General features: G+C 47.1%; 40 protein-coding genes and 5 non-coding genes across 102 annotated transcripts; 24 read left to right on the top strand and 21 right to left on the bottom strand.

Annotated features, from left to right (window-relative positions):
* Nucleotides 1–6,769: 6,769 nt before the first annotated feature.
* FAM78A (family with sequence similarity 78 member A) lies at nt 6,770–21,970 on the bottom strand. Its single transcript, XM_068413761.1, has 2 exons — nt 20,155–21,970; nt 6,770–11,279 (listed from the first exon to the last, which is right to left on the bottom strand). The coding sequence occupies exons 1-2, from the start codon at nt 20,415–20,417 to the stop codon at nt 10,751–10,753; spliced, it is 792 nt and encodes a 263-aa protein (XP_068269862.1). The 5' UTR covers nt 20,418–21,970; the 3' UTR covers nt 6,770–10,750.
* Nucleotides 21,971–26,947: 4,977 nt separating this feature from the next.
* Nucleotides 26,948–40,232, top strand: PLPP7 (phospholipid phosphatase 7 (inactive)). Its single transcript, XM_068413760.1, has 2 exons — nt 26,948–27,605; nt 39,377–40,232. Exons 1-2 carry the CDS (start codon nt 27,155–27,157, stop codon nt 39,739–39,741), a joined length of 816 nt encoding a protein of 271 aa, XP_068269861.1. The 5' UTR covers nt 26,948–27,154; the 3' UTR covers nt 39,742–40,232.
* Nucleotides 40,233–57,904: 17,672 nt separating this feature from the next.
* On the top strand, nt 57,905–107,319 carry PRRC2B (proline rich coiled-coil 2B). Of its 11 annotated transcripts, none has more exons than XM_068413624.1 (32): nt 57,905–58,045; nt 71,538–71,701; nt 72,672–72,849; nt 73,071–73,173; nt 74,172–74,244; nt 77,021–77,164; nt 77,805–78,046; nt 78,453–78,574; nt 79,017–79,159; nt 79,772–79,862; nt 80,278–80,470; nt 80,860–81,175; nt 81,826–82,016; nt 84,227–84,434; nt 85,354–85,573; nt 86,222–88,285; nt 89,851–90,050; nt 90,892–91,037; nt 92,247–92,388; nt 92,889–92,971; nt 93,682–93,873; nt 94,013–94,207; nt 94,643–94,729; nt 95,702–95,806; nt 96,412–96,604; nt 97,171–97,268; nt 97,885–98,012; nt 99,118–99,358; nt 100,719–100,895; nt 101,568–101,659; nt 101,895–102,015; nt 102,475–107,319. In XM_068413624.1, exons 2-32 carry the CDS (start codon nt 71,587–71,589, stop codon nt 102,613–102,615), a joined length of 6,744 nt encoding a protein of 2,247 aa, XP_068269725.1. In that variant the 5' UTR covers nt 57,905–58,045; nt 71,538–71,586; the 3' UTR covers nt 102,616–107,319. The 11 variants fall into 11 exon arrangements, with proteins under 11 accessions (XP_068269725.1, XP_068269723.1, XP_068269724.1 ...); XM_068413622.1 differs by having other exon boundaries at nt 71,534–71,701; XM_068413623.1 differs by having other exon boundaries at nt 57,905–58,093.
* LOC137671040 (small nucleolar RNA SNORD62) lies at nt 96,854–96,941 on the top strand. Its single transcript, XR_011049391.1, has one exon. It is a non-coding gene; the product is annotated as a small nucleolar RNA SNORD62 (small nucleolar RNA).
* A 481-nt stretch (nt 107,320–107,800) lies between the features above and the next one.
* POMT1 (protein O-mannosyltransferase 1) lies at nt 107,801–122,154 on the top strand. The gene is made up of 20 exons (XM_068413729.1): nt 107,801–107,901; nt 108,556–108,699; nt 108,957–109,063; nt 109,672–109,722; nt 110,074–110,220; nt 111,236–111,347; nt 112,076–112,141; nt 112,700–112,793; nt 113,257–113,412; nt 114,018–114,148; nt 114,402–114,497; nt 115,851–115,943; nt 116,808–116,904; nt 116,996–117,088; nt 117,601–117,721; nt 118,001–118,098; nt 118,389–118,502; nt 119,032–119,158; nt 119,830–120,007; nt 120,201–122,154. Exons 2-20 carry the CDS (start codon nt 108,578–108,580, stop codon nt 120,373–120,375), a joined length of 2,178 nt encoding a protein of 725 aa, XP_068269830.1. The 5' UTR covers nt 107,801–107,901; nt 108,556–108,577; the 3' UTR covers nt 120,376–122,154.
* On the bottom strand, nt 120,411–127,124 carry UCK1 (uridine-cytidine kinase 1). 2 transcript variants are annotated; one of them, XM_068413726.1, is made up of 7 exons: nt 127,037–127,124; nt 126,602–126,761; nt 125,730–125,826; nt 125,469–125,611; nt 125,280–125,374; nt 124,130–124,178; nt 120,411–123,720 (listed from the first exon to the last, which is right to left on the bottom strand). In XM_068413726.1, exons 1-7 carry the CDS (start codon nt 127,121–127,123, stop codon nt 123,533–123,535), a joined length of 819 nt encoding a protein of 272 aa, XP_068269827.1. In that variant the 5' UTR covers nt 127,124; the 3' UTR covers nt 120,411–123,532. The 2 variants fall into 2 exon arrangements, with proteins under 2 accessions (XP_068269827.1, XP_068269828.1); XM_068413727.1 differs by having other exon boundaries at nt 126,602–126,754; nt 127,037–127,116.
* A 1,786-nt stretch (nt 127,125–128,910) lies between these two features.
* Nucleotides 128,911–129,840, top strand: PRRT1B (proline rich transmembrane protein 1B). Its single transcript, XM_068414242.1, has 3 exons — nt 128,911–129,258; nt 129,445–129,585; nt 129,694–129,840. The coding sequence occupies exons 1-3, from the start codon at nt 128,911–128,913 to the stop codon at nt 129,838–129,840; spliced, it is 636 nt and encodes a 211-aa protein (XP_068270343.1).
* Nucleotides 129,841–131,041: 1,201 nt separating this feature from the next.
* Nucleotides 131,042–218,875, bottom strand: RAPGEF1 (Rap guanine nucleotide exchange factor 1). 7 transcript variants are annotated; one of them, XM_068414164.1, is made up of 27 exons: nt 218,756–218,835; nt 216,909–217,147; nt 185,365–185,504; nt 180,602–180,780; nt 177,244–177,400; nt 173,183–173,271; nt 172,636–172,788; nt 171,082–171,205; nt 169,588–169,771; nt 168,480–168,995; nt 161,774–161,976; nt 159,094–159,252; nt 149,467–149,748; nt 147,992–148,084; nt 146,256–146,344; nt 144,841–144,952; nt 143,126–143,201; nt 139,928–140,012; nt 138,463–138,555; nt 137,914–138,099; nt 137,674–137,758; nt 137,363–137,457; nt 136,860–136,938; nt 136,615–136,716; nt 136,100–136,197; nt 134,881–135,009; nt 131,042–134,274 (listed from the first exon to the last, which is right to left on the bottom strand). In XM_068414164.1, the coding sequence occupies exons 2-27, from the start codon at nt 216,925–216,927 to the stop codon at nt 134,124–134,126; spliced, it is 3,678 nt and encodes a 1,225-aa protein (XP_068270265.1). In that variant the 5' UTR covers nt 216,928–217,147; nt 218,756–218,835; the 3' UTR covers nt 131,042–134,123. The 7 variants fall into 7 exon arrangements, with proteins under 7 accessions (XP_068270265.1, XP_068270263.1, XP_068270264.1 ...); XM_068414162.1 differs by lacking the exon at nt 216,909–217,147 and having other exon boundaries at nt 218,756–218,875; XM_068414163.1 differs by lacking the exon at nt 216,909–217,147 and having other exon boundaries at nt 159,094–159,249; nt 218,756–218,875.
* A 34,221-nt stretch (nt 218,876–253,096) lies between these two features.
* MED27 (mediator complex subunit 27) lies at nt 253,097–342,856 on the bottom strand. Its single transcript, XM_068414019.1, has 8 exons — nt 342,631–342,856; nt 339,705–339,849; nt 309,250–309,380; nt 281,170–281,263; nt 270,699–270,806; nt 264,328–264,369; nt 255,756–255,833; nt 253,097–253,599 (listed from the first exon to the last, which is right to left on the bottom strand). The coding sequence occupies exons 1-8, from the start codon at nt 342,834–342,836 to the stop codon at nt 253,465–253,467; spliced, it is 939 nt and encodes a 312-aa protein (XP_068270120.1). The 5' UTR covers nt 342,837–342,856; the 3' UTR covers nt 253,097–253,464.
* A 28,430-nt stretch (nt 342,857–371,286) lies between these two features.
* NTNG2 (netrin G2) lies at nt 371,287–417,593 on the top strand. Its single transcript, XM_068413885.1, has 8 exons — nt 371,287–371,365; nt 373,982–375,082; nt 391,652–392,295; nt 402,404–402,576; nt 404,329–404,355; nt 415,750–415,917; nt 416,379–416,513; nt 416,888–417,593. Exons 2-8 carry the CDS (start codon nt 374,870–374,872, stop codon nt 417,109–417,111), a joined length of 1,584 nt encoding a protein of 527 aa, XP_068269986.1. The 5' UTR covers nt 371,287–371,365; nt 373,982–374,869; the 3' UTR covers nt 417,112–417,593.
* A 7,619-nt stretch (nt 417,594–425,212) lies between these two features.
* On the bottom strand, nt 425,213–452,699 carry SETX (senataxin). Of its 5 annotated transcripts, XM_068413799.1 has the most exons (26): nt 452,591–452,699; nt 452,114–452,303; nt 451,091–451,271; nt 449,521–449,731; nt 448,770–448,879; nt 447,508–447,727; nt 447,087–447,206; nt 445,899–446,070; nt 444,250–444,340; nt 438,794–443,365; nt 437,893–437,992; nt 437,182–437,358; nt 436,280–436,509; nt 435,592–435,759; nt 434,872–435,028; nt 433,916–434,017; nt 433,323–433,438; nt 432,535–432,606; nt 431,992–432,141; nt 431,349–431,456; nt 430,876–431,063; nt 430,409–430,501; nt 429,613–429,777; nt 429,052–429,150; nt 427,785–427,872; nt 425,213–426,734 (listed from the first exon to the last, which is right to left on the bottom strand). In XM_068413799.1, exons 3-26 carry the CDS (start codon nt 451,268–451,270, stop codon nt 425,952–425,954), a joined length of 8,472 nt encoding a protein of 2,823 aa, XP_068269900.1. In that variant the 5' UTR covers nt 451,271; nt 452,114–452,303; nt 452,591–452,699; the 3' UTR covers nt 425,213–425,951. The 5 variants fall into 5 exon arrangements, with proteins under 5 accessions (XP_068269900.1, XP_068269901.1, XP_068269902.1 ...); XM_068413800.1 differs by lacking the exons at nt 451,091–451,271; nt 452,114–452,303; nt 452,591–452,699 and having other exon boundaries at nt 449,525–449,563; XM_068413803.1 differs by lacking the exons at nt 429,052–429,150; nt 429,613–429,777; nt 430,409–430,501; nt 430,876–431,063; nt 431,349–431,456 and having other exon boundaries at nt 426,646–426,734.
* A 2,074-nt stretch (nt 452,700–454,773) lies between these two features.
* Nucleotides 454,774–463,839, bottom strand: TTF1 (transcription termination factor 1). 3 transcript variants are annotated; one of them, XM_068413890.1, is made up of 12 exons: nt 463,789–463,839; nt 462,818–462,917; nt 461,759–462,678; nt 460,668–460,924; nt 460,141–460,326; nt 459,252–459,330; nt 458,832–458,962; nt 458,081–458,309; nt 457,662–457,751; nt 457,371–457,436; nt 456,587–456,672; nt 454,774–456,090 (listed from the first exon to the last, which is right to left on the bottom strand). In XM_068413890.1, the coding sequence occupies exons 3-12, from the start codon at nt 462,664–462,666 to the stop codon at nt 455,930–455,932; spliced, it is 2,193 nt and encodes a 730-aa protein (XP_068269991.1). In that variant the 5' UTR covers nt 462,667–462,678; nt 462,818–462,917; nt 463,789–463,839; the 3' UTR covers nt 454,774–455,929. The 3 variants fall into 3 exon arrangements, with proteins under 3 accessions (XP_068269991.1, XP_068269992.1, XP_068269994.1); XM_068413891.1 differs by lacking the exon at nt 463,789–463,839 and adding an exon at nt 463,620–463,696; XM_068413893.1 differs by lacking the exon at nt 463,789–463,839 and adding an exon at nt 463,330–463,350.
* Nucleotides 463,840–464,046: 207 nt separating this feature from the next.
* Nucleotides 464,047–524,787, top strand: CFAP77 (cilia and flagella associated protein 77). The gene is made up of 7 exons (XM_068414218.1): nt 464,047–464,172; nt 499,971–500,070; nt 500,633–500,861; nt 513,344–513,446; nt 514,919–514,924; nt 515,033–515,128; nt 524,719–524,787. Exons 1-7 carry the CDS (start codon nt 464,047–464,049, stop codon nt 524,785–524,787), a joined length of 729 nt encoding a protein of 242 aa, XP_068270319.1.
* Nucleotides 524,788–530,698: 5,911 nt separating this feature from the next.
* On the top strand, nt 530,699–536,580 carry BARHL1 (BarH like homeobox 1). Its single transcript, XM_068414155.1, has 3 exons — nt 530,699–531,149; nt 534,433–534,655; nt 536,286–536,580. The coding sequence occupies exons 1-3, from the start codon at nt 530,699–530,701 to the stop codon at nt 536,578–536,580; spliced, it is 969 nt and encodes a 322-aa protein (XP_068270256.1).
* Nucleotides 536,581–542,767: 6,187 nt separating this feature from the next.
* Nucleotides 542,768–589,631, bottom strand: DDX31 (DEAD-box helicase 31). 4 transcript variants are annotated; one of them, XM_068413653.1, is made up of 20 exons: nt 589,423–589,622; nt 587,699–587,952; nt 587,428–587,503; nt 586,905–586,948; nt 586,385–586,455; nt 585,922–585,986; nt 585,032–585,076; nt 583,439–583,480; nt 581,672–581,736; nt 580,753–580,872; nt 580,237–580,343; nt 579,150–579,385; nt 578,631–578,798; nt 575,881–575,940; nt 569,742–569,792; nt 567,581–567,720; nt 561,968–562,049; nt 555,930–556,041; nt 551,951–552,131; nt 542,768–543,190 (listed from the first exon to the last, which is right to left on the bottom strand). In XM_068413653.1, the coding sequence occupies exons 1-20, from the start codon at nt 589,495–589,497 to the stop codon at nt 543,043–543,045; spliced, it is 2,142 nt and encodes a 713-aa protein (XP_068269754.1). In that variant the 5' UTR covers nt 589,498–589,622; the 3' UTR covers nt 542,768–543,042. The 4 variants fall into 4 exon arrangements, 3 of the variants coding, with proteins under 3 accessions (XP_068269754.1, XP_068269756.1, XP_068269757.1); XM_068413655.1 differs by having other exon boundaries at nt 587,699–587,949; XM_068413656.1 differs by lacking the exon at nt 551,951–552,131 and having other exon boundaries at nt 589,423–589,630.
* A 136-nt stretch (nt 589,632–589,767) lies between these two features.
* Nucleotides 589,768–603,340, top strand: GTF3C4 (general transcription factor IIIC subunit 4). 10 transcript variants are annotated; one of them, XR_011049333.1, is made up of 7 exons: nt 589,768–590,113; nt 591,132–592,955; nt 594,607–594,737; nt 595,668–595,756; nt 597,452–597,903; nt 600,266–600,346; nt 603,229–603,340. XR_011049333.1 is itself a non-coding variant. In XM_068413652.1 (6 exons), exons 1-6 carry the CDS (start codon nt 589,784–589,786, stop codon nt 597,514–597,516), a joined length of 2,100 nt encoding a protein of 699 aa, XP_068269753.1. In that variant the 5' UTR covers nt 589,768–589,783; the 3' UTR covers nt 597,517–600,231. The 10 variants fall into 10 exon arrangements, 5 of the variants coding, with proteins under 5 accessions (XP_068269753.1, XP_068269752.1, XP_068269749.1 ...); XR_011049332.1 differs by lacking the exon at nt 603,229–603,340 and having other exon boundaries at nt 600,266–602,810; XM_068413652.1 differs by lacking the exons at nt 600,266–600,346; nt 603,229–603,340 and having other exon boundaries at nt 591,132–591,660; nt 592,000–592,955; nt 597,452–600,231.
* Nucleotides 603,341–606,204: 2,864 nt separating this feature from the next.
* On the bottom strand, nt 606,205–674,422 carry AK8 (adenylate kinase 8). Its single transcript, XM_068414023.1, has 13 exons — nt 674,345–674,422; nt 671,633–671,717; nt 667,604–667,653; nt 666,768–666,881; nt 661,656–661,724; nt 654,964–655,045; nt 653,286–653,357; nt 652,243–652,443; nt 649,390–649,521; nt 646,605–646,694; nt 633,248–633,389; nt 608,842–608,922; nt 606,205–606,649 (listed from the first exon to the last, which is right to left on the bottom strand). Exons 1-13 carry the CDS (start codon nt 674,420–674,422, stop codon nt 606,403–606,405), a joined length of 1,443 nt encoding a protein of 480 aa, XP_068270124.1. The 3' UTR covers nt 606,205–606,402.
* A 182-nt stretch (nt 674,423–674,604) lies between these two features.
* SPACA9 (sperm acrosome associated 9) lies at nt 674,605–680,899 on the top strand. Of its 3 annotated transcripts, XM_068413932.1 has the most exons (5): nt 674,605–674,757; nt 675,409–675,567; nt 678,407–678,609; nt 679,184–679,331; nt 680,826–680,899. In XM_068413932.1, the coding sequence occupies exons 2-5, from the start codon at nt 675,421–675,423 to the stop codon at nt 680,832–680,834; spliced, it is 507 nt and encodes a 168-aa protein (XP_068270033.1). In that variant the 5' UTR covers nt 674,605–674,757; nt 675,409–675,420; the 3' UTR covers nt 680,835–680,899. The 3 variants fall into 3 exon arrangements, with proteins under 3 accessions (XP_068270033.1, XP_068270031.1, XP_068270032.1); XM_068413930.1 differs by lacking the exon at nt 680,826–680,899 and having other exon boundaries at nt 679,184–680,351; XM_068413931.1 differs by lacking the exon at nt 680,826–680,899 and having other exon boundaries at nt 674,608–674,677; nt 679,184–680,351.
* Nucleotides 680,900–683,739: 2,840 nt separating this feature from the next.
* On the bottom strand, nt 683,740–735,287 carry TSC1 (TSC complex subunit 1). 8 transcript variants are annotated; one of them, XM_068413667.1, is made up of 25 exons: nt 735,208–735,287; nt 713,663–713,800; nt 712,857–713,088; nt 704,765–704,827; nt 703,691–703,866; nt 702,717–702,820; nt 701,917–702,069; nt 699,967–700,111; nt 698,759–698,913; nt 698,359–698,432; nt 696,750–696,928; nt 696,265–696,374; nt 695,903–696,026; nt 695,399–695,514; nt 695,015–695,087; nt 693,561–693,659; nt 692,889–693,459; nt 692,117–692,160; nt 691,319–691,485; nt 690,242–690,424; nt 689,764–689,874; nt 689,084–689,206; nt 687,868–688,055; nt 687,593–687,754; nt 683,740–686,824 (listed from the first exon to the last, which is right to left on the bottom strand). In XM_068413667.1, exons 5-25 carry the CDS (start codon nt 703,794–703,796, stop codon nt 686,338–686,340), a joined length of 3,474 nt encoding a protein of 1,157 aa, XP_068269768.1. In that variant the 5' UTR covers nt 703,797–703,866; nt 704,765–704,827; nt 712,857–713,088; nt 713,663–713,800; nt 735,208–735,287; the 3' UTR covers nt 683,740–686,337. The 8 variants fall into 8 exon arrangements, with proteins under 8 accessions (XP_068269768.1, XP_068269767.1, XP_068269770.1 ...); XM_068413666.1 differs by lacking the exon at nt 735,208–735,287 and adding an exon at nt 729,167–729,257; XM_068413669.1 differs by lacking the exons at nt 712,857–713,088; nt 713,663–713,800; nt 735,208–735,287 and adding an exon at nt 712,101–712,129.
* Nucleotides 716,453–728,436, top strand: GFI1B (growth factor independent 1B transcriptional repressor). 2 transcript variants are annotated; one of them, XM_068414012.1, is made up of 7 exons: nt 716,453–716,552; nt 721,872–722,000; nt 723,534–723,680; nt 724,249–724,511; nt 724,784–724,921; nt 725,383–725,548; nt 726,018–728,436. In XM_068414012.1, exons 2-7 carry the CDS (start codon nt 721,886–721,888, stop codon nt 726,194–726,196), a joined length of 1,008 nt encoding a protein of 335 aa, XP_068270113.1. In that variant the 5' UTR covers nt 716,453–716,552; nt 721,872–721,885; the 3' UTR covers nt 726,197–728,436. The 2 variants fall into 2 exon arrangements, with proteins under 2 accessions (XP_068270113.1, XP_068270112.1); XM_068414011.1 differs by lacking the exon at nt 716,453–716,552 and having other exon boundaries at nt 721,811–722,000.
* Nucleotides 735,288–739,741: 4,454 nt separating the features above from the next.
* On the top strand, nt 739,742–745,976 carry CEL (carboxyl ester lipase). The gene is made up of 11 exons (XM_068414217.1): nt 739,742–739,807; nt 740,324–740,474; nt 740,904–741,026; nt 741,374–741,571; nt 741,671–741,801; nt 742,238–742,345; nt 742,575–742,692; nt 743,589–743,775; nt 744,333–744,536; nt 745,038–745,235; nt 745,748–745,976. The coding sequence occupies exons 1-11, from the start codon at nt 739,742–739,744 to the stop codon at nt 745,974–745,976; spliced, it is 1,713 nt and encodes a 570-aa protein (XP_068270318.1).
* A 586-nt stretch (nt 745,977–746,562) lies between these two features.
* Nucleotides 746,563–754,108, top strand: GTF3C5 (general transcription factor IIIC subunit 5). Of its 2 annotated transcripts, none has more exons than XM_068413954.1 (11): nt 746,563–746,646; nt 747,187–747,409; nt 747,653–747,851; nt 748,900–749,095; nt 749,465–749,569; nt 750,116–750,230; nt 750,927–751,007; nt 751,547–751,644; nt 752,304–752,386; nt 752,685–752,827; nt 753,504–754,108. In XM_068413954.1, exons 2-11 carry the CDS (start codon nt 747,283–747,285, stop codon nt 753,659–753,661), a joined length of 1,305 nt encoding a protein of 434 aa, XP_068270055.1. In that variant the 5' UTR covers nt 746,563–746,646; nt 747,187–747,282; the 3' UTR covers nt 753,662–754,108. The 2 variants fall into 2 exon arrangements, with proteins under 2 accessions (XP_068270055.1, XP_068270054.1); XM_068413953.1 differs by having other exon boundaries at nt 746,568–746,725.
* Nucleotides 754,109–755,858: 1,750 nt separating this feature from the next.
* RALGDS (ral guanine nucleotide dissociation stimulator) lies at nt 755,859–824,113 on the bottom strand. Of its 5 annotated transcripts, none has more exons than XM_068413927.1 (18): nt 824,042–824,113; nt 764,391–764,501; nt 763,643–763,836; nt 763,293–763,367; nt 762,927–763,120; nt 762,396–762,517; nt 762,028–762,243; nt 761,804–761,907; nt 761,376–761,460; nt 760,613–760,690; nt 760,428–760,514; nt 760,068–760,100; nt 759,705–759,826; nt 759,419–759,514; nt 759,052–759,253; nt 758,449–758,808; nt 758,189–758,303; nt 755,859–757,984 (listed from the first exon to the last, which is right to left on the bottom strand). In XM_068413927.1, the coding sequence occupies exons 1-18, from the start codon at nt 824,057–824,059 to the stop codon at nt 757,809–757,811; spliced, it is 2,388 nt and encodes a 795-aa protein (XP_068270028.1). In that variant the 5' UTR covers nt 824,060–824,113; the 3' UTR covers nt 755,859–757,808. The 5 variants fall into 5 exon arrangements, with proteins under 5 accessions (XP_068270028.1, XP_068270027.1, XP_068270024.1 ...); XM_068413926.1 differs by lacking the exon at nt 824,042–824,113 and adding an exon at nt 801,060–801,116; XM_068413923.1 differs by lacking the exon at nt 824,042–824,113 and adding an exon at nt 781,146–781,319.
* Nucleotides 824,114–828,297: 4,184 nt separating this feature from the next.
* GBGT1 (globoside alpha-1,3-N-acetylgalactosaminyltransferase 1 (FORS blood group)) lies at nt 828,298–837,775 on the bottom strand. Of its 3 annotated transcripts, XR_011049350.1 has the most exons (10): nt 837,692–837,775; nt 837,072–837,261; nt 836,914–836,982; nt 836,239–836,317; nt 835,072–835,134; nt 833,699–833,749; nt 833,565–833,600; nt 831,416–831,550; nt 830,085–830,952; nt 828,298–828,456 (listed from the first exon to the last, which is right to left on the bottom strand). XR_011049350.1 is itself a non-coding variant. In XM_068413816.1 (9 exons), the coding sequence occupies exons 4-9, from the start codon at nt 836,298–836,300 to the stop codon at nt 830,292–830,294; spliced, it is 1,008 nt and encodes a 335-aa protein (XP_068269917.1). In that variant the 5' UTR covers nt 836,301–836,317; nt 836,914–836,982; nt 837,072–837,261; nt 837,692–837,775; the 3' UTR covers nt 829,551–830,291. The 3 variants fall into 3 exon arrangements, 2 of the variants coding, with proteins under 2 accessions (XP_068269917.1, XP_068269918.1); XM_068413816.1 differs by lacking the exon at nt 828,298–828,456 and having other exon boundaries at nt 829,551–830,952; XM_068413817.1 differs by lacking the exons at nt 828,298–828,456; nt 833,565–833,600 and having other exon boundaries at nt 829,551–830,952.
* Nucleotides 837,776–845,603: 7,828 nt separating this feature from the next.
* Nucleotides 845,604–865,150, bottom strand: CCDC180 (coiled-coil domain containing 180). Its single transcript, XM_068414216.1, has 27 exons — nt 865,082–865,150; nt 864,346–864,530; nt 862,654–862,736; nt 862,006–862,115; nt 861,781–861,909; nt 861,483–861,593; nt 860,375–860,470; nt 859,959–860,122; nt 859,604–859,723; nt 858,855–858,934; nt 858,079–858,167; nt 857,445–857,564; nt 856,641–856,814; nt 855,832–855,947; nt 854,756–854,882; nt 854,283–854,322; nt 853,954–854,183; nt 853,144–853,361; nt 852,474–852,649; nt 851,186–851,366; nt 850,504–850,650; nt 850,083–850,227; nt 849,773–849,889; nt 849,261–849,359; nt 848,794–848,907; nt 847,900–848,099; nt 845,604–845,682 (listed from the first exon to the last, which is right to left on the bottom strand). The coding sequence occupies exons 1-27, from the start codon at nt 865,148–865,150 to the stop codon at nt 845,604–845,606; spliced, it is 3,519 nt and encodes a 1,172-aa protein (XP_068270317.1).
* Nucleotides 865,151–865,835: 685 nt separating this feature from the next.
* On the bottom strand, nt 865,836–868,657 carry SURF6 (surfeit 6). Its single transcript, XM_068413983.1, has 4 exons — nt 868,389–868,657; nt 867,805–868,020; nt 867,186–867,277; nt 865,836–866,712 (listed from the first exon to the last, which is right to left on the bottom strand). The coding sequence occupies exons 1-4, from the start codon at nt 868,480–868,482 to the stop codon at nt 866,041–866,043; spliced, it is 1,074 nt and encodes a 357-aa protein (XP_068270084.1). The 5' UTR covers nt 868,483–868,657; the 3' UTR covers nt 865,836–866,040.
* Nucleotides 868,658–869,191: 534 nt separating this feature from the next.
* Nucleotides 869,192–876,000, bottom strand: MED22 (mediator complex subunit 22). Of its 3 annotated transcripts, none has more exons than XM_068413972.1 (4): nt 875,863–876,000; nt 875,237–875,317; nt 874,702–874,910; nt 869,192–870,548 (listed from the first exon to the last, which is right to left on the bottom strand). In XM_068413972.1, exons 1-4 carry the CDS (start codon nt 875,983–875,985, stop codon nt 870,350–870,352), a joined length of 612 nt encoding a protein of 203 aa, XP_068270073.1. In that variant the 5' UTR covers nt 875,986–876,000; the 3' UTR covers nt 869,192–870,349. The 3 variants fall into 3 exon arrangements, with proteins under 3 accessions (XP_068270073.1, XP_068270074.1, XP_068270075.1); XM_068413973.1 differs by having other exon boundaries at nt 869,192–870,542; XM_068413974.1 differs by lacking the exon at nt 869,192–870,548 and adding an exon at nt 871,501–874,210.
* On the top strand, nt 875,984–880,494 carry RPL7A (ribosomal protein L7a). Its single transcript, XM_068414215.1, has 8 exons — nt 875,984–876,050; nt 876,689–876,859; nt 877,298–877,447; nt 878,275–878,415; nt 878,778–878,857; nt 879,200–879,330; nt 879,766–879,835; nt 880,327–880,494. Exons 1-8 carry the CDS (start codon nt 875,984–875,986, stop codon nt 880,429–880,431), a joined length of 915 nt encoding a protein of 304 aa, XP_068270316.1. The 3' UTR covers nt 880,432–880,494.
* Nucleotides 877,157–877,229, top strand: LOC137671038 (small nucleolar RNA SNORD24). The gene has a single exon (XR_011049389.1). It is a non-coding gene; the product is annotated as a small nucleolar RNA SNORD24 (small nucleolar RNA).
* Nucleotides 878,133–878,198, top strand: LOC137671039 (small nucleolar RNA SNORD24). Its single transcript, XR_011049390.1, has one exon. It is a non-coding gene; the product is annotated as a small nucleolar RNA SNORD24 (small nucleolar RNA).
* Nucleotides 878,529–878,605, top strand: LOC137671037 (small nucleolar RNA SNORD36). The gene has a single exon (XR_011049388.1). It is a non-coding gene; the product is annotated as a small nucleolar RNA SNORD36 (small nucleolar RNA).
* On the top strand, nt 879,051–879,123 carry LOC137671031 (small nucleolar RNA SNORD36). Its single transcript, XR_011049382.1, has one exon. It is a non-coding gene; the product is annotated as a small nucleolar RNA SNORD36 (small nucleolar RNA).
* Nucleotides 880,495–881,175: 681 nt separating the features above from the next.
* SURF1 (SURF1 cytochrome c oxidase assembly factor) lies at nt 881,176–886,087 on the bottom strand. The gene is made up of 9 exons (XM_068413812.1): nt 885,909–886,087; nt 885,116–885,197; nt 884,864–884,991; nt 884,417–884,499; nt 883,421–883,612; nt 883,056–883,128; nt 882,525–882,687; nt 881,972–882,053; nt 881,176–881,689 (listed from the first exon to the last, which is right to left on the bottom strand). Exons 1-9 carry the CDS (start codon nt 885,969–885,971, stop codon nt 881,623–881,625), a joined length of 933 nt encoding a protein of 310 aa, XP_068269913.1. The 5' UTR covers nt 885,972–886,087; the 3' UTR covers nt 881,176–881,622.
* Nucleotides 886,085–889,361, top strand: SURF2 (surfeit 2). Its single transcript, XM_068413813.1, has 6 exons — nt 886,085–886,243; nt 886,582–886,736; nt 886,954–887,057; nt 887,504–887,698; nt 888,292–888,458; nt 889,263–889,361. The coding sequence occupies exons 1-6, from the start codon at nt 886,136–886,138 to the stop codon at nt 889,344–889,346; spliced, it is 813 nt and encodes a 270-aa protein (XP_068269914.1). The 5' UTR covers nt 886,085–886,135; the 3' UTR covers nt 889,347–889,361.
* A 315-nt stretch (nt 889,362–889,676) lies between these two features.
* SURF4 (surfeit 4) lies at nt 889,677–903,719 on the bottom strand. Its single transcript, XM_068414152.1, has 6 exons — nt 903,525–903,719; nt 895,839–896,025; nt 894,615–894,691; nt 893,958–894,001; nt 892,808–892,994; nt 889,677–892,565 (listed from the first exon to the last, which is right to left on the bottom strand). The coding sequence occupies exons 1-6, from the start codon at nt 903,570–903,572 to the stop codon at nt 892,299–892,301; spliced, it is 810 nt and encodes a 269-aa protein (XP_068270253.1). The 5' UTR covers nt 903,573–903,719; the 3' UTR covers nt 889,677–892,298.
* A 247-nt stretch (nt 903,720–903,966) lies between these two features.
* On the top strand, nt 903,967–917,839 carry STKLD1 (serine/threonine kinase like domain containing 1). The gene is made up of 19 exons (XM_068414214.1): nt 903,967–904,114; nt 904,608–904,703; nt 905,185–905,229; nt 906,436–906,510; nt 907,106–907,210; nt 907,418–907,488; nt 908,128–908,243; nt 908,725–908,837; nt 908,939–909,099; nt 909,560–909,690; nt 910,180–910,263; nt 911,582–911,698; nt 912,282–912,416; nt 913,335–913,463; nt 914,566–914,694; nt 915,579–915,707; nt 916,253–916,390; nt 916,717–916,796; nt 917,792–917,839. Exons 1-19 carry the CDS (start codon nt 904,019–904,021, stop codon nt 917,837–917,839), a joined length of 1,998 nt encoding a protein of 665 aa, XP_068270315.1. The 5' UTR covers nt 903,967–904,018.
* On the bottom strand, nt 917,700–922,989 carry REXO4 (REX4 homolog, 3'-5' exonuclease). Of its 2 annotated transcripts, none has more exons than XM_068414156.1 (8): nt 922,707–922,989; nt 922,046–922,404; nt 921,595–921,750; nt 921,183–921,376; nt 920,664–920,752; nt 920,004–920,078; nt 919,259–919,333; nt 917,700–918,513 (listed from the first exon to the last, which is right to left on the bottom strand). In XM_068414156.1, the coding sequence occupies exons 1-8, from the start codon at nt 922,905–922,907 to the stop codon at nt 918,412–918,414; spliced, it is 1,251 nt and encodes a 416-aa protein (XP_068270257.1). In that variant the 5' UTR covers nt 922,908–922,989; the 3' UTR covers nt 917,700–918,411. The 2 variants fall into 2 exon arrangements, with proteins under 2 accessions (XP_068270257.1, XP_068270258.1); XM_068414157.1 differs by having other exon boundaries at nt 921,279–921,376.
* A 315-nt stretch (nt 922,990–923,304) lies between these two features.
* Nucleotides 923,305–944,495, top strand: ADAMTS13 (ADAM metallopeptidase with thrombospondin type 1 motif 13). Of its 3 annotated transcripts, none has more exons than XM_068413852.1 (29): nt 923,305–923,518; nt 923,830–923,896; nt 924,722–925,005; nt 925,205–925,346; nt 925,724–925,860; nt 926,658–926,741; nt 926,825–926,949; nt 927,749–927,895; nt 928,223–928,357; nt 928,912–929,062; nt 929,727–929,831; nt 930,308–930,459; nt 930,579–930,642; nt 931,194–931,320; nt 931,541–931,689; nt 933,044–933,164; nt 933,858–933,938; nt 934,211–934,392; nt 934,820–934,955; nt 936,629–936,758; nt 937,412–937,601; nt 938,314–938,431; nt 938,780–938,909; nt 940,299–940,503; nt 940,996–941,296; nt 941,663–941,809; nt 942,280–942,456; nt 942,800–942,984; nt 943,261–944,495. In XM_068413852.1, the coding sequence occupies exons 1-29, from the start codon at nt 923,444–923,446 to the stop codon at nt 943,417–943,419; spliced, it is 4,206 nt and encodes a 1,401-aa protein (XP_068269953.1). In that variant the 5' UTR covers nt 923,305–923,443; the 3' UTR covers nt 943,420–944,495. The 3 variants fall into 3 exon arrangements, with proteins under 3 accessions (XP_068269953.1, XP_068269954.1, XP_068269952.1); XM_068413853.1 differs by having other exon boundaries at nt 925,721–925,860; nt 938,317–938,431; XM_068413851.1 differs by having other exon boundaries at nt 925,721–925,860.
* A 1,282-nt stretch (nt 944,496–945,777) lies between these two features.
* CACFD1 (calcium channel flower domain containing 1) lies at nt 945,778–952,362 on the top strand. The gene is made up of 5 exons (XM_068414125.1): nt 945,778–945,898; nt 950,775–950,847; nt 951,270–951,395; nt 951,532–951,639; nt 952,073–952,362. The coding sequence occupies exons 1-5, from the start codon at nt 945,778–945,780 to the stop codon at nt 952,164–952,166; spliced, it is 522 nt and encodes a 173-aa protein (XP_068270226.1). The 3' UTR covers nt 952,167–952,362.
* Nucleotides 952,363–958,278: 5,916 nt separating this feature from the next.
* On the bottom strand, nt 958,279–962,720 carry SLC2A6 (solute carrier family 2 member 6). The gene is made up of 10 exons (XM_068414000.1): nt 962,620–962,720; nt 961,858–962,020; nt 961,549–961,755; nt 960,909–961,008; nt 960,138–960,349; nt 959,828–959,980; nt 959,388–959,496; nt 958,980–959,153; nt 958,523–958,668; nt 958,279–958,434 (listed from the first exon to the last, which is right to left on the bottom strand). The coding sequence occupies exons 1-10, from the start codon at nt 962,718–962,720 to the stop codon at nt 958,279–958,281; spliced, it is 1,521 nt and encodes a 506-aa protein (XP_068270101.1).
* A 22,604-nt stretch (nt 962,721–985,324) lies between these two features.
* MYMK (myomaker, myoblast fusion factor) lies at nt 985,325–992,661 on the bottom strand. The gene is made up of 5 exons (XM_068414197.1): nt 992,527–992,661; nt 990,084–990,198; nt 987,569–987,717; nt 986,522–986,638; nt 985,325–985,471 (listed from the first exon to the last, which is right to left on the bottom strand). The coding sequence occupies exons 1-5, from the start codon at nt 992,659–992,661 to the stop codon at nt 985,325–985,327; spliced, it is 663 nt and encodes a 220-aa protein (XP_068270298.1).
* Nucleotides 992,662–1,000,314: 7,653 nt separating this feature from the next.
* Nucleotides 1,000,315–1,027,544, top strand: ADAMTSL2 (ADAMTS like 2). Its single transcript, XM_068413877.1, has 19 exons — nt 1,000,315–1,000,472; nt 1,000,691–1,002,069; nt 1,003,089–1,003,231; nt 1,003,856–1,003,931; nt 1,004,341–1,004,443; nt 1,006,109–1,006,254; nt 1,006,358–1,006,481; nt 1,007,412–1,007,492; nt 1,008,595–1,008,770; nt 1,009,752–1,010,091; nt 1,010,788–1,011,169; nt 1,015,998–1,016,101; nt 1,017,958–1,018,084; nt 1,020,263–1,020,476; nt 1,022,096–1,022,251; nt 1,023,357–1,023,527; nt 1,023,647–1,023,823; nt 1,025,369–1,025,513; nt 1,026,766–1,027,544. The coding sequence occupies exons 2-19, from the start codon at nt 1,001,959–1,001,961 to the stop codon at nt 1,026,882–1,026,884; spliced, it is 2,895 nt and encodes a 964-aa protein (XP_068269978.1). The 5' UTR covers nt 1,000,315–1,000,472; nt 1,000,691–1,001,958; the 3' UTR covers nt 1,026,885–1,027,544.
* Nucleotides 1,027,545–1,030,005: 2,461 nt separating this feature from the next.
* On the bottom strand, nt 1,030,006–1,030,659 carry FAM163B (family with sequence similarity 163 member B). Its single transcript, XM_068414176.1, has 2 exons — nt 1,030,567–1,030,659; nt 1,030,006–1,030,395 (listed from the first exon to the last, which is right to left on the bottom strand). Exons 1-2 carry the CDS (start codon nt 1,030,657–1,030,659, stop codon nt 1,030,006–1,030,008), a joined length of 483 nt encoding a protein of 160 aa, XP_068270277.1.
* A 28,299-nt stretch (nt 1,030,660–1,058,958) lies between these two features.
* DBH (dopamine beta-hydroxylase) lies at nt 1,058,959–1,073,327 on the top strand. Its single transcript, XM_068414213.1, is given in 13 exon segments — nt 1,058,959–1,059,030; nt 1,059,033–1,059,392; nt 1,061,716–1,061,862; nt 1,063,246–1,063,503; nt 1,064,902–1,065,078; nt 1,065,523–1,065,625; nt 1,067,115–1,067,281; nt 1,067,948–1,068,091; nt 1,068,197–1,068,235; nt 1,069,209–1,069,268; nt 1,069,851–1,069,978; nt 1,070,586–1,070,745; nt 1,073,193–1,073,327. Coding segments are annotated over 13 exon segments (1,950 nt in total).
* Nucleotides 1,073,328–1,076,040: 2,713 nt separating this feature from the next.
* On the bottom strand, nt 1,076,041–1,097,502 carry SARDH (sarcosine dehydrogenase). The gene is made up of 20 exons (XM_068414034.1): nt 1,097,187–1,097,502; nt 1,096,406–1,096,584; nt 1,095,718–1,095,897; nt 1,094,961–1,095,084; nt 1,094,720–1,094,820; nt 1,094,124–1,094,228; nt 1,093,540–1,093,669; nt 1,091,253–1,091,339; nt 1,091,035–1,091,125; nt 1,089,639–1,089,780; nt 1,087,824–1,087,907; nt 1,087,065–1,087,178; nt 1,086,374–1,086,512; nt 1,085,678–1,085,791; nt 1,084,122–1,084,269; nt 1,083,715–1,083,808; nt 1,079,179–1,079,341; nt 1,078,703–1,078,871; nt 1,078,119–1,078,254; nt 1,076,041–1,076,166 (listed from the first exon to the last, which is right to left on the bottom strand). Exons 1-20 carry the CDS (start codon nt 1,097,500–1,097,502, stop codon nt 1,076,041–1,076,043), a joined length of 2,742 nt encoding a protein of 913 aa, XP_068270135.1.
* Nucleotides 1,097,503–1,098,271: the final 769 nt, after the last annotated feature.

Below are 1,098,271 nucleotides of genomic sequence, written 5' to 3'. Positions count from 1 at the left end.
TGGAGAAATAGGAAATTATCTGAGAAGAAACTGGCAGCGTGCAGAACACGTTCCCATGGCAGTAACATTCAGCAAAGAGGTGGGAAGTAAAAGCTCTCCTATTTTTACCTTTCTGTAAATTTTACAGAACTCAGAAAACGGAACTCAGGTTATAGGGAAAACTTCTGGCCCTTGAATTAGAAGTGTGACCTCCATGCAGAGGCATTAGTGATTTTGCAGCTTATGGCTTTGGCTGTTGGATTCTGCTCTCAGCTACATTTTTTCTAACGTGTATGAGATTGTACTTTTTCCCTGTAGCTCTTGGCTTTAGTCAGTAACGTTTCTGAAATTCTCATGTGTTTATACTTGAACATACTGAGCAAATGTTTTAAAGAATGCCCTGAAGGCATTCTGGACAAACACTTTTTCTGTTTGATGCATCTGACCTCCATGAAACCTCTAAATGATGTAATGGGTTTTTGTTGCTCTGTGAAAAATGCATTTCAAATAACAGCTTATGTATTAGCTGAATACATGCAGATTGGATGGATTTATCTTGTGGGTCCTATTAGGACGTTCTGGGGTACTTCTGCTTTTTCTATTTTCAGCAGAAACATTCTGATGGTTTTTTTTTCTTTTTTTTTTTTTTTTAATACCACACAATATGATGACAAGTGTCATTTTTCTGGTTTGGTTGGCAAGTGGGCATGTGGTCACTTTTTGGAATTGTAAATAGTTGATAACTGCTTGTTTTCATGTCCAGTGTTATAAACTAAATCCTTATATCTGCCAATGGCTCCTGAAGAAATTGCTTTTTTCAAGCCAACCTATAAAGTTAGCGTTCGACTGAACTCCTGTCCTAGTCATGGGAAGTGTCCTTCCTATCTCTGCACCTGGGCATGACACCAGGTAGGTTCCCTTTAAAAAGGAAGACCACTGAAATACGGGGAATACAGCGTACAAGGAGGGCTTATTTTTAGCTGTGGAGAGGCTTTGCAGGGCTACAGGCTGTAAGGGTGTTACATACGCCCTGGATTTCTGAACCCTGGCGTGCTGCTGTATTAGAGACAGCACTGTTGTCAGGGCTTTATCATCCCCCTTCCCCTCTAAAGGAAGAGAGTGGGCAACAGCCATCCTGGGACCACAGCACCAGAACAGAGGAGAAAATTTTCTTCTTGAATTTGCTGGTTTGGAGATAGGAGGAAAAAGCTGAAGATGGGTTGAAGCGTGTCCTCCCAGTATGTTCTCCTGGACTATACACTTCTTAAGGCCGAGAGGTGATACTGCTGTTCTGCTTTCCTTCCTCTTTATAAATAGCAGCTGGCCCAAACCATTGACCTTAAATTCTTTGCATTAATCTCCCCTCGCTGTGGCATGTGACACCTCCTAGCAAGGCCGTATCAGCTGTGCTCCCCCAGATAGCTAATAAACCTCTTGCTATGGAGAAGGTTGGCTTGGTAAGAATGTGATGTTGGCATGCTGAGCCATTTAAAGTTTCTTCTTTGGAATGATGGGAGCAGTTGGGGGTTGTCCCTGCTGTGCTGCTTGGTACCTGTTTAACTCCTTTACCCTCTGCAAGTGGAGGGCCATAAGAATTACTCCAGACCATGCCTGAACATGCATTTTCTTGCAATGCTTCCAAAATCGTGGCTGAAATCCCAACCCCCTGAACTATCTGCCCTTGAGAAACAGGTGCTGCTCCTGGTTTCCATAGTAGCTGCTGGAGGAGCTGAGCAGCGTAGAGAGGCAGATCGTGACCACAAGCCTACAGGAATACGCATAAAATGTAGCAAAGTCGACTTTGAAAAATCTGCATTTTTATTAGATGACTCAAGGACTTGGCAATTGCCTGTGGCGCTCGGTTGGTGGTTGCCAGAAGCTGTTCTAGTCTGTCATCTGTGTTAGGTGGCCTGTGATCTCATGGCCTCTGTCCAGTTTTTGTGGACAGATGTCCACCAAAGAATAAAGCTACTAACCCAGAAAGCCCCTGTCTTGGCAGACCCAGTAAGGAAGCCAAGGATGAGCTGGGCTTGGAGCCCTCGTTTCATTAGTGGTGTTGTCCATGCTGGTTAATCCTCAACTAATAGCAACTGTTGCAGACTGCTCTGAAGGAGCTTATAACTTTGTGCTTTGTGAAAGAAGACACTTATTTTTCCCTCGCCTGAGACTACATTGTGGCCTCAAGGCAGTGGAAAGCCGAGTGCTGGTGATGCTCCGCTATGGCAGAACACTAATGGGGTGGTGTTACAGACCTGGTGGGCAGAGGGGAGCCTGAGGCGTAGGGAGGATCTCCCCAAACCCAGGGAAAGACCAGACCAGGGACTTCTACTTCCTCAAAGGCTAAAGAGCAACACAGAGAAGAGTCTTTTTCTGGGGAAGGGGCAAAAGGTAGCTTTGTCACAAAGAGGCGCAAAAGAAAGAAAAATTATTTAATCTCCTGTTTCAAAGGTTTTTACTGTATAATACTTGATATTCCAGAGTACGGGTGTCTTGCAGAGCACCGATGGTCTTGGCTCTACTGCTCCATCTGATCCACCTCCTGGGAGGGAAGGTCATCGTTTCTCTGTCCCTGGCAGCCGTGGCCCCTCTGCACCGCAGTGCCGTGGTGCGGAGTGGTGACCAGGGGACAAGTGCTGGTGACATCCTCCTGCTGTTGAACTGAGGAGGGATCACAGGGCTGAAGTTCATCCTGTGCTGCCAGGTTATGTGCCTCATCCCTGATGGTCACCTCCCTGCCCGAGCAGTGCCGGGGGCAGAGCTGACGTGCCGCTGACCAAAACCCCGGTGATGATCTGTGGGAGAAGCCAGAGGTGTTTGACGTGACCGTCCTGCTTGGGACAGGCAGATCAGCCTCACCAGGGAGCTGCTGTGGTGCATTTGTGTGTGCGTGGGGAGTCGTGGGGATGAGTAGGATCCCTGTGAGAGGTGGTGGAGGATGGCAAAGTGCTGCTGAACATCTCAGCCCCTTGTGCCAGCTGCTGGGAACAGGGAGCGAGGCACTGGAAAGTCGAAGGCAGGTGGTGGCACTACCTCTCCTCCCACCCCTTTGCCCAGGAACCAGGAGCACAGTCTGGGCCAGCGCTGGTCTCTGCACCTTGCCAGCAGCCCTGTGCAGAGCTGCCTCCTTTACCCCCCATCAGCCCGTGTACGTGTCCCGGCCACTGCAGGCCCGCGGGGTAAAGTGACATTTTATTTATCCCTTCTTAGTTTTCATGTGTCCTGCCCTTGTGCGTTGCTTTCAGCATTGCTTACAAGGAAAAATAATCCTGCGTGAGGCTTTGGCGTGAGCGTGTCTGGTAGTGCCGAGGGAGTTGTTCCTGGGTAAATATCACGTTGAGCCCCAGGGGTTGGGAAGAGGCGGCCGCAGCTTGGTGAGGATGAGCAGCCCCCGGTTGGCAGCAAGACGAGCCTCATCCCTTCTCCCGCTCGCAGCAGCGAGGCCCCAGGGTCTTCCAGCCATCGAGAAAAGGCCGACTCTTCCTCACCGAGGGATGAGCTTGGACATGTTGGCACGTTTTTTGACTCTGCCCGTGCCCTTCTGTGTCGGCTCCCCGAGGGCCCCACGGTTAGTGCTCAGCACGTTCCCTGTCTCGCACCCTCCCCACCTCGTTTTTCTGTAGCTTCCAGTAGGTCACAAAGCTCCTTCTCTGCAAACGTGTCTGTGGCTCCCGCTGCAGAGCCGGGACTTCTCCGTACGTGCCGTTATCACACACAGGCACGCTTTGTGCCGCCAGTGCCCGTATCTAAACTCGTACCGAGATAAAAGTGAAGTTGTGCGTTGCCAGCAAGCGCGTTGCTCGAGCACCGTGGCCGGGTGTCGCTCAGCCCCGGTGCTGCGGCACTGCTCCTGGGCGCACGTGGTGGCAGGCGATGCTCTGGCCCCGGGCTGCGGTCCTGCCTCGTCACAGCATCCTATTCCAGCGCTGGAATGGACCCGTCACCCCCCTCGCACCCCCCTCTCTCGGAGCAGGGTGCTGGAGGCGCTCCCGGGTCAGTGCTCCCTGCAGAACCTCCACGCAGGAGCCAGGAGCTTCAGCGCTTCAAATGCGCTGTGCTTAGGTGTCAGAAGGTCTTCTGCATCAGGGGTGACAGAAGCTATTGCTCTGTTTTGAGGGAGAAAAGTGGGACAACCCCGAAGGTATGAGTCGTGGTAGGGTCAGACCTGGCTCTCCAGTGCTGCTCTGCTGTGTTTGGGCTTGTTGCCAGGGCTCTGTACCCTGTGGGGTTGTGGGGACCAGTTTACAAAGGTGCTACTAAAGGCAGCCTTGGAGATCTTGATGCAGGTTGTTTGAGAAGCTCTGTTATAATTATGTGCGTGCAACCCGTGACACAGTATTGGGTTTTTTTAATAGATGCTTCAAGGCTTTTCAGTGCTTTGCTAAAAATATTTTGCTTTAAAACTTGAAAACATGAAGGAATAAAATGAGTGTTTGCAGCTGCTGCACGTGAACAGCTTAACAAGATGTGAGAAAAGAAGTAGGAAACAAAACCTGATTTGCATCAGCAGAGGGAAGTCCCTGCAAGAAGTTTCGAGCAGGGACTGTGGAGGCCCGGGGGGATGTCTTCAAAGGAAGGAACTGGTGCTTCAGTCTGCTTAAAACCGAGGTTAGAAAATCACGACGCCAAGCAACAAAGCCTCCAGAAAGGTGAAGTGTGATTTGGAGCCTCGGCATTCACAAACGCGCTGCGGTAAAGGACTGGTGTTGGTGTGACCTGAAGCACCAGAACCGCCATCATCACCTGGGCTCTGCTGGGTCCAGCGGCCAATGTCCTTCCCACCGCCCCCCTGATCCCTCTCAGGAGGCTTTCGAATGTCTCGGTGCAGACAAGTGACCGGGTGCTTTTGGCTTTTTCAGGGTGTCACCCAAAACAGCTGTGAGTTGGCTGGTGTCCCCTCCCCACCCCTCCCTCTCTCCAAAACTAGGACATCTAAATTTAACCTGCTATCAACAGATGAGGCCAGAGACTTTCCACTGTGGAAAGGAATCCCACTCAGAACCTGTCCTCTCCTCTACCCGGGCTCCATCCATGCACATTCCTTTCCTCAAGCCGTAACCTCCTGTACGTTTCATTCCTTTCCTTCCGCTCCAGTACTTGGGCTTGTGTCACTGCTACGTGCTGCTGGTGCTTCCCAAACTGACCGTGTGGCTGTTGGTGTTTTATGTGGGCCCACACCTCAGTGGTCTGGGGATGATGGGACCAGGTCTCCCTGCTGCCCGGCAGCAGCGTGCAAAAGGCTCTCGAGCTCCAAAGGTTGGCTACAACCTTTCAGGGGCATAATAAGGTTCTAACAGGCTCTTGTTCGCTCCAGGGAGATGCAGCGAAGGGGAGATGGAGGTGTGAGAACCCCCTTGTTGGGGGATGCCCAGGTAAGGACCCAGCCCTCGGGGCACGTGTCAGTGGTGTGGCTCCCCCAGCCTGACTGGGCAGGAGGGTCCTGGGGTACCGGGTGGGAGCTGATGCAGCAGCATGATCTTGCAGTGGGCAGAGCACGTCTTTCCTCGGCTGCTTTTTGAGAAGTCTTGATGCTTCTTCGCAGGCTGGATCGGAGAGCAGCAAAACAGCAAAGCTACTGAAAGATTTAAAAAAAATAAGAAAGAAAAACCTGTGTCTGCCTTGGGGCAGAGCCGGTGGGAAGGGAGCCCGTGGTGGGATCGGCCCATGGCAGGAAGAGCTGGAGCACAGAGCTGGAAGGTGCCAGGGCTGGGCCCTGTGGGTTAACGGGTTAGCCCAGGAGCTGTGCTGGCCACTTGGCCAGGCACCCCCTGCTCTCTGAAAACAATTTTGACAGTTTCCTTTATGAAAAGCAAGCAGAACCTAAATATGAAAAATGTGGGGACCCCCAACATCAGAAGGACACGGAGTTGTTGGAGCGAGTCCAGAGGAGGCCACGGAGATGCTCAGAGGGCTGGAGCATCTCTGCTATGGAGACAGGCTGAGAGAGCTGGGGCTGTTCAGCCTGGAGAGGAGAAGGCTCTGGGGAGACCTTCTAGCACCTTCCAGTACCTGAAGGGGCCACAGAAAAGCGGGAGAGGGGCTTTTTACAAGGGCACGGGGTGATAGGACGAGGGGGGACACTTTTAAACTGAAAGAGGGGAGATTTAGATATTAGGAAGAAATACTTTCCTGTGAGGGTGGTGAGACACTGGCCCAGGTTGCCCAGAGAAGCTGTAGCTGCCCCCTCCCTGGCAGTGTTCAAGGCCAGGTTGGATGGGGCTTGGAGCAACCTGGTCTGGTGGAAGGTGTCCCTGCCCGTGGCAGGGGGGTTTTTACTAGATGGTGTTTAAGGTCCCTTCCAACCCAAACCGGTCTGTGATGATTCTATGATGATGAAAGGAATGAAATTAACACAACGTGGTATTTGCAAACCAGTCGTACAGAGCAGCAGCTTTTATCCTCTCGCTTGCCCAGGTGTGCACGGGCAGGGCCGCTCCCTGCTGCGGGACCTGGCTGCCCCTCTCCAGACGCAGCATTTACAGCGAGCGGCTGAGCGGGATTCTGCTCAATAAGCCAACGGCGTCAGGAAACTGAACCGTGCGGAAGCTCAACGGCTCAGCCCTGTCCTGCCACTGCGAGACGCGCAGCAGCCCGGTAATGAAAAACGCAGGACGTCGGCTGGTGGTTTAACCAGAAACCTCCGCTCTCTGTGATGCAGCGTAAGAGCTGAACCGGAGAGAAAAGGCACTCGTGGTAACCAGGGTGTTTATCACCATCTTGAACCGTGAGCGCAGAGGTGGGGGAGCCGTTCGTTTAAAAACAGCCACCGCCCAAACGACCCCGGGCAGACGCGTTCGAAAACTTCACTTTATTTCTCTGTCTCTTACAAAAGCAGGGGTTGGGGTTTTTTACATCTCTGTAATAAGTGTCCAGACTCGGTACATCTTGGTTGTGTTTTCACAGTATCTCTGCAAGACCAAGGACGATTCTTATTGCTGCGGGAGGGCGGGCGGTGCGGAGCAGCCCTCGCCTTACCCCCGCCGCCGGACCCAGCCTTGCCCTCCGCCGTGCCGGCTCAGCAGGTCTCCCCCTCCCCAACGCTGCTTGGCCTCTGTTGACTCTCCGAGGGGCTGCCCCTCTCTTACCGTGCTCGTCTCGGTGTCAAGGGTAGGAAACAAGAACCAAACGGTCCGTGACGCTGCTCGGCGCGTTGGCCGTGCTCGACAGCGTCTGCCAGCCCCTGCCCGCTGCTGGCTGGGGAGGGTGTGGGTGAGGGTCCCAGCCAGGGCTCACCCTCCTGCTTCCCACCCGGGACCACTGCAGGATTCTGACAGGGATGGTCAGGCTGCACTCTCGGCCTCTGTGGTGATTTGGGGCCGTAAAGAGCTGAGCAGCATTGATGAGGGAGGTGAGGCAGAGACAAGCTCACGTACATCAGTATCCCGTGTTGGTGCCCCATCACCCTCCCGGCGTATCCTTTGGGCATTCCTGGTTCTGCAAAAAGCTGCCAGCGAAGGAGCTTTATTTACCACCTTACTCAGTGCAGGACGCCCCGGGTCCCCAGACACTTAAGTCCCCATCGGGAGCCTGTCACTCCCCGTTCTAGCCATATGGCCATTAACCACCCGTATCAATAGCGATGTCTATAGCACCTGTTACTTCCAGCCACCGTTCCTTTTAGATTCAATCTGTCCCCATCAGTTTTGTAAAGCAGCAGCATTGGAAAAACATCACTTTTAATCACAACGCGTGAAATCTCAAAAGAGGCAGCAGCATCCCTTTTCTGTGCCGTGTCTGGTGATGCGAATGGAGGTGGAGGGGCACGTTTCAACCTCGGCACGGGATAAAGGCATTCTTTGGGAAGGGAGAAGTCCATGCAAAGCCGACCCCAATGTGAAATTTGAATTTCAGATTTACTGCTCAGCTGGGTCTGTTCAGTGCAACAGGACGAATTAGCCAGGAGGTTACTATCGAATTGCATGGATACATCCAGTCCACCAGGTAGAAGGAGTAGGAGGAACCAGGTCTACTTAATGCACTGGGAGACGAAGTCCAACACAAAGCTAAGTGGAAAAGGACGTAGGTGTTCCCTGAATGTGGTTTTTGGTGACTGAGAAGAAATCTTTCCTTGGAATTCCTTCGTGCAGCTAGTTAAGACGACTGGGTCCGGTTTCTTCGACCCACGCTGACATCAGTGAGAACTGTAAGTACTCAGCACCTGGAGACAAAGTGAATACCAGCCATCGATACCCTTCTGCTCCCACCCGTGGGGTTGCCCAGAAGTGCATCCAGCAGTAGCCGCCATGCGTGCAGGCGTTACCAGCCGTTCACCCACAGCTCATGATTTGTCCTCTTCTGCATGTATTGCCTAGGAGAAAATGCAGACAAGTCCCAAAGGGCTCTGCCAGTAGAGCAGTAGTCAGGATTTGAATCTGTGTGAGAAAATGGAGTTTAATACAGAGAGTGACTGTGCAAGTCAAAGTCTCCCTAGCTTCATCCTTTATAGTCCCAAAGCCTATACTTAGGCAACGTTTGGCTCATGGATTTGGGTTTGATCCAGTCTGTTTGTTTGCAAGCTGCTTCTAATGCTGGACTTCCTACCTCAGAGATCTGCCTGTTCGAGAGAGCAGCTCTGTGGCTGAGCATCTCTGAAAACCGGTGCATGGAGGAGGGTGAACTCCCCTGGAAATGGGGGTACAGTTGCAGGGACCCGGGATCCTTGTTTGCTGGTTTGAGAGTGTCATGGGGCAGGGGGGGGCATATCTTCTGGGCGTGCTTTCCCCGGGCAGGTTGTGGTGTTGAACCTGTTGCCAAAGTAGATGGTGTGACTTTGGAGAAGGAGAATTTCTTGCTGGTAACGTCCTGTGTGGAAGATGAAGATGGCAATAGCAGCTAGTCAGTGCCTCTCCGAGGGGAGAGCCTTTTGAGCAGCATGTGTGTGGTTGAGAGACCTGTTCAGACCAGCTCAGCAGGGCCAGGCTTGTCTCTGGCACACTGAGCTCCCTTCAGTCCTTGCTCTTGAGGCAAATTAAGAGGAAGAAATGTTATCAAGGGGAAGGAGCTGCAGAGGGAAGGGGAAGTGATCTGCCTCAGGCCACGTGCTGGAGCAAGAGAGCAGATCCTCCACTCCCCGTCCTGTGCCCTGTCCTCCAGATGCCACCTCCACTGCAGAACTTCCTCTGCCTGCACACCATGTCTCCCCCATTCAAACAGCTTCTCCGTGCTGCCTTCCCCTGCAGAAGTGCATCTGGTTATCTCTGAAGCCACCAGGACAAGGTCTTTATTAAAACCTACAGGTTCCACCTCCTGCTCCAAATGCCCCTTACTTACTGGAGGATCTACGCCCAAGAAGCAGGTGTTGCCCTGCTTGCCCCTTCTCGTGCATTGCCCTTTGCTACATGTTTGTGCCCTAACCAGACAGGTACAGAATGCCCCATGGTCCTGTCTGTACCCCATTCCTGGCAGTCGTGTAGATCACGAAGGCGTTTGGAAGAACATTACCCACTAACCTCAATGTGATTTGTTATCACGGGAAGAAGAGTTTTTCATAGCTTTTACTTTCAGTGTTTGCTAGGAATGGGTGCCTGTTATTTTCAGTCGTGGCTGTTCCCGAATTATGGATATTGCTGGGTAGACTCAGTGGATACGATCTGCCCTCGCTTACACCCATGCATCTCTAATGACTTCAGAAGGATCCTTTTTATATCCTGCTCTTCTTACAGCACCATCATTTGGATTTCATGGGAAAACAGGGCAACAGAGCTTCACCCAACAACAGCCGGTGCATGAGCCGTTGGCTCTTACACCATGAGAAGGTGAGACTGCGGGCTAGCTGGGCAAACATCTACGTGTGTCCTAAAGATAAACCCAGTAGGACATCCCCCCTCTTGATTTATGTTGTCTCCAAGGGCAGCAATTCTAGCTGTGAGATTATCCCATATTATAATGGTAGCAGGAGACTGAGATCACCCAGTGCAAGCTCGCTCGCTACCCCTTCTGTGAAGCAGGGAGATGGCCTAATAGCTCCCGCTCAAGAGACAACCTACAGCAGGTTTATTTGCATTGCTTTGAAACTGAGATTATTTCCATGCTTCCTTGTTCCAGTTTTTAAAACCAGGAAGATTTTCTTTTCATCACGCTTCTTCCAATTTCATGCCCTTTTCATCCATCAGCCCGTGACACAATCTAGTCCTTGTTCCAAAACTTTCTCCCAGAAATTCTCTAGAAAGGACGTTCTGCCTGGTGGTGCTCTTGTTGGTGGTTTGTTTTTTTTTTTTTTTCAAACATAGCTTTAAGGCAAAAGTTTGGCAATGCAAAGCAAAGTCTACATAAGGCCGCATGACTTGGATTTGCAACTCAGAACCTTACAGCTTAAAAAAAAAAATCCTTATCTTAAATAGTCAACTTTTTGCTCCAGGAACTTGTTTCGGTCTCAACCAAAAAAAAAAAAAAAAAAAAAAAAGACTCTTAAAATCCCAAATAAAATGTTCTTATTGTTCTGGGCAGTCTGGACAAGCTAATGAGACTGAAGTTCAAACAGTAACTAAAGTAGGGAAGGAAAAAAAAAGCTATACGGGAGACATCAGTGTTAGTTTCTTCCCTTAGGAATCCAGTGATGAGACAGACCCCAGTCACAGGTCTCCTCTTTAGCTTTAGCACAGTGAAATCCGTCCCAATGGGAGAAGGTAGAATGGTTGCATTTGTTGAATGAGTAAAAAGTGCATTTTGATTTTGCTCTGATTATACGTGTGTATTCTAATACCTAAGTGATTGTTCTGATTTGTTGTTGGTGTTTTTTTTTCCTCCCTTTCAGTGCCGGGACGCCAGGTTTATATTATCGGTGTTTTGGAGGTATCACCACAAGTGGTGGTCCATCCTTTGGCCTCCACATGAGTACCTGAGCATCGTTGGCATTGGGTTTGACAAGGGCACTGGGTGGTATTGGCTCATTCTTACTAAGGACCTGGGGCTGCTCTTGAGCAGAGGGCTCCTGCAGCTTGGCACGCTGCCCCAAGGGTCTGCTGGGATTTACCTCGATGCCCAGCCTCATGCGCCATTTGATAGTCTGCAAGGTCACCATTTCGTTGGTAGCCGTGTTGGTTGCAACCAGCCAGGTGGTGAAGCTCTGATCCCGGTGAATGCTTGTGAGTTTGGCCACGTTGCTCTCGCTGACGGGCACTGCCCACGTCACGCTCGGGTAGAAGTTGTCGTTCATGCTGATGTTGAACTTGGACTCCTTCTTTGTGGGACCCACGATGGTGCAGGTTTCTGTTGTGTTTCCATACCAGGGATAGTTCACTCCATCTGAGTCACTGATGGCCTGGATTTTACCATCCAGTAGATCTGGAAGCTCCCAACTTGACCTGCCGTAATCAACAACAAATTATGGATAATGCATTAATTAATTAGTTTAGAAACATGCCGGACTGCAAGGAAGGAGAGGAAGGAGTTGTGAGCACATTCCCCCTTTAGCTTTTACTGGAGTTTGTGCCTTTTGTGCCATCCTGCCGAGAGAGCTCATCCCTGCCGTTAAAACTGTGTCCGCAAATTTCCAGGACTGATCATGAAATCTGTCCTGCTGTTAAGCACCTCTGAGGACCATCACCCTGCAGGGCAAGGGCTTTCCCTGCAGGGACCAGTGGCTGTCTGGAGTGGTTCAAAATGTGTCGGTGTTTAGGTAAGGCTGCGATGGGTAGGTGCTCAGGAAAGCTCCAGCGCTGGAGAAAATCCAGCGTTGCAGGTATGCTCCTGCAGCTGTCTGAGCATGGCTGGACACAAGGACTTGTGCTGGACTTGGTGCTCGAGCGAGACCAGAGAAGGGCAACGAAGCTGGTGAAGGGTCTAGAGGGTATGTCCTGTGGGGAGAGGCTGAGGGACCTGGGGGTGTTTAGCCTGGAGAAAAGGCAGCTGAGGGGAGACCTTCTCGCTGTCTACAACTACCTGAAGGGAGGTTGTAGTGGGGTGAGGGTCAGTCTCTTCTCCCAGGCAACTAGCGACAGGACAAGGACACAGCCTCAAGCTGCGGCAGGGGAGGTTCAGGTTGGACATTAGGAAGCATTTCTTCTCAGAAAGGGTCATTAGACACTGGAAGGGGCTGCCCGGGGAGGTGGTGGAGTCACCATCTCTGGAGGGGTTTAAGAAAAGACTGGACATGGCACTTAGTGCCATGGTCTAGTTGACATGGTGGTGTCAGGGCAATGGTTGGACTCAATGATCCCAGAGGGCTCTTCCAACCTGATTGATTCTGTGATTCTGTGACTCACTCCAGCGCCACGTTCAGGATCTCAACTCTTGTGCTGGTGAGAGCAGGGCTCAGGGCTGAGTTTCTTTCTCTCAACAGCACAGAATCTCCCGTGTCGGCAGAAGAACAGGGCAAGCTCAGAGCTGGCCCTGGGGGCGAGGTGACAGGAGAGCTGACCTAAGTGGTGGAAACAAGGTCAAGAACTCAGCTGGACCATAAAGCTTCCCATTGCCCCACTCTGCTCTTTCTTTTCAGTCCCTACCTGCAAACACTCATTTTCTCTCAGGATAAGCCCCTGTCCCTCCCCGCTGCCTGCCTGGCGCTGGAGGTGTAACCCATCCTTCTCCAGCCCTGTGCAGGACCCGGCTCAAAGGCTGCACGCCAGGCTCCGGGCTGGGGATGGGGTTACAGTAATCGGAGAAACCGAGGTCAGCCAGCTTGTAAAGCTGCCTGGGCTGTGCTGGGTGCTGCGCTTGCGAGGCCGACAGAAAGGTCAGAAAGTAAGTGAAAATGGTCCGACGTCACCCTGTAACGCTGATGCACAACTTGGGATTTTTTTTTTTTATTAACTTCCAATTCAATTTTTAAGATTAGATTTGCCAACAGAAGCAAACTACTGTAAATGTCTCAGAAAAAGGGTTAGAAATGTGCAGAGCAAAGGCACTGAGATGGCATAACCATAGACCACGCGCTCAGCGCGTGCCGGGTATTTTAAGGACAGTCTTTTAAAAACCAGGCTGGCGAACCTGCCCTCTCCACCAACCAGGGGCAATGTCCCCGCTGTTGCGGTGGCAGAAGGGGCTGTGTGGCAGCAGCAGCTCGCCCACAGCAGCCCCCAGCGTGGCATTTGCGCTTGACCCCACCGTGGGACACTGGGCTGAGCACTGGCCCCCCGAGCCCTGCAGCTCCCCGTGGCGGGCTGTGCCACGGGACACGGTTTATCTTGGGAGGGAGGCAGCAGGGACGCGCTAAGGCTCGCCAGGGTGACTGTCCGAACCTTTAATAAATTCAGTGCTGAGGCTTAAAATAGCCCCTGGAGCGAGGCGGGGGCTGCGGGTGGTGCAGGCAGGCGGGGGGGCACACGTCGGCCTGGCCAGCGCCGGCACAGCGCGCTTTGGGACGAGTTCCTCCTCTCCACTGGCCAGGACTAACATGACTGACTGTCTCACAAGGCTGTTCTGATTGTTAATTAGTTAATGACCGTGAAGTGCCACCATGTTTGCAACCACTGGGTCGTTCTGCAGTTTGCTGTCAATGCCTGGCTGGAGCTAGAAGATACTGGGGGGGATTTAAAGATCTCATTTATCGTTTTTCATGCGAGCAGGGGTCCTAGCAAAAATCCCTCCTGTGCCATGGCAGGTGTTTGGTGAAGGGCTGCACTGGGTGGGAGGTGGCTGGTTTGCAGGTCAGATGGGCTGGCAGGAACCTGGGAGGTTAAGTGCAAGGCAGGACACGGGCTGCTCTGGGGGATGCCGGGATGCTCTGCAGGATGCAGGGATGCTCCGGGGGATGCAGGGATACTCGGGATGCTCTGCGGGATGCAGGGATGCTCCAAGCAGCATCTGGGGGTTATGTGAGCGCGATGTCTCCCCGCGCAGATTTTCGGGGGCTGCTGTCAGCTACGACACGGCGGCTGCAGCAGCAATCCTCCTCCTGAGCGTGTGGCCAGCAGGCAGAGGGAGTCCTTTCCCCGGAAGAAAATTTTTAGCGAATGCAGCCAAAAGGAGATCCCTGAGCATTCCTGCCAGGACCCCCGGCCACTGGAGAGATGTTTACATGCTCTGCTCTCTAAATCAGAGTCATCCTGGCTCACCATCCCTCTGCTCTTCAGGGACAGCTGAGAAGGGAAAAGCTCCGGGGATGCTGGATGAACTCAGGCCTCGGCGAGCGGATGAGCAGAGGTCGTGCTCTGCAGCCCCCTCCTCTCTGCAGCCCCCCACCTCCTCCTGCCGCACAGCCCGGCCCTGAAACACCGTCTGGGGGCTCCTTCTCTCCCTCTCAGCAGATGGTTCAGGATTACTTTCCGCTCCGACAGCAGCCGGTGCTCAGCTTGGCTGTCACCCGGGGATGAGATGTGACAATTTCCTGGAGGTTCACTCTGTGACAGGCGTGGTGTGAAGGTGCAGCCACAGCATCGCTGCGGGCGTGGAGGTGCCAAACCAGGACCTGAGGTGCTGCGAGAGGCTGATGACCTCCCCCGGCTGCTCCAGCCTACTGGGATCAAAGGCTGGTGGGTGAATGGCAGGAGACTCACAGAGGATGCTCAGAAACTGCGGGTCAGCCAAGAACTGCTTGTCCCCATCTTCATTCCTAGGAGGTGTATCTGACCCCAGACCAGTACAGAACTGCAGGACCTTCTTGGGATTTGCCCAGGGTTCAAATGAGAGCAAAAAAGGTGGAGCTGTGCCAGGGCCTGGGCACGTCACTGAAGGCAGGATGCTGCGGGCAGAGCCTGAGAAATGCCACTGCAAAGCCGAGGGTGTTGGTGAGCGGCGTGGCTGCGCTCGGGGTGGCTCAGAAGTGCACCCTGCTTAAGAAAAGGCGTGGGCAGGAAGAGGGAAGAAGAAACTGGCCTGTGTTTCTTTGCGGAGCACGCTGTGCTTAGTTCTAGCACGTGTGGTTAACCCTGGGGTTTCAAAACCGTCACACTTTATCTGCACAGCTTAGTAACGAGAAGGAAAATGAGGCCTTGTGATGATCCCATGACTGGAGCGAAAGCGGAGGCTGCACGGTGGTTGCTGCTGGTGGTGGTTGCCCCTTGCCTGCTGCTACAACAAAGCTGGTGTGCCAGCCAGGTTAGTAGCCTTTGCTTACATAGTATGTCCGTGTTAAATAATATGCCAACACCTGCCCTTTTGGATGATTTGGGAAGGAACGCTGTGGAATGATCTTTGGCTGCATCAGCATCTTTCCGTGGTGGTGTCGAGCCAAGGAAAGACCAGAAAGTGCCCAGTAAACACTTTGCTGACAATAGCAGGGAAGAGGCGTGAAAAGAAACCGACCTATCTGGTTTCATGGATACCCTATGGCTGAGCAGCTCCAAAATCAGTAGATTCTGGCTTGTACTACTGACAAGCTTGTTTATGCCACTTCTGGAAGCTTCAGAGTCAGTACAGGCATCACCAGAGACTGGAGCTGCCAACAAACCTCTTAACAAATGTCTTCTTGCTACCAGGAGAAGGAACTTTGAGCTATTTCTTGTGGCACAACTGACAGCCAAGCAGCTTTATGGAGGTTTTAGCCTCCTAGTTCTCATTCACATACGTTTCTTCCTATTCTGTCACACGAAATGAAGCCCCCAGCTCGCCCCGAGCCCCGCAGACGCCTGCCCCACAGCACAAACCGAAGCAGTCACTGCAGTGACAGCACATCCACGCACAGCAGCCCCCAGCCCTGTGTGTCCAGCAGCGATGGGGTATTTTCAGTCAACCTTTGCAGCCAGGCATCGGGCACTATTGCATCCTCAGCCCCAGGTCCTTAAAGCCAGCTCCTAATTAGTCACAGGCCAGATGGACTCGCATAACCTTGTGCTTTCCAACATCCTTCCTTCCCACCAGCTCCCCAAGCAAGAGCAGCCCCGCTCAGACGCAGACTGGGCTCGGTGCAGGTACCAGTGCAACGTGTGGGTGCAGTGAAAAGCCGTCTCGGGTATTTCACATCCCTGCTCCTACCTGCCTCCCTCCACTGCCACGCCTGCACTGGTGACTGGCTGGATGAAAGAAAACCTGCTATTCAGAGCTGCTTAATTTTAAATTGTCTTTTACAGCGTCTCTCTCACCTACTCCAGCACATCAAGCAATTCAAGCTTTCAATAGTGAAGAACAGGAAGGAAATTTAAGATGTTCCCCAGCTGTCGGAGCCACGCTGCTGTGGTCCCTCTTCCCCCCATCCTCCAGCTAGATGTTCCTGCCTCGTCTCTTGAACCGGCAGTGATGCGTGGTGCTGGTTCAGGGAGCAGAACTAGCAGGAAACTGGCATCAAGAAAAAGAGACAAATTGCTGCTGGATTAGCTGAGCAGGCTCAAGTCAGACTGCGCAACCTATTTCAGTGGGCTGAGGCGCGTGCTTACAGCGCAGGTAAGGGCCAGGGGCCACGCAAGGGCAGCGAAGCCTTTTCCTCTAAACCCCAGGGGTTTAAATTCCCACGGTGAACTGACCTCCCTTCACTTCCCATGGGAAGCAGAACCTTTTTTTTCTTTGGTGAATCTGTTTTAGATTGTGTTTTCCCTCCCGAGGACTGGCGGTTTATTCTCTTGACAAGTGGATTTCTCGAGTTCATTGTGTCCCTGCTGCAGGGCACGGAAAATTTAATCTCGCAAGAGCGAGATGCCCGGTAACATAAAGCAATGATGTAATGCTGCCCAGCTGCCCCATCGGGTCCTCCCAGGGAGAAATATCTACCTGAAACTTCTCCAGATCCTTGGCTGATCATATTCAAACTCTGATTTATTTATTTCTCTGGTTTGCATATCTCCATCTGCGCTGCTTCTTGCACATCTCCATGGAGATGAAGAAACAAGGCTGGATAACGCCATTCCGGCATTGCCCAGCTGCTCACACGGGTCCCACCAGGTGCTGCACAACTGGGTGCAGAAACCAGCACCCACCCCAGGAGACCCCAGCGGGGACCTGGTCCGGCGTGTCCTGCATGGGTCAGAGCTCTGCGGCCTGATCCTGATGCCTCCCACTGCACAGCAGCATCCTTCCCCAAGGGTACAGGGTAAAACCCTGCTCGAGGGGAGCAGTAACACCAGCCACGGGGCCGAACGGGAGTTTGCCCCAGGTCTGCATGGAGTGGGGGTCAGAGAGCACGTCCACATCCTCATGCTGAGGGTTTTCATGTTCCCAGCAGCATCTACTGACTTACACGTAAAATAATGCCAGCATTTGACTACAGGAAAGCAGGAGAGGGGCTTTTTACAAGGGCAAGTAGTGACAGGACAAGGGGGAATGGTTTTAATCTGAAAGAGGGGAGAGTTAGATGAGATATTATGAAGAAATTCTTTGCTGTGAGGGTGGTGAGACCCTGGCCCAGGTTGCCCAGAGAAGCTGTGGCTGCCCCCTCCCTGGCAGTGTTCAAGGCCAGGTTGGATGGGGCTTGGAGCAACCTGGTCTGGTGGAAGGTGTCCCTGCCCGTGGCAGGGGGTTGGAACTGGATGGTCTTTAAGGTCCCTTCCAACCCAAACCATTCTATGATTCTATGATTTACGTGTTATCTGAGCTTTAATTCTTTTCCTTTACATTCAAAAATGCTATATTTAGCCCCAAGATTGTCGGTGCCGCTTTAAAGGCGTGTGTCGAAATGATCCCCTCTGTAGCTAACATCCCTTTAGGAGCGTTATGCACAGCTCCATCTGCTCCAGTATTTCTCAGCTGTTTCTGTCCTCAAAGTAATGGCCAGCTTATACACAGCTAACAACTTTGGGGCATAAAAGTGAAAAATTAATCCAAAGCCTGCTGTAAGTATTGATTCTCTGATTGACCAACTGATATTTTTTTTTTTTTTTTAAATTATTTGGAGTTTTCTATTTGCCTGTCACCACAGTGATGAAAAAAATGTGTGTTGCAGTAGCCTGTTCATCATGGAAAGTTGGGACAAATACTCTGTTGGCAGAAATCAATGCAGCTCCGTGGAGGTCAGTGGGATTATGTCGTGTTACCACCAGCTAAAGGCTCGGCCTGTCCTTTCAGATAGGTTTGTGTCCTGTCTCTCTCTATAGAAAGGTCTTCCAAGAGCGTGTTTCAATGGCATTAAAAGAGGCTTTTCCTCCCAAATGCCTTGATTTATAGCTTTCAGATGGTGATGGGTCTACAGAAAGAGAGTGGAGGAGCAGACCAATTCCTACTTACATTTGGGTAACTTGGTTTTTTTGATATCAGTTAAATGTCAATGAACCTCCTAGGGAAAAATCTTTATTCCCATGATTTTTTGGCTAATAGCTCTCCTACATAGCCACAGCTTTCAATTCTGACTACCTGTTTACAGCACTTAGCTTGTAGATACAACTTTTTTTGTCTCAAAGCATTCCAGCAAGGGAAGATCGTACCAAATCCTCATTTTAAACACAGGGAAACTCAGGTGCAGAGAAATAAAAGGACGTGTGGAGGTTTGCAGCCCACAGCAGCACTGGCAGAACAGCTCTCTGCCCAGTCCTCTTTATTTCGGGGGATGTGAGCTGTATTTATACACAGTGGACTTTCCTTTTTCCCTTTGCAGCTGGTCGCTAAAGACAGGATTTCTGAATGAGCCTGAGAATTACACATGCAAATCCCAAAGGCCTGGAACTGGGAACATCTGAGCAACAAATTGTCCTTGCTAGAGATGGTGGAGGAGCAGAGAAGCCTGCAGATTTCGGGCCTGTTGTAAGTACTTTTAAAATGAAGATAAGCTGGTCGGGTCCCTCGCTGAGCCCCGCGCCTGGGGCTTGCCAGGTGCCAGTTTGCTCCTCAAGGCACTTTCTGCTTGAGCAGAGAGGGGACGTGGGGACAGGAGGGGGGAACAGTCTGTCACTTGGGGCTGCTCCTCGGCGTGCCCTTCCCTCTGGTCCACATCTTACACCGCATATTCGCTTTATGCTGCTGAATCGTGTCCTTATCTGGGCTTACAGGCAGAAGGGAGGGAGGAGGGGCCGGGCTGTGCGTGCAGATGTTCGGGCCGGCAGGAAGGTGCTGCATTCAGCCAGAGTTTGTCCTGCTCTCCAGCCCTACTCTGTGTCCCCATTCTCTCTCAGCCCTCCTCATTCACCTTTTTTTTTATAAGCCACGCAGAATAACCCTTGAGGGGCTGAGCCGGCATCCCCGACACAGGGCACGTGGGATGAGCAGAGGGGAGGGTTGTTTAGACATGACCTTCCTGTCCTTTCTCCCTTGCCCCCAGAGACCGGGCAGCATCAGCGCCTCCGGCCACCAAACCATCTGCCAGCACGGGGCTCTGCGGTCAGGGTTTGTCCCCGTGGCTGGACAGACAGATTTCTGCTGCACCAGGAGGCTGCACCTGGTGCGAGCTGCAGAACTGCTGCTCTGTGCAGGCATTTGGAGATCTGGTGCTGTTGCTGACTTAACTATGGGCCAAAGCCTGCAACAACGTTTGGTGAACAAGCTGGTGGGGGGAATGGGGAGAGATGACTTTTCACAGTAGGGAGGTGACATTTTAATTTGACTCATTCCTGTCTCACTATGACTGTTTGAGCAGTAACACGGGGTTTTTGGTGTGCAGACAGCCCCTAGATTCCCCCCACCTTACATCTATACCCCTACTCTTACATTACCCAAAAGGAGGGTAATGTGAAATCTCCACCCTGCTCCAAGGTGATGCAAAGGGTTGAATTATCAGTGGGTTAAATCCATCTTGTTCTTTCCCTGTGGGCTGCCTGCTACCATGGGCAAAGCAAGCAGGATTCCTCCTGTGACGTTCAAGTCTGCTCCCAGAGCTGGTGGGCTACCGAGCTCACAGCCATGGCACACTGCAGCAGCAGTACAGCACGCTGGGGACAGCACCGTCCCACAAGTGTCAGCCCTCGGGTTTCCCTGGGGCTTGTCGATGCGCAGTTTTGCCCCGTAAGGGATGGGGAGGGATGCAGACGAGGGGAGCTGGCAGTCAGGGGGACCCCTCATGTAAAAGGCAAAGCAAAACAGGGGTGCCAGTCGTGGCAGGGCTGACCTGGGATTTCAGGATCTCCAGCACTGCTCAAAAGCTGTTGTGAAATATAGTATTGCTTTTGGGTTCCTAACAGAAGCAGTGGGTTTTGGTTAGGGCTTGGGCGCGTTCCCATTAGAAGAGAAGAATACCCACTCCTTTAAAAGGGCAGGGACAAGCTCTCCTGTATTTTAAACACACGAGAAAGTCCTGTTAAATTTCAGAAGAGCTGGGTTTCAAAATCCAACCAACGGGGTTATAATTTTTGGCTTAATCCAGTATTTCCTAGCCAGGCCCTGGTTCTCCCACTCTTTCATCCCGTTAGGCAAACGCACCGCGCACACGCTCTTGGAAATACTTACATGCCCTGTTCCCCGTAGTGATTGTAAAATTCCATGTGGCTGCAAGCCTGGATCCAGCCCACGATCCAGGTCTCCTTCTTGGGAATAGGGGGCACCAACACTTGCGCGGAGGCTCGGAAGTGAGGGGTCCGGTAGCGCAGGACCACGCTGGAGGACTCGTCGATGCTGGTGGGAATGGGATCAATGGAGGCTTTGACTTCAATCACTGAAATACTTTCCCGGAAAACTTTGGATTTGCAGCTAATACTCTGAATACAGCCCATGGCATACCCCGAATACAGTCTGACGCAGCTCCGAGGATACTCCAGCAATCCCGGGGAATATTAGGCATTGAAATTATCTGGTGCTAGATCAATTACAGATCTTCTTGGTTTGTAATCTCAAAACTGATATCCATAGGATAGAAAATTCATCATGTAAAGCCTTAATTTGAGTATCTGTCTTACAAGTACTGCTCTTATTTTTGAGGTTAGCTGCACTTCAGAAGCAAAAGGGTCTGTAAAATTTTTTTCCCCTTTTAATGACCCATTAAATCTCTCGCTCAGTCAGTCTTTGGGTTAAAAAAAAAAGGTCTCTCTAGTTCAATAAATAACAGTGGTGTTCTTAGCTGATATATTTAGTCCTTCTTTCCTCAGATGCAGTCTGTCATTCACCATCAAACATAGGACCAGCCGGTATTTCCCTTTATTCTTTGGATGAAAAGCAGAATGTTGATAGACACATCTATATAAATAATGAAATAGTTTTTAGCCCCAGCTTGTCACAACCGGTGTGGATTTCCACTTCCTGACTTGCAGTTGTTCATAACTTCCTTTCGCACAAAATTACAATAATAACAGAAAGAAACGACGGGTGGAAAATGCCAAAAGTGGCCAAATCGCCGGTTTTGGAGGCTCCTCCGCCGGCGGTGCCGGGGCTTTGGCGTTTGGGGGGTTTTCTTCTTTTTTTTTTTTTTTCTCCTTAGAAATAGCCGACCCCATCAATGAGCCCTCGGAGGTCGCGGGGAGGCAGGCGGCTGCGGGGGCTGCAGCGGGGCGGGGGCGGCGGCGAACCTCCCCCGCTGCCGCCCGGGGCCGCGCCGCTCCGCGCCCGCTCAGCGCCGCGGAACCGCCGCCCGTGACATCCCGCCGCCACGCACCGGCCCGGGGGGCGCCGGCCCCGCCGCTCCCCTTCCTCCTCCTCCTCCTCCTCCTCCTCGGCGAGCGGGTCTCCGCAGGGGTGTCCGACCTTCCTCCTCCTCCTCCTCCCGCCGCTGCTGCCGCCGCCGCTCCCGGGCTGCGGCTCAGCCGGCGGGGCTCATGGGCTGCCGGCGGGGCTGCCCCGCACACGCGTGGGCCCCACGGTCCTGCGGGGCTTCACAGCATCCCGGAGCGGCGGGGAGCGGCGCCGAGCCCCGGCCGAGCCCCCGAGCCCGGCCGCCGGGTCCCCTGCGCTGCGCGGGGGCGAGGTGCGGCGGGGGGGGGCTGAGGGGGGGGGAGGCTCCTTCTCTCGCTCTTTTTTTTTTCCCCTTCGGCTCTTTGCGAGATGCCCGGGGAGGTGAGAGGAGCAGGGTCGGTGCCTCCGCCTCCCGGCTGCCGCAAGCTTCCTCTCTCGCAATACACTCGTGCATACGCCGGCCCCGGCTCTCAGCCTCGCCGCTGGAGCGGAGGGGTGCGGGGGGGCTCCCGCTCCCGTCGCAGCCGCAGCATCAAAAAGGCAACGGGGTCAAACTTTGCAGCAACTCGCCCGCAGCCTCGCCGTGCCCCCGGCCGTGCCCGCCGGCTGCCCGGGCAGGGACCGCCGCATGACAGCGGCCCGGGCGGCCCGGCGCGGGGCTGGCGGCGGGGCTCGGCCCCCCCCAGCTCTCCCTGCCTCCCTGTCCTCCCTCCTTCGCCCAGTCCCATCCCTCCCCCTGTATTTCGCTTTTAAACTGCAGCTGTTGAAGCTAAACCTCCTTTGGAAAAACAGCATTTCCTCCCACATGTCCGTGAATTGTGGGTAATGTAGTTTGGTTTTTTTTTTTTAGAAACGTCTTTTTTTCTTTCTTTTTTTTTTTAAATTTAACCGCAATGTATTTTTTCTTGCTTTTTCAGATTAAGCTTTTCTTCTCCCAGCTGGAGCTTGGTTGGTAGATTCGGTAAAAGGGACTGTTACCTTATTTGCAAAACCTGTAGCCCTGGGCTGGGTGGGCTGTGGTTCAGGCAACTGGAAAGGCAAAGCTCTCCATAGCAGCAAAGGAGTAGCTGGAATAGAGAGTGAGAAGCGTTTGAGGCAGCAGTGGCCTGTGGGAGTTGTGATAGTTGTAAACTTGTATTACAGACAGCTTTAGGAGAACCGTTGCTGGCTGGTCCTGCTGCCCATCAGCCGGCTGAGGATCCCAGTTTCAAGAGCTGAGCACCAGGTGAGGTGCATGGGTCCCGCTTTTTGGTAACAGTTGCGTGTCCTCCGTGACTTGGGGCACTCAGGAACTGTTAGTCCTTCCCACCCCGTGCTCACAGCAGCCTTGATTAGCTCATGCAGTGCCTGGCGTTTTCCAACACTGTGCACTTGCTGTCTGCCCTCCGGCAGGTCGGAGAGACTGGAGCTACTGGGTGATCCTGGCAAGGGAATGCCACAGGACGAGGGGAGGCAGGTTTGCTCCTTTCCACCCCCTTGGCAAGGGGTGGGAAAAACACAGTGTATTGTTATGGTTTTCTTCTGCACGTTTCTCAAAGTGTTGGCTAAGTATTTATTTTTAACTTCCTGATCTCTGTGAAGGGCACAATTATAGTCCCTAGCCCTGCAACAGTTTTAAAAACTAAGAACACACTCAAGTTACGAGCAAGCAACTTACTATCATGTAGTACAAGAAAGAATGAAATGAGCATCTTCCGAATGAAATATCCAGTTGCTTCAGCAACCTCCAGAAGGTGCTGAAATCCTTTGACATTTCCAAGACACTTTCACACTTTTCAAACAAGCTTGTCGCAGTTTCTCAGAGCATTAGGAATCTGGTGAAACTGCATATTTTGTGACTCCAGTTTCACGGAAGCCTCAGCCAGCTCTTGCTTCAACTTGGCTGTCTCTGGTGTTCTGGTCAACTAGGAAATTGCATTATCTCATTCTAATTAAATCAGCTTTTCATCTTCAGCTGAAGTTTTCTGTTGGTTTTGGTCGTGCCTGTCTCTGTCGTGCTGCTGTGAGTGATTATAGCATTAGCACGCTCCACGCCAGAGCGGCTGCTTCAAGCCGTGCGCAGAACGGGTCCCGTGCCCGAGAGCGTGGTGCTCGCTCGTGGAATTGCTGGAGATGTGAGGCCAAGCTGTGGTAAGTACGAATTAGGAGTCTCTGGTGATGCTGTGAGTTGTGTTTCCTTCTGCTGCTCATTTTATGAACCTGTCCATGTCTCATCGCAGCACGGCTGTGCTCTGTTCCTGTTATCGCTCCTCTCGGCATCACGGCCTGCACTGTGCCTCCGTGTCCTCCCAGCTCATGGTCCAGGTTTACTGAGAGGCAGGATCTCCCCTGCACCATCCGAGCAGTGGCAAATAACAGCAGCCCACCGGAGGCTATGCTGTGCTGTGCTAACGGGCCTGACTGGCACTGCTCCGTGTGCCCTAAATACTGCAGAATATATATTTTATTTTGGCCGAGCTTTCTTTTTCACCCCTAGAAAAATCCCACCTAGGCATGGTGCGAGTTTGCTTGCAAGCACTTTGGCTGCAAGCACGGCTCCTTGGCCAGCCGCTGCCGGGGGCTGGGGTGCACCAAAGCTGCCAGTGAACTGTGGCAAAAGGGGACGTTGCTGTCCCTCCCATCCCACCTGCGTCTCCAGCATGGTCTGCAGGGCTGCAGCTACACAGGGTCTTGTGGCTACGCAGGGGTTGTGGCCAGCAGCCCCCAGCCCCAGGGACCGCCGCACTGCAGGCAGGGCTGGGCAGGCAGGCAGCGAGTGCAGCTGGGGCTGAGCGGACGCGGCGCGTGGAGTGTGCCGGATTTGTCCGTCCAGAGTTGCCCGTCTGGGCATTCTGCGAGGTGCTCGGTGACCCGTGTGGATCGCATGTCAGGCCTGGAACAGCCCTGCCGGAGCAGGGAGCCTGGCTGTGGGTTTAGCGGGGATATTTATAAACCCCTGGGTTTGTGGCTGTTTGGCGAGCCGAGCGCGTCTCCTCTAAGCTCGCTGCGTCCCCTCCTCCGCGTGTGCAGTGGGACAGTGCTCGGTGTGGTCCCAGGGCAGGGATCAGGGACCTTCCCCCCCTGAGCTCCATTTCTCTGCTGGGACCGGCAGTGGCAGCCTGCCTGGCTGCAGGGGAGACCCAACTGCTTTCCTTTCTTGCTGCACTTTTGACAGGGGTTTGCTAGCCCTGCCTCCATCCTGCACTGCCCTTCCTCCTCCGTCACTCGTGCCTGGGTGCCAGGCTGGATTCCCACGGGGAGGCCGGGGCAGCTCTGTGTGTAAGGCAGAGAGATTCCCCCATACTGGTGTCAGCAGAAGAGACAGGTACCAGATTAAATTAACTCCCAGGGCTTTCGAGGTATTTTTTTTCCCACAGTGACAGCTCCTGAGGAACGTGCTCAGCAATAGCTCATCATCCCCGGCCAAGAGAGACAAGTCTCCCTATTTCTGCAGCTCCTGGCCACCATCGCTTTAACCCTCTGCTCGGCGACGTTTGCAAGGAGCCCCACACAGCAGCAGCCCTGCACGGAGCCGGAGAAACGGGGAGGCCGTCCGGCGGGGAGGTGACAGCCGTAGCCAAGTTAAGGCAGTGATGACGGTTATCTCCCCGGCTGATGTCAGGTGGGCTGAGATTTTCCACATGCCTCGGAGCCGGGCAGCGGGATGAGGGCAGGCAGATAGGGACGGGGTGCTGACTTCCCCGATAGCGTGAGAATGGTGCTACACAGGCGGTGATCGGACGGGAGCTGGTGGCTGTCAGTGATGTGGCAGCGTCCGTGCACACTCCCGGGCTGCCACAGCCCCAGTTGGTACCTGAGCCCGAGGGGGCTGTAGTTTATGGGCTGGCTGGGGGTGCCCAAGAAAGGGATGAGCTCTTCCCCTGGCTGGGATCATCACCACAGGCTAGGGGCAGGTTCCTGGAGGGTGCGATTCAGAAATAAATTGATATGTATTATTTTCCTTTGATTCATTAAGGGGGGGGAAATACGAGCAAAGCCCAGGGGCAAGGGTGCCTCAGGTCCTCTGGCACTTGCTTGGCCAAGCACTGCCCTCGCCTCTGGCCAGTCCGTCTGTCAGCCGGGCACGGGCTGGATGTATAGTTCATGTAGGGGATTTAGAGAACTATGGATAAAAAGTGCAAAGAAAGTGCAAAATTTTTCTTGTTATCTTAGAAAGCCAAGAACCACCTGTCACGTAGCACTTAAGCTCTCCAGCACATTTTGGACAAGCCTTTTAAAGATACCTGGGTGCCTGACTCCCAGGGAATAGACCTGTACAAATACTGACCTCTGTAACTGGACATTCGTGTAGGCAAATGTCGCTGGCACCAAGAGACGTGCCTGTTCTGCTCCTCAGTGCGATATTCATCTTCTCCACTTCTCGGTCCACAGGGGATTTCCAGCCTATTCACATAGGAATAATCCCATTTCTGAGCGTGAGGGGTGGGGAGCAGCAACAGCCCATCGCCCAGGGAAGGTACCTCGGCGGTGGCAGCCCAGGTGGGTCTGGCTCAGGCGGTTGCTGCAGCCAGCTGCCATCCTTCAGGCAGGAGGAGCTGAGATGGACGGTCTCTCCCAGCAGTGCTTGAGGCTCAGATCCACACAGCTGCGGTTCAGGGACTGCAGCAAGATCATTCAGACCTGTGAACTGGAGCTGCGAGCACAGATGGGGTGTTCTCAGGGGCTCGCCAGTGCAGGTGGTGGGAGATGTCTCAGAGGGCTTCACCCCAGCTGCGGTGGGGAACGGGGAGGCTGATGGCATCCATGCATGCACAAAGTGATGGGGCACAATGCTCCACGGCAGGAGGGACGGCAGGGCTTCCCTGTCCTCTGCAGGAAGACTCTCCAGGGCCTGGCATGAGCCCACGGGATCCAGCCCCCACTGTGGGCAGCCCTCCTCCTCCCCGTCCTGCTATGCCCGCACCCCCGGGCTGGTACCTGCGCTGCTCCGGGCCGTGGGCACCGCCTGTCACCTGCTCTGGGCGTGGGATCTGCGCTGCGGGATGACACGGCAGGAACGTGTGCGGTATTGAGGCCACGCTCAGCGCTGGGGACAGGGGGATGGGAACTCATCATCAGTGTTGCTTTTAACCAGGAGGTAAGTGCTGCTTCTCCTTGGGTCCGGGACGAGGTGAGTGATGGAAGTCACTGAAGGGGCACACGCTGAGCGGGGAGCGAGGATGGGGCTAGTGATGTTTGAAAGGTGTCCATGCCAGGCAGAGGAAGGTGGTATTTAGGGTGCCCTAACAGGGGTGAGGTGTTGCAGAGCAGACAAATCGAGAAGCAGCCCAGGGAAAGCCCCTTGGGGGGAAGCCCCTGGGCAATGCCCAGCCTCGGAGCTCGCAAAGCCAGGCGGCACAGCCCCCGTAGGAGCAATACCAGCGTTGTGGGTAGGGGGGGAATGCTGTGATCTCCTCCAGCTCTGACTCTATGATATTGAAATGTGAATTGCAGTGCAAAAGAAACTACCTTTCCCAGTTTCCCTTGCAGCCCAGGGAAATAAGCAATTGGAAGATTTAAATAGACCAGGCCAGAAGCAACCAACCTTTGGCATGAAGCTTTTCCCTCCTCTTCTTCCAATCTATTGGCTGTTTAACCTTTTTCCCTGGCACTGGAGTGGCTGCCAAGCCTGGCATTAATTTTCCTTCCAAGCTTGCTAGGCCCATGAAGTAAACAGCCATGTGCATTCCTTACTCTATATTTAACAGCTGCAGTCTGTGCTGGGGGCAACTGCAACCGAGGGGAACCTTTGTAGCTTCCCAAATTCACGGCTCGTGAGGGTGGGAGCGGGGGAAGCTTTCTGCAGGGAGAAGAGGGATTTCTCTCCTCCCCGGTGTTTGCAAAGCAGGTTGCGTTAGAGACTGCAATGCCAGCATCCCAGCCGCGGTCCAGGGCAAGAGACAGGAACAACGTCCTCAACAGGGCTGAGTTCCTCTCCCTGAATCAGCCCTTGAAGGGGAACCAGGAGAGCAGGAGCTCCAGCAGAAAGCAGAGCGGCCAGGCCGGGGCAGCTGGCGCCCAGAACAGCAACCCCAAGGAGCGGAGGCAGTCGCAGCAGCTGCCCGAAGAGGACTGCATGCAGCTCAACCCCTCCTTCAAGGGAATCGCCTTCAACTCCCTGCTGGCCATCGACATCTGCATGTCCAAGAGGCTGGGAGTGTGCGCCAACACAGCCTCCTCCTGGGGCAGTGCCCGCTCCATGATTAACCTCCTGGGGATAACGGGGCACGGCATCCCCTGGATCGCGGGTACCCTCATCTGCCTGGTGAAGAGCAGCACGCTGGCAGGCCAAGAGGTCCTCATGAACCTGCTGCTGGGTGAGTGGCAAACCTCCCTCCCCGCCGGGAAAGCTCAGCCCTGGTCAGAAGGGACAGTGGCACCAGGACTCCTCGGACTGCTCCCAGCCACCGGTGTGGTCAGGAAGCAGGGAGTGATCTGTAGGGTGAATGCCGCACTTATCCGCCGTCTCGGTCCTGGGTACTGTGGGTGATGGGTGTAGCGAAAAGTTGTCTGAGAGGGATGGAGTCATCCTGGTAGCTGGTGACATCCACGGAGGAGGGGCGGGTCCCTGGCCCTGCATGGGGGAGGGTTGTCCTGTCAGACCAAGGAGGTGTCTGTGATGTGCAGGTGGATACCAGCAGCGGTGTCTTTTATTTAATCTATGGTCATCTGCCTTGGTGGTTTGGTAGGTAGGGAAAACATAAAGATTTTAATCTTTGATATCCGGATCAATTCCTGAGGATATCCTTGAGAAAAAAAATTTCCATCCCCTCGCCACCTTCTTGAACAGACCCTGGCTCCACGTCTCGGCTGCCGCGTGATGGAGTCCTGTCTCCTTCCCTGCTGCGGTTTCATCTCACATCCTCCTTCCCATGGGGACCTTTCTTGCTGCTGTCCCCATTTCCATGCGCTAATTTGACCCAGAGGCCATGCAAACGGGCTAGGATCTTTCTGTCTCTCCTAACAGCCCTTTCGTGTGAAGTGGTCAGTGTCCTTGTTTCTGGAAGGTGGGATGTGTTAAAGGAGTTGCCTTCTCAGTTGAGCAGGGCCCATCCCACCCATGTGGACTGGTGTCCCACCAGTGACCAAGCTGAGCCCTAGGCATGACTTGCCTTAGATCCTGGCCCCAGCCCACCCTGGCCGTGTCTACCTGAGGACCTCACTCTTCTCTTTCTTCTGCCTTTGACATGGGGCCCAGTTATATTTTTCTTTGTGACTAATTGCTAACTCCTCTGGCTGTGATCAGCCCTAGTGTTAAAAACCTTTTGACTGAGATGCGATACGGGCTCTGCAACACGGCCCCAGGTTTTTTTCACAACTTCATCCTTCGGAGAGGGCAAAGATTGTGCTGAAAAGCACAGTGGTAGCTGCCTTTTCTCCCCTCTGCCTTTGAAAGAGACTGCCCTCGTGCTGTGACATCTCATGAAGGGAGGCCATCGCGGGGAAGAAACCAGAATAGCATCGGCGTGATGCAGAGCCCGACGATGTCAGCGGTTCTTCCAGGGGCTGCTCGGTGCACTGGGTCAACATCCCACTGAGAAAAGAAGCTCCATTTAAAAGGGCATGAGGATGAAATAGTAGATGACTAACATCAACCGGCACAGTTTCCAGATGTCTCTTGACCCGAGAGCCTTTGACAGGTTCAGAGCCTGAAAACTGACCTCTTTGACTCCAAAATATTTGAGATCCTTATAAAGAGCTAATGCCACTTTTGACTTAAAAACAAGAAAGGTTTTCTCGCCCTTCTGCTGCCATGTGAGGAGACCAAATGCAAAGCCACCTCTGGGTTGTGTTGAAACTTTGAGTATCAGGTAGTCACTGGGAGAGCTCAGCCCTGCACAACTGCCTGCATCTCCAGGTCTCCTGAGCTCAAATGTGCTGCCTGGGGACAACTCGGGGGGTTTCTGAAGTCTTGCTTCCTTGCCTAGATGCGCTACTCCCATCCCTCTTCCCCACCTGCCAAGAAAGAAAATAGTTAAATTGTGTGAAGGACTAGTTCACAATGTGACTTGACAGCTCCATAGGTCTGGCAGCCTCCAAAGGGCTCCACTTTGCCCTCCAAGTAGAGAGGGACTGACCAAGGTGCCCTGAGCCTTCTTCATCAGAGCTTCCTCAGCAGACTGGTGTCACCCCACAGAGCAGACCTCTGCTGAGTGTGGCCTTGGTTTGATATTTAAGATTGCAGTCAGAAACTCTGAACATCCAAGTAGCTGCTGCTGTAATACCTGCATTGCTGATGGAGGAAGGAGTCTGGCTGGGGAGCATGGGGCTGGTGGACCTAGACAGATCCCATGAGAAGTGGGGTCTTGTGTAGATAGGAAGGGCATGGCACGACTACTGCATCTGGCATCCTTGGACCCTCTCGCTGCTGTTTTCCTGTGGTTCAATTCCATCAGGATGTGATGTAAAACCCTCCTGGGCAGGGACAGGTCAAAGGGAAGGGAACCTCCTGGTGCTTCCCCAGTGTCCAGAGAAGAGGGAAGCAGGGAAGTTGGGGTTGTCTATGGCACCCCTTCCTTACCTCCCCTAGCTCTCCTCCCTTCCCCCTGCTTGCTGGGAGTTTGATCCATCAAGCAGAATTTCTGATGCAGTCTCTGGGCAGGGAGCCAGCCCATCATAGAGCACTTGTTTAGGATTTGCAATCAGGCTTTCAAGGCGAGGAGACAGGAGACTGCTGAAATGGGACTGGGAACCTGGCAGAAGCACCACTGCAGATGGAGGGGGGGCACTTGCGCCTGAGGAGCTCTTGGCAGGAGCTTTGCCAACACTTGTGGGAGCATTTCAGGTGAGGGGGTCTGACCCTGGGATGCTCCATCCATCCCGACTGCAGATGTTGATTAGCAACCCCAAGTGATGTTTTCCCTCCATGTTTGTCATCTGTGATGGAATGTATTGATTCTCCTTCCCATCGTGATCTTTTCCAGCAAATGCCAAACAGCCAGAGAAGCACACTCACAGCCTGTTACTGAAAAGATGGAAGAAATCAGATATCTGTGCCCACTGTAAAAATCCCTCTGCCAGAATGTGCTTTCAGGAAGACTATCTCAGCATTGCCAGCCCTGGCTGTTGAAGAGGCAGGAAGAAAGTCTGCACCCCCCGGCCAAATTGAAAAAATCATAACCCAGGAAACCCCCCAGTTTTAGAGTTCATTGTATTCGCCTGCTGGTTTTGGAACCTTTAAGACCATTCAAGATTTTCTCTGCAATCACAAGGATTTCATGAAAACTGACGTGCTTAGAAAATCATTTAAGCCTTGCAATTGGACTTTCAGGGGGAAACCAGATATAAAACTTCCACTAAAATTCCCAGATCTGCTCCAGAACCAGAGAGAAACTCCATTAAACCCTGGGGGAAGCAGCACCTCGGTTTCTGGTTCTGATCCATCTGGTGAGGATGTGGATCCAAATTTAGTGATTCATTGACTGCAAAGCTAGCAAAGAACATTTGGATCATTGATCTAACCCACGGCAAAATACAGGCTGTAGCACATCCCGTAATTTATTCCTGTTCAATTTGTTAAGGAAAAAAAAAAACAAACCCAAACACTCAATCTGATGTACAATTACCAGTGAGGGTGGACTTGTCAGAACCATTTCTGTGTCACTGCAGTGGTAGGTGTTCTCACAAGCGCCTTGCTTTTAGTTTGACTCTCTTCTTCCCTCCTTTGCGCCTGCACACCCTTGTCTCTTCAGCTGAGTAGCTCTTTTAGCCAACATCTCTTCTGCCTTTCAATATTTTGGATAGTCCTCAAGTCATTTCTTCACCTCCTATTTATTAAGCTAAACAGATTGATCTCATTAGGCTGATGGTCTTTCCAGGTCCAGGAACCTTCTTAGTGTGATGGGGATGGGATATGGTCTCTCTGGTGAAGTCCACCTATTGGGTTCAGAGCCAAATCGCCCCCTTGTTTAGGTATGTGCAGTCCGGCCGTGAGCCATTGCTGTCAGAGGGTTTCTGCCTGGACATAAAATACGTGTTTATGCTCGTTTTGAAATACCAGCCATTAACTGGTTCTGCTTTGGTCATGGCTTTCTAAAATAGGTGTTCAGACCAGGCGAAGAGAAAGCCCTGGTCTTCTCTTTGCCTGCTGCGTCCCCTGCGTCCAGCTGCCATCTCAGTGACACAGGTCCCAGTCCCCATCCCTCCCCAGCTCGCTCTGCATCCCGCTTCTGAGGGCTGGGTCGGTTCTTTGGTGCTGTCACCGAGCATTTATCACCATCGAGTAAAACAGTGCCGCGGGGCGCGGGCAGATCGTCACGAGCAGCGTGGTAGGCTGAGGACGGCTGCTGTGCCACAGGAGGAGGAAAGGAGGGGAGCCCGGGGTCACGTCTCCACTCCTGAAGGTCAGTGAGACAACAGTTCTTGCTCTCTGCAGCCTTCTCCCCGAGTACTGACCTGGCTTTAGTCTTACCAGGAACCAAGCCATGATATTTTGAGGCATAGTCCCCTATAGAGCTGTGACTTTGTCATGAGCCATATATATATTTATTAAAAATATATATATATATTTATAAATATGTATATATGGCCAGGACTCTGCAGTCCCACCCTGGCGGCTTCCAAGCAAGACCAGATTGGCAGGACAGTGGTGTGTTAGGAAGCAAAGAGAGTGAGCAATGCCTTCGCCAGGCCCCTCGAGACCCCGCTGACCCTGCTCTAGTGATACGGAGGTGCTTCAGGTATTGTCATGGTTTGCTCTGGAGTCTGGGTGGTGAAAATCCAGATAGAACAGCCTGTTGCTGGTAAAGGTGACCGAGTAGATCAAAAGCCCAGGCAGCCCAGATGAGCTCGTCCTGTGGAGCCTCAGGGCTTGGCAGCCCCGGGCCAGCAGCGAGGCCGGGGAGCTGCACGGCAGATGGATCAGTCCGTACGCAGCAGAGCTTGCTAAGCCGAGAGCCCCAGAGATGGTTTGGGGCCAGATGTGTCTATTTTTTCCCTTTCATTTTTCCGCTGTGAGGCTGAGGATTTTCTGAGCTAGACAGGGCAGATGAGGCTTCGGCGGGGAAGGGGAGAGCAGCTCAGGAGCTGGCGCCCTGCATGAACCATCCCCTCCTTGGAAAACCTGGCACGTGGAGGAGGTTCAGCCCCTCCTGCCCTGGCAGTGCCCACTGAGATCTCAGCAAGTTTCAGCACATCTGCCCAGTGAGGTGGAAAAGTTTAAATGCCAAGTAACCCAACATGACTGACCCACGGTGGGTGCCAGGCAGAGGGAACAACACAGATGCCCGCTCCCTGCATCCAGCATCTAGACACAGGGCCAGCCTGGCATTAAATATTCCTCTTCATCACATCAGGCTGCTAATCTGCCTCTTGTCGTCCTGCCCAGATACAGCAGTTGCTGTCCCTGGTCCTTTGGTGGGTGCTGTCCCCACCCTTCATCCCTTCGCAGCCGATGAGCTCAGGCATCTCTGAACATCGAGCGATGCCCAGCTCTCCCGGCTCCCCTGCCCCCTCCTCTTCCTCGCCTGCTTATAGCTAACATAAACTGTTCACTGCAGGGCAGGCTCACAAGTCTGCAGTGTCCCTTCAGATAAAGGACAGTCGGTGACAGCCTGGGGCCCGTTTGTGGCTGGAGCAGGAGGTGGGGTATTTTGAGGGACCCATGGAGGGTCTCTGTCAGACCCATGGTGTGATCAGCCCCTTGGTACCATCAGCATCGGGGAGCTCGGGTCCCGGCCGGCCGTTTGGTGCTGAGGATGCTGCGAGCCCTGCAGCCACCAGCGTCAGCCCTCGGGGAAACCGCAGCGAGCTGCAGAGCAGCAGAAATGTTACTGGGCCTGAATGCAGAGTGAAAGAGAAAAGAAGTGCGAGGGTTGAATGGGAAGAGGGGGAATAAACACGGGAAATGAGTCATCCTTATGGCTGTCACTGCGGGAACAGCTTCCCCGTGCCCTGCCTGGAGCTCGAAGGGGACGGGAGCTGTTTCACTCGGGCAGAGCCAGCGCTGCCAGAGAAGCTGAGCCAGGCTCTGGCCCGAAGGGAGATGCCGAGGAATGGGCGAGCGTGTTTGGCTGATGCGCTTTGACTGGTGCAGTGGTTGGGAAGAGGAAGGTGAAGGAGCGTTGGGCAGCGAGGTGAGTCGCTTGGGAGGAGCAGCGGGCAGGGAGGGCCCATCGGGTATCCCGCTCTGAGCCAGGCTTGGCGGAGGATGGGGATGGGAGAGAGGAATAGGGTGAACCGTCTCTTTTTCCTCCCCTTGGAAGAAACCTCTGTGTTTTCACCTGGAACTCAGGTCTGGTCTCGCTCTCCATTTCTATCTATACAGGGATGCTGGCAGCCCTGACTGATCCGGGTCTTTAACACACCATGAGATGTGATGGTTGGGGGACCTCTGAGCACCACAGAATCAGCCACTATTTTTTTCTGCCTTATTGGAGGCAGCGGGGTGTAACCACAAGCCTAAGCAGCGCTGAGTCTGAGTGGGGAGCCCAGTGTTTGTGGGCTGGGAGATGCTGTTGGTCATGAGCCCAAGGCAGTTTTCCTCCTCCAGCTCATCCCGTACAGTGCCATTGCGCACGTGTGTGTTGCAGCGCGTGGTTCTGGGATGTGCTGGTGTTACCTGCGCTGCTGCCACAGCGTACTGGGGCTTTGCAAGCTGTCGGAGCCCTCCTGGGAGGCAGCTGAGACATCCTGGGGGCTGCTCAGCTTATTTTCCCCATCAGCATGAGCCCCTCTCTCTCTCTGTGCTCACCCTCTTACCGGTGTCTTGTCCCCAGGCCGTTCAGACCCCCAGCGAGGCAGCTCCGATCGGTAATTGCTGCTGAGATACAAATTGCCCAGCTCCCAGGGGCACGGTATTTCCGAAGGGAGAACCCCAAGCAGCCTGTGTTTGCACTCAGGGCTGTTTCTAATCATTTAGGACATAGCGGGTCTATTTTTACTCGTTGGGGTTTTATTTTAATTAATTGCACAATACTGCTTTCCACCATTTTTTCACCTCCCCGTGGCCACTTACCCCACTCTGCTCCTTGTTCAGCCAAAAAATAACCTCCCCCCAAAACGCTGCAGTGTTTGATTCATTGGTTCTTCAGTGTCTCGTGCCATCTGTGCCTTTTGCCAGCTCTTACACCTAATAGTACCACATTTGGGGAAGAAAATGGAGCAGAGGAGTTCCCTTGCAGAGGAGTGGAGCTCTCCCAGCTGCCACCGACTTCACTGGAGAGAGGGTGAAGACGCTTTTGAAACCTGCATCTTTCTTTAATGTCAACTAGTCAAGGCTGCGAACGGCTCATTTTCCAGGTCAGGGAGCCCAGTGCCTGCGGGAGATTTGGGAAGTTCCTTTCAGAAGCAGTAGGATGGGGCATGTAAGTAAAGAAAAAAAAAAGGAAAAAAATTATTAATTTTATCTGTGGAGCAAAAGGAGCTGTTTGCTGGGAATGGTGACATTTGTCTGGGGTTCGCTCCTGAGTGAGGCTGGCTAATCTGGGAAACATGGGACCTTCAAAGCCAGCCCTGGTCCTACCTGTTGCTGCAGGCTCTGAAGCCCAGGCAGTGAGTTATCGCCAGCTTGTCTCTGCTGTAAAGCGGAGCTGGGGCTGGGCAGAGGGGGGCTGTCCCATGCACGACTGCTCCCACGCTTGGGAGCCTCCTGAGCTCACGGGCTGGGCTCGCTCTTCGTTCCTGGCATTTACTCCCCCTTTTCCTCTCCCCCTGGGCTCAGCCGCAGTGCTGGGAGGCTGAGTCCAGCTTGTTTCTGAGCCCGGTCTCACAGGCTGGGCTCTGGAGAGCTGCCTTGTCTCATCCCAGCAGCCCCGTGTGTGTGAAGTCACGTGAATCACGGCTGCAGGAGCAGATGAGGCCAAGGGCTTTTTTGGCTTTCTCCTTGTTCCCTCCCTCCCTGGCCCCCAGCACTGCATCCAGGTTGTTTTTCAGCTGCGGTTTTGATAACATGTTTATATAAACATCTCAGCTGGAATCTGCCTCCATCCCTGGGGATGCTGCCTGGCTCCGACCTGGGGCTCTCCCCATCCTCAACCTCTTCCAGCCCCTGCTCCGTAAGGGATGGCAGCAGAGATGGCACTTCGGGCGCTGGGACAGGAAGGACCTTACAGTGACAGGGGACGTCCAACTGTTTTGACTTCCTTCAAATATGAGCTTTGGGGTTTGGCTGGGCTTTGCTGCAGTGATGCTTCAGGTTCGTCCCAGTGCTCTGTCGGCGCAGGGCTCGCCTCTCCACTCTTAACGAGCTCCTAACATTTGGGGGTAGGACCAAGGCAGATAATTGTTTTCCTTTTCTTATTAATAGATATAAAACGTCTGCCCAGGGGCTTGCTTTGAGCTCATTTACTGTGCGTCTGATGCCAGATGTTGGCTATTTACAATACCAAGGTGAACTCTGATGCTAAAATTGTCGCAGGCAGCCAAGAGTTGCTCTTTGGGTTTGCGCTTTAAGGAAGTTTTGGATGTAAACAGAGCTTTTTGTGATCAGATGGTTTTGCAGTGGAAATCTGAAGGATTGTTCCTCTTAACAGCCAGGGCAAAGAGGAAATTCAGGATCTTTTTCAGAACAATGTGAAAGGAGCAATGGGCAAGAGCTAATCCTTCCTTTGCTCTTTTAAATCCAACGCTACCTGGAGGTTAAATCCAGTGCTGCCTGTGTTTTAAATCCAGTGCTACCTGGATCTGGGGGAAAGGCACGATGAAAAAAAGCTTAGAATTAAAATGTCGTGGTTCTTGCATCTCACCCCTTGGCCCGGTGGCACTCTGCCATCCCTGCTGTGCCTCTGCCAGCCCCAGCAGCGTTGTGCGAGCGCAGGCTGGTAAATCAGCTGCAGGCTCCCTTCTGCCATCTCTCCCAGGGCTGTATTTTCTCCAGCCTTCAGTCGTCTCGGCCCGAAGGATTTGCACGTCTGTGCGTTAGGGACAGGGGAAGGGCAGACCGAAGGTGACGGTGACGGTTTGCAGGTGGCTGGGGCTGCGCTGGCGGGTGCACGGCTCAGGGGCTTCCGATGCGACCACTTTGGTAGCCAGCAGGCACCTTTCTGAGCGCAGAGATACCCACCTGCAGCAGGACCCACCGAGGATGCCTAGGAGTAAATTAACCCCTTAGCTGCGTGCTGCCGGCGCGGATGTGCCCGGCTGAGGAGGGAGGGTTTGGTTTGCATCGAGCTGAAACAGCAGAAGGGAAAAAGCAAGCGAGCTGAAGTCCAAGTGGGTACATAGGCCAAGGAATTGCAAGGGAATAGGGCCCGGGTCGGGGCTGCTCAGCGACGGCACGGTCTGTATCTGTTTCTGGAGGACAGGAGGTTGGCAGCGCTGTCAGCAGCGGTGCTGCGTGCTGATTCACTGCGGCTGGGCAGGGGCTCCCCGAGGCTTCGTGGGGCTCCCCTGAGCTGGGCGAAGGTGGTGGGACCCCCTGTGCCTTGGGGGCCGGGGCAGGGCAGGCTGCTGGGGCTGTGTCATAACAAAGTTGCTTCATGGAAGGAACAGAAAGTACAGGGGGAAGTGACAGAAAAAGCACCAGACGAGGGATCTTTGTTTTCTTTTTTTCTTTTAACGGCAAATTAACCCCCGGTTTTAATGCTGTCATGCCTTCAGCTCTTGAAATGTGGGCAAAGGAGGCTTTCTGCTTTCTGTGCATCGTTTGACGAAAATCAAACCTAGCAGTACTGAAGGCCCATTTTATTCATCTTCTGAATGAAAGGATTATTAAAACAGCTCTTTGGCTTGCTTTCCACGCTCTGAACACCTCCATGCGCACGTGCCTGCATCCCTCAAGTTGCCCTGACATCACCTTTGACTGGAAAAAAATCTTGTAAGTGCAGAATACTGATGGGCGATGGTGAACACCACGCTTTGCTAAAGCACACGACGTTTGTGCTACTGATCTGCCGGTGGGTTTGGTGAGCACTGGTTTATAGTGGGTGTATTGAACACCATGGGAGACACTGGGGATCCTTCGGGGTGCCCAGAGTGTTCCTGAGCCCTGGCTGGGCTCCTCAGCAATGCAATAAGCTGCTGACTTCAGCAGGAGCAGCTTGAGCCAGAGCCTGCTCTTGGCAGCACTGGTGCATCATCTCTCTGAAATGAATGCGTGAGCCTGGGCTCCCGAGATCACGTCCCAGGGCTTCGGCTCTTGCCCAGCTCTTGTCCAGGGTGGGATGGGACTGATGGACAATGCAGCTGATGAGCTCTGAACATCAGCTCCTGAAGCACTTTGCTGAATTGGGGCCATGGGGGGTCACCTTTATGGGGCGAGGAGCTGGGCTGGGGGTGATCTAGGAAGCCCAGCGTGAGCAGAGCCCCGTAATGCCCGGCCAGCCCCAGCACTTTGTTACCCTTGGCAGCTGCGAGCCGTGCTGACGGCAGTCGGCCTTAACGGGAGACTGCGGTGAGTGGCTGCCCCACTTGTGTCCCTCTGCCACCTGGAGCCTCACCACCTTGTTTCAGGTGCCACCTCTGAACCCTTCCTTCAGGTCAGCCTCCTGCTTCTTGTTGTGTTTGAGCTGGAGTCCCACTGCTGCCTGTGCGACCATTCCCAGGAGTGAGGAGCTGGTGCCCAGACCTTTCCCTCTGCTCCGTCTCCTCTCCACAGCTCTGAGAGCTCAGGAGGGGCTCAGGCAGGACCTGGTGGGCAGGAGGTCCAGGGAGGTCCTGCTGTCCACCATGCCCATGCAAGATGCCCTGCAGATGAGGAAGAAAAATAGCTATCCTAAGAGGAGAGAGTTTGGCCAGGATAAACCTCAGCTCCTTCCCCTGCGGTGGTGGGGGCTGGCTGTGCAGAGGTGGCACGCTGCGGGAGCTGCCGTGACAGCTCCTCGCTTCCCAGGTGCCAAGCAGGCAGGAGGAGCTGCCGGTCTCTGATGTGCCATCTCATTTCCCATCCCCGCCACCGCCACCCTCCCATCCATCCTCCTGAAACCTTGTCAGCTCTCAAGGAACGGTCTTTATCAGGGCCCGGGAACCAGGCAACTAGCCCCTCGCATCCCTGCCGAGGGAGCAGGCTGTGCTCACCATGGTATATATTTCCTTGTCATTGCTGTGAGGAGCTGAAATCAGCACTCTGACTAATTAGGAGGGCTGGGGAAAAGCAAATGGGGGGATTAAAGAAAAATAAAATTGATGCTAGGAAATAGAAATGACAGTACCTTTCGGATGGGGCAAAGGGGGTGGGATGAAGAGGAGGCTGATGAAGACAAGTGCTGATGGGTTTCACTCCCAAAGCAACTAGGGAAGAAAGGTGATTTGATGTTCAGACCTGCAGCTGCAGGGATGGTCCCTCTGCTGCCAGAAGCCTGGGTTTGCTCGGGCTGGGAGGTGTGTTGCACCCCAACCATGTTTGTGAGGGAAGGGGGTGCATGGGGTGACTTGCAAGGAGAAAAGGACAGGGAGCAAGGGGCGAGTAGAAGAAAGAAATGGCTCATGGGTGTTCAGTGCTTTGGCAAAGGGAGAGGGACAGGCTGGGGACTTCTAGGAGGATGTCACCCACCCTCTGCTTCAATGCCCTGAGGTGCTATTTCTAATGCAGAAGCCCTTTTTCTTACTTGCATGGCTTTCCCCTTGGCTCGCTGGCTCTTACTGCTCTTTTCTTTATGAAATCTGCCCGTGCGGTGCGGTCCCGCTGGCTGGGTCTGGGCAGGAGGGAGGTGGTGGGCTTGGGAGAGGATAAGGGATGGCACAAGTGCTGTGGGGCACCTTTCCTCCCACCAACAGCTCACTGCAGCCTGGGTACCCCAGCACAGAGCCGCCCCAGGCAGGGATACGTCCGTGCTGCACAAGGTTTCTAAGGCGCAGGGTGGAGGGCAGAAACAGACACCCAGTCCAGTGGTTTGAGGGCCAAAAGAGTTTTAATTTTAGCTTTGCCTGTTGCTCTCTTCCTCCCCAGGCGGGTCGCTTGCCTCTGTGGTTGGGGTTTCTGCTCTGTGAGGTGGTGATAATGGTACTTGCCTTCTCCATGGATGAACTGGGAGGGTTAATTAACATTTGGGTGGTGATCTGAGGATGAGGGGGGGCTGCGTGCAGCTGAACCGTGGACACCTGGCTGGAACTGAACCCAAGACAGCAACAACCCTTGTACGTTCTGCCTTGAAAATTGCCCTCAAATTTGCTTGTCTCTCTGAACTTTCCCTCCTCGTCTCTCCTTTTGTAGCCCTGCTCCTGGACATCATGATTGTGGCTGGTCTGCAGAAGCTGGCCAAGCGGAAGGGCCCGTACGACGTCAACCCTGGCTTGTTGGACTACCTGACCATGGACACCTACGCGTTTCCAGCCGGGCACGCCAGCCGAGCAGCCATGCTCTCCAAGTTCTTCCTCAACCACCTGGTCTTGGCCATCCCTCTCCGGATCTTGCTGGTCGTCTGGGCCCTCTGCGTGGGCTTTTCCCGCGTCATGATTGGACGGCACCACATCACAGACGTCCTGTCTGGCTTTGTTTTTGGCTACTTACAGTTCAGGCTGGTGGAGTTGATATGGATGCCTTCCAACACGTGTCAGATGTTGATATCCATCTGGTGAACATGGGGGACTTGATGCCTTTCTACTGGAAACTAGCAGATACTTTAGGAGTCTCCCTCACAGTATTTTCTACATGTTGTTTGTTGGAAGCAGTTGTAACTTCCATGAGTAGTGGCGGTTTTTAATGTTGCTTCCTCACCTGAAAAAAAATAATAATGTTTCTTGCAATGGATTGGGTTTTAGCAATCAAGGGCCGTACCTGTGTGTTGGCCGTATTCGCAAACTGTGTTTGGACAGCAACCTAATTAAGCTTTACGGGTGAGAGAAATGAGCTACATGTCTGCCTAGTTTGGGTGGTTCACATCAGCACCTTGATATGTCCTCAGGATGGGCAGCGCCTGAGAGCTTCCTGAGAACACGTTTGTTAACTTTTTAGAGGCTAAACAATTTTGGCCACTGTGCTTTTTCTTTTTGTAAGCCCAGCGGTTGTGTCTTGTACAGAGTCAGGACACTGCTGGCAGTTCACAGATAATAAATAATCATAAAAATCCTGCCCCGTTTGGTTCTTATCACGAGGGAAGGGACAAAAGCCAGTTCAGTGTAGCTTTGAGATACGTGTTCAACTTGGAGCAGGTCCTGCAGTCTTGCTGACAAGGGGGTGCAAGCGATCACTTGAATGGTTTGCTTTGGATGGGGCGGACCTAGATGGGTGCTCAGGGTGCTGAAGGTGGCACGCTGAAGCCAGCCTTTCATCTGCTGTTCAAAAATCTGCTCCGTAACGGAGTGTGTGGTGTTTTTGGTCTGGGAAAGGGCAAATACATGTTGCCCATTTTCATCCTATTAGGGGGTAATTGAACAGGCGATGTGCTGGATCGTGGTGATTTTGCAAAGCAGGTCTAGACACACAGCAAAGAGTCTTTTTCCATCTCTTCACGGCCATGATTTTATAATTATGCCAAATGATGCTGTAGATGGGAATTTCCAAGGTAAGTCCCTCAGAGCATTGACTGCTTTCCGGTACACCCAGCAATGCTGGTGAGCTCGTGGGCAGGGAGGCAGGGCTGCCAGTACCGCTGCCTCTGCTCGCTTGGCTGTAACCTTGTTACAGAGGGAAACGCTGAACGTTTCTGTCTCACCTTGTTTGAAATGAGGAGAGTGCTCCTGACCCTCCTTGATTGCAAGGCTGAGCTAATTGATGTCTGTGAACCAGTCTGAGATTACTGAATATAGAGTCTGATGCCCAGACACGGTGCCTTTGCTTGCAATTATTGGCAAATGGCCACCTCAAAACCTGGCTGATCCTTACCCAGGTGATGGCCATGCTCAGTGTTGTGTCCCTGAAAGAGATCACCCCTCATGACTGCCTAGAAAAATCCTATATTTTGCACAGAACCTTTCAGTTCTCTGTGGTTTCTCTGTCCTTAGAAGAGAGTTTGATGTTTGGTGGGTGATGGACGCTACCAGACTCAGCACCTTCCCTGGCTGGATGCATCCTGCAGAATGAAGGGATCCCATCATTGCTGTCCTCCTGTCTATCCCAAGTGAGCAATATGCACCTGGCTTGCAAAGCCAGGGAGCAACGAGCCGGGTCTTGTGCTCTCATCTATCCCTGCATTTGGGGAGCCTCTTCCTGCAGGGGCTGCTCGTAAGAAGGAGAAGACATCCAGATAATGACTGTTGCAAGCTGCTAACATTTGTTCCTCTCTGACAATTAATACAAAAAGAAGCTAAACAGAAAATCTATCGCTGGCACGCGCCTCCAGCTGGGATGTCAGCACAGAGCCCTGGGAGCCGCTGGCTTTCTGCACTGCCAGCTCCGAGGCTGGAGCAGAAGCGTGGTAAGGAGGGCTACAATGTCCTTTAAAGATGAGCCTCCCACGGAGCTCCCCGGGGTGAGCTGTGTGAGGGTCCCTCGGGAAGGGCTGTCACTGAGTGTGTTCAGGAAAGGGGAGAGCTCTGGGCCTGGCCAGTTACCCCCGCAGGCTGGCGGGTGGGTGCAGCAGCAGGCAGAGAAGCGGGGGGGTGGTTGGTGCTGCCCCGCTCCCCTGCTCCTGCTTGTTTAAGTGCTGCTGCGGGTGGGAGCAGAGACGTGCTACGGCGCTTGGCCTCCATCAGGGTTTTTCTTTGCCTGCCTCCTTCTCCTGCAAAGACTAACGTGAAGAAGTGAGCTGTGGTGCTTTTTCTTTCTTCCAGGCATTATTGCACTTGGCAGAGTTTATCCTCAGCCCTAGGAAGGATGGAGGCACGTTACTACAGCTCTGATGGAGTGTGTATGCACCTATGTGTAGCTGGCGATGGTGGGTACCTGAAGAGGCAGGGAGCAGGGGAAGACTTTGCCCTGATTGCTTTGTTGGAAGCTCTCACTTTGTAGCTCTAGGTTTTATTGAACCTTTGCAAATAGACTGGATGCATCTACAGCCATGTCCCTGGGTCCAGGTCTCCTTGCACTTGCCTTGTCTTCTCCTGGTACATCTAGAATGGCTTTGGAGGCGTTACTCCTGGTCTTTGCTGGCCTAATCAGGAGAGCGTGGCCTGGAGAAGCTGCCGTGGTGGGTAATATCAGCTGAGCCGGTCTCATCCCAGAACGTGGTTGCAAAACGAAGCAGGAGAGCAAGGAGAGGTGAGTGGGGGTGTCTCACTGGGGTAAGCTGGTGTTCGCAGGACAGGGCTTGCTGCCACGCAGGGTTTCTCCTGGAGCCTTCCTCCTCGGCACCCCGCAGCCTGCACCCCTGCGCTCCCCCAGTGCTCCAGTGCCCAGAGCACGGAGCCCCGGCGCACACGTGCTCGCTGCAGGGAGGGTCTGGGGACAGCCCCCACGAGGTGAGGGCAGATCTGGGCACAGCAGCACCAGGAAAGGCCCGGCAGAGCTTTGCCTCGGCTGTGCCCGGCCCTCCCAGCAAGGCAAGCGGCACGGCACTACACGGCATCCCTTGTCCCTCTCTGCTGGCTGCCTGCCATGCTGAAGGTACCGCTCGGGAACAACCAGCATCGCTGCGACGAAAACCAGCTTCTGTCTCTATAGCAACAGCGAGGGATGGTGGTACCCGCCGTGGGGCTGTTCGGCCTGTGTCCCATGTCCCTGCCCATCCTGTCACCCAACAAGCAGGACAGGCTGTGGCTGGGCTAGCTGTTACCTCCCAAGAGGGAGGGAGGAGACCCCCAGCCCGGCCACCCCGGGGGATGGAGCCACGTGTGTGGGGGCACATGGGGAGTGGTGACAGGATGACCCGGCTCTTCCACCGACAAGGAATGATCTGCGGGGACTGTCCTCCTGTGTAACGTGCTGGAGGCATCGCCCGGTTGTGCTCTCCACCAGCTCACAATTAGCAGTGACTGTGAGAAGCACCAGGGGGTCTTGCAGGCGCGTCTTACTTGTAAGCCAGCGGCTGAGGCCAGTAATTTTTGTGCCTCATTCTCTGCTCCCCTGGAGCTCATGCTGATGCTCACACAGAGGTTTGGCCCCAGCTGCCCTGGGGGAGCCGGAGCAGGGCGCCGGGGCCGCTCTGTGCAGATGCCCACCACGGCGGTATGGCTGCAGGGAGGCAAAAGACCAAACGGTTTGAGATCCTTCAGGATTGCCTGAGAATGTGAGTGTTTTTCCTGAACCTTCAGACCCTCATACGGAGCCATGCAAGGCTCAGCGTGCAGCTTGGGGAGGAGTGGTCCATCCCAAGCCAGGACACCTCTCCATCCATCCATCCATCCATCCATCCATCCATCCATCTTCTGCCTTTCAGTCCATCTAACAGATGAATTAAGAAAACACCCCAGAGGAGGCAAGGGCAGCGCATGGGTTCGGGGGCTCTGCCGTCGGCGCTGCATGTGTCCATGCAGCCAGGAGCAGCCCAGGCTGCAGCGGCGGTGATTTCATTTGTGATTCTGCTGCGTACAGGGAAAGGCCCCTCCTCCCCTCACCCTAATGCTGATTATGCTCAGCAGCAAAAAGCTATTTTAATTTATTAAGAAAAAAAAGAAAGGGTGCCAGGGCAAGTGACAAATCTGGATTATATCTTTGGGCATATGTGGGAATCACAGCTGGGGTGTGTTTAGTTCCCCGCTTCCCAACCTAAGCTGGTGTTTTATTCCAACAAGCTGTTTTGTGGGGCTGTGCTGGAAGGAAGGTGGGACAAATCCTTTCCCGCTGCGCTGCCCTCCCTGCCATGGGGCTGCCGGGGGGGGTTCCTCTCTGCTGTCCCCCAAGAAGGGGTGACTCGGGCCCCGTGCCCCCCTGGGATGAGGCAGGAGGGAAGCATGGGCACTGGCTGGCACCCAGAGTGCAGGCTGGTGGGTTTGAGGACCCGGGGGGAATCAGGAAGGCTGTTACCCAAGGTCTCCCCGTGGCAGCACAGGTGTGGCTCTAGTTCACCCCGTGCTGGGTTTTCTTGGGCAAACACACCCCTTCTATTCACTCAGGGGTGTTTCTGATGGGGGTGAAGGGACCCATGGGCTTAACTGGCTCCCAGCACCTCTCCCTGCAGCACCAGGTCACGCAGGACGGCCCCAGCAGCCACACGCTCCTCTCTGGGGCTCAAAGGTTTCTCCTCAGTTAGGGAGAATCATCTGCATGATTTTTAGTTAAGTTTTTGTATTGATATGATAATTAACCATGTCGTTTCCAGGTTAAAAGTTTAATATATTGGGCAAAGCCTAAAGAAATGGGAAGGTTCCTCCCTTTCACACGGGTGTACTGCGGAGGGTGCTGTCAGAGCGGGTGATGCTGCAGATGGGAGATGCGTGAACGCAGCTGACGCCATGTATGTGTATTTGGCCATCAGAAATAACGACGTGGCCAGTTCTTGCCTCAGCACGACGGGCTGCAGGCCTGGGCATGGACGCGTCGGCTGCAGGGTGGGAGCAGATGAGCGAAGAGGTGGTTTGTTCCGTGTCGACCCAGGAGCCCCTGGCTGATGTGCCTGTGTCTGGATACAGCGCGTGATTTAAGGGGGTGCAGTGGGCTCTGCCCCCCCAGGCAGGCAGGGGTGGGGTTGCTTCATTCCCCACCTCGCTGGGACTCGGAGGCAGCAAAGATCTCCGTGTTCGTTCCCCGGGACGCAAGAGTCAAAGCGGATTAAGGGTCTCTCGGCTGATCACATTTATTTCATTATTTGAGTGAAATCCCTTGTAAATACCACTTCCTCCCCCCTTTTCTTTTTATAAAAATAGAAGGCAGGGAAGAACTGGAGATTGAGGAAAAGTTAATCGCAGGAGTCGCTTGAAAACCATTAACCCCTCGCAGCCCGAGCGAGGCTGAGCAGCGCCCGGCCCCACTGCACTGGGGAGATGCTGAAGGGCCTGGGGAGGGGGCAGTGGTTTCGCCAGCCCCCCCCAAAGCAGGATTTCCCCCAGAAAATCCCTGGTTCTTAGCAGGGGAGGCCTCTCCGGCTGGGCGGTATTAGTGCCGCTTGTTCATGGCTTGGCCGTGATGAACTGCTAATTGAGGTGTTGGAACAAATTGTCTCAAGCTCCCAGGTGAGTCCAGGGCGCTCGGGGAGTCAGGTCACATCTCGGCAGCCAAGGAGCCCTGTGGCAAATGCTGCTGGCCCTGGTGCCGCGGGCCCGGGGCCATTGGAAATGCCAATGCTCTTCCCTTTACAGTGTGGTTACTCTGAGCCCCTCCAGGGAATGGGTCTGGGGACCTGGGCATCGCACCGGGATCTCTCCCAGTTTAAGTATTTCTGACAAATTTCTGACAGGTGGAGCTGGCTTCCTCTGCCCAAAAACTGCCCTGTCCTTGCAGAGTCCCTCCGATACACCCTCACCCATGGGACCATCTCTGACTTTTTCACTTCTCCCAGGACCAGCAGCCTTGTGCAAGACCATCAGCGCTGGCAAGTCAGACCTGCAGAGATTAATTAAAATAAGAGCAATGAGAAGAGAAGCTGAGAACTACAATGATGGATGTTCATGAAACACTTGCCCAGAGACCGCAGTGCTCTGGGCATTTGACGATGTTTGCTTCCAGCCAAGGAGCTGTGCAATAGTTAAATCCACTTGATGCGGCGGTGTTTAAGGAATCAGCCTCTGACATCTGGGTGCAGGTCCACTGCAATGCACCCAGCGCTGATGCCCTCTCCCCGCTGGGATTTGCACCTTGGAGCTGCCAGCGCTGGTTTGTCGTGGTTTGCTTCCCTTGGCTGCGAGGGGGGTTTTATTTGCTTTAAATCCTAAACCTAAAGTTGTGTATTAATAGCAAGGTAATGCATAGCTTTTGTGTCCAGCGCAAGCCAGGGGTTATATAAAACACAGATTAATGGGAATCAGCAAAACAGAGGAGCACGTGGAGGGATGCGGTGAGGATGTCTTGGGAGGGGAGGCAGGAGGGAGCTGGCAGGTCCGGAGGGGAGAGAAGGTGGCCGAGCAGATTCAGAGTGCTTCCTGGCAGGATTTGCTCCAGTTATTGTTCTGCAGTCCCCAACCCAGGACATTTCCTGAGCCAGTGTCGCTGCGATGTGGGGGCTTTTGCCCCTGGGTGATCACAAGAAGGCAGAAAGGGGGTCTGCAAATTTGACTGGAAATGGCAGCTGGGTTTTGTTGTTTTTTTTTTTTTCCAGATGACACACATAATTTCTGCACCTGCAAACAGGCAAACAAACCACAGGCCGGAAGATAAAGCAACAAGTAGTTATCCAAAGGAAAAGCATATTTTTCACTCGGTTGTCAATGAAACCCCCCCCAATGTGGCTTGTTTCCCCTCTCCCATCCCAAAAAGCAAGGTGCTGCTTGGGTTAAGAAAGGCTGGGGATTGTCAGAAACTCCTTCCCACTCTTGCTCCTTGGTGATCGGTGGGAGATCGGTGCTGGTTTCCAGGGACCCCCATGCACAACCCAGAACAACAGTGCCCCAGTTTTGGGCAGAAAAGTTCCCTCTTGCAGACTGCTCAGCCCAGAAACATTCAAAATGTGCTGAAGGGGCAGCAGGGACACTAAACCAAACCCTTCCTTTCGCTCATCTCTCCTGCCCTGCCCCTGCTCCGATGAGTGATGAGCGAGAGAGAGGGAAAGCAACAGGTTTTTGGGCACCTGCCTCCGATCGTGACCTTCCCCGGGAGAGCACGACCGTCTCGACAGCTCTCCCCTCCACCACATGGGAAGATGCCTCCCACCCCGGGAGGAAGACACAGCTGGACTCCAACCATCAATCATGTCCCACCAGGAAAGGCTTGTATGGGTTGTGGGATTCCTGGTGGGGTTATTTTTTTTTTTCAAAGCCTCCTGCAATAACAGCAACCGTTGTTCAGCTTCCTTTCTAGATAACCTTTTTCCTGCTGCCCAACATGCTTATCTGCTGCAGACAGACTGGCAAGATGAACCGGAAAGCTGATACCTTATCTCTCCCTCTCAAGGAGCTTATTTAAGTGCTGGAATGTGTTGTGATGGTAAATGATTGTTAAAATCCAAGTGAAGTACATGGACCTAAGGACAGGTCCTGCTGGGATGGAGCACCTAGTCAAAAAGGAGACTGCAGGACTACAGCCTTTCCGGGCTTTTCTGTCTTTTATCTGCTAAAAGATGCATCACCTAAAACGTAAAGTGGTTGTTTAAAACCAAAAGGCATAGGCTGGGTTTCTCGCTAATCTATGTGTTAATGCTGCAGGCTGCTCCCAGCCCTGCGAGGTTCGCCGTGTCCCTCCGATATGGCTTTATCTGTGTCTCAGTTTGCTCATTGCAGGAAATATACTGCTATGGTTTGGCCTCGCAAGGCGTGCAGCGAGGGTTAACAGTCAGCGTGTGATATCGCATGGCACGTATTCCTCACTCACCCTTTAATCTGTACTGGTGTGGGAAGCAGTAAGATGCTAACACATCCATAAAGGTAAATAGGATTTGAGAGCTACCGGGCTAATTGAAATGAACGGGGCTCAGCTACTCAGACAGCCTGATACAATGAAATGAGACCTCTCCGGGGACACAGAAGTCGAGCAGAGCTTCAGCACTTCACTTATTTCAGCCACTGCAAGTGGCGTCTACAGCAATAGCAATTGCAGGCGTCAGTCAGGGTTTGAGCACTGGGACAGCAGAGGGGCCAGGGAATACCGGCGTGGCTGGCGTGATGTCTGTAACAGCTGCTGAGGAGGGGTGAGACAGACTTATTTTGGTCCTGTCCTGGGTGGAAAAATAGCCGGCGGTGCTGGGTGCCAGCCTGGACGGAGCATGCCGCCAGCAAGAGCAGGGGTGCTCTCCCACCCCATGGGCAACTGCGTCCCGGCACACCCGGGGGATAGGATGGGGAAAGGGGAGTGGGGCCAGGCAGAACCACAGGGGAGCAGCCCCACGCAGGTGGGTTGTGTGGCCCTAAAGAGCTCTAGGGGTGAGCGTCTGGATCCCAGTGCACAGATCAGCGAGCGATGGGTGCTCATGTCCATGCGAGGGGTCCCTGCACCTCCCCTGCCCTGACAGCACTGCTGAGGGCCAGGCTCAGGCCTGGGGAAGGCTCTTGCTGCTCCAGCTGCTCTTGCACGGTAGTTGCTAGAGAAACTGTCCATTGGCAATGCACACTGCTACCATGGGCTGCTGCATCTGAAAGTTAATCTGTTCCACATCACCGGCTACTTTTCCATAGCGATGCATAAGGAATCGCCATCCCAGAGCAGACCTCGGCCTGTCTGTGTGACGATGCCGAGTGCTTCAGCAGAAATGCAGGTGACCCTGTGGCAGCCAGGACAGAACAACACGCTTTCTGGGAGGTCTGATCCAGTCCCGCACTAGCTAGGGATGACCCATCCCCTGAGGCTTTTCATCCCTTGCAAAACTCTTGCAATTAGACACTGTGATGTGCATGTTTGCAAGATCCTCCAAATCCTCTGCGTCTTACGAGGTCCTTGGCTCCATCCCTTTGGATAGCAGCAGGACACCAACCCCAGTCACAGCCTTTTTGGAGGGTTGCAGAGAGGACCCTGCAGGGAAGCAGGACTGACAGCAAAGCCCATGGTACTCATTTTTCTCCCCATGATGTGATTTGATTATGCTGATGGGGAACGGGGCTGGTAGAGCCGCTACATCCTGACACAGCTGATCAATGTTGTGCGTCTCTGCCCCAGCCCTCTTTGCTTCATTCCTTTAGGGAAGCTCTCATATTTTGAGGACGTCACAGCTCCAGTCCTCGCCCTGCATCCCTGCTGGGTGCACTGATCATCAGGATGGGACCAGGCTGCCCTGCAGATAGAGCGAGGCTCGAAGGTGCCCAGCCCCGGCTGCAGCCCCCTCCCAGCTTAGCAGTTGTTCCTGTCAATGTGAAAAGTAGGAATGGGGGGATCCATCTGAGCCACTCGGTGTCTGTGTCTTGTGATCCTGAAACCCAAGAGCCCCCCCTGACTCAGCAGGTTATTAATAACCCCCTGGCTGTGCTCCTGCCGCAGCGCCTGCCAGCCCTGGCATCGCCTGTCTCTCCTCCGCGGCGAGGCGAGACGCACACCCCAGGCAAGGTCAGGGGCTCCTTCCTGCCAGCATCTGCACCCCATCCCCACCCACGGGGCTGGGCAGAAGTGGTGTGAGGCTTGTGGAGGGGTCTGGAGAGACCCTGGGCCCCTGCGCCTCCCGCCAGCACAGGAGAGGCTCCTGGTGCTGCCTAAATTAGCCCATCGCACCCTTGTCCCAGGTCCCCTGTTTTCTTGTACCTAAAATCAGCCTGGTCCAGGCTGCAGGGCAGGTGAGTTGAGTTTCCCTGACTGTAGCATCAGTACTGCTGCCTGCCCCTTCCCCACGCTGGGACACACCGCGTGTCCCCAGGCTGCTGCAGACCCCGGTGGCGCTTGGCCCCCACGTCTGTTTCAACAGGACGGGGTCTGCCAGCCATCGGGTTTCCATCTGGCTCTGCTGAACCTCTTATTTGGTCACAGCCTTTGCCTTTGCCCACACTCCTCATCCCAGGATTGCGAGGGCAAAGCAGAGGAGCCACAGGTCCCTTGGAGACCCTCCAGGTACATGTGGGACCTGGGGGAGAAAGAATGGCACATTCAGCAAAACCATGTCGATGATGCAATCTGGGTTTGGGCTGTTCCGAGGGGAGCACACAGGGTGCAGGCAGCCTTCTGGGGGTCCCTAAGCACTGGGGGTCACTGCCAGCCCTGGGGGGCACAGACCAGAGGTGCCCAGGTCTCCTCCTGCCTGAGATGGGCTGTAGCACACCCACTTCCCCACCACATTACACAAACAACCCTGGCCCCAAGGGGCTCAGAAAAGCTGTAAGGTGATTTGGTGTGAGGCTGAGCCAGGCTGTGTTTACCAGGTGCTCATTAGCCAGGTTCATTAACACTCCCTGGGCAGGTTTTAAATAGCGGAGTGGGAGCTGCCCTTTAGGTCTGCAGCAGCCCTGGCTGCAGCTGGAGCACTGATTCCTTCCTCTTCTTTCTTCCTTCCCTCTTGCTCTGGTTCTTCCTTCTCTGCTCCCAGACCCCCACATGCTGCAGCCGTCCCTCCTGGGAGCCTGCTCTGCAACACCCCGACAGGGAGGTCAAGGCTTTGCTCTTCCCATTGTAAATCTCCCAGCACTATGAGTAGTGTCCCAAGCTCCCCCCAAGAAGGCTGTGTCCTCTCCAGCCCTGCAGCTCACAGGCAGAGCTGGGGCTCTGCTGAGCCCTTGGGGAAGCTCCCAGAGCCCTGCCAGCTCCATCCATGGTTTATTCCCCTTCCAGCCCCCTCCCTCTCCCTCATTCTTGGCCCTTTTCTCTTGCTCTCCCACTAAGCCCAGCATGCAGACTTGTCCCTGCCCTTGATGGGGACCAGAGCCAGCAAAGGGGACAGCACTAACTTGCCCACCTGTACCCTGGGCTGCCCCAGCACCTTGGCTCTGTTTCACGTCCTGAGACAGGGCACTTGGGCTCCCCATCGTTGATGTGGCTGTTTCCATCCTGCTGTGCTCTGTTGTGAGGCCATGTGGATAGAAAAGGGAACTTCTCTGCAACACAGATTTATTTCATCAGTGTGGCCCCTTCCCTTCTCTCCCTGTTGCTCTTTCACCCCTTTCTCCTTCCTCATTTCCCTCCCAGGGTACTCCCCTCTTCTCCCATCCCCTCCAGCTTTCCCACCCCCATTTCCCACCACCTCCTCTCCCCACATCCTGGCCCTGCAGTGGGTGAAGGGTTTCAATCCACCGCATCGGGCACAAACCCGCTCACGCGGCTCAGCATCTCCTCGACGCCTCGGCCTCCTCTCGAGTACCGGCGGCACGTGTGGCACCCCCACGCAGCAGGTAAACGGAGCTGTTCCCCCCTAACACAGACCTTTTGCTCCCGAGGACAGACGCCGGGGAGGGGGCTCGCAGCGGGATGCAGCTCCGAAGCTCCTCGGGCACGGGGGGACCCGCCCCCGGCCCCGCAGCCCGGCGCGGGGCACACGCGGCCGCAGCCCGCCCGCTCCCAGCCCGGGTTCGCCGCTCCCTCTAGTGGGGACACAGGGGGATGTCGCTGTCACCCGGGATCCCCATCCCGGCCCGGAGCGGCCCCCGGGAGCAGTGCCCGTGTCACAGCCCACCCCGTGTCGGTCCCGGGGGGAGCCGTGCGCTGTTGTGCCCCACGGAGAGGGGAAGCCCCGCGGGACGTTACACCCCGCGCCTCGCTGCTGTGCCCGAAGGACTCCCCAGCAGGGCCCGGGGAGCAAAGGGCCTTCGGTGGCTGGATCTTCTTGGGCTGAGGTTGCGTTTTCCTGAACAGAGATACTCAGCGCCCACTGAAATATGTAGGAATTGTGTTAATAATTAAAGAAGAGGCTGAACTCGAAAGGGACTTTGTGTGATCTCATGAGACAGAAGGGACAAATCCAGCCATGAGAAAAAACGCCCGCTAAAGCGCAACGTTATTGCATAAATTCTCCAAGAAAAAGGGAAAGCTGCAACTCTGGAGATGTTCCCCCCGTTTGCTTGGGGGCTCTGGAAGTGAATCCTGCAGCCCCTGTTAATCACAAGCTGCCATTCATGTGCAGGATTCACACACTGGCCGGGCTGCGATCATCCCATCACAGACCAAAACCATGCTTGTCAGGGACAGCCAGAGCCTGCTTGCTTACAGCAGGGGTTGCAGCTCTACCAAAATCACTCCTTCTCATCAGCTTCATCACATTCAGAAGCAGCTGATAGTTCCCTTTGGCGGGGTGAAGCGAGATATTTTTGAACTGTGAAACAACAGCTGTCTCGCAACACATGGAGCGGAAGAATCAGATGGTTGTGAATGAAGGTGGGAACCATGAACCCAAACATGTCCGTGAACTTACATTCCTGCCACTCTCTGGTTATTACAAGGCTTTCAAGGTAGGAAACAAAATTATGTGTTAGTTTAAATCTGGACTGAATATTAGGCATTGCAAAATCAATTGCTTTTAAGTACCTTAAAACTCCCTCAATAAATTTGGGGAAAGTACGGATTTGCCTGTCCTTGTTTTCCATTTTGGGGAGGTTTCCCCCTCTTTGTTGGGGCAGGTCTTATGGCTGACTCTAGCCTCAAATGTTTGGCTGAGTTTGTCCCCAATGTAGGCTGTGGTTTTCATGACTGGACAGATGCGAGTGAATGAAATGGTGTTTTCAAACGAGAGTGGAATTTGTTGCTAAAATATCTGGATCAGCTCTGCAGAGATTTGGCTCTAGTGTTGCTCGGGACAATTGCTGATCTTCAGATTTAGAGCGAAATAAGACTGATACAGATTTGCGTAATCCAGTGGTCTGCCTATGAATTGTCATAAAAGTCAGACAGGTTGATTTAACGCAGGCATGCGTTGCCCTTCTCAGAAATATTCCTTGTGTTTTGAAATATGTCTTCTAGGACCCTATGTCAAATAACTGGATTCCCTGATTTGTCTTGGGTTTTTTTTCCTAACCCCTTTGAAAAAGGGGGCTTTGACAGAGCAAACAAAGGTGCTAACTACAAGAGCAGATGCTCCTAGCAGTGTTTTTCTGTGTGTTCTGGGAGCAAGTGTTGCATTGAAAAAACAGGCCTTTGCCTGGCAAAACTTTAGTACTTGCACCTCCATCTCCCTGTTTTCTCCTCTTTTCTGAGTGTGCTGAAAACACAGTGTGTCACCAACAATCTTTGGAGTCTTCTGAAGAACATAAACTGTCATGCTGTGAGAAAGATGCATGGTGCTGCTTGAATTTTTCTTGAACCTCTTGCTATTTGGGCAACCAAGGCTGTGTGAGGTCTTCTGAGTGGATGTAGTAAGAAAAAGTTCGGGCTTTAAAAGCTGCCCTAAGAACAGCCTTGTTGGCTTCTGAGCAGCACAGTCAAAGGAAAAATCACCAAGGCAGGATGAGCAGAAGCAGTAGTTTTGTTTTGCAGCTACTCATAGGAGGCTGATGAAGTGCCTCCAAAATACTTGCAGTATCAGGCAACTGGTATTTGGTTCTCATTGCAGGCAAAGCTCAGTGCTAAAGCCAGCTGAAAGCAATTCACTTCTCATTGGAAGAATAGTTTCTTCCTTTTAATCAGCTCTGTTTTAAATGATTTCCTTTTTTAGTGCCTTAAATAGTCATTTTGGTTTGTCCTTCAGGCAGCCAGCATTTGCTCACCAAGAATGGCATGGGTCTGCAGGCTTTAAAAGGACAAACAATAGTCTGGCAAACAGAAATGCTTCAATAGCATCTTGTTTTTATACAGAGCCTGTGACTCCCATGGGCCACAAAAGATTAAAGAACAGCCTCTACCTGATCCAGCAGCTACATGGAGTAAGAACTACTTGAATCTGCTCTCATCTGGGAAATTAGGGGGGCAGGGGGGGCGAATAGCAAATAAGACCACAGCTGGGGGCACCCTGTCTCCTCTGTAGTAGGAAGGAACTGGAGTCTGTGGGTTTGTCCTGCCTCGATGGTGAGATAGATTTGGTGAAGAGTGAGAATGGGATCATCTTAACTAAAGCACGTTTTTTCACACTCACTTGTAAAGTAAATCTTTGTACATATAATGGTTCAGCAATCTCAAGGCCAGAGATGGATTTGATACCCTGAGAACTGGTCAGCCATTCAACAAATGCTGGGGGAAAAAAACCTGAGAAACTCTACAAACTGCCTCCGAAAGCAGAGCTGTCATAATTGCATTGCATGACACCAGATACTTAAAGCAGATGCACAGAGGGGGGGACCATGCCATGAATCAGTGTGAGTTAGAGTGAGCGTAGTGTTGCCAGTCTTTGCTTTCCCTGATCACATTTAACCCAGTTTGGAGTAAAGGCCAAGATTCCTGAGTTTTCGTACTCTTTTCCCATTCCCAGTAGTTCATACTCTATTTCAGCTTAGAGAGGTGAGAGGCACCAGCTCCCCCTCTCATCAGAACACTTCTTTATTCTTCTCAAAAACAATTTTGTGAAAACATCTCTATTGATATTAGGTCTTAAATAAGAGGGAGAAAAAATAAACCTTTTATATTTGAGATCCAATGTCCCTTTGTTCTGTTTGAGGTCTAGCTTTCAAAGCATTTCCTTATATTTGCATAACACAGCATCATACACGGGATTACAGAGAACCACCAGAGCTACTCCTGTCTTCTTTCCCACCTCTCATATATGACAGCTCAACTCTTCCTGACTGGGTTTGGGTCCTAAGGCCCTGTTCACTTAGTTGCAGGCTTGAATTTCCCTGTAGCTGTCTCAGATGAGCTAATGAAGTCAGTGCAGGCATAAGGCATTCTCGATTTAGACAGAACTGAATTTGAAATGGATTTTCATGCTTCAGGGCATAAACCAGCTGCTACCTTATGGGATTAGAAAGCATATTCTCCCGTGGACAGGTTACTCCACAACTGTCCACTGTGTTTCTTCTGCAGTGGCTGATGTTGGCCGCTGAGATAGATGGAAAACAAGAAGGACCGTGACCTGACCCGGTCAGGTAAATGTGTACCTTGTGTGTGCTGAGTGGCCTTTGGATGGGGAACAGCGCAGGATCGCTTTGCTTTTTCCAAAGGGATTGTGGAGTTTTGTGAATGACCCCAAGGACAGCAAGGCCCTGTCTTGTGCTGCAGCCTGACATTTACAGCTGAGCAAACGGATACCAAAATGGCACGAGAGCATTTAGCCTTCAGCTTGCTCTGCTGTATATCACCCTGTGTGATGCAAGCCATAGTCAGAGGTTTATAGATTCAGAGCAAATTTTTGTGGAAGCTGATGAATCTAACAGTAATTATATTATTTCTAGGAAACCTTAGACCACAAGGCATTTCTGTAGATGCAAATTCTATACTAGGGCTGTAAGCCCTCTGCAATGGCTACTTTCTATTTGACAGGATTCTTCATTAGTGGAAGGATGAAGCACACCGCAGGGTTTCTGCTCTCACTTGTAATTAATCCTGGGAAGAGGAAGCAGAACACTTCCAGCTGCAAGAGAGTTTGACTCTCTTGTTCAGGGGATAATTTGCTCAGCTCTCTGGAACAGGTCAAAAATCAAAGCAGGTGAGCAGTCCTTCCAGAGCTGTACATTGAACTTCATTCAAGTGAAACCTGTTCATCAGTCTCTGCCCAAATCTCTTCTCGCTGTCGACACTCCTCCCTCACAGTCTGTTGTGGGTCTAATCCCACCAGCTCTCATCTTATACCAGTTGTTTTGGTTTATACACAGGCAGGTGCAAGATGGTGCAGGTCTTTTGAAGAGCAGCACAGGAATTCATCACCTTCTGCCAAGGTCTGATGGTGTCCCCATGGACCAGGATGTAGTGGAGCCACGCTCTTCCCTTTGGTGGTAGGGACAGACTATGTCCTTTCACTATTCGGATCATGTCCAGCTCTGAACAGAGAAGAGAAGCCCAGCCCCAATGCAGTCCTGAGCCATGAGACTTGCAAAGCTCTGTAGAGTTGATCTCGGCACACTGCTGGGCACAGGTGGAAAAGCCACGAGTTTTGGGGGCTGCAGTGTACACACCTGGTAATGAATGTAGAATTGTCTTTCATTTGTTTACTTTGGCCTTTTGATCACCACAACAGGTTGCATTAGTTTTTTCTTTAATTGGTGCATCTATGCCCTTGGCCTTGGATTGTTGCCTTGGAGATGCACAAGAGACCTTCAGAGAACTGCTTATTACAGCAGCAGGTGTGCATATTGCTGACCTGGACAAGCCTGCCTGAGTCACCTGCTGATGGTTTGGGCTGTAGGTGGCTGCGTGAGTCATTGAAAGTGAGGGGATCCCACACTGCTCAATCTCCTGAAAAGCAACGTTCATGCCTTTGGGTGCTTGTTGTTATTGTGTATCAACAGCATATAGTACAAGATGGTTCACTCTCCTCTTCCTCCTCAGCTGACATGGGCTGTGAAACAGCATGGTGCTGCAGAGTAGGGTGGCTGAACGCGAAAAGCAGGAGCCCAGATCAGAGGCCCTCTTTGGAAACCTGGCTGAGGTATAGCTTCTCTCATGGAGGACAGTGAGGTTTGTACAGGCAGGAAGAAAGTTAGAAGAGATATTTGTATGTGTGTGTGTGTGCATGTGTGTTCTTGTCTGATCAATGGAGAAAGAAAAACTAAACACACCAGACTAATGCCCTGGCTGCCTGGTGAGTTGGTGTGAGTGGGAGTTGGCTAGCATCAGGAGGGAGGGTGGGCTCTGCCATGGGAGTGCCTATAAGGAGAGAGGTGGAAGGCATTGGCCTGCTGTCTCTAGACAGAAAAACATGATGCAGGAAAGATGAGATGAGGCACCAAGGGGGCAGGAGTAGAGCGTAATACTTTGATATCCAGAAAAGGAGGGGATCTGACAAACAGATGATGGTTTTCAGCGGTGCTGGTGTTTCTCTTGGTAGCTCAGTGCCTGGCAACTCCGATAGCAGTGCAGATCAGCTGTAGGAACATCACATATGGTCCAGAAAGCTGTTCATGCCTTTCCTCCCTCTGCATTACTCTTGATGACTGTTTGTGATCAGACATCTCTCTTGAGCAGCGATCCAGGTGCCAGGCCTCACACTGTTCCTGTAACCTGGGGAGAGGTGGGGACTGTTCTTCCTGAGGCATTGCCTGCACCAAGGAAGGGTGCTGCGAAACCCCTCTGCAGCCACCTTCCCTTTATGGGCAAGGACATGCAGGACGACAGCACATGACTGGTGACCGTGAATAAGCTTGAGTGCACTTGCAAGAGGCCAGCAAATGCCCAGGTGCTTGTCCCACATATATATTACACACATATATATATGTGTGCCATTTTTACAAACTGCTGGACAATCCCTATGAAATAAATGCACATGTACCTGCAGTCTGGTCTGTCATTGCAAAATGTCACACTGATGGATACCCATGTGTGTTTCTTACAGGACAGGGAAGGAGAATTAAAGAGAGAACGGTCTGTCCTTGTGTGTGAGAAGATCACATCTCCCAAGCTATAAAAGATTCCCTGGGCAGAGGAACGGTGCTTCACAGCAACTCCTACAACAATATCTTTACCGCCAATTTCTTGCCAGGAACGCTGCTCGCATCGTGTTGACCTGAAGCTCTTTTTGGCCTGATGTGTTTGCCTCGTGAGGCTACTTGTGTTTTATGGCTTGGTAGAGATTTTTGTGACGGGAGTGACTGCCTTGCTCTGCTGCATTCATTTCCATCATCATTAAGGAAAAGAACAAATTAAAAGGTATTTCTGGACTGAAGTCCTTCCAAGGGGCAGCTCTTCCAGGTTGCCTTTGAACCCGCTGCCTGTGAAACCAGGCAGGAGCACCAGGAAGCCTTCACTGATATTTGCTGGCCCCACTCCTGTGGGACAGAAGTCCCCCCAGCCCCATCGTCTCCCCGCTGCCCTAACTGGGGTCACCACAGCAAGGAGGGAAAAGCCTCCTGTACCCCCATGGAGGTGCCCCCCCTCAGCGTGGGGGATTCAAGCTGGGGCAGCTGTAGGGGCCTGAACCCTACAGCGATGAGCTTGGGGTCTCTTTCAGCGCGGCGGGGCCCAAGCGTGGCGCCTCACGGGGCGACAGGAGTCGGGGTGTGTTTGGTGCCTTCACTGCCCCCCCTCCCTCCTGCTGCCTTCGTGAGGGGCCGGGCGCCCCGCCAGGCCCAGCTCCCTCAGCCGCCCTGGGGGCTCTGAGGGAAGATCTCCCTCACGGCCCTCGGGGCTGGCCAGGCGCCTGCTCCGGGCCTGTGAAGTGGGGAGAGTGGAGCTGGGGCCGGAGACAGCCGCCATGGCCGCGGCTCTGCCCCTTTCGCCTGCCCTCGCTCCCTCAGCATCCCCCCGCCTCCATCTTGGGCCGCCCCTGCGGCGCCGGCGGGGCCCTGCAGGGGGCGCTGTGCGGAGGGCGGTGCGCGGCGCCCTCCTGCGCGGGATTGACAGGCTGGGCCGGGGGAGGAGGAGGAGGAGGGAGCGGCAGCGAGAGCCCGTATCGCCCCGCCGCCGCGCAATCCGCCGCCATCCGCCGCGCCCCGAGCTCATCGCTCCTCCGCACCTGGCTCCCCAGGCACTCCCGGCTCCCCGCCACCACCACAGGTGGGTATCGGGGGCCGGCGGCGGCGGCAGCCGCGGATATTTGGGGCGGTGAGTGGGGCCCGGGGGGAGGAGGAAGGGGAGGGAGAGGGAAGGTGGGATGAGGCAGCCCTAAAATGGAGCCGGAGACAGCGGCTGCCTGTGGCTGCGGCACCGCGCGGCCTCCCGGTCTGGCCTGGCGCGGGGGAGGAGGCAGCGGCGCAGCCCGAGCGGGTCCCCCGGGCCGGGGCCTGGCGGTGGGGGGCCGGGACGGCTGGGGACGGGGGCGACCCTCCCACCTCGGGCTGTTGTAGCCGCCAGTGTTTATTGTGCGACCCCCCCTCGCGGGGATGGAGGCGCTGGGGGCAGCGGCGGGGCCTGGCCGGGCCGTCCGCCGGCCCCGTCCCCTCTGAGGGCCGTGATGAGGCCCGGGGGGCCTGGCGGGGGCCGCCTGGGTTTGGGGCCCGTTGTCCGGGCTCCCGCCCCCGGCCCGCGGGAGGCCTGCAGGGCGGGTGTCCCTGTGTGCGGCGGGGCCGGAGCCACCCCCGCCCCGCTCCCCGGCGGGGTGCAGCCCGGGCTGGGGGCGAGGGAAAGCGGGGTGTTGGGGGGGGGCTCCCCGCCGCAAAGGCAGGTTGTTTTTCTTCGTCGTCTGGAGTGTGACACAAAGATATTTTTGTCGCGCCGTGTGTGTGTGTCTCAGCAAAACAAGGAGGGGGGGGGGTGGCATCCAGAAGGCTCGGTCGGTTTGTTATTGTGCGGGAGCCTACAAAGGGGTTGCTGAGGCCGAAAGCTGAAATGCGGCGTGGGGCGGGGGGTGTGCGGGGCAGCTGCGGAGCGAGGGGCAGCGAGGATGGAGTTTGTGCGCTTTGGTGCTGGGCGAGCTTGTTAGGTAGGTTTGAAAAGATTATTTTTTTTGTTTGTTTAGGAATGAGTTTTTCATCTGTGTGTGGGAGCAGATGTGCTGCAGGCTGGGGAAACCCTAACGCGGGTCCCGGGACACGTGTGCTGTGGATCTTCACCGGGGGGGTGGTTTGTTTAGTAGTGTTGGTTGTGAACTAGGAGGGTTTTTTCGTTAAGGTGGTTGTGAAAACCCCCCGACCCCCAAAGTCAGAGCTGGGGAAAGGGGTTTGAATGAGCTGGGACTTGTGGGTTTTGTTAGGAAAGTTGTTTTGTTTCTGTCTTCTGAACGTGCAGAGTATTTCGAGTATCAACTCATCAAATATTTGTATATTGATGTTACTGGTGTTTGGGGTGATAAGGTATGGTAAACATAAATGTTTAGGACTTTAGTAATTTTGTTTCTTTCTAGGAACAGGTGTTAAGTATATAATCACGTTGCAGTGTCTGCATCACCCACTGTAGTCTGCTTAGGGGGAAGGCATCCTGCCCCTTCCGGGACTGAATCAAGGTTTATAGTGGAAGTTTTGTTTGTGTTAAGCCTTGTCTTGCAGATGCACATGGGGCCTCCACTGGAAGGGGCCCTTTCATGGTGTGTAAATAGCTGGTCCCTGCCTCGGAGAGCCCAAGTTTGGAGAATTGGCTCCTGACCAGTAGATTTCTCTGATGTAAACTGGCAAGGATGTTACTTTCGGACCTGCCTTTTCCACATTTGGTTGGCACTTGGGTAGTTAAACCCCAGTGTCCTAAACACTAGTGCTCTGGGCCAGGGACTGGGGAGTAAAGTCACCTGGAAGAGGTAGGGAGGAGGGAGGCTGAGACCATATTCTGGAAGTGGAATTTGAAGAGAGGAGGGAAAGTGATGGTTTCGGGATGATTTCTGTCTGAAAAGTTGAAATAGCTACCTGCATTTTTCACTCCAAATGAAGAATTGTAAATGGGCCTGGGTTTTATCGGGAGCGCATCTGGGGTCCCCGAGATCTTTGTGGGTTCATCACAGGCTATGCTACTTCTTTCAGGACTGTGGCCTAAGAGTTCTTCCTAGTTAGCAGAGTCTATTTTTGGGGTATGATAAACAAGACCTCTCCCATATGACCTCTTTGAAACGGTCTGCTAGTTTTCCTGTTGCAGTTAAAAAGTTCAGATTAAAAATCATACTCGGACAAATCACAAATACTGTTTGGGATTGCTGGTTTGTTTGTGGGGTTTTTTTGAATTACATGTTTCCTGAAGCCAGTATGAGTATATCTGCTGTTAGCTGTATTTTCATTTTGTGCTTAATTTGATATGTACATTGAATATAAGTTGATGCCTTTTTTTTTTATTTGCTTTTCTGCATGGCTTGAGTAGACTAGATGTCACACATTTTAGGATGCTTTCAGCAGTCTTTACTGATAAGAAAATATATTTCTGTATGTCTTGAGCAGATACGTTTCTTTTTTTTTAAAAAAAAAAAAAGTAGTAAAAACACGGCTTTATGTAGATGTCCGAAGTTGTCATTATATGGTGCCTTGGTGCCTTGTTTTTCCTAAATTCAGAGAATTTTTATTTGGTCTTGCAGTGCATTTTTTTGATGAACTGTGGGCTTCTTTTTCTGTGTGTGCATGAGAGCTTAAAAGTGAAACTCAGCCAACTGGCTGAAGCTAGAAAATAAGTAGTCCATACAAATGCTGGAAAGGAGATGCAGGGTATAAAGCTATTTTATTTTTAATAAATATGAGTAATGTTCCTAAAGAATTTTTATTAAAGTGATTTGACTTTATAGTGACATTTTAATAAAGCCTTTTATTAAAGCTTTGTGTAAAACCTAACTTCAAAGGCTAATTTACTTGAACAACCTCCTTCCAAAAGTAGGGGTGGCATTAGAGTCTGTATGTCTTGTGCCTGACGCAGCGTGCCGTGGTATCTGAGTGATGGTGTGAAGACAAACAGCCCTCAGTCCTCGTGCGTGTGGCACTGATGCTGTTGCATTGCACCCTGTTCCTGTACCGCATCCTCCTCCTCCTGCAGGGTATTGGGTCTGAGGTGTAACTGGGAGAAACCAGGACCATGGTTTTGGCATGCTTGGTAGAGCTTCCAGTCTGCCTGAGCTGTACAGTACAGAGCATATTAGATGATCCATTACAGAATTACCTGCATGTTTAAGACTCAAATGTGTTGGTTGCTCAAGGCTTTCATTGTACTTACTGAGTAATGAAAGTATTTAAGGGTGAGCTGGGCTAACTTTCTTAAGTGCTGCTGCACTGAAGATAATAGTAAGCCATTTTATTTTTTCTTTTATGATGATAGTCTGTACAAAGAGATTTTGCTATAGTGGCATTTCCACTTGTATATTTTCTTGTTGTAGAAATAGAAGCAATATGAACAGGGGAAACTTGCTGAATACAGGATGGTAACTTTAGGGGAGGGAGAGGGTTTATTACAAGGGCTGGACCTGTCTGGTCAGCCCTGCTCCTCTTTACTAGATTCCTCATTTATTCTGCAACTTGGCAATGAGTGTGTTGTCTCAGTATCAGGCCTTGCTCTTCAGCTAATCATGCCTTGTAAGTGGGTTTTGTTTTTCATGTGGCACTGACTCATTCTCCTAATAGGTCGATAATTTCACAGCTCCTTATCACCAGTTTGTCATTTGGAACAGAAGAAAGACAACTGTGAGTCTGTCAGGTATCAGACTATGAGGTGAAAGCGCAGTGAACAGGTACAGGCTGGGGAGGTGCAGCGCTCTCTCATTCGCAGAACATCTTTTTCTAGCTGCTGAAATTAAGTGACTTTGTTACGAAAGTCACGACAGTGTGCTCCTGGGAAGCACCTTCTGAAGGGGGTTTTGCAGATATGTGCAAAACCCATCTGGTTTGGTTAAAGAGTTGTTCTTTCCCACAGGAGGGAAAAATAGGACTAAAGCAGGAGATTGTATTTTAATGTTACGCCTCACTGAAGTGTAGCTTGGGCTCATTTTTACTTTGTAACTTATTCTAGTATTCAGCATGTTCTCTGTGTGCGCGTGTGTTTCCTGCACAGAAATAACTGAGAAGTTTGAGCTTATGAGCAGTTATTTTGCAGGAAACCTGTTCGGATGTGTATAGCGTATAGCTGTAAATCCTGATCTCTTTTTTTGTTTGGTTTTGGTCAGGGAGCATTGGGACCATAATTGTAGTGGACTGGAGGCTGGTCTAGTAGCCCTGGGTTCTGTATTTACCTGTGGCATTGGTTCGTTGTGAAGCTGCTTCACTTGCAGTGCTGTGGGGTCTGTGAGGACAGAAGGTGGTTTTGAGGGGTTGGAAGGTGTATGTGCAGTTCTGCGGGGCGTCATTGTACTTACAGCCAAAATACCGTATCTGTATTTTGGTTCTAACACATTTTCAGGAAAGTGCTGGTAAACTGGAAGAGGCGAGAGAGCTCACTGTTATATCTTTGAGAGACTACAGGTATTAATTTGTGGAGGACTGTTGAAGACAATCATACCTTGAGTGAAAGGGAAGAGTTAATGGCCAGATTTGAAACATGCAGAAGTGAAAGAGGAGATGAAGGTGAGCCAGGCTTAACTGCGAAGAAATACAGGAAAAATACCAGGAGGAAAGCCAGGACTTGCTAACAGCACCCTAGGATCTGACCAAGAGGTCTGCTCTGTTGGACTGTAGTACTTCAAATGTTCACAGGGCTTCAGTTAGCTGTTGGGAGCATCCTCAATAGAGGTGAATTTCAGGTGAGTAGCACTTAAGAGGAGTAAACTATATAGTATTTGCAGAGTTTGCAGCCTGTTGGAAGAGGCTTGTGGAGGAATCCTTCCTGGGTAGCCATTGAGACATTTTGGACAGGAATTGTAGTGATGGTGCTACAAGGAATGAATAGGGACAGGTTTGAAGAGCTTGCACTGGGACTCTGCCTCCCACAGGCACTTCTTGTGTGGGAATGTAGTGCCTTTTTTTGGAAGAGTTCTGCTGTGGGGTAGGTTCTTCAGCTCTTCTTACCTGTATGTGGGTTGGGAACCTGTACAAAACCCTTGAGTGCTCTTGTTCAGAGTTTGGAGTGGGCTGTGAAGCAGGCAGGGGAGTAGGGACATGCTCGAGAAATGCTTTTTCATGGCTGAAACAGTATGAAGTATGATTTTATATTTTTCTGAAATAACCAAAGAATCAAGCTCCCACCTAGCAATTGAACCTTCACGAATCGTCATTTAGGAGTGGATTCAATAGATCTGAGCATCATTACGGTGTTAGTGTTCTGTGTCTGAGCAAAATGTTGCCTTTGGTGATGCCTGTGATCCTGTTGCAGTGAAAGCAGTGTATGGGGTGGTTCATTTAGGAGGTGTTCGCAGCATTCCTCATCCTGACATGCAGACCTGCTCCTCCAGAACTCTTCTGGAGCAAGGCTTCATGCTGCTCCTGGCCCCACAGCATGAGGAAGGCACTGTGATTCAGAGGGTGGTTTCCAGCCCCAGAATGTGGGAGATGAAGGGTCTGTTTCTTGCTCTGCCACTCAACATAGCTGCGGAGTTCTGCAGTGTCATTTTCCTATCTGGAAAATGGAAGTGATGATGCTTACACACCTTGTGGGTTAGGCACTGCAAATATCTATGTAAATTAAAGCATCTGTGAACTGTTTTCACTTCCTGTCGAGCTCGGCGTAGTCCAGATGTCCTGTCTGTAGTCTGAGTTGCTTAGCTGTCCAGAAAATATAAAGCTACCTAAAGATATCTAAAGCTCTTTTCTTCAGAGTACTGAACCACACCGCGTGTAATGTTGCAGTTTCTTACCACTTTGTACCTGTGTCCTTTTGCCATCAGATTCCTGTTGGCATCCCTGGCATTCATCTGTAGTGCAAATGGCTCCTATGAATAGCCTTCCTGTAAGAAGGGTTGCTGTGAAATGCTGCATTGCCCTAGTGTTGTTAGAATTGGGGAACCTGGAGGGAAAACTTCCTTGGAAGCTTCAGGATCTGCAGCGTTTATGAACTGCAGGCTTATCTGAACTGCTTGTAATCTTAATGGTTTGAACCAGCTGTATCAATCTTGATGGCTGTGGGAAATTGGAGGAATCTGATAGAGCAAGATCTATTCAGCTCTTGCTCGGGCAGCTCTGTACCCTGCAGCGTGTGTGTGCGTGCTGGACTGTTTGGCTGTAAAGGAGCCTACCGGAGGAGCTCCCGCCAGCGCCTTGGGGAGCAACAGGACTTGAGGGATCTGCTCAGCAGGGGTGTACAGGAACCTCTCCCTTGTGTGTGCAGTGGGGGATTGGCATTTACTGCCTGCTGATTAATATCATTGGGTTTTATCTGTAGTCTTTCTCTTCATAAAGATAACCTTTTGTGCATAACCTGAATGGGAGCTGAGGCCCTGAAGTCAGCAGACAGCTTGAGAGCATGGAGAGGTGTTAGCAAAGCCCAGATCTGCTAGTGAGACACAAGGTAAACACCCTCCTCCCCATTCCAGTGTGATCCTTCCTGACACTGCAGAGAAAACAGAGCTGGTTACTCAACAGCTGATGGCGTTTGTGTTGGAAAGAGCTGCATCTGTTCCTGAGAAAAGAACTGTTAACCCTGAAGACTGCCAGCTTTGCTCTGATTTCATCTCTTGGAGCTGTGATATCTCTGATTTCCTCTGTGCTTGTTTGCTATAAAACCTATGTTCACTGCTGAGAGATGGAGTAAGTTGCTGAGCTTGGGACCAGGTAAAGGATTTGTGAAATATTTGTGACTTCACTGGAAGAGTTTCTGTGGTCACGCCTCAGGATGCATCTGTTCTCTGGCAGCAGTCAGTCGTGGTCCTTCCACTGGTCCTTGCCCTGCCTGTGTAGGGCTCCCCAGGGTGAGTTATGTCTGACGACTTGGGGGCTTACATTTGGGTTCTGGGGCTGGCAGCGCTGGTGTTTCTCTGTCTTGGTTACGCAGCCTGTAAAATAGGACTGATAGTACGGGCCCTGTTACCCATCTGGAGATCCCTACCAGCTATTTGCAGTCTGTTGTTGTTGCTCAGATACCTAAATGCCCAGTTTACCTTACAGTTCAGTTGAATGCTGCCAGGAGCTTTCTGAACAGGTTTTGTCAACAGAGCATTATGACAGGGATTTCTTTTGTATTTAGATTTAAATTGCTTGCTCATGATCAGCCTTCTTGCTTTGGTGTTGAGGGAGCAGGATGTTGTATCTGTGTATTCTCCCCAGACACTCAGCTCAGAAGAACCTGAGCAGGGCAAAGTGGAAGGCAGAATCACTCTGGAGGCTGCAGGTAGTGTGCTTCAGCTCTGGGCCTTGGTTGTGGAGGAGCCAGAGCGCAAGTACAACTCTTAATGGTAAAGATTTGTATTTGAATATGAACCTTCCTTTGTGCAGGCAGCTCATGGAGATCGCTGGGTCACTTCCCGTTCCTTTTGTACTGGAGAGGTTGAGTTCTGGATTTGTTGAAGCCACAGGTGGTTCCTGCTGAACACGAGCTGCTCTGTACTCTGTGGGTTTTGCCTCTGAAACGTGAAACAGCAAAGAAATACGCTCCTTTATTTCTATTGTGTCTTGCTGCAGAAGTGCCTACAGGAAGTCTCGATTTCTGAGCCTGGTGAGGTTTATAGATAGGGGCATCAAGAGTCAGTTTGTGCTGGGGCTTGTCTCATTTAACACCTTTATGGCCTGGATGAGAGGGCAACGAGTGTGATGTTGGTAGCTGGTACTTTGTAGGATATCTTGCTGCTTCCCTGCAGTAATCAATTCCTGATTCTGAGGGGTATGAAAACCCTCCAGCGCTTCCTCTTGGGTTAGAGATAGTTATTCCTTCCTGATAAGCTGGCACCAAGGGGTCAGTTCCTTCTTTACAGCACGATGGGGCAGAAAACGGGCTCTGTTTCTCTGGAGGGCTGCTGTAGGCAGACACTCCTTTCAAGAAAAGAATATACTGCACACCTTGGGTTTTCTGCTGCTTGAAAAGGAGGGGGAGTTTCACGAGCACAGGATCTCCTAGGTACTTTCTGTGAGCTGTGGACCAACTGGCTGGACTCTGGGTTTTTTTTTTTTGCTCCATGCCACAGTCTTGCATCCTCAGGATGAAGCATTTCTTATCTTTGTATGCGTCCTCAACTACTGGAGGTCAGGGCTCCTTTTCAAGGTGTGGTATTGTCTGTCCAGCCCTTACAGAAGGGACCACAAAACTTGCTAGTGTTTTTGTGTAACTGCAGTTGACCTCTTCTCCAGGCTCCAGTCTGCTTTATCTGTTTTACAGTAAATTACAAATCCCCCCCTTTCTGGCTGCCTTTCTCTGCTGCCTGCCTTCCCAGCACTGGGGAAGCTGTTTATCAGAGAGATGAGGCTTCTGTATTTCACAGGCCAAACCTGAGATTGTGGAGATCTGTTTTCTCTAGGACTGTGCAGTGGTTCAGTAACAGTAGTTGTCATTCCCAAACTGTTGGTACACTTATAAGAGAGGGCAGCAGGTGAGCCTGGTGAAGACAGAGCTGAGAAAATGAGGTCAGGTCATCTTACATGACATGCCCTTTCTGTCCCCTCGCTGTTGTCATGTTTTATCTCTGCCTCTGTACAGCTCCACACCACAGAGTTAATGATAGACATGCTGTCCAGAAGACTCTGCCTCTCCTCTTCATGGTCCTGCTGCATGTCTCAAATCCGGGGTGGCTTGGCTTAGAGAGGCCTGCTGATGGGGCTGGCCAGCGGGCAAGTCTTCTGGCAGACAGCCTCCAACAGTATTACTCAGCTTGCAGCATACCTCTGCAATAAATCATGGGAGATGTGATCCTCGCCTCCCATTCCCGGTTTTTACAAGGAGATCAAGGTTCATGGGAGATACAGAGAGAAGCTGGAATTGTGCAGAATTAAAAGAGCTAGTACTGCCAAATATGCCTGTTCAGCTAAGCAAGGAGGGTCCCTTCTCGTGAATCAGGAGCTGTCTTTGCTACAGGGTATATCTATCTTCTGCACTGCAGACTGCTGACTTGCTTCTCCCTGTCAGGCAGGACTTGGTGCCACATTCAGGATCTCGGCAGGCTGGTTTTCAGGTGTACCAACAAATCTTAGCAGCTCCCTTTGGAAACAATGCAACAGAATGACAGCAAGTGGCTTCTTGTGACTTAGACTCTTGCTACAGCCTCTGCCTGCTACACAGCTCTTCATTGATCCTGTTGACTTTGTACTTGGATGCTGATACTCTCCTGTTGCTCCCCTTCGTAGTAAGCAGTCCCTCCTAGGAACTGAGTGCTCGTATGGTCCATTCCCCACTGGGCTGGTGGTGATCTCTGCCTGGCCCAAACAGGGCTTCTACAGGGTATAAGTGCACCTGGCACCAAGCCCCTAGGGCAGCTGGTCACACTGTTGGACCAAAGCTCTTCCAACGGCAGCCACTGGTGTCTTTCATCGCTGAGGCAGGTGGCGACCATTTCACAAATAGGTGATTCTTGGTGGGATGTGTTCCAGCAGAAGTAGTGGTATCTCCCTGTTGACAGATAAATGTTTAGCTATGAGAAGTACCAGCAAAATTTTTTGTGTGTATTTAAAGAGTGAACATCATTAATCTTCTGTAAAACTATACTATGTTTTTTAAAAGGTTTCATGTTACCAGTAACATTAGAAACCACATTAGAATTCAGTTCTAGAATTCAGAACTAGAATTCAGTTCAACATCAACTCCAAACACCTCTTCTCTATTCTTTTACATTTGCAGCCTGTGAGTTTCTGAACAATTTATATGAAATTTCAGGTCAAAAATCTTCTTGCTTCTGCAGAAAAGCCTTTTCACTGTTGATTTCCATCCTGTTGCTTTGATTTGTGCTTGTGACTGCTGCTGTGAAGTGAGTGAGGAGTGAAGGTCTGCAGTGGTCTCAGGTCCTTTGCCTGAGTAATATAACTCAGTGGTGTGCAAGTAGCTGAAGTGATTCCTTCCAGAGTGTGTGTTACCTTTCATAAATCTGTTTGCCCTGCTCAGTTAAGGCTGGCTAACTTCCAGGTATTCAAGGTCCGTTGAAGTCTTGTGAATAAAACACCAGCAGCCCAGCCTTCTTCATACATAGATTTACGCAGAGCTTTGCAGACAATCCCGTTTGTCAGGAGTCTCTCCCTTTGGCTGTATTTTCAGCTCTGAGGTTTCCAGTTGCTACCAGTGCCAGTAACTCAAGGTTTTCACATGGCTCTTTTTGCAGGACAGGCTCCCTGTGCTCACTAGATCCCTACTGTAGCTCCAAGACTTGAATGCTCTGGCACGTAAAATGTCACTGTTGCTCTCTCTGAATTTGAACATACGCCTTTAAAAGGCAGTTAGGCAGGGTCATACCCGCCCATGAAATCCAGGGCAACACGATGTGGACCTGAGGACCATGTGAAGGAAGTGATTCTGGCGCAGTTATTTGTACCCTAGGGCCTGCAATGTAACTGGTCATACTGCAGTATTTTCTGATTATTCCCAGACACTCAGCATTTTGCGCTCTGGTGCTGTCCCTGGATGTTACAGGAGACCTTGCTGGTCCCGAGAATGGGAAGAGCTAAGCTCCATGCTAGAACTGATAGCGAACCTTCCCCCAAAGACCTCTATAAACCCAGAGGGAAGCCTTGCAGAAATGCTGGTGGTTGATTTTTTTGATTTCTCTGTAACAGGGGATGATGCTTTCTTCGGGGTCAGCTATCAGACATGGGGAACCTGAGCACAGGTTAGAGGCTTTGCTGAGACTGTCAGTTTTCTGTTGTCAGCATCAGCACGTGCCTGCTGGTTAGGTCTCCTAAAAATAAGCGTGCAGGCTGGCAGTTCAGTTCTTAATGAGCTTGACTTTTACCAGAAATGGCTTCGCTCTGCAAAACTGGAAGGCCGTGATGATCCCTGCCTGGATTCCGTGCTTGACGTGGGAAAATAGTCCAGTGTCATAACAGCCTTGGGAGGCTCTGTGGCCTTTTTGAAGTGCTGTGGGTGACCTGGGTGCCGAGTGATCCCCTGGCCAATACACCCGTGGACTAGCTCGCGTCTGCAGCTGGCTGCTGTCGGGAGGGACAGGCACCAAGGTCCTGCCTGCGGGATGGCTCTGAGCGGGCTCAGCACCTCTGCAACCGCTTTGCACAGTGATGGTATGGAAATGGGCTCACCTCTCCATGGGCTTGTTTTCCCCTTTGGAGCACACACGTAACACACACACAAAGCTGTGTTTCACCTTTTCAGCTTCAAAATGTTGAAGGAGTTCAAAGTAAATTTCACTTATCCAGACAGCAGTTTTGGCTGTCCCAGAAAGTTTGACAAGGGGCTTTATCCTGACATGTCCCCAGCTCCTCTGCTCTGAAGTGGTTGTTTATTCCTCCTGCATCCTTTTAATGATATAAGATGTAATCAAGAGGCAGCTGAGGCCCAGTTACATAACTGGTTGTCAGGGTTTCTCTTTGGCAGCGTTACCCCGTGTGCTGTTTGCATGCTGACTTTCAGGAACTTGGGGATTTTCTGTTAACTGGCTAACTCCTGAACCTGATGTGGTAGTTTTTCTTTTTTTTTTTTTTTTCTTCCTAATCCCTACTAATTTTGTCTGGTTTGAATTTTCTAAACCTCAAAGTGTATTTTTATTGCTTGGGATTGTGTGAGGTTGGTAGCGGATTGACGTGGTCTGGATAGACCCCGAGCCAGGCTCCCTCTGCAAGGCCCAGTGTACCTGTACAAGCAGGTGGCTGTGCTCTTGCCAGCGCAGCTGAGGGCTGGCGCGCAGCACCCTCTGCTATTTGCTCTGGTCCGGGGCTCCCCACAGCTCTGCCAGTTCAAACAGGTCGTTGTTCTCAATCCAGCTTCTACTTCCCTGCCAAGTCCGTGCTAATCAGTGCTTTTTCTCCCTTTCTCTTTTATGTCTGTCCTACTAAAAAAATACAGTGGAAATGGGCAAGTGAGGGAGGAGTTGTTGTTTTCTTTGGCACACAGTGACCATCTGAGCAAAGATTGAACCAGACTGGAGACAAAGATCTGTTTGCCACTCTGCAGGAAAAGGTGCCTCGAGAATGCCGGCCAGCCCTGTTGCATCTGCAAGCCTTTGTGCTGCAGCCCCATGTGGTGGTCCAGCGAAGGTGACTGTGAGGGGCTTCTTGTGGAGCCTGGTGTTCGTCCTGAGCATCCTGTGGGTGCTGTTATGAGTGACAGAAAATGCTTTTCTTCCTCTATCCCCGACCGTGCTGCTTGCTGCCTAGCACACAGAGCCCATGGCTTCTTGCTCCTGCCAGGCCTGATATAAATCCTGCAATGCAAGAACGAACGCTGCGTGGTGCCGGGTTTATTGATCAGAAACTTGCCACCTGGCAGCAGCCTTTAGATGGGCTTTACTCGGCTAGTTGCAGACCACAGTACAGCCAGTTTGAGAATGCATCTGACATGTTTGTGGTCTGTACTTTATTTTGTACATAATGTGTGATGGACTAATCCTCATACCTGGAAATCATGTTTGATAAGGCATTGCTGGTGGAAGTTGTAGCTTCTGGTCAGGTACAGTAAGTTTCAGAAAGGGTGAAGGGTAGGAAGATCTGGTACATACAGCGGTTTATTACTCCAACACAGAGTTGCAACCCTAAGATGGCATCTAGCAGATGGTATAATAAAACTGCCAGCAGTTTTAGGCTTGAAGTGGAGGCTTTACAACAAGAAATCTGGAAATCTAAATTACATGTGAAAAGGTTAGATTAAGCCCCTAGATTGGAGAAAATTTAGAACAGAGAACTATGCTTGAAAAAATGGAGGAAAAGTCCATTGAAAGTAAACAAAGTTTCTTTTCTGACATGAAAGTTGACCTACAGTGTGTGTGTTCTCCATGTTTCAACTTTGTCCTGGGCTCCAAGAGCCAAAAAGTGAAAGTAAAGAGACTGCCTGCATGAAGGGTGTTAATCACAGCATGTTGTGCCAGCAAAGATCAGAGTGAAAAATTAACAAACCACATCCATTGCGAAAAGTGTATTTATAGCTAAAAATGGTGTTGAAGGTGCCAGCGAGAGAAGTGTAATCTTTTTTTACAAAGTGTTTTCAGGATTCGTAGTAGAACTGCTGAACCCACAAGTTCAAGAGTCTGAACCTGTTTCATTTGAGCAGTTTTTTTGGACTCTTTAATTCTCTTTCATGGCCAGCAGATGGGAAAAGGGAATTTGAAGAAATAACTGTTGCCTTCAGGTGATGCTTTCAAAACATTAATTGCTGGTACAAGTCATTAACTGTGGCCAGTGTGGAACCATAATCCTAAACATTACAAACCTGGCTACCAGTGCTTCAGTGGGGAACCCAATGATAAATTGCACTGTGGTGTAAGATACAGTGCTTTTGTCGTTTATGTTTAGGAACCCTTGTGCATAGCTGCTTATTGTTAGACTTACTCTTTTAAAGCAAGAACTGTGTTGACCACCCTCCCTTGTATTCTCGTACTTAAAGAAGCTCACCTCTTCCAGCACTGGAGTGACAGAAAAAAAAATGATGCTCTGAGAAGTGTGTTCCTGCAGTTCTTTCAGTTTGAGTCTTAAATCCCACAAGCTTCTTGTGACTAAAGTGGGGGGGATTAAAACCTTGTAACTTAGTGTGTCTGCTCACTGAGTATCTGCAGTTGTAGCAGGTGTGTGTGTTTCATTTTTTACTTGTCTGTTGCTAAATAATCGGTTTGATGGAATTTCCCTGGTTCTCTTTCATTAAAAGGCAGATCGGGAGCGGCGCAGAGAAATTTCCTTACTAGATGACATTTCATCGCAATGTCCGATCGTTTGGGGCAAATAACCAAGGGAAAGGATGGGAAAAGCAAGTACTCGACTCTCAGCCTGTTTGATAAGTATAAAGGAAAGTCAATAGAAGCTATCAGAACTACAGGTAAGAAATGCCTTCAGAAAGTTCCTTTTGGTGTCTTCCAGGAGTGTTGCAGAGCTAATTCATTCTTGACCCTGTGGGTAGGATGCCCAGTAGGAAGCAGCTAGGTTGCAGAGCTGTTTGTGCTGGTGTCTAAGCCTGTGTTTCATTAGGACTCCAAGAAAAATGTCTGTAGTTCTTTGTGCTGCTGTTATTGTAGAGACACGGAGGAATTACGGCAAAACAGCTGGGGAACTGTTGGCCATTTCATTTAGCCTGTGTCCTTTCTGCAAAGTGGTCGGGTTGCAAATTTGAGTGAAAGCCTTACGGGGGCCTCATGGTACACCAAGACAAGGCAGTTAAGCTGACTAAAGTGCCTTAAGTTGTTCAGACCTTGTGTGAGGTGAGAGTCGAGGACTGAAGGCATCTGAGGAAGAACCTGAGTTAGTTTTGCAGTAGAAGTGTGACCAAAAGTAGATGGTGGGGTCAAAAAAATGGAAACATTGCCTGGACTGACTCTGGATTTGGTGTGGGAGTAGAAGACCAAAGAAAATAATGTACCATCTTAATGTGATCTGCTGGAAAATCTAGACCTCAGGACTGCTGGGTTAGATTACCAGTCTGTCTGCTAAGAGCTGGACTTGGATTGCCATTTCCCCAAGCTGTGAAGGGGCGATGCTGCTTCTCCTTGGTGAAATGAAAGAGGAGTATCTGCACAGGTAGCTAAAAGACCCTGTGGGCATTTTCTGTTAGGGAGAATTATTTCTCTTTCCCTCCTGACTGTTGTAGGAGGCTGCCCGTTAGCCAGCTGCTACAACAGACGGGTGCTTCGCTGTGGTCCTGTGGGAAATGACCTGTATGTTGACATAGCAGCAGTGGTGCTGCTTGTCGTACAGTTCTGTTGGGACTGCACCCGGCCACAATACGCTCATTAAGGTTACTTATCTAGCAGGATATAGCCCCCTGTGACCTGCCCTTGTTCCTTTCTCACTAGTTATTCCTAGACATGGCTTACAGAGTCTTGGGAAAGTTGCTGCTGCCCGGCGCATGCCACCTCCTGCAAACTTGCCTAGCTTGAAGTCTGAGAACAAAGGAAACGACCCCAACATCATTATAGTACCCAAGGACGGTACAGGATGGGCAAACAAGCAGGATCAGCCAGACCAAAAGAGGTAGGTAGAACCATTCTTCACTAAGTTTTTGTCAGGCAAGCGGGAGCAGTTGTGCACTGCTGTGCTGTGTGTTGGACCTTACAGTGATCAGCTCTCTGTTGTCCGTGCCAGTGTAGGGCCAATGTTAGCCTGATCTTCTAGCAACTGCTGTATTGCCAGAGTTGTTTGTCTGTCTTCTTGCCTGCCTTCCCCTTCATCTCACCTCTGCTGTCTCTTTTCAGTTCCAGTGTGACGGCTGCACAGCTGCAGGAGTCGCTGCCGCAGCAGGGTTTGCAGAAATCTGTCTCCAATTTACAGAAGCCGACACAGTCAATCAGTCAGGAGGTAGGTGCAAGCGGTCTCTGTGACTGCCACCCTGCCTCCCCTGTCCCCAGACAGCTTGAGGGTTCTCTTTAATTGTCTGTGTTGCCTTGCACAAGTAAGAATCAGCAGACTGCAACTTACAGAACAGCTCCTGTATAATCAATTCTTGTACAATTGACTGTCTTGACTCCAAGTTACTGTGCCCCAGGAATGCTGTGCTATAGAGTATAATTCTGTGCACATTACCTCTGTACCTTTCAAGTGTGTGCAGAAAGTGTAGCTTCAATCTAGAAAGAATGGCTGGAATCTGGGATGGCTGGTTAGCACTTCTATTTTACTTTGAGTCTAATTCAAGTGTCGGTGACAACAGTTCCAGCTCTTGCTTCCAGCCTGATGAGACTTGGTAAGAAGAGATCTGGTCATGTGGGAGAAGTAGCCAGTGTCAGGACCTGAAAAAGCCACTGGCAAGTAAAAAAGCTTCCCTAGAAAGTGCAGGGACCTGGCCCCTCTGTGCTGCAGACTTCACACTTGTAGTTTAAAAAAATTTCCCAGCCCTTGAAGTTCGGGGAAGTCAGGACAGGGGTTATCTTTTGACTAGAAGAGTGGTTAATGTGTGAAAAGTAGGGTAGCCTTCAAGCTGAGGTGTAGCATGGAACAAATCTGGAAGATGAAGAGGGACCATTTGGGAAAATGCAGCAGAACAAAGGGAGAGCTTGATTAGAGGGAGGAGAGCCAGAGGAATGGTTTGAGGAAATAGTTGGTGGAGATGAGTGAAGGAGAGATGAGAGGCAGGATAGAGGAGAGTATTTTTGCTGTAGCATCATAGTACACTGCAGTGGGGAGCAGCTAACTTTAGTCCCAACAAGAAGCTGGGAAGATGTGTGTTATCCAGTGACATCTGGGTGATCTAGAGGTCTGAACCGTAGCAGGTGCCCGCCAGGAAATGAGAAATAGTCATAAGACTTCGCTGATCTGTGGGCATTGTTGTTTTTTTTTTTTGTGTTTTGTTTTGTTTTCAGAGTACAAATTCAGTGCCAGGTGGACCAAAGTCATGGGCACAGCTGAATGGAAAGCCAGCAGGACAAGAAGGTGGTGAGTATGATAAACAGAAATGGAGCTGGGTATGTGCCTGCTTCTCCCAGACAGGCATGCCATGGGGTGGACTTCATTTCTTCCTGTCCTCCCTGTCTAGACAGGTGTGGAAGGGGACACAGCTGTCTTGGTTACAGTACGGTGAGGCCATATGAGTCTTGTATTCAGCCTGTGTAGTGTTTTGGCTGGAATGATGCAACTGAATCTGTTCAGGTCTGCCAGTGCAAGGCATAGCTTGAACAGAATGTGTCTCATCGCCACCTTGAACCAGAATGATTCATGCACTTGGGAAGCAGCAGGGAGTTCTGGGAGGTGAAGGGTTTGAAGAAGGGAAACATTTGCCCCCTCATAAGCATCTTCCATCAGCCCAGAGCAGTGTGCAATAAAGGTGCGGGAAACAGCGGAAGAGAGGAGGGATTGGTTTAGGAGAAAAGAAGAAAAGAGAAGATAGGACATCGGAGGCTGGAAGTGTAGGCATCTCCATGGCTAGTAGCAATGGCAGCTTCACCTGATTAGGTGGTCAAAAGTGAGGCTGTAATGATAGTATTCAAGGAGGCTGTACACAGCATCCTCGGTCCGAGGGTATTGCAGTGCCAGTGGGTGGAAGTGGCATTGAAGCTCTTGCAGGATGCACTTGCTTACACCTTGGCTGAGGCCTTTCTATTAAGTCTCCCCGAGTAACTCTGCTGCTAATGGCTTCTGCCTGACTGAGGATCCTGAAGGAGTGTTAACATAAATGGGGAGTTTAGTTGTCTTCACATGCATCCATTTCCACACAGGAGGTGGTTTCAAGCTGTACTGAGTACTACCATTAAAACTGTAGTGAGAATAGCAGCTCAGTTCCACTGTTTTAATGTGAACAGACCTGGAACCATTCAGTTGTTGAGTGAAATTGCAGAGAGATTTGAAAGAATTGAGACAGCTGCAGATTGCAGAAATGGAGGGGACAAGCTTATCCTAAATTAAATGAGTCCCTTAATGAGAGGGTGTTTCTCAAAGGCTAAATGTTAAAGCAGAGACTTGTGCTTGCCTGGGGTTGGTGGCCAGTGCAAAGACTGTGTCTTGTTTGGTTAATTGGTACTTTTCTGAGACTGTTGCTCTGCAGACCTCCTATACAGTCTTTTTGAAATCTGATCATCTAACAATGTTCTTAAAGATTTTTTGAAAACTCATTCTAGGTCACACTTATCAATATAGAGTTCTCAACCCAAGAAAAGAGTTGCATATGTGGCTAAGAGCAGCTTAATTAGAAGGTAATTGAATCACAGAGCATCAGAAATCTGGCTGAAAGGACTTCTTAGGCCATCCCATCCTCGCACCTCTTCTCCAGTGGCATTGAACAATTGCTTTTCCTTCTAAGCTAATACAGCAGTTTCTAGTATTATTGACGAAGAGGAAAGTCTTTTGCTTTTTGCTCCCTTTTAGGTATTACTGCTGTAAAGTCTTTTTTGGAGGATGTATCCCGAAGAAATGTGATCCAGTAAATTAATTATGAACTGCTCCATGCCTGTGTCTTCTGCACCAAACTTGTATCAGTGTGATGCTGCCTAGGATTAGAGTGCAAATTGTTAATGCCTGCACATTGTGCAGCCTTCCCTGGGGGTGGAAGTCTCCCCTGAAAGACACTTACACGTTGTTAATATTGTCATTGCCGTTCTAGTTCAGTAGAGTAGTGCGGTAGAAATGGGAACTCTCGGCACATCTATTTTGTAGTGTATTTTGAGAAATGTCCTTCTTGTGTATTTCCACCTGTCCAAAATATTTGAAGATATTTGAAGCAGTTGCAGTGTCTTCCCTGGAAATCTTCAGTTGGGAGGTCTTGTGTAGTGTGCAAGTCCCAGAAAGTGAAAATGACTTAAAGCAGCCAATCCTTCTTGACTCTTTAGGGCGAGGAAGGATAAAGATAGATGAGGCTCTTTGTGAGGGCTTCAGTGCTCATTGCTGATACTTCTTACATGGTAATTCTGAAATGCCCTTTTTAAAAAGAGCATCAGCCAAATAACACAAAGAAACAGTTCTAAAAGAAAAAGCAATTTTCTTAATGTTTAGTAGTGCAATAATGCTGACAGTTTCCTTTTATTCAGTGTTATCTTGCCAGCAGATTTAGCAGAATTGCTGTGTTGTTTTCCAGTCACTGGCAGATCTTTAGCATGGACAGAAAGCTGTCATTCTAGGGCGGCTGATGACTCGGCAAGACAATTTGCCAATGACTAGAAATGAACCTGGCCTGATCTGGCCAGTGATCTGCATCTTAAAAATGCTGCAGCAGGGAGGAGAGTGGGGTATAGCATATAGCACTTGGTCCTTATCTGTGGTCTTTCACTGAGTATATTGCCAGAATCTTAACAATAGACTTCCCCAGTAGAGTGAGATCTGAGCAAAAAGAGTCTGAATAGAAATGTCAAATACTTGATAACAGGGTATCATCTATAAGTGATCTTGCAGAATTTATATCTCTGCCTCAGTCGGAATTTTGTACTTTACAAAAATAATGGGAAGCTGAGAAAGTTCACTCTGACTTTGTTGAATGTGAGAATTTAGATGAGGATCCCAAGTTAAGAGTGTGGGAGTACTGGGTGAGGACATGTGTTGTCGTGTTGGTGACAGTGTCTGAGAGTGTTTTGAATGTGAGCTGAGGTGCTGGTACGATAGTAATTTGGGTCTAAATATGCTGGAGGCCCAGATTCTTGGGGAAACGTGTTTCGAGGCTGATCTCATAAGGGAATTGAAGGACTGGAAAGATCTTCTCTGAGTCCCACACTTATTTGTCTGACAGGTTCAAGGGCCTCAAGCCGACTGTTATCCTTCTCTCCCGAGGAATTTCCGACGCTGAAAGCAGCTGGCGAGCAGGACAAGGTTGGCAAAGAAAAGGGCGCCTTAGATCCGTCGTATGGGCCAGGACCAAGCCTCCGCCCCCAGAGTAAGTGTATGATTGTGTCATTCTACCTTATCCCAGCTCATAACCCCATAGACTGTGTTTTGGGCAGGGGGATGCCAGTTCACAGTAGTACCAGATATTCCATCCTTACATTTCCTTTTATCTTTTTATGAGCTCACATGTCAAGCTGCTTAGCAATTGACCACAGATTTCACATGTAGTCTGAAGTTCTGTGGTCCAGACAGGCAAGTATGTACTGTCATCTACTACATTGTTTAATAAAAATTGCTGTGTGGTGTTGCAAAGCAGGCCCTTTCCCCCTGGGCTAGGGGAGTCACAAGTGAAATGAGTGGGTGGTGTAACGTGGCTTCTCTTTGAGTGTTTGTGCATGATCTAATTGGCCTTAATTCTGCAGGGTAAGGACTGTGGAGACAGGGAGCAGAGTTGATTGGAATTTAGGCTTATTGACAAATAAGGATACCACTGGTGAAGCAATTACCTAGTAACAGCTGATGCTGCTAGTCTCTTAGGGAAATAAATGCATTTGGAAATTTTCCTTGGTCCCTGATGTTTTCTACATGCTTTGAGTAATTAGGGCTTGACCAGAGTATTTGAGTTTTGAGACTTTCTGGCAGAGTGACTGCGTTTACGAATGTTAACATAGTTATTACCTCCTTTCCAGATGTCACCAGTTGGAGGGAGGGCGGTGGGAGGAACATAACCTCTGCCACATCTCTGACCGCCTCCCCTGCTGAGCTGGGCAGCAAGACCTCTAGCACCGGAGACGGAGCCCCCTCCTCAGTGAGTGCCAGCGATCCGAAGGAGCCGTCTCTCCGCCCAGCTCAGCCTGTCCGCAAAGGGGCTTCGCAGTTCATGGGAAATGTCTACCAACCACCTACATACCATGACATGCTACCTGCTTTTGTAAGTTGCCCTTTCCCCACAGCTGTGTGATGTCCTTGCTTCTTATAACGTGTGTGTGGGTTGAAGAAATCGGCTGAGATATCTGTTTTCTGGACTCTCATTTGGTTCCCAGGGCTTGCTCAGGGATCCTTCTCTTGATCTATTTTTAGTTTCCCCTCTTGTGCATTTACCCTTCAATGCTAGAATAGTGTAGCACAGCCTTGCTCAGCCCAAGGAAAAGTTGCTGCTTTCCCTTTAGAGCTGGAGAGAGTAACCATTAGCGTGTGGCCTGTTAGGCAGCCAGACGTTAAATGTTTCAAGTCCCTTTGTGTGGATGCAGCTACCATGCTCATGTTGTAACCTAATCTGGGTAAGTCTTCCTGTGGCAAGGAGAAAAAACAGACTATTCTGCTTTGCCTTGTTCCAGATGTGTCCGCAACAGCCATCTGAGACCCCTGCATCGCTGGAGCGAGGGTCTTTCCCCCTTCCTCAGCTTCGGCTTGAGCCCCGGGTTCCTTTCAGACAATACCAGATGAATGACCAGGATGGGTAAGGCTGCCATGACTGTCCCACTTGAGATTCAGGTTCAGGGTGTGACATGAACCTTAAACTATGCAAGAATTTGGGCCAAGGATCCAATTGTGTGGGTGAAGCTGCAGGCAGCCACAGAGGAAACCTGATTTTTACCCAAAGAAGCAGTGCTTTGCTGCAGCTACAGCAGCATCTGAAATGTTGCAGGACTGTAAGCACTGCGTGTCTGAAGAGCAGGTGGATGTGAGCAGTAGGGGTGTGTGGTCCTGGACTGGAAGAGTTGCAGCTCTGATCTGTAAGCCCTAGGAGGTGGGTACCAGGTAGACAAGGGAAGGGAGAGAAACTTGGAGCCCTTGTATATAGGTGCATGGCAGAAAAGGACTGATTCACTGTTACAAACTCAGCTCTGCTTTTCTTTATTGTTTGCTGTTTCTAACCATTTCTTTGCATTTCCTCGTAGAAAAGAGAACAGGCCCAGCCTGTCTCGCCCAACACGTCCAGTTCGGCAGCAAATAGAGAGAGCACCTCGGCCCACCATTATCAATGCAGAGAACCTAAAGGGGCTGGATGAACTAGACACTGATGCGGATGATGGATGGGCAGGTAAAGTGCTTCCATTCCCTAGCTTCAGGCAACGACTTAGGAAGTGAAGCAACGTAGTTACTCCACCCTGAACTGTGAAATAGCCAGGATATTCTGGTGGCTCCGTTTCACTGCCATGGAAGGAGAGGAAGTAAAGCATGGTCTGTGTAGTTGTGAAATTGCTGTTGGTGTAAATGATGACACAATGGATCCTTCTGATCCTTCCATCACACTGTACTCAAGGAACCGGATCTGAAGACTCCTAAAAGCTGAAAACACCAAACAGCAGGAGGATAGCAATATGGCTGCTGGGAAGAAGAGTTAGTGCTGCCTTTTCAGTTACGGCATTCAGTATCCAGTTACGCACAGTCTGGCTTGGTGGCTGTCTCCTCATTTGCAGCCCCCATTCCCAGACTGCCTGCTGCTCCTCTTCTGGGACCAGCCACTGTTCAGCAGTGTAGGTCCACACTACTCGCATCGTTTTGAGTACCTGTGGTGGACATTCAGCTTTCCAAGTAGTTTATGCCAAGCCTGTGCATTATCTGGTTTAGTGCCAGAGAGGACATAAGCTTTATCGGGACAAGGGACCTGTTTCTTTCCTCTCATATCCCTTCTGTAATCCTGCCTTTGTAGGTATTCATGATGAAGTGGATTACTCTGAGAAACTAAAGTTTAGTGAAGATGAGGAAGAGGAAGAAACTCTTAAAGATGGACGACAGAAGTGGTAAGAGGTGGCTGTATTCATGCCTACAGTTGTTTCAATAAAAGTAAACAGTACCCTGATCTTTTTAAAACTTGTTCTAAATGTTGAGGCTTGGTCCCCCTGATTTAATACTGTGACTTTGTTGATTCCACTGGCCATAGTTTGAGTGGACCTCAAGGATGTGCATGGATCTTGAAGCTGAGCTCCAGGATGCCAGGCTTTTTCCTCCTCCCCTTTCTGTGTCTCACCTTTATCCTGCTGCATAATTGTGGTGTTAATCCTTAGGCACCTTAGGAGGAAAAGCACATTGCTTGTTCTGGTCATTTTTTTGGATCTTTCCTTTCTGTTACAGTCATTTGCCTTTGGCACTTGATAAGACTGCAAGTGCTTTCTGAGGCAAGTAGCAAATGTAATAACAAAGCTGTTTATATGACAGGAACAGCTGGGATCCCAGAAGACAGCGACAGTTGTCCCTGAGCTCTGCAGACAGTGCAGATGTTAAACACACCTTGGAGGAAGGAAAGAATTGGGGTGACTCAGTTGGCTTGGCCCGGTCAGTCCGGAAAGTGCAGGATTCACAGCAGCCTCCGAGGAAGCTGAATGGCTGGAGCTCTGCATCTGAACACCAGGTAGGTTGAACTCATGTGAGCGGGCTTGTGCTGCTGGATGTGACACATCGCTGTCCTTAAGAGGCCAGTTTGATATTTTATTGAAAATGGGATGCTGATGAATTTCTCAGTTCTTTGTTTACGTCCAACCAGAGAGAAATCCATCTGCGTAGCACTGCCACTAGAGAAAATAAATTGAAGCTGGTCCAGAGCAGTGGGGTTGTCAGGACAGTGAGAAAATGGAGCTATTGAACCAGATAGCAATAACTCCCCCCACCAAAAGGGGGATTTGTGTGCATGAGGATAGAGGGGAGGGAGCCAGGAGGGGATTTTTGCAGCGTGGGATGCAAAGCTCCAGATACAGGAGGTGTTTGGGCCATGCTGATTGAGGAATGTTTTTCCTTTCGCAGAAGCCCACACTGGGAGGTGTTCTCAGACAGCAGTCCCTTGAGGATAAAGAAGAAAAGGTACCACTGAGACAGAAGTTTGTGCACTCTGAGATCTCTGAGGCTGTCGAGAGAGCCAGGAGGCGGCGGGAGGAGGAGGAGCGGCGAGCCAGGGAGGAGCGTCTGGCAGCCTGCGCTGCAAAGCTGAAGCAACTTGATCAGAAGTGCAAACTGGCTCAGAAGAGCGGGGAGACCCAGAAACACACAGAGAATGAAGATCAGCGACCCCCAAGCACAGAGAAAAATGCTGTGCAAGAGAATGGTCATGCTTTCCGCAGAGGTACAGAAACATTGCTTGCCTCACTTTGTAAAAACTGCTCTTTTGCTATTGTGCTGATCTCTTACCTGAAGTGTGGGGGAGTTCCTGGGAGGGAGCATTCAGAGGGTGCTTCAGTTGCACTTGAGAGATCAGCTGCTTCACGTATTCTGTAGAGTATTTTGGATTGGTGATGAAGGTTCATTTAAAAAAAAATCCTATTAAAACAAATGCAAACTTCTTTGGTTGCATTTATCTATGCTCAGTCAGCTGTGCTAGCAGAGATGTTGTTGGAACAGGCCTCTTGATCTTCTCATGATTGGATGATGATACTAAGAAAGTTCTCATGGGCCACAGATCAGAAAATCAGTTACCAGTAAGTGCTGGCAGGTTTAAGGAGTAACAAGGGAAAGGGACTTTTTCCCCCCAGTGCTTAAGCAGAAGGCTGATGGCAGAGGGGGGCATCTTGGCATTTATCACTAAAACAAGATGGACAAAGCCATCTAGAGCTTTCAAGGCGAATCAGGGAGATTGTGAAGCGCTATACGTGATTATAATAAAAGTTCAACCACGTAACGAAGTCAGGACATGCCCACACGTGTCTGTTGTGTGGTGGTGCACTCACAAGCCCTGTCAGAAGCAGGGCTCTTCAAGGCTTGTTTTCTTCTCTGCAGCAACCCCCGAGTTTCCCACACAGGATGTGTCTGTTGGGTATCTGGAAGAGGAGACTCCTGCCCCAGCAGCAGCAGCCCAAAGCAGCAGTGAGGAGGAGCTCAGAGAAGCTCCCTCCCCAGCACAGGAATTCAACAAATACCAGAAGTCTCTTCCCCCACGATTCCAGAGGCAGCAGCAGCAACAGCAGCAGGTAATAGGTGTGACACTCCCCACCCCTCTACCTCTGGACCCCCCACCAAACAGTTGTGTTTGCTTGGTTCTCAACACAATCACATAACCAACTAACCAACCATCTTTGGGCTCGGAGGTGATAAATGGGAGTATTACCCTGGCCTTTCTCAGTACTTTTGATCACAGATGTATCCTGTCTGACAGGGGTAAAGGGCTCTACGCAGGTTACATGAATTCTCTGTGCACCCTGTGATGCTGGAGCTATTGGGGTTAGGGCTTTCTGTGGCTGGGGAGAGCCATGGGAAGTCCAAGTTTGTCACTTTCCTAGGAGAAAAGTAGACACTGCTGTCAGAAATATTGACTTGTCTTGCATGGTTGTCTGGCTGTCTTCTGACAACGTGAAATCTTAGGACTGTGTGGTTTGTAGCAGAGCTCTGGTTTGCAAATGTATGTATGCAGGAGATGCTGGAGATGTTCCCCTTCCTGTGTCCAGAGAGCAGCAGTGGCTGCCTTGGTGCTTGCTGTAGGGCCTGATCCAGTGATGTCTCTAATGCCTTTGGCTGGCAGTGAACCCAGTGAACATCTGTTCTTATTCCCTGGCACTGTTCTTCAGCACTGCTGCAGTGGCAGGGAGCTGATATACAGGCCAAGGGGAAGGAAAACCTTTGGGGATCAGCTGCTTCCATTTCCTGGCTGACCAGCCTGAACTGCTTTATATATCTTGCATCTTGCCCAGCCTTACAGTGGTGTATGTGCCGTACATACTGTTGAGCTCTTCTTCCGGATGCAGTGAGCCTCCTTAGGACAGTGGAGTCAAAGCAAGGGACAGAATACCCAGGCCTGAGATAATGCAAAGTTAATTGCCATTCTTCGTAGAATAACCACTTGAAATGTGATATAATCAACCCTGCTGCAAACCTTAGTGAAGAGCTCACATTTGGCTTTTGCTTGGAAGCTCAGTAATTGCTCTTTTATGGATGTTCCCCTGTGCTTGTTACTGGGCATTTGACATTTTCATGATTCAAATGTCCAGCAGCAAATGCTGCTAATGTTACTCTTAGAGATGCTCTTAAACTAGAAATAATTGGATGTCTTTGCTGTCATGCTAATAATACCACAGGTCATTGCTACTGGAAGAACATGAAATTTGCATTTTATTTTCTGTTATCCTCTGTGTCGTTAGTATGTATGAGGCAGTTCGTATTTTGGCTGGCTTGTATTGCTGCTTTGGTAGCAGTGGTTCCATGAAAAGAACAAAATAAAAAATAGCGTTGGTATTGTTAATGAAATACTTTCTCCAAGGTACTGGAGCACTAGATAACTCAGATATAATCTTTGCATTTATCTGAGTTTCTCTCTTGCCGTAATGATGTGTCAGGTTCAGATTTAAGGGTGTCTCTCTTGCTCTGCGGTAGGGGATTGGCTTTTTTTTATAAACAGTTACAGTATCTGACACTGTTGTAAGCTTAGTAAGAAAAGACGGTGGAAAGTTGGACAGGTAAATAGATGTATTTCATGTTAATTGGAGCTGTTTACCTTTCGAAAGCTTTCTTTGATACACAAAGCTCCCTTCAAATACAGGTTCTTGGACCTTTCGCAAAAGTTAAATGTCAGATCAGATTAACGTTCACAACAGTCCTCAGCTAAAGGAAGGTGGACTGGCCGTGTGGGAGATGGGGAAACAACCTGAAGGTGTCAGCCTATCTCTGGAGGATGCACAGGAAAAAATATAAAATATTGATAGCTCTCTTAATTGAGTTTAGGATGTTCTTATCTAATCTGTTTGGCTAACATGAGTAGAACTAGTATATATGCACACTGAAAAACTTACAATTGCATTTCCTCCAAAGAGCAACATCATCTAAAGTATTTGATTCCAGTTAGGAAATTGTGTTTGACAGGAAGCTGTCCTGTATCTCATAGAAGTGCTGAGAAAATGCACACTCCAGTGTTGAAGCTGATCTGTTGCATTGGGCCATATGGCATGGCCCATAGTGATGGGAGTTTCTGGCTGCAACGTGTTCTGGCTGTGCTGGGTATTCAGAGAATAACAACAACTGCCATGTTCCCAGTTGGTAGTGAATTGCCTTTATCTGCTCTACCCTCCCATCTAATCTGTTTTGAGCCTTTAATATGTAGCATGTGTTTTCCTTCGGCTGGCCAGTTTGCAAGTGTGATTCCTGGCACTTTGACCATTGATGTCAAACAGCCCATCCCTCTGCCCTGCAGGAGCAGCTCTACAAAATGCAGCACTGGCAGCAGCAACAAGTGTATCCTCCCCCATCCCATTCCCATCCCCAGCGGACGTTCTACCCACCGCACCCCCAGATGCTTGGCTTTGATCCTCGCTGGATGATGATGCCCTCTTATATGGACCCTCGCATGGCCCAGAGTCGCACCCCTGTGGATTTCTACCCTTCAGCTCTTCACCCTTCAGGTAAGGTGTTCAGTGTTTCCCTTTATCACGGCTGTTGAGTTGGTCCATATCTGGAAAGTTACTGCAACTGTTTCTCAGACCCAAGGCTTTGGAAGTTGGTTTTCCAGACTGTAGAATGCAAGGAGCACATTACAGTCTTAGAGCTTCTACAAGTGCCCAGGTACTCGATGTCCTGAGGATTGGTCAGTCTTGTTTCTGGCCAGTGAGGAGGGGGGCATTTGAGCTGTTGAGATGGTGACGGCTGTCCTAATCTTCTGTGCTTCACCCATCTTACCTCTGCCCTGACTTTGCATCCTGGCAGGCTGTGATTGACCTTCTTTAGGGATGAGAAGGAGGCAGTTGCAGTGAGGGCTGGTGAGGGAACAGAGGAGGTTGGGAGGGAGGACACCTGCCTGTCCCTCCCCTGCACTGCAGTGGGAGATCTTCCCTAGCAGCTGTGGAGCCTTAGCGGGTGTGAAAGCAGATCTCAACCCTTGGAGAAGGATCAGTTTGGGAGTTACTGTAATCATTGAAATCTTAATAGACCCCCTTCAAGAAGTGTGATGGAGAAATCCTGCAGTTCCTGAGCTGTGTGCTCCTAGCACCTTCCTACCTTGTTACTGATCTTCAGAGGTCTGAATATAGACATCAGGATGTATAAATCATTGCCTTGAGTTTGTGGTTTGTTTTCACACACTGCTTGCTTCCAAGCCAGCGATGGTGTGTAGTGTTCTGTGCAGGCTGGGCTCTGAGAGCTGTGTCACCTGTATCACCCCCAGCTGTGTATTTCCCAAGCACAGTCTCCCTTCTACTAGAAGGGTTCCCATGGCTGCAGTCACCTGCTGCCCTGGAAGGAAGGAGAGTCAAGCTAGCTGTAGATCGTTAATTCTTCTTGGCTATGAGATCCTAGTGTTAATGGTATGAACTCTGTTGTGACCAGGAATTATGAAGCCCATGATTCAGCAGGACTCCATCGGTGGGAGCAGCTGTCGGTCTGAAGATCAGAACTGTCAGGCAGGGCAGGCGGAAAGGAAAACTGCTCCCTTGGACCCTGTGCCAGTGTGGGGCCAGGAGAGCTACACGTCTCTGCAGAGCAAAGGGTACTCCCTGTCACATCAAAAACAGGCTGACAACATGACCATGGAGGGGCTGCACACCAGGTGAGTGCAGAACTCCCCTGTCCTCGTGCATGCTGTGATGGGAGGTGCTGCTGTAATTCCTCTCCTACTGCAAAGCAGGTGTAGAGTTGACCCAAAAGATATCTCTGAACAGGCCAAGGTACTGATCTGGTAGCACCCTTACACTGCTGAGTGTTTATGTCATGGAGGTGCTTACAGACTGAGCTATTCAGAGTTGGTTTATCTGATACCAGTCGAGGCTGACCAGCTTGGAGCCTGTTCAGTAGAAGGGAAGCACTTGTCACCTACATGGGTAGGTACAGAAAACAATGAATCAAAAATTCTGATACTTTCTAGTTTGTCTCCTAATTCTTTGGGACTTTCTGAAACCAATTCCTTGTTTTCAGATCTCCACATATGTTGGAGGCTGAATCTCCCTTTATTTCTTAAGTTTGCTGCCCATCATAGGAACTGCTTTCTTTATTATCCATTGATTTGACAAACCAGGCAGTACTGCCTGGGGCCACAGCAGATCTGCCCAGCATTCAGGTATTTGTAGGCTCATTGCCTCATGATTTAGAACAAACCCCAATTTATTTATTTGTTTGCACCACTTGTGCCCAGCCTGGGCCCTTGGAGGCATGCTGTGCTCTGTGTTAGCTTTTTGTTTGTTGTTTGTTTCCTTCTCAGGAATGACAGTTACTCTGCCTCTCCTGGAAGGTCGGAGAGTCTGAGCACCCAGCGAGATCTCTTTGAGGAGAGAGGAGAGGAGTACTTGAATGCTTTTGACAAGAAGGCGCAAGCAGACTTTGACAGCTGCCTGTCTTCTCAGAGGATAGGCCAGGATCTATTGTTTCAGCATCAGGAGACCGTGCAGGAAACCTGTTCTTCTGGCAACCGCCATGCAAACTTGAGGTGTTCGCCCCTGGAGCCTGATTTTATCCAAGCAGAGAAGAAGCCTGAATATAATGGCTGGGATATCAGCCACCACCAGAAACCCTCAGAGTCTGCAGCAGAGGTTGCTGAAGAAGTGCCCAGGAATGAGCAGTCATTCAGTGCTGACCCGTGGAAGAAAGAAGGAGGGAATACGAAACAGCCCACTGAAGAGACAACAGAGTGGGCTCCTGAGAACCGGAACAGCAGTGGTCAGCACCAGGAGCAAATGGGGAGGACACGGCGATCAGGCCCGATTAAAAAACCAGTCCTGAAAGCCCTCAAAGTGGAAGAGAAGGAGAAGGAGATGGAGAAGGTTAAACTGGAGGGAGAGGACACCTCGCGCCCACTGAAGGAGAAGGCGGCTGTTCAGAAAGTAGAAAATGAGTCAGATGATTCTGCAGCCTTACTGAACTCCACACGTTACCTGCTGGATGACAAAGGTTCTTCCCAAGCAAGCCTTGCCCGTGAGGCTGAGAAATCCCAAGAGGAAGAAGAGGAAGAGGAGGAGGAAGAGAAGCCAGAAAGAACCTGGGAGAACAAGCTATCGAGAGAGTCCAGTGATCTCCCTCCCACAAAAAGAAACAACTGGATCTTCATTGATGAGGAGCAAGCCTTTGGTGGGAGAGGTCAAGGGCGTGGGCGAGGGAGAGGCTTCAGAGAGTTCACTTTCAGAGGCCGAGGCACTGTTGTGGGAAGCCGGGGAGTCTATAACAACCAGCGGAGCAGCCGAGGGCGAGGGCTTCGGGAGTTCAACCAGCCAGAGGACTTCCCCAGAGGCAAGCCAAGGCGCCGGATTGCAAGTGAGACGCACAGCGAAGGGTCAGAGTATGAGGAGCTCCCCAAGCGTCGCCGGCAGAGGGGCTCAGAAAACAGCAATGAAGGCTCTGTGCTGGACAGAGAGGACAGCGATTTGAAAAAGGGAGATTTCAAAGAGTCTTGGAGGTCCAACAAAATCTATTCAGATGATCACACTAGTCTGGATCCGAAGATGAGGGCTCCGAGAGCTTTTGGGAGGTCACTGCCGCCACGACTGAGCAACTCTGGCTATGGGCGAAGGGGTTTCATGGGTAAGGACCCTACCCAGTGGCAAGGCAGGAGTGGAGGAGCAGGGTGGCAGGAGTACAGCCACACCTCTCCATCGGACACTTTTGGGAGCAGACAGCAGTCTGACAGGGACTACATTCAGGATTCTTACAAACACGTGGATTCCTTCTCCAGGCGGGTTTTTGACGAGAGTCATCTGGATGAGAAAAGGCACTTTTTCCAGGAAGATTACTCAGCGGATCAGGAGAACATCGAGAACAGGCCATTCAGGAGGCGGCGTCCCCCCCGCCAAGACAAGCCCCCACGATTCAGGCGCCTCAGGCAAGAGAGGGAATCAGTTGGCCAGTGGAACCCTGAGGAGGGAGGCCCCAACCTGCTGCCCAGCCAGTGGCCTGGAAGACCCAAGCTGACCACCACGGAGAAGAGCAGCATCTCGGGCAGACGGTCTCCTGAGCTGTCCTACCAGAACTCATCAGACCATGCCAACGAGGAGTGGGAGACAGCATCTGAAAGCAGCGACTTCAGCGAGCGGCGAGAGAGACGAGATGGAGTTTCAGAGAGCGAAGGCCAGCTAGAGGGTGGCCTTGGGAGCAGGAGCTTGGGAGAGAAGAGGGAGTTAGCGAAGAGGAGCTTCTCGAGCCAAAGGCCACTTGTTGACAGGCAGAGCCGCAAGGCCGAACCAGCCGGGTTTGTGGAGCAATCTGTCAGGACGGGTGTAGGAGCAGCTTCCAGATACGAGAGCCAGCAGAACGGGACACTGATAAAAAGCAAAAGGTAAAGTTGCATTCTGGTGTACAGATATGTGTCATCTGATATGCAGATAATAGAAGAGTGGAGAAGGGCTGGACTGTGAGTGGGGAGATGTTGGCTGTGTTTCTTTCCATCTAGTGCAGGTGACTTCCAGCACCATTAATCCAACCTTATGACATCCAAGGGTTTCATCATTGTCTGTTTTATAATCAGTTGATGCCTTTGCTTCCATGCTGGGAATCCAGGTTTATGGAAGTTGCTGGGACACTGTGAGCATGCAATGTGCTGCTGCTCTTTACCTTAGTTTTGGGGCAAGACAGCTCTCTGCTCTCTGGGCTGCCTGTCACTAGAGACATGAAAGATAATGAAGGAAATCCTGGTCCTTAACTCCAAACCTGTTGTGTCCTTCCTCTCCTATCATGGGTCCCCAGTGGAGTTTAACAGAGCACAGAAGTGAGGGTTGGGTTTTCCTGGGATGAGCTGCTGTGAGCTGTGTAGGTTGAGCATCATTAACCTGGATTTCCAGTAACGTGACTGTGGCGTGAGCGCGATGTGTGACATTGCCAGTCCTACCTCTGGCTGAGCAAATATTTTCTTAGACCTTAGTGGAGACTGGTGATAAATGGCAAGCAGTGCTGTGTGTTCCTAGCGTGCTGGGAGGAGTTCCTCCTGAGAGTATTTTAAGACCATTCTGATGCTAGGGATCAAGTATTTCCTTGCAAGTGTCTTGTGAAGAATCTGGTGATCAGCAGGATGCTGGATTAGGTGGGCATTGGTTCTGGGCCAATTTGACAGCTCCCTCGTTACTCTTTTCCTTTAACAGGAAGAGGAGTAAAAACGTTCTTATGCAGCTGCGTTGTATTGGGTTTAAAGCACTGATAAATAGGCAACTTGTTCTTTGTTTTCTGTCCTCTTATGATCCACATCCCCCAATTCCTGGATGTAGTAACTAATAGTAGGTTATATGGAAATAAGGGAGAGGAGAACTGATGTCTGGAAAGATGCGTGTAGATAGAAAGGGAAGGGGGAAGCTTTTATTTTCCCCTGCCTTTAATGTGATTGTTTTGTGAGTTCAGTGCTGGGGAATGATGTGTGGATTGTGGTCGAAGGGGCAAAAAAAATCCAGGAGAAACAAAATGGAAAAACTCTATTTTTTTTTTTCTTGATGTTGTTAGCCTCACCCCATCTCCCTTCCCCTCACCTGGTGCTTGCCAAGAAATGTGTGTTAATTGCAAAGAGGACCAAGGGAGCTGTTAGAGCAGTGTCATAGGAGGGTAGGAGGCACTGTACAGAAGCACAGAGCCCTGCCCGTGGGGACAAGCTAGGGTACTAGCTTTGTTGCAGGGGCAGCATGTTGCTTGACTCATGAGTATAGGTATTGTTTTGTTTCCATCCCAATTCCCCAGTAACATCCTTGTAATAGGCTGTGTGCTTAGAATTTAACGTCTGCTTCAGTTGAGCAAAGGCTGGGGAAGAATGAGATGTGATTAGAAACCTGGCAAAGAAAATATAGCCCATCTGTTTTCTTCTTGCTACTTTTACTCATGTTCTAGTGACAAACCTAATTCCTTTCCCTTCTTTCCTTTTAGGTCCCCAGAAGAAGGAGGGGGCCTTGGCAACAGCAGTGGTGGGAGCAGCCACTCCATTTACAGCTTGGATAGGGCTTCCCATGCCAACTCGGAAAGTGCTGAGGGGCCAGGTAAAAAGCCAGAGAAGGAGTCCAAAACCACTGCGCAAAGAGCAAGCGAGAAGGGAGAGGCCTTGTCACAATTTGAACTGAGTTATGGAAGTAAGTGCCTTAATTCATATGTGTTTTTAAAGGGATAACACATTGCGGCTGACTTCAAGCCAGGCTGATTCAATCCCATGTAATGTTAAATATCAGGTTAGATTACTTCCCGTTTATTTACACAAACAAATTTCAGTGTATCTAAATAGGGAAAACATGGAAGACAAAGATGATGTTAAATTTTAAACCCAAACTTTCAGCCAGATCTGACAGTCTCTCTAATATTTCTTCTATAGAAGGTTTGATTTTAGGGAAGAAATGAGGCTTTTCCATATTTCTGAGGTGTTAAATGTAGAGCCCAGAATACCTTATGTAGTGCAAAGGAAGTTGAAAAAGGATCCAGAGTAGGGAAGCTGAGTCTGAGCTCGTGGCAAGGAGGCAAGACATGAGTATCTCTGAAATCACTGGCATTAGGCCATGACTCAGCTTTTTGCTGTTCGTAGAACTGAGGTTTTACGTCCAACGGTGATGGGTGTGTTTTCAAAAGTACCTGTGCCTGCTTTGTCCTTGCTAATATTTCAAAAGGTGTGAGGTTTGTTTCAACTGATACTATACCTACAGTTACCTGTGTTACCACGTGGCTTGCATTCCCAAGCTCCCCCAGCTGGAGCATGCTCATCTTGAGGCAGAAGAGAGCAAAGTCATGCAGGATAAAGTGACTGGTAGATGTCAACAGACTACCATGGCTTAGTTTTCGAAGCTTATCTGCAGTGCTGCTGGCTGAAGTTGTTTGCCTGTAGCATGGATCTTATTTGGAATGCACTCTTTAAATTAGTGCAATGATAAAGCTTTGTGTGCGTACACACATACACAATTTCTTCCCCGTATATGCTTTGTTCAGGTACCATCATCGATAATCGGGTGTCAAACACAGCAGAAGAGAATGACGTAGGTTCTATGGCAGGTGAAGGCTTCATTGAGGTTCTTACTAAAAAGCAGCGTCGTTTGCTGGAAGAGGAGCGAAGAAAGAAGGAACAGGCTGCTCAGGTGAGGAGTGGGAGGCAGAAAAAGCTTAACCTGATACATTGTTTGGACTCCAGTCAGAGGGATGGGGCCCCAAAAAGTGTTTGGATGAGCAGAAAACCATGCAGTTGGCCACAGTAGGTACAGTTCCTGTATTAGGCTCTGATGGTCAGGTGCCATTGGTCTGAAAAGGATGGTTAGATTTCTGACTGTTCTTGTTTGATAGTAGAATTGTTAGTTGTGAGTTAAGGAGGGTTTTCTGAAGTGATCCTCATCCAAAGCAACTTGGCTCACTAAGCCAGTTGCTGGCTGTAGTTGGTGGGATGTTGGGCAGCGGGGAGCAGTGGAGGACCTCTGCACTCTTGCTGTGTCAACGATGTGTTATTGCTAGAGCAGGATGTGGTGGCTTCCTTGCCAGAGGTGTCATGTTTGTGTCTGGACACCTGACCAGAAAGAACCTAACTGGAAGAAGCTCTGACAATTTTGTGTTCATAATAGAATAAAGGGAGTTGATTTACAAGGAAAGATTTAAGACTGCAGTTAAGTAATGTTAAGTAATTTTAAGTAATTTTAAGTAATATTTTGACATGAAGGGAGACTTAGTGAGATCTGGAGGACTAAATGCAAATGAAAAGCATCATTGGGAATTGCTTCCTGACGGGGAGGGCTTGTTCAGAGAGTCTCACAAGCAAAGTTATAAAAGCCTTGTTGCTTGGCATCTTTAAAATTAAGCAGAAGACAACATGTGAATGTGCAGTGGGAAGGGTCTTGCAGGTGCAGAGATGTGCTTCTCTTTCTGTTCAGATCTTGTCTCTGTGAAAGAGCTGTCTCTGTATTGTGAAATTATTAATTGCTCCTGCTTTAGCTGGAGTAAAGGACAGGAATTAAGCAAAGCAAGTCTGTTGTAGTGTTAATTTTGCTTTGCTTTATACCCTATCCCCTCACCTTCCCAAAAGAAAAATATCTCAGGCTGCTGAGGACAGCTTTTTTCACTGCCGTGGTAGGCTGAGGGAACCTCCCAGTACCCACAGGGTCCATTTGAAAGAAAAAAAAAAAAAAGAAGGAGGAGAGGGAGGGAGTCAGAATTACTTTATATGGTTCTGTTATATGAGTTGGGGGCTTTTCACATTGTAGCATTTAGAAATCCAGGGTTTGAACTTGCCTGGAACAGGCTGTGTTAGCCCAGTGCAGTGACCGGTACCGGTCTTATGGCCTGTGCCTTTTCTCTCTCAGGCACCAGCTAAGGCCCGCGTCCTTCAGTCTCGCATCCCTCCTCGATTTGCTAAGAAGCAGAACAGCTTGTGCTTGGAGCAAAGTGATGTAACAGTGTCTGGAAGCAGCCTGGGCACAGAGATCTGGGAGAGCAACAGCCCAGGTAAGTTTGGGTCTGTGCTGGAGTGTTTTATAGAGCTGGAGAATGCTCTGGTGTGTTCAGGAAGGGCAGGGTGTCTGTGCTTGAGAGGAGACAACCTTCTCTCGTCTGATGCTGGAAGTGGGAGAGGAGCTAGCAGACCTCTGAAGCAGCATCTGTTAAAAGCTGTACTGCTTAACCATCCTCGTCCTGTTGACCGTGTCAGTCACCTAATTTATTTCTTGGGACTTTTTTGTAACATCAAGATCCTACATAGCATTTTCTAGCCTGTTGGGCTGGATCTGCTTCAGCATTTTCTTATTTTGCCTTCCTCTGTTTCCTCATTCTCTAGCACTGAGTAGCTAGTGCCTCCCTCATTTCTCTCTCTACTCTTTCTTCCTCCTGTTGTTTTAATGGTGGTGAAAACATCCTATCTCATGTCTAGAAATGGAAAGCTAATAGTGTAACATGCATGGTGTACAAGGTGTGCTCACAGCTGAACCCTGCCCTCTGTTCTCTTTCAGCTCTTTCCGTTCAGTCTCCTGGCAGTGATTCCTGGAGCAAGCCTGTAAATACCTTTAATGGTACTGAATCTAGCGCCACTGAGGTAAGTGGCACCTAATGTGCCATTCAGGTATTGTGTGTATAAAATATTAACGTAGGTGGCTTATGCTTCTCATTGCTCCATCTGTGCTTAGTGACTCTCAGCTCTGCTTGTGCCGTTGTAAACTGTCTCTTTGCAGTTCTGATTTGAGCTTGAAGCTGCTCAAATCTTGACCTAGAGGGCCAAGCGCTGCTTGGTGTTACACGGGCATATAAATCTGGAGTAACTGCCTGGTAGAGCTATTCCAGGGTTATGCTCCTAACTGGATGCAGAGTGTGGATGAGGATGGTGGAATCCCATAGGTCATGTTTGTGTGCCTCATGCCTGTGAGCAGTGGGTAGCTGTAGCCTTAACGCAGGGAGGGCAGAGGAGGTTCCTGAATGCTTCACCTCTGGAGACCAGAGTTCAAATCTGGTTTGGGTCACAAGTGAAATGAGTTTGGCAATCTCAGCCTAGTTGCTATGTGGGACACTTTTTCCTTATTCTAAAGCCATGGTCCAGTTCGTGCATTGGTTAACCTGTCTCGGGGTTGTGTAGAGCTGAAGCAGCAGCCAAGGGATGCTGCAGATCAGGCCCAACTCCTTTGCAGTTAACCAAGAATATGATTTGAGAAGGAGACATAGTCTTGCTGTTTTCTGGGATTTTTTTTTTTTTCCTCCTTTGTGGAGCTGGGTTGGAGTCCGGGGCTTTAACACATTTCGTGCTTTGCATAGCAGGGTTTTAAAGGCAGCCAGGGGGATAGTGGCATTGACTTGAGCGCGGAGTCTCGGGAATCCTCCGCTACCTCCTCTCAGCGCAGTTCTCCATATGGCACCCTCAAACCAGAGGAGATGAATGGGGCTGGCCTGGTGGACCCAAAGCCTGACTGCCAGAAGGAGCAAGTGCAGAAGCAATCTGATAAAAAGGTAATCTGGATTTGCAGCCAAGCTGGAGCACGTAGTGAGAGACCTTGTGAAGTGGTTGTGTTGTTCTTGATAGCATTTATAAGGCTTGAGATTGGGTTATTCAGTCTTTGTGTCTCAGCCTCTCTGCTTTCCTGTTAAGGATTCAGATCAAGGCTCAGGACAGAACAAGGAACACAAGCCTGGACCAATCGGCAACGAACGCTCCCTGAAAAACAGAAAGGGTTCGGAGGGAACGGAACGGCTGGAAGGGAATATTCCCCCTGTTAACGGGGTGGAAATTCACGTGGATTCTGTACTTCCTGTGCCGCCCATTGAATTTGGAGTAAATCCTAAAGTGAGGATTGAATTTAATTTTATCTTCTTGCTGATTTGAGCTTGTTGAGATATGAAAGGTGGTTTGAGGCAGAAGGATTATTTAGAGGAAGCTTCCAGCTGTAGATTTGCCTTAGATTTCATTACTGACACAAACCAGGTACTCAAGATGTCTTGGCAAACATGTAATATCCTCTTGGAAATATTTTCCCAAGGATCAGCTGGGGTGGTAACAGAGGTGAGGGACAAAATTACGGCCGTCTAAACCTTTGTGTGCCTCTGGGGGTTGCTTGCTGCTGAGTGCTGAGAAGTGTGTTTTTGTTCTCTTCCAGCAAGGCTTACTGGAGGACAATCTGTAGTTTCTAGTGTCACAATTCAGGCTAAAGTCATTAACCATGAGAAGCAGATGGGTGGCCCTTGGACCTGGATTTGAATTCTGTGTGTTTTGCTTTCTCAGGACTCTGACTTCAGCTTACCACCCGGTTCTGCCTCTGGCACTGCAGCTAACCCTGTCACCAAATTGCAGGATGCCTTGGCCAGTAATGTAAGTATTTCTTTTTTCTTTTGGTGTTGATTCATTGAAGATGTTCCTTAGTTAAACCTCAGATGCTTCCAAAGAGAGAAAGCATATTTCTTTGCAGTTGACTTCACACTTAATGCTTAGGCAGCACATGTGACTAAAATCCATAATGGAAATCTGTGCCCTCAAGGTGCCTTGGTAAAATGAGCATCACTAGCTCAGAAGTGATATAGGGAGCAACTCCATTATCATGCAGTGACCTGTGTAAAGCAAGAGGTATTGCAGATCTGAGATCACCAGTCTCCTCCCCTGAGACACAAAAGAGTGCTGGTAATGGACATGATGCAGATAGTGGTGTTTTTAGGCCAAGACTGCCAGCTTCCTCGGAATATCTCATCTGCCACAGCAAGGCAGAGAACTGTAACTTGTTAGTTAGGCCCTTTTGGAGGTTTCCTATCTTATTCCAGCCATCTGAGTATTTCATTATTACATGTGAAAGAGTGAGCACACTGAAAGCCCAGCTTGTCACTCAGCTGTGGGCAGAAATGTGAGAAAATCACAAGGCTTCTTTTGAAATGTCTTGAAGTTTGTAGGCTGTTTGATTTTGGAGGTTTGTCTTAAAGGGTGTTTCTTTTTAGAAGCACTCTTTCCAAAACAGGCTCCAGGTTTTGTCTGGAATTTAGGTAGATTCCAAATACGGGACAGGAGAAGGAACTCTTCTGCAAATTGAAGTTACTGGGTCAAATTGATGTTTAAGTGGAAGCTGGTGTAACTTGACATAGAGGGTGTCATTGTGCATCACTGAAACTTCATTTATGCTAACAGCAGAATGGATCACGGTTGAATGTGGTACTTAACTCCTGCAGTACCACTGAGGATTGAATCTTTTGAGCTGTAGTTACCAGAGCTGCCAGCTGAGGCTCTGTCAGCCTTGGTAGCTCATGATATTCTCATAAGAGTTTATAAGGTGTTCACCATTTACGTATCTCCCTTCAGGCAGGGTTAACGCAGTCCATTCCCATTCTGCGAAGAGATCATCACCTGCAGCGGTGCATTGGCCTGAACCCAATGTCCTTCCCCACTGCAGACCTTACTCTTAAGGTAAGCAAGCTGGCATGTGTATTTGTCCTAGGTGTGGATACCATGTCTCTTGGCCATAGTGAGGATGGAGAGATCTTTCCCAGAGCATTTTGTTAGGTACTGCTAAATCTTTCATTAGCTTCTGTGAAAGTTGTGCATATATGCTATTAGGCATGGGTGAAAGGGTGTGTGTTTCAACAGTCCTGGATGCTGAAGTCCTCACCAATTGTAGAACAAGTGCAACAGAGCTTTCCTACTATTTCAGTAGCTGGGTAAGATGGTTGGTCAGGGATCTTAGGTGCCTGATGGTTTAAAGAAGGAAAAAACAAAACAAAACCAAAAACCAAACATACAAACAACAATAAAACCCAAAATAAACCAAAACAAAAAATATCACCACCCCAAACCCAAAAAGCTCAGCCAATACCAAGGGGCATTGAGTGTTTGTGAAGGGTGCCTGCCCATTTGGAACTGGTGTGAGACCCCTTGACCTGAGACCTGCCAGCTTTACACTAAGACTAGACTAGATTGAATTTGAACTACTAGGTCATAGATGAGCAACTCTAGGCTTCAGTATTGTCCTCCCCATTTGAACTGTCCGTAGTTACTGTCCTTCATTTCCGTAGATGGAGTCTGCTCGTAAAGCTTGGGAAAACTCTCCTAGTTTACCAGAACAGAACTCTCCAGGAGGCGCAGGCTCAGGCATCCAGCCTCCTTCCAGTGTTGGAGCTTCCAACGGTGTCAGCTACAGCTCTTTTGGTGGAGTTTCTATGCCTCCTATGCCTGTGGCGTCCGTAGCACCTTCTGCATCTATTCCAGGTACCTGCAAACTGCAGCAGCAGTATTTGCATTGGTTGGTATCTAGGAACCATCCCCGGATTCTAGTAGACGAGAGCATGGTGAGAAGAGCTTCCATGTAAAGTAACTGGCTGCCTGGTATTTAACAGATTCTTAACAACAGTTCAGGCAAGAGAGGAAGAGGGACCATTTCCCCACTTTGAAGGATGTTACTTGAGTGTAACTGGTAAAAACTTAGCACAAGGATGGCTTTCCCTGTGTAGCGGCAAGTCTCTGATGTCTCTCAGTAGATCCTGCTTACCCTTCACTGTGTGCTCAGTAGAACAGAAGGGAAGGGAAGAAACCTATGGCTGAGAGACTTCGACAGTCCCAGTATCAGTATCAACCATTCCTCTGCTCGTTTTGCTATTTAAAACTTTTCTGTTCGTCACAGGTTCTGAGCACCTTCTGCTCTTTATACGTAATAACAACAACTTGCTTACAGTTTGCAAAGCTCTTGTGAGTCTTGACCTGCAGGTCTCTGAAGTGTACTGTGCCTGTATCTCCCCTGTACCTTGAATTTACAGCCTGCCTTCTCTGATGTTTAGGTAACCATATTCCACCCCTGTATCTGGATGGCCATGTGTTTGCAAGTCAGCCCCGCCTGGTCCCTCAGACGATACCTCAGCAGCAAAGCTACCAACAGGTAAGGCAGAAACACAACTGGCTAGTGGTTCCTCAAGGAGCCCAAAGCAGCTTAGATGTGGCTCCCTTTAGGTTCCTTGAATGCTGCTTCCCAGCGGGTGTCACACGTTAGTGAAATTGAAGGGAGGGAATTGAGGGGTTTTCCACCTTTTGTACTAATACCTTTGGACTGGGTTTAACTGAAGCAGATGCTGAGGCATCTGTGTGAAGTAAAGTGACTTTCAGTAAATTCCACAGCTCGTCAATACTGATGAGCAATTTCACTAGCCTTAGTCAATAGGGTGTTGATAGGGTTGGGGAGAGCCCCTTCAAGGTAAGAGTGCAGGCAAATGAGGGCTAGGATTATCAGTTCCTGTTCTGTGTGTGGAGCACATTGGTCCCCTCATGTCCATCAAATGCCTCTTGCAGGCATTGGTCTTCCCTCTTGGGTGCCTGTGCAGTATCTTCCCTTGCCAGAGTGCTGCTGTTCTGTGGAATGATGCAGGGGCTGGGTAAAGGTGTGGTGTAGGTAATTGTCATGGCACATTGACTCACAGAGGAAATTGATGGATTTTTAACAGCCTGGGAGAGTTTCTGGCTTGTCTTTTACCTCTCAGTCATCTTAATTTCTTCTGCAGGCTGCTGCTGCTCAACAGATTCCCATTTCCCTCCACACATCCTTACAGGCCCAAGCTCAGCTTGGACTGAGGGGTGGTCTGCCTGTTTCGCAGTCCCAGGAGATGTACAGCTCCATACAGCCCTTCAGGTAACTGCTTCCTGTTTTTCATTTCCGTGTGGTCTGAACTCTTCTGTTCCAGGGGGCTGTTTACATTGATCATATACTCCACACTCGTCTTCTCTTCCCTCTTTGTTGACATGCTGTTTCCTTCCCCTAGTAACACTGCTGGAGTGGAGAGCAAAGATATCAGGGCATGTAAGGCTTTCTGTAGCATGTTTAGTTGTAGGACAATGGCAAAGACTATCCTTGAAAATTTACTCAGTTGTACTGTCCGCTCTTTCAAAGGGGGAGGCAAATCTTGGGCAAGATGCAGAGAGACGAGGTTTGTGGGCTGGCAAGAAGACTTACTAGTAAGAAACACAGAGCTTACAGCTTACTGTATTTGGCTTTCTACTGAGGAGAAGACAAAGAAAGAGTTTGATCAGAGCTGAGTACCTGGATAGCGAAATTAAATAACTTTTTATTAGATACAAACTGGCAAGAACAGAATAAATACCTGCATGTTGTTGGAGGAAAAATTCTAAAATCAAATTAGAAAACTAAATACAAGTGTAACAGCAACAGTACTTGTCTACAGGAGCTGCTTACTAGAATTGAAGGAATGAGACATCCACTCCAGGGCTGAGCTGGCTGTGGGCATCATACTTTGTACCCAGTTTCCTGCATGAGATGAGAGTGAATGACCAGAATAGTCCTTCAAGGCCTCAAAAGCCTAGACACTGAGGTTTAAAACAACCCTTTTTTTGCTAGAGCTGTTTGAATCTGTAACTACTGATGCTTTTCTGCTTTGCAAAACTGCTGCAGACTTCTGGTAACCTGAATCCTCCCTTGTTACTAATCCAGAGCTTATTGTGTAGGATATTGATACATAAACTTTGGGTGGGACACACTGTCATTCTGTTGAATGTTCCTGCAACACGAGGACATGGTTGTAAGGACTGAAAAGTGGAAGTAAAAAACCCTGTAACTAAAATGGAAAGTGGCATCACAGCTTATTTCTAAGCTGTCAGTTTAGTAGAGTCTGAGAACTGCTTGCTGATTGCAGGCCAGATATGGTTTGGCAGGGAGTGTGTGTGTGTATAGTCTCCAAAGGTTTTCTGTGTAGTGACTTGAGCATATTTTTCTTCTCCAGGTCTCAAGTGTATATGCACCCCAGTCTGTCTCAACCCAGCACCATGGTCCTGACAGGAGGCACTGCTCTGAAGCCTCCGTATTCCGCCTTCCCAGGCATGCAGCCCTTGGAGGTGGTGAAAACCCAGTCTGGGTCCCCCTATCAGCCCATGAATGGAAGCCAGGCACTGGTTTATGAAGGCCAGATAAACCAGGCGGCTGGTATGGGAGCCTCCCAGATGATGGACTCTCAGCTTACCCAGGTTAGCAGCAGGGCTCACAAGCCACTCCCTTGTACAGGCTTTTTCACAGCCACTTATTTCTGAGGCTGAGTTGAAAGTAATATTTGTGCTGAGTCATGTTTGTGTGAACTAAGCTCTTTGTAAAGTGGCAGAAGATCTCCTGTTCTGTGAACCATTGTTTCAAGCATGCAGAGCCTTGTTTAATGAGATTCTTGCTAATTACTCGTCTGTCCCTGCTGAGATGTCATTTTGTAACTTGGAAGTCCTCGCCCTCCTTGCAGACGTTTCATGCAGCTCAAACCTTGCGGTGCTTCACGCACAGGAGGCCCTGATGCAATACTTGTCCTAAAAGTACCTCTTCTGAGAGCCAAATCCCAGTCGTCTCCAGACTCTGCTTCCAGGGTGACGAGGACCTTTTATTAAAACCTCGTCCATCTTCTCAATTCATTTGTTATCCAGCTCTTATTTACAACTTCTTCTGACCTGTTTGGCAGCATCTTAACAAGGATTTCATTGTGTGAAAAAGTTTTTGTAAAGGATGGTTCAGATAAAGACATTGAATCCTACTGTGAGCATCGCTGTATTTGTGGACACGTGTTCTCATTCTCTGGAGAAGTTTGATACTTTTATTAAACTCGTCTTTCATTTTTGTGCAACATTTTAAAGGTTTATTTTTTATTTAAAGATAGATTTTTGTTGTGACTGATATAAAGAGTTAATCCTGAAAGTAACTTAGCTGAGGAAAATACAGAGAATGCTGACAAACTAAATATTGGAAGAAATGCTTTATCCTTCGTAAGCTAGTAACTCTGTCTCTTTTGCCAGCCTTAGCTTTTTTTTTTTTTTCAATTTATTACAAAGTGTTGTCATATAACCTCTCAAATCCAGCAGTTGGGACAACTGCCAGATGAATCAGAGGGAACAGGAGTCTCTTGAGTCCTGAGCTGCATTTTTTTTTTTAATTACTCTTAATTATTACCATCATCGGTTTGAAGCTCACTGCAGAACATAGAGCTGAGGTCGCCATCACTTTCTCTAGAGGTCCAGTCCTCAAAATGCTTTGGCATGAAAGTGTAGTAGACTTTCTGGTTTGGGCATCAAAGCTGCAAACAGAACACCTGACACTGAGCTGTCTGAGTGCAGGTACGTTAAATCAATGCCATGTTAAAAGCCCGGCTGACAGGGTGTTGGCAACTCTACCAGAACATGCGTTTCAGTGTGAAAGTCCCTCTGTTACATTGATTTGCATTTATTCTGTGCGAGGCTGCACTGTTTGTGAGCTTCCTTTTAGCAGTGCTGTGCTTTCAGGGTATTAGGAGACAGCGTGTCAAACACGAGACTGTTACTGCCGTTAAGTTAACTACATATCCTTATCACACAGCTAACAATGCCTGTGCCTGGTTCCCAGCTTCCTTTGCCCCGCTATGGCTCCGGCCAGCAGCCCCTCATTCTACCACAGTCCATCCAGCTTCCTCAGGGGCAAAACCTGCCTGTAGGAGCTCCCCGAAGAATCCTCCCTCCGGGATCCCAGCCTTCTGTTCTTGCTACCAGCAGAGAGGTAAGGATGAACTGCTGCGTGCTCTTCTTGGCATTCATTAACCCTTCCTGCATTGAAGTTTTGCTCCTTGATCTTTCTTGTTAAGGGGAGACTGGCTTGTTTGGGATCCGTAAATATCAAAGCCAAGGATTGGTGTTAAAACGAAGGAGCCCTTTTCCCCTCGTCTCCAAAGCGCAGGCCAGCAGTTTTTCAGGTTTTGCTGCCGGTCATCATTCTGTTTCCAGGGAGCCACATCCTGCCTTGATCCAGTTTGGAGTCTCCAGTTTTATTACATGTTTACACAGGTTTCCCCAGAGTGCTTGAGGGGTGGTGAGCTCCAGACACAGTTGGAATACTGCCCAGATATTTCACACTGTTGTGAAGCTTGTCCATTTGAGTAGGTATATTAATGTCATGTCTGGTTTGATGGATTCGTATCATGAGTTTGTCTATTATAGGGGAGAGAGAGCACAGCAGTTAACTTCCAGGTTCTGTATTTGCTTGTGCTGCTGGCTTGTTAATACAAGGAGATTATTTCATTTACAAGCCTCACTTTCTTCACCTGAAAAATGTTATTTTTTTAATGGGCACAATGGGTAGAAGGGCAAAGATTTGGCCTAAGTGTTTATATGAAGTAATGTGTGATTTGTGAATGCAAAGTTGATACCCTCTCTCTCTCGTTTTCCTCTGTAGTCCTCCCAAATGGAAATGAAAGGGTTTCATTTCTCTGATGGCAAACAGAATATGTCCTCCGGAGGGTCTGTACCATCACCACATGCATACAGGTAAAATGTTTATAGAACTTAGCCTCTGTAGTCAGAATGGGGATGAACTAGCGTTCCCCATTTGCAGGGACATGTAAAAGAGTCATTTGGGTATTCATGTGTGGAATGTGCTTGTGTTGTCTTTTGGACTGGGGAGCTCACTGATCTGCACAGCACAGGCTCGTGCCCTGTCTACTACTGCTTTCTCCTGTCTTTTTTTCTTTCACACATGAATAAGGTTCTCATTCCATTGTAGAATTTACTCCATGAATATTGTCGACTCTTCGATTTCCAGGCCTAGCTCTGCCAGCCCAAGCGGGAAGCCATCTGGACCAGCAGTTAGTATGGGCTCTGTGCAAGGACACTATGTACAACAGGTAGCGTACATCAGTACTTCGTGTGACCCAACAGTGTCTGCTCTTCTGTGCTGTCGTGCCTTTGCCTTGGACTTAAGAGAAGTGGCAGAAAGGCCTTTGTGCTGAAGCTCTATGTGGGAGAGCTGTTATTTTCCCTGCAGGGAGAGTGGGTGGGTGTTACATTGAGTCCAAGAGTAATGCTGTGTGATTTGAAAGTCGGGAGAGATTCGAGGATTACCTGTTTGGCAGTGTCCATGTTGTTTGTTGTTGAGTTTTTATGGGTTATTTGCATTGCCAGATATGAGACATTTTGAGATCCTTACGTGTGAGGTGTTTTAGGACAGCAAAGTGTGACAGAATAGAAATACCTGATTTTCAGAGCAAATTTGATGTCTTGCATGAATGATGGTCACTTTTTTGTTTTTATATGTGCCTAGAGGTCTCGGTGGTAGCTAATGCTTTGGTTTCGTGTGTCAAAAGGCAAAGCAGCGGGTGGATGAAAATAAAGCCAATCTGGGAGCAGTAAAGCTGCAAGAAACAGCCTCCACAAACCAGATGAAGCCAGTGCGCACAGGAGCGATCAAACCTCAGGCAGTCAAAGTGGAGGAAAGCAAGGCCTAGGAGCACCTCTGATGCCCAGCTGGTCCTGCTGCCTGAGAGGCACTGCCGCTTAGACTGGACCCCACTGGATCTCCTGAAAATCTCACCGGATCTACTCCCTGCCCCACATTGACTGACTACAGCAACATCATCCAAGCCCCTCTCCCAACAAAGCAGTTTGAAACAGTGGACATGACATTGACCTGCTTGCTTTAAAACAAACCAACCATGTGACTTTTAAGTGGCTCGAGCCATTTTTCTATTTTATTTCCCCCCCACCATGCCCCATCCACAGGTAGCTGTGACCGCTCACTTGGCAAAGCCCATCCTTCTCCTTCCCTACTTCTGTCTCAGCAGAGTGGCAACTGCGGGAGAGGGGTTAGTTTGAGGTTTTTCATTTTAAAGGCAGCTGAGGTTTTTACAAAAAAAGCTATATCTTTGTTTATAGCAGAACTTTTATATGTTCTTTCATTTTTTTCCCCCCTTCTTTCTGCTTTCCTCGTTCCTTCCAGAAAAGAATTTACTTCAGCTAAAATTATGTTCTGACAAAACTCTGCTTAGTTTTATATATGGTTCTGTGCTATGTTGAGAATCATGACTCTTCTAAATTTGAGTGAGTTTGGGTATATTTTTCCCAGGTGGTTTAGCCTTTCAGATTATTTGATTAAAAAAAAAAAAGGACAGTTATGGCATTCATTAATTTTTCAGCATTTTTGTTTTAAGCTAGAAGCAGTGCTTGTGTTAGAAGTAAACATGTACTAAAGTTATATAGTAGATCAGTGCATTAATCTTGAAACTTGCACCACTTTAATTTTAGCTTTGGGGGTGCCTTGTGCACAACAAAATGTGGCGTTTTCGCTTTAAGGAAAAAACCCACCAAATTTCTGTTGCAAGCTCATCTGGATCTAGGTTTTGTTTTTTTTTTTTGTGGGTTTGGGATTTTTTAGTGACTGCCAAACACACAACAAAATGTAAATCATAGATTTACGAAATGTAAGATCTGTTAAGAAAAATCTCCTCACCGCACATGGGTCAGAAGAGTTGGCTGGAGCCAACGGGTCTGTATGGACTACTTTTCGTAGTTGTGATGCTCTCTTTTATGCTCCCTACCTTGGCCGCTCTAATTCTTTGTGTCTCTTGAGACTTGTTCTATATTGTGTTCATCCCTTGGGGCTGCTCTCCTAAGCTTTGCTCTTCTCCCTTTTCCCTAGGTCTTGCTTTCTGTTCCTCCAACTCATGGCCTTCTGTAAAATTTGCATAGAAATGCATCAGTAAGGGAGCCCCTCTGCAAGGCAGCCGTTTTAGCACACTTGGAACCTCCTTTTTTGTGTTGGAAGCACATGGTTAGGAGGCAGTTTGGAATCATCCTTTTACTCTCCTTCCCCAGATGAACAGCAGAGAGTTCTTTACTTTTGATGCAGTTGCATATAGTGTGTATAGTGTCGTCTCCTCACACTTCCTCACCAATATTTGAAAGGAAAGTCCCAGTGGGAGGGGGTTGGGTTGTTTGTTTTTGGTGTGTGTGTGTGTGTGTGTGTGTGTGTGTGTAGATTTTAGGACAGACTTAACAAGTTCCTGAAGGTGCTTGGTGTCCTTCAGCTGATGGTAGTCTTAAGTAAACTCAGCTACTTTCAGCTAACTTGGTTTGTGTTGTTTAGCTCTTTCAAAATGTAAAGTAGGCTGGTCACTCTGAAGTGAGGGAAAGAAAACTTCATTTTTGCAGATGATAGCTTGCTAACTGGCTGTGCCGTCTGCCTCTGCTAGGTGGCAGCAAGTCATTCGTTGGTGGTTCCAAAGAAGATATTTTGAACAAAGAATGTATTTGGGAAGGGATCTGAAAGGTGTTCTTGTTTCTTCGTTTGCTCCCCCCCCTCCCTCCTCTTGGAAAGATCCTTCATGACTTTCTAGGGATGCATTTGAAGTTTTAAGCTAGGTATAAATAATAATTTTATACAGTAGCTTTAAAGAGTTTAGAAACCTAAACTAACTTAGACATAGTTATGTCCCATCTCCACAGGTGTCCCCATTGACCATGGCAGAGAACCCAAAGGGAAAGGGATAGGATGGTACTTTAAGAAAAATAAAAGCTCTTTTTTTCCCCTCATGTTTTATGGATTTTTAACTTCAGAGTGTGCTAGCATCTCTCTAGCATCCTCGTTAAAGTACAGGATTTTAGATTGAGTGACAGATATTTCCCCAGCCTTCGGACATCTCCCAGACCTGCATCCTCATCTGCTAGTCCTGCTCCCAACATTTTCCAAAGATTGCTCCACCAGTAAGTCATCCCACCCCCCTTTCTGTTTTCTTCCTTTGAATATCATGAACAACAGAATTGTCTGTTTTTCTTTTTTTTTATTATCCTTCTGCCCAGCTGGCCCTTGCTAATATCAGCCCAGAATCTAACTGTAATGGCTAAAGAGACTTACCCGAGCCCTTCTCATCTCTTTCCTACCCTAGACACACTACTTTACAAAGACACGAACCTCTTTCCTCCCACCTATGACTTTTAAATGACTTTAAAATGGTCAAATGTGTTGGAGGAACTGGGTTATTACTAGATACAAGTTATTGCAGTCCCTCTGGTGTAAATGCCATCAGAACTACAATACTTCCTGTTAAAAAAGGTCACCCTTCTTTCTCGTTTAACCCATTCATTCCTTCCCCCAACAGAATAAAACACTAGAATTTATTTATACGTATTTGATGTTGTAGGTCTAGGTGAAAAAGTAATTGTTTCACTGCTCTATTTATATATTATGTCTGAAATATTCTGTGCAGGAAAGGCCAAGAAATGCATGTGAGCTTCATTCCATTCCTCACCTTTGCGTGACTGTCAGCTGCAGTTGGCAAGACTCTCTTTCACTTAATGGAATTTTGTGTGATGGAAAGCAGTTCTAGAGCCCAGATTTCTAAGGTGCAATATCCTCTGGTATATATTTTTGTTTGTTTGTTTAAAGCTAGTACAAGATTAGTTCAGTTTGTGGTGCTCTTGACGCAAAAGGAAAGTCTCTGATCCTCACGGTGCAGAAATGGCAAGGGTGCTGGTACGCTGATACAAATTCAGCTTGGGGAAGAGGAGGGAGGGTGGAGGTGTGTAGAATGTGTATAAACCATATCCCCCCATATGGTTTATAGGGGGATAATTCTGCTTACTGTGTCCCCTGCTGAAGGGTCAGGCCCTAACGATTTATTCCTTTGCAAGTTGCTTTTGCTTTGACTGGAAATCAGCTACCACATTGGAGGCTCTTTCTGCTGGGAAGGGTGCAGTGTGCAGTGGGAGGGAGAGGTGGAATCCATGTTATCAGCAACAATGGGTGAAGCAGAAATATTCAGAGGCTGACTTTGCTGCTTTTCATTCAGCTGGAGGTCTGAAGCACGTGTGTAATCAGTTCTCTTATACGCAGTGATTCATGCCCTAGCAGCTGCATTCAGTGCTGCTTTCCAGTTTAGCCTGCTTTTGGCTCTTGATTAAAAAAACACACACAAAAAAGAGGTTAGGGAAGAAAAAAAAGGAAGGGGGGGAAAAAAAAGGTGCTCCAGTATATTTTTAAATGACAAGTGGAAGCAGCACAGTCACCAGTGAAACAGGTATAATTGTTGATCTTCCATAATTCGCTTCTGGCTCTGCCATGTGGCAGCTGTACAGTAACTCTGAATGTGTTTGCAGCCCATTGAATTCCATCCGTGTTTGTGTTCGTGCAGAGGCACTCCATTGAACAGTTTCCTTGCAAGAACGCTGCAAAGCTACAAGCTGCCCTGTGGTTCCTGTGTATTTATAGATATATATATAAAAAAATGAGCCTAGCATTTTTGCTATGTCTCACCTTTTGGCAGGCTACTATATTCACTTTCAGGCGAGCACCACTGCATGCCAAGATCTTGTTCTGTTGCATTTTGTTAACGTTCCGTTTTGCTTCTGACTGGTTAAGCACAGGTTAATTCCTTGTAGCGCGGGTTATTTTTGATGTACAGCAGCCCAGTTTCCTTGTAAGAAAAATGCATTTGTGAATAAGAATTAACTTACAACAGGCATTAGGATACTTAGTTGTGGCCCAACGACAGAAAAGGTGCATTTTGCCGAAGCAGTGGCACTGCTGGCTGGGAAGAGACAGCAGCAGTCCAACTACTTTTTGTTGTTGTTTGTTTTAATCCAAAGACCACCAGGTTTTCCTAGTGGCCATAGTCGCCCCCTTGGGTTTCATGGCTCGTCCTGGCTCCTTGAGGTGTCTGCAGCCACAACCTTGACCGTTCCCCTGGGAATCACAGCAGCAGCAGTGAGGCGCTCACCCTTCAGCATGTCTCAAGGCGTTGTCCTTAGCTGGAATCCTTCCTCTGGTTCTGTATAAATTGCATTTGTTGTTTCTCAAGGGGATATTGTACTCCTTAAAGCTTTTAACCTCATGACCTGTATAGTAAATTTTTTTTGGCCTTTCCTCTCTTTGTCTTTTCATGTAGACCAGATATTTGAAAGGGCAGACGATGGATAATTGTGTAACGTGCGACCTGTTTATATTTTTTGGAAACTTTTACTTGGACCGGAACTCGAATCACGGAATCACCAGGCCAGTTGCGGCACACTCTTTATTGCCCTTTTTCCTCGTTTCAGTACCTATTGTTTCTCCTTTCAAATATGTGATTGTATTAGCTCTTTCCATATGAAAGAATTCTCCTTATTTAAATAAAAAAAAAAATAAAAAAAATAAAGCAGATTATGCTTTTCTCAAATCCCCAAGTCCCTTGTCTGGTTCTTCTGCTCAAAGACTTGCAGCTCTATGTATTTTGTTATATGCCAAAGCACCGATGTGGGTGGCCAGGGTAGGGCAGGGACACAGGGGCGACACACAGGTGTTGGGGTGCCCCTGGGCGGCGGTAGGTGGCGGGGCGGGGGCCGCGCTGGGGCTGTGGCCCTCAGGGCCGCCATGGCGGTCGCCACACGCGGCCGTTGCCACAGCAACACGCCGGCGCGCTTCCCTTTGCCCGCCCCCACGGCGCTGCGTGCGTCTGACGCCACTTCCGGCGCGGCGAGGCAGGGCGCGGCGCGCGGGACGGCTCCGCCCCCCGGTGAGCGGGGCAGGGGCGGGGGGGCAGCCATCCCCTCAGGGCCGGGGGTCCGGGTCCCGCCGCTCCCCCGGGGCACGGCGGGGCTGGTGCTCCTGCTGCCCCCCGCACCTCCGTAAGGCTCCGCGGTGGGGGGGGGGGGGGGGCGAGGCCTGATGGCGGGGTTAGTGGCGCTCACATCTTGCTTTGTTCTCCCCTGACCAAGGCCACGCAGATGGATTTATTCCGGTAACTTTCAGTCGTGTTGAGGTGAGCAGACACAACACCGATTCCCTGCTATTTTCTGACCTGGCTGTGAGCAGTTCTGCCTTCAGCAGAGTTCAGTCCTGCTTTCTGCAGCGCTCCCCTCTAGGCTGCGCTGGAGCCCTACAGCACCCACACCCCTCCTGCAATAACCAGCTTTTTAAAACAGAGGATGTTTGCGGGTTCTGCCCCCCGCCAAGAAATACGATCAGTTTGCAAGATAGTAACTCGTTTTATTTTTTTTTTAAAGCTACCTGAGCAGCCTGGCGCCTGAGCATGTGGTTTGCCTATCAGTAGCATCGGAGTTTGGGCTGGGAGGTTTGCTTAGCACAAAGCAGAATATAGGTTTGAGTTAAGCTATTGTGTTTCTGCAGAACCAGTATAAGAATAAACAAATTTTCTAGCTTACTATTGATGACAGAGAACCATACGCGTGTAGAAGCAGGGCAGAAGAAAAATTAAGTGTGTTTAGTGACTTCATTTTTAGAGTTACTGCTGTAGATACAGCAGAAAACACATAAACGTGGAAAGCGAGAGAACGTTGGAGCATCAGTTGGCACGAGCTGCTAGTGGCAGAAAGTGGTGGTGTGTGCTTTCTGTCAAATGATCTTCAGCTGGCTCTGAAAGATGACTGCTGCTCTTCTCTCTTTGCTCTTGCAGGTTTGGACAGACCTTTGATAGGATGTTGGGATTCCTGAAGAACCCAGTTGTGGTTACTGCGGAGATAAATGTGAACCTCGTGGCATTGACTGTGATGGGATTAATAAGCCGTCTTTGGGGGCTTTCCTACCCACGGGCTGTAGTGTGAGTAGAATAGTTTATTTTCTACTTGAATGACAGAGACTTTTGTTTTTTAAACATTTGTGAGTAAGAATGCAGGAGCGGAAGAGCAGAGCTTGCCTGATGTCAGCCTCTGTAAATACAGTGATAGTGTTTCCCTCATAGAAACTCCCGAGGGGAAGGGGGCAAAGCCACAGTGCTTCATTGTATTCCCTGGTATCCCTGTAGCCTGCAGGATACTTCCAATTAGATTTGACATATTTCTGCCTCTTGTGTTTCAGTTTTGATGAAGTTTATTATGGCCAATTCGTTTCGCTCTACATGAAGAGGATCTTCTTCGTGGATGACAGCGGCCCACCTTTCGGCCACATGCTGCTAGCTTTGGGAGGTAGGGCGTCTCCTGAAATGGGAGAGTGTCATTGCCTGTTGCTGGGGAAGAGAAAAGTGCTGGTTAGAAATGAGTTGTCAGATCCTGTCTCTGGGGAAAAGCACAAGGCAGCTGAGAGGTTCTGATGTAGAGAAAATAAGGATTTCCCTTATTTAGTATCATTAGAGGGCTGTTGCTTGAGTACTGGGGAGGTGATGGAGCCATATATCCATTACCTCATTGTTATCCAGTCATTTGGATAAAGAGAAAGGTAAGATGAGAACTGCTAGTGACTAGAAATAGTAGGCAACAGGCAGACTTTCAGGCCTGAGTTCCTTTCTGTAGCTGAGATAGGCACGACATAAAAGTGTCTGCATGGGAAGGAGAGATTAAATATGCGTGTAAATTCATTACTGAGAATCTGTTGTTCCCAAGTTACATTCTTCGTGCCTCTACACATTATCAAGCGCTGCTGCAGACAAAACAGAAGGAAAGGGGACCCTTTGGGGAAGAAGGGCTTTCATGCGTGGAAAAGCTATGTGTTTGGGAAATGGTTCCAGGACCAATTTAGCACCAGTTTTTATACTTGTTTTGAGACTGGAAATTCTGAATTGTTGTTTATGTTGTAGGTTACTTAGGAGGATTTGATGGAAACTTCTTATGGAACAGGATTGGAGCTGGTAAGAGCTGATTTTAACTGTCTCATTTTCTTGAGAAAATAAGCAGTATTTCAGCAGCTGACAGATTCCTTTTTCCTGACTAGTGGAAATAATGCTTTATCTGACACCTTCACTTCTCTTAAATAAAGTCTTCTGCAGGTCTCTAACAGAAGTTTAAGGCACTATGATTCCATAGCACAGATTTTTAAAATCAGTTAAAACGGTTTAAGCAATACAAGATGGACAATAAATTACTAAAAGTAGGAGTTAGATTCAACAAGTTGTTGTAGCTATAGGGAGTTCTGTATTGATCCGTCTTCTCTGTAATTAATAGTTTCCAAATTTGTGTGTCACTGTTATCTCCTATTTCAGAATATAGCATGAACGTTCCTGTTTGGTCCTTGCGACTCCTGCCAGCCCTGGCTGGTGCTCTCTGCGTGCCTTTAGCATACCAGATTTTGGTAGAACTGCAGTTCTCCCACTGTGCTGCACTTGGAGCTGCTCTTCTGATTCTCTTAGGTGAGATTATTCCCCTGAGCCCCATTCTTCATAGAAGGGGAGAAGGGTCCCTTTTCCCCTTGTGAATTTTTAGGGCACATAAGAGGCTGGAACAGCATCTGCCCAGAATGCTAACAGCACGTTGGAGCCTACTTTCAGCCCTGGCCTGTATTGGTCTTTGCTGTGCCTCTCTGGTCCCCTCTACCCTAACAGCTCTGCAGCAGGCTGCCATTCAAGGCTGAGGCTTTATACAAGTTCATTTCATTATTAAGCAAAGTGGGCAGCCTGATCAGCCTCACAGAAAACCACCTCTTTTGCATCCAGGGAGGCCTGTACTCTCTTCCTCAGAGGTTTGCAGGATGAGTTACAACATACTGGGTTTTTAACAGCAGGACCCTACTTACAGTCAGAGCTCATCACATTTCTTCATCTCCAAAATGCAGCAAACCAGGCTGCGTACTTAGCACCGTGATTTGACACTGTTCTGGTGTGTATTACTCAAGTTGTTTTTTTTTTCTCTGGCAGCTGCCTGAAAGGGAAAGAGCCTCTCAGCAGCCCTTTAGCAGTCTGATAAGAGAAACCTCTCCTATCTACCGGCTGCTCTGATTCTGGCTCAGGGAATCCTGACAAAGCAGCTCATTGCAGCTCCCTTTTTTGAAGAGCATCACGCTCATTGCCTGCTGGGGTCACTGCCTTGACTCTCTTTGCCTTGAAAAGCACCTCTCTGGATTTCCCAGCATTGATTTTCTTTGCCTTTGTAGGCAAGCACAGCACCTTTATCTGCCTCCTGCCAGACTTTACTACTTGCCCACCTCTTTGTCCTTGGAGACAGTTACGGCCATGTACTTTGCTCCTGCTGGAAGGTTTTTGTCCCTTTAAACCCAACACCTCCCTATTACAGCCAGTAAGATTGCAAATGAATTGGCTGTCCTTAAAGGGGCAGCTCCTTCTGTTGGATAATGATGTGATTGTCTGAGGTAGCACTTGCCTACAGATAAATTTCTCTAATTTTGTGTCTGTCTCTCTTTTCCAACAGAGAACTCTTTGATCACTCAGTCAAGGTTCATGCTCCTGGAATCAATATTGATTTTTTTTACCCTACTTGCAGTTTTGTCCTACCTGAAGTTCTACAATTTGCAAAGGCACAGGTAAAGCTGGATTGTCTCCCATCCTTTTTGGATATTCTTGTGGTGACTCTTTTTTTTTGTCACAGACTGTGTTTTTTTTCTGTAAGTCACTTCACCATTCTGCAACTCTCTTTGTCTGCCTGTAAAATCCAATGCTTTGACCTCTCGTATGGCTGCCCCAGAAGTTTTCTCTTCTGAGCACTGTTAAAGACTGTTTTAACTGATAGCAATGTTATCTTTTTTATTTTACAATAAAAATAAAATCCCTTGGGAGCACTTCTTTGCCCACCTGGATTTTTTACTGGAAGGTTTCCTTCTGTGCACAGAAACACTGATGATAACAGGTCGCTTAACGCTCCTTTGTTACTCTTTACAGGCACTGAATTTAGAGATCTTTGTCTCTCTTCTTGTGACTTCACATGTTCTCTGATCCTTGTAGAGGATAAAGTAATCTTTAGAAAAGTAAAATTATCTCTAAACTGAGCCCAGCAAGTGATATAATACATTTCTTTTATGCATAGTATCAGAAGGCAGGTAGCTTTTCAGGATACAGAGAAGTACATTTAACGACACCCTGCAGGTCAGGGCTGAGGGTTAGTGCCATGGGAGGTTCAGAATGAGATACCTCTGCGTAGAATAAGGAACAGTGGAGTCCTGCAAGTTTTTTTCAAGTTATTAGCTGAATTCAGCATCCTAAGAGGGTGCCCAGATCTCACCATAACGTCCTTTCCTTTGTCCTTGTATTTAAGTTCCTTCTCTGGACGCTGGTGGTTTTGGCTTCTGTTGACTGGAGTAGCTTGTTCTTGTGCAGTTGGGTAAGTGATGACGTCTGTCTTTGTTTTAGTAAGCTGCCTTTCCTACCTGCCATCTGAGGTATCAGTGAGGCTTTGGATTTTGAAGACTGATTCTTGGTGCTGTTCTGAGCAGACATTTCCGTGACTTTTTAATGAGTTAGGTTGTTTCTATAGAGAGGATGTCAGTTCACAGTGGGCAGTACCAGGCATTAGAGGGTGCTGTCCTGGCAAGAACAAAATGCATTTCTCAGAGATGGCTTCATGTTATAAGTTAGCATCTGCATTTCACCCCTCCCTCCTAGTTGCCTCAAGCTTCAGTAAGTCTGAATTTAGGGACTCTGTGCTTTGTGATCTGCCACTTTCTTATCAAGTTCTCTGTCACTGCTGTTATTTAATGCAATTGGCAAACAAATGGTATCTTCTGGTGTCAAAGCCTTGAAGCTTATTCATGCCAAACTTGTCATGGATCTAAGTCCTTGGACTTTAAAGCATCCTGTTCAAGAGAAAGTTTGCCTGTTTATGTCTTAGGTAATTGTGTAGTTTTTAGCTGGGTTAATTTTTTATGCACTTTCTTCTCAGGGTGAAATATATGGGCCTGTTTACCTATATGCTGCTCTTGGCCATTGCAGGACTCCACTTCTGGCACATGATAGGAGACCAGAACTTCTCAAATGTAGGTAGCACAACATGCAAAATATATTACGTGTCACTTTTCAGTACAGGAGCCAGCCAGGAGCCTTGCAAGCCCACAGATAACAATGCTGTCTGTAGATGGTTTTTGTACTAAAATTCCTTGTCATAGTCTGCAAACCCTCATGTCATAGGACAGTTTCCCAGCTCAGTTGCTGGAGAAGATGGAGTTAAATTTAAGATAAGCACGTGTGTGTGACTGGCTTTTCTGCTCTTATCCATGTCTTGGTGATTTGTGGCTCAAAACCTGTCCTGTTTCACGTACCTCTGTCTGGCTCCAGTTCAAATCCTTGGTGGAAGTTATCCAGCTGTCCACAAAGTTATAGCTGAGTGAGGGTGGTTGGGTCAACTTTAAAAAGACAAACAAAACAAGCCCAATGCACTGGTATTTTTAATATTTTTCATGTCTGGAGCATGAAACCAATGAGTTCTCTGTGTTCTTCTAGGTTTCCTTGATGTGCCATTTTCTAGCTAGGGGACTGGCCCTCATCATCATCCCAGTGGCGATGTACCTGTCCTTCTTCTATGTTCACCTGACTTTGCTGTATCGCTCTGGGCCTCATGACCAGATTATGACAAGTGCTTTCCAAGCCAGCTTAGAGGTAAAGGAAATGTGGTCATGAAACTGATTTATTAGGGGAGAAGAGGGAGAAATCTGTCTTATGTTCACTATTAGAAGTGTGCAATCTTGTTCCTTTGATCTTGTGTATTTGTTCTTTTATGTCATTTAACTACTTTGCTGCTGTAGTACCGCTTTAAGATGAAGCAATAATGACTGAAATCCTAATAATGGATGGAAAGCTTTTCCCAGGGAACCAAGAACAATATGTTCAGTCTTCTACTGAGGATTTGTCCCTTCCTACAGGAAACTCCACAGAAGTAGATACAGTACTGAACTCTTTAAGTGATGACATTGTAGACTACAGGATGACAGTATGATTTTCTGTAGAAGAGTGCTTAGACTGTCTTTTAGAACAGCAGGGCTTTAGGGATATTCCCTAAGACCCTGAAGTCTTTCAGGCGTTGGTGTGTTTACTATCTGCTGAGTATGGTGCTGCAAGACTTGATTTTTGTAGATACAACCACATGAGAAGGCATTGTGCTAAGATACTGCTATGTTAAAGTGACAGGTGGCTCTTAATAGAATTTAAACAGCCTCTGGGTTGTTTCTTCTTCTTTCCACTTACCCTGTCATTATGCTTCTCAGGGCGGGCTGGCTCGAATCACTCAGGGTCAGCCCTTAGAGGTGGCCTACGGCTCTCAGATTACTCTGCGGAACATGCTGGGCAAGCCCATGCAGTGTTGGCTCCATTCTCACACAAATACTTACCCCATCAGGTGAGGAATCTGGCTGAGTCTGTATTGTTAGGGTGAAAGTATGCTCTGGTTCTTCACCTGCCAGTCCAAGTATGGCAGTTTGGGTCCTGGCAGTCTCTTCATTAATCCTTCAGAGCACACTGCAGATGAACAGATTCTCTGTGCTCTGTGGGAATGGAGCCAGTGATCTGGTGCTAGTTTGTATTGCTGTGACTCTGTTGAGCACAGAAATGTACTATTACACACCTGTGGGGTTTTTTAACCTTCTGTACAGGTATGAGAATGGCCGAGGTAGTTCCCATCAACAGCAGGTGACCTGCTATCCCTTCAAGGATGTGAACAACTGGTGGATTGTCAAAGATCCTGGGATGTGAGTATGCAAGAGATTCAAATGCCAAGCTGCTATAAGCATAGCTTCTATATGCTTCCAAAACCTAAACAGGTCACAGCTTGGGTTGGACGTAACTATTCTCTGCTTATGGGCGTAGAGGCCATGTGTGATCCTGAGCAAGTGAATTCAGCTGCAGAGTTGGTTAGTGTGGCTCTTTCTTTGCACAATCCTCCTCAATATGGTAGAAGCGTTACTGAGGACTCGGAAATTCTGTCTGAACTGCTCCTGCCAGAACGTGGGCTGTGCTGTGCCCAAGGGGAACTTTAAAGACACATGAGACCGGTGGGAACTCTTCAGGTGCTTTGCATGAAAGGGAAGTTCTGCTTTTTGAAGTGTGTGAGCCATGGTATTAGAGTGCTTTGATGAGTTTTGTCAAACTTGAATGAGTCTCAGAAGAGAGCAGAAATCACTTTTGCAGAATGAGTATTTCTTTGTCTTTAAAGTGTGGGATGGGCTGTAGAATCTGCCACATCGAGAGGGATTCCAAGTGAGTCCCTGTGCCTGAGAGGCCTGAGTTGTGCTGAAGTATTTTGCCATTGTAACGGTCAGTGGAGAGCAGGACTCTTTGTTCTTGTAGTTTTGCCAGTAAAAGCCCTTGTGTAATATCATTTCTTACTGATCAAAAAGTTGCTTTTGTAGGTTTCTTACGTTGCTCTGGGAACTGCGTAAAGAGTCCTACCAGAAGGACTGTGTGCCATTATAAATCATATCCACATTGGGAAGATCTGTCCATAGTGCAAACCTTTTAAGTAGGGACTCTACCAGAACCGCACAAACCCAGTATCTTCTTAAAATCCTTCAAACTTGAGACTCCTACAAGCCCTAGAGGATGTGAAGTCCTTCTATAGAAAAGTAAAGTAGCGTGCCTTAGCCCTGTCCAGAAGCAAGATGAGAGTTTGTTCTCCATGGTGGAGATGATAGCCATTGATCTCTCTTATGATCCTGCCAAAAGTGACATCAGTTGCAGTAGGAACACGTGTCTGTCAACCTCACTGAAGCACTTACTCATTTCACAGAAGCCACCAAACAGCTCTGTGGTGGGAATAAGCTGAACTCGCTCCTGACTGACCTGGATTCAGACCACTGACCTAATGGCTGGAGTGTCGGTATCCCGTTACCGATCCTCTGAGTCATTCTGCCCTTAACTCACCTTTGCCTCGATGAGCTTTGTTTCCATTCTGGTACAATCTATAGATTACTCAAATTTCTCATCTTACTGCCTAACTGTCTGTCCCTGCCTGCAGCTTCTTGACCTAACAGTTTGGTCATGACAAGGTTGCATTATATAGAAAGAAGAACGTAACCACTTCCTCTTGGGTGTCACTCCACCAGGCAGCAGCTGGTGGTGAGTAACCCACCCCGTCCTGTCAGGCACGGACACATCGTGCAGCTGGTCCATGGCATCACAACTCGGTACCTCAACACGTAAGTCCCTTCCTCATCCTCTGCTCTGCCAAGCCTGCTGGCTCATTCTGCTTTGTTGTCTCTCAGAATAGCTGTTCGGGGGTTGAAGCGCAGTGACCCTTGTATTCAGATATGCTCTAAACTGCCTGTTATTCATGGATTCTTAAAACAGTGGGGCTAGGAGGGACCTCGTGGTTATTTACATAAGCCCTCCCTGTGCCCCAGAGAAAGGATGCTGTATGCTTATTTATTTTTTGCAATTGACTTGACAGTGGGTTTTGATATTAATCACAAACTGTTCAGCTAGCTAACTGTTTCTGTGCATCTCTATTAGTGGCCTTTAGAGGGGCTAGTGGTGGTTTCACCCACGTTCACAATTCACGGTAGATCTGCAGATTCCTAAATGCATAGTCCCCTTGGTAAGTCTTCATCCTTGCCCCTTCACTGCCTCCGCTCCAGGCAAAACAGGCATTGCCTGAAATTGCCTCCTGACTGCTTCCCAAAGGGCATCTGTGTGTACTTGAGTATCACTCAGATTAGGAAGGGGGGTGTTCTGAGCTTGGGTTTTTGCTATGTCCCTTCCAAACCTAATTTGTTCATTACTGGAAGCCCCAGTGAACAGCGTCTCTGTTTGTCACAATCAGTGCTTGTTCTTCAGCCTGGCATAGCAGACGTCTGTACTGGCTTCCTCTGAGCCTGTTCCTGGCAGCTCTTGGTAGTGGGGAGTGTTCTCTTTCAGAGTAAACAGTGCAATCTGTATAAGTGAGTTACTTGGTTTTGCTTTATTACTGAATCTGGTCTAATCCAATCCAAACCTTTATGGGTTTGCTTTTTATATGAATTTGGGAAATGGTTTTGGAGGATCTTACTTTACTTGTCTTCTAGGCATGATGTTGCTGCCCCTCTTAGCCCCCACTCCCAAGAAGTTTCCTGCTATATTGATTATAACATCTCCATGCCAGCACAGAACCTCTGGAGAGTGGTGAGTGGTCAAAGGGAACGGAGGAGCTCGTTGTGTTCCAGCAGAAACAGCTGAGACAACATGACGATCAAAAGACGTTTTTCTGTTGTAGGAAATTGTAAATCGGGAGTCTGACACGGACGTGTGGAAGACAATTCTGTCAGAAGTGAGGTTTGTTCATGTGAACACCTCTGCAGTGCTAAAGGCAAGTGGATTTACATTTATTTGCCTGTAGCTTTTCCTCCATGCAGTTCTCCTAATCTCAAAAGCTACTAATATCTCTGCTCCAAAATGCCTAAACCACTAAAACAAATAACCAAATAAGTAAATAAAAGGAACCAATCAACTTGCTTAATGTGATAAAAGAGCAGCATGTGTTTCAGGTAGTCATATTTCATTCCTTTTCAGCCTGCAGAGCTGTCCTGCCTCTCAGGAGGTTGTGAACACTGTTCACAACGGGGGCTTAGTTACTGCATCAGAAATTGATGCTGAGTCTGTGTGTAGTATGTGACAGCAGCTGGAATGGTTGAGGATCTCATCACAGAGTTTCCCAAAATCACTGACTTTAGGGCTGTAGCATTTGTTGAGTTAGTATTGCATGGTGACTCTTCACATACTTCCTAAGCAGTCCCTTGCTGCTCGGGCAGGGCCTAGGAGCTTCCATCCTGAAGTTCAAATTGGCAGGACTGTGAGTTTACAGTCACTGTTCACTTTCAGCTCAGCGGAGCATCGTTACCCGAGTGGGGATACCGGCAGCTGGAAGTGGTTGGAGAGAAGCTGTCCAAAGGCTACCACCAGAGCATGGTGTGGAATGTGGAAGAGCACAGATATGGGAAAAGTATGTCTTGGCCATGTTCTTGAAGCAGATTTATGTGACTGGGGGTTGCTTCATGTTGATGGGAAGGCAGTGTCATGTGTGTGTGCACGTGTTTAGCAGGCTCTGGCTGTATCATGGTGTCAGAATCCTTACAAATCCCCTTAGAGCGCTCTTGCAGTTGGACTGTGTATTGGAGAAGGGCTTCCAGGAGTGTGAGCCAGGGGTATATCGTATGTGCTCTCTCCCCTTTCTAGCTTTCTACCTGTTATGATGTGGTTATTTCTGAGCTATTTCTTCCAGGCCAAGAGCAAAAAGAGAGGGAAGTGGAACTCCACTCTCCCACCCAGATGGACATAAGTAAAAACCTCAGCTTCATGGCAAAGTTCACAGAATTGCAGGTGAGCGTCGTGTTATTCCTTTCATCTTTCCTTCTGCTGCAGAGCAGGATCCTGAGCATTTCTGCAAACTGTGAGCCTGAGGATTCATTGTTTAGAAATTCACTAAGGAAAATGCGTTATATAGGAACAAAATAAACCCATTCTATTGACCAGTATCCAGTATAAGATACGCAAAATCTTTTTCCACTCCCAGGTTAAGAACTTAACCTCTTACATCTGGAGCTGTTCACCCATGCCTGCTATCCCACTCATTCTTCCCATTCTGAAAGCCTTCTGTTTACTTTCTCTAGTGGAAAATACTCACATTAAAAAATGAAGACACAGAACATAAGTACAGCTCCTCTGCTCTTGACTGGATCACAATGGACACAAATATTGCCTACTGGCTCCACCCGACCTCTGGTGTAAGTACAAGAGGTGGAAGTAACCGTGAACCTGGGGAAGAGAGCAGACTTCAGTTCAGATGTGAGCTCCATGCCTGTGAGGGAGAGCAGGGCTGCAGCTCCAGCCAAGGAGCAGCTCCAGCATGGACAACTCCTGTATTAAGAATATATTTATCCTGAGGGTTGGGGTTTTCTTTGGCATGTGATACAGCTTTGACAGTAGTTGCTTTTAATTAAGTCATGTCTTCTTGCACATCTTTTTTTGTAAAGGAAAACTGCAGTTAAATCGTTTTCATTATTGATTCCATTTAGAAGGAATCAGATTCCATTTAGAAGTTCATCTCCAGTAGCATCTTTTAAATGCCTTAACATTACAAAAGAGTCTTGAAGCAGCAGTTTATCAGCTTGCTTTGTTCCAGGAAAGATCAGATTATTAGCCAGGCACATGCTGAGGTTTAATTAAGCAAATCTCTGTAGGTAATATTTAAACTTATCTAAAAGAACTGCAGCAAGTTCCTGCTTCTGGCTTACACCATCTTCTATTCTGCAGGCCCAGATCCACCTCCTTGGGAATGTTGTCACCTGGGCTTCAGCTAACATCGCTGCTCTGATCTACACGTGTCTGTCCCTGTGGTACTTGATACGACGAAGACGAAAAATTTACGACATTCCTGAAGGTCTGATTCCACGGTGTATGTGTGTGTCGAGGTGGGGCAGTTGTCACTTGTTCTGCTACATTTTAATGGCCCCAACGCCACATTTTTGCAACTATGTGCTTGGCTAGGCTAGCACTTTTTCCTTGCCTCTAACCCTGAAATTTTTATTAGGGACACACAAACATCTAAAGTAGCCCATGAAGAGACTGATTATGGTCATCACGGTATGACCATCACCTTATGAGACAGTGTAGCAGCCAGCATAATATTTCTTTGAATCATTCCCTGGCTGTAAGAAATCTTCAGACATCAGATCTGGATTCTACTGAGCCCTTTTGTGATGATTTAAAGAGGTCGGTACTGGCCGTGTAGGGAGGGAGATGTGTTTGTTCCAACCGAGGTACCGTCTCCACTGTGTGGCTGGGCAGTTTTACGCTGACCTTTCTGGCAGTACGTTTTGGTGTCCTGCTGTGAAGCTGCTTCATGTTGGCTGTAATCTGTCTCGCTGGGTACTTCATAAAGGTGTGACAATATATAACCATCTGCCTCAGTTGAGTGTGGTTAAGTTAAAGGTTGTATTAGCGCAGGCTGTAGAGCGGGGAAAAAAAACAAACCATGCAAGTAGGTGACCTCTTAGAGATTTTAGGTTTCCAGAGACAGTGCTTTGAGATGGTACCTCCTGTCTCCTGCAGATGCGTGGCAGCTGTGGGTGTCAGCTGGGGGGATCTGTGTTGGAGGCTGGGCTGTGAATTACCTGCCCTTCTTCCTGATGGAGAAAACGCTTTTCCTGTACCACTACCTGCCTGCCCTCACATTCCAGATTCTCCTGATTCCCATCGTATTACAGCATCTTGGCAATCATCTCTGCAGGTATTTGGTTTTAACAGATAGATAGATACGAGAGGTGATGCAGTTCTTTTCTCCAGGTTGTCACCTTGGCAAGCTGCTGCCGGGAAAGCAGTGTTTTTTTCCAGCAGTGGCCATGAGACCAGATTCAGGTCTTCCTTTTGGATGAAGTGTTTGGCCAGCCTTGATGTAACTTGACTGCTCTTTCCCATCCCAGATCTCTGCTTCTCAAGAGCATGTTCAGTGCACTGATCGTAGCTTGGTTCTCCTCGGTTTACCTCGTCTACTGCACGTTCCGCCCTGTGACCTATGGGGAGCCCTCGCTGTCCGCTGCCGAGCTCAAGGACTTGCGCTGGAAGGACAGCTGGAACATCCTTATCCGAAAACAGTAACAATTACAGTCTTGTTACAGGCAAAAGGAGACACCTTTTATGCAAAGCCAAGAATTTATTGTAAGTATAACTGAAATCTTAACAGTCTGATCAAATAATTGATAGTAGTCTAGATCTAATTATTACAGAAAAAGAAAATAAAAGAATACTGTTACAAAAAAGGTCTCAACAGTAATATAGCTGTTATGAGCACAGTTCCCAGTCTCTACCCCTGTTACGTTCACCCTTCCATTGCCCCTCGGGGTCTGAAGGTTGCTGACTTCAGTCAACAGCATCCCAGCTCATTTGCTGGGATGATTTCTTTTCATGCTGCGAGGATTTCTTCTTCATGTTTCTTGGGAGTACCATGTCCCTTCCTTCTTGCACTATGTTGCACTTAGGTCTGTTCTATATGTTCCCTAGCACCTTGGTCTGCAGTTCCATGTTACAGCAAGTTACTATAAATGGATACTCTCCAACATCTGGGATACTTTTCTGTTTTCTCTGTTACTTCTAAAAACTGGCTTTTCCCAGCTCCAAAGTTTACACCTCTTTAACTATCAGTAATTGGCCCTGCAGTCTTCAGCGTCCTCCCATGACTGTATTTCTCAACAAAGTATTCCTTGCCCCTACTTTCAATGCTCTGTCATCCCTATTTCATTACATTACAGCATTAAACTAAGTTTATAAACAGTTCATTCTGCATAAATATGACTTGTTACTATTATCTATGTATAATCATTTGGCATAACCATAATCTTTATGAAGCTAAGCAAAAATAAACAGACATTTAAAAATTGCTGTTACAGCTAAACAAGCTAAAACAAAGCTTCAGGCAGGCCAAGAAGTCAGCTGAAGCCAGAAGCCCCCTTTGGCCTTGCGGTGTTCATAGGAAGCCTGTTACTAGCAAAGGCAGTATTGTATTTTCTGGGCTGCAGGGTTACACCTCAAATCTCGTAGGAAGAGGAACTCTGAGCAAGGTAGAACTCGTAATGCTGACAAGGAAACCTGCTCTAACTTGTACAGGTGGGTTCAGGGTAAACGCATTGTAACTCAGCCCATGCCCTGGCCTGCACCACCGGAGGAATTCACAGGGTAGGAGAAGTGCAAGTGAGGGACTGGGACGGCTCAGTGGGGAATCTGCAATAGCTCTGTACAAGGGTTATAGTACAAATGCCACATTTGATTTTTTTTTCCCCACGTGGCTGCAGCAGCAGGATCTTGCACTACAGCTCAGTGCTGCCCAGGAACAGCAGGCCTAGACAGACCAGGGTGCTTTTTACTGTAGAGTTCCTTACTGCTCTAACAAACGCTATTCAAGGCTGCTTTGTGCTCCTCGACCCCCCCAGAGGAAGGTATGTTCAAACACCACAATGTGTTTAGTGACTATTTTGCTCCTACTTAAACCAGCCCCAATAGCCTACGCTTCAGTGCAGCAGCTCATACTCTAATCTGGCACCCTGAGCTGAACAGCACCCAGCAGCAGTCAGGAAATGAGCTGCTTTCTCCTTGGCATTACAGCAGTGTACCAACAGATCATGAACCTTTACTGATTTCCAGTGTTGAAGACTATGGGGATGAAAGTGCAGACTGCATTTTTTTTCTTTTTAAATTTTAATTTATTTTTTTCCCCTCTCTCAAGCTTCAGCCATTACAGAACTAAAGCTAACAATTCTGAGTTAAGGGGAGAAAGAACTGTTGAGTATACAAGCATCTCCAGAAGTGTTCCCTTTCTGTACCTTTGTGCTGGTGTAGTGCAAGCAGCACAAATACCTTTTATATAAAATGGTCATTTCTGCTCACTGGTTGTTCATTTGTTTATTAGCCAAAGTAGCACACACACACACACACACACACACACACATAACCAACACAGCCAGACCCTGGTTTTAGAAAACTAGCAAATATGAAAAAGTTCTTCATAATAATATTTGCCCCCCCACCCTCATTCTTAAAATTACACCATAACTCCAGACTCAAGAAGGATATCACAAGGACATTTTTCAAAGGCCCAACTGACACTTCATTTCAGAATTTTTTTCCCAGAAACTTCATGTTGCTGCAGTATCACTTATCTGGGGTAAACTACAGACACTGGGATGTCACTGTTTATATTTCCAGCCTCTTGTCTGCTCTTTTTCAGAAAACCAGACATATCTTGAGTTTAAACTGCCTGAGTGCAAGGCAAGGCTTTGGCCCTGTTTGAGGGTAGAAGAATGGCCAGGGAGCTCTTTGGGCCATCAGAAGGAGGGTCTTGCAATTCACAGCTTTCCCCCTTCCTGATCTTATCACCCAGCTCTGGAAGGGGACGGATTCCGCCCAGCAGAATCTGCAACCAGCAGTACAGAAATGCCCTAAAAGACACTAATACTGACAAAGTCAGGTTTCTGGTTCCATGAGCATCTCAATCCAGTTGGAGCTCACACATTAACTGTGGTAAAGGAGACTATTTGGGTACAAAAAAATAATGCAGCGTAGCAAGGTTTGGGAGCTTAGAGAAGAATAAATTAGGAACCAGAATCACACAACTTCTTGGGCCTGTCCCCCTGATGAACTGCAAGTTCCCATTTGTCCCAGTCTCTTTTTGTCTCTGTCTCGGGGAGAGACTTCTCTACAGGTCAATCCTTCTGCCCTGCCATGCTACTACAGGCTAAGAAGGAGGCTGGCCAGCAGGAGAGCAATGCCAGGACTCAAGGTCCCAAGCAGTTGGAGAAAAGTAAGGACTGCACCTGCTTGTTTACATTAACAGGGCATGAGCTAGTCTTGGATAAAGAGACTGGGTTTTCTTTTGAAAAAAAGAGGCAGCTAATTTTCCTGCTAAGGAAGATCATCATCAGGGAAATGGGGTATCTTGCTAATCATCTGGCAGCACTTAATTTTCAGGGGAGACTTCGGCATTAGATCTCATTTTGAATATTAAAAAAAAAAAAAGCAAGTTGCCTTTAACCAGTTCATCAAGTAACATCACAACTCCAGACACCATAGGGAGAAACGGGAAGGGGTTTGGAGGGGAGATGGGCCAACTCTTCCCTCTCCTCTCTTCGAGAAGTTTCACTCCAGTGCCCCCTCGCTGCTAGGATGATTTAAAGGGCACTTTACCAACCATTCTGTTGAAGTCCTTCTTTCCCAAAGCTGTCTTCAGTGTTGGTCTGGGCCAGCTGCAAATCCTTCAGCCGGGTTAGTGGGGACGGCTGCTGGACTCCAGGTGGGAGCGCTTGCCGGCCGCCAGCACGCTGCTGCTCTCCGTTTGCTCAGGGAACGGGCGCTTGTAGGTCCGACCATGTCCGTTCATTGCCCCTCGCTGCCACTTGCAGATGTCTCCATTTAGGATGTCTTGAATGTGCTGCACTATGAGGTTTATAGCAACTGCAGGGAGGAAAGGGAAATACAGGACATGCATGCTTTCCTGGCTGAGCTGTCTAGAAAACGTGGAACACCCAGCCCTGTTCAACTCAAGTTTTAGCAGCAAGCCCTTAAATGATTAACTATGCCTGCCCTCTGCAGCGAGGTCAGACCTCAAGAGAAGCCAGCAACTGCCACACCAGCTTTACACGGGTGTCCTGCTCTGCATCTGCAATCATGTGTCACTTTCTCCAGCCCTCCACAGGTGAGCAGCTGGTCATCCCGCTCAGGCTCTGAGCAGCTCCTTCCCCTCCACCAAAACACCTTTCCTTAGAAGCATGCAAACAAGGCAGTGGTGTGCCACCTGTTCTCTTCCCAACCCCAAAGGTGGTCTCCCCAGAGAAATCAGACAGAGAACCAAACTCCCTTTTACCCATGTTGTCAACTCCTCGGGGGATGATCACATCTGCATACTTCTTTGTCTGCAAAACAGAAACCATGGTGGAGACTGTTAATGGGAAAAGCCACCTTTATTCTAGAAGCTACCAAATGCCAGAAAGCCGAGGGCAAAGATGAGGGGTTTCTGTGCTCTGGGACTGTAGGTTAAAGCTCTCTGTCACAGTAAGACCTCAATGAATTGAGAAGTCATACGGGCTAACATGCACTGGATTTAAGGTCAGGGCTTGTTCTTGCTGCCCCTTTGCAGTCAATCACCAGCAGAAGCAGCGGAGTACTCGCTTTCTCACTTCTGAAGAGTACGCTGCCTTCACACGGGTCGCCCGCTTCAAGGCTGAGGTCTGTTTGCCGAGAGCTGGTTCTAATCAGCATTTCACAAGCCATTGCTAAATCTCTGCTGAGAGCCAAGGTACCCCATACGCATGTGAAATTCCTTCCTGCCTCTGATGACATTTTATTGATTTTTACCACCATAGAGCCCCTGGGTTTTGGTTTTTTTCCCCTACTTACGAAAAGGTCAGCAAATTCAGCATTTCTAATGAGTACTTTTACAACCCCAGAATTGCTTTGATCTAGAGCAAGAGGTGCCTGAGCTAGCCTTTTCCATCTTATTTAACCCACATACAGGATTTTGTTCTCAAAGGGTTTTTACAAATTAATTTGATTATGTGAGCACCTAAATTGGCCCTGCATTAGCCAAGCAGACGCTATAATGGTCTGCCCCAGGTTTTCACCAGCGTTCCCTGTTGAGAGTGACTGCTGGAAACCAAGCTCTTCTTTCTTTCTGCAAGACTTAAGAATAAATGCAGAGTGGGAGTGTTTCAGTCAAAGGGACCCAGGCTAAAATAGCCATGGCAGCAAGCAGTGAGAAAACATATGCAGCTTCTAGGGATTTCCGTGGTGCTTTGCAAGCAGAAGGGACCAAACGTTTACGTTCCTTAAACAAGCAGTTTGTAATGGTTAAATAGAGGAGGCAGAGGGGAGGGCGTGGGACTTGTGAAATATGACTATCAAAAGCCACCACTGCTGCATCTACAGTGCAGCTAATCCCCAAGCGACCCTGCTCCTTCACAAATGAAAAAAAAAAACACCAAACCCACAAATCAAATGAGTGAAACGTTTGGTACCGGTAAGCAAAACTCCTCGAAGGCAGGTTTGACGAACGTGGTGTACTGGGTGAGGATCTGCTCAAGGTCCCTCCCTCGTTTCATATCTCGCAGAACTGGGACGGGAAGATAAAGCCCGTGAGTTTTAGCACATGGCCGAGGACGGATAAGGATCAGGAGGTGACGCTGCCCGTGATGGCAGAGCATTACCTCTGCGGGACAGCCGGACGTCGGAATCTGTGTCGACAAAGAGCCGGAGATGGAACATGTCCCGAATGTCTTGATTGTAGAAAACCAGAATCCCCTCAAAGAGGACAACGTCAGCGGGATAGACCACCGTCGTGTCTGCCAGCCTGCCAGGAAAAACCACCCAGAGCACGTTGTTAGATGGGTCTCGCACCACGGTCAAGCGAGCTCACCCGCAGGCACCCACGTGCACACCCCAAGACCTCGCACAAAACCAAGACCTACCTAGAATGGGTCACGAAGTCGTACGTTGGCACCTCAACTGTTTTCCCCTCAACAATATTCTTCAGGGTTGTATGCATCAAATCGTTATCAAAAGCATCTGCAAGAGGACAGTGTAAAGAGTTCAGGTGCTGCTATATCAAACGTTCTGCTCAGATTTTCTAGACCCGAAGGAAAAGCTCTCTGCCTGGTGTTACACCGGGAAAAAAGGAATTTATGGATTATTCTTTCCTCCCAGCAGCAACCCAACACTCCCCACCCAAGCTGTAATTGCTATACTCGGTTACAGAGATAAGGAAGAGAATTTGCTGTTTATAATCAACTACAATACAATGAAATTAAGAAGCCAAATGTGAAGCTGATAATTGTATAATTCTACCAAACCACCTGGTAATTGTACAGTTTTGTGCAACTCTCAGTCTGTTAGCTAAGAGTCATCTAGGAAACCTCAGGCATCTTTAATGCTTCTCAAGAGCGTTACCCGCCCTGGTGAAGCTCCAGCAGGCTCCAGACTTCAGCCGAGGGCAGATCATTGTCCCGTTTGCAACCCACAGCATTCCCTGAGCAAGGAGAGCAGCTGCTTATGTGGACAAGAAATATCAGGGAAGGATTTGGGGAACGATGGTTTGTCACTGAGCCTCACAACGGGCGGGGGTGAGGAGACAGAGCCTGGCCGCTCTGCAAAAGGGGCACTAAACCAGCAGCTTTCGTGCCAGCCGTGTGTGCACGTGAGGGACAAACAGGCGTTTTGGTGGGGGAAAAGAGCATTTCTGTTCCCCAATAGTTCTCATTTTCTACAGGCCCTTTCAGTGAAACCCCGGCTGCTCTCCAGCCGTGCCCCGGGCGGGGAAGGGGCCGCCGGGCCGCAGCCTCACCCGGGTGGTCGAAGTTGTACTGTCCCTTGAGCGCCTTGGCCTGCTGCTCGGCGGTCAGCACCTTGTAGAAGCTGTCCTGGCTGAGGATGAGCACCTTCCGCTGCCGCCGCTCCACCTCGTTCTGCCCCAGCAGCTCCATGATCTTCTCGCACACTGTGGACTGAGCGGGAAGGGGCTCAGCCGGAGCGGCAGGACCCCCCGCGCCCGCCCGCACCCGGCCCGGCCGCTCCCCGCCGGGGGCCGGGGCGGAGGAAGGGAGCGGTGCTCGCCGCTGGAGCCCGGCCCGGCCCCGCTAGAGCCCGGCCCGGCCTCGCCGGCTGCCCCGGGACGCTGGGCCCGGCACCGGCGATGTCCCCGCGCAGCTCCCCGGCCCCGCCGGCTGTGCCGGGCAGCAGGCCCAGCCCCGGCCCGCTCCGGTAGCGCCGGGGGTCTCACCTTGCCGCTGGCGGTGCCGCCGCTGACGCCGATGAGGAAGGGCTTGGGGCGCGGCCGCTCCGACTCGGCGCCGCCGGCGGACGCCATGGCGGGGCTGGAGGGGCAGCGGGGGCGCGGCCGCGGGGCATGACGGGAGGTGTAGTCCGGGGGCGGGGCCGGGGCGGGGACACGTGCGCTGAGTGCGGCCGGTCTCAGCCCCGAGGGGACGGGCGCGGGCAGGAGCGGGCGGGGGCGTCTTATAGAGAGATATACCTTGTTATGGACAGTTATACCGTGTTACAGGCAGCTGTACCTCGTTATAAACATCTGTACCTTATTAATCATGGGCAGCTGTACCTTACATAGGCACGTGTGCATGCACAGGGCCGTGTATGCATACATGTGTACACACCTAGGGGTGTGTGTGTATGCAGAAATATGTACATGAGGAAACATATGAACATACAACATATAAACATAAGGACATACAAACCCAATTATGTACATGTTTAAGACATATAAACCTCTACTCTGCCCTGGTGAGGCCGCATCTGGAATACTGTGTCCAGTTCTGGGCCCCTCAGTTCAAGAAGGACAGGGAACTGCTAGAGAGAGTCCAGCGCAGAGCCACGAAGATGATTAAGGGGGTGGAACATCTCCCTTATGAGGAGAGGCTGAGGGAGCTGGGTCTCTTTAGCTTGGAGAAGAGGAGACTGAGGGGTGACCTCATTAATGTTTATAAATATGTAAAGGACAAGTGTCATGAGGATGGAGCCAGGCTCTTCTCAGTGACATCCCTTGACAGGACAAGGGGCAATGGGTGCAAGCTGGAACACAGGAGGTTCCGCATAAATATGAGGAAAAACTTCTTTACGGTGAGGGTGACTGAACACTGGAACAGGCTGCCCAGAGAGGTTGTGGAGTCTCCTTCTCTGGAGACATTCAAAACCCGCCTGGACGCGTTCCTGTGTGATATGGTCTGGGTAATCCTGCTCCAGCAGGGGGATTGGACTAGAGGTCCCTTCCAATCCCTAACATTCTGTGATTCTGTGATATACACACTGTGCACACATACACACAGTGTGTCTATGGGTGTATATAAACACACGCATACATATGCACATATGTATTAATAGACATACCTACAATGTATACATGTTTACATACATTTTGTATATCAATAGATGTGGCCAGAATAGAGGGACAGCACTTTCTGTCTGTAAACATAATATTTTCAAACAAAGACAAATCACCCACGTACACATGACAACAACGGTTCAAACCTGCGCTACACACCGGTCCCGCAGCCGCGGCACAGCGGACACTACGCGATGTCCCGCAGAGCCAGGAGCCGGGGCGGGGGACAGGCGCGGCAGCCCGAGGGCCCCACGGACACCCCTGTTTGCTGCTCCCGGGGTCCCAGCAGGGGTGACCCCCTCCCCGGCGGTGGCAGGGCCTGGGTGGCCCCGCCAGGCGCGGCCCCAGCCCGCGCAGGGCCCTGGGCAAACAGCGGGTCAATGATTAACGCACCGGGCCCGCCGAGGCTGCGCTCCGGGCCAGGCGGGGGCCGGGGGCCGCGGCGGGGGCCAGGCCCCAAGTGTCCGGCCCGAGGGGACCCCGCAGGCACCAACGTGAGTGGGGACGGGGATGGGGACATGGGGGCCGCGCAGGCGCGGGGGGCGCTGGGGGGGCTCGCGTGGTGGCAGTGGGGTGGCGAATGGGGGGGCCGCTCACCCGCCCCAGCCCCGAACCGCACCCTAATCCCGGGGGGACGTTTGGGGTCAGTGGGCCGGGGCTGTGCCTGGCCCGTCACAGCCTCATGCTGCCACCGGTCGCGGGTGGGGGGAGAGCGGGGCAGCCCACGGCCTCCGTGTCCCCACAGGCGTCTCGGCAGGATGGAGGGCGAGATGCCGGCTGGGCACCAAGACTGCAGCCCCGCAGCCGAGGCAGCGGAGCAGTGGGGTGGCAGTGGGGCGGCCGGGCGGCTGCCCAGCTCCGGCACCAACTGGGACCCCCCTGCGGGCCGCGGGGACAGGCCCATGGTGGTGGCGGCGGCCACCAACGCCACCTTCGAGGGGGACCCACCGCCCTACTCGCCCCCGGACCCCAAGAGCGTTCACCTCCTCTACCCGCCGTTCCCGGCCGGCTTCTCCCAGCAAGCGCCCGTCGTCTACCAGCCGGGGCCGGGGCCGGGACCCTTCCCACACCCGGGCATCCCACCTGCCCCCCTGCCCTACACCACAGTATGTATCTCCCACCCTGACCTGTTCCTGCCCTGCTCCACAGCGGGGGTCACCCCTTATCCCCCTCCAGGGTTTGTGGGGTCCCAAGCAGCACCTGGAGCAATGCTTGAGCACCACAACCCGGAGTGGGGAGCACGGGGGGGGGGTCACGCAGCTCTAACCTGTCCCCCCCATCCCATGTCGCAGTACAATGGGCAGCCAAGCACAGGGCCATCGCCCGCCGGCCATGGGCAGCGCCTGCCCAAGGACTACATGGTGGAGTCGGTGCTGGTGACCGTCTTCTGCTGCCTGCTGACCGGGGTCGTCGCCCTCGTCTACTCACACGAGGTAAGAACATCACAGTCCTGATTTACACCAAACCAGCTTGACACCTCGAATCCCCCCTCCCAGTGCTGCAGGTCTGCTCTAACCTCTCCCCTTCTCCTTCTGTGCCAGACCCGGTCTGCGCTCAGCCGCGGGGACATGGCCCAGGCGAACGTGGCATCCAAAAAGGCCCAGTCACTGGTCCTCTTCAGCCTCCTCTTCGGGTTGTTCGCCTCCATCAGCTGGGTCATCTATGTCCTGGTGGCCCTGTACCTATGACTGAGCCCCAGGGACAAGGCACGTGCTGGGGGCTCCTTGTGCCTCACCACAGCCCGGGGGTGGGGGCAGCCACAGCCCCTGTGTAGAATTGCCGGGGCTGCTGTGAGAAACAGGTGACCACAAAGTGTTATCGGGGCCAAGGGGCAGCGTCCGTCCTTCCTGGTGGGGTGAGGAGATGCTCCGGAGCCGCACGTGCCTCCACCTGCCCACTGTGGTGCGGGCAGGACAAACCCAGACCGAAGCAATGCTGGTGCCGTGCCCCGCCAGAGCCGGCTCCGGGCCAGGAGCCGTGTCGGAGCAGCGGCACCATGTATGGGACCAGGCTCCGTTGCAGGATGTTGAATCCCATTACCGCAGACTGGCGCTTGGAGATGCAAAATGGGACTCTGTGGCAGGGGGAGCGTCTTGTGGAGACGGAGCGAATGGTCAAGGTATAATGCAGAGCCCAAGGCGTGAGCTGCTCCGCCGGCAGCTGCTGCTCTGGGTGTGTGAGAAGCCCTCCCCGGTAATTAATAATGTGAGAAGAAATAAAGCCACGTATGTAGCTTCTACGATAATTCTGCTCACACACACACACACACACACGCTGCATCGCCACCTTCTCGCTGCTTCCAGATTGAAATAAAACACAGGTGTAGGTAAAGCTGCTGTCTCTGTGCACCGCAAGGACCCTCCCAGGCTCCGGCCCTGCTCGCAGCCACGCACCCATCTGCCGCCCGGGGGGGGCTGTGACAGACCCCGCAGCCCCTCACACCGGTGGGATGCGGCACCGTGGTCCAGCCCCGGCGAGCGAGCGGTATGTGCTCGGTCAGTGTCTGGGCATCCTCCTCCCGATTATTTCCAGAGGAATTTTGAACCCCGTCCAGGACTGAAATAGCACGGGAGCCTGCTCGGCCGCCCAGGCCACCGCAGGGGTTATTTATAGCCCTCGGGCGCCCGGCACGCGGCCGCTGCACAGGCTGGGCACACGCCTGCCAAGGTGTGCTTTGGGGAGGTGAGACCCCCCGAACATGGGGGACAGCAGTGCCCGGAGGAAGGTGACAGGAGCACATAGCCCTCCCCCCAAGCGCAGGGCTTGTACAAGGGCAAGACCATCTTGCTGGAAGGTTTATAGGGGAAAGATAAAAGGGAAAAGGGCCAAGAGCAGAGGCAAACGCCGAGAGGCACGTGAGAAAACACGAGGCCACACCAGCACCAGAAGTGGATTCGATTGTCACTTTAATCCACAGACTGCTGCATGCACCGTAAACAGGATCATCAGGCGGGTTTGTTACTGGTGTTTATTTGTCTTTAATATAAAAGTTACAGGTCTGAAATGTTGGCAGGAAGATGCCCCCATCAGGACTGGGTTAGTGGTGAATATATAATACAACCAAACAGCTTGGAGTGGGGGAGAGGCCTGGGAGCGGGGCAGGGGGCTGGTGACTGGGGCATCACTTCTCCCTGCCCCATGCGGAGAGGGGATTGAGACCCCCTCCCTCCCCCAAAAAAGAGGTGACAGCCCCGAGGACACTGCCTGCAAGACACGTGAACACGTTCATGGCCAGTCTTGCGAACGGCTGCTCGTCTGGGCTTCTGCTCCCCCGGGGGGCTGCTCCTCGGGGTGGGGGGCTCTGCTCAGCAAACCTGAAGCTGCTCTGGGTGAGCAGACCCTGCTTTAGGGTCCCTCCAGTCCTGAGAGCCTGGCCCGAGCTGGGGCCGTGAGCCAGGGGCTGTGGTCAGGACACCCCGCTCGGCTGGGGATGACGGCAGAGCAAAGGGGCGAAGAGGGGAGACAAGGTGGGGGCTCGGCCGTGCAGCCCTCCCGTCCCCACGCCGCGGGCCGAGCCTCTGGCTTTGGGGGGGCTGCCAGAGGGCAGCGAGTGAGACCCCTGCCTTGGGTGCTAAGAGGGCTCGTGGTTTCAAGCGCAGGGAAGAACCTGGGAAGAGCTCTGGCTCTCCAGCGAGAGGAGGCGAGGTGCACCCTCCTGTCCCTGCGCGGCACTGAGCCCCAGCCACCAACACCACGGCCCCGCACGGGGACAGCGGAGCGAGGGGCTGCGGTTTTAGTGCGACCACCACCCACGACACTCCTAGGAACAGCCCGTGCCCCAGCGCAGCGGCCGCGGGAGGTGCTGGGAGCCCGCCGGGGGACGCCGGCGCCAGACACGGGCTGTATTTGCCTTTTCACAGTCTCGCCCTGCTGGGTTTTTTTAAATCTTATTTACAAAGGAAAACACAAGCATTAATTCCTGCATGGAAGGCTGAGAAGCCTTTGGGGATCGCAAAGCCTCGGCTGGACACAACACACGGCTCCAATGCCCTTAGTGCCATAAAAATAAACCTATTTTGAAGTGTTCTGGCTTGGGTGCTGCGTTTCAGCGCAGGAAGATCCCCGCTCCGCCTGCTCTGGGCTTGCACGAACCAGTGTTGGACCCCCAGAAGATGCCCTCGTGGGCAGGGGGGGTCTCTCTGCGCTTCAGCATTTGGCCTCTGCACAAGTCCTGTGCCTAAATCTTCAGGAAAATAGTCGAGCTGGGAACAATCCTACGAACAGGGCAACGCCGCTGTCGCTCCCTCCTGCCGCCCGCCAGGCAGAGCTGGCTCAGGCTTTGCAATCTGTTTGCAGAAGGAAGTGCTTGCACCTCTGCTTCACCCAGAACAAACAGAGGCTTTAGCAAACACGGAGCTGCTATTGAGAAATAAGTTAAGGATGCTCTGCGAAACACCCCGCCTGTATTCCTAAAACTGCAGGATTTTGTTAGCCAGAACTCTGTACAAACCTGTGCCCACGTGACACGGTGCCGAGAGGGGCCTCGTGAGGCTGCTAAAACCTCCAGCGTATGCTCAAACCCACAGTCCATGCTGTACCCATCGGATGAGGACAGAGAGGAGAGATGTGAAATGGCCCAGCTGGGGCTGCGCTGGCAAGGATGCCCCGGGGGGGACACAGAGAGGGGACAGAGGGGCTGAGTAAGGCACACCAAACATCGGGGTTAACGCTGCATGTGTGGGAAATGAGACATCCCCCCTCGCTCTTCCATGCCAGGCTGCCCCTGCCCTGCTGGCTCCAGCATGGAGGGATTGGGGACGGGCACCTGCTGGGGCTCCTGCCGAAGCGCGGATCTCAGAGCACAGCACCAAGGGTCAGCCAGACAGGGACCCCCTGAACAAACCATTTGGCAACAGTGAGAGGAGAAGGGGAGGAGCGGGAGGGAGGGGGCAGCTCGGCCGGGCACAGGGTCCTTCCTGTTTCCCATTTCGCACCCCAGAAAGGGACCCGCTGGCTCCTTGGCCTGGCTCCTGCCCCGCTCCGCACCCACCCACGCCGCCGCCCCCAGCCTCCTTTCTTCCAGCACTTGGAACAACATTGTCACTGGTTGTGAATTTTATACATAGTTTTGCACTTTTTTTTCCTATAAACCCATCGGTATTCAGAACATGCATCAAAAAAATCCCCAATGGATTCTAAACACTAATATTTACAGTCTTGTATACTACAGCATTTACTGTGCAAAAGCTAGTACCATCACTAAAAGATACGGGTTCACAGGACAAGCGAACCGCAGTACCTCGGGTAGTCAACGTTTCCAGGGTTCGGAGGGATTACCGTTGCTTAAATAACGAGATCTGAGAGGAGGAGGGGGATAGGATGACTGGAGATGGCGGGTCCCTGCCCACATTTTCAGTGCCTCTTCCATATCTATGACTGGTGCCTTCCTCCCGTGAAGAAGGCGCCAGAGATCTGGGGTAAACTGAAGACCCCTGTAAACACAAGCAGCTCGCTGAAAGCAGAGCTCCTCTGGCAGGCAGCGGGAGACTCTTCCATCCTCATCTCCTAGGGATGAACATGTGTTGAGGTGGCATTGCAGGGGAGACTCAAACCCTTGGCTTCCATGGCTGCTGCCTGCTGAACACCACTCCGGAGACAAGCTTGTGGGTGCTGAGCTCTTGCTGACCCTCCTTTGTGGATGAAAACAAAAGCCCGGGTACTCCCGGATGCAATCGGCCAACAAACCAGTAACACGCTCGCATGGGACCCTCCTTCCACACAGCTCTCTCCCCGGGTTTAAAGCTGATCATGGCACAGAGGGACGGGAGGAGAAGGAGGGCGAGCGCAGCTGATCTCTGCCCTTCGCGGCTGACGCGCGCGGCCACCCCCGACCTCCGCACGCCCAGGGACCGCTGCCAGCTGGGAGGGAGGGTGCGTCATCCAGTAACAGGTACAAACATGGAACTCCAGTCTCATAGCTGCCCTCGGCGCATCTGCGGAGCAATTCTCCTCGCTCACACCACCCCTCCTCCTAGGTTTTCTCTTCTCGGTCTGTTTTCCGCCTCGTAATGTTCCGAGGTTTGATTTTGAGGGACAGTTCCCACAAGGCCTCCTCAGCCAGGTGGTCGCTGAAGTCGTTGAAGAATGACACTATGTCGTCGTTTCTTTTGATGTCGTAATGTCTGGAAAACCACAGAGTAGGGCAGCAGTTAAACAAGGGGCTACCTGGGGACCTCTCCCAACTTCAAGCCACCCCTGCCCTGCTCTAAGGGACATCCAGCGCTGTGGGGGTCTGCGTAACGTGAGCCCAATACTCCTGAATGTGGTGTGACACTAAAAAGGGGAAAAACCATCATGCTCATAGCTGAATTGGGGAAAAAAAAAAAAGCCTCTATCACACTGAAATCAGCAGTTAGATCTGCTGCTTCTGCTGCGAGACAGCATTGAAGAAAACCCTCCATGACTTGGAGAACATAGGAAGCAGCAACAGCAAAACAAGGAGGAAAAGCTGAAAGAGAGTAGTGGGAAAACTTTACTGCACTGGATCTCAAAACTAATACAGGAAAAAATGCCTTCACAACCTTTAGTCACAGCTAACCTAGAGAGGGAAGGAGACTGTGACCAGAGCCCTGTCCTTCCCAGGTCTCCTTACACCTCCATCACGATGCTTTGACCTTAGGCTCCCTTCCCTTTCCCCGGGGGCTCCCATGCCCCAGCCACGACCCCCCACACCACTCCCCACCGTGGTGCCTCAACGCCAGCTCTGACCCCGCTGTTGCTGCACTTACACTTGTTGGAAGCACCTCATGCTGTCCAGGATGTTAAACTGCTGCCAGCGCTTGGAAAAGTTCACTTTGCTGTCAATGTAATCAGGGTTTCCCAGGTGAACAAAGGTCAAGTCCTGCAGAATCAGGCCTCTGCAAGAGAGAAAGGGGCAGCAGGCCAGGGAGTAGGCAAACAAGTACAGAGGTTAGTCACGCAGGAGCAGGACAGCCAGCCAAAGGCAGCCACCAGCAATCTAACGACCTCCCGCTGCTGCCACCATCAGCACTGCAGCTTTGAAGTAGAGGAAAACACGCCCCCGGCAGCAGATCTGAAGGTGTTCAGGGGCAAAGTGCCACCATGCAGAGCTGAGGGACCTCTGAGGAGAGGCACTCACTCATGGGCACGCTCAGGGCGCTGAGGTTGCTCTTTCACCCTCCATGGAAATGAGGACCAGGCTGGAAGAAGGTCGCAATGGGAAGTGCCTGCCAGGGGTTAAACCTTCCTTCCACTTTTATGCAAGAGGGTTGCCCTCACGTTGAGGTTTTGCTAGCAAGGGGGTCCCTGCGCCTTCCTGCCTCTGCCTCTCCTGCTCAGCCGTGTCTGCACGGCCCTGCTGTGGTCCCCTGACAGATGAGATGCCACGTACATACGCAACCTCTTCCTACAGAACTGTTTCCATGGAAGAAAGACAGACCAGGAGAAATTTTACTGGTGTAAACCCAGAGCAAATGTGGTATCTGGATCAGAAGGCCCTTACGGGGAAGGGCAATGGCTTCAACCTTTCATCTAGGAACAGGATGAAGCAGCATGTTTGACAGGGCAGACTCCTCATTTACCAGCTCTTGCAGTCAGCAGAACCAGAGCTGTCGCAGAGGAGCAAGCAGCAGCTTGAAGCTGTGGGATCCATTGCACCTCATGGGAAAATCTGTCTTTCTGTGCACAGACCCCAAAGAAAATATAGCTAAAAAGCATGAACTAAAGATCCAGGCGCTTGATCTTTCCTTTGCCATAGTCAATTCACAAAAGCTGCCTTTACAAAAAGATAGCTGCCACCCTGCCTTCCTATGCCGCAGGAAAAATTGCTCCAGAGAGGGCATGTGGGTTGATGTGGCACATTGCCACCTTATTTGAGATGCAGGGCAAAAGGTAAGTGCTGAGCTGAGCAGAAGCTGCTGAGAAATCCTTGAAGGAACCATTTGAACGCGCAGAAGTAACGGCAGAGGAAAGAAACTACCAACTCACAGGTAAGGTATGCAGGGGGGCTCCACGTCAGCCAGAGCTGCTCGGTAGGCGCGGAAGGACGAGGAGCTGTCAATCAGGGTGCAGTACTCAGCCAGGCCCTGGCAGAACACAAAGCCCACCATGACACCACTGCTGCAAACCCGTTTTCTTTGTAACCTCTCCCCAGAGAACCATGCAGGCCAGGGAGTTAATGCCATCCTGAAACACCTCCATCAGCCTGACCCCAAGTACGTACACACAGAGCCTCGCTGCCTTCAGCTTCACCAAGCCTTCAATTTGCAGGGAGGAAGAGGAGGCTGTTCCCACCCGTGACTGCGCTGGCACTCCCGCAGCTGGCAGAATGCCCAGCCACGCTGCAGGCTTCTAGTGCCGTGGCATTATACCCACTGGAGAGCAGTTCTCTGCCATCCCTCCACCCTGGGACGTTGCTGAGCTGTTAAAACCACCCAGCTGTTTCATACTGTAACCACAGTTATCCTTCTCCCCCAAAGATGACAGCCCTCGCTGCTCCTCACCTCTGAGGTTTGTTTCTGCCACTCCAGCCTTCGGATGGGTGCAGAATCCAGTGCAGAAAGAATGGCCAGATAGGAATTAAAATTATTCAGCTTTCGCAAGTGCTGTAAAGAGGGAGAATATCCCAGTTACTCCAGAGATCTGAAAAGCTTTCTAGCATCAAACAGCTCTAACCAACCAGCAGGTCCCACTCCCTGCTCCTTTAAGGAGCAGTGTGTGTGATTCACAGCAAGAGCCAAGCTGATACCTTCATAATCTTTATGAATTTAAGGAGCAGCCTCTCTCGGTCTTGGGCTTTCTCTTGTAGCATAATTATTGAACGGACCCTGGGAGAACAGACAGAAGAAAACACAGAAAGATAAACCCACTTAAGCAGATCTCAGATTTCTTGTTGTTTCATTTACAAACTGATAACTAATACGGATGGATCAACAATACTGAAAAGTTCACGACGCTTCCAACTGAAATGGAGCAGTCAAACTCACAACAAAGAATAATTTCAAGGATGACCACAATAACCCTTCACAGAGTGCATTTATTTGCACGGGGAATGTTTGTTTGAAGGGCTCAATGGTGCTGATGCTAATTCCTCCAGGTTACAGTGTCCTCCAAAACCCTCCTGATTTTCTTCCTCTTGTGCTCTGGGGTCTTTAATAAGTGCCCTGCATCTACTTCCTGGCCAAAAATATGCATTCTCCCACTTGTAACAAGGGAACCAGTGCACAGTTCAGTGCCACGGTTGCTCCTTACCAGTAGGACATGTTATTAAAGTGCTCTGTGAACTGTGTCAGGTTGGGACTCTTCTCTTCATTTTGCTCCTTTGCCCAAAGCAAAACTTCTGGTATCTGCCGAGGAAGAAGCAGAGAGGGGTGAGAATAAACCACACATTAAAATGGCATTTCTGCTTCAAGATTCCCAGTCACAGTCCGTGTTCACAGCCGTTTGCTGACACAAGTTCAGCTGTCTCCTACAACGCAACAGCCGGCAGGGAATACCAGAGATGGCAGAGGGTACATGTTCAAATCCTTCCCACCACCCTTACCCCATCCTCGCCTCTGTACCTCAATTTTATAGAAGAGTTCAGCATCTAGGAGGGTCAGCTGCTCAGCTATTTCGTGACTGTGGAAATCATGCAGGGTCCCTGGCCTGTAGGAAACAAGGATGAAGTATAAAGGCTAAGAAAATGCGACCTGTTGTCTCTCCTTTCTTATATTTTGGACTGAGAAAACTGTTGTGTCTGCAAGAAAGGGATGTTCTGTCTCTCATAGGACAGAGGTATGGTTACACGCATCTTTCCTCACCTGGCTGCCACCCCACGGGCTGCAAGGGGTTTGATGGAATTGGCGTAGCTCAGCATTTTCTTCTGATCCACCTTATCAAGGATATTCTTGCGTAACACTCTGGCGAGGCTCAGCTCCCCGTTGCAGACCAGTCGGAAGACCAGGTCCATCAGCAGCTTGAGAATTTCCTCTGTCAGCTCCACTAAGCTGAGAGAAAACCAGAAAACCCAGGGAAGGCATCAGAGCTGCGAGACTGAACTACAGAGTTTGTATCTGAACTGAGTCTTGGCACTCTCCTACAAGCAGAATCGAGTGACTGAAATCCCTCCCCTTCCCAGTTCTTCCTTTCTTAGATTCTTCTGTACTGGTTATTTTACAATCTCTGACCCAGATAGGACACACTGAGAACCTGCTCTTCCAACAAGAGGGTTCAGCACTAGAGGTGTCTTGTGGTCAGGCTAGGGGACTTCAGCTGTCATCATAGATGGTTTAAAACCCACATACTCATAACTGCCAGACTTCTGTTACTGACCCCACACCTCAGATCCCGAAATGAAGGCGGCAACTCACCACAGCTCATCCACCACTCTCACCAGCACGAAGAAGGTGTTCTTACTGACTCGCTTCTTAAACGTGTCGGGGAAGTGGCAAAACTTCTCATATGTTGGTTTCAAATTAAAGAATCAACTCAGGGTGGTCAGACCAGCATCAGTACAACTACCCGCTGCCTCGAGGAACACTACAATAGCGTACTAGTCTGTCTTGACTGAAACTGGTGTTCAGTTTCCAGGAGATAAGGGACACTGATATGGCTCTAATTAACATGGTATTAAGCTGCCACCAGCTGCAGGTAGCAGAGGTGTGAAGAGGTACTTAAGCCTCACAGAACTGCAGCTAGAAGAGCAGGTGTACCCTGAAACTGTTCTCTCTAAGGTGGAATTTAATGAGCAGCACTCCTCTGCTGTGATGTCCCCCACTGGTCTGTGACATCTGGTCTCATAACAGATCTCAGATGTCACCTCTGCCTTCCTCAGTGCCCAATTTGCTGCAAGGAGAATGGTGGCAGGGGAGACAGCACAGGTTGAAAAAGCTTCTGCCAGGTGGACAAAGGGAAAGAGAAAAAGGTCATCAGTAAGTCAAGTGTTGAGAAGGGCCTGCAGGAACGCCCCAGCCAGTACGTTCACTGACAACCGCTCTGCAGCGAGGTTTGCTGTGTCCTTGGCCGTGCTGGTCCCAGCAGGAGCAGGGGGAGCGGTGGCTCTGCTGCAGATGGCACTGGCGAGCTGCGGCGCAGGACAGGGTGACGTCAGGCTCACTTTGACGTGCTCTGCACATACAGGACTGAAACCCACGAGGTCTTTGCACTGCCTGAACCCAGACACTGACCCGCTCAGCTGACGGCGAAGGGAGCCACGGGAACAGAGTCAAGGGGAAGGAACTGCAGGCAGCGTGCTCAACGAGAAGCCTTCTCCATACTCTGCCAGCAATGCTCATGCTCACCCTGCCACGCAGGGGCCCTCGCCTCATTAGCAGTTACAAGCTCCGTTCAGAACTGGGAGGTCAAGAGGACATCATCTTCTGTGCTGCATCTCTTGTAATAAGAGAGAGAAGAGGTCTTGACGGTTTAGTCATCTCTAGTATTAAACTACACCTGCCCAAGCAGGCAATCCCCACGGCCCCTCTGGAGGGCAGAAGGCAGCAGGATCCCTATTCTACAAACGAGATGTCCCAAACAAATGACCAGTTCCCCAGTGATGTACAGAAAACCTGAACTGCTTTTCTCCCCTGCCAGGGCCCTCAGGAGACTACACTCAGGTACAGTACTCCCCTCTGCCTGGACCTGCCCAGCAGCGTTTCCCATACGCAGGGTGCAGAGGTGAAAGAAGTCCTGCTTGGGACACCTCCAGGGCAAGCACAGTACTGACCACGCTGTCAGCAGGCTTTTGACCAAACAACTTGCCACCAACTCCCTCTACGACGACTGCTCGGCTCTGATTCCTGGTGGGGGTGAACTGCCACTCATGCAAAAGGATATCTGTACTGCAGCTTCTTGATGAGCTCTTCAGGGGTGATAAATGTCCTGTATGTAGTCAGAAAGGCTTCACAGTACAGCACCAGATCTACAGAGAAAGACAACAGAGACTCAGTCAATGCTGCTTTCAGGAAAAGGAAGCTTCTTGTAAGGTTGAATCCAGTCTTAGAGGAAGAGGACAGGGACACATTTTGACACAGCCTTTGCAGAAATGCTGTGCTGTTGGCTCTTACCAGCAGATGGACCCTACGGCACAAGAGCAACAGTCAGACTGCCCCGTCCCCACAGGCCTGGCTCCCATTTGCAGCACTCAGGCTTGTCATTTCGCTTGTGTGACCACCAAAGGGGTCAGTGAAAAACACCTGTTTGTGGGACAGGAACTTTCACTATTGAGTCAAGGAAAAATGTGGTTTAGACCTTGGGGATACTTTAAAAAAGAAGATCTGATGGTACGAGGTGGGTGCCTGTTCTCTGTCTTTACTGCTTAGGCAGCAGAGAGTCCTGCACAAAGACACGGTGGCTCTTCCCTCCTGACCAGGAACACACGTGTTTCGCCATGATGATATGGTGCTGCAGACGCTCTGCCCTCGCTATGTTCCAGGAAATCTGCCCCAGGACAGCGTAAATATAAGAGTATTTTCAGCCAAAAGAACAGTAAATTGCACTGCAAAACCTGATGCTACCATGACCATGACCCTGCCACAACACAGACGCTGACACGGTGCACGTAGTCAGCTTGTGTTCATTGATCTGCAGGAGCGGGCGGGACAGGCCCCAGAACTGCGAAGGCTTCAGCCATCATCATGGGCACAAAGGATGGAATTTGAAAGAGCAAGAACTGCAAATGGGAAAGCAGCTTTCAGGTCAAGATGTCAGTACGCTCGCAGTCCCGGGCAAGGCTCGGTCACTGTGGACAGCAGCAGTGAAAATGGAAAGTTATGAGTCCCAGTATAAAGCCACGCAGCGCTGCGGTGCAGTGGGACAGCACGCTGCCCCTGCCCTGCAACCGCTGGCAGAGCCTTGGTAGTGCAAAGGGGGAGAAAAAGCTCCTGCCGTGCCTGCCCAGGCTAGGATGTACCTGTAAAGCTTGCTTCAGCCACCACAGGGATCACCCCACACCCATGTAACATCCCTCCATGGCATGTGGAGGGTGGGAAAGAGCAGGCACGGGGTGATAGCTGTGCCTCTCTACCTGCGGTGTTTCTCTTGGCAGGAGCCTCACAGAGATGCCGCTTCCTCCTGCTCTTCAATCAGTTTGGTCAAAGACAATCAGCTGGAGGCTCGGTGGTCTTGTCAGGGGTGAGTCCCAGGCCTCATCCAGCTGTAATCCTGCGCTCACAGCAAGCGCGTGTGGCTGCGAGCACTTACCTGACCATGGATTTTATTCCTAAAGATCACAAGTCTCTCTTTATCCCTTATTGCATTTAGCTCTTTTAGAAAACTCAAATGGACAAGAAGCATCATGCAACAGGGCGTGGAGTTACATTTATTCTGGGTTCCCATCTGCCCAAAAGGCAACGTGAGGTAATACAGCTGGTCTGCTCTGGCACTCGAAGCTGCCAAGAAATTCATCTTTAAAGGAAAGCCTCTTAACTCTACCCCTCTGTGCCGTTTGGCTGATTGATTTACAAGCCCTGAATTCTTCTCATTGTAAGCTTAATTCATTAACCCTCTCAGTCACCCAAACACTGGGTTAGCATAGCACAAATTCCTCTGTGCTCCATTCAGCTCAGCTGCTTGGCAGAGCCTGTGCGGCCGAGCTCTGCGGCTATTCTGAGAAACACACTGCGCACAGCTCCCTCCACCCAGCCACTCGCCCTGTCCACGCCACTGTGCATTTAAAATCCTGCTCTAGTTTTTCCTGCTCTTGAGAGGTTCTCCATGGCTTTCACCTCCCTGTGCATGGCATCCTCAGAGCTCCCCTTTACCCTGTAGCTGTCTTTCATCAGGAACAGGAGGGAAGTTCTTCCAATGCGATGCTTGTTCTGGAGAACAGCAGGACTAAATCAGAGCTTCTCTATTCCAGTTTCTGCATTTTTATAAGGGGTATTTCCACCATCTCATTTAGATTATTTTTTTAAAATATACATATCTAGCCTCGGCACAATCAATTGCCTTCTCCTCTCTAGTATGTTCCTAACTTTGGTCCTTTCTGCCTGGACTCGATGCCCAGTGTAAAGAGGGAAACAGAACTGTCAGGGGAAGGATTTTCTTGCTAGCTGAATGGTGCTGGTAAGTAATCGCAAACACCTTATGCTACAGTAAAAACCCTGCCATTTAAAAATGCACACAAAAGATATTTCCCCTTTGACTATCAAACCTCTAAAATGTGAGTGCCGAGTGGTTCAGTGGGTTAGTGCATTTTGCCTTGCATCCCAGGAGGTAAGATCAATCCTGGTTAAGGCCATCAGCACAAATGTGTTTGGCAGGTTCAAAATCACTCTCTGGGAACACTGCAAAGGCTGTCTTTGCCACAGGTCTTGGAAAGGAGCTGCTTCGTGGGGGTGGTGACTGGGTTTGGAGAGGTGCAGCGGGGTTTTAACAAATCTAGAGCTAAGGGTTGCTAACTTCCCTTTTCCTCCCCACATCTCCTTTCTTGTACTGTGGATTCCCTCTCTGAGTTGGTCTGGGTGGCTACCCGCATGTGTGCGGCACAGAGCGGGACTAGGAAGTGACATGGTGAGTTGAAAATAAGGGGTGTCAGCAGACCAGCACCTGGACAGCTTGCCTGATGCCCACGGGTACTGCATTAGACCCAAGACAACGTCCCTCCTCTCCTACTTTGATGCAACAGTCACTGCAGCAACTCCCTGAAGTTCAAAGAGCAAGGAGCAGTTCTGAAAACAGGATCCACGCCACAAGAGGCTGGTCACACCTGCACTCGCAGAAGGCAGTGGCCTGCCTCGGCAGGCACAGAGACACCAACTCAGCACTGTCCCCAGCTCCACCAGTTGGGCTACGAGGAGTTAATACCATCCCTGCTGCTAAATGGAATGAGCAGGCGCTTATCCAGCTTACCTCCATTTCACCAAAGATAAGCACAACCCCCCCGCAACTTGAGGATCACGAGCAGCCCTCTCCACCCTGGCCCAGCTGCCTGCAGCCACGTCACAACTGCACACGCTGCAGGGACGCAGAAGACAAGCAGCAAAGGGCCACGCCAGGCTGCTCCTCAGCTCTGTTTTGGTGCACCCACCATACCTTTCCTGTCAGTCTCTGTTGCGTGCACTAACAAAATGTCTCCGGATCCACCACGAACATCTGGCCCATCATCTCCCTGCAATGAGGACAGAAACACATTAGGCATGGCCTAAGCTCCCTTCGTCCTGGTTTACCATCTCTGGGGTTCAAGCTCAGCCATGACCGGCAGAGTACACAATGTTCCTGGCACTGCTCACAGCACAAGCTGGGACATGGTCTTCAGTGCTGGGCTAATCCTGGAATTTGAACAAAGCATTTGGTGTCCCAGGTGAGGATCCGTGCTGATCCTCACTCAGGGTCTCTGACTCCTTAAGGCCAGGCTGAGAAGCTCAGTGAAATCTGAACTTTCTGTCCACAGAAGAATGAACAGAAATGTCCCAGACTCCCAAACGCTCCCAGAAGACCATTAACAGAGCAGCAACACTGTGTGAACTGCCTCAAAGTGCAGGATCGTGTACTACAGCGGCTGTGGGGTGAGAGGGCATGAATGCAACTTGCATGGTCCTGGAACATCAAAACCAAGCAAGTTAGTTCCTTAATCTGGAACTACTTGGCTGGAGGTCACCTAAAGCGATCCAATAACCAGGAGCAGAAAACAGCCTTGCTAACTGCTTGACCCCGCCTTACCACTCTCTAAAAACATCATTCTTCCAGCTACTGCAATTCACAACTAAAAATATGCAAAACTGCTCTATCACTCAGCCAGCAGTTTCCACGCTGCAGGAAACAGCTTCCAGTGGCAGTTTTACACCGTTTCAAACACGGAGACCGTAAAGAAAAGAAAGAAAAAAGAAGTTAAGAGTTGGCACAGATCTGCTAGTCCCAAATGTTGAGAAATCATTGATTTGTAATTGTTTTTTAAAGGAAATATTCCTGCAGAGGAGACTGGAGGCGTGTCTGGCTTCCCTTAGAAATGTCTTTGTCATTTCAATATGCAAGACACTGAAAAAACCATGAATTACAGCCATGGAGCAGCTATGTCCCAAGATGTGAATTTTTCAGGTGACCCTCTGGCAAGACTCATGAAATACTACTTAAGGAACGAGTAATAGCTTCTCACTCTCTCCTGCACATTTCAGCTGACCAAAGAATGCTCGTGAAGTGCCAGTAAATGATAGATTCTCTCTGGTTTTCAGACAGAGGCTTCAAAGGCCTGCCTGTTCCCTCAAGCTGCATGTCAAAGACAGCTTGGTTCAAGAGCATAGTGAGCAAAGCTGCCTGGGAGTGCACTCAAGGCTAGAAACAAAGCCATTTCTCAAATACTGAAACAGTTACTTTGGCTGCTCTTCCACATCAGCAATATAACGTCCTGCTTGGGAAAGCTGCTAAACCTGCCTTCAGACTGAAAGGCCAACGCCATAAACCCGCTCCTGGATTTATGGTGCTCAGACTCTCAGGTGCTTCATTTCAGACTGTCGTAGGCTGAAGAGATGGGAAGGAGCAGCCTGGGAAAAGGGCACAAGATGAGCTGGTTTTTAGAGAGGCATCTCACATTGTGTTAAACCCTCATCCATCGTCGATGGATGTACCTCCCTGCCTGTGCCAGCATCTCACACTTTCACAGCAGCCTGCACTCATAAAGCTGCATACCACTTCTGCTGCAACCCAGTTTCTCCTATCAAATAAAAGCTGATGCCTTGCTTGTGCACACAGAGAATGAGATTTCAATACAGCATAAACCAAAGAGTATGAAAGCAAACCCTGAATGCACCTACCTCTTGCTTCAGTGTTAACCTAGCCATAATTTCACTGTGGTCGATAAGGGATAGCTCGTCCACCTCCTCCTCCAACTGAGATGATTCCAAAGCATCCGGTGACTGCTGCTGCCTGTAAGAAGAAAGGCAAATACCCATCGGTGTCATTGCCCATCCAGGGGAAGAGATGGGCCCACCCCAGCTCTCAGCATACAAACCTTCATTAAACAACAGTAAGTACACAGACAGTCTGGAGGTAAATCTTTTGCAAACAAGCCCAAATGTCTGGCTCTAATTCTGTTGCTTTGTGCATCTCTTGAAAAGAGAAAGATGAACCTTTAGGACTGAACGCCTGTCTGCCTGCATAGCAAGACAGGATTTTACTACGCCCCGCATAAGTACACACTTCCATGTCTCCTTAATCCACCAAATTTTCAGTGCACACAAATCTAAGCCCTTCCTCAAATGTATAGAGACTGAGCATACTCTACACATACACATCTTAGTCAGCTCATGATCCGTTGTGCTGCTGCAAGGGGAGATGACAGGCTCTCTTTCTGCAGGAAGACAGAGCTGAAAGCTCTGGTCACTTTGTTGGTGTACATCCACAACTCTACTATTCCTACCCCCAAAGGCTGGTACTCTTGTGCCTGGGCACATGCTCTCTGTGCCTGTATTCCTTAAAAAAAAAAAGTATGCATGTTCTTTATAGTTTTCCCCAGGCACAGGACAAAATCCCGTGCACCACTCAGTACTTTCAGCAGATAGTGAGCTTTGCACAGCACTCTTGCATTGTCTCCTTCACTGCAGGGATTAAAACCCTCAAACCAACTGCAGGAAAATGGGGGAGGGAAGTTGCCTGTCACAGGCTAAACAATGCCTTTCTCTGTTTTTGCTTTAGAAATGCAACTGAAGAGCAATCTCAAGCAGCAGGGAAGCACTCACTCCACTCCTTCTGAAGCCCATCTGTTACAGTCTGCACCTCTTCATTTACATAGACAAATGATAGCTAAGAGCATTAGAAGGGATATAAAGCCTCCTGCTTCGGGGCCTCAGTCAGCCTCTAACTAGCAGGGTTAGGAAGAAATTTCCCTCTGAAGACTATTTCCCAACAGCGATACAGGCTTTTTTTGCACCTTTCCCTGGAAGCAGGAGGGAGCAGCCAGTGACTGGACTGCCATTTAGATGGACTTAGGATGGCTAACACAGGCTGCACGAACCCCTAAGGCTCGCCGAGCTGAGTAACGACATCTTGCCAGGATCCTCCTTGTTCAGCAGGATCCCACCACTCACCAGTTGTGCAAAAAAGCTGGCTTAGAGAACACGGAGAAGGTTGAGGGCAGAACAGGCAGCCCCAAGGATGGTTTGGTAGAGGGCAGGGCTAACGGGATGCTGGTGAGACTCTGTACCCTTCGAGGCAGGGGGGTCAGGCTCACCTTTCAGCACCATCTTTGCCCTCCTTCCCCATGGCACTGCTGTTCGAGGTGGAGTCTTTGGAGTGGCCGTCTTTGGCAGGGGGAGATTCCTGCGAAGAGAAGGAAGTTTTTCATTATTACATGGGGTCCTACACCACAGCTAGCCTTGCATTTACAGTCTGACTGCCTCTAAACGGCCCTTTACTGTAAATTCCTACAGAGCGGTTAAAGATTTATGCAAGTTAATGCCAAATGCCGGGAAAACACAGAAGTTAATTAGACAGGAAATTTGGGACCATCTCTGGAGACTAGTGCAATTAGTACTGTTTGCTTTTAACATTGTGAAATGATGCTGAAAGTTAGAACACAAGTCAGCTGTTGTCTTGGATTTTAACCATCTCACAACTTTTTTTTTTCCTCCAGCCCTCACTGTTGAAATACACTCGCCTTCTGCTTTAATCAAAACGGACACAGCCAGCTCTAAACCCTCCAGTTTCAGCTCCCCCCGCTAGTCACAGCCCCCCAAACCAGCCTGTCTTAGGGGGTGGATGCACACTGCTGTTCCTACCTCCCTTCTCTCCTATCGGAAGAGGTTACGCAATGATGCAACGTTTCCACTTCACAATTCACCGCTGTGGAAATGAAGCTAATGCAAAAAAGCAGAACCATCTGAACCCACAGCATGGAACAGCAGGTAGAGAGCTCAAAGCAAAGATACAGCATTTTAAATTAGCCATTTAAGGAGAAAAAGACCCATGAACGGCAAATAGGAATATTAATCTAACAGTGTTGGAGTTTGGAATTATTTAACATCATGCAGACTGAAACTTGGAAATTCAATCTACTGAACAGACTGGTCTGACACCACCTACACGCTATCCATTCAGCCTGGAAAACACATGGATGAGCTTAGGTTTCTTGGTGTCTAGAGAATTTTTCCAGACTATATCTTTAAAGCCCTCTGCTTCAAAGTCAAGAACCAGCTCGCAGCTGCTCAAAAGGATGGGTCTGCCTAGATGTGTGTCCTGAAGGGAAGCGATGGGAGCGCTATCTCTTGGCATATTTAACGCCAGCATGGATAAAGGTCTCGGAGACATCCTGTAGGAGATGTGCCTTCCAAGATGAGGGCAGGCAAAAAGATCACTGCAGACCTCTGCTGCTGTTTCCTATGACCCAACAGGAAGACGGTACCTCCCTGCAATGGAAAACGCCCTGTCTCCTCTAGGAAATATCTAAGATACAAGGCTTGAGTAAAGGAAGAAACAGCGTGCGATTACAATGCTAAATCAATCACTTACTTTGTATCCAAACAGTGAAGGAAACAAAAAAAAATTTAGAGCACAAGGCTTTCTGTATTAAAATAGGGAAGCCAAAGCAGTGACAAGAATAGACACGGCCCCAGGACGGCGCTGGTCAGGGTGCAGCCTTCTGGCAGGGAACCTCACAAGCAGCTCCAGACAGACAGCAAAGCGCAAACGAACCAGCGCAGCAGGAAAAGCTGTTTCTGCCTCCTGCCGGGGCTCACCGCAACCCCGAGAGCATTGCCTGCTTCCCCCCGGACCCAGGGGCCACCCAAGCCTGCAAGCCAGGAGTGGGCAAGCAGAGGGACTGCCAGCAAGGGAGCTGGGGCAGCGGGACGGACACAGGAGCTCCACGGTGTGCAGAAGAGGCTGGTGCCAAGCGTGTCAGCCCCGGTGAGAACTCAGCATGCACCAGGCAGACCCTTCCCGGTGTCCGGACCTCTCCAGGTTACTTACTCCTTCAGAGCGAGGGAGTTCCCCGTTGGTCTGGCCAGAGGAATACAGATTGACGTATTCACCCTCACCAGCCTCCTCACTGGCGTTTTCACTCTAAGGGAGACAGGATGAAAGGAAATACGTGATGGTGCCCCCAGCCAGCACTTAATGTTAGTGAGAGAACGTGCCCACGGGCTGGGAGGAGAAGCGCTCTCGGCAGCTGCTGTCACCTAACTGGGAGCCCTTCCTCTGGCTGAGCGGCCAACACCAGCCACCAAGGCTGTACCTTCCCGGGGGTGATTATTTCCTGGCTCTTGAGGGCTATCCCGAAGGCCCTGAGCTGCAGCAGGACAGCAGCAGGCACTGCTTTGCAAGAGCTGCCGTGGCCTCCACGTGAGACTGCAAAGGTGCAATACGCAAATATGCACGTGCGGATTTCAGGGTTAAGGAAGCTGAGCGTTCAGAGCTTGACACACAAGGGCCTCTCCTACCCATGCTGTAGTCCTGCTGCTAAATGCACATCAGCCCTGCAGCCCAGAGGGTGCCAAATGTATCTCCCAAACTATGCTACAGGCACAGACTAGAGCCATCGTGCCAGGGCAAACCAAAGTCGAGGGCTTCTGGGCTGTAAGAGACCCAACACAAGGAAGATGCAACAGCAAGGTCAGGTCTGAAGTGTGAAAACCAGATCATTTACTCTGCAATCGGTGTCCCTCTTCCAAACTTTGTGAAGAGGCAGCACTACCATGCGCTGTGCTGACAGCTCTAAATCCCAAGAGCTCCAGGCTTTGCAGCAAACAAAAGAGGAACTGCCTTGAAAACGAGGTGTTTAAGAAAGTAGCTGTAATGCACAAACCTGCCAAGTGATCTGCAAAACTGATCTGGAACCTTAAATTAGTAGTGCCGTGTCAGTGTGGGATCAGTGTCAGCCTAACTGCATCAACGTGCACTGCCACCAAGCGCACAGCGAGGGCTGCTGGCAAGCGGGAAGAGCAGGAGCCTGGAGAGAGCAACAGGTTTTTATGCACAGGAGAGACAGAGCTGGGCTGCACCCCCCGCTCCTGGGGCTCAGCAGGGGCTTAGGAGGAGCAGGGCAGCAATCACCAAATCCTGCCATGGCAGCAACTGCAGGATGCGAAGCACTCTTAGGAGTCCGTGTATAGAAACATAGAAACCAACCTCACAAAATACTCCTTTACCTTCCTCAGCTTTGTATGGCAATTGCAGGAAGCTACAGCAACTTCTTCTCTCCCCTTCACCAGCATTGGACATTTTATGTTTCCTATACATGGGCTAACATTTTCTCAAACCTGTTGAGGTTGTTTATTTTTTCTAGCCACCATTTTTATATGAAATTACCTCTCTGCAGTTCACACACATTTGGAAACCAGATCACATTAAGCATGTATTAACACAACAGACATTTTCTTAAGAAAAAAACAAACAAATAAACTCAGCCTCGTGTTAAGGTGCATTAACTCTTTGGATAGTCTCACCGAAGGCGTCTGGAGAGAATCAGTGAAAGAGGTTTCAGAAGGAAGGCAGACAGGAGCATTCCCGTTAAAGCTGCTCTCCTGAGAAGAGGAGTTTGGCACATCCACAGTGCTGGGTGACTGGCTGGCTGCGGCGGGCACCGCTAGGTCAGAGCTCTGAGATGGGTGGACGGGTGGAAAAGGTGGGGTGGAGCAGGAGGAGGAGGTAGAAGAGAGGAAAGGAGGTATGGAGACTTGGTTGTGAGGCACAAAGTCCTGGGAGTAGGACCTAAACACAGATTTGTACTACAGGACGCAGAGACGCACAACACAAAAACAAGGAAGGTGGGGAAAGGAAAGAGACAGAGAAAAGAAAAAGTAATTAGATCGGCAGTAGCGTAGCAGTGAGAGCACAAGGCATTTCTAACACAGGCGCCTCTCTGACAGAGGCAGCACCATTTTATCATCCACATGCTAGAGCAGGAATCACTACCTGGGACACGCTGGCCAGTTTGTTCACGGAGAGGCGTGTTCTTGCACAAACAGCGGCTCAGCTGCTCATCTCACAGAGGGAAGGTGGGCACCAGGGTGTTTACCTGCAGGTATCCAGCCTTGGCTAGGCAGGGGGAAAGCCTGGATGTCTCAGTACTGCCCTGAAAATCACTTGAGTGGATGCAAAGGCATACAGAAACCACGACTGTGAGCACGCTGGAAATATCTAGCTAGACAAAAGTACTCAAGAGTGCTTATTGCTTTTCTGGGATTTTCCACAGGATCCAAATTTAAGATGCCGTTTGCTCCAGCCCTGTAATTTAACAGCTACTGTGTCAAGTCTGTTCCAGAACACACAGCTCCCAGCGAGGAGCAGCTGGATACTGTCTTCAAAGTCACACCTAAGGATAAAGGAGATTACACTGCTACTCCTTTCCATTTGAGAAACATAGGGAGTAAAAATGGTAATTGCCCTCAGGAGTGATGAATTCCTTATCAAACCGATCCCTTAATGCGCTGCCTTGGAGAGTCAGCTGAAGAGATGAAAAGAGATCATCTGCGTAAAGCTTTATTTCACGATCTCTCCTAATCATCAGATTACTGTTCAGATAATATTAAACAGGGTGCAGTGGGAATATATTGTGCCAAGAAAAACAAGAGCAACCCTCTGTCTTTTAACATCTGCTGCTAGTAAGATTTGCCACCAGGGTAAGTCCAAAACAAAGCTGACATCCACCAAAAAAAAACCCAAAACAAAACAATAATGCTAAACCTGCTGGAGAAGAGTTTATTTTAAACCCCATAGAGCTCAACTACTAGCGAGATCTGTGTTGTAGCCAACACAGGAAGAATCACATAATCCAAAAAAAACCCACGCTGAAATGAAGCTGTTTGAGACATCTGCTGCAGAAGGACAGTGCATTACAGAGCTCTCAAGAAGCACAGACACAATTTGCTCAAACCAGGCTGAAAAGTGACACCTCTGTGATGTAAAAAGGAGAAGGGGAAACAAAGGCATGAATCGGAGAATTCAGGCTACATTTTCTCAGGAGAGTTGAGCGGGTGATAAAAAGCAAAGCTTAGTCTGTCACCTGAGCTGCGGCAGCACCATCCAGTTCAGCAGTGGTTTTTTTTCTACCTAGGAAAGATGTGAGCTTAAAAAACCTAAACTGAGAACAGCCTCTGGCCAGAAGCCTGGGCAAAAAAGCTTTTCCACTACAAAGGAAAGGAAAAGTAAAGGTCAATGGCTAGACTTTACCTTCCACCACCTTAATCCTCGAGTGGTTGCCCTCCGCCGTGCGTGGAGTCTGGCAGCGCTCTGGGTGTATTCTCGGGGCCCAAAACATGTTGCAGGCCATAATACAGGCGAGCAGAGGGAGATGCTTTGGAAAGAGAGCTTAAAAGACTACTGAAAAATAATTAAAACGCAAATCCCTACCACATGCCTGTGGCTAAAAGGAGACCGGCTCTAGGACAGGCTCCTCTCTCTTCCTGCCCATTTCTTTCCGCATGAGCAGCCCTGGCTCCAGGGACACTGTCAGCTTTTGGTGCTGCCTCAGTAACAATGACAAGTCTAATCTCTGTATTTACTTTCTGCCTGGATAAATGCTCTACATTTATTCATTTTCACTTGCATGGCACAAAACACTAAATCCCTCGTAAGACGCCAGGCTCATGACATCATCTTGGCTCAGCAGATTCATTATGCCTGCCCCGTCTCCCTGGTATTTCATGATCTCACCGGCGCTAATATGCCAACTATTGCCCCAAGTCCCAGGCTAGACCCCAGAAAAAGAACAGGAGCAAAGCAAATGGAGAACCACTGCTGCAGCAGCTCTCAAGAAGCCCCTCAACAAACTGCTGTACTGATATCAAGATCCTCTGCTCCAGTAAAGGAAATCATTTGCTCAAACAGGACCTACGTGCCAGCTCCCCTAGAGCTGGGCTTCCCGTGCCCGCAGGAGAGGTGGCATATGTCGTCCTTCACTTTGTAGTTGATGGACATCTTCCCCTGAGGAGTCCCAAGGGTTTTTGTCTCTGACCTGCCGAACCCAGAGAAAAAGCCAAGCTTTTGCAAAGCAGCAGTGGAGCTCACGCAGGGCGGGAGTGAAAGGAAATTACTGTCCTCAATCAAGTCACTCTGGGACAGGCAGCCCTCATGCTGCGTGATGGTGCTGGCAGGGTTAGCTCAGGGCAAATGCCGGCCGGAGGCTTGGCAGCTGAGACGCTGCCGGTACCCTGCCTGCAGGATGAGCTAGCAGCTTGGGGAGATGAATTACTGCTTCTGGGGCAGGAAAATGTGCACAGCTTCTGCCTTGCATAGTTTCAGAGACATTAATCCCAATTCAAAGGCAATTTAGACCTAAATATAACACAACATTGCATAAATTTTAAAAGTTTGAATGTGGATACGTTACTATTTACAACCTCTATACATTCATCTCTCCTCGGCCTCATCAATAAACCTTTCAAAACAGTAACTTGGCATGAGATGTGTTGAGAACGCCAGTTTAAGGCCCAGGTACCCAGGAAAATGCATTAATCTTCACTATGTGATCCGTGAACAATCACTTAACAGCACAGACATGCTCTCAGCATGCTGTTAACAAAGGGAACAGTGCAGAGAAGCCTTTGGTGTGCTGGCATTAATTAGCCAGGCTGCTCTCGACTTCCAATCTTGTTGTAAAGTTGCAGCTTGTAGAAATCGAGCCAGGGAGCCCCCTCCTTCCTCCGGAGCCTGCAAGCAGCTCTGGAATTCCAGCTATGCGGCCGTGCTGGGACAAGAGCCAAGAATGAAGCATACTTTTAAAGGGGGAAAAAAACCACCCTGCAGTGGAGATGATGTCCATATGGCACCCATTCCTGCTGCTCCCCAGTCCGACCCAGCCCAGCCAGCAGCTGCAGCAGGAATTGCGGCCACGGCTTCCACGGGGCTTGGGTGTTGTACGTCTCTTGGAAGCCCTGTCATCCTGTAAAAGGCACACTTTTTTTGGGAGGGGACAGTCCATTCAACACAACTGTCGCAAGCAAACTTGTCCTCCTTTAGTCCCCCCACCCAAAAATCACAGGCAATAGTTTATCTTGGAAATGAATCACTGGTTGTTTTAATCTGCTGCTTAGAGGTTTCTTGCCAGGTCAGAAAGGCCTCGGTTATGGCTGTACTGACATAACCTCCTACTCCATGGCTTTGCTTTAAGTGAAGTACTTCAAATTAATCTCTGGGAAAGGTAGAAAGCAGCGTGCAACCGGATCCTTTGAGAAAGGATGCTTTCCTCTGTGCAAGCTCTGGCCATGCTGCCAGGCTCCCACACAGGACCAGAAGATGGTCTCCCAGCATGAGTGAGCCTGACCTGTGACAGCAAATGGCCAACACAGAGAGAAGAGAGAGATCTCCAGTAAAGAGAGATCTCACCAGTAAATTGGATGTTCAAAAAACCTATCTGCTACTCGAGCAGTACTTCCACAAAGCGTCCTTTGAGCTCAGAGCAATCTTGTCTCCTGGGAACAGCAGGAAGCTAAAATGCCCAGACCTGAATGTTTACCACACACTGTGACACACAGAGGTTTTCCAGAGATGGCGTCTTTCAACATTTTCAATTTGCTGCCTTTGATTTTTTGCAACAGTCGATATTTTAGAACAGCTTTCCATCATTAGCAGTGCTGTTACAGGATGTCCCAAAGGTCAGTGACATTATGACCCTTTATTTGGATTAGATGGCAGGAGATAAGCACTCTAATAGAAAACTTCTTTGAAGAGTGACGCTCCTCTACATTCACTAGGCATGGCTGATCACAAGCAACAGGGAGATGGGGTGTTTATACGCAGGGAGTCACTGGTTGCGAGTTACTGCAGTCTCCATCCTAAATTCAAAGTTGAATTCAATTATATGGCTGTTGGAGCACCTGCAGCATCAGCAGACACAGTCTCTACCTTTTAAGCACAGCCTTCTCAGTTACCCTACAGACTTCTAACGCCAAATTAATTTGTGTTCCTGCCAGACACTCCCAGATCAGATAGAGCACCAGACTTCCAAAACATGAAGTTATCAGAGGAAAGGATCAGTCTTTTAGATCTCCTCTGCTAATGCTATTAAGAGAACGATGTGGGCAACGTGCCAGAACTGGATGCCCAAATTCTAACAGCAGAGAACTATGTTCTCAAAATACTGGGCGTTGCACAAAGTTGCTACACCCTAAGAATGTAATTGCATAGACAACTATTGGAAAAGACTTCCTATCTCATGACACAATGCTGGGCTTCCAGGTACTTTTGCTAATGAGGAAGGAAATGCTCCTACAATGAATGGCTGGAAACACCACCTGCCAACAGAATGGCTTCAAGCACTGCCACAGGAAAGGCAGCAACTCCTCATGCTTGGAAGTTTCTCAGCAAAGCCTCTGACCTGGCTGCACAGCTGACCTTGCCGTTTTTAAGCGATGGCTAGCATAGCAGATGGATGGATGGGGCTTGCTGTTCCCTTGGGAAAGGGTCTCCTGGCTTCTGCACGAGAAAACACAAAATCTAAACTTCTCCTTAAGTGAGAGGGATTCTTGTGCATCTTTGCAACGAAACAAATAAGGGGGCAGGGAGGGAAGAAAACATTTGTAAGACTTATTAGCCATGCTACCAGGCATCTCTCTTTTGAAACTATCAATCAAGAGAATTCAATCTGATTGCCCCTACAGCGTCAACTCTTGTTTAGCTTGTAGACAATAACACCATATCTAGCAAGAAGATCATTAAAAGGCAGAGCCTGGAGACAAAGACAAGGCTCCTAAAAAGTCAGTCACACAAAAACCGTGACCTATGAAGTCAATAGGGGACCGTTTAGAGAGACTGACACAGAGACAGGTAGTGCTCCAACCACAAGAAAAATGTATAAACCACTGGAGGATTTGGTTCTCAGAAGCAGGATTCAGTGATGCCAGCATGCAACAGCACTATTGATACCACCATCCAGGCCTGCTGTGGGCAGTGGAAATGGACACAAATGCAGAAGGAATGCTAAACAGGAACGGCAAAACACAATACCTAGAGCTCAGCAGCTGGTTAAATGGCTGCAAATCTTTTTTTCCTCTTCCATCTGCTCCAAACTAAGGAGCCAAACCCTGCTTAGGACAGAAACGATCTCACACAATATGATCTCCCAGTCCCGGTTTGATTGAGGCTCCTGCCATCGGACCACCATATGAATCAAACCAGCTCAGGCTCTGCTGAGGACCAGAGCTGCGGCGTGTGCTGCAGCCTGGAAGTGAGCTGCACCGACAGGGGCGAGGCGGGGAAAACACGCGAAGCACATGTCTGCCTTGTGCGAGACTTTAAACACTTATCTGACCCTCCTTTTCCTGAACATACGTTAACACACACACAAGAAAGAAAAACAGTTGCTGTGAATTTTCTGTGCACTTGCTCAATTTGCTCAAGATGGGAACAAGTGAGAACAGAAGCGCTGAACTGGAGCTTTCATAAGGAAATCGCGCCTTCTGCTGGAATCCAACAGCCAATTTGGGTTCTGGAAAATTACTGGAAATGTTTCTTAATTAAAAAGAAAACATAAGAAAAAACAGCATTTTGAGAAAGGCAAGTTATTTCCCCGTAGTGCAGGATGCAGCCAAATTTCCAGTAATGGCATGCACATGCCTCGGAGAAACAACCAAGTTCCTTGTTTCAGTGAGGAAAACGTTCCTTGCTGTAACCAAACGCAAGACTTTCTGCAGCCTTTGGTGGGAAATAACGTGGGCAGACAGCAGTAGAGCTTGTCACTGGACTGATTTCCTCTATCAGTGCAGAGATCCCCAGCTGCTGGGAAGTAACAAGATTTGATTCCTGCCCCTTGGGTGCCTGCCCACCCATTTCCAGTTAACAGCACGAGGAGTTAATAAACCAAAGGACAGTATCTCTGTCTTCACAAGAAGAAGGAAGGGAGCTGATCAGCTAGGGAAAAACTACTGCCAACCATTACCAAGGAGGATGCTTTCTTTTTGCATACCTCCTTTCCTACCATCTAGCAACAGAAAGTACTTTCAAAAGAGATGGGAATCCCTAAAATGATTCTTGACAGTACAATCCAGTTGTCCCACTGATGTGGGATTTAACGGCTTGGGATGGGGAATACGATGCTGCAGTTCCTTACAGTATCAGCCCACACTACAAACACGACCCTTGCTGGCACGGAGACCAGACGCGAATCAGACTGGGTAAAAAACAAGCTCAACTTGCCAAACCTATGAGGTTTGATCCAGTTGCTCAAGATCTGCCTCTATCCAGTAAAAGCTATTACCTCTGACACAATTTCCTGCAAAGAAGGGAAAAGGACGATTAGTGGGTTGACAGAGCAGTGGTGGCTTCTGGACTGCGGGAGCGACTGCAGCGCTGATGGGAAAAAAAAAAGTCAGGGTTCTAGAAAAGAAATTCACACATTAAAAGAGTAAAGATGCTCTGAACAACTTCACCTCTTTTTTGCTTCAAAACACTGTTTGAAAACAGTCTTTTTAAGCCCCATAAATCAGTAGTAAGGTGCTAGTCCTTCACCTGGAGCACAGAGCTAATGGGCTAACATGCAAAATATGGTTTAGGCTCGGCTTTCCTGCTGCCTGCACACGAACAGATGGGTACAGGGCCAGGCCTTCCCTCTGGGATTGACTCCTGCTGTCCACCCCACGCCAGTCTCCAGGGAAAGAAAAACCACAGGGCACTTTCTGAAATTGGCTACGCTTGGCAAACCTGCAACGCGCTGCTCACATCGGGTCAATGGACAGCCATTTCGTTTATCAGCTCTGACTTCCTGGCATTGATCTAAGGAGGTTTTGGCTTCCTGTACGGGATAGATAATGATTAATGAAGGAGACATATCATTTTAAGAGATTTGATAATCACCACTGATATTTGGGTACATGGGAGGCCAGCTCCTCAGCTGGCTGCTATACAAAAGGTGTGCTCTCCCTAGCGTTGACTCCCTTGCTGGGCTGGTAGAAAACTAATGCTTATTTTTTAACAGGTTTATTGTTCACCACAGTGCTCACTTGAGTGGCCTTTCTCTGGTGAGAGAGGAAAAAATGAAGATGTGAGAATAAGAGCAGCAGAGTGATGTGCTTGAAGGGTTACTGGTGCAGCTCATGGCATCCTTCGCGTGAAACCGCACGGTCTTTCCAGTCAATGCTCAGGAGCAGACTGCAAGAGGGACTCTGGTCCTTCTTGGCGCTGAAATGCAGGGTGTCACCCTGGGAATGATCCAGACCTTGACAGCTGTTTCACATCTCTGTCTTGTTAGGGATAGGGAAAAGGGGATAAACCGTGGTTATGGTATTACATGGGTCAGCTATGGTGCATGTAAGGACATTGGTATTTGCAGCTCGGAGACAAAGAGACACTGTCACAGTGAAAAATCTCATTTTTGCCTGTGAAAAAATAGACCAGCTAGAGTCATGAGGAACTATGAGATTATCATAATTTAAAGGCTTTAATGGAAACATCACCATTTTTAATTCAGCTTATTTCCTTTGTGCATTTGACAGTGCACTGCCTAATTGTTCTCATTGTTCCTCATGCTCCAGCCATTTATTTTCCCCTCATCAAATCCTTGCAAAAACGAGTTAGGATTTTTTAATTAAGTTTTAACATTTCATAAAATAATATATTCACAATAATGTAGTCCAAAGCAGGATGAGAACAGGTCAGAACAATTAAGTGCTTAGTAACCATTTAATCCATCCAGGATGCTTTTTAAATGAAAGTGCCCACATATTTTTAGAACATTATACTATCACACATATAGCCTCTCAATTAAAACAAAAATAGTGAAGTGCTTTTACTTGGTCTGTGCTTTTACAGTTCTGTGTTTTGCTTGCAAGGATCACTATCAAATAAGAGAGAGTTGTACAATTCAGAACTGTTGCATTACTTCAAATTTTAAAACTGTTCACCACAAATTCATGCAAGCACTAACCTTTCTGCACCTCAGCCTTCTCATCTGTGCAGCAGAACTATGGTACTGCTCTCTCACACAAGTGGAAGCCAAAAGCTTTAATTCATTGCTTGTGAAGTAGCATTACTTGTAAAGAACTTGAATACTTTCTTCTTCTTCGGACCCACAATTATCACTAATTTTCAGAGAATGAGTAAGTGTTGAAATGGGATGATAGCAGTGGCACAGTGGGAGGATACAATTTTCAAATATTTAATATTAAACTAATTGAACACTTCTGAGTTTTCTCAAGTCTTGCCTGCTAATTTCTTCTCCAGAAGAAGTCTAATTTACTAAATATCCAGGTCACTGTTAAAAAAGAGTCTATTCTCAGTTGTCATCACACAGCAATCAGAGCATAACCACATAGTTTTACATGCAAACGAGTCCCATACTGATGAGCTGTTAGAATCCCGTGGTTAAGATTTAATTTCATTACATTAACAGTTATTACTACCATTTAATTTAAGCAGCTGATCACAGATTTAAGCAGTGCTCTAAGATGATTGTTGTTTTGATTTAAATCACTCTCAGCTCCTCCGGCCATTCTCCCTTCAGACTGCTCGCTCTCACAGGCTGTAGGAGAGAAAACCCTGCTCATTCGCCAGCAAATCAGACAAGCTTTGTGAGCTTGTTTGGGACCAAGGAGATGTGAAAGGAAGCAGACAAGCAAATATGAGATAAAAGATCTGGCAGAGGCCATTTTCTAGTAAAATAATTAAGGAGCTGCAGCCACTGTTCCATACATTTGACTAAACCCACGTATTTCAGGGACAGCATTTCATTATTTCTCCAAAGGCCACATTCACACAGCAGCCTTTAATCGACTCATCCACACCGCTGACATTATACAACGGAACAAAAAGACTTTGCAGCTCCAACGTGCAGCCTGGGGAACGCATAGGTCAAAGGAGTGTGCCTGGGCACACAGGCCAGCTCTCCTTCACCAGTCCCTCGCCACACATGTCAATACTGACGTGTATATAAAGTAACGAAAGCCACTCCTCCCCTGGGCTTCATTTAATAAGATTTACACACGGTTTTTCTCATCTGTCTGGTTACTACATGAGTTCAAAAGCCCCCAAAAGAACCTTCACCTCTACCCGCAACCGAGAGCGTAAGCACAGAATTTGCACACAAGCAAAATACACCGACACAAATACGCACACGTGTGAAAGTGTGGAGAGCAACTCACCGAATGCACAGGAAAGGAGCTGTGCCGGTTGAGAAAGGAGTTAGAGACTGACATAGTGAGGCCCTGACTGGCACCGGTGTCCTCGGGGGTGAAGGGCACTTTAGTTTGCTGGACACAGTAGGAGACAGGAGAGAAAGAAGAGGCAGCATAGGAGGCCTGCTGAAGAGGGGGAAGAAAGCAAGAGACAGAAGACACACAGAAAGAGAGCACAGAAAAGGCTATGAATAAAGGATAAGAAATGCTCACTGTAAAACAATGCATATAATGGCTGGCTAAACAAACAGCTATTCATACAGTTCATCAGAGCCAGACACACCAATATGCCTTCCTTGAGCTCAAGAGGCACAACAAAAATAACAGTTCAAATCTTCTTTGTTTCACAAATCCCTTAAAGATAAACTCCCACCTCCCCCTTCCAGTTCACCCATGGACAGCTGCTGCAGGGAGAGGCAAGCTGTTCCTCGCTGCCCTTTTTTCCCCATGGTGTGGGGGGCAGATGCCCAAAGGAGGAACTGGTTCTTGCTTCTAGCTGTTAGCAGCCGACTCTTGCAGATTACTATTTTTTTGTGGCAACCTGCAGACTGGGAACTTGGTCTTTCCAGGGTGATCTATGGTCCCTCACTGGTACTGCTGAGATGCTGGGCAACAGTGATGTCCAGCCATTTTTCAGTCCAATTCAAAATGATACGTCATTTGCACAAGAGGGGGATGTTACACTGTAAGTAACAAATACTATTAAAATATTTCTCCTGAATTCCACTATAGTAAGGAGTGTGAGGGAGGCTAAGGTATATCTAGGTTTTCTCAGCTCTGACTTGTTGAATATAATGTACAACTGTTTCAGAAGTAAGATCCGAAGCTCACAAGAAAGGACTTCCCAATTATTACTTTATAGAGGAGTCCATCCAGCAAGACGTGCCTACTGTCAGAGCAGCTGATGCCCGTGTGATTTGCTGTTTCAGAAACTCTCACGGCAGCAGGAGCAGAGCAACAGGAGTCTGGTGGCTTTGACAGGGATTGTTGAACAAACCATTGTCTGCTTGCACCACTTTCCCAACAGAGATGAAGGTGAGGGTGGGAGGCTGCACCTGAAGAAACCTTTGCTTCAGGGGAACTGCAAGCAACCCCTTGATGGTATCAGCTTGCAAGACTACAAGAATGCCTAGCAGGCAAACCAGTGATAACTTGGCTGCCCAGATAATGATTAAAGGGCAGCAAAGAAATGCTTTGCTTCAGCTGACAAATTCAGAAAAGGAGCAGAATTTCCCTTCTGCACAATGGCTACAGTAAATCTGTGCTTTACACACCCTCTCTCATGACCATATAGACCAAGTCACCACTGGAAACTATCACTAGAGTGTAGCCACCTTGAGGAGGAGGAGGTAGGGCAAGGGACTACAAGGTACAAGTGACAGTGCTAGGATCACACTGACAATGGGAGCACAGACTCTGGAGAACTGCCTGATCCTTCAGAGAGGAGTCCTGTAGACTCTTCAGTGTCCCCGCGAAGCAGGTGGGACACGGGCGTTTAAGGTCTCATCCCCACAAAGCAATAATGCATAATACTCAGTTTAGCTTAGCTGGAAATGTTACTTTATCTTTTTAGGACTTCTAACTGCATCACAGCAATGTAGTAATGCCAATCCTAAATTAGAGTTCTCGGTTGCTTTTCCCATTTGATTAAAAAGCAACACCCTGGGAAAGTCAAACTTTAGCACAGATAACATATGAAGAAATATTGCAACTGTCATCCTCATGATGGTAAGACCATGGCTCTGTTCCCACATTTCCTCCTGTTTTGTTAAAGCCATGGCCCATGTAAGTTAACTACATCAGCACAAAAGATGCTTTTTTTTTAAAAAAATAGAGAAAAACCAGATAATTAATATAAACAAACCCCCTAAAGTTGGATTTAAACAAAAGAGGAAGAAAGGAAGACCCTTAAAAAGAAATAGGACAAAATCCCAGCTCCACTGAGGTTGGAAACAAACCTGCTGCTGCCATCACTGAGGCAAGGATTTCATCCCCCACGTGGCAAATGGCACTCGCTGTACTGTTAAACCCACCACAACACACAGACACTGGTGGATGTGCCTTTTTGTGCTGGCAGTCTGGGAGGGCCAGCAGAACACTGAAAACCAGGTAAAATCCTGAATAACACAAGGGGACTAACATGGAGAAAACATGCTCGAGTTAAATAATGGCTATACCAAAGTTCCGTGGCTCTGGCAAAGACTGAGCCATAAAAGCAGTTATTGTTTTAACGGTTATTATTAGTGGCATCCTTGACAACAGTTTCAAAACAGCATTGGGAACAAGAGTGCAACTATCTCTTGAAAATCGTGTTGCCCAGCATGTCAAAATCTTCAAAGCAGTTGTCATTACACAAGCGTGTAGTCTGGCATAGAGTCAGCCATGCCATGTGAAAGACTAACGTTTCATTTTTAGGGCATTTTAGGACTTTCAGAACTTATGGGGAACAGTCTGAACGTGGGATTAGAAAGGAGATGATGCAAAATGCCTAAAAACACGTTAACAAGATGACAAGGAGCATGATGTGGTAACACCAACGAGACATCCTCCCACCACCGCAGCCTGTCAGAAAGAGGAGCAGCAAGAACAGAGTTGCTCCTGGGAGGCTGGTGTGCCCTGCGGGGAGGGCACCGCAGATGTCACTCACCAGCTGCCGCTGTTTTGGTGGGAGAGCAGGAGGAGGTGCCAGATCTTGAGAAGGGTCTAAGCTGATAAAGGAGTCATTGAACCCATACACTTCCATGAGGTGCTTGTTCTTCTGCTGGTAGATGTGCTCATTCTGAGGGGTCTGGTAGAACATGGATGGCTGTGGCTCTGAGTAGTCTTCCACAAACTGCATATACGCCGTCACTGCAAAAAAAAAGGTCACGTCACTGCAAATAAAAGGTCACGTCACTGCTCCTCATCCGCATGCTGCAGCTGCAACAAGCAGACATTCTCAAAACAAAGTAAGAGTAAGGCCATGCCACTCTTAGTCGGGCTTTGCTGCAGGCCAGGAGCAGCAAGGAGTCCGCGCCCTGCTCATAGGTAGCTCACGCAGTCAGCTGCCATCCATCTTGCAAGAAAGGATCTGAATATCCTGTCCTGCAAGCCAGAGCACAACAAACATCATCACAGGCCACAAACACACCTGACAATGGTGTGAGGAACCGGTGAGGTCTCCAAACAGCTACTTGAGAAGTCTGACTCACTGACTCTTAGCCCAAATCCCTTCCTCGTGTAACCCATGGCAATTTTGAGAATATTCCTCAACAGCTAATGCCCAAAGTCATCAAAAAAACAGAATAACTTCAGTCTGCTTTCTAGGAGGCACAAATCATCTTGTACCACGATGCAACCTTGACAATAAATCTATAGTAATTCTTGTGCCTATAAGTCTTCTCATATCTGTAGTCAGCAAGATTTCTAGAACAAGGAGGCTTACAGCCTTTCTCCATTCCAGCAAGCTGATAAAACCGTTATCGGAAAACACCTACCTGTGAGATTGGGTGACCTCTCTCTCAGCTATTTATGTGCCACTGCCAATGCTGGCACAAAAGACTTACCTTTTAGAAGTGCTGCTGACCATGTCTTTCTACCTCCTTAGCTCAAATTCAACACCCTTCGCTCCCATCCCTTTTTAAAGCATCTTGGCATATCCAATTCTTGAATCCAACTGATGCAAAAGCTTTTCTGAGATGTGGTTCAATGTAAATATTAAATGGGATCAAATCTCATTTAGAGGACCTTTCCATCTGTGCAATATCCTTCCAAAATCTATGAAAAAACCCACACAGGCCTGCCTGTGCAGCTCTGACAGAGGATTAGTTACTGCTGCAATATTTTAGTGTTGGAGGGGGAGAATGACACCCAGTGTCATGGACTACGAAACCCCAGAATTATTAAGGATCAGAAGTGTACTTAATAAAAGTAAAATAAATAAAGAACTCTCTTCTCTATACCTGAGAACAGGAGCAATAGATGTATTTAAGTGTCATAAAAAGGACTAACCAAGGCCTTTTTATAAATACGCTGTCATGCACAAGATACTCTGTGCTCATTCCTCCCTTCTTCCTGACGAACAAGCAGTTGTCAGATTTTGTAAATCTGGTCATTAGGTGGCAATTATTCAGCTCCTGCTGGCATTTCAGTTGTGCAGCTGAAATGAATGGATGACTTCAGTGAAAGCTATAAATACAATGCCCACAATGCAGTATTTGCACGTCGTGAAGCCGGTTCCCACACGAGCTGCAAGGCAAAGCCCTCTGTTCACCTGCCAGTGCAGATCTTCGGGCCAGCCTAGGTCAAACAGGATGCAGCCGTGCAAATGTGTCGGCAGGAAGGAGTTGCTTTGCACTTGTCTTTTGCACCTTTTTTCAGATTTCCTCTAATATTTTAAACTCCATTTCGAAACGGAGCTAACACAGCTGCTCCTTCCTACAGAATATTTCTCCTCCAAAAAACCAGAATAAATTTAAAACAACCAAAAAGGTTGTGGCAATTGGAGCGCAGGAAACCTCAGCTGATGGATTTCAATCCCGACCGGTAACACCTGCTGTCCCCATCCTGTGACCCCACACGGTCCTGCCAGGACAACCTGTTCGTGTCCCGCAGCACTGCCAGCTCTTGCACAGCTCTGCCGAGGCTGCTGAAATTCTGACCTCCAACACGCCCTGCTCCCCGAGCCTTGCTCCTCTTCTTCTCCCAGCCACCCTCCTGCCTTCCCAGCACCACTTCACAGATGTACGTCACCACCTTTGCTGGTTCAGACCTCTCCTTTTTGAAGGGAGTGGGACAGAGGTTTCAAACTGCAGGCACATGTGTGTTGGTGTGTGTTTGTGCCCACTCATCTGCTGGTGTTGGCACTCACGTTAAAGCCAAGATCTAATTTGCTCTTGCAAGTGAATTTCAGCCTAAGTCCTATCAGTGAAAAGAAGCACATTCTGGCAATATTCTCTCAGTTGAAATCACGGTGAAGGAGAATGCCTCGGTATCATACAATAACTTTAGAGGATAAGACCTAAAGAAGGCTTATAAAAGAGCAAAAGTGAACTAAGGATCAAGACTCCTCGGAGAAGTGTAGAGGACAAGAGCTCGAGGGAAAAGACCACATTTTGAGAGCTCATCAACTGAGTAGGACAAATGCCAAGAAGTCAGGCTTGGCAGTCCTGGTATAACGCAGCAGACATTGCTAAATTCAGAACAACTCTTCATGTGGAGTTGCCTACAAAAACAGTGCTTCACTTAACATCCAGATCTGAAGACAACACTCAGGATTGATCGCTCTGAGTTCCTGGGTTCAGACATCTGTATGATGATACAACTTGGAAAGTGTTGGCGAAGAGAGTATCACATTAGACACTTGAGTAAAATTAAATTACTGTAACTCCAGGTAGTAAGCCTGAATGCTGTTGAGAGCCTTAACTCAATCTGTAAGGGAATAATGAAGAGCTCTTTATCTCAGCTCTTTATGAGGCTAGTGCATCCCATCGTCATGGCAGCTCCCCTGCCTTGCTTGTTACAACTAGTCCAGGATGGATGAGCATGTCTCTGCTTCTACTTAGTTTTCTTCTCCGTTTTTAGGTGAAGTGACAGTTGGGATGGTGAAATACAAACCTGGCTCAGGAGCGGAGTTTGCAGAGTACAAATTAAAACAAGCATCATAAAACTGCTGCCAGTCTTGAACAGGAGAGTAAGGGAGCAGGACCGCTCCTGAGACTGCTGTTTGCAAAGGGTCTTCTCTCCCCACTCCCCCTCCATCTCTTCTCTGCTGTGGTTTTTAACAAGGCAGAAATTTAAAAAGCAGATGGGAAATTACATCACCAGCTCAGATCAGGCAGCACGCCCTGCAGCGACTCTGTGCAGAGGGAGGGATGGGGGCTGCAACCTCCACGGTGAGCAGCTGGGGTGGAGTGACACAGTCTCAAGGCAGCACCCCAGGAGGGAAGGGAGGCGTGAGAGAGAAACCTCTCCCATCACAGTACCATGCCCAGCTTATGTCAGTTCTGAACCCAGACAGAAAAGATTTGAAATTTAAAAAAAAAAAAATCTCAGACTGAGGCTAGGAACACCTTCCCAGCAATCTGCTTGCAGTGCCTTGGCTGTCATTTCTAACGGAGCTAAAGCTCCTCAGGGATTTCTAGCGTGCACCAGTTCTGCCTACATGGTAGAAGTCACAGGTGCACCAGCAGCACCCAAGCCAGCTCACCGTGCAGCTGCTGGTCCTCGAAGCAGCACTTGGCTGCAGGAGAAGAGAGAAGGCAGCGAGTGACCTCTTGTCAGGAAAACACCCTCAGACCAGTGGTTGTTGGGGTCTGCAAGGAATTGCTAGAAGACTATCAGCAATAAGGCATATCTGCAATATAGGTAAGGCATAGTAGTATCCGATGAGGAGGACTCACTGAAGGTCTAGCCCGACTCCTGGAGCTGTGTCAGCTGCCTGTGTTACAACTGGCCTTGCACAAGTGCAACAGGTTTGTGTGCATGGGCAAGAGCCAAAATAATGGAAATTCTTGAGCTATACCACACATCAACTCACTGGAGAAGTCAAGGTCAAATAAGCCAGTCTTTGCGGTCACCTCTGGGAGGAGAGCTGTTTCTCAAAGAGCTCGCATTATCCACTGGCTAAGCCCAGGCTGCCCTCAGCATGGTTCCTGCAGTTAAATACCAGCTGCTTACTGGGCACCAGGCTGCATTTTGTTCCCACTGACAGGGAGGGTAACATGAATAAGTGCCTCGCTTCTAGTTTGCAAGCTGTTTGCGGAGAGGATCTTGTTATTTCTGATTCTGGGCTCTTCATTGCAGAAGCTGTTCCCTGTCTGTCTTGTCCAGCAGGAGCACAGTGCTGGTGCTCAAGCAAGTCTGGAGTAATTTGCCCTTAGCACAGTAACGTGTACTCTTACAGCACAGCAAAATAACCATAATTCATGCCAGACTAAAAGGTTTATCACTCCTCTGTTCAAATTATACAGAAGTCAAGTCTTAGAGGTCCCCCTGAGCACAGCTCACAGCAATACACATGGTTAACCCGCACAGGATTTGCTGTGTATTATCACTAAAAAGACCATAAAAGTCTTTGCTGCACCATTTCCTGCCAACTACCAAAAGATGACCCACAACAAAGGGACTACAACCAAGTCCCATCTGTGAGAAATCTAGATCTTTTTAATAAATTCATGCATCTCCTCCAGACCCCAGGAGTTTGTTGGGGTTGTGCAAGCAGCTCTGCCTCACCTATGTGATTACACAAGAATATTTACATGCATCAGCCTCCAGGCAAAAAATATCCTGGGTGTTACCATACAGCCTGAGTAATGTTTTACTGCCCTTTTAGTGTTGAAAATAAAAGTAAAACTAACAACCACAGATCTGTGGTGTGATATACTGTGGAGTAAAGACAATCTAAAACAAGTTCTCAGTGTCACATGAATGCAATTAAAAAATCCGCAGCAGTCAGGTAACAGCCCAGATACTACTACAAGCTTTGCAGCGAGGATGCTTTAATCAAACCATCAGAACTGACAACACGTTAGATAACAGCTTCGACCTTTCCTAACAATGCAATCTGATCAATACTCCAAGAGCTTGTGAGAGTGCCAGATGACAGATGACAATTAACTCTATTTAACATCAAAGAAAATTCACATACAAAGCCTTGGTAGTGAGGTTAAAAGAGTGCACAGGCAATAAAAGAGAAGATAGCTTTTAAAATAGTTTTTAAGTAACTCCTTGACATCTCATACGATAACAGAAAACAAAGCCATGGGGCGTAAAGAGAAAAGCAAACAGCCCAGGTCTGTCTTTCAACAGTCAAATTGCCTCTTACCCAAGATTCACCCAGGCGTCTCCCCCTCCTAAAGCTGCCTACGTGTACAGAGGCGCATTGCCCTGCGTCCAGCCCAGCCTGCACGGAGTAAAGCCACCTGGACCCAGCCCTCGTTATTAATCTGCAGAGCCCACAAGGACACGATCCTACAGTAAGGAGGCTCTGTGTCACATCCCCTTGCAGCTGGTCCTGCCAGCACGGATTTTGAACAGCACGAGCCATAACAAACCACCCTGGCTATGCCCTGTGCCAGCATTTATTTCCTTTCTGTTGTCTACAAACGAACCTATCAACTCCTTTTTAGCTGCTTTCAGTATCTTTTAACTGTCTGCTTACTAGAGGGTTTCAAAAGTGATTTCCTGCACATGGGGACATTGAACCACAAGATGACCCTCACTTTCAGGTGGGTCAAGCCTTCTGGTCTGATTAAAATCCCAGAGGGTTACAAATGCAGACTGGTCACTTAGGGATAATGGAAATGCTTTTAGCCAATGGACTTTTAAAAAAAAAAGTGACTGGCACAGCAAACTACCAGAGGAATGGAGAGAATACTGACCCTGCAGCATGACACACCGATCTCACTTCCACCTTATTCTCAATGAAGACTATAAACTGCAGAAATGAGTCAGAGGCCAACTCAGCACTTTCAAATCAGCTCTTCACTCGGGCCGCCAGCCATACAACGTAACACTGTTGATCCAGATCTTGTATAAGCCACCTCCTCACGCAACGTACAACTGCAAAGCAAGCCAGTGACTAGTAAACTAACATCTGCTGGATCCCACTGTGTAGTCCACAGCCTTCCTTGTCAGATCAGTATGGCTGCTTTTTCGGCAAGAGGTCTCACACGTTTTCAGCCATGAACATTACGGAAATCAGAATAAGGTCGTGAGCGTGAGTCGCAGTCAGTATTGGTGTGCCAGGAGTCTGGCTGGGGATGGGGAGCCTTCGCATTTAGAGGCTGCTCATTTTAATGATGTGGGAAATTCTTAGGCATCCAAAGGAAATGAGATCCCCTAGCAAAACAGCAGTACTGGACACTAGGTTAATCGTGTTGTCTTGCACAGCTATGTGGGTGACTGTGTTCCTATTGCCAAATAACTGCCCTGGCAATGCTTGGTTTTGGACAGAAAAGCAGCCCTTTCTCTGAGGTCTTGGAGAGTACCCAGTTCTTTTCTGCAGTGTGAAAACATTCATAAAATGGGGGCGGGGGGGAAGGAATGGACATTAAAAGGGAGGATAAACCAGGAAGATCTGCAAGGCAGAGCACCTCAAAGATGCGCACTCAGGTAAATAGAGAAGTAAAATGGTCTCACTATAGTAATGAAGATGCTGCCCAGTGCCAGCTCTCCTGGGTCTGGATCATTCCTGGCTCCAAAGGACTGACACTTCCATGCCTTTGACACTGACTAACTGATTTCGACACTCAGCCTCATGTAAGCAAGGGCATTACCTTGGTTGGGGTCACCATTACTTAGTGGTCATCAAAAGTACAACTGCAAGGAAAGGGAAAGGTAAAAGTAAAACCCAAACACAAAAACTTGCTTACTGTGTTTGTTTTTCTTCTCTGGCAGAGGTGGTGGCTTCTCTGGGTCACTGTTAGAATTTGGAGCAGCAAAGTCAGCAATGAATTCAACCGGTGCTGAAGAGTTTCCTTGCTGGAAAGGCGAAACAGCAGCAAACGGCGTGAAGGGTACTGATGGGACAGACGCTGCATTCTGCATGTCATCCTCCGAGATGTTATCGTATTGGGAAGGGTGCCTCTCATAGGACACCCTGCAGCCCGAGTTATCTGAAGTCTGAGAGGCTGCGCTCCTCCTCTTCTTTTCTGGTAAAGCTGGAGGAGTCTCTGTTGGCTGCGCTGCTCCCGAGAGGCTGCAGAATTCCAGTGGAGGAGAGCTGCCCTGCGGGAGTTGGAAAGCATGTCCATGGAAAGGGGAGCCAGACTCACCCAAGGACTCTGGCAACGGGCTGAGGACACCTGGCACCTGCTGAGGGATCTGGTCAGCGTTGGAGAGGTCCTGCTGCAAGAATTCATAGTCCGGATCATAGTGATCCGATTGATCTGGTTAAACAGAGGGGACAGAAGAATGATGCATTAGTTTCTCTCTTTTACTGTTTAGCCCTTCTCAATTCTGCCCCTCTCATTCCATCTATTAATTAATCAGTTCATTTAATCAGAGTGGTACTTCTTTGCAGCAGGGACCATCTTGCTACACCTTAATAAGACTCTTATCATTATTTCTTTATACTAGCAAACAAGTAACAAAAATTCAATAGGCAGATCATTGCAGAGATTATTTATGGTTCATATTTTTATTTTTATTTTTATTTTCTTTCCTATTACTAGAAACAACATCATATTAGTCTACCAGGACTGTCATTTCCTACTGATGTCTGCAGACAAGGCTGAAATCAACAAAACATTCCACTTGAGAGCTGAACTGAGCTTGAACACAATCATCTACAGCCAGGGAAACACATTCCCCTGGGCTTTTTCCTATCTGACAGAATATAATTCTGCATAGAACCACCTGCAGCAACTACAAGATGACAGTTGCAAGCACAATCCATCTACTTTTGCTTCACAGCTACTACAGCTCCTGAACCAGAGTGCTGGGGGCTCCTCCAGCAGCCCTGGACAACCCCCTGCTTACCTAACGTTTCACAGCTTGTGTTGCGGGAGCACTGCCCGCTGTCGCGGTCCAGAGAAGAGAGCTGCTCGTCAGACTTGCTGAGTTTGCCGATGCTACTGCACGGCGAGAGGCGAGGAGATTCCCCCCCGTAGGAGTGGCTTCCACCCGACAACCGTCTCTGGGCATAGCAGTCAACATCAAAATCCTTAAGCAAAAAAAAGCAAATCACCGTCATTCTTGGCAGCTCGCTAGCAAGCAAGATACAGCTCGAGGAGCAAACATCTCACAGCTGCGCTAAGAAAACCAAGAAGGGAGAGGATCGGTGCTGCTAGCCCTCTCTAGTTAGACAAGCTTGTCAGGACCACAGAAAACAACCTCTGGTTTGGCAAAGGGCCCACGCCAGGGAGCTCCGCGTGCTCTTGTTTCCAGGCAGGGTGTGCTGTGACCCACCGTGGCCTTCACAGATGCTGCAAAGATGACCAAGTTCCTCACTGCTACACACGTCTCATGACAGCTGGTCAAGACCTTGATACGAGGTAACCAGACTGCAAGATTTCTCATTAAATAACTGGGGCTTTAGCAAATATTTGGTTAGCTTAGGTGCATGCAAAGGGAAAATAAGCTACAGTGAGATCCAGGTTTCTGTGCCTATGACTACATTTTTATTTCAGAAATTACCTCAAGCTCATCAACCTGCAAGTGAACCCCTCAAGTATTCCCACTCCTGAAAAACAACCTAAGTGTGATTGTACTAGTAACTGAAGAACTGCCACAGCTTTATCTGGGTCAGCAAACTGACAGCAGAGGCTCCCTAAACCAGAGCTGAGGCTTTGGGGATGAGGACAGGATTCGATTTTGGTGCAATTTAATATGATTCAGGTCCGCGCTGCTGAGTTAGTACGTTCCTGAATGTGTAAAGCAAACCCAGCCACTTACAACCTCATAAACCCTATTCCAACACAAATGATGGAATATGATTAACACACACAGGCCCAAGTTTTCCATTTTGCTACCACAAAATTTACAAATTTCCCCAACGCACCAGCAGTGGTCAGAGCAGTTGCTCAAACTACCGCTTGGGTTAAAAGATGTTTTAAATTATGACTGGATGAAGACAGACTTCTGATCTCAGTATGCCACACGCTCCCTTGGCCTGTAAGTAAACCTTGGTGAGATCTCGGTAGGCTCAGCCAGCCACTCTGTACCCTGATCCATTCAACATGGCAACACTCAACCACTCACATCTTCACACTCTGCTACAGCTCAAGGCAACAAGGTTTGTAGCAATTTGTTAATTAAATCCAACAACACTGTAAAAAAAAATTAAGCTGTTCACGTTATTTATATGTTCATGCCGCTAAAACTCCTGCTCCAGAGCTCTCCCATACAGGGCTGTTTGGGACGAGCAGAGGCGTGCAAGGAACTGCGTGGCTGCAGGTCACAGCATTCCTCTGAGCTTTTGCTACAGTTGACAGCACGTTTCCCTTGGCTTTCACAAAGGGGTTACGCCATTACCTGTCTGTTGATTCCAACAGGTAAACTGGACCCACTGGTGGCTCGACTCATGGGGGCCACAACGGCCACTCTGGTTGGGGAAGGTGCCGACTGCCGTTTTTTGGGGGGCAATGCTGGTGGAGGGCTGCAAGACACAACAGGCATTGATGCTTCCATTACTCTTCCAGCAAACAGACTTTCAGAGGCTTCACGAGCTTGCTTTCCAGAACGCCTTTCACTTGCCAGGCTCAAAGCTCACAGGTTCTTGTCCAAAGCTGGCCAGGAGCTATTCAGCAAAGTGTATCCACTAACAAATATCAATTTAAGAATACTCTCACAGGTGAGGTCCTCTTGAGTGATTTATTTTTTTAACATTGGAAAAGAGTTGGTATTTCTCAAACAAAAACAATTGGTGTTTTAAAAATTATTTTTAATTGAGCTAATCAGCACAGTAATTATTTCTTAATAAAAGTGGTGAAAATCCAAATTAAATGTTTTGGTTGACCCAAATATTGTTCCCATTCACAGAAGTCCCTCTTCCTCAAGCTTTCCAAGTTTAAAAAAATGATCCAAGTTTCAAAAATTTACAGGACAGGAAAATTCTTTTTCTGCCCTTTTACTCTCCTGGTGAACTTTAGGGAACAAGACGGTCAGTGTTGCTCTCACCATGTTTTGGAATAAACCTGTTTCAGACACACACATTAGCAGAAACTAGTGAGATTTTAACCATTGTACTTTTAGTTTTTGCTTCTAATGACACACAATTCTGGTAATCATCAAGCCTGCAAGGTTCCCAAGAGCACATATATTCTGTTCCTGGAACATACCAGAAGTTTTTATATAATCTATGAGAATTCATAAAATACATAGAAATGTGATTCTTTTTGCCAGCCACAGCCCTTGATACCGCATTTTCAAATTAGCACATGACACATATTTTTCACACCATCCATTAGCACCAGTACTAGAGAAGAAAAAAGATCACACACACAGACCAAAAACCTGCAAATTGGGGGTTTTCCTTCTCAAAATAGAACATAAGAAACTTTCATGTGGTTACGCACAGAACAGGGTAAGAACAACCAAGCAAAAGACTTTTTTTTCATGCACTACTGGCTCCTTTCACTCTTACGCTGATAACCACTGCAGAACTACCTGGGTGTGCAGGACAGATCAATAACTGCCAGCTGAGGTTAACAGAACATTTCCCATTGGATACAACAGCACAGGAGACTGTTGTAGAGTGTGGTATTCACATAGTTTTAAATAAGGCTCTTCTGCATTTATGTGATGCCTCTCACGCACAGATCTCAGGGCATGGCGCTATCCTCGCATAAAAAGAAGGAAAGCAAGACACAGATAATGAAGGGTATTGCTCAAAACAAGACAGAGAGAACACAAAGTCATAAACAGAGTCCAGGAGCAGGGAAGAATTACTCTGGAAGACTGGAAATTCAGAGGCATCACTAACCCTCCTCATAACCTCTCTTGTGCACATTTTGCAAGATTGTTTAAAAAACGTGAAGCTGGTAAGAGCCACTGGTATTCTTCTGTCAGCTGGTTGGCCAGTATTACCTGTTTTCTGCCACACGAATGCTAGGCAGAGGGGGTTTGGGAGGTGCAACTTCTTCATCCATGGAGTCAGTCAGTAGCTCGTTGGATTGAGTCATATTAGTTGTTTTGTTGAGGATCTCCATTTCTCGGTCTGTAAGGGGAAGTTCTGATGGGCTGCAACGAGCAAAATACAGATTGGAGATCATAAAAGACAGCTGGAACGCAGCATGCTGACAGATTAATGCGTATTTTAAATCATATGCAATATGAGAGGCACATACAGCAGAAGGCAGAATTTGGATCTGCAGGTGGAATTCCGTGTATATGCAGAATACAATGTGCACGTGTCACAGCCAAGCGACATTTCATTGCCAGATTTTGGTATCTTCCCTATTACAGCACATCATCCTCTTTAAATGGTCCCACTGTAATGGATACGGCTACAGAAAGAACACTACACTACCCTCTGTGAAGAATAACTGAATGCTTTAATTCAACTATCAGTAACCAGAAATTATCCCTTCTATATTAGTCCTGCACAGAGAAGAAATCCTTGTTGGTGACCCACCTGTCAGATTTACATGCTGGTAAACTGGGTTTAACTGGGCTTGTGGGAGAGGGATGCTCCTGCTTTTCAATTGTAAGTCTGACCAGCTCCTAATGGATGGAGAGGAGAGAAGAAAAAGAGAATAACCATTATTTGCTGAACGCTGCACTCAAATATCCTAGGACAGACAGGGATGCTGCTGCAGTTAACTCTTGCTTACCCAGGTTATGGATTAACAATGGCATGGACACAGAGAGCGCTGAGCTGAGTGTAAGTCTGGCACAGAGCTGTGCAAATCATGCAGCACTGCTCCTAAAGAGCAGCCTGCACCCAGCAGTAGTTTAGCCATATTTGAGTTAAGTTCCTAAATCCTGGCCCTATGGGGATTCTGCACAAACCCACATATGTCTTTTTGCTGTGCTTCCTCTTTCCTCTACCGTTGCAAATGTGTTCCAGTCCCCACAACACCCTAGATAATGGTAAATTGACTTTACATACATAATTATAAGTACAGAAAAGTCTTACACAGTGGAGTACTTCACCTAGCCAGTAAAAAAATTAAATAATTGCTTTATATTTTATAAACAAGTATGTATTTGTTTCAAAAAGCAAGTTTTCTGTACGATGCCCAACAACGAATTAAATAGTGAACACCCTTATTAAAAGGCCTGCTTCCCCTGAAGCCATCTTTTAATATGTGAGCAATGGAAGTCTTAATCATTCAAGGAACTACTGTAGTGTATCTGTTATAGGCAGATAAGGCTCTGGATAAAGAGATAAGGGCATGATAATCCTGAAACACAAGTCTGCCAGCAGTCAAAACAACAATCACCCACACCAGAAAGATGGAGAGAACATTTTATGGATGTCTGAGGCCGACAAATAGATCTACTGCTCACAGATACAAACCCATGCCCTCTTACAGGCAGGCTGGAAAACTGGCAGTGCTTCCTGACAGTATCGACTTCCCAGCATATTATGCAAAGGAAACTATATGGGATCAATTCTTTAATTTTTTTTAAGCAGTCTGAAGTACAGTGTCATCATTCCAGTATTATCTTCATGTCCACGTCTATTGAGCTTGGAAACAACTGTCATTGCTCTCTCAATGCAATAACTGCAACTGGAATGTTGTTGCCATCATCCTTCTGAGGAAGGGAAATACTCCAGTTCTTGTATTTTTATATAAAGCTCTATTTAAAGCTGAACCTCCACAGGTCAACATATGCACAAGAGGAATAAAGTACTGCACTGGGTGCGCAATGGACAGCAAACGCAGTCCAAGAGTCCATGACAGCTGGTGTGAGCTTGTGCTCAAAAATGATGTACACCGTGTCAACCAAAACCATGACAAAACGCTCAGACTGTGGTGGGGGGAGCTGTGCCACAGCAGCGCTGATGAGCCCCTGCCACTTTGGGCTTGAAATGCTCAGTTCTCCTATTTTGCCAGTCGTAATGGACACATCCTTGTCCATCATACGGGAGTGTAGGTTACAACAGGGGAGAAAAACAATCCAGTTCAGCTCAAAAGTACCTTTAAAATGATTCAAACCATTGCAGCTGGGAAAAAAAACCCAAAACACCTCCCACCAGAAACACCAAGACAACATATGATTGCCAGTACTTCAGAGGATCACTTTTTCCTCTAGACTTTGACAAATATCATCAGATTCCCTGGACCCTGACTTTTTCTCCTCTCTACTAACCCCAAAATGAGAACTAGCATTCGAAAATCAAGCCAAGATCTTTAGCGCGCACACAGAGGTAATCAACACGCAACCGAGCCAGATGCACATTATGCTATTCCTTATCAGCAAGTAAAGAGATTCCTGCAGCAGTAATTAGAGATAATTAAAGCCTCTCTACAAACTTATGCTACTTCAGCAAGCTGGAAATTCCAAAATGAGATGGATTTTTAAGAAGTTACGTAATCAAAACAGGGTTGGTTTTTTTTTCTTTTTATATATGCCTAGCAAGGCACTAAAACCTGAGATCAAAACAGCCAGTAACCCAAGTGAACAAGCGACTCCTTTATGCTCAAGTCTGAAAATAAAGAGGGAAGTAAGCACTGAAATGTGGAAGTGGATCTTGTGTGATCCGCCAGAAAAACAAAAAAGGCTCTCCACAGCAGAGAAGTGTCCAACTTCTCAGTTCTGCTTCCAGACCTGAAAGCTGGCTTGGCCCTTCTAAAATAATCCTTGTTCCTCGCTATGCAGGAGGAGATGAGCGCACGCCGCTTCCAAATGCTGACCTGTTGATGGGCAGACACATTCGCATCCACGCAGACAGCCCCACATCTGCTCTAACCACGCTCCGAGCCGACCAGACATAAGCCAGCTCCAACTGGAAGGCGAAAATAACTTTTAGTCTAACAACAAAGTAGAGACTGATATAGCCATGCTGCTCAGTGGGGCTTAATAGCTCAGGCTTAGCACTGCGTGGACATGCCTGCATCGCTTCCAGCCTGGGCTGGCTTGCAGCACAGGCACCCAAGACCTTCCACCCATCCGCACAGGCACGCTACTGGGGCTGGGAAGCAACAGGTACCCGGGGTTTAAATATTGAAGTGAAAGGACAGTGGGTGTCCAAGTCTCATGCAATGAGACTATGCAACTCTATCCAGGATCTGGTGATAACACAGCTCTCCCCGGGACTGCGCAGATTCATTAAGTGATAACAGAGTGAAGTGTCTCGCTATTTGCTGGGGAATTACAGCTCAGATACCACAGCGCAGATTTTCACGTACTGCAAATTGACGCTGAATTCCAACACTAACAGCAGCTGAGACTTTAGGCTAAACTCTTTTTCTCTATCCTGCTGTGCAAATTTAAGACCGGCTTTACTTTTCAAATCTGGAGCTTAAAGTTAAGAGCATATTGTGCAAAATAATCCTGGAAAATCTGTCTTCTTTAGGTGATGGGAGGGTTTTGTTTCAAAGATATTTGTTTAAAAGGCTCCATAAGTAATAGTAGCTTTTAGTATCTGTGTTTGAGTAACACTGAAGAGATATTCAGAGAATGCAAACACCACACCAAGGCTTCTGAAAACGTGATAGCCAAAGCTTGGGAGATCCACTTCATTTTTGCATTCAGCTCCAGTTAATAAAAACTAAGCTGAGTTTGTGTACAGTGAAGATGCCTGCTCCTGATACACTGATCCAGGTGAAACACCTCCTGCAGCTCTTAAAACACTACCCCAACTTTTCTTCTGTACTTGATCTAAACATTCCCCTTTAGATCCAGCCCTGCTGCCGAAAAAGGCTTAACTTTCGCTACAATTTTCAAAATAAGGTTCCCAGGAGATACGACAGTCTCTCCACTGGTGCCCTGAGCCCAGGTCACAGAAACTTTTAACTGCAGTGCTAGGACAGCTGAATGAACAGCCTCCGTGGCCATGAGCCCAGAGACAAGCCTGGGAAACAGAAATAATGGGTACCAAAAGCTTACCGGGAGGTAGAAGGAAAGCCAACAGCTTTCCCGGGGTGGGGCAGGGAGGGAATGTTATAAGCAGGTCTCACAAAGGATACAATGGTTTCTGTTAAACGTTTCCATTAGTTACGTAAATTAATCTCCAGAAAACTAAGCTTAGCTCATCACCTGTTCCACACCCTAATCCAGCTGCTGAAAGAAGTGATGTATCACTGACGAACCCCTTGAAATTTATGTTAAAAGATGGAGCTGGAGTCTTTGATTCTCTGTGGGCATTGACAGGAAGCATTTCCATTATATTTTGCCTAGACAGAAAATATGCAAACTCTGTCTTGTAATCGACATGGGACACTGGGAATGACTTGCTGAGAATTTAATGCAATGCTCACTGAAGATTCACTGCTTTTTCCAATTCACCTAAATGCCAGGGTGAGCGTTTCAGAATAGCCAAACCGTTTGTGCTAGTCTTTAGCCAGCACTCCAAGCAGGATCATCTCACTTACGGAGCAGCTGATCGAAGAGGTAGTTTACTGAGGGCAAGAATAGGATCTTTATATTTTACCTGCACTTAAAAACATCTTTCAACTCGATCTCTTCTAAAATACATTATTATATAATTTATATAATATAATTTACAGTATTTGTCTCATGTACCTTGACTCCATCCAGAACAGCTTTTATGACACCCTTCACTGTTGTCACCATCTCCTTGTCTTCTGAATTCACACCTTCCAGCATCACTTGATCAGACCAGCGAATTAGATTGGCCAGACTCTGGTACACACGGCTATAGCAGGACGAGATGGCAGAACTGGACCGCAGGGGAGGAAATAGGTGAGAAAAAAAGAACAAAATAACATTTGATAGTATCTCCATAATTTCACGAGAGTGCTTGATTTAAAGTGCATTTCACACTGTTCAAAATGTGATTGTTCTCCTTTCCTCTCTGACATTCAGAATTTGTGTTTAGCAGGTGACAAAGCCTGGGTTTCTCCTCCGTTGCAGCTGCAGTTGCTCTCCCATTCTCCAGCACCGAACGGGACAATAGTACAAACAAACAACAGTTCATTCTCAGTTACCAGAATGAATTATCTGGGCTGCAGGTCAACACAGCAATGCTAAAAAGAACGTGCTTTCCATTTTAATTTACAGCTCCATCCTATGCCTTAACTTCAAAGGTAAATATTTAAGTCCTGTATTCATGTCTAAGTGATATTATTTCAGTATTATCTATGATTTCCTTCTTCCTTATTAACTCTCCCCAAAAATGTCTTGGATAATTGAGAGCTGACTCTATTCATTCCTTTACAAATCATTTCCTCACTGTTTATAATGCCTGAAAACATGTAATTAAAACCTGCTCCTTTACAGAAATTGAACTGAATGAACTTCAGGTTTGGAAGAGGAAGGGTGTTGCTTTGTTTTGTTTTTAATGAGAAACAGAATTGAAGCTATTGTTCTGAAGGGGAAAAGAAAAAAGAATTTTGGAAGGATGACAACTCTAAATAAAAGTTAACTGTAACAACAGTGCTCACAGGCATTTTCCTGGCCGTTCTGAAAACACTTACTTCATTACTAAACAAGGTGTGTTAACAGTTCTGCTGATGGCAACACTTCAACAATTCTTTGTACAGTTAAATCAATTTCAAACTACACCAAAACCATAAACAGATAAGAGAAGGTGTAATCTTGCAATCATTACTGACACAAGCGTTCCAAATCTTCCCATTTCTCTTTGGTATCCATTTCACACTGGCTTAACTCCAGTAATTTCATTATCTGTGAGAAGAGAATCAAGTCCATGAGCTTCAATGGGATTGTTTAGGTGAATGAAGTTTGCAGGACTGGGGAAAGAACTATGGTCAAGTTACAACCAGGGGGATACAAACAACAGCAGGTACTTTTTTGTTTGCTTGGTTTTGGTTTGGTTTTGGTTTGTGTTTTTTTTTTTTTTTAAAGCATGCTGCTTCCATTTGTTCTAATTTCAAATGAAATGAGCTTGGTAGGAGATATTTCCTAAATAGGGCCCTCCCCCATCTCTTTCTAAGGCTTTGATTTCTTTGCCATTAATCTTCAGTCTGCTTCCTTCTAAGGAGGCGGTAATTGAAAGCCCATTTTGTGTTAGATTTAATTACTTTTTTCCTTGCTGCAAATGCTTCCCCTAAAGCAAAAAGAAGCCCAACAATAATTGTAGGGCCTTCTTCCACACTGACACAAGTCTTGCTCACTTTTCTTGAGGGGGATTTGCTATCAAAATCACCCCCATGTGACCTGCCACTACCGAAAAGAAATAAAGTGCATAGGCAGGCACAACAGGACATGGCTTTTTGAGAATGCCAGAGCCCCTTTTTTAACATGAGACAGAACAAGGCAGAACATACATATGGAATCTGTGCTGCAATACATACCATTTCCAGAATGAGAGACTTATCACTACACAGAGGACTCCACTGACTACCGAAAATTCTGCTTTTATGGGTAAATACGGATATCCAGCTGTCAAGGTTCACTACTAAGAGAGAGGGTATACGGAATTTAAAGAATAAAACTGGCTGAAATACTGCTGCTGCTGAAGACCACTTAGTTGATATTTATTTCCAAATATATTCTTGGAAGGAAAGATCACCCAGCGAACACCCAGTGGATACACAAATCAAAGCAAGCGACTATAAAGATGACATGTTGTATCCTCAAAATATTTGCTGACATTTTACATGTTCTCCTGGTGTAAGGGGAAAGTTCATTGTTTCGTTTATTAAGTGAAAGCAGGTGCTTGTCAGGAATTTAATGGCTGTGGGAAACCTGATAGCAACTAAAGAAACTTTTGAGTCTGTATCGAGAAGTCTGATGAATATTCCCATTCTAACAGTTGTAGCTCTTTGTAGTTCTACAGATCTAACCTAAATTGGATCTCTCCTGTCCCAGCCACAGCTCTGATACTCACCCTCATCCCTTTTGTCCTGTCAGATACAACCCTGGCCTATGCATTAGGGCCAAACACAGCTAAGCATCTCTGTTGACAAAATATTTAGCACCCTACTGCTGTCTCGACCATACTATAAACCTTTCTTGCACCTCAATTGAAATAAGTGTCTTGAAACAAAAATTTTGGAGATACTTAATGGGAAAACAAATAGGAACAGCACAAAAACTGGCAGGATTTCAAGAACCAAACGCCTGCATTTCTCTGCCTAGTTTTCTGCTTTTCTCTCTCTGTGCTAATTTCACTTTCTGTATTATTCAATTATGTTTGCTTGTTTTGTGCAAATGGATTGCTCCAGCATCTATGGAATGAACAGCATGTATATCTCCATGGCTTGGCAACTCCACAAATTCTTATAATCCATGCTGAGCTTTGCTTTGGCAAATTTCTATTTATTTTCTGCTTCAAACCCACTGTCTAACTGGTTAAAACATAATACACATAATCTGTTAAAACATAAAACAAATCATCTGTTGAGAGTGCACAGGATTGAACTTGGACTGGTTAATCTACTAAAGTACATCTGTTTACTTCTCTTCTGCATCTGATCTAGTAAAATCAAAAAAAGCAGCTAACAGTGTAGGTTCAGACCTCTCTAGTATCAGGGTGGATAAAATGAACACAAAAAGGGATTACTCTGAAGATAGATAAACTCTTTTTCAAGTAAAAGCGATTGGACTTGTTAGCTTTTAGGATACCATCATGGACTGCAGAAACAGTACAGTGTCTGAGGAGAATCTCTGGCCAGTAAATGATGAATTTCCAAGTTTATGCTAAGAATCAGCCCTTCCTCTCTGAAACCATTCTGATTTGCTTTATCTTTCCACAGCACGGGCTTCTTCGCAGCAGGGAATCTGCTTTTAAATTATGTTTGAAAACTATCACATAATTAGTAAAAATAGCAGTCACTTCATTAGCCACTGCAGCATTTCCTGTCTCCTGTGTGATATGATTGTTCAGACACGAGAAGGAAAGAAGCTGGGACCCGGCTGGTCTGTCATAGCCCTAAAAACCCAAGAGGAAACTTACCTTTGCTGGATGCGTGGATCCGTTTGCACCAAGGGCAGGATGGCTTCCAGCACTTTGCTTGCTGAGCCTGGCAGCATCTCTAATACTTTCTTATCAATTGCCATTTTGTCCACAATAGTCTTAAAGTAGCGTAATGCACTGACAACCTCCTTCTCCTTCTCCTCTAGCCATGATACATTCTAAAGAGGAGGACAAAAGGAGAGAGATGTTAAAACCTCATGGTTTTTAAGGGCAAGGTTACTTTAATTTACCTGAAGTATGGCGACACTGAATGCATTACATTCTGCTTCAGAGAACTGGAGAAAACCCCTTCTACTGCCAACACTTTTAAATTGAGTTACTGCTCTTTCAAAAAAATAGTCAGTGCAAAATTGCACCCATACTTTAACTTTCTGAATTACGTGCATTCCAAACTGAAGGCTAATCTTGATCAGTTTTAGGCTAAGATTAACACTACTGATGGTGTGAAGGGCACTGCATTGAAACCCACAGGCCAAACTGGGAGTGTGAAAGAAAAAAAATTATACTAAGTGCAGATAGGAATGATAATGCAAGAAAGGAAGCAACAACCACTGGTTTTAACAGAGTTGCCCCTCTGATGCGATCAAAATCCTTTTACCTTAAGCACATCTTACTACCAGAAGGTCTTTTCAAGCAGTAAATGCAGTGGATCAGCCAAAGGGAAAGAGAAAAAGAAAAGAGGAAAAAAACCCCCACAATCTTAGAAAAACTGCCAAACTCCAGAACAATCCAAACAGATGCCTCCATTTTTGTACCAGCCCTGATTGACAGTTTCAATGACATACGTGGGGTTCACCCTTATTATTCCGAGTAATTCTGCTGACTCCAATATGCCTACTTGTATGGAAATGGGCTACAGTCTTGTGTTTCCATTCAGTCTCCAACCTAAGTCGTTTTGTGATGCTGCTGGAACAAGGGAACTCACACGCTTTCCATGGGGACAGACTGTGAAAGCTAAGTTTTGGCATCAGTGAATGAATGTTGCAGAAGGGAACAATTCATTGGAATAAAGCTGAGTTGTGGTCACCAACTTCCATGCCACCACCGATACTAGAAGAGGAAATTCAGAAGTGATACATGATATCTTAATGGCATTCTGGACAGGGATATGTTTAAACAGTTTACCAGAGTATGCCTGGAGGACTTTTAATGCCACAAGTAGTTCCTAAGCGAGACTTAAATTAACTACTGAACCCTGCTAGAAAAGGAGCAGAGAGCTTAGCAGAGTCAGGTTTCATCCATTATCTCCTCTGTAAATTCAGCTTCAAGAATTAATGACCTATGGGCGTTGTGTGCTCCCCATACTCTTGTCAGCTGTTAAACTGCTGCTTTTCTGCAAAATCAGGCCAGCAGCCCAAAAGGTTTTAGGAAGAACAATTTATAGGCAGCACTGGTTAGTAATTTGCGGCTAGTTGCATAAAAGGATTAGAGTCCCAAGTCCCATCTAGCTCCAACTTTAGAAGTCTAAGTCCCAACCCAAGATCTGCAAACCACCCTGTCATTTTCCATCTCATCTGGGAAGTGCCCAAACTCTGCTGCTGCTTCCACTTTTTGACAATATTGCTTGCCAGGCACCTCAAGTTCTGCTCTGCAGCTCACAGCCACCCCGAACTTCCTTGCTGATGAGAACCCTGGCAAATCGCTGATGTCAAAAATGACATTTCCCATTTTTCAGGCATGTGCCCTCACCACTGCACAGTTTATTCTAGGACATGGAGAGGCTCAGCCCCTCTCATGAAGGTTTTGCACTTCATATGATCACACATTTCAGGGATGTGAGAACCCATATATTCCCCGAGAGAGTATGACTATGGCCCAGTGCTCGGAGCTCTCAAACAGAAGTGAAAAAATGTGGATTGCAGTTCCTGCTCTGATGGCTGTTTATATATTTCATTCAACAACTGTTTCCTGTAGAAAGGCTTGCGACTTAATAGCTTAAACACTCTCCTGGCACAGTGGAGGGATGGGCTTGACTCAGAGTTCAGGGCTGAGAATGACAAGCAGAATCACAAATCCTTCTGCTGAGCACATCAAGGCATGCTAATCCAGCCACTGGACACTGTTTGGGACACAGCCCTTTTTTTTGCAACTTCCCTGCCAGCTCTTTGGGTGACAATCCCATATGAGCACTTTTTATGAATCCCCTTCCGAGGTCCAAAGGCATCGTATATATATGTGTGTGTACACAGGCACACAAGCACACACAAAGACAGCCTACACATCATCAGAGCTCAGATACATAAATGTCAGTTGTTGCTACAAGGCTGAAGCTTCTGGAATTCAGTGCTTTACTCACCGAGGCCTGAGAACAGCAGCAATAAATCTAGAGAAAGGAATAATAACCTGGCGGGGTGGATGGATATTAATATATTCCAGTTTCCGCATCTCACAAGACTAATGATATTAAGCTCTTTCACCAAACATTTTAGTGCGTCCCTAAAGCCAAAGTAAACATGCAGTGGTACCCCTCTGGGTTGGCAGAGAGGACCTGAACTAATGTCTCATTTCATGTCTCAACAGAGGTGAATTTGCCCCAGCCTTACCCAGCGAGAGAGCAGCTGTGGAGCTGTGGGAGCTGCTGAAGCGGCAGGACCATTTCATTCACCCATTTCCCTTTTGGGCATCAAATGAGAGAAACTTAACATTCAGGCAAAACAGCATCTCCTTTCCACTCCCCAGCCTGACACATATAGATATTTTTGCATGACTTTCAAAGTTTTCCCTTAAATAATCATTAGAAATGCATCACTTTTGAGATACAGCTGACCCAGAAAGGGTTACAGCGAGCTGTACACAATACACCTGATTACAAAAGCTGGAACAGTCCTTTTTTTACCCTGTATCTTGGCAGTGAAAAACCCATCATAACTTTGCATATAGTGTTGAAGGACACTACTGTTCCTACAATATGCCCTACAATAAGAATCAAAGACAGGGTCCAGGGGAGAAAACAAGCTCTGAAAAAGCTCCCCCTACATTGCCCACATCTAGGTGTAACGGGGAAGAGAAGATGTCTGCATGGGCTGAGCATAACCTTCAGGCTATACACAGTGATTCTACATTAATTTTTTGTATTGCTATTTCTGCTCTACAGTGATTATCTACTTCAAGAGTATAAAAATAGCATCTTAAGTACCTAAGAGGGAGGAAAGGATGATATTTGGTTTATTTAAGTGTGACTTCTGACAGAAAATCTCCTGTTTGTCAACTGATGTCTGTAGTCCAGCGAGAGAATAATCCAGGCATATCCTCTTCCCTACTCCTTCCACACAAAGCTAATGAGCTGACTACATCCAACTAACTGATTAGTTGGACAGCAGTGATTAAAACAGATAAGGAATGATCCAGAAATCAACAATATTTCACAGTATAAAAATGTATACAGCTTATATAATCATGTAGGATAATAAAAATTATTGGAAGTGTTTTGTTTTCCAATAAAAAAATCCCAACCTGTAAAAAAAACACATGTAAAAAAGTGTTTTACATGTTCAGCATGCCTTATCAGTAAATCCTTTTGCATTGTTTTTTAGAGGAAAGAAAGAAAAGCAAAAACTTCACCTATTATGAACACGCTAATATACATTTGCTATGGAATGGCCTTTTGAAAAGGGCTCGTAATTTTCTACTCTATTTAATATGTGGTCACATAACAATTTAAAGGAAGGCCTCTAAATTACCTCAATATACCATCCTGAAACATCATTGGAATTAAAAGCCTTCAAGGAGTACTCCCAGATTTTTCATTTTTATTTTTTAGCAGCAGTCAGCAATATAAGGCGCTTGGCTCCCTAGAAAGCATATCCATAGCCTCCTGGGGAAAAACACGTACAGCCTGGGAAATAAAAGCCTCCTCATCTTCCACCTGATGGCGCAGAACAGGGCTAGGAAGCCCTGCAGCAACTTCTCTGGGTGTTAAGCACATCACACAGCGTAAGATAAGTACATCTTGCTGACTGCTCTCAATAACACTACAACAATCCTCAGCAGAGATAACCTAAGTTTGCGTGTCTGGCGCTGCACATTGGATGAGACTTTCAACAACAACTGTGAAAGATTTTGAATTATCATAAATAACCTCGACTGTTCTTAACTTTTGGCTTAGATTTATACTTGAAAACTGACTGCAACAGTAGTGTTACAGAGATAGTCTACATAATCAGGTCACAACAGCAGAGGAGAGCACTTTGATAGGTTTGTGCTGGGAAAGAGTGGTGACCTCAGCTCTTAGAGGACTTATGAAGTATGTTGGGTGTGAGGAACGGTGTGCTGGCATCAGCAGCTGCTTGAACACATCTCTCCCTGCTGATGTCATCAGAGATTGAGCACATCTTTGAATCAGCTTCAAGGATTTGCTCGCCTGGGTTTTGGGGTTTTTAAAAGGATCACACCCCAAACCCAGGCAGTTATTTGGAAGCTGTAAGCATAACCATAGGGTGTGCGTGTGGGGAGGATGTGTCAGGCCATAAACTACATTCCATAATGAGATATTTAAACACTTACTGAAGGAAGTCTCATCAGGCTCTCCAAAGGGAAGTACATGCCTTGGTTGGTCTTATTTTATACCACACAGCACAGTTTATAACTAACCATAAAGTAACCCTGAGGATCCCTGAAAAATCTGCAGAAGTCTGCAGAGGACAAAGTCAGGCATCGAAAGCAGCACTGTGCATTTTGATAAACTGAGTACCAGCAAGCAAGAAACCAGCAAGACTAACAGTACATGTCCTTCGTCTGCTTACTTTGTTCGCTGACTTCTCTGGTGTTTTCACTGTCAGGTCAGCTTGCTTTCCTTTCTTTGAAGGGGTTCTCTTTATTTTTGGTGAATGAAACTTGCCCTTCAACTTCATAGTGAACGAGGAGAGATGGGAACGCTCAGAATCTAGAAAGACACAGAAATGCATTACTGGATTAGGGTAAATTTGTTGAAACCCGGGAAGTTGTGTTACAGCATTATCTGGAAGACCAGCCTATGAAAAACATTGCAACCATGTAAATTTTTTTGAGAGGAACAGGATAAAAAAAAAGAAAATTGTGGCTCTCTATTATGTTTCCACCACAATATCACCATCATTTCCTGCTTCCCCTCAGAGGCAGCAACGCTGAAGTGCAAAGGCAGGAACAGCGGGATCGCTACTGCTCTGTGCCTCGGAGAGAAAAGGAAAAACACCTCTCTCAAAAGCACTTATCTCCAGCAGATCCCAAAGTACTTTACAAAGGAGGTAATCATCGTCCCTCTTTTGCAGATGAGCAACTGAGGCAAGGGGATGACGTGACTTGTTCACAGACCTCTGGCAGAGCAGAGCTCCTGTTTGTGTAGTGGCTGGGGGTCAGCAGCCACCGTGGGTGTGCAGGCAGGGTTCTGCCCCGTACCCATCACTGGTGGCTGCTTCAGGAAAGGAAAATACAGCCCAATGTAATGCCCTTCCCAGGCTGCTGATCCCTACTTCTACCCACTTGGTAACATCACCTTTGAACATGGCTTCATGGATAATCTGAACAAAAATGCCAGCCCCTGTCATTCACAATGGGTTTCACTTCAAATGTACCAGACAAACCACAGAACACAGGAACTGCTTCAACACCGGGGCATCCTTGAAGAAGTTTAATTACAGAACTGCTCAATTCTTTTAAAAATTGTATTTTAAAGTTTTTTTTGAATATCTAAAAGCAGAAGTCTCAAAGGTTTGCGATCATGCCACACACAGACTTACTGTTGAAATATATTTTTATCTGTTTAGCCATGAAGCTAAATAAAACCAAGCTGCTTTGTAGAGAGCAATTTAGAATGTATTTTGAGCAAAGAGCACTTTAATAAATGAAGGTCTGAATTGCTCTCTAGTGACCCAGATAATCCAGCAGAAGATAGTGAACTTGTCTTTAACTACATTATCAAGAAAAGTAAGCAGGTTTGCTGTATGTTTCATTTTTCTTTTAGATTATTTGGGAATTGACTGCACTGGCTGTAATGAGACACAACGACAGAGTCCCATGCATGCAGCACTGCACCACCTTGTTAGCATGCAGACTGCACACAGAAGAGGCTGCTGAGTCAAATCTGGCACCCAGCAGCTAAATACCACACTGCAGCGCAAACACCGCTCCTCATACTCAGAAATTGCCTAACCACAGCTCAAGGGAAGGAACCTGTGCTTGCCTCCCCGTAAGGGCTGTCTCCCTTTAAACCTGGTTTCCTGGTAGCGTGTTAAGACCCTGATATTAACACCTTCATCAGAGCCAAAACTCCACTTAGTTATGTCCTCTAGATCAAAATTTTGCAGGCATCCTATTAATGGAAGTTGCATCAGCACCGATTCTAATCTAGTCTGGCTTCAGACCTGTTCTCCATTTACAGGAGTAAATGTTTTTCAAAGTTTTCTCTGTATCATAAAGTCCTGTTTAATGCACTGAGGAGGGAGGCACTAAAAACCCTGGTCACTGCAGATAAATCCAGACATACCAGTTGGCCTCTGAAGAATCACTCAGAGCAGCTGGCACCCTAACTTAGCAACAATTTACGTCAGTGCTTTACATCCCCAAGGGGATCTCCAAACCTTTAAAACCTCTCTGGCTCCACAGGGTGCTGAAGGTCACCACTGAAAACAGTTCCTGGCTGCTGGTTTGCACTCCTCCCTCAAAACCAATTTGTATTTATTTCATACACCATATGAGAATTTCTATACATGCACGCGTGTGCACGCTTGCCAAGAGAAGTCATGGCTCTGAATTTATTTTTCAAGAACTGGCAAACAATTACAATAATTAATCTACAGGGAAACAATGGTAGCAGCAACAAATTGCGCCTGGCTCCTCCATGGGCTGCAGTGAGATCCAAACTGCTAGTCTGAGCAAGAAAACCTTCGATACCTACAAAACCCTTGGTTGCTTACAGTGATGATTTTGCCTTGTAAGAACAAGAAATTTGGAAGGAAGAAAGATTTCAGAAGACTACAATTTCCTTTTCTTCTTCCCACCAGACATCTCTACCCACCTTTATGGGACAAGCACACACATCAGCTGAACCAATGTGTGTGTGCATGGTCTGGAACCTCCAAAAGGAGATGTCTTGTCAGCGGAGAAAGTTTCTCTTCTGCTTACAGCAGATCCCCTTCACCACCACCACCAGCCTAACCACTGCCCTTCGCTCTCTTTACCCTTCTGTCACATCAAAGACTGAATCATTTGCACGCCACACTCTGAGGGGACGCAGACCTACAGAGCAAGGACAGGAGCAAGTGGCTGGAGCAGAAAAGGAACTTCTTAAAATAGTACTAACGAAGTAAACCAGCTGACATTTGCAAAAATAATAAACGTTACTGCTTGAACAGCCCTGCTAAGTCCTGCTTTGAAGATCACAAATTAATGCAGATTTTTACTACCACATCTTTCCATCTACAACAAGCATTTTCCAGATCTCATCTGCTCATAAGTTTCTGATGCATTCGCAGTTAAACAAATGAGTCACAAACCAATATTCTCTTACACTCAATTACACGAAGCACTTAAAATAGCGCTTTTCTTGTTCCAAGCACATTACCAACCCATCTTTCTCATCCTTACACAGTTAGGTCTTAACCTTACCCTGCAGATGTGAAGCAGGCACAAAGGGGAAGCAACTTGTCTAAACAGAGCAGAGGGTGAGCCAGTGACTCCAGTACAGCATCTCCATCACACTGCAGGCCCTCGTCCCTCTGCCCATATTCATGAATCCAGTGGTGGAGCTACTGTGATTATATTCAGTGAATGCCAACAGACATTATTCAGCATGATGGGCTTTACGGTTTTCAAGCAGATACATCATTCAAGCGTTATAAACAGACTGCATTTTAATGCATCTGGATGAAGTGGTATAAAAGACAAGTTACACTTAAATAGGAAGGTATTCTAGCTCAAAGGTGTAAGTTACCTAAGCTCTTACAGATGAAGATTGAAACTCTCCTGCAAAAAGCACAGCTGAATAAGACTTCCTACACTGGTTACCATAGCACTGGTCTGCTTTGAGAAAGTAACTTTATTTACATTATATCCTAATTTAAATATCTAACGTGTCCTATGTCTGACCAGTTAAAAAGTTCAAACAGCACAGCATAACTTTACAGATCAAATAATTTGATAACATACAGAGAGCAGCAGAAAACAGAGCCATGGCAGTGCTCAAACCACTTCTCCTGTCCCTCTGCTCCTTCCTGCCTGTCTACAGTAACCAAACCCCTTAATGCAGCAGTGAGGTTGTTCCTGAGCTTGGTGGTGTGCCCGCTGGAAATTGTTCTATCATATTACCCTTGGCTCTTACTGATGAATAACCAGCAGTGTTTAACTGGAGTCTCAGCACCGGCCTTCTCAACATCTCTTTCTCCTTTCTGGTGTGCAGGAGGAGGGTACCCCGTACTTACTTCTATGCAGTGTCCAAATATTTATGAGATGAATGGGAAAAGACAGGGTAATAAACTCGATGGAGTGATTTCAACTGGAAGGGGGAAAAAAAAAATACTGTTGTATCAAAGTGTTTCTGTCTCAAAGGAACTGCTGACTTTCTGTCCCCTCGTATTTCATCTGTCTGATTGCTCTGCACACAACTGGAAAAAAAAATGCCTTCAAAATTACTTTACTATGGATTTGAGTTTCTTGATTTCTGACTGGAAGTTTTAATATGTCACTCAATTAATTGCTAATTCCATCCCTCTATTAATGAGCCTCCCACTCCGTTGAGCTTGAACGTGCTCCAGCTGTTGAGTCACGGCCCTGGTCAGCTCTCAGGCTCATCTCCCCGGCCGGCACGTGTCTGGAGTCTGACCACACACACAACACGAGAAAGCACACGTTATGTGCCTGCTCCAAGCAGCCCTGCTGCCAGGTGTGGCCGGTGGGGTTTTTTGGCACCCCTTGAGCCCACCGAGCCCCCCGAGTCAGGGAGGCCACGGCCGGCCGGGAGCCACCTCGTCCCCCAGCAGCTCCACCAGCTCCAGCAAAGCTGTGCTGCCTGCCAGTTTGCTGACAGAAAGCTAAATCTGGTGAGGAAAGAACTACAGATTTTAAACGACAGCGGATTAAGAGGCACAAGGGACAGCAGATAAATCAGCTTATGTGGGCGAAGAAACTAGGCTGCTTAGGAGAAAGCCGGCAAGTCAAAGCCCAATGTCCGCTGCTGCCGTACTCAAATGGTCGCTTTCCACTTGTGTTCAAACGAACGCCAGAAATTAAGTCGAAACACGCGCACGCTGGTGAATTCCACCAACCTAACGCAGCAGCAAATTATTTACTTTAAAGTCAAAGTGAAAGCTCAGCCTTTTACAGAGCTCAGTCATGGCAGAATTTCCAGCTGCCGGGTCCTCCTCGCCGGCCGCCTCCCACGCCGGCTGCGCTCACCAGCACATGGGAGGCTTCAGAGATGGGGAATAACCTCTCGGCTGCTTCTGGAGCTCCTGGTCATGTTTTTGTCACCATGGCACAGCTCAATGGCAGGCAGGCTCCAGCAGCAGCGATGGGCAATTTAACTGTTCAACTTGTCTGGTGCTTGGATCACACCAAACAAATTAAAAATAGACTTTTTCTTTTTTTTTATATTAAGAACGCACAACTTTAGATACTGTACCTTTTCTTTCCTTCACCTGAAAACCTAAATCCTGCATCTTCTCTGACTCCGCATGTGTTCACACACCAAAACCCTGCAGCTTTAGAGGAGACAAAGCCTTAAAAAAAAGGGTTATAGTTCATTTTCCAGCTTGAACTGACTCTTGTGGCTCGTTAGAAAGAATGAAGTGGAGTCTAAAAATCTTATCCCACAAATGGTTCCCTTTTTAAAGGCCATTTGGGTCTCTGCTGGATGCACATATTTAAAAGCTATCAGATTAAAAATAACAGCGGATATATCTCTCCTCATGTCATAATGAAGCTATTGTGCACATTTTTTAATCAACCGCTCCTGCCATTTATGCCACGAGTCCTTTGAAGGCAGAGGTGACTTATGTAATGAGTTATACAACGATGCCCATTAAAATGGCATTTGTTCCCTTGGGCTCAGCTCCATCATTTGTGGAAGACAAAAGGCGAAAGTTGCAAGGCTTCAGCTAAACCCTAGCTGACAGGGACTTTAAGAGTTCTGAAGCAAAGGGAAAAAATAACGAGCTCTAGTTCAAAACGACCTTTCCGCTGAGGATGTCTGGTGCTGCGATGCAGTAGCCAGCGAGAGGCTACAGGGCTGGGGCTACGGCTCTGGCTCTTCTAGACCCAGTTCTGCTGTCAGAAACACAGGGGAACAGGCGATTCAGGATGGACAGATGGGCACATGAGAGCTTCCCACGATAATCATGAAACATGCCGCAAAGCACAGGTCTTCCAAGGTTTTGTACGAATATCGCTAGAATTCCCAACCGTCTTCCTTCCACCCTTAACGCAAGGGCTGTATCTACTACACACTTGTACCCAGATCTGTGGGGCCTTTGCCCTGGCTAAAGCTTTTGGGCTCTCCTGTAATGTAAACATTAAAATAATAGTGATTGACAGAAAATCAAAGCCTTTGAGCTTTGCAGAAATGTTGCTCTAATCTGAAACTCAACCAGCCTCTCCCAACAGCCAAGTTCCTCCGCAGAAGAGCTGGCAGAGCCGACACAGGAGGAATGACATGAAGCTCACCAGTGGGCTGTGGGCAGTGGAAAGCTACTGCAGGGGCACTTTTAAAAAGAATTTTTAATAATTTTGTGGTAGAGGGCATCTCTGTCTTTCTTGCAACAGAACATTCAAGCCTGCCAGTGTGTAGCTATGAGGATGGAGAGGAAGCACTAGGCTTTCAAGGAGGGTTGAAGAAATAGATGAGGAGAACCCCAGATACGTACTCGGCCCTTTCACACCTGCAATGTAACTCAGCACTCGCATTACGCAGCAAACAGCCTTCTGCTACATTTCACACCCTCTTTCTCCACAAGCCCTGGGGATGTTTAGGAGTCTAAAAATGCTGATATGCAGCACTTGTGCAATGCTGTATGTTCTCAAAAGGATGATCTGGGATCCTGAATACGGAAAAGACAGAATGTGACAGAACAGAATTAAAATATCCCTTTTAAACGTACAAGCATATCACCTACCACCTCCATCTCCGAGAGTTTACTTTTCTCAACTTTGCTATTACACCCAGAGACTGAGGCAAAGAGAATTTATTCAGAAACAAAAAAAGACCCAGTAGGAGATCCAGAAAGGAAAAAAAAAAAAGGGAGGGTCCGGTGTGAATCAGGAAGTTTGCCCACCCTAACCTTTGTACCTTAGGTGGAGCTCTTTGTAAGCTGCTCCAAGTCCCTCTCCAGGGACTCCTTTTGCTAGGAGAGCCGCCAGGTTTTAGAGGAAAACGGTGGAGGAAGGGCAGCTCGAGAATCAAACAATCGCTCTTGAACGCTAAAGAAACTTTTCCTTTAACATCACGTCACCTTCGAAGCAGCCAGCTTTTGGGAGCGGAAAGACCAACTGCCCTTTTTCTTTTTTGGCAACATTACAGTGAATGAACATAAACCAGTGAGCATTAATGATGTGCAATGACAGCACACAAACTTCTATGGAAAAGGGAGGCTCAGTTCCCTCTCAGCTGGCCAGGCAATGCTCACTGACTCACAGCCTTCATTATTTTTTACGCCGCCCTCTGGGGCCTCCAGAGGAAGCAAAACATTTTTATTTGTCAGAGAGCACATTTTTATTTTGATTTTTTTTTTCCTTCTTTCTAAGCAACCATGAATGAGGCATCTCCAGCTGCAGCAACCTCATGTGGAAAGAGCTCACAGTGTTCGGAGGGAACTGGGAGTCACCAAGGGCAACTTATCAATTCAGCCACGTCTCCCGACTGCAGCGAAAAGGATCAGATCAACAACATTAATTTTACGGTGCATTAGTACTACAGCTCTTCTTCCTTCCAGCTTCATGTTTGAAGGCAAATCTTGAGGTTGCAAGGAAGAGAAGATGCACCAGACCAAGCAGCAAGTTCAGAGCAGCTGACCAGGTTCCCTCCTAGTCCTCTTTCAGCCTGAAGTATTTCAGAAGAGAGAAATCTCCTTGCATGCAGACACAGAAACAAGGAATCCTTTTGCTGCTGAAAACTCTGCAGCAATGTCACCCAACTGATTTACAGGGGGAAAAAAAAAAAGTAAAAAGGTACAATTACTTGAACAAGGAGGGATTTAAGGGAGTAGAACTTTGCTACCCAAGTTCAGTTTCCTCCAGCAGACCAAAGCTGGCTTTGAGACTTCTTTTTGAAAAAGATACTGCAATTTACTGATAAGCAGCAGACAGGACTTTTGCTCTGTTTTATCTGAAAGAAAGCTGCTCCAGCAGATTGGTTCCCTATTAACTCAGAAGCAGAAATGTTGCCATTTACCAAATCACTAGCAAACCTTTGTGTGGCATCTGGTGAGTCTCTGGTAATTTCCCATTTAAGTACTGATTTTGCACAGCCCTGCAAGCCTGAGAGGACTAATGGGATTACAACACTGGTAACACGACTCGTACCTCCCGCCATGCCAGCAACACTAAAACAACAAGAGAGTCAAGTAGCCTCCAACATCAACATGACCGCTGTGGTCCATGCTCACCCTGCACTACACATCAAAACCACCAAGGCTGTTAACTAAACATTTAATTTTAAACGGAAAAAAATAATCCAGCTACAAGGCACAGCCTCTGCGTTACTTCAGCAAACAGCTCTGAACACAGCAATTGCAACGGTTGCGAGGGAATCTGTTGGGTTTCTCTGTTCACCAAACATGACTTAATATGGGGTCCGTGGGCATCCCCACTCGTCTAGTGGCTTTATGAGGATATAGTCACGACACTGATTCAGACATCTAAAAATAAAGCCCTGCAGGCACAAGTATGCGTGCGCACTACCTGAGTCACCCCGGGCTGTAGGGAGCATGTGAGCCAAAGCTAACTTGTTTTATTCACGCTACTGCCATAGCCAAGCAAAAAGCCTTGTCACTGAGCTCCACTTCAACTCTTTCTCCCCTCCTCTCATTTTACTCGAGCACCTTTAGACCCTTTCCACGTTGAAAAACCTTTGCTAAGCTTGGGTTTCAGCCGTACGGCTGTCAGCTTTGAAATTCAGACCTGAAAGATTATAACCTGATGTTGCTGAAGCTGTTTATCCATCTCCAAGGTGACAGAATGTCGTCACTGGCACTCTGCAGGACGGCAAGCAGAAACGCATTATTTTAGACGCTTTGGGGAAAAGCCTAATTGCTCACAACCTGCCTGCAGGTTCAACAGCTGAAAAACAAGGCTGTAAAGGAGTCTTGACTTTGCATCTGCCCCACAGCACCAGTTTTGAATGGGGAAAAACTCAGCCCTCTTTCATCCTTGGAGAGTAACCTCAGCTCTCATTCATTAGGCGATGGAAAAAAAGAGAAGCTGGCTCCGATCTGCCTGACACAATTTCCAGTTGCTTTGGACATTACTAATTATAGTGATCTTTATTTTTGGCCTCTGATTACAGACTCTGCACATTCAGTCTGAATTGCAAAGCTAACCCCTGTTTTCTAGTAGGCTTTGGGAGGAACCTTATACCCTGCCCAAAAGCCACCGCCCACACTCATCTGAACTGAGAACAAGAAATAAGATCAAAACATGGAAAGCATTTGCTTAAACATGCTCAATTTTATTTCCTTCTTTAGCAAGTGCCATAGATTAAGGGCAACAATCCAGGTGAGGGTGTGATGTAAGCTCTTTTCCATGCATCTTAAGAGATGAGCTAACGGCTCTGCAAGGAAGCCTCATCTCTCACTGTTCTGACTAGCGCTGTATCCTCAGGGCTCAGATGCTGAAAAGCAGATATTCGGTTTGGTAAGATGAGACGTGTCTGCACAACTCCAGTGCACCATGCTGGGGGCTCACATCTCTGCACGAGAAAGAAAAATGGATTTCAGGAGCCAGGCCAGCACTATCTCCTAGAGAGGCACTGCAATACCAGTGTAAACTTCCCCGATATTGCTTACTCAATAAAGCAAGGCATCACTATGCAAATCACTAAACTTTGAAGTACTACTCCACTGTTGCCCCAAAGGGCCAGCTCTCTATCTCCACGTACACAGACAAGCCTGTGTGCAAGCGATAGAGCGGCACCGCAGGTGTGAAATTTCTGATGTAATCAGGTCAGAAGCTGCTTTTACATTATTGTTGTGCTGCTTACATAAAGGGTTAAGAAGCTGCAGGCCATATCTTCAATTCCATACTCTATTCTATACCTGATAGGATCTGCAACCAAACCACCGGTTTTATTGCCTGCCTACAGGCAGTAGGAAATTTTAGTCTTCCATAAGCACAATTTGAAACATCAGTGCCTCCAGCAAGGGGAAACCGAGATGTTAATTGAACTGAACAGCCCAGGAGGGAGAGGAAATACTAGCCCTCATCTTAGCTGTGGATTAGCACTGTCCCTGGATCATCATGGCAGGAAACACAAGGTAGCTTACGAAGTGGGACGTCTATCTTTCAGTCTACTGCACATACACATGAAAAGTTACTTTAGCAGTAAACAGTTATTTGTGACAACTCTCTGTTTTACCCTATCTCCTCATGCCTGAATTAAACCCGCCTGGTTACATTGCTCCTACAGACAACAGGTTTCATGAAGGCATACTGCTACAAACACCCACCTGAGCCGCTGAGACGTTCTACCAAAATCAAAGTTGAACCTTATCGCAGCATCTCTTTACAATCCTGCTGAAACAATTCTTTTATCACCGAATAAATCTCGGTGAATTAGCAGCTACTTGAGTGAGGTTTTACTAACAGCCCATTCCCTTATCATACCACATCCCATGCACAGCATCATGTCTCAGAAGTGAGATCTTGCCCAAAAGCCATACCTGCCAGGGGGGCACAGGGTGCCACATGAATACATTCAAAGACCACGATCCACTCTATGAAAAAAAGCATGTTTTAAACCCCAGTGCCCAGATTCTGTGGCAGAAAGACCTTGGCATTCCACAAATAAGAAATAATTTAGTACAGTATTTATATTTAATTTGGTTTTGACAGAGCAGCAAAACCACAACTGCCAAACCATTTCAGTCTCTGCAAAACAAAATGCGGTTGTATGGTGATCCTGCCATTCAGTCCTGAAAGGTGAATCAATATTAATTTCAGCTCGTGGTACATGAGCAATACTTTGGGAGCTTAGGAGGTCTGTTTGGAAAATAGCAACTAGTCTGTAACAAGAAACTTCAGCTCCACGAGGCCTCAAGACGTGCAGCGGTGGGTCTGGCAGCCCCGGGAGGGCTGCGGGTCAGGTCAGGCTACGCTCCATCACGTCCAGAGAGCACTGCCTCTCCGGTTAGGCTAAGCCTGGTGCTTTGTCAAAGCTTCAGTGTGATTAACTTTATGCTCTTTCACTCTGAAAAACATTCAATAACCTACTGACTTCTGCAGCGGATTTAGTATGTCATAGCAGTTGGGTTCAGAAAGACATAAAGACATGTTTATTAAAATACCTTCAGTGCCATTATTACACGGGTAAATACCTGCCTGACCTTCTGTGCTTAATATTATCAACTGGTAATGCACAAGCTGCACAAGCTTCATCCCTGTTGGATTTTGAGAGTTTTCAACCAGGTCCAGCCAATGAGTCAAAAAAATTATGCTGCAGTAAAGCAACAAGAAATGCTGTAAACCATCTTTAAACTAATAAAGAACGACCGGTAATGCTGCAAACACAGAACTGACTTTGTACATAAGATCCATGCTTATTAATATTATTTTGCAGTATAAGAAGCATCTAGTACTAAGCTTTGCGGCAGCCTAGTTAAAAAACATAGCTTTGTAACTGATATCTAATATCACAGGAGCTAAAAAACACTTATACCTAAGAGATTATGTGTCTGAGACTCTGCAATAACAGAAAAAAAAAGGGGCAGACTGGTAGTCCCACAGACCTTTCTATTTTCTCTACTCTTATCTGGAAACTCATGGCAGGGGTGGGGGTGCAGGAGGAAAAAAAAGGAGGAAGAAGAGGAGATGGGGTGCTGCTCAGCAGAAATAACCGTGTGTTGTGGGAGGGGGTTGAAAGGAGTTGAACACTGCAGCTATTGACTGCAGGATCTCAGCAAACATCTGCTCCCCACAAGTAGCACTCTCCCACGACGCCCTGCACGACTTCACAAGGAAATTTCCAGCCTGAGCTTGGACTTCATTTATTTTAGCATGTGTTTGGGGGAAACTCACCTTTCCTTTCTACCCTATTTACAAATTTACACAACAAAATCAATCTGCCTCCCTCCCCAAACAAACAAATAAACGTTGCCTTTTTTCTCCTCGTGTACTCATGAACTCTACTCTGAAGCTCAGCAAATAAACTCTTAGCTACATCCACTTCTAAACTGCTGACTTCTGTAGAATGACAGATGGGAGATATCTCTCCTGCTTCATTTTTGGCAACTCTGCAGTCAGGGAAGTCTGAATACACTAAATGTGCCATCATTCTTCATTAACCTGAAAACCAGGGATGTATCTATTGCGAAGAGTGCGAAACTGGAAAATGTCTCAAGCAAATCTTGGAAAAAGCATTTGATTTGGGAAAACCTGCTTCATTAAAATGTGTTAAGAGTCCTGAGTTCCTCCGCAGAAGTCTCCTACAGTCTATATGACTTTTAACAATATAATTTCCATGTCTATCCTGATATTACATACAAACCATAGGCACAAAACACCCATAACGGCTTGATTGCTGCCATTTGATAAAAAAACCCAACACTATATATAGCAGTCACATTGTTAAATTATGGAACTGAACTAATTCATACAGAAACTTTGAAAGATGCCCCTCACAGAAGACATTTTCAACAGGGATTCAAATCACTTATAAAAGAGAAATGAAAAATACATAGAAAATGCTTCAATACTTCAAGTACAGTCAAGTTAATTTGCCATTTGTTGGCAGAGAACAGAGCAGGTGAAGAGCTGAGCTGGTTTTCTGGCAGCTATATGAATCTACTTTTAGGGAGATCACTTGAAACTGTAATACACCAGTCATTTATCATGGTGAAACGTACCAACATTCAGAGCCACAAGAACCTTGTAGTTCAGACTTTGTAATCAACTTTCCATCCATGAAAGCTGATTCAAATCAAGGTGAAGGCTGGAAACTCACATACAATGTTCCCAATTAATGCCCTACATGGTTTTACTTTGGAATAAGACTGTCCACTTGTAATTAGCTAATTAGAAGCCAAATTGGCAATAAACGGAAATATTTAGGGATAATTCTCATATATATGGGAAGCTGTTTCTCAAAGATAAAAAGATAAAGTCTAGCTTTGTCAAACAGAAGTAGATGACAAACCCCCAAGGAGGAGAGTTTTCTTATAGGAACTCTCCCTACAACCCAGCAGCCTATGCTCAAAATTGTTTGCATGTATTTCTTTCTTCCCAGTTAGCAGGAGCAGTTTAATTTTTGTCACTTTTATTTCTTTAAAGAACACTCCTGTGGTACTATAAGGAATCATGAATGCAGAGGAACTAAACCTGTTCCTCCAACAACATAAACTCAACATTTTCCATTGTGAAGCAGAAATTCCTGTTTTGTGCTCTCCTGTGAAGAATCAGGTCTGCATTTGCAAAACAGCCCAACAAAGAAGTGCCAGCTCCACTGAAATACTTTGTCATTCAGCAACCCAGTGGAAGGCAAGTCAACTGTAGACCTTAGCAGCAAAGCTCTAGGCTTACATTTAGACAATAGGCTAAACAAAGCCTAACCTAGCGCCAAACAGGCATTTAGTTTTTACACAGGGATTTGCAGAATGTTTCTTTTGCCCCTTTAAGGTCAAAACTGCCATCTCTGTGCCTCTGAAATGACGGTGTGATGGTTTTTCATTTTACACAGCCAGAAATTCATTGCACAAATGGGTAAGAGGTGGGGATTCAGAGCAAGTGACGCTTGCCATCAGTCACATGAAAAGCTAATGCAGAACAGACCCAAAACCATGTTACTATTGGCGGAGGACCTACCTGGATGACGGCAGCTCAATTCTTGATGTCACCGTGACTGGCATTAAAGGACAAACAGACTAACCATGACCCTGAAGCCACATAATATCCCTATAATCGGCTTGAAATGCACTGCCAGTCAACAGCAGATAGTAAACAGGCTGGCAAAGCTGTCTAAGCAATAATCAGGCTACTGTGAAAGAAATGACCGATATTCACAGCAAACAACCCAGTATCACCAATCTCACCATCCCTAACAAGCTCTCCAGATGTAACAGTACGAATGCTTAGAGTCGCTTTCAACATTTCAAACCAAGAAACCACTCCCTCATATTCTTAATTACCTCCCACAGCAAGATAGACGGGGATTTGGAACCTCCATAAATTCTCACTAGTTGAGAAATCATCCCATTAATTTTCTAACATTAAGTCTATCAGGCTTATTTTACAAAATTACTAGCCAAACCAGAGTCCAATAATGAGATGATCTATTTGCAAATAATATTTTGCTTGGAGGAAAAAAAAGAAACACCGTTTTCATCCTAATACCCATAAATCACTTTATTTACAGATTACAGCTTGGGGACTCAGGGCCAATCTAGTGATAGGATTTCTCTTCTATTAGCACCACGTCAGCATCTGCTCTCTTCATGTGAAAACAGAAAGTCTCCCAAGGACATTACAGCAACCACCCGTATCCCGAAGAGTCTGCCTAGTTCAGTTAGTTATAAGCTCACTTGCATTTCCTACCATTTTAGTATTGAAAGTGTTTAGCTGAATATATGATAACACTGACTGGTAAAGTAACTCTTGTTCGACTTCAAACAAATATAAAACACTTCTTTACTTGAAAAGCTGAAGTCAAATGCTCCAAGGCTTCTTTCAGAAAGTGATCATGTGGCAAAAGAACGGGTGTACAAGGTGAACACCAGCAAATACAGTCAAAAGTACACCCTCCTCTCCCTAGACATGTTCCTACTGTTCAATTATACTGTGGTAGACACAGTTTGTTAAAGCATTTTCACACGCCTAAGGAGTCAAGTCTGGCAGTGATTTTTTTTTTTTTTATTTAAATAAACATTTTACTCCTATATATACATAGTGCTTTTAAAGAGAAGGTCTGATTGTGCTGAATAACTGTATCAAGAAACAATCATCTCCAAGGTAAAAGGCAGTAGCCAAGAATGAGAAAAATCACAACAGGAAGAAGAGGAATTATATTCCAGATATGAGAGCAAACGACATTGCTTTCAAAGCATGCTAGGGGCTACGCAGAGCCCACTTACTGCAGATAAGAATTCAGATTGAATTTTGGAGCTCTAATATGAAATACAGAGAGTCATAATATTCCTGGGGGTAAACAGCTCCAGAGAGCATCAGTGTTACAGGAGGAGGCTGCTTCTACCAAATTACCATCACTCTGACTTGAATTCACAGCTTCTGGTTGTGTATTAACACAACAATCCTGCATTATCGTAACCTCAGTCTATCATTTTACCTCCACAGAAGCACAGGCCAGAAAGGGAATCCCAGAGTTCAAGCCCATTCTCCTGCTGGATCACAAAAATCCCAGCGCAACCCTATCACACAAAAGGTCACTCCCTGGGACCCAATGCAAAACAAGGAAAAACAAACGAAGGAAACCAAACAAGGAAACAAAACAAACAAGGAAAATCCTTAAACAAAGAAGGAAAATCTTTGAAATCATCAGTCCATCCACTTAAGTGCTGTTAATTCATGATGATCTTGATTCTTATAGCTAGGTTGAAATTTTCAACAAAGGATGTGTCATTTTATTTAAAAAATACGACCTACATTTGAATTTCTGCATAAGAGCACAGACGTACACAATGCTTTGCATGCTAAAGATGTGGCTTTATAGTGGCTTAAATTTCACACGTGCCCACTATTTCAATGGTAAATCTGTTCTGACATTGCTTATTGTTATGGGATCTAAAAAAAAACGGAGACACAGAAAGGGCCTAACAAGCAAGTTTTGATAGCAAACAGGCTATCTACAGAGAGGCTCAACAGACAGAGAAGGAAAAAAGAGGCCGATCAGTCATCAGTCAGACTCTTTAATCAGGTTGAAATGCTTTGCTGTGGAGAGGGGGGGTTCAATCTCTCCAACCCACATTCCCATCACTCATGCTGCTTTCTTAATTAGCAGCAAGTGGACAACAGCTGTCAGTAGCCTGGAGGCCAGAAAGTTATCAGCAAAAAGGGGCACGTGTTAAGGAGAGAGACATGGGGGCAGCCACAGAACCCGTCTGTTAAATGCAAGAGTGGTCAATACACGCAGGAGATCTGGCCGCAGCCAAAACGGCATACTGACACACGGCCTCGTCCACTGCCACTGAGGGGATGCTCTTCCTGCTGCCTTTAGTCTGGTTGTTTTAACATATGACTAATTGCAATTCAATTTTATTACTTTTTTTTTTAGTATTCCCATAACAGGAAAATTTAAGCTGAGAATAGAAGGAAATGGGAAGGCCATCCTAATGTCTTGATGGAAATACACAGGGGTCAATCCAAAGGCACAGCATAATAAAGTCTTCAAGACTGTTCCCAAGGTTTTAAGCATAAAAGTTGATGCACAGGAGAGAGGGGGAGAGAAAAGATGTTTTACTTAAACAGAGCGAAACTATAGCAGAAGATACAAACTTAATCAGAGACAACTAGAAGCCATAACCTCAAATAGAGCGGAAGAAAAATAACTACTCAGTCATTATTATTTGTGTGTTAAATCCTGTGAGCCCAAGTCATTGGTTATGACCTTATTGTGCCACATATTAATGTGGATCAAAAAGACATTTCTGTCCTAACGAGGTGATACTTGCTGGTCAAGCCACGTGCTTATCTGACAACACAACTCCCTGACTCTCTGGATGATCATGATTCTCTGGAAGATCAAGAAATGCAATAATAGCTTCCCTGTTGGACATACTGATTCTGTCATTTGTGGCAATGGGGGAACTCAACACAACTGTAAGCAACAAAATGTATTATTAAAATTTCCCACTGCCTATTTGGTAATGAAAAATTGCCATCACCCTAACTTCAACTTCTTCAAAAAAGCCAGGCTTCTTTCAAATTTGGCTTTAACTTACCCAGAAAGCATAGATGTGGAGTAATTTTCTAAGGCCTGTCTGGCAGGCTGCAGTTCTGCCAGTTCTAAATATATCCCAGCTTTCTGAACTTGAACATACACAAGGGAAGCTGGGATGAAGATGGAAGCATTTCCCCAAGCTGCCAGTAGGCGAGCAACACATTTAAAAACCCTCATCAAATTCAGTGCTTAATTACAACTCAGACTTTGAGACTCTGGAAATGAGGATAATCTTCTGGGAAATTTATTAGTCTCCCACAAAAGAGATTGCAACATACAAGCCAAAAAAAGCACAGAGCTTGAGGAGTGTTAGCCCATCAAATCACACCTTGTACTAGATTCCTCACCCTAATTCCCGGAGAATACGAGGTGAGATCTGCAACTTAATTTCAGATTCTTGAGCCTCAGTGAAAGACGAGGATCAACATAACCAGGAGGCTAAATCATGAACAGTAGTCTCATGTAAAAAGTTGAGAAATGTTTGTTGAGAAGAGTTGATGGAAAGCTAACTGCGCATGGACCTGCTCACACTTGACTTGGTGAATGTACCATCAGAGGCAGGGCCACAAAGGGCACTGCTTGGAGAAGGTCTCAACAAGCCATTTGCAAAGCCACCTAAATTTTGCCAGCAAATCATGGCTACAGCCTTGCCGGCCTGCTCCATTCCTCTAGGTGGCATGCTCTGTGCACACAATATTACCTGCACCTTCCCACAAATGGAGAGATGCCACCACTACACAGCACTATGTCTTCCACTCTCACTACCTAAAGTGATCTCAAATGCCTTAAAAATATGAACAAACAACCTGCTCACAGGGTATACAGCTCCAGTGATAAACTGAAAAGCCCACAGAAGCTTATGGAGAAGCAGACATCATCTGACCAAAGTAGCAAGTTAAATCATACCAACAAATGAAACAAGGGCAGAAGTTGTACTCACTATTCTCACCTCACTACAGACAGCACTTTCCATCACCACCCATCACGAAGTCAAAAGTACGGAATAAATGCTTGCACACGCTCTAAAAATGTAAAGCTCTAGATGAACACTAAGCATTACACATTTTCCTTTTTGATTCATGAAATTGTTGCATCAAGGGAAATTGAATCTTGTTCTCAAAATAAACCAGAACATCTCACATTTCCCACTGCTACCGCCCTCATGAGCCATGGCCTGAGAACCACATTCAGCAGCAAGAGAAGCTCTCCTGCTTGGCCAAGATGTGTATGTACGTTCAGTTGCTGTGACATGTGTACCACTATTTGCTGGCGCATCCCTACACATCTCCAGGACAACGTCGCTGAATCAAAACCTTGTGACAGAGGCTCTTAGACAGGATGCACTACAAGCAACACGAGTGCATGCATCAAAAAAACCTGTAAACGAAGAGAAACAAAGGGCAGTGAGAGGTGACAAAGAAGAAATCATATCCTGGTATCAAAGGCAACAAGGAACAATACAAAATGAAAAGCAATTCAAACACAGAGCTCAAATGTAGACCTAAGGAAGTAACTCAGCTTGGGCTGGAAGTATCTCAGAAGCCGAGCTCGGAAACTATTACTTTGGGTTCACTTGTATAAAATACATCAGCTATAGGTGGAAGGGTTTCCCCTTCAGCGGCTTATCTCTGCACACTCAGCTTCCTGACAGGTTCATGTTTGGAGCACAGTCCTCCTTCCTTACTCTTTTTTTTTTGTGAGCCAAAGGTCACCAGTTCTGCACAGCCACCCGTACCCAGGAAGAACCCACCAGAGCCCCGCGCATCCTCTGCTGCTCACTGCTGGCACCGATCACAGGGTTTTGGATCAAAATAATAATTTCTTTTTCCAGAAAATGTCAAGTGCAGAAATTAACTGAAACGCCCATTAATTCAAAATAAACTTTTTGTTGGAAAGCTGTAGAAATCTATGTATCAGTCTTGACAAAAGTCAGCTCTGTGATTAAAAACAGAGACAGAATATAGCAAAAAAGTCTCAACTTTCTGATTAGGAAACTCAGGACAGAGATGCGACTGTTTCAAGTGTGTGCCCTGTCTAATACAGGCCTGGGTAGAAACCTGGTCTAAGTCACACTGGTGCTACAATGCTAAGCAATGCTAAAAGCCACGGAGCCAGTTGAGATGCATACTTAGAGAGACAGAAACTGCTACATTAACTCAACACGGGATAAATCAAATAAATTTGTACCCTGGAGCAAGAGTCTGGGGAGTGTCCAGACAAGCCTTTACAAATATTAACTAGCCTGAAGTTAAATACCTCTCTGTAAACTATCTGACAGACTTTGGTACCATAAGAGCCAGAAACTTTTTCCAATATAAAATTCCAAGCAAGTGAAAATACGAAAGCAGTTATTGATACAGCTTAACCATGCTTTGGTGCTGAGCATTTAAGCTCTCGCTGCTTCCTACTGATATTAAGGCTTTCACAAGATTTTTCATATGGCTTACTCATAACGAACAGCTGCTCCGGCAACTGCTGGAGTCCGCCTGTACTTCCTGCCTTGAAAAAAAGTCATCAATACATCTCAGTACAGAAAATCATACTCTCTTTAGAACAATTCATGATAGACTTTAGATATCAACTGGCTACATGCCACCGACACTCCCTTAAACAATGGTTACACCCTCTATACAGCTAAAAATGAAATAGCTGAAAGGGAAGACGTTTTATACAAGTTCCCAGGGTAAAACACATCTGAGAAGCACTGGTCTGGGACTGACATTGTTCTACTAAAAGAATAAATATCTGAGTCCAAATCATATTTCCTTCACCACCTTCCCAGACTCGCACAAGAAGAAAATCCATCTGAGCTTTCCTTTTGTGCTCTGGTGCTCTCTAACAGAGCAAAATCCCAGGATTTTATAAAACTGTTAAATAAATTAGAAGCGCTGCAGACTATGATTTACCCTTTTGTTAACATCTCTTATAGCGCCTGTGAGACCGTTTGCCAGCTAAGGAGAGGTCTGAAACTCTTTCAGTGTTGACTTTATGGTGAATACAAATATTGAGTGATCTGCCTGTACAGTGAGTCCTCAACCACAGAGGTCTCCTCGCGCAGCAGTGCCGCTTACAATGCCGCCACAGTGAGACAGGGTGTCAAGACAAACATCATTGTATTAATTGCATCTGTTGATTAAGCAGTCCAAGAACAGCCTTGTTTCAATCATAGGCTCTACAAGACAGTACTGAAATGTTACTGTAAGTGTTGAGATGGATGAGTCAACAGATAAAATACAAAAGCATTTGTAAGGAGACTCTCGCTGGAGTAATTTGATAAGCTGCACAGCTAAACAAAATGATGGTCTTTATTGACATAGCTTGCTCATATAGTCCTTAACTTGGTTTTATGTTTCAGTCTTGTTTTTTGCAAGCTTTTCAGTCAAAGCTTGGCAAACACACATGTACTGTTACCTTTGCAAAGGTGAAAGATGGATAAAGACACGTAACCAATCTGAAAATAGTTTAAAAAGCTATATTAGATACCAATCCTTCTCACTTGGGGAGTTTACAATGGCTCTCCTCTGTATTTTGGAAGCTTTCCTTGACCTTGTGGAGTGAAAGACCTTTCAAACCACCAGGTAAATATAACACTGGGGGCTCGGGGGTCAGACCAACGCAGGAAGCACTGGCCACACACCACCGGCAAGCCTCTCCTTCCATTCTTACTCAGCTGAAATGATCCCTGCCGTGCCACGTAAGGTCAGTAGACTCAGGTTACTGAAAGAATGACATTTTAAACCTGGTATCTCTCTCATCCAAAACCATCTGCAATTCATCTTTAAAGGCTGAGATTATTCATTCTGAGGGAATTATCCACTAATCAGTGTTTATCTCCAAACTAGGTCCTCACGCTTGCAGCTAGTCAAGAGCTCAGTCTGGCAGAGGTTTTGGTTCCTGCTGCCCTCAGAGGCCACAGTAACACAGAACAGTTTCCCACAGGACAGGCTTTAAAATACATTTGGTGGCAACTCCATGACAAAAGGCAGATCTGCGCTAAGGAAACTGGCACCAATTTACCAGCCGACACTTCCCACAGCCGAGGTACAGAGGCACAAAGCAGGGCTTCAAGTTATGAAGAGCCTTCACTGGGCTGGGCCTTAGTTCTTTACATCTTCTTGCACAGGGAACTGCAGCGTATGGTTTTGCCCCACCATGATTTTTTGAAGTAGGATAAAAACTAAGCAAAACCAGAAAAGGACGTAAGGACTCTGGAACTTCCCCCAAAATATACAGGCACAGAAAGAGGTCAGCTCTGACTTCAGGCTCTTAAGCACACTTGCTCACTAGCCTGGCTGCTATTCTGTTCAATATTTGTCACAGCGTGAAACTCAAAAGAAGCATGTGGTCAGGTGAGTGCATACCCTTGGTTCTGGAAGTCCTTCTCCCCTACTTATTACAGCTCATCCTTTTGCTACACCCCTGCCCCGTTTCAGCAAATCATTTCATATCAACTGCTCATTTGCTACGAAATGGTTCACTCCATTCATTTATCCATGCTATGTACCAGCACAAAGTTCATTTACATGTCCATCTCCCAGAGCAGATACCCCTGTTCTGCAGGGACCTCAAAATAAGATGTGCCCTTCACTTGCAATTATCATGCAAAAAACCCCAAAATCCAGGCAGATAAGTTGCCTCCTGCATTTCACCCTGAGCCCCTGCAATTACTGCAAAACTTTCAGTTTGTATCAGTAAACATGGCAACATAAAAATTTTGGTTTATCTAATTTTCAATTTTGAGGACTATGTAAAAACAAACCCAAACAAAACCCAGCTGGATTTCTTCTGAGAAGTAAATTGTTGAACTGGCCAAAAATCATTTTACCCACTGCAAAAGAGAAATTCTAGAGATTCTTCAGCTGGTATGATTCAGGATAAAGGGCGTTTTACAGCTGTACAAGTCAGAATATTTTGGGAAAGAGAGATGGTTTTAATTCCCTCTAGTTCATTTAATAAAATCTAAACATCATAGCTTAAAATAAACCTGACAGACAAAGCAGGCCAGACCTTCCTATCTAATACAGTATAACCATGGACTGCATCAAAACTATTCCCTACCCCCTCCTTGGGTAAAGCAGCAGGGGTGGAGAACAAGAAGCCGTTGCCACAGAGGAGCAGAATCCTCTCTACCCAGACCCATTTGTTCTACTCGGCAAGTATTGACAGATGAGTAATGAAAACTCCGCTGCAGACACAGGCTCTTCTTCAAGGCAGCATCAGTTAATAAACCACAACCACAGCTGCAAAAATATTAAGGAATTTAACTAAATGACTCCTTCAAGGGCACAGGATTGCAGGAGGAGCCAGTTTTTGTGCTTTGTTATCATCCCAAAGGTTAAGATTACAGTGTGCAACATCAACACAAACCAGTGTTACTTTTCTGGATACAAGAGCTTTGAATAACACTTTCATTATTACATGTATACTACTGAGTACTAATATTTCTAGCATGATTTTTTTCTCCATTATGATAATATTTGAAACTTAATATACTATGTTGCCAAAGCTTTTAGATGCTAAGTACCTCATCTGAGAAGTATTACATGATAAAAACAAATGAAAATAATAGTAATAATAAAAACCACAGCCTGTTAGCTCTCCCCACAGGACAAGCCACAGCACTGAGAACGCTGTTTTGCATGAGTTGTCAACGTTGGATGCCAGACTCAGATCAGGACCTCGATCAACAGCCTTGCTAACAGCACGTGCACTCTGGGAAGGATTTTAGAATCAGTTATGCTTTCACTTGATGGAGGAAATTGTTTTTTATATTGCCAGTGGAGCTCCAACAGACTGGATGACCAATGGCTGTAACTGTAGATGCTATTTGTACCAGCCTTAAGTACTTACAGAACTTGAGAAGTATCAAAACAATGGCATAAGCGATCAACAACCTTCCAACATCGTTTTTGTTGTTACTAACACTCTTATGCACCTTGTTGCCAGAGACTCTCAGGATTTATAGACAAACCCATCTGCCCAGCTGCCAGAAATAATCCCTCCGATGTTTCCTTAGTTTCCCCTTCTCTATCATGTTAACTTCAGCCAGAACAAAAAGTGTAAAATACACATTCAGGTGGTAACCCTGAACACAGATAATTGTGCTCAACTGCCAGGTACGCATTTTTTCCTTACGCACATACGAAAAGGCCACAACAATCCCAACAACCCCAGGCAATGACGTGGGTTACACCGATGTCTGGTCCGAATGATGGTTTTGATCCCTTGCACCTTGGTGCTCCCCAGGCTGCCAGCCAAATGGAAGCTCAGAGAAGTTCTCCTGTGTATCACTTGCGGTGTACCTGATGCCTCCAGGGAGCCCTAGAAGTATTACAGTGAAATGTACACCTCAGATTTGAGGTCTAATGAACAAGGCTGCTATTCAGGATAAAACCTAAGAGTAAGAGCTGCCAATGCATATTTAAAGAATTTATACAAGTGCTTTCACCCGAGATAGACAGAAGCAAACCCATCTTTGTTTAAAGGCTACCTGGAAATATACACAGACAGTAATGAGAACCAAATTCTCTCTTTGCATGCTTTTTAAGGGTTCATTTGTCCTGCCATTTTTACCAGGACACTTCGCTTTTAACAGCAACCCACTCTTCACTGTCCTTGCTTGGCTCCTCTGAGCTGTCCCCAGAAGACACACATATTTGCTTTTTTCCCCAAAGATTTTGCTTTTCCTTGGCATTCCCCATTCCAGGCCAACCAGTTCACAATTCAAGTACTCTTTGTCCTAGCAGCAAAGAAAAACATCTTTTTTTTTTCCGGTGTTTTTACCTTTCAGCCTGATGCCAAATCATCGGCTGATGGGACGTGATACCTCGTGTCACCCTAGACTGAATGGGATTTTTTCAGAGGCAAGGGGGTCTTCTCCTAACCCTGTTTTCCTCCCAGGAGCATCATGCAGCCTGAGGGGTGAACTCCACGGCCAAACAGCACGTTTGCTGTAGCTCTGTGAGACACAGGCGTGCCAAAGCGAGGGTGGCAGCGAAGAAATGCCTTCCCCGGCTCTGCCTCAACCCAACATGCAGCAAGCAGTTAGCTACATCAATGCATTCAGCTTCACATAACTGTAGGATCAAGCAATATCTAAAAGCTCTTTGAACAGTTTCCCAACAGGACAGAAATCTGCCCAGGGCTGGGATTCCTCTCCCCCAAACTCAGCTGGGTAAATGCTAGGCGTTAGGGTCTACGTTAGTCACGGTCACCAGAGGCTTCTCCTATAGTCTCTGGTGAAAGATGGAAATTTCCAAAGCAATATAACCACTATTAAATTCTTTTGACAACTACTGGAATCCACAAGGGACTAGAAATTATTAGAAGAAAAATTACACATAAATAAAAAATATTTTAGACTTTGTATACACAAAATTGTATCTATTTCCGTATAGGCGCAATTTTGAGCCAGCTTCACAAAAATGACTAATTCTGAGCAAGGATATTCTCAGATCACTATAAATCCCTTTTTTATGAATTCATCTTACCTTCATAAATTCAGAGGCAAAAGATTAAATGACACAACCACTTTTTAACTACCACAAGTGTGCTGGTGCAAGAAGTTTAGTGGTGAAACGAAGAGAAGTTTCTAGGCAATAAAGAATTTCTATCTGTTCATTCTTAAACCTTGCCTATACATGAAGGTTGCACCAATTAATCCAGCTGAGGTTAAACTAGAGTAACTCACTGCACAATTTTCTCTTATTTTTTTCAAAATACCATCAGATTTATCTCATGCCTGTGAATTTTACAGTGTAAGATGAACTGACATGAGACAAGTTTAGACTGACAAAATGCTTATGCAACTGAATGAGCGTAAGATCATAACCTTAGTTAAATCACCAAACAGCAACTGCATCATCCAGGTATTATCTGGAAAAATAAAAAAGGATTTTTCTATGAGCAGCAAAATCAGTGAAACTCTATCTATTCTCCTCCCAACACAAGCAATCTAGCTGCCTCGCACGTCCCTTGGCACTCCTCTGATCAAGACGCACCATGTGTGTCAGTGATTCTGAAATGACGTGTGTACCAGTTGACACCAGATGGCCAAATGGAGTATGAGACAGCTCCGTTTTCCCTTTTGCCATAACGAAGGCACTATTTGTGGTATCTTCGTTCTACTCAGTCTTCTACAGAAAATGTGCAGAAAGTTAAATCTGTTTCTAATATCGACGCCTCTGCAAAGCTTGACTGAAATTGGCTACCAGGTCCAAGAATTCGAACAGAGGATCAATGAACCATCACTATTTCCTCATGAAAAGATGCGACGGATTACATAAGAGAGGTACAGACATAAGAAGCAAGCTCGTCTCTGAGCAGACGCGCCAAGTTATGTGTCAAGACTCGGTGGTTCTTCTTTAAAATGATACTGTACACCTGAATATCACAAAACGGGCCATGTTGGAGAGAGCCAGCTCATTGTAAACAGTGTTCTTTAAACACCATTCCTCATATTCATTAGAACATTTTAACAGGGTGGTTCTACACCTTTGCAAAGAGCTTCTCCTGTAAACTACAACAGACCAGACTGACAGAGCAGGAGACAGAAGTGCCACTGTTTCCAGTGACAAAGAGCAAACAGCTATTCACAGAGCAAACAGAAAAACTAAGCTGAAAACAGAGAAACTCCCCACCTCGGTTTCTGTCAGTTATGTTCTCCTACATATTGCTCAGAAAGAGACAAGATTTTTTTTTAAAGTCATGTGACTTTCAGATGCATCGTGTTTTTCGGGTACTGCAAACTTCTCCCGTATAGTAGCCCCAGAGAAGCAATTCCAAGCAGTAAAAGAGTGAACTCAATCCCTGCACCACTCTTACCATGCTCCATCAGGAACCTGGCATCAGACTTAACATATGATTTCATGTGACCTTTGCAAGGATATTTATAGAGACAAGCCACCTCCTGCACACATTTTCTGTAAGTCCCTGTAAATTCACAGATGATCTCTAACTAAACCTGCTGGTAGACCTGCCTAGTTCCTCAAACTTATTCTTCTTGTATATAATTCAGTTTAAAGCTTCTTCTAATTAGAAAAGCAGAAAACATACACTTAAAAAAGATGGAAAAAATACATCCAGATAGGGATATTTAATATCCTTGTATATGAAAGCTGCAGCACACATCACTCCCAACAAGGAATGCAATGTTGCATTGTTAAGCAAAAAGTGGATGGGAACCATCAGCACTTTATCTCCCCATACTCAAATTGACAAACTTAAGTTAATACAATTAGAGCACAAAATGAAAGGATAATATATCACCCAAGGAAAACTGTGTCCTAAACAGTACTGCCCTGCTAACTGAAGCCCACTGTTGGATGGATTCACTGAGCGCTGCTATCCAGAATTGGCTGGAATGTACTACACAACCAGAACTAAAATATTGATTTCCCTGGATGCCCTTTATTACATGATGTTTGGTTCGTAAAGGAAACTTTCTAAATATGGAATTAATTCCTGAGGCTATTTTACCATCTCTTGGGCAGTATGGACAGGACAGCTTGGTAGACTGAGAAGCACAATAAAACCATCAAAAGGTAGGGGATAAAACAACGCATGCTGTACATTGTGAACACACTCCTTTTGTTCCCATTTTTAATATTAAAGATTACCTGCAAACTACAGTTTAAAAGATATAGAACTATATATTCAGTCTCTTGGTAAAATTCTATCAAGGTTTGATGAACCAGCCAAGTTGCAGCATCTCCTTACTCCAACTTCACCAGCTATGGGTAACTATTCTTTGATCTTAACCTTTCCTGATTTTTTTCCTTTCTTTCCAGAAGCCTAAAAAGAAAATTCTCATCTATTTTCTTTCAAAACACAAAATTTTTATACATGTGAAGGATGAAATTAAAGATCTTGTTTAGAATATAAATGGGACTGGTTCAGTGAATATATTAAGCATGCAACAAAGGGCATCCCCACATGAAGCCTTCAGAGAGAAAGAATGAGAGCATGAGAGTGGAAGCAAGCTTTAACCTTTCTCCCTCAGCAGAATAATGAATTACTGTTTCCTTAGAGGTACTGATGGCCACACCATCAAGATGTTAACTTGAATCACAAAATGCACAGTATTTTCATGACACCAGAAAAGCTCTACACAAAGCAGCTGAGACCATCACTCAGATAAAGTAAGATAATGCAAAACATGCATTTGCTTAATTCAAAGAACCTCAGCCCCGTAATTAAGAAATCACTTTTTTGGGTGCCACCCATGCTCAATTGACCCTCTCAGTGGTATGAAGGGGGAACAAAAAAACTGAAAGAAACGTGAAACCAAAATGCTAGCCAAGGCTTAGAATCGCCATACAGCTCTTGTCAATTTTCACATCTTTTAGATTACTTTCCTGAATATGATAAAATAGAAAGCAACTGTAGGAGAACCGATTCTCCCAAATACTGTCGGTTTTGTCTCTCCCACAACACTAAGTGAACGCTCTGATACAGAACATCTCTTTGTTATACTTGTTTCTATTCACTTCTTCCTTGCTCTCAACATGAAAACATTATCATACAAACTCCAGAGAAGATGAGTTTTGTTAGTGACTAAAACAGCAAACAGATCTAACATCAAGAGATCTGTTCCAAAGCTGAAGAGCTTTAACTGAAATATGCAACGCAAATAAAAGTAGACCAATAATCTGATCCATCGACTTCCTCAGGTTGCTTCACATAATATGTGGGGACATCATTTCTCTCTCACATAGGTGAAATTGTTTTCTCTATCAGCATCAACGTCACACACCACACGAAGAGATCGGAAATGTATTTTTAAGACTGGATGCTATGGGTCAGGTAACGTAGCTGTAAATTTGTCAGGCTGCAGGAATGTGAACAGCAGCACTGCAGAACATTCCTTTGGCAGCACGTCCCAACCTGCAGGATTCCTGCAGCTTTTCCGGATTGCTGAAATTAATCTTCTGTCTCTTTGCCTTGGAACACACTCCTGCGAAAGCCGCCGGGAGCCTCCTCCTTGCCCGCTTTCCCTTTTTGTCATCCGTCTGTCTTTTCCTATCTGCTCTACTTGCACGCAACTTAGCCCACCATTTCCTCCTCTTCTAACACCCAGGGCTTGTGCATCCTCGTGCTCCTTTTCTGGTCTTTCCAACCATTCTACCAACATCTCCACTTGTGATGTCCCTTTTTCCTTCTCTGGCCTCCTTTTCATACACCTCGGAGTCTGGGGCTGCAAATTCAAACTTGCAAAGGTGAATAAACCTAGTTTTCCTCTGACCAGCTCTCCCTTTTCCTCTAATCTCTACTAAAGTACGGAGAACAACACACTGTTCTCCATTACCATCCCCTCATCCCATTATGTTCTCCAATATTTCCCAACTGTGCACCATGCAAGCCAAGCTTTGGTTATTTAGACAAAACTGACAAATAACAAAGCTAATATTCTTGCAATAGCTACGTGATTTTAATATTCCTTCCATACTGCTTCCATGACAATGGCTGAATCCTATAGTTTGCTGATGTTAATAAAGAAAAAAAGACTAAAGCAGAAGTTCCCAAATATTCAGGCACTTACAGAACAGTAAATTTTCAATTGTTTTCAGAAAGAAAAGCCTATTCTGCCACAAATTTGAGAAGTATCCCTCTCAGTGCATAGATTTTTCTCCAGATAACAAAGTCTCCACAGGAAGAATACAGGGTGGAAGGATTCATTTCACTGCTAAGTAACAGTACACTGAGGTCAATAGCTTTGCAAACCAGCAAAAGACCCCAAAACACCAGATCTCTATAGCTTCAGCAGAAAATGGTTGGGATGATTTGCATTGGAAAATGGAACAAGTTGTATCCTCTCCATGTATCCAAACTATGCAAAATGATGGGTGTGGTGAGGAGCAGAAGAGGGGAAGATGGCTATTAAATCACCTTACCTGTAGCTCTGACACATAATTTGTTGTTTTTAATATACTACATAGTTTCTGGAGTTTTATCTGGCACAAAGACAGGAGATGCTCTTTATCATCTTACCTTTGCTGCTCTCCTTTCAAAGGATTTGTAAGTCAACAGCAATGGTCATTTTGCCAATTCTACCCACAGGCTTTCAACTTTTGAATAAGTAAGGGGTTAATGTATCTCATTTTAAAAAGACCCATGCCTATGCATTAGAGCTTTTCTAACACAGCGCAGATGCATTCACAGATAGAGTTATTAGAATATCAGCTGAGGTATCAACTGCAATTCAAAACTTCCAAAAAGATGAATAAAACCCCAAGGAAACCTGAAAAGGCAGTTACAGATTGACTCCCTTCCCTAGGAACAAATGCCAGGTTTCTTCCACTCATGCAATACAGTGCCACAAGTAAAGCCACGCTGACAGCCCACAGGTCCCTTACAAATAGGAAATGTTCTCTGCAAGTGAAGCAACAGACCTAGATGAGTGACATTTGTGTTATGCTCTTGACTGAGAGTGAACTTGCACTCAGCTCTCTGCTTGCCAGGAGGTTAGCAAGAGCCAGTAAGAGTTACCACCACATAAAAATCACACCAATAGATATATTTAGTCATTGCGGTTCAAGGAAAACGATTGCTTGCACTGAAAATAAATTTAGCAATTGTTTCCAGTTTCTGCTTTTTCACTGACTAAGGCACAACCCAGCTGCTTCACATTCCACTAGACTTCAGCTGTCTTTTTTCTCCACTCCTTGTCCACTTCCTTCTTACAAGTGCTATGACCATCTCAATCTTGCGGCAGTTATCCCACAGGCTGCATTTCTGAACACTCCAATCCTGAAGCTATGCAACAGAACACCTGCCAAGCCTATGCCGACTTATAAAAGATGCAAAATTCTGCTCTTTGTGCCATTTTGTAGGAAACACTAAATAGTGATCATCTGGTATCAGTATTTTGCCTCTACACAAAACTAGACTGAATTGTTGATGCTTGTTAAACAAGTTACAATAAAACACACGTGTCACTATCTGAGTGGGAAACAGTAGGAAATGCAGTAGGTGCTAAAAGTCCAGGTAAGGAAGAATTGGAACTGAATGGCCTTTAGAGTTGTGAAGTGAGTCTTTAGAGTGCAGTTTTCACGTCCCAGGACAGGATATTTGACAGAGAATTTTTACTTTGTTTGAAAACCTCTAGCAGAGCAGCCCTTACACTGGTCAACTGCAAAACTTCTAACTTGAAAGCCCTCACTTACACCGAAGAACACAGTGCAGTGGTGAATGCACAACTGAACCGAGAAAGAGTTCTGCCTAGTAACTCACCTAAACATACCTTAGACAAAGGGAAACTGCAGAAAACCGTACAGGTGTAAAAAATATGCAGGATAATTTCCATAGAATGATCCAAGAGATGATGACAGTTCAAAATACATCCTCCCCAAAAGTAAGATCCTCAGGAAACTTCACGTTAATAGAAAAACATTCACAGATGCACAATGCAGAATCATGTAAATTGGCATGGAGGACTCTGAACAAACGTCAGGTTCCTATAAAGATGGGAATAATGGGGCCTCCTGAATTGTTCCTTCTATTTTGTAATTTTCCTTAAGAACAGCATTCTCCTGGGATTACTGCCTGATGTTTATACCACCAATACTAAAGGAGGAGGCTTCAGAGATGAATTTGCTCATCAGGTAAATTCATATGAGTAAAAGGTGAAGACAAGAGCATTTCCAGTCTGCTGGGAATAAATACATCCAGTTGAGTCCTGAGCAGAACCGAGATAACTGACTGCACTCCAGGTAGCTAACACCTGAAACAGTTCTCTCAAACAGCCTTCAGCAGACAGCTATTGAAAAAGCAAGCTTACATGGGATATGAAAACCCTGAAAGAAATTACAAGATTAAGACTGAAAACATCAAGTAAAATAAACCTTCAAAGTATGGCACCCATATGTTCTTTGGTTTTAATAAAGGGCGTTCTTGAATGGACCTGCTTCATAGAAGAGCTTTTGGTTTTAGATTTGATGGTGTCTAACTGCTCCCTTATTCTCCGTGAATGATGCAGAATAGTTCAACTCCCTGGAGCACGTAATCCATCAGGTAAACAAATACAGGAATTCATTCATTGCCATGGTAACAGGAAACCCAAGCAGAATCTGTGACCTTCTCCACTCTTTCTTGGCATCCCTGCTTTGGATTTTAGATCAAAACTATAAGACTAACTAGGGTGAGAACAAATATCTCCTGAAAATGAAGACAAAAAGTCACAGTTCTACAGTAATGAAAAACCAGCACTGGATGCCATTCCTTCTCTTCAAGTCAACGGGGATTCTGCTTCCAAAAAGTACTTGGAAGTCTCCTGGCTGAAGCCTAACGAAACAGGCGGTCTGATACTAGTGAAAACAAAATATACCATCTTACTCTACGTTACCAGATGGCTCCCCTTCACTGCAAAGCAGTGCTCTGCATCGCTCTACAGTGACCCTTCTGTTGATTAAACAACAGTACAGAGAGCGTCCAGAGGGAGCCTTGTCTGCTCGTCTTGGTGGACAGGGTGGTAGCTGTTACCTCTAATCGTTTATTATTGCTTTTTATTAAGTGCCAACAAGGTGTTTCATTTAAGGACCCAGGGAGCAGATGTATGTAAGATCTCCAGGGATCTAACCCTATAAGGTAACACTTCTTTTCCCAGCAGCCTGACTAGATGAACCTGAGAGTCAAACCAAAGCCCAAGCCAATTCTGAAGTTTGTCAAGACGGCCTGTTAACAGGCAACAGCCTATTTTATTTACAACATAATGGGTTTTGCATGTATTTCCGTTCCCATAAGAAAAAAACAAATACAAATGTACACAAATACGCAGACCTTAGACCTCGTAGCGTTTGTTTCATGACTCTGTATCCTTTGTTCTGCTACTGGATACATTTTGACAAATATTATCCCAGAATTACTGTGGTATTACAGACTGTTTATTCGGTGACACTATTAACTGAACTGTTTGTGTCAATCAGAAGTTCAAACACTCAGAAACAGTGATCAAGACTGTACTGCATGGAAACAGCTGGCTTCCAGCCCTCCTTCCCTCCCCTTCCCCGTCTCTTCTCCTCCAGTTTATATTTGGACTGGATTTTTTTTTAAAACACCCTTCTTAAAGATATGAAAGTACAAGCAATTGAAAGAGAAGAGTTTCCCAGATTCACAGTTTCTCTTGTTCAGCAAATCATCACTACGATACACACCCACTAGAAAGAATGCCTCCACACCAAGGCTTCACCCATTGCATCTTCAAAACTGTACATTTACAGCACTGACCTGGGGATGGATCCTGCATGATGTCTTGAGTTCTTCAAGGGGAGTTCAGTGGGTTGCAAGGTCGGGTCTCTAGGTTGCGCAGAGTATGATTTTTGTGTGGTATTTTTGGCCTTTCTGTTCTATTGTTTATGGAAGCGCACTGCGTTTGTGTGTGTCTACAGAGTCATCCTCCCGCGTTTGAACTCTTCACGCTGCTTCGCTGGTGTGGAGTTCTATTTACTATTCTCACAGGTTATTTACTGCACGCGAATAAACAAAACGTGATCACTTATTTATACAGCTGTAATTACTGTCTATTGCGCTATCAGCAGTTACTAAAATCCCAAGCCAAATTCACCTCTAGCATAAACAAGTGGCAATTATTTTAGAGATGGCCCCAGGTCTATATATGCTGCTAACACCTTCCTTACTCAGTTACCCGCTTCCCAGACAAACAGTTGCAGCGACACACCAGTAAGCATTGAAAAGACATAGCCAGAATCCCAAAGCAAAGCGTTATGTTGCAATTCTGTGTAAGGGATCGTACAGCAGATTAACCTATGATATTTCTGGAGTAACATTTGTCCCATGATGTGATGAACACTTGTCAGACAGTAACTGAGCACTAAGAGCTGGAAACATGCCTACGTACTGCACTTAAAAGCCGGCTGCCAGGCAGCCAGTCTGCTTATCCCCGGAGGTTGCTCCAGAACCCCTGTCACAGGAGAACATACTCATACACAGTGCAGCACAGAAGCCAGAACAAACCAGGATGGAATGATCAAAACCAGAAAGCACGGATACCAACTTCACTCCTTCGGAACAGGAATCTTTCCTAAATGGGTGGCTGCTGTCCTGGAAAGCCTGAATGCTGTACTTTGCACATCCTGACTCAGGCTGCTACCCTGTTCCCCAGTAGGAAACTGCCTAGCTATTCCTTACAGTAAAAGAATACAAAACAGCATTGATTTCTCTCTGCTAATTAAATGCAACATAATTAAACTAAATAACTTCACTGCTTGATTTGCAAAACACTAATTGAATCTTTAAACATACTACTCCCATTACACAGAAAAACAGGGGCATTCAACCACCTAAAGTGACAACTGAGAACCAGACACGACTCCAGATGCACAGAGAGACAATATGATCCGTGCCTGAGCGTTTCCTTGTGAGAGCAGAAGAGATCTCAGCAGCCTCCCCCGGCTCTGGCTCTAGGCGAGCACCCCAGGCAGAGGGGAGAGCTTTGCAAGAGAGAGGAAAAAATGAGCAAGTTCCCTCTGACATTTGCCCACGGACTCATCTTCTCTGATCTTGCACAAACACCAGAAGAGGAAAGTTGGAGAAGTTGCAATTAATCATTGCGGGTAGGCCCCAAAGCGTTGCAGTGCCCTGGCTTTGCTGATGCTTTGCTACATGGAAAGGACGGCAGGGGTGCGGGGAAATAATAATAATTAAAAAAAAAAAACAGGAAAAAAGGGTGAAAAAAAGGAAAAAGCAGAGAAGAGGACAAAAAGCCTGACCCAAAGGGCGCCCGGGCAGCCCAGGACCAGCCCCTGGCAGCGCGGCGGCGGGGGCGCCGGGCAGAGCATCCCCCCGCCTCTCCCCGCCCCGGCCCCGGCCCCGGCCCCGGCCCCGCGCCGCCTTGACAGGAGCCTCCCGCCGGCCCGGGGCGCCCAACCCCGCCGGGCGCGGGGGGCCCTGCCCGCCTCCCCCAGCCCCGCCGGGCCGCGCCAGGCCCGCGGCCGGCAGCTCCGGCAGCTCCGGCGGGCCGCGGCGGCGGCGGGGCGGCGCTGAGGGGAGGGCGGCGAGCGCGGCCGCCCCGGCGGGCTCCCCCCGGGGCCTCCCGCGGCGCCCGGCCCGCTCACCTGCTTTCTCGATCTTGCCGGACATGTCGGAGCCGGGCTCGGCGCTCAGGCCCGGCCGCGCAGGTAGCCGGCTGAGCGGCCGCGGCGCGGGGCTGCCAGCCGCCGCCGCCTCCCGCCTGCTGCCGGCCGGCCGCGATCCGGGAGTAGGCGCTGCGGCGGCGGCGGCCTGTGGAGCGCGGCGGCGGCGGCGCAGGCAGCGCCCGCCCGCTCCGCCGGGCCGCGAGGGGAAGAGGCGGCCCGGGGGCTCCCGCCGCACACGCACACGCGCCGCCCCGGGCGGCAGCGCCGCCTGCCGGCCGCGCCGGGGAACCGCCGCCACGGCCCGCCGGGAGGGGCGGGCAGCGGGCAGGGCCCCGCCTACCCCCCGGGTATCTCCGGGCGTACCGAGGGCTCTGGCACGGGCGAGCAGCGGCGCCTCAGGGCGTCCTGTCAGGGACCGACGGCGCTTCAGGGGCGGTGGCACCGGGGACAGGCGGTGCCCTCGGCAGTGCCCCCCGGAGCGCTGACAGGGGACAGGCAGGGCCACGGCGGGTGCTGGCAGCGATGGGCAGCGTCCTCAGGGACACCCTCGCCCGTGCCCCCGGAGCTGTCAGCGTGGCGGGGCGAGGAGCGGGACGCAGGAGGCCGCGGAGGCCCGAGCAGTGTGGCAGGGACACTGGGCACCGGAGGGCTGCTGCGGGCCCCGCTCCTCTCCCCAGGCCTCCACCGAGGGGATGGGGGAAACCCGAAAGAAAGAGGTTCCCCCCCAAGTGCAATCCTCTGTGCGCGGGTTTGGGAAGAGCAGGGACTGGGCAACCTGCACTGCCCGAGGCACGTCCCACCAACGCTCCCGGCCCTTCAGAAACTCCTTGGGCCTCACAGACGTGGTGCATTTTTCCTAATTTGCTACTACGGCAGAATCTTTCCCTTAGAGGATCCAGCAGGAAAATTACAATTAACTAAAGGGGAAGGAGGGTGGGATTTGTGCAAACCCCGACGTGGTTTGTAACTCAGAGCAGTGCTGCTGCCAGACAGCATCCTAGAATCATCTTCACAGAATCACAGAATCTTAGTTAGAAAGGACCTTTAAGACCATCAAGTCCAACCATTAACCTCACACTGCCCAGCCTACAGCTAACCCCTGTCCCTCAGCACCACATCTACACGGCTTTTAAACCCCTCCAGGGATGGGGACTCCACCACTTCCATCACGTGCATACCCCAGCTCCAGCATGCGCAGCCACCTTGGCTGACGCAAGCCCGGGGTTGCCCGGTTCGGCAGCTGGAAGCCCCGCAGGAGCCACAGACCAGCGCTGTGCTCCAGCTCCCACCTGCCTTGCACCCCCAGCCCTGGCTCTGCCATCCTGACCTGGGCACCTGGTTTCCTTTGAGCCCAGCGAGTGGTGGCAGCTCCCTGGGGAGAAGGGGGTTCCCTCTAGCAGGAAGCGACAGCAGAGCTGGTGGGGATGGCCTCAGGCAACAATAAAAGGATTATAGTTCTATTTTGAAAATTAACTCATTTCTATCACTTAATTAGGGACAAATGTCCCAGCAGTACCCTGACTTGCAGGTAGTGCCCTGTGCTACAGGCCAATAAATCTCTGAAGCCTGGTGAGCCGTCAGACACTGTTTACTTCCCCCTCTATCAGATAAATCATTCACGAGGCTGCTATTTTTGTAAGCTCTACACACAACTTTTAAAGTGACTTCATCAGCTTGTTTAAACATCTCACACGCCTGCGGCTGGGCACAAGCTATAGGAGGAAATCTCCAAGAGGGAGAGAATGCATTTTTCACTCGTTAATTTTTTTTTGAGCCGCTCGTGGAGAATTCCTGCGTGCATTTGCTTAATAAACCTAAACAAAAAATATTTGGGGGACGGATTCTTCTCTCACTTACACCAGTGTAAAAGGTGGCTGTCTTGTAGCCACGCTGAGCTGTGCTGACTCACTCCTATTAGTGAGCGATAGTAACTAGGAGCCGTAGCTGGTGATGCTGATGCGAGCAGACCCGACTGTGAGTACACACAGGAAGCAGACAGATGAAGTAAGAAGCTGCTATTCTTACACCCTCCCTTTTCAGACTTGGGCAAGGAAGAAGGAGCGTGTGTGCAATAATGTGCGATATCAACAGAACAGCTACTAAATTGGAAGGTCTTTTCATAGTCTCTGATATAAAAAGCCCTGTTCTGCCCATGGTGTGTTGCCTTCAGGCGATGCTGGAGTTTCTCTTGTGCTTTCTGCATTAAGATGTTAACTCACAACACCCGGGAAAACCTGATGCTTCTAAACAGCCCATTGAGTTGGCTGGATAAAAAACACCTCAGAGATGATTGTGTCGGTGTGAATGTGTTGTTATGGACAGAGCCAGGAGCAGGAGAGAGGGAGGAGAGCTGTGAAGAGAGATGTGACTTTTCATGCTGTTACAGAGTGATGTGAGATCCTGCGGGGATGTTTCTTGCTGCCAACTGGGGAGAGAGGAAAGGGGATGATGGTAGCTGGTTGCCTTCAAGTGGGAGCAATTCTGCAGCACCCTGCACAGAGCCAATTTTTCAGGTGCCAATGCTACATCAAGAAGAAAAGGAGAAGAGCACGTTGGGTCTTGGTACTGATGTCGATACCCTCTTTGCTATCAGATGAGAGTGCAGTGCTAGAGTTCACCTTGCAGCAAGAGGCTGCAAGGGGGGCCAACAACTGGAGCCTCCTCCCCCAAATATTTTTTTTGCTGGGAGAAACTACCTGCCAGCAACCCTCAGCAGGAGCTCAACCTCGCTGCGCAAACGCCTCTGACTGAGTCTGCTTCAGCCCTATCCACTGGTGCAGACAGCAGGTAGGGAAGGGCCGGCAGCCATGAACTGCAGCCCCACAGGGTCATTTCCTGCAATGAGTCACCGAACTTTACAACTGACCCACTGAGCAGGGGAAATTGTGCAAGAAATGCCAACAAAATCATTGAGAGATGCAATTAGGAAAGAGCTCTCCTGCCCTCTAGTGCCCTTCGCCTCTGCCGGGCGGCTGCTCCCCCCCAGCCTGGGTTCTCCTGCTCCCCGGCGGCTTGTGGGACCGGGGCGATGCATTTTTCCTGCAGAAATGCCAGGACATAGTGGCCGTTCACCCCCAAACACAGCTGTCCGAGGGGGTTTCTGTAGCAAGGAATAACTGGGATTACCTAGGGAAATGCGATTTAGCCAACTACCTTCTTCCATGATGGCTTCTGGACCAGCATCAGCCTTGATAACGTTGCTGGTTGGTGTGGTTGCAATTTGGTTAAGACACAACCAGCTCCCTGTAAAGACCTTATTCAATACGCACGAGGATCCCCGAGTGACAGATACACCATGGTGACCTGATGTGCCCCTGTCACCGCACACGCTCAGCCCTCAGGGTGCAAAGCTTTGCAACTGGGAAGAGGTGAAAAAAATTTAGTACAAGCAAACTAAAGCAAAAGGGCAAGATTCTCACCTCCTGTTAATGGATGCAACTCCTCTGAGGTCTTCAGTGGTGGAAAAAATAGTAGTGAGATGCCAGTACATGAGGGAGGAGAGGAATTGTTCAAGGAAGGAGAAGAAGATAGCCTGATCGTGGGGACTGATCTGAGTGAGAGACTCAGAGGAGCGATGTAGAAAGGCCCAGAGCTGGGAGCTGAAGTAGGCAAGGACAGAGCTTCTGTATCAGTCCCCTGGGAAAATATATACATGATGCATCAAACTTCATTTGAGCAAAAAAGCACAAATGGGAGACCCTGATTTTGGGTCCTTGAGCCAGCCTCAGTGTTTTGCAGGTTTTTCAGTGTGACAGTTAGCAGTGCCTGGCTGGTGGTCCCCGCTGCGTGACGTGCTGGAGTGAGGGCCAAGCTGTTTGTCGGAAAGCTGGTGGTCTGGGCAGATGGGGCAGGCGGAGATGTGGTTCCCCCCACGGATCCCCCCCTCTCGTGCAGGCCGGTCCCCCGGGGGTCTCTCCCTGCACCCCCACACTGCCGAGCCCTGTGGGGAGGGAATTTTCTTTGGTCCAGCCAGCAGTGTCCCACTCTGGCACATGATTGACAGGACTTGCTTTCTACCAGCTTTTCCCTTTAAAAAAAGGGAAATTTGGGTGCTGGCTCTAGAGGGCAGCATATGCCGGCACATGGGGCTGGGGGGCCGCCGCGCTGACACCCCCGCCAGCCCCAGCCCAGCAAACGCTCCGGTGCAAGGATCAGGAAAAAAATCCCGTCACCAGTTACCCCGAGGAAGCAGCCGTGAGGATGCTCACCAAAGGTGTCCGCTGTCCTCTGAGCGCAGACGGGGGGACCAGGAGGCTGGGAGACACCAGAGCGGGCAGCGAGCAGGTTTGTCTCTGTCTGCAGGTGGGACATCCCAACCCTGTATCACCTCGGTCGCTTCCCTGCTTAATCACAGACTTTTGGTTTGGTTTTTTTTTGTTCCAGTCTTCGTTTAGCTACACCCGGGACTAAACAATACACAGTTGCTCTCTCACCCAATGTCCCTTGTCCCTTCCCCAACCAAGAAGGGGAATTGGGAAAAGGAGGGAGTCTCATGGGTTAAACTTTAAACAGATTTAATAAAATAAAGAAACCAATATCAATAGTAATACAAAACACACATGATTATACTTAGCTGCAGAGTGCTGGCAAGTCGCTCTAAGGATAGCAATCGTTGAGAAGGAGAAAACGAGAAGAGCAGAAATAGCCCAACCCCTCCCCAGCAAACTCCCTTTTATAGTGAACCTGACGTTGATGATATAGAACACACCTGTGGGCCAGCCTGGGGCAGCTGCCCTGGGTTTAACTGCTCATGGCCCTGATCACCATGGCTGGCCACAAACTGAAACAAAATCTAACAGAAACATGATTCTATAAATTTTATCCCACAAAACCAGCATGGTTCCTCAGATTAATCTCTGAAAGAGATGAAGCACCAAAACCAAACATGGAAAATCTCAGCCCAAATCCCCACTGGCTGCCCAGCCCTGCGAGCAAGCATCCCTGCCAACGCAGGGCCCCCCGGCCACAGGCCACTAGGGCTAGGTGGTTTGACTGAAAAAAAAATATGGCACTTTCAGATTTGTTAAAGTGGCAGCTTAAAGTGAAGCTTGTTGATGCCCTTCTCCTAGTCTTTTGTGAAAGGAAGTAAATAGGAAAAGTATTTTTTGGCCTCACACTGCCACAGGAGGATGAGGTGGAACTGAGGAGGAAGGCTGAGAAGAACTTCAGGCCCTGGAATTATTAAAAAGAAAAGCAGAAAGAGAGAGATTAACAACTTTTGATAACCCCTTTGTATATTTAAAGTAACTAGGAAGGTGAGGGTAGAAGGAGAAAAGGCTAGACAGGTTTTTGCTCTGGCTTAGTCTTATCCCTCTTCTGGGGACTATATTTCACAGTGGAAAAAACAAGCCTGTGAATCACCACAACATATATATTGGCTAACACCGAAGGGAGAGGCCAACGAGCCACCTGGTACCCCAAGGTGTTTCTGTCAGAACTTCCTTAGTGGTCAGATGTCTGGCTGTCCTTTCACCTCACCACGTGCAGAGGTTCACATCGATAGCTCATCCTCTTGGGGTTTATTGAGACAGCGGCAGGTAATTCAATAAAGATCTTTGCTGTACATGGTTGGATCCCAGCCGCTGACTTTGCCGACCAAACCATCCTTGCTGTCCCTGAAGAGCAAAGCCAGCTCCAAGCAGGGATTCTGGAGCCTGTCCTGACTGTGGGTTAACTTCTGGCTCTGGCGTCCATGTTGCTGAGGACAGGAAAGGCGGGAAGACCCCTCTTAGCTTTCAGAGCACAGGGGACATTTAAGTCCTGGGCAGTCCTTTCCACTGGCAAATTCTGAGGGTGTCTTCCCAGAGACACAGATGGTCCCAAGTCCATCCCCGCAGGATGACTTGCACATCAGCCAGTGCCACTCTGCGTCACGGAGGCCGTAGTCAGGCACTGTAGTTGGAGCTACAGGATTAAATGAAAAAGCAAAAAAGGAAAAAAAAATGTGGAGGTTTTTCTCCGACCACCAGCTGCTGCTGTTGTAAAGGGGATGGGCTGTGGCATTTCCCTGTGTCACCGTGGTCCACTGGCAGCAAAACCGAAAGAGAAGTAACTCAACCCACTGAAAGCAGCACCTGTGTGTTTGCCCATGGCCAGCAGCCACCAGCTCTTACAGACCTTGATCAACCTCTGTGCACTGACAAAGCAGGAGAGGGAAGTTTGTCATATCATGGCACAGGCTGCCCGCCACAACTGTACCTTTGGCTCTGCCTGGTACCACTGAACTTTTCCTTCCTCTGAAGCATCATTACAGGTCACTGCTGGAGATGGGACACCAGAAGACGGACACACTTCTGTGGCAAACCCTCCCTTTTGATAAGGTGCTGGTCCTGCTGCCCACAAATCGGAGGATCTCCACATCCAGACCTGCTTCATTGCAGTGCAGTTCGCATCCACCTCCACAAAGTACCTCCTGGAGAGGGAGACAAGTCACCACGTAGCCTGGGGGCACTCTGACCGGGCAGGATGGAGAGGCCCAATTCACAGCATCAGATGCAAACCCAGCCCATACACAAGCGCTCTTTAAAACCTTGCGTTTCTCCCAGGTCATTTTCCATGGACAAGTGACCCTTCCTACCTCATGCTACAGACCAAGCAGGAGTTGAAGGTGACCCAAATCACTCTCTGCAGGAAAGAGTGAAACCAAAATGAATCAAAAAAGGAAATCAAAATCAATATTCCAAAGTCAAATAATAAAAATTGTGTTATGGAAACAGAGGTCACCCAGAGAAAAATATAATTGGACCTGACAGCCCAGCTCTCTGATTTCCAATCTCTGCCAATCCCGGGTGGGGAGACCTCGTGCCCAAGCCACAGTGTCACCTGCCCACGTTACCAAAGCACCATACAGTTTGTATAGCTGACAGCAGCCACACAGACCTGGAAGGATGGGGGAGAGAGACCTGGGGGAGCTGGGTGAGATGCAGAGGGTCGTGGTTTCAAATAGCGGAGGTCTTGTAGGGCAGGAATGAGCTGTGTAGGCAAACCCACCCGGGGAGCTCAGCACTGAATAAAAGAGGCTGTGGCAGGTCAGGATTGAGATGTGCTGATCCTGCAGACTGCATGACAGCAAAGGGCCCAGGCCGGGGCAACGCGGTGCTCCCTCTGAGCAGCGAGTGGCACCGGCACAGAGGATGTGCACAGGAGAGAGGAGCCAGGTTTGCTTATGGAAGGGGATAACTTCCAGTGCAGAAGCCTAACTCAGGGCAGGCAGGCTTCTCTGTGCCTCAGTTTCCCCTTTTGTAAAAGGGCCCTTTCACCTTTGCAATTAGACAAGAAAGGCCCAGACTCCTCTGGACCTCCTTGAGGAGAACAGCAGCTGGCCTGCCAGCCGGTGTGAAGATGAACCAGTGGTTCTTACCCAGCCCCTCCAAGGTCCTCCTCAGAAGTGTGCGGGATGATGAGCTGCAATCTCTTGGAAGTCTCTATTTTGGCTCTTCTGTCCCTGAAGGAGGGACCTGCCCACCCCCATGCCACTTCCATTATGCCACACAAGTCCCAGCTTGCAAACATTTCAGAGAGCACTGTAAATGTGGGGCACGTTGTGCTGATAATGATGCAAACTTCAAACCATTATTTCTCAGCCCAGAGCACTTCTCTTTGTCGTCAAGCCAGTGCTGATGGGTTGTTTAGCGTAGATTTTTCCTCCTTTTTTTTTTTTTTTTTTAACTTGACCTCCTGATTCTGCCTGGGAATTTATGTTGGATTCTTGTTATTATCGCCTTTTTTTGGTGGTTTTTTTTTTTTCCCCCACAAAGTTAGCAGCAGGGAGATAAACTTCCCATGAAGTTCATTTGCCAGCAAAGTTTCTTTAGCAGAACAGACAGTGGAGAAGGAAAACCAGTGCTCTGGCTGGACACGACATTTCCAGCACCGTGGTGACTGCAGCCGCTGCTCTCTGTCCCCCTGAACCTCTCGGCAGCCCCCCCCAGCAAGCTGGAAAAGCGGTAAAAGCCAAACCCCAACCTGAAGGAGACCCAAGGGATAAAATCAGGGCATCGTAGACCAGTCACTTTCCAATAACAAGAACATGAACTGATTTGACTAATAAAGTATCCGGGTGAGCATCATGAGCAGGGACAACCCCTTAGCAAAGGGACTTACCCCTCCCCTAGAGACCCCAACAGCAGGACCCACAGCACAGGCAAGGTCTCACAAGGACCCACATAATTTTGTATAAACTGAGCCACCTCCCCAGTTAAACGTGAGCCTGTGCACTGCCTGCAACCCCCCCATTTGGATTTGCAAACACAAGAAGCTGCTGAGGCTGCGGAGGTGCTGGGAGAGAGCTGGAGCTCAGTGGAGGCCAGGCAGGAGCGAGCCGAGGAGGGGGAATGCCATCGCTCCCTGTCACACAGGGATGCTGCTAAGGCATCACACGGAGCAGCGGCATCGCTTCTGTGTCCGGGGAGGCTCTGGACCGTGCAGCAGCAAGACCTGTGGGGGACTCAAAACAGCCATCTGAGACCCAGCGATGGCTGAGCAATGCTGGGGAGAGCTGCGAAGAAGAGCAGGGGCAGGGCAACACGACTGCTGTGACAACTCCAATGCAAACAGACAGGGAGAACAACACAGATCCTTCTGCTCATGGATGGGGTCTTCCTGAGTGATAAGCCCTCGGGGAAGCAGCCTGGGCATTGCCACGGGCAGGTCCAGGAACGTGCAAGGCAGGGGGCAGAAGCGACCCCTTCCCCAAAGCCAGCAGGTTTGGGCAATGCAGGGAGAGGTGGCAAAGCTGCAATTGTTGCTGTGACTTTATAAACTCCAACTTCAGTGGGAGTGTGCTCTCATCACCCCATCATCTCAGCAACGATAGAGCGGGAATGGAAAAGATCCAAAGTGCAACAAATAGTATCAATAATCCATGAGAAGAGATTAAAAAGATTTAGGAGTATTTAGTTTAAGAAGAAGAAGAGATGGGACAGAGGTGAAGATAAGAAGGGCATGGCAGAGGCATACAAGGCAGTGGCTGGTGTAGAGAAGGTGCCTGGGAGCACAGATTTGCCCCTGCAGCACCAAAACAGGAGACATTCAATGCAGTGAGAGGACAACAGCTTTCAAACCAAGAGCAGGGAATACCAACAGGCAGAACTGCAGGACTCCCTGCCACTGGGTTTGACGGGAATGGGGAGTTTAGCAGGATCCAGAACGACACCGGTGTTTGCCAGGGTTAAATGGAATAAGATACAAACTGTCCTGTCCAGGTTTTTGTACCTTTGATGTCTCCGGCATGGTCTCTGCAGAAGACAGGACACAGGGGTGGGGAAACAGACCTCCGGGGGTAGTTCCTACACCTCCAACAACGTCATGTTAAAATAGCCTGAGGACAGGCCCAGAGCTACTGATGGGGAAACAGGAGCTGGATTTCAGCATCTGCCTGGAATAGATCCTGCAAGTGTCCTTGAGGGACTTGGCTGTGAGATGAGAGAAATACGTTTGAGGACCTATAAAAAAAGCAACAGTGAATAATAATACTTGGCACCTACGGCGTGCCCTTCATCCCTGGATCTCAAAGTGAGTGTCCGTGACTCTCTCATGTCTGCCTGGAGAAACTGAGGCACAACGAAACATGAGCACATGTACCGCAGCTCGGCTGAGACCCACGGCTCCTGCACGTGTGTGCGACGCACCAACAGCTTTCCCTCCCTAGAGCTGCCCATCTAGTCAGCAGCAAGGTGTGTAAACATGAGCGCTGCAGAAAAAGGAAAGCAGGTTGTAAATTCAGGGCCAGGTGGCTACTCGAGAAGGGCTCAGGGATGGAGCGAACGATGCTGGCGTGCTGGGGGGCTCCTGCAGCATCAACCACATCGGGATGCCCCACTGCCCCGCAGCAAACAGCATCCCCAGGGCGATGTGGGGACAGTGGGGTCAGCAGGCAAAGCAGCTCAGATGCCTCCTGCATAGCGAGGGGGATGGTGGCACGGGTGGGAGGAAGGACAGGTCGTGCCTGGCTTGGGGCGACGGGACAATGGGAGCAGTGGGGACCACCTGCTTCACCTGGTTTGTTCGGAGGGTTTTACTGGTTTGCTGTGAGAGGCCAAAGGAGAGGATTATACAGGAGGCTGTCAGGAGGCCAATGACATTTATAAAGTATTAATCCCTGCAGTGTGTCACTCGCCAGCGTGTTTGATAGTGGCTCTGTGCTGGCTCCCATGGTCTGTCACCTCTCTGCTGTCCAGGAGTGGTTTTGATACGCTTCAGGGACTTGCTGGATATTTTTTTTCCCCTAGTCACTTTTTCTACCAGGAATTCCTCCTCCTCCTGTCCCACAGCCGGTCTCTCCTCTTGGATTTACCGTGTGGCTTGCTTTGATCCTCTGCTCCCTCCCTTCTACCCCAGGCCCCCAACTTCTCCTCCTCAGACACAGTCCCCAGTGCCGTCTCTGCCAGTTCAGCCCTATTTCATCTTTAAACAAGGATTAAAAGACTCTTTATGGGAGTAACAGAGGGAGAAACAAATATCCTGCCTCCATCCGTGTGCTGATTCCTGCCTGGCCCAGCCAAGCCTGGAGGCACCGGCCACGCTGGGGCTCAGGGAGCATCACGCCATGGTGACACCGCAGTGACAACTTCTGTCACTCGGCCGCCCTCGGGGAAGAGAAAATGAGCAACTGTAGCTTTAAAACAAAGATTAGATGCAATTTCCCCCCCTCCCCTTCTCTCCCTCCCTTCCTCTCTCCTTTTTTAAAGGGAACTTGTCAAGGTTTCCATCAATAATAGATAATGGTGCATCACTCTGGCAGGTTACACCCTCCGGCTGTTTTGATATTTTCCAGAGAATTTGTCAGCAATCTTAGAGCAAAGGAGGGCTGGGGGAGGGGGCTGTGTGGGGGGAGAGGCCTCATTAATTTTTTGTCATTTGCATTCCCGCTGTTAAATAATGTATTGATTGCTCTTTCTCTCTCCCTCTTTTAATTCGCTCTCGTCTGTGGCGTCTCGCAGCCGATGGCCCTCACTCCCTGACAGATGAGTTTGTCACAGGCACCAGACAGCTCGTGCTCCCCGGGACGGGGTTGGCAGAGCTCAATGTGACCCCGGTGCTGGCTCTGGCATCGCCGCACAAGTCACAGCACGGGTGGCACTGGCTCCTCATAGCGGGACACTGAGGTCTCCCTCAAACCAGTTGCTAAGACATCCCAGTCCATGACTTGTGTCTCACCTCCATACCCGGCTCCTGCTGTTTGGGAGGTCAAGCACAACAGCACGTGGGTCCTGGCATGCTTGGATGTCATCAAAGGAGGAATTGTCAAAAGGTTGGAGGAATGGGGACAACACACAGCCAAGGAAACCACCACCGCTGCCCCGCTGCCAGCCGAGCTCCCCGGGCAGCTGCGGGGCTCTGCAAGGAGCCACTGGAAAAGCCAACGTGGGCAGCTCTTACCTTGGGAGGGCAGGAACATGGAAACACTGAGGGGATTTTGCTCCTTCTAACTTCAGGAGGAACCTGCTTCCCCATCCCTGCAACAGACCTGAGCCCAAGGCCCTGGGAAGCCAGACACAAGGTCCATTGCATTGGCAGCTGAGCTAAACAAGACTTTGCACATGGTTAGGGGTTTGCTTGGCTTAATGCGGCTCGGCTTCCTTTTTAATTAATAAATACTTAATTATATAGTTAATATTTTAATATTTCCTTTTAAAAATGTCTGCCTTAATGGAGCTGCTGACAGCTATTTGTTTTGTATGACTTTTATGTTTATCTTCCTCTTTCATTTCTCGTTTCCCCCTCCACCCACTGCTCTAATCCCTGAAGCTCCCAGTTGATCTTTGCTACTGGGAACCAGCAGCCGGGCTTTCAGCTGAAACGGAGTCTGGCCCTTGGTGCTGACATCCACCAGCCAAAGGTGCTAATGTGAGTTGTTAACACTCACCGCAAACATACCAACGCCTGGGGAGAAGGGAGATGAGACAGTGCTGGAGCCGCCCGGGGAGGGGAGGTGGGAGGGGAGCTGGGGTGATGAGTGAGTCCAGGGCTGGGGCTACCCCCAAGGTCATCCCCAAAGCTGGGGAGAGCCCTGAGCCTGTGTTTGCCTTCCAGCCAAACCTTAACCGCACGCACCACGTGTCTGAGGAGCAGCACAGCTGTACCCAGGCGAGGGTGGAGAAGGGCCCCAGCAGTGAGGACGATGGGGGGATGGATGTGACCTCCTGCAGCGGTGATGGCTCTGCACCTCCTCTCCTAAGCCCTTGGCTCCTTCCTCCAGCTCCTCTTGACCCAGGGTGGTGCCCATGCCAAGCCCTGCACGTGAGTGGGTGGATGCATTGAGAAAGTCACTAAATTAAAGCAACTTGGGCTTCCCACGCCTCCTCCCTCCCCAGGCAGCCCCTGCCTCGCAACCAGCCCACCCCACCGGCAAAGCCCAGCTTCAAAGCAGTGTTCCCACGGCACGGGCGGGCTGAGCCATGGGCCTGGGCCTCACCTGGGGTGGGATATCTCCTCCAGCCTCTCTTGGGGGGCACGCGGGGGGGAAAGGGGGTGTTTTTGTGGTAATCTCCATGAGCAGCCTATTGGGATAATAAAGCAAATAAACAGAAGAGTTATAGCCAAGGCACTCGGGGCACCATAAAACAGGCAAAAAGCAAATACAGCATCGTTAATCCATCATAAAATAACAGCCTCTTCCGATCCTGACTGCATCAAAATGAACAGGAGACCGGCGGGGTCGCAGCTCCACCAGGGACGTGTGGCATGTGAAGCAGGGCTGTGAGCTGGAGGGGTGGAAACTAACCCCAACCCGCCGGGTAGCGGGTAAAGCAGGACTCTGGGACCTCAGACCTTCCCGCCCAGGTGGGTTTAAAACCAGTAACACCAGTTCAGGCCAGGAAGAGAGTTGGGCTGCATACACTTTTGTCCTGTGGTCTCCTTGCCTCCCGTTGCCTGAGAACTGGGCTGTTCCGGGCAGGGATGGCACTAGCAGAGGCCGGCCAGCTCAGTGCATGTCTGCTGGGGAGCAGTGTGGGCACAGCCCTAACGTGGGGCTGGAGACATCAGCAGGGTCCCTGTGGCCACCCAAGTCCCCAGCAGGACACAAGCACCATGGTGCTGGGGGGGTGCTGGGTCCCAGATCCCTGTGGCTGTGGAGGGGCCTCCCTCGTTCTGCTGGTGAAACCGGAGGCGATGGGGCAGCACGTCAGGAAAGGAGGCGATGAAACAAGTTGGGACAGAAACTTAACGGGACTCTCAAGTGCTCCGTGTTCCCCACTAATGAGGTTTCTGCATGCGCGAGGGTGAGAGAAGAAAACCCACCGTGCACTAATAAAGCCTCGTGACTTTGCTGACTGGAGGCACTGGCGCTAATGAAGTCACCAGAGATTTGGGATTCCGTTGGCAGGGCTGGCATTGTTCTGTGTAACCATTATTTTAATTCAGTCTGAGGAAACAACAATAAAAATTAAAAAAGCCACACACCGGTGCAGAATGCCTGGGCGGCAGCAGATCCCTTTGGTTTGCCCGGTGGCTGCAGAGCCCGGGTGGGCGATGGGTTTGGGAACAGGGATGAAATGAGCTCCTCCAGGGATGGGACACTTGGCTCACCCACGGAGAAGCTCAGGTTGCCCCAAATCTGGGCTGCGAGCACCTCCCGAGTGCTCAGCAGGGAAACCCAAGCCCTGTTGCAGAGCAAGGAGATGCCCCAGGGCTGTACCCAGCTGTGCCAGGAGCCCTGGGGGCACGCGGGCAGCGGGAGATCAAATGCATGGGGAGGAGGATGGGGACAGACAGACACTCACCACTTTTGATTTGTGTTGACTCTTCTCCCAGGCAACTAACGATAGGACAAGAGGACACAGCCTCAAGCTTCGCCAGGGGAGGTTCAGGTTGGACATTAGGAAGCATTTCTTCTCAGCAAGGGTCATTAGCCATTGGAAGGGGCTGCCCAGGGAGGTGGTGGAGTCACCATCTCTGGAGGGGTTTAAGAAAAGACTGGACATGGCACTTAGTGCCATGGTCTAGTTGACATGATGGTGTCAGAGCAATGGTTGGACTCGATGATCCCAGAGGGCTCTTCCAACCTGGTTGATTCTGTGATTCTGTGATTTCAGAGCATTTCATAACTGCCACGTGCACACTCAGAGCCATCCTTGGAGAAAACGCCCAGCAAGGGCCGGTCGATAACCCTGCAGGAGGAAGATTGTTTGCTGAAAGCAATGGCTTTATATATACAGACACATATTTAAATATATACCCGAAACATATATACCCTATTAGTATATTTATATTTAACATACTCATATAGAAAGTAATATTCCTAAATATACACACACCCTTCATATATATATATATACACACATATATAAGCTCAAGGCCTTACTCTGGCATCGACAGCAGTGACTTTGGCAGAGAATATTTTCGGAAGCCTCCCCAGCGTCCGCTGGGCCCCCCCATTTCTCGCTGCAGCGTCTTTTATCTGAGCAGAGACTCTACCAACGAGCCTCTTCGCCGGCCGCTGTCCTCGCTGTCACCTCAGCGGGCAGGGAGGAGCGGACGGACGCCCCTCGGGGTCCTTCGATGCCTCTTCTTAATTAGAAACCTCATCTCTCAGTCCTACACGCCCTTCCGCAGGGTTAGTTGCTCTCACCTGCTTAATCCTGGGAGATTATTTTCTGGTCTCTTTTAAAAAAAATAACCCAAGCACTCCAAACCCTTCAGTCTTCTTTGAATTCTTTTCATTTCACCTCATTTAATTCCTCGCCAGCTTAATGACTTGGTAGTAATGAATAAGATGAAAATGAGGGCTTAATAAGGGTTAAGAAAAGAGAGTTTTCTTGCTGATGAAGGGAGCGCGCTGGTGGGAAAGCGGAGCCTGGGAAGAGCACGGAGATAACCCCGAAGTTCTTCCTGACCTTGAGATGAGTGATGCCAACTCCGTGCTGTAACTGGTGACAGCGACAGGCTGCAGCTGGGACCAGGGACACGCCAGTCCTGGGAGAATGATGCTGGAGGGAAGTGGGGTGAGATGGACACACGTCCTGGCTGGGGCCGAGGAACGGGTCCACCCTGCCACCGTCCTTGCTTTGCTTGGTTGAGCGGGACCGTGCCGAGAGCTGCACGTCGCTGTGGGGCCGCGGAGGAGCGGGTTGGGCTCCGTGTAAGAGAGTTCCTCATTAAAGGCACGCGCTGGAGGCCCGGGGTGGATGCACATCTGTATGCCCAGGCTGGGACCACGTGGCATTACACACATGCAACTTTAATTCCAGCCTTTCCAGATGCAAGGAGACACTGACACCCAAGGTCTGAGAAGTGCGTGCAGGGTTTGCAGGCAGTGGAGCTGCCCTCCCACCACCTCCTCCTTTTCCAGGTGCAGAGGGGAAGCTTTGGGAAACACAGGGGGATTGTTATTCCCCTTTGCAAGGAAGAGAGGCTTTCCCAGTGCGAGAACTAGAGGTGGTTAAATGGGTTTTCCCATGTACGAGTCAGCCAAGCTGCTGAAATCCTTACCCAAGGGTGATGCAGGCAGAAAAACCTCATGTAGGCTGAAGAGAGTGGATGAGGAGCTCAAAGAGATGAGGACAAACCACATCAGGCTCAGGCAATTCCCTGAGCCAAAAACAGTTGACACTAAAATACTATTAGAGGGCTCAAACACAAAATATTATGGGGGATCAAACACCCTGACCTGTTCCTGCTCGCTCTTGTGCATCTGCTCATGGCTACTATGGGAGACAGGAGACCAAAAACCACTAAAAAGCCACAATTATGTGGCAGGCACCTCCAGCAAACCCCAGAGGGGAGAAGCACGTAGGAAACCCCGGCCGGATGAGCCGGCACGGCGGAGCAGCTGGAGGCGGCGGTGGGAGCTGCACCGGGCTGTGCCGTCCCGGTGGGTGCCCGCTGCCGCACACCCAGGCTGGGTGATGAGGGGGTGGGTGCATCTATTCCGAGGGGAGGGCGTCGTGCTGGGAAAATAACTGATTTAGATGGGGAAATTTATTCCTGCTGGCACTGTGTACTATAGATCCATAAATAATCAGCCCTTAAAAGCAATTGCCTCAACTAAATCAGAGAGGCACATAAACATCACAAAGCTGCATGACTAATAAGGGGAAATTACACTGTAGGTGAGGCTTCGCTACTCGCCTGTGTGTCTGCGTGGCAGAGCCCGTGCCAGGGAGCCTCTCCCCATCGCTCTAAACGCAGCGGTGTGAAAGCTCCCGAAAGCTTCGTGCTGGTGAAGGTGCCCCCACAGCAGGGAGGGCAGGGAGCAGACCCCCTGACAGTCCCATTTCAGGAGGAAACAGGAGGGAAGGGGAAAGCAAATGCTGCTCTTCTTGCAGGAAACAGGCGATGACTGAGGAGGGGATCTGGGATCTGCCCCACTGACGTTACCCTTGTGCATCCCCCGGGTGCTGCAGCAGGTCCAGGACGGCCTGAGTCTGTCCCTCTGAGCATCTCCACGCATGGGGCTCTGCCAGACCAGCAGCAGCAGAGAAACCCCCAGAAACCACTTACCTTTCTAGCATCCTTTGGAGAAAACTCTGCTTGGGCAGGGCTGGAGTTGTTCTCCCGATGTCCTGAGTGACAGTGTGCCCCATGGCAGGGGAATGGACCTGCCCGTGGTACATCTCCTGCGAGGAAGGTGCTGGGGCTGCTGCCGAGAGAGGGATGGGAATCATTGGGTCAGATGTGAGGGTACACGTGGGCACGCACGAAATGCCAGGTCTGTGAGACCTCATCGATGGCATGAAGGTGAGCAGGGAGGAGCCTTCCCCTCACACTGGGGTCTGGGTGCTGCAGCATCCCCATCCCCTCCACCTGGACCAGACCCCATGTGCCCCAACCCACTGCTGCCAACGAGCTTTTATCCATTACCAGACCAGAGAGCAGCACAAAAGGATGCTCCAATCTCAAAACCCTCTTTTTAATTTTATTTCTTTTTTTTTTTTAATTATAAGCCCTATAAGTCTCCTCCAAGCCCGGTCCCGCTGTGACAAGCAGCTTCAAAGAGCCCCTCCACATTAAAATCAGATGCTGCTCCTGCACAGCCCAAGATCAGAAACACCTGCAGTGGGGATCGATTGCCTGATTAGGGGGGAATTGATTGGCCTAGCCTCATTAGCATATCATTAGTGCTGACCCCATGGCTGGCCCTGCTCCAGCGGGCCACGACCTGGATGGATTAAAAAGGGCCATGCGCCGAGGAGGGACAGGAAATCAGTAAACAAGAGAGGGGGAGGCGAAACCCCTGCTCGATAACATCCACCTCGTTACCCCGCCGAGACCTTGAGCGCTCGACACCCATCGGCCCCTGGAGCATCGCAGGGGGATGCAGCTCCTGGGGCGCCCAAGGTGGTCCCCAGGCAGAGCATCCCCCGTGGGGACCATGGAGCGTCTCTTTGGGAGCTCCAGCCCTTTCCAACGTTGACTAACAGGGTGGTTTTTTTTAGTGTTGTGAGTCAGGAGCCCCGTATAGGATTTCCATCTGCGCTGTGCAAGGCCTCGCCAGACTGTGTTTTAGGCTTTCGTCCAAATGAAGCTGAACAACTAGTTGGGTTTGATTTGTTGGGTTGTTTGGTTTTTTTTTCCTGAATAAGTTTTGCACACAAAAGGGGAGAGTAGCTCGGGCTGTTCCCGAAACCCGTCCAGCCTGACCCTCCCCAGGACCCACCTTGTGAAGGACTTACCCAAGTCCCACGTGGGATGAAGTTCTCCACATCGATGGAGACACATTTGTTCTCTACGTTGGGTGAATTATTGCGGGACACCCCTTGCCCGCAGACTGTCTTCAGCCCTTTGCTGGATACTCTAACACAGCAAATTAATTAGCAGCCATGCGATAACTACCTGCGAAGCTCGTAACTGTAATTGCACCACAGCGCTCCGGTGAGGAGCATTTGATCTCCTATCGATTAATGAAACAGGTTTACCCCCTTTCACAAGATGTCTCGTTTCCCACTGGCTTTCGTGCCACTATTTTTGAAGAGGAAGAAGTTGACGGAGGAGGAGCCGGAGCACAGGGACTGCAGCTGCCTGCGGGGTGGATGCAGCAGCCGGTGATCATCACCCCGACGCTTGCAGCAGTAGTGGGGGGACAGGAGTGCACCCAGGGACCGCACGTGTCTGCAGCATCTCTCAGCTCCCACAAGGTACCCCAGGAACCGTGGGACAGAGCCCCGCTCCCTCCCGCTTTTTGGCTATCGAGCCCCGAGGAGGCACCTCCGAGGCATCCTGGGCACGGAGGTAACACCGAGCGATGCTGCACAGCCCCAGGGGTACGGCTCCGAGACGAGGTGCTGGCTTCGCCCCCTCTGCACCGGGTCAGAGCGGGCAGCTGCTCTGCTCTTCACCTGATCATCAGGGATAATATTTCAAGCAGCTTTTTCCAAGAAAACACCTTCCTGAGCTTTCCCTGTGTTCTTCCAACTGCAAGAAAGGCGAGTGCCCCCGCTCCCCTCCGGCCCCAGGAGCCTCGTCCCACTCGGCGCCGGGCTCCACTGCCCCTGAAATGGAAACGAGCGAGCAGGATTCAGCTGAATTACTGTGACCCTTCCAACCCCAGTGCTTTACAGGAATGATTACACATTATTTTATGAATAAGTAATGTCTCGCCGCAGATTTCCACCTGTTCTGAGCATCTCCCTGTGATCTCTGTGGCTTTCAGAAAGGGGGTTGGAAACAGAAATCTATTTTGCAGGCAGCAGAGATGTTTGAAGCCTCCTTCATCCCGCGTTTCAAGTGTTTATCTCCTTCTCTCAGAGCAGCTGTGCCTCCTTCGCAGCAGGCGGGTGTGACTGAGCAGATCAAGCTCTTGACGTCAAAGTTTTCGCTGCTGCGGGTCCATCTCCTGGTCCAAAGGAAAAGTTGTCGTGAGCATCATTAAGCCGCTAAAGAGAGAAACAAAATCCAGCTAAAATGGGTTGGCAGCTGGATCCCAGAGACTGATGAATTAATTAGCTGATTAACCATCAACATGTCCAACTTTGGGGTGATCTGGGGGGAGCAGGAAGGCAAAGAGCTCCCATGTCACCTCCCTCCTCCTCTCCACGGCAGGCTGATGGCAGCATCCATGCATGCTGCCCTCGAGGGCTTGCAGACGGCTTCCCACCCACCTCAGCAGTGCAGGGGCTGCCTCTTGTTCTCATTTTCCTGAATAAACTTCACTACAGCAAAGATTTTTCTGCACTGGTTTGTATCAGCACTAGTGGGTCCCCCCCAGGTCGGGATGCAGCTGCAGGACATCCCCCTGCACCGCCTGCCTCCACCCCGAATCCGGCTGTAATCCCGAATCTGAGCCTACAACTCCTGGCTGACTTGCAACAGAATATTTTTATCATTAATTTTTCCTTATGAAATCTTTTTAACCACGTTTTCCCTCCCTGGGATCCCCTGGAGTCAGCACATGGGTGTCCAGGGCGGTTTCACAGTGTTCAGCTTCGCAGCGAGTGTTCACCAGCGGGGTTAAGCTGGAAGCTCTGCTCCTTCCGACGTTCACAGCTTTGCACAGTTGATTTTGAGCAGTTGCTGAGGATACAGCCAGGGGTACCAGCTAACAAATGCCACCAAGATAACCTGGGAAACATTAAACGCTGGTTAAAGAACCCGTATGTTGTCACAGGGTTCAGCCCGGGGGCTGGGGGCAGCTTTGGCAGCCCAGGCTGGGCACGCTGGGGTTGCTCACCCCTTCCCGGTCGTTCGAGCAGCTGGACAGATGCTCCCAGGGGGTTTGCAGTCCAGTTTTTGTAGAATCATAGAATGACAGAATTGTTTTGGTTGGAAAGGACCTTTAAGATCATCGAGTCCAATGTTAACCCAGCACTGCCCAGCCCACCACTAACCCATGTCCCTCAGCACCACATCTACACGGCTTTTAAACACCTCCAGGGATGGGGACTCCACCACTGCCCTGGGTTCCTTCCCTTTTCTGGTAGCACACCCCTGCCCTGTGCCCAAACACCACCAAGGTGTCCCCAGCCCCCCCTGAGCCTCCCCAGGCATTTTTTGCCACCAGCCCCAGCCATCCCCTCTCCCAGCCGTGCACAGAGCTGCTCCCACCCTGGTTTTCCAAGGGGATCCATGTGCTGCCCATTGGGAGCAGCCGGCAGCGGAGGAGCTGTGCTGCAGCCTCCGTTCCCAGGACGGTGAGGCAGAAACCGAGGTGTTATTCAAACTCCTGAGCTTCAGGGCTTGGAGCAGCACAGGCTTGGCAGATGCCAGCGGTCAGAGGTGGGTCTGAGGTGCTCCAGGGGCACACGTGAGCAGGGGATGCCCTTGGGAAGCATCTCCCTTCAGGCAGAGGTTATAGTTTTACCCAGCGCTGGGACGTCAGACCGTGCTGGAGCCACCCGCTCGCGGTGGGATGCTGCCTCTGCTCAGCCACCTGCTGAGAGCCAGAGGAACAGAACAGGCCTGGGTGGGGAAAAAAAATTTAAAAAAAAAAAAAAAAAAAAGAAGAAAAAGAAAAAGGAGATTAGAAATTATAAACGGCAACAGACAACAACAACAACAACATACAGCTTTCTCCTCAAACTGTTCTTTTAGTCCCAACAGTGTCTGCTGTGCAGAGCTCGCATCTCAAAATTCACAGCTGCTCAAAAAAAAAGAAAAAAGCTCATGAATTATTTATCTCTGCTCAGATCAATCCTTCAGCGTGCTGTCAGCGAGGAATCAAAGCCCCAACGAGGCAGGCAGGGGAGGAAGCGGCTTCCAAACCCCTCGAGCGGCCAGCGGGTCCGTCGGCTTGCGTGCCGCCTCTCGCCTGCTTCCCTCCCTGTCCCTGTCCCCATCCCCGTCCCTGCGTGGCCGTGGTGCCTGTGCCAGCAGGAGCCCCGCACACACGCCTTGTTTCTCAGCTCCTTCCAAGACCCTACGTATTAATAATTGATGGCAGCAGCTTATTTTAAGGCACGTAAGTCACCTTGTTCCCAGGAAGGCTTCTCCCTCTCAGCCCCACATCCAGCCTCTTTCCACCAGCACTACCTGAGGGTGCTTTGTTCCCAGCTCTGCCTTGCCCACAGTGTCTCCATCTCCTGCCTGCAGCCTCTGAACCTCTTAAAATCCCGCACCTCTCGCTGCAGCCAGTATCTGCCTCCCTGCTGGCTCTTTCCCCCTGCAAAGTTATAAAAGAGCAATTGCAGGAGCCGAGGGAAGGAGCCGGCCCCGTTGCCACCGTCCCCTGTCTCGTCAGAGCTCTGCAGGTGTCTTTCGTGAAGCTGCAGATACAGAGGAGAGCAGAGGACAGGGACATGCGGGGACTGGAAAAATACTGCTTGTCCCCCCTGTCTGGTATGGAACAGGGCTGAGGGTGGGATGGAGAGAGAGGAAACGCTTCAGCTGATTTTTCTCTTTGCTTTTCAGAGGAAAACTCCAGCCCTGCAAAGAAAGGTGGGCAACCTCCCTGCACGCAGGGATGCTCCAGGCTGTGAATTGCGACGGGGAGCGCTTCCAGGCTCTTCCCTCTCCACACCAGCGAGACCGGCCTTCGCAGGAGGGGCTGCCCAAGGTCGGCTCCCGCAGGAGGGGCTGCAGGGGGAGCGGTCCAAGGTGATGCAGGACGTCAGAGTTGCTCAAGAACCCACAGCCCAGCACGCCGCAGCAAAGCACCCCGATGCGCTAACTCGGTGCCTTGCCCAGTTACTTTGGAGATAGGTGAGAGGAAAGCATCTCTCTCCATCATAATTTCTGAATTTCAGGACATTTTACATCTTTACTGACAGCAGTGAAGAGCCCAGCACAGTATCTGCTCCCAGAACTGCTCCCTTTCCCACGAGCTCCCCAAACCAGCCCTAATTCATTTGGGGGCCCCTGAAACGCTGCCCCATTCCCAGGGTGAAGACCTCTCCACCTGAAAGCACTGGTTTTGGTCTCTCTGTCTTCCCCACCCTGAAGCTTGTGCTGTCAGAGCTGTGGTTTCAACCTCCTTCCTACAGCATCTCTCCTCCTAGAGCATCTCTGTTTCCCTCGGCAGATGCAACGCTGCTTAATTAGTCCCTGCAGAGCGCCGGGTCCATCGTTAACCACCCTCCTGCTCTCAGTCTGGAGCGTGTTTGGTGATGCCCCTGCAGCTCCGCTTCTGCAGAGCCCAACCACAGCTCGGCACCTGGAGAGAAACGCGTGCAAGAGCACGCGTGGAGCTGCACCCAGACCCCGTCCCCTGCCATGCTCGGGGTCCTGCACAGGTTTGCCTTCGCACAGGCCCACTGGCAGGCAACTCACTGCCAAAAAACCAGACAAACTGCATGTCCCACTGCTGCAACCTGCCTGTACCCCACCGAGCAAGGGGCTGCGGGGGCACGGGGCTCAGCTCTCCCACCAGCCGCTGCCCCGGCTCCACGCTGTCCCCAACCCACACCCCCACGATGCGCCGGGAGCGCGTCCAGCGCAGCCCTGAATTCCCGCAGCACCTTCCCCAGGGCAAAGCCATTTATCACGGCACACAAACAGCTCGCTCGCTAAAGGCCACGCCATGACAAAACGCCAATAGCCGTATTTACATTCAATATGTCCCGCTAATCTGGCCTTCAGGAAGCGTCTGCTGAATCTGTCCTTTCCTTCCCGGGCATCACCTCTTTAATCAGTCTCTCGTTACTGATCACAGATTGATTTCAGTTCCAGTAGCCAATAGGTTTTCCTTTTAATTTTCAGCATCACGTTTAATTAAAGCAAGGTGGGTCTGACCCCATCAAATCATATCAAAGTCTGTCTCAGCCCCAGGTGAGTGAAAACACCAGCATAAATTATTGATCAATCTTTGTTCAGATTAATCTATCACTGCCTTTCCCTGGGCAGCACGAGGCCGGAGCTCGCGAGATGTTTGTCTCGTGGCAGCGGTTTTGTGGCTGCTGAGGACCCCGTGGTGCCTCCAGCCAGGCAAAAACCTGCTCCCCGGGAGCATTGCATCCCTCACCCCCTTCTCCCAACCAATCCCAGTCCCGGGGCAGAACAGGGCTTCACCCTGCGAGATGTTGCTAAACTTCCAGAGCTTGTTATCCTCTGGGAGAAGGATGCAAACCGCAGTGAGAAGTTGGATTAAAAAAATAATCCCTGTTTCTGCACAAAGTCCAGACTAAAAGTGCTTGGGCTGGAAGAACAAGTGGTTTTCCCCTGTCTCAGAGGCCCTGGAGCTGAAGGGTTGGTGGGAGCGATGCTGGGGGCAGGGAAACCCTTCTCCCCTGCCTGGCTGCTGCCGCTGAAACACATTTCCAAGTGATCAATGGAAACCACCTCAAAGCTCGTACCTGGAGGCAGTTTTATGTCAGGATCAACAAGAGCTGGCTGTGCTGGGGAGAGAAAACTGAGCAGAAGGACACGGAGGGAGGTGCCCAGCGCTGCCGGTGAGGTTTGCCCTGGGTGAGCACCGCCAGCACCAGCCCTGAGCTGGGAGGATTTTCTGCACCTCCTGGGCTGGGTGAGAGCCTGAGCACAGAAACGGTCCCGAAGTGCTAAAAACCAGCAGAGCCTCAGAGCGCCCGAGAGCTCCTCCGGCACTGCGGCAGCCCAGACCTGGAGAGCAAACACGCCGTGCGGGTTATGAATAAAGATCGAGCCGTGGCGTCCCTCCCGCCGGCAGCCGGCTCTCCTGCCTGAATACTAATTGCTTGTCTAAGCTGAGACCACTTAAACGCAGCTTTGGGGCCAGGGTCTGGAAGAGGCGGTATATTTGCACCGTTTGGGGCAAAACAGGTGGTTTTACTGGATCCAGAAAACTTCTGTTCTTGGAATAAACTTTGGATGCTGCCAAAAGCCGAGGGGGGTGAAGGGCTGCATAGAAATAGCTGGAGACCGCGGAAGGATTGCCAAGAGCATCGGATCAGCTCGTGAGTCAGCAGCATTAGCTCTCACCTCAACGAGCAATCTGCAAATTGTGCAAATCTGCTTTTCACAGTTCACCTCACCTGCTAAATGGCCTCAGATTTACAGCTCGGGCGTTCACGCTCAAAAATGACTGAGTTAATGAAGAAGCAGAAGGGAGTGGGGGGAATTAAAACAAACACACACGAGTTTGGATTTCATTTGAGGAGACGGCTGGGGCCGTCCCGCACGAGGGTTTGTGCCATGCGATGCTCGGCTGAGCTCACTGTGCAATTACATCCCCACAAACACCTGAGACTGGTTCCCGAGCCGGGCATCTCTTTTGCTTCCCTATTTTTCCCCCTGCCTGCTGCAGCCGCAGGCCCTGTCGGAAGCCCTCACCGTGCAGAGGGATTCTTTGATCAGGTAAAGATTTCCAATCCTTCTGGATTAAAATCCTCCCGTCATCAAGCACAAACCGGACGAGGGGATCAGCCTGTGCAAGGTGAAGATGAAAGGGGCCGTGTTTCCCCTGCCTTTGTAAAGTGGGGAGATCAATACTGAGTTTCCACTGGGATAAAAGAGCCAGCTCGGCTGTGGGGGCAAGTGCTTGGGAAGGAGGGAGCAGGAGGAGAATGAATTGGTGGAAAGATCTACCCCAGGGTTTAACTTCAAAGTATTTTTAATGCCGAGCTCGGGAGAAAAAGCTGCAACCGAATAGTTCAGAGTAGGACAAGTAGAGGACACCCGCGTGTGGTGGAGTTACCTCGTGCACAGGTCCTCAAAGCAGAGCTGGGGAGCCAAGAGGCGGCCGAGGAGAGGAGAGGAGGTCGCGGTGGGTTTGGCTGCTTCTCGCGCTGAGTTTCTCGGAAGTGTGTGAAAGGAGGATGGTGGGTTTAAAGTGTCTCTTGGGGCCTCACCCCTTGGCTTTTAGATCTTTAAAAGAAAATCTATCATCAGCTCTTCACGCAGGGCTGTGTGTGGGAGGTACCCGTCAGTCCCGCACGTCTGGTACCTCAGTGTTTCAAGGCCCCGAGGTGACGTGCTCGATAACCTTCCGCATTTCATGGAGCTGTGCCACCATCCAGCCCCTCCAGTGCCGCCCTGGCCCCGAGGCTGAACCACCATCTCTCTGAGAAGACCATGAGTGCCCACGCTTTGCTGCGGGCCAGGTTTGATGCCAATCTGTGCATCAGGGGGCTTTTCCACGGGCACAAGCAGTCAGTCACCTCTTCCCACAGAAACTGGGAATGTCAATCCCATTACAACCCTTAGTTCAAATGGTGTTTGCTCTCTTTCGAGATAATGTCATCTTAATGGTCTCCAACTGGCTACTATTAATCTTGCGCCGCAGACGGACAGATCATTACGAATGGGGGGAGCGGGGGGATCTATAGCACAGATTGATCAAGCACGTTACAAAACAGTGATGTGATTTATGTCTATATTACACCACATATTAGGATATTTCTTTAAGCTGGTCCCTGAACAAATACAAGTACGTGCCCCTCACACAACGGCGTTGTTTCTTTAGCTAGCTGTGTAAACACAACGTGGAGACATTTAACGGGATATAATTAAATCCTGGTGGGAGAAATACCTTCCTACCAACAGTGGTCAGAAAAGAGGACAGTCCAGGGCACCTCTAGCCCGTACTGGGGACCTGACACCTCCCCTGCCCCAGTGTTGCACCTCGTGCAATGCGAGGGCTGTGGGGTCTCCCCATGGAGTGACCCCCGCATCCCTCTTCTTGAGGTCCGGACCCCCCTTCCCTCTCTCTCCCCCCCAGCAACACCAGGCTTCATTTCCTCTTCCCCACAACGCAACTGTGAGATGAGCATCAAACAGCTCATCCCTTCTCATCCAGCATCCCTCATCCTAGACCCCACGGACACCCCTTGGAGCGTGTCACCTTGGCAGTGTCCCTGTGCCATGCCAGAGGTCCCAGGCACAACCCCCCTTCTGCTGAGCCTCCGTCCTCCAGCACGTCCCGTGCTCGGAGACCACAGATGACACCCTTGAAGGTGTTATTGAACCAACAGTGGGATCGAGGCTCTTTGCCCAGACCCATCTCCAACCTCTTACTGTTTCAGGGGTTCACAGGTGCCTACCCACGAGCTATCTCTATGTTATTTGGCCCGATAAAGCATCTCCGCTTGTCCTAGAGCATCACCTCATGAGGTTTAACAGCTGCTGCATTCCCTCCAGACATCGTTGCATTGCTGCACCCTGGGACCGGGCCAAGATCTATCGAAGCCAGTGGAAAACTCCCATCGACATCAATCAATCCAAGATTAAAAAGGGTTTGTAAAGCCTGTGGTACCTCAGGGATGAAAGATAAAAATATAACTATTTTCAAAATTTACATTTTAAAGAAATCTGATTTTCCATGGCCAATAAAAACCCAGCATTGCCTGTTGCAGGGAAAATTGGGAAACTGTTCTCATCCTACAGACACTGAGCACAGGGGGAAAGCTGCTGAAATCTAAGCACAAGCCTGGAGGACAGAGAGGAGCCTGTGTGCCAGAACCCACTTCTGAACCCCCACCGAAGAGGGCTACAGCCAGGAGACTTCAGCACTGATGGTCTTTGAGTGCAATGGGAAGGAACAGCAAATAAACCCTATTTTTTTTGCAGCTTCCTCAAAATAATGGAGGAAGAGGACAAAATGCCAGGTATCCGAGTGTGTTAAATTCTTTCTTTGGAATAGGAGCCGAGAAAGGAACCGCTTTGTCTAAAGCTGGTACAACAACAGAATTAAAACAGCATTAAACCAGACCAAGAGCATGTTACTCTGTGCAAATAGTCTTACAAGAGAAAGTTTTCGTTGGCAGCACCAATTTAAATGCAGCTCACAAACCAGTGACTTAGAGCTGGGGGTTTTTTGTTTCTGTTTTGTTTTTTTTTTTAAAATTTAATTACTTTGCCTTCCGAATGCCCTTTAAAAGCTTTACTTTTTCCATGCTGTGTCTCTAATAAGCAGTTTTCACACGGTGCTTGCACCGAGCTCTCGTGGCACTATGCTTGGGAAAAACAAAGTGAATCCACTTTTAATCTCAAGGGCTGAAGGTGTTACTTTGTGTTTACATCACCACTATTTAATGATAAATATTTCCAGCGCTTCTGATAACCTGGGTGAGGGCGTATCGATTTCTCTACCTTGTGCTAGAAGGTGGCTTGTATTAAAAAAGTGACAACTCAGCTCTTTTCTAGTTCAGAGCCTGCCAGGACAAGGCCCATGTCTGACTGGTGAACCACCCCGCTTTGCTCATCTTCAAGAAAACTCTTTAAAAATGTTCTTAGATGAAAAATAAATACTGACCTTTCTGCCGGATTTTTTAACAGTCCATTAACAGCAAAACAAACAAAATAATTATTAACAGCAGTAAACAAATTGGTTTGGAAACTGAGATGTCAAACGTGGGTTCATACCCAAGGATTAGAGCTCAATTTGTGGAGAAAATGTAGTATTAAAGCCTCTCGAGCAAGCATGTGAATTTCTTCCTTGCAGAGGGCAGCATCCCCTGCCCACTGGCAAACTCTACTGGTATCAGCTGCAGTCACAGAATCAATCAGGTTGGAAGAGACCTCTGGGATCATCGAGTCCAACCATTGCCCTAAATATATATTTATGATACCCAAGAGCTCATCTCTAATTGCCCAGTACAATTAACACAGTTGTCTGCAGAGTTTGAGCAGGACTTTTCTTCCTTAGTGATCACCCACCACTCCTGCAAGGACGGAGAAACGTCACATCGCAGTAATTTAAATGTTCCCTAGCACAGCTCCTCCACTCTCTTACATCAGCCATTCGCAGTTTTAATTTCACGCCTGTCTGTAATTCCGTGAGTACAGTGAGGTGCACAATAAAAGCAAAAAGAAAAACCTTAAGAGCATAACAGCTTTACTTTTGGGCATGTTTTGTTAAATACTCTCTGTTTAATTTCCTCATGTTTTCCAGTAGGAGAAAAATATTTAATACAAAGAATCTAATTTGACTGTAATCTTCCATGGCTGTTGCCTCAAAACCACGTGCAGTGGTGAAAATTGAATTGAGGAGCAAAGGTTTTGGAAGTGCCTGAGCATTTCACCACAGAGTCACCTCTTGGATCCGGAGGAATTTATCACAAGAGCAGGATTTCTACAAGAGCTGGGTGAAAACTCGAAGAAAGAAAATAAAATGTAACTTAAGGCTCCCGTTAAGGTCCTGTTTTAGCGATTCTTGCCCAAATTCCGGGACCTCACCTGCCTCACAGGCTGTTTCATCCCCCCCCGGGACTGGCTTTATTCCCTCCAGCAGGACGCAGCCAACAACCAGCCCTGGGCAGAGGTTCCCTGCTTTGCCAGTCTCACCTGACATTTCGCTTCCCTTCAGGTCCCCCGGTGGGTTCCAGCCTCTCCAGCGACAGGAACCGAGGACTGGCTGACTTTTTCATCTAGCAGAAAACGAGCGGTGTCCACAGGTCACCCCTCCCTGCAGCTGCTCCAGAGATTGTTCAGAGCCAAGGGGAAGCCACAGCCCCATTGTCATCCCCGAGCCCTGGCTGATGGGACTTTTTTTTTAAAAAAAAAAAAGCTCCTGCTTTCTTTGCAGCATTTAAAGAGGGATCGTCAACTGTAGCGAGGTTATAAGGAAAGAAAAAGGGCTAAAAATACCTTAATAAAACCAAAACGCACGCAGGAAGTGCAGATGGTGAGAGACAAGGGCACGGCAGCACTGCACAAGCTGCTTCTCCCCTCTATCAATTTTATTTTTATATGGTGATATTTCCTGCGAATAATCCTTCACCTGTGGATGCCGAATGAGCAGCTTGTTGTGGAAACTCAATAGCTGAAATGTTGGTACTGTGGGTTAATTATAATGAGGTACATAAATCCCAGCCTCCGTTACTGTTTCACAAGGGTAACTCTTACAGTCGTGTTCTTGATACAAATATTTGTTCTTATGAATTCAAAGTTATCTCACCATTAATATTTTTAACATATTTGTTGTTTTTCTGGAAATACTCCTCAGCTGATCTGCAGGAACTCGTTGGAGATAGTGAACAACAGACCCGAGCGCGGTGCACGCAGGCAGCTTTAAACTCCAAACAACTGGTCTCAACACCTGAATAGCAAAACATCCCCGCCCTTGATCCCAGCCCTCTGGTGTTCAGAGCAACTTTTTGATCAGCACAAACCCCTCTATTACCAACTACAAGGACTCTCATTTTAAATTAGCCTCCTTATTAACATTAAAAAGTAAATAAAATGAGAAACGCTCAGCTGGGTTCTCACAATTCAACATACATTAAAAGACCATTTACATTCCTATGCCATACTTCTTTTTTTTAATCCTCTTTCATTTCTATGACACAAACCTGGTAATCAGGTATTAGTGCCGCTGTTGAGCTTTACAGAGGATAAAATGCCAGATGATAAAAATCCCTGGTTGATGCAAAGGCGTATACACACCCCTGACCTCCCAGAAGGTTCCTCGCTCCCAAGGAGCACATCTGGAGCTGTCTCTTGTTTTGATCACTTGGTTTTAAAAGTGGAGGAAAAAAAAGACGACCTCAAAAATTCTAACAAGTTCATGACACACACGTGTCTTTACAGGAATTATCTGATACAGAAATCAGAGTCCCTCAAAGCAAGAGAGGTGACACAAACCCCAACGACTCACAGAACAGCCAACTCCATCCCGTACTCCGGCTGCTTCCGACCAACAAGTGACCACAGGCAGATCAGTCAACTTCTGAGGTGAAGAAACCAGCCGAAGCCGACACTTCCCCCATTTCCTTGCAGAAACTCTCCTCTTCTGAAGGACACCAGGTGAGTTTTGGAGAACAAACACCCTGCCTAGCAATGGTGCATTCGTGACAAACCGGGGGAACCGGAGACTTGGGCACAGGCTGTGAGGTTCAAACCTGATGGAGTAGCCAGTTCCCATGCAGAGATGGGGGAAGGAGTCTGGGACAGGGATTAAGGTGCTAAACTCACTGATGAAACCTGCACTAAGAGCCAGCTGTGAGGTTGATCTGTCACCCTGGTGCATGTATTTTAACTAAATTCACACCACGAGTCTGTCCTGAGGTCACACAGACGTGCGGACAGCACCAGAAATGTTGGAGGTTTCCATGCAGCGCTGGGTAACAGCTATTGAATCAGACAGCTCAGCCTCCCGCTTACCCACGGGGCTGTAAGCACTTGGAGCCACATCTCCCACCTCCAGGTGCTCAGCTCTGTGTGTGTATTGGTACAGAGCAGGGAGCGACTGATTCCCGGCTACATACGAGTAGAAAGACCAGTCAAGGGCAGTTACAGGGTGTAAAGACGCCTGGTCCTGGCACTGCCTTTATGCAAACCCTCCACCGACAGCGGCCCGGCTCTGGTGGAGGGTTTTGCTCACCTTCGTAATTCACAGGTCTGGGGACATCAGCACAAGCAGTCGAGCCAACGCTTGAAATGAGGATCCTTGACACGTGCTACTGTTCCCCGTTTGTGCTCTCATGGCTCACGGCTACCTAAAGGACCAGCACCTACGACAGGACTGCAGCATCACTGCACAGTGCAGAGCTCCAAGGCTTCCAGTGAGAGACAAATATCCTGATACTTAAGCTGCATTTTTACCTTGAAAAGCAATTTACAAACCCAGAGAGCGGTTCTGACAAGCCTCACTGAAACCACATGTACTGAGTTTGCAAGAAAGATGCTTCCACCCACTTGCCAGCCCTGGGATCCAGGTCAGATGAATCTCCTTTCACTTTATCATCATCATCGCTTAAAAATGTTCTGCGAGACAACCCGTGTCTCACGTACACTTGCAGGAACTCTCATGGCTTTCAGAGCACGCAGGCAGCGGTACGTACGACACCTGATGAGCCTTCGGTGGGTTTAGCTGAGAACGTTAATTCGTGGTCCAAGAACTTGCAGCAGCACAGCTGGGTACCAGAGCCCGAGCGCTGGAGGTGTGACCAGGGGTGCTGTACGGCTGCGGTGGGCTGCCTCTCTTCTCAGTAAAATTTAAGGCTATTGGGAGACACCACAGAGACAAAGCAAGCACCCTAAGTCTGCTCTAAGCCCTTCTCCAAAAGCTTGGGCAGGAATGATTCTGGCTTTGAAACAGGGGACCGTACCCAGCACTTCCCGCTCGCTCTCTTTACCTTCCATGGGTTAATATTTTGGTGTGGATTGCTCTCAGCAGTGCGTAGCTCCCAATTAACCCAGGGACTAATTCAAAAAATGTATTTGTTTCCAAGTAGACATTAAAAACTTCATAAGAAGGGAACAAATACACAAGAAAGGGAAGAGAACTAAAAGGCTTTGGTTAGAAAATTAAAGTTGTTTGCCATGGCTTGATGGCTTAATCAGTCGATCAATATTGTTCACAGGGCAGGCAGGGAGGGAGCCATGAGCTGTGATGAAAAATGCATGAGGGGACATGGGAGACCTGGGAGTAGAAAATTAAAAAGTCAGCCTGTTACATTTGTCCAATATTGGCAGAGAAATTAAAGTGGTTCGGGGAGGGGTGCTGGGAGGGAAGGGGGGAGCCGGCTGCAACACGCACTGCATATCTGCTGCGGGTCCCCTTCACGAGAGAAACTTTCACATTAATTAAGTTGCTTTCTTAGCAAAAAGATGGATTTTGTAACCTTTAGCACTTGCAAGCGCCACAAGCACAGTAGGTGGGGTTTGCACACGGAAAAATAAAATGGGATTTCTTCACATCAGGGATGCAACAGAAGACCACGTGTTTTGATTAGGGTAAGTGACACCAAGATGATACTAAGCAGGGTGAGGCAACACACTTCTCCTGCAGTATCAGGCGAGATTAATATATCGCTGTGCTCTAAACAACAACGCTGGAACGATGCAGCTCTGTAACAACCTGAGCCACTAAAAGCAGCACTGCTGTTCTGCCTGTAGATTAGTTTCCTTTACTCTCTCTTGGTTAAATTTGGCTGCCACTGATTCTGCAGTGGCACTTGCCTTGCAGAAACAAGTATCGGGAGCAATGCAGTTCTAGAAGATGCTCTAGAAGAGGCGAGAGCCAACCAGCCTTCAGGGATCACGGTCCTGGCTGCTCGCCTTAAAGCTCTGAGCTGTTTTAAAAGCTGCAACAAACTCCAATGACTGAAAAAATGCAAGGTTGCTCATCCTGCAATTAAACTGCTTTTTGTCACCCATCCCTTTTAACTAAGGATAGAAAAGAAAAATAATAATGCCCAGTAACCAAGGTACAAAGCTGAGGAAGGACTCCAAAACGCTGTGTTGTGAGGACGGCTTTTCAGTTAGGAGCAATCTCCCAGTTTCTATTCCTCACGTTCAAAACTCAGAGCGAGCTTCTGGCTTGGCTCAGAAATCCACATCTCGGCGAGAATCAGGCACTGGCCACCCAACATTCACATTTCCAGGACAATAAGCAGAGACAAATACATACTGTATCCAAACTGGTGAAATTCAGGAGCTTTAGAAGAACTTAGACAGCTGAATTCCACTCCTCATCTACGAGGGGAGAAGATTCCCTCCCACCGCAGTTTTCTGGGGGAAAGAACGGGACAAACAGGTTTGCGTTGCGCTTCTGTAAGACAATTATTTTTGTACTGAGGTACCTACAGTGAATTTTATGACTTTCCATCAGGCTCACCAATTACAGGTTTAAAATTTCAGGCTCAATTAACACACAGACTTGGCTGACGCTGTTTTCTGCAACTAATTATCTCCCAGTGCCAAGACACGATTCCACATATAATTCTTTTGTCAACTCCAGGATTTGCTTTCTACACCATTACTTAAGTATAAACAGAACGGAGCAGACAGCAGCGCCTAAAGCAGGTTGGATACCACATTATGACCTTTTTATTAACAAAAAAAAATGCTTATGCTATCAGAAAGCCAGGCCTTCCAATTAGCACAGTAACGGGACAGATAGCAGGGCCACTTATTTACAAGGCGCTCTCTCATCTAAGATGCACACACTGTTCTGTCTTGGGTGATCTTTGTACTGAGAAGGCTACTTGGGTCGAGTAATAGCATGACAAGTTTTCATTAGTTAATGCAACTGCAACTGGATTTGAAACTGTCATTATGGCCCTGCTATGGCCATGCTTCTGTCGGCGACTGGGAGGAAAAAAAAACAAGAAAAAAGTTGGAAAAAAGAAAATCTCACTTACATCCTCAAACAAACAGACATTCATTCTTCATACCCAATGCTGTGCCTCCAAAGGAAGTCGTAAACACATATTTCTTTCAAGTTTCTCTCTCTTTTATACGAGCCAGTCTTGCGTGGATTTCTGTACCTAGAAAGCTGAAATTCCCACATCACACGCTGTCCTTGCAGGAAGGAGCCGCTGTCTTTGGGAGCTCAGTCTTTGATGTTACCAGCAAACACAGTTAATTTAGTACCATGCAAGTACAGGGCGATACTCAAGTTTCTTCATTTTCGGTTTCCACAGCTATGAAACGGGCTGTTTAACAAATGCTGTAGGTTCCAATTAAATTAAACAAATGCTTTAAAAATCTCCAAACACCTTACTTCAATCAGTTCCAAAAAAAAAGTCCTTCCCCTCCCTTCCCTGTTTTTTTGTCCCCCCTGCCCCCTTCTTTTTATTAAACGTGATTAACGTCACTCATCAGTCCTTGCTGAAAACCAAACCAACTTTGCCACCACCAAGGCCTTCGAGAGGGGCGTCTTTTCTTTCTACAACAGCAGCTTTTCACATAGGCAGAAGGAACCTCAAAAGCTAGTCTGCAGCACTATACCTTGATGTTGATTTATTTGAAAATTAACCAAGTGACAAAGCTTCTCCAGACCTGCCCTTACCAGCTCCCCAAAGCAAGCTTATTACCGAAGCCTTTGTGGCTTGTAAAGGAACCAAGGGAGCACTAGCAGGACTGACAGCTGAATTAATCAAATCAGCTATCAGGAGATGACAGATGAAACATTCTGTCCTCAAGAAAACACCAGAGAAGACACTTAACTGGCTACAGCCCCAGGCCAGTGAGCACTCAGCTGGGACAGGACCAGGGACCTTCCTGGTCTTTGGGTGAAGGAAAAATGTCTGGGGCTCATAGGAGCTGAACACTCCCATCCATTCCCAGTGCAACGATTACTGGGAGGGATCTTACTCTCCGCTGGCGTGTTGGATATAAATTTTAAGTCATTTAGGAAACATGCTGTATGTGTCTGTGCTTCAGAAGCTGTGCTTTAGGGCTGAATTATTTTACTACTTTCAGTCCTAAAACATGACGAATTATACACACTGTCACTGCTCATCACACATTTTCTAACCAATTAATACATGCAGATTTTGCTAACATTTTTCATTACCGTTTTAGTAAAGGGAAACATCTGTTTCCCCCCGCCTTAGAAAGCACATTGCATCTTCTTAGCTGCCACATGCCTTTGAAATTCCATGTTTAATCAACGCCATCATCTCTTCCAGAAATAGACCAGCACTCAGATAAGCAGCCTTGCAACAACAACAACCCCCCCATCATATCTGCATGCATGTTTAAATGTTTCCAGTTTTTCTAAAGAAAAGAGCAGTGTTGAAAAATCCACACCAAACCCAAGGATTTTGTTGATCAAATAATGAAATCAAGAGCACAAATTCTGGAATACAAAATTTATTTCAAGCTTATAAAAAGTCTTCAACATTGCAAATTCTGTTGCAAAACACAAACTGTACACGGGTATTTTAAGGTTTAGAATAATGATTATCACTGTCAGATCTCCCCAGACAAATCACTTCAGCTCAGAAGCATCAAGCGATCGCACACAGCTTCTTACCATCTTCTTCAAAGTACATTAGTCTCACATGTACCCTGAAGACTGATGGCTTTTAAATAGTCAAATGTATTAGTGCAACCTCACTGCTTAGTACAGGGTGAAAGGTTCACAAATGGAACCACCTATTAAACCATCAGCTCTCTTCCGAGCCTGACAGATTGCTCACTCGTCGTGTACCAACGGCTGGGCTGGGCTACTATTGCCTGCAAGTGTCATGAAAAGCTTCGAGCGTTCGGAAATCCCTCCACGTGGGTGGCAGGCCATCCTGCAGAAACTTTCCGCAGCGCTGGCAGGGAGCCTGGAACAGCTTTATGTAACTTCTTAACCAGGTCTAAAAGGAAAAGGCAGAGAAGTTAAGAAAACTGGATACGGATGTTCCCCTTTGTCATCATTCTTGTCAAACAGCGATAGCAAGGCCAGAGAATGTACTTTGGCGAGGCCCCAGTGAGGGATACAGCGATTTTATAAACAGAAACATGCCGAAGATTACAAGGTCACTGTATAGCTGAATTCCCACTTTATTAATCATCTTCTGTTTTTTCAGTCACTTAAGCAAATTTGTTAATAGAAATTCATGCACTCTGCGCAGGAGGCATTCGCAGCTGGAGAATCATGATGGAAAGCAAGTATTGTAACACTCCTCATATTTTTACTGGAATATAATTGTTCTTGATGGGTACCTTCTTCAACCGAATATTGGTTTGTCTCTTCCTATGATCATCTATCACACCCCTGCTGCAATCACACTGCAACGGTCTGAACACTTCATAGCTGAAGATATAAGGACTTGCACCGCAAGCTAACTTCCTCTCTAATGCGATTTTCAGATCGATACTCGTTGGCCATAAAAATACTGAACCATTTTAAATCTGATTACACTGATAAATATATATATAAAGGCCACAGAGTAAGCTCAGGTGCTCCTAGGTACAGTTCCTGCCTCTAAAGTGGTTCCCATCGTCATACATAGCAACGAGTATTACATAACTCAATCCCCAACTCAAGGAGATACACAACTAAAAACCACCTAGACCAGCAGGTTTATACTGTGAAGGATGCACATGAATCTTGTCATTTAAAGTCCTATTGAATTACATCGATAAGAGAAAATTGTTCTCTGAAGAAGAGGTCAGCTGAGTTTATTGAAACAAATCCTTCCATCTTCATCAGAGCCTTCTCTATAGCAACTGCACCTTTGGCCGTCAATAACTCTCTTCCAAAGAACTAGATCTTCTCTGGGTTTAGCAGTAAATATGGGGACAAGGGCAACAGAACACTACAAGTAAATTGCTGTTATTTACTTCAGCTTGGATGGGCTTTGCTTGCACTACAGAGAAATCGAAGTTTCTGAACCATAATACAAAAATAGGTAAATGAAGTTAAATTGTGCACTTGAGACATCTGTTGAAAGAAAAAAAAAAAGCATTCTTCACTCCCATCAGAAAATTAGGGCTACACTACATCCTGTCATGTGGACTGCACAACTGACATGTGAAAGGACCAACATATTGACCCTTCTGGTGTACATCTGGTTTTGCTTTGTTAAAAGTTTTAGTAGTGCTTTATCAAATCAATAAGGCAGGTCCATGGCTTAAACAAATGTGCTACCCATTCTATTAAACATTAATTTTCAGAAACATGTTGAAACATGGATTTGACGAGTAAGAGTTGCTTTCACCTTTCAAAACCTGTTATTTTAAGATGCACTCCAAGAAAAGAGACCTCTGCCAATCTCTCACCTTAGTGGCCTTTTTAGTAAATAAACAAACCAGCACAGCAGGTAAGGGAGTCTGACTGGTCTGAAATTACACAGTGGAAATTAGAGACATAGAAGATCCAATGCTGCTGTACACACCTAAAGACTGTGAATGGCAAAATCAGATTTTTTTTTTTAAAAGTCCCAGTTACATTGCTCCAGGTGAGGGGTAACGTAATGGAAGTTTGTATATAAACTGTGTATACAGCAAACTGGACTCTTTCCGATCACGTTCCTCCCTCTCATCATTCTCCAAATAACTTTCATCACGTCCCATACTGGGCAAGCTGCCTCAACTGGAACACGGGAGTTTCCTCTTACTGGGGAACTTCCAGTGGAGCAGACTTTCTACATACAGAACTCAACTCCTTGCACAGTGTGAACAGTGGGAAAGGGCTGGACCATAGCAACGATTTTGTTTGAGAGAGTTTTTACTGTTGTCTTTAGAGATGACACAGAGTAGCTTTACAAATAGGAATTATCAAGCAAATATTGAGACCTGTGGCAGAAGAACCATATACAGCTCAGTCTTCCAACACCAATTATCCCAGGGTAATGAGAATGAGCTCTCCATCCTTGTCCAGGGATCAGATACAAAGAATTACAGTCATTCTCTACTGTCTAGCTTGTTTAAATAGAGGAAAGTACAACTGCCTCAGGACTGCCTAATGTCAAATCACTGTAAGCATGCTGAAGTCTGTCTGGAAAAATGTATTTTCCAATACACTTACCATGAAAGATCTGACTACCACATCTGGCATTTGAGGCAGCTGGTAGTGCAATAGAGCAGTGGTCGCATGATCTGTCACCTGTATCAGACAAAAGGAGAATATACGCTTATTCATTCTGTATTTCAGACCCAGTGGTGTTAACCCGCAGGAAAACAGTATAACTTCCACGAAGAAGCAGCAAACCAAGGATTACATGACTGTGAAGACATTCACAAAGTAATTTTTGGCAGTTTTTGACAGCTAGCTTCCATTCCCTCTGCCAACTTCATATAAGGATCAGCTGAAGCAATCATGATAAACGACTTTGTATGCATACAGTAAAATCAAGCACACCTTTGGAAGTTCATAAACATGTTAAAAGCTAATAGTGCTGGTAAAAGAATCCAGGCTGGTACCTAATGTGAGCCAAGTGATGAGGAAGGCGTCCAGCTCTACGCCACATGGAACAATCCTAAACTAACATGCTTTGCTCCCCACTGTGGACTACCAACCCAGCCGTAAAAAGGAAAAAAAAAATCTTCTGTACCATATAAAATAAAAGCATCCATAGCAAATAATTTGCCTAACTTTCAAATGTCTGCAGCATAAGAGCAGAATCTGTGCTTCTGTGATTGAAATCCCATGTATTCTGTGAAATCATAAACAAGCAAAGTCACTAAACAAATAATGTCAGAGGAAAACATTTTGGTTTTCTCTTTAAATATTCCCATTTTTCCTTTGTTCATTTTTTTTTTTAAGATAATATATTCCCTTAATCTATGATGATTTGCTTAACAAAAGAAAAACCATTGTCAATAATGTAGCTAAATTAAACAGTTCTGGAAGACTAACTTATAAGAACAGAGGTTAAGACTTCAAAGCAAACCCCCAAAGCTTTGGTTTTGGTCTGGTTTAGTGAAAAAAAAACAAAGCAACCAACCCAAACCCAAAAAATACCCCCATACCCCCTCCCCAAATGAATAAAATACCCTGAATTGAAACTGCAGTTTTACAGAAAAATGAGTACACTCTGCACTTTTTAATGGGAAAACTTCAAATATTTAACTCTTGTAGTCCTATTTCTGGTTGTTCACGTTGAACAAACAGGAACTGAGCTCTCAGTTTCATTCCCTCTGAAACCAGTAATCAATTAATATGATTATGGTTTATAAACACTTGCATTAGTAAAAGATTTCTGATAGAAAGCTTTTTAATTTCCCAGAGCCATAGCAATATCTTACATCTGGGAACTACAGCTAGACAGAACACATATAAAATGTATATTTATAATAACAACAATAATTTAAAAAAAAAAAAATCAGGAAAACCAACCAATGCTTTGATAGATTTGCCTTAAAAAAAATCACTATTTTTAAATGATTCTGGAAGGGGGCAGTTTCTGACAGCTATGATACAATTCACTAACAGTATTCAGACCATCCGCTTCCACGGTCAGCAGCTTGCTGCTTCTCAGAAGTTCTAGGCTTAAGGCAGAAATTCTTGGCAAAATTCTTTGGGCTTGACTGCTAAAGAACCCAACACAACCACGAGAGCTCTTTCACATCTTGTAACTTGTAAATCTGTCACAGTCCTCACCAGTAATATCAAAGCATCCAACAAACTACGTGATTGTCTAGTTAGTGATGAAATTGTATTTGCTAGTTTTAACATGGAGAAGTAATGCTCTTCTCAGGGCTTGCCTATATACTATAGTAAAGTTTGAGTAAGATAAAGTGTGGACTGAAATAACAATTGCTATTCCCAGCTAACTCCACTTGTTCCTAATTTGTATTTAGTCTAATTCAGCAATGTGAATTGTGCTGAAGCACTCAGGCTTTCACTGAAGGAAGAGAGGCTCGTGCTTGAAGCTATTCAGGGATGTGAATCTGTAAAAGATATATTCCTGAATAAATCCATGTATAGACAGGCTCTAATTCACACCATACAAACTTCCTCCGCAGAACACTACAGCAAGTCAGGCTGTCCTACACTGAATCCAGTTTTAAGTCATACTACACTTTTAGAAACAGATTCTGCTCCCCATCATGCATACACAACTAACTCCAAAAGCAGCTCCATTCAGCGTGAATAAGGACATGCGATTCTGACGTTTGGAAGGGAAAACTTTTGGGACCTTGCACATGCTGGTGAGTTTGCAAAAATATTCACCAAATGGACCTCAGCCTGCTTAAGCCATTTATACGTTACCATATTACAAATGAAATCAGAAATAACGTGATTAACAGTGCATTAATAGGACAACTCAAATCATTCCTTTTAAACACAACTCGTGTAGCGTTCAGAAAGGACTGTAATCCAAGCCCTATTAGCTATGCGAATTTTTTTCTTTTAAGATGGTGCTTTTATAGGATAGTACCAGACGTGTCAAAGAATAGGAAGTTCTGAAGGTATTTATGAGCAGCCGCTCTCCTTCTGCTGTATTTCTACTTCTGACAAACTGTATTTTTTTTTTTCTTGGAACAACAAAGTTGTTTTCTCTTTGTATTGAAGAAAGTTGCTTAAAAAAAATACAGCTATTAACAAATTTAAATTGACTGGCCACTTTGGCAAAGTTGCACATATGCTGTTCCTATTGTAATGTGAAGCTAATGAGAATCCACAGGGAGATAAAAGCCATCCCAGCATTGCTAGAACACTAATAATGTTTTCTGAACAAAAAGGAGGTGATTTCTACCATAAGCAAGTGCCGATAAAGTGCTGCTAAAAAAGATCAAAGTGGGTGTTGAATCTGAGGAAGAGGAGTAGGGAGATGACCCCCCCCACCACCCCAGCCAAGAACATGGTGTCAAACAGAAAAGAGCTGGGCAAACGATAAACCAGCCAGTGCATGGGAGTGAAGGAAGGATTAAATCCCCCCCCCAAGATAACAGAGATGATGAGAGAAAGCACAAAGTAGCCAAGATTAAAAAAGAGGTGAGGGGAAAAAAAAAAAAGAGGAGAAAAAATGAAAGATCAATATCCAACTTTACTAACAGCAATACGATTTCACACCAAAGCAAAGCAAAACAAACTGCAGATGCACCAGCTCACTTAAGGGACACACTTTTTCTTCCAGCCAAGCCGGAATCACAAACTAATTTATTCTGGGCGTAGGATGACATTTTGTACATTTCAGGTTTTTATTTTATTAACTTCACTTTTATTGCTCCATCTTAGCTACTGCTATCTAAAGTTATCGGTCACTTTCTAATTTCTCTACCTCTTTTTATACAGGAACATATTCAGAAGAGCACACATTGATTGGGATGGCTGTTGCTCTGGACCTTGAAATAGATTTTCAAGAGATCTTGCAGAAAAGCTCAATATTTCACAATTCATACATTGAAAAGCACTTGGAATTTTTGTCTGAAAAGAAGGCAAGACAAGGCAATCTCCTGAAGTACAATTTTGCTAAATAAAATAGCTATTGTTTAACTAAGCACTTCGAGACAGAGCAAAAGAGACTTCAGTTACATGGAAAAAAAAATTCTGGCAGAGACTCAATTTGAACATGAAAACTTTCCTTCTTGTTAATAATAGTTAATTATATTGCCTGAGATTTTTTTTTCTCCTCCTTTTCCCTTCCAAATTCAAGTTCACTACAACTATGTACTTCGTACATGCATCTCTGCTCCCTTGTCTAGGGCACTGTACACATCAGGAATACAAAATACACCGATACTGGACCAAACCTAATCTTCATTGTGACTTTGCACAAATTAAATCCTACGTACTTGTCACTCCTGGCGAATGACGAGGCCCCAGAAAGGGAGCTGGGCTGTCTGGGTACCGGCCCGCTGCGAGGAACGACCTGCTGAGCCCACGGCACTGCTCTGCTCCACGGCAGAGTGGGGACACACGGACTCCTGCCTCCCCTCTCGCAGCCCGCTGCTCGGTGGAGTTGTAAATAGCTCATGAGACCAACACCCAGTGATGAGCAGAAAACAAAATCTGTTATTTGTCTCAACCAAACCAACACCAGTCATTTCTACAGCGTTTATTTACCCACTTAATAGCATTGCTCTGCTGAAATGTGCTTTTCAAAGGTGACACATCCAAAAAATGGCATTATTGGGCCTTGATGACACTTGTTAGTCATATAGCACCCCCAAAGCTGAAAATTCATTAAGAAAAAAAAAAAAAAGCATTCTACAATTCACAGGTTGAGAAAGCTGAACAAGTGCTTCCTCTAACTGGAATAAGAAGCACAAAAGCAAAGTCCTGTGGGATAGCTTTGCTCCACCATAGCCTAGGCATGTTCCACAGATGCATGAAGCTATACCCGGCATAAAAACTAAACCAGAAAAATAAAAACATCATGACTAAATTAGAGAAGCTGTCTCTCTCTTCCAGTATTTTATCTCACTGCCAGTAAATATGCTTTTCAAAAGTAGGTGCAAAACTTACTTTAAGAATAATAACTTTCCTTGCCACTTACTTCTGGTTTATCCCCTCAAGTATGGCACTGACAACTCTATCTAATATAAAGGAATTCTCTAAATAGTTTGAAAGTTCTGTAATTTTTTTTTTTGAACCCTGCTAAGTTCATGGCCTTAAGAGTAGCCTGTAACAATGAGCTCTGGGAGGATGATCACAGCACTAAAAGAAAAAAAAAAAAGGAAGTTATTTTATTAGTGTTTAGACCTTTTATAGGGAGGAAAACTGCACTAGTGCCTTTGTTCATTTCCAAGGATTCCCATTTACTCAACCTACTCTCCAGGACCACATTTGCGTCTCTGGAGGGAATCCAATGCACAGAACCTGGTGATCGAGAGGCGCTCGGAAGGATGATAGCTGGTGCCTCTACGAGTTCACTGATGGCGTCCACACAAATCCTTTACACACCCTTCCCCACTCTCAATTCAGGAAAGCACCACTAGACTTCTCTGAGGCGTCGGATTTATCACTTGTTTTCAGAGGTCACAGAGTGTTTATTTCACTTGCTCCGCTTATTTGGACTGGGTGATAGAGATTTTATTTCGCCTAAGCAGGTCTTTGAACAGAGCCAAGTACTGATCATGCAAAGGAGCAATCATGCAGGTGACCCTGGAACAGTCCATCTCCTCTCCTTCAACAGACATCATCAATAGCCCAGTATTTGTCTCATGCATGCATTCACCCTGCACGTGATTTTATTCTGAGATTATTGACAAGAATACATCTTCATACATTACAATACTTATGTGCCCTTGTAGTGGTGAAAATTGTGCTCCGAGTTCCATCACTTCGGGATCACAGAGCTCACAGACAGCTGGATAAGCACAAATAGCTTCTCAAAGTTTAGGTTAAAACGTGCCTTGGGAAGAAGCGTATCAAGCCAAAACAAAACCAGTTTGTGGCATGCTAAAATTGATAGACCATTTAGGTGTATATAAGAACAGGACTCCGAGATCAGAAAGAAATATATGGGATTAAAGCCTATGCATATGACTCCAACAGCCAAACTGATCACATTACACAGCTAGAACAGCTCTGCTGCTCTTAACTGAGCAGCTTGACAAATGAAAGTTAATGTTTGACACCATCTCCCATTTCCATCCACTCACAGCAGTTCCACTATTCTATACATTTGCCTCTTTTTCGAATGCAAAGTTATGAATATTGCACCATTCTCTACAATATATATTTTTTTAATGTTTTGTACAATGACCTGGAATTATGCAGCTCTAGTGTACATTCTTCTTCCCACCAAGATTTAAGCCCCAAACTATTTCCTTATTTCCTGCTTTGTCCCTCTTCTCGCGCTAGTGGATCAAGAGATGCAAGGTGTTAAAATAAGGAGGTTTAAGATCAAAACAGATGCCACTCCTGCAGAGTTTAAATGTCAGACCAACACAGAAGTCTGAAAAACCTTTTCTTTGCTCCTTGTGCTTTTGCCCTTTCAGCCTTCCCTCTCTTTTTTTTCCCAGCTTCATTCTCTGAATCTAAGCCTGCTGCTGGATTCAATGCCTGTAAAGCTTATTCACCCCAGGACCAGTTTCAAGGAGTCTCCAGGGAACTTAGAAAATGACTGTACACTTTAACAGTAATGGGCCCTCCGGGAGCCGTCCCCCATCAAATTACACACACTCGGATATCCTGCCTAATAAGAAGGAGGGAGAAAAGGCTTGCTGACACAGCCAATGTTTGCAAACAAAAAGTCAGGACAAATTTAGCTTCCTTTGACAGGGTTGGATTGAAGATCAGAGGTCTCTGGTCCTTAACCTAGAAAGTCGTGCTGCAACCCTGTGAGAATTTGACAGGCCTGCACCTACCACAGGCAGGTCTTTTGTGAGCTCCAGATGTTGTTATATTATCATTGAAGACAGAGTTGGAGAACTCTGAAGGCCTGCCCTTCAGAGGGATGACTGATTTATAGCATTAAAGGTGGCAGAGCTGAAAGGGCTACCCAGCCTCCTCGCTGGGAGCAGTCACTCATCTGTATTTTTCCTTCTCAGCACAGCACTTGCACATCACGTTACTGGTGACTGCCATGAAAAACATGGTTCGGGAACATTCAGATGTGCTGTGACACATTTACTGACAATTTTTTAATGGCATGAAAACATTTGTTCTGAAGATCCTGCAGTACAGATCCTACACTAGTAACAAGAGTATAATAGTTTCTCTAACACTATTTTATCTATTTTTCCTTCATTTTGCTACTGCAAAATCACTATTCCTGGGTATTATAAATGGATACAAGTGCAGCTTCAGAGAATAAAGAGAAAACAAAACCAAAAACAGCACCACAGAGAGAAAACTTACTATGCCGAACCACAACATCTTCTATCATCTGTTTGAAAACTTGACTTAGGTCCTAACCTTAACTTCTTTAACTGTCAGCTCAATATTACAGAATCTATTGATTAGAAAGTACCATCACCTTGCATTTTCATCACATTTTTCATGCAAGAATCTCAAAGCACTATGCAACGAATTCAGCAGTAGCTCCTGTGAAGTCAGCAAGTATTACCCCAGCCTAAGGGATGTGGAAAACTGATCCAAAGAGAAGTTAAATTGCCCAAGGTAACACAGTGACAGAGCTGGGAACAAAATGTATAAAACTACTATAAAAAATGCAGACAGCTGTTCAGCTGATTACAGGCAGTCTCCTGCAGTCTCTTCTTTCTGGTTGTTTTTTTTTCTTTTTTGTAAATATTAATGCATTTGGTATTATTTACAGAGAGAGAATTGGAGAACAGGAACTTAATATTCAAGTCACATCACATTATTTTAGAGAATGAGGAAGAGAACAAAGATTGTTATTTATCCATAATGCAGCCACACAGGCTGCAATAAAAGAGGCATTTCACATTTTCTCACTGACCTCTTCCACTTTTGGTCTGAAGGCCATCACCTGGACCTGAAGAGAAATTTACTCTACATATTTACGCCCCCGAGTCCTTAACTCGGACTTCCAAGCAAACCTGTACATTTAATCTACTCTGTTACCTTGCATATATACAATTAAAATTATATAATCAAAACATCCAGATTTATTACCATTTAGCACAAATGATGGCAATAGGACTTAATCCTTCCAAGTTATTCTAAACTAAAACATCCAGGAAGATTATGTTATGCCCAAATGAGCTTACAAACGAACACACACATGGGGAAATTGAGATGATACACTTAATTACAGAACCTTAAATCTATTAGATTGTAAAAATTACTCAAAAGCACACTGATAAACAAGTTACTAAGATTTACACTGTTTTACTTCCTGCTGTATTACCCTACTTGACACTAAGTATTTTTGAGGAGTGAGGAAAAAAAAAAAGAAAGAATATTTAATCCACTAATCTCTGGGGTGAAGAATCAATTGCAGCAAAATTTTGCTTTAATGCTACGCAGAGAGGGAGAGCAACCAACCTCCCCAAAAGCTGTCCTTTGATCTCTAGCAGGTTAATATCAGAGGTCAAACGTCTCTTCTTCTGACTGCATCTGAAATCTTGGAAGGAAGATGCACAAATACAGCCAATATGCCGTCCTTTTGACCCCTGCTTTTACGCCCTTTCGAGTCCCTGACCCCCATTTGCTACACAAACTACAAAAGTAGACGAAAGGAAGCTAGCACACTAGCTGGAGACTCAGGCTCCTTGAACTGTGGCTTGAAGGTAAGGAAACTGGAATTTAAACCCGGATCAATCTGAACTTACAGCATTTTGTCAAGACGCCTTCAAAGAGAAATCTTTTCCCTGCCTGCAAAATAGCGAGATATAGATCTTTCCAAAATACACTTTAACCTTCTTAGTAGTTTTATTATTGCTCCCATTTTCTCATCGGTCTTTTCTTACTTTCTAGAGTAGCATCCATTTCACTAAGTTATTCCTTTCGTTTACACCATCATGGGAAGAGAAGCAGGCAAAATAACGTCATGGAAAAAATTTCCAAACAAATTTTGGAAAGTGAGTTCTACTGATTCATTAAACTCAAGCCCTCAGGAGAGGGGGGGCAACCAAAACCAATGAAAACCACAAAACAAAACCCAAACGAACCTGAAACAGTCCCTCCTCCCCTAAAAGATTTAAACTATAAAAAGAGTGCTTGAAGATTCCTCATGAAATTTTAAGGCACATTATGTAGAGAGAAATGATGTGAGACTTACCTTCTGAAAAACTTGATAGTTGGATTTAGACCATATGTCAAGCTACAATAGAAAAAAAAAAAAAAAAAAAGAGTTTTATATTACCACACGTGATTATGGAGAAAAAGCAGCTAAGCAGCTGTCCAGTTAAAAGAGCAGGCAAACAGATCTACACAGACATATTTCTCAGTTCACTCTTTAGACCTTCTTGGATTGCCTTGACCTGTTGCAATCCAAGAAAGGGAATTAATGATATAAGATTTCCTTTGTATTGCACTGAAGAATGAACACAGTTCATCAGTTTCAATTAAAAAAATTATATACACAAGACCTGTTGAATTATCATGTTCTCTTCAAAAAAAGCAAAATCTTCATTTGTATGGGTTGTGGCCGATCTATGCAAATATTCATCAGCTTCAGTGTGTTTCTAAAATGAGGGCATTTTTACCAAGTTTATGCTTGTCTTGTGTCTGAATAAGTGATTCAGTTACAAATCACACAAAGAATGTTTTGCTGAATTAAACCAAAGCACTGGTCTGCTGGGGCTAAATAAAACATCCCTCAGGAAACTGCATTTACATTTGCAGACAAAAATCACACTAAAAGAGATTTAAGGTTGTAGATAACTGCACATATCCATGACTTAAATGTGTGCTCAACTATACACAAACTAAAAGAACAAAATTGAAATAAGTTTTATTAGCCTCAAAAACCAGAGGGTAAGGCTGTCCTTGTTAAACAATTTCAACTGACGTGCTAATGCTCTTTCAGCCCAGCCCTGTGCAATATCTTGTATTGTCAAGGAAAAGCAGCAGGGAAAAACAAGAGGAACTTCCATCAATCCCAGACTTGCAAATCACTTCTTTCTCTACAGATCCCACTGTACTCAACAATTCCATATGCACACAACTTGTCACAGCAAAGGTGTTTGATACACCATTAACCTCAGGAATCTTAGTCGAGACAAAAGGAAATTTTTTTTTTGAGTGAATTTATGAAGCCAGTACAGATCCTCTAGTGCTTGATAACATGGCTGGACACACGTTTTCCCACAATGGTTGTTTGTCTCCTTTACTATAAGGTACAACTTTAATTGTCTTATGTGCCCAGAAGTCCTAGCTGAAATTACAAGTCTTTTAAAAGGCACAAATGTTAGAATCTGAAATGAAGGAAGTCATATGAAGGGAGTAAAACACACTAGAGGGGGGTGACGGAGGAGAGAGGGAAGGATGCTGAACCCAAGTAATTAATTCACATTGCTAAAATGTTCAGAATGCTACAAGTTCCCATTCTTTTAAGAGTAATACTAAGTGGCCCACTTCTAAATACTGGCACAGGAATGACGAGTCCCCAAACCTCAGTCTGGACAGGAGGTGATGTTAAAGACTAAAAACCACTTCAGGACAGATGTTTCAGGGCTTAGTACAGCTGACCTTGCCGTGAGACAAAAGGCAGCTGATGTCTCGATGCCTTTTCCAGGTGAGATGAAGACAGAAGTACCCTGAGGCATCTACCTACAAACCTTTTAACATTTACTGGCTCTTAGGGCGGGATCAAGAACCTGTGTGAACACCAACAACACTCCTACTCCAGAGTCCACAAGCGGCAGTTCAGTCTGGACTTGGACCTGAGCTTGATTTACAATGTCATAACAGACCTGTGCCTGTCGGGAAGGAAGCATCACATTTCCATATTAGAAAAGTCTACATTTGAAAATAAAAAATTAATGTGTATTTTTAAAAAAACTGTTTTCATGTAATTTAAGGCTTTCTTTGACTGCATACAGAGTTCCTATAATTGGAACCTATATATGGTTTTGCTAATCTCTAGTGATCAAACCAAGTATGTGATCCTCTCTAGTTAGACTCAAAAAAAAAAAAAGCCCACTTCAGATGCTGCATTAAGATGAGTCCAACAGGATCCGAATGCTCATTAGTTGGCACAAAGATTGAAAAGCTGAAAAAGTAATGAAAGTCTGTCTTACAGACATGATGTTATTCAAGTTAGAAAAAAAAAAGAAAAAAAGGAAAATAAAAAGCTACCAACCCCCCCAAAGCACATGCATACATCCGAAATGACTGTCCACCTTTCCCCCTGAAAGAGAGGATTAAGGCAGAGGTGGATTAAAGAATGAATCGTTATAGGTCTATTATTCTTCAACTTTTCACTTTCAATCAAGACACACATTTGTAACTAAAAAACTGCTGAAAGCACAATTTCAGGGCATCCTCTGCATGTGAATTAAACTGGGGCTTTTTTTCCCAGTGCCCCAACTCTCCCCACCCACCCCCAGCACAAGTAACAAGAGGCCATTTTCTGAAGGTCGTCTGAACGATTTCAAAGGCGATAACAAATCAGAATGTTCCCTGCATCTAATATCAAACAGGTCCGGTGCCAACACTTATTAGAGAAATCGGATTCAACCCCCCTTTCACCCAAACACACACACATCCAGCTTTGAAGTGGAAAGAATACAGGGATCAGAAATTACCCGAGAGACAGCTCTGCCTGTCTTTGAAGCTTTCCTTTGATACTACTATTTCTTTTCCTCTCTTACGCTAGGAGGCTAAAAGCTGCCTTATCTTATTGATATGGGGTAATTAATGAAGCTATAGCATTAACATAACACAAGTTCCTTAACATGATAATTCAACAGAGACACTTACTTTTCTTTAGTTAAGTCTAACGGATGCAAAAATAGGAATTTGGCTAGGCAGGGATGTTAAGGACCCACTCTAAATACGTCCTGTCAAGGTGGTTCTTGGTCTCCGCATCCAAAGCAAAGCAGGGTATTACTGTGCCAAAAAATCCCAATACGTTTCTGTTTTTATTGGCAGACTAGGGCTACTAATGGCTCAGCTGACAATAAGGCTGCCCTGCAAGGTGAGCTGCATAGCTTCATTTATTCAGGAATCAGGACAACAATAGTAATTAATTACTATCCATGGTTAAATTCCAGTGCACAACGAGCATGTCAGAGTTTGAAATTAAGGGTGGCACGGTGCCACCACTAAAACCACGAGGCTAATTAAAACGCATCAGTATGTGGTGGATGCAGTGGGTTAGTACAGTGAGCAAGAGAGACTGCAGAGTGATCAGCATCCAGAGCCCACGACTTGACAGAGGCTGCCAGATCTCACCTATTGTTTTTGCAAAGCGTCACCAAAAATGTCTAAGTTATGCAGCTGGCAAGCTGGCAAAGACATATTCTGCAGGGTTTGTGAATAATTCACAAGAGAAGTACATGAAGCACTTTAGAAATGCAATGATTCTTTGTCTGTATAAGCAAAGCTTGAAAATAAAACCCCAGCATGTAGTATCTTACTTTACTCACCGCAAGCTTAAGACTTCTATTTTTTCACCTTCATTTTGAAAGTATTTAAATCTCTAAGGGGGAATACCCAATTTAACCAGACTTCAGCACAGCAGAAACCACATGAAGCTGTCACGTAAGTACCTGTCAACCTACACAGTACAAGCACACAGCAAGCTAAAGCAACCTGGGTAACGCAATGTCAGCTTTCCTGTGTAACTGCTACTATGCCACTATGCACAGTTCCACAACTATGAAAAACACCCATATTTGTTTTATTTCTAGACTTGCCTGACTAATGGATGAAAAGACTATCAACGCCTCTGCTGTTTGCACTCACCTCTTCCCTTTTTCTTCCCAGTACTGCAAAATCTGCTAAAACAGTTGTACTTTCAGAGATAAATGATGACTCCCCTCACCCACAAGCAAATCATTGGCCTTTTCTGTGCACAGTCCATTTTTCACTTATTGTCTGTGTGATCAGTCTCCCGATGATGGCCATTTCTTCTCTTGTTGAATACTGTTGAGTATATTTTGTTGTCCTAAACCCTGCTCTCTTTGAGAAAGCCCCCCACTTAATTTCACTGTTGTTACTTAAAGGACCTCCTGACTTGTGCAGTTAGGAGGATGACTCAACAGTCCCTCCTTCAGCTATTTAAGCGTAAAGAAGCACGACTTATCCAGCATCCCTTCTTCGACATGGCTTACAGAGAAGAGGGGAGCTTTAAAAGTGCCATATTGTACGACACCACCTAGTTAATCTTATGGCTGCTGTTTACAAATGTTAAATGCTTCCTAGGAGCACATAAGCTAACCCTCAAATCAGCAATTACTGTGTAAACTGCTCACTGGAAAAACGATCACCTCCTACTGTGATCCTAAGGGTTCTCCATATTTTTGTTATTTAATAAAGAAGATACTTGCTGATTTTCTCCTTTTTCATACTCTTCTGTGTCTCTTCTGAATGCTAGCACGTTTTCCCCCTATTAGGCTAGAAACTGAGAAGCTAGAACAGTATGGTGAAACCTCACTGGAGTACTTTCCCAACAGCATCTGTTGTGACAGGGGAGGGACTGGAATGAACTATGTTTGCAACTGACTGTAATCGCTCATTCCCAGCAGGCACAATAAGTAAAGCGAATCATTGCAAGAGCACAATCTTATTCTTATTCTCCAATTACCAGTGTAGTTAATTAGTGAAAAAGAGGGAGCTCACTGTTTGTCAATATGTGCTCCAGTTGGCAAAACTAGCAAGCTACGCATTTATTCAATCTTCCAAGCCAAATTTACTCATGATTTAAGTAGCTGCCACTCCAATTCTACTTCAGTCAAATGAAATGTTCCCATTTATACCTAAAGCACAGACCTTCAGGTCTGTGAAAGCCCTGGGATGGCCCAATGGAATAGCAAACTGCCACGTAAAGGTCACAGGTACATGCAGCCTTGTGGGAGCAGTCACATAACCTAGGCTTTGGACACAGAAAGCTAAATCGGTAGAAAACAGACTCCCCTGCAGACTGGCTTAAAGCAAGAAAATAAGCCAGGTGTTAGCACTGATGCTCTGGAGAAGCTGTACTGCTTCCCCACTGAGAGCACACAAAGGTTAGTGCCTCGTGCCCAAAGCTGGCCTTGGTGAGTCCCGCTCTCTCCCTCGCAGCAAACGATGACAGAGAAATGGTACACAGCTCTCGAGAGAGTTAACCTTGAGCTAAACAGAAGCCCAATGCCAGATGCCAAGTTTCAGAAAGGAACTCTCTTACTTAGCTTTTCAGCACATACAGCATGATTATATTTCAAGGGAGCTTCAAAGGAAACTGGATTCATCAGAGAAAATGAGCACACCCAAATGAAGTGTGACACAGGAATCCATCAAGCACTGTCAGGGCTCTTTAGGCAGACTATCATTTCACTTCTGAGCAGAACTTGGGGTGAAGAGGGGCTGGTGCTGTAAGTCTGTATTTATATGCTAATATACAGGAGTATAGTGCAGCTGCTTCTGCGGCGAAGTGGTATTTAGATCTGCATATTTGAATAATGCAAATCAAAATCAGGCAATTTTTATTTTACTACTTCTTAGGCCAATCCCCTGCCCTTTGAGTGAGAATCTCTCACCTGGGAAATACAGCTGTACTATCTCCTTCTGCTCCTGGCCTTTTCTAGGGAAAGGAGGTTCAGACTCCAGAGCCGCTGAACTCTGGGTCAGTACACAACATGCTTCTGTGTGCTAAAACACAGTTATCACTTTTGAAAGGAAAAAAAAGTCTCACCTCATTATAACATGGCCTATGGGTGCCAAGTACTCATCTTGATATAATGAATTCTTTATTTTAATAGGTTTCATAATCAGAAGCAAAAGCTCCAGAGAGAAAAAGTGAAACATGGAGGTATTTAGTACTGTTACTGGCAAAGGAGAGTCCTGGCGGATGTCTCGGTAAGAGAGACCATTCCACCCTGAAAAGAGAAACAAGCTGAGCTGAAGGCCATCAGGTCCCATTAACATCTTCTGATGCGCTAAAGAGAGCCATATGGAGTGCGTGCAGTCAGGTGAAATTTGAGGGGTTCAAGCAGGGTGAATTGTTCATAAAACAAATCGCTTGTGGAAACAGGTAACACTTGCTTTAATAGCTGCTGTTCAAGATGTGCTCTTACTGACAAGCAAATTATTGAGGACTGCCTACCAGTGATTCGCACCGTTGTGTTTATCAAGTTGAGCACAAAACTAGCCCAAGATTTCCCAATGGCTCTCAGAAAAGAGAAATCTGAACCTTGGGCTATTGATGTGCTGGTACACTGAAAAAAACGTTTTCTCAGTAGACACTATTAACAAGGCAACTGGGGTCTAAGGTGATAAATTAGAAATTCAAGCAAGGGCTTCAGAGCTTAGAAAGAAGTCAGACATTTGGATACGAAAAATCCAAGCAAAGTGTGATAAATTTAAACCTGAGCATTTTGCAAAACATCCAGAGTGTCTTTTGACAGTTTTATGTTTCTAGGATACTGGTGATGGGATTCCTGTTCTCTGTCATTTAAATACCATGTTAAAATAAAATTTAATGTTGCTGGATCTACAATAACCTACCTTGCCATCTTCAGTGTAGACATTTTCATTGTACCCTTTTACTATTGTCCGGTCAATGAAGAGGCTCCGCATCACCACTATCACTTTTAACACTTTTCCTAAGGTAACCTGGGAAGAACAGGAGAAGGACAAAAACAAGCTGAAGGAGAGTCGATGGTGTCTGAATTCACAAGACCATCAAGTTAACAGCTTAAATTGATGCAATTCCAGTTTTCAATATTTTATAGCCAGACCAAAATAAAAGATCTAAAAACACTGTGTGTGTTATGAGGAAGAGATAGGCTATAAAGTGCAGAACAAACAAACATTCATTTGCAACTGAAAATGTATGAATTCACAGAATTCCCTTGTGCAGACGTGACACTGCCAAGCAATTCTCTCAATTTTATTAACACCACAACTCAATAACTTGTCAAAAACAATGAACAAATGTGATTCTTTTCGATATATTTGATATTCTCCAACATCAGTCCACTTAGAGGAAGAATAATTTGAAAGAATCAGACTCTTCTAATGCCAGCTTTTAAAAGTATGCCATGAGTTTAATGGAAAACATTTTAGGTCCAATAAAAATGTAAAATTATTTAAAAGGAAACTACAGCTAAAAAGTAAAAATGTTACACTGTCAAAGGTTTAATTTTCTTCTGTGAAAGTGGTAAAGCATAACGAATAAAACTAGTATAATGGAAAATATACAGGGTCAGTCAGAGTATAACAACAGAAATAAGCCTAAATTATATTATTGACAGAAATACAATAATGAAGGCATTTTAATTTAAAAATCAATTTACATTTCAAAGATGAACTTGCACTTCAATACTGCTAAGATGTGTGTCTAACAATAATTCTGTCTTTGTGTTTTGCTATACAAAGGTTATTACAGAATTTTTCCTCACACACCAAAGCATAAAACAGAGCTAAAAAAGAAGCAATTAGTTCATATTAATATTTCCCAACCAGCAGCGGCTAGTTTTCCACTCTGTGTTTCAACATTTCCCCCAGTATAGATTAACACATGCTAGAACAATTGTGTTTTTACTGCTAACCTCAGCAGTAACTCAAAGAAACCAGTCAATATGCATCTTTATTGATTTGTTACATGTTTTTCCTTTTTAACTCCTGCTAATGACTACTACCTACCACCTTGTTTCAACAAGAGTAACCTCAACCTGACGCTGACTAACTAAAAGACTAACAGGCAAATCAACTCTGACATCCTTTTCCCCCCAGGGAAGAAGACAGAAAGTCTGGCACAAAGACTCCATCTCAAAGCCGATGCAGGGACCACACTGGAGGAGGGTTAGGAGGGGAAATGGTGGTAGGATTGGGGTGACGATACAGAACTTTGCAGAACAGTTACCCAAAGTACTTTAAATATTGCTTGTTATAATCACTATAGAGCAGGACAGAATTACAAATCCTGAAAAGAACTGATGACAACTCTTTGGCAGGGGACATGGAGAAAGCAGCTCTAGGAGAGAAGAGTCTAAATAGGGAAGAACAAGTTGACAGCAAGAGAGAGGACAGGGAAAGGAGAAGGGGAAAAAAAAAAGAGTCTATTAATGATAGACTTCAAGAAGACAGCCTGCTAGGCATAATTTTGCAAGAACACGAAGAGAAAAAGCAGGTCAGAAGAATGGGTAAATTTTTGAAGAAAATTATTACAGGCTGAAGGAGGGTAACTTGTATCAAGGCCTGAGGCATGCACATACCGTGAACAGCCTTTTCTGATTCCTACGTTCTTATAATAGACTGGAATTTTCTGAACACGTATGGAACGTCATCTTATGATATCAGGTGCTGTAAATTCCGGTGTAAATGTAGTATCTTGCTAGGATACTCTGTAATAAAACCTAGTTGGTCTGCAAATAGAGGAAATTTGCAGAGTTATTTCAGCACCTACCACTGTATCAACTAAGTTAAAAATATAAAGTCATGACCCAGAGGTGCCCGATCTATGATGCTGATCACCCACCAGAATCAGAAAGACAGTTCTGTCATAAGCGCTAAGATGAAGAAATGGAGTAACTTTGAAAAAAGTTGTCAGCACATTTAGAGTTAACAGTTTTTTATTTCTTTTTCTACTTTAGTAAGACTGGCACTTCACTAGGATATAGGTCTACTGAGAGAACTGACTCTTGTAACTTCACACTAGGCATCAACCATATACAGTAAAATCAAAAGGAGGAAAAGAAGACATTTTAAACAAAAGGAAAAGGAATCTTCTTAACGTAAGAGCAAAAAGGCTGCCCCACAAACACCCAGACCCAGCTCTGTGTATAATATTTTCTGTCTCCACTGCCTTCAACACACTTTAGTGGATGCTCACTTCTTTCCTCTTCCTTTACGTTCTGCATTTATATCTCACATTGCTGCCAGGTGGAAAGCAAAATGGATGAAGTTGATCTGAAGCCTGTGTGGGATGTTCCTGAAAATCCTCACAGTGAACAGTGGAACATAACAAGCTGAAAAATGCCATGTTTGGCACTCCAGCTTGCTTGAATATACTAACTGCTGGCCTCAAACCTCCCCACACAAATTACCTGCACAAATGCTTTCAAAATGCCTCTGCTTTAGCTCATGGCCTTTTCCCAGGTCATCTGTTTTCATACCCTTCCAATGATTCATTCCACACTTTCAGAATCCGTCACAGCTACCCAGACCCCAACTATCATCCATCATCCAATACTGAAAGGTCAAATTCTGCAGACTGGTCCAGGACAGTAGCCTTCATCACCCACTTGCTTGAATGTCAAAAAAGGAGGTTTACACTGTCTCCCACACGTGTAAGGAACTGTGTAAAACCATCCTTACGTGGGTACCTAAGACTGTGAGCTCCCTGAGGAAGGCACTATTGTTGCAATCTCAACTCACGCAATGGTTTGTACAAGGGTGTCTTCTCCAGGAGTACGGGCACCCAGGTATTGTGTTAATACAAATGAACGACAGAATACATTGCAATTTTGGCTGGGTTAGTGCTAGGTTGTCCAAATCAGCTCTTATAGCGCTTGGATATTGAAATAGAAAACTTTCCTATTTTGTGCTGCTCTTGTTTTGACATGGGATCCCTGTAGATTTTATACTGGCTGGAAGAGAGATCGGGACTTCCAGATGATTTTTTTGCAGGACTGTATCATTAGTTAAGTCTGACAGAAGCAGAAATTTTGTAAAACTAAGCGTAGCTCAGAGAAATTATAGTTCATCATTTTTACAGCAGTGAAAGAATGAGGGTAGTAGTACAAAGAATGAACAACAGCCTGTCACTAGACTGGAGGATGCTGTTAGATTTGGAAGCCAAAAGTACGCTCCACAGCTATTTTCAGGGTAAAGCACATTCCCTCTTGTACACAACAAATGGGATACCCTTTATTTTTTCCCCTAATAATCAAGACTTGTAACTGTTTTCAGGACTTAATGTTTTTGTTCACCTCAACCATATTTTACAAATCATGTTTTCCAGCAAACCATTTTCTGTCAATGCCTGCTCAACTTAGCTAACTGGAGTCTGTGTTCAGAAAAGATCTATGTATGGAATATAATTTACACCTATAGTCATACAACTGTGTCCCTACAGATCACCTGAAAGAAGGTAATAAAAAACTAATGGCTCTGGTAAAAAAAGTCATTTGATAGTTCTGCTCTGAGCTCCAGTAGTGCAGGTCTCTCCTTTTGGAGGTCAAGACTAGCCCAGATGGTCCCTTTTTAATGGGCACTAAAATGTCCCCGCATTTCCACAGATACCAACTGCAAGAAACTTCTTTCATTATACAGAAAAGATACCTTTCAATTGTGACAAAAAGGCAACAATTTCCTTTCTAAGTCAACTTTTCCTATTAAATTTCAAATTCTTCTGTCGATATCCTGTTAAGACAGCACTTGGCTTTTTAATATTTTGCCTGAAGGATATATGCCAACTCGTCCTTGATGTAGAAAATTTTAATTCAAATCAATACATGTACAAGGTCACTTTAAAATTCAATTAATATGAATGAAAAAATATGCCCCACAGTTCTGTGAGCTGAAAATGGAACAGTTGCAAGTTAAATATTTCTGTAGCTTCTGTTTTGGTCTGTGTAATAACAATGTACTTCTAACTTCCTTTTAACTAAAGGGTACTAAATTCAGACAGTTAAGTTATTCATAAATCCCCTGCTTCCTAAAATGGCAAGCTCCAGAAGAAGGTAGGACAGGCAGCTGATTGAAATCTGCAATATTATGCAGCTTTTCTGACAAAGATACATAAAATAAAAATCTTCTTGAAATATCCCAGTTTTAAAAATATTTTGTCTATCACCAAGTTAATTCTCAAAGAGCATATGACAGACACTGTACGCCAAGAAAGGGGGAGGGAGAAATAGAATAGTCAGTGAGAATGGTTTAGATAATTTCTTGTAAAACTGCTAAAAAAGTTCCCATTTAACATCACTTATGATCGGAAATGAAATAAGTACCTCTCCAAATAAGTCAGAATCAGGGTCAGAATTAGTTTACGAAATGAAAAGAAGTAAAATTAATTTACCATTCCAGAATTCTGCCTGGAGGAAATAGCTTGAAATCCCCTCCTTTAATTTTGCCTCCTCACTGAAACTGACACCACATGAAAAGCCCTTTTATAAATAATTTTTAAAAATGCATTAACACACATTCTTTCTTCAAATTTATTTAAAAGTTTGATATGAGGAAAATGTATGCTGGCAACACCAAGCTCCACTTTGCAAAAAAATTCCCAAAGCTCCAGATTTCCTCTCAGCATCCCAGGGAATTTGCTGCTGATTTGAGCTGCAGATGCTCTGCAATGCAGAGCTAAAAGAAAGAAAACATTATTTTCAGTTAAGACGGGTACCTCCCTGCTTGTATAAAAAGAAGTACAAGTTTGTACGCATTTTTTTTATTCACCTTAGAAAACAATGAGGCAACATCAAACCAGAGATGTAACCAAGCTGTACATATTTCCAGCAAAAGGCCAGACACCTGCTCCTTGCTGTATAGCCAGCCATAAGCTTGTCCTCCCACTCCTGTATCTGTCTTACTAATCAGTACAATGCCTGGAAATCAGATTCACATCTACTGAAAAATAAGGTTTTGTGTTAAAAAGCAAAAAAAACCTCCAGACTTTCAACTAGTTATATTTTTTTCTCTACGTCTCATCTGCTGCTGGTATGAATGCTGCAGCTTTCCCTCACAAGCTCATTATTCTTTAATGATGCCTATTTGTAAATAGCAAGATAAGATGCAATTAAGCTATTAGAGTCTAAATAAACAAACATACTAATTAGGTTCTTTACAAGGATTTCTTTTTTTGTGTAAGAGCTGGAATTTACCTTTCATTAGTCTAACCTAATTGCAATAGTGCATGATAAAAAGTCAACATAAATGAAGGACTTTAAATGATTTCACCATATTAGGGACGAGCTGGTGATCCTCTCCCTCGGTAACATGGCATGTTCTCTTAATAACGTGAACGAACTGGCACAGAATATTGTTCAACAATTAAAAGACAGATTTTGCCAATGGCCAGTCACACTTAGGGAAGGGCCACCCTAGTCCAGCGTTGCTACAGATGATTAAATGGCTTCTGTCTCTTTTTCCATTCTAAATTATAGCACACCAGGAATTCTGCAGGGATGAAAATGATGGCTGATCTTGCGGAAGATAAATCTATGGGAATATCAGCACAGACCTGTGAACCTTTGGCACTGGACAGCAACCCTGGGGCACAGTAACCCTGTGGAGGGAGCAACGCCGAGGGAATTTCTCACAGGTCTTTCTCTACTTTTCCTTCTCTTGCTCACTTTCCCATCAAAAGACTCTTCCTCATCTTCCTCATTCTTATATTAGACAAGCATAGAGTAGTTTGCAATTTACTTGCCACCCCCTGCTCACGTACTTTGCTGTTTCAAGACATTCTTCCTCCACATATGTGACCTCAAAAGCTGGCTTAATGCTTTTTAAATGCTGCTTCGCAATCTTAAGAGACAAGTTGTGAAGCCCCAGCAGTCACAACAGTCCCACCACGAGCTCAGAAGTGGGAGAGACCCAGCTCAAGACCCAGCTCACACAAGAGATCCATAAACATCCCAGTAGTTCCATCAAACACCAAAACCTAGCTAGTGTCTCCAAGAGAATAAATCCCTAAATGAATATTCATCCTATGTGCCTAAAATTAAGTGCCCAAGCCACCAAACATGATCAGCAGATCTATATCCCTACCATGAACCTGCCTACCCAACCAAGTGGGCACTAGTTTCCTAAGAAACCACCAGACTGGGAAGGAGGAATACTTACACTGCTAAGCGTTTTGGAGAAAAGAGGTTGTTTTTGAAAGAATACCATTTAATTGTTTCCAATCAAGTATGACATCAATACTAATGTCAAGTCACTCAGCAAATTTCCACCCCCTTCCCCAGTTCTTCAAGATCAGGCTCTCTTGAATAAAAATCAGTTTGGTGGCCCTTCTTAATGGGCAAATAATAAATTTCAGAATCCATTTTTCCAACAGAAAATAATAATGATTTTATGTAAAACACTGATAAACAAAAATGAGACATAAGAAATTATTCCGTTGTAGTGAACAGATGTCTAGCCTATTTGCAATTAATACAGCCGACTTCCATACAATCAGACTGTTTAAAATGCTTGGAACAAGACTTGAAAGTTGAAATGCAAATGTGTCTGATTTTATGGAGAATGAATAAAATTGTATAAAAACATGTTTCATATTTTTATATGAGAGATCCATTAAAAATCTAGGCATCAGTATAAATTTATAAAATCAATTTATCATCAAAAATTTGTAAGATAACATGAAAAGAAGAAATCATTATTTATGCCATGAGCTTTGGTTTGGCAGAAACAATTCGATTTTTCAAATTGGAAGTTAGTTATACATATCATTATCCTTTAGGAACAGCTCAAATTACAGAAAACTATTCAATTATCTGTAAAAATATTTACCCAGTGTTTGTAACTTCTATAGTAGTGCTTTTATACAGCTTTACAAACGCTGGGGAGCCAAACAATTTTACAGACAAAGTAGTTCCCAGATGAAGACAAGAAAGAAAGTTTCTACCCTTGACTAGGACTGGCTAGGTTCATGACCCTAAAGAAGTCAGATTTGTCAACTGGAAAAGTGGTGCTAATGTTTACTGTTTTCTAAAACATTTCTGATATTAGTGAATGAATGAATGAATTGTACACAGGAATTAAGGGTTTCACACTGAAAAAAAATATTCTGAATTTTGATATCAGAAACAAGGTGTGTGAAACAATCATATAATAATCACACCATCAAGTTATTTCAGTAGAAAAAATAATGTATATCTAGGAATACAAGTAATCATTCAAGAAAAGCAAAAATCTAGGTACTTTTCATTAATTAAAAATCAGTTCATGTTTTCTTAACATATGAGATGAGTTTTACCTATTTACAGTTCCTGGCATAGGACCAACAAAATCTGACAAAAACCTTAAGGAGTCCACAGTTCCCTCTGCTGCTGCTGGAAATTAATTTTGCATAGCATTGTTATTAAAGCTGATATAATTCTATGTTTAGTCTTTTTTATGCATGGTCTGATTAAAAGATTAATTGAAAAATCACTAGTGAAGACTGAGATTAAACAGCACCTTGAAATGCCATGATAAACTGCTTTTAAAAAAATCAGTTGAGGATTTCACACAGCTCTGAAAGGTTTCAATTATTTATGTGTTTGGTCTGTGTAGCATAAATCCAGACTAATGAGGTACAATTGCTGTGTATAAATCTAAAGCATAAAAAAATCCCTCTTTATTGTCTGGAGGAAGCAGTAACCTCAAAGGACCAGGAGGTAGCAACCCTTCAAGATGCAGCATTTCTGCTCTCAGGAATAGTTTATTTTTCTCTTTGCTTAAAGTTCTCAGCTTATGTGAAAGCTGTACCTTGGTTTGCGAGAACCCAGCTTAAAACAGAGGTTACTCGCCAGAAGAGTCAGACCAGCAGGCTGATAGTTATTCCTCTTGAAACACCGGATGAACCTTAGACAGTGGCAGTCCCACCTCTACAGCTAAAGACATAAATTAATTTCCATGTGCACGTGAAGTTGTACAGTCTGGGGCTGAAACTTTCTGTATTAGGTCTTTTTTTTTCCTGAAGATGTTTTATTTGGCAAAGTCTCCAGCAATTCTGAAGTTTCAAAGAATCTCACAGGCACTCCCTTCCCCTTCTTCCCCATCTCCTTCCAATCATCTGCGCATTCTTAAAATACATATATTGCTTACCAGTGCCTTTGAAGATGAATACATGTTTTTTCTGGTCAATGGAATGATTGTGTTTAAAGATGTTTTAATGTAACTAGACCTCTGCACCAAAGACCTTCATAGGCAACTGCAGGTACAATATGAACAGTCCAAGGATGAAAATGGTTGAGATGATACAGTTAGTTAATTAACTCTGGGCAAACAGTATGGTTGTGAAATTTTTAAATAAAATAAGCATTATCTGAATCCTTTTGTATTGTGGTAAACCATGCTGCTGCAAGGGAGCAACTCCAAATCTAACTTGGGATAAGTTCAGAGTGAGAAATCACAAGCACTGACGAAACCTCCCCTTCTTCTGGGGGAGGTGCTCTTCACACTGCCCATCCCGCAGCACCTTTCACTGAATGATTTGTGGCTGAAAACAGCAAAAGCTTTTGTAGCAGTCAGGGCCAGATGGAAAGTGCCATATTGGCAGCATCAACTGAGACAGATGGGAAAGAGGGAAAACCTGCCTAAAAGAAAAAATGATAAACCCGTCACACAATCACATACAAAAATACTTTAAAAACAATCTTTTTGATCCCTGATCCAAGGAAAATATGCATACCACTGGTTCAATACAGACCTGCTATCTTGTAGCAACAGTGATTGATTTAGAGAGCGACTGCAACATGGAAATCAGTAAGTTACTACTGCTTGTAAAAGGGGCTTCTTTTACAGTTACCAGCCTTCTACCCTACCTTACTCCTAATCAGTCACATCCAAGATAATTCACCTAATTTCCTAATTGTGCCTGAACCTTGAAAAGCATCATCTATTTTCTGATCTCAAGAAGCCATTAGAAGTAGAAGGCACTTACCATATGCAAAAAGGGGCTCTCAGGGAAGGAAAGGGTTTCAAAGTATGGAAGTAAAACCAGACATTTTTCCATAGGAAAACAGTTAAATATAAAGTCAGCTTAAGAGGAAATGCAAAAGTTTCCAAGACTTATAGCTTCTTAAGACTGCACTAATGAATTCAATTCTTTTCTGGAATATATTGTTCCACTTGGTGAATCCAACAATTGCAGATTAAATGTTTTAATGACAGCTGTTTATTTTAACCTCTGACTCAGTTAATCTCTTGCAAATTTGGGGCTCTTCAAAGAAACTTAATAATGGGATGCGAGACAGTTGATTAATTAAAACTAAACATAATCACAGCAGTATTTACTATAGAGAAACTAATAGAACCTTTGAAAAATACAGGCAAAAATCTAACCATAATAGTGTTTTAAAGTCAACAAACTCTAAAAACAATATAAAATTGAAGAGGTGATCCTAACGTTGACTTTTATTGACTCAACAATTTTGTTTTGACAAAATATCTGATTTTCAGATTCATTTTACCACTTGCTTGGAAACAAGAAATATACTCACATCCACACTACACCCAGGCCTTTTGTAACAGCATATGTGAGAAAGGAAACAGTAAGGGGAAGTGCCAGGAGAAACCTGAGATGGAAAAGACTGATCTAGTCCCAGTTCTTCACCTGTGTATACAGTATATTTTCTATTTTTATTTAAAATTTGGTGAAAGATGTGACTTCTGCCTTTCACCCTACTAGAGGAAAATCGGCATCCAGCTGCCATGCTACAGACTCCACTTCCACATTGCTGTCTTAGCGTAAAAGCTTTCAAGACTTCTCTTGCTAGAAGCACAACAGCTGCCTGTGAAAATTGATGTGAACAATAGGTTCTTCTGGAATGAAATCTTGCTTGGTCAGGCAGAAATAAGTCGAATGTATTGGACTTGTTTATCTCTAATCCAGCCTTTGCTGCTCATTTACTTCAAAAGCAAATTCTTGACTTCTTCATATAACAGAAATTCACTGACCCAAGAACAATTTGAACAAATTTAAATCATATTGGTTTCCTCCTTCTCTTCTTCCTCCCACCACTCTTTACCTTCTTAATTATCATGACTAAGACTCATTCATTGCCAAGACTGCTGAAAAAATACAGTGAATATTTGAGTTTGCGCTCATAGTTCTACGATCACATTTAACAACAAAAAGTAATAGAACTTTCGTTTAAAGGTGAAATTCTTTTTATCAGTCATTTGCCTCAGAGCAAGAAAGATCCTACATTGCTGTGATGAATGAAGAACAGCATGTTTCTGAAAAAAAAAAAATCTTTAATAACCTGCATTTTAGGAACAGTAAGAAACCTATCTCAAGAGATGAAAAGATCCAGCTTACCAGAAGCATTGCAGAGGTTCCGTTTGGCCGGGATAGCTGGATGGACATTTCAGGGAACATCCTATCAATCCGATTGATCACATCATCAACGTATCTACCAAACGAACGAAAACATCAGAATTAACACACATGCTCTTTGACACAGACTCGGATTATTACTCCTTTTTAACAATGTCCACAAGACTTTCCTGAATTAATTTCTCTTTGATACCTGCATATTCTTCAAAAATGCAAGCATGCATAATTCAAAAATTATTGATAAGAGGACACAAACCAAAGCCCCGTGGTAAGTTGTTTTGAAAATTCATTACTCTGACCTTAAAAACATGCACTCACTTAGTTTTTAGACCAAATCTGTCAGCCTCAAACTCTTGCCATCATATTTCTATACTTTTGCCTCTGGGGGTTGAAGGATACATTATCAAAATTACTCTTCCAGGGTGGGAATTCATAGGATGTCACCTCCTTAACCCTCTCCCTTAGGATTTTTTTTTTTTCCCTGAATCTTTCCAATTTATTTCATGCACGGGTGACTCTGAAATTGGCTAGTACGTTCCAGGAGTTTCTCTGAGGTGATCCAACACAGAGGTAAAATAACATCCTTTCTGCTGGCTATAATCCCTCTGCTTATGCAGGCCAAAGTGAGCCGGCACACATTTGTCTTGGTTCCCTGGTATCGTATTAAGAGCTGACATCCATTAAGAGTGAAAATTTCCTTTCAGAGACCTTGTTTCCCAGGACACATCGCCCCATCCCATAGACATGTCTCACATCCTTCAGCCATTCCTCTGGACACATTAAAATGCACAGTATTTGCTTTAGCAGATTTCATGCGACAGTCTGGATCGTCTGTGCATTGGTCTGTCCTCTGGTACCACTTTCAGTTCCCCTGAAGAAGGGAGAGGCACTACTGCTTGTTATCATACACATCTACAAACTCTGCAACTTGATCAGATCTGTGAATGAATTTATTGATAAAACTGCCTTCATGCTAGCCCACATACGTGCTCTGAAAAGAAGATTTTGGAAAAACTGGTTGCCCCACTTAGATTAACAGTAAAACAGAAAAATCAAGTTATTTCCCTTTAACCTGCTTAAATGAAGGCAAAAAATGTTGAATTCTTGCTCTTCAAAGTTATTCAGTTCTAATGTTAGTTGCTAAAGAAACCCCCAAAATAATGAGGTGCTATGCTCCAATTGCTATTTTGCAGGGGATTAAAACTCATCAGTAAAGAATAAAATAAAATCAATTTTGCATAAAAATCTTAATCCGCACTTCTTGTTGTGCAGAAAAAAGTTTCCCCATTCACTTGAATGACTCATTAACAGCTTGCTTGCTGATAAACAAAGTCAAAACATCCATAAGCCAAGAACTTCCTTAGCACGGTGAAAGAGGAGACACGTAAGACAGAACTTCAGGATGAGTAACCTACACATCAACAGTACATACCTAACTAATTTTAAACATTATTGAATCCCATATGGGTTTTTTTTTTATACAGCATGAGAGTTTATACTGTTTCATAAATGCAATTGCTCTGGGCTCTACAAATAAATTCAGCTATCGCTTGTGCGTGATTAGAGATGACTGATTGAGAAACAGGCAAGGAGAGATATTCTGTGCTTGCTGATTAGTATGTGGTCAGGAACGTGTCCTACAGCCTTGCACACTATGATGCAGATTATTGCATAATTTAAGTTCTCTAATTTTCCAAGCTTTGCGCAATAAGTTAAAACCAATCAAAATATGAAGTTGCATAAAACAAGGGCTGCTTACAGACTGACACAGTCTATATGCACTAAGGAAGGCAAATTCAAGTAATTTAAAATCATATAAACAACAGTTTGACTTGGGCATTTAATCTGCTTAGGTCCTTCTGAAAAATCCCAGGGGACATGTACATTTATTCTTTGAAAACGTGATCCAGGCTGATTGGAGGTGAACAATTCTTCCACTCTTTCTTAGATCTGAAAATTTTTTAAATGTAAAAATTGTCTTGACCATGTGCTTTAAAACGTCACTCAAACCCAACTGTCATCTTCTACTAGCTGAGCAGTATAAGGCAAAACAGGGAATTCACAGGGAGCTTGTGAAGAGTCTTCCATTAAGTGAAATCACACATACAGCAAACCAGAAATATTCTAATTTGTATTAACCAGCTTCTGGAAGAACTTAAAGATGAGTTACTAAGATACTTCGGGCTTATAAACCTGTTAATTTTGTACCACTCTTCACAGGTCAGTTGACAAAAAAAGAAAATTAAACCCACACACTTAAGGAAATACAAAGTTTTACTTTGGTAGGGCTCAACAATTCTATCAGGACCATCCACACAGGTAGCCTTTTCCTTCTCTTTTCAGTTAAGAGGATGTCAGAGAAAATCCAAGACCAACATGATAACAGACTACTGATGTACATACCATTGTTTTGCCCCTTTCCCTTTTTTCAAGAAGACATCAGGGTTTCCTGAGGACTCATCAGAACAGAAGGATTCTTCAAAGATGCATATATAATTACTAAATTAGCCTGACTACATGGCGGCCTCAAATATAAAATGACAAACAACCTAATCCGAGGCAAAATTCTATAGATATGCCCTTCAGAGAGGACATCTGGTAAAACATCTTGCAAAGGGATGGATATGATAAATCAGATGCAGCAAAGTAACGTAGAAGTGTAACTGGTGACGACTTCAGAGAAAACTGAAGAACATATGATAAAGACAAGATACAGTGCACTCCTGAGGCTGTCTGGAAAGAGGGTCAGAAAAAGCTGCTGTCTGGAACTTATTTTACAGAACTGAAATACATTAGTTGAGCACCAAAATAAGCAGTCACAATTTACACATCTCTGTCCAATGCGTTTTAACTCAAAAATATGATAGTTTCTATTTATGTTACAGAACCTCTTATAAACCCTCAGAGAAGCGTAGCACTTAAGGATGGAGAAAAGTCCAGCTTTACTTTGCCTATAAGCCCTTCTAACTTTTAATGTACTTACCACATCTCAGTTTTCTCCTACTTACAAAAGATGCTGGTTGGAATGAGTGTTTACAAACCCCGGAGAAAAAAACGCAAAGCAGCGAAAAGCAAATGGAAATAGGTTTGTTCAAATATTTGGCATATCTCAATCTTAAGAAAAAAAATTCATTGAATTCTCAGAATTAAATACAAGCTGAAATATATGGTAGTGGCTTCCCCTCTTGTCCTAGAACAGGCATTGTTCCACCTACAAAGGGCTGAATAGAGTGTCTAGACAAACTCCCTTCCCACAGCTTCTCTATCATGCAAAGGATGCTCAAAAAGGTCTGAAGACAGACCACAAATGACTGCAAAACATCATACCCAGTAATGCCCATATTAAATTATAGCACAGTATTTAAACTCTTTATAGACAGAATTTCATCTTACTTATTCTTCTAGGCCTCAAAAGACAATACATGAACACCTTGTAACTGGAACATCCTAAATTAGTTCCATTCTATTAAAAAAAAAATCTTCAAGTAACTTCACCAATACCTGCGTCCTAATCCAGATCCGTATGCACCCTAGTCAGAAAAGAGCAACAGACTCGACCAACAGGACTTCCGATCATTAAATCATATCAAATACTAAAGCAATTTTGCTAATGTAATTTTACTGGACAGAGGGAGGATTTTTAAAGCAGCTTTAATAGCAGGTTTGTACCGACTTCCCTCTCCCATTTTTCCTCTTCTTTCTCTCCTTCATGACACACATTCATGATTTTTAAGGAGGTTTTAAAATTATATTTTGGACAGAAAATCTTTATTTTAAAAATGATAAATAGTATCATTCAGGGGTATGCATCTGAATGTGCAAAAGAACCAGCCAGTAAGATCAGACCTGACATCAGATGCTCTCCAAGGCTGTCAACACTATAAATCGTTATTTTCACTTTACTGTAGTAGAATATTTTTTTCTACAAACATGCTATATTAATACTGCAAAAGTCAAAACACAACAATCTACTTCATGAACATTAGCAAAGACTAAAATTAATTCAAAACGTTACACTCCGAATGAAGTCTCGTTATGAACATGCAGAAAAATCAACACTAGAATAAAGCAACAGAGATATTAAAAAAAATCTCTCTGCCATTTTGCCAATAAGCACATACAGAAATCCTTTAGTCCGTATTAGGGGAGCAAAGCCTGGAACAGGCAGAAGACACTTTTGAAGCCAGTTAGAAAATACTGTTTATAAGGGACTAATTAGTTATGCAAAATTCTAAATGAGACATTTCATACTAAAACATCAGGTTGACAAGGTAGAAATAATTCAGGAACCATCTCTGTAGATAAATGGTCTTGTAACACCGTTTTGATTCACACAAAGGCCCCCCAAAAGACAGTAATATAGAAAAGTAACTCATTATAAATGCCTTTCAATTCCACACTGGACAGATGGCTTAGTTCTCTAACGTGACCTCTCTTTTAAATTTTTTACTTTTACTGGATTAGATTCAGCGATCCAGTGTTAGTGTGATGTTTAACAGCTTAGACAAGATTTAAATAGCATTTATCCCACAGTGTTTAACTTGCATGCTGTTCATTTTTTCCACTCAATACAACAATTTAAAAATTAGAAATACAGGTATTAATAATCATTTTCTGAGGAGGAATTTCGGAAGAAAGAAAATTTTGCTAAAAGATCTTGGAGAGACTGGAAAAAGAGAGAAAAAAACCTACACATTTGTAATAAAAAAGGAGAGTAATCTTTCCTATACACGCAGTCGCAAACACCACATACGAGATGAAAAGAAACTCTACAACTGTTGAATCTGGATTCATTCTGGACAGCAATAGTGGAAACTCTCCACACTTTCTCTCACTTACCAGATTAATTGCTCCCAGATTTTATTTTTTTTTTTTTTGCTTTTAGTTACTATTTTCAACACAGCTAATAATTTCTTCTCACATGTCTGATATTTCAGAAGCACGGGCTGGCCCTGCAGACTCTTGCTAGCATATGTAGTGTTTGCTAATAAAGGCACCAGTGCAAAGAGCCTGCCTGCACTCTACCAACACCTATGGAACAGCTATTTTTTGCAGAACCAGACTCAATATATAACTTAAAGCTTTTAGCAGTGGCAGGATTTTAAATATTACAGATTTTATAACTAGACTAAATAGTTTTTAGGCAATGTGATCAGAGAAATATTATATTTTAAAACATACAAGGTAGTCGCAGTTCTAGAGTGATTTATTAATCAATGAATTAAAGTTTTAATTTGATTCAGCCACCTGCTGAGCAAGTCTCTGCAGGTAGCAAATTCAAGTTGATAGAAGGCTTTTCAGAAGCATCAATTAACAATAGTTATTAAAACAGTGACCTCTGCCAGCTTTTGTGAGATAACACTTCCTGCTTGGATAGGCAATGAAGAGTATGAAAAGAAATTCAACAACTCTCATGCTGAGAAACCGACTTCAAGTCTCAAGACTAAATGAGGCAGGTGGCACAATCCGTGACATCTGTACATCAATCCTGGAAGTCTCTGCCTCTTCCCCAAATTCCACAGGTTTTGTTGGGTTTTTGTTTGTTTGGTTGGTTTTTTTTTTATTGTTACTTCAGCCTCTTGCTCTTCTCTTCTCTAGAACCTCTATAAAAATGCTCATGTTTCCTCAACTCCAGTACTAAAATCACTAGCTTGTTTTGACCAACTTCTCCTCCAGCTATAAGCTTCCTTGCCAGGCTGTCTTGTCTTACAGCTGTTAACACTGTCCTCTTGTTCTTTCTGAACAAACTGCTTCTGTGGTTTCCTCTCTCTTCTCTCACCCAACTTCAAACTTTCTGTTGGTGGAAGACTCCAGCCAGGCTCCTCCTGGCTCATCTTGTTTCCTTCTGTTCGTCTCTCATCTGCACACTAACTCATTCTTCTGCTACTCCTTCCATGCCTCCATTCCCACTGAGAAATCTTTATTCATGATACATTATAAAGGAAATATGTTACCTTTTTCAAATAACTAACTGTCTTCTAACTACCAGGAGGTAAGTTGAGGGCAGAAGGGGCAAGCCTGAGTCTCTTGAGTTATACACAGTTCATCAGTCTTGGGGCTACAACATATGATGAGCACAAGGGAGTTTCAGCACCAGCGTGTCTTGGTAATATAAATTCGCAGGTGCGGGAAGAAGCAAGCCAGAATGTGTGGATTGTAAGGAATAAATTTGCTAAGAGATCTCGGACAAAGGTCCTAAGGAAAAAATTTGCTGAGATTAATGCCCAACTCCTTCCTACCCTGCAGTGGAGGAGTGAGACAACATGCATCTGAAAGATTCAACTCCAAACCTGAAAGAAGGCAGGGATGTTATTTTGGTCATAGAGGAATTACATTTTGTTATTAAATGGATGCAAAAGATTAAGTTATGTGCTTAAATAGTCTAGAAGTGTTTACACATAAACACAGGGTGGTCTGCTTCAAAAGCATATGCACACAGAGCTGTATCAAACACTTAACCATCTGCACTTCTCACTCACAAAAGGCCAAACCTGGTACAGCACTTAAGGACGCATGTGAAGTCGTTTGGACAGTTCTCTAGAAGCCAAGACAGAGCGTTTAAAGGTCTGGAGTTACAAAGACATTTAGAAACCTGAGGCTGCGATTCAACAATTTTCAGTCTTCAGCACCAATAGTGACATAAGACACTGACACGTCCCCTCCTGCACGCTGCAGCGTACAGCTCCTTCAACTGTGCTGTGCTGGGAGAGCTGGATCACACAACTGATCTGGCCTTAAAAAAAAAAAAAAAAAACCACACACACCAGAACAAAAATGTATTAATTTAAATCTAAACTGGTTTCATGATTCAGCTCCCTGTGTGCCAGCGCACGCTGTGTGCCAGCACAGTTCCTGCTGGGACCATGGGACCATCATGGGACAGGAACACCGTACAGTGGGGTCATTCTATTACAACAATAAAATATTGGTTTATGGTAAAACATGTTACACTGTATTGTTTATACAACAAATACAATTCTGAACTCTTCAGTGCTACTGTGAATCCATTGATAAGCAATGTGGTGTAAATCTGCAAAGGATGTCCTCAAAGGTATGAGCTGACAGTGATGCTTCAAACACGTGCAGGTTCTAATCCTGAATGCCTATGAAATGCAAACCTGTCCCTGAATCAAACAGTCTCTGGACATCTGCACATTTAAATTAAATATGAACACCTCTAATGCTCTCCGAAAACACACATTTTGTCAGTGCATAGTTTGTTTTTTAAGACAGAGCAAAAAGACATCTGTTCACAATATCAAATTCCAGTGCACCACCTTAAAAAGCATAACTTTAATAAGGAAAACTAATAGAGACCTTGCAGTCAATTTCCCATAGATATTTTATTATATTGTCGAAACAGCTTTCTTTGTACTTATGTAGAACACTCTTCAAAATGCCTTTAATTCACAGCAGCAATCAAGAGAGGAATATGGATATTAGAATGTGTGAAATCTGGTTAACAAAGTAAGCATGCATCTACTTTACAGTTATCACCAGGATCTTGTCTGAGCCTGTTACTAGTCTGTGCTTTATGGAAAACATCATTAACTCCTTTATACCTACCTCAAGAGGAAAAACAGCCCTCTCTAACTATGCAGCATCAGTAGTAATAGAATTTCAGAAGCAATAGTTCACAGCACATATGTATTGTTTATATTTCTACTACTTCATGAAACTAGATGTTGCTCCACAGCTCAACCATAAATGTTAACAACAGTAATTTTCAGGGGCCTGAACGAGAATCAGAATTATTGCATCAGCATTTACCTAAAAAGATGGTTCTTGAATTAACTTCTAACTTGTCAAACAATTTGTGCCCACCTGTTAGCCTAAATTTGCACACACACATACATGTTTCCATACAGTAAAGCTGTGCCAAAAGTCCTCAGGAGAAACTCAAGCCAAAAGATCCAGCTGGCCTTTTAAAAATAAATAACTTTTTAAAAAACCCAACAAAACAGGTTTGCACAAACTACACACAGTTCTCCCCCGTGGGTTTTCAGAATGGATAATTCCCACCCTCTCCACCACCCGTGGTTCAGCAGAGCTCATCTGAGGTTGTTTGGGTCTGCACCATAAGGTGAAACCACCTCTCCTGCACTCACTAGTCAATCATGCAGTGAGAGAGAGAGCATTAAGCTGTGACATGCTGATGTTCAGTAAACACCAGACAGTGCTTTGACAAAGGACTCAAAATAACGCATCAAGTTCAGTCCTGCTTCTAGAAAAGATGACGGGCTGGGCTGGTTTTTGGTCCGCCCAAAATTACTTCAATAGCAGAGTCTTCTCACTTTCTTTGTGCTTTATTTCTCCCTCAACAGAGCAGAAATTACAGTACTTACCTCCTTTTATGAAAAGCAAGATGATTCATGATACCTATTAGGTATTCTGTACCTCTTAAAAGCAGCAAGATTTTACCTTTGGGTGGAGAGATCAATGAGTAGTAAACCTACTACGTTTTGCACAGTTAAGACCTTTTTACACACTATGCTTGGCCATATAACTAGCACTGCTGGAAGGAAGAGATCTTAGCGATCATTTCTGTCAGGCACAACAAGTCCCAGAACTTAGTGAACGCAACACAAATTCCAGAGGATGGGAGGACTAAGGATATAACCCTCTGGGGAATGGGTACCATATCAAAACAGGAGAGCAGAGCAGACTATTTCATTAGACAGGTTTGTTTGTATCAGTTCAGTCACCAAAGCCCTGACATTTTCTGCTTTTAAAAAAAGTGTCCCCTACTTCAATCACATTCTTATGGCATGCAGGCAGCATCATGTGGCTTTAAAACATTCTTTAAATTTGCAATGGCTCAGTACTCTGGAAAGCTGCCTCGCTGGAATTTCTCATCCTTACCACATGTTTCTTTTAACTTCAGCTAAAACCACAATAGCTTATTGTCTCTGCCGTGCCTGCATCTAATGCAGGCACCAGCATGTGTACCAGAGCTTCAGCCTTCATTATTCAATGCACGTAGGTTACGTTGTACGCTTATAGACTCTACTGCATCTCATGTTTCATGACCTGTTAGAAGCTACTGGGATGAAGATACTCAACTTTTATGCAAAGTGGTTTCATTCCTACAGATCCAAGCTAAGACACAGCGCTCTCTATTACCTTAGAATCTTTACTGGACTCTTGTTGAATTTTGCAAGTGGATTTCTAAAGCTTGTAACCGTGCTAACATCTAAGCATACTCGACAGAAGTGCCTGAAGGAGCAAATTAGGCAAGACGAAAAACTCCATCATAGACACAAAGGCATTAAAAATATTGCCTCTGTCATCTCATTCAAGTCATCACAGTGACATATTACTATGCTTCTAATTTCTTACTTTAGACTTATGTTATTCTTACAGAACAAGAAGCTGGACTACACAGGATTAGGAAGTAAAGACTTAAATTTTAGGCCTCATCAATAGACTTCAAGCAGCCACTCAAAAAGAGCACCCACTTCAAGATCTAGTGCTTTATTAAAATTATAAACTATGGTAAAAACAGACAAATCTTTATAGCACTAGTTCTAAGGGTACTCAGGATACTTGATATCAGCCTTTAAGGACACTTAAGATCAATCTGTTCTTCTGTAATTAAGAGGGAAGTAAAGGTGAAGAAAAAAAAAAACCAAAAAAGACTAAATACTCTAACAAGTGATTGCTTGTCCAGCCCAGTGCAATTTATCACACAAATTTTTACCAAATACCCATTCCAACTTTTGTGATCACCTACCTTCTAAGTTTTCTTGAGGGAATTTCATAATCGGTTCTGATTTTTTCTCTTCGCGATTATGCTCTGACCAAGTATTTTGATCTGCCTGCGATACTACAGAGATGAAAAAGTCTACCGTAAAACTCAGAGGTTTATCAAGACTCCTTCAAGGTCACCTTTAAACCCCAGTACAAAAACTGCATGTAACAAGTACAATTAGGCACTTATAAACTCAAGGCTCTCCCAGTACTAACATTTGGGGGCGGGGAGAAGCCCTTCAAAATATTATTTTCTAAAAAAATATACTTTCATCACTTCTTCCTCCAACATGACAAGCTGTTCCTTAACTTGGAATTTTTATAGGGCTCATGGAAATTAATTGCGTGGCTTCCACTGAAAGTCAATGTGGGGGAGGAGGGCTAATTCCCTTAAGCAAATTCTCTGAAAAAATCTTCTTTTTGAACACCACCACCACCAGCAGAACTAACCACAGAGTCCGTTAAAGGAAAGGGCTTATTGCAGCAGTTACTCTTGGGCTTGCCAAATACAGTCCAGACACCTCAGCAAAGCGGCTGCAGAAATTCGTTGCACCTTTTTGGCCATTTTCCCACTCTTATCATTAGGTTCTTTCTCCTCTGATGACAGTTCCCCTCGCACACAAGGATCAGGGTGCAACCACAGCGGAGATCAGACGGGCTTTATGTGCACTGTGGCTTTTTAAACGCTGGTCTGCTTTGCCTGTGTTCCTCCACTGTGCAGAACAGCCAGAGCAGAGTTTAAAGTACTTCACAGGCCTGAAACCTGGCCTAAAGCCAAGGCAGTACTATGGTAAGCAAATACAGGTCTGTTCATAAGTCTATTCTTGTACCTGCATCACTTTACATTACCTGCAGAGCTTCCCTAAAAAGTAAAACATAAACCAGCTTCTATGCCAAAGGTATCTAAAGCAGAATAACCCCTTTACAACTACTGTGTCTGGTGCTATCAGGGAGAAATATTCAGCCTATTAAAAATAATACAATTCTGTTTATGTGAGTACACTAACAGAGAAAACTGCCTAACTGAAAAACAAGGAATAAAGATCTCCCTAGGTAAACACAAACATGATTATTAACACTGCCTAGCTTTGTTCCTAGATACGTTTCCCTAATTCTTAGCATCCACTTCATGAATATCGAGCTCAAAACTTGTAAAAAGCAAATTCCTTTAAGGAATGTCAAGTTGGTTACCCAGGGTAAAGAAATTCCAAATTGTCAGATAATTTCTAATAGGAAATATTATAGGTACAGATCAAAATAGGTACAGATCAAAAAAAGAAAAGTCTCTATGCATTCACAGCCCTTAATTTAAAAAAAAAAAAAAAAGAAAGAACGACTGCCCTCTGTAATGTGAATGAGTGGCATGAAATAATCCAGCTCCGGATGGGACCCTACATGGTCACAAGCAAGAACTCTGACTCTGCCAAACGGCATCTCAAAAGTTCTGCTACAGAAGGGACAATAAAAGATTTCTTGCAGCCTCTGAAGACAATACCGGCCTGATCAACCTTTTCTAATCAGCAGCCAAAGTGTCTCGCCTGTCTGTCAACGACAGTGTCTCTCAGCAGGGAGTGGTTTATTATTCTAACAAGATGCTCCAATGAAGAGAGGGTCTGCTATGAATCACTACCATGGGAAGATTTAATTAGATTTTTACACTGACTAAAGACATTCCCTAGACACAAAAAATTTTAAATATGGAGATAAATGATAGTGTATTTTAAGGCAAGGTTACTTTTGGTCTTGTTGTTTTAAACTTTATGTTTTTCCTTTTCTTGAGATGGCTGTTCACATTATACAGTTACACTGCACAAGCTTAAAGGTTTCTTGTGAAAAAAAAAAGTTAATAATTTTTTGATTAAAAACTCTCTAGGCAAATCTTCCGAAGCATTCCACCCAACATAGAGCTCTATATTTTCCTAGGAAAAGGTCTGATGATAGCACAAACAAAAAAACATATCCAATTAAAAAAAAAAAATCTCTGCTTCATCACAGAGTAAAAGCTACAGAATAGTTTGATACCAAACACATGTACAATTTATACCAATGTATTATTGTAGTCTGGTGTTTTAATTAAAAATGTACTGTATAAAGAAGAGAATAGGGCTCAGCCATATTAATACACATAGCTGCAAACCATCTGTATTAGCAGAGAGAACTTTCATTAAGAGCAACCTTATATCAAAGATTTTTCTAAAAGCAACCAGGGGAAGGCTGAAGCCAACCACAAGGGCCAGGGCTATTACAACTATTTCAATCGTTAGGAAAACATTATCTCAAATTCATGCTGCTACCAAGATACAGGTTCACCTAGTAACATGACAGCAAATTATATGATTAATTAGCTAACGTGTAGCTACTGAGAGTCAACCAGTTGAAGCTGATGCCCTATAGAAACAGATAAAATATTACCAAAAGGTATCTATCACCTCAAAAGATTGTCCTGCAGTTGTATTTCCAAACATCAGGTGTTTCACGGGATCTCTCCTCCTATCATGCTCACTTTGCATTCACTACACACTGCATTGACAAGCATTTCTCTATTTGACTTTTGTCTAATCATTAAATTATTCTTCACTTTTTGCCTAATTGCAATCATCAAGTTTTCTGCAGATTCAAAACACAAACACAAAATACAATTGCAGTGATCTAATAAGTCAGACACATTCTTAATAGCACTTTATAGGTATTTTTAAAAAGGAGAGAAAAATATTAGCTGTTGATTGTATTGTATGACTACTTGGCAAAAGACGTAACGAGACAAACATCGCACAGCATCTCTGACAAGGAAGCATGAAGATGGTAAAACAGAAAAAGAAAGCCTGACTGAAAACAAATCAAATGTAGTTATAGTTACATCCTCAGCTGCACTACTGAGAGCTTTGCCGCTTTGACTGTCTTTCTGCAACCCACCCCATTATACTGAAAATAGACTTCTCTGTAAGCTGCAGCTAGTAAGAGGTCAGCAAGAGCAAAAGACAGAAGATATGGGCAAGCACAATACAGGGCTCATTTTCCTCTTTTCAAGGGCTTGGGGGGGAAAAAAAAAAGCAAACCCTAAAACATTAGCTGAAATACATGTGTACGCACACATTTTCCCAGTATCACAGGGCAGTCAAGGAGCACTTTCCATCCTCGCATGCCACACTGCATCAGTGCTGACACATCTGGAGAGGCTCTATGTTCAAATCAGAGCTGAACTTTTCTTAATACGCCCTACCCGTCACACTCGGGAAATGGAAAGGAACTACTTCCTCAGGATTGGAAAGTGAAGGGAGTCAACTATTTGGAAAGACCTTATGTGAGAGAGAAGACCTCTAACTTGAAATTCTCTGAAACAACCAACCAGAACAAGCTAACAGATAAGGAAATATTTGAAACAACCTGAAAACTAAGGACCATCCAACAAGCAGGTTCTCTGTGTAGCTTGTTTACACCAGCATTTTAAGACGTGGAGAAGAACTTCAGCAGAAAGTGCTCAAGAGATTTGCAAAATCCAGTACGTACTTACACTTTCACAAAGCAATTAATAGCAAAAGCAACAGTGGTTCACTTGCATAAAAGCTTGCTGGTGGAGGATGATGTTTAAGACACGATAAAAATTAAGTGTCTTAAATATATACAAGCACAGAAACAGATGATTCAACCATGGTTCTGCAGACATGCAAAAGTACACAGCAGGAGAGAAAGAAGGATATTACAATACTCTGGCTTCAATATCAAAATTTTTATCCTCATCGATGACTTAATAAAAAACAGAGGGAAGACAGCAATTGTGGAATAACAACAAGAAATTAGTAGCAGCAGATAATATTTTAGCTGTACTAGCAAAAATTATAATTGATTTTCTGTCTGTGGTGTTAAAGTTGCTACCTTTGCACTGAAAATAAATTTTCATTTTAAAAGCATAATCACATGTTAAAACATTTCTACCTGGCATTTTCTGACAACAAGCTCATTTTACAAGTGGCATCCAAGAGTCACCATTGCTCTGTCACGTCAAGAAATTCGTTTCACTTCCTTAGAAGTACCTAGGATTAGATTGTATTAGATTTGCTTATCGTCTATTATGCTGTAAAATCACATTGTTGAGAAGAAGCAACATTTTGTCTAAATGAAGAGCAACTTTCAAAATAGAAAGGATAATGCAAGCATTGACATATAAACTGCTTTTAAGCCAAATTTCAGATTAAAAAAATCATATAAATATTATTTATATCCCAAGCACTCCTCCTTGTTATCAGTCCTTTTAGTTAACTCATCTGCTTCTCGCTGTGTCTTTTTAAACAGGCTACTATCATCTACATTACTACTCAATGGAGTTTCTCCAAAAACATCCAATGTCTCCCTCCATCAGCCACCCTACCTCAAACCCTCCTTAGAACAGGGCTATTTCCAAGATGTGGGTTTTCAGCAGACCTGTTTAAACAAGCAGCGCTACCTGGACCTCTAGATCAGGTGAACTCCTTTGATGATAGCTACAAGTGTATTCTTCCATCCCTGGAGGTTTTCAGGTCAGCTAGGCAAAGTCATGGCTAATCTGATCGAGTTGTGACAACAGACCATCTTCGAATGGGAGGCTGGAGTAGATGACTCCCTGAGGTCCCTTCCAACTCAATCTCTAACTGGAAATCAAAGAGGATTCATACTTGAGAGTCTGGAGCACCCAGTGCCACAGCAGACTTTTCCAGAAAATACAAAAAGCTGCAGCAGGCAGAGGGTTAGCAGAGGCGGTACCTGAAGAATAGACACACAGGAGAACAGCTGGAGGAATTACAACTGTGGAGTCTATTCAGTGAGCTCAGTGGACAGATCGCACTTCAATAACTGAAACACCAAACCAATTATTATCAACCAGGAATTATTTCCTAAACTTTCAAATTTATGGGTTACTTGCTAACAACACCTCTCGGTGACATTCAGCTACATCAGCCTAATACTCTCTTTTCTTTTCTTAACTTAAACTTAAAATTGAACCATAAAAAAAGGTTAAAAAGCAATAAATATTTAAACTTAGGTATTATTTATAATAGAGGTAAAGTACTATTAGATATGACTATGATTCTTCAATTTACGAGTCTGCCATGTAGCTGATGAGCTCCAAATTTAGATCCAAGTTTGATTTGTCTTTCAGTCCTTCACAAAAGGCTCTTTCACGAGACCTGTCTATAAGGCGCATACAAACTTGTCATGAGCACAAGCATCATCTTTGGTGAGCAACTGTCAAAATGCAAAAGCCAAAATGAAAGAAGGTTCTGTATATAAAATAGGAAAGTAGAAAAGCCTGATTTTTGGCTTAAGGGGAACTCAGTTTCATAGTGCTATTTTGGACACAGATATTAAATTCTGACTTAAAATACATCAAAACAGTAGGGTATTTTTTGCCACTTCTAGAGCACATTTGATTTTAACACCAAACACTGAATGCAAAAATCAGCAAAAGAGCTCAACAACTTAGAGATTCAGGAAGTCTAGGGAGCTTGACACAGACTGACAGGCTCCAGCCAAGCTTGCTGTGTAATTATTTCATGTGTCTGCACTTTGTCTTCCATCACGGAAACGAACACCTAAAGGCAAGAACACGTAGGATACAGAATAATCCATCACCATTCATTTATCAGAATAAACGCTGACAGTGGATAGTTAGAGCTTCCTACTAGGGTTTGCAAGTAGGAATTACATGGTCATTCATTCTTCACAACGTGCCACTCCTGGACGTTGAATTTTGTAAAAAATTAACTGGTCTTGAACAACTGACAATGAAAGACAAAAATTCATAGTCTTCCTTTACAGTTAATTCCTTCTCTTACCCCAGTTTTGAACAAATATTACTCGAGTTACTCTCAGCACTCCTGCACAATTCCCAGATGACACAATTCACACAGTTCACATGGGGAAATCGAGGCATGGAGCCTCAGAACAGTACTTTGCTGTGCAATAACTTATTCAGGAATCTCTGTATCTTTAAGTGCTTTTAAACACACATGGTACAGAATGAAAAGGCCGAACACTAGTCCACAATCACATTTTGTGAGGGATGGAAACAAAGTATTATAGGCAATAACAGAGCACAATGATCATACACAGAATGTAATCTTCATTTCATTTCATTCAAGGTGTCCAGGTAAACTTCCCAAAGGTTAAATAAGTGATTAACTACTTCATCATGATCTGTGTGCCAAACTATTACTTTCTTTCCCAAAACAGAATTTGTAAGGAATATCCTGAACACCACAAAGGAAAATTTAATTTCAATGCAAAAACTGCTGCATGGAGATGCTTTTGGTTGCTAAAATTAGAGGACTTAATACAGGATTCCCCTGGCCATGACTCACAGACAATAAAGAGACTGCATGCAGTCACAGATAAAAGTCAAAACTAAATCTGCCAATGTTAACAGGTCTTCCCTGTCCACAGTGTTTTACTCCCTATGTTACCCATGCAAAAGAAAGAATCAGGGATATAAACTAAAATAATGTGGCAAATGTATCTATGTCTAATTAGAAATGTGCATTACACTATTAATACACTTGTTTCCAAAATACACATACTACTGCATAACACGACTGAAATTACAAACACAGGGCTAAGACTTTATTAGGTAAAATCTATTCAGCAAAGTGGAAGTGCTCTGCAAAAGTTAAACCACCAGGAATGAAAATAACAGTAAATAATGGAAAATAACATCTGTAAAGCAATGAAAACCAAGTCGCTTCACCCAGCCAAACTTCAAACAGTTGCATTTTATTTATTTTTTCCACTGGCAGTTCGGAAAATGGGACAAGCAAAATAATTGTACCAAAATACTTCAAATTGTTACAAATGAAGATTATGCTAAGAGGAAAACTCTGTGAAGTCACCAGCTAGAATTTGCTACCCAAGCTTTTTTCATTTAACCCATCCATAGGGTTCCTTGTAAACACACGAATACACAGAGAATGCCCTAAAGTGAAATTAAAAAGTAATAAGAGTTATTTTTAACATCAAGTAAAGAGAGCAGAGCAAAGCAGTTCTACTCTGTATCCTTTCCAGTTAGAAAGGGCATTTAGCTGTCTTTCTCAAACTCAAAACTCCGGTTGGTTGATGGGTGCTGAATACAGCCACCATCCACTGTGGTCCTCAGGGAAGGGAACAGCCACCTTAGTCCCCAGGTAAATCCCCATCTGCCGTTCATTACTTGGGAAAACTGCCCCTTTTTGTTGAGTTACTGTCAAAACTATAGGGGACTTTCTAATTGCCTTTATTTTCAGGTATGACTTGTTTCAAAGTTTTCTTACTGTGATACACCTACAGCTTCCTCCTCCTTAACGGTACAGGTTTCACATTTGAAAGTACTTTTATCCCCCCTCACAGTATGGCTGTTTAGTTTTCCTCTCAGACAGGTAAAGGCTACTCGGAATCATGCAGAGGTACAGAAATGAAGTCATTAATAAATACCCTCACAATACCTTCATGTAGCATCACATTACACAATATGATTATGCAATAATGCCATTCTTGCTAAGCCACCAAAACAGAGACACCTTCTCCCTCCACCGTATTACGGCTCTGCTCTTTCTGCTCGTCATCTTTGACGAGGGAATATACAGCCAATGCAGATGGAAACACTTGCTGTAATGCGTTTCTGAATTTGGCAAACAGCAGGTTTAATTTATTCTTTTCAGACTGATTGCTGCAGTAAAGTAGCCTCTAACTCCTCTCCCCCAAACAGTCAAACTAAAAAATGGGGGGTTAAAGAAATCATATGATAAAATCACAGCCTTAGCAAAAGCTTTGATATCATTATTAAGTTCATACAAATTTCCTCTCTTATCTAGCTTGTTCTTCACTGTCTAATTAGTCCAACCACTGGTAGTGTGTGTTCCTTTTTTTTTTTGACACAGAAACAAGCAGTTAAACTAGTATTTGCAGTCTTTAATTACACATTAAAATCTTTATCCTTAACTTTCTTTTTGACTGAAAGTACAGGGATTCCCTACAGTGCAATATTAGTGTTCTGCTCTAAATGCTGCAAGGGCATCTTCTAACGGCTGGGACTGTGGAACAACTTTTAATTAATTGCCACCTTTTAATGGCATGGTGCTCACACAAACATTACCTTTAAGGCAAACATACATCAAAGAGTCAGAAATTTGCTCTTGTACAACAAAGCTGCAATCCCCAGTAATGCTAATATTCACTAAGGGCTACACAGTGCTCCGGATCTGTGCACATTCCGGAAAATGAACATGCAGATCAAGGCCGATACACGGCCCAAAGTTTCCAAAAAGATACAGCGTTTCCATCGCCCAGTTCATGGAGCGTTCCAGCTAATCTTCAGCAAAGGAGATGGGAATTATTTCAAATCACTGTGCTCAGTCACACAGGGCTGCACATCACACTCGGAGCAATCCTATCTGAGGGATTAGTTTGTGGAGTACGACACCAAAATATCAACAGCGATCAGCCCCGTGCCTCTTTTGGCTAATGTCTTCGAGACAGACGTGTTCACAGAGGAGTTCACCACAAGGACATCTGAGCTAAGGCTATCAGTCCATAACAGCTCACAACACACTAGTAAGTGAAGCTCTGTCCACGGTAAAGAAATGACGAAATCTGAATTACACGCACTCTTTCCACAGTGGTTGGTTAGAATATTTGTTGAAAAATGAATAAAGAAAACGGATTTTTCCTCCGAGTTAAAATACATTGCAAAGTTTTACAACACAACTGATGCACATTTCCGTAATTTACTAGGCATAAAGCAGCATCCAAGATCCTTGTCTCTTGCACTCGTATGGATAGAAATTATTATCCTGTTAATGAATATCATAACGAGCATTTGGTTTTAGTCAAAATCTTTCTTTGGACAATCTATGTTGATCAATGCCTGCTGATTTTTTTGTAATTACTTTGTAAGAAAATGTACAGCTGTATAATACTTAATGGAATGAAATGAAATTCAGCATGCAACTATAGCCAAAAAAAAGCATTGATCTGGTATAACAAAGCAAAGAAGATTATTACAGAAAGCCCTGCTGTCAGACATATTAGGAGATTAGATCAAGATTAAAATTTTTTAAATAATGATTTCTAAAGATGCACAGAACAGCAAAGGTGTTGACTCAGTACTGAGTTACCAAGCGTCACCAGGCTCAAGAATGGCAGCTGTTACAAAAAACAAAACAAAACAAAACCAAAAAACTTCCACACAAAGTCATGTTGCACCCAAGCAGTGGATGTGGAGTCTATCGAGACGGAGTCTATCTAGATCTTTGGCAACACCCAGTGAGCTTCCACACAAGTCACTCTACAACCCACCTACTGACTGCTGCAGGAGAGCACAGAGCCCAAAGCAGGGAAGTGCCTCCTCACCCCACATGTACTGGGACCAAATCTGCTAAAAACCACAACAGTACGTTGCAGAACTGCTCCCTCTTACCAGTGTAAGGGTCTAGTTCGAATCCTACCCAGCTCCCCAAGTCACACCGCTCTGTCTGGGGCTCCAACACTTCTACTGCTTGTAGATAAACATAAATGGAAATCCAAAATATATTAATACTGTAAGAGGGTTCCTCCTGCTGTCTGAATGCTGGTTTAATACCGTTGGAGTAATCAAGTTTGTGGTGTAAGAGACACTTTGATTTATATTGTATTAACATATCCCATACAAAAATGTAGAAGTCAGAGATGCAGAAGCAGGCTATGGGTCCCAGCAGCTCTCTGCTGTAGGACCGAGTGCTATAGTACATTTGTATCATTTACAAACTTTAAAAGCAGATCACATTTTTTCCTCAGCTTTCAGATTCTCATTAAATCTGTGTTGGGCCACTATTCAAAATTATCTCTAACTAAAGAGACTACATACATCTATATTATAAAGCACAGAAAAGGACAATCAACTGAGCTCAAGAGCCCACAGACCCCATAGGAAAGAAAGAAGGGAGGGGAGGAAAAAAAAAAAACCATAACTGCCTGCCTTCTGTATCTTTGGTGTCTAAACAGGTTACAAAAACACATATATGGTTCCAAAGCTAAACATGACAGATAAACTGAGTGAACAGTAGTGAAAATGCAGAGAAATACAATAATAGCACCTTATTTTAAAATTTACCTCTTGCACTGAAATCAAAAGTTCCACTTGATTACCCCCTTCTCCCTTTTTTGGAGCAGAGCTTGGTGAAGTATCTTTGGCTACAAACAGTAAGATGACTAATCAATGTTACGTCCCCTGTAAGTTATCGGATTTGATCTTGTTAGAGTTGTCTAATAAAGCCCCTCATGAATCAGAACAGTACTTAGGATTTTTTTCTTTCCAGTTAAATTATATTGAGTGCTAAACAGTAAATACCACATAACTAAAAGAGACAGATTGCTGTTACATTTAATAGCAGGCTGCTTTTTCCCCCCAGCATTTAAACAAAACACACGAAAAGAAACTGGATAAAGCAACAGCAGCCCCATCACCACCCTGCGCCTGAGAACAGCCAGTTACTGATCCCTACAAGCCACTTATCACTGCTGCTGACAGGGGCCATTAGGGGGAAAAAAAAAATCTCTCTCTTTAAAAGCTTAGAATCATCTTTCCTCCAAATGACAAGGACTAGTTAACTCACTTGTGTTACATCTGAAAACCAGAAAGAACAATGTGACACCCACATGCACAGCTGTTCTCTTGATAAAACTCAATCCAATAGAGTTTAATGATGTGTTATCACCTAGGAATTTTCCCCTCGTAATTTGTAATACAATATGGGTTCAATCATGGCAGACACTTCCCCAGCTTTGGGACCAGAGTGTCCCAGCTACTGAATCAGAAAAGAACCGGACCAGATCTAAGCTGTCTATTAAATGCTCTGCCATTGAGTTTAAGGGTAACTTAAATCAGAATTTCTAATACTGCGGCGGCAACGTACTTTGTAGTAACCCAGACAAGCAGATTTCTTAGCTTTCAGTGGTGGGGAAAAACTGTTGAGAAGAAAATGAAGAAATTAGGATTATGTAATTATACCTTTTCCTCCCATGCTCTACGATACAACTTTAATACTTACTGTATTTAAGGAAACTACAAGTACTCAAGGGTGTCACTAAACCTAAAACACAAGGTGTACTTGTTCTCTAACAAAGTCCAGTCCCATTTCCCCAAAACAACTTGTCTAAAAGCAACTGTTGTCATCTCTGCTTGGTAGGCAGAAGGGAAACCTGAAGAAAAATCCAAAACAAACCAAAACATGTCTGTATCTTAACATAACTTAAAACTATCATACTTTCAATAGCTGCTAAAATTCATGATGATCTGAATTTCTCAGCACTTATCTTCCTGTAACAAAGCTGTCAAAATAGTGGTTTCCTGTTTGCTCATTATTCTCTATTACATTCCACATGGATGAAAAATTCACTTGGGGATGTTGCTATTCTCTGAAGCAGCGTTGCAGGTGGCAGTTTGAAGAGGTTCATACTATTCTGTAGTCCCCCTTCAAAGAAACTAAATACTACATACGCATCCTTTGTATTCCTTTGAAAAATTTGAGGGGAATGCATATCATGCAACAGCATCATTACATCATACCACTCCACCACCACTATATTTAGAAAAGAATGGAATACTAACCCCTGAAATGCACAGCATGGATTTTATAATTGAAATAGATTTCTTTTCCTCTAGGGAATGGACAAATGCTCACAAAACCACCTCTTTAACGAGCACAATCCTTTTCACCAGAGGTTACTAAGAACTAGTACTCTACCTAGCTAGATTAGCTTTAGTAGTTAAAATACCAATATTTGAGGGGGGAAAGCACCTTCTGTGCAAAATTATGGAGTTTATTAAAAAGCAATAAAAAAAAGTATTTAACAAGGATTGACCATATACAACAAAACCACACACCTGGGCAGGAAAAAAAAAATAAATAAAAAGCAAAGAACCAATTGGCTCAGATTCTTTAAGGGAAAGTAAGAGTTATTTAACAAGCTGACGAAATACAATATAGAAAATTTTAAAGAGACTTTCTATTCAGTTGAATCAGGTAAAATATTAAAGATTTGAGTACCAAAAGATCCTGCAAGATGTGCATGTAAACTTTGAACACACTAAAATCACTATACCAGTTAAGGATAAATGCAATCTCACTGTACAACAATACACTGCAACTTACACTAAAAGAGCTTCGCAAAACATCTGCAGAACAGGTGTTCATCAATTTACTAAAAATAACAAACAGTACAACAATGTAATCCAAACTGTGCACAAGATACCAAATACTAAAAATGGTGTTCGATCTACATGGTACACAGCTGCAACGTAATTAAACCTATTCATGTAAATATTGTCTTACAATATAAAGAACTAATTTTTAATCTTTTTTTCTTCATATAAAAAGGGATTAATTTGTGGAGCAAAAGGGTCACATATTTCAGCAACATGTTCTTTGACAGTTCCTGTTGCACTGTCTTGCTAAAGTCAAGCTAAAGGAATACCAGGAGAAACTTAAACATGAGCAGGGATATTACATGAGCTCCTAGTATTGAAAGTTATTGGAAACTGATCTCTTCCTTATTAATAAAACTCCTCATCACGTACAGAAAGATATCTCCATGTTCCAGAATGCAAACAGAGTTTTAATCTTTAATTATATTCTCAACCTCAACTCTTCTAGAGAGAAGTATAGATGTGGCCTGAGGATTATTGCTTTATTACATTATCATCTCTGTAGTATTTAATGAATATTGATACTTAATGCAGCTTTGCCAGTAGGGGGAAAGAAGAATTTCAGAACTGCACGAAGAACTTCTGACGACTTTTCTGAAAAAGGAAAATACAGCCATGCACTTCGCTCTTCTACTCTGGAATACTACTAAGAGGAGGCCCAAATATTAAGAATACGGTTCATAATACTGAGTGGGATTATTGCAATAACAACACTTGCAGGTTAAATAACCCCATTCCCCACAGCTTACGTACTGGGTGTCACACTTAACTGGTACATTGGATCCTTGGTTTCAAAGTGTGAAGGCCTGGCTGGGATTTCAGACCTCTATAACACAGCGAGGTCAGACTAGATAAGCGTAATTTAAACATATGGTTTTAAAAAATACAAAACCTATGAACATTTATTGGCTTAAGCATGCTTTGCTATTATCTTTAGAATAATCTTCTTTCTTTCATAAAGAAAAACCCTGAACTCAGGAAGCAATTAGATGCTGTTTATAAAACAAAACGCTGAAAAAAACCTTTCCTCCAAAAACTCTTGGCAAAGGGCTCATCAGGATTTTTCTTAATGTAAAAATGATAAATTACACAAGTTACATTCCAAATAATTTATTCTGGCACATCTGATGACTGGGTGTATAGTTTATATACATACACATACCTTTCAGTTAACTGTTAAAAATAGCAACTTTTTTTTGAATATTACATCCCTGACTATTTTAAATGAAATTCCTTCCTGAGGACTCAATTTGTATGTCCTGAAGAAAGCTCTTGAACAAATACAGAGAATCTTACAGTACTACTTACATGACAGAACCCCTAAAACTGATAGGGCATTAATACTATGAAAGAACACTGCCTGACTATGCTGGTATTGAATCAAGCTACAGTAAACAGAGAGTTTGCGATATCTGTGAATTTATTTTCCAAATCCAGATGAACAGATACCTGCTGAGCCAGTAAATTAAGCTTTTAAAGGAGACCACTCATTAAAGGGCATCTTTTGCTAACGTAGCTCCGAAGGATGGAGCAAGTATGGACTTCTTTTGAATATATCCATCTTCTCTAGAAGAACCCAGACGGATTCTGAGGTGTAGAGAGCAGAACAGAGACCTCCTCCATCTCACCCAGAACAAGCAGCAGAAACAGCCTGGCCCTCCTGAGTCTGCCCAGCACTCTATCCTCAAGTCCTTATTATGTCCTAATAGAAAAGTTATCTTCACAGCTTTTTGTTGCTCATTTATCTAGAACAATATCATGGGCAGCACTGTGGGTTTGTTTGTTTTTTTTAATAAAGGAAAAGTAATTTTGCTGGTCTGCTCCTAGCAATAGAGTACAAATTCACAGAGATTTTTACTCAATCTATTACAATGTTTTCACTGTCAGGTTAGGGCATACATCAGAGCACAAGAGATTTACAAGACAAGTTGAAAAGCCCTAAAACAAAAAATTGGACTCTTTCTTACTCAAGCCTCTCTGTCCATTGAGCCTGAAGTTGTCAAACAAGAACCAGACTTCCACTTGTTTATTGTTTATAGTGTGCTTATTTTGCCAAAACCACAAATGTCACAACAAATGACCCTAAAAGGCACCATAAAGGGCAAGAGTCTCAGTACCTTTTGTGGTGAGCAAGTTCCTGTTCTGGCAGTTTCCTTCCAGACAGAGAAGACAGATGATTAATCTGGGAGCACTGAGAAAGCCCCACACAACAGAGCTATCAGTGTCACAGCGTTTTCAGCCGAGACCCCTAAAAATTCTCATTAATACTAATTGACCCTCTTGTGTGTGCCAACGAACACAACTGCAAGAATACAGTCAACATCCTGTGCTTCCTCTTTTCTTTCTTCCTCCTCATCTCAAAGTGACTCGCTGCTGTCATTTTCCAGCTAGAGAGTGACCTATCAGAGTCCATTGGGCTCTCCGCAGGGTGGTCCACTGGCAGGGACTACCTCTGTGGGCTCACTGCTCTCAGCCACTCCAGACTCCCTGGGGCAGAGCGCTTGGCTCCTGCGGGGTCATGGAGCCAACTTTGTAACCAGGAATTTGCTTTTGAGATGTGGTGCCAAGTAAAATAATACAAGATTAATTAACTGCATCAATTACTATATTTCAAGAGGAAAGAAAAAAACCTAAGAGCCATCAGTTCTTATTGTATTTATTTACTTATTTCAAACCAGAAGATGCCATCCTGGTTTTCAGAAGGGTTGCATGTATATGCTTTCCTAGTCACTTCGAAGGAGCTGACAGCTTTCAGCACTTCAGCAAACACTGCTTTGCAATTCTTTAACAGAAGGAAGGAACCAGCAGCCAGATGAGAAGCATGTGAGGGAACGCATCTATTAGCAAGTACAGGGAGATGTCTTGTTAATAGAAGACAGAAGGAGGGACAAAGAGGGAGAGAAAGAAGCCAGCAGTTAGTCATTTTCTCATATAGATACATTTGGCTAGAAATGAGATGCACATCAATCCAGTATTCCTTTCTGCACTTTCAGAGCCAGTGAAAACCAATACTGAAAAGCAAAACTGAACACCAAAAGGTCGTCTTCAAAACTGTTCGGCACCCTTAGAAGCCCTCAGATAATGAAAACAGTGAGAAAATGAAAATTTTCCTGGTAGTGGTTGCCTAGGACAGAGACCTTTCATTTTTAAAAATACCTTTTTGATTCAAAATTGCTGCTGCTGTTTCAGATATCTACTAGTGAAAAACCAGACCTTCTCACTTCCAAACCAGAGCACATCAAAAGACGGCCTAAGGCTGCCAAGGGACAAATGAGTGGGCTCACCAATGATCAGCTTTGCCATTAGCGAAACCCCTCCTCTGGCTTCTTCTGTGAGCATAAGGTAGAAAGAGATAGCTGAGCCTCCAAGACAGGCCGAGAAGGTTTTGGGTTTGGTTTTTTTTAAAAGCCATGTTGGAGAGAAAAGGAGAAGAAAAAGCAGAGCAGGGAGAGAGACTACGAGCTCAAGAGAACAATGAGTTGACAGAGTACAAGAATCACATTTTATATCACCACCCTTACGAGAAATGACACCACTTGGATATGTTCAATCTGTGGAATAAAACTCAAGTCTCACCATAGCAGTAAAGACCAAAGATACCGATTAGCAAGATAATTGCTCAGCGTGCATCATTGCCATGAAGAATGTAATGTGTAATAGCAAGAGTTACCCATGCAGTTTCTTCAAGGAACAGGAACATAAATAAATAGACAAGTAAACATGCTCTCTAATGCTACTTTTACCTCAAATCGAGACATGTTTAATAGCAAACTATTCCTATGCAAAATATGCATAGAAATAAAACAGTTTTTAGAAAATTCTTCATCCGAATCATCACCTATGTTACCTCCTGAGCAACAGTTTCCTGCATTCCTTTGCTGGCTGAAAAGGATTACTGCAGTATTGCTATTTGCTCCAATCTACCAGCCTAAAATGACATTTTGGCATATAGGCGGTTTTAATTACTTATGTTTAAGAAAAGCTCTAGATAATATAGTTGCTCTGAACAACATTTAATATATACTTGACTCATAGCACATTGTTACTCAGCCCAAAGACTTGTCACTGAACTTAATTTTAATAGGATACATCAAAGCAAAAAAAGACAAAGAAATAGTTGCCCCTTCCTTGACTAATCAATAAAGCTAAAAAAAAATTTCCCTGAATTGCCATGGGAAAATTAGTATGCAGTATGCCCTTTCAAGGAGATAATGTAGTCTTGCACCTGGATGTTTTCTTCTTTTGCATTTTAGAGAGAATGAAGAGAAAGAAAAAAAAATAATCATGGCATGATTCATCATTATTTGCATGAAACTACAGCAAAATCAAGATATTAAAATCCATTTGCTGTACTTATTTTTTTTAATACTTTTCATAAGCCTATTTTCATAAGTCTTTTCATAATCTGCTTCTGCCCTGTGTTGGAGACATGATATTGAGCTCAACAGGTAATTGATTTGACTTAATATAACTATTATTCGCTTCTTAAGACACACCAAGATAGCAAATAAGGTCAAATATGGAAAGGTCAAAGAGAAGCCAGAGATGAGGAAACCAGGGACAGATAAAGGGCCAGCTCAGCATAAACATATTTTCCCTATGAGTAATGCTTGAAGTGGTAATAAGATACTGAAACACAATTCAACTACTAGCTAAAGTTTAGTTACCACACTAAAATTTCATTCTATCTGCAAATGGTAGGTAAATGCACCACTGAAGGAAAAATCACCTGCAGATAAAAAGACATACAATACTTTTAAATGTGTACATTACATACCTCATATTAAGATTTATACAGCTGCAACTGTTTAAATACAGACTTTTATCCACACAAACAGAAGCTAGTTCTTTCTCCCTCACTACACATATTTCTAGTAACTGGAGAAGCCACGAGCGGTAAAAAAAAAACAAAACAAAACACAAAAATAAATTTTAAGACCTCTGAATAAAAACTGTGACAACTGGTATCACAGTACTCTAGTTTATAAACTTCTTGAAGAAGTCAATTTTAACCTTCGGATAAACTCAATACCCCAGCAAAGGAAGAAAACTAATTAGCCAGTTTGTGACAATATACCCCAGTTCTTCCACAGATGTAAGAGAAACAACATGTGGTTTTCAAACCTGTAGCTCTGCTAGTGCTGCCCTTCTAATCATTCTTCTTCGTCTGACATATCAGTAAAACAATAGAGCATTTTATGGATTCTTGAATTAGCAGCCCTTTAAAGTTAATATAGAAGCAGAAAGCTCTGTTGACTTCGATTTTTTTTTTTTTCTCACTTCATATAAGGAAAAAAGCCTGAACTTCCTTTAATTCCTTCACCAGCTTAGGCCTGTGGAACCTGGTGACAACAGGGACTTTTATTATTACACCTATGAAGTTTTTAGTAGCACAGTGTTTATACATCAGTGACTCTTGTTCTGTGAAAGAAAGCAGGCAGTTTCCACAAACTACAAGGATGCTCAGTACAATGAATAATTACTTAGCACTTCATTTTCTACATAATAATCATTTTCTTATATGTAACTAAATATTTTAAGCAGTTTATTAATTTATAAGCTTAGTTGTAGACATCTCTGTGGTTTTGGCATCACTACACAGACTGCCTAAAGTGTTGATACTCTGTGTCCTCAAACAGTTTCTAAGTGTCCTCGTAATTGCTTGTCACCTGTAAAAGAGGTTTAGATCCAATGCAAAATTAACATATGGTGAACAGATGGACTCAGAACAGACGTCTGTCGAGAAAGTACTCACACCAAAGACTTTTTTGCTTCAGCCTTTTAGGACCTTCAGAAAAGTCCTACTTGAAGCTCCAACTCATACTAATCAGGGGAACATCATTCCTCAATGACAATCTCGTGTTGCAAAAACTTCTATGACCTGCTACAAAGAAGAATCCTTGCAACTCTTCTGTTGTCACAATGCCTCCATAAACAGAAGAAATAAAATATTGTTTCCATAGGGTACCCCACCCATCCAACAAGAATAATCAATCTTGTATGAAATGAAAATGCAAGAACAAAGCTGCTAGTATGGTGATTTTAAAAAAAATTACAATAAAAACTTGAAAAAAAAAATCCACCCCTCTCACCCCGCAAACTCTTCAAAATATTCCATTACTTACTGAGGAGGTAAGACAAGAGTTGTTGGCTGGGCTTTTGGTCTGCGTTTTGCAGATACTCCCATCTGGTTGGCAGAACGTTTCAAAGACTGCTGATTCAAAAGGCCAGATGCTAGCCCGGCATGGTACTGCAACTGGATAATAAAAAACATATATATTAAAATACACACCACTGCAATACTCTATGTCAGACCTCTATATCTGTACCGTCTGATTCCAATTACAGCCAATCAGTAAGTTAATATATGGTATTTCATATATATTGCTTGGATGGAAGATGATAGGAACAAACACATATAAAAAGTCTGATGTGAAATGGGTATTACAAGGAAATCACGCTATAGAACAAGTAAGATGGTGAATCAAAGACTTCCTCTCAAGTCCTAACTCTCCTGAAACTTGGGCTTGCTTTTATATGGTAAGGCTGTTTCCCCTCTCAAGGGACCAAGCATTCTTACTTTCTGGAAGATGAGACGAGGAAGAAAGATGCAACACTTTTGCTATATAAACCAGCTTTTTAGAAACCGTACTCATTTCTTCTTCTTAAACATAAAACCACAAAACATGCACGAAGAAGTTTCTACCCCTGTAAAGAAAAATCTAGCCTTTAACCTGCTAGCACGTCTCTATAGCATTGCAACAGAAAGATTCACATCCAGTAGCTTTCTCCTCTGACCTTTTATTTTACTTGCCAACGAAAGACAAATTTATGAAGGACACAACGGGAATCTGCAAGATTTTGAGTGAATTCCCACTGCTCACAGATTTAAGAACAGCTACAGTGCTGTGTCAGTCCTGAAACCAGCTTCAAGTGCAACAAGTTACAAGCTCACCTCCAAACACTTTCAATTTACATCCTTAGTTCCCCATTTCTGAAGTGAAGGGGCTGGGGGAAAAAAGCTCAAGATTCGGTGTCAGCCAAATGCAATTTCCTTCCTCATTCTAGTCCCCGCATCAATGCGCTCATTATCTAAAGATTTGTTCTGAAACAGGCGAACTGTTTAACACATTAACAACTCTAATTTCATGACCTGCATATAAAACAAGGTTATAGTTAGGAAACTATGACTTACAAATGTTCAGAAAATAAAGTGGTGGTAGGCAAAGCTATTCTACAGGGTACTGACTGCAAATGAGGGAAACAAAGCCTGGTGATCTACTCAAAAATGGCTATTAAAATGAGTGAAGCTATCCCGTGAGCCAATTTGACTCCAATGTCAATGCTCAGAGCATCCATCAGGCTTTTTAACAGGCTCCTGATTTACTTGACTGCTTTGCCATGTGATCTTGGCTGTGGCACAACATGAAGACCAACGCATTCCTCATGGGAAGAGGACCGCGTGCTGCCGGGGAAGGGGCTCCGCTTACACCAATGAATTTTGCTCAGATTTTTCTCTGACAGATTTCTGAAATGAAAAATAAAATCAATGAGAGCAATGGACAGTAGATGTTGGAAAGGCAATGTTTCAAAGTGTCAGGGGCTTAGCCTTCAATCTTCACTACCAGAATGTGCAGTGAGTGCAATATGCAGGGAATTAAAGGGAAAGACAGCTCTGGCAGGAGACCCCTCTGACTCCAGGAACACGCTTTTCCCTTTTCTTCTTGCATCTTATTACCAGCAGCCCTCCTTCAGCCATTTTGTGCTGTTGACACCATTCACTACGTTCACTGTGCAGAATGACACCAACAGGTATTTCAAGCAAATAACGTCATCTGGACAGTTGCTCAGAGACAGAGGTAATCACAGGTGTTAATCATAGATGAATTTTAAATGCAACCTTTTAAAAACATTTCATAACCTCACAGCTAGTGTGACATTTAGTGGTCAAGCATAAAAAAAAAAAGGAATTAAAAATAAATACATTTTAAAAAACAATTCTGTCCTTGCAGGCTCACCCCCAGTGATTAAGCTATTTTTACTAATTATAAGCATTTCTTTATAATCTACCTTTGCTCCCAGGAATGCAGATCCAACTGTCAAAATCTATAAGGGCCATTAAATATTTACCAAACCATCCTTATAATGGGAGAAAAGGTCAAAGTTAATAAAACTGACAGGCAGCTTCTGTCCAACTTGATTTATAAATTATTAAAGTATCACATACTGTATTGCACAGAATGCATTCCCTTTTGGGGGCGGAGGGGTGTTAACTGAAGAGATTGGGAAATTGTTTCTTAATCATTTGTTCTGAGGAACAGAAACAAGACTGAAAATAGTGCCAAAGCAGTACCACTAGCATCAGAACTACAGCCGGGAGATTCAGCTGTCCTGATGGATAATAAACATGCCATGAGGTTCATTTTTCCTCTTACAAAATAAACACCTTTGTCTGCCAGCATTTGCCATGACAGCAAATCTCAGCTAAAAACGTACCAATCCCCTCAGAGTTTTTCTTTACTAACAAGAGAATGCCATTTCCCAACATCTTCACCTTAGGGAAGCCACGTGAAAGGTACTGTCAGAGGATATCGTGGGTGCTAAAAGGCTCACGCAGGGAAGCCGAGACGAGCTCATGGGACACAAACCCTTTGAGGGTTAATAAACACATAGAAACCACATTTAGCTCAAGAAGTCCCTGAGCCAGAGACTGCTGATGGCTGGAAGAACATTGGGGAGAACATTGTATACAGACATAGGTTTATAGCTTCTGCTGGAGCTGAGATATGGGGCGACAGGAGCCTTTGGTTTGACCCAGCAGAGCTGTTGTGTGTTTCGGTTAATGTCTACAGAGGGGTGGGTCCATGCAGGTCTAAGACGCTGCGACCCACTGCAGCCAAAAGCTGGGCACTTGTGGATGGTCACGGCTGCCTTCTGTAAGTGTATTCCCCACAATCTTCCATCTGCTTTTGACAACTGTGCTCATTTAAACCAGTAGAACGGCGAACAGCAATAGCTTTAACCACAAAATATGCTAAGCTCGCTGAACTTGAGTATAGGTGCAGCACTAGGCATTATTGTCAATCATTTCTTTATCATTCCCTAAGGAATTCCCCATCATTCAGAGGCTTTATTACAGCAAGCATCCAGGTCTTTCGGCTTCAGGGAATTCCAACTGGTTTATGTGATGCTAAGCTCTTTACTTCCTAATGAAATACTCCTCCATAAAATTTCAACAAGATTGATCCTTTTTCCTCCAATATGTGCGGATGAAACATAAAATCTATTTCAGAAAACTAAGAAATAAAAAAACAACAACAAAAAAAATCAATTTATAACACTTAGCAGCTAGGATATAAGGATATACACCAGTGCCAACTTGTACAGTTTATCATGAGTCTCATGATAGCTGGTATTTTTCCTAAAACTGTGGTTCCAAGTAGATGTGTGAATTCCACATTTTAAAATCAAGAGACTCTAGTTCTCAAGGATGTAGGAAAAGTACTGAAAATAACACTTCAATCCAAAAGCTTTAGCTGAAGGTAAATAAAAACAGGACTTGGATTGTTTTTAAATTTCATTATTTTTGAGATTCATTACTTTTGTAAGTTAACGGCAACATGGCAAATATTTTCTAGAAGAAAAGATTATCACTAATGTTTTACAGGTGCCATAATTCACATTTTCACAGTGTTCCTGAGTATATGAAAACTACATTCATATATTAATGGCTCTCAATCTTCCTCACAAAGTGAAATACATCGTAACAGAGATAGCACTTTGGAGTCACTTTTCTCACAGTTGTAATTGTAAGGAGGGCAATTTCTTCACTTGCATAAGATGTCTTTGGCTTTCACACAAACTATTTAAACAGAGAACCTGTATTAGAGAAATACAGACTGGATTTAGTTCCAAAAGCATTAATATTTTTTTTAAAGTTAATCATGTAGTATCTTTTATTTATTCTACTCCAGGGGCTTTCTTCTTACGAGAAACAAGGCAATGCACCCCTAAAACAATCGAAGCAAACAAAAAAGCACCCCTCCAACTCCCCTGAAAGATCACACTGTCTTCTGCAGATGATCTTTAAGGGTTGGAGCAGACACAGAACTTCTGCTACAGCCAAAGGGCTTAAACCAGAACAATGCAGTAAGGCCCCTTTATTCAATAAAAATGTACTGACCATACCACAACAGATTACATTCTGGCCTATAGGATTACAGTGTGTGTTATGAAACTACAAACATGTTCACAGTGCTAATTTAAAACTTTTAAAATGAAAACTGCATCATTAGAATCACACTGGGTCTAAAGGTCTTTCGTTTACATAATTCATGGGCTGGAGATTTTGCATGTGCTGACTGCTGACCAAACAAGTCATTACACTCCACTTACTTCCAAGGCCATTTAAAGTTGCAAAAATTGGTTGGGTAGGAAGAAGGTAAGAATCAGGGGGGAAAAACAAAAAAAAAAAAAAAAAAAAAAGACAAAAGCCAATCACTTGGAGCGTTTACAATTGATCATGTCAACTCACAGCTGCACATTAAATTTATGTTATTACCATTATTTAAAGTGTTTTAAGCACCAATAGGTTTTCTTTAACAAGTGAAATCAGAAGAATGACTTTTCTTTGTGATCACATCACCCTGTTGTGGTATTTTTTCCACTCTCATGTAAATACTTACAGACCACATACAGAAAAGCATTTTCTCAGGTATCGGTAACACAGCAAAATGTTTATTTCCATTCCTCCAAGGAATGGAGTTTTACAGAGGTGGCTGACAGATACTTACCCATCATGGAATTTTCTGAGTTCACTGTAATACTGGTGAATGCATGCACATTTGCCTCCTTTAAGACGCACAGTACTTTGCCCCTCATCATTAAATTATTTCTCCCTTGCAGCTAACAAGGGATTTGTCTATTATGATAAAACTCTAGTTGTTCTTTTGAAAAGAGCAACGAGCAAGCAAGCAGGACACTCCACAGTTTCATCTCTGCAAACTAAAGTAGGCAAGAGAGAAATTACACTACCTTAATTGATATTTTTAAGCTTCTCTCAGATAATGAGGCCGGTTTGGAAATTCTCTTTTTCTCCAAACAATGTTTGATCATTTTAGGATAGCTGAATTCTTGACTTGGCCAAAACAGCATCAATAAACCAAAAGAGCAGTCTCCAATTTATGTACTCGTTGGTTCTCCCCTTGTGGAACTGGGTTGCAGGCTTTTCAATTAATAGGAAAGGTAGACATTGTGCTTTTGCTCTAGTTTACAATTTAATTAGGGACTTTGTTCTATTTTTTTTTAAAGCATTTATGCCCCCAAACACTTTCTAGTTTACAAGAATATTTAAGCAACAAATACCTAACCATGATGGGAACAAAGGCTACCCCCATTCTGTTCTTTTTTAAATCCCTGTACAAAAGTTATTGCATCTTTTCCTAAACACCCTGATCTGACTAAACTGTGAAACTAATGAGCTCGCACTTCTGTTAAAAACCTCTCGCGTGCCCCAGCTCTTATTTGCATCGTACCGAGATGTACAGAGCCATTGCCTCAGCCTGGTCAACAAACCAGGAGATACGGAGCATTCTGAGGACACCTACCTGCACACACCCCTGCACAAGGCAATCTTCCTTTTCCCTCAGGTCTCTCCTCCTCCCTCCCAAGGCTAGGAATTTGAAAAACAAGTTTAGACTTTTTTATTTTTTTTTTTTTCAATATATATAAAGCTATGATAGTAGGGAATGCATTGATACATATCCATGTTTCTTTTAACATCTTGTCTTCACTACATCTTTTATTCCATTGTCTTTGAATTCCTATTTTTGCTGAGAGCACTGTTTTAATTAGTGTCAGATCTCAGCCTTCAAGTGTGTTCTTCCCACACTTTTCTTCCAAAAACACTGAAGTTCTGCTGATGAATGACTGCATCAATGTTCCCTCACTCCAATACTGCTTGCAAGTCTTTGGCTTTTTACCATGCAGAGATAGCAAATCTGGTGACACTTTCTTCAAGGAATTGGTCAAAACTTCAGCATCTGCATTCTTGCTGCCAATAAAATTATCTGCGCTGTTCTAAGTCTCTGCAAAAGCCACTACTCCTCCTCCAGGTTTGTTATTAAAGTATTCTGGAATCCATTTAATATTTACATCTGTGACATATTCTTGTTTTTTGGATAATGTCAACACAAAGGGACACTACATAGCCTACAGGCTCTGAGGTTTAAAGAGAACTAGTATTTGAAAGGGATAGAGGCAGAGTAATCATAACCTGGGGATACACACTACCTTATTTACCTCTTCAGAAGAATAACTGTATTTTATGCTTAAGACGTTTATAAGTACTTCTAGGTGCTCTGAAGGGCTTGAACATACACATTTCCTGAAAGATAATCAAATGAACTGGCATTTCATTGGATAGCAACTACAGCCCAGACACATAACAGAATTACAGAAAGCATTATTACATTGTGCTCTGCATCTAAACAACAAAATAAACCCACATGCACTAACAAACTGGTATTTTCAAGTAACCCTGAGCTCAAGGGTAGTAGTGAGTAGTAGAGGCTGCCCACTAATACGGAAATGGTCTCAGTGCCACTCTACGTGATCTATTCACACTTGTGTGTTCATTTAATGGATTTCATTAAAGACCCAAGAAGTGCACTTGATCAATATTTGACAGAAAATCTGAATTCTTTTCTGAAAAAAGTATTATCTTTGCATAGGACAAATAAATTGTACCAGGGAAAAGCCATCATCAAAACTCAAGAATGAATAAGGACACAATTATTATCTTCCCTTAGTGCTGCTGTGCTCCCTTAAACAGCCACCAGAACTTTGAACTGAAGACACTGCTCTCACACTAAAATTAGTATTTTCTAAAGCCCCAGACTAAATCTTTGGTGTCAGGGGCTCAGGTGGCAGCTATGTCAGTATAAAGAATGGCCTGCTGCCTTGGTGACAGGGGATGCTCAGGTGCTTATATAAGAAATGAGAAGATACTTTAAAATCAAGTGGTAGAATAAAGGGCTGGAATCAGCTACAGAAACACTCTTCAAATTGTCTAGCAGCATGCCATGATTTGCAGCACTGTGTCTGGGCTTACCACTATAGCAAACGAACTACTTTTCAGACAAATAAAGAAATGAATACTCTCCTTCAATAAAATGTCTACAAGGTGCAGCTTACGTAAATCCAACTAGTCCAGTCGCACCATCAAAGCGGAGAAAGACGGTCAAAGAACAGATGAGAGGGAAACCTGTTAGTGGATAAGCAATGTAGCAGTAATGACCCTGGCTGGTACTTGTGCTACTAAATTTTTTTTCCCCTAATTCATTAAATTATTTTAACTTCTATTAAATGCCTTTCCTTAGCTTTGGTCACTCACACAATAATTAAAATGCACGATATATTTAGACTAGCAAATACTCATACTGAGTGTCAGGCAACAGCTATTAGCCTAGCCGTGGGTCCTTCTGCCAGCGTACGGAAACCTGGCTTTACTCAGCCTTCCTGAAGGGGAAGTTGTACTCAAAGATCAGAACTCCAGCACACAGTTAGTTCATCCCGACGCAGGTACATCCACAGTCAGAGGGACACATTCTGCCAAGCTATACCAGACACCATCGCTCTCTTCTACTACTAGAGGTTACCACACTACCATGTCAGCAGAAGAGGTTGCATGAATATGGTTTAAACAGAGCTGAACCTGCCAGTTAGAAGATAATTCTTCCTTAAATGGTTACTTTTCCTGATACCCTCTTTCTTTACCTATAGCAGGCATCCCGAAGCAATGCTGCTGGGAATGCTAATTTCCAGCCCACTAGCAAGGACAACCAGTAAAAGCTTGAAGCAGGACAGTTAGATCTGGCACAGAATGTACGTGGCCTATTTCCCTGTATGAACATTCCTACTATAGCTTCAGAATATTCATGATTGGATTCATTTATACTCCTTCCAAGTATAAAGTAACAGTATAAGGTAACCCACAGAAAGCATCCAAATAATGGCAACCGATACAGGTCACTGTTGTAAGTGGTTAGAGAAAGAGGTTTAAATTCTCACCCTCCCTCGTAACAGCACAGATTTTTGCACAGACAAACCCTAGAATCACATTGGTGGCTGGAAGTTAGAGATCAGCTGCATTCTGGAGGATGTGTGTCAAAAAGAAACACATCATTTCCCCCCCTTTAAAACATACCAGATTCAACACTGAATGAACATCTCTACAACACTTGTTGGAAAAGATGACCATAACCACCGTACTTGCAAGCAGAATGCTGAAAGGTAATGGTCAACAAAACCTGAAACTTTTTTTTTCCTGCAAGGCAATTAAAAAAAGAGCTTTTCTGCCCTTACTCAAGCTTTCCGTGTTCAAAAATTAATTATATATATCTGAATCCTGTCTTCAGCCTCACATTGACTTTTGGGAGACAGAGCAATCCTGCTGATCACTAGCAGCAGTGCGAGCTCTTCCTTCTCTGAGAAGTTTAACTGAAAATTTTCTCCAGGTAAAACAATATTATGCATTAACTAAGAACTCTAAATTATCAATTATATACTTTTAAAACCTTTCAGAATAGCCATTTATGGCTTACAACATGGACTTCCAGGAAATTTTTCTGGAACACAACACCAGAGTTCAGAAAAATTAACTCTCTGCATTTAATTAGGACATTTACATGAGAAGTTGGATAATCATAAATCTGCAATCCTTGTCATTTGTATACAACGTAGAGAAATCATCTTATTCCATTCTGCTAAAGACCAAAACGTGTTTTACTACATTTTTGTACTACTTCAAAAAGCATTTTTGAAAAATCAGTTTAAAAGATACTTCAAGCTAGGCATACAAAAAACAGGTAGACATTTATAAAAGTCTTAGTCAAATTATTTCTTTAGACTTCAAAGAGTTAAGTTATGAATGTTTTAGGAATGAAAAAAGAATCTATCAGGTTTGATTGATAAAAGTGCAGCTTTTAACTAAGACTGAAAAAACTGAAGACTGGCAACATTTTTTCCAGAATAATATGCTTCCTCTGCTTTTTTTTAGCACAATGCACATAAATCAAAAAAATGTTAAAGAGGCCCATACATCACCAGCTGGCATTTCTAAACTATTTACAAAATCTATAATAGTCAAGAAGATGGAAAATATAGTAGTAGTGTGACAAGCAAAGTTACTGAAAGAAAAAAGGCAGTTCTACCATCCCAGCAGGGTTAATTAAGGTTTGAAACAACTCTTGATTGTAAAATTTAAAAATACTAAACCAAAACATCCCGATAACACAGGGTTACAAAAAGCAAACAAGACAGTATATCAGTCAAACCAGAGAGAAAGTGGATTTAAGCAACATGCTTGTTCCACAATGAAGCACATGGTTCTGAAAATAGATAAAGCAAATGCTCTAATATGGCTTGAGGTAGATACAAAAGCAGGGCTGACCTCGCGTCTGCAAAAAGACAGCCCCAAAAATATCAATAACTCCAGTGCTTAGCTGCGGATCCATCAAATTTTCACACCTCGACATCTAAGCATACAACAGACTTATACAGATGAGGTTTTCCTCAACAACTTTTACAAATGAGAATCTCAGCTCCTCTTCTGAAAGGAAAGACACGGATTATGGAAAGTTTATCTGTCCATATGTTGAAGATGTCACACTCTGACTAGAGAGTGCAAAAAGCACAGAGATGTTTTACAACCAAATCCAAAACCTACTGTAGTCTGAACTAGTGTAAAAGCCATATGCTTTGCAAAAACACCTCTTCTGCTACACATTTTTTACCACAGCACAAAGAGTAACAGTTCAAAAGCTGCTGTAATCTTTATTTCTGAAAATAGATCACATATTCTTACTCTCATCTGCCACACTCGGGTAAGCTAAATGATCAGAAACCAGAAAAACAAGGAAATACTACACTGTGCAATGAAAGCTAAAAGAGACACGCTCCATTGCAAGAAGTTACTCGCAGTTTACAGGTGAAGCAGAAGCTCAGAGAGCCCAAGACCAGGAACAGGATAATGTATCGAACAGAGACGTTTGGTGGAGCAGCACATAAAGCGCTTTTACAGTTTGCTCTGTCAGTGTTGAAGACTTCCAGTAGGAGTATGTCAGATGAAGCCAGGGGACTTCAGAAATATCTTTAGGAATAAAGCAAATGGAATACACTTCATATTATTTTCATGGGAGCTTATAATGATATTATAATTAACTCAATTATACTACAAGATTAATAGCCTTTAAAATGCTCCCAGTCATTCATTACAGGCCTAATTAAAACTCTTTTGGTGCTGAGCCAGCAAGAAATACAAAACTACTTGCTAACTACCCATATATAATTACACATGGTATTATCTTTATCATGCTGTTTGTTTCCATGTTCACAATTCAGTGAGCGTTTTGGTTTGTTTTTTCAAAAAATAATATCAAGGACAGAAGAAAAATGGGCAAGATGCCACTTTAGAGGCTTCAACACCTGCAACATCATATCAGCTCACTACAGTTAACCAGTTTATTTCTAGTTCTGCTGCAACAGTTAAGGTCTTCTACAATAGCAGATGCCTTTCCTCCCACACATCAATTAATTTGCAAATGCACTCAGGTTGTAGAAATAATGAAGTGCTGAATGCTTTTCTATTGGCAAGTTTTGCTGTCAGGAGGTGGATGCTGTAGGCGAGGTGCTAAAATGCGCTGCTGCTATATGCATGCCAAAGGAAAGACATGCCACATGAAACTTGGTCGACAGCTAACAGGGCACATCAATTATTTTATTTACCCTCTCTCACTGGAACCAAGAGGAAGAAATCCTCTCCAAAAGGTTTTTACTACATTTATCTAAGTATTTATAACACACCGTTTACAGTGAGATCTGAGCTTTTGTGCTGACCCAAGAAACATTTCATATTTGAGAAGAAAAGTAGTGGTTTTTCTTGTGTTGTTACATATGCTAAGAAAGTTACATTACAATTGTTAAGGTTACACATGAAGAATTCAATAACTAGGAGATGCTTGAATTCATATTGCCTATGCAAATCTAAATCAGTCTGCTTGTGTTTAGGATTCAGACTTTGATTACCTGCTTCTTTCCAAAGGGCCTCAAATTACCACAGTCTGTAGGATCCCGTGGATGAAGAGGCAGTTTTTCTGCACCCATTTTCATGCACAGAATGTTATTTAAAGTATATCACACAATGCCCACACTTATCTTCTCAGATGTCTTCTATGATATTCTCCTGCTTTATCTTACCTCTCTAGAAATACTGTTAAATTTACTTTCAGAATTCTTATTTCACTCATGCTAGGTGTGGATCTGAGGAATCTCAGATTTTTAAGAACACTAGATGTTTTTTCTACTTACTATATTAGTAGTAGAGTTCCTATAGATAATAACTGCAGTCAGTTATTATCTATTGAAGCAGCCAGAAGAGGCTTTAAGTCAGGCCATGGCAAGGTTGGAATCTCTACCCCCACTTCTATCACTTGAAAGAAAGGAGCAGTTGGTAGCAGTTCACCATTACTTTCTGTCTCCATCAGCCACTAACTGGAACCGAAGCACATCTTGCCAGCTATTCTCTGAAAAGAAGTTAAAAACTGAGATTCTGAACTTTCAAGTTAAGTTCTACGCTTTGGAGGACAGCATGTTCTCACGGATACAGACCCTTCTCATTCCGAGTCCTCAAATTAGAAGGCATCTAGTTAAGAGAGCACAGAACAGACGAGAGAGTTACGTTACAGTTAAGAACCTGGATGGCTGGAGTTGATGCTTTCCACAAGCTTCCTAAGAAATATTAAGTCAATCTAAAAGAACCTTTGTGAACACTTAGTCTTGCCTCTTACCTAATTCAAGTTACTTCTGTGTTTATACTTTAGCAAAAGTAGTTAGAAAAATCAGAATATGCATGTGCTCACTTTTCAAGTCTTCCACAGAAGGTGAGTCCTGTACCATTCCTCTCCAATTCTTCCAGTGCTTAATTACAAGTGTTTAAACCATGCACCTCACCTGTAGTCTGAATTTGTTAAACTTCTATTTCAAATTCCTGAATTTTTTTTTCTTTGCTTGCTATAATGAAGAACCCTCTTATCCACTTTTTTCCCCTCAGTAAAGATGCTGGTACAAAGCAAGTGAGTAATCCATTATCTTTTCTTTTATGAGTGAAATAAATTGAATTTGTTTGATCATACAGAAGGAGCATAGGAACCCAAATGCTTTTGATCAGTTCTCATGTCTCTCAACTAGAAAACCGCAAATTAATGGGCACCTACACAAATGGTAACCAAGTAGTTTCACAATTGAAACCATTTTCAAGTGTTAATAACTGAAAATATTATTAGTACAGGTACTAAGAAGTAAGAAATTTGTTGTTAAAAATAGATGATTTTCTGCTTTTTAAAATATGCAATTTTCTGGCTGACCTTGTCCCTTTTAAATTTTTATAGCATCTTCAGTTCCAATTTGAGATTTTCATATGGGTTAGGCAAACCTTCTTATGTTCTGTATTAAATGCAAGACACCTTCTTGGCATGATCTGCAATATTAATAATGTAACAGTACCAATTTCAAGAGCAGCAATGTAGCATCAACACACGCATACCTACATGAATGGAAATTTAACCATGTATATCACGGAAATCTTTAATAAATCACGGAAAAAAAAAGCAGGTCTAAGACAGCTCAAACACAATTTGAGATTTCCTCTTTTGCCATACAAACACATGACCTTGTCATGCTTCACAAGGTAACACCAACGTAGTTGATGCAAGAAAACATATGCTTCTCTTTACTGGATTCAAAATAGGAATAGAGGGGAAAGAGAATGATACTCAGGGCCAAACCCAGGTTTCTGAAGACTAGACTTGCAGCTGTCACTGTATTCAGCACCAAACGTCCCCACCCACACAAGCCCTACAGTACTCCTATCATTAATTGCCACAACAGAATTTGAAAAATACTTTTTGGAAATGATAAACACTACAGATTGTTTATTTCGCTAGGAATTTTCTCTGATGTCATCAGGAGAGTTTTAAGACTTTGAGACTGAACCATTTTTAAATTGCTGTGGGACACCGTTAAAACCACAGGAAAACCTAAATGATTAATTTTTATGGATTTCAAAGGAGACTGACACACATTTGACTTTTCATGCATCGGCTGTCTTGCAGGCCCTCTTCAATAACCCAGTTACCACTTAAATGTCTACCATCTAACCCACAGACATTTCAGCTTGTCATCTAAATCTGGACATACCTTATTTCTGTATCTTGACAATCACTAAGCAAATCTTACCGCATCAAAAAACAGCAGTTCATCAGCACCCCAGTTTAAGGCACCATGTAAATGGACACTCCTCTCACTGCTTTGTGGACTTCATTATTAATGAAATAAAAATTGCAAACATTAATCTATCACTTCAGGTTGCCATCATAAAAAAAAAAATAGAAAGCTAACATGGCTGGCCACAGTGGCTTATCTGGTGTATTTACTGGAAAGTAAATTAAGAGCACTAATGACCACAGTGCTACAAGTGCAGTAATAGCATTGGACTGGAATAGAAAATTCTTCTATACAGCTTCACCCATCCAAGAGCTGCGTTTCCTCAGTCAAACCGTAAGACAAACTTCTGTGATTGTTTCAACTACTTCACCCTTCTCTACTGAAGGCCACACTGCCAACATGCCCTAAGAACATATTGGTCAGAAGAAATGGACACTACTGGCCTTTATTTCTGAATGCTTCCCATTACCAAGAGAAAAAAAAAAAATCACAATATTACTTAGTCTCTTGCAAAAAGCTGGGGAGGCTCTGAGGGGGTTCTCCTTCTCTGCATCTCCACCACCCAGCTCACAGCTCCCCAGAAGTGAGCCCACAGGGATGGCAGAACTGCCCCATGGCACAGCACGCCGCTCCTCGCTGCCGTACTCACAGCCCGACTGAAATAGCAGCAGCAGCAGCTTCCCAGGCTTCAGATGCTACCGAGCCTGAAAGCCTTCAGCTAGATTTGAGCTGTCTGACGTTGTATCTGAAATACGTAGAGGGAAGAAATACTTACCTTGCCGTTCAATTATTTTTTGGTATGTTATCAAAACCACCCCTCTATACTGGGCTGGAAAACTCCAAAAAGTCCAGCAGACTCAGGGGAACAGCACCAACCTCCCTACACACAGTTTCCATTGTACAAATATTTCAGTACCACCCTATTATGAACTGGTATCTACCTCATCAGCTGCTTCCCATAAAATCACAATGCATCCAATACACACGGTCTGTCACACTAAAAACTTGTTGTCCCTGAAAAGCCACAAAATGCTGTACCCTGTATTGTCACTTATTGTTACCTTTCCCACTGCAAAGACCAAAGCAAACCCTTCCCCTCCAACAGTTTTGAGCTGCCCAGAAGCAAACACCTCATGAAGCTAAGCACGCCATGGTGCCCATGGCTGCAGCTATGGTGGGTGCAGAACGTCGGAGAACTATTGGAAATGACTAGTTTAGCCTGAACAGCGAATTGAGAATGCAAAAACATATTATACGTATTCGAAAAAAAATACTGTGTCTTTTTGGTCTTAAAGATAGACAAGGGAATTGCATTTAAAAAACTACTCAACTGCTACATTACAATTAGGTTTCGAAACAGACATAAGCTGACAAATTCAGCATTTAGTTTTCCAAAAGTATCCTCAACTCTTCAGCAGTGCACGGACTTCCAGAGGATCTTTCTGTATGAGGATGTATTGCCAGCAATATGACAAACTGGTGTGCATTTAAGGAAACTGGGGTGGTGGGGGAACAAAACAGTGCTTTTCACAAACCATGATTTTTTAACTTGTTTCTATCACTACTCTAGCTACAAAACCTTTTGTAAACGAGGACACTACCTACCTACCTCCCAAAGTTTATTTTATCAAGCCAACAATTGAGCAGCATGAACAACTGACCATTCAATTACAGTTTTTGCCTGAGGCATTGAAAAAAAATAAAAGAGCAAGGAAAACTTATAAATGGTGCTGAAGAGCTGAAGGCTTGCTGCTGGCACACTAAACAGGAACAATTGAAAGCCATGGAGCAGTTAGTAATTTATACTACTGAGCCTAATGCTTGGACAGTAAGGGAAACAGATGGCTCTGCAATATGGGGACGGCTGCAGTCGGCACAGGGATGCTACAATAACACAGTAGCAATAGTTTGTCTGGTTGTTGCAACAGCCACAGCAAACTGAATTGCATCATTTCAGGGTATAAAACAAAAGTAAATGAGAGTAAAACAAAACAGACCTTCCTATTATTAGCTGATATTCCTTGATAAAGCATGGTCTAGTTTAGAGTTTTTTTGGACAGTCCTGCATAGTTCTGTGCAAATAAATGAGCCTAATCCACCCGGCACTAGCAGTGTTCCTCTTCCTGTCCTGTCCCCCTCCCAGTAATTCTGCATCACACCAAACGGCTACGAACGTCAGCTATTTAGTTCTACTTTTAGCTCTGCTTTAAATAAAAGTGTGTTGAGTGCAAGCTGCATAATGAAGTCCCAAAACCATGGAGATGCCACAGACTGCAATTGGGCAGCATTACCAAGCTGTGGGGGTTTTATTTTTTATTTTTCATTCTGGCAGACTTATTTAATTTGTGGAACAAAATCACTATTTGCCAAGGGAAGTTTCCAACTACATGCTGGAGCAGACAAGCTGGCTGGTTTCAAATGGAAGCCTTGTTTCAGACCTTGAGGGCATACTCAGAGGCAACGGACTCGCAGTGCACATAACACATAAACACAGGAAGAACAAGTGAAGGATTCCTTGACAAATGTGTGAGGAGCTCAAACTCATTTCTTTAAGTATTACATTTCACGGCCATCATGACTAAGCAATATACCAGTCACACAAGGACTTTTAACAGTCTAACAATCTAACTTGCAACTTTTCAGAAAGGCCAAAGCATTATCAACTCTTTGAGCACAGGAACCTCTTAAAAATATATAAATATACTCTCTAGGGAATCAGAGCACAGGTGAAAACCTAGGTTTAAGGCCAAGCATAAGATTCTTCTTCCTCTGTAACTGCCCTATGATAAACCAGGTTGTTTAAAGGGCAAGCTCAGTAGCTAGAGTTAATAGAGGAAATGTCATCCTGCCCTGCACACCAGGAGAGGTGATGCTACACAGCTACAGACTCTGCTGACATATTCTTTGTTTTAGCAATAAGACTATTTTAATTAAAAAAAAATCCATTAAACAAGTGTTTTAGTGTAGAATAGGTCTATTATTTTTCTTAAATCAAAACTCACTGACACAACTGCTGCTGCTGGTACAAGTCAGTGGAAACTAAAGGCCTCAGCACGGAGTTTTACTGATTGAGAGTCAGGGAACTGTTGCCAAAGCATCAGCCCTCCCATGCCTCTGTGAAATATTTTCCTCATCTAAACTTTCCACAGTTCAGGAATTTGATTGAAGCAATCTCCAGGTATTGTTTACTCAAAAGTGCTTCCTGAAATCCAAAAGTTTCCCTAAGATGAGAAAAGAGCAATTTGTTGTGAGTAAATACACCAACATATACATGTTGTTACAGATTACAACGGGAGGCAACTGGAGTTAAAAAAAAAAAAAACAAAATAAAGCAGAACAAATTGGTCTGAAGCATTTCCAAAGTGGCGGGATAGTGCACTGTCTGACCTCTGACGAAGGCATAAGCTCAGCAGTGTTACGAAAGAAGTCAGCATTAAAACACAACTGACTGCACTTGTGTTTAGTTTGTAAAAGAAACACGAAAGCACAAGTTTGTTATCCCCCTCAGTAAGCAACTAATTATTATTGTTCGTTAAAGTAACAATCAAGTAAGAAATTAAAGCAAGTCCATTTTAAGGAAGATTCTTTCAAAATACATTTCTCTTCTGGACTTAAGCCTGAGGAGTACATTGTACAAGAACTAGAACAGAACCTGCAAACTAATTACCAGCACGTATATGCACAGCATTCTGCCTGCCATGACTGCTGCTACTGGTATTGCTCTTCTCTAGAAAACAAATGATTGATTAAATACCTACTTTGCTTAAATAATCTTGATAATAAAGGGATTTTTCCTCCCCTTTTCTAATGGGTATTTTACATAGGCAACTGATGGATCCTATATTAAACTGTTTTCACTCAAAACAGCAATCTGCTGCTACATTTGTCAAACTGATGAAAGGAGGGATGCTAGAGTCCTGTGATGTGAAGAGAAAACAAGAGGAGAAAAAGGCATCAAGTTCACATGACACTGTAATAATCCTACTAACAGGTGTTTTTTACCTTGCAAACTTCCTTCCACACAGAAGCATTCTTTTATAACCTGACAATTCCCTGTAGCCTGGAAACTCTGTGAATGTATCACGTATTCTTGTTTTTAACCTCTTTGAAGTCCCTGCAAAAATGTCTTCCTAACGTACTGATCAGGATGACACGCAACCGCATACATGAAAAGAACAATCACATTTCCAGCACCCTACACGCACTACTTCTGCATTTCAGAAAATTCATTGTTTCTGTGAGCACCCTTTTAACGAAGACCAACATCATCAAGGGTTAAAAAAAAGGATAAATCAGATTTAAGCAACTCGCAAGAAAACAAAAACCAAATCAGTCAGTCAAGGCACTGTTTGACTTCATCAGCCACTGGGAAAATCACAAAGGATTTACTGCTACTCTGATTTGATCACGCAAGCCTCTGAAAACTTTACCTGGTCCATTATTTATTTAAAAAAGTATTTTTTTCCATATTTACCATAAGTGTAGTGAACACGAGACATTAGTTTTTCCAGACTTCACATTGTGGCTGACAAAGCAAAATGCATACTGAAGTTAGAAGGCCATCAGAGCAAGAATCTCTGAAAAAGGCCGCCTTCAGTAAATGCACAATAAATGTCTCCTCAGTCCACTCAAGCAGTCTTCAGCCACTGCTGTACGTCAACGTCTATTTTAAAAGCAGGTCATGGATGCTTACAGAGAAGCCACAGACCCTTGGTTTCTATACATCTGGGAATTTCTACATTTTGCAAGTTAGCACATAGGAAAATGCACTAAGGACAGTACTCTCCGATTTAATCTAGACTCTGGGACTTCTATTACAAATAACCTTTGTAGAACAGTTAACACTCCCTACGACAGATTTTTTTGGGGAAAGTGACTCTTTTAAAGAGTCATCTTTCCATATACTGTTAACGCAACAAAACTCTTACTATAGCATGACCATCACCAAATATGCATTTACTAGCCACACAAAATCATGAAATTACTTTGAAATTTGTTTGAAGATTAGCTAAAAGCATTTGCACTGCAATATTCTCTGATTCAGGAATGGTTCCCATGGCATTAAAGTCCATTCCGTTTTAAAGACTCTCCTCTGTTGTTCTATGGAAGATCCACACAGAAGGACAGCAAGTTTATCAGTGCAGGAAAAGAGCGAAACTTAACAATGAACAAAGTCCTGTCTCTCTTCCATCTGTGCTGCACTTCGAATGGACAATATCATCCCTTGGCTGCATCAACTCCAGCAACTGAATGGCCCATCTAACAAGACAGCTAGACTGCAGCTTTCCTCACAGCCTTCCCCCAAAAGAGAGATTTGTTTTTTCTGTAGAGTGTAGTGGACTCCTCCTCTCCACTTCAGTTCTTCCAGAGAGAAGGTATTGGCTTGGAGGAAATACAACTAACTAGCTCTCTCATTGACAGAAGAAAGCAAGCACATTGACTTGTGCCCCTTATGTACTGACGCTTTAGCTGAGTAAATTAAGATGTACAGGGGAAAAGCAAAGAGCACCAGAAGTGGGTATATGACCCAGAAAAGCATAGTAGCAATTTTATATCTTCTTCAATCTTCCTGAAATGTGATTACAGTTGACCTTTAAATCTAGTAGATCAACTAATCAATTCTGCTGGAACAATCCTGTATATGTGATCTAAGAGCACACCCATACTTAAACAACTTCCAATGGCTGCCTGGCACAGGCATTTTATTTTGCTGTAAAAGTTACCAAGATTTGTCTCAATTGATTTTACTTGCAAGAAAAAACACAACATCAAAACTGCAGCATCAGCAGACACTAAAGGTCTTAGCTTCTTGCAGGATGAATGCAATATCAATAGTTATTAGGATGTATTCATACAAGGTACACAAGAGGGATGGAAAGAAGATGCTAGTAATCTCACTTAATCCTAACGCAGCCCTAAGTCAGGTTCTTTAGACTGTGGGAAAAAAAAAATGCAAGGAAAACTATAAACACTCCAAAGTATTTGCCAGGCAAAACATTGAATTTGGAACCAAAACCATATTTAACAGCTTTTTAAGTAGTAAAGCTTTCATGTTGTGTTAGATGTTAGTTTTATTTGAGCTGATAAATTGTACTTCAACAAAATAACCCAAAAGAGGCTTCAGGATGGTGTTTGTCCATAGTGGGCTCAGAAGCGAGATCAGCAACCGCTAGTGATCCTACTTGTATGCAGCATCTCTCTCAGATTTATCAGAGTGCTCATTCTGTAGCACAATCCTCATTTTATAGATGGGAAAACAAAGATGTGCATAACAAAGTAACCTGTGAAACCTCATCCAGCAAGCTAAGGGCAGAGGAAAGAAGAGGCTGTACAACTCCAGAGTCCCTCCAGTCCCATTATAAACTTGGCAACACTGAAACACTCCCAAAACCTTCACCTTCCTCATCAGAAGTGTTTTGAGATGTCCACACATGGTATCATCATACACTTATGTCCACAGTCAACCAGATAGCAAGCTTTTATGCAGAAAGTCATTAACTTCACTCCATATTACATGCTAGGGTGTCCAAACAAACCAGAAAATTGGAAATGAAAGGTTAGCTTTTGCTTTATCAGGCACAAGATCAGGCACAAGAGAGCTTACAGACACGATCAGCTCTGTGATCTATGAAATTTCTACAAACAGTTTTGGAAGAGGCATCAAGCAGTGCAGCCAACCCCCTCCACCCTCCCCCCCAAAAAAAAGGCACTGAGCAAACTGAAAATGCTACACTGAAAATTCTGAAAATACAAGATTTGACTCCAGAGTAAAACTGAACCATAAGGCAAGGAGAGAACTTGTTAAGTCTGAGTGCAGAGACAACTGCAGAGAAAACTCTAAATAGAACCCAACTGAAAGCATATGGGTAGGGCAGGGAACATTAGAATAAAAATCTAACTAATGGTAAAACACACAGTGAGGTTTTTTCTTAAAAGTCATGTAGAAAACAAAACATATATCCAACCTCACTGAGAGATAACCTTGGGGGGAGGAGGCAGCTATTCTTTTAACTGTGGCTTATTTGACACAAAAGTGACATTTTCTCTGAATGAAAAATTCTTTTAACATAAAGAAAAGCCAACTTCTGAAACAAGACAGAGCCCAGTAACACTGCAGCAGTTGAGAATGTCACGATTTCCATGAAAAGACTGTTTTGCAGAGATTAGGAACAGCTGTTTCAAACTGAATTAGACTAAAACTGGAAACAAGCTGTCAAGACCCGAAAAATATATTTTATACATAAAAGAAAGTATTTGATTCAGCTGTTTTATCGCGGTGGTCAGCCAAGAAAGAGAAATAAAGTAACATTCTGAGATTCCAGACGTTGTCACAAAGACTCTCTCATTTTTAACACTCTTCATGTAGATTTATTCCTTTGAGCATTTGGAATAGGAAAAATGTCAAACAGCTCATATCACAGATTCTTGAATATTTTCAAACCATGGGCAGCTTAAAGCAGCTTAAAGACACCCGAGGACTCTTTCTGCTCTAGTCCACATTCTCTGCATCTTCTGTAGCAGTAACAGGATGTTGCAATAAGGAAAATATACTCAGTTGCTGTTGACATGAAAAGATTAAAATAATTCACTTTAACCCACCACTTGTGAGTAACAGTACATGCATACAGCTCCTTTTTGTGCATGTCTGCAGATCCTAGAAGGCTTTTAGTGGGTATTTTCAGTATTGATTTCCACAGGAATTGCAGTTTCATATAATGAGAAGTAAATACATCTATTTTAGAATATACTGTAAAATGTCACATCCAGATATAATCCCTTTGGTCTAATGCCCCATGCAGTATACAGAGCACCTCTTACACTTTTCCGCTGGCAGTTACAGGAGCTTAAAGAATCCAAATACAACAAGCAAATTAATCAAGACTGGTGCTGGTTTTGAATAGAACTATTTGTTCCAAAGCACAACTGTGAACTTCAAAGACCCCTGTGATTTTATTACATGCTGTAAGATGTAGCCATTATACTCCACTTTCCAATGAAATCTAAAGTAATCTTGAAACTATCCTTAGCATTTCAACATAGTCATTACTTTTCATAATAATGATATATACTAATTCTACCCAATAAGTGTATTAGTTATTACTGTCAGCTTGTCAGTATATGTGCTTTTGAAGAGGTATCTGGGAACAAGCCAATTCACGAGCATATAAAAATATGCACGCTCCAAGAAATGCATTTTTAACTCACTAAGACACCAGGCAAGTGTGCAACTGCAGTTATGTGCCATTTCAGCTTTCAGACTGCTCACACGGTCTAGCCTTAGGCATTATGCTTGAGGACTTTAAGTTCTCAGAAAACTCAGTGGAGCACCAGAGCATGATTGAACGCTTCACACTAAGCCAAGAACCTTACAAAAGAGCACAACAGGATAACTGCTGCTCAGGATACATAAACTTTTGATCTTTCCGTGAAAAGATCAAAAGTGTGAAAGACTAGCACCTGGTAGAATCAATCAGCTTTCATTAAATCTTCTTTTATTAATTCAGAGGACATCTTTTTCTAGGTATACTGTAACTGAACAAATGTCAGTGGCTAAAAGATCTTATTCATGTTTTTTTGTTTCTTGTGCAGGTGGAAGCCTTACGTTCAAGCATTTAAAACTAGATAAAATGAACTGCTATACATGCCTGGGCTAATCTTGTATCAGCAGAGAAAGTGATAACATGTACTGATAAGTCATCTTTATCTCCAGAACTTCAGGATTTTACAAATCAATTTTACAAATTAATAGATTTAAACACTAGCTCACACCAAGAAGATGTACCAAAAACAAAGAGAGTTAGGAGTGAAGTAGCTCTGAGTACAATGTTCTTATTCTCATCTCTCTTCTCCTGTCAACCCCCAAACCTGCCTGACTGTGACACTACTCAGACTTCTAGGACAGTTAAGGTATGTTTCTGCAACTACCGAACAAGCTTGACAGTCAGCCATAAAGTTACATAGGCTACAATTCTTATTACTGTGTTTAGAGTATTATTTTTCCACATCTCTACTCCCAGCTGACCCAAGACAGAACAATATAATTACAGGGGGCAGAGGGGAAGAAAAAAAGTCCGAGCCCATTTCTCAAGAGGCAGCATTTTACAAGAGAAGCAAGGTCTTGGTTTTCCATAGAAGAGTCGTCATTCATCAGAACTCCTGCAGAGAGCAGAACACCAAATTCAAGTATCCCTAAAAGCTGGGTCAGATATTCGGCCAGATCTGAAACAAAGTTCACCCGCAAAACCAAACATTTTCAGAAGAACGTAAAATGACCACATCTACTGCAAAGCACGGACTTCCTTAACGGCTTGCTTAATGTTATTAGTGACATCTTACAGCTCTGGGGAGAACAGACAATTTCCTTCAAATCATCAAGCAAAATTTTATTTTATTAACAGGAATATTTTGGAAAGAGCAAACTCACTCTGAAAGGTAATCTGAGATAACTGCACATCTTTTTCAATACACCTCTATGTACGTTAAAACCAAAAACCAGGCACAGATGTGAACAGTAACTGTACTGATGTCACAGTCTGTAATTTCTTATTCATATAGACCTTCTGGGTTATGTCTTCAACAGCAGCAGCTTAGTATTAACTACTGCTGAACATAAAACTGCTGCCACATTTTTGCCAAAAGTACATTTCCACGGAGCAGCAGCCAAACCAGTGGTCTGAACTGCACTTTCGATGACACACAGCTCTGTACACAGACTATTTTCAATTTTATTAGCTTTTAGGATATTTCCATGTTTTGTAGCCCAGTTATCAACAGTATCTGATTAAGATACAATGGGGAAGAACTGAGTATTGCTTATGTGCAATTCAAACAATCAAATCACTCTGTGAACGGAGGAGGCGAACGTTAGTAACTCCAAAAGAGAGCTCCAAAAAAGATTAGAGATGAGCGCACTTCTGCATTAAAGAAAAATCAAATAACAGACACACAAAAAGACCCGACAACAACAATAGTAGAGAGCAACAGGGTGACATCATTAAATTTTCCATTTTATTTTATTTCCTCTAGAAGCTATAAAAAAATCTTTTCCATATAAAGAATATCAATGGAATGCTTATCATCTGTATCAGTTATTTTATATTGGTCTTCATATTCCTCGAATGCCCTTCACATGAAGGTCCCCAAATGCTTTACAAACATCTTTAATTTGCCTCAAAGAAGGTGAGACACAACTTCGAGTTTCTGAAAACATCCTCTGTGCTTTCCTGGTGACCACCATCCGCTAGACAATAAGTCAGGCTTTCATCACCAGTAGCAAGTCAGTCTGAGCTACCAAGAGCTGAGACAGCAGGCAAACGTGAAATTCAAAGGAATGCTGGGTCCGAGGGTTTCTTACAATGCTCTTCTTGTTCTGCAGTCCTACATATTCTTCAATTAATCCCTAGACAACATGAATTTCCAGTCATACTTTGTTGTATTTCTCAACTTCTAAAAGTAAAGCTTTTTCTTCCAATCTAATGGTCGTACCACGACTTATTCATCTACATACTGCGTTTCTGTGCCAGTGCATGGCTTAGTTTGATTCAGTCTCTGTTATTAATACAAAGTAATGCAGTTTTAACCAATTTGGTTTGATGACAACATTATACAGCTTAGAAAGGGAAAGTGATCACTGACTTACAAATTACATAATTCAGCCATCCAACATAAACTGTATGAAGAGTTCTTGCAGAGGAAAAAAAGGAGTTAGGGGAGGAAGAAGCAGGAGCAGGCAGAAGTGTTTTGGTTAAAATAGAGCAACATCAATCACTTCCATCCTGAAATAGGCTAACAGCTAGAACATTAATACTTATCAAAGAAACAGGGGAAAAAACCCACTCATTAGCAAATAAAGGTGTTGCAAAGCATTAAATAATTCCCACCAGCTGACAAGGGGACTGTGATTTATAATAGTGTGTATTGATATATCACTTCCCATAATTAGGAAAAGTGAGACTGGTACCGCTTAGAGCATTATTTTGATCAGAGCCTTGAAAAATACTGTTGAATAACAACAAACACCAGGCACAGCAATAGAAAAACACCGTATCATGCTCTCAGGCTGCTTCAGATTTGAAACAAGTATTCTAGCAAAACTCAGTAAGAAAGGCAAATTCTGTTTGGACACATATAACCTTATTTCACAACAGCATCCTAGTATGAATTATTACTACTATAACTCCGGGAAGATGACAGATATAAAACATTCAAACTACATAACAAACAAGACAGAATCAAAGGCTCATGATTTATCATTTTTTTACGTAACAAGTTACTCATCATCACTCTTCCTGAAGTAACAAACTAACCTCAGTCTACTAAAATGTCAAAGAAATTCAACTTAACCTGCATATTGGCATAAGACGGCATATGGGGCAAATTCTCTCCTGCCACAGCATCTTTCCAGTAGTGCAAAGAAAAAAGAAATTGGTAATTTTCATTTCCTTTTGCTCCAATTATTAGATGTCAAAAACTTTTCTAGTTATACATGGTAACAATACAATAGTTAAGATAGCCCTGGGCTGGAGTTTTGTTCAAAACAAGCATACAAATCACAGGCAAAGAAACACAAGAGTCCAAGAGCTGCAGATTCCAGGGGCTCCCAGCTGCGGAGGGAAGGTGCATCCTCCAAAAAGATGGGCCCAACTGATGTTATCCATCCCCAGCGGCCCCAGATGCTGCTTTAGGCAGGGTCTCTGGGGAGAATAAAACCCACCCAACATACAGTAGCTGGTGATTCTGCCTTTACTTTTACTGCTACTATTAGTGTCTCACCTTTTTCCTTCTCCAGTAAAATATACGTAGACTATTGTAATTCCTGCCCCCCCTTACATTTTGGTACAAGCACTTTTTCCCTCGTCACAGCTGTTCCAGAGCTCCTTCCCCCAGCACCCTAACACCAAGGATAATTTGCACACTACCTGAATTTGCCACCCCTGCCATTGCTGGTCACTAAAACCAACCCTGCAATAATAGAAGTCAATATTCTCCAGTCAGACAACTGAGCAATAATTAATAACTACGGCAATTGGAGGCAAAGAGGTAACCACCTGCTTCCTAGTAATATTTAAAAAAAAAAGAACAACAAAAAAAGATTAAGATAATTCTGAACAGCAAGGGCACTTCACCAAAACATTTGCCTAAATTTTGCACAAAATTAAAAGCCCATAAAGGGCATTTTTCCAGACTGCCATGCAAACAACATTAGTCACTAGCTGTATAATACTTGGCATCTACAAAGGATTTCTGTCCAAAGAACCCAATGCACTTGAGACACATTTAGACTAGAAACTCTCCCAAGAAGTAGGTGAAGTATTATTATCCTATTTTATCTGCAAGAAAAATGAGGCATAGAAAAAAATCATGCAACCTGTTCAAGGTTACACCAAAAATTAATAAGAAAAGCAAGAATAGAATCCAAGTGGCCTAGCTCCTATTTTGTGTCCCGTGTACAAGAAAACACCAGTTCGTGTATCATTTATTTCTTCCTTCAGTAACAGGAATATAAACTTCCATGGCTTATCTGCACAGGAAAGGAGTCCACAGCCAGTAATCCCTAAGAGCCTTTCCACCCCAGCTCCCTCTGTGAAGCACTGATTCTGCTCTTACAAAGCAGATTAAAATGTGCTCTTCAGAGTGCAACAGAGATATCCTTGTAGCGACTTGTCACTTTGCATGAATTAAAACCTTACTTTATTTTTTCATTTGTTCCCTTCTGTGAGCAAACCAAGGGATTTTGGTCACTTTATAACTTTTCTTGAAGTGACTTCTTTAGAGCTCCTGCTCACTGAGAATACCAGTATCTCAAGCTGCACCACTAACCTTCCCACTCTTACCCCAGCAAGCACAGGTGATCTTCAAAAGCAACCTCCAGAAGCACTGAGCAAGCAGATGATCCAGTTACCATGATAGTTTTTCTCAATGCCACATGCCTGTCACTGGTATTAGAGTACACCAGAAAAGAAAATATTTTCCAGTTTGGGTGGATGAAATCTCAGCAGAAACAGCTGGATCTCCATGCAACAGTATGTCACAATATTATCATTCTTGTAGAAAAAAAAGTCCTCAAAGGACAAAATCTTGGCCATCTGCCTGAACTTCCAAAGAGCTGCCAATATAATAATTCAGTTACATTGTCCATGCTACTGTAAAACTACATTAAATTCAAAATGTTTCAGCGCATCCAAAATTTAAAATTAATGTTCCTTGGAATGAACACTTTATTCTACAATCAAGATGAACAAACAAACAAAATTACTTCAACAGTATTGGTTAACATTTGATGTCATTTACTGTCATTAAACTCAATATTTGTGTCTAATCAATACTAAGCTACCAAGGGCAGTCATAACAAGTCTGGACTTTCTCTACAGGCTCTATTGATTTCTTTTTTTGAGATCTACAACAAACACAATTTTTACAAATAATTTATCAGGGAACACATCAAAATAATTTAATAAACAAAAACTATATATTCCTTTTCTCTTCTGTCATGTGACAGAAAATCATTTTAACTCATTAATGGTAATCTCAACAGTTCGATTTTAAATTTATGTAAAAACAAAAGGAAGCTACGAAGTAAAAAATTTAAATCCAAATATTTTTTAGTGTATTTCAACATGCAGATCAACACTAATTTTTTTTTCATTTTGTATTTGCCAGCATATTACTTTTAAATAAATTTATGACCACTCCTGTCCAGCTCTGTTCACTTGGAATATCTACAATACACTGATACTGTAAAGTTTATGCAAGTTGCCATAATCTTCTTTTCACAGATGAGTAAATTAAATAATTTTATCTAAATCCTACTCACCCAGAGAGTCAGGAAGTCAGAAAAGGTGATTTTTTGCTTTCTGCTTGAAATGGTAGATAACAGCCTTCCCAAACACACAGTTATCATGGTTTTTAAGTACTATTTCATGATGATAAAACAATACCACCACCACTCACACACATGTATGCACGTGGGTTCAAACTACAGAAGTGTTGGAATTGAAGTAGAGCAAATGGACAAACCCTGAAAATAGTAGAGTATACAACATTGCACTTCAGTGAAGTTAAAATCAAGGAAAAAATTTAAAATAACATCACCCGTTCAAGACTACAACTGTCCTAAAAATGTCCACATGAAAAAAAACCCTGCTGATTTCTACAAACGTCCTAACTTCGATAATAGTTTAGCTGCGTTACCCATACAGAATGATAGCAGTTTTTGTCTTATCTAATATTCTATCTTCAGTATTACATTAGAGAGCACATATGGATCCTTCTGGGAAACAGCATTTCAATCGTAATGAAGAAAACCTCTTTTATTAAATATAATTGAAGGTGAGGGGGGAAAAAAATTCATCAAGTAGACCTAAATACTGTTTCATGGCTACTACATGCCTCCACTCACCCCACAGTCAGCAAAGTAATTTACTTGTGTGATTTCTACTGATACATAAAAGAAGTTAAAGCAAAGAAGAAAAACCATCTAGCTCTTGCTTGCTATAAGATCAACTTCAACGTCCTGTGTTTTTCAGTTATATCTTGTGAGCTCTGTTAAACACCTGGAAAAGTAAAGTTCCTTTACAGCTGCATGTGTGTGTAATTAATGCATTTGACAAGCTGTTGTGTTCCCAAACAGCTGCTTCCATTATACAGACAACTTTACCATCTGCAAAACTATTGGGTAAACTACAGTAAGTAAATATCAGGATAGCAGGTGCTAATAAATAGCAAGCACTGCCAAGATAACACACTTTTGTAAGGAAAGTTTTAATTTTTCCCACTGTACTTCTCTGGAGCAGGCAAACTTAAGATGCTCAGAAATAGAGGAACTAGTGTTGTGACCCACAGGAGCAGTAAAATAAGGTTTGGGGCAAATATCTCTGAAATCACAATTAAATGCAATTCATTTCCACTGCACTAAGCCAAAGAGTTAGGTCAGTAAATTTGCACCTAAAAGGTGAGTCTCCTCACAATACACAACCACCCACAGCTACACATATTAAATGTGGTAAATAAAACAAGCTGAAAACCGCCAGGTAAGTCTAATCTCCTATGTTAACATTCATATCTTAAACAAAGTTTTCTATTTATGCCTGTGAGTATGATCTTCACTACGCTTCGCACCCAGCACTGCTACTTAACCCAAAGAGCTTGCCCATGCATCCAAGACCAAGTCAAAATTGGGCATTTGCTTGACCCAGCATCAAAACAAAGCCGCAAATACAAAGAAATAACTGTTCTAACATCCAGTGTCTCATGAACCACAAGGAACGATGATTAATACAGCCTCAGCTGAAATTTAAGAAAACTAAACTAAAGAAGCTATTACTTGTGCAACTAAGTTTGCTGCAAAAAGTAAGAGTCATATAGGTAGATATGATCCACCTCCAGATTTACAAAACTGCTTATGTTTTAGGTACCTCCATACACTAAAAAAAAAATGAATCAATTTGGAAGTACTATACTTTAAAGAGCTTCATGTGGTTTCTGGTATTTGGAAGGTTACTGTCACTATATTCTCCAAAAACTGGCTGAGACTACCATTTCCAAAGCAGAAATACTGATATAAGTGGACCAACTAAATACCTCAGCTTTTAAACAAACAAATTACTCTATAGGATAACTTCTGAAATGCTGGGATTTTTTTGGTTTGGGTTTGTGGCATTTTGGGGGTTTGTTTTTTTTTTTTTTTTAAGAATTACCATTTCAGGCCTCTAATTGTTCTTTCAATTTTAGACAAAAAATAATGCAGCAAAGCTTTTTTTTTTTAAATATATAGTACTAAGTATAGTGCTTCGATACACTGAACAATAATGTGCTTCTCATGAGACAGCCCAGTTATTACTACCAACCTTACTTATTATGGTCCTACAAGCTACTACTACCAGCCTCCCCACGTCTGAAACATAAAACAGAATGCATTCAAACAAGCAACACAAAGTCTGTGTACTCATTTTCCCTGTATTTCATGAATGTCCTGTTGGAATTGCACCACAGCCCCGAAACTCTATTCCATCTATCCTCCCCTGGCAGCCATGTGGGTATTCATGCCATCAGTAATGCATGAACAATCAAAGAGAGAGGAAAATGCCCTTATCTCAGCTCATCAAAAATACAAGCAAGCAAGCCACAAAGGGGTCACAAATTAAAAATTAAATGCGGACAGACATAAAGTGTATTGACACATCACCACATCTAAATCCTCCCTTCGAAGCAAGAGAAAACACCAGACACACATAATAAGAACACAAGGCGGCCAAAAGATGTAATGAAATAACACTTATTCAAGAAATGTATTTAGCAATGAAGAATTAAGCAGCAACATACACGAGCATCAACATGGTCTTTGCTGCTAACGGTAAAGCCAGCAGCTAATACTCTCACACAGGCAACACATCTGCTGTTCAAAATGGGGGCAACCTATCCACGCCTACCGGCAAACCCTAGAAATGATGCTAGTAAAGTTCAGAAGAACCACTAGGTAGAAAGTAGCTATTTAAATACAACTTAAACATTATCTTTTATTTTACCTGTAAAACAGAAGTCAAAGACAACAGAGATAAAAGAAAAAATACTGGTTTTCTCCTGGAACATTTAACTGTGTATATGAGTGCACAGGATATTAAAACTTTCTGCTTTCTGAAATCAGAATCCAGTATTACAAAAAGCTGCTCTTCAAAGCTCCGCAACACTCTAAGTTAATAAAAAACTCCATTAGAACAACTCTGCTAAAGCTATTTCATTATCAACTGAGTTTACTCTGATAATGACCTAAAGTAGCAATTAAATCACTGAAGACTTAACTGCATTACAGGTTTAGAAGTTTTCACGTATAAATGTTAGATGGGTGGGTTTTTTCCCCAAAAGTAGCAGATGAATTATTTTTTCTTCAGTGCCAATAATCTGCTGCTAACAGCAAGAAACACAAGGAAATATGAAACATTTTCTCAGCTAATAAATCTCTACCTAAAAATCCTTCCTGTCCCCCATTTTCCAACCACACCAAATTTTATTCTATTTTATATCTACATAAGATGCTACACAGCTAACATGAAAAGTATTATTCTGCTTGGGAGTTAACACCCCCTTTGAAAAACAAGGGCACACCTCCATATCACAGGAAAGTCTCCTCTCAATTAAAGCACCATTTTTACCCTTAAAAGTACATTTAGGTACATATTATGCTCCTCAACTTCATAACAAACTCAGCAGTTTTGACAGTCTCAAACACTCAGAGGTCTACTGTATCACAAATCAAACATTCTGTAGGAATACACAACTAAATTACATTGCTGTATTCTGTTACCTTATTTGACCATTTGTAGGCTTGAAGAAGTTGGCTGTAAAGGGGTGTTTTGTCCTGAACAGGATCTAGGCTCAACAGTCCGCTATTGTGCAGGGGGTGGTTCTCCGACGGTTTACCAACTAGGTTGCTCAGACGCTCCAGTTCACTGAAAGAAAACAGAATGGCATTTTTTTGAAGTCAGATCTGCAGATACAGATATCTGAGATATACAATCCTCCTGCAGGGACAGCAATCATGCATGAACTCTAATTTAATATCTGTGTGAGTTTTAAATACCTGCCCAATTAGATTTTAAAAAAAAAAAAAACACCAACCCACACTTAATCACTGTCATTACCCAAACAATTTAAAGTGGTCTGTTAGTTGTTAAGCTCAGGGCTTCTAAGGAGAGAAAGTACAAGTCAAGAGTCTTTGCAAGACAACTGGAAAGAGTCAAACTATGGTGGTCCTGTTCGCAAGCACTTCCAAAACCCAGGGCACCTTCTGAGCAATTCACACCCTCAGAAACTTCAAAATTCTGACTTCAGCATTGGCTGCAATACTAAAAACAATACTAGAAAGATTTTTTTACCCAGCAAGCAGGCAGATGCCTCATCATTTCATCACAGATCTAGAAATTAAAATTGTCCTCATACAAATATACGGAAGAACTGCTGGCATTAGTCCTAAGCCTGGAGATGGTCCTGCAAAGTCTGTGATTACTCTCAGCATGTATACATATTCTAAGTTCTCAGGGCAAGGAAGCATCTTCTGTTTTCCATGAGCAATTTGTACATTTGTAGACGTGTATAAAATACTCAACTAACACATAATAAGCACACTTTTCCCATGAAAAAAAGCTCACTGTGAAATGATCTATTATTGCTTCATATCTCATTTGTCAAACACGACATTTAATAATAACAAGAGTTAAGCAATTTTTAAAGCTTGCATTAATCAGCTGCAGAAGAAAGACTGGCTACTTTGCACAGACATAAAATGCAGTTTTTCAAGTGACATCACTAATCAGGTGCCTTTGCTTTTGACTTCTGAATGTTACATCCTACTCTGAACTTCAGAACTTTCACTAAATTAACAGCAGGACTCAGACCCTTCAAAGGGTGACTTTTGAAAATCTCTGTAAAGAAAAATCCCAAATATCTCAATTTGCATTTAATGAAGGTTACAAAAATAAATGCCAACAATCAGGAAACTGGCAGTTAAGACGCTTCCACACTTTACTACCACAAAATTCTCCTCTCTTCATCATCATCTCTTCAAGCTTCAAGGCCTATTTCTAAGCCTCTCATGCTGTGAACACTCATGAATATGCTTAATATTTCTTGACAAAGGAATACAGTAAAATAAATGTGAATAGACATGACAACTAAGGATTTGTTGAACAGGAATCTCAGTCAATACTTTCATGACATGAGCCAAAGTCCACCGATATCATTAACTTCAATCCACCTTGGTGTATTTCCTTGCTACTTGAAATCTGTTCTTCCCAAACATGTAACAGAACATGGAACACTTGGATGCTATAAAAATTACAGTATTTTGGGGCAATTATGTTCCAAAAAAGACAAATTAAACATGCTCCAAAATATTAAAAAAAAAAGTTATCTTGCAAGGAATCAGGAGAGAAATGGTTACCAAAGCACTGATAAGAATATCCACTAATGCTGTAGAAGAGGTGGTGAAAAAGGAACTGGGGAAGCTACTCTCAGGTACTCTTTGATGACAAAGCTACTCTCAGGTACGGTAGTAAGGATAACGACTGACTGCAAGGAGTCACACAAGAACTTCACAGCACTGAAATACTGGATGATAAACTGCAAAGTAATGTAAAATACTACACACAAGACAAGACAGGTCAGAGCCAATTGCTATTTATTATTGTTTGGGAACAAGATTTCGGGGTTATACTGGACAATTCTTTAAAAAGCTACAGAGCACGACAAGAAGGATAACCAGAGGAATGGCACAGCTTCCATGCAGGGAACCACAAAGCCTCCTCAACTTGAAAACCATAAAAACCAAAGTGATACAACATAAGTCTACAACGCTGTGTACAACATCCTAAGAATGATTATCTACCATCCTTCCCAACAGAAGGGAAGAAGTAGGTATCAAATTATATTATCACAATCAGAATAAACTAAAAATCAGCAAGGCCTATTAGCCAACAAGAAACAACTTCTTGTTCAGAAGACCCTGAACACCAAATCTCTGGAGGTCAGAAGATGCGCTGGGAAAGGGTGGTTATGTGCTTGTGCTGCCCTTGGACACCTCCCTGGGCAGTGCTGAAGGCTCCCAGGAGGACACAGCTGAACCCAGCATCCTCTGGCAGGATCCACACGGACCAGCAGCTTCAACCACGTGTCTCTATTGATGTGAAACACACCAGCTTGTACTAAACAACCATATTTATATATACTAACTTTCCAGCCTTACAAGTTTCGTTAATAAAATGGTCATTCTTGAACCACTTGGATGCTACTAAATAGTCAAAGCGTACAAAACGTTTATTTTTAAAATTTTTTAACACAAAACTTAAAATAAAAAAACCACAAGAAAAATCTCCCTGCAACCAAAAGCATTCACCTTGCCAAGACAATCCCACAGACAGCTCCTTTTTAAAACAAAACCAGAACAAAACCCAGGTAAGTATTATGAGCAGCATTCATCCCTTTGGAGGCTCTGGAACGAAACACCACGCAGGGGTAACATGCACGATGTTGCAAGGAATAGACTGAGGCGTTTTGGCAGTTATTTGCCTAAAACTTTCTCCAGGAGTGGAAACGGCACCGCCGGCCGCCTCCGAGGGAACAGGCCCGGGGGCCCCGGGACCCCTCTCCCCGCCGCGCCGCCACCGCAGGGCCGGGGCCGGGGGCCCGGCTGCACCCCGACGCGCGGGGCAGGCCCCTCAGGGCCGGCTGCTCACCCCAGGTCGCGGCTGACGGAGTGCAGGCTCTCCTGGAAGGCGGCCACGAAGCCCTTCTCGCGGCCCTCCAGGGTCTCCTTGTTCCGCATCCCATCCTTCAGGCAGTCGAAGACCCGCGTCACGCTGGAGCGCAGCGCCTGGATGGCGGCGATGGCCTGAGAAAAGGCCTCCAGGTTCACGCCGGGGCTCAGCACCCCCTCCGCCATCTTGGCCGGCCGGGCCCGGCCTCTCCCCGGCGGGCCGCGAGGAGCGCGGCGGGGCCGCGGGGCACGCTGGGAAATGTAGTGCGGGATCGGGGCGGGGCCGGGCAGCTGCGCTTCCCTCAGGGGCTGCCCCGGGCGAGGGGGGAGCCGGTTACACCGGCACAACAAGTCACTTTTAAGCCTTTTATCCTCCTTTCCTATCCTCAGGGGTTTCTTCAGCAAAGGCGGGTCTGCCCCGTGCGCCCACCACCTGTGACAGGAAAGGCTGAGGAGATGTCTGCCCGGCCCCGGGGCCCCAGGGCAAAAAATTAGTACTGGCACATGCATCTCTAAAATACCTCTCTTCTTCCTCAGAATAATTTTTTCCAGTCAAATGTCCTCTTCTATTTTCCTGTGCTGTGCATCATTCTCTGCTCATAATACAGGGTATATTCCCACCTCTGGAAGCTCTCTATGGATTTTTCCAGGCATAGAGCCAGAAATAAAACTATTTAAAACAGGAATCCAGGGCCCCCGTCCTGTTGCAACTGTGCTTAGCTTTAAGCACGCAAGAATACTTCCATAAGCCTTATGCTCATGGACAGACTGAATTCAGATTTGAAGGTTGGGCCCCATGTTATAGTTGATGTCTCAGTCGCGATTACTGCTGGCATCAACAGAACGAGGACCTGGCCTTCATTATTGAATGTTTTCAAAGCACTGCAAAGTTCAAAAGCACCATCATAGCGCTAAGTCCTACTAGTGTGATTTTGTAGCAGCTGGTTATGTTTCCGATGTCACCGCCAGCTCTTTTCACCCTAAAAGTGCAGCTAAAATAAACAGAGCTAAAATAAATGAAGTGCTGTGCAGGCCAACAGTCACTCCACACAGAGTAAACTGCAGCACAGGGCGAGTTTTTTTGTTTTCTCAACTTCTGAAGTAAATAACAACCTCTTTCATAAAGGTATTAATTAAATTCAGTAAGCACAATCCACACAGTCAGATCCTTTAGTCAAGGATGCTTTTTTTTTAACATGTAAAATGGAAAAGAATACGACAAGGACTGGCAGATGTGTCACTGGCCAAGTGAAGCGAGGCTTTGCCCTCCCCTCAGCGACACTTCCCTGTCTATCATGCAACGGATTATGAAAATTGCATCCGATCAATTAAATGTTCTCAGACAACATGCGAGGTATTGACAAGTGAAACCCTATTACTTAGCATGAAGAATGAGAAAATGAAAAGGCTGCGGTTCTACTTCTCTTGAGCTTAGTAATGCTGTTGTATCCAAGTACAGAGGTAAAGCAAACCTGGAAGCAGTATAGTCTGGAGCAATGTAGTTCAGCCTACATAAACAGTGAAATATATAATTGTGTACTTCAAAGAATCAGCAATGGACTGAGCACACTTAGTAAGGCAAATATGAACAAGATAGGAATAGTTCTTTATGTAAAAAAGCACTAAATCAAAGAATAGCAGACAGAGGCAGAAAGCACAGGACTATCTCAACCAGACTGGCAACTTAGTATGTTTATGGATCTATAATATTAGTTACGTTAGACATAAAATACTTTGTCCTATAACAGTTTGGTCAAGAAGGTACTATGTTATTATAAGGGAATACTTGTAGGCTGAAGGATCATTCCTGCATCGTATTATTCTTTTTTCCTCTCACTGCAAAGTTTAGACTCTGGGTGCACATTGCAGATGTCTGTAATTTATTTTATATGTTATCCCTTGGAAATGGATGATTCTTTTCCATTTCTTGCCCTCTGATGTAAGATTCACTATTTTTAAACATGTATTTTCAGCTGTTAATATCACATTTATTTTAACTATCTCCAAGATCCCTGTCATTGTGGTGTCCAAGTGCAAGGATTTCTGATTTTACATCCTACCTGGAACGGTAAAAGAGCTTGACAGTTGTTTTACTATTTTTAAACTGTAACGACAAAACAGTGGCCTGAAAACAAACCCATAAATGTATAAGGAACCATTTAGAACTTGCCCCTAAAGAACAAAGAGCACAGCATAGTTTTGGTTTAGAAACTCAACGAAGAGCATTCTCATTTTTTGCTCCAGGGATCTGTTTTCCCTTGCATAACTGAGAGGCCAAGTTCTCCTGAACGGACAATGGGCAATTCAGAGCACTAAGAACTCCATTGGCTCCATGACCACTTAGTGCCCTGGTCTAGTTGACATGGTGGTGTCAGGGCAATGGTTGGACTCGATGATCCCAGAGGGCTCTTCCAACCTGATCGATTCTGTGATTCTGGGGAGTTAAGGCAGACTCTGCTCCAACACCTAAAGATAATGGCTAAAGAAGAGAGCAGGAGTTCCTGTTCCTCTTGTTACTCCTCCTCTCATTTTGCCACATCTAGAAGGAAAAGACTGCATAATTAAGTGTGCTCATTTGTAGGGCATTGCCTTGCCTATGTTGCTCACTGCTTTCTTTTAAGCAATATTCCTTAAGCGGCAGCTTGCCCAAACCAAGGCAGTATGCTAATTTCCTCTTCACTATAGGTATATTGTAAGTGGGCATTACGGACATAAAATATATGAAACCAGGATATCTCCAAGGTACCGATAAAAATCTTTTTGCCTTAAAATCACTAGTAAAATATAAAAGCAAGAATCCAGCTGATGTTCAAAACATGTAAAAATCTTACTATCTGAGAGCTGTTGAGTGGGCTCCTGAAAAATGATTTGGGTGGCCCAATATGGACACATACCCACATCTGAGCAGTCATCAGAACTGACATCTTTTATCCTTTCCACCAGAAGTTCAAGGACCCAGTGATCTCCCTCCAAGAAAAAAAAAAATCACGTTTAAAGCATATGGGTTATATCCACACTGCCCAACGCAGTGTCGTGTAGGGAGATGCAAATAGCAACCGCAGTCCTGGAAGCAGCCTGCTCTGTTAGTTCAGCATTCTGACCAGGCTAATAAACCCTGCCCCTCAGCATTGCTAATTAGCTCTGGCAGACCAGTGTGCTAACACGGTGATACTACAGCTAGCTGAGCTATCTCCACACACTGCTGCACTGTGCCATGTAGATAGACTAAGAGACGGAAGGAGAAGACTGCAGTGAACTGCCAGTTCTAGATCTGTTCTGTGGCTAAAGCGAGAATTTCATTTTGGGTGCTGTCAGTCTCATAACGTACATAAGCTCTGAACTCACTTGGAGAGAAAGGGGGGGGGAAAGTAACAATCCAACCTGGCATCACATGCAGCTTGACAAGAGAAGTACAGTTCTCTTCCAAAGCAGAAGCTTGACTGGGGAGCATGTAATTAAGATGAACCTTTCACAGCAAAGTATGTTATGGCAATATTACTCAAATTGCAGCTACTAAGAACCAAGTGGGCTGTAATTAATCAGCAACATCAAAGAGAAGAGATGATTTCAGAATCCTTGCAGAGGTACTGTAAACAATTTGTTAGGGAAGAAAGTGCCCAATTAGAAATGTGTTCTCATTTAAGAGAAATTAATTTTGTTGTCAGGAGGGAAAACTAATGGTGACTATCGGGTTTCATACCAAGAGCAGATAATCTGTCATGAAATGTCTGGACAGGACTCAACATTTGGAATAACTGACATCATAAGAAATGATCTTTATCTTCCTCTGAGATACATAAATGCTGATATTTATTCTGTGGCAAGCTGGACTGATATTCATCACCAGGGCCTCTTCATTTCTTCATACTTCATTGCTACATTCTTGACAGCACTTCAGATAAATATAATAAACTATTTTTTTTAAATTCAGATAATCGTGATGCTCAATAGTGCAATTGTTAAGATATTCTTGCTATTTTTACATTACTATTAATTTCTTTCAGGTTTTCAGTCTTCAGTTAAGCCACAGAGGTTACTACATGATGCATTATTGAAACAGAAGAGAAGCTGGGGGTTATCGACTCATGTTTGAGGCTTCTGCCAAGAGAAAGGAATGCGTCCTGCCTCCTTTTAGACAAGGTTGGAATGGCAAGACATTTTCAGATGTGGGGGAGCCTTGATCTGCAGTGCTGTTTCTTTCTTATTGTTCCCTGAATCAGAATATCCCACTGTCTCCAACAATAGTGAGTGAAAATCTTATCTGAACACTCCTGCCAGAAGAAACAGTGAAATAATGAACTGAGCTGACAATGATGTAGTTATTATCAGATTTCCTGTGGGATGAATAGAGCTAGCTTGGTATTGTTTCAGGCTCTCAGGCGACCAGGCTCGCACTTGAAAGGATCTTCCCCCACATCGTGCTGTATGGAAAACAGACCTGGAGGCCTCCCAGTCCCCTTAGGGGGGGTCACTGTAACTGTAGGAACTACAATTTTCAGGCAGCTATTCCATTCCTTATCTAGAGTGGTTTGTTTCAGTTTACAGTTATAAAGTGTCCACACCACACAGAAAATCCAGCACGTAACAGATTTGTCTGCAGAACCACTAAGGACTGGATAGATTATGACTCTTCAATTCCCCCTTGTCTGATGAAACTGGCAGCCTTGATATCAGTTTTAAGCTAATTCAAAGAGATCTGCTGTTATGCTGTGCTGCTTCTGGAGTTTCACTCCCTGGGGAAGTCAACACCTTATCCCAGCACTGAATTTACATGAGAAGTGTAAAGCAAAATACAAAAAGTAAACCGTACCCAGCAAAACTCATGGTGTTATTTTATGCATGCAGAATGGTGTCCCAAAACATGTCAAATTTTACTTGCAAAAATAAAAGGCTGCTGTTTTATTCTGTATGTATGCAATCTGCAGAGAAGTATACTGAGCCACTTCTTTTCTCTAAACATTCAGTGATCAAGTGTGGAATCTGATGTAAAACCGAATGGGAAGAAAGTATCATTATTTAAAGGCTACATAACTGCTTAAAATTAGAGCTGTGAAGGCATCAAAAAATACCAGAAATCACAGATGGTTTGCAGATAAATTCACATTGCATTTAGTCCACTCAACTTCTAAAAAAAACCTATGCTTTTGCCTTGCTTTTCAGTCTATCTGTTGATGCCTGCTCAAAACATACTTTCTTTAAATTGGGCTTTGAGTCATGTTCTGTTGCCCTATACGCTCGGATCCTAGTCACTTTGAAAAATCTGCACAAATACATATATTTTTAAATGATGCAGTTAAAATTTAATATATTTTGCACATTTTCAAAATGACAACTATCCTGAGCAGGTTAAATAAGACATTAGCAGGGATGAAACAGCAGCAAGAACAGACAAGTAGCTCTGCAACATGCAAGTGGCTGAGACAGAATGACCCAGTTGCTTCTTCTTGACTACATTGATGATTCTGCAATATTAGAGTCAGTTAAACTCATTGTTTTCCCTATCTGAAGACTGCAGGATCAGGCTTTTACATAATTCTGGGATATTCATGTATTCTGTAGTTTAACTAGTTAAAGCCTATTTGCCTTTTTTTAAAACCTGGGCTGTATTTTCAAATGTTCTGTCTTGTCCCCTGGGTTTTCTCTCTGACACTGGTTTGCTCTGGGGAAAATTCCACTTCCATTATCATGAAAGACCAGGATTTGGCACAATCATTCCAGCCTCACTGCCTAGCAGCAGTCAGCAGAATTTGCTTGAATATATAATGCTTGAATTCTACTCCTTACCAGTTTCTTGCAGAGGTAGGATTTTGCAGCAGGCAAGGGGAAGCTTGAAACATGATGGTTATTCAATACATGGTCGAGCACATCCACTAGCTATTGCTCTTCATTGAACAGGCACATGAAAGTTTTAGATGGCGGTGTATCTGCTATTATGACAGTAAATATGATGGAGTTCATGGTACGATATATGGTATTTCTTCTTGCCAGGAGCAAACTCTAACCTGCGGCTTGGAAAAGCAGAGATTGCTTTTCCCCAGGCTCTTTAAAAAACCTGACACAGTAAGATTCACTGAGACAAGTTCAAAGTGTTCTGAAGTTCCTGATTAGTAAATATTATTTGAGAAAAGTGTAATCTCAGGACAGTAAGGCCTGACATGAACCAGATTCAGGCATGATTTTGGCAGTTTTCAGCTTTATCCCTTCTAAGTATGAATGCAGCATGCCAAGCAACCATCCTCCTGAGTTTAGCTTTCCCCATTCCACCAGCCACTTGCCAAGAGTCATTTGCTCCAGTACTTCTTACAAAAGCCAAACTACTTCTCATAACTCTCCATCCTAATTAAGCTACTTGCTGGCTTTTATAATCACCTCTCCATAAGCCAATCAATCTCAGCAGGATTTTTAACAGATGAAACTGAGCTCATCTCCCCTTAAAGCACCAGCCATCCTGAAACAACAAGGTCTTATTTTTTACTGTTCAACTTTTCTTGCATGCCTTCTTTCATTTCTTTTCCAGCTGTAAAAGAGAGAGGCTAACAACAAAAATAAATATAGTCAAATATGCTTAAGGCTGAATGAGGGCATGGAAACCTGAAGTTTTCCAGACAAGTCAAGCAGTTCTAGCAACTGCATAGATCAGTATTCTCTTTCAAGCTGTTTCACACTCAATCCATTAAGAAGGACAGGCAACCATGCTTTTTAACAGAAATCCAGACAAAACAGGCAGAATAAATCAAAGTTCTGGGATATTCAGAAGTTCAGCATTTCAGAAATTCAGTACTTCATCTTAGCCTTTATAGAAGAAAGCATCTGGACCAAACTTGGAGTTTTAAATCGATAAGTTTTCTACAGCCCTGCTGCCCCGTTTGGGTGTTGCTCCACCAACACCAGCAGACCAAAAGCAACATGAAGGAGAGTGTGTTGTAGGTGCTGGCCTGCCACCACACTGGCATGCCAGCTACCAGCATACATGGGCTAGGGAGGGACCGGAGCCATGCATGGCATGGTGAGCAAATAAAGAACAGACTGGATTTTTTCCAAAGGCTAATATCTGAAAAAGACTTTGCTTTGTACTTGGGCCAATATGGTAAATTGTGTCCAGTTAGCTCAGGGAAAGGTCAGAGATATTTTAAAGTAAAGAAAGGCCATTTCTGGCAGCTGTATCCAATTCAGAGAGATATATTATCCCCAAAGGAACATAAGAAAAAAAAATCCTTATTTATTTTATTTCTGCATATTCCACTTACAGTTACCCTGGTGCATTCATGCTGTGGAATTGAGCTATGTTTTCAAGCAGAATCCAGCCAGTCTTTCCTAAAATGAGACAGAGATTGTCTAAACAGACAATCACTTCCTGGAATTTGCAGGTCTAATTCCATATTTCAGTATTTAAGGTCTCCAAAAAAAGTAACATCCATCTTCCCTTTAAAAAAAAAGAAAGAAAGAAAGATTTTCCTTCTATCTAGAGATTATTTAGTGCTCTGTTATTGACACTGCTTCTATTGAAAGATTTAAAGATAAAAATGCAGTGTATTCAAGTAGCGATCATTTTTCATCGTCACTTAGTGACAGTACAGCCTGTAGTCAATTGCAGCAGATTTATCTTTTCTGTTATTGATCGTGTGTGGAGCTAAGCTGTTTGCAGGTACCTGGATGAATCTCTTCTGAGCTGCAGCAAGAAATGCAAAAGGAGCGGACAAGAGTGGTGCCAAGCAATCTTGTTTTCATTCTAAAGCTGTTTAGTTGTTTCCCTGTAAGTGGTGACATAAGCTGCTAGAAGAGAATTAGTTTACGGACACAAGGCGTTTCCTGCCAGACAAAAGGAACAGCATACAAACGTACTTTCTCTGTGTAGCTCAGTCTACAAGGTGTCACAGGGAACTGGGTTCAAGACACTAGATGTGAATGAAAACTTCAGGTATTGGAAGGACAGCTGTTTTGTGAACAGTAGGGGCTGCCAGTCAGGTCCCTAAAGCAAACCTCCCACGACCTCCTGGGGTGTAGACGCTCTCTTGTACTCTCGTGAGGATTCCCATCATGTCATGGAGAGATTCCTTCTGCTTTTTGAAGCCCACAAAGAATGGAAAGCATTATCCTGAGGGTTTGGAACACTCCAGCCTCCAGAACTCCATGAACAATTTCTATACTTAAGACACAGATTAATTCTAGTCACCTTCTGAGTTTAGAGTGCGGCTGAAGGAAAAAAAAACCCCAACATTTAGATGCAAGGTAGAACCTGCTTGTTCTCAAACAGTGCAATATTGGATCCCAGACTCCTGTCTCAAACACATCTATTTCAAACAGAGCCAGACTTCTATATATGCTCTTCTTCACTTAAGCCAAATACATCAGTAAGTGCTGATACAGAGGCTGTGAATTTGATGGCTGAATAATGCTTGTGGGAATCCTTAAGAGACCAAGAAAGCTTTCTCTAGAAGCTGTCATGCACCTCCCTGATGGATCACAGCTCACAAACCATAAATGCACTTAATGTGGGGAGCAGTCAGGACCAGATCTCCAGCTTCCTACAGCAGTTGCTCTGTTATGGAGCTAAAAGGTGTATTTGTGCTTGTTTCTCTTACTATGTACAAGCTGAAGTGTGACCCAGACACCTTTGAAGTTTCTATATATCACGTGTAAGTTTTAGATATAAGCTGGAAAAAAGGCATACAAAGAAATTCAATGAGCGTACGGTGTCTCGGTGCGATTAGCAGCTTTCTTATCCAAGTGATGCCATTTATCTGCAGTCCCCACTGTGACTTTGGGTCATTCCCTTTTTGGATATTGCCCATACGGATTAGAAAAGGGAAAGGCAAGCACTGGTCATTGCTTGGACAAGAAGACCTATTCTATTCCTTGTGCCTGCTGCTTTTTCCTTCTGCTCCTGCTGAGGAGAGCCAGCAGATCAATTCATACAACAGCAAAGAGCCCCAAACATCGTAAACTGCAGGAACCTACCTCGAGATGAAAATCACATACTTTATTCTAGAGGCAGTGACTTAACCAAAAGCAAGCAAGCTATGCAAATAAAACACATATGTATAGGTTCACCCTAAGTATGAACTTTACAATGTTCTAGCCCTTCTCTCCTTCCTTGTTATACATGTTCTCCTGAGGTTCATTTTCTAATCACTTCTAGGAAAGACATTCTTCTCCTACAGAGACCTGATCTTTTTACACTCCTCTGCAGCTAGCTCTGACTCCCTTGTCATTTCCTGATCTAAACTCTTTTGATTAATCACCTCTTAACAGGTTTATCAATCTGTTCTGAAGCCCGTACACAGGAACATACATGTTCGGCAGATATTTCCTCTGTAACTTTCTCTGCTACACTGTTTTGGAGAACTGTTCCAAACTGTGCCAGCTAACTCTTGCTATTTGCAGACATGGGAGATGGGATTTTAAACCATGAGGATTTGCCAAGGTAGCTATATGAGTGTACTAGCAAAAGGATATTTCTCCTGCTGTATAGCTCATTCCTGTTCTTCAAATAAACTGTACTAGTAGAAGGACTTCCACTGCCTCAGCAAAAGGGTTTTGTTGATAGGAAATGAGTTTCACCTCTTGCATTGAAAACCAATATAACAATGATAACACAGCTTTTGAGGAGGATGAGTTGTTTTCTCCTCAGTATTCACAGCTGCCAAAGAAAGGAATAAGATCAGCATCTTAAAGAATAAAAAGTGGCTTAATTCTGTCCCCAAAAATAACCTGCACTTTTGATCCATTCTGAATTCTTTTTCTCGCAAGGCTTTCCTGCACAGATAACAATGTTAAATTAGCAAATTACTCTCCACAAAGAGTGAGGTCATATTTCACCATTAGAGAAGGAGTCTGATATTTGCTTGGGTGAAAATAAATCCACAATAACTGTATTTGCTATCATTCACATCTCAGCATTCCCCCTCAAAATAGTTTCATTTTGTTATATTTAATGCTTCAGCATTCTATCTTAAAATAATGTCAATAATTACAAATCTCACTGTTTTATTTTTAGGCACTGTTCTCCCGGAGTGACAGAAGCACACAGATTGAAAATGTTGCTGAAAAGATTGCTGGAATATAGGAAAAATAATCTCAGCTTTGCCTAAGTGGCAAAAAGGAAAGAGATGCTCTTTGGACACAGTAGCAAGGAGATTAAAAAGTTTCTAATTTTCATCATTTGCTTAAAGCCCAAACCGGATTCTGTGACAGCAAACTAAAGCCCTGCAGTATCGTGAGTTCATGGTGTAATATTTTGGCTCTGTGGGATGTTATACTGCAACACTGAAATGAAGGATCATACTCTGAAGTCTGCAATCTGGTGCCCCTCTCTGGCTGTCAGACCTGATTCTAGACAGAAGAAACCCAATAAAGCATTTTGATCAAACTCTGTCTGATGTGTCAATTAAAAAATAGCCCTTCATATGTAAACAAAAAACTATGCAAACAAAAAAAAAAAAATCTTCAAAAACTCCCTCTCCTTCAAGTTACTAAAGCTCTTTCTGTTGCTATACAATGAGAATATTTTTGTAAGTTTTATGAGCTCTATCACTGACCCATTCATTTTCTAATGCCTGAAAAATTACAGATCTTCTCTTGCCCGTTGAAGCAAAAAGCAAAGCCTTTTACAAGCCTATTAAGAAAACAATATTTACAACAAAGCATCAAGGAAAATCCTCCCATTAAATTTTACAGCAATTTCCTTGGAAGAGTCCTTTCTATGGGAACAGCTGGACTTAATTGCAAATGAGCTGACTGAAGGAAGTACATCTGATTGCAGATATAATAAAATTCATGCTTGACACCTTAATTTGTTTAATATATATTGGCCACCATAAAATCCCTGCATTTGCTGGTTTGCAGGCTAAAGCTATCAAAGTTCTGGCAGAAGAATAGACAAGGAACGGAAAAGCTTGTGGAGTCCTTCAAAGCTTGGTGCTTAAGACACAGCTTTTTAATGCTATTGATTCCTAACAATCAATATTTTTTTCAATAAGAAAGTCTCATATTACCCCTTTTCCCAACCACCCTTCACAATGAACTTTGTTAGGATGAAAAAGCACTTAATGGCTTTCTTTTGAGGTCTTTTTTTTTCATGTTCATTGCAGTCTCTTTTTCCTTACAAAACTCACCTCCCTCAGCCCTGCTGGCTCATATTACGTGGTTGGGGAGTGGTTGGACAGATTTCCTCCAGTGTAACAACCTCCTGTCAGGTTATAATTTGACTGAGAAAAGCTAATTTCTTTGAAATTAATGAAATTGCAACTGCATCAGCCCCTTGCCTTTAAGGTTATTTGCTTAGAATCCACCGTAAAAAGCAAAGACTTGTGCTGCTTCATTATTCCTGTTGTATTTCTGTGAATACCTTTGCTATCAATGAGCCTCATGAACAAGGTTTTAAAGTACCTTTTTAGCATTAAATTTGCACCAAAGCAGTCATTTCTGTTGGGAGTCTTATACGACGACTTCAAAAAGTAAGGCTGGTCATCTCCTGTTGGCAGATGCAGTGCTTTTGCATCAGGAGAATACGAAACTTTGCTTAGAGAGAGAACAGGGGGAGCAGGAACTGTGATTGCTGCCGCCTGAGGTTGCCTGAGAACTGAGTTTCATTGCTGACTAATTGCAGGCAAATTGCTTCTGCTGGAATGTGTATTGAGTGAACAGCAGCAACAGTGTTTGCTTGTAGAGCAGTAAGTTTAACAAGGATGGAATAAACACCAAATGCTGCCTAAAACCTCCTGCAGTGGAAGTATGTAATCCCCTTTTCAGTCTGTAACAGGGGAGAGTGGGGTCGTCATCCCATTCTCAATGTCACCCCTTTTCCTGCTGAAGAAAACATCGGGATACTCTTCCAATTCTCTCCTGTCTCCTAACCTAACAGGATTATTCCTGGACAGAAACAAACGTTTCTGTAAAAGGAAAATAGTTCTCTTTCATCAATGTGCTGTGGACTGAAACTAACGATCAGGGCTCATTACAAATGGAGGCTGCTTTTCCTTTCATTTCTTTTGCAGAGTAACACAGTGTGTAGCATCCTAACACTTTAAAAATAACCTGCTGCTCCACTGGTACCTAGCAGGATGCTAATAAGAGCTTCGTATAAAGGGTGTTGCAGAATCTGTAACAACAAGCTTCATCTTTTTTAAAAGGAATAGGATTCACTGCTTGCTTCTGTAAGTGGCTGTTTAAACGAGGCCTACCAAACATTGCAGATATACACACAAATGCATTTTAATCAACCACAAAAACACTCTGTAGCAGAAGTAGTTACGTAGCTATGCCCACAAGAGCACAGGTAAGTAGGCTAGTAAATATTTGATAAACTATTGTTACATGGGACAGTAAACATAAATATTTATTATAATATTTATTTACATTTATATCCTGTGTTTAGAATAATATTATGTCTAAAGACAAGTATACATTCCACTGTTTGGTCTAGTAATACTACTCACAGAGGTGTGCTTAGGTAAGATATTTAATACAGCGTCATGATGCAGGCAAGAAAATGAAAGGATCAGTTTATAAGTTATATACACAGACACAGAACTATATACATATTTAGTTTTCTTTGTAGAGTAATTGCACTATGAGAAACAAATGCAATATAAATATCAGCACCTCTTTGCAGATTGGTATATGTTGGGCTTTTAACATACGACTTGTCAGTTTGTAGGGAATGACCTTGGGGGGTTGCGTTACAAAATGCTGGCCTGGCATGAGGGCAGATTTTCAATGAACACAGTATGAAGTGCAAATATCACTCCCCCAAGGCGTAGCCCCAAGCACAGACAGATTTCATGCCTTTCTTCTAGAGTAAAATGGAATTTTTGGTGATTCTTTAGAGAAATGCAAGATGCAATCACTGCAAAGATAAAAATTCTTTACCAAAAGCCCTGGGAATGCACAAGCTCCCTGGCAGGGCTGCGACTCATCCTCTGTAAGGCTGTCTTTTGCCTCCATCCTGAAATAGAGGTGGCATACAGTTTGACACATTAATATTTATTATAGCTTGCAGTGCAGCAATAGTCCTCTATCAGAGCTGACTCTATTACAGAAAAGACCTGCATTATAGCAAGAGGTGGCCCTTTACAGGGGTTTGGGTTTTCTGCCTCATAACACATTTTGGGCTACAGAGTCTCTACATACATTGAAAATTCCTTTTACAGCTACATTACATTTATGATGACAGACAGCCTTTATCTCCAGTTGAGGGCCTTTTCAAACAGTTCCTTGAGTTCTGATTTTTTTTAATGAATTAAATGAGATTTCTTTTGAAACATGTATCTGTATGTGTGCCTGCAGGCTTGGGTACTGTTTTGCACCACTTCTTTGGGACCCCTGATCAAAGCCACACTGTCAGCTTGACCGGAATATTTTGTGCCAAAGTAGACAAGTCATCTTTGGAGGACCAGTAAAGCAGTAAAAAACATTTAATCTCTAATTCATGGGCTTACATACGGCCCGTGTTACTCAGGACTGTTTTCACAACTGCTCCGCGATGACCTCGGGGAGATGTGGCAGAGCAGCGGTTCTGGTCCTAATGGATACTAGTTGCCTGTTGTACAAAAACCATTGTCACTGTTAATATCTCTGACAGAAAGACCTATGTGCAGTGTTGGGGTTTGTTGCTTTTTTTTCTTAGCATGCACTGTCTCCTTAGCGATACGCCTGCTGAATATTAACCACTGTAACGATCCCAGCGCAGCTCCGTGGCACTGCTGCTTCCTTTAGTCCTAGCTGAAGGCATTTTCTGCCTTTGTAGCAGTTTCAGTGGAGGGGCCAAGGACTGGCAGAACTACAGCAGCTGAGCAACCTTCCTCTTCTTCACAGGCAGCTCACAGCCAGGCACCAGCGCTGACGCACAGGGTGGGGAAGCTTTGGTTGTCATTTTACCTTATTGATGCTAATTCTGCAGTGCCTGTGCCTTTAGACCTGGGCTCTGCTCTGAGTGCACCACACAAACACGGGGCAAAGAGGTGCTCGGTCTATGTGGATGGATATCAGAGGCTGCATTTTAGAGATGCTACATGGAAAAAAATCCATACAACCTAAACTGGAGGTAAGGACAGGGTGAGAGATGCAGGACGGATGGGGCACCGTGGCAGGCTTGAGTGAAGGATTGGCATGACTCTGATGAAGGAAAGTCTGCAGCATTTGTCTTTTGGAAACACCAGATGAACTTTCAGTGGCACGAAAGGGACATTTCATACAGGAAATGTACCAAAGAGCCTAATCTAGAGATCAAGATGGGACTAGGAAAGTTGTCAAAGAATTCTGGAAGCCAAGAAAAAAAATAGTCAAAATAACAGAAGACCATTTGAAATGTCTTTTCCAAAACTGGGAAATACTGAATCCATAACCTTCCTCACGGAGATGAGCAATGACAAGGAACCACTGTAATCTGCCAGTTTCCTGGCTGAATTAGTAATTGCCAGGTAGGGAATAAAACCACAATACCTCCTGTCTTGACAAGTGAGCAGGTCAGGCAACAGAAGAGGAAGGCTGAGCACAGGTACATTGACACAGGGTCTGTAATACTGCTGCGCTTGGAACAGGCAGGAAGGACTAAGAGGAGACCAAATTGATCTCTCCCATGTGATGTCAGCATTTTACCCCTTCAAACGCTGCTATTCCTTCCACCTCACCCAGCTGCAGCCTGGACATGCTGTACCAGCCTGGGGAACTGACACATCTGAGCCTCTCCCAAAAAAGGGTCTCTCTTCTCATCTCCCTCTCTGACTTGCCCCCCAGCTTCCCCCCAGGCACACTTCATTTTTCATTGACTGACTGGTAAGATTGTGCCTGACTTCATTGAGAGGCTTTTAAAATCTTAGTCTTTGCTATTAGTATTGATTAGCTTTGTCCTCTTAATGGGCTATTTTTTTGTCTCTTGGCTTGTTGCATCATCAGGTTATATATTACTCTTCAGGGTTCTTTGTATGGATTCATAAATGTGAATACAGTTGGGGACCAGCTCTGAGAAGAGATGCTAATCTTCTGAACAACCCCCCTGAGCCATCTTTCAGTGTTTAGGAGACCGTTCACAATGAGAAAAAGGATAAACAATCTGGTCATTGCATTTTTCTGGGAAGAAAGAAAAAAAAAAGGAAAAGTAAAAGAGAAAAGAGGGAGAGCAAGTTGCTCCTCCACAGGCTGAGTATGAGTATTTAGAAACTCAGTGAGCCAATGCACCAGCTGCATCCCTGCAGCCATGGGTTCTCAGCTTAAAAATACAAAAGTAGTAATTAATAGTTGCGCTTATATAGCATTTTTGCAGATTAACCTCTCTACAGAAAGTTTACCTAAATCTAAGTGCAGCCATTTCTGGAGTGGAAAATAGTGGGAGTTTAATAATGCACAGCAGCACCATGCAAGAAATCAAGTCAGGAATATTATACAGAAATAAAGATGCAGGGCCAAGGTTCACAGTGAGAGAACTCAGCTACTCTGGTTAGGATTGCTTCACGCAGTCCAGCTAATAACCTGCCTTACAAAGTTGTTGCTGAATTGTTAAAATATTACAAGTAGGTATTACAAGTACACTTGAGTTCTGTATCTCATCTTACAGCTAGCATCTCCCAGAGCACGGTGCCTCCAATCTAATACCACTGCATTAATCCAATATTGATTCTGAGGAAACAGAGCTTCTGAGCCACCCAAACAATGCTCTGCAGCACAGAAGGTTTCCATTGAGATCCGTCCTCATACCACTGACCCAGCAGTCCTGTTAGTTTGTGAGAGCTGCAAATATCACACTGCAAGATGATGCGGGAGCAAGCCCATTGATGGGATGGTGTCATCCTTACTGCACAATTTAGCTTGGATGTCAGAGAAATACAGGCGAGAGAACTGCCTCAGAAACAGATGATAGTTTTCCTGGGTTTTCTATTGCTAGAAAGTGCTATTTGCCATTGCAACACCTCATCCAAAGTCCTCAGCCCTCAGCATTGTTTGGCATCAGTTGGTTGCCATGGGATGGGGATCAGGTGTCACTTTTAGCCCTTTTCCTTGGGTGCTTGTGGCTGAGATTTGACATTCAGTTGCCTCATTCACCGATAGCCCCTGCAGGGTTTGGTCAGCAGCGCCCGTTGCTGCAGGCTCTGAGCTCTCCAGCAGCACATGCCTTGTCCTTCTACTGCAGTGAAGATGTCCTGTGACATCTGGAGCTGGAGATGTTGCTCATGTACCGTGAGATCAGCTCATGAAAGAGGGAGAACATACTACCGAGGGAGCGTTCGCTCGTTAGCTGAACCCAGATATTCCTTGATTGGACTCTGCTTCCCTCAAAATTCTCTCTTGAGGGTTGAGGTCTAATCAAATTAATTTCTCTGTTGGCCGGTGAGGAATAACAGTAAATCTGAAGTCCTGAAGGCTTACGGAAATTTGCTCACATGGAGCATATAATTTTTAAATATAAAGGAGAAAACTGATTTGCAAAGGAAGTTTCTCAGCTGGCAAAACAAGCTATAACAGAGAGCACGGCAAAAAGGAGAAAAGAGTCTAGAGAATACTGCAACACAGCTTGAACACAAGGGTTTTGTCTGAGAAAAGCAGTTCCTTGTCATTTTACTGGAAAGACGTTTTACTCTGAAAATGAAATCTAGACAGGACGTTACTGATGGTCCACATCTTATTTTCAATAAATGATGAACCTTCATGTCCCATGAAATATGAAAGTGGAAAGCTGCATTCTATTACATTCAGCAAAGCTTTTTTCCCCCTTTTGTTTAAACATATTCATTATCAAAGGTATAGTGCCCTTGAGAAGCTGAGGCAGTTGCTTGTATTGCTGTGCAAGGAATTTAAGATACTTACTAAAGTTTTTACGAACAATGATGCAGAGATGTGTAGCGTGTCTTTCAAGACCCCCAATCCATCTATTCAGAGCTGACACTTAAGCTGTAAAGAGACATCCTTGTCAAGCTATTTACCTATTGCATATACAATGAGATAGCTCTTCATTTCTAGCACACTAGTTGCAGGAGTTAGAATTTAAAGCAGAAGGGCTCTAGACCTCTTATTTCCGACTCTTGTGGCTCCATGTGCGGGAATCACATTGGCAATAATGAAAGTTCAGCATTTACATTGAATGCATAGCACATGAGAGGGCATGAAAATATTTTGATGAGAAAGAATCTAGCTAGATAAAATAATGTTTCCATGCTGTGCTTCAGAAATTGTTAGCATGCTATGAGTTTGGGGAGCAGGACAATCCTTGTCTGGAGTGCAGGTTATCCCCATACATCCTGTGTCCTGCTGACACTTAGGAAAATAAATACATTTGTATGTACCACACAGACCTACAATACAAAATATAGAAAACTATCTCAAATGGCTGATTTCTGAAAGTCAAGAAAGAATATTAAGAACCACTTCAGCCCTCAGATATATACCAATGGTTTCCTCTTATGATTCCTCTTTACCTTTTACACTTCCTACTTTTACTATTATTTTATTTTACTAACACTTCTCCCTGTCCTTTAGACACACTGATTACTATTCCATATAATATTTTCATTTTTAATATATGTTCTACCCTCACACATGGTTTAAAAGCAGGAATAATTATTTGTCTTCTCAAAAAATAACAACAGTTGCTATTAACCAGATTTTGGTCTCTGCTGTGCAGTCAAGAAAGGGTGGCTCAAGTGTCTTGAGTAGCTTATAACCCAGGAACTGAAGTAACTAGAAGTTGATGGCTAAGCTCACAGGAAGCTTTCTCCTATGATTATGTATTTCAAAGGGAAGTGCATACGCCAGCCCCGCTGGGTACTAGAAGAGCTCCAACTTTATGCCAGGTTTTGTCCACAACAATCTCACCAGCAGCCATATAAAGTGATATGGAAAACCTGACAATTCATTTCAATTTGCTCTGTTAATGTAACTTAATAATTTCCATCTACCAACAGCTTGATTGTGCCTGCCAGAGTTCACTAGTTAAGCAGTTCTCCCCCGTAAGAAAAATCTTTGGGCAACATGGACATCATCTGAACCAACTAATTCACTGCCAGGATCTGGCAAGATTTCTTAGAATAGCAATGTCTGGGCAGCTTTTTTACAAATCAGAGTAAGTTCAACTCCTGTGGAAAGGGTTTTCTGGGGAAGAACTCCCAGACACAGCACAGCTCTGCTTTGGAGGCCAGCAGTTCTGCCTCCATGCCTCCATAGGAGTGATGCCTTTCCCCCAGCGCCGTTCAGAGCAGCAATGACAGCACAACAGCAGCTCCATCTCAGGCAGCCTCCAAAGGCTACTTCAGCAGCTGGAAATCTTTAGAGGTGCTTTATAAATATGCTCACTCTTACAGCAGGTGCCACGTCCTATTCCACCAATGACTGCGTCTGCTCCATGGAGAAATCCACACAAGGCTGAAGGTCACAGCTCTGAGAAGTCCTTGCTCTAAGTGACCTCAGCTGGCTAGGATGTGGTCCCGGGTAATGTCTAATGGGTTTCATATGACTCAGGTTTTTCTCCTTTGTCCTTCCCTCTCCTTCACCAGTGCGCATTTCACCAGTTAGTGGTTATGCAGCAACAGCTGCAAAGTACCATTTTAAGGCAAATTATTATTAATACCACTTTGCCAAATTGCCACAAACTATTGGATATCAGTCTTCCAAGCTGCCTGGCCGCTGCCAGCCTCTAAGCAGAGCACGCATTTTTATCTTCACGTGCATTTTTATCCTAACACAGCGGTGCATAAGGATAGAAATCAGGAATCTGATCTGCCTGCCAGCTGGGGCAGGGCTCTGAGCAGGGCTCCAGCCAGCCGGGGCTGCTGTACTCCCGTCTGCAAAAGTACTGGAGGAAAATCCTGCTGTAGCGAGCGATGCTCCCGCGATGTGGAGGTGCAGTGGGTGGCACATGAGAGCTGATGCTCCGGAGCGATACTAGAGGGCACTGTAAACCTGGCAGTTCTGCCTTGCGAGGGGGACGGAGCAAAAATTGAAGTGTTTGCTATTTGCGGTCATTAAAGCTCTCCCGGTACTTAATGCAAAATTAGTGCTAACCCCTGGGTCTTGAACAAATTAATTTGTGGAATTACATTCTGCTGTCGTAGATCCCCCTGTACACTTACAGCACAGCATCCTTATTCATTGCCGGGCCCTGAGCTACTGTATCCCACTGCTAGCAGGGCTTTATTTCCAGTAAATGAGCAGTCTCTATAATGCTTGGAGGAAAGGGGAGCAAGAACCATTATGAGAACTCGGGAACTTTTTTTTAAAGCTATCACTTAACAGTAATGTGTTCATTAATCGGCAGCCAGACCGCTGCCTGACTTCATTTAAAAAACCTGATGGTTTCTTTTATTGTGGTAGTGCAAGGATTCATCCTGCATTTTTCATATATGCCAACATCAATTTTTTTTTCTGTGTGCCTGCTTAAGGATACACACCTATCAGAGAGCAGGAGAATTCCTGCACTGCGATAAAACAAAGTTGCTTTTAAAAGAATCTTATAAAACATATTTAAAAATAGGAATATGCTATTCTAAATGAAACACTCCAATCAATGTGATCGATAGATTAATGAATTTCACTGTCTCTTCAGATATTCCTCATACACCCATCACTGTAATTTATAATTCAGTATTCAACTTAAATTAGTAAGATTTAAACTGAAAGAACAACAGACTGACAAGTAAACAAAACTTCCCAATTTAAATGTAAAATATTTACCCAATATGCAGAACCAAGCTCTCCACCCTCACAATATCACCGCCACGCGACATAAACATAGAACAGCAGAGAATAAGAGGGAAAGGGATCTCGAGAGGTCACCTCGTCCATCTCCTTCCCCCAGGGCAGGATCAACCCTGCCCAAATTGGTCTTGGCAGGAGTTTCTCTAACCTGTTCGTCCCTGGAGGTCTTTAAGGAGATTCCACAAGCTCCCCGGTCAGTCTATTCTAGGTGTCAGCTACTCTTACAGATGGAACATTTTCCCCAAAGTCTAACCCAACTTTCATTTGCTGCAGTTTAATCGCACCAAGTCTGTCCTGCCCCAGTGGATGCAGACAAGAGTTTATTGCTTTTGCAGCATCTTTTACATTTCGGGAGATTTTTACTATATCTTCATCAGCCTTAAGCAATCAACCACAGTTCTTTCCCTCTCAGTAAGTTTGTTTTCTAGAACTTTGACCACTCTTTTCATTTTCAATCTCTTTCTGGAAGCCTGATGACCAAAACTGCTCCTTCCCAATGCTCAGTGCGGATGGGAGCACTGTACCGTACCACACTCTCTGTATGTACCCCTGGTGTCAGCGTTGCTTTTCTCACACCAAGGTACCACAGCTGCCGCAGGGTTAATTTCTTGCCCATGGCATTACCCCTTTCCTTCCTACACAGCCATTTCCTTACACACATTTCAATCATTCTCATACATTCTGCTTTGCTCTTGGCCTTTTTGAACATCAATCTATTCTGTCCAGCCTGTTTCTTCAGTTTGTTAAGATGTTTTGAATCTTTCTCCTGTTCTCTGAGAGCACTTGCAGCCCCTCTCAGCACGGTACTGTCAGCAGATGCAGTAAGTCTACTCCATATTCCATTACCCAAGTCACTAATGAAAATACTGAGTAATACCAGACCCTGCACAGACCCCTGCAGCGCTGTACTCAAGCCACCTTTCCACTTAATAAACAATAAACAGACAACAGCTTTTCAGTATGCTTTCCCAGCCGGTTGGGTATGTTACAGCACTTCTCCTCAACCATATTCCCCCACCTCGCTCCTGGGAACGCCATACGAAACAGTGTCAGAAGCCCTACTGCAGCCAAGATGTATCACATCAACAGCTTCTCCCCTCTCTGAGACCTGCTGCCCTGTCACAGGAAAATTAGATTGGTTTGACATGATTTATCCTTTACAAAACCATGACTTGTGGGGCTGCTGTATACCTTCTGCCGATGCCATGCCTTGCGCCTTTGGATCTGGCGAGCAAAATTCTGTCCTCATTGAAGGACAAAACTCCCAGCATCCAAGAAGGACTTTACTGTGCCCAGATTCCACCCAGCACACAGCAGCAGTGGAAATACTATTGCGCTAGTGCTCCCGTGGGTGAGCAATGGTTTATTTCCACTGAGAGCTGCAGATGCAGAACATACTACAGGGGTATCATACGTGGGTTTAAGCTTTGTACACCCCGACTGTCGTCGCGCTGTGCGTGTACAGTCCCCAGCCCCGCTGAAACTGCGTTATCTGGTGCTACATGATTTCATTAGTATCCTTGGTGCAATGGGTCAGATATAATATCGGTGGAAGCAGGTATAATTTACAGGCTGAAGGGAGCTGGAAGAAGGTGTAAGTTACTCAAGCACAGACTACCTAAGATTCGCTTAACATTCACTCTGAATTTGGCACCAGATATATAGGAGATGATCAAGTTTTCCTTTTTGAGATCTTGTGTATTTAAAACCTGCTGTGTTTAATTTTTGCAGTCACAACAATGCTCATTCATAAATATTTCCTCGTGTTTGATCCTATTAGTATGTGCAGCGCCATGCTTGATTAATGGACTAGAACAATGGGATCAAATGTATTTTGGGCTCCAGAATACCACTTTGTAACGCCTAATATTTGATAAGATATTACAGATAGGCTTGTCTTCTGCCTAGATGTGATTGCATTTGAATTCTGAGAAACTCAGATCAGATCTTGGATAAGATCTGAATTTCAAGTGAGTCTTAATTACACAGCACGCTGGACCAAACCTTGAGGTCTGCACATTTCCAGCGTTGGATTCTTCATGGCTCGGATGCAAATGCTGTTTCTTAGCCCTTTCTCTCAGGAATTCATAACATATTCATCAACTTGTAGTACCTAAGAGCCCTGTCCAACTGTATTTGGAAGACCTTAATTTGACTCCAGTAGGAGTTTAACAATATTAATAACTAATATTAAACTGGATTCCTAGCGGGGATGCTAGGACAATACCCTTTGATCACTGCATTAATCTGGTGCGATTGTGTTTATATTATCAGCTTTGTTCATCCCATGTGTGCTTAGTGCCATCTTGGCATGAATATGAAATATGCAAATCTGGGGGATACACGTTAATAGTGGGTCCATCTGCTAGGATCTTTTATTAAAGAGAAGTGTGAATGCAGTTGCCATGCAATCCACTCTTACACACAAAGACCACGAGTTACAAAAACAAGAGAAAACATCTCATGCTTTTGCCTTATTGGTATTTCACTTTCATCGTTTCTGCAACCAATTTTAATTTTAATTTAGAAATTTTCACAAAAATGGAATTTGAGTGAAAAAGCTCAATGGTTAGCAATGACTGTGCGTATACGCGCACGCACATCTCTTCCTCTCTAGTGACAGACAGGATATTACTTTTCCACTGCATATGAAATTAATACCAGAAGCATCAGAAAAAGCATGTAAATTCCAGCTCTTACAGCCTGATCTGGATCCCACTTCCACTGCTTAAGACAGATATAATCTAGAGGAAAACTATCTGTTCAAGTTAAAAATAAAATAATTCAGAGCTGCTGAATGGACAGTTAAGCCAAAACTTCAGCTCAGCCTTGAGTATGGAGTCATAGCCCAGTGCCTCCATAGGATACGGATGAACTGCTATGTGCTGCTATTTCACTTTTTCTGTAATAAACAACTCTCTCAACTCTATCCAAAAGGAAGAGCTCCCACGGCTCATTGTTCTCATGAACTGCTGTGTCCTTAGCTTGTCTCTCCCGTGGATGTGTGCCGTTCCATGCTAATAGTTTGCGGGGAGTATGCCGTAATTTATTTAACAGTTGGCAGGTCAAACCTCCGTGCCCTAGATATGCAAGTGCTGATTCAGATGTGGAGTGGAGAAGGTGTCCTGATGACATAAAGTCAAAGTATCCATCTTGATGAGTGTGCTTAATCCAAGAACTGCCTTTTGTCCACCAGCCTGCAGATATGGAGAGCTTTTGTCACTGTAGTTCTGAGTCTCACACTCATCCCAGAAGGCTGGATTGAGCACTCGCTCCTTTATCCAAGGGCACTGAGACCTGAAGGACAAAGAGGGCCCATATTCTCCTCCTTGTTTCACAGATATTTGAGTAGGCAGGAGAGTAAGCAAGAAGAAAGGTTTTTTCCATATCTTCAATATGCAAATAGATTAGTGAGCTCAGCTCTCTATTCATTGCTTCCAACATACATGACACAGATGATGCTGTTCCCATTGTCAGACTAAAAAACTGTGGGCTTGATGACAAGAAACTCACAGAGTTCCCATCTGCATAAAGCTGAGATGATGGTTGGGTAAGGAAAATCACTGCACTGGAATATGCCAGCTCCACTGTCTACACCCACAATTTATTAGCTGTGTTTGGAGTCTGAAAAGCCAGTTCGACTCCCAGTCATTCCTGCACGATCAGCTCTTAGTGCTACTTGGTGTGGCCTCATTTTTTTCTGCCAAAGAGACTGCCACCTCTCTCCCTTGTCCAGGTACAGCTACTGTGATCTGGGCTGCAGCCAGTGAAACTACTGAAGTGAGTATTCGACCAGCACATGACTCAAGAAAAAGTTAAGTGCTGAGATTGATTATATATGTATTTATGAAGTTCCAGTGATGCAAATAGCATATTAGCATAACTGGGTCAATTATTTGGCAATCAGCACATGTGTGCCTGGGAGGGAGGCATGTGCATGTGGCTGCTGGTTTTGTGCTGTTGAACACATCACCTGCTTGGAAGAGAATAAACATGTTTCTCCCAGTGCTAAGGAAAGACAGAAAAAAGAACAAGCCAACCTTCCACAGCCAGCTGATTATGCATTTTCCACATCAAATTGTCAGCATTTATTCAATTACTTCACTCATTACAAGTGTGTTCTTCAACCACTAACCTAAAAACCCTCCCTGCTGCCGTCAGCTCCATTAGAAGTGACACGTTCCTTCCTCGGGTTAAAAAGCGTTTGTGGAAGGCGTCTCCTCCCAGCGTGAGGCTCGGGGCTGCCGAGGGAGCACAGCCCCATACCTGCCCCGAGTGAGGCCGGGGGGGCACCGCTGGGGCTTCCCGTGGGAATCGATCCATGGGTTGAGGTGAGCCCTCCGTGGGGCAGCAGTTGTTTTTAAAGCACAGACACGCTCCGAGGCAAGGATAGGAGGAATTGGCAGCGCTCTCTCAAGGATACAGAGGAGATCCCCAGAGCCAAAAGCGTATACTCTCAAGCACTTCCATTTTCATAGTAAGTTAAAAGGAAAGTTCCCCTTCTGAGGGGTTGTTAATTATAGATCCCTCCTTTAAACACTCCTGGTTTTATCCATACTCACTCCCCCACAGCTAGTAAAGATAAGGAAAGCTCTACCTTCCCCAAAATCAAATAAATCTTCAGTGCTTCCTGAGCTGATTCACTTGGCTAAGCTCTGATTTGATATATGAAACAAAAGACAAGGCAAAAGACAAGGCAACAGAAAGCAACATATTTTCCCCGTGTCAAGGTGAAGTACTTCCCATCACCCAGCCCATCTCTGCTGGCGTTAATGTGCATCAATAATATTTAAATGATCAAAGTTTTTCGGCACAGACGGTGACGGGATTTTTTCTGACTTGTCATGCTTGTTTTCCTTAAGGAGGCAACGACCGGCCGTAGTTGAGGCTTGCAGTTTGGCACGCGGGAGCATTTTGAGAGGCGTTATCTCCCTGACAGAACAGCAGCCTCATGTTTCCCTGCACAACAACCTCTCTTAGCCTAAAATGCTTTGCATCCCATTGCCTTGATCTGTCTAAGTGCTTGCACGCTGAAAATCCCACCCTCCCTCCAGCTGTCCTTCTGGCAGGAAAGAAACAGCATCTTCTCTCTAGAGAGTACAGTCACTGCTCCTTTGGTTATCTAATCAGGGAGGGCAAAATTCACCGAGGGCCCTGTAAAACCGTCTGAGCTGCAGAAAATGCATCCGAGGTCTTGTGCGGGAGGGTGTGAGCCAGGGAGGCGGGGGAAGCCTCCCCTCCCAGAGCAGATGCTCTCTGCCATTTCCCCAGTAGCTTTCACAAAGGAAACAAAATGTAGAGTACTCCAGGGACTGAAGCGTTCAGCTCTTCCCTCTCCTGCTCACTGGGGTGTGTGTTTCTAAGAGCAGGGGACTGGTACGCCTGCTAGTCTGGCCCCAGGCTAGAGCAGCGGTGTGCTGGAAGGGCAAGAAAATAAATATCCCCCACCCACCCTCCTGGACTGCGTGTACCAAAGCTGGCTCTTGCTCAGTTTCTCAGGCTTTGTGTGGGTTTTCCAGCATTTCTCCTAACTACAAAATACCATGCCTCTCTTCCTTTCAAAACTCAGTGATTTTGTCTTTGCACCAACCACAAGGAACTGGGAGGCATAAACCTTCCCATTCTGATCAAGCTGGAAGCTTTCTTCACACCCAGCTTGCTAAGAACAAAAGGACAGTACAAGGGTGGTGAGATAAGACAAATCTCCCCCATAAGTGCAAGGTTTAAGCAGCTTTCCCCTCCACCATCCCAAAAACAAAAGCACCTTTAGTCATTTCCAGCCCTTTTCTCTGCAAACTTCTCCCCGGAGGTCCCGGTGGAAAAGCCACCACTGGAATAAGGGGTTGGGCTGAGCTGTGCTTGTCAAACATTATCCGAGAGCCTCCCTTGCAAAGGGGTCTCTCGCCTGCTCCTGCGCTCAGAGCACAACTACGAGCCTTGTGTTTCCACCTAATAAAATGCTTACTCACTTGCAGGAGGCACTTTGACATCCTTGGCCGCACGTTGCTAGATAAGGACTATAAAAAGAACGTATTGCTACTATAGGTGATACAGCAATATGTATCCTCAAACGAAAGATCCTTTATAACCTGCTTATTATTCCGGCAGTGATCTTGGATCTCTCTCCACGGACTCAACTCAGCTCAAGTGTTAGCAAGCGCATCGCCACCGAGAACGGGGACTGCGAGGTGTCACGTTTACCTTCTGTTGTTTCAGTATATCCTCTATCATCCCAAGTCGGGAAAACACTTCCCTCTTCTCCCGTGCATGTCAAAAGCACCATTTGCCATTTAGATTTCGGGAGCCAAATATAGCCATAGTATAAACAGGTGCGCACACGCATATGTCAATAGGATTACACCTGCTTGTAATGGGTTTACATTTGGCCCCTGAGCCTCAGGGATCCCTTTGGGAGCAGAGCCTGTATTAAATATTAAGGGCCTTATTCTCCGCCCCTGCCTACGCTGTAGTAATTAAATCTCAGCGCAGACCCATTGATTTTCAACCGCGCTCTCCTTGCGTGAGCAGGTAGTGCTCGGCGCGAGGGAGGGGGCCGAGCTGTCCCCTCAAGGAAAAGCACATCCATTTTGCTCCTCGCAGAAATTTCACCCAGAACGAAACGATACCCAGCATTAAATATTTGCAAAATGTGCTCGGGCAAAAGAATGCAAATGGTCTAAAATTAAACATTGCTGCAACTCTTCCCCGTTCCTTCCCGCCCGTGACAGCAGCACTGCCGGCACCTTTGCAGTCGCTTCCTTTGGGCTCCCGTGCCCATGAGTGCCACAAACATGCCACAGACGACCTCTCTCCTTCCCAGCACAAGGACCCTTGGAGCCAGACCTGTCTGTTTACCCCAGGAGCAGGAACAACGTGGTTTCCCACCCTCCAAACTTGTTCCTGGATCTCCTGAATCGCCACAAAAGCCACAGAGCTGCTGCCAGCCTCTCCGGGGTATTACGCCGATTAGTTAATTGTGGTGACTTGCCTGGAGCTAGCGCCTTTTACCTGTGTCTCTACAAGTCTCAGTGCTGGCTTCTGATCTTTTGAGCTTGCAGGGCTGAGAAAAACGACTTTGGTTTTTCTTTAAATGCCATGTCGTTTAGAAGCGTGACGACTCACACTGTGCTGTTATTCTTTCCAATTGAAACCTAATGATGCGTGCATATCACTTAACTCTGATGTCAATAATCAGCACACCACTTGGTCTTTGCCATGGCTATTAGAGGGAATGAAAATGAAATACCAACCCCTTTTTATCCTGTTACTCTACCATAATAACTAATAAAGGAGTAATAAGTGAGACACGGGGAATTTCCAGGGGAGTCATTACTACACAGAAGACCTAAAGGCACAAAGTGAAATCCAGGAATATTAGCCAACCCTGAATTCCCAGCCAGTGCTTCTTGCTTAAGTAATGCTGCTGCCGTAAAATAAGTGTTTACAAAAAAAATTACCATGTGGAATGCATCAGTCTGTGCCCTGACCAGAGGTGTAGAGATCAAGTCAGAATCAAGGACAGTCTTGCAGGTAACAACCACCCTGTGCATCCGCGTAGCATTTAGGCTGGGCCACAGTCAAGCTACACGCCGGCATTTCATAAATCTCACTTATGCTCCAGTATACGGGAAACGTTTCCCAGAAGAGCTCTAAATCACCTCTGCCCAGTCACAGGGTGGATCGTGCGTTTTCCAGGGACTCTTAGATGGGAGAAGCTACATAGAGGCCTCAGAGCAAAGGGCCAAAGGAAATGATATAACGAAATACTTAGTCGATGAGATTGCAAACCACACCCAAGTTGGACAATGCACTTTCTGTCTTAGAAATTATTGACTTCTTGGTTAGAAGGAACAGTCATTTTTTGGTGGTTGTGTACAAAGCAGGCAGGGGGGATTCTTTGGTTTTCCTCCCTGTAAATGGACTGTCATTTATCCCTGTGGATGTCAAAAACCTGTCACTGCTTGGGAATGATCCTGCCTCCAGCATCTGCCCGGTGCGGGGCAAACCTGGACCTTTGCCTGCCACAGTTTTATCCACCCTGTCCCTAGCTGGAGCCTCCTCTGCCCTTCAGAGTGGACACAGAAGGGCTGACCTAAACAACACCTAAGCAACCTATAGTTGACCTATATCACACCTTACAGCCCTGCAGGTTAATCCCCTGCCTTACCAAAGAAAACCACATTTGGTTAAATCCCAAAGCACCTTCCCACCGTTATCAAAGCATTTCCCAGCCATCTGATTTCCCCATCTCCCAGCTCCTGCTTTGTTTATCCTATTAATTCCAACCACCCCCTCTTCCCCCAACGCACACGCACGCAGCCTCATTTACAGCATCTTCGCCAGCAGAAGCCTCCCCAAAATATTCAGGGCACACCACTGAGAACTTACACGTGCGGGGAAACCCTCGTGACTAGAGCTTTTTTTTTTTTTTTCCCCCTCCAGCAAACATGATCTCATGATTTTTAAGCTCTTAAAGGAAAAAAAAAAAAAACACAAAAGGAGAAAAACCCCACCAAGGAGCGGCCCTCCCGGCCTGCCGTTATCCCACCGGGGGCAGCCGGGACGGCGCGGATGCTGCAGCCGCGGTAACCCCGGAGCCCAGCGGGGCTGAAGGCTCCCCGCTCGCAGCCTCCTCTTCCTCGGGTGGTTTTCCTCCCTCCTCCCTGCCTTTCCCCCCCCTCTTCCCCGCTCGCATTTCCTCCCTGCACCTTTAAGAAGCACATTGCTGTCCGGTGGGATGGTGTGTGCTAAAGCTGCACAGAGGAAGTTACGCAGCCGGGATCAGGCACGGAGATAAAAGCTCCGATTGTGATTGAAAGTGAGAGCAAAAGGGATTTCAGCCTCGGCATTAACTTGCGAGGGGAGCCGGGGATTGCACAAAGCTCCCCCGGCCATCTGCCCTTGGCGGCCGGCGGCTGCCCGCCGGGCTGGGGAGGAGGAGGAGGAGGAGGGGGGGCGGTGGTGTTTGGGGGTTCCCCCAGCCCCGAAGTTCACTGCTCCGCCCGGAGCCCCGCACCGCAGAGCTGCCCCCGGTAAGGACCTGCAGCGCCGAGCACCGGCGGGGGGGGGGGTGTGGGGTGTGGGTAAGGGGGGAGCGGCGGGGAGCGCACGGTGCCGGCGGCAGCCCCTGTCCCCACCGCCCCAACGCCAGCGCTCCCCTCCACGCCCCGAAATTGCTCCGCGGCTCTCACGGGGTCCCCACCGCTAACCCCCCCCCGCCCCGCCTGGGAGCAGCTCCGGCTCCCCATAACGGGAGCGATTGATTTATTTTTGTCCTTTTCGGAGTTTGCAAACGCGACGTGGGCGGGCGGGGGGTGCTGAGCGCCCGGGGGTGCTGGGCAGGCAGGGATGCTCCCCGCCCGCCTCGCCTGCTTCGGACACAGCCCCTGCATGCTCTAAAAGTCCTTTAGTGTAACAGAAATCGAGAGCGGGAGGTGGGGGAAGCGGCATCGGTTTGTCCGGACCCGCAAACGCACGAAGCAGCGCGGCGGAACGGGAGCGGGACCGGCGGGGTTGTGCGGTGGGAGCCCGGTGCTGCCCGGGGCTTGGCAGCGCTCCCCGGGGGGGGGTTCGGTCTCCCGGCACATCGGTGGCAGAGCGGGTGTTGCCGAACTTTGCTGTTAGGGATGGAGGGGAAGGGATGAGCAGCGTGGGAAGGAAGCGAAAAAACTCTCAAGGAAAGAGTGGCTGGGGTTGGTTTTGAAGGCAGCGCTTCTGCAAGAAAATTGAAAACTCCTTCATTGAGTTTACTTTGTGGACTTAATTCCAGAGCAGCTCGGTTGTTGCTCAGCGTTGTCCCTTTATTTCAATAGGGTGTTAATCCAATAATAAAAAAAAAAAAAAAAAAGAGGAACCAGCTAAGTCAAGATACAATCTAATTTTGTGTTTTTAATACTCTGGCTATCAGTCCCCAGTGCTTGCTGAGTACTCCAGAGAAAACAAAGAGCATTGATTCTATTTGTTCCCATGAACTGCAGTTTCTTAATAATATCAGGTGAAGATTTATTTTCTAAGGATCAAACCAAATCAAGCAGGGCAAAACCTTCAATTCAGAGAGTCTCTCCCCGCCGTTTGCAGTATGCTGGCTTATTTCAGAGCAACATTGTGCAACTATTTCTGCAAAGGGACTGTACCGGCGAAGTGTTGCACCGCAGACTTCGCAGGGAACCCGCACGCCTGGCTGATTGACTGACAATAAACACATTTTCCCGGCAATTTTCTATTTCCCGGGGAATCTATGACATTTAGCCACCATAACAAGAAACTAATAGATATTATAGATCCTTTCTTCCTGGGTTTTTCCCTGACAGCCGTTCAAGTGCAAAATATAATTGTTAAGGCTATGAAAATAGATCCATAAACTTAACAGCACTGGAGCCCTCATTAAAACTACCCTGCTTGTTTTCTGTGCAATTCTGGAGTCTCACACTCTCCGCTGTTATTAGGCACTTGGCTGTGACCAATTTGATGTAATAATTAGGAACTGACTTGTTATAACGGAAAAGACAGCTCTGATGTCAGCGGGACTTACAAACACTGTGTCACACCGGTTTATTATTTTTACTACATTTACTCATAATGTAAAAATAGCAGCCAGTCTATTCTTTCTAGGGGAGTTTATTCAGGTCCAACCCAGCTATAATAGGCTCTTCTTTGAGAGCTGGCGATGAAGCATAAGAGAGCTTCTCTTTTCTGCACTCATTCATCTCAATCAGCAATCTTTCAACCAAAAAGGGGGGAAAGGGAGATGGTAGCACAGTGATGTGAAGCCCCTGAACATGGATCAATGCATCTGTTAACCTGGAGTTTCTGAGCTTCAGTAACTCAGCTTTTTGAGAAAGCAAATCCTAAATGTGCTGTTCAAGCAGACATCCCTAAATTCTGCAAGAAAAGTTGGGGAATCAAATAGAAAGGGAATTATCTAGAGCTAAATTTCTGTTCTGGATATGTGCCTTGCCTTCTGCCTTCTCTTATGAGATCTCTCTCCGGGGTCTAATGCTGAGAGAGGGTTTGACTTTTTTTTTTTTTTCCCAGTTGTCATTTTGTTTTGTAGTTACTTAAGGTTTTTATAGCTCTACTGGAAAGACGACAAAATTGCAGAAATGTTGCTCTAACCTGAAATGAATACTGGGAAGGTCATTGCTCTTTGTATTAGGTGAACCTTAAATGTTATTAGGACTTTAAATTGTTTTTTATTAAATGTTATTGTGCAGATAAATCATATGTGGAGATGCTGGACAATGTATCTGTCTCCCCAGCCATCTTATTTATTTGCTTATCTTTTTTAAGACTATCAATTTGTCTGTCTGTCCCTGCTCTGTGTCTGCATATTCTCTTCTTCTAATGACCTATAGCTGCTTCTTGATATTATTTGAAGACCCATTAGAGCTCTTGTCCAGCTGCTGTTACAAACCAGATACCTTAAATGGGGCAGCGTTCCCTTCCACCTCCCAAACAGCAGAAGAGCCATAAGCATCTTACTATGGATTTCTTTTTATTAAAGTTGTATATCTCCCTTTCACAAAAACCTGGCTCAGGAAGCCCAGGTGAGGGCTGTGTCTCCTGGGGGACCCCTGTTCCTACAAGTCTTGTTACTCCAACTGCCCCCCTCCTTGCTCCCAGCTAATTTGTCTTTCAATTTGTTGCAGGTGCAGCTGCAACATGAACTCACCTTTTGCCCTGACCATGAAAGAGAGAGGAGACCTCAGGTAGCAGCACAGCTTGCAGCTGAAGGCTTGGGGAACTTGATGCTCAGTTGCCAAAAGGCAGAGTCAGACAAATCCTCGCCTGTGAGTGCCTCACAAGACATGGAGGGAGAAGCTGCAAGGCCAGCACTGCTCCTGTCAACCCACTGACGGCCCACCATCCCACTGGGACCACTGCAGATCTTGACACCCAACGCGTTTACATCGACGCAACTATCCTTTGGGAGAAAGGAATTTTAGCTCCAAAGAGTCTCTCTTGTCAGAGTTGTACTGATGACCAGATGCTATGCTTATTTCATGTGTCAATGTTCAAAAGCCCCAATAATTATTTAAGGGAGACGACAGTTTAAGGCACTTTCCACAGCGATGCATTTGCAGCAGAAAGAAGGTTGAGGAAAACCTGATCCAGCACCATCTCACGGCCTCTACAATTTACTCCTATCAAATTTCATCAGCGACTTAGAACTTGATCTTTCTATTGATTGACTGGAGTCACCTCTAGATATTTTCATGCTGATTTGGAAGCCCTTTCATACAATAAAAGGGGCAAAAATGAGGTTAAGGAAGACTTTTGACCACTGATCAGCAACTCTGGCCAAAACTTTAACGATCAAGTGACTTGCAAAGTTGGCTTCTGTGCAGAGCGAAACTTTCCACACCCAAATACAGCGCGCACAGTGGGATCATTCCTGTTATCCTCTGGATCTCCCTAGACTGGATCATTTTTAGATGAGGAGTTTCCATGCTGATCCCGAGAGCAACCCCTAGCCCAGTAGCTGCCTTCCTCGGCACTGCCCTCGCCCAGGGGTTCCGCACTTGGCCGCAGCTGCCATGCTCTACCTGGTTGCTCTCCTCTTGCACTGTCTGCCCTTGGCCATGGGACAGTATGACATTTGCAAGTCCTGGGTGACCACGGACGATGGCCCGTCATGGGAGTTTTATGCTTGTCAACCCAAGGCCATGCGGATGAAGGATTATGTGACAGTACGGGTGGATCCAGCAGGAATCACTTGTGGGGACCCTCCGGAGAGATTCTGCACCCATGTAAGTGTTTCTCTCCTTGTTTGACGTGTTATAACAGACTCTGATTGCAGGTGGCCAGAGGCAGCGTCCTGCTGAGATGCCATTATAAGGACATTTGGGTTCAGGGTGGCAACGGTGGCTGCTGCCCTGAGCTCTTGGTCTCCTCATCTGCAAAACGGGGACAAGGTGTCCTGCCCATCCCGGTGCTGTGCCGATGAGAGGTCGGCCCTAGAGCAGGGATAGCACTGGCATGCTGAGGGGAGGGCAAGGAGCTGGGGGGGCTTAGCAAGTCCTGGTCTGGGGTGGTAAGGTCTGGGTTTTGGAAAAGCTCTCCCTGCAGCGAGCACACAACCTGAGCTGCTCTGAGCACATCCCTCTGCTTGCTAAACTGCGTGGGGTGCATTCACCAGTCCCATCCCAAAAGGCTGTGCCTGCACTGGGGTTTTATCAGAGCTGGGAGCATCGTCTCAACATGAGTAAGAGCGAGGGCAGGGCGGTGGAGGCCAGCGTGGCCCTGCACAGCGGCAGCTCAGGCAGTTGGTCTGACAGCCACGAGTTTCACTGAAGTCCCTGAAAATGCAGCTCTCCCTTTCTTCTGGCCTCCACCTGAACAGACTCTCTGGACAGACACTTGCCCTTGTAGTTAAAATCTTTAACTTATTTTCTCTTAAATATTAATCATTGCATTTCATTCCGTGCACCACAAAGCTCAGCAGGAACATTTGATTTATAATTCACAAGGCTTTACGTTGTTAAAAAGAGTTCGGGGGTCAAAGCAAAGAGCAAACCAGCATGGCTGTAACATCCCCTCCCAAACGTCCCCAGGAGCGGGCTGAGCACACATTTAAGGCACAGTGACCCAGCCAGTCTGGGCTGACAGGGTTTCTACTGGGGTGAGCACTGGACAAGGAGTATACTAGCCTGTTACCTGCAATGAGAAGGGGAGTTCTTCTCCCTCTAAATCAGGAAGAGGGGACAGGAGTCCCAATTTCTCTTGCCAGCATTACCCAGACTCAGATACCCCACGCCTCAGTTCCCCACCTAGAACATGCACGTACACACAGAAAATACCCTGGGCCCAACCAGCTCAGGGCATCTCTTGAAAATCCAAGAGAAAAATGCTGCTTTGATACCAGGAGATGCCAAATGCTTCTGACCATCAGAACACGCCACCACTATTCATTTACCCAGTTCTCCCCAGCCTAAGGGGTCTCATTAGTACCAGGGAAGATATTTTCACTAATTCCTGTTAAGTAGCAGCTTTTCCTTTTAAAAGATCATTTGAAAAGAAAGATTAAGTCAAAGGTTGCAAATAAAACAGTTAACTATTGATGGGCCAGCCTGGATTTCCATTTATCTGCCTGCCTGCAGAAGGATTAGAAGGTGAACACCAGATTGCTTTCTGCCCCGCTCACTGCAGCTATTTGCAAACACCTTCTGGCTAAGGATGCCCCAGACCTCGGTTCCACTGACCTCCAAGGAAGCGAAAGACACAAACTGCAATCAGCTCTCTGCATCTCTTGATTCAGTCAATACTGAGCTAAAATCTTTCTATTCTGGGCACCAGCAGTATTTCCTCGTAGCGTACGCCTGCCATGTGCTGTAACACTTGCAAACGCCGTGTACAGCCGCGAATGGGAGTTACACAAATGCAAAACATGGATTTGCCTTCCTGTCCCTGCCTCACCCCGGGGTGTGTGCCTGGCCCGGCATTCATCTCCCGAAACAGAAACCAGCATTCAGGCAAAGTCCCTGAGCAATGCCCTGATGACGAATCAAGCTAAAAACAGGAGTAATATATTACAAGTTATTTTTTTATAGATTTTTGGGGTAGGTTTATGAAGTCCCGCTGTATTCACGGCCCTTTCTCCCCCATCTTGCACCAGCGCTGTCCTCTCCAGAGGATTAAAGAGTTTTAAAAATGAAGCAGATGAAGAGCAGCCCTGCTGAGGTGAGCAAGGAGCCCACCCAGCACTCAGGGCACTGAGTAGGAGATGGCTCTAGTCCAGCTTGAGCGGTGTGTGCTGGGAGGCCATCAAGGTACATTTTCACGGCCTCTGTCACAGAGAACGACACGTGGCCATTTACTGCTGAGCATCCCCTTATGGTCAGTAGAAAGTGGAATCAGCAAGAAATGGCCTTTCCATCGCCGGTCCTGCGGGGTGACTTGACACCTATCGACATGCAGTGAGAGGCGAGCGGAGCCCGCAGAGGATGCGAGCGGAGTTTTGCTGCCCCCGCGCAAAGGAAGCGCTGGGCAAAAATCAATGTCTCTGCCCACGGATCGTTACAACCTCCGAGCCCCGGCCCTTGCTGCCAGAGGGGAGGGTTGGTGGCTCGTGTGAACCCTGCGCAGCTCCTTGTCTGCCAACCTGCTCAGATGCCTTTCGGTGTCCTATTATCCTTTCTCTTCAGGTTTTAATTATTTTTATGTAACAGGTGGGTTCTCATAGGAGCATGGCTTTCCAGCAGAGAAGTTCTTATGGTGACTATATTGCTTTCTTAGGTGTCTTTCAAAACAGCAGGGTACTGTCCGGGCAGTTAAACTAACGTTACTGAGAATTAAACACAGCCCGGCAGGACGCCTGCGCTGCTCAGACAACGGAAATCAAAATTAAAGACACACAAACATCCCTCCCTGCTTAAGGCAGGCAGACAGGAGGGAGCTGGACGATGTCCCCTTGCGGGGCATCGCTGTGGGCAGGCAGAGGGGAGAGTCCTGGTGAAAGGCAGGACCCTGTAAGACAGCGAGTGTCTCCTGTGAGGCTGTGCCAGTCCCAAGGAGGCATTGCCCAGCCCGCGGGGTCACACACTGTGGCTTTAACAACTTGGAGCAGCACTCACAGAGAGTTCTGGAAAAGGAGGCGTCTGGGGGATTGCGGGAATTATTTGGAGGGTTGTTTTTTTCTCTTTTACAGCAATTTGAGTCACATCTGGCTGCTCCCTTCTGGTTGGGAAGCGTTTTGCTGCTTATTAAGGTCGGGGGTTTTGCTTTTTCCATGGTTTCTGAACCTTCTCCTATCATGTCAACGCCTTTCTGGCACGGTCACCCTAAAAACAAATTGTACTTTCTGTCCTGGCAGGGCAGGGGGAGTGGTGGGACCAGGAAGACAGATAGATAAGTAAATAAAAGCCTGAATGAATCTCAAAGCGTGACTGAAGACTAGTAGGGAACGGATCTTTTAACCAAGGATGTCGAGGGAAGGGCGAGACTTCAAAGGTTACATCCAGGGCATGGCACAGAGCGGCTAAATGCAGATTTCAAATGAGAGGGGTTTGCAGGACAGGCACATCTGGGGAACGGCAAGGCTGCGTGGGGCGGAGGGGAGATGTGGCATTACCTCACCATCCCGACTGCCCGGCGAGGAGGAGGATGGCACAGCTGGCAGGGAGCTCCCAGGTATTGAGATATTCTGAGATGCTGAAGCACTTCTTTGATACCAAGCAGGGACCTTTGAGAATTTCAGTGTCAAGCATCGTCGCTTTGCACACATGATGAAAAAATACACAGGTTTTGTGGGCAATTTACACGTGGGGTGGGCGGCAGGGAGCGAGCCCTGGTCCCTGACTCCAAACAGGTTTGCAGCTCAAGGGGTTTCCAAATCATTCTGGAAAAAGCAAGGTGGGGCATACAGGAGAGGTGTCTGGAGCAGCCAGCGGCCATCACATAATGGCTTTAGTGCTCCTCAACACCCCAGGACCCCAGCTCACCGCTGGCATGGGAGCCCTTTTCCCCCCTGCCCCAGAGGTGTCGAGACAGTTATTTCTTTTTCAGACAAGGCTCTTTGATGCAGGGCCGAGCTCTTAGCCCATATTGATGGGTCAGGGGTATTTTTATTTGGCGTCAGCATTGTTTCATCAGCTAATAGAGCTTGCTTTGGCACGGCTACATGAAAGGAAAAGGCTTTATTTATTCATTACACATGCGGCCAAATTTGATGTTTAGTTTAATTCTTAGCTAAACTTTTCTGAATGACATGTGGTTATAAGGCATGTACTAAAGAACAATTTCTCTTATTAGACTGGATGCTAAAATTGGAAAAAGCAGACAAACTTCTGGGCTCAGAAGCCCTTTTCCCTACATTCTTAGTCCATCTCATACAATTCTATCCAACCATATCTTCATACCATTGTTTGTGTGCAAAAAAAGGATTGTGGGTCTGGGGATGATTAAAACTAAAGTCAAAGATTTTAAAGTAAGAAGAAAAACGGCATTGCTTCAGAGATGGTTTTCCAAAAGCATTTTTAAAGATGCAGCATGATCTGGTGGTTAAAGGATGGATTCATCCCTTCTGGTACCCTGAGCAGTGACAAAACCCACAGCCCTTCCCCAGCCATTGCTTTCGAGCGTGGGAGGAAGGGCTGGGGCCTTTCGGTTTTGTTCCCACCCTTAATCACTTCTCAGCATCAGAGTTGCTGCAGAGAATGCTATTTGAAGTCGAGATCAACGGCCCCTTGCCCTTGGGGCCAGACCCTTGGATTGCTTGTTATTAGCCTCTCAGCAAATTACACACTACTCCTCTCCTACCACAGAGGCTACTCCGGAGCGCGGCAGGATCTCGGTGTTATAAAAGCAGAGGCTTTACAGAAAAAGAAAGAATACCATTCAGCTTTAAATTAGAGAGTGCTGAGCAAACAGGGTTTCCCCTCACAGTTTGTAGCAATTTCATAAATGCCCAGTTCGGGATTCATCTTGTTGTAAAGTAGGATGCTGCTCCCCTAACAAGGATCATTTCGACTTGCTGATGGAAAAGACACAGCAATAAAAATCAAGCTGTCAAGTAGATTTAATTGGTACAGTGAGCAGAAAGTTTACCCCCATCTTGGAAAAAAATGGGGAAGAATAAACTGCTTTTAAGAAAAGCTTTGCTTTTCAAAGGGAACAGTGTCCAGATGGGAAAAGCTGAAGAGAACTGACTCCAAAGACTTGCTGGGGAGTGTGGCCAGAGCCAGGAGAGCAGCTCCTGCACTCACTCACACACCAGCTCCACATATGAGTTTTCCATAAAAGACTTTTGAAGCTGAAGGGATTCAGGGAAGTCCCTCCTATTTATTTTTTTTTAAATCTGTATTGTATTCCATAGCATAGACACGATCTCCCATGAAACTTTAAAAGGAATTCTCCCTGCAGACAGCACTGCCTGGGTGGGAAGGAGTGCTCTCCTACCACACTCTGGTTTCCCTAAGTGCAAGTCCAGTTTTGACCTTCGTTGAGCCCGATTACAGTTTCAGACCCCAAACAACCTTTTTACTGTCAGGATTTTGAGGCGTGGGGCTTAGGCTGACCCAGCCCCATGACCCTGCCCATTGTCCCACACAAGTGACAGCCACATCGCCACTGGTCACCTCGTGGCAGCACTACAAGCTGCGGGCCAGTTCACTGATCCCTCTGAAAATCACTGCTGCAAAACGACCCAAACCTGGTTCACCCTGTGGTTTTGGAGAAACCAAAGTGGAAACAGGCCCAAGCAGTGCCAAAACCCCCGTCCATGGCGCAAGCAGCACAGCCCCTTCCTTCACAGCAGCCTCGTTTCCTCAACCTAAAGGCGCAGAGGGGCCACAATGCAGCCGAGCGACTGCTTCTATCCCCACCAGGGCCGCGGGCCCCAGCACCTGCGGCTTCACCATTTTCTGCTGAGCTCAGCCCCACTCGCCAGAGCAGCCAGGCCCCCGCATCCCACCAGCGAGGGGGACAGGGTGGTGAGGAGCCAGCGGTCGCCCCATGCCCATCGCACACTGTCCCTGCTCGACGGGGTACGGAGCTTACAGGAACAGTGACGGCCAGGGGGTCCTGAGGTTAATGAATTCCTCCTCTGACCTAGATGGTGAGCTCCATCAAGCGTGAGCAACAGCAGCTCGGCAATGCTTGGCCAGCAGAGCCCGAATTTCTGACTTGCCAGAGCTGTTATGCACGTGGGCTGTTGCTGACCTGCTTAGCGGGAGTTCTCCACCAAGACGGTGTGAGCAGCACTGCTGACGCCCTCTTGAAGGTGTCCATCTCCCAGACACCCAGCCCTGCAGTCCTGAATATTCGCCGGGTATTACTTGCGCAGTTCAATGCAGTACGCTGGTTCCTGTGCTGGAAAACACCAAAGTGGCCTTTTCATGTCTGGATGCTTGCTGAGCATCCAGGAGATGTCTATGGGGAGTAGCCGATGCCTGCAAAGCCCTGGCTGAGACCCACGGGCAAACAGCAGTTTGGACTTCCAGCCTTCACCCCAGGCAGACATGCCATCCCCTCCCATGCAGCACCCTAACCCTGCCTGCAGCCTCAGATGTGTCTCATGAGGTCCCCACAAGTCCCCTCATCTTCCAGGCAGGATCACCTGGACCCACAGAGGGTGCACGTCCACCACCCAACCATGCTCCCCCCGCAAAGCCTTTGGGGAAGATCTGCACCTCCCTTTGAGGACCACAGCAGAGCCTCCACTCCCTCCCCTTTCCCACCCCCAGCTTCCACATCCTGCCCTCCCCCATTCAAACTATCAGGGCCTCTCTTACAGGATGAATTATTAATAGCGGCATAGTGAGCCTCTCTGCAAAGGCTGCATGTATCGAGCTTACAAGGCACACAAGCTTTTAGAGAGCAGGACACTTTTCCTACTTCCTAAGCATTTTCTTAGTCCTGAATCAATAATGTACTCGGAGCCCAGCACACAGGTTGCTGCTGTTGTGCTTCTGCTGGTAGGGGCTGCGGACACGGGTACGTTTCTGGAGCAAGATGCAAGGGCTTAATAATCTGGCAGAGAAGGGATGGGGCAGGATCCAAGCAGATTAATTTGTAGACAAGCTTCATGGAAGTGCCCTGGGAAGAGCAAAGCTTGCAATTCTTGGGTACAGAAAGTCCGGGTTTGGAGACGAGCTAAAAAGCAGTCAATGGGATTAAACGGCTGCGTCTTTGAACGTGTGCCCACGGCTGCTGGCTGAGAGGTGTCTGGTTCATCAGCTTCTGATCTCGGGCTCTAGGTCAGCCTGTAATCCACAAACCTGCCAAAGGGGTTGCAGGGGCGCAGCCCCGGCGCAGAGGTGGGTGCGGAGGTGAGCCCAGGGCGGCAGGAGGGACGGGGTTAGTACGGCTCACCGGGGGATTAGCGGTTCACAAAGAAAGAGCTGCTCAAAAATTATTGCATAGGAGGCCGGGCTGTGGGCGATGCATGTGCCCAGCACAGACGAGATTATCTGCTTAGGAGTGGAATTTTCTGGGTGGTGTTAACCCCTGCGTCACCCACAGATGAGCTGCACATGCGTTTTTCAGGACAAGGTGCTGGGCAGCGGATCCGGCAGCAGAAGCCAAGCTGCTGCCCGGCCATCCCAGGGCTTTGGAAATGGAAGTGCTGCCCCGAGGTCACTCTGCAAACAGGGTGCTCGGGGCCCTTCTTGGAGAGGTCACCTGTGAACTGGGCTGATTTCAGTCTGGAGGTTAAAATTAATTGTGTCACCAGATTTTCTGACTGTTTCTGGCTTAGCCAGAGTGGGCGTGAAGGGATTTGTGTCTGTGCACGAGCGGTGCCGGCTGCGTTGCGAGGGCGGACAGGTGACTTGGGTCGGTCCTTGTGCGTGACGAGCAATATGTCCCTCCAGATCCTCCCTTGGCAGAGATGATGCCTCCTGCCTGGATGGCAGCCTCCTGCAGAGGTTGTGCCATCTATGGCGCAAAGATCAGTTCAGACCCTTTTCATGGAGGTACTAAGCAGACTGTGGGGAGCATTTCAGAGACAGCATGGGGTGAGAGCAGAGATTTCCTTGACCCTCATGGTTTGCCTCAACCCTCACATCAAGATTGGGTGAAGGAGCCACTACTTTGCCCAGCTGCAGGTGCCTGGGGGAGCTTGAACTTCAGAAAGGTGGAGCCCCCAACACTCCCGGTGAAGCCCAAACCTGCTCCTGAAATCCCTCCCTGCCTCAGTTTCCCCACCTGGAGATAGGACATTGCACGGCCACCACACGACCCTGTCTGGCACTGTGATGTTTCCCCACGGCCGGCGGAGAGAAGGGCACAGAAGGGCTGAGCTAGGATGAAACGCGAACGCGATGCTTCTCGAATTCAGAAGCAGGCTGGAGGGGGAAGGGGAAGAGCAGCCGCGGGAAGGGGTTGCATCTCTTCGCTGGCGGAGAGACGGGCCCAAGGGAGCCCGAGAGCCTTGAACGAGCAGCGTGCTGTTCGGTGAATGAGTATCTGCTTCAGGCCAAAAGGGAGAGGCAAAAAGCAAAGCAAAATGTCTCGCTGAGCGCGTCCCGGCGCACGCTTGCCGAGAGCGGTGCCGTGAAGGCGGCGGTGCCCGTTTCTGCTGACTCACGCTCTCCCGAATCCCGCACTCAGGCAAAGCGTGTCCTAACGCCCGTGCCAAGGGGTGACCTTGCGCTCGGACAACCTCCGATCCGGGAGGAAGGGGAAGGAAGCGGAGGAGCAATCAATCCCCCAAACCACAGCCGGGGGGGAGACGGAGGGAGTGACATTCCACTGAGCCAGAATTAGCAGCAGATCTGTGGAGGGACCCCATTTCCACCCTATTAATAATTCATTCCAGCTCTGCCTTTACCTGCTCATAAACAGCAAACAGCTTGTTAGCGAGGACAGTTTTCTCCCCCTTTGCCATCTCTGCCCTAATAAGAGCCCCTTGCAGATGGCTGGGGGGAGGCAGGCGGCGAGGGAAGGGCACATGAGCAAGCAAACCATCCCACCAGCCCACCCTGAGCTTCCCATCCCTGTCCCCACAAGGCTCCCTCCCCTGGACCCTGCCGGCTCCCAGCCCAAGCTGCCCTTGCCCTGCGGAGGTGATGCTGTGAAATAACCCCTCACCAAACCACGGATGCCTTGCCAGAACCTGCCTACACGTACGAGTCATTTAAAAACATCCCCTTGGAGGGTTAGCAGGAGGAAGGGAGCGATGCCAGCGGGATGTGCGGACGAGGGGTTTGCTGGGAGCGTTCTCGAGCGGCTCTCAGGCAGCAGCCGCAGAGGCGGCCCCTGGGAAAACTGTATCTTCTACCATGTGAGAGACCTTCTAAAATATATATCTAAAATACAGAGAGCTTGACCAAAGTGGGGTTTAGGAAAAAAAAAAAGAATAGCAGAAAACGCATCACCTTGAAGAAAGCTCTTAAGATTGCATTTTGAAAAGGCACATTTTGCATTCGGAGCACCCCCAGCATCTCGGCAGGCAACGTGGCGGCGCTGGCCCTGTCAGGGACCCCTCCCAACCCCACAGGCACCCCAAAACAGCGCAGGCAGAGCTGTTCCCAAAACATTTGCCGGGTTTGAGCCACAGCCATGCTGCGGGGAAAGCCCGCTTGGGCACCGGGGTAATTCATGCAAGAGGAGCGGTCCCAGGGCGCCTGCATCCCCCCACGTCCCTGCAGCATCGAGCAAGGGGGGCACAGACCTTCACCCGGGCTCACAGGGAAGGGCTGGCGCGGGGCTGTTTGGCTCCAGAGGGGCTTGTATTTCTCCTCAATTATCTCAGTGCTCCCAGCCATCTCTGCCGGTGAGTTATGCCACTTGCCAGCTGTTGGAAATAATCGCTGTAAATTAATTACAGTTCTTTCACCCCTCTGATCCCTCCCAGCCCATGAATAGAGTGAAAATTAATTGTCAGAGAGTATTTCCAGTTCTCTGGGAGTCCCATCCTAGCCACTGGCAGGTTATGGTTTATGCCTTGAAGCTCGAGATTTAATTACCCACAAATGTTATTTTTGATCATAAAATCACCTTATCTTTTCATAAATCCAGACAGAGCAGTTGACCCCTCAGGTCAGAAGCAGCAAGAGTGAAAATACCCCATGACAGACGGGTTGTTCAGGGAAGTGGAGGCCACAGGACACCTGCGGTGGCACAGGTCCACGGCGGGGACGGTAGCAGGGCAGGAGGGATCAGGTGCACACAAGGATTTTGCCGATGCGGTTGTTTTGCAGGATCTGGAGGGAATTTGATACGAACTTAAGGACTTTGTTGCTGTGCAAGGCAACGCAGGGACTTTGCGAACCTCATGAGCTAACCTTTAAGCACAAAATGAAAGGCAGGGTCGTAGGTGCCCTGTGAGAAGCAGAAGAGCCTTGGGATGCACCCAGGAGCTCCTTCAGCATCACAGATGGATGAGGTGGGTGCTAAGGAGGGGATTGTCCCCTCCTGGGTGGAGGTGGAGGTTCAGACCGAGGTTTGCTCAGCCATAAGTGCTCCTGAGAAGGAGGGAAGGAGGTTTCTGTGCCGTCGCCTGCCCCACTGAAATCGCTCCAGCAACCACCCAGCTCTCAGGCCAGCAAAATGCTGCTTCCACACAGGGATGTTTTTCTCCTGAATTACTTGTGCCACTCAGCAAGACTGGATGAATACCTACAGATGAGGGTGGTAGCACCACACAAACCCTCTTCACCCACGGCCCCTCCACCAGCAGTGGTGGGTACCAGCTGCTGCTAATGGCCCGTGAGGACCAAGGGGAACAGCCTTGGGTGGGCACCAGACCTTCTCCTGTCTGCTCCAGGAGCCTGGCTGTTAAGCAGATCTCTCATTTCAGAGTCTGCAGGAAGCTCCTCCTTGTGTCAAGGGAGCCAGACCTGGCTCTTCAGGCCCTTTAGGCTGTGGAAGGGGCAACCAAACAGCCCCCATTCCCAACCATCGTCAGCACTAGCAGGAGAGCCTGGAGACACACAAGGTCTGAGAGCTCTCTGGTTTGGTTTGAGAGCCAGTTCTTGGGCTCTACAGAAGGAAGGACCCAAGAGAAACCCACCCAACAGCACAGATCTTTGTGCCAAAGAAAAGCATTTAACTTTTTTCCCCGTTTGATAAAAATCTTCATATAAAAAAGCCAAAGATTCCCCTCCAACAAAAAAAATACAAAGTTTGGATTTCTGAAACTAGTCCAAGTTGATGAGACCTTGCCATTACTCCTATTAGAAGACTGATTGTAACTAAAACCAAGTTGATCCCAGGGTGACCTAGGTTTTGGCAGAGGCCTTGGCTTAAACAACACAATTTCATCAAGCAGAAGAGACCCCTGAAAGCAAACAACTCGGGGGGGGTTCCCTGGGCCAAGACACCATTAAACAAATCACACTGGGTTAGGAGAGCTGTGATGAGCATCCTTGGCCGAGCAATACAAACTTTCACATCTTCTACTTATTTTTCCTTGTTCAAATCTTGGGTGTTTTTTTTCCCTTTAATATTATTATTATTGTTTTTCTTCATTGTGTAGCTAGTGATTGCAATTGCTTTCCAGCTTCCCTTTGGCATGGAGATCTCCTAAAAGCTGCAGTTTTATTTCTGTGCAGCTTTCACCATTCACAACAGATGTCTAGTTTGTTTAAAATATTCAACAGCTTAATGATTAATCAAGTAACTTCACCTACAAAAATATATTATTTTACACTATGAGCATAAATGGCATTATCTGCTAGGAAAAAAAAACAAAACAACTTTGTGCGCTTATGAAGAGCCCTAGAAACCAGCTGGACTTTGTAAAACCAGGGCCTTTTACTGGGGCTGGTTTCTCCCATTCCCTCCCTCCCCAGCAAGGTGGGGAGCAGCTTCGCTGCAGCATCCTGGATTCCTGTCATTGTGCCTTATCAGAGCGATATCTTGTTTCTTAAGAAATCCTTCTCAAGAAGCAAGTCACCCCTGTCACCTTCAGAAAGTCCCTTTTGCAGCATTTCTGCCCAGCACTGACCCCAGCCCGGCACCGAGAGGAGGCAAATCCCAAGGGCTGGGTCTGCAGTCGCCAGGACTGGGACACGTTCCCAGGCGTTTGCCCCATGAAGGCACAATCTTGCTGTGATGCCATTTGTTGGGACAACTTGTCCTCAACAAGGCTTTTGCAATTTGTCCCCAGGGGCTTTGCCCCTTTGGGCTGAGCTGGGGCCAAGCAAGGCTGTGGTGCCCTTTGGTGCACCCTCAAGAAATGAGCAACCAGAAGAGCATGCTGGAGAGCTGGAAACCTGCACCGTGAGGACACTCACGACTGATTTGATAGCGTGAGACTCAAAGTGAACTGGTTTATTTTAAGCTCGCCGAGACCAAGTTTGCCTGGCTAATGCATTCTGACTTTTAGATTGAGGACGTAAATATCTTGAGACTTTGGACAGATTCTTTGGAGGACGAAACCAGATTCAAAAATAATACCTGGAATTGTTTCAACAGTGCTATAACTGATCTTACCAGGACCAACGGAGCAGCCAAAGCATGGCCATCTGTTTCCGCTCCCCCCTGCCCTCCCAGGCTCACTTCAAACCACCCCACCAGCAGAAAATGCATTGAGCATCCCATGGAGGAAGGACAATTCAATAAACCTAACCCCAAAAAGGAACACTTCATTTTAGCAGAGGAAGCCGTAGTGATCTGACTCACTCGGTGGCTTTTGAGGGTCTCCGCCACCTTTCAGCACTGTCACTTAGAGGTTATTTTCACATTTGCCCTGTTACAACCACGCAGCTCTTGAGCCATGTGCTGCTCTGGAGCATCGGGGTGGTTAAACACATCGTTGGGCTTGCTGCCTGCTGAGCTGAGCACGCTTACAGTGAGGATGTACAGGAGCATCGGGGACTGTGCACCTCTGTTCCCTGATCTCCGGGATAGGCGTACGAGAGACATGCAGGGTTTTGGCTACGCTTCTCCCTGCTCTTGACCCGCCAGGGACACGCCTGGCCAGCCCTGTCCCTCCAGATGGTCATTGGGAGGGGGATCACACTTGCCAGACTCAGTTACTTCCCTCACTGCTCCTGGGAAACCTGTCCCACCTCCCACCCTGGCCACCCTTTACTGGTCTGGGTCATGTTTTCTTACTGCAGTTTGGTCACAGAGTCCTTCCCTTGTGTAGTTTGGCCACTGCTTAAGGAAGCCTCCAAAGAAAAGCTTGATAGGAGCATCATCCCTAGCCCTGAAGGTGAAGCTGGCCAGTGTGGCCATGCTGGGGGCAGCTCTAGCAGCAAATACTCAGTGGAGATTCATCTTACACCAGCTCAAGGGCTTTGGCAGCCCCAGCGGCTGCCGCACACAAGGAAAGGAAGGCACACAGTGAGAGGGCTCTTGCCAGGATGGCTCTGTGCACGCAGACTCCTGCTCACACAAAACTGCTCTGAGCAGCAAGGCGGGTTTATCGGGGAGTTTCATGCTGCTGCCTCGAGCCAATTCCCTACCTGAGCCCACCGAGATGCCGCACTGCTGCACCCTCCTTCAGACAAGAGATGAAAACGGACCTCCAGGATGGTCTTTTCGGGACCGTCCTATTAAGCCATCTGTATGACCACATTGGCAGTAGGACCATACTGCAACACAATATGTTGCCTCAGCTCAGGAAACATACTCAGAGCCCCCAGCGCTTCAGCTGATGGTGATTTTTCTTCCTTTTCCATCAGCCACCACTGTAAAGCTGCGCTGAGAGGCAGCCACATCCCCCGGCAGGAAGCTGTGTCTCATTAGCAGAGGTAAACAATTCCTCTGAACGTGAGGAGTCAGGAGAGCATATTAAATATGTCAATATCTTAGGGTTTTTTTTAAACTCTGCTCCAGAACAGCATGTTGCATCAGGAGAGGACCCCCCAGCACGGCTCAGAGCCCCACCACACCCCAGCTGGCATCTCCCCTTGCTCAGGGCATCTCTCCCTCTTTGGGAGAGGAGCAGGGAGCTCCTGGGCAGATGCCCTCACCCCTCAACCTGACCCACCTGAGCAAGCATGAGCACTCCCTTGATTTCCCTTGCTCAGCTGGCACAGCTGCAAGCAAGTGAAAAATAGTAAAACTATAGCCCTTTGCTTTCAAAACATCCACAGAAGCACCCTTTAGTAGCCTCCCCGCTCTGGGGATGGGCACCACACCAGAGCTCAGCAGCTCTGGCTGCAGCCCTTCCTCCCAGCACACATGGAGATGGCAAAAGCCACACGTCGCTGAAGTTAAGGCTATAACAGGAGGAGCAAATCCCAGCACAACACTCGTGGCTTTGCCGTGGGGCAGGTGCATGTCTGAGAGCAAGACAATGTTGAAAACAGTATGAGTTTTGCCCTGTTTTATCAACTTGCTTCTGCTGCTTTCCCTGGCAGCCTCGTGCACACACACACACACGACAAGGCATGTTTTATTTACAGGAGTCCCCTTTTCTCCCCAAGGCCGCTGCTGCATCCCCTGCAAAGGAGCCCCGTGCTCACGTACAGATCAGCTGCTCGCTATTTTGTTCTATCCCCGCTGCTGGCGGAGCAGCCTTCTGCCTTATTTACAGTGCGCTACTCACACGCTGCTAAGAAGGCAGAATTATTTATGTCCTCCCGAGCTTTTCTAGGCTTCTCGGCGCTGTGGCCTCCCCTCGCTGTGCCAACAGTTGCTCACATTCAGCGCGTGTCTCCGAGTTGCGGGGAGGCACCGAAGGCCCGTTTTACAGACACAGAGTGGAGAAGCTCTAAGTAGTTCCCAGGGCTTTTGGTTGCCCAACTGGACGTGGCAAAGCCCAGATTTCAGAAGCACCTCACGTTACACAGCAGTTTCCACATTCAAAGCACAGCCCCACTTTGCACCCAACAGCACCCATTTTGCAAGCCAGATTCCCCTCCTCTGCTTTGCACATGAGGCACCCTAAAAGCAGGTCACAAGCACTTGGACTTCCAACAGATTCCCAAGTCAAAGCAAACCCACAGTGCAGGATCCATCCCCAGTGCCACGGACACAGAAGCAGCCTTTTCCCATGCTTGCAGCAGGGCTCTCCCAGCCCTGGGACACAACCAGCCTGCACAGACCCCAGCCCTGCACCTCTTTCGTTAGAGCCCCCAGGTACCAGCATCAGCCCCCTGCACCCCAGCACAGCCCTGGTGCTGCAGGCAGTCCCCGGGGCCGGGCAGGAGCACACTGCTCCCTACACCCAGCCCCTTCCCACGGGCTCCCGACCACACACAAAGCATTCGCAAACGAGACCACAAAACCCGGCTCGGACTTACCTTGTGAAGCCGCTGTGCTCTGGAGGGCCAGACCTCACACCCCAGCAGGCTCCTCGCCTCCAGCCATCAGCTCTGAGCAGCTCCAGCTGCTTTATCACCTCCTCCTCTGCCAGGTGACTCTGCCTCCCTGATGAGGGTCCCACCGCAGCTGAGCCTGCTGTTGTACCCACCCCTCTCCTTCCCCAGTCCTCTGGATTTTGAGTACTGGCAGGGAGGTAAAGCGACGGCAGAGATACTTCATATACAAAAAAGACTTGCAGTGTGTTGCAGAGCTTTTTTTGCAGATGGTAGCCGCCATAACACAGCCCCACATCATCCCCAAGGCAGATCTGACCCACACGCTCCTGGAGGCAGGGGCTGCAGGGCAAGTAATGATGGGCTTTGACACATGATGAGCAATAAACCCATTGGCACAGCTATCCCTGATGCCTGCCTCTGAAACTTCAACATTTGGTGTGTGACCTTGACGCTTCATCCTTAGTTCAGTTCAGCACACGTGGATGCGTGCGTGTTCCTGCAAACCACACAAGCTTGGCTGTGTGCTGTCACTTGTGGGCAAAATGGGATGGCTGGAGCTTTTCTCCCATTGCCCAGGCCTGCAGGCAACAAGTGATGTAGCAGCGGATGTTGTTGCCTGGATGGGATGAGCCATCCTTCCCATCGTGGTCCCTGCAGGCAGGCGAGGACCATTGCAGCTCCTGCCTGCAGCTGGGGAAGGCAGCACGGCTTGGGAAGCGCCTGTCCCTGCAGGCAGCAGGGCTGCCAGCCACAGCTGTGTAACTCAGTTTCTGCAAAGACAGATGTTAACTGATGTTCCCTTCTATTTGCCATGGGCTAAGGGCACCTGGACAAGCAACAAGTGGCTGGGGACGGTGTTTAGGCTGTGGAAGTCCCAGGTCCCTTCTGGGCGCTGCCGGGTGGGCACAGAGCCGCCTGCCCTGTTCCCATCCCGCTCCCCTGGCAGCTCAGCCTCTGGTTACTGGGTAGGTTGAACTGAGGAGTCACCAGCAATGGCCTGAGCAATTGGGCTGAGCGGGTACACCCCGAGTGTACCCAGTCTGCATGTCCCCAAGGCCAGGGTGCTGTCCTGGGGACAGTGGAGACACCAGGAACACAAATCTCTGTTCTCTCTGCTACTGCCCAGCTCGGAGCTGGGAAAATTGGGTTTCCCTCCTTTAGCCGTGCTCAGAGGGGCTGGGGGACGGTGCGTCCCCAGCCTGTTTGGCATCAGGAGCCATGAGAGGCATGGGTGTGCTTTGGGGATTTTAGCCATTCGGTTCTTGCAAGGGAGCAGGGGTGAACACAGCTTTCCGTAGGCTTGTAACTCAGCCAAGCTTAAGTGAAGTTTCTCAGAGACCATCTCAGGGAAAGCGCTTTCTATGAAAATTGCCCCCGTGCCAAACTGGAAGGCCCTTTCCCAAAAGGCCTTTCAAAGGAAACAGCTCAGCCGTTCTTATAGCAAAGGCAAAGCCACATCTTTCTGTCTTAAATTCATGCTCAGAAACAGCATCAGCCAGAGCCAGCCTCCCAGCACATTCCAGTTCAGCCCAGCAGTTAATGTTTGACACAAGCAGCTAAAACCAGGGCCCAGTAATGGTGCGAGCTCGGCCACGTGCCTGCCATGCCCGCGCGATGCCCAGGTGTTGCCTTGTTCTCTCGTGACTGTTGTTGTTGTTCCAGGAGAACCCGTATCTGTGCAGCGACGAGTGCGATGCCTCCAACCCGGACCTGGCCCACCCGCCGAAACTCATGTTCGACAGCGAGGACGAAGGGCTGGCCACGTACTGGCAGAGCGTGACGTGGCGCCGGTACCCGGAGCCGCTGCTGGCCAACATCACGCTGTCCTGGAACAAAAGCATTGAGCTGACGGACGACATCGTGATAACCTTCGAGTACGGCCGACCCACCATCATGATGCTGGAGAAGTCACTGGACAACGGGAGGACTTGGCACCCATACCAATATTACGCAGATGACTGCATGGAGGCCTTCAGCATGCCAGCACGGAGGGTCCGGGACCTCTCCACCACCAGTGCCAACAGGGTCCTCTGCACGGAGGAGTATTCCCGCTGGGCGGGCTCCAAAAAAGAGAAGACCGTCCGGTTCGAGGTGAGGGACCGCTTTGCCATCTTTGCTGGCCCTGACCTCAAGAACACAGACAACTTGTACACCCGGCTGGAGAGCGCCAAAGGGCTCAAGGACTTCTTCACCGTGACCGACCTGCGGCTGAGGCTGCTGAGACCAGCCCTGGGGGGCACCTACGTGCAGAGGGAGAACTTATACAAGTACTTCTATGCTGTTTCCAACATTGAAGTCACCGGCAGGTAACGGCTGCTGTATTTCTTTGGGCGTCTCTTCTCGGAGGGATGAGAAGAGGGTTACTGCTAGAAAACTAAGCCATCAGCATTTCTGTCGACCGATGAGATTATCAGTGTTTCTCCCTCTAATACCCTTCCTCCCGAGGCAGGGCAGCATCGGTGATAAAACAGATGTGTCCTTGCAGGGGACAGCTGGGGCACCTCCAAGGCTGTGTCTGAGAGAAGGGCTGTGTCCTCCCGGAGCCGGTGCAGGGGGAGCTGGGACACGGCTTGGATGGACGGCCGGGGTCTGAGTTCCCTCTCAGACACCCTGTCCCCAGTGAAAACACAACCAGGCTCTGCCCAAAAATCTCAGGGGTGACGCTAGTGGGTCTGGGGGGTGAGGAATGAGGCTTGCCCCACTAAACTCCTGCTCACTGCCAGTACAAGCAGGACGGGCTGTCCTGAGTCAGTCCTGCACCCCCAGAGCAGCCCCGGCTCTGGCAGACCAAGTTTGGGGTGAGGGTAACCCCCCCGGCAGCTCTGGGGCAGGGGAAGGCAGGAGGGGGTTTGTTTCTCCTGGGTTTTGTTTTTCATTTCTATGTACGATGCCATATGTTATGTTATGACATCAACCGAAAAAGCAAAGTAAGGTGGAAAAATGCCGAGATGGCTGATTTCCCATCCAGCTTGTGCGAGACTTACAGGCGAGAGGGGAACAATCTCCCCATCACCCCCCCCATCGCTAACAAGAATCACCACAGCGACAGAGGAGCCATTTGTATCGGTTCCAAACCGTTTGCTTCTGAGACTTGCAAGCAAAAATGGTTTGCAGGTGCTCCCGAGGCTGGCTTTGAACGGGCTCCAAGGGGAAGGAAGATGCAGGGAGGGCTGGAAGAGCCCTTTGCTCCCGCGGGGGAGGCAGGAGGCAGCGGTGAGGGCCGCAGCAGCAGGCAGAGGGGCTCGGTCTCTCTCTTGGCACGGTCGCCTCGCTGGGATGAGCAGCCACAGCTCTGGGCTCGGCTGGCAGCGTGTCCGGGCACCCGCCATCGGGATTGCTCGGGAAGGAGCCCTGGGGAGCCCAGGCACACGGCAGAGGGGTGGGAGAGCACCTCCGCACGCATCTGCAAGCGCCTGGGTTTGGTACAGTTTGTTTCCGTATGTACGTGTGCAGAGAGACATTTTACACCTGCCCGTAAGAATTGCCAGGGGTAGTAAATACCTGGGGTCAGGATGGGGCAAACCAGCAAAGCAGAGAACATGTCAATGCCTGTCCTGGGCTGACCCTTCCAGCTCTGATGGGCACAGGACTGGCTGAGGAGCTGTGGATAAGTGGTGTATAAGGTGGAGAAGCTTCATGTGAATTAACTCTGCTCCTGTGATTATTCCAGTCCCAGCAAGCAGGTTTTTCTCGCTGGAAAGCAATCTAATTCCAGCTGTAAGCAAAGCCAGTTACAGTGCAGGGACTAAAACCAAATTAAATCTTGTGTATGGCTCAACAAGAGGTGGGTTATTGAGTAGAAGAGAGGAGAAATCAATGTGAGCCTGACAGGAGTGCTGCGCGGGGAAGGGGGGAGGCAGGGCAGGCAGGGCTGGAGATGGACCGTGCCTCTTCCAGGGTGTGAGAACGACCACGTTCAAGAAAGAGGAGTAAAGTCCCTTGATAAAATGGGGGATGGCGTTAGGGAGTCAGTACAGGGGTCATGAAAATGAGAGGGAAGGTGATTATGAAGAAATGAAGGCTCAAAGGCAAAAAGCAGCCAGAAAATCCCAGCCGGAGAGCAGAGGAGCAGTGACTTAAAGATGTGAACAGACCAGGAGGTTGGAGGAGCAGAGCCCAGCTGTGGTGCGTGCCATCAGAGCAGTGGTGTGTGCCATCAGAGGAGCAGTGTGTGCCATCAGAGGAGTGGTGCGTGGCATCGCCTGTGCCCCCAAGGGCGGTGCGACACATGGCAGCTCGTTTCCAGTTGATGTTCACAGTCAAGGGAAGAGCAAAACGCTTTGCCCTCAGAGCAGACCATGAGCCTGGGTGGTTTCTCATGCCACAGCCTTAGCTGGTGGGTTCGGAGAGGTTTCTCTAATGCTCCTGGGCCATGTGCTCCTGAGCCTCCTTCCAGGCACGCCCCGTCCTTCACCCCTCTGCTTCCCACCAAGGAAAACCCCTCACTGCGATATCCCAGAGCTTTTGGGAAAAGCAGAAAGAGGTGGAGCAAAGGACATGGGGAGAAGGGGAAGGAGTTTGCTGCCTTCTCTTCTCCTGTGGGCCAGATGGACAGGGGCAGTCAAGAGTTTGACAGGATCTCCAGAAGTTCTGGTGACTCGTGATGGTCACTGCTCCCTTCCTGGGTGTTGGCACAATGGGCTGGTGCTTCAGGGCCTCCTCTGCCTGCTTCGTCTGCACCTTCTCCTCCCACAACCTCAGCCAGATCCATTTCTCCATTCATGGCTGACAGTTTATTTTTACTCTTTTTCTTCTTCTTGGTATCTTTCTTTTATCGTTTTTCCCTTCTTCCATCCTGTCCCTATTGATCTGCGGAGTAACTGGAGATGCAGAGGAGTCAAGACAGGAATAGACATCAGCAAGCCCTTGGCCTGTGTGCTTGTGTGTGTGCCAGGCAGGGTGGAGAAGGGAACCGGAAAGACTTTTCCTCACAGATCTCTATTCATCGCTTAGTTTTCTCCTCGGTGCAGCAATGAGCTCGGTCATCTTCTTGGGAATGGGGGAAGGAGCTTTTCCTGGCTGCCGGGACTGACGGCCCGTGTGATGAAAGCCGCTGGTTCTCTTTCCATTACACACCGTGTCTCTTTGGAGTAATTTTTTTCCCTTCGTAACGTCAGTCACCGCAATGCTCAGCGGGGCACGCTCCATCACGGAGACATTAATAAGCCGTAATTGAAGTTAATGTGCCATGGCCAGGACATGTGGATCCAGTTAGGAGAAATCAGATTGAGCAGAAGTGAATCAATTTTAGGCTGATTATTAAGATTGCTCTCCTTCGTCCTCCCCTGCCCCAGTGCCTGCTCTGTCTGTCTGTTTGTCCATCCATGATGACGGCAGCTCAGTGTGCTTCCCTTGCAGCTGTAGCTCAGCTCAAACCAGGGGTGCCAGCACAAAGCATGTCCCGGCTGCCCCCAGGCTGCTTTGCCCTGCTTGGACATTCCTTCTTCTGATTCTGTTGATGAAGCTGTTGGAGAGCCTCCAGCCACAGAGGTTTGCGATCTTGACTTCTCTGACAAAGCTGTAGAAGGGAGGAAAGAAGAAGGTTTAATCCATGGAGCCTCTTGTTGAGGCTCTTAAATTTTGTGTAATGACCGATGCCCCCGTTGAGTGCCTTTTCCTGAGGAGCAGGGTGGGACCTGCTGGCTGCACCACTGCTGCTTTGCAGAAGGGGGACAGGTAGGGACCTGGGGTAAATGATCTGTGAGAGTGTGGGCTTCCCCAGCCGAGCTTGCCCAGCCCCAGTGCTGGAGCATCTCCCCCAAAACAGCCCTGGGCTCACCCAAACATCCCCAGAGAACTAGCCCAATGCCCCTGCAGCCCGCAGCCAGCCTCTGCCCGTGCTCAGCAGCTTTGGGAAGACCAGGACAACCAGGGCGAGCACCGCCTGTGCCTGGCCCCGCTCCTTCCCCCGCAGCTCCTGGCAGGCAGACTTTGGGTCCCAGGAGGTAACAGCATCCTCGTGTCAAGGACGGCCAAGCCTGCACCAACAGTGCGCCGTGTTCCTTGGCCCATCCTCGCCCCCGTGCTGGGCAGCCCCCGAGAGCTGGATGGCTGAATTTCCCTGGCATCCCTCCAGGCTGGAATTAGCTTGAGTTCAAGCAAAAATCTTGCTCTTGGTCATATAGTTAAATTAAGTTAATGCGCAGCAACTGTTTGCTCGGCTTTCTTTGAGTCTCGTAAAGTTTTTTACTCCCTCTGCAGCAAGATGGGGGGGAAACTTGCTGAGCGGGAGGGAGGGAGTTAGTGAGGAACCCAGAGAGCTCCTCCTTTCCCCAGACACTCGTGACACTTTGTCAATAGCCGGAGACGGATGCCCAAGGTCCTGTTACCTGCTCCTGGCTTCGGTTCGTGAAGGTTTTTGTTTCCCCTCCGATTTTGTTGCGGAGTCGCGTCCGGCCCTGAACGGATAATAGAATTTCATCGATAGACTGAGAAGGTGATGTATGTTAAAGCACTTAATATAAAGAGACTTCTACAGGAGCCCAAATTCAATTTGGCCAATGAACTCAATTGCAGGCATTATTGCATTCCAGGAGAAAGACCAAGAGCATTTATACACATTACTCTGCAAATATTTATGTTCACGTATCGGTGTGATGTCCTCTTCACCCTTCCTCCCTTCTGTTGCCTGACCCCCTAATGGGGAAGTTTGGTTTAGTGTTTGCTTTTTAAGACAGCTTTGAATGTAAATAATGTTCCACCAGTCAGCAGGATCTTGACAGCTGGTGAGTGTCAACTTATTTAAAATAAATAGCCTCTCGAATGGGAACAGCCAGCTAGCATGCTCTCCACTCTGGCATCTTTTAAATTGTCTCCTCTTCGTAACCCAAACCTCAAATCATTTCAAAGGGCACTGAGGAGGGTTCTCGCCCTTGGCAGGAGTCATCCATCCCTACCACACAACCAAAAGTGAAAACCTGCAGGGAAAAAAACCCCACTCACAACATATCCCTCTGACCTAACTGTCTGAAAAAAAAAAAACAGGTTTGTTTTTTTTTTTCATTTTTTTTGGCTCTGCAAAAAGCAATGAAACCCAGAAGCCTCTCTCCCTCATTCGAGCAGAAAGAAATAGTGAGTTAAAATGGCTTTTCCTCCCCTGGACCACAGGCTCAGTTACGCTCCCAGCCCTGCTCCTGGGATGAATGAGTTTGCAATAGCAAACCTCTGCCGGAGCGATCTCCCAGCAAAGCGAATCCTGATATAACGGCCCTCCACAAAGGGACGGTGCTTCTTCCATGGCCCAGCCATTAGAAGCTATTTTTACCTGCTTCCGCATGCACAGATGGGCCAGAAACAATCCAAGCTCAGCACCCGTTATGCTTTGCCCAAAAGATTTGCTCCCTGCTTTTGCTGAGCTGCCAAAACAGTTGCAAAGGAGCAGGTAAAAAGTGGGTAAGTCATGGCCGGGCAGCTGCTAGAGCACGCTGCGAGCAACGGCTGGGGATGACAATAGAGAGATGGAGAAGAGTTATTCATGTTTCCCCGAGAGCCAAGATCAGTTGAAACATCATTTTCCTTGGGGACGGAGAGGAAAGAGCTCCCTTCAAACACATCGTCCCATGAGACTCATTAAAGGCTCATCAATTACAGTGAGAGCAAACAATTCAGGGGAAAGCGATCACAAGCCTGCCTTTGGCTGGCAGTCATTAGCAGCTCTCTGCTGCGCTGCCGCTCCCCAACACCAGCTCGGGCGAGCAGAAAGGGAGCAGGGGGCACCACTGCCAAGGCAATGGTGGGGGACAGCAGGAGCCCGGTGGCCCAGGAGCCAGCAGGAGGGGACCAGGTCTCCACAGCATCCCTGGGGCCATGAGGCTGTGCAGTAGCATCGTCATGGTGAGCGCGGGGTGGGGATGAGAGCACAGGCTAGACTGGGAGGAGACTTGGAGGGGAGGTGGTGGCCCACTGTAGTGGACTTGTGTTGCTCCGTGTCCTCACCCAGGCTCTTTTTTAAGGAGCTTGGGGCAAGGCAGGATTGGGCCATGGTGAGAGCTGAGTGAGAGGTACACGGGGACAGAGCAACTCTCTGGGCCTCCACCCAGTGAGAAGTTCCTCCAGCCCTACCCAGCAGAGCAGCAGGGTCACGGCGCCAGGCCTGAGCAGGGGGTGCCAGCACCCCAAGGCTGGCTCAGCCCCGCGGGGAGGGAGAGGGATGGAGAGATGCTCTGCCTTGCTCTGCCTTACTTCCCTGCTCTGCAAAGTGGTGTTACGGACAGAAAAGAGGTTGTAAAACACATAAGGATCCTTGGAAGAAAAGCAAACATCTGGGGTGGCTTTTTAACATTATTTCAAAAGTCATTATTAATGACAGCTCAGGGACAGGGGCTCTTCTCCCCCTCCCGGCGTGGCTCCAGCAGGTTTGTGGCACTCACCCCCGCCTGCACCCCCTTCCAAAGCCTGTGCACGGGCGGCTCCTTCCCTCTCACACGGGCTTGGCACCGGACGCCTCTCCAACCGCTTGCTGCTGTGACCTCCAGGATGCTGACTCGGAGAAATACAGGGAAGGCAAACTGTTCTTTATGGCAGTAAAAAAAAAAAAAGAAAAAGAAAAGAAGAAAAAAAAAAGGACACTTTCCTGTAAACTTTCCTTGGCGCTCCAAGCTCTGTGATGTTCCCTGGTGGAGGCATTGGCAGCGTCAGCCCACACTGCACCACTCTGAGGAAGGCAGCAGCTGAACAACCTGCACTAAAATAAACTCATAAATACCCCATTGTGCAAACTGTAACGCGTTGGGCCAATCATTGCTCCAGCCACTTTTACGGAGGAACGGTGTGAGCTAGTTTCTGTTTAATGCAAAACGCAGCTGGGTGCACCTACTAAGAGCCCAGCACAGGACTTGGGTGTCCACGGGCCATGGAGGGTGCCTATGGGTGCTGTAGGTCCTGCTGGGTGTGCAGTGAGGCTGCTCTCCTCCGGGCTGTGCCCCATCACGGCTGCATCCTGCGCAGGCTCTGAATGCTCACCCTGAAACAGCACCGTCACTCCTAGCCTTGACCCCTGAGCTGGAGAGGAGAAATGCTCCCAGCTCTTCAGATCACCTCCAGAGCCAAAGAGACCATATTGCAACCAGCACTTTGCTGGAGCGGCCCCGGGACTGGAGCGGGGCCATCGCTGCCTTCTGCAGGACACGGCGCAGGTGTCCGCCCCACTGCTGCTAGTTAAGCCTCGTTGCTAAGTAGCTCCTAACCTTTCCCTTCATGCTCTCTTCCCTGCCATGGCTGGCCGCCCGGGGAAGACGAGCAGAGGCAAGCAGGACTAGCCGCTCCCACCCAGGGGACTGGGCTAATGTCATTTACTCCAGCCTCCACCAGCTGGATCTTGGCTGAGGAAAGACGTTCTGCACAGACCATCGGCAAGCGCGTGTCCTTGGGCTGGAGGTGCAGAGGAGGAGGCAGAGAAGCCTGAAGAAGGGGTTAAAGCTGAGCTGCCAAGTACAAGCAGCAGTGAGGCCCGGATGCAGAAACCTTCCCCCAAAGTGGGGCTGGCAATCAGGGCTGGCTGAAGGCGCTCAGTTGTTCCCTATTAAATAATGCAGCCTGATTGATTGGGCTGAAAAGTGCTGTGCTGCGGGGTCAGCTTGCTGGGGTTATAGTTCTCTGCTTAGATTGATGATCCTCAAAGGTCAAATTCAGAAAGCAATTCCCCTGTAAAATTGATCCTTTGGATAACAAAACTTTTGCACAGTGGCAAAGGGCCGAGAAGCGAGAAATATAAGTGACCCGGGCACAGGCACGTGACCGGCTGCCTCTGCTCTTTATTTAATTTTCCTTGTTTACACTGATTGGGAAGTGAGGGTTTTCTCTGGGAGGAGCAATGTCCCATCACCCCTACACGCGGTGGCTGGGGGACATCCATGAGCACCCACCCCGTCCCCATCCCCCTGGCAGGGGAGCGTGCGGGTGCCTTTGCAGGGGCAGCTGGGGGCTGCCCGGGGAACTGGTGCTTGGCTCCCAGCCCCAAGCAGCATGTGCGCACAAGCAGGCACGTCCGACTGCCTCCTGCACTCATCCGTGCCTCCTGGCAGCGGGAAGGTTGGGTCCCGCTGCTTGGCGGAGGGTTTGTAGCTGAAACCAAACTAACAGCGAGCGGGTTTCACCCTCCTGCATGGCAACAGCTTGGAGCTGGCAGAAGCACCCCAAAACGGCTGCTTGGTCCTCGGTGGAGGGTGCCAGGAGCAGTGATGTGCTACGGGTGGAGAGGGGTGCTTGAGGCCACTGCAGGGGATGAGGTGGTGGTCACCCAGGGCTGATGTCCCCACTGTGAGACTAGCGGGGTCAAGGACAGGAGCCAAGTGCTACCCTCCACCACATCCCGGAGTTCAGAGAAAACAAGGGGGATGCCAGGCCCTGCCTTCCTTGTACCTCCTCCCATGGGGCTCTTAAACTCCCCCTTGTCTGGATTTTAAGGCTGTGCCCTGGAGCTGGCTCCCGTCCCCTCACTGAGGCCTGCGGTAGGAGGAAGGAGAGCTGCAGCTCCCAGAAGCTGTTGCTGTGATTCAGGCTGGGCCCAGAGCGGCAGCAGTGAGACTTTGACCTGCTTTAACCCACTATCTTGCCTGCTTTGCTCCCGTCTGCTCATTTTGAAGCGAGAGAAGGAGGCCGTGCTGGGTGGACACTGAATAATTCAGAATCAGGCTCCACAGCACCCCAGGGCTGGGCATCGCCTCTGCCAAAGGGCTGGGATGGCTCAGCCAAAATCCTTCCTCACCAGAGACAGAGGGGACACGGAGCGGCTGAAATACAGCATCCTTCCCGTGTAGGTACCAGCCAAAGCTGCTTCCTTCCCCCAGACGCTCGGATTCACGGCTCGCTCCCAGAGCACTGGTGCTCAGAGGCTGTTAGTGCTTTCAGCCCTGACGCGGCATCTCCAGCTCTCGCTAACTCACAGATTCAAGTGGAGCATGCTGAGTGTGTCTGCCTCTGCTCCACGGACCACATTTTCTTCCTTCCTCCCTTTTCGAAACTGCAATATTCCCTCCCCTGCTTGGTCAGAGACAGGGCAGGGTTGTAAGACGGGGAGGGAGACCGTTCATCCAGCTTACGCTTAGCCTCTGAGCGGGGTTTGCTGGAATTAAGGACAGTGAGGGGAGGGGGAGGAAAAAAACCAAATCACACATGAGGTCAGCTCATCCAACCATGCGTGAGGAGGAGCCCAGCAAAGGGCCTCAGCGGGTCAGGCAGGAGCTGGGGAGCATCTCTGGGGGCTCCAAGGGAGAGGGGGAGAGGCCCCAGGAGCTGGTGGGCACATGTGGCACCAGGAGCCAGGAGGGACCCAGCTCACGGCTCCCAGCCTAATCCAGGTTGTTTATCCCAGCACAGACAGAGCACAAGAAGCAGCAGGCCATGTTTCCTCTATGTTCTCTGCAAGTGGCTCGTTCCCCTCAGCTCTGCATCTCTTGTGCAATCAGCCCTGTAAAACAAAGTTCTGCCCGGTCAGACTTCTCCACACAGTCACACAGGGCACAGCATTACTGTTTTCTAATGGTTCTGCTTCTGAGAGTGTAAATTATTGCATGAAGCAGTGAAAAACCAGCGGGCTGTGCTAGGGATCCACTGTCTGGAATGAAATGAGAGGGTTTGGTCCCCAAAGTCTCTCTCTGATGGCCTCAGCTCGGGCCCGGGAGTCACTAGAGCCACGTGTGAGTTATGGGCTCAGCCTCTGTGCAAGTCACCTCCAGAGTCTGAGCAACAGGAATTATTGTGCGCAGAGATAATTATTCCCTGCATACTGCACTACAGCTCATTAAAAGTTTGTTAATGTTTGCAAATTGCTGAATAGTGTTTTTCGTTGTTGCCTTCTCTGATGAGGCAGGGACTAAAAGGCAGATTCTGATGGTGACTTGTTCTCTGTGTTATTTTGGTCACAGCAGGCTGGGGCTGGGCTGCACGCAGGGAAAAGGGTTTGTGTTGTGGAACTTCACACCATGGGAGAAAATGCTCTTGACTTTAGCATGTTGCGCAGGGGTCGAGGGACTGAGTCCCACCAGTGTTAGCTATGCTTCTCCATGGAAAGCTCGAGATGCCCTCTCTGCCTCTAAGTAAATGCCTACATCTGAGCTAATCACTCAGGTTTCTGAAACAATGTGTGTGACACCTTACTGGAGTCTCAGCTGGAGATGTTGACTTACCATTAAATGATGTGTGCTACTGCAGTCAGATGGTGGGAATAGAGTATCTCTCATCTTGGAATACAGCCTGCAGATCCACCCTGGGCAAGGACATGGACATCGTAACCTCAGCACTAGATACCCGGGGAAAACAGTTGAGTTGAGTGAAAAAATCCTGCAGAAGGAACAGGAAAGGGGTAATTGGCCCAGCGTCACCTCTACATTTTCATGCACATGGACAGCACTACACCAGGGACAAGGAGGAGTTGCAGTAAAACCTGACAGCTCTTCTCCTGTCTTCCTCTTCCAGGTGTAAATGCAACCTCCATGCTAACCTGTGCACCTTCAAAGAGGGCAGCCTTCAGTGCGAGTGCGAGCACAACACCACGGGGCAGGACTGTGGCAAGTGCAAGAAGAACTTTCGCTCCAGGTCTTGGCGAGCAGGATCCTACCTGCCTCTCCCCAACGGGTCCCCCAACGCATGTAAGTAGTCTGGCGTGAGCCAGCCCTGGCCGCACTCCCACCTTGGGCTGCACAACGCCCAGAGATGGGAGCAGATTCTCATCTTGTCCTTCTCCATCTTGAATCAGTGCAGGATGCTCAGCTTTCGAAAGGGAAGTGGATGTTTACCTGTGTTCTGCTACACGGAGAACTGAGAGAGGATCTGGGTATACGCAGAGGTGATTTGTTGGCTGCTGGTAGATGAGTGATGAGTCCAAATGATGGCTGAGAATAGGAAGGATGACCTTGGGCCAAGATACAGCTCCATGGCTTTGTGGCAACGCAAATTACTGTCCCTTGCAGAAGACATTATTTAGCCGACAGCAGAGCACTGGCTTTCAAGTAGCCCATGGGCTCAGCGCCGGCACTGCTCAGGTGCGGGAGCGCAGGTTGCTTTCTGGATCCCGTTCTGTGCACGTCGGCATTTCAGGCAAGCGCTGCGAGCTGCAGTCCCTCTGCGCAGCTCTGGTCTCATCCAATTGCCTGCTGGAACAAGGCACTGACAGAAGCAAAGGCGTGCAGATGAGATGAAGGATGCATACCCACCATCATTCGAGCAGGGGAACTGGGGCAGGAAACATCACAGATGGGCCAGTTTCTACTGGGTTTCTGTCCAGTTCACATTAGCAGACTCATTTAGATGTCCCGGAGCCACAGTAGCCACTCCAGCCTTTCAAGCAGCAGCTTTGAGCATTACCAAAGAGAATCTTTTCCCTCCCTCCCCCCAAATATTTTGAAAGATTTATGTGCTTTAAGATGATCAAAGCTGAAATTCAGGCTCCGAAGGCCGTGATGGGAATGTTTTGTGTGTGCCAGGGCTGGTAGATGAGTAGGTTCTTTGAAAGGGAACGAGCTTGTCAGCTCCCACCAAGCGGCTGCATTGCTTCAAAGGAGCCTGGGAGAGTTTCTGGTGTTGACAGGCACAGACACGCTGTTCTCTCTCTTTCCCTCCCCTCCGTTCCTTGTGTCTCTTCCTATTTCTCTTTCTCCTCTGCTCTCTCTTCTCCCATTCATCTCTCTTCCCATCTGTCACTCAGTCTTCTTCCTCCCTCCCTACCCTGACTCTCTATTGTTTCCTCCTCCCCTCATCGACATCCTCTTTCTCTGCAAGAGAGGCAGTTCTCTGAAGCCCTGTCCTCTTGGTGGTCCTGCCTGTTCCATCACCGGTCCTGTGCTTTATGTTCACGCAAAGCTGAGACTTTCCGTGATTCGTTCACTTGTTACAGTCAGGAGGACCATGGCCATTAGTCTCCAAAAGCCAGAAGCTGGTCCTTGGATGGCCTTTGACTGGCAGGCTTGAAGCCGGTGGCTTTGCAGCGTCCTGTTGAGCAAGTGCTGTGGTGGGAAGGGTGTTCAACCCTTCTCGCTCAAAGAGAACTGCCCGAGGTGCAACAACCTGCTTCAGACCCTGCAGTTTGTACTTAGCAGAGTGAACCTCAGAAGATGTGCTTATCCTCTGCTGGGCTTTAGTAGGTCAAGGAAATGGTTAACAGAAAAACCCATCAGCAAGGACCAAGCTGATTTTTCTCCCCCAGGTGAAAAGCTTGAGATGCCAAGGCCTCAGACAGACCCGTGGTTTGACGAAAGCAGCTTTTAAGATGTTGCAGCAAACTGATATGTCTATGAGCAAGACCCCCCTCTAATTAACTGCTGCTCCGTCCCACGTCGTGTATCTGTTTGATCTTCTGCTGGTATCAGAGCCAATGTGACCGGGCTTCTTCTTGTTTTTTCCAGGTGCAGCTGCAGGCTCAGCCTTTGGCAGTAAGTAAAAACATAACTGAAATGCTGGCATTTAACCCCCTGGTGCATGGTCCTTGTGGATGTCACTAGTCAAAAAAACAAATGGTTATTTTCTGTCCATTATCATTTTCCAGGCAATAAGTCTTCCCTAATTGTGCCTCATTTTCTGTCCTGTCAAAGAGTCTTATATTTTCTTCCTTTGACTTCAGTAGCCTCATTTTGCCTCTTCCTCTGGCATGGTTTCCCCCCATGAGGTTCGTTAGAACAGCAGCCGGAAAGGAAATAAAAAAAGACTCTTCACCACCACCGGTGCTCGCTGTGAACTTTTCCCCCTCAGTATTGCAGACTTCTGCTCTGAGAAGGAGCTGGGTTTGAATTATTTGGCATAGCATCCAGCCTGGGTCACCTTGGGCTGCTGATAAAAAAACATATAGAGAGCGTGTGTACATCTGTATGTACACGTGTAGAGATTTTTATATATATATATATATATAAAAAAACATATGTCTATGAAGTGTCGGCAGCAAAGACAGTAGAGCTCAGCGGGGATTTCTGTTGAAAGATTGATGGTATGATAGGACTCCTTATTTAACAAAGCTGGAGGTAGTTTGATGTCAAAGAGCATTGAGTTTTGGGTAAGCAGAAGCCTGGGTTTGGATTTTGTGGCTCAGAATTACCCTCCAGAAGAAACAAATCGGAGAGCTGACTGAATAATGGTTCGCAGGCAAGTGGAAAGAATTGGAGGAGAAATAGTTTCAGAGAAATGCAAATACAATTAAGGAAAATGCACCTAACTGAAAAGTGGAGGATGTTTTTTCTGGGTAAATGAACCATATTTAGATTTTAAGCAGTTAAATTTAAATGGTTAAAAGTTTCAAATAAAAATTAAAAGTCTCTCAAGTAATTTAGGATTTAAAAAAAATTAAATGTTGTAACAGTCCAAAATATTCTTTGCTTTTCTGTTCAAAACAGTTTTGATAACTTTTTTTTCCCCCCCTCAACAGAGCTTGGCATCGTCAGTGCTACCTTTGTTTCACTGGAAAATGTTTCCCATCACAATTTTCTTCTAGGGAGAAGCTGGGGGGTTGCTGGGAGCGATGTGCAGGAGGTGGACAGGAGGGATTTGTGTCCCAGGCCGGTTAAGGAGAGATTATTTAGCCTGCATAGGAGACTAGGAGTGACCTAAATTAAGTATTTAAACTAGCTCAGGGCTATTATGAAATTAAGCATGATAATCTGCATGAAGCAGCTGGACAAACAAGGACAGGAGGGCAGCAGGTGTAAGTTAAGTAGGAATTTGTGTTCTGAGCGTTGCTTTCGTCCGGGCTGTTGTGGCGGGGTGGGCACCGCACCGGGACCGCTCCTGCCCGGCTCCGCGGGGGATGCTGGTGCTCAGCCACCCGTTCATTTGCCTTGCTGAGCCAAAGGGTGCCAGTGGAAATGGACACATGGCAATGGTACGGGCTGGCTTGGATGGTGCTGGGTATTTTGCTGCCTGTGGGCTGGCAGAAGGGATGGGTGCTGGGGCAGGCAGGGCTCTGCCAGCTGGCACGGGGACAGCAGGCTCCCACCCCCCGGCAGGGTGGGCTGGGGGCTCCTCTGCACCTCCCGCCCGCTCTTCACCCCATCTCTGCCCAGGCATGCTTTTGTTTCCCCTTTTCAGCTTAATTGGCAATTAGTTTATGATCGAGCTGTAAGTATTTAAGCCAATATCTGCACCAACAGAGTAAGCTGATACAGCCACAGCCTCCGGCCCCTGCACACACACACACACACACACGCTCGCTGCATCCAGCGTCACGGAGCCGCCATCGCCTTAATCCTCCCGGTGCCCCAGTTGTAGCCGTGCTGAGAAATCGGTCACCGGTTCAGCCCCCAGCAGCGGCAGCCTCACGGGCGTGTGGGCTGGCAAGGAAACCCTCCGTTCCCCCGCAGTAAGTGCCTCCCACCTCTTCTCTTTGCTTGTTAGCGTATGAGCGACCGCAGCGGGTTACCGCCGCGAAAACCGCCGCCGCAAAAACCACCACCGCAAAAACCACCACCACCACAAGGCCCACCACCACCAGCACCCCCCTACCTGCCACCACCACCCAGCCAGGTGGGTGCCACACTCCCTACCTCACTGGGAAGGCCAGGACTCCACCACTGGGCTTCCCTTTTTGGCTTCTTCCCATCCCGGCTCCTCTGGTGGCGGTGGGGAACGCCTGGGGCTGCCATGTCGGTGGCCCTGGTTATCTGCTCTGTAGGATGATAGAATGACATGGATAAAAAAAATCACCCTGACTCAGTTCACATCCCCCAGCCTCTGGGCAGTCCTGGTTTGCTTTTCTCTCCATTCACACCAAGAACGCTTCGCCATGTGTAGCACAAGCTAGGAGCAAGTGTTATGGTCCCCATAAGCAGGGAACCAGCCACAACGGGTCCACCTCAAAGCCAAGGGACAACCACGCCATGGGTTGACATCCCCCCTCACCGGCTGATCTCACTCTGCTGTTGCTCTGTTATCATCAGGGCAGCGAGAAGTGAAGCCAGGACTGGATGCAGGGGAAACGACGCTTTTCCCTTTTTTCTTTCAATTTTGTTTTTTTTAAAAAGAAAAGGTTTTCAAAATCCATCCCTCCTCAAGCCACTTGGTAACGTTGTTCTGCACAGGGCTGGCATGGCTGCAAGAGATGCTCTCTTACAGCTCCCATCACAAGTCAGGGCAGGAAAGCAATGAAGCCTTTACTGTCCCACCGTAAAATTAAGCCACGTACCCAGTCTTGCCTGGCTGGATGGAGAGGGGAATTGTACCCCGTCCTGCTCTATCCCCGACCTCCACATGCAATAGATGCCAGAGCAGGCAGGAGAGTTGCGCCCACTGTACTTGCTGGGTGCTGCCCACAGAGCGCAGTGGGGAAGGCTGGGTGCTGCTCTGCCCCACCAGCCGCTCGCTCGGACAGGGAGGCTTCCTGGGGGAGGGCTGCTGCCACTCGCCGTCAGACTCGGAGCAGCCCGCAGGCTTTGCTCAGCCATGCCAGGGACAGGCCGTCGGGTTGAGGGAGAAGCCAGCTCTGTCCTTGCTGGCTCTCCCAATCCTGCATCAAGTCCCAGTGGCCAATTCAAGGCTGGAACGCAGGCTGGCTGCGTCTTCAAGGGCAGCTTTCCTAGGGCAGAGCTGCACTCTGGCATCCCCCAGGCAGCCGCTGTACAAGCAGCGAGGGAGCGTGCTGGGCTGGAGCTCGCACACACGCCACAAACACTTTTTTTCCTAATTCCTAAAATCACCCCATGGAGGAAAACTTTTGTCCTTTTTCTGGGGGTTCCTCCTTCCCTCCCCCCATGAACAAGGATACAGCGTTTTTCACTTGTCTGTTGGAAACGAGCAGATAAAACTTAACAGCAGGACATTTTTTTTAAGCTTCTCATGGGGGAATTAGACACGCGTTCCTCCCCTTGCCATGATTTCTGGGCCTGATATTTCCCAAGAGGACGTTTTACACCCACAGTATGTTAGTAACAGTCTGTCTGGGGGAGCTGCCAGAAGCCAGTCAAAGGGATGAGGAAATTTGATTGCATGTTTATGCAAATATAGATATATTCATGGAAGTACCCTGCTTGAGTAGTTAATCAAGAAGCCGAGGGTTTAGTTCCAACTTCCATGGAGTTGGAGTGACCCTGGGCAAAAAGAGTGCAAGTCTCTGGTCTGTTAACAAGTGCTCCTCACCCAGGTCCGTGCTGTACATGTGCAGGAGGAGGTTCATCCACCACCCCTGCCCAGAGCTCCCACCATCACCGTGGCCCCAGCAGTGACAGGGGATCACGTCTACATCTGCACCACACACTTGGGGTCATTTGATTTTTATCCATGCTCACCCATAGCAACATTTTAGGTCTATTTTTTTCGCGAGTGCTGTGTACGTGTGGGTGGTGTGTTTAGTGTCTATCTTGTGTATGATGTGCAGTGCTCTGCCTTGCTTGCGTCATACAGCTGGGGTGGGCAGGACAGCATCTGTGTGGGGTTGGGTGGTGTGGGGGGGACAATCTCTGCTGCCAAACTGCTCTGAGGGACCTGGGACACGTCATGCACCTTGGTGTTTATTCCTTCTCCAAAACCTGCTTCCTGGGCAAAGAAAATGTTTTCATTATGCTTGTATTAACTGACAGCAAGGGACAAAATAAATAAGTTAATTGCAGTCCAGCCGCCACATCTCTGGCTTGATACAGTCAGGGCTGAGCTCGGAGCTCCTCGTCCCCATCCAGACCCCCAGCCATGTTTCTGCACAGCCAGGTCCAGCCCCAGAATGGACTGCCTGGGGATGGAGCCAGCCCCTGGAGGGGCTGCTCCAAATCAGAAGGTAGTCAGGGCCCCCCAGCAGCTCAGGGACCTGCTCTCTTACCTGGGCAGCATGCTGGGTTTGATGCCGTCATGTCCCTTTGACCAGCAACAGGGAATCAAGGCGCAGCCTAATTCTGATCTGCTTTTGACCAGAGATGTTCCTCCCCCTCCAGTCCTGCAAAAATGTAAAGTACTTGTTTAAATACCACGACATCCCAAAGGGGCTGTGAACATAACTCACCTGGACCTCAGAGAAAACACCTTGCTGAAGAGACCACCCTTCTAGCTCCTGGTAGCACCCCCGTTTGCAGGAGAGGGAGTAACCCCAAGCAGGGTCAGAGTGCCAAAGTGACATACTCTGTCATTAACTCCCTTCTGAATTTTAGAAGCATTAAACGAATCCCTCCTTGCTTGAAAGCCAGCTCAGCCAGACGTTTTAAAAAGAAAGTCCTGTTAGGGCCCTGCCCCATCCCTGTGCTCTTTCACCCTCTAATTTACACACTCTCTTTTGCCCTCTGCATTTCTGCTTCCCACCATAAGCAGGCATCATCAGACCAGCCTCTGAGCCCGTGAAAGAAACACGGAAAAAAACAGGTATTTAAAGCCAGCCTGATGTGTTTTTCCCTTCTCCTTCATGCCTCCGCACACTAGTGGGTAGCAGCAAGGCAGAAAGCGGCGTAGCACGTAGGCTAGAGGAGTAGATTAGATTTGGGTTGTCCCTGGGTTGCCTGGATCTGCCAGACAGCTGCTTCCTTTGGCTGCTCGTGGTGTTTTCCGTGGTCAAGGTGGAGCTGTGGTTGTGTTCGTAGGATGCTTTTGTGCCCGGTCACCTGTCGTGCAGTGAGAGGGGCAGAAGGATGAGTTTATGGGCACGGGCTGTGGCCTGTTGAGGCTGCCAAAATGGGTAGAAGGAAGGAAAATGCAGAGTTACCCTGAGGAGGATGAATTAAGTGCTATTCTCATTTGCCTTCTGCAGTTCTGTTATTTCAAAGCCTTCCTTGAAGCCTGTCAAATTCTTCCTTGCCATTTGTTACATTTTCCCAACTTTCAAAATAAGCAAAAATAAAAGCCTTTTTATTTTCCCCCCCTCTTTCTGCTTCCATTCCTGCCCTTCCACCCTGGTTTATAGCAGTTTCAGCAGTGGCACTTCACCTCTGGGGAAAAAACACCCAACCTGAGCCCTGCTTGATGGTTAAGAGCTCCAGCAGAAAGAGAGCATCAAAAGCCTGGCTTTGTGTAGGTCCTACAGAAACAGAACCCCCTGTTTATGTTTTGGGATTGACTTTTTCAGGGTCTTTCCCCCCTACTCCAGCACTGCTTCCCCCAAGGGCTTTTGCTATGAAGCATGACTTCTTGGTTCAATTTATTTTACTTCCCCAGAAACCCACCACCAAGACCAGCAGGGACTGGTACAAGCCCCCCAAAGAAGAGCTGCCCAGTGTTTCCCATTTGTATGAGCTGGATCTGGGGGTGAAACGTGTCTCTCCCCCTCCCGAAATGTAAAACTGTCCATTAACATCCCAGAGCTACAAGGAAAAGGTTCTCAGGATAATGAGCATTAATAATTTTCCTGGCTCTGTAAATGCAATTGAGTGGAGGTGTATGTGAATGACTAAAAAGCAAAATGCCTTCAGGGCTGTTTTTTATTGTGACTCTAATTAAACCCTTGCCAATTTGCACAGGGCTTTTTTCATATTCTCTTTAACACCATATTAATATCAATTGGTTTCCACTTTCCAGCTGAAAAGGACAATGTCTATCACCTTCTCTTAGAGCTTGTCATTAAAAAAGAATAATCTTTTTTTTTTTTCTTTTTTATTCTACATTGTTTATCATCCCCTTGACGAGGCTGGGAAATCACATTTCTCTCCTACTCGGGTTTGTCCTTTGAAACTTGGCAAGGATCGAGAGGGTTTTTTTTTTTTCCCTCCTCCTCCTTATGTTACCCAACTGGAGCTTGAAATTAATAATATGGCTTTTAAAATTTTCTTCCTTGGTTTGTTTTCTAGCAAACCTGAAGATTGTTACCAATATTGAGGAGCTGGGGAGGGGTATGGAGCCAGTGGGGGTGAGGGTTTGCAGGGAAATCAAACAAGTGATCTATAAATTTCTTGCTGGTTTAATTTCCCTGCGGTGCCTCGCAAATCCTCTAAACTGGTATTTCCACGGGAAGAGCAGAGCACCCCACAGGGTCGGGGTGGCTTTGTCCTCCCAAGCTCTGGCCCTCCATCAGAGCACCGCGCAGCTCCTCGCTGGTTCCCAGCTCCCCCCAGCACACCCAGTAACGCAGCTTTTCCCCTTTGATCACCCCAAGACTACACCAGCTTGTCGGCGGCCGCCCCGCTGCAAGGGGGCTCACCCCAGGCCAAGGGTGGCCCAGGAGCAGAAGGTAGGAGACGCGTGGCTGAGCTGGGCCCTGCCAGTCCGTACCAGCTCCCGACGCTCCGCCAAGGCTTTAGTTTCTAGTTCTGCATCTCTGCTTTCCGTGCATCTCTCTCCTCCTCCCGCCTGGGAAAAAGCTCAGGGTTTGTCTGTGCCCGACACGCAGCTGGGAATCTGGCGAGGCTGGATTGAGCCTCAGGGTTTAGTCATATACATGAAAGATGAGGATGGTAAGTGGTAGAAGAGATCGTTCGCAGCTTGCTGCTGGGGTGAACGGAGAGGAGCATGGAAATCCCATCGTCTCCCGAGACCGGAGTCTGTCTGTAGAGCAGAATAACTTTGTAAATAGATAGGCCTCTGTCGTTTGTAGCATAGATGCCTTCTTATGTATTTCCTTGCTTCAGGTCTCCTGCGTGGCTGCCTAAGGTGAGCTGCTCCTGGTGGGAACCTTGGGAGGCTCCACGCTGGCTGTTGAGGGTGAAGTTTCTCCTCCTCGGGGTTCCCACCAGCACACACGCTTCAGCAGTTGCCCGTTGGTGCTCAGTTCCCGTTTCCCATCTGAGATGCCTGTAGCTGCTCCAGCCATAGACATTAGCATCCCTCCCAGGGCAGAACATAACTCTTGAAGCTGGGCCCAGGACACACCACAGTGTTTGGAAATACTCAGCTGGGGGGAGGAGAAAATCCTGAAATTGAGGATCTTAGGAATTGTTGTGCTTTTGGGTCCATCTCTGGCCTCACAGAAACAAAACTGTATTCGATACAGCAACAAGGGATAGGCCTTCACCATGGGCATCAATGCCAAGGGATGCTGACAGTCTGTGCTGAACAAGGGGGGCTTCTGAGTCTTGACAGTGGTCTGCAGATTTAGCTTCTTCCCATGCCTGGGCAATGTAATGACCACATGCCACCACTCGCCCATCCAGCAGCTCCCACGCCCTCCCCTGAGCAGTACTTTTTCTGCCTGTTCACACTTAAAGACTCCAATTTCCAGGAGACTTTGTCTCTCATTCCTGCTTCAACACATCCTAAACCAGATATGGTCCCACCAACCCACCCTAGATACTTGCCTAGAGCTTCCAGCATCCCTTTGCCACCTTTTTAAGCAAAAAAGAGGGGAATCTGTATTAAATCTGATGTTCTGTCTGACTGATGCCACCATAAGCTGTTCAGCACCCACCAAATACAGCAGCCCTTGGACCCAAGCCGAAGCCACCAGACCCTCCCGAGAGCATTCGAGGTAAGGCCATTCCTGTCCCCAAGGACAGGGCAGGACAGGTTTCTCTCCCAGTGCCTGTAGGCCAGGACAATCCACCCATCCTCAGCATGACCCACCATTGTACAATCTGCTCTCCTACTCAGAGGGTCCACCTCAACTCAGTTCTACTCATCCATCCCCATGGAGATCTTTTTGGAGATGTGTTTGGGGCTGGATGGCTGCAGGGGTGTCCCCAGAACCCAGGAGAGCCCATGGGAACCTCAGCAGCTTTGGGAAAGGGTTTCTTGCCACAGGACAAGGGGCACGCACCTTCCCCCAGCCAAGATTAACAGGCAAGATTAATTGGGCTGAGCCAGCTGCTCTGGCCCAACAGGGCCAAGCCTGGATAGCAGATCACCCTGCTTCCAACCCTCCGCAGAGCCTCCTCATAAGGAGAGGCCACCATGATCCCTGCTCAGCCATCATGCCAGGGGACAGAGGAGGCCATGGTGACAGAGCAGGGCCTGGTCATGATGGTGGCCTGTCACAGCCATGGAGGCTGGAGAGGCCGTGTTGGTGGAGGAGAGTCTGGAAATCATGCTAGCCCACCATGGGACCAGGAGAAGCCATGGAGACCTGAGGAGGCCTCAACGCCACAGCAGTCTCACAGATGGTGTCAGAGACAGGAGTGGGCCCACTCTGACCATGGCTGAGCCCTTGGGGTGGGGAGCACAGCCACCTCCTGCCATCGCTATCACTGTGGGGATGTGACCAGCACCAGTGGGCTGTAACTGGTAACGCCCACCCAGCACCTCCCTGAGCACCGCAGCATTGTGCAAGGGCTGGCATGCCACAAAAACCAGTGGGACCCATTTCTAAACACCCTGGGGGATCTCAGCGCCGCTCAACCTTGCCCCTTACTGGGGTTACCGAAGCACAAAACCCCACCAAGCACCAAAACCCATCAGCTCGGTTTGGAAGGGACAGCCTTTACCCCCAGTGCCCCAGCCATTCTGTGTGGGACAGGGGTCTGGCTGGCAGCACAGCCCCAAGGAAGCACCGTCCCGGCCAGGGCAGCCCCTTGCCCCGAGGAATTAATTATCCCAGCCCAACCGCGCTGGGCTGGGCCCTGGGAGCCCTCTCCCCACCACAGCACTCAGATATGTTTTATCATCTCACATAGCAGCTCCGAAGAGCAAAGCAGGGCGCCCAGCACACTCTGCAGGCAGGAGGCATGGGAAGAAGCCAGGTACGTGCTGGTGGGGACAAGCCAGGCTGGAGCGGTGCGTGCTCGGCAGAACCCCTGCCAGATACCACCTCCGTAGCGTTCGTCCTCTTAGCTGTACTCCTAGCAGCTTTTCGGGTGCCAGTTAGCGTGACCTCCATCAAACTGAGGCCATGGCCAGTAGATTTTTTTTTTAAGCTGTTTAGACTTGTAGATCCTTAGCCTGAATAACCCAATTCACACCACTGAACATGCGTAACGGGGATGTGTGAGTAGCTCCTCGGCCCCCGGCTCTGCGCATTACAATAGCGTTGTGTTGAGTTTTTCATGCATCAAACTTCGAGGCGGGGCGAAGAAGAGGAGCAATTTAGCAGCTATCAGCTGTCTGGTGCAGCAATAGATGCCAGTGCTGCCAGAGCGGTGTTCTTGGCTCTGCTCAGCATCGTTCTCGTAGCAGAACTGCTTGTGGTAGGGTAGGACGCGGAGCGGTGCTAAGCGGCAAGAAAAAGAGTGTCTCTGATTTTTCTTAAGCATCCTCAAAGAGCTCAAAACTCATCCGGCTCGAACCAGACTCTGGCCCAGTGGCTCCTATTGAAACATACAAAGGTAAGAGGAGGAAGCGCGGTGCTCCAGGGCTCCTAGTCTTCACCCAGGTGATGGGGTCCAGCAGCCTCTGACGTGGAGAAGATGGGGAGGGTTTGGCTATCCGAGTCATGGTTAGCTGTGTGCAGGAATGCATCCCTAGGGTGAAACAACACTTGGGAATTGCAGCAGCCAGAAGTACTTGAGCAGAAATTCCTTGGGTATTGGTCAGACAGGCAGAAGTCGTTTCACAGAAGGTCAAGATTACAGCAGACTCAGCTCCTCCTCAGGCAGCTGTGAACCATGGCGAAACCTCTGCCCTGCTCCATCCTCCCTGGTCTTCATTTCATTGACACAAGTCTCCTCCACCAGTCGCATGTGCATGCCAACCCACATCCTTGCCTCCTATCCCTCTGCCATCCTTGGGTGTTTAATGCTAGAGCTTGGACCAAAACCCCAGCTCTGAGCCTCCCTCCTCCTCTCTGAAGGCTGGGGAAGCTCACACCTGGCTGACACTGTCTCTGCTCATGTTATCACCTGCCTGTGCTGGCTGGGACACCTCCTGACCAGGACAGCTGGGCCACAAGGCAACTAGGGTACCTCCTCCCCTCCTGCAGTATACTTTTAAACTCCCAGAAAGATCCAGCACCCTGAATCTAACACTGCAAGGTAGCCACCATCCCAAGTCACAGTAATATAAACCAAACACAAGAAACAAGTAATCAAAGTCCTCTGGCTACAAATTAAACCCAGCTGGTTGTTTTCTAACACATGCCCACAGCTAAGAGAGGTCGGCCCTGCACACTGGGGACAGGAGCAGTGCTTGACCAAGTGATGGTGGCATCTCCCACCCTGCCAGCAGCCTTTACAGGTGTCCCTGTGCTGTGCCAGGCAGCCCTGGTTCAAACCCTCACACACTTGTCCACCATCATTTACAGGACCCCACACAAGCCATGCTTCCTTGCATAAACTCATTTTAAGCATTTAACCCGAGAGCCACCGTACTTCACAACCAGCATTAATCTGGGAGGTGGGACAGCAAGGGGCATGCTGAGAAGGGACACAGATGGGGGAAAAGCCAGAGAGGCAGCAAGGCTTTACCTGGACATGCAGCAGCTTCAGCCCCACTTCAGCCTTGCCCAGAGCCTTCCCCTGGCTAGAGGCAGTGAGCACTGTTGCACCCTCTGGCATACACACCCCACAGTGGTCCCCTTCTTGCCCCAGCGAGGCAGAACACAGCCTTCAGCAGAGCTTTCACTGAGGCTCTGCACCCCAGTCCAGCTCCCTTGACAGTCCTGCAGCCCCACCAGAGCCAAGCCCAAGCACCAAGCTGGGCTCTGCTCGCTAATAAGGCAGCTCTTTAATTAACACCTGACTCCCCTCCCCAGCCCACTCCCATGATTATGCATTTCCTTAAAGAGATGGTGCCCTGGGACAGCCAGGGGCTGGCTCCTTCCTGTCCTCACCCCCAGGGGACAGAGCCCCCGACCCTGCTCTGCTCTCTGAGCAATGGCCCCCAGCCCGATCCCCCCGTGGCAGTGAAGAACAGCAGCTGCTGTGCGCACTCATCCTGCCCAGCCCACCCCAGTCCTGTACTGGCAGCAGCCATTGCATTTCAGTGGAGCAGGAGCCTCCTCTAAAGCCTCGTGGCTCCTCTCCTCAAGCACGAGGGAAGATGCTCCCAGCCCAGCTCTCCCCTCCTCTCCGCAGACTGCGAGTGCTACGGCCACTCCAACCGCTGCAGCTACATCGACTTCCTGAACGTGGTGACCTGCGTGAGCTGCAAGCACAACACGCGGGGTCAGCACTGCCAGCACTGCCGCCTGGGCTTCTACCGCAACAGCTCGGCGGAGCTGGATGACGAGAACGTATGCATAGGTGAGAGCTCCGGCGGCCTTACGCTGCGGCACCGGCACGTGGGATGGCTTGTGCGGGACCTCGCTCTCTGGGGTGGGCTTCAGTTCAGCCCCTCTCTGGAGGGTGATGAGTCCACCTGCATGCTTCTCAAGGACAGCAGCCATTATGGTCTCTGCGGCCTGCCAAGGCTTCTCTTCCCTGATAAAAAAAAAAACACCAACCAAATAATATCTTTCCAACTTGATTCGGATGCGTTGCTCTACCAGGAGCTGCTCAGCTCCAAAGGGGATGGTCTTCGCACCCATGGCTGTTTGCACTGTTGGAGCCTCTCATTCAACCACGCCCCCCAGCCCCTTGGTCTCCAACAGCCCTCCCGTAGCACGTCACCAGCCTTTTCCAAAGGCCCCAACACCTCCCTCAGGGCATTAGCGGGCACAAAGCCCCCGGGCAGGACAGGCACTAACAGCCCTGTCTTTGGCCAGAATGTAACTGCAACCAGATCGGCTCCATGCACGACCGCTGCAACGAGACCGGCTACTGTGAATGCAAAGAAGGTGCCACGGGGCCCAAGTGTGACGACTGCCTGCCCAACTACTACTGGAGACAGGGCTGCTTCCGTAAGTACCCCGGCAGCATCGCGGGGTGCCCACCCCAAGCCAGAGGGACAGAGGGAGGTGTGAGATGGGTCTGAACAAGAGGGGGGGATCTGCAGCACTGCCTGCTCAGGTGCCCCATGATGCTCAGGGTGTAGGGTGAGCAGACTCAAGCCATTCCTCCCAAATCCAAAACGACTTGATAGCTTTGACCCTGGAGTTTGCAGCCCTCACTGTGTTCCCTTGGCCTTGGGGCTGCTTTGACACTATGAGGGTTGGATAATTTAACCCCTAGGAGCTAGAGAAGAAAGCCAAAAGCTTCTCTTTTCTGCTGCAGTCAAGGGGTTTAACACACCCCAGACTAACACCCATGTCCTTCCCTCCCTCCCACCTCGTAGCCAACGTCTGCGACGACGAGCTCCTGCTCTGCCAGAACGGCGGCACCTGCTACCACAACCAGCGCTGCATCTGCCCCGTGGGCTTCAAGGGGGTCCTGTGCCAGCAATCCAGGTGCGAAGCCGACAAAAAGGACTGCGACGGTGCCCCCAGCGCGCGCAGCAGCCTCGGCACCGTCCTCCTCGGGGTGCTCGCCCTCCAGCTGCACGGCTGGGTGGACCTCTGAAGCCGCAGAGGAGGGAGCCCAGCCCAGGCATGACACCCAAGGGACCTGGGGAGACTAAGGTAACGGGTGGCTCTCCCCACCAGCTCCTCCGCCTTCCTTCACGCTAGGACTTGCACGACGGCTTTTGGTCCACTTCCTGAGCAGAGGGGGATGCAGAAAATCAGGGGCTGACTCCTGGAACCCACCCCAGCAGCAGCCGGGGTGGCCACAGCGCAGAGCGCAGCGCAGGGACTGCACCAGCCTGTGCTGGGGCCGAGGTCCCACGACTCCATGCAGTGACTCTCCTTCCCTGCCCCACATGGGGCGACCTGGGGCCGGGGCCACCAGGGCCCTGGTGAAATAGTGCCGCAATCCAAGGGATATTTTTTTTATTATTACTTTATTTACTTTGTTATAGGCTGGGGTGTTCTTTTTATTTTTCCTCTTAGTGTCCTGTTTCGAAAGAGTCTCTCGTGACAACTCCAGAGCCCCATAACACAACAGGCAGGGGAAGGGAGGGAGGGAAGGGGGGACTCTGGTCCATCCTCACTGCGTAGTCCCATGTCCCACCGTCGGCCTGGCCTGGCCATGCACATACTGTTGCCTACAACTCTAGTTGCTGCATTGATTTTGTATTTTCATTGCTGGGTTTTGTTTTCTTGCGCTCACGGAGAATGCAGGGGCCTTCAGGCATATGATACGTGAGGAGTGCAGTGTCTTACCCACACATGTCTGTATAGCGTACGGTTCAAATACTTTTTTTGGTAGAGACTTATTTTTGTTTGGATTAAATGTTATAAAAGAACCACAACTTAAAAGGGACGTTTTTGCCGTGAGCATTTGATTCTGGTGTATCCTCCTCCAGTAAAGCAACTATCAATTGCTGCTTATCACCACGTTTTCCTTTTTGTGTGCACAGTTACTTACAGGTAAAGACTTATTTTTTGATTCATAATGTCCTCCTGTGTTTTCTGAGTCACTACCAAGGTGCACCACATGCTGAGGGAGAGGGGAGGGAGAGAGAGGTTGCCTCATCACTGAGAGCTGTTAATTATTTCTCTTAATTACTTTGCTGAACCTAGGTTAGACTATCACTGTAGACAATGAACAAAGCCTGAGTGATATATTAAGCACTGGTCTGGTGTTGAAAGGCCATTTCCAAATGAGCCTGCGGCAGGAGAAGGCTGGATAGCCTGGGGATGCTTCTCCAGGGGGACCTCAGCTGTCCAGCCCCACTGCAGCCCCCCCCAGAGCTGGTGCCGTGATGCACCTTTGCAGAAAAAGCTGTTTATTTTTACTACCTTTACGCAGCCAGAGCCTGAGGCTTCACTATAGAGCTCACAGGGACTAGACCAACTCATTTAAGGCTTATAAACATGCTGCTATCAGAGGGAGCATTTGCAGACAAGCACATAAATGACGGCAGAAGAAACCAGAGACAAGAAATTATGTAACTTGATCAGAACAACGGGAATGTCATGAACACAAGAGCTTTAATTTTGTCATGTCCAAAGATTTGCCAAACCAGGAGCTGACTGAGTGGAGGATTAGAAGATGGGAGACAACCCTCACCTCCAGCATGGTCAGTTCTGGGCTAGTTCTCTTGACAAGGGAACAGCCCTCGGTCACCGTCCCAGCTCCACCCAGCCCCCTCACTCCCTGAGCCAGCCCAGGAGCCCCACGCAATCCCCCCTTGAGCCTCCACTGGCATTTCCAGGTCTGGTGTCCTTATTGGAGCTTCTCTATCAATGCCTGTTCTGTTTCAAGGCTCTCTCCCCACTGTCCTGTCCCTACAGCCCATCCTGCTCTGGGGGGCCTGTCCTGGGAGCAGCCCACGTTTCAAAAGTGCAAGAGCCTGCAGCATCTTCCAGCCTAACACTGCAGATACTGTGTACGCAGCCCATGTCCCCAAAATGCAGCCACCTCCACTTGTACTGTGAAAAAGGAGAAGAAAACAAGAGCGAAGGTGCTGGATGGATATTGTCACATCAAAGAGCAACACAAAGAGATCTGGCGCGCATTTCGAGCGGCATTTAACATCACGGGTAGGTCACAGGACTTCGTTAATCCACCATAAAATAAATAAGGGTTAAACTCCCCCTGCTGAGATTTGATCTGTGAGGGAGAGGGCTGGCACAAGCATTACCTCCCTTTCTTTAATGCAGTCGGTTGCTGTCTGTTGTTATTGACACTCGCTCTTTCTTTGTAGTTTCTGACTGTGATATATTTAAAATCCTCATATGTTGCTCTTCTTACAAGTAATAGCATAGAACAGCCTGTAACAAGATCAAGATCTCTAATGGCACTTCTGGAAGGTGAATCAACATTCTCCTTTCCCTGTACTAGTGTTTTTCTCTAGAATATTAGATTAAGCGACTGAAAATTTACTACTTCATAAAGCCGCATCCCAGACAAACTCTGCACCCAGCAGCTCCCCTGCAGACGCACGCTTTTATTGCGATGCAAGCAGGAACGTGCCAAGCAGCAGCAGCACTGAATTCACATAGAAAATAACCCCAGAAGAGCACAATGAAGCTCAGAACAGCCCAAGAATGAAGACCACTGAAGGTGATATGTCACTGTACTGGACCTTTTTTGGTTTGGGGGATTTTCTCTTGGTTGATTGGATGTTGGTTTGTTGGTTGGGGGTTTTGTTTTTAAGATAAAACATCATTGGCTTCCTAACACAGCTCCAGAGATGCTACCACCTCCCTATGGGCCCACAATGCCAGTAATGTTCAGTCCTGGACCTTCTTTAACCAAAGCCCAATGAGTAGTTCTGTAACTTCAACCAGAAGTAGAAAGCTGTGGTGCTAACCCTCCTGCAGCTGTGCCAAAGGACACCTGGAAAACGTTAAAGATGAGGGGGGCAGAGGGGAACAAAACCAAACCAGAACACAAGTCCACCCTCCACACTATGTATACGCTTCTTAGGCTCTTAGTAGCCGTGCAGAAGCAAAGCCTGCTGTGAAATAGTAACTGCGAAGGACAAACGCAACATGCTTCATCTCGCAGAAGAGATCAAATGGCCTTTGGGCTGTGAGCAGGAGCAGAGCCAAAAGAGGGAGTTTCAGCCTTCCCTCCCGCGGCTCTGCCCCGTCTGCAGGCTCAGACACAAAGTTAGCCCTGCGTCTTGGAGATCAGGATGGTGCTTTACCTGTCCAACAGTGCCGGAGAACTTGCAATCACATAACACAAACCACGGCAAGACAGAAAAAAACCTCTCACACAAAACTTAAACTTGGTATTTAAGAAAATAATTTAAAGCTGCTGAAAGCTTCAGCACTGAAGACCCATTAACTGCAGACATCTGTTAGCACATAAGTGTCTACACAAAGAAAATAGAGCATTATTGAAATAATAGAGAGAAAACATCACAGCAAGTACCCGCAGATCTGAAAGTTCATCTTCTTTAAGATAGAAATATTTGTACATTGGTTAATGCTTCCAAATGGGAGAAGTTATCCAATGAGCTTGATACTTTACCCGTGGAAAGGTTAACCAAAAAGTACTTCTCTTTCTGAGAAAAGCCACTTGTACTCTTTCAAGAGGTTTTCTTGGGTATCCTGTTGCCAGCATTTGATTCGTCTGAAAAAGTTTTTAAATTACACTTCTGTCTGCAAGAGAGTGACCTCTTCAAACAGTACAAGTAGAACATCTGATTTTTCTTGTTTACCTCAAATTCGACTCTGGTTTTACCTATTTAGAGTACTGACAAATCTAAATAACCACAAGCCCCAAAGCAACAAAAATCTGCCTGATGTGACAGGCGGCTGTGGCCAGGCTGAGTCCACAGCCCCAGCTGCAGAGAAGTCAACAGCACTTTGGCTTTATGCATATTTGCTCACTCGCCAGATAAAAACGTTAAGCCTACAGTCCCTGGGAGCTGAGACAGAAGGAGGGGGGAAAAAATTCCATTAGCACTTACCAGGTATGGTATTTGGTTTTATAAAGATGAGGAAACAGACATCTCATCTCTAAGAGTGATTCGTAAAGAGTCTCGTGGAAGCTGGAGTAGTGAGAGAACCAACGCTTTAGTGGTAATAAAATTAATGGTCTCACCAACCAATTCAGTTCTGTAATTGGCTTTTATAAAAAGTCCCAAATGTAAATAAAACAAAGTATAAAGGAGACGCTGAGCATTCTTGCTCAGAAATAAGAGCAGAGCTGGGTTTTGGATACAAAGGATTTTGGATTTTTATCTTTGGATACAAAGAGATTTGTATCACCATCTTCCCAGCCCTCCTGGCAGGGAGTTGGAGAGTTTGGCCACTATCACAGGGAAACCAGCTAAAGATCACACACTGATTTGAGATGCAGAGAAGAGCTTCAGACTGTCCTAAAGGCTCCTTTGTCATTTTGATTCTCCGGGTGTCGTAACAAGTTTCACTGCAGGGTGAAACGTGGGAGGAAAGCCTAAACCCACCCATTTTTACCACGTAACTACCTTCTCTCCTGGCCAGCACCAATAATGGGCTCCAAAAGCTCCGACCCCACTCTGTGCTATTTCAGGGATTAAAATAAAGAGTGGGGAAACTGATGGGATTTCGCTGTAGCAAAGAGAGTTCTTGCTTCATACAACAGTGAAATCAGTGACAAAATCGGACAGCCACAGCAGTGCAGCCTGGCAGGCTGTAAAACAAGGTTTTCTGCGGTTTCACAGTACCAAATGTAATGTGCACTCAAACCACCTTCATTTTCATTTCTATCACTATTTGCCTGGGAGTTGGTGGCAAATTAGTCGAGGCCTTAGCAGACAGGTACATATGGCTGGAAGGTCTCATGTGTCAGCGATATTCGAGGTACAAGGCTGCTTAACTTACATTTATTTGCACTGAAGAATAAGGCACTGGGCTGCTTTCCAAGCATCTTAAAAAGACAAGAAAGGAGACCTCATATATGACTTGGGAATGGACCCGTTGTGGCAAGAGACTATATTATATCATTAACATTATAAATTCCATTTACAATACAGCAGTCGCTTCATCCATCACTTATTCATGCAGACTAGAGAGAACATCTTGCATTTTTAGGACTGTGGCTCTGCTTATCCTTGGTATTGTTACAGTCGCTGGGCTGTGAACAAGCAAGCCCAGCTCCAGCTGTTGGCTGCTCTGGTCTCTCCCTTCTACAGGCAAAAGTAAACCCCAGCATCTCACCACATTTCTGTAACTAAACAAAAAAAAAGTCTCAACTCTGAAATCACTGGGGTTCCATGTTATTTTTTGGCTCTCAGCTGGGACTGGGAATGTTGTTTACCCTCAATCAATATGTTTGGTCACTGCAAGTTCTTCCTCGCTCTAGAAGCACACGCTGCTCAGTGCTTCCCCAGCGTCAGCACGGCAGGGCTGGGGCTACTTCCATGGTATGGGCTGGCACGAGGAAGAGGCCAAGGGCTTTTCCAGTCTGCACACCTTGCACGACTCAGTCTCCCAGCTCCTGTGCCTCCACCCATTAGACCCAGCTGCTAATTAGTTACTGCACTCAGCTTCTCTAGGAGACAGTTCTGTAAGACCTCATTGCCCCGCCTGTACTACCAGCACCAAAAGGATGAGCATGGAGAAGGGACTGGGAGGCGAGCATGATGTTTCCACCCACCCAGCAGCGTGGCACAGCTCTCTTGCCCACCATTCACACCCGAGGCACCACCACCTCTCAGTATTCCTCAAGCCCATCCGCTACCAGCACCACCACACCGAGGAGCGAACGCCCTCCCTGCTACTCTTCCAGAGTGAGTTAATGCTCCTGCAAATGGCCAGTTTTCCTCTGGCGGGTCAGCACAGCCGTAGGTACCACCGATAAAGTCACCGTTAGTAAGCCAGGACTCCATAGCACAGAGCACGTACAATGAAACACTAAGAACGAAGCTGCCAAGCTCAGAGGAAGCATGGAAGCTTCTGTATAAAAACCTCAATACTGCTTCTTCCCAAGTTCTTTGGCACAACCTCAAATTAAAGTGTTTTACATAAAGTTGTGTTGAATATGTTTCTTTACTGATTTTTCTGACTTGAACATTCAGCAGAACAATCACTGAACAACCTCCTGTTAATGGTTCCGAGATGACATTCAATGAACACAGCAAGTCTACACTCAGCTCACCAGCACTGACTGTCCTTCATTCCTCAGTATTTTATTACATACCATAGGAATAGAGAGAAGTTATGAAAACTGTACCTAATGTGTTTGTTCCCCAGTGGAGATTTTATTTGAATCAGTGGGAAGCGTGCTTTGGAGTGGAGTTTGCTTGGTTTTCCATGTTATGGGTATAAAAGAGAGAAAAAAAAGTAATTAAAACTACAAACCTACTCTGAGTGATATGTGAAGAGGGAAGAGTGTTCCAAGTACAACAACCCAAACATTTTTTTATTAAAGAATATACCATTAACAATACAGACTGATACGGTCGGTATCAATAAGCTACCGCTGAAAGACTGACAACTTAGGTCAGATAAATCTAGTATTAAATAAGGAAAAACGTCTCAGCCACTGACCATACCACAAAGCTGATTTATGGAAAAATACAGGCATTATAGAGTACATGACCTCTGTGCTGTGTACAAAATACAATAAAAATGAAATGTTAAAACAAAATTCCTTCCAGCATGTGGTAAGTATAGCTCAGTTCTGAAATGCAGATTAAGGAGAAAGAAAACTAGAAGAAATTTCAGAGAAACATTCTTTTGCCAAATCGTATTTAATGGCCAGAAAAGCATTTCCTCATTCACACAGTTGCCAGCTTCACTTTATTTACATAAAGACAGTCTAAATGGCTTCCACAGCTATAGGACCCTACAGCCATTTGCAGAATAGCAGCCTTTTTAATGTGCTAAGTAGAAACAGCAGGCAGGTCAGCACAGCCCTGCCAAGAGGAGCCAAGAGGTTTGAAAGATGACAGTATTTTTAAGTATTCCTATTAACATAAAGGGAGACAACACACAGAGCATCGATTCTGTGATGTGGGAGTGACCAAAATGTCCCATTCCTGACAGTCAGATTCCTACAGGCAGCCTTCCTTCTCACACAACGTATACAACATCAAGGGAGAGTCACGGCAGTTTTAGAAGAGCCTATACTGCTGACAAGAGGTGGTCAGGGTTCACTGAAGCGATTAAGATTGCAACGTAATGAATAACTAAAGCTAAACAATGCACATCTGCTCATCTCACTTCACAGGCATCTCCAAGATTCTCCCCTATTATCTCAAAACACTCTGTACTACGCAGCACAATGACCTGGACAGTCACAGACAGCAACTAAAAGCCTCCCAACACACCTACAATGCAGTTGGTACCAGTAAAGCACGTTTGTTCTGGGCTTGGATGCATTAAGTTTTACTGGCAATCGCAGTTTGAACCACTACCTGATGTTCTGTACGGTAAGGCACTTGTATTTCACTGAACTGGATCGCACGTACCTCCTCAGCAGTGGGTTAAAAGGACAAAGCTAATGCTAATCACGGCAAGGAATGTGTCGGGACAGAAAACACAACTCAACATTATGGCTAAAATCTGGCCAGAGAAGTCCAGCAGCACAAGTCAGTTAGCAAGGGACAGCAGGATAGTGCCTGCTCCAGGGCAGGCTGTATTTTAACACAGAGGCATGGCGATAGCAACCTGACCACTCACAATGCTCCCAACTGGAATTAACAGAGCAAGGTGCTGCCTGCGCAGGCAGGAGAGCACTAGGCCACCTCCATGCAAAACTCTCTGCACATGAAATGTTGCTCTTCACCTCGAGACAGACACATACTCCAGAAAAGCAAAGTGATACTTCACAGTGACCCAAAAGCATTCTTAGCAGAAATGATTCCACTTTTATTGTGAAATGTTATGATGAGAGGAAGGCTTCCTTAAAAATAGCTCATTTTTCCCCCCACCCCATTTTACTGGTTATATATTCTTCCATCACCACAGTGGAAAGAATCCAGTAATAACACCTAGAATGAACTGCTTGCCCTTTTTCTCTCTGTAGAACTCCAAGAGCTCTATACAAACATACTCAAGTGTCATTACCAATAAGTGTTAACTAGATCTTTGACTCAGATTCCACAGTGCTGTTGATTACTCGTCACACAGACTCACTGGGACCAAACAGACCTCGTAGGCTTTAATCTGCAGTTTGTGTTGCGACTGCAACAAGAAAAGGATTCCAACTGATGAAGCAGCAGCAAGAGCAAAACTCAAGGCACATTTGTATAAACGAAAGCTCTTCTGTTCCTATAAAAACAGGCAATAAAATATACAAAATAAGTAGAATTCTCTACATTCAACCAATGTACATCTGCCTTCAGTCTTTCCTGAGACACTAGTGGAGCATGAGGAAGAATCACTGCTACCACATTTTCAACATTCACTCTTTGCTATCAAATAAATTAGACTTACTAGTGCAAAGGGAAAAAGTCTGGCTGGTTTTTGGATTTTTGGGGGGTTTTTGTTTGTTGTTTGGGGATTATTTTTTTTTTGCTTTTCTCTGGTTCTTCATAAAAAATTACATCACTAAGAAATTAGCATTTGCACAAGGAAACAAGCAGCTATATATCTGCCAAATTAAATCTTAAAATAATTTTGTATACTGTACAAATATACATCATTAAACATTTACAACCTTAACTTCATAGATGACAAAATTCACTGCTCTTCCAAGCAATGCAGATACCCAACTTTTCTTTTCAACAGCTCAAAGCTATCAACCGTCAGGTATAAAGTCCTCTTTGCAATTAGGGACAGGATGGGAAAAAGATGGTTCTACTGGTAGTAGTGGTATCAATATAAGGGAGTTGTGGGTGTACTAAATAATTTAAAATACAGTCCTTGCTAGACAGAAATCTGGAATAGATTTTCAGTAGCGAGCCAATACTGAAGTCAGTGAGAGGTCTTTCTCCGCTTGGCACTGTTTGATTCTCTGTTCTCCGGTGATTCCTCTGATGTTCTCCTCGTTAAAAAACGAGTGTCTTTGTTCCACTTACTGCTATTACTTTGACCTCCTTCACTGCGGGCTTTTGAACTGCTTTTCGATACAGGAGCTCTCGAGTCCCCCTCGTGCCGAGACGCATAAGGCGACACGGAAGGCACGTCGCATTGTCCCATCGTTTGCCGGGGCTTCTTAGACGTTTCTGCTCTGGAAATCCGATCCCTGGCAGCTGAGGACACACGGAGGCCTTGCTGTGATGTTGATCCTGGATTGCTCTGGGCTGATCGATTGCTGTCTGTTGAGGCCTGCTCCTTCCCTTTTGTTTCAGTCCTACTAGCCATACTTGCCAGCCTCGGATCGCGCGGTTTCTGCTGCTCAGGAAGCGCTGCAGCCTTCACGGGTGCGGAGGCACTGCCTCTCCTGGAGTCCGCAGCCTGAGCGCCCCCCGGCTGCTGGGGCCCTCTGCTTCCTTCTGGCACTGCACGGCCCGCGCCAGCAGCGGGTCCCCGCGGGCCGCTGGCCTCCCGTGGACTTGCAAGCTCACCCCTATTGCTACTGGAAGAACAAGCCTGCACCACAGGAGATCTCCGTGCCCCTGCTTTGGCTGGGCGCTGAACTGTTGCCTTGAGCTTCAAAATCCTAACAGCGTCTTTCCTGTAGTTTTTTTCTGATGTCTTAATAATGGCACCTCTTTTCTGAGCATCCTGAATCAACTCATTCCAGTCTTTATTTTCCTTTAAAAGAGAAAAAAAGACACCCCCCAAAAAAGAAAACAGTGATCAGAAAGAAATCGACACAAATGGACAGAGGTGTCAGAGGATCCACAACCCCTTTAATCAAGGAACCCGACACAACTGTCATGGGAACCACTGTTATGTTCCTTCTGGAATGGAAGAATCTTACGTTTCACTTGCAAAAGAGCAATAGGCTCTCTGGCTGCTGTAACACAGGGAAGGTACTTTCAACCATCAGTGAGCTACTACTTAAAACGACAATTTCTATATTTATGAAGGCCAGAAGAGTTCTCATACAGAAAGCGAAACAGGACCATGGCTTTAATGCCCTCTAGTGGTGCAGCGAAGAGCCCCCCTTGGAAACAGAATAAAAATCAAGTACTGCAAGACAGTAAGTCTATTCAAGACCACTCCCTACACATTCAGTGGGCCTCTACAGTCCCCCCAAATACATAGTTTGTTTCAGAAACACCTGTTTCAAAAAGTACAAGCAAAGAGTATCCTCAGAAACCACACGACTACATGAAGTAGAGTCAAAAACAATAATCTGAAGATCAGGAGAATGTTTCAGGGTGGTTTGGTTTTTGGGGTTGTTTTGTTTTTTTAGTAATTTTCCTTGCTCAACTATCCAGTGACAACTCCAACAGCTGGAGGAACAGTAAGGATCAAGCAGGAAACTATCGCTGCCATCATCCTGTCTTACCAGTAGAGAGGTGGTTTTTTCACAACCCCCACACTTGAATTGTAAAGGGCTGTATTACAATTTAGTTACTAAAAATAATGGGAGAATAATTTCTAACTTTCCTTCTTGGAAGCAAGGAAAACAGTTTTGGTTTGTTTTGGTTTTTTTTTTTAAGTTTTTGTGACAGTTACAGCCAAAGCATTCAAAGAGAACGCTTCAGAGACCTGGATTGTACTAATTTAACCATACACTAGAGAAGGGTCCCTTTCACAGACTGGAGCAGTCTGAGGATGGTTTCCACTTCTCCAACCCTGACTTGACCTAAAAGGGTGGATCACAAAAGATCATTCGATTAACACTGTACCTACCATGAGTGTTTTCAGTCTTCCAAGGATGAAGAGGCTGAATCTGGCTCGGGTAATTGTCACGTTCAGACGCTGAAGACTTGCCAGAAACCTAGGTGACAAGACAAAACTAAGCTCCTAAACTACTTCTTCCAAGAGGCTTAAGTGTTATGAGAAAAGAAATAATATTCAATTGCAGTGAAATGAAGGTAACAGAAGCAGTTACAGGGGTGGCAGCAGTTCATGTCCCATTCCCAGATCCCACTGCAGCAGCCCTGCCTGACATGAAGGGCTTTGCATGAATTGTGTTTTCTTTCTTTCACCACCCTCATTCCTTGCAGGGAATTCCAGTTCTTTCCAATTCTTGCCACTGATGTTTCCTTTCTTACAGCAAATCCCCTCTTAATGCCAACCACTGCTTCCTTAAGTGTTCCTCAAAGTACAGAAGAAATCAACCCCACTTCACCTATCAAGACTTTAAACTTCTTTTTGACTTGAACTGAAACAGTTTAATAATATTTGACACGATTAATGGAAAAATTTTCTACTGAAATACTGAACACCAGACACGAATATTTTATTTTAAAGGTGACCTGCATCGGAAGCACATGAAGGAAGACTTTTGCTTTGTCATGCTTCAAGAGCTGAAAGCATATTCTTGCAGAAGATTTTCATAGTGCAAATATCAGACTGTCTAGTCTGGTTTTGTGGGATCACAAACCAAGGTACTGAAGCCTAAACAAACAAATCCTTAGTGTATTCTTAAAGGCTGATTTCTGTTAGGGCTTATTTACCAAAACTCCAGGTTTGTGAAACTAATATCAACCATTTCTTCTCTAATAAAAAAGCCCCCAATACGCACAGCTTATTCTGTACTAACAAAGTCTACAATAAAAAGTCAAGTGTTTGTAAAACTTAGCTTGAACAGGTCCAACATCACCATTCAGAAAGTTACAATGTGTATCAAAAGCTATAAGAAAAATAACTGCTGCAGCACAAATGGCAAAGAGCCAAGCTCCCAAGACCACTCCTGCCAAACCAAAACAGTGACAGGCTAAGGCAGCCATGCAAATTCATCAGCCTGCAGCGCAGAACACAATACTTAGCATTTCCACGTCCCTTTTGTTCAGAGATCTCAAAACAGTCACATTAATTCATGCATTAAGATACCCTTTAGTTTGCTGGCTGTGGTGACTTGTTCTCTATTAACTTACTTACTGGTCATATTAAAAATATGACTGTATGTAGAGTCATTGGAAATGGGACTTGCAAATCACTAAGAGAAACGCACCCAATTGACCCTTTCGTGCTGTTTGCCCGGACGCACGTCACTATGATGCAGTCTTTCTCTCGTCCCTGGAACGCATCCACTGTGTCCACTTCTCCTGGGCTGTTGAAGAAAGAATTAGCAAGTGGTTAAACTACGTTAGTTGAATTTTGAAGCAACGCACCGACGCAAATAGCCTAAACACTATTCTTAATGATCAGCTGTCAAAATAACCCAGGGTAAATTTCTGCTTCAGTGTGTGAAAAGAATCTAAAGCTAAATTTGCTTTTCTGAGGCCAGCATTATTGTTTAAAAGCTGTTCTGGTCCATTTATCTTGGAACTTTAGGGTTTTTCTTTTAAATCAGCTTTATTCAGAACAGCAATATAATCAAAGTATGTATACAAGTAATCACTAAGACACAGTACAAAGAGGCCACACCTGTTTTAAGCAAAATGCTTGCATGTCCCCTTTGAAGGCATGACTAAGTACAGAAAAAAGTTTGAGAGTTTTTGCCATTAAGAGGCTAAACAAAGGACTAACACACAAGAGCCAAGTCCCATTTGAAACCTCATGGTTTCTTCACCTGTTATTCTTAAACACTCTGTCAAGTTGTTCTTGAATTTTCTTTTTTTGTGCGCTGTAAGGGGTAATTATTCCAATGCGACGAAGACCCAGATCCTTCCTTTTTTCTTTAATTGTTCTAATTAATTCCATCACCAGCTTCACTTCCTGAGGATTACTAAAGGAGCTGAACAAGACAGAATGGAAACATTACAGAAATACATTTGACAGCTCTTTCAAACTCAATGCTTCAGCCCAATTTGCAGAGCGACTGCAAGTCAAAGCCCCTGATTTGAACTTTTGCAGCCTCCTTCACACAGATGCTCAAAGAACTTTCCAACCAGGTCCTGACCAGGGGCTAACAACAAGGAGGAGTGTTAGCAGTGAAAGGCTGCACCTCCCTTTAAGCTACGTAGCTTTGATTTCCTTACAGGATAGGCAAAAGGGAGGAGTGCGCCTGCCACCTTCTGGCATTACCTCAGCACGCAGCTGTGAAAGGGAAGTCACTGATAAAAATAAATCAGGAACTCAGAAACTGTTACTAGAGCTAGCAGAGACTGTAGGCATTCACTGGCATCTACTAGATAGTCAAACCAGGATCAAAACCAGTTTCAGATAAAAAAAACACAAACAAACAAAAACATTTAACACATGCTTTCAGTAAACAAGTTTTGTGTAAAATTAAATCAAATCAAGTGGAAAATGCAGTCCTGGCTCTTTAATGCATATTGGGAACAACAGAGGAGAGAAGACAACTCTTCTGAGGTAATTAATTCTCAGCAAATCTAAAACTTGACAGAGTAGAATGCAAGACTTACTCATTGTCTCGCTCCTCACGACCGTCTCCTACATCAAAAATAAGGTAGGGCTGGAATGGCCAGTCTGAAGAACATCTGTTCTGTTCTGTTGCTCTGTAAATAACATTTTTATCACTAGGTAGCCATGCAGAAATTCTAAGAACTGATACTTCATTTATTTACACCATGGTTATCAACTACAAGCAACTTTCAGCTTTTTTTTCCACGAGTCCTTAATTTTCACTGCTACCTGCATATACTGATGTCCGAGAACAAAATCTAAGCAGTAAGTATGCTCAATTTTAAGTGATTTAGTTAACTTACGTATCACAGCCAGCACTAACAGGAGATGGAATGCAAGTTTCTCCCATTAAGCATCTTCTCCCCCACACAACCTCAAGAATTTTTAGACTCAAAAGAATAGTGTCGTATGAAAAGGTTTCTTTGAAATACCCCCAGCTCAGAGAGGAGAACAGAGAGCTACTCACTTGTCAGTCTTTAGAGTCCTGCCATAAACATAATTGGATGGGAAGAGGCAGATGTCAGGGTGCATCCTGTACTGCACAGTCAGCTGCACAACTGGCAGGCTTCGTAAAACATTCCTCTGCACTTGCTCCTCCAGGTGTCTGTGCAGACGTGCCATCAAGGACTGACCGTAGCCATAATCCTGAGCTTTCTGTCAGAAGGAAAACCTGAGATTGCCTTCTGGGGAATTAGGTCCCAAATTAACGACAGGAATTTGCTTTTTGGACTTAAAACTATTTGGTATTTTCTTCTAAACTTGTAAATTACTGAAAAAAATGACAACTACTTGCACTTCAATTTTCTATTTGTGTTAGTCTTATTATTTCAGTAGAGATCACCTGCATAAATCTGAATTTTTGTCAGTGTAGTCTTTAGCAAGACAACCTTCCTTTGTGAGTTACTATATAGCACGAAAAAATACAGTTTGAACACTTACTACTGATTTTACAGTGGGAGGGAGCTGTCTGGGATCTCCAATAAGGACAAGTTTATTACAGCGATGGATCAGTGGAATCAGTGTTTCAACCTCACAGGACTGCCCTGCCTTTTGTAGAGAAAAAGTAGAAGTTGTAAGCAAAGAAGTAGAGGGAAGTTATGTTAAATTTCCTGTAACAGAGCCAGAATAACTCAGAAATGCTTTTTAAGGCTTCTTAAAAAGAAAAAAAAGAAAGAATAAAAAGAAGAATTGTTCCCTAATAAAAAACTCCAAACAGATTTTTTTATTATTATTATTAAATACAGAGAGCTCTCTCCAAACAGATACAAATATAACCCAACAGTCTGGAAACCTCTATAGCAAGAGCCACACTTTAGCCATTATCTTTAAGGAAAATTTTTTAAGCAAAAGCTGTCTGCCATTAAAGCACCAAGCAAGTCAGAAAAAGAAGCAATTAAAAGTTATTCTTTCTTCTATGGCTCTACATGGCAGGACAGGCTGGTTATCAGTTAAAAGGTGAGGATGGGGCAGTCAACCCACAATATATTACACCAGCAGCCAAACAATCACAAGTAGCTTAAGCAGAGAACAAGGCAAACCTTTAGAGGTGGAACATGCCGTGGTTCTAAACAGCTTTACTGACCTCATCCACAATGACACAGCTGAAAGGATCAAGCCCTCGCCGCCCAAAAGCAGATTCCAGCAGATTTCCTCCACTCGTACTCAGTGTGCAGCAGATGATGTCGGACTCCAAGATGATATCCGCCTGTACTTTCTGAGAGTGCCCCCGAACCTTCAAGTACAACAGGACACCGTGTCTCCTCTTCCCTTTTAGTTTTCTTGAACCACCTTAGAGCAATTTCTAACCACCTGGACAGTTCTAACTGCCAAACAGATCATGCATAATGCATCATCACAACAAAACCATCTCCATGATTACAAATGAAAGTCACAAGTTGGCTTAACTGAAGTGTTACTCTCACTTTAAATTACACCACCAGAGTACACCTGGATTTCACACCAGGTTGTCCGTAACTTACTCAGCTTATGATCTTTATCTACCTACTAGTTTATAAATACGCCCAGCCACATCAAAACCAAATCTCCACTACAATTAAAGGATACTAAGTATAATAAACCTCAGCTAATCTATTTATAAAGAGCTGCCCTAAAGATAAATTCCTACCTCCTTTAGTTGAGAAGCGAGCTGTTGTCTCTCCTTTGAAAGTCTGCCAATTTCATCATCTAACATTTGACTCTAGATGGGGGCGAGGGGACAGAAAGCACATAAACATCAGGAATAATTAACATGTATTTCCTATATACCTTTTTTCCTCCCATACCCTAATTAATTTCCTAAACATTTAGACTTGTTCAGATTGTCTTTTAATATCAAACACATCTGAAAAAGCTGATCAGTTTCTTAGAAAATGGTCAACATATTTAGACTTTCCATACACAATACTACACTTTACATTTCTGTGCAACTGGGAAAGTGTTTTACCACCATCAGAAATCTGTAATTTGAGCACAAATGCCAAATTTTTAGACAAAAAAAAAATTGAAAACTTCAAGTGCAACACATATCCCAGTATCTCAGATTGCAAGATATCTCACTACTTCCAGTTAAACAGAGCTTTGAAGTACACAAGTTAAATCATTAAGTTTTATAAATACAGTTACACTGGTGATAGAACCAAATAGAGACTAGTGAACACTGGACCAAGAAGTGGCATGATTTATCTGCTGAAAATACCAGTATAAATAGACAAAAAAAAAAAAAAATATTCCTGATGTAAAGTTCCTCATTCCCTTCCAGGCTGCTAACCAACATTTCCATTAGTTGAAAAAGCAGGTGAAGAGACAGTTACTGCTCAGAGATGGCATTAAAAGAAGAGTTCTTTGCTCTTTGGATTCAGTTATGAATTAAAAAAACCACAAACATAAACAGGATTAAAAATACTATTATCTTACTATCTCCCTCTTCTCACATCTGTGCATGGCACGCTGACGAGACAGCATGTCCAACCTTTGATCCAGAGCTTCTTTTTTCTTCTGAATATCCTGGTCACAGTCAGATGGCTTTCGTTCTGTAATAAAACAAAGGAAAACATACAGGAGGAACAGCAAAACTATGTTACAATAACACTTGTTCTCAGTCATGCATCTTACGTTATGAAGAACAAATGGACAAACTCATTTTTTGTTGCATTTTCCCTTTTCCTGTTAAGGTCTTATCTTGTAAAATGAAGATAATGAGAGGTGGTTCCAACTGTAGCTCTCAAATGCTGCATAGCTGCATTGCTTAAAAATGATGGCTTTAACATGCATTTATTATAATTTCTTTAAAAAAAAAGTTGTCTTGCTTATTTCTTTGGTTTTGCTTAGATTTTAGACCATATGTAAGCCGACACTTTCCCACTAAGACTGAGAAAAACAATGCTTACTGCTGCAGAAAAATCTTTTACCAGATCTTCCTTCTTAAAGGACACGTAGTCCCAAGTGTAAAAAAAATCATCAAGCTCTTAAAGAAGACTGAAGAAAAGTCTGATTTGCATGTTACTTACTCATTCTATGTTCAACTTGCTTATCCAGGCTAAATCCCCGGACTTCACTGTTGATTGCTCTTTCTGCACCAAGTCGCACTAATTTGATATCACCACAATTTCCTGTTTACAAAATCAGAGGCAAAATACTTTTAGAATGCTCCAATCGTGTCTGCACTTTAGTATGAGAGAAAAAAAAATAAATTCAAACATCATAGATATCAAACAAGGCTCTTCCTTTTCTGCTTTTCAGGGGTTTGCAACAATTTACTTTGTACTTATCTAAATGCAGCTACAAAAAAATTCAGTACTCCAAACTCTAAAAGATGCTGCCTAAGTTTTAGTGGTGGCTAACAGTTAAGAACATTATTTTGAATTAACTGCACCACCTCTTATACTCAGTCTTCTTTATTTAAAACTTACAGAATTCCTAAGTTCAAGAATTACTGAGTATCATCAGTAAGGCAGCTGGTAAGTCAGTATCGAATTAACACTTGGTTACAATGCAGATCTTTTTTTTTTCCCCCACCACAGACTAAATACATTGTTCGGAATTCATGTACTTTGTATTAGCCACAAACTAGGAGAAGAAAAAAAAGGGAGAGGCTCTGACAAGTCAAAATTTTCATCAGTCTGTATAGCATGATCAGTGGAGTCCAATTTTATTCAAAATCAAAGTAATAGTCCTATGTTCAAATTTTTAAGGAGTACTTAAAAACTGGTGAACTGAAACTAACACTGTGAGGGAAGGGTCAATGTCTATATAAAGACAAAGTGCAGTTTATTAAAAAAAACACTAATATACCTTTTGGAAAAGCACATTAAAATTAATAACAGTATAAAGATGTACCAGTCATGTTCTGCAAGATGATGTTGTATGATCATCTGCAAGATGATTATATGTAATCAACTGTTCCAGTTTCTCCTTCAGGTTTTGTCTATTTAACATATAAACAGAATTTTAAAATAAACCATACCTAAAGGTTCCTGTCTGTTCTGGCATTTTTCCTTAAATGAAATGATGATCTTCTTCATGAGTTCATCAACAGCAGCATTTGATGGTGCACAAACTAGAAAACGGTTTGGCTTGATCTTGGAATTTGTTTTTCGAGTTGCTTTCTCATTCCTAGTGTTCTGTAGATCAATTAACAATAAACCAAAACAGGCTCTTTAGATTGTTTTCATTTGTGATTTAAAATCCAGACTGTATGCTCATCTTAATCAGCATGCAGAGTATGGGGACTATTGCACTTGAATATCTTTCAAAGTGTATCTTACATTGAGTACGAACAAGTCAAATGATTTAATACTATTTGCATAAATTCCCTTCAACAATTATGTACTTGATGAATCTACTGGATGCTAATATGAAAACCCTTAAATGGGACAGGACAAATAACATTCATTATTACATCAAAATATTAAGGGCTTTTTTATGTAACAAGTGTTTATACTACTGATTGTGCATGTTCTCTTGATTTCACTTTTTAAGTTCTGTAAAATAAGTGTTTTCCAAGACACCCAAAAGGTATTATTTCCACCTTTACACCCTATACAGTACAGATTTAATTAAGTCAGCTTAATGAATTACACCCCCAGTACTTACCAATACTACACTTCCATTTAGTTTAAGCTATCATTGACTTCCATTGGGAAACCAAACAGCAGCACACAACAACGGCATCACATTCACTTACTTCTCTCAAAACACGAGACAGAAGTCCTACAACAGTTTTCGATTTCCCTGTTCCAGGTGGTCCGTGGATGAGGCAGATCTTGGGAAGCCCTGGATGTTGCTTTACCATGGCATAAGCTGTCTCAATAGCTCTCTTTTGATCTTCATTGTATTCATTCGTATTTGATGCCTAAAGGGATAGGGAAAAAAAAAAAATACTTATGTTGATCAAACCTTCCCTGTTCATTTTAGATATTTTCAGAATGTCCTCCACCCCTCTAGCTACAACTCAAAAACTCAAAGGGCATGGAAGCCTTTGATTCTAGGTTTGCCCTAGGTGCACACCCAATCCTGATTCAAAAGCTGTCATAAAGGTTTCGTTTACTCTACACACCTTATATTTTGCATTACCTTTCCACACTACGCCTTATTTCCTGAACAGACACCCCTCCAGTAAAGATCTGAAAGCTGCTTGAAGTGCACTACTAATATCTGTCAATACAGCAGAAACACCTGAGCAAATTCAGACTCCTCTCTATCCACCCAATCAAACAACTCTGAAAAGCACAGCGCCTCAGTGCTTTTGAAACTTGTCTGTTTGCACTTGGTCATCTCAAAAAGACAGCACGCAAAACCGGTTTCGCAGAACTCATGAGGTCCAAACGCCCACTCTGTCATCCCTAACTACCACTTCTAGCTGCAGGACTTACAGCACTTTCTGAAGCTACAGGCAAATCTCTGGGACAGAAGTCATTGTAACTGGGATTTATGATGGGTTTAGCCAAGGGACTCCTGCTCAGTAGTAGTAGACCTTTGAATGTTCGGTGCATGGTCACCAGGGAGCCAACCACCACACACTTCACTTGCTTATTTATGAAGAATGACAAATTGCCTCGAGTTTGCACAGAAAGATGACAAACAGTGTGCTGCTCCTTTTGTCCTATTGAAAGAGGGAAGAGAAAAAAAAAACAACAGATGTTGTTAGTTCAAAGAATATCCAAATTGTTAACTGAAAGATATTCAAATAGGTCACTCACACAATTCACCAGAACCAGGTGCCGCCTTCTATTAGAAAGCTAACAATTCTTGCAAAAAACTCAAACCCCTTCCCCTCCACCCCAAAAAACCCCTCAAAACAAAAACACCACCCCACACCCACCAAAATAGTGCTCTGTAAAACAACTCAGATCACTGTTTTAATCAGGCAGCACTAAACTTGATACTTGGTAATCCTGGTAATTCACTACTTCAGATCCAGAGACAGTGAGAATTTTAGCCAGTGAGACCACTGAAGTTCATGGCACTTCATATCTCACAGCAACGCACTCCTAAAGATCCATGTAGAGCACTTATCATTAGTTTCTGTTCTTACACAAAGTATTAACATCTGTATTGAAGGAAGTCCCTAGGAAAACGCACGGAAAGCAGGTCTGCAGCTTCAATTCCTGGCTTTTTATGAAGCTTCTAGCACAGAATAGCCATGCTACAGTGGAAAAACAATCCCATTTCCTCTGAGGCAAGTGGTATATTACAGCTATCAACAGCCAGCTATGAAGAAGCATTTCACAGTATCAAGAAACAACACATTTTTATTTCAACCCCATTTACTTACTAGTTAAACAGCCAGACGCATGAGAAAATCGTGTCACAAGACCAACGTGACTCACTATATGGTTCTCCATCTCACTTTCTTCCCTAAAGGTGTCTTTTTTCTTTTGGACCACCAAAAAGATTAAGTCATCCTCCTTTGGATGAAGCTGCCTTGCCAAATCACTCTCTCGAAAATGAGCTGCCCAAAAGACATTTTAAAATTAGAACATTAAAAGGAAAACAGTTACAATTACTTTCTGACTATAGAAGTACTATGATTAACCTATTGCATATACTTCAGTAACACCCATGTGTTACTTTTAAAGCCATTAAAAGCTATAGCAAAAGACTATAAAGAGTTTTAACTCCATCCTGCATTCTTAAGACTGAACATAACACTGTATAAAAATAGAGCAAGCCAAGGACTATTTTATTTATCAAAAGAAGCCAAAATGAAATCCCAAATGAGTGAGATGGAAAGTATTCCAACAGCAATCGAGTAACTTTTTGTACTGAACACTTAAGGCACAAATTCCCTGCAAAATACATATTTCTGTTACGTGCATTCTGTAAAATAGCCAATTCAAAATCCTTTTTGTATTTAAAGCAAATAAAAAAATTTCTACCTTTAAGTGCTAGCTTATTATAAGGCATCGTCTACCTGAAAATTAGAAGAGGGTTTTATAAAAAAAAAAAACAAAACAAAAAAAAACCACAACAAACCCACTCTTACCTGTAAAATCTGCTGTATTCAAGTCAGCACAGAAGTTCTGTAAGTAGAAATAGTAACTCTTCTCTCTTACTCTCTGGTTTTCCATCCACTCTTGTGCCAGCTACATGTTGGAAAATAAAAGCTAAATAAAAATACTTTGAAGGGTTTAGAGAAGAACAGCTTATCATGACTCAAAGGGCAAACATACTAATCAGACACAAAAGAAAGCTAACAGACTGTCAAGTACAAGACGCCGAAGCGTCTCACCCATTTCTCTCTTTAATATATGCACACGTTTAACACACACAGAGCAAACGAAAGCTCTTCCTCCCCGCCCAACCCCCATTTAATGTACTTTCTTATAAAGCTCTTCAAAACATACGTGGGTTCCCAGACTGCATTTTCGCCTTAAAAATACCAATATTATCCTGGTATTGACTTCATTTTGTACCTTATTTCTAAGGGAGAAGCGATGCAAAGGCTGCACTTGAAAGCAGACTTTAATTGGAAGGAACAGTGTTTTCTCACTATTAAACTATTAACGTTCAGCTGTTTGGAAAAACCACTTCTCAGATTAACTGACCCTCTCACATAAATTCTCAACATAAATCAAAACATTACATTCTTATCCTCTTTTTACAGATATTGCCATTGAAAGACCTCAGTTCCTTCAATCAAGGTTTCTGTTTTAAGCTTTATATGCTATAAAGAAAGAGGAACCACCTCCTTTTCCCCTCCATTTGCATGCTATTGTGTAACTGTCTAGATTATTTCCTCCAAATCATTCCTCTATTCAGATCTGTATCTGAACAGTTTCAGGAAATTTTCAGAAGGCAAACAGAGGACATAAAACAGTTTTTAATCTCTTAGTAAAATTTACTAGGGTTGACGAAAACAAGCCAAGAGGCAGATAGTTACTTACTGTTTCAAAGGCATTGAGCATCATCAAGGGGAAAAACGTATTAAAATAGTCATTGTATCCCTGAAATTGGACAGGAACAGAGGCTACTACAGAGTGCAGGAGATTAGTTGGAGGTCCAAACTGGCTGAAGTTTGCAAACATTTCATAAGTCCACTTTAGAACTTCATTAACAAAAATACTATGATCACGCTGCTGAGCGCCAAGAAATGAATAATGTGGTTCTTGGGCAGGTCTTCTGGAAATACTTGAAGCATTGTCATTCTGCCTATTTTGTGACTGGAGAACATTACTAGAAATACGAGGTTGAGGTACAGTACTGAAACTTGGAGATTTGCACGTTTGGTTTCCTATTGGCACAGCCTTTGCATTTGGTGGTCTGACCACCACTGGTTTCACTGCGTTCACTTTGCTTCTTGAAGCTGGCGGTGGCTTTTTAACATCTTCGAGATCCTTGCTGAAGGCTGCATTCCGTGAAGAACTTGCTGAGCTGAAAACTTTGGTAGTGGAAGGCTTTCTTGTTTTAAAAGGTGGCAGGAGAGAAGGTTTGGCAAACAAGTGATCTGCTTCTGAGCTGGTGGCTGAATGCTTACTACAGTACTCTCCTGTTTTTTCCACTTTTTCCATACAGTCTTTGTACTTACACTTCACAACAGCTGAGGATTCCTTCTGTTGAAGGCTTTCAGCACTATCCATTTCCTCTGTTTTTTTACTAGCTATAGCAGCATCTTGAACACTTTCCTCCTCAGAACATAATTCCATATCCACAGGATCTGACTGAGTTAAAAACAGATCATCATCATCTTCACTGTTTTCATTTGGTTTACAGCCATTTTCTTTTGAAGTTATCATCTTCTCACACTCATGCTGGACAACAAAACCTTCTCCTGAAGGTTCACCTTTATCATCTCCAACAAGTGCAGCAGAAGAGAGACTTGAATCCATAGGTACAGGAGGAACCATCGTACTGTTATCCTCTGATTTTCTGCTTGAGTCTGAAGAACCAGGCATTTTAGAGAGACACGTCTCCTTCACAGAGCAGCTTTCAAATTTTCTCTCACTGGCAGAAGGAGAGACAGTCTCCTCCCTTTTTTTCTCTCTTTGGTTTTTACCAGATCCTTCAACAGATGACAGTTTAAAATTTCTAGGCTTCTGTTTCATAGATTTTGCTTCCACTTTCCTAACTTTTTTGTTTCTACTCTCAGAACTTCCTGCAGGATTTTTCACTCCGACACTTTTTTTGGGCCTTGTCTGCCTTAAAAACTGAAGGTCTTGGCAGGCTAGCAACTTCTTATTATGTTTTACAGACAAACTCTGAGGAGCAATTAGTTTAGTCTTCTGTTTCTGTGCAACTCTCCCTGCAGCTTTACCATAGCAGCGCAGTTGAGCTACACTCTCTAGAGAGCGCTGGGATAATTCAAATGCTTTGCGGGGTGCCTTCTTCAGACCAAGTTTTTCTACAGTTGACGCTGGCGCAGGACGCTGCCGAACTTTCCTTGGAGGAACCACAGCAGGCGTTGACCTGACAGGTTGAGAATTTTTGGATGTAGTTTGAAGTAGGTTTTTATTTTGTGCTGTTTTAAGAACAGGAAGTTTTTTGGGACTCCTTTGGATAGTTCTTGTTACCTTAGACTTTGCTACATTCTTCCGTGGGCTCGCGCTGTTTTTCTTAAGGGCCAACTTCGAAGCTAATGAGATGTTAGATGTAGATGGTCCGGGTTCAGTCAATTTTGAGTCCAGGGTGAAGTCTTTAGCAACAGTACCTTTGTCTGCAAAATTCTCAAGCTGATCTTTTGCATTTCCCTTACTAGTAGATTCTTGCAATGTTGAATTAGTTACCTCTTTCGTACTATCAGCTTCTTTCTGATGAGAAATATTTTCTATCTGCTTTTCTGTCGAGTTTGCTGCTTCTTCTATGAGATCATCACTTATGTAATCCACATCATAACCCCATTTGTTTGTGTGATCGACTGGCAAGTCATCTGAATTACTACTATCAGCCGATGTTGAAACATGATCTTGTTTATACTCTTGAGTTGCTTCCATACTGTACGCTTGGGTATCTTGCCAAACCGAAAAGACATCACCTTCTGTTTCAAACTCAAAGTACTGAGACTCACAGTCTTCCAGTGACAAAGGAGAGCTTGGCGTCTTTGGTTCTATTTTGATATCACTATTAGAAATGCAGCTGGAAGTTGAAGGCTGCTTTTCAGGACACACATTTTCCTTCATTTTTTTTGTTCCCTCCTCATCAGCCTCACCACCTTCTTCATCAGAAGAGCCTGAAATGATAATGACTTCATTGTCAAGGCAATCTGCATCACAGGGAGACTTGGTACTTTGGCCATCACTGGAAGATCTTACAGCACCTTTCACTTTCCTTTTAATATCACATATATTATGATGTACTGAGCTTTCTTGGCTTGAATCAAAGGCAAAGTTGACACTTTTGGCATACGCAGCTAAAGATAATTTACTGAGATCTCTATCAAGCTGAGAGTCTGTGAAAGTATCATCTTCAGAAACCACCTTCACAAAATCCTCCTCTTTCTTCCCCACTGAATTGTTTCCTCTCTTGAAATATTCTGAAAATTTGAACAACCTGTCACTTGATTCACTCTTCACTGACAGTGGTCTGATCTGAGCAGCAGGGTTGGATATATCCCTCTTGTTTTCAGAGCTAGATGGAACGCAGCCATTTGCTGAAGTTTTATCCATACAGAGTGTCTTTGAAATTTGACCTTTACAGTCATATTTAACAAAGTCATTTAAATGAGGCTGTTCCCGGTCTGAAGTTTGCATGTCAGTGTCTGTCTTGAACACAGGCTTCAACAACGAACTTGATTTTTCTTCAGTGGTTACTTTTTTCAGTAAGGTGTCACTAATCCCTGAAAGCAAAATACCGTCATCTTCATTTTCCTGCATACCAGGTTCATTTTTAGAGGAGCTAAAGCAATGTAGTGGTGTTTCTTTCGATACCTGTTTAGTGTGGACCAGTCTGGACTGAAAACTACTGTTGACACTTTTCTCCTGTGTACTTTCACAACTCCTTGGAGTATCAACAGGGATTTCATTTTCACACACAGTATTCACTCCCTGATGCTTATGACAATCTTTGCTTGTACATAGATAGCCAGTGCAAAACTGAGGTTGCTCTACCTCTGCTTTTGAAGCACTTGTTGCTAAACTGCAGTTTTTCAAATCACGTGGCTTCACTGGCTGCGATACTTTTGAGGGCCATTCAGTTTTCTGTACGTTGTTTTTCAAATTTGTGAGTCTATGCGTATCTACTTTAAACTTTGAAGAGGAACGGGGAGACATATTGCTTTCCTTTACATCTGAACTGTAAACATGTTCTGGAGAACCAATATGAGTTTGAGCAGCCAGATGCATTGGTGTTACGGGTCCTGCTTCACATTTGTTTTCCAATCCTCCTCTTTTCAAATCTGAATGCTGGGCATTTAGGCTAAAGCACTGATTATCTGTATCACACTTCCCTGCCACAAGATCATTGTTCCTATTTTCCTGAACTTTCCCCCATCCTTTTGTTGCCAAAGAGTTCTGTGGGCAGACATATTCCTCAATTGTCAAGTCATCAACTTCCTTTTTAATATTCACCACGAGGCCTTCTGTGGATGTCCAAGATCTTGAACTTCTAGCTGCATCTCTACATTCCTCTTCCCAGGCACTCCTCCTTCTAAGGAAAGGGTTCTCTTGACAACCTTCATCTCTGCCTTCCTTCGATATGACAGCAAATGGTGAAAAAAGGTCACCACTGTCATGTACACTCATCTTGCATCCATCATCACGTGCACTCTTCTCTTGCTTTATAGAAATGGTAGGCAAAGTTGTAGAGTTTGCATTGTTTCCTACAAGCACAGAGGTATTCAATGCTCTGTCCTTTATACTTCTTATAACTTGCTTTAAACACATTTGTAATTCCTGGGTTTCCTGGATGTTCAGCTGCCAACCTAAAGATAGATTTCCTCGCAGAAGAAGATTGAGTTTGTCTAGGTATTGCTTGCAAAGAGCATGCTGCCCAATTTGATAGCCTTCTCTAAGAAGGCTGCGTATCAACTGTACACAGCCATGCTGCACAGAGTTAGAAGCTTGTAAAGATACTGCTGATGAACCTCTCACACCGTGTCCAGATGCTTTTTCAGTGCACCGTGTAAACACTATAGCTGGAAGTTTAGCACATCTCACCACTGCTTCCACCCATTCTTGGGAGCTAATCCATAGCAAATGCAGGCACTTTTTATTTCTGTGTAGTTCAATAATGGACACCAAGATCAGGAGAAAAAATTCAGAGACTTTGTCACACTGCTGAATTCTTTCATTGATAATATCTTTGATTTCTGAGCAAAGGTAGTGAATGACCTCTACTATATATGCTACACCCAAGTCCTTGAGATCCATAAGCGACTGAACAAAAGGGATGAACCACAGAAACGTGCTGTCATGGACACGCATATCTCTGCCAATATCAGACTGAAGCACATTAACCAGTGTTTGCATATCTTCATACATGTTGGGGCAGTAGTCTGGACAAATGGCAGTCTTCCACCCAGTATCCTGAAAAATAAATTCACCACACATCATCCTCATTACGCACATGTGGGCAGTTCAATCTGACAGCTTTTTTTCTAGCCATAAAGTTTACTTTCTCTCAAATCTATGTTGATTAAATGATAGCATCTCTTATATTCTAATATAAGTCAAACTCTAAATTAAAAAAAAAATGCAAAAAATAAAGATCAAACTAACACACGTATAAGGAACTCAATTCCTAAAATGTGATCTATGAAATAATTGTAAAGTAGTACTTCCTTTAAAAATCATTGTGAAACCCTCCAAAGATGTCGTTATGCTGACATAATTTAACCTCAGATAATCAAATATACATTTAAAGCCTTTAAAAGACATTTCATAAATACAACGCACCAACATCAAGAGAACACACTCACAAATTTTCTTCTGCTTTATAACAAGAAAAAAATGGCTCCGTTTTGGAGCACAGTCATTTGAAAGTACATCAGTGCATACCTCATTACTCCACACTCAATATATTAGTTTAGAATACTGAGAAACAAAAAGTAAAATACAAGACCTCAATCAGCAACTTTTCTTTTAAATTGAATTCAGAGTTTTCATTGAGGTACCAATGTTTGTTGCAATCTCGATAAGAATTCTTGGGCTCTAATACCATCTCTGCCTGATTCACAAACACACTCTTCTTCCCTCCTACAGCCTGAAAGTACCAGGTAAACAAGAAGTGACCTGACTGGCTACTATTTAAGGCACACAATAGTGACACACATTATTTAGTATTTTTTCTTTACAACATTACTAGTAGAAACAGAGTATCTTCCCCTCCATGTTTTATAGATGGTTTAAACTGCCAGTGTCATTCAGCGATCATAGTTCAAAGAACAGAGAAATAAAATACTTTTTAATACCTTTTGAGGCTTTTCTGTGTTATAATTGTACACAATCTGACTGCAAGTAGCCATGTCATCACCGTAGTCTGACTGCGGTTCAGATTTTGTCCTAAAAAGAAACACAAATCATTATAGACTCCACACAACTAACTTAAACTATAAGAAAGCCAACTGGCCAAGACACAGATTTCACTTTTCAGATACTGACCATGTCACTATTAGAACTTGTCAGTGATAAATCACACCTATGTAGAAATATATTGAAAATTGTAGAGCTTGTTCTATCCTGCTCGTAAGAGGCAAGGGAACCGACTGCCTCAGGAAAAAGAGCTTTCTACTAAGTCACGAATTTGACTACCTAGAACAAACACCCAGAAGAATTCCATTTTCTTTGAATTTTCTATGCATAAATGCAGCTCAGTCATGCCTATGTACTCATAAACTTTGCATGCAACTATTTGAACACAACACTCAAATAGCTTGTTTAACTGAAGAAAATCTGCTTTAGTATGCCTTCCTCAGCTATCTATAACATTCCATATATATATATATGTAGCTATCTATAACATTATAGACTGTGCGTGTATAAAAATACTGAACATTTAAGACATTGTTACTCAAAGTTGATTAAAAATATATCACAGGAAAACAGTAAACATCTGGTATGGTTATCCAGGTACTATTTCCCAACAACTTTTTAAAATGAGACACAGCTTCAGTTTTCAAAAATAGAAGGTACTCCTAAAGTCTTGGGACCTGGATTGTGACAAAAATCTTTAAAAGGGGCAGCAAGCCAAAAGATGGAGTTTAAGTTCATGTAACAGAATTCTCTTCCCATAGAAGCTCTTCCTAGACTTCCTAGCAGTGTACTAACCACCCACTTCTGCACTGAACAAGCACTTTACCTAATTAACTTTCTGTTCAATACTGATAATATTGTCACTCAGACGTGATTCAAAACCTCCATTTTATCTTAGAATACAAGTATATAAAGACAAAACCTTTCAAAAAAGTCTCTGATGCCTGCTACGTGTTTCAAAGCATTTCATTTCCGCAGGTCACTATGTCATCCAAGCTATTAAAAGCCAGTTGCATGACTCTCACTTTATTACCTTTCCTGAAAGGAATACATTCAGAAAAGGAATAAAACTTTTAAGACCATACAGTACCGTCAAGTAAATCTAATCTTGAGAAATATTTAAGACTTAACACGAGCTGAAAGCAACTTCAGATCAGCTGTCATCTGGAACTACAACAGAATCTAAAACTATGTCACCCACTGAAAATTCTTGGTAAAATTACGGGAATTCCAGAGTCTCAAACATGGCAATCTTCATTAAACTTAAGTGCAAGTTGGTTATAGCATTAAATAAGCACTAAACAGTTCGCAGTCTTCCTGATCCTTCAGGAAAAAATCCTGAAAAGTATAACAGAAATCATAGTAGCCAAAAAGAAGTGAGCATATATTGTTTGGAAGAACCTCACAATTTTAGGGGATCTATTTCATCTTTCCATTGCTTGAAGTTAGCAACATCTTATTTTTTTCCCTTGCCATCTCCCTCCCCCAACACAAATTAAGGCAGCACTGACAAGAAAACCAAGACCAAGCGACTACGCTACCTGGTATTAAAATCATAAAACTGTTCTAGTCTCTTAATAAAACTGACCTCTTAAAGCTACTGCGTATATTTTTTATTTCATTGTTGTAGCTCACACTGTTGATAATGGTTTGAAAGGCTTGGACAGGATCAATAAGCTGACCCCATACTTTAGATCCGAGCTGATCCAAAATAACCATGAAACAATGCAGCGCTGGCCAGAAGGGGTCAGTAGAATCATCTGAAACATAACAGTAATATTGGGGAGTTGAAATGCAAGAGTCCTGTACATTCTTAGACTAAGGTGAAGTTGAAAGTAGTTGGTTTTCATTGATTTTTCTTAAATACTAATATAAAGATACGTATTCTAGTAAGTTGCAACTATACTTTTTAACCCGGATGAAAAAAGTCAACCTCACTTACGTGTGCAGAAATACACTGCTCTTTATGCAGTCTTCTGTCAACAGGAACCTGGATTAACTATTACTAACATTTCCCAACTCTATGAAACTGATTCTTCCACACTAATTTTTGCAGTGCTGTTCTAAGAAGTGGGTACTTCTTAGTACTTACACAGCTATGACAATTTATACTTCATATTTAAGCTAGAAGCAATTGGTTTTCCTTCAAGGGTGTTCTTCCTTCTTCATATAAGATAATATCATATCCTCAATAAACATACTAAGCTTATAAAGATCTAATCATTTAAGAGGAAGCCCTGGTCTTGGGCTCATCTGCATTCCTGGGCCATGTCATGGCATATGGCCTACAAGAATGGCCCAAGGGCTACTAGTCTAAATTCCCAGCTGCAAATGGGGTTCCCTCAAACAGAGGGGCAGAAGAGTCAAATTTTAAGCAAGTTGTGGCAATTCAGAAGATGTTTCTTTATTTTAGGACTTAAAATTCAAACTTCATGCCACAATGAAACGCATATTGTACCTGTACATTAAATAAAAACAATATAGTAGAAATCATAAATTCTTCCTCTCAAAATCTCTAAACAAGCCTTATGCAAAGCACTGCCATCCCTTCTCCACTTGTTTGTCTGAATGTCATTTTTCAGTATTTGTCAGTATTGCCCAAATATTGTGCAATATTGGCCATCTTCCAGAAGATAAATAAGCCTCAGTTAAAATCACCTCAGTATTACACTACTATTACACTACAATTGAGAATTGACTCAATTAAACAAGGAAGTTTGATAAAGATGAAAAATAGGCTACGAAGTGTCTTAATCTCAGTATCAAAATTAGTTACCAGCTGCTCCTTTCTCCATGGTGTGAAGTATAGACTGCATGAAATCATTTTGTTTGTCTGGGCCCAGTAACAAGGAGTCCATAGCTTGTTCTTCCAGCACTGTTAGCAACATGCCAATCCCTAAAAAAACAAAAAGCAGCAGCCTGTCTGTATATTTGCAAAATTTTTTTCTAATTTTCACCAAATCAAGGATCATTTTCCAAGTGCCATTACCAGGGTAACACTTGACCAAAGAGATCAGCAACAATGTGAAACTAATTAAACACTACCTCACTACTGCAGTTGTACAACGTTCAATTTTCCCATCTGACACGCCCCAAAATAAACAGCATCTATGAAACAGTAGAGCTCCGACTTGAAAGAAGTGTTACGAGATGAGAGGCTATACATACACATGCATTTCTGATCACAAATAACTCACCTAGCCAATAGTTCTTGTAGTTGGCAGTATCATACAAATGAGATGGCAGAAGGATGAGTTTACCCTTTTCAATCATTGAAGAGCTGTAAATATCTGGACTCTCAAAAAGCCCCAACTCAATAACTTTGAACAAGCAAGTCAGCACTTCCTGTAAGTCATAGTAATCATCCCTGTCAACCTTCCCTAAATTCCTTGCCGTTAGGATGGCCCATCGACGAATCTAAGGATTAAAACAAACAAAAAATCAATAAAAAGAACAAATAAAATCACAATGCTGTAAGATTAGGAATCATTGCTACTACAAATGGAACAAAAGTATATTTTTACTAAAGTAGGGTCTCATAATTGCAAGTAAGAGTTGGTCTTTTTCCAAAATAACCTTAGAAACAGGCTTACTATACCTACAACATGATGTTGGTAACAAAGTTGTTAAAACTCAGGGTCATGTATATAAATAAAACTCCTTGGGATTCATGTGACAAAGGGAAAACATTTGGCTTTGTACTTGCTTTATATTGTTTAAATGTTATTGACCAATATTTACCACTTAGATAATTGTATACTATAACAACAGATGCTAAGTTGTGCTGTCAGTACAGGACACTTGTGTGAGGGACAGTTTGTATGCCTTTAACAACTTGTTTGACAACTCTGGCTGGAGGAGGGGATGGGTGCTACTGAGGCCTGCAAGTCTGGCAAGAGATAAGGGCCTTGGGAGCAGAACAATGCCTTCGCTGTGCCTTAACTGACATGATTTACAGCTCAGGCCGGAGGAAGAGATAAGTCCTGCGGAGGCAGAGCATCTCTTCTTGCAAGTAGCTACACTATTCTCACTTTTTCAATTTTTCAGGTTCTGAATATTACTAAAATGTGAAAGCTTCTAGGGACAGAGGAAGAACAGGGAAGGAGAAGGGGACTAATACGTTAAATTACAAATCCTGGCCCACTTGAGAAGAATTCCATTTGGGAGTATAAGGCACAAATTTACAGTTTGATTGAACATCTGTAACTTCTGCTGACTAAATGCAAACAGTAAAGTGATTTCAGAAGTTACTGCAAAAGAAGAGTCTTCTCCTTCAGCAAGAGTAACTCTATTCCTACTAAAATCTCATTTATATACATGTACTGTTAAAGAAAAATACAGAAAATCAAGCACTTAAAATTCTGAATGATACCATTTTCATATTCTTGTCATTAAAAATAAGAATCTGTTCTGATGCTATTTAAAACTAAGTTTTAGCGGAACAGAAAAAGTAACTTACCACTTCATTTGGGTGTACCAAAAAGAGATAAATGCCTGGATATTTGTCAAAGACCTGAAAGGAACTGTGACTTTGTTCCATTCTACAGAGCACTTCTACACACAGCTCACCTAAAAGGACAAACACAGTTATAGTAAGGACTAATTTATACGCTCATAAAACAAAAAAGCTATTTAGTATCAAAATAAATATAATATATATACACACACACACAGGTACTTCGGTTTAACTACTATTTGTTATTTGCAGTTCCTTCAGTAGAAACAATACTGATCCCTTCCAACTGTATACTCCAAGATCCTGTCCTGGTTTCATTGGGATTTTGTTTAAGTTTATGGCCAGCCATGGCTATCAGGGCCATTAGCAGCTAAAAGCAGAGCAGCTGACACAGGCTGGCCCACAGATGTATTCTATATCATTAACAATCAAGTTCACTATAAAAGGGAGGGCTTGGGGGGGGAGGTGGGGCTGTTGTTGCTCTCCTCTCTTCTGGCCTTCTTTTTTAACTCATTGCTGACAATTGCTATTCCTGGACAACCTGCTGCAACCTGTAGCTAAGTATACTTTTGTGTGTGTTTTGTGTTAGCATTTATATTGGCTTCTTTATTTTATTAAATCTGTTTAATTTTAACCCACAAGTCTCCCTCTTTTTTCCCCAATTTCCTTCCTCAGTTGGGAAAGGGACACTGGGTGAGAGAAAAACTGTTATTGTTGAGCCCCAGGTGCGGGCTAAATGAAGACAGATACATACTGACTTTCTCATGCAGCAGCAAATACGGATATTTCAGTATTTCTAGAAGGGGCACTCGCAGGTTGTTCTCAAAATCTGGGCCCACATAACCAGACAACTGTGTCTCTCCATTCTCATCCACTATAAACAACTCATCATCTTCTCCAGCTGCTTCTTGCATGGATTTCTCCATGTGGGCAACAAGACGGGAGGTTTCCAACTCCCACAAGACCTATTCAGTGGGGAAAAAAAATTAATCAAAGCACATTTGTGAAGAAAGTGATGAAGGACATTTGTTATCACATGCAGAAACCTTAACCAGACTTTCAAAAGGATACAGTTTCATTTTGAAAAGTATCTTTCCAAGTGTGGTCTGAAACAAAGTTTTGATATGGCATTCACATTGTGCAAATCACAAAAGTCTCACTTCAGAGTTAAGATTAGAAAGTAATTTTTAAAAGAGTGGCATTCAAGCCATAAGCATTTTTATAAATTCTGTTAAATATTCATAAACAGTTTCAATAATTATTTCAGGCCACAGGTTAGTCACAAAACTTTGTTCCACTGGCCAGTATAAAGAAGTGAACAATCCAGAAAACAATCATGTTTAGGAAAATGGGAAAAGCAATTTTAAAATCTTGCCTTCTAACATATTTTGCAATGTATTAGTGGAAGGGAGTGAATGTAAACTGCAAACAGACTGATCAACTTGCTGAGTATTCGTAGGGGATTTGGCCCACTTGACATTATGCATCTAAAGTAACTGCTCCAAACCTCAATTAGAAACCAAGGCTACTTCCTACAGTTACCAGAAAGGAACTTTCAGCAGTCCAGTCATTCCACTTATTTCAATCTGTACTCATGGGATTGCCCTCCAGAGAAACATAGCTGAGTAATTTAAAGAGCATCTGCATCCTTTGACATCTGTATTATGATCAATTAGCTACAAATATTCATTTTATATGCATATACACATAAGGGAAAAATAAGCTTTCCAAAATACAAAATTGGATAGTAATGAGGGAGAATTCTAAAAGTCTTATAATAAAATAAAGGGTTTTTAAACTTTTCTGATTGTTTTTAATTGCACAATCTCACAGGCTTGCAAGATCAGATCTCTGAAATTCAAGCAGACTAGAAAACTACAAATGAGAGAGGAAAGCAAACAAAAAGAGGAACAAACCCACAGCTGAACAGAAGCCAGAGGAAGGAAGAAGATACATTAAAGAAACAGAACTGTCAGTTTGTCTGGCAGGTGTTCTTTTTTTCATATGTCAAACCATCACAGCATAAATAAAGTTCCAGCTGTAATGTCTAGTCGTCAACTTCCCAGTTAGTTCTCGCTAATTTGAATATATGCAAAACAAAAGGGTCCTCTCGTTTTACAATTGGCTCTTTACAACTCAATAGAAAAAAAAAAAAGCAGACAGTTAAAAAGCAGCACACCCTATTTCCAAAAACCAACAAAACACAGCCCCTGCACAAAACTCCCCCCTACGCCGAGGCTGGGCCACAGAAGCCTCTTCTGAAGTTTCCCTTCAGTTCCGAGTCCTCCCGCTCAGTAATGGGCACAATCAAATCTCTTCATTACCTCATGCAACCTCGGCAATTTTTCCCTTGCTTTGTGGTATTCAACCACACACTCCAGGCAGTAACAGAGATCATCGTTGGATCCTTCAAGATCTTCCGGGGACAACCGTTTAGAAGCATAGCTCTTCAGGAACTCAGTGGCATCAGGACCACTAGGTGTACACCATCGACATGTGCTCATTCTTTGGATGGAAAGAAGAAGGAATTAACAGAAGTCCAAAGACTGAAAGTGACAAAATATTTCCTTTCAGCCACAACAGTACCTAATTTTCAAGCGTGATGAGTTTCAGGATTTATGTAACCCATCAGCAGTGTACATGCATACGTTCTTGGATGTTCTTGTATCATACACGCATACAATTAAACAAATCCAGATCAAAGCATTAAATGAACATTACAGAAAAACGTCTGCTGAATGGCAAACAGTAAAAGTAAAGAACAGAAAAGAAGTCAAATTATGTAATTTGCAAACTACGAAACAAAATGAGAAAATTCACTTTACATACAAAAAAACCCCTCATCCACACTTAACGCACTTTCCAGAACTACAGTGCTGAAGTTCATTATATTGTTTTACTGGTATCTGTGGAATCTAGGTCTAATGAGTACAAAATTTAATTAGCTTTTTTTCTTAATCTCCTGCTAAAATTTATAGGTCAACAAATCCCTGTTGTCAAAACCAAAGGATATTTATGCAGAACTTCCCTGACTTCATTATTATTATAGTCAGAAAGCATCATAAAAGTCTCACTACAAATTGCTTCCTCTAAAAACAAAAGTTCTTCACTAAGCAGCAATATAGTCATCTCAGACCCTGCTAGTCTGAAAAACTCAACAAAATACTGAAAAAGTATAAACACTTGAACTAACTATAGAAAAGGAAAGACTTTTATAAGTCTATATAAAGGAAAGACTGCTTTTGTTATTTAGCATAACAAGGAATGCAAAAGGGAAACCTAGATAAAGCAAAACTATAGATTTCCTCATACATACATACTGAGAAAAAAACAATTGTGGTGCTTACCTTTGGAAAAGGAAGTTATTTGCTGTGGAGGTGTGCCAGGTTACATGGTGGGAAGGAGAACAGCGCTGCCCTGCAGCCAGGGAAAGGGGCTGACACCTTCAGCCATACACGCCCTCGGGTGCAGCACAACACCACAGTGTCCTCAACAATCCATCCCCTGGTAACCCAGTCTTGATAGTGTTTCAAAGATCTAGAGCAAAACAGTAATCATCAGAAATCGGTTCAGTTCACACGTTACAGACTAACAACTGCTTTGGTATTTAGATTAACATGCTTTATATTAAACACACATTTACTCAAGTAATAAGTATGATTAGCAACTGAATCCCTTCTGTCATTCAAATGCGGGCAACATAATATCTCTCTCACCTTTTTCTAAAAGAGGTGTAAATATTTATCTATGCACATCAAGCAAGGAAACTGCTTAAACAAGCGTACACGGATACATAAGCCCCAGCTACAAAAAGCACCCCTTACCTGTAACGCTCTGCTATCGATACGCTTTAACGCCTGCCCGCTGATGAGTGTCGACACCTGCGCACGGAAGCGCCTCAGCCGGGGCGGAAAGCGAAGGCAGTTTGCTTCCCCTCCCGCTTCAAGCCGCCGCAGCCGCCCTCAGCCACCCGCCTCCCCCCCGCAAACACCCGGGCGCTCACCAGCCCCTCCGAGAGAGCGCCGGCGTACCCTGCGCGGCTGCCCCGAACGCCGCCTCCCAGGGAGGCCGCCCGCGGCGGGGAAGGCGCCGCGCCCTTTCCGCGAAGCGGGCCCGGCCCAGCGGGGCAGCGCGTCCCCTGAGGCGACCTAAAAGCGCGGGAGCGAGACAAAGCGCCCAGAGAAGCCCAGCCCGCTCCGCGGTAGAGCGGCAGGAAGCGCCAGCGCGGTCACGGGTGGGAGCGGAGCGGAGCGGAGCCGATCCGAGCCGAGCCGAGCCGAGCCGCGTCGCGTCGCGTCGCGTCCCCTCCCCTCCCCTCGCCCCGCCCCGCCGCCGCGACTCTCCGCCACGAGCCTCCCGCCCCGCCGCCCCGTGCCCACCCGCAGGCCGCGGCGCGCGCCGCTCTTCCGGCCCAGCCGGCGGAAGTGGGCTCCAGCCCGCCCCTCCTCGTGCGGCTAAGCCCCGCCCCCTCAGGGGAGCGGCGGTGCCTTAAAGGGCCAGTAACGAGGCGAGAGTAGGGGGCGACTGCGACGGGGAAACTGAGGCACGCGGGGATGTGGGGGGTTGGGGAAGCGGAGATGCGCTGTGTCATAAACATAAGTGGTGTCAGAGCCCCCAGAAGGGCAGCTGAGGGCACTGCCTCAAGGATAGAACTACTTAAGGACTAAAATAATAAAATCCCACCCCAAAGCCAGGATCAACCCCAGCACAGGGCGTTCCCCAGCAGCCTGAAGGAATAACACCTGGGGCAAAGCTTCCTCCCAGCCTCTGATGCAATGGAAACCACTCCCACAGACAGCAGCCCAGCACCTCTTCCTGCACACCCCAAAACAGGCACGAGGTTTTGTCCCTACTCAGGCCCGGCCCCCCACACACGAGGCTCAGAGATGAAGCCACTTCACTCGAGGCTTCTGTCCCAGCCCCACCGTCTACTCTCCAGCTCACAAGGATGACACCACAGCCCAGGCTGAGGGGCTCTGAGGAACCGAACAGGGAGTATCTGCCTTTCTTCAATCCCCCACGTCGCTTGTTCAGGACTTTAGGGGACCAGGGGGGTGAAAAAGGCAAGTCACTGTTTGATCTTCAGCTGCTGCCACCGTAACACTCCTCAACTTTGAAGTGCTTCTGTGCTGCAAACACAACTCTTGTAACCCAGCTGTCTCCGTCTTTGATAATGCCACGCAGCTGAGAATTTTTTTTTCTATACCACCCCTACGCCTGGAAAATGCTTGAAGCGACATATCTGCCTGAATCACCGAAGTTTTTAGAGGAGGCGCAGTGCTTTTTAGACCTGAAGGATCTGTCATGCTCTTATTTATAATGCAACCTGATACACAAAGCTTTGTCAGTGTTCCTTCCCTCATCACATGTTTGGTTTTTTTAAACCTCTGCAGGGAGTTTCCTCTGTTTTTAATACTATTCAAATACCCACCTGAAACAACCGCTCCCATGAGCCTTTATAAGTCGATGGTAAAGGGAAGAGCTGCTTTCTTATGCCCTCTTAAGCGCCACTATTGAGCAAATGGGAAATGATTAACAAGTACTCTCGTCCTCCCATTATTTGTCCATGTGTAAAGAGATGACAAACACCACATTACCAAAGGAGATGCAGGTAAGGAATTGTTTCCCTACTTCCTTCCCAAGGCTGGTGGGAAGACGGACAGCGTCTCCCTTTTCTCCTGTGCGGCAGAGCTCAGGTTTATAGCTCCAGCCCTGGCTTATTCACTTGTTAAAAGCAGTTTCTCTGCAAAATAATGTATCAGCAGACGTCCTCTGTTGTAGAAATTTTCACATAATTGTTGTAGAAGTTCTCACGAATTAAGCAGATAAGAATCAACAGAGATGAAATGGTTGGTCCCAAGGGGAGAGAGGTTGTCCTAAATGGCTCCTTTTGGGCTGTCCCACAAAAGCACGTTGTTTTCTATCTTAAGAGTGACTAAAGCCAGGCTACAGTGAGGTAGAGAAAATTCTCATTTAGCATCCTTTGCTATAAGTCACAATCCAGAAGAACCTCCAACAAGGCCTTTATTTCAAGCTGCTGAAAGTTCTGCATTTTCAGTGACAATTATTAACATTAAAGAAGAAAATTCTCACTTAACAAAATGATCATCAAAAAGCAGTATGTCAGGGACCAAGTCTTCTTGCATTACTTTCTAATACAGCACATAGGAAATATAAACAGGGCATACAAATACTTTACACACACAGTAAGGTTTTGGGGGATTTCAGGGTTGGTTGTGGTTTTTTTGGGTTTTTTTGTTTGTTTTTTTTTTTTAACATTCACTTGGTCAATTTATACATAATCACTCTGGGCACGTAGTAAAAAATCTCATACAAAGACAGGAGTACAACCTCCAGCTTATCCCTCAACTTTCTTATTAAAATGTAGAAATTCTCCTTGGCACAATAAAAATATATCTATGAACATATATATATATATGTATATATATATATATATGTGTATATATATATATATATATATACCCTGTCCATTTTGTCTCTGTATTCCAAATACTAACAAAAACATTTTAAGTGTATTGTTCTGGTTAGCATGAAATGACATTACAATTTATGAATAGTAACTGACAAAAATCTCTTTTCTCTAGAAGGGCTGATAGAAGTATAAGTCTACATTAAAAATAAAAATCAGTTGCTTTTAAGAACAAGATATCTGTTAAAAAAAAGAAACCAACTAGAAGTTGTGTGGTTTCCATCAACACAGATGTCTTAAGATTTGTTTATTAGAGATAAAAGCAAACTGAAAGCCTTTTCTCAATTCCATGAATTTATTTTTTTTTTAAAGGATTTAAAATGCATTAAAGTTCTGAAAACCAAGTTAATGCGCAAAGGGTAAACAGCTTTCAACTCCACAGAAAAGAAAGCACTGGAAAAAATACTATTTTTGAGACACTCAGAAAGCAACTTGAATGCTTAAAAAGAGACTTCTAAAACCACAGCTAAATTAAGGTAACAAAAGGTGGCACAAATACTGTATTTATCTCAGTCTTCAATATGAAACAAGAAAATCAGATATGCATAACTTCATTTTTTCCATTATTAGATAGCCCGTGTACCTGCAGTTGTTGATCTGCACCCACTTTCAACCAGATCCATTTTGCAGTTAAATATCCAGACTAGGAATTGCTGCTTTCAAGGCAAGTCAGTTAATCACTCTCTTCACTGGAGTCAAAAATGTCACTGAGTCGGAAAGTCTTCTTCTGTTGCCTGGCTGTTGAATTGTCAGAACCAAGGCATTTCGCCTTCTTTTTTGCTAACTCTTCTTCAAGTTCTGGAAGTTTCTTTTCAAAAAGATAATCAATAATTTCTTTGAAAAAAGAAAAAAAAATGTAGTCTTAATTGGATCTGTAGGGAAACTGGATACCTAGGGGAACAGGAGCTCACAGACAGCTATTATTTTGTGTTAAATGAAAAAAAAACTCACTATGCTGTAGTAATCACAGTGGCTGCAGGGTAGATCAGACATATACATACATGCAAAGATGAACTAAAAAAGTACAGTCCTAAAACTGTTAAAGCCAAGCAAGGTATTAAAGAGGCTGATAAGCACTGCATGAAGAGGCCATTGAAAGTAAACTGCCATTAAAAAAAAAAAAAAAAAGGCATTTAGTAAAGTAAGTATAAAGCCTGAAATTTTATCCAATTTACTTAGGGGAAAGTTAATTGAGAAATAATTGAACTAGAATACATATCCTCTTAGATTCAAGAAAAAGCCTTAAGGAGTATATACAAACTAGAATACACATCCTCTCAGATTCAAGCAAAAACCTTAAGGAGTATATACAAACAGCTGGGATACTGACCAGAAAAAGTCCTTCTTTGCCAAAAAGGGACACAGGAGACTTTTAGCTTATAAAATCTTGCTTGAACATAGGCTTTAGGGACATCTCTGAAAAGAGAAGAGTTCAAAGAATTAGCGGTGCAAGGAACTATTACAAAGTTTAGTTGTTGCTGAGTTACCCATTCAAGAGAGTGATGTCAGTCAAACAGCTTTAGGTAGAAAGGATGGATTTCAAATCCTAATCAAAACAGTTTTTCAAGTCAGCAGTTCCCCTTGACAGTAAGAATCTAAACCATGCCATTATACATATGTATTATATGTTTCATGAAAAGAAATAGTAAATGAAGCTGAAAGCATGTGGAAAAGAAAAAAAGTGTTGTAGAAGAAGTATAGCATTCCCAGTATTGGTGATTTCATATTCAACACTTAACTTTGTTTGCAAGAAGACTATTATATTGTATTACACATTCCTATAATTATCCCTTTTTCCTGTGTGTTGATTAACACACTTGGGGAAGTCTTTTATTAAAAAACTTTAGCACAGACTATGTAACACAGTTGTAGCACACAGAATTCACTGGGAATACAGTAAGGGTGGCCTGAAGTGGTTAAAATTAAGTTTCAGAGCTTATAGGTATGGTTTACTGCTCAGTACTATGCAAGGATATACAACTGTACGCTACCAAACTAAATGCCATTTTCTATAGTTGCAGAGGGTCTACAAACTTTGATTCCTTTGCGGAATTTTTAAGACCGTCTGCTTCAACTCTCCTTCGTATCCATAAAAAGAGAGAAAAAAAGTTTACCCAATAGTATCACTGAGTTCTTCCCAGTTTACTTCATTAGGATCCTCCACGTTCATTTCATACAACCTGTGAATATAATACAGAAGCACTTTGTAGGCAGAATTCCAGAAATAATTCAATAATGCTCAACAGCTCCCCCCCAGTCAGAAGTCCCAGGACATTTTCTCCCAAGAGAGTGGCTGCGAAACCTGTATGAAACTGCAGGCGTGCTGCTCTCACCCAGCAAGCTTTTATAAGCGCAACTCAGAACAGTGAGAGATACAAACACGTTCCAGTACCTCTGAACTATACCTTTTAATAAGATCGATCTTGGCCTGTAATCCTTTGGTCCCCCTATATAACTGCCGCCCTTTGGTTATCTTCTTTGTTACAACTGAAGTCCTTTGAAAACACACAAAAAAAGGTTTCTATAATTTCAAGAAATTCCAAGCATCAAAAGGAAGTGTCTTCAAGAGGCTGCTGCTGCCAAGAGAAGCGGAAATCAGGCTTCACTATCACAGCAAGAAGTTACCACAGCTAGCAAAGAGTTGTTTCTTTGTTTCAGATGCATTTGCAACACCTCTTCTGTAATCTACAACCTATTTATTACCTATCTCACCAAACAATCATCACGGTACACACGCTTTTGCAGAATGGAGTTAAATACTCCCCAGAACACATTTTACTGTCTCAATTTAGTATATCTCAAGACAGTAAAGGTAAAACCTTACCATTTCTGTTTACATTGTCTCCAATATCGAGTTCCCACTTTAGCTTCAATCGCAGTCCATGGTAATTTCCCGTACAGTTTCTCACGGTCGATCAAAAGATCTCTGTGTGACTTTCCTGATGATGAAAGAGAATTTGCATCTTCCTTCTCCATTGTTTTCCTAAGCACCTCCTCCACTGCATGCATTAACTTCTGTGTCTCTTCCTTTGACCAAGGACCATAATTAATAGCTAAAATTGAAAAATAAGGTTAAGGCGTAATGAATCATAAATGATTGGGAAAAAAAGGCAAAAGAGCAAACGCTTCACTTTGCATTATTCTTATTTACAGGACTAGCTTCTTAACACACTTCCCAGAAACTCTTCTGCATACCATCTGAGAGAGAAGTTCAGCCTAATCACTAAAGAATAGCACTGATCCCTAGTTTCTATCTTTTAAAACCTGGTTTCAAATTCCTCTTGCCCTCCCTCTGAAAGCATCTATTCAGATGCAACTTCCATTTAATAGAGAGTTGCATTTGTTCCACTTCTTTTCCCTTTTCTATCAGAGACTGTGCTTACCCCTTCCATATGAAAATGCAATCAGTGGTCTGGAAAAAAGAACCACCACCAGCACAAATTAATTAAAATAAAAAAAAAAAAAATCCACTCTAGGGATTTTTTCCTAAAGTTCAGGGCACATACAACATACAGTTAAAATAACTTCTCAAATTGCAATACACAGAATGAATCGTTTTCCTTAAAATTACGTACCTGACTTGATTTCAGAGTATTTTTTAGCAACTGAGATGTTAGAACGGGACATCATCTCAGAAATCTTCTTCCAATCATTGCCATGCAGAGCATAGTACTTCTTTAATTTTTCTTTTTCTTCATTAGTATACCTAGTTGAAGAAACGGGCACAGCTTTAGCCGTACATTCAAACCATTCCAATATCTTAAAAGAGCTGTAATCTTCACAGGTATTTCAGCATTACTCATAACTACCATTTCAAGTCACATTTTGGAACAGAGGAATTGGTAAGGACTAGTCAGAAAAATGAACTGTCAATTAAGTCACAGTAACTGGCACAAATGGGAGAGATGATCTTCATTTATATCCTTTTTTAATGTAGAAGTAAACATCAGAGACTGATACTAGCATTCAGAAACTCTTTCAAATTATTCGCTTACCTCCCTTTATAATTATTTGGGTCAAACATCTTCCTTGCTCGATAATATATCAGCCTCCAGGGTCGTGGTATGCCCTCAGCTAGAAGGTAAATGATTCATTTTTAAGAAACATTTCTCACACTGGTAAGGACACTTTAAAAAAGACAAAACAAAACAAAACCAAAACCCAACAACATACATTTTCCCGACTGTGCTGTCAATGATAGATTCTCTCCATTCAGGAGAATGTACTGTACAACACTTCACAGGAAAGAGTCTGAACAGAGTCTCCTGAGGAGTGTCAAAGATGTAATTGTCGTGACCGTGGTAAGATTGTGAATGCCGACAGCTACTAAATAATTGTGTACATGTGTGTATATGTGTGCATGGATATCGAAAACTGAACTTTTGAACTCTCAAGCACAAACCTGTTACTAGCTACAAATTGTATGGACTAGCTGTAAATTTTGGTAACATCTGTATCAAATGTAAGTAACATACTGAATACTCCCATTACCAGAGAGACATAAGACAGCCACCAATGAGGAGGCTGATGAGATATTTTGCTCCCATTAATAAGTCACTCCCATTAATGACTCACTATGCTTAATTAAACCCTAGCAATAATGCACCTTAAGCCATAAAGCCCAAATGCAAGTTTGAAAGTCTGTAAGTGCTGCTGGTTATGATGATATTTTAATCTCTAAACTATTCATATCCGAGAAAAGATAAGAAGCACAGTACACCATAGAGATTATCAACTACATACTCTCAGCAGCATGCTCCTTTTTTACCAAATTTAGCAACACTACTGCTTTTCAATAAAAAATTACTTTAGAAGATACACCATAATATCACCAGGTTGTGGAACATAACATTCAGCTATTTGAGAAGGAAATGAAATACTTACAAAGTTTTTCACAAAAAAGATGTTCTACTTTTAGGCGACTGATAGTTTCTTTATCTTCTGGATACCTTGAGGTAAACAGGAGTTTTTCAGCATTGTCTATTCCAGTAATTAATAAGAACTCTTCAACATTTTTCCGGATTCGATTATTTTCCTTCTGGGTAAATCTGCCAAACTTGACAGCAATACCTAAAATATACAGAAAGTACCATCTCTTGTCCATTACACTTCAGGTTTGACCAAAGGTATAACAAAATATCAACAACTTCACAAGGTGAAAACAGAAAACTGAAAAGAGATAAAGCAAGAGCTGGGAGCAGGTAATTTACGCATACGCTTTGAACTGTAATGTGACAATGAGGAAGCAGATGCTACGAAGCAGAGAAACAGAAAATATGTCCATTGGAACGAAGTGAACCAGACTCCATGGACGTGACAGACATGATACAAAACCAAACTATTTTCTCTCTGTCAAAACATTATCCCAGCTGCACAGTCCTTCCTCACTGCAACATATTTTGAGAGCTCACCTTGTTTTTTAAACCGTTTAAACCTCATTAAGTCTCTTCCAGCCATCTTCCTGATTGACTCATCTGCTATATTCCTCACATGAGGAATAAACTCTTCCAGTTCTTGTTTTGCAGTATCCAAATCCACAACTGAATACATGGTAGAGTCCAGGAACTCTTCATCATCCAGAGTAAGCTCATCAGAGGCTGCCAGTGCAGTAAAGGACCTATTCTGGTCCTTCTTCCTTTTTGATGCTGAGGGTTCTGGTGTCCTGATACTAAAAAAAGGAGCAAAACAAAATACACCACTAGATCTCCAAAACAGAGATTTTGTTAGCATCTCTACCATTAAAAGAATTAACATGTTCATTAATTAAAGAACAAGGAATACTTCACACATCCACTCCCTTGTATTTCCAACCTTTCAACATAGATGTAATTTATTATCAAATTTCTATACTTAAAATGTTCAAAGAGCTTGCTGAAGTTTTGAAAATCCGCACATTTCCCACAAAACTCTCACACATGTACATATAGAAGAAATAGGGTCTCTTGCTACCACTAGCAACACAGAGCTTTTTCATCTACCTCTTACTAGTGCTCTTATTGTGGGTTCTAGACACTGTAAAAGCACCAAGAGCTACTTACACAAGCATCTGTTTGCACAGAACATTAAATTCTTTAGTTGACCTTACTAGTTGCTTGCTAAATTTTACAAGTGAAATCCTTTTCTTCCCCACCTTTTTTTTTTTTAAACTAAATATGAATCACTTGCACATAAATTATTTCTATACCTACAGTTTTTAAATAGGAGAAAATATTGTACCTTGAAGGCAATAGTAGTGTATTCTTACAAATTTTCATTATATCTTCTTATTTCATTATATCATTCTTATATAATATAGTATCTATATTATATAAGATAACTAAGCTCTTAAAATACGTCTCTATACATCTGAACACACCGTAAAGGCTTCTGAAGTTGTTTTTAAAAATGCATACAAAACAGACTGAAGAAGAATCTGGGATCCAAATAACATGATAGAAATATCTTTGGGGCATGGGGGGAAGGGAAAAAAAAAAACAAAACCACAAACAAAACCTAAACTTACACTACATCAGATTCTGAAGAGTTTTCTTCCACGAGAAAAGCGCTGCTTTTTTTTGCCTTTCTAGCACGCACTGGCGTTTTTCGAGATCGAACAGCTCTTTTAGCCAGCTTAGAAGAATTAGCAGGTACATCCGTAGAATCTTCATCCATGGCAAGAGAAGCATCACAGCCATCATCTTCATGCCACTGCTGGGGCGCTGCCACGCCACCCTCTTCTGTAGGAAACGGCAAGACTGTGTCTTCCCCTTGCCTGTTTTGCTGTTTAGATGATAACAGTGACTGGCCAACAGCTACATCTGTGTCTTCTTGTATATCTTGGGTACTACTGCATCTTTTCTTCTTCCCCTTCTTTTTTGATCTTTTATTGTCATTTTTATCACACGTTTCTGAGGTAGACAGCTCATGTACCTCATCCTCTTCAGGCAATTTTTCTTTTCTTTTCTTTCCTATCTTTTCTTTTCTTTTCTTCTTATCAGATTGTTTTAAATAAATGTAATCAGCATCGATCTCCTGAGAGCTCTCAGTGTCATGCTTATTTACTGCGACACAAGTTACATCACTTTGGTCATCTGTACTACCGTTACACTTCCGCTTCTTTTTTTTCTTTTGGGAAGCATCTACTCCAGTTTCATTACTAATTTCATGTCGCAGTCCTACACAAGAATTATCTAACGAAGACTCCTCCTTCTTGATTTTGTGGTTTTTCTTCTTTTTACAGCCTTCACCAGTCTGTGCTGCTCGATCTTCAAACAGCAGTGGAGAAGCGCTGCAAAGCTCTGCATTTTGTATACTTTCTCTTTCATCGTTTTCATGTTTCTTATTGTATTCTTTGTATTTTCTCTTCCTCCTCCTCTTCTTCTTGTGAAAATCCCAAACTTGAAAATCATCTGCACTTGTTTTTTCTGTCATATTTTTTCTTACCTTAAATAAAAGATACAAGTTTTACTCAAGTGCTATAATCTATGTACCCTTATGCACTGTTACACAGTAAAAAAAACACCACAGAAATACTACAGAACTACTCAATATTTTCTTAGAAACATATAATAAAGATACTTACTTTTCAATCCAGCTAATTTGGGGAAGTGACTATAAAAAAGCGACGCCTTCTTCATCAAACAGATGTGCATCACAGCTGTATTCAGCCTTAAATTGCCTTCCTACAAAAACAAAGATACACTTTAATAAGTATAACTTTAAGCTGATTTTGAGTAACTAAGCAATGACAGACTGCTATATTCAACTCTGCTTTCAGCACTGAAACAGCAACAAGCTAGAAGTAATAAAGAAATATTAAACTATATCTAATTAGAAGCTACTGACTGGCTTTATCCACGTTCAAACAGGCCCAAGCATAGCCAAGACCTGCCAGCTCTGACAGACTGTAACCAGATCTATTCCTGAAAACCACAGAGCTACACAGAGCACGCAGGAAGTCATTTTTAGCACATATTCTACAGCCAGCACATAAAAAAACACTTACAAAACAACATCCCATCGTCTCTAAAACACAAGACCTTAAATTTCACATCCCCAACACAGCTTGCAGCGCTGACAGGTATCAGACATTACCTCCTCACTGCCACAGGCAAGCGGCTGCCCAGACACCTCTGGGGACACACACCAAACCACGCAGCACCACGCAGCTCTGGGGACACGCACCAACCACGCAGCTCGCCCCAGCACCGCGCTGAGGAAGCCAGGCCGCGGGCCGCAAGCCGAGGCCGCGGGCACGCCTGAGGGCGGGCCGTGGGACGGGGCCCCTCGGCACCCCCTGCCCAGAGTCACGTCCCACCCACCGGCCTGTCCGCCATTACCCTCCGCCTCCCTCCGGGACTACCGAGGGCGAGGGAAGCACCCACCGCAACCACAGGCCTCTCGGTGGCACCGGAATAGGCCGAGGCGGGGAAACCGCAGTCCCCTCAGGGACCCTGACGCCCTCCCCGCCGGCCTCCCCCTCTCCCTGACCGGGACAGCGCGTCCCGCCGCCCCCGCAGGGATCACTTTCCCTCCCGGGGCCTCCCGCCTCACCTCCGCTCCACACGCGCTCTCCCGCCGTCCGCCCTCAACACTGCCCCCCCCCCCCGCACCCTAATACCGGCCGCTCCGTTCCGGCGGAAGCGGTCCCAGCCGGACCCTTCAAGGCGACGGACCAACAGCGTGTGACGGCGGTTGCTAGGAGACGGGGCACCGCCACCCCCCCGCCGCTCACGGGTGGGCGCTGTAGCTCCGCGGCGGGGCCACCCGCCTCAGCCTCAGCCCCAGCCCCGGCGCGGTGCGGGCGGTGACATGGCGTACGGCAGCGCTGCACCCCCGCGGCGGCCGCTGACCATGGCCGAGGTGGAACGGGGCAGCGAGAACGAGCGGGTGGGGTTGATCCGGGACAGCATGTTGTGCAACCCGCTCATCCTCAAGGTGAGCCCCGGCGCCGCCCTGTCCCTCCCCTCCGTCCCCGCTCCTTGCCCGGGCATGCCCCCCCCCACCGCGAACGGGACCGCGGGGAGGGTTGGGGGGGTTACGGTCCGCGCGTGCAGCCCCGGGCCACCGCAGCCACACAGCGGAAAAGTTTCCCGTTAAAGCACCTGGAGGGTGACAACAGTTGGAAACAGGGTTTTTTCCCCCCATTAATTTGTTTGACAAGGAGGGAAAAACGTGTTTTCTCTCTGTTCCTTCGTGTTTTACCACCGTGAAATGCCCGGTGGCCCCGGGCTGGTGACCGGCAGCAGCGTGGGATGGGTTTTCCCTCCGAGGCTCGGGTGTTTTTTCAAGCAATAGCCGCACGGTTTGGGGAGCGCTCGGGGACAGGGACCGCGATGTCACTGGGGCTGCTCCCTGCCACCCCCCGCAGCGGAGGGGTCCTGGGGGGGGACACACACAAACTCTAACCGCCTAAATTAGGATTTCAGGGGCCTCAGAAAGCTTCAGGCATCTCACTTCGGTTGCCCCCTCCTACTCAACATCCACAACCACACTAAGTCACACTTAATCTCCCCGCCTTCCCTGGAGCCCCCCCGCCCCGAGCAGGCAGCTGAAGTACAGCTCTCCTCCCCTGGATGGCACTCGCAGAATGGCTTCGTGCCCTGACCAGCTCCTTCCGCCCCCGGTCCCCATCAGGGACACGCCGCCGGCCCGGTACTGAGTCCCCCCGGGGGCAGGGGTCGTTGCTCTGGGGGTGCAGAGGGAGAGGGACGGCGGCTGCAGCCCCCCCGCCGCGGGCACCGAGCCCTTTGACCGGCTGCACTTTCCCTCTCGCCCTGCTGAGGGCAGCCAGTTCTGCTCGAACGCGTGATTTTTCCACAGCAGATAGCGGGGACGTTTAAACCACGGCTGTTCAGCCTCGGTAATCGTACCCCGGCAGCGGCAGGCTTGGAAGTCGGCCGTAAAATTTTGGAATATGGAATATGACAGAAAATTTTAAAGTCTTGCAACACTGAACATCTTCCCCCCCGCCCCATGAAACTCTACAATTCGATTTAGAAACTATATTAGGAAGGCAAAGAAAAAAAAGTAGGATTTGTGTCGTAACTCAAAAGCAGCTTCATTTTTTCAAATCCTGAACTTCTACTTTATTTCTTTTCTCTGGATCCTGTAAGTCCGATAGGAAGTGGCGGTATCTTTGCTTTGAAGTGGAATCGGGGTGAGATTTCCTCACCTAGCTGCCCCCCAGAAGGACATAGGCAGGACAAACCTCCTTGGGCTGGAGGCACCACACTGCTGGGAAGGAGGGGGGCAGCCCCACATCTTCCCCATCCCTCCAAACTCTTCCTTCCTTCTTTAGGAAAGTGTGCTAGTAAATACCTTTTTAGGTGATGCATCAATATGAATCAAAAGAATATGTAACTATATGGCACTTAAGGTGTGCTAAGGCATAATCACAGGGGTTGGGTTGATCCTACTTATTTTCAGGATGTATTTACATTCCTTAAATTGAAATAGGTATAAACAATCCGTCAGCACTGTAAATCCCAGGTCTATGAATATAACACCAGGGTAATTCTAAAAAGGGCAGTTCCTTTCCTGTAGTGTATATGTTGCAGGTAGATTATATGTGGTCATTAAGATTATGTTGATTTATGTGGGAGTTTTGCCTGTCTGGACGGGAGCATTCAGCCGAGCGCTGTCTGTGCCTAGAGCTCCGTTGATGTCTTCTCCCCTCGGGTCCAACAGTTTGCTCAGCCCTAGCTTTAGGGCTTGGGTTTTTTTTCAGCATAACTGTTGCAGTGCATCCTGGCAGTGGGAATTCTGAGCAGTTATAAACCACGGGATGTTTTAATTAGACCCAATCTGGATTTCTGCTATCCGGCCAGGTGAAACTAAAATTTGAGCAAGTTTTGAGAAAAAGCGGTGTTAAATTTTAGCATTCTGGACAACTTCTGTTCTCTCAGGGTTTCCTTGCAGGAGGGTGTCCTTCACCGTAAGCCAGCTGGTAGGGATGTAAAGAGATGTGCATCCACCTGATGTAATCCTACAGCACAAAGTAACTGTGCTGTTAACAGGGGTGCTTTTACTCTTGGAATCAGTGGTAATTTCACCTCATGGTAAATTAAGTTGTAAAGTTTGTGCAGCAAACTGCTGACCCCCTGCCAACTGCCTTCCTACATTGCACTGTGCCCCACTGAATGCTGAATTTACCCGGGTGTCCTCCCCTGCCAGGAGGTGACAGTGACGGGATGGCAGTTTACTGGGTAAGCGCTGGCACTCGGCCAGCCCCGCTCACTGGTGGGTGCATGGATAGTGGCATACTTTCAGTGTCAGCCCTCTGCCATGTCTCCTTTTCGTGCTTCCAACTGCAGTCTGGGATCTCTTAGCCCTGCAGGAGAGCCCTGGGGACCAGGCATTTTGAAGAGAGCTGCCAAAGGGGACGGCCAGCAGGTCACCAACCCTAATGCTGTGCAGTCCCACCTGAACACCAAGGACACAAAGATGGTTTAGAAGAAAAGGGACAAAAGGTTTTGAGACAACTGCTGCGTGGACAAGTGCTTCTAGCAGCTGTGGGAGGGCACCAAGGAATGCACAGCTCCAAGAGCTGTCCTTAAGGTTCACACAAGAACCTGAGGCCTAGTAGTGATGGATGGGATGCTTACTGCCTGATCTTCCTCCAACTAGCCCTCTGTCTCCAAACTACTTTGCAGCACCTAACAACAGGATCCCTACTTTCTCTCCCAGTTCTCTCATGTATCTTCTAAAGAAGGCATCACGTGTCCAAACGGACATGACTGCCCAGGCGACTGGCTGCGGTTCTGGCTGACCCTCCTGCCTCAGCTCTGCCCAGCCCCATCCTCCCCCCGAGCTGTGTCCACACACACTGGCTATTGCAGATTAAAAGCATCATCTTTTCACATAAAGGTTTCTAGGGATAAACGCTCTCTTTTTCTCTGGTAGAATGTATGATGGGTTTTAATTAATCAAGGAATTAATTTAGTTTATCAATATATATTTGCTTGCAGCATAAAACTGAGGAAAGTATTTCATCTACTGATGCCAGTAAAAATCTGAGTAAAGCATTTTTGGGTTTTTTGCTTTTAGCAGTAAAAGCCTTAGCCAAGCACTTTTCTCAGTGCAAACTTACTGAAAACCACCGTGTTACAAAAATAAGCCAGCTCTGGGCAGGAAACAAGACTTCTCCACACTTAACCCCCAGCACACCCGACACACACTCCAGAAAAAGTGGCCCACACCAGTTTGGTTGCATCTATATGAACATCTTTCGGCTAATATGCCATTATTAAGCTCGACATATCGCTGCCAAAGTCATTGTGCCACCAGCCTGGCACTGGACATATCCCTGGTGCGTGAAGGTAAATGGGAAATCACAGCTGTGAGACCCACATGCCAAAGCATCCTCTTACCTGTTAAAGTGTGGCCAGGAGACACGCAAAAAGTGGGAAACTGCTCTCCATGAAACGCCTTCAGAGCTGCGAGGCATCCAGCCCGCCTTCGGAGCCCCAGCTGCAGCTCTCAACATTAAAAAGTTGTTTCAGAGTCAGGGGTTTGGAGGAGGAGGATGGTGATGGTGCAGCTGGAAAAGGCTCCAGGCCTCAATCCCAGTCATCCAGGCTGCTGGAGAATCAGATTTAACAAACAAAAGTTTTCAGCACTACTGGAATGCTCAATATTTGTTTTAAAAAGCTTGTTATTTACATGTCAAGTGATGCCAGGCTTGCTTTATTGGTCTGAATGCCAGGCCACTTAGGGCTCATTTTCCTAAGCTTTTCTCTCCAACCCTGAGGGCTGGAATTTTTTCTTTTTTTTTTTCCAGATAAGATTGAACAAAAGCTACAGGACTCAGGCAATAAAATTTCAGCAGCTACGGTCTCTAGAGGAAGAATATATGATCAAAAAAGTTTCAAAACCACAGGAACTGGCACACTGCTAGTCTTGGTTTTGGCAATCCCAGCAGAGGAAGGCTTAACTAAGTCAGGGAAGCTGAACTGCCCTTTTTAGTGGAGGAAAGGGAGACACGGGAGAGCTCACCCCACACTCACCCCGGAGCCTGCGCCATGCCCGCGGAGAGCAGTTCGGTGTGGTGACGGCAGGGCACCAGCCGTGGGACTCCACACGCTACGTGGGTACCAAGTAGAGGCAGAAATCACTAACCACATTCTTCTTTTTCCTTTCATGCCTGTTGAAGCTTATTATGGAGTATTTCTGAGCCATCTGACTCGTCACAGAGCAAGGTACTGCTGAGAGTTGTTGCAAACTCATTTTGGTTTCTGGAGCAATCCATAGAAAGGACAGCTAAGAAAAGTAGGGGCATTTTATCAAACTAAAATTGTGTCACATCATGAAAAAAAAGCTTTAATTATGTAAGAGACAAACATGAACAAATGCCTGGCGTGAAAAAGGATATTACAACTTTGAGTTGTAAACTGTATGCATCACAAACATCTCCTGCAACAGTAATTACTGAAAGGGCAGTTTTTCCATCACTCTGGAGTTGAAGCTTTTATTAATAGACTCTTATTGTGGCTGTAACAGGGCTTTTACACCTAAATGTTATGATCAATCCTTGAGCCTTTAACCCTCACCTTCCTTTTTTTTTTTTTTTTTCAACCTTCTCTCCAAATCCACTCATCTTCTTTTGCTCTCCAGCACCGGGATAGCGAGGAGCCAAGGTGAACCTGGAACGATGCTCCCAGCTCGCCAAGCCCTTTCTCAGGGCAGAGCCAGGAGGCACTGCTCACCTTTGTACTCCTCATCCACCCTTGTGCAAGGACTGCTGACCTGCGCAGGGAGGGAAACTGATAAAATAAAAGCTTCCTTAAAAACATACCTGTCGCTGGATGCTCAGAGAGCGGCTGTAGGAGCTATCAGAAACCGTGCAGATGTAGCATCTGCGTGACGGCTGGGACTGACAGCAACACCATTCCCTCTCCACAGAGCACCTACACGCGGGGCATGCTGAGGCAGCGTGGGTCCAGTCCCCCTGCTTTCCGCAGCTCTCCTTTGCTCCCCCGAGTGATCTGGGGGTTCAGCCACAGCCGAGCTCTCACAGCTGCTTCTGTGTTGACCCAGAGCCCCAGGCATGGCAAACTGTGCTGACAGCATCACTGCCCTGCAAAGCATCTTCCACAAACATTCGGATACCTTCCCTCAGGTGTTAGCTTTGTTGATTTAAATAACTCTGGTCCCTCTCCTAATACCTGCTCTCAGCTGTTTGGAATCTATTGAAAACTTGGCCAGGGATCAGATTTTGGTTTGTCTGTCTTAGGTGAATAACCCTTGTAACACAGGGCAGAGTAGTCACAAGTACTGACAGCTCTATTTGGAACAAGGTGGTTTTTTATTTGTTGTTAATTATGCTGTTTACCTCAAATCACATGTGCTGAGCATCCTGCCTTCTGTGCTTGCTGCTTGGGGACACTGAGGATTAATTAGTGTTTATGCAGCATTTTGTGTGCTTATTACTATTATTATAATATCACTACAACTATTATATTTTTGCAATCTAAGGCCAGCGTTGTGCTTTTAAAAATGTATTCTGAAATGTCTACACAGTACAGCTCAATAATTCATTAGAGAAATAAACTAATGAAGGGCTGGTTAGTCAAATAATCGTTAGGTTTGGTTCTGAGCTTTGTCTTTCCAATGCTCTGACTTCTAAGGGTTTTCTTCTCAGCATGAACTCATTTAAGATTTTAAATGAATTATTTGGTACACTAAAAATTAAACTCCTTACGAGCTTTAGTGCCCTCCCATATTTTACACAGGCACCACTGAAATAAATAAGGCATTTCCAAGAGGCAAGTAAACATTCTGCATGAACGAAAGTAGTGAGTTGTTCTCCTGGTCATTTGAAGACAGGACTTAAGCTGCAAACTACCAGCTGTGATTCGGCTGGCAGAGGAATGGCACCAGCAGCACCGGGCATTCATAGCTGCTCACCCCCAAGATCTGCACGCAGTATGTAAAAGCAAGCAAAAGGGCATTTTGATCCTTTATGTGAACAAAACAATGCAAATTGGTGAGACTAATAAGCCCAGAAACATTACAAGGTGACTGCCTTTTATGTTTGTGAAAATCTTCTATGTTTATTTGTCTAATACAATGGAAATAAAGCTTCAAAGGCCCTTTGATTTAGAAGTGCATTATTGAAGTCAGCCAACACAATAATAACCATTAGACCAAATTGTTGCATTATGACCCTAATAGCAGCATTGTCAGAGAACATCTGTACAGCCTCTTGCCTGAGTTGTTGGTGATGTAAAAGCAGAAATTAAGCCAAAAGAAGAGAGAATGTAGGTAGAAGAGAAAAAAAAAAAAAAGAAAAAAAGGTCACAAATGGGTCCATGCACTCGTGGTGCACCCAGAGCTGCAGCAGGCTATAAATTTTTATGATGAACCTGAAACTCAGGCTTTATTGTCTGAAAGATTTAAGAAACTTCAGGGAAGAGCCAGCACTAGTTTATGGCGTTGGCCCCAAACCACGTTAAGCCAAGAGTTGATTTTCAGACTAATTCAAATCCAAGACACCACACAGAAAGTCAGGGATATTCCAAATGCCAACAATGTGCCCTTAAGCTCAAACCCTTCTCCAGGGACACTGAACCCAGCAGGCTGAGAGCAGCTCCAGAGACCCAGCTAAAACTTGTAAGAGCACAAGAACATCTCTGCCCTATTTCCTCACCATCCTCAGCTTCCCACCCCACCACCAATAAATAGCCCTCCTTCTCTGGAAGAGGCACAGGAAAATCTACTGAGCGTAGAGAAAAAGCTGGCAGAGGCTCGGTAAGGACCGTCCTGGACCAGAGGGCATTGGGCAGGCAACCAGTGGGCAGCTGCCCAAAGAAAAGGCAAAAAGCTCTTCATTTTTAAACCCTTGCTGCAATCATTTCCCCTCTTTTTGAGTGCTGCCTAGCAGAATATAAAGCAAACGAAGTACGTTCACGGCAATCACAGGGACCAATGTTTTCAGTTCCTCAGTTTTGCAAGTTTTTAGCCACACTTTCCCCAAGGGCAGATTGCTTTCCATGCAAATTCTTAGAGATGCTCTTATGCTTAATTATTGAATTTGAGAAGCCTTTGTCATCTTACAGGGAATGTTTTGTTCTTGCTTGGCTGCTCACATTGTACAGATGAGACAGAACCTGCATTTTGAGGATATTTCCTTTTTTAACCATTTGCACTTTATAAAATAAATTACACTGACTTTTCTACTCACGTTTATTTGAACTAGCATAGATAAATGAAAGTGGGACCATATTACTAGTTTTCCAACAGCAGCCTTTAAGAAAACTTCAGTATCAGGGGAAATATATCTAGTTTGATTTTTTTTAAGCAAACCAACATACTGCTTTATGCCTAAAAATCTTACAAGTGAAACCTGATTAAAAATAATAGTGTAATTCCCAGGCTGGGAGGGAAAGAAAAAATCAGAAAAGCAAACACAGCAAACCTTGTATTGCTTAGTGACAAGCAAACTAGCCTGAAAAATAAAGATGGTTTTAATCGCGAGCTTCGGGCTGCTCGCCCAGGTGGAAGAGCCCTTTTGTTTGCAGCACGATTTTCAACTTCCCAACGTCCCTTTACATTTGCTCTCTCCGATCACCCTCCTGCTCACTGCCCGGCCCCTTCGGTGGTTCCCAGGAGATATCAATCAGCTGGTCAGGAGGCCACTGTAACTACACTAATTACCATCTATCACAGTGTGGTAGAGCCCTAATATACGCCGAAACACAAGTTTTCCCGCACCGGCGCGGCTGCATCCATCGCCGTGCTCTGCCCCTCTCCTCCGTGCCACGGCGAGGGGCTGCCGTGCTACCTCTGCTGCCATAATCAGGGAGCTAAAATTGTTACCAGATTAGCCCCAGCAATGAAAAGCACAGTCCCAGATCACACTCGCGGTTAGTTAGCATTTAGATAGGCTGGGACGGGGGTCTGTACAATAGGCATCAAAGCTGAACTCTTGGTGCAGCGAGAGGGATTAATTTCTTTAACCAACATGCCTGATCTGGCCTATCTCATTACCCTGCCTTGTCAGTGTCGATGTTAGATTTGATTGAAGATTATACCATTTAGGCCTTTCCCCTGTTTTCCACAGAAATCAGGCCTATTGAATTGCACATTCTTCCATGGGCCCCTGTCAATACTCAGTGGCCTGAGCCTCTAATTCTGCTTCATTTAAACTTCATCAACTTTTCCAATCAAGTGGAAGGATCTGAAATAGGCTCCCGTAAGCAGAAAGGGCCCTTTTTCCTTTTGTCAGATAATTTATTCTGTTTTCTCTTTCTCTCCCCCTCGCTTCCCCACCTCTTTCTCTTTTTCTTCTTTTCGCTCCCTTTCCCTGATGCTGAAAATGAGATTACAGTATTTAAATGACTATGATAATCAATCGGGGGACCTTGAGCCGAGATTGAGGTTAATTTTTCTTAGCAGAACAAAGAAGCATGATGCCATCGGGGATTTGAAGGTGCAATCTGTGTTTCATGCTTGTATTCGTTCGCCCCCCCCCCAACCCAAAACTGCAGTTTTAGGAGTCTTTTCGTGTTACTAACTAGGCAGTTGTTGTGATTTTTAACAGAGACAACCCCTAGGAGAGAAGAAACGTAATTTTGGGCTGATAAATAGCTAACAGCCTTCAATCAACAATTTTAATAGGAAAAAAATTCACTTACATGGTGTGACTGCAGATCTAATGGAAGTGCTATCATTACCTTATTTATTTTTAAATATACTTGGAATATTTTTCATTATAGCATTCCAGTGCTATAAGTAGTCCTTCCAGCCTGCACGGCAGAGTTGTGAACTTTTAACTGAATCCCTTTCATCCAGCCACTCTTTCTGCTTAGCAGCTTTCTTGGTTGCCTGGAAAAAAGTAAAGACTTTTGTCAAGATTTTACTAATCAGAAACGGAATCGCTTACGTTAGTCTTAAAACCCACATTGAAATGGCTTGTTAAGTCTTTAGATGATGTGTTTTCCGTTGTAACATGCCAGCATTCGCTCACCTGGATCTTTCCCCTACCCTTCTCAGGAAGAGAGAAAGAGAAAAATATGCATTTCTTTGCTTCCATCCTAGCTGTCTTGTCAGTGCTGTTTTACATGCTGCCACCCAATGTTATCTTTTATTTGTGTCAGGAGAGAGGATTTGACAAGTTCAGTATACAATGTTCATTTGGCAAGGCAAATTTTTCATACCAATTTTGAGTAGAAAATGAAACCATCTTTCAACACAACGAGCAACATCATTTTTGGACAGACTTATTATGAGAAGAAGAATTGCAAAACTTTATTTCCCTGCATGATCCAAAAAAACCCTGGAAATGAGACATTTAAACAAAAAAATAAATACATGTATGAATGTTTGAGGCCATCAGTTTGTTTTAGAAATAAAAAATAACCACCGGCTGCTGTCAGGTAACTGTGGCCTCCTTTTTTTTAATCAGATGCTGCTGAAATTTGTTGCATCATAATGTAGCTTTGTTTCAAATCTTTTGAGCTGTCAGAAGATTGGCAAAGACAGACCAACTTCAAAAGTTTGTCAGCGTTCGCCAAGCAAAACAGCCATTAGTCAACAGCGCGTAGGCTGAGGTTTGCCAAGATGCCCAGGGCCTGAGCAAGGGAGGGACCAGGGGTATTTCAAAGGGCTCTGTGTGCTTCGCCTCTCTCCAGAATCCCAAATGTAACTCCTGGCAGTACTAAATACTCTGAACAATCCAATTAATTGAAAAAATCTCGTTATAAATTCTGTGGACCCATGCGTGTCACGAGTTACATGGGTACAGCAGTTCCTTGGGGATGAGACTTTTGTTTTTGACAGCTCCCCACCACAATGGGCTCCTGGTCCATGACAAGGACTTGCTGGTGCAACTGCATAGTGAGGACCCAGAACAGTTAAATAAATATTTTCTAAGGAAGACTATGCATTGAAAAAGGGCTGTTAAACCTTCACTGGGTAACAAGTTCAATGTAGCACCCAGAACCCCTGCAAGGCTGGGAGGTACAGCCCGAGAGCCATGTAGGGCTGTATGTCCTCCATGTTCTGCAAGTTGATGGGAAACCTCAGTCAGTGGTGGGAATTGGGATGCTCTTTGATGCCCCAGCTATGACCCTCTGTGAATTTTACTCCCAACAAAAGAAGCAGCAGCCCCAAGATGCCTATTCAGCCCCACAGACTTAGAAGCAGCTATGCATGTCTCAGGCAGTGGTTTGCTCTGACAGTCTTCTCTCTTCGAGCAAATGTTGACTCACCATGGGGAAATTAAAACTCCATTAGACATTGCCACATTGTAGAGCAGACCCCATTACAGCGGTCGAGTTGCAATTAATTGGTTTCCTCAGATATGACTTAATTCTGGGAAGGCGCAGATAGATGGGAAGGACAAGGCTGATCTAAACAATCATTCCCTAAAATAACATAATCTAAATAAACTAATGAAGTGATTACATAGTTATTAATCTAAATATAAAAAACAGGCAAAAGAAAAATATTGGGTATATAACAATTTAGAAAAAAACAGTAGAGTTAATACCATTCTGCTTAGACTCATCATGAAGCAATCGGCATTTGTGCTTAGGGATGGATGCTGGTTTAGCAGATAAATTATATTTCATGCAAATACCTGCCATTTTAAAGTGTCCCGTCTTCTGCTTTTGTTTAGTCTGTTGTTCGTGCTACTTAACTTTTCAACACATAGATGGAAGGAGCCACTGCCTACATGGCACTGCAGGTTTAGGGGTTGTTTTTTAACTAAGGTTGGTGTTGAATTAGGAAATAAAGAGCACAGTAACCATAAAAAGAGACTCCCTTGCATGCAGGTGGAATAATTAGCAATTTGGAAATATTTTGGCCCAGGGAAGGCCCTCCACAGGCAGCCCATCTGCAGAGGGGGAGCTGCATGCTTGGGGCACCCGTTGCATCAGTGCCTTGGGTGCTGTGGGGCTCCCAAGAGCTGTGCAGCGTCCCCCCAGCCTGCTGCCAGTGCAGGGAGCAGATCCAGCCATCTCCCATGTAGCTCTTCTGTGCAAAGCTCATTCGCTTGCATTATCAGGGTGAGAAAGTATTTGGCTTCAGGAGAATAAATAACTAGGCCTTATAAGTCATTAAAAATGTATTACAAGAAAAATACAGTGCGGCTATAAATAGAAAACAAAGCAACTCCTGTGTAAACTTTTACCATGACTGTTACTCAGACTATTTGTCACTGTCTGTTTTTAAGTGAGTTTAGCATCCGTGATCTCCAGAGACTGATATCCCTTGAAGCTGCAGTTCTGCTCAGGCACTGGCCGTGCCTTGGCCTCTCTAAGCCTCCCCCAGTTTTGATGATTAGCATTTAGAGACAGTAGCTCAGGTCTGTGACCTGCTCAGTCTGTCTGAGCAGAGATGAGCCGAGATGGGGGCAGAGGGGCTGGTCACTCACAAACTGGAACTTAGGTGTTTTTCCCTTCCCCCTCCCACCTTTTTTTTAAGTGGAAATATTTTACTTATTTCTAATTCACTTACATCTGCAACACTCTGACACGTAGCAGTTACTTCCATAGAAGATATCACCTCTCCCTGCAAACCTCCACACATACAGATCTTGACTTAATATGAAATGAACTCTATGTAGCAATACATTAATCATTCAGTGATACATCATTACTGTCTTCCTTTTTGTTATTACTTAAACAGTAATTCATGTAGGTAAAGTCAAGTATATCTAGTCATTTTTTTCTTGAGGAATATGCACATTTTTTGAAGAAGCTGATATTATCTCCACATTCTGCTTAGTGCTCCAACTGGAGTCAGGGCGAGCTTGCTTTCAGAGGGAGATGAACTGCACTTTGTGTTTTCAGATTTCAACATCAAGAGTTTTTGTCCTCTGCTCTGGTTTTCTTTTTGTCATATCAAACAATAAAGTGAAAGAATTAGGTGGCTAATATACCTTAAAGCAACTCGGCACCCAGCAGCAAAGAAGATATCCCAAACTTTCAGCTAGCTTCAGCTGTGTGGTGTTATAACTTTGAAAAATCAAATCCTGACTGTGATCCCAACAGGAAAACTCCACAGTAGAGTACTCGCAGTGCTTAAACACTTGCGTGTAGCTAATAGGTTGCTCCAAGGGAAAGACTGGGTAGCCTTGGCTGCACAGTGGTGAACAATTAGAGATTGCAGCACTCAGGTGTACTGAGGAGTCCATAGTTACATATTCAGGTCAGGGAAAGTACGCCACAGATCTAAATGGTGAATCCCAATAGTCTGAGTTGTGGTTTCTTGGTAAGGAGGACATTTTGTGCAGCTTACGTCTTAAGAAATGTGACATTTTCATCACTATTCTGCTAGACACAAAAGAGGGAGCTGCTGTGGTATGGTCCAGAACAAAAAAATGGTCTGTTAATTTGCAAGACTATGAAATAGCCAGGGGCTGGAAGGCAATGTTCAGATATTTCCAAGTCTTGGGGTATTTAGGATCTGGGGTCACGCTGTCCTGTTTGTTTCCATTAATGTGTCCCTGACTCGGGTCCCTGCAATGAGAGATCTTGGTTTGCATCTACTTCCCAATTGAAATGTAGTGACTCAAACTAGTTTCAAAATAAGCCTGTGCGCTGCAGTGGGGGTCATTCACACGTTGCATGGGTGTGAGGGAGAGCAAATTTGCTCTTCTGCATGGATATGCACTCTGGACTGCACTCCCAGGTATGGAAAGTGCTGGCTGGAAACACTGTCTGAGGGTTTCTTAGCAGAACAGACCCATTGGGCTCATTTCTGCAAAAACATGAAATTCAGCAAGTGATGATTGGAAAAAACAATTTCCTTTTCATGAAATATGGGCGCTCCTTTTGTTTTCATCCTAAACTCACAAGAACCTCTTTCTAAAATGCTCCACCAGCCTTCCCTGGTTGCGGTCTCGTTGCTCACCTCCCTCCTGCAAGGCTGTTAGCATGCAGCAGTCCCTTTAATTTGGGAATTTAGCAATTCTAAATTGGGACGTTGGAAAACCTGTGTTCCTATCTACCATGTCTATCCTATCAGATGTGGTTCTGTGCTTTCACTGCCTTGAAAACAAAGGGGAAGAAAGTTGAACACATGGTATCGTCAACTAGAAAGGGCTTTGCTGTAAGAGGATATTGAGTTGTTTTATAAAGCCCAATATTACGCTTGAATTATGCCTGAATAAGGAGAAAGGACATTGTTAAAGAGCCCTAAACATTGACCATAGTGAATCTTCTTTCTTCCAAACCCTTCAGTGGTGTTGTTTTTGGCTGTTAATGATTTGGTATTGTATTTATAAGCCGTCAGGGTAATCCAGAGAGCAGCAGGAGGGGCAGTTGCCTTAAATAAAGCTTTACAATGCTGCTAATTAAAATGATCCTTCCTCTCCCTGTGATGACTAATGAGACAGAAAGAAGAACCGGGGAGGGTTAATGAAAATGTTGCCATGAGATTCCCTATTTTTAATTGGTCTTTTTAATGTATTAATCTCCTTTACGGTGTGGGGGTAGAGATGGAGAAGTTTTCTTTCAACCTTTCTTGTACCGTGCCCAATAGGTTTGTAATGCATGGCACTTGAAAGGTGTGTTTCTAGCTATATATTAAGAGTCTGCAACCAAAATGTGAGACAGAGTGTAGCCTTTAGATGGAAGAAGCAATTTTGGACTTAACTGAGAACAGAAACAAGAAATGTGAAACCTGTTTTTAAGCTCAAGCTTCCAAAACTCCAAGGGAGCATTCGTACCCTGAGGACTGAGGCTAAGATCTATTGTGAAGGATTGGCGCTGATGCTCAATAGTATTTAGAGCTTTAGGTCACGATGCTCTGTTAAATGCAATATTTATCCCATGAGCATGTCACAGTTCACCTCAGATGTCAAGAATTCAATTAATATTCTATTTAATAGAACACACCATGACCTAACCTTTTAATACTCTTAGTGCGTCTGAGCCCTCCTTATTAGTGTCACTCTCTAACTTTCCTTCTCAGCTGATGCATCTAACAACAACTGGGATGGGGAAATTGGGAGCAAGGAGAGAGGGGAAGAGATTTAAATTACTTTTGGACCTCACTGTGAGGATTCAGCAGCTTTATCCCTTGTAAAACCCAGTTCACAGGGGGTTAGCACACCCCGCTTTTCCCATTTTTATGGGGTTGATGTCTTGCAAGTTTCAACTTTCTATTGATTCGAAGCCTCAAAAGGCACCGCCAAATTTTTCATGGTTTGAGCCGGTCCAGTTTTTCATTGAAATATCATTGCCTCTGCTTCACACCACGTTATCAAACTTAGGGCCAGGGGAAACCATTCATATGAGCAACACCTGCAGGATTAAATCTTTGGCTTGAAATTTGGTCTGTGTACTGTGAGGGTGGGTTGTAAGTACTCAGAGATTTTGGCATTGGCACTGCAGAAATTTCCCTGCATTGCATCTGGAAACTGTCTCTGAAAGTGAGATCCCTTGAATGAATCATGATTTTTCAGATAGGACTAGAAAATCACAGGACTCCTGGCCTTAAGTCTATGAATAAACAGGGCTGCCTCCTCTCCCCCTCACCAGCAGCAGTGCCACAGCCACCCAACTCCGCCAGTTTGTTGCTGAAATCAGAGGTGCAGAGCCAGGTTTTGCCATCGTTGTGTCACCTCTAGTGGGCTACTAGGAGAAAGCCATAAAAAACACAGTAAATTGTGTACAGCAGATCACAGGAAATGGAAGACAGGCTTAGTAATCTGATGGGGTTTATATCTAGATTTTTTAAAGAATAGAATTAATTTAAAAATGCCTAATTGGGATCTGCTTCAGCCCAGTACCTTTTCTGTGCAAGTCCTGCATAACGCATTAGAAATAGAGACTGAAAATTAGTGGTTTAAATTATTCTGTATCATGTAGCCTTTACATTTTGAGAAATACTAAAACAGCAAAGGCTTTTTTTAAGGCAGCATTTCCTAGACTTCAACCAGGCGGGTAGGATGGGGTTAGCACAGCCAAGAACACCTGCCTGCAGCTGGGAGGGGGCCACGCTATTACCACACCTGTGATTTCAGTAAGATTTGTTGGGAAGATCAACCAATAAATACAGAGTCTGTTCCGCAGCTCCTTAGAGTGGGAGGAAGAACTGACATTGTGCCAGATATTTTCATGCAACTATATTCATTATTTATGCAGAAGAAGAGATATTTCAGGAAAACAGAGCTGAACCATGAGTGACAAGGTATCTTTCCAGAGCATAGGGTGCAGGGAAATTGCACTGAGGTTGACAGGTTTTTAATGTAGAGTCTCTATTTCCCTGAATTACTGCATGTTGGCATTTCGAAAGTACAAGATGACCTATTTATTAGCTGTGAATCAAACAGAAATTACATGCTAGAAAATAAAAAAGTTGTATGTTTCTTCCAGCTGGTAAGATGCTTATCCTACAGAAATAATATATACGTAAAACAAAACCCACAAACAAAGGATCATCAATCACAAGGCACTAAATTTAATGTCGTAGGACCTATATTCATCTTGTAATATTGCAATCATACGCGCTTGTTCCCTTACATGTGATGTAATATTAAATGTATGTGAGTCATAATACTTTGAAATTTCACTATCCTTGCTCCGCTTAGGCTCCTATCATCCTCTTCCTTTTTGAAAAGGAAATACTGGCTTGGAAACTTGGTTTCAACAGTGATATGTATCCTAGAGCAACACAAAATGGCTCGCTGAGATCAAGCTTTCCATATTCCTAGCTTACCTATTCAGGCACGTGCCCTCTCTGCGTACAGACTGGGGTCAGAGATGTCCCCGATTTGGGGATGCCAGGCTGTCTAGTCCTGCCTCTCAGTACATGCAACACTTCTTTTAGCTCTCAAAAATCCTAGCCAAGCTTGAACAAGAGCACCCAACATTCACCCATAGTGCAGAAAACAGCAAGTTAGGAAGTGAGAATATAATTGTTGTGACCAGCAGCCACAGGCTGTTTTATACCACATGAAGTATCCATCTTTCTATGGCACTGGATCTTCCAAATCCAGTCATCTTGGAAAATCCATCCACAATTCATCTATATAGAGGGGTTCCTACAACACTTGGAAAAGGCAGGTGAACATCACCCATCCAATGTCTTGCAATCACACATGGATATACTTCTATTGTCCATCTAATCGATGCAAAGCCCCCTGGAAATACTACTGTTCCTATTTTTCATTTGATAATGATGCTGTATTTCATTATTTCATTAGAGATGACATCATCCCATGGCTTTCAGGCAATACTTGTAGGTCAGCAATAGCTGATTCAACAGTGAATCTCAGAGCCTCAGTTCTGCAGCAGTCTTTCAGTCCACCATTAGAAAGGCAGCTGTTGCTCAGAGAAAAGTGTGCTGTTTACTGCTGCTTTAAAAATGTAACAGAGGTACAGCCAGCCCTGGGGCTTCTCTATGATGTTGTAAAATAGCAGGGATTTACCCACAGCTTCTGATACAGGGAAACCACATGTTTCTTTTAGGAAAAAAATGAATATCGATATACAGTAGAAACTAAGCACCAGATATTAGGCATGTGTCTGAGCCTGGAAGGAGATGTCCTTTGGCAACTGACGTTGTAATGAAGGTGGAACAAGTTCCTGCCTTCTCTTCCTTCATGTTCTTGTGTAAAAACTTCAAGAGATAAGTTGCAGGAGCAAATATCCAAGCCCAAACCTGGAGCAATGTTAAATATAGCTTTATGAATGTATTTCATATAACTTTTAGCTCAGAAATTAAATAATTTTATTTACTTTCCATTTTTCACTTCAAGTACCACAACCATCAATAGGAAGAGTAATCTCCACATACAAAAAAAAAGCCAACTCATAGAATATGAAGAGTGTGGAGAATCGTTCAAGAGAGACATAGACACAGACACACAGTTGCTACAAGTATGCAAGAGTGTAGAAGTAATAATCTGATGTATGGATTGATGCAGGTCACCAGCAGCCTGTAAATACAGAAATCTGCAGTATCACAGCAAGCAGGCAGCCTCATTTCCTTCCTTCAGCCATCCCTCCTGTTCCCCCACCCTCTGTAGCAAGAGCACAAAGTCTCTGTGTCTTACTGCGTGGCCTGGATGTTGTTTTCCCGATCAGAGCAGCAGGCTTTGTAGGGAAGATGAAATGATTGCTGACTCTTTTCTTCTCATTAAGTTTGTTTACATTGTGGACCACCGAGGTTTCCCTGGCTTTGTGTCTCATGTACTCTGCTTTGAGAATCCCCAGCATTCATAAAAGTGAAGCCAGCTAAACCTGCACAACTCTTACATTACTTAGAAAAGTCCAGTATGAACTTTTATCACATATACATCATTCTTCTTTTTTTAAAATATAAAACTGAAAACCACAAACTGGCTGTGTAGAAAGAAGATTGCTGGTAGGTTTATCCTTCGACCTGGCGATTATCATACCCAAACCCATTCTGGACCAGCAGTCTCGAGAATCAGGGCTCCATTATACCCCAGTGACTATGGCCAAGAGCACCAAACTCATCCTGAGTTTGCAGTAACCTAACAGGCATTTGACCTGTGTCCTGAAGAGGCCAATGAGCAATAACATCCCAATACAGTTATCATTTCTGCTAAACCACCCATGTGGCAGGGAAGGGGAAGACAGCATTAAAAACTGCTGGTCCAGCTGACTACCCCAGAAGGAAATGAAGAGAAGGAAAAATATTACAAAATTCCTGTTGGCTTATCTGAAACCCATTAGCAGAGGCATGCGGTGGACTTTATAACTGCACCTTTGGCTCTGCTGCTTTGCCCTTCTGGGACTGCAATGTCTTTCACCAACCTTCAATCCAAATCAGCTTTGCAATTAATCAGATCACTTGGATATATATATTCCATCAATGTAATTTTCAGACTTATCGGTATAGTATCTACTTCCTCACAATAGCTAGATAAAGCCTATTTTTAAATACAAGCTGATCCAAGTACATTTGCAATAGAAGCAGGGCAGTTATTTCAGCGTTGCACACTCATTCCGAGTCAACACATAGGAACTTTGGGGGAAAAAAAAAAAATCTATACATTAGAAATATTTAAGTGACCACTTGATATTATTCCAGTCCCTCTGTGTTGAACCCTGAATGGTAAAACTTAACATGACTCTTTTTTGCTTGAATTATCCTCCTGCTCTTGCATATATACAAGCTCTGTGCTGTAATGCAAGACTCATACATTCATCTTAGTAATTTATCTCATTTCCTTTGGAATGGTGTCCCTCAGTGGCTCAGAGAAAGTGGAGCAGTTGTTTTAATAGATTTGAGTTTTATCTGCCTCCCTATTTGCAGCAGGGCATAATAATAATAAATTATGATACTAATAAGTAGGTTGTGCAGAATGGACTACAGTGGTACCACTTCCCTCCCCCTCCAAAAAAGTAATTTATGGGTACATTCTTGTGACTTTAGGGGTGTAATAAATTATCAAGGTTCGTTTTTCCATCCAATTTGAGGCAGTGCAGCTGTGTTTTGCAAGCAATAAACTCTCTTGTTGTATTTCTTAGCTAAGCACTGAAAAACACAGTGTGATTTTTTTTCCCTCCCTTCCCAATTATTGTTGCAACGCCTGGTAGCTTCTCTGTAGTTAAGGTCTTGCCAGTGCTTCTATTATAAACCTCAATATTCAGGGGCCAATAACTTTGCTCTTTTTAATCATAAAGGGCTAGAACTTGATGTACATCTCTGTCAATCTATATGCTTTTTTAATTGAGGAAGAAATCCAAATTTTTTAAGGAGTCCAGAACTCCCAAATTGGAGCTGTGTGTGGAAGTCAGAGACACATGGATGTGAGTAGCCAGAAATGCTTGGATACCTCTTCAGCTCCTGAAAAGCCTATGAATGCCTCTTACTTTGGACACATCTTGGGGCAGTATTTGGACCTTAATTATATTTTTTGACACCATGTACCACTTTGCTGCTGGAGGTTTGAGGATTAAGTCTGCCATTTGCAGAAGCTCCCTCCTTAAAGGTGATGCCCTGCCGTTGAGTGCTGGCCCAGCATGCTGAGAATACAGAAGGTGTAAAGGAACCTGCGGCAATTCATCCTTCCCAAGCACCAGCTTGTGGTCTTAGCCAACCGTATCAACCAAAACACTCTCACAGGGTCTCTGAATTCAAGGAGAGGTTAAGAGCCTTTGTGGTCCTGGTTCCCATTCCCAATACCTGCCCTCTTTGCATTCAGCCTGGCACGAGCAAGGGTCAAAGAAGGAAAGAAGAAAACGAGACTATACAATAGCAACACTAGAACTGCACAATCTCTCTACAGCAAGCTTGGAGACCCCGGGCTGGGAAGTACAGTATATGTTCAGCTCTGCTGCGAAATGGTGCATTCCTTCCCCTCTGCAAAGGCTTCCTGAATGGGGAAAAAAACCCCACCTGATTTTCTAATACCGCTTTGTAGAGGTACGGTTATGTCCTGCTTGTATTGCGGAGGCATTGCTCTGCAATAGGGCACCAAACACCGTCTGGTGCAAGTGAGTAAACTAAGAGTGGAGTAAAAGACTCTGGGTTTCCAGGGTGCTCTTAAGGGGAGTGTCACGGCGGGGAAGGAGCAGCTTTCAGCCCCTTTGTGCAGGCTGCTGTTCCAGCCGCTCTCATATCAGGCCGTACAGCACTGCCAGACTAATGCTTCTGCTAAAGCAGCCTTCTACGTGATCAGCAATTAAGCTGTGAAGTCAGCCCCTTAATATTATGTTAACGTAGTTCAGTATATTAAATGTAAAACAAGTCATAATTTTTAAAGGTACCTCGGCTTACTGAGTTTAAATGAAGGCAGCAGTAGGACTATCACAGCCATATGCAAATCACCTGCATTTTAAAGCTAACAATAGATTTTGCTTTATTGTTTTGGCATTTAACGAGTGGGAAAATAATAAATTAAGCCACATGGGGAATCCCTGGTGCTTTCACAAACTGAAGCAGTGCCCATTTGTAGAGAGAACATTCCCCATTTTTCTCCCTAGCTGCATTTCTCTTAACCCACCACCTTATTAAAGCTTATAGGGCAAAATTCTCCTCTCATATTCCTCTGGCAGCTCTTAGTCCACGTTTGACTCTTCCTACCTTCCTAGCTGTCTTTCATCCTGTGAGCTCTCTCTGCAGACAGGGAACAGAAGAAGAGTAAAGACTGGCTGGGCCATAGGGAGGCAGAAGAAAGATGTTGTCATAGTTTTAGGAGGGTTACAATAGCTATTAGAGCACAGACAGCTTTTTCTGCCTGTTGTAACAGCGGATGTGGTTGGCAGCTACCAGTGCAAGGTCTATGTACGAGGCAGCTGCGTTAGGCTCTGGTCAGCTGTAAGCAGGATCCATGCAGTGAAAATGGTAGGGCCTCTGCAGCTGCCTGGTGTGCCACCGTGCCAGGTACCAGCTACGACACCAGCACCGGATTCATGTCTCAGTGGAGCGGTGTTTGCTTGAGGCTGCATAACCAAAAGGAGGAGGGGATGAACGTCTTAGCAAGCTGACCTCTCTGGTTTGAAACGTTTTTGAGTAGGATGTTAGACTGCGTCGCACAGGGTGTAAGTGGGAAAAAAAAAAGAGCGGTATTTTCATTTTCATAACGCACTCAGCTCTTACGGATCAGAGCCCTGAGCCAAAAGTCATGCTCGGCTGTGAGGATGTTGGTCATCTCAGACTGACTTAATGGGCAGGTGTTGCTCTAGCAAGTGGCAATGTTTAGCTCACTCATTGGTAGTTATGAAACGTAGCTGCAAGCAGATCATGTTGTGGATGTTCACTCCTGAACACCATCCCAGACGTGTCTTCTCCAGGCCATGATTTTTGCAAGTCACCAGAAGGAAAATACACTGCTTCATTGCCCACGCTGCTCCTGTGTGCGAACAAGCACAGACATTCCTCGTGCAGAGCAGGCACGTGAGCATGTTCAACACATGCTTGCTTCCTGTGTTATCTGTGAGAAGTATCAATTATACATGTCCATGAATATATCCCTGCACCTGCGTTCCCCCAGGAACACTCTTTTACCAACACCAAAGGATGCAACAGAAATCAGGAACCAAGGTAACCAGCCAGCTTAAAGTTAACACAATGCTGCAGCATTAACTGGCAACAGAAAATTGCCAGGGAGAGTGAAAATCTCAACAAGACAACAGGAATGTAGAGAAATACTTTGAATGGAAACCTGCAAACCTGAGACAAGTTTGGAACATGCCTAAGGATAATTCATCAGCTTCCATCTCTGTACAATCTCTTAGAAAAGCCCCTGCAGTCTTGCCACACACATCTGTTTTCCACAAAATCTACTGTTTGTCCTATTTGATGCATTTCATTTGTTGTGTATAACGTTTGCACTTACATCCGCACCATGTGGGAAAACCGTAGATAGAAGGTTTGTGCAGCCCTCTGAATATATGAAGTGCTGCACAAGGATTATGGTTATTTTCATAATAATTCTCCACCACTGCCTACATTTGAAGTCAGGGATGTCTGGTGGCTGAACCAGACAAGCAGAATGCACACGCAAAAGCCCAATTAGCTTCTTATTTCCAAAGCTCTTACAAACACTAATGCATTAACCATTGTAAAACTAAGAGATGAGCGTTGGTCTGTACTCCTGGCTCAGTTCAGTGAGGATGTAACTTGACTGATGCTGAGAATTACATGATGAATCTTGTCCATTCAGCCCCACTGTGCAGGAGAGGAATCAGAAACAAAGGCAGAGCACCTCACTGGCCACCCTGCTCTCAGCCCACAATGTCCCTGTGCAAAACCTGACCAAGTCTCAGCTCAGGAACAAGCACATCCCAGGCTCAGGTCCAGCTGAGCCTCAATCCTCAACCAATGCTTTCTGTTACCCTGTTAGAAAATCCAGATGCTGCTTAAAACATGGAAAGTCTAAAAATGACACAGGAATAGACAGGGAAGGGCTAAACAACAAAATAAGTGTTTGGCTCTGTAAAAGATGCACAAACACACAAAAGCAAGCTGGCTCTAGGAAGAGCTTTTCAGATTACTTGAATGTCTCTTAAAAAAATGGATTAAAATACAGATTCCCCCTATTATTTTTCAATAATAGAAGTGCAGCATAAAACAACTCACTAGTGCCACAAACTACTTTTTCATTTCTGTTTTTGTTTCATGCTTCAATATCTTCTTCCAGCTGCTCGTGTCTCCTTTTCCTTCTCCTCACTTTGATCTATTAGTTTTCCCCAGAAATGGGGTTTATAAATCATTGTAATGCAGCCCTGGGAAAGACGGTGCTTAGTGCAGGGAGAAATACATTGCAGCTAACAGCCACGGCAGGGAGGAAAACTCTCACCTCGTAGTGGGGCTTTGGCGACAGGTTACTGATGGCGCTGGGTTATTTTATGTCTGCATTCGTGCCATCAGGGGCAAGGCCGCAGGGAGCGCTGCCTGGACCCCCGCTGCAATATTTCAAGCTTCCTTCTGCAGGCAAAAACAAACTGCTCGGGGGCTCGCAAGGGAAAGTGGGGAGAGGAAAAATTGCTAGAAGAAGGGGAGGCAGGACAGGTGGGGATGGATCACTTAGTTCCTGCTTTTGCACGATCGCATCTTTTTAAAAAGAGACGTTTGTCTCTAACGCACCCTGAAAAGATGCAAATTTCATGCAAGTCCCATCTATCGTCAGCAGTGGCAGGATCCAGCTCGCCCATGGACATTTCCACCCCTTTGTGCCAAAGCTTTTGTGTTCCCATTTTGCACTGGGACAACTCTGTTGCTGGAGGCCCGTGGCCAAGACTGACCCTGGTGTTGCTGCACGTTGACGTCGGGCTGAACCACAGGAGATCCCTCCGGCGCTGCCCTGGGTTGATCCCCGTGAGAGCAGAGGCAGCCACACCTGCTTATGGCATTCAAAAATCTTTTTGTATTTGAAACATAAGGGATGGGCTTAATTTTCTAGTCAGGCTTTTGAAAGTTGGCTATGGCTATTAAAAAAGTAATCTAAAGTATGAAGCTGGGAGCAGCACAAGGCTTGGCACCAGGTCACTGAACAATCTCAAAACAGCCTTTCCGGGTCAAGTTGGTGGAAGGGCTGCTGTAGCATTTGTGGTGCAACACTGTGGCCAGCCTGGGGTGGAGGTCTGAGCACTCCCCCAGCAAGCAGAGTTCCCCTGATTCCCCTCCCAGGAACAAGCATTAGTCCTAAATGCAGAAAACCCAACATCAGCTACGGCCAGAGACAAACTTCTGTCCACAGAGGTTTGGGTACTTATCTCCTGCCCTGGGGTATGGGATGAATGAGGGGAACCTATTGCCAGCTCTATTTAATTAGGGAGGAAATCTTCATAACCTAAGAGCAGCACAATTGCACACAAGCTGCAGGATCTTTTAAGCACTTGCTGTGTTTTTAGGATCACCAGCTCCTAATAAGACCACCCCAGGCAGACACACCATCCTTTAGTTTGGAAAGCACACAAAAGAGACACCATGCTGGAATCTTACCTCTATCTTTAACAAAGCATTACCCCCTCCTCACCCTCTTCCCCATAATTGCCTTGTTATTGTCATTGGTGCCATTGTTCATTGGCTCGGCCGTAGAGAGGCCCGAGGGAGCAGTTCTGCCTTAGCTAAACCAATATCTCCTGCAATAACCCCCTGCAGTTTCCCCTTTGCTATCCCATGTTGAATAAATCCTCCATCTCTGTTTGCTGAATGATCATAAAGATATGATTGAAGTTTCAGATTTATGGTTTCCTTCGAATCGAGGAGCAACTGCAATAATGCCAGAGCCTGTTTGCTGACTGCTTTTCACAGAATATATGTAGAGGGAGATTTGTAAGAGCAGAAACAGGAACGTAAAGATTAAAGCAACATATTTTCTAGACACGCAGCGCACACCTATGCTGTCACGTGTAAGGGTTGAATTCACACACACACACTTCCAGGGCATCCTCCTTGCAAGGACCTCACTGCGGTTCCTAAGCACCCTGCAAGGCAGGGTGTGCACACAATATTTTACTCTAACAGCGAATCTGTCTTGAGTAACCACACAAGGGACTCACAAGAATTGGTTGCCTAGTAAAGGAGGATCCTAACTAAAGATCTCACACAACTGTACTGGAAACTACTCTATATATACACCGCACTCCACATACCATGAGTTCCCTCTGGACTGTGTTAATGCAATCCTCTGGGTGACCAGGATGCTCTTCGGGGAGTGCAGAGAAACCCTCTTGCTCTTACGGGAGAACATCCCAGACGTTTCCTCTGATCAAAGCACTAACATCCAAAAAAACCACCAAAGGGACATTACTCTTTCAGGAAAAAGCAGCTGCCTCCCAAAAACACCCAACATTGCACCTTCCCCATTGAGGCAACGGCCTCCAAAAGCAAAATCAGGAAATCTGGTTGTGAACTTCAAGCTGGGGATGGTTACCACCTTCCCCAGGGCTGTTGTCTTGGCCGGGGTGTGAAAGCCTTCCTTTCCCTGTCAGCCCATCCCAGTGAGTCATGTCTGTCATATAGCTGTATCCCAGGAATCGCACCTCATGGGGCACATCAGTATTCAGATTCAGGTCAATATTAGTCTTTAGGAATAAACCACCACAAAGCTGTGGTGAAATCAAAGTTCATGACTTTGGTGCCAAAACCTCAACAGAGCATCTGAAATACATTCTTTCCAGCCCTGTGGCCACAGCCATTTCCGCTCATTCTCATTTCAACCAAAACCTATAAAATTCTTACAGCACAATGCAGTCCTAAATTAAATGCACTTTAACATCCCTATATAACAAGGGAGTCTTTGCTCTTTTAAATTAAAGTGTGTAGCTGAGAAGGGGACCTTTCCTGGAAAATTTATTCCACTTTATTTGGAGACAGAAAACCCCACCTCATTCCACCTTCTCTGAGAGCAGAGATTATTTTGTATGTTATAATGAGGAATTTGTAATAACGAGAACATTGTGTGTTAGACTAACTACGAAGTGAACAACAGAAAAGACTTCTGCGAACAGCAGCGTTTGTGTGATGTATGGTAATATTTTTCCTCAGTGCATTACAAAAGAAAAAAGCAAGATAAAAATATCTTCCATTTTCTCCCTAATTTGTAGTTTTCTGGTGTTAGCAAGGCTTGTAAGACACATGCTCCCAATTAGCTGCTCCTCTTAATTTAAATGCTTCATAAATTATCTCCTGCGCTTGTGGATTATCACTTCATAATGCGAGTTAGCATTTAAATAAATAGCTGCGATGTAGGAAATTAGAGAGGTTTACAGTCTGAGGCAGCAGCATAATGAAGGAAAATACCACAGCAGCTGAACAGGGGTTGGGAGAGATGTGATGAGACAGAGATTTTTTTTTCCCTTTACCTTTTAGCAGCCAAATTTGGACTGCAGCAAGGAAAATATGGGTCAGAACTCCAGCAGAGCAGGAGCCTTTCGTAATGGCTGAGCACGAAGGGAACATAGAGAATTCTTAAGTGCATAAAACATCTGATTTAGCAAATATGATGCAATTATGAAGTGACTTTTTCGAGCCAACTCTTGCTTGCCTCACAAGGTAGCCCCTTTGAAAGCAATTGGGCTACTCGTGTACGTCACCTGAGCAGTATCTGACCCCTTATGTTCCAGCCTTTCAAAAAAATATGGGACTGGAGAGAAAAACAAGGGAACAAAGCAGAGATGAAATTGTATTGAGAAAATTTGGTGGGGAAAGCAATGAAGGAGTCAGATGTAGGATTATGGGGAATTTTAGAAATATATATCTGTCAAAGATAATGATATAAATATATATAAATCTTTCAAGGATAACGAGCATTAATTTGTAAGTCAGATAACTTTTGCCATTTTTTTAGCACCATTATTAAGATCAACCCACAGGCAACAATAGTTTTTAACCATTGGCAGCAACTTCCCAATCCTATTTCAGCCCAATTTCACAATTATGAGCATAAATGTAGAAAATTAGGAAGGCAGGTCAGGGAAAAGCCTCATGACAACTCCTTGGGGGACCAAGGCTCTCTCCAGTGTTTACTGGTCTTGGCTTTGGTGTCACTGCTGCTTTTTCTGCCACAGGAGGAAACTCTGGGCAAGATCCTGCCAGCAGTCAATCACACTTGACTGCCGTTGACTTCTTTGGGAGCTGAATACATAGAGGCACTTGTGGGCTCAGAACCCTTTGAGCCCAAGGTTGAGCACTGCAGCTCTCGGGGAAGTTCAGCTATTACAGCTCCCTTCTTGCTCTCACACAGAAGTCCTAACGTGTCAAAATCATGGGTATTTTTTCAAAAACACAAGAAAATCATAGAAGCCTTGACAGCCTTGACCAAAGTCCAGCCTTAGGCAGGAATAAAGTTATTAGTTACCTTATTTCCCAGAGAAAGTCTGACACATTAGGATTTCACAGTAACTGGCTCTAAGTGTAATGGGCAGGGTGTGATTTTGCTTGCTAGGTTTTGCAGTTAAATTTCAGCATGTTGAATACATTTTGCTGTAGGACAGAAAAAATGATTTGGGCAGATTTTTGCATTACCACAAGACCTTCTGTGCTTAATGGGAGTTCTGTCTAACTGACAGCACAATTTGGGTCTTCATTGTATTTAATATACCAAAAGAGTGGGGGTCAAATTGTCTCATCATTTACATCCATACAACCCTGCTAATCCCAGGAGAACCACAGTGTGGAAGCTCAGGACAACCTGTAACTGACTCAATTTGCTCTGCTTAGCACCTTGCAGTTAATTTTTCTAGCAATGTGGCCCAAAATGCTCTTGGTTACAATCCCAGTTCTTCCCAGGTCGATAGGACTGAACATGGGCAGCTGGATTGAAAGTCTGTTGGAAGGAGATTGCTGCCCTCAGGATGTACTGATGGAGTCTGTAGCCATTGCTTGGATAAGATGCAGTTCACGCTACATAGAGTTCAGATCAGCACAGCAGGATCCCCGTTTCATCCTATAATTTTCTATTCCAACACACAGTGTTTAGAAAGTGAAAAAGGGGCTCATCCCACTCCAACTGACATCTGAAAGGTCACAGGAGCTCTTCAGCCCTCAAAGTTTCCAGGCAGTAGAAGAAAGGCTCTGTGGGCAAACCATACCCATGCTCACAGCTCTGCAATGGCTCTGTCCTCTGGGGCATATTTGCATCTCTGTTACATCACTTTGTCTTCTGCACCAAGCAAAGAGTGGCCACAAGTGCTACTGGCTGCTTCCGTGCTTAGAGTCCAATAAACCTCTATTTTGCTGGAGAACGAGGATACACAAACCAACTCTTCTGTCCCAGCTGCAAGGGCTATATAGGTCTGAGAAAAACCTAGCAGATGTGTCGGGTGCCGAATGCAGGAGATGGGACTGGAAACCCAGGGACTAGATTCCTTCAGGAGATGGTGCCACTTTTTACAGAATCACCTTTTCTTCTAAAAGGGCATTTTAAATAATAAAATTGGAAGCTGCTGCATATATCTTTCCAACTGATCTACTAATCATATTTCTTCAAATTTTATATCCCTGACCCTTGTAAAGGGATTTCAAGGAAGACGTTTTTTAAGCTGCATTTTAATAAGTCAATATGAAAGCTCAAAATTATTTAAAGCTTCTTAAATAGGATTATATTTGATTTCTTATGGGAATAGCGGGGGATAGTCTAGTAAAGACTTTCTGTCCTGCTGAGGTTTTATTACATTAAAGTAACAGCATCCTTTTTTAACAGCAAAAACTTTTATCTATTCTCTAATGAAAATGGAGATTATTCTGTACATGAGGTGACTGAAGTTGGTAACTTCCTGCGTCTGTGATCAGAGATTAGAGTTTCTCCTTGAGTGAAAGCCGAGGGATTCCTGAACCAGAGGTTTGCCCAAATTTAACAAGTTGTCTGTTAGTCTGAAATATTTGGATATTTTGTTCTAGGAGGTACCACAGGTGTACTGACTTCAGGCAAATTCTGCTGTGAAATAACAGGTAGCTCTCAAGGCAGCCAGTATCTCATTTGCAGCTGGGGATTGAATCTGGCCCTAAGAATCTGAGGTCTGTGCCACTGGGGAACTATTTTGCTATACTGGGAATGTGGCTGTATTCAGTCTGCTCAAAAAGGCCCAGAATCAAATTCTCACTCCTTTAATGTCATCGGGGCTATACAGATGCCATGCTGGCAGCGTTTAGCCTAATATGTTCTATAGCACCCAAAGAAATTCAGGAGGAGGAATTTAAAACAACCTGTATGGAGTTGAAGAGCCAGCAGCAAGTTACATGGCATAAACAGCAGCTTCACTAAGTTGAGTTGTGCTGGACGTAATCTGGGACAACATCTGGCCTTGACAACATAAGGGGATTTTTCTTCAAGTAGCAGATGGGGAGGTTTATAGAACAGATATTACTAAGGATGAAGCACCCAGAAAAGGTCATAACTGCTGGAAGGGGGTGGAAACTTTTTAAAAACATTGTCCCACCTCTTTAACATTTAGAGAATGTTCCCTCTCAATCATCAAATAACCCACACCTTGCTTTCAGCTAAACCTCAGCGCTCCCACTGAAGCCAGCAGACACTGAGCAAAACCATTTCCTTGCAGGATTTGGCTTCAGGGTTTGCAACACAGCAGGTATCCCCAAGGCTGTGGTTCTCTGGGAAATGACAACCCCACTGTGCCCTTTCCAGCCATTCTCTGGAGGCCCCACATCTCTGGAGAGTCAAATGCAAAGATGGTAAAATAGCTTTTTTTGCCAAGGTGTTACGCACTATTTTGCCCACATTCTCCCCAAAGCTCCCAGAACTGCTGCCACATTGAAGACAGAATTAGTCCACTGATTTTCCCACCCTGATCTGCCCATACACACCTCCATTTTTCCCCTGCTGTTGCCTATAAGGAGAGCAAGGACTCAGAGATGCCTCTCTCCATTCAGCTGCCCCAGGGCCACCCCATGCTGTACCAAACCTTTCTGCTGCTGTTCCTACATGTCCTCAGATCTCTCCCAGGCTCATTCTATCTCTTAGAGGTGAATGGTGGTTGTAGCCCAAGAAAGATCAGGTACAGATAAGACCTCAGCCTAGTGGTAGCTGCAAACTGCACCCATCTTCATTCAGCCTGAATAACCCATCCTTCCTGCCAGCGGCTTTGTCTTATGACCACAGACCACGCTGCTTCTTCAGGGCTTGCAAGCAAGCGGAGGCTGATGTGAACTTCACAAGCTGTGACACCCGCTACAGAAATGCATATGCTTCTTTGACCTTCAGTGCTGGCACAAAACCTTACACAGACACAAATTTATCTTAAAGTCAGGAGCAGATTTAATAGAGCAGGAGAAGATCGTTTTCAATATTTCCATCTCAATTATAGTCAAACACCTCGGTGAGTCTCAGCCTTTGGGGCTGTACCTGGGCTGCCTACTCCCAGCATTGAGACTGTCAGCAGAATCAGCAGAAATAGCACAACTGGGCAAGGTGTTGGCGATTTATCAATGCTGAAGTAATTCGGACTGACACGGAGGCACTGAAGAGGGGCTCGGGGTCCAGCAGGTGCCCCCGAAGACCCAAGAGTTATATGGTGCCACACACCAAAAGCGGCAGACTTGGGATCTGACTCCCTAGCAAAGAATGTTGTCTTTTTTCCAAAACATTTTCAAATGGCAGAAAGAAGCAGCCCTGTTACAGAGAAAGGCAATTTTAATAGTTGCGATACCCTACTGCTAAAATTGTCTCTCTAACAGCACATTATCTTCTAACTCAATAACAAGTGACTAGTATTCAGAGTCGCAGAATTTTGGGGCAAACAGGATTTTTCAATGGAAAACTAGAAGGTGAATACACCCATGAAGACAAATGAAAGTATTGTGTACGCGAATACTTTCATATCTATCTAGCCCTTTAAAACCAAAATGATAGAGTTCATTTGCATTTAGATCTCTTTGGCTCCCTCTTTTCATCTAAAGACAAATCCTCACAAAGGCTGCTTAATTAGACCAAATTAGATTTCCACCTAGTGGCTTGTCATTCATTAGAAAATGCTGTTCTTTTTTTCTGTTTTGGTAATTATAGGCTGGTCTCACAGTGTTCACTTCAGGCTCAAAGTATGACTTGCATTCATGATTTTGTGCAGATGAGAGGAAAATTATTCAGTAGCATCAAGTCTGCCCATTTTACAAGTTGGATAAAGATCATTGCTAGAGTCTTTTATGTAATGGGGTATACTCTTTCTTAGGTCTTTAATGATTAATTGTAATAGCATATCTCATAGCAATTTTCAAGACTAAAAGCTAAGTACAAACAGTTCACACACGAAGCTACTGTACCAGGCAGCGGGTGGCTTTCCTTAGATACAGGTTTGTGTCGGGGGCCTGCGTGTGTGGCCCTTGGTTATTGGTTTTACAACCCTGCCGTGGGCAAAGAAGATGGGAAGGGGCAGGCTGGTGCCTGGGGTTGGGTGGGTAAAACCCTGGGCTGGAAGTGCCATCTGCCTTATCTAACTGCCATACCTAACCCAGCAAGGGGGGCACCTGTGTCCCACCCTCTTGGCAGTCCTCTGCTGCCGGTGTTACACAAAACATAGCTACTAGAGGGGAAAATCTTTCAGATTTAGACCTGACACTCAAAGGTTTCTAGCTAGTAAGGCTACAGCTCCCAGTGCAGGTCAGTCAGGAGCACAGGTTAGTGCAGACTGCGCGTGTAGACATACTCTAGGTCAGCAGTGTCTCTATCTGGAGTATTTGTAATGAAAGGAGTTAAACTTACAGTGAGATCCCTGAGCTTTACCGTTCCCGATTCCAAGGGCAGCATTTTGCCCAGCCATCACCCTTTTCTCCGGAAGACTCTCACACTGCTGTGGGACACTATAATAATTTGGTCTTCCACTCTGAACACAGAGTACCAGGAACAGTTCACGTCTCTCCCCAAACCAAACTCTGTTCCCTTTGCTATCCCGCATGGGCACATGGATTCCTTGCCTCAGTTTCCCCACTATTACATCAGGATTAATGCTCAGTGGTATGTTTTAAAGCTTAATAAATCAGGGATAGATTTGGTGGTCCTTCATCAAGCAAAACTTGCTTTGACTTTGACCTTTAATGTTTATGAAAATCTTCGAAGATAACTGCCAGCTTATTATTCATAATCTTCTTGGGAGTGGAAGTCACAAGCAGTTAGCAGCACGCAGCCCAGCAGCCACCAGCCACTGCTAGGATTTCTTTTGCACTAAGAAGTCCAGATTTTCAGGTGTGTTTCTCTAACAACATTCTTGCTTTCCCAACCATTTTTTGCGAGAAAGGGAAAGGTTTTTTTTCCCCTCCACCTTTAAAAAAGAAAAAAAAACTGATCAAATTTGCTTTTCTCAAAACACTGAACATTCCCTTTCTCATCTACCTAAACCTGATGTTGAGTTACTGTCCCCCAGAGGCTTTCAGTAGCTCAGTTCTGATGTATCCCTGCACTTTGTAGCTCACTGCCTTCTTAGAGTGTAATCAAACATCAAGCTAAGTAGCAAATAAATCTCCCGATCTCATAAGCTGCACAGCAAGATCATGTAAATGCAAATGAAGGGCTTGATTTCAAGCTGTCGCGGGGGGAAGGAGGGAAAAATGCTGGGCCTTGTCACCGCAATCACTTCACTCTGCAAGTGCAGTAAATCTGCAATAATAATAGTAATGGCAGCGTGACAGGAGGCTTTACTGTACAAGGGGGTGTAATGAAAAGGGGAACAGAAGGTAGGGAAGGAAGCAGGGCCTGGCAGGCTGAAAACGCACCGGCGTGGGGTTTGCAGGCGTCCACAGGGCAGAGCCTTCAAGGAGGGGACGGGGCAGCCCTGGCTGAGTCAGAGCAGAGAGGATTCATGGATTTGCCCAGCATCCCCTCCCAGTGAAGGGCTGCCTCAGATGCAGAGATTAAAAACCCATGCCTCCATCTCTCACTGTGCCTCTCTGCGCAGACAGGCCTCCTACCCCTCTCCCAGTCTCAGTCGTCTTTAGAAAATTGATGCCACGTGTGTCGATAGGCCATAAATACCAGGGGATGAAACACAAATGAGTCTTGCAACAAAACCTGGAATCCTTCAGGGTTTTGTACTTCCTTGCACCTTTGCAACGTGCCCACCTCTCACAAACAGACCCATTTCCGAGCCTTCCTCTTCCTTCACAGCAAACGTTTTCCAACACCATTAGACACTCAAATACAAATCCAGGGCTCCAGCCTGGGGCTGCACAAATCGGAAACTACCTGGCAAAGGCCAGGGAGCTCAATACACCCAACACCGCTCGCTCTTCAGCCAACCAGGGTATCCCCACTGATCAAACACCCCCACCACTGCCCTGCAGCCCATCTGAGCATGGCACCCTCCAAACCCAGGGCAGACACACCTGGTTCAACCATGAAAATTATTGTGTCCAAGGGGAAAGGATGCATTAGCTGAGTCCTTAAAAACAGTTTGAGAGAGCAAACAAAGCCTCAGCACACGTTTCTTGCAGCCCTGGGAGGAGGTGACAATCTCTGCAGGATGCTCTGGGAATGCTTCAGGAAAAAGTAAAGAGTTGTCTTTTCCAAACGGGCTGGACAAACAGTATTTAAGATGCTGGATTTTCCTCACCGAGGTCGTAAAGGGAGAAAACTTGCAGAAGGTACCCAGAGAAAATTAGGACCGCCTGGGATGCGGAGAGAGACGGTTTTAATTAGAGCCAAGAGGTGGGAAATAAGGCAGAGAAATGACATCTTAATGAGGTTTAATGAAGTTGTCTGCTGATGGGCACAGCTGTCAGACAGATCTGTATTCCAGCCAAGCAGCTTTGTGACAGGCTAAACCTGAACACAGGAAACAGTGCTGGAGCTGGGGAAGAAAAAAGGACCTTCTGCATCAACTTTGGCTCGCTCTCCCCACAGCTTTATGACACAGCACACCTACAGCGCCCCAGGACAAACTAATGAAACCGGCCCGTGAGGTTGCAACAACATTTGACTAATTTATGAATGAGAAAGGCTGTAATCTTGGATTACACTGAGCAAGATTCATTCCTGCTACCTCCTTCCCATTCTTTGCTTTTGTGGGTAAAAGATGTTGGCAGGCAACCAGAGTCCTCAGAGTCCACTGATTTTCTTCAGGCACAGATTCTCCCCATGTTCAACATATTGGACCAGATTTTTTTTTAATTAATTATCTAGCACCTTCAGTTTTATTTATTCAGTGCAAAGTGACTGTAAAATGCCACCCTATAAAAAGCAGCAGCGTGCACTCATTTTGGGATGGAGTAAATACCCAACTGTGTTCACCTACAAACAGGAATCTCTGAATCCCATCATTTCTTCCATTCTACAGAGTTCTGCATTCAAAGGTCTGGAAGCAGCTTTGCCACAGGTTACAAACCTCTCTCTTTTCCTGCAGTTTCTCAGCAATTTTCTCTCATCTGCCACACCTTTGCTGTCATAGCAGATTTCTGACCTCACTTAGCTGATCCGGTATCAGAACACGATCCCTGGAAAAAGCCTTTTCTCATGCATCTGAGGAACGCTACACCATTTCCCTTGTATATCACTGACAACTAATCTAAAAATAGCTAGCGTACAAATGCCTGTAAATACAGGAGAAATAGATCAGCAATGAAAGCTACTTTATCATCCCTGGCACTGCTTTATACGCTTTGCGCGAGCTCCCTAACTCACACACAGCATGCACATATGGTTTAGCACTGCCATGTGATATTTCAGTCACGGTAGCACTAAAAGCCCACTCACTCCCATCGTGCTCGGTGCCGGACACACCTGTAAGGGACAGTCCCTGTCTCTGCTAGAGGTTCAGAGGACGCAGCGGGGGGGAATGCAGTCACGTTATGCGCAGGTTGTATCAGGTAGTGAGTCGATTCCTTTCAAAAAGGTCTGTTTGCAACAAAGGATCTGTAGCTTCACGCAGGGCAAGGAGCCTGATGGGTTTTTTGAGCCTATCAAAGGGTCTTAGCAAGTCCAGAAAATTCATTTTCTGGTGAACTTGTGCTCCTGAGAGTCATGAGAAATACACACCTGCTTTATAGAATCACAAGTGCATGGATTTAATAGGACCAAGATGATGCATCTCCCTCCCAGACCTGGGAAGCAAGACCCTGGGGTTTAGCTGAAAGCATCACTGTACAGGCTTGCAGGCCCAATGACCACAAACTGGCCAAGCTGACAGCCAGCTTGCCAGGATCTGCAGAGGAGCAGACCTGTTGTCACAACACAAGCAAGTCACTCAAGCAAGCAGGCACAATCTCACCCCTGGACACGGCGGTGAGGAGCCCGGTGCCAGAGCCACTGCATGCTTTTAGATTTTTGTGTAGCTGCATATAGAGACACAAGCAGAGAAACTCCAAACTGAATGCACAAAAAAATGCCTCCAGGTGAAAAAGTTTGAGGAATTATGAGCAAATTCAGGAGACCTCAACACATAGCCCTCTGGAAAGGTGCCCATTTTGGGCAGGGTTTATTAACCCTCACTCTCCAGGCAAAACTGGCTCAGCAAGAGCTTTGCCTGAGCTGAGGGTGATGCAGAACAGCTCAAGCTGCTCCGCAGCATCGTGCACACTTGGTGAGTACCGTTTAACAGCACGTTGCAAAGAGGCCATCAGGCTGGCAGCAGGCAGGAGAGCTGTGGCTGCTCCACGTCCCTGGCCAGGGTTTGCACAGTGTTGGCTGGGTACAGAACATACATTTGGGTTTGGATGATGTTCCTATGCAAGCAGCTCTGATAAGCAGCATCCCTCATCAACCGCTGTACAGCCTCAACCTGTCATAGTGGCAAGTTGGAGTGGGTTCATTTTCAGTCTTGCTCTTTTCACTCCGTCCCTGCAGAAAGGGCTGTGTTTGATTCAGCATCTCCTGAGCCAGAGAGTGTTCACTCTGGAGTGTAATAATGGTCATCTCAATGTCAATGTTCAATGATTAACTGGTGAGAAGCACTAGAGTAGGATTTCAGCACTTCCATTCTCCCAACAAGACCTGCCAACACCTACAGCCCCCCAGTTTCCCCAGCACACTTCCCATGGAAAATAACCTGTCCCAAAGCACTCACACCATGTCTCAGGGCTCCCAGGGAGCTTGTTGCCTGACCCTGGCCCAGCGTCTCCTAGCAGGAACGCACAGACCCAGGCTGCCAGGCTCTCACCCCTTCCCTCCTCCTTTCAATCAGCAATAAGGTTTCAAGACACACACATCCTGCAGTGACTTCACCATGGAGATGGGAGGGTAGAGACAAAGGGGTGATGGGAGGTCAGTTAATCCCACAGACACCACTAGGCTGGGACACACATGGACTGGGGAAGAGTTCATTTTATAACTAAATAGAAATGAGGTTATTGAGCTCAAGTTCTCTTCTGTGCTATAAACCCCAGGCTCTGCTCCCCCTTCTTTATCCCCCTTATTCTCCCCCCTGCAACATGCCTTGCATCTTGATTATTCCCAGGCAGGAGCAGCAATTTGGTTGTGCTTGGAGAAGTTTACACCAGTTTTCTAGGAGGATGCACAGCTTGGAAATTAAATAACTCAAAGCAAAGTTAAGACTAGCTGCGGTGTCCCCAGCAAACACCACAGCTGGGCATCCCAGTCAAAGGAGAAATTAACCATATATATTGAGTCAGGATCCCTTTTTCCAGCAAGGCTAGGTCACTTTATAACTCAGGTAAAAACTTGTGTGAAGATCAGCATCCCTTAGGCTTCAGCTCTAGTGAAGCCTCATGGCTGTGAGTTCTCGTTTGCACTGTCACACTCACTTGTGTCCAGTCAGTGCGATTCAAACCTGTGCCAAGTGGAGCCAGAGCCATTCCTGGTACCTGTGGCCACATTCTAATATAAATTTTTATTTTCAGGGACTTTAGCTTATCAGGAAAGGTCTTTACACTTCTCCTTTAACTTTACTCTTCTGCAGGCAGAACTGGGGAAGCCTCAGAGAAACTGCTACACCCTGCCAGGCTTCGATTTTTCATATGGGCTGTACATCCAGAGGACAGATGGAGGAGTCGCTGAAGGTATGACAAAACCACTAAAATATAGACCTGCAATGAAGTCCTAAAAGTAGTAGGGACTTTCCGGCCCTTCCCAGTGCTCTTCAATACTTCTCAAGCTGGAGGTGAAGAGCTCCAACATTCACTCGCTTTCATTAATATCACCCCCATTGCTTGGTGACTAGCAAAGTTTCTCTGGCACATTGGAAACTTTAATGGGATCACACAGAGCCCAGGCAGAGAGGGGTATGGCACCTGCAAAGGGTGATACAGGTGGCCCCTTTCATAACTTGAGAGACCTCCTACTTTGTGCTCTCAGGGACAATTCCCCTGGGAAATCACACTTACTGAGCAAGCCAGGGTGGAGGGTGAGAAGACATCCAATTCAGATAGGACATGTCCCCATATGAAATGAGGTGGGACAGGATACGAAGTTCACTCCACAGTTAAACCATGGCAAAATGCGTGCAAGCCATGCGAGGCCCTTGAGCATGGTGCACAGACATCAGCCTGCCTTCCCAAACAGGAGTTACCCAAGATGCCTGATCGTTCTCTCTTTACCTCTCATGTTTCCTTTCGTCTCCAGCAATAGGCCACTGGAACACAGCAAAGCCAAGTACTCCTTTAGTTCAGAAGATGCCCCGAGACTTCATCACCATGAACCGGGGTGCTCTGAAGGCCGGTTGTACCACAGCCCGTGAATTTAATTTGTACTACAAGGCCAAGGACATTCGGTGCAAAGATAATAAATACAGTCACATCAAGAGAAGTCCTCCTAAAGTACCTGCAGACATGACATATGGCATCGCATCACGGTAAGAGGGAAGGCTTGGGCCCCTCCTCAGAATGAGATTATCCCTTCCTACCCTCACATCTGCATCTCCCCAACATCTCAGATAGCAGAGTCCCAAAGAGAAGTGTCCTGAACCTGGACATGCTGCAACTAAGCCACAGCATCACTTCCATGCCTGATTGCACCTCTGTGTCAGATAATCAACTACCTAAATCTCATCTACATGCCATAACACATCCCCATTTCACCTGTGGCACTAAGGCCTTGGAGCCTCTTAAAAATATGTTCAATGCCAATTCTTGAACTTAAAGGAACAGGAAGAGTTGTGAGTCAGAATAATGGCTTCCCAAGGTCAGAAAATCAGAGCAACAGCATTTCTACCTTTTTGCACTCATTGAAATACTCTGGTGCAGTTAAGAACCAGTTCAAGTTCTTTATCCCACTCTCTCCCACTTGTTACTTCATCGCCCTGCATTGGGCAGAAACTGGTAGTACAGCAGGATGGAGGCAAAGCAGCTTTTCACTGCTCTCTTCTGCTTTCTTGTGCTCCCTCCCAAGCACTGGAGGGGAGCTGGTACCTGCTGCTCCCCAAACAACCCCTCCAGAAGGGCATAAGCCTACCTGTTCATCCCTTGCAACGCAGCAGGATGGTTAAGGCTTCACAGAGAGTTAGGGCTTTTGCATCGCAGTGTCTTCTAAAGGATTTTTACAAAGCGGCCAGCATACATGAGCCCTGCCTGAGGTTCAAACAGGTACAGCATTTAGTCCTTCTGCTACCTGTCCTCTATGGGAGCACAAGAGAAGCTGGAGAGCACAGCAAGCCAGAAAAACAGTGTGAATCCAGCACAAACAAGGGCTCAAAGCCTCTGAAAGGTGCTCCAAAGCAGCCCTGCTGCTGCTGAAGCACAGAGGGTTTTCTTGCTCTGTGCAGGTCTGGACCAGACATTAGGTTTCATTTTAAGAGCTGGATAATAATCACTACCAGAAAAATAACAGCTACAAATTCTAGAGAAAAGACATGATGAACGGCACCGTGTATTTTACGTGATAGTAAATGGGCTTTGCATATGCAAATTGAATGGATTTTAAAATGGTATTTAATGACAATTTTCGTAGCAGACATTAACATTAATTGCATCAAAATGAAAATGTAGCATTAGCTTGCTGTTAGCTGCAAATGCCCCAGCTATAAAGCTTTATCTTTATCAGTATCAGCCCTCACCGATGTGACAGGGCTGCACTGCAAATTGCAGGCAAAAGGGCTTTTATGTTGCAAAAGTATCCCCCAATGTAGACCAAAATCAACATCAATTTTGCTTTATTTCTTCATAAACGGAGGTTAAATGGCTGCTTGTAAGAAGTCTAGGCACGTTTCAAAAGTTTTAAGGAAAATCTGCAGACCCCACAACAGCAGAAGTAGTGGGAAAGGGCTTTTAAATTAAAGTTATTATTGTACAACTTGCCTGCTCCTTAATAGCTACCTTTTATGCAGACTGATTGTATTTATCCCTTTACTTTAAAAGCACATAATAGACAAAATCAAATTACTGGGATTACCAAGAAGTTGTTACAGCCATTTCGTTACAAGTGGGAATTTAACACACTTTTCCATGACTGGCAAGTTAAAGATACCATCTTTGGTGAGCACCCCCCAGCCCAAGCCTGTCCCTAGTCACAGCTGACCAGGTTCAGCTGCCCTGTTACAAATGACTCAGTTGTCAATGGATTTAAGCTGCTTCTGCCTTCGGACTCTAAGCCCTGCACAGCTGTGTTCTTAGTGCTGCAAACTGGGAAGGCACAAGCTAAGATACTTGCTTATCTGGGGGCAGGGGAATGGTGGCATATGGTCTTTTCCCATGACTCCGAGCACTTGTTTGCCTTCAGAAACGTCCACTTTGGTAAACCTCTCAGGTGCAGTGAAGTTTTTCAACAGGAACAGAGCCCATGGGTCATTCCCTAGCCCAAGGCACAGCACAGACAGTATGGCTGAGAAGGCCAGAGAGCAAAGGTGCCTTCCCATCGCACTGAAAGCGGCTGCAGCCACCCTGCCCAATGTTGGCGATGCTCTAGGACAATCCCCAGAACACCAATGCAAACCCTCCCAGGCTGCACCCACAGCCCTGTTGCAGCTCTTCTGCGCAGCTGGAATTGCAGCTAGTGCCAGCACGGAGCCCTGGGGCTGGGCTGCCTCCCTGGGAATGGCAGCACAGGGGGTTATAAGGCCCGAACAGTTCAGCAACTGTCACAGGAACGTGTTTGTGGTCTTGGAGCTGTCAGTGGGTAATGTGCAAAGGGCTTCTCAAGCCCTGGCAATGTATCTCCAGCCCCTTCTCATGCCCTGGGCTGCACTGCTGAAAGCTTCTGTCTGTTAAAGACACCAAGGTCAGGAGTTCTCCCCAGGCTCACAAGTACAAGCTCTCCCAGATCATCCCAAATAGAAATGAACACAAATGCTGTGGTTGCTGTTAGTGCCTTATTAATCACGCCCTGGCCCTTCTGCTCCCTCTAGCATGGCAGATCGCTTATGCCTCTGCTTTCCATTCATGGTGGGCATGTGCTGCATGGAGCATTTCACAAGGAGCAGCAGACACTGGAGTGAGCTTTCTGAAGCTTTGAGGCCTCTTTCCTTTCCTGGGATATTTACCTTCAGAGGTCACCCATACTCTACTAATTCCCCATGGGCATCTTCCAGGGGAGAGAAGCAGCTCTGCTTTTTTGCTGATTCCCCCCCATTCTCTCCCTCCCTTTTCCCAGATAAATGTTTGCTAGGAATCATGTGGCCAGCTTTGTTGTGAGAGTCATAAAAAGGACATTTTTCATCTCTCCTTTTTCCTGCTCTCGCTCCCTTTTCTCTCTCAGTATCAGACAGAGATTTATTCCCTCCCTGATGCCTGTGGCATTCAGAGCTGGGAGGGGTCAGGGAAGGCACTGGTGGGATGATAATAGATAATACAGTGGTTCCCCAGGGCCTTGTCCAGCTCCATAGCCGATCCATCAGCAGGCAGCACTCGTGCCAAGGTCAGCGGTAACGAGGATGTGGTAGGGTCCCAGCCTCCCCCATGGGGTATCCTCCAGTTAGGCTCCCCCAACTCATGCTCCAGCTTCTGATCTCTACAAGAGCTGCCTTGTGCAAGCCACTATTTGCCAGAGAGCACGTGTCCACTGAGCGGAGGCTCTGGGCTAACGACTACGTTACTGTGCATACACACTCAAGCTTCACCTGCCCCAGCCCTCATCCTCACCACAAATGGGTCTACAGGTTTTCTTTCAAGGAAAATGCCCATCATTGGCAATCCCTCCAGGAGCTAAAACCATCCCCATCCCCGTGCTTTGTACATGACACATTACATAACCAAGATGTGTGCAGAGTAGGGTTGCTGTCCTCTTGGACCCAAGTCCTAGGTCCTTTCATTTAAAATAACCCCACTACACAGTTTAACTAGCAGATGTATTCAACCCCCATACTCTTGGTGTAATGACTTTATTTCACAAGAGGGAGAGTTCAGGGCACTGAGTGGGCTGGGTTTTGAGGATATGGGAGATCTAAAGACACAGAAGGTCTGTGAAGACCTCCAGGATCTTCACTGGTATCAATACAGCTTGTTATTCAGGGTGCATTTGGAAACCCTGATAGAAGTCCGGACCAACATTTATCCTCCTAACCACCTTTTTTAATTGAAGATCACTGTGCGCTGAAATTAGCAGACATTGAATTGTCATTTTTGGAACTAGAAGTAAGCACAAAGATACAGATGCTGTCTACAGCTGGATTTTAGATTGTATGGATTTGCACAAGGTCACACAAGGAGTTTGAAGCCAAAGCACACCAGCACACAGTTGGTACCCCAAGCACAAGTTTTGTCCCTAGGAGCTAGCAGTGCAGAGTGCATCCTCAGCATGAACACACTGCCCAGCATTTCCAGGGTTGCTTTTAGAGAAAAGCTTTCCTTTGTCTCTTAGTAGTGCAAGTTTCCTAATTCTGAGTACTGTGTCCCAGAGCGTATTCCTGGACACAAGGACTGCACAGACATGCCATTCTCTGCCATTCTACACCTGTACCTCCTTCAAACCCTGCATGGCCATAACCCTGCCTCTGATGTGCTGCCATCCACTTGGCAGTTGGCCTGTAGGTTGGGCTGACCTTGGGTGTGCTGGCAGGATTTCCCTGGCACTCTGTCATCCCCATGTTTCCTGCCGGGTCCCCCCTACAGTCTGCCTTCGCTTCAACCATCCCTTTCCTGAATTTTACATCCCATTTTCCTTCTAACTTCGTCTCCTCCTACCATTCTCTAAAACTGGTCTTAATCCTTTGGCAGCTGCTTTCAGATGTGTCTGCAGCAAGCTCACCCCTCTAAGGCATTTGGTCACTGCAGTCTCTCTTCTTCACATTGTTACAACTGGCCAAGGGCATCAGTTATCCAGTACTGCCTCTTCTCTTTGTATCATTTGCAATTGTCCTAATGCTCTATTGACAACTGTCTCACTGGCCTTTAGCAGCTCAGCTGTTACCTTGGCTATCCCTGCAGCTTCTTGGCTTAACTGACTGCTCTGTCCTTATCTTTCACCTTCCCCGAGAAGGGAGGTTTCAGTGCTCATGCTTCTGCTTTGCAAGTGGCTTTTCCACCCGAACTGTCCATGATGTTTGCACACAGCCAGAACAAAGTTTAGAAAGCTGCCCTAAAGGGGCTGAGATATTTCCAGCTTCTCTCTGGCACACAAAGTGCACTAGTAGGTTTATTTTTGAGACACTTAAAGAACATTTCAGGTCATTCTGTGATTCTGTGATTAATATACAGTCCTGGAAAAAGCTAATGTAGCTATAGACCAGCTGCAAAGATCTGTCAAAGAAACAATACTGAAGAGCAGAGAGTGTTCCTGGAAAGAACCCACCAGGAATAGCTGGACAGGCAAAAAAGATGAATATTACAGCAAGCCCACATCTTATCCACAGTCACTGGAAACCAAGCAAATAAAGAATGCATAAAGCCACAAAAATCCAAAAGGTTGGGACAAAAGTTTTAGAAAAAAAATATCTGAGCACTGACAAAACAAATGGTAAAAAGGTGAGATAGTGACTGGCTTCGCTGTCAGGCTGAAGGCACCAGAAAAATGCAACAGAGTTAAAAAATATAGGACTCCCATCAGCTCAGATAATTGCATATCCTACCCAGTTCTACAGCGAAAGGCACTTTGTGTCTCTGCCACCATTCTCGCATTGCTAAGATAAAAATTTCTATTTCAAGAAATAATTTTCTTCTACTGGAGATGTTCCAGGCTGGGTATGTGCTCGCATTGCTGCGTATGCATCAGCTACCACTTGCTCCCAGCCACATCTGCCTGGATCATGCTGCCTTGTGCCTGAGTGGCTGCAGCTTCTGGTTGGGCAAAGACCTGTTACCCCCTTCAAAAAGTCCTGAGTGCACCATGAAGATACTGGTTCTCCTTCAGTGTAATTATTTACCGTAGTTGTAACAGTTTCTGACTACTTCAGGCTCCTGGGTTAAGAGAAAATAAACAGCCAAGTCATGGTTTGGCATAAGGTTCAGGTCCTGCACATCAGTCACAGAGCTGGGAAAAAAAGATCTGAATAGGAAAGGAATTTACTCTCTCACACAGCCTGGCTGTTGTCCATGGGTTTTTCTCCATTGTTTACAGCTGGCTGAAAAATTTCTACCAAAGCTTTTACCATCTAAAACTACTTCTTGCCACAAGTGGACTTTTTCCCTTGAAAACTTCTGCTTTTGCAGTCTCTGCAATGAAAACTTGGGTCAGGGGGAAACAACAACAGAGTCGTTTTTGTGAAAGCAAAGCTTTTCAGCCCTCATTGACATCTTTTCCTTTCAAATGAAGTAATGTTCCCACCCTGCCAGAGAGGTTCAAGCATGGGATGGAGGTCAAGGGGAAGACCTTGCTCTTTGATTTGTTTTGCTCAGCATTGGGGTTTTTTTTCCTTAGGTTTTTACTCATCAGGATGTTTTGCATTTGTTGATGGCTGCAGAATGAGCACTGTTCACTCTCAGCCATGGATTGAGACCTCCAGGCAGAATAGCTCTGTCCCATAATCACATCCCACCTGAGTTTCTCAGAGGGATTTCCAGTCAGTAGACAAGTGTGTTGAAGACAAATATAAATAATCTCCAATGAAGTCATCCAGACAAAGGGTATCTCCAACCCAAAAATCAATGTTAATGCACAAATTCCAGCTTGTGAAGCCAGGTATTTAATGGGTAAGGGCTGGCTTGGTATCTTCACTGCAAGACACGTGTTTCCATGTGTGCATTTAGGACAGTTACAAGTCACTCTGGGCCTGGGAGGGAACAGTAAAGCAAATTGGTGCTCTTGTAACCATGTGTACTCCTAAGTACAGCTATGAGCATCTGATAAATCTTTTAAAGTGCATGTTTACAATGGATTTTATTCTTTTTACTGTTCTATACATACGAGCCCTCTGAGCAAAATAACAGATCCTCTGACACTTAGAAGAAGCCACTGCCTCATTGGCTGCCCACAGTGAAATAATTTATATTGTTATTTCCTCATCCAAATTACAAGGATTGTAAAGAAGCTTCAGAAATTCAGACTAATCAGTGATTTGATGGCACAGATCCTGCAGCTGCCACATGGGTGAAAGGCCCACTATTTCAAGAGTTTTGCCAGCCCAAAGACTGCAGAAAAAATTGGTCCCTGAGTGTTTTCTACCAATTTTTCTTTTGTTATTTTCTCCAGTGGTTAATGGAAAGTGAGGACAAGTGGAGATCATTTAAAAGTGATCTTTCAGGCCTCTCCATGGGTTTATTGCCAGGACCTGTTTAGAGGACCATAAAGCTGTAAGGGGCCAATAACTTCACCATATAGTCCACAAGCTTCTTAGGAAGATGAAGAGCCTTTACATTCACACCCTGCTTGTTTTGCCATCTCTCTCCCCCTCTCCTTACAAACACACCCGCACGTGTGTGTGAGGGTACTGCCAGAGCCGCTAATTGAATTCACTGTTGTGAAAGCGTTAACAAATTGTTAGTGACCTTTTATACAAATTTCAAAGTCAAGAATTCATCGCTAACTGCGCATCCCTCTTCTGCCATTCACTGTTATGCAAAACCCACAAACAATTAAAAGAAATAACCAAGAGCCCAGCGGCCCTCTTTCCTAATTAGCTGCAGGAGGCAACGCTTAGGAGTGTGGCTAAGTGCTTCAATTACCTCAGCCCTCCTCACTGCCCTTGTTAGAAAAGACAAGTCCACTGGCCAAAGGGGAACAATTAAGGCAAGGAAGAGCCAGGCAGTTTGCAGGGGGATGCCGGGGCCATGCTGGCTCTTGCACAAGGGCCAGAGCTGTAATCATGCCCCAGATTCCTGCTGGGCTACACAGAGACAAATTAATGGTAGATAGATTGCTAGCTCCAGCCCATCAGTAACAGGGGAGGGAGGGAGACAATATAACAGTACAAGGGAGCTGTAATCAGAGGTTTCCTGCGCTATCAGCCCCCTTTAAGGGCAGAGGGACCTGAGCATTAATGCCTTACTGCTGCCTGCATTGGTGATACCCCAAGGCCCGAGCAGAAACACAGACCCCAGCTTGTGCTTTATTTGCTGAAGACAATCTGTGCTAGCTGCACTGAGAAGCCCCACACTCCAGAGATGCTGGAGACCAAACTGGTTCCCAGTAAGAAACCAACCTGAGCTGGCGGGAGCTGGTTCAGCTGACCCAGCCACGTGCCAGGGGAAGTTCTCTATATGGACACTACTACCACAGGACAATTCCTTCCCATCACGAAGTACATGAGAAAGGAATACAAAGGTGGTGCCCACCATATCTGTCTCCCCTGTGGACTGAAGACCCCAAAGACAGATCCTGGCTGTTCCACAAAAGCACATCATCTTAGATGGAAGGACACCAGCGAGGACTAAAACCCCCTGAAACCTCATTAACCTTTCAAGAAAGGGTTAAAGTTTCAGGATAAGGAGTTTTAATATCACAACTGTAAAAAAAATTCAATTATATGCTTTATCTGTTGCATAAACACCCATACAGGGCCAGATCCTGCTGCCATTGAAATTAGAGCAGCACTTTTGGCACAGCCCAAACAGCTGCACAGCCACTGGGGAGTCAATGCCCACACACACATCCCCTGCTCCCTCGCTCCGGTCCCTGCCGGAGCCCGTCCTGCCCAGCACTGCTGCAGGAGCCATCTGCACAGGCTGGAGAGCTACCTGGAAAGTCCAGGGGCTGAAGTTTGTGCTCAAATATTCACAAGTCCCTTTGCTTTTGAATTATACAAGAAAAAGGCAATCACAAGTCAAGTTTTCACCCTTTTACAACACAACGTAGCAATCAATTTGATTGCACCTTTTAAGCTGGTACAAACCCCCTTCCCGAGCAAAGTCCTTTGCATTCACTTCTGCCAAGTACCTTTTTCTCAGTTGATATATAAACCTTTGAAAGTGAGTTTGAGGGGAGACTGACAACCTTGAAACCTCAAGAGCAGCATGGCATTGACGGGTGCCGCTCCCTGAGCCGAGTATTATAGATAGATTTTAATTTCATTTTAACAAAATAGCTGTCTCCAGTGGAAGAAGCATCAAGAGCTAAATGAGGACCCGTCTTGAGCTGAATCACGTTGAACAGACCCCGGCACTGTCATTGATTTTCTGGGAAGAAAAAAAACGCCTCTGGCTACTAAACCAAATTAGTAGTCACTGATGACCAATTATTTTGCCCCACTGTGAATGGAGAGGCGTACTAAAATTCCAGTTTGTCAGACCCAAGGCTCTCTTCTCAAACACCTTTCAACAAGCATGTACCAAAAGTCCCTCAGATGGTTCTGACGCCTTCCTGTTTTCGGCAACTTCTCCTTCTCCAAAGTTTTAATGAGCTGCTGCTCTGAGGATGGCCTGCCAGAAAGGGAGCCCTTCCCAGTTCGGTGGAGCACTATTTGGCATGGCACAAATCACAGCTGTCAGAATTTATACACACATACACAAAAAAGTGTCAGCCTAATGTTTGCAAATTATAATTACCATTTCTCTTGCATGTCCCTGGTGCCTTCATTTTAGATAAATCCCAGCTCCGAGGTATCAGCTGCAAAGCACTGAAGGCTCATATTGAATAGAATAGATTTAACTAGTTTGTAGCTCATTTAAGGCCTACACTGTTTTATTTTAATATTGTTAATACTTTATTATACTTTTAAACATTGTTTTCACAGTAGAATAGCCTATTAGGAGGCTGCAACTTCTTTTCTGAGAGGTTTCTGGCAGACTAGCATACCACATTGTGTAACCAAGTTAGCAGGCGCTTGTCATTTCAGTTGAAAATAGGTCTGTACCCTGACTCTTGAAAGTAAATTAGAGAGAGAGTCTATTAAAGAGACAGGAACTGTTTCAGGGATAGTAGTTTTGAAAATGTGCACAGATAAATTTTAAAATATTTAGGAAATGTCAACATTAGAAGTGGCTCCAACTATGTGACTATAAAGGAAGCAGCTGATTTTTTTTTTCCACAATTATAAATAATTTGTTACATCCTATCAGAACTCCTTTCCCCTTCCTTTCTGTGGCAGGGTGCTTGTGCCAAAATAAGGAGATCTGAGTTACTCTGAACAAGACGGATTTTAATCCACAATAAGCGTTTTCAGCGGATGCTTCCCCCCCTCTCCCCACAGCATCCGCAGACGATAACAGCAAAATCCTCCCAGTTCAGAGGGGTGACATCTGGGCAGGGTGACAAAAGGAAACAGAACACACAAGCCGTTCATTCCTGTCCTTAAGTAACACGAAGGCGAGAGGACTTTTTCCCAAAGGCCAGCTGCAAATGAGAAATACTGTCACATTGCTAAGTGGCACCGATCTTGGGACCAAAATTCCCCGTCCACTCAATAAGATCAGCGTTTGACCCACAAAGAAAAAGCCACCTTGCTGAAATTTCTCCGGTAACCTTAGTCAAAGAAGTGTTACCTGCTATCCCCTGCTCTTCCCCACTTTCTCAGGATTTCTCTCAAAGGAGGCAGGAGAAGCCAGATGAAGCCTCATGTCCTACAGCCCCACCAGAGCTTATGTGTGTAACTAAGCACACGAGTCAACCCCACCGATTTCAAAGAGGCAGTTCATGCGTGTATTATTCCAGGCATGATTCTGTACTTTGCTGGATCAGGACTTAAATGCGATTAATCACACGGCAGGGAAGGACCTCTGAAGAGCATCAACCCAAATGTGTCCTTTCAAGCATTTACTTACAAGCCAGCTGTGGACTAATAGTCACCAACTGGCTGGCCCACTGGAGATGGTAAAAGTCACCTCCACAGAGATGTGAAAACACATTCAGCTACCACAAAAAAATCAATAATCAAACACTACACACAAAAGCTCAATGTTTTCCTGCATCCCTCCCTGCTATTCCTGCACACCAGGAAAGCTCCTACCTTGGAGAGCAAAGGGACAGGCCAAGGAAACAAGCCCATGTGCAAAGCTCACCATGTGCTTGTGCTGAGACAACCAAAATTTACACCACGCAATGAGACTGGAGACCCACCCAGACAATAAGACACTCAGTCACAGGTTTGCCACATCTTTTATCCTTTGTAAATATTTTGCCCAGCTCTGACCAGCGTGAAATGCCAAACTGGAAGGGAAGGAGCAGGGAAAGAGGGGAAGACAAAGGGTAAATGTCGGTGTCCCCTTTGGCACCGGGTGTCTCCAGATAACAATCTGGAGCAGCACAGCTGATTTGTAAGCAAAGCCTCAAAAAGCCCTGCAGCATGTGATCTATGAAACAGGAGGTCTGCAGAAGGATGTCTCCTCTGATATGAATGCCCCCTTGGGATGTATATTGCTGGATCGCACATCTAGTATCATTAGAAAACACGACCATAGATTAGGCTGTTTTGAAGCATGTGGTGTGCAATAATTAAGTAATAAAAGTCACCACAGGGGTGAAGGAACAAGAAACAGAAGAGTTACTATTTGCATATGTGCTGCCGGTGCCCTCCATGATCATCAAACATTCTCCAGACTGCTAAAAGCTGGCTGCTACCGATTTTGGACCCACTCCTGCCAAAAGCCACAAAGCACCAACTCACTCTGTGGTACATGGGCTCTCTCTGCAGAAAACCATCTTCTGGTGGAGCGGGTAGCCCAGCAGTTAGCCCAAGTCCCCCCAGTTAGTCTGGACAGGCAGGGAAAGCACTGCCTTTCAGTTATGGGAGCTGCATCTGAAGGCACTGCGGGCTACAGGTGGGAGCAGAGCTGGGGCTGAGGGCTCCACACCATTACAGGTTGCTACTGAGATGGGAAAAGTCCCTCCCCAGCAAGGTGTGCAAGGACAAGGACCAATAAAACTTAAGATCAAGATCTTCCATCACCTTCAAGTGTTGGCTTCCAGGGGAAAAGAATAGCAGCACAACCACAGCAATAAGTGATACGCTGTCCTCAAGGCAAGAACCCTGCTGCTGCCACTGCCAGTTCTGCCTCCCATGGCAGCTGATGAAGTTAAAGTATCCTCACCTGCAGGGAGCAAGGCTCAACAATTTCAGGCTGCAGCTCTGCCATAAGCTGGTCAGGTTAATGCCAGCTCAGAGCAGCTGGACCAGGCACTGGCCAACAAGCAACTGCCTTTCATTTTTACTATTTTTTTAGAACCATGGTCATCTGCAGCTCCTCTCTACTGCTGTCTTCTGGCCAGGATGCTCCCTTGTACCCTGTTTCAAGGGGCAAATACATCTGGTCTGTGCAGCTGAGGCACTAGACCAGGCCTCAGCATTTCAGCTCCTCTTTCTGCTGCAGACACCTGACCATCTGCATTGGGTCCATTTTTATCCCTATTCAGATTGCTTAGGACAGCACTTACTCCTCTCACTCAATCCATCATTGCATCTGTTCGCAGCTCTTTGGTATACGACAGTAGTGATATTTTAATAGGAAAAACAGTGTTATTTTAGCAAAACACACCTTGCACCCAGTGGTTCTTCCCAGGCAGCTGCCAAGGCTGTGTCAGTCTGGAGGGGACCCAGCCAGAGCTGCTCCTCTGAGCTCCAGGGTGGTGATGCAAAAGCCCAGCTCTCTGCTTCTGGACATTGCCCCATTCCGTGCTTTCATTCCCCACCACTGGGTACCAGCTGGGAAATGCTCTCCTGGAGCCATAGCAGGGCCCAAGGCTGAGCCACAGTCTGTGGTGCTCCATGGTCCTTCAGCACACTGAGGCTTGGACAGAGGTGGTGATACAGGCCCTAGAAAAGGTTGTGCAAAGATAGAAACTGTGCCCATTCTGGGGAATGCCCTAGCACAGTCCTGCTACAGGTTATTACAGGTGTGTGCAGGCTGTGGGGTACTAACTGCAAATGAATGTGGGTTTGAGTCCTCCTTGAGGAAGAGAAAGCCTTTCTTTGTGTGAGGGTTTATTCATGTTCTCACCAGGCACACTTTCCAGGAGCAGAGATACGAACCAGCATGGGGATGTAAAGAGAGGTATTAGCCCTGAAGATTATATTGTTGTCTTTTCAATGTTTTCCAGGCCTTGCACTCCCTTTTTTGACCTCCTCCAACACAGATACAAGGAGCTGTGGATGGAGCAGCAGAGAGCCCTGACAGTAGCCCAGGGAGTGGAAAAGAAAAAGGTGAGAATACTCCAGCAGCGCTTCCCCTTGCTGTGCACAGCACTGCTACCAGGCATAAATCCCACTGCCCTACCCCACGATGGACTGACTTCTCCCAGCCACGGGGAGGGCTCTCAGCTGGGAAAACATCCTCCCTGGCTGCTAGAAGGCTGGTGAAGCTTAACAAAGATGAGCTGCTTCCCAGCCAAGATGGGCCTGGCTTCAGCCAGAGCGTGTCCTGTGGGGTGATGCTGTGGGAGCGAACACCAGCTACACAAATCACAATGTGTGTGTGCATGAAAGTGCGCTAGAGACAAAAGGGAAAGTGGGGTTTTTACAGTATTTTATCTGAAGACACACACAGGAGCTGAGCAAACTCCCCAGGGCAGTGGTGCTTTGGCCAAGGCTTTTCAAAGGCTTAGATACTTTCTAGTTATCATCAAGCATCTGTCTGCATCAATATGCCTCTAGTCACAGATTGCCCAGCTAAACTCCTGGTACCAATTAAAATGGAGGCGCTGGTTCTTTTTGCATCGCCACAATAGTAAAACACCCTGCTGTAACAAAGAATTAAGTTTCAAATTATCTTTGGTATTTATGTCATCCTCATGCCAGGAGCCCTGCAGACTGTCCTTTGGACAGCACCAGCTCTGCTCAGGTTACCTGTGACAGTGGACAAGACAACAGAACAGCCAATAAATGCTCAAAGGACCAGCACCAGCCCTGATCCTGGCGTGGTGTGGTAGATGCCAGCACCCACAGCAGTTGTGGGAGTGCAACACTGTGCTGCTAAACACACCAATATTGCAATAACATTTAAAAGCAGCCAATGACTGTTTTATTAGTTAATGGCTCAAAGAAGAGTCAAGCTAATATGGTAATGACCAATTTCAATGGGCTTACTGCCATCACAAACTGTGCTTTATAGTTGAAGTGCCAGAATACAGTGTTCTTAATTAGCAGCTACTTTATGAATACACAAGCCTAGGATGTTGGAAAGTGCATCCCCACCTTATCTATTAATGACTGATGTTTTTAATCACTATGTTCCCTCCATCAAGTTCCCAAAGCCTGCAGCCACCAATTACCGAGTTAAGCAACACAAACCTACATCCTAGACCACAGAGCAAACAGATTCCCCAGGGTTTCACGCAGTGGCCAAAACATTCACCAGGTACCTGCACTGGCTTGTGCTGGGACTATCAAGCACTGCAAGCTGCAATTTATCAGGAGAGCAACACACAGTGGACAGCCAGGAAACCCCCCCATTGTGGGGGTGGTGGAGGTGACTTTCCCAGCTAGTGATGAGCCCTTGCTCTAGCTCAGAGCACAGGGCTTCCCGCAGGCAGCGGTCATCTCACTGGGATGCCGTATAAGGCAGACACTCTCAGAGCTGGCAGCTGCTCATGTTTTTCTCATCAGTATGTTTTAGGTATCGGTATTAGCTGCATGGACATGAAAAACTACCCAGACCAGGCACTTGTGATCATCAGTCCAAAGTGACTTTTAGTCTAGTTCATCCCAGGGTCATTACATTGCATGACACCAACCTCATGTATATAGCTGGGCAGCTGTTTCAGCCCATTCTTGTTTCCCTTTGGTTACAGAGAGGCAAAGTGCGTGAAACTCGCACCACATTTCTGCGAAAACATCCGCCCCCTGAAAAGGAGGAGTCCTTCTGGCACCTGCCCCACTTGGAGAAGGTATGGAACACTTGACTGAACTCAGGGACACCTTCTAACCTTGCCCATGTGCCCTGATAACACCCTTAGCACACAATGAAGGTAGACACAAGGCTCTTACCTCAGAGGTCCCCAAGACCCAGACCCTAAAATGGTCCTGCAGTGCATGCATTCAAACATCAGCCCCTTTTGGACTTCACGTTGGGATGTTTTTTGCAGCCATAAGCCCTTGAAGAGAGGGAGCAGTTGCTCAGATAAGGGCTTATGATTTATTTGCTAACTTGTGTGTGCTTTCATGAGCTTCACGAGATGGGAAGCATCTTTTTCTATCTCCCTGTTAGTACTGGGGTGGACTTTGTTCTCTGCTGCTACCCCTGCAACTGCCCTGCACAAGCAGGACAGTCAAACCTGCACTTTGGTACCCTGCCATTTTATCAGCTCGCACCATAACTAATTCAAACCACGCCAGATGTTTCAAGAAGCATTTTCACCCCAAGAATTAGAGCTTTCCAGAAAGCCTGCACTCTTAATACCTCTCTAAACTACCTGATTGACAATATTCACCCTGAGACTGAACAAAGGGTGTAGCCAGGTTACAGACATGTGTGACGCTTCCTTTAATTGATCCAAATAAGAGCAGAGATGAACATTTCTTGTTCTAGCAATGGGATTTAAACATCTCCCTGAATTCATCTGCACATCCTGCAGTGCTCTGAGGTATTTGTTTGAATTCCGTTAGCTTTGTTTGTGGTCTAAATTACAAGGAAGCTTCAAGTGAAGAGCTAGGGGGCATTTTAGGAAGGAAGGGAAAAGAGCTGGGCAAGGGGAATGGAAAGGAGACACCAGAAAGTCTGAAAGCACTGAAACCCTGCAGGGAGTTTATATGGCCAAAATAATATCTGGCATTGATAGATACCACTGCAGAGAGCCTCTTGTTCTGATGGGGTTACTTTTTGGCCATGCTGTTGATTTTTACCTGCAGTTTAAAACAATGAAACAGCCTTGTGACATCCTGAAGCTAATTTACTTGTACAAGTTGGAGAGTTTCAACCAAGAAATGTGTTTTGCACCACCTTGATGTATTTCTCTTACGTCCTGTCTAAGACTGTCCGATTAGCATATGTCAGTAATCATTTATCCCCGCTGCCTGTCAGCGCAGAGCTGCTGCTGTGGCTAGTGTCAGGGAAAGAACATGACCGATCGCTGTTAAACAGATTGTGTAAGTCACACGAGATACTGGGGCAAGCCTCCTCTTTAGAGCTTCTCTCACCCCAGACCTTTCCATCACTATTCATTTTTCAGCCTGTGTTTTTCTTCATACTTCCCCTTTTGTTTCATCCATGACTATGGTTGGGTTCCTCCCCCAGCCACAGCTCTCAAACCTCTGAGCCTTTTCTTCTCTCAGCCTTTCTCCTTCCTCTCCTGTTCACTTCCTTCCCAGGAGCAGCAGCCGCGGGAGGAGGGACAGCTCATCTTGCACAGCCTCTACAGATGCTCTGTGCTCCTCTTCGTTACATTAACCTGGAGTGTTTGCCTTGCCCCAGCTGCAGATCTAACAGGCACAGCCCACGTTAGAACTTGGATCGGGAAATCTGTTGCTCACTTGAGTTTCAGTGTATAGTTTCCTCCATGGAAAAATAAGTTCTCTTGAACATCCATAAACGTTTACCCAGTTAAAAGCAGTAACAACCCAGAGAAAGTTGATGGTTCTTAAAGACACTTGGTAGCCTCCAAACTGTGCTTTAACTATCTCTGTAAAGTTGGGTTCCACATAAATGGTGGTGGAATGGTCTTGAAAGAAACTGGCCTAACCCTTCAATCAAACACAGGGACTCCAGGAGTCACTCTATCAATCCCTGCTTTACAAGGGTAACAATAGAGAGCAGTGCTCCAAAGAAGTGAGGGAGCTTGTTCTTGCAGGGTTTCTGTCCTCATAAAACATTTCTCAGGCTCTTCCATGGCGGTGGATAACTACTTTATGGCTTTTTTAAGACTCAGTGGCCTGAGGACGCCAGCCATTAGCACTGACCACTGTAGGCAGTTTACCAAAACACTGTCTTCAGTCCATACAATGTCCTCATCCTACTGCACAAAAAGCAGTATGAGAAGCAACCACAAAAATACCACTTTACAGAAAGCTTGTTAGCAGACTCCCATCTGCATATTATTTCCTACCAGCCTTCAGTGACATTGTCCTGCTCTGGCCTTTACAGAAGATGTTTGTGACCTGGGAACAACTTCAAACTCTGGGCAAGAATATTCAGAGACCCCATTGCCCTGACCACAGCCCCACTTTGGACTATTTTTCCACATGGCCTGAGGCTGGTGCAAGGTGCAGGGGTGGGACATGTCCTCAAGCCACTCATCCTTCTTGTCACTCAGTCACCCCCTGTCATCTGGCATGATGCCTTTCAGTCTGGCCTGCTCTGGGGCTGGGGGTAGCAATGCAGAGCACCCAGCTACTGAGACGGTAGTAACCTAAAGCAGGGGGCAGCAGGAAGATGAGATTTTGTTCCTTTAGACCCATAAAAACCATCAAGGAGGATTTTTCTATTCCCATCCTGACCCCTTATAAAGAGCTGCAGAAACTGGGCATGGATGTCACTACTGGCTCTTAAACTGGACTTTCCATTCAGTCTCTGCAAGACTGTCTCCAGGCACCATGCAAGAGTTTGTGGAGGAAGTGGAAGAGAAGAAAACAAAGGAGCTTTGCCCTCCCCACTAATTGCCTCTTCTTGCTCCCTGCATTGCCAGGGCTGCATGACATTACATAGTCATCCAGTCAGTAAAGTATAGACAAAGTGACTGTATTTTCATTTGGATTTAGGTTTCAGCCCCACTGCTTTAGAATAATGGCCCACGCTATTAAGCTAACCGGGTGATTTACAGGCTCTCCCACACCGGGTGATCGCTCCTGCTCCACATCTCGCTCTGAAGGACCAACCTGGCGTGTGGTCTCCTGGGCCCTCCAGCTCACCAAGACAAACAGGTCACAGGGAACCAGTCATGTCCTAACAGGCAGTTCATTAGGGAAAGTCACTGATTCAGAGTTAGTTTTTTTCTTTTTTACAAAACCAAACAGAAGTTAACTCCTTACTCACCTCAGCAAGATGCTTCTACTGCTATCCTCTTCCTCAGTCACCCCCCAAGGCAAATGGCCTCTGCCTTGGTCTGCCTGCGGTGACATGATTCCTGGGCTCAGCTTTTGCCAACACAGCTGGGACTGCACTCCAAGACTTTATTTATTGGTAGATGTGGGACTACATTCCCTGGGGACTGTGCCTCAGGCACCCAGCAAGGACATAAGTACTCCTGCCCTGCCATGTTCATGGGATGTGTCCCATCCCCGTGTCACTCATTGCTAGCACCATGCTGGCCCAGGCAGAACGGCATCTTCTGTGTCAACCAAACTCTGGAAACGATGTCACTGCCAAAATACAGCATCCCCGCAGCCCTGCCTGTGCCAGCCCAGGGGGAGACTCCAGCTACCTCCATCTGAATATTTGATAGTCACAATCCGAAACAGTAAGTCAACGCTAGCCGTTCTGTAATAGATTTCCAGGGCTCTGTCGAGTCAATCCAGAAGGATTTTGGTAGCGACACCTCACACAGCACTGATGTAGGACAGAATTCACACGTGTGTCAAAATAGCTCCGCGCACCGCACGTCACTGACACACACCAGGGTTTTTCCTTTGCGCATCAGAGAATTCCAACTTGCACAGCCATCCACGGTGGCTTTCCAGGGAGAATAGTCTTGTTTACTTGACCAAAGAGGGGGAGGAAAGAAAATGCAGCAACTTCGGACAACACTTTTGTCAACACGCGCCGTCTTCCCCAGCAGATGAAACGAGCCGTGCTCGATGCGCGATATGAATAAGCGATAAGCAATTGACGAGCAAGTGTTTGGGTACCTTGGCAAAAGACTTAATTTGCAACCTGGCACAAAATCAAAGGCTCTGTCAACAGCTGAGCGGCTCTCCCGCATATGCCGTGCGTTACCTGGGAAAGCTCTGTCAGGTAAATTTCCACTGAAAGTAATTAGAGGAATCCCCACTGTATAAACTTTGCAGCAAAATTCTGGGCTCCAGAATTTGATTCTCACCAGGGATCTGATATCTGCTCACAGCCTGATCCTTCATCAGAATTAACAGTTGAGGTTTAACACATACACACAAAAATGTTTCACATTTTTTTTTAATGCCTTACCTCTATTTTTGTCTAAAGAGCCGAACTGACAAGCACAGCTCATGTAATCTTGCAACTGTTGTCTTGTCAGAAAAGCCATAGACTTTGCTTAAATAACCTGGGCTTGGTATGCACATTGCATGGTGGGCTGGCTTTTCAGATACAGCATTTATCCTCCCAGGTTTGAGGGCAGCAAAACTTCATGGAGTTGGAGTGTTACACAACGCTAGTCTCCTGGGGTCTAAATAGTGCTTAAAGAATAAAGCAGTGAGTTCAAGAACTTTCTGTCACCATGGTACCAGATCAAACCTCCCTTCAGCTGAGATTTTGCCTGACCAAAAAAAGTGTCACCTGATGGCTGTTCAGTGGCCCAAGTGACATGAATTGTCAGGTCCCAGCCCAGCAGTGACAATCAGGGGCCTTCAGTACTGACCAGCCTACGACAGGCACAATGCAAAAAGAAAATACACCTACCCTGAGCACGATCCCTGCACATCTCCACTGGGAACACAGCAGAGATGTTACCTCCCGCACTACAGCCATTCTGTGACTGAACACAGGCTCCAGGCCCCACTCACCATCACTACATTTTCTTGCAGATTCTGCAGGTTTTTGTGTTTTGCCTAACAGCTGAATCTTCCAGCAATGCAATTGCTCAAATCACAGCAAAGTATTTCCATGGTCCAGCCTTTCCCAGTATTCCTTTGCATGTCCCTTGGACACTCAACCTCTCCATCATACCGTGCCCAGCCCTTCCTCATGTCTCCCTCAAAGACATGGTAACCCATCATTCCTATGCTGTTTTCCTTGCTCTCCAACATTTCCTGCTTGACACCAGCAAAACAGAGAATAAATAGGCATAAAAGCCCCTTTTTTTAAAAAAGGGAGGACACACTTAGACCTGGCCTCTAATCAAAGCACCAATCCAGAAGCTCCAAGACCATGTAAGTTCATGACTTCCAATATCATGATAAACCAAGCCAGGGGCTCTGCAGCACGTGGCACACCACCCCACTGTGCACCCCCTGTGCAGCCTTACAGCCTGGACCATCTCCAGCACAGGCTTCACCTGCATCCAAGCCCTGGTGGATGCCAGGGCACTTTGTTGGTGCCACAAACAATTGTTGGCAACCAACACCCATTCCTTTTATGGAGATATTCACCCATGAAGGAACAAATCTGGGGTGCTGACAGCCTCATGGCTTGCAGTAGAGTAAAACCACACACACTGTGTTGTTACAGGTGTGCACCTACCATTGCTTTCAGTGCTACCTACTCTTTCATACATAAATACACAGAAGTGCTTTTTAAATAGACTTGGGGACCTATTCTGCCTTCTGCAGAGATGCTATTTACCAACAGTCAACATAGTTTGAATAAAAACTCTTGCCTGGCATGAAAAGGGTCAGGATTCAAATCTCAAACACATGAGGTCAGTGTGAAAGCTGCCAGCTCTGGTCTGATCCCAGGACACCTGCCAAGGGGGGCACATGCTGGGTTACAGCTCCAGTGGGTTAATTCTCCTTTACTCACACTATTTCCCAGACCAAGCGACCAGTGGACTCCAGCAAACACCTGCTACCCTTATTTTTAGGAAGCAAAAAAAAAAAATCCCAAATCTCTGTGGGGCATTAAATACAGCAGCCAAAATTTGCCAAGCACTTTTTGAAACCTTCCTGGGTTCAAAGCAAATAAGGACCATTTAGTCCAGACTCCCTTGTCCTGCATTTCCCTACATTCTTGGAATTAGAAAGGTGGGGAGAAAAAAAAAAATATCAACCCCATTCATTAAACCAGTTAAGCACACTACAGTCAGGAAAAGCCACAGTATTTGTAACCCTAATAATCCAACATACACCTCCGAGCACAGCTCGTATTGGACAGAATAACGTCTGTTTTAAAAATACCTGCCTCTCTCTAACTTGTCATGGCATTTGTTGACAACCCTATTGAAAGCCACTCTCAATGCGGCTGTGAAGGATCTTTCAGCACCTCTTTCTCTTTCCTAGACAGTTTTTGAAAGGGAGGGGAGAAAAAAAAAAAAGCCATCAATACAGGGGGAAAAAGGCATCAGCAGCCAACATCAGCTGATGAAGCACCTCACCTGGGCCCCCAGCGCACCGCCTCCAATTAAATCAAAATGGTTTGTTTTTAATGGTCTTTTACACTGACAAGTGGGCTATCATTCCAGGCCTAGAGAGCTGTCAGGGAGCCGAGGCAAATCCTCCGTTGATAATGCCCAATGCTTCCAATTAGGAGCCGAGGCCGCTCCTGGCGCACTAACGATTCCCCAGCCTCCCCCAAGGCCCCTTCGGCGTTGGCTGTTTCGTCTTCCCTCTTCCTCCGCCGCAAATTACTGACACAAAACGGAGGCGCCCCGGTGCCTCCTCACCACGCCGGGCCCCGGCCCTGTTGGATTTAATGAGGCGATGGAAGTTTTTGCGGATCTTTCGCTAAATTCTTTTCTTGTTTGACAGCTGCTTGAGTGTTGACCTTATAAAAGATTTAGTGTTTCTCATTATTTTCTGTCAAGCTTTACAAGCGATGGCTTCGTGGGGATCATTTGCATCTCGATGCGCGCGGGGTTTTTTGTCTGTACGGGGATGCTCGGCACGGTGTGCGTCAGTGTGTACACCCTTCCCCTCTCCATATTGTGGATTTTATTCCCTCCTCCCCTCTGCAAAAAAAATCTAGAAACATGGCACTGTTTTGTGTTGTTTTGGGGGAAAAAAAAGAAAAAAAAAAAGAAAAACAGCAGCAGACTTAAAAGGCCCAGGATTTGTTAGACTCCTGTAAATGAGGGAGGTTTTGAAAAAGGAATAGAGGTTGGTTTCCTGTAAAGAGAACTCAAGAAAGTGTTTTGTCACCCACTAAAAGGATTAGATCAAATGGATGATGGCAAAACTAGGCTGAGTCTAGGGATGGCTTTGTTGTTAAAGCAAAAAATGGTCCAAGGCTGGGAAGCTGCCTTCGAGCAGGCGGGTGCAGGGCAAGGAACAGGTACAGCCAAATCTCCCTGCAGCCGAGCATGGATCCTTCCAGGACAGGAGGACAGCCTGGTGCTGCTTATTACTTGCTTCAGCCCTTTTCATGAGTTCATTCTCAACACCTCCCACAAGTCATCACAAACCATCTAATCCATCTGTATCAACTAAAACTTTCCCCCCAGTAGCTAATCTTACCAACCACCCAGGGTGCTCACAGCACCCAGCAGCTGTGGCACACACACCCCAGCACCCACCTCCACATCCACAAGCCCAACACCAGCAGCACCCACAAAATCCCAGTCTCTGGGGTATGGGTTCTGCCTTCCCTGTACCAGCTCAGCCTTTCTGCATCTCACATGTGATTTATTAGTCCTCCATTAACAGACCTGCTTCTGCTTGCAACATACATGTGGTTGTACTAATGCTTGACAAGTGATCATTTACAGTCCTCTGATTCCAAACATTATCATAACTGAGAAACCCAAAGGAAAATAACCCCCAAATAAGTATTTAAGTTTTAGGAGTGATAAGGTTTTTTCTTGCCCCTCTAATTCTTTGAAGCAAGCACTGACATTACAACATCCCAGCTGCAAGTGTCCTGCAGGTTTTAATTTGTCATTAATAAATGCAACAAACAACAGCAAACCACTGCTTCTAATCAGCAGCTGAAAACCATTGCAGCTCCATCACCCTGCAAGAAAAAACACCAAGCTTGTGCCTACAAACTATATTCTTGTCCTGCTTCAGCCAATGCTCCAGATCCATGATTCAGACAAAATCCTGGCATAACAGCCCATAACCACATCAGAGTGATGGTAAAGGTCATCAGCTGGCTCTAAGGAAGTACTTCTGGGTTCGTCATTTAAAATATGAATTAGAAGAATCAGAGATGAGGATTCATCACTGGCATTGACTTCTCAACACCAGTCTCTGTCATAATAAGACCTTTGACCCAAGGACACCCTTATCTTCACTGTAATTACTGGCCCTCATTATGAGAGGGTTTCTCATTTTTTAAAATAGCACTTGTCCCCTGTCCTACACCTGGTGCTTCCCACTTACTCATGCTGAGGGCAGAAGCTGGCATCCCTCACAACTTTGTCAAGGCTCTGCTAATTTTAATTACTGCCAGTTGTGGCTCAGTGTGACATTTCTCACCTGGGAGCTTTGTACCAAGACTAGAGTGAATAAACTGCTGCTTCCTCCCAGTCCCAGGCAGAAATTTCCCTTTGCCCAGTTCCCAGTGCTGGTGGGCAGGGAGCATGGTGGGGAAGGCAGAGGCACATTCAAGAGAAGCAGCTCAGCTGTCCTTACATGCAGGCACTGTGTTTTTCTATCAATCCCAGCACTGGGGCAAAAACTCCTGCATCTTTAATGGGAGGTTGGAGTTGGCCCAGCTGGGGATGGTCCCTGCCAGCTCCCTGGGGCCACCCACCTACTTTAGCAACCCTTGGTTCTGCCTCCCCCACCTTTCACTCCCAGAGAGGGGTTATGTCACTGCTGCTGCTTGGGAGAAAGCAAAAACATCCAGAAACAACTGTCTGAAGTTAGGCACTCAAATGCATATTTAAGTACCTGAACGCCTTCCTCTAGAGAGAGGGAATAGCTAAATACGCTTTGTTTGCCTTGATTAATGAGATCACTAGCAAGCTTTTCAGGGCAAAGACTGCTGTGTATTTTTACATATGCAAAACCTGACATCCAGCCAGCCTGAGCAGGGTGGGGGAAGCAGGAGGCAGCCCGGCACATCCACACAAGGCAGATGCACAGCACAAGGAATTGTGTTGGGGCAGATAAAGCCCCTGGCCCCCCATGGTAAACCCACTCCGTACATGAAGATGCTCACACATCTCAGTAACTCTGCACCTACTGTATAGGTTTGTTGCATACAGCTGTGTGTAAACCCCACTGCTCACCCCAAAGGGCCCTGGGACCTTTCTCCCCCAGGTGACTTCCCCTCTGTTTATTTGTCATGGGCATTTGTTCACCCCCTCCCCAGCTCAAAGGTGATTCCTGGAGAGAGGCTGCTTGTGTGTTTGTTGAGCAGGTCATGCAAGAGCCCCTGACCCCGCTGGGGGCTCTGAGCCCAACCTGGCCCCCCCAGTGAAGCACACATGTCCTGTGCTGTAGAAAAAGCCATTTATTTCAGGGTCCACCTTAAGGCATGCCAGCATTTGAAAACATCAGGCAAAAAACACACCATAGTAAGACTATAGGATCTTGTTACTAGAGTAGAACAAGAATCTCCTGAAGTCAGTCAGAAAACTAGTCCACTTTTTAAAGAGGTTAAGTGCTTAACTTCAGCTGGAGCAATGTCTCCCAAACAGGCAAAACCCCTCACGCTGATCTGCAGTCTCTTCCCTGTTTGTGCTACAATGTGTTTTCTTTGCCTGGCTGCTTGCTGTAACCAATCCTCTATCTGCTCCTTTCCTTATAGGTTGAGCCTCATCTCTGTACTTTTCCAGACCACGATGCTCATAAAAAGGTGCTCAGTGCCTCCCTTTGAGAAGTGCCTGCGAGATGTGGTCCCCTTCCCCAGAAGGTTTTGAAAAGTTATGCTAATGCAGATACAGCCAAATAAATTATAAATATGAGATGAATGATTCTGTCTCAGCCTGTTCATTGCTTTGTGTCAGATGCACACCACCTTACTCGGTCTGATCACGATTCTTATCGTGCTCAAGGTAAGAACACTCACACCAGGAACAGGGCAATGTTCGCACCAGCACACTCCCAGAGGGAAAGCAGAACAGTCTCCTTCACTGTCTGTTCTGAACAAATCTATTAAATGCAACCATATCCCAGTCAATATCAAGTCTATAATATCTCATAATCCATCAGTCCTTCCCATTTCTTTGCCAAATAAGCTCCCCATCACCACTGCCTGAGTCAGCAAAGCCCTCACCTCTCTGAAGGCATCCAAACACCTGCTTTAAGCACCCTGCCAAATGGAGGCCTCACCACAGAGCAATGCCTTCACTTGAAGATGGCTTCAGCCAGTTCCATGCTTACCCTCAAATAGCTGCAAGTGCCTGGTGCCCCTCAGGGCTGAGCATCTCCAAGCAGTTCCTGAACAACCTCAAACTCCACCAACTCAACATCACAGCACCCAAACCCCAGCTTGGTCACCAACAGGTGACAGCAGAGGCTCAGACAGGTACCAACACATTTAAAGTCCATCTCATCCCAACAGGGCATTTCACCTTAAGAAAATACCACTTGGTAATAACGTGATTGCTTTAATTGTGCAGCTCCAAGATTGCTAGAGGAATAATTAATTACTCCTCTGTAGTCTGCTTCTCACATCTACAGTTATATCTCAGATTATACCAGATAATATTTAAGTCCCATGTCAGCTTTCAGTTTTCATATCCATCATCCCATTGGCACTCAGAGAACTCAGTTGTGTTCACCCCAGGGCGGCCTGGGCACCCCAGGGCCATGACCTGAGAGGCAAGATCTACTGTCCTGAGCAGCCCCAGCATGTCCCCCCCATGACTTTGGTCCACACACCTCAACACTGGGGCTAGCCCAGCCCTCCCACAGACCCTCCAGCAACCAAGGGACACAAAGAAGCCATGCTGAGCCCAGGACTCATCCCCCACCAGATTTCCAGACAAACTTTTAAACCCAAACCTCAAAGAGCAAAGCCCTTCATAACATTAAACTGCATTTCCCAAGCCACAAGAACAAAGTAAACTGCAGAGGCAGCTTTTCTTACCTCTCCCAGGACAAGGAAGACTCCACATCAGCTACTCCAACATTTCCAGCAGCCCCTCCTTAGGGGCAGCTTGTGCTACAACCTGCCCTTTATATAAGGAAGCAGCTGTAGCTAATTCCACCCTGCCCACACCTGAGCTGAGGGAGGAAAGAAATCACCTGCTCCACACTGGGGAAACCCTGGTATGTGGTTCCCTCTTTTTAGTACATGCCTCTAAACAAAACCCATCTGAAATAACTAGGAGCATAACAGTAGAGTTTGCCATGTTGGCAGGGGTGGATTAGAACCGGAGACCTTTCCCAGCCCCCCAGAGAGGGAGGAAGCTGGGCCTTAAATGACTTGTCTTGCTAAAAATTACACCCATTTATGAGTGTGTGAGAAACCCAGGCACGAGGTTTGTCCTGCTGCCTGGCGGGACCCATGTCCAGCTCTTGGTCCAGCCACAGTATCTATGCCAACCTGCAGCAACTGCTGAGGTCCTTGTGGGGTGCACAGGGCAGGACGCATCTCCAGCGAGCTCTGCATGGCTGGAAAAGGGCTGGCAAACACGGTGTGAACCAAGCCCATGCAGACCTGCTGATTTGGGACAAGTCTAAGAAGCCACCAAAGTGACCAGAAACACAAAAAGCAACAACCAAGTCAAACGAAGTGTGTTCAGGAGGAGACACCACTCCATGGGGCTTGTAACCGACAGACTTGCCCCACTGCCCCCCAGAAGCCTGGGCAGGGCCGTGCCCCAGACGCGCTGGCCGGTGGGAGCTCGGGGCACCTGCACCGGCACCCAGCGGCGTGGGGAGCCCACCCTGCCGAGGGCTCACGGCTGGACCCGGCCGGGTGGCCTCGTCCCCATTCCGAGGTGCCACCTCGGGCTCGTCCCCACCGCCCCCGCCCGTGGCCAGGCTCCCCGGGGTGGGCGCACAACCACGGCGCAGGCCGGGCAGCCCCTCCGCTCCCCCCGTGCCGGGCGGCGGTGCCGGCGGAGCCCGGTGCCGGGGTCCCGACCCCCCGCGCAGCCCCGGCCGCCGGACGCTCCTTGTCCTGCAGTGACACCCACTGGTAACGGGGATTTTAACGCTGCTGCAGCTTCCCCACCGCCGGGCCCTGCTCCCCCGCGTCGCTGCGACCCTCCGGCTGGCTGTCCCCCCCCCTTTCTGCTGTCTCCCCCCACCCCGAGCCGCCCAGCCCTTCTCCCTTTCTCATGAAGCTACACGCGTTTCGTTACCAGAGCATCCCACCGAAGCCTGTCGCTGCTGAGATCCCTCCCTGCGCCTGCCTGGGCATGGCTCTCTGAGCACCCAGCTTGGGTTCAGAGAGGAATTCAGTACAGCAGCCTCCGGGGACTCTCCTCCCTGAGCCAGGCGCTTCCAGGATACTGGTCTGTGCTCCACCAGCAGGTATTTCTAGACTAACTCTTGCCAGAGCCATCTCCACAGTTCAGCAGCCCATGCCCTCCAACCCCTGGCCCAGCTGTGGAGGTAACATCCCCAGCCCCATCAGGGCTCTCCCCACGCCCCAAGCCTCCGGGGCCAAACCCGCACTGGCGACTGGTGCCAGGAGAGCCTAACCCTGTCCATCGGCAGCACCCAGTGAGGTGGGATGCACAGCAGGTCCCAAAGCTGTCAGATCCCTAGAGTCAGCCCTGGGGTGCGACCGGGGCTTGTGAGGTGATGACTGGAAACGCAGCTGGCATCCGGGATCTCCTCTTGTCTGGTGCACGCTTGTGCATTCATGAACAGGAACAGTCTAGGAATGGGGTTTAAGGGCAGACATGCACAAGGCAGGCAGTGCACACTGTGTGGTGAGCCATACACAGGATTTCCTACCAGTGCTGGGAGCCACAGATACATCATTTGGACCCCACTTGTCCAGTGGTGTAGGGGGGACACCACATAAGGGCATGATGTGGCACATTTCTGGTCTGGGCAGTCTACTTCTGAAACAATAATAATATTAATAATTCCTATTAATTTTCAGCCACTGATATTAGAACATGAGTAGCAAGTTCATCTGTAGCTGCTGGGAACTACAAGCCTAGGAGCAAGAGTCTCTGTCCCCAGGGCCTTGGCTGGGGACGGCACAATATAGTGTCTGCTCAGGGATGAGGATTGGATCACCCACACCTCATATACCCCTCCCCCCAAAACCTTGCACAGCATCAGAGAGTGGGTCTGATCTGGAAACTTCCTTGCAGTCGTTTGAAGGCAGGCACTTTATTCAAGAGAAGGAAAAACAGCACCAGACCCATCAGGGCAAACCTCTGCCTCCATGGCTTATCCAAATCCTGATTTCAAATCCAATCCCAGCCCTGCTCCCTCTTCTGGTCCTGTTCCTGGTCCCAAATGCAACCTCAGTGCTGGTCCTGATCCCAGTGCCAATCTCCATCCCAAATGGGGTCTACTGGTTGGACAGGGAGGCTGCCAGAGCCCAGGAGCCAACACAGTCACACTGCAAAGAGCTGGGAAACCCCACTGGGGTCTCTGCCCTGTTTCTCACTGGGACCAGTTCCCCTACATCTGATCCAGCCTAAAGCAACGCCTGGCCCAGCCCAAGGGAGGCAGATGCTGCAAAACCGACCCCCAGCAAGACCAGGATCCTTCAGCCTGGCCCCCAGTCCCTGGCAGTGGGGCAGCATCTCTGTGCTGGGAGGGAGACAGGGCAGAGCAGCAGCAGGGATCCTTCGCCCAGGGACAGGCAGGGATAAGCAGCCCTCAGCGCCGGCGTGTTGCACCCCCAGGGTGGGGGCAGGCTGGGACCGGGGCTGATGCTGATTTTGTCCTTGGACTTACCCTCCTATAAGGCTCTTTTGTTCCGCTGCCCCGATCCCAGCCGGCCCCGAGCCTGCAGGGCCAAGGGCAGGAGGTGCTGGGGGCCCTGCCTGCGCCGCTGCCCGACAGCTGGCAGCCGGGCTTCCCGGGGGGGCTCTCCCCTCGCTGATCGCCTCCAAGCTGCCAGCCAAGGGCGGCTTTGGAAGAGGGACAAGATGCAGCTGCCTGGCCGGGAAGGTGGGGAAGTAGGAGGAAATCGAGTATTTGAGAAATAACCGGCGACATCGCTTTAAAGTGGCGCAGCTTCACGCACCCGGGTGTGGACATTTTTCTCATCGCCGCCGCGAAGGGTCTACCCCCAGGAAAAGCCCCTCAATAAACCTTCGAGGAGGCAGGAGCCTGAGCGGGAGGAAGGTGGGAGTCCTGCGTGAGACAGTCCCTCTCCAGCCGGGGAGATCAACAGCAGCAAAACCCCCCGACGGGGCGGGAGGGAGGAAACTTGGTGTCTCCGGGAGAAACGTGCAGGGCGGGCAGGGGCCATCGGGGTTTGTTTTATTTAAAACGGGATTGACGACAGGCAAAATCCGCCCTGAGCGCGTTCCATTCCCAGTTGCACCAGCAGGTACCGCCGCTGGGCGCTGGGAGAGTGGGCAGAGCGGCCTCGGCTCCGCGACGGCGGGCGGGGAGAGATGCCTGGTCCCCGCCGCTCCGGGGAGGCGGCTGCCCGGTGGCCCCGTGTCCGCTTGCGCTAAAGAACCTCTCTACTCGTTCACAACCGATTTGAGAGGATTCAACGAAATTCGCAGCTCCGAGTCTCATCTCGGACTCAGAGCAGCCGCCCCTGCGCTGGGGCTTTGGGGAGGGTTTCAGTGCTTTTCCTTTTCTTTTTATCTTTTTTATTATTATTTTTAACGCCCAGCAAAACTTTCCCTGCTTGGGAGGGACCGACAGATCGGCTAATTGCGGGGGGAGGCGAGCAGAAAGCAGCAACCCCTCGACATCCTCCCCTTCGCCACCGCCCCCCCTCCCTCGGCTAATCACCCCATTACGAGCCCCATCAGCGGGATAATGACAGCAAAAGAGGGCGGAAACCGCCCGGAAAGCGCGGGGATGCGGGCGGCAATTAATTCCCGTTAATCAAGCTGCAAGGTGTCGCCGCCGGGGAGTGACATCCCCCAAAACGCCTCGCGGCCAATGGGCGCGTTCACACGGCGGGGGTTGTGCCGGGGTCCCCGAGCCGGAGCGGCACAAGTTCATTTTTCCCCCCATTTCCCCCCCCGGTCCCCCCCCGCGGAGGGCGCGGCGCTCCCGCCGCTGTCCGAGGTACTGAAGGCGCCGCCGGCTCCGGAGTGACTCCGGTCCCGTGTCCCACCCCCCGGCGCTGTCCGAGGTGCTGGCGGGGAAGGTGCTGGCCACCCCCTCCGCCCTCCCCTCGCCCTTCCCCATTGATTTCTGGATCATTAAGCGGTTAAGGCGCTGAGAAGCCTCACTATCGATCGCTGCCTCCCCGCCTCCGGCTGCGAGCCCCCGGGCTGCCCCCAGCCCCGCGCCGCCGCCGCTCCAGGCAAGAGTGGGGTGGCCGGGTAAGGGGCCAGGGCCCCGGGTGAGGTTGGGGTCCGACCCCCCCCCCTCATTCCACTCCCTTCGCGGCCAAAGTTTGACTCTGCCTCCCTCTCCCCCCCCTCTTCTGTCTGTCTGTGAGTGCAGCTGGGCGAGATGCTGAAGCCGGAGCAGCCCTGGATCTAACGAAGAGCCTTGCAGCAATTCTTGCCCGGATCCCAGGCTGAACTTCGCTCTTTTATTTTTTTTGCCTTTTTTTCTTTTTTTTTTCTTTTTTTTTTTTTTTTTAGTTGTTAATTATCATTATCAAACCGCTTCCGCCGCGCCCTCCCCGCCAATGCCCGTGTGAGCGCCGGCACCTCGCGGGGGCCATGGAGGGCTCCACCGGGTTTGGGATCGACTCCATCCTCTCCCACCGAGCCAGCAGCCCGGCCGTGCCCAAGGGGGACCCTCTGGTGGGGGACGGCCGGTCCCCGCTGGAGCTGAGCCCCCGCTCGGAGGGCAGCAGCGGGTGCCCCTCGCCCCGTTCGCCGGGCCGCGAGTGCCTGGAGGCAGCGGTGCCGCGGCCGGGCCTGGATGCCCACCTCCAGCCGGGGCAGGTCTCGGCTCCCTCCCAGTCCCGGACCGTCACCTCCTCCTTCCTCATCAGAGACATCCTGGCCGACTGCAAGCCCCTGGCCGCCTGCGCTCCTTACTCCAGTACCAATGGACCTCACGGCGGGCAGGAGCCGGCGGGCAGGATCCCGTCCAAGCCCGGCGAGGACTTTAGGGAGAAAATGGACAAAAACACCAGCAGCTCCTCCTCGGACTCGGAATACAAAGGTAAGAGCCGTTCACCCCGTTGGGCTTTGCACGGCGGGCAGGGAGGCCTGGACCCAAAGCCTCCGGTGGCCCCGAAGCCTCCCGGTGCGCCGAGAGCTCGCTGCGGAGACCGCTCCGGAGAGCCCCGGTGATGGAGGGGCGGGGGGGGGGGGGGGGGGGAGTGTCACCCCCGAAATGACCGCGGGGTCTGCGACAACTTGGGAAAACTTGGGGGTTCGGAGCTCGGTTGGGCTCGGCCCGATGGAAGGGGTTGGGGCGATCGGTGCTTCGCCAAACGCGCCCGGGGGATCCGCCGGGCTGTTTTCCGCGGGGAAGATCCGGCTCTTTCGTTCTTACCCGCGGGGAAAGGGGAGAGGAGAACCGGGGGCGGATTTCTGCCTGGGGGAAAAAAAAAATAAAAGAAAAAAATAATAAAATAAGCACGAATTTGCCGAGTATTTCCCCTGCTCCGGTGAGAAATGAACAAGAAAGTCGGCGGGGTTTGATTCGATTTGTATTATTTCTATTATTAATTTGGAAATGGTTTTAAAAAGAGCACGACAGCCAGGGAGCCCCGGGCCGCAGCCACGGCGCCGGCGGGGAGTGGGGCTGGATGCGGCGGCTGCTCGCCCTGGGACGGGGTCTTCGGCCTCCTGGGCCCCTTGCAGCCCCTTCCCGGCCTCCCCCTGCGGTGACCGGGCCGGGGGAGGCACGGGAACAGGATGGGGGGGGGGGTTGGGGTCGGTCCTCGCCCCCCGGAGCAGGTTATCCACCCCATCACTCCTGCAAAAAACTTTCACTCGGGAAAATTGTTTGCCGAGTGTTTGCGGAGGGAGATTGCGAGGGAGAAAGGGGAAGCGATGGCACCTTATGGGGCCTCTGGATTTTGGGGGGGCTGGCAGGAAAAGGGGGAACGGCCGAGCTCCAGCCCGGCTGCAAATGCACCCTCGGCGCAGCCGGAGCCGCCGCGCTGAAACCCGGTTCAGGGAGGAAAAAACACTCGCCCAAAAGAGCCTCCGAAGGCGGCGGGAGCACCCGGGCATCGCGGGGGGATTTTCGCTCTGAACGAAGGACAGAGCCCGGGGTCGGTGTCGGGGCTGGAAGTGACCTGGGGGAAAGGCTGGGGCCGGCCCCGCCGTTTTGCAGGGCCAGGATAGAAAACCGCCGCGATTCCCACCTTGGCGTTTTGTTTTCGCCTCCTACATCCCCCCTCTCCCTCCCTCGAATTCCTTCAGCTTTCCTCCCCTTCCCCCAAATCGCCGAGACGCGAAAGAAGCGAGGGCGAAGGAGAAGAAACGCGGGTTCTCGGCATCCCCCTAAGCCGGCCGAGCCCGGGCTGAGGCGGGGGGGCCGTTTTGGGTGGGGGCCGCTACCCCAGCCCTGCTCGCCTCCTCTCCTGCCCCTGCAACGGAGCAGCCACGGCCACGGTAGAAACTGTGGATATTTTTTTTCCCCGCTTAAACGGGGGGAAAAAACATCCCCTAAATCGGGGCGAAAGCACCGCTTAAATGGGGGAAAAACACCGCGTCAAGGTGGGTAAAATAACAGCTTAGATGGGCAACAAACACAGCTTAAATGGGGAACAAACACAGCTTAAATGGGGGAAAAACACCGCTTAAATGGGGGAAAAACACCGCTTAAATGGGGAGGAAGCCACAACTTAAGTGAGGCTAAAAACACTGCATAGATGAGGGTAAGAACACCGCTTCAACGGGGCAGCGGGTGTAGGTCCCCGCTCCCAACGCGACCTTCTTTCGCTGCTTTGGAAATGGCCTTTCCTGGGGCAAAACGCCCCTGATTTACCCCGCAAAGGGGCTGCGAGGCCGGGGCTAATCCGCAGCGGCGGCAGCAGGATTTGGCCCATGCCAAAGCCCCGAAAAACCCCTAATATATATTTTTATATGTTTTTTTTGTTTTTTTTTTTTTTTAAGCTAGGAGTAGCCGGAGTCGGCCGGGGAAGCCGCCGCCGCCAACGAGCGCAGCCCTTCGCGAGCAGGAACTTTTTAGGAGCCGAGGATCAGCCCTGGGGGTCGGGGAGGATTTGCCTCCCCCGGGGTGCGGGAGGCAGGACCCCTCTTTCCTTCGCGGAAAAACTCCGCACAAACTTTTGGGCCTTTCCCCGGAGGGGAGCGGGGCCGGGACCCCCCATTCTACCCGGGCCGGATCCGGCCCCTTCCCGGGCGGTGCCAGGGCTGCCGCTGTCCCCGGGAACCGGAGCCGAGTCTCCGTGTTTTAAGGCTCGTCCCCGGCTCGGGCTCTGCTTGCTCGGGCAGAGCCGGGATTTCTGGTTGAAGGGTTTCGCTCCCCGGTGGCTTAATTAACCGGATTATTGTCTTCCTACAGAGGGAAATCAGCTCGCGTTCGGCTACAGCCCTGTCCCCGCTAACCCCCGCCACCAGCAAATTTAACATAAACCCCCGTAAAAAAGAAACAAACGCCGCCGATTTGTATAAACTGCGCCTTTCGGCCACATAATCTCCTCCAGGAGGGTGGGGAAGGCGAGCACAAACAGGGATTTATTTTTTTCCCTCTTTTTTTGTTTTTCCTACTCGGATATTTGCCAGTCACCTACTCATGTTTCGCGGCGTAAATTCCCGCATCGCTCCGCCAGTGCGTAGGTACCGACCGCGCTAACGAACCGCCGCCAGCCCGACTCATTCGGCATTTTTTAAGATAAATAAGGGCATGGGCAGGGGCTTGCGGAGCCCCTTCCCCAGTATTTCGTTGTGCGCCCTGGAGAGGGGAGGTTTGTTTCGTGCCCCGGCAGCAGCCCCGGGAGGACGGAGGCTTCTCCGCGGAGGGGGAGATGCAGCATCACCCCAGCGACTTTCCCCTCCAGAAATGTGGCCTCAAGATTTTCATTTTGGGTTGGTTTTGTTTTGTGTTTAAAAAAAAAAAAATTAAAAAGAGAGAGAAAAAGGAAATTTAAAAATAAAACAAGCAGCGAGAGAGCTGTTGGGTTTTGGGGAATAAGCCCAGAGCAGGGTCCTGCCCCCGAGAAAGGGGGGCTGAGGCAGACGCGGGGGGGTTCTGGGCAGGAGTGCGGGGGGCCGGGCCGGGGCTCCCCGCAGCACAACCCGGCTCTCCGGGCCCGGTCCCTGCCCGGTTCGGGGACTCCGTGAGACCCCCGTGGGCAGCAGGGTTAAAATTTATGGGGTTGCAGAGCGAACGTGCCGTGAACCCGACTCGGTGCCTGAGCCCGTCTCCTCCGGTTTACGGCGGCGGTGGGTTACCCCCCTCTTTTGAGGGTATTTTCCTTCCCTTCCTGCCCTGACCTGGCCTTTCTTCCTCCCTCTCGGCCCAGTGAAAGAAGAAGGGGATCGAGAGATCTCCAGCTCCCGGGACAGCCCCCCGGTGCGGCTGAAAAAGCCGCGCAAAGCTCGCACCGCCTTCACCGACCATCAGCTGGCCCAGCTGGAGCGCAGCTTCGAGAGGCAAAAATACTTGAGCGTGCAGGACAGGATGGAGCTGGCGGCCTCCCTCAACCTCACCGACACGCAGGTGAAAACGTGGTACCAGAACAGAAGGTAAAAATGCATCGTTCCCTCCTGCCCACAGCACCAGGGTCCCATCCTACCCCTCTCCCCGGCCCCGCACCCCCAAACCGGACAGGGCTTTTGCACCCCTCAGCCACCCCGTCCCTCCTGGCACCAGGAAAGATGCGGTGGTCCCCCCGCCGCCCCCGGACTGCCTGTGCCCCGGAGCCTTTCACCCCAAAGCAAGGGGGGAGTAAAGTGATGCCGAGGCAGGGCAGGTTTGGGGTGGGAGGGCGCAATCCGTGCCCCCAGCCCCAGAAAGCCGGGGAGACAGGACCAGGCTTCCAGCTAAACACAACAGCATAACACATCGGCCCATTAATAATAGATACCAATTACTGCTTTGGGCATCAATAATTAACACCCCTTACAGTAATTACACAATTATTATTATGATGAATAATTTACTGGTGGAAATAGGTTTAGCGCTTCAGCGACAAATCTGTAAAAGGGCTGGAGACGTGCGATGGCTTCAGCGGGTTTATCGGGACATCCCCGCCGGCGCTTCCACCATTGCCACCGCCACGAAACGAGGGACCCCCGGCTGCAGCCCCCACCCTGTCCCCCCGCTCCCCTCAGGTTTTAACTCTTCCCCCCACCCTCATTTCCATCTGCAAAGATCCCCGACTTATCAAGACGTCGGGGGTTTGGGGGAGTTTAGGGGCCGCGGGGACTGTGCGCTCACCCCCCTCTCCCCAAATCCCTCCAGCAAGTGCAGACCGGAGCCGGGTCGGTGCCCCCAACCCCTTCCCCAGCCACCCCCCCGGCCAGCCCGGCCCGCCGGCGGCCCCGGCGTGGGCGAGATCCCGGGGCCGGGGCTTCTCCATGACACCCAGCACACACACATATATATGCACACATACCTATATGCACGTGTACATGCATACATATAAAAATATAAATATATATATATATGCACATACGCATATATATATGCCGCAAACGAATGCTCTGGGACGCGGCTCCACGCGTGTCCCCTCGTGGGACTCCCGCAGCCACCCGAGCGGCCCGGCCCGGCCCCGGCAGCCCCGGCCCGGGGAGGGGGACCCGGGGAGGGGTCCTGGAGCCCCGGCCGGCGGAGAGGGGCCGCGGCGGCCTCGGGCCGGAGCATCGCGGCAGCAGCACCCCTGCTCAGCGGCGGGGCTGCGGGTGGAGGATCCCCCATGTCACACACGAGATGTCACACGCAGTTCGTAATTTGCAATCTGGAATTTACACCCCAGGGAGGTACTGAAATGTTGGTCGCGATTTATATCGCAACGTTTTACACCCGGTCAGGGGACCTCGGCCGGGCTGTGGCTCCGGTGCCTCCGGGGAGGCCCCGTGGGTGCTCAGGCTGGGCTGCCGCGGCGGGGACACGGGGGACACAAGCCCTCTCGCCCCGTTAACCGTGGGGTCTACGTCCCCCCGCAAGGGGCTGGTCCTGTTCCATCCCATCCCACGCCATCCCATCCATCTCGTCCCGTGCCTCCCCCATAGGGGTGACTGCCCCCGGGAACCAGCGGTGGGGAGAGGGGCTGCTCAAGGAGAGGAGATCCCGGGGAAAGGGGGTATGCAAAGGGAGCGGCTTTTGGAGCTTCCCTCCCTCCTTGACCCCCTCTCTCGACTTGTCCCCCCCCAGGACCAAGTGGAAAAGGCAGACGGCGGTGGGCCTGGAGCTGCTGGCCGAGGCTGGCAACTACTCAGCCCTCCAGAGGATGTTCCCCTCGCCCTACTTCTACCCGCAGAGTTTGGTCTCCAACCTGGACCCCGGCGCCGCTCTCTACCTGTACCGCGGACCCAGCGCGCCGCCCCCCGCCCTACAGAGACCCTTGGTGCCCCGCATCCTCATCCACGGACTGCAGGGCGGCAGCGAGCCCCCGCCGCCCCTGCCCCCCCTGCCCGGCGTCCTGCCCCGGGCCGCGCAGCCCCGGTGAGCCCCGGCCGCCCGGGCAGCCCCATCGGCACCCCCCCGGGCCGGGGGGTCGGAGGGGGCCACCCCAACTCTGGGCCCGCGAGTAAGCAACAGACTCCCGCTCATCCCCAGATATATATATATATAAAAATGAGACCTCCCCCCTCCTTTTTTAAAAATATATATAAAGAATGCAAGAAGCAAGGGCGGGTTTGGCAGGACGGAGAGCCGGCAGAGCTGCCCCCGACCCCGCGGGCACTCGCCGCCTTACCCCCTTGTGCCCCCGAAGGGCAGCGGGGCCGTTGCGGTCCCCCCCTCCCCCGGCCTGGGACTGAGCCGGGAGCACGGGCAGGGGCCGGCTGCTCCAGGGGGTCTTTGCCTCTGTGCCCCCTCCCCAGGAACTGCCCCGGGGGGGCCGAGCCACCCCTGCCACGGACCGCTCCGGGGAGACCCCTCGTCGGCTTCCCCGGTTCTCCGACCCCTGGACACCGGCCCCGCCGCCGGGAAGGGCCGTAGGGGGGGGGGGGGTCTGGCCGCCGGCCCCCGCCCACCGCAGAGGGACTTTGGGAAGTCCGTAACTAAAAAAAAAAACACATAACAAAACAAAACAAAAAACAAACCAAGGGGCGAAATGTAAATACGGTGCGCAAAATGTATATGAATTATTTATTTGTGAACCCTGAGGGCGTATTTGTGTAAGTGATTCTTGTCAGTCTGTATCCCGGGCCCGGCCCGGTCGGGGCGGGGGGCGCAGGGGGGGCTCGGGGCGCCGCTCCCGCTCCCCCCTTTTTTAAATGTGGAAATAAAACTTCTTTACAAACAAACGGCTCTCGCCTCCGCCGGCCCTTTCTTCCCCTCCCGCTTGTTTGCTCTGGCGGATCAGCCGCCGCCGAGGGAGAGGGAAAAGCAAAGAGAAGTTTTCCCACCTCCCAGCGCAGGGAGCCCCCCCTGGGGCTCGGTTCCGCCCCCCCCCGGGGCTCGTCCCCCCCCGGGCCCGGCCGCAGTGCCGGCATGCGGGGCCGGCCGCTCCGCCGCGGGGCTGGGGCAGCGGCGGGGGGGGACACCGGGGTGATGCTGGCCGGCGAGGCGATAGCCGCGGCGCTGGTGAATTATTAACGCTAATCTTAAGTGTATAATTGCCTAAGTGCTTTAAATGATCGCTTTGGAAAATGGATTGTTTCCACCCTTGAAAAGTGTCGCTCATCTGGCCGCGGCCAGCGAGCCCGGCAGCTGCTCCCCGGGACAGCCGGGCAGCGGCTCCGCCGTCTCGGGGAGCCGACAGATGGGCTGCGGGCTCAGCCCGCCCGGCCGGCCCTCCGCCGCTCCCCCCGGCCCCTCCGCCGCTCCCCCCCGGCGGGCCCGGCTGTCTGCGGAGCCGCCCCCCCGCCCCAGCACCCACTGCCCAGCCCCGGCCCTAAAGATCCCCCCTCCCGGGGCCGGCTCCCAGCCCGGTGCCCCCATCCCGACCGGTCCCGGGAGCTTTGCCCCGGCACCCCCGAGCCCCGCCGACCCCGAAGGTTATTGTCGGCTCGGCCAAATGCACAGCCACGCCTGGGGGGTGAGAGTCCCCCCCCGGTCTTTGTGGCCCGGGCTGATCCTTTGCATGTGAATGGGGGAGTTTGGTAAATCCCCGGGCCTCGGCTGGGGCGAGGAGGAGGAGGAGGAGGAAGGGGGGTCGCTCCCAGCTCGGGGTTAATGAAGTGGGAAAGGAGTCTTTCAGAGAGGCCTGCAAACAACCCCCCTCCCCGGGCAACAAACCCCCATCCCAAATCCTACATGGATTGACTTAAACCCAGGGGATAAGTGCTTTAAATTAATCTCATTGAATAAGAATGAGGCCAAACAAAACTCTTTAAAATCATATTAAAAATCTATCAAAGGACAACTTGCAGTGGGTGTGCTTTTCATTTTGCGAGCGCAAAGGCAAGGAGAGTACAGCAGCCTTCCTCCCATTTACACAGCAGGAATGTGAATCAAAGACATTCTCTAATATTTAATTGTCCTTGTAGCCGTAGCAGATTCCTCCTCTTACATTAATGAAGTACAAGGCTTCGTTACACGTTTGTAATTGCAATATTTAAATTTGCCATTTCACATCTGGAAGAAGCTGGAAACTCCCCTGTAACAGCGGGGCTGAGCCAGCGCTGTAACACAGTGACAGGGTCCGGTTTGTGCTACACGGATGGTAGGAGAGAGCAGGACAGAGCCCCAAGGAAACCTCTGCTCCGGGAAGGGGGAATGGCCGTGCCGGGTCTGGCTGGGAAGGAAAGAGAGTGGAGGGGAAGCAAGGGCTGGAGTTGTCTCCTCCAGGGAGACCTCGTAGCAGAGCCAAGCAAGCCAAGCTTCAAAATAAATCAGTTTAGGGAAGACACCACACGCTGTACACCCTCAGCACCACACTTGCCACATGAACATCTTGCGCGGGAGCTTCTCAGCAGCCTCAAAAGCTGCTGAAGGACCAGCCTCACCTCCAGCTTGAGTGCGGGGACCGAGACGGGCCCCTGCTGCCCAACAGCAGAACCCACCAGTCCTGGTCCTGCACCTACTGCAGCCCCTGACCAGGCTGGGAACGCTACTCATTTCTAGAGGCCATTGCCAGGTGGGCACGATCCTGGCAAGTCCTCAGGGGTGGGACAGGCTGTGCTGGGAAGAAATTGGATGAAGCAGTAAAAACGGCACGGTTGAGAAGGAGCACCAGTCCCATTATGGAAACCTTTAGAGCAGTTCTGCTCCACCGATTTCTCCCAGGGTACAGAGACTCCAACAGACAGGCTGCTGGTGGTTGGTTTATGCCAGATCCAGGCTCCAGATCCAAGACACAAACCAGTTAGTGCAGAGGGTTTGCCAGGACCAAACACAACCCTGGCTCTCAAGACCCTTCTGGGCTTTTACCCAGCTTGAGAGCCATCTTCCTCCCCTCCCGGCACAGCTTTAACCAGGACCACCACCCTGGGAACAGACAAAGAACGAAAGCTGCTCCTCTGAACATGCCAACACACACAAATTCAATGAAATCAGCACGATTGTTTCTAGCTGAGATATTTTATGGTTTCATCTGAACATCAAACAAAATTATGCCAGAATGGAAAGCCCAGAACAACTGGTGCTTTTCCTGTCCTCTCCCCAGGCTTGGGGAGAAAATAAATTGTTGTAAACAGGGAAGTTCTGTTGCTCTCTATCCTGCTTAGTTATGGGTGCTTCTCAGTGGTGGGCTACCAGTGCTAAGGTGTCTTGTGTTTGACCTAGACACTGAAAGCAGATGCTCAACTGTGACCCTTGTACCCAGGTGACCTCCTTGCTTTTTCATGTCCTCAATCCTCAAAGTCTAAACTCAAGATGCTCCAGCTGCAGAGGAGAGGAGGATGTGGGCTCCCATCCCTGGCAAAGGAGACGGAAGAGAGCTGAGAAAAGTCGCAAGAGCATCTCCTGGGAGAGGCAGGACTCAGGTGTGAGAGCAGGGAGCAGAGCAGCAAGGAAGGCAAACCCAAACTGGGTCCAGGTCTGACTCAAGGGAAGCGTTCTATAAAAGCTCCACAGGGACATTATCTCTGGTCCAAATGCAGAAACTCCAAGCTGCAGGGGAGCAAGGCCCCTGCCATTCACCGCAATTAAGACAAGAAACCAAACCCAACCAAAGCCAACGCCGGTGCAGTCAAACGAAGCTGCAGTTTCACCAAGCCCTGCCAAGAGCCCATCTCCCTGCCCTTAGGAGCTCCCACCCAGCCAAGACCCCTGCAACACACACCACGTACCTCAGAGCAGGAAGGGACAAATTCAGGAGCAGTTTAGGGTGACATCCACCTGTGCCTTGCCAGGGAACCCACCGTGTCCCCCAGAAGCTCCTCCAGCATTCGGGTGCTCAGAGGACCCAGGAGCCTCTGCACCCACAACCCCCATCCCTGCTGCAGCTGATGGAGCTCTGCAGCTGATGGAGCTCTGCAGCTCGGCCACCCCTGCCTCACAGCGAGGACCACACCCTGCCCTGCCTTGATGAAGAGATGCTTTGAGCTGAGTACAAATTAACTCCAAACCTACCAGGTTCTTCCCGAATTGAGTGATGCACAAGGATAAAGCCAGCTCAGAACTGATCTAGAGCTGCCAAAGTGTAATAAGGGCAGAATTTGGTTCGTGCTGACCCAGCTACAATTCACATTTTGCACATTGGCCTTCAAGTTTAAAGAGCAAACTCAGCTTAGCTTCAGGTGCGTGTGCATTTCTTTTAGCACTTTCTCATTTAACGATCTCCTCCTCTTCCTTTCCCTGATCACACAAGTAATCCAGCACTATCTGCTAAAAGATAAAGCTGAAAGAAAAAGGCAATCTGTTTTTTTTTTAATCACATTATCCATCCTAACTGTTTGTAACACTACGTGCCCAGTTAATACAGACAGCAACGAGATCTCCTGACGCCTCTCACCGATGTGCTGTTGGCCTTTATTCCTACTATTATGAATTTGCCAATAGTCCCTATTAATTCACACATGAGAGTCAGCCAGAAGAAGGTCATGTATTTTTCCCTCATGCACAAGATCAGTTCTTTCCAAACTTACACTCTCTGCATCACCCTCTCTGAGTCATTTTCATCCTCAGGGGTTTCTTTTCTGTTTAAATTGACATTTGCCTTAAACCCAATCGTTCTTCCAAACAGTACTCATAAAATAACAACAAAGCCCACCTGATTTTGTTATGTTAATCTAATAAATGCTAGTAACTTCATTCCCTCTGCAAAAACATGGCTCATTTTATACTGGAGCCTTTTTAACATCTTTCTGAAGCGTTCAAAAAAGCATTGCAGTAAAATCAGCGTGTTTGGTAATTGCCTGGGAGGAAAAAAAAAAAACCAATTTTGGTTCTCAAAAGTTACATTCACTTCAGAAATTAAATACTTTGGGGCTGATTGCTTCCCTCCTACAGTCCTTATTATGACTCACTACAGCCCAAAGTAGGTGCCCTCAATTCTGTATTCACAAAGCAGGTATCATTTACATCTGGTTATACTCCTTTTTCAGTACTTTTTCCCTTCCAGCACCTGAAATTGCCACTGGATTTGAGCACTTCCTGGTCCTGCGTTAAACAACGTGCCCAGTTTGGGTCACGGGTGGGCTGCTCTTCCTATCTTTCCTCGAGGAAGGCACATGCAGGCAGCAGAAAGTTGTGTTTTGGCAGGGGTTTGTACTGCTCTCAAATGTGTACTGCTTGGTGTTTGTGTTAGAGGAGGTGCTGGAGGAAGCACAGCGATGAAGACAGGGAGGTGGGTGCTCACCTGTAGGTGCTGGGGGAGTTTGCCAGGCTCCCGCAGGCCTTGGGGAGCACCCAGAGCCCCCATGTCACACCAGCCTAAAGGGGAGTTTTGTCACGGACTTCACTCGAGCTCGGGTTCCATTTCACACGCTGGGCAATAGTGAACAGGTGCCGGCCTGGGGGCCATGCTGCATCCCTTCTCTCAGCAGTGCCAGTTCTCTGATGATAAGTGAGAAAAAAGGCAAATGGGAAAAGCAAGAAGTGAAATCCATTCGTTTGGGACTTACTCAAAATAGGCCTGGCCAAAGCAGAGAACCCCCAAAGCCAGGGCTACTACTGGCAAGTGTTAGCAAGAGCCTGCAAAGGCTTTAATGTTCAGAGAGGTGAGACATTTCATACCTACTCTGCGTTCTATAATTAGGTATGACAATACGCTGCAGGCAAGGAGAAGTTTGGAGGCTGCTGGATTCCACGCTGGCTCCTTCCCACGGTGACAATGTTTTCTCCCAAACTCAGGAGTTTTGACATGAAGTTTTGTGCCCATGAGCTCTGCCCCAAAGGGACCATGTGTCATTACACTGAAGAGCTCTTCGCAATCCTACCACTTGCACTGAAATTGGGGAGACTCACTTACAGGTGGCAATATCTGACTAATGAGCAGTGTCCAGGGGCAGACCTTGCCCCAGTGCACAAAGGACAGGGGAGAAGGTGGCTGCGACGTGGCTGTGTTACCTGAGACGGGAGCAGAAGTGGTCCCCTCGATAATGACAGGGGAAAGGGGACCTCCCCTCTCCTCTTAAATGCACTCCTGGAACACCTCCTCTGCCACTGCTGTTTATCTGGTTAAAAATAAGAAAGCAAACAGATTGTGGAGTGTTTCTAAAGGTCTTTTAAACAGGAAAGTATCTCCTGCCTGAGTACACTTGTCTCACTTTCATGTTATATAGACATCACATTTCTCCAAAAACCATATTTAACCTTTTTTATTTTTCTTGCAAAAACCATCTTAGAAACGCAGTGCATCTTCAGGAAGCCACAGTTAGTTGCAGCAGTACAACGGGACACGCCTGGATTCGACTCCATTTGGACCTATGGAATGAGGGGGAGGACGCCAAGATCCCCAAGATCCCTCCCATATTTGCCTGATAAATTGCAACGCTCCTCAGTTGATTTGGCAGGTCACCCTGACCCCCGGCTGAGGCACTCAAGCAGGTTTTGCAGCCAATGACTGGAAGGTCCTGGCTTATGTTGGAATCTGCTGGTTGCCAGGTTTTCTCTGTTTTTTCTTCTTCTTGACCTTGGATACACCAGTGTCCATCCCACTGGAATACTCAGATCGCAAGATCTCAGCAAGGCGACGTTTGCCGTGGGTCTTCTTGAGAAGGTCAGACCTGGGCAGAGGGAAGAGAAGAGGAATTAGATTTCCTTCTCTCTGAAATGCTGCTAGGTGGGTTACTTATTTTACAGCTGTGGAAAGTGACATTTGCGCATTAGCAGAAGAACAGCTTCCTTTTCGTGAGGCTTGATTTGAAATTCTGTCTCATGCAAAATTAGATATTGTTGTGACAGGTTTTCACAAAGGTGGCAAAATATCATGCCGTTTTTAAAAGCAAGCCTTTGTTCTGTACAAATGCTCTTGCAGGGTGGCGGGGAGAAGGAGGGAAGGTTGTGTGCTGAAGGCTGATGAATGAGGTGACACAGCAGTTTGAAAATTATGATAATAATAATAATAATAAAAAAAAACCCTAACAGCCTTAAGACACTGAACAATGGAAACATTTTATAAACAGAGCTTAAATCCAGAGCTTGAAAGCACAAAACCCCAAACAAACAAGGAAAAAAAAAAAAAGCCAGGATTTTCAACCCAACAGACTCTTTTCTTGCAGTGTCCTGCAGACACCACATGCACCTTACAGCCTCCCTCTCCAGAGACCGGCTTTTGCAAAGGTAGCTGCATTCCGCCCAGCCACTCGACTCCAACACGGATCTCCCTGTAGCCCTAAACTGCCAGCTATAAATATAAAAACCCACTCAGCATTTTCCCACCACAAGTTCTGCCACTGTCCTGCTCTGTGACCTTGGGCAAACCTCATCCTCATTGCCGTGATCACCCTCAGTTCTCTGTTCAAACTGCAATCTCTTCAGCGCAGGACCCGTCCTTCCCTCCCATGTTCCCATGGTCCTGGGCACAACAGGGTGCCCACAGCTATTGGTGTCTGCACATCCCACTCTCCTCTTTATTGTAAGACCAGGTAACAGATATCAAAAGTTTCCAGAGAAGTGAACAGAAATCTATCTGTCCCTCAAAATACGACGAGGGAATTGAACAGACCCCACATCCATGCCAGAATGCATTTATGACAATACATGGACCTCAGCAGTCTTAAAGGTTGATGCCTTATAGCACTGCCCCTCGTAGTTCCTTCAGGTGTCCAGAACCGTGCTGGGGATCACAGGAGAAGGAAGCAGTTTTGGCTGCAGCAAACAGATCCATCCATTCATTAGGCCAAACGCACAAAGAAGGACAGGGAAGCAAACTCTTGGCTGTCTGGGGTATTTGCTTGCCCCCTTTTCCACAGCTTGTTTTCCACCCCTGCATAGGTTTCATGGCTGGAGTGGGTTTGGAAGGATGGATCAGAATGATAAGAAGGATGGTGTGATGATTATCACCGAAAGACAGTTTTCCCTAGAAGGGAAAGCCTGGAAGACACAGACGAGAAGACTCTGCTACCTCAGAGGCGTGCCCTCAACCAGCCCAGCTCTGCTGTAGCACAGCTGTACCCTCTGCTCAGCCCCCTCCATCACTTGATAAAGTTTCTATTTGACACTTTCATTGTGTCTCCAAGCATTTACTACAGTAATTTGAGGGTTACCAAGCAACAGATCAGTTTACTTAACAACAGGGAACTATCTGCTGCAAAAGGACAAGTAATCCACCAGTAGCTGCCGGGCTGAGTTTCAGCTCAGCAGGGAGGTTGTCCAACACTTTATTATCAATCAGGTGAAATCATTGCCCAATTAGTAAATCAATACCCCCTGCTGCGGTGATCAGCTGTACACAGAAAAGCAAGGATGCAGGGAAAAGGGAGGTTTCTCCCTCTAAGCAGCACCACAAAAATCAATGGAGCTGTGCTGTGGAACCTGTGCTGATCACCGAGAGAAAATAAGCATCTGTCAAGGCCTTGTTTAACCACACGATGGAAGAGCCACAGGCAACAGCAACAGTCTGCAGTGACAGAACACCAGGGGAAGCGCACCAGGTCAGGATTCCTGGCTGGATTCTGATTCCTGTTGTAAACCTGTAACTTCCCCTCTCTGCTCAGCTGGTGAAACTCTCTAGGGCACTGCCAGAGCAGTCAAGGTGAGGAAAGGTGCCCTGTGGTTATGAGACAAAGCCCAGGAGAACAGAGCGAGACCTTGATATGCACCCTCTGAGCATTCTTGGGCAAGGTATTTAACCTCTTTGGCCATGTCCATTCTCCCACCTCATAACCTAGGATGACTGTATTTTCCCTGTTGCCAAAGGCTTGTGTGATGTTAATTTAAGAGAGTTGTGTGGGGATACTGGATACTGTGGCAAAATCTTCACCGAAAGCCTGTAAATATAAGATGCATTTGCAACACAGACAGAACCCATGTTCCCATCACTGGAAAAACACATGGATTGTCAGCATCTCTTTCTGTGATCTCATGTCTAGATATCACGTTATATTGAGTCCTAATGAGAACACATCATGTTGGTAACGGGCAGAGAAATCCTCAGCCCTTTAAATTCCTCCTTCCAAACACAATAGGCAGACTTTAGGTGGAGAACTACAAAAGAGTGCAACTAAGGGGAACTTGCAGGGGAAAAAAAGATTCACTAATGACTGACCCATCCCAACACGCTCCAGAGCCAAGATTTCAGCAGGGCTTAAAGGAGAAAGGAATGTTCAAATGGATGAGAAAATAGCCACTTTTATTAGCTGGGGGAAAATGAGACAGGAACACAGAAGTCATAACTCAGAAAATGAAACAGCCCCAACACATGAGCTAGGAAGAACCTGTCCCTGAACACCAGCTGTTTGATTTCTCTCTGTTACTGTCCAGCACGCTGGGTGTTGAGTGAGGCCACACACTGGATGCCAGGCAGAAGCACCACTGGACTACTACTCTTTTACACTAGATATGAGGTATCAGGACTCCCATAAAAGACAGACGGGAGTTGGTAAGTAGTCAGAGGAGGCAGAAGAGATGAGTATAGCACCATCTTTAACTTCAAGTGGGGGACACATCATCTCTTCATTTGCAATGCTTAACCCTAGACCCAACCACTGCTTTGGGCTTTATGTTCCAGGTATAGGGCAAAAACCGGATCATCCCAAGACTTATCTAATCACCTCATTATCAAGGGGAGAGAAAGGTGCTTTGCACAGTGAGGGAAGGAAGGCAGAGAGCCTAGTAATTGCTTGGCACGGCTGAGAAAGCTCCCCTCCTCCTCATGGAGACAGAGGAAGGAATAAAAGACCCAGGTTTACAGCTGCCTGTGCACATCTGCGATTAAGTTGCAACGCACAAAAGCTGGCACCAAGAGCCTCAGCAGAGAGACAACAAGAAAACAGAGGAACTGTCCCCAGATGACATTGTTATATCCCGAAAGGCTGAGAAAGCCCAGGCCAGAGACAAACTTTTTAAGACAAAAAAGGCCCTGCCCTCCTCCAGAAAACGGGAATGATTTTATTCACTCTTTAAACATGAGAAACTCATGTATCTTGCTAAATACATCACTGAATGAAGAAGAGGCAGGAGAGGAGCATCCGGAAAAAACAAGAGAGAAAAGGTGTCCAGCAAGGAAAGAGAATAAAATCCTTCTTTCCTTTGCTTCATTTTCCTTCTACCTCTGCCTGCAGAGCCACCCCCAGCATGCTGGTGCCCTTCCCCATCCCACTCAGGAGCCACAGGGGTGCTGGTGCTGCCCAACCCTCCACCTCAGAGGAAATCTGAATGATCTGGACCCATCTCCTTATCTCATCCCTCTACTCTCAACTCTTTGCTTTGCTCAAGAGTATCAGAAAAGATTCAAGGCAAAACTTTTTTCACATCATGAAAAAAACTTCATTTTTCATTTTTATTTCAAAATTCTGATACGTGTGTTGCACCGACACATCTGTTTCATTAGAGAACTGAATCACAAGCTGACCTCCACGCCAAGAACTCCTCCATGCCAGAGCAGTGGTACATATACATACATGGTTTCTTGGACATCATTTGATGGCTCAGAAGATGCCTCTGTTAGTCTTTTTCCCTAAATGGTGAACAAGCTTGTTCTGAGAGATGCCTCCTTCAACCTGGTTGGCACTGCTGTCTGTTCCTTTGTCTTGATCCATTCGAAATGCTGGTGCAATGCAGCGCAGCGACCTTTAACCAACTCGCAGCATCTGCACCAACCAAAGGCTCCCAAATTGCTCCAGCTGAGGAAGAAGGAGTATAAAGTTCTGACGCACAGTCCCAGAACTCATGGTGTGTCTTTGGAAGAGACAGGAGTAAGCTGTTTCATTTATCAGAAAACATTTCAACATGGATCGCACTATCAATCTGCCTGACAGCATCTCCAACAGCTCTTTGAAATTGTGCCAGCCACAGAGCTGGGTTACCTCTGGGCCAAGGCTGCTGCAACACCTGCTTTTTCTACTTAAGAGTGTTGGATGAACCAGCCAATGCAACCCTGTTTGGGCTGGTTTTTCTGTTGTTGTTTTTTGTGGAGTGGGGGCAAGAAATTCATCAGCAATCCTACACTGCTCTCGACAAGTCAACAGATGGCTTAGGTACTGTTATCAGCTGATGCAAACGCTAGCTTGATAAGATCAAGGAAAATTATTACCCAGTCTGACTGAGCACCAAGTGATGTTCCAGAACAGTCAGAGGAGAGCAGTCTTCACGCCGAGGCATGCTAACCAGTAAAGCCCACCTTACACCTACTGAAGTAACTGTATTTCAGCTACACAGAAAGAGACAAAACCCCACAGCTTCACTTTCACTACCACCCCTTGGTCTTCGCCTTAGGGAGAAAGGATGAAAGCACCACTGGGAGGCTGGGAACCTCCCAGGATTCTTGCTTCTGTCAGCCTCTTTTGCAGCCTAAAGGACAGAATACATTTCAATTAAAGTGAGCTTATCATTTTTTGGTGTGTACCAAACTGCACAGATGTTTTCCAGCCCCATGTGCAAGCCCTACTAGGTTGCTCAAAGATGGCAGAAAGACTCTGTGCTGTAGCTGTGGTGGAACAGGACAGTAATAAAGAGCATTGCTGTATGCAGATAACAATCAGATGGATTTTACAATTATAAAACTTAAATTTCGTAACAGGACATTTTTAATAACATCATGATGTGGTAAGCAGGACTTGTCTGTGTCCCTGAACTGTCTTCACGAAGTGTGATGATAATGTTTCCTTTCGCAGCAGCCATGTCTCTTACTCTAATTTTTGGAACCATTTGCACTCCAGTGCATGAATCCATGCTCTTACCTGAGCTCCAGTCTGGCTTTCTAGAGCAGACTGCCCAAACCAAGTGAAATTCCTAGTGGGCAGAATTCCAAACTTGCATTTTGACTAATTAAGTGATATTAGGAAAGCTGTAAATGGCATGCAAAAACTGGCAGGCAAACTGCTTCTAATGATTAGACAATTGCTGTGCAGGGAGACCCAGCTGCAGTCTTGATTTGTCAATAGAAGCATTAGTCTTTCCAAAATTGTCAATGCCAAGACGTTCAAAAGTGGAATCAAGGATAGGAGGTAGGGGAGAAGGCGAAAGGCTACCAGCTTTCACCCAAAGGAGACTGCTGCCATGCAAAGGAGGATACATAGGGTTACAAGGTAGATTTCCCACCAGGAGTCTGACTCTGTCAGAACTCTGTCTGACCACTAATACTGAAGAATGAATTAGAACAACAGTCCTGCAGCCAAAACCTTAAGGGCATGATGATATCCATATTCAGAGCAATGCCTCTGTAATAATGATGTAAATCAATCACTCAGAAGTATCCTGGACACCTTTTCTTGATCCCATTTTAGTTAAGGGTTGGACTTGAACTCTGAAGCATGAGGGGATTTTCACCTCTAATTTTTATACTCATTTTTTGCACATGCTGTAGCAACTGTGAATATACTTGATACTCATTTGTAAATTCAATCTTCCTTAGCATTTCTGGCACCAGAGACAACCTGTAGCAATGAGTTCCACAGAATCTATAGAACTTAAAGATTTATCTCTTTCTTTGTAATGGTACGAATTCACAAACAAGGCAAAGTAAGTTGCAACTCCTCATTACGGTGAAACCCTTTGGGGACATACACCAGTCTCCGAGAGTTCAAAAGGAGAAAACAGACTATCAGTCACCACAGAATCTCACAAAACCCCACTGACCCAAAATGCAAAAGATTGAGTAGCACAGGGACACTTGGTGGAATGGCAATAGGTCTTTGGCATCTGCATTGTGAAAGAGTCAAAAGACGTGTCTATCTGGCACGTCAGCTACTTCCTGTGCATGCTGCTTCTCTGTGGTCAACGAAAGACAGTTAATCCCTCAATGGAAGCGGGATCAGCTTCCTTGCACCTACCCGTCAGCAAAAGCATGAGCCCAGACACTTACTAAGCTGATATACTGTAACTTAATATACAGTGTCTGGTTCATGTGCTCATCTCTTCCCTAAATACAGCATTTCATCTTTCAAAAAACATCACGAGCAATTGTTTTGCCATCTTCAGATTGGGTTTTGCAAGAACCACTACAGCTAAGGGGACAGACGGTTTGCAGAAAGAGGTTTAAAAAAATACACGAAAGTTTTACATGTGTGTTCAGGAGAGGGCTGCTTCCACATTTCAGCACTGAACCATCACACACCTGGCTGCTCTGTCTTCCTCTCTCACCTTCCCCAAGCAGGCTTTCTAAGGGGGTGGTAAGTACAAAAGGAGACTTCAAAAGAAATGAAAAGTTTTCTTTGTCCTCTTAAGGAAACATTTAATGATTGCCTTTACCCCACTTTCAACCTGGACTGCCTCTTCTTTATTCTCCGAGCAGGTGCTGAGAGATGACGCTTTAGTGAGCAGGCTGATTAAAAACAAGTATCGGATGTTTGGAGACAATGTGTAATACGACAACCAACACTCATGGTATCACGTGAGAAATATAATTAAAAAGATTGCTCTGTGGCCATGCCGTTATAATTTCAAGCCTTGCATTTTACAATTAAAAACCATTTGTCTTCTAAATGGCAGGCTAAATTCTGCTTTCTGCTTTGTCAGTGTGAAATCAGAAGCAATTCTCTCTATGTTAACAGCACTATCTTGAATTTATGCTAGTGGAGACTGAATTTGAATCTATATTCACTTTCTCTAAACTATCCTATAAATACTAATATATCTTCTCTCTCTTTTTTTTTTTTTAAAGCACATACAGAGAAGGTTGATTAGAAACAAGTTTCACAGACAAGAACAATTGTTGCACATCACAACTTTGGCTCTTTCTGCAGGGCCTTAACTTTCCAGATGCTCCCGGATTTAAAACCTAGAGCTTGAGCCGTGACGAACCTGTGCAAAGTCTGCCCACTTTCCCTGAGCTGCAATTATACGATCCACAAGCAAATGAGCTTTCAAATCACACCCAGACCATTTGTTCTAACACCCCCACATCCCTCAACCCCACGCGTCCTGTGCATAAACTACCTACTGTATCTTGAGCTTGTCTGTACTATAATAGGATGAAGACCTGGGGAGGAGGAACGCCATCTAAGAGAGGTGCGTAACAAGGGAGCAAGTAGCTCTAACAGAGCAGCAACATCATAGGAACAGAGAGAGGCATTGTTGCAGGCCAAGTAATCCTGTGACACGCTACTGTCAGTCATAGCTTGACACCCTGCTGGGCCAGCAAGACATCAAAGCCCACCCCATACCATCTTACATGCTCTTTATCAGCTAATCAGGCTATTCTTCCTGAAATAAAGCTCCGTTAAATCCCTTGCTCACAGGGGCATTCCCATCCTGTTGCCCATCTGCTGGTGAGGGTCAGCTGAAGCAGGAGGCAGATCGGTGGCCCGTCCCTGGTGGCTTCTCAAAGCAGGACAATGCTGTCTCCAACTTTCTATTTTAAAATCCCTTCCCCTTGCTTTCCCCCCTCCTCCCCCAAGATACGTACATGTGCAAGAGATGTAACCAGCCCAGGAACAATTATGCACATTAGTGCTTTCACTGCACAGCTAACGTGGGCTAAAGGAGTTTGCAGCAACAATTACACGGAAAGAGTCAGACCTGATACTGATAAAAGAAAAAAGATTTTCCTCCTTTGAATTATTGCAGTGATTTTACTGGCAAGCCAGAGGTTCAGATTCTGCCATTGTGCTAGGCAAGACAGTGAGCCCTTAATATTGTAATCTCAAAACGGAGGATTGCCTATACTCTGGAACCAACCTGAAGTAGCTAGGATCGGACATCCTGAGCACCTTCAGCTCCACTTCAAGCAGAGCAGAGGATTCGGGGCTCTGCTCCTCCAGAAGCATCAGGGAGTCTCAGATTCCTTACACAGGAAAGGAGTACCCAGGAACAGCCCTGTCCACACATCAGAGGGGACAGAGCTGTAACTCTAGGTTTGCTTCCAGACTCTTCCTGGGAGAAATCCCACAAGATTTTTGCAGAAATGTTTTTTCCAGAACTACTTAAATCTACAGGCAGCAGAGCACAAGTTCGCAGAGGGTTCATTCCTGCCAACAGATCTGCCTTTTGATTTGGGCTTGTACTTACAGAACTATAGTTGATCATTTAATTAATAATTAAAAAAAATACACTGCAGTCCTCCCCTTTCCTTCAGTTCCACATTCAGCCAAGGTGGTTTAATAAATGTAATTTTTATGGCTCTAAAGCCGCTGGCAACAAGGGGAATGAAACAACAGCTCAGTCATTACTGCAACTTAAACCAACGGCTGAATGTGATTTAGCCTCTCAGGAACAATCACATGTGATGGGCCCGTGGCAGGGGGGTTGGACTAGATGTCTTTGAAGGTCCCTTCCAACTCAAACCATTCTATGATTCCTGGAGCAAGGACAAGAATCTTGAGGAGCAAAGCACACCATAACTTGTCATGTGGCGTTCCTTGGCTCAGGAACGCAAGTTGGCCTACCTTTTTGGTCTTGGTTTCGTTTTCTTCTTTGAGCCAGCAGTTGGAAGAGCAGTCAGGTTCTGGGGAGCATCTCTCAAGCCAAAGCTCTTGGCCACATGACCCAGGTGGAGAGATTTGATGTGGAAGATGTGCTTGAGGCTCCTGGGATAGGTGGTATAGGCACAAAGGAAAGACTGCAGTGCTGAGGGGGGAAAAAAAAGTGAATTCTGTTTGCTACTGCATTTTTTAATATATATATATATATATATGTATGCTTAAAGATTCAGCTGTTCCAGCTGAAAGGACATTGGTCTTGTCCTTTGGGACACCTTCTGGTCAGCAGCTGGTAGAAAAGGTTGGTATGTTTAAAATCTGTGAAGGTTGTATAGTACTGGTACAATCCCGAAAGGAGCAGGTAGGTGGTGGAGAAGCGTTAGGAACTGAAACAAAGCTACATTAAGTGGTATTAGGTTTGCCTCTTTCAAGGATGCCCTTTCTTCCAGCAAGGGTGATGTCTGCAGCACACCTTACAATAAGTCACTGACATCAAATGGTAGCAGATAAGGGGAGAGAGGGAATAGAGATACAGGGATGAAGAGAGGGAAAGAGAAGCATGGAGGTGGCAGAGGAAGATTCCTGATATTACAGTCCCAGTAGTCCACGCATTTTTCACCAGTTACTAGCTAGTCCCTTATAAATACCTGAGAGCCAGATGGATTTCCTGACTCATCATCACACTGAGAACAGAGCTCACCTTCTCAAAAGGGAAAAATAATAGAAGAGCGTGCAAATTTCCCTTCACGTCTTTATATTCCTGTAATGCCCTTCCCTCAGGGCTCATTGCTCTAAAGACAATCATCCACTAATAAGAGCACTACCACTGCTCCCCCACGTACCCGGCACGTTAACTACACCCTGGCTGTCCTCTCTGCTACAGGGAATAGAGGGACTTTTAGTTAGGAAACTCTACAGCTCAGAAAATGCCTCCCTTCAATCCCCTGCTGCTCCTCTGCTTGCTAAACCTCCTGTGCCCTCCCAGCCCTCACCCCAACCACCACCTACATCTTTCCCTCCCTCTCAACCCCTGACAGCAGCAAGCTCTAAACTCTAACCTCTCCTGCCCTTGCCTGTTGTGCCACCGGACCAGCAAGTTTGCCCACAGCTTACATCTAATCTCTTGGCAGCAGCCGGAGATTGGAGTTTATGAACAGTAATAAAAATGTCATTTTAGCAGATCAGCTCCTGGAAGGACCTAGGGAATCCATCAAAGCTCTGTTTACTGAGTAAAGCGAACTCCTTTTCCCAATCGATGAGAAGAAAAGATTGAGTTTTTTGCACCTTCTTCCCAATTTCACAACGCTACTGTTTTAGAGGCATCTGAGCATCAAGAGACCCATGTTTTCCCACAGAGAATGCTAAATTCCAAATACCCTGTCTTGGTGTCTCAGCTGAAGGCTATCCCTGTGAGGGCTTACACACCAGCTCACATGTGCTCAAAACCCCTATTCAGCTGCTTTTTTTCATAAAGTTATTGGTCAAATTCACCTGCTTCGAGAAGGTGTAACTCTTCAAAAGGAAGAACGTGAACTTGCTCCCGCTCTGAATTTGGTCCTGTTGGAGCTGATATAGCTGTCTTGCAGCACTTGAAATGGTTGATACAAATGATCCCGTTATTATGAAGGCTGAGCTCACCTTCCACAGTTCTTCAGACAGGAGAGGCTGCTGGTACTAACTCCCCAGACCAGACTCAGAGAATCAAAGTGCCAAAGGCCCCTCTCTTCCCAAAGTCCTGACTGATAACTGCCAGATCCAGTCCTGAGTCAGAGCATGCAAAACCAGGGAGAGCTGCAAGACACTAACCCAAAGCTGAACTAACAGCTCTGCTTTACCAGCAGGTTGAAACCTCAGCTCATGCAACTGTCTCACTTCTGAGGAGCTCAGAGCTGCTAATGTTCATTACAGCACCCATAAGATTTAAATTAAGACCTTTGTGGGCGAGATTCTTTCTTTTAAATCTTTACTATCAGGTCTTTAGACCTCTCCGCGTTGCCAGAGTCATGTTTTCTGGCTTTTATGTGCAATTATAGTGGCCAGATATTAAAAGCTGCTTTTTCTTTTTTTTTAAAGCTGAAATTCTTTTATAATTTTGTGATCAAAGAGATAGAGCTTTAAGAAAACAACTCAAAAAGACTGGTAACAGTGCTGGTCAGGCCATAATTCACATAAAGGGTACCTCATCTTAACGCCACAGGAGCAAACTGCCTGAGCTGTTACAGTTTTTGCCACACCAACATGAGTCTAAGGCAATGGATACTGGCCTGGGTGGGGATTCAGACTTGCACTCATGTAAGAGAGTGGATTTAGAATGGTCCTTTGCACCTGTGAATCCCCACTTTTCTATAGGAAATGTAATTGTGGAAAGTCAAAGGGGGGGAAAATAAAAGTGCTACATATGATGGAGGTGCTGAGGACAGAAAGGATGATGCAAAATACTCAACTATTGGCTATAAAATGGGGAAACATGGCAAGAAAAGCAGGGTTTGTTTCTTTACCCTTTCTGTAACCCCAGTGGCACGAAGGATGGGAGTGTCCTGAGCTCTACCTGTCCCCACAGCTCCAAAATGGAGTTCCTGTCTCCACACAACTTTTTGGACGAGTCCTCCATTTCCCAGACAGGGCTCCACACTTCAGGAGATTTGTCCTTCAGGTAGCAGGGCCCAGCTGTACCCCTCCTTCCACCCATCTCACTGCTGATCAGTCAATCAAGTTTGAAGGGCAGCACCTTCACTGAACCATTTGATTTGAGTTTGGAAAACACAGGACCGAGAGGCAGAAGGGGTGAGTGGGCAGGGAGCCACTTGCCTTTTGAAAAGGGGCTGCAGTCAAAACACTGCTTATTAACATTGACTAGGTCAGAAAATGGGGAAAAAGAGAAGAAGAGAGAGAAACAAATGCATCTCTGGCACAGCTTCCAATTGATTGTCTGCCATGAAAGCAAAAGCCAGCTGCCGTGTTAATTATTCATGATGCCTGGCGCAGAGGGGAGGAAGAGGGGCTTTATGGAAGCCACTCAGCAGTGGAAAATTTGCATATGTAGATAGCGGAGTAGGAAAAAGAGGTGGAGTGCTCCTGTACAAGATAAATGGGATGCACAACATTTCAGCACTTCCTGATGTATTTTCTGTACTTCTTGTCCGTGGCTAAAAAAGTTGTTAGTGCTGAGGTCAGCAACAAGTGTGTGGGTGTGTGTGCAGTGACACACACTGTATAGAGACCGCAGAGGTTTTCTAAGTGTGACCAGAGCCATTCCGTTGTTCTCCCTGTCACAGTCGTTTCAGGCTAGAAGTTCGCATGGGGTATAAGGAATCCCAGGGGAGGAACAAGCAGCTCATCCATGCAGAATCAAGGATTTGATCATATTAGTCACATGCTTTGAGACTGTGGACTTAAAAAGTGCAGCTATAAAAGTAATTACCCCAGCCAAGTAGCACAACACACCTGAAAATGGATGCAAGCAAGCTGCTTGTGTAGCAGGCCTCTAACGCTTTTGCTGTAGGAGAAAGGCATTTTGAAACGCTGAGGAAAAAAAATCAGCACTGCAACTGTCAGAGGAGGGAGTGAAAATCAGTGACAGGCAGCGGCGGGGAGGAGAGCAAGGAGTGAAATGGTAGGGTTTGCACCAGGACGTGGTGAAGCGGGTCACCCATGACCCTCCCAGCAGAACACACGTAATCTATTCGCTCATGCGACTGGGTCAGAGCCCTCGGATGGGAATCCTATTGAAAGCCAAGATTAAACCTTATTTGCACGTAATATGGGAATGCAAGAAATTAACATTTAATATAACCACAAAGCCTTCTGGGCCCATCTCAACCCCCTACAGAGCCCAACGGCCCCAAAATGTTTCTTTCAGGCCTTTTCCTTGAAGCTCTCCCCCAGAAGAAAACCCTGGCAGTTTGTACGAGCCCTTCTGGAATAAACTGAAAAGAAACACACTGACCTTCCTTTGCCCACCGGACTGTCCCCTCACTGGAGTGAACGTAATTTTCAAATTTTGTCTGCAAGACGGTGGCCCGCTCCCGGACTTCCTGAGGGTTCGTGCCACAGGATTTCTACCAGGGCGGTGGGAGGATTAGAGGAAAGAGAGAATTTGAGTCAGGAATAATGAAGCAGTTTACAATAGATTTAATAACAGTAAAATCACACAGTAACCACCCAGGGGCCAACAAAGGTAATCCTCTCAATATTACTAGAGAAAAAAGATACAGATAAAGATGTTAAAGTCAAAGCAGCCAGTGAGCGCTGTGTGGAGAGCAAATCAGTTTTAATTTTGTGTTTTCTAACATCTATCGCATATCTTTTTCCCCTCACTTTTTTTTTTTGTTTCAGATTCAACAGGCCACATACCACTGCTCGTTTCCATCGGAGTTATTTGGAATAACTCCTCCCAGACCCTACGCTAACAGTTTGAGAGTGATGTTGCAAGTTCCCCTGTGCAGTCCCCCCAAAACACTTGGCCTGTTTAGAGAACGGACCAAATTCAGCACCTGTGAACAACGCCAACTAAAAAAACTTCTCACTACGGATGAGTACATGAAGTTTTCTCACTGTCAACAAGTCATACTTAATGGTAACTGCCATCACATGGTTCCTCTGGGATAAGACAAGACCCTTGTACCAAGGGCATGACAGAAGACACCTCCTTAGACCAAAAGGGCAATTTCGCATGTGCTCAGGCTTTCCCCGGATCAGACTGCAGGGTGCAGTTCAGGAAATGGAAAGCAAACACTCCTGGGAGCAAGCTGTTACTGGGATGAGAAAAGAGGCTCTCTGTTTTTCTAAAGTAACCAGGCAGAGAAAGGAAATGTGGACAAGAAAACAAGAGAAGTTTTGATGGAAAGTTGACAGCAAAGTGCAAAGCCAAACATTCCTGGATGCGAACCTCTCCCAAGAAAGCGCCACAGTTCTGAAAAGCTACTCAGAGAGGAACCAGCATCCAAGTCTAAGAGTGCCAGATCCAAGGCAGTAACTTCATAGTGGTCAACCCCTCATCTGACCAGGGCTGCCTGAAAACAAACATCCAGCTCCCACAACTCTGTACTAGGCCTGTGCCAAGGCAACAACCCTGTTGTTCCTCCCCAGCAGATTTGCATGCTAATGCTGCATAACCTTCCTTCCCTCGCAGCTGGGAGCATCACCTCTGCACTGCTGCCAGTCCAGGGGAACCGTATCACACTGACACCACGAACCTCGGTGATCATGGAAGCCAGGCAACGCTGCTGGCACCCTACACAAAATGTTTTGCTGACCCAGATCTGCCACTCTAGAGCCTTACAGCAAATCTGCACAGGGACAGCCCCCGAAGGCAGTCGAAATTCCCCGCACGGTGCCCTCTTTTGAACTCGGGTTCCCACAGCTTCCAGCCACTGGGTTATCCTTCAACGAAGCAGATATGGGGATCAGAGCTCCTGCTCACTCACCACCTGGACTGACTGTCCATCTGCATCTCCAGCAACGACAACGGTGGGTATTTTAAGGCTACCTGAAGAGTCTCTCAGATTTCTGGTCTCTGCTATCTGTCTCCCAGTCCACTTGAGAAAGACTCACAACACAGCCCGTTTCACAGACGCCTTTTAGTTTGACTTAACGTGCGGCTATTAATCAGCTGAGACAGTCTCCAGTCGAGGGGCCTCTGTAAAGGTTTAATAAACTACAAGTGGAGCTGCCTCCGCGAAGTGGACACTCGTCGCTGTGACTAACAAGTTTCCATTGACGTGAAACATAAAACTTTCTCCCCCCCCCGCTCCTCCTAGCCCCCATCACTTTTCTTTTGTTAAGCCTCCTGGCAGCACAAAGTGTCACCTTCCCAGCGTTTTTTAATATGAATGTGAAATTAGTGAGGTTTGCCCTTTCCCCTGGCGGACAGAATCCTCTGTTATTAAAAAGTAAAGCACTTTAATAATGAAAACTTTTTCTCTTTTTCCTGTGTTTTAACTGTTTAAAATTAATGAGAAGGGCATAACGGTTGTCAAAGCGATATTGAAAGCCGGGTAGCCAGGACCGAATAAGCACGAAAATCCCTCCAGAGTGTTAAATAAACAGTGCTTCAGCCCCCTCTGAATCCCTCTGTTGGTTATTGTATACATTCTGTAACAGCACTCAGAATAGATCTGAGCACCGGGGAGGCAGAAAGGTTTCAGAATTCCAATAAAGGCCTCAAATTAAAGACAGCCTGGTGCGAATTCCAGGAGAAAATTAAAGAGACCTCAAGCTTAAGTGACAGGTGACTTGCTTCTGTGTCACAACTGTCAGGGGATTTAGTGATAATATGGCAATATATTACAAAGGACTTTTCTTATTCCCCCCTTTAGGTTTCAAAATGAGGCATCTCTTCTTCCTGGTGCTGGGGGAAAAAAAACCAGTAAGACAAAAATGAGGGATAAAAAAACTAGGTGCATAATTTCCAAAGTGTGAGGTCAGTCCAAGAGAAATAAATGAAAAAAAGCAAATGGCAGGAAACATAATGTACTCGGAAAACAGCTTCTCCCCTCCTCCCATCTCCACCTTGTCTTTTATCCCCTTCAGCCCTTTGGGACAGATCTCATTTTAAAATTGCCCCCTAATGGGCATGAAAAAAAAATCTGTGTTTGATTCCTGCCTTCCAGGGAGGTTCATCTTAAAAAAAAAAAAAATAAAATCTAAATGTAAAACTGACTCAGATCCAAACTGTGAAAATAAAACCTGCACACCATGTGAGTGTCTGGACAGACGAAATAAAACAGTGCTACTGGAAGCGCACTGGAAGCCATCCCGTATGCTCTACTCACACAAGCAAGCTTTAATCCTGCTCGTATCCTGGTTTGGATAAACAGGACAATTAATTTGAGACCTTACACATTTTCCCAAGACCCAAAAGATAAAAGCCTACCCCAGGGGCTTGCTTGATCTACTCTCCATCTAGATGAATTTGTTACATCTGTAAGTAAGAAGCATTATTGCCATTATGGAGAAATAGTGGGACAGGAAAACTTTTTCTACTTTGTATTTGCTTAAAGTGCCTATTCTGGCAGATCCCTGACCACCAGCATAATGATGTGATCAATAACAGTATCTACAAGCTAAAAGAAGAAGTGGGCCTGGTTACAGTGTTATTTAACCAGTGCAAGACATCAAGGGGACTCCCTCAGCCACCAACTATACTAGGAAAAGACATACTTATCTCTTTCAGAAGAAAGAAACTTCTGATTATAAAGACTGCAGCTTTTAGGTTTGAGAGGCTGAGGTAAGTCCTGAAAGCCTCTGATTTCATTAAGAGAATATGTTAATAGGAGAAGGGATTGAAACACAATAAAACTAGATTGAGGTAGAAAAGTTCATTCTTAAAACAGTACCAAAAAAAAAAAATACCCCACAAAAAAAGGAAGAAAAAAAAAAGCCAAAACCCAGGCTGTAACATCTCCTGCTTCCGTTACACTTCAAAACAAAATGAAGGATTTTGTTTTAATAACAACTTTTTACTAACCTCCACACACCTTCTCTAGAACTCACCAAGTCCCCCTGCCCCCCTCCATAAAAGTTGAAAGATCAAATTTATTCTCTTTGTAGGCAGGTGAACATTCACACACCCAGACATAGCCACATATATATTTTATACACCTAAATATAAAATATACATTTTACAGGCACTTCAGCTTGCTCCCTGGCTGCAAACAGAAGCCCAAAAAATACATGTTCCAACACGGTACTTATAATGGACTTCAGTTGAGGCAATGAGAACCGAAGAGCATTATAATGAGGTTTCTGTGTGCACAACTATAATATATACATGACTCAATGCACGGAGAGCTGATAAGCAAAGTTAACACTCTCTCGAATGGCAACATCACAAACGGATCAGGTTCAGCTCCTCATAACACGTCCTCTATCACTCTCTGTCCTATGCAATGCCCCACTGCATTCCCAGTTTATTGCACCACGTTTACGGCAAACTTACAGACCTTAATAGAGATTAACCCTCCTGAAAACCTGGAAACGTGCCCCTGCAGCTTCTGAGAATGCACTGCAGACCACTTAGAGAGCCTCTGATAGCAATAAAATACAAAGCTAACAAACAGAATGAATCCTTGATTGCATTTAATATATTTTTCAAGTAATTCCTGAAAAAGCCTATTTGATATTGACAGAACTACTGTAATTTCAGCCCCATCAAATGATATAGATTTTTTTTCCATAAAGAGAAACTATTTCTCAGTCCTAGTCCTTTCAGATTCCGAGTCACACAAAAATAGGTTATTCTGTATTTATAAGTTCCAGCAGCAGATTCAGACCACCCTACAGCCAGAGTAGATATATCTCAGCTCCAGTGAAGTCACAGCAAAATCCCATTCACTTTGATGGCAGAGAGGAATTCAATCCCACCTTTGAGTGCAAGTGAAAGGAACCAGCTCCTTCTGTACATGTACTCATGGCAGGGTATGCCCAGGCAGCACTGCTGAGCAAAAACCAGAGGAATAGCTACTTTCAAATATGGTTTGGGTTTTTTTTTTTGAAGGAAAGGGAGAAAGACAGAAGAAGAGTATTTAGAATATTCTGTGCTTAAATGTGTAGAGTATTTTACAATTTGAAAGCGTCGTAGAAATACCAATTTGATCAGTTCTGGTAGCAAACAGACTTGTTAGATTTTTATTGCTGTCCTAAAGGCAAGGATACAAAGCCACTGAGAAGTTTAGATGAGAATTTTCAAAATGGATCAACAATTTTGAACCTCCGCAAGTACTGGGGCTCTGACATTTGACAACATTCAGCAGGGATTTTCTCCTGCCACTTTTCAAAAGCCAAATCATAATTTCCTAGAAAAAACCTGTTCTCTTTTTTTGCCCACCTTCCATGAAATAACACTTGTCCTCAAGCCCCGAACAGATAATATTCTGTCCCACGTCAGCAACAAATTTAAAGTGCAATTTCTGCATGAATGTAATTGCTGAAAAATCCTCCAAAGGGAATCCAAAGTTACCTGCCTATAAGCACATTTGTGAGAAAATGAAAGTATTTAGACACAGAAGAACTATTTAAAATAATTTCTGGATTGACAAAGCACGACTAAACTTCCAGGTATTTGTTGAATGAGTTAAGAGGTCATATCCTAGGCATGTTCCCGACATTTAAAATATGCATTACAGGCTGATTTCAGTGAAAAACTGCAGTAGTGGGAAGGAGCTTTAAATAGAGTTGTATCTCAGACAAGCCACAGATCTGGCTTTCTGTAAAATATAGGGCATGTAGGAAAACTGAACATCTTTCAAAAGCATGTTTACCAAAAACACCACCGTTCATAGCAGTCATTCGCAGGAAGCGAGAAGGCTCATACATGGTACAACAGAAAGAACGAGCAGGCAGAACAGCAACAAGAGGAAAAAAAAGAGCATGCTGCATCATGCTTGACGCATTCTTGACTTCCATTCAAAATGAGGGTTCTTGGAGGATTTAATTTGCCAGAACGGAGAAACGCCCGAGACATCAATTGCAAATGACTGAATTCTGTGAATTAGCAACTTGAAGGCAGAGCCAAAGCTTGCCAAAGTCAATGAAAAGATGCCTGTCAACCCAGGGAGCTTTGTTTTAGGCTCCAAGTAAATACAGATAATAAAAAAACCCTATGTAACACATCACCGAATACATTTTCCTCATTTCTTCAGAGAAGTTTTGTGTCAGTTGTGACCTCCAACAGTATTTTAGTGCAGAAAAGCCAAGGAGAACAGAAACATTGTGGGGAAAAAACCCAGAGCTTTTGCAGCCAGAAACCTTTACTGTCTGTTACAAAAATATTTGCTGAAGAATTAGAAGTGACTGCTTTTTGGGGACAACAGCTTAAAGATTGGACAGTTGTGATATAAGGCAGTTCTATAATTATTTGCACTGCCTGACATCGTGGATATACCAACCCTTGTACTGTAAAGATAGAAGCTAAGGGAGGAATACTTACGATGTTTAGCTGGTAAATGAAAGCTGGAGCAATTCCAAATCAGCAGAATAACTCACCTTGCTTCCAGGTCTGTTCAACTTGAAGCGGTCATCTTTCATCAGGCTGGATAATACCTTCTCCATCTTTATCTCTGAAACACTGAAGCAACAAAGACAAAAAATAATTTCTCCTACTTTTCAAATATAGACTGTAATGAGCCACAGCCTGATAACAGAGAGCAAAAAGATGGAGATTTACACATTCAACTTCAGAATTTAACCCTGAAATACATGAGGCCTTACCCCAGACACTCACTCAGCAATCCTAAAAGAGTAACTACTGTAAAATCCCGACCCCAGCTGAACTGGTGCTTTCACTGGAACAGAGTCACAATTTTACCCACAATCTTGTCACCGTTACAAGTCACCAACACAGAGTCCAATTCTAACAGAGCATCAAAATAACTGAGGGTGGACTTCCAGTTCACTGAAAGTCTCCTTGGTTCTCAACCAGAGTAACTGATTAAAGAAGAAAAATTTAGATCTTTAATTATATTTTCATTGTTTTCATAATCTTTCTTTCTTTGCATTGAGAAGCATCAACACAACTGGGAACCATTTGGTTACATTTTCCACTAAAAGAAACTCAAAACAGAGTTGAAGCAGCTCATGACATTAATGCTTCTTGTAGATTTGCTTTATAACTATAAACAATAGGATCTGTAACCTCCACTTTGAACCCACAGGGCATCAAGCATTTTATTGTACATTAGAGGCCACGGGCAGGGAGCAGAAGGTGTCTGAACTTGGTTGCTTGTGCAAGTGTGAGAAAGAGACTGACTGAGACATACACATACAGGCTGGAAAGATGTGCTCTGCTTACTTTGCTACTTCTCCTACATCTCGTCTGCCCCTGTAATTTAACTTCCAGATTCTCTGGAATCAGAGACGTTGCTCAACGCTCATTCAAAGGAACAAATTGCTTTGATGTTTACACACATTTTTTTCCACCCATGTTAGCGACCATGCTCCCAAAACTACAGAGCTAAAGCTGTGTAAAGACACAGCTCCTTCCTCTCCTGGTGACTGAAGTTCAGAGGGTGACAACAAGATCCCAAGGAACTTTCCTATCAAGCCAACTCCCCGCAGCTTCCTTCTTTCTGGTCACGTCATCGCTCTTTCCCACAAGATCTTACATCATTCCAACTTTTTGTTACGTTGCTTGGGTCAAAGCTCAGAAACACGCTTCCCGATGGACACACTCACCCTTCAGTTCATTTCTAGCTTCAAAAGCCACCTCTGACACCAAATACACGGTTTGATTTCCTTCCCCATTCTGAGAACACACCACCCCTCTTGTTTGAAGTGTAAAGCCAAAGCCCAGCCCATTAGGGACCTCAAAGCGTTATTTTAAATACAGGAGACTCAGTCAGCTCTCCTAGCCAGGCTTCACACTGGGCATTTATTTTCATTCTGTCAACTCACATTCCTCCTGTAGATTCAACCAGATGATTTATCCTCCAGTCCTGCTCGCAAGACACTGCTGGGTACTGTTATGGCCCAGATACTGGAAATGCTTACAAACCTCCTTCATTTTTAAGCAAGTGGTCCTACTTAGAGGTGCATTTACAGGAGACTAGGAATTCTTCGTCCTCTTTAACACTGTCTTGTGGGGCACACGCACACCAGGTGACACAATACAGGAACAGCTGTGCAGCTCCAGGCCATTAATATTACAGCTGCATCCAAACTGGGTCCCATTTCCAGGGGAATTACTCAGATGATAAAAGCTGAAGTTCGTGGGCCCAAATTTTCAGCAATGGGCAAAGGTCATCTCTAGAAAAGACATTAGTTTCCTTTTTATACCAGAATAAATCATAAATACTGCATGGAAGCCAAGGAGTTCATTTGCAGTTACATCAGTCTGAGGAAGAGAGAAATCTTGGAGGCCCAACAGTTCTCAGAGTCCTGAAATCTCAGATGGTCAGAAAGATCTATGCGGTTTCTGAAAGGAAGCATTGCTGATTTGCTTCAATTTGTAAAGTACAGAAAGAAATTATAACAATAAGGATATCCCCTTTCTCTTCACTCAAAGATCTCTAAACACCTGGCTAGGAGGAACAGATGAATCTTTGCCATACTCTGCATAACAGTATACTGTGATCCTCACCCATTCCCCAGTCCTTCCCAGTTAAAGTGACAAATACCTTCACAATCTGCTTTTTCAGCCTCGGCCAGTTCATCATCGCAACGTAAGGAAAGGAAAAGAGATGGTCCAGAGAAGTAGCCATCTGGCTCGGAAGATACAGGCCAGTGTGGCAATAAGATATCCTGTATGGGAGACAGGCCCCATTGCTGGGAGTCCCAGCTGCACAATGTAGCAGATTCCTCTGCAGAGGATGCAGAGAAAGGCCGGGGAGCGATGGGGGAGAAAGGGAAATGGAGCATAAAACAACAACCGAGGGTTTCCTCTGTTTGTTTTTGAAAAGTATAACAGTAAATTAAAACATAAATGGCAACCACTTAAGCGAGAGAAAAGTATACCTCCCCATCCCCCCCGAACGGTTGCTTTGACACCGCTATGAATGAAAACGTCAAACCTTTGACATTGATTTGTCTGAGATGTCACCCCCTCTCCGAGCCTCCTCCCGCCTGGCGCGCCGCCAGCTCGCAGCCTAACAGATATGTGAACCGGGTTCACAGCGGGGAGCATCGTGTGAGGGGAGCAGGGGAGGGGGGGAAGCACAACCGTAGAGAAGGGAGAGAAATGACTCGTGCCTTCACGGTGATGCGTTTTCCTTTATAAATTAGTTAGGCCGCCGTTAGGAGATAAAGAAATTATCTGATAGCTGTCGAGGCAGGCGCTGCGAGATTGCGGTTGAAGGAACTAAGAAAGACATAAGGAAAAAAAAAAGTAAGCCTCCCTGACTTCCTTCTGCTTCTTGCCTCCTCCCTTTGAAAGAAAATCTGTTAGTTATGCTTTAGAGCTGAGGGAGAACATTTTGGAGTCTAACCTTTTTTTAAAAAAAAAAAAGAAAGAGGAAACGTGCAGAAAACATGAGCGTGCATGTGGGTGCACAGACGCATTTACAGTTAGGTAGAGAAAACACAACTTCAAGCCACACAAAGACCAAAAAGAAAGTTGCAGAGAGAGGCATGCAGCTCTCCTGAGCCCCAACGGGAATTACTGATCTCAGCAGAGCCAAAATGAGATCGTTTTGGCAAAGGCTAATGCTGCTTTTCCACAGTGGAAGCCAAGGAGAGGCTTCAGGTACCGGTGAAAATTAATTGCGAGCGATTTCCAATTTCAAAGGCAGTCATCCCTAATTCCGAAGTGGATTTTCATCCAGGAACAAAGCCACGTCTGCTCTCATTACTTCCGACTCTCAACATTTCTGGACTTACTCCCACGCATGCTGGGGTGGGTGGAGGGGCTTCAGAAAAACTCTGGGTCAGATCCTCATCTACTGTAACTCAGCACAGCGCTGCTCGTTTACACCAGCTGAAGGCTGTGGGGACCCGTCTCATGCTTTGTCTTCTTAGAAATACATATTTTATGAAGTATTTACATTTCAATAAACCCAGCGGGAATTTCATTTAAAAAAGAAAAAACAAATAAAAAAAATTCACAACACACACTCATCCCCAGCAAAAACCAAGAGATTTAAAAATTAAGCAAAGAATAAAAAAATGCAAACTCCAGTAACTTACGCAGTCCAAGTCAAAAGCTACAAAGACTTAGGATAAAGAAACAAAAATTACCAGTGCTTAAGAGGATCGGTGACAGTCCAACACATGCTGTCTTTCGCCCTCGCACTGAATTAAATTGTCAGGATTATCACCATAATGCTCTGTTTATGAAGGGTAACGGCAATTTGTGCTGATGGCACTTGCTGCCTTTAGCTCCGAGCTGCCTTCCTGCATCTTCTCTGTAATTCATCAGCTCTCTTTTCTATCCCGTTGCCCCTTCTCACATCATGCGCTACCATGTAGGAAGAGCGGAGGACACAGGCTGAATCGCCCACCCATGCCAATTAGACACTCATTTTCTTCCATCTGAAGACGGGGGTCAAGGAAGGCAAATTACACTCCTTTTTTGGCAAGTCCCTTATCTGCAGGGCAGCCCGTTTTATGAAGAACATAAACCAAACAAACAAGAAAAGACAATTCCCAGAGTTGTTTGGCTATACTGATTTGAGAAGTGGAGAAAAAAAAAATATTCACATAAACCTCACTCTGCTCATTCAGCACAGTCTCCTACAGACTCCTGAAGAACAGTGGTTAGCTCAACAACAGGTCTCCTGAGCAGATATAATTACCAGCATGAGTGACACTGCTCCTTAAACTTGTTAAAAAACAACAAAATTGGATAAAAGCATTAACATTTAAAATAAAAAAAGAGGGAAATTTCCCTCTCCTTCCTCCAACACTTCCAAAATATTATAAAATAGAAAAATAGAACTTTCCACTTGGAGTTAAAAATTCACAATTATGTGGGATTTCACCTTTAAATGTCAGTGCTGTTTGTTACATGAAAAAAAACCCTGTCAGCTTAGCCCTCCATGTCTTGCTGGTGTCTGCTTAATAGATAGTTACCTGGGATGATGGATGGCTCTTTGTTAGACCACTAAATGGCTCACAGCCTAGAATAAGCCTGTATTTACTGCCAACATTTGTTTGTTTCAAGGATGCAAAACCAAATTCGACTCCCAGTAGCTCCACCCGACGTAAACACAAGAAATAAAAGAGAACTAATTTGTGCAAGAGTTTACAGGGCTCCATCAACACCAGTACAACACTAAAGGGACTCTACTCAGCTGCTGTTCTGAAACGCTGAGAGACAGCAGCGCAGGGAGCAAGGGGAGTCACATATATCCAGCTGACTGCTGAGGAGGCTTGAGACTTGAGAGCGCTCCTGACTAGCAATGCTGAGCAGCGAGTTGTTTTTTCCACAAAAGGACCATTGCACAAGCAGAGCTGGACTGAAATGATGATGTGTCGGCCATCAGGTAGCTGAGTGCATAGTGGGCTGGTCCTTACCCAGCCTGGCTCGCTCTCCTTACCTTCTACTCCCAAGTCCTAGCTCGACCCAGTCTAAGAGAAGCTTTCTTAGCTAGCTTGGAAGCACAGCCCACTTTCGGTCTGCAGAGTCCACCCCCCTTATTGCCTTCCAGGACCATACTGGGCACTCACCACTTGCAAAAGCCTCTACTATTCCTGTCACAAGCCACTTACACAACACATCTTGGCCAATTACCTGCCAGAGATGACCCACGGCTCCCTAGCTATCTCTCTGCCGGATCTCTCCTGAAGAGAAAGCACAATCTCTGACAATATGGTGCTATGCAGGCAGATGGCCAGTTAGCATTTGACAGGCTCATTTGACTTGTGATCTCCACATAGCCACGATTTGAACCCAGGGCCAGAGAGATAATAATGGAGTGCAAAGGATCTCCGACTATCCTCTCCTCTCTGCCCCCTCACCACACACACTCACTCATGTACAATCTGTCAGGCTGATTATTTTCACACACATTTCTTTTCTCCTTTTGCTAGTCTGGGGCTGGTCCTGGATCACAAGAATTAATAAATTCTTATTAAAACCTGCACGAGACACAGTCCCGCTGAAAGTGCCACGGAAGGTTAATTAGCAAGGATGAGCTGAAACTTTTGTTCGTGTTTCTGACTCACTTAATCTTGTGAGAAGCCAGCAAGCTGACATATTCTGCCTCCGAAGGCGCCAGGACAAGCAGGCTGTTCCCGTGACAGCCAATGCGAGCCGTCCTCCCAATCCGGTGGATGTATTCCGCAGATGAAGCCGGAGCATTATACTTCAAAAAGGGAACATGAGAAGGGAAAGGAGGAATTAACAGAACACAGCGTGTTAATTATAAACGAGACACACAGCCCGCTCATCTGAAACAAAAGGGATCTTAGCAAAACCCACACGCGGCACCTCCCTTGGAACTGGCCTGTTTATAAAGAGCCCATCGGGCTCATCCCTGTAACCATCACTCAGCCCCCTCAGCCACAGCAGTTTTTTTGACATGTGAATGTGACACATTGGCCAACTTTCAGATAATAGGACAGTTTCCCCATCTCAGTGTCTCTCTTTGCCTTTTACATTTTTTTTCTGTACAGACACATCAGGAATCTGTTTGCTTCCCTTAAAAAAAAAGGAAAAAAATTAATTTCACAAAGACCTCAAACCAAACAACCCCCAGGACTGCCCATACAGGACGCTGCCTGGTCTGCTTTTGGGAAAAAAGCAGTATATAAATGACAACGATTCAAATTTGGAGTGGGTCTAAATTGCTTTGTTTTGATTAAAGCACATCATAGCTGGTTACTGGTTAGAAGCAACCTAAAAGAGATGGTGGAGTAAGTCCTTTTGGCAGCATATGATACTGGTAGCAATTGTCTTTCCATCTATAACTACCAGGCACTATGGAAATGTTGCTTAAAGCCCCCTCTAATATAGCAGTGCCTCTCATTTACTTCGCTGGGAATCAAAACTGCCCAGCCATCTGCAGGATCTGATAAAGGGTGACATATTTCCCTCCCTTTAACCTCCCCCTATACTTCCCCCCCACACCTTTCCTGGAAAAATGAACATGCACAGAGATACTGCGCAGAAATGAGCCCTCAGCAGTTTAACTGGAAAAAACCCAACAACCAAAGCCCACTCTAGTGTTTATACCTGTGCCCTCTGGCAAAGTTTCTACTGGCTAGAGGTGTGAGTAAGATGCTGTGAGCAATCTAATTGCTCCCTGCAGGTCCTTGCTCTTGGACACAGCTCTCAGGACAGCTGAGATTTCGCCTTCTGGACACACAGAAGTCTCCCAGGGCTTTAGGTAATTTGCACTGCGTTCTAACACTGGCAACTATATCTTTGGTTAAATTATATTAATATACAGATCTGGGAATTAAAGACTTCACTTCCCCAGCCTTCTCCATCTAGCTAGCCGCTACAAAATCTTTCTTTTTTAAAAACACAAAATTAAAATCAGATTTGTTACCTGAAGGGATGAGGTAGAAATTAAAAAGCTTTGTTGAGGCTCTGTGCCCTGTTCTTTTTTACCCAGGTGTCACTGGATACATGAGAATCTTTGGATCAGATTTTCCTCAATGCAACTAACCTTTTTTAATTATAAATCTTTTATAAAAATGAAATCTGCTTCATGCTCTCAGCTTCCTCTTTGAAATGACAGGCTGCTATTTTTAAGATTCAATCCATCTCCCTTAGTTTCTTCTTTTTTTTTTTTTTTTTCAAAGACAGTATTTCTATCAACAGCAATGCAGCAGTGTTGGGGTTTTGTTTTTTTTTCCAGGAGGAATCTGAACTATGCAGTTCTACTAAAAGCTGAATGCTTACAGCTACCCAGTCCCAGCCCCAACCCAGCAAAGCCTCACTTGAAGCATTCAGGTCATTGCACAGACACTACTGGGCTACCCAACGTTCAGCATTAGGATCGCACTTAAACTCCTCATGGAACTGCCTTCCCAGCAAGCTCAGAAAAATAGAAACACAAAACTACAAGAGACTTTACAAGATCTGGCTTCCTGAGAGGGCAAACAGTGTGTCCTCCCAGCCAGTGGAATATTATTACACACCTGATAACACTGGAGTTATTGAAGAGGAAAACAGACTGTCAAAACCAAAGATATGACAGCAATGCTGTATCCTAGCAAAACCTCGAGTCCCAGTCCTGCAGTCAGGAACACGTGGGTCTCCCACACCCGCAGGCATCAGCACAAAGACCAGCAAACCGCAGAAAGAGGGTCTGGACTGGAAAGGGATTTCATCTGCACTTAACGCATACGTACACACAGACACACATAGCAAACCTACCTGTATGATCCATGTCACTTGAGGCAGGTCTAGTCCACGTGCTGCAACATCCTTTAAAATTAATAAGGAAATGACTTTAGTAAAAACGCTTTGAAGACACCAGCAAAGTAAGAACTCTTCTGGGATGGCAATTATGCCAGGAAACAACTGGCTATCCCAGTAGGAATTTTATGTGCCTAGTTTGGGGAGAGACAGACTGAAGGTCAGAAATAAAGTTGAGGGTTTAAAACGCAAGGAATATTGCTAACAGACTAATACAATAAAAAAATCATCCACTACTACAGCCCAAAGCCTGGAGGATATAAACACACCTATTTCAGGAGAGTGGTGTTGAATTACAGTAGTCTGCTACAGTCCCTTCACATTACATCTGAGAGAACCAACTGTCTTTATGGTAGTGATGCCTTTGGTTGTTCGGTTTGTTTCACTGATGAAAACAGATCTGCTTGTAGGAACCTACTACCAGAACAGTGAGAGAGGTGGAATTAAATCTCTGGAAGGCAACACTATTTCTGAGCACACCTTTCTCCACAGCAAGCCTAAGAACTAAAACCTGGTTGCTTATGATGAAAAGAAAAATGGCCATAAAGCAAATGGTCAAGGATCCTGGGCCTTGAGTGGAATGGCCGAAGATGCACTGATCTCCACCTACAAATAATTAGTTGCTTCCTAGGTGATGGTCCAAAGTTGAGGAGCAGATGACTTGAAGGTCACCTGGCCCTACGATAACAGGCCAACAAACAATTTAGCAGAATCTGCAGGAAGCTGGAGTACAGCTCGAGGAGAGGGGACCTCAGCTATCCCTTAGATTTTCACTAGTCTGGCTTTGATTTGGAGAAACTAAACTCAGCTCCGAAGAAAAGAGTCTGAAGCTGCTGCCAGGAGTGTTACTTGACGTGCCAGCTGGTGAGAAAACCCATCAACTTGGAGGAGGACTTGAATAAGACCATTTAGTTATCCACAGCCAGTACAGCTCAAAAAACACACCCCTTCAAAGAGAAAAGAGAGTTTAAATACTGTTCAAAATGGAGAGAGTGTGCAAACACATTTCAATCTCCCTTCTCGATTTTCCGTTCATTAGTAATGTCCTCACATACTCCTTGGATTTTATATTCACCACGCGCAATAGCAGAGCAGGTGTGCAGATTTAACTCTGTTAGGAAATGTTTTGGAACACATGTATCTTTTAGCTAGTTGCAAAATAGAATATATTAAGAACGTAAGCAGGAGCTTAATGTACTAAAAATGTGTCAGCCACCCACTGAAGTGTTTTCATGCAACTCCCACACACGTTAAAAGACTAGGAAGCTGATGTTTTGGCAGCAAAGGCCTTCCCATAAGCACTAGCCAGGTTGCTCTGTGGCTCCAACTGCAGTAAAAGAGGAGACACTTTCCACAGCGCCCACTCTGAAATAACACACGCTTTTGCTCCAACACACTCATTAAGAAACGACTCGTTCCCAGAGTCAGAATGAACAGATGTACAAAAAGCCATTTAAAGGAGGTTGGAGAAAATAAATCAAGAGAAGTCGGGGAACGTGTACAGCAGTTACCAGGATAACAAGATTATAAACTCTACAGCACGATCAGACAGGAGTGCTGACGTCTGATTCCGATCTGGCTGGCTCTGTTACATACTTCCACGCTGACAAGTCTTTGGTCTTTTCCTATACTGTGCTCTGTCTCACACCCAGTAGTCTAGGAAAGGCTGTGTTTGATGAGAGGGTTCTGACCTTGGGATAGGGTCAGTTTACCCAAAACAAACAGATAGCCAAGCCGTCCCTGTGGTCAGGAGCAGGCACCTCCAGCATGGGTAGGAGAAGCAGATGGCAGGGGCAGGAGCCATTCTTATCTATCAGGATTCACAGAATCATAGAATCATTTAGTTTGGAAAAAACCTTTAAGATCACCAAGTCCAACCGTAAACCTAACGCTGCCAAGCCCACCACTAAACCGTGTCCCTAAGTGCCACGTCTAGACATCTTTTAAATTCTTTCCTTCCTCTTCTAAGATACCTTTTCTCAACATCTCTGGCTGGGAAACTACTGCCACATACAGTATTGTTCTCACATGTATTTGCCAAAGCAAGCAGGAAAGTCGAAAAGGTTAACCAAGAGCCTAATAAATAGCCAGGGACAACACTTGAGGAGGAGGCTCTCTCCCATCATCAGCCTTGTATTCACTATTGCTTTCACAACACCACCAACTCCACTCAGCTGTTACTGACACATATCAGCAGCTATTCTCCCAGGGTTTAACTTGGCTTTCTTTCAGAGGTGTCTTGGGATTTACTGGTAATTGGAGTGTTTTGCAAACTCGCAAAGATTCCTCAGTATCCGTCCACCTGCATCTCCTGTAGCTCCTTTTCCTCAAAGACCCTAGTAGGCAGCAGCAAGGTAGAAATAGGATAAAGAGTTTGAGTTGATTCGCTTTCCTCTGCTGGCAGAGCCCGTGAGCTTCTGCTTCTCAGATCTTTAGAAAAATACTTGTGGGTCACCTTACCGGGAAGGAGAATATAGCTCAAGCAACAATTATCCAGTTTCACTAGCACTACATTTATTCCACACACAGAAGCACTAACCTGCTGCCAGTGCTCTTTCAGGAAGCCCAACAGATTTCCAATGTACTACTCTCCCTTCTTTTCCACTGTCCCAGACATCACTCCCCTCTCCACGCATGACCTCACACTACCGTTCCTTAATAAGGGAAATCAAGAATTTGACACCTCAGCAGGTCACCGCTGATTCCTTTCAATAGGCAATGGAAGGGAGAATCAAGTGACCATCTCATAGGAGCAAGAAGAAATAATTTATACCAGTGCAATTTTAAAGAAAACCCAGATGCCAGGCAAACATGACCATCTGAAGCCTTAACCATGTTCCTGCCCTGATCCCAACTGCAAGACACAGAATGGCACAGTATCAAGGTACAACCCACCTGAGGACCCCCCGAAATGCTGAAATTTCTGCTTCTAACAATGCACGTTACCAGCCTGTGTTCGTGGTGGTGGGGTGCAGAGGGGTGGGTGCAATGGAACGGAGGGCAAAGAGGCCACATCGAAAGCAAGGCATATCGCTGCAGAAGATCAGAACCAACACAGCCACAAAAGTTTTGCAAGGGCCTTGGTTTGCTCAGTCCCTCTCACACAATCTAATTAGGGCAAAGGAAATTGCTAAAGTTGTTTTTGAAAGACACTCAATGGTGAGGTCTTGAAGGCCCTGAGCTTGACAATTGGCTGCCTACATGAGGCCTAGAAGTACAGATGGAAGGCAGCTTGCTCAGGTGCCAGGCTGTCAGTTGGATTAAAATGACTCATTTATTTACCAAAGAACCTCACAAAGTGCTTTAGCTAACAGGCAGAGAGGGCCTAACGGCTCTCCAAGCTGGGGAAGAAGCTCTCGCGCCTTCCCGGCCTGCCAAAAGTCATTACTGCCGAGTGTGGAAAGCCATCAGCAGGGTAGAGACCCCCGTCGGCAGGGTGACAGATTGGGCTGCGTAATCAGAGGAGGAAGGAGAGCGCACAGAAGCTGTCAGAGGCGAAAGCTCTTGGCTGGGGCCGCCAGAAAACTGGCAAGATGAGTTAGCGTGACTGAGTAAACAGCAAACAATCTCCAAATGATCTTTCCTCTCTCCCTGGAAGAGATGAACTTGTTTAAAAGGCACATCCCAAAGGAAGCCGCAAAGAACTTCAGTGAAGGAGAGAGAAATAAATCTGGATGAGACCCTCTGAGATACATGGCCCTTCTTTATTTTCTTGTCTGCCAGCTTATATTGTCTGGCAAAAATATTGTATGGAATATATTAATATACATATGACATAGAGCAAATTAATAAAAGGAACAGCAGGTCCCATTGCTTACTAGAGCGGAAAGATGGGTGGAGAACATGGCATAAGGGACGAGGGAAGGACAGCAACATTATTTGTGTTGCTCTTTTGTGAGCCAGGTTTCAAAATTTTGTGGGCACAAAATGCGATTTCGCAGTGAAGAGAAAAGAACCATCTTTCTGCAAAACATTTTTGCTGATATGAAGAAAAGCGTCAGAAAAAGCAATGCCCTCGGAGGCAGGAGGTGGTCACAGTGCCTGGCTGCCCTTTGGACATCTGCGTTGGGGAGGCACCTGTAATGTGGGACTAGTGTAAAGTGTATCTCTATATTAAGGTGTCCATATGGTCCCCATTACTGTGGTAACAGGCCACCTCCTGGTTTCAATGCATTTGTCCTCCCAACATCTCTGTAAGATAGAACAGTGCTACTATCCCCATTTTACAGATGGGGAGTTGAAGCACAGAGAGATTTTGGACTCGGACACACAACTTACTGTGCTTAACGTGCTAACCGTGTGCCAGCTGAGCCACAGTAACAGTAACTGTCAGGATTTGCATCCCTGCCTTGCAGTAAACGCAAAGTAGCTGAGATTGAAATGAAGGAGGGTTATGATAAATGCATCACCTTACACTACCCTCTTCACGGCAATCCAGGTTAATTCACGTTACCTCCCATTTATGACAGGTCAGGAGCAAACACACAACTATTGCTGCTCAGCTGATGGGTAGCTACTTGCCTTGTCATCACAATTCCACATCCACTTGTATGGAGTCTGTGGCATGGCAGGAAATCAAACCACATCTCCAGTGTCTCAAGAGGGGGATCCCATCCACTGGGATTTCTTTATCCAACTTATTCTTCTTCCTGCCTTGTCAACAGCTGTGCATTTCCTGGCAGATTTTTCCTGCCACCGGCTGCTTTTCCCCTTCGAACGGTCTCACCCAGGAACTGATATCCCAGTGATTGCAATGATTCGGTTTTCTCTTTGTCTAAAATCGAGCATTCGCTGTCTTTCCAAACTCATTAAACTGAAACTTCAGCAACAAGACATGTCCCTGAAATGTCTCAGTTATAGACAGCACGTGCATGAAGGATAACAAAGTTTAGCTATTTATTATTTAGAATTTACCAAACACTTTTTCTCTTCAAAACACTTAATCTACACCAGTGAATGATTTAAGCTTTGTTATCCTCCTCTGTCGAGACACTTAAGTATTACCTCCGTATACAGGGAAACCAAGTTTAGTTACACTTAGGCATTGCAAAGATGCATTTTGACCTTGATCAAATCATTGAAAGGTTGTACACACAAGGAGGACCAAGACTAGCATGTAACAAGTACAATTTTACAGGAGATACAATATATAATTTGGTAACACTAAATGAAACACTCCTATATACATGGCAGTCCCAGTTTGAACTGCAGGCATAAAAATAAAATAAGATAAAATTCAGCCCCCATTTTCTGAAAAAAATTGCAACTAGTTTCCTTTAAGAATAATGTGCTGCAAGAACAGGAGTCATTTCAGAGCTGGAGAGGGTTTCTCAGCTCTAATTACTCCCGATCGCTGTAATTTACAAGTTTGCGGTGGGTAGAAATCGCCAAGATTCACACATTTTCAGATCAACAGCTGCCACTATTAGAGAGCAAATCGTGCAGCCTTCTGCACCACTGCAGCAGGCTAGCTGTGGCACCGACAGGTCAGAAACGAGAAGTGGAAGGTGCCACCACAACACAAGGGTGCCAGCAAACTTCAGTAGAGGACAAGAATTTCTCCCTCAGCACCCTTGAAGGAAGCTTGAAGGGCAAAGCATGGAGAGCAGCAGAGCACGTGCATTTCTAATGACACCATTCTCTGGTTGGGCTTCCCTTCCATCCCTGCAGGGTTTTGTTTTTAACCTTGGGGTAGTCATTAAGATGGGAAATATCACATTACATCCAATTTACCTGGCAGTTATGGGGCATACTACAAATCAGGATTGCGTTCTACTGACTGCATGTAGAGGGCAAGGTTCCAGCTTCAAATGAACAGATTTTTCCAGACATAAGTCCATGCAAAATACTTAGAGGCCTCTTGTATAAGACAGACGCTTTTTCTGTATATGGTACCTTGCAGCAAAAGATCATGTAAGAGTTTGCAAAGAGGGCACCTGTCCTTATTTAACACGTGAGATGCAGAAAAAGGAGATGACTTTCCTCAAGGTCAGGCAGTGAGCTGGAATTAGAGCTCGGTGCCAAATCCTCCGTTCTACCATTAGATATCAAACAGGCCCATTAGTGTGGAGCTGCAAAGGGACTCTAAGTTACTTACAGTGCAAAGCAAGATGCCGGTCTTGGATTTTAGGAACTCCTGGAAGACCTCTGTTCTTTCCTAGAGGATTGAAACAGAAAAACGAAGAGTGTGCTTATGTACATTACAATCACACATAAAGCAAATTAACTAACGTAACAATTTAGCAACTATGCCTCCTTCACTATATCATGTGCAGCTTCAAAAGCAAAGGAATTGAATTAATGAATTCCTGTCAGACTCTTCCTGCAAATGGAAAAAAAATCTGTGGCATAGAGGTGTGGTCCCAGGTAGGAAGGCACAGCATCTGGGGCAAGCGTGAATGCATTTGGTCAAACCAAATGAGCCAACACCTCCACGGTTTGCGCAGAAGCATGGCCTGCGTATGTCAAAAAGCAGTAACTGTTTTACATGGAGAAGGGATCCACAAAAGATTAGGCACCAGCAACAGAAGCACTGGCGTACTTTATGGGCAACACAGGCTCTTGCGAATGCAAAAAGAGCCACACATCTTAACTGCTGCCTGTCCACTCACATGACAGGCAGGACAAGCCCATTTTGTTGACACAGTGATAAAGTCACATCACAAGAGATCAGCCTCATCACGTGCCCAATGGGGCATGCAGACAGTCACTGGACTGACCATGTAATTATTAAGTATCAGGGACGCTCAGCTGCACAGTTGTTCACGTGACCTGTTGTGGGATAAGTCTTCAAAGTAACAGGGCAGGAGAGATGAGACCTTGGCCAGAAACCCCTGCCCAAGGGGGCAAGGAGGCAGGACTCCTGGGCCCTGCAAGCAGCTGCCACAGAGGTCCTAGGACACCGTCCCATGGCCTTCCCACAAGAAATGGCCTTGTACTGGCGAGGGCCACCAACTGGGCTGCTGACACTGGGATGGAGGTTGTTCCTTCCCATGAGTGTCAGAGGCAAGTGCTCCCCAGTCTTGTCCTCATCACTGGTCTGCACCAGCAGAATTCCTGTAGCCTCCACTTCTAACACGAGCTCAGGCTCCCAGGCAGGGCTGTCCACAGCCTCCAGAGCCCAAATTACCCCACCACCAATCTTTGAGCTGTTGAGCTCCAGAACTGCAGGAACCTGTCAGTACAGCTCCTCACTTACCTTCAAAAGCCTCCTGCTTTGTCAGTCCCAAAACCTTCCTGAGCACACTCCAGTTAGTTTAACTAACTACTTTGGGGTGTGTTTTTTTTTCTTGATAAAAGCAACAGAAACCAATTCTCCAACCCACATTACATCACAACAATATTTGCTATCACACAAGACAATCTCTGAGCACTAGTAACTGAAGGCCTCAGTAGCATTCGATCTTCGCTTGCCAGTACCACCTATCCACCTACACTCCCTCTCCTTAGCTGTGGGAAACAACTGCACACTCACACTCCCTTGATCTGATTCCATTTACTCTTTTCCTTTTCAGAGCTCAGGCTGTCTCTGCCCTCAGAAACACCATACCCGTTTCCTTCCTGCCCATTTTGCATCCTCCTTCCAAAATATCCTTGTTTTCATGTTTCAAGCCTTCCTCCTCAGAGTTCTAGCTAAGAGTTAAGTGGATGTCCTGTTACACTGATGATATAGAAGAAACCTTACATACTTAACTCCCAGCTAGAGGTAGTGTTCTAGGAAAGAAGGGAAACTTGGGCCTTGCTGACACACTGAACCCTCTGCTGACAAAAATTAAAGAAGAGAGCACGCTGTATCTTGTTGACAATGACAGCAGCCGTGCTCAGCAGTACCATATGGGATCCACAATTTAGCTCCATTAATGCTCTCAATTTGAAGACATCAAGCACTAATTACACACTGGGTACTAAAAAGGCAAAACCCTTCCCCTGGTGCCAGCTACTTAGTGGTGTTCTGTTGGCTTAACAGCTGGTCAGGGTAGAGTTGGGCCAGACCAGGCCTGCTCACTCACTCAGGCAGGCAGGTTGAGGAAAGGCCAGACTGCAGGGACAGCAAAGCACATGTTTCTGGTCTCCACAGGATGGGAATGAGTAAGAAAAACAATGGCTCTTCACCTCTTGCTTCATCAGAAGAGCTCTATTCATTTGCCATCTCTGCTGTGCAGTTCACAATAGAGCGGTAACTCTCTCCATCACAGACCAAGGGCAGGATCAGGGGCTGAACTTTCAAGGGAGGTCCCTCAGCTATTGAGAAACGCTGAAGTGACAGTTCATTTGCCACTCTTCTCTTGGCCTCTCAACCCTCTGTAGCAAGCTCCAATCTCATCACCCAGGCCTATCTGGCTAAAACCTAGACCTTCTTTGGGGTAATCACTGTTATATTGTTATTATCCCATCCCAGGGAAACAAGCAGTCTGTCAAGACACTGTTCTTCAAACCAAAGCCAACTTGCTCCATCCTCATCTAATGTGGGCAACTTATTGAGTTGTAATGTTTTGGGGCTTGGATGAGGTTTTCCTTTGGCATTAAAAGCCTGTCTTGACTGCATGAGAGAGAACCATGGATACATAAATGGTTTAAGTGCACCCACTGGGAATACAGAATGGCTGCCTCAGCCTGCTGAAATAACACCTCTTGCCTCTTCAGCTGTATTTTTCAGATATAGCTACCAAGGTACTTTCCATAAGTGGGACAATATTCTTATTCTCATTAGCAGATGGAAGAGTGAGGCCCCTAGAGGTGAAATGACTCTCTGTCCTCTCTTCTGCCCTCCTCCCCAAAATAACCACATAATAAATCATAGGGAATAAGGAATAAAACTGTGTATCCTGACATTTTAAGAATGCTTACTTCCTGTTCCATGTTGCCGTGCAGTCGTAGAAACTGTAAGTGCACAGAGGAGACAGTCGGTCGTTCCGACTCCAGCCCTCCTGAAAGGACCTTTACAAGAAGCTCATAGTGGAATTCCACTTGTTCACAGCTGGAGAAAAAGATTATCATCTTGTGGTGTTTTTCAAACTGCAAGAAAAACAAGAAAAGTGCACATGACCATCTCCACAGGCCACTCCCAATTCCTGATCACTATAAGATCTAGGTGGCTTCCACTTCCAGAGATATGATTATCCAGGAAAGGACTGTGGAGTTTGAGACCAAATACTGAGCCCACAAAGAAGTACGAGTACCTGCTGCACAGGTATCTCACTGCCAGCATGAAAGACACAACAGCACCTCGGCTCTCCTGTGGTTCCCTGTACACTAAATGCACTCCAAAGCCCTAGACCTAATCCATGTTATCCTTGACAGAGTAACACATAAAGCAGTTGGAAAGGGCAAAGGGCTACTTAGTAATATAAATGCAAACAGTCTCACCTTGCATTTCTCAAGGATAAAAGCTGCTAATGTGACAAGCCTCAGTTTGCTGGGGACCATAACAACATATTGCTTGAGCTTCTCTGGAATAGCAAAGTTTTCCTGCTCCGTGCAGTTTGATGAACTACTCGCTTGTCGATCCACTTGTGATGCTGGTTTGAGCGCCTTCTGGATTTCATCTGCTATGGAAATGCTGATGGGATCATTCAAACTGATATCAGCCAGCCGTGTTACTCCTAAATCACAGAAAATGAGAAATACCTGAGGTCCAGTCTGGGGTGCTGCTGGGGAGGGCGATGATATAGTCACATAAAAAAAAAACCAACTAACACAGTTCCAGCGAAAAGCAGTGAAGGGCAAGGAACTAATGAGCCATGCCTCAGACACTGAGAGAACACCTCCACAAACTTCAGACTTTTCACGGCTTAGCCAGGCTTAGCTGCTGTGGACTCCACCAAAAGCATCACAAGACAATACCTCAGCCAACTGTGCTCTTTTGCATTACTTAACTGTCTTGACCAGACAGACAGCATTTGGCAGTCCTGTTTTCTAACTGTGTGTGTGGAAAAAAAACAACAGATCTTCACTCTAAAGTGAAGCAGGAGTCATGAGGTCTGGCTCAACTCCTGCCTCAGCAACTGATTTATCGTATGACACTGATATGATCCTGTATGATACTGAGCAAATCACACAACAGCTGTCCTGTCATTAGCTTTTTGCCTTAATTCTATATCTGTAAAGCAAACAAACAAACCAGTGCTTCCCAGGTTCACAGTGACTTTGCTCTGGAATTTGTGAGACATACGTAAGGACCATGTAAGTATATACACCGACAGTAATTCCAGTAAGGAATGCTATGGCAGGGGGTTGGACTAGATGATCTCCAGAGGTCCCTTCCAGCCCTAACCATTCTGTGATTCTGACTCTGTGAATGAAGGACAAGTGTCGTAAGCCCAAAGAAATCAATAGGTATTATTCCACTTCTGCAAGAACTTCAGATCGGGCTGTAATATAAGACTCAACCAACTATTTTGCAGTTGCCTGTGCATTATTCAGCTAAAAGAGACACCATCTGTCTATAACCTACCTTCCGTGAGGGTGGCTGAGAGCAGGACATTCTGATGTGTCTCTCCCTCAGCATTTAAAGCATTGAGTATCACAGCTACATCCTTCTCAAAGCCCAGGTCCAGGATCCTACAAAAACAGTAGAGGTGATAAAAGATGCTGTGGGAAAGAATGAGGAGAAAGTCTTAATGCTACATGAGCCAATTAGGAATAGGGGAAGTGATAGAGCTGGTCAGATCTTTGGCACATCTAGCTTCATGTTCCATCTTCAACTTTTGCCAGGGTCAGACATGTCAGAAGAGACTCAGAGAATCTCTGCAATGAATAATTGTATAATAATCTGTCCAAAGGGGACATTTCTTCCCAATCCCAGATATCTGGTGCTTGGCTGAGGCCACTAAGCATGGATGGTTTATGATCATGTGCACGCTTGCTGTCTCTTTTTATTTAAAAAACCCCCATATATTTAGTGAATTATCAAATGTAGTTGCAGAGGGTATCATAATTATTTTCCATATATAAACACTCGGAAGCTTACCTGTCTGCTTCATCAATAATCAGCCACTGAGTGCGACGGAAATGAATACATTCTGTGGACTTGATGTGGTCAACCAGGCGACCAGGAGTTGAAATGAGGATATTTATCCCTTTACGTAATCTGTTTAGATAAAAAAAAATATAAAAGAAACAAGGAAAAAAAAAGAAAGGAAAAGAAAAGAAAACATACAGGTTACCAGTAACTCTGGAATAGGAACCCAGAGTGAGGAACTGGAACCTACAGAGGAAAATATCACGACTATAGTACAATTAGCAGGGACAGTACTTTCTCACTCACACTAAAACTGAAATTTTTTGCACAGCTAAATTTTATCCTTGATACTCAGAGGCATACACGGTGATAAAGACATGGTGGAAAGAAATATTAATAATCTTAAAAAAATTTAAAACACCAAAGCTAGGTTTTCTTTTGTAACTGAGTACTTTTTTTACTGTCAAGAGTAAACTTCTTTTTGTGTATGCTTATATATAAAGAAATGAAAATTCCATTTTGGATTACCAGCTTACAACTCAATTCTTGAAAAGGGAAAAGAAAGAGATTTTTAACACCAGGAAATCTCTTCTCCAGAAAGCAATTTCCCCCATAAGAAATACTGCAGACAGCACTCGGGGATAAGCAAATACAGGTGTTTGTCAGAAGAGAGAAAAAAAAAATACTGACACAAGAGATCATCTTCTCAGAAGGCTCATCAACATCTTAGAAATAGATCCAACTGGGGGAAGTGAATACTGCCTGCTGACCCAGTCACTCTGTCTGTGTAAGATCCAGGGGGATCACAGCTTGATGCAAACTCACAATCCTCTCTCCCAGTAAGAAAAGCACTCTAAAGAAGAGTAACAGATAAAAAGGCTGTAGAGCAGAAGGACCCAAAATACAATTTAAGAAGTTGGCTTCCTACCTGGCTTTTTCTGATTTTCTCTTTTCTCCCCCCATTAGCACTCCAGGCACAATCCAGGTAAATGGCTACAGAAAGGAAAACCAAGACCAGTATAGATTCTTCTTAATAAAGAGACAAAGCCTAATCCAAAAATGATGTTTCTTGCCAAAAAGAGAAAGGACTGGGGCTGACAGCAGAGTGCATCCGATTTGATCTAACAGACACAGTCTACGTGCACTCTCTCACCCACAGTTACGTATCAATGGCACCTTTAGTTCTAGCCACGTAACTTGCTTCCCACATCGTCTAGGAAGATAGAAATGCAATCATTTTTGCACCACTTCCAATCACGTAACAATAATTCTTCTCCTTCTCCCCATGTAGCCTAAATGTTCAAAGACAAGCTACAATGCTGTTTCTTCATCTTGCCTTTAAGCAATATCTTCCTCTGGTCAAGGAAAATTTAAGAAAAACACAAGACCTATAAAGTTTATGTACACATACACAGACCTACATGCACACAGTCACCATGTCTGTGAATATTAAATGTCAGTCTCATTGATACTGGCAGGAGTTTTTGCCACTTACTTTAATGAGGTCCAACCTTACACTGAATCCAATATTGCCCAATATTTACAGGGGAGATAATCAAAGCACAGTACTGCCATTGCCTCACTCGAGAGGAAATGCAGGACAGAAGCAGAGCACAGCTTGTAAGGATTGCACAAATGTGTGACTGGTAAATAGGCTTAAGTTTGCATGGGTCACTGCTTGCCAGAAATGCTCCAACAAAACAGTTTCTACGAAAAGAGTTGTTTTTTAAGGTTTAAATAAGGAAGATGTCTAAGCAAGATCCATACAATATAAACTCAGCAGCTGGCATTAGAGTAATTGCATCAGGAGTAGCTCAACTAGCCTTTTTCTCTCTCAGTAATTACACAACCATATTACACCCTCCAGTTGTACAGCCTGACCACGATCTAAATCTTCTGCTTTGGGTCACTATGACAGTTTACACTGGACTTGATGGTTACTAGACATTATATGTAACAAAGAAAAATTTAAGGGGCGTCAATCCAGAGTACATCCTTTGAAGAACATCAAAAGTCCACTCATAATAACTTCTAATTACTATGGAAGAAGACTGAATTACTTTAAACTTCAGCATGACACAACAAAATCTTAGTTGGTAATTCCAGCACTAAAAAATGACTTGGAAAGTGCCTTATCATTTCAAAGGAAAAACAAAAGAGGGAATGGGACTATGGGTCAGATAAATGATTTAGATACCTTCTAGCCTCATGGTAAGATACTCTGCCTCAATTAAAAGGAAAGCACTACCATTTAATGATTTTAAAAGCCTTCTAATTTCTCCAGCCATTCAACTGGCAAAGCAGTTCACCAAGTTCTAATCCCATCTGAAACCCATCTGCCTAGTATTAGTTTCAGTACAACAGTACTTGTCATTGTGAGAGTTTCTATTCATAACTCAGAGTGAAACAATGGTAGGTACTTCTAAAAACAACATGTTGTGAAAATCAACTATGCTTGTTTATGGAAATGTGCAACTAAGGTGCCATAATTAATCACTTAGTTGTTTATTTAATAGTTTAAAACATGCCACAGGGAAATCACACTTAAATGCACTTAAAGACAAGCAGATTTATCTTTATCTTCCCAGATGCTGGATTTCCTTAAACATCCAGCTGAATTCACACGAACTGAAGTTGTTTAGCATCTTACAGCAAGAGGCTGAAGGAATAAAAATACAGAGCATTGAATTCTTACCTTAAGTAGTTTCTGCATTGTATCAAAACTCTGGAGCGCAAGCTATGGAAATCAACAAAAGAAAGTGAGCTCTGAAAAAGTCCCTGGACTACAAAAATGGACTACTAGCCCCTCTGGCTCAAAATGCAACATAATCTAGTTATGTATATTATAATAATTCTAAATATGTCCTTAACTTTTCTTTTAGAAGCTGTGTATTATTTTATTCTCTTCCATAATCCTTCTTTTATCACATTTGGACCTGTTCAAAAACCTCTCTACTGGTTTAGCTCCACAAGCCAGCTCTCAGGACAACACAGACTTTTGGTGGCTTTTGTGAATGCCTCAGGGAGAAAACAAGCTGAAGCCACAGATTTTGCCCCACTGGAAGAGTAAAAGGGAAACCAGCACAATTTCTGGAAGAAAACCACTATGAAAAGGAAATGCAGTCCAGAGGTTAGTTATCTCCTGGCAGTCAGGGCAGTCCGCATTATTCCCTTACTTGACCCACAGAGTGATCATACCACTGGGATCTTTCTACCTCTCTGTTTTCCAGTCAGTAAAACAGAAATCATACGTACAAAGCTTGCAAACCTAAACATCTGGTCAGTAGGAAGCATTTAGCTGTTGGGTTTCACGTGCTGACAGCCATTTCTGCCGTGGCAATGAAGACAACAGAGAAAGGCACTGGTGCCACCCTGACTCATCCATGGAATAAGTATGTGAGCAGGGCTCAGTTATGGGACTAAAACTATTTTAGATGTTCTGACTACACATGCTTGTCAAGCTCTCAAGAAAGGCCATTGCTTTCATGACAAAGTAAAAGTAGTATCAACTGTAATTACAAATTATCTTCCTAAGTACTCTCAATGGCAGCCCTTTAAACAAGCTTACAAACAATTTCCTACATGCTTAGTATTCATACAGCATCCAAGAGAGGCAATGAGTTTGCTGCTGTAAAAATTTAAATAGCTTCAGAGCTTCCTCCTTTCACGGAACTGAGCTGAGATATTGCACTGCAGGTTGCATAAAACATTGTGCCCTAAACTAGATACTTGCAATCAATTCTCCACATGCAAGTTATCATTTGACATACCAAAAAAAAAAAAAAAAGGTTGATACACTCCTCTAAAATTGCATTTGCAATTGCAAATAATATAAATCAAAGAGAGTTCAGTGGAGAAACCAACTCTCAGATGTCTCATCTTCAGCATTCACTTACGGATTTGAAAAAAGGGCTTTAAAAATGAAACATCTGTATAAACCTACACATTTGCAAAGCTGATTTCATCAGTTTTACTTAGTCCCCCTGTGTGAGCTAAGCAAGCTTCTCCCTCCCGCGCACTGAACTAGAGTTTCTCCAGTCTTCACAATTATTTGCCGCTGCATCAGGAAAACTTAGAGATTCCTTCTTTCTTACTTTGGTACGGCACTGAACAAAAATGACAACATGCACCCAGAGAGCAAACACCCTTTCTGTGAGGGTAAGATCTGAGCAAAAGGACAGACAACGTTTCCTAAGACAGTCCCTGGACGGACCCACTCCTACACACTAAAAATCAGTGTTCACACACTCAGATTCAGACAGAATCAGGAAGAAGAAAGGCCACCTACCTCTCTTGTTGGGACTAATATGAGTGCATAAGGCCCATCACTGCGCTGCAAACACAAAAGACAAGAGGTCCACTAAGAAGAATGTAGCACTGATTCACAGACTACTTCCACGCCTAACTTATTAGCTGCCAAAGTGAATTCTGAAGGGTTTTAGTACAAGTTTGTACACAACAGTTTGGGGTATTCCCCCCACCAGCTTTTAAAAAATATCAACAGTCTTTCAAATATCAATACTGCATTGCCTTCTCCTTCCTGTGCTTGGAAACCTGCTCATAGTCACACCCAACATTTTATTCCATACACATATTGTTTCACTCTTGTATTTCTGAGTTGCAGAAATACTCTCATGTTTGATGCACAGCAACAATCTGTATGTAGTAGCTGCAGAAAGTAACAATGAAGGATGGACTGGGAACATTTCAACCCATAAGGATGATCTCTTTCCAAGCAAAACGCACAAGAGATGGCAGATCTGCAGCAGCATTTTCTGGTCAACCAGATATTCCAAATTGGGAGCAATTATCAAATCTCACTCCATGTCAAAGATTAGAAACTTATTACTCCTAAAGACAGGGCAGTAACCTTTGTTTTCAGTTCTCCCAGCTTCCAGATCATTGCCTCTTCTGCACTCTACCCTCTCCAAACTTGACAATTTAGCCTATTTACAATTCAGCCTACTGCATGAAGTAAAAGGGAACGTGTAATATTGTTCTTGTATCACCTGTATCTCATCAGTACAGGAGGATCACACAAGCCATGTGCACAAATAAAGGGGAAGAGAGACTGCTTGACCTTTGTACCAAGAAGAGACAGTGATGACTACAAGAGCTGGATATATTTTTATTACTCATAATATCAAAAGCAAATATATTTAATTCAGTTGCACCTACCTGTATTTTGGATTTCATTCCTTGCAAAGACTGTACAAGTGGAATCCCATAGGCAAGAGTTTTACCTTTTTAGAAGGGAGAAAATTGGAACAGTTTCCATAAAAAAAAACAATGTGTCAATTGCAGCACTCCATCATACTAAAGTACCATTCTTCCTACCATTCTTAAACTGAGGTCAGAGTCTGGAAAAGTTTTAATTAAAGTAGAAAGTTTCCAGAATGGAAGATTGACAGGCAATTCACCAAAGGGTTAAAATAAAAAAAAAGAGAGGTGGTGGTATCCCACTAAATAAATATCCCCACCCACCCAACGAAATGAAATCTGTCTGTGTCACGGCAGGCCCACACCAGGCTTCCCAGCCTGTCACTTTCATGAGCTGTACTGGGAACATGAGGTTTTGGTTCTGTATTTGGGATCCAGTTTAATACGCCCTAAGGAAAGAGACTGACAATTAAATACTGACCTGAACCAGTCTGAGATCTCACTAGAGCATCTTTGCCTTGCAGGAGCACAGGAATTGTTTGCTTCTGAACACTGCATACAAACAAAACAGGTTAGGAAACACGAATGCAACATAGGATAGAATCCTAAAGTTTTAACATACAGTGACTGTTTCAAAACTGTTTATCCCAAATTCCACACATTCATCTCTGCTGTGTAGCTACATCAGTAGAGGTGATTTCTAAGGAAAGCCACTAGACAGGCATCAGGTGTGACAAACTGAAAAAAGATGGGTTTAAGATTCAAGTACCAAATTAGAAGGCAGGACTCCAAGGTTCCACCTTCACCTGTGACAAATGACTTGCTGTGTCACTTACAAGTTATTTCTCATTTCAAATTTTGAAAGCAACAAACCCTACGGCAAATAGGACACCTTAACAGGTACTGTCATCTTCACAAACCAATTACATGTAATGAAACAATCATAGATGATTTGCTTTAAAGAGTAGTGAAGCGCAAAGTTTTTATATGACTTTCCTTACCTGGTCATGCTACTTATCTTTAGGACAGTGTTTATTGTGGAGATCTAGAGAGATAATAAAGAGCAGTAAACAGGTTTCATTGTCAAACTGTTCCTTTTGTTACTTTTTGTAGTACAAGATAGAGTAAAAAACAGAAGAATGATGCTTATTCTTTACATTACTGGTCCAGGGCAACTGGATGTAAAAGTTCCCATGTCCTCAAAATACTTCTTAGTTAATCAGAATTACACCATTGCTGGTACATCATGAAATATCAGGGTTGTTAAAATACCTCACTCACAGATAGTTTTCTGTGTTTTTTTGGTATTACAACTGCAAACAGTGAAGGGTGATGGGACAGTGTGTTTGAGGACGGGTCAGGTCACTGGCCAGCGCACTGAGATAAGAGACTACAACAAAATCAGGCAAAGTACTGGCGAATCTGTCCAAGTCACCATGAATAAAGGTGCATCTCTCAGCTCTTTAACCTGCTCCCCACCCCAAAAAAGCATGTTTCAAGGCACACAGCCTTCCTGTCACTCACCAGATGTGGATGGAGGTCCAACTGGCTAAAAGATTCTGTAGTGAAAACATTTTCTTGCACCTGCTGCACTGCTTTTCTGAGTTAGGGGAAACAAACCAAACCAAAACAAAGCACAAGGTGTGGTTAAAAATTGTACAGTAGTATTCTACCTAAACAGCAATGAAACTACACATAACAAGTAACTGCTCTGCCCATGCAAGGGCAAGAATTCAAGACAATGAATTTCAAGGCATTGAAAGGGTTTTTTTTTCCTCCCATTTGTCTAAAATACCTGTGAATTTCTGGGATATCAGGGTTGTTTCTAAACAGGCTGGATGTCTTAATGAAAGGTTTGCTTCTCTGGCTTTCATTTTGGTTGTCAGTCAACTGCTTCTTAGGACGACGTTTTTGTGATGAACTTCCCTTCTCCCTGATGTCAGCTTCTGTGGCACATTTCTTGAAGGTGTTTATCGATGGCTTACGTTTACGTTTCAAAGGTGGGTTTCCATGTGGTGACGGGAGCTTTCTTTTCAGAGTGCTAGACTGCTTTAATGTTAACAAACAAACCAGACAGCAAGAAGTCATTAATGACTGAGAATTAACATGGTATCATGCTGAACACAAATATCAGCCCACAGATAGATCCCTTATTTTTGGAATCCCCTACCCCATGACTAAAGAAATGAAGTTTGATTTAGTAGTTCCTACTCTGATTCACCACCATGCCTGAGACCTCTGAACACTACTGAAATGCAAAGAGAAATATGAAGTCATATATAGTGCTCATCTCTAAAGGATTTCATCTAGCTTCTCCACTAACAGAGCAGAACACATCTCCTGATTATATTAAAACCATCCCTCTAGGCTTCCTTCTTTCTGTGGGCAGGAGGGATGGGCTGTACTTCACTCCAACTTACGCTTCTGCCAACTTTCAGCATTTCTGAGCTCTTTATTTCTTCTTCTGCAACAATCGGTTTATTTTACTGATTTTCCAATCATCTTAAGGAAAACTTTTGCTCTCCCCATATCCCTCCAGCAACAGAAGAAGAAAATTAAATCTAACTTCCTTTGGTCCACAAAGCTCTTCAACGGCCCCCAGCCCTTTTTCAATTAACTTGGTTTTGCTGATATGATTGCAAAACTCCTGAAACATGTGAAGTGCCAGCACAAGCTTGCCCCACTTTTTTCTCTCTCTTCCCCATTCCTAGGTGCACACTGATTTTTTTTGTCCTCCTAGGAACCACATTGTTTTCAAGCTTAATTACTTTTTTCACTTGTTTCTTCACATTTTTGGCAACGAACCAAAAACCAACCTCCTTCCACCAACATTCAGTATCAGAAAACGGATGGTGGTGGTGCCCTACCTCAAAGTACTAATACAATCAGGGTAAATCCTAGCAAACACTTAACTCTCACATACTTTGCACAGTATTTTAAGAACGACTTAAAAATTAAGAATAATAATTGAAACAACCCATAATCACTGTAACAATTAACTTTAAAATTTAAAACGTCTATTTAACCCATTCTTGTTCTCCTTTCCTCAAACTTAAGCAAGCACCTATTCCTGCAGCTCACAGCACTCCTACAATTAGAAGTTTACTCTAAAGTACAGACTCCCCCTCTCTGGCAGCACTTCAAGGCATCTCTACCCGGGGCAGAGGCCTCTAAGAGCGCTACCCGCAGCCCCAGCAGCCAGCCCCCAAGCCAGGAAGCGCAGAGCGATCCTCCACCACCACCCACGGCTGCCGGGCCCGTCTCCCTGCCGAGCCCCTGTGCCCCGTCTCGGAGGGAATAAGCCAAAGGCTCCATTTAATAACTTTTTAGGCGCTGACTCCCCCCGCCCCGCTCACTACGGCTCCCCCGGGCCAGCCCCCAGCCGGTGCCCCCCCGCCAAGGTCCAGTCAGGGCGAGAGCCGCGGCTCCAGCCCGCGGCGGCACCCCGGGTCCCGGCAGAGAGACGGGGCAGAGGGCTGGCTCGGGCCGGGCCGCCAGCCTCCTCCCGGCCGCACCTACCCGGCTGGGGGCGCCGGGCCCGCGGCCCCGCGGCGCCGAGCTGAGGTTGAGCAGCAGCGTCCCGCCCGCCGCCATGGCCCGCCGCCTCCCGCAGGGCCCCGGGGCCGCCCCTCGGGCCGGGCCCAGCCCGCGAGGGCGGAGAGGAGGCGGGCGGGGAGGCCCCCCATGGGAACGGCCGCTCAGCCCGGCACCCCCGGCCGCAGCCACCCCGCCGCAGGGGCTCGGCGCGGCGCCGCCCGCCCCTCCTGCCCGCGGGACGGCGCAGGCGGCGGCGGGGCAGCCCCAACCGGGGCGGCCGGGGGCTTCGGCGTCGGCGGCGCATGCGCGCTGCGGCCCGAGCGGCCCGTGAGGCGGCGGTAAGATGGCGGCGGCGGAGCACGGGGGCAGCCCCACGCTGTCGGCGGGGGAGGAGGAGCCGCCGCTGGGGCTCGATTCGCTGATCGAGGAGGCGGTGGCGGCGCCGAGCGCGGGGTTCCGGCTGACGGCGGTGCGGCGGGAGCCGGCGGTGCGGCTGCAGCACGGCGTCAGCGGGGTGGAGCCGCTGGCCTGGTCGGAGGATCACCGGGTGTCGGTGAGCACGGCCCGCAGCATCGCCGTCCTGGAGCAGGTCAGCGACATCCACAGCGGCGGGCAGGAGATGGTCATCCACCGCACGGCCGTGCCCGCGCCCTCAGCCGCCTGCCTCCTCAAGGTGAGCCGCCCCGGCACCGGCCGCCTCCCCCTCCGCAGGGCCCGGGAGGGGCCGCCACGCTGTGTCCCCCCGCGCGGTGGCTGGGGGGGGGGCCGGGGTCGCCTCCCCCCGGGCTGCTCCTGCCCCGCACACAGCTTGCTGCAGCGCAGGCAGATCTTTGTGCGTTGATGTATTTAAAAAGTACGGGGCGGGCGGGGGGAAGGCCAAAAGGGTTGTCAAGCACTGGAGCAGGCTGCCCAGGGCAGTGGTGGAGTCCCCATCCCTGGAGGTGTTTAAAAGCCGTGTAGATGTGGTGCTGAGGGACATGGGTTAGTGGTGGGCTGGGGAGTGCTGGGTTAATGGTTGGACTCGATAATCTTAAAAGGTCCTTTCCAACTAAAACGATTCTGATTCTATATACAGCCCAGTAATGTCAGGGTGCAGCATGGTCCAGTATCAAGTAGATTTCAGGGATTCTAAAGTTTAGCTGTTTTTCTGAGAATCACTTGAGCTCCAGTACTTTGCTGACAATTACTTCAGTAAAATTTTAAGCAGAAATCTTGGTTTGCTACCTAAGCTGGAAGATTTTTGCAGCAGGGACTGTTTTGGGCTTCAGGGGGCCATGTGACTTTTTCACTCCTTAGCACAGAGGGGTGGCAAGTCTGGGTGAGTATCTTAATAATTCTGTTGTTGTAGATCTGAATTTTTTTTTTCCAAAACAATGCTGAGAATATGGAATAAGTTGAGTTGAAATATTGAGTGCTTTACAGTTTGAACGTTATGCCAAGTACCTTTAAGTACACGCTTGACGAGTATGCAGACAGGTTCATTGATTCAGCAGACAAAGATTCAATAGCTGAGAGTTAAAACTACAAATTCAGGCCAACAATGAAGCTTAAGTCTTCAAGAGTGATGTGAATTAACCATTGGAACAATGTAGTGTAGGGGATGCTCTATTTCAAGTGGGAATTAATTCCAGGAAAGTCTTCCTAAAAAAGGTTCCACCATTGTTTTAAAAGTTCTTTTTGTTATCTTTTAGGTTGGTCCAAAAAAGGAGGTAGCAGAATGTAAGGGAAAGTTTGCAAGTTCAGCGGATCCAACGGTTAGTCAAACTTTTATGCTAGATCGAGTTTTCAATCCCGAGGGGAAGTCGCTGCCGCCCATGCGAGGATTCAAGTATTCCAGCTGGTCACCGCTGGGCTGTGACGCGAACGGGAGGTGCCTGCTTGCAGCTCTAACCATGGACAATCGATTGACCATCCACGCAAACCTCAACAGACTACAGTGGGTGCAGCTGGTGGACCTGACGGAAATCTATGGGGAGCGTTTGTACGAAGCCAGTTACAAACTTTCTAAGGCTGACACTCCCAGGGGAGAACTAGGAGACTTCTTGGAATTTCAGCGCCGGCACAGCATGCAGACTCCAGTGCGCATGGAGTGGTCGGGCATCTGCACCACTCAGCATATTAAGCACAATAACGAATGCTGGGATGTCGGTAGCGTGCTCTTAGCAGTACTCTTTGAGAACGGTAACATTGCGGTTTGGCAATTTCAGCTTCCATTTCTGGGTAAGGAATCAATTACTTCTTGCAATACTATAGACTCCGGAATAAATTCCCCAAGTGTATTGTCTTGGTGGGAGTATGAACATAACAACCGAAAGATGAGTGGACTTATTGTAGGGAGTGCTTTTGGACCGGTTAAGATCCTTCCTGTCAATCTAAAAGCAGTCAAAGGCTACTTTACACTGAGACAACCTGTAGTCTTATGGCAAGAACGGGACCAGTTACCAGTGCATAGTATCAAATGTATTCCTCTTTACCACCCCTACCAGAAATGTAGTTGTAGCTTAGTGGTGGCTGCAAGAGGACCTTACGTGTTTTGGTGTCTCCTGTTGATATCCAAAGCAGGTCTGAATGTCCACAATTCCCACGTGACAGGGCTTCATTCTTTGCCAATTGTATCCATGACAGCAGACAAGCAGAACGGCACGGTGTACACATGCTCCAGCGATGGGAAGGTAAGGCAGCTGATTCCTATATTCACAGACATTGCTTTAAAAATTGAGCACCAGCTGATAAAGCTCTCAGAAGTGTTTGGCTCTGTCAGGACTCACGGAATAGCTGTTAGCCCCTGCGGCGCGTACTTAGCAGTTATTACGACAGAGGGCATGACCAACGGTCTGCACCCGGTTAACAAAAACTACCAAGTTCAGTTTGTCACCCTTAAGACTTTTGAGGAGGCAGCCGCACAGCTCTTGGAATCTTCTGTTCAGAACCTTTTCCGGCAGGTGGACTTGACGGATCTTGTACGCTGGAAAATTTTGAAGGATAAACATATTCCTCAATTCTTACAGGAAGCATTGGATAAAAAGATCGAGAACTGTGGTTCTACTTACTTCTGGCGGTTTAAGCTGTTTCTCCTGAGGATTTTGTACCAGTCAATGCAGAAAGCTCCCTCAGAGGTCGTGTGGAGGAGACCTTCACACGAGGATGCAAAAATCTTGATATCGGATTCCCCTGGGATGGGCAGCACTGAAGATGATCAAGAGGAAGGAACTTCTAAACAAGCCAGCAAGCAGAGCCTGTGTGACATGGGCAAAGGTATGGACATAGATGACACTGCAGATGATTCTCTTCCTCGGTCAAGTGACATAGGAGGCTGCGAGCCAATAGAAGAAAAGCTTCTTGAAATACAGGCACAAATTGAGGCAGTAGAAATGCATTTGACACGAGAACACATGAAACGGGTGTTGGGAGAAGTTTATCTACATACATGGATTACAGAAAACACCAGTATTCCCACCAGAGGAGTCTGTGACTTCTTAATGTCCGATGCTGGCTATGATGACAGAACAGCACGAGTAAGTGCACCTCTATGCTCTGGGGATTTGGTGTTACAAGTTACTTCTTTCTCCCCCCTCCATATCCTTAAATGAAAATACAGCTTTGGGGTGGGAAAGAGAACTGTAATCACGTCATCCTTGCCAGTCAGCTTTATAGAGCATGCAGTTGTCCTTCCTTGAAATTATGGAGTAGGAGGGAATGTAAATACAGATGTTGAAATTTGGATCAGGTGCAATAAAGAATAAGCATGCCTGAGTTTTTGCAGAACAAGGGAGAGGACCATGGGTATTCTCCTGCTGTTGGTGGGTTTAGAACATGTACTGATTGAGAGGGATGTTTGTTTTCATGGCTAGGCTTATTTAATCTATCATCTCTACAAAACTAAACTTAGGAGGTATTTCCTCTGGTCAGCTACGTCTGCAGCTCTGATTTTAAGAGCTGCAGTATCATTCTTAAAGTATTTATAATTGGAAGTACTGTGACTGTTCAGGTGGTACATCAGGTCTTGTCGTTGCTTGATGAGCCTTCAGTGGAAGGATCAGTTACAGAGGTTCAGAAAGTGATTGTGTTTTATGAGTTAAATCCAGTGATTCAGAACTTTATGCAGGGCTTTAACCAAGCTGACTGAATGTCTTTGTTATAACATACATGGCCTGAACCTTCAGGCACACTTGCATTTGTTGAACTACAATAAATAAGCATAAACCAAATGCTTGACCGTAATAGGAACTCTTCCCAAACTTGCCTCCCGGCTCTTAAGACTGGATGACAAGAATGTCTCAGATGTCTCTGTACCTCTTTGTACGAGCAGAGAACAATTCTTTTCAGTACCTAAGTCCTTAAATCACTTGAACTCTAAAAAATCAACTTTTCCATTGCATCCAGAAGGACAGAGGAAGGAGGCACATTTCCATTACTGATGCAGTGTGGTGGTCTCTCTGCTGGACTTACAAGCGAGCAGGCCACACAGTGTGGCCATCAGTAATTCACTAGGAGAGTATTCTGGCAGAACTGCTGTGTTTTTCTAGCATCCAATTACCATGAATTGAATGCTTTTCTTATCTTGTAAATGAGATTCTTCTTTTTATAGTGATTAAAAGTTGACTTCCAAATTGGATTTTATCTGTTCCGTTTGCTGTCACATTTTAAAGGTCCTTGGGATGTGGTTTATATCTGTTGAAATGTCAAAGACAAATTTGATCACATAAATGTTCTACTGTAAATATTGTGTGTACTTTAAGATGACTGCTGAAGACATGGATGCAGATAATTTCTGGACAGGATTTTTTTCTAGCATGTCCATTTTGATAGACATGGGACCGTGAAAGCTTTGCTATAATGGTCAGTGGCATCCTCAAAAGTGGTATGATGCCAATTTCTTCAGTACTTTTTAAATTTGCAAGTAGCTTAACATAACACTGTTGCTCTTAAGTTCTGTGTCCCTTTACTGGGGGACAGAAATCTTTAGGAGGTGACAATAAAATGAGAATAAATAAATACATATCAATGTGTTATATTTCTTATGCTTACATTTCTTTAATTCAGTGAAGAGCATAGATCTTTGCATCCTGTATCATATCCTGAAATCACAATACCCTGAGAGACATTTCCACCTTTCAGTAGGCAGCTGTCTTGCTGTAAATTATGCTGACTGCTGTGTGTTCCCAGGTGCTGATTGGGCATATCTTAAAGAAAATGAACAAACAGACTTTCCCAGAGCACTGCATCTTGTGTAAAGAGATCCTGCCATTCGCTGATCGCAAACAGGCAGTCTGCTCCAATGGACATATTTGGCTCAGGTAATTGGTTCTTACAGAGTTTTTGCCCTCCTCTGGATAATTTAAACATACTTAAATAGCTACCTAAACCACTTAGTGTTGGAGTAAAAAGTCAGGAAGCGCATGATCCATGCTGCAGTTAATAGCAATTTTTGCTGGCTGTAATCTGTCCTCTTCCATGAGAGAGAGAGGGCATTGTAGGTTGGATTTGGTTCTCTTATCAGTACACTTTTAAAATAAGCTACTTTTGATTGTCTACCTTTTTTTTTTTTTTTCAAGCAGGGGGAGGATGGGCGCAGGGAGAAAGTAGGCAAGGGAAAAAATCAAGCACAAGTCATCCTTTGGAACAGCACATGAAGGAGGGTTTGTTCTAGCTACTTCAGCATTTGAAAACAAAGTAATTTAACAAAAAATGATTGGAAACAGCCACACTGAGAAGTCAGACAAGTTCTGGAACATCTAGAAAAGGAAATCTTCCAACGTCAATATATGGGGTACATGGTGATCGTCCCTGGAGACTTGGCAAGTCAGTAGTCTGTCACAAACAAAACCCTTTGCCTAACAGATATTGTGTGCTAGTTTGGCTAAATAGTCATTGGCTTAAAGACACTGTGGTTCTTCCCCTGCGCAGTAACCCTCCAGCTTTGCACCTCTTCTACTGTATCCTAAAATTTTATGGCCAATGATGAAACTTTTTTTCAATGGTATATTGATCTTTGGCCTTTTTCATTTTTGTGACCATATGTAATTGGGTACATTTGTGACGTTTCATTTACTTGAATTAATAAATTATTAATTTTCATGTTTAATGTGGCTCATTACTGCCCTTGCTCTCAGGAAGCAAGGTCTACTGAGAACAGAACCCAACCTCCAGTCAGGGCATAGCAGCAGGTCACAAAACAGACCAATAAAACCCCAAGCCTCTTGATAAAACTACTTGTCCTTTCACAGGTGCTTTCTAACCTACCAAGCCTGTCAGAGTTTGGTGTACAGGAGGTGTTTGCTTCACGACAGCATTGCACGGCATCCAACCCCAGAAGGTAAACTGTTCCTGTGGCCAAAAAGGCAGGATCATTTATTCTTAAGTTTTATCTGCAAAATGACTTGAATTACTTTCACTGACTTCTCTCTTTTAGGCAGTTACCAGGTGAAGTACTAGTACTCTGCATTTCACAGTGTCCCGTTGTTGTCCATGCGTTAGTGGCATATGTTAATTACAAAATAGTGACTCCAGAAATTAATTCATAAATACTACATTTTCATGAGAGCTCGGTAAAAACATAATCTGTGCTGGAGTGCTACAACAGTTAGTTTATATTCAAGTTGAATATATTAGCATCCAGTTCTGCAAGAGCTGAGGGTCTTTGACATTCTATTTCAGTGCAACCTGTATTGATCCAGCACAGGTTAAGAACTAGCTGGCACCTTGCTGGCTTAGGTCCCAGACCTGCCTTAAGTACATCATTCAGAGACAATAATGGCAGGCTGTGGGGGCCAGTCAGCTGTCTGGCTCTGCATTTTCAGAGTTTGAGGAAGGACAAGCTGTGCAAGAAGATTGTTTTCTTCCCAACTGGTACGCTTAAAAAAAATCATGGAGTACTCAAACAGTTTGTCTTAAAGTGTAGGTGGTACTTTTCCTCTCCCCATGATATGTGGGTATTCCAGTCAGCACTAAGGATCAACTACAGAACATAAACCTCTGTAGAGAGAGTCTGTAAACTTAATTTCCTTATATTGGAGAGGGGCAAAGGAACAGGAACCAAGGACTGCATTATGTGAAGGATCTAATTTCAGTTAAGAATATTATAGAATCATTTTGGTTGGAAAGGGCCTTTAAGATCATCGAGTCCAGCCATTAACCTAACACTGCCAAGGCCACCACTAAGTCAGATCCCTCAGGACCTCATCTACACCCCTTTTAAATCCCTCCAGGGATGGTGACTCCACCACTTCCCTGGGCAGCCTCTTCCAGTGCTTGACAGCCCTTTCAGTGAAGAAATTTTTCCTGATACCCAATCTAAACCTACCCTGGCCGTTTCCTCGTGTCCTATCACTTGTTACCTGGGTGAAGATACTAACACCCACCTCGCTACAGCCTCCTTTCAGGTAGTTGTAGACAGCAATAAGGTCTCCCCTGAGCCTTCTGTTCTCCAGACTAAACACCCCCAGGTCCCTCAGCTGCTCCTCATAAGACTTGTGCTCCAGACCCTTCACCAGCTTCGTTGCCCTTCTCCGGACTCTCTCCAGCACCTCAATGTCTGTCTTGTAGTGGAGCCCAGAACTGAGCACAGTATTCGAGGTGTGGCCTCACCAGTGCCAAGGACATGGGGACGATCACTTCCCTAGTCCTGTGGCCACACTATTTCTGATACAAGCCAGGATGCTTTTGGCCTTCTCGGCCACCTGGGCACACTGGTGGCCAATGAGGACACTACATTTGTGGCATGGTGATCCTTTAAATTTTTTTTCCTATATAGCTATTTAGATGAGTATGTAATAATAGAGCATGGACTGTTTCACCATAATTTTGTCCCCTACTGAACCAGGATTTAAACTGGCATTACTTGAAATTTCAAGACAGAAATGGGGTTGGATTGCTCTGAAGTCTCAGTTAATCCTGCATGGTGAATCTATACAAACTGTTTCAGCATTACTGTTTAGTTTGTCCATCTCGGGCATCATTCCTGTGTTCATCTCTACCTTCAGCTTTAAACAACTTGTTTTCTCATTTGCAGATCCTGAATGGATCAAGAGGTTATTGCACGGACCCTGCACGTTCTGCGATTCTCCTGTGTTCTAGAGAAAAGCTATGTAAAGATTGAAAGTATTTTCTGTACTGAAGAAGCCTCCTTCAGTCTCAAAGGATATAGAGCACAGGAATACAGACTTTACTAGAGGGGGAAGACATTGTCCATGGCCCTGTAAATAGAACATTGGAGGTTCTAAAAACTCCTTAAATCCAGAGCCTGTTCCATGCTCCAGAAACAGGAGTACACCGTGAAGAGCGAGTTCATAAAGCCGTTTGGAAATGCACCCCGTTGAAGCATCAGCAGCTGGACATGCTTCCTTTTACAGAAAAGGAACTGAAGTCTTAAGCAGGCAGTGTGAACTGTCCCTTCTGCCCGACAACTGTGCGATTCCCAAAAGCTAGGACAGGAGCAGCAGAGCTGCCTCTTGAATAGTCTTGGTGGGTAGAGAAGGCTTCAGCTTGTAGTGCTCTCGTTTGCCTTTTAACAAGCACGGGCACTTGCTGCAGAATATTAAACTATCAAAATAATTTGTGGTTCTAATTTCTTGCGGAGTGAAGCATGTGCCAGTTACAGCCATATGAGAGAAATTGGCCATTATATTAGTTTCACTTGAAGTCTAAAAGAAAAACTGCCTCTTACCTGTTACAGCAGTATTGCAGTCAGAAGGGTAACAGGGGCTGCCTGGGTCAGATGTGTATCAATAAGAATAATTTTTAAATGTAATAATTACTAAACTAATAGCAATTAGATTGAACACTAATATATCTATATATAATTTCCAATGCTCCTAAGTCTCTTGCCCCACTTTATTTTCCTGAACTAAGTTCTGACCACTTCCTTGCTTTTGCCAATGTATATGCCTTTTGTTTCACTTAACCCTCTACTAACAGGAATCATCATTTCCAGTGTAACTAACTCAGTTCTCAAAAACGTTACCAGTTTACCTTATTTTCAATTGAATTGAGAGTCTCCCTCATACAGCAATTGAGTTTTATAGAAGTTTGACCCACAAGTAATCCCTCCCAGCTGACAGTTTCTCTTCATAATACTGCAGTAAAAAAAAAACAAAACAAAACAAAACTCCACCAGACAAAAACCAAAACACCACCAGACAAAACACCCCAAACCCAACCACCACGATAGCTAACATGTTATAGGTAAAGTTTCCACTGGTGGTCACGGAGTCTGGTGGAGCTGTTCTTGTATAACCCTGACTTTCTCATCAAGAGATTCGTAAGTACACCAATGATGTAGCATGGCTGAGCCCAGGAATTTATTCTGCCTTCTAGTGGTCTTATCAGAAAAAAACATCATAGAATGGTTTGGGTTGGAAGGGACCTTAAATATCATCTAGTTCCAACCCCCTGCCACGGGCAGGGACACCTTCCACCAGACCAGGTTGCTCCAAGCCCCATCCAACCTGGCCTTAAACACTGCCAGGGAGGGGGCAGCCAGAGCTGCTCTGGGCAACCTGGGCCAGTGTCTCACCACCCTCATCTTTGGCATCTAGTTCCTGTGGGGAGCAGGAGAATCCTTCGCAACTTCCTATGCAGTGTTAGAGGAATAATACCTCCAAACCGTGTATGGTTCTTTGGTACAGTTTGTCTTGTTAACTTAAATCCATGCCGTCAAATAATCCAAAGTTTTTGTAGCTACATTCTTCAGAGTACCAATCTGGACGCTCAGCTGTGTTGCCCTGTTTGTGGCTCATGACACTTCTAGTTGTGTGTGAAGTCTTCTACCGCTATTTGAGAAATCAAGGAATTGTCCTGACAGTATCAGTGTCCAACAACGCACGTGTGGATTGGTGCTTAAGTTCCCTTGGTTCAATGACTATGCACATTTTCCTACTGTTCCTTCACCTTTAGTAGGAGCAATGTTTTTTCAGCTAACATTAAAACAAGTCAGCTGGCCTTACTGGTCAGTGTTTCATGCATTAAGCATGACAGTGCTTTGACTGAGAATAATATTACTATAGTAGCCTAGAACAGCAGCAGCACATTCGTCTGGAAAATAATTAGCCTTGTCTGTAAATATCCTTGGAAGTGATACCATAATTGCATTAAAGAAATGTTTAGTTTTTTATTGCTGTGCATTGAAATTGAAATTACTTCAGTGTGTCTGCAGGGAAAGAAAATGTAGATAGTGATGGCATCTAGTAAAACAGAGAGTAACCCTGATACCTAAGGTGTGCGTAGTTTGGGGCCAGGTACTGCATCTGGGACAGCATTTGTCTTCTTCCCAGGGTTGATGGGGTTTGGGGGGAACAGAATATCAATTTCCAGTATGAGCTGCACAGGTTTATTCATGGTGGTAGAGAAAACATTTTAAGTGGAAGCTGCAGGTCCCTGTCCAGGCAGTCCTGACCAGTTCATCATTGAGCAGTGTTCCAATTCAGAAATTCACCTGACCATGGAAAAGGTGAGAGAGCCCTGCAGAACCACGTGTAAGTGCTTTCAAAGCAAGTCAAAGAACATTTATTTGATATTGGCTTAGAAACCATAATAACATCCTGATCTGCTGAAATGTGGAAGTCTGGCTGACCGAAAGGTTCTGCATATCATTAGATTAATTCCTGGTGATTACTTTTAGCAGTTACCTTGCATTTCCCTGGGTTGAGTTTCGCAAGATACCTCAGCCAAGGGAATAGTTGAAGGCTCTCCTCAACTGCTTTGCCATTTGGTGGTAAACACCGTGGCTGTGTATGGTGCCTCATCTCCAGAGGACAAATAACACCCCAGCAGAGACACTGAGCAGTTCTTGATGCAGTGCTGCTTTTTTTTTTTTTTTTTTTTAAAGGGTTGTGGTACTTGCTCTTACATGTGAGAATTAATAGCCAGAGATGCTGTGTCCTGTGTCTGAAGCTTGTCATTGTCCTTGGTAAGTAGCTTTGGGTAGCATTTAAGATTTGCTGCTCCTGCTGATAACAAGAGTTTCTCTCTCCACTGGGATGAAGAAATCTGGCTAATCCAGGTTCCATGGATAAGCAGAACAGCTCTGGGCTGTACGGCTTCCTAGTGCCTTGGTGCTGGATGTCATTGTTTGAACTAAGGTGAAAGTCTGGGGTGACAAGGACTCTGTGTTGGGTCTCCAAACTACACCTCCTGCTCTGGAATTGGTGGCAGTGGAACTCATTGCTGCCTTTTACTTTAATCCAGCTGTGGGTTGGGGACTTCATCATTCAGTCATCCGTTCCTTTCGTGCATTCCCCCATCCCTTTAATCCTATTGAGTGTTTCTAGAGAAGAAATATTATGGCTGCTAATGCAGGCAACAAATACTTCCCCGATTTTCTTAAACTTACCAGGTTTTCCACTGGCTAATGTATCATCAATGATTATGGGCAGCATAACACCACTTACTCTATCCTCATTAAGGGTTTCTTGACAGAAGAGAACTGAATGCAAACATAGTCCTAGTTAAAGACTGTCAAATCACACTGGTGCTGTTATGCCCTCAACTAACATTTACAGGAGACTTGTTTGTACAAGTTTAAGTTCTGAAATACAGAGCCCTTCCTGTGTGCTGTACCCAGAGAGTGAAGCAGTGGACAGCCTTGCAGGCACAACTGCTGGAGTCTCAGTTGCCACCTACAGGTATGGCACCAGAGAAAGAACGAGGAGCAGAGCCTGTCCCCGCTCCTCCGAGCCCTCACCGCGGAGCAGGTCGGGGTCAAGCACTGAAGCTGTTGCTCTTTTGAGAACGTCCAAACTTCGCGCATGAGGCAGATGTGCAAGGCCAGTTAGATGTGTCTGCCCATAGGTTATCTGCACGGGGGCAGGACGGTGGCTGCAGGGAGAGGTGGGTACCTTGTCGTTCTCTCCAGCCTGCCTTTTCATGAGGGGAGCTGGGTGAGTCAGTGAGACCACCACATAACCTAGTTCATGCTGTTTATTGAATTCTTACTGGCAGTCACCTAATAAGTGTGTAGTTAGTAGCAGTCTAATACTTAATATAATAAACATCAAGATTTGTTACTGCAGAGCACTAGGTCATATTTTTGCAGCTGGAAGTAAGGGCAATAGCAGTCATAGCCCCAAAGTGTTGGTAGTCATGGCAAAAGTCAGACTTATAGTAAGCATCTAAATTAGCTGGAAGAAGGTGTTTATGGTTTCTCAGTAAATAAAGGTGAAATGCTCGCAGGAGTTACCAATACTACGTCTGTCCTCATCCCCCACCTTGTATTCTGTTCTGAAGCTTTCTGTATCAGGCCTGTAAACACACAAGTTACACTGGTTATACTCCAGACATACATCAAAGTGGGCAGGGTCTATTCTTTAACCAGAACTGGTACAAGTGTCTGTGTGGAGACACCTGCTAGTTCACAGCTCCGTGGGTAAATACCAGGCTGGAAAGCTGCTTTTCTCCCTCCACGTGGGTAAACAAGGACAACGTGAGCTTGGCTCTGCTCATCGGGAGTCCTGTCCTGCCCATCGAAGGTGCAGGAATCTCACCAAGGTGGAGTCGAGCCTTCTCTTGGAAGTCTCAGTCCCGGATAGTTTTTCACAACTTGTAGCAGTCAGTGTGTGTACAGCAACGCCCACAGAGCTTCTGTTTTCACTTGTAACGGAGGAGGGATGTGTCTACACACTCTCACTTAAATCTCTGTGCTAACCTTTGGCTGTACTCGGTTCTAACTCATACTTTACACTGGAGATGTTCCCAGACCTTTGGTGTCAGTTGGAATATTCTTACTCTGTCACTATTTTTTAATGCTAACTCAGTTTTTAGCACTGTTCACTCGAAAGACCTGTCCTGATCCAGGCAGTGACCCCAGGAGAGCCACAGCTGCCCCGGGATGATTGTTTCCACTGTTGCAATGTGGCCCATACAGAGGGCACTTACTAGGGTTAACGACACTATAGTTCGGGTCAGAAAGCGGAGTAACTCCCTGTGCTGTCCTAGGCTGTGGCTGAATCAACCCAAATGGGACCGTTTGGAGCCACTTTGTCCCAGGACTGTCCCGGCTGTGCCAGCCCTGCAGCATTCTTATTTAACGTGAAACGAGGAGGGCAGCCCTGACAAGGGAAAAGCCAAGAGCCTTCCAACTGGAACATTCAGAGGAGAGTTTAATCTAATTGCTCCACTAATCTAGCTGATCTCTTCATGCTACTTTAATTCTGTTCTGGGGTGCGAGTGTTGTAGCTGGCCAGCCAGGCGGTCACCAGGCTGAACGAAAAGCAAAGATGAGTTTTACTCCTCAGTTTCTGGATTTGTCCTTTGAGACTTGGTTCATGGGAGGGTCTGACAAAGCTGCTGTGAATATTGGTGCTGTGTATATGGCACGTTCTGTCGTGAAGCAAACCTGGATGAATGTTTTGTATACTGCGACAGTAGCATTGTAATCCTGCTCCTTTTTTATTCTAAATAAATAAAGTACTTGTTTGGAATGTCTGTATCTTAAGGGACTGAATTCCTGTGAGGGACACGGGGTGTCAAGAACGAGCAGCGTAGTTAAGCACTCAGGCCTTCAGCATGAGACTTCACACTTACAAAACAAAAGGAAAACTTAATAATAAGAATCTGGCTGTGGCTACTGTCACAGAGCACCGGTGGTAAAGCCTGGCAGAGGACCTGGGGTCTGACAGTGCCCTTCAGCCACACAACCCTTCCCTTCTCCTCGCCAGCACAGGTTCAACCTCCCTTTTCCCGGCCTCCCGAACTGCCGTGTGGCAGCACTCCAGCTCCAGAAAACAATTCTACTACAGAACCAACTTTCTGTGATGAGAGGGGCCTGACATCACCTTTTCTTTCCTTCCATAGAATCAAACAATTCTTGTTGCAGAAAGAGGAGAATAACCCAGGAGAGCCTGCCTGTGGGGGGACACGGACAATTCTCTGGATGCAGCCCCTGTGACAAGGCAAGAGCCACCTTTCAGGTTCAGTTTTGGCAACTGCGACACTGACGGGCAGTTACTGGGTCACAACCACAGTTTGCTCCTACTTAAGATCAACTCGGCTCCAGCTGCCCCTTGGGAAGCAGAGCTGAGGCGCAGGAACCTGCCAAGCCTGCCTTTACTCTAAGACAAACCTTAGGGACCCCTACAAACGCCTCGCTGGCCCTTCCTCCATCACCTCACGAACAGATGGTGGCAAAACCAGCTACATTAAAGGTTTGTGCTGGCATCATCACCCAAGCCTTAACGGGAAAGGTGAGAAACCAAAGGAGGCAGCAGGGGACATCTTTCAAGAGCTACAGGGGGGCCCTGCAGAAGTGTTGCTGGAGGACGGGGTCTCCTGACTGGCGGGGCTCAAGCATCCTCCCACCATAGTGCTCTGAAGGATCTGTTTGGAGCAGGCAGACACGAAAGTTTGTGGAATAGTTGGACACACTTATCTTGCTGCTGAACTACATAATTAACAGCATAATAGATAGGGTACAGCACACCCTCCAAGCAGCCCCCTCTGCAAAGTGCCTTTGGAACACAGAGTGATGTAAGATGCCCATTGCAGAACTGGGCAGGCTGTGCAATAAGTAACGTCTGGTCCCTGCTGCGTTCTTACCACCTCCCCTTTACCTTGTTTTTCTCATTGCCTAACATTTGTTTTGCCAGAATAAGATGCTAATAAAATCAAGCATCGTTACCAAATTGGTTTCCAAGTGTTGCATTCCAATTATAAAAAGCCCAATTCCTCCTTCCACCCACTGAACCTTTTTGGTATTAACAGGCTTTACTATGCAAAGTGATGCAGGGGCTGTTTCGTTTACAGTAATTAAATGAATGTCAATTGTTTTAGTTGTTTCTGAGGGAGAGTTCTACATGAGTATTAGCATGTTCTGCTAACCCCTACGTTCTGCACTTCAGGCCTGCTGCAAACCCTTGGGGGTTGACCATTGACCTGAGACTCCGTACCCAGACATGCCAAGCGCATCTCAATGAGACGAGCTCTTTTTCTCAGTTTCTATGGAACCAGCGGAGCGGAACTAATATAGCGTCCGCATATAGATGAAAGAATGAAGAGGAAAAAGGGCTTTACAGCTAAATTAATTAAGCAGATGTACCTGTCTAATTAAAGATGCACTGTCCCTTTTGTACCCTAGCTGCAGTACAAACAGTATTTAAATACACTCTCTATCCATTGCATCTATCAAAATATTTAGTAGGAACACTCAGATGAAGGTGATATTAGCAAGATGAGCTTCCATGTATTATTAATAGAAGGGCTCCCAATTATGCACGAATGCTACAGCATATCTTTATAGCAATAGCATAAAAAACAGCTGCCCAAGTAGGTTAGCAAAGAGCACGTTTGTAACAGGTAGGACTGTTACAAATGCCCTTGCCCAGCTTTACACGAGGGTCTGTGGCTGGGCCCTTGCTGTGGGAGCAGCCTCTGCCTCAGCCTGGCGCTATGAGCCAGAATTTCTCAGCACAAGAGGCACAGAGGACTCAGCTCGCATTGCCGGTGCCAGAGAATTTGGCTTTCTTAGATTTCAAAGATATTTATTCCGATATTTTTAAAGCTGCCCTCAAGGCTGGAAAGTTTAATTCCCATTCACCGACCCCCCCAAAGGTATTGAAACTTCTGACAAACTCTCCCAAAATAATACAATATCCCTGTAGCCATCTAGATAACCAGGGTCTTCCCACCTGAATTTACAGACATGAGGAGGAAATCTGGCATGTACACCCCTACAGCACTCCAGATAGACCTAGACACGCACGATCAAAGACAGCAACAAAGACCCAAACTTAGTTACAGCAAGAGGATCAGAGAAGTCATCTAAAAGCAAAAGGCTCCTGGAGGCCTGGCCCCTCTGAAAGGAGAGGACATGTGCCTCTGCGTCTTCCCAGACACAGAGGGTTCCAGGACAAAGCTGAAGCTCCTCCCCATCCCCTAGTCAGGGGGAATTCACACTCATACCCAGAGAAATAAAGGGAGACATAATAAAGGCATCAAACTCAGTGCTCCTCTGAATCACAACAACAAATCACGCCCCTTTCTCAGAAGCATTAAGGATGTGCATCTCCACAGCCAGAGCCTGAGCTAGCTAACAGTGCTGTGCTTTTCAGCAAGGATTTTCCAGTTAAGGAAGACTTACCTGAGTATTTCCTGCAGCCAGATCCAGCCAGAGCAAAAGAAACTGGGTACCAACCTGCCCAGCCACAGCCCAGCCAGGGCAGCCGCAGGTGGAGCCTGCAGTGAGCAGGGACAGCGGTGGGGGAGAGGCTGAAAGCTTTGCTCACTGAGGAAAACAGGATTTAGTAACCTATCTGCTCCTGCAGCTCATTATGTCCTTAATTGGGTTCTGAATGTGATGAACCTGGGAAGTTTTTTCAGCTGTTCTGAGTCTTTCTGCCTGGCCATGGGGTTGGGCTGCAGAACAGGATGACGGGGACAGCCAGTGCCTCTGCAGAGCGACTGTTTTGTCAGAAGTTTTTAAGCAATCTGAGTTAACAAGGGAGTGAAAACCTCTGCACCCTGGCCTCAAAACACTGCAGTTGTCTTTGGGGAAAGTGCACTGCAGTGCTGCAAGCTTCGTTTTTCTATTTGCTTTTGTGTTTGCTCGCAGCGGAGTGTGACAGTGAGGCAGACAGGTAGTGCCTGTGTAGTTTTGGTGGAAACCACTGGCTGAATTAAGACACAAACACATCTAATAGCTTTAATATTCCAAATTGGCTTCATGGGTATTACATAGTTAAGACAAAACCACTATTCACTGAATCACAGAGTCAGAATTCTATTTGAATTAAACACAGTAACTTCCCTAGCCACAGTGCTTCATACCTCGGATCATAAAACAAAAGCTGAAAAAATTTCCCTTAAAGCACGATTTCTTACTCTCTGTACTTCACTCGGCCTTGGTGAACTTGAAATGTAACACAGCTTGGCTGACTTCCTCTTCACTTGTGATAACCTGCCATTCAGTGACTGGACTGCAAACATTACAGGGGAAAGTTTAAAATTAACTGTTCCACAAATCATCCTTATTAATTATAAGCGTTTGATTTTTTTGCATGGAAGGGGCTTAATGATACAGCTTTCTATGAACTCAAAGACAACATGAGGGTCTTGGTCAGCGTTGACAAAAAAGGCATTTTCGTAAAAATCCTCCACTTCCTTGATGTTCCTGTAATAGGCTTCCACACGCTCCTCAATATTTTCTTCCGTGTCTCTAGGGTTCTGCCTGAGACGGGCTTGGATCTTCGGTGTGGGTGCTGGCCTGAACGTAGTGTGGTATCTGGAGATGAGATAAAAATGCCACTGCTTCAGCTCAAGCTGAGGTCACAACAGCCATTTCTTAAGATACTCCATGGTTTTGCCTATCACAGTTCCTTGGAAGTGCCCCTTTCTACCCTAGGTTGGGGTTTTAAAACAATGATTGGAAATTTCAGGGCAAGTAATCTGTCATTCCTGCTCTCAAGAATCCAGGATACTCAAAAGCCAAGAGTTTCTCTTGAGATGACACAGAGAGAGTGCTGCTAGTGTTTACATACTTTACACAAGGCGTGGAGAAACCCCCATTACATGCCCAGTGCTCCAGGTTCAGAAGCATTTCCAGATCTGTTCCAGATCCAGTCCCAAATCACCAGAAGCTCGAGCTTGAAAGGCAGGTAATGCTTCCTCCTGATAAGCCACTACAAGTAGGGTTAATACTGTTATTGCTAAAGATCACTGGAGGAATTTAAGACACAAATACTCTACCTCGGTCTCTGTTTCTGGGCAGATACCAGGTAGAATATAATTGCTGACATCTTTTTATAGTAGCTCAAGATAAAAAGAGGTTAATTCACTCTGAGGTAGGTTTTGGTTATTTCCAATTTCCAAAAAGCCAGAATTTGGCTTCCCTGAATTCACAGTCGCAGGTTCACTCAGCTGGGCAGCAGGCTTCAGCAAGGCAGAGGATTTTCATTACCAGTTTTGTAGCAGTGCCGCAGTCCCGCTCAGTCTGCCCAGACAGCTGACACCAAAAAGAATTCTGACAATGTTTCTGCATTGCCAAAGGCTCCCAACAATCGCTAAAAGCTCTTTTGCAAACATGTATTTAAATTTTCTGCTGCAGTAATTCTACTTTTGAGTAAATGTCTCCTGTGCCCTCACACAAAACCAGTTTATCCCTCTGCCTGTGCAGCCAAATTTTCTGAAATCATTGGGGTAGATGCAAAACCGAGGGGAGAAGCAGAGTCTCTGTGTCTCTGCACAGAACTGCATTACAGCTCCAGCTGGTACGGTGAGGTGGACACAGAGTTCATTCCACGTTAGGATTATTTTGAGCACAGCTGAAGGCCACCCTCTTCACTGCACTGTAGCCAGCGGTGCAGGTTTAACATAATGCTGAGGATTAGATACAGCCTCTAAACCAATTCAATTCACGATGAATTTGGAAGGAATAAAACCCAGAGTTTGGAAGAAGGAAGCGTGTTAACTGGAGCAGATACTGAACAGGCTAATCCTAATGATAAGAAATGCAAAGAGGTGTGAATGATTTGCTTCATACTGTTCATTTCTTCTGAACAACGGCATCACTTATTACTAAAACAAAAAGAACAGTTACAGCAAATCTCTGCTGCTGGCACAAGTTAATGTTGCACCTCGAGTGAGATGTCTGAATAATCATGTATCACTTTGGGACAAATCCAGTATTTATGGCCTTAATCATTGAGGGTTCAGTGTTTGTCTTTGATTCAGTAGGATGCATTTAACCATTAGAAAAGTAAAACAGTGGTTTAAAATTTAAGTGTGGGGAATCACAAAAACAGAGCACAAGTGAAGCTGCAAATCCATACCAATTCCAGCAGGTATTTAGGAAGATATTTCATCGTTACTTGTTCCCCAAAAAACAAGGGTGCAGAAGACAGTAAACCTGAAGGTCACTGGTGGAACAAGGTGATGTGACTGCCAGTGAGATGAACTGCTGCATTTGAGAACCCAATCTTACAGTGACTCAGTGACTCAAATGAGTTTGCTCTACTGAGCAGGAAATATATTAATATCTTGCAGCAGACAGAACCATCACAGGAGCTGGGGGAAGTAAAATGTAGCAAGTTTTCCATTTTCCCCAGCTGAGAAGCCTTCAATATTCCCATGGGATCGTCTGAAAACCATCTGCATTTAGGCTAGGATTCAGACATCTTCCAGCATTATTTTACCAATCAATTTAGTTACCATTAAAATGTTAGACCTGAGCTACTTGCTACTGTAGATTTCAGGCTCCAAGATTTTAAAATGCCCTATTCTGAGAACAGGAGCTTGCTGCAGCAGGGAGGTGGGTTGGTACTCGAGTAGCTATGAAAGTTTAAACTTTTCTTTTAAGGAATCCATAAGCAAGAGTACAATATTCCTGAGTTTCCTTAGATTTCTATGAAGCCTGTCTGGTGCTTTCATCTCACTGACAGCCTTAAAAAATGTTAAACATCAGACATGAGTGCTAACCTTTCCCCAGTGACGGGATCAGTCCTCCGTTGAGACAGTCGTTCCATGATGGATTCATAGGGGATATTAAAGAAAAATACCCTATGGAGAACATAACAATTAAGTGCATTAACATCTTGAGAACATCACTTGTGACCTTCAGAGTATGAGTTAATCCTTACCCAAACGAAGGGCACACAGAAACGTGGAAGTGACAGTATCACTCCAACCTGTGGCATCAGAAAACATGGGGACCTCTCTGGTTCTTCTCCTCACATCTTCTTTAGTCTTCAAGCTCATCAAGGCAGAAGTTCTCTGACACACAGTCTGTGTGGTGCTGTGTGTGCTGACAGGGCTTAATGGACAATACAGTGTGGACACCAGTGACCAAAATACAGCTGGAGCCGATCACGGTCTGTCATAGCTTGCTCACGATCCAGCAGTTACCTCTGAATGTCCCCTGGATCCAGCTCCTCAACCCAACTAGCAAATACAATCACAATGACATTCTGCAAAAGGTAAATTAAAAATTGCTGCTGTTCCTGTCAAGGACAGAAAAAGAGCTTTTCTGCCCGTATTATGCATTCTGCCCTAATAACAGCACTGCACAACTCAGTGCCCATGAAAGGGATTTTCCTCTTGCTGTTTTAGTCCACTACCACTTCGTCTGCCCTTGCCCCTCCACACAGCCCCACAGTGTGAGTCCTCCTGTCTCCCACTCCTGTCCTGAATCCTTTAAAGCAGAATGAGTAACAAGACTTAATACGTGCCACATTACGATGCTGACAATTCCCCGTCCCTTCCGTCAGCATTGATCTGCAGAGAACAGCGTCAGGGCACGGAAAGCAGCTCAGTACGGCATAACCCACCCAACAGTCAGCCTGGCTGTTGAGACTGCTAAAGAGGAAATATTAATGCGTGATTTTAAGATCAAAATCTGCAATTCCCATTGAGTCTGAACAAGACATTGTTGCTCAGCATCTAAAAAAGTCAGACCCTCAGTGTCAGGGGGTGGGTTCCATGCTATGAACAGCTTTTCGCCAGACGATGGAGTGGGACTTGCCAACTCATTTCATACAGGTTACACAACAGCATCCTTGAAGCAAGGATGCAGAACCAGAAAACAATATACACCACCACTGACCTCAGCCACATTACCCTGTTGCGTATAAACTGTTGTGCCCATCTCACATTGACTCCTCCTTGGTTCATTATAACAGTTCTGTTAATTTTATATTCTAGTTCAAAAGCTCTTCAGCGGGAAATTCTCGACAAACTGCTGAGAATGAGCAGACGTGTGTCCCCTGTCCCCCAGCTATTGGAGGCTAAAGCAGATCTGGACAAAGATCACATTCAATGATTAATTCAGAACAAAATAAGAAACAAGGCTTCCTTTGAAAACTTATGAAAATAAACTTTTACCAACGGAGCATGGCCTGAAGGCTGTAATACATCTTTCTTTATAATACACCTTCTCCTGCTGCTGCCTTCAAGGCCAGGCTTCCTATTTTCGTTTTTGTCTGCCTCACACAAAAGATACTGTATGCTTTAGACATTCACCAAAGGAACGTTTTACCCTGACTGGGTGGGATCAGACCAGATGAAAGGCTGAGCTTTACCTTGGCATGCACATAGCAGATTACTAGAATCCTTTGTAGGATTTTAAAGTTATGAAAATCATCTCTCTTTTCAAATGTTTACAGATAATGACTTCTATTCACACTGCGGTAACAAAACAGCAGCCAGGAATAAAACATTCAAGATCTCGGAGATTCCAAAGACAGGGAAAGAACAACAGTTTCAACACTCTTTTATCCCTTACACTCTGAACATTTTGTTTTTCTTTGTTTCTGTTGCCCAACAATGGCACAAAAACGTGATTGTCAGAACAGGTAACATCTGATGATATGTCTCAAGATGAATATTCTAGTAGAGAGGAACAGCATTTATACAGTCATGATAATTGATACGGCTTCCTATTATATTCTGAAATAAACAAAACCACTAAAGGATTATAACCTGGCATATCAAGAGAGCTTGTCGTAATTCATAGTTACTAACTCAAAAAGTATTATGGTATTTGAAACAGAAAAGCCTAAAAAACTCCACTTAAAAGCTGCCAACAAAATGAACTCTGAAAGCCTTGTCTGAGATTCCCTTCTTTTTTATACAAGATGCTTCTTATTATCCAGTCTGGTGTCACCATTAAAGAAGAGTGTAGGGGGAAGATGTGGGAGAGTATAGACATCCCTGCTAATATGGATTTTTTTTTTCCTCACATGCATTGTATAACAGCACACACAGAATGTACTATACAACAGCACAAACTCCTAACCCAGTGGTCCTTCCAGTGGAAGGTGGGATGCCTTACCCTGCCATACCGTACAGCTCCTATAGATAAGAGAAAACAACACTCCCAGGGCTGTCAGTTTAAAATCGTTCAGAAGCAGGAAAAAAAGATGAAGGGGAAAAACACTGACAGAACTACCGTCTAGACTTAAAATACTTCCAATTAGCAAGCTTTATTATCATTTTGAAGGAGATACATACCACACACAGTCTATTATGCAGCCCCAGGAGGCTTACTCACAGGAGTAAAGCCTATTTATATGTATGCACTCTCTCTGAAGTGTTAGCCTTGGGTATATGATACATCTCAGCTCCTCAAGGTATTTCTGAGCAACATGTCACCCATGGCCCGCCCTCTGTGCTATGACTCTGATCCCATGACAAACTTGACCCTACAACTGTCTAGGTAACGTGTTTGTTGGATTTCTTTTGGAAATCCTCATAAGATAGAGGGCTGCATCCATGAACTTGATCCAGCATTTAAAGCAGTAACTGGAACAACTCCGTACAAGTACAGGATTCATCTCCAAGCAGAGCTTGGCCCCTTTCACATAGCGAGTGTAATTTTTTTTCACATAAACGCATCCTCTGTAAAGCTCGCTTCAGGAATCAGCCAGGCTTTGTATGTTGTAATGTGTCACAACTTCTATCAAGGCAAAATACAAAACAGATGTCATAGGAATTGGTAGACAGGGAGGCGAGGAAACACAGCCTCATATCAAAGTATACTACATCATACTGCTAGATTAGCATCTAGCGCAGCTTCTCTTTCAGAGTTGGCAAGCTGTTAGTTCAGCTCCCCAACAGGTGAGTAATGTTGATCAGCAGCAACGTGAGGTGAGCACCGGGGAGGGCTGGGCAGAGATGCACCAAGAATCCTCACTCTTGCATCATGGACTCAGCACCTACCTAGCAGCAACCAAAAATCATTGCCATCCAGTTACAAATCGGTGCTCTGTTGGGTTTAACTTGGTAGAGCCTCTCAGCCCAGGTCTCTGAGGACAAATGTCCCCCTAAGTACCACTGAGTGGCAACATTGCTGCTAGATGCAGGACTGAAGCCAAGAGATTCGTAAGCAAAGTTCTGTCCTCTCTCCTTTGTTCTCTCTCCCAGGAGAGGGATGTGAGAGAAGGTCCAGTCCTGTCAGCTAGCTTTCACAGGGAATAAAACCATGAACACAATCGTTAAAAGGAAAAAAAAAATCTTGTATCACAATCCTGCCTCTTCCTCACTGTACTTGACGTCACTTATCTAATCTATTACAGCTTTCAGATACATTAGAGGGATTAAATTCCACCAAATTAATAATATTGATGACACCTTCACTGTGTACCTAGTCAAATAAGAACTAGTCGCCCTTGGATGATGATGAAATATATGAGGCCTCTAACAGCTGGAATATAACATCGTTTTCCTACCAGCCATCTGGCATTCCAAAAGGGTATTCCAGTCGCTTCTGGCTTTTGACTATTCACAGAGCGTTGTCTAAGATCCTAGAGGTCACCAGGGCATCCTGGTGGCTTCCCTTCGCAAACGGAGAGAGGAGAAGGTAGAAGTATGGGTGGTAGGAGTTTTATTTCACGCCTGACCACGAGATAGCGTTTTTGGAAAACTGTGTCACAACCATACGATAAGTGAAGAAAGCTTTTCTGACCTACACAACAGCATTCATCTAATCCTGAACTGCATTTGTGCCAGATGGCCACCAACCTAGTTAATCCAAGTTATTAACAATTGACAGTGCTCAGAGTTGTCCTCAGGAGAATGTTTTTGGTGGTGGTTTTCCTGTTTTGTGGATATAATGTCACTGACTCAAAGCACCTATAATGGAAAAATTATGAGTGTTGCCATAAGAAAAGCAAATGCTGTGCGCCTGAATCCTCATATCACTGAGCTAGGGATTAAAGCACGCTCCTCCTGCGCACTGACAGCCACCTTCCAAGGGTGGCTCCGCTGCCTTGCCAGCTGCCTTCACATCTCAAGAGAACTAAAGCTCTGCCTGTAAGCCATGGCCTTCCACCGGCTTTGGTCCTGTCATTTAAACATAGCTAGTTTATGAGGCTGACCTAGATGGATCCAGATGTTGACTATTCTAGACCTGAGCCATTTACTTAGGTCAGATTCTCATCCTTGGAATTTCCCATTACCTGGAGTTGGTCTGGATTGATGTTGGTGGAGGGCAGTCCAAAGCCAAGACATTTCTGTAAAATTATTGTCTGTGAAATTTGACCTATACCATTAAATCTAATTGAATTCATACCTTGTTTTCATTTAAGGATGAAAAGTGATGTAACCTGATATTTGAGACAGCATCCTGACTCCCTCACTGGCTTTTAAAAAGAGACTACTGACTTGCTTGTGACTATACCAGGGCCAGATCAGGCCTTGCAATAAACTTGGGATGCTTGAATTTAAAAAAAATACACCACCAAACAACACTGGGCCACTTTGAATATAGCATTTAAACTTTTGAGTTGAAACTGCAACTTTAAAAATAGTAAGCTATTAATCTTTCCCTTATTTTTCTTGACTCCTATATATCTTCTCCCTCGTAGGCAGGTACCAGCTGCCATATTCCCATTCTTCACGCTCTGCACTCTGCAAAAAAAAAGAGGCCCCTGCTGGCCAATTCTTGTTTAAAATTGTGCATAATTGATAGTGGCAAATCTACCCCAGCTGTCTCTAAAACCTCTCCAGGGGCAAGAAAAACACTCTCTGTGACTGCCATTAACTACTAAATTAGCAAGTGCTCCTGGCAGTTTACAACGTACCACATCAGTTTGCTTTAAAAAAAAAAAAAAAGAATGTGAAGATCAGATGCCTGTGTAATCTCAAAGTTACAGCAAACTTTGCTGGCAGAACTCTGTCAGAACCCCAGCTAAATCAGAGCAAAAGAGAATGGGAATGAGAGAGCAAAAGCAAGCAAGGGGAAGGAGAGGAAGGGACACAAACTTACGCTCTTTTCCAGGTAGACAAATAGAAAATGTCAAATTCAAGGCTAGAAAATTGAGCCTTCCGTAAGGTGCAGAACATCTTACTCAATACAGAGATATCAATACAGTGTTATCTGATGCTATGGCACGATTCCCCATGGAAAATAACTCCCCTGGATGACTTAGTTCTGGCAACGCAATGGCTACAATTTCTGTAATTGAGATATAAAGATGAAAAAGAGATGAGGCTGTTGGAGTGTATGGATGCAGGAGCTCTCTAAAAGGCTACCACAGGTAAAATCCTTATGTGATCACTGGCAGAAATGCAAGCTCCTCCCTTTGGTTCCTAAAACAGAGCCAAAGCAGGCGGAGAAGGAAGTAACAGAGCTCTTGCAAAAGGATGGAAAAGCCTTGGGGGGCATCATGGTCTGAACTGGCAGAGAGACAAGTACCATCTCTAGCAACTGTCCTGAATTCAGCTAAGCTGTAAGACCTATTGTTAAAACTGACCATATTTTTTGGTTTTAAGTTTCCAAAAATGCGTAAAACTGTACAAAGTTCTGCATCATACAGGGACCACAAGCCAGACGGGGTGGGATGGCAGGCTTGGCCAGGACACAAGCAAAATCTGCATTGCAAAAAGGTCTTTTTCTTGAGTAGCACCATTGAATTATCACAAGGTGGCAAATCAAGTTAGCGGTTCAAGTCGACAGGCACAAGGAAGATCAGAGTGGAATCCAAGTGACTCATCCCAGCTAAAACCCCGGTCATCTTGTCTTTATTGACTTTCCAGACAGAGATACCTGACTTGGATCAATCAGCCCCCCTAAAGAATGCTCCCTTTCCTATAGTATAAAGACACCTTGAACCTGAAACCTTGGCTAAGCCTCTTCTCAAGAACTACGGGCACAGCCACAGGATCCTGAGCACATTATATTTCCATAATTACATTCTGCATCCCCAAATCCCCTCTTAAAAATTAAACTGGTTACATAGATCCCATCTACCTTTTTCCCAGTCTTGTTCAGGTTTCTCTCAATGCAGCTATAAACCAGCTATTTTGCCCATGGGTAACCAGACTACAAATGATCTTCTGAGGCTGCACTACTGGCTGGACATGGATCTGAGTTTACTTCCTACCCTAAATATTGCTTCTGTATATCTCTGCAATGGATGAAACGATCCTTATCTCTTATTTATGGAAGGAGCTGTTGGGAGGTTTTATTCACTGATGTCTTTCAAATGCTGGGATATCATCTTCTGATGAAAGATGTTTGATTCTATTTTAGGAAGTAATTTCACCCTCTAGGTTTTGACCATAAGGGAAAATACATTGCATAAACACTAAAACACAGGTTAATCGGCACAAGCGTTTTGCTCATTGAGCTCCTATAATGATTCATGTGATGACAAGCTATTTCCAGACACTGGATCTTTCTTTTCAAATGGATGCATTTCTGTCGAATAACTACAAAAGGCAGCTAAGTGGGGCACTATTCCCAGGACGTGGCTTCTGGCCAGGGGAGCGAGACGAACAACATCCTTCGTAGCTGCAGATGTTCCTTCCCTTCACCAGCAGTGCAGAGTAATGACTCTGTTAGATGTTTTCCACCCACCAGTTAGATGTGCTCAGACTCCAACAGCCCAGACAGCCGAGGTGGCAGGGTCCCACCCCACCAGTCTGGTATCTCAGCAGCATCTCAGCGGGTGCCAGACCAGCTTACGCAGGGGGAACAGGCGCAGCCCTGCCGGGTAGCACTGTCTGTCTGTTTTACAGAACAATGGGCTGGATCTCGAGCTGGGATAAAGCGAAGTAGCTCCACTGGCATCACGCAGATTTACACCAGCGAAGAACCCCAGGCCTTTTGGCAGCGAGAGCCACTCCACGCGACAGTGGTCTGAAGAGCTACTGGTTGTGTAAACGTTACACAGCACAGGGAAAGGCACAAATATATAGAGCAAATGTTTTCATACCAGGGGCTTCAATGCATTTTTAAAGCTTCTTTTGAGAAGGCAATATTAACTTTTTCCATAGGTAATAAGTGGCTTGGATGCATTAGTACCTCCGTTCAAAACTGCTTTACATTTCTCCCCTCATTTTTATTCTTTGCTCCTTCTTACTCTCAGCTGTTATTCCAGCATCTTTGCATTCCCCCTGGAGTTCATTCCAGCGGTGCTTTATGAATCACAGAATAAGATGGCAGCCAGCACTGCTTTAGAGTAATGTGGCTCGCACGATTTCCACCATCCGCAAGGTTAATCAAACTCCCTCGCAGAGAATCGAAAGCCTCTGCAGCCCCAGCGGCCCGAGGTCAGGAACCTGAACCCGCTATCCCAAATGCAGTCATGTTTCCTTAGATGCTTGCAACCCTCCCCTGCAATAATTAGATTCTGCAAAGCAAATCTTGAGTGGAGCAAGAACTCCAGGGTTAAGCACTAGCAAACTCATAGCAGAACTGATGCCTTTGCTACCTGTCTGCAGCTTTTCCTTAGTACCTCCTGCTCCTAACAAGGAAACCTATACTCTTCTCCCTTATTAAATAAATGGAATCAAATTTATAGTAAATTATGTTTAATCTTAAGCGTTCCTATAAAATGCTACATTAAACTCCCCCCACCCCCATCATTTAAACACTAACTTGTGCTGTGGGTAGGATATTTGGTATATAAAATAAAATAAATAAAAGAATTGACACCAAAAAAGTGTATGATTTGGGGGCAAGGGGAGGGAATAAAAGAATGGATTATAATGTGTCATTTTATATATGTGTCAAAGGAAACCAATTTCATAATAGGGAATAAAAATTCCCTGTTTAAATACTGTCAAATAAATCCTCAAATGTAATAGGGTTCACTTCTGGGGAAAAGAAAACTAAATCTGATTAAATATTAATGTGGCATAGTATTAATTAAGAGAGAAAAAAGTCCATCAAGAGAACCCCAATATGTTTACTGTGTCCCCAGGAAGCTGGAAAATTTCACAATCAAGTGTGTAAATGTTCTAAAAAAGGGTCCTGAATATTTTATGAATATTTGTCATAAAACAGAAATAATAACCACTGTGCAGAGCTATTAGAATTAATATTTATGCTGCCCGCCATGAAATATTCATGGGGACAGAGAAAGGGGGGCCCGTAAGACAAGAATTAATTTACATTGGGCTTGGTTTACCCGCTGGCTTGATGTTTAAAGACGGGTTGACAAGCCTCCATATGAATCCGTCAGTCACTTGCAGCAGTAGGTGGGGTGAAGGCAGGGGGAGGCGGGGGGAAGCGGGTCCAAGCTGCTGACAGCTCACAGATTGAGTTTCTGACAGCCCTTAAAAAACCTAAACGGCCCCCCACCTTTTTTTCCTTCTTCCATTGCCCAAGGCGCTCTGTACTGCCACCGTTCATCCGATCTCCCCTTCCATCTGCTGAAATTAAGGAATTAATGAGCGCTATACACTTTACAGCGGGCCCCAGGAATGTTTACTGATGATTAAATTATAATGCAGCCAAGCTGTATAATTCATGAACCAATTAAAGGAAGTGTTAGTTGATTTGATGGGATGAGGACGTACAAAAAGCATTTAACTAATAGGGAACCGTGGGCTGCCGGTCGCTTTGGCTTTCTCGGATTACGCGGCTAATTGCTCTGCTTTATAGGGCTGTCACAGATAGCCATACATATTTCATTGTTCTCAAATACTTCAATTGTTTGCTTTCGTGTTGCTGCTGTAATATGTAGAAGCCCAGCCAAACTTCAGTGTAGTTAAAGCACTACTCTGCAAAAGCAGGTTGCTTCGGGAGGAGGGAGGAATGAGAAGGGCAGAAGGAGAAGGCTGGCTGACAAAGGAGTAACTTAAAGCCTCAGAGTTAAATGTCACTCAGCAATTACATGATTAAAAGGTGCAACATATGATAGTCTTTTGTTTTACAACTTTTTGGACACTAATATTCTATGCTGACTTCACTGCAGAGAAAATATTGGTACAGTAAACTGCATTTTTTTCTTTAATACTGAGGAGCAAAAGAAGAAGGTGGAGAGGGAAGTATATTTTAAAAAAATCCAGCAAGGAGGAGCTAGATTGCTGTGGCTATCAATAATAATACACCGTGTTTTAGCTTACATGATTCGATATTCTAAAATACATGAGAGATGAAGGAGGTTGATTTCCCATCTGGGAGAAGGCTCAGTGTCTAATTCAGAGAGCTGCTGAGTCGTGCTAGCTAGTCATGCCAACAACTTCAGTTTATTACACAAGGAATGGGGGAATTTACCATTTGTGCTGCTTTACAAAGCACTCCTCCCCAGCTGACAGGCCACAAGATTTGATGAAACGGATTCTCTTGATTTGAAGAGGCCTATCAGTCAAGTATTCCTGTCCTCAGTCAAAAACAGGCACGCTCTTCTGGCAATGAAACTCCCAACCCATATAGAGAAGTACATGTATTGCTGAAGAAATTAGGTATTATCAGATAAATATCACAAAAACATGCACTAACTTGTGGTTAGACCCTGAAATCTATTGAATAAAGAACAAGCTGGGTAAATACACTGTTTTTGTAGCTCAGTGACGAAGACTGCAAACTTCTGTGCATGCCCAATCAGGTATCTTGTCACCCACCTGAGGAACACCATGGTAAATCTTGACCTCCAGTCTAACTTAGAGCTTTACATCTCCAAGTGTTGTACAAACACCAAGCAAATGACTTTCAGGCTACCCTATTATGTAAAGCTTATAATCTGGTTCATCCTTTTCCTCACACCTGTTCCCTTTGGGATTTGGCTTTGGCAAGCAGTCCCTGCGGGGTGCTCTCACTGACACCCCGGGATGTGCCTCTCCTCCTCACGTGCTCCACCCTACAGTGCAGAGCATGAAATCCCCTCTCCAAATCTGCCCGCTCCAGAGAAACAAGAGGGTGTGCTGGTCTGCCAGAAGCAAAACTCTGTGCAAAACCACACCAGTGTTAAGAAAGGTGGTGTTAGGTAGGGGCAGCCAACAGCCGGTGCTCAGGATACCTCTTCAAAACGTGCCAGCTTCACTTTGACATTCCAGTTATGAACCACCTCCCAGCCAAGCGCCACAACACTAAACTAAGAAAATCCATCTCTGCCCTCCTGTTGGAACTGTTCTGTTTTGTATAAAGAATTACATCACATCAGGAAAGCAGAATATCCTTGCAGTCCGATGCATGTGTTCACCAGGGAGGCAAATATTCACTTACATTCAGTGAATATTTGTTTTTTTCTAAAAAGCAGAGCAAGCTTAAGAAGCCCCAGAAAGAAGGAGCTGAACGTCCCATTGCCCAGGACAGCACTCGGATAGCAGGTGAGGGGTTGTCTAGGTGGAGAAACAGGTGGGAAAAAAAAATCTTGGGATACTCAGGAAAAAAGATTTCTCATCTAGCTTGACACTGATGTTAAAAAAGTAGTATGCCAAAACCAGAATAATTTTAAATAATTTCCTTTATTCAGAACTACTATATATTGTTAGTTTGTTCCTCGCTTCTGGGTTAAGTAATGCAAAACTTTGGCTTAAGCCATTAGTTTAATAGGTAGTCTCCGAAATAAAGAGATAATGACACCAGTTACACAGCAGGAAAACTTGCCATTAACCCACTGTGTGGTTGAGTAAAATGGAAATTGGATTGCCTGTTCTAGAAAATAGAAAGGTTAAATAGAGAGGTCTGGGAGATAAAGTTGATCCTAAACTCAGCTAAGTGGGCAGTGCCTAGGATCTGAAATCTGACTCGCCAGATAATCATCTGGACAGTTACACACACAGTTGAAAGCCAACATGTGATCTTGGTAGGCTTTGAATTATACCATTGTTGGATTAAACACACCTGCAATTTGGTAAAATCCATTAAACACATTTATGACGCTCAGCACCTGGGATAACAACAAAGTATGTGTGTGTGTGTGTGTGTGTGTCCATGTAGGCAAACTAAATGACCTCACGCACTGGTCCCAGAAACAACGAGCTGCATCAATGTGGGTCTTACGTGGGGAAAAAGCAGAGGTGAGACGCAAGCCCAGGACTCACTTTCTGCCAATCATTGCTAACAGCAAACATCAGAACTTGGCACTGTCAAGAAATCAGAGGCACTGCAGCAAATATTTTCTTTGTTGCTTTTGAAGTGCCCTGGATACAATCAATCATACTGAAAAAAACCTCCTATATTTTGGTTCAATGTGGAAAGGGCTATTTGCATTTCAATATGTTCAACTTATCCTGCCAATAAAAACATGGAATCATGAAGAAGAGATCAGGCCACTGGAGTGAAAAACAAGAGATGACATCCTGCCGACCTTTCAGATAAAACAGCTCCTTGCTTGTAACATTTCTGTTGACGTCCCAATATTTCTGAATGATTGGGTTTTCAAATGAGATCAGTCAGCATGCAAATGAGGAAACAGGATCAAGACATCTCCCATATCTGATTGGAGAGAGAAATTATCAAAAGCCCCTTTTTTCATATCAAATTTCCATCACAAAAGGTCAAACTTTCAACTCCCATTACTTTTGCTAACTGCATTTCACTGTGCCTGCCAGCTCATTGCTGCTGCTGTTTTCAGAGGAAAAAAAAAGAGAAGTAACAAATGATTACATCTTCTCCTACATCTGTCATACAGGATGGACAAACATTTTCTAATCTTATTCTATTTTTCTCTACAGCCCTCAAAATCCTTGCAGCCCAAACATCACTTCTAACCTGATTAGCTATTCCTAGGTTGTTTTTATTTTCTTACAGCTTCTCTTTTTATTTTCTAGCCTACAGACTGCCAAGAGCACCAGCTGTGTTGCCAGAATGTTTTGTTCTACAATTTGGCCATTTAAAATACTTTTTGATATGTGCTTTTCTAAAATATATTTCCTTGTGCTGTCTGGCTGGACTGATGCCTAAATACTCAAGTAATGGATGTTCCAGAAAAACGAAAGACAAAGAGAGAGAATCATTTCCCCTGAAATCCTCACATGGTTCTATTTCCCCTTGCAGTCCATCCCTGACAACAAACGCTGCCTGGTCGTTTGTAGATTTGGATCCTCTCCTCTAGTGAACAGATCACGGCCTGAGACTCCAAGGCTTTGCCCTGTCTGTTCAAAACACTCAGCTCATGCAAATTCAGAGGACTTACACACTCGTGTCCAAACAGAGGAGTAGCTCCGCACCTCTAGGGCTCAACCACTGCTTTTCTAGGTTTAAAGCTGAATTTTGGAGCAGCAGAGAGAGCAAGTGGGGCAAGCACAAGAAGATGAAGACAGTAAAAAGTGCAGGACTCAAATGTATTTGTTGCTACTGGCCCCATAAAAATTCTCTCTCAACATTATTATCATTGCAACATATATAACTCATCAGATTAGTACCTAGAGATTTCTACTCTTCTGATTTTCTCTGTTCTTCTTATTACTCAACAACTAAATGTTTCACAAAGCCATTTCCTACAGAAATATTTATGTTCCCAAATGTTTATTGGCCCCTCTATCATGATCAAGCTTTTATGAGCACTCTATACAGAACTCCGAATTAAATACATAATTCTTGATCTATCAGATCTTGGCTTGATGCTGTGTTTGTCTATTTTATACAGCAAGGTACTGTGGCAAACTACAGAACACCTCACAGAAAAACTAATTTATACAGTAAAAATATTTTTATCCAACACTGACTGCGTGGGTTAGTGATTACAGAAAGCTAATGAGGACCAGGAGGATGTAGGGTTTAAATTCCAGCAAAGGCATTTACTCATTGCATTAGGTTTCCTGAACAACCTTTTTAGGTAATTTCTACACAACTATGGACATTAGGCTCTGTACCATCACGTGCTGGAAGGAAGATGCTCCTTGTAAATGTTATAAAAATGCTTCTCCTACTTGCTACACATCACACAGGTGTCCACAGCTACACGGAGTAATTCACCCTCAATCGGTGGTAACTGATGGGACTCTCTATTCTCGCTGGCAGCTGTGAGTCACAGCCAGTCAACAGAGCAGACTGTTAGCTGGCTCCAGGACCTGTGCTCCCAGATTACTTCCTTCATCTTTGATTTTTTATTTTTCCAAATCCTCTGGTTCTTCCAAGGGCAGAGCTCCCAGATTATATAACAATTACGGATTTTCAAAATACACTGTTTATGCAACCACACAAATTCACTGGCACAGCCCTACTTCATGCACCGTGTAAGATTTAGGCATATTTAGAAATATCAGACCTTCACAGCACATTTTTGCAAGGGCAGGGAGGAACCCAGTCAGGTTTTTGTGTAGGTTTCCAGTAAAGAGCTTACACTGCCATTACCATAAATCACCCCAGAATATCAGCAGTCATACAGCATCTTTCATTAAAAAAAATACTGCAGCTTCTTTCAGAAGGACTGCCACTTGCCATTTCTTTTAGGTAATCAGATAGCCGTTAATTAATAAACCTGTCAGGTGAATCGTCCTGCTCCGGTCATCATTATCCATTCTGTAACAGAATCCTGCTATCATCACTGCTATCCACCCCATAGCTTCCAGCTCAATTAACTTAATGCTATGCAAATGAGAGGCTCTCCTCATCATTAGCTTATAGCCCACAAATGTTAATAACATAATTGGGCCTTCAACAGGGTAATTAGACACGATTTCTTCCATTAGTCTTACAAGGCTAATTATTGTTGATAGGAGAGAGGGGATGAGTCCCAGTGCTGCATGCAAAGAGGGGCATCTGGTTAAAGCAAATATAGACAAAACACCAACAAGGTAAAACAACAGTTGAGATCTCTAGCAGGGTCAGGTAGGGGTGGGGGGAAGGAAGACAGCATGATGAGAAACTTAGGAACCGCTGGAGAAATTCCCTACAAGGCAGGAACTAAACCCAAATATTCAGCCTGACTATGGAGCTCTCCTACACTTAGCAGTAAAACAACATGATGCTTAATAAATCCGAGGAAGCTACTCTTGAGTTTTTGCAGATGGGACAATTTGGAAGCTGCACTGATTGAACTTCCAATGTTTGTAATGCAAATATACAGCCAAAGGAGGACATAGGAAAGACTTTAAGAAAGGAATCTGTTCCTAGTTCTCCCTTGTCATTATGTCCGAGCTTCCCTCCTGCCATCACTGGTTTTGCTGTGTTTTATTGGATGATTTTCTGAGTAACAGCTACTTACTGTAAGAATTACAGAACTGGAATACAAGAATTCTTTAACAGTCACTGAGCAAAATGCATTTCAGCTATTTATTAACAGAAAGTTAATAAAAACCTGGATTCAGTATAATGGACTGGCAGTAACATTTTTAACAAAAAAATGGCAGCAAGTTTTCAAGCTGTGATTAGATTTTAAACAGATTTTAAACTCTGCCCTGGTGAGGCCGCATCTGGAGTATTGTGTCCAGTTCTGGGCCCCTCAGTTCAAGAAGGACAGGGAACTGCTAGAGAGAGTCCAGCGCAGAGCCACGAAGATGATTAAGGGAGTGGAACATCTCCCTTATGAGGAGAGGCTGAGGGAGCTGGGTCTCTTTAGCTTAGAGAAGAGGAGACTGAGGGGTGACCTCATTAATGTTTATAAATATGTAAAGGGCAAGTGTCAAGAGGATGGAGCCAGGCTCTTCTCAGTGACATCCCTTGACAGGACAAGGGGCAATGGGTGCAAGCTGGAACACAGGAGGTTCCACTTAAATTTGAGGAAAAACTTCTTTACGGTGAGGGTGACTGAACACTAGAACAGGCTGCCCAGAGAGGTTGTGGAGTCTCCTTCTCTGGAGACATTCAAAACCCGCCTGGACGCGTTCCTGTGTGATATGGTCTAGGCAATCCTGCCCCGGCAGGGGGATTGGACTAGATGATCTTTCGAGGTCCCTTCCAATCCCTGACATTCTGTGATTCTGTGATTCTGTGAATGAAAGCTAAGGGCTCGCTCCTATACCAATTAATTCTATGCAGTCTCATCCGTGGAGGTTAGAAATGTACAACTGGAGTCAGAATTCCGTGAGGAAACTGTACTTTTGAAAGCAGAAAGTAAACTTTACAAAAATACGGGAAGTTTGCCATACCCACCACTTTGCTTTGACAATTCAGTGTTTGACTGCAAACACTGCTAAGAAAAATATATGTCAATCTGTAGAGTCCAAAGGAGTCAAGGGTTTAAGATATCACATGATTTCTTTATTTTGTTTGTTTTCTTTAACTTTGGGGCAAACTCATGGCTGATACAAATCCTTTGATTTCACTGCAAGTATGTGAGGAGGAACTCTTCCTATGTACTTAGCCTGAATCAGGTTAAATTATGTACACAAAAGTAGCAGCATTTACTCGAAGGTTAAATGAAACAATTATTTTTTTAACCTGCTGTACCCTTGATCTTTGGTCAGTTATATCAAAAGAACAGACTGTCCTCTGGATCGTTCACTCAGTGCATACCAGTGGGATATTCATCAGCGTTCGTATCAGAACAATATTAGACTACAATTTTTTAAAATATATTTTTTATCCCATGCAAAGCATGATAGTGGTCTTACTGAGCTCAGAAATACAGCACATGTTAGAAAAGGATAACATTTAAAAGTCTACGGGACAGATAAAAGCCTTACTCAAAATGTATTTCAAGCCTTACAAAGGACAGAGTTCTGTCATACAGAATTTTGGAAACATAATGGATTTAGGAACAGAAAATGTGAACCTTACACAGCACAAAAACACTGGGTCACCACTTACACCTGAGCCAAAGGAAGCCAATTTAAGCGATGGTGATTAATACATGTATGTGACTGCAAGTGATCCAGACCAATAGAATCAGATCCAGTGCATCTGCCAGCCATAAGGCAGCATTCCTACACCTTTCCTGCAGAATAAGCCAGGACCGTATTCAGCTCCGCTCTCTTAAATTGCCCTGCACTTGCTAAATTTACTTACTAGAAAATTCTGAGCAAATATCTTGTTCCAAGGCAAACAGCAGTAAATCCACTGATGTTTTAATGAAGATTACACTTCCTAATCCTCATGGTAATGACAAACTAGTCTCCATTCAATATGCAATATTACTTGACAGTTTTAATCACCCAAGCCATATTATATTTGCTACAGACTGATGCACTTGTCTTCCCAGATCTTCAGCTTGGAGAATCTAAACAAAAGCAGCGTAACGCCTGTTCTGCACGGGGTTTTCAGTACGGGCCAGTTTTGCCAGCCACACTAGCTCTGAGCAATGGCTTGCTCTGGGATTAGTCTCAGGCCCAAAGAGACTACTAAATCAGAGCACAGGTGGCACAATCTTGTCCTAAATTTTTACTCCAGAATTCCTGAACTCTAGTAATCACAGAGTTCAAAGGTAATTATGTTTGTAATGTAGTTCCTCTAAAAGCACCGCCCCCGTGCTCTCAATGTCAGACAGCAAATGCAGTAACAGACTCTCATAAACTCAGTTTTAACCTGTACAGATGTAAGGGTGACCTTTCTACATTTACTCAGAATAATATTCAGCCAACTTTTCTTACCACGCTGCTGAAGTAAATGGTAAGAGACCAACACAATGTGAGATACCTGACAACACTGGACAGCCCCCCTCTTCCTCTCGTGCTTTCTCAGACACCAAGTGTCTCCATCCACAGCTCTCACACATGCAAAACTCTCATCAGTTTTATCTGTATGTGTTCTCTCACCCTATGCAAATCAAAATGCTGCCACACTATTATATTTGAAGTTTTCCTCCCTCAGTTATTTTTCAAAAGTTTTTCTGGTTCCAGTCAGATCTGGAAACCAGTATCTTCCTTACAAAAAGCTCCTAAATGCGACAAAATCAGACTTGCATGTATACGGTTCTTATTTGTGTGTGAACTACCGAGGAAATTAAGGTAAAATTTTGAAAATTACTGCTTTAGTCCATGAAGAACTATTCAGAATTGACAAAGCACATCATGTTTTACCCTGCTGAGATCAATCAACGTTACATTCCACAAAATGCACTGATGGTGCGTGACTGCGTGAAGCTACATCTTTGCCTGCATACCAGTCTTAGCAAAATTGTTAGTTAAAAGTGACTCTATACCAAACAGCCTCAGAGGAGAGCTGCAGGATGGCCCCTCAGGTTCGATGTTACAGCACTCAAACAGTATTTGAATATTGCTGGATCCCAACCCAGAGAGTCAGTCATGGAGAGCAAGATGAATGGAGAGCAAACCGGGAGACCCGAAGGAACCCAGGTCTGTGAGTTCAGTGAGCTCTCAAGGATGCTCTTAGGTTTTTGTTCACACATTTTGGTCACCAAAGCAAAGTGACTTCAGAGGGGATAAGCACGGGTTACATGACTTGATTCCTATTTAAGTGATAACACTTCAATTTCCCATGACTGTTTCATTTCATTCCTTAACCAAAAGTTGTTTCAGGCAAATGCCCTGAACAACCTTTGTTAATTTGTAGACATTGGTACCATGAAGTTGTCATTGTGAATTAGGATTTTAAAACCCTGGTTCTTCTTTCAAGCAGTTCTCAGATCAACATATTTTCCCCTGACAAGATAGATAAGTGCAGGTTCCCCATACTGACCACAGGACACCCTTCATCTCAGCTTCCTGAGTAATACAGGAAAGGTTTTCAATGCAAGTATGTGAGAACTTACATGTGTCTCCTCATTTGTGAGAGGTAGCTACTGCAGAAAATATCCCTCCTTTCAGCAGCAAAGGAGGAGGAAAGGATTATGCATGTGGTTTTAGGTCCTTAAAAAATAAAAATATTGGCTTAGAAGTAGAAGCTTTTCTTCTTTCTCTTCCTGGAGACTTAGGAAGCTCGCTGAGATCAGAGATCTCCTTAATTGCTGTATCCAGGATTTCACCAAATAAACTCCAGCCATCAAAAGGAGCTTGTATGAGGTAACTTCTAAAAATAATACTGCCTCCCACAACTGAAGCCAAATATACCTCCTGTTCTTGTTGGAGCAGGATAAGCTTGTGACAGCAAATGCAGCATCCTACAGAAAGCCCACAGAAGGATTTTAAAACTGCATTTGATGTTTTGCTATTGTTGGCTCAAGATGCATATTAACGCCCTTCCTCAAGATAGAAAGGCTCCTATGGTACCAATATAGGTCAGGCCGAAGGTGCAGCAGAAGTGACATAATCTTTTTACTGTAATCATTCAATTTTCTATCTATTGGATTATTTAATAGCAATAGATCCTGTTTGGATTAGCGTTATGTTACGAAGGAAGAGAGAACACAATCTACTAAGGACGAGAGGGAGAACGGAGAATAAGGATTCTCCACCAATGGTCAAACCTCAGAAATCTCCTTAAGGAGCTGTTTCCATTAGATTTGTGTAGGGCAAGAGATTGTGTGTGTGCAGCTTTTTGCACTACATGTGGAGAATTAGGTGTCATTTAAGTAGCCTGTGGTCTTAACAGAGCCTTCATGCCAGAGCAACGTACACCTTTTTATGCACAGCTGGTACACATAAGGTAATGGGAGCTTCCCTGATATATTTTGCACATTATGGAGTGCTCAGCGATGCCTCTTGCAATAGAAGATGATCAGGAAACAAAGGTAAATGACTTAATTAAAATCTTGTCAATAAACAGGGTAAGTCTCCAAACACTTGCATCAAGAGATAACACAATGACTCAATTATTGTAGCTTGGAAAAGGCTACAGGGGTAGCAACTGTGGATTAAACGGATCCCACTCACTCAGTGAAGCAGCAGAGTCATTCACCAGTCCAGGTGAGAGGAAGGTTTGATCATTTTGCTCAGTAAGCAAAATCTGTAATGGATTTTGGTTGGGAAAAAAAACCTTGTAATTTTTATCACTTGGCCAGGGTGTTCTGCTCCCTCCGAGCACGGCTCTGCATGTACTTGATGTATAGTCGGCATAGCTAAGAGGGCGAGTGGCTTCATTGCAGTGGGGAAGACAAATAAGAATTCATCGCCCAAAACACACTTCCCCAAACATGTTTCTATTTTATAAGCATACCACTGACCTCAAGAAGATCCTGCCCCTTTAGCTCCCACTGTCTTGCCCCTTATTTTTTACAGAACCAGTCAGGAGGAAGAGACTAGCTGAGATGGGAGCACTGATATGCAAAGTGATAATAAAAGGGAAACCAATTAGCATTAGTGAAGACAACAGTCAGTAAATCAGCAACCATATAACGGCTCTGGTAAGAGTGAGCTGGTTTCTAATCAGAAGAGACAAAAATGAGGATGATTGAAGCAGAGAATTGGTCTGCCTATTATTTTTACTGCTTTCTTTATAAATTAAGCCAAATCCTACGTAGGTCACTTGGACTTTTCCTACTGTTTCTATCTCTCCCTGGTGCAGGCATATTTTATTGTACTGATTTAGTACCTTGATTACCACATCATTTTTCTGTTGTGTTTTTTTTTTTTCCTCTGAAAATGAGGAGAAAATAAGAAGATATAATGACAACATTTCTTCTTTGTTACTCATCAGATTTTTATATGCCATCAATTAAAAACACATCTATTATAAATACACAATATCCATCATTTAAATTAGGCCAAAGTTTTAAAAATGCCCTGTAAGATTTTTCCATGTCAGAATAATTCAATCACTATTATGTTTCCTTGATGCAACTATTTTGGGACTTAGCTTGTTCCTTGATAGGATTTTAATTAAGTCATTTACATTTAATTTCCAAATATGTAGCTGTTACAGAAGGCAGCAAGGAAATGAAAAGACAAAAAGAAACCTGAAGAAAGCCAATCTTTAACAAAAATATTTCTGATATAAAAATGAATCTGAGGAATACATATTCAGTGATAAGTATTCCAGTCCATGTCTGGTAAACTCTCAGATAATGGCAGCATGGTAGGGTCACAGAGGTTCTATTAGCTCAATTAATGAGGAGTAAGATAAGGCTAACACCTAGCTCTTCAAACGGCTAAAAAATAGAGCTGCTCGTAATGGAGTTATTAACCTTCGCCAGCCATTGAATTTTGCTGCTGATTCAAACTCCATTTCCTAGTTCAGGCCTCCATTAATAGGCTGTTTATTATCCCTAATCCACACTAGGATCAGCTGCAGAAATATGAAAGCCCCATGTAAAGACCAAATAGTTAAAAAAAACCCAAACCTAACTCTTCTTTTCCATTCTGATTTTCCCTTTTTCAACATATTCACAGATTCTACCTTATAAATTAGGAACTTCATTATCCTAAACTGTTTGAATACAGATTCTTAGTAGTGTGATGAAAAAGAAACTTTAAATATATTATGTAAAACAATGACATAATTGGGGATACAGCCACATCATTTTGAAGACTAAATAAAACACTGCTGGAAAACTCGCACTGGAGAAGCTAGTGCTGTTTATTTTCTCTACTTGGAAAGAAAAAACTTTAATATTGGAAAAATGGGTATTTGAAATGTATTATATATGTATTGTTAGGTCAATCCTCGAGTTCATCCCTCCTCTGCCCAGCTTTGTCTGTCCACTTGTATTGTCTGTAGATACTACTGTAATATAATTGATCAATATTGAAATGTAAAACAATCGACCCTGGATTCAAATCAGATGGAAAAACACCAAAGGAAATGATGGAACAGAGGAACTGGGAATCCCAGGACACATTCAGCAGCAGAGGCCATTGGCATGGATCAAAGGGCTTGCTTTATCAGCTTGAGGAGAACTCTAATGCAAACCTGGCTACAATTTTAACTACAGAGATCTTGAGTTAAAGGGTCTTTAGGCTCCTTGCTGAGTTTGTACACACTCAGTTGAGATTTGTGACACTTTGTGATTTTTCAGTATATTTTCAATGAAAGAGACACTGTATAGTTACCATAGTCTACACACACAAGACATTCTTCCAAATCCATCAACAATATCTAACAGAATATCAGCAACTATGAGTAATGGAGTTAAGACAAAAATAAAAAAATGTTAATGTTAATATATATACATCCAGTACCCAGCGCTACCCTCAAAACTGAATGCAGTTCTGGTTGTCTCACCTCTGCAAAGAAACAGCTAGAATAACTAGAGAAGGGAGAGAACAGGGAGACAGGATGATCAGAAGAGTGAAATGACTTCTAGGAAGAGAAAGGATAAACAGACCAAGGTTCTTTGCCTGGGAAAGAGATGACTGAACAGGCATACACAAGAGGCTTATAAAATCAAGAGAGTTAGGAGTCATGAACAGGGAACACTTATAACTGTTTCTCAACAGAAGAAAGGAACCTGGAAAAATACCGTGAAGTGTTTACATACGACACCGAGTGAAAAAGTGAAACTCCATATGATTTGGTGGAGGCCAAAAGTAGAGTGTTGAAATAGAGACTATAAAGTCAAGGAAAATGGGCTATTAGACAGTTGTCCAGATGACCCTTTGGCTCAGGGAATCCTTAAACTGCTGATTGCCTTAAGCTGGCCTGGAACCAGCAGACAGCTGGTCATGAACCAGCTGAAGCTAATGACAAGAGATGTACAACAGATGACACTGTTGCTGCTGAATCTTATTTTAACTGTAAGTTTGGGAGAGAGCAGGAGATAAGAAATATTTTGGTAGATATTAAACGGAGTTTTTGGTGTATTAGAACTGTCCATGGCTATACTACATATTTCTTACTGTTGCTCAAGCATTAACAATAAAAAAAGCTAAAATACCTATTTATATTCATTTGGATGAGGAGCTGACTTCAGTCCTTCGCGTTAGTAGTTCTGAGCTTCAGATGCCAACCTGTAATTGTATTTCAATTCCCACTTACCGTAGGCACTAAGTGGTTAATGGTGTTCTTTTACGCGATAGCTGAGAGACCACTAATAGATTCAGCTTCTTATTTGCCCTAAAGGCTGCCACAGTTCAAGACGATTAAGATCCTGTCCACTTAAGCAGTAACTGCTTCATAGGGAGGAACGTAGAAAGCAATACATGTCTTCTCTGAGTACAGAAAGAGCAGTTCTTTGGTAGACAGGTTTTGTCTGATACAGGCAGGTTTTTCCTGTACCAGTCTGTAAAAATTCGCTCTACTGCAAATTCCAATTTAAAGAAAACCCTGTACCTTACTTTTTCAGTGGAAAATGAATTATTTTCCTTTTTGTTCCAGGGCAGTTCTTTGGATGCAGTGGCTGATGCTGTATGAATTTTTTTATTATTACATTTTAACAAACTTTATAGCCCATTTTGTTTGTTTTCAAATAACTTTATTTTCCTTCTTTTCTACCATCAATTACTAGGTTTGTTTTTCTTTCCATAAGATGGAGGAGTCAGGAGACTGATCCTGCTCAATGCTGTATAATTTAGTATTATGTGTACTAGCTTTATGAGGTGGGAGTCAGATAAAACATAGTATTTGAACACTAACCATTTATTAGCTCTAAGGAATAGATTTGTGACCTGACAGGCACACAATAACTCTGTGTTCTGATCAGCCAAAGAGGTCTACTTTGAGTTCAAAACACAGAGTAACATACTCTTTCACAAATAATTTTGTTTACTGATGTGACTAGATTTTAATAATAAACTTGATATATATGTAAATTTATTTTAATCTAATTTCATCAACAGAGCCCTCCTAAAAATGAGACTTTGTAGATTGTTCTGTGTCTGATTTATAGATTTCTGCATCCTATTCCCAGATTGATTTCAGGGCTATAATTCTATCAGGTTTTTCTCCTGATGTCAGAAACACCACCTCTGCAGATAGTGTTTTATAACTAGCATCACAACTGAAACTGAATTACTGCCCTGCTATCCTATGCTGCAATATGTCCTGTTGTTTATAATCACCCTCTCTCCCTTATATACCTACTACTTCAGTTTCATGGAAAATATCAGCTCCAAAATCAATCAGGTAGCATGATGTCTATTTCTGTCCCTTACTTCAACCCCTGTATAAAATAGTAGGGGCCAAATTCTTAACTCAGATATGAACATGCAGAGCTCTTAAAAGAAAATGGAAGCTGAGCAAATGGATCAGTGCCAAATTTCCACACATACAATTTTATAACGAGTTGTTCTTCCTCACTTGATGAGGTCTTGATTCTGTAAAGGAGCATGTGGCACGCACTTGAGTATTCGCACTGATCTCAGGTGCTCAGATACATGTTTAGGGACTCAGGACTTACCTTCTAAATGCACATGAAGAATAATCCATGGGAAATGCTATTTAACTGAATCTAGCATAAATTTCAAGATTCTTTCTCCCTTTTTTCATGAAATGGATTCCTGTTTGAGATGTATTTTGTCTTACTTTTAATAAATAAAGCTACTGCTCTTTTCACATACTTTCATTTTTAAACCTTGACAGCATGACTGTTAGCTCCTTCCCTTTTCACTCTCCTCTTTTCTCTCTCCAGTTCAGTCTTACCCGTTTACATCTTTCCACTATACCCTGTACGGGAGGTGGGGAGGGGATTGAGGGCAGCCACCCAGAAGACACAGGAAGAGTAACTTTGCCAACTTAAACACTTATGTGGGTAATACACCTTTTCCACTTTTTTAGATAAGAATAAGCTTCCTGGAAGCATAAAGACTACACATTTCCAGTGTATGCCTTTGGAATGGCCACTGTGTCAGCCAGTGGTATGGACTGAACCAGGAACCCATGGGAGGGGAATGGAAAAGCCTCTCAGCTTTGATGAGTACACCAGCATTTCAAATCCTCACCACCTTTGGACCAGCTGTAAAGAGTAACCTTATTTTATTTGCCTGGCAGTCATAACAGTTCTCTTTTGATGCTCATTTCTCTTATATTACATTTCTGAACACTTCATTATAGCTCAAATAAAATATAATTCTCATGTTGTTTTTAATTATTTCACAAAACCCAAAAGTCTCATAATGAGCTCCTCACAATACTAATATATTTCCATGATATTATGCCAATGCTAAAGAAAGACGATGTAGATCCCCCCTCCTGCTGCAAATAAAATACACCTTCTGATATAATCCAAACTTTAATCCCTTTCTTATGGTTCGCCTTTAGAGGCAACACAAACAAATAACCAGAACAACAAACCTCTTCTCTATCCCACAGTCTGGCCATCTGGAGGATTTGTAAGGCCAGTGCTCTATTTCCTACTCTCCAGGAGCAAGACCCCTCTTCTAGCTAAGGAAGCAATAAACAAATAAGATGCAACAGCCTATATGATGTCAATAAAGATCCGTATCTTTCCATAAACAAATTTTTCATGTATGTAATGTCGTGATTGCTAGACTTATATCTTACCTGTTTGGAGCAACATGTGATTTTTGCAGCTGTTCTGCCTGCTCTATGTCTCTTGGGAAGCCAGAAAGCACCCAACCATTGGTCATGCAGTCTAGTGCGTTTAGGCGTTCTGACAGGATCTTCATAACAAGGTTGTCTGGGACTGCAAAGGATTAAACAGATGACATTTATTTTGTATGCTGAGTCTGCAATTAACGAGGATACACATGACTTTTTCTGGTTAGACTGCTACAGGAGCTAAACCACAAAGAGTGATTCCCATTTATGATTGACAGATTTTGGAAAAAGGAGTTACTGTTGACTTTTGCGTAGTTACTGTGCTATCATGGAACCCCCAAACTCACAAGGAACTGTAGGACTAAAGCAAAGTATTTGGTAAAAACTGATGCTGACATAATTTTGCAATGTACTTTTTCCCTCAGCCATACTGGGCTGATGTCACCAACGAAGCGTGTGACACAATCTTACCAAAATGCAAAAATAACAACCTGAGCTGTGTAAAAGAAATTCTAAAACAGCATTCTGTATTTAACTTAGCAGATGATAATGGTTCTGCCACAGCAGTCTAGATGAAATATCTCTCCAATTTGCCCAAATGTTTGAAGCTTTTATAACTTAAAATAAATTTCCAAAATGTATTTCAACTACTGTAGTTACTGCATTGATGACTCCCTAATTTTAGAGATAAAAGTTCTCTTTCTTCTATTACTATTTTTCGTTAGGGCAAGAGAGAACACCAGCAAGATGCTGACTGGGATTACAATTACTATGCAGCTTCTAAAATTCTATTTAATGGGACACAGTGGCAAGGAGATATCCTGCATATTTTCACTATAGCCTTCATAAAGTAAAACATTTCAATCAAGATACTTAAACTTATGTATCTTGTAATTTTTTTATTTTATTTTTTTTTTACAGAAGAATTAAATGATCAGGTTCAACAAGAGTGACTATAAATTTTCCAAGGACTCTTGCAATGTGTTGGGCTTACTGTCAAATAACCCCAAAGAAAGGTCAGCAAAATCACCTCAAGCTACTTCCCAAAGAAACAGCCAAAACAATTTTCAAGAAGCAACGAGAGTCCCTTCTCTTTATTTCTCCAGTATGTCTAATACACTGTTGCCTCTACTGGAAACAAGCGATAAAAAACACTACATAAATCCACATCATGGGATGTTGATGTTTTGATACTCACCCTGCCATCGCATCTGCATACAAAAATACAACAACAAGTGCTTGGAGGAGAGAGTACGCGTCAGATTTCTAACAATGCAATTCGCTTTAGGACTAGCTGACAGGAATGCGTATTTTAGTAGACCATATTATTAGCAGTGCACATTTATATCCTGGGTACAAGCAGATTTTAAACCACAATAATAGAATCCGTTTGCTTCCTGAAATTTAACAATTCCTAAAGCCTTACACCTCTATCATGAAACTCATTACTTCTTCTTTAAATAATCAAATTACTGAGTTTACAGAATTGTACTCAGGATTCAATGTACCAGCAAAAAGGGAGGAAAACCGCAGGGAATTAATTAGAGAACAGATTAGTGTATTAATTGAGGATATACACTTCACATGATAAAAAAAAAAACACAAGTTAAGGAGAGTAATATGCTCCATCTGCTAAAAGAAAAAAAAGGAATGGAATAAAAACAGACACTTGACAGAGAGCAAAATGACAATGCAAAACTGGGCATTCCGTTAAAAATGGGATTCATAAAATTAACTATACAATAGTGCAGCAGCAGGCAGAAATGTTATTAGACAGATGATACTTATCTAAGACCTGAGCTGGAGGCAGGCATAGAGGGGGTAACAGGAGAATTTCAGTGCTCTTTGCAGGGCAGTTCTTCTCCCCACCCTCCAGGTTACAAGAACTAACACAAACTCAAGACATCCTAGTAGGAAAAAAAAAAAAAAAAAAATCCCACCCTCTCTTTCCCCAAAATGTATTCCATACAAAGACCTGTAGATTTATCCTGTACTCCTGAATTTCTGGCTGCAGCACTAAACTTTCTGTCTTGATGCATGTTACTTTACCATGATTCCTATTGGAATCATTAACATGGATTTACAAAGACGCCAAATTACGTGGGTTTTTTTGAAACATTTTCAGAATGCTTAAACAGTTTTGCAAGGGATTGGAATAAAACCTACAAACCCATGAGTAAAACTGCACTAAAGTAGAATTCTGCCAGAGCTGACATCCCTGTGAGATGAACAGGGCATCAGGGCAGAGGCTGAAAGTCCCAGGAATGGCACAGAGAAATAAGTGAGTACACTGTGCTGCTGAGCTTCCAGCAGATCATAGGAGATTCTCCAGTTCCACAGGCCAAATTGTTTCCATCCTGCATGTGGGAAGGAGAAACACTACAGTCTACAAGAAAATTTAAAAGCAATTGTGATGGGAACCAGGCAGCATCTCTATCTGATCACTTCCATAGGCCTTCTGTGAATCCTGATGATAAAATCCTCCACTTTGGTCACTATTTTTGAACAAAACTGAAGCAATCACAAGAGGGGAAAAAAATCAAGGTGCAGTGACAATTAATTAACAGTTTATCTAATGGCGTGGCAGGTTTGGGGTATTCTGGGTAATACTGGGGCTACGTGGTAACCCTGACACCTTGCTAATATCAGCGATGACTGACTAGAAGATATCAGCAACACACTTGAGATTGTACACTCATGTACATATATACATCACTGAATAATATAGATGCTTACACATTTTCTGTGCCTCCCTCTAAAGCTTGATGGTGAGAAATAAAACATAAACAAGTCAGACAGCAAGCTCTGCTCTCCTCTTGATTAGCAAACATACCTATCACTTCAACACAATAGGGGAACACAGCTCCTTGGCTGTTCAGTGGCATTACAAAGTACATCAGCTGCCCTTGAACAGGAACAGTCACACTTAAAGCAGATGCATTAAAACTGTAAAATATCTTCCACAGACCAGAGGGGAGAAAAAAAAAAAAAGAGAGAAAAAAGGAAGAAAGAAATCAGTATTATTCTTATTTTGCCGTGGTACAGAGCAGGTAATGAAGAACTCTGCAGTATGGTATTGCTTTTCACTCATGTGGAACTGTCTCTTGAATGTAAGGCAAATTAATAACCTGTAATTGGAGGGGCACACAGTCTGTGAGTAACGGCAGAGGTCTCCTGGCCTTAAGCGCATGACCCAATGGGCTACATAGCAAAGTAAAATTTGGAGCTTTTCTGATGAGACCGTCAATCTACATGTTTTAAGTAGATTATGAAGCACAAGATCTTTGAATAATCAATTCCTTTTCAACATAAGCTTGTGTGAGTTTCCAACTCTAAAAGTTGGGGGAATGAGGCTCTAGAGAGGTTTTACTTTATCATTAGAGAAGTCCAAAGATAAGTTTCTTGTAAAAATTACAATGTGCTACAAAGAGATATCCAGATTAGGTAATGTGGAAACACATCTCTATTAAGGCAAGAAATCAAAGTACAGGAGTAAAATCCACCCATCAGAGGTAATGCTGCAGAGCTGCTGCGCTACAGCGATACCCTGTGCTGAGAGCACCGTACGTAGCTGTGGACCAAGGTCACGGTGAACCTCAGAAACGGTATACAGGGCAGAATGGGGCCACAACCAGCTCCATATAGAGATGTAATTCATTCATGCATACATTCTTGCCTAACATCAATACCACACACCGTATCTCCTTTATCGCCCAGCCTGTCTCGACCATGTTAATGGTCTAGACTACGCAGCTGAATTAGCAGCTGTGGACTTAAGAAGTGATCTAATCAATTCAAGGGTATGATCAGGCAGGGTGCAGGGAACACAGGCTTAAAGTGCTGCTGTTCATGCTGGAACTGCTGCATGGACACCTGGAGATTTTCTGTCTCCAGAGCTGTCAATCAGCACCTTCCAGCAGACCATTTAAAAAATAAATTTACTTCCCAGAGCTTCAAAGGTTTTCACGAGTAAAAGGTACTCCCTCTTGAAAAGTACTTCCTCATGAAACTCATAGGAGTGTGGCCTATTAGCTCTTACCCAACCCGGAGATCTGCAGGACTAATAGAAAGCCGTAGCAGGCAATCAGTTGACAAAATCATACCATCTGCTCAAGACAGAAGTAACAGAACATTAAAGGCACAGTCTGAAAGGTAAAACCACTACTTGAGAGATTACAGGGCACTATTCTCCCATAGCTTCAATGCTGTCAGTGCTCCAAGCTATACAATTATCATATTTAAATTGATTCCTCCTCCATATATTGCCCTTTAAAACAGACTTTTGAAGGGTATTGACTCACTTCCCCAAACCTATAAAACCTCAATTCTAAGTACAGCATAAATGCATTTGCAGACATAAATTCTGTCAGCTTTGTACTGTAAAAAGTTTAAGGTCCTTTTGACAATATTGTCCATTTACCCTTTATCCTTCTCTTGGAGAATTTTTTTTTTAGCTAGGTCTGAAGACTTTCACAGATAATTCAGATGCCTGAGGCTTGATCCCATCACTTGACAGTTAACAGCTTGCCCAGAATATAAGCTACTGCCAAAGGCTACTTTCCTGGATTGTCCTGTCAACCCTAAATTTAGCAAAGCATGAGATTTGCTTATTTTATTGCTCTATAAACTCCGCATTATTCACAACGGGTCATTTTATTTGGGCCTTTTAGGGAAGTATTCTATTTTCTTGCCCACATTAATGTCCTCAGAGATTGTATCAGTTTGCGTTTACTGCGTTTGACAATGATTTAACAGTGATTTACCATCACGTAGGTTGATCGATATTTTAATTTCATCCTGCCAACACACCGGCCTTGTGAGAACGGGTTTCCCGTTTCGGAGCACGCGGCCCGCTATTTACCGTAAATCAGAACAAATAACCCCGGGGTGTTTTCAATGCGAACGGCGGCGGCGGAGGGAGGCAAAGGCCCGTTCTTGCTCCGACGCCGCAGGGCGAAGGGGCCGGTTCCCCCCGGGGCGGGCGCTCACCCCGCGGGGCCCCGCCCGGCCCCGCTGCCACCGCCCCGGTTGGTTGTTCTCTACCGCCACCTGCCGGGCGCGGCGGGCAGCGCGGGGCGGCGGCCGCCGGTAGCGGCCGGCGGGGACTTTGAAGCGCCGAAATCTCGGTAATTCACGGAAACGGAGACGGCTCCGGGGTCTGCTGAGTCCTCCTGAGCGAGGGGCACCGCCGGGCTGTCCCGGCGAACCGGCGAGCCCCGCTCGTTGCCTGGCTGTTGGGCTAATTGTGGAGCCGGCAAACGAAGAGGCAGCAGAACCGGTAACATCGACATGGCGTTCGCAAAGCACCGGAACGCTCATTTAGGAATTTCATCAAATGGAAAATTTACACAGAAACACAGTCTCCACGCGCTCGTTTTGCATACACGGCACTGCTGAGAACGGCCTCCTGTAAGGACTGGAATAATTATTTTAATAGAGTAAAATAAATAATATGATAAAATATTTAATTTCCGCATTTTAAATATTTTTGTTTCTTCAAATATATTAGAACCTCTTTTCTTTTTGGAGGTTTTTAGTCATTTGAAATAGGAATTAGCTGGATTAAAGAAGAAGTGATAACATTTTTAAAGCAGGTACGATCCCAAATGATCGATCAAATGATACATGATAAATGAAGACCTTCAGAAATGCATGTTAAAGGAGTGCATCACTCTTACTCACAATTATCAAAGCCAGAGAGATTCAGGAATCTAAATCTGCTCACATTTACTGACTAGATAAGATTCCAGCCCCTTACATTGCTTTACCTGTTAGCAGCATCTTCAGATCTAGCACTGGCAATTCAGTCCAAACTGAGCATCCAGCACACAAACACAAAAAGCTCTTTTCCCCTAAAACCAGCCTCTGCGATGCTGTCTGCCTGTGTGTATTTGCCTAACGGCAGAGGCGATCAGTGGGTCACAGGATGATCTAGTGGGCTGACACTAAGGTCAAGACCCACACACCTGGGGTCCCAGCCACGCTCGCTCACTGTCTGCGGCGTGGCTCGAGTTGAATCAGGTTTTCTGCCTCAGTTTACCCACCCGCAAGACAAAAGCTACTCTGCATTACCTCACAGGGATGGTTCTAACCTGAAAGTTTCTAAAACTAGTAACAAAAATATATATTTGCACTACTTCTTTTTACTCCTTCCACTTCTGCAGAGACAATACAGCCAGACGCAAGACAGCAACCGCAGTTCTAACCCATCTAACGCATCATTTCCATTATCAACCAAGTTCCCTGTTTCTAAACTAGTTCAGCTCTACTGAAGAAGATAAGGCTTGTAACGGCAGAATTTGGCCTACAAAACCCTTTTTGACAGTGATAATATTCAAAGAAGAATAAATCTGGTCTGATAAACATGGTGAAAAACATCTTGGCTTTCTATAACAAATACTGACGCACCATGTGATGAGAAGAGAGGACGTTAAGGGGTTTGTCGTCCCTTACCAGTGATGCCCAGTGCCAGCACGCACTCTAGATCCCCAACAGTGGGATCAGCTGCCCTGTCCCGTGTCTCTCCCCTTGGTGCTCCTCCTGACACCTACCAGCCACATTAAAGGGATACTCAAAAATGTAAAGCAATACACAAGAGCTATTAAATGTTTTACTTGTCATAAAAAAGTCTGTTTCATACACGAGCCTGATTCTGTACATATGACACCCAGTGAAATAGAGCCAAAGCCAGAATTTGATGTTGAACTCCAAAGATCATACGCTGCCAATATGCAACATGCTTTTCCTTCCAGTTGTCTTCTAAAAACTCAGGTGATTTCTCCATCCCAAACTGCAAACAGTAAAACAGAGTTCAAGTCAGCAGCCCTTTGCCAAGGAGCTGCAAGAAGAGTACCAGGAAAGGAAGCACCACATTTCTAAGTTTTTTAACAAGTACTATCAGCAACAAAGATCAAAATAAACGGAAAAGATTAATACTTAGCATTTATATTGTGCTTTGCTGTTTAAAAGCCCCTGACAAGCATTAGGCCCAGTATGGCCAAGGACCACAACTTCACTCAAATCCATGAGGGTTTGGGGCATTTTGGCGGTGCACAATGATGCCCACTGGCCAAAAACGAGAACTGGGGGCATCTGACATGTTTTAACTTACAACTTGTTTTACTCCCTCCCTCATGCAAACCCACAGACTCCAGCAGCAGTTTCCCTCTGAGCTACGATGCCTAATATTGGACTATTGATATTCCAGTGGCAGTAATAATGGTGAATGCTGCTGCAAAACCAGGAGACTGGTAAAATTTATATATGCAGGACCACATCCACTAACTGACAGATTATTACAATTGCTCCAGAAAACAACTGCACTAAACTCTTAAATAAAATCACATTTATTTTGTCTGGTCCAGCCTCCAGGTTGGCTTTTTGGGTGGGTTGTTTTGTTGTTGTTTTTTGTTTGTTTGTTTCTTTTTTTTTTCCTTTTTTTTTTTTACACTCTTAAATGGGGTGGCCTTTAAAAATGTCTTTGTAGATTGAGTGTCCTCAGTGTTACTTCAGCCCTGAATATCTGCTAGCCAGATACAGCAATTTTGATTGTTGCGTGTTGTGTAGAATAAAGAAAAATATATTCTAGATTTTCAAATAAAGGCAAAGGGGACTCTAATGTATCACATTGTAGTGATTCAACACATAAAAAAAGTAAAATTCAGGAAAGAAGATTACAATATACTGCCTATATGCCTTCACGTAAAACTTTCTATTCTACAACCTTGCATCTTTTATTAAAATATGGCTACCTAAACCAGAAGAAAATATATTTAAATTTTATTTTGTTCTCTTGACCACCAGTTTTCTCCTAGTAGGAAAAAAGACTGCTACCTATTTTCCATTAAAAAAAACCTTTGTAGCAGTCCCAGAGGAAAAGTCAAAAGTTTGACTTGAGAAATGGAGCTACTTCAAAAGCATTGTCAAACAGAGGTGAAGGTTTCTTACAAATGCATACATTAAAGTATGGTGTATTCAGATATATCTCCGTAATTTTACACATTATATTTGTGATTGAAGGGCATATAGAGCTGAACACATAGCATCATTATAAAACTAACTTAAATAAAATAGGAAATCAATTTGTTTATTAGCTACTGTTTGGGCTCTGTGTGCGTGTGTGTGCATGTGTGTGAAAAATGAAAGAAAAATGGAGAGTTTTTTTCAATAATAAAAAGGGAGTTGCACTGCAGGGCCCCTAAAGCTTGTGAAAAATTAAACTCGACGGATTCAAACTGTCCTATTTCCACTTCAAAAGAGAAGAGGCACTGAGCTCTTCCCAACTTATCTTCAAACGCCCAGCACCCTAGAAAGTTTCTTTAAAAAAAATAAAGTCTCTAGTTCCCCCAAGCACTGTACCCGTTACTGTAGCTGCTGTCTCTCCCTCTTCTAATTATACCCATGTGAGTCTATTAATCAACTTGTAAATTATTTAGAGCGCCATGCGCTGTCTTCAGCTAGTACAAACACACTGCATGCAAAGACTTGCTGAAAACCAATGGAGCTCCCAAAGGGTCTCTCTCCAGCGTTCAGACAGCTTGCAGCTCGCCAGTACAGCGCTGTTAAAAACAAGAAATAACACTCAGCTTACCTCCTCAGATATAAAGATTTACTCAGCCTTTCAACTCGGAAACTCTTTGCAAGTTTTTAACAAAGAGGAAGCTGCTCTATTGTCAAATCTTTACTTCACATTTAGTGATGAGAATATTAACTTGATGTCAAAAAACCCCAAGTGCTTTCAGTGAGACTGTGATCACAATCACCAGGGGACCCCAACTTTCAGAGGCTACACCAAAAAGCACCCCTTTAAAACCATTCCAATTTAAAATAAGGGGGGAAAAAAAAAATCTACATTTGTACAGTAATAGTTTTTATTAGAAAATAGGAGAAATTAGGGAATTCCAGATTTTACCCCCCACATGCAGACTGCCATTGGGGACACCTTCAGATATCACTACTTAAAAAACAGAAAAAGGAAGGGGGGAAAAAACAACACAGATGTGTGTGTTCAACTCTAACAGGCTGCAAACAGTGCAATGTTATCTGTCTTTCGTGAATCAGCTCTCTTTACCACCTGAATCTTCATTTTGGTGGAAAAAAACAATTACCCAAACTAATAGCACTTCTCCCAGCTGAAAAGCAGAACCTTACTGGTTCGGGAGTGGATTTTTTCTCCCTGCTCTTCACATTGTTTTCCTGTCATTTTGCTTTTCTTGGCTCCATTTATTGCAGCCTTGCAAACAGATATATTAATTAGCAGTGATCACTCCATGCTATTTCACCATGAAAACACGGAAAATTGAACAGACAGAATGGCATGCAAATTTCTTTTCAACTGACTGATGCCCTTTCCTATTTTTGTGATGCCCCCAATGCCAAAACGCTTCTGCTTCTATTTTCATTAATAAAATGCAAACATCTCAAGGGGCAAACACCAGGGACATTTGCGGGCTGGGGAAGATGCTTTCTGCATTTTTTTTTTTCTCAAGAGGTATCAAATTCTGACAGACACCTGTAAAATGGTGAATGTAGTTACTGCAGATGGAACTTTAAATTAATGTGTGCCCATGTTTTCAATGAGACAGGTCGAGAATGCAGCCTAGCCCTCCTCAGAATTACAGCAACCTGGGGACACAAGTTCTGCATGAAGGTCTTCATGAAGCCAGTGGGGTCTACGAATGGGCTGTCCACACATGCACCATTTGTCCATAGCCTGAATTACTAGAAGGGGAGGAGCAGTCTATGGAACAGTCTCTTCACGACATTTCAGAAGGAATCGAACTGAACAAATTAATTTTTGTGAGTTGTCTTGCTGCCTAGGGAAGGGTTCTGGCCACTATGCTCACCTCTTACTCCGGGTGCAAGTCTTCCTAGGCTGCCCAGGCAAATGACGTGTGCTAAATTTAGCATTATTGACCAAGATTTAAACTAACTGGAGTTAGTGACCAGAAGACTGGTATCAGACTCCAATGCTGGCAATTTTCTGCCCAGAGTATAGTTAGCAATAATTGCCCAGTATTCAGTGAAAACCACAATATCCTAAAGGAAAAGTCTGTGCATTTCAGACTGGTTGTCCAAAGAACAACTCTATGCTTATGACAGACAGAAAGCAGTCAGGTTGCTGAACTCTTCACTGAAAGCGCATTTTTTAATATCTAGTGTGCATCAACTGTAGACTAGAACGTCCTGGGAATTAAAAAATTAATGGGCTCAAAAAATATCTATGCTACCTTCATTAAGCAAAAGAAAGCACCATACACAAATCTGAGAAGTTTGATGAAGCAAGAGATATGGTCTTTATGAGACAGCAAACACTAGAAAATATTAGAGAATGGGAATGCACTGAGTTGCCTTCTGGGGTGAATAATAGAATTGTCTGGGCTGTTCTTGAAATACATGTTGTATACATGAAGCAGCAGTACAGGAAAAAGCAATACAAAGAATGTTTGTGAATCCTAAAACCAAGAAGAGATCCGAGTTAGTCAACCAGAAATAGAACAGAATGAACAGTGGACAGCCTCAGTAACTCAATAATGAGTTAGCTCTGAATAAGCTGATTTTTGAGCCTTTTTATGACACCACAACATACCCTGTTGGCATATCTTAAATGACTAATTGCATGCAATCAATTGTGTCCACAAGAAGGGAAACCACACTGAGGTCAGTCCCCAGGGCAAGCATTTTAAGAATATATGAGGTGTGCCTCAAGATTTTACGGCACTAGTTTCATTTTGACTAGTAATGATTTGAGCACAACATCTCTCATGGTCTGTCTTTGGTTCCAGGGTGTTCTGTGATAATATCACTTGCATGATTCCTTGCCCAAAGGAACAACTAAGCTTACTTGGTACATAACTAGAAATGCAACAAAAATTTTGAAGTTCTAATTGCTTTTCCAGTTATAACACTGTCTGCTATTGACTAAACTAACTGTATCCAAATGTGATTTTCTTGAAGCTGAATACAGTCAACAATAGTGTGAGAATCTTTCCTCCCCATTAACCTGGTTGTAACTCTCTAGCAAGACAGCAAGGATTCTTTGCCCATCTTTCCTCCTCAGTACACTATGTTCTTTCATTTTCTCCAAGCCTCTTGTGAGTGCAGTAATGAATTCTTGTTAGTGTTTACTAATGTAAATTCATTCTTTGTTATCCCTGGGAGAGGAGGATTAGCAAAATGACAGAACTTATTATTTCTGGTATTGCTATATAACATTTATTTTTTATTCAGCCCTTAATTTTGTAGTATGTCCCACCAAATAAAATATATGTGCATATAAGCAAAACAATAAGCGAGAATTTTTTAGCACAATGCACAGAAATATAATTATGATTCCCATTAACATTCAGAAGCATTGTACAGCTTTATCCTTGCATGTTATATTAAAAAAATGAATCTAAATCTGAAATAATTTCCGATTTGGAGGAAGAAAGGAATTACAACTTCAATTTCATTTTCCTGAAATGCAAGCAGCTCCCTTGGACTAAGGATGTGCATATATTTAGGACTGGCTAAAAATTACAATCTGTGCAATTATTTTACTCTACTGGGAATGCTTTTGCTATCTCCTTTAAGGAACTTCAGTGGTTAAGATTAAGTTTATAAAATACACAAAGAGCATCTGAGTAAAGAAAGCTCTTAAAGGACTTATCTTTGAGTAAACAGATCATCCAAAATCCCATCTCAGCCATAACTGAAATTTAGAGAGGGAGGTATTTACAGTGGCTGTCCTCTACTCCGTAAAGATGACAAGAAACTGAAATTACAGTATACACGTAAGATTCTGAAATTAATGGATACTATGAGAAAGGTTCAGAGCTTAAAATGACCTCCACACGTGAGTTGGACTGCACACACAAGTAGCCACATCAGGTCAATTAGACTACACACATGCAGAAGTTATTTCCATACGTAAAGGCCTAGGATACATTGCGATTAATATACACGAAGATCTCTTGCCTTTGTGTTAAATGGCCATTTGGATTAGCAGTATCTCTAAATCAGAAAATCCCCTCCTACATCTCTGTGCCTATGTTAAAGAGGACCCAGCTTCTCTCTTTCAGGCTGTAGAGATTGATGCTTTCTGTTCCCAGCAATATGGTGGCTGCCACAGAAAATGAACGCATTGAACTAGCCAAGTTACTGTATTAAGAATAAATGCAATCCATTCACTAGAGATTAAGGTTAGAGTTAAAATGTATTACCTTGTGGCTTGATAAAGTGACTGATGGAGGGGCAGAATACCCAAAGCTGCAGGCTGCCAAAGGTCTTTTTGAAATGCTTAGAAAAGTACTGAATCTCTTGGTATGGTATCAAGGGAACCTCAGTTAATTTTATAGGCTCATGTTTCAGATCTGTGTAATTCAGTCTCAGAATTAAGCTATTGTGCAAAAATGAGAACTTTCAAGCTTTCCACCTCACCAAATGACTTTCCTTGCCAAAAATAAAAGACAATGAAGATTTCTCTTTGCTCAGGGGGGGTTTGCTCAAAATTCCATTAATACTGAAGCTTAACTGAGATTTCTCAATCTTCAGCAAGATTGTCTCCTTATATTTGTGTCACTGGTAACCATTTGACCTGTTGCCAGAAACAGAACTGAAAGTTCCTCTTCCAGGCCATTGTAATTTGGCAAAATAAACATTCTTGCACCCTACTGAAATATAACTTATCCTTTAGAACTGCATATCTTTTCTGATTTTTAATAGCCACCACATACAGAGAGCTATGCTTGTGCAAGACAACTAACAAACATGTAAGTTTAGGCTGCTGCCCTAAGGAGCTTACAGCATTTATGATTTATCTGAAATCACTGCAGAGCCTTCCGAAAGCAAAACATGCTTAGATATTCTTTGTGGTACTCCCCTCCTACAACCAAAAGCGCTGATAGAAATGAAGAAACTTTATATTTAAGTTAAAAATATTTGTGTGAAAGTAGAAGAATATATAGTAGCGTTCTACAAGTCAAAACCTACACATAAAAGCAGAGTCTTTATTACAGCCCACTTGAAATAAAAATGGAACACGATTCTCTGCTTTAAAGAACAGTTTAAACATTTTAAAATTATACATCTATATCAGAATTCTGATTTTGATTTAGAGATAAAAGCACAGAAATCAAATTTTGGAATGTGTACAAAAATTCTGAATTTCACGGGAACAGTGAACTACTTGCTTTGAAGATATCGAAGAGCTTAGAAATCTAACTTCTGTTACAGATTACATGTAATGAATGGAATTAATCAACTTCCAGATTACTCTGATGTAACTCAGATTAGAATCTGACTGAGAAAAATTCACTGACAATTTATTTTTTGCCGCAAATTTGTAACTACAGTGTAATGAGAGAACAACGGGCCCTACCTGGGTATCCATCGTCCATATAAGGCTTAACGAGCGCTCCAAGTTTTGTCTTGTCTGCGACAGCTTCCTTTAGCAGTTGCCCACAGCAAACTAACAGGAAGGAAGAACAAAAAAGACACAAGGTTAAATTTTAAAAAGGAAGCAACAAAGGAAAGGAAAAAAACCCAGAAGATGCATACTGGAATAAGGTCACTGAATAAAATAAAAGTTGTAGGCTTTTTGGGTTTGTTGTTAGGAATTTTTTTTTTTTTGGCCAAGCAGAGCAAAAAGCAGAGACTGAGCAGGGGAGAATACTGAATAAAAAAGAATACATTTGGCAAAGAACACATTAAAAACAGAAAGAGAGAGAAAGATATTAATCAAATATGTTCCTGATATAATAACTCAAGGGACTGCTGGCAGTTTTCACTTTTTATAAACTTATAATTACTGAATAAAGTTACACCTGCTGAACAGCATCTGAACCACGCTGTTGGAGCCGCAGGATAATATGCAGTTCAAGGAAGCAACTCCCTGGATCATTTAATGATCACGTAAGAATTATATTTTAAAAACTGTGCTAATCCAGTATCGTCATTGACTTCAAACACACCCAACACCAGGAGATGCAGATTGAAAGTTCTAGTCAGGACAGCTGTGTATGAAATACTGCTGCTTTGGGCTCGGATAGCGCTTTCTGACCAAAGTTACTGAGTCTTGCTGCCCCACACGAGTTAGATACAACAGTCCTGACCCTTATTTTACAGGGAGAGAACTAAGGCATGGAGAGGTTACTCAACAACAAGTCCTAGCCTCAACTCAGCTTTGGTAAGTAATAGATAACAGTCACTCTGTACATTATTGCATGAACTTTCAATTAATAATCATAAGTTGATTCCATCCTTTCAGAAATCAATAGCACCAACATCTACGTCTGCACTGACTTTAATGGAAAAAGCAGCAAGCCCTTTCATCTGCTTTATCGCTGTTAATAGCACTTTTTGGCAAGCAAGAGTAAGATAATCCACAGGAACATTACTTGGATAAAGCTTAATGTTGAAATGACAAGGGATGAACACAAATTTTAACAGTCACTAGTTGTTTTGCAGAAGCAAATGCATATTCACAGCAAACAGTGTAAAAACATAACAGAAACCCAGTGCATAGACCCCACCTTCAGACAACTAATATGTATACACCTAAATTCAATCCAATTCACGACACTATTAAAACATAGGATTAAATTTTTAAGCCTGTGGTTCAATCCCAATGGCCTAATTGGAAATCAAGTATATGCTGACTACTCTTCACAAAAATGATGGCCTTCCAACTCTATTTTAAATACTTAATTCTTCTAATATTTGGTTTACAGTATACTTAAAATTCAACATATGGGTAAAGCAGTTTAATGGTATTTATTAAAAAGAGCTGAAACTCTCTTACATAGTAGTTACTTTAAAAAAAAATGTAAATTTTGACCTAGATGAAAACACTATCAAACTTGCAGTTTTAGAAATAAAGTCAAGAAAAAATATTCAGAAACACAAGAACAATAATTTTTCTTTAACACATTCCAACATATTTTATTTTTCATTAGGCCAATTACACAACTATTAAAAATATAGCTTTGAATAAATCTACAAATATTTATTTTTTCATATGAAATGTTAAAACACAGCAATATTAAAATAACTGATAGCATAACCATTTTATCAATTTTATTTGTACTTAGGACTGTAATACAGATTTTTAAATAATTTACATTTACCTTTTTCAAGTTCACTGGATATCATTTGAGTTATATTCATGTATTTTTTTCTAAAAGCACTAAAGTAATAACAAAGATTTAATATACAAAAAGCCTAAGCCTAGAACCCTAAACTGATAGACAGTTTCAGAGCTGAAAGTTATCATGCATGTGTGAAGTCGAATCCAGGTTCAATGAAATCTTTTGACTTCACCAGGACTTCAGGGAAGACACCAGCAAACTGGCACATCGCTAGGGACAACTGAGTGAGTTCTGCTAATTAAAGATTCTCCTGAACATAAAAAAACCACTACCTACTTAATTCTGATTTTTTCATTTGGCATACATTGAAAGAATACTAATGAAACAAACTTGCATTTTACTTAAAGAGGATGTGGCTAATCAGCAAATTTTACAGATATCAGACATTTGTTTAAAATAATTTATGGCTACCCCACTATTAGAAGACAGTATAGAACATGGACACGTATTGCACTGAGCCTGTCGCCAAGCTGTGTGTTCATATTATAGGACTTTTTAACATTAGCATGCTGACCATGAACAAGCCCCATATAGAATTTTCTGGGCCTCCTTTACAAAAGAAAGAGAATGCACTTTTAAATAATTCCTTCCTTTTCTAATACATTACTTCAGATGCATAGAACTTGAGTCTTCATTAAAGTCCAGAGTAAATTCTAGTTTAAAAGTGCCCCAGTTTTGGTCAGACAGTTGAAACTGCAAAGACATTACTCAGGACCCACCGATCCACAGAAGAATTCAGAGCACGACAGGAATCTAACACATGGAAAAATACTGAGGTAAAGGGTATAAAAACAATGACTAAAAAATGTTAGAGCTGGTTTGTCACAGAATAGATGCTCTACTGGTTTATATTTCTTCACTGAAATACTTTTCACTTCCCTCAAAAATTTGACATCCATAGCAATGGACAAACAGAGAAATTTTATGAGCAAGTAAGAAAGACAGACAGCAAAAGATAAATGATCAAAAAGAGAGAAAGGGGGAATTGAGCAAAGTGCATATTTACTGAGAACTTACTGTTGACAAGACCGTATTTCTGAGCTATTAGTGCTGCCTGCAGGCTCTTCCCGCTGCCCGGGGGTCCACAAAAGACAACCCGTGGTGTAAAGGGGGCAGCTGATCGGTGCCGTGTTTGGACATAGGTAAGAACTAGAACATGAGAGAAAGGCAAGAAATACAGTTTATATCCTATCTCTTTAAAAAAAAAAAAAAATAACATAAGCAATGATTAACTTCTCTTTCTTTTTTTAAAAGGTCATTTTGATCATCATTTATTTTATCACTGAAACATCTAGATACTCCAACCACAATCAGGACTCTGATAAAACTGTCGTGTCAGCAACTTACACTGAGAGGCACTTCAGAAATCTCTAAAATCTATCATTACACTCCTATACTTTCTTTCATCAGTAGATGTCAAACCATTTTAAAGAGCAGATTCAATGAATAATTGCTCTTTTACTATGTTGTTTTTAGCAGAAGTAATTTTTGCTTGATAGGTACAATTTTACCATGCAAATTATAGAAGGCTATAATTACATTTAATACTTTCTGCAGTTTCTGAACAAATATTTAAGTGTAAAAACTCAGGATGTTAAATTAATATGACATTTATCCAGCTGTGTGTGTGTGATTAACAGACTAATTACAATATTATAGACTTGTAGCATAGGATGTCATGACGCCATACAGAATTAATACATAACTGAGTATCATTTTATTCTTTTGTCCATCATTTTTGCATAACATGTAAAGGCTATTTGAGCTTCTCTGTCTGATTCCACTCTATTTGCTGGACATCATTCTTCTACGTTTTATATTGCCTATGAAATATTAAATTCAGGTCAATCTACAGAGCTTTGGAAAGATCACAGGACATGTGAAGCATCGTCAACATTGCTGTATTAGAGATCTGAACTTTGTTACAATCTCAAAAGAGAACCTGATAGATCACCAAGAAGCTAAAAGACAACACAGCTTGGCAGTGAGGATAAGTCAGGATCATATTCGGACACTCTTCCTCCCCATGCCCCTTTCATGGCTAACAACACTAGTGAAGAGAGCAGCTCAAGCTTCAGCATGAGCTATGCAAGCCTTCCAGGGATCACAGAGTCAAATGCCAAGGCTAAAGTTCACAGGCTTGGATTTCCTTTGTAATTGCAACGGATACAATTAAGTGTTAGCCCAGACATCTTCAGTTCAAATAAAAGAGTCTCTAGACTAAAAAGTCCTTGTAATAAAATGGTATTTTAGTCTAACAAATAGGACAGGCTTAGACATTAATGTTTGTATGAATCATAAGCCCATATAAAAAAAAAAAACACAAAAGGAGATGATGGAGCACAGCATAAGGATCAATATTTCAACTACCATTGTTAACACACTGCTGCATAATAACTAACATTTTTTCTGAGGACCCTCTGCTAGACACTTTGGTATCATCATAAAATCTTTTGTAATAAAGAAGCATCTCCAGCAAACTCCAGCCCTGCTACTTCTAGACAGTGAAGTATTGAGAAACCAACTCAAACTGCAACCACATGGGATCACATACACGTTTCTCCAGCCCCACACGCTGTGCTGGGATGCTGCACCGTACCACTGAATTTGATGTCACACACCCCAGCACATGTTAGCAATAATTCTATCAGAGTCTGAGTTTACAAAATTTTATAATTGTATGAAACAATCCGTAATACTACTAATATCGATGCGAGATCTCATCTTTTTTTTTTATCTCTATCTGTAGCAATAAAAATACTTATCAAAAACCCTGGAAAATCATAACAGAAAATAGTGTGTTTGCTTCCTAAAAACCAAGTATCAGCTACCCAAGGAGTGCTCTAGTTATTCAGAACATTTTCCATAACCCAGTGTATTGAAAAGCACAAACATTACAGGCAAAGCACCCTGCTTACAAATGATGCTTAATTTGCAGTAAATAACCAAGTTAATTAGGAGTAATGATCCCCTAGACAGTCTCCACATCTAATTATTCTTTAAAAAAAAAAATCTGGCTGCTTGATGCACTACAGAAAAAAGATCTAGAGAGGATTTTTTCATTCCAGTTTTCAATTTATCTCACTACATTATTAATTAATAATAATTAATATTCAGGCACTCACATTCTTATTTACAATTCAAGGCATGAATTCTTTATGAATGATGATATGAACTTTTAAATTTAATTAAGTAATTTAGAGGTAATTAATGTGTAAATTCAGCATATAAACTTCCTACTTGTTTATCTTAAAAGTGCAGCACTTGTTATTAAAAAAAAGACCTTTTTGAGATGCAAAATTACTGGGATATAACAGATCATCTACAGACTGACAGCTACAAAGTACATTATCCATTGGTCTTCCTGGCAGTTTCCTTATTCTCTTCTTGAAGAATCAACATTAAAAGTCAGATTGCATTACAGTCAAGCAAAGGCAAACAAGAATTGTTGAACAGAAAAGCTACCAGCGCAAACAGCTTTTAAATAATGAAATGTTACCAGCTTTGAACTACTCCTACTTCTTATCAGACTTGTGGAAGGTACTAGCCCTTTGGGAGATTAACAATTGAGACACAATGCAGACTTTTAGAAGAGACTCTCGCAGAAATAACCATGACATTTGCTCTACTGAGTCAGCTGTTCCTTGGCAGGACTGTGGAACTAAGACTTTCCAGTTACCTGCACTTACTCTAGTCCTGTAAAATAATTACCAGGAACAGCCCAAACGCTGTACTAGAGAGAACACAACTCAGCTGGGAGCCATCTGTGTTGACTAATCCTAATCCTACAAACTGTCTGTAACAGCTAGAAACTACCTTTCAGATAAGAGTTTATCAACTATCAGATTTGCCATAAAGGTACATATTTACCTTGTGAGAGGACATCCATGGAAGGCTGGTCTGCATTGATTGATTTCAAAACTTTTTGGTAGGTCTGGAAAACCTCAGGGAAGTTTCTGTGATATTCCAGCAGTTTCTCTGACATCTCCTGTTCAGATAGATCTTCTGGTTTCACCAAACGTTGCTGTACCAGAGGCTCACTCGGCCAGTCAAAGGTCGTATGGTACACCTCTAGAAGTTAGACACTGATTAGGAACTAAGAGGAAGATTTAATAGGTTTTGCTCAGCTCCAAAAGGTTTCCTAAACAAAACAAAGGTCTTTGTTTAAGCTTTATTTCGTGACACAAGCAATAACCTGTGAACTTCCCTTGCAACTTGTACTGACAGCTGACTGTTAGTCTGCAGATGCACAGATAGGAAGTGGACAAGGTAACTGCCCACCCGTGTAGCCAAGACAGCATGATGAGTAAGAACCAGGAACTGGGGATAGCTCTCCAAATTCTTGGACTGAACCTTAAGCAAGACCTTTGATAAGCAAATCTCCTTTATAGCAAATAAAAACCATGTCTTTAGTTAAGAATGTCCCTCCTAATTCCACTCCCGAAACATTCAATGTGATTTTTTTATTGAGCAATGTCAAGATTTTATTTCGTGATGGATGATTGATAATGATACTCAACAGACAATACAGAGCTAATTCTATTTGACAGTCATTTAATGGAAGATACCTAAAAGCATTCCTGCACCTCAGAAAAAAAAACAGGATCTAGCAAAGATGCATAGCAAAATGTAACCTCACATGGACAGATCTAAACTTCAAATATTCTGTACTGCCATAATCTACTGTTTGCAGGCTCTGTACTGAGCTTTACATTTTCCTAATTTTATTGGCACAGAAAATAACGCAATGTCAACAAATACTTTTTCCAAAGAGTTTAAATTTATAATTATAAATTCCTACTAGTTCTTAAAGGGATACCATTTGAATTTTAACCCCACTGGTATTACAATGTTTCTGAGACAAAGCAACACTCCAGTTTCTAGTAGACATCAGGAACAAACACATACTGCACCTTCTGTGAAGGGATCAAGCCTTTTCCCACTGTTCCTCTCAATCAGCACAGTGTCTGGAGCATAAAGCACAACTAGACATTAAAAAAAAAAAGGAAAAAAAAAAGAAGAAAAAAGAGTAGCTCTTGTTAGTTATTTGCTTTATTTCCTGTAACTATTTAGATGTATCCTAGTGCTAAAGATGGATGAATGCATTTCTAGCACATTTGCCTCATTCTCCTTTCCCAATATTCTACCTGCAAATACTTTACTTCACTTTTAATCAGAATTTTGCTCCCACTCCTACAGAGTACAGTAGGATAAAATACACAAGAATCCAGTCCAGTACCCATGAGTACTAGCTGTCCCCATCATCCATATCAATTAACAAGGTTCTCCCTCACTTATATTGTGCCCGGAGCCTAGGATGGAGGTACCCACAGATCACTCGAGACTGATTCTCTTCTATGCCACAATCAATCACTTTTCACCCAGGTACTTTGGTAGTGAGACCAGTGAAACTTATTTTGTGATAACCTCACAGAAAAGTGTTCAAACTTGATTAGAAAGCATCAAAAGATAGAGAATCTCTCAGTTCCCTAGGTTGCTTTTGGCTAATCATCCTTACAGTTAAACACTGTAATTTAATTACTATTTTCAGTGCACTTGATTACAGGTTTCAAACAAGTTTCTTATGACTTTCTTCTCTGTATTAAACAGCTCTTTCAAATGCTTTTCTCCCTATTAAGGTACTCATACACCGTAAATCTCATCTCCTCTCAATCTTCTTTTTGATTAACTAGACAGACTGAGCTTTAAGATTCTCATTCAGGTCTTGGTTGCACAGATATAATTGTGAGCAAAACTCAACTTCAGATGTTATTAGCTATATTAAAAATACATGCAAGTACTAGACATTAAGCTAACTGTTGCAGTGATTCTGAATTCTTCATTAACAGTCAAATCTCATCCAAATCAAACCCAAAGTGACAATTCATCAAGTTCACTAACATTCTGTTCACTCTCCACCGGCAAACTCTACATTTATCATTTTACACTGTATTCCACACAATCATAATAATGTCTTACATTCTAAGTAGGTCCTCTAACTATATTAATTTGGGACAACTGGTTTCTTCTAGAAGGCAAGGGCAGCTGTCAAGGTCTTGTCTATCAGCACTTTGTCAGTAAACAAATGTTCCTCTCAAATCAAGTCAGAATCCACCCATACTCTGAAAGGTCAAGCTTAAAATCATGATGTTTCCACTTCACTTGGTGAAGTTTACTAAGTCTGCATTCTCTAATTCAACAGAAGGATGAATCTGTATTTAGTACATGAGGAATTGTTTTGGTCTAGGATAAAGGCCGATTTCTACAGATGGAAGTCAGAGAAAACTTAGACCCACTCCTAGAACAGAAGCAAAGCTACATAGAGCTGCTCAGAGACACTTGCTGGAGTGGTCTTGAATTTACAGAACTCTAACGTGTAAGAAGAAAAGGGTTCATGTGTAAAGACAGGGTTTCAAGTCCCACAGGTTACCTCAAGTTTTTGAGTGAATCTGAACCATACTGAAATATTCTGCTGTCTGGTGACTCCAGTGTCTTCAGTATTGGTATTGAATTTATCGAGGATTTTTGGGGGAGAAACACTTCTAGTCTTTCCTACTGGATGCAATTATATATAAACCTTGTACTGCTTACCAACATGCCTAGGAATGATGCCAGATGATTGCAGCATCCATGCCTGTTCCCGATTTTCAGGGAAGCCTTCCAAAATCCATCCCTATTGAACAAAAACATGACACAGTTATGCTTTTGTTTTTTCTCTTTCTCCTGAAAGAGAAAAACCAAAAATTAGCACTAAATATCAGTGCTATTTGCACAAGAATTACCTCATTCTGATCTCACAACAGCACAATATTTGTTATGGATGCTTGTGAGAGAAGAAAGCAAATGTGGAACACTGATATTTTTGTGAAATGGCATGCAGCAATACCACTGCCACAGAGCAATGGGAACTTATGTATTGTAACAATGATTTTTTTCATGTTTCAATCTTAAAAAAAAAAGAAATTTCTATCTTGAATAAAAACAACACAAACCAATTTCTACAGTTTTGAAATATTCAAAAGGATACCAGCCCACACTGTGTACAAAAAAAGAGGCTAAACAAATCTAAAGAAGATTTAATGCCAAGAACACTGAGGAAAATATGCACGCTTTCATTATTTTCTTAAATTATACAGGAAAACTCACAGTAATGGAACCAGCATTCCCAAAGCTAACGAAGCAACAGAGCAAAAGAAGGAAAAAAGAAAAAAGAGCCTTTTGCTCCCTTAAGTCCTTGTTATAGCCAGCTAAGTGTTGGATTGAGCATCTTTAAAAAAACATTTACAGATCTGTGAAATACCGTAGGAGAGCTGCAGCCTCACTCCGTTTCCAAGTCATGCAGTATTTGAAATCTAATCCACTTCCCAGTCTCAAATCTGAACCTTCTAAACTTTCTCTCATTTATCTGTTAGTGGCTTAACCACGCATGTCCTTGTCTCTATATCCCATACCTCAAAATAACTTTGTGATACTACAATAAATCTGGAAACCATCGTTGTACTGAAATAAAGAAGATATTTTAATATTGCATTAGCTAGCAATCATTAACATCCCCCACTTAAATTTGAAGCTCTGTCAGTATGGGGTCTAAAGGTTTTAGAAGTATTTCAGGGAAACATATTTCCATGACTTCTGTAGGAGGAAATTGGGACATTCCAATTATACAAGAAAACAGAGTAGACTATTTAAAATGCCTTAATTAGCCTGGTTTCAGGAACATGTCATCCTGCTGATATCTGTAGAAAATAAGAGACTCAAGTAACTGCAAGCCATTTTTGACACTCCCAGTGTTTGCTCTATCGGATTAGAATGAACTGCTGTCTAAGGTCACCCAGGTGCTGAGAAATCAATTTATCCCTTGGGATTTGCAGGAGGCAAGGCTGCACAATATTTTTAGTGGTATGCTAGGAACTTCAGCACTAGTTCTGAATATACTGTGCTTGTACAACATATATATAGGCCCAGATCCTCTTCTAGGGAGAAATGGCATCAGAGGTCTGAAGCCAATAAATTGATGCCAATTTACACAGACCACAAATCTCATTTTCTCCCCTCCAAGTGCAATACTTTTGGAAACTAAACCAAAACAAAACCCACCCCACAAAAACATTGCTTCTGATATCAAGTACAGCTTATTGCTCAGAATCACATACTGAGCAACAGGCAGTAAACGTAGAATACTGTTTTTTAACAATGTCTAGTGAACTTCAAGAGGTTTATATACAAATTTCAAAGGTCCTTAATACAGGTAATAAGCAACTTTATAGCTAAAAGTTTTTGCAATGTAAGAAAACATAGCTCAATAAATAGCTTCCCGCAACAAATATGTTTTAAGGCTCTAAACAAATACAAATAAACACACACTACAAAAATAGTTAGCATTTTGGATCTTATTTCCAAAGGTCTCTGAGTTCCAGGGTATCAGTCAGTCCCTAATTAGAATACATTATCCATCTACTTGACACTTCAGTGAAATGTCTATTCCACCACAGAGCTGCAGCTTTGTTCAGAACAGGTTTATTGATATTCTGCTGCATTCCCTCTCCATACCCCCAGTGGCTTGGTTCTGTTTTATCACACATCAAAAAGGCCGTATGCTCAGGGCACCCCATGCACAGCTCAGAGCTGGAGGTCTGAACAGCTGCAAGTAGTATGGTATCACAGGAGGGACAAGCTCCAAGCAGATGTCACAGATTAAAGAAAAAAAAAAAAAAGAGTGAAAAGGGAGTGTGGCTTGGGAACGAAGCAAGAGGAAGCAAGACACAGCAGAGCAAGACCTGACTTAAAATATGCCTATCATGCTTTATGCAAACACTGGTCTTTTTTGCCCTCCTGACTATCATTAAAGTGTAATTAGTAACTTCACATGGTAAATTTGTTTCTTTAAGAAGCCATCTATTTTTTTGTTCTTGAGAGCAGTAACCTTACAACCAGGCATGAATTGCACCTTATCACATCAAGGGTGGAACAAAGGCTAAAAGTGAGTGATTCCACCGTGCCTTTACTCTGTGGTCACTGTTCCCTCTTGAAAGGAGGTTTCAATGGGAAAAGATTGAGGTCTTCCATCACTATCCTTGCATGGAGTTTCACAGAGACAACACGATGATTATCTGCCAAGGTAAAATCAGAAAGAACCAATAGCATTTGCTCTCTTTTCCTTCCCTTTCAAGGATAGCCACTACCCTTCTGAACTGTTTAATACTAATCAAAGGCAATTCTGCCACTACTCATGTGAATCACTGGCCTAAGCCTAGTTTCTAAATGGTCCTAAGACGTAAGGTTGCTCAGCTCACGCTCTCACAAACTCATCATGTAGCAATCTCTTCACTAGCCTTCCTCAGTTCTATAAATTCCCTCCACAACACCAGCAGTCAGAGGTGCCGTAGCCAACATGTACTAACCCTGTAAGATGAAAAGTCTTCATATCAGCTTCACAAGTCCCAGGTTCTAACATTACACTCGCAATAAGTTTCCTGCGTACGCTGGAAGACCTCCACGTCTGATCCCTCGCAGTCCTAACTACATTTGTATTGGAAGAACACACAACACAGAGTCTCAGCAGAGCTGTTGATCAATAAAAATGTTCTCCTTGGAGAATGCCTGTGACATCTATAAACCTGTGACTGTCAAAACAACGGCACAAAAAATTCTGTATTCCTACTGTCAGTGGGATGAAAGCTGTACAATTAATGCCAAGCCAATGACACCACAAGGAGAAATAAAACAAACAGCTGGTGGTACTATGGTCCAACATACTGCTCTAATCTATTAACAGTCTCAGAAAAAAATGCTGACTCATGCTTTGAGAGAAATGGCATAAATCTGTTCAATGACGTATAAAATCCACAGTATTATTTCTATTTCCAATCACACAAGGCAAATATTGCAATGAAAATTAATAGATCCCCTTTCAAATGGAAAACACATACCCCGTGTGAGGAAGTTTTAGTGACCATGAATTACTATCTATTAATTAAAAGATTTTTAATAACCATCATGACTTTGAAAAGTCAACTATGTGTTTTTCCTAAAAATAGCTGAAATGTTAACTAGACCAATAACACCCACTTCGTTCTTGCTTAATGTCAGGGAAGCTTTATAAAGGGGTTTTTTCTTCCTAGTTCTGTAACACATCCAGCACTGATTCAGTGTTGCTGGTCATAACAGGAACATAAAACACAGGCAGGACACTACGCAGCTGTTGGCATTTTAACCATCTTGTCACCTTACTCAGAGTTTACATGACCTAATACTTAAAATAACATTCACTGAGAGATCCTTCCCTCGCTATTACAAGGAGAACTAGAACCATGCCAACAATTATAGAAAGCATGGGGCAAAAAAAGCGTAGGCTGGATGCAGCCTTTGTAGAGCAATGGATTTTGCTTACACGCTGATAGTAAAATTCACTTTAATAATATCACAACAAACACTGAAGAATTAGCTGTTGAAAACACACCTTCTTTTAATACGGCAAAGAGACTTATGTGAAAAAATAAGCACGTTGGAGAGGTTTTAGAGCTACTGTTATAAAAGCCCTAAACTGAAGAATTATTCACCTACTTGCTAGTTTACAGCACCTACTGCCATCCAACAGCTCTCCTCCAGATAGCATTAGAGGACAGATTGCCCCAGCAACTACTGGGAGGGAGTCGTGTCCTTACACATAATGTACTAGAAAATTCTTCCACAGTCTTCCCAGGCCCCGATCCTACCAGTGTAGGAAGGGAATTCAAAGAGAAACAGCAGCAAGGTTTAGGAAGAAAATAAGAGCTTGAACCAACAGCAGTGTGCATTTTGCCTAAAACCTGCGTCTTATCTGCACAGCAAAGCAGATTTTATTAGTTCACAGTAAGTGGAAAGAAGGCAGGAGAGGGCATCAGAAAAATCCACACTTTGCAGTTCCGAGTTGCCAGTACATTATAAAATCCTAACATCTTGGTAATTCCCTGTGAAAGCAAATACTGGTGTAGTTTAAAACTACAGGATTCAACTCATCACTGTGTTACTCCAAAGTTGCAGGAATTCAACCCCATGAATGTCAATGGGACTTATATCTGGTATAAATCTAGAATAATTTAGGGATGAGCTACGTTTCTGTTTCATGAATTTCCCTTCATAAAAACAATTGGTCACATTTCTTTGAGGGAGGAGGAGTCCTATACTCTCCTGTGTAAATATGTATGGGAGGCAATAATGCACCTCAGATTTTTGTTACAGTAAGTCTCATTAAACCTGTATTTAGCCAAAAATGCAATGAAATATTCAAAAAATCACCCACATTAACTTATTTTTACTCCTTCAGAGCTTTCTCTACTGATGGAAAATGAAGGACTTTTATAGCAAGATGCTTCCCAATGCAAATAAGGGCACTGTCGTGCAAATAAGGGCACTGTCCTGCACTCTCTTCTATGACCTGGCAAAAGAACAAGATTAGCTGGGCAAGGAAAGGTTTGTTTTAGCTTAATGACTTTTCTTGGTAACATTAAACACCAGCAGGCAGCAATCTAAATTAAATTCTCATGCAACCAGTGGATTAGACAATGGGATAGGTCGAAGTTTAGCTATTGCTAGTTCTCAGCTACTGCTTAAAGAGACCAGCATACTACCTATTTTGCTACAGCTATATGCTCGCAACAGAAATACGACACAGACAGATGTCCTCTAGCAAACCTCTCAGGCAGGAACAATTTAAGAGATTACATCTCCAGCTATTCATTACCATCCTGATCAAATTATCCTTTCCACAGTTCATACACTGTAATTGACCATCGGATCTAGCTAACACAAGGCACGTCTGTTGAAAGCCACTTCCATCAGTGGCTTAAGCTAAGATAGTTGACTTTGCACTGAAGCACACGAAGACTTCTTTGGCAATCATTCACATTACCTGAATTCTAAAAGCTGAAACCTTCAATCAGGGGCCAATTTTTTTTTTCAATTCTTATTAGTTTTGTTGATGTTTCTCTGCCCCTATAGATACCTCTGTGCTACAGAATTACCATCTCAAAGGCAATGGCCCAGCGCCCGAGATTGTTTTGTTTTACATGGATGGAAGGATCCAGTCTTCAGATCATTGCAGACTACACCAAAACTCATGGAGACAGAGAAAGTAGTACAAGACATAAGGTTTTCAGCATTTCCAGTGTCTTTCAGCACCTAATGCTAAGAAGGTTTAGGAAGCAATTTTTGCACTTCAATGAAATGTTAATTACCAGCCCTGCTTTATTCAACCAACAAGGTAGATGATGATGATGTTGAGAAGCAACAGATTTTAATAAAACTATGAGCCTTGCAATATCTTTATGAGGTCAGGAAGTACTAGTTATCATCCCCTGACCCAAAGGTGTGGGTGTGACTGAGTGACAGCTCTGAAAACACGTACTATTTATCTGAAAAAAGCTGTTTAGTCCTTCATGAACATAACACCTACTTTGGACTGGACTTCTTTCTCTCAAGAAGTGCATCAAATAATGTGCAGTCCGTATTTTGACACTGTTTAGAAACAGGGATTTATCCATTAGATGAGCATGTCTCTTACAAATAATCCCTTATAATGGCTGATTATGGATTCAATAAACCATAACAACATCTGAGATTTTAAAGGAAACACATAACAGTGATTTTGCTTTCCTTGAGCCCAGACAATTTCAACCAACATTAATATACTTAAGTTCTCTATTGGTTCTATGTTAAAAGTCTCTACTTACATTAAGGCTAAGCACATGCCGGGGAGGGGGGAAGCCATGCATCTGTGAATACAGCTAAACCTATCCAGTTGCCTATTTGTGTAAACTAACAGTGAACATACTAATTATTACCTAGAAGAGAATAGATTCAAATGCAGTTTTTAATAAAACAGGAAGAAAAAGGACACAATGAGGAATAAAGAAAATTTATATGAATCATGTTAGACTCTTTTTTCCCCTTTCCTCTGTAAGAGTTAAAATCTTAACTCGACATATTGATTTTTATATATTTTCTGTTTATCTGTTTTGTCCACTATAACTCTGCCAGTTGCCTCAGGCAATCAACAAAGCTATGCTTGTTCAGCCTTTGATCATCTCTGTGCTTGAAGATTAGCATATGCATACTCTCATCCTCCCCTTTATCCTGTTAATAAAGCTCCAAACTCCCTCTGCTGATGTTCAAGAAAGCAATCCGCTCCAGAGCCCCCAATGATTTGCCCCCATTCCCTCCTCTGCTCAGGACTCGGAATGCTAACTACTGTGCACGAGTTGTGTAAGTGCTTATCCACTGGCCCTCTGAGGAGCAATTCTTACTTGTTTGATGCAGTCCAGGTTTGACAGACGTTCCTGGATCAGATCGGCCCAAAGCGCGTTGGGAATTTTCTAAAGAAAGAACAAAAAAAGGCTGAATATTCACAATTGAGTTCAAAAGGAATTTTACCATGCAGGCATATTCTGGTTAAAGGTGAACTGAGATGTCTTCTTAAAAATAAATAAATATGTGCAAGTCCCAAGTCATTAACATAATATATCAGAGAGTTAATAAGGGCACAAAAACCAGTGTAAAAGGCAAGCTGAACACAAAGCCTACATCCATGCTTTTTGCACACTAACACGGCAGCGGTGCCAAGTTTTGCACACTAACACACACATTGGACATCAAACCTGCAAAGGGACCCATAAGACCACCACATCCAACCGTAGTCCTTTTTACCACAAGTATCTGTCCCACTACTGCTTTATATCTCAGTGAACTCCGCATTAGTGATCTTAACAGCTATCCTGTGAGACAAGCAGGATCTCAAACACAGAGCAAATAACAGAGAGAGTCTGATTTTCAGGAGGTTTGTTTCATAGTTTCAAGTAACTCTCAGTATTTCATCAACCAGAAAGTTTATAAGAATATTTCTGCAGGCTTACATTATACTAAAGAACCTAGACAGATATAATGAAAATGTGACTAAATATGCAGAAAAATTTCATAACAATCTTCTTCATTAGATCACAAAACAATTTCACCAGGAGTGGTGGGAACATTGCTACACAAGTCACTTGAAAGTAGAGTGGCTCAAGCACTCCAGAATACACAAAAGAGACCAGTTCTGGGCTGGCTGTGGAAAGGACAAGGTGGCCCAGTCAGGCAGTGGGATTTCTTGTTTTGTTTCTCTCTACTGTTGCCAGGTCTCAGGACCTTTCTTAATATCAGCCACTCATAAGGCAACATTCAAGTAAGTAAAAGAGAAAAAGGGAAAGAAATTGCTGTGTTTCTTGAAAGCCAGCAGGTCCCATAGGGTGGCACGTCAAAGCCTCCTGCAGCCTCTCGCTGCTGGAGCCTGGGTCTGTGGCTTTGAGTCTGTCACCTTCCAAAGGTGCGTCACGCTGCTATCAGAAACAGCTAGTGTCTTGCTTGCTTCTTTGATGTGTCATGTCAAGACAGGCTAGAGACTGCTGGGGTCCACCCTGCTAAGCCTTGCCAAACCAATTTAAACCAAAATTATACTAACTTCTTTCAGTGCAGTAGTATCCTTAGTCCTCTCTTTTGAGCAAGGTTTATTGCACTAAAAAAATCAAGGACACACATGCGGGTATCTCAGTGTTTTAGTTCCTTCTGCTCTCTGTGGCTCAATTCCAGTCTCATTTCCTGGTCGGTTTTCCTCCTACTGAGCAGTGGCCTAAAAAATCATTTTCAATAGGCTGCTTGTAGAATGCTTAATTATTCAACTAGAAATCATTAAATTCGATACATACAGATAGCACATTTATAATTTCTCTCTCATAAACATCCACATAAACATGTCATGAACCTGGTAGATGGGACTTGACCTCCCAGAAATCTGCAATAACGGACAATGACACACATATATTTGATAACTGCAGAGCTGTACCTTACCTAAGGCACTCTGAGCCTGTCCCAACATCCAGTTTAGTTAATGGAAAGACCTGCTGCTTGAATTGTTAAACCTTCCAAAAGCCATGGTATTTTATCTTCAAACCATTTTTCTATACACACTGGTTTAATCGCTATTTCCATACTGCTGAAAAACTGTACTCGTTCCTGATTAATTTTAAACATTCCATGTTATTTCAGGGACATCATATTTCATCTCACATGCCTGATCTACTCAGAGTTATGTTTTTGCAATCTTTTCATAAAACTGATACACTTTTTGTTGCCAAGGTGGGGGGAGCACTTTCCCTAGACATTTCCATTAGAAGTTTTGGATATATTTGTCCTGAAAACAGCTACAGCTAAAAACTTCTGACTTAGTTTGTACGTCAAAGAAAAGCAGTCAAGTTTGAAGAAACTGGGTTTAGTATTTTGAAAACCATTAATGTTTATATTTAGCTTGTTCAGATAAATACACATGAAAGGCTGGGGGTTTTTTTATGTATACACAAGACTGGAACAGTTCCTATTTGTTCCTTCATAGCGGCTTGTCCTGAAATAGATTAGAATGCTGAACACGCATAGATAAGGATGCCTTCGGTTTTCCTCTCTTTTATTATATTTCTTGTTAAAAAGCACGGGGATATGATGCAACAGTAGAGTAGTTTTAAGTCATTACATAGTATGCAAACACCTTAACTGCAATTTAGTATAGCATTAAGAGCACACCCATCCCATAAGCCCACAATTACCACAGTTGTTTCAACTTCTTATTTTATCCAGTTAACAGGAAAAGTGAAACATGCAATAGCTTATCATTAGACTTCACTATAGGAAAAACCTGAAGGTGCTTCCTATTAGTATTATGATAACTAGAGATGAGGGAATAATTTGCAATGATTTATCCAAAAATGTAGCCTCTTTTTCTGTTCATGGAATATTTATTGATAGCTCATGGTTCTTCAAATTTATTGAATATTCAAAAATATTTGACTTCTTTTTGGAATATTTTTACATGCCGAATGATCACATTTTGCTTTGAACAGTCAATATTTAAAATTCACTACCTGAGCTGTGCTCATTAGTAAGTAGCCAGGTGTGTGATAGTGAAAGATTGCATGTTCAACTTTAAAAATTCAGCTTCAGAGAATAATCACGAATTTTAAATATGCCTTCCATGAATTCTGGTGCCAGGAAAACTCAAATGCTTTAACATTCACTGGAAGTGAACACAGAAGAGATGAAACCTTGGCTAGAGATAAGTAAAATAAGTGAACTAACATTTGGGGACCTTTGTGCAGCATTTGTCCAGATCTAGTAACAATGGCCCACTGACCTAAAAACGAACGACCTTTGGCACCGGGGTTAATTTAGCCACAGTAAACTTATACGCATGAAACGTTCCTCTAACAACATTAGATTGCGTTATATGATCTTCACAGCAGACTTTCAAAAACACAGTCTTAGTTCCTGCATTTTCTCTTTCCATTTATTAAATTGCTTTGGCCAGGACTACAACTTTTTAATGCCCTGGTTGTATCAAAGACAGTATAAACAGCTATTGTTCTGTTCCTGAATAGACATTCAAACCCTGTTAGTGCTAATGGATGTTCTGTACGCTAGAGGAGTCAAGTTAACCACTTGCTTCAGCAGAACCAGGGGTCAGTTACGGCAAAAGTAGATTTAGCCAGCAGACATGAAGCAGTAAGGGAAAATACAGCTCTTGAGATGACAATTTGGCTACATTAAGTCATTGTAAAGCTTGCATTGATTTAGAGGAAGTAAGGAGTTTCCTCCTAGTTTTAGGAGTTACATTTGAAGAATCAAACGCATATAAAAGAACAAAATAAATGATTTAGTGAAAACGTTGTTCTAGGATCTAACGTCTCAAAAACAAAGGCAAACTGCACAGTAATAAACCACCACCAGATTCGGCTCTTCAGGCACTCCTTAGTACCTGATTAGCCTTGACATTTTTGACTTTCATCTTCCACACCATCCATCTTTTTAAATCAAATAAGCCCAAAAGGACACCCTTGAAAGTGCATCTGTATAGTCTGAAATATGTTAATAATTACAGTAATTAAACCAAAGGGAATTTTTGTTTTAAATTCTCCCCCTCTAAGTTGAAATTTATGAATCTAGCAAAGCAATCTTTAATAATTAGAACAAAGATTTCAAAGTACATATTCTTGATAAGAATCATTTTATATCATCCCAGCCAAAAGCAAACCTTCTTGCCAGTAAGTTCAGTGAGTTCAATGTACTCTTTCCTCTCTTTAACTACATTACTCGAGGCATCTCCAAACTTCATTCACTAATTCAGTGTAATATACACTACCCTATTTTCAGCCTAATTTTCTAAGGAACCACACCATCTACCATCTCAGCAAATTATGAATCTGTTGGCCAATTTCAATCAAATTTAGCAGCGGTGTATAATTCTCACAGATATGAAATTGCTTCAATTTTTATGAAAATAGGTGACAAGGAAGAAAAGAGAAACTCAAACTAGTGGACTTGCTGGAGAGTGTCACAGAAAAGCAGATTCCATTACTCACGGAACACCTTTTAGAATTACTCTATTCTATTACTCATGGAACACCTTGACATCTGGAGAAAGGAATCAGCTAAAAGGGCAGGAATCAGAAGCACAGATGCTTCTGTGTTATTCAGGATATTCTTTCAACATATTTTCCCGATCTACTTGTCACTAGCCTTTAATAACAAAACAATTACATTGCTGATCAACTAATCCTCTAAGTCATGACACCTGGAAAAAAGAAAGTGTTCTTCTAAGTCCTTTGAACATTAGTTAGGAGGCCCACAATGAAGCATGAATGGATTTCAAAACCTGTCTGGAGCAAACCAGGTACCTGGAGTTCGGTAGAGTGCATCAACCCAAGAGCTGAACGATCTCCTGAGTCGGTTGCTGGTTATTCAGCTTGAGAGCTTCTAGGGTTTTCAGTAACTGACTGAATTGTCATACTCCTTTTGAGTTAATGCACCAAGTAAGTTATTTGTGTCATGCTACAGAGAAATCAAGCATGCACAACTAAGTAGCTCTGTCAGATCAAAAAAAGTTCTTTGTGTACGTATTTTCCAGAGCATTTTGTACCAAAGCAGACCTCAGAGATTAATACTTATTTTATTGAGATTATCAAACATGCCGAAACAGAATATGCTTTGTTTAATGATACAACAAACCATTCTTTAAATTGTATTGTGCATACCTGGACTTCTCTCAATTCTGTTGCTCATGTCTAAGGTTAATGTTTTCAAGACCTCCATTACTTTACAGGGCCTTCCTCTCCTGCCCTTATACTATGCCCTTTTTATCATTGTTCATAGTTTCTTATCTAGCAGAGGTTACCCCTTTTCTCTGAAAGGCCCTGTACCTACAAATACACAAACCAATGTACAAAACACCACAGATATAAGAATATTTACTCTGATCCGCTCAACTCATGGCAGTGGAAGTCATGGGAATGCCATGTAATTCCTCTTCTGTGACATGTGTATTATATCCTCTTACACACCTGTTTTCTTTCTTTATATGCCTTTGCTTCCTTCGTCCGCGCTAATATTTCCTTGAATAACAAAGTCTCCTGAGAGATACGTATGGCATCCAAACGTTTAGAAAGCCACATTGCCTGAGGGAAAAAGAAAAAAAAAAAATACAGGTTGAAATATTTGGAAAGAAAACGAAGCATTTTTTCAGAAGGCTGCAGAAAGACAGAGAGCGTTTTCCTAGCCTTCTAGTTAAGTATTCAGACTATATGTGTAAATTTAAGCAATTTCTTATAAAGATGTTTAAGAGTGTACAGCTTTGAATAAGGTCTTTTTCATCTGCTGTACTATAATACAGATATTAAAGAAGAAAGCATTCTTCCTAGCATGCACACGCCACCATCATCTGCAGTTTCTGTGCTCAGCTTTCTCTGTGGTTCAAATACAACTTCGACATTTTCAGTTAAGCGGTACCAGGGGACATGACAAACAACTGGCCATGGAAGTGGAGCAATCCACGATATGGTGATATGGGAATACCACAAACGTGTAACTGTGGTACTCCTCCTAGGTTCATCAGTCCTGCTAAAAAGCTGGGAAAACAAGGCAGGCGGGGTTCTGTTTCGTTACAGCAGTATCACTACCGCTACCTGCGCGAGTTCTCGCAGAACCCACTTGAACGTTTCCACTTAACCTGTAGTGTAATATACAGGCCACCCTTAGGAATGCCACCCTTCATCTTGTGCTTTTCTATCGCTTAGATAATTCTGAAAATTATTTTCTCAGAATAAAATTTCCACAAGCGCTGAGCTCAGTAGAAAATAAAAAGTGGACAGTATGATAACATTGAAGGTAGCACACTTACAACTATAGTTTTCCCAGAAGCAGGTGGACCAAGTATACAAATTCTTGGAGCTACAAAATAAGAATATGTGAATGTCAAGATGCAGAACAGCAAAAATCCCAACCAGTTTCCCACTATTGCATTGCATAATATAAATGTAATCACAATGAAACAATCATTTCAGTTGGAAATCAGGATTGCGCTCCACTGGGGTAAAAAAGGGGAGACATGAAGTCAGTGACAGCTGGGTCTTCCTTTAATCTCCACAGTCAATGACATTAATATGCTGACTAAACATGACACTTAAGCATATATATATATCTCAATCAATTTAAACACATGGATAGTTTAGTGGGTGGACCAGAGTATAAGATATGAACATTTCCTTATCCGAGTCTGACTTTTATTCCCAAAACATTGATTTAGACCTAGCACACATTGTGATGAAAAAATACTTTAGCTTGTACATGTAGGACAAGACTATTTAAAAGTGACTATTACCATCATCATAGAATGGTTGAGATTGGACAGGACTTCTTGATATCATCTCTTCTCTCATTTCCTTTAGACAGTATGGTAGTAAAAATACTTTTTGCTTTGGCAAAGCTTTTGGCTCTCATCACAAAAAATGCAATTTCACTTCTTAGTTTCATCTAAATAGGTTGTGTCACGGTTCAGAGAAGATTTAGATATTGCAAAGTTAAGTACTCTCCCTCTACCCTTTGACAGCTACATTCAATTTTTCTAGTCATCATTAAAAGTCACTTTTGTTTCTGTATCTTGTGTTCTTCTACTGCATGTCCCTCTCCTTTCCCTGAGGGGGCAAGGTGGGGAAAAATGCATCCGAGTTCTGAGGAATTCTTAATCTAATGCATACAGACAACACAACATTACCGTTGTAAGCTTCATTGGGAATGAACGAGAGGCAAGACAAACAAGGGAAAATGAAGGAACTTAGGAAAGTATTTGGGACTTCTTCCATGAACACACCTTGGGCTGCAATCCCTTGAGCTGTCATTTTATATTAACATCTTCAATGTTTTTTCCCCTGTACCTCAGGGAAAAAAAAAACAATCCAAACCAGACCATATACAGAAGGGACTGATGAGTATTTACTGGGAGTAACATAGGTCAAAACAGAGGAGGGATCTACTCACCCAAAAACCTCTTCAGCTCTTGATAACCAAGGGAGATAAAGTGTCTGATGGCAGCAGACAGGGAAGGATGTGAACTGTATTTTTATGAGGCCTTCCACACACTTAACAGTTATTGGGCAGGTGCAATTTTTAAACATACATGAAACCCAAATTATGGATTCATCTTTACAAAGTTATCTGACTTGGAAGGTTTAAGAAAAACTCCCCCCTTATTGGTTCTCACAAGTGCAACAGAACTAGTACACAATGTAGAAAAATACTTTAAAAGGATACATCAGCTGTTTTTATCACCTAATTTCTTTCAAATGTAATGTGATTAAATCCTAGGGTTTTTTTTTAATCTAACACCTTGAAACTCCAGCCTGGTACTTAGGAATTATTTATAAACAGCGTCATAAAAGAGTGCTCGGGTGCCAACACTAATCAACTTCTTCAAACCACTTCAAAGAAAATCAAAAAACCTTTCCATCCACAGATCCTTTTGAGGTTTAACTAGGAGCATGATTTAAAATTCACAAGAAAACCCTTAGGTATTGAAGCTTTAATACACAGCTTTCTTGGACAAACGTTTGATAAAAAACGAAACATACCATTATATACACCATATCATGCTTTAATATTGCCCAGGGCTACTGTAAATGCTCACTTTGTACTAAATCTGGTTTTCTCTCTGCTTAGTGGCTGGCAGCAGATGGGGCAGTGTAATTCACTGATTTACTCATTTGCACACTTGTAAGACTCCTCTAAAGCATTCTCCCTAAACATATGACACAAGGGCACAACCAGGACACCACTGTATGTAATGTTTAACCCCCTCCCAACAGCAAATAGTCAGTATTTAACAATGGAGGTCTGAACCAGCAGCTGAATACAGTCAGGGAAACCTAGAAAATGCCTTTTTCTCCAGTAACAAATTGTATTTCATTCCATGTTTAGCGTTGATGAGATGTTGCAGGATTTACTCTTCCAAGTAAAGTAAGTTTTAACATTCAACAATGATTTTAGTAATAACAAAATTAATCCCGGAATAATGCAAAAGAACAGCTGGACTCACTGAGTTCCATTTAAGTCCAAGACATTCTATGATTAATATTAATGTGACAACATTTGCTTAACTTGTAAGAGAAATCCTTCGCCAAACAGGAAAAGCACATAGTACATGATGAACGTTCTTGCAGAACTTTTTTACATTTCTTCAGAGGTTTGACTGTAAAGGAAGAACTCACAGAAATGCCACCTGGATCCTGGAAGCTTTTTTTGTTAGCACAAACCAAGATACAATGTAGCAAACTAGCATCTTTGTATAGGAAAGAATTATCAGTCTTCATATGGTTCTTTATGGTTTTTAGGAGCACATGAGAGAAGAATAGTACAGAGCCTTAAGCACAAACTCTTAGCCACACATTTGACCTATGATATTTTCAAGACAGTTGTAAGCTATAACCATCATTAGACTTGTTTATATTTTTAAGAGTACTTTAGACCCTATTATTAAGTAAAAAGGTTTTCTAACTTCACACCTGGGATAGATGCAATGCTTCTTTTCTACACATCTCTGTTTGAAATTTTCTCTAGGGCTAAAACTGTCTAGCAAGGCAAGATCATGAAAATTCATCACTTTACTGATGGCTCTAATAAGGTTTTTTTTCTTCTAAATAGTCAGCACCTTCCGCCATGATCAAAAAGTAAAATCAACTCTGCTACAGATTTCTGTTACGTTACTTTCCTTATAATTTATTCTTAAAACAACATTTAGGCTTTAATTTTAATTGGAGTTCCTTTCCTTTCTTAATATGTTTTTCCAGACCAAAAGCAGACGGCATTTTTCCTTTGACAAAAAACTGCTGTAGTTCTATCTATAGCCTCTAAGTACTGAAGTCATGAAATGGAAACCTGCCTAATTCTGTTCAAATAATACTGTGGGGCTTAAGGACAAATGTTAGCTCAATGTGAAGAAATTTTATCAGCATTCTATCAAACCACATGAAATTCTTCTGCATATTTTCCACGGGTCTATAAAACAGATTGATTACTCATGCTGCCCGCATTAGAAAAGGCTGGACACAATTTGCAGGACTGGATTTTTTTTTTTTTTTTATATTTAGCAGCATTTCAATCAACATCCATCTGATCACCACCACTAAGAGCTCACAGCACCTCTAGTGATAATGATTTCATCGATGCTGCAGCAGAACTTTCATAATGGTTTACTATGGTTTTAAAGAAACATCAAAGCAACATGACACCAGCTACCCCTGACAGCTCATGCAGAACAAAAATTATAGTTCAGTTGTGCATATCCAAATATAATCTGCCTAAGGGTGAACAGTTTGTAAATCAAATAATTTGATTGAGTGTACATGCTTTTATTGTGCAGAATACAGACTTCCTATTCAATTTACCAGGTTTTGTTATACATGCAAGTAAGCATGCTCACTGTTCCTTCATCTGAGATGCCACTGAGCAGTGGAACTCATTAACAGCAGCTAGTAACTAACTAATCAAAAAAAAACCAGAGAATCTGCCAGCCCAGGTAGAATAGGAAACCAAATTTACACCTGACAAAAGGAGTAATTAGCGAGCTTAAAGACAACAGGAAATATCAGATGGGGCACAGAACGCATTAATAATTGATACACTAGAACTCTTTGTTATTCCCTTAGAGGGTTTCATTGTTATAACTGTTAAAGTGCATTTTTTATTAGATTACCCACTAAAAAAAGAAATTAAAAGCATCTTACCTATAACTATTCCAAAACACTCTCCTTTTTTTTCCCCCCCTCAAGACAGTCTGAAAAGTTTTATCCCTCATTTGCCAACTGAAGCGCAGCTTTCAAACAGCTGTTTACAAATAAGGAATTGAACTATTTACAGTGTCTCAATTTTCACTTACCATCATCATTGTTTTGCTTTAAATGGTTTATCATATACTGAATGGGATCATCTGGCTTATGAATTAATAGTTCTTCAAGCATATTCTGAAAATAAATAGGACAAAGTCAGAGGAAAATTTAACATAGCTATGCAGTCGTGACATATTGCATTATTACAGCAATGTTACAATGGGGATCTTAAAGAGCTTATAAATGCTTATTCATTTTCTAAGGCCCCTTTCATAGACAAAATTGAGACTAATGAAACCTATTTTAGATGCTGAAAAACTGAAGTAAAGCACGGCCAGAAAATTGGCAATAAAAAAAAAATAAGCTATTTGCTTTAGCTTATTTATGATACATACAGACACCAGAAAGGTTTGGGTTGAGCAGTCTGGTGTTGGTAATGGTTGAGTCAGCATTGACATAAAAACCATACAAAGAGTTTCAAAACCAGAGTCAACTTAAATTAGTATCTCTGCAGGGCACATTAAACCCCCTTCTCAAGCACATTCACACAAGTTTCTGACTAGCCGAGGGGACTGCAGAACAGACCAGACCTGCAGAAAACACAAACCCAACAACCAATCAAAGCCACAAAAGCTGCACATCTCACTTTTGTAACCATACTAGGCCTTCTCCTACGTGAAAAGTAAGAAGGGGGGGGGGGGACAGGAGGAAAAAAAAGAAGGCTTAAAGCATTTCCTTGAATGTCGATTTTGGAGCCCATTTTCAAATTAAACATTTGAGGTTATACAGGGCCTTGCTTCAGCTCCCACCGACAGCAGTGGGGATCTTCCGCTGATTTCAGCACTGATCGTAGCTTTACAGGCAAAGGAATGACACTGAGAAATACTAACTCCATAGATTTTCTTCCAAGACATTTCGGCACAGCCAAGAATTCTGTAATTAAAACTAAACATCAAACAGCAACTAATGTTCTGACTTAGATTACCTACTGAAATACTCACAGTGGAATAGCACAACTTTTTCTAAAAATTAGTCATAACACTTTATTTGCAAGTAAATTCCATAAAATTTTATATTCTAACCAATTAATTGTCTTTTATTGGAGTGGTCTATTTTCCTTTTCTACTTCACCTACTTCATTAGAATAATTAAAACACTCAATTTTGTTTATAGCCTGTTTCACATGCAAGTTCTGATGCTTCAAGGTCTGAGCAGCACATAGCATAAGGCATAAAATTTATATTTTTATTAGAAGTTCATTTAAAAATTATTACTTTACAGCAATATTTATTTAAACTAAGAAATCTGAATTTGGCACAACAATTATCAGCAGCTTTTAAAATAACAAACCTAGAAAATCTGGTCTTATTATGATTCAAAATTGTTCCAGCTGACAGTGATTGATACTTTCACTACCTCATGCCCCAATCCTGACAGCACTTACACATAATCTTTGTTTTATCCAGGTTAATTTTACACGAGCAGTTCTGTTAATCTCTGGGGAGGTTCATGGTTTGGGTCTCATGTTTTAGGTTTCACATTTTGGGGTTTGTAAACGTTTAAGTTTAGGACAATAATTTCAAGCTGTGTTTGTGCAATTATGTTGTTACAATACAACTGAAGCATGAAAAGAAAACAACGCTCTGAGTAAATCCCATAAGCATTTTATGTAATATGAGAACCTGCAGCTGCATTCAAAGCCTCATGGCATGCAAAACACAGTATTTCTATAAAAACCCCACAAATATTATGCCATACTGGTCATACTAAATGGCTTCGATGTTACATGGAAAAAAAAAGAAAGAGGAGAAAAAAAGAAAAGAAAATAAAAATAAGCATTTGTGTGTTGCCCAGTGAGATTTGAAAAAGTAAAAAGGCCTCACAACATACAAACCCGTGTTATGAGCGGAGTTAGCAGCGGTGCGCAGGGGGAGTCTCTCCAACATGTTCTCATAACAGAACAGCACCAGAATATTTAGTCCTTTGCACAGACCTCCCCATGCTCGGCAAAAGGGCTTTTTCCAAACTACAGAACACCACATACCTTTCTCTAAGGCAGAATCTAAATCTTGCTATTTGCTGAAATCACAACGACGTTACAAGTACACTTTGTTTGCTTTATTTTTGACACACATCTCCACAGAAAAGCCACGACAGCAGCAGGAACGCACAGACAAACAATTTTAAACGGATAATGCTGATGAAGGGGCTGCAACGCGTTACTCCACCAGCCGCTGTCTCAGGAAGGGCAAAACCCTTCACCCCGGTTCTTCCCACGCTTCGTTTGTCACTGTCGCCTCCTCCGCCCTGTCCTGCCTTTCCTTTCAGGGACTCACCACCTTTCTTCCACAGGCTGCCACTTTCTTCCGCAAAAAACGACATGTACGAACCCTAACAACTGCCAGGCCATTATTGAAATGAGTTAATTAATTAAGACAGCCCTCGAGCCCGTGCACCTGCCCTCAGACGGGGCCACCCGCCCGCCCGTTCCCACACCAGCCCGGTGCCGGTCGCCGGGGGAAACAGCCGTGGCGCTGCCCCCCGGGCGAGCACTGCCCAGGGCAGGGCCGGGCTCGGGCCTTCCCCGGGCAGCACCGCGGGACGCCCGGCCGCCGGCGGAGGCCGTGAGGAAACCCGGGGCCCGGCCAGCGCTTAATGGGTGCCCCTCACCGCCCCCCCCCCGGGCCCACCAGACCGCCCTCGCTCTCCAGAGGAGCCGGGGAATCCCCGCGGTGCCCCCGGGCCGGGCGCAGCCTGTTCACCTGCAGGAGCCCGAAGAGCTCCCGCTCCTCCGCGTAAGCGCCCACCGGCGGCGGCCACAGCCGGGCGGGGGCCTCCATGGCCGCCCCTAGCAACCAGCCCCGCCGCGGCGCTGCGTTGCTAAGGAGCGCGTCATCACCCCGCGACGCGGAAAGGCCCCGCCCCACTGAGCGCTGCGGTGGGGGGGGCACCACAACTGCCTCGCTAATGGCAACGGGGGGGAAACGTCATCGGACGGCGACGCGCCCCACCCCGGGGGAGGTGGTGCGCGACGTCAGCGCGGTTGCCACGGAGACGGCGGCGCGGTTGCCGGGGCGACGGCAGCGCGCCGGGAGGTGCGGGGGCGCCCGGGGGAGCCCGGTTAGGCGCTGCCCGCACCGGCCCCTCTCGGCGGGACCTCCCTGCCCGCCCGCCGGTAGGGAGCGGCGGGGCTCGCGGAGCTGCCGGGGCCGGGCGGGAGCGGAGGGGCGCGGCCCGCCCTCAGCGCGGGGCCCCGGGCAGCAGGACGGGGCCTGGGGGGGTCTCCGGCGGGCAGCCGGGAGGGCGGGGACCGGGGTGCTGTGGGCCGGGGGGCTGCGGGCAGGGCTTCCCCAGAGCGCAGGGGCAGCGCGGGGAGCAGTCAGCCCCCTTGGCGGGCAGGGCCGCGGTGAGCAGGGCCGCGGGCTGCAGCGGGTGCCGGAGCTTCGAGCCCGCTTGGGCAGTAGCTCTAGAGGGGCGCAGAGAAGCCGTCTGTCCCTCCGGCCCTTGCGCAGCGCTGCGTTTGAGGCATCGCCACGTTATGTCTACCATAGACCCACTCGGGTTTATGGCAGCTGATTGCCGGCCGGCCCCCCTGGGCTCTCCGCCTCTGCAGCATCGTTACTACCTCATTGACTTACCGTTTGGGGCTCTGGGACTGCAGAGCTCTGACACAATATATTCTCTCTTTTTTTCTTCTTCTTTTTTTTTAAAAAGTTTTCCACTGCCCTACACAATTCCAATTCAGGTAAAAGACAGAGTTACATATATAGAGTTGCATCATTTCTAAAAAGTAGCTTCCTTTCTCTCCTTCTCTCCCAAAATCCAGGAGGGGGAAAACATGAACGAGGTAAAGGAGGCTCTAAGAAACATAGAGCAGAAGAAGTACAAGCTCTTCCTGCAGCAGCAGTTTACGTTTATTGGAGCACTGCAACACACCCGGGAGAACGCACACGACTTGATCGGACCTGTGGCAAGCATCGGCCAGGTACAAACTATTCAGCACAAAGTTCTCTGCCAATGCAAGCAGGGACCAATGCGGTGCTGTGGTGCACTTGGGGCTAGTTCAGGGACGAATTAAATGTTTTTACTAAGGGAAGATGCACAAAAACTCTCTAGTAACATTTGTGTATAACTCTGCAAACCAGTGGCACAAGATTAAGTAGGGGAGAGAAATACCCATGTTAGGCCTTCCCATTTACAGAGAAGGAATTTTATTGCTGAGCATCGCTTTATGATTTAGTTTAATACCGTCATTTCGCTGCTGAGGCATAGCCAGAAGTACAGGGTACAAGAAAACAATCAAATCAACCCTCCTTCCCCAGCCACACATGGAATCTGTAATCCTTAACTTGTAGTAACCAGCATGCTTGCCTCTTCCCCCTGGTATTGGGGCTGCTGTATCTTTCTATAGTGCTTATTAAAAATAATGGCTGTGTTACAGAGCTAGGATGATGGATTGAGGGCTGGAAGTCCCAAGTGAGCTAAAGGGTTTTCTGGGCTGGTAAGTGAATTGTCTTGGAATTTTTATAACATGGGATGTTTTAAGTAGTGCGAAGAACTTAGACCACCTGCAGACAGAGGAGGAAGTAAAATCTAAACAAAATTACAATTGTGGATTTGAGACAGCAGAACCCAGGCATAAAACCCAGACAGATGCCAAAGCCAGAGTGAAAGCCAAGCTGTTATTAGGATTAGGGGACAGAAGTGAGCTGGTTGTCTTTTCTACGGGCAGACTCCCTCAATTCTAGTATAAGGACTTTGCTTGTAACATTGAAGAGGATCCAGACAGACATTACGCTGAACCATTTTTTCCAAAAATAGGCATTGAGATTTTGTATAACATTATGCTGTTTTTAAAAGTGCCAGTATTTCAGTGCTGTTGAGCAAGCTTGGACTCTACTTTGTGGCAGGGGTGGACGGCCCGCTTGTTGTGGGGGTGAAACCTCACAGGTAACGACTTCAGCAATTACACTGATCCACGGCATCGTCTGTGATTCAGTAACATGTGAGCTCAGTGGTGGCAAACTGCACTGCACGGATGGCCCTGAGGGTACAACCGTATTACCCCAAGGGGAGGATGGGAAAGGGACAGGAGCCAGTTACTGGGGAGAACAGGGAACAACTGGTGCAGCACATACTGGTGATGCGTTGTGCAGGAACTGAACCACTACCAAAGAAATTCACTGGGGACAAAACCAGGCATCCATTTTATTTCACTACCATTTTCCTGAATCAGACCAGCCCTATTTTTAATTTTGCATGGGAAGGCACAAAAATAAAAGCAACAAGTGCAGAAATACGTGTGCCCTCAGCCTACAGCTGACGTTACATGCATTTCTTGGCTTGTAAGCATAGAAACTACAGAAAAGTATTATATTGCACCTAGATGGGAATACAGCTGCATTTCTAACCCCTAAAAGCTGTATGTGGTAGCCTTGTTAGTGTTGAGTGATGGCATTTCTCAGAAAAAAAGAGAATATAGTAAGGTGGAAAGATTGAAGAGCACACCATGGTCAGGCAACAGCTCCTGAAGAGTTCTGGGTGGAGAGTTTATAAAGTCAAATCCCAAGTGGTTTTGGGAGACAAGCTCCTCAGTCATTGCTTCAGCCAGAGATTCAGGTCACCCAGCAAGTCCCTGCCCTGCAGAACCTGGCTGTGGTCATGACATCAGCCCAGCACAGGGGCTGTCAGTGAACTCCCCTGGCTGTAGCTCAGGAGCCAGCAGTTGCCTAATGCAGAGCTGGGCAGCCCTTGCAACCCGTTGTTCGTGTAGTCCTGGTCCCTGTCCTGGTTACACAGATGTTTTTGATGTGGATAAGAAGTCCTGTTATCCCATCCGTGAACATCCAGGCTAAAATGCTATTCTCTTTAGGACTATTTCTGCTCACAGCAGCCATAAAAATCCTGCCACTCACAAGGACACAACACTCAGCGAACAGTGTGGAAGGAGGAATCTGCAGTGAAAATGGACCCTTAGGGGCCTTTTTTTATTTTTCTTACCAACCTGCTGAGAATTTGCCCAAGCACATAGCATGGCTTTTCTGTATGCAGAAACTGTACTGATGTCGGAACAGCTACTTCATTCTCGTCTTGAAATCTTACAGGAAGCACCGAAGGTGCTAGAGTCCAGCTATGAGCGCCAGCCAGCCACTCAGTATTTTATATTCTGACCACTCATGTCTGAAGTGCCTGTAATTTCTTTGGAGAAGATACTTAATCTCTTGGCATAACGTTTCGTCATGCGATCCATTCACTCGAGTAACAAAAACGCTCAAGGCAAATAGGGAACATCATTGTTGTAACAGGACAATTTAGGTTAAATGGGTTTAGTCTGCAGCCACATCTAGTGGTGCCAAGTAAACAACCACGAAGAATGCACGTATGTGCAAACGCAGCCACACCATTACTCCAAACCAGTCCCAGTTTGGTCGCTGCCCTCACCTCCCACCCCGCTCTGCCGAGGCAGCCGTGGCAGAGGGTGCCCTGCTCAGAGCAGACAGAAAACTCCCCTCACGCTCAACCTGTTTCTGCAGAGCTGTGTTTTTGGCTGCAGTACTCCTACACTTCAAAGAGGGAGGAAGGCTCAGTGGTGTGCTGACGAGCAGAGCCATCACCCCAGCCCTCTTCAGTCATGATGAATGACAAGCAAACATCTCAGACATGCTCTAGAGATCTTACTACATGCCGTGGTATTGCAGTTTCCATAGTGGCTCATGCCTGTAGAGTGACAAGAGAAAGCAGCTTCTCGTCACTGACCTAAGCAACTTTGCAGCGTAAGTGAAATGTAATTTAACATGCATGACACTGTCTTTCCCCATGTACAGGTACAGTCCTACATGGACCATCACTGTAACAACTCCACGGACAGGCGCATCCTCAACCTGTTCCTAAACATCTGTAATGATCTAAGCGAGCTCTGCTACCGGCTGGAAACCGTGTGTTCTGGTAACAACATCACCAATAGCATTTTGGAGAGATGCAAGCTGCTGCTTAGCCACAGCAACGATCTGAGCACCATCCGAGCTACGTAGGTGTCTCCATCAGCTTAGTTTCTTTGAGGCGATTGTCAATGCTGAGGGACTGTCACAAGAATGCATATTCCCCACTTGACTTCTCCATCGTTCTGTTACAAGACCTTTCTGGCTTTAGTGAGGGTACAAGGTGCTACCCAGTTTACTGTTCCAGCCGTGGGGGAAACATTGCCAGCCCCCATTCACAAAGAGGGGGCTGGTTTGTTTATTCATTCATTTTACTGGTGCATGGAAGGGCACATCCAGGCAGGTGAGTACCCTGAAGTCCCATGCAGTGCTCAGGCAGTTTACCTCCTCCTTCCTCCTACTCCTGCTCTGCATGTAGCTAATTTCTGTGGGGCAAGTGTCTGTACATGCTCTTGAACTCTTCCAGATCTAGCCCAACAGCCAGGATGGTGTGTTTGGCAGGACTCGTTTCTCGAGATGTAATTCTATCTGTGCCTTTTTGTTTTGGGGAAGTGGCTGGCTGTGCATTTCTGCTCTTCCCAGGGGGTTTCAGAGTGACGCTGTGGGCTCACCAGGGTTGCATTGCTGGGACTACTCTGCCAATTGTTTCCTCCTGTCCCACAGATACCCCCATGACGTTGTGAATCACCTGAGCTGTGAGGAAGCAAAGAATCGCTATGGAGGTGTGGTGAGCCTCATCCCCATCGTTCTAGACTGCATGAAGGAGTGGGTATCCCACATGGAGAAGCTGCCACAGCACAGGCTGTATAATGTAAGTGGTGGAAGTGCTACCTCTGAGAAGAGGGCACCCCAGGATGCACCAGCTAGGGCAGCCATTTCCCAAATGCCACCTTCTCTGCACCTTGAGGCTCAGACCTCAACTAGTAACAAAGATAATACACAAGTGCAGAGGAGTAAGCATGTGCGGAAGAAGCACCTGAATGCCATAAAAAATCACAGCAGGAAAGTTAAGGATCCCTGGAAACCACCAGGTAGACATGCCTTTTAAAGGATCAAAGTTCATGCATCTTCTGCTTACCACCTTTAATCAGGTGGTTGATGAAAGACAGTGAAATAAATACTACAGATCCTTCCTATCTGAGGCCACTTTCTGAAGAGTTAGCCCTGTGAGCCAGCCTTGGACAGATAGAGACTCTCTCCCTTGCTGATGTTTCCCCTCTCCTCCTTAAAGTCATATCCCAACAGAAGTAGCTGTAGCACTACAGCTGGTCCCTTTGACCAGCACTAAGGTGAGAGCAGGGAATAGTCAGGAGCAATCAGGTTCTAATCACTCAGATACGAAGCTTGAGCAAGCTACTTGAAATGGGATTTTACACTTAGACTTCTTTCCGAGGAACACCCACTCACCAAAGCTGGAGGTGTGAAGAACCTGCATGTCTGCAGGACATGATGCAGAGCAGCGAAGGCCTCTCATTGTGGATTCAGATGTGTGTTTGAGATTTAGGCTTGTCCCTAAAGTTCCTCACTCCCATTGAAATTGCCTGGTTAGTTGGACCACACAATTAACATTTACAGAACACTAACGATGTCTCCCTTACATGCCCCTGGCTACAGAAAAGGTCAGCGTGCTTCAGCGGCACCGGCTGTGCTCTGCTGCATCCTTCTTGCAGGTTCTCACACTGCTGCTGGTACACCCCACTCGGAACATCTTCCCTTACACCTGTTTGACTCCTTTGCTGTCAAAGCTGGAGATGTAAAGGAGAACGAACTTCATTTTTCACTTACTTTGGTGTACTGACAATATCCAAACTTGAATAAAACACCCCTGTCCTCCTCAGAGCTCTGCAAAGCTAACAAAGTTGTTTCCAGTCAATGTGGTTCACGGGAATCTGGTGGGAGCACAGAGACTGAGAAAGCTGTGCCCATTTTTCCAGATGGTTCCTTTTCAATCTGCAAGTTAAAATGTCTGTGCTTTCCCTTTTCCGAGATGCGAATCCACCTTGCTGAGCTTTCAAGGACGTTATGAGGCTTAGTTCATTAGAACAGCAAGGCATTTGAAATAGTCGCACGCTGCTTTTACACCAGCACTTTGCAATTCCAGCACAGTGACTTTATACCAGCGCTGAAAACAGCTTTGTTACCAGCCCACTTAGGGAGGGTCAGCAGAGCCACAGGCTCTCCCCATTCTCTGGAGCTGATATAAGTTTTTGGTGGTGCTTTTATTCAAGCACTGTTAACTACAAACTTAAGATCTCAATAACGCGGTGTCTTCCCTGTATCTGACTGCTCTTTTCCCCTCCCACAGGCAAATTAGCTCCTATTCTTTGCTTCCTGTTAGAAGACACTCGTGAATAAACAATTTCTCCTTGCATACCTGGCTCAGTTTGCTAAAACTGTGAGAAAGCTTTTGCCTTAAGATGACCAGATTTTGGCAACAAGCAGCCAAAAAAGAAGGGAGAATTAATGCAGAAGAAGGGGGGACAGGAAGGAATGATAGCTCAGATGAAACGGGAAGTATTTTCCGAGACATTTGCATTCCTCACAAAACCCCACCTTCTTTAGCACTTGTTTCCCTTCTCCTGTCCACTTGTACTGCTGTATAATAAATCCACTCTGGAGCAGAAGCCTATTTTTAGGAGACGACATGATCCAACTGAATTAAACCTTGGTGAACTCAGAGTGGTACCGAAGCCTACCAGGGTCACACAGACTCCCAGGCACTGCTGGGGCCACAGCCAGCAAAATCTGACTGTTGCCCTCTCAGACTTCACTTGAGAGCCCTGTTGCAGAGGCAGAAAAATCAAAGGGGCTTGCAGCTGCCCTGTTGTGTTTCACATTGCAAAGACAAGTGTCTGATGGCAGCTGCTGTCTTGGAAAGTTTTTCAGAACAAGTACACGCCCCATGGACTAAAAGATGACAAGTGTTGGGGACACAAGGGACGCTATCGTCAGATCTTGTTTCCAACCTTCCTCACCCTGTTGTATAGTTTGAATTTAAACACGCAGCCTCTGATAAGACCAAAATTATCCTCCAGTTTGTTCACTTTCAGCTTCCGTGGTACAGCACAAACTGCTTGTCAGAACAGTCCTATCCAACCCAGCCTACCACCTCCCCAACCCTGCTGTTCAACATGCCAACGCACTTGTCCATTCGGACTTGACAAAGGTCGCGATACACGCAAGAAACACAGTTCTCAAACCTTAACAATTTCTAGCCTAGGCCTATCTTTTCAATCAGCCTTTCACAGCCAAAATTTTAAGACACAAGCAGAAAAATAAGTGCATAAAAGTTGCAGTCTGAGGTTTGGTAATGACATGACCAGAATCTGTTGGAAAACTGCTAAGTTAAGTCTCCCAAAAACACCTAGACAAATTACTTAATTTCCATACAAGTTCTCCTCTTCTAGAGTGGATGGACACTTCAAAAGACAAAAAGGTACAGCAAGAATTGTTTTTCTTTACTACAAATCAAGCTGTTTGAAGAATTTACATAAACAGAATGTAAATGCCAAACACAGAAGTGCTATAAAGTTTTACTTTAGCCTCTGTGAGCGTAAAATTGCAAGATACACACTGAGAAACCAGGCAGGGCACCAAACTGACTTACCTACAGATCTGTCAGTTAGTCCAGGAAATAAATGCTGCTTTTTTGTTCAGAGACTGAAATAGAAATACGGGCTGGTAGTAGATGGTCTCAACAGAATCCTGGCATCTGTGGGCTATAAGTTACCTCTGTGCTCCCCTTGATTCATCGAAGGGTCAAACCAGGCTTTGGTCAGCCTGTAACCAGGCCAAAATATTCTCTACGTTAAACATCTGGTTCCAGCGTCTCAAACAGAGAGGACCGGGGGCGACCCAGACCCCGAGAAGTCAAGATCAAGTGTCAGGGACGGTGGTGGGCTCGTAAGGGAACGAGAGGGGCGATTCGGGGAGAGGGGAAACTCAGCAGCCCCAAAACGTCAGTAAAGCCGATGCGGAGCGAAGTGGCGGGTGTCGCGGGGCCTCTAGTGGCCACCTCCGGGAAACGCCGCGGGGCGAGCGGGGCAGCGGCGGGGCGAGTGCCCGGCCCGGCTGCGGGCCCGCGGCGTTACCATCGCCCCAGGGCCGGGCCCCCCGCTCTGCCCCGCTCTCACATGAGCGTCCAAAGGCGCTTCAAAGCAGCCTTGAAGAAGTCCCGACCATCCCCCTCTCCTCCCCGATCCCGGATCTAACGGGGCTTTCTCACGCTTGTGACCCCTAAGCAAACCCACGGCCACGGCAGCACAGCAGCCCCGGCTCTTTCCCGGGCCACCAAGAGCAGCTGCGGGGCCACCAGCTCCCCACTGCTCACACCCACATCTGTAATGGCAGAAGCGTGATCGGCTGTTCCCGGCCCCAGCACCCCGCACCAGCTTAAACTGGGCTTTTAGGCAACTGAAATCCAAGCGCTGCGTCACCAAGATGGAGAGCACAGACCACTTCAAAGAAACCATAAACAGTGTTCAGCAGACACTAAAGATCACCAAGGGAGTCCAAAACTAGAGGGTGCACTTGAAGAGGACTTCAAGAAAAAAGGTTTAGCCAAGCGAAACTCCCAGACACCAAAATAATGAAAACCATCAGGCAACATTTTTTGGAATAAAGTTTTGTCTGAAAAGCAAAGCCTATGTGAACGCTAACCAAACTTTACTTGCAAAGCTCTTGCTTCTATGAATGTATTAAGACAGTAACTCAACTCTTGCTGATTTTTCTAAACTATTACTAAACCACTTACTTTTAAAAACCACCATTGCACCAGCAGCTAAGTAGTTCCAACAAACCAAGGGCCAGACCAAGGTGGCCAGCTTCTGACAGCATCCCCAGCTTTGCAAACAAGAGTCTTTGACATTTTCAGCTATTAATTTTTCTAATCACTGTGCAGTCTCTAGACTACGTGAACAACGCCATGCAGAAGCTCAGACACAGATCTGCAGTACTGAATCGCGTGCAGTTAATTTATGGATTATCCAGGCATGTCGTCACTGAGTTTGTTTTTCACAGAAGAAAAAAGGCTTTGGCTCCATGCAGAAAAATGAGCTGCTAACAAAGAACCCCATGCAAAAAGGGAGAGAACCACTTATCTGCTCTGTACTGTGCAGATCTTGGAAGATGCTTCGATACAGGACTTGTTTCCACATGTTTTGTCTCGGCACAGCTCGGTGCCAAAGAGGTCGGCTTGCAGGGAATTTAACGCAGAGTAGTGCAAAACAATACATTTTATTTGTTCACAGTTAAACACAAGCAACTGCCTTGACATTTTAGAACATTCTAATAAGGACAGCAAAACCTCCTTTTGGTTTAAGTTCTCTTTTAGCTTACGATTGTACCATTTCCTCATATTTCATATTTATGGCATTTAATGTGGATTGTTTAACATGCTTACAAAGAGCGAGGCAGGGAACAGATTAACTTGACAAAGACAGCAATTTTAGATTTAACTAAAAGCAGTCAGTTAAAAAAATCTGTTTCCACTTCACTGATGGGACCCTTCAAACAAACTGCAAGTTAACTACATACAGCAGATCCATGATTTTTAGACTTATAAAAAAAAAAATTGCAAAATTTGTTCCTCCATAATGTTTGTGGTCCATAAACAAACCTAAAGTGGTTTCCATTACTATCCTGGTGCTAAAATCTTTTTTAAAAGAAGAAAAAAGCCACCTTATCACTGAGCTTGCGTTACCGCCAGGGCATTTTTGTAACCGGCAACAACCACCGCCTCTCCTCAGAGCAGGTGAAGTCACCATATACCCCAGATCCCTTTTTGGGCTCAGCAAAGCAGAAGGATGGGTGAATGAATTCCTCCAACAACGTCATCCAACGGCTGAGCCCTTCCAGGGCAATGTGCAAACCGTTCCCTCCTGGGGCTGGGACCCGGTGGGGCGAGGGGCAGGAAACTTCCAAATCTTACCAAAACATACGCTACCACGTTTGCTACCACTAAGTCTTAGAAAGCCTATAGACATGTCGACAAAACCAGTCTGTCACTTACAACCAACTCTCTAATTTTCTATTCCATGCAGATTCAAGCTTTGACAAAACCACTGAAGTTCACCTTTACTTTCAGAGTTAAGACTGACCAACCGAAAGGACACTGAGAATAATTTTGACAGGCAGAAATGTATGTAGACCCTAGGTGTTATGGAAGAAGCAGAAATGGGAGGAAAAGTACTGTCAGGCACAAGTTAGCATATTGCCAGCTGCTTTGGCAGACTCTTGTTCCTATTCAGGTTAAGAAGGGATTTGAACTACATGTGCAAGTGTACTTGGACTTAATTTATATGTGAGACAATTCTTAAACTGCAGCTGCCACCCACAGAATGTTTAAGAGAAGAGGCCACGTGTGATGCAGGGTAACTGTGAAGCCTGATATGTCTAAGGACATATCTAAAGACGTATCTATCAGTTAAAACAAGCACACTGCCTTCCTAACAGCGGGCTCTGTTCTGTCACGAAGGAGATTGAGTCTGACCACTGCCAAGCCCTGATCCCACAATCCTCCTTCACAGAAGGCTCATCACTGACTTAAAACATGATTGACGCAGAAAGGCTTCACGACACAATTCTGATTCTCAGTTTGAGCAGGCTTCCTCCTCAGCCTCGTCGTCTAAGGAAATGGGATGAGGGCGAAGGGGAGATACCTAGAGCCAAACTGACATTGCTGAGCTGAAAAATGTGCTGCAGCCTGAGCAGAACAGCACTCAAAGGAAACCATATTCTGTAAGTCAAGCCTGAAAATGTATTCCCAGGAAGAATGAAGCCAATTTCTTGGACTCAAAACACAGTGGTCTTGCTCAGGCTGGGAACAAAGACCAGAACTATGAAGGAGGGTCAGGCAGCACAAGTATTTCCCTGACTAGAGAAACAAATGCTCTTCTGTAAGTCTTCATAAGCTTGCAATTCTGCGTACACGTTCCGCATGCTCTCCCTACTTGAGCAAACCTTCCTCTCCCCTCTTCTCCCACCCCAATTGCTTTCCCATACGAACCAGTCTGAGGTCAGTACCAGTTTGTCAGGCAAACACTTAAAATACCAAAAAGATCAGAAGCTAGTGTTTTAACAAGTCTTCAGCACATACGGTCTCTTCTGCATTACAAGCTCCAGTTCCTCATTAAGTGTCTGTTCAAATGTAACTTTCCAGGAAATGTTAAGGACAATATAAACAATGATCATGAGTTAGGGTGAATGAATCGTTTTGCAGAGATACACTGTTCTTTAAACGTTTAGGTATTCAGAGTCCAGCTTAATGAAGACTGGGCTCTAAGGGATGTGGGACAGTGGGGAGGCAAAATAGAGACCTTTAGATGAATGCACTAGAAATTCTAGTGCTGCTTCTTTCCAGGATGAAAGCAACCGAAGTCACCTGGACCGGCAGCACAATTCACTGCTCTAAATTGGAAGCTTGCAAGGAAATACAAAGCATTCATAGTAGACTCATAAATGTTAATTTGGCCTCATATTGCACTCAAGTTCATAAACGCAGCCACTCTCTGGGGACAGGGAGAAAGGGAGAAAATACTTGCAAATGCTGACAGTTGTCCCTTCAAATTAGTACACGCTGCTAAGGACTGAATTTGAGAAAGAAGCAAGAGTTAGGCTGGGCATTTCAATTCCAGACCCAAAAATCCACTTTGCATTCGTTCAGCAGCCTTCTTCCATTTCTGGACACCAATCCTACTCCGCTGCATGAGCTAGCTGCTCAGACCAAAGAAACATAAAAGCTTTTAGTTAAACTTGCATTCATGCCTCCTGTTCTATGCCAAGAATATGAAAATAACACTGATTGACTATCTTCCTTTTTAACTGTGGTCATGATGAGTTTCATTGTAGTCCATGATATGAAGCTGTCCAACACTGCTTTCCTGGATCTTAGGCGAGAGGCTAAGGTTATCGGGGCTTGAAGGGGCCTTCGTCTCCATGCTTGGATCTTTACATAGTTCAGTCTTTAGAGCATCAGAAAGCCTGTTGATGGTTACACCCTCCTCATCACACTGGCTCTCACTCTTGTTGCGAAATAATTCTCGTGCCTTCATTCCAAGGAAGCTCTTGGAGCTGGGGAGTGAACCTACAGTCAGTGGGACAGTAGTCGAGGGCTCCAGCAACACGGATGTCTCCCAGCGACTGCTGAATCTCTGGTTCTGGGGTTTTTCTGGTGTGGAGAGCTCACTGCTGCTGCCACCCTTACTGCTACTACTACCTCGAGTGCTGGGAGGTTTGGTCTCTCCATTTCTACCAATTGTTTCTTCACTGTATCCCGTCACAGTATCTTCAGTACCACAATCCAGCCTGTTTTGGAAAGAGAGAGGATACAGTGTCAAGGAAACTGCAGCAACTGTTTACAATGGAAAGGGAAATGCTGGGGAAGGCAGGTTACTTTGATTACTTTCCATTTCTCCTACTGCATATGTACTTCAACAGTTTTCCTTTCACAGTCTGTTACAAAGCAGAAGTGACAGAGAGTAACCAGAAAGGTAAGCGTGTCACACTCAGCTCTGCAACATCCAGTGTTTTAAGGCCACAATAATCACAAAGCAAAATGGAACTGGATCCTGAAATGTTAAGGTAGAGATCTGTACATCTTCCTTGGATTGTAGATCCTTTTTTTACCCAACCCAAGCACAGGTGATTGCCACAAATCTGCTGGCAGTGCAAGAAATTATCCTGATACTGAAGCAGAATTTGATGTAAAAAAAAAAAAGGTATGATCTGAAGGAAAGTACAGAACTACCGAGATGCTTCAGGTAAACATATGTAGAACACCTACTTAACAGTGTAACAATTTATAGATTAGAGAGACACGTCTATGAGACAAACCAGAGGTTTCTCTCAAACTCTGAGTAACAGTTCAGCTATCTGACAAGTACTTCATGAGCACTTCCAGTTTTGTCAAGGACTCTCAGTAACCTGGGCAGAGCCCTGAAAGATTCAGTCTGTAAAAGGGGGAGTAACAGAAATATTTAGAGATGATGCATCCAAGTGCTAGAAATTCCACAAGGACAGAAACTTCCAAGGAGCTGGTTATGAGTCCAGCATGTTTTCCATCATCACCCTTACCTTTCTTCTGCTGCTTCAGCTGCTTCTGTTTTCTCATCTTCAAGTTTTTTCAGTAGGCTGCTCTTCTCCAGCCGGCCAAACAGATCCAAGATCTCCAGCTCAAACGCCTGTGTGATTCTTTTCTGGGCCCTGTACCTACTTTCTACTGCTTGCAGCTGACCTCTGAACAGAAAAAGAAACCACAAGCCATCAGGTCCAGTGTCTCCAGATTCTGCCTCAACTATGACAGCACATCTGTCAACACACAGCTAAAATTCTACATAGGAAACTCCTACCTTGCTTGGATTTTGACATCTTCTAGGTATTTCTTTTGCTCCAGGAAGAGGTGGTCCTTCTTAGCAAGCTGAGATTCCAGTTCAGCTACCCGTTTCTGCGAAGCATCAAGCCTTTGGCTTTGCTGTTGAACACACAACTTTGCTTTCTCCAGTTCTTTCCGAAAAGCAGCGTGCAACATTTCAACCTCCTCAAAGGAAAGAACACGATGTTAAGTATAATTTGATTGTGTGTTATTTTTATTAATATTTAGACATGCTTCTGGTGCTATAAATAGGCACATTTTTAAGCAGGATGAAATAAAAGAAGCATTTCTAAAAACAGATATAGAAAACTGGATACTCTGAGGATGCACACTATTAAGTTACTGTGAAAATAACTATACATCACTGGGATTTATTAGCACATTGATGTTCCTTATAAAAAGCTCTTTTCAGCAAAGCAAACTTGCCAGTTCTGCACCAGATTAGGATAGACAAACTCCATTTTAAAACCATTTGTGCAACATGACCTTCATTAAAAACCAGTAAAAGATTTTTTTTTTTTGGCTCATTATTCACCTTCTTTAGTTACTTGCTCTCACGCAGAAACAGTTATATTGTTGTGTAATTTACTTGCTTCTAATTAAAAAAAGGTTTCTTTGAAGTCAGGAAGTAAAACCATATGAACCACAGAAGTTTTATTAAAGTTAATCCTAACTCTTAATAGGAAAATGACTGAGTGAGAAGAGTAAGACTGTTTGCTTTAAAACAACACATCTGAAACCCCAGTAAAACCCTGGTTAAAATCTTTCTACAAATTCTAGCAATACCACCCTACGTTATACATTTTCACAAATATAAGAGCCCAGTGTTACTTTACCAGAAATAGTCTGTTGCCAATTACATTAAGAGCACAGTAAAGTCTTGGCCTTTAGTAAGATAAAATTGCTAAGAATTTACATCAAGTGGCTAAAACTGATTTCAGGTGTACCCCAACATCCCCTTCTTAGCTTTCAAGCACAGGGCACTGAAGAGATTCCGTAACGACACAGTGCACAAAAATATCTGAACAGAAGATCGACTATGAAATCCAATCCCTGAAAATCAATTTCAAAAGAAAGTATCTCTTAAGTTAGGAAGCATTTCCTTCATTCTGAACACAAAGCTGAGAACAGCTTGACGATGACCTCAAGTGATGTCTTCCCAAAAGGCCTCGTCAGCAACCTTGTAACCATACCTTTGTAGTGTCTGTGTGCTTGTGCTGCAGCTGCTCCACGTACAGCTCGTTGACCTCTCCAAGAACCAGAAGTTGCCTGTTCAAGAACTCCATCTGCTGTTGCACTGATTCACTGTTGGAAAGCTTTAAAGAGAAATTGAGCAGAATCAAACATTGGAACAAATAGTCCCGCAGGGGAGTCACAGTTGATAGTGTTCACAGGGTATTTTTATAAAGAAGAGAGACGAAGACAAGAACCCAATGCATCATAGGTAATAAGTGTTAAATAAATTAATTTCCATAAAGCTGGTGACAGTCCATACAGAACTTCACCACATAGGCACTGCTTCCCTGAAGAGAACCACTTACACAAGATAGTCCATTCAACTTCTGACACAAACAAGATCTCTAAGATGCCAAGATTTAGCAAAGCTTTAATACAAGTTCATATTGCTCAACCTGCAAATTCCTACTGTGGAAAAAGCAGCCAAAATTGCAAGTTTCATAAGCCTTTGAACTGAGTTTAAAGTTTCTTCACCAAAGTACATTTCTCTGTGTTGTTTTTGTGTAATTAATATCAGACTCTATGGAATTAAGCACAGGTTTCTTTCAGAACAAGAACAAAAAAGCACCTGATAAAAATTATCAGAAAAAAAAATAAACAGACACAAAGGGACCTTGGGAACAGTGACTTTTCTTACCTTTTGAGAAACTTGGCTAAGAAGCAATTCAGTGTGACACACCTTGTTGTTAGCCTTCTTTAATTCTAACCTCAGATCTGCAATCATATTCCGGCAGTCTTCCAGCTTGGTCTGTTCAAATAAAAAAAACCTCACTCAGGGTTGTGAAACTTTAATAAGGACTAGCCATGGCATACGGCTGGAGGGCTGTAACCCCAGCTCTATAAATCAAGTTATACTGAGTATTTCTGAAAGTGCCAAAACCAGCTAAGAAATTGCATTTTCCTATTTCCAAACTGAAGACAGGACAAAACAGAACTATAAAAAGACGATGACTAAGTTAAGCATTTCCAATTACGCACTGTCTTATTATGAATTAGGACAGTATCTCTAATAGAGATAGTAACTTTCTCTCAGATATGTCATGCCATGTTATTAGGAAGGTTATTTTTAAAACCAGTAAGTAGATAACAATTTTGTTCAGTGTCTTGCTTCATACCTGCAATTCCTGGCTCTGGTTGTAGAATTCCTCTCGGTCATGTTGCAGCTGTCTGATCTGGCTGTGAAGCTGAGCCACTATGTTTTCGTGTTCCTCCTGAAACTGGTGGTACCTTGCCTGTTCTTTCTGCAGACTCAGTTTCAAGGCCTGAATTTCTTTTTCCTGTAGTTTCAGCTGATCTTTCTGTTCAGAAACCCACAAGAAGCATCAGACAAGACACCTAGTTGATCAGCTAGAATACCTGTCCTAAGTCTCTAGCGAAGTAAAGCTATCAATTAATAGCATGCAGGCATAACACTTTTCCATAGACAGAACATTCTATACAGAGTGTGTTTGGGTTTTGGCTGAAAAAGAGATTAAATGACAATAGAGTGGACAGGCTGAAAACTCAAAGTCACATTCAAAGGCACAATGAGCTATAGCAGATTCTCCCACTGCACTTCACGCTTTCAACAGGGACTTGGGTTTCACAGCTGAAGCTACGGTACGTCTTCCAAAACCTACTTGGAAAGCTATTTTTGGCTCTTCTACTGAATTATCAAAAGGTGAAACTGTAGCTGGAAGTATCTATAGTATGTAAATACAGAATGAAACATGCCTAAATCTGTAATGAGACATTCTGCAATGCACTTATAACTTCATATTTTATCATTTATCTTATAACTCTGAAAAAGAACATTTGAGGTTTCAAAGTTTTTACTATTACTCCTCAAGTGAGGAGTGGAAAAAAGGACAATACTTCTTCAAATAATGCAATAACATGTCTAGCCAGGCATTAAGTAAACACTCCACTATCTGTGAAGCCTTTAATATTATCCAAAGGTAAGTGCTGGCAGGGGTCAAGCATGCAGGCATCCACTGATTCAGTTGCCTACAGCCAAATAGAAATGACTGGTTTTAATAATCACAGTGCACATAACTCGTCCACAAGTCATTCCACAAACACCGACTTTAATCAGGTGAGAAATGAGGCTTCTTTTTTAATTGAGTGGTACTCAAAGATCCTGGCCAAACCAATTAACACTTGTTCTAGCACCAGTGTGTTTAAATCACTGCTAGAGTTGTATTCCTGCTCACCATGGCAGCATTATGTTCCTCCAGAGCTGTTGCTTTAATTACTTTTCTCAAGAGCCGACGGTTCCGAAGGGCATGTTGCTGTCTTTTGAAGCGTTCATACAATAACTGGTTGTGCAGCAAAAGCAATTGGTTACGCAGGGTGTGAATCTCATCCGAAGGGGGAGAACCTGGATTGGAGTTAGAAGACAGGAGAGGTTACTGAACTGTACTGGCCCTGTTCCACATATGGGAAATATTTTCTAAAATAAGCAAATTAGATTTCTTTGAAATTACAACTTAAAAATCTGTCTGCTCCATTTGATCTCCAACACAAACTTAAAATTTTAAGCGTTTTTTCCAGAGCAACATGTATATTCTTCAAATGGATTCCTCCTTCTATTAAGACAAAAAAAGCCAAGCTCACCATCACCACAGAAGCCCAAGAACACAAAACTATGACACATATGTGAAGCAGCAAGAAAAACAATCATCAGGTTTAGATTCAAACAGTACTGAAAGGGTGGAAGGATCTGTTAGATGATCAGCATCACTCTGAAGGCTAGCAGATCTTAAATAGTTAAAAGCAGAAACGTCTATAATTGTGGGGATGGCAGTTTTCACTTTTGAAAGATGAAAAAAAAGCAGCTCATCTCACTGGAATACAGATGTCCATCTGCTAAGCAGATAAACCATGACTTAATGGAGGGCAACCATCTTTCTGCAGCATTAGTTCAAAAAAAAAAAAAGTATGTAGTCATTGTTTAAGCAAGTCTAGTAATAGAGGAACAGATTGCCAAAACACATGAGAAACTTCCTCACCTCCAAAGTGAGTCCAGTCAGCAGATTTGCTTGGCAGAGACAATCTGAAGAATGAAAATGCAGCATTAACCAGTAAGTTTAAATACAAAACCACTCTGCAAGTCACTTTAAAATGGAATGCCCACCTCAAAATCGCTTACAGCCTAATAAAAGTACAGTTATGGTCAGTCAGTATGAAAAGAGTAAGGAGGAACCGTGCAAGCAGCAGGTTGCAAGGACAAAGGATGGAGGGCATCATTTCTTAGAAGCTGAAGAAAAATTCTCTCAGGCATAGAAAACAGCCTAAGGACAAAGTGGAATACAGGGTAATAAGATGGAAAGAAGGAATACAGCAGATACACCTAATCTTGAGTCTGGGTCTCCAGTTCTCAGCTTTATGTGTATTAGAAAGAAAGTGTCGACCTCCTCTTGGCCTCTATATTTGCTTTTGACTATCTAGTGTGGGACTTCAACCTGATAAAGTAAACAAATCTCACTAACAGTGGTACCAAAACCACACTTGCAGCACAGCCAACAGCCCTGCTTCTTCAGCTCAAGCTCTGTTAGTGAAGGCAGTTAAGAGTACAACCGTCACAGCCCCTTTTTTATATCAAAGCAAACACGTTACCACCGCAAATATAAAAATCCTCCACCCAGAACCCCTAGCTCAGTTAACAGTACTGTTTCACGGAACACGGTTTCATTGTGGATTTCCAGGCACAGCTATTAAAATAAAGCCAGCACAAAAAAGAATAAGAAGAAAGTTTGCCAAGTAAGATTTTCAGTCACCTACTTGTTCAGCTCCTTAGTGTGTGCATCCGCTCCTTGCTGTATCAGTCTGTCCAGTACTTCCACAGGAGAAGTAGAGGACATGCAGTCGTCATCCTGGGTTCCCTTGGCCTTCTTTAGCAGCTCCTCAGTCTTCTTGCCAACAAAGAGGTAGGCAGTCTTTGGTAATGCAACCTCAAAAAGGTGCTCATATAGGGGAGGCTGCCCACTCCCAAACACCACTCTTCTTTGTGCTGGTACTTTGCAAGGGCTGGGAGTGAGAATACTCGTCTCCCCAGAGGTTCCTTCCCTGTTACCAGCAGGGCTTTCACCAGAGCCTCCACAGGGCTTGTCTATGGGAGTAAATGTTTGTTTGGGTGTTTCCCGCGCACTCTCAGGCCCAGACTTGTCCACAGAAGATGTTAAAGGCTCAGAGGTCTGACTGTGTCCCTGAACACCAGAGACTACTGAATGGGTCTTCTTTTGAGAGCCTGACGTACTTTCATTTGTGCGGTAAAATGGAGAGTCAAATCCTCCTCTAGGCACCATGTGTTCAGCATCGGTTGTGATCTCGGAGATCTCTTTAGATATTGCATCTGAGAAGGATGGGAAGGGGGAGCATAATTACGTATCTTGTATTTTGACATTATAAACATATTTCCTTAGCTAAGATGTATGTAAGGATGACGGAAATTACCTTCCTCTCTGTCCTTTTCAGCACTATCTTCAAAAGACAAACCACCTAAAAACTCTGGAAGATCACTTAAGGTTACTGAACTTTTACTACCGGGTGTGTCTGAAGAAAAGAAAAAAGAAAATTTAGTTGTATAGGAACTGTTTTCTCCAGCCTTATCACAGCACAAAACAGAAGTCTTTTACTGCTGAAGGGCCTTGGAATAAGCTTGTCCCTCTTTCAGATGCTTCCTCAAAGGAGGAAGCTATCTGACTCCTGTTCCATTCCCTGTGGAAACCTGTTCAGAGATCAGTCACTTGTCAGTCCTGATCCCAAATGTCATTTTGTAAACTTAAAATTTTCTATTGAAAAACAAGCGTAGGCAACCACCTCTATGAATAAGGATGTGCTGTTTGCAACTGAACCCACTAAACAAATAAAAAAAAGTGGCTTAAGTGTACACCAACTACTATAATTCCACATTAGCACTAAACTCCCCTTTAGCTTCTGATCTGGCTACACAAGGACACAGTACTTACCTGAAAAAAAGGAAGTTTAGCCAACTGGTGCAATACAACTTGACAATATGTGACTATCAAAACTCTGAGACAGCTGCCAGGAAGATATACACTGAAGCAGGAAGGACAGAAACCTCATGCTCGCATCTCAGTCACAGATTAGGAACCCAGTGAAAAACCCAGTCTGTTCTTAACTTGTAATTCAGGATGTTCATATTTCGCTGTTGCTATAAGATTTCAGCAAGGAAAACCAGTTTTAAATTTCACTGTCATCTCCACTTTGAGGATGACAAAGATTCACAGTACAGAAGTCTCAAATACAGTGCCAAAATCCCTTTCTACAGCTGTCACAGATGTAGATGACAGAGAATGGAAAATGGAATCTAGATTTACCTATTAGAAGCTGAGTTCCTCAACCATCCACTGGTGATTTCAATATTCCACAGGACTTTAAAAAAAAGGCTCAAGTACAGTAATACAATTGTAGATAGAAAACAAAGTTTTTCCAAGAGCCTTTAAAAGGGAGCATCAGATCTATCCTTATGTGCAACCTTACAGTTTGATCCAAACATGTGACATAAAACTTATTCAAGTAAGACTTCATATATAACTTGCTGCTTCTAATGAAAAAATTCACCCTCAAGGAAAAAAAATCCTTTTTCAGCCTTCAGTGTAGATCTGTATATTTCAACATGCTAAGTATGCATGAGGGCAAGTTAAAAAAAAATTCTGCAAGCTATTTCTGAAGGTGAATAGTTAAAATAAAATCAAAAGCATCACAAGAAGGTTTTAAGTTGAACCACAGATTAAGGCAGGATCCTGGAACTATGAAGAACTCACAAAAAAAAAAAGAAAGAGAAAAACCTGTGGAAAAGTGTTTGGCAATTGGAATATATGTCAATAAAAGCAGGATTTGTTCACAATAGGTTATTGTAATGGGGAGAGGAAAACGGAGTTTACCCAATGATTTATCGCTGTTTATGACATTTTGCTGTCGGTACAGTAAAGGCCTCCCAGGATCTGGTTTGTCCTCCTGGAAAAAATCAAACCAAAATAGATTCTTTGCATCTGACATCTGTTTGAAACAAACCTCTTGGACAGTTTCATAGAACGGAAATTCCTGCAAATAGATGGCTTAAATAGCAAACCAATATAAGACATCTCAAAACTGTGCAACTGGAAGTGTAAGTAGTTGTCTAAACTTAGAATAAAATGAGTTTTTGCAATAAAATGCAACATTTTTTAGAAGTCAGTTACTCTGATTTCCCTTCTCAGTTATGGTCACTGCATGTATGACAAGTCAATGAAAAAAATCAGATTTGTTTGGCAGAAGTTTTGTTATACCTTTTTAGGAGGCGTGGCAGCAGCTGAAGGGAGTGAAACATGCACAAAGTCATCTGAAGTGCAGGGTGGAGGAGGAGACGTGGCTGGCGTTCCCAAAGGTGTTCCTTTCCCCCCTGCTGAAAAGGAGGAGCAAAAGTTTTCTCAGCAAGGCTCCCGCTTCCTCGTTTCAGCTGAATATTGTATGGGAAGAATCATACATTTAAACACTATCTCAACCATTTACTTCTTAAATCTCCTTCAACTATTTACCAAGATAAAAGTGCACAGTTTCCAAAAGACCTGTTTCAGACTTTGGCACTTAATTCACTGTAACTTACTCCCTATCTCAGTGTTTGCACTAGCACTGCTCTAGATGACCAGGTACTCAGTTCACAGAAGTAATGGCTTAAGCCTATCAAATGGCATGGTGTGACATTCCCATTTAAGAAGCTGACAACAACATTTACAGCCAGAATTTCTATCATAACAAACCTTAAAGGCCTAATTCCAAAATTCAGCACGTACCAGATGTGCCAAAAGCTTTGCTGTAAGATTGTGATGCAGACTGGGATGACTCTGATGGGACAATTCCAGGGGACGTTGGTGGAGTGGTCATGCCACAAACTGCAGAAGGACTCCAGATGGTAACCTATGGAAAAGCAACACACAATAAACACAAATCAGTGAAGGTCAGAAAAGGAATATGTGAAGCATCTGTATCCAGGTTCTGACCCAGGAAATCAGATGGGGATTAAAGCTGAAATGTACACTAAGTTCTGAAGAACTCACAGTACTTTTCAGAAACATGAATTTTCTGTATTGTCACAAGAAACTATGAGTAAAGTGCAAAGCATTAAAAGCATGCTGGGCTTTATCTTCTGCTTTACCTGCTGTGGCTCAGTTGACAGCCGTATTGACTGTGGGCTCAGAATCTGAGGTAGCTGCCCTGGCATTTGTGATAGTGTTAGCCGAGGAGTGCAATATGGGGTAGAAGTCCCTGAAAGTTTACCAAAAAAAAAAAAAATTAAAAGTATCCAACACATCAAATGCAAATGAATGATTCTGCTGGCTAGTATTCAAAGGCTTTTAACCAAAACATTTCAAAACCATTCAAGACACACAGTCACAGCTAGCAAAAATAATAGACTTTTCTTCCAGCCCAAGAAAATATCTATTGAATATATTACATACTACAGCTTTTTTTCTGGTTGTTGTTTTGGGGTGAGGGGGACAGGGAAGGAAGAGGCAGTCAAAAGGCAACTTTGCCAACATGCTGTATGCCTGCATGACTACAGCATACATCTATATTTTTTTTTTTAAATGTTTTAAAAAACATTTTCTTCCAAGGAATTGGGTATTCATTAGGTCTTACCATAGCTCCTCTGTGTGCCAATGTAATAGCTGGCACTGGGGTCAGTTTGATGATGTTTTAAGCTTGTGCAGAGTTTCCGAGACACAGAGTAATAGCCATCTTCATACGAGGCTTCTGCAGGGTCCAGGGAGATTTTGGCACACTCTATCACAACATCATGAGTTTCTAGTCTTTTCCACCTGCAGACAGTTTTTGGATCCAAAAGAGTAAGTTAGTCAATTATTGTTACAAACAAGAGTTCCTGGAGATATGAGGAATTGGCTTGTAGGATGGCTCATTTGTTCCAGACAGCTTTGCATGCTCCCAGCCAAAACTGGAACAAGGCACCATAGAGAAATTGCAACCAGATGACTTGTAAGAGGGGGTCTCAGAGAGGAGACAAACAGCTTTGACACAGAGATCCATAAAGGTCTGCCATGGAGCACTCTGGAAAGGAGGAACAGCACACGAAGACTTGGTTGATCCTGAGCTTCAGCAGCTGTAGAAATCAGCTCAACTAGACTCAGATGTTGGTAGTCAAAATTTAGACATGCCAGCAGTGAGGGAATCTTATATTATTTAAGCAAACACCACCTGCAATGCCAGTTTCAGGTCTGTGTTTTTCCTCCCAAGTTTTGGGAATGTTTTTTATTATTACTACCTCCTTCATTCTGAAAACTTTTTCTCACTAAATTAAGCAGCCAGATTAGCTCTGCCCAATATTTTAGGGGATGGAGTTCACTGTAAAGAAGAGAAAGCACAGAAGGCTGTCTATTAAAGGCTGAGTTGCTTTTGAATGTAAGATATTATGTGCAAGATCCCAAATCAGAAGGCTTCAACTGGTAGTTTTGTGCCAATTGTGCTCCCTAATGGTGCCACCCTCCCCTCTGCCTGGGAGAAGCCTGCAAAATTGAGCATTGTGATATTCAATAGGTTCCCATTTAGTAGTGTTTTCCTAGTGGCTGTGAAAAGCAGGGCAAGAGCACTACTGTGCAGCAACAAGAGTCAATTTCTCCTCTTCAGTGGCTGGGCCTGTGGAGACAAGAGAAAAGCAGCAAGTGGTGCTGCTGCAGGCAAATGAGCCTATTTCTAAAGAAAACTAATACAGCTGATAATGTTAAGACATACCTGTTAAAAGAACTGATCTGTTAACTGAACCAATATCTAGGTACCAAAACAAGACACACTGAAGCCATTTTAAACACTTAAATCCCACCAAGTACTTCAAGAAACCAAAAAAATATCACCCAAACCTTAAGCCAATGAAGCAGGTCAGTGGTCGTTTCTCTTTATTCATTGTAAGCAAATTCTTTTAGAACTTTATGAGGATGTTTGATCGTTAAGTCATAAAATTAAGACAAAATCAACTGTTAAGTAGAAGACAGATTCTATCCCATACACAAAATGAATTTAGAACCCCAACGTTGTTGTTAGTGGCCTTTCATAAGTTTTTACTTATTCATCCAGCTGTAAGCTTGGATGAAGAACATCTACAGGTTTACCTGGTGCACCTATGAATATGGGTAGCAAAACACCACTGGCACACACTGTTGCTGTAAGCCTTCTGGAATAACCCAGCTAAAAGCTGCTCATGTATAGCCTTTCCTAATAGCAGAGTGAACATATATACCTTCGTGGGTCCAGTTCATGGTCCTTGGATCCAGTCACTAATTCTGGATGAATTCGCACATGTTCCATCATTGGCTGGAGAAGCAAGAGCAAGAAGTAGTACGTATTATCAGTACAGTATCTTTTGATTGCACTAAACTACACAAAGCTGACCAGCAACGCACTGATCCCAATAGTTCAGAACGTTACATATAACAGATAAAGCTAACGCACATCATCACAGCTTCAAGAGGTTATCTTGCTCCCAACTGAGATTTCAGTCCTCTAATAGCCACCTTTGATTCTGTTTTGTTGAGCAGCCCTCAGTTAAATCAATGTAGTGTATTAAACTGGCAAATACCTGCCTTTATAGAGCTATGAATTCCTTGTCTCAGATACTATAGAGATGAGCAGCATTTTACCTTGACTACCTCTTCAAAGGTCTCCAAGTTTTCCTTCATACTGTAGTGAGAACGCAGAAAGGAGACAAAATTGCAAGGATACATTCCATAAAGACGATGAAAGAGAGCATAAACGCTGGCATGAAGATGGACAAGATAAATCTCCGCCACATGACCTGGAAGAAGCAGTTAGAATCTTTTTCATTGCATCAGAGAAAAGAACAAAGCTTCTAAGAATACAAGCAAAGTACTTTTAAATTTGAAACGTTAACTGGAACAAGTCTTCTGAGATACAAATAGTCCCTAGCGAAACTGTGACGTCGTCTGACAGAATAGGCAACACTTACTCATCAGCTCACAGCAAAATCAAAAATTAAGATATGGACCACTAATTCCAACCAGTATCCTGTCATTCTCAAAGCACAGCATTTTTTTAATTCAAGAGAAAACCTGAAAACCCTCTAGGTAGTGAGCCAGAGTTTGCTAGGCTGACTGAATGATTAAAAAAGAAAACTAAGGTTTGCTTCACTTCAAAGGTAAAAACTAAAAGCTTGTATCCACAAAAAGCAATCACGACAGACTCGAATCTTACTAGCCATCTTATAAGTTCCAATCCTACTTGCAATGCAAAGTGGCCCTCTAAATATCATCTCTATGGGCTTAACACAGCATTTGTTCATACAGCCATGAGACACATACATAGATAAACGTTAGTGTTAGGTATCAGACACCTTACAACAAATTCAGCAAAACCAATTCATCAGAACCAATGCTGTAACTGAGAAGACTAGTTTTACCAACACTCTCATGACTATTGATAGTTGCACATTAAAAGAAACTCTTACATGTTACTTCTTTTCCCTCCCCATCCATACCTGGGAATCTCAAATTCCCAAATATCTGCCTCAAATGTTAGCATTTTCCCTTCTCTATCCATTAAAATCAATCTCTGCTTTTCACTGTCATCAGGGTAGCATTTTGGTCCGGTGAAACTTCATGTAGCAGCAGCACCACATGGAAGAATCTAAGGGACTTCTAAATTTTGAGCAAAGCAGCACGCCCCCATGCTACCAAAGAACAGAATAGCTTGTGGGCTTAACACATCATCTTCTGCATTTAAATAATCTCAGACCATTAAGAGTCTCACAAAAGAATGTGCTCACCAGCTGCATAAGAGTCACAAGGATACTACTAAACCATAACTGCATGCAACAAAATTGAAATCTCACCTGGATTCTGCAAGCACCAGGCTGAGAGACGCCCAAAGATACCAAAGAAATCATGAAGGTACTGTTTGCCAGACTGAGGAATCATTGGCAACATGGTTATTAGCACTAGGACACCTGTGGTGAGTACTACTACATCTGTGTCAGTCTGCAAGAAGGGAAAAAGCCTGCATTAGTCAGTTAAAAGTGCTGAACTTAATTTTTTCCAAGGATGAAGTGAGCACTGAATCATCATCATGGAAAAAGTTCTGTACTTTGAAACAGTCCCTGTGAAACCTAACATAACAATGAACCAAGATCATTGTCTCTTTTATCCAGAACAACTCTAAGAAAAAAGATCTGGGATTCTTGCTCCTATTCTGCTGCTGCTTTTCTGTATAAAGACTTGACTTAGTTAAAAAGGGAACATCACCACAGTTCCACAATTGAGTAGAAAAAAAAAAATATCACTGGTACATGAAGCATCTTATGTACTGCCTGCCTTCTTCCCCAGAGCTAAGCACACACAGCATTCAGAGCTAATAAACTGCAAATCTGATCAGGGTATTCAAGGATGCTGGCCAATTACCAATGCAAGGGTCAAAAGCTTTTCTATTAAACCTGGTTGATGACTCCAGCTGCTAAATATTTCATAAAGCAGTAATTCAAATAATAACTAGGACCCCATGGCTTACACCAAGAGAAAGGGATGTGGCAGTAAAAATCTTTAGCTAGATGAAACAGTAACAGAGAATCAGATTTTAGGACAGGACACAGAAAACGTTCAAACTCTTTCCTGGTGAAGTCCCTGCTTGTTTCCCCAGCTTAACGCGCATTTTCCTTTGCAGTTCCTCTGCTTTGTCAGGACAGGGGCGTAAACAGTACAGACAGGCACGCCTGTGGCCAGATGCCACTGAGCTGGTCTTGGTATCCCCCAAGAGCCACTTGGGCTGATCAGACATATTCAGTGTTATGGATTTTTCTTCCTCTGTGTAACCTGCTGCCTCTGTTCTCCCTGAGTCAGACACAACCTTTCACAGCACGTTTCATGTCCATCCCTATCCCTCTGTACACATCCCTAGCACTTCCACATCCCTGTTCTACTCCAGCCAGTTTTCTGGCACACTTCACTCCTCTCACAATCAGATAAGACTCACACTGAAAAGGATAACAGAACTCTTGTCAGGCACATCAGGAGTTCCAGTAACAGCACTTGTAGCTTCTTCCTTGGCAGTTACAAATTCATTGTGTTTTTGTTTTGAAGAGCACTGGCACTTGACTACATCATGCATTTTAATGTGACTTAAATGACTAATACAAATTCTTCACTATCATATTAAATGATAACACTGACAATGCATTCTAGGTCTCAGAACACTTTCCATTCTTTATTCACTGTTACAATACTGAACAGTATTATAACTGATAAATTTGCAGATGGAAAAAAAAAAAAAAAAAGAGAGCATGGGGAAACAGCTACCTCCTTGTAATCCAGCACATCTGTAGCTAAGAAGGGCAAGTCTGCTAATTCCAAGGTAATTTCACCATGGAATAGTCTGTTGCGCGGCACAGCTACACTGCAAGTAGAGCACATTACCTTACATGCACACATTTCAGAATGCACTAATGGGAAGTTATTGTATTACTTATTAAGTTCACATTCAAGATATCCATCAACTTGATCAATCACCCTCTGTCTTCAACTTACTTTTAGAGAAGTTTTAGTAAACTTTCCTAACGCAAAGTTATACAGTGACAGTGGCTTTTAGAAACAAGATTGTCAGTAATAACAGGATCAGCACAAGTATTTAGCTGATATAATTCCACTGTGGCTCAGTATTTTAATCAACATTTAATCTCTTCTCACAGCTTAACTAAACGACATCAAAACAGAAAACAAATGCCTTGCCTTACAAGTATGTATGTAAACAATCAGGTGTACAAGTGTTTATGGACAACACTGACAATTCTTACCTTGAGACATTTAAGTAATGAAAGTAGGAGAGGTGCTTGAGAGAGCTTATGTTTCCAAGATGGTTGTCGCCTTATCACGTGTCCCAGCAGCGAGAGAGTGGGTAAACGGGTAGCAGCTTTGCCCATGTATTCATTAATTTTGTCCAGTAGATGCTGATAGAGGATTTCGCACAGTGGTAGAAAAAGGAAAGTTATTTATATTTAACATTTATATATTCTTTTTCATCAGTCTATATTCAGCAGTTTGCCATTGCCAATTATGGAAACGATGGGCATTTTACAAATACACAGGATCAAAGAGCAAATAAAACCCAGCAATAAATTTAAGTCTGCTGGTAGTGAAATGCAAACTGTTCAGTCCAGAAGCAGACACTGCACTTCAAAACATTTTATCATAAATAAATAATTAAAAAATTCTGGTCAGCAGAAGTAAAAAATTTGTAGCACCATTCTCTCAATCTATTCAAAAATCCGTCCTTGCTCTCAAAATATCCAATTTGTTCTAGGCTAACCCATCCAGCATTGAACAAGCAGCAGCAGCATTGAAAAAAAAAAACCACCAGTCCTCACAAAACTTTCATTTATAGAGGTTCTTTGCTTAACTGGGTCAGTTTAAGCAACCCAAGAAACGGAGACCTTTGAAGTTTTTTTAAAACTACTCTTACTACAGAGATACTGCATCTCTACAACACGGTAATTCTATACCAGAATGCAAAAACAGAGTTCTAACAGATGCTATTTAAAGGCTCCTTCAATACCAGGCTAAAATATGCCATACTTAATAACAAGAGTTTTTTTACCTTGTCATGAGGCTCTTGCAGTGTGGACAGTATATGCAGTGCCTGCTGAGAGTTGGTTTCCAAGTAATAGTCCACCAGGTTATTCACAAGCATAGGGCCACGGTCTGTCAGTTTGTTTACAGCAAGAAAAAAAAAAACCCACATACATTCTCAACACACTAAAAATGAAGCATTTGTTACAGTGACATTGCACAACTTTTTAACAACTATTACACAATTTATAACATAAACCAGTATTTAGTATTTACCAGATCTTTAGGAAAATGAGACCTCTCAATACATTTTCTAGTTCCTAACCATTCAAGCAATTGCATCCGGCTCAGGGAAAGTAACTAGTTTTTTTAATAACTAACAATCACTGTCTAACCTTAAAAACCTTGAGCTCGCTGAACTGCAAGAGTATTTTACCCAGTACAGGTGAAGAGTTCAGGAGTAACTTTATTTTCTCTCCCTTCAGCAGCTAAAGGAGAGCAAGTTCAGGGACAAGGATGCTGACAGTGCTCTCATGCTCTGAAAAGGCTCTATCAACACAAGGGATGCCTTAATAGCAGCAATCATTTTTTCAAGAAAGTCTGGGTCTGCTGTTTTGTTTGGGGTTGGTTTTTTTGCTGTTCGTTATTTGAATTAACAAAATCCCACTAGTTCCCATAATGTGGATGACACCTAATTCTTCCTAGATAGTCTTGACAAAGAAAGTTTCATCAGCTCACAACTTGAGGTTATGCCTCAGGAAAAGCTAGTCATTTTATAATAGCATTTTAGCAATTATATAACAGATCTTCCAAGAGGCATGCCATTAAGAAAAATGGACTGAAGAGAAGCCTCAATCCTTAAAGCAATTTCAAACCCAAATATCAAGAATTTCTTTCAAGTTGTATTTGCAAAGACCGTTTGATAGAAAAAAAACCCCACATTATTCTACCTTTACTGGTGTAAAAGCAAAACCTTGCCTCATTACATAAAAGGATACATACCACAAATGAGATTATCTTTGAATGCAGCTGTTATATCTTCCAGGACACCCAGAATTGGAGAATCCAGCATTGAGAGGAGCTCACCAACATTTCCTTGCTGTGCCATGATGGATGTACTAACATGAACGTGGAGGTTAAAATTTCAGGAAGTTCCTCATTGGTGCCTCTCTACCAGACTAGGAGAGAACAGAGAGCAGATAAATGAGCTTTCCTTTTTCCCTTTCCATTTTAAATCTCATCACTTCACTCTTTCTTTTCTGCAGTATTGCCCATTTAACAGTTTTACACAGAAAGGATTGCTAGAGTTTACACACCTGTAAGAAAACCTGCAAGAGAAAAGTTTCCAAAGAAACCAATGAGTCACAAGCAGGGTTTTCTTAATCTTTTTTAAAAACACATTAATCTGTTTTGCAGAAGACCTCGGCTAGTATATATAGACTGTCAGAGCATTCTGTTACCATATTTTTTTAATTTGCTCTCCAGGTCAGTCAACTAAGACTAAAGTTTTGAATAAAATGCAAATAGCTCCCTGGAATCACTCCAGTATCACTTTCTTACAGCAATATCTCCTCAACCAACCTTTCAAGTCCTTTGAGTAGTGGTCTACACCCTGGAGAAAATATGCATCTCAAGATCCTTCTCCACTCCCGCAGCTAGATTAGAAATTCACTGCCCTCGGCTTTGCATTATTGCATACTAATAGATTTGTGCTTTAATACTTGCAATGTGGCCAAGTTGAAGCCATTAGGAAACCCAGTTAGGGTTACCAGAGCTGCTGTTCCTCGGCAACCCTGTGTACACTAAATCACAAGCTTAGCAGCACAACACAGTATCCATCTATCTTTCACAAAATGAATAAAGTTTTTCTTCATCCATAAGAATCCTGTGCTGAAACTTTCCCAGTGGCAGAAAGAACCTGGCTTCACACCACACCTAATTTTATTAGCAAGGGTTTCTTCCTTCCTCCTACTTCCAGCTAGCATATATTTTCCACTTCCTCCATGGAAGACAAGACTGACACATACCAAGTTTATACACAAGATTTTTTTTTTACTGCAATTGTGTATACAGCACCTGTTCTGTGGACGAGCTGAGCTTCTGTCTGCAATGCCATCAGCCACACACCTTTCATGATCACTAATAAAGAAAAAGCATGAAGAGGTTAACAAAAGGCACAATTTAGTTCTTCCTTACCAAACCTTGTATATTCAGAACAGTATTAAGTTTTTTGCTAAGAACAGCAGAGCTATGCGTGAGGAAAGTCAGCCCTTGGTTTGAAAAACACCAAAAGGTGTTGCACAGTTGCCCTTTCCAGAATTGTCCCCAGGTTAAGCTGTGCAATTGCCTCAAACGAGATGGCTTTCACAAGATTGTGGTTTTGTACTGTGAGCTTTCAAAAGCTGCTAGAGTTTTACTTATGGTGGGTAAAATCTTACATACAAAGAAGTCTTCTCCCAACCTACCAAATTCTGAACCTACAGTAATTACTGTAATTGTTCAACTCTTTAGATTCTAGTCAAAACATCTTTAGACATCAGACAAGAACCATGTATCAGTGCTCTATTTTAAATGATAATGCTGTAATTACTTATGTACAAACTACTTTATTGAAAACTTATGTTTAACAATGTTACTGGACAGCAGGAGTTAACCTGTCCACCAGTAAACTTTGTCATTTGCAACACATCACTCTGTAGTTGCAGAACTGCCCAAGGTCACTTCTATTATGGCCACAAGACAACAGCTTGCTTAATCTGGCACTGATTGCAAATTCAAAGGTGATAATATGGCACCACACTCACAACAGGCATTAGCAACAAACTTTCTTGAAGTGTTCCAAAAAAGTTCCAGAACACAAAAAACCCCACCCTCAGTTTTCAATGATCACAGCAGCATAGCTGAACCGTCCAAATAAAATTTCAGTTCATCTACAATCAGCTAGCAGAGTCTGCTAATTCAAGTATTTCAGATTTAAATGCTATTTCTTTCCACATCCCATGCTGGCAACACCATAAAAACTGCAGACTTGAAGCTGGCTGGTAGTGTAAGCAAGACTTTCAACTAAAGATAATAAAACAGAAACTTGACAGGGAGTGCAGGGGGGGGGAAAGAGTCACTTTTTACTCACATACAGAATGGATCTTTGTTTTCCAAAAAGATTAGGGCTGGGATTTGTCCTGGTTTGGAGGTTTTGTTTGTTATTTTGGGTTTTGTTTTTTTTAAGCTCTACTTTGTGCAGACTTCCAAACTTCAACTTCTTCCTCAAAGAGCTCGCTGTTTAGAGGGCAAGCAATGTTCAAACAGTGACACCATCCTTTCAAAAAGTTTACAGCCACTCATCCGTGCAACCTAAGGAGTCAACCTTCAACTCTGTTACTCATTTTCAGGAGTCAACTGCTTTTTTAGTTTCTAGTGACCACTGTAATGTTTAATTTCCTAAATTACAGTTACACCGAGACACCCAGAATGCAGGCCAAACTATGTATCTATTCCCTTATTTCTGAGAACACTATCTTTGAGACCGTAAAGGGCTTGCTAACACAGGTGCCTCAATTTCTATCACGATACAGTCTCAGCTATGGTTAAGCAATAGATTCACCGGCTTCCTCAACATTAATTAGTTGTTTAAAGTCTTGTTAACAAAAGAGATACATGACCACACCCCCAAACCAGCTGCAAGCAAAACCTGTTTTGAGAATTAAAGCAGCATAAATGTTAAGTCTCTGCTTTTTTACCCCATAAAGACCTTGTCAACTCTCTTTTCTGTGATTCCCTGCCCCCACCAGAGTGAAAAGAATGTTTTTATTTCTTATTTTCCTCTAGTAATACTATTGTACTTGGACCGGATCTTCATCACACCAGTAAAAACCTCAACAGCAGGTTTCACTAATTCTGATATTGCCAGAGGGAAAACTACAGCGTGGTGAAATCATGAAACATCTTTGTACACGCTCCAGATGGGTTCTGGAAATCAGGTTCAACTTTATGCTACGGGCCTGATGGCACACACAAACACTACAATCGGATAAAAGCAAGGTTGATAACACAAGCTTAATTGCTGATAACTATACACGTAGGTAACTAATAATTTCCCAAGCTCCCTAAACTAATTAAAACAGATGGCTCAAGTGACCTTGTTGCCAGTAAATCCAGCACAGTTTAAATAAACTTGTCAACCAGTCGATCGTGCACTGAAGTACTTCATGTTAAGTGGAGCAATCTCCACTCCAAAAGCCAGTATTCAAAATATTAATAAAAGTATTCCAAACTACATCTAAAAATGGGACAATATCACATAAAGGTACTTCACTAGGTAGAAAGTTTATCTGCTGCAGTTACATAAACACCAGTATAATGCTGTCACCTTGCTATACACAAATAGTTATATTTTTAAAAAAGCAAATCACAGCTTTCTCAATGCAGGATCTCTTATAAAGTGATTTGTGAGGAACGGATTTGAAATCCTAAGTAAGGCTAAGACTGAGATCCTCTAATCACACTGGGTCCTTGATGCCCAACACAAATGAACAAACCAGGAAATTCCAGCAACAGTCTTGAATTGTGTCACACTTTTTTCAAGCAAAGACAGCTGAACAACTAGTTTACAAGCAACAGGCTTTTAACTTCAATCAGAAAACACTGTTCTGGTAGATGAAGTACAGTTCTCAGGGGCCACAGTATCGGTGTGATTTATGACCAGTCCCACCAGTAATTTGTGATATGATTTTCAAATCTTGTAGATAAGGAACTCCAGGTTAAGGAACCTCCATTACCTTGTAAAACAGCAAGATCATCTGTTGAATGCCACAGTATTTTGTAGCTGGGATTGAGACACATTTGTGGTGAACAGGATCTCCCTTAAATCTTTACAGTATCATATCACAACCATGTTTTTCTTCTCAAATACACACTATGCAGGAGTTAACACTTGCAGTCTCTTGAACACTTCCATCCCTATCTATTGCAATCATTCCCCTATTAGAAGAATTTCCACATCCCTGCAGCCATACTTGGAACTGACAGGATTACAACCAAGTCAGTAACTTTTCCATATGATTTGAATCACTGATTCTTCACTAACTTTTAAAATTAGTTTTATATAAAAGAACTAAGGCATTAGGTAGTAAAGAATGAAAAAAATCTGTTTAAATACCTTTTAAAACGCAACATTTTCATCTCACTGGAAGATACAAACACCAATAGCAAACTTCTTATTCTTACATTCAAAAGCTTTCATAAAGGCAAATTTTAATAAGAAGTATTAATTTTAAGTGCCAATACAACTTTGGAGCCAGCTTATAGGAGACAAAGGAGAAGTCAACAAGCCAAGAACCAATTTGTTTTAAATTTTTTTTCAGTAGCCAATTTAGCCACAACACAACACTCTTAAGCTACAAACTCAAGACAAAGGAAAAGACTGTACAAAGATTAAATGGAAAAGGCTAAATAGAGAAAGAGATAGCAGAGTATTTCAAAAGATTACGGCTTCTGTAAGTATTTCTGTCAAGAGAAGATGTTCTTCTGTTCAGTGTATTTTTATCTCAAGCCAAGTGAAAAAGCAGCTGGTAGTGCCAGTTATGCTTCTCCGAGGGGTGGGGAGGAGGGGGACACACTCAACACACACGCACACTCCTCCCAGAACCTCCCCAGCATTTGCTGTGACAACAGAGAAATTCAGACACCAGAAGCACTTATTCTGGGGAGTGGTGTGTGGGGGATCAGCCTCAGCATTTCATCCCTCTTCATTAATCATCCATTAAATTTGGGGCGTGCCCGTAAACGGTTATTCCTCCTCTCCCAAGTGAAAAGGGGCATTTCAAGAACGTAAGACCACTGCGGACAGCACTGAAGTGAAGCCAGACCTCAAGACTTACACTTTTCCATCTGATTTCTACTGCAGGTAAAGTAAGGTCCTAAGGTAGCACTTTGGCAGAGGCTAGGAATGAGGACAGAAGTATTTTAGAGCTACCATTGTTTTCAAAGAAAAATTCAGATTGACAATAAAGCAGCCCTTCTCACTTAAATCTTTGAAATGTCTGTCAGGAAAGGATAAGCCTCGCTCCCTCCCACCCGATACACAAAAATCCAAGCCTGTTTTACGTTTCCTAACAATACTTGATTTTATATTTTCTTCACAGGTAAACTAAACACTACCATTATAGACGTGACATAAGCAATGAATGAGAAGGGACGGTAGGAAGAAAAAACACAGGTGACAACAGGAAAGTAAGCAGCTGATCACTCCCCTTCTTCACCGCCCAGAATTAATAACTCTAAACACTTTAAACCTCAGTTCAAACTGTTCATTACAATTGGCAGTACAATGAATTTATTTATTAATTTTTAAAGAATGAAAGTGTTTGGCTTCTTCTAGTAGTCCATATTTTTCTGGTTATTTTAAGATCTCCATTCCTAAACTCACTGATTACTTATAGTTATAACTCGATATTATATACATTGTCACAGGTGCTTAAGTGATGTAGGAACAGGAAGACCACAAAACCCCAATAACCCCAAACAAAGAGGGAGAATCATATTCAGCAATTTTTAAGATTCTTTTGAAACTATGCTGTGCTAATACACTATGCTAATTGCTACCCATCAAACTTCTGTCAGAGGGAAAATTGTTTAAAAGCAATGCATGCCAAAAAAAGCCCAAACATAGTAGGGTTGACACTTAACCCTTTGGCAGAAGCCACGCTAACAAGCCAGTTACTAACCTAACTCCTTATACACAACTGTAGATATTAATAGCAAATAAATAAATAAGAACAGGCATTGTTTTTCTATGCCAATTTAATTAACAGCACACAAGGAAAGTTGAACCAAGGAATCCTTTTAAAGCTATGAACAGGTAAACAGAGAGCTCTAGACTTCGCAGTAACACAAGGAGGAGACTCCTAAATCTCTGCAGCAGTTTTTTTGCCACCAACAGAAAACTTTAAGTATTCAAAGAATCAGACTGCAATTCAGGAAATCTTGAAACTGCTGTAAGCTACCTAGTGTGCTCAGTCAAGGCATTTTAACTACTCCAAGAATCAAAGTAGGCATTACACAGAACAATACCAAATGATGGGTAACTTTTTAATTAAAAACAAAAAAGAACAATACCCAGGACAGTGATAGCAGTTCACCACTGCAAGAAGTTTGCTCTGTATCTTAATGCGCTACCCAAAGAAATGCTTATGCTAACAAAGGAAGTATTATTGTCTTCATTATGTTTATTAAACTACCAGAAAATATAGCAGCCACATACCAGACCAAGATCCTAAGCTGTAATATTCTTTCAAAAAATATACACCTGCCTGCAACACACCATAAAATTTGGTACCCCTCCTCTGCCTCCTCCATTAAAAATTGCTTTGATTATTTGATTTGCTTATTAGAGAATGTATCTTTTCCAAAGAGAGAGAGGGAGAGAGATGTTTGTGCATGTGTGTTATAGGCTATTCAGTTCTTGTCTAGACTGACTTTGGTAATCACATCACCAGCTCATATAAGGTGTTTGGCAGTTGCAAGAATTTCAGGGATCGGTACAGGTCAACATCCCAGCCAGCCAGTATTAATTTTAAGCTACAAATAGTTACTGAAGTCAAATGTTTGTTCAAACATCAAAACATCTGCAACTGGGCAGTGTACCTCACGTGGGAACCCTTTAACAATGTTACTTTTTATTAGTCACTATAAAAGTAAATTCTCAAGTAACAAAGAGTTAAGGAGTCAGGATTAAACACAGTCAAAGATAAAATAATTTTAATTAAAGCTTATCTCATGACACACTAGATATTCTGACTGTATTTTCATCTGAGTAAGTCCGTGTAAATCCCCATAAAGGCTATTTCATACTGTGTTGACTAGACTGTTAAAAAGCTAAAAAAACAGAACCAATGAACAAACAAAACCAAACCAAACAAGTGTTTCACTGAGTAAAGGATTTTAAACCCATGAATTTAAGCTTAAACATGGTGTAGCTGTTTCTGATAGGCAGAGTACCTGATTGCTGCTCAACGGTCAACTGCAGACAGAAGCATGTATTCCCAGTGCTTGAACTAATCATTAAAACTTCCTGAGTTTTCAAAGATTCAGTTTCTATTTGTTCCTACATCTAAGCTGAAGAGGAATTTTTCCACCTAATGAGATCACTTCAGAAGTGCTTTGATTATGACCAATTTCTAACAACTTGCCACAGAAGTTAATGTCAGGAAACTACAGGATCAGACCAGACAAAGAATGAAAACCTTCTGTATTAGCATTCACTGGAAGGTTCTCTGGAAACAGCAGTTCTGGAAACAGTTCTGCACACAAAACCTGACCCCAGTTTCTGTGTCATTTCTATGGGTTTTGAGTCATATACTCCTTTAAGGCATATTCTTTCACTCATTGCCTTATAAAAGACTCATTAGAAAAAACAAACTCAAACAACAAGGAGAGAAGCACTGACTAAACTGATAAAGCAATGACAGAGGCCGCATCCATAGCAAACAAAGGGTGAAAACTTCAGAACTGCAGTCTTCCAAGTTCTTTATGATAACAGGAAGCAAAATGTTTTCTTGCAGATGTAAACACCACCCTGACTTCACATTACCTACCCACGAGCAAGGAAATAAGAAAAGCCTTCCCCACCAAGGGGACAGACTTTTAACAGCTGCTTTAATGTCTAACCCCGAACAGGGGAACCTCCTCAGCAAGTGACTGAGGCAGGAGAAGTCTGGAAATCGCTACTCAGCGTTTGCAACAGAGGTGCGGAACCTTTTTCGATAAATCTCGCAAAATTAAAAGAGGCGCCTTGGCTGCTGGGGGGACCCTGCGGGGGGCGGGGGGGCAGCACCCCCAGCCCCCCCCCGAGCAGCCTCGCCACAGCGGGGGTGGGGAGCGACCAAGAGCAAGTTTGGCTGGGGAGAAAGAAAGGGGACGGAGGGGGGAAGGAAAGGGGACGGAGGGGGGAACGTCGCCCCCCCGCCAGGCTCTACCCTCGCCTTCCCCATCCCCCCGGCCCCTTCCCTTTCTCCTACCGCCTCCTCCCCGAGCCCTTTCTTCCTGCCTCCCTCCGCTCTCTGCCTCCTTCTCTCCGTCTCCCCCGACTGCCTCCGCTCTCGCCCCGCTGGGGGAGGAAGGAGGAGGCCCAGCGCACTCACCTCTCCTTCTCCTCCCCTCAGCTGTTTACCACTCAGGGCTCCTCTGGCCCACAGGGCGCCGCCATCTTGGCCCTGCCTCCCCCTCCCCCTCCCATTCAGAGCCGCTTCTCCTCTCGAATCCCTCCGCCGCACAAACTAGTCCCACCCCACCGCCTCAGTCCCCCCTCGCCCGACGCCGCGCCGGTCCCTCACCGCCGCCCTTGGGCTCTTCCCCCTCAAGGGCCTTTCTCCCCGTGGAGGAGTAGGAGCGGGGGCGGGACAGCCGCCGTACCCACCCGTTCTCCTGTGGCGGAGGTATCTCAGCGCGGGAGCGATGCGGTCTCGAAGAGGTCGCGTGATTCTGGGGGCGGTGCCGCGAGGAGCCGCGGGCGGCGGGCGCGTCACGTGGGACGGGGCGGGGCGGGGCGGGGCGGGGCCGGGCGGCGGCCGGTAAACAAGGCCCGGCCGGAGGGGGCTGTGATGGCGGCCCGGGGTCGGCGGCCCCGGGGCTGGGCCTGGCGGGCGAAAGCCACCCCGTAACGGCCCTGTTTTCCCTCCGCCGCGCTGCCGAGCCGGCCGTGGCGCCCAGGGGTGTGGATCGGGTGCCCGCGGGCCTCGGCCCGCCCGGCCGCCCTGCCTCGGGACAGGCGTCTGAGGCCGCGCCGTGAGCGCCGTTCCAGAGTCCTGCCTGAAAGAGCTGTTTAAGTGCCTGAGTGCGCTGAAAGACAATAAAAAGGTCTCAGAAGTGGCTGTGTGTGTGTGGAGTGACATTGAGGGGACAGGCGGGGGCACCGCGCTACAGCGGTCCTGAAGGAAGCAGCAGGGCCGGCACCCAGAGCCTCATGGCTTTCCGCTCGCTGAATATGCAAAGATCATTTCATTCCTCCTTTTTTGGACCCCTGAACACTTCATGCAAACCATGGACAAGGATTATTTTCTTTCTTTGCTGAAATGCAGCAACTATACGAAATAAAACATTTCGTCCTTCCTTCTAGATAAAGATCGTTTTTCCCTGTGGAAAATGCAGAGTAGGAAAGAAGAATGGAAATTACCTCAGGGCAGGTTCTCCAGCCCTCGGTTCTGTATGCTGCACGAACAGGTTTTCAACTCAACATTTCAATCCCCAGACCAGGGGGTCTCAGCATTTCTCATTCTCCAAGGAGGGGCAGTTCAGTGGGGACACACCGAGGGTGCGCTTCGAACTGCTGATCTAACTCTTCAATCCATATGAATTGCGCTCAGATGCCAGTAGGAATCACGGACATTAAATTTGCAAGGTAGAAACTAGGTGTAAGAAAATAAAAGCAGATTAGAACCCCATCTGAGAATTATCGGTTGATTTTTAACTTCTGCGGCGTTAGTTGTGGTGTTTCACAGCTCTCATCCCTGCAGGGCTGAGATAGTTCCTTCACACTGCACCTGCAATAGGTCACCCTGCTTCTGGATGAGATAGAGTTGCTTGGAGCCAACATATTTTTAATCTAGTCCTGCCTTGTGCATGGCAATTAATATTTATTGCAGTCTGGACTGAGTGATGTTATTTTTTTCCTGCTGTGCGGAAGACATGTTTATTTAATCTGCCACAGAAAAGAGTGGAAATTAAGATGAGCTTCAGAAAAGAGCTGGAAGCAATTAGTCATGTTATTTTACTGTGACTTAACTACCGTAACATTCAAACTCTTGACAAAGAAAACACGGATGCTACAGGAGGGGTTTGCTGCTAGATTTGAAAGGGAAGACGTCTGCATTAGAATGGGCATAATGTGTTATAATTAACCTGTTTATCATTACTGAGTTACACATTTAATAATCTATTTACTTAGGATGCACTGGAGGACATGCAGTAGTAAGAACTCACAGCAATACACAAAATTAAACTGTCCTCAGATGCAAGCAGAACTTGCTCTACATCCACCGTGTCCCGTGGGGGTCAGGGCCAGCACAAGCCTGCGTGAGCCCAGATAAGCCCTCTGCGGCCCTCTGTTTTCTGCTTGCCCTGAAACAAGAAGAGAGAACAGGGAAAATTATATCAACAGGAAGAACATAAAATAAGAATGACCACACGGGGTCAGCTCAGAGGTCCTTCTAGCCCAAAATGTGTCTCTGGCACTCTGGTTTTTTTATTCAGCTTGTATAAATCCCCTTTTGCTGGTGATTTCAATAGAGAGGAGAGGTGACAAGTTTAACAGGAGCAATAAACAGAAATCTAGGGAAGAGTAAGACCAAAACAAGCCAAGGTGATAGCTAACTGCGCTCCCATCCTACAACTATCTGCTCCTTAGGAACTCCTGAAGTAAAATAAAGGGAGAAGGGGCGGGTGGGAGCTGAACCAGACACAGCAGCGTCCCCATCTCTCTTTAGGCATTCTAGTGTAGTGATAATAGTGATAGTCATAAGGTCTGTGCCCAATGTTCTTTGGAGCACCTCTCCAATCAGCTAGCTGGTGAGGTTTTACTGAACATGCTGTTAGATTTTTTGCACAACTAGCCTTCTGTAGTTTTTTTTGTGTGACTGACTTGCGTTAACTGTCTCTAGTTCAAGAGCCATGTTCTGCAGCCATTTGCACTTCATGTCAACGGGAAGCCTGTGCTCAGGGGTGCTCGCAGAAGCCAGCTCCATTGTTTCATAAAATAACATCTCAGTCCTTTCAGCAGCTTGTCATTTTCCTGTTTTAATTCCTGTAACTGTCTTCATATGAAACCCTGAAGCTGCAGTGTACATTTTGGGTTTCTGTTACAATGCGTGTTTTTGTAGCGGGAAATGTAATCCCTCAAATGCCTGTGTTTAAGAAGATGCAAATCAGCTTGCTAGCACAATGCCTTGGGAACGTTCCTTTCATGCAAAACCCAGCTAGATAAATAAGGAGGGGAGGAGGGAGAGGGAAAAGGAATTGTTTGCTTCTATAAACAACAAGAATTAATTATGTTCAGTAAATGACAGATGGGTTAAGATCAAAATCTGAATCTTTCTCAATGTGGGTGAAATCTACACTCCTATCTCCAAGTTGCATCAAAACCCATTGCACAGCCTGTCCGGTGCCATGGGGCAATGACAGGGTGCGATGACAAGAGCTGTGACTTGTGGCTGTCCCGGCAGAGAGCGCTAGGGCCAGCACGCCTGGCACCGCTGTCTGCCACCGCGGGACGCAAAGTACCTCTGCCATGAGTCTGAAGAGTCTCTGGACCACATGTGCTCCATCAGGGAAACACCAGCCTACTGCTGACCCTGTTCAGGCCAGGAGAAACGTTATTGCTTCCTGGTGCTTTCACCACCCTGAGCTGCAGTAGGAAAAGGGACAAAACTGAGTCCTGCTTTAATGTAACTGACTGTAGAAAACAGTGAAACACATTTGAAAGCTCACAGGGAGCAGAAAAACTCCATGATATAACGGCATTTCTCTGACAGTGGTGTCCCAGGACTTGGCACTCAACAGCTGCATGTATGCTTATATACATCTTAAATTGTAAACTTCTCTGAAGGCATCTTTGCTGTCCCAGTGCCAGCCATGCCCAGAGCGTGCCGCAAGTGCAGGTGGAGGTAACTGAGGGCACATACAGCTCGTGCTGCTGTGCACTTGCACAGTCGGGAAGATTGTAAAGATCAGACAATAGGTACAATAAAGGAATTACTCCCTGTCCCCCCCCAAGCATGTGGGGAGATCAGCTTTCCTTGTTTGTACCTAAATAAGAGTTATGTCCAAGAACTCTCAAGAGAATCACTGCTCTCCAGCTCCCGTTCCACTTCGCTAGAGAACAACCGGGTGATCTGAGAAAAGTCACTCCGCTTCGTTCTCCCTCCTTCCACCCTGCCATTACAGGGGGGTTGGCAGTCAATTATTTCACATTTGCAAACCCGTTTTCAAACCTTTCTTGAAAGCGAGTGATAGAAGTGCAAATTCTTATTATTGCTCTTGAAGAGCTTTTTGCAAAGATGCTTGTTAATGAGCTTGCTTAATGAGCTTTCTTAAATCTATATTTATATCCTATATACAGCTGTATATAGATAGAGCAATGCCTAAAATATGTATGGATTGCACACACATATGCCTAGGAAAATGAAGGCTGATTAACACACATCTTTTTCAGTTATTACTGTGCAAGTATTTGTTCCTTTTTCCTTCAAAACTGGAGAGATAAAAGATCCATTCTGGAATAAAACAATTTTGTGCATATGTGCTAGATGGTTTTGTTTATGAGACTGAAGTATGTGAGTGTGTGTATGTGAGACAGATGGTGTGTCTGTTTGTGAAAGATATGATGCGTGGATGAATGTGTGTAAAAATACAGGTTTCTTAAGAGCTATTCTTTTTTTTTTTTAAAGAAAAGACAAAATAAATGTCTGCTTGGTACGTTATTTCACTGTGTCATGCTCTTTGTCAATATGACAGAGGAGTATTCCTGCAGAAGGCGAAGCTGCCCCAGAAAGCGAAGGGTGCTGCCCCTGGGGTTTTGAGCTGGGCATCGTGAATTCTCTTCAAGTTTTCAAAGTCCTGGAAAGTTTTGATAAGCAAATACTTTGTGAGCTCTGCTTCTCTATTGGCTGTTTCTTCACCGCCAGATTTTGACACAAATAATCTGATTGAAAAATCAGGGAGGGGAACAGGGGCAAAAAAACAGAGAGAAAAAAGGAGAAGTATCTATTTCAGCAGACTGCGACTAAGTGAAAAAGTGGAAGAGGAGTCTGGAGAGAAGACAACATCTCACTTGTCTGGGAAGATTAAGGCGAATCCAGTAGAGTCCCCCAAACAGGTGATTGATTTATTCTTTTTAAACACTTTTAATTTCATTGTTTTTCTCATTTCTCTGATATGTTTCTATAAGCTTTTTCTTCTTCTTTGCTTCTGTTTGCAAATATGTAACATGTTCCACTGCATGACTCCTCCTGAGGACTCCTTCATGATAATGGTTCATTTAATTCAAATGAGTCCAACCTTTTAAAATTAGATACCATACACTTACTTCACTCTCACATGTGAAAATGGTAGTAGGAGAACAAAATATAAAAGATGTGACAATGGCCTCAGATACCTGCATCCCAGCAAGCTCCATGCAGCAGGAATAGTTTCTAGATGTAGACTTTTGTACTGAAGCATTGAGGAGAGGGCATACAATATTTTTTCCTTTTAATTGCTCTTTTACAGGGCCAGACCTTTAAGTTCAGAAGACAGCACACCTCTGCTGACATCAATTAATCTGTGCCAGTTTTGCTAGATGAGAATTCAGTCTCTCCTGTTTAGGATTTTTGCTTCAAATCTATCTTTTATTTCATTATTTTTCTATCCTAAGTCTAGGCTGATTAGTGTAACAATTTTTAGCATATGGAATTAGCTATTTATAGACGCTTCTCATATACCACCAGATTGATTCAATGCATTAAGCAGGAAAGCAAATGATTTGCACGTTCACACAGTAAGTGCATCTATACATTAAGGGGATATAGAGTTTGTTAGATTGCCCTATATAAATCTATTTATCCGTGGAAGCCTAAGGACAAGGTTTTGCTAAAGCCAGTGGCATTCCCAGCATCGCTAGAAGCTAAATGGGGTTTCCAAAGAACAAATGCTGCAATTATGTTCTAAACATTTTTTCTAGATACTACAGACATACAAGCATTTGTTCCACTTCTTGGACAACATTTCCACCATAATTTGCTACCCCTGCCATAGTGCCCATTTGCCCACTTTTACCACAAGAATTGAAAATGTTCTGCTCATTTTTCCACTAAAAAAGCCACATGCAAATTACTTGCCCCAAGTACATTTGATTTTGCAAGGGTGGACCAGTGAAGACATGATTAATTTTGGCATAAAGAACTGAAATTCTTTTTGAATATGACTTTATATTTAAAGAGTCACGAGTCCATAAAGCCTCTTATTTTCTTGGGGCTCTTAAAAATTTCAGACACAGTTCGTGTTCTGTTTTGTGCTTTTTTTTTTCAGAAAGACAAACTATTCTTTATTTTTGGAAGCTTCATCTTTGCGAGAAAGAGGAGAAAAAAGAAATATTAAGATTTAAATATAAATTAAGCAATGGGAAGGAAATTAGCCTCTTTTAGCCTAAAACTTTGTATACTTGTCAACTTATATGAAGACACATATCAATTGCAAGTCAAAATTAAGTATTTCCACTGAGTGTCGTGGGAAAAAGAGTTTCACCTCTACAAATAACCTTGTAAATTTGAAAACAGTATTACTTGAATTTAGAGGAAAATGAAAGTCAGCTTTAGAATGGAACTTATGCTACAAATTGGGTTCCCGATTCAGCGTGGCACAATCCTGCAAACACCTGCCCCAAATACAGTGTTTCATGTTACGAATCATCTCTGAAGGAACCAGAGAGAACAGTTCTGTAATCTAATTCATCAAGAATACAGATTTCTTCTAAATTGTAGCAGAGGACCCAGTCCTGTATTTTTGGGTACTGGGAGCTGCCATGCAGTGAAGTGGGAGTTAGGGCTTCACAAGGAACACAGGATCAAGTGAAATTAGGATCCTGCAGTCAGAAACCACCCCCCACCCCAAAAAAAAAACCCTTTTAATTAGGTTCTTGCACAATCTCCAGTGTTTCAGGATTACATTACAATTTTACATGTGATACTCTGCAAAATCACCAGAGAGCATCACTGAGGATGAAGGAGCTCTGAGTTTGAACATAGGAAGGGAACCCGCGAATGCTGGGTCCGCTTTCAGATCTGACTGGGGAATTTATAACTGGTAAAAGGAGCCCTTCTAAGGTGCTTCAAGTGAGGTACCCAAAATAATGAAGCAGGTTTTTTTTTTTCTCTTGGGTCCTTTTGGCTGTCTTTTCCTCAGGGCAGGTTACTACAACATTATGGTACAGCTACATGAATGGCAAACAAACAAGAATGTCTATTCTAGCTGGCTACTGATTTTATATTCTGCATTGAATCCAAAAAATGCCATGACACTTGCACTTTGAATAGGCACTCCTGCCCGAGCAACGAACTCCCGTGTGCACTTGCCAGTCAAGGTAGAAATTGCTGTCACAGGGGCTGGTAAGAACAGACTCCATAAAATAAAATAAAAAAAATAAAGTTTAACTTTTAGCAAACGGTTGAAGCTAAATTGTGTCGGAAGCTTCAATGACTTTAAGACGTAGCAGGGTCTGTTGTCCATAGCGCTACTCTCCCTGTGAAATATAGTTAGCCATTAGTAGCTGCTGATCACTTGCTGATAATTTTGAGCTTCAAGGAGCGATAGTATTTTTTCTCTCACAATCTGTGCTTCTAGCTTTCTTCTAACCGGGTGTGTGAATCACAAAGACAGTCCAATGCAGTTGTTAATTAACTATGCCTTGGGCTCCCAGTTCCTGTTTTCTCTGTAAAATGCGGTGGGGGAAGGTAACTTCCTTTTGTAACGTTCAGTAGTGCAGTAAAGATCGTTGTGCTTGGTAGAGGCCCTTATCAGCAGCCAAGATACTGGACCAAATTTGACTTTTACATATGCTGGGGCAAGCACATCCAGAAAAATCCTGTTGACTCACGTGCATCTACTTTCAACTGCCATAAGAAAAGAGGGGTTGTACTTGGTGCCTTCATGTACTTAGCGTATGGGTACTACCATAAAACACTGCAAGATTGTTTATGCCACCCATCTCCAATCCTCTGATTTACCTGGCTAATGCCTTGGGGTCCTCTAGCCAGTGGGCAGGGAGGGCAACTCTTCCAGCAGGCACTGCTGGGTGCAGGCTTTCACCCTACATTCAGTTACCCACTGCTGGAGCCTCTTCCTCCACTGTGTAGGAAGCCCAGGGAAATTAACTGGTCAATTCAGGCAGAGAAATCAGATGTCTAAAGCTTGCTGGTATGAATACCCTCCATTGTGGATACAGTCCTGCCCCACCTCATGGGAAAATCCCTTTGACATGAGTGGAAATTCCATGTAGAAAGGGCTTGTGGCAGGACTTTAACTTGGGGCAGGTCCATACTGCAGAGTGCGTCTCCATGCACAGATACCCCATCTGGGCCTGACCAAGAGCAGCGAGACCCTCTGAGCTAAGCCCTGCTGCTGGGTACAAGGTGCAGAGGCTAAGCAGAGTGTGCTGCTAGAAGGGTTATGCCTGTCGCAGAACACGCCTGTGTTTGTACCGAGATGGAGGTATTTCTGTGCCCGCAGCCTTTCGCTGAGCAGAGATACACTTTATGATACTTAGAAGGAACCTCATTAGAGAGCTACAGGAGAGTAAATACAGCAACATAGTTCAGTGTCCTTTCCCTTGAGGGCATAGTTATGGTTCATTCTCAGTACTGTTTTGTCCTCTTTCTAAAATTAAATTAACAAATCTACTCTTAGTTGGTTTTCTCTTATTTGTCTCAAGTTACATGCAAATTTCTTGGAAAAAGATGAAGAAAACCAGGTGAGTCACTTTAGAAGAAAAAACGGCTAGAGACACCAAGAGTTATCCCTGAAGTCAGGGAAGAAACAGTAGGAATCCTGGACCAGATTTAAGACAACAGCTGTAACTGCATTTCCAAAGGCAGCTGGGCTGGTGGGCACCTGACCCTCACCACCACCAGTGGCCTTGGCAATCCACCTGTCCACAGTAGACCTCTCTCTGTGAATTCCATAGCACACATACCTGCAGCCCTGGGCACCACTGTAAATCTGGCCCTCGGACCTTTAAACAAAATACCTCTGGGCTACATAATTATATTGAGCATGTAGGGGTAGCGCGGATGCTTCTGAACCCTGGGGAGCAGACCTTTTCCATCCCTGGCTGTTTGGGATTCCAGGAGCTCACACTGCTCTGGCCTGACTTACACAGACGTTTCGGGTCATTCCTACTTAACAGGAGCAAACTTTGTTCTGTTTTAGTTAGTAAGTAGGCTGCACTTAACTGCTCTCAGGAAAAAAACAAAACTTAATAATGCACTTTCCCATCAGAGAGCCAGGACTCACTGCTGACTTTTCATATGAAACACAGCAAGATTTGCTTTTAGTGCTACTATCCTGAACAATTACAAGGGAAAATGCAAATACACATGCAAATAAGGCACCAGCTGATATTGCCATATACAGCATCGAGCCCGTTGTCATACTGCCTACATGAGAACAGTTACCAGCCATGGGGAGCGGGCACAGGGCGGGCTGGGTTCTGCGTAGCCAAGATAAGAGATGCATTGCAAGAGAATTTTGTATGATTAAATTTCAGCATTTTATGTTTGTTCCTAACCCGTCATTTCAACGGTCTGTGATAGTTGAGTCAGATCCAAAAGGTAACTTCTCTCACCCAGCGCTTCTGCTCTGCTGCCGCTTGACTGTTGTTTGTCAGCCAGAATACAAAATACTCCAGCTGAGCCCAACAAGAAGGAAACCCACCACACATCACGGCTGCAGGGATTTTCCACTGCATCTTCCCTATTATTGATGTTGTTTCTATAATTATTATTTGTGTAGCAATTTCACAGAGGAGCCCATGCCATGGCTTGGGATTGTGCTCTTCTAGGTGCAGTACAAACCCTAAGACAGATCCTTTTTCAAAGGGGTAGTCTCCAACCTGCAATGCCCACTGTGTCCTCTCAGGGAGGGTAAGGTCAGAGCAGAGAGCTACAAGAGGGAGATCCTGGCTTCTAATGTATCTTTGCCACTGACACAGTTTTGGTCTGTTAACACAGCACTCAATTTGAGTGTCCCTTTGTCTCTCCACCTACAATATAAAGATAGCAGTAATCCTTTGCCTCGACCTAGGGGTAGATGGTGAAGTGCAATTTTTACGGAGTATACTGTAAGCTGCAATCCCATCTCCAGTCTGCAGTCCTGTCTCTACATCCAGTGGCAAAGACTGTCTGGCAGTGAGTGTTTTCACTTAGCCCCCTCCACAGCTATGTGTTTTTCCCAGAGTTGAGATCCACCACATGCCTAAAGCCATGCAACCACTCCCTGCTCTTCAGCTGGGTGGAGGGACCTTTGAGATGAACTCTGTCTCCCCAGCAGAAGGGTTTTAATTCTCATCACTACTGCACACAGAGCTGATGTGCTGGGGAACAAATGAGAAATTGCCCCCCCAACCACAGAGATTTACCTGCTGTTATTCCGTGTTTCTGCCCAGGCAGTGAATGGAAAATGCCACGTTCCTTTCTGGTGAAGAGCAAAAAGGCTCATACCTATCATCAACACCGCTTTGTGGAAGATGACCTCCCTGTACTCACGTGGGATCCAATAACCTCTGCCTTCACTGGTGAGTCAATCCATCCACTGGGCTTGTAAGAATACACCAAGGCAAATCAATAATTGAGTAGGCAAGCTAAGGGAGTAGGATGAGTGAGCTAAACAGCAACTAAGGGCTTCCACACAGGGATATCAGTGTAAGGACAAACTGATCCCCTCTGTGTGCCCACTTTCTCTAGGCCAAATCCACACTGTCCCACTGAACTCAAATTTACATCCTCCCTTTGTTTCCTGCTGGGTTGCTGGGAGATATGAGGTACAAGATTGCTGTGTGGAGGTGGTCACGTTTGGGAAAGATGGCCAACTTCAAGCAACTAACTGTTGGGAAAAGAGCTTGCACTTGGTTGTCAGTCTTCTACAAACTCACAACTTGCCACCTCAATCTCCAGCTTACTGTGTTCACTGCCCACATTCTCTCTGGACCTGCACCTTCTCTACCTCAGTGTGTTACCACCTCTTCCCAATGATTTGCAAGGAAGGTTGCAGCTAGAATGAGAACATACTAGTGATACCCTAACACTGACTGTGAAAGGAGTCCTACCCTCTCAGAGGTGAAGGGGCAGCTAGATAAATATAGCTAGATGCTATATTAACACCAATCAACACTGCTTCTGCCTATGCCTGCTCTCCTCCCTCTGCTCCTGTTCCTGCTCTCCCACAGCAATCCATGCTGTAGCAGGGCTGGGGCAATTATCTTCCTCCTTCAGGCACCATTCAAATTTTCTTTATTCAAATCCAGGATCAACTTACCCTTTGTTCTAGTCCTGGCTATCACATTAGAGTCCAGCCCTATGATAAGTTTGATAAAAAAAGAAAGGAGGTGACATTTTCATTTCAGTTCCTGCCGTCATCCTTTGGCCATCTGTTGTGTCCCTCTGGTGCACAAGAAGGTTTGGACAACAGATGAATACTGTCCTTCAGCAGCCCAGTCCCATCTCCAGCAGAAAGGAGGCACATGTATTGAACTTCTGTCCATTTTAGATTCTTACTATAAAATCTATTTCTAACAAGTCCTGGCTGGTCTCTTTAAGGGTTGGGACAAGCATGGAGAAATGTGAGTGTGGGCAGGAGGAGACAAGGCTCTGTGGTCACCTTTGCAACTGCGTAAGCAGTTACCTCCCCTTTCTGCTTCCCTACTTGGCTGTCCATAAGTTCAGGTTAATACCAAACTCTTAGGAGAGGGTGGGAGGTTAATAAGTTAGTGATTGTTACTTACCTGCACAAATGAAAATGGTTTTAAATAGGGAAATGATTCTTACAGACATGTGGCCTTCTAGGGTTAATTATCTCTAGCTATATAGGGTATCCCATGTCCTATCATTTCTTCCTGCCCCCCTCTACCTTGCCTATCTCATCCTGCTTGGAATTTCCCTTTGTCAGCAATGGACAGACCTTGATTGCACCACTCTGCACTTATTCAGGGAACTGAGCATGGGCTTGTGTATCCAAGGATGAGTTCATACATAAGTACAAAACCTGCCTTAATAGACTCTTCTCTTAACACCTAGAATAAACTAACTGTGACTCTACTGTGTGATTACAGCCATAGGAAACAAGACACCGGAGGACATCAAGAAACAGGACCTAGAATGTGTGGTTCCGAAGCAAGAAAAGGACCCATCTGAACTGAAAGAAGAAAGTGTCCCTGTCCAGTACCTGAGCAGGATGCTGCCAGGCCCTTCAGCTCAAGGTCCGTTACCCAAGACTACAATTGCAAAAGAGGTCAGGGCTGGGCTGGCTTATGGTGCCCCTCTGACTGGGTCCAGATTTTCAGTAAATGGCAGCTCTTATTTTGACATGAATGATCCAACTTGTCCCAGGCAGAGCTCATCAGGAGCATTCTGTACTTCCCTTTACGATTCTGGTCTAGATCAGCATCTCCCTGAAGGAAGACGCTAGGATTCCCAATGAGTGAGCCTCCAAATCTCAAGGACTAATGCAATTCCATGCTCTATGGGTCAAGGCAGGTGGCCACATGATACTTGTTCAAACACCACATGAAGCAGGGCTAGTAGGGGGGTTAATATTCCCCTAGCATGCCCTCTCCCCTAAAATTTCCTCAGACTGAAATCAAAGTCATAATAGAAACTTTGTATGGGGATCAGGATTGGAATCAAAGAAGGAGGAGTTACCAACTGCAACTCCCAAGGTCAGGCAGGACATTAAATGGGGGAATGGTACATGAGGAATTTGTTTACTGGTGCCCAGCTGCAAGCAATAGCATGACACTCACTTCTCCCTCTCCTTTGCAAACTCAGAGATGGCCATCCCAGGTCTGCAGATCAAGGACTGCACTAACACGACAAGCACCTCTACCTTCTACAAAACCGGCTTTTCTTGGGATGCTTTCCATTTGCCATACAGCTACCGACAGATGTCTTCCACCATGCAGTCAGCCCTCTTGGAGCACCCAGTTAGCCTGTACGGAAGCCACCTCCTGCCAAGCGCTGAGCCTCCTTTGGATTACAGCATGCATTACTCCTCGGACATGGAGACCTATCACTGTGTGAAGTGCAACAAGGTGTGTCACAGAAGAGAGCCTTAGGGATGGGGAGGGACTGGAGTGGTTTTCATTGCATACATCAGTGTTTCACTGGGTTACACCAAAGTGCAATGCATGTGCCTCAAAATGGGTACCTACTTGGTCTCCTGACCAGGGAACAAGGGTGCTAGGAGTGATGCAGTTCACATGGTCCACAAGAGGGATGAATCAAATAAAGAGAAGGAATTGAAAACAGAGATGGAGACACAGCCACCTCATGTCAAAAAAATAACTGGCATTTTGTTTTGCAGGTATTCTCCACTCCCCATGGACTGGAGGTCCATGTCCGAAGGTCTCATAGTGGGACCCGTCCCTTTGCTTGTGAAGTATGTGGCAAAACCTTTGGACATGCTGTAAGCCTGGAGCAGCACACCAATATTCACTCCCAGGTGGGTAGCATGTTTCCAGAGAACCAGCTCTCCAGAGCTCATGAGCACTTGGACCTTAGCTGTTGCTTACTCCATTATAACGAAAGTGATGTTTCCTGGGTTACAAACATGATGGCTTTCCTGTAGCACCCAATGACAATGATAGGAGCTCTGAAGACCATAGATCTTGGTCTCACAAATCTCAGACTGCCCTTGAGAATTCCTTGGTTGGGACTATCATTGCTACTGGTTCTTCTGTGCCTCACCTCCTCCTAAAGGGTGAAGGAGTTTGGATCACAAGATGTAATCCATTTCCATAAGAAACCCTCCCTGCATTCTCTTTGTACTGCACCTAGCATATCAGTCCATGAGCAGAGGAGATTTGCTTATCAAATCTACTATTCTCAACACTCTTAACGCTCTCCAAGCTCTGTCACATGTCTTGCAGCCACAGACACCCTATGATTTTCTTTCCCTAACAGGAAAGAAGTTTTGAGTGCAAGATGTGTGGGAAGACATTCAAACGTTCCTCCACCCTCTCCACTCACCTACTGATCCACTCAGACACACGGCCCTATCCCTGCCAATACTGTGGCAAGCGCTTCCACCAGAAGTCGGACATGAAGAAACACACTTACATCCACACTGGTGAGAAACAAAATATTCACCATAAGCAAATGCAAATTAGAGTCTATGATGTTGATACACATATGTAGTCCCCAGACACAGACATATTGGACTGGGGATAAGTGTCCAGAGGCACTGGAAAGTCATTCTTCCCTGTGCGGTAAGACAGCAGAAGGTCTACGCATCACTGAGATGTATGTCCTCCTCTGTGTGACAAGGAGGTGGTTATTGACCAGCCTCCAGTGCATGTCAGGGTTGTACCCAGCCCTGGATGCAGACAGGGCATGGGTTGCGCAGCTGGAGAGGACTGCCTCTGGCTCTTCTCACCCTATGGTGCCGCATCAGAGTGCCGACGCATTAGCAGGACAGCTGGGCTGGCAGTGCCCTGATGCCCATGCATAGCCAGTCAGATCCAAGTCTGCCAAAGGGCATTTCTACCTCCCTTCTCTCATCTGTCAAAGTGTTTCTTACCATTTTCTCTGCCCTGCAGGGGAGAAGCCCCACAAATGCCAGGTGTGTGGCAAAGCCTTCAGCCAGAGCTCCAACCTCATCACTCACAGCCGCAAGCACACCGGCTTCAAGCCCTTCAGCTGTGAGCTCTGTGCCAAGGGCTTCCAGCGCAAGGTGGATCTGCGGAGGCACCGAGAGACCCAACACAGTCTCAAGTAAGGGAGGGCTCCAGGTCTTTGCTGGAGCTCCCACTACCAGTGCATGCTCCAGAGAAGAAGACTCTCCCCAGCATCTCCATCCAACACAAGTCTGCCCACCTCAAAGCTCATATAGTGCCCTGTGAACACCTGGGGACTGGCAAAGTCATGTCATTGACTTTGGTGTTCTGGCACCCCAGGGCCTTGCACATCTCAGTAGGTGACAAAGAAACCTGTGGGAGCTCTCACTTTTCAATTACAACAGGTACCAACCCAGCTCTGACATCACCTGCTCAAGTGCAAATCCAGAGGAATTCCTCCAAGGTCTATTACTCTGGATTTACACCACATGCAGAATCCAGTTCATCAGACTGACCAGCAATGAGGTGGGAACTCCTGGCCTAGTGGCAGCAACAATCTGTGCCAAGCCAGTGCCATAACCACGTTCTGCTTTGATGGTTAGGAAGATAAGGCTAGGGCATGCAAATAGATTGCATTCAGTGAGCTGTGTTCAGCCTGGACAGGGCTTCTGCAGAGACTTGCCCAGGTCATAAATTCTGGCAACAGACTCCTAAAGTCACTTTCTTTCAGCGGAGCATTTACTGTGATCAAATGACAAGTTAACTGTGTTGTATTTTTAGCTTGGAGTGGGAGGAAAATACTGAAAACACAGCTCCTATCCCTAGTTGATAACAGGGGTCTCTAAACGCATTCCTCATGCACCACACTGCAAAGGTCCCTGGGTTCGTGGCAACCCAGCGAGCTCCAGGAAGAGCCATGCCACAGCACTAGGCATAAGCTCATAAGCCCCATGTCTCAGTACCATGCGAGACAAACTGGCTGCTCTTGGAATCCAGGCTGGTATGTCCCACAATATTTCACTGCATGCTGGACATACCGGCTTAGAGCTGTCCCGGGCAATCCTGTGTCACTGCATGGTCAGGAATGGCCCTTGGATATCAATGTCAAGGGCCAGAGAGTTCTGCTTTCCAGCCACTCTCTTAAAGGAGGAAGTAACCGAGCCTGTACACATTGGCATAGTACACAAGTACCTTACAAATATTATACAAACAGAGCAGTGGTATTTCCTTCTTCTTCCAGGTCTAGGCGTTGAAGCAAAGCACTGGAACAAGAGCCAGTTCCTCTCCAAGCTCCACCACCTTCTCTATAACCTTTGGCGAGTCAGTGCACTGGGCATTTCTCCACCCCTCCTGGTGGTGTGGAGTCATTCACTCAGGTTTGTAGAGTCCCTTGAGTTCTTAACAGGAAGGACAAAGTATTATTATAGCATTAAAAAGACAAGTGCTTTCAGTTAAGCAGGGCATTGTAGCAGCACACAGCCCACCCCATAGCTACATCCCTGAACACATGGCCTTGGACAGTGACACCAGTGGGAAGTAGCCTGGAGAACGGGCTGTGGCACTAGCCATTTCACTCCAAATGCTTATGAAGGCAGGCTGCCATCATGGGCAAAGAAGAAACGGTCCAAGTGGAAAATTCATTTATTGCCAGGAGAGAAGAGGTCCATCCTGCCCTCAGTTACACTGCTGTAAACCCAAAGCCATTCTCCTGGCTGAGACCTAAAAAGTACTTGCCCCTGTTTTATGCTGTGCCCAAGCTGTTAGTCATTCATATGCATTCTGGAAGCTCAAAAGAGTCCGTACTCCTGGCTTTACTTGTACACTGTAAATATGTATTTATACTTATTCTAACATATATTTTTATTGCACTATAACAGACAGTGACAACATGTACAGGCCTGCTGGGATTTATCTGATAAATCTGTTCCTTCTCAGTAACTGGGCTAACATGGTGTATTTCATGTTAAAAACATTCATTTCAAGAAAGGCTCATACTTGGCTCTGGAGATGCAGGCAGTGGGGATGGAGGGGAAAAGGAGAAGGGAAAGAGTACAGCATTGCCCCTTATGGTTCAAGTGGAAATAAAGATGGAAATTCACATGCAAACAGGGCTCCCAGACTTAGACAAGAAAGATGACAAATTTAGGGAGCAGGGACCTGTTGGCTACACAACAGCCGTGAACAACACTGAAAGCCTGGGATCAGGGGACATTCATCTCCAGAGACAGATCGGTGCAGAGCCCCACACAGGCAGCGTTAGCTCTCCAGAGCAAGAGGGCTGTGCAGCTACACCCACATCAGATGGCACAGGATCACGTGCCCAGCAGACATGTTATCAAAGCCCCCATTAAAACTTTGGTGTCCTTTCCTGGGTCATGCCAGAACCTGGTCAGGGCAGGGACTCCCAGGGAGGTGTATAACCTGTGACAGAACTGGGCTTAGGGAGCTGCTCCCCAGGTCCTGACCGTGACACCAGGCACAGACACACATGTGAACACTCTCACACATGCACAAGGCTTACTTAAGGTAAAGTCATTTCAGCTTATTAAAACTGCTGCCAAAAATGAAAACCATGTTTGTTATTCCCCTTCTCCTCCACAAATCTGCAAACAGAAATATTTAGAGAGCATGTCAGCATCTGAACTGCTCAGGAGCTGCTAGCCTTCAGCCCCAACACACATGGGTACACCAGCACAGACTTCCCTGTCTGTGTCCTGGGCACAGCAGGTGGGTCTTGACTCATCTGAAGCTCCTCAATTTTGGCCCTTGTGGAGGGAAGCGCTGGCACACACTGATTGGTACCATGGTAAGACTGCCTGTGAAACCACTCTTAAATACAAATCAGCTGGTTCTTCTGAGCCTGCTGAACAAGGACAACTGTATCCATTAGATTTCCATTCCTATCTTTGATTTCCATGGTACAGAGGAGGTATAACTTTCAACGGGCTGCTGGGGTCTTCTGTCCTAAGGCTGTACTTCTCCAGCCTGCTAACTAAGCACAGATCACCCCAGTCCTGTCTTTTATTTCCCCAGGACTCTAGGGTAGGCAGCTGCTTTCACCATTATTGTGCTTACTGAGCCCAGAGATTACTGAAGAGCAGTTATACTGGAGGAGACAGTGTTAGCCTTACCCTTGTATTTGTGAGGAGCCTGGTGAGCACATCCCCAGGAGATGCAAGGACTGCTTGAGATGAATGGGCAGCAAGAAGAAAAACACACTGGGATGTCTGTAGGCAGTGTGCTGCTGCAGAGCCGCGCTCAGGAAAACAGGTCTGTGGCCAAAGCAGCCCGGGGGGGCCAGGCTGACCCACTCCCACATGCATTGGGAGCATATCTCCAGAAACACGGGCTGTGGATGGAGGCCAGCTGGCAAGGGCACCAGGGAGACAGTACAGCCAGCATCAGGAGGTGAGCAGAGAAGGGAGGAAGAGGAGAGGGAATTAACTTGCAGAGTTTTCCACTAAGGCACTACAGTTTCTTCCTCTTGAGTAAAAAGGTGCCACTTTCAGACCAGTGGGTAACACTACCTGAGCCCTGTCCTTCCTTTAGGACTATGGGTGCCAGCAGCCCAAAGGAAAAACTAGGCAGAGTCCCACAGCCCCTTGTTCACTGCAAACCCTGGTCAGGGAGAGCTGTCTCCTGAGGAAGAGGATGGAGGGACCCAGCTTGGCTCTGCTCCAGAGCAGACAGCAGCATGCTGCACGGTTCCCTGGGCTTTCATCTGCACCCCCTGAAGCTCTGGAAATGCAGGTGAAGGACCAAGGAAGGAAGCAGATCTGGCATTACCCCGGGGAGCCTTCCACTCCCAACACAGCACCAGTCACAGGCAGGCCTGCTGCGTGGAGTAAGCAAAGGGTTTCCCTGATCCTTGGAGCTACTGAATCCACACAACGGGTACCCAAGGATGCTCAGCACCTATCATGATCAGGCCATGGCTGCCACCAACTCCAAACACACCTGGCCTTGCCCTCCAAACATGCAAATCCTCCCCAGTTCTGACCACTCTGAAAACAACCCCTTTCCCACCATCTCCCCTTGCATCAAAAAAAACCCCAAACATTCTGGTCAGTCAGTCAAGGAAACAGATAACAAAAAGCAAAATCTCAACTAATCTTTGTGGCTGAAGAAAGAGCTGATTGTTCTTGCCTCTCTCTGAGCCTGCCCTGTATCCTGCACTTCCCCAGTCCTTCACACCTTCTTCCCTTTATTGCCAGGGAAAGAAAATCCTGGTCTTTGGGCTGTTTTGTTTAGCAAATGAGGAACATGCAAAGCAATAACCCTGGGCATGTGTCAGAAAGAAAGAGGTGCCCCTGTGTCTTCCAGACAGCCTTCAGGCACTGAGAGCAGCAGCCCAGAAATACCAGATCAAGGGTGGATTTAAGTTTGGACACGGGATGCATCTTTCTCTTCCTGATGAAGACAGAGCCATGGGACACCTGCAGGAAGCAGAGGTGTGTTCCCAGCGAGCATGGCATTATGCTGGAGCTTATTTCAGGTTATATTAACCTCCACAGAGTGGAATCCTAGAAAAGGCAAAACCCTGAAGTTTTCACATTGTGTTGGCAATTGTTAGGGAAGGCCTAAAAGTAACTCAGAGGAAGGACAAGGAAGAATTAGACTCCAGTTGGGTACAGGTTGTACTGGAAAAAAAAAAATTATTTGCTGAGTCCAGTTGCTTCCCACCCTAGACTTCATGAGAAAGCATTTTCAGTGAAAAAAAAGATAAGAGCAGAGTCCCTTGTCCTCGCAGCAGGTCATTCCCCCAGGGCCACGCAGTTGTAGGTGATGGGAACACACCAGCAGGTTAGTTCTAGCCCATCAGCACGGCGCACAAGGGGAAACCTGAAGGCATCTCCCAGAAATAGCTGCATACACACATTTCCTTGGGCAGGGCAAACTTTCCTGCCTGCCGTTAAGGGCCTAACCTGGGAACAGATAGGGAGCTTGACCTGCAAAGCTGCTACGGAATTAAAAAGTATTAAAAGTATTAAAAGAATTAAAAGTACAGCACACAATTTTTTATCACTTATTCTGCTCACAAAGCGGAGATGTTTTTCCACTTTTCCTCTGGAATAGCACATGCACACAGAGGAGATAACCCAGAACCACACCAAAATTATTCAAGGATAGTTAAATCAGTCGGTTGCCTCTGTGCTGGATGAGACCTAAGAAAAGGCAGATCCTTGCAGAGTTCCTGACTCATCAGCTTACAACTAACAGTCACCATGGACACAGACTGATCTTAAGGCTGCAACCCTGCACTGAGACTTGACATCTGCCACACGTTTCCTGCATGACCTCGGGCAAGACATGAGCGCTGGATTTCTGAAGTTGTTCAGCACCTTACGAAGCTCCCAACGAGCTTCACCCCATCTGTGAGAGGGGGATGATAATTCCCCCTCTCCCCTTCATTTCACTTGTTTATTTCAACGGTAAGATAGTCAGGAACAGGACTGCCCCTCCTTATCTTCTACATACAGCACCTCGCACAATGGAGCCTTGATCTCAGCTGGAACGCCTAAGTGCAACTGCGATACTAATAACAAGTGATAGAAACTTAATTCAGCAAAGCAACCTAATTCTGTAACTGGCTTAGAAAGAAATCCTCCAAGCACGCACAGCAAGACCCCTACTTTAAAACCACTAAACTGCCAAATGAGTGGAGAAACATGGCGAGCAGAAACACAGAGAGGATAAACCAGACATGAGCAGCATTTCCACTGGTGAATAATATTCCAGAGAGGGAGACAGAGCTGGACATGGATGCTACAAACATCCCACTTGACACCCTGATATTAAGGGTGTTGCTTCAACACAAGCACGTTTCAATCTGGTCCTTGGGCTGATTTTGACCTGGTGGCCCAAGGGCGATCTGTGTTCACCGTACCAGGCAGCAAGGCAGACAGAGCGCAAAGAGTCCCCAGGAATGGGGAAATCTGAGGCTGGGGAGGAGCTGAGCGTGCCCTGGGCTCAGCTTTGGTCTGATAAGTTTATCAAGCACTGCCGGCTGCTAACTGTCAGCCGGCAAAGTGAGCCTGTTAGGGAGGAGGAACAGCTCCCAGGGCAAGATAGGACAGCCCGTGCCTTATCAGAGTGCCTGAGCCAAAGAGGGAACTGGAAAGTGAGCACTTTCCAACCACTTCATCTGAACAACAGACAGATTGGCAGGAAAGGCCTGTCAGCCCTTCGCCTCTGCCACCCAGGCATCAACAGGGAGCCCCCGTCCATGCAAATAACCCCAGTAAGTACAAGATGAGAGTTGCAAATGTGAACACAGGGGCCTGAGGGAATGCAGGGGGTAGGTTTTCTAAGGAACATTGCCCAGCGGGGAGAGTCAGATTTACAGCAAACAGTTTGGTTGCTTACAGAGCAAGCTGCTCCCGTTCAGTGCCCAGAGCAGCAGCTCTGCCCCACGCTGCCTTCCCTAGGTTTGGGAGGGGAATCTAGCATTTCAGAATAATGCTAGTCACTAAGTTTTGGTGTACAGGTAATTGCTTTGTTTTCCCTTTGCTATTTCTGAAAAATAACAAAAAAACGCCAAGTGAATAGATGAGGAAAAACCTGACCATTCCCACCTGAGCTGCAAAAGTACGGGCCAGCAAATACCCCTCCACACTTTCTCCTAGGGCAGCAATAACTAAATCAATACAGCTGAAGATCATATCAGAGAGACTGTCCTACATTTAAATGAGCTCCCCTGGACCTGTGCAAGCTCCCTGCCCATATACCTCAGCCACGACAGGGTGGGCAGTAAGAGATTCCCACACAACACACCCTTTGCTTGGCTTCCCTGCTGAGGGTGGGCTGTGCAGGATAGAACCGGCATCAGATCAGCAGCTTCAACACACTGCGTTTCTTCAGTCTGTCAAACCATGCCATTACCAGGTCACTGCTCATTCAGACCACACAGGTGGCTGTCGTCCTGCATCCCACCCACCTTTGATCTTTGACTGGGTTCAAGCTGGTGACTTGGGTCCTGCCTATATCAGAGGATTTTACTGAGAGCTGGCCCCAGTGCAAGCCCTGACCCTGTCCCAGGAGGATGTGTTCATACTTGGCTGCAAGTGCTGTCCCTAGCCCTCCATGGAATATGAGGCAGGAGACCTCCTGCAGCAGTGATGTAGGCCAGGATATCTCCAATGCGAGCTAGTCACTCAAAGGCTCCCTTTCTGGTAAGTAACATATCTAGGAAGTGATTTAGCTCCTCCTAAAGCACATACCTAAAATAGGACAGAAGTCATGCCTTCAACGCACCTACTTCTCCCCCTGAAGAGAAAGGGAGCCTGGTATCTGTAGACATCTAAAGCTACATGAGATGAGTCACACCCCTGTGGTTTCTGCACCACTCTCAGGCCAAATTTCTCACAGCTGTTTCTGCTCCAACCCATAATCTATTGTTCTCCAGGCCATGAGCAACCTCTAAGCTGTTTAATTCCTCAAGGGCTCCTAAGCAAGTTTAAGTACAACAGCCACATTCAGTACTGGCCAACACAACTCTGAGGTTCAAGGCTTCCTCATGAAGAATGAGGAGTTTAAAACCCCTACCCCATTGATTCTGCCTTCCTCTTGAATAATTTTAAAGCAATGGGACTTTATCTTACATCCCAGGCTCTTCTATATTAGGAGCTTTGGTGGGATTTTTGGCAGTGGTCAAGTCCGCTGGTTTCTTCTCTTTATAAAATAGAAGTTATCTCTTGTCTCAGTTGGGGAAGGGGAAGTCAGAGATGATGGAGCATTCCTGTTCTTGAAAGGGCTCCATCCTGAGAGTGTGGACATGGTGAACCAGTGTGTCAATCAGACATCCCTGCCCCAGCTCCTCATTTAGATATAGCCTGTAGTAGCTTAACTGTAAATCAGTCAGGCTCAGTGGACACCCAGGTGTGACAGCACTTGGAAAAAGAGTCCAGAAACTGCAGCTGCATTTTCTGATATTGTAGCATCATGGAGAACACTAAATATGAGACTCAAAGAAGAAGAACTGTATTCCTGGCTTTGCCACTGTCAGCTGATCCACGTCAGTCACTATCCCTCTCTGTCTCAGGTTTCTCTATTTGCAAAGTGAGGATAACAACACAGACATGCTTTGAGATCTACAGATAAGAGCAAGGTAGAATTGCTGCATATGAACAGTAATCTTACACTGGACCAGCACTCAGCATTGTGAAAAATCCCACAGAAAATGCATAAAGCATCAAAGCAAGGTCTCTGCATTGTGATCTACCAGCCTGATACATATTTTTCACTTCAAAATGTTTGCCCAAATTTGGGTAGGACAACTAGACATGGAACTCAGGTCACCTGGGCTTCCAGTCTGTTTCTTAACCAACTTTCTACCTTACCTCCTTGAAGTATAACATCCCAAGTTAAAACTGCTCTTAGGAAATGTATCATATACTATTGGTAAGATTTTATTTCTGAGTCCTGGAAGAGACTTACAAAAATATGCACAAAACTCACTTTCAGGTGCATTACATTAAGGGTAGAGCTGACAGAGCAGAAGGCCTCTGGTTTCAGAGTGAATGCACATGGGATGGCTGAGGTTTTCCCCTCTTAATTGGAAAACAATTAGCTAGAAAGTCAGAGCACCATGTCTGCATGCCTACTGCATAGTGCCACAACAGTGGTGTTGGACAACTCAGAAATACTACTAATAATTTGCTTTTGAACAACACACTCTGCCTAAAGATTCCAAAATGCTCCACAAAGATGAAAACACCTTATCCCTGTTTTACTGCAAGGAAAACAAGAGCCAAGGAGAGAGAAAGTAACCCAAGGTCATACAGAGAGTGAGTGAAAGACCTAAGAAAGACACCAAGGCATTTTAGCTCCCAGCTCTTATTTCAATCATTAGGCAGTGGGCAAAATTCAGACCTGCTGGGATATAAACAGCTGCATAAGTTGTACCAGTGGAATTTGGTGCATTCTCTCCAAATAAACAGGCAGATGCCAGTCTCTGAGCCCTGGCACATATTTGCTCACACTATACCTTGCTACTGCAAGTCTGGAAGCAGCCACTACATACCATGACCTATTTCAAGCCAAATTCCTATTTTCTTAGCTCTGTGTTCCCACTGCAGTGAGCACAACATACAACAGTCAGCAGGATTTAACCCCTAGCCTGCAAGCTTTCTCACAACATCATTATAAATTTTGTAGAAGATACGACACAAACCTTGTGGCTGTCAGGATCAATAATTTATATTTTTAGGGCACCACCTCCTCAGCCCCACTTCCTCAATCCCAAAGTCCCCAGCAATCTTAGCTCGGAAGGGAATGTGACTCAGGCCTTCAACTGAAGGGCTGTCATCTGCAAACCCCGAAGACTGGATGCAGCCGTGGTTTTATCACTGGCCACCAGCTGCCTCTAGAGCTCTTGCCTCCTCCCCAATGATTCAGCAAATCTTCTTCGAGGAGAAAAACAAGCACACAAGTGAACAAATCACAATGTGAGATTACAAAGATGAGCGGGGAAAAACTGCAGTTCAAGGGAGGGAGATAAAAGCCAGTGAAGTCGCACGCTCCAAGGACTGAAAGGCCTGGCAAAGACTTGTTTTTTGGAGGGAGGCAATAACAATGTGAAAAATAGGGTTGTAACTGGGATTCTTTACACCATGAAACATTGCTAACAATAAAAGAGCACAATGTGGAAGGAAATGAGCATACTCTGCCCTCTGCTATCTGGGCATTGCACAGGGCTGATATGGATTTTTACCGGTATAGCTGAAAGCTGTTCCAGTATAAACCAGAATGGACTATTCAAAGTTTCACCAAGCAAACTGTTTTCAGAAGGAGTTTCTGCTCTCCATAACCAAGACTTTCAATAGTTTGCAAGCCCATTAGCAAGCACCTGGGACATCACTGTTCCTGAAAGTTCTGTAAGTCATTTGGTATCCAAGGCATGGCAGAGGGCAGTTAGAAATAATGTTTTAACTTACAACAGTTTTGGCCACTGTCATATTTATATATTATAGCCCTTTTCCATAAACAGTTTGTTTCCTGCTATAACTGCTCCTGAGGTGGAGCACAGTATCAGCTTAACAGCTCCTGGTACACAGTCTACAGGATAGAAAGTAAAGAAGAAACTTCAGCCAGCCCTTACCCAGGAGATGTAGTATTTCCCCTAATGGCATTCAGTCCAGACACTCCAGTCAGAGCCCACTCTTCCAAGAATGCCATGAAATCCCAATGAAAAGAAAAATGTTTGCAATTTATGGAGAGCTCATGTCACATTTGTGGCAACTCTCAGCCCAGTGGCTCCTCTGGTATCTGTAAGGCAGAGATATACACCCTCTCGCTAGATTAAATGCAACAAAAAAGCAGCACAGAAGGAAGAGGAGCTCAGGGACTGTGTGTACAGGTATTGGGGATGGATAAACTGAAGCTGACTTTGGTCTCTCATTGCTTTTACACTCCACCTGATTTACCTCACAAACCAGCACAGAGATCAGTGTTTTAACACTAAAATACAACTAAGCAGGACTGACTTACCTTGCTATGGGTTTGTATGTTCTCCATGAATATTTATGTATTCATCCCACCAACAACTTCCAGCTCACAAAACCTCCTTGCCCCTCTCCAAGGGCTCTCAAAGGGAGCAGGGGTTTGGTGTACACACTTACAGTGCCTGCTGCCCTTCCCTAGGAAACACCAAAGCAGCAACCACAGCACGAGCCAGCAGACCTCCTCTCAAGCTTACCCAGGGAGTTAATACTACATAAGCCAAGTGTAAATAATGCCAGGGCTGTCTCCTTTTAAGCGTTTCCCTGTGCAGTGCTGCCACCTGCTCTCACAGGTTTGGGGGGTTTCCTCTCAAATCTAACAATAATCAGGTGTGCTCTTAGAGCTGGAGTGGCACAGCCAGGGGAATTACAGTTTTTAAGCTGAAAATGCGGTACTACTGCACCCTACAGGCTGAAAACAGCAAAGATATATAGATCTTTTTTTTTTTAAATCACAATTTTTAAGCCAAGCTCATCACTTTTGGGAGGGAGGCTGGCTCATGGCTCCTGGGTATTTGGGGCTGGTGGTTCTTCTTCTGCTCCAACCCAGAGCCCTCATAGAATGAGCACACCCATTGCCCACCCTGCTGGGATGAGCAGGAGGAACAGAAGCAGCTGTAACACAAACACACACCCCCAGACATGTCCCCAACCCTGACTCAAGGACCCCATGGCAGTGGTGGGGAGCAGGGCTCAGCTGTGCTGGAGCTGTCCCACACACCCCGGCTGCTGTGCATGGGGTACCCACGGGAGAGGGGGAGCTCAGGGCTGGGGTGAGGTTGGTTGCATGGGGTGGAGATGGGATGGAGACTACACCTGTTTAAGCTGCTGCCCTGTTCTGTCTTATCCCTCTTGATTTGGCACAACAGCACACTTGAGAAACTGCCTGGCAGCAGAAACTGCAACAGAAGTCTGCTTGACTTGCCAGGTGTGGGGACCTGGTGATCTGGTGAAGATGACTGCCTCCCCCAGCACGCTGCACGCAGCGTGGGGTGCAGTGAGCCTGACGTTCTGCCTGTCCCAGAGGGCTGGAGCCGAGGGGGGAGCATGCAGAGTCGATGCCATATGCTCCTGTGACCGTGCTCACCAGACCTGTTCCCTCCTGGCCCCCAGCTGGGTTTGCCAGAAGAACAATCTGTGAGATCTCCCACAAGAAACATCTTTCATTTTCTCACTGTAGTCCTTCATCGGCACTTAAAAAAAAAATATCTTAACTGCATTTCCATCTTGCCTTGTCCCTGCACCCTACCAAGCTGCAGTAATTACAGTAGAGCAGATGCAGAGGGTGAAGCCTTTTGTGCTGCAGATGCATTTCATACAACTCAGCAGCCAAGGGCTTGAGGGTTTTCTGTCAGATCATACAGGGGACCTGTGTCATCAGGCAACTGGATGTAGCTTTGCAGGTTTTGTTTTTTTTTTTAATTTATGGTACCAGAATGTGATTCCAAAATCCACAGGGAGTGGGGCCAAAGGGAAACCCACCCATTGCTCACGCGGCTGAGTCCCTTCTCTTCCGAAATCTGGAGCAAAACCTTCCATTTTCACATGTTCCCATGAAGGCCGCAAGTCCGTGTGTGCCAGAGGCAGGCAGCAAACCCGATCCTTTCCCTCTCTCTTAGGGAAGGATACAACAATCCCCCAGTGTCTGGTGAGCACCTGATTGGCCTCAGCAGGGCCCGTCGCCCACACAATGCCATCTTTGTGAACTTTGATGATGAAGAAATCCCAGCTAAGCCCCTGGATGCTGCCGTACAGACCTGGAAGAAAGTGTGCACCAATCCTGTGGATAAAAAGGTGGAGGAAGAGCTGAGAAAGGCACCTGTCTTTTTCCTAAGCACTATACTGTGGCATGCAGATCTCATTGAAAATTGCTGTGCTTGTAACTACTGCTGGCTTCGCTGAAGGTTTTTGTGATTGTGTTTCCTGTTTAACCTTGTTAAGAGTGAGATATGGGCCTGTGTAATTAGACCAGGAACCCAAATCCAGGCCTTCGGGTTCCACTCCAGTTTGATATCAGTTGTTCCTTGTGCCCTTGGCAGAATACACATTTGCTTTTTCTGTTCTCTAATCTATCAAATGAGAAGGGCTGTCCTGGCATATTCTGCCAGGGATACAGGAATATTTGGTGTCCTGAACAGCTGCACCTCCCCTTGAAATGATGGATGGGATAAAAATTTGTCAAGGCACAGCAATGTCATGTCAGGAAAGTGAGTGAGCAGCACATATCTGAAATGCCACGCAGGGCTCTGAAATTGTCTTCCATAGAGTTGCCCATGTTCTGAAAACGAATTTTGCAACCAGATTACAACCAGCTGGTGATACACCAGAAAAGAGAAGTTGCATTCCCACATCTCCATGGGTGGGAAGTGCACCTTGGCCAGGTTGGTGGCCACGTGGAAAACAGAAAAGGGGCCTGAGGAGGTGCTGGGGGAAGCCCTCCAGTGCTGTTGGAGTCCCTAAGGTGGGTGCTGCCCTTCTGCTTGTCTAAGGGGAATGAAAATACTGTGCCATGACTTCAGCATCGAGCCTCGCTGGTGATCTTGGAAATAAAGCCAGCAGGAAAACACACGTTCTCGCAGTGACTAATTCCCTTCTGCGGGATGTGGTGTACGCTGTCCTCACTAGCTGATGCACTTCGCAATTCCATTTTGACTTCCACAGTAGTTAGCAAGGACAGAAGGAAGCAGGCACAGGGGCAGAGCTTCAGGTCCACAGAGCTTGGCCAGTCTGGCCATTAGTCTGCCATTGCTGGCTGGATTGTTACCATCCAGTCACAGAAATTAAGGATCTGCTGGCATTTTCTGAGTCTTGTGAATTCCCCAGTGTGTTACGAGTGCCAGGTTTCTCATTAATAGCCGATAATATGCTCTAATGCATGGTTTAATGTGATTTCAGCCTTCTGCACTTGTGTGAGGCTTCTCAAGGCTTCAGCATTTTTTTATGTTCTCTGGAGTTTTGTTAGACTGAGATATTTCCTTAGGTTTGGCCTCCAGCCCACAAAAGCACCATCTGCAGGACTCTCACACAGTGACGCCAGTCTACCTCAGCCATGGCTTGGCCTTAGCCTACTGAAGGACAAGTGTGTAGAGCCTCCCCTGGTTTACCTTAGAGCCAAGACTGCGTCATGGCATTGGCGCACAGCTGCACTCCTACCTATATATATGTACACCTCCACTTGGGCACTGTCTCCTCAGGTGTGCACTCACCATGGCTCGCTGGGAGATCCTGTGCTTTGCCTTGTGCTCCTACCTTGGCATAGCATGGGCTGCATCTGTAAGTACAAGAGCACTTCTTATGGCTTTGCAAGATATTTCACCTGTTCCTGTCTGAATGAGCAAATTCCTGCTCCATCTGGTCTGGAGCCCATGAAAGAGGGCCTGCAGACCGTGAACACCAAGGCAGGGTGTTTTCCTGCCCTAAACATGGCAAAGGCTCTCAACAACATTTTTCCAAAAGTTTCTGCATAGTTCTGTGTCAGGTCTGGCCTGGTTTACATCTAAAGGCTGCAGGTCCTCACTTTCTGCCGTTCATGCTTGGGAATGCAGGGGAATTGCTGCTGCCTGTCTGCTCCAAAGGGCAGCCTGCAGCACATCTGCATGGGCACATCTCCAGCAGCAGCTACCTCTGGGCTTTCCACAAGGGTCCAAAGGGATGGCTGGGGAAGGGGGGCTGCAAGTGGGTCCGTCTGGGGGCCTGGGCAGGGAAAGGTGTGGGTGCTGGCAACACGGGAAGCTAGAAACATGAAGGACCGTGCAATGGATTGTCTCTTCTCAATGGTACCACATGTAGCTGGGTGTGGTGTACACCGAGGGCGGTTTCGTGGAAGGCGAGAATAAAAAACTGGGACTCTTTGGAGACTACATTGACATCTTCAGAGGGATCCCCTTTGCTGCCCCTCCAAAGACTCTGGAAGACCCCAAACCTCATCCTGGCTGGGATGGTAAGCTACAGCTTTTGAACACCTTTGCTTTGGGGCTTTATTTTCACTTTTCTCTCTTTAGTCTGTTATTGACAAGCCAAAGATGTTGTTGCCTGCTTTCATCTACTAAGCAACACCAAGAAAAAGCTCTTAGTCTCATGGTGGGTCTGACAGTCTGTGCCTAAGTGTTCACAAGTAACTACATGAACTAACAAAACCAAAGCATGGCACATGCATCACCCCTCCCCATGCCTGGGCTGTCCAGAGCTAGTTCACATGGGAAAGGGTCCCATTTTGTCACATCCTCAGACCGGTCACAGTGGCTGGAGAGGATTTGCTGCCTCTGCACTGGACTCACAGAGGACAGGATGGATGGACAGACAGCTTGCAATCAAAGGATGGAGCTGATGCCTCTAACTAGGACCTGCTGTCTTCTCTCTCTCCTCTCAGGAACATTGGAGGCAAAAAAATTCAAAAATCGCTGCATACAGATGACGCTTACACAAAATGATGTCCGTGGGAGCGAGGACTGTCTCTATCTGAACATCTGGATCCCTCAAGGGAAGAAACAGGGTATGTGCTCAGCAGAGGCCTGGGGAGGAGATTCTCAGTTGCCTTGTGTGGACAAATTGCTCTGGAGCATCTCTCAGCAGCTACTTTCCCATAGTGGGCAACTGCAGGAGCACTGGTTTTCAGAGGGAAAGGTGGGAGCTGTATCAACCAATGTCCCTCAGCTCCAGCCTGTTGGGAGTTTCAGCCTCTTCTACAGAATGTGGACTTTCTTGGCAATAGGTTATTGCAAAGCATCATGTCTGTTCACGCCCAGGTGGAGCAGTGCTCAGCGAGGGGGTATGGGGATGGATGGGCAGCACCTTCTAGTTGTGCTGTGGCTCACACTGCTTTTCTTCCTCATCTCCCAGTCTCTACCAACTTGCCAGTGATGGTCTGGATCTACGGTGGCGCCTTCCTTGTAGGAGGGGGCCAGGGAGCCAACTTCCTCAATAACTACCTCTATGATGGCGAGGAGATCGCTGTGCGGGGCAACGTGATCGTAGTGACCATCAACTACCGCCTGGGGCCCCTGGGCTTCCTGAGCACCGGAGATGCAAACTTGCCAGGTACCATAGCTGCTCCCTCTTCAGGGGACCCTGTCACAGCTCCCCAGCTTCTCAGCTTTGCTGAGCCTTGCTCAATGGTGGGTGCTCTCTGTCGCTCAGGGAACTACGGGCTGAAGGACCAGCACATGGCTATTGCCTGGGTGAAGAGGAATATCAAGGCCTTTGGGGGTGACCCGGAAAACATCACCATCTTTGGGGAATCAGCCGGTGCTGTCAGCGTCTCCCTGCAGGTGTGTTGTCTTTGTCAGACTCCACCAGAGCCACTTCTCTTCTCTGTAAATGGGAGAGATGGTCCCCTCGGCACTCCGCTGCTTTCCTCCACACACACCGCCTGATTAACAGCCTCTCCTGCCCAGGGACAGCAATGCTCAGCCTCTTTACCCGCTCCTCCTTCTCCAGTTTCATCAGTCCCACCGCTGCAGGCATGTGTCCTCGCTTTAGGGACCTCTGGTGAAATAGCATTTACTTGCCACATCCCCCTACTCTGCTCCTCTTCTCACCATATCACCTTTTAACTTTAACTGCAGAGACTGTTAAATGCCACAAGAGCTGGCAGCATCCCCAGGTGTGGTGCACAAGCTGTGACGGGATTGGCTGGGTCTGGCAGGTGATGGTCTCTTCAGGATTTGGTACCTGAAACCCCTTTGTTTCTCTTTTGCACCACAGACGTTGACCCCAAAGAACAAGGGCCTGTTCAAGAGAGCCATCAGCCAGAGCGGTGTTGGGCTCTGCAGCTGGGCTATCCAGAAGGACCCACTCGCCTGGGCTAAAAAGGTAACGTGAAAGTCTTGCCTGAGGGAATGGAAAACCCAAAAAAGTGGTTCCCTAGAGAAGAGCGTAACTAGGAAGGCGCTCGGCATGGAGCCATGCTTCCAAAGAGAACTTTGGAAACACACTGCTTGGAGATTAAACCCAACCACTCCGCTGCCTCTGTGAAGCTGGTAATGACCCCTGGCTTCAGAAGGTAATGCTAGGAGGTTTCTCTCTCTCTCTCCTCCTGCAGCTTGGACAAAAGGTGGGCTGCCCCACAGACAACACCACTGTCTTGGCCCACTGCCTGCGCCTCTCCGACCCTAAAGCCGTGACACTGGCCTACCACCTGCAGCTGACCAACCTGCCCAGTAAGTCCCCCGGGGTTGTGCTGTGGTCCACCACCCACACAGGTCTCAGCACACCTTTGACGGGACACTGGGGTGATTGCCAGGAGTGTTGAAGCAGTGCCTGTGTTCTTCAGCAAGGGGACAATAACGACAGATCTCGCAGTTGCCCTTCCGCGCGAAGGTGCACGTTGTGCTGAATGACCGCTGTTCATCGTGCAATGGCAGCGGTGGCAGAGGAATTCTCCAAAGGCCATGCCTTGGCTCCAAGACAACTGTTTGGGCTTTCTGTTCTGTGAAAACAGCAAGAGCAATTCCAGAACACAGCTTACAAACAAAAAAAATAATTGACCACAACCTTGCTATTTTCATTTGAGTCTCTGGGTGGAGTGTAGGACTCTCACATCAGGTAGGGAACGCTTCTGCTTTTGCTGCCTGTGTGGATTTCTTTCCCAAGAAGACTCTCCTCTGCTTGCTCTCCTCATGCTCCTATAAATAGCCCCAGTATTTAGCCTTGCTCAGGACAGAATGGCCAAGCCACCGCTGTGCAGCTGCACTGGCTGGAGCCAGCAATGAGTGAGCACAGCCAGATGGGGTGGGGAGAAGTTCTGCTCTTTTCTGCCTTTGGCTGGGCTTTTTGGAAAGGGGCTGGGTGAAGGAGAGGAATTATTGATGTTACCTGCTGGTACTTGGCTGGCAGATCTCTTGCTCTTCTCCTCCACCTACAGGCATGAGGTTTACTGAACATGATCCTGTCACCCTTCTCCTGGGTGACATCCTGCCCATGCTGAAGTCACTGCCCAAGCTCTCATTCACCTCAGCCTGCTCTTCCTACTGTTCCTTGAGTCATGGGATATGCCAAGCCACACTTCTGTCTTTTCTCATCTCCTAACAGACTTTGTTTTTGTCTCCTGCTGCAGCTCCGCTCGTTCACACACTGGCCCTCACTCCTGTCATCGATGGAGACTTCCTCCCAGACATGCCAGATAACCTCTTTGCCAACGCTGCTGACATTGACTACATTGCTGGGATCAATAACATGGATGGACACATCTTTGCTGGCATTGATTTACCTGCTATCAACCGCCCACTTGTGAAAATCACTGCGTAAGTGATGAACACTCTTAAAACCCTTAACGGGAGGAACCTTATCTTTAATGTAGCCCCCAAACTCCAAGGACTTAGACCTGAGTGGACAGGGCACTACCTTCAAAACAGGATGTCACTCCAAGCCAGGGTGCCTAGGGCATATGTTGCCAAATCCAGAGCCTTCAAGAGAAGAGACCAGCTAGTGGGAAGCATCTCCATATACCTTTAAGGTGCTCCTGGACTCAGCATCAGCAATAGGCTTGGCAGCCCTGATGCTCTCTGTCCGGAGCAGGTACATGCCAGACGTGCTGGTTGCCCACCCCATAAGACTCCTTTTTGGGGATGAAAGGAACTTGTGGACAATTTAGCCCCAAGCTGTTCTGCTGAGAAATCTGGGAAGCCCATATCGTCTGTCTAAGACCTGGACTGAAATCACTGGTTTTTACTCCACCAAACCGTTGCTGACCGTTGCTGGTTGGTTGTGAATGTCAATGGGAGCTGGGATTCATTTCTATGAGCCCTGCCCCACTTGAAGATGCCAGTCTGTAATTAGTTGTTACTACTTGTCTTTTTAGGGAGGAGGTCTATAATTTGATCAAAGGACTCACTGTGGACAGGGGCGAGCGTGGAGCTAACGCGACATACACTCTCTACACGCAAGGATGGGGTGACAACCCAGACCAGGAGGTCATGAAGAGGACAGTGGTGGACCTGATTACTGACTACATCTTCCTGGTTCCCACACAGTGGGCACTGAATCTGCACCTGCAGAATGCCCGGTGAGCAGCTCAGCCCTGGCAGGAGCCCAAAGCCTGCCTGGGGGGCCAAAACACTGTGTTTTCAGCACAGGGGGCTGAGGAGCACATTAAGGGGGCTGAACTTGAAGAAGCAGGCTTTTTGGTACTGAGTACACACTTACACGTGGTTGTACAAACACTATTTCTCTAATGCTGCAAGGGAGTCATGCTAGGGACTTGTTTTAAATTTCCATTAAACCAAATTTTTGCTTGTTAAAAACTTCAGACTTCATCCTGGCAATGTTTGATGCCATGAGACATGGCATTTCGATGATATGAGGGTTAGGGTGAGAATCAGAAATGGGAGAGACAAATTACCAGCTAGAAGGATGTTTTCTCCTGAGAGGACCTCTTAGTTGCATAGGAGCATCTTCCAGGGCTGAATTTCTGGCTCTGCCACTATTTGGAGCATGGTTATGATTCTGCACCCCTTTCTCTGCTCTCCGCTCACAGCTGCTTAGCAAGTCTATTTTATTTCCCCAGGACTGCCAAGACATACAGCTACGTGTTCTCCCAGCCATCCCGAATGCCCATCTACCCAAGCTGGGTAGGGGCAGACCATGCTGATGACCTGCAGTACGTGTTTGGGAAACCCTTTACCACCCCCCTGGGCTACCTGCCCAAGCACAGGACTGTCTCAAAAGCCATGATTGCTTACTGGACCAATTTTGCCAGGACAGGGTGAGTGATTCCGGTTCCACATCTGGGGCTTGCTGCAGCACTTCAACCTGCTGCTTTTGCCTATTAACTTCTCAGGAGCAATTCCCAAAAGCAGGGTGTCCTCTGTACTTCTGTGGTGAGCCTGGCTCTATGTCTCCCAGTGGTGGAGTTTGCTCTGGGTCCTCCTCATCCAGGGAATACCAGGGGACAGCAGAAGCATTTTAAGAACTTATGAGCTCTGCTTAAACTGAATTATGAGGTTGGTTTCCAAATCCTGCAGTTCAGACAGGAGTTAAGCCCCTGCCTGCAGCTGGGGCTCATACTAGTGGGGACCAAGGGAGGAGATTGCAGGTTGACAAGTCGCTCCTAGGAGGCAGAACTGCTGTCGCTTGTCCCAGTTTCAGACCCTCTCTTTGCACTCCCTTAAAGCCTCACTTGAGCAGCTGGCATCCCTGCCAAACACCACAAACCTTGCTGCATTCACAAACTGTTCTGGTAAAACTGAACTTCTATTTCTCGTTTTTTTCCCCCAGCGATCCCAACACAGGGAATTCAAAGGTGCCCGTTACCTGGCCGCCCTACACCGACGATGGCAGGCACTACCTGGAAATCAACAACAAGATAAACCAGAACTCTGTGCAGCAGAATCTGAAAAGCCGGTACGTGAACTTCTGGAACGTGGTCTATCAGAATCTGCCGCAGGTTGCCAACATCTCCGTGGCCGAGGAACTGCTGTGGAGCGAAGAAAACAACACCTTTTAAAGATAGGCCCAATTCATTAAAGGCTTGCTTGTAACTGGGCGATTCTGGCTTGTCGGTCTTTGCTGTGACAGGATTTTCTCCCTAACATTAAAGTCAGGCAGTAAGTGACAGCCTGTCCCTGGGCAAAGCATGTTCCCAGTGTCCCAGTGAAGCTGCTGACACACGGCCGTGGCTCGGCCAGCTCTGCCCGCCGTTTGGCTCAGGGTTTGGTTTTGTGCATATGTTACAGTTGTGATATACACACGCAAAACAGCTGGTGAACTGTTGCCTTACAGGCACAGAAATCAGCTCAGAAACTCGAAGCGGGAAATAAACCTGAAGGGGAGGTTATTCCCCGCTGGTTTTGGGGCACAAACCCCCGCTCGGCAGAGACCAGGCTGGGCTGGGGAGCTCCAGCTCCCACCACGGGTAGGACGGGGACCACGACCGCCCACTGGCCTCCGCCTCCACGCCCACCCACACCGGGCTCGGCCCGGCCCCGCCGCTGTGGGAACCGTCCTGCGGCGGAACGTTTATGCCGCGGCCCGCGGGGCGGGGAGGAACGGCTGGCGGGAGGGACCGGGTCCGTCACTGGGTCCGGGTCCGAGTCTCGGGGAGCGATGGCGGCGGGGAGGCGGTGGGAGGAGCGGGGCTCGGCCGTGCTGGAGCTGTCCCGCACGCCGCGGCTGGTGTGCGTGGAGTACCCGGGGCTGGTGCGGGACGTCGGGGCCATGCTGCGGACGCTGGGAGGAGAGCAGGGGGTGTCGCGGGTGAGGGGGGCCCCGGAGCTCGGGGGCGGGGGATGGTGGCGGTTGTCCAGGCAGAGGGGTTGTGGGGCGGGGTGCCCAGCCCCGGCCCTGGGGAGGCGGCTGGCGGCAGGAGCGGGCCGGGGTCAAGGAGCCCCCCGCTGTGGGACGCCCCTGTCCGGGCCGCTCGGGCCCAGCAGGTCCCCACGCGGGGCCCATGCGTGGTTTCGGGGTAACGCCGCTCGCCGGGGCCGCTGCTGTCCACGAGAGAGGAGACGGGAGGTGTCGTGTGGGATCGGGAGGGGCTGCACATCCCCCTGGTGTGCTGCTGGTGGAGCTGGGATTCCCATCGCTGAGGTGGTGTGAGGGGAAACGGCTGGTGCCCACGGCTGAGGGTGTGGAGCCGGGGTCTGGCAGCAGAGTCCAGGGGAGACGGGCTGCGTGGGTGCGATGCTGATGGAGCCCGTCCCTGCCCTTGCTGACAGATCTATGCAGACCCTGCCAAAAGGCTGGAGCTGTATTTCCGCCCCAAGGACCCTTACTGCCATCCCGTATGTGCCAATCGCTTCCCCACCTCCACCATGCTGCTCAAGGTCAAGAGGAGGACCAAGAAGAAGAAGCAGTTGGACACCGAAGAACAAATCCAGCCAGAAGTCCAGTTTGAAATGGAAATTCTTGGGACTGTTACCACCGTTTACAAATTTCAAGGTAACACTTGGGTTTGTGTCTATGTGGCTTAAAGACAAGTATGTCTGATGGGAAAGGGAAGTGTTTTCCTTTAAACAGTTCAGGACTGGAAGAAAAACCAAATTCTCCTGTTGTTACAACCTCCTTGCTGCATAAACCTTTGCATAAACCTATCAGTCTCCTGCTCCTGAAAGCTGAGTGTTGTGAGAAATATTGCTGTATTCACAATGAACTTCACAATATTTTAACTTTTCTTTCTTACAGGAATGTCTGATTTCCAGTACCTGGCAATGCATTCCGGTCCTGATGGCAAACCTACCTCCATGTATGACAAAGTCCTAATGCTCAAACCAGAGAAGGAAGAATTTTTCAATAGAGAATTACCTCTCTACATCCCACCACCAATTTTCTCACGTTTGGACACTCCTGGTGACTATTTTTATCGGCCAGATACCCAACACCGGTGAGTGCCTTTTCTCATAATGTAGTACATACCTGTGTTGGTTCTGGAATGGACAGGCAGTGAAGCGTGTTGCTGGTTTGATATATACTTCAAACAGACAAGTCTTCAAGTTAAGATTTCCTTTCTCATCACTTGAAGATGCCTCCAATCCATTCTGACTTCAGTGTTGTTATAGGATCTGTGCTCTTGAAGCATCAGAGCAGCACAAAATACACCATTCATGTATTTCACCTGTTTAAGTTCTGCCCTGTTCTGTCTTATCCCTCTTGATTTGGCACAACAGAGGTAGGCACGCTTGAGAAACTGCCTGGCAGCAGAAACTGCAACAGAAGTCTGCTTGAGGACTTGCCAGGTGTGGGGACCTGGTGATCTGGTGAAGATGACTGCCTCCCCCAGCACGCTGCACGCAGCGTGGGATGCAGTGAGCCTGACGTTCTGCCTGTCCCAGAGGGCTGGAGCCCAGGGGGGAGCGTGCAGAGTCGATGCCATATGCTCCTGTGACCACACTCACCGGACGTGTTCCCTCCTGGCTCCCAGCTGGGTTTGCCAGAAGAACAACCTGTGAGATCTCCCACAAGAAACATCTTTCATTTTCTCACTGTAGTCCTTCACCGGCACTTAAAAAAAAAAAATTTATCTTAACTGCATTTCCATCTTGCCTTGTCCCTGCACCCTACCAAGCTGCAGCAATTACAGTAGAGCAGATGCAGAGGGTGAAGCCTTTTGTGCTGCAGATGCATTTCATACAACTCAGCAGCCAAGTGCCTGAGGGTTTTCTGTCAGATCGTACAGGGGACCTGTGTCATCAGGCAACTGGATGTAGCTTTGCAGGTGTTTGGTTTTTTTTTAAATTTATGGTACCAGAATATGGTTCCAAAATCCACAGGGAGTGGGGCCAAAGGGAAACCCACCCATTGCTCACGTGGCTGAGCCCCTTCTCTTCTGAAATCTGGAGCAAAACCTTCCATTTTCACATGTTCCCATGAAGGCCGCAAGTCCGTGTGTGCCAGAGGCAGGCAGCAAACCCGATCCTTTCCCTCTCTCTTAGGGAGGGATACAACACTCCCCAGGTGTCTGGTGAGCACCTGATTGGCCTCAGCAGGGCCCGTCGCCCACACAATGCCATCTTTGTGAACTTTGATGATGAAGAAATCCCAGCTAAGCCCCTGGATGCTGCCGTACAGACCTGGAAGAAAGTGTGCACCAATCCTGTGGATAAAAAGGTGGAGGAAGAGCTGAAAAAGGTATCTGCCTGTTTCTTGACTTGTGCACTACACTGTGGCATGCTGTATGGGAAAAAAACTGCATGCAGCCATTTTTTTCTGACTTACCCAAAGATCCTTGGTGATCGTAACTGACTGATAGAGCAAGTGTCAATAGGTGCCACTGATACTGCTGTGTTCATCTCAATTATGCAAGTCAAGATTTGAGTCTGTCTTTGCAGCCAGCTCACATTAAGTTCCCTTTTGAGCCACTAGTTCTTACATTAGCATTCTGATAGGTCATATTAAGGGCCAAAGGCCCCAATACAGAAGAAGGTCCACTTGGAAAGCTGAACAGCCATTAGTAACCCACTTCCCACTGTTTCCATGGTTGTTTCTGTATTATTTTAGCTCTTTGAAGTCCGTCCTGTCTGGTCTCGGAATGCAGTAAAAGCCAATATCAGTGTCCACCCGGACAAGCTGAAACTTCTGTTGCCATATTTGGCCTATTACATGGTGAGTCTGTGTATCTGCCCTGTGCCTGTCGGAGGGTGCTAGGTGGCAGAGCAAGGCAGCATCAGCTGGGTGTTCCTGATCCTTTACCGTTTCTGAAGTCCTACCACTAAGTACTTGAGCTTAATGTTAGGTCAAGAATAAGAGGGAAGGAAAGCCTTGCTTTTGAACAGAACTTGAAACCATGAAGGATTCAGTAACTGTTCGCTCCATTGGTTCTAATCTGCTTTGCAGTTGAGTCAGACACTCAAACTGACTGTCCATCTGGCAATGGTAGCAGAATTTTTCCAAACAAACACTTTATTGTGACCTTGCAAGTGAGTTTGTAAAAGCACACAAATATTTGTGCTTCTATGCATTGATTGCCCAAGTTTCAGTATATAAATACTGCTGTGGCAAGTGAGGAAAGAGCTGGTAAAAGAAATAATCTTTGGTCAATGAGGGGAAAATACTAGAATTTTCTAAGAACCTCTCCAACACTGTACTGAAGAAACTCTGCAGCATGGTACTTTCTTTTGTAACCATCTTCCCCCATGTGTGTTTATGCAGTTAACAGGTCCTTGGAGAAGCTTATGGGTTAGGTTTGGGTATGACCCCAGAAAACACCCTGAAGCAAAGATTTATCAAGTACTGGACTTCCGAATTCGCTGTGGAATGAAATATGGTAAAAGGGCCCAACCCACAGAGACGCTCTCTCTGCTTTCTGGTTAATCCTGGTAGTACTTTTCTTTTTACTTGTTTTTCAAACTCTTTTGCCATATTTCTGCTCTGAAGATGACACCTTTTGAGCTCATTGCTTACCGTAGTTCTTCTGTAAACTCCTTTAATACTTTATTTCGTAGTATGCAGTATGACTTTCCTCATTTGGCACGTTCCAAACTCAATGGACAGCTTGCTGGCTTTCCTCCTCCATGTCTTCAAAGCCCAAGGGAATGTAGCAGACCATCTTCCGTCTCACTGGGGGAGACACTGAGCAGTTCAATCTGTTGCTTACATAGAGCTTTTCCTCATGGACCTCAACATCTTGTGCAGGATGCTAGGTCTCAGACTTTGGGACAAAGGGTTCCCATGCTCTGATTTTGCAGAGGGCAAGTTGAGGGAAAGGACTTTCTGAGGTCATCTAAGCCATCCATGACAGAGCTGGCATCCAGTCATTATTACCAGATCACATCTCCCTCTTTCCAAGTTAAAGGGTTTTGTTGATCTGATGCTTCTCCTCTCCCCACCTTGCTAAAGTCACCGTACCCCAAGGATCAGCCAGCCTTTCACACACCAGTCCAGCACTTCTGTTACTGAGCTAGGGATATTCTGCAGGGCTTTTACCCTCAGTTCATTATTGGTTTTCCTTTCTGACCTCTAGGTTACGCCTCTAGTGATATGCCCGTGAAAGCAAAACGCAGCACGTATAACTACAGTCTGCCCATCACTATCAAGAAGCCAGGTATGCTGTGCCAGCAGAAGGGCTGTCTGGCTCTTCCATTTCTTTGTGGTGAAGGGTCTTCCTGTGTTCTAGCTGTGCCAAAATTGGAGCTTTATGTCTCGTTATAATAAGGTGCTGCTAAGCCAGTAGAAGAGTTTCCTCCTGGGAAGTGTTGTGAGAGTCTTGGATGCATGTCTGGCTGAGCCACCGTATCTATTAGCAGACAGGAGGGAGCTCTGCAAGCAACACTGTGGGAATTCAGCATTCACTTCTGTTCAGTGATGGTGCAGAGTAAGGAGAGAGTTGTTCTCTTTTCGTTGTCAAGGGAGAGAGAAAAGGTTAAAATTACAAACAAATGCGCTGTGGAAAAAGCTGCCAAACTCACCACCTTTCCCGTGCCTGTTCAGTGACGTCTCTGAAGAAAGAGCAACACATGCTTGGTTGCTGGCTTGGTCTGGTTTTGGCTGCCCAGCAAAACTGAATCAACGTAGAGAAGTGACAGTACAATGCCACAGAGTGGAAGATGTCCCTAATTAGGACTCTCTTTTTTTGTCTTTCAGCAAGTCATACAGTCAGTGTACACGATCTGAAACAGGGACTTGGTACATCCAGTGCATCTGGTGCAAAAAAGCCTGCCTGCAGCAGTTACAAACTGAAGGTCAGCATTACTGTCTTTTGCCAGAATCTTGGAATAGGGAGTAGTTCCTGTTTTGTCCGTCATTAAGGGGGCAGTTGTGAGTCGATGTCCTCAGGTTTACCTGGGAAGCTGCTAGTTGTACATGTCACTACAGAACTTGCTGGGCACTGAATGTATTTCTTACATGCTGCAAGATGGGATCGGTACCCTCAGCCCTATTCTTAGATGCGATGAGCATTTTGTTTTAATTGATAAAATTGGAACTTTATGGGCAATGAAGTCCAAAAAAATCACCATGTGTTTATCAGTTTGTCCTGCAAAATCCAGCACAGCAAAATAAATATTTAAACAGGAATCTTTTATTCTTCCCTTTTTTGCTAGAATTAAACCTATGATCCCCTGCTGTGCAGTAACAGGCTGCAGACAGAGCTGCAGTTTGAAGAGATGAAGTGTGTTCTCTGCACAGCTGTGCTGTTGTGACTATGGCTGCAGTGAAATTTTGCTGCCTTCCTCATTCAGCTTTATCTTTTGCCATATGCAGACCTATGCCTTGGAACTGATTTGTGTTGGAAGTGCCTTGTTCTTGAATCAGCCCATCAGAAGTACTTTTCAGTTATGCCAGAGTTGTCCTGTTACACCATAAAAGGCACATTAATCCTTCCCTTCTTTCCTCCTCTTAGGAATCCATCTACATTTTCCAAGAAGGAGCCTTACCCCCTTATCGGCAGATGTTCTACCAGCTCTGTGACTTGAATGTGGAAAGGTATTGCACGCTGGCAGCTGAGTCTTGTTAGAGAGAGATTTCAAAGCCTGTTGTTTATATCCAGTCCCTTCCCCTCTCTTTCCTTGACCAGAAACTTAAGAGGTGTTTAGCTTCTGAATAAAAATAGAACCAACTTTTCATACATGAACTTCCTTTCCCATATGACAATTACCTGAATAACCACATATGCTGTTCCAACTCAATGAAGTAAAATAGAAGTAAGCCATAGCTGGTCTCATTTGAAGCCTACATCTGAATGTAGAAGGCTAATGTTTCCTTTCCTTTTGCTACTTTTTAGCCTACAGAAAATCATCCACAGGAATGATGGCGCAGAGTCTGAATGCACAGAGCGGGATGGGTGGTGCCTTCAAAAGACGAGCGATGATCTGCGAGATACCATGTCTCTGATGATAAAGCAGATCATCAGATCCACAAGACCTGGTAAGGATGCTTCTGAACATCACAGTGTATTACTGCCTTGCTGCCTACTACTACAGTGCATTGCTACCTTCCTGGTGGTCTTGAGCCATTGTGGGCAGAATAAGGATGTTGCAGTATCATTCCTGTATTTGTCTCCTCCTTTGTGCTACCTCTGGTGTTCTTTGTGTTCTCGCTCACTACAGTGTGTGAGCTGAGGCTGTTGTCCTGCAGCGTGAACGTGGGTTAGGATTAGGAATGGCTGGGAGTAAAGGTTTTCCATTTGATCTTCCCAGTATCATGGCCTTCAGGTTTTAAATGTCTTTGCACAGTGATGATCAAGATCTTATTCCTACTGATTTATGTGTTGGTGGCATTTTACTTTTTATTGATGTTATTAATTGAACAAGAAATGAGGAAATCAGTTTTGCATGATGCTGGGCCAAAGCAGTATCCCAGTGAATTAGGTCAAAAGCAGCTGGGAGAAGAGGCACAGCACTGCAGGTCTGCTGCTGTTCCGCTAGCGTTCCTGGAGTATAAAACAGATTGCTTTGGGCTTGATCAGATTCTATTAAGATGTGCAACATGAGCTGTGCCCTTCTGCCCTCCTCTCACACATTTTCTGAACTCTACTGCAAATGCCCCCAGGTTTCACTGAGAGAGGCATCACAGTGTCTTTCTTTCTTTCTTCTCAATTAAGCTCTTTTCTCAAATACAACAAGCAGTGAAGACAGCAAAGAGCAGCTGGCATATGAGTCTGGAGAGGATGAGGATGATGAAGAGGAGGAAGAAGAGGACTTCAAGCCTTCTGATGGGAGTGAAAATGAAATGGAGACAGAAATTCTGGACTATGTGTGAACTCAGTGAGCATTCTGGCTGCTGTTGGACAGAATCATTTTTGCTCTTGTTCCTTGGGAACTGAGGGCTCAGCCACCATGCCCGGGATGTGGGAAAGCAGAACTTGTGCTAAGATGATGATGACCTGTCTGCACTGCTGGTGGCCATCATTCCTGATGTTAGGGAGCCATTGCCTACATTGTCATACTTGCTGGCTAATAAGCCCGCAGGCAAGCTCAACAAACTCCCAAGAGCAAGCCCAGATTCCAACCAGCTGGTGATACACCAGAAAAGAGAAGTTGCATTCCCACATCTCTCCGTGTGTGGGAAGTGCACCTTGGCCAGGTTGGTGGCCACGTGGAAAACAGAAAAGGTGCCTGAGGAGGTGCTGGGGGAAGCCCTCCAGTGCTGTTGGAGTCCCTAAGGTGGGTGCTGCCCTTCTGCTTGTCTGAGGGGAATGAAAATACTGTGCCATGACTTCAGCATCGAGCCTCGCTGGTGATCTTGGAAATAAAGCCAGTGGGAAAACACACTTTCTGGCAGTGACTAATTCCCTTCTGCGGGATGTGGTGTACGCTGTCCTCACTAGCTGATGCACTTCTCAATTCCATTTTGACTTCCACAGTAGTTAGCAAGGACAGAAGGAAGCAGGCACTGGGGCAGAGCTTCAGGTGCACAGAGCTTGGCCAGTCTGGCCATTAGTCTGCCATTGCTGGCTGGATTGTTACCATCCAGTCACAGAAATTAAGGATCTGCTGGCATTTTCTGAGTCTTGTGCATTCCCCAGTGTGTTCTGAGTGCCAGGTTTCTCATTAATAGCCGATAATATGCTCTAATGCATGGTTTAATGTGATTTCAGCCTTCTGCACTTGTGTGAGGCTTCTCAAGGCTTCAGCATTTATGTTCTCTGGAGTTTTGTTAGACTGAGATATTTCCTTAGGTTTGGCCTCCAGCCCACAAAAGCAACATCTGCAGGGCTCTCACACAGTGACACATAGCTGTGCTCCTGGGAGATCTCCCAGCGAGCCATGGTGTGTGCACACCTGAGGAGCCAGCCCTCAAATGCAGCTCCTGTGCATATATACACCTACATACACACGTATGTGTCCAGGAGCCCTCCTGCTGCCTCGGGGGAGCAGGGGTTGTAACAGTCAGTACAAAGGCATTTCTGATGGCTTTAAGACTTTATAATGGGGGCCGTGCATTGATCGATCGGTGGCTGGGGGCACACCTCTAGCCAGGGTAAGGTCTAGATCCTGGCACCGTGGGAATCCAGAGGCATGAGGGGCTGTGCTACAGACTTACCCTTCTCAATGCAATGCAACAGGACACTAAAGAAAAAGGAGAGATGCAGAGGACATACCACTGCTGGGTAAGAACACGTGCTCAGGTACTAGCAGGCACCAAGAATAAACACATAGAAATGCTAGGAAAAACACCTGAAGTCAAGCTCTCTCAGCAGGAGGCCCAAGGCCAAAGCAGCCAGAAACCACTTGTGCCAGAGTTCATTTATTTCCCAGCCATTTTCAAAATTCCTCTTATCTGGGAAGACTGCAGAGATCTGGATGTTTAATTCTGCCTGAGCAGGTAACAGCATTACCAGCCCTGTCTGTACAACACGATCCCTTCATTTCCAAAAGCTCAGGCTTTAAATTAATCTACGTAGCCAAAGGCACAGAGAAATTCTGGATAGTACAGCTGTGTCTTTAATACCCACGCTCAAAATCATGACACCATCCAAGCGATCTCCACTAATGTCTGTGCAATTAGAAAATAAACATGCTGGCCCTGCTAGGGAGTGAGCCCTTGAGCGCCAAAGGAACGATGCCTCAAACCAAGGCAGACCACTGTCCCCACACTGTAAGGACCAACCATTGCACCTGCTCTTCAAGCCATTGCTTATATCAAAAAGAGTAAAACCAGTAAATTGGACATCCCATTAATGCAACCGGAAAATAAAACAGTCCCAACAACTCGCAGGTTCAAATGAATAGGGTTCATTTGAAAATTGGGTACTGGTCCCTCAAACAAAAAGCCTGTATCTTACTTCAAACACAACACAAAGCTCAACTGAGCAGTTACCATAAGGTACGAATGACAGACGCAAGTGCCGCCTCCTCCACAGTCAGGTCCACTCCTCTTTCTCCAGGAACGTGCCGGCATCTTGGGGAAGGAGGACAGGACAAGCCCTGCCATGGGGCAGAAACATTTGAGCATCAGTATTTTATTGCAAAGACTAATTACATTGCTGTGTACAAGTCACACCAGGCAGTGTGCTCCTTCATTGAAGTCGTACAAAATACATATGGTACAGCCAGTCCCTCCGGTGACGCTGGGCTGCTGGGGGACAGCGGCGGGAGGGGGACAGGGGGGGCCAGCATGGCCCCAGGGTGGGCAGGAGTTGGCAGGCGCAGAGCAGAGGGAAGACCCTGGGGTGCTGGTGCCGGGCTCTGGGCAGGGTGGGAGGCAGGAGGCTGCCCCTGCGTCAGGGAGCTGGGGGCTCCCATCATGTGCAGTGATGGGCGATGCCACCCGAGGGGACACGGGGCTGGCAGAGCTCCGTGCCGGCCACACTCACACCCAAACAGCCTCTTCCCCACCTGGTGCCAGGGGCCCACAGCCCAGCTCCTGCCACCAGCCCTGGCCCCCCGAGCGTGGCCGTGCAGCGTTGGCTGCATCCCCAGGCCCCGCTCCTGGAGCTGGGGAAGGTGCTGCGCCCGCCCGGCAGCACGGACAGATGGGAAACAGAAAAGACCTGCTGGCAGGAAGCGCTTAAAAAAATAAAAAATAAAAAAAAGAGATGGAGCCAAGAGCAAAAAAAAGGTCCCCCTTTGGTTAGTGTTTCCTACAATGATTAAAACAAGCATCTATGCCCCTGCTCGAGCAACAAGTGGTAGAGAAAGGAGGGGGTGGCTCGGAGTCTGCGCCACACAAGCACAGCAGAGCGACGCTGCTGCTGCCACTGTGCCTCCCAGCAGCCTTAAATACCAGGGTGGGGAGAGGAGAGGGACTGGGCTGCAGGGCAGGGGGAGGCTGGATTAGTAAAATGTACAAGTTCATCTCTTCTATTTACAACCAATAAATATTGCAAAAAAAAAAAAAAAATCAGTAAACTTTTTTGTTTTATACAAAAAAAGTCTCATTGCTGCTTCTCCCATGGTCAGTGTTTGAAAAAGTCTGGTTAAAGCCCAAGGTGAGTGGCACTTTCTGTGGGTCAGGCGGTGGCAGCCGGGGCACCCCGAGCTCTCCGGCTCCTTGCCCGCCCGTGCAGACCAAAGGTCTCTATTTACACAAGTTCAGACAGAAATTCGCTCTCCTCCTCCTCCTCGTTAGGCTGGCAGCGCTGGGGGCACGGCGCAAAGCTTCCCCCACCGGTAGAAGAGACACTGGCGTTTGATCTTTGGTGCAGGTTTGAACGTGGGCTGTCGAAGTCTGGCCAGAGGACATGCTGGATCGGGAAGAGGAGCGAGACCACATGGGCTTCCAGTTGTCCAGAGCACGAGGCGCCCACTCCATCATGGCATGGACACAGCCCTCCTCCACGGGGCTCCGATGTGGGGCTGCATCCTTTCCAGCTCCCCTCCCAGCCTGGGGTGTCCATGGCTTCTCCCAAGGGAAGGAAGGACAGGCAGAGATGCGCAACGGTGGCAATGCCAGTTATTCCGGGGAGGAAGGACATGGAGGTAAAGCAACGCCAGGAAGGAGAGCACCCCACCCTGGGGGAGGCTTTGCAGCCCCGGGGCGATGGCTTGTGCTCTGCTCCTTGCAAACGGCCCCTCTGCGAGTCACCGCTCCCCGGCTCGCTCGGACACAAGGCACCTACGGCAGAGGCGGGCTCCAGCTCTGGGCTGGCTGGCAGCTGGACTAGTGTTGCACCGTGGAAGGTTAAAAAAAAAAAGAAAAACAGAGATATCCCCCCCTGCTGCCTTCCTGTGTAGAAAAAAAAAGACCTGATTGAAACAGGAGCTTGTGCAGAGAGAGGCGGAGGCCGACACCCGTTGCCACAGAGCCCCAGCTCTCGGTGCGGGAGGGAGATGCCCGGCCGTCCCCCGCGGGCGAGGGTCGCTCCTCTCACCCAGCCGGGCGGCACAAGGACCGGCCGCAGCCAAGCCCCCGGAGCAGCCTGCCCCCAAGGCCCCGTCGGTGATGGGTGGCAGCGGGGCTGAGGCTAGAAGATGCCTTTGGCGATCTTCAGGCCTTTCTGCTTCATCCTGGGCAGGGTGGAGCTGGAGCCGTGCTTGATCTTCACCCCCTTGGAGAAGCCCCGCTTCTTCAGCACGAAGTCGTAGTTGGCAGCAGAGTTCATGGCGTAGAAGACGTTGGCGTTGTCGGGGATCTTCAGCTCTGGAAGTGACCAAGGATGGGGGTCAGTCGGGCACCCTTTCCCGGAAAGGGGCCCAGAGTGGGGCTGAGAGTTGTCCCCACGTGCTGGGACCCCTCTGCTGTCACCTCCCAGCTCAGCTCTGACCCAGTGCTGTGCAGGCTGCAGGGCTGTGTAGCTGGCCAGGGACGCAGCCCCCAGGAAAGTCCCCACACCCCAGCACACACCTCTCTCCTCTGAGATGATCTGAACAAGCTCGTAGTCTTCAGGCCGGTCCCCGTCCAAGTTGTGTTTGGCCATGGCCTTACGAATAACGACTGGGGTCTTATCCTGACTCGTCACCTGTGAGCGCAGAGCGTTATTAACCCAGGGGGTACAGAACCCTGCAAAGCCTCCCACCACCATCTCCTCCCAAAATGGGCCATGCCCCCATCCGAGCGGGGCGAGCCACCCCTCCTCGGCGTCACCGCGGGTGCCCCGCACTAACCAGGATGCTCTTGTACATGTTGCCATTGTCCACGGCCAGGCTGACGCGGATGATGCAGCAGTCGTCGACCTGCTGGTTATAGAGGGGCAGCGAGAGGGAGGAGTAGCTGGAGATGCCGGAGACCGAACGCTTGTGGGTGCGGGAGGCCGTCACCGGCGTGGAGGAGACGGAAGAGGATGAGGCACTGCTGGAGCCCGAGCCGATGCCTGATGTGTCCAGGGAGGAGAGGGAGGTGGATTCCCAGAACTGGAGGGCAGGGAGGAGAGGGGATGCGGAGGACACAGTGGGTTTAGCTTCTCCATCGGCCACAGACGGGGCGTACCAGCGCTGGGGGAGGGAGGCCAGAGGGATCTCACTGACCTGTGACAATGGGGGACCGACACGACTACAGCTGCCGCAGGCACGAGAGCCCTGCCACGCTGCCGGAGCGGCAAAGGGCAGGGTTCTCCCTGGCCCCGGCGGGTCAGGAACAGCCCCCAGGACACCCCCACACTCCCCCAGGACCCCCCCTCCACTCCCCCCAGCCCCAGCGCTGGGGCAGAGCTGGGGCAGTCCCCACATGATGGCTGCACCTGCCTCCTGACCCCGCGACCTGCCCCGTACCTTCTTCTCCTGGCAGTCGGGGGACTCGGGGATGAAGCTGATGTTGATCTCCTCCACGTCAGAGCTGCTGGAGCCGGCGGAGGTGACGCTCACGGAGTCGGTGGTGTCCCCGCTGCACAGGTACTGCCCACACTTGAGCTGGTCGAAGGATTTTGAGTGGGAGCTGCCGCTGGCGCAGGGCTCGGTGCTCGGCGGCTGCCGGCTGCCAGGAGAGACGTGGGGCAGGTGAGAATGGAGCAGGGCGAGGGTGCGTTTGGCTGGCAGGACAGCGGCCACCCCAGCCCAGTGCCCTGCAATCCTCAGCCGGAGTCGCCCTGCACTGGCCCCTGCCTCCACCCCGCAGCCCCCCGGGGATGAGCAGACTCACTCGCTCCATCGCTTGATGATGCCCGTGTTTTTCTTCGCCTTCAACGTGTTGCTGGCTGACTCGGACAGCGGCTCGATCTCGCACGACAGCGCGTAGCTGGGAGAGGAGAGACGAGGGTTTGAGCTCTGTGTGCTGCCGTGGCTGCGGCGAGCACCGTGCTGGCAGGGCGAGGGAGGCAGAGCAGGGAGTGGGGCTTGAGGCAGCTGCTGCTCAGCAGCTGGAGATGAGCGGTGGGACCTCTGGGCGCTCCGGCAGCAGCACGGCCCCAGACCCTGCTCGTGCTCACCTCTCTGCCTCGCTGAGCCGCTCCAGGCTGTGGAACCACTCCACGAACTGGTCCTCCTGCGTGAAGCTGTAGTTGTTGCAGGCCGACTGAAGCAGCTTGATCTGGGCAATGACTTCAAACTCCTGGAGCAAACAGAGGCCGTGAGACCAGATCTGTTTGCCAGCCCCAGCCTCCTCCACGAACAGCCCAGCCCCGCACACTGAGACAGATACAAAGGACCAGAATCTCCCTCCCCAAAAATGAAGAATATGACAACAAAAAAGGAGAGGGATCAACCCCAAAGTGACTGGCACAGCCCGTGCTTGCACCAAGTCAGCGTCCTCCCTCCACCCCGCTGTGCTCCTGCCAGGGCAAAGCTCTCACCTTCCTTCTCTTCTCAAAGTTGATCAGCCCACCCTGGAAAAAAAAGGAGCCAAATGTCAGTGTGGAACAGGCAGAAAAAAATTGCTCCCATCCCTCCCTGACCCGTGGCTTGCTGCCACTGCAGCGCAGGTGTCCCTGCCGAGGGGCAGCGCGGGAGCAGCCCACGTCCATGGGATATAGGATGCACAGGGTGCAGTGTCTGATACAGGATGCACAGGGTGCAGGGAGGGACACGGGACACACAGGGTGCAGTGAGGGATACAGGACGCGTGGGGGACCAGCTCTCCATTTATCAGCTCAGGCTCTGGGGTCTGCGCAGAGAGAAAAAAAAAAAAAGAGGATAGAAATGGAGGTTCATACGTCCAGGAAATCCTTCATGGCGGTGTCGAGCATCACCAGGTCCGTGAGGAAGGTGCCAAGGTAGGGAATGGTGCCCTGCATCACGCCCTGTGGGGACAGCAAGGGACAGCGGGGTCAGCAGAAAGCTGGGACCAGCCCGGGCAGCTGCTGGGGAGGGGGCATGGGGGCAGCCATGCCAGACTCACCATCTCTCGCTGCTGCTGCTGCCGCTTCTGAGCCCTCTTCGGGTTGATCTCCAAGGTGGCGAATTTGGACGTGCCCTCCTGGGTGGTGGGGAGAGGTGGGGATCAGCGTGGGTGGGAAACTGCACTAACAGCTGAGCTACAATTCACCCCTGCTTTTACTGGTACAACTTTCCCTGGAGAGGGAAAGAGGGATGAGGGGAAGAGGAGGAAATCTCAGCTGAGCTTTGTCATGGCTCACAGGGAGGAGAGGCTCAGTGAACAGGAACTGCTGCTCCCGCTGTGTAAATAGCTCCTCAATGGGATGTTTTGTTCCCTTTTGCATTTCGTGTCCTCTCAGCCCCCAAACTGGAGCTAAGCTGGGAAGCTGTGGAGAGGCTCCCCGGGGAAGAAGGACATTTTTGCTGCAGCCTTTCACAAACCCTAAAACCCCACCTGAAATCAAGAGGACTTTGCACCAGGCTGTTAAAACATGGCTGCCTCTGGGGAAAAGCCATCACCTGGTGCCCTGGATCCTGCCCTGCTGCTTATCTCTGCTCACTGAATGGCCCGGCAAGGTTCAGGCAATGACTTTTGGGTGGAGAAGCAGAAAGCCCAGCCTGGTCTGAAACCCCTGCCTGCTCCTCAGACCCTCCTGCCTGCACCTGCAACCCCAGCAGCGCTGCCAGGGCTTTAGCCTGGAGGCTGAACACCCTGGGAACTTCCGCCAGCATCAGCCCGAGCTCCCTGCCAGAGACAAGGGGACATGAGTGCCGCTTCCCCGTACCTTGATGAGCAGCTCCCGGCTCAGCGAGTGGTTGTTCTCGTCAGAGAAGATCTCGGAGAGCTCGTGGAAAGTGCGGAAGCTCTCCCTGCTCAAGGAGAAACACGGGGGGAAGTCAGCAATGGTGCCACCCTGGGGTCTCCCCCTTGGGCTCTCTTATCTCACCCGAAGGACCCCTGCAATGCTCACAGCTCAAGCAGGGCCTTGCTGTTTGGGGGCTATTTCAGGGTGTTTTGCATGGAAAGGAGGAGGAGGTGATGGTGCTTTTATTTCCTCACCCTCCTTAGGTCCCAGACACCTTATGCTGGTCCCTGGGGTTTGGGCACACTCCAAGAGGCAATGCTGGAGCAGAGATGATCCCATCTACACATTCAAGGGCCACAGCCGCAGCACAACCTCCCCCCTGAAACCTCCCCGCAGGCGCTGCTTACCGCAGGACCTCGTCCCACGTCTTCTTCAGCCGGTGAACGGCGTTGCACTGCAGAGCCGAGAGGATGGCTCGGAGGGAGGAGAAGTTCTTCAGGATGCGGCACTCCTGGGGGCAGACAAGGAGATGAGAGGACTCAGTGTTAAAGAAAGCCCAGGGATTCACACACTGCAAAACCTCAGCCCTTGGGCAGAGGTGGGAGGTGAGGGGGATGGCAAGCTGTCCTACCCGAGCCACTTCGATCCACCGCTCCACCACTTTAGCCCTCTGCTGTGGCTTCAGGGACCGGTCTCCGAGACACGTGACGATGACACAGTTGGCCACGCTATTGAACTGCGAGACCGTGGCACGGATGGTGGGCGCCAGGTGCTCTTTGCCCTTCTTGTCTCGCTGGGACCAGATGCAGCCCAGGCAGTGGTAAGGCACCACCTTCTTAAACAGCTCCTGGAAGATAAAGGGATGGAGATGAGTCTCTTTGGGGTCCCTGGGAACAGACCTGGAGGAAAAGGTGGAAGGGAAGAGACAGGCCTGTGCCCAGAGCAGCAGGTTGCAGACAGGCAGAGCACCATCGACCCGGCTGTTGAATGAATACTCACAGCATCCATCAGCGTGAACTGCTCTGCCACCATCTCTGGGGAGAAGGAGAGGAAATCTGGCTTCCCGTCCCCGACCCCGTTCTCCTCCACCAGCTGGAAGGTGCAGCCGCCGTGGTCCACAGCTGCGGGAGACGGCGCGAAGCTGAGCACAGCAGCGGTGCCGCGAGCCGGGGCCCACACTGACCCGCACCAGCCCCCTGTGGACACCCACATCCCACCTCCCCGGCTCTTAATTCCCATCTGACTTCACGCCTCGCGAAACGAGGCTCAGATAAAAGGACAGTCATTTTAAACCTGGACACAAGTGTCCGCAGAGGATTAAAGGCAGATTAGCTAATCCACTTAGAAATCCCACTTCTGGTGCAGTTGGGTTAGCTTCCTGGTGTGCCTCCATGTAAATGCAGGCAGGGTTTGTGGAGGTTCAACCACATGGCAAGACCCAAGGTTTTGGAGACCCTTGATGCCAACCAGTAGCACCCTCTTCCCTCCGCAGCCCCAAACGACCCCCCGCAAGCAGGGGAAGGACCCCACCTTCCACTTCGGGCTCGCTCTGCTCTTGCTGCTGGAACTGGGCCAGCAGGATGCGGGCTCGGCGCTCCAGGTCCGAGCCAGGGATGTTGTGGCGCACGTAGGAGATGAGCTGCTTGAGGCAGGTGAAGTCCGGGGGCTTGCGGAAGTCCTCTGAGTACTGGTCCAGCCAGGCGCCCAGGATGGAGGAGATGGTGCTGCGGGGAGGGGGGAAACACAGGCAAGCCTGCGTGAGAATCGGATGCCAGGAGAAACGCGTGTGCACCCCCACGAGCCCCAGGCACCAGGAGCACCCCTGGGACAACGCATGCCTTTGTACGAGAACCAAAGAGCCATCACCAGAGCCACCCGTGCCTCGTTCAGACTTACTTCTTCAGCTCCGTCCTCTCGTCCACAGCGTGCCTGGCGTGGTCGCCGTTCGCCTGCGCGTGGAGTTTGCCGTACCTGGTGGGGCACAGCGAGGAGGCAGTGAGCATCCTGGGCTCAGCTGTGTCTCAGTGCTGCCTCTTCTCGCAGCAGCGTACCAGCTGGTAGGGCTCCAGCTCACTGGGAAGTTGTGTCCCCCCTGCCCTGCCCCAAAATCTTTACGCTGATGGGGTTGGGTGAAGCCCATCAGCCCTCCAAAGGCATGGCAGCAGAAGATGCTGGGGCTCTCCTAGCCAAGGGGGCTCAGACACTGGCCACCCCCAGCTGTGTTTTGGGGCTCAGGGCAGCCTCACCTGTTAAGCAGCAGGTCCAGCACTTGTTTGGTGGTGGCAAATGCCCGGTAAGTACACAGGAAGATGGTGACGTAGGTGGAGTCATTGCCCTTGAAGGCTGAGACCAGGTACTCCACCAGCTTCTCCAAGGTCCCAGCTTTTATCGTCCGCACCTTACACGTCTCGTAGAGGTTTAAGGCTGACTCGTTCTCAAACTGCTGGGACAAGAGCAGAAGTCAGTGGGCTGGATGAAGACAGATATGTTCAAGTGCAACGTGGTCCCACCAGCTTCACAAGCTGCTTTTGGGTCTAGGCTGGGACCACGGACCCCCCGCAGTGCCCGAGGCTCTCATGACAGGCCTGGGGAAAGGGCAGCTGGGTCTCCTCTGACACCAAATACCAGCAACTCAGCTGAGAAGACTTGAGCTTTTGGGAAATGGCAGGAAAGGCCTCAAGGTTGCCAAAATCTAGATGCAAATCAGGGTTGCCCTATTTTGCAAAACGGGGCTTCAGATTGTTTCCCCCGTGGCCCTTGCTGCGGGGCAGAGGCCAGCAGATGCTCCCGTGCCCCAGCTCCCAAATAAATACACGATTCCCAGATAAGGCTTGGAAGTAGCCCCGTGGACAGGAGCATATGGGGGAGCAAGAACAGGGCAGGACATGGGCTGGCATCGACCCTGCCAAGCCCTGACATCAGGTCACTATGTCTCTGGCAGGGAAGCATCTGAAAACCCCCCGTGGCAGGAGGCTGGTGGAGCCCCCAGCTTACCCCCAGCCATCGCTGCCCTTTGTTGGCCGTGTGATGGAGCTGCACTTTCCGGAGCGATATGCTGTAGATCACACCATCCTCCAGCTCTTCTCCGATCTCCTGTGTGGAGCTCTGCACGGGAAGACAAGATACACCGTGAGATAAGGAGGGCGAAGCGTGGCAGAGATGCTCTTGTGGGCTCGTACGAGGCATCTCAGCAAGCCAAAGGCAACAGCCGGCAGGCAGCGAGAGCCTCCCTTGCCTGCTCAGAAATGCAAACCAGGCGACACCAGCCTCCCTGGCCAGCTTATCCCTGGGGCCACCCGAGCCTGCACACAGGCAGAGCCAAGACTTGGGGAAGTTGCTCTCGCTCTGCTCCGTGTCCCCTGCCTCTGCACCTCAGCCCTTCTGCAAACCACAGCTGCACCAGGGTGGGCTCGGGCACAGCTGGGACAGGTCCCTGCACCCCTGGGGACAGGCACCTCCGAGCCACAGCCCGACCCAGCTACGAGGCTCACACTGCTCTGGAGAGATGGAGACCATCCAAAATGTGGTGAGGAAAGAGGGGATGCTTCTTGGGGTGGGTCCCCAGGCACACGCCTGCCCCAGCTCCCCCAGCCCCATGTGCCAGCACGGGGCTCGGCGGCAGCTCCAGCCCCACGTGGATAATTCGGTTCCTTCTCCTCCTCCGCTCTCACCGCGCTCTGCTGAGTCAGCGCCTCTCTTAAGAGGATTTATTCAGATCCCTTTAAACACCGCGGGGATCTCCCCTGCCCTCCATCCCCCATGCCAAATGGCAGCACACGGTGTAACACACAAAACCCACTGCTCAGCAGATGGGGAGAATGCCCGAAAGCAGTAAGCCGGTTAGCAGGGGGAGGTGACCAGGCACGGGGGCTCGGGGACAAGTGCCCCTTGTGTAACACGCTGCTAGCCAGGGGCCAGAGCCAGCCCACGGCTTTCCCTGCAATCTGCCTCTCGGGAGCACAAAAACCCCTGAGCAATGGCAACCATGCAGGACTCACCGGGGAGGAGAAAAATCCTCCTCCCAACCCACTCCCCACGGACACGGGAAGGTTTGTACCCAGGGCCCCGGCTTCAGACAATGCTGCACATCCTGGGAGATGCTGAGCAGAACGCGCCGAACACGACCCTGAGCTGACGTATCGAACGTGCACCTAACGCGCTCTTTATCCCCCATCCTTCATCACCACCATCGCAGCAGCGGTCACTGCGCTGTCACCGTACCCTGCTCAAGTAATAACCCTTGTTATTAGCGAGGAACCAAGGCAGGGAACCACAGCCAGCTCAAAGAGTAAGGGGAGAACTTTAAAAAGCCTCTGGTTCATGGTTGTAATGAATGAGGACGGAGAATCCCCCCAGGCAGGGTTACTGCACTTCTTCCTCGCTTTCTGCTGAACCTGCTCTTCTCACTTCATGCCAGACTATGGAAAGGTTTCGTTTGCTGAAGCTCGAGGGGTTGTGAGGCTCCTGACTTCGGCTGTGCCGTGAACATCAGGAGTCTTACCCGGGATTCACTGCCTTCCAGAGCAACCCTGGCAGCACCCGCACAAAGCAGCGGACAGACAGACGTCATTCCAGACACCTGAGTCAGTCCCTCTCTTGTTCTATGGTCTGGGATAAATTATGGCATAAATTCATGTTTAAGTACAAACAGGTCTGAATTTCAAGGACGGAAAAGGCACTCACCCACCAACACGGCGTGCCCTGTGCCTTCCTACACAGCGTGACATGAAAACGCCTCTCCCTCCTGCCGCAATAAACCTCCCGGGCTGAGGATGCTGGCTGCTGGGGGTAGCACAGATCTGAGCCAAGGTTCCCCCCAGCCTCGCTGCCCCAGGCAGGCTGGCGGCCCTGAGCCCTCGTGGTCGGCACACACAGCCCGAACACCAACAGAGGCACGAACAAGCCCCTGAGCCCACCCTGCCTCCCCGCTCCTCTGCAGCCCCACGTCACGTCCGCGCTGGGAGCCCCACCAGCGTGGCCACCCATGACCACGGTGCAGGGAAGATGAAGCCATTTAAACACATCAGCGAGGGGAAGGTGAGCTTGGTACGCAGCTAAAGGCAACAGCAGCCGAGAGAGCTGGGCTTCTCCCCCATCACCTCTCCCTCTCTCCACCAAAAGCTCACAGGAACGAGGTGCTCCTACACCAGGTGAGTCCCCCCGACCCCAAGGGGCAGTGACAGAGAAGGGGGAATCACTACCAAGGGTGCTTCACATCAGCTCTCCTGGGCTATCTCCCAGTCTTTATCACCCAACCTGCAGACCAGCCCTACCCCGTGTATCTCCCAGCTGTGCTGCCTTTGGGCTGGAGGAAAGCTCCGAGTCCAGCAGGACCAGACGCCCGGACAGTCTAACCCAGAAATGAAATGTGGCTGGGCAGTTATAAACCCCAGACACAAATATCAACAAAAATCAGATGCTTGTTGAGATGCAATTAAATTAATAAAGAAATCAAATCATACGGGAGGACAAAATGTCCCAGCATCAATCCATGAATCATTGGCAGCTGCTGTGCAACTACAGTGGAAAATATTGCCATAACGGTGCAGGAGAGTTCACCCTATTTCGTGACACGTGCAGAGGACGCACCCAATTTTGATGTGCGTAGAAGCAAATTTCACTTCCTTCCCAAATTCAAGACTGTTCGATTCATTCATTTTTTGTCTTGCTGACTTGTGCGATATCCCCCAAAGTTCCCGCTTTGCAAACCACACACGAAGTACGCAGCTTCCCAGCACTCTTCAGCCAGGCTCACACCAAGAGCCAAGGGAACTGCTACACTGGTACTTTTTAAAATTTGGCTATTTATATTCTGCGTGAGCTTCCTGTTTCCTACCGCTGCTTCTCCAAGATGCTGATTGTGCATTCCGCACATGTTGGTTAAAAACCAACGAAGCAAAAAAGCAGCAGTAGGACGGAGCCGGTGAAGTCCCACTCCAACACCTGCACCAAACGCACGATGAGGAGACACGGGGTGGGAGCAGGGCTGGGAGAGACACAAAACCTTGACCTGTGGCTTACGTACATGCCGGCCACCGAGAACGCTGCAATCCCAAGTCTGTCGCTCACACCAGGATTTCCAGCAAGTCAACCAAAGATGAACATCTTCAAAATGGTCTCTAGAGAACGCTGACAGACAAGTGCTGGTAAATATTACTGCAACAGCTACCGCTCCCCCTTGCCTGCCCTACATATCTGCTGGAGTTTTCTGCCCCTCGTAGCAGAAGGGAACATGGGTCAGGCCTCGGGCAGCACATCCACAGCCCAGTGCCCACGTGAAACCCTCCTTTATCAGTGGTTCAACCTGACTAACCAAGCACCGCACCACGGCAGAGATACAGATGAACAGTCCCTTCCGCTCGCTGCATCGTGTTGGCAGAAGAGATGCATCCAACAGGCCCAGACAATGCTTTAAAGAGCTGCAACAAGTTTCAGCAAAGCTTTGGTGTGAAAGCACCAACTTTGAGCACGTTGATGGTTACAGCATTTGAACCTTCCACCAGCCTCATACAGAAGGGACTCAGCACCCCAGAAAGTGAGACCCAACGCATTTCCAGATGGGCACCAAAAAAGGGGAAGACACAGAAAACGAACACTCGACCATGATTCCTCCAGCTCAGTGTGCAACCCTGTTCCTCTCCATCCAGCAGGAAAACGGCCTCTCGATGGAGTGGCACAAGGAAAAACCACATGTTTAACTTAGGGGTATCAGATGCCCAATTCTGCAGAGTCGGGGGCTTTTGCAAAAGCAGCCGTGAGTGAACTCTGCAGGAGTTCATCCCCTGAAACATGAAACTGGAGGTCTGCACCAGATGGCTTGCCTGGTTTTAGAGGCCGCCTCTTCCAACTGCAGATAGCCCCGGGCTGCGTGAGCAAGAGCTCCCTACTGACACTTCAAAGCGTTGGTGACTACACCAGGGAGGAATTCCTGCTCCGTGCAATAAACTCCTCTACTCTCTGGTGAATGTTCTAGTACACGGCGTGGTGTCAAACCCCACGTCTTCACACGGAGGTTCAATAATGAGCTCTAAGATGTAGCCAAGGTTTGCGAGCCTGGAGGAAGGGCTGCGGCGTGAGGGACCCTCACAGGAGCCAGGCAGAGAGCAGCAGGGAATCTGCCTTCAGCTCTTCTCGCCGGCTGAAGGGAGGGGAAAACGCCAAAGAAAAACGAACAGCAAAGCAAAACACTGGCTAGGGATCTGCGCTGTAGAAAGTGTTCGAGATCGGTCACAAAAGTGGTTTTAGTAAGACAGGAGCAAAGTACAGGATTAAGTGTGAGCATGACTGCATTCCTGCACGTTACACACAGACAATTATCCAACAATTACCAGGTCTTAAGAGCTCTAGTCCCACGTGCCCTGGGTTAGCGCGCTGGCCTCCAAAGACACAAAATAATGAACTGTTATTGGAAAAAGGTATTAATTTCAGCACACGTGGAAGAGGCAAAACTGCTTAAAGTGCTTTTACTGATGCTCCCTGGACAACAGCTGGTTTAAAGATCAAGATGTTTGTGTGACTCTGCTCCCTTCCAGCTGGGCTACACAAAGTGCCTGTTGTACAGACAGGTATAACACAGCACCGAGAGTATCTCTGCACCGTGATTTCAAAGGGCCACTGCTACCAGCCACAAGAGAGAAGCAGACGCTAACCCTGCCCATGGGAAGCCAGGAACCTGCGTCTGCTGGGAATTAACAGTCTCACTGGTTAACGACAAGAAAAGGCAGAGCTGAGCCTCAGAGACAGCACCGGGAGTTTCTCATTGAAGCTCCACGTTTGCACAACTTCGAACAGGCTTGATGAAAGCTGGTAAAGCCAGAAAGCGAAAGTGGGGGTTTGGTCTTCACAATCCCCAGTCCCTTTGCAGAATAACCCCTTCCCACCAGCAACGGGAAATGGGCCTTGCCAGAAACGAAAGCAACCAGCTCCACCAAGGACCACGTCCTCCATGGTTGACACAAGCCCCGAGTTAACTTTCGTTTCACTCGGGAGCAAATCCCGAACCCATGCAATGAACAGCAGCGACTTTGGGGCCTCTTATGTAAACTGACGTGTACGACGTTATGTAAAAGGAAATAGGAAAAAAAGCCACCCCCCATCTAGTGAAAGGAAAAAAACTGCAGTTCCGTGAACCAAAGACGAAGACCGCAAAAGCAGAAGTATCTTCTGTCCTACACATCCAAAATAAGCACACGCAGCACAACACCCTTCCTCCCGGGGACTTCCAGGCAAGAAGCCCGGCGGTGGCTGCTCCCCCGCTCGGGATCGTCCCGCTGCTCCTCACACTGGCAGTTTCCTTCCCTCGGCCGCACTCAGGAAGGCTGCAGAGGCTGCCCAAAGCTGGCGAGGAAGCTGCTGAATATCCCCCGTGTTCGGGAAGAGAAAAGGTGCCCTGTGCGGGTGCCTGCCTGCCCCAGTGATCCACAGCATGTGCTCTGCATTAGCAGCCCCACCAAGGGCATGAGCTCTCTTGCTCCCAAACACCATCCCAGCGATGACCATGGTGGCACCATTTTTCTCTCCAGCCAACACTGGCCTCGGGCAAGTTGATCTCCCGCTGTCTCCTTTCTCCCCGAGCCGTGTTACCGTTGCCGCTGATGGAGCTCAAGTCCCTGAACGCAGCTCGGCCGCACCCGGCCCCAGCCGCTGTTCCCCACAGAGATGTGAGGCAGATGGACATGATTCCTTTGGGTTTTCAGCACTCTCTGCCTTCCTTCCTGCCTGCTCAGAGCCACCTCGAACCAGGACCGATTCCAACAGCCCATTAAAACATAACGACAAAGAGGGAAACAGGAAAAGAACACAAAAAGGGCCAGAAGCTAAAATAAACCCACTATGAAAAGAGGGTGTTTTTGCCAGGACACTAAGATAGTGGCGACAGCTGAGAGCCTGTTCTCGCCCCATCAGCTGCGGGGCTCTGCAGCCAGGCCTTCCTGACACCCTTAGCTCCGCTCTCGCTCTGCTTCAGGTGCTTCAGCATGGCAAGATGCACCCAGCACCCACGGGGAACAGCCCCGGGGCCGTGCATCACCCAGCACCACGCACTCCCAGGGAACAGGACGGGGCAGAGGGAAGGGGCACATCACCCCATATCTGCCTCTTGTGGGGGTTTTATACCTCCTCCCTCGGGGCCTGGGGCTGCCCGAGGCTGACGGTAGGTCTGATCCTGTGTCCGTAACCCAGAGGGGTTAGAGACAATATTCAAAGGCAGCCTTCTCCACCCTCGCAGCTTAGGGAGAAGAGAAGCAGCGGCTGGCAGATCGGTTACAAAGGCATCTTGTGACTCGCATGCAGTGAGTCAGTGGCTGGAGTGAGGATTAGGAGCTCAGCGCTCGGGTCCGAAAACGAGACAGAGCAGATACACAGGATTCCTCCCCCATTTGCTTTTGTTTTGCTTTTAAAGAAAACTAAGAGCCTTCCCACATGTACAGACTTTTTAGCTCTTTTTATGGTCTGGAAACCAAGAGTCAAAGATCTGCAAAGACGCTCTGTGTTCACTCCATCCCCCCCAGCTTCTAAGAGGCAGGATCAGGCCCCCTGATGCAGGGGGTGATGCAGGTGTGGGGGGATCAGCCTTGATACGGGGACTCCCCAGGGAAAAACAAACTCCATCTGCAACTGGCAGTGCCAGAGATGTCAGAGATTCCTTTTTAACTCCAAACTCTGGGTTTCCTACACCCAGGAATACAGAAGACCACCAGCACCTCTACCAAGAGACTTGCATCCTATGTGAAAGCACCACCAAAGCAGAACTGCCCTTGTGTTTCCTACCAGGACACGTGCTGGGATGGGCTCCCTTCGCAGGCTGACGAAGGTTAGAAGAAAACTGAGTGCAGCAGGTTTTGCTTCCTCTCTAAGTTCATGGAAAAAAGATCCCGCCGACACAGCAGTTCCAGCTCTTGCTCCACAGTCCTTAGCTTTGCGTTCGTGACCGCTTCGGCGTGCGCTTTAGCGGCATCCATGCTCAGCACCAACGCCTACACAGAGTCGGGCTTGCGTACGAGGGACACAGCTGGCCTTGGCTTACAGAGCAATTGCTCCGCTATACAAACTTGCCTACAGCCTGGAGGGTGATTACTGGAAGTGAAACCAGAATGACACGACTGGTGAAAACTGGTGTATAAAAAATTAATACATATCGCTCTATAAGGGTAAGTAAAGACTGAGTGTCTCCTAGTAAGTCATTTCAGCTCAGAACAAAAGTCTGTATTTCACCAAGATGGAACAGAAAAATCTGCAAGAAGCGTAACAGAAACAAGTTCAAAAATTGGTTATTTTCTGGTGTGTGTACAGTAGCACCTGTAACTCACATGCAACACTACAGCTCTATGCTGCCTTGTCCAAACGCAAAGAAAAACAGGGTGTGTGTCCCAAAGAGGTTACAGTCCAAGCCTACCTGCTCCAGCGTTACTCTCTTGATTCCACTGCTGAAACAGGGCCCTTTGGCACCAGGTGTGTTATTTCTGTGACAGCAAGAACTGCCATAGGTGTTTGGAAAGGGATGGCGATTAGGCTCACCTTGGGAGCTGATGTACCTTGACACCAACTAGTACGCTCAACTCCTGAAATGTCAGTTATGCCTTAACACACGTTAACCAGAACACAAAACTTGTTCATTGTTGCAACTCCAGTGCAATGCTCATCCCTTGCATGTATCAGCATCTGCAAGCTAGTGAGTTCATCCATCCCAAAAGTCTTTATATCCTCAGAGACACAAAGCCTTGAATAAATATTCTCCTGCTCTCAGCTCGTAGCCCATGTGACAGTCCAGACAGCCAAAAAATTAATTTTAAGAACTATCAGCTGCTCTAAAACCAGTTTCTCTAGTCAAACCTCCCCCTCGCCCCCGGCACCTACCCAACCCACAGGAACGAAGCACACACCTGGGCACACACCAAGCACGTGGGATATGCAGAAAGGGCAATGCCACGATGACAGCTCCAGCAATTGCCAAGCGTAAAACATCAGCCCAGACCCAGGAGGTGGCTTTCAGCCCCTCATGTCATGCTGAACCACCCCACCGGCCCCGTGCCAATATTCCCAGGGAGTTTTGCCACACACCATTCCCGAGCAGCCTGGATAAGCTGTAAATAACTGCCTGTGCAGTAACCCACCTGCTGCAGCTTGCAGAGGGGGAAAAAGCAAGCAGAGAGTCCTAGTTTCTGTAATTGTGAAGGTGCACGGATTGGGGTGGACAAATAGGAGGCTGTCCAAAAGCCACAACCCTGTCTGGCTGCAGCCTGGCTTACGGTAACTGCTCTGTCGCCCTTCGTTTCCATTTGAACAAGGTTAATTTCAATTTAGCTCAGACACATCCTTAGTTTAGACAAGCTGAACCAAAATAAGCCCTCGTGAAATAAATGTGTCCACCCATGTGTTTACGCTGCCTTACGTCAACTTACATTCCCTCCATTAAAGCTGATGCGATTGAAGCCGTGGGCAAAGCTGACAAGCCCAGACCTCCTGGGCCCCCCCTCCCCAAAATCCCATCGCCCCAGCGTACGCAGAGGGGGATGCCCGGGGGGCTCCGGATGCCCCTGGCCCACCCTGACCCCGGAGCAGGGCAAGCTCGGGCGCTCTCCCAGCCCGGTTCAATGCCACCACTGTGCTCCAGGGCCGGAGAGGGGCTCGCGGTGCCGGTGGCACCGGAACGGCCACGGCTCGCTCTTTGTGTGCGTGTCTGCACCAGGGTGACCCAGTAAACAGCTGAAGCAGAGAAAATGCAGGAACAATCCAGTGCAGGCAGGCAGCGAGGGGCTGTCGGTGAAAGGACGGAAGGAATAAATGCGAGCCTTTGTTCTCCGGCCATGCCCCTCGCACCCGACTCCCACCCCGGCCGGGATGACGTAGGACACCTCCATTTGCTGCTCCCCGGGCCGCCCCGATCTTATCCCAGCCTCCTCCTGACACCCGCAGCCCCAGCGCGTCCCACCAAATCCCAGCTCATCCCCTTCGCTCTGGGGAAGGGCTGGGAGAGGTTGCCCTCTTGGATGGTCCCCCCTTACACGTTCCCCTCCCCAGGGCGCCTGTGGGAAGCTGGAAGGGGGAAGAGCAAGCGGCTTTTGCTTTGTAATCAAGGAAATCTCACCTTCAGAGCATTACTTAAATAGGTGTCAACGAGGCAGTAGGTGCTCTGTGAGCAGGTACAGAGGCAGGAGCCAACAAGCTGACACCTGGGGGGCCTGCAATCAGGGTGCTCAGTCAGCTAAGTCTGATTTCTGCAGCTGAAGCAACTTAAGTTTAATTGGCACCTTTGGGGAGAAAACAATGAAAACAAACAAAGCAAAAAAATCCAGCTCTGCTGTCAAGTGCCTGAACACGCATGCCAGGAGCCCAGGCAGCGGGTTTGGACCCCGGCCCTGCCCCAGAGCTGGGTGTGCTGGATCCTGCACACCCCGAGGGTGGAGGGCGGCTGCGGCAGGAGGAACGCGGGTGTCCAGGCAGGGTGCTGGGATGAATTCCCTCCCCGGACCCTCAGCCCCGCACTTGTTGGTGCGGGTCCTGCCATGGACCGTGCTCGAGCATCGGCCAGAGCGGGCTCTGCTCCATCAGCCGTTCGCCAAACCCCGGGGGTGGCAGGGAGAGAGAGGGCAGCTTCACATAGGCTTGCTCCATTTTCCCACCCACCCTAATTCAGCACAGACTTTCAGGACTGTGTTTTCTCCCGCTGTCTTAGACAACGTGCACAGCAGCACACCTGTGACTGCTTGGGGACACCAGGCATCCGGATTTCAACCCGGCGCTGGGTCACCACAAGCATTTGCAGGCAAGCATTCCCTCACGTTACTGGAGCTCTTTCACGGCAGGTAAAACACCACACAGGGAAGCCTGTTCCTCCTGGCCACAGCGCTTTGGCGAGCCAGTACAGGCACGCTCCCATCCTGACTCGTCTGTTCCTCCCACCCTGCTCCGTTCATCCCCCGGGATCACCAGCCACAGGTGAGCACCCCTGCAGCTCGCCCTCCCATTTAAAATGATTTTGGGGGACAAACCATGCAATACCCAAAAAGCTGATGTGCACCACGACCATGGGGCAGCATCAGTGCGAAGAGGGCAGAGGTGCCCACCTTCCCTCCCTGGCTCCTTTCCTTTGACGTCGCCTGGACTAAGATAGGTCAAGCCTTTCACAGCCCCATCCTCCCAGAGCTCAGTTTTGCTGACAAACACGCTGAAATTCATGGGAATGAGGACTGGAGAAGATGGGGTTTGTGGGATACCCACCCCCAAGAAGCACCTCAGGGAATAAGTGTTTGTTATGACGCTGGCATGAGCCATAGCTACGCTCTGAGTCACCCCCAGCGCTCTGCGAGGGAGGGACCAGCCTGGCCCGTCTGAGTGCCAGTTCTCACTGTCGCAACCGGGACTGAATCTAGTAAACCACATCGTCTAGAAACCCAGTAATCACAGGGACGGTCACCAGCAACGGGCACTGCCGCCGCATTGCTCAGCACAGGGATCCAGCCAAGGAGTCTCGACCAGCAGAACTGCAGCTGGGACCAAATATCCATTAAAAAAAAGAATCAAAAGCAAACAAATAGCAACATTTGGAGGAAAGCTGGGCTGCTTTAAGATGATAAACCAAACTGAGCATTAGCCTTGCTCTGAGAAGTCTGCAGTGATCGCTGGGGTCGCAGCATGGGCAGAACGGGGATGATACCATCAGCGCTCTAGTTAACACCCCCCATGTCCTCCAGTGCCCGCAGCTCACCGGCTCTGCTGCCGCTCCCATGCACAGAGCCAGACCTCACCAGCAGCAGGCCACCAGCTGAGCCTTTTAGGCAAGTGTCTTTGAACAAAATCCCTGGGGTTTAGGCCTAAACTGGAAGGTGAGGTCCCAAACCCCCCGACCACACGAAGGTGTTCGCTCCAGCAGCCTTGTTCACTTCCCACAGCTGAGTTTTGGGCCCTGCCAGCCTCAGGCAACATGCTTCGCTTTGCCCAGCTTGGCTAAACGATGGTTTCCTGAAGTTAGTTCCAACTCTAAGAAGCCAACCCAAACCAAACACAGCAGCTCACAAACGAAAACACCAGCTCAAGCAGGGAGCCTTGCGCAGGCTCTCAGCTTGCGAGTCTCCATGGAGACCCGACCACTGCAAAGAGCAAGGAAAGGTTGCGTGGTTTTGCTCCATCACATGAAAAGAAGTTCTGGTAAGACGGGTAGCGAGCGCTTTGAAAAGCAGGTTTCCACAACAGGCCCTCAGCTCAGCTGCTGTTTGTTAAAGTGTGGTTAGCAGAAAGAAAATAATGCCTCAGCATTCCAGATGAAGTCGCCTCCGATGGGTTTCCTCCCCAATCTGCTCTGTTTGCAAGTCAAAACAACTTCTTTCCTCCCCTGTCAGCTCCGAGGGCTCGGCTGGTGCCCAGCAGCTGGAGCCACCTCCATCCTACCCTGGGGCTCGCCTGGCAGCTGCACCCCTGGCCCCACTGCACGGGGACCCCACGAGCGGAGCTGGAAGATGCCCTTCCCCGTCCCAGCGTATTTCTGACAGCAGGGCTCATCGAAACACCAACTGGGTAATGAAAACAAACTCGCTGTCAAGCCATGCAAGCGCAACGGGCCACGCACGTGCCTCTGCGTGTGCTTAATCTCCACCGACGTCCAGCTGTCATGTAACTCCTGACGCTCAGGTATGTTACAGAGAAACTCTCGGTGTCTAATGTAGAAGTGCTGCCCTGTGAGAACCTGTACCAACGCAGCCCCAGGAACGTAACCAGAGACTTTAGAGATTATTTACATAACATCATAAAAACAAACCAAATCAGGTGGAGAGGGACGGAGGTTTTAGGTGCTGCAGGTTCGCGACTTCACAGCACCGAAGGGGACCGGTGTTTGCTTGCTGCAGCCCACGCAGAGATTTAGGAAAGGACTTTCCCATCGCCTCTGGGAGAGCTGTTCCCAGGTGTTAAGAGAACAAAAGGCCCATCCACAAAAGCCCTTCTGCAAACACCAGGTTACACACGTGAGCAAAGCCTCTCCTGTGGCATGCTCAGGGCAGGCTCATCGAGCAGCACCGTGGCACCTCCGCCCCGGCTCCCACCCTCTCCCATGTCTCCACTCAGGCCGACCTGTGAGGCAGAGCCCCGGGGAGGGCTGTGATTACTCCGCACTCCCTTCCCCTAATGACCCAGGACCAAAGTCCAAACACATCTTTATTGGAGCTCCGTGAGCCAGGAGGGCTGGGACTGCTGGGCTGTGCGGGTGAGTCCCCACACAGGGACAGGAACGAGACAAACAGACAACTGAAGTAGCCAAACAGCTCAACTCTTCCCCTGCTGCCAGTTTTCCCAGGCAGGCACGCACCAGCTGCAGCTGCGACGCAGTTTCAACGTGATGCTTACCAGGTCTCCCTGGGCACCACGTCCCTCCCCGTAAAAGCCCTCACGCCAGCCTCACCTTTCAGCCCACAGATGCTTCTCGCTGCAGAAGGAAAGTCCCACAGACCCCCTGCAGCAAACGACACGTGTTTTGGACAGGCCACGGATGTTGCCATTGGGTCTAACCCAGCACCACACACGAGATAAACAAATGAATCGATGAAAGCTATGAGCCCTACAAACTCAACTCTTTCTCCCCAAGGCCCAAGTAATGCTTCAAACCCCCACCCCCCTCATCCAGACCCCACAGGTGCCATCCCACCAAAGCAATGCACAAACTCTGACCCGCCACGAGCTGCGCTGGAGCCCCCCGGGCCCCCCGCCAGCGGCTCGGCCAGCTTTGTATCCAAATCCTGCTCCTTAGCAACGGCATTTTTCCGCCCCTCTTGCTGGGTCCGTGGGAGACGAAGAAATATTTGAGAACTGAAACAGCCCTGCTGCAAGTATATACTTAAATAAAAGGAACGTGGCTGCTTGAAAGCCAGTGACTAGGCAGCTCTGGAGATAACGGCGTTAGAGAAAGTAAAAGCGGGGGATGCCCAGCCTTTAAATGTGGTCTAGAGTGACCTAAATAAGCTCTCTGCTCCTTCAATTAAACATCCCTTGGGGGACAGAGCGGCTGGCAATTAGAGAGCCGGAAAGGGTGATGGAGGAGCTGCTAGTGGTGAAGCCTTTCCTATGGCTGGACCAACCCTAAAAACAAGCCGTGCTCTGGTGCTAACTCTGGGGTGCTCACAGCCGATCCCCCAGCTCCAAAACAGTGGTGCTGGCTGAGTGAGACCCATCCCTGCCAGCACAGCTGGCCTGATGCTCTTTTTGCTCATCGCACCCCAAACCCAGGCACACGGAAGCATGGAAATCTCCCAGACCGCATTTAGTTGCCCCTGCCCAACAATTCCACCCCAATAGCTAGAAAATAGATGGCCACAGTGGAGCAATAGTGTGATCTGGGTGGCCCTGAAGCACCCCGAGCTGCAGCACGGGACCTCCTGCCTCCCCCGTTGCAGGGAGCCCCAGGAGCGAAGCCAGGGTGCAGGGGTGGCCTGGGTGGGGGGTTTGCCCCTCCAGCCTGCGGATAAACAAGGATTTCAGTTTCCAGGGCTGCCAGTCTAGCACTAAATCCACTAAAACCTCAGCGAGATCCCAGTACCGGAGGGTTTCCCACCCCTATGGAAACATGGCACGGCAGCCTCCAAGTAACACGATCCTTACACAAACACATTTAGAAACCTCTCTCCAGCTTCTCTCTAACCATATCAAGTAATAATAAAAAAATCCCTCCCACCTCTGTTATTCCCATCCTGCAGCAGTCACCAACAATCAGCATCTCAGCCTGCTGCCGGCCTCACCGCCGGCTCCAAACCCTTCTGGGAGGGAGACAGAAGGCAGGTCCCCATCCAAGAAATGATGTTCATCTGGCAAATTGCAAGGGGCATATCAGGTTGTGCTTGGGGGAGGAGAACAGACTGGGACAAAAGGATCTTCTTCCAAAGGCACCACAGGAAGCTAAAAGAAAATGGCTTTTAAGAGATAACCTTGCCCCTCCCTCATCTCCTTCCCACTGTAAAGAACAAGCACTGACCTCCAAGGCATCTGGGCTGAGCAATTCAAGTTTTCGAGGATGCGTTTAGCAACTGAAAACCTTCTAATTGTTCAGAAAACAAATAGAGCCAGAAGAGCAAGGACACAAGCTTTTTTGATACGCGTCAGCCCAGCCACTTGTCTAGAGGTTCAGCAACATCAGCCTGGTGAAAGTTTCAGTCTGTGTCATCTGCAGTGGTGCTTAGGGCACGCTTGTCCAGCAAGCACCATAAGGAGGGCCACCAAATTCACTTTGCGGCTGTCACTGGACAGGAAGGATTGACACTTGCTGCTGATTTGGGACGGATGGGAACTGGAAAAGTCAAAGCAAAAGGTCTGCAAAGCCGCTCCATCGATCCCTCGCTTGAGACAGTTTAAATTTTCCATTCCCTGTGGTTAAAATCACAGCGAGAACACTTGGCAACACGTGGCCAGGAGACCTCGAGCAGGACCTCAAAGCGATGCCTGGGAGATCGATACCGTTGCTGCGGGATACAGGCAAAGGTCTGCCCTGCTGACACCCGCGGGGGCTCGGCCGAGGAGCAGAAAACGAGATCCGCGTTCCCCGCAGCCTGCCCAGCAGCTCTCCAGGGATCCTCTGTTCCCTGTGGGACCAGATTATCCACCCCACAAGCTGGCACCGCTCCAACAAAACCAGCTCTGTCCCAGCGCAGGGGACACGCCGAGCCCGGGCAGCACAAGTCCCTTTGGCAGAGGCGGCAGCCCCAGGCTCCCGCAGCGCTGCGGGGTGATTAGCAGGGTGATTAACGGGGGTCAGCAACATGCTGACGGTGTCCGGAGGTTTTCTTATTCAAATAATCTGCCTTCTCCTCCCCACGTGCATCTTGCAGAGTAACTCTCCCCCAGGATTATAACCACACCAGGCTGCTGTCACAACACTGATGCTCTTATTTTGTTTCCTTTCCCCAACCACGCACTGTAACACCGGCAAGCGCAGCCCGTCTGGTGGGGCTTAGTGAGTACCATGGAGGCCCTCGCACGGGAACACACCAGAGGTTAGCGGCTCTCCGAGCATCTCAAAGCTGCTCAGGAGGCAGCGGGTCACACACACCACTCGGATGCACCTTTTCTTGCCATCGCTTGCAAATAGGCAATAGGTGCTCAGGGCTGGGAGGAAAGCCCAAGGAATCAGTTGCTGGGACTGTGCTCTGACCGTTAGGCAGCAGGGACCCATGTACAGTCCAGAGCAGAAATCTGGGCAAAGACGACTTCAGAGGAGGTCTGGCGGGCAGTCGTCTCTCTCCGCTGTGCTCAGGTGAGCAGGGTCTTGTTCAGGGCCAGTGGGGGCCATGCAAAGCTGCCCTCAGCCCTGATGACTTTGCCTTTGCAGCCCCCATCACCAGAGATGCTGCCAAACCCTCTCCTGAGCTCCGCAGCCTCCCCTGGCTGGGGTACACGGGGGCTCGCGGTGCCAGGCGGCCTCTCCCCGGGGGTAAGAGCAGCCCGCTGCATCACCCCCTTTTCCTCCCCACTCCTCCTGCTCTCCCTGCCACAAGCGCGGCCTCCCGGAGCGCGGAGGGCCGGAGAGGCTGGACTTCCTGCCAGGCATAACGCGAACCAGATGATGTACTCCAAACAATGTCAGTACGCCCACCCCCAGGAGGGAGAAGCAGGGAGGGGAAAGGGGGAGAAATAAGCTGGATGGAGCTTTCACGAACTCTCAGCAGAGCTGATGAGCCCCTGCCACCAGGCCAGAGGTGAAGCGATACAGCCGGAGCCTGAGATAATCCCTTCCCGTCCGTGGCTGACTGAGACTTTCCATCACAGGTAAGGGGGTAGATCGTTCAGCGCTGGGAGAAGGAGCCATCGCCCCTGGCACGCTGGCTGCCCTCCCTGGCTATCTGCACAGTAACTCAAAAGGGTTTAGCTGTGATGCCCCCCCTCCAGCGGGAAGCATCCAGAGCTGAGCAGCACATCTGCAGCTGGCTCTAAATCCCAGCAAAGCCAGACTTACTGACCCTTGCTGATATTAACCCCTGCACCACCAGCCTGCAGAGCTCAGACCCTGCCGTGAAAGTGAAAGCACCACCTCTGAACGCCAAAACCTTCCTCCAGCTGCTCCTAACACACCGTTTGCTCAGAATCAGTGACAGTCCTGGCACGCCAAAGATGATCATCCATTACTATGAAAAAAGGCCCAGTTCTGGCTCAGATTATTTTGGGTACCTCCATGCACATTTGCCATCAACAAACCACTCGGGCTGAGACCCCCGGGGGACCAGCCCGACTCTGAACGGCTCGAGGCCGAATCCAAAGAAGCACAAATATTTTGCATCCTCCAGCAAAGTCCTCCCGATGCCTCTAACAGTCCCAGAGGATGCTTTTGTGGTTTGGACAAGCCTGAAGCCTTTACAAGCAGCTCAGATCTGAGCAAACTCCTGCCTCCAGCAGCCAGTCTCAAATAAAATATTAAAAGCCCGGGGTTTTAGCAATCTGCCCCTTTTCCCGGCTGTCTTGAGGGACAGCGTGTCTCTTTGGTTTCTCCCAGCAGAGTCTGGCAGCCTGCCTGCCAGTCAATGGCACAGGGACACACGGCAAAGAGACCGAGCAGGGGCACCCATTTATTAAACAAAATGACCCGGCGCTGCGTGTAGCAGACTGCCCACAGCCACCCCCTTACCCAGCGCCGGGTGGGCTTCGGTGAGGTGGAGAACCCCAAACCGGAGAGGGGCGTGTGCCCGGGCCCGCTCCGCGCTCCCCCCTGCAGCGGGCTGAGCCCCCCCAAACTCACGGCAGCAGTGACGCCGCCAGCCCCCCCCCCCAGCCCGCACTCACCTCCAGCGGCGGCAGGTCGGGGTCGAGCTGGGTGAAGCTGTGCAGCACCACGGGGCTGCTCTCCCCCGCCACCTCCAGCCTCACGCCCCCCCAGAGGCTCCGCGCCCGCCGGCAGCCCTCGAACATCCTCTCGGGGGGGGCATGGTGCGGCGGGGAGCGCCGGCGGCTCACCATGGGCGGCCCCGCCGCATCCCCCGCGCCGCGCTCCGCCGCCGGCCCCGCCAGCGCCCCCGGGGAGGCGGGGGGGATGCCCGGGCGGGCGCACCCGGGGAAGGATGGATGGATGGATGGGTGGGTGGATGCCCGGGGAAGGCTGGGCCGGAGGCACCGGGCAGGGAGAGCCGCAGCGGACGGTTCGGCGGGGTCGGGAGGCGGCGGAGCGCCCGCAGGAGCGGGGCAGGCGCCGGGAGCCCGCAGCCGCCCCCGCCGCCCAGGAGCCTGATGTCACCGCGGGGCCGAGACGGAGCCGGCGAGGCTGCAAAACCAGGCACTGGATTTCCTCCTCCCGCAGCCTCCGCCCGCCCCGGGGCCGGCCCGGCTCGGCACGGCCCGGCCCCCACGGCGGGAGGGGGGACACGGGGCCGTGGGAGGCGGCCGCGCTGTGGAAAACCCCCAAACCCACCGAAACGCGGGGCGGGAGCTGCGGGGACGCGCAGCTGGCAGGAGGGGTGAAGCCTGGGGGGCACCGGGGTGGGGAAGGGGTGGGCGATGCTCGCCGGAGCGGGGAGCACCGGGGTTTTACCTCGGGTGGGATGGAGCAAAGCTACAGGGGTGACAGCGGCTCTGGAAGAGCATCCTTGTATCCCCGGGTGTTCGTGCAGCACCTGGGGCGGGGGTTCACACACCACCACCCGAAGAAAAAGTATTAAATGCAAGTGCGTGAATATCAACAGCACGTGTTTTTGTCAGAACATGCAAGTTTTATCTCATCACATGAGCTCAGCCCCCCACCAAGTGCTGTGTGTGCTCAGAGCACTGCCCAGCCCTCCGCTCGCCACAGCTGGACTTTATGGGGTGACACAGTCACGGCCCCACGGGGGTGGCAGGAGTGTCCCCCAGGGAGATGAAGGGATGTGACCGAGGCCACGCAGCAAGTCAGTGCTGGCAGCAGGGTCTGACCCCTTCCCCATGCCAGGCCCCCCCGATGCACAGGGACCTTGTGCTCAGCCCCCCAGGCACTCAGCGAAAGAGAAATGGGCCCAGGGAATAGCGGGACTACACATCCCACTTTAAAGAGTCCCTGAGCCTCCAAGATGATGCTGAAACCCTGTAACGCAATTTTGTTTTCAGAGGCAAAGAGAAACATGCAAAACCATTTGTCATTCATCCTCCCCCTGCGCCGAGCACAGCGTGCTCTCACCCTCCCCGGCTCTTCCCCTTCCCTCCTCACACGCTGCCGATAAACCGTATCACAGGGTCCGGGCAGTTGCTGCTGACAACACCAAAACCCAGACTTTTAAGCCTCAGCTCCCTGCGCAGCTGAAATAACATCAGCCTCCCCGGGCCTTCCAGCCCCGCGGCTTTATTTCCAATGAGAACATGGAGCCAAGGCTCACACGTCCAGCCCTGCCGAGGGCACCAGCAGCTCCTGCCTGGGCAGGAAAGGATTAACAAAGCTGCCAGGGATGCGATATGCTTCAAACCTGAAAGTTTACCAGGCAGGAGGATGAGCGAGGACAATGTGGGCTATTGTCCTGCTTATCTGGAGCTGCAGAGGGTCAAGGGGACTTCCTGGGACACCCTGGAAAAGGGGACCCAGCCCTGCACCACTGCCCAAGGCAGCCCCACGCCTTCAGGACGCTCTCTTAGGGGCAATGGGGATTTTAACACTGCCTGAGCACAGAGATGCAGCCCCAATCCCTGCCCAGGTCACCCTGCGGTGCCAGGCAGGTCACCAGAGCTCTCCCCACTGCAGAAAGGACGTGGCAATGCTCTGCACAGAGGTGTCCTTAGACCCACCAGCATGTCACACAGAAACCATGTGACACTGCAAGATGTGCTACAAAATGCATCGTTTCACCCGGTACCTGCAGAAATCGGAGGCAGCGCCCAGTTCTTTGGCAGAAATCGGTGTTGCCTCTCTGGGCTGTAGGGTCTTTGGGAGGGAGACTGTGCTTTTCTTCGGTGTTTCTCTCTCAGGGCAGTATAATCACAGCCTACCACTGGAATTGCTTGGCACTGCTCGAGCGCACATAATAAATAACAGCACTACTCATTTTCAGTTGGCAAAACCCTTCAAAACCCTCCAGCTTCATCTGACCTCTACGGAAAGATGCAGCTCTGTTTGCTGGGCAATTTTCACCGGTCCCTTGGTTGACCACTAAAGATGGTTTCAGGGGAGAAACACTTCTGGTAATGGATAATAAATAATATAAGGCAGGAAGGCAACTGTGAGAGTTTAAAAATAGCCAGTCAGTTTCCTTTCTCCTCTCCTGGGAACCTTCTGGGTCTGAAAAGCAAAACACTCAAAGCGGGGTCAGGAGCCCAAGTTCAGGATGTTTGCTCAGCGTAGCTAACCCCAAACACTCAGCCATCAGGGGCCAGGCTCTTGAAAATCGTGAGATTCAAAACAAATAACTTTTCAGGGCTTCTTATTTGCCTCTAAGCATAGAGCCAAAAGGGAACACGCAGATCATACCCTCAGGTTTCTCCCCTACACCCTTGAAGGTCTAGAAACTGTTGAAAAATGCAATTATTTTATATGCATGTGACTCCAGAAGCAGGGGATTTAAGAAAACTATCAACGATTGAGTGACACATTAAAAAAATAATAAAATCATTTTACACTTGGCAAACTCATCAAAAGCTTTTCACAACACGCTGAGCGTTTTGCATTGACGTCAGCTGTAAGCGTCCCATCGACTTCAGCAGGCGCAGGAGCAAAGACGGGTGCAGGAACTGGGTGCCGCAGGAAATCCCTTACTTTGTTTCTTTCCACCACTCTGCCATCGGCACTTGGCTGAATAAATAGAAACCCACACGGCCAACACTGGAGCATCTACAGGTCACAAATCTACACTCCTCCGCCGCAGCCTCCAGCCCGCAGGCTTCCCTGCACGGTAAATAACACGGAGCGGGTAACACAGAGGGGCTTTTGCAAACTCTAAGCCAGTTTCCTGATTCAGCTCAATCCATTTGGGTCAGCACCTGCAGATTCAGACCTTAGGTTTCTTAATAACCAGGCTCAACACAGACCCCGAGTCGTCTCTCCCCAGCACATACAAGCTCGTACGTGTGGCCTTTCAGCATCCCCCCCCCAGCTCCATCCTCCAGCCCTCCCAGCGACTGCCCTCCTTCGCATTCATCTCGCTGCTCCACTTCCGAGAAGGACTTTCCAGCAGATTTCCTACAGGACAAAACTCACGGTGACCCAATTCCTCTGCTTTATATTGCTGGGGCTTTGTTCTTCCATCAGCCCACGGGCTGAGCGAGCGAGGCTGCCCACCCCAAAGCAATGCTTGCACAGGGGTTGCTGCCTCCTGCACGGCACCGGGTCACCCGCAAACACCCCCAATGCTCCTGCCACCGCCCCGAGGGCACGCACTGGCACCGCCTCGCAAAACCCCTATTTTCTTTGAGCCTCAGTGAACCTGCAGCAGGACAGATGCCAGAGCAGGGAATTGAAAAACGCTGATCTCAGCCCAGGCCACAGAAGGCAAGAATCAGCCCCAGCCGCCTCCAGCCGAGCCCCTCTCAAACACCGCGCACCACCGGCTTTCGCTGAACCGGGACCCCAGTCGTCAGCCTCGGATGGGAACTGGGCTGGTTTATGGGCGAGTTGCAACATTATCTGGCCTCTGTCCCAAACTCCGGCACCAACTCCTGAGGCGTGTTAAGTAAATCCCCGCAGTGCTCTGTGTCAGGCCGCTCGCTATAAAATGGAGACGATAACACTTCCTTCTATTGTAGGGGCTGGGGAAGCCCTTTCCCTTGCTGTTTGTAAGGCACTTCAGAGGAAAAGAGCTACTGACAGAAAAGAATTATTCACTAAAAGTCAGGCTGTTCGTTACACTTGCATTGAGTCCTAAATCAAAACTTTTTGGACATTCAGATTTTAATTTGAAAGACTCTCCTTTCCGCTGCCCAAGCTCAATTGGAAGATTATTTTGTAAGAAATTATAATAATAAACTAGTACTATCTCTTCTACTTCAGGATGAAGAAAAAAACCTCCAAGCTCGTGCCAGAAGGGAAAATGATGTCACTGCTCCGATCAGAACAATCTGTATATAGATGTTAGATTAGAGCAGTTGCTCCCAAGATTTAGGGACCAACAAATCACCACCAGCCCACAGTCCCTCGCAGACCCAATTCTCACTTGCAAACCTGATCAATGCCCCTATTCAAGCAGATTTTAGGGCTGAGCCACACACCACTTGTCACGGCTTACAGCAAGCGTGGATTTTAGGAAATTCCCTGCCAAGTATTTCGGATCCAGGGCAGTTGGATCACTCGCTCTGCCTCCATGTTTTGGGTGTTTCTTGGGGCCGCTTCCCTGTCGGATCAGGCACTGTGAACTCTTTGTGCTGGCGGGGAGGACGCCTGCCTCCGGCTCTCCTGCACTTTGTGCCCCTTTGCCGGTGGCACCTGTCCTCCAGCTGCAACACCCCCTCCTCCCCATGGACCTCATGGGCAGCTACTGATGAAGTGCTGGGTTATTTCAGGAACGCAGCTCTCCTCCAGCCTCTCTAAAGCACGCCCAACGTCTAACACAGCAAGGCAAGCTCCTAATTATTGTCGGTTCCTAGCAGAGGAAGCACACCAAATCCCCGGGCAATTAGGATCTCAAACTCTCCATCCAGATATTCTGTGTTTCATTTCCTGCAGCCCCTGCTCACGGCTGGGCTACGGCATCTCCTGCCGAGCCTGCAGGAAGCTCCTGAAGCTCGGCAGTGGCGATGCAATTATGCCACAAGCCTTGGAGACTCAAGAGCTTGCAGGAATATTTCTCTTCCATCCTACTTATGCCATCCACTTGGCCGTAGTATTTGAGCATCTTCCATTAGGGCAGCAAGTGACACCACCAACCTTTGTTTTTCAAGCTTGCTGACCTCTAAAAACTCAGCAGAACAAGGCCAACGCGGGGAGCAGGGGGGAATTGAGCCGCTTTCTAAGAAACAACTGACCACAGCACGCTTTGTGTGGGCATTTCTGGGGAGAGGCGCCTTGACTCCTTCGCAGCGAAGTGCCACACAGCCATTTACAGCACAAAGAAAACACTCAGAAAAATAAGAGGCAAAATAGAACTACTAACATTAAAATACTCCCAGAAAGCCAAAGACAACAGGGTCCATCTTGTGGAGAGCACCAAGAGACCTTACAGCATTTTGCAGGGCACTGGTGGGAGGGGGATACAGCAAAACAAGCACAAAAGCTTGCCCAGAGCTCGCTGTTTCGACAGGATGGTAAAACACCCAGCGAGTTCTGTTAGGGACCGTCCCCACATGGAGGGGGAGTCGCAGCTGCAGCCCCGGATCGCAGCGTTTCCCTTTTCCACGTGCCTCTCCGCGGCACTCCCCCGAGTGCAGAGTTCAGCAAGCATTAAGCTGCTGCAGCCTGACACGCTGCAGACACGCCAGAGCTCCTCTGGTAAAGACTATTATTTCTTGAGCTGTTTGTCTTTAAAGGCAGCTTTTATCTCCCTATCGCCTTTCTGCCAGAATGTTTCAGTCAGCTCTTTTAACAAATACCACCTAAGGTGCTTGTAACCAAAAGGAAAACAGGAAAAACATTTTTCTGTGTTGCTTAGCGATCAGCGTACGACGAGTTCAAGCCTCCCATGTGCTCAGAGTGATGGTAATTTCCATCCTTGCTTGCATGGGTCCTCCACATAACAGTCGGGAAAAGAAAAATCACTGGTAGAAAAGAGGAGAAAGGTTATGAAGCCACAAAAATTCGCAGGGAAAGATGGGAATGGGTGTAGCCTCTGAAGAGAGGGGAAACTCCTTTCTGAAATCAAAACAGCCCTTCTCATCTACCAGCAAAATAAAATGACATAGCGAGATTTCATTATATATTGGAAACACGTATCTGGTTGCTGATGTCGGGCGAGGTCCAGCAGTGGCAGTTCCATTGGCAAAGCACCCTGAGCCTTGCAGGGTCCCCCAACAAGTCCCCCAGCAGCTGGAGTCACTTTCCCGCAGCCAGCGCAAAAGAAACTCAACCTATCAAGGAATTTACTGGACATAACTTATTCCCCTTGCTACAGCCTTCGGCGAGGGAGGTTACGTGTTGGATTTTCTGTGCACGTGGCTGTTCCTCCCTCCAGCACCTTTGTACTGTGCTACCGGGGCCAGACCGGGAGCACCAGCTCAGTTCAAAACGCTGCTCTGTTAAACATGCAAAATACGTACCGCAACACCCAGCCGGTGCCTGCCTGGGAAACAGGGAGCAGCATCACCCGCTGTTATGGCTTTGGGATGCTCGTGTAGGGCTGAGGGGCCCCATCCCTCCCCTCAAACCCCCTTCCAAATCAGCCGGACAGCAGCAAGCGCTCTCCATGGCCAGGCTCGGGAGTCCGGGTGAAAAAGAAACAGAACACAGCTCTGGCTCCGCTCACCTTTCAAACACACACTCAAGGACAGGCCGTACATTTTTCCACCGATGATAACCAGTCAAAATGACACGTTCAGCCGAATCGTGTAAAAGGAGACTCTCAGAAACAAGAGGCTCTGGCAGCCGACCAACAGAGAAATCCCAGCGGAGAACGAAGAGCTTTGCTCGGCAGAGCGCTTGTCCTCACCGCCAGCTCCCATCCCGGCACGGGCTCTAGCCCCGCTCTCCCTTGTGCCTCCCCGGCCAATGCAGGTGGGCTGCGCTGCTGCAGCCCCCAAGCAATGGGTACCACGACTGATGGAAACGCCACCCCAGCGCGCTCAGACTCAGCTCCCTGAACCCGATCAGCACCACACATTCCCTATCGCTGGAACGACGTGTCTGAACACATGTAGGGGAGGGAACAGTGCCATGAAGCTGCCAGGAAGTCCAAGAGAAAAGTGATGCCATAGCACAAGCACAGGGAAGCAGCACAGAGTTGATACGTCGCACAAGATTAAATTATGTCCAAAGACCAGCTTAAACCTGGAAGCCAAACACGCTGCAAGATCACAGAATCAATCAGGTTGGAAGAGACCTCTGGGATCATCGAGCCCAACCACTGCCCTGACACCACCATGGCAACTAGACCATGGCACTAAGTGCCATGTCCAGTCTTTTCTTAAACACATCCAGAGATGGTGACTCCACCACCTCCCTGAGTAGCCCCTTCCAATGGCTAATGACCCTTTCTGAGAAATGCTTCCTAGTGTCCAACCTGAACCTCCCCTGGCCAAGCTTGAGGCTGTGTCCTCGTCCTATCGCTAGTTTCCTGGGAGAAGAGGCCGACTCCCACTGCGCTACAACCTCCCTTCAGGCAGTTGTAGACTGCACTAAGGTCACCTCTGAGCCTCCTCTTTTCCAGGCTAAACACCCCCAGCTCCCTCAGTCGTTCCTCATAGGTCAGACCCTCCAGACCCTTCACTTGGTCGCCCTCCTCCGGACTCGCTCCAACACCTCAACATCTTTCTTGAAGATGCTGAGATGCAGTGCCGAACTGATCTGAAGAGCTACAGGTAGCAAAATAAAACAGATTTACACATAGCCTAGGTTTAGTACAGAGAGTTAGCCCAGTATAGGAATAAGGTGAAACAGATTTAAATGCCAGATCCTGGAAATAAGTGAATCAACAATAAGGTGTACCACACACATCATGTTAATGCCACAAGCATATAACTGAGGTTACTTAAAATAAGAAATCCAGTTAAACAGGAACAAAGCCCCTTAAAGGGGGATATGGAAAAGGATGTTCCAACAACAGTCCTGCATCTCCTTCGGCTGCACAAACGTCAGGGAAAGCATACATCAACAGCCGGACGCATCGGAAAGCCGCCGTGAAAGTTGCAGGAAAGCTGACTTGATTTGAAGTGAAGAGTGAAACCCTGGAGCCGGGCTCCGGCGGAGCAAAGAGCTGATGCAATTGAAAGTGAGCAGCTGAGAGGGGAGGTAGAGGGCCCGGAGCAGCCGCAGGGCTGAGGGAGAGGAGCTGCAGGAGGAGCACGGCAGGGGAGATGGGCAGGGCTGGACCCGCAGCCACCACGCCTGACACTGTGCAGCCCCTGCCAAGTCATCTGGGCCAAATTCACCTCGGTCTGGGCTAGGACGTGGCGAGCGGACACAAAAATATTCTGCTTTAACAGCCTGAGTGCACACTTACTGGTGTCGGCCACGTGAGAGTCGGGAAAAGAGGCCGGCAAGAGCTGGAAAGGTAAAGTTTCACTGCCCAGCCCCTGAGTCGGGTATTGCAGAGATGAAACAAACAGTCACGTGGCTGAAAAGTCAATTAATAATTGTAAAAGTCTTTTAGTAACGCCAGGTATTGTCAGACCCTCAGACAAAGGATGTTTAAAAAAAAAAAAAAAAATGATTTTCCCCTCGGTAATTCCCACTTTAAAAGGTTTCCGCTCCGCATTGTTTCAGCGGGGGAAGTTACTCCAGCGCCTCTCTCAATGGCCAGCAAAACTCTTTTTGTTGTGGGTTTTTGGCATGGGGGAGCAGTGTTCTTCCAAACAATACTGTATGCCGGTGGCCGAGGGCCAGGTTTATCTCTCGGTTACAGTGGCACAAACATCAACAAACTCCGCTGAGTCACACCGTGGTGCTGAGCCCGGCCGCGGTGCCGCTGACCCTCCCGGCGCTTTACCTTTGGGTCCATGATTTATGCTGGTTTTTTCCTTCAAGTCTTGGCTCCAGGGATCATGTTGAGTGCCGAAGAATTTCAGTTTTCATTAAAATAAAAAGGTCAACCCATGAGCACGGAAACGACTTGTGTCGTTTCCTATGGTTTCGTGTCTCGAGGCAGCCTTTGGTGCCTAAAAATGTATGAACTGAGAATGAAAATGTTTTTGTGGTTAAAGTGTTTGTAAGAAGCATCTCCCACGTGGACTTTCTGGTGTCTAATAATACATGAACTCATGCTACAGATGTTTTGGGGCATTTACAAGATTCTTTTCCTCCTCTCAACCATCTCGTTTCATCACTTTTGCACAGACTTAATTATCTGCGAGCCCTCGGCCAAATCTGCGTGAAGCAGGCCAGCAGGTTCAGAAGTCGTTTGGGGAGAGAGGACACAGGCAGACAGACACCACGATGGCATTAGCCTCATTTTGGTAGGAAATTCGATTTTAAGAATTTTCTGCCCCTCTAATTGCAGGGAAAAAAAGTAGACAACATGACCTGAGCATCTGCAGGAGGGTCAGGGACCGGACAGCGAGTGAAACAAGCTGCTCCCCAAGGGTCTCATCCAGCTTCAGCGAGACCTTCTGCAGCAGCGAGGCAGCATCCTGCCCCCCATGAGCTTCTCCCACCTTCAACTTTCACAGCACAGAAAGGACGGGCCAATTAATCCATTCCTGAGCAGCCAGCATCATTGCAGGACGATTTTTTTTTTTTTAATCTCAGAAGTGAACATGACATACATCTCGATGGTTAATTACCCATTGCTATTTGCGACGCGCTGGTAAGGAGCCGTGTCAGGGTTTCCATTACACGTGGGCACGTAGCACGGCGGCACGCAGGTGCAACACTGGGGCACGCACTGAGTCACCTCTTTGCAAAAGCCAAACCCCCTGAGAGCTTCCCTTTCCCCCCTTCTCTGCCTCAGGGCCTGGCAGAGAGTCACCACCCTTTGCAAAGCTCTTTTCCAGAGCGATAGGGCTGGGGCAGTGGGTCGTTTAGCAATCGAGGGCCCCTGGAAATCAAGGTTTGTTGTAGGCCTCGGATGGAGCCTGGTGCCATGATGCGACAGGCTGGATGGTCAGCAGCAGCCAGGTCTCCGACACTTGGAGACAGGGCCTTGCCTTGTGCTGACCCCAAAATAACTGGGGACGGATGGGCAGGGCCAGTGCCCCCAGGGGCAAGGGCTGGGGGTGCAGAGGCATCGAGCCCTGTGCAGTGGGAAAAGGTGGAGCTGCGCCCCGCAGCTCGTCCGCCTCCTCCCCTGCGCTTCCCCCATCCCTCCGCCAAAGAGAAAGGGAAATCCGGGATTTTCAGCTGCTTTTGATTCCCTCTTGCTCCGCACACAGCGGGGCGGGAGGGGATTAGTCTCCATTTCCTGGCTCCAGCCAGCTCACAGGGCTGCCCAGGCGGGACCCCCCCGCCCAGGCAGGGGCTCCCCGACCCACGACCGTGACGCTGCCAGACCCCGCATCGCTGCGCCAGCTGTCTCCATCCCGCCTCCCACGTCCTCGGCGCATCTCCCCAGAGCCCCCAGACGTGCCTCCCAGCTGCTCTGGTCGGTCAGCCCAGAGTTCTGGCACTACAAACCGCGTTTCCCCTCCTTCCTCACTCGGTTGCAGTTCCTAACTCATATGTAGTTTCCAGCATGGAAAGCAGAAGTGCTCGGGAGGGTACCACGATGCAAGAAAAACCCCCAGACTCTCAGAGCAATGCACACAGAAGCCTAAAGGGAGAAGAAAAGGACGAGCAGAAAGGCATCATTTTTAAAGTGGGTTTTTTGGGTGCTGTTTCCCGTCAGGCACGAGAGCAAACCCCCTCGCCTCTGTCCACCAGCGCTACTAGAGGGGGGGTTGCTCTGCGTTTGCTTCCCTGTCACCAATGTGACAGCCAGACACTACCGAGACCATCACACTGCTCATCCCAAACAGCTTCTCAACATCTCCGAGCCAAGGGCCTGATCCTGCTGGCTGTCCTCCAGAGCTCACAGCACCCAGCCCCAGACGACAAAGGCAGGTAGCAGCTGTCAGCAGGACGGGATCGGGGATCCCCCACTCCCGGAGGGAGCAAAGACCCGCAGCGCGCAGCGCCGAATGCTGCCGCAGCCCCCACACACATGGGCACAGCCCCAGCACGAGCCCAGAGAAGCCGGGAGAGGAGCGAGGACGCAGGGCAGAGGAGATGCCTGGATGAGGCTGCACACATCAGATGACACAAGAAAACCCAACAGATTGGCCTTTGAATGTGAACCCTTGGGGTTCATAATATCAAGACTTCACTATAAGATAGAGGAATTTCCTTACCATAGAGGCACAGACAAGGACGAGCACCTGAGACGCTGCTCACAACCAGCATTTGCGTGGAGGTAACGCCTGAAAGCCTCGGACCATGACACCCGGGCGCACGCTGCCGCGCCAGCAGCGCGCTCCCCTCTCCAGACAGTGTGTGTGATGCCACGCACATGACTCCAGGAGCCGGGACTTAAAAATACCAAACATCACAAGTTCTGCCCAAGCCGACCCACCAGCCCGCCTGGCCCGTTCCATTACAGCATCGTCATATGACAGAGCAAACAGCTCCAACGTGGGGCAGGAGGATCTGGTGAGAGCCATCTCCTCGGGGCCAGACAGAGCCAATCCTTTGAGCAGTGTTAGTACTAAAACAATGCCATTACAGCAGTCCAGGTTCACAACAGACAGAGCCAACACTGAGCTGCATCTGTCTGTCCTCCGTTACTTGGGCTGCAGCATTTTACCACCTCGCAAGCACATTGCACTAACACCAAAGATGCTCTTTGCATCAGAATGGCACTCGATAGCCAGCACAGTGGCCAAATCAACATGTTTCAGGACAGGGCTCCTGAAAGGGTAGTTCCTTAGCTGTGTTTGAAGCTCCCATGGCTAAATTGAGCCCTGTCTGAACACAGCAGCAGTGCCTATCTGTGCTTGGCAATGCTTAAACAAAAGAAAATTGCTGCCTTACACATGGGGACACCAGTGCGCAGTGAGGGTGAGGGCATCCACCGAAGCCATGTGTTGGCATTGGAGAGGTGCTGAGAGCCTGAGGCACGCTGGTGCTGGCCAAGGAGCAGCCGTGCAGCGACTGTGCGCTGACATGGGGATGTTTCAGCAATGCCACGGACCGCAAGAGCGGAGCTTGTGTCAGCAAGAAGCGGTGCCACCCGCGTCTGCAGCAGCAGCCACATCTGAAGGCAGGCAGGGTCCAGCTCAACGCGTGTAATCATGCGTCAAGCGCACGCAGGGCACACCTCTGCTTCAGTATTGCCACCCTCAGCTGCCTCATGGCCCCGGGGCTTGCTGTCTGCTGCCGAAACATGGGGTAAATAAATAGGGCCAGCTCTGATGGAGTCCCTGGCTGGGAGATGCCCAGGGCCACATCCATGCTCTGCTGTCATGTCTGTGCCTGTGAATGGGGTGAAACCTCTGTTTCCCCTGTGTTTGCAGCTGGCATACTCCCAATCAAGTGGCTGTATCGATGACAGTCTCATCCCTCGGCCAGCCCCGCTGCAGGACGCGGCACGGGAAGCCGTGCAGAGGAGGATGGAGCTGCGCTGGCAGCAGGAGTCACCCACACCTACCGACTCATGGCTCTGCTCAGGGAAGGCAGGACAGCCAGGGACAAAGAGCCCCCGTCCTCTTGCAAAGACCCCAAGCGTGCATCGCGACCTGCCTCCAATTGCCTGTAACATGCCAAACCAGTCAGTAAACCGTTTTTGCCTTATTTGAGCACACGCGGGCGCCGAGCAGCACTGGCAGCCCTCGCAGCATGCTCCTGCAACAGCTGCTTCTGCAGGCGCTGCTCTGAGCCCCGGTGCAAAGTGACAGATGACAGCAAATCGTACGGACGGGCCCTCATTGTACCAAACCATCAGGAGGCAGCTGCTTCGCGGCCCGCTGCCGATCTGCCGTTCATCGGGGTGCCCGGCCCCGGGGTGCCGGGATGGAGCCAACTACAGCCAGCAGCACGTGAGCACCAGGACCCGACTGTGCATCTGCCTCGGCAGTGCCCGGAGCCATGAAAACTGCTCTGCCGAGTTTGAGGGTCCCCATAGTATCATCAGGATGAAAAATGAGAGCAGAGAGCAAGGAAGCCGAAAGCACAGAGAAGAGATCCCATTTCACTTGAGAAAGGGAAAGTACAAGAGGCAGAGCCTGTACCTCTTGGAGATACACGTCTACAGAGTAGGAGTTGCGAGAGGAGCAAGCTCGTACACTGCCCTCAGAGTTCAGACAGAGAAGCTGGTGCTAAAGGATGGGAAGGAAGAGCAAAGCAACAGAGAAACGCTCTAGTACGTCACCTTGGACATCAGTTCGTGTCCTTAGCTAGAGATAGGTGGTAACACCAAAATTGGCGGGTTTGCCTTCATAGTGTTAGGTTAACAGTTGGACTCAGTGATCTTAAAGGTCTTTTCCAAGCAAAACGATTCTATGATTCTATGATTTACACCAGTAGAAGATGTGGCACACAGCGTTTTACCTAATTATCTTTGCAGTTTCTGCCCTGCGGCTAGCACTAGCACTAGCAAGCACAGATCCAGCCAGGCCACTTATAAAAATATATTGAAAGCAGATTGATTGAACAGTTACAGCTCCTTCTGCACTTGCAATACACAGAGGATTAGCATTGCTTTAATTGCACCAGTAACCATCAGAGCAGCAGTGAGAGTCAGTCAGGCGACTGCTGTCCCTGCGCCGGCGAGCACCCAGCACCCAGGCACAAGCAGGGCAGCTGCCTGGAGATGCCAATGGCATGACCAACCCCGACCTCCTGGCTGTGCATGGGCCGAGCATGGGTGCTTGGTGAACACCATGCATCTCGAAATCTGCAAACGGGACGTCCCAGAGGCGATCGTGGTCAGGCTGTAATGACAAACCCACGGGCAGGATCAGCCCCCGAGGCAGGCTGTACCCCAGGGCGCTGCGTCAGACGCTGATCAAGGCTCCAGAGGTCTGCGTTTTCATTTCACTTTGGCAACCCTTGTCTGCCCAACTGCATCGACACAGTCCTGCTAACTGCTTATTTAAAGCCTAACCCTGATATTACTGGCCTGGCACTCCCATGGCTGTATTTCACTTGTTTATTCAGTTGATGCAGAGATGAAGACTCTGGACCCTTTAGTACCAGTGAACCAAACACAGCAGCAATCGGTGACTCTTTTCCCCATCCCTTTAAGCCAGTGTAAACGCTCAGCTATCACACCAACCAGTCCCGCTCTGAAGCCTCACCAAGGGCTGGAAACAGGGGCTGCTGCCACCCCAAAAGCTCCTGGGACAGCCGCTCACAGAGACACTGTCGCAGCCATCTGCCAGCCACAGGCGCACACAGGAGCGCTCATGGCCTTGCACGTCCACATTCACAGCTCACAGGGGTTCAGCTGGCTCAGGGGCCATGGGTAGATACCCCGATACCCTCTCCCAGGACTGATCAAACCAGCAGAGAGGGACGGAGGTGGCGGAGGGGTTACACACGCTGCCCCGGGCGGCTGCGGCAGCACCCTGAGCGCTACTGCGGGAGCCATGGATGGGCTTGAAGCTGCCCCGTACACGCACACGGGGTGTTGGATGGGCTCAGCCCTCAGCCTGGTCAGGGCAGCTCCCAGCAATCCCAAGACTTTACAGCGTACTCCTCAAGTTCTGCCCTTACAGATGAGAATTCAGCCTGGAAGACTTTTTCCAGTTTCTAGTTTTCTCCAAAGAAACGGCGTGACGATTCGCCACAGGAAAAAGGAGAGTTTGGCCAAGAGCAGGGATGGAGGGATTTGTTGTTTTTGACTGTTATTGTGGTCAGGAAACGGTCCTAGCGCTCATTTTCAGCTCCTCCCTCTCGATAACATCTACCATGCGCAGGCAGTGGAAAAGAAACAGCCTTTGATATGAACACGGCAGGGTTTGATTCAGTACGGGGCTGTTTGCAGCTATCGCTTCACCCCAACGCTTGGTGTATGGCTTCAACCCAGCCACCAACTCCCTGGCCCCTCTTGGCTCTGGGTTAAAGCCTTTCCTCCCCCGAGGCGTGTAGGCTGGCAGAGCTGCACCGAGGGAGTGGGGGGGATGCTGCTGGGGCTGTGGGAGCAGCATGAGACGTCAGGTGTCTCAGCCCCAGCACGCGTTCACCAGCAGGACAAGAGGCTTTCACACCATGCAACCCACCCGCTCACCGACTCACCCCATCGCCGAAGGCACCCGCTGCATCTGTGCCCCACGTGCAGCCCCCGGTAGGAAGCTGAGCCCCACTGACCCAGCACGGGGGAAGCATCTACCTCCCAGCCTTGGGGATTCAGCCGTCCAGGCTTGGTGAGGAAGGTACATTTCCAGCCCCTTTACAGTGCTATAAACAGGACAGCCATCATCCCGCTGTGGGACACAACCCTCGAGTGCTGGACCAAATCCCGAGGCCAGCTCTGGTGCCCACTGACTAAGCAGATCCCTTCACCCCATAGTGCGTGGTGGGTAACACCATTCCCACCCACTCCTGTGCTGCAGACAGGAACAACAAAGCTGGAAATTAGTAGCTCATTACTGCTGATCTAAAAGTTTTTCTTCTATGTGCCAGAGGACACCACTTCACCCAGGCTACCCACGTTGCAGTCAGTTAAAACACCTAAAGCTCAACTGAACAAGATCTCAAACGCGGCAGGGAATAAGCCTGTGTTACAGCAAGCCTGGGAACTAATTGTTTGTTCCCATCTCCAGCTCCTCTGAGCCTGGCTCTAAGGTCAAACTAAGCTTTTATCTTTTCCTGTATTCCAGTACACTGGGAAAAAAATAATATTAGAGGAATAAATTAGCATGTGAAATGTAATTTAACTAATTAGCCCACTGGAGTGGAAAATATTTGCTAACCACTTTGAAGTCAAACCTACTGCACTTATTAGGACATCACAGAGGAGGAAGGAAGGAGGCGAAGATGGGGAGACCGCCAGGACAGGCTCCGGAGGATGCAAGTGCCTAAGCAGGACACCGAGAATTTCACCTGATCGTTTCTCTTTTCTTCTCGCTCTGCAGAGCTGTGTTAAGTGTCCAACTCAGACACAGCTCTGCTGGAAGAGACCAAAGGCCGTGCCACGCTCCCCTCTGACTTGCCATTTACCGGACATTGCAACAGGGGGGTATTTCCGTGTTGATTTGCACCGTGACACGGGGCTGGGTCAGCTGCACGGCGTCAGCCTGGGGTGCACAGCCTGAGTGGACCCACTCACCAGGCAGGAGGGGTGCACTGGGACGGTGTGAGATGGACCCGGGCAGCAGCACCCCGGCACCGTGGGCCATCGGCTCGCCGGTCCCTCCCAGCCCTGCGGGCTCCTGCTCACAGGGAGTGGAAATTGCCAATTAAGCTGTCAAAACGGAGTGTCATAAAGCTCCATCGTATTAGGGAACTGCCTGAGATGCCACAAAAAGCCGTTATATCACTTGCAACAGCCCATTCATCGATTTCCACATTTCCCAGATACAGAAACTGTTGCTCTTTTATTAGCAAAGCTTTGGAAATCCCTCCCCATAATAGCAAGAGGGGCACATTGAAAGATTTTGCAACTGCTGTGGCTGAATTATGAAAGGGAGGGACTGACAGCCCCATCAAGAGCCAGCAAGGGAGACAGAAATGAGAGTCTCCTCTGCCCAACACGCACCACCACGTCGGGGGTACCCTGGTGGGGTTGCTCCCTCTCCAGCTGACCACCCACTGACCATGGGCACAAGCCGCCTATATCTCCCCATCACCTCCAACGGTTTGCTGTCGGATGGTGAAACACTCCCCACAGGAGCCCTGCTCCATGCCAGGGCAGAGCAGTTCTCCTGAAAAACAGGAGTATGAGATATCGACCCAACAGATCTACCATGCCGGGGGCATGGGCTTGAGCTGGGTTGGAAGAGACCTCTGGGATCATCGAGTCCAACCATTGCCCTGACACCACCATGGCAACTAGACCATGGCACTAAGTGCCATGTCCAGTCTTTTCTTAAACACCTCCAGAGATGGTGACTCCACCACCTCCCTGGGCAGCCCCTTCCAATGGCTAATGACCCTTTCTGAGAAGAAATGCTTCCTAATGTCCAACCTGAACCTCCCCTGGTGAAGCTTGAGGCTTTGTCTTACTCGTCTGACTCCTCAGCCACAAAACTAAACGGAGTCCCGATGACAGAAGGGTTTCTGAGCACTCTGGGAGCACAGCACACAAGCACATGGCACTGCTCCTTTGGCAGGGGTACCAGGCATGGGGAGGGGAGCACTCACCGCAGGGGCTGCAGGGCATTCAGGGAAGAGGAGAGCTCACTGATGGGGCGTGATGCTCCTTCTGCAAAGGGCAGGGAGGGCTGCAAAGTGCCAACTCATCGATGCACCAGCCACCCCAGAGCACCTGTGCAAAGGGCAGCAGGGCTCGGGGCAGGTGGGTGATGCAGCCGCGACCCGCAGTGCTGGGAAAACCTCCGACTCCCTTCCCATGACGTTGTTTTGTTTTACCCTCTCCCACCCCTGCTCCTGCAGACCTGCTTGAGCACTCCTGCACTTGCAACGGGTCAGGAAGGCAGCGCTGGGCCTGGGCCAGGGCCAGCCCGCTGCGGCGCAGGCAGGGTTCCCTGGTTGAATCAATTTCTGGATCCCCATCTGTTACTAGCGCTTCCTTCGGGTGCGAGGTCCCCATCTAACAGTGCTCCTAAACCTTTCCCAACCTCCTTGTGCCATCTCCAAGAAGAAAGGCAATTCATGAGCATGAAAGTCCTGAAACAGAGGAGGAAATTGCCAGCACGGCTCCCTCCACCATGCCCACGCAGACTGGCAGAAGCGACGGCGGGGAGATGAGCAGGTACTTGCATGTGGGTGGGCGTGAGACACCAAACCCTGCCTGGCTGGGGGGAAACTCTTCAGCTGTGACAGAGGAGTTTCCCCATCGCTCCACAGACAGAAATGCCTCTCGGGGTTTCCCCGCTGGCATTTCCCCACCAGCCCATGCATTGCAGCAGAGGGAGGTGCCAGCTCCGCGGGGGCTGCTGTGCCCCCACTTTCCAGGCATGGAAGACGGCGCGAGCATTCTCAGCCTCAGAGCAGCGGTACGTGAGCACGGAGAGGCAGAGCGGTCCCTAATCCGCCTCCTGCTCACGGGTGCTGACAGCCAATGCTTACCCTTGGGGGTCTCATCCTGCTCTGCCCAGTGCAGGAGAGGGCAGGGGATGGAAGCACCAGGGGAGCCCTGAGCTGGGATAGGTGATCACGGCCGGGAAACACGGTGTACACGCAGAGTCTCGATTTAAGTGGAAATGGGGATGGTGGAGCCCACGCTCCCAGCCTGACCTCATGGCAGTGCCAGTTTCCACAGGAAAGCACTAACCTTTTCCACCCTGCACAATGGAGCAAACGCCCCAGCAATAACTCGAGGGCTGGGGACGCCCTGATGTGCCACATTACTGACCGGTGCCTCACCGTGACACAGCTCCTGGGACGGGCTGTGACCTAGCAGCCACCAAGGGGTTAGTGGGACTCATTAAAATCCCAACCAACCAAACAAAAAAACCTCTAACGCAGTGCACAACCCCCTTAAACATTATTTTTCTTTTCTGCAATAAAACAAGGAGTAAGATTAGCAATTGGAGATCATTTCCAAGCAACCCAGGCCAGGGCATCCCCCACGCCTGGTCCCAGGCACTGCCCAGGTCTCCAGCTCAGGCTTCCCCCTCTGCAGGGAGGGAACCCTCCACCCGTGTCGGGCAAACCCTGAGGATCCCCCGCGCTGCACCACGGCCCGCAGGGAAACCCAGCGCCAGATTGCACTGCTGAGATTGCCCAGCCTAAGCCTTGAGAAATCTGCTGCTTAAAAATCAAGCTAAATGAGAATAAAGCATCCAGCTGCTGGTCCCCCGGCTCCATCCCGTGCTCCCTCCCTCCCACGCGTGCCGCAGGAGGCACCTGCGCTTTCGGGGCGCGTTTCCCACCCCGGCACACCCTGCCAGCTCTGCAGTGGCCGTCACAGGTATCCTCATTAGTGCAGCAACACAGTAGATCCCAGCAAAGCCCTGGGGTGTTTCTAAATATAGGAGGCTCCCTGCAAGTCCCCTGTCCCTGCAGAGACCCTTGCAGGCTGCTGAGCTGGGGCTGGGGCTTCCCACCCCTGCTGAGATCCAACGCAAAGTCCTCCCTCTTCCGAGGGAAGCAAGCTCAGTTCTGTACCATCATTTCACCTCTTTAAACACACAGATAATGTAGAAGAGAAGGTAACATTAACCGTGACATATCAATCGTTTGCCATCAAGAAAATTCAGATTTAAGGCTCCTGCAGTGACAGTACAACCCCTGAACACACCCAGCAAGAACATGGGCTTTCCCTGCTCCAAAATCAAAGGAAGTTCTGCCTCAAATTTTAACAGCACCTGGATCACACCCAAACCCCTTACCCAGGTGGGACACCGACCGCTCCCCACCCACCAGCTCCGGAAAGCATTGCCCCTATTTTGGGCTCTCCAGCAGCTTTATCACAGGGTCCCTTCTTGCACAGCCACATTCATGGTGTATTCGTGCGAGGGGCAGAGTTAAGGTGACCAGAGGAGCCCTCACCAGGACCCCCCCGACCCGAGCACACCGGGAAGCCTCCACCTCAGTCCTGCACCCAACACCAATATTTGCATGACGGACCAAACCCCACACTCTGTTGCGGCTGCAGCACAGCAGCAGAGCGAGAGGGCAGGATCGGTGCCCACGCAGACGGCAGGACCGGGCAGGGCAGCCCCCCAGGTGTGTGGAGGCAGAGCCGAGCGCTGCAGCCGATCGCTGCCTCCCAGGTTCTCACACCCATCAGCCACCCCAGCGCGGCAGAGCCAGGACACACAGCAAACGACAGCAGCGACAACACCAGTCCTTTCCCATATAGGAAAGCTTCCCCTCCCAAACTACTCCTTTCATTTTGGTGCCCTGGCTGTGGCAAGTGCAAGACATGGTCTGCCTCAAAATACACCACTTCAGAGACGGAACAGCCACATCTGGAGGCGGTGCCAGCTCTTGGCGTCTTTAACTTCACCAGAAGTTCACCATGCCCGGACAGCGCCGGGGTGGGGTCACGGCACCTCTCTGCCCCTCGTACACCCAACCCCGTCCCTGGAGCCGAAAACGAGCTGGCTGCTCACTTGCCTCCTACTTACATCATCGTCCTGCACGCTCAGGGGGATATCCAGCATGCACATCTGCACAGGCTGCACCAGAGCCTTCTGCACGTTGAACAAAGGTTTTGCCTCCATCTTCCCGGGGACGGAGGGGCTGCTCATTCTTCTCGCTCTCCTCCGCCGCTCCTCTCCCACAAGCAGGTCCAGCCCAGGCAGCGAAACAGACTGGAGATCTCTCCCTGCTCGATTTTTGTCAGCACATCTTGCCAACAGCTGCTGCTTCTGCTGCTCTAAGAGGTCTTATTTCCTTCCTTGCAAATCAAAGAGCTGCGAGGAGCTGCACCAAGAGGCTGTGTGTGCGCGTGTGTGAGCAAGCGCGCCTGGGTGCGTGCGCGTGTGTAGCCGGCGATGTTCCGAGGTCGGCGAAACAGCCCTTTGCAAGCACGCCACGGCACGCTGCCGCCTTCCCCCAGCCTCTCCTTTCTTTCAGGGCAATCTCGGTGCTGGCTCCAGCTGCTGCTTTGCGCTGGCGTGAGGTTTTCAGCCTCATCGACATGCACGGCACTCGTGAACCCCGCGCATTGTCTCGGAGACACAACAGGTCCTGCCTGCTGTTGATTTCTGATTATGATCAAACTGCGTCTGCAGCAGCTACAGTGTTCCCCTCTGGCTGTTGTGGCGGGCAAACAAGCAGAGCTGGAAGGATGAGAGGGTGTGAGACACGGAGCATGAATGATCTGAGCCAGAGCCTCCCCTTTTCTTTCCTTCTCTTCTTCCATCCCTGCTTTCCATTGTCGGAGGCAGTTTCGGCTCAATGCCTTCCTGTTCTCCAAGGGCCACAACTGAGGCTTAAATAATGCACATCCAGAGTGTGCTTGGGAACCTTATGGCCCTGAAAATGCCACGTGGCACTAAAAGACAGTGAATATTGGTCATAATTTTGCTTGTGGATCAGTTCTGCGTGGAGAGTTTTGCCCAGGTGAGCATGGCACCGGCTGCCTTTTCCACCAGAGACAGCCTGCGACTCCAAAACGGAGCTTTGCTAAAGGGAGTACGGCACAAAACGGGGTGTTTTTGCTACAAAGAGCATCTTCCTGCAGAATTTGCACCAACAGTAGCCAGTAGGATGAGAGAGTCAACACGGAGTGACACGTATGTCACCTGCACGCACATATCGCACAGACGTTATTGCTCTCACAAACAATACTAAACCTGCGGCCAAGTCCGTGAGACATCTTGTCACCCTCATCAGCTGTAGAAACCAGGTTTAATAACTGGGGGAAACACCCACAGTGTCTCTCTCCAGGGAGGAAAACAGCAGAGAAGCAGTTTGGTGGGTTCATGGAGCCACACGCAGCAAGGGGAGTCACTGGGGCCAGCTACAAACCCAACAGAGGGGCCGTGCGAAACGCTGGGGCCAAGTCAATAAAAAGTCCTCGTTGCCCTCAAACAAACAGGAGTTTATGCCCTCACAGCTGCCCCTCTTGCTGGGCCCAGCGGGGATGACATAAATAGCAGCTCTGATGGAGTCCCTGGCTGGGAGATGCCCAGGGCCACATCCATGCTCTGCTGTCATGTCTGTGCCTGTGAATGGGGTGAAACCTCTGTTTCCCCTGTGTTTGCAGCTGGCATACTCCCAATCAAGTGGCTGTATCGATGACAGTCTCATCCCTCGGCCAGCCCCGCTGCAGGACGCGGCACGGGAAGCCGTGCAGAGGAGGATGGAGCTGCGCTGGCAGCAGGAGTCACCCACACCTACCGACTCATGGCTCTGCTCAGGGAAGGCAGGACAGCCAGGGACAAAGAGCCCCCGTCCTCTTGCAAAGACCCCAAGCGTGCATCGCGACCTGCCTCCAATTGCCTGTAACATGCCAAACCAGTCAGTAAACCGTTTTTGCCTTATTTGAGCACACGCGGGCGCCGAGCAGCACTGGCAGCCCTCGCAGCATGCTCCTGCAACAGCTGCTTCTGCAGGCGCTGCTCTGAGCCCCGGTGCAAAGTGACAGATGACAGCAAATCGTACGGACGGGCCCTCATTGTACCAAACCATCAGGAGGCAGCTGCTTCGCGGCCCGCTGCCGATCTGCCGTTCATCGGGGTGCCCGGCCCCGGGGTGCCGGGATGGAGCCAACTACAGCCAGCAGCACGTGAGCACCAGGACCCGACTGTGCATCTGCCTCGGCAGTGCCCGGAGCCATGAAAACTGCTCTGCCGAGTTTGAGGGTCCCCATAGTATCATCAGGATGAAAAATGAGAGCAGAGAGCAAGGAAGCCGAAAGCACAGAGAAGAGATCCCATTTCACTTGAGAAAGGGAAAGTACAAGAGGCAGAGCCTGTACCTCTTGGAGATACACGTCTACAGAGTAGGAGTTGCGAGAGGAGCAAGCTCGTACACTGCCCTCAGAGTTCAGACAGAGAAGCTGGTGCTAAAGGATGGGAAGGAAGAGCAAAGCAACAGAGAAACGCTCTAGTACGTCACCTTGGACATCAGTTCGTGTCCTTAGCTAGAGATAGGTGGTAACACCAAAATTGGCGGGTTTGCCTTCATAGTGTTAGGTTAACAGTTGGACTCAGTGATCTTAAAGGTCTTTTCCAAGCAAAACGATTCTATGATTCTATGATTTACACCAGTAGAAGATGTGGCACACAGCGTTTTACCTAATTATCTTTGCAGTTTCTGCCCTGCGGCTAGCACTAGCACTAGCAAGCACAGATCCAGCCAGGCCACTTATAAAAATATATTGAAAGCAGATTGATTGAACAGTTACAGCTCCTTCTGCACTTGCAATACACAGAGGATTAGCATTGCTTTAATTGCACCAGTAACCATCAGAGCAGCAGTGAGAGTCAGTCAGGCGACTGCTGTCCCTGCGCCGGCGAGCACCCAGCACCCAGGCACAAGCAGGGCAGCTGCCTGGAGATGCCAATGGCATGACCAACCCCGACCTCCTGGCTGTGCATGGGCCGAGCATGGGTGCTTGGTGAACACCATGCATCTCGAAATCTGCAAACGGGACGTCCCAGAGGCGATCGTGGTCAGGCTGTAATGACAAACCCACGGGCAGGATCAGCCCCCGAGGCAGGCTGTACCCCAGGGCGCTGCGTCAGACGCTGATCAAGGCTCCAGAGGTCTGCGTTTTCATTTCACTTTGGCAACCCTTGTCTGCCCAACTGCATCGACACAGTCCTGCTAACTGCTTATTTAAAGCCTAACCCTGATATTACTGGCCTGGCACTCCCATGGCTGTATTTCACTTGTTTATTCAGTTGATGCAGAGATGAAGACTCTGGACCCTTTAGTACCAGTGAACCAAACACAGCAGCAATCGGTGACTCTTTTCCCCATCCCTTTAAGCCAGTGTAAACGCTCAGCTATCACACCAACCAGTCCCGCTCTGAAGCCTCACCAAGGGCTGGAAACAGGGGCTGCTGCCACCCCAAAAGCTCCTGGGACAGCCGCTCACAGAGACACTGTCGCAGCCATCTGCCAGCCACAGGCGCACACAGGAGCGCTCATGGCCTTGCACGTCCACATTCACAGCTCACAGGGGTTCAGCTGGCTCAGGGGCCATGGGTAGATACCCCGATACCCTCTCCCAGGACTGATCAAACCAGCAGAGAGGGACGGAGGTGGCGGAGGGGTTACACACGCTGCCCCGGGCGGCTGCGGCAGCACCCTGAGCGCTACTGCGGGAGCCATGGATGGGCTTGAAGCTGCCCCGTACACGCACACGGGGTGTTGGATGGGCTCAGCCCTCAGCCTGGTCAGGGCAGCTCCCAGCAATCCCAAGACTTTACAGCGTACTCCTCAAGTTCTGCCCTTACAGATGAGAATTCAGCCTGGAAGACTTTTTCCAGTTTCTAGTTTTCTCCAAAGAAACGGCGTGACGATTCGCCACAGGAAAAAGGAGAGTTTGGCCAAGAGCAGGGATGGAGGGATTTGTTGTTTTTGACTGTTATTGTGGTCAGGAAACGGTCCTAGCGCTCATTTTCAGCTCCTCCCTCTCGATAACATCTACCATGCGCAGGCAGTGGAAAAGAAACAGCCTTTGATATGAACACGGCAGGGTTTGATTCAGTACGGGGCTGTTTGCAGCTATCGCTTCACCCCAACGCTTGGTGTATGGCTTCAACCCAGCCACCAACTCCCTGGCCCCTCTTGGCTCTGGGTTAAAGCCTTTCCTCCCCCGAGGCGTGTAGGCTGGCAGAGCTGCACCGAGGGAGTGGGGGGGATGCTGCTGGGGCTGTGGGAGCAGCATGAGACGTCAGGTGTCTCAGCCCCAGCACGCGTTCACCAGCAGGACAAGAGGCTTTCACACCATGCAACCCACCCGCTCACCGACTCACCCCATCGCCGAAGGCACCCGCTGCATCTGTGCCCCACGTGCAGCCCCCGGTAGGAAGCTGAGCCCCACTGACCCAGCACGGGGGAAGCATCTACCTCCCAGCCTTGGGGATTCAGCCGTCCAGGCTTGGTGAGGAAGGTACATTTCCAGCCCCTTTACAGTGCTATAAACAGGACAGCCATCATCCCGCTGTGGGACACAACCCTCGAGTGCTGGACCAAATCCCGAGGCCAGCTCTGGTGCCCACTGACTAAGCAGATCCCTTCACCCCATAGTGCGTGGTGGGTAACACCATTCCCACCCACTCCTGTGCTGCAGACAGGAACAACAAAGCTGGAAATTAGTAGCTCATTACTGCTGATCTAAAAGTTTTTCTTCTATGTGCCAGAGGACACCACTTCACCCAGGCTACCCACGTTGCAGTCAGTTAAAACACCTAAAGCTCAACTGAACAAGATCTCAAACGCGGCAGGGAATAAGCCTGTGTTACAGCAAGCCTGGGAACTAATTGTTTGTTCCCATCTCCAGCTCCTCTGAGCCTGGCTCTAAGGTCAAACTAAGCTTTTATCTTTTCCTGTATTCCAGTACACTGGGAAAAAAATAATATTAGAGGAATAAATTAGCATGTGAAATGTAATTTAACTAATTAGCCCACTGGAGTGGAAAATATTTGCTAACCACTTTGAAGTCAAACCTACTGCACTTATTAGGACATCACAGAGGAGGAAGGAAGGAGGCGAAGATGGGGAGACCGCCAGGACAGGCTCCGGAGGATGCAAGTGCCTAAGCAGGACACCGAGAATTTCACCTGATCGTTTCTCTTTTCTTCTCGCTCTGCAGAGCTGTGTTAAGTGTCCAACTCAGACACAGCTCTGCTGGAAGAGACCAAAGGCCGTGCCACGCTCCCCTCTGACTTGCCATTTACCGGACATTGCAACAGGGGGGTATTTCCGTGTTGATTTGCACCGTGACACGGGGCTGGGTCAGCTGCACGGCGTCAGCCTGGGGTGCACAGCCTGAGTGGACCCACTCACCAGGCAGGAGGGGTGCACTGGGACGGTGTGAGATGGACCCGGGCAGCAGCACCCCGGCACCGTGGGCCATCGGCTCGCCGGTCCCTCCCAGCCCTGCGGGCTCCTGCTCACAGGGAGTGGAAATTGCCAATTAAGCTGTCAAAACGGAGTGTCATAAAGCTCCATCGTATTAGGGAACTGCCTGAGATGCCACAAAAAGCCGTTATATCACTTGCAACAGCCCATTCATCGATTTCCACATTTCCCAGATACAGAAACTGTTGCTCTTTTATTAGCAAAGCTTTGGAAATCCCTCCCCATAATAGCAAGAGGGGCACATTGAAAGATTTTGCAACTGCTGTGGCTGAATTATGAAAGGGAGGGACTGACAGCCCCATCAAGAGCCAGCAAGGGAGACAGAAATGAGAGTCTCCTCTGCCCAACACGCACCACCACGTCGGGGGTACCCTGGTGGGGTTGCTCCCTCTCCAGCTGACCACCCACTGACCATGGGCACAAGCCGCCTATATCTCCCCATCACCTCCAACGGTTTGCTGTCGGATGGTGAAACACTCCCCACAGGAGCCCTGCTCCATGCCAGGGCAGAGCAGTTCTCCTGAAAAACAGGAGTATGAGATATCGACCCAACAGATCTACCATGCCGGGGGCATGGGCTTGAGCTGGGTTGGAAGAGACCTCTGGGATCATCGAGTCCAACCATTGCCCTGACACCACCATGGCAACTAGACCATGGCACTAAGTGCCATGTCCAGTCTTTTCTTAAACACCTCCAGAGATGGTGACTCCACCACCTCCCTGGGCAGCCCCTTCCAATGGCTAATGACCCTTTCTGAGAAGAAATGCTTCCTAATGTCCAACCTGAACCTCCCCTGGTGAAGCTTGAGGCTTTGTCTTACTCGTCTGACTCCTCAGCCACAAAACTAAACGGAGTCCCGATGACAGAAGGGTTTCTGAGCACTCTGGGAGCACAGCACACAAGCACATGGCACTGCTCCTTTGGCAGGGGTACCAGGCATGGGGAGGGGAGCACTCACCGCAGGGGCTGCAGGGCATTCAGGGAAGAGGAGAGCTCACTGATGGGGCGTGATGCTCCTTCTGCAAAGGGCAGGGAGGGCTGCAAAGTGCCAACTCATCGATGCACCAGCCACCCCAGAGCACCTGTGCAAAGGGCAGCAGGGCTCGGGGCAGGTGGGTGATGCAGCCGCGACCCGCAGTGCTGGGAAAACCTCCGACTCCCTTCCCATGACGTTGTTTTGTTTTACCCTCTCCCACCCCTGCTCCTGCAGACCTGCTTGAGCACTCCTGCACTTGCAACGGGTCAGGAAGGCAGCGCTGGGCCTGGGCCAGGGCCAGCCCGCTGCGGCGCAGGCAGGGTTCCCTGGTTGAATCAATTTCTGGATCCCCATCTGTTACTAGCGCTTCCTTCGGGTGCGAGGTCCCCATCTAACAGTGCTCCTAAACCTTTCCCAACCTCCTTGTGCCATCTCCAAGAAGAAAGGCAATTCATGAGCATGAAAGTCCTGAAACAGAGGAGGAAATTGCCAGCACGGCTCCCTCCACCATGCCCACGCAGACTGGCAGAAGCGACGGCGGGGAGATGAGCAGGTACTTGCATGTGGGTGGGCGTGAGACACCAAACCCTGCCTGGCTGGGGGGAAACTCTTCAGCTGTGACAGAGGAGTTTCCCCATCGCTCCACAGACAGAAATGCCTCTCGGGGTTTCCCCGCTGGCATTTCCCCACCAGCCCATGCATTGCAGCAGAGGGAGGTGCCAGCTCCGCGGGGGCTGCTGTGCCCCCACTTTCCAGGCATGGAAGACGGCGCGAGCATTCTCAGCCTCAGAGCAGCGGTACGTGAGCACGGAGAGGCAGAGCGGTCCCTAATCCGCCTCCTGCTCACGGGTGCTGACAGCCAATGCTTACCCTTGGGGGTCTCATCCTGCTCTGCCCAGTGCAGGAGAGGGCAGGGGATGGAAGCACCAGGGGAGCCCTGAGCTGGGATAGGTGATCACGGCCGGGAAACACGGTGTACACGCAGAGTCTCGATTTAAGTGGAAATGGGGATGGTGGAGCCCACGCTCCCAGCCTGACCTCATGGCAGTGCCAGTTTCCACAGGAAAGCACTAACCTTTTCCACCCTGCACAATGGAGCAAACGCCCCAGCAATAACTCGAGGGCTGGGGACGCCCTGATGTGCCACATTACTGACCGGTGCCTCACCGTGACACAGCTCCTGGGACGGGCTGTGACCTAGCAGCCACCAAGGGGTTAGTGGGACTCATTAAAATCCCAACCAACCAAACAAAAAAAACCTCTAACGCAGTGCACAACCCCCTTAAACATTATTTTTCTTTTCTGCAATAAAACAAGGAGTAAGATTAGCAATTGGAGATCATTTCCAAGCAACCCAGGCCAGGGCATCCCCCACGCCTGGTCCCAGGCACTGCCCAGGTCTCCAGCTCAGGCTTCCCCCTCTGCAGGGAGGGAACCCTCCACCCGTGTCGGGCAAACCCTGAGGATCCCCCGCGCTGCACCACGGCCCGCAGGGAAACCCAGCGCCAGATTGCACTGCTGAGATTGCCCAGCCTAAGCCTTGAGAAATCTGCTGCTTAAAAATCAAGCTAAATGAGAATAAAGCATCCAGCTGCTGGTCCCCCGGCTCCATCCCGTGCTCCCTCCCTCCCACGCGTGCCGCAGGAGGCACCTGCGCTTTCGGGGCGCGTTTCCCACCCCGGCACACCCTGCCAGCTCTGCAGTGGCCGTCACAGGTATCCTCATTAGTGCAGCAACACAGTAGATCCCAGCAAAGCCCTGGGGTGTTTCTAAATATAGGAGGCTCCCTGCAAGTCCCCTGTCCCTGCAGAGACCCTTGCAGGCTGCTGAGCTGGGGCTGGGGCTTCCCACCCCTGCTGAGATCCAACGCAAAGTCCTCCCTCTTCCGAGGGAAGCAAGCTCAGTTCTGTACCATCATTTCACCTCTTTAAACACACAGATAATGTAGAAGAGAAGGTAACATTAACCGTGACATATCAATCGTTTGCCATCAAGAAAATTCAGATTTAAGGCTCCTGCAGTGACAGTACAACCCCTGAACACACCCAGCAAGAACATGGGCTTTCCCTGCTCCAAAATCAAAGGAAGTTCTGCCTCAAATTTTAACAGCACCTGGATCACACCCAAACCCCTTACCCAGGTGGGACACCGACCGCTCCCCACCCACCAGCTCCGGAAAGCATTGCCCCTATTTTGGGCTCTCCAGCAGCTTTATCACAGGGTCCCTTCTTGCACAGCCACATTCATGGTGTATTCGTGCGAGGGGCAGAGTTAAGGTGACCAGAGGAGCCCTCACCAGGACCCCCCCGACCCGAGCACACCGGGAAGCCTCCACCTCAGTCCTGCACCCAACACCAATATTTGCATGACGGACCAAACCCCACACTCTGTTGCGGCTGCAGCACAGCAGCAGAGCGAGAGGGCAGGATCGGTGCCCACGCAGACGGCAGGACCGGGCAGGGCAGCCCCCCAGGTGTGTGGAGGCAGAGCCGAGCGCTGCAGCCGATCGCTGCCTCCCAGGTTCTCACACCCATCAGCCACCCCAGCGCGGCAGAGCCAGGACACACAGCAAACGACAGCAGCGACAACACCAGTCCTTTCCCATATAGGAAAGCTTCCCCTCCCAAACTACTCCTTTCATTTTGGTGCCCTGGCTGTGGCAAGTGCAAGACATGGTCTGCCTCAAAATACACCACTTCAGAGACGGAACAGCCACATCTGGAGGCGGTGCCAGCTCTTGGCGTCTTTAACTTCACCAGAAGTTCACCATGCCCGGACAGCGCCGGGGTGGGGTCACGGCACCTCTCTGCCCCTCGTACACCCAACCCCGTCCCTGGAGCCGAAAACGAGCTGGCTGCTCACTTGCCTCCTACTTACATCATCGTCCTGCACGCTCAGGGGGATATCCAGCATGCACATCTGCACAGGCTGCACCAGAGCCTTCTGCACGTTGAACAAAGGTTTTGCCTCCATCTTCCCGGGGACGGAGGGGCTGCTCATTCTTCTCGCTCTCCTCCGCCGCTCCTCTCCCACAAGCAGGTCCAGCCCAGGCAGCGAAACAGACTGGAGATCTCTCCCTGCTCGATTTTTGTCAGCACATCTTGCCAACAGCTGCTGCTTCTGCTGCTCTAAGAGGTCTTATTTCCTTCCTTGCAAATCAAAGAGCTGCGAGGAGCTGCACCAAGAGGCTGTGTGTGCGCGTGTGTGAGCAAGCGCGCCTGGGTGCGTGCGCGTGTGTAGCCGGCGATGTTCCGAGGTCGGCGAAACAGCCCTTTGCAAGCACGCCACGGCACGCTGCCGCCTTCCCCCAGCCTCTCCTTTCTTTCAGGGCAATCTCGGTGCTGGCTCCAGCTGCTGCTTTGCGCTGGCGTGAGGTTTTCAGCCTCATCGACATGCACGGCACTCGTGAACCCCGCGCATTGTCTCGGAGACACAACAGGTCCTGCCTGCTGTTGATTTCTGATTATGATCAAACTGCGTCTGCAGCAGCTACAGTGTTCCCCTCTGGCTGTTGTGGCGGGCAAACAAGCAGAGCTGGAAGGATGAGAGGGTGTGAGACACGGAGCATGAATGATCTGAGCCAGAGCCTCCCCTTTTCTTTCCTTCTCTTCTTCCATCCCTGCTTTCCATTGTCGGAGGCAGTTTCAGCTCAATGCCTTCCTGTTCTCCAAGGGCCACAACTGAGGCTTAAATAATGCACATCCAGAGTGTGCTTGGGAACCTTATGGCCCTGAAAATGCCACGTGGCACTAAAAGACAGTGAATATTGGTCATAATTTTGCTTGTGGATCAGTTCTGCGTGGAGAGTTTTGCCCAGGTGAGCATGGCACCGGCTGCTTTTTCCACCAGAGACAGCCTGCGACTCCAAAACGGAGCTTTGCTAAAGGGAGTACGGCACAAAACGGGGTGTTTTTGCTACAAAGAGCATCTTCCTGCAGAATTTGCACCAACAGTAGCCAGTAGGATGAGAGAGTCAACACGGAGTGACACGTATGTCACCTGCACGCACATATCGCACAGACGTTATTGCTCTCACAAACAATACTAAACCTGCGGCCAAGTCCGTGAGACATCTTGTCACCCTCATCAGCTGTAGAAACCAGGTTTAATAACTGGGGGAAACACCCACAGTGTCTCTCTCCAGGGAGGAAAACAGCAGAGAAGCAGTTTGGTGGGTTCATGGAGCCACACGCAGCAAGGGGAGTCACTGGGGCCAGCTACAAACCCAACAGAGGGGCCGTGCGAAACGCCGGGGCCAAGTCAATAAAAAGTCCTCGTTGCCCTCAAACAAACAGGAGTTTATGCCCTCACAGCTGCCCCTCTTGCTGGGCCCAGCGGGGATGACATAAATAGGGTGAACAGACCCTGCTCCAGGCGGGCGTTTTGGGGTGGTTTTCCATGGCCGCAGGCAGCAGCGGGTCCCGCTTTGGGGCTGCCCCTTGCTGTGTGCAGGGCAAAGGTCCGGGACAGCGCAGCCCCGTCCCGGCTTCCCCAAACCCAGCGCTGCCCCAGGCCACCGGCCAGGCTTGCGGCACGCCTGGGTCGCAGAGCGGAGCCAGGAGCCCTGCGGAGCCGGGCATTCCTGCGGCGTTAGGTAAGCCGGGCTTGGCGAGCCCTGCTCAGCGCCGGCCCCGCTCCCTCCTGGCCTCCCCGCCTGGCTGAGTCACTCGCACAGGAGCCGGAGCCAGCCAAGACGCCGGGGTTAGACGGGTCTCACACACACGGAGCCTTCGTGGCACTCGCAGTCGGAGCCGGGACCTTCCTGACACGCTGGGGCAGAGTGTGGGGCTGCAGCGGGGTCCAGCCCATCGCTCCTGGGAGAAACGCAAGGGTGAGGAAACCAGTGCTTACATGCTGCAGGAATGGGAGTTAATGGACAAGCCTGGAACAAGACCAGATAGGGATAAACCCACCATAAATAAGTTTTAACTGGAAATTAGAAGTTTCAACCACTGTATGGTCTGCTCCCAACTGCTCTGCTGCTACCCTAGGGAGAGACTGACTCCTGCTCTGGGAAGTGCATCCATTCTTTAAGGTCTGAACAGCCTCTGCTACCCCACAAGCACACCGATTTGGGTGCATTGTGACGGACCGCAACTGAATTTCTTCCCAGAAAGGGTTATTAGCCATTGGAAGGGGCTGCCCAGGGAGGTGGTGGAGTCACCATCTCTGGAGGGGTTTAAGAAAAGACTGGACATGGCACTTAGTGCCCTGGTCTAGTTGACATGGTGGTGTCAGGGCAATGGTTGGACTCGATGATCCCAAAGGTCTCTTCCAACCTGGTTGATTCTGAAAACTTAGATTTGCTCAAATTCTGAATCTCTGCATAGGTGGATGCAGGTTTCAGTGACAAACTCACGCACAGGAGGATCTGAGCACCCAGCATAGCTGCAATGGTGTAAACATTCAGAATGCTTCAAGAACCGGTGACCAACCTCTCCCACCATGTTGGTCATTCCTTACACCGAGTGACCCCTGAGGACAAAGACCCACCTAAGGAAGGCTGACTCCAACGCTTGATGCAGTCAAGCATCAAAGACTTCCACAAAATTAAAGAAATTCCACAGAAATAACAATGGCGAGTTTGTTTTTCAAAGGAAATTGCAACTCCAGGTATTGTCCACAAGCCCAAACATCGCTGCATCCTGCACGAGAATGCTGTACTTGAGAGAAACGACACAAAACCGAGTAGTTTATTTTCACTGTACGAGGCTGATAGGAAGGCAAAGAGGAAACAAAGCAGCATGACGAGTGAAAGCAAATGGAAAATCCCAACAGCTCTTCCTCTTTAATACTCACCAGTAACAGAAAGAGGAAATCTGCTTTCAAAAACAGAGAAGTCTCAACCCGATAGCATCCCTCTGAAGAACTGTGGCATTTACAAAAAGCCTACGGGTAGATTTAGAGAGGCAGATACAGGCACAGACGTGAAGGCAGACGCCCAGGAGACCACAAGCAGGAAGAATACCTATTTCTCAGTGAAAATCAAAGGCACCTTGGTATCTAAGCTCATGGGTGCTTCTGTATATCCCATTTGAAATCCATCTGTCTTGTCCCAAATGAGTTATGAGAACAAATCCCATTGATTTGTATCTGCACCCTTGTTTTTAGGCATTTATTTGAAGAAGCTGCCCTTGTTTCCTCAAAGTTACCCCTGATAGTGGCCACAGCCTGTGCCACACCTCATGCTCCTGGAAAGCCTGTCTGGCATTCAGCATCCTGAGCCAAATAAACTCCCCAGAATAGATACATATGCAAAATTAATTTGCAATCAAGCCCGCACAAAGCACGAGACAGCCTTTTAATAGGTGCAGAGCAGCAATTAGCAATGCAAAGTGAAAGCCAACAAGCATTACGGGGGGGTGGGGGGGGAACCAAGTAGTTTTCTTGGGATTCCTCTACACATTTGCCACTTGAGGGATTTCAATTTTCACGCTCCCCTGGGGGCTGAGAGTGCACCCTGGGAGCCATCATGTCCCCGCAGGGAGGGGATGGGGACGTTTCCCCGGCCTCCCCCTCCGTGGTCCTGTGATGCGGCTGTGCTGGACCAGTCTCCATGGAAACGGTCACTGCAGCAACGGAGACCAGAGGTGCAGCTCATGGGGCTGCGAGAGGATGCAAATGAGAGCGAGGACCACCTCTCCCCCATAGGAAAGGGACCGTCGGGTACCCACACGCCTCCTTTCTGCCTCTGAGACTGCTTCCCTGCATCGGCAGGATAAAAGGGCTCTGCCGCTTGCTGCCTCGTCCCGTGCTTTCAATGCTTTATCCTGTTGAAATCAGTCCCACGGGAGCTGGTAATATTGAGCTGTCACGGTGGGTACGGCATCGGGAGGGAGCCGTGCTCGAGGCTGTCATGGCAACAGTTTATTGAGTTTCCATAACTGCCCTGCCCTGGAGGTGGGGACAGAGCCCGGGCTGGGGACACTAATGCAGCAGCCCTCAGGTGTGCATGGCCGGGGAGCCTGGGGTGGGCAGAGCTGCTCAAGGAGGGGTACCCGCTGCTCCAGCCACGGTACCACCAGCCACGGCACAACTGGCCATGCACCAGGCAGAGGAAGGACCCCATCCCTGGGCAGATGCCACGGAGCAGCTCCCCACTCCCTCCTGCCCAACCAGCACCAGCACCCCGTACCACCCCACTGCTGGGGGCAAGGAGGACAGTCACCGTAGAACTCCCTGCGCTTCATAGCTGCCCCCACCATCCCTTCCTCATTCACCCCAAAACTAATCTCAGTTTCCTGCTAGATTGAGCCCATTTGACAGCATCCTCCTGGTCTCCCCATCTCCAGCCACTCTGTGCTGCCAGAGCGACCTGGGTACAGCTCTCAGGCAGGGAAACCCCTGGCACAAGGCGTGCACATGTCTTGGGTGTATATTGCTGGGATGTCTGTATTCGTGCCTGGGTGCCCAGCTCCCCAGGCTGGGCATACATGGCAGGTTTAGGAGCTGGGGGCTGCAGAGATACTAGTGTGGGAGGATGCCACAAACTGCCACGTGCCCATCTCAGCCGTTCCCTGCCAGCACCGAACATGAGGAAAAGCCCCATCATCTCCCAAACATCTGCCCATCAGGGGAGCCTGCAGCACAGACAGATTTAAGAAAGAACAGGGCCAAGAATAAGCTCCCAAACATCAGCACACCCTGGCTGCTCTAGAGCCAGCTCCGGACCATGCCCTGGCAGCGCAGCCAGCCATCTCACCAGGACTCAGGTGGGCACAGTGCAGGGCACAGCAGAGCTCAGCTGTCCCCACGCCAGCCCGGCAGCACGACCAGGCACTCCCTGCTGCAAACAAAAGCTTTGCTGGAAAAGAGAAAGGTGCTGGGGGAACAGCAAGATGAGGGTACCAGCAAGCCGCCACAATCCCCACCGTTACCAATTATAATTTCTCTGCAAGGGTTTATTCCACCTGCCAACCAGGCCAGAGCAGCAGCCGTCTGTGGTGAGAGACCAGGCTGGCAGCAAGGCCAGAGCATCTCTCCAGGCACACGTCTGCATGCACCCAGGCCTGCGTGCAAACAGGGGCCACGCAGACGTGATGGACAGCATCACTACCCGGAGCACTCGCCAGAGACAGAGCATCCATAATCCACCCATCTGGCCAAGCCTCCAGCACCAGGCAGGGCTGTTCCCTTCAGCATGTTTTCCAGGGCTTAGCTGAAGCTTAAGTAAGACCAAAGGAGGAGGCTCCTGTCCCCCACCCCTGGAGCCCGCTCTCGCCTGCAGGACGCCCATCAGCTCCTCATGCATACTTTAGCCTACACAACACACGGCCAAGAGGTTACCTGCAGATCCGTATCACTGCTCCATGTCACTTGGCAGATAACAAACTGCAAGCTCAGAGAGATAAGAGAGAGACACGGCTGCGGCAGCTCGGAGATTTCCAGCCCTACGCACTAAGCCAAAGGCTCTCCCCATCCTCCCCCTTCATGCTTGCCCTCCACCAGCTTGTGTTAGCCAGGGGGGTGGGAAACACTTGCTGCATGGCCAGACTCTTGAAGCACATTGGCTTTCCTGGAAGTTTCTTTCAGGGCTCCCGTTCAGCTGCTCCCCACCCTCCCCTTACAACAGTGAAGTGTTCGACATCGCTCCCTCAGCTGCAAGGGGAGCCGATGCCTCTCGTAGCCCTCTCCCTAGGGCTCTGCAACTCCTGCTCTCAGCTTTTAGGCCAAGCCTCCACTTTTGAGCGGAGAAGGAAAATGCCTGGGTTTCCTGCACCAGCCCAGCAGCAGATACAGGATCTGGGGAACACCAGCCAGTGCTTTGGGACACACAGCCGGTGCCACAGGACTGGCACCGGCAGGCCACGAGCACCCTCAGCGGGATGCCCCACTGGAGCAGCACACAGCATGGGAGGGGGTTCATCCTCCCCTCCAGCACCGTACCCATCTCCAGTGACTGCGCTGTAAATCGGATGAAACTCAGCCCCGGAGGCCCACCATTGATTTCTCGTTGCCTAACGACAGGAAAGCTTTATAATCCTATTAACTAAACACCCTTTCAAGCAGCACTGGGAGCGGCGCAGAGGGGAGTTGTATAAGCAGTCAGAGCCACGTGGTGTGGCGCCCGGCTCCCGTAGGTGCTGGGTGAACTCCCCAAAAGTGTGGGACATGTGGGATCCTACAAAGAAACATGTGTTTTGGCTGCAGATCGCTGGCCAGAGTGCAAAGGAGATAGGAGGTCTTGCATGGGAAAATGGTGCCTACACGTGGGAACGTGCAGGACTTGGCCCCTGAAATATTGACAAATGTAATTGCATTTCAATCTCTTCCTAATTATCAGCACCCTGAGAACACTTATAGATGTTTCCCAGTAAAACATACACTGCTTTGGCCAAAATATATAAACATTTCACGGAAGAATGTGAATTTCGTTGTGACTTCCTAAGGAGAAAGGATACATTTAGAATACTTCTGTTTGCAAAACGTTTCAAGGCAGCACCCCTTCCCTCTGCTTTGCAACCACAGCCAGTGGGGGGGGGGGGGAACCAAATCAAGCTTGCAGAGGATGTAAAATCCCAATTTCCCACCCAGCCCCAGGTACCCCAGAGCCACGCTGCCTCCCCGTATGAGGGCGAGAAGCCTCCATGCCCTGTCAGGCTCCAAGGAAACGCTGCTGAGCCCCACGCAGGGATGGAGAGCGGAGCAGCCGTGGGTGCTGTGGCCAGACCTCCCCCCACAGAGGGGCTGTGCCACGGCGCAAGATACGGATGCCTGGCTGATGTCTCGTCTGACTAAAAGCCCTTGTGGTCCAGATCCCTCCACCTGGCACGGTCGGGGTACCTGCAGTGGTTAGCCCGAGGAGGAGGGTCTGTGCTGCGGCAGGAGGGAGAGAAATGCCTTTCCACCAGTGGAAATGCACCTTCCCCAGATGGTGGAAACATTTATCAGTCATCTCCCCTTCTCTTCCCTGTAATTAGTTATTCACACAGCATTGCAAACTGCCAGGCCTAATGTTTTCCACGACGGGTTATGAATGCAGAGGCACAGGACGGGCTCTTTGTCAGGAACACGATACTACAGGCATCCCCATCGGTCCCATGGGCAGGGACGGAGCAGGAGGCCAGGCACAGCTCTCCTACACAAAAACCTTCCCCCTTCTAGTGCTTATCCCGCTGGGGGCAAAATAAAACTGCCCTCCAGGAGCACTGGGGAAGGAGGGTGTCCAACCGCTCCCCCATATTGGGACAAGTCTGCAGGGCCACGGGCACTGGCTTGCAAACCCTCCACACCGAGGCACAGCCCTTGCACCAGCCTCGTTATTTTGGTGCCACCGAGGCCAGCACAGCCCCCAGACGCGCCTGCCTGTCACCATGGAAATGCTGAATGGGAGGGCTTGAAGCCTGCTGGGACTTCCAACCTCTGCCAAGCAAAACAGGGCCCTCAAACAACCTCGAACGCTTGTACGAGGAGGAGGCTTGTGCTCCCCTTGGCCTGCCGGGCACGAGGCAGCTCACATGGGACTTCTCCCAGGGAAAAAGCCACCTGGAGAAAGGTCACCCCCCCATTCCTCCAGCCTCCGCGCAGGCAGAGCTCAGCGCATCCCTCAGCTGCGCCTGCCCCGGCCCCGCTGCCCTGTCCCTGTGTGCCCCCGCCAGCCCTGCCCGCAGCACCCCACGCTCAGGCAGCCGTGGTCTTCTGGGTCTGCACAGCCAATGCTTCTGGACGCCTCGACCTCCACTGCTGCGGGAAGACTCCTCCATCCCCTCCGGGCAGCCTTGACCCCTGGCCCTGCCTGACCTCCTTGAAGAGGGGCTAGAAAGCAGTCAAGAGCCAGCGGTATTCCTGTTCCCCCATAACTTGGAGCAGGGCACGCAGCAGCAGCAACCACCCCGACCAGGGCATTTCCACCTGCCCTGGACCTTGCCGCACCACGCTGGCTGCCCATCACTGTTTCTCACGCTGGTGGTGTCTCCTCCCCAGGGAGGCGAAGAGCCACGACCGCCCGGGACACGGCGCCGAGAGGGATGGGCAGGAAACACACGGTGGGAAATCCGCTATAAGACAGAGGCAGCGGGGCCAAAAGAGCAGAGCAGGGTGGCTGCGAAGATTTCAAGGGGCCTACGGGCTGCCCTGTGAAATGACCCCGACCTCCCCATCCTGTGCCGACGGCCCGTGTGGAGCCAGGCGGGCTCCTTCGGTGCGGGCCGTGGCCTTCGCAGCGTTTGCTTCCTGCCTTCAGGCCAGGCACGGCGTTTATAGCAAGGGAGTGGGAAACAGATGGGGACCGCATGGAGGAGGAAAGATAAAAAGGAACAGCGGATGTCCCGGGAAACCTGTGAGGGTGCAAGCCAGACACAGCCTTCAGGGTAAGATCAGCCAGCATGTGCCTGGGGAAGTGGTGGAGTCCCCATCCCTGGAGGTGTTTAAAAGCCGTGTAGATGTGGTGCTGAGGGACATGGGTTAATGGTGGGCTGGGCAGTGCTGGGTTAATGGTTGGACTTGATGATCTTAAAGGTCCTTTCCAACCAAAATGATTCTGTGATTCAGTGAGGCCGTGAGCAGGTTCACATGGCCGTGTCGTGAATCCTGGGCAGAGGGAGAGCATCACCCCTAGGCTGTGCCAGCAGCCTGCGCCCCAGCTGCACAACCCCTCCTCTGATAACACTAGGAGCACTTCTCCAGTCACACCAGTGATCCCTCCTAACAGCACTGGTCAGCCTACAGCAGTCAGTATCTACACCACACCTCACTCGTTCTCTCCCCCCTCCTCCCTTTCATTTCTAGACCCTACAGGGAAGTGTGGAGCCTTATCTGGGATGCCTTGACATCCCAGAGCTCTGGAGCCACATCTAAAGCCTCTCTGATTTTCTCCAGATCCTTCACAGAAGCAGAACAGACCAAGGGAAGGCTTCTCCACCCACTCTGACCCGCAGCAGGCAAGTGACCCACGGGGGCACCGCTGCACCCCTTCCTTCCCCCCAGCCTCCTCATCCTGCCTCTTTCCTTCCTTCCCCCCCATCTTTGAAATCCCTCTCCAGGCAGGGTGGTGAAGGATGTCGTATTGCAGCTACAGCTACTCCAGGGAGCACGCAACATTCACCAGCCCCAAGCGCAGGAGGGCAGGAGCCCGCGGGGCCACGCCAGAGCACAGCTCAGCGAACCCGGGAGCACCGAAGGGCTCTAAATCTTTGCAGTGGATGAACTCCCGCTGCACTCCCAGGTCTCGAGGGAGCAGGAACTCTGTCCTGGAAGCCTGTGATTCCATGGCACGCCACCATGAAGCCGCCTTTGACGTCAGCTCATGTCTACAAACATTGTCTTTGACCCCAGGCCAAAATTTGTAATGTTTGAGATGGAGAAAGCGAATATCCACAGAGAGCCCCCGCAGAGAGCCCGCTCCAGGCGCGTGGGGTGGCCAGGGGCCGAGGGCGAATGCGCAGGCGCAGCCGGGGTGACTTGGGAGCCAAAAGGTCCCCAAGAAATCAAGTCATTTAAAATGCAAATCCCCCAAGGAAAACAGATGGATGAACCCTCGCTATGGGTCACGCAGGCTGGACTCAGGCAGTCCCGGCAGGGAAACCTGCTCACATCTGGAGGCTCGGCCGCTGCCAGCGGATCCCGTGGCAGCCAGGGGCTGGCCAATATCCCAAAGAGGATATTTGGGAGACAGCTCAGCAGCCAAAGAGCCACCCCTGAACACCCGGCGCTGCTCCAGCCACCAGCGCAGCAATGCAGCGTGTCCCACCACGCCGCCCCACGCACGCATTTAAACGCTGCTGTACCCACACTAACAGCACAGACTGGAGAGCAGCAGAGGCACCTCTCCCAGCCACCGCCGACGGAAAGGTCACGCGTTGGCCTGTTGTTTACTGAGCGCCAGGGAAAGCTGGGGGATGGGTTGGCTGGCGACGGGGAACAGGCACAAAAGGGAGCTCTGGATAAGGGCTTTCTGTTTATAGGAGGGACACAGTGATTGACGTGGCCTCGCTGCAGTCACAGCAGGCCCACAGTGGCTTTAGGATTGGACCTCAGGTCTCCAAGGATGGAGCTGGCTCATGTTACTCATCACCAAGAAGCCAAACACAGCTCCTCCTTGGGGAGCAGGACACAAACACCGAGCTCCGCCGAGCAGATCCGCTCCCCGCAGCGGAGCCCAGCTTGGCGTGGGTGCTGCTTCCCCGGCATCACTGACTCCTCTCAGCGTGATGAAGGCAAAACCCAGTAACTCAAAGGGAAAACAACAGTGCCACCTGGTGCAGAGCGCCTGGACAGCCCCGGCCTGCCCACACAGGGCTACACAGGTCACAACAGCATGTGAGAGCATCCCCAGGCAGCACAGAGCCAGGCACGGAGGCAGCACCAAGCACCACCGCAGCAGGAAGGCAACCCGACAGCAGTCCTGATGGCCACCCGCAGCTGAACGACGGGGGACAGCCTCTGGTTTGCACAGAAGAGCAAAGGACAGCAGGATGAGGGGGCAGAGCAAAACAAGAGAGCAGCCCAGAGCCCATTTAGTGACCACAGTGGTCACTGAAGGTCACAAAGGAGGTGGAGGAAGAAGCAAGCTCACTTGGCAAAAGCAGCCAACAACCCCTTTCCCCATCAGTGCCCTGCAGGTGAAGCACATCTTCCAGCCTCTCTACAGGCAAGGGGGAAGAGGGGAAAAGACAAACAGCCCCTAACACCCACCAAGCCTTGGCAAGCTAGCTGACACCATCCCGACCTCCTCCTTTGGAGAGAAATCCCAGATTCTGGCACCAGATACCACATGCTCCCACATGTACTTTGCCACCCTGATATCCCAGGGAAATGCCAGGCAAAGGGGGACACCCAGAAGAGCAGGGTCAGCCTGAGGGAGCGAAGAGCAGCTTCTCTGCGCCTCCAGCCCCAGCAGCTGGGTGTAGGTGCCAATTAGCCACCCCTGTTCCACGAGTGATTGCAGTTTGGTGGCAGGTGAAGCAGTTTCTCTGCGTGCACCACCTGCAAAGCACACTGGCATCCTCTGTGAGACATGTGTTGCTATAGCAATAGGAAAGGCATCAGAAGCAAAACCAGCATTGATGGATAGTGCAGATTGCCTTCAAGATTACCACACAAGATCAGGACTCCTGCTTCTCAATGGCCAGTAGCCAGGCACCGTATAAGGGAATGGCACAGTGAAAACACTGCGAGGAACCAAAAAACACAACCCCAAAGATGCCCAGAATAAACAAAGTCCTGAGAAACTCCTGCTTTCCTCACATAAAGAGCCATCTCAAAGCAAACTGACCCCAAGAGTAATAAACTGCACCGAGCTACGGGATGTCAAACCAATCACTGCAGTATCCCAGACCAGAGATTTAGTCTGGAGCCTGCAGCAGTCACTGCATCCTCTGTTCGCGTCTGATCAGCCCTATCCGCGGGCACATACACGCACGCATGAGTTGGAGCTCCAGATGGAGCAGCTGAACCACGCTGAGGAGGGACTTGCATCTCTCCACCCTCTTCCTCACAGACCCTGCTGCCAGCTGGACTCTTGCTTGCCATCACTTGTTGCCAGCTTGCCCTCCTACCCACGGCAGAGCACCACCAGGAGTTAACTCCCAGCCACTGGAGTCACTTCAGACACAGCTCCCTTCTCTGCCTCAGAGCAGACGACAGTGAGAGAGACAGAACAACTCCAGCTCCAGCCCTGCTTGCCTGCACGCAGGCACTCTGCGTCCCGCCCTCAGCCAGCCCCAAGATTGCTTGTCCACCATCTGCTCCCTTCTCCAGCCCAAACGGCCAGGAAGGGAGAGACGGGAAGAGCCTGCAGCTCTGGGAGCTTGGTTCAGGATGGCAGCCACTTTCTGCCCCAGCTCCCATGCAGATTTCAGTTTTAAAGGCTGAAATTCACCCTTGCACATGAACCTTTGCTTTCATGTGTCATGACACCCTGAACAACACACCTGCAGCAATTACAGCAGAGATGAAAAAAAAAAATCTCCTTGTTTGCTCAGCTTATTTACTTTGCAGTACTCAGTTTTCCCAGTTGTTTGTGTGGGTCTTTCCCTTAGCAACCAGGGAGAGAAACATTTATGAGGCATGAAAAATGTAGCTGTACAGCCATAAGAACTGGCAGGGTGCGGCTGCGGGTGCAGCTGGAAATTCCTCTTAACGGGTAGTCACAGATGACGGGACTGATGAATTGCACCCCTTAAACAGCAAAGGGGCTCATCCTCTTCAAGCAGGACATGCAGGAGGACCAGGACTTCTAACCTGTGCCTGCCACTGTACCACCCACCACACAGGATCCCAGGCTTGTAATAAATATATCTACAGGCCTCAGTTTACCCATATAGAAAACGGGGGTAAGTATTAAAAGTGACAGGAAGGGTAAAGTTGAGGCCTGAACACAAAGCGCACCATAGGAATGCAACGTGCATTCCCAACGTGGAAGGCAGACTGAGCTCTGGACATCTTTTTCTAGACAGCTTTACACCTATAATTTTCTGGATCTCCCAGCAAGATTATCCTCCCCAGCCCACAGCCATGCTGACAGAGTACTCTTGTTCCTGACCCTTGGCAGGGTCAGGATCCAAACCCCAGTATTTTGGTTACCAATCTCCTTTTCCAAAGAGACGTGCCACAATCCAGCACGCATACGTGCTGGCACTAGCTCCTGCCTCACACACTTACCCCCAACAGAGCTAATTTAGCTTTTGTTTATAGGGCTGGATCAAGGCAAATGAGGTTCACACCAAATGGACCCACTGCGTGCAGGAGGCGGCTCTGGTATGCACATTTTCCAGTCCAAAAATGGATCCCAGCCCACTTTTCCATCCCAGCATCAGCCCTTCCCTTTATTCATTCTCAGGCTCCCAGGAGCCATCACTGGCCACCTACCTTCCACCATCCCAGAAGGGCAGCAGCACAGAGCCCCCCCTCCCTCCCCAGGGTTGGGGTCAGAAGGGGAACATGAGAAGGGGAATAGAAAGTATAAAGTCAGAGGAGCATCACGACCAAACAGAGAGCCACACTCTGAAGAGACCCTCACATTTCTTGCCTTTACTTCATCCTCCTCTGCCCCAAAAGCACCAGTGGGTTTGTGACTGTAGAGCTTCCATCCACCTGCGCTCAATTTAGCTTCATTTAGCCTCATCAACACACCAGGCAGAGACAAGGGACCTCCTGGTGCCCCTTGGCCTGAGCACCACCTGGAGAGCCGCAGCCCCAGCTCCCGGGCACGGCACGAAGCAGTTGTGCAGCCACCCAGCTCAGGAACGGCCGCAGCATCGCACCAACGGCTAGACCCTGTCCCAAACTGTCTTGCTTTCGTTCCCAATCCTTCATCCCCACTTCTACTGGCTGCAATTCTCCACTACACAGATAGAAAGCAATTAAAATAATAAAATTTCCCCCTGCAAAGGCTGCTGCTGCTTCTCCTCTGCCCAAGCTCCGGCTGGCACGTACCGCGTCCCCCTACACCGGCAGGCAGCGAGGGACAGCACCTGCAGCTACAGACCCCCAGGAAAGCGCCGGCAGAGCCCACCCGCTCCCTGGCCCCGCACACCCCCGTCGCGGACACGCGTGGGCCGCCGTGCGCCGCCTCTCGCCGGGGTGCTGGAGGGGACCGAGCCCGGGGCGCTCGGGGGAGACGAAGCCGCCGGGTGCCGCGCACAGCTCACCTGAGTGTCGATCATCATCGTGCCCCGCGCATAGCCCCCGCCGGCCGCGCACCGAGAGCCGCTGCCGCCGCGCCGGGGCCCCGCAGGGCCGGGCTCACCGCCGCTCCGCGCTGCCCGGCGGCCGGGCCCGCACCGCGCCGGCCATGGGGCCCCGCCGGGAGCCGCCGCCGCCAGCGCGGAGCGCGGCCGGGAGAGCCGAGCGCGCAGCGGCACCGCGCGGGGCGGGGGCGGGCGCGGCGCCACCGGGAGCGTTGGGGCCGCCCCCGGCCCCGCCCGGCCTGGCCGCCCGCATCCCCGGGCGAGTGCCTGCAGGTGGGTGCGAGCCTACAGCGGGGGGCGCAGGGGCACCCGCCCCCGCCTGCCCCCGGGGTACCCCTCCAGATGCGCTTCTGTTCCCCACTCCTCTTTGGGTGCGCTCCCCTGAGGAGGTGGGTGCTGCGGGTGCTGCGGGGGGGAGCAGGGCCCGTGGGAAAGCACCTTGCAGGCCTCGCCAGGGAGCTGCGCGGCGGTTCGGTGCAAGCTGTGAATGGGAGAAGAAGTTAAGGGCAGAGAAAGGGGTCACTTGCTGGGCGAGGTCCCCCTGCGCGCACTGCTGCCAAGCTCTCCCCAGCCTGACCCCCCTAACGAGGCGAGCCCAGCACCCTGCCGCATCGGGACTGCGCAGATAACCACCCCCGGCTGCCTCTTCTCTGCTCAACCCAACACCCCAAACGGGGGCACAGAGGGATCCGGGGAAACGCTGCTGGAGATTTGGGTGCACAGTCGGTGTGCTGGAGCGTGAGCTGGTGTGACAGCAGAGGCTGAGCGAGCGGGGTTGCCCTGGAAACAGAGGCTGCACGTGAACGGCTCCAGTACCCATAGTTTATATTTATGAGGCCGATGACATGTGCCATGGTGGAGTGATGTCAGGAGAAGCAGGAGCTGAGAGAAGGCTGCGTCACTCTCCATGGCCGAGACCACCCGACTGGTGCAATGCTTCTCGCTTGGGGGTGCAGAGCCGGCCACCGCACTCCTGGGGACTGACACAAGCACCTGGCACCCACACGAGTGCCACCACGTCTAACAGCCCCCTGCCCCAGGAGCCACCGAGCGGGAAGAACCAACTTTGCCAGGGTGGCAGTGGGAATGAGTGACAAGGCACAGCCCATCACATCTGCCTGTCCCGCTCCCCCGTGGCTCCAGCCCAGCAGAACCAGCAGCTCTGGATGGGGAGCGAAGCCAGGAAAGGAAAAGGTGCTGCCAGGGCTCTTGCTCTGGCACTAGATGCTGCTACAGAACAACATCATTCTAATTATAGCAACAGTGTCAGTGCTGAACAGGGGGAAAAATACATACTTCAAAAGGTCTATAACGATGTAATTTGCTGCTGGCAAAACTCACCAGAAAAAAAAACCCAGAATGAAGCACTTTTAAAAGGTAATTTGTACCCATCTGACTTGCTTTAAATTAGCTAAAGGTTCAGCGGGGGATCAGGGGGGATGAGGTGGCACACAGGCAGCAGAGATTGCTGGTTAAAACTGCCTTTCTATTCATATGGCTTTACATGAGTTTTACCTGAAACAGCAACATTTGGTGGATCTGTGTTCAACCTAAATATAGCCCAAGAAAAGTCAAGTCAGTACAGCATTACTCTTACACTCAGAGAAAGGGGGGAGTCGGGTGGGTAGGCAGACATTTAAAAGCCACTTCTTCCATGCGTTTTGCTAGCAATGCTTTCCTAAATTGTTTGATTGTGTGGAGAACTGCAGGATTGGGGATTTAGTGTGAGCGAAGTGCAACCCACTCTTGTAAATTCCTCCTCTGGTTCCTGCTGTCCCTGAAAGCACCCATCACTGTCACTGCCACTGCCACTCCACCTGGAGAGCAGCTGTTGCTCTCTTCTCGTTTCACCCCTGGGGACCCCACGGGGACTTGCTGGGGCAGCGAGGTGAAGCAGAGCAGGGGGGAGAAAATAGTAACCCTGGTGCCTGGAGCTGCCCTTTGAGATTAGAGCAAATCCCTGCTGAGAAAGAAATTCATTCTGTGTATCTCACACTCACCAGTGAGCAACCATGACTAGTCCCTGTACGGACACAGAACAAGAGACAGCCCCTTCCTTGAAAAGCCACAGGCTAAACGGGTAAACAAAGGGCAGGAGAGTCAAACCAGCCATTCTGGCAGGGAGCTCACAGCCTTCCAGCAGTTTTCCATCACCGTGCTGCTTTTGCTTCATTACGCCAGCCAGATGCACATGGCTATTCTTCAAGCTGGTTTTGTGCAGGGAATGTATAACTGATGTTCTTATCCTTTCCCATCCGTGTCTGCTCAAAGCCCATTTCATTTCCATGCCCCCCCAGGCCCAGATCTCACACACAGAAGGTTTGACCAGGCCAGTCCTTTCATAACTCTTGCTGTGTTATCAAAGTGGTTCAAAAATGACATTTCTGGTCAATAATGTCAGGCAATACCACTGTGGGAGGGTTAAGGGAAATCCAAATAGGAGTGAAAGAGGGTGCAAGACTGGCTTAGTGGAGATAGTTCTTGTCCTATCAGTGGGGAGAACAAAAGGACCATGGTCTGGCCCCACCTAGGATCATAATCAGTGCTGGAAGTTTCCATTTCTTGCCCCCCAGGGTAGTTTTCCCTTCGGGGATGAATGCACCATGCAAGTCACCAGCCGGGAGAGGGAAAGAAAAAGCCTGTCAGATGGGTTCTTAAATTAGATGGACAATGAATGAGGAGTCTGTTCCAGCCGAGCAGAAAGGGACGGATGGAACAAGGGGCCCTTGGGAAGGCAACAAGCTCCTGATCTGAGGCTTGGTTAAGGACAAACAGGGCTTGAGTCAGAAACACCTTGAAAGCACCATCAGATCCTCAGGCAGTGTAAACTGGCGGATGATTTATTTACATGTGGTGATTCACTTTTCCTGCAGTACTGCGTGTGTTTCCAAGTCCCAATTCCCTTGGTACAAGGACACGTGAGACAGCATTGTCCCCTGGGGTGAGTGGAGGAAGACCTCACATGCAAGAATGCCAGTCCGCTGCCTTGCTACCGTGTGCCTCAGTTTCCTCACTGAGCAATGGCTTTTGGTGGGAAATTCAGATCAGAGGTCCTTGTGAAGCTCCCACACTGCCCACAACCCTCAGGCTGCACAATCCAAATGAGAGAAGGAAAGCTTGCTGCTGGTGCTGGGGGAAGGGGATTAATCAGCAGGAGATGACAACAGAAGTCCAGGCTTTCCTTAATTAGAGGAGGGCATGAGCTGATTCAGGGAACAGCTCCCACACTGCACTGGGGAGCCTGTTTCTGCAATCACATTCTTCTGCTCCCTGGAGACACAGGGAGTTTCTAGGTACTGCTGCAAATCACAGCCCTGTGGAGCAGAACTGTGTCACATAACGTGTGACACCAGACCTTCCCCTGGGGAGAAGCTGCGGGCCTGCCAGGAAGACAAACATGTTTGGCACTGCACAAACCAGGCTATTACCGCATCAGTCACAGGGTCCTGGATTCGGCCAAAAGGTGGCTGGGAAGCAGAGCCAGAGACCAAGCCTTTCAACAGGAGATTTTCAGAACAGGTACCCCAGAAATATCACAGAATCAATCAGGTTGGAAGAGACCTCTGGGATCATCGAGTCCAACCATTGCCCTGACACCACCATGTCAACTAGACCAGGGCACTAAGTGCCATGTCCAGTCTTTTCTTAAACACCTCCAGAGATGGTGACTCCACCACCTCCCTGGGCAGCCCGTTCAATATATACCATGCTCTATCATTTACCTATCAATATATACCACCATTCTCCATCATTTGTGCTGGAGAACTTAACTCATGGTAGATTTATTATAGGCTCTGCGTATCTGCACAGGATTTCAAGTAAGTTAATGTGGCAGAATGAAGCCCAGTGGCTGCAAACACAGACCAGTTTAGAGCAGAATTAAGGCACAAGGGGAATTAGTCATTGGCACAGCTGATCTATGGCTTTGTGGCTGCTATATCCCTTTATGGTTTTTTTTGGATCTGAATGCTTTTCTAAGAGATCTAGCACAGCCCAGCTACGTATTGTGAGCTTGATACCGGCATCAGGAGATAATTTTATCTGGCTTGTCCTATGCAGATCAGATCAGACCAGACAGTTCCTTCTGGCTTGTAAAAGAATCCATATGCACATATATAGCAACTGGCATAATGAGACCCTAGTTTCAGTCATGGCTTTCCGACACAACTGTCTTCAAAATAAGAAATATATAGTATTAAGCCTGGGTTTGGTGGGAATATATCTTTATGGAAATACTTGGACAAGGATCTTTCTTCACCTTTTTGGCTTAGACAATGTGCTTGGTTACCAGACATAGATATCTTCACAGGAGATTCAGTTCTGGCTCAGTTATGCAGAGGGGTGTCTTCCTCCAGCACCACAGCACTAAGAACAGTCTGGAAAAAACAGAGTAGGGTAGAGACCCTTTGCTGGATAAAGCATGAATCAACAGACCCAGCTGCCACCAGGGGTTTTGGGCTGAAGGTATTTTGTGTACCTTATGTGTATTATGGGTACCCCAAAAGCTTTTCTAATTAGTCTTCTGGAAGATGAACTGCCTACAATGACACTGGCAAGTGCCATTTTCAGCCTGCTCACACAGGACTGAAATGGCTCGTTAAGCCATCTGCAATCAGTGGTGGGGCCCTAAAGCTTTGAATACTTGATACACTGCCATACAGCAATTTTCTCTTGTGAAGAGAAGCAAGAACAGTCAGGCACCTTTTCCCCATTTTCTCTCTCTCTGCCAAATGAGCCTTTTTAATTTTCTATTTTTTTTTTTTTTTTTCAAACTGTTCCCTTAGAAACAGTCAGCTCAGCCCTTTCACCCCTGCTCCTCCTCTCCCCGCCGTACAGCGCTGCCATTCTCTGCTGCTCCCTGCGCTCTCTCTCCCTGCTCCATTAAATGATCACGGCACGGACCTGCACAGCCCTGTGGTCGCACGCCTCGGGAGGGAACGGAGATGTTGATGGCAGAATTGCTGCGGCAAGGGAGGTGGCACATGAACCTCCATGCTGTGACCTCAGTTGACAATTACGCAGTCGTCGTTGGCAAGCTGTGGCTCTTGCCCTGTGTTTGGACCCCCCCAGCCCGTTCACCCAAGTGAGCTGTCAGGCTTTGAAGGCTGCAAAACGCCTGGTTCAGCTTCTCATCACATTCACGCAAAGAAAATGTTAACCCCAGCCTACTTCTAGCTCTAGACTGAACTCACAGTTTCACTAGAGCATTTCATTACAAAATGAAATCACCCTGTTTGCTGGAAATGCATCAGCTCTTACTGTCAGTTCCAGCAGCTTCTGGCCAATTTCTTTCACAGAGCTTAGAAAAGTTGGAAAGAACTGAAGCAATGGATAGGAACATGAACCTCTCAATACCAAATTTTCTGTGTTGGAAAAGATTACATGATCTACAGAGACACACGAACGAGGGAAAAGGTTCAGAGCACATCTGTGATTGAAATAAACCCAAAGAAGTTCAGTCTAGGTCTGAGCTGTGCCAGTTCTGTCTAAACTCAGGTCTCCAAAACACAGATTGGAATTTGGAAGATAACTGCTGTATGAATTCACACTATTTGTCCTGTCAGACCAGGGTTCTTTACTGGCAATGTCTGGCACCAGCTTTCTGCTGAGAATGTTCAAGAAATCCTGCTGCACACTAATCAGGGAGAACTTGCTCCGAGGACAAGTTTCCTCCTGATCCTGATAAAGGGTGTGAGTTTAAATCACAATGCATGAAAATTTATTGCCCTGCAAAGTTCTTTTTTTTTTTTAAGTGAAAAGGTCTTTACTAAAACTCTAGGTCTTCTCCTTCTCCACAGGAATGTCAAATACTATTTTGATCTTGCTGGGTTTCTGCTAGGCCTCGGGAAAACACTCAGGCAAAGGCATCTGCCTTATAGCCTTGCTAGAAAGACAGCCTTGCATTTGACAACTGGCCTTTTGGATGCCTTTTTGCGTGCTGCAGCCTCAAGTGGGATGCTTGTTTTTACAAAGATTAGGAACCTAGAAACCTTTTCATTCTCACCTCCACTTTGGCTGGTGCTTCTGAAATGCATTAAGACTCCTCTTCCCCAGAAAAACTATCCGCATGTTCCTTTCTCAGTGTGTTCACACTGGGAACAAAAATTCATGGTGGGGCATGTTCTGTGGGGGTTAATATTCAATGGGTTTGATTGTGTGGAGGACATCTCTGCAGGGATCAGATGGTCAATCTTGTACCTCTTTGTAGTTCTTAATCCACTATAGAAAAACGTATGAGGTGAATTTCAGGGGGCTTTGGCACACTGTCATCCCATAAATACTCTGGAGAAAGCACCTTGGAGGGTTTGTGGGAGAGGAAGTGCCTGTTGAGATGACTTTCTTCCTGCCGGGCTGCCATGATCCCATTCGCTTTGTCCGTCAGGATGGTCATGTGGCAAGTCTTGGTGAACTCATACACTTTCTTGACCCGCCCTCCAAACACAGCTCCTCCATAGTAGAAGTCCCCTTCTCCATCAGGGATGGAAGCTGATGAAGAGCTCCTCCTCTCGTAAGGGAACTGGCTTCGAGGGACGTTAAAATAGCTAGGGTGTATGGCTGCTACTATATCACCCAGGGTCTCAGGCCCCCAAGCATTGCAGAACACCATGTCAATGTCCAGGCAGAAGAGGTAGTCCACCTCCCGATGGCTCACCTCTGCTATGTGCTTGTTTATGGCCTCCATCCTGCGCACAGAGATCTCTTGCCAGCTGGGGTATTTCTTGATGGGGACAATAACAAACCTTCGTCCAGGTTGCAGCTGGACATCAGGAATTGTCTCAGGGTTGTCAGTGAAGATATAATAGTTCACCTGATAGCCTTTCATGAAGTGTTTCTCTGCTGACTCCAAGAAGCGACCCACAAACCTTGTGTATCTGTGCAGACACAACACGTGAATAGCACAGCAGAGACAAGGGGATGCACAGTGGGGTATGGAGGGTACTTTAATGAATGGATGAAGACAAGGGATGAAGAGTGTTGACTAGCTATTGCTGCAAGGAATGCAACACTACACTACACATGCAATAGGTAAAGTATAGAGGAGGACACAGAACAAGTGGGTTATCCCTGCTTTGACCAACCAACCACCTATCTACAGTTCTAATTCCCAAGGCACATGCTAGTTCTTCAAACATGCTGACCATGCTTTAGGTACCTTGGGTACCAAGTCTGTTATCTTGTAGGCTTGTATGATTATGGACACAATGTGTGGGCATAAAAGTTTACTACAGATGGGGACAGATTTCAGCTCTGCTGAGGACAAGAAAAGCCAAAATGATCTTTCCACAGAGGAAGTACCTCAACCCATGGACTGTGCCCGCTGGGTGGTTCACTTACTTTCCAATGGCAAAGGCTGTCACTCCTATGGTGAGATTCAGCGGCCTGTAGGCACTGTCCAAGATCTCAGAATTGAAGGTTCCTTCCCAGATGATGGGGGCCAGCCATGGTGTGACTGTCAGCACATCCTGACGCCTGAAGGAAGAGAAAGAGAATGTTAATGACATGTATCTGTTCCTTTTGGTTTCAAGGCCAGTAAATGGGAAAGAAACACTAAAAAGGCAGCTAGAAGAAGAGTGTGTGTATCAGCATTAACTCACTATGGATGGTATTAGCTTCAGATCTTTTCCCCTGCCCTCTTATTTAAGGTTACCAAGCATGGACATTTCAGTTCCTGGGATGAAATTAAGCACTGTTCAATGAATTGGCAAAAACCCAAGGATCTACTAAAATCTCATTTAAGCTCATAGGAGTTTTCTGCTGAGATTGCTACGTAGAGATTAAAACACAAGTAATAATATGAAAATTACTATAAAAATATACCCCATTGCTGTGTTATTAAAACACAGCTTGCAGCATGACAGGGGTTTTTTTCCCCTACTTATATACAGCTTTAACATGTTCACATATAATTTAAAATTGTCTATGTGAGCCAGCATTCAAATGTGTAACGAAGTTATAGAAAATCCTTAGTCTCCTGTGTGGGTAGTGGAAATATTGACTATACATGCAGCAGAGCCTGATTATGCCCTATGACAGCCCTGCAATGCTATTTCAACTTTCTTCTTTGTTTTCAGGCTTGCTTCCTTCCCTTTTTTGATTTTAAAACAAGATGTCATTTATGACGTGTAATTTACCCTAGCCCGCTCACATTCGCCCCAGACCATGATCTGTAGCACTCTGCTAATGAAATTTGTCACACAGGGCACAGGGTCACACTCGGAGGCTGAAGCAGTGTCCCAGCTGACACGGTCCCAAGGCAATAACAGCACAAGAACCGAGCCAAGGGACCTGGGGGGAGCAGTTTGATGGCTGAGGCAGCAGTATACTTTCAACCCAGATCTAACACTTTCAGTCTGAGTGGATACGAGAATAATAATTTCACTCCCTCCTATAGCAATGCATATGATTAAAAGAGTAAATTATACAGGAAGAAGAATTTGGTTTGGAGAAAATGTCCTAAGCTGTTCTCTTTCTGCATTAATTATCCTTTTTTGGAGGAGGGGGGAGAGAGAGACAAGGAAATCTGCAAGTTTGTTTCTCTAAGCAAGGCGTTTTTTCGTTTCATTTTAAAGGGCTGCACTGGGTTTCCCAGTGACTCATTTCCATGGTATGCATCCTCTCAGCACATGCAGTGAACTCCCTTCAGAAGACATAGAGCACTAAAAGCTACGTGATTCTCTCCTCATTTAGTCCAGTATATACTAGCTGATTTCATGCATTAATTTATTCCAATACAGAAGAGAGAAATATTCAGGCCTAGCACGTCCTGTTGAAAGAGGAGGGGGGGAAAAAATAAAAAGGTATGTACCAACAGGGTGTGTTTATTGACACGCAAAAGAATGGTGGCTGTTGAAGGCAAACTGCTAGAGATAAGTCAGGTCATGGGAGCTGGGCCGAAGGAGACTGCTAACAAACACGGGTGACAAGGAGCATTTGCCTAAGTCACTTCTTACTGCTGCTGCCTGCAACCTTCCAGGTCTGTTTAAACTCAGTGATCTGGCCGCTTCTCAGAGAGACTTGTCTGTGTGAGTGCCTGCGATTTGTCCCAGCGTAAGATCCAGCAGGTTAGCTTAAACTATTGCTGAAGGTCATACAAGGTACCTGCCTCATTTTGCCCTCAAATGGATTCAAAGCTCTCCCACAGCTGGTTACAGCTACAACACAGTACCAGAAGGTATTTCTCACTGCCTTCCAGCTATTATGTATCTCCCATCTCAAGAGTCCCCGGCAGCAGCCGTGTAGACAGGTTGTGTGTGTGTGCTAATGTATTAATTGGGAATTTACAGTAGGTATGTTAACAAGTATACAGTGCCTAAACTCAATCTTACAGCAGCATAGACAGCTGTAGACACACCCGTATGGTCAGGCTTCTCCTGGAACAAGGTACTGTTCAGTGTGTACCAGGACTTTGGAACTGTGAGTGCCACAGAGCACCCAAACCAAAGTCAGCAGAAGCAAATGACAAAGTTCAAACAAAGAAACTTACTTTGGAGCCAGCACTCTTGGCTGCTGATAAAATAATCTGTGAAAAGGGAGAAATATCCACTGAATAATACATGAATGTGCCCAGAAGAGAGGAACAGCAGTTTAAAGATCAGGAAATAAAAAGCCAGTACTTACTGGGGGAAAAGCTGGATTAGCTTCTCTTCTGTATATTGGAGTTTCATGGAGCTGCATTATCGGTTGGGAAAAGAAAGGGATTGTAACGCCTTTCCTAACATACGAACCAGGTTCAGCTTCAGGACCTGCTGCTGTACTGACAGCTGTCCAAGTCCTCACTCCAGGTGCTGTGCACGCTGCTCTGCCTGGTACAGAGAGTTAGACATTGCCCGTACGCACCTTCAAGGGCTGTCAGATGAGTAACAGTTTTGAAACAGAGCACACAACAGAACAGGGACAGAGAGATGCTGGCAGCTATCCGAGCCTGGAGGTAAATCAGAGTTTAGGGGTCAAAATCTAGGGAAGCACATGCTTTTTGGGGATTGCCAGTACTGGTTAGGTATGTGCTCCATTCCCTGCATAACTGTTCCTGTTCACCTGGAGGGCTGAACTACCTGAAATACAGCACACTTCAAACAGCATTCAGAGAAATAAGCATCTTACTAGACACAATGTTTTTTAATGGCTTGAAATAACCAGAAATGCCTCTATAATTATAGAGATCATCTTTTCTATTTGCATTTTTTAAATTTTGTTTTCACAAGATCAGTAGGTCATAAAAGCGGTGGCTTGTCATGTTACAGCTCTGGTCCCATATGGCAGTGAAGGCACTTAGGCCATGTACCGTGCTTCTCCACAGTGCAAACTCGTAGGCAGCTTTAAGATAGCTTTCAGGACCCACGCTAAGTCAGCTAACCGTACACTAGTTTGCATCACACGATCAAGCTGACCCCTGAAACTGTAAAGTTTCTGGAGAAGCAGCTACTCTTTCATTTTGTTCAGAGCAGGCTTCTGGTTCACTACTCAAGTGCTGCCATAACACAAATACATTCATAAAGTGAGTGGAAAGCGCAGACTGTAGAGTGAAGAGGAGGAACATGATTAGGAGACTGAGGGGTTATTCCTAACTCTGCCAGAACTCCTTATGCAATTGTTCATCTTGCCTCTCTGACTTAATGTTTTTTCATCCAGCGAGCTGGGATACTTAATCCACATCTCAAAGCACGGTGAGATCCTGTATGTACATGTGCACGTGTGTGATTACACCCTGATAATTAATAAAGCCAATGTTAACCTGTTAGTCATGGTCTCTGTGACCCACAACAAATGAGGCCTCACTCATGTGCTACAAATACAGAGCTGTCCTGAAGGGCAAGCACCCTAAAGCAGAAAAGGTTGCACTATTACAATTTTTTTTTTGAGAGTGACTAATTATAGATTAATAAAATAAAGAACAAGTGACTACTTCTTAATAACTACTTATACTGTCAGTGAAGTACAGCTCCTGTAACAATGACTTGTGTTATTAATTACATTCAAAATGGGATACTTACAAGATTTCTGGGCAAGGAAGGTAATATGGGAGGTAGTGCACTTTTCCATTCCCCACTGTAATCCTGGAATAGCAAAGAAACATTTTAACATAGGTAATGTTGAAAGATATCTTGCTATGATTTTCCAAGATCATCTCAAAATCTGTGCCAGATTTTGAGAAGTAACTCTAGCTAACTGCCTGTCTACTTGACTAATTAGGGTAGGATCCAGTGTATTCACAATATAATGTAATATACTGCCGCTAAGGCATAAATGGGAAGCTCAGGACAAAATAAGTCCAGAAGCATCCAGCTTGTACCATCAAGTCTAAGTATTTCTATTTACATCAAGTGGTCTGCAAAATGTAGGTCTACACGTTTTTGAAAAGCGCACACAAATGGAGACATATAAGGCAATACTCAAAATGGATAAATATGCAATATACACTGATGTGAGATACTGACACTTCCTGGAACTTCAAATACTGTGTGTGCGTCCCTTAATTTGTGTAGAAGACAAACAGGCTGCGTAGGCTTTTCTCTCCCATCAGTTTTGATCACAATATATATAGATTTTTACATACAATCACTTAACTACTGGTGAAATGCAACCACACACAATGTGAAATAACAGAAATACAGTATAATTAAGAATAATTTAATAATTAATAATTTAATAGTTAATAGAAATGCCTGATCTCAGATTCCTTTCAAACAATGTTTCAGTTTACTCAAGAGAAACAGTAAGGCATACTCAGTATTCAGTATGCTCCAAGCTACAAACATTCTCAATGTTGGAAAGCAACAACGTTTGATAGCTACAAAGCTATCCCTAGTTACATGGGAGTGAGTTTGAACTGTTTGAAGAGATAGATAATCACCTGTTTTAAGGCCTGAACTGAAATGTAACTGGAATATTCTGTACTTGAACATTTGTTTCTGAGTCAGATACAGTGTTAGCAGCCTAATTTAGACACAATTGGTCTTTTTTTCTCTCTCCCTTCGGAGGCTCCTCCCACTGCTAGTGTTACTTTATTTGTTGTACAAATTACTGTTCTTTCTTTCAGCTCTAACAGGGACTTTCCATAAAATGCACTGCCTATATTTTTCTGCTACCATGCTTTTTACCACCATATAGATATAGACAGGATATTTTAAACATGACCAAGCTTGTCAGCAAATGCTTACCAGATAAACGCAGTAACAACAAATAGACAGACAAGAGATCCCAACACTTTCCTGGAAATCATGTCTTCTAGAGCAGAATCTGCAAAGAACAAAAAGCAAGGGAAATTGGCTATAAATATCTCACTATGAGAGAAATGGATTATTTTATTATAGAAGCATGAGAATCTCCAAGCAGTTTCATTTTAATTCAGTCTTTCTGAAATCAGGAATGTGGAAGGACCAGACTGTAAGAGCCAGGTCACTTAGTCACTGGGGCAGTTCCTGTAAACTGTTCGAGAAGCCTCTCCATTTCGGTGAGATCTAATCAGTTATAAGTGCATGGGGAGCCTTTCTGATTTGATTCTAGTTTCTGTAGATTCCGTTTATTCATCGAAAGCACACACCCTTTGCAATGTAATAAACTCACCAAAACCAATCATATCAGGTGATACGTAAAGCTAATACAGTTACCATTTTAGCTGATAAATTCCATCTTTCATAGAAGAGTAACTGCCAGCGACAGCTCCCTCCACAGATGCATGTAGGAGAAAGATAAAGTGAGGTCCAATACAAGCAAAGAAACATTACATGACAATAATAATGCACATTGGATAATGATATTTCTCTGTAAGTCAAAGAAGTTACTCCCTTTTCAACAGCCATAAAAATCAGCTTCCCCCAGCTCATCTGTCTTACCTTAAATGCTCAAATTAATCCCTTTTCTGTTCACAGGGAGGTAAAGGTTCCCAGTGTGAACCACAGGACCTGTGACAAACACACGAAGCATTTGCATGTGGCCTCCAAAGGGGCTTGTTCCAAGCACATCAGTTGTTACAGGCCACTTTCAGTGTTACCTTCGGCGAACACAGAACTGCGGTCCTGCCCATCAGTCTCCCGTGTGTGCACGCTCACTTCCGCCTCCGCGGCATCCTCTGTGTCCACATAAAGTGCTCTTCTGCAAAGCAAACGTTCCAGGCTGCTGCTGTAGGGACTGTAATGCAGTCTTGAGTTAGAGGAAAGCACTTTCTAGCATGTCGCTGGAGCCTGGGGAGGGAAAAAAAAAGGGCTGTTTGTCAAACTCGTATTTATAGACAGTAGCTTTGATGTTAGTGGGAGGAACTGGTACAGGGTTACTGCTTTGGGGGAGGCTGAAGTAAGCATCAGAGAGGTCTTTTCTGTCCTGCCTCTTGGTAAGGCATACAACAGTGCCAACGGATCTGGAAAGTCAGTGGTGATTTTCACACTTTAATTTCTTTGGTTATAAAAACACAAGTAGCAAAAAGTTCTTTATTTTGCTCTATGATGCCATACAGAAATCCTGCCTGGTGCTTCCTTCTCACTCTCCTGCCAACGAATCTAATCAGGTTTCACCAAGAAGCATCACAAAATCCCATTTAAAAAAATATATCTATCTCAAGGCCTTCTACTATTTAAAGCCTTCATGTACTCATACTGAGCAGTTCTGGATTCTTACCTAAAAATGCTGCAGATGCACAAATGTAGAAGGATTTGCAACCAGCCTTTCCCCTCTAGCTGTTGTTCTGTGCTTCGACCAGTTTTATCTAATTCCTGTGCTAATTCTGTACTGAGAGCTGCTACACCAATGCCAAGATTTTTCAGTGCCACGTTCCTGACCTTCTGCTTGATGCCTCCAGCACATGCAAAATGGACAAGTGTGCAGAGGGGGGGTTCAAACCTTTGCTTTTCAATCATTCTTTGAGAGCTGGCTAGACATAGGGTGGGTAGGAAACTTATGCCAGTGCTTTACCACCCTTCTCATCAGGAAGCTTCCTAATTTCCAACCAGGATCTCACTTGCTGCAGTTTAGGCCATGCCTTTTTATGACAGCGATCATGCACCTGGATCTCCCTTGACATAGCTGAAGGCTGTGATGTTTCTTTCCCTCTTCTATTCTGTGAGCTCAAACATAACAACTCCTTCAAACATTCTTTGTAAATCGTTAACTTCAAGACTTGTTATTATTATTTTATTATGTAATCCACACGTTTTCTATGGAACCTCTCCTAGCCAGGTCTATGACATATAAAGCCTTGTACTTAACTTTATGGAATTATACTCCATTTTCAGGCTATTGGTTTTTCTAAAACATCGAGCCTTGATTGAATTCTGTTTTCCATGGTGCTTGCAGCCCCTCCCAGTTTGATATCACTTTCCAGTTTCATAAACATGCTCTCAAAATTTCCCCCCGAAGCATAAATGAAAACATAGGACAGTACCACTTTGCAGAGAGTCTCCTGGGGATTCTCATTTCCTGCACCTGACCATCCTCATGCACTTATCACCGTGGCGTACCGAGAGCAATAGCATAGAATGTGGGTGATGGGGAAGGACAGAGGATAATGAACAGATAGAAGAAAGGAGAATAAAAGTTATCCTCAAATTGAATAGTAAAATTAACACAGAATAAAAAAAGAGATGGGTGTTCTGGTTATTTTAGTGCAGTTTCAGCTATTACAATAGGCACAGTGTACTTCCATGTATCTTTACAGAGTAAACATCTAATCCCTCAGGAGAAGTAATACACATATTTTGAAATATTGCATCATTAGGAGCACAGCTGATGCATTCCCCCTTCGCTTCAATTTCTCTGTTACAAATCTGCAAGAACACTGGAGCCAGATGAGTTCAGAACATCTCTTCGCATCTAAAACCATCTCATTGACATTTACGGTATTTGTACTCAACTGATTTACAACTCTGGGGTTCGCAATGAATGAAACCAAAAATGAAATAGATGTGGTTGCAGTTAGTGACAGAGTCTCCTACCAAAGAGAAAAACTGCTAAAGCATTTTTAACAGTTACTCAACTTCCTCGAATTTGTTCAGAGAGTTTTTTAAAAGTGATATGGTTGAAAGTAGCTATGTTACTTCCAAATGAACTTGCTTGACCTCCCAGAACAAAGCAGTACTTTATCTTCAAGCCCTGCCTCAGAAAGCATTCTGGATTGCAGATAAATACTTCACTTGTAGACCATTCCATGGAAAATATTCTTTGCAGATCAACTATTTCAGATTTCTAAACCTGTATTTCAGATTTCTAAAACTGAAGTAGCAAGCTGTGAGTACAGCGTCACTCAGAAGAAAAAAGAGGATATCCATGGGAAGGGCTTCATCTGTGCTGAAGAAAAGTTCTCCTTGCTGGACTCCATTATTAAACAGGCTGGGTTTGACTATTATAACCTCAGATTGTGCCATGACACAGATGTATTCAGTCATGCCTGAGTCTTGAACATGAACTTCAGTACAAATCCACTGCTTGGGCTTCTAGCTTTTCAGATTCTCATATTACAGCCAGCACCACAATGAGTTAACTTTACTCTGGCTGAGATCCGACTAGGAAGCACTGCACAGATTCTACATTTCATTTACAACACATTCGTCACATTTTTTTATTTCAAGAGGTAAAAAATAGCTCCTTTCACCATTGCACTTGTTCAGTGCAACAAAAATAAATTTAAAAAAATAGAAAATTCTGTTACAGTAAAACCTGTAACATCACTGACATTAGTACAAACTTGTCAGTTTACACCACCAACGATCAGGACACCAGCAAGATTTGACTGATCTCATCTATAGAGTTTCTTAATCTTCTGGACGGATCGTTTCCACCAGTCTTCCCAACGCTGAAGTCTCAGCAACTGAGCTGTGCTTTCTTTCTTGATCTGGGCAAACTGCTGCTCAAGCTTACATTTGTATTTCTGTATAAACAACAACAATAATAATAAAGGACAAAATTAGTACTGATGAAATATCATTTTACTTTGCCTAAATCCAGGTCCTGATCCACTGTGTCAGAAGGCTGCATCCAGGCCACTTATTTTCTGCCTTTGACAATAGAACTATATGAACAATGAATTACTCACTGCTTTCCTTTTTTGTTCCTTTTAAAGACTTCTGAAACTAAATTATCAGCAATATTTAAATTTTGCTAAAAATGCAAGATCTTCACCTCACTTCCATTAGCTCCTAAGATTAAAGAGTTGCCTTCATCATCACAAACGGACACGAGAGAGGATTTCTACACACGGTGAATATGGCTTTAAGACCTGAAAACACTGTGTATGTTAGAAACTTATCCATAGCTATAATTTTCTTCTTAAAAAAACAAATCCACAATAGTAGCAGCCCCACTCACAGTCCTTTCCCACAGACCAACCTTATATACAGCATCTCTTGCTTCTACTGCTGCTACGTGGCCCAGTGTAGTCGTAGCTGTTGTAACTGACACTGTTCCTCTGCAAAGAATACGGTCTGGATTGTCTGTAAGAGTAGTCACGGGTATTCCTGGCCAAGTCCTTTAAGAGACCAAACCAATCAAATGAATAAGCCACATGAGAGAGAAAGTTAGAAAAGAGAGCAGATTATACTAATTCATGTTAACTCGTACTTAAAGTGCAAAAGATTAATTTTTTTTTTAATCTCCACAAAAGGATTACCCTAAAAACTACCTTATTTAGTACAACCACCCTTTCTTTTAAAACTTCAGGATCTCTGCACAGTAAATAGAATTTATACCTTCTGAGTGAAAATACAGAGGATATTCATAAATTTGAAAGTATTGAATTGATAAACAGTGGCTAGCAAAGTGGCACAGCAATAAAATTGAAATTGCATTGCTTTACAATACAATATGTAATTTGCTTTTATTTATTTGGATCCATTGCTATTCTTTCTTTAAAATCATCACCCACCCAAACTGCCCCATAACTAGTTAAATGACATTACTAATGATGAGCGTAGCATTCAGCAGGTTCAACAAGTGCAGCAAAAAACTATGAGGACACTATCTGATACCAGTTTAGAGAAGAGAAGTTACATAAAACAGTGTTCAGTATCTTCAAATATTACCTGCTCCCACGTGCAATTAACTGTTCAACTTCAAAGATTTCTAGAGGAAGTCCAGCTTGTTGACGGCGGATTAAAGTGGATGTCTTCACTCTTGGTGCTTCAATTTCTGGGAGGTAACAGAACATTGACTCAGCAGCAATAAAACAATGGCAGTAGCCATTGCTTTGAAGTAACTATATGCAGCTGGATGCTCCTCACTTTCAAGAAATAGCTTTGCATGCTTCATGATGCAAATCTTTCCATTTAAAGTACTCTACCAGACACAATTCTCCTCTTCCTAGGGAAAGTCTGTTCCAACATTTGAGAAGTGGAGGCCTGAACAAGCACTCACTTCTTTACTTACTTGCTTCTTGTACATCATCAACAGTGATGCTTTCGTCTAATTCCAGAAGCAGCTTTTCAGTGAAGGCAGCTAGTGCAGAAACAAAGTTCTGAGCACACTCAGCAGCACAGTCCTGTTGGGACATTGGAGACAAGTGAGAGGAATTCCTTTGATAATTTGATCTCCTCCCCTTTTAGTTTGGCTCCAAAAGACCTACACAAGTAGCCAACCCTGACATTTTGCAACAGCTGCAGGTAACAGACATAAGGCTCTAAGCTGCACATTAAAGGGTCTAAAAGCGCCTCTCTGCAGTATTCTCAACACTACCTGATTACCTAAGGTAAAGTACAGAAAGGTATGGAGTTCTGTGTATAGTTCCCCAGTAGCTGAATATTTGGGTTAAGCATCTAAACCTGATAAAAACAGCTACCTGTAAATGCATCATTCTGGGCAAAGCAAAGGCCATTTTGGAATTTGGGTACTTTGGGTGGATGTGCTTTGGCCAGGTGTTATTCTAAAACAGGGTATGTGTGTTTCTGTGGCTGTATGCAGAGCTAAGAGTAGAAGGAGGTATTACTTTGGAATTAAAAATACATATAATCTGCAGACAGTCCAGAATTTTGTGTAAGTGGCCTGAGAGAAGTAAACAAAGAGCTTTAATGCTGGGGAACTGACTTTCAATAACCCTAGAGGATGGAGCGAGAAAAGTGTTTTGATTCCTGAATATCTCCTGTAAAATTCTGCCTATTCCAGTTCTTAATCTTGTGCAGAAAAATGTCAATTACTTGCACTAATGAAATGCACACAGAAGAAACCCTTCCAGGCATCTGTTGTCTGCAAGTAATATAACCAGAGGATGTCACTGTTGCTCCAAATTTAGACATACCCAATAATTCTACCACTAAGATAGAAGTCATCTCTTCCTCAGTATGTTCTATGAATGATACAAAAGATCAGTTCCACAATAAGTCTGTGTACATGTGCATATGCATTTATGTATATATTGATCTAATGCTGATAATACGTAACTTAAAAGTTACAAGATATATGAACAGGATTGCCTAAAACTGAAAACGTTTTCTAGTTTACTTCTCACAGGGAGGAAAAACATATCCAAGAAGTCCTCTCCTTTCCAAATGCAACATCTAAGTTCATATTAAGCAATGGCTTTACAATTACCTGCAGCATCTTTGTGTTGAGATGAATATCATCAGCTTGGTCCTTTCTGCTTTTTATTTGCTGTTGGCACAAAGCGTCCAGCTGAGGTAAGTTCTCTGGATGTCCCAGAGAGGAACGTAACTGATTCTTGAGTGCAGTCTTTAAGTAAATTCATAAGAAAGCAATGTCTTCAGTAAAGAATGTGCAATTGAGTCATAATAAGAAAGAAGTAAAACCCACATATTATATATAAAAGTATTCAGAAAGACAAAGTTTAGTGTATTCCTTGGCTGTCTAGAGATAAATCTTGCAGTGCAGTTTATACCAAATTGCCCATCTGCTGGAGAACAGGGCCTCTGATCTCACCTTGGTTTTTGTTTTCAACAAAAAATAATCTCTCCTACCAAGTGGTAAGCAAAATATTTTTTTATATCTTTATATTTGTATTTTTTTCCTGAACGTAACAATACTCAGAGGGACAGAGATCTCAAGATACTTCTCTCTAACTTTTTCTGCATGATCTCCATTATGATTCTGTTATTAGTTCTGATATTACTGGAGAAAATGTACCTCTTTTTTGAAAGATAGTAAATAATGAGATTTCATTATCTGTATGTCATAGCACCTACAAACGAGTGCAGCCATGCAGTATGAGCTGTATAGCCATACCACAATGTCACAGCTCTTAGAGTTTACAATCTAAATGGAAGACGACAGGCAGAGCTGTACAAGATCATAAAGAGGCAGCCCAATGCTGGAAGCAGTGAGAGAAGGGACTGAGGTACTAGAAAGACAAAGCTTCCAGTAGAACTACACAGACTAAGTGCAAACACACAAACTAAATCTGTGGCTAGCTCAGCAGTGAGTGATTAAGCAAATATTGAGGTCAATAAAAAGAAAATGTTATAATTCTGGTGCATTTAGCATTGCTTACACTGGAAGCATTCCAGTATGTCCATGATACATACCTTTGCACACTCCCAGTCTTCCAGCTGTTTATTGAAGAGGTGCCAAATCCGACCAGTGGAAGAGCTGAGCTTCTCCTCATGTTCTTTTAAAAGACTATCAGCTGCTAACTTGGAGACAGAAGGGAGCTCCTTCTCAAACAACTTCAATTGATCCTGAAATTCTTTTTGGAAAAGACAGAGTTTATGTGACACAGAAGTATTCATTGCAGGGAGAAAAACCACTCAGCCAAGTTGAATGTACACTGCAAGGATCAAAACAACTTGGAAGTTTCTCTCACAGAGATTCTGTTCCTGCCATTCCTTTTTCTAGGTCCAATGCTCTGAGAAACATACACTGGCTAAAAGATGAGACCTTGTACAGGTCTTTCAACTTAGTCAAATGCCCTTCTGCCACACTTTTTGTAGCTGGTAATATGTAAAAGAGAATATTGGCCCAATTTCCAGTAAAATCAACTGGAGTTTTTCACTGAGTGTGATGGATTAAGAAAACTACATAATTCTTGATCACTGCAATTTTCAGTTTACAAAACTCAAAAATTACATACACAAAAAGTTAAAATTCTGAACTGAATGAATTTACCTTTAAGATAGGAATTGTAGTCATCATCCATCTGACTTCGGTATGGCAATAGTTTCTGTTTGAACATTTCTGCACAACGTTCAAATGTCTGCGGCAGACCTTCAGGCATTGTGATTTGACGCTTCGCTTTTTGGTAGAACTCCTTCAGGAGGTAAAGATAAAACAGAGAAGTTGTTGATAACACATTCAAACAAGTCACATCCAGGCATATAACAGTAGCAGGGATCTACAAGGCTATCAACCATCCTCTTATTTGAGACCAGTTTTCTTCCTCTGATTCTGAAATGCTTAGTTAATATTTATAAATCGACCTGTGATTAAAAATACACTGTTTCAAATACTACTTAAAAATTAGGTGCACTGGTGAAGAAAGGAAAATTTTTGGATGGCCATCCAAACATTGTAAAGAACCAAATTATTTAGCTGACACATGAGTAGACCTATGAAAGCAAAAGTTACTGAAGAACACTGGGTTTTCTTACCTCAGCAAGACAGAGCAAGCTGTTATTTCCCGTCCAGAGAATATTCATAATAGCCCCCTTAAAAGTACTGAAAACAAACAAAATTTAAAAAAAAAAAATAGAAAAGACAATCACACTGTAAAAGGATCACATTGGCAATATTTACTGTTTTTCAACTATTTTGTTCGGTTTTATTTGAGTACATTTTCAGAGCGTACAGAAACAAATATTCAAAATGCCTAAGAACCTTCACCCCCATGAGTACAGATTCTCTTTAGAAGAAGCAAGGGCTCTGAGATATTGTCAACGCTTACGGGAGAACACCTCCACGGCATTGTAACAAAAAAGCAATCTTAGCCAACTACCTGTGCTGAAAACTTACCTTAAGAGCTTACCACGCATTTTAGATAAACCAATAATATTTCAAGGTGGGTCTGAGTGTTTACCAGAAGTATTTTGAAACACAGTGTGGAACAAAATTCCCAAGCACTTAAACATCTTATGCATTAACTTTAATAGCTCTGCATGGCACATACCAAATATCTCAATTCTATATAGTACAACTGCACATATCAAGAAAAAACATGATAATTTTCTTCAGACAGGGAATGGAACCATTTAAAAAATCACCTCCTAAACAGTTTGTTCCTTGTTTTTTCATATAAATGTAATACTGAGCACAAGAATGTAGTGTATAAAATTTATTGATCTTCTTAGAGGTGCAAATAACTGAAAGACGGGCTATTTTACATTTCCCAGCCCATTTTTTGTAAATGTACAAACTGGGCTCAAATGAGTCCCCCCATTTTAGACATTAACCAGAATAAAATGGATTACTTTTGTATTCACTATTATTATGCTGCAGAAAGGAACTGTTCTGTAAACACTTTGACCCATAAATATCAAGGTTAAATACCTCAAAATTCACTATTCATGAACTCTATAGTTCATGATTATAAGTCAATAAATAGAGAGATAGGTAGGGTTCTTTTTGCGGATTGACTTCTATTTCTGCAAATATACATGACTTACCCAGATTCTGGAGGCATCAATCCAAATATCTGGAATCTCTCGTCACTGAGAATTGGTTTGGTGCGTTTCCGTGCCCTAGGGAGGCAAAACATAAATTTGAAACTATCCACAAGTATTTTCCTTCACTGGCTGATTATTTGAGCTAGTCAGCCACATGATGGACATGAAACTAAATAAAAATTCAGAAAAATGTAACTCTAAAACTAGTATTATATGAAAATAATTTTTGATGGAAAAAAATTCTCAGGAGTCTCTCCTCAATGGCTCTTCAAAACTTTTCTGTTGTTTTCACTATTACAGTAGCTCATTTAATCTATCCATGGACTAAGCTGAAGACATAGTATTTAGACACCAGACCTGAAAATTAAACCATATTGATGTAGGAGTGGGGTTAATCTATATTTCAACAAATTCACAATACAAAACAACAGTAGATGAAGGAGAAAAAGAAGAATGTTTTTCCAGGCAAAATCTGAAAAAAAAAAAAAAGCAGAGCTGATCACGAGGATGTAACCAGGGAAGAGATCCCAAACGATAAGCACAGATGGAAAGAAGGCTAATGCAAATAAGCCTTAAGAATTTTTCAAAGAACAGGCAGTGGACAAAGTTTAGGTAAATCTCTGCATAGGAATATTATACGTGGAATTACTCCTTTCAGGGGTCTTACCTTGCACTTACGGGCCGAATCTTCTTTGGTGTGCGAGGAACTGCTTTATCTTTAATAAGGAAAGATGAAGAACATTGTATAAATGCCAACTGAAGGCTTTTTTATACGGTTATATAGTTCGCTTTCTCATCTCTGTAATGTTTCCTTACAACATTAAGGAGACAACTATAGGAACAATCATTTCTGGCAGATAGAACTGAAGTAACCCAGCAGTGGCAACAGCAATAAAGGTTGTACATTGGGGCATGAGTAATGGAAATGTCATAGAAAACACGTGGTAGATGGGAGGAGATTTAAAACAACATTAGAGCTGGGAATAAGAAGGAGAATGAATGGGCTACATTCATAGTCTTGGCTGTGATGAGGACTTAGGAACCTAGAAGAGAGAGAGGATATCTTTGGAAGTGGCTGGAGGAGTCAAGCTCTGGAGAAGAGAGAGGAGGAAAAGGGAACACCAGGGAGGGAGCAGTTGGGGTTACCTCTGCACTCACCTTTGAGCGAATGATAACACACTGTGAGAAGGATCCCTGATCCCCTATGTATTTTCATGACTTCATTCTTTTCTCTACCCCTTTTCCCTTTTGCTATCACAAATGTGGGGACTCTTTATAACATTATTATCGCATTCTACAGCTTTCATTGGTTAAGAGCCAAAAATCATCTTATTATTGCAAAGTAAAGATATCCAAGGAAAAAGTTGGGATGCACAACTCTGTCAGAGCTAGCATGTAAGCCACGGGCCTGGGACATGCTCAGTGATACGCTAGGAACTACAATTTAGATGAATGTAACATATTAAAAGAAATGCTGGCACACCTTGTCCTAATGAACGTGAACAATCACTTCTCTCCCGAGTTAGGTCTGGAGATTTTCCGGACTGCTGAATACTGAAACAAAAAAAGAGTTAAGTGCTGGCTGAATACCTTGTCATTTTATATTTTATACTATATTATATATTATGTGGAGAATTATTTAAGTTCTCTATCCCTACCATGTGCTAAGTGGAGTTAAATTTCTGAGATAGTATTTAACAGGATTACTTTTACAACTGACAGTGTAAATATAAGTACTTTCATGGAAGTAACTAATTGTTTAACTGGAATTTCAGAATTTCTATAAGCAAAACTGTGCATTAAAATATTTATTTGCAAATCACACACTTGTCGTACTGTTCATTTCACACTTTGTATGGTCATTAAACTATGTAGCATGTAATCACCTTTTAACTAAAACAATACTGTAGAAGACAAAAATTTAATACCTAAAATTTATCATAATGCTATTAACTAGATGTCACTTATTACTCACAATGAGGTATTTTAGGCTATTAGAAGTCATGCTTTTAAAAAGAAAGTAGTCTCAGCTAGACTGATCAGAAAGTATGTAGTAGGAGCAGTATTACCTATGAACAATATATTCAATGGTTCTGTATATACAAAGGTAAACTACAAAACATGAATTCAGGAAAGTCTTGATATTCTTCTGGAATATACATTTTAAAAATACTGTAGTGAAGCCCCTTGTAGTGATATCATGAGCCTCATGAAGAGAAGAGGTATATATAGCAAAGAAAATACAAATAAAGACAATGATAGAAAAATACCTTTAGGCAAACAAGTACTTACTCAAGTAAATTTTTTATGGTGCTTATTGATAAATCGTCAAGTGCAGACTTTCCCATTCTGCTTGGATTTAACAAAGGATATTTCTCAGGATCCAGACCCGTCAACGTCACTTTGTTCTTATCTCTGAGACACTCTGCTCGAATGGCAACAGCAATTGGACCTTGTAACGTAACACCCCTTGCAAGAGGGGTAAAGTCCTCCTGAAATGGGAAGAGAAATGAAACCCTCTTGACTGTAGCAGGCAATTAGTGAAAGCATTACATGTAGTTACTAATTACTAACACAGATCTTCTGAACATACACTATTTTGCTTCACAGGCTGAAAGAAAGTTTTTTATAACTCTAGCAGTAATGTTGTAACAGTTCTGAGACACTTAAAAGTAGTTAAGAGTGGATTCTAATAATTATCATAAGCAATATTTAAGTATATACCCTTATATATACTTATATATAAGTATATACCCTTAAAACAATGATCCACTGTAGATTACAAAATAAAGACAGACTTCCCAGACAAGGAAGGAAAAAAAAAAACCTCAGCTGATAAAAAAAACAGGACACATTTGGGTTTTTTTTCTAAATTATCTAAAGAAACCCACGAAATATGTAGCTATGAATAGTGCTACACCTTGAAAATAAACTCTTGCAAAGGACTGAGCAATTCATTGTAATCCTGTGCATCTTTAACATTTAGTAAACTCAGTGGTGACTGATTTACTCAGCCTCCTAAAAAAGCTGCCCTAATGTTACAATGTCTTGGACAGCTTGGCATAATGCATCATCTTCCTTAATTTGAAAATTCAAAGCACAGATTCTGAAAAATGTTTAAGACATATACACATAAAAATTCACTCAATATTAAATAAAATCTAGAGAATTTAAATGCCATCTTACTTTATCATGCTGGCTCGTTGCTTTTACTAGCAAGCAGTCAAGATATTGGCTCCTCTCTTTCAGTTCTTTCAACACTACTTTGGCAAACTCATACACGTCTTCAGCAGTCGAAGCCTGAAAGATATGATAACACAGATGGGATTTACTAACCTTGCTATTTCAGATTTTTCAAATATGCTGACTGTGGCATCCAACATCATTTGACTCTGTTCTGTCACCATTTTATTTACACATACATGGCAACAATGAGATTGTATAGAGGCTTTTTGTTTGGCAAACAGGAAAGCAGGTACAGGACCTTCCTGAGCAAAAATTCTGTGGTAAAGTGCTCTTTCCACCCACCCCCCAAATGTGTAAAACGTAAGTCTAGCTCAAAAATATTAGTTTATACATTATACAAACATGCACAGTGAGTCAAATTAATACCAAGTCAAATGAAATACCATTCCATGCTGATTAGAACTTACTTCTTTAACTGCAGCAGGATGAGCACAAGCATCTATCTTCTGATGGAGCTTCTCCAGATGAGAGTTTAATGTCGCTGCCTGCAAATTGGATTTCGCTACCTAAGGCAGAAGCAGATATTGGTGAAGTGAAATCCCATTCAAGGGATTTTCAGAGGCTCCCCTTTGAAACCACTAGACTTGCTGGTAAAAACACTCAATCACTGTTACTCAGACAAGAAGGTGAAAACAATAATTCACAAAAGCAACTCTCCATGTCCTTTACTGCACCACACAAAAATGCTGGTCTATTCAGATGTATGTACTCAACATGCTACAAGACCATAGTGTTCCAGCAGAGCTGCAGCAGTAGTAAAAACATAGCTTTAAGCTGATAATGACAGAAAAGTTTTGAATGAATATAAAAAGTCACTTAATGTTTGTCCACTCTGAATTCATCCAAAAACCTCCTCAATGGAATAAAAGAGAAATTATTATAATTCATTTAAACAAAGTTCTGATGTTTCTGTTTGTACCTCTGATTTGATTTGCACTCGTAGATGTCTCAAAAGTCGTTGGATCTTATCCATAAAGACTCGACTCATAAAGAGATAACTGAGCTTAGTTTCAGACTGGTTGATAAGTTCAGTAGCCTTTAAGAATGCCAGAAACAAGAGATAGAACTAATTAATTTTCAGTTTTTAAAACTTCAATAATAGAACTCACCATTTCTACTTATTTTCTCCATCATGTAATTGCCACACAGAACAGTCTTACAGTCCCAGTCTGGGAGCAGGCTGATTATAAATCACATTACATAATTTGAAAGAATGAAACTCTGCACACCTCCCCCAAGTCCTTTGATTCCATTTTCTCCATATCTTTCTTGACTGAATTTTCAAAAGATTTGATCTGCTTTCTTTCTTCCTGAAGACGCTTGCTGAAAGACCTTAACTCCTGAGGAGAGAAGTTACCGCCCTCCGAAAACAATCTGAAAGCAACCAGCAAAGTAAAAGCAATTGGCCATGAGTCTTTCTTTTCTCAAATACTATTTTAGCTAAGCAGCCCTAAAACATAGATATCAACACAAATGTGATGAAAACAGTATAATAATTGTGGCTTAATAAAATACATTTGTTGTTTTTAAATAGCAAACTACATGAATAACAAAATAAACTTTAATTTTACTGTTCTGCCTATGCAACAAATGCTGATGCTCAGAAATAGGTAACTATTTATAAACAACACTCCAATGAAATCTCTATACCTGCAAGCTTTGTGAAAATCCTCATTTGAATTCCTTAATTTTCCTAAAGCTTCCTCCAAATAGTTCCGGTAACTGCTCAGGGAAACTTGCATCTCTTCCAGATGATTATGCAGCTCTGAGTGCAGATTATTGCCTAAAGAAACTAACCTAAAAGCAAACAATAAGAGACAGGGAAAACATAGCAGAAGGAGCACACATTATGATTCAGAGGCTGCTGGCTGTACAGACATGAACAAAATCTGAGAACTCAAGTGTGTTTTAGTATTCTGAAAGCAACCCACTGAACTGTGACAGTTTTGATGAACAACAGAAGATACCAGCAAGCAGTTGATGCTATTGAAGAGTATCCTTCAAAACCCATTGGTCAATTGGTATTACTGTGCAGGTTCAGTAAACTGGATGAAACCTAAACAGATGAAACATCTTTTCTACTTCAAAACTGCCAGCACTTTGAAAATATATGAAAACTGTCATCCATTCAGTACTGATTTTAATTTCTTCAGGGACAGATAAAGGAAACAAAAATTCTTTACATTTTTTTTTTAAAGGTTCATGAAGCAGTCTTCGTTGAAGAGTAATGACATAAAATAGATTCAGAATGCAAACCACAAACATCTCAGACAGCAATCAGGAGTACTCAACTATGGAAATTCACAGCCAGCAGCACCTGTGGCACACTTACTTCCCAGTCATAGGAGCACTGAGGAACATAGACTCTATGTCACAGATTCGTGAATGTAAGTTTTTCCCGATGTTCTTTTGCTGATGACGAAATTTGCGAAATTCAGCGTTCTCCTTTTTCAGAGCTTCTGCCACCTCAGCACAGTGGCTCTCCAGATGCTCTTTGTGAAGCGACAGTTCCGCTGGTAAGAAAAGAAATTTTACAACATGGTCATTATTCCCTGCTTACTGTGGACTATCACAACCACCAGCCAACCTATTATCAGAAGCAGCGGTAAAATAAACCGAGCCAGATCTCCGAGTGGCTAAAACACACAAATAAAATACATCTCATTCTGTTTCTTTGACTTTTCTCCTGCGTTTGACATATATCCCTGGCAGCTCTGAATCCGTTCAAATCACAAGTGTCTTTTGTTTGCTCTAGGCCCTCTTTTTTCCTTTATTTTTAGTCACTGCTGACCTCTCCGTTAGCCCTCTGTTCTCAGTCTTGTAACAAAAGTAAAGGGAAAGGATTTTTTAACTGGAAAATAAACTTCTCAATAAACTTTTTTTTGTGGAAAAAAAATAATTTTTAGTCTCCCTTCTGGAATAATAGTCGGATAAATCAAGAGCCAGCCAATCAACCTCAAGAAAACTGCCAGAAAAGGGACTTTTCCTCTTTGCAGGAAAAAGTAGAATTGAAAAATTATTGCCTATTCTCTCAAAAGATAATTTTTTTAGTTTATATATGTTAAAGACCAACAAAACTTTAATAATTTTTTTCCACCAGAAAAACCTGACATTTCTCATACAAAAAAAAAAAAAAGATTTCTGATTAGTGACCAATCTGTAGCTGCTCAGTGATATTCCATATAGCTAAATCCTTCCTCTGCTGTATTCAGAAGCCAAGCCCTGGCATGTCATCTCTCCCAACACTTGCTAATTCTTTTTCTGCAATACTTTTAAAATTACTTTTTGTACATTGCAAGCTCTTGTTAAATAATTTCAAGGAGAATGAGGATTCATAAATATTGACAACAGAAACTGAATGCTCTACATCTTTTACAATCAAGTCATTGATCAAGGCACTGCTGGGTGTTTTCCAAACATAACATAGCACAAACCAGTATGAGCTACAGAAAAGAAACATCTCTCTCAAAACAGATGAGTAACATACTATACTAGGAATTAGTAGACACTCAACTGCTTCCTATTGTCCTCTACTACTGAGTCAACTGACAGATTTTGGTCCCCTTATGATAGTCTCTAAATGAAGAGATGTAATGCTCAGAGCAAAAAAAAGTCAGTACCAGCTCTAACATTGTAGGTATTTGTCTCTATATTCTCCCGCCTTTGCTGAAGGAATTGAAGAAGCAGCTGAAGTCTGGAATTCAGCTCCTCTTTCTTGGCAGCTACAAAGACAAAGGAGTTGGACAAGGACTCTGCAAACCATTTCTCCAAGTGTTCAAAAAAGCAGAGGCGAATCCTATGATTAAAAAAGAAATGTTACAGTGAGAAACAGTAAGTTATAAATACGGACTTATTAAATATATTAATTCTAAGAATTTAATTTCTGACTATAGGAAGACATGGGTTCATTACCATTTGCACAATACTGGTAGAGTTTTTGAGCTGGCTGCAAACTACTGAGTACCAGGCATTCGTGGCTCTTCAGGGAATTTGGGCAAATTACTTGCTTTCCTGTAATATGTTTTCTCACTAAATAATTTTCTGTAAAATATGAATATTCTGTAAGAGGTAAATGCTTGTGTGATACTTTGAGAGCCATGGATAAGAAGTAATATAAACATTTTCTCTTATTTCATCATTTTAAAAAAAAGGAATATCATCAAAATAATTAGATAGATTAGATTAGATTTTTTTTTTTTTTAACATCTTTAGTCTAATGATTCTTCCAAACGGCTGAAATTGGTCTATTACCTAAAGGGAAAGAAAGAACATAAACTGTTTTCTACTAACCGTTTCTTCAGCTCTACAAACATGGTTTCTTCAGTAAGTACATGTCTCAGGTATATAGGAAGTGATTCTTTTTTTTCATATTTTGTAAGATAAGTCTCTGGGATGTCAGTCTTTCCTGCCTCTTCAACGCCAAGAACGGTGTAAGTGTTTCCACTAGAAGTGGAAAAGGTCTCAACAGGAATTTTGGAGCTTTCCACCTTGCTGCCACTGAACATAGCCTAGGAAACAAATGGAAATCATTATCTGTTACCTTTAAAGGTATAAGCATAGAATCAACTGCACAAGCTAATGTAAGAATCCTAAGGATATTAAGAATAATGTTCTAGTTCTCAATTTGGACAACATTCATACAGAGAATATTCTTGGAAGTCTCAATAGGCAGTGTCATCAATGTTTTAAAAGGTTTTTGTTATGGTAATAAATTCACTGAAGAGCTGAAAAAGTAATACTTAGATACAAATACAGCTTAAATCATTCACCGTGGGTTAAGAATACTATGATGAAAGCAAGATATTTTAAAAAAAATTATATGCAAAAAGTTTTTACAAGGGTAAAATCAGTGCATAAGGAATGGTCGTAAACTGTTTTACACACTCCATTTCCCTATAAAAAGGATCTAAAGCCCTAATAGCCCAGAAATAAATGAAAACAATGAGGACCCCTGTGTGCTTTGTGTGCAAACTAAATCTAATCTACTTTAAGGAATTTAGACTTACCTCAGCAAAAAGATTTCCTATTCATCATTATTTTGTGCAAGACTTCCTTTACCTTCAAATTTATTCTCTTGTTCACTTACTCTGTAAAGCTTACCCCCTGTTCTGCATGCTCAGTTTCTTCACTTTCATGAGGAATACTCTCCCCATCTTCTTTTTCCTCTGTTTCTTCAGTTTCCTGTGCAAAGATCTCCTCATTCTCAGCTGTGTTTGTGTCTTCATTTTCTTGTTGACAACTATCTGTCTTTTCCTTCCCTTCATTTTCTTCCACAATGCTCTCAGCTTGCTGCTCCACCAGAGATTCAGCTTCTGAAGCCTCAACTAGTTCTTTCCAGGTAAAGCAGAGTTTTACTGGTTAGAATCCAAAGAAATACAGATTGAAAAACAAGCAAGCAAAAAGACCTGTTTGTTCCATTGAGGTATTACCTTGATCTTGAGATGTGAAGTCTATCTCTCCTTGCAAGTTCTAAAAGGAAAACAACAAAAAAATCCCACACAATTTAAAAATAAGGATTTGCTTGCTTAGAAGAAATTAGTAATCCTTCTCAAAATACATCTGTTTCAATAAGATAAGATAGTATTGAATGGATCACTTATTTTCTAAAGGAGCTATAACACTCAAATTGATTAATATGTTTGTTAATTTGCATTTTTCTGTTCAAAAGACAAGCGAATTTGCTGAAATGCAGTTTGTAACAAGGACAGAGTTAAAAGTGTGGGACAGAGAAATGTTTTGTGTTTCCCCTCTCTATTTCTACCAAAAGCACTTCAGTCCTATGGCCAAAACAATGCTCTAGTTCATATAATGTAAATTCTAAAGCCAATGTAAATTTTCCCCAAAATGCAAAATTAACACACCAGTAACATTTTAAACCAGAAGTAGTTTGGTTTTTTTATACCTGTTTGAAGATTTCCTTTACATTAAAAAATTGGCTGATGGACATACTATAAGAAATCAGTTTCCGCAAAATAGCTTCTGGGTAAACCATTACTTCATCCATTAGATCTTGGTTAAATGTCTCATACCTGTCAAATTTAAGGTCACTGTTTAAGAGACTCAAGTATATATAGAAATAAAATGACATATGACTACAGTGTCTTTAAATCCAAATCAAACTTTTGTCTCCTATACAAAAATAATTATGGGGAATTTATGTACGTGCTCAAATGTTCAGATAGATTACATTCCATCTCTGCAACCTCTCACTGTATTTTCACACACCTAAAAAGGTACATTACCTTTGTGTTTTCTTTTTAAAATCTCCTAATGACTATGAAGAGTACTGAATCAACAGCTCTAAACACAGTTACAGTGTGAGGTGTGTGCATCTGCCTCTCAGGTCAACACCACTCTTAATATCCCTCCCATCTAACAGACAGAAAAGACCTTCTGGGTGTGAAAATATAACTGCTTCCTCTGTGGCTACTTAATCTTCAAACCTTCTGCTAAGATCTTCATCAAGGAGAGTGGTATGTGTCAATTTTCATGTGATTTTTAAAGATGCAAATGCCTGATCATGAGAAATGTAACAGAAAGACTAACAAAATATATACTTTGGATATCTGAAAGTTACTAGTAACTCCTAGTCCTTGTGACTTTGAAAGAGATCAAATCTGTGAGCACAGGTGATGGCACAGACCTACTTTCTGATCCCTGTGATTCAAGAATCTGAACTACTACTTCTACCTTCTGAATAAATAATCCCATTGGCATGGATGACATGGTATACTACACAATAATACTGATCTGGTATATTTTAAAAATTATACTAGGTTTCCTTAGTCCTACTTCTGAAATGTGGGTATTGTTTGCCTTAACCTTGTTCAATATGGAAATTATTTTATTTTACATTCTTACATGAAGTAGCAAGCAGTGTTTTCCACACCTTCACACTACAGCATAAACAAGTCCTAAGTAGTACAACCAACATTCAAATATGCTTTACTTGTTAAGTTTGCACTACAAAATTCATACCTATCTCTAATTTTATCTAAATAAGAAAGGGCATTCTTCAAATGTTTCTCGAGATCTTCTTCAGAGCTTGCTTTTCTCATTTTTTCCAAAATTACACTCAGATGAGTTTCCATCCCCTAAGGTCACAGAAAAAGAACGCAGTAAAAATGATTTAGTTAATTACTAAAATGCTTCATAACTATTTAGGATTCAAATAACTTAATTAGGTACATATATTCTACACCAAGAAGGGAAGCTATCTTACCAAAACTCATCTCCTATGAAGATCTTTCATAGATACTGAATAACATCTCTGACATTGTCACCCCAAGTTGCATGTTATACCCATAATACAGGAACTTGACAAACAAGACTCTATACCTGCACAAGATCTTATGAGCAATAGAAACTTGCAGCCACTTAATACATAAAATACAATCTTTATCACGGTTGCCATATCAAGAATAAGATATGACTGTACATTAAGTGTGAATCTTAGCAAAAAATGTACCTGACAGAATGAAACTACCCTGTAGAAATTCCAGTATAAATGTCAAAGATAACATTTTAAATTTTATACCAGGTATTTTGAATTCCAGAGGGTTCTCTGCATTAAGAAGTCATAGAATCATAGAATGGTTTGGGTTGGAATGGACCTTAAAGATCATCCAGTTCCAGCCCCCCTGCCACAGACAGGGACACCTTTCCACTAGACCAGGTTGCTCAAAGCCTCATCCAATCTGGCCTTAAACACTGCCAGAGAGGGGGCATCCACAACTTCTCAAGTCCTTTCTTTACATCATACCACATCCTTGGTTTTATGTTTATACCTCTATTAAGTTATCCTGTTTCCACCTGCATTCATCTAATTTCTTCTGAAGTTCACCTTCCTGCTGGGACAGTTTCAGTTGATGGGTGTCCCAGAGACCCATGGCCTCCTGAAAATAGCTGTACAAGTCTCCACAATTCCGCTCATTCTGTTCAGCCAGCTCCTCAAAGTCTCTCTAAAGAAATACATTTAAGTGAAACAGTTATTATTAAACTGTTTACTGGAAGGTGAGATAAATGAGTAAGGGGACATATGACAAAAGGCTGTCTGGAAGTACACTATCAGTATTCAACATGGTCTTTTCTACTTGGAGAGGAAAAAATAGCCCAAGTAAACTAGATAAGAATGGGGATTTTTGTTCTAGAAGCTGAGAGTATTAAAACTTCCATTTATTCTTCTGGTACTGCAAAGCACAGAATTACGAAGTTCTCCATATGCCCTGAAGTATCTGGCCACCTATCATTTTAGGAACGACTGCTCAGTCATTTTCGTGTATGGAATCATAAAAGATAGGGTTGAAAGACATTTGGGAAATCATTTAAATCTATCCCTCTGCCTTCAGGCAGGATGAGCTACACCTAATTCATCCCTGACAACCTATTATAAATATAAAGCAAACAACTATGAACTCTTCTCCTTGAATCACACCAAATTTTTTCTATTTGTGGGGCAAGTGTTCAGTCACACTATGGCCATCTTTCTAACATGACATCAATAGCCTAAGGTACATATGGCATTTCAGGTGGTAGTGCAGGAAGAACAGACTACTGCCATAGAGTAATAAAAATAGATGTAATAAACGTACGCCCATATGCTCCAGTTCTTCAAACTGACTTTGCAGTTTCTCAGTCAACTGAAGAAACTCAGAATTCACAATTTCTTCAGCCTCTTTTTTTATGTGAGCATCCAGTTTCGACAGGTTATCCTAAATGAACAGAATGCTAAGTTATTGACATGAACGTAATATACTGTGTGGCTTTTAGAGAGTATGGCTAAACTTAGTGTTTCTCCTTTTCTTGTGAATGGAGAGAGAAAGATTCAACCCCCTAGATCTCTCATTGTGTTAGTAAATAGTACAATTCTATTTGGACACAAAGGGAGAAACTGGGGCAGAGAGGTGGAATTTCTTTCCCAAGACAAGGCAGATTCAGCACAAAGACTGAGGGTTCTGACCCTGTGTCCTCCACCTAAATGTGGGACAGCACTCCTTTCAGTGCTGGCATTTGTTACTGCTTTTACGCATTTCAAGTACAAATTCCACATGCTGCTGTGAAACAAAACGGACAGTAAGTTTTCTAACAGAATAAGACAGACGTTAAAAAGTAATGTCACTTGTTACCTCAATGTTTGGTGGACCCTCAAACCCCTATTACTGTAACACCACATCCTATACCGTTACCAACAATCCTTCCAAGAATTTGCAAAGCTATTACACTAACCTTGCACAACTGCACTTCTGCCAAACATTTTTGCTGGACCGCCTCATACTGGGTGCGTATTTTCATCATACACTGCACATTGTGGGTATCTGAAGGATATGGAAGAACAGGCCGTTGTAAAGAGTTCTGTATTTCGCAGTGCAGTGTGGAATGGAAACATGACAGAGGACCTGTGCTGAGTTTCAGCACAGGTGACATATCCCAGTAGTGTCTTCACACTTGTACAACACTATCAACCAATAAAATTAGATGTTTTAATACAAATCTTTTTATCATTATGCTTAAAAGTAGTGAGTTATTTACAATTGCTAGCAACTTCTTTGCTACTATACAGGCTACAAACATTACGACAGGATGTGCTGTGGAGAAACAGAAGGTAGACACACAGAGGGAAGGTGCACTACAGGACTCAGAGAAAGCAAGAATCTCAAGTACTTCCCCTCTCCTTCTCCAAGAGGTAAAAAGGAGTATTTTTATATGAGAACTGATCTGCATTAAAATTAACCTTCTGTTTTCCCCAAATGAATTCTAACCAAGTCAGTTCCTACTAGATCTCACCATGCAAAAATGCTTGTGCTGGCAAAAGGGAGGTGATGCAATAGCTTATTTTGGTCGTATTGCCAGCTCTAAAGCAACTTCAAAGGTACATGCGAGCACATGGAACAAAGAATATAGCAAATATACTTTCAAAGTAACTGTCTGACTCATTACTGCCCAGAAAAAAGAAAGAAAGAATTGCTTGAATTCTAGACTGTTTTTATGATTTCCCAACTTACCTATACTTCTGTTTAAATCCACCAAAGATCTGTACCATTCATCTGTCTCGGCTTTCGTGTGTGTTGGAGGCAACAACTCTCTATCAAAATAGGAAATAAGAGTCAGATATCTTCAAATAGAATCCAGGCACTTCTTAAAGGATAAAATTATGAATCAGAGTAACCATACTACTGTGCTTTGTTTTATTTACAGCCATCTCAACAACAAAAATAAAACAAGATGGCTGCTGTTTTTCAAGGCCACTGTTTACTGACTGTCTTGTTGCAACATACATTCTAAAAGAAAACCTGTAAATATTGTAATGCATTGCACCCAAACCATCTTCTTGTCAGGATGGACATTCAAATATAGCAGTCTTAGATTTCTATCATATCTCCTTTCTTAATTTATTATACAAATTAAACTCCCCCACAGAAATAATACCTTGACAAGATCACCAATTTTCACTTATCTACCCATCCTTGTCTGCCCCTTTTTACTATGTTGCAAATGTTAGTAAGATTTACTTCTGTGTTCCTGCATTTCTAGCCCTTGATCACCCCCTGTTTAGTGTAACTGGTGCATTGAAAACCAAGAGTGCATTTTTTCCATTAAAAAGAACTTTACAAAAGAAGTTTAGGCCCTGCCTTACTGCTGCATTGTACAATCACACACTGAAAGGGAGCAAAGTGCATTTTGCAGTCAAGTCCCTCACTAACTCTAGAAAGAATGCTATTTTCCTTTGTTCCTGTTCCCTCTTTTGTCATACCCAAGGTGCTGCAACAACTCCAGTCTCCTTTCATTAAGTAAAATCTGATCCTTTATCATATTTTCCATTTCTGTTTTCACAGTTGGGGGATCCTGTATTTCTTCAGTTGCCATAAATTCTCTGTAGGATGCAAGAATACATTGAAGTAAATATCTGTTTGGGAAAATTTAATGTTTGAAATACAAATACAAAATATGTTTTATACATACTAGATAAGAAAAGAACGTGAAGTTCTTTTAGCTTTTTAGTTTTATAATGGAAAAATGGTAAAATATTACTGTTTATAGAAAACACAAGTGAACACTAGTCACGTTGTGTTATTCATATTCCAAAATATAATTGTAAAATTTCTGACCTGAAACTGTGAACTACACAGGCCTTTTGGATGTGATTCCAGTCCTTGACTCTGTCTTGCCACTTCAATCGATGTGATAATTCAGTCTTCATCTCTGATTTCATTAGATTAAAGAACAGCTTGGCAATTGCCCTCTGATTAGCCAACAGTTCTCTGTTAATCAACTGCGTGTTAAAAAGTAAAAACAGGAATTAAAGCAGCATATAACATGCCAAAAAAATACTGCCTGTTCTTTGTAAAATGAGGGAAAAAGAATACAAATTATAAAGAATACCCTGCAAAATAGAAAACTCTCCTACATAGCAGTGATTGATAGGTAGAAATAATGAATTTCAGTTGGAAAAAAAGACATTCTGGGAATATTTGGATTGCTGTCTTCTCACAGGTAAAACAGACTCTCAAGATGAAAGATTTACCATGGCCTCATCGTTTATTAATCTGTGAACATCAGCTGATAATAGGAAGGAAATTTCCTCCAGCATCATGGTATATTTCCTCAGTACATCCGTTATCTGTGCAATAAAAGAATAAAGAAGAAAAAAATGAAACTGTATAACTCAAATGTCAGTTTCCCAAGTCAAGCAATAATATGAACAAGACAATTTTTTTTCCATTAAAATAAATTCATTGGCTGATAGAGAAGTGAATCTTAAAATACCTATCTTAAATATCATAAATACTGATTTTTTTAATCATTCATAAAACTAGTAACTAAAACTTTCAATTTTGTTATTACTCAACTGATTTCTCTTCAGTATCTGTGATAGTTGAATGTTCTGCAGACAGGCTGCAATCTGAATTTTAAAATCAAACCAAATTCCTTTCAAATATCTATAGTGAACCCACCAGTGGTTGTTTTAAGTGGACATGAAATTTAAGCAAACGTGGTCATCTCTGCTATTTTTCATAACTAATCACACAGAAAAGTTACTGCTGATACTGTTGGACCTATTCATCTGGTCTACACTACAGAGGACAAACTGACACAGGTACAACAGACACCTTTTGTTTGCCTACAAGGACAAAGCAGCAAGAATTTCCTTATGGACTACCCATTTATTCATCCAAACATTTACTATGATGTCCAATGACTTTTACAGACTGAAACCTACGTAACTGTAGCGTGTCTGCTACTGATACCCACCCTACCCAGACTAAAGTTAGTTAGGGCACATCTGTGCATGGTCTCAGCTGCAGCATAGGTATGTCTTAACAAAATAACATTAGACCTGATTACAGTTTGACCTAAATAACCCTGCAGAAGAATAAAAGCAGCTGACGTATTCCTTGCATTGTTACAACAGGTAATTGTGGAAGAAACCTTGTAACTGGAAAAGAAGTATTAAATGGGTATAAAATGAGAGAATGATCTATCAGTGAAAAGACAGTAATCACCTACACAACAGAACCCCTGGCAGACCTCTTTGACTCCTGTGGAAACAAGCTACTCTTTGCTCTGCATCCAACATTACGAGTAAATAATAATCTTATGCTTAATTAACAGCTATTAAAACTACAGCTCACTTTATCAGCTCGACTCCATTCAACCTTTTTCAAGGATTCATCCATTTCCCTAATCCACATCCTTCTGGTCAAGGATTCCTGATGGATGATGTTCCACAGTTCTTCCAAATCCTGCAAGAAGGATTTACTCACAATCTCACTGAAGAGAAAATGTCGAGGAAAAAAAAAAACCCCAAACAAACAACGCCCCCCCAAAAATAAAGCATTTATCTCTTAAAACTACAGCAAGACATAAGAAGCTGTTACACAGACCAGCTACAAATAACTGAAGATGAGACAATGGCATGAGCTGCCTTACTTCCATCGAGAAACCTTCCAGAGTAGTGTCAGTCTCAATCTTTTTAAACAGCAGTTCAATTTTTCTGTCAGATTCCATCAGTTTTGTCTGAAGGAGTTTTCCAGGCTCCAAAACAAAGGGTTCCATCTCCTAAAAAGGTAAGGAAGTCACTCTGACCTTTTGAATATCAGGCCTTGACCTTAGTATAGCACTCCAGACTATCTGGATTACAAAATCCAGTCTTACCCTGGCAATGCAGGCAAGTTCATGATGCATTGAGGCTAGTGTTTCCTCATGACGGCGTCGCCGGCACTCTGACAGGAGTTCCAAGATATCACTCCTCGTTTCCCCAGGAACTGCCAAGAAAGAAATGAGGATGATGTAGCTTGGAACTGTCACCGCAGAAGGCATAATGCATGGCACAATGAATCACTAAATCCACACCAGAACCTCTGTAGTTTGTGCAGCTATTTCAGTGCATGACAGCTTTCCACAGAAAGGCAAATCTCTGCAAATGTAGGTTAAAAATAGTAAAGCATATTTTAACGTTTCCTTTGATTTTATTTATTTGTGATTTTCAGAAGGATAAAAGCAAGGAAGCTATGAACTAAGTTCAGGTATGATGCAAAAAACTGCAACTTCCAAGAATAAGATCTGCTTACATCATAACTGGAACTTACCATCTAAACACAAACTGTGACTGATTGACAATTTTACAACCATTTTTTCTATGAGTAGACTCTACATCTTCAAAATTACTTACAAATCAACAAAAAATATGTCAGTTTGTTTCTGAGCTTGATTTTATACTTTGTTCAGCAAAAACCATTCTATGTATGGTGGCTCCTAAAAACACAAATGAAAATATCTGACATTAAGGGAAAGAAATCTTACCAACAAAATCAGGCAGGGATCTGACTTCCTCAGCTGCATCTACATCTACACTTGTCCAAGCCTTTTGTAATGTTGTAGCTTCTCTGAAACAGAAAGAGAATAAAGCTTTGATTTGTACTAAATACATAAGAGTAGGGATCTGCAATCAGTATAACGTTCAATTTAATTGGCAAAATGTAACATTTAAGTGAACAGAAGCATCATTCTAACTGCAAAGAGTATGGTTCAAAGAATTAATATTGCTCCTTCCAAGATGAATTGGACTGAGTAATTATCTATCCTGGGTTGATCGCAACCTCAAATCTGCTATGATGACATAAAAAGCAATAAATTCTAGATTTAATACGTGTAAACTACAAAGAAAGACTTTGTAGAGATACAAGCTATCTCTAAAAGGTATAAAAATCTATGAACTGTTAAGTAAGAACTAGCTAGAAATGTGGAAATAGCCTTTATCTGCCCACTGCTCTTCCCATCAGCTGGGGCACTGTGTTTCTCCTTGTTAGAAGTGAGAATAAGGGTGTCGTTATTCAGCAGCAGAGTTAGGGTGAAAAGGTGTCCTGGTTTGGCCTAAACCAGGCCGATTTTCCTTTCAGTGATTTTTACTTTCAGCTAAGTTTCCTCTAAGTAACTGCACTTTCTGAAACTAACTGCATGTTTTTGCAGACAGTGTCTGCTTCCAGGACTGATAACGCTCAAAGTTTGTAGTTATCACTGAGGCACTGGTAGGGATGTTGTGCAGAAAGGCTCTTGCTGTACTTGTTCTTAGAGAAACCAAGGTCACTGCTGAATTCCTCACCGCTTACGAGTGAAGAGCCGAAGGGGGGTCGCAGCTGCAGGGGGGAGCGGACAGGGCAGGTGACCCAAAATTGACCAACGAGGGTATTCCATCCCACACACGTCATTCTCAGTATAAAGCGGGGGGATCACGAGGGTCTCGCTCTCTTTCTGCTATGGCCGGTGTCCAAGGAGGACTCCGTCTGTTTTCCTGCTGCCCCCGATCCCGATCCGTGCGTTCCTGAATCCAGCTCTCGACCGTCGCTAGGCCCAGCCTGGGCCTTCCCGGAGCCTGCCCTGCAGTGCCGGTGGTGACGTGGCTGACTTCAGGGGAGCTCAATCTTGGTTTTGTATATATATTTGTATATATTTGATTATTTCTATTATTATTATTATACTCTTTTTCATTACTATAGTTTATTAAAACTGTTTTAACTTTCCAACCCGGAAGCCTCTCTCCCTTTTCCCTTTCCCTTTCCCTTTGGGGGTGGGGGGGAGGGTTAACAGAGAGCATCTGCCATAGGTTTAATAGCCGGCCCAGCTTTAAACCGTGACAAAAGGATACACACACTAATTTATTTTCTTGCTTAGTACATAATCATTACTGCATCATCATGTAAACCATTAACACAGTTTATATAGTTCAAAAATATGTATCAGAATAAGACATACCACTTCTTTTTAAAAGACAAGACATACAATATGTACGTCATGGCAAATATTAGCCTGTTAATCTGCGCTTTAACAGGCAGCAGCTCATTGTACTCAATTTACATCTGGCAAGGAGACAGTCTTTTACAAGTCGTTAGTGTTGTGACCAAGAATTCGGGAGTGTCTAGCTCCCAGTGCAAATCTTATCGCTTCATACCTATAGTCATCGACATATAATTGGGTTTTTATGCTTCTGTTCTCTACCTGTATGATGGTGGCTTTTCTGGGGAGTCACTGTAGGCCGCTCTTTCAACCTGTTTCTGCTGGTAACACGGCAGCAGCCTGGCATCAGCAGGAATTTCTGAATCCCTACCCAAAGCGAGCCTTTGACTCTTTCTAGAAAGCCTAATCTTGTTCCTGACTTGATCCAAAGAGCGTCGTAAGCGAACCTTCAAAGAACCATAATCAAAATGGTTAGAATTTTTTCCAACCTACTGAACAGAGAATAATAAAATAATTGATAAAAACAGTGGAGGAAAGGTGGCAGAAGAGAAGGGTAAAATAATGAACACTACTTGGCACATGCATAACAATTTTCATCCAGGGCTGTTTTCAAAACATGAAAAAAAAATATCCCTTTCCTCAGAGAGGAAAACTAAAGCAAGTTGGACTGTGTGCCTTGCTTACGGTTACAAGGGCAACAGCAGAGTGAGAAATGCCTGAATCTGGCTTGCTATGCCTCTTAATTTATCTTTTATTGCTGTATTATAACAATCCTGCCTTCAGTGAATGTATGCTGGTACACAATGAAGACACAGGAACATCCGTAGATGCATTAGAAAGCATATGTTCCAGATAACACAATTATTTTCTACTAAAACAAAAGAAAAACAGAAAGGTTGAAACTGACCTCTGGTTTGAGGTCACCACTTTAACAGCCAGCAAACAACTGACCAACACAATTAACTCATTTGGCTTTTACCCACTTCTTTTTTTTTACCTCATCCTCAAAGATCGGTCGGTAGACTTGCTCGTGGGGCACGAGGCGCACAGCCCCCAAGGGCTGCATGGGGCCCAGCACGGCCGACTGCCAGGCCCGCATCCAGAAGAACTGCGGTTTACAAGCCAGAGGCCAAGGGGAGAGAAAACACTTCAGTCTGAACAGGTTCTCCTCAGGGTGAACGGTTCCTCAGGGTTCAACAGTTCGATGATCCCAGAGGTCTCTTCCAACCTGGTTGATTCTGTGATTCTGTGAAACTACTCGCCCACCGCACGGTTTCTGCTAACGCTGCCGCAGGTGAAGCGTTTGGATGATTTCAAAGTATCTATGCGATGATTTAGCCGGGTTTGAGGCCCTGGAGCGAAGGGGGAAGAGCCCCTTTTGGGGCTCCTCTGTCCTCAGGCCCACCCGCAGGCCTACGCTCACTCACCCTCACAGTAACGTCGCATAGCAACGTGAAGGGGGCGTGGCAAACAGGCCTCCCCTTTGACAGCAGCGTGGGGAGGCAGGGCCAAGGCCTGTCCCACCCCTCGGGACTCCGCCCCCGGCCCGGGCACACTGACCCCGACAGGCCCTGGGTGATTACCCCCCCCCCCACCCCGTCCCGGGGGGGTTGAACCCAGGGGGGGTCTCGGTCCCCTCGGTGGCTTCCAGAGACACGTCCTGCACCACACCGCGTCAGAGGAGGTAACAGCAACTGACATTTTCCCTTTAGGAAAATAGTAATTATTATTGTAATCAATCAATCAGAAGGTGTTTCTTCAGGATAGGAAATTTAATTAACAAACATACAACAGGCTTTATTAAGTTGGGAAGCCATGGCAGCGACTGCCCCACAGGCTGGTCTCCTCGGGCACTGGAGGGGGCAGCAGTGGCACAGCCGTGGGCAGCAGACGGAGCTCGTCATGACCCCCAGGCAGAACATCCACCCCAGGCTGCGGGGACCAGCTGCCTCCCGCTCACTTTAATCCAGCTTTTTTCAAGTCCTCTGGCAGAACCCGGCCTTTCTTCCGGGCCCGGGCTTTCTTCTTCTCTATCCTATCCTTCTTCTTCTTCTGAATGTTCTTGCGACGCTTTTCCTGCCGCTGTTGCATCTTTTCCACCACTTTTTCTGTCCGCTTCTCCCACTGCCTTTGGCGTTGCGCCTTACGCTTCTCCTTACGCTTCAGAGCTTCTTTCAGACGCTCCTCGTCGTCGCGAATCTTCACACCCTCCGCCTTATACAGAGCATTTGTCCATTTCATCTTGTTCTCTAGCTCCTGAGCTTTCTTCTGGTCCTTATCCTTGAGTTCCTCCAGCTTATTCTTCCTGGTCTCCAGCCTGCTCAGCAGCTGCTTGTAGTTTTTGCCCGTCAGAGGAGTGATATTGCCTTTCACTGCTTTCCTCTTTTCTTTCTTCTTTTCAATCTTGCTCAACTCATTCTCTTCATGGACTTTGACCCTGTTAAAGACAACCTCACCTGTGCTCTCCTCCTTTTTGCTTTCTGGCTCTACCGGTACCTCCTCAGTTTCTTTCTTCTCCATTTTTGCCTTCATCTTCAACTCCTTTCTTCGGCGCTTCTTTCTCTCTCTCTCATACTTCCTTCGCTGCCTCTTCTCCAGCACTGCAGGGGGTAATTCCTTGGCATCATCCTAAGAAGAACAAACATGAATCAGGAGCCTTAAAGGGATAAAGCAGAATTAAAAGTGGGATGTCCTCAAGTTCCTGATTTCAAACTTCTCCTAAGAAATGCACTGCTTGTGGCAGGAAGCCGTGGGCTCAGCTTTTAGAGATACTAAACACAGTAAAGGCATTTCAAACCCTTTACTCTCTCTCAACACCCCATATGTTCCCTTTCAGGCTCTCAGTGCTTTTCTTTTTCCTAAAAATCACCAGAGGCGTGCTCTCCTCCAAACCAGGCCCTATCTTTTCTCATGTGTTTTTCCAGAACACAGAATACACACGGGTCTCCCAGCAATACCTACAGGAACCTCCTGAGGAGATGGAATTAGCTCAAACCCCGAGCCTTGTGATATCATAGTCTTGTCCCCACATCCCCTGGGAAGCTAGGGAGAATTTATATTGCATAAACACATGTATGGACACATATGAAGAGTTCTCATACTTGTCCAGAAGCTTTTTTAATCTTCTCGTGTAGTCTCTGACGCAAGAGATTCATTGCGGAAAAAGAAGGGGAACCCAGTTCCCTTTTGCTCCCTGAAAATGAGAGGAAGAAAATAAAAATACTTAAAAGACAGCACTAGCTGAACAGAAGAACTTTCTGTGGGTACAGGAAAAGCTCTGAGAACTCTTTAGATGCTGTGAACAGAAGAATGGAAATTCTAAAGAAACCAAGAGTTTCTGTTTTACTGGTTTTATCCATATTATCATTCAACACTGCCAGTCAGAGTGGCCTGGTGTGCCCTGTGGCCGCCTAACAAGCCAGAAGACAAGTACCAAGCTAGTGGAAACGAAGATGCCATGGACATCTTTTCTTTGTGAACTGGCTTTTCAGATTCATAATGGAAAGCTAGCCTGGCATGACAGAGACTGCATCCACGCAACAATTCCCAGAAGTTACCCAAATGCAAAAGCTTTTGGGGCGCACAGAATAAGCAAAGACATCTTCAATTCAGCTGAACTTCTTAAAGGCTTTCCAAACTATACACGTGTGAAGCAACTGAAATGCAGCCACCTCAGCTCAGGTAACTTTAACCAGACCATGGCAATGCTGGTATTCTCACCTGTCACTGAACTCTCGTTTCTGCTCTGTGTAACACCCTGTGGAGGGGATTTGCTGGCTTGAGGGGCTGCTTTCTGTCCTGGAGTGGGTTTATTGGTGTTAGAGACCACCTGTTTGACTGAAGCTGCATTCATCTTCTCAGCTTCCTTCCTGTGTTTCTTTCTCTTCTTTTTCTTGAGCTGTCTCTCAGCATCCTGGGGCTGGCCTGGCTTAGACACTAGAAGGCAAAGGCAAATTATGCAAAACGGGACAACGCTACATTCCCACTTCATAACACGCAGTTATTACTGAAGACTAAAGTTCCAGCATTGCAATGGCATAGCTCAGTCTTCAAAATTTACATATTTCAGGATTTATTTAAATAGAGACAAACGTGCTTGCACACACCGGCACCATCCCAGTCCTCCCACGCCCTGTCCCCACGTGTATGGAAGTGCTGTTTCAGCAGAGATTGTTTTTTCTTAAAAAAACGGCACAACGCAACTCCCCCGGGCCAAGCACCCCGTGGAGACAAGCCTGCCGCAAGCCCAGGCTCCCACAGACCGGCCGGGAGGGACCGAAGCCGAAGCATTACAGCTCCGTTACCAAGTTTCCTCTTCCGCGACTCCGGGGCGTGCTGCACGCAGACCTTCCTCGCCAAGCCCTGCAGGTAGGAGTCCTGGGCGACCAGGCTGGCCATTACGCCCCCGGGGCGGCCCGGCCCGCGCCTGCGCTGTGCTGTGGCTGTACTGCCCTGCCCAGCCCCGGCCCGGCTCCCTCAGCGCGGGCAGGCTGCGGGGCCCCAGCCAGGCCCCAGACGCGCCGTGTCCGCCTCAGGGTCCGGGAGGACTGCGGCAACCTCCCCGAGCGGCGCCCCGGCAGGAAGTGACGTCAGCGCGCAGGGCAGGAAGTGACGCCAGCGCGGCGGGAAGTGGCCCCCGAGAGCCGCCCCCGCCACCACGGGCCGAGGGCCCGGCGCCCGGGCCCCCGCGAAGCCTCGGGGTGCCCCAGCCAGACGGGGCGTGCTCGGGCCTCCTCTGCAGCGGCTGCCGGTCGCCCCGCTGCCCCCGTTTCCCCTCGCCGCCACCACCGTGCCCGGAGCCACCCGCAGGTCGCTCTCCGGCTCGCCCCGGCCCGGTGATGCTCCGATCCTAAGCCCTTCTTTGGGATGACTGGGTCGGAGGACACAGACCCGTATCAGTTCGGTTCCAGCGGCCAGAGCCCCGCCGGCACGGGGTACGAGCCATGGCCGGCGCCGCGCTGGCCGCTTTCACGGTTAACGCTTTCACGGCAGCCGCGGGGAGCGGGGTTTTCTTCAAAACCTGCGGGGGAAAACGCTCATCCTAGTGCGTGCCCGATACGGTTGTGTTTTCACAAAGCCTCGTGGCTGAAAACAGACGCTTTCAAAATTATACAAAAGAGTTAGTTTTATTAAATCAACTAATTACAAAAATAAATGGAATGGAAGAAAAATAAAATAAAACATATACCAAAATTCACATCCTAAGGAGGTTACAGCAGAATGCTGGGGAAGCTCGGCTCAGCTGTTCGGGACGCACCCGTGGCTCCGCGGTGCAGACACGGAGCTGCCATGACATGCTCCAGTCCAGCTACACCCCTGTCAGCTGCCAGGGTCAAGTCAACGCAAAGGGAAAGGGCAGAAGGTTGCCAAGGTGCTCAACAGCTGCGGACAAAGCACCAAACGTGCGTCCTTGGAAGGAAACTGACCGAGTAACCGAGTGTCCCTCACTGCTCCGTACACCCCAGTCAGCTCAAGATTTTTTAATTAGACAAAACTACTGGCCAACATAAACGCCGGCTTCACGTTAGCTCAGGCTGCGTTAATAGAAAGTTTCTGTGTAAACAGTGAAAAAGGAACTGGACTAACTACAGCGCATCGCCGCTTCTATCTATGGCCTCGAGCAAGTGGCATCATCAACACCTCAGTCCGAGTCCTCAGTTTGCCCTCTCCTCTTCAAAAGGGAGAATGCTGCTCTTCCATAAGGGTCTCCTGAGAGACTGTGAGCAAGAAGTTCAAGTTTGTGAAGCACTCTGACAGCTGTGTAAAAACCACTACAGGATTCTTATGTGAGTTAAGTAGAACAGAGGCTGGCAGACGCCATCCTGAGAGAGCTTTAAAGCAGCCAGAATGTCAATAACTGGGGAAGCAGGGTAAAAACCCCAAACACTCACATTTGGCCCAAGTTTATCCCAAACAAATTCAACTCCCAACACTCCAGCCTGGACTTACTGAGATTCACATGGAAACAAACTGGATTTCTAACGGCCTCTACATGTAACCATCATGTAAAAGCAAACCTAACTCTAACTTGTTAGAACAATCAACTTTGTATTTACTTATCACTATCTCTTAAGGGAGAGGAACATTCGTGGCAGTGTCGCAGGGGTGGAGAAAGCGCTGGGGCTATCCAGTGAGCAGAAACCTGCAAATACAGCTCCAGCGCGTTCTCCTGACAGCGGGAGACGCTTGCTCAGTACAGCAGGTGGAAGACTTCCAGCAGCACAGTGCTGCCAGGAGGAACGTGTTCAGCAGCAGAGGATCCTCTTCAAGAGTGCTCTGTGGGGCCTGCCCCGTGCCCGTTCACATGGGGGTGCGATGGGGTTGAGCTCTGGGAGGGAGCAACGCTCTGCTCTGCTGTGGCAGCTGTCAGAGGCATGGAGAGGCTTTCGGGGGACAGCGTGGCAAAGTCTTGTCTCCAGTAGGCTTCGCACAGTGGAAGATCATTGCTGTCACACAGACTGTAGCTTTCCAGAACAACCAACCCCAAGTAAGGAGAGGCAGCAGGAGCAATAAAGAGAGGAGGGGAGGGAGGGAAAGGGTGGTGGGGGGAGTAAGACAGAAGCAAAGCATTAAGAAAATGGCAAAAAAACGGTCATGGATGTAAGGTCTGCATTCGCAAATTCACAAGTCTTGAGACACTGGCCTTCCCCAAGACACCCCTTAAGGGCTGGTCTTGAACCTCATGGGCCTGGTGAGGATCAGGAGAATCTCAGAGACAAAACTGCTGCTACAAACTGAAATGGAGGCTCAGTTCTAATCCAGATGCTGTACGTCCCTGGAAAGATCTGGGCTGAAGTCCTGGCACCCCAAATATAATAGTTCTGCTACTGATTTGAGTGAGACAAGGACCTCATCCATAATTATTTTACTTGGAGTTAGATCACAACCTAAGTGGGGGAAAAAAAATGTAAATCCTGCTCTAAATTTAAGTTCAGCAAAAAAAGCTAGCACAACTGTTTTAGGACCTGTCCCTGTCACGATAAAGAAGAAACCTAATTGCACCCTTGCCCTTTCAAGAAAGTGCTCCACAGAAGGTCTGGGTCGTCCATTGAAGCTCCCCAGCCCGAGTATAAAGTACTGACATCTCCTACCAGTTTCAGCAGAACTCGAGTTAACAGCTCTTCTAAAAGCAGCTTGCTGGATTTGACCACTGTAAACCATAGAGCTGGCTGAACCGGCAGTGTGGGAAAGTAATGTTTTGAAACAACTGGCTAATTCTTGCCTGTGCTCTGAGGAAAACACAGTGTGGAAGGGCCAAAATTAAAAAGAAAAATGATGGAAGAAACTGGAATAAAACCAAAACAAATTCCAAAGAGAAGAAGGAGCTGCACACACAAGAGACAGCCAAGACAAAGTGAGTGCTGGAGCAGAAAGCAGCTTGCGTTCAGAGTAAAACAAACCCAATGGGTCAAGTGATTTTGTTGTCGCAGCTTTATTTACATTTTTAGTGTATGGACTTGAATAGAGGCTTAGGGAAATATTTTAAGCGTAGAAATGAGACACTTCAAACTGCACAAACATGAAACATGTTGAGATCTAACCCCACACTCAAGACAGCTCCTGTGATCTCAGAGGAGGGAGCAATGGAACATAAGTGCAAGTCTGGGGTTTAGGATGAGAGAAGGCAAGCTGGATTTGGAGTTTCCGCTTTGAGGAGTAAGCACACAAAGCACCAGTTGCAAGCATCTACTTCTGAGCTCTTTTCTGGCAGCATCAGCCAGCCGGTTTTGCAGTAGAAGTGAGAAGGCAGCGAGTAAAGGTTTTATATCTGGGGCCTTTGTAAAATCCCTTGGCAGATGACCCTTCCCTACAGTCCCCAACACACAGTGAAGCTGGGTTCAATTAGCAAAGACCTTCAGGACTGAACCACAATGATGACTCCTTTTCTGTCAGTCTTAGACCTCAGGCCGTGGTTTCCAAGGAGAAACTGGACACAGCATCCACCCCATCTTGGCAGGTGAGTTACTTAGAAAATCTGAGCTGCATCAGAAGTATAACTGCTCCTCCTGCTGCCCCGGTTAGAACAGTTCCAAAAGCCTAAGCTTCGCCTCTCACGTAACACTCCTCAAAAGCCAGGGTGAATGCTACTGCACAGCCCCAGCAGCACTGCCCAACTTGCTACTCTGTCCTTTGACTGCGGGTTTGTCAGTGCATGGAAGGGATTCACTACTCCCTCTTGGGCCATGCAGCCAGGTCTGTGCGCTGAGGAACAGCTCTAGGAAACTACCTGAACACAGGGACTGAAAGCAAAGATCCCTTCAGAACAATCAGCTTTTAGTTTCAAGGACCTGCTTTCAGGTCTCCTCATCAAAACCCCCATGTACATATAAAAAGCCCAGCAATGAAACCTGACCCTACACCTGAGACACATCCTATTAGTTACTCACTACGGGCAAGGGGCTGCCTCCTAAGCCCCCGTAGCACAATGGCAGTGACAACTGCTGGGCAGGAGATGCTCCCTCCCACGTGCTTCTCACAGTGGTCGGGAGCAGCACACAGAGACCAAACAAGCTACACTGCACGGGGCAGCTCTCAGCTGTGCAGCACCCAGAGGTGTGCTGCTGCAGGGAACTTGCTTTTCTACAGCCTTAAATAAACTAACCAGTGACCTTCACGGAAACTGGAGCATGGGGGAGCAGTTTGGCAGGATGGCTGTACAGAACCCATGTCCTGGCCTCACGGGACTGCACACCTCTCTATAAATCCTGTGGGATCAAGCCCCATAAGAAGGTAACAGAAGGTGCAGAGAGGCAACCCCAGCTGGGCTCCCAGGACAGCACAGAATGCCCATTTGTGGGCAAACCAGCTATTGCATTTACAGCCATTTAAACATGATTATCACTCTATGACTATGTGACATAACAGAAACCCTTTTTCCCCCACATTAGACAAAAAGGTTTCATTAAAAATATCTTAGTACTCCAATTATAAAAGGACTTTGAATAAATCCCTGTTTCTATATTCACACACACACAATTTCTTTGGTGCAGAAAAAGACAGGAAAGAGCACAGGAAGGAAGTGCTAAAAGCAAACGACTAAGTGCTACACGATAACAGGTTTCAGTGGAGGGATTATAGCTCTGTAGAGTTGCCAAGTTTCCTCACCTTGTGACCACTCTTGTAAGAAAGAGCACGAAGGCAAATCCATTTGGTGTATGCCAACATTTGTGCTTAGATGTTAGTCCTGTTACGAAGGGCTGCTTTACATGGCAGCTGGTGCCAGGCAGGTGAACAGACCATGCCAGCACGGTCTGAACCCCTTAGTCCAAAAGTTAAAGCTACTGACACACAGTGGTGGCAGTCTGGTGACAGTGTGAGAGAAGCACATCTGGCACGCGTGAGGCACTGTCATCCCACACTGCATCGCTTTGGATGCAGCTCACTGCTATGCTGTGTGCAGCCTACAGAGGGGAGGCACCCCTGACCTATCAGGGCCTGGACTGGTGCTTGGGTTTGCAACCATCACTCTTAATTTCTGAAATATTTCCAGGATCCCTTGCTACCCCCCAAAAAACTGAGTAGTTTGAAAAAAAACTCTGAACTTTTACCTCGAGTTTTCTTCCTATTCCTAAGCTATGTCATATCAATACCTTTTCACTCTTAAAATACGTATATTATGCATAAATAATGGCCCAACTTCCAAAATATTGAGCAATTAGGGTTTTAGTTGACCTTGCTGGGGTTATAGGCATTCAGCATTTTTAGAAAGAAGGGAAAGGCAAAAAATAGAAAACCTGGTCATTACAGTTCTAAATAAGATTTTCAAAAGTTAAGTTTTTGTTTAGTGTCTTAGCATTATTGCACTGACTTCATCTAGCTTGGACAGTGCAGCCAAAAAAATCAGGTTCTCATTTGTTTTCTCCTGCTTTCATTTACTGCATCATCAACTAGAAGTGCTGGAGTGCATGACAGAAAATAAAATAAAAAAATAAAGTGTCTGAATTCTCTAAAGCCTGTTTTCTAAGAGTCTTTTTAAAATATTAAAAATACCACAAACAAATCAGTAATAAGTATTCTGTAGAAAATCCTATCATAATACTTCATAATTCAATGAAACTGAGCAAGTCTGTCTTGCTCATTTCAAGCGTTCACCCCGACAGGACTCCAGGCAGCCGGAGGCAGGGGGCTACAAGGGAAAAGGCACACTGGGTAACCAGGTCACTTGTGAAAGAACTCACCATGCACACGTGGTGATCTCATCTAACATGAGGACCCCACTCAGCTAGCTAGTCTCTCTAGGGAGAGAGACAGAGGCTCCTCCAGAGGGATACTCAGGCAGAAGCCTATACCCCCAAGGAAATTCATCACCTTTTACAATGATGACAAAGGAAGCCTAAGCAAATTATCTGTCAAATCTAGCCAACTAAAGCAGGCACCTAGAGTTGGATGCTGCAAATACCTCCTGCACCATGACATTTATACCCTGTAGGGTATCTACAAGGAAAAGGCAGTTGTTTTAGTTGCAGGAAAAAGAGTTTGACCTAATTAAAAACAGGAGTGAAATTTTGTTCGGAACATTCTCAAGACCTACATACGCTAAGGCCTACTTGTTTGTCTGGACTAACTACACCAAAAGGGCTGGAGTCATAAGGCAGAAGTCCACTGCCCTATTTGTACCTGGAAGAGTAATATTCTTCTTCTAGCTCGTACAGGTCAATGGAGATCTCATCCCGTAGCGCAATCAACTTCTTGTCACATTCCTCCTGCAAGCTTCTCAGCTGCTGGTTGCGCTGGTTGATAGCTTCATTCACAGAGGGGAAATCATTGAGGATCAAGAACTGCTTCAGGTCGGACACAAGTTTCATCAGGGACTCACCAGCTCGGACCTTTAACAGGGAGAAAAACCACATATCACACAGTATATCAAAACAGTGCTTTGCTCCAATTCTAAAACAAGATCTCCACGCTGTTCCTTCAACCCAAGCCTTGCATAAAGTCGAAACGCCCACATTACGTGACGATTCTTACAGAAGCCTATAGCTGACAAGCCAGGCTACCCAGCTTTCCCCCTAGAGAAGGGTTTCACCCAACAGCCACCCCAAACATCAGGTTACTCTTCTAGTAGCAGAACTCGTGAGTTATAAAGGCTGCCCTAGACGCAGTACCTGAAGGATGTGATGCCCACCGATTTGAACAGCAGAATGCTACTCACAATGTTTGCAGCTCTGACATGCATCTCATAGTTATCTTGTTCCCCCTGGGTTGCTCGAGAGACTTGAGTTTCATCCTCAATCTAAAGAAAAAAGTATACGTATCCACCTTTACAAACTAAAATCCTGATACACGATTACTACATTATAAGGCATCTCATTTCAGTTCAATCCACACCTGGAATCCCTAGGGCGGCCTCTGGACTCTATGGCACCCACAGATCATCGTCACTACCCTCACCGCTTGCTTCTGCGGTTCTACCCCGGTCAGCAACAGGGCTTCGCTGCCTGCCAGGCGGAGGCAGGGAGGCCAGCAGCAGTCGGGGAGAACCGACTGCCGCCTGGGGAAGGAACCCTCTTCCCTGACGCCTGCCTTCGGGGGAACCGAGAGAAAGGTGCCCCCACCGCCTCCCCACCCTCCCCTCAGGGGCTCGCTCTCCCCTCACAGCCGCCCCCTCTCTCTTCAGGGCCCCTGCTCTCCCCTCACAGCCGACCCCTCTCTCCTCAGGGCGCCCGTCCCTCCTCAAAGCTGCCCCCGGGGAGGACCCGCCTCTCTCCCCTCAGGAACCCGGGTGCTCCAGCGGGCGCGGCCCCCTCCCCTCGGGGCTCGGCTACGGCCCAGGCTCACCTTGGCCGTCTTGATGATTTCGGTGAAGTTGTCCATGATGGACTTGACATCGTCCTTGAGGCGCTTGTTGTAGGACTGCAGCAGAGTCTCCTTGCTCTGCGGCAACACCCGCTGCTGCGCCATGGCGGCCCCTCTCACCCCCCCGCGCCCCGCCCCGCCGCGCCAACGCCGCCGTCCTCTCGCGAGACGTCGCGCCCCATAGATATTTCCCAGCATGCACCGCTCCGCCTTTCTCTTCCTCACTCCAAGATGGTGAGTGTTGGCGCCGGGGGGGTGCTGGGATCATCCGCCGCCATCCGCCCCCATCGCTGGGCCGCGGCCCGGCAGGGAGAGCCGCGCGGGTGCTCGGTCGCTTGGTGGGGCGGTGGGAGGGGTGTTTCGTGCCCGGTTTGCGGTGACCGGCGCCCGTCCGGGGGAGGCCGGGTCTGGGCCTACCCGCCTGCAGCGGGGCGGCCACGCAGCGCGGCGCCGCCCGGCCCAGGCTTCTCCCGGCTCGGGCTGCAGGGAGCGGGGCAGTCCTCCCAGGCCGCAAGTTTTTCCCGGTGTAGGCGGATCCCGGGCCGAGCTCCGTGGCCAGTAGCCCGCGGTGGGGATGTCTCGGCTGCTGGCGGTGTCGGGAGCGCTGGGCTGGGGAGCGCCAGCCGCTCCTTGGGCGGTTGCTGCCCGGCCGAGGAGAGCAAGACGCGGTTTTAAGCGGCGTCTCTGTCAGGCAGGTTCATAAACCTTTTAAAGTCCAAGTGAAGGATTTGCTCTCGCTGGGAGGCTGCCAGGCTGGTGAAATGCCTGGGAAAAAGCATTTCCAAGGTGGACTGAAAGCTCTTTTAAGTACACAAGTACTGGAGGCAAAAGAAGGAAGAGTGTATTTCTTACTTGCAGCCGAAAGGGAAGAAGGCCAAGGGCAAGAAGGTGGCACCGGCCCCTGCTGTAGTCAAGAAGCAGGAGGCCAAGAAGGTTGTCAATCCCCTCTTTGAGAAGAGGCCCAAGAACTTTGGCATTGGTGAGTAAGTGGGTATTTGGGCTACTCGCTCAAGGCTTTTTTGTTTTATGATGTCTAAACCGTCACCAGGAGCGTATTGTAATAAGGCTGTAGAGTGGAGAGAGTGATGAAGGCAGTTGCCTTGCTGCCTGCAGTTAAGAGCTGCCCTTTACTAGGTATATGAAGATGTCTGTGGACAACTTGCTGAATTTCCCATATTACATAGAGTCATTATATAGTTCCATTGTGATGAATCTTGCCCTTTCGCATGGTGTGGTAGATCAATCCAGACTTGTGTAGTGCTGTTCTTGTACGGTGTGCAGATGATGTGAAAGAATATTTGCTATCTGAGTGATAGTGCTGACACATCACCACCAAGATCACTGATGCACCCGTGCCTGTTCAGTGCTGTTGGTGTGTGGGTTTGGAACAGCTGTGAGTTAAAGTCTGTATTTTTAGGACAGGATATCCAGCCGAAGCGTGATCTCACACGTTTTGTGAAATGGCCGCGCTACATCAGGCTGCAGCGCCAGAGGTCCATTCTTTACAAGCGCTTGAAGGTGCCTCCTGCCATTAACCAGTTCACTCAGGCTTTGGACCGCCAAACAGGTAAGGATGTGCCCTGCAAAGCTCTCTTGACGTGGGTCATTAATGGGATGTGCCTCAGAGAAGAAAAAAAAAAACCAAAATAAGACTTAAAGGTAAGCTGGAAAGTATCCTGGGAGGCTTTAATAGTGCCTGGTGTGATGTCAGCAGCGAGCTGCTGTCTGAATTTGCTGGCTTAAGTGTTGGTAGCTGCTATGTACTTTGAAAAAGGGGTATAGAAAATACCAAAGCTTACTTAATGACCCAAACCCAGGGTTATCTTTACATGTTTCCATCAGAAGCCATTCTTCCAGCTTGATGTAGAACCACGTCGGGTTCTTTTAACCGTGTAAACAGATAGTTTGAGAAATCTGTATGAGTGCAGGCTTTGGGGGGAAAGCCAGCGTCCTGCAGGCTGACATTGATACCCGGGAAGAAGGGACTGCAGGGTCTTCTGTGAAACGAGTAAATAGTCTTTTCCAGGTGACAGTGTCTATGCAAGAAACTTTCTGCCTGTGTAGAGTAATTCCCTCATAGATGTTGCCAAACAAGTTGCTTGCTTTAAAGGAGGAAGGGCATCACCTCTAACCATAATGGCTGTGGGGGTCCACAGGCATTTCCTCATCCAAACAGTGAAGGAGCTCTCACTGCCAGCAGAGGTGCACGTAGAGGTAAATATGGGCTCTAGAGGTGCTCTGCTCTTGCACCGTGCAAATGATGCTAACTTTTTGCTGTCTAAATACATTTGATGACAACCACCAAGATCGCTGATGCACTGTAGTCTTTTAAAAGTAATGCTTAGATTTTTTTCAGGTCATGCAACTAACTAACTAGTAAATGTTCTCTTCCAGCTACACAGCTTCTGAAGCTGGCACACAAATACAGGCCAGAAAATAAGCAAGAGAAGAAGCAGAGGCTACTGGCTCGTGCTGAGCAGAAAGCTGCAGGAAAGGGAGATGCGCCGACTAAGCGGCCGCCAGTCCTCCGAGCAGGTAACTTTGTACACGGACTTGGCTGCTTGCATATTTGGGAGTGTGGTATTTAGTTAGAAAACTGATGAGAAGAGCTGGTGCTGTGCTCCAGCCAGACAGGATTGGACAAGCTATTGCAATGATGTATGAATTTCTTCACCTGAGCTCAAAGTGAAGAGCAAAACAGACGAGCTTTTTAACCCTGAGCTTTAGCAGATTGTCCATGGAATCTCTTCTCTGTGCTACTGAATGGGTGTGAAAAGTTTTCACAACTTTCATAATGAAGCTGCGCTGTGGAATCTGAGCTGGTTGTACGACGCTTATAGGAAAGGTCTGAAGATAGACTGAGTGGAATCAAAGCTTACCTTTAACTTGTTTTTCAGGTATTAACAGTGTCACAACTCTGGTAGAGAACAAGAAAGCTCAGCTTGTAGTTATTGCCCACGATGTAGACCCCATTGAGGTAAGCATGCTCGCTGGCACCTTACAGCCTACCTGTGTAACTTAAGCTGAGGTCAGAACTGGGCTTGGGGTGGAAATGCATTTTAGGACAAATTTATTGCGTGAAAAGAGAGTACAGAACAAGCCCTATTTACCAGAACTGGAATACTTATGCGTGTTCATAGTTGTCCTGGCATTACAATGAGGCTTGGCCCTTGCAATGATGTATGAATTTCTTCACCTGAATCAACAGTGAAGAGCAAAACGAGCTTTTTAACACTGAGCAATTGCCATAGCCCAGGCTGACTCAAAGCATTAGAAGATGTTCTCCCTCAGTTATGCAGCACACTCCCTTTCTTTTCAGCTGGTGGTCTTCTTGCCTGCTCTGTGCCGCAAGATGGGAGTGCCATACTGCATCATCAAGGGCAAAGCCAGACTGGGGCGACTGGTCCACAGGAAAACTTGTACCTCTGTTGCTTTCACCCAAGTGAACCCGTAAGTATTCTGTGCGCTGACTTGAACCACTGTAGTGGACAAAGCAAACTGCCTGTAAGCACAGACTATAGGGCAGATGGACAGCAAACGGGGGTGTCTCTAGTTTAAACTAGTAAGTAAAATACTGCCTCTGTAATGTGTAATGTAGATGTCCTTTTGTATGAAGAGCTATATCGGATCTTGATGATACAGATTACTTTGGCTTACCAAAAGGGATGGTTACTCTAAAATACATAGATGGAACTATATCAACCTTAGTCTGAGCAGTGCAGGTTCCTAAAGCATTGATGGTTGGAGTGACTTCTCCTTGGCAAATGATGCTTATGCTTAACCTGAAAAATCACATTGCTACTACGAGCTCTTAAATGCTGAGGCAAAAAATTTAGAGAAAGTGTTAAATTGAGTCTCTAAAGGAACTAAAACTATGCCCAACAGGGAGGATAAGGGAGCCCTTGCAAAGCTGGTGGAGGCTGTCAAGACCAACTACAATGACAGATACGATGAGGTAAGATTCTCTGTGCTGTTAGCCTTTTAGTTTGTACTGGTAATATCTCCAAAAGCTTCCCCGTGAAATGCAAATTACTTCAGACACCGTGACATCAGCTTTAAGCCTCGTGGGTGTGTTGCACCTCGGTTTGCTTATGATGTATCCAGATTCTCTACCTGAGGGTGGGGTAAAATACGAACACTCTCCCTGAGTTACAAGTAAATGGTGCTATCACAGGGCTAGGATTGTAGAGAGGACACCAGCTTCTGCTCGGCTCAACTCCATCTCCATATGTGATGGCTGAATCCAGCACCATTCATGGGGAAAGTCTTTAAACTCGTGTGTATCTGCGCTGCCCCAAAACGTAGTTCACCGCTTGAAATGTGTAGGACTTCCTACTTGAGGGAGCTTCTTCCCCTTGCGCATAAAGGAGGGGGATTGAGCGAGTTGTTTGAATGACGTAGTAAGAGGTTGTACGAGGCATCTAACCTGTTCTCACTTCTTTGCAGATCCGTCGTCACTGGGGTGGTAACGTCTTGGGTCCAAAATCAGTGGCTCGCATTGCTAAGCTTGAAAAAGCAAAGGCTAAAGAACTGGCTACTAAGCTGGGCTAAAGATGTACTGGATTGCTACAGTGTTTTGTGTACATAAAAAGAATAAATCCCAGATTAAGTTCCCGTGGTCTCTGTTAATGGGAGTGTTCCGGGCAGTGGGTAGCACATCAGCATTGCCTTCCATGGAATGATTGAATAGTGCTGCACAGAAACAGTTGTACAGAGCAAGTTATTACGTTAATTGGAACAACTGCACTTAACTACTAGTCCCATGTTGTAACTCCTCTCTGAACACGCAGCCCATCAATAGCAGCTCAGCTGCGCATGCTGTGTGATGGTGAAGTTGAATGGGCTAGGCTAGTTCTGGCTTTAAGCCGAGCTTGCTTATGCAAATGCCCCTCACTTGGAAATAGCTCTAGATCACTGTAAGGTAGTTACAGTGTGGGTTATATAGGGTGTTTACAACACTTGCCAGGCTAACCAGGTGGGGACCTCCTCTTAGGAGGTCTGTAATGCCTCTTCCAGGGCAAGAATGGTCAGTGAAGGCAGGCTGAAGTGGGGGAAGAACTTGACTGTTGTGCTTCTCTTCTTTCCTGAGTGCTGACTTGGCCTTGTGGCATTGTTGGAGGCTACCAAGCTTGATAAGGCTCCAGCTGAGGTAGCTGCTTGTTTTTGCTAGCCCTCATCATGCTCTTGCAAAGAAAGCCACAGGCTGCCTTACCCAGCTGGACTTGAGTATCCGCAGGAACATTTAATTCAGGTCTGTCACTGTGAAGATTTAAGGTGCACAACGTGAGTCACAAGGCAAGCACCTATAGGCCCTCTTTATTTATTCTGATGCAACTGCCATGAACCACTCTTGACTTCAGGAATTACTACTTAGTGCAAAGAAACTTTGATTCACGAAATTCCTTGTTGTCTTTTGGAAAATACAGCAGTGGAGAAGTTAAAACTTTGTAGCTTACAACCAACCACAATAGAAAAACGTATCCTTGAGATTTGTAGTGAAGCTGATTTATGCAGTAGTCTCAACAGCCACTTACAGTTTTGAAGTTCAATGCTTCCAAGCTGATTCAAAACACACTGGTAGGAGCTCAGAGTCTGCATCAGTTGCTTAAAGTCAATTTGCAGCTTGATGGCTGCACAAGTCCACTGAACATGTTGCCCTGAAACTCTGGGTGCTTCAGTTATTCTGGACTGATCATACTGCTCCGCTCTTGACTGTAGTACAGAAGAGATTAGCTGTTCCCCTCACAGAGGTATCTTTTGTATAAATTTTCTGTACCACAAGAATGAAGTTGCAGCACATAAGCCATACCTATGAAAGAAAAACAAACCCACACATTTACACCTTCTTTTTAAGGCAGACTGGACCTCCCTAAGTCAGCTGCGGTGCAATAAAACACAATTATTTCAAATCACCTTCCAAATGTTACTAAAACTACACAAGCCTAAAGCTTGAACCTAAGAGCTCATCCAGTTTCACAGATGGAGGAGCAAGAATGCTAGGCAAAAACTCCCTTGCTTTCAACAGAACGCAGTTCAAAGCTTTACATTCAAAAAGCCATGTAGAAGGTCAAGCCCTGGCTGGGTAACTTACCAGGTGATGATGTACTGCATGTGCTCGTTCCTCAGGCTCACTCTTGTCTGGCCCCCAATGGGCCCCCCTGGGACTGTGCTTCCTACAGGTACAACACAGCGCACAAGTTACATCTCTAGTCTGCACCACATAGAGCTGCCCTTGCTGTGAGAGATGGGATGAAGGTGGTAAGTCATGGGGATACCCTGCTCCTCTTCCTCAGGCAGTGGGGTTCCCAAGTTACCAGCAAAGCCAGAGCTGTGGGGCAGGTGGCCCTACAGCAAGTGGCTGGTTGTGCTCAAGGCATTGAACACCACCTGCACCTCTTCTGAGCGTGCTACCCTTCCCCAGTGCCGGCTGTCCATCGCTTTCAAAAGAGTAAACTGAGCAGAATACCCAAAGAGAAGAGAAATATGCAACACCTTGTTGGACTCAATGATCTTAAAGGTCTTTTCCAACCTAAATGATACCGTTATTCTACCTTTCTGAGCGCCCAGGGGAAATAACTAACTGAACAGAACGTGGGGGAGACCGATGTAAATTGGAGATGGGGTTGGGCTCCTCCGTGACTTACTGAAATCTGCATCAATAAAGACGGGCTCAGCGCCGGTCACCTTCGCCATAGCCTCCAGGTCACGGTAGTGCCAGCGGTTTTTCTCAATGTTATTTTCAGGCACAAAAGGTTTCCGGGTTTCTGACAACCTCACCACGCCAGTGAGATAAATTTCATCTTCAATCTGAAGAGGAGAAAAAAGGAATCTTTCAAGACTTATTTAATATTCTGGCATACCAGGTCCTGGTAGAAAAATACAGCACTCGTGGGGTCTGATTATAAATCAAGTGGTTGTGCCCTGCAGTAGGGCAGTGCTGTACCACAGCAGGGAAAAAGGCAGATCAAGAACAGCTCCTTGTTTGTAAAAAACATTATTTACTGAACAAAAAGGTGGGAGGAAAAGGTTTATCTTCTTTGAGAAGTGCAATGACTGTATTTAAGTAACTTCGCATGATTCTGAACGTGGCTACTGCCTTTCTTGGTTTGTCAGTAGTGCCTCTGGGTAATCACAGGGCAGAACGTAATACGCAGCGTTCCTTGTATCCCCCTTACCTGTCCCTTCAGCCTGGTCTCTGGTTTCAATTTCTTTTTGGGCACAAATCCTCGGTTGACTAAAATCGTGACCCTAGAGATACATGAAGAAGTATGGCTCGTGAGTGAAAGGAAATTTATTTCTGCTGCTGTTTAAAACTAAGCACCAAAGAAAGAAGCGACCCATATGTTTGGTGCCATTTTTTTGTCATGAGTGCACATTATAGGGGAATTTAAATACCATTTTGAGTCGAGCCTCAGTGACCTAACAGACTGTGAGAGACGCCTTTTAAGGGAGAGGGAGCCATTTATATAAACCCAACCACCATGATCCAGCTTTTCAAAACAGAAGTTGTTCAGATGAACCATGACTTTAATTAGCTCACCCTAGGTCTGTGCAGTAGAAAGGAGTAATGACATTTGCTCCATTTTCTGGGTGGGATGTCAGCCGCCCGGCCTCTCTGGCTTCTCGCTGAGGGTCCACAAGTGACCGTGGCAAAATATAGAGTTCCTTGGAGTGGTCAAAATGCCCTTGGACCTTTACAGGTCTGTACTCCAATTCCTTCAATTCCATGGGGCTGCATGGAACAAGATGAAAACAGAATCACGGCTGCGACAGGCAAATCAAGTTAGGGGATTTTATCGTGGCATTCTCTTTTTCCCTAATGGTTCACTCTCAGGCCAGCTGGCAAACAGAAACTGAAGACAAACACCTCATGGAATAAGCAGCTGGCTTAATATTTTATTACTATCACAGGGACAGTAATATACTGATGATCATGAGTATCTAGAGAGCAGCAGTTCTTTTCCCTGATATCTGTAACCCAGTTCCACTTTGATCAGCAGGTGGATACGCTGCATGTGCATCCAGCCAACAGGGAGCCTTTCTTTCCCATCTCAGACCATAAAATCAAACAATTGAACCATTTTGACAGTTGTGCCATACAGCCAAGCGACTTTAAACACCTCTCTCATATCTGACACAACTGCTCCACACTTGGGGCAGGGCCTGCCACTGATCCAAGACTCCCTGTTGCAGGAATAATCCCTTTGGGACATCACAGGCACCAGCTACCAAATCTTCCTTCTCCAGGAGGATTACATATGGTATGAACTACACACCACATGCTCCTGAACAGAGTTTTATCCTTTTTACATGCATTTAGAGTATCCCATAAGGAAGCGTTCACTTATTTTACTAAAAATAAGAAAATTAACAGGATGTCTATCTTTCTGATTTGCTTGCACGTCCCAATTCCCATTGCATTCCTTCATTTTTATGCAGTTTAGTTTAGCATAAGCTCATTAGTGCAGGGACCATATCTAATATTCTAGCACAGTGGCAGTGCTCTGTAGACAATAAAGTGTCTCAGCTTCCTTACTCTAATGTCAGAGGGATGGGCTCTGACGTAATTCTTGATGCCAGTTGTGCAATCAAATCTAACTTCCACTTTCGTCGCTGAACCTGAAAGTACACAAACACAAAAGTAATTCCTTATGGTAGAACAGAGCAATGTAATAACCCCAGCAAGCCTTACAATCTTTGTCATAAGTTCCTCCTCAGACCTGGCCCAAAACAGGGTAATTGGGGATATGGAAGTGGAGGCTACTGACTTTAATTTAAGGAAATACTTATACTGAAATACAAGTGTAAAAAATAAGAATCTCTCCTTTAAAGACTTACAAATGGACACTTGGAAAAAGAAATGTAAAATAACAGCAAATCTTTACCTTGCATGGGATTTGAACTAGATTAAACAGCCAGAGATGGAAAAACCTGACAGCCCTCAACTGCTCATCTCTTGAAAATACGAAATATTTATTTGTACCTGCCACGTGCCAAGACAGAACGTGGTCAGAGGGACCAGGAAAAGGCCCCATTTGAGTAAGATGTCCTCTCCAGATGCATCAGCAGCTGTTGTAGAACTTTGTGGTCTGCAGAACCTCAAAAAAACATCTAGAGAAAAACAAAACAAGGAATAGGATTTGTACAGGAGAGGAGAGGCCAAATTCCTGCAGGAAATGTCACCTCTTGGTATAAGGCTGACACAGGACAGAAGCCCAGGCAAATCTTTTCTTACCTTTAGTCTGCTGGACCAGACCAGAACCTGCTTTAGTTAGGGGATATCCAAAAAATGTTCTTCTGATCAAGCAATGCGATACCTAGATGAAATAAGAAAGATCCTTTGTAGTGTCTCTGCTTTGCAAAATTTGTATCTAGATGATATCAGTTGCCCCAATGATTACATGAAATTTTGTTTACCCATTGATGTAAGTCTCATCTGAGCAACCGCCTGTGAAATACTATGGGTTAGGTTATAATTAAAAAAAAAAAATCAAATTCCAGCTACAGAGCTGACTTTAGCACAGCAAATGATCTATCCCTTTCCATCCATGCTATCAGCAAATGTACACACCATCTTAATTTGTTTTCGAAATAAGTGCCCGCCAAGCACCTGCCCTTCCCACTCCCCCGCTTCCCACCACGCTGGAGCAGCACAAGGACACATTTACAGTCTTTTTGCCACCGATTCCGCTCACTTTTAGCACCGCTTCGCCCCGTGCAGTGAAGCCGGGCCCCACACCGCGACGGGGGGCACCGACCCACCGCAGCCAAAGCCCGGGCCCCGGCAACGGAAGGGTGGCGGCTGGGGGAGCCCGGCCGGGCGCACGTACAGCGCCGCGCACCGCGGGGGGACGGGCCCTGGACAGGATCGGGGCCTCACCCGGCTCGGCCCCGCTCCCCTCAGCCCCCACCCGCTCCCCTCAGCCCGGGCCCGGCCCGGCCCGGCCCCGCTCCCCTCAGCCCCCACCCGCTCCCCTCAGCCCAGGCCCGGCCCGGCCCGGCCCGGCCGCGCTCCCCTCAGCCCTCACCCGGCCCCGGCGCTCCCGCAGCAGCCGCGGCCCCCTGCGCAGCAGCAGCCTCCACGCCGCCATAGCAACTCCGCCACCGTCCCCCCTCCACCGCCTCCGGCCCAGAGAGCCCCGGCGCGGGCAGGTGGGCAGGCCCCTCTCTAGCCGCCCCTCTCTATGGTGCCGCCTGCTCCCGGCGTGGCCGGCACCGGAAGTGGAGCCGAGCTCCTGTCTGGCGGCGCTGCTCTATGGCGGGGCCGGGGCCTGGCGGCGGCGCGGCCGTGGCGGCGGTGCCCGAGGAGGAGCGGCTCTTCCTGCAGCAGCACCCGCTGCTCAGCCTCGCGGAGCCGGGCAAGGTGGGGCTGGGGCCGGGCCGTGCGGGGCTGAGGGGCGCCTTGAGGGCCGGGGCCGCCCCTGGAAGGGGGCTATGAGGGGGTTCGTGAGGGGATCCCGGGGCCGCGTCCCCTGAGGGGGCCGTGGGAGGGTCGAGGCCGGTTGGCAGCAGGCTGGGGAGGGTACCCCGGCAGATGGGCTCGGCCCCAGCGAGCTCCCTGGCCCGGAGGCGTTTCTCCCGCTGTGGAAGTCGGAGGGGGGCCGGGGAGGAGGAGGCTGGTGGGTGCTTGAGGTCTCCCCTGCCCTCCCCAGCCCTGGGGTAATCCCTGGGTTTCCCTGACCAGACACCGTTTTTCTTCAGGTGAGATGCAGGCTGACAGGCCACGAGATGCCATGTCGGCTGTCGGAGCTGCAGGCTTACACTAATGGCAAGAAGTATCAGCGGCTGATAAAGACAGCCAGAGAGTTTGACTACGGCAAGTTTGAGCCCCATATAGTGCCCAGCACAAAGAATCTGTACGTATTCATCCTCGTGTGTTATGCTTCACACTTCGTTCAATCTCAGACATAAAGTGGTTGAGCCTTAGAAAGTTCTTGAGTGTTTATGGGTTTTGGGAGACTGGGAAAGTCTTTATAAAGTATTTATCAGCTTTGAGCACAGTGCTCATAAGTGAAAAGTTATTAACTAATAGCATACTTAAACTCTGTTGCTGGCTCTTTCTTTGTCTGTCAGACACCAGCTGTTTTGCAAGCTCACTCTCAGACACATCAACAAGTTTCCGGAGCACGTGCTGCGTCATGTCCAAGGGAAGCGCTATCAGAAGGCCCTAAAAACATGTAAGTAGCTTTTCTGAAGACACAGACAGACGTTTTTCCCTGAGCTGTTGAGATTCCCGTAGCTCTACATGAAGGAAGGGGAGCCATTTTCTTTAGCTTGGCAGTAATGTCCTGCTGTTGCCGTGTGTGCTCCTTAGCTAGGAAGGAAGATCCCAGATGTAGGGAGCAATAGGCCTCCAGAAAATACCTTGGAACATCCTTACTTGAGAGGAGCCGTTATAAAACTCCCCCGAGAGGGTGGTTCACGTGTCCAGCACAGTCTCCATGTTAACATCTTTCCTGTCTTTCATGGTCCATGGTATCGCTGTAGATTATATGAATGTATATTAGAGTTGGAGCTCGACGTACTTTTGAGTTGCATTTAATACAAGCTAGAGCTGGAAACGAAGAGGACTGGGGTGACTGGGTAGCCTTGCTACGTGCTGCCCGACCCCTTGCATTATTAGATGAGGAGTGCCAGAAGGAAGGCGTGGAGTACGTCCCTGCCTGCCTGCGACAGAAGAAGCAGCAGCGGACGCAGCACCGCGATGACCACAGGAACGGGAGCAGGCAGCCGTACAGACAAGAGGAATTCTGGGAGCCAAAGTCCAGCGATGAGGACGGAGAGGAGACAGACGACAGCATGAGTGACCTGTACCCACGTGAGTAGGAACGTTGGTATCATCTGTGTCCTGAAGGGAGCTTGTTGGCTAATTTTCTCCTGGCTTCTTTGTACTGCTCCGTGCTGCTCGCGTGCCAGAAGCGTGTGACTTCCATCCAGTTCGGGGTTCTTGGGTTTCAGAAAAGCTTACCACCACCAACTAAGAAATAGCAATAGAAATAGTAATAAGCCGGAGTTGGATCACATAAGGTGTGAGGAGAGGGGTACAAGCTCCACCGGGATTTGCTGCTTTAGGGTATTTCTTACTTTCCTCATTTCTCAGCAAGTCCTTGAGTCTGACAGAAGTAGGTCAGGGCGTTCTGCTGACTTACAACCAGGAGAGCAGAGGTGTAACACCACAGAACCGCCTGTGCTGAACGGTTCCCAGCACGGGGCTAGTGAGAGCACCAGGCACGTTTCCAATAAAACACCGGTGTGTTTATTTCCCAAGTATTTCAGTAGTGACACATATATGCTCAGAGGCTGGCAGCAGCTTGGCAAATCACCTTTAAGATGCTCTCAAAGCCAAGTTAGCGGGGAGGCAGAACCTGTGTGCACAGGGAACTGATCCTGAGCTGTATCTTTGTGTTTTAGCTGCACTCTTCCCAGAAAAAAGCCCAGCAGCTCCACAAACCTCAAAGGGCAGCGACAACTTTGCAACAGACAGCGAGGATGAGGGGGCCAAGCAGAATGGTGACGTGAACGGAGAGGACGGTGGAAGAATGGATGTCAGCAGAGCAGCTGGCAACAAAAGGGGAAAGGTGGGAGTCAGGCTGCTGCGTGCAGCAGCGGGGGAGCGTGGAACCGGGGTCCCAGCCTGTAGGTGTTTGAGCTATTTCTGTCTGAGAACCAGCAGAAGGTGCAAAGCTGTTCAGGAGAACAGACTTTCCCCATGTGCCAGCCACTGACTCGCATCCCGAGGTGTGAATTACTACCAGTAAATGTTTATCTTGCCTGCAGTAACGAGGGATGTTCGTGCCTGTATAAATAGCTCATCTTTGGGGGGATCCCGCTGCGCACTCTCTCTAACAGGGGGACTGAAGCGTGTCTTGTGGGTCCCGTAATCTTCCTCCCCAGACACACAAATGCTAGTTAAACCCTTTGGAGGTCACAGGGTCCTTCTAGACCCTTTTTCCTGCCTCTTTTGAGGAGCTGACCAGGTCCTGCCTTCCAGGACAGACCCTGATCCTTCCCAGTTGGGGAAGCAGGCACATGTTACATACATAAAGATAGATGAATCTTCCACTCTCTCTGGCAGCCCCTGAGGGAGGGGCTGCATCCTCCATAACCATATCCAACTGAGAAGTAAAGGCTGGATGAAGTTTAGGCTCATTTCTACGGGGAGATCATCACTGTTTGTACCTTATGAAACCACATGCCCATCAGAGAAAGGAATGCTACACTGCAGGACAGGGCAAGGACAGATGCTGGCTGGCTCTGTGACCAGGGCTGTGCTTGTTTCATCTGTCAGTAAAGGAAAGCACACTCCATTTCTCTTCAAGCTACCTTGGGCAGGGTGGATTTGGGGTTTGGGAATAAGCTGATGAACTTTTTTTTCTCTACAGAAACAGTCAGGCCCTTTAAAGAAGAAATTCAAGAGTCATCATCGAAAATGCAAGAACTTCAAGAAAACAACCAATGGCAAATAAATTTTATGATAAATACGTGGCCTGAAGCCTGTCGTGTAACAGTTGTAGAGGGTGCACAAGGCTGGCTGAAGTGTTTGCGCATTCCATTTCATTGTTACAGCTGGGGAGGGCAATAGTGGGGTGGAATAAGTTGTATTCTAACAGCCTTGAGCTGCCTCCCACCACCAAGGGAAGGATGTCAAGCACAGGCAGCCCAGTATCCTGAACAGCCAGCTCGCACCTCTGTATGGAAAGATGGGTTTCAGGAGGTGGGAGAGAAAGGACCCAAGGCCACTAAGGAGCATTTCCAGGTAGCCAATCTGTGGAGCGTCACCAGTCACACACGCCAAGTGGATACAAAGATGCCATTGTTTTATTTTGATTGTTTCCAAAAATCAAAACATTTTCAAACACAACTAAGGTACAAAATACAGCATAAAATGAGAATTTATACTTAATTCTTTTTCCACATAGAAAGCAAAAATATATTCAGAATGAATTCCAGAACACTTTGCAGAGCCAATCGATAGCTGACATCCTGCTTGTGAGAGCTTCTCAACCACAGGGAGAGGTCACTGTATTTCTGGGAGATGCACAAATACAGCAGTGTATGTAGGAAACCAGAATCTTCTGCAAAGGGACTCACAGTTTGGAAGTCTGCATAGTGCCCTGCCTAGAAACACCTTACAATGCCCTCCACCTAACTGCACCCCTTCAGTACTGAAATATTTCTGCTGCGAGGGGCAGTATCAGTTCCTTTCCTGGGGTCTTCTATTGGAAACGGGACTTGATTTTCACACAGGAAACCGGCCAATATTTCGGACTAGTCTGTCATCCAGCTCCTTAGACAGGACACAAAGAAGTTGAGAAAGCCACCATAAGGGCTACTTACAGGAGTTGTTTCTATCATTCCATTTATAAATACTATGAACATCAACAGCAGTTAAGGTATCTGAGGATGGCTGCCTTGATGCAATCTAAAAACGTTCTCAGACCTGCAGTGAAACAGGAAAAGCATCCTGTGCTGCACATCCCTAACTGAAAGGACCAGTTTGTTTTGCTATGAAGAGACAGGCACAGCGAATGCTTGCAGTGAAAGCTTCTCTTGCAAAACCTACTTAAAGCCTTCTATGTGACCTGACCTTAAATGCTGGCTTCCCTCCCCTCCCATCTACCCCCACATACCAATTTGTTTCCTTCAGCAGCAGCACATCTTGCTATTCCATAGACTATTTTCCCCTTAAGATGATGAAATCACTGGTTTAACATTCAACAGTGCTCTTCTATTTGTCATCAGTTCTTTCAGCCTAGTTTTTGCTCCTAAAATGCAACCGTTAAGCAGAACTGTCCAGGTTAGTGTCCTTACCAGGAAACCCTGGTAAATAGCTCCTGCTGGAGGTGTTCAGCTCAATTACTCCTTGAACAGTTGAGCAGCTTTCTCAAGGGAGACAAACAGTGCAAGGAATCAATGTAATGTTAGCAAGTTGGTAGCGCTCATGCTTTCTAGAATTCTTCCATGATCTAGTGAAACAGGTTCACCTAGTTGACTAACAGAGGACAAAACACCTCCTCTGAGCAGCACTAAGCATGTTCATGGCACAGAGGGTGTGGCACTGGGAGGTGAAAACAGGGCAGTCCTCTCTCCTCACCATGATTCTGGTGAGTTCCTCCCTCTGAACATGCAAGTTACATCCCTGGCTGCTTATTCACTGCACAGGCTTTGCACTTGCATTCTTCAGCTATAACCGTTTGCATACAGAGTTGAGAACTGGGGCTATGGCAGCACACAGCTGACTTCTACATGTCCTCCCTACACATCTCAGTGTGGTCCGAGATGGCAGGCAGAAGGGGCTGTACGTGAGAGTTCAGCACCCCAACTCTTCTGCTGTTCAGTCAACTGGGGCCTTTACAGCTGAGACTGACAAGTGAATCTAAGAAGCAAAGACTACAAATGAGAAGACTGACTGCTCTCATCTTGCATGTACTGAGTGCAGGGAAAAAGAGGAGTTTCTGTAATTCTGAAGATACTTTCACCAATAACCTGCAATTCAGATATGAATTTGGGGCATATATGGATGGAAGCTGGTTAACAGCCAAAAGGAGCTTTTTTTATGGAACCTGCAGCACAACTTGACTCCCTTCTTGGGAATTCAGGAGGGGTAACTTTGAGGAAAGAATGCTGAATAAAGAGTTCTTTTGGCACAGAATTTTAACAGAATCTAACATTCTGTCTCTTCAGGAGTATCTCCCCCCCTTCCTTCTTGAAATCCGATTAGCCATACAGGATTCCTGATTAGCAATACAGGATTCTCCCTTGTTCCCCTCAAGAGCAGAACTGGGACATGATAGAAAACCCTCTCCCTTTTCTTACCTAGAAGAGGGTAAAAGTACTTTCAGGGTTTTCTTTTTGCCTTTTATTTGGAGGCAGGAAAGACCTCCCCTCTTGTTAAATGAAATGGAATTACAGGCCTCTGAGCAGCAAAATAAGTGATTATTTTTTGATTTTACTTTCCACCTTGATAAGCAATGCTATAACCAGCAATGGAACTCCTTATGCACAAGACAGTTTTGATAAGGGTGAGAAAGGGGATCCACTTTTGTAGTTATAGCTAGAACCCAACAGCACACTGAATGAAACAGCTGTATCTGCTCACAGTACTTCAAATTTTAAAACCGTGCTGACATTAAAGACAGCAATTGTTCTACTGCAACTCACTGAAGCATCAGCAAAATGCAGGTTCCTTGGGTTAGTTCCAAATCTAGGAAGTTAGAATAAGCCTAGGCAACATTCCTTGAAGAAACAGGGCTTTTATCTATTGTATTACTAGTGCCACTGTAAACCAAATTCAAAACATCTGTGCCTTTAAGAGGAAGGGGGCATGTATGTGTAAAATGCTGGCAGTTTTTGTTGAATCCATAGAGAATCAGTTCTGGACTTAATATGTTATGTCCCAAGAAGTGTTGCTATTCCTGTTACCACTCTTTTTTCTTCTCATCCATGGAGACTCCACCAGGGCCCAGTGCAACCACGAGCAGCAGCCCTCCAATTACAGACATGGTCTGGAAGAAATCGTATTTGAGGAAGTCGTGCATGGGCTTGTAGGCTGGGATGGTCCAGAAGGCATTGAAGTAGATGTTGATGCCAAACAGCCAGATGACTAGAGTCAAGGCAGCCAGCTTAGTCTTGAAGCCAATGGCCACCAAGATAATCAGGGCTGTGCCCACAATGTTCTGCAGAATCTGCGAGGAAAAAAACCCCACAAGCTTACATATGGGTCTTAAAATAGATACACAAACATCAGAACAGAGCATGGATAAGTTCAGCAGAACAGGTTTTCATGGCACAGACAATAACTTTTCTAAACATTAATTCTACTAAAAAATAGATTTAATGATAAGCATTGAGTAGGTCCTGCAGGCAATCTGGGAGTTGGTATTACATTCTAGTTCCTTAACTCATACTTTTATACTCATATACTTACAGAAAAGAAGTTCATATCAAAATGTAGCAGTGTCATGAACATGAGGACCAGCAGCACACGGCCCCCCAGCTGCATGTACTGTTTAGGAGAGCTTTCCCGCATGGTAGGGACACCAGCAAACATGCTCTTCCCCTCCGAGCGCGATTCAGCCAAAAGCAGCAGTAAGCCTCCCCCAAGGGCAAGGTTCCTACAGAAAGACAGAAATGGGGGGAAAAAAGCAGCATATCACAGTCTGTACTGATCTATAGATTGAAAGTCATCTGACAATTTCAGCTCAGTAAGAATTTTCATGCTACTGAGGAGTGACCTACTCTGCACTTTGCAATGTGCATCTGCATTAGACTTCACAGCTGAAACAGCAGCATTATACACAACGATTTACACAAGCCTCCGTAGACACACACAGCCTGCCAGCGAAGTCCAGCACCCACAGCTCGGGCACAGTAGCTTAGCATCTGTTACAGCATGAATCGAGTTGTGTTGAAGTTATTCTGTACCTCAGGTTTAGCCATATATGCCAAAGTAGTTCAGAGGTTGCTTTGAGAAAACAGAACCACAGTACTGCTAAAAGAAGTTACACATTTACAGGGTTGTAATAAGCCCAGAGTATAGTGCTGCCCCCTGCCCTCCCCTTAGAGGAGGGGGGTGAAAAGGTACCAGCCAGCCATCACTCAGGATATGACAAGAAAGCTCATGTTTAAGAGCCCTGTCTGCTACTTAGAAGTGTTCGAGATTTAAAATCCCAGAAACCACTCTAATATCTACACGCTTTAGCTTTCTCAGAAAATGGCTTCAGTCATGCATAAGCACAGTTGCTATTTTAGTCACTGAGGAAATAATAGCAGCTCACTGATCCAGTCTAGACAGTTGTTTCTGAGCTCTCAGTAAGGAGGTTAGTAGCAGAAGCACTTAGATCCTAGTCAGTTAGGATTAGTCTTTCCTTTCTACAGCACTGAGCCTGCTGTCTATGGCTTAACACAGACTGTTATGGATATTCTAAGTGCTGTCATTCCTTGTTTAATGTAAATGCATCATTTATAAAATCTTTCTAGTAAATACTATGTACAAAGATTATTTCCTCTGTCAGAGTGGCAGTGACAGGCAACAGTTTTCATTCTGTTTTGATAAAAACTTCAAGAAGTAGACATACCTCATCAAGAACTTCAGGTCCCATAGAATGCTGTATGCAATTGTCTAGGCAGAGAAAACAGGTTACAACACCATATAAATTACACTGACATTCTGAATTTATGTTATAATCTCAAGCCTGTACTATCCATAGCAGAAGTCAATTAGAAATATGTTATACTGAAGGAAACAAGGTAGGTTACATCAGCGTGGTCCAATGAGTCAGTGTAAAACAGGGAATAGAAGCCAGAATTTGACTTTTGCTTTAGCCCCCACAAAAATTGATCGGTTTTGAACAGGAAGGATGCTGCTAGCTAGGATCCTTTGCGATGGGGACAGTCCTTTATAAAAGTTGTGTGCTGAAGCAACTGTAAGTTCCACACTGGGCACATTACTGACATACAGGTAAACTGCAAGTTACTGCTGTTAAATTGGTCAAGGTCAAGTATTGAATTAACATCTCCAGCTGACTAATTGCAATTACAGCCAAGGATCTACTGGGCACATCAGAAGAACAGAAGCAGCAAAATAGTTCAATGCCATTGAGGACTGGCACTAGGCCAGGGTGGAGAAAAATTCCAGGGTTGCAAGTTGTATTTAAATACATTGGTAGTACTGGGGCTAAGAGAGAGGATTTGAAAGACATGGTTTAGAAGGGCTGAAGACTTAAGCCTCCTACCTGTAATGCTATAATTCCAAACAGTCCAAAGCAGGCATATTGCACAAAGTTCCTACTCAGCACCAGGATACAGCCGCCTGAGTTGGGGAAATGAAACACAGTTACACTTCTGGCTTGCACAGGAAAAGCTGTTGCAGGAATGCTAACTTGTTTTGAGCTGCGCAGACTCAGATTTCTTTCAACTGTGCCACAGAGAACATCAGGCAGGAAATTTTAATGGCACAAATAAGTTTGAGAACCAAGAAGTTCTAGTGCATTTTAAAATATTTTATAATTCCAGAAGTATCTTTTATTTTACAAAGGGTAAGCACATGCTGAATGCAGTCCCCAACACACAGCACTGCACAGCAGCTATCAGTGTTAAAGCATTTAAAGAAGCTAAAAAGAAACTCATCATGGATGTGGGTTTTTTTTTTTTGTAAGGAGAAAACTATTAGGGGAAACATGCTGCATTCTTCTGCCTTGGAAGCTTTTGTTTTATATCCTTCCTCAAGTCTGTCACAAAGCACTGACAGCCTTTGCCACTTTGACATGAGGACTGGTAACTATATTAAATTAAGCTGATTCTCTACACAAAAATATGATGGTAAAAAAAAAAAAACTTAGACACAAGACAAGAAATTGGCAGAGCAATCAAGAACAGTAGATCAGGGACATAACAGAAGAGAATTTTACTGCTCTCCATTTCTGATACCTTATGTCCACCTAGCACACATAGAGAAGCTCTGCTCTGGGATTATTTTGATTCCTGGGCTTTGAAAATCTGACACAAGCACCTCTCAGGCTTAACTGTCCCAACTGCACGATAAGACTTTGCCATTGAGATTAATACCCATAAAAACAGCAGGCTAAGAAAGTCTTAACACTGCCCTGTTTAAGAATATCTGAGTATTTCATTTAGAGAATTCAGGGGGTGTGGTATGTGTTTACAGGTGCACGTACAGAATTGAAAACAGGTTGTCCTAAGAGATTCTTGGCATCTCCAACTCAGAGGTAGTGTGTCACAAGAAACTCTCCAAGACTACTTCCAGGAAAGGCTGAAGCAGGTCAATTGAGTTCTTTTCAGTCAGCCCATGTAGTACTATCAGTTCTAAGCTGTCAATGGCTATTAAGAAATCAGTGAGGCGTCCTGTGCTTATATGATTCACAGTGCTGACATGAGCCAAGGTGGCAGACACACTGGAGCGCTCTGGCATCCACCTTAACAGCCTTAAAGCCACTTACTCAGCTGTCCGAAGAGATTTATGAACACAAAGATGGAGGCCAGGAAATAGCCACAGTTCCACGTGCCATCAATGTAATCCCTCTGTTCACTCCACTGGAACCACATGCGGATGCCATCCTCCAGGAAGGTGCTGATCAGGCACAGGCGAGCCACGTGAGGAAGGTACTGCTTCGTCACCCTCAGGAACTGCACGGACAGACAGCATTGTTAGCAGGGAATGAAGGAAGGCAAGATGATATTCAAAGCATAACAGATCCATGCACTCTGCAGACTCTGAGGTCATACACACAGGGTCACCAACATCAAGAGAGAAACATACTTGGGACTCAGATTTAATGAAATTCTTCTCCACTCCAGTTTGAGAATACTTGGGAGCAGCAGAGGAAACCCACTGTCATGCTGAACCCAAAGAGCATTTTGGACAAGGACTTGGAGAAAAGCAGAATCCAGCAGCACCTTTCTATGCAAGAAGAACTGTGTTTCGATGGAGCTCTTACCAGCTGAAGGCTGACCTTGGTTTTAGTTTGTCTATCTCAGGGTTTCATGTTACAGCTCAACTATCAGATAGCCAGGAGCTGAAAGGGCAATCCTACTCCCACCCACATGCTCCTGCACTCAACACCCTGTAACAAACTGATTCAGGGAGTCAGGCTAACAGAAGACTAATTCTGTACAAATTAAAAGACATTAATAAGCTTTCTGCCAAGCTAGTTCCCTCTAACAGCTCAGAAAAGCAACAGTGCAAAGTATGCGTACTTGTGTAGTAGCAGCAGCAGCTATTACATCAGCATAGCTGTTGCATGAAATTGCACCCTCTATCCTTTACGCAAGTATACACAGTTACTACTTCCATTAACAATAGCATCCTCTAGAAAGAAAACAGGGATTTATATATACAATTCAGTGTAGCAGTTAAAAGGAAATTACACCATCATGCAACAGATGCTGAGCCTTAGTTCTCGGGAATCCAAGACACATCTGGTCCCACATACTGCTCCATCCTGCAAGCTCACTGGGTAGTTTGCTCTACAGTTACAATAACTAAAAGGAACAAATACAGAATTGACAAACAGGGTCTAGACTAGCATGCTCTGTAGGACTGTGAGGTGCACTGGAAAACTCACTGCCTCTGGATTATGAGAAGTGTTTAACTGTCACCCAGTTTCCTAAAGAGCACTGATTATTGCTCAACAGAGACTTCCACTAGGATCTGCATCGTCACTCTGCATGCAGCTAGCACCTGGCTGGCCCGCTGCACACACGGGGTCAGCTCAGCCAGATCACTAGAAGGACACATTTGGAGTCAGTAGAAGCTACTATTTGAGTAAGTGCAATCTAGTAAGAAACAAATGTAAATTTAATCTAAAACTAACTACAAGATTATCCAGCAGGTTTCTACCTTCAGATGACAGGAGCAGTTTGGGCAGGTTGACACTTGTGAAAGCAAATGGCCATGCCACAAGCCCTCACACAGAACTGCCAGACTCCGCAGCGATCCCTGCGTTAGAACTAGGAGGAGCCATTTAACAAAGCCCCATTATCCCACACAAAGTTCAATGTGGTGTAAGGCACGTTGATTCTTACACTTTATGCAATATTAGAATACTTCAAGCATGAAAAAGTGTGGGGGAATCCATGTGTGTGCAGGTGTCTTCCAGAGAGCATTGAACTATATTATAAAAAAATAGACAAAAAAGGCACACAAACCTTTTCTTTCATAATTCAGTATTTACACTGATTTCAGGTTAGACAACACAGCTGATTGGTTTCTTTCTAGGCAGAATCTTTTTTTAAAGTTCTGGCAGCATCGCATGCTTTCAGTATAAACAGGAGCATGGAGAAAGGAGACTAAAGCCATTCCTGAATGTTTATTCTTGCCACAGTAATTAGTAAATGCTGAAGGCTGTTCCAAATCCTATGCAAATGACAGGCCTGGCTTACTGTGTTACTGCAGATTACCACAAGAAAAAAAATCCAGCAAACATGCTTAATAGTCAATTAAACAGTTAATATTGGAACAAACTACACTAGTTGTACTGCATGTATCCAGAGTCTAAGGGTCACGATTCAAGTTAATCAAGTGCATTTAAGTGCAGCTGCACTCTGACTCAGGGCTGCCACTTCAGGCTTTTTCAGACCATCTCAACAGTTGGATGAGTGAGTCAGAGAAAATTTGTGATCTTTGTCACTGGATAAGACACACATCTTGGTTTATAGCTTTCTTCTCTCCCAGAGTTCACTCTGCATTTGGGCAAACTTGCCCAGGAATGCTAAGGATAAAGTTGTTTTGGAAATAGTACAAAACCAAGAGTGGTTTGTCAAGTAAGTCTGCCTTGTCAAGACACAGAACGGGCAACTTTGGCCTAGAAGGAAATGAAAGAGGACAAGTGCTGGGCATCTGTAGGAAAAGGAAAAAAACACTGCTGTGGAAAAGCTGAAAAAAGCAGCAAACATGAGAGAGGGTACCTGCCTGCAGGCCTCATCTTTGCTGCTTCTGAAGTGGGTCTTGTGAGCTGATCTCATCTTCCCCTTCCCTGAAGCCAAACAACTGCCAACAGTCCAGGTGAAGGAGCCAAGGCAGCATTTAACATTTACCTGTTCTCGTGGCATATAGAGGGAACTGAACACTATCTATTAAACATGAGTGTGCACATCCAATCAGCTTAAGACAAGTCAGAAAGACCAAAGCCTAAGTCAGCCGCAGTGCTAAGCAACCTTATCATCACACGCATCATCTCTGGACATCCATAACTCGAGCAGCTGCATTTGCTGAGCTACACACAAGTTGAAACCCCTGTACACAGCATGCTTAAAGTAAATAAGCTTCAGAAACAGACTATATGAACGAAAACCTAAGGCAAAAGAACAGCTAGCCATGGAGATCCAGAGAGAAAGGAAGAGAACAATTACATGGTAACTACAAGGAAAGAACATAACAGACATCAAGTGATTTTACAATTAGAGGACTGGGGTATAAATCACCTCAGTAACTTAACTAAGGACATACCAACTTATAAGAAACAGGAGATCCCAAGAAGTGGGACTGAACTAATAGTACCAGACACCCTGATTTTGTCCCTACACATCACTAGCAACATATGGCTCAAACGCTGCACCCAGAGACCACTTCCTACTTCCTTTGTGATTCACAGAGATAAAAGCAGCACATATGGGAAACTCAGCTGGGTATGTTTATTAACTGCAGCTACCAAGACACAGGACTTCAAACACACACTCCACTAAGCACAATACACATAAGCCAAAACAAAACTGTTGAGATTGATGGAGGCAAGAGTGTTAAACTCATGACATCAAGTAACTGGATGGCTTACTCTGCTACGGGCTTTGCATCAACTGTTCCTAAAATATACTGCCTCCTTGCAAGAGGCTAAACATCTTGAGAAAAGACATCAAAATGCTAAATTTAAACTATTTTAAAGAAGAACAGCTGGTTCTGTGTTGGCAGCCAACTCACTAACATACACCAGAGGAACTTTGTGTTGCCTCTTCCCCCTCTAATGAGATTACAAAGGCAAAGATAGATTTAAATGCTCCTCTTGGTTTAACAAGCAAAAATGCACAAGAGGATCCAGGGATCCCTAAATCAAATCTCTGCTCAAAATCCATTTTTCAAAAGGAGGCTTGAAATAGTCAAACCCATAAAAAGGCCTGCCCAAAGAGAGGTAATAAAGTGATTCTGTTTTGACTCTTACCATGCTTTCTAAACTATATCCAACCTCCAATAGGCTCAAATCCAGTCAATTTTGTTAAAAGTGTACATACCATAGCATAGTTACAGGTATTTTAAGACCAACACACAGCCAGCAGTTGGGAATTTTTGCTGTCACCCAAGTATATTCTGTCCAAACACAGAACCCTTTTCTGTGTGTGTCCTTGGATCAGGGAAGTTCTGATTACAGTGATGAACAGCAGTCTGTTAATCTATGCAGAAAGCAAGCCCTCTTGTGGGCTGCACAGCATCATTAGTCTAAAGGCACATTCCAAATATCTAGTTTGTATTAGTTTAAGGGATTGCTTTGTTCTGGGAGGACAGATCTCCAGCAGCCTGAGACACCAGTGATCTTTTCTGCAATCAGATGCTCAATCCCCTGGCAGAGAAAAATCACTTCCTTTCACCAACTTGTATATATCTACTTAAGGAAACCCCACCTAATAATCACAAGGACAGTAACACCCATCACATTGGGCTAATCAATGTCTACAAGTTATTTGTGAAAACTGGGAACAGAGGCTTTCCCGCTTATTTCAGAAGGCAAAAAGAGAGCTCTGACCCACTACAACATTGCCAGCGGTCTTAATCAAGTTTTTAATTGCACGAAAATTTCTCATGACAATGCTTTTCACTCCTAAAGTGTGCTTTATTCCAATACCCTTTTCCAAAAGGCTATTTATTAATCAAATCTTTAAAATGGGATTTATTAGTCATGTATTGCATTTTGCTATCTCTCCTCATGGGAAGATTCTTTCCCAGCTTAACCAGAATAGCCCATTTGGCTTATAATGATAAAGGATCAGTGCACTGACATGACTACATTACCAAGAGTTTCCAGATTCAGGTTTTTTTAATATAAAACACAAAAAAGTTCAGACTAACAATGAAATGTTTTCTTCTTCTGTTTTCTGCAAAATAGAATAGAGAGATGTTAGAATTAGCTGAACAACGTGCATCAGCATTTATGTTGGAAAATTAAATAAACCCCCCAGAGTCTGTCCCTCCCTTAGAGTCCTTTCACTGCAGTACAATGACTCAATAGTCTCCTTGCATTTTTGTCCATAATTTTTTTTACAACAGCAGAAATACCAGGCACCCACATTCCTAAAGATTATTACAGACACCAGAAAAGTTGCTTGAGATCCACTCCCTCTTATGAGGATTACAGAGGAGAGACAACCAGTTCTATAACCCTAAACAATCAGTCCAAACCCCAGATACAGCTATTTTCAATACAATAATGTCAGCAGTACATGATGACTGCACTGAAGGGCTTAGCATGTATTTTAACAAGAATCACTAAAAAAGGGCTTAACTTCTGAGCGTGCAAATTATTTGATTAATAACATTGGGCTGGTGTTATCAGGCTTAAATACAAACCAACCCATAAAGCCTGTAGTTGGGCATCATTCTGAACCAAGTTCCTGATTTCTGTGCACTGTGTATGACCTAGATTTTAAGAACCCTTAAGAGCTTTTCTTCCCACTCTCCCCAATAAGTTTCCTTCTTTGAAATCAAGAGGACCACCCCCCAACACCCACCAAGTAGCTGCAGTCCTTGGAAACTGCCAGCAGCGCAGAGAGCAGAACAGCTCGCCAGCCATACTGTGCGGCTGCAGGCTACAAACACATGCTAGAGCCAAGCTAAACTGATGGCCAGTTCTCATCACAAGTGATCCCACCACCAGCATTGGGGCTTCCTTGACCTAAACAACAATATAATCGAACCCACAGAAAAAATAAACTGAATTTTTTTTCCTGCCAGTTCAGCTCTCCAGTCCAGTGACAGAAGAGCACTAGTGTGAGAGAAAAGGGGAATACAGCCTTGGGAGAAGTAGGACAACCCCCTTCACTGATAGCCAGCTGTCAGGCACCCTTAGCTGCCTTCTAAGACCATGCTTTCATCACACAGGTTCACCTCTGAATTAAGAGCCACTTGTTACTACTGGGCATCTAAGGCACAAGTTGCCAATTCAAAGGGAAATTATAGTATTTGAGAAAAGTTAAGCTTTAGTGTTTGAATTTAAGGAACAGATTATTCTTGCTTTTGTAGGAGACATTCAGAACTTACTGATAAGCCATGGAAGTAGCTGTAACATTTCCCCACAGGGCTTTTACGCTACAGAAATTAAGACTCATTAGGTCTTGAGCACTAGCACAGGGAGCAGAGAAAGCAAAGTTATCGATGAGAACGCATTCAGCTCCCAGAGCGGCCATTGTTCAGCTTCACTACCTCCATCTCCATCGAGGGGAGTTTCAACATAATTTCACTCCAAATGTTCCAAGTATTTTTTTTACTCCAAGATGAACTAACAGTTTCCACAATGCCAAGTGTTAACTTCACAATATATATACCAAAGGTTATTGTTCGGTAAATCTCTCCACTCCTACACTGGTGCGATACCAAGTTTTAGCAGCACACACAGTACTGAAAGTATCTGAGCGAGCTATGAGGCAGCTATTTGGAATTACCAAAGGAGTCAGTTACTTGGAACACCATAAAAATTGTTTTGCAGTCTGATAAGTGTATGCAAATACCCCAAATTCTGCAGTTAAAGGAAAGACTCTTTAAATAGAATGTGGTCAAGCACAAATAGAGTTGTGCCATTTAAAACTCATTTCAGGAGGAAGCAAACTGCATTTTGGCTAGACAAAAGAGCTTTCAGTACTATGAAAGAAGGGGTGTTAAAGACACCTAGAAATAGTCACACAGAAATAGAGACGTGTTATAAAAAGGTCAGGACAAGCGTTGTAAATTTTGGCAAGTGATTTGAACACTACAGTGATAGTTTACTTTCTCCTCTAAAAGGAGTGAGGAGAGAAGGTAAACAGAGGATGACGAAGATGATCCAGACATCCCTTAAATCGAATACACCACACACCATAAGAAGCTCTGTCTCTAAAATGAGTCTTCTATCTGGGGGTGGGGAGGAAGTGCAGAACAGGTTTTCCCAGTGAAACTCAGTTAAAGGCTCAGAGGCAGCAGAGCCCTCTTAGAGCTGTAATGTGTTACCACGCACCACACAACTCACACTGCTTCAATAGTCAGAGTTGTAGAATAAGGCAGAATCGGATCTTCCAGAGAACTTGCTAAATATGATTAGATGCTGCCTCTTCTTCTCAATCAGATGAATCACCATGACAGTGAAGATCTTTCTAACACCATCACCAGCAGATCAACTACTTACACTCAAAATATTCCTGCTCTCACATATAATGATAAGAGATCACAAACTTATACTTAACAGAGAAGTCTGTAAGGGTTTCCACTGAAATAAATGTAAAAAGGATTACTGTACAACATCAGCTTGTTTGCTTTCCTTTTGCCCCCATTCTAAGCACAGCACCATGGTGCTGGCAAGCCTCTTCCAGTCTGGGTTTCCAGACATCAGTCAGGGTTTAGATTTTTGCTCTCCTGTCACCACCACCCCACCTCGGTTTCCCACACCCCTTTACGCCCTATTTGCCAGCCTGGACGGCTTACTAGAAGACGAGACCACCTCGGCCTCCTGCTCTCCTTCCATTTATTCGCTCCGAGGGAGAAGCCCAGCTCCCAAGGAGAACTCGGCTACTTCGCTGTACGAGCGGCCCAAGAGCAGTTGCAGAGCTCGCATGAGGGCAGGGGGCAGCCGCTCCCACAGGGGCCCAGCCACAGGGCCTGCACTGGCCGCCCCCACTCCGGAGCCGGGCCCCCAACCTCCCCTCCAAGGCGGCGCGGCTGCTCACAGCCCCGCCGGAGGAACAGGCCCCAAGGCGGCGACCCCGCGCCGGGCCGCCACCATCCCAGCCTGCCCCAGTGCGGCCCAGCTAGGCCCCTCAGGGCGGCGGCCTAAACCCCCCCTCAGCGCAGGGCCCGCCAAGGCACCTCCTCACAGCCAGCCCCAGCGCCCAAGGGAAGCGGCCCAGCGCACAAAGGCCGCCCAGGGGAGGAGGGAAAGCGGGCGGGCACCCACCTGGTCCGCGAAGTCCTCAGCGGTGCTCATGATGTCGTTCTGGCCCATATCGGCGGGAAGCGGGGGGTGCTGCCGGCTGCTGCGCGCCCGGGGCCGGCCTCACTCTCACAGGCGGCACGAAGGACTGAGGGAGCGCCGGGCCGCGCCGCCGCTCGGCTGCTGCTGCCACGTAGGCCAGGCCTTAAAGGCGCCGCGCGGGCGGCAGCGCCGGCGCACGCGGGGCGGGGCGGTGGCCCGGGAGGGCGGGGCGGTGGCCCGGGAGGGCGGGGGGGGGCGGCCCCGCCCCTCCCGCGCCGCCCGCTTAAAGGGGCCGCGCCGGGCGCTGTGAAGTCACTGCTGAGGGCCTGCGCGGCGGGCCTGGAGCTGGGCCAGTCACAGGGGCAGCTTCTCTGGGTGTGCCCCTGCTTGGGGGTTTGTCACGGCACTTTTTGAGCCTGAAAGTGTAGGCTGGGGGACAGGGGAAGTGCCCCTGCCCTGCTGAGCACCTGCTGCCGATGGCTGAGGGGCCGCTCACACCCTGGGGGTCCCCCCACACCTACTGCCCGCCCCGCCGGAAGGCTGGGCCCTGTCCCGCCATGGAGAAATACAAGGTGCTGCCTGAAGGGCCAGGTCCCGCCTGGCGGGAAGGGGGTGGCTGTGGCCCTGTGGAGGTGGTCCTGGGGGGTACAGGGCCCTAAGGAGGGGTTTGTGGCCTAGGGGAGGGGATGTAGGTACCCCTGGGGGTAGTACGTGGCCCTGGGGGGTGCACGGCCCTGGAGGTGGTGTGTGGCCTTGGTGAGGGTGTAAGCTGCCCTGAGGAAGGGACCTACATGGTCCTAGGGAGGGAAGTGCTGGGGTGTGGGTGGCCCTGGGGAGGTGAGGGTGTTCTGCTCAGCAGAGGGGGAATGTCCCAGAGGGGAAGGGAGGCCTGTGTGCCTCTTGAGAACTGGGGTGCAGATTGGGGTGCCAGTAGTCCTGGGGAACTGGTGGCATATGCTGTGTGGAGGGTGTCTGTGGGAAAGTGGTTTGAAGGGGCTTTCTGCCTTGGTTGGTCAACCACTTGCAGCTGAGCAAGTGCATTAATGTCTCTCCTCTGCCCTGCAGGTGCTGGAGCAGCTGCAGCCTGGGGCACTGGGCACTATGCTGGTAGCTGAATTGAAAACAGAAGAAGGTGTGGAGAATAAATATATAATAAAGAAGGTGAGAAGGTGGTTGTTAGGAAAACAAGAGTTGGCATGTTTGTCATCTCCATGGGCCTTTCTGGTAGTAACAGTGACAAACATGTTAGGCAGCTTGGCCACTGGGTAAGAGTAGGCTTACATCTTACTGTGCTGCTGTTTTAGAAATTGGAAGGTTCAGTTTACTAAAATATTGAGGTTAAAAATGGGGAAAGGGGACCAGCCTTATTCAGATCCTTCCAGTGTGTTTTCACCTTAGCCTAGTGCTACTTTGACAGTGGAGGAGAAGGACTGGCTACCTGTTGTAGATTAACTTCAAGCTCTGTTTCTGGCCATCTCCCAACAAGAAGACTATTCCAAACACTAGAGGTTGGGGCTATCATTGAAAACTTACGCCAATTCATACACAATTTGCAGTTCCAGTCATCTTGGCAAGATTGTTCTGGCTTAAAGTTCAGCTCTCTCTGTATTACGGTCTCATCCTTGTCTTTTGTTTGGTGCAGGTTGAATGCATTGAAGACAAGCAAGCAAATGAGGCCTTGAAGGAGGTATCCGTGCAGTTTTTTGTTACTACTTCACTTACAAAGACCAAAGTCTTAACAGAACAGAGTCTTTTATCTATAAGGATTAACTAAGTAAATAGTCAAGATATAAATCAGGTAGGGCTATCTGAGGGGTGTTCTCCCTGCCCTCTGCTTGAGCTTAGGCCAGGATTTTGTATTAATTGTTCCTATATTTGAATATGTAGTTTCAAATGGACAGCTCTTCTCAGAAGATAGTCCTTTTTCAGGGTTCGTGTTTGTTTTGTGCTGAAGACAAAGAGCAAAGCTCATCCTTTTGGCCTTTAAGCTGAAGGAGAACCTTTGTCTGTTTATAGTTTATTAATAACTCAATTTCTAGTTAACATATTTCATTATATCTTCATTTCTCAGAGCTGGATGTTTTTTGATGTGAATGATTTGACTGGTTTTCTCCCTTTGTTGTACTTCTTTTTGTGCCAACTTGTTTCAATGTCTTGAGTAAGAAGCAACATCAGAAATACTATTAAAATACCAAAATTTGTTTCAACAAAATGTGTGGAGTAGCACATGGATGGATTAGTCTCACAGTGTCCAGTATGCGTGACATCTGCAGTTGTAAAGGAGTGAGGATACGTGTCTATACAGATGCTTCATCCTACTTAAGAGAGGTGACCTCTCTATGTACTGAGGTTGGCTTTACTGGTAAAGTTTGATCCAATTTTTCTGCTGATGTACGTGTCTATTGAAATAAGTGCAGTTGTACCAGCTGGGAGTGTGGCTCTTAGTTTTTCTGTTGTGTCTGCACAGCCACAAACACAGCTACAGGAGAGTAAGTTGAATTCTTTTTACCTTTCACATCATCAGCAAATTTCCTGGAGTAATTGTTAGAGCCCTACACAGAAACCAGCTTCAAGGAGATAAGCATCTCACTAGTGTCATCATATTTTCTGAGGTTCAGGCTTGCATTTGGGTTACTGGAAATAACGGCCAAGCTAGAAAAATCATCTTGACTTTCATATTCTAAGGTATGTTTTCAGGTTTGGATGAAATATTTTCTTTAGCTTGATGCTTGTGCATGCAGATATATAACAGAGTTTGCACATTGAAAGAATTTGATCAGACATGTGACATGAACAAATCAGGAAGGGGCTTAGGATATTATTTAAGGTCCTGTTCAGTGGGAAGGACTGTGTAGCTATAGAAAGCTCTCTGTGCATTTTTCTATCCATGCAGGCAATGGATTTGCTAAAACTTCATCATTCAAACATCTGTGCTTACAAGGAATTCTTTGTGACTTGGGATAATGAGGTGAGAATGAAATAGGATTGGTTAAACTGGAACACATAGTTAATATTTTAGGCATGTGAGCAATTTTGCAGGTTTAAACTTGGAGTCATTGGTGTGAGATGCTAAAAAAAAGGTTATTTGATTTGAAACAAGCCTGCTTTTTTAACTCCTGAATAAATATGCTGAAAAGCTGTGAAGAGATATGGATTGGAGTCCATCACATGGCAGTATTGCATGCTGACTCACAGATGCTGATGTAAATCAGTGTGCAATGCTGATTTTCATGCCTGCATGAAAACCCTTTTATAGGAGACTACAGGAAGCTGAAAGCTCCGACTTATTTATCTGCAGATTTTCTTCAGTGTTCTTTGTGTTGATTTTATGGATGTATATTTAACTTGAATTATCTCATATGGCTTCAGATAAGATGCTTGATAATTTATTTTTTTTTAAATGACAAACATGCTGTATTTTTAATAAAGTAAATAGTCTCCTCTGTGAGAGATTAATAACCTCAGAACACCTTGATATTCTGTCCAAGTGCTTGGTTTTATCTTTCTTACTGGATATGTTATTACCTGCAAACAAACAATTTTGATGTAATGTTTTGTTACAGATATCATCTCTGTTCCTGTGTCTGGTAATGCAGCACTCAGGCCAAGGAGATCTTTCATCTGTAATCAAGGAAAAAAGGCAGAAGTCAGAAAAAATAACAGACATGGTAAAAAGTACAGAAGAGCCATCTGATTGAACTGACAGAGTCTCACTGCTTTTATATTTCTTCCTCTGTATTCCTTCTTTCTCAGTCCTCCCTAAAATCTTCAAAGCACAGTATTTTGCTGAAGGGTGGTTTTGGAAGCTATCTGCCAAAAGATATTTGGAAATTATTATGTTTATGTTACACTTCCATGTATATTCACCTCAACAGGTGATTCTGAAGTTCCTGGGACAGATGGTAGATGCTTTGTTTTATATACACAACCAAAGTATTTTCCACAGGTGAGTAGAAATCTTGTTGTATTTGTCTGATAAGTCATTGTTATTTGTAGTGACTGTTGGTTCAGCACAGCTGCTCAGAGGCAGTGAATTTTACTGTTCCAAAAGGGGGAGTAGGAGGTAGAAATTCTGGATTTCATACATAGATTAGTTTTTGGTGACTTCTGAAGTTGTCTATTTCTTGAGTTTTGACTAGAATTGTCCATTTGAGCGAGGTGTTCTCTCTGGTTTTTTTTGAATGTGCTAAAATTCTAATATTAAAATTAATATTAGAATATTGACCATCTCGATTAATGCTTACATTTTGGTGGCTGTGATGGACAAGGTGTACTTTGTGTATCTAAAGTAAGAGGCAACCATTGTATTCCACGTTCAGATAAATTTGTGTCACAATCACAAATTTTAAAGCATTTCACAATGAAAGAAGAAAATAATTGTATTTCAGTTGATTATCACTTTTATATTAAAAAAAAACACAAAAGAAAACCCACAAACAGATAAAACCCAAACCCCTCACCACCACCCCACCTACACTCCCCAAAAGACCCCCAAACCTTCTGATGTGTAAAGATGCTGGGAATCTGTAGTTGCATATCATTAGACTCTGATTTCACAGGCTGACAGAAAATATTTGTGTTGCAGAAATCTCAAGCCATCAAACATACTGGTGACTGGTGAAGCATCCTTCATGCTTAGCGACTTCAGTACAGAAACACTTATGACAGATGAGATGAAATGGAAGATAAGAGTGGAAGAAAGTAGATATTTGTTTTATATTTTTTTACTTTATTTTTAAAAGATTCAGTTATGGTGAATATTTTTAGTCCTCAGAGAAAAATCAGCCAAAGAGGAAAAAATTCCCCCCTGCCTTTTTCCACATTATACTATTTGTCTTCTAAAGTATGAATAGGATATTCATAGGCAGTTGCCTGCAGCATTAATTGTGTTCACAACTGAGAACTACAGATGTCTCTGAGTCTCAGAACTCTGCAACAGACACAGTTGGAATCCTTTTTAGCTTAATACATATGCAGTAACATCTTAGAAAATTGTTCCTTAGTTATAGTGTGTTTCTTAGTCTTTTGTGGCATATCACCAGCAAAAAATGTCTAATCTCTGCAGAATATATCTAAATTGTTTTTAGACATGAAACAGTTGCCTGCAGTTTATGCATGTGCAAGCAAAAACTGTATATAGTACAATGTTGGCAACATTACCATATGATTCTTATTTCAACAGATAGCAAGTCTTGGATGGCTCCAGAAACATTTGTTTTTTCTTTTACTGAGAAATCTGACATCTGGTCTCTAGGTTGTATTCTACTTGACATGACGACCTGCTTTGTTCTGAATGTATGTAATAATGTTTCATTATACATTTAAAATGTCATGGGCCCACCAGGATATCTGTAAACGAGTGTGTGAAAGCTCTACTGATACTGTACTCTTTATAGGCAGAAGAGACAACTTCATTACTGCAGGATATTAGACAGGATACCAGCCATCTTGAGGGAGTTCTGACACTAATGCAAAGTGGAGATAACAGCTCTTTGCCTTTATTTCCAATTTTATTTATGATGCTACAGATTCAGCCCAGCATGAGACCCACAGCAAAGTGAGTTCTGGATGCTTTCCCTTTATTATTTCTTGTCCTACACCCCACCTACCTTCACAGAGACGGGAATGATAGTCACTGTTAGAAAGAGATTGAGTCAAGGTTGCTGATCTTACTGCTTCGACAAATTGAGTTATTAAAAAAGTCAAAGGTTTGGTGTTCATTCAGAAGTGGGCATTCTGATCTGTGTAGGTGTCCTTTTTTGAAGAGTTACATTATAAAATCGTGTTATACACAATTTTACAAGCCATTAACTTGAAGCCTAAGCATGGCTTGCTCACTGTAAGCACTTTCATTAGCTGTTTTGAAGTAAATTGTGTAAGTTCTGTCAAAAGTAATCCAGTCTTCAAAGAAGTATTATTAGCTTTATTATAACAAAATGAAACAAAGCCTGCAGATTTTTTTTTGTAACTTACCAGTTCTAATTTATTGGTGTTGCTTTTGTCTCTCGTAATTCTAGGGATCTGACTGATGTTCCATTTATTAGGGAATGCCTGACTGTTGCTGGTGCCTCTTTAGTAAATCTGAAAAAGTCTTTACCTCCCAAAATGATAGATGTGCTCTTTGAGGGAGGAATCGGAAGTGTTCTAGGTAATAAGGAAAATAAGATTAATGTAATGATGATTTTCATTGGAAATAAACCCATGTGTTTTCCAGTCAGCATATATTTTACTTGAAAATGAATGAATTTTACTTATTTTGTCTGTCTTCTAATGTGTTTGCCCATTTCTGCCAACAAAGGATCTGCTTCGTTATTTTCCTTCTAAGGAAGATACTCTCTTAATCTGAAAAGGCTGTTGGAATAATGCATTTAAAGCCCCTAGCCCTGCTCTGATTTAATATTCCAACAGGTCCCCAAAATATATACTGCCAAATACACAGATTATAGAGGTGAATCATAACACTTGGCAATATTTAAATGTTTGATGCATTAGAGGAAAAGTTCTTCTCTTTTCAACAATCACAAATTACATTATTTTCATTTATATGTATTCACATCTTGCACAAATAGAGAAAATTTGAGTGCTTTTTATAAGTGTTTGTATCAAATGGTTAGAAGAATTTTCTTGTTTTATGTAGAATTCATGCAGGCTTTCTGGGATGTAGAAGAAGCACAAGCTAAAGCCATTCAGTTCCTTGCCAGCTTTGTAAGAGATAACAGTGGTAAGGCACTATTTTATTAATTTGTTCTACTCTTCCTTACATTTTGAGATAATAGGAAAAAATTCTCATGACAATAAATTAGAATGAAATTGCTTTCTTCCTATTTCTCATTTCTGGAATGTACTGGAATAGGCCACTAGTTGATGTGATTGTGTTGATACTTGTTTTGTAAATGCTTTTGTTGAACAGCAGAGGTGTTTTACTGGATAAGAAAAATGAACACTGGAAAAAAACTTATTGATATTTCAATTAGCAACCAAGGTGAATTGGTAAACTGACATTTGAGGAAGGTAATTCATATCAGTATTGGGGCAACTCGGGGGTAATGCTTAGGGCTGTAAGACGGATCGAGCAAAAGGAAGCTACCCGTGTCTAATAAAGCTGTGTGAGGGAAGACTGTATATTTTCTCCCCGCCCAGCACTTGCACATTTCTCAGACTAATCTTTCAGATCAAGATTAATATTTTCAAAGCACTGTGTTAACTCAGTTATAAAATGTGCTGCCGTTTGATAGTGATAGCTTTTTAATGCTGGCACTGCCTTATGATGTTAAAACAAAGGGGTGTTCATATCTGTAATCAATAAGGAAGAATAATAATTTGTTTTTATTCCTTAGAGTTACCTATATCTTCAACTGTGTTACTGAAGAAATCTTTACTCAGTAATACAGCAGGCTTTGGTTATAAATAACAGAATGAATGGATCATCGTGATTTCTCATTCAAACCTATTGACAGCATTACAAGGCTGTGCACACATCTGACTGAGTTGTTTGGCACTTCTGTACCATGACTGATGCTCACATCTGTGAAGGTGTTCAAAATGGATCCCTAAAAACCATCCAGTTTTTCCTCAACACTGTATCATATATGTGTGGTGCACTGAATAGCTGTATTAGCTATTCCAAAAGCTCAAAGTCTTCCTAGAACTAGGAGACCTGGTGAAATACTTCCCTCCACAGGTTCTGAAAAGCATGGTTTAGGGCTCATGCACAACGTTCTACCCCATGACTGGCTCCATGACCAGTGAACAATGTCAGTGTGACTTAATGACGAACGTGCTGGGTACACTTAGCTTGCATAGCCTTGCAGCTGTCTTTAATAAGAGATGTTTCCCACAGAGCCTACAAAATTCACTCTGCATTGTTCCATCTATACTTGCATTTTGTTCTCTTTGATTCAAGAACATTGTTCTGCCGTATCACATCATCCACAAATTGATTTGAAACTGGAACTCTTGTGTTTTGGAGTGTAGATAACCACTGAGTGTTCTAAGCTGTGTAACTGAATGCTGTCTCAAATAATTTCTTTTCCCCACAGCCTTTCCCTTTCTGCTGACGTTCACAGAAGGGATCGTTTTTGCCATGAAGACTCATGTGGATTCTCTCGAGTTACAAGTAGATGGTTGCAGTTTATTGCTTGAAATTCTTAGTCAAGGTACAGTTACGAGACTTCCAACTTAGGCTGGGTAATACAGCCCATCTCTTGTAAAGTTAGATGTAGCAGATAAGGTTTGAAATGTGTTCAGTAATGATTTTAGGGGATAAATTTAAAGTAATGGAGGAGTTTAACCAGCTTTAATAAGAGCCTGGATTCTCACGGACTTTCTTCAGGACTGGCATATATGAATTCTGTGTTAGTAGCCTCTAATTAAAATTAACACTGATCTTAGGCTACCAAATCTGTTTTCGTGTTATCTAGAGTGTTACTAGAGTGTATAAATAAGGGACTCTGAGGCTTCTGGTATTTGAATTTCAAACCATAAAAGTATAGAATATTTTTTGGTCTCTTGTGTGGTCCCTGCTGTCACTTTCTTGGCAGTTTACCCCCTGATAATGATTACAAGCTTGAAAATTGTAAGAATAGTGTTTTAGAAAGAGAAAATTTAAAGTAACTTTTGGATATGTTATGTGAAGAAATGCTGTTAATTGAATGTTTTACTTATGCTGACAGCAGGGGGTTCAGACTGCGTTCAAAGCCACTGAAATCTTTGTTCTGTTCAAATGTTTACTTTTGACAGCTCTTGAACAGGATGTGGTGGTGGCCCTGGATGAGAATGTGATCAGCTCTCTGTTAGAGACAGTGAGAAAACACTCTGAAAATGAAGAGTTACTTTCATTGGTCTGCACATTATTGATGATCATTTCAGCTAGTGGTGGGTCACTTTTTCATTTTTGAGGAATAGTCTTGTGTTTCGACTTTTGTCATCTAATCCAAGATATAATGCAAAACTCGTGACTTCACTGAGAGATGTGGATGTCTGTAGGTATTAGTTTAATAGTGGTAACATTGGTAAGATTGACTAGATATTGGTAAGGTAACGCTCCTGAAAGTCTAAGATACACTGTTGAGGCTTCAGGTACTTACAGAATTGTGTTTATTAGAGTGGCCCTGTATTTCATCTTGTTTTGGAAACAAGTACAAACTGTGCAAATAGTAGTGCTTGGGAAAACGAGGGCATAGAACCTGGATTCTATTTTTGTCTGTGCCATGGTGAGTTGAAACCATTCTACCTGATTTCTCTAATTTGTTTTTTCTTGTGAGATTGTCATTACTAAATATTTATAGTATTTTTTCATGTTTTCAGTGTCAATTCAACAGTCATCAGAAGACTTTTTATAAATGGTTACAGAAGGATTTAGCAGCAAGAGGATAACTTACAAAAAAAAAAAGCACAGTGTCATGTACAAATAAACTTACCCTCTTAAGACCAAACTATTTTTACACACTGTTTCCTAATTCTGAAGCTGAGACAGATTGAACTGCTAAATTGCAAACGTTTGAAAACTAGTAATTTATACCCTCAGTTCCTTTCCTGCTCTGTAAATTTCAGATCTGTAAGGAAAAAGGATGGCCAAACATCCATTTGAAAGGGTCACTTGTGCTAAACACTATGCTTATTCTTGTTAAAGAATTCAGTCTGTTCTCTTGCTTTCTTTTGTCCAGCTGATGGTATCATGTTACTGGTTTGTTATCACTGTTTAAATATGGTTAGTAGCGCTGTCTGTTGCGAGGACAGTGACTGGGACAAAAATATCAGATTCTACAGAATTTCTTTTTCTGTGTTTTTCAGAAGTTGCTACAGAGCATCTAAGAAAAGCTGGAGTAATTCCAGACCTTCTGTCAATTTTAAGGAATTTTCTTCATAATGAACAGATCTGCCTCTCTTGCTGTGGAGTTCTCTGGAGCTTGGCTGCGAGTGGTAAGTAGAACACAGCAAGTATTGTGCCTAGACTCATGTGACTGAAGGGAGCAGGTATTGTGCCTAATTGAGTTCAGACATTCCTGTTGCTGGGGCTGGATTTTTCTTCTTTCTCCCATTCTGGAGAGGTGTCTCCACAGCACTAGCAGAATAACTTTAAGTGATCCAGAGTTAAATGAGAGAAAACTAAAAACTAATGCAGACTTTTTAGCAACCCTTTTTGTGATAAGCTGTCAAGTCAAATCTTTACTGGTTAGGCCAAGATACGGCTTATGAACAGACTGTCAGAAATGAAACACACAGTTTCTGGTTTGTCAGTCATGTGGTTTTGCTCTGCTCTTGGCAGAGGGAGTGCAGTACAAACAGCATATTAGATTAGGTATCAGAATAGCATTTGGAATTAATAGCATCTTATTTCTTTGCATCACGCTTATCTTGGCAGCACTGGGCTAAATCTTGAGTTGGACATCTCCTAGATACTTGCCTTTCCAAAAGAAATGTGATTGGCAAGTGGCAAGTGTACTCTTCCCAACCAGCATCATCCCACAGTGTTAGGGAATTATGGGTGACTGCTTGAGCTGACCCCTTCTTATAAGACCACACTGGGAGTTTTTTAGGGGATTTGTTTCTGTGACATGTTCTTGTATACGTGTGTGGTGTTCTAATAATCAAGGAAGGCTGAAAGCACAGAATGTGCACAGTTGCACTTGGTGTGCTTTTTCCCCTCTGTGCAACAAACCACACGTTTGATTTATGTGACCAGCTAAATATCCATCCTGCAGACTATTCTGTCAAAAAAGGTGGTTATTTTTTGAGATTTCTTGCTGTGATCCCCATGTATAATTTAAATGGCAAAGAAAACTAGTTCCTGGGGAAGTTCAGCTTTCTGCAATAAACATTACTATTTATTAGTCCTGTAAAATTTGTTTTTGTACATTTTAGATTCCTTCCCTCTGTTGTCCATACTAAAATAATGTTGCGTTACTCCAATGCCATCACCCATTAAGGTTTTACTGATATTATTTGATTTACAATGTGCTTGTGATATTACTTGATTAAATAACTCTGCTTGATGCATTTCCTTTTTGTTATGGAAATTCAGAGAATAACGTAGACCAAGCACTGCTGAAAAGCGCTGTCCCCGTTACCTCTGCGGTCCTTCAGGAGCACCTCCAGAATGGAACAGTTGTGGAGTCTGCTTGCTCGGCTCTATGGGCATTGTCGCTCCAAGGTGTGTTTTCAGTCTTTTTGTCCCTTGTCCACAGAAAAGGCTAGTATGCCAAACAGGTCTCTGTCAGTGGTGATCCTTGAAATACAGGCTGCTTGGCCTTAGCAGGCTCTGCAGGTGGCAGCAGAGTTAGGAACTTATATCCTCTCTTAACCAGTCTTCCCTGCATTTGCTCTTTAACGCTCCCTGATGAAGCTATTTTTGATGAGCCGTGGCAATTATATAACTAGATCTGCTGATGGGTACTGTAACGATGGGCAGCTACAAGAACCTTGTTGTGCAGAGCATTTTCTCTGGCTTCTCTCTTAAGACCATGAATCCTGTTTGTGTTACTCCTTTGAACACAGCATTAGTGTTGTGCAGCATGGGCTGGGAGGTTTGTTTTTATGCCATTTGCTTTGTAAATTGGGAACAATATTTCAGATTAAAAAATAAAATGCTACCTCTTTCATTATCATGTGCATTATCATTATTTCTTCCTCATGCAAGAATATTGCCATTTGTTTACCTACTGCCCTGCGCTTATGCCATCGTTCCACTAGGAAGAGCTGAGCAAAACACCCTAAGCAAGCTTGTTTCTAGTACCCATCAGCAGAATAGGTTGAGTATTCGGGGCTCTCCATTCCTTTTGGCTTAGAGAATGAAAGGGAATTTTGACATAGAAGATGTATCAGACATTTCTCCTGGACCCCTGGGTCAACTCATGATGAGACTTTATTTGGCCTTTTTTACTGCAATACAAGTTTTAATGTGCTTTCCTTGTAACTTCTATTGCATAATTAAAAAGTCATTTCAGAAACAGGAGGCAGAAGTTGAAATGTTGAGTGTTTTAAAGGCTTTTGAGTATATTGATGTTTTGGGGGGGTTCTGTGTGGTTTTTTTAAAAGGTTGCTTAGCTGAAAATGAGTATGAGCCCACAACAGCGCTTCTGCTGGATGCACTCAGGATGAACCCAGAACGACCAGTGCTGGTGAAGAATGCCTGCCTGGCATTAGCAAGCCTTCTACGGCTATCTGGTAACATTCAGCAATTCTTTTTTTATTACTTGCAAATCAGCTCAGAAGTGGATGTTTCTGTATAGTTCAAGAGTTCATAGTGGGATTGGGACTGGCATCTGCTCTCCCAAGTTAATCTTTTCTTGCAGGACTGGAAGAGGAAATAGTGAAACTGGAGGTATGAATTTTTTTTCTTCCCATGGACCTAGCATGCATGTATGAGAAGTATTAGATCAGCACAATCTGATCTATTAGTAACTTGAGAGTGTTGTTACTTATTTTATGATGAAGTTGTTTCAACTATGTAAAAGGGTAGAGCTTAATCAATGTGAAAACAGTAAACATGAAAATATCACTTCTGCCATGCATGACAGTGTTTGCTGCATATTATGGTCTTCTCCTTGTTGCCCAAATATGCTTCAGAATAGCTTTTAGGAAGGCTGAAAATAATGGACACGACTTCCTGGAAAAATATTACATGTGTGTTAGCTGGAGCAGGGGACTGGAAAGCAGATAATGCAGTCTGCAGCTACCGATTAGCCCAACAGTGTTTGTTTCCCTTTCAGAACTATCAGCTTTGAGATTTATAATGGATTCAAAAGGCAGTGGAATAAACCTGATCAAAGATGCCTACTGCCTTCTCTTCGATGATCCAGAAGTGGTGGAAAGTATCTGTATGCTGATGAACGAGATGGTTCAGTATGGTGAGATGGTGTTTGTAGAGTCTTTTCCTCTCCCCCACCCTTAAAAGACAGGAAAGAAAACCCCAACAGCAGCTGCTCAGGGACATGTTAGATGCTCTCAGGAAAGACTTATTATATATCTGAGAAAGGAGGGATGAATTGGAACTGAGAGTTCATCCCACTTGTTCTTGAATAATTATAAATGCCCCTCTGATGTTATGATGTTATAACTTCATATTATCTTGCCTTCTGTTTGTGTACATCTGTTCCCTCCCTGCTCTCCTTTATCTCCTGCTGAAACCATTGGCAGTTGTAACCATAAATTATCCTGCTCATTTACATTACAGATGATGTTGTGCTGGATATGCTGTCCCAGGAAATGGAAGAACTGCTGTCTGAAATAAAAATCCGTTTTCCATCTGGCACGGTATGTAGAAGTCACTGTGATAATAAAGGGTGGATGCTTAGTATATTATTTCTGGTTATGGATTTTATCATTCTCAAATAGCTGGAATTACACAGTGCAGAAATTTACAGAATTAGGTGTATATGGGGTGACGAGTGAGTTTGTAAGAATATTCTAACTACTGAAAACAAGCAGTTGGAAGTTTTTTCTTTATGCCTTATGCTGTAATTTTTTAAAACTATGTTCTGGTCTCTTGCCACATTGCATTGTGTTAATTTACTACATTCTTCATACTAAAACAGGCTGAAGTTTACAGGAATGAAGCATAAGTAACTGTTGAAACACCAGAAATAGAGAAGTTATTCAAGCTGTTTGATGTGTTACACTAATTTTCTTTGCAATGGCTTGCTGTCAAGAAACCAATAATTAACCATTTTTATTGGCTTGATGAAAAAACTTGTAGTCTTGTAACTTTGCTCTTTAGTTATGCATTTGGCCTGCTTACATAATTTGTCTCAAAGACACTTATATGCAAACTTGTTCTCCGATGTCTCCTGCAGGCATTGCCTGCACCATTTTAATGGACACTGCAGCTGTAAGGTAGTGCAGAAAAACAGAATCACAAAAGAGAAGAAAGCTCCCTCTTCTGTTGTAAACCTAATTCATTGTTCCCTGTTGACAGACAGCACAGACAGACAAGACCAGAACGCTCTCTTTCTGGCAATAGTGTGCAACATGCAGCTGCTAAATCTCTGATACTCATTCCTTGTTACCTGCCAGTATCCATTTAGATTATTTAAATCACAGCATAATTCAGTGAATTATTACCAGACAGTATTCAGTCTGGTAATTACAGTTGCTTTGGATTTTGCAGAATCAGACCCCCACATATGTTTAAAACACCAGCCACTTTAGAGACCTATGTCAGACCTATGTTTTTATTAATAAATGAATACAAAAAATAAGTGAAGCAGCAAGTTAATCTTGTATTTGACAATTCTTACATTTCTCTCCAGGAGATAGTGACCCTTGTGGATGCAACGCTTTTGAAACTGTGGAAGTGAAAGAAACTTTTTGTATAAGAACAAGACTTGTACACTTCTGGTTCAGATATAAAAGCTTGGATCCTCCAGAAATATTTAAAAAGATTTTTCTCACCAGAAGGATTAATATTGGGCCATTAATGATATATAAAGAGTTACAAATTCTGTTGATTTAGTTACCACAACTGTGAGGCTAACAGCACTAATTAAGAATTCACCTTACTTTGTAGACTTTAAAATATCTGCAATAAAGATTTTAGTCTTGGGAGTTTCAGCACGACGATGACAGTGTCTTCCTTCATCTAGCGTAATTTAAAAACACTTTTTTAAGTGTATATTTCCTTTGTAGAAATTTAGCTGATGAAGTACTTCACAAATGCAGGCATTTGTTACAAGTTTTGTTAAACACAGTAGTAGGCATTAGGGGTACTAGCAGTATTCTTGTATGGCAGCATTCATGTACCAGGTTAGGAAGTATTGTCTTTTGACTGATACTATGAAGCTGCTGTCAGTTCTGAGTTATCTCTAAATTTGACCCGGAATGTGACATGAAACCAGCAAATGATGCAGATGAAAACACAGGGTAGAATCATTCAAGTTTTACAATTTTTGTTGTTAGATTTGTTCTTAACAGCAGCTTCCCATTTCTTTTTCTCTAAGGTGTACAGTCTCATAGCTGCTTGTGCGTCCTGAATCTGAAAGAACAGAACAAACAGGAGGTTTAATGAAACAGAGCTGACGTGGTTTAAGAACATTATTGTTAATAAGCAGCTAAATATTCCATCATTTTAATACATCCTTTCAATTAACATTTCATAATCTCTTTCTATATTTAGGTTCTGTGACTAGTGGAAGGGGATGAGTATGTATTCAGAATGTATGGCCCACCACAAGGCTATGCACTTCTCTTTCTCATTGTGACTTGGAAAGCCATAGTGAAAAAAATACTCTTGATACAGTATCTTGGAGATACCTGCACAATTTGCCCTGCTTCTTCATTCCTCTGTTATATCTTCTTGTCCCCTGAAAGAAAGGAACTAACTGCTGAGATTCAGTAGTAGGCTCTCACACTATTTTATCCAACCCGCCACAGTACAATGGTGCAGAATGCTGCTTTTAAGGTAAGCAGTTGATAAGTCAGAATTACTTTTTTTCCCCTGGGGATCTTAAAATAAGAATTAATATTTAAACAAAATATAGTTGACTTGTGCAAAAGAAGTTTATGAAAATAAGACAATAATCCAAGTGGTATGAGACACATAATGGTAAGCAAGTTTAGATGACAATCTTACTGCATGCTGGTGTCCAAGCAGAGCTTGCTAACTTTCATTGAGAGGCTAGAACGAAGTCACAGCATTCTGGATTGAACCCAGATCCTAGAGCTGATGTGTAGTACCTTGTTGATCTACCCAAAAATATAGCTTCTGATGAGATACATACCGAGCAGTGCTCTGATGTCTGCACTTGAACATTTAGCAGTCTCTCACAGAGCAGTTTCAATGATGGCCGTGCATTCTAGAAACAGAAAAGATAGAATCATGCTGTCTTGCACTACTTGAAATATATATATAGATGTGTGTATATGTAAAAAAATATTAGTTTAAGTGTATTCCTCAATAAAGTATAGCACATCTCAGCTTCCATTGGTGAACTGTCAAGAATAATTAATGAATTATGAGATGTGTGCACTGCTGAGATGATTTTATGTGTATTACCATAACCCTAAGATTTATGTTTGGGATGCTCTGCTGTGGAAAAGAAAACCTGACTATATAGTTATGAAACTTAAAATATTTCCCTATAATCTGAACCTTCACTCCTGCAGTCTAAGCAGAAACTTGAAGCCATCTATTTTTTTTATACCCCTATGGAAATGATACCATTAAGAAGATCACATAAGCCTTACTGTAAGTACAACTCTACCATCTTATTTTACAAGTGCTAAAGAATGGGAGAGACACTGAATTTTGTGCACAGGTATTACTGGTCATGTTTGTACTGAACTAAGTAACTTACTGATATATTTCAAACACTAAGTAAACATTCAACTAGACTAGTAAAAAGCAGGCATCCCTTTTTCAGGCAGGAAAGAAGGAACAGGGTCGGGCAGGGGCAAGTGGAGGAGGAGTGAGCTAGCAGCTTGAGAGTCAGTTAATTGAGGTGTACCTTCCTGTCTGTTTCTTACCTTGACTCTCTGTCTGAAAGGCTTGTATCTTTGTGTGTCACGTATTTTCTTCTTAGGATGATCAAGAAATAAGACCTAGAAGAAATTACATTTCCAGTCCAAAGTGTGCTGTTGCATGGAAATTTATACAGCTGAATGTACAGCTTCCTGCTCTTTCCTTCCACCCATTATAAGAGAGAGTTCAAAACCATGAATGGACAAGCCCAAGATCATCCAGACACTGGCTGGATTCCAGAACCACAGTTCTACTTAGTATGAGAAACAGAAATGAATCTGGAGGCACCACCTGTAGAGACTACCTGCAGTGCTGGTACAGGCATGACACAAGATATGTGTTTCTGGTAACGATGACCAGACTGCTGAGCTTTGGGGACTAAGCAAAGCACGCAAACAGTTTTGTAATCATTTTGTTTCCTGGCTCTTTGGTAGGCAGGTCACTGCTATTAGCAACAGGGTTTGGAAGGTGAAGAATTTTAGAAGGCAAGTGACTAGGGCTATAATTGATGCAGCATGAAATGACAAACTGAGATAACAGTGATAAAGCTGTAGTTTCTAGGAGTTCAGGTGTGTTCATCTGATCCAAACTGATGTATCAGAAATTTAATCAACCTTAAATTTTTGGAGCCTTGTCCTCAAAATAGCAAATCTGCAGCCATGTACCTTTAGATCATTGCGTAAAGCGTGTCCAACTAAAATCCTTCCATTCAAGATGTCAGCAACCTCTGTCTGAACTGTTTTAAAATCTTCACCTGAAAATACCACACAAGGAAACACTTTCCATTAGATGCATAAGACAACTAAGCAAGCTATAATTTAAACACTGCATCTTTTCTGCGAAAGCACTTGTATCCTTGGGACTGTAGTTGTACAAATTTGTACAGTACACTAAATCCTCTGCTTGTTAGAACAGCAGAGAGAATTCCTAAAGAGCACAGCACTAAGAGGAAATGAACTTCCTATTATTCCCATACCATAATCCATGAGTTAATTTCTTCTAGGGCATTAGTGACCACTCTGTAAAAAGTACTTCCCACAATTTTTCTTAGCGTTCAGACTACTTTTTGTTTTCCGTTTCCCAAAACAGGTCTAAAACTTTTCCAAGCTCAGCCAATGAGGCTTCTGTGATATCATGTTATATTTTCCCCTCCTTAAAGAATGTTTTGGGGAAAAAACTCCTACCTGTATTTATATTCTCAGGGCGTATGCCACTAACAGCTGTTCTGTAATCAGTCACCTTTTCCGTAGGCTTGACATACTTGTCATAAACGCACTTGCCAAATTGGTTCACGATGGACACACGAGCCACAATACTGTCTTCACCCTTGGGTCCCACTCCCACCATCTCACAGTCCATGGCTACAGCTCGTGTCAGCCTGAAAGACATAGGACAGCTTGGTGACACCTCTGGTCCAGCGACTGCAGAGTGGAGTTCACAAGGTTCAGGCGTTGATACAAACAGGGAAAACTCGGCAGTTTGCCTGTCAGCAGGCTCAGGGAGATGTCACCTTACACTGTGCACCTGCAAATCACCATTATTAGAAGATAATCTCAATGCCTCCACTGCCATCCTTCCCGCTGGAATGCCACTCACCCTTCAGAAGCCTTTTCTTTAACCAGCACCTGCTCCACAGACTGTTTGGATTGGCCTGTTTCAAGTCCCAGATTTCTTCTAGCAATTTTTGCTGCTTCAGGTCCTATTGCTGCTTCAATATCTTTTGGATCAACGTCATCAAACCAGATTTCGGCCCTGGTAAGTACAGATTTAATTACATTTAGCAGTCTTAAAGCAGTCTTGCATCTTTACAGTGTAGAAAAAGCATATTTATTTTTTAAATCAAGAAATTAGCTGCATGAAAATTATGTAGTACTGCCACCTATGCAGGTTTGTTGCTATATCTGAGGAGCAGGGGCAGCATGCTTCTTATTTCTCCCAAAATTTAATCTGGAAGAGTGCAGCTGTTTTGAATGTACTGCTCTGTGCTCCTTATGTACACCTCCCAAAGTAAATATTCACATACATATATGATGCCTGAAGTACTCACTCTTTGGGTTGCTGCTCCGCATGTTCTTCAGCTTTCCTCCTCTTATGTTTTATATCACCTTTCTCCTTTAAAATATTGCCATTTTTCTTTTTTTCTTTGCAGCCTTTTCCATCACTTTTGGTACCATTTAAATTCTTCTCTGTTGCAACCCTCTTGGATTTTGGCTTAGCCAAAGGCAGATTGTCTTTAGCGGAACCATTGTCCATTTTATTTGTGGATTTGGCTTTCACCACATTCCCTTTCCCATTGATAGCTGGGACGTCTTGGCTATTTCCCTCTTTGAGTGGATGCTTCTTTTTGGTGTCTGTTTGACATGTAGAGGGGGACTCGTTGGAGCTATTTCCTTTTTGTTTCAGTAGCTAAAATGATGAAAAAAAGGATTATCTCCCTCCCCTTCTGACCCGCCATCGTTCCCGAGGGCTCTTGGTATTCAGCCCTGCACTCCCCAGCTGGCTCTAGGGGAGTTACCCGCAACGGGCCCTCCCAGATCCCGCATCACTTTAGTTGTTGACACAACGATGATTTTTTTATTTATTTTTTTTTTTCATTACTGCATACAGCGCGGGGCTGCACTCGCACAGCATGGCCCCGGCCCTCCCCGGGCGGCTTCCCCGCCCCAGACCCCCGGGGGACGGCTCCGCATCGCCCCGCTTCCCCTCACCTCCTGCAGCGCCTTCCAGTTGGAGGAGAACTCCCGGGGGCTGCGGGGGGGAGCTGCCGCCGCCATGTCGGGGCCTTTCGCCGCGGCCGCCGCTTCCCCGCTGCCGCGCCAGACCTTCTTCCTCCTCCTCCTCCTGCCTTTGCTTCGGGCCGCGGCGCTCGGCCCCGGCGCCTCGGGCTCGGCGGGGCTCTGCTTCGCCATGGGGCCCGACCCCTCCGGGGGAAGCGAGTTCCCAGCCGAGCCGGGGCTACCGCTCCCCGCCACGCCCGGCCCGGGACCGCGCAGCGCCGCACCGGCCCGGCGGGGAACCAACACCCGCGCTTCGGTTCCGGGCGGCGGGGCCGGGCCGGGCACCCGATGTGGGTTCACTGGGTTCACCCCCGCTGCCATGGCGGGGGGCGTGGGGCCTGTCCGGGCCCAGGTTGAACAGCGCAGAGCCCCAGTCCCCCCTCGCATCGCCCCTTGTGTGTTTGGCTGCTCAGACTGGCTCAAAGCTCGTTATTGCCGCGCTCTTTGGCTGCAGCGAAGTTGCAAACATTGCGCAAAACCTCCTTCCCCGCAGCTGTCGGCAGCAGGCCGTTCCCCCCGGCTGCCCCTCTCTGCAGAGGATCAGCTCCCCTGTTTGTTTAAACCCTGCGCTCTTCCCTTCCGCTCCACGTGATGCTTTGGGCCAAACATCGTCTTAATCACCCCTGGGCCGGCGCGCACTCCGCAGAGCTGGTTGCGATTCCTCCAGCATGATCGTCAGCTTGACGATCCGGGCGCTCGTGATGCTCCCCTTGGGGTTCTGCTGGCCGTCGGCTTTCCAAGAGGTGAGTTTGACCTCCAGAAAACGCAGTTTCCAGGAAGCCTTTTTTTTATTTCTAGGAAAAAGAAGAAGAGACAACACAATACGTTCTAAGCCAAAATCCATCGAAGCTCACTAATCAAGAAGATAAAGCTGTTTCCTCTGGGTGGCTGTTGTGCAGCCCATGCTTAGTGCAACATAAAGCCATGAGAACTTGGCGTCGGTACTAGTTGAGTTGTTCGCTGGCGTTCCTTCCAGGTTGGGTTCGGTTAAGTGATAGTCTTGTATCCACTTGTTTTTTCTTAAAAAAATGTAAAGCTGTTCTTCTTCTTGCAGAAATTTCTCGGCACTTTGGATGTGGAAGATGTTTTCTCTTATTTTGGAACCAGCTCGGTGTCTGATGGTATGCAGGGCTCCTTCTTGGTTTTGGAACACGTCTGTCAGTTTATTTCTAATCCTGTGCATTTGATAATGCTAAAAACACTTATTAATGAACCCTGATCTGACAAGCATTTAGCATTTCTGAGTCACATTAATTAGTGAGTTTCAGTGTGTTTCAGTGTGAAAGCGGTTGAAGAACTGGGTCGGTATTTAAAATCTGCTGAAGGAGATATGATAAATCTTTTTGCACATTTCTCCTATGGTCCTTATTCTCTGTGTTTTATTGTGAGATTAGCAGTTCCAGGTCTCCTGGGTGAGAAGCTTTAGACTAAGAATAGCTTTAAATGAACTTGATAATTTTTTTTAAATAAACAGGTGGAGAGAGTAGTATTCTGGGTCTGGATTGAAGGTAGTTCAGAGTAAAAATACGCTTTAAATTCTCAAATCCTTAAAGCAAGGATGTTGTCTGCTTGTGAGTTCACCTAGTGCTCATCCCAGTGTCTCTGTCTGGATTATGATAATTCTCACTCAGTAATACTTAACATCTGAGGAAGTAAAACTGCCTCAGCCTTTTGTTAAATGAACTGTTCTCCTTATCAAGAGAGCAAAAGCACCGAGAAATCAGGAGCCAGTTTTAGAGCTGTTGTCTGTTCCCAATCAGATTATCCTCGCTTTGGAATACATGAAAGCGTAGAAGTCTGACCATTGATGCGGTGAGCCTGAAAGGCCACAGTTGTCATTTGGAGAGTATTTTTTCCTAGGGAGACAGATCATTACGTTTGTTTTCTGTGTATCATCATTTCTCATAACTGTTCCCCTTGTTCTGGTCTTGTTTCATGTCTTTCAGTACCTGAGTTTATTGTTGCTGAGCCAACTTGCCCTTGTAAAGAAGAACAGATCAGGCTGATGTCCTGTCAGATTCAACATTGCTTCATTGAGGCCTGGGGAGAACTCTATGCTTTTGAATTTCTAGAGGACCATGCCCTCCTTTCCTCTTCCTTTGTGAGCAATCAAGTGGTGAACTCTTCCTTTAGCTTACTGAAGCGATACTCAGGCAACTGCTTTGCAGGTGGAAATCCACTGCAACCTCCTGGGGCTAAGTGTAGAGTCACTTACTGTGAAGGGCAGCTGGTGAGTATGCACTGAACTTATTCTTTCAAGCGTTTACAGCCTTTGTAGGTTTGCAGCTTGATGCACCAAGCATGTGTGAACCATCCATTTAATAAATCTGAGCATTACAAAGGAGAAACAGGAAGGATATGGCATGCAGTTCTCCATTGATAGCAAATGCCTTTGGAATAACTCAGAGATGGAATTTCATCTCCTTTAGCAAGGAGTCGTCATTACAAATGAGGAAAAGATTCATATCAGGCCTGTCAGAAGCAAAGATATGGCCCTGCTGAAGGACCTCGGCTTCTCCAGACCCCACATTCTCTTCAGAAGTGCTGCAAGAGAGGAAAATACAGCAAGAGGTAACATACATGGAGAGGAAGCCCTGCTTGTTATGCTTGGAAAAGCTGTCTCCTGGTAGTGGGGTTGCTTGCATGAGCTCAGAGGAAAAATCTTTTTCTACAAATATATGAGTATACTTGATAATGTTCCTCACCTCATTGAGGTGTAACTAGTGTGTTTTCATTTAGGTATTTGTTATTTTGATGGCATGAGTGTGTTATTAAGGATGCTGGCAAGTGAAAGAAACCAACAGAAGTGGGAAACCTGAGCAAGCAACTGGAGGAGTGGTCTTCCAGCTGGATTATTCTAGTCTTTCAGGAAAAGGGAGTGGATCTGTAGGACTTTTTATGTTGTCTTGCATTTTGAACTCCCTGTGTCCCTTTGTCCTGTTCAGCAGGGCGGTTTCCTTCTCGCCTGCAGAAGAGGGCTGAGGGAGCTGTCAAACATCTGGAGCTGATGGTCGTAGCAGGTCCAGATGTTTACTTGTACCACAAAGAGGACACGGAGCGATATATTCTTGCCAACCTGAACATTGTGAGTAGCTTTCTGTTTGGATTGCTGTCCCAGTGTGAGAGCTCACAGTGTCACAGGCTGTGTCACAGGCAGATGGACCTCTGTGAGTGCACTTTTGGAGGTGTTTATGGTTACCTGCTCCTAGTGCAGAGCACTGATTATGTGCAGGGTGTTCTTCTCTGCTTCCCTTGCCACTGCATGGCAAGCTTTCCCTTGAACAAGAAGCTGCACAAGGAAAAGAGGATGTTAGAAGCTTTAGGGTTGTAGCCTTAAAGCCCATGTAGAAAATGTAGCTGTTCATTTCATTACTAATATTGTTGTATGTTGGATACAACAGCAAGAGTTTTATCACCAGAGCCTTGATCCAGTCCCTGTTGCTTGCAGTGAGATTGGACAAGATCCACTGAATTAATCTTATGTTTTAAATTTCAACTTTTTATTTCTATTACAGGATTTCTCTGTCTCCCTTTGCTATTATTAAGAATTTGTTTGTGCATTTTCTGTGTGCGTATATTGCAAAAAAGTCTTTAGCTTTCACTCTCCTACCCTAGGAAACTCTTTTCTATGCAGATTTTTCTTTCTGCTTCAGAGTGTCTGACAAGTCTAACAACAGTTCTCATCTGTTGACAGATCTATTTACATTTGTAGTGCATACTTTAATATTGTGCTTCCTGGTGATTTTATAGTTGCCCCTTATGGTTATCAGGTGTGTTACCTTTGTAGTGAGTGCAGCCCTGTTATTGGGAACAGTGGGAGGGAACAGGTAGTGGGAGTCACCAAGGTGCCTTGTTTATTGAATTCTTTTTGTCTCTTAACAGGGGGCAGAGCTGCTGAGAGATGCCTCGCTGGGTGCTCATTTCAGGGTTCATCTTATGCAAATGCTTGTTTTGAGAGAACCAGAGGTAAGCAGGGAGGACTATGTTCAAGCGTTGTCCAAGGGGTTGGTAAAAGCTGTATGAAATGTGCAAATGTGCCTTCGCTCTAGGCAGAGGTAAACATCACAACAAATATCACCTCCTCACTGATGAGTGTTTGTGAATGGAGCAAGAAGGTCAACCCCCAGAATGACTCTGACCCCCAGCATGCTGACATTGTCCTCTACATCACCAGGTACTGAAGCTCCCCTGCCCTGGGAGGGGACTGGAGACAGGGCTGATGGTATCCAGCTGTTAGTGCAGTGACAGTGATTTGCACTGGCTCTTCCAGCAGCTGGGCATCACAGAGGCTTTGGAAATGGGTTGATTCTCTTGGTTGGTGTTGATTCTCCTGCCCTTAGTCTAATTCAGTTAGTCAGAGGTGCTGTTTCTTCAGTTTCTGAAGGAACCGGAATATTCCCCAAGCACTGACCAGCCAGACTTGAGCGGACATTGTGTGCTTCCAGAGCAGCACAGCCAAACCCACTGCAGCTTTTTGTGGGCAGAAAAGTCGAACAGTAACTGGAAGTGAAAACCCACTGGTGTTTTCTATGGAAGATTTCTAGTGCTGCTCTGACTCAGACGTTTTGTCTGACTTTCAGGCTCCTTGCTCTAAATTGCCTTGGTTGAATTTGTCGAAGGCAAACTTTTCTTGAGTGTAATGGCCTTGTTTAGTGCTCTTTCTTCAAAGAGATGATGATACTGCTCTGTCTTCTGCAAATGGGATTAGGTCATTTTATTCTGTTCTGCTTGTCTGGGGTCATGGGGATTTTTTAAATCTAGAATTGCCACAGATTTTGAACAGTGGGCATTTGTGGGACCCTGCTGCTACCATCTTGCCCCAGGGAGCTCCATGTGTCAAAAGAAGTGTTAGGTAGCTGGCAAAGTTATATCAGGAAGGTGCCAATAAATTCAGTTGAATGTCTAGACCTGACTTTATTAGCTGCTGCAATGTTTCTTTGCTCTTTCCTCTGTCTCTGTCTCCCTTACTTTAGGTTTGACTTGGAGTTACCTGATGGGAACAAGGAGCTACGTGGAGTGACTCAGTTAGGTGGAGTCTGCTCCTCCTTCTGGAGCTGTGTTATTACCCAGGACACCGGCTTTGACCTGGGAGTCACCATAGCCCATGAGATTGGGCACAGGTCAGTAGGAAAGCCCCAGAGGAGCCCAGTTGTTTTATTCAGATAAAAACATTTCCCAGTTTAAAGGATTCAGAAGGAGGAAAAGGTTCTCTTGGCATAACAGGGGATTTCCTATAGGTTATTCAAAACTTTTGGAAAGAGTTCCTTGCACTTGTATTCCTGCACGCTCAGTGACAATTAGAAGCTGCAAAGAGGAGAGAGAACCTTTGTGACAACAGTAGAAGGAGAGGCTGCAGAGGGAGCTCAGCCCTTGCTTAGAAAAGAGAGGCTCTGAGGGAACCCAGCCTCTGGGTTTCTTCTCAGGGCACTGTGATTCTTCTGTTACAGTCTTGGAATCCCCCATGATGGTGAGGGGAATGGGTGTAGCAGCAGCGGTTACATCATGGGTTCAGCAGGAAACCACAACAGCATCGACCTTGCCTGGTCGCAGTGCAGCCGAGAAGAGTTCCTGGCCTTTGTCAGGTAAGGGAATGGTCAAGTTCTGTGTGCCTTTGTGGGAGTGTTTCCCTGTGCTGGGAGCTTGGGAAAGGGCAGGGAAAGACAAGGAATAAAATAGGACATTCTTGGGAAACGAGGAACTGTTAAAAGCTTGGGGTTTGTTTATTTCTTATCACTGTGTCTGTTGCTGAGGTTAAACCCAGTTTTTACTTCAAGTAGCTGGAAGTTACTTTGGTTAGTGACTAACATGCCTGGGCTGTGTTGGACTTCTCAGACACTAGCTCAGCCTGGAAATTTAATTTAAAATGTCAGAGCATCTAGGTTTAAACAAGCATTGTGGGCTGTCAGCTGGCTGGGTAAAGAACAGGAACGGGTTTCTGTTATAACTTCATCGGCAGGGAACTGTGAGCATCTCCAGGCAGCTGCTGCAACTAAATCCATCACAGCCCACAGTGAGCATGTGTTGTCTGGGAAAGCAGCAGCCAACTCCCAGAATGAAACTCAGCACAAGTTTGCAAACATGTCATTGTCCTTACTGCCCACAGCTGGGAAAGTGATATTTCTTATGTCTCTATCAGCACAGGCCAAACAAACTGCTTAAACGACCTGCCGGACATGGACGGCAGCATCCCTGGATGGAAGCCTGGCTTGTACTATGGAGCAGATGAGCAATGTAAAATAGCCTTTGGGAGTGTTGCTACAGCATGCACCTTTGCTGACAGCAATGTTGTAGGTAGAAAGTTTGTCTGTCTTGCTAGGGGCAGCAGGGAAGTGTTCTGGAGCCAAGATTCAGGAAAAGGGAGCTGGTGACATTTTTATTATAAAGAGATGGAAGGTGCTTACTTGCCACAGATTTCTTGGCAAAGTACAGACCTTCAAAGGCTTTTAAAATGTTCCCCTTCTCTCCATCACATCCTTCGTCCACATAAATCTCCTTTAAGGTTTGCACAGTAGCCAGAGTCTTCTGTCCAAACAGGGGCCTGGCAGTGCTAGTGCTGGGTACATCTGCTCAGGGCCCTGTCTTAGGGAGCTCTTGTTCGTTGGATTCCTTCAGCTTCCCCACCATTGCTCAACTCCCCCTGTCTGAGAAATGCAGCGTGGCTAATAGCTGCCATCTGGACACATTGTGTTAAGGAGGAAGCACTAAAGTGGAGGAAACTTTAATTGCTTCAGTTGATCATCTAGCTTTACAGCTAGTGGTGATGGTCTTTTGATGTGCCCACAACATTTGCCCAGTAGCAGGAAAAATGAAGAGACTTGCTTGTATGGTTGGGTAGCTGTGGGGAAACCAAACATCTGGGACGTGCACCATTTAAACAGAGCAGCTTTTGGGACTGCTGTGTTGATGAGCCTAAGTCACTCCCTGAACTCCCTGATTTTCTTGTCACACCAGGACATATGTGCAGTTCTCTCATGCCACGTGCAACCAGGAGACAAATCCAGCTGTACTCGGCTTCTTGTTCCCCTTTTGGATGGTACTGAGTGTGGAATCAATAAGGTAAGGAGGCTGCTGATCTGATGATCAGAAGTGGAAGTGGGTGTTATGGAGCTCATTAGACAGCAAGACATTTGTCAGTGGCTGGCAGGTACATGGCACTTGCTGCCCTTTGGCCAGGGAGCTAAGGCCAGACACTCCAGTCACAAACTGGTACCAGCTGATCTTGGTGTTTTCACCTTTTTTATATCTCTGGAGTAGCTTTGCAGCTCTACAGCCTAATATCTGACCTCTCCTCAAAGGCTTTGCTTTCCACTCAAAATGATCTATCAGCTCTTTGTTTTAACCCCAGCCTCGTGTTAGACCATAGTTAGGAATGGGATTCTTCTAGGCTCTTATGAGAAGGTGCCTCATTCATCTTGGGATCCTCTATTGCAGTCTGGCTTGCAAAAAGATGGGGATTTGTGCCACCCTTGTAGGTCCCAGCCCTGCTGAGTTCACTGTGGTGCTGCTGCCATTTTCTGTATTCTTGGTCTTAGTGGTGCTCCAAGGGACAGTGCAGCTCTCTGGAAGAACTGAACCCCACGGCTGTAGTCCATGGGCAGTGGTCCGTGTGGAGCCCCTTCTCCTCCTGCTCCCGCAGCTGTGGAGGTGGAGTTGTGATAAGGCAGCGGTTCTGTAACAACCCCAGGTAAGAGGTGGGGAGTTTGCAGTGCCTTTTGGCTGATTCAGGGTCACGGGGTCTGAGTATTGCTCTTTTCTTGGGACAAACCTGCCTCTGCTGAGTTGTTCTTTTCCTGTCATTTCCAGGCCTGCTTTTGGGGGGCAGGAATGCCGTGGCGCCAGCATCCAAGCGGAGATGTGCAATACTCAGGTAGTGGAGCTCATCACATCTTCTGAGTGTTTTTTTTAATGCCATTTAACCCTTTGAGAGCTGTGTGGTTTGGGACTGTACTTCTCACAGCTGACTGCTCTGGGAAGGAGGACTAAAGATCTGGCATACAGCCTCCATCTGTCTGACAACAGGAGAGGTATTTGTGTCACTGTGTCTGAAGACAGCAGTATTCTTTCATAGCATTGTTCACGTGCAATGAAGCATTTTCTCTATGCCTTCATAGCAGGACAGACACTGAGAAAATAGTGACTCACTTAATGATAGTTTTCTTCAGAGGGACATTCTTGTATTGTTCCTATTTTGCTTATCCATTTATTTTGTATAAATAGCAAAGGTATCAGCTTCCAAACACAATTCTCTGCATATCCCGCAGCCTCCCTTTAAAGTGGTTCTCTTTATTTGTGGTTGTTTTGGTGTTTTACGTACCAGCCCCACTGCTTTCTGCCTTCAGCTAGTGGGTAAAATGCTGCTTGGGACTCTGTGCTCAGTAACTTCCTTTCATTACCCATACAATTCTCTCTGGGATATAGGCCTGTTTGATGACCCAGCAGGACTTTATGGCTGAACAATGTGCAGCAACAAATTTAAAGCCACTATATCTCACTGTAGAAGCGCCATCCTTTTATACCTGGACTTCTGCTGTTGGCTTTGCCAAAGGTGAGGAAAGACTGAGAAACCGTGGTGTCTTTGTGAAGGGCAGTGCTCATGGACCTGTGTGTACTTCGAAGTCAAAAGGCTGTTTCACTGATTCTTTTAGTTTTCACATGAAACCTGGATACTCTTTCTGTCAGATCCTTTTGACTTCTCATTGCTTGACGGTCAGCCACGTGCCTTTCTGAAAGAGAAACTCCTTCCTTCTTCTGTCTGCCTCCTCCAGGGGACATGCTGTGCAAGCACATGTGCAGGGCCGTCGAAAGCGAATTCATGGTAAGCCGCGAAGACAGTTTCATAGATGGAACCAGATGTGAGCAGGATGATTCTGAGCACCGTGGGGCTTTCAATCTGTGTGTAATGGGAAGCTGCAGAGTAAGTGACTGGGGAATCCAGGTGAACCTCTGACATGTAATCTGCCCCCAAGGGACCAGTTTACTAGGAGCAGGGGAAGGAAAAACAGTGTCCCAAACAACAGAGCGAGCTCTTCTCAAAAGAAGAGAGTTTTGTTCTTAGCTTATTGGATGGAGTCCAACAAATCTACTGTTCTGTCTGTGCATCCAGTGCCAATGCCCTCTAGATATAAGACATTCTGTTAATTATGCAGTAAGTACGTAAGGCTGTTTATCCCTAATCCGGGAAGCAATTGGTTTATGCGTTGGTTGAGGAGGCGTCATCAGCCGTTCAGTTTGCATGGTATCAGTAGCCCTATAAAAAGCTGACTCTACTGGAGAAAACTTACATGATTTGAACATACCGAGTCAGTGGCAAAATAAGGAGTAAAACCTGGGAATTGAAAGTTGACAAATGGATTGTTGCAGTATCACTAATCAAAACTGAAGTGTAACTTTTTTTTCTGGGTTGGACGTGAGAAGGGCATTCTTTTGTGTTGAACTTGAGTACAACTCCCCTGCACTGTCTGCATTTTAGTAACTGCTCAATGCTGACCCGGTTGTATGTTTTCTGTTTCTTTACATTCACAGAATACACTTTTAAAATTTTGTTTTTCTCATTATCCTCATGTTCACGATATTTTGTAAAGCGTTTCCACCTAATGAACAGCAGAGGGTGTAGGCATAATCTGATTTCTGCTGTTCTATTGGTGACAGTGATAAATATGCATGTTATGGCAGCATCCAAAGCCTGGAATCAGTGCCTCTAGCATAAATTCAGCAGTTGCACATGTTTTGCTGCTAAGCCTGCTGAGATCCTCCTGTAGCTTTGTGTAAATTAGTCTTATTGTGGGAAAGAGGATAGAATCTCTTTTCTGAGCTCCATGAGATTGAAGGCCAGGCTGAAGGATGTGAGCTAGGTTTGGGTTTGGGGAGCTAAGGATTCCTTTAGAACCTACCATTCATGTTTACTGTTCTCCTGGGCTTTTTTTTTTTTCCCCCTCTCCCCCCTCCAAAAAGAGTTCGTAGAAGAGAGAGAGTGCAGAGCCTTTGTTTTAGGTCACAGGAAGAAATCTTTCTGGGCTGCTTCTTATGAGAAAGAAAATGTCACACAATTAATGAAACCTGTGCTCTAAGCTAAGACTTTCCAGTCCCTGGCTTTGCATACTGCTGTACAGTGGTAGATCTGGGTACAAATGCATCTTTGTCTGTGTTGTCATCTTAAATTTGAATTACAAATGAAAAAGGCAGTTTCAAGAATTCAGGCAATGTTGCTTTCATTTGCTTGTTTTCCTCTCAGAATAGGCAAGTCTTGACAGACTCTCCCCTTTGCTCAGGCATTCGGGTGTGATGGCCAGATGGACTCCAAGAAGATAATGGACTCCTGCAAGGTCTGTGGAGGTGATAATACCACTTGCACCAAAGTGAGTGGATCTTACACAGAAGGAAAAGCTAAAGGTGTGTAGTCCTCACCCTCAGGCTCAACATTATGGTACTGTTTGTGTGCATATTTAGTGTTCATAATCTTATTTCTGCTGCTGCTGGATTTTATTTTATGGAGGATATGGCGATGATGTTTGGGTAGTCAACAGAGAAGGCAGCTAAGATCTGTAGCAGGGAAGTAGCTGTTGTGTAGGCAGGGTGACTTTTTTGGTTATAGCTCTTCTCTGGACATGAACCAGAAATGTAGCCATTTGGGAAGTCCAGCAAATTACTGGGAGCTGAGGGCTGTGTCAGATGCTTCACGAGATGTTAAACATCCATTTGGGAACTGATCCGGCTCTTGCAGTATCGCATACAGATATTAGCAGAGAACATAAAAAGAACAAAAGAAAGATGAGAACAGGACACTGAAGTCAGTTCAGTTTTGTTTGCTGTATTCACTGTCGCTATGTTCAAGCCAAGCTGATAGAGCTAAGGTCAGTGTGAATTTAGCCCACTGGCCGTCACTATTGTATCCTTATTTTTTTTTTTTTTATATTAGCTATTAACCCCTATCTGCAATTAAGCTTTGTTGCTGCCTGTGAGGCTTGTCCTCCAATGGATAGTGTGCTAGTAAGGTGAAGAGGGGTTGATCTGTAATCCCCAGCCTTTTTAACAGAGGTACAGTAATGGAAGGTGACCGTATCTTCTTTCTTTCCTTCCTTCCAGAGTACGTCACGTTTCTGTCTCTGCCTTATAATGCCACCTTGGTCCATGTTACCAATCAGAGACCACTCTTCACACATTTGGGTGAGTTGAATGAAAAGGAGAAGAGAGACTGCAGGCAGGGCTAAAACAAGCTTGTAAAAACAAGCAAATGGAATTTGGGAGGAATGTTCTTCATGATGCAATTTGTTTGTTGGATGCTCTTCAGTGGGAAGTGGTACAAGCTGTGCTCTTTGGGATACCCAAATTAGATCAAACTGGTTTCTAGCAAATGGGCAGTCTGTAGCTGCCAGCACCAAGGGATCCTGGTGACCACATCATATCTCTTAACCTCACTGCTGCTTTTGCTCCTCTAGCTGTGAAGGTTAAAGGAGAATATGTGGTTGCTGGAAAAGGAAAAATCTCTCTGAATGTCACCTATCCGTCAGTTCTGGAGGACAGCCAGATCAAATACAAAGTGTTTCTCACCAAGGATAACCTGCCAAACTTGGAAGAAGTCCATGTGGATGGGCCAACACAAGAAGAAATTGAAATACAGGTAAATTAAAATAGCAGACTTGGAAAGAGGCCAGTCAGGACTTGGACAGGCTGAGTTTGTGTAGCGCTGCTGCAGTGCAGAATCCAGGTGTAGTAGGCTTCGTGTCCAAGGCCACTGGAGATTGTGTTCACTAAGAGTGATAGTGTTGCTCTTCTTGAGAAAGGTTGAAGGTTTGCTGCCTGCAGGCTTTCTGCGGGTGTGGGGAAAAGCATAATGAGTTGAACCTTTTGCTTGGCTTAATCTTTTTTTCCAGTGCCCTGTGCATAGAATTCACAGGGTGAGCGTCTGACTGCATCTGGCAAGAACTGAGAGTCATAGCACAGAGACTCAGGATTGGATGGAAGAGGGGACTAGCTTCTCTTATCTCCATCCTAAGAAATAAGACTGAGTTGATTAGTGTGTTGACCACAACTTTTTCCTTCACCAGGTCTATCGAAGGTATACAAAAGAATATGGCAATGCCACCAACCCAGACATCACCTTCAGCTACTTTGTCCCCAAAGAGAATCTGACGTACGTGTGGATTCCTCAGCAGGGGCCATGTTCAGTGACCTGTGGGGAAGGTGAGGCAGCAGTACTCAATCTTTACTTTTTACAGAGATATGGGCAGACTTCTGTTTTGGCTGGCTGATAGTCACCCACATCTTTACTCCATGAGCTCTCCTGGGCTGACTGAAAGAAATGTGACATCAGCGACAGATACTTGGTTAGACCTTATTAAACAACTGAACTGAATTTAAAAGCAAATTGCTGAAAGTGAGCTGCAGTTGCCAGTGTTAAAACTGAACCAAAGGAAAGAGTGGTACAGCTTTTGAGTTAAACTAGCAAATCAGCAAATGAGCTGAATCATCAAAATGACAGTGAAAATGTTTGATCACAAAGAGGATTTTTAAATAGGTTTTAACTGAACTTCTGGTTTTAAGACTAAATAATTTTCTCAGATTTTTCAAAGCTATTGAAGACTGTAATTTAACGTTGTCTAAACATCAAAAGTCTGAGACCAAAGTGGTATCTAGTGTCTAACTAAAGCCTCAGAGCTAATTATGAAACTTCCTTCTTAGAATTCTATTCCTGTGCCATGGCTAATCCTTTCTGTCTCCCTGAAGAATTCATAATGCAGATTGTAACAGATCACTCTGGTAGGCAGTCTGACATCTTGTTTACCAGATAATACAGATGACACCGGCAAGCCTCTCAAGACTTCTATGACAAGGATTTAGAAAATACATCAATGAATACTTATGGAAGTCAGTCTATAGGACTAGTTATGTCTGGAGAGCTTTTCTCCAGCAGATTCCCCAGGTGAAGTGATTGCTGAAACCCTGATGTAAAGAACTCAAAATTCTCTAGGGCCTCCCAGCTAATGCAGTCACAAATAAAAAAATGAGAAAGCTGGGACTTAAAATGACAGGAAGTTGAGAATCTGAGCTGAAATTGCATCTTGAGAGCTGGAAGTGATGCTCAGGCGCTCCTTACCAATAGACATTATTTGAAAACAAGGAGGGTAGTGAAAAGATAACATTGCTGATTGATTCTTGACATTTGCTTCTCAGGGTCATGCTCTTTGAGGTTCAGGAATGCCTGTCTCTCTTTCTGGGTAGCTCATTCACTGCAAAGGAGACTCTTTACAGCTTTTGCTTGTAACTTCTTTGAGTTTGGATTTTCACCTGCTTTATCTGTTAGGTTCAGTATTGTTAAAAAACTTGTTTATAGCTGTAGTTCATGAATATTTCATTTCTTGCATGGATATTGATGATCACTTTGAGGACACTGGCATGGTGCTGTCTGGGTATGAAGGCTGTGTGATGATATTACGTGAGAAGTTCTACAGAATGTCATTTAAAAATGGCTGACTGCTAGAGCTTGTTTTCAGCAACTTGTTCCTCATCGGTCAGACATTGAGATCATTAGAAGTAATTTGAACCAAATTATGATTGATATCCTTGTTCTTGCAAACAGCCGGTTTAGAGCAATCTTTCCCTTTTGACAGTGGATTATCCATCAAACTTCTCATCTTCTGGGGTGTTCTTCTTGGAAAGTCACTTTAAAACTCTTGAGGAAAAGTTATAGCAGAAAGAAGGGGTTGGTGTGTTTATAGAAAGTCTGTATTCCCAAATACACCATTTTCCTACACAGATGATTTGAGTAAAGCGAAATGTCTGCATCTCCCTAGCATAATAGAGGTGAACTGTTCACTTTGTTCATAACTTCCTTTCCTTTTCCTTTTGTATCCCAGGGAAGCGACCAGTGAATCATGTGTGCTTTGACCAGACAAAGAATGAAATAACAGAGGATCAGAGGTGTCTGGAGCTCCCACGGCCCCTTTCAGAGCACAAGCCCTGTGCCATGGAGCTGTGCCTGTACAGGTTGGTGTTCTTGGAAGCTCAGCTGAATTCTCACTTCGCTTGTCCTTTCTCTGCCACCTAACCCAGTCTCTGCAGTCTCATTTGCATTGTGCAAGGTGAAAAAAAAGAGAGGTATGGAGTAGTTTCTTCCTAATTATAATGGTGTAGCAGATCCCAAACCATGTTCTGTCTTTCCTGGTCCCATGAGATGTCAGCTGAATGAATGGTAGATAGTCCTTCCAATATTTTACAGTAGTCTGCTAAATGAAAATACTTTGAGGGTATGGCCAAAAGATGTCTGCTCACATCCTTTCCAAGATTGTGCCAACAAAGATTTGATCTTATTCTGGAGGAGACCCTTGTGTTAATTAGACTGGAAAGAGGACCAAGAGCCAAGCCTGCCCAGACATTGATCTCATAGACATTTTAGCGTTTAATAAAAAGTGATTACACGGTGAACTATAGCTCTTTAGCTTAGGTGCTTTTAGTCCTAGAGAGCTGTCAGGGCAAGGACTTAAATTTCTAGAAGTTGTCCCCTCAGTCACATCCAGACAAGGCTCTTGAAATAGAGAAGCTGCGTACTCTGTATGACCCATTTCTGTAATCAGTGGCGTGAGTAATAAACCTCTGTGATCCAGATAAGAAATAGTGTGATACAATTACTTCCCATTTAGGTGGAAGGTGTCTCGGACAGACGAGTGCTCTGCTGTCTGTGGAACTGGAGCTGCCCAGCAGAATCTGACCTGTGTTCAGTTTCGCGATGGATTGGAGACTGTTGTGGATGACAGCCTGTGCCCAGCAGAAGAAAAACCCCTCTCCATTGTGCCATGTGTGGTGAATGTCTGCCCTTTAGGCTGGGACAAAGTGAGTTTACTGGCTTGACTTATTTCAGGAGTTTCACTGGGAGCTTTGTACTTGTGATCTACAAGAGGCTACCAGTTAAGAAGAACTACCTTACTACTGGAGTCTGGGAGGGTGGTGTACACCAAGAATGTCTGCCCAGTTAAAATTCATCCTGTCACTTTAGACAGCTCTGTCCCTCTTAATTTATGCTGCTGTATTCATCAGTTCATAGTGGTGGTTTGTTTAGGGCAGCTGTTGACTATGTTCCTTCTTCGTTTCTCCTCACAGAGTCCAACAAAACCAGAAACAGAAATAACCCCATGTCCACTAGGAACTACCTCACTGGCAGAGAGGTTCTGACATGGTAGGGAGGATTGCTAGCGGGGAAGAGGGCTTCTCAGCACAGGATCACTGGTCCAGATCTGTACTGGGGAGCCACTGCCAGGTTTACATTTACAGATGGGGAAGATACTGCTTTAGGCATGTCCAGTCTCAGGTATCTTTCTTCAGGTAGTGTAAATTAGGAGGGATCTTGGCTGTTGGATGTCCTTAGCTAGTCCTGATACTTATATGTTCTGCAAAAATGGAAAAAGTACTTAAATGTGCCTCTTTCTTCAGTGACAGCAAATATGTTGTAGGCTTGATCTGGAGGTATCCTCCAGCTTCATTAGATCGGGACTGGTGTGGAAAGCAGGTGCCAATGTCAGTCTGGGTCTTTTTGCTCTATTCTGAGGAGGAAGATGCACACTTACTTCAGACTTCGGAGTCACTTGGGCATATCCAACTGGAAAATCGGACCGTGTATGTCTGGAGCCCTCTAGCTGGAGAGTGTTCTGTCTCCTGTGGTAGAGGTGAGATCTCTCAGTGCTGCAGGGAAATGTTACTTGGCTGTAGATGTGAGCCCAGTGCCTAGGAACCTCAGGGACCTGCTCTTTTCCCCTCTACCATTCTAAGAGCATGTGTAGCTGTGGTCACAATTTTTTTGAGTCTGGAAGAGGCAAGGGGGCCTGTCTCAGGGAATAGTTTAGAGAGCTGTCTGGCTGCTGGTGTGCTTCAGCGCTGGGGGAATGAGCGCAATAAGCGTGCCTGGGGCTTGGGCAGAGTTTGCTTGTTTTGTACCCACAGATGTGACTGACACTGCTCGGCTTATTTTCAGCTGTTGCATGCATGCCATGGAGTAAGATCGCTTCCCGTTCTAGGTGAGACTCAGCTACAGTATGTATGTGTGGCTTTTGACACCAAAGAAGAAACCCAAGAAGAAAACTGTCATCCAGTGCCAAAGCCAGAGAGCAGGGTGGAAGTCTGTGATCTCAGTCCCTGCCCACCAAGGTAAAGCACACTTACTTCAGACTTTGAGCCAGGAGACAATGAGCCAGCGAGAGGTCTTTCCTTCCTCTCTGTCTTCAGGGATGTGATAAAGTAAGGGTCAAGCTACCCTGAGGATGTTATCTTCGTCTCCCCTGGTTTGAAAGCACAGCCAGCTGCAAAAACAGTAGCACTGATCCATGCTGAGCAAACTAACTGAGAGTCTTTCCTGGGCTGGTGTATTCTCAAGCAGAACTAAGTGAAGACTTTGGAGTTTGAGTCCAGGGAAAAACTGAAAACCTCTTGATCCCTTATTACCCTGGGCAAGTAGCAACAAATCTGTAACTGCAAAAGGTGGTGACATATTTGCCAGCTGGAGTTTCCACATAGCATCAAGGAAAGTAGCTAGAATTAAATGCTCTAAGAATCTGGAATAGCTGCTCTGAGAACTGAAGGAAATTGATTGCACTTTCCTTAGGATTTATGGTATTGCAGACCACTCTCAGTGGGGTGACTGCTGATCTCTCAAACATGAGCCTCTGTGTGTGTGCATTAACAGAATTCCAGGTGTACTTTCATAGACTGGTTGGATTTAAAATCCAGTGGAGACAAAAGACAGCTGGAGGTACTCACTGATGGCTGCGTTATTCCCAGGTGGCATTACAAAATGGGCTCATGCAGTGTAAGCTGTGGAGGAGGGGTGATGCACAAGGTGCGCAAGGGAGACCAGGGAGAAGGCAGAAGAGATTATGGCAGACAGCCAGTGTGATGGTTTGCCTCACCTAGAGGAGCAGGAGCCTTGTAATTTGGAGCTGTGCCCTCCGAGGTCAAAATGGCCACATGGGCCACAAGAGCATACACTGATGGAGAGTGATAGTCTGTGAACATGGGCGGTGTGATCTAGGATGTGGCTCAGGGCTGATAAATGGGGCAGAGCTTGCCCTGCCCTATTTGCTGTGGGACTGGAAAGCCACTGCCATCTGAACGTGCTACAGGATGCCGCTCCCAGGATGAAATACCCTGGGTTGGTTTCTGATCTGACTGTTCAGTGGTGTGTGTTTTGGAGGGAGAGAAGATTGGTTTTGCAGTTAAGCCTGTGTATGTCACCCTGGGGAAGACTGTAATGGATGTAGAGTAGGACTCAATGTATATTTTGAGTCTGTGGGTTTCCTGCAAAATGTGAATGCCCTCTGGGTCCAACTCCACACCGGCTCTGGACTGCCCAGCCTTGTTTCACAGGCTGCCCTCTAAGTACCATAGACAGCAAAGCGTGTGAGGCAGAGGGATGAAGCAAGCTGCTGAGAAGCAGAAGGGAGACGGAGGAGGGAGTTGCAGTGCATCTTCTACAGTGAGACATAGTAGGGGGGGACACTCATCACTAACTTAATTTTTCTCCTCCATGTCCTCTGTCAGATGGAAGGTAACTCCAGCTGGCCCCTGTTCCTCCAGCTGTGGGCTCGGGTTAGCTGTCCAGCTGGTCACCTGTGTGCAGATTCACCAAGGCAAGGAGATTTTGCTGGAGGAGCATATGTGTCCTGTGGCAGAGAAGCCCCTTACCAGCGTCCCCTGTGTCATCCGAATGTGCTCTTACGAATGGAGCTTCAGCGAGTGGACAGAGGTATTTGCTCCTCTTCAGATGGAGCACTTGGTGTCTAGTGCAGTGGTTTTATCGCCATCCACTTCCCTAAAGCATCCAGAGGAGAAATACCACTTCTGCCTTGTGTATTTACTTCCCACAGAAATGCTGAACTGTTTCCAGGGATGTTTTCCGTCCTTTCCACTGCCCTGTGTTTAGCATTGTGGGTCTGCTTCCTGCCTTTCTCAGCTAAGGTTTTGGCTGCAGTTTAAAAAATGATCTTTGGCATGTTTTCTTCTGGAATGCAGATCTTTTTGGATTTTTTAGGAAGTGGTTCTGCAATTCCAAGTTAGAGTTTGGAAGATCCCTTGGGAGGTGGGCCATCTTATAGCTGATGAAACTAGAGCACTGAAAGGGCTAGTGATACAACAGCATCAGTGAGCAAAAGATCAGCCCCCCAGATCATGCCTGAGCCAACAAATGTATTTATTTCTAAATACCAACTGAAACACATGTGGGTTTCTTCCTCTGCAGTGTTCAACTTCATGTGGGAATGGCATTCAGACACGGCAGGATTTCTGCCTCAACCTGCTAACCCGTAAGCACGTGAACCCCATCTTCTGCAGGCGCTTCCCCAAGGCCATTGTGGTACGGGGCTGCTCCGCAGGGCCCTGCCCTGAGCAGGTGGTGGGGACTGGGTCCCATGGAGCAGAACTGCAGACAGTGACACCAGCCGCGAATCTGACGACAGCCAAAGAGGTGAGATACAAGGACTTGGATCTTCCTCCATCTGCTGTGCCAGCTGTGCCTCAGGAACAGACACAGACCAGTGGAGGTGAGGAGGACGCTACCAAAAGGTAGAGATAGGTGCTTACTACGTGCAGCTGGGTTGTGGTGACCCTACTGCCATACAGGGATGGGAGCACGGGAGGGAATACTTCTGGTTAGGAGGGACAACATGCTGTTCCTTCCAGCATGCCATGAGCTGTCCTTGTTATCTGACCTAGGAACAATGACTCTCTCCCCTGGGCTTCCCAAAGCTCTTCTGAATTGGGACTCCTTGGGGCAGCAGCTGACTCCTCCTGTACTTTACGCAGAAGATGTGCACTTGTCTGTTCATTGTGCTGCAAAGGGAATGGGGCTGTTTTTCAGCAGCTGTAGTTCCTTCTGGATGTGTTTCTCATCTGTCTCTGCTGTACAGATGTCTGTGGAAAGCTCTTTCTTAATGCCACTGGGGTGATCAACATGACGGGTGTAGAGAGCAGTGAGTGCACTGTGGCCATCGGACGTCCTCTCAGGGAGGAGATAACAGTCACCGTCCTGGAGAGCTCCCTCAACTGCAGTGCAGGTACTGCCCAGGGCGTGCTGGGGACTAGCCTGGCCCTTTGGGAAATCTGTACCTCTTTTGCCCCTGTGCTTTTGGTGTCCTGAAAGGTTCTTGCTGCCTTGGAGCCTGTGTCATCTCTGAAAGCGTTTTACAAGTTTTTTTTGGTCCCACCAAGTCATTGCCAGATGGGACTAAGTGAAGATGCCTTTCCTCCCCATAAAAAATGGTTTCTTAACTGTTTTCTTGATAGATGTGGGCTGAAAGGACTTTATGGCGTTAAAGAAGCTGCTTGCTTTGGCCTGTTATAAACTCTCTGTAACATACCCTCTTGCTGGAATCAGTACAGTTAGATTAGTTAACTGGACCGTTTTCATGACAGATGTTGATAAGATAGGGACGAGATGCAGAAATTACTTGATTCCACACCTATATAAGATAGGTTGTGGCCTTTTAGTTAAAGTGTTTCTGGTCCCTGTGCTCATCCATTGCAGGTGAGGTCGTGCTGTTTTCTGGGCGAATGATGTGGCGAACAGGCTGCAGGAAGCTCCCTTTGTCACTGATAAATTCCAGAACGAATACACTGATTGTGAAACAGCGTGTTTTGCTGCCAGGAAATGGGGTCATTCTTCAGTACAACAGCAGAACTGCAACTAAAAAATATTACCAAGGTACCTTACTGAAAGCTTTGCTAATTGCTTTAGATTAAGGCACCCGTGACAAGGCCCACAGAGTTCCATCAATCATGGTTGTCTATGAAAATCTATGGAAACCTTGCTTCATTTTTAGCAGCTAATAAGCTCCTTCTTAAGGAGTGTGGAAATAATATTACTTGTGGACTACTCCTCCATTTTAAAGGCAAGCCCCTGCAGGTGTTTGCTGATGCTTGGAGGTTCCCAGATGAAAATCCTCAGAGAAAGTTTTCTGCCTGTGTTTAATTTAAATAATTTCTTTCTTGGAGATGCTGGACATTTCTCTGAATCATTTATTTTCTGCTCCCTTTCCCCATCTCAGACTGTGACAAGCAGCTGTTTGGTCCCCAAGGTGAAATAGTGAATCCTGTGCAATTGCCTGATGAAAGGCAAGGAGTGGTGTGTCGGACCTTCATCAACGTGGCTCCTCGGCATCGCATAGCTATCCGCGCCCTGTATATTGACCTGGGCAATGAGAGCAACCAAACACATTTTAATTACATTCTGGTGAGTCAGAAACCTAACAGGGATGATTTGTATGGGCACAGACCCATCTCCTCATTAGAGATTTCCATCCAGATGCAAAGTTCAATCACAAATCCTAGAGGGTCAGACTCTGATCTCTGTTGTATAAGTGTAGATGTGAATGAGCACTACTGATGTCTACTGTATTTCTTCTAACCTTTGTATAGGGCAGCTTTTCCCCCTGCAAGTCCGTGGTATTTTGTGGGTCCTTCACTTGTAGGTTGCTATGATACAATGGTTTGGTCTCTCTTTCTGCAGGTCCGTGATGTAAGCACCATGAAGACGATGGTGTTCCATGGGAAACAACAATTCTTCTGGCAATCAACAGGAAGCCAAGCTGAAATAGAATTTCATGAAAATGTTAAGGATCACCAAACCAGTTTCCGGGCTGAATATCGTGCTATTGAGCCCAAATGAAAGGGGCCAGGGCCACTGCACTGAGAAAGGCTGTGGTCCAGTTAGTCACTGCTGCCTGTTCACTGCTTGAGGTCACTCGAGTTGTTTAATTTTTTTTGCAACTGCTTCCCCATCTACTGAATGAGAATAATAATATCTACTGACTCATTTGGGATCTCAGTTAATATTTATAAAGGTTATGCAAAAGACATGTAACTACCAAATATTTAGCAAATAGTCCTCGTAGGGATTTTCTGTCTGTGTTGATTGGTATTAATACAGTTTACGTGTCTGCAGTTAGTGACTTGGATGCTGAAATCTCAGGGTCTTGCTTCTGTAATATGCTGATATCCTTTTAGGGTAGTCATTTAATTTCTCAGTGGCTCAGTGTCCCATTACAAACCTCTGCATACCACAAGTAGCTACGATTATGGTTTAGCCATTAAGTTCACTCTCCTGCAGTGTAAATGCCCCTTAAAACTGAGGCCCATTGAAATGCTGAAATGTTATAAAGAAGACAAAGATGTGTATGAGGACGAACTGCTAGCGTGAGAAAACTAGACGTGTGAGAACAAGACAGTTTCTTTGCCCAGGAGGGTAGTGCAACACTAGGACACTCAGCTTGAATGTTTCAGGAGTTGGCTAGATCGAGGCACTGCTGACCGGGTCAAGCCCTGGTGACAGTTGGCTTTATATGGGAGGACTAAATGACATCCAGAGGTCCCTCCCCAGCCCCCCCTTCTGTGGTTCTACTGTTCTATATCTGACAGTGATACCAGTACTACTTTTCTATGGGAAAATAAAAGAATTCTGTCTCTTAATGATGGGTTTGGTGCCAAGACATATTTACTCAGATAAGAACAGTAGCTCTGCTATTAATCTGCTTGTATCTTCATCTCGCAGGAACTGTGCAACGAGAGATTGTTGAGACTGCATGATACAAGTTGTAGCAGGAAGAGGTATTTTAGAGCAGTGACAAATATTCACTCGAGTTTGATTTAAATACATTTTAAAAGTTGTTTTTATTTAATATCTTGAACATTGGACCATGCTTTGGTCCAAATCTGTCATCCTCCTCAAAAACACAATATACTGCTTCAGGGGTCTTTTCTGCACCTGGAGCCTGGCTGGACACATCTGCCCTCGCTCTTCACGCTGGATGCAATAAATGGTTCTGCCTGGGCAGTTTTAACCCTGCTTCTGCTTTCTTTCAGCTGAATTCTCTGACGTCTTTTTACAACCGCAAAATCTTATTTTCTTCTGTCTTCTTAATAGTTGTTTTTTGCTGGTTGAGCCTGGAGTTTTTTGCTTGCCAGCCTCCAGATTTATGCTCCATTTCTGGAAGAGCTGGAAAGTAGATTCTTGAAGCGAGATCCTCAAGGAGCTGGATATATCAGCTATCCTGCTGCAGTGCGTGGGTGATGCAGGCACTGGGCCTTCATTTCCTGTCTAACAGGAGATGTTAATGAAAAGACATCCTTTTCTTAATCCTTTTTTGTAACCTTTTAGCAGATGGGATCTGTCTTCCCGCTCTGCTCTGGATCCCGGGTCTCACTGCTGTTTATTGTTCCAGATCAACTACGCAGAGTCCCTGGTCTGCAGAGATGGGCTCTGGTTACCAGCTGTATGCTCCATGTTGATTTGCAAAAAATGCAGCTGTTGTCTTTATAATTTAAGAGAATTAAGGCTCTTTCCCTCTATCATTTGTTTGGATGCCAACAGGTTGCCAGCTGGGTCATCTCTGACTTGCAAAGTCCTACTTCTACTCCCGTTTTCTAGGGAGAAAACCTGATTCCATTCAGATTAAGAGGAGTGTTTCCCTTGTACCTCAAGGGCAGAATTTTGTAACGCTGTTAAATTCATGTTAATGCAAAAATTCATGTTTCCCTTTCTTCTGAGCACGCCCTGGCTGCCTGCATAACAGCACCTAGCTGTTGGCCAGGGGCAGCGGGACCCCGAGCTCCTGTGCACCCCAGACCCTGGCGTGGAGCGCCTGCCTGCGCGCCTGCTTGTGAATGCGTACACGGGCTCTGCCCACCAGCCTTTTAATGCGAGTGACATCAAAGCCCTGCCTGCTGGAGGAGGGGACCCACAATGCAATACGCAGGCAGACGTGGAGGCAGCTCCCATGGCCGCTGGCATCGCTGCTGCAGGCTGAGACCTCCATTGTCAGCCCTGGGGGGGCCGCCGGGGGCCAGGCCCTGCATGGGGGTGCAGGGAGAGGCCCAGCAGCATCAGGGCTGGGTTTAGGGGCTGTCTCCTGGGCTGGCTGGAGGGGGGTACAGGGAGGGAGTGTCACTGGGGGGGGGTGTCCTGCGGTGCTGGGGCTCGGGCGGGGAGCGGGGAGCTGCCCCCTGATCCCCCGGGAGCAGGGCTGCCATGAGCTCTCAGGATGAGCAGTTCCAAGCAGCAGCCCCTGACCCGGCGGCTCCCTCCGATGATGGCATGACCTGGTGGTACAGGTGGCTCTGCAGGATTGCCGGGGTCATCGGGGGCGTGTGTAAGTATCCCCGTCCCTCGCAGCCCAAAGGTTCCCCCTCGGCTCTGCTCGTGCATGCGAAAGCGCGTGTCAGGGGTCCTGCCTGCGCCTCGTTGGGGTCACCATTGTGTGTGGGGGGCGTGCCATGAAGTTTGGGGTTACGGGCTTGCGTGTGCTCTAGACATCAGTTTGCTGCGTTTCGGGCAGAGCTGCGGACATGCCTGCAGCGGGGTGGGTTTAGCTTGCACACGAGGGATGTGCTTTGCGCTCATGAACTTGCTGTACGTTGGCACCTGGGAGACGGGACGTCACGGGGGAATCTGCAAATCCTCGAGTTTCTTCCTGGCTGCAGCACTCGCTGGGAGTGGTGGGAGCAGCGGCCAAGCCCCTGGTCCTGCGGGAGGGCTGCGGGCAGATAAACCAGGGGGTGATTTTACGGCGAGCACCAGGCTCAGGGTGCTCAGCAGGGGCAGGTTCGGGGCTTGAAAAGGGGCCACGGGATTTGGTTCACCCTGTTTGACTGTCAGGTGTTTGTACGTTCCTGCAACTTGTTCTCTTTCCCCATCCTGGATGTCGGAGCATGCTTCCTGTTAACTCCTGTTGATCACAGGGGGCCTGGCTGTGGTGGTTTTTTTTGAAGGTGAATAATGGACTTGGTTTGTGTTGTGTGTTTTTAAGGGGTTCAGTCTTGGACATAGAGAAGAAGGGAGCCAGCGCACAGTGGAGCGAGTTGGCTGCGCTCTGAATTACCTGCTGCTGAAAAAAATTTTCCCAGGGAAAGAGACTTTGCAACTTTGCCAGAAATCAGCCTGTCCTGTAGTGCTGTTTTGCTACATTCTGTGGAGAGATTAATAGCTCTTAAAAGCAGGAGGGACTGTTATGACCGCTTAGTCTGATCTCCTGCAGAGCACAGGGTGGAGAATTTCTTCTGCTTCAGGTCCACGACTTCTAGTAAAACAAGAGTGTTTCTCAGCCAGTGCAGTCAGCCCTGATTTATTCCCTCAGCCGTAGTGTTTTATCTGATCCCCCTCTCCCATGCCTGCCTCTTGCCTCGGGACTTGGCTGCACAAGCCCACGGCGTTTTTGCAGCCAACCTTATAGACCGTGGTATCGTTGGGCAGGCTCGTTAGGGCCCTTTTTGGCTAGGCTGGTAAAACACACGCTGCTCTCGCAGTTTTATGTCTTAGGTGCTGAAATTCTGGAGGTGTGAAAAGATTTGGTAGGACTGCTTTTACAGGGCAAACCGTACTGGCCTCGCCGTGCTCTGCCTGGGGCCCCCGTGCTTCTGCTCCCGGCAGACGGCCACGGGACCAGCTGGGACGTGTCTCTGGTGCAGGTCCCAGGTGGGGGTTTGTGTAGCAGTGTCTTTCCCACGGGCCGGGGCTGTAGCCGGAGCCTCAGCGCTTTTTAAGTGGCCTTGGCCCATGCAGAGCTCAGGGGGCTGTGGATGGAGAGGGTGAGTGTTGGGTCACGTTGGTGGCATTGCCCACCTTGTGCTAGAGCAGCCCATGAGTGGCTTGAAAGCAGTGCAAGTCTTTGAAGACATATTTTTTTTTTCTCTGTCTTCATGTTTCAAAGCAGCTGAATTATACTTGGATTATTTTCCCAACCTTTTGTTCACAGCTCTGAGAACTCATGACTTGTTTTTAAAGGAAAGCTGAGAGTTTTACGTATCTGGGTGAGTCTGGGAGAAGAAACTTTAGGAAGAAGAGCCAGGCTCTTAACAGGATTGTTGATGATCTGGGGAGTCAGCCAGCTTGCTCTGGAGCCCTGTCTTGCTTCATGAGGTTCATGAGGCAGCATGAGACATGAACGCCTCTTAGGAGCAGGGAAATGGGGGACTGTGGAAAGAGGCAACCCTCCAACACCCCGTGCTGGTAATGGCCCTCTTCAAAATGCTCCGTGTTCAGCATCACCTTGTTGAAGGTGGACAGTTTGAAAAAGGGGTAAAACAGCAAGGCTGGAGTTGGCTGCTGTTTTCAGAGCTTGTTATGAAAGAACAGAACTCATTTATAAGGATTCTGAGTAACTGGCTTGTGGTCCTGCTACAGGGCTGGATTATTTCTTACAGAAGGAAAAATTCCCTGTAGAAAGGAAGAGAAGACTTTGTTGGTGGATGTGAGGCTGGCAGACAACGTCTACCACATGCAGACACCTGCAGCCCACAACGTGCTTAGGCCAGAAAGGTCCAGGGGCCAGAGCAGGAACAAGAACCACAAGGTTTGGGGTCTGTTTCTGGCTCTCGCACAGGCTGGCTTGGTGACCTTGGCCGTGTCCCTTCTCTCCCTTGTGTTCCTGTTTGTAAAAGGATGAGGAGAGTCTGTGGCTTTTGTAAAATGCTCTAGGAGCAAAAATAGGCTTGTGTTGAGGACAGTGACCAGCTGCTCGAAATGAATAGAGCCTTTGTGGGGGGTGGTGGTCTTCCCCCCTGTTTTAGCTCCCAGTTATTTGTGCTTCCTCAGGGATTCGGGGTGGGACAGCAGTGAAACAAATGGCAGAGCTGTCCGTCTTCCATAGCTTACGTGCCATCGAGCATTATCTGCATTTTAAACCCATTGCGAGGCCTCTGATTTGCAAAATGGAGTCTCTGGGTTGGCAGCTCTGTCCCCTTTTGGCTACTGAGGCAGGAGCCGATCCCGTCCCGGCGGGACAGGGATGTACCAGGCTGCTGTGGGATGTGCTGCTCTGCAAGGGAGCCTGAAGGTCACCCAGTCGTTATCTCTGTGGCTGTTGGCAGCCGCTGCCGAGTGCAGTGTTCCTGCGATTATAAACCTTTGACTCCTTTCCTGCTGGTCGGTGCTTGTGCTGACGTAGGGGCTTGCTCAGCTCCAGCTTGCTGGGTCATTAGTCCATTGGCAACCAGGGGGGTTGCTTAGCTGAGACTCCTGCAGGGATGCTTAGTGCTCAAGGGTTGTTTTGGGGTGTTTGAGGATAAAACCCTGGTTGGCTAGATTAAAAAAAAAAAAAAGTAAGGCCAAAAACCTTCTTGAAACAATAACATTCTGCTTCCCCAGGTTTGTTCTGTGGTTGAGATCAGGTTTGTAGCTCTGTGAATTGCTTGGGCCCCGTTCCGCCGTGCTGTTAAACAAGGCAGGGTTCTGCCCCAGCCCCTGCTGTGTTTTGAGGATAGTCGAGGTGCAGCTGATTTTTGCTGCTAATTACAAAGTGCCTAAAAATCACTTAACATTGTTTTCAGAAGTGTGCTTTGCTCGGTGAGGGCAAGTGTCAGAAGTTTGGTGCTTCCCCTGAGCTCCTCTCCTGTCAGCATCCAAGGGTCTGTTGGTCACAGGGAAGAATTAGAAACCTTCATGTCGTGCCCTGCTCTCCTGCTGCCCGCTGCTCCCAGCAATCCTCCTTGCCGTTGCTTTTCCAGCTCTCCAGCTGTTTGCATGTGTGACCGTGAGCAGATCATCCAACCCCAGTGCCTCAGTTTCCCTGTCGGTGTGGGTCCCTCTGTGATGGGAGGATGAGAAGTGCCCTTGGGGCATGGCTGGTAACGTCCTCTGGCATTTCTCCTCTGTTGGCTGATCTTGTTCTTGCAGGATTCTCCAAAAGATTTTTGGGTCCTGGGGAATAGTCCTCGGAAGCCTTTAAAAATAACCTGGTTTGGTTGTTTCCTAAAACCAGGAGGCCACTTGCTTGTGGGATGACCTTAGATCGGTCCTGTCAGAGGCCTGCAGCTGTTTCCCAGCCCAGTAAATAAAGATAACTGGTTTTAAGGGAACTTTGAGGATTCAGCAGTGACTGTTTAAAAGAAAACAAACGTGTGCCAGGCTTTTGAAGGTCAGGACTGCTCACAGCAGCCCTGCTCAGGGATCCCCTTAGCAAAACACGAGCAGGCAGCTGAAATACCTGAACCCAGGTTGCTCTTGTTCCCAGGGATGGACTCTGCTGCTCTCCATCATGCTGCTGGTCACCCCAAGGCAGCCTTTCAGGGCTATAGAGATTTTAGCCGGAGTTTCGCAGGGTGGTGGTGTTTGCTGTGGGCTCAGCCCGTGTCTCGCTGCCCTCCCAGCCTGGGCTCGGGTTCCCAGGTGTGAGCAGCAGCCAGCGGGTATCGGTGGAGGAAAAGGGCCGTATCGAGTGCCGGGAACGCTCTGCAAGTTTAATGAGGCAGGAGGGAGGCGCGTGCAGCCTCCGCTCGGATGCTCCTGCCCGGTTCCTCTCCTTGCGTTACAGAGCCAGGAGTGCTGGGGCTATTTTGGGCTCTGCTTCACCCGCTTCCACCTCTATTAGCAGAGACCCAAACTTGACTCTCTTCTGCCCATCTCTAGCGCAGAGACCGGGTTCACCTCTGCTTTATTTATTGTTTGCCCATGTGCCTTGGTGCTGCAGGTCGTGTTTGTGCTGAACTTTCCCTGTGCTGCTCAGAGACGGGTGCCTGCTGCGACCTTGGGTGCCTGCCGCGACCTCTTCGTTCATCCCGGGACAAAGCAGTAATTCCTTATCAAATAAACCCCAAGGTGCCACGTACGTGACTCCACGTAAAAGTGAATGGTCTGTTGTTTTGCCCAAGTGAAATAGTTGTGCGTGCGTCATGCTGAGACACCAAGTGTTCAGAGAAAAAGGATACCTGGCTGGAGGAGCTGGGAGGAAACCCTCTGCCCTGCATCCCGGGCTCCTCTTTGGGCCGTCAGACTTTTCCACCCGCCCTCCTGTGCTGGTCTGCACAGGCTGCTCTGCAGTGCCTAGAGGTGCTGGCTGAGGAGGGGTGTTCTGGGCAGCCCCTACTCTGCAAACCAGCCCAAAATACAGGACAGCAAGATCATGCTGGTGTGGCTGCAAGGTCCCGCTGCAGGGCAGAGCCGGAGGAGAAGCCAGCCCTGCCTGCTGGGCTCTGCCCTCGCTGCCCTGTGGGTTGCTCTGCATGGTCACCAAAAGCCTCTTTGCTTTCCAGCCTGTGCTGTCGCTGGTCTCTGGAACTGTGTCACCATCAACCCCCTGAACATCGCAGCTGGCGTGTGGATGATGTGAGCAGAGTTTCTTTTCTTTTTTTTCTGCCGGGAGGGAGGTTTGGTTAATCAGACACTGCTGAGCACGGGGCAGAGCTGCCTGGCCTGGGCAGTGGGCGCAAGTGAAACATCCGTCAGGCTCGGTGAATTGCCAGATCTTGCTCCATCGGGTGGGTTGAGACACCGGGTTTATTCTATTTATATTCTTTCTTTACCCCTTTTTAGGTAAATACTGAGATACCCTTATCCAAAAGGGCACCAGGGTTTGGGAGTGTCACGTTTTATCAGGAAGGGGGGAGGTTGTGCGGTGGGGTCCAGCCCCGCCATTCCCTTCTACTGGTGTTTAGCCATGGGAGCTGGTCCCCGGGGGACAGGGGACATTGCTGACCCTCTCTCTGGGCCCCGTGGGCAGGATTAACTCTGGTTTGCTCTACCTGGAGGCTCAACGCCTTCGTGCTGTTCCTGTGCGAAGCCCCCTTCTGCTGCCAGTTCATCGAGTTTGCGAACGCTGTCTCTGCGAGGGCGGACAAGCTGCGGCCCTGGCAGAAAGCTGCTTTCTACTGCGGGTGAGGATGCTCCCGGGGCGCGTTGTGGAGGTGAAGCCGTCTGGGAACCGCGTTGGGATGCAGGTCGTGATGGACGAGCATCCCCGCATCCCGTGGGGAGTGGGGCCCGGCTCTGAGGGCTGTCCCTCTCTTCCAGGATGGCTGTGTTCCCGGTCATGCTCAGCCTGACGCTGACCACGCTCTTTGGAAATGCCATTGCATTTGCCACCGGGGTCCTTTATGGCCTGTCGGCGCTCGGCAAAAAGTAAGAGAGATCTGTCTGCTTGTGGAGGGGAGGGTGGACCTCCAGCCCTCACCCCCACCTGCCTCCCTGAGCCTATGCTTTCCTCTTGTACTAACCATGCTTCCAAGTGTAAATGCTGCTGGAGAACATCTCCCTGCCACCATCCCCTGGGAGGGAGTGTCCTAGGATTTGCTGAAGCTCTGAGCTTTTCTTTGGGAGCTCAATCTAGGTTGCCCTGTGGGTCCCAGCCCTCTTTCTGCAGCCGTTGGATGGACGGGCTCAGCGCTGGGGGTGGTGGGGCGGCTTTGGAGAGGGCCAACAAGTCTCATTTCCCTCCTGGCATCCCTCTGCACAGAGAGGCCCTGGCCCTGGTTGGGAGACCTCTGTGCTAGTGCTTACCCACCATGGTGGGCACCCGGAGCCCACGTCCCCACGCTGTCCCTTCTCTCTGCAGGGGAGATGCCATTTCCTATGCCCGGATCCACCAGCAGCAGAAGCAAATGGATGAAGAGAAGCTCACAGGGACCCTAGAGGGTCAGGGTCTCTGAAGCACATGAGTTCGGGGTAACCTCTCCTGGACACTGAGATGTTGGTGAAGATACAGAAATCCACTCTGCCCTTCCCTCTGCCCACTCCCCTCTCTGTTACACCACGATTTCCCTGGACACTGCAGCAACTGGAAATCTCAGGGGCTGGGGCAGGCTGTGCCCTCTTCTCACACCAGCAGCCAGACTTTAGCGTGTTGGATCCTCTCTCTTCCTCAACCAACTATCTCACTGTCCCCTTATTTTTTAATTTTTTTTTTTTTTTTTGCTGCAGAGGTGCTGGCCCTTTGCGTGCTGCTTTCCAAGCCTGAATAGGTAGCCTTTCTTTGGAGTGATGCCTGATAATGAGCCGAGGATGCAGTGCTCATTTGGGAGCTGCTCTCTGGATGGGGTGAGGAGGGACAGAGCTGACGTGCCAGCTCCTCGCCTGCGCTGGTCTCATGGCAGTCAGGGAGCTGCTGGCCTCATCCCTGGGGTCACCTGCCATTGCACGTTACACGTGTTTAGTAACACTCTGTGGTGTGGCCGTTCCCAGGTGTAACACACTAACCCAGGGTTTAGCAATATGTGGTGATGCTTAAGCTTTGTCTTTTTCCATTGAGTATATTTTAATATGGGTCCAGTTAGGCCACGCATCGGGGGCATCGCTGCGTGGGAAAGGACTTCCAGCAAAAAACCCGTATGAAAACAATAACCATCTCTGCAGAGGAGCTGCCAGAGGTGCTGGGGCAGATCCTGGTACCTGCAAAGCACAGTCCCCCCTTCCTCTGGATACAGCTGCAGACAGTTACTGCGATTTACTTGAATAATAAGAATTAACTACTTTGTCTTAATAAGGGTACTTTTCCTAAGCTTCACTCTTTTACTGGGGAAGAAGGGAAGGGAGATTTGCTTTACCTCAGCTGAAAAAAGGTACTATTGCTGGAGCCAAGGGGGATTTTTGCTGGTGTAAGGGTTCCTGATGTGCAAGAGCATCCTTCTCCTGTGACCCTGGGGCTCTGCTCTGTTATCTCTCACTCCCCGCATCCCCTCCTGCTCCCGTGACCCATCCCTCTGCGCAAGGGACCTGCTCTTTGCTGCTGATACAGCCTTTCTCTTTGGGCTTATGTTCTTTTTGCGTCAGTCCTGGGCTGGTTTGGTACAGGAAGGCGGCACATTCTTCCTTTGCAAACGCAGAGAAGGATGCGCTGTTTCAGTGCGGGTAGCTGGGATGTCTTGCTGCTTTATTCCAGGCTCCATCAGTGGTTTTTGCATCATATTTTCTGTTTGCTTTGTATTACACAGAACAAAACTGCTCGCTAAGTCCAGGTCCCCTTCCTCTTGTCGTGGTTTCTTCTGGGGGTTTTAATTTATTTGATTTTACATGATTGCTTTTTATTTTGATTAGGAAAAAGGGGAATAATTTATTTCTAGTTATTTAAGTACTTTGATGGGACTCATTTTCTCTGGACATAAGAGAAAGGACTGTTCTGTTTCCTGTCCTTCAAAGGACTGCCTCATTTCATTGGGGGGTCTCTCTGAACCCAGGGGGAGCCTGGGATGCTGTAACTGGGATGCTGTAACTGGGATGCTGTAACTGGGATGCTGTAAAATCCTATTTCAGCCTTCAGAGTGTTTCTCAGACTTAGGAAATTGTGTTGTCCTTTGACCCCTCTGTCATCTTCTGGGCCACTGGCTTGACAAAGTTTGTTTTCTCCCTCTTCTGGTAGAGAGAAGGGAGGAAAACTGGGCTGTAACTGCTGGGTTGGAGGTCTGCACTCGCTCAGCAGTTATGGTGAGCAGTGGCAGCCGGGGCTGCAGCCTGTTCTCCCCGCCCTGCCCTGGGAGCTGAGCTCCTGCTCCCACCAACACTTTGTGGTCCCATCGGAGTCACCGGGGTACCAGAGGGGCTGCGCTGGGGTCTGAGAAACACTGCTGGAGGCTGAGGGGTGTCTGCAGGAAGGATCTGTCTGCCAGCCGCTCTGTGGCTTCTGAGCAGTGTTGTGTTGTAAAATATCTATATAACATCTCCTTCCTCTAGGTACGGTGCGTGTTCACGTTAGCTGGACGACACCAGCACAGCCCTGGCAGAGCCTGGGATGGAGCTGCTGCTGGAGGGCTGGCTGGGTGCGGGTGTAGCGGGAGCATTGCAGTAGGAGCAGAGCAGTCCCCGGAGATCGGGGTCTGAGCTGCCAGCTACTGTTCTTCCGTGGAGTTCAGGGAGGTGTGAGGATTTACACCAGCCAGGAGCGTGGCTGGGGTTTATTTACACATGCAGCTGGATGCTGGGTAGTCACTTTGCACTAAGCTCCTTTCCCCCCCTGGGCCTCTGGACCGGGGTTGCTCTGACACCAGCTTGTCTGGGAAGCAGAGCAGGCACCGCCAGCCCAGCTGCAGCTCCTTTCAGTAAAGGCTGTGCCGTGTCGGAGCCCCCCTGCTCTGGGCTGATCCCTGTTGCATTACCTGGGGCATTGTCCTTCCCTGTGCGTGTGTGCAGGGACCACAGCGTGGGTCACGGTCCCTGTGGTGATGGGGTGCTGCGGGGGAACAGCCCCTCTGCCCTCCAAGCCAGTGCTGTCCCCGTGCGGTACCTGTGCTGGGTGGTTCGAGGGCGGAGTCCTGCCTAGCAAACAGGACATCTGCTTTGATTTCAGGGGGGTTTGGGGAGTTAAGTAGTGTTTAGTAGAGGAACGTTGCAGACTGATGCACGTAGCATGTCTTTGGTAGTGACTGCTTTGCCCTGTGAGTAGTTCCACAGTAGCTTTAGTGATAAGAAGGAAAAGGCAAAGCAGAGGCGATAGAGTAACGCTTGCGGGCTCGTCTATGCCCACGGTGATGAACCACAGAACTGGTAGGACCCTCCCTGGCTTCACCTGCTTGCTGCTGATCTGTGGCATTAGAACAGTCCCTGGGGCTGGCACAGGCAGACACTGCTCTGGGTCACCTGGAGGGCTCATCGGCACGGATGGGTCTGCTCTGCTCCTTGGCACCAACGACAGAAGTCCCTTGGACACCAGCAGTACAGTCACCCTTGTTTTGTGGCAGTTGGGTCTGACACTGGGGCCAAGGCAAGCGAACAATCTGCATCGGCTCTGCCACCGTTAGCAGGTTGCAAAGCTCAGCTCTGAGCTCAACACTTTTGTTGGAAATGGGCCTGAGGGACTCTTCTGTAAGAGCTGAGCTGGAGCCTTTGGCCACAATGCTTAAAGACACGGGGTCTGCTCAGTGTCTTTGTGCCTGCCGCAACAGGAGGTGTCACAGATCCGTGCTCCAAGAGTGCTCCCTCCTACAGATGCGTGTCTGGAGTGGGAGCTCTTGGGAATTTGGGCTGTCTGTGATGCAGCTGAAACCAAGCCAGATGCTGTCATCATTGCAGACGTGGCCTCCTGACAGCACCCATGGCTTTCAGGAGCTGTAGTGACAGTTAGTGGATGGTCTCACCTCTGTGTGGGCAAGAGACTGTTTTTGTGAAGATAGAAAGGACCTTTAGAGTAGTAGCATCACAGTAGTTAATATGCCCATTCACAGTGCATGGTGGTTACTAATTGTGTTTAGAGGCACCATCAGGGTGCGTGGAGCTGTGTAAGGATAAATGAAGTTAAAAGCCCTGCTGTAGAGATTTTACAGGCTCAACCCAATCCCTGCTGATGGTGTCCAGGCTGGAGCTAACCCATGGGGTCTCTATGGAAGAGATTTTGCTTCCCAGGTCTTGGAAAGGCCTCTTGGGAGACGATGGGATGGAAGTTTTGTTACAGGAGAACTCAAGTGGGTGAGGCATTGACTACAGTGAGTTGTTGACACCAAGCGTGGAAAGACACCTGGGTACTGGCAGCACATGTGCACTTACTAAGGGACTGTTGCACCGTTCACCCCGTGAGCTGTGCACTTCTTACCCACGTGCATTTATACAGTGTGCAACTCTTCCATGTCCCATTCGGTCATGAAGTTGACAGCACTTGTGCATATTAGCTCCACTGTCCCCTGGGGCTCTCCATTGGGCGTGAAGAGAAGAGCAGAAGCTCACTTGCTGCTGTGTACCCAGACCTCCTTGCTCTAGGCAGGAGCTGATTTTGTAACACCAATTGATTCTCTGTGTGTGCAGTGAATAAAAAGACCATTCTACCTCTGGAAAGAGCCACTGTGATTTCTCAGACTCTAAATGTTGTAGCAAAAATCCCTCAGACTTTCTATATTGAAGAAAGGAGGTCACTCAGAAAATACTTCTCCAATGAGGTTCTCACAGGACCTGAAGAGTCCAACCTCATTTCATATTTGGGCATTTCCTCCTTAGGCTGAGCCCTGAGAAGCTCAATTCATCTTTGTCATTTTTTCCTCAGGAAAAAACATCCACTGTCTTCAGGGAAGGGTTTCACTGAAGTGAAGATATCAAGACCCTGGTCCATAGCCATGTGAGAAAGAGAATGCTCTAGCACAAGGCTGCCAGAGATCCTGATCTTCAGAAGGTCAGTGGAAACCAGAAGCTCTTGAGACCTCTCGTAATCAGGCCATGCTTAGAAACAGTCATATTCCAGCCAGGGCTGAACATCTTTCTGGAAATGGGTGTCAGCTGCAAAGGTTAGCTCTAATACTGAATTTTCTCTGTGGTTTTGATTTTGGCCCATCTCTCTTCCTCTGTCCCAGACTGCTTTAAATGAATCCTCTGATAAAGCACATTTTCTCTTAGGTGATTTCTCTCATCTCCTGCTGCAGGGGATCGAAACAGTAGCTAGCATATCTTGAGATCTGGGTCAAATATGCTGTGTTACCCCATGCTTCCTGAATGTTCAAGGAATGGGATGACACAAGCATCTCCACCAGCCCTCTGGGTGCCAAGTGCATTCCCAGAGGTTGGACAAACGCTTGGGCAAACCATCTCCCAGCTCAGCCTTTGTTGTTCTGCCCTGTTGGGAGGAGTTAGGTTGGATGTGATACTCAGCAAGGCCATTCATTCCTCACAGCCATAACTACATCCTGCAGCTGTGTTTTACCTAAGGTTGGGCTCTAAAAAAAATAAAGTCCTTAATCTTGCAGGACACACAGGAAAGGGGTAAGAGCAATTTGCTACCAACTATGCAGTTGAAACCTCAAAGTGATGGAGGTGGAGGCTCCACACACAACTGTGATGGAGGCGCATCCATCTTCCTCTTTGTGGATGAGTAAAACCCTGGGGTGGGAAGGACCCATCCCAGTATGAAGTATTGTCAGTACCTACTGTGGCTTTCCTGCAGTGAATCACTTGCACTACAGCTGAATGTTTGTCTGTTCCTGTTCTTTGTTTTGTCCTGGATTTTCGTTGTGAACTGTATTTGGTCTTGTTCATTAGGCTTCTAGTGTAATGTGTGTGTTTTAGAGCAATAAAATGTGGCAGCTTTTTATACAAAATATCTGTCTCTGTCTCTTTCAAAGTCCTTAAGTACAGGAGACTCATTGGGGAAGCTGCAGCTCTGGTCTCCTTGTTGTGGTCCTGGTCTACCTCTCCCATCCCACACAGAATCACAGAATCAATCAGGTTGGAAGAGCCCTCTGGGATCATCGAGTCTAACCATTGCCCTGACACCACCACGTCAACTAGACCAGGGCACTAAGTGCCCTGTCCAGTCTTTTCTTAAACACCTCCAGAGATGGTGACTCCACCACCTCCCACCCGCCTGCAGCTCCATTCTCTGCAAATCAAGGCGACATCGTGCAGTTGGAGGCAAAACTCTTTTATTCTTGCAGCTACATAATGAACTTTTGCCAAAATGTCTCCAGCTGTTAACTCTATTCCAGCCAGACCCTGGGGCTCTCAGACTGCTTGGGTCGCTGCTGAGCAAAGGAGGCGCATGTTCTCATGTCTGCAGCCACACTTTTTATTTTCCAGGACATCTTTATCTCCAGCCTGGCGCTGGTTACCTGGTCCCATACCTCAGATTGATATGTTGCCTGGAGAGTAACAGGTAGTGTTGAATGACAGGAAGAGAAGGTAAAGTTCCAGTTGGCAACTTCTACATCCAAAGCAAGATGGTCATTGCCACCTGTTCCTCTCCCATTGCCTTTGCGGAGAGTTCCAGCCTCCACCTCCAGCAGCACAACCGTTTTCTTTCTTGCCCTTGAGCATGTGGACTGGTGGCCCAGTGTGGCTGGCAGATGGGAAGTCCTACCGCATGAACGACCTCCGCCCAGTCCTGAAGAAGGCCTCGATCTGTTCCAGGGACCTGCCTTTGGTTTCTGGAACACAGCAGCCTGTGAATAAGATGTTCATGGCAGAGATGATAGCGAAGAATAGGAAAGGCACCTCGAGGCCGAAGGCTTCCTGGAAAGTGGGACAGAAAACAGACATGAGCTGGTGCAGAGCAGGTCTGAGAAGGGGCTGCCAGACACCATCCTGGGGCAGTACCCACCACGACCCGGAGGAAGAACTGGGTGAGGGTGAAGGCTGTCAGCCAGCTCACGACAACACAGAGGCCTGAGGCCACACCACGGGCTTTCAGAGGGAGTATCTCTGACATCAGCAGCCAAGTGATGGGGCCCCAGCCCATGGCATAACCTGCAGAGAAGGAGGGGGAAGTGAGGCTGTTGAGGCTTCAAAGCCCACTGGGGAGTGCAGAAGAGCCCTGTGCAATCCTGTCCTGTTCCCGTATCAATCATTATTCCTCCCATGCATGCTCTGTCAGTCCTCAAAGTGACTTCAGATGCCATCTTTCTTGGTCTTCCAGGGACATCTGTCTGCCTTCCAAATCCAAGCCCAAATCTCCTTCCTCCATATCACCCTGCCTCAGATGAGAAACATCCCCCCCACACACAGGCTGGTACCCAGCCCTGTGCTGTAGGTCCTGGGCTCTCACTCTCTGCACCTACCCATGATGAAGAACATGGTTGCCAGGAGGGGGATGAGGGTGATGTAGTTGGTCGGCTCAGCAGGAAGGTTGACAGAGCTCACCAGGGTCTTGTTAGCAATAGTGCCATTCTGAGAAGCTGGCACAAAGTGCACATAGAGCCCCATGGTTAGGTTGGAGACCAACATGACACCAGCTGTGGAGACATGCAACAGCACAGTGGGACCAATGGGTGAGTGATCCCCTCCATGCTAAGGGCTGAGCTCCTGGGAGCACCTCTGCTCAGGAGCTGAGCCACCACCAAAGGAAAGACACTCCCCTCCCTGCCCGAGTCCCACATGGCTGAAGTTTTCACTCCTGCATGTTCACAGAGCTCCTGGAAATCCTTAAATAAAAGCTTCCTTTGTACAACAGTGGGAGAGAGACGTACCCGATACAAAAAGAAGAATCTTCCTCCCAGCTTTATCCATCGACACAGCAGCAATTGCCACCGAGAACAGACGCACCAAGCCAACAAGAGCTGCATCGTACTCTGGTTTCTGCAACGGCAAAAGCAGTGGGGAAGCTGAGATGGGACATTCTGTGATTCTGGGAACAGGCAGGCTCCTACATGTGTTGCCATGACCCTGGCTGATGACTTTGTCAAAGCTATAGTAAGACACGGGAGAACAAGAGCCTGAAGCTCAGAGGAGGAGAGTGGGGAGACAGTGGGGCCAGTTCTGCTCCCCATCCTCATGCAGCCTTTTGCAGGGCAGGTGCTTTAAAAAAGGCTTCAGAGTTGGGGTCTTAGAGCCACAGGGGACGTGGAGTGTTGGGCAGCCATCACTGAAGTCAAGGCAGGCCGAGCACGGACTGAACCCCAGGGCTCACCAGGATGACGGATGTTTTCTTGAATATTGGCTGCAGGTACACGAGGATGCAGGTGACACCGGAGAGCTGCTGTAGGAACCTCATCCCCACCGCGATCAGGATGGGCTTGTAAATGAAGGGGTCCTTGATCTCGGCACAGGAAACCCGCCGGCTCTGAAGGGGGCAAAGCCAGAAAGCTGAGGTGTTACCACCTCTGGGCACCACCATGGCACCCAAAAGATGGCTCAGGAATTGCCCAAAGGAGGCTGGATTTTGCAGTTTTCACATTACATCTCCCCCCTGCTGGTGGTGAGCCCCATCCCCTCCTCACCTGCTTCCTCACGCTGTCCTTGATCTGCTCATACTCCCTGGCGTAGTCCGTGTCCTTGCCCCGCAGCCAGCACAGCGACCGCAGGGCCTCGTCCTCCTTCCCCTGGGAGAGCAGGAACCGGGGCGAGTTGGGCATGAAGCAGAGCAGGACGATCATTGCAAGCACAGGCACCTCCCCTGCGACGGCCAGCCAGCGCCAGTCCAGGACCAGCCCTGCCAGAGCAGCACAGTTAGGAGGGGGGTCCTGGCCTTGCCTCCATGTGGGCACCCTGACAGCAGAGATTTAGTAAATCCAGGGGGAAAAAAAATAATTTCAAAAACTAGAGGAAGATTTTCAATATTTTTCTGCCCACAGAGAAGCATTTTCCGCAGTTGTTCAATATGGGGAAATTCCAGCAAGCTCCCTCAAATCTTAGAGGATCCAGCAAGATCCTGCAGCAACCAGGGCCTAGGCTGGCAGGAGATGCACCCACAGTTGATCCCATGCCACCCTTCAGTCCTGATGAAACCTCAGCAGGGCCCGGGCCTTCAGGCAAGGTGATGGCCACGGGTCCATGCGGGTTATGGATTTATCCCTCTGAGCAAACACACAAGGGTGGGTTATGCACGGGTGGTCCTCTCCGGACCCCCTTTGCACACCCGTGGCGGTGGTTGTGAGCTGGGAGGGAGGGGAAGGAATCCATCAGCTTGCTGAGGAAGTTGTTTAAAATAACCTCCCCTTCCCTAAGGTCTCACCAAGGGTTTCATGCCCTCCAAACCCCGAGATACTTGCCCAGCGCGTATAGGATGAGGGATCCCAGCACTGCCATGATCTGAGGACAAGCGCCCAGCATGCCTCTGACCCCGGGGTGGGAGATCTCTGAGATGTAGACCTGGAGCAGGACAACACGCACTTAACTAAGCTGCCTTGTACAGCCGTCACCACCCAAACCTGTCCTCTGGTCACCCACTGCAGCTGGGGGCAAGCAAACTGCTGGGAAACTGCTCTCTCGGGGTAGCAACCTGACAGGTCTGGCAGCAGGAGGTGGTTGTGGCAGGGGGACAGGACAGCCCTGCAGGCACCACCGCCTCCCTCCCACACCCCAGCGCAGGAGGAGTGCTCCAGGCTCAGCCTCTCATTACTGGAAAGACGTGCCCCAGGGTTACTCAATTCTTGCCTTCCCCTCTGCACGCAACAGGAGGTTGATGTTCGGTAAACACGGGAGGAACCGGGCAGGGAGCAAGGACCTGCCTTCCCTTTTCTGGGGGGCAGCTTGGGCTGGCCAGGCCAGGGCCGCTAACCCAGCACCTCCTCCCCATCCCCAATCGCCCGGCTGCAGCCCTGGAGCTCTGCCCGTGCCTCCAAAGAGCAGCGGGATGCAGCTACGGCACCGTCCCACCTCCCACCACGCAGATCCCCAGCGGCACATTACCGGGATGGAGGCGGACGTCACGCCGCCGGCGTAGCCCGTCAGCACGCGGCCCAGCAGCAGCATCCCGACGCTCTGGGCGCCGGCCATCAGCGCGTATCCCGCGGCCGAGGGCAGCGCCGAGAACATGATGCTCAGCTTGCGGCCCAGGCGGTCGTTGAGCAGCATGGTGCTGAGCCCCCCCGCCGCCGCTCCCAGCGTGAACACCGACTGCGGGGAGACACCCAGAAGGGTCTCGGTGGGTCTGGGCTCCCCCCTGAGCACCCACTGGCTCTGCCCCCCGCCCCTGGCAGGGACAGCCCCGCTCCTTACCCCGAACCAGGATGCCGTGTGCTGGTCCAGCCTCAGCATGGGGCTGGGCTGAGCCTCCAGGGCCGGGATGACGGGCGAGGGGTAAACCAGGGCGAAGCCGAAGCTGAAGTTCCCCAGGACAGCGGCAAACACCGCCAGGTAGAGCCGCTCGTTGTGGAGGCTCCTGAGGGAGGGATGGAGCGAGAAGGATGCGTTGGGTGCTCTTATCGCACCCAGCAGGAACTTTAACTCCGTCTTGCAGCTTCCCCCAGCCCTCACCAAGGCTCTCAAGACGCCCACAGAGGGGTTTTCCCTGGGAATGGCCCCGCATAGCCCCAGGCTGGGGGGGTTTCTCGGAGGGGAGCAGCAGCTGCTCCTGCTGTGGGGCGGGGGGTGACACCCCATCCCCCCGGGCACCGCCGATGCTTTCCTCTGCGCCGGGCGGTTTTCAGCGGGTTCAACGAATGGAGAAAAGCAGAAGCTGCAGCCGGGCAGCACCACGGACCCAGCTGGCACCCAGCTTCTCCCAGCAGAGCAGGGAGAGGGCTCCTTCCACGGCGCCCGTGCCCCCCAGCAGGACCTTATGCCCCACAAGAGTTCGATGCCCAAAAGCACACATCCCCGCAGCTCTCCCAGGCAGCACCACACATCCTGGGCAGGATGAGACCCCACCTCAAGGCCACTCAGGAGTGACAGCAGCAAGAAGCAGCTCTCCCACGGGCTCCCCCCAGCCCAGCACTCTCAGGATGGGGGGCACAGCCCACCCCACATCCCAGCCCTTACCGCAGGTACTCCTTGTCGAGCCTCTTGCCAGCGCTCCCGGGGAAGGTCCGATACGAGGAGCTCGTCTTCCTCACGAGGGGCTCCCGCACGCTCGGATCCATGGCAGTGCCGCGGCCGGTGCCCGTCGTGGCACGGGTGCCGCTTCACTCGTGGCCGGATGCTCGGGGCTGCCTCGGGGGACAGGGAGGAAGAGGCAGCTGAAAGCGAAAGGGGAGAGGCTGCCTGGCGTTGCCTAATCAGAGAAATCTGTGCCTCGTGGGCTTGCGCCCGGCCAGCCTCCTGGGAGGAAACTGGGGGGGTCAGAAAACCAGCAGGCAAAGAGCTGTGGGGAAACAATGGTGCCCTGCAGCCTTCACCCTGCGCCCGCTCAGAGCCCATCGACACCAAAACCCATCACGGCAGCGGCACTCACAGGGACGATCCTTGCAGAACCGTTTCCACCAGCAGAAATGTCCCTTTGCTAAGGCCACGTCTCTCCCCTTGAGGAACTGGTACCAGTTACACCGGCCAAACACTGCGTCTTTTTACAAGGGTATATTGCATCCATGTGAGCCTCCGCAGCCACCCTGGGGAAGGGTTTTCAATGTAGACCAGAGCTGAGGAAGAGGAAGGAGAGGAAAGGAGAGGGAGGTGAACACGGAGGGGGCACAGGGAGCAGGTGAGGGGGATGAAGAGCGCTGATGAGGATGGAAGAAGGGAGGGTGGCATCTCTGCCGCATTGAGTGCAGCTGCTGGGGGCCCTGGGCCACCCATGGGTGCCTTTGTCCCCTCGCCCTGATCCCCCAGCCCTGCAGGGCTCAGCAGGCAGCGTTGTGCTGGGGCTCAGCAGGTCCTGGGGGACTGCAAGGTCTGACTTTAGCCTGTGGGAAAGGGAGGGACACATCTCCTGGCTTTGCACTTGGATTTAATTAGCAAAAGATGGCTTTCCCTAAACCACTGTAGCGCTCCTTTTGTTTCCCTCATTCACCTTAGTCCCTGGTGCTTTTGGGACCACCTGGATGGTTTCTGCACCCCCAGGCCTGCCTGGGAGCCCCAGTGATGCCTCAGTGTGAGCTAGGACCCACTCTGCTCTTCCCTCCGTGCAATCTTGTTCCCTTTCTGCAACCACCAAGTGCCGCATTTAGTGTCTGATCGATGCTGGGGATTTACAGCTGACTCAGGCACTCGGGGCTGTGATTTCTCTGCAAGAAGAAAGGTCACAGAGCAAGGGGATGTCAAAGCAGCAGGCCAGCTCATCCAAAAACTTTCCAGTGCCGTGTTGGTCCAAGCAGGGATGTCACAACAGCCTCCAGCTGACCTGGAGCTGGTCCCTGCACCCTGGGCACCTCCCTCCATCAGCAAATGCCATCGGGCAGCTCCCTTGCATGCACTTTGCTCCATGCATGGGGGTTAGCAGCGCCCGTTCGCTCCCACGGCAGCAATGCTCTGTGCAAGGTCATGGTCCTGCATGGGGCAGTGGGGCTGGGATGCGTTGCTGCTGGTTGCATCTTGCACACCAAGGAAAATCTGCAAATGAGTGGCCTTAGGGCATTCGAAGAGGAAGGATGCTGCAAATTTGCAGCAAGTTATCCTATGCCCCTCCTAGGCCTCAGCTTTTCCCCCGAACCAGGTGTGCTGAGTCTCTGCAATGCAATATTTGCCATATTACACCCCAAAGCAGCTGCCTTTCACCCCTACAAATTAACAAAAGGCCCCCAGGTTCAGGTGAAAAGTGGCTGCAGGTGCTGAGCACGATGGTGCTTACTGGAAAAGGTGGCTGCAAGGTCTCTGGGGGTTGAGGCTGCTGCAAGGTAAGGGATTTTCTTTTTTCCTCCCTGATTCTTGTTTTTTGCTGTAAATATCTCTAGCAAGGAAGAAGCTGCGGGCTTGCTGGTTAGTTATCTCTAGCTCTTTCCATCATGAAGCTGTTTGGCTGCTGCTTTTTGGGACTGTGAGGGGGCTGAGCGTGCTGCCTTGCACAGTGTCATGCCAGCTCTCTGCTTGTGCTTCTTGGGGAGGTCTGTGTGAAGGTTGTGGGTCCCTGCTGAGAGCGATATTGCTTGGAGCAAAGGTGTGAAAGCTGCGTTGCTGGTCTGAGGTGTACTCAGGGGTGAGTGGGAGGAAGGCTTCTGTGCGTGCTGAAGGCTGTTGCTCTCTTGTCTGTGCAGCCTTTGGATGTTCGCGTCCCTCAAAGACAAGGGCTGGGAGCTTCCCATTGGCAGAGGCAAAATCTGAAGTAGGGAGAGGTGATGTGTCCTGATGGGGTGTGAGGAACCAGTGGCAGCGCTGGGCGCTGACCTGGCTGTGCAGGCTGGTGGCTTGGGTGGGGAGAAGACAGCTCCGAGCAGACTGCTGTGAAATGGCCATCTGCTTGGACGTGCAGCAACACCTCCTGCTAATTTCTTCTTCTTCTTCCCTCTCAGAAAGAGTCATTAGGCATTGGAACTGGCTGCCCAGGGAGGTGGTGGAGTCACCATCTCTGGAGGGGTTTGAGAAAAGACTGGACATGGCACTTAGTGCCCTGGTCTAGTTGACACGGTGGTGTCAGGGCAATGGTTGGACTTGATAATCCCAGAGGTCTCTTCCAACCTGACTGATTGATTGAATTCCTCTCTGTCCTTTCTGTTGTTTTTGGAGAGGGATGTGGCCTGTAGTGAGGGGATTCGGGACTGCATGCGCTTGTCACAGACCTTGTGGAAGGAAGCAGTATCTGTCCTAAACCTGAAGCCACTTGGACATGGGACAGAGAGGAGTGTTCAATCCAGCCTCCCCCTGCTTATATCTGGGGGAAAAGCGTATTGGAGAGGAGCCCTGAGCCGGAGCAGACGGGTCTCCCTGAAACGCGAAGGTTATCCAGTTTCTGTGCAGATTTGTCAACTGCTTCAAGCAGGAAATTACTTCGTGTCTTGAAAAGCCTCCAAGCACCTGTAACGCTGGGGGGGGGCTGACGTCTGGGCTGGGGGAGCTGGGGCTGAGCCCATCCCTCAGCGGGCAGGGGGGTGGTGACCCTGGGGGGAATGGGGGGGTAACAGGTCCCCACGCTCGCTTTGGGGGAGCCCCACATCCTCCCTCTGTGGTTTATTTCTGGAAGTGTGGTCTTGGTAAGGGATAAAGCACCCACCACCCTGTCCCTGCTCTCCATCTCCCTGGGGACTCTCGTGACTTACTGTAGGTCCTACCAAAATGCACAAGGGGCAGGTAAGGTGAAAGAAGGCTTTGCAGCAGCGGTGTTTGTGGTGGGCTGTGCTTGGCCATCGGCACAGGGAAGGGGCTCCTGCCCCGCTCCCCACCTCTGCGGCAAATAACGGGGCTCCAGGCCCTCGAGGGCGAGCTGGGGACGAATGAGGTGCCTGCTTTGGGAAGGCAGCATAGCAGCCCATGGGTGATTAAAGGGCAATGTGGTTTTGCTGAGAGCTGCTGGCCGCCTTGGCCGGCGTGATGCATTGCTCCGGCTCAACAGGACCTTCCTCCCCCTCTGACAGCTGTGCGATAGATCATGAACATATGCAAAAAAATAAACTGCATCAAAGCCACTTGGCAACTTAACTAACCCAATTCATAAATTAATTTCTATTCCTCTTGTAAGGGAGAAATCAGTCACTCCTCAAGGCTATTCATCTCTATCGCTCATCTGGCCACATCCTTTCATAAATCTTCCCCATAAGCCTGAACTGGTGATTACTGGGACAAGATGCAATAACACTCAGTGCCTGCACCGGGTTCAGGGACTGGTTTGCCCTGAGCTGGGGCAGGGTTGCTTCTTTCTGCACCACCTGCATCCTGTAAGGCTGTAGTAGAGCTGGTGTTTCGCAGCGTGGTGCCGCTCTGCCGGTGCCTGTGGGTGATTTTGGGGAGCGCGTGGTCCTGCTGGGGAGCTGTCGGGGCGATGCAGAGGTATGATGGTGAATCATCTCCATGCAAAACACGGGTGAACAGCACGTGCCGGGTTTCCAGAGCCACACAGGGGGTACCCGGTGCCTGCAGGGTGCTGGGGTGCTGTGGAGGGGGAGTGGGTGCTTGGTGGGGGCTGGCGCCAGGCTGGGTGCAGCCCTGCAGCACAGCGCTGGTGGATTCCAAGCCTGGGAGCTTTCCCAGACCCTACAGCTTTGCAGAGGGTGCCTGGCACCCCCGGCACCATGTGGGCACCAGTGCCTGGAGCCCAGGTTGGCTTTGCCAACCAGGCAGGCAGAAGTCAGCTCTTCCCTGCTGTATCCCTTGCCCCGCTCCCCACTTGCAGAAACAAATCACCACCTTTCCAGGCTGCCATCTGTTTACTTTGTTGGACTCGGAACTTGCTGAAATGTCTTTCGATGGATGAAGCAACGCAGAGTAGAAGAACAGAGCCTGGCAGGCTGCATGGTGAGTGGAAAATAGTTTTTTTGGGACTTTCTGGAGTTTGAAGGCCTGATGATGGATGTGCATGCGAGGGATGGTAATGGCTTTGTAAGTATCAAAACACAGAGCGAAAGAATAACTCTGCCTAATAGACTGAGAGATGGATGTGGGACAGGATCCCCCCGGCTCCGACACAGGCAAGAGCGGCGGCGCTGAATGATGAAGTGCTGCGGGGCTCGGGAGCAGGGGCTTGCATCGCTTTAATGTATTGGAAAAAATGGGAAAAAATTAGATACTTGCTATGAATGTGTTGGAAAAGGCTGTATCTTGTCTCCAAAGGAGTCTCAAGGAGACCCGTTGTGTTTGCAGTGATGTGTTCGAGGGGCTCGCAGTGGCCCATGGCTCTGACCCGCCAGGCAGGGCTGCCTCTCCCTGTGCCTCCTGGCTCCCCTCTCGCTGCCTTCCCCCTCTGCTTCTGGTGTCCAGACCTACTGACAAAAGTGATGGCTTTATGTGGAAATTTCGTGGGGATAAATATTTGCCTGTCAGCAGCGCTAGGTCAGAGCATGATTTCTCATGTGCCATTTGGAAATGACATTTCCAAACAAAATTAGAATTTCCTATTGAGGGTTATTTTTTTATTGTTTTTAAGTTGTTGGAATAAGGGTTGAATTGGGGGGTTTTCCTGGTTGCAGTGCAGATGAAAGATGTGTTCAATCCCCCTTGCTTACAGCGAGGGGTTTTGATGTCCCGTTTCCAACCTGGCTAACCCAGGAGCCGGGATGAGCTGGGAGATGTGTGTGTGATCTTCAGCTGGGTGTGGGATTTACCAAAAGTGGGATGTTTTGGTAATGGGGGGCTTTTGTTCAGGTTACGTGAAATCTTGTGACCCACAACTTCCAGTGCCCGCAGGTACAAGTGAAACTGAGACAGTGGAGAAAAAGGGGATGTGGGGACAGATCACAGGTTTCCAGCCCTTCCCATGCAACGTGGTGTCTTCGTCACTCGCTGCATCTCCTGCCACAGCTTTTGGGTGGCCCCTGGAGCCAATTTCCTCTGGCTCTCCTGGAGCCCAAATTTCCCCGGGGCTGTGGCAGCTCCCAGGAGAGGGAGGGATGCGGCCAACAGTGCTCAGAGCTGGTCCCCCGTGGTCCTTGCAGCCCACAGATCTGTGTCTTGCCTTGCTCGGACGATGCGGTTGATCTTCATGCCCTGAGACTTTAGGGGCTGGACGTTATCCCTCCTGACACCTGATGGCTGCAGCATTGGGAGCATCGTTCTGCCATCACCCAGCTCAGCTCACATCAGGATGTTGCCACAGGGACTAAAAATAGAATTTAAAGAACAAGCACAAGGAAGTTTCCTGTCTGAAATATCCGGTAAATCCAGAGCCACGTGAAGGCACCAACAAGGCTTTTGAGACCCTGTGTTGCCTGAGAGGTGGCAAGATAAACAAATTCTTCTTGAAATTTGTTTTATTTAAGACATCTTTTTTATTTTTTAGCGTATCCAGTTCAACTCCACGGGCTGCTGGGACAGGCTTTGAAGTGGCGCCTGTTGTGGTCCCACAACCTGGGGTTATTTTTGGATCCCCGTTCCCTTGCTCTGGGCATTTCTGCTGGGTATTTGAAGAGAAGCTGCTGTTTCTCTGATAGCAAGGAGTGGGTTTCTTTATACCTTGGGACACAAATCTCCCCCTCCCAAATTCCTGAGAGCTGCTGCCTGCTCCTTCCTTGGCTCTGTGTGGTTTTTTTCCTGTTTAATATGACTTTTTTTTTTTTTTTTAAAAAAAAGGGGGGGGGGGGCAAAACAAAACATATCACTTCCTTGATTTAATGTGAGCCAATTATGGCTCACAGGCTGTTAACTTCATCACCGCTTCTTCCAAGAAAGACCTTGGTAAAACAAACCCCCACGCCGGCGGAGCGGAGCAGAGCTGGCAGCCGTGCCGGTGCGCCGGGACCTGCCGTCGGGCTCCGCGTGCGACCGGCAAAGCCTCGGCTCGAGCCACGGCATTTTTATTCCCTCTCCCAGCTGGAAAAAAAAGCTGAAACGGCTCTGTCGCACACATGCCTGCTAAAATATCCAACCACTTGTTGTACATCTGCTGACGGATACCAACTGGAAAGGAGATTAGGGCTCAGACTCCCGCGCTGGGCTGTCTGCCCCTCCTAATGAGGAACAGATTGGAGCCCTCGCCGGCGCTCGAGCCCGGCACGCTGCCTCCAAATGGCAAAATCAGGAGGGCTGGGGCAGCCGGCGGATGCCAGGGTACGGGCCAGCGTTGTTAAACTGTGCTGGCAGCCAGGCACAGCCGGGGCCAGGCTTGGGTGGGTGCTGGGGGGTCTGTAGTGGGGTGCTGGGGAGCACCTGAGTTGATGCACGTTTGCAGTAAGGACTGGCACAGGGTGCTGGGGATGCTCTGGGGGATGCTCTGCCCGAGAGGGTCCTTGCCCCCGCGCTGTCCTGCCTGTTGCCCCCAAATCACACATCTGGAGGCAGGATCTGACCCTTGCGGCCTGGGCACCGCCGGCTTGGGCACCTGGAGCCAGATGGCATCCAGGCGCAGCGAAATCCTGCATAGGATGCGCTACCTCTTGCGTGGCGTTTCCCAACCCCTTTGCCTTAGGAAGAAAAACACTCGTGGCATTTAAAACCACCGTGGGGCCGTCCCCAGGAGCAGGGTGCAGGGCCCATGCTCTCCTCCACCCTCAGCCATAGCCCTGGGGTCTCGCACACTGGCCGTGGCACCAGGACCTGCAGACCGTGCGTGTGTTCGCCGGCGGCTGCGTCGCCGTCTCCGGAATCGCTCCGTCCCTTGGCCGGGGGCCAGCGCAGGAATGTTAACGTGTTTCTGCAGCTAATTCGGGGCCGTGGGCAGACCCGGCGCTGGGGCTTGTTTTATTTTATGTTTCTTTTCAGCGGTGGTTGAATTGAAAATTAAGATGTGCTGGGACCTAATCCCAAATAAAAATGCCCGTGCGTTCGCTGCGGGGCCCTTGGTTTAACCTTCGAGGCGGGCAGCGCAGCTCGGCCGAGGTGACACTGTCCCTGTCCCTGTCCCCATCGCTGGGCAAAGCGCTTTCCACTGCTGGCGGGGTGGGATCGCTCATAAATGATTTGCCTCGTGGGGAGTTTGGGGGTTGCAGCCTGCGGGGTGCCGTCGCTGAGGAGGGTGATGCTCTCTCGGGTCCCATGGGACTTTGATGCTGTGCATCATCTGCCGAGAGCCTGCCATCCTGTGGGACAAGGGACAGGGACAAGGCCACTGTGTGACACTGCAGCGGGCAGGCTGGCATCCAGCTGCCATCGGCCACTGGCAGAGAGGAGCGGGGTTGCCACGGTGGCCTATAAAAAGGCAAAGATGAGCTGGGATTCCTGTACAAGGAGGAACAGGAGGTGGCTGCGTCCTTGAAGCAGGATAATAAGGAGCTTTTTATAAGCCCATTTTTGCAAGTGCCTTTTAACCCTTTTATCCTGCCCACAGCAAATCTCGTGGATGAAATTTGGAGTGAAAGCAGAGACCTGAAAGCACATTTCTGCCCCACTGGCGATCTGTTAACGGGATAATCTTGTTACAGGCACCTGCTAGTCCTGGAGTGAATCTTGAATATTCCTGGGCAGATATTAATTTATCTTATTGGCACAGCCGCACTCTGCCCCGTGATGCTGGGATGTCCCCCAACACCCCAGCCCTCCGTTGCTTTCCCGTTCAAGGTCATTGGAAGCGGCACTAAGTATTTTAAATTGCTCTTAATCTAGAGTAGCTTTGAGATTTTGAAGATCGAGATGCACCAGATGGACCAGGATTTTATTCGGGGGCCTTTGGGCCAAGATTTACATGCATTAAAAAAAAAAATCTTTAGGCATCTCCATGGCCTTGAGTTTCTCTGAGTTTTGTGAAAATCAATGGCTGGATAGAGGAGAAAAAAACAAAATAATTGTCCCTGCCATGGGGAGAGACTGTTAGTTCCCAGCATGGGCACAGGCTGGCTATATCTGGCCACTGCCTCAGCTCCTTTCCCTTCCCACCAGCTTTGCTGTGGCTCCTCTGGGTTTTTTTCATTGCACTTTTAAACTGGCCCCTGAACTCTCCCTCACCCCCCTGCAGCCGTTGTGGCAGGTAGGGGCGGCCCTGACCCCTCGCTCCTGAAATTCATTTCCCCTGGGAAAGCCTCTTAAGCAGGTTATACATCCCCCTGCCCCCTGGGTACCGAGCGGGTGAGCCAGCCCTTGCAGGAGGATGAGACGGGACGGTTTGGAAGCAGGAGGGAGCAGGGTTTGTATGGGAGATGCTGTCCCTGCTCAGCCCCCATCTCCTCCTGGGGCTCCCCGGCTTTCGGGGAGCGCTTGCCCAGGTGTCCTGAGCCCCCAGGGCTCTGCCTGTGTCTGGAGGAGCTCATGTGAAACCCATTAAAAGCGTAAGGAAAGGGAGCACGACAGTTGGGAATCATTTTGTTTGGGTTTCTAAAACGTGCGCATGAAAACACTGTGTGGTTTTCTGACAAATTTGAACCAGCGCTGCTCAATTCGCTCCAGCGCTGCTACTGTTGATCTAGCAGACTGTAAAGCATTTATTGGAGTTGCTTGAGGCGAACTTAAGCATCTGTGGAATAACAAGTCCAGGAAGTAATTGCATCCACAAGGAAAATATTTTTATGTATAATTCAGTGACCCATTTTATAAACATTGCGGTTCCACCTTGGACTCTTTTTTTTTTTCTGTTTTTTCCTTTTTTTTCCTTTTTTTTTTTTTTAAGCCACAGCCTTCCCTCTCCAAGCGTCTGAGGTTAGCGAGCTATGCGGGGTCGTGTTTGGTGGCTGTGTTTGGAGGAAAGCCCCAGTGCTGCGGGGGGCCGGGGGTCTGGCTCTGGAGGTGGCACCACGGTGGGGGGGACACCGGTGCTGGGCGCTCGGGAGAAGCAGAGAGACAGCGTGGATTGCTCCCGCCGAGCTTGGCAAGCGCAGGGGAATTGTTTCGGGGCAAGGGCTTTTCTTTCTTCCTTTGCAAACCAGCTTTACGAGAAGATGAGTCATTTACAGCCTGGGTGGCATCGTGCTTGGTGCGGGGCTGGGGAGACCGGGGGGTTCTGTGTCCAGTTTGGGGGTTTTTGGGGGGGTTTCATTTCCATGCAGTATAAATGCACCCCCCCGCCCCACCTTTCCCAACCCAGGGGCTCTGTGTGCTCTCATGACACAGCGCAGGTGGGAGGTGGAAGGAGCCGTCGCACAAAGACCTTTGGGAGGGGACTGGCCCGTCCTGAGCGCGGCAGCCGGCGTTACCCACAGGTGCTTAAATGGGTGATAACGTAAAAAACATGGATATGCTCTAACAGAACAGCATTATGAAAAGATAAAGCTGCAAAACACCGTATTAAAATTGCACTTAATTTTTGTGGGGTTAATATCCAGGGGAGTTGGTAGGTGCGCTGGCACCTTAGCTGGGGAAGAGCTGCCCCTCCTGGAGCAGGGGGTGACACTGGTGGCCCCGGGCACTCACTCCCCCTTCTCCCGCTTTGCCTGCTACAGATTTATTGGCATCTTTATCTCTTGGGGGGAATAAAAGCCTGACCCAGTCTGAATGGTGAAAGGCATGTGGGTGCTCTGCTATGAGACCCATGGGTGTCTCGTGGGTCCCCATCCTCCCTGTGGGGAAGCGGCCGATGCCCCCAGTGCTGTGCTGGGATGGACCCATCGCCTCCCACCAGGCAATGGACGCCCAGCTCCTGCCCCGCTGTCCATCCCTGAGCACAAGGCACGGCTCAGAGCCAGGCAGTGCCGAAAACAGGAGGGCAAACCCCAAGTCGGAGGTGCCAGGTGGAGCCTCCCCTGCTTTTCCCATTTCCATCGCCCCAAACTGCTGTGCCCTGGGTGCAGCCGCCCCCCTGCCAAGGGCAGCCACAGGCCCGGGGCCAGGCACCCCTCCAGGAGGGAGAAGAAAACAAAACAAAACAGGCCGGGGAGTAAATATTATCTGAATATAAAGGAACACGATGTTTCTTCATACGGGTCTAGAATTTCTGCCTTTTAACAGCTAACCTTGACTCAGCCAATATCCACAACATGCAGCCCTGGCCAAAGTATGCTGGGCCTTAAAGTACCACAACAGCTGTTTTTCTTGCTAAAATATGACATTAAATTTTTTGGACGGTTGGATGCTTCCTTGATGAAAGTGGAATAAGGGGCTATTATTCCTCTCTCTCTCCCCCTGCTCCCGTCTTTCCTCCTCCTCCTGTGCAAGGCGATAAAGCCCGAGCCTTTGCAGACATCCCATGCGGGCAACGGGCTGATGTGCCCGTGGGGCACCCGAAAGATGGAGCTGCTGCTGGCTGAACCCCCCCCTTGTTATTCCTGGATCCCTCCCACGCCCCGGCAGGGTTGACGCCAGCAGCAGTCACAGCCCTGACATCTTGTTTTGCTGATGGTTTGTAGGATGCCAAAAATATTCTGCCCTTAAAATGAGGGCACCGGACAGGGGGACTGGGGGCGGTGGGGCTGGCAGGTGGGTTTTGCACTTTGGACCCCCTGTCCTCACAAGAGAGGCAGTTTGGGGCTTTTCAAGAGGTCCAGCTGCAGCCAGGGGTGCAGGGCAGGAGCCTGGTGGCCACCTCTGGCCCTGCAAGATGATGCTGGTCCCTGTCCCCAAACTGACCCATATTTGGAGAAATCGCTGGCAGCGGGAGCCAGTGCTGGCCAGGGTTTGCCCCTCTTCCCCCTGCAATGGCAAGGAGGTTTTGTGCGGTGTTTGCAGCCAGCCACGCGCCGGGGGAGCGCAAGCAACGCTGTGGTGGCTTTTGGTTTGGTGGTGTCACCTGGGTGTCACCTGGCATGATGGGCGCCTGTCCAGGCAGCATGTTTGTCCGTGGGTGTTTTTGCTGGACAAACTGCATTTCCCAGGCTGTGGTGGGCACTGGGATGGGGATTTGCAGCAGAGTCACTGCCCTGGGTCTTAAAACATGGGAGTGGCTGCGGTGGGAGCAGGGGTGCACGGTGGGATGTGCCCTGGCCAGTGCCAGCGAGGTGGCTCTGCCTGGCAGCGTTGTGGCCACCTGTGACAGCACTGCCCAGTGTCACCTGGGTGTGGGTCCGGGGCAACTTGGGGCAGGCTGATGTGCTTGAAACCCACACACGGGTGCTGTGGGCAGCACCGGGATGGCGAGTCTGCTCCCCTCGTCCCCATCCCATTCCCACCTCTGGAAGCACTGTGGTTCCTTGCCCAGCTCCCCGTGCGCTGTTGAGAACAAAGTCCCTGCCCTCCCCTTCTCTTTCCTTTTTTTTAATGATCACCTTGATTTTTAATGGGAGACAGAAGAATTTTTAAAAGGGGGAAGGTGGGAACCAAACCAGGATGAGGGTTTCACTGTCTGGAGCCTCCTGGGCTCCTTTATTTTGACTGGGGTCTGACATCTCACAAGCTGATGAATTGGGAGCACCGATGAGGTGCTTCACGGGCAGCGTGGCACCGTGGCCACGGGGTTGGGGACTCGAGGTTACTCATTGCTCCTCTTATTCATTAGCAATTCTGCTGCAGCACCGTATTTATACCTAACGCTGTACACACCAAGCCGTCGCACTTGCTGTGCGCGTATTTATTTACGGAGACCCATGAGTAGTCGTGGTGATGGGGATGTGGTGGGGGGGTGTGGGGTGCCAGGCTGGGTTCCCGGTGGTACCCGTGTGTGTGTATATAAGGGACGTGTTCCCCTTCCCCAGCCGGCGAGCATGTGGTTGGAATTAGCGGCGCGGCTGCAGGGGGAGCGGGCAGCTGGGTTTCTCCAGAGCGTTTTCAGTGCTTAATCTCTGAAGAATGCAGAATGTCTGTCTGGACGCCCCGGCCAAGATCAACTCTGCGGCACGGGGAGGCCAATATAAACGTTCATGTTTTGTGTCACCGAGATTTCATTAGATGTTTTTTATGTAATTGCATAAGTCGAACTACCGTGATGAAAATGCCACAGCGAACAAATGAGATGAATTGTGAAACCTCTCCTTCGAGGAGACGCTGGCCTCCTCCGGACTGCGGGGATCCAGCTCCAGCCTCTTCCAAGGCGCTTGTGACCTTTTGGGATAAATAAGAGGCTGTTTGCCTGACGTTCCCCCCCACCAGCCCCTCACCCTGACGTCAGGGCGAGCTCAGGCCTCGGCTGGGCAGCAGGTCTCCCCGAGGCCGGCACTGGGATGCAGAGGGGCTGGCTGGCCCCATGCTCCGATGGGCTCCCATCCCTCCTCCGAAACACGGGGGGAAGAAGGGGGAGAGGAAGAAAAATCTCTCCCGTTTCTTGGCCGCCTGACGTCCGAGCACTCTGCGGCATCCAAATGATATCACCGCCCCTCGGCTTCTCGCTTTAAACCCCTGGTAGAGGCGGGGAGGGCGAGTGTTTGCAGTGATGCTGCACCCCATCCCTGTCCCCTGACCCTCTCTGCTCATGGTAATGACTTTAACGTGTCCCTTAAAAGCCTGGAGTGTTTCCCTGGTGATACAGATTAATTAGACCTTAATCAGTACCTGCTTGGTTCAAACACAGACACGTTCCCTGATGCCAGGCAGCTCCCTACGCTGCTGAGCACCGAGACAGGATGGTGCTGTTCCCCCCAAGGGTGCAGGGGCTCAGTGGGGTGGCATCCCAGCACCCACCGCCCTCCCCAGCACCCATGTCTTCTCCAGCTGCGTGCCCATCCCGATTCTCCTTGGTGGCTCGGCAGCACAGACACCTACGTGGGGCGAGAGGCCGGACCCAGCAGGACAGTAGCCCGGCGCAAAGCCCCTGGCTGTTGGTCCTGGGGGAGGTTTTCCTGCAGATGCCCAGCAGGGATGGGGAAGGCGGCCGGCGGCGCGGAAGCCCCGGGTGCCACATCCCTGAGGCAGCTTCCGTGAGACGGGCTGGAACGGTGGCCCTCACCGCAGACACATCTGCTGGGCGGGAGGGCCTGGAATTTGGGATATTGTTATTCTGGCGGGGAGCGGTGGGTGCCAAAAGCCTGATAAATTAATCACCTCTGACACGGGTCAGTCCAGCTTCTGGCGTGCACAGGCTGGGCCCCCCGAAGCTGCCGAGTGGAGACGGGGCTGCTGCAACGCAGAAGCTCGTTACGCAGCGAGGCTGAGAGTGGCTGCCCTGGAGAGGAGCGTGTTTTGGCCCCAGGATGGGCGGCTGCAGGAGATGCGGTGGCACGATTTTGCCGGCTGCCCGTGCCTGGCGATGCTGCGATCTGGCAGTGCTGCTGCACGCTGCCAGCCCCTGGGAGGTGGGGATGTGTTTAGGGTTCGTACAGCTCCTGGCACAGCAAGGTCCTTGGTCAGGGACTGCTGCCATCCTAGTGCTAGCGGGCAGGCAGAGCGCAGGGGAGGCTGCACGGGGTGGGGATGTGCAGCGTGCGGGAGATGTGCGGGCTGTAGCAGGGCTGCAGGTGCTGGAGGCTGCACGCAGCTCCCTGCAGTCACTCACCACAGTCCCTGCAGGCGGGTGTTTGCGCCCAGGGGCTCGGGGCTGGGTGTCCCACCCTGTGCGTGCTGGCGGGCCTGGAGCTGGGCCGGTGGGGTGACGCTGGTGCAGCCCAGTGTATGGTCCAAGGTGGGAACTGCGCTTCCCCCCCTGCCATGATGAGCGGCATCGTGGACCCGCCGCGGTGGGGCTTTGCTTTGTGGAGATCTGATTTATCCTGTCTCTTTGCTGGGTGCTCAAGCCCAAGGCAAGGCAGGCTGAGCCCGTGCCTCGCTGGGCTCCTTTTGCCCTTGGGGAGGGGACGGGGAGCCTGCGGGTCTGTGCCGGTATAGGGTGCCCATCCCTGGGGGCTGGTAGTCCCCTGGAAGGGTCCCTGCTGCTCCTGGTGCTCTCTGGAGAGAAGGTGGTGAAGGGCTTCGCTCACCTGCTCCTGGGGTTTCTGCACTGCTGGGAAACCAAGGGCATTTGTCTGTTTTTAATGACTCCACTTACCCTCTGCCTCCTCCCCATTTTCTTTACTCTCCTCTCTCATTTGCTCTTGCCTTCCTGGTAACTGCCAGCATCTCTCCCCCTGCCAGCAGCAGTGTTTGCTTTACCTTTCCCAATCTTTCTTGGGACTGTTTCTGATCAGGAAAGGAGAAAGAGGGAAGCGGAGCGGGGAGCAAAGCTGGGAGGAAAGGGTCCCACTGGGGTCTTTGGGAGTGTTATGGGCTGCGTTTGTCCTTCTCATTCACCAAGGCGTTTACACGCACCGTGCAGGGCAGGACCGCACCACTCTGGGTGGCAGAAGCCATTCAGGGCAGGAGGTGTTAAGACATGGCATGTGCTGCAATCTGCATTTGGGATCTGAGCAGATCTCATCGGGGTGATGCAGAAGCCTCCCTCCATCCCTCCTGTTTTCTAGGCTCCCTTGCTCTCCTTCTCACTCCCCCCCCTTTTTTTTTTGTCCAGACATAATTAATGTAAACCAAATGCTTTGTGCACAGCTGCTGGCATCCTGAAACCGGTTTGTGTGTGGTCTTTCCTTTAGCCTGGACAGAGATGGAGCAAAACTCTGAGCATTATCCCAGACCTGCTTGGGTAGAGAGCAGCATCTATTGCACAAGAGGCACCTTGAGCTTCTGCGTTCCCCGTGTGGGATGAGGTTATGCGATGGCTGGTTGAACTGGTTTAAATAACACCATGGACCTGCCCAAAAACTTCATCTCCCAAATCCAGCCAAAACCAAGCTCAACTTTTCTTGCTTGTTGGAGGAAATTTGCTTAACTGAAACCCCAAGTGTCTGTCTCATTTTGTGGCTGCCTCTGTGTGTCTTGGTTCCCCGGTGCTGGATGCTAATGTCCCAAAGCTGCCATGGGAAGGATGTCCTCGTGCTGCGTCTGGCACCTTGGGACCTGGGGAGCAGTGAGATCTTGTGATTTATTTTTTTCCAGCCAAAGGGCTGAATCCTGATCACTGCTGTCACTTGGTATTGCCGCCGGATCTTTAGGGCACGAGGTATGAGGGAAAGAAAGTACCTGGCCCTGGCTGTTATGCTCCCAAAAGCCCAAGCAGCAGCGGATCCTCTTGCATCCCAAGCGGCTCCCGACTGCCTGGACTCCCCGGGCGCCAGTGCCAGGGCTGGGGGGCTCTGCACCCTCTGCAGCCCCACGCTCTGCCGCCCCTGCGTCACCCCCTTCCCAGTCCCTCTCAGACCGTGCTTTTCTCCTGCGTTGCTCCAATCGCTGCCTTCAAACCCCAGCGTGGCATCTGGGATCATCAGCAAAAAATAGCAATTTCCATGTCCCACGTCCTGCTGGTAGCACTGCGGGTGTGCTGGGAGGGGGGCAAAGTACCAAGGGATGCTCAGCTTTGAAAAATCCCTGTTTTTTTTGCCAAACTTCCCACCGGGGCGGCGGACACGATCCTGCCACAGTGCGGCGAGGGCAGCCGCATGCCGGGCCCTGGGGTGAGTCAGTGGCTGAGCATTTTGCAAGCGTTTAAGCTAAATGGGAAGCATCTGACAGCCCTGCCATGGACGTGCTTTGGATTCCAGGGCGATTAGGATGCTGCAGATGCCTGGGCGAGAAGGTGGGCTGGGTGGTGTTTCTGGAAGGGACTGCTCTCACGTTTCTGCTCAAAAACTCTCCCTCTGGTGTGGCTGGGAGCTGGGGGTGACACGTCTTGAGTGTCATGGAGACTGAGCAACTGGGGCATGTCTTGAGGTGGCTCCTTCTGGGCAGCTCTGAGCAAAGAGCTGAGCAGAAAACCCGTGTGCGATGGAGCAGTCACTGTCTGGGGCGATATTTGCAATTTACTTTTCCCTTCCTCAAAAGAAGGCATCAGTCTGGAGAGTGCATGCATGTATCCACACAATATTTTAGTTAAAAAAAGATAATCTGACTTTCTGTGGAAAATTAGTTTCTATGAAAAACTTTCAACCAGTCCATGGTGGGGTGCCTGGAGAGGCTCACCTATCCAGAAGGGATGATTTCTGCCCTCAGTGCCTGGTAGAGTGATGCTCACAGGAGAGCGGAAGGGTCCTGACTTGCAGGCAAATGCCCACCCACCAGCCCCGCATCCTCACACCCTGTCCCAGCCCTGCTCCAGGATGCTCCATGGCTGCAGGGGCTGGTGAGCACCAGAAAAAGAATTGTCTGCAGTGAGTGCCCCACAGCTCCCGGGCGATGACAATTTTAAATGAGTGAGAGGTTGAAAAATAATGAGTGAGATTTTTTTAAAAGGTCACCTTGGCCAAGGAGGCAAAAATTCTTCCTTGCACGAGTGAGATGCTTTAGGAACTGCCTTAAAATTAATCTAAAACATGAGCCCAGCTCCAAATGAGTGGGACTTGGCAAGACAGCTGGACACATTATCTTTAAATATAGGCAGGCATCCCGGAGGGTTTCTGGTGGTTTTCCTGGTCACTTCTTATTCCTCCGTCTCCCCCTCCGCTCCCCCCTCCTTGCATAATTCTCTCTATTTTAATGCCTCTTTCCACATTTTGGGCAGTCGTTTGTTTATTGGTATGAAGCCTCCCTGAACCAGGCAGGGTTGCAACACTGCAAGAGCTTTTGTGCCGGGATGTCTTGCTGGCAGTGGCCCTGTTCCCGGGGAGGGCATTGCCCAGGCCCCAAGGAGACTGCGGCTCTCAAGGGATTGCAAAGGTTTTTCAAGGGTGGAAACACCTCTGGCTTTTGTGTTGGGGCTCTGATGGACCCCAATCTGCGCAAAATTGGGGTGAGACCTTGTGTGCTTCTGACCCTCTGTGCAGTGACCCGAGCAGGTCCTCACAGGCCAGTGCAGCCCCCAAAACTCCTGTGCCAGGGGCAGTGGTGCCCGTAGGCTTGCAGGGATGGGCTCTGTGGTGCTTTCCTGAGCTACTCAGCTCCCTTTATCCTCTTCCCACCTTAAACATGAGGCTGGGGGCATACAGAAAGCAAAGAGGACTTGGTTTAGGCTGGGAAGGAGAAGCAAGCCCCTTCCTACCAAAGCGGGGAGGCTCAGGACCTGCTCAGGCTCTTGGATGTGTCTGGACAAGCAAAGACACATCTATCTTTAATCCTTCTCTCTGTAACTGAGACCAGGTCCAGGCAGAGCCACGGCAAACCCTCACCACACGCTGCATGTACGCATGCAGATGCATTTGAAGGGCCTTGGCAATGCGGCAGAGCTAGACCAGTTAGAGCCACATGTTCTCGCAAACACAGCTTCCTATTCACTTGTTAAACATTTGCTATTTATCAGATTTTACTTTTAAACTGTCTGTAACAGTCTGGGAGAACTTGGGTCAAAATCCCTTCCAGATGTGAAGGTGCTACCTGATACTTTGGTTATAACCTGGACCCATCCGGATTAGCTCAACTACTGTGAAAATGAAAATGCAAATAAAGACACAGAAAGAGAGGAGAGACGCATGTAAAACTTGCCCCAAACCTTCCCTTTTACAGGCAAACCAGATCCTGCCTTTATAAGGAGACAGTGAGTTTTGTCAGTGAGCATTTGCTTTGCTGGAAAACCACAGGTAAGCAGGGGAAAGCAGCCACCCATCCCTGTCTGTTCACATGGGTGTTTTTTAAAGCATTATTGACTTTTTTTTTTTTCCCCCCCATTGAAATAATGTTTCTATGGGTCTGGGGCTTCCAGACACATCAGCTCGTTTTATGAGCATCAGATGATGTGTGCAGTTGGAAACCCGAGCGGTTCCCTTGCGTTCGGAGCGCAGGGATCAGATAACGCTGTTCGTTAAATGCTCATTGAAAGGCTGTGGCGAGGTTGGGGACTTTTCCGAGCAGCACCCGCTCTGCAGACACGCTGCCCTGTCCGTCTCCAGAGAAGCTTTGGGGCCACAAGATATTCCCAGATTAAAACAGCTTCTCTCCGTGGTATCTGTCAGATCGTATACGGCCCGAGCCAGCTCCCATCGTAGCGAGGGAGGGTTTTTCCACTGACTTTAAGAGGCGCTGGACCGGGGCCATCCTCTGTGTAATGCGGATCCGGGAGTGTGCGTGATGCACTGCATGATGACAGAATTTCTGGGAGATTGGCCTAAACCAAAAACCTTGGACCGCCGCTCCCTGGGACCGCTCCGCCGGAGGAGTGGGGAGGCTGGAGACACCGACCCCGGACCTGGAGCGGGTTTGTGCAGCTGCGAAAGCATCCGCGCATCTGCCCTTCCAAGCACCGAGTCCCCGGCCCGGGGTTTGGTTGCTTGGGTTGAATCCACCATCCGCATCCATCTCCGGTGCTGCCCGAGGGGGGAGCAGACACCTGCGAGCGTGCGAGGGGCTCCCTGTCTGACCCCCCAGGTGCCGAGCGGCTCAGCCTGTCCGGGGTGCTGCAGCCGAGCTCTTCCGTGTCCCAAAAATACCCCATCGCTGCTGGAGGTGGCCGAGCAGTGCTGGGATGGGGCTGCCCTGCCCACGCCAACCGGGCTGGAAAGTTGGGTTGGAAATCTTGCCGAAAAGCTGAGAGGAAAGAGGAAAAATCACCACTTTTGAATGTCCGGGGGAATCAGGTGTCTTTGGTCCTCCCGGGGAGGAGGCAGGACTGCCCTGGAAGTCCTGGTGGATGCATCTCCTTGGGTTGTCCATCAGCGAGTTGCATCTGCTTCAGGCTGGAGCAACAGTACTTTCTGAAGTGGGATAGCATTGCTGCGGCCTGAAGGGCATAAAAATGGTTAGAAGGAAAACCTTGGCCCCCTGGTCTGTGAGTTAACCTGGCAGGGCTGGCCAGGCGGGCTCCCCACTTGAACGTGCATGGAGGAACGACGGTGTGAGGGTGAGAAGGGAAGAGCAGTGTGTGGAAAAAAACCCGAAGTGGTCTTTCAAAATCACAAGGTGATAAGGCATTTTCTGGAGTGCCCCATGCAGCTGGCAGCAGAAACCAGGCTTTTATGTTTTGGTCTGGCTAGTTTTTCACTTTCTGCAGCCAAAGGGATCTGGATAAAGTTTGCCTGGAAGATTAGCTGGCACTGAGCCCGACTAGACATCTCTGGAAGCCTCCCCTCGAGCAGGAGTAGGTCCTAATTCCCCTCTTGTCCCAGCTCTGCTGTAGGTGAGTGTGGGGGAACATGTGTTGCCTGGAAGGGGCAGTTCAACCACGCTACCCTGAAGCCCCATCCTTGCCCACTGGTCCCTGCGCCTGCTGCGAGGTCCCCTGCCCTGGGGCTGCAGCCTGGGGCCAGCCCTCTCCCCCCCGGCACGCTGGGTCCCCACTCCTCCTGCCGTGGGGATGCCGGGGAGCGTGCAGAGGTGAGTGAGGTCCGGGAGGACCCCTGCCACCACCGTCCCTGCGTGCGGCGGAGGCGATGCCCTGCAGCCCGAGGGCTGGGATGGGAGCACGAAGCCCCGGCACCCACCTGTTGTGGCTTTGCATCAGCCCACGCCTGGGGACGTGCATCCTTCATGTGGCCTGTCCTGATGCCGAAACTCATCAGGGACATGGGGTGCGTGGGACCCCCCGAGCAGGGCTGGCCTCCCCCAGCACCGGGGCAGATGTGCCCCAGCTGCTCCACACCAGAGTCGGCACCGGCTGTGGCGTCCAACCACATCTGAGCTGCTGGCTCTGGGGCAGAGCTGGCAGGGGATGGTGGTGCGGGAAGGGAGGCCGTGTGATGCCGTCCCCAAGGGGCTACCACTGCGGCCCAGACACAAAGCAGATGGGGTTTGGTGCCTGGGGAGGCATCGCGGGGCAGGAGGGAGGCTGCCAGGCTCCTGCCCGCCCTTGGCCCTGCTCTTGATGCCGATGCCTCCAGAGCAAAAAGCCAGTCCCTCCCCTCTCATTCCTTCTTTCCTTTTTTCTTTCTTTTTTTTCTTCCCCCCCTCGAGCTGATCTTAAAAAAAGCCCAGGCAGTTTGGGCTTCGTGAAACCCAAATGCCTTTTGCAGCATCAAGCCCGGGTCCCATAAGTAATATCCCAGCGTTCGAGAATAAGACAGTATATGAAGTAGACGGGGAGCTATAAAGACGCTTTAAAAGGGGCAATAAAAGTTTTGGGTTTCATATCGTCTTACCAAAGAAGAGAATAACAGAGAAGCAGGAAATTTCAGTAGCAGACATGACAAAGGTCACAGCACTCAGACTGCACCTTAGACAAAAACACCTACTCTTATGAAAAGAGTAAGAATTTTTGGCAGGGGCTCAAGAGCTCTTACAGGCAAAGCTCTCGGCAGCGCTAAAAGGCTACAAGAGACTGTTTTGTCTACGTTGCTGTAAATGTTTATAATATTTCCCTGCATTTGTACGGCAGGGGATATCCTGCCCCAGCGATAGTGAATTCAGCCTGGCCACCTTCCTCCCAGGTTTCGGGGTGCCCGGTCCTGCCGCAGTGGGTCCTGCTGCCGGTGCAGGGGTGATGCCGCGTCAGGGACCCTGCGGACGTGCCCGGCTGTGTTTCAGCCCCGAGGGTGGATGCTGGTCCCACAATGGGTGCAGAGGGATGGATGGTTTGCACAGTCGGAGCAGAGCCCTGAGACATCAGCAGGGAGAGGGGAAAATCAATCAATCAATGAGGTTGGAAGAGCCCTCTGGGATCATCGAGCCCAACCATTGCCCTGACACCACCACGTCAACTAGACCATGGCACTAAGTGCCATGTCCAGTCTTTTCTTAAACCCCTCCAGAGATGGTGACTCCACCACCTCCCTGGGCAGCCCCTTCCAAGGGCTAATGACCCTTTCTGAGAAGAAATGCTTCCTGATGTCCAACCTGAACCTCTCAAATAGTCACCTTGCCTGTATTGTAGGCAATACACTTCGGGGGTTTTCTGGTCTAACACCTGGATGCATGGCAGGTGGGAGCAGGATCTTTCATTTACTCAGCTGGGCCGTAGCTAACGTGCCTTCCTCATTTTCATGGGGTTTTCCAACCTTTTTCCCCTCCCGCTCGCCCACAGTAAGGCGTTGCAGTACCCGGTGCCTCTCCTCCCAGCCTGTACCTGCACAAGGCTCTCTTACTGCTGGCACTGCTGGTCAGGCTCCTGGGGAGGGTCAGCGCTGGGTATTTGCACGTGGGGTAACGCACACCCAGAGATGTGCTCGGGGTGGCTCAGCGAGAGCCAGTGTGGCCCTGGCCATGGGAAACCCACGCAGGTGACCCCTTGGGAAGCGGCTGCGCACCCTCGGAGCCGGCTCTTACACATAGTGCCAAGGTGCTTCTTGCGCTCAGCTCTGAATTAGGAGTCAAAGCACTTGGGACTGTTTTTTTCGGATGCCCTGAGCAGTCCTTGTGTGGCAAAGGACCCCAGTAGCATGCAAGCAATGGGGAAAGTGTTGCACGCAAACCCTCAGAGCATCTTGCAAAACAGCCCAGGGGCTGGATGCTCAGAGAGACCTGGTGCGCTGTGATGGTTTAGGTGCTGGTGAACCCTTTGAAAACCCTTTGCTAGCTCTGCCTCTGCGTGCAGCTGCGTCAGCTGTGCCACCGCTTGCCAGTGACTCTTGGATGCTCGGGGGGTTCATAATTCATTTATATTTTTGTTGGAAGCTGATTCAGTTTTGGTTGTTGCCCCATTGCAGGAAGTTGCTCTGATGAATGACCGGGGTGGATTTCTCTTCCAGAGGAACCCAGGCTTAATGTGGGCTTTCTGTGGACATCACTGTATATCAATACCGCTCTAATTGTCCATGACATATAGTCTTGGCGTTTTTCCCAGACAGCCTAAATAAATCATACACTTCTGCTATAGTAAATACTCTGTTAGAGGAGATGTTAGAGGCTTACAGCCCTCCCCTTCCCTCCAGGAGCTTCTTTTCTCTGCCTCTACTTTTCCATGTACTTTCCATACTAATGGGGCTCTCCGCAAGCGCACCTGCTGCCTGGGCACGGCTGCGAGGACAAAGTGCCTGGTGCTGGAGCTCCCTCCGGGCCGGGGGGGGCTGTGGGCAGGGCAGGGGGTGGCCGTGCCCAGAGCTCTGCTTCAGGGCTGACATCTGCCCTTGACTGAGCAGAGAGGAGCTGAGAAGTTTCTTGCGCTCCTTTGGAAACACACGCATTGCACACTTGCAAAGTCTTTGTTAGTGTGTATTATTTACATCAAGAGAATGCATAAATAAAATAGTAAATATCTCACAAAAATACAGGTTCTGTTAATTGGGCGTTACAAACGAAGCCCCGTGTGCTCAGTCTGGGCAGACTCCCATAGAGGGGACACCTCGAGTCCTCCTGGGCTGGCGCAGGTGGCAGGGACGGTGACCCCGAGAGCACAAGGGTCTCTGGAGGGTTGCAGCCCAGACAAGTGCTTCTCCAGGGAGAAGTATGGGTATGCAGCAACCTGCAAGCGCAACCTCTGCTTGGGCTGATGGTGGAAAGGTGAAGACTCCGGGGAAGGAAAGCCCGGGGCGTGCACAGAGCCGGTGGGACAAGATGCCGGTGTCCCAGAGGGAAATGCAGAGGGCAGGCATTTTGCTTTTGGCTGGGCCCCTCCATCACCCCAGGAGCAGAAAAGCAAGTGCCCTCTCGCCCGGGCAGCTCAGACGCAGCAGCAGAGCGTGGAGCAGTCGAGCTTGGCGGGGGTCCCGGCGCTCCCCGCCTTCTTGTTCTCCTTGGGCAGCAGCAGCACGAAGGCCATGGCCAAGGCGCAGTGGTAGAAGCTGTGCACGTAGGTGTAATCCCACTCCTGCAAGCGGGGAGAGCGTTAGCGAGAGCTGCCGGGGCCGGGGGGCTCCGCGTTAGGTGCAGAACGTTACTTTTCTGCAAGTAGCCAAAAGGAAAGGAATAAAAAAAAAGAAAAATATTCCTGAGCCTTCTGCCTCTTTTTGCTGTCAGAGAAGAAAGGATTTCCAGCCTTAAAAAAAAAAAAAAGCAAAGTGGATTTAACACATTCCAATTTGCACGTTTCCCAATTCTTGAATGAAGTGTTTCATTACCCCGCAAAGGACGCAGTGGCGAGGCCGGGGCGCGGGGGGAGGCGGTTTCTGCTAAGTGACATTTTTATGTTCTGCTAGAATTTGCAATTACTAAATGCTTTGAAAAATAATCCTTGGGGATGACTGTGAGGTTGTATCTAGCATCTCCCAATGCACAGAGCAGCCGTAACGGCAGGGCTGAGCGCAGGCGCGACCGGCAGCTGGGTTGGGGGGTTATCGCCTTCCCCGCATGGGACAGACGGACCCTTCTGCACAGGACGGACAGACTGGCCAGCGGTGAGAGCACAAGGTTATAAACATGAGATCGAGTGCCCCTGGGAGTCAACTGAGAGTCTTTTCTTTGGCGTGAGCCAGCTTTGGATCCAGCCATGCCTGGGTCAGATCCAGTCCCCGCTGTGGCTCCGTGAGGTGTCCTTAAGTCACCCATGCCTGGTTTCCAAAAAAACCCCACTCGCATTTGACAAAACCATTTTGAAGACCACGTATGGCTGAAGAAAGTGTGGTCCATGTCCTTGCAACTCAATGGGAGGCGAAGAGAGAGAGCATCACCCTGTGTGTCACTCGCTGTCTCATCCGTCCCTGCCCACACCGCAGTTAATGGGCCAGGGGATGGGGACAAGCAGGGAGGGACCCTCATCCGTGCCACCAGACCCCGGCACACCAACCCCAGAGACCTGCACCTGAGCTGGATTTTGTCCAAGGCTGGATGCAGCCCAGCGGTGCGAAGGGGGAGGTCTCCTGTCTTGGTAACGTCCTTTACACCTTGTAAAGTCGGGGTGATTGAGTGTGCAAACAGGTACCTCAAAGAAGAACCTCAGCATCAGTGCTAATGCCCCGAAACAGAAGCCAGGGCCGATCTGTTGGGTGTAGACGCTCTTGTCTGGGTAGAGCCCTTTCTTCTCTTTCATCTTTTGTAGCTGGAAGGAAAGAGAGAGCACACCAAGTGTATTCACCCGGATTTACCTGGCTGCTCCGCAGATGGGCTCTCGCGGGCTGTGGGGTCTGCCTGCATGTGGGAAGCACCTCTGCCTGCCTGCTGCAACGGGTCCTCCTGCTTCATTCCTGACCATAACGCTCTTTTCGTAATATTCATCCCCAAACCCAGCTCAGGAGAGCAGATCCCAGCATAGCACCTGCGGGCTGGGGCATGCGGGGTGGTCCCATGCCTTGGTCCCCTCCTTGCCCATCCCCTCCCCATCATGCCCACTTGCTTTTAGCTGCTGGCCGGGCAGTTATTCGGGGCTTAGCGACAGTGTATGGCTGGGACTTGCATCACTGTATTTCCATGATGCTTGGCAACATCTTCCTGCAACTATTATCCCATCACTGAATCCTTCTCCTTGCTGGCTCCTGCCAGTGGCTCCACCACTGCACTCCCACCTGGGTCCACAGGACCTGCCGTGCGCGGGGCAGGGCTGCAGCGCAGTGCCCCACTGTCCCAGCCAGATTCATGCAGGCTACAGGCTGATTCCTTCCCACTTTATCACCACGCTTTATGCACCTCTTCCACCAGCTCCGGGGCAGTTTACCAGACCCCTCTGCATCTGAGTAGCTGTAAAAACTCCAAACCCATGTTCCTCCTGATTACAAACGCAGGGACAGGAGATATGGTGGATTGCTCAGACCGATTGAATCTGGCGTTTATCACAAAGGCTGCTTGCTGTCTGCCTGCTTGCTGCCTGGGTTAGGGAGAAGTGCTGCTTCATCACCGGGATGGCCACTGCTGTAAGAGCTGGCCCTCAAGGAGGAAACCACTGGCACAGGTTGGACCCCTCCATGCAGGGCTCAGCCCCTTCCCCACCGCGAGCACCCTGCGAAGCCCCGGCACGGTGCCCTTCCCTACGTACCCATTTCACGGTTATCACCAGCACGGCTGTCCCGATGGGTCCCGAGTAGACGCCGTAGCCCCAGCGGTCGTGGTAGATCCTCACGGCGATGGTGAGGACGCCGAACATGATGAAGGTCGATCTCTTCGGCTCGTCGAACTCTGCCAGGGCTGCTTGGCACCGAGCACAGGGAGCATAAGCTCACCCACCCCCTTCCTCTACTGCAACCCTAATGCCTCGCTGGGCTCTGTCCTGCCTGCCCTGGGGACCCTCAGCTTTGCATCCAGGTCTAGTTTGCCTTTCTTATGCCTCACAGCTGGGGAAACTGAGGCACGCGGGGGCAAAGCGAACCATCCCGAGGCATCTGAGTGGTAGGTCTAGGAGATTTCCCACCTGTATTTCTCTTTCCTGCCTCGACCCAGAAGTCGGAGGCAGTTGCAAAGATGTTTGCACCCGGTGAGCCTGCAACCGGCTCTCAGGTCCATCCTACCTCTACAACCCTGCCAAACTCACCAGCTAACACCAACGCAGCCTCCATCACCCCGCTCCGGTGCGATGGGGACCGGGCTGCCTGACCAGACCGGCACCTGCCTGGGGTTTGCAAGCTGGAAGTCGCCAGCGCGAGTAAATTATTAGAGGCTTTTGTTTAGCACAGAATGGGGTAACAACTGATAAAAGTTATGGATCCCAGCGGGCTCCGTGCTTCTCCAGCTCGCACAGCTGTGTTATGGCTGTCCTGGATTTGCATTCCGGGAAGCGTGCCCGAGGGTCTGTGTCCGCACATGTGCGCTCGGGCTTTACAAGCCACAGCGAGAGGCTTCCCTGGGCTTCAGTCACCACACCTTCCGTGTCCTTGGATCGTGGTTTTATAGGGAGTTTGGCTAAGGGATAATGTCCGCATTTTAATCTCTCTTGTTTCCCTGCGGGTCAATATTTTAAACATCGTAGTCCGGGATTTGTATTTTTTTGCAAGGGTTTTGAATGCAGTAATGAAGCAATCAAGTTGAATTTTGCTGCAAGGAGCCAAAGTGTCTGGATCAGCTCTGACCTACCCTGACACTGATGTTATCTACTAACAATGCCCTTCGGAGATGATTTGCCTCATTGTCTTTTCTAGCCGAGCAGAGAGATCACAGACGTGCCACGGACACTGAGGGAGCCCACTCTGGGAGTTGCACCTTGGGGGAACAGAGCCATTTCTAAGGTTAATATTTCCCTCACTCATTTTTCCCTGCATGGAAGATTTATCCCATCGCACGCCCTGGAGGAGGGATGCTGCTGTCTGTGCTGCTCAGCAGTGAAGGGAGGAGGGATGGACCTGTGCCCGGCTGCTGCCCACGGCTCCTGCTGGGCTCAGGGGCTGCAGGAGCCCCTCGTCCCGGCCAGGGGTCCTGCACCATTCCTGGAGCCCCGAGGGGCAGAGGGGAAAGTCCTGTGAGAGTCTGGGGGCTCTGCAGCAGCATGGTGATCCCAGCTCAGCACCAGAGGGTTGGGGACCCTGCCTGGCTGGAGTGGGGACAGGGTGGGCGGCTGCTAGAGATGGTCCAAATCTGTTGAGCAAAGCCTTTGCTGTTGGAAAGTGACTGTCCCCTCATCTCTCTCCTTACCCTCCTCTCTTCTCCTGTCAGAAACACTCATGTCCTTCCAAAAAACATGTTGATAAAATAGGAAAATAATAGGTTTGAAGTTTTCATGCTGCTTTAGTTTCGTTTTGGTTTTTTTTTTCATTTCTATTATACCTTGTTTCAGTGGCAAATGGGGAACAAAATGCGAAAAAGAGAGTGAAGGGAATATGGGAAAAGGAAAACTGAGCAATAGGGCAAGGGTCAGGATTTGTAATAAAAAGGAAGTGAAATATATTTCTGCTTTTTCTAAGCAGATCTAACGTTTCCCGTCAGCCCAGACTAGGCTTTTGATAAACCAGGAAGATATATTTGTTTTGACTAAACCACTTTGATTCGTGTGCTACCAGGGGAAGTGGCAGATTCTGCATTTCTTAATGCCCCCAAGTCAGAACAAGCTGATGGGGGAAATGAGGAGAAATGGGAGATTCCCTGATATATGAAGTTTCAAACTAAGTCATCTCACAGTACTGTCCTGCCTTGAACTAAAGCCCAAGGCTGCATGTGTTACTTGCCAATTTGAAATAAATAATTCTGCGGTCGTGAGGACATGCATGAGAGCTGGTGAAGGGAGAGGAACACCCGACTGACACAAACACCCGGCGCCAGAGCTCTGTTTATCCCCAAGAGCCAAACTTCTCCAGCCACCACTCAGGGCAGTTTTCATGTGTGTCTGGACCCCACCGAGAGCAATAGCTTTCCAAGGCATGGATGAGATAAAAATGGATTAAGCCAGAGCACAGGCTGACTTTCATAAAAGCCAGTCTCAGAGCTAAGTCTTGCAGATGGGAGCTCAAAGGCAACAGCGTTTCTGGGGACTGTACCCACTAACTGTCCCACCAGCGATGCCAACAGACCCTGCCCGACCTACCAACGTCGATGCTCGGTAGGAACCGTGAGAGACTGACACTTACCCATCAGGGACACCCAGATGGACAGAGCTGTTCCATAGATGCTGAAGTACTCCAGGATATCATAGCGCATGAAGCACAGCACTGATAAGCCGGGGCCATCACATGCATGGTAAATCTATTAAAAAAAAAGAAGAAAAAAAGCATTAGAAAACTAGTTCCTCACCCACAGACCAGTAAGGTAAAGGCTCTTATCCACTGGTTTGAAACAGTCTTTGCGTGGCTGTTGAGAGGATGGCCAGCCAGGAACAGAGCAGTCTCAAATACACCAGGGTCACTGATATGCAGTAATTAATGTATTTGAGACATAATGTCACTGTTCCCAATCGTAAATTGCCTGAGAATCAGCATTCTTCTCCCTTAGAACAAATTATTTGTGGACGAGATTTAGTTTGCCTCTTGGTCTGTGCCAGAATTTGCAATCTGACGACCAAGCTGCTTCAAGCCGCAGGCAGTGTGGGGACGTCGTCTCCAGCAGAAGGAGGACTCTGAGGTTATGGTTCTAATTGCGAAAGATTCTTGTAAAACAATTCAAAACGAGTGTCCTGATGAAATGTGTATAGATGACAGGTCACTGTCCAGGCTAAATAGGGTTTATATGGCCAGAATCTGAATACTGGGGAATTCACTCATTAGTGCATTCCCTTAAAAGCCTCTGGTTCCTGCCCATTAGCTCATAGATTAGGTTATTTGCAAAAAAACCCCATTGTCATGCAACATAGATGCGAACCAAGCCAAGAGAAATTTTCCAGTGCAGAGGAATGCTCCCAGTGTTGGCCTGGCGCTCGCCTTCTCCTCCCAGCGCTCAGCCCTGCAAGTTTTCTAGTGGTAGCACCAGCGCGCTTCGCTCTTCCTGAAGAAGTCTCTTCACCGCTTGGCAGGATGCCCTTGGAACAATCCTCGCTGTCACGGCCCGACGGGGATGCTGATATTATTTATAATGGGAATTGCTGCAAGTCCTTTGGCTTGCTGCGGTTTCGAGAAAAAAATTGCAACCCCGGCTGTAATTCTTTTCTCTGTTTGAGATTGGGTTGGGGGAGTCCAGAGAGAGGGGGGAGAAAGGGTGGAAGACAAAGAGCGTGTTTCTGGCCGGCGTCGCAGCACTTGTCTGCGATGGACATATGCTTTCACTGCTCTGAGGAGGTCTCCTGGGGGAGGAGGAGTGGGATGCTACAAGAAAGGCAACAGCAGCAGCTGCTGCCCTTCCTACCCCCCCAACCACGCTGGCAGCTGCCTTCCCTTCCCATCCCGTCCTGTCCCTTCCCTTCCCCACGCACAGATATTTTGCCTCTTCAGCCTCTTCGGCGAGGACCTGTTCCCCTGTTCCACCTCCCAGCGAAACATGTGCCAATTTTCCTATTGACTTCTCGGGGAGGTGGAGCAGACACAAAACTGGTGCAAAATGAAACCGTAGCTGTCTGGCTTCCCCGGGGAGCTGGGGGCGGGTGGGGGTTCGGTTGGGACGTTTTTATTAACTAGTTTTATGGAACTGGCAGAATTTTTTCCCCTGCATTTTGCTTTAATTGGAGGCTTAAATGGTGGATCCTTAGGAACAGGAGACTGGCCTGGTTCAGAGCCCTGCTTTGCCCTCGGTGCTGCTGTCAAGACCTTTTCACACTAGGAAGGTTCTTTATCTACTCAGTTTCTCTGTCTCCATACAAGGGATGTGACAATCTTCATGAGATGCCTCGAGATGGGTGGGGAGAAAAGTAAATGCAATCTTGGTTGCGTTGCTGGGCTGTTTCCTTCATGTTCTTCAGCAGAGCATTGCCATGGGGTTAAAAAGGAGACTTTTTCCATTGGAAACGCTGCTTTAGGTGCTCAGCCTGTGTGCGTACGGAGGCTTTTATCAGCGATAGGAAGCACAGGGCGATTCTGAAACACACGTTTTCAAACTGCTCTGCCAGGGTGGAGGGTTAATTGTTATTTTTCTTGATAACTCAGCAGCATGTTTTAGGCTTTCCTTTCCCAGTGCAGAAACTCCCCTGACCCCAGCATTGCTCCCATCACCACTTAGCAATTGCAAAATCAATAATTCGACTACGTGCTTTTGGCTAAAACGACAGAAGCATAGCAAGAGACTCTGGATACAATTTAAACCCCAAATTCAGCATGACCACTTACCAGCTGTAAAACAAAGAGAAAAACCAGCTCCAAACCGTCGTGAATCAATCAAGTCACATTGCACCCAGACCCTCTCCCAGCCTCACAACCATAAACCACCATTAAATCTATGTAAGACCACCCCTTAGGACATCCTAAACTGAAGAATCAGACTCTCAGCACCACACACGGTGGGAAACGACTGAAAATGGATATTCTGGGGCACGCACTGGCTGCTGTTGGGTGAGATCCAGCTACCCTTCCCGGTGGAGACCCGATGCACCCAAATGCAAATGCATTTGGGGGGATGAAACATGCAGAGTGGGGTACGGGGACATCTTACCGCCACGAAGAACATGGTGAAGAAGTAGACCATGGCTTCCATGTGGAAGCGCCGCTTGGCCGCGATGCTGATGGTGGGGAGGAAGACCAAGGTGCTGATGGTGGGCAGAAGGAGCTTGGCTACCAGCGAACCCATGGGTGCCTTGTGGGCCAGCGGCTCCCAGGGACAGGGTCTCTGCGAGCTGGATGGCGACGGTGGAGAAAACAGCCGTGGCGAGTGTGCTTTAAAATTTAAATGCCCTGCGTGGCCGGGAGGGCTGCGGGCAGGGAACAGCTGCTGCTGCCACCGCCCCCTTCGCTCCTGTCTCTCCCCAACAGCGAAATTCTTGTCGCAGCCGGCAGCTCCTGGCAGCAGATGCTCTGTGCCCCCAACGTCGCCCCAGGGGTTCCTAAAGGAGCGAAGGGGAATGTCGTCCTTGCACGCCTTGTGCTGGGTGTCGGACCTGGGCGTGTGTGGGGTGAGGACTGCAGGTTTGCTTGCTCCCCATGGGGACACCCCACCTCTGCATCCCACCCCGGCACCGAGCCTGGGTCAGTGCTGCTGGAGCAGCCTGGCAGGGAACACCCATCTGCTGCTCCACACTGGCACAAAGCAGGGCAGAACTGGTGTGTGGCAGGTACCAGGGGTTTTAAAACAGTGGGATGTATCCTGCTGCCTTTGCTGTACCTGAGAAACACACACCAAGCTCCAAACCTGCCTTTTATTTCCCCACGAGGGCAGACCTGGAGCGAGTGGCCCTGCTATAGAGGAGCACAGGCATCGGGGATCTCGGGTGATGCAGCATCTTGTGCCTCCTACGCCTGCCTACATGCCCTGCTATGTGCTCGGGTGGAGCTCAGGGCAGTTCAGTGTCTCAGCCATGCCCGCAGGCTTTGGAGCGTGGATACCTCCAGGAGATCTGTCTGAAATTCAGGAGCCGAGCATCTCTGGGGTGGAGGAATTTGAGCAGATGACCGTGCGGCGCAGAAAACCGGAGGGAAGGAGACCAAAAGCCAAGCAGAGTTTGGGCTGCTAATCCACTCAGTGGCTTCTCTCTTTTATTATGACTTTTTATTATATCGCTGCTGCTCCCCTCCTGGGTTAATATCTTTTCCTTGGAAGCTCGCAGGGATTCTCGGCATCTTTTCGGTACAGCTGTTCCCGGGACGCAGGGAGCAGGAATGCTTCGCTTGAGCAACCGCTTCGGTGGCTGTGGCTTTGGGGAGGAGGCTGCGAGATGAGCCACCGTCTATTTCTGAGGCTGATCGGACGGGCTGGCCTGTCCCCTGGGAGAGGGGTCTGGTGGAAAGGCAGGCATGCATGGAGGAAAAAAAATACTCTTTAAACCACTCTGGCCAAGTTGGAAAGGGCTTTGGGAGGGGGAGCGCAGGGGTGTTGTGTGTGTGGTGAGAATGGCACGACAGCATTGAAGCACTGACCCGAGAGGGCTGGGCTGAGATCCTCCCTCTGGCACAGCTGAGATGAGCTGTGTAGGGCTCCCGTGTTTAGCTGGTGTGGCAGGAACCAGCCACGTTCCCTGGGCGGCTGCGGGCAGCATCCCTCGCAGAGCACAGGGGCTCCACGCTGCCCACACCACGTCTTCAGCCGCCCTCCTGCCTGGACAAGCCGTAAACTTACCACAAACCCCTGCAAAACTGAAACTCTGCCAATGAATAGTGAAAAACTCTGGTGTCCATCTTTACCATGAAAATTAATCCCTCCGAGGCAGCACATAAATACGCTGCTTCTCCCCAGGCGTTCAGCCCTGAGCGGGACGCGGAGCCGAGCACCAGCATGCCCTGAGGGACCCTGTTCCTCTCTGTGCCGTATCCTCAGATGTATCCGTTCGTTATTCCATGTTATTCCTGCATGAGCTGCTTGGACTGAGGAAGGTGCTCGGGGCTGTTGTGTGCTGCAGGGCAGGGCTTGTCTCCAGGAGGGTTTCGAGTGGGGTTGGGGTTGGGGTTAGCTGGTTGCACAAACCGTTCTGGATTCCTGGCTAAGAAAACTGCATCCACCCTGCTTTTGTGGCCGTGAGGTTGGTGTCAGAGAGGTGAAAACACAGCTCAGAACCTGTGGGTGGGGACCAACTTCCACGTCTGGGTGCAAAGCAGCCCCCCTCGCCCTTGTGGGACCATTTGCAAGGACGTGGCAGTGGTGCAACAAGCCACCGTTTGCAAGGGCCTGCGAGGGTGGTGGCTGTGCAACAAGCCAAATGGCATCAGTTGGAAAATATGATCAAGCAGTTGTTAAATGCATTCCCCTTGCCCCCATCCTTTGCCCACAATCTAGCTGGAGCCCACTGGAAAGGAAACCCTTGGTACAGCAAGTGCCAGCTGTGGCAAGTGCTCCCCCGAGCAGGGAAGCTCTCAGGAGCAAGAAAACATTCCTCAGGTTGTTGTTTTTTTTGTTTTTTTTTTTCCTCTCCCAGCTGCACACCCTGGGCTGGCGTTTGGTTTGCAGCCAGCGCTGTAGGCATAGAGGGAAAAAAAACCCAACCTCACACCAGTTTGCACATGTGTTCCAGCTGTTATTGAAAAAGAGACCCCAAAGTAAACTGGGAGGCAAGGGGCAGGCAGGTGGTGAGCTCCTGGCGGGAGCTGCTGCTTAAAAGGCCTTTGTTCAGGCTGCAAACAAACCGTGGGCTTTGCAACCCTTCCCGGGAAGGAACCCAAGTAACGAAGGGCCAGGACTTTGTTCCTGCTCTCCTAAACAGGTAGGAAATGGAGAAAGAGCAAATTTTAGCGCCTGCATTTAAGTACTTCTGGAAAGCGGATTTTAAATCTACATTCCACAGGGCTAATTTTGTGTGGAGCAGAGTGCACGCGGGAGCGGTGATATATATGGCTGAGAACTGGTTCCCAGATGCCAAAACCAGGTTCTGGTATGCTGTCCTGGATCTTTCCAGGGTAAATTTAACCATAACTTTCTAAGCGCTTCTACCCTTTCAACTCAGACACTGCAGTGGAGGAGAGAGACATAGACAGTTTAGTTTTATTTTTAATACGAGGGTGATAGTTTGAAGTAGTGTATGTTGGAATAGAGGATGAGGGATCTGTGCCAACTGGGAGTATTGAGAGTATATTCTCCTTGGGATAAGAATAGGACAATCTTTCATCTCTGTGTGGTGTAGACTGTATCAGAATTGAAACTTCCCATCTCCCTGTTACACCTATTACACATATTCCTCACAGGTATCCTCACTTCTTTCTTCTTTAGGGTTTTTTCACTCTTCCCTTCTCCTCTACCCTGTTGTGCCCATTACAAGCATGTCACCGTTAATGACGAGGACATCTCTCTTGTCACCAGATTTCCACTGCTCATACCCTTTGGGGTATCCTGTGGCGACCGTCCTGCTGCCAAATTCGGGTGGGCAGTGCAGGGGTTTATTGCTCGTTTCATGGCATTTAAGGTTTGGTTTTTTTACAGTCACGACTCCCGGAGCCCAGTAATGATGTGATGGTCTCAACTCTCACCCCATTGGTTAAAAATGGCATTTTTTGAAGAGAAAAGCTTGAAGTTGTGATGCTTCAAGGCTCAAAATCTACAAGGGAATGAAACCAGTCTTAGGGTTTTGGGGAGTCTGACTCATGAGCTTTGAATGCCTGTGGCTGGCAGTGCTGCATAGCTGATGTCCCTCAGCACAATACCACACAACCTCCATGCGAGACTCATTCCGTTAAAAGAAAAGGCTTTGTACTTCTTTTTTTTTTTTTAATTTTTGCATAGCTAAAATTTTGAACCAAGGTGACTCGTCTGGAAGTTCCAGGAACGTGTACTCTTTGGGGACAGGTAAAACTAAAGTGAAAGAAATCTGTAGAGAAAATAAAGGTTTTTAAAGTCATTGAAACTCTATTGCCATGACCATACCTGGGGTCACTGTGGCCACTTGTGGCTTTCAAACTGCCCCGAGATATTTTTTAATAGGAATCTGATGGCGACAGCAGCTTGGTGGCTTTGGCTTGTTCAGTTTGACTCAACATTTTTCAAATCTCCATGGATGAAACCCTCACGCTAACATGACATAAATCATTGCTATCCACATTGCATGGAGGCACGCAGAGATGAAGTGTCTTTCCCAACACTGCGCCGTAGGTCACTCTGCAAGGGACTGGGACTGTCTGTAAAGAACACTTTTTTTTTGTCTCCTCTTGCTTGTTTTAGTTACCCAGTGGTAGGCCATAACCACAACTCTTGAGAAGAAGGTAATGCTGGCTGCCAGTGCTTTTTGGGGCTTTGCCACATTTTGATCCCCCTGAATGTCCTGGCCATGCAGGGACCTCACCCGCTCTGTGGATGGCTTAGGTCTGCCCACGCAGCTCCAGGCTTGCCTGGAAATAACATGTGTAACTTGCAGAAGTGTTGAACAAATGGGTCACTTCTGTAGGCAGTCTTAAAAAAGAAGAAAATCAGTTAGTCTTCTTGCCCCCGAGCGAAGAAGCAGCTGCTGGGGATTCCTGGGCCAACAGACTCCAGACCACGCTCCTGCTCCTCCTCCAGTCTGGCTCTCCTGGACCTGAGCGGGTGTTTCAGTGGGGCTGGCTATGACAAAGCCATCCCATCTGCTGTGCCGCCATGAGGGTAGTCCAGAAAAGGACTAATTTTGCTGGAAAAGTGGTGCTGGAGCACTGCAGCCCATGGCCAGGCCATGGCTCTGGTTGACCAAGAGCATGTCCTGTGGTACATCGCTCATGGAAGACCTGCTCTAGGGACGTTCTTGGGGCTTGGTGGTGCTGGGCGTCAGCTCCAGCGGGTCCAAGGGCTGGTGCCTGGCTCAGGAGGGGAAGGTGTCCTGGGATGGGGAGTACAGCAAGACAGTCAACGACTTGTGCCTGGATTGGAGCTTACCATCACTGTCTGCTCCAGGTCACGGATGGAGGTGCCTCTACCGCAGCAGAGGCTGCCCTGGCAAAGGGATCACCCCACCTCTCCCTAGCTGAGAGAGGGTCTGATCCTGCAAAACGCTGAGTGCCTCCACTCAGCTGAGCAGCCCCAGCTCCCGCTGAGCAGCGACAGTGCCCAGCCCAGCACTTTGCCGAGCTCATTTCAGCCAAGGAAACTCCTTTCCTCTGCAGGCATTTCTCCGGCCAAACCAGCAGCCAGTCGCCGGCGACTCTCCCCCGGCTGGAGGAGGTTATTTTGGAGTGTCTGTCGCTCCTTTTATTTGCACTCTGAATTATGCATGGCACCAGTTCGGGATGGAAAGCCTGGCAGCTGCCTGCCCGACGGCTGCGGCGATTCCCTTGGGGCAGCCGTCGGGGTAAGAGCCCACCTTGTGCGGTGCTGGGAGGTGAATATGTAGTGCTGGGACCGCCGGGCTGCCTTGAGGGTTGCAGGGAGCAGGGCTGGCTCAGGGACCCTCACCCGAATCCTAAATTTTCCTGGGAAAGTCCAATATGAGCCCTAAGCGACCGTCCCTGGGTGGGAAAGCCGCTCACTCTCCATGCAGGTGCATCTTGTCTCAATTTACTCCAAGCCCAAAAGCAGTAAATAACATCTGCAAATCATTTCTAACGCTTATGCCAAAAACTGGGAGGTAAAAAACACTGTTGTCTGAGCCTGGCCGTCGGTGATTAATGCGGTACCTGCCGGCAGCCTCGGCAGCAGCACCCGCAGCCCCGGGGCTTTGGGGGCAGCGCTGGCCCCGGGGGGTTTGGGGTGGTGGGAGCAGGGGCTGGGGTTGGAGCCATGGGGTTTGGCTGATGTGAAGCTGGACGGAGGCTCCATGTGTTTTGGATCTGCTCTCCGGTGCGTTTTTGTTTTCGGGGCTGTTTTTTGCTCCCACCGAGGTGATGGCATCGTTCCTGCTGATTTCACGAGGACGGGCCGGGGCTGCGTAAGCCGCGCTGCTGCGGCCAGGGATAACACTGCGTGATTTATGGGAGCGATCGGTTGCCACTAGGAGCTGGTTAGGAATTTTCCGATGAAACGGGGATTGCGTCAGAAACCGCTGAGTCATCTCAACTGTTTCATAAAAAAAAAAAAGTAAAAAAAATCCTTTGGCTCTGATGAACTTTTGGTGAAGCACAGAGACCGACTGCGTCTCGCCTGCTGCCGGCTCCCCCAGCGCTTGCCTCGGGGACAGCCTTCCCCCCACCCTGGTGCTCCCCAGCCCCAGGGCATCCCTGCGGCAGGATGGGGTGCGGGGTCACCCGAGGATGGGGTCTCCTGGGGTGCAACCTCCTGCTAAACCCCAGGGCTGGGGGGAGCGCTGGGGGGATGCTGGGGCTCGCACGGACCCAGGCTGCTCTGGCGTTTTCAATGTGAAATATTTTGATGCTTTTAAAACCTCTCGTGTTCAGACTTTTCCCTCCTGGTTGTTCCAAAACGGAAAGGGTTTTCTCCTGCATGTCTCGGGCTGGGATATTTTGAAATGCAGAAGTTGGGTGAACTCAAGTGCTAAATTTTCCCAGTGTCCTGGTCACAGCCAACCGATGGAAAATTGGAAGTTGCAAATCAACCTAGCTGGGTAAATTAAAACTGGCTGGCAGACGTTTAGCCAAACAGAAAAGGAGACTTCATTTCCCATGTAAATTTTTTGGGATGGACTCTCTGCTCAGCTTCACACAGCCACCCCTGGGAGGACTGGGTCCAAATTAACTCCACCACGGACCCACAGCGATTCCCGCAGGGTGCTGGGAGCTGTTCAGGGATCTGTGCCCTGACGCGTGGTCAGAGCACACCCCGAGGCCCTGAGCTCCTGGCCCATGGCAATTGGTGACGGGGCTGAATGTTGTCACCAAGGGCCAGGAGCAGCCGGTGGCAACAACCACGGTAAACTGCTGTGATTGCCTTGGGTGCTGAGCCAGCGCCGGGGTGCGATCCCTGCTGGGAGCCCTGGTTTTGCCCTGTGCGGGGCAGGTGGAGAAGGGAAGGAGAAAAGGCTGGAGCTGAAGCATCTCTGGTGCCATTAAGGAAATCATTTAATGGGCTGCTCAAAGCTGCGGGGATGTGACCACTGCGCGTGCAGAGGGGATGCGCTAAGGAATGCACAGGAATGTGTGTCACCACGTAGGTGAGGTGTGTCATCAGCCACGTTGTACACGTAAAGACTGCAGAGAACAGACCACCTATGTCATATATATATATGTTACATACGCTGTATAACTGTGTCCTTTACGCCATAGGCCTTTCTCTCTGACACACACACATCAGATACCACACTTGCCCGCTCTCACTGAGCCAGGGGGACTGTTCTCAGCCAAAATGGCTCTCCACACGCACCAAGCCCATTTTCTGACCACCGCGGCTCTCCTGCGTGGCTTAAAGCTGTTTCGAGCAGCACGACCGACGCCGAGCCTTCACAAATGACACCCAAAGCACCGGATCACGGGGCTTTGGTTTATTTTTCAGCAGAAAGTGCAATTAAAAACCCGGCAGACAGTACCCAGACAGCCCTCCCCGCACCAGCCTTCGGCCGCACGGTGCCTCCGGAGGTACCGGGAGTATTTCAGCCACCTCGCCCTGTGCCGGCGATGCGGGGGCGGGCGGGAGGGGGGGGGGCAGCAGGTACCGTCCCCCCCGTCCGGGGTGCGGGGAGCAGCATCTCCCCGGGGGGTCCCGGCGCTGCGTGTGCCCGGGCGCGGACACATGCATGCGGGCTCCCCGCTGTACCGCTCCCCCCCTCCGGCCTCCCCGCAGGAAACCGGCTGGCGGCCGCGGGCCGGCGCCGGGGGAGGCGAGGGGTTAACCGGGGTGGGGGCATCCCGGGCCGAGAGGTGTGAATTCCGCCCGCTCCCCCCCGCCCCCTCCGCACACCGCTATAAGAGCGGCCGGCGCGGGCTGGGGGGAGCCACTGCGGCGGCTCCTCCTCGCTGGAAGCCCCGGAGCTTTTGGCTGCCCTTTGAAGTCAGAGAGGGAGAAGGAGGGAGGGAGCGTCTGGGGCCGCCGCCGCTGCTGCTCCTGCTCCGCGCCGCTACCGCCCGGCCCCGGAGCATCGCCCCCCTCCCCGGCCCCGCCGCCTCCAGGTACGGCCCGTCCCGGCCCCCCAGGGTCGCCCCCACCGGACCCTTCCCCGCTCTGAGCCCCGGCAGCGCTGCCCGGTGCCGCTCTCCCCCCCCTCCGCCTCCCCGGCATCGCCTGCCCGCCCCCGGCAGGTCTCCGGTACCGGCTCCGCGATACTCGTCGGCAACATCCCTCCCCCCCCCTCCGCCTTCTTTAATTTTTCTTCCATTTAAACACGCAGCTCTGACCGGCTCTAGGATAAACTCGGAGCGAGCTCTGTTATTGGCTTTGAGTCAGAAGTGTCTGGAAGCCTTAATGAAAACCAAGTGTAAGGCAAGTCTCAGCCACCTGTCCCCGGGATCCCCGGCCAAGCGCTCGGGGCTGCCATTAATCAATGGATCTGCCTCTTGAAAAGTCTCTTTTTGCATGCTGGACTTCTACCCTCGGGCGATGGCAAAGCAGAGTTGGGGACCTGGAAGCCCTCTGGTAATTTCTCTAAGCCAGATACCAAAGCCGTGCTGGCATTGCCGGCAATGCTGCATTTCCAAAACTGCTACAAAAGCCCTTGCAAGAAGAAAAAAGGGGTAGGAAAGAAGCTCTTTTATGTTGTAGGTCTGCAGTCCTGCCCCCTCTCCCTAGGAGCAGCACCTCTCCCACCTCCCTCCTTCCCAAAGATACTGTCTAGTTACTTTTCAAGGGAAATTAGCTTAAGGGAGAATATTTTTTTCTTCCTTTTTCTTACAGACATGAGCTGCTTTGATTGCCTGGAAGCATGATTTCCTGAAACCTGCTCCTTTCTGGCTCTTGCAGTGAGGTTCACAATAAAACGTATTGTGGTTTTGAGCTGGGTTTTATTTAAGAAAATGCCATTCTGGGTTACGCTCTTTCATGAGGCAGATGGAGAAAGAGATGAAAGGCTGACGCTTGGGATACTTCATTTCTGCTCTTTAATTGTAGGTGGTTTCTTTTCTATAAGAACAGGCTTCTTCCCTGGGAATTGGTGGGAATTAGAGTGGAAGGGAAAATAATGGCTGTTAATTGCTTTTTTTGTTCATGAAGTCTTTCATCTCATCCTTCTAGGAGCAATTCTGTAAATGGGAATATTTAAATGTGCTGCTTTTATAGATCCAGGGACACTTCTTGTTACTCGCCGCCTCATGTGCAACACTTGCTTCAGTGTAAGCCACGCTCCTTTCCAAGACAGGCTTGGAGCCTCAGCTTGTACTGGTGGTATCAGGTGCAGCCACTGGGAACCAGTGCAAAGTTGTGGTTTGGAAGATAGCAACTGAGATGAGATGTGAACTTGTACCATGTTAATGCTTCCACTAATTAAATATAACTTCAGGATCGAGCCCTCGCAGTCACTGGTGGTTGGTGTCACTCAGCTGACCTGGAATGCTGCAGAAGACGTGTGCTGTGTATCCCAGGCTGCAAAGCAGCCCCTGCTCTCTACGGGTGGTGGGGCTGGACGGGAGTTTTGCTTAGTGTGGTGTTTGGTTGCATTCTAGGATGAAGATATCTAAGTGGAGGTGGAGCAGCATCTCCATCAGTGCGCAGTCCCAGCTGAAAGGCACCCTGGCCCTTCTTCTTGTGGGCAATGTTGCTTTTGTGATAGCTCAGGTAAGCGTGATGCCTTGCTGGGGCATCTCTGGGCTTTAAAATGGTGCGGTGTCTGGGATGGGTAACCCCTGGGAGGTGCAGGACGGGTCTGTGCATGCATCAGGTCTACAGCAAGAGTGAGGATGTATGCCTTGGCTTAGCTCTCTAGTCTGGGCTTAACATAAGTTGCACCATCCACAACTAAGAGGGTGCATGGATCATTTCCAGGACTGTGAAAGGCCATGCCCTGCTCTTCAGTGAGCACCGCTTCCTTGGTCCCTGCAGTGGTTGGAGCTTTCATTTACTTTGCGTGGAATATTATTATCCCTTTCCCAGTAAGCCCAGAATTAACAGAACTCCTCTAACCAGCAGGTGATTCTGGGTGGAAAAATACAACCCTGCCCCTGCAATAAGCAATAGCTGGGACCCCCCAGGAGGTTCTCTGCCCCTTGAGAAGGGATGTGAACGCCTTCCCGAGCGCAGGCGTATGGTGGAGCAGCTCCCTTGCCCTCTCATGCCTGGTCATGCTGCTGCCTGCAGTGGTTGGGAGGTGGGGGGTGTCAAGGACCCTCCTGAAGTGACAAACCTGTACTTGCAAAGAGCACATGGGCTCCTCCAGCCTGTCAGCATCCCTTGGCATGCTCTCCTGCTGCAGAGTGGTTTTGCAAGGGTTTGCTGAAGCTTTTGGCTGCAAGTGGCTCTTCAGCTCTCTGAATTCACTGTGGAGCAGGAGTTGGAGAGCACCAAAAGACTTGGAGGGTTTAGAGTTGTTTGGGAGCTCAGTTTTGCCAGCTGAGCAAAACAATGAACATTTCCTTTCCTGAGGAATCCCAAATATTGCCATTTCATTCCAATTTGTAATGAAAACACAATTGGAAAAATGCAGGGTTTCTTGCAAGATGGAAATCTCAGACTTGACCCGAGACGGAGGAGGAAATGCCCTGTTTGCTCGGGGGATGCCCTCAGTCCCCGTGTGCAGGCTCTGTGGTGCGGGTGCTGACTGCTGCTTCTCTCCTCCACCCACCCGATGCTTCCAGCAGGACCTGCTGCAGACCTCCAACAGCCTGGAGGAAGGGGCGGACATCACGGCGTACTGGTGGGGCGAGTGGACCAAGTGGACGGCGTGCACCAGGACCTGCGGGGGAGGCGTCAAGTCCCAGGAGAGGCACTGCCTGCGGCAGAGGTACGGCACTGGGCTCTGGGGAGCTCCAGCTTGCTGGAGGTAGGCTCGATCCAGAAGGTCATCGCTCAGTAGATAAGCACTGGTGAAAAGGTGGTGTCTGGCAAACCCTGCTTGTGCAGGAGGTAAGTATGTCCCTGAGGATGCTGTGCCCTGGGCATCCCTGCCAGGAGGACTGGCTAAGCCATTCCTGCGCTGGCCCTGAAGTTTCTCCTGCGGGGATTAGTGCAGATGGGCAGCAGACATGGTGTAAGCCTGTTCTCGAGGCCTCTGGGCACAGCAGTGAGGACACTGTGGTGCAGGGTTGGTTGGGGAGCTGCTGATCCTGGCTGTGCTGTGCATGGCTCTGCCCTCCCTGGGCTGTGTGGTTGCCAGAAGGCACCTTGGAAACCTTGTCCCCAGGCCATTGTCCCCATGACACCTCCTAGGATGCTGTAATAAGAACAGTTGATGCTGCAGGTAACAAAGCCAGAGAGACCTTTGCTATCAGTTCTGGTGAGACCATTATAGGTCACTGTGTGGCTCTGCTACATAGAGACCAATCTTGCAGAAGCAGGGGACAAATACATGTAAAAAAGGGAAAAGAAGGGTCTCTGACCCCTGTTTAACCATGATTTCTTTGTTCAGAAGAAAGTCAGTGAGTGGGCTGGCTAATAAAACTTGCACTGGAACATCCAAAAGATACCAGCTCTGCAAAGTACAAGTAAGGATATCCTTTTTCTCATCGGGAACACTTGATACAAAATGTGGAAAGTCATGCTTGCCTCATGCGATGGCATTTCTGGGCCCCTCAGGGAGGGGACACCATTCATCCTGTAGCTGTCACCCTATTGCCCCTCCAAGCAACTGGAGTTCCCTTCTTTGGTGCCCATCACCATTGTGTTGGGTCTTTGGACCTTTTGCCTGTGTTGGGGTCCATAAAACCCAGCGGGTGGTTCTTGCCCCATCTCCTGGGGGGTTTCCCCTGGCTGTCCCTGCAGTGGGAGGAGGAGGAGGGGGATGTGGCTTGGGATGGGGCAGGCGGTGGAAATGCTCCTTGCAGCCAGTCAAGATGTGCCAGAAACCTCTCCTGCATTTTGTTTTCATCAGGATATTAATGTCTCCCGTTCTAGGAGTGCCCTGCGAACGGAAGGAGCTTTCGAGAGGAGCAGTGTTCATCATTTAACTCCCATGTGTATAATGGCAGAACATATCAATGGAAACCTTTATATCCTGGTAACAAGACATTCTTTGTGTGTTTCATAATGCCTGGCCAAAATATTTTGATAGTTATGATGCTACAGCCGGCGGGAAGGCTTCTCCTCTGCTGTTTTAAAGTGATTTTTCAGAGACACAATCAGCTGCCTCCCAAGTTCAAAGGCATGTTTTGCAGCTGCAGGGTAGCTTAAAAATGAAATAACAACATGAGTTTGTGGCTGTAGCCTGTGTTGGTCACAGTTCCTGGGGACCAGAGAGCTGAAAGGAGGACACGAGAGCATGGGGTGAGGGACTGTGCTGGCAGGGAGAGTCCAGCTCACCCGAACAAGTGTCCTTTGAGCTGGGGCAATTACTGGCTGCATTGTGTTTTGGTGACATTTGCTCACTCCCACACCCTTCATGTGCTTGGTGAAATGTCACCGAGATGTGGTCAGTCAGTTTGGTCATCTGGGGTGAGCGATGCAGATCTGCAGGAGTAACTTAGGAGTCAGAGTGAGATTTTATTTAATTTTTAGGCACCTAACTCCTATCAAAATGAAGCATTAAACAAAAATCATGGCCAATTTTTAGAGCTGTTGGGAACCCAGGACCCTACTCCTGGGTGCTGGTTCTTCAGATTCACGGTGCCATTTGGGTGTCTAAAAATAGAGATGGGATCGAATGCAACTTTCTCATTTTGGGGGTCTCTTTACATACCTAAGAACAATTATGCTTCATGAAATTACTTGTTGCCTCCTTTTCTGTGAAACAAGCCCCTGTCTCACCAGCCTTCTTGGCAGGGTCAGCGTGGTAGAGCTTGGCCCATGGCAGGCTGGTTGGCTGTAGCTGCCTGGCTGCTTTTGTCCCTTTCCTATGGCAAGGTGACAATTTCTTTAAACATATTTTCTCTTCACGATGATTCACCAGAATAGTTACAGTGAATTGTTTTGTTTTTTAGCAGGCGTTCACGTGGCTCCTGGGGGATTTGCAGAATAATGTTTTGACATTGATGCTGTCTTGCTTGGGCACGCGGGCCAGTGGGTATATGACCGCTTACTCGTTGGCAGAGTTTCTAATGCAAATATGAATTTGTCATTTGCTTCCTGTGGATATTAGAAAATGTGGGACTACTGTGCCAGGGGATGCAGCCAGCCTGCAGAGAGCAAAGGGTGAATTAAGTCCAACTTGGGTGAATGTTTATGGAAAAGTTCTTAGTTTTTAAGCTGCTGTGTTTTTGAATATAGTCTGACTTGTATATGTATTTATAGCAATACATCTATGTTAATTTAACTTGTATATTAAATGTTGATATGTGAACATGCATATGTTTATGTGTAATGTGCATATGTTTTTGTGTAATGTACATGTATCACGGCTGCAAGTCCTTGAACAGAGTAGTCGCTGTTACGGCTTCAGTGCATCCCCTGGGCTGATGCGAGCGATCCCACCAGAGATCCCACCGATTCCTGGTGGCAGAGGGCTTCCTGGCTGGGCAAGGGCTTGCAGCAGTGCGCTCTCATGCTGGCAGAAGTGCAATCTTCTGTCCAGCCTCAAACACAAGAGATGGCAGCTTCTGAACCGCTGGCTGCTGTGCAATTGTGCTGTTGCTGCTGTTTAGCTTGGCAGAGATTCATTGACATTGGTAGGATGAAAGTTATTGTGTTTCTGCTGTTTTGAATGTCTCTTTATATCCTTTCCCCTCAGATGACTATGTTCACATTTCTAGCAAGCCCTGTGACCTCCATTGCACCACTGTGGATGGTCAGAGACAGTTAATGGTTCAGGCTCGGGATGGAACATCCTGCAAATACACTGATTTCCGAGGGGTTTGCGTGTCTGGAAAATGTGAGGTTGTTAAACATTATAGCAAAAATATTGTTAGTAGCATTCAGAACATTACAACGGGTGGGACACTTGCCTGACCCTCAGTTCTCTATTTGTACATTTTTTTAGCCCATTGGATGCGATGGCATTCTCTTCTCCACCCACACCTTGGATAAATGTGGAGTTTGCCAAGGAGATGGGAGCAGCTGCACTCATGTGACCGGCAGTTACCGGAAAGGAAATTCTCATCTTGGTAAGGCTTTTGGGGTCGTTTTGCTTTAGTTGTGTCAGAGGGCTATTTTTTAAATGTACTTATTTTTTGGTAAATTGCTTTCAGCTCTTACCAACTGCCCTGCTTCTGTTTTTCCCAGGTGTTCTGTGTGTGTTAATGCCACTTGTAAATTGGGGCAGGGAAAGCCTTCTTTAAAGAAAACCACTAACTTTGCATGGCACTTGTCAGAAGCCTGAGGTCTCTGGTGCTGGATGGTGCCAAAGGGTTATGCAAGAGGCTGGTCTCTTTCAGTCGTCTTTCTCGTGACCCAGTAAGACTGGAAAGAAATGATTTATAAGAACAGGAAGCAAGGATATTTGGAAAGACCAGGATTTCCAGAACTAGTGTGATGTAAAGCAACAGAACCTACTTGTCCTAAATATAGCAATCGAACTCGGGAATAAGGATTAGTGCTCTCTGAGGATCAGTTTAAGATGGAGCAGGCTGCAGGGGCTTCAGTGGCTGTAGGAGGACTTGTCACATCACTTACCTAGTGCTAAGCAAAGGGGAGTTGGAGGAGAAACAAGCTGTAATCTCTTGCTGGGGTTTTGGGAAGGACTGGTTATACTGAACCATATGACAGCTTCTCTAGCTAACAAAGCTGTCTTCAGATATCTGTTCTTAGGCCAGTTTAGATAAACGTGAGCTTTATGTAAGGATTGCACCCTTTTCCCCCCTTGGCTGGGTTTTTCCAACATAAAGCAGGATGCATAGTTCACACATTTTTCTTTTCTGTTATCAATAAGGTCCTGCTTGCAGCCTAACAGTTATTATTTTTTTTAATCCATAAGCCCTTAAAAATAATTTTGGATCAAAGCCAGTTTGCTTGATATATTGCAGTATTGATTACCGAGTGTTTCGTTCTGATTATTCGTTACAAAGTTCCTTTCATTAATCTGTAGTTTCCCATAGGCTATTCTCTGGTAACGCACATTCCTGCTGGAGCAAGGGATATCCAGATAGTAGAACGGAAAAAATCTGCAGATGTTCTGGGTGTGTATAACCTCTTGGTACTTCCTAGAATGCATGCCTATACTAGCTAACACTCTTTCCGATGTGAAGCTGAGCATGGTTTTATTGCAGACATGAGCTAAATCCATTGTCAATGTAAATCACAACGGTGTTGTCTAAGCCGGTGCGTTTCTCCTCTCCACAGTCTGAGCACCTGGGCTGTATATATCAACAATTTAATTGTTTTAATGCAGAAACTGTTGGTCAATATTATTGTGAGTTCAGTGTGGTGTGACAGACACACGGGTGCCAGATTACGGACAGCCAAGTGACTTCACCTCTCTTGTGATCCCCTTGATCTTCTCCCACTTGGGGAAATGTGCGATGGCCACGTGACAACAGCACTGAGGAGATCATAGAATCATAGAATTGTTAAGGTTGGAAAAGACCTAAAAGATCATAAAGTCCAACCATTGACCCAATGCCACCATGCCTGCTAAACCATGTCCTGAAGATGGGACCTGCATGTTGCCTTGCTGAAATGTTGGTGGCCACAGCATCCATCTCATGATGGAGATGACAGAGCTGCTCAGGAGGAGTGTGGGAAAGTCTGGACTTGCCCAAGAGAAGCACGTTTGCTACCATCGTGCTCTGCTGCCTCAGAAGCTTGGGGTGAAGTGCAGGAAGGCTTGAATGAAAAAGGCTTGATTTAGTACAGCTCCTGGGCTAGCTCTGGATGACCTGCCTTGGGCCACTGCTGGGTCAGGTGGCATCAGCTCAGTGCTCCCCAGGAGGCAGCTCCTGCTGTTGGCCATCTGACAGTCTGCTTATTGTCTCCAGAGCTGTGGTTATTAAATGTTCATGCTGTGTTAGTGCCAAAAGGGTGAGAGGAACCATGGACTAGTGTAAGCCATGTACCCAGGAGCTTGCAATGTAGAGGGACGCGTGGCCCAGAACTGTGGGCATGTACTCACATGATGTGTTGGAAATAGGTGATAATTGCATTGTAATGTAGGAGAAACACTTGTTTTATTAGTGATACTCTAATAATACTCACCCCCTGAATGAACAAGTGACAATGTTGCATACCTCTGCTCTTACATGTGATGGCACTGATTTTTTTTTTTTCCTCTCTCATTTGAAGCTGTGGCCGATGAAGCTGGGTACTATTTCTTCAATGGGAACTACAAAGTTGACAGTCCGAAGAACTTCAACATTGCAGGCACGGTGTTCAAGTACCGCAGGCCCATGGATGTTTATGAGACCGGCATAGAGTATATTGTTGCCCAAGGACCAACAAATCAAGGGTTGAATATAATGGTATGCCTTGACTTTTCAAGTTTGCAAGGCTGGGGGCAATGGGGAAGGGAAAATCAATGTTGGATTGAGGATGGGGTGGGTGTGGGAGCAGAGTCCTGCCATGGTTTCCTAGCTTTCCTTGAGGAAAGCAGCTTGAAGAGGGGAGTGGGAGCAGTGACTGTCCAATTTCTTGCACAAACCTATTTTATTTGCATCAGTGCTCTCAGATGCAGGCAGGGCTGTGAATAATGAACATGGGCTTGGTAAGCCCTCTCTCTGCAGGGAGAGGATGCCTCAGGCACTGCAGGGGGATTTCTCTTCTACTCCTTGGCATTTTTATCCAAGTTACCTGGCAGGAAAAGTAAAAATAAAAAACTGGGCCAGATAGCTTAGAGAAGTGCACAAAACTTAAACCCCAGCCCTTTCTTGAAAGCAAACCCTCTAAAACCGGGCATATGAAGAAAAGTAATTTGATTTTTCTTCTGGGCAGCCAGCCAGAGCCCAGCTCCTGCCAACTTCCATGTAGCCCCAGGCTCCTCTGGAAGGGGAAGGGATGGCTGCTTGGGTACTTACAAAGCATTGGACCAGTAAAAGATGTTGTGTATCAGCTGTGAGTCCTCCCCCATCCCCAGTGGGGATGTAGTAGCTGAAGGGGTGTGTGTTCATGCTCCACATTCACCATAAAGCCACAAAAAATGGGTTTGCAGTTGATGGTCAGTAACTTCTGAAGTGACTCTCCAAGTCCCTGGTTGCTCAGCAGCAGAGGAGGGAGTGTGACCTGTGGCTCCCAGGCCCTGAGCTGCGGCTAGTCCCCAGGGCAGTGCTGCCACATAACCCTTGGCAAACTGTGCTGGGCTCCAGTTGTAAGAAGCTGGCAATACAATGGAAGGCAGATTGGAAATAGCAAAGTAGATGCTCACCAACTGTCAAGTGTAAGATGAATCACAAGCTTTGTGGGCCATATACTTGTTGCATCCGCTAATAATTTAATTTGTTTGCTAGGTCTGGAATCAAAATGGCAAGAATCCATCCATCACGTTTGAATACACCCTCCTGAGGAAGCCACACTCAAATCTGCAGCCCATCTACTACACCTTCTCTGAGTCAGATAGCGAAGAAAGCAGAGAGTTTGATGGAGACGTGCCATTGGGTTTTATCCAGCACAACGCAACCTATTTTGGGAAAATCTCCAGGGAAAGGATAGACTTGGAGAACCAGGTGTTTGGAAGGCAGGACACGGAGGAAGATTTAAACTTGAGCAAAGGTCAGGAAACCAATGAGGTCTATGAAAGAGCAGAAACAATTGACTGTGAGCCAAAACTGAAGGGCAAACAACCCCAAGGTAAGGAGGAGGCTTGGGCCTCACTGTTCTGCTTCTCAGAGCTCTTGTTGAGAAACGCTCCGTTTCTACCTCTGGTGATTCTGCTGGTTTGTTTTTTGGAAACCTTGGAAAGTTCTTTAAAACGTCTCTGCTCATAAATCCTCTTTGCCCTTCAGGTTCTGGTTTCTGGTGGGTGGGGGGGTGGCCATGGGTAAGGTCTCCCCGCTGGTGCCCTGCTGTGCTTTGCCTCATGCCAAGGACAGGAGGGAGCCCTGGGTGCACAGAGGTCCCCATCACAACATCTTCTGTCCCCTCCAACCTCTGCCTAGCCCCCAGCAACCTTCTTCCCACTCCAGTCCCTTGGGCATCCCACCACCAAACTGCCTTGAGTGCTTTCCCAGCATGGCTGCATGGGCTCTGGGGCCAGGAGGGCATCTTCCTTTCTGACCTCTGCTATTGCTTGGGGCAGTGCTGGCAGGTGCTGAGCTCTCCTCTGGCCATGCGATAGCAGGATGAGACCCACAGAGCTGCACACTTTTCCCAACAGGGTACAACCCTATGAGATTCCCCTCCCCAAGACCCCAACTCCTGCCTCTCGCCTCCTGGGTGGCTGCTCAGGCTCTGGCATGCCCCCGCTGCTCTGGGCTGCTTTCGCCTCCCAGCCTGAATGCATTTTGTGGTTGTCACTGGTGTTTCCCCCTGTTGGCTCCAATCTAGATTCAAACGTAACCAGGTCTACTTACCAGACAGACCATGACGACAGAGACTTCGACCCCAGCTTCACCTCCAGGGAATTCCTTTTGGAGAACGCCATCACAAACAAGCTGCTGGACAAGACCTCGGACTCCAAGGAGCTGGTGCTCAACATGACCATGAACAGCATCTTTGCCCAGGGAGACCCAATCAACCCTGTGGGGTCACACATTGACAGCCTCTATGTCGACTATGAGGACACTGATGGTGTTGTGACCTACACCATTAATAGCACCTACATGGAGCTGAGCAATGGCAAAGCCATCAATGCATCTGCAGAGACACCTTTTTCAAATGCCACTGTCACCATGACCAGCCCTCAAGGGAACAGAACCCACAAAGCAAGGTAGGAGACATGTCTTTAACTATAGTCAGTCCTATTTGTTCCTATTCTTGACTCATAATAGCCCTGTACCCAATGCAGACCCCATTGCATAGTTTCTGTATGCTTTGGAAGTGAGAAGGTAAGTGGGGGTAGGATGATGTATGTGAAAGCTTTCTGTTGGGGGTTAATTTGGAAGAAAGGGCCAGAGGTTTGGGAGCAGAAAGTCAAGAGAGCATTTAAGCAAGAGGAAAACTCACTACCTTCCTTAGTGGGGATGTTGGCAAGTCCATGCTGATGGCTGTCAGCTTGTGCATTGCTCTCTGCCTGTTGTAGCTCTTTATCAGAGCCATGGCTATAAAGAAGCCTCTTCCTTTTGTCTTCTCTTGATGACCTGCTCTGATTCCCCAGGCCCTTCTTCAGAGTTGTTGATGCAGCAGAAGTTGGTTGTGGCCCCTTTTTACCCACCCTGTTGACCGCCACCCACGAGCCTCCGTTTGCATTGGCAGGAACATTCTTTCAGCAGCCTGCAGGCATGGCCTTGCCTGCTTAACTGCTGCTGGAGAGGCAGAGCAGGACAACAGGACCTCATCTGTAGGGCCTGCAGCAATAGCCTGGGCTTGCTACCTTGATGGATGCAGAAGCAGTGCAATTAGTCACTGCTTTGGCAAGAACATCAAAAGCTCTCCAGTGGCAGCTCCTCAATTGATATTAGGGCTGTCCCTTTGGGATTCCTTGAATGGCTGGTTTGGAGTGATAGGATTATAAAATGTAGTGGGAAGGTAAAAAAAGGCTTAATCTGTCTTTAGCAGCAGAATTCATCCAGGCAAGGATTGGCTGGGTGAAAGAGAGTCTCACGATAGTGCTTGTCCACAAGTCTGTGTCTAGGGTCTTTTGGGGTACCCTGGGGCTCTCTGGGGAGCAGCCACAAATTAAAGCAACCCATGGATAACTGGGGCTGAAATCAGGGCCTTGGGAGACATCCAGGTCCCAGACCCACAGCTCTGGATTTGGGGCTGTACACCCCCATGGCTTGTTCGGGGCCCACGGCACCCAAACCTCCCCTGTGGGTCTCCTCCTGGCTCTGCTGCTTTGGCTCTTCTGTCTCCCAGTCTTCACCACCAGTAAAACATGAGTTATGATGCTGAGCTTCAGGAGATAAAGCCCTGAGCAGATGCTCCCTCATTATAGTTAGCTGTATTTACCCAGAACTTGTACTAGCTTATGCTAAAGCAACTTATGCTAAAGAAAATGTTCATGCAGCCAAACGTATCAACAAACTTCTTTAATGATAAGAACATTAAACCATTGCCAAGGGCTTGAGCCTGTCATCTCTTCTCATGGCTTGGCTTGCAATCTGCACCTTCAGCTGCCAAAGCAGGTGTTCCAAGGGCAGTGCCATCAGCTCCCTGGCTGTACCGTACTGTGCTGTGGGGGTGAGGAAGGGGCTGCTCTGTCCCTTGGGGCTCGCCTGGTCCCCACTGTGCTCCCTAGGCGCTCTTGCCTGGCACCCTGTACCCACACCTCTCTCCCAGTAGCTGTTAAAGGGGTCCAATGCTTTCCTGCCTCCTGGGAACGAAGGGACTTTTACATGCCTTAAACTTCAGAGCAGCTTGGCTGTTACAGGATAATCATAAAAGACTCAGTGGCTCCAGGGCAGCTTTTTGTGGTACTAAAAAGCTCCATGCACTGTCCCAACTGCCCTTCGATTGAAGACACAGGGTAGGGGTTTAAACCCCTTCAGGAATGATACCCAGCATTGCCATTTCCCCCTGCCCATTCATCCCTTGGTTGTTCTATAGTGTTCCCTCTTACTCTTCCCACTCTAGAATAAAATAAGAACTTTACAGATCTAAACATTAATATCCAAAAAAGGTGTTTAGTTCCAGTTTGGCACTAGCCAAAAGGCTGCATCCAGGCCCAGCTGGGCTGAGATGCTCAAGTCGTCCCTGGCTGTGGCAGGCTGGGCTTGAGGGGCTACGGGGGGTTGCAGTCATAATGCTTATCGCTGGGTATCTCCTGGGTGGAACTGATGAATGAGGAGCTCCAGCTCAGCTCACTGAGGCCAGGGTTAAAGCTCCTGCTGGCACCCAGCACAGCAGGATAAAGCCCGTACTGACAGCGGGATGTGGGTTTGGGTTTGGCATGTCATGGGCAGGGTGCTGGAGCATGAGGTGTGTGAAGAGCATCGGGGATTGGACTTGTTCCTCCAGGAGGAAGGGTGGTGGAGGGGACAGCCAGAAGCTGCACTGAAGGAAAGGGTGAAAAACCAAAAACCTCTTGCCCTGGGTGTGGGGCAGGGTAGTAGATCCCAGTCCTTGGAGATGGGCAAAACTGGAGCATGCAGGGCCCTGTGGGACCCAGTCTGTTACTGGGGTCAGCTAGTTCTGGGCAGGAGCTTGGACTTGAGACCTCCCAGATCCTTCCCAGGCTCAGTTTGGGGTGGATGGTGGCTTTTCGTTAATGAACAAGTGAGGGAGAATAATCTCTTTGCAGCCTGTAACCAGCTGGTCTGTACATGTGGGACAGTGTTGGTCAGAGGTGGGGCAATTTCTTTCTTTCTAAACTGTTGTAGTTCTTAGTGTGGATGGAGTTATAGGAGCACCTTCCACCAGCGTGGTGTGTTTCCTCTCTGGGAACAAGCCCTGCTGGCACGGGAATGGGCGGGTGGCTCTTGTGCTGTGGCAGGGATGCAGGGCTGCTTTTCCCCTCCTGGAGCAGTTAAAGTCTCTCTGCAGCATCGTAAGGTGGATCCAGGCACCCTTCATCCCTTGTGTGCCCATGCTGCAGTGTGCAGTGAGGGCTGGTCCTGCAACAGGAGCCATGAGTTTCCCCATTTGCTTAAAAATAAAAACTGAAATAAAACACAGAAATGTGAGTCCAGGGACTCTGGACCTTGATCTGTGGTGTTCATGTGCACTTGTTAGGATTGTTCTTCTGCTGTGGGGATTGTTTCAGGAAGATGATCAGCTCAGTGGGGGGTGAGGGACTGGTGCTAATTTTTGGTGCAGTGCTCGCTTGAAAAGCAGAAGCAAAGTGCAGGCAGGGAAGAAAATACTGGACTTTATTATGAAGCTCATAATAAAGAGGAAAAAAAATAAACAAAAAGAGGAAAAACCCACCAGCTTTGTAGGACAATGTGCTGCTGTTTGCATTTAGAGGAGAACAAAATGACAGTTTGGTCTTTGCTTGAAATGGGAAGAGATGAACGCTGCCCTAGGACCAAGGGTCTGATTTATCTGGAAGGAACTTGTCCTTGCGACCTTTTTACACATAGAAGCAGCTCTTTATTTAGGATCACATACATTAAAGGGACAGTGGAAGATTTTCTGTCCTCAGATGTAGTATAAAGTTTATTTTGAAGCTTTTCTCCTTTCAAAGGAGAGGAGTCCTGATCACAGGATAACTTGGTGGGTTTTGTGGTGCCTCGGAGAGCAGTGTAGACCAGAGGATCTAGGCAATACCCATATTTTCAGGCAAATTAAAGTACAAAACCCAGATGTTGACTATGTTTTAATGGATCTTACAGTAAACTGTCATCTTGTGAGCCCTCTCCTGGCTGGGTGGCAGCCGGCAGCACACCGACGGCAGCCGGGAGCAGGGGCTGGTGCGGGTCCCCAGGCAGAGCTGTTTTGGGAAGATAAAACACTATTTATAGTGAACTGAGGTTATTTTTTCCACAAAAAATAGTCACATTCATTTCGGTTCCATTTCAAACGCAGGAAGTGATCATTTGCCAAACTGACAGAGCAAAATCAACAGGGAAAATGAGACTGTTGTTGTTTTTAATCCTTCTGGAGGCTCAGTGCTGGCAGTGGAAGGAGGGTGGGTCCAAAAGGAAACGGCTGGATTCTCAACAGTGTCCTTTTAAAGGTTGATTTGATAGACTGGACCTCAACTTTTTCTTATGAATAACTAAATAAGGGAATTTCAGAGCTTCTGCTGCCTAGAAATCATACAAGCTGCATAGCTCGCCAGGCCAGAGACAACTGGGTGTCAGGATACAACCTTGTACGCTATTTCAGTGTAGCTGTTTCAAGGGTTTGAACAAAGGTATGAGAACAGAACTGAAGCCTTTTGTTGTAAAGGTGCAGTATCCCTGATGTGTTACAACCTTACAGCGTGTAGGATGCATTGAAGCTGTTATTCTTGCTTTGACAAATGCTTTTTCATACACCAGGCTGACTCCGTTACTCCTTTCCCAATGACATTGTGTGTTTGAGCACAGTGTGGATATGAGATGCAAATTATCTATCTGAAATAAACCAAAATAAACCACGAGTGGCAAAAGCAGCGGGTAGGCAAATGGCATGCCTTGGTGTTTAAAAGCAAAGTGTGCTTTGAGAAGCAAACTTAAAAACTCCTGTGCCACATGTAGGCTGTCGGAAGGAGCGAGCTGCTGAGATTTGAGCAGCCCAAAGCTCTGGAGATGCAGGGGAGGAGATACTGCACCTTTAGTCACTGTATGCCGAGGGCCAGGTGTATTTGAGCAGAAAATGCAAACTTTGTTAAATTCTGAACTGTTTCTACTTGTGGGTATTTTTATCCCATTCTCTCTATTTCTAGACAGTGGAAGCTCTGCCTCTAACCGGGCTGGGGATTCTACTTGGGGCTCAGGACAGGTATGTTGTGAAACGAACCAAACCGATTTAAAACAAACAAACCCCCAAATAATCAGAAAAACCAAACCCAACCGCCAACCAAAGCAAATCCCCTCCCAAACCCAAACCTAACCAAACTGCAGCCTGCTGGCAGATGTGTGTGTCTGACGTGGCCTGTCACCGCTCGCCTTGTAAATGCCTTTTTTTGTTTTGTTTTGTGTTTTTCTTTTTTTTTGTTTGCTTATTGCTAGAAACAGATTGAAGTTGTTAAGAAAGGGCCAAGGTGTGAGTGCTGCTGACATGTACAGGTGGAAGCTTTCCTCCCATGAACCCTGCAGCTCTACATGTACCACAGGTAGTTATAAGAAGCAGCCAAATTCTGCACAACTGCTGAAATCACCTGGTGTGTGAGTCACTTTTATGTCTGTTAGTGATGGGAAGGACCTGGTGAGGTGTAGGGGATCTCGAGATCTCTGGAGCTGGTTTAGCACAAACACTAATACGTTCCACCTGGGTGCAAACGCGGGGAAGAGGAGGGGGGTGCACTGCGTGCAAAGCCCACCAGCCTTGTGGGTGTGGTGGTGCCCAGCGTGTCCATCATCCTGCAAAACTCTCCCTTGGGGAGCTCTGAACGTCACCTTTGCTTCTCAGCCGAGTGGGGACATGCTGGGGCTCAGCAGGATCCCCAAACCTGTGCTGAGGCTCAGCATCTTGCCTCCCTTTTTTGTCCTTCCTTCCCTTTTTGACTGTTCAGAGGGGTTTGAAAAGCTCAGCCGCTTCCCCACAGAGTGAAATTTTGAAGATTGTTCAGCTCTGGCAGGAAACAAAGCAGCATTTGGCTTTTTGATTTTTGTTTTGTTTCTCCCACTCCTACCCTGGAGCCTGATCTTGGCTGCGAGGGTGTGAATCTGGAAGAGTGACGTAAATGCCAGGGGTATCAAAACTGAGCCTGTATTATTTTTGCATTAATTCCCCGTTTTTGCCCCCTGAAAAGCTTGAAGCCACCTGATCTCTCTCCTCCTTTACTCCATGGTCAGAGGGTCCTGACCCCTGCGAGCCCATCACTTGTGATGAGCCATGTGTGTGGGTTGTCTCGCCTGCACTGCTCCCCAATGGCCCTGTCCCTGAAATAATCCAGATCCTGCAGTGCTTCTGGAATTAGAAAAAAAGGAGAGAGAGGAGACTGCAATCTAGGGGACATCTCTTAAAAGAGCAAATGCAAGGCTTTTATTTTTTAAGCGTTTGTTCTTGTCCAGCAGACACATGCCCACAGTGTGCGGCAGTGGGAGCTTCGCGAGCTGTCCCTTTCCCTGGGATGTCGTCAGCCACGTGTTCTGGGACATTTCTGACTTCTTTGATCCCCTCTGAACAAATTTTGCCCTTGACCAGGCCAGGCTGCTCTGCCCTGGCTTGCAGAGAGAGGTTTTACTGAAATTTCTCCTTTCTCATTGCATTTTCTTAATGACATAGCGCAGAGGAGCAATACCATGTCAAGAGCTGTAGATCTTTTTTTAGTTTCATATAAACCATATGTTCTCAAGAGCTGCAATTCTTGTTACCTGCAGCCAGAGCAGCCTCCTGGTCCCCAGCCAGGTCCCAGAATGGACTTCACAACATTTACTCTGGCACAGCAGGCTGGGGGGGAAGGTCTTGGTCTGATGACAGCAACTGCCTGTGCTTTCAGCGGGGGAGCAGGAGGGGCAAGTGCCTCCTTGTGAAGCCCCTGGGAGCCCTTCCTTGGCCTGGGGTGCTGGGTGCATGTGGGGGGCACCCGGGCACAAACAGGGTGTCATGCATGTAGAGAGTGGGTGGATGGAGTGGGTTGGGGACCGCTTTCTGTTGCCTCCACCCACGAGCCTGGCAGGGTGGGAGCTGATGGCTGCGAGGCGGAGGGAGCTGCCGAGCAGATTTGTTGCCTCGAGCGTTTCCTATAAAAAAGTGTTAGTCATATATTGATCTTGGTGGCAAGCCCTGGCAGGGGTGGCCATGCCTGCCTTCGGAGATGGCCAAACTCAACCACGCTGCCCATGTTGGCTGGGTGGCCACCACGGCCCTCTCCTCCTAGCAGCATCCATCCCATGGGCCAGAAAGTCCAGCTCGCTGCTTTCCATTGGGAGGAAGTTTTAGAAAATGTAGCTCAAAAAAAAAAAGTTTGGATGTCAAAATCACCAAGCGTCCTCTCTTGTGTGTATGTGTTCTCTCTGAAACTAGGAGTGATGTCCACGTATGCTATGTGTGTTCGCTATGATGGGATCGAAGTGGATGATACGTACTGTGATGCCATGACCCGTCCCGAGCCCGTCCATGAGTTCTGTGCTGGGAGAGAGTGCCAGCCAAGGTACCGCCTCGCAAGGGCGCTCCCGGGGGGCTGCACGCTGACTCTGCCCTGGCTGTATTTGGGGGAGGGTGTCGGTGTGGATTTGGTGGGGAGGGCAGCAGGGATGGCCCGTAGCACCCCTGTCCCGACTGCCCTAGTTGCATCTGCCTGGGTTGCACTGGGATGCAGCAAGACTTTCCTCCTGAGTGCTTTAGCTCAAGCTGCCAGGTTAAACCTTCCATAAATCCTGGCAGAGCTTGCACCTGGGGCTCCCATCAAGCCTGGCCTTTAACAACCCAGGCTGTATCCTGCTCCGGCCAGTGCCAGGAGGAAAATGGGTGTGAACTGGATGGAGGTGCTGGGCTTGTAAACGGTGCCATGGACCTGGCCCTCTGGTCCCTTCGGCATCCTAAACGTTTGGTTGTATCAGGGCAAGAGCTGGTGCAGAGGGGACCCCGTGCTGGAGGTCCTTCAGGAGGTTTCTATTCTGTTGTGACTGCAGGCTGGAGCTGGGCTGGGGTTCTTGGGGCATGTCTGCTGCTGTCTGTGACATGGGGTGTGCTTGTTGGAGGGTTTGCAAGTAACAGCAGTGATGGGCAGGACAGAGAGCGTTGTCTGTCAAAGGGAGGAGGACTCTGATGGTGTCAGACTCTGGAGAGGGCAAAGGGAGAGGTAAAGCTGTCTGGTGTGTGCCCTGGAATGGTGTCACTTGTGAATGGTGCAAAGCAAGACCAGAGGGATGGCAGGGACCAGGCATGGCACCTGGTCCCCAGAAAGGACTTGCTTTCACCTTGGGTAGTTGTGAAGGGGGACAGGGGAGGAAAGCACATGCCCTTTGCAGTGTAAGATCTCATTGAACGTTAAGGCTGAAAGCCAGGGCAGGCTGCAACTGAGGCACGAAAAGCGTGGGGAGGTGGATGGTGCTACTGCCCTGGAGACACCATGGGGACTTTAATCGCTATTTGAATTAACTTTGTAATTTTTTAGCACCAGCATTAAGGCTCTTTTCATGCTTAGATTGTCCCACTGGTCTTTAATAAAGCTGCCTCTCCTTATAGTTGTGCTGTTCCAGCTCCATGGGCTTGCACTGTAAGAGAGAAGAGCTGCTCTGTGATTTACCGGTGACTGCAGCTCGGCGGTGGGTAAACCAAGGAGCTGCTGGGAACTCAAAGAGGGCAGCTGAGCACGTTTGCTACCGCTTAGGCAGGCGGGATGCTGATTGGGCTGGCAACGCTTTTTGAACGGAAAGTGCCAAGGGAATTTTACCTGATCTGGACATGACAGACCTTGGTTTCATCTCCCTTCTGAATTTAGGTGGCACTTCTACATGTGTGACATCTCCCTATGGCTGCTTGTCGTGCCTGGAGCGCCATGCAAGGCTGATGTGTGGCAGGGGGACATGGCTCTCCTGCTCAGAGAGCAGCAGCAGCAGGTGGCCCCGTGTCCAGAGGAGCTGTGAATTCAGATCCATTTAGATTTGTACATTTTTAGCTTACTCTTCAATTCAGAATTGCTATAATGCTACTGTACTGTAAAAATCCTGTCTTTTTATGTCTTTTCCCTTGGTTTACAAGCTGCTCCCCTCTTGTAATGCCAGGACAGTCATGGTTGGAGTTGATGATCCCAGAGGTCTCTTCCAACCTGATTGATTCTGTGATTCTATGGCAGCAGTGGCAGGGGACAGTGAGGGGCAGGCAGTGTCTCGGAGCAGATCCCAGCTCTTCCAGCCCATCGCATGACGTTAGCAGAGTTAGACTGATGGTGGTACACGAGTGTCTGCCCCACGGGGGCTCAGACAGCTTTGTGTGACATTATTGCTGGGATTTGCAGGGTGATGGATGACTGTGTCCTCTCCGTGCTTTAGCTGAGCAGGCAAAAAAAAGAGAGGTAAACCATGGGCACAAAGCATGGCAGAGAAATGTGCCGGCACACACAGGGTCACAGCCAGCAGCTTGAGGGTGACAAATGCTCGGCAGCGAGGGCACTGCTCCCATCTGCCGCTGCGGGCAGGAGCTCAGGTCTGCTGGGTGAAACCACCACAAGTTAATACCTCCCATCCCACGGGAAAACCTCTCGCACACCGACAGCCTGACTAGAGCTCGTTCCTATTGCAGCCATCTCCCTCCAGGCAGGAGCAGGCAGGGTTTCCCCGTGGGATGCTCCAGCCCCGGTCCAGCCGTGCCCCTCTTGTCTCCGCAGGTGGGAGACGAGCAGCTGGAGCGAGTGCTCCCGCACCTGTGGGGAGGGCTACCAGTTCCGCATCGTCCGCTGCTGGAAGATGATCTCTCCGGGGTTCGACAGCTCTGTCTACAGTGACCTCTGCGAGTCTGCAGACATCACCCGGCCGGACGAGCGCAAGGTCTGCAAGAACCCAGCCTGCGGGCCCCAGTGGGAGATGTCGGAGTGGTCTGAGGTGAGTCCCCGGGACTGCTGGTCTGGCAGCGTGGGGGGCGAGCGCCTGTGCTTCTTCATTCATTTTCCCATTGAAACTCATCCATGGCCATCACTCTGCCTTTTGGGACACTGGCTGCAGTCGTTGCATGTGGACCAACATGCACCAGTCATTTTTTTTCCCCAAAATGAAGCCTTGGGTCCCCTCCAGGGTGGGGAGGCCACCGCCATCAGTCACTCAGTCTCTGACCACTACCTGAAGGGAGGTTGTAGTGGAGTGGGAGTCGGCCTCTTCTCCCAGGCAACCAGCGATAGGACAAGAGGACACAGCCTCAAGCTTTGCCAGGGGAGGTTCAGGTTGGACATTAGGAAGCATTTCTTCTCAGAAAGAGTCATTAGCCATTGGAAGGGGCTGCCCAGGGAGGTGGTGGAGTCACCATCTCTGGAGGGGTTTAAGAAAAGAGTGGACATGGCACTTAGTGCCCTGGTCTAGTTGACATGGTGGTGTCAGGGCAACGGTTGGACTCGATGATCCCTGAGGTCTCTTCCAACCTGGTTGATTCTGTGATTCTGTGAAATCAAGCCCAGCCTCCTAAGCAAGAGCAGACTGAGCTCTAAGCCGAGCTGTCTGTGGGTGCGAACCTGCCCTGTGGTTTTACACCCTGAGGGATCGGACTTGGCCTCCTGGGAGGCTCCCAAAGTGCTTCTTGGTCGTCATTTAAAGATCTCCTTCCCTCCGCAAGCCGGGGTGCGTCGTCTCCCTGGAGCCGATGGCCGGGCTGGTGCGTTCCCTGGTGCTGCAGGATGTTTTGACTTTCCCAGCTGGGTAGAGAGCAGCTCCCTGCGCACGTGCTGGCGCGTTATTTTGACTGGCGTAGCAAACCCGAGTGGCTTATTTTACAGAAATCTCTCTTCTCCTCCAGCATGTGTCAGGGATAGATTGCTTGAGACAGTCCTGGAGTAGTTCGTTCTGAGCCAGCAGCAAAGCTAATCTCCTTTGGATCCCATCTGAAGGAGGGTGCCAAGTTGGCTGGGGAAATAGGCATTAAAAAAAACACAACACATTTCAGGGATCTGGGGATTAACATATCGGCGTGGTGCGTCTGAGCGCTTGTGCTGCTGACACTTTTCCCTGCTTTACGTTATGCATGGAGCAAATGTGTGTATGTGAGACTGTAGTAACTCAAATCCAGTTCTAAATAATGTCACTGGGCTGCACAGTGCCAAATTTATCCACAGCATAAAAATCTCTGCGGTGCAGTTTGGGGAAAGCGTTCTGCAAGGAGGGGGAGAGGAGCTGGCTGTGCCTGGGGAAGAGGCGAGGGAGATCTCACCCCGGCTCGAAGTGACAGCTAAAACTTTTCAGCTCTGATCAGGCAGTTTTGGTGCTTTGGGTTTTCACCCTCTAGTATCACCCGATGGAGAGCTTGCACAGCACCCTGGCAGGGGGCAGCCCTCCTGCACCTTAACCTGACTGCTACGGATTGTTTTACAGTCACCTATGTGTTGTCAGTGTGTGTTTTTAGAGTTAATGTAAAAAAAAACCCCAAACAAACCAGAAAAAAGACAGACAGCAGCTCCCAGTTCCCATTGTGGTGAAAGTCCCTGGTGACACCGGTCCCCCCTGTCCCCTCCCGGCAGTGCTCAGCCCGGTGCGGAGAGCGGAGCGTGGTGACCCGGGACATCCGCTGCTCGGAGGACGAGAAGCTGTGCGATGCCAGCGCCCGGCCCCTGGCCGAGAAGAACTGCACGGGGCCACCCTGCGACCGGCAGTGGACTGTCTCCGACTGGGGACCGGTGAGACCCCGAGGTGGCCAGCCGAGCGGCCATCCCAACCCATTACAGCCAGCCCTGCTTGTGTCTCTGGTGCTGGGAGGTTTGGGGTTGGGTTTATCCTCCCCATCAGCTCCCAGCTCCAACAGCCCTGCACCCACAGCCAACCTCTAAAAGGTTTGGCTGCTTCGGCTCTCCTGGTCCCTGTGTCACCTCCTTGATGGTATTTGTGAGCGTGGAGCCCTCCTCTTCACAAGGCTCCTCCTCACACAGGTCAGGGATGAGCTCCAGCACTGGGGTCATCCAGCAGCCCGGTGGGTCCCATGGCTGGTCCTCCCTGGGGCTCCTCCCTTGTGGGGATGGGATGCAGGAAGGGTTAAATGCTGAAGGACCTGGCCAAGGCCTTAGTGGGTGTCAAACCCCCCATATCTGCCTGCTGCTGGGCGTACCTTGACAATGCTGGTGCTCCATGCCCAGAAAATGAACCTTTTCCCTTCCCTCCCTTCCCCTTCCCCCCCCCCCCGCCCCCCCACCTCGTTTTTCCCTCCCTGCACAATTCTGCTATGGAGACCCCCTCCATCCCAAGCTATTTTTACCCAGGTTTTGGTACATTAGCATCAGCTAAAAATAAGTCGTTTCCATGGCAGCAGCGGCGCTGTGAAACACCGTGTGCCTCTGCAAAGGCGGCCGCGGGAGAGCTGGGGAGCACTGGCTGCCTCTGCTGGCGCTCGGGGCCCTGCCTGCCTAGCCCTTGGCAGGGGAGGGGGGAATATTTGCAGCACTGGCTTGGTCCCTTTTGCCTTGACCTCTTCGAGAGCCACCCTGGGGTTCCCTGCTCATGGTGCTTCCCCTCCTGCCTGGGCCAAGAGATGCTCAGTTTCGCTCAGCACCAGCACGATGGGACCGTGGGGTGGGTTGGCTGCGGCAGGGCTGCCCAGGGAAGGGTGTGCTGAGCTCCCCTGCCGCTATTTTAAGCTGAGCCCCATGAATCCCTCTGTGATTTGGGGAAGGTGGAATTGGGGAGGTGGCTGAGCCCCGTGGAGGCATCGTGGGGAGTCAGCAGGGATGGGGATGGGTCCATGCTGCCTTCCCCGCCGCTGACCTCCCACCGTGCCCGGTGCGGTTCCAGTGCAGCGGCGGCTGCGGGCAGGGCAGGATGATCCGGCATGTGTACTGCAAAACCAGCGACGGGCGGGTGGTGCCGGAGTCACAGTGCAACCTGGAGGCGAAGCCACTGGCCATCCACCCCTGCGGGGACAAGAACTGCCCCTCGCACTGGCTGGCGCAGGACTGGGAGCGGGTAAGTGCAGCCCCCCAGGCCGCGGGGTGGTTTTGGGGGGGTGATGGAGGAGGGATGCCCTGCGGTGGGGTCAGAGAGGGGTGCGTGGGTCTCAGCCGGCCCCGCTTGTGCCCCCGCAGTGCAACACCACGTGCGGCCGGGGTGTGAAGAAGAGGATCGTGCTCTGCCTGGAGATCGTCAACGGCAAGATCAAGACCCGCAACGCTGCCGACTGCGATGTTGCCAAGAAGCCCGTGGAGGAGACAACGTGCTTCGAGCGGCCGTGCTTCAAGTGGTACACGACCCCCTGGTCGGAGGTGAGCGGGGAGGGGGCTGAGGGCAGCGTGGGGGATCTGGGGGGGAAATACCCTTCATTCAACATGTGCTTGCCCTGAGTGTGTGGTGCCCCATCCCCTTGTACCAAGGGCCACACCACCTGCAAAATAACCCAAGGAGATGGGTGAGGCTCTGCAGGATGGAGCACCCGGGGGACCCTTTCGCTGTGCTGGCAGCTGGGGGCAGAGAACCTGCCCTGCCACGGTGTGATCGGGACTGGCCGTGTTCAGGGAGAACAGGGATGAGAGGAGGTGTTTGGGGTCAGCTTTGGCTTTTTTTCTTCTTCCCCACCTTACCCTGAAGCCATGGGTGGGGTGTGCATGGAGCCTATGGGACGCAGAGGCTGGGGATGCAGTTTGCCCCAGCACCCTGCATGGTCTGCAAAGGCAGTCAGGGCTTGGTGGCCGTGGGGACGAGGAGCTGTGAAGGGCTGCGGCCAGCTCGCTACAAGCCCTCCCTGACGCAGCCCTCCTCGTCCTTGCTCCAGGCACCTCATTTTGTTTAGTCTTGCAAACCGTTATTGCAGCCTATAATCAGCCAAAGCAGCCCTGCTGTAATCCCAGCCTGACGAGGCATCCAGAGGGCAGCAGGCAGCGAGCGCCGGGCCCAGGAGCAGCTCTGCACACTCACAGCACAATGCACAGGGACGCCGGCCCTGCAGCCCCGTGCTCGGGGCGCTGGTGGGGGGTCCTGTGACCTCGGGGGGATGCAGCCACCATGGTGCCACAGAGCAGTGTATGGATGGGGCCAGCTCGCTCGTGACCCTGTGCAAAGGGCAGTGGGAGGAGGGAGGGTGGCAGTGCCAGGGGATGGGAGCACACCCACATATCCCCGGGCAGGCAGGTGATGGTGCTGGCAGCGAAGACGGAGCAAGAGGCCAGTGGGGCAGGGACACACTCAATGGTGCTCAGATGTGACATTGAGCCAGGGAAAGAGTTCATAGAATCATAGAATCACAGAATGGTTTGGGTTGGAAGGGACCTTAAAGATCATCCAGTTCCAAGCCCCCTGCCACAGGCAGGGACACCTTCCACTAGACCAGGTTGCTCCAAGCCCCATCCAGCCTGGCCTTGAACACTGCCAGGGAGGGGCCAGCCACAGCTTCTCTGGGCAACCTGGGCCAGTGTCTCACCACCCTCACAGCAAAGAATTTCTTCCTAACATCTCATCTAAATCTCCCCTCTTTCAGTTTGAAACCGTTCCCCCTCATCCTATCACTCCATGCCCTTGTAAAAAGTCCCTCTCCAGCTTTTCTGTAGCCCCTTCAGGTACTGGAAGGTGCTAGAAAGTCTCCCTGGAGCCTTCTCTTCTCCAGGCTGAACAGCCCCAACTCTCTCAGCCTGTCTCCATAGCAGAGGTGCTCCAGCCCTCTGAGCATCTTTGTGGCCTCCTCTGGACTCGCTCCAGAGGAGCCCCCCTGCCCTGACACCTCTGGCGAGCACAGCTTTTTTAGCAGGTCCTGGCTTAGCACAACCCCCCCGTGATGACAGCAGGGTCTCACCCCACCTCCTCTCTCTGTTCCCCAGTGCACAAAAACCTGTGGCATCGGCGTGAGGATGCGGGACGTGAAGTGCTACCAAGGGAAGGACATCGTCCGGGGCTGCGACCCGCTGGTGAAGCCGGTGGGCAAACAGACCTGCGACCTGCAGCCCTGCCCCACGGAGCCCCCAGGTGAGCCCCGCTGCTGGCAGCACCCCCCAGCCTTGATTTCCCACCGATCCACCCAGTGTCTGAGCTTCAATGACCCCCAGTTTGATAGTCATCTCAGGGAGGATGTAAAGGGGACGGCTCTCCCTCTGTGCCCAAGTACCGGGGCACCGTGCACTGGCTATTTCTGGAGGCAGCCCCGTTAAATCAAGGGGAGAGTTAGAAAGAAGCATGCTCTGAGCTTAAGATAAAAGGGAGCTTTGGAGACCTGACTCGGGTGCTGCTTCTGTGTGATTCCAGCCAATGTCTAGCAAGTTTTGTCTGTGCCATTATTTTAATGATTTCTGGTCTCCAAATGTCCTGTGGGATGTGTAACTATCTTGTTATCCGACTTGTCTGCTGGCTCAAAGCCCCTGTGATCTTTAGTGAATGTGCAGTTCTAATTTAATAGGATTTGGGAATAAGGATGGTGTGGGAGAAAAGCATGAAAATGGGAGACTGATTTGGGGCTGGCTCCTGGTTCTGCTCTGGCCCCACTGGGTGCCCTTGGCTGCCTGTTCCTTGGGGGGTCCGGGATGCAGCACGGCACTTGCGAGGTGCCTTATGGCCCCCTTGTAGCAAGCTGCCTGCCCTCGGAGCAGCCTGGTTTCATGTATCTGAGGGATTTTAAGCAAAAAAAAACCCAAAACAACTGTAAATCCTATGGATTTTAAGCAAAATATTGCTCTGAAGGGAGCTGGGATAGTGTCATAGCAGTCTCTGCCCCCCCGCCCCTCTCTCCAGCATCTCACTTGCCGCAAACTCCTGCTGTAACACTGCTGAATTCCTGTTCCCTTTCTCACATACCCTTTTTGGGGCAGAAATTGTGAGTGTGCTGGGGTCATCCTGTGCCCAACATGGGAGGTCCTTGGCTTGGGGGCAGTTCAGTGCCAGGCTCCCTTGGTGGCTTCAGCAATCCCTGGGCAGCTCCGTTTCACTGAGAAGAGCTTGAGTTTTGGGGCTGGAACCAAATGAGGCTCGCCAGGCCAGGCCAGGCATGATGAAACGGGTCAGACTTCTCATGGCTTTGCTTAGGTTGATGAAGGTATTTATGGAGGAGCTCCATGGTGTTTTCCAGGGGATGCTCTGCCAGATATCAGGGAGGTGGCAGTTGCAGCCGGGGTGATTTGTTGCACAGCCCATGGTGTTTAGGGCAGGAAAAGTGAGCTCATGAACATGCAATGGTTTATTTTCCTTTCCTTTTCCATATTGGTGCCTTTTGCCTTCTCTCCCGCAGACGACAGCTGTCAGGACCAGGCAGGAACCAACTGCGCCTTGGCCATCAAAGTCAACCTGTGCAGCCACTGGTACTACAGCAAAGCCTGCTGCCGCTCCTGCCGCGCGCCCCACTCCTAGTGCCTGGTACCCCGGGCTGTGCCTCCCTTACCAAGGGCTCCACGTACCATTTAGCAAGCACTACATCATCCCCCAGGCTGGTGTTAAGGGTGCTTTTGGGTTGGCTTTTTTTTTTTTCCCCTCACTGATGCAGAACTACTCTCCTTGTCCCTCTCCGGTGTAGAGGAACGGTGCCGGCACGGCTCGGTTGCGACGCCGTTACCGCTGTACATTGGTAGCCCCCGTTATCAGCTGTACATAAAGTCGTGTATATTTGATTCCCCCCAACTGCAGACACATGCACCTGTTTCACCAGGTGTTGTCCTTTGGTTTCTTTCCTCTGTGCAAGCTTGGGGTTGATGAGGGGAAGGCGTGAACTCAGTGAAAGGCAAGTTTCCCTTCTCATTCATCCCCGAGACCTGCGCTCTCTCGTAGCTGCATTGAACATGGGGGGAAGCTGATTTTCGTTTGCTAAATGAACTCAAGCCCAAGCCCTTTTTTTTTTTGTAAGATGTAGGTGTATACTTTTTCAGAGAATTTTATCTTATAATCAAATGTTAGGTCCATAGTCCTTACAACCCCCCCCGTAATGCTGACATATTGTATATAATATGGAAACATAACTGCACTTTATATCACAAAAAAAGACGTGGTCTTTTTTAATATATTTGTTTACAGACAGTGAACTTTATCCATATAATCATTAATTTGTACTCATATGTATATTTTAATAAAGTTGTCATATTTATGGTGGTATCTTGTTTTATTCTCCAGTTTGTAGTGGGTGTTTGCTGGGAACACTGGAGTCTGGGCTATGAACTTGCTGATGCCTGGGGGAAGTACAGCAGCTCCAAGTCAGGGAATTGCAGCTGTTTGGGCAGTGATGCAAGGAAAAGTCCCAGCAGTGAGGGGAGCTGGGGATTTTGGGGTGGTTTCTCTGGGTTAGGAGCCCTTTGGGGTTATGTGTGTGGCTTTAGGAACCACAACCCTGAAGCTTCTCAGAAACTCGCAAGGAAAGAGGTTTGATATGGTGCCAGCGAGAAAAGGGCTTTTCCATGCTCCCAAGGGACGTTAGTGCTCTGTGTTTCTGCAGACATGGCTCACAGAGGTGGGGCCAAAGGCTATTCAGCATCCCCTGTACTAGTGTGTGCACCCCCATTACTGCTGCATGGCCCCTCTCAGCAGCAGGGACACTCCTGCACCTATGTGAAAGCTTTGCCAACAATGCCCTGTGTTTGAGCATGCAGGGACAAAAAGGTCAGCCTCAAAACCCATGTCAAAGTCTTTTATTTCTTTTTTTTTTTTTTTTTTTTTTTTTTTGTTGTTTTTTTTTTTTTTTATTCCCTCTGTGATTCCCCAAGTCCTGTACAACAGATCACCAGGTAAAGGTTAGTGTAAGCCAACCGTTTGCTTGGTTTCCAAACTACATGGGAAGGAAAAAAGAAGGCTGGCAAGAGAGGTACGGTCACGAGAGATGCAAAGAGGAGGACTTGATGCATGGAAACAAACCCCGGTGAGAACTGTACACAGGAGCGTGGCCGCAGACGTGTCCTGCTCCCCGGGATGTGGCACCGCAGGGGCGGAGCCCAGGATATTAAACATGTACGAAACCAAACCCAGCCCCCCCACCCCAAACAGAACCCCCCAAGAAAGTCAAAGATACTCATTTACAAAGACTGACTCGTACTTCAAAAGATTTCCTGTGGAATTAAAAACCCACGTGGTTAAAAGTGAAATACCCGGCTGGGCTGCGGACGGTGTCTGTGAGCCGAGGGGGCTGAAGCAACGGCTCTTCCTTCCCATCGTGTCTTTAGCATGTCCAGCGTGATGCTTTTAACCTGGATAACGCACAATCCAGGAGAAGGAGGGTGTGTGGGCAGGCAAAGGGGGAGTATTTCAAGGGTGGAGGGGAGGAACGGAGGCAGCCAGGAGAGACCAGAGCATGAGAGTCCCCACACAGGCACCACTGTGACACGTGTGATTCCTGCTCCCGATGCACCAAGTTACCCCACGGGCTCCTTTGCAGCACGGTCAGTGCCGGCGGAGCTGGGGCAGAGCTGGTGCCGCTGCCCAGCCGTGGGAAACAGCTCGATGCTAAATGCAAAAGAGATGGCTTTGCCTAAATCTAAAGTGTTTTGACACAATCCTGGATGGGGGGAAAGTGTCATGGCTTTTTTTTTTAAAAAAAAACAACCATAAATGCATGTAAAAATGTGCATGCAGGGGGGGGGGGGGCACATGGTCACGCTCTTGCTCACCCAGCCCTCGCTCCAAAGTCGCATACGGCATTATTTGGAGCAGGGATGCTGATTATTCAGAGGGGGCAGCTACAGGTGTGTTCCTCCATCCAAAATTGCGCTGTGTGTTATTTCCAATGGATTTGCAACCCCCCCCCGCCCAGTCCAGCTCCATGGGAGGGGTGTGAGGTTGCTCTGGGGGCTCCAGAGGCAGGGCCAGGCATTGCACCCACCGGCCATCCTAACCCTGAGGGCATCACGACTGTCACCCAGGAATAAATGACCAACTTGAGGAGTGCCATGGCCTGGGAATAGGGCAGGGCTGTGCACACAGAGCTGTGGTATGGAGTGGGGCAGAGGGGGGGGTGGCAGGAGGGTGGGCAATAGCAGCCCTGCTTTGCTATGGGACAATGGAGGGGGGTGCCTGTGTGTGCACACTAGGGCCAGGAGCCGCTGGCTGCAGCGTGCCCCCCCGACATGGCAGCAGATGCCTGCCGACTTCCAGCACAAGCCATTCTGCAGCCAGCCATGTGCTCTGTTACTGGCTTGTCATCACTCCACGCTCCAGCCGAATGTTGAGGAGGGGGCGGGGACGTTTACTTTGTATAAAAGGATGCACAATATCAAAATCCTCTTTATAAAAGAAAAAAAAAATGCCACGCAGTGCTAGAAAACCTTGTGTCCCAGCTGCAGCCGTCCTCCCCCGTGCTCCCCTCTTGGGTTTGGTTTTTTGCTACCCCTTTTTATCACCATTTAGCCCGTCTCTGCCCACAGAATGTAGAAATACATTTTTTTTTTTTTCTTTTTTTCAAAACTCTTCCATGAATTCCAAAAAGTTCTCCCCGCTGTTAACGGCAGCAGCGAGGTGCGATGCGATGCTCAGGGCTGGGCGGGCAGCCAGCGCCTCACACATCGGTGCTTATGCTGCGGCTGCGGGAGAAAGCTTCCCGCATGGCCGAGAGCCGGTTGGGGTTGAGTGCCTGCAGGTTGGCCACGCTCACCGGCAGCTCCAGATCCTCCTGGCTCACTGTCTGGTAGCTCACCCGGTCGCCCCCGTTGTGCAGCTCCTCGGGGGGCTCCTGCAGGAAGAAGGTGGGGGGCTCGTAGGGCGCGCAGCCGGGGCAGCCGGGCCGGCTCGGGGCTGGCTTCTTGCCGAAGGGCGACGAGGCGTAGAGGGACGGGCCGTTGGTCAGCACTACGTTGCGGTTGCAGTGGAGTGGCGGGATGTGGGAGTGCACGGCGAAGTCGGGCTCCTCCTCGTCCTCCTCGGACTCATCCTTCTTGCAGCAGTAGTACTGAAATGGGATGGCCCCCGCGGGGCCGGGGCTCAGCCAGCATCCCCAAACCACCCACCCCGTCACCACGGGGCTGCTCCGTCCACACCAGCCCTGGGGACTGGTGGGCAGGGGATGCCGGGCTGCCCACGGGCTCCCCTCCCCATGGGGCCGCGTCCCCCTCAGCCTTACCTGGAGCCTACAGTAGCAGAGGACGGCGATGATACAAAGTAAAATGACAGTCGCTAATATTCCACCTGTGATGACCACGGTCCCGGCTGTCATCCGCCCTCTTCTCCATTAACAGCCTGCAAAAGCGAGCACACGGGGTGGGGGCCGGGGTGAGGCTGGCGCTGGGCGATGCACGAGGCAGAGCATCCCCAAACCCTCAGCTCACCCCCATTTGCCGGGGGCTAGAAACAAGGAGGGCTCTGTGGGAGGCGATGGGCAGGATCTGGCCAGACCCTGGCACTGGGTGCCTGTGAAAGCCATCAGGGAGTCCCTGTCCCCCCCCTAAATGCCATCTTGCAGGTGCAGGGGGATAAAGAAAGCTTCATGCAGTGGGTGAGAGATTTAGTGAGCAGCAGCTCTGGGGTCACACTGGGCTGTTCTGCATGCGGGAGGGGGGACCCAAGGGAAATAAAACCTTCTGCCCCGTACCCGTGGCACTCAGGGCACCCTCCTGGCTCCTGCCTGGTAGCAGAGAGCTTCGGTGATGGGAGAAGGAGCTTTGCAGTAAGGATTTCTGAACTGCACACATTTTTCTCTGAGCCTATAATCCATTTCCCCCATGAAAACAATGTGGTATTTTAATTTAGAATAACTGGAGCTGCTAAGTGAGCCTTTAATGACGGCAGGGACAGGCGCTCTCCCCTCCCCGAGCAGCGAGCTGGGCTGCGGGCTGGGTCTGCCCGCTGCAGGAGGCACCGAGCTCCTTGCCAAGCCACAGCATTGGGGGGCTGCAGGGGCACCCCAGGATGATGCTCCTGCCAGCCTCGGGTGAGCTGTTCATCCCCACCACAGCAAACACCACAGCTGGGACCACGAGCTCTGGACGTCATGGAGATGCCATGGCTCAGCTTGGCCCCACGCTTGCATTTTGGGGTCCCACCAGCACCCTCCTCTCCCTGGAGTGCCCCTTAGAGGACTCTGGGTGCTGGCACAGACCAGGTAGCGGTGGAAGGTCCCTGCCCCTGGCACTGCTGGGCTCACCCCGAAGGCACATGCTGTGCATCACGCACAAGCCCCAGCACGGGTCCTGCTCCGAGCATCTCTGCTCCGAGAGCTCACGGAACGGCTTGAATTTCTCTCCATCCTGCACAGAATAAGACCAAGCTCTTTGCCACGAAAAAGGACGCTGAGGAGACACGTCTCTGCCTGCACACACCTGCAAGCAGCCCTGCAGACAGCCCCACTGACACCAGCATCGCTCTGCAGCTAAAGCTCCAGCAGCCCTTCGGTGCTGCGAGTGTTGGGCTGGGAACAGGAGAAGCGACATAAATCAAGAGAGAAATCGTAGCCTGACCACCTACTCTACGAGCACTTTAACAAAGCTGGCCTACAGCTCACGCTATCAGGTTAAAACAAAAAACCAGCCACCTCAGCCCCAAATTACTTCAGCACCCGAGGAAAAGCAACCGTATCTGTCAGGGAGTGAACCCGCTTCCAAAGAAAATAAATCTGTGGCATATTTTTCAGGCGCTTAACGTCCTGCTAAAGTTGGGTAAGTGCTGAATGGATAAAGCAGTATCACATTTTATGTTGCTGCTGAGCAGCGCTGTAGGAGGGAAGGGAATTTATAACGACACACAGCCATGGGGCGAGCGCCGGGCCAAATCCTGCCCTCATTCCTCGGGCAAAACACTCTGGGGAGGAACACAGTCAGGGGAGGGTTTTGAGAAGAATGCATTACTGATTTAAAATCTTTGGTTCTTATTTAAAGAAGGATGGAGGCAGTTGGCTGCAGACCTCGGGCTGCCCCGGGTGCTGTGGGCGCGTGAGCTGGTGTGGCAGAGCCGGCTGTGAGTCCTGTGCTGCTCCCACAAGAGAGGATCGGCATCTCAGCAAGCTCCTTGCCAGCCCAAGGTGGAAGGTGGCAGGCAGGGCTCGGGCAGGGAGGGCTCCCGGGTTCCTCGCCAGTCAATTAAACAGTCACCGAACACGGGGGACAGCGAGGGCCATGCAGAGGCAATGTTCATGGTTTCTGTCCAGCCACCGCTCCATCCAGAGCAAGGCCATTTGCGTTTTGCTCTTTTTTTCCTCCCATAACATACTTGCCTGATTAAAGCTGCATACCTGGAAGCATTAAACCCTCCAGCATGCAAAGGGGGAGGAAAGCAGAGCGTGTGGAGGCCCATAAGCAGAACAATTCCTGTCTAGACCTCCTTTATACATTTGTTCCTAATTTCACGCTCCGCAGGCTCCCAGATTCATATATTTAGTAATAAATATCCTGGTAAAAGGAAGTGCTTTGCAGCTCTGCTGTGGTCTTGGAGAAAGTATGCAGGAGCCCTGGTATTAGGAACGCAGGCACCGAGAGATGTGGGCCCAGCAGATGGTCTCTTGGCTCCTTCCTTGCCCTTCGGTAACGTTAGGAGCCCTCGAGCTACCGAGGATGCCTGAATCCCCCCCAGTCCCATCCAAATCCAGCCCCCAGCACGTCCTCCATCGCTGCCAGCCAGCAGGGAAGGGGCTGCGGGGGGATGTTAACTCTGCACAGGCTGTTTGCCCCCAGCCCAGGACCCCTTTGCTGTAGGAAAGCGGTCCCAGAGCCGCAGGGGTGACAGGGGATGGTGCTTCTCGAGGCTACTGTGGGCAGACAGCAGCTTGGGCGCAACGCTCTCCCTTCCCTAGCACCCTGCTTTACTTTCCCAGAGCACAAAGGACAAGTCGTGCTGCAACAAACCGAAGACACCTCACTGCACGGCTGCTACAGGCTGCTCCTGGATGAGCTCTTCGGTTTTAGACACAATCCTGTGCCGCTCGCCTGCTTTTGCCAGGACATCTATTACTGCAGCTACAGCAGCACCGTCCCTGCAGCCCTGCAGCGGCTGGGAAGTCCCAGGGTGCGAGAAAATGGCCTTTTCTGTTCCTTGCAGCCTGGAGAGGACACAAGCAGAGCTCCCACCAGTTCCAGCCCCGGACTGGTGGCTCCTTTCCTTGCTGACACCCCCTGCACGTCCCTCCCGTGGCTGAGGACGTGGCTTTGAGGTCGCGTTGCTCACTAGGAGCCAGGTCTGTGTCATCCTCTGCTCCCCGCTTCGCTTGGGCACTGCCACGAGGGACTGATGGACCTTCCCAACGTGCTGCAGCCCAACGCAGGGGGCTGGAGAGGGGGTTGGGGGAAGCTTCCCACCAGCAACAGAGAACAGGACAGCACAGAATTGCACTTGACAATGCAGAAAGGAGAAGGGGGGAATTAGAAATCATCGCTAGTCACCACCCGCCAGCATCCTGAACCGGCCCCTGGACCGCCGAGAGTGCTGGGTGCAGGGAGAGGCTGCTCACAGCTGCGCCTCGCTCCGGGCCGGCTCTGCGGACACGGGGCAGACGGCTGCGCAGGCAGAGCCCCGCGGGAGCCTGCGTGGGAGGAAGGCGCAGAGCAGCCGTGGGGGCTGAGCTCAGCCCATCCGAGGGATCCAGCTAACAGCTGCCTGACTGGGGCTCCGACATGCTGAGCTCCAGGTGCTGGAGCGCTCCAGCCACGGCCAGCTCCTGTGGACTGGCCTGACCCTGCCTGCCCAAGCTGTGGGAGAGGGAGACCTGGGGACTGCTAAGGAGATCACGGCAAGGTTTCTTTAAGAGACCCTTAAGTGTCCAGTTAAGCCAGCTTCTAGGATTTGCAGGTGTTAAGAAAAATCCTCAGGCCAGACCTTTAAATGAATGGGGCTCCCATCCCATCCCATCCCATCCCATCCCATCCCATCCCATCCCATCCCATCCCATCCCATCCCATCCCTACTCTCATCCCCAGGGCAACACAGTCACCCAAAGCCTTTTTTGCACTAGCTGGAAGTGCTGTCACAGCAAGCACTAAAAAAAGGGAGGCCTGGTCCCACTGAAACTGTGCCTGCACGAGGAGACTGTGTCTTACCTGCAAAGAGCCATAGCCCACGGTTTGTCCTACCGTAGCACTGCCTGCATCCCCCAGCAGCCCTGGGACCTGCTTCTTCTGCAGCCAGAAGCAGCACAGCCCTCTGTTTAACAAGGAAGTTGGGAATTGCCCTTCTTCACCTGACTCCAGAGGCTGGAGATTTAAACAAAGCAGCCAAAAGAGGTACGAAACAACTGGCAGCACAGATGTGAGTGCTGGCAGGATTGCTCACGCCTGGTACCCCAGCACCGGAGCAGGTGGGAGCTTGGACCCCCACTGTAATAAACACACAGGAATAAACACACAGCCAGAAACACCCCACGCTCGAGGGACACTCGGCTCAAACCTCCTGCATGAGACCTCTGGCCTAGCCCTTCTGCTGATCCCAACGGCGGTCTCGTGTGCGGAGGGGAGCAGGGGTCAGCTCTACCCTGTGCTTCCAAATGACCAAGATGGAAAAAGGAGAGAAAAAAGGAAAAAAAAAAAAACCCACCCCACCCTTCCCGGGGAGCGGAGGAGGCCAGCGCCGTGTCCTGAAGTAACATCTCCCTGCCTTGGCTTGGCTCCGCACTAGCACATCCCTGGCCACACTGTGTGCTTGGCCGAGCCCCGCTGCCGTGCGTGGGTGTCCTCCCGCACCCGGGAACGGCCTCCGAGGGGGGAGCGACCCTGCACGCCAGCACAGCCCCCCCGGGCAGGGTCCCCATGCTGCCGGTGCTGACCCTCCTCCAAGCACCACGAGTGGGTCAGCTTGTTTGAGTTGCTCCAGGGAGAAGACCGAAGGGAGGGACCTCAGTGGGGAGGACGTTCAGGTTGGGAAGATTAAAAGTCCTACGTGGACTCTGGGGGTTAAGCAGCTGTGTACGGGGGGAGCATGAGTCTGACCCTCTGTGGTGGAGGGTCATGAGCTCCATAAGTCTTGTCCTGGGTGGGCAATGCAGCCATTTCCCAGCTCATCCATGCATAACAAACCCTGATGCTGATACTCCTGGCCAAGCCCTGCTTCAGAAGAAAGGAAAAGGGCTCAGCAAGAGGCCTGGGAAACAGGAAAGCACACGAGTGGTGCCAGCGGTCCGAGATGCTGCTTCCCTGAGCTGATGGATCTTGCTGCTGCTGCTGCCTTCCACCCCGGAGCTGGGTGCACGCAGCACTCGCAGCCCAGGACCTTGGCCCAGAGTAACAAGAAATCACACTATAATAAACGGGCCGGGGCAGAGGAGGCTGGATCTGAGCCCTTGATGCTCCAAAGTTTCAGGGTGAGCCTGGCTTACACTCCCTTGTTGCCCCCACCAGTGCCATGGCTCTGCCCATGGGTCAACCCCGGCGAGCATCGGCACGAAGGAAAGCCACTGCCCGGCCAGCAGCCACCGGCCTGCGAGGTGGGAAAGCAGCAAACAAGTTAGAAGCCAAAAATCAGTTTGGTGGCAAATGCAGCCTTATTTCTGCATTTCCCCCAGTTCCTGTAATCCTACCCAGTCAATGAATAAGAGCCGGGCGGCCAGGAAGAGCCGGGCAGCGCGCCAGCAGAAGACTTTGCATTTACGGAGCCAGCGGACAGGGCAGCTGCCAGAAACACAGGCGGAGAACGTGGCTTTCCATCTGAAAAACACTTCAGGCAGAAGGCCTGCATCACTTTTGTTTGCTTTCTCTCCCTTCCTCCTGACGGCAGTGCTCCTGGCCCGCGGGCTCGATGCTCAGCGTAAACAGCGGGGATTTAAACAGCCAGGCTTGGCCACGGGTGGGCTGGGAAGGGGCGCGGGGGGCTCGGTGCCTGCGGACCCATCGCTTCGACAAGACCATCTGAGCGCTCCTCAGCACAAGGACAAGAAGAGACATGTCTCATCAATCAATGCTTCAATGCATTGAATCCATCTCAGCACAAGCACTTCCCAAGTGGGACCCCCCTGTATCTCCAGGCATCCCACACTCCATGTTTCTTTTGAACATTTTATGAGCAGAGGGTGCTTAACTCCCTGCTGTCCCCTGTTTGGAGAATGCTACTCACAATTTCCCAGGCTCATCCAGAGCAGATGGGTTCTCCTGGGTGCTGGAGATGGCTTGGAGACCCCAGACAGGTCTGGGCTGGCACTCGTGAGCTGTAACACTGCTGTGGGCTTTTAAATGACAAACCAGAATGGGGAGCAAAACATTTCACACCCACCTGCATGGTCCCTCCTGGTGGCCTCAGAGCCGTTACCTGGTTTGAAGCCCTTTGCAGAGGCCACCGACACCCTTACAGAGCTGAATTACAGCCAACGGTTCAGCTGAGCTCCCAGTAACGCACCCCCAGCCCTCCTACGTGCTGGGACAGACCCCGACACTTAAGATCTCACTGATGTCCAGATCTGAAACACCACATTTCAAAGGCAATCTATACACAGCGTCTGATAAATTATTCAGCAGACAGGACATTGCTGGCATGGTGCTGAGCTCTGCAGAACAGGATCCTGACCACCTCCACGCTCCCGCGCTGCACGGCCTGGGCAGGGCTGGGACAGGCCATGCTGGGGACCGGGGCTCACGGGGTGCCTAGGAATGGCCGAGGGATGGAGGACAACGCCACGGCCATGGGAAGGGGACGAGAGCTGGGGTGCGAGAGAGCCCTCCCCACCCACAGACACCAGCTCAGTGCTCTCTTGTGCTGGTTTCAGTGCCCTGGCCGTGAGAGTTAAGCCTGGAGATACATCAGGCTAATGCAAGATGACCGATATGGGGATGTATCCGCCGTATCTGCATCAATCACAACCCACAATAAGCTCCTCCAGGGGACTGGAGGGCTCTGTGCCCGTTCTCAGCTCACCCAGAAACGCTCCCAGAGCAGTGCCGATGGTCGGGTTGAGATGGGGAACGGCAACGATCAAATGTCACTGCAACCTGCTCCTTCTGCCTGCTCTTACTATCCTCCAATATAACAACATACAATAACGATATTATATATCATTAAAAAAAAGAATTTTATAATTCAAAATGTTTTGTTAAATATTGCACGGCAGCCCAAAAACTCCTAGAAAAGCCACTGCTTTTTTGATAAGCTGTGTAAGTTTTTTCCCTATGCTGAGGACACGCCGCATCCATACCCCTGCAGGCGTCCCTGCTCGCAGCGGCACTGCCAGAGCAAGCTCATCAGCTACGAAACCCAGCACAGGCAGCCCAGGCTACTTGGGAAGTACATCATACAGCAACAGCCACTCCAAATTTCGTGTTTTCCTGAAGCTTAAAAAGAGCAGAAGTTCATGGGATAATTAGGGATCCCCTTCCACCAGTTACCACTATTAGTTTTCAGAACAGAGGTGGGCACTGAGTAAGCCGTCTGAATTTTCAGCATCGATCTAGGGGATGCCTGCCCCAGCAGCGTGCGAGAGGGGATATGTGCTCGGCAATAATGAGGCAATAATGTCTTTTAATACAACCAAATCACGCCTAATGAAAAATAATATTTGCACAGCTCATGGAAGTGGTATCGAGGCTCACTGAGCACTACTCCAGGCACGGATTTACATGACTGCAAATGCTAAACAGAGTGCGGCAGTGCTGCTGGGGAAGGAGGGGGGAAACCCTGGATCACCTGCACAGCGTGTGCGCTGCCCTTGGGAACGTCCCCTTCCAGTGCCCCTGGGGCCATCCCGAAGGTGCCGCTGTCCCTGTCCCAAAGGGATAAGGGAAAGAGTTTGCAGACACTTCAGCATCTCCTGGGCTAAAGCAGGGTATGTTCCCTTTGCTCTGCCCTTCCGACCCTCTGTAAAACTCTACAGCCACATCCTAAAAGGCCACATGCCCTGGGCTCCAGCCCTCCATGCAACCCGCTTATTCCTCATCAGTCCCCGCTCCTCTGCCCTTGTGACACAAACTCCTGCAGTGTGACCTGGGTCTGTGCTTCCAGCTCCTGCTGCTGTGTGTCACTGGGTGACTCCCTGGATGCTGGCTGCGACTACCCAGCATCTCCCAGGGATGAGCACTCGTGGCTGCCTGAGCAACCATTCAGACATCAGCAGCCCCACTTGGGATCTCCAAAGAGATAAATGTTCATGCCTTTAAAAAAAAAAAATCACAAAACAGGGTAAGGAGTTTCCATAGCTACAGCTTTACATTGCTCTGGCAAAGGCTCCGGTTCAACCCGTGTGATGAGAAGCAAGCGGAGTGTTTTTCCCACTCCAGCCCAGCAAGGCAGCACGGTGCATGAATAAAGAAGTGGAGAGGAGAGAGCGAGAGCTCAGTGATTTTGGAAATAAGGCACAAATGTTACAGACTGGCACATGAGGCTGCTGCCAGCACCACGCTCCCTGCCCTGCCCGACCCATCGCCTGTACGGGGCGTTTGTGGGTGGGGAGGGAAGGAGCTTCCTCATTGCTTGTGACCAGGAGTTTTCCTACAGGCAATAAAATCTCCTTCTGTTATCCTTTTTAATAAGGATTTATCATTGCTGCATCAGGAGAGTTAATACAGACCGTCTGAGAGGGTAATTTTCAGATTCTTGGCAACTTACGCTGAACCGGTTCCAGTAAATTCTCCTTTTTTCCTCACCTTAATTCTGTTACAGCTTTTCCTGGGAGATGAGAGAGGGGAAGATTTAACCCAGAGGAAAAAAAAAGAAACCACAACAACAGAATCATAAGCAAAAAAGCAGAAAAGACAGAGTAATTCATGCAGCTCAGCTGAAAACCATCATTAGGTGAATAAAGAAGCAGAGAAAACCTTCACACAAATTGCTCTACTCAAAACCACGTGGGCTTAACAGAGCCACTGGGATCAAATGTTTGAAATATTGACTGTTCCCAGGGACAGCATCTTTCAGAAAACAAAACACAAGTGATGGATCTTTTTGCCTAGCGTCAGCACCAGGACGATGCGAGCCCTGTCTTTGAAATGACTCCCTGATGCTGGAGAGGCCCCTGGGCGCGATGTGGGGGCTCGTGCTTTCCCATCCTCTCGCCATCCCCAGGAGCCAAAGCAATGCCACCGAATGGCACAGGGAAACTGAGGCAGGTGAGGCTGGTGGGGCAGGGAGCTCCCAGCGCTTCTGCTGGCGTTTGATGCTCCGCACTCCCCGTGTTCACAGCAGATCAGTGCCGGCATCTTCCCAAGCAGGCTGCAGCTTCTGCCTTCCTTGCTTAAACAACACCTGACTCGCGGCACCTCAAAGGACCAGAAAATGCCACATACCTTCTCTTTGAAAGCCAAGCCTTGGGCCAGTGCTCTGAATCACCCCTGAGCATCTGAGCCCTTTCTTGGCCTGGCTGAAGGGTGGACAGGCCAGGGTACAGCCAGCAACTGTGCTCGCTGTGGGACGGGCTGTGCTTCCCGCAGCCCCGGGGGTCAGATCACGTAACCCCCCAGGGATGTGCATGCAGAAATGCCTCCATCCACCCCGGAAAGCAGGAGGAGACACAAACACCAGTGCTGCCCCACTCCACCCTCCGAATCTCAGCTGAGTTTCACCTTTCTTCTCTTGCACGGTGAGCTCTCTTCGCTTGAACCCGTTGGGCAGCAGGTACGTTGTACTGTTAAATAACGCTTCCTGCCCCGGAGCTAACCTCGCAGTTGTGATGAACTGAGAACCCACAACCAAAGCAGCAAAACCTTTCACTGAACCCACGCTGGTTTTCTGAGCTATGCGGACATCACCCTGGCCTCGCTGATGCTCTAGTACCACAACAAGCACTTCACTACCAGCCCGCCTCAATGGGGAACCACACAGAAACCTGCTTAATGGAGAAGTTTACACCTTACAAAACCCAGGTCTGCAAACATGAGCCTCTTCACTGCCCTGTGCCTGGTTAGCAGACCAGAGCCCATCAAAATGCAGGTGCTACCAGTCAAGTCAGACAGAACTTTAAAAAAAAGACCAACCTTTTGTCTACTAATCCTAACGTTCAACAATATAACACGATGTTTACAAAGGTATCCTGAAAGCAAGTAAGATAAGCACTGGCTTGTTTTCTCAGAAACCAGTATCACAGCCTTGTGTTTTCTAGAACCTATGTTGTTTTTTTTTTAAAAAAAAATACAACAAAAACAAAGATGTAATGCCAGAAATACAAGGGAAAATATGTGCAACCAAGAAAACCCTACTTTCTGTGGGCTGAATCTGCTCCCACGAGCTACCATGAGAATCAGAAATAACTCTTGAGAAGTCAGTAATGCTGAACTGTTGCGTATCCGAAAAAGTAAGCTGGAAGTGTCTAATATTAATTGCATAAATATTATGCTTGTCTTTATATCAGTAAGAAAATGGCTTTGGTGACGGCTGGATTGGAGAGGTCACCTGGAAGGGTTTGAGAAACACCTTTCGAGTGCCTTAATGCACTTGGGTGGGGAAGAGGGGGCTGGTCCCACTCCCTGCCAGGGGCACACTCTTGGCAGAGCCACAGGCAGCGGCCAAACCACGCAGGTTTTTGCCTTTCCCTATTTGCAAAGGAAACCCATAGGACAGACATAAAAGCGTGAATTATTCCCCCAGCCCCTCCTCTGTGTAATATAACAATTAAACCACAAAATTCACCTAACAGCAAACCCAAATCAACACTTATTACCCGTCCCCTCCCAGCTCCACTCCCACTCTCGCAGCATGGCTATTTTTCCCCAGATCCCATCACTAATCTTGCCAGGGCTTAGCTACCCAGCAGGCGACACCAATCAAACCGAGACACCTCCTTTCCCTTCCCCATGAGAGCCTTACAAATTGCATCTCTGTAAATCCCTGCTCATGCTGGCTTGCAGAGGAGACAGGGAGGGATCCCCAACAGCGAGGCCGTGCGTTTCCCAGGCCACCCTCCCACAGCCGGGGCACCGCAGCGCTTGCTCAAAACTGAGCCTTTGGCAGCCTTGATACTATATTTTCTCCCCAGGGCGGGGAGTTCAGCTTGGATTGTCACAAAAGGCATCACATCTTGCTATGTAACTCACGTATATTGTGTTAACCACAGTGACAATATGCACGCTGTTGTTCTGCGGATGCTTTCTACATACAGCGGAGCCAAATCACAGCAGTTATTTGAATCACAGGAGAGCCACTGTCAATCAATTTAAATATTTAAGGTCCGGTGAGATTTTTCTTAAGCAAACTCTGTAATCCATCCCATGGTGTTTGGGGGGGGGACCCACTGCTAGAGAGATGCGCTGGGCTGGGCAGTGCTGGGGCAGAACTGGGGGGTGATGGGGCTGCACCCCACAAAGGTGGGAAACCAGGAGGAAGAACGAGCATCACTGTCTTCAGGGCCAGCCTTGGGGAGAGCCTCCCTGCACCGCACCAGCTCTGATCTTGAAGGCAGGCAACAAAAAGGAGAGAGTTAATGGTTTAGGCAATGAAAAGGAGAGAGTTAATGGTTTGTCAAAGCTCAGGCAGGAAGACCCACGCCAGGTCTTAAAACAAATCCACACTGAGAGCAAAGGGAATCCAGATGTAAACTGCATGGCAAAGCCCAGGCAATACCCTCTGCTTACACGGGGGAGGAAACGCAGGCTTCAGCAGAGGAGCTGTGTGCTGGGATTGCACTGTCCCTGCCGGCCACCTCAGAAAATACCGCATCATTTCCTAGGGAAAAAAAAAACAACCCAGAGGAGAGAAGATGGAATATTGGGAATAAAACCGAGCAGAGCTATTTGCAGGTAAGTTATTTTTCTCACGGGATATGGTGCCTGTAAGTGGATGCTTTAGCAGAGCAGCGATTCGCACGCTGTAACGCAGCCGCTTTGGGGACTGGCACTTGCCTGTGAGCTCCCTCTGGCTCCAGGCACGCTCCCGCATCCTCACAGCAAACACCCGCTTCAGTGGAGCCCCTGTATCATCTTACAACAAAGTCCAAGACATCTCTCTGCTGTAATCAGTGCTGGTTTACGAGTCTTTGAATCTCGAGACATTTTGATCCGCTTCAGCTGAAATGACCCGAGCTGGGAAGAGGTCGAGGGAGACGACGACTGCTGAATCCATCACAAGGCTGCAGCGGTCCCCAGAGGGTTTCAAAGCAGCCACATCACCCAACAAGCTGGGTATTTATCTTCCCCCAGGCAGCCAGTTTCTTTTCATTAATGCTGATGTGTTTTCCCCTTTAACCTCAAACAGCCCGAAGCTCTCAGTGAGTAAAGAGCCAGCCTGGCTTTGCCTGATGCCAGCGCTGCGGGGCCGAGCGGGACGGGCAGTGCTACGAGAGGCCACTCTTGTCCGTTACGGTCCAGCCTAGATTTTCAGGCAGCTGAGGAACAAGGCACCGCTCTGCACAGGAAAAGATAAAAAACCCCAAAGGACTTTTCCTCCCAGTTTGCTACGAGCCCCCTCCAGCAGAAAGGAAGGAAATCCCAGCTGTGTGGTGCGCCCACCGCTTGCAACTCCCCCAGTATAATGAGCTTATGAGCTTCTGCGGCTCAGACCCTCTGATGAACTTGTACCTAGAGAAAAGCCATCGCATGGCCTCGAAGCCATGCCTAAAGCTGGCAGTGCGGAGGGCTTCGTCCCCCACCCAGCGAGAAAATCATCTCCTTTATCCCCTGCCCAAGAGAGGCCAAGCAGTGCAGCCTTGGAAGAGCCTAAGCTGGAGTTTAGTGGCAATTCAAAGAAAAATAAAACCTACAAGCTTTTTCACCAAAGCCTGTTTTTCAGGCTGGCAGCTTCCGATGGTTATCTCACCACCGAAGTTTTCGTAATGGATATCTCAGCCACCGACCTGCGGGAGGGCAGGGCTGGGGCACCAGCAGATGCACAGAAGGGAGAAGGCAGATAGGGAGCAGCAGGAGGGGGTCAGTGGGCTCTGAAGAGCTCTCCAACAGCATCCGCTGCCAGGGCTCCTCTGCAGCACTGACACAGCCTCACGGCAGCACCAGCTGAGGCAGAGGAGGGCTGGAGCCAGCGCCCGGCACGGGATGGTCCTGCCATGGGCAGAGAGCTCTGGCCAACTCCAGGACTCCATGGGCACCCCCTGATCTCGCTCCCCCTCACCTTCCTCTCAGAGAAAATCAGTGGCAGACAGAAAGATGTGGGAGACGGCGACATGATTTCCTCCCCGTCACAGCTCTCTGAGGGGCATGAAATTAACGGGAAGAATTAATTCTGTTTGCCCTGGGGCCAAGGTAAGAAGCCAGGAGTGATTCCTGCCAGGAGCGCCTGCAGATGCAAGGCTGGTGTGAGTGACAGCAAAGCCACGTCTCTTCCCCTCCGCCACGTGTGAGCAGCATCCTTGTCACCTGGGCGAGGGACGGGGATGACAGGTGGCACTTTGCTTCCGCCTAAAATTCGCTCGCCTTTCTTTTTCTTTTTTTTTTATAAGGAGGCTATTAACTGAGCGGGGACACGCTGAATAAAGATGTGGGCTGCAGAGTGTCTCCCGCAGTGGCCTCGCTGCACCCTCCCAGCGCCGGCACCCTGCCAGCCCCCCGCTCCTGGCAGAGCCCCCCGCCCTCTGCTCAGGTGCTCAGAGGCGGTTGCTTTACCCACTGCTAATGACGTTTATTTTCTTTTCAGAGCCTCGGGGAGGACTCTTTTCTCTCGCCCTCCCTGCTGATGTGAATCCTGCTGCCCTATTAAGCTGCTCTGAGACTCTTTTTTTGAGTTGAACTGCTGGTGGTCTCCCCTCCATCCCCCGCCTGTGCCCCCCACTCTGCTCTTCCCGCAGCCAGACGCACGTTTGCTGGGCTTGATCCAACCAGCACTGAAGTAAAGAGAAAAACTCCTCACATTTTCAGGTTGGATCAGGTCCCTGGCCGGTGAGGATGGGCTGAGACTTGCTTTTGGCTTTCTGGTAACTTTCCTTTAAAATGTCCTTTAGAAAAAGGCCATTATCTCAGTGCCATTAAGGCTTTCCCCATTGCAAGGCCAGATAACTCGCTAGGAATCTTTTGAAATAACCTTTAAACAATAGCTCCTGTCTTGTCTACTGAATGTTTCTGAACTCAACAGTAATGCATCCAGATGTCACCCATGTCTACTGTAGGCCTAACTATTTCTGGAAACACACCAAAGGCAAATTGCTTGGATAATGTCAGATATTGTTGCAGAGAGAATGTGACAAGTTTCCATCTCTGATAAAAGCTGTGGAGCAGAGAGATGTTTCCCAGGGCGGCAGAGCTGCGTACACCTTCAACTCAGCCCCGCGCAGGAGCTGCATCCCTCCCGTAGCTCATGGGCAGGTATGAGTGGCAGGCGCTTTCCAGATGGGGAGAAAATTAGCGTTGCTGTCAAGTAAAGCTTGGCAAGCTCATAAATTGCCATGCTGGGTGGGGTGTGACTGCAGGTGGCTTTTGTCCTGGAGGTAAGAGATGGGGAGAGAAGCATTGGAGAGAGCGAGGAGGGGCTGAGCTGCCCTCCTGGCCAGGCAAACTTGGGGAAGGTGTCTCGGTCCGTCTTGTGCCATTACCCTGAATGAAGCCGAACATCAGCTCTGACCCATCGCAGGTGCTTGTTTCAACGAGGCAGATAAAACTCTGTCTGAAGTGAGAGGGTAAACAAAACTCGCCCAGCCCCTCGCTCACCCTGTGTCTCCACTCCATGGCCTGCCAAGAGGAGCACCAGGGAGATGCCAGCATCTCCCGGCAGTGTCCCAGGCTGCAGCTTACCCTGCTGGCCGCCTGATTCCAGTGAGAAATCCAGACTCTCAGCCATGTAGGATGGGGCAAAATCATCACTGTTTAGCTTTTGGCCTAGAGCAGCTCCGCGCCTGTCCCCACTCCACGCTGCCCCTGACACAGGCACCTTGAGAACCACACAGTCCCTGGGAGCCAGGTCGTCTCTCTGAACTATTAGTGGGTCACGGCCATTATTAAGCTTTCCAGGGAGAAACAGGTCCAGGGATGTTCCAAAATGTTATTATGACTTTTAATTTTGTTCCCCAGCCCTTCCAGCTCACCTCTGCCCAGGGCTGTTCTCGCGGGGATTGCAGGGCTTGCAGGTTCCTGAGCTCCCAGCCTTGTCCGGGTTGGCCTCAGCTGTGAACTGAACGTGGCTGGAAGGTCTGAAGAGAGTCCATCACCCAACGTATTTGTCATCCCTCTGCTAATCTGTGGTGCTGGGATATATGCTTTTTTCTCAGGCAAAGGGTGAACCAATCCTGCCTACTGTAATAAACTAGATCACGAGGAGAGGAGATAACAGACAACGACACGGGAAGAAGTGTAAATTAGAATGGGACCGAGTTGCAAGTCCATCCCCAACACCTGCCACCTCTCCTCCAGCCCTTCCCTGCTCTTCTTCAACGCCATGAGCTGCATCACAAGCGGTGGCTGCGGGAGCCCTGCCAGCAACAAGCACCTCTTCACTGGCCATGTCCTCATCCATATCCATGACAACATGACAGCCAGGTATCAGAACACGACGAGTGAGAAGGGACCAAGGTATCCCCACTTCTTACACCAGCACTAACACAGCTAGGCACTGCGCAGCCGAGTTACATAAATACCTTACGGCTTGGCCAGCTGCAAAACCCCTCACTGACCCACATGCTGGGCATCAAGGACATATCCTGACATGCCCAAAGGCCAGTGGCACAGACTTCTTAGCCTGCGAGTATGCAGCTAAGCTCTCTGGGCTGCACATAAATGCCCGAGGGCATTAAGTACCTTTACCTCTCTGTATCTCGTCCTCAGCAAAATTTTTAAAGGACCCTAAGGGGGATGCTCAGGTATGGCTGGAGGGTCAGCAGGTGTTCAGCTTTAGCCATGGGAATACCATGCCACTGTCATGGTCATGTCACATGTCAATACGCCACTGACCGCGAGCGGGTCCTCCGGCACTCAGCCACTTCTGAACACGTTCTCCTTAAACAAAGCCCATGAGACCAAACCTCCAGGCTTGACTCTCATGTCACCTGCATGAGGGTTTAGGGGACTCAAAAAGGATTGAGAGGAGATGTGACAGCTAGACTGATCCACCAGGCTTTGCTGGAAAACAAAGAGAAACACAGCAGAGATACAGCAAGTAACCACGGCGCTGGTAACGTGCTGCAACTCTTTTGTGCTCAGGTAGGCACAGGTATTTAAGAACTGTCTGTGTTTGTAATCTGTGTTCACTGACAAGAAAACAGAAAGGAACGAACGCTGTTTCCTTCCTTTCCCCCCACATCCCCACATCTTTCATAAGTGAGAACCAATGTACTGAGGGGTGATAAATCAACATCAGTCACTTTGCGGGGGATCCTGTTGAAGTTCTTTATATCTATTGAGCACCAGCACCGTTCCTTAAGAGGGCCTGTCATCATCCTGCACTGAAATCCTGACACGCAGAGGAAGGAGGTTACACTTCTAATTACAGTTGCACGGTCTTTAAGGTGTTTGAAATCTCTTTTCACCAGCTGACAGCCATAATGCATCTTTCTGCTCATTTCAGACAAGACAAAAACCAACCATCAAAGGCTGCAAACAACCTTCTGTTATTCACACGCCATCGCAGCGGGGCAAGAGCCTAAATACAGGTGTGTGGATAGTTCAGGCTCTCAGCTCATGCACAATTTACGCAAACTATTTTCCCTTAACAGCATTACAATTTAGATGCTTGTTCAGTGAAGACAAGATACAATGAGTAAAAAACCCATCCTTCTGGGTACTTTGGCTCAAACGAGGTCACGCAGGAGCACTGCACTCCTGGGATACCTGCCAGGTTTCCTGAAATGACAGGCATCCATCGTGAAAGACTGAAGCGCATGATTTTACCACCTAGGTTTTATGCTGATTTCACTGCTCGTTTTAGGCTAGAAGACAATCTGTTGAACCTCCAAGTGCAGTCTTCTCTTACCTTTAATTTATTCTGTCAGAAAACTGTCTACCTTAATGAATATGAGCACACCCCCACTACCTTCCAAGTTTGGCGATCTGTTATGTCAAATACAAATAATCCTGTCTGAAACCAGTCGATATGGGGAAATGAAAAGCCACCTTCCCTCGGGGGATTTCTCTCTCCCTCTCTCAGCCCCCCCAAGCCTTTAACATACTGAACAACGTCCATGTGCTTCTGAGAGCGCAGACCTAGACTGCTGCTGTATTAACCAAATAGTGACAGAAACAACCCACAGATAACTGTGCTACCACCTTCCTTGCATTCAACTCTGGCTTCCTCACCATCACCATCACTCCGCTGTGTGTGAGCCAGTGGGCTAGTTTGCTGCCTAACCTGGGGCTGGGGTGGTCTCTGCAAACTCATCTGGATGGAGTGGGGGGGTTCCTACATCCTTCAGGGCCAGGACACAAGATAGGAACAAGCCTTTGTCCTAGCCACACGTCCCCAGGTGACATGCCCAGACAGGCTACCGAGAGAGGCCAGTTTCAGCCCCACACTGAGCAAAGGAGGGTGAGCTGGCCCTGGGGCAGAGCAGGACATGACCCACACACCCAGGCAAGGAACAGGATGGGGGCAGCTTTCTCACCTCATCCCTGAGAGATGCTTTGACGACCTCCTTCACAGGCATGGCTTTGAAACTGAAGATGCTGTAGGACTGGGAAAAACCAAGCCTGGAGCACCCTGGTATTTTTCACCCTGGTCTAAGGTGGCAGGACTTGACCAGTCCGCCTGAGACAGGTTATTGGGGAGCAGATGCTGTGCAGTTCTCCATGTCCCTGTTCGCTCTGCCTCCTCCCTCCAAACCCCTTCCCAGCCCCAACTCTCGCAGCCGGGGCTGTCCTCCGCCCGCTTTGCTCCCCGCAGGCGTTCCCCCGGGCCGCGGCGGTCAGCTACCGTCTCCCCCGGAGCAGCAAGCCCACCGCTGCGGAAAGGCAGCTTAGGATGCACCGGGAGGAGGGCGAGGGATGGGGGGAGAGAGAAGTAAAGAGGGGAAAAGCATCGCAAAAGACCCCAACGCTGCGAAGGACGGGGAGAGGGAGCCCGGGGGCGGGGGGGTCCGGCTGCCAGCGGTGCCCTGTCCCCGCTCCGCCGCCCTCCCTCCCCGCTTACCTTCAAACGGGGGAATTGTGCTGGATCTCGCAGGTGAGGACCGCGTCTGCCGAATTCTCCAGCTCGGAGAGCATCAATGCGAAACCAAACAATTAAAAAAAAAATAATTTAAAAAAAAAAATTAGAAATAGGAACAACAAGCCGGAGGGCAGCTCAGGGTGCCGAGGAGCCGCGCCGGCAGCAGAGACCCTCTCGGCACATGGCCGGGCCCGGCAGCAGCGGCTCTGCGGGGGAGCGCTCCCTCCCCGCCCCGCGCCCCAGCGCCGCCGGTGCCGCCGCCGAGGGCGGAGCGGAGCGGAGCGGCCCCCCCCCGAGCCCCGCACCGGGGCCGCACGGGCAGCGGCGCGTGCTGCCGGCCCCCGCACCCTCCCACCCCGGGCCGCGGCGGAGCGGGGGGCGGCCGACGGGTCCCCCCCACCCCGGTCAGGGCCGGGCCTCGGTGCCTGCGGCGGGGGGGAGAGCATGTCACCCCCCGCCACGGAGCCGGGTCACCCCCTCACAGAGCCGGGGGACACCGCAGTTTGGCCGAGGGAGCCTTCATCCCCCGGTGCGGGCGCAGGGAAAGCATCCCACCCCCCGCAGGAGGGAGAAAAGCCAGGCAAACCCCACCACGTCCCCCGTTTAGCCCCACGAGGGTCCCGGGGCATTTCGCATGTGACGTGACTTTGTCCCATGCACCGTTTATGGGGAGCTGCGCTGAGGTTTTTGCTGTCTGGTTTCGGTGACAGCCACCCCAGCGAAGGGGAGCGTGTCACCTCTTCCCCAATCCATTCCCGTTCCAGCACAACCTCAGCTACTTCAGATGTCCTCGTCCACAGGTTTCTCTGAAGAGGCCGACACTGTGCAGGGCACGTCCGGCACTGGCAGTGGTGATCCACAAGACTCCATTAGCGTCAGGGTGGTTATCATGTCCCAGAGCTGAAAAAAGCAGAACTTGGGGCAAAACCTGGCGATTTGAGTTGCTATTACCCCTCTAGCAGGTGGGCAACCTGCAGAGGCACCGGCACGGAAAGGACTGTCACAGCCACCCACGGATGCTGTCCCCTCTCCCTAAGTTGGTGTGACAGGGAAGCAAAACCTGCCTCAGCTCTCCCACTGCATCCCCTGGGCTCGGCAGCCGCTCGTCCCCGGGCTCTGCAGAGCAGCGCAGTGCTTTTGCTCCCCTGGGCATGGAGGATGCTCAGCGTGTCTCGGGAGGCCCTGCCAGCCCTGCTCATTGCACCCGCTGCCATCAGCCTCTGCTGCTGTCACCCATGTTGTCTGCAAGCTGTCGAACTCCTCGGGTAGCAGGGACCCTTTGCAGGCCACCGCCTCTGCCAGCCTCCCCGCGATGATGCTGGGAAGACCAGCGCGTTCAGCCTGGAGTGCCTCCGTCTGTCAGGACACTCAACGTTAGTCCCGCAGTGTCCATTTCCCTGGCCTGACTTGCATTTGCAGTCCCAAAGTTATTCCTAAGAGCTAACTTAATTTTTCTCTTCGGCAGTTTTAGCCCATCGATACTTGTTCTGTCCTTGTTGACTGATGAGAATAATTAGTCTCTGGTCCTTTTATAGCACATCTGCTCTTTTTAAGATGCTATCGCTTATAGCACTCTTTTAATCTCTAGAGAGGGAAACAGTTGCATTTAATTAATTCTCCCTAAATAAACTAATTACTGCCAGCAATTTCAGCATACTTTGCATGCCGTTCAAACGCCTGTACGGAGATCTGAAAGGCAAGCCACTCAGCCTCATGACAAGAAATGAAAGCAAGGGGGCAAAATATGGTTTATCTTCAGAGAGTCTACTTAAGACTATTAATGCTTATTTTAGACCGTATCGGCTAGTACTGAACTGTCTCTGTCATGATTCCTCTCCAGTTTTACTTCAAGGCTGCTTGGACTATGCGCAAAAGATATTGAAAAGCTACGCCAGGAAAAAAACAATTTTAGCTTTTTATTACTTTTATGGGTCAGATGTCATTGTCGAGCAATTTATCACTGTATCTGCGTTCAGAAAGATGCACGATGGAGGTTCTTTGCTTGGGCCATTCATTTCGGTTTCCATGCCTGGACTCCTGTACTGCAGCAAACAGCCTCCTCACTTCCCAGGGAATACGTCAAAGCAATTCTCCACTAATCTGAGCCCAGGATAAAAGCAAGGAAAAACCATGCTATAACAAGGGCTTAGCAAACACTTGGGCTGCCTTGAGCAAGTTAGACCTTGTTTTCTGGACTAACACGAGGTCCACTTACTCTAAGAGCAATTATGTAAAGATCAGTTGCCTACGAAGGACACAAAGTTTTTTACAGTATATTTCTATATTGCAGCGGTGTGCAAGGCCTCCGTTGTGAGCACGGCCTCATCGTGCTAGGGGCTGTACAAACACAGAGTGATCCCTTAGACTTCACAATGTATGTTTTTACAGAAGGAAAGTGCTAATTAGTATCCGCAGTTTGGGAGCCCGTCCATAGCCTTGAGAGCTGGCAACTGGCCAGCCACAACTTCTATCAACCCCTCTTGCCGTTTGGGAAGTGTCCTGTGCCTGCCAAGTTTGTGGGATAAACAGACCAGCAGCTGCCAAAGCATTTGTAGGTTTTAAGTACAGTGTTCAGGTTATAATCACCTGCTTTCCTCCACCACCACCAATGGGTTATTCTCAGTGTAAATCCTTCGGTGAGTTCACGCATTCACACTCTTGCACCCAAAAATACTTGGTTTCCTCACGCTTGACTCGGGACTTGGGATCAAACTGCCCAGGAACACCGTATGATCTTCCCTTCGCTCAGCATCTAAGGCCACTCTCTAGGTTTTTTTCCCCCACCTCCAGCTTGCTCCATCCCCAGGGAGCAGCTCAAAATGCGCTGCCGTCAGGGAAGGGCAGGTTCCCATCTGGTTGTAATGACCTTGGAGACATCTTCCTTCTGAGGCTCCCCTTCTCCTAGGGGCTACGTGACCACAAACCACAACCAAACCTGGGCATTGCCGGGGGCAATGGGCTACTCAAACACTGCCCAGCTTTCTGTACGTACTCCCAGTGCTCCACCAGCCTGGGGGAGAGTGGTGCCACTTCTAGATTCAAGCCTCTTTCGGCAACTGCAGTTTGATGGCCACGACACAAATCAAGTGCACAGACTCTCAAGAGATAAGAAAAAAAAATTATACCTGAAATAGGGTAGCAGAGGGCACTTAATATCGCTAAAGGGTCACACTGCTTTGCTCCAAAAGGGAAACACAGCGTTAGGGCTCCAATATACCACCCCTGTGCATTCTGCACACCCCGGGAGCACGTTTGGATGCAGCAGCCAGGTATGGTGACAGCGTGACCTTGTCGTCACCTGCCAAATACCATCTTTTTCCATTCCTAAGGGCAGGGCCTTTTCCTTTGCCACTCTGTGGCATTTGTTTTTGCGTTAAGCTCCCCGGCAGTAGACAGGACCCCACGTGTGCAGCTCTGCAGGAGCAGGCTTACCTCCTCGCAGTGGCAGCTGCTCTCCGGTCCCGACGGAAAGGCTGGCCGCTTCGCTCTGCCTCTTCCCCGTGACTCTGCAGGCGCCTGCTCTTGGACAGTCTCCAAGCTCATCCCAAATATTCACGATGGCAGCCTGAAAGGTCTCCACTGCACCGTCCTCCTCTCACTGGGACGTGAGCACACGCTCACAGCACCTCGGTCACCTTCGCTGGATTTAAATGCAAATTTTTTGTTTAGGTGACAACAGCAGCCTGATGCTCAGGTCTGTGCTCTTCCATAGTAGCCTTTCTCCCTCCTGCTTTAACCACCCACGATGTAGGAACCTCCTGGCTTATAAACACAGCCCCAACAGCTGCCCATAACCCGGACTGTGTTTGATGTCCCTCTTGCACCCACGGCTCCCCGCTGCTTCAGGCGGGTACGGAGCTGAAGAAGCCCTGGGGCCAGGCACGCCACGTGTTACTCCGAGAGGTTTCTGTCCTTGAAGGTGACAACCTCAGAGTGCTGAGGGATACATCTGCTTAAAAGAGTTAACAAAGCAACAAGAGAGACAAAATGCTGCTTAAATAAGTTTTTTTTAACTCAGATTAATTCCCCAGTGCCACAAACCAGCGTGCTCTGCACTCGCTGTGTTAAACATCCCCAGCCCGGGACCGACACCATACGCCAAGGTTCATGGGGTAACATCGGCCTCAGCCAGAGCAAGGTGGGTCAGAAGTGCTCTGAGGGAATGTGCACTTAAAAGCCACCCCGTGGCAGGGCTTGCCTGGCTCATCATGTCACATCACACCCGCCAGCTCGTGTCTCTGCACCCGACGGGACGTGCCAGGCTCGCTGGAACGTGATCCTGTGCAGCCGCTGCTTCGGCTGGAAGTGCCAACAAAAGGACGGGCTTAGAGAGATTCCCTCATGCCCCTTTACACGGGGCAGTCCTCACCCCAGAGGCATGAATATGGGGGGGAGGGCTGGTGGGTTGAAGGGCCAAGTGAGGAGCTGGGGAATAATCCTTCCATGGGCACCTGGGCCATGGTGGGAATAGCGCAGAGCCTTCTGTCACAGCCTTGGAAAGCCAGAGAGACCGTATCTCCTAGAAACACCTTTCCTTTCAAGCTATATTGACCCCTTTAAGGTTGCCAAGAGGTTTATAGGGCAGGCACTCCCTGTGCAAAAGCCATCTGAGTTTTCTGAAGGAAATCATATTTATTCACTATTCTACCCTTTATTAGACCTTCTGCTAACTTGTCTGTTACAAACCTAAAGCGTGCAGGGCCTGCAGCCTTTGTCATTTAATTGGTCAACCCTTTTGCTAAGATGATAAAGCTCCATCTTCAATCTCCTCAGGCTCTTTTGGCCCCATGTCCTCGCCTAGATCAGCTCCTCTTGATGTTGGTCCTGGCTTGCTGTGTAATCTTCAGGAAGCAGCTTAGTGCCAGAAAGCAACAGCTAGAGGAAAAGCAACAAGAAAGGCTGCCATCAAAGAGCAGAGACCCAAGCAGAAAGGCTCAGCACCAACCCACCCCCCTGAAAACTCACATGGCAGACAGTCCTTCCCCTGGACCAATGACCACAGCAGATTCCAGCTCATTTTGCTGTTGTTTCCTACCAAATCAAAGAAGAACTCTTCCCCACCATTCTGGAGACACAAGAGGTCACTTTGTGAAAATTAAGATGGGTCCTGCAAAATCAGGGATGACAGGTAATGCAGGGTGTTGTACGGCTGAAGAGCAAAAACTGGATTTGGTGTGTTTTTAAGCGATAAAGCAGATCTTTCCTTACCGAGTTTGGTATTCTCCACCACATGTCAGAAAATGGAGCAGGGAAAGCTGTCTGCTTGGACTCACAGGGAGAGCGACAGGGGAGAAAACAAGGGGGTGAATGGCCATCCGTCGGTGGAAGGCCACGAGGGATCTGAAGCAGCCGTGGGCTGGGGATGTCACCCACAGGTGGGCATGGAGGATGAGGAGGAAGCCTGATGGAGACTGGGAGCTGGGGGGTAGCACCTGCTGGGAAGAGAAAAGCCATCCCTGTGATAGGACTGGAGCGAGCTTGTCGTGCCTTTCTCGCAGAACAAGGCTAGAGCAAGGTTTATCCTGCTTGGAGCATCTTTTGCAGGGACACGTGAATCTGAGTTACAATGCGTGGAGATGGTTATTGCAAAGCCACTTTATTTATGGTCTTTTTATTGGCAGGGGAGTGGGAGTGCAATACAATTTTAGCCACTCTGATATCTCCATCTCCCTTCCATCCCACCTCCATTTCTACGGCAGCTTTTTTTCTTTAAATTACATGATTCCTCAAACTGTACAAGGGACTTTCTGTACCTGAGATGGTACAAGATCAACTGGATGGTCTTGCTGACCAGGGTCTGGTGTGGGCAGGTCTGGGAGAGCTGATGGCTGTACATCTCTACTACCACCGCCAGTCCTGGCCCCCACCAGCTGCAGGCAGCAGGATCTCCTTGTGTATGGTCAGCCAAGATCTGCGTGAAGCTCAGCTAGGATGAACTTGAGCATGAAGAACAATGCACTTCACACCACGATGTGCAGGGAGCCCAGCTCTTGGGCATGAGCAGGGTGAGTAATCAGCCTGGCCAGCAGTGTTTCTGTGATGGTTTTAGAAAGATCCCGTTGAAGATCGGAGGGAGTCTTCAGAGCTACCGAGTCCAAGATCACTGCTCGGTTATGCTCCACTTCTCAAAGCTAACACAAATCTCTCCCACCTCCCCCTGGCACTATCCACTGGATCACACAACCCTTTATAAACAAACCCAGGAAACGCTTTTGTCTCTTCCTGTCCTTTTCAGATATTTTGGGTATATTTGTGGCAATCATCTCTCCTGTTTATATAACAAAGCCACAGCCCAGTGTTTGTGGCACCATATCCATGGTAACCCTAATATAGCACGCACAGGCGACTCGATTTCATTAGGTGCCTCAGCTGTGGCAGCGCTGGGAAGGGAATTTCTCTGGGATGCTGAGCTGGGATGCTGAGCTGCGCAAGCAGCCTGATGGGAAGGGGCCTGGCTGCCCACCCAGCAGCACCTTCCCAAGAGCAAACGATACTCTCCTTTCGCTAACTTTGCCCTTTTCCCTGCTCTCCCGTCCCCAGCTCACCGTGGCGTGATGCTGGGCACAGCCCATCCACCTGCCTTTCAGGCTGCAGGAGAACCGTGGGGGCACGGCTGGCCCCGGAGGGGAGGCAGAAGAGATGGGAGCTGCTCAGGCTCCTCCGTGCATGGCAGTGCTCACCTTCTCTGCCAGAGCAGGAGCTGTAAAGGTCCAATTCTGACTCCAATTTGGGGAGACTCCTGAGGTGGCAGCGGGGAGGTCTGGCTGCACGGCTGGGACTGAGTCCCCTTTGGATGCGGTCCTCGTGGGGGATGAGGCAGGGGGCATTACTTGGCATAAGAGAGAGAAAATTTGGTCCTGAGGATGGCAAAAGGGAGAAACAGGTGAGGAGAAAGCAAGAAGGTGGAACGAGCAGAGGCTTAGCAAGGGGGACATTGTGGCATCTGTTGCTCTCGTGCTGTAAGGCACAAACTCACATGCAAGGAGGAGGGAAGGGCTCTTCCCACCCATCGCTGCTGGGTCACGGTCTCCTCCGAGTGTCCTGTCTCGGTCAGCGTCCAGCCCACCTGTGGGTTAAACAGCAACTGCTGCAGTCTCATGCGGAGGTTCCCACGCAGTCCCGTGCAAACCAACACAGCTCAGAAAGAACCACCCCAAATCACTCTTGTCACCCAGCGAGGCCCAGGTGACACAGAGACATTAAATACTCGCCTGTGCTGCTGTTGGGCAAATGCAAACTCAGATTTGCAGCCCCAGCAGCCTCTTGGTGCATGATGAAGCCAACGAGCAGCCTGCAGATCCCTTCTGATTTGTTATGGGAACAGGACTGAGCAAAGTGATCCTTTTAAAAGGATGATAAACAATTCTGCCGACCCTGGGATGCATATTGAACAGTTCCTGTGAGCCCCGGGGCTGGTCCAGACTCTACAGCTCTGCTGTGAATGGTGAGGAGTGGATCTGGTCAGAGAAATCGCACACAGCGTTGATCAGGGCAGGGGTCCCTGGGACCCTCCACAACTGCCCATCCACATGAGCGTCTCCCCTACGTGCCAGCCCTCTCTTCCCTCTTCTCATACCACTTCGGGTCCAGCCTGAGTCAGACGCTGCCCAACCTCATCTGCACCAAGGCTAATACGGGGGCTGCGAAGGGCAGAGCCCCCAGGGCACGGAGAGCTGTGCAGAAGCAGACAGCGAGCTTCCTCCCCTCCCTGCCCTCACCCAAATTGAATTTCCATTTATGTTAGCGAGGCAATGGATTATAGCTCGGGGGGGTGCTGCCTGCTTCAATCCCTGATTTGGTGCAACAATTGTGTTTAGACCGACTTACCTGTAAGTCAGCCCTTGTCCCAGGCAGGCAGCCCTCTCCTCCTGCCCGTGGAGGCAGCTGCTTCCCCGAGCTCCCCGCCACAAATGTTGGGCACTTCTGCTCTCAGGGCTCGGGAAACCACAGCTTATCTCCCCTTAGGGCTGGCTTTGCATCTGGGGTCGTCAGTGGCAATGAAAGGCCACGGTAGTTTTAGCACGTCGCCAGGAGGGTTTGGACGTGCGGCTCGGCAGAGGACGGGGCCAGCAACACGCGGCGGGGGATTGATGCTGCTGCCGGGTTCGTACAGCGTCCAGCACAGCCGAGCTGGGGCCTGGGGGACACGTCTGAGCACTATCCATTAAAAACAGCCCTTCTCCTGGGGCTGCAGGCATGCTCCAGGTATCCCCTGTGCATTACTGCACCCTTAGCCCTTTTCTGCCGGGGGGTTTGGCAGGCTTTGCCTGGAGCAGGGCAGAGGGGTGTGCAGGGACACCCAAGACCCGTCTCCAGGACAGGACGCTCCCATGGTAGTGCCAGTGCAATCGTGCTGGCGTCAGCTCTGGCGGGAGCTCGCAAGTGGGCAGAAAGCTGCTGCCTCCACTCTGCCTTCGAGGAACGGGGCTGAAGCCCTCCATCCTGCAGCCCTCCCGGTGCTCCTCCCGGCAGCTGGCCCGCGGGAAGCTGCTCTGCGTCAGCCCCGAGCGGTCGGAGCTTCGGAGTCAGGAAACTGGCATTTCTACATCTCATTGAAGTCTTAAAATAAACACCCGGAGCAATGAGTGCAAAGCTGGATCCTCGCTCCTCGCCTGGATTTATGAGCAACGACTGGGGAGAAACTGAAGGGGAGAGAGAGAGATATACATAATTTTCTTCTCTTTAAATAAATTCTCACTGCTTATCTGCAAAGTTCAGCTGTTTTCAAGCTGACCTGCCCGTGTTATGCTGTTCCACTGCAAATTCCTTCTGTTCAGGAAAGCTCAGGAGCTCCACTTGCACACGCCAGCAACCTGCGGTTGCATCTCTCATAGATGGAAGCAGAACTCGTTAGCTAAGGACCCCCTCCCGCCTGCCGGTGAGGATCATTTGCCTTCCTGCCATGCTGGCAGCTCAGCTTCTCTCCCTTACAATGAGGAAACAAAGCCAAGAGAGGAGGAGAAGTGGGTGAATATGTGCTTGGAGGAGGTTAGAAACGGGGCAAGGCAAAAAATCTGTTCCCAGGGGCTTCTGTAATGCAGCAGGATGTCTACCCAAGCAGCTGGGGCTGGAGGACAAGGGACATCCATGTGACGCTGTCAGACAAGGAGCACAGCATGTCCAGGAACGAGCCCAGGAGCCTCAGGCAAAGGGGAGGATGCTGCCTCCTCCTTCGGGAAGAAGGATCCGGAGAGCCGGGGAGGTGCAGACCCAGCCCTGGGCACCGCGGGGGCTTGGGTCACACCTCCTGCGAGTACAGCCCCAAGAGCTGCCGTGGTGGGAACCTTCCCAGGCATCTCTCGTGACCTCCTGCACATTAAGGTATCTGGACATGTGCTTTTAAAGCTGATGCCAGCAGCAGCAGGAGGGTTGGTGTGGGGCTGGGCTGTGCACTGGGGTGCAGGATGGGGCCGAGGGATGCGCTCCTCGGGGAGAGCTCAGCTCTCCGCCTTTCTCTCTGCTTTGGCCTTTTGCCTGATAAAGCTGAATGAGGGACTTCTAACCAGCAGGTCATCCGACAAGGAGAGACGCTCCCGATCGATTGCCGCATTCCTGGGTAATGGTTGTGTCTTAGAACAGTAAAACCTCATCGAATTTAACATAGAGACGCACACATTGATGATTCATTAAAACACCCAGGCACTGAGCTGAATCTATTTCCTCTCATTACACAGGCTGGGAAACGTGGATCTGCCCCCGTGACATTGCTGCAAGGACCACGAGTGAAACCCAAGACTCAGAGGGGACCGGAGGGGACTCCGCACAGAAGGCACCTGAGAGCATTGCTTGTCACGTGAGCCAGCATTAATAAAACGAGATCACAAATTCCGAGACTAAAGCAAGGCAGTGGGTGTGTATCAAAGAGCTTGAGGCGGTTCATTATAATTCCAATTAACGTAGAAAAGTTAATAACCAAAAGAGAATACATCAGACTTTAAACAAATGAGAAGGGAGAGGGGGAGAGACAAAAGGTACCACAGAAACGGCTGCTCCAGCTTCATGCTCTTGGCGGGGTCTCTGGGAGGGGACGTGCAGCTGGACAGGTCCCAACAGGGCTGGGGAGAGCGGAGCGGTCCCCAACATGCACTTGGGCCAGCTGACCTGCAAACCACCGACCTGCGTGGTTACTCAGAGGAGCAAAAAGACAACAGGGCTGCACAGAGCAATCCCCTGACCTGCACCCAGCAGAGTGTGGGCAAGGACCAGGGCTCTGTGTCCATCAGGCAGCTGACCCTGGGCTCTGATGCCCACTAGTCTGGCCGCTTTTTCCTGTGATAAGTGATCTCAGCCTGGGGGACATGAGGGGCTGTGGCTGGGATTGCTGCTGGGGCTATCCCGGAGCTGTCACACGGCAGACCTGGGCAAGAGGCACCACAAGCAGGGCAGAGTGTGTCCACGCAGGGCTCAGCAAGAGCAGCTTGCAAATAAACAGCCCTTTCCAGGCACTAAGGAAGATTTAAGACTGAATAACATCAACCCAGTCGAATTCAATTGCTATTGATAATGTCCATGTGCAATTAGAGCCAATTAAGGGGAGGCAGCAAATGACAAGTGTTTGGCCAGGAGGGGAGGGGGGGGTCAATACAACAATCCGATTTCCCACAACCAAATGCAATTAAAGAATATCACTTACCCGCCTTGCCCAGGAGGGCCAGCGCATAAATGGGCAAAGCCAGGCGCACGGGTGCCGTCCTCACCAGCATGCAGCCCTCCGGGAGCACGCCCTGCCCCTGCCCCAGCTTCAAGCTGCGGGAAGTGGCATCCATGTACTTCACCATGATCGCGGTGTTCCTGGTCATCTTGGTGGTGGCCTTGCAGGGCTCGGCGCCCCGTGGGAGTGATTTTCCCTATAAGGTGCCCCTCGATCCCCAGGGGCTGCTCGAGCTCTCCTGGAACATCAGCTATCCCGAGCAAGCCGTGCATTTCCAGCTCCTCGTGCGGGACCTGCACTTCGGGCTCCTCTTCGGGATGTCGGACAGGGGCGAGTTTGAGAACGCGGACCTGGCCGTGCTCTGGAGCGACGGGCACAATTCCTATTTTGGGGTGAGTCGCTTGTGTGTTTGCATGGCTGCTTTTGGGGTTGCTTCCCCACGGGTGACTCTGGCTCGTGGTTTGAAGGAGTGGGGCTGGTCCAGGGCACAGCACACGCTGGACTGCTCCCGCTGCTCAGGTGGAAAGGGGCCAAAAGGGCTTGGGGGTTTCTGTGCCAGAGGGACCCACAGAGCAGGTCTACATTATGGGTATGGCATAGGATCTTAAACCCAAAGAGAAAGGAATAAATAGAGCAGCACATCAGCAAGGCTGAGTGGAACCAGAACCTGGATGGCTGCTGTGCCCAGCTGCAAAGAGCTCCAAGAGGTGATTGCACAAACCAGCTCCCACTCCCGGACACTCACACACGTGCAGGACGCATCAACAACTCGGTTCACTTGCATGCTGCCGTCAGTCACATTACAAATTAACCACAGCTCCCGTTAATGACTTTGAGACAGCGCAAAAGGTACCAGCCAGAAAGCTGCTCCTGCCAGCGCCGATAACCCGGCTGCCAGCGCGGCTGACGCTATCGCAGCCATCAGCGGGACGCGGGGAGACACGACCTGACGGCTGCCTGCCAGCGGCGCGGGGCTCTTAGAAATTAAACATGCAAATGTGTTTGGGCAGTATGGAAACGCCTGGTGGTAGCAGACGCGGGGGGATCTCACTTCTAATTTTGCTGTTTGATTTTGCTGCTGCAAATCGCTGTCCTTCCTCACCCAGTCCCTTTGGCCAGGTCCTTGTTTGGGTTGGCGTTCCACCGAGGCTGCAGTTACAGCAGCTGCCCCCGTGCTCTCCGGCAGCTCCCTATCCCCAGATCACCACGTTAGGCTTATTACAACTGCGCTTGGCTGCAGAAAACAATTCACATTTTTCCCCCATGTGAGACTTTCCAGTAAGTTAAATTTTACCTCTCTGCTTACTTTAAATTTACCATAAAAGACATTCTTTCACAACGAGCCGCAATGTGATCTGCAGTGTAACGAGAGGATGAAAAGAAGGGTTTATTAGCTGTACTGTTTGCCTGCTAATTACCAGCCATTCAGGATGTGTGGTAGCCTGAATGCTACAGTATTTCACAGCATCATGTTAAAAAAACCCATAAAAGATCATTTCTAATCTGCCTTCACGTGCTCACTGAAAGACAAACAGCGCTGAATGAAACACCGGGCAGCGTTTGGGCTTTCTCTTTCAGTTGGTGCTGAACAGGATCCTGCAAGGAGATTTCTATAAATCTCCCCAGTCCTGGTTCTCTCTCCCAGCAGCCTTTCTTCTGGGTAAGTACGTCAGCTGTTAAAAAGATCCAAATTTGCTTAACCCCCCCCCATGTACTACGAGATTAATTTGCACACCATACTGCTACGAAAACAAATGTCATGCTAGCTTCATGTAGCTGATTTTACTCTCCCCCTCTAAGGACAATATGTTCTCGAAATATCACTCTATACTTCTGGCTGAAATGACGTCAAGATGTTTTATTATTTTTCTTCCGTTTTTCCCCCCCAAGATAAGAGAACTGATGCCACTTGTGCACATACAGGGAGGTACTTCTTAGGTACCTTTTCTCAGTAAACAAAAGATATCAACGAGAGATGCAAAAGCTCAAGAAAAAAAACACTGTTCAAATCCAAGTTATTGCAGAATTTTATACTCTAAACCTTCAAATCCTTAAGCACAGGAGCAACCTACTGTTTTACTTCTCAGTGTGGCTTTGTCACCTTCGTCAACAGCGAGCAGTTTTTGGGAGGCCTTGCTGGGCTGCTGGAACAAGCTGGTCACAACAAATTAAGGATTTTGAAGAGGGGTAGTGATTTCTAGGGCTGACACTACAGCCCAGCAAGGGTCTGATCTTATATTGCGAGCAGCTGGTTTGTGGAAAGGGTCTTGGAGAGCACATCACCCCCCAGAATGTCGCCCCAGCCAAGTACACCTAAAGCCCAGCACAGACTGATGCAACACCTTCGTGTGTCCCTGTGGGCTTTCCTCCCCCCACATCCTTTCCCCCATTCGCATCTCAACTTGTAAAGGTCTTTCTGCAGGCTGTTAATGCTGGGTCACGTATTTCCCAGGTCTGCCTGTGCCGAGCACGAAGGGTCTCATGGCGGGGGCAATGCCGGCACAGCTCTGCCTGTGGGCTGCTGGAGGGCAGCATGTGGCAACCAGAACACAGGCTCCCTCTGCCTCTGGGATGCAGAGGGTGAACCAACGAGGGGGTGAAGAGAAGGAGGACTTCATGACTCGTGGTACCACTGGAGGTCACTGCCGTGGGCTCCTCGGGCTGAGCGGGGCCAGCAGAGCCTCCTGGCTTAGCAGGGTGCTCTTCCTCCCGCAGGATGCCTGGAGCGATGCCAAGGGGCAGCTCCACATGGACTCGCAGCAGGACTACCAGCTCCTCGGGGCTCGGAGGGCTCTTGAGGGGCTCTACCTCCTCTTCAGAAGAGCCTTCAGCACCTGTGACCCCAAGGACTACCTTATAGAGGTACGGCATTACCCTCACCCTGCTGTAGCATCCCCCAGCTCCATCCCAGCCCTGGGGCACCAAGCTGGGCTCCAAACCCCGACCTGCATGGTCATACCTCACCTGTGTCTTGTTTTGGGGATGGCATCAGGTGTTTGCGCTGTCTAGGGCAGAAAGGAAGCAGGCTACAGATGTCAGCCCTGGGACATGAGTAATGTTTGGCACAATCTATTTACAACCCCTTATAAACCTCTACAAAGTGTAGGTTTTAGCTTGTTTGCATCATCCATTCCTGTTAAGCATGTGTTAGGTCTATATAAATACCCTCCTGCATCACTCTGGTTTGCAGTCTGGAGCCAACTGTTTGGAGTGTTACAAAGAGGTGTTGGTGTTGCTCAACAGGAGGCAAAGAGGAGGGTTTTGGTAGGAGCCGGAGCAAAGGGATGGCAAATAGAGCTGCTGAAGTGTGCTTGTGTGTGGTTTGGTGAAGTCTCTCTGGGTCTGCATTCACCGCTCCCCGGTGAGATGGGATTTGGGGGAAATGTTCCCAGTGGGGATGTTGAAGAGCTTCAGGATCTCAGCCATAGACGGGCAGGCATCAGCATCAGGCTCATTTCAGATGAAAGGCTTTGGCTGGCAGGATATTTTAAAGCCAACGTGGGCACAGAGCGTCCTTGAGTTTTTGTTGCTAGTTTTCAAAAGCTTGTCTTGTGGTGAGAAACATCTCCTGTCTGCCAAAACATGGAGAGCCCTGGAGGTAAAAAAAATCTGTGTATGAACTGGGAAAAGACTTGCGGGTCTTTATTCTCTGATCCTTTAAGAGAAAATTGTTCTCTTTTCCTTTCTTCCTTATCTTCTGTCCAGAGCTCAATGGTTTCAGCAGCATCTTCCTTGCTTGCAGTTGATTTTCAGTAGAGCCCCTCTCGGTATCCTACTAACAGAAGCTGGGAGAAAGGGAGGACTTCAGGAGGAAGTTTTGTGTCTGCTGTTCCTCCCCAGGTTGCTGCCTGTGGCCATTGCTGGGACGGGACTGCAGGGTGGGATGAGCCCTGAACCAACGTGGTTGTCCCAGCCTGGAGCTCAGGAGGGATGAGGGGCTCTGAAATAGCAGAAAGGAGATGTTACCCTTGCAGAACTGATGCCATCTAGGGAAAACTTTTCAGACTCTCCCAAATGGTAGGGGACCCTCTGTGATCACGTCAGCCAAAGAAATGCCCTGAAATCTGCAGTCTTTCTGAGACAGCACAGCAAAGTGAGCTACTGGTGAAATCAGAGTGGTTTCCCATCTGGGGATGGGTGAAAAGGCCCATTCCTGGATTCATGCCACCAATACTGGTGCTAATAGCCCATGCAGTTCACATTCCTGCATGAAAAACTACCTGATACACTTTGCTCTCACTTCAGGATGGCACCGTGCACCTTATCTATGGGATCCTGGAGAAACCGGTCCATTCCCTCCAAGCCATCAACATCTCTGCCATCCACAGGGGACTGCAGAGGGTGCAGCTGCTAAAGCCCAACATCACCATCCCTGAACTGCCCAGCGACATGAAGTCCATGGAGATAACAGCCCCTGACGTTGTCATTCCCAGCCAAGAGACAACCTACTGGTGTTACATGGCAGAGCTCCCAGATGGCTTCCCCAAACATCACATTATCATGGTAAGAGGTGGGAGAAGAGTGTTGTTTCCCTGATGTAGATCAACAATCGTGTTCATATTCAGGCATTATGCAAAGTCCACCTCTTCCCTGCCCTTTCACAGGGAGGCTTTCAGACCCATACATCTTCCCCAACATGGTACCAAAACATCTCCCAGAGCCATCCCATCAGCCAGTAGCATCCTCACTTCTCCTAGAGAACCCAAAATCAGAAGTTTCTCAGCAGGAGGTGGCGGGTTGGTGGCTGCCACATGGAGCAGGTACCAGGGCAGGGCTCAGAGCAGCAGCCTTGCAGAGCTGACCGCCTGCAGAAGGCAGAGCTGTAGCTATCAAGGACAGATCCGTGGCAGGATTATGGCACACAGCGAGCCACGAGGAATATATAAACACGGGAAACAGAGGAACAGTGCTGGTGAGAGCAGGGCAGAGCGAGCCAGGAGATGAGCTGGCGTCTAAAAGATTAGGCATACTCCAAAAAAAGAAAGGGTCACAGGTATAAATGCAACTTGTGTGCATTGCCCAGACGTGTCGCACATGCTTGGGTCACCTCCTCCTCGGAGAGGTGACCTGCAGGCAGCCTAGAGCTGGGGAAAGGCAGGCGTAATGCCAGTCTGAGTGCCCAGCACGAGCTGCTGGGAGAGCATCACCCCGACGGGCACAGAGGTGGCTTGGCAGATGACCTGGCACACCCAGAGTCAAAACCACACTACGGGGAGAGGGAAAACCTGACACAGGAGCCGAAGCGAGTGCTTAGTGATTTATAGGGGAGAGACAGAGTTGCAAAGGAACACTCAGAAGGAGGATTTTCTCTCTAACAGATGGTGTGAAATGAATCATCTGTGTGTAAGTAAAAAGCGCGTAACTCCTGATACCTCCCCGCTGCTGCAGATCGTTTCTACAGCTGGCGTTTTTAGCCAGAGCCGCTCCTCAGGCTTCTCTGAAGGCACTCTTTCTACCCCGAATCCCCCTCCCTGTGCCCCGAGCAGCTGCTGGCTAGAAACAAAACCCAACAGCTGCAGGCAGAGCTACCCCAACGTGGCCAGGATCCTCTTTAGGAAAAAGCAATGTCCCCAGGGTCACCTCAGCCCTGCAAAACTGGCAAAGGACTCGGTCATCACAAGATCTTCTGCTGATCAGGTGCATCTGTGGCTGGAGAAGGGATGAGGTGTTCCTCTGGTGGACTCTGGGTTGGTCCGAAAGCCAACCAAGAGCTCTTGGTGCCTCATACCCAGAGCAACCTTCCCTCCCCATCACACCGCAGAAACCGTCCCCCATTCAGTCATGTATAGCAGACATACCTGCCTTGGGCTCCTCGTGCAGCCTGCACAGACAGCGACCCCCGGGGATGGGCTCTCAGCGAAGGGTCTTACCGTGTCCTCCTTCTTGGACGTTGCTTTTCAGTACGAGCCAGTGATCACAGCGGGCAATGAGGCCCTGGTCCACCACATGGAAGTCTTCCAGTGCGCTGCCGAGTTTGACAGCTTCCCCCATTACAACGGGCCTTGCGACTCCAAGATGAAGCCAGAGCGGCTCAACTACTGCAGGCACGTGCTTGCAGCGTGGGCCATGGGAGCGCAGGTGGGTGCAAGACGGGAGCCACTGCCCTGGGCAAAAGCTTTGCTCCTGGGCACTTTCCTGCTGCCTCCCAACCCTCCCCGATCCCATCTTGGGATTGTGCCATGCGGGCTGCCCCAACCCTGGTCTCTGCTGGGATTTGTGTCCAGTCCTGTCTAAGCTCCCCCAAGACGTGTCTGAATTTCCACCTCACCCCAGCCCACCTCCTCGGTGCCATAGATCGGTGTGTTGCCCCTACTCAGTGGTTATGCCGTTGCATGTGCATGCTGGCATGAGAGAAGCCTTTGAAGCAAGACCAGCTCACCCAGCACAACCAAGAGCACAAGCCATGTCCCTCAGGCCATGGTGGGGGTCAGGATTTTGCCCAAACATTTCCCTTCGGCTTTTCAGCCTTATGCCCAGGAAAGCCATCTCACCGCTCCCCTAACTCCCTCCCTCTGCTTCCAGGCTTTCTATTACCCTGAAGAAGCAGGTCTTGCCTTTGGTGGCCCAGGCTCCTCCAGATATTTGCGCCTCGAGATTCATTACCACAATCCCCTGGTGTTCAAAGGTGAGTGGGCGCGTGGCGATGCCCAGTGCCTCCCCAGCGAGGCAGTGGCAGGAGAGCTGGGTAAATGACAGGGACTGCCACCCTGCCGGGGAGGACTTGGATAAAATCATAGCCCTCTTTGCAACTTTCTGGAGACCTGGTGGTCTGGATCTGCCCTAGCAGGAGGAATACCTTAAATCCCAACCGTGCTGCTGCCTTTCTGGTCTCAGCGAAGTCATCCTCACCAGAGGCTGGACCCCATCCTTGTGCATGCCCAGCAGTGGGGAGGGATGCTCAGGGAAGGGAGCCTGGCAGAAAGCTGCCCCTACACATCGTTCCTGCAGGGCCATGGTCCAAGGCAACACCTTTATTTAGTTGGGCTGTCACAGGAAGTGTCCCCAGTTTCTTTGCAAGGTGGTGATGGGTCTGAGCTCAGAGCCAAGAGCAACAGGGATGCTGAAGTCACCAGAGAGACAGCACCAGCCTGGCTTGGGGAATTTAGATGTTGTTTTACTGGTACTCCTGCTTCAATAACATTGTCAGGAGACACATTTAAAAAAAAAAAAAGATTCCAAACAACCCAGTTTCTTCATTTACATAAAAACAAGTAGCTTCTTGACTACCCAAGTATATTTTTAGGAGACCAGAGCATATGTACTGTAGATCAATCATAGCACATTCGGCAAGTCGAGAAGAAACATGTCTATAAATACAGAGCGCACGTCTTTCATAATTTATCTGCTTTTGCATGTTAACCAATAGTGTCTCCCCTGTTATTCTTATCTGTGGGTGGGCTCCAGCCCAGAGACGGGGGGTTCAAAGCCAGCCTGACCCCCTCCTGCCCTGCTGAACCTGCCCTTTTCCTTTGCTCACAAAGCTGGGTGGCAAATAGGAGCCAGCGCTCGGCTTTGTATCTCTGCAGAGCTGGCTGCTGCCTCTGCCTGCCCCGTGCTCAGCATCTGCCAGGGCACATCACGGGCACAGGGTCATCTCCAGCTCCCACCAGCTCCTTGTGGGAGGTTAAATGGAGCAATCTCAAATGCAAGAGACTAGAAGATTTCCAAATGCAAGGAGTACATGCTCCATAGGCATGTCTCCTCCTGCCAGGCCCCCAATAACAGCATGGCCTTAGTTCTTTGGGTGTATCAGCTAAGGAAGATACAATGAGCCATATATCTGAGGGAGTTCTCCAAAGCACCCCATGACCTGTCCTTCTGCTTTGGGCTCTCCGAAGGCACTCTTCACCTTGCTCTCCTGGGAGCAACTCAACCTCAGGACAGTAAACTCTCTAGGGGACCAGGCACATGTCTGGGGCCACTCAGTAAATACTTGCATGAAAATATCTAGGATTTAAAAACAATAAGAACCGCACACATGAAGAAAGCTGTGAGTGAGAGGCTGGCGTGCCTCTCCCCACGGCAGCACAGCGTCATTTTTCACGCCTGACCTTGTCCCGGCAGCTGTCACTTCTCCCCGCGGTGACTTGCAGCCTTGTCCTCTCACCCATCAGGTCGCCACGACTCCTCGGGGATCCGTCTCTACTACACGGCCACGCTGCGACGCTACGATGCTGGCATCATGGAGCTGGGCTTGGTCTACACGCCAGTGATGGCCATTCCCCCGGGGGAGGATGCTTTCATCCTCACGGGGTATTGCACCGACAAATGCACCCAGCTGGTGAGTACCCAACCTCTCCGCCCTGGCTTCACCTCGGAGAAGAGAGGTTGCAAATGGCTTTTCCCAGGTCCCAGCACCGAGCTCCAGGCTCCCAATTCCTAGTTTTAAACTCCCCAAACCCCTCACCATGAGGTTGCGTACAACAAACAGCGAGCAGCTGGTTGGGATGTGCTGAATCCCCTCGAAGGAGCTCTCCTGGGGAGCCATCTGCTCCGGCTCACCCATGGTACCATTCCCATACAACTTGCTGCCGAGCCGGCCGTGCCCCACGGAGGTGGGGAGATTGGCCTCTGCTTCCAAGGAGCTCACCAAAAGTTCTCTCAATTATGGTTTCAAAATTCGCACCTTGCTCTCAGGGAAGTTTTAGTGGATATTTTTATAGGGCCTACCCAAAAGGAATCATTTGTGCCACCGCTAACGCATGCAAGGGAGCAAGCAGCATCCAGATCTGCTGCTCCTGCTGACTTAATTGGATTTGGCAGCAGACCGAGCGTCTGTCCCTCTGCAGGGAGCTCACTTCCACGCTGCCCCAAGGGTACAGAGATCCCCAAACCCCCATGCGGGAGCCAGCACAGGGACGGCAGGTCCTGAGCACACAGCAAGGGGATGTGCAGGAGGGGAGAGGGATGGGGTCGGGCATGGAGGCTTGAGCGTTCCTTCCCCCAGGCTCTGCCCGCCACCGGCATCCACATCTTCGCCTCCCAGCTCCACACTCACCTGGCAGGAAGAAAAGTGGTGACGGTGCTGGCCCGGGACGGGAGAGAGCGGCAGGTCGTGAACGCTGACGGTCACTACAGCCCTCACTTCCAGGTACAGGGGTCTGCAGGGGGGTCCCGACTGGGTGTCACCTGTGGGGCTGCCCTGGGCACAGTGCCCCAGCATTGCTCTGATGTGGCCCCTTTCCTTCCCTCCCAGGAGATCCGCATGCTGAAGGAGGTGGTTGCAGTTTTTCCAGTGAGTGGCTCTAAAAAAATCCATGGTGGCTTCCAAACAGTGCAAGACCTTCCCCTGGCCCCACAACCCTGAGACCCCCGACTCCTTTACACCGCCTCACCCCCTTCGCTGCTGGCAGCCCCTGCCCTCACACAGGCACCCGCTGCCACCTGGGACCTCCCGGGGGCTGCAGGAGGACACGCTCCCCGTGGTCCCCAGGTCATATTTGCCACCTGTGCGCGGATGCCTTGGGGACACTGGGGCCCATCTCATATGGCACGAAATGGGTGTGTGGGCAACCAAACCGTGCCAGGAGCTAAATTAGGCACCTAACTTAGCTGGGCTTCCTCTAGCAGAGGGAGGGTCCTCGGAGGGGTGGGGGCAAACCGTGCACGCACTGGAGGTGCCCCCTCCCTCCTTGCTTGATGGAAAGAGAGAAGAGATTCAGCAGTGAACGTGGTGGGAGCGGGTGGTAAAAGAGGCTGAGCGTGCCTCGAGGCTGTACGGGTGAGGAAGGACCCGGCTGCAAAGCGGGGGGGGACCTACGGGACCCATCATACCCTGGGAGGCTGCTCAAAAGCCTCAGCACCCACTGAAACCATACGCGGGGCTGTGCTCCGGGGTGGCCCCACGGCACGGACCGCGGAGCGGGAGGCATCAATGTTGTGCCATCAAGTTGGGTACAGCTTTGGCAATTCAAAATGTTGCCTAAGTGCATTTTTTTTACATGTCTAAGCCCTGCAGAAATTCTTAAATAGTGAGGAAAGAGTGAAAGACCATTCCTGGGGTCCAGCCCTAGGGAATCACCCCGGGGGTGCAAGTTTAGCAAGTGCTCTTGTGGCACCGCGGCTGGTGCTGATGGGGAAACAGGCTGGCACCGCTGCTGGGAGCAGAGATCTGCGACGTTCCAAGCTCCCCCAGCCCCAGATCTGCTGATCAGCGAGGGGGAAACTGCACTCTCACACCTACACGTGTCTGTGTTCAAACCCCGCAGGGCGACGAACTCATCACGACCTGCACCTACAACACGGAGGACCGGAGCCGAGTCACGGTGGTGAGTGTGGGGCTGGCGTGGGGACGCACCCCGGGGTTGGGGGCACCCACAAAACGGGCACCTGCATGGACCCAGGCTGAATCACAGCCAGAAACCAGAGGGAGGGTGGTAAAGAAGCGAACCCACGAGGCTCTGCCGCCTGCAGCGGGGACGTGAAGGTGCTAATTGAGAAGTAGCGTGTGTCACTCTAATTCCCATCAGAAACTGTTCCACCAGGGATTAACTGTAATTAAAGAGAAGCGGCGTTTTTTTGACAGCGCATGTTATTTTCTTACATAGGCAGCAAAAAAAGAGCCTGTCAGAGGTACCATCAACAGGGACAAAGCTAAATATAGCGGAGGGATTATAGGAAATGTGCATTTTAATGTAAAACACACACTCTAGCCTGAAAGCCTGTCCTTGCCTAAAAGGTGGGAGGGCAGATGAGCAGAGTGCCTTCAGGTGTAAGGGGGGCATATATTTATATATGTGTGTGTGTGCACAGAGAGGCACGAGCTCTGTGCCTTTGCAGCCCCTCTGCCCATGCAGCCCTGGCAGGGCAGAGACAGACCCGCTGCCAGCACGTTTGTGTCTGTGCCACAGGGTGGGTTTGGCATCCTGGAGGAGATGTGCGTGAACTACGTGCACTACTACCCCCAGACACAGCTGGAGCTGTGCAAAAGCGCTGTGGATCCTGGCTACCTGCACCGATACTTCAACCTCGTGAACAGGTACTGAGCCCCTGCACAGTGGGGCTGATGGGAGAGGGACCGTTGCAGAGCCCTTGGCTAGTTACACTGGAAAAAAAAGTTTTAAAAAGTGGGGTTAGAGGCCCTGGCTATGCAGAAGGTGTGCGGGGGCACTCAGGCAGAGCAGGTTTCAGGAGCCGTGGCTGGAGAACAGTCCTGCCCTCCCCTGCCCCCAGAGCTGGCAGCCAAAGCCAGGGCTTTAGGGATGGCTGTGCAGTGAGAACCACTGGTAAGGGCCAGCACGCCCAGGGAGGGACTTCCCAGCAAGGGTCAGGGCATGGCCAAGTGCTTATGTGCAAAATACTTCTTATAAGCCAAGGCAGACGCCAAGCATCCCTGCCAGAGAAGCAGGCTGCAGCTCGTTCACCCACGATGAGAGGTGTGAGATGTTCACCTTGCCCAGGGTCTCCTCCTCGCAGGCAGTCCGGCTGGCCCCAGCTCTTCCCCCGCTGGTACTGGCTGCGATGGCCTCTCCCTGCTCCCAGCGCCCACTTCAGAGCCGAGCTTTAGGCAGAGAGGAATCAGCCACATCCAGCGCTGAAAGGGGACAGCATTGCTGTGTTTCAGTGTGGCATCTCCCCTGCCCCAGGTTTAACGACGAGGAGGTCTGCACGTGCCCGCAGGTCTCCGTCCCACAGCAGTTTTTCTCTGTCCCCTGGAACACGTTCAACAGAGACGTGCTGAAATCCCTCTACGGCTTCGCTCCGATCTCGATGCACTGCAACAAATCCTCAGCCGTCCGGTTCCCGGTAGGTACAGCTGCACAACCAAAGATCACAGCAAAACCCCCCCGGCCATAGGGAAAAACCAGCTCAGCAGAGCTGTGCCGCAGGGTGAGACGGGTCAGGTCCGCGGTGCTCAGGATGCGGCTGAACCCAGCGGGCTCAGGGCAGGGAGCTGGAGCAGGCTGGGAACCCCGGCGCCAGCAGGATGCTTTGCCCAGCACAAACCTGGTGCTTAAAACAATACGGCACGAGCCCGCTGAGGCTGTGCTCGGCCAGATTCAATTAGGAGATGCATTTGCATAAAGCGATTCTGAGGCTGCTTTCGCTGAGCATTAAAGCGGGGAGAGGAGAAACGTGAGGTTCTGGGTTTTGGCAAAATACATCAGGTCGCAGCGAGGCCAGCTCGTTACGCACAGCATCTGTGCAGCCTCCAAATGCGGCGACCCAGCAAAACGTGAAGCATCAAGGGCCGTGAGATCTTTAAAGAAAAGCCAGGCTCAGCGATGATGGTCATGACGATGGTGGTGAAGATTTAAAAGCTCCCGACACCATTTCTCAGCGTAATAAACTGACATGATACGCTACTTCTGGATCCAGTGCTACCCACCGCAGCGCCGGAGGATGCCGAGCTGATTGCAGAGGAGACCATCAGCTTTCTGCCCCAGGAAAACCCCTTCAGCAAAGTCTGCTCTGGAGGGGGCAGGCACCTTTCCAGTTCCCTGGAGCTGGAGACCTGGCACCTCACGGCCATGCAGAGCTCCGCTGCAGGGACAGAAGTGGCACAGAAGTTTTGTGCAGCAGCAGAATTATGAACGAAGCCTCTTAATGATGGCCCAGGCAGCAATCTTGATTTCAGAGAGGTCTGGGGGGTGGCCAGGAAAAGACTCGAGCAGAGCAGATCCAACACTAGCACAAAGTGGGTCACGAGCATCGCAGCAAGGGCGAAGGGGCCGCGGTGCCCCTCCTGCTCTGCTGGCGTTTTCAGAGTGAGCCCGATTTTAAGACAACTCATTTATTCCACACCGTTTCTGCCAAGAGAAAAGAACCAGCTTCTAATCAAGCTGGGGTTTTGGCAGTTCAGTGATCCCAAACCTGATGCGATTTCTGGAAGGACTGAGTGATGGTAATTATTGAGCAAAATCTCAAGGTAACACTTGTGAGCGGCTGTGGGGACATCGCTGTCCCCATGTCCCCTGCACCCGCAAGGGCTCACAGTGAGCTCTCTATACTCTCCACGTTCAGATTTCCACTCAAAAGCACGGAAAACAACAACTATCGAGCCCCTCCCAACACCTTTGATCTGCTCCCACAGCTGGGTGCACAGGGTTTGGGATGTGTCGGCAGGCAGAGCACTGCAGCAGATGGGCTCAGGGCTGGGGCCGAGCCCTGGAGCAAGCGCACCCCAAACATGCTTACTGCTCTCTTAAGCCCCAAGGTTACAGGGGAACAGTCGTTTCTCCAGCTGGTGCTCCCCTGTGGCATTGCCCCCTCTCCGGTCACTCCCCGTGTGCTTTGGGAGGGTCCCTCCACCTTTCCCCAGGGCTTTCCTGGTGCCGGTGCAGGCTCTGGCCCGTTTCACTTGACATACCACAAGGAATTTCATCTGAAAACATCAGTTCAACTTTCCTCTTCTTGCTGATGACTCACGGCTCGCTCTCTCCTCTCCAGACCTCCCTCCTCCTGCTCACGCTGCGGCTCAGCCTCTCGCTGATGTTTCCGCATGAGCGCGCAGCCGGCAGCCAAACTGTAGCATCACTGAACCAGAGCTCAGCCCAGCCCGACCCCCCTTCGCCCTCGCAGCCCTGTCTGCATCTCACCCCGCCACTAACCCCGACCAACAAGTCACGTCTGAGCTAGATCCTGCCCGGCGGGCTCAGCCCTCAGCACAGTCTGACTCCAGCAGATTGCTCCTTGAAGGGAGCATCCTCGAGACAAGGTGCCCCCACGCGTGCACAGAGCTGGGGGCTTTGCCCTGGCCGTGGTCACCTTGAGCCCCCGTGGCTGTGGCAGCCCTTCCTCAGCTCTGCCCCGTGGCACCTCATCTGGGCTGCTCCATCCCTCCCGTTTTGCAGCAGCTGCACGGGAACATCCACGCCGGCACGCTGCAAATGTCGCCTCCAACCAACCTTCCTGCCAGTACCTGGGAGAGAGCGGTTTTCAGGGCTGGGCTGAGAGCACGGTGGGTCGGTGGGACCCTGGTTGGAGTTGTCTCCATCTGATTTGGTGGGTAACACTTTTTGGGGTGGAAACTGCCTCGTTGTGGTGGGTTTGTGCAACATGGTGCACCACAGATGTCCATGCCACTAAGGGATGCGTAGGTGCTTCTGCAATACAAATAATTAGTAACGGCTCATAAGAAAACATCCTGGTTCAGGCTAAAAACACTTCAAATATTACAAATAGGGAGAAACATGGAGTCTCCAAGTACCCAAAACCCTGACTTGGTCTCACAGTGCCGAACTCTCTTGCAGGGCGAGTGGGAGAAGCAGCCGCTGCCCACCATCACCGAGAGGCTGCAGGAGCCCGTCCCTCGCTGCCCGCCCGCCCCGGGGCCTCGGCCTGCTGCCCCTGTGCCCCTCAACCTGGGCGAGCTCAGGAGGGACTGACCCCATGCCCGCTCCTTCCACCACAACGGGAAGCGCCTCCAGGCAGGAGCATCCACAGGGAACATGATCCCGTCGCTCTCCCGGCATCCCTGCCCGCACAGCGATGCCAGCGAGCACCCTGGTCCCTGTCTCCAGAGGGGATTAGGGCTCACGAGTTAAGAGTTCAGAAAGTACTCTGGAGATGGAAAGCGCTATATTTAGTGCGTTATTAGCAATCCCGGCTCTGAGTAATGCTGCTTTCCGCCCCCAGAATCATAACATGGAGGTTTGCTATTGTGCCGAACGCAGCGCAGCCCCGGGGAGAGGGGGGAGAAGCCTGTTTTCCCGCAGGGAAACTGAGGCATGGAGCAAAAAGACCTGCGTGGGAGCAGCACACAAACCTTCCCAGTGCCCCACGGTCCCATCTAGCTCAGGGAGGCTCTGTGTGTGCTCTCCCACACCGGCACCCATGGTGGGGATGAAGGGAGGGAGGGAGGGATGCCGCGATGCCCACCCGCCGCTCGCCTCCCCGCTGCAGGGACTGCAGCTCCCTGCCACGCTCCTCCTCCCACTCCCCCGCACTGGGGATTATTCGTCTTGACGCCACCAGATGCCAATGGCCAGGAACAAATGATACCTCTGTGATGGGGCTTAGAAAGGGAGAGGGATGGAGGGGAGGAACACGGAGCGGGGACCACAAACCCTTTGGCAGGAAAAATTACTCCATTAAACACCTAAATGTAAAAAAAAAAAAAAAGAAAAAATTGTTTTTTGTTGTTGAGCTCCAAAGGGAAAATACTTGGGAGGAGCAGAGGAAAGGCTGGTGGTGTGGCAGGAGGACCCGTCCATCCCAACTGGGCGCCTGTCCCAGGGGCCGGTGGGATCCAGGGCAGGGTGGGATCCAGGGCAGGGTGGCAGCCGAAACCTGCTCTCCCGGCCACCTTGGGTGTAAGGGAAAATCCCAGGTCAGAGCACTGCAGATCAGAAAGGCCTTTTTGAAGCCAAACATCTTCGCAGGCACACAGCGGATCCCTGGCGAGGCAGCACGTTCGCTCCCTCACTTATCCCCAGGACAGACAGACAGCGGCCAGCCTCTCCTCTGCTCTCCGCTTGGGCAGAATCAGGGACTGCAATCGCCTCCTGTTCAGAGAAAAATTCATCCCAATCCTGTTTTTTAATGTTTCCAGTAAAACCAAAGCATTTGAGAGTTCAAACTCTTGCCCGTGGCGCTTGCTGCATGAGGCTAAGCAATTGAAATTGGCTCTAAAGAGTGTATAAACCAAGCAAACCTAGTCAAGGGAAATAAAGGGAAAAGCACACAGTGTGATTGCTTCTTCAGGCAGGTGAAAGTGTCAGCAGAGATCAGGCCCTTGGTGCACTGCAGAAGATGGAGCCCAGCAAGGGGACCAGAGCAAGGGACGACCATGGGGACGGGCTGGGAGCAGCCATCCCTTCCCCTTAGCAGCTGGGGGTTCGCGGGCTGCATTTGTGCGATGAAAAACCTTCCCCAACGCCTCTGAGACTGGTGAAAAGGAGCCACCTCCAAGGTGACCTTCGGGAAGGTGCCAGCAGAGCAGACGGGATGGCGGAGCTGCCAGCGGACGGGGGCCAAGGGCAGCCCTGGCGTTGGTGCCTCGGGCAGGGGGCTTGTACCGCAGCCCTGAGCGGGTCCTGCCCCAGAGAACACACAGACTGTACCGGCAAAACAGCCACGGGCCAAAACATTCATCAAACACTCGCCTTTGCTCTCGTCCTTCCACAAACGGACAAGGTCATCGTTCAGGTCTGGAAAGGATCGTTCGTCCCCACCTCCCACACAGCCATCGCACACCCAGACAGCACTTGAGCACCACGAACAAAATCAAAGCAGGCACTGAACGTTTTTCACCCCAGGCTTGATTTTTGAAAGGACCTCAGGGGCTAATTATCACTGAAAGCAACAGGAGTTGGTGCTTCAACTGCCTCTGAACTTTGGAGCCACAATGAAGCATTTTGCCAAAGCAGGACCTGAAGCTCTGGCTGTGACCAGGGCAAGGTGGGATGGAGGGATGAGCCTGTGCTGGCAGAGATGGGAAGAACATGCCTGGAAACCCCCTGGGTAAAGCCAACGATTTCATGGTGCAGAAGAACCCTGCGGCGGGCAGAGCATCCACGGCGCGAGCCTGGGCAATGGCTCGGGGCCACCTGCCCCTTCCCTCCGTGGCCCCCACGAGCGCTCCCACCCCAGCACCAGGTCCCCAGAGCACAGCCGGGACAAGGTGACACCCATCAGAGCAGGGACAGACACAACAAGGGACTGGAGAAGCAGCAGGTTTGGAGGCTACAGCTGTATTAACAGCAGAGTTAGTTTAAAAAATTCATTTCCAGGCAGCGTGAAACTACATTTTTGGGGGAAAGTTTCCAGCAAAGTCAAAAATTGAAACCACTTCATTTGCAGTCGAGCAAAACACTGTTTTCAGGCCAATTAACCCATGGAAAAGAATATTGCTGTAGTGGTACTGCTTCATTTAGAAAACACAGGAACAAAATCTTTGTACTTTTTGGAATCTCTTCCTCCTCTTCCCCTCTAATTTGACCCAAATTTACTGAGGAGTTCGCTGCGGACGTTTGCCCAGCTCTCCCAGCAGACCCTGGAGCCAGCTGGGTTACCCGGGGCCGAGAATTCAGCCGGCAGCTCCTAATGGCATCTCCCCTCTCCCCATCCTGGTGCCCGTAGCACCCGCTCGCCGCGCTCTCAGTAAAAGCCCTTCACTCGCTTGTTGTCCGGGTCGAACGGGGACTTGGTGTGCGCTCGGGCAGGGTAGCTCACCCCCATCCTCTCCAGCTCGTAGCTGCCGCTCTTCACGAAATCCAGCGAGACCTGCAAGGCAGAGCCACGGCGAACCCCCGTTAGGTGCAGCTTTGCCATCCCAGGAGGATGCATGGAGAGGAAGAAAATAGATTTTTAAAAGCATTCAGCTAAAAAAAAAAATAAAAAGAATGCAGTTTTGTGTTTTGTTTTTTTTTTTTTGAGGGTTATTTTTTTTTCCTGTGGATTTTTCCAATGCCACCCAGTGCAAGGTGCTCTTACAGCCAGGCTGTGGGAGCTCACTGCCAGCGGGGCCAGAGCCTGCAGGCTGGGTGGGGGGTGGCACACCGAACGGGGTCAGTCCCCACTGCTCTGAGCCTGGCCCTGGCTGCAGGAGGAGACCACGGTGGCAGCCAGGATGTCACCACTTAGTGAGATGAGTGTGAGCTGTCCCCTCTGCCCGCGAGGGTCACCCAGTGCCAGGCAGCGCCGGCAGCTGAGGCACCGCGGCGTGGGGAAGGGCTGGGGGCTGTCGATGGGTTTTTATCACCTGGGAATTGTCAGCAATTCAGCAGCAAACAAAATTGTTGTTTCTCTCCTCTCTGCACCCCTTGCACCACCTCCTGCTCCTCTGGCTCTTCAGCCCTGATGCCACAGAGACATCCCCATCCCGGACCACCCTTCCCCAGCCCCAGCGTCGGGGAGCATCACACCCACAGCCATGGGAAGGAAACCAAAGGGCCACGTGCAGCACAGCAAGGTCCTGCGCAGCCGTGCAGGGTGTCCTGGGGAGCTGGGCAGAGGGGGGTCTGTGTGTCCTCCTCCATGGGCTCGGGGGTCGTCTGGGGTCTGGGCCCCACAGCTGCCATTTCAGCCCCTGCGAAGCCCAGCAGGCAGCTGCCTGCTGCCAGCCCCGCTGCTGGGAGGCACTCAGCACCGCGCTGCCGCATCAGGGCCTCGCCCGAGGCAGGAGGGGACTGTCCCCCCGCCACCTCCATCCTGCTGCCTCCGTCACGCTGTCTGGGGCAGGTGGGGGCGGCCGGGAGAGAGACATGTAACAGGGAGGAGAGAGAGAGTGGGAAAGAAAAAGGAGAAAAGGAGAAAAGGAGAAAAGGGAAGGGAAAAGGGAAGGGAAAAGGAAAGGGAAAAGGGAAGGGAAAAGGGAAGGGAAAAGGAAAGGGAAAAGGAAAGGGAAAAGGAAAGGGAAAAGGAAAGGGAAAAGGAAAGGGAAAAGGAAAGGGAAAAGGAAAGGGAAAAGGAAAGGGAAAAGGAAAGGGAAAAGGAAAGGGAAATGGAAAGGGAAGAGGAAGAGGAGATGGAAAGGGAGATGGAAAGGGAGAAGGAAAGGGAGAAGGAAAGGGAGAAGGAAAGGGAGAAGGAAAGGGAAGAGGAAGAGGAAGAGGAGATGGAAAGGGAGAAGGAAAGGGAGAAGGAAAGGGAGAAGGAAAAAAAAAGGTCTAGAGGTGAACATTCACCATGGGAACAAAAAGGTGGTCCCTGGGGGCTGAGGGGGCAACTGGAACACAAAACCACTTCCCTTGGGAGTCTTGCACTGATGTAGGATTAAAAGTCAAGGCAGGCAAGAGGGTGAAAGCACACACGTACGCACTGCTCTTGGTTTGCAACAGTGAGGGTCCCCGGGGACGTCATCCACGGCCCTCTGTCCCTACATGGGGTCCCTGGCCTCTGCCTACAGCACGCTGCTTAATGAGGGCATCTGATTTACTATCCAGGAGCCTCTCAGGGTTAATTAAGAGCCTGCTGTGCTCTTATTGGCCACTGCTCCCTATAACACAAGTTATTTCACTGCTGCAATTAAATACTCGGTTGCAATTAACATCCGAGGCAGCGCTTGAGCTGGAGAGCATTGTCAGGGCCGCGGCATGCCTCACCCTCCAGCCCCCGTTGCACTCCCCAGACATCAGCGGGTTTGCAATGACCGTGTGCATACGGCTTCAAAACCAAAAAAGCACTGCACGCTCCCGGTCCCTGGGGGCTGGCGATGGCAGAGGGTCCGTACTCACCGGGCCCCCCCGGGGGTCACGGATGTAGCCGTAGGCGATGGTTTTGTCGATGGCAAATCCGAAGTCTGCCCGACGGATGTGGCCGACCACCTGGCCGTCCCTCCAGACCGCCTCCAGGCCAAACATCGGCACCTTCCTGCAAGGGGAAGGCAGAGCTGCCGTCAGCAAAGCCCCACGTTGGGACCCCACGAGGGAGAGGGGTGTGGGGGGGGCTGCACCCTGGCTCTGCCCCAGGCCAGCCCCCATGCCAGGGCTCCCGCTGCCCCCAGGTTCATTAACCTCCCTGCGCTGATCCCAGGTGCTGGCAAAGCCCCCCCAGCCCGATTTGCAAAACCTCCTGCTGTTCTGGGTGAAACAAGATAAACCCACTCCCCGTCACATTGCTTCCAGCTCCCATTAAGCATCCAGCAGGGAATTCGCAGTGGGATTTAAATTAGAGATGGAATTAGAGCATGGAAAACAGCCGAGCTGGCTTGTAACCGAGCTCCACGTGCGTGCCTGGGTGCAGGGGTGGATGGGGATGGCTGTGGGTGCTTGTCCCAGGGCAGCTGCTGGTGTTGGGCGAGCCTGGCGCTGGTACTCACTCCTCAGTGGTGAAGCAGACGAGACGGCGGAAGATGCCCTTGGCTTTTTGAGCCTCCACAGCCTCCCGGCCCAGGAAGGGGATGCCGGACTTGAGCTTGCAGGTGAAGGCCAAGCCTGCTTCTAGCGGGGTGTCGTCGGGGCGCAGGTCTGCGTGCCAGTGCCTGTACCCTGCAGAGAGCAAACGTGGGTCCCTGAGCCTCTCCCTGCCATGGCAGCAAGCCCGTGGGCAGCATCAGGAGATCAAGACACCACCCCTGCCTCTTGGACACCCCCATTGCTCTTGATTCACTTGGCCCTAGACAAAGCACCCTTGAGAGGAGCCCACGTTGGGGAAGGCTCAGCAAGGAGCGTTGGGGCTGGTTGCCATCTGCCAGACCTCCAGTCACACTAACCCACCCCTGAAGCTGGGAAAAACCCATTTGCCCTGGTCCCCTGGTCAAAGGCAAAGGGAGGAAAGGGAAGGGAAGCAAGAAACCTTTCTCGATGCTGAGGCTGTCGATGGCTCTGTAGCCGGCGTTGGTTATGCCGTGCCGGGCGCCCGCCTGCATCACCGCCTGGTAAACCTTCACGCAGTCCGCCTTGGGCACGTGCAGCTCCCAGCCCATCTCACCGACGAACGACAACCTCATGGCACGGACCTGCAAAAGGCAACAGGCCAAACCCTGCTGCGGACGGCATCGGGCTGTGCAGCGCGGGAGAGGCTGCGGAGCCACACACCACCCGGGAGCCTTGTGCAAACGCCCTGCTTTGGGGGAAGGCACTTCTTTGCTCTCCCTGGTGCGCTGAATCTCTTGTCTCTGGACAGCCTAAGCTTGGCACCTCACACCCAGTTATCGCCAGCGCCCAGGAGGGATGGCCAGTGGGTGGAGGTGGCTGCATTCAGCATCCTCTGGCCACCGACGGCACCAGCTGGGCTGGGGTTAGCCGTGATGCTCTGGCTCCAGCCGGGCTTTTGTCTCCCTCTGCTGATCCACCGACTCCAGAAGAAAGCCCACAGGCACCCCCAGCCCTGCGTCTCCCCACATCAGCCCATCAGACGGGGAAGCATGTCCCCAGCAGGACTGTCCTGCTTTGGGGCACTGCATGGCTGTTGTCCCCCCGGGGATGTCCCCTGCTTAGGATGGTGCTCCCATGGCAGAGGCACCCAAAGGCCCTACGATCCCAGGCAGGGGCTGAGCCCAGCGTCCCGACCCACACCCTGCTCACCCCATGGGGATGCTCAGGCTTCCCCCAGCGCAGGTTGTGCCCCGAAGCATTACTCTCTGCTGCCAAATTAGCCCCGCACCCAACACACAAAGCTCCAAAGAGGAACGAGCAGATCAGCGCTGGGGACTCGGTGCTTCTCAGGGGAAGCCTCCCCCTCGGAGATACGCCTGGTACAGACCTCCCGGCCGTGCTGGGACTCTCCTGCCCGTGTCCCCCCCACTTCTCACCCAGGCAGGCTTGCCTGCATCCTCTTCTTGTCCCTACTGAAACAGTCGGCATTCCCAAAGCTTCCCAGACTGGTTGGGGCCACCCCAGCTCAGGCACCTTCCCTGGAGACTCCCTTGAGTCTGAGCTGCATTTCCTTCTGCTTCATCCCTTTGGATTTCTCCGCTTCCTCCCCCACAAAAACCCCTCTGCGTTCATCCCTTCGGATGCACATCAAATGCAAACGCATACCTCGCTTCAGAAGAGAGCTTAACCCAAGAGTTTCACCCCAGATTGTGATCTGCAGTCTTAATAAAGCAGTTTTCAACTAGGAAGAGGCTTCCAGGCTGGTTCTGTTGGCCAGGCACGCTCCACAGCTTTGGGGCTGTCTTGCCCGTGCTGGCTCTGGATGTCTTTGGGGCAGAAGCTGCATCTTGCCATTTGCTGAGCTCTTACTACAACCAGGAGGTGGTCTCAGCTGTGCTCTCTGATCCCAGGTATAAACACCAACAGACAACAGCAGCCGCTGCCCAAAACAGGCAGCAACGGGCACGAGACGTACCAAAGGGGTGCCCGGGCTCCCCGCTGTGAGGATGGCCAGCGGGCGATGGCTGAGAACCCAAATCCCTCCTTGCTTCCCCCAGCACTCCTGTGCTCTACCAGCACTACAAAAATAATGTCCTCAAGCAGAGTTTAAGGCAGCTTTGAAGACGCCTTAACCTTTACAATAGAAGCGGAGAGGAGGAAGGAACGCCATAGGTATTGGGAATTTATTTTGAGCCTCCTCACAAGGAGCCATTCTTCCTTCGGTCCCCGCCACAGCCCCGCAGCGAAGCACAAAGGCTGGCGATCGCTTTTTGAGGTGCACAGACACAACGGGCGGGCGCAGAGAAGCTTTTCGCTCCACACAAAGGTGTCGTCTAATTAGGGAACAGCCAGAGATCAAGCCGCCGCAGCCAGCCACCATCTTCATCGCGGCAGGAGATGCTCTGGGGATTGACAGGCAACATCCCTGCTCATTAAACCCACCTGCGACGCAGCAGTCAGCGCTGCAGCTGAAGTGCAATTTACTTTCAGGAGCAAGTTACTCCTAGGAGAAACTTCCTCTCCAACCACCCCTGTGCCAGGTGAGCAAGCATGCTGGCAAGAGCCATGAGGCAGAGCAGTGCACCACAGAAAACAGGTACCCCCGGGGAAACCGGGGTGCCAGTCACTAGCTTTGCTCAGGCAAGGGCTGGGGTTGCACCCACGCACGGGGTGCGCATCCCCCTACGGAGCCCAGGGGGGATGTCAAGGGCTGGGCTCAGCCTCTCCTGCCGGCTTTCTGCTGAATTCCCCTACGAACAGGGGTTTTTGTTAGATTTCAGCTGGAGCTAGGAAATAGCATCAATTCCTGGGTGTTTGAGCAGCAATTAAAAAAGCATTTTAAGTATTCTAGAAAATAAAAACCTGAACTTCACCCTGTATCCAGCAGTGAAATTCAAAGGGGGACCTTTCTCTGCTGTTCAATACAATGAGAGACGCTATATATAAGCTCACAAACCAATCGGTAATTTCCAGAGTCATTAACGCTGCTGGAACTCTCCTTTGTTCAGCTACTGAGTTAACACACTACAATCTCAGTGATAACTTTTTAAAGATGTTGGGCTCAGTTTAATCCCCCTGGAAGGCGATAATATCAGCGAAGGCTCCAGCCCACTGTCCTGAGAAACCCTCCTACTCTAATTTCGGCGTGGGATGGAGTCCCCTGTGCTCACTGTGCAGCGGGGGCCTGAAGGAGACCTTCTCTCCACCCCCTCCCCAGCCCATAGCACTCGCACACAAGCTTTTTCCTACAGTCAGGGCATTTACACCCAAAAGAAGGCACAAAATTTCTACCAGCTATTTCTTCCTCACGGGACCGGATTATTTTTTATAAACTTGAAGTGAAATGCAAATAAACTAATCACGCTCTTGAAGATGGGAACAAGGGACACTGGGCACACTGAGGTTTTGGTACCCGGAGCACTGGGCACACTAGTGGTGATGGTTTGGAGAATTAATCCAAGTTGGGCAAAATCTGTGGCTTCGTTAAACCGCCCTAAGCCCTGGCTAGGCTCTTGCTCACAAATCAAGTGGCCTTAATTTGATTTAGCAGCCAGCCCTTCAGCAGCCAGCTGCAGTCGAATTGAAGCCACTTTAATTCCGAATGAAAAGTGTCCGCACGCGGCTTAAACCAATTTCACTAATGTCCAGCCTGCCTCCGGCTCCCTGTTTTCCTGCTGCCTGTTATAAGATTTACCACTGCACCTTCACCCACTTCATCTCCCATCACACACCGGCCCGAGAGCCAGAGCAAACACTCAAACACTCGGCATGATCCCTCCTGCCGGGTCAGGGATGCCCTGGGACCGCTGCCTGCCCAGAGTGCCCAGGGCAAGGCCGGGGTACAAACTCTACCCCCTCTTCCAAAGGGCTGTTTTTGCAATGGAAGGAATATTTCATACGGGGTAAACATCAACAAGAAACCAAGGCAGAGCTTCTCAAGCAAGCCTTGCAAAAGCTTTTCGCCGACACCAAAACTTGCCAGCAGGTTTTCCCAGAATGATTCTCTCTTGACAAACCGACACTTCATGGTCACCAGCTCTTCTATTTAGGGTGTTTTCAAGCAGGCTAAATCAGCAGCTTCACACAGGACAAAAGTCCCCAAAGAACTGCCATCATCCCCTTTCCCCAGGGATAACTTCAGACCACGCTGATCTCCGCCGGACGAGGTGGGGGAGAGATTTAAGGCACTTTTCTTGCTGCTCTGCGCCAAGCAGAGAGTGCTGTGAAACCTCACAGCAAACCCCGGTGCCTGATCCGCCTCTTTGCAACACAGCAAAGGACACCAAACCTCTCCAGGCTGAGCCTTCCTCCCTTGACACCTCCGAGTGATGCCACACAATGTGTTACGCCCGTGCTGGTTGCCACCATCACCCCAAAGGGCTTCTTGTCCCCTTGCTCCAACACCGATGGGCTCAGCCCGAGGCGTTAGCGTGGAGCATCACCACTTCTGCGCTTTTCTTGCATAACCGCTGACGCAAGCCCTGAAGTCTGGGCAAACGCAGGATGAGCCGCGCTCATACAGAAAGCTTAAGGTTGTCAGACTTCTCCTGTGATCAAATACACCAGCTCCGCAGGCTGCCCAGCCCTCACTGCCAGTACTTGACACGCTTTACATTAAATCATCCCTATTTTTTTTATGAGTAGGAGGAAAAGGAGGGGATCTAGAGTGTCAAATAAATCTCTCTATCACCAGGTGCTTGTCCCTAATCCATGGGAAGTGTCTCTTCGCAAAGCCATCAGTCACCATGTGCCCTCCCCAAGCTCAGCCCGGGCTACGACACTGCTGAGTGGGCTGGGAGAGCAGGCTGGCACCTGGCAAGCAAACAGGGAGGAAAACGCCCCAGTTTTTGGCCTTTTCCAACCAAAAAACCCAATGAAACCTCCCAGCTGCCCACTGCAGCAACGGGGAGGCGGACGGGTGCCCTAGCAGAGGATGCTCAGCCGCGCGGGGTGGCGGGCGGTCGCCCCAGAGAACAGACATCCCTGGGGAGCTCGAGGGCTGGCCCCATCCTACCGTGCATCCTGCGGCCGTGGCGAGTTTGTGGGTGGAGAAGGGGAAGGCCTCGTTGCTGAGGTCAGTGTCGAGCACTTCTTGGAGGACGATGCGGCTGCGGGGAAACAGCAAAGCAGCCGTGGTGAAAGGCCGTAGCTCGCCAGCACGCTCTGAAGGTTATCGCTAAAACTTGCTTTCTCGCTTTGTTGGCCAGACAGAGCTCTCCTTCTGAAGGGGAGCTGCTGTGGGTGACATGCCACGCTGGGAGAGCCTCAAAAGAAATGCCAATTCCCCATCAAACAGAGCTCACACCCACCCCTGCCCAACACGGGGACCTGGCCTGCATCTGAGGCACCCCTTCATCCCTCCATCCCTCCCTCCACATTCAGGGTGTAAGGAGGGGGCCACGACGCTCTCCCCACACTCACCTCAGGGGGCCCTGGATGCTCATCATGCCCAGCTCCTCCGAGCAGTCGAGGAGTTGGCACTGGAGCTTCATGTCCTGCAGCACGGCTGTGATGTGCGACCAGTTGTGCTGAGCCACGGCCCCACCAATGGCCAGGTAGTAGCCATCCCCTGGAAGAAAACCACCCCCCCGGCAGCCTTTCAGGCTTGAGAGCGTGGGGCTGGGGGCGATGCCTAGCTCAGCTGGGGGCCGGGTTTGCTCTCCAGAGGCTGAGCTGCAGCCCTGAGCCTCTCCAGTTCGCAGAGCCCAGGGGGGAGCACCAAGAAAGGCAGAAGAGGTAAATAGTGCTGGGGCAAGGGAGGGCTTTGGGGCTCTGCTAACATCCACGCTGCCTTTTACTTGTGGGGCTCAGCACAGTGAAAATCAAACGACCATTAAGAAGAAAAGGTAAAAAAAAGCTGTTCGAGCTGTGGAGGCGCCTGTGCGTGTGTGAGGGAACTACAGTGGGAGCAGGGAGGGCTGCAGCAACCAGGCCATAGCCAGTGCAGGGGCTGCACTGTATACGAGGAGGAATTTCATCCTGACACTAGTTCTGAGTGGAAAAATCCCCAGGGATGGGGCTTGAGAGCTGATTAATATGTAATCAATCTTCCCTCTGTCTTTCCTGCCACTACAAAATTGCTCTCTGATAATCTGTCATAACGATAACAAGTGCAGCCACCTACTGTAATTGGAAAAATAGACTTTGCTGCGATTAAACTCCTCCATCGCCCGACAAACCCTGCAGCTCTGCCATCCGCTTCCCGTCACCCTTCTGCCGCCCGGACCAGAGAGATGCAGGATTCTCCCACGGGGAGGGCAGAGCTCACCAGCATCCGACCACGCTGGGGCGAAGGCGGCGAGATGGCCCCCGCAGCGCCCACCGCCCTGGGGTGCTGATGGGGCTGCACCCGCTGCAGGGCTGCTCCCTCCCACGGAGGGTGATGCTGGGTGGGGACAGGGCTCCGCTGGCGCCGGGCATCCCAGTGCAAACCGCCCTTCTGGTGGCAGAGCCCGGTGCCAGCGGGCACGGCAGCGCTGCTCAGCACCCTCCTCCGCTGCTGCTGCCTAATGCCATCTCTGCCCTCGGGGCTGACTGCTCTGCTCCCTTTCAATTCCTCTTTATTGCAGCTGATAAGGACGTGGAAGAGGTCAGAGCCGCCAGCCGGGGCTGGACAAACCCAATAACGCCAACGACCAGTGCAGGCCGCCGGGGACAAGGGGGATAATCAGGTTACAGGGACCGAGGGGTGGAGGTGGAAAAAGCCAGGTGGCTGCCATTAGGTAAATGCAATCACCCCTGTGCCTGCGGCTCCCGAGTGTGGCTGAGATGGAGGAGACGCTGGCAGGACTCGGAGCAAACCTGCCACCTTCCCGGCACTGGAAAGGTCTTTGTGTGCATTGACACGGCTGAAAAAGGCAGCGGGAGAAGCTGGGAGCTGAACTGCAGGAGGGTAAACCCAGCTGGGGATCCCCCCCAGCCCCGGGCGGCTGCAGAAACGTGCCCGACTCCAGCATCCCCGTGCTTAGGGCTTTTACCTTCGAAGGCGGGGGCCAGGGGTGACGCGGGGTCCCCGGGGCTGATGCGGCTGACGGTCAGGTCGCTCTCCACGCCACCCCGCGCGTTCAGCATGCAGGTGTACACGGTGGAGCCTGCGGGAAGGAGACGGGCACCGCTGCCCATCAGAGCTACACAGAGCCCCAGCCCCAGCCCAGGGAGGTGGGTACCAGGAAAACCAGCCCTCAGCGTTACATCAGTGCCGCTGCTATGCCCTGACCGACCCTGGGTGTCCCAGCAGCACAAGGGGGAGAGGAGCTGGGCTTTTTCCCCTGGAGATCTGTGTGAGGAGCTGAAGCTGCACCCTTGGAGATGCCAGCAGCTGCCTCCCAGCCCCAGAGAAAGGGGCAGCTTCTCACGACTGGTGATGGCTGCGCTTGCTTTACTCCAGTACCCGTCACATCTCCAGCTGTGAGCCACAGCTGGAGCCAGAGGGCCAGACCCCCTCTCCCTCATCCCCCAGCTCAGAGCACGCTTGTTCCAGCGCAGATGAGAGCAGTGGGCAGCCTCCGGTGAGGACTCGCTCTCACGCGCTCCCCATACCCTCTGCACAAGCAGCATTTAAAAGAAAAGCCTGTTTGTGCCGCCCCCGGTTAGTTCTGGCGTAGGATGCGATTTCCCAGGGCAGCGCTCGGCAGAGGCAGCGTGCGGCCGGAACGAGGGGGCTGAGCCGGTACCTGGTGCTTTGCTCACGTCGGCACTGAACAGCCAGTTCGCTGCTTTTGTTGCTTCGGGCCCAACCAGGTAGAATTTCCCAAAATAAGACATGTCGAAGAGAGCCAGGGCGTTTCTGCACGTTAAGCATTCATTCTTGATCTAAAATTAAAGCAAACACACGGCTGAAGTGGAGCCACACTCTCACCCCACAAAGGGAAGCACGTATCCGAACCATTTGTGTGATGAGAAACAACACCAGGACACCTTTAAAGGTTCTTTTAAAGGCTGCAAGGCTTCAAAATGCCCCTGAAAAATCAGGGATTAAACAGAGCAAGTCTGACAGGCCTTCCTGTGTGCTCAATCCCATTCTTTAGGTCACTAACACAGTGACAGTTATCAATAATAATAGTTAAATTTCATCAAATTGGGTTTTTCCCCCAAGCTAGTCCCACCTCTTTCATTTAGGAAAGCAGCAGTAAAACTCCCGTGGCCTCTCCGCCGAGGTTTCCGAGCACTGGCCACGCATTTCTCTTAATCTTTTTGGAACATTTTCCCCAGTTTTGGGCAAAGCTGCTGCTTCCCCTCCCTCTGAGCCTCACCAACTCCATCCAAAGCAGTGGTGTGGCACAGGCTCTGCTGCCTCTAACCCCCTCCCCAGCTCCAGATGTGCCCAGCAGTTTTGGCTGGGGGGGCTGCCCTCTCCGCACTCACAATGTCATGGTGGGGGGGGAAGTCGAAGGTGTACTCGTCCCCCAGCAGCCGGTTGTAGGTGTAGTCCCTGTGGCGCTTGTGGCCGTACGCACCGTAGTAGTCGTAATCCAGGACCTGGGGGGGAAGCAAGAGGACAGGGCAGTGAGGAACATGGTGGGAGGCTGAAGCCGAGCAGCTGCTCCCAGTCACATTCACCCCATGCCAGGAGAGGAGTGGATCCGTGCGGGATCCTGCCTGCAGCGATGGGTCCCCATCCCAGCATCCCTGCCCATGGCGATGGGTCCCCACCCCGGCATCCCTGCCCATGGCGATGGGTCCCCACCCTGGCATCCCTGCCCGCAGCGATGGGTCCCAACCCCAGCATCCCTGCCTGCGGCGATGGGTCCCCACCCCAGCATCCCTGCCTGCGGCGATGGGTCCCCACCCCAGCATCCCTGCCTGCGGCGATGGGTCCCCACCCCAGCATCCCTGCCCGCTATTCTTCAATACATAGAAGTGAGCTCAGTGCCTGTCGTTTGAGGGTGTAGCAGGCAGATGCTGCCTGTTGCAGAGGGACACCCACAACACGCACACACGGATCTCCCTTGTACCACTGTTATAGTGAATTAGAGCCCCGTGGCTTTTACGGACCCGTTTTGAGGACATGCACCTGCTTGCAGCACTTCGTACACCCTGCAGACGCAGGACACTTCCCACACGTGCTGGGCACGACTGGTACCCTCCTGGCTGAATGCCCCCCGAAACGTGTGCCGTGCTTACCGGGGCTGCTCCCCCGGGGCTGAACCAGCCGGGCCTCTCCCAGCCGTGCCGCTCCTGGAAAACGCAGCCTTGCTGCAGCAGCTCCTACGCCAGCAAAGCCAGAGAAATGGGAACAAATGGTTAAAAAAAAGCTCCTTTTTTCTGCTTTTTGAGCAGAACCCGGGCTGCCCTGAGTGCATGCTCAAGACCTGACTTGTGACCCCTTGGCTTTGGCTATCAGCAGCCAAAATCTGCCCTGCGGTTTGTCTGTTAAAACAGCAGCAAACCCCGGCTGCCTGCAAACTGGCTGATATTTCTGTCCCCCCGGGACAGGTATTTGCCCCAAGGGGCAGGAGCCCGGCAGCCCAGCTGGGCACCTGTACTGGGTTTGCATGGTGAGGTTTTGGTAGCTGGGGGGGTACAGGGGTGGTTTCTGTGAGAAGCTGCTAGAAGCCTCCCCCGTGTCCGATAGAGCCAAGGCCAACTGGCTCCAAGATGGACCCACTGCTGGCCAAGGATGAGCCCATCAGCGACGGTGGCATCGCCTCTGGGATACACTACGGTGCAGGAATTACCGACTGAGGGATGCTACATCCAGAGAGCAAGATTCCCCCCGATGTTTACAAGAATAATTATATAATAACATTTAAGATTTATACAGCAACCTTCTCACTCTGTGCTCTCGGGAAAATCTCTCTGCACGCAATTAATTAGGGATCCATTAAGATATTTTTGTTTGGCGCCTCTGTTCGGAAAAGAATAGATTTTGTTGAACATTTCAGAAATGATTCAGTGCCTATTTATAAAACACAGCACATGCTCTGGAGCTGCGTGTATAAATACCAGGCTGTCAGTCAAACGGGCATCACTTATTAGACACGCTATTAAAAAATAAATTGCATCCTCGGTGACAGAAAACAACTGAGCTGTCAACCAAACACCGGGGGCCGGTGGGGAGGGATGTCTGTTGTACTGCTTGAACCTCTGCTCTCCATCGGAAGAGGAATGGTGTGATGTGAATTAGCAACAAGCAGAAATGGGCTGGAGGAACGTGGCTGCTCCTTGCTGGGGCTGGGTGGGATGAGGCACCAGCCCTGGGTCAGCCCGAGCATCTCGGGAGTGGTGGGTGATTTTGGGGGCTCTGAGCTGCAGGTGCTGCAACGCTGCTGACACAGCAAACCACTGGAAACTGTTTTTTTTTCTCAAGTGCTGCATCTTGAAAGCGTTCACCTATGGAGATTTGTGCAAGGAAGCGGCTGGCGAAGGGGGGAGCAGGGAGGAGCCCTGGCTGGCAGCCACAGGGAGCAAAACCAGTGGGGACTTAGGGGGTGCTGGAAAACTGCCTCTGTGGAGGCACAGCTGCTCCCTGCTCTTCCCACATCCCTCCCCGTGCCCCGGCCTCACTCTGCATTGCGGGACGCCGTTTTGGGGAGGAAAAGCTGCTGCTGAGCTACAAGCGAGGGGCAGGAGATCCCTGTGGGCATCCAGCATCCTACAGCCCTTGCAACTGCCACCAAGCCTCTGAGCCCCTCTCTCCACTTCTTTGCCCAGCGACCACCACTGGGCTCTTCAGCCGTATCTGCCAAGTTAAATATTATGGGAATGCTCAGCATCTCTACCATCAAACTACATCCTCACAGAGTGCACCCAGCGAGCTTTGGGATTTGGCAGGGGTCTTCCCAGGATGGATGGAGGGGAGCACGGACACAGCACGCTGCTTTGGGGAGTGATATGGCTGTGGCCACTCCTCGCCACCTCCTTTTCTGCTGCAAGGATGCTGCGAGGGTCTCCCATGGCTCCTCGCACGGCAGCCCAGGTCGGGGTGTGCGTCCTCACCTCGTGCAGGGGGTCCTTCCTCACGTTGCGCCCCGCCAGCGGCTCGTCATGGGGGAAGACGACGGAGTAGTTCTTGGCGTAGGACTCGTGGCTCCGCTCCCGGATCCAGCGGTTGTTGTCGGTGAGGGAGTGGTGAAACCTCCTGGAAGGCAGGGAGAGGGCAGGGTCCAGCTGAGCCCCCCAGCTCACGGGGTGCCTCCTCCTCCTCCCCTGGGCACGGCCCTCCCGGCCAGCCCCAGATGGGGATGTGGCTGCTGTGCTGTAAAATTGCTATTCCTGCACCCTCTCCCCCACCGAGCTGCCCAGCCCTGCACCAGACTCATCTACCCCAGAGCAACTGGGAGCAGAATACAGCCCTGATGAGGGGGAAAAAATAAAAACAGAGGAGAATTGCAGTTAATTCTGGTCCACTTCAGCATGAAGCCAGCCTCAGAGCACAGCCCGGGTTTAAACGCAGCGCTGACGAGGGAAAGAGCCCTGGACATTCCTCACATTTTTCATCCTAGGGAGCTAGGCTGAAATATAAATAAAACCCAAAGCACTTTAAATTTGTTTGACATATTTCCATCTTTCAAACAGAGAACGTCCTTGAAGGAATGTGCCAGCTCAGCACATGCTCAGGTTGTTATTACCAGAGGCTGTAACTCAGGGACAGCAGCCCCGAGGTGCCAGTGGCACCTTTCCCAGGGCTGGAGAGAGGGAGGCAGCAGGTGAAAGGCAAGACAAAATGTCACCAGGTTGATGACATCTCCCACTGACCTCTGCAGGTACCAGCGCCGACTCCCCTCTCCTCCCAGCCCAAGTTAACGGGGTGTTTACCAGCTTTGCCACTAAAGCCACGTGATTTTAAAAGCTTTGTCCCTGACGAGGTGGCTGCCGTCACTAGCAGCCCTAGAAGAAAGCCCAAATCCAATCAAATATAATCGAGCAAGTCAAGAGCAATTACAGAGCCAACATCTGCACAGTCAAAACTCCCAGCCCACGTCATGCTGCAGAGCAGGGGTAAAGCTAATCCTTCTCCTGTTGAAATCATCACCCCGATTATTAACTTAGAGGACTAGGCATGGCACTAATTGAACAACAAAACCAAACGTAATTACCCTGTCCTTTCCCATCACTGCAATCTCCTTGTCCCTGATAGAAACTCTTTATGTAGAAGCGGGATGAAGCAAATGAGATAAACCCCACGTGTGAATTCATTAAAGCCATTGAGCATAATTGATTCCAGCTCCTTGGAGGGACACGGGCTGTGGCACAGCCGCTGCCCGGACACCCAGTCCTGATGCCAGCATCCAGCCCTGCCTCGACACCCATCCCCAAGGACCACCCAAGGATGAGGGGTGTCAGCGAAGGGCCCCGCAGCCTGTGGGCTCCCAGGGCAGCCGGGGTGACTTGCCTGATGTCGTAGCCATACATGTCTTTCTCCGGCCGCCCATGGATGATCCAGTGAGCCAGCTCCCTCCCGCAGCCGCCTCCCAGCATCATCCCTGGGGGAAGAGGCGAGGACCCAGATGAGGCCAGGAGGCCAAGCGCGGCTGTGGATGCCCGGCTCTGCCCGGGATACGATGCCCGTATTGGGATACTCGAGGCATGATCCCTTCAGGTGTCTCTTACCAGCGCTGTTGAAGCCACAGCCAAGGAAGAAGCCTCGGACCTCTGGGGCTTCCCCCATGAGAGGCTTGTGGTCGGCTGTGAATGACTCTGCAAGACAGAGAAGGGGATGTGCCAGCGAGGCCAGGGCAGGCATTCAGGGGACACACCATGCACTTTAGGAACAGGGTTCCTACAGCTCCCTGTGCTGGCAGAGCTGGCCTCGTCCTGCTCTGGCTCCCAGAGAGGTCGATGCAGCCAGAGTTGGACCCACACCGAGCACTTCCCAGCATCTCAGCTCGGGCATCCCCAACCTGCACCTCTCCGACAGCGCCCAGGCAGCAGAGGCCAAAGGGAAGGCTGCCCTGGTACTGGGGTGCCCAGCATCACGCAGGGCTCTCGTGCAGGCTCCTGAAGCAAATATAAATATGTTTGTATATAAATGTTTGCTTCAGAAATAGATGTATACACACATGTATATATGCACATCGCAGTGCCGGTGGCAGAGGCAGGGGCTGCCGGCACAAGGCAGCTCCTTTGCAGCCCCGTGCGTTGCATGGTCTGTCCCTGCACCATCGAGACCCTGGGCACAGGGTGACTGTGCCCCCTGCACCCCAGGGAGCCCAGCAGCACTGCGGGGGGAGGACCTCAGCGTTAGGGTTTAGACTGAAAACTTGTGGAGCAGAATGAATCCCCACCCAGAAGGCGCACGAGGTGCTGCGGTGGCTGAAACAGCCTCTTCCTCTCTCCCAGTCCCCAGCCTCTTTGTTGCCTCTTCAACATCTGGGCCATATTTCATTATGATGACTATATTTCACCTTCATCGATTTCTGCTGGGAAATTTCATGGATTTAAGCTACTTTACTCAGCTGAGGGATTGCTGTTGATGTTGCCCAAGGCTCCTGTGCTAACGATGTCTCATCCTGCCGGCTCTTGCTCCCCATGCAGCTATCGACCATGGTCCCTGTGCAAAACCCCACTAGGGAGGACAGAGCAAAACACCCTGACAGAGGTGTGCAATCCTCCTCCCAGTTTTATGGTGGTTCATCCACCCACATGAAAGGACAGAAGGGAGACAGAGCTCGGTTTGGTCCTTCCCCCCTTCGCAGCAATGCCCAGCTTGTTTCCCATGTTCTCCGTGCTCAGCAGAAGGCAAGAGGAGAGTCAGAAGATTATTTCATGCCAATATCCCTGTACTGATACACCAGGCTATGAATTCACTGAGTTAACGGAGCAAGACCCAAAGCATCTCCCCTTCACCACCAGCCCTACTGACCCTGCACTGGGACGGATGCTGAGTGCTCACACGGGACCTTGGCCCGCTTGGCTGCAGGGTGGGATCAGCAGACGGAGCAGAAACAGCTCAAACCACCCCGATTCGGTCTGCTTTTGTCCCCTGTGCCTGCAGCACAGCGTGGTAGCTGTTTTGGTGGCGAAATATTTAACGTGCAGCAGCGAGGACAAGTGTTTGCTCCGTGCTTCAGCCCAGCGTGACTTAGCTGTCGCAAGCAAACCAGCTGCTGATTTAAACCTCGAAGTAGAAAAGGAGAAGCGCTGACCCTTTGGAACGAGACATGTGTCTCTGAGAAGGCAGGTCCCCACCAGCTCTGCTCACACCACAGCTCAATCCAACCCGCCGTGCCCAGGGCCAAGGTCTGCACCTCGTACATGTCATGTCTGATCTGCTGTGGGGCAGGAGATGGGCTTTACTCTCCTCTTGCACAGCAGCACCGCTCCCCCCCCGACAGCCTCGAGGGTTTCCCTTTAAGGGCTTCAGCAAAAAGGGATTTTTAAAATTTTTTTCTTTTTAGCACGTGGTGCATTTCAAGGCCAAACCAAGTGCTCAGGTTTGATGGCTGGCATCACCTCCAGCTGCTGCTCGGACCATCCTGCAGCGATGCTACAGCCTTTAACTCCACACCAGACAGCCCGCAATGTAAATCAGATAAATCTAATGCCATTGGCCCAGAAGCAAGCAGTAAAAATAATAATATAAGACTTGCAAAAACAATGGCCACTGCTTGAAAACAATCTGCTCCTTAATTCCCCAGCCCAGTGGCCACAACGTGGGTTGTAAATCTGTGCCAGCCACCCCCTGCTTTGGACCAAGGCAATAAGCTCCCCAGCTATTTCTCCACCTCAGCCAAGCCTGGGATGCCACCCCTCGGAAGATGACACTATTGCAGCCAGACCACAGGCACTTTCTCTGCATTCACAGAGTTTTTCTTCTCCCCAGGATACGAAGTTTCCCCATGCCTCCAGCAAGAAGACCCTTGGAGGATCCACCGTGGTACCACCACAGCCGCATTACCTGGCCCGCAGACGGTGGATTTAATGCCTGTTTTCTCCAGCACCGGCACTCTGTTGATGGCACCTTCAATGTGTTGCATGAAAACATCCCAGTCCAGATCAAAGAGGCCAAAAGCAAATTTTTCAGACACCTGAAGGTGGGAAACAGGAATCAGGACACAAAATAGAGTACAGCTGGTGGTGTAAGAGCTTCTCAGCTCTGGCAGTCTTGGAGACTGTAGAAAATAGAGGCTGCATCCCACACTCTGGTCTCTTTGGGTTTTCATGAATGGCCAAGGCAAAGGTCTGGGGCAGAGCCCGAATTAAGACACCTGCACCAGGATAGAGGGATGATGCAGCAGGGCAGGGACCGCATAGTGGCCTCTCAATCCCCCCAGCCCAGCTTTCTCACTGCTGTTGCCTCTGCATCTCGTATCTACACCACGGATGGACCCAAAGGAAGATGCTGTCCCGTGCTTTCCCCACCCGCCATGCAGAGGTCGGGACCCGCAGGAGCCGGGGCACTCACGCCTGTGCCCACCCCTCCCGGGTGGGTTCCCTGGAAACCTGCCTCATTTGCCCCGAAAACCTCGCAGAACTGCTCACCTCCTCCCAGAAGATGGGGTTTGACTCATATCCACCCACGGAAAGGGCATCGCCTTGGAGACGGAGATACACCGAGGCGTCGTGATCGCGAACATTCGGCATGTTCTGAAAAATGGGGAGAGGGAGCGGCGGGGTGAGAGGGGGCTGAGAGCCTCGGGGAGACCCCACCATCGCCCTGGCTGTGCCCCAGCGAGGCTGAGAGGGATGAGGTGGGGGTCTGGGGTGACCCACCAAGGATGGGAGCAGCAGTGGCTGCGGGGATGTTCCCACAGCCCTGAAATTCGGGTGCCCGTGTTGCCCCAAGAGGAAGGCACGCGAGTGAGCTAGTCATTACATTCTTAAATATTAAATATTACTCTATTAAAGGCAGTCTGACAGTCCTGCTAGGAGGAGAAGGTGCTGGGAGGGCACTTCCCCGGGTGCAGAGCTTGGCCTGGCAGCGCAGGCTCTCTCTGAAGGCAGGAATATGGGGGGGTCTCGCAGGTCTGGGGGTGCTGGGGGGGGTCTGTCCCATCTCACCCTGCCACGAGCAGCTGGGCAGGAGCCAGCGCTGCCCTCCAGAGCAGAGGAGCCGACCTGCAGCGCATGGGACTGACCTGAATGCCCTCGATGCGCTCGGTCACCACGTAGGCGTGATGCATCCCCACCAGCGGCACGTGCACGCCGGCCAGCTGGCCCAGGGCTCGCGCCCACACGCCTGCGGAGAGAGCAGACCCTGCTGAGCCCCTCTCCATCCTCCATACCCCACCGGAGAGCTGCCGTGGTCTGGGGGTGACAAGGACTGATGCCGACCCTCCGGCTCACGGGAGGCCCCCCGCCTTCCCTTGCACCCCGTACCTGCGCAGTTCACCACGCAGGGAGTCTGGATGGTCCCGTGGGCCGTCTCCACGGCATACACCCTCTTCACCCCAAAATCGTCAGCTCTGACCTGGATGCCCGTGACCGGGCAGTTCTCGATGATCTGGTGGCAGAGGAAGGGCAGCAGAGTCACGGCAGGGGCATGGGGGCACCGGGACAACCCGTCTCACCTGACATCCACCCCCTAAATCTGGGAAAGGTGAATCTAAACAGCAGTCTGGCACTGGCCATCTCCCTTTCCCAATGGCTATTACTGTTACCACTGGTAGTAACATGCCTCTCCTTAACTTCACGCTTAAACTGCTGCCCTGTGCTCCCACAGCTGCAGAGAGTGTTTTATTTATTTACATGGGGTTTTTTCTACTATCATGTTATTATTTACACACAGATGAGCTAAGGAACGCACCAAGGACAGGCCAGTAGACCCTGCCTCAAGGAGCGGATTGTGTTACCTGACATAAAACCTGAGGAACCTGCCTTGGGCACTGCCTTGTCTTGCTCCTAAAGGTGTTTTATTCATCCTGTATTTTCCCCAGACCTCATGGCTCCTGCCAGTTTTGTTCCTGCGACCCGAGCAGATGGCAAAGGTGAACAGGACAACACCTTTCTTGGGCAAAGACCTGATGTTGCAGGAGCAGCTCTGCTCTGGTGGGAAAGGAGGAGCTGGGGAACGCAGAGGATGCTATCTCCTCCCAGGGTCAACAGGCATTAACCACTAATTACTAATTAGAACTACCGTAGCGCCTCTGGCAGTTGCTGCTCTGGCAAGAGTGGAGCAGGTCCCAGCTGGATCCATGGTGCCATCCTTGGGGACGTACAGCGTGCCGTACAGGTCGTCAATGTTCATCAGCGGGTACAGGTCCTTGGTCTGTGACGGGGTGAGGACGTAGGACTCCACGCCGTACACCTTCCCCAGCTGCCAAGCGGACAAGAAAACTGGAAGCTCAAGCAGGCAACAAAAGCTTTGCCCATCATTTGCTGCTGGAGGAGGAGGAGACCCCCCAGGAGGCGTTTATCTCCTAGATGAGGCAACTGCTTCCCCAAGGCAAGCCCTAAATCCACCATGGGGTGGGATGGTCTGCACAGATTTTGGGGGATATGGTCCCCATGCAAGCTGCCTGTGCAGCTGGAAAAATGATGCTACTACCCCTGCACAACTGGAAGATGATGTTACCACTACCTGAAAGGGCAAAAATCTACAGTTGGATTTAATTTTGCCTATTTTGCCAGTATTTTGCCTCACTTCAGCAGCCTTACAGAAGCCAGGATGCTGCCCTGGAAGCATAACCCAGGGAGTGATGGGCCATTTGGAGACCTGGGGACCCCACTGGGACCCCCAGCGCTGCTCCTGTGGGCAGGAGATAAACCACCACCTCCCGCAGCCCACCTGGCTGGCAGGGACACACGGAAGGGCTTCTCCCTACCGACATGAGCCTTTTGTACTCGTCGAGGCGTTGCTTGTTGGAGGCGATGAAGAGGCCCCCGTTCTCCACCCAGCCCGTGTGCAGCCCCGTCTCCGCCGGCAGCTCCCGGCTCACCACGTCCCGCGTGTGCGCCAGCAGCTCCACCTCCACGTCGCTGGGACGCAGCTGCCACAGCAGACCTGGGGACACAGGACATGCAGCCCACGGGTGGGATGAGGGGGGGCTCTGCCACCCCCCCCCCCTCATTGCAGGATGCAGAAGGGGTCCCACCATCCCACTCGTGGCATGTGTGACACTGCCAGGGCTCTTGCTCCATCTCGTGGCGATGGAAAATAGATGGAAATCACTGACTTCTATTTTCCTTGGGCATTAAATGAATGGGGGAAAAAAGGGGTTTTAGAGCAGGTACCCCAAAAGAGACAAAATCCCTAAACAGCTTATTGAATTAACCTCTTCTAGCTCTCCCCTCCCTGCCAAAGAAAATTGGCTTAAAGAAGAAAAAAAGGTGTGGAAATAAACCGTTTAGTTTTCCCATGGTCATATAAAACTCATTTAAAAAAAAAATCAAATTTTGGGGACTTTTTCTCAACAAAAAGTTATGCCAAAAGGAAAACCAGAAACCCTGAAGCTCTCCACATTTAAAGCCAAAACTCTCCGGCACATCTGGAGCCAGCCTGTGCAATGGATCCGCTCTACAGACAACGGCACATCCCAAGCCGTGGGCAACCCCGTGCCCACCGCCCCTGCCCCAGGAGCCCCCCCGCTGCGCCCACTGCCTCACCGGCCGTGTGCCACGTGGTGCCCGAGGTCAGGCGGTCCCTCTCCAGCAGCACGACGCTGCTCACCCCCTGCTTGGCCAGGTGGTAGGTGGTCTGGCAGCCCAGGCTGCCCCCCCCGACCACCACCACGTCGGCCGAGGGTGGCGGGGGCCGGCTGGGCTCCCCACTCCCGGTGCCTTCCTCCTTCAGCGTCTTCTGGTACGGGACGCTCTTCTTCGCCGTGGGGCCCGTTGAGCTGCTGAAGGGCCGGGGGCTTCTCCAGAGGGTTGGCAGGCGGCGGGGGGCGGCCACCCGCAGGGCGCAGCTCATGTAGGACATCTCCACCTGCGAATCCCAAACCCACCTCGCTGGCACGGTCAGGGGACCAGGGTCTCACCACCGTTTGGGTGGTAGCAGCATCTCTGGGTGCTGTGCAAGGGGCTGAGCAGCTCGCGGCGGCTGGAGCGAGCGCCGGGGCACGTCCCTGGGGGGGCTGCTGGGACCCCCTTCCAGAGGGAAACGGGATCCCGGCTGCACGTGGTGCACTCCCAAAGACACTCCGGAGGGGCCCCGCTTAAAAAAGGGGCTTGGGAATGCACAGGGCAGTCTGTGCTTGCTCGTGCCTGCAGAAACCAGCTTTTTTTCTTTTTTTCCATGTGTTCAGGAGCCTGTTTGGCCACAACGAAAGCACAAGGTTTGCTCCCTGCCGGGAGCGGGCGGCGCAATGGCTGCTGGTGGGGGACAGGGACGGATCCCTCCTGCAGACACCCCAGCCCCTGCACCCAGGGCCCCTGCCCAGGGACACGGCGCCGGATTTGCTCCAGGCACATGGTTCTGGGCACACAAGCGGGGTCTCGCAGGCCAGCACCAGCCCCCTCCCACACGGGCCACGCTGGGGACTGCCCCACAACTCACCCCACCAAGACCCCCCGCTCGCAGCCACGTGGCCCCCGCTGTCCCCCCGCTGCCCAGCAAAGCTGCCACCTCCCGCTCGGGAGATCCCACGACACTCGCCGGAGTTTCCCGGCCAGCCCATGGCAGGTTCCCACCACCCACGGCCACGACTCGCCGGGCTCCGCTCACCAATGAGGCTCGCTCCGGGCTGGCT

The sequence above is a fragment of the Nyctibius grandis genome, chromosome 16 (genome assembly GCF_013368605.1).
Source record: "Nyctibius grandis isolate bNycGra1 chromosome 16, bNycGra1.pri, whole genome shotgun sequence".
In the NCBI taxonomy this organism is placed as follows: Eukaryota; Metazoa; Chordata; class Aves; order Nyctibiiformes; family Nyctibiidae; genus Nyctibius; species Nyctibius grandis.
Note: the sequence above shows the minus strand (reverse complement) of the source record. Positions and strands in the feature narration are given on the sequence as shown.

Coding starts and splice junctions, on each gene's coding strand:
- FAM78A (XM_068413761.1), bottom strand. CDS start 20,417: ATGGGCTGTATTCAGAGTATTAGCTGCAAATCCAAAGTTTTCCGGGAA. Junction 11,280..20,154: donor CACTACGGGGAACAGGGCAT/GTAAGTATTTCC, acceptor TGATTACGGCAG/GTCAAGTTGGGAGCTTCCAG.
- PLPP7 (XM_068413760.1), top strand. CDS start 27,155: ATGCCAGCATCCCAGCCGCGGTCCAGGGCAAGAGACAGGAACAACGTC. Junction 27,606..39,376: donor CCTCATGAACCTGCTGCTGG/GTGAGTGGCAAA, acceptor CTCCTTTTGTAG/CCCTGCTCCTGGACATCATG.
- PRRC2B (XM_068413624.1), top strand. CDS start 71,587: ATGTCCGATCGTTTGGGGCAAATAACCAAGGGAAAGGATGGGAAAAGC. Junction 94,730..95,701: donor AGGATGCCTTGGCCAGTAAT/GTAAGTATTTCT, acceptor ATCTCCCTTCAG/GCAGGGTTAACGCAGTCCAT. Junction 98,013..99,117: donor AGCTCCATACAGCCCTTCAG/GTAACTGCTTCC, acceptor TTTCTTCTCCAG/GTCTCAAGTGTATATGCACC.
- POMT1 (XM_068413729.1), top strand. CDS start 108,578: ATGTTGGGATTCCTGAAGAACCCAGTTGTGGTTACTGCGGAGATAAAT. Junction 108,700..108,956: donor TCCTACCCACGGGCTGTAGT/GTGAGTAGAATA, acceptor CTTGTGTTTCAG/TTTTGATGAAGTTTATTATG. Junction 117,722..118,000: donor AGAGCACAGATATGGGAAAA/GTATGTCTTGGC, acceptor TATTTCTTCCAG/GCCAAGAGCAAAAAGAGAGG.
- UCK1 (XM_068413726.1), bottom strand. CDS start 127,123: ATGGCGTCCGCCGGCGGCGCCGAGTCGGAGCGGCCGCGCCCCAAGCCC. Junction 125,375..125,468: donor CGTCCGGCTGTCCCGCAGAG/GTAATGCTCTGC, acceptor TTCCCGTCCCAG/TTCTGCGAGATATGAAACGA. Junction 124,179..125,279: donor TCGAGGAGTTTTGCTTACCG/GTACCAAACGTT, acceptor TCTGTTTTGCAG/ACAAAGAAGTATGCAGATGT.
- PRRT1B (XM_068414242.1), top strand. CDS start 128,911: ATGGAGGGCGAGATGCCGGCTGGGCACCAAGACTGCAGCCCCGCAGCC. Junction 129,259..129,444: donor CCCCCCTGCCCTACACCACA/GTATGTATCTCC, acceptor CCCATGTCGCAG/TACAATGGGCAGCCAAGCAC. Junction 129,586..129,693: donor CCCTCGTCTACTCACACGAG/GTAAGAACATCA, acceptor CTTCTGTGCCAG/ACCCGGTCTGCGCTCAGCCG.
- RAPGEF1 (XM_068414162.1), bottom strand. CDS start 218,780: ATGTCCGGCAAGATCGAGAAAGCAG. Junction 148,085..149,466: donor ATTCTCTCCAGACGCCTTCG/GTGAGACTATCC, acceptor TGTCTCCCTTAG/AGTGAAAACGCCAGTGAGGA. Junction 135,010..136,099: donor CCCCCCTGCATACCTTACCT/GTGAGTTGGTAG, acceptor TCTCTCTTGCAG/AGGCCTGATTCTGCAGGACT.
- MED27 (XM_068414019.1), bottom strand. CDS start 342,836: ATGGCGGAGGGGGTGCTGAGCCCCGGCGTGAACCTGGAGGCCTTTTCT. Junction 281,264..309,249: donor ACTCTTGTCTTACCTCCTCA/GTAAGTAATGGA, acceptor TTCGTTTGGTAG/ATACGTTGATGATGTGATCA. Junction 270,807..281,169: donor GAACCTCTGCAATGCTTCTG/GTAAGCTGGATC, acceptor TGTTCTTCCCAG/GTTACCTTAGGAAAAGTGTT.
- NTNG2 (XM_068413885.1), top strand. CDS start 374,870: ATGCTCTACCTGGTTGCTCTCCTCTTGCACTGTCTGCCCTTGGCCATG. Junction 404,356..415,749: donor TGCAGGCTCAGCCTTTGGCA/GTAAGTAAAAAC, acceptor TCCTCTCCGCAG/ACTGCGAGTGCTACGGCCAC. Junction 416,514..416,887: donor CTGGAGACAGGGCTGCTTCC/GTAAGTACCCCG, acceptor CCCACCTCGTAG/CCAACGTCTGCGACGACGAG.
- SETX (XM_068413799.1), bottom strand. CDS start 451,270: ATGAGCACATGTCGATGGTGTACACCTAGTGGTCCTGATGCCACTGAG. Junction 437,359..437,892: donor GAATACAGCAGATTTTACAG/GTAAGAGTGGGT, acceptor TCTTTTGGGCAG/CTCATTTTCGAGAGAGTGAT. Junction 433,439..433,915: donor GCAAGTTGAACATAGAATGA/GTAAGTAACATG, acceptor GTTTTATTACAG/AACGAAAGCCATCTGACTGT.
- TTF1 (XM_068413890.1), bottom strand. CDS start 462,666: ATGACAGAAAAAACAAGTGCAGATGATTTTCAAGTTTGGGATTTTCAC. Junction 457,752..458,080: donor AGACAATGTAAACAGAAATG/GTAAGGTTTTAC, acceptor GTGTTTTCAAAG/GACTTCAGTTGTAACAAAGA. Junction 456,091..456,586: donor GCAAAGAAGGACTTTTTCTG/GTCAGTATCCCA, acceptor CTTTTTTCAAAG/AAATTATTGATTATCTTTTT.
- CFAP77 (XM_068414218.1), top strand. CDS start 464,047: ATGGCGTACGGCAGCGCTGCACCCCCGCGGCGGCCGCTGACCATGGCC. Junction 500,071..500,632: donor AGATGGAGGAGTCGCTGAAG/GTATGACAAAAC, acceptor TTTCGTCTCCAG/CAATAGGCCACTGGAACACA. Junction 515,129..524,718: donor ACCTGCCCCACTTGGAGAAG/GTATGGAACACT, acceptor CTTTCCTTATAG/GTTGAGCCTCATCTCTGTAC.
- BARHL1 (XM_068414155.1), top strand. CDS start 530,699: ATGGAGGGCTCCACCGGGTTTGGGATCGACTCCATCCTCTCCCACCGA. Junction 531,150..534,432: donor CTCGGACTCGGAATACAAAG/GTAAGAGCCGTT, acceptor CTCTCGGCCCAG/TGAAAGAAGAAGGGGATCGA. Junction 534,656..536,285: donor ACGTGGTACCAGAACAGAAG/GTAAAAATGCAT, acceptor GTCCCCCCCCAG/GACCAAGTGGAAAAGGCAGA.
- DDX31 (XM_068413653.1), bottom strand. CDS start 589,497: ATGGCGGCGGGCGGGACGCTGCTGCTCAACCTCAGCTCGGCGCCGCGG. Junction 587,504..587,698: donor GATATCCCAGAAATTCACAG/GTATTTTAGACA, acceptor CCCCTAACTCAG/AAAAGCAGTGCAGCAGGTGC. Junction 586,949..587,427: donor TGGACCTCCATCCACATCTG/GTGAGTGACAGG, acceptor TTATCTCTCTAG/ATCTCCACAATAAACACTGT.
- GTF3C4 (XM_068413648.1), top strand. CDS start 589,784: ATGGCGGCGGCGGAGCACGGGGGCAGCCCCACGCTGTCGGCGGGGGAG. Junction 590,114..591,131: donor CAGCCGCCTGCCTCCTCAAG/GTGAGCCGCCCC, acceptor GTTATCTTTTAG/GTTGGTCCAAAAAAGGAGGT. Junction 592,956..594,606: donor ATGATGACAGAACAGCACGA/GTAAGTGCACCT, acceptor GTGTGTTCCCAG/GTGCTGATTGGGCATATCTT.
- AK8 (XM_068414023.1), bottom strand. CDS start 674,422: ATGGAGGCCCCCGCCCGGCTGTGGCCGCCGCCGGTGGGCGCTTACGCG. Junction 667,654..671,632: donor AAAGCAAAACAATGATGATG/GTAAGTGAAAAT, acceptor CTTATTTTGTAG/CTCCAAGAATTTGTATACTT. Junction 655,046..661,655: donor ACCTGGACTGCATCAAACAA/GTAAGAATTGCT, acceptor TTTGTTCAATAG/GGATGGATTTTGGAAGGCTT.
- SPACA9 (XM_068413930.1), top strand. CDS start 675,421: ATGAACGAGGTAAAGGAGGCTCTAAGAAACATAGAGCAGAAGAAGTAC. Junction 675,568..678,406: donor CTGTGGCAAGCATCGGCCAG/GTACAAACTATT, acceptor CCCCATGTACAG/GTACAGTCCTACATGGACCA. Junction 678,610..679,183: donor CTGAGCACCATCCGAGCTAC/GTAGGTGTCTCC, acceptor CCTGTCCCACAG/ATACCCCCATGACGTTGTGA.
- TSC1 (XM_068413667.1), bottom strand. CDS start 703,796: ATGGCACAGCAAGGAAATGTTGGTGAGCTCCTCTCAATGCTGGATTCT. Junction 698,914..699,966: donor CTGGTGCTTGCAGAATCCAG/GTGAGATTTCAA, acceptor TGCTTCTTCCAG/GTCATGTGGCGGAGATTTAT. Junction 687,755..687,867: donor GATGTCAAAATCCAAGCAAG/GTAGGAGTTTCC, acceptor TTTTCTGTTCAG/AGGTCAGCTGCAAGCAGTAG.
- GFI1B (XM_068414011.1), top strand. CDS start 721,811: ATGAGAAATTGCCCCCCCAACCACAGAGATTTACCTGCTGTTATTCCG. Junction 723,681..724,248: donor GCCAGGCCCTTCAGCTCAAG/GTCCGTTACCCA, acceptor TTGCAAACTCAG/AGATGGCCATCCCAGGTCTG. Junction 725,549..726,017: donor ACACACTTACATCCACACTG/GTGAGAAACAAA, acceptor TCTGCCCTGCAG/GGGAGAAGCCCCACAAATGC.
- CEL (XM_068414217.1), top strand. CDS start 739,742: ATGGCTCGCTGGGAGATCCTGTGCTTTGCCTTGTGCTCCTACCTTGGC. Junction 740,475..740,903: donor ACCTCATCCTGGCTGGGATG/GTAAGCTACAGC, acceptor CTCTCCTCTCAG/GAACATTGGAGGCAAAAAAA. Junction 742,346..742,574: donor CACTCGCCTGGGCTAAAAAG/GTAACGTGAAAG, acceptor CTCCTCCTGCAG/CTTGGACAAAAGGTGGGCTG.
- GTF3C5 (XM_068413953.1), top strand. CDS start 746,576: ATGGCGGCGGGGAGGCGGTGGGAGGAGCGGGGCTCGGCCGTGCTGGAG. Junction 746,726..747,186: donor GAGAGCAGGGGGTGTCGCGG/GTGAGGGGGGCC, acceptor CCTTGCTGACAG/ATCTATGCAGACCCTGCCAA. Junction 747,852..748,899: donor CGGCCAGATACCCAACACCG/GTGAGTGCCTTT, acceptor CCTCTCTCTTAG/GGAGGGATACAACACTCCCC.
- RALGDS (XM_068413923.1), bottom strand. CDS start 781,319: ATGGTGAGCCGCCGGCGCTCCCCGCCGCACCATGCCCCCCCCGAGAGG. Junction 761,461..761,803: donor ACGTGGGACGAGGTCCTGCG/GTAAGCAGCGCC, acceptor CTCCTTGAGCAG/GGAGAGCTTCCGCACTTTCC. Junction 759,827..760,067: donor ACTTTGAGAAGAGAAGGAAG/GTGAGAGCTTTG, acceptor TGTTTGCTCCAG/GAGTTTGAAGTCATTGCCCA.
- GBGT1 (XM_068413816.1), bottom strand. CDS start 836,300: ATGATTTCCAGGAAAGTGTTGGGATCTCTTGTCTGTCTATTTGTTGTT. Junction 835,135..836,238: donor GTTGTTACTGCGTTTATCTG/GTAAGCATTTGC, acceptor TTGCTATTCCAG/GATTACAGTGGGGAATGGAA. Junction 831,551..833,564: donor CCAAGAGTGCTGGCTCCAAA/GTAAGTTTCTTT, acceptor CTCTTCCTTCAG/GCGTCAGGATGTGCTGACAG.
- CCDC180 (XM_068414216.1), bottom strand. CDS start 865,150: ATGCAGCCCTTGGGGGCTGTGCGCCTCGTGCCCCACGAGCAAGTCTAC. Junction 856,815..857,444: donor AAGAACTGGAGCATATGGGC/GTACGTTTATTA, acceptor GTATTTCTTTAG/AGAGACTTTGAGGAGCTGGC. Junction 850,651..851,185: donor AGTGCTCCTATGACTGGGAA/GTAAGTGTGCCA, acceptor GTTTGCTTTTAG/GTTAGTTTCTTTAGGCAATA.
- SURF6 (XM_068413983.1), bottom strand. CDS start 868,482: ATGGCCAGCCTGGTCGCCCAGGACTCCTACCTGCAGGGCTTGGCGAGG. Junction 868,021..868,388: donor GTCGCGGAAGAGGAAACTTG/GTAACGGAGCTG, acceptor TTTGCCTTCTAG/TGTCTAAGCCAGGCCAGCCC. Junction 866,713..867,185: donor TTAAAAAAGCTTCTGGACAA/GTATGAGAACTC, acceptor TGTTCTTCTTAG/GATGATGCCAAGGAATTACC.
- RPL7A (XM_068414215.1), top strand. CDS start 875,984: ATGGCGGCCCCTCTCACCCCCCCGCGCCCCGCCCCGCCGCGCCAACGC. Junction 879,331..879,765: donor GCTTTCACCCAAGTGAACCC/GTAAGTATTCTG, acceptor TATGCCCAACAG/GGAGGATAAGGGAGCCCTTG. Junction 879,836..880,326: donor ACAATGACAGATACGATGAG/GTAAGATTCTCT, acceptor ACTTCTTTGCAG/ATCCGTCGTCACTGGGGTGG.
- MED22 (XM_068413972.1), bottom strand. CDS start 875,985: ATGGCGCAGCAGCGGGTGTTGCCGCAGAGCAAGGAGACTCTGCTGCAG. Junction 875,318..875,862: donor AAATCATCAAGACGGCCAAG/GTGAGCCTGGGC, acceptor TTTTTTCTTTAG/ATTGAGGATGAAACTCAAGT. Junction 870,549..874,701: donor GAAGAATATTACTCTTCCAG/GTACAAATAGGG, acceptor TGTTCTGGAAAG/CTACAGTCTGTGTGACAGCA.
- SURF1 (XM_068413812.1), bottom strand. CDS start 885,971: ATGGCGGCGTGGAGGCTGCTGCTGCGCAGGGGGCCGCGGCTGCTGCGG. Junction 884,992..885,115: donor TCTGGTCCAGCAGACTAAAG/GTAAGAAAAGAT, acceptor GTTTTTCTCTAG/ATGTTTTTTTGAGGTTCTGC. Junction 881,690..881,971: donor ATGCAGTACATCATCACCTG/GTAAGTTACCCA, acceptor TTTCTTTCATAG/GTATGGCTTATGTGCTGCAA.
- SURF2 (XM_068413813.1), top strand. CDS start 886,136: ATGGCGGGGCCGGGGCCTGGCGGCGGCGCGGCCGTGGCGGCGGTGCCC. Junction 886,244..886,581: donor GCCTCGCGGAGCCGGGCAAG/GTGGGGCTGGGG, acceptor GTTTTTCTTCAG/GTGAGATGCAGGCTGACAGG. Junction 886,737..886,953: donor GTGCCCAGCACAAAGAATCT/GTACGTATTCAT, acceptor TTTGTCTGTCAG/ACACCAGCTGTTTTGCAAGC.
- SURF4 (XM_068414152.1), bottom strand. CDS start 903,572: ATGGGCCAGAACGACATCATGAGCACCGCTGAGGACTTCGCGGACCAG. Junction 894,692..895,838: donor AAATCTCTTCGGACAGCTGA/GTAAGTGGCTTT, acceptor TCCCCAACTCAG/GCGGCTGTATCCTGGTGCTG. Junction 892,566..892,807: donor TTGATATGAACTTCTTTTCT/GTAAGTATATGA, acceptor TTTTCCTCGCAG/ATTCTGCAGAACATTGTGGG.
- STKLD1 (XM_068414214.1), top strand. CDS start 904,019: ATGGCTGAGGGGCCGCTCACACCCTGGGGGTCCCCCCACACCTACTGC. Junction 906,511..907,105: donor TTGTGACTTGGGATAATGAG/GTGAGAATGAAA, acceptor GTTTTGTTACAG/ATATCATCTCTGTTCCTGTG. Junction 913,464..914,565: donor CTGGAGCTTGGCTGCGAGTG/GTAAGTAGAACA, acceptor ATGGAAATTCAG/AGAATAACGTAGACCAAGCA.
- REXO4 (XM_068414156.1), bottom strand. CDS start 922,907: ATGGCGAAGCAGAGCCCCGCCGAGCCCGAGGCGCCGGGGCCGAGCGCC. Junction 920,753..921,182: donor CCCTGAGAATATAAATACAG/GTAGGAGTTTTT, acceptor TGGTATTTTCAG/GTGAAGATTTTAAAACAGTT. Junction 918,514..919,258: donor AGACATCAGAGCACTGCTCG/GTATGTATCTCA, acceptor CTGTTCTTTCAG/ATTCAGGACGCACAAGCAGC.
- ADAMTS13 (XM_068413851.1), top strand. CDS start 923,444: ATGATCGTCAGCTTGACGATCCGGGCGCTCGTGATGCTCCCCTTGGGG. Junction 931,690..933,043: donor GTGTAATGGGAAGCTGCAGA/GTAAGTGACTGG, acceptor CCCTTTGCTCAG/GCATTCGGGTGTGATGGCCA. Junction 938,432..938,779: donor TTCTGTCTCCTGTGGTAGAG/GTGAGATCTCTC, acceptor TTCCCGTTCTAG/GTGAGACTCAGCTACAGTAT.
- CACFD1 (XM_068414125.1), top strand. CDS start 945,778: ATGAGCTCTCAGGATGAGCAGTTCCAAGCAGCAGCCCCTGACCCGGCG. Junction 951,396..951,531: donor AAAGCTGCTTTCTACTGCGG/GTGAGGATGCTC, acceptor CCTCTCTTCCAG/GATGGCTGTGTTCCCGGTCA. Junction 951,640..952,072: donor CTGTCGGCGCTCGGCAAAAA/GTAAGAGAGATC, acceptor TTCTCTCTGCAG/GGGAGATGCCATTTCCTATG.
- SLC2A6 (XM_068414000.1), bottom strand. CDS start 962,720: ATGGATCCGAGCGTGCGGGAGCCCCTCGTGAGGAAGACGAGCTCCTCG. Junction 959,981..960,137: donor AGGACAGCGTGAGGAAGCAG/GTGAGGAGGGGA, acceptor TGCCCCCTTCAG/AGCCGGCGGGTTTCCTGTGC. Junction 958,435..958,522: donor AGTTCTTCCTCCGGGTCGTG/GTGGGTACTGCC, acceptor CCCACTTTCCAG/GAAGCCTTCGGCCTCGAGGT.
- MYMK (XM_068414197.1), bottom strand. CDS start 992,661: ATGGGTTCGCTGGTAGCCAAGCTCCTTCTGCCCACCATCAGCACCTTG. Junction 990,199..992,526: donor TCACCATGTTCTTCGTGGCG/GTAAGATGTCCC, acceptor TTTTTTTAATAG/ATTTACCATGCATGTGATGG. Junction 987,718..990,083: donor CATCTGGGTGTCCCTGATGG/GTAAGTGTCAGT, acceptor GGTGCCAAGCAG/CCCTGGCAGAGTTCGACGAG.
- ADAMTSL2 (XM_068413877.1), top strand. CDS start 1,001,959: ATGAAGATATCTAAGTGGAGGTGGAGCAGCATCTCCATCAGTGCGCAG. Junction 1,004,444..1,006,108: donor ATGGAAACCTTTATATCCTG/GTAACAAGACAT, acceptor CTTTCCCCTCAG/ATGACTATGTTCACATTTCT. Junction 1,023,824..1,025,368: donor ACACGACCCCCTGGTCGGAG/GTGAGCGGGGAG, acceptor TCTGTTCCCCAG/TGCACAAAAACCTGTGGCAT.
- FAM163B (XM_068414176.1), bottom strand. CDS start 1,030,659: ATGACAGCCGGGACCGTGGTCATCACAGGTGGAATATTAGCGACTGTC. Junction 1,030,396..1,030,566: donor TCTGCTACTGTAGGCTCCAG/GTAAGGCTGAGG, acceptor ATCCCATTTCAG/TACTACTGCTGCAAGAAGGA.
- SARDH (XM_068414034.1), bottom strand. CDS start 1,097,502: ATGTCCTACATGAGCTGCGCCCTGCGGGTGGCCGCCCCCCGCCGCCTG. Junction 1,083,809..1,084,121: donor AGCATCCAGGGCCCCCTGAG/GTGAGTGTGGGG, acceptor GTTTCCCCGCAG/CCGCATCGTCCTCCAAGAAG. Junction 1,078,872..1,079,178: donor CAGCCTCAGCATCGAGAAAG/GTTTCTTGCTTC, acceptor TGCTCTCTGCAG/GGTACAGGCACTGGCACGCA.